The sequence below is a fragment of the Mustela erminea genome, chromosome 1 (genome assembly GCF_009829155.1).
Source record: "Mustela erminea isolate mMusErm1 chromosome 1, mMusErm1.Pri, whole genome shotgun sequence".
In the NCBI taxonomy this organism is placed as follows: Eukaryota; Metazoa; Chordata; class Mammalia; order Carnivora; family Mustelidae; genus Mustela; species Mustela erminea.
This window is the reverse complement of record NC_045614.1, coordinates 150,164,053-151,305,175: the sequence shown is the minus strand read 5'-3', so window position 1 is coordinate 151,305,175 and position 1,141,123 is coordinate 150,164,053. Positions and strand designations below refer to the sequence as shown.

At 39.1% G+C, this 1,141,123-nt stretch overlaps 5 protein-coding genes and 1 pseudogene across 13 annotated transcripts; 4 read left to right on the top strand and 2 right to left on the bottom strand.

Moving 5' to 3' along the window:
* Positions 1-57,714: 57,714 nt before the first annotated feature.
* PAQR9 (progestin and adipoQ receptor family member 9) lies at positions 57,715-67,492 on the bottom strand. Of its 4 annotated transcripts, none has more exons than XM_032346767.1 (2): positions 67,365-67,492; positions 57,715-66,519 (listed from the first exon to the last, which is right to left on the bottom strand). In XM_032346767.1, the coding sequence occupies exon 2, from the start codon at positions 66,363-66,365 to the stop codon at positions 65,232-65,234; it is 1,134 nt and encodes a 377-aa protein (XP_032202658.1). In that variant the 5' UTR covers positions 66,366-66,519; positions 67,365-67,492; the 3' UTR covers positions 57,715-65,231. The 4 variants fall into 4 exon arrangements, with proteins under 4 accessions (XP_032202658.1, XP_032202649.1, XP_032202641.1 ...); XM_032346758.1 differs by lacking the exon at positions 67,365-67,492 and adding an exon at positions 67,235-67,314; XM_032346750.1 differs by lacking the exon at positions 67,365-67,492 and adding an exon at positions 66,883-66,982.
* A 41,120-nt stretch (positions 67,493-108,612) lies between these two features.
* U2SURP (U2 snRNP associated SURP domain containing) lies at positions 108,613-160,615 on the top strand. Of its 3 annotated transcripts, none has more exons than XM_032346727.1 (28): positions 108,613-108,737; positions 115,929-115,973; positions 117,377-117,508; positions 120,132-120,230; positions 122,691-122,805; positions 123,250-123,383; positions 125,939-126,006; positions 126,587-126,681; positions 126,765-126,797; positions 126,891-126,973; positions 128,191-128,356; positions 128,542-128,753; positions 129,684-129,727; positions 132,821-132,925; positions 134,011-134,077; positions 134,153-134,316; positions 135,525-135,687; positions 136,064-136,143; positions 137,018-137,105; positions 138,088-138,210; positions 143,579-143,735; positions 144,364-144,459; positions 145,220-145,286; positions 149,360-149,519; positions 153,992-154,102; positions 156,403-156,521; positions 157,902-158,078; positions 159,242-160,615. In XM_032346727.1, the coding sequence occupies exons 1-28, from the start codon at positions 108,693-108,695 to the stop codon at positions 159,378-159,380; spliced, it is 3,087 nt and encodes a 1,028-aa protein (XP_032202618.1). In that variant the 5' UTR covers positions 108,613-108,692; the 3' UTR covers positions 159,381-160,615. The 3 variants fall into 3 exon arrangements, with proteins under 3 accessions (XP_032202618.1, XP_032202607.1, XP_032202628.1); XM_032346716.1 differs by having other exon boundaries at positions 126,765-126,800; XM_032346737.1 differs by lacking the exons at positions 108,613-108,737; positions 115,929-115,973; positions 117,377-117,508; ... (7 more) ...; positions 128,191-128,356; positions 129,684-129,727 and having other exon boundaries at positions 128,586-128,753.
* Positions 160,616-208,746: 48,131 nt separating this feature from the next.
* CHST2 (carbohydrate sulfotransferase 2) lies at positions 208,747-213,105 on the top strand. Its single transcript, XM_032346704.1, has 2 exons — positions 208,747-208,859; positions 208,968-213,105. Exon 2 carries the CDS (start codon positions 209,150-209,152, stop codon positions 210,752-210,754), a length of 1,605 nt encoding a protein of 534 aa, XP_032202595.1. The 5' UTR covers positions 208,747-208,859; positions 208,968-209,149; the 3' UTR covers positions 210,755-213,105.
* Positions 213,106-325,076: 111,971 nt separating this feature from the next.
* Positions 325,077-1,000,284, bottom strand: SLC9A9 (solute carrier family 9 member A9). Of its 4 annotated transcripts, none has more exons than XM_032346649.1 (16): positions 1,000,134-1,000,284; positions 860,482-860,684; positions 832,021-832,098; positions 830,395-830,471; positions 726,776-726,891; positions 691,992-692,097; positions 625,206-625,344; positions 620,734-620,839; positions 601,800-601,888; positions 553,509-553,622; positions 551,772-551,883; positions 528,081-528,234; positions 438,526-438,577; positions 425,390-425,469; positions 328,053-328,158; positions 325,077-326,732 (listed from the first exon to the last, which is right to left on the bottom strand). In XM_032346649.1, the coding sequence occupies exons 2-16, from the start codon at positions 860,674-860,676 to the stop codon at positions 326,505-326,507; spliced, it is 1,752 nt and encodes a 583-aa protein (XP_032202540.1). In that variant the 5' UTR covers positions 860,677-860,684; positions 1,000,134-1,000,284; the 3' UTR covers positions 325,077-326,504. The 4 variants fall into 4 exon arrangements, with proteins under 4 accessions (XP_032202540.1, XP_032202530.1, XP_032202550.1 ...); XM_032346639.1 differs by lacking the exon at positions 1,000,134-1,000,284 and adding an exon at positions 875,333-875,686; XM_032346659.1 differs by lacking the exons at positions 328,053-328,158; positions 1,000,134-1,000,284 and adding an exon at positions 875,333-875,686 and having other exon boundaries at positions 326,656-326,732; positions 425,282-425,469.
* LOC116592975 lies at positions 426,101-427,204 on the top strand (annotated as a pseudogene).
* A 19,980-nt stretch (positions 1,000,285-1,020,264) lies between the features above and the next one.
* Positions 1,020,265-1,043,149, top strand: DIPK2A (divergent protein kinase domain 2A). The gene is made up of 3 exons (XM_032346681.1): positions 1,020,265-1,020,952; positions 1,035,525-1,035,828; positions 1,040,318-1,043,149. The coding sequence occupies exons 1-3, from the start codon at positions 1,020,296-1,020,298 to the stop codon at positions 1,040,647-1,040,649; spliced, it is 1,293 nt and encodes a 430-aa protein (XP_032202572.1). The 5' UTR covers positions 1,020,265-1,020,295; the 3' UTR covers positions 1,040,650-1,043,149.
* The last annotated feature ends 97,974 nt before the right edge of the window (positions 1,043,150-1,141,123 follow it).

Here is a 1,141,123-nt window from a genome sequence, read left to right as displayed (position 1 = left end):
TGAAACTCTCCCTCAATAGAGTCTTCTCTGTTTTTCCTGATGTGTGAGAATAGGGAAACCGTTTTCTGTGCAGGGATTTAAAACTGTATTTTCAGCCAAGTGATTTGTGAGTGAATTGCCATTAACTATGTCAACTATGTCAGATAATGAAGATGGAACCGAGATCAGGACATCTCACCATGTTCTGTTCTGAAAATGGTGTTTAGTTGCCGGCATCTCTCTGTTCTTAAAGAATCTTTTCCAACAATTTCTTTCTGTAACATTAATGAGTTAAGAGTCACAGAGAATTTGTTTTTCTAAGAACAACAATTCCAACCTTGTGGAATCAATACTTTATTTAATTAAAGAAAAAGAATTTTAAACACCTTATTTTGTTAAGTGCTCTCCAATAGCTAGGAATTAAAAAAAGAAAAACAAGAACAGAATGGATTCATTGAGATATTCAACAACCACATCAGCACAAGAGGGATATAGCTGAATCTAGATGCCCCATATATGCTGTTTCCTCTAAATTATTTTCACCTTTCTAACCAAACAACAACAAAAACCAAAAAACCACCACTGAAATAGTTCTTGCCAAGATTTCATTTCTAATAATGAACTTACAATGTTAAGAATGTAAACACTCCTAGCAAGAAAATAAGTAAAAACTAGCAACAGGGAATAATCTGTTTTTTAATAGTGGGGAAACCCAGGAAACAATAGTAGAAACCAGAATTTCCCTATGGGGTTTAGATTATCTTACTATTTTTGAAAAAATGAAGGAAAAAAAAAAAAGACCAAGAACTACAACTTTTAAAAAGTTCTCTAAAGGCTACCACACCCTGTTTATGACATTAAAAAAGAAAGAAAGAAAAAAAGGATTACAGAATTTGGCAAACTACATTATATCCTAAAACCTACACCCTCAACCCAATAAAAATTGCTTTAAAACACCAAAAAGGAAAATAAATGATTGTTTATTTTGCACACATTTCAAGAATATGCTATCCAACAGCATTAAGTGTTTTAGATGATATTTTGTGAAAAAGTCAAAGTTTTAAATTATAAAGTGAAAATATTGCTCAATTCACTTTCTGGTAATGATCTGAAATCATCATAGCCAGAAAATACTTCATTCCTAGGACTAAGCTAAGTTTTTAAACTTTAAAATTCAAAAATAAAGTATTAAACCTGTCCCAGTACATAGAAAACTATTTGAACATAAGTATGCAACAATATTTTCTTTTCTTAATTTATGGAATGATAACTGTGTTCCTATCCTCACTAAAGAGTCAGACTTGCAACACTGATGGTTCTGTTGTTGTTGAGACCCACAGGAAGACATTGATGTTACCATATGATTTTAAGAGTATTTGCTCTTAGAAAAACGTATTTGTCTTGGAACTACAGCTCCAAGATGAAAATTATAACCCTTAAATGTCCTGAGAAACTTAACGTGTTAAAATTGAGACAGACCCAAGTGGACTTTGAACGTGTGTGTAGGGTCCATTTCTGTGAGACTGATTTCTGGACTTCAGTGATGCGGAACTGGCATAATGGGCAGGGAGCCAAAGAACTCCAGGCCTAGTCAGGGACAGGGGTAGAGAGGATGAAAGCCTAGTGGTAGATTCTAGAAAGAAAAGCAGAGTGTTAAGTGAAGTGATCCTTATTTTCCAAGGTATATAATACCCAATCTCTGCAGTTAAGTAGGTTGCACAGAGAATCGAAGTCATGGAAATATGGAAATATTCGCCAATGAACCGACCACTTATAAAATTAGTCCCCAAACATTTCTTGCTGCCCAACATTAGCATCTAGCTAGGCCCAATATGTCAACATCTTTGTTGGTTAGTCTCTGGTCAATTCATCAGCTTTGTAAGCATCTGAAAATGCAATGTAAATAACAGTGCACTTTCAATCCATAGTGCTGTATTGTAAAAGATCCAGAATTTGTAAAAATTTATAGTGCTGTATTGTAAAAGATCCAGATCTTGTAAAAGATCCAGAATTTATAAAATGGTTGCAAGTGAGGTTGAAAGAAGTGGGAGGATGATGGGCTTTTTTTAATGAATGAAGACTTGGATGAGTTACTCCAATGAACTGACGGAAAAAGCTAAAGAAGGTTGCTGACCAAAGTCCCTTAAAAAAAAAAAGATTTTTAATGTCAAAATATTAAAAAGGAGTCCATGAGGGGCGCCTGGGTGGCTCAGTGCGTTAAGCCTCTGCCTTTGGCTCGGGTTATGATCTCAGAGTCCTGGGATTGAGCCCCCACATCGGGCTCTCTGCTCAGCCGGGAGCCTGCTTCCTCCTCTCTCTCTCTCTGCCTACTTGTGATCTCCCTTTGTCAAATAAGTAAGTAAAATCTTAAAAAAAAAAAAAAAAAAGGTGTCCATGAAAAAAATGAAGAAACTCTATAATGATTTTTTTTTAATATTTATTTATTTGACAGAGATCACAGGTAGGTAGAGAGGCTGGCAGAGAGAGAGAGAGAGAGAGAAGCAGGCTCCCTGCCGAGCAGAGAGCCCGATGTGGGACTCGATCCCAGGACCCTGAGATCATGACCTGAGCTGAAGGCAGCGGCTTAACCCACTGAGCCACCCAGGCACCCCAACTATAATGATTTTTCAAAATTAGTTTTCTACAATATAGTGCTGTGAAAGTCAAGAGTAAATGAAAGGATGTTTATATTTTCTTAGAATGCATTTTTGCAGGGAAAATTATGGTAAAAAACTCCACATTTGACTCATTGTTCATTATGAAAATTGGCACATAGTTGCAAATATAAATGAAATTTTATTAAATACAAAATAAATTTTTGAATTTCCATTTCCATTTTTGAAGATAAAATCCTGAACGCTTTTTCAGTATCTTTGAAAATTTGGAGCCTGTGTTAAGTATGTTTTAAGTGCCCTTTTCCAGTACAGTTAATCTCAGATATAGACGACCTCCAATTAACTTGAAAGGTGCTTGAGCAACAATCCAGGGAAGTGCATCAGATTGAGGGGGAGAAGGTAGGACAGGAGATAATGAGGGGCTGGACTCTATCCTTGGGTCACTCCCATGGTTCTTTGAGGCAGGACCTTCATCTGAAACTTGGGTGTGGTCTGTGCTTCCTTGAAAATGACACTACTCCAACTGTACCACATGGGGCTCTAGATTTATAAATGCTACAAATGTATAAAAGGAATGAAAAATATCTGGAAAACAATTAGTGTGGAAATTCTTTGATGTCGCCTATGTGACAAGATGGTGTTTGTGATATTTCCCTACATCTGTAGTTCTATAAAACCATCAAACTGGAATTTCTATTCCTTTTTAAAAAAATTTTTTAAGATAGTATTTATTAATTTATTTATAAATAAAGAGACAGAGAGTGTGTGAGGGAGTACGAGCAGGGGGAGAAGCATAGGAAGAGGGAAAAGCAGGCTCCCTGCTGAGCAAGGAGTTTGATGCGGGGCTTGATGACCTGAGCCAAACAGACAATGGACTGGACCACCCAGGTGCCCCCTCCCTGCTTTCTTTAACTAGGAAAATACAGTAGTGTAGCGTTATGATATTAATACTTTAGTGATAGAAGTGCCTCTTCTGAATTCAGCTTTTGGACGCTGTCAACATTTAAGAACTCCCCAGAATCTTTTAATTCTTTTTTTAAAATTTTTTTTAAACATTTTATTTATTTATTTGACAGACAGAGATCACAAGTAGGCAGAGAGGCAGGCAGAGAGAGAGAGGAGGAAGCACGCGCCCCACTGAGCAGAGAGCCCGATGTGGGGCTCAATCCCAGGACGCTGGGATCATGACCTGAGCTGAAGGCAGAGGCTTTAACCCACTGAGCCACCCAGGTACCCTGAATCTTTGAATTCTTGTGCACAGACTCATTACTAAATATTCTCATGAACAAGGCTTTTTAGAATTAAATGTTATTTCAATTTTTTTTGATGTTTGTAAACATGCATTAGGAAGTACACCTCCCCCACTTTCAAGAATGAAATATTGGAAGGGAATTGTTTTGGTTAGTCTTTTTAGCCACAGACAACTGAGTCTGTTCTGGCTAGTACAGGCCATAAAAGGGATCCATTTTAAAATGGAAGGTAGTTCATAGAAGCAATAAGAGCACTGAAGAAACTATGTCAAGGCTAATGGCCAACGCCTGGCTTCTGAAATGGCCCAGTGAGAAATCAGTTGCCATTGCTGCCACCAAGACTAAACAATAATGGAAGTATTCCAGCTCACTGCAATTGTGACGGCTATGAGCACATCAGATGCATTTCTGCCCTGGGAAACTAAACCTTGTAATACCTCTACCCCAAAGGCCAGATAGCTCTGCTGCCACCTACGGAAGGAAAGCTTAATACAGACCCTCTTTCCTCATGTTAATCTCTTAAATCCAAAATCACATGGAATCCTATATGATAGGTAATGTCTACATCACACGAGTATATTTCAGCTGCAAGAGAGGCTAAGAATTCAACTGTTTGTGGGAGAAAGGGCCATATACTGTAGAGATTTCCCCCAATATTCAAAGACTACTCAAAACATAATGGGCAGGCACAAATATGATTAATGCCCATGACAGGGTCCATAAAATTCAATTAGTCTCTCCTTGTATGCCCTTGCTGAAGGAAACAGCCCCAAGGGAGTCTTTATCTGTAAGAGTGCTAAGACAATGTAATGGATGTTGAATGAAATCAGCTCCACTCACCTGCCCGTGTTGGACAAAGGAATCAGCTGCTCTTTGTTGGTTTGGAATGAAACTTTATCCAATGGAACCATTTCATAATGAATCATCATCACCATCATCCCTAACTTTTACTGAGTACTTATTATATACCAGAAACAGTGATAAGTACTTTCTAATAAGGTTTCGCTTAATTTACTCAATAGCCCTATGAAGTGAGAATAATTATCACCATTTCACAGGTGAGGATTCTGAGGTATATAGAGGTTAACCACTAATCCAAAACCTGCGTTCTGTAAATGAAATACCAGGATTTGAACCTAGTCTGCCTAGAAAGCTCATGCTTTTAAAAATACTGCAGCATGCCAGTCCATCATCAGAGCCTCTCTCGGGACCCATGAATACTCCATGCACATGGAAACATTGGGTGTGGTGGACAGACTTATGCTGTTTATCCCCCAGGATCACTAATTTCATTCACTGCTCCTCCAGACCCTGGAAAGAACATATGACCAAGGACTGTTCAATTAGAGGGCTCTCCCAGGACTTTCCTACTGGACATATTGGGGAAAAGTTTCTTCTGTTACTCCTTTTGTTTTCCCACTGGAAGCAGTATGTAAGCTAGTCATTTCCTAGGGAAAGAGGAGAAAGCCTGAGGTGAATGGTCAGAGTAACAAGTCACCCCCCTTCCACAAAGAGATGGACCTATAAGAATTTGAAAAAGAGTCTTTTGAGCACCTGGATTCTAACATATAATACAGAGACTTGGGCATGAGAAAAGACATAAAGAAAAGTTTTAATTAAAAAAAATTTTTGATCATAAAAAATCTTCAAAGTATGACCCATTGATAGTATTAAGGACCATAAAGTAAGGAGTACTTATTATGTAATAATTAACAACACCAAACCAAACCAAAACCAAACCAAACCGAAACACCTCGGAATCATTTTATTATGTTGACCTTTGGGGGTGAACTTTGCCTTTATGAATGATTAGTGTTAAATGTAGATAAGAAATACCTTTTTATGGGTGCCTGGGTGGCTCAGTGGGTTAAGCCACTGCCTTCGGCTCAGGTCATGATCTCAGGGTCCTGGAATCGAGTCCTGCATTAGGCTCTCTGCTCAGCAGGGAGCCTGCTTCCTCCTCTCTCTCTCTGCCTGCCTCTCTGCCTACTTGTGATCTCTCTCTGTCAAATAAATAAATAAAATCTTAAAAAAAAAAAGAAATACCTTTTTATTTGTTAGATAAACTTCCTGTATTTAAGTAACCTTATCCAATATATTAACCCAGATAGTCATTTGGGTTCTTCCATAGCTAGCTCATCTGGCTATCTCACCAGGACTGAATACTACTATAATTATTAGTCATACCAAGCTGGTAATTGTTGCAAGAAGACAATGCAATAGGGCCACCGGGGGAAGTTCTGGGATGCCAAAGATGAGAGGAATACCACCAAAACTGCCTGTTAACAAAGAGCCAGAAGTCTGGAACAAAAAATGCCCAAGTGCCTGGGGTTCCCTGTGCCCTCCTCACAGATTCTCAAAACTTGAAGCAAGAGTTTGGCATCAGCACTTGGACCCTAACCACACCAAGGAATGAAAATGGAAGCTCTCTCAAGCTGTGTGTGTTTCCATTTTTGATCACCATCTCTTTCCTTTTTTTTTTTTTTAAAGAAGGATTTCTCTTAGTATAAAGGAAATACATGCTCATTAAATAAAATCTAGAAAAAGTAAAAAAGGAAAAAGAAAAGAAAAACCATTGACTTTGCCACCCAAAGACAATACTAGTGCCATTTTAGTTCCCCTTCCTTTCTAATGTGTCTCTTCTATGATAAAATTATATCTAGGGATTTGAAGAGTATGCTTTATTTCCATGTCCTTCTTTGCTTTTGGACAAATCATCAATAAAGAAGATCAATGATAATGATTTTATAATGTCAACATTGCTGCAATTACAGCTCACTGAAGAATGACTTCCTGAGAAGAGTGAGAGTGGATCTTTTCCTTTTAAAGACCATTCACGAGTAACTTCCTGTTTATGCACTGCTACTCTAAATGTTCTTTGGAGAAACCAATTCTAATTGCAGACAGAGCTGATAAGTCTACCTCAAGGAATAGATGCACATTCGTTTACATTCCATTCACATTGCTCATTAAACATCTTGAAATAAAAGAGTTTGCATTTCCAGTTTGAGCCTGGTTATGAGTTGCAAGATTGCTAAAGGGTTATTGCTTTTGAAAAATAAGACAGCTACCTAAAAGGTATTATCCAAATAAATATTATATGCAAACAAAAGCACTAGAGCCATTAAGAGATTCTTCAGAGTTCTGAGGTTAAAAGAAAAAACCAACTGCAAAATTCACAAAGGCATACCTTTGCAGTTGGATTTCTTTTAAGAATTCTGTAAAGAGGGGCACCTGGGTGGCTCAGTGGGTTAAAGCCTCTGCTTTCCGCTCAGGTCATGATCCTGGGGTCCTGGGATTGAGCCCCGCCTCGGGCTCTCTGCTCCGCAGGGAGCCTGCTTCCTCCCCTCTCTCTCTGCCTGCCTCTCTGCCTACTTGTGATCTCTCTCTCTCAAATAAATAAAATCTTTAAAAAAAAAAAAAAAGAATCTGTAAAGAATTTAAGGATTAAAGAACTAAAATTAAATTAAATTAAAATATGAGAATTTCTGTAAAAGATTATATAATTTTAAATACATAGATTAAATTATATATAAACAATAATATATAAAGCATTTATGTATGTAATTTATACATTGTTTACATATATACTTTATTTATGTTAAAATGTATATTAACTTTATTTGTATTAAATTTATATTAAAATTATTTATATTAAATATAAAAAAATTAAAATTTATATTAGAATTACTTTATTTATATTAAAATTTACAGATATACTTTATTTATATTAAAATTATATTAATTTTATATAAAATTAAATTTATATAAAATATACATAATTAAAATTATGTATATTATTCATATATGTAAAACAATGGCTATCTACATTATAAATTGTGTATATAATTTACATATATACAAAATGATGGCTATGAACAGAGTCCTAAATCCATGGTATTCATAAAACTAGTCTCAAATATAAGCTCTCAGTCCTTTCCCCTTAGGATTCTAAAAACATTTTATAGTCCTGTAAGTGCTTTTGAAATAACCCCAACAAAAACATGCTTCTAAGAAACAAATAGAAATCCAAATACACATTTTTCCATTAAGATAATTGCAAAAGAAAACATATGTGGAGAAACATCACTTTCAGTAAATTCTCAATAAAGCCAAAATGCCCCAACATCAACATATATTTATTGTGGGTATTAAGTGGTTATTAATTTTAAAAATTAACATGAGACGACTTTGGTGGCATTTAATAGGATTACATCTCTTGCTGGAGTCCAGAGTCTTTTCTGAGGGACACAGCAATTGCTCCTTCTTAACGGAAGGATATTTGCCAGACGCTAATGACAGGAGTGTCTTGGCCCACTGGGTAGGACTAATTGCACAAATGGGAAGTTGTAGCAGGAGAAGCACAGCCTGGAGCTGGCAGTTGTGTCTGTTTTCTCAATTGGTAACGTTTCCACTGGCAGCATCTAGAGACTTTTGTATTTGTTTCATTTTCCTTTTATTTGTGGCATATTTCGGTATTACTTGGATATATTGAGTTCTGAGGAAAATAAGAGGTAAACACATATGTGTCATATACATATTATTTCCTGCATGTTATTATTTATTATATGTAGATGTGGATGCCAGTGTGAGATGTATATGTATATGCATGTGCGCGTGTGTGTACATGCGTCTTGCACGGTCAGTGCGGGAGGCATGCGAACATACTTTCACCCTGTGAAGTTCCGTTTTCTAAATTCTAAACTGACCATCCTCTTCTGTCTTATCTACTAGTTCACTACTTTTTCTTTCTAATGCTACAGCTTTTGTTTTGTTTTTCTATGCGTTACTAAAGCTTCATTAGGTTTTAATGACAGCTAATCCAAAATTTTTCTCCTCTCCCTCCCCTCTGCCTTCCCTCTCCAGCCTCCTTCCATTCTCAAGTTACAGAGAGCTTGCTTTATTCCCCAGGGCTGCCCTAGGTAGGCCCTGGAGTACAGCAGACCTGGTTCAGTTGACATCTTCACAGCCTGGAATGCTCTTTAAGGTTATGTCTTCAAATAACTTACTCCACTCATTTCATATTGTGTTGGTCCTCTGAGATGAAGACATCAACACAGACTTAGATGTACAAGGGATATATTGGGGGAAATGCCTGTGGAGGACAAAGGGAAAAGGAAGAGGGAGTAGGCAGCGACAGGAGCTCCAGCAAGGAGCCTGTTACAGGAGACTTGCTTTGGGTAGGAATGGCATGGCTCTAGTCCACCTGCCTTGCTCAGCCATTGGCCAGGAGCAGCCTGGGTGGAGGGGGTCTTGACACACATCCTGCAGCAGATCCTGAAACTATGGTCCCTGGAAGCTGCCAACTAATGCTAGTCCTTACAGCAACTTCTCTCCTGAAGGGAGATCTATATGGTACGCTCCTGTGGCTGCCCTGTGAGTAGATTTTAGGGTTTTATCCTCAGAGGAAACTTCATTTTCAAGTCCTTGGTATTGATTTGGGAAACAGAGGCAGAAGAAAAGTTATTAAATTTCCTTACCCACTGACAAGCCCTTGAAACAGGCAGAGTGACATTCCTCTAGCAACTCAACTACCTCCACCTTAAAGCTTTGCTAAGGGCAAAGGGCAACCTTAGTCTGACCTACCCCTACCCCCAACCAGGATCCTGTAAGTATACTTTAACAATTCTTTTGGAAACTACTTTTATCTCTAAACCCTCCAAGATAGTGTTGACAATCATTCCCAGGCATATGGCCCACTGATGTACATCTAAAGGGTCTCACGAGCCTTTTTCCCAATAATAGCTAGCCCCTCAAGGTCCTGTAAACCTGTTTCCAAAATTCCTTAAAGACTTATGCCATCCCTGACCCCCTCCCCACTTACAAGTATATAATGGACCGCTCCACACAACCCTGGGGCAGCAGCTCTTTCTTCCCACGGGTCCTGTCCCTGTGCTTTAATAAACCACAATTTTGCACCAAAGATGTCTCAACAATTTTTTCTTGGTCATCAGCTCTGGACCTCACCCAACCAAACCTCACTTATATTCTAAGACTACATCAATATAGGTGGGAGTAGAGTGGGAGTGGGAGAAACATTTTGCTGCTGTACCCCAGCTGAAGGCTGCAGATATCAAGAATTCAACTTTATGATGCTCACTTCAGGGCAGACCTGTGTACTTCCCAGGTTTATCAGAGTTCTTAGGTTGGGTGGGAAAAAGCCCTCAAATTGCTACTCCATTGGAAGTGCTACTCCATGGGAAGTGTATGTAGGGCTGTTTGTAAGGATGCATTTCTTAGGAAGCCCAAGGCTCTGAATCCTTTTTTGCACTCTTGTCCCACAGTAGACACCTACAAGCGGTCGTGCACAGAATTGGATTCACAGCAGGCATCTCGCATCACCTTCGTCTTCTAGATTGCTCGTGTCATGGTCCTTCTTGGGTCACAAATCTAGAGACATCTTTGGATTGCGTTTCCCCTTCTCTTAAAATAAAACCCAAAACACACCATCTTACGTCACCACCAACAAAAAAAGACTTGTAGCAGAGGAAAAGAACAACCAAGCAAGAAAAATGAATTTAAAAAGAAAAGCTAGAAAACCAAGTGATTATCTCAAGAATAATTATGACTCCAGCACACTGTAATTCACTCCTTCTCCAGGTTGCCCTGTCATCAGATAGCTCTAGAAGGTCTGAGAACTTGGGCAGCCCAAAGTATTTTAACCAATGACATCCCAAGTAAATAACTCCCTGCCTTCAAAATCATTACCACCATGAAAATGTTTAAATACCAAACTCTTCAGAGCAAAAACAAACAAATAACCAAATCATTAAGTGTCTATGTGGGTAGTGTAAGGGCCTATTCAGCCAGAGTGGCCCCACCCTGGTTCAACAGCCATTTTGTTGTTTATGCAGTAAAACTTAAATTGACCCTGCCCACCCCCTCAGGGGAACTTACTTAAAAGCAAGTCCAGGAAACCAGTTCCAGATAACAAAGCCCAAATACAAGGGTGAGCCAGGTCAGGTGGAGACATCCAATCAGTAAAGCATGCATACTGTCTCCCTAGGTACCAAGGAGTGAGGGCCCCGCCTTTTGGGTGCCAATTCTGACCAAGGTGATAGGCTAGTTCAAATAGCTACTATGGGGTGACTTGTAATTCAATTGGCCACTTGCGTGGGGCCTAGCATGACTGTGCAGCCTAGCATGACTGTGCAGCTTCCTCTGTGTGTTACAATCTCATTGGTCACCTGTGTGTGGCCAGGCCCAACCACATGGCCTTTGCTCTATAAGTTAGTCTGTAAGGCAGGGAGGGGTCGCCCTCTCTGTAAGAAGTGCAGCCCTGAATGGTTGGTTTCATTCTCGATGCTTGGCTCGAAATAAAGCTTTGCTTGGCCTTCTCTTTGTATCAGTCTCGCTCCTTTAATCATGGATCCATTATTGGGGGACCCAACATTGGGGGACCCAACAGGTAGTATTTCAGATAAAGATCTGGTAATTGGACTTTTTTTTTTTTTAACATTTTATTTATTTATTTGACAGAGAGAGATCACAAGTAGTAGGCAGAGAGGCAGGCAGAGAGAGAGAGAGGAGGAAGCAGGCTCCCTGCTGAACAGAGAGCCCGATGAGGGACTCGATCCCAGGACCCCGAGATCATGACCTGAGCCGAAGGCAGCGGCTTAACCCACTGAGCCACCCAGGCACCCCCCCCCTTTTTTTTTTAATCTGCAAAAACCACTAGAGAAACAGGAGAAACTTGCTCATTGGCTGCCAAAAAGCCAAGGAAATAGGAGAACATCAGACACAATGAAAAACCAAGAAGACAATGAGGAGCACGTCCTCTCTAATTGTTGCCTCTTTTCTACTTCTTTTGAGGTTGGATCTTTACATATCCAAAATACTCCTTCCATCACCAGGCTGGCTCAGATGGAAGGACATGTGATCCTTGATCTCGGGGTCATGATTTCGAGCCCCACATTGGGTGTTGAGATTACTTAATAGATAAATTTCAAAATACTCACTCCATAACATTAATTAATTTTGAAGTATTTGATTAGTATAATGTACCTAGTTATCTAGATCCATGCTGTTCAATGTGGAGCAACTAGTCATAGGTGACTATTTGAATTTAAATGTAGATTAATTAAAATGGAACAAAGTTCAAATACTCAGTTCCTCAGCTGACTAGTCACATTTGGAGTGTTAGCAACGGCTAATGGACAGTGCTGATGGCAATGATTGATTACATTTTAAAATAAATTGGCCTGGAATACAGGATAGTCAAATAGCTTCTCACTTGCAAATGATTAAATAAGAAGTTAGAATTTCAAAACAGCAAACAACTAGAGTTTGTACCCTTCCCCCTGGAAATGAACTTTCTGGTTGGGTTAAATTCAAGTTTGTTTGTTTGTTTGTTTAATTAAACAGAATTATATTATATTAGTCCTTTATTTTATTCATCCAAGTAAAGACAAAAGAGCTCAGAGTTCTTAAAAAAATGAAAAATATGGGGTCCCCGAGTGGCTCAGTCGGTTAAGTGGGTGCCTTTGGCTCAGGTCATGATCCCACAGTCCTGGGATCAGCCCTGCCTTTTGGACTCCTTGCTCAGGAGGGAGCCTGCTTCTCTCTCTGCTACTCCCCCCATTTGTGCTTGCTCTCCTCCCCCTCTCTGTGTCCAATAAATAAACTCTTAAAAAAAAAAAAGAAAAATACATTTGGAAATCAAGAAAAACCCCTTGATTATATTTTCAGAGGACACTTAAAAAATCAGTGGCTTATTTCTACAGACATATTTTTAGAAATTTTTACAATATGTTTTAAAGAAATAAAAAGTATTTTTATGGTTAAATTGGTCAAATGTCATATATACAATTAGGGACACAAGACCTATTGGTTAACTCATTAAATCATAAAATCTTGTTCATCAAACCAGGTACTAATTTTGAAGTCAGTAGTCTTCATATGAGTAATAACATTCATTCATTTCATCAGTTATGTAGCACATATGAATCTCACAGTGATAGATCTAGGTGTCACAAAAATGGAACTTTCTCTATTATTTTATACAAATGAAACCATCTCTCAAGCCTTATCTGGCTGAAAGCCTTGTTTTACCTATTGACTCTAAACTCAGTCACTTCCTGATTCTTCTGTTTATTTTGGGTAATTCCTCCAGCAATTCAAAGATCATCACTTTCTTTCTCTTCCCCTTCTCCAAGCCGTGAGCTCATTCATTCATTCATCAAATATTTGTTGAGCTCCTACTATGTACCAGGAGCTAGGAACTGAGCACATGACAAATACGACAAAAAGTCCTTGCTTTTGTGGACCACATGTTTCAGTGAGGCAAACGAACAGTAAGGAAGCAAACAAATAAATATAGGAAAAATACCAGGAGATAAAAGCTCTATAGAGAGTTAAAACATTGTGCTATGATAGGGGCCTGGGTGAGCAGGGAATCTTCAATGTTTGTAGTAGCTGAGCTGAGACCTGAATAACAAGAAAGAACAAGGCTTGAGAAAGGGAAAAGAGCACTTCAGGTGAAGGGAACAGCAAGCAAAAAGACTCTAAGTTGAGGAAGCTTGACTTCTAGTTTGCAAAGTCTCCACTGTCTCCAACATCAGCAGAGGGGATTCTTGTACCTCCTCCCTCGCCCAGAACAATGCATGAGGCTGCCTCAGAAAGGGAGGAGCTTGGGCAGCCGGAAACTATTAGGAAAGAGAAACTTTCATGTCATCTTAGACCTTTATCACACAAGAGTAAACATTCTTTCATAGACTTGTGCATTTCTTTCTTTTATATTTCTTGCATTGCCTATTTTTTGCTTTTAGTAGAAAGTAGAGACACTACTAGGAAAGTCCACAGCTGGATATAGCATAGTTTGAAGCAAGAGCCAAGATGACTCTTTTTCTTTAGCAAAACTGTCATCTTTCTTGGAGGATCATGCTGGCCACTTTTCACTCTTGCTTCTATTGAGCACCTAAACAAGACAATACATGTGATAAAGTTGTTAGGGGCCTTCTTGACAGCAATGTGGTTTTAAAATTTTTTTTTAAAGATTTTGTTTATATATTTGACAGACAGAGATCACAAGTAGGCAGAGAGGCAGGCACAGAGAGGGGGAGGGGAAGGAGGCTCCCTGCCGAGCAGAGAGCCCAGCACAGGGCTCTCTCCCAGAATCCTGAGATCATGACCTGAGCTGAAGGCAGAGGCTTAACCCACTGAGCCACCCAGGCGCCCCAAACATATCACAAACTTAAAAAATATCATATTCTTCCTATATTCTTTAAGTTATTATTTATTCCTTGAAGCTATAACATCTAACTCTCTGTATCTGCCCATCCGTCCATCCAACCACCCACCTGTTAGGTAGATTTAATTGAGCATCCAAGATGAGTTCCTTCTCCATTTAGTCTCCCTGGAGGGAGGCAAGTGGAAAGGGAGTGTTGTCTCCCTTCCCTCGGGATCCCTATCGCCCTTTCTCCATACTGCACAGTTTAGTACTTCATGGTGAATACCTGCATTATCCATTCTGATCATTCCAATGGTGGCAAGAATTAGGGCAGATACTCCCATTTTGCTAATGAGGAAACCAAAGCCTGGAGTATTAAATATTTAGTGAGTGTTCTATTCTTCTATTAAATATCAATCTGCCTAGTTTCCATAAAGTTAAACATACACTTTTGACCCAGGAATCCTCCTAGGACATATAAAAATATATGTCTACACAAAGACATACATGACTGTTTATTGTAGCTTTATTCATAATAGCTCCAAGTGAAGATAGCCCAGGTGTTCATCAACAGGAGATCAGATAAACAAACCGTGGTTTGCCTACAATGGAAAATGCCTCAGCCACAGAAAGGAATAAACTTCTGAAATATGCCAAAACATGGACAGACCTCAAAAACATTAGGCTGAGCAAAGGAAACTAGATCTACAAGAGCAAACATTTATTTATTTCACTTATTTGGAATTTTACAGTAAGCAAAGCTAATCTAGGGTGACAGAAAGCCTATCACAGCTATCTGGGGCCAGAAATAGAGGTGGGTGGTGGGCAAGTATAGATTGCAAAGGAGCAGGGAATTTGGGGGCTGATGGAAATGTTCTTTTTTTTTTTAAAGATTTTGTTTATTTATTTGACAGACAGAGATCACAAGTAGGCAGAGAGGCAGGCAGAGAGAGAGGGGAGGAAGCAGGCTCCCTGCTGAGCAGAGAGCCTGATGATGCTTGATCCAGGACCCTGGGATCATGACCTGAGCTGAAGGCAGAGGCTCTAACCCACTGAGCCACCCAGGTGCCAGATGGAAATGTTCTATAGCTTAATTGTGGTGGTGATTACATGGGTGTATGCTTTTGTCAAAAACCACTGAACTATACACTTAAAATGGATGCCCTTTATTGTACATAATTTATATCTCAATATAAATAATTTTAAAAATACATATCTGCCAGGGTGCCTGGGTGGCTCTGTTGGGAAAGTGTCTGCTTTCAGCTCAAGTTGTGATCCCAGGGTCCTGGGCTCAAGTCCAGTGTCGGGCTCCCTGCTCAGCTGGGAGACTGCTTCTCCCTCTGCCTCGATTGTGGTTTCTCTTTCTGTCAAATAAATAAATAAAATCTTAAAAAAAAAAAAACCCAATAAAATACATAGCTGCCTAAAAATTATATTTATATACTTTATATATATGTGCGTGTGTGTGTGTGTGTGTGTGTGTGTGTGTGTGTGTGTGTGTATTTTTCCCCCCCTTATTTGTATAAGAAGGACGATGGGGATATAGGAACCTGTACATAAGTCAGAAAGTTCCAGAAATGGAAGAAACAGTACCAAGAGTGAGAATATCTCTAGCTTTGAGCATAGCATGCAAAAAGCAAGTAGCAATAGATTCCAAAATACAAGAGCGAGGTCACTGCTCAAACTTGAAGTCCAACTCCAGGGAAGTGAAGCCTCTAGCTTTTCCTGCTATGAGATTCCAATAAGGTATAATAAAAAATAGAAACCTGAGGTTCACTACCTGTGACCTGACCTTGGTAGACACAGGAATAGAGAGGGAGGAATTGGTAGTGGAGCAGAAGAGAGATGGAAAAGATGATGTCCTGTCTGGCAGCTCAGCCAGGCCTCTCCCAAGGTTCCAGAAGTCTCTCCAGACTGAGGCTGCTCACTGGCTCCCCCCAGAGGCCCGGGCTCTCCAGTGGGAATGAAGACAAAAAAAAAAAAAAAAAAAACCAAAAACGTTTCCCCCAAGTGTAGACTCCGTTAGGAAGATGACTGCTCCAGCTGAGAGGAACAAAAATGGGTCCTTCCGGAAAATCTGACTTCGTGTTAGTCGCCAGGGGTTCTGTGGTGTTGACCTTCTCAGCTCTAGACTCCTAGTCACAGTGATCTGGAATAACAGGGGTCAACAGGACTTGCCCTGAAATGGAGTTTGTCGCTAACTCCCCTTTCTTTGATAATAGTGCTGGATTGTCCTCCTCTCAGTCCAAGTTGTCCTGGTGAAGACGGATCCGCCCTGGCTCTCTGGGGAGAGCAATGACTCAGGCCAGTGAACCGGAGCCTCACACTCCCTTGGCCACTGTGATCTCTTCAGGGGTGGACATAGGACTGCCTCCTCCACAGAGCCAAGGGGATAACATGAGACACTTTTGGAGAATGAGACATTTCTAAGAGTAGCATGCCAGTAGTACTTTTTGCTCTGAAGCTGAAACCTGAGAGAATGTAGGGTTGGATCTGCTCTCACCATCTTGATGCTAGTGAAGTCATCTCAGAGGAAAGCAGATGAAAGACAGAGAGAAATCAAGTCCTGGAGACAGCATTTGGGCCCTGAATCCAGCCATGCCTGACAACTCTATCCCTGGACTTTTTGTTTCCTCGCTCAGTTCCCCCAATAAGTTCCCATCTTGCTTAAACCAGTTGGAGTCAAGTTTTCTGTCATATACAACTCAAGTGGCAAGCTCTTCTTACCCACTCTTCTGGCAAACACCTTCTTCTCATTCAAGACGGTGGCTCAGTCCTTAAGCGGCTGCCTTCTGCTCAGGTCAGGATCCCAGTGTCCTGGGTTCAAGCCCCAAATCAGGCTCCCTGCTCCGCAGGAAGCCTGCTTCTCCCTCTCCCACTCCCCCTACTTGTGTTCCCTCTCTCGCTGTGTCTCTCAAATAAATCAATAAAATCTTAAAAAAAAAAAAAAAGACTCACTTTAAACACCAATGAGCTGTGAATTTTTCCTGCTCCCCAACCTCAGGTGGAACTAGTCCCACAGTGATTTTCCTCCACTGTATTCTGTATACACTATCATAACACTTAAATTGCTTTAGAATCCTTGTTTGTTTGTTTGTTTGTTTGTTTGTTTAAGATTTTATTTATTTATTTGACAGAGATCACAAGTAGGCAGAGAGGCGGGGGGCGGGGGAAGCAGGCTCCCTGCTGAGCAGAGTCCGATGTGGTGCTTGATCCCAGGACCCTGGGATCATGAGCTGATCTGAGGGCAAAGGCTTTAACCCACTGAGCCACCCAGGCGCCCCTAGAATCCTTGTTCTTAATGGGTATGTCTCTCTTTCCATAAAGCCACAGAGCTGTTGAGGGTAGGGGCTGTTTGTGGGCTTTGTATCATCAGAGTCTGGCCCAGCCTCTGGCACACAGTAGGTCCGTGACTAGTATTGGTGACAAACTCATGAACGAACGGAGTAAGATTCTGCCTTCCAGTTTTCCAGTAAGAGACATTCACATCTTAGCTGGTAGACAGGGTGAGGCTATGGAGAATTGGGGATGGACAATGGAAGGAATCAGTTTGTCTGTTTGCCGGTCATTCAGGTTATCTGTCTATCTGAATGTCCATGGGCATCATTCAAAACCAGGACTCCTATGCTAGGGGGGTGACTCATGCTTGGGAATAGGCAGTTCAGGGCTGTTTAAGTGCTGTCTAGACCGAGCTCTGATTTTCCCGACATCTGTGTTTGTCCCATAGATCTGCTCTCAGGTGGGGAGCTCCGTGGGCAGCTCTGGAGAACCAGGGACACAAAGGTTAAGGAAATGGAGTTGAAAAGGTAGTGGAAGTCTGTCTAAGGATTTAATAAATTCTTATTGACCAATTGAATTTGTTTCTTACAGCCACTTTTTTCTCTTCATGAATATGAAAAGCTGTATGGAGTTGAAAATATGACCAGTAGCAGAATAAAGTGACATTGACAGATGTAAAGAGAAAATGTTTGCATGATCAAGTAATTATCTAAGAGTATCCTTGACATGGGGCACCTGGGGTGCTCCATCAGTTAAACATCTGCTTTCGGCTCAGGTCAGAATCTCAGGGTCCTGGAATAAGCCCTGTGTTGGGCTCCGTGCTCAGTAAGGAGCCTGCTTCTCCCTCTCTCTCTGTTGTTCCTCCCTGACCCATCATGCTCTCTCCCTCAAGTAAATAAATCAAATCTTTAAAATAAACTTAAAAATCCTCGAGACAGTATCAGTAAATAGATCTGATTAATTATTATGGTTGGTGTACTGATCTTGTTGAGTTTTCCTATTTCCCAAATCTAAAGGTTACCAACCTGAGCTCAATCATCTATTAGCCAAAAGACCTTGAGCAACTCATTCAACATATCGAGTGTGTAATTTTATCACTGTTTTAATAGGACAATAAAACCATCATTCCTACTTACATATAATCGTTGTAATGAGGATTAAGTGAAAGGAAAGAAGAGGAACTAAATTTAACTTGCATGTCTTTTATGTTCCAGTCCTGTGCTGCTTGCTTGATCTATATATTCTGACTGTCTTGATTTTCTTGGCTGCAAGTGACAGAGGAAAAAAAAACCCAAATGGCTTTAAGCAAAAACACAACACATTGGCTCTAATAACTGAAAAATCTGAAGATAGATCTAGGCTCCAATGGTCTCACTGAAGAACCAGTCACTTTCTCACCTCTGCTCTTCTCAATGCTGGCTCAACTTTCAAACATTACTGTCCCTGGAGGTCAGAAAATGCTTCCAGCAGCAGCAGACCTCATTCAAGTCGATTTGAAAGGAGTAATTACCCTTTCCCCAGGATTCCCAACAAAATCTCCCCAAGTTTTATTGACTCTGTTTGGATCATGTGCCCATCCCCAAACCACCTGTTGCCACCAAAAAAAAGTCACATTCTTTCTGATTGACTAGGCTGAGTTGAGTCATATGTCCATACCTCAAATCAATGGTACAATCAACCCCCCATCATTTTATGAACTGGAAGAGCTGGTAATCTCCCTGAAGGGAACTGGGTTATGGTTTCCAGTAGCAGAACTGGAGAATGGGTGACGAAACAGTATCAATTACCTGAATGTAACTCTTTTTTTTTTTTTTTAAAGATTTTATTTATTTATTTGACAGACAGAGATCACAAGTAGGCAGAGAGGCAGGCAGAGAGAGAGGAGGAAGCAGGCTTCCCGCTGAGCCGAGACCCCGATGCGAGGCTCGATCCCAGGACCCTGGGATCATGACCCGAGCCGAAGGCAGAGGCTTTAACCCACCGAGCCACCCAGGTGCCCCTGAATATAACTCTTAATGCCTTAAGCCACACAAGATGGTGGTAGTGCTGGGGGGCAGATGGGACGGACAGAGTCACAAGACCATACAAACTAGAATTTGTGTGGTTTTACCTTCACCTGCTATGTCAGAACACCAGCCCCTCCCAAATTACAGGAGGAAAGGTCAGCTTCTGTTCCTGGAGACTTTAGCGAGGAGTCTCATGTGTACTTGTGAAACATTTCTTTTGGGTAACACTTGGGACCTGTAGCCACTTTGTGTTTTGCTGTGGCCTCCTGGGATGTTTACATGGCTGCCAAGGCCCAGGGGTTCAAAGCATGATGCTGTTGCTGCTGCCCTCAGTGCCTTCCAGAGATAGCAGACACTGCTTGCGCTGCTGAAAAAACCCAAACCCTTTCAAAAATAGTGTCTCTTCCCATGTCTGTAGCAGGGATTCCACGTGAGGACCGTGAAATCCCTCCACTGCCATTTCTGTCATCCAGTCCCTCTGACAAAGGGGGGTCAGGTGGTATGTGTCCAGCCAATGGGTAAGCCAGGGGCTGGCACTGGAGTACAGCTATTTGTGATTATAAAGTCCAGGATTTGAAGCCATGGAGCCAGGGAAAGTCCTAGGTGCAGTGCCCTTTTCAAGTCCCAGTTCAGAGCCCAGGAGCAACAAGATGGAGAGGTGGACTTGAGCTTGAGACGATTGCTTGATGATTTTCCCAGAGCTGCTCTCCCAGAGCTGCTGGCCTGGGCTGGCATGGTATTCAGAGAGGGGATATGGTTATGTGGCCACAGACATTTTAGTCACAGAACCCAGGGTGTTAGCACTTTGTCTTAAAGTCCTTTCACACTCTGAGCTCCTGGGGACTTCTCGGAACCATGCCTTTCCTTCAGGGGTAACTTAATACTGCTCGCGGGGCTGGCTCAGTGTTCCAACTTTTTCTCCCTTAGGAGCTCCTCCTTCACGCAGATCCATGCTTGTGGCAGGGGTCACAGCAGAGTTAACTGCCCTGCTGGTCCTCCAGGCAGTCCTCAAACACCATAGGGTAGACATTACAGATAGTAATAACAACATATGGTACTAGCTGAAAGCTTACTGTGTGCCAGGCAGAATTATCTTACTCACTCTTATAGCAATCCTATGACTTAGGATCTTATTATCCATAGTTTACAGTGAGGTCCTTGAGGCAAACAAGGATTTAGGAAATATAACTCTACCAAGAAGCCAGCTATTTGTCTGTCTCCATCCCTGATGTGTTTCCAGCACAGTGCCTAAGAGTAGTTATCCAGTAGATTTTTTTTTTTTCATGGATGGATGCGTAGCAGGTGCAGTAGTGGGCCTCCTTGATCTGTCATTTAGGTCCAAGGCATTCATTCCCCCAGCTGCTGGGATGCCAACTGCTAAGGGCTTCCAGTTGGCATCTGTCTAGGAATTTCCCCAGGACAAGATTTACACCCCAGCTCCAAGGATTGCCCCCCAGTGGCTGGTCTGTGAGGCAGTCGAAAGATCGGTCCAACTCTGAAGGACCATCGCAGTTCCCACTGAAGGTGAAATCAACCAGGCCTCTGTCACACCTGCATTGCAGTTCAATCTCTCCCCCTGACAAGCCTTGCTTTCCTTACTTCTTTATAGGGGTTGTCACTGGCTAGAGCCCTCAGTGAACCACCTGCAAGCAAGTCTCGTCTGAGTTTGTTTCCAGGGAACTTAGCCCAAGGCAAATGGAGTATGTCATTCATTTGGCCTTGTGGCTCTGACATCAACAATCCTCTCTATAGATTTATTCTTTTTCTAGTGCTGTTCGAGGTGACACGGCAGCTGGTTGCTTCACAATATGCTATTGCTGTTGTGAAAGTCTTTGCTATCCTCACTGAAACCTTGAAAATTCAGGAAGAATGCCACTTCTTCTTCTTCTTCTTTTTTTTTTTTTTTAAGATTTTATTTATTTATTTGACAGACAGAGATCACAAGTAGGCAGAGAGGCAGGCTGAAAGAGAGAGAGGAAGAAGCAGGCTCCCTGCCCAGCAGAGGGCCCGATGTGGGACTCGATCCCAGGACCCTGGGATCATGACCTGAGCCAAAGGTAGCGGCTTAACCCACTGAGCCACCCAGGCGCCCCAGAATGCCACTTCTTATCTCATCTGCTCTCACTAACCCCGGAATTCTTTGTTCAGTCCTGGAGACCAGAGATGGCTCTTTTGCCTCACTGCCCCAGAGCATATCCCTTCGAGGCTGCCATGGCAGCTCAAGACACAAAGAAGAATGCTTCTGCCCTTCGTGATTCTCTCAGAAGCTCCACCCCAGCTTTCATATGTGTCCTTCACCCTGGCAACCCTCTTGGGTCATGCCAGGTAGCAGGGCTTCATTGACCAGTACTGATGCTCCCCAGTGAACTAATAGTACCTCAGCCATTGGCTTGGTCTTCTCCTTCCTGCAAGGTGAATTCCTTTGAAACTCTCATGTTTGATTTTTTTTTTTTTTCCATCTGACTGTTGTCAGGGCCACATTACGGGCTATTACGGACCACATTCTGAACCACAAAATGGGTCCACTTCCTTCCCTCAGCTCCTATGTAAATTTGCCTGACTCTCCACTTCCCTCACCTCTCCTCAGGAACCATCAAGCTCTGAGAATATTGAACGTAGAGAAAGGGTGAAGGTGGAAAGGACAACATCTGCTTACGGAAACAGGATTCAGGCAACACCTTGTTATATACAGCAGAGGACTGAAGAAGTCAGATAAACCTGGCTTCCTTTCTTACCCATCTGTCAACATTAAGTTGTGAAGATAAATAAGAATGCATGGTAAGCCCTCGACGTGGCATGGAGTGAGTGCTTACTACCTGATATTTGGGCTCCTTATAGGTTTTTGTCTCTCAATTGCAAATCCACTGTTCTGTTCTCTGCTTTGTGGTGCTGGCTCTATCTGGGGCTCTACAGACCACATTTCTGCTTTACCAACTACTCCTTATTGGGCTCTGCCAGTGGAGAAACCAGAGAGAAACTAGAAGGCTGGAGGGGGGAGAAGGAACTTGTTCCTTCCCTGGGGGCTTATAGCTACTTCCTGTTCTGTGAGCAGCAGGTCAGCCATGTCTGTTCATCTTGGCTGAGGGCCGTCTGAACACAGTTCCCGTGCAGGAGCAGCCTCATTGCACCTTCTCAGAGACACCAACGCCAGCCCACTGGTACTCCAGCTGCAGGGCTCTTGGTCCCTCCTCCAACTTATTCCTCTCTTCTGCACCTCTAGGGGAGGAAGCTACTTCCCAGAGTGGCTACTGCTATGATTTCTTAGTGCCTCCATTTCACCTTTCAGTCACCAAGTTAACAACTTTATTATATCTGCTTAACAGTTTCTTTTATATTACATTCTCACTTCTCAGTCACTGGCATGGTTTCTGTCTGCTGACAAGACTCTGAGGGATACAAAAGTTTTTCCATGTTGTGAATAAGAAAACAGGGATTCGTGTTGGTTAAGGAAATTCCCAAGGTCACGGTGAGGTTTTCTGGGATTTGAATCAGGTCTACCTGAGACCAGAACTCCACTAGCACGTGACATGCAATGTAACACAGCTGCCATAAACCATGTTGCTTCCTACCAGGCCACTCTCACATTTGCATTCCTGCCTTGGCCTTACCCCATTGGATGCGGCAATGCACTCCACCTACTATCCTGGGGCCTGAAGCTAAGGGCAAAGCACAGCTGTTGCATGGCTGAAAATGTGATAGAGAGCGTCTCCAAAAGCTAGGCTCCTCTCTGAAATCCTCTACTTAAGTAAGTTATTTTAACCAAATTCTAAAATTTTCATTAAATAAAAAGGAAGAAATAATAAATCCATCATAAAACTTTCAGATGTTAACGAATCTGGAAGGATTTCTTAAGGGTTATAAAATTGTCTTTGTTGAAACTGATTCACTAGGCTTGATCCAGAATTCTGTGGGGAAAAAGAAAATCTCAAAACACAGTAATTTTAATTTTACTTTTTTTTTTTTTTTTTAAGTAATCTCAATGCCCAACATGGGGCTTGAACTCATGATCCCAAGATCAAGAGTCACATGCTCTACTGATTGGGCCAGCCAGGCACCTCTCACTTTTATTTTAAAAAGTGTTTCATGGAGCATTTTTTGATGGAAGACAGGTGGTCAGAGAGAAGAAAGGGAGCCAGGCCAAAAGAGACATCTTTCACATCAAACAAGGATGGACTGCTCATCTTTAAAAGAAACCAGCATTCTAATAGGCCTTTTGGGGAAAAGGCACAATGACATTACTGGGAATCTGGCCAAAGTAAGGACTATTACTGGATGTTTCTTACTTTGTTCAGAATATTCCTGGAACTCGATGTCTTTATAACGCCATACAGATAGAAGTTTTTTCTAATATGAAGAATGCCACAGTCTATTAGCTGAAATTGAGCTATATTTTAATTTTATTATAAGGACTATGTAATTAGAAATAGAATCCCAAAGAAAAACAAATGAATTGTTAAATGATCATTGTCAAGAAATAATGAGTAATGTTATTAGATGAATGGAAAAAGCCATAATGCAACGGGTTTGTGAAAACAAGAAAATACCATCCAACTCCTGGATCATTACCTAGGAATGAGGGCAGGGTTCTCCTTCCAGGCAGTGATAACTTGTTATGCTTGATGTTTCTGTGCTAGAAAAACAAAATCATTTAAGCAAAGAGTCATTTTTACAAGTTTGAAGAACTAAGGCCACCTAATTTTGTGTCACCATGAGAGAATGTTCTTAGGAAACTCACTGACATATGTATTTTTTGTGAGAAATTGGTTCTTAGAATCATGCCAGGGAGTTGAACACTCAGAATTTATTAAATATTAAGTGCCACCAAATGAAAGCCAAGCGAAGTGACTATTTCTCCTATCTAGCTTTCTCATATTCCAATACCTTCATTTTTCACTGACTGAATTCTACCTGGCTATTTCTTGGAGGTTGCTATTGTTTATGGTATATACTCATTACTGAATTTTAAAGGAAAAATGACAGAATCTACAGCCTTTTCTACTGCTCTGAAAGGGCTTCCTAAAACTGCATGTTTTATTACCTTCTGTATGACAGTTACTGAGAACAATGCTAGAACATTTCCTAAAATGATTTTTCTCCATTCTTCAAGTTAGCAACAAAAGCAGAGAGAAGTCAGCAATGTCGGCGTGGTGTCCTGGAAAGAATCATAAGCTCCAAGGGCCAAGAGATCTTAATATGCAGTCTTGGTTCAATCCTTCAATGGCTGTGTGACCTTGGGCGGGTTACTTAACCTCTCTGAGCCTGAATTTCCTCATTTATAAAATTAGGGTGATGATAGTGGCCTCCAGTTTCTCTTCCACGTCTATCCCTGAGGGATCTCATTGCCCTCTTCGGTTCCACATCACTTACCACGTCGGTCCTGAGGATACCCACATCCCCACCTGCAGCCCAGCCCTTTCTCCTGTGCTTCTGAACTACATTTCTGCTCATTTTGCAGACAACTTCACTGAGATGTCCCCCAGGCACCTTAAATACACTATATACCTGGCCCGTTGTAGGTGCCCAGGGAGTTACTGTTTAATGAAAAGCCAAGAGTCTTTCCACCGGCTACTTCCTCTGTATGGAGCACTTATCTTCCCTCCTGCACTGGCATGTCCTGTTTATTTTTTATGATTTTCTTTGGTGTCTTCCTCCAAGGAGATTTCCTGGACTTTCCAGACTAAGCTAGAGGCCTCTACTAGGTGCCCAAATAGTTCTTTTTGTTCCTCGTAGCTCTGATGCTTCTGCATTGCGACTGACAACTTACTTGTCAGATTCCCCCTTTCGACCCCATGGAAAGGACTCTGTCTGTTCGTTGCTGTATTCCCAGCCCCACCTACCAGTATGTGGCCCATAGCAGGTATTCAACAATATGTGTTGGGTGAATGAATGCATGAACTCAACAGAAGTTATTACTATAATATCAAAAATATTCAGAAACAGCAGCTATTAAGTATTACAATTGATCCACTCATTCAATCACTATTTACCAAGGACCCTCTATGTACAAGGCCCTGGGTTAAGAAACCAATTATGAAAAAGCAACAGAAATAGAGAAACAGGTTTATACGGCAATCTGATGGAAAATAAATAAACACATAAGCAAACAAAACCAGATGACCAAACCATACGGACACTGTGATTACGACTCTATAAAATAGGTAGGCAGCAGCCTGGTGTCGTGTGGTGGTTTCTAAGGTTTTCTATTTTTAGTTAAAGGCTTTTTGTTCATGTAAAATCTTAGAAGCTCAAAATATAAAACAGAAAAAGGCAGAGGTTTGTAGGGGTGCTTGATAGAGGGGTGAGAGCCAGAGCCTGCCTGCGCTTCTCTTACTGTTCTCGCCCCGCTGCCCCTGTGCCAACACCTCTCCTCCCAGACATGAGGGCAGCTGCCATGGCGTGTTCAGAGAGCAGGAGGATTTGAAAAGCCCCAGGATGGACTTCTGGTTAAACACTGCAGTTTAAAAACATGCACTTTGCTTTGATCCTTTCTAAAATGCCACTAAATAGACAGCAAAAGGGCCAAAATGGGTGAAGAGTCAGTGTCAACCTTTTTGGGAACATGGACAGCAGCTAGATGAGAGGATTCCAAGCCCCTGTAGCTGAGGAAACAGAAACCTGAGCGTCTGCAGATGAGGAACTGTGAAGAAGGAAGCCTGTCTGGAGTATAGCACCCTGGAAAGGCCCTGAAATTGGAGGCGCAGATCCTCCCGATAGAGAGGGTAAGAGGCAGGGCTGCGGTTTGTGGAAAGTCTTCTGGAGGAGCAGTCAGATCCCCAACTCCTTTCCTCTTCTCTCAGCAGCCTAAGAATGACCTCTCTCCCACCTCAGCAGAAGCCAGGGTTATGCTGGAGATAGTGAAGAGGCTCCAGACTCAGGGACAGAAGCCAGGCCAGGGTGGTGGAGACATCATATGGCAAGAGAATGAACTGACTGGTTCTGGATTAGACATGTGACCCAAACAGGGCCAGCCGAATCCATTCTTGGCATTTCTGTATTCTGAGACCAGGAGAGAAAAGCGGGGTTGGAAGCCACGTCTCCCCTTCACATGAAAAAAGCCTATTGAAATAGAAAAGAAGGAAGTAAAATGCAGATGAGAGGGAAAGAGAGAAAGACAGAGAGAGAGAGAGACAGAGAAAGAGGGACAGAGAGAGTGGGAAGGGGTGGGGGAGGGACAGAAGTTGATTGTGTGTGTGTGTCTGTCTGTCTGTCCATCCAGGTGAGTGTCCTGGATGTGTTGAGGCCCTGTTCAAATCTTTGAGATTACTTCTTTGACTTGTTCTTGTAATTCTTCCTTCAATTCTATAAACCACTCAGTATCCTTCTATATCCGTTTGCTAGGACTGCCATCACAAAGTACCACAGATTGGGTGGCTTACACACCAGAAATTTATTTCCTCATAGTTCTGGAGGCGGGAAGTCCAGAATGAAAGTGTTGGCAGGGTTAGCGTCTTCTGAGGCATCTCTCCTTGGCTTGTAGATGGCCATCTTCTCCCTTGTGCCTTCCCAGGGTCTTCCCTCTGTGCTCTCTGTATCCTACCCTCCCCTTTTAAGAACGCTAGATTGGATTGGGCTTACTTATACGAGTTCATTTTTGCTTATTTCTTTAAAGACCCGATCTCCAGATAGAGTCACGTTCTTTTTGTTTGTTTTAAAAGATTTTATTTATTTATTAGAGAGAGAGAGAGACCCCAAGAATTGGAGTGGGTGGGGCACAGGGGGAGAGGTAGTCTCCCTGCTGAGTGTGGGGCCTGGAGACATGAGGCTCCTTGTGGGGCTCAATCCCAGGACCCTGAGATCACGACCTGGGCCAAAGTCAGACGCCTAACTCACTGAGCCACCCAGGCATCCCTGGAGTCACATTCTGAAGTATTTGTTGTTAGGACTTCAGTATATGAATTTTGAGACGAGGGGCACAATTTAACCTGTTAAAATTAATACGGACAGCAAACAAATAGATTTTGAAATAACTTAAGCTATTTCTAACTTAGTTTCTGCCACTTGCACCTAAACAGCCTTGACTTAACATTCACTCAGCTCTTGTGTACCACCTTGTGGGCCTTATAGTTTTCCTTAGCTGTTTTTCTTTAACCTGTACTTCCATTAACCTTTTCCTATGTTTATGTTCCTTAAAATGAGAAGTAGATCATAGTTTGTACAATCTTTGGAGCTAGATGATCTGATTCAGAGAGCTCTACTTATTAGCTGTTTGGTCTTGGTGAAGTTCTCAATGCCTCAATGTCCTCATCTGTTAAATGGGAATGATGATGATAGTGGGTTGTTGTGAAGATTCAGTAAGTTGATGAATGTAAAGCATTTAGAATAGAGAGTAACATATGGTGAGTTTTATGTAAGTGTGTGCTATTATTTATTCATTCAGAAGTCTCTATAAAAAATGACTATGTTATGTGCATATAGATGCTTAATAAGTATTTATTACCAGTTTTTAAAAGGAATCTTTATGTCCAACATGGGGCTCGAACTCATGACACCAGGGTCTTCTACTCCATGTATATATGTACTATAAAAGGGATTCGTAAAAATAACTTCAAATCATTATTTAATATATTGATATCTGCCAATGTCAAGTTTCTTTATAATTTTTTTCCTTGTTTAGTCAATGGTCACTATAAACAGCTATAACTCTGGACACTATCTTAAATACTTTAAGCGAGTTGATATAATAAACAAGTATAGAGCCATTTTCTTGGACTTTGGAATCTCTGTCATTTCGGAGGAGAGGCTGTGGTAAAAGTTAGGGTTGGCTCTGGTCTTGGCTCTACCTGTACACTGTGAGTCTGGACAAAATCTTGCATTCTTGCAGGTTTTATTTACAGACTGAGGCTGGACTATGTAAGCTTTAGGGTCTCTAATGCCAACATTCTATATTACTTACCTTTGAAAGAACATCTTATCTGATCTGTTCAGAGCTTTTAAAAAATTACATTATCCCTCATTTCCTGCTTTAAATATAACTTTAGTAATTCTGACACATAGTTAGATGTATGTCTGGGCATCCATTGGATGAATGAGAAATAAATTATTAAAATTTGGGAGAGATCAATAGCAATTATAGTGTCTTTTGATAATTTGAGCATTTTATTTCTAATGAGTAACCCTGCCCTCCAAAGAAACCAGTAAGATGATAAGAAAATAATATAAAATGTTACTTTATTTTATTTAATTTTAATTCTTTGATCATTCTTAGTTTTTTCAGAGCAGTCTTTTGAGTCCTAGTCCTATACAGTTAATAGATTAGTCATTCTGTAATTATAGAGTCTCTGGCCCTGCTGGGAGGCAGGGATGGGGGTGGAGGAAGACAAGAAATACATGATGTTTGCTTTTGTGCTCCTATCTTGTGCTGGAAACATCCCAACAAATCGCTCAGAAATACAAAGTTGTGCACAGGCCAGCGTGTGCCAAGTTAATACCACACTACTTTCATTTAACAAAAGTGTATTCATTGCTTGCTCTGTTCCTGGGGATCGGGGCTGAACCAGACAAAGTTCTAGACCTCTTGGAGTTGACATTTTAGTTATATATACAACTTTGAATCAAAGAAAAAAGTGAAGGTAAAGTGAGGGTTAATCTCCCTCCATTAGCCTCATAGGCAGGTTCATACTCTGGCAGCAGGGGGCGGTCTCCTCAGGGTGGGCAGCTCTGTGGGTCTACAAGGCGGTCTCACCCCTCCAGGGAAACAGCCATGTACCTGGTATATCTAACAGGGCAGGACATTGCTTAACCTTCTGCATACAATGTTATTTTCAGTAATAACACTGAAACTAAATGAATAATCATAATAATGGACAGAAAAGAAACAGTGAGATTTTTCTTTTATTGAACTCTGTATATGTAATCACGTCAATAAAAATAATTATTAAATCATAAAATAAATTAGCACAGAATCAAGGAAGAGGGAAAAACAATGGACTAATATTTTTAAATTACATTAGTTTTTTTCCAAATGAAAGGGAAAAAGCATATACCTACATACTAGCCTGCCACAGACATGAGTAATCTAACAACTAATAATCATTAGTTCACAATTAAGCAAGAAAAATAACAAGAAAAGATCCATTTCAAATTTTAAAGATACTATTCCAATAGAGTAAAATATTTCATGTATGAAAACTTGCACTTACCAAACAAGAATATTATAGCTTGCAGTTTGCACTGTTTTAAATTATAATCACAGATAAAAGCTCTAAGTGGCCACATAGAATGAGGGGATTAAATCGAATGAGAGAGAATGGAAGTAGCACAAGTTCTGTTACAATCACTTCTTTCAAATCTATGTTTAAGTGCCTGGTGCTCTTGGTTGATGCCTGTGCTCTTCTGACTTAACTTCTAGGTAGAGATCAAGGCCTCTGGAAGGATGAAAAAGTATTAATTTTATTTATTATAATATTGAATAGTAACTGCAGAAATTGTTGAGAACTTAGACTGCGAAAAGATCTGGGGGGAGGAAGAGTATTTTACATGAGATCGGACATTGTGTAGAATTGCTGATGTATGACTATTGTTCTTAAAAGCAGACCAACTTTTAGCCTGTTTTTATTATTGTTTCAAAATTCTCTATAGACCATGCACACCCTTATTGTTTGAGATCCCTCCTATTACCACTCATGGACTCCCCCATGCCATAGGAAACGAGGAAAAATAGTATAGGAACTTAGAGCCACATGTGTTGAATTTGTATGATTCTTCCTCCTTCCGCATTCCAGGCCCAGGGGACACAGCCCCACACAGGGACCTCACGAAGCCCCAGCAGACGTCTGGATCTTGCAGCAGAGTAAGGAGCCTGGGAGCCCTAAGTTGCCTTTGGTAGGTTTTGAAATGATAGTATAAAGTTGTTTATCTATTGGATGAGTGCAAAATTGGAATTAGGGTGTGTATTTGTGTGTGTGTGTGTGTGTGTGTGTGTGAGGGGTGAGGTTCAGGAGGCTGGTGAAGAGCCTTAGGATACACATAAGATGAATTTGTGCCCCCTACTGGAAATAATGGGAAATTTTGGTTTTAAAATTAATGTGGATTTATTTTTTATTTTTTATTTTTTATTTTTTAAAGATTTTATTTATTTGTCAGAGAGAGGGAAAGAGAGCGAGCACAGGCAGACAGAATGGCAGGCAGAGGCAGAGGGAGAAGAATGCTCCCTGCCAAGCAAGGAGCCCGATGCGGGACTCGATCCCAGGACGCTGGGATCATGACCTGAGCCAAAGGCAGCTGCTTAACCAACTGAGCCACCCAGGCGTCCCGAAAATTAATGTGGATTTAAATAGCCTCTCTCTTCAAGAAGTTTGAAATACTTCACAGATGCCCTTTAATTCCTATTTTCAGTCTCCTCGTGAGTTTGGCAAGAGATGCCTATTATAGTTTACTAAGGAGGACATCGTGATAGGGATATGCAGTGATTCGCCCCGTCCCAGGGCGAATGTATGAAACAACAGATGAATTTTAGATGTATGTACAGAAAAGGGAAAAAAATCAGACCAAATCAATAACAAGCAATTATTGAAAGCTATTGTTTAGGAGTGTAACACGACACTGTCTGGTTCTGTTGAAGCTTCCCAGTGACCCAGCCAGTCCACTTGCAGAGGCACACACAGCGGACATCTCCTGTATGTGCACAAGGAGACATGTGTGAGAACGTTCTGACAGACTGACTCTGTTGGGCTACTCGATGCCACCGATGACACTCGAGGAAGATGGCCTTCTGGGCCATTGCTGTGGAAGCCATGTTGTACCTCTGCTCAGCCAGCTGGGCTCCAGGTCCCCCAGCTCACCCAGGGCACAGCCCAATCCTCACCTACCTTATGCCTCACACTACAGGCCTCTCCCCTCCTACCCAGGGCCTCCCTGTCACCACTGAGGTACAAGATACAACAAGACTGCCGGGGCACACTGACGTGATAGGGCCCAGGAGACTGCAGGCAGAAAAGGAATGTCCCTGGCTTGTGTCCACTCATAGGCTGGTGGCTCTCACTGCCATTTCTTTATGGCTGCAAGCGGAGCCAGGAAACAATTCCAGAAGTGCGAGGCGTTCAGACCCAATGAAGCAAATTTCAACCCCAGAGAGGTAAAAGATGAGAGATAGAACCATAGATAAATTTTTCTCTTTCCTCTCCTTTAAAGAACTCTTCCGAGAACTGTTTCCATGAGGCTTTTCTAGAAACTTCTTACCTGACCAAGCAACCAGTTGTGCTTTTTAGTGACGTGGAGGGCCATTTAAGAACTTTCCTTCCCCCTCCTCTCTGCCTCAGTGCCCTGTCCTCCTTCACTCTTGCTGCTTTGGGCTTGGCATTCTTCCAGTAAAGATTCAGAATGTCAATTTTGCCTCAGACTATCGTTTCTAGGGAACTCAGACTCAGACAAAGAATGTTTGCTGCAGCAAAATTGTCACAATGCTCAGACATTGTTTTATGATCTCAAAAATTAGTTAAACCATTAGAACAAAGAAAAAGAAGGAAAAATAGAGGGGGGGAAAAAGGGACTTTCAAGCTGAAAACTAAAATTAAAGCAAACTCCACACTAAGAACAGTCTATGGCTTAGAAGACTTCACTTCTGTTCTGTCTCTGCTGCTCTTTTGCAAGCTGTCCTATAACCTTATATTTTAAATCATTGCAAGATTGTGAAAAGCTTTCAGCTTTCAGCTCCGAAAAATATGCTTAAATATATGGATGCCAATGATTAGTCTAGAAAAGAAAAACAATATTCAGAAGAGTAGTTGCTGTTTCAGGTACAAATTTAATACCTTTAATTTTTGTAAAATTGACCCAAATATCAGAAGTTCATCCAAGAATTCTGGGGTCAGATGACCTGGGATTAAAAACACATACGTAGCCATCACTTAAAAGTTCTTTTATTTCTTTAAGCTTCAACTTTCTCTGTTTTTAGGTAAGGATAAGATAGGCCTCAATTCATAGGGTTGTCTTGGGTTTTAAATGAGATTCAGTGTCTGGCGCATAGTATTCAATAAACATTATCATTATCCATTATAGCCCCAAGGAGGAAAATCAAGTGAGCAAAAATTGGTGCTGAACGAAGCTACATTTATGCTTGTTATCTTGAGAAAGATGAATTCCAGTTGGAGCAAAAGCTCCAACTGGAATTGGAGAACGATATAGTATTTTTTTTCATCATTGTGTGTGTGTGAGTATGTGTGTGTATGAACTCATTCAACCCATTTTCTTGATCACCTATTGTAGACCTGGCATTTTTCAAGGCATGAAAATAGATGGAAATCAAGATAGACTAGGTCTCTGTTCTAAAGGATTTCTTGTTCAGAAAAAAAATCTTGCTATTGGTGCTTTTTGTTTTGTTTTGTTTTGTTTTTGCTTATTTGTTAGCTATTCAGGAGATATTCAGCATTTGGTAAGGTGATGAGAGATCAGTACCCCAGGACAGATGAGAAAACCCGAGGTTTGTAGTTTTGATACACTTAGATGTTATTTTGAAAGAAACCAAGAAATGTATGTTCTCTGGAAAGGTGTGGAAGGGGGGCAAAAAAGAGACCATGGTTCAAATCCCAGAGGTGACAGTTGTCGACAGTGGCCCCAGGGAGTGCTGTTGCCAGGGAAATGTTGAGGGCATGGGTGGAAAGAGGACCACATCTGGGACACTGTTACCTCAGAAGTCCCAACCAGGTACTTTGCTGACTGCCCAGCGACTTGTGGGGAGAACTGAGGTCGGAAGTTCCACTAAAATTTCTGTCTTCCCTGGGGTGGGATTTGGCTCCTCTGCACCCGAGGGAGCAAAGTTTTGTCCTCCCCTCTCCCATTGCCTGATGCTCACTTCTTATCTCTCTGTCACAAGCCGGGTCACCATAAGCAAGCACACAGAGGACTTCCCTTCTCTTGGGGAATTGCCAATTCTGTGAAACCAACTGTCCGAAATCATCTAGACATACAGACCAGTATATGAGGGAAAGCCTGGTAACAGACCATATTTTAAAATGAAAACTCACCTTTATGCTCACCATGGTCCAAAAACACTTGTCTTTTTTCCCCCTATTCTTTGAATATGTCATGTTTCTGTTTCAGGGTCTTAGCACATGCTGTTCCCTCTGCCTGGAATTCATACTCCCAAATCATCATACAACAGGCTTCACTGTCACCTCTTTGGAGAAGCCTTCCCTGACCACCCTACTCAGTGTTAATCATCCCACTTGCAGCCCAGACACTAATTATCTTATTCTTTCTCTTCCTTCTTTCTCCCTCCGTCCCTCCCTCCTGTTCTTTCATTTTTTTTTTTTTTTTAATGCTTCAGGTAAAAAACAGTGAGTCAATCATATACCTCAATTCATGATACACTATTATTCCCTTTCTTTCATGGATATTTCTTTCACTCAGCCCTGATCTCCATTTTCATTCTCTTTCCTTTCACATAGGCATCCGCTGCAGGATAGTAGATATATACTCTTTGATATAAGTGCAATACTGTAAAATGTCAGGTGTTGTTTGATACATGTTTTCTTTTTTTAAAGACTTTATTTATTTATTTATTTGACAGAGATCAGAAGTAAGCAGAGAGGCAGGCAGAGAGGTGGGGTGGGGGAAGCAGGCTCCCCGCTGAGCAGAGAGCCTGATGCGGGACTCGATCCTAGGACTCTGAGATCATGGGAATCTTGCATGATACCACTACACCAGCAGCGCTGGACTCTGAGATCATGACCTGAGCCGATGGCAGAGGCTTTAACCCACTGAGCCACCCAGGCGCCCCTGTTTGGTATATGTTTTAAATTTTTATTAAAGCATTGTTCCATAGACCTTGTTCTATTTATGTTTTACAATCAGCAGTGGGATTTAAAGATCCATATGTGTTTGTGTTCATTTCTTCCAAGCGATCCCTGGCATTCTGTAGAATGCATTTATCCCCCCTTAGGATGAGCTCCCCAAAAGAGCTTTACATTGACTATCCCCATCTTTGCCCCTTTATAGATCTGGGAGAGAATTGGTCTCCCCATCTAACTGGGGACGGATTGCTGGCCATATGTAAGTACATACTTACATACATATAAGGTATAAATACTTTATATATATTAAATCAGTCAATCCTCACAAGAACCCTCTGAAGTAGGTGTTATTATCATCCCCATTTTACCAGTAAAGAAACCGAGTGGTTCATGACCTGTTCAAGTTTGTTAGTGACAGAGCTGGGCTTTAAACTTGGAGGTGACTCCCTCCAGGTGAGTATAAGAAGAACCCCCAGTGCCCTAGCCGGTGCTGTCCTACTCCTCACCCCATCCCCTTATGCTCTACACAAACGCCCCTCAGAGAACAAGCACCCTGTCCTGCACTTTACAGAGACTGTTTTCCCCTCATTGGTAGTCCCCTAGCCCTCGGGCTGTGGAAGGGATGGATGGCCCATTGTTATCTTCCTTACCCTGGCCAGCCTCTGACACCCCTGGCCAGCTGCTATTGGCCTCACGGTGGCACCAGGCTGGGCAGTGATTTGCCAAGAAAACAGCCGCAACTCTGCCTCCACCATGCTCCAGAGATGACCTCCTCTGTTTCCCCTGTTGTTTGCCCCCAGCAGGTCACAGCCACCCCTCCTCTCCACCCAGGGCTCCTTTTGCCTCTTTCCTACACTTACCCAAATTTGAAAAGTCATGCTTCCCTCTGGCGTCGCGAGGCAACATCAGGTTTGGATTTTGTGAGGAGCCTCATAGTCTTCAGAACTCTAACCAAGACCTGAAATTGTCATCTTTGTTTATTTGTTTACCTGTTTATTATCTGTTACCTCCCTGTAAGACTATAAATGCATAGTGAGCAAGGACTTTGCCTTTCTCGTCTCTATACCTTCAGCTTAAGTTCAATACCCAGCATATACAGACTAAGGACGATGTGAGAAACAGCCTTGTGTTCCTTGGTTCCCTTTATGTAAATTCAAGGATCAGAAAAATATAAGTACAGATTTTATTAATGTAGGAAATGAGATCGTGGATAATGTTCTTTATTTGTGACTCATGGGAAGAGGCAAGTTTGGAGTAGAATGTAGACCAAGCTTATTGGATATTTTGTATCAGTCGTTCTCAAAGTGTGGTCTGAGGACTCCTTGGGAGGTCTCAAGACCTTTTCAGGGGGACCATGGGGTCAAAACCATGCATGCACAAAAGATCTGTTCAAAATTTGGGAGAGACCGAGGGATTTTAAGATAACAGAGTGCAGAATAATCATCAATACGCTTTCAGTTTCCACACTGGAGCCAAGTTTTAAGAAACTATTGCTTGTTAAGTTTTGGTATAGTAGCACAAAAGAATATCTTCCAATAATCTGAAAAGACTATTAAAATACCTTTCCAGGGGCTTGGGTGGCTCAGTCAGTTAAGCATCTGCCCTCGGCTGAGGTTATGATCCCAGGGTCCTGGGATCAAGCCACATGTGGGACTCTCTGCTCAGCATGGAGTCTTCTTCTCCCTCTATGCTCTCTCTCACTCTCTCTCTCTCAAATAAATAAATAATAATCTTTTAAAAAATACTCTTCCAGCCCCCCAAAATAATTCTCTTTCATTTTCCAACATCATATCTGCATGAGGCCAAATCTTCTTCATGTACTTTAATCAAAATAATATATTGCAATAAATTAAAGTGAAATTAAAGAAACTATGTGAATCTATAGTTGTCTTCTGCTGAGCCAGACATTAAAGAGATCTGTGAAAAGGCAAAACAGTGCTACTCTCTCACTGTATCTTTTTTTCATTCTGGAAAATATAGTTATTTTTCTTTTTTTTTTTTAATATTTTATTTATTCATTTGTCAGAGACAGAGAGACAGAGAGTGAGTACAAGCAGGGGAGGGCCGGAGGGAGAAACAGACTCACCGCTGAGCAGGGAGCCTGACCTGGGACTCTATCCTGGGACCTGAGGATCCTGATCTGAGCCAAAGGCAGACGCTTAACCAACTGAGCCACCCAGGTGTCCCTGGAAGACATAGTTATTTTTCATAAAAGGATGTCATTTATGCTACTATATAATAGGTTTATTATAGGTACTTTATAATTACTTAATATTTTAAAATCTCTCAGTTTTAATTTCCAAACTGTAAATATCAATAGATGTAACCACCAGATATAGCTTTTTGGGTCCCCAATAATTTTTAAGAGCATACGGGACAAAAGTTTTAAGAACTTCTACTTTATTCCATTGCAAGGAGATGAACCCCAAGTCTATGAACTAGCTATAGACTCTTGATTTTCAGAACCTGGAGTCTTGATTTAAAAAAAAAAAAAAAGATTTTATTTGTTTATTTGGCAGAGAGAGAGACACAGAAAGAGAGGGAACACAAGCAGGGGGATTGGGAGAAGGAGAAGCAGGTTCCCCCCTGAGCAGGGACCCTGATGTGGCGTTCGATCCTAGGACCCTGAGATCATGACCTGAGCTGAAGGGAACCACTTAACCAACTGCACCACCCAGGCACCCCTGGAGTCTTGATTTTTAAGAGCAATTTTTTATATCTTAAGTCAAATTCATTCCCAGAAAAAAGTGATACGAATTCTTTACAAATAAACTAGTTTTATCGATTAGATATTATTGTGAACAAACATCCACAAAATCTCAGAGGTATATGAAAATAAAGTATTTATATAGCTCCAAGATCGAGGGGTTGAGCATGAAGTTTTCCGAGGCCCGGGGCTGGAACCAGCACAGGTTCACTCTCTCTTAGTCTGTTGGCCAAACCCAGAGTTGAAGGACTCATCCTAGGGGGAGTAGATGCAAAGTCACATTGCAAAGAGAGTGGGCAAGGAGGAGTGAAGGAAGGGGCATCAAGGTGCTCTACACCAACTGTGTAAAATTAAGATGGCAAGTCCAACTTTCTAGTTACTGTTGCTTAACACCGGAGGCATGGAACTGCCTTCTTTACTCCAATCCTTGGAAACTTAGAAGTCTCTGAAACACTGTTTTTAAAATTCACTATAAACTGCTTATATAAAGAGACACTCAATCCATAAAACTTTGGTTTTTGCCAAATTTGTATATTAATTACGTAAGTCAGTTACTTATTTAACTCCCAAGGGATGTTCAAAAAACTCCAAAAACCATTTCTTTATAGTGCTCATCTGCAACTGTTGAGGGAGTTAGAGAAGCTTGGTCTCTAAAGCACTTTCTTGCACTATTTACTGAAGAGTTAATAGAGTAAGGATAGTAATTATAAAGTATATTACTGTATCAGTTCACCCAAAGGGGAATTCGTTTTCGCACTAAACAGGGCAAGGCACACTTTTGAGGAAATATGTTTCTTCTAATAACCAACTGTATTAATTGTCCCACAGATTGGGGTAGGGTAGAAGAAAGGGATAAATAAGTTAATCAAAAACATAAACTGAGAGGCAACACAATAAATACATATCTCATAAAGAAGACCCTTTACAACAATTTTAGGGGTCTAAGAGAAATAAGAACAAAACTTAGATTTAGAAGATGCTATTATCCCAAATAGTACAAAACTCTTTAAAAGGAATCCCTATAGACCCTGTTATGTGAAAGATAAATATTTTACTCTCATTTTGTGTAAAAACTTAATGAGTATCTGTGAAAAACTAAAACAATTGGTGAAAAGTCTAGTTATTTAATTATTTGACTCAATTCAACTTCACTCTCATCCTCTTGAGTAATTGATATTCTTCATATACTTTGAATTGATATTCTTCATATACTTCAGAGCAATGCAATGGAGAACCAATCTTTAATTTATTATCATTTACTGAAAGCTTATCACATTTTCGGCACTGAAGGGATCCTGACATTATAAAACTCATCCTTGTTCACAGGATCCTATTGTCTATTTGGGGAGGTAATCTGTACATTTTTTAAAAATAAGTAACAGGGGCACCTGGGTGGCTCAGTTGGTTAAGCATCTGCCTTTGGCTCAGGTCATGATGGTCCCAGGATCCTGGGATCGAGCCCCACATCAGGTTCCCTGCTCAATGGGGAGCCTGCTTCTCTCTCTTCCACTCCCCCTGCTTGTGCACCCTCTCTCTATCAAATAAATCTTTTTAAAAAATTAATAACAGAGGTATAAAATATTCTGAAAAGAATATTTTATTCTGAAGAAAAAATTCTGAAAGACCAGTGAGACTAGCTGGAGAAGAGACAGTGTTTTCTCTCCAACATCCATTAAGCCTCAACCTCAACTCATTTTGGGGGAAAAAAAAAATCGTTTTATATAGGTGGGATTATCCTCACCCTCAGATCCAGGGCTGATCCCTAACTGGCCTAAATCAATCAAAGTAATCCCAGGCTCTGGAGCCAAGTGATTCATGAAATTCCTACAGCCATAGGGACTGGGCATGGGAACTCAGGCAGTTGGAAGCTCAGGATTTCTGTGGAATTTTTGGAGTGCAGATACTCTCTCTCCTTCTGAGTGAATATGGTTGTGAGGCCTGGGCCTGCAGCTCAACACATTGCCGTATTGGGGGATATCCCACCACATGCATATCCCTGGGGGACAGGGATGCCTCTCAGTGTAGAACACACTGAGGGCCAGATAGTCATTGTCCCAGGCAGCTTCACAGCTTCTGCTCAGCCATCTGAATGACCTGTGTGGTTCTGTGAATCCCGAGCTAGCAATGTGAAGGAATTGAAGAATTCATTTTGTTAGAGGCAGGTGTGGTGCATGGGAGTATGCCCTAGAGCAAGTGTCAGAAGTAGTGCTTAGCATCCTGAATCCCAGGGTCGGAATGGAGTGCACCATCTTGACCAAACTGTTTCTGTGGCCCAATTTCCACTGCAGGTCTACCTAGCCTTTGACTTACCCAACATCCTTTCAGCAAATGTGATCAGTTAGAATCCATTTATAGTGCTCAGACTGAGAATCCTTTCTAGAACGTTTAGCCAAACATCCCCTTTCATTGTGTCTAAGCCCTCCTGAACTGGACTTTCTGCTACGTGAAGCTAGAAGCATCCTAACTGAGTCTGGAGTACTGGCAGGACGTGTTCTCAGATCCCTGAGCAATAACAGAGTGTCAGAATGGGTTGGGTATGTGACTGAACTTAGCCTAATGCATCAACCCAGTGCAGGCAAGGAGGTTGCAGCAGGGAATAGTCACGTGGTGACTGCAGGGGAGGGAGGACGGCAGCTCTGAACTCAGTTCAGCAGCCTCGTTACCCCGGAACTAAGGGTGAGCCTCATGCCCTCTCCCCAACCCTCTTTGTTGTGAGTAAGGCAGGTAGGAAGAATGACAGCCTAGATCATCCTTCCCATCCTCACCCCAACCCAATCCTACTTGGATGTTATGAGCTAAGGGTTTGCAAACCCATCGTTGGGCTGGTCCTGCAGAGTTGGCTGTCTGTGGTCTAGACTTTCGAGGGACAGGTCTCATTCTGGGATGTGCAGGCAAGTGCCTCCCAGTTGGCCCTTGTCCAGACAAGCCCACTTGTTGAGTATCCCTGCAGCCTAGGCAACAGCTGTTCAGTGTTGAGGCCTTGTTCACAGGGTCATCAAGACATGAGGTTACGAAGGATGCCCCCACACAAATTAAAGAACATTTAGAAATTAGTTTGAATAAATACATACTGGCTTCATCATTATGCTTATTTTTCTGCATCTCCATTTCGGCTTGGCTATTTCTTACTATTCTGTTAGCTCTTTGATGCCTCTAAGATATTTTTTCTAATCTAGCCAGCATTTTTAGTTCTTTTCAGTGGGAGAGTGATCCAAAACATCTTGGTAACCAATACAGTCAGAAATAGAAATCTTCCACCGAGTTTTTTAAAAATTTCATCATTATAGTTTTCATTCTTATAAGTTTCAGGTGGGCCTTAAGTCTCTGATAATTTAAAATGATTTCTTATTGCCTGTCCATATTTCAAGCCTGTCTTGTACTTCTTTAAAATTGTCAGACATAGTTATTTTGTATTTGCTGTCTGATATGTTCAGTATCTGAGGTCTTTGGAGTCCTTTGCTGATATCTACCTGTTACGCTGAATCTTGTTTATGGTGCCTTATGTCCTAGTATGCTTAAGGTGTTTGCTAACAGACTGTTTTTTCTTAGAAATTGTGTGTGTGTGTGTGTGTGTGTGTGTGTGTATGCGTGTGTGTGTGAATTTCCAGAACTGATGGAAAAACCCCCATAGATTCAAAAAGAATTCTATCCTTACTCCCACTCCCCACCCAAAAAGAAAAATCTCTAGGACAAACTAAAAACATTCAGATACACACATCTATATTTATAATGTTATATCAGCTTGAAGAAGAAACATGGGAAGATGCACAATCTATTTTTAACACAGTCATGTGAGCATGGGAGTGAAGGGAAGGGAGGGGAAAGAATGGTGTGGGTGATGAGGACAAAGAAGGTGGGGGAAATAACAAAACAAAAAGGGAAACAAAAGATGCAAACGTGTATGATTATATCTAGGGATTTTAATAAATGTCTATCTATGTAAAGATATATATGTAGAAAGAAAGCTTAAAAATAAAAGGAAAACAAGATCTCTTTCACTGTAGAGAAAGATAAAATAGTTAGAAACTGGGACGCCTGGGTGGCTCAGTTGGTTGGACGACTGCCTTTGGCTCAGGTCATGATCCCGGAGTTCCAGGATCGAGTCTCGCATCGGGCTCCCAGCTCCATGGGGTGTCTGCTTCTCCTCTGGCCTTCTCCTTGCTCATGCTCTCTCTCACTGTCTCTCTCTCAAATAAGTTTAAAAATAATAATAATAATAATAATAATAATAATAATAATAATTAGAAACTGACTTTAAAAGTGGATTCAGAGACTAATGCCCTGTGACCACATGCAAAGGTGGTTCAACCTTAAGAAATATATCAATGTAATTCAATATACTATAGTTAACTAATTAAAAGTCAACAATCCTATGTGAGAATAAATACACGCTTCTATTACCAATGACTAGGAAGACCCTTGGTAGTTAAGCACTTTTTTGGAGAAGATCACCTGGAATTCAGTGTATTGCCGTTCATCTCTCGCGGGGCTCCTTTCAACCTCTTTGAGAACAAGAAGAAAATGAACAACATTAAACTCTATGCCCGCCATGTGTTCATTGAGGACAGCTGTGATGACAGAGCATCTCAGTTTCATTCGGGGTGTGGTCGACTCCAAGGACCTGCCCTAGAAATCTCCCTAGAAATGCTCCAGCAGAGCAAACTCTGGAAGGTCATTCGCAAAACCATTGTAAAGTAATGACGCCTTGAGCTCTCCTCTGAGCTGGCAGAGGACAAGAAGAACTATAGGAAATTCTACGAGGCCTTCTCTAAAAACCTAAAGCCTGGAATCCATGAGAGCTCGACTCCTCGTCACAGCCTTGCTGAGCTGCTGTGTTATCACGCTTCTCAGTCTGGAGATGAGATGACTTCCTTCAGAGTGTATCTCCCACATGAAGGAGACCCAGAAGTCCATCTATTACAACGTTGGGGAGAGAAAAGAGCAGGTTGCCATCTCTGCTTTTGTGATGTGAGTATGGAAGCAGGGGTTCGAGGTAGTCACCTAACTGACCGAGCCACTCAGGCGTTCCTAATTATTCTTTTTATGAGGGTGATACTGTTTTATTCCCTTGAGATTTGAAAAAACTGAAGAGATTATACTATCCTATGGGTTATATAATATTCTATATAATAACATTAACATATATAATAACATCATAAAAGATGGGAGGAACCAACGTTCTCGTCCCATGTTGTTGATGGGAGTGCAAACAACAGATTTTGAAATGTAATCAGACAGCAAATATTGAAATATTAAACATGCTCATCTTTTGAACTTGCAATCCCACTTTGAGGAATCTATATTTCAGAAACAAAATGAATCAGAAAATACAAGGATGGTTCTTGCAGCACTGTTTATAAAACTCTGGGAAGTTGGGGGAAGTGGAGGGAGCAGGGACAGTTGAATATCCATCAGGAATAGAATGGTAAATTCTTTTTTTTTTTTTAAAGATTTTATTTATTTATCTGACAGAGAGATCACAAGTAGGCAGAGAGGCAGGCTGGGATGGGGGGGGGTAGGGAAGCAGGCTCTCTGCTGATCAGAGATCTCCCCCACCCCCCATGCTGGGCTCGATCCCAGGACTCTGGGATCATGACCTGAGCTGAAGGCAGAGGCTTAACCCACTAAGTCACCCAGGCACCCCTAGAATGGTAAATTCTATGGGGATTCACAGAATGAGGTGGGGTTTTCCCCCCCATTTTGGCATTACTATATTTACACTGATTATACAGAGAGTTCTTCATAATAACCTACTAAGTGAAGAAAGGAGGATACAGGATGTAATAGATCATGCGTTGATTTTGCCGACCCAGGATTCGTTAAACTTTTTCATAAAATAGAACCTGGGTTTTCCTTTTGGGAGAGTTTGTGTCACACGCACCCCCTCACCAAGTTCAAATGTTGAAATCCTAACTGCCAGAGTGATGGCATTAGGAAGTGGAGCTGTTGGGAGGGGACAGCCCATGAGGGTGGAGGCTTCAGGAATGGGATTTGTGCCCTTGTAAGAAGAGACATGAGCGCTTTCTCTCGGTCCTTTTCCATCTCCCTCCACACCCCCTGCACCTTACTCCTTTTCCTTCATCTCTTTCTCTGTCTCTCTCTGCCTCTGACTTCTCTCAGCCTCTTTGTCTTTGTCTTTCCAAAACAGCGGTCTGCAAACCAGTAAGAATGTCCTTACCGGGTACCAGATCTTTAAAGCACCTTGAGACTGGACTTCCCAGCCTTTAAAATTGTGAAAAATAAATGCTGGTTGTTTAAGCTACTTGGCGTAGGATATTTTTATATGGCAGCCCAAACTAAGATAGACCCTTGTTCTCAGCCCAAGTGTGCCCATGACACATGCCTGGAGAATCAGAGCATTGCTCTAGCCAGGCATTGATTCAGGGATGAATGTTTAATCTGATCAGAAACAGTAAGTTACGGGGGCCTGGGTGGCTCAGTCGTTTAAGCTGCTGTCTTCAGTTCAGGTCATGATCCCAGGGTACTGGGATCTAGCCCTATACCAGGCTCCCTGCTTGGCGGAGAGCCTGCTTCTCCCTCTGCCTGCTGCTCTGCCTACTTGTACTCTCTATCAAACAAATAAAAACCTTTAAAAAAAGGAACGAAAGAAATAGTAAGTGCAAAGTTTCAGAACTATCACTGATTCTGTTGAAAAAGAAACATACTCAGGAATGCCTGGGTGGCTCAGTTGTTAAGCAACGGCCTTCGGCTCAGGTCATGATCCCAAGGTTCTGGAATCCCAGGGTTCTGGGATGGAGCTCTGCATCGGGCTCTTGGCTCAGCAGAAAGCCTGCTTCTACCTCTCCCACTCTCCCTGCTTGTGTTCCTTTTCTCACTGTTTCTCTCTGTCAGATAAATAAATAAGTAAATAAATAAATAGAAACATACTCTCTTTTCTCCTGGGTTTGGAACTATAAGTATGTACTCCCCGAGCTGTGGCATCCATCTTTGCCCCCACAGGGGGAGACTTTCCCAAAAATGTCCCAATATGGAGAAAAACTGAATCAAGACAAAGCTAAACCAGGGGTTGATTGTGTTGGGTCGGCGGTTCCTGGAATGCAGGAGGAACAATGGAAATGACCGCCAGGGCCGCCATCTTCCAGTCCCCTCCCCTCCTTCCTTAACCCTAGACTCTCCCGCCAAAAGGGCCTATGCCCAGATCACGTCTCCATAGGTAACCCCACACCTATGCAGGAAACAGGAGTATCAGGAGCCCTCACCCCATACCGTCCCATCACCATATATGGATGTGAGCCCATGCCCTGCTTTGGCCCAATAAAAGACCCCTGTCAACTCCCTCCTAGTGCCACTTCCCCCACTCCCCTTTCCGGAGTTGAGGAACCTCACCTGAGGGTGCCCACCTCCTCCTGGTGGGACCTTCCGGCTCCCCTTCTCCTGAGCCCTGAAACTTCGCGGGAGAGTGCCTTTAATAAATCTTGCCTTGTGCCCACCTTGCCTGGTGTTATGTTTACCTTGCCTATGAAACTTTACAGATTTAAGTCCCTAGATCCAGCTATGCCTGAAGCCTACCAGGTTTGTGAACCAATAAATCCTCCCTCTTACTTAAATTCCTTTCTTTTTCTGTTACGTGTAATCAAGAGTCCTGATTAATATAGAGAACAATGTGGATGATTTGATTCTGACTTTTATAATTATGCATTTGTGCTTGGATAGATGCATTTATATGTATTTGTTTGGTGTGGAGGATATACATTAAAATGTTAACATTGGGTGCCTCAGGGGGATGGGATTGGAGAAGGAAGGGGTGTTATACACCTCTGGAATGTTTGACTTGTGTGTTTGTATCTTTTGTAATTTTTAAAAATCTTATAAATTAAAAAAATGGATGTCTTATATCTTGTGTTTTTCCAAATGTGGGATTTAATAGAGGTGATAATAGTGCAAGTGACCTGGGAAAAGAAAAACAGCTTAAATTTGATACAAGGAACATCTTTATAGAATAATCATATTAGCTGATGAAAACCCAGAAAATCTTTTCTGAGTAAATTCTTGATTTCAGAACTTAAATATAATTGATTAGTGCTCTTTATATCTTTATCTTGAGTTAAAATTATTAATGTTCTTTAAAATGGCCTTCTTCCTAGTTAGCATGATGCACCTATGGTATTAATCCAATATATTTAGGAATAAGAAACAGGATTTCTCCCTAATGATCAAAATATATCTCCCCGCCCCCGTTAAGAAAACAAAATAATAAATTATTTCATTATTGAGCTGGAAATTTGTCTTTCTCACATTCTAATTCTGAGTTAATAGACTGGAAGTTCTTATCACAGTTTATTCTGAAATATGTTTTAAACGGTTACTTAGGATAGCATTTGTGACGTTTTTCCATGCTGTCATCTTTGATTTCTTGATGATAAACATCACCAACTATCTGATCGGCCCAAATGACCAAAATCTTGATGTTACGGTTTTACAAAAACACATTTTGGAGACATATGTTGTTACAGTACTTATATGTGCATTATTTAGTAAGATGGCCTTTTCCCTCCGGAGGTTGGGGAAGGGAGATGGGGGAACACTAATGACATCGTACAGAGGAGAAGAACATGGCTACTCTAGCCTTTGAGCGGCATTTCACAGGTCCTCATCTTACAGCCCATTTTAAACCCAGGGAAAGGTCACTTACCTTCTCTCACAAGACTTGAACTCACTTGAGAGATGGGTTTAGCCAAAGATAAAGCTCCTGTGAATTGGTAACCTGGTTTTGGGAAAAGACTTGCATAGTAACTAAGGTGTTGAGTAAACAGACACTTATATTTATTTACAAAGCAGCCTCATAGCTATGATGATTGTATTGATTATTTCTTTGCAGCACAATGTAGCTGTCTTGAAGTTCCTTTTTCCAGGAAGAGGATCAGCTAAATTTAAAGTTGGGAATTGCTTTCTTGAATATAGGTATATCACGTTACTAGATTGTATCTGCAAATCCATATACCATATTTGTAGATAGAAATGATCATGTCTGTCAGTAATTTCTAGGGAAAACAGGGCATTTTTAGAAGAGTGGGATTTCTAATGAAGCATGTAAAAATATTACTCATTAAATGTATCAAGATGAAAATTTTGACAAGTGACAGTGCGTAAAATAAGTAAACAATGCCTTCTTTAAAAGTACAATATGTAAATAATTTTCCTGTTATAAAATCCATCCCCTAAGAGGGCACAATTGATTTTATTGATTTATAGTACCATCACCATTCTTGTAATGTAAAATTAAGTAGCTAGACTCGGCATTAAATTTTAAACTCAGAATCACCATCAATCTTTTATTTAGACCTGAGAAGCTCCGGGGGTTGCTTCAACAGTGGAATCTTAGTATGGTTCTCCCACATGGAATCATTCAGCTTCAGGATATTATGTCTTCTTTTACAATTCTGTATGCAGAACTATTACCTCTTACAATGGAAACCATGTACAATGAATTTTTTTTCCCACTTTGCACTGAAGTGAGGATTATTTCACTTTGACTAACAACTTATATATTTTTTTCCCTCAGCTTTATTAACTCTAGCCAAGTCCTTCCTTTTCATGAATAGAATTGAGAATGCTGTTCTTTTAATCTTCTGGGTTGAATTCTGGGTCATGCAAAGATTAAGTGAAGTGACTCCAAACCTAAAATCCTATAATTACAGACCCTTTGTTTAAGTTGGTGTTTGGTCTTCCTTTTCCCTCTGCTTCTAAGTTGGGAAGAGAGCTCTCAACTACAAATTACGAAAGACTTGGCCTATTCATCTGTGGTAAAGCAAACAGATTTGAAGAGGCAGTCTATTTAGCTACCATTTGTTCTGTTTAATCTGAGATTAGACCTAGGTTTACAAAAGAAATCTACGAAATTCAGAGTGGCTGGGATTCTTTAAGACAGTGTTACTGGATAGTAGTGTCTTCCTATAGCTTCCTTTGAATGGCTTGTAATTTGCCGGGTGAAATGTAAATACTTCAAGCTCCGACAAACTTGAAGATGCACTTTAGGAAAGAACAGAATTATCTACAAATTGATCACGTATCTTGTTGAAGGACTTCTCAATGGTAGCATATGTTCCTTAACCGATTCTTTATTTATTAAAGATTGTATTTATTTATTTGACAGAGGGAGAGAGATCACAAGTAGGCAGAGAGGCAGGCAGAGGGGGCGGAGGAAGCAGGCTCCCTGGGGAGCAGAGAGCCCCATGTGGGGCTCGATCCCAGGACCCTGAGATCATGGCCTGAGCCAAATACAGAGGCTCAACTGACTGAGCCACTCAGGCGCCACCCCTTAACCAATTTTTTAAAGAAGCTTGTAATAATTGCTCTAGTAATCTACTGAATGTGTTTTTTACCAGTGACCATCACCTGAGGGAAGACTATGGAACTCATTACTGTAATGGCCTGTGTAAAGAAACCCTCGTAAAGAAACCCCCATGGGGAGGGAAGACTTAAAATTACAACCTCATTTCTAATTGGAATCTGGTGACAGAGAAACTAGTCACAGATGGAGCAAAGAGCCAAAAGAGCTGCTTGCCCATCGGGGGCAATCGAGTCAGCAAGACTTTGCATTTGCTTATGAGGCAATTTTTACAGCCAGTTTGCAGGTTTAAATTCTGTACAGTCTCAAAGGGACCCAATAGAGGACATTTCATAGTGGCAATTTGTTTTAAGAAAGACTATAATGGGTAATGTGACCTTCCAACTTGGAGACATATTATTAATTAATGAAGGATATTAGTTTAGTTCTGTTTTTATAACTCCAGTAAACTTAAAGAAGTATCTTGGTGGTCACTGAAAGTGGAAAACCATATTTATGAGGCTGTGCTTTTCTGCCTGTTGCTTTCTCTGCTTGGAGAGCCTGCTGGGGGCCGGGTCGTAAGTAAAGACTCAGGACCAGGCAAACAGTCAGACCTGAGTTCCTACTTCAACTCTGCCATTACTGGCTGGATGGTCGTAAGCATGAAACTGTAACTGAGTCCAAGCTTGTTCTGTTTGCCCTACGACAGGCCAACAAGTTGAGAGGCAAGATGTTGGGGTAAAGAATGCAACTTTATTTGGAAAACCAGCAGACCAAGGGGATGGCGTACTATTATCCTAAAGAATATCTCTCCTTGGCAAGAAATTCAGGCTTCTGCTACATTAGCAAAAGGGAGAAGCAGAATGGGGTTGGAGTCAAAAAGTGACTGATTATCTGTAGACATCCCAGGAAAGTCATGTAACTTCTCTGACCATGTCAGTTGATCTTTGTGTATGGGAGTCTGGTCCTGTCAATCCTATATATCTTGAACAGAGTATAGTCATTTCTGTACCTATTTCCTTATCTCCTCGAGTGAGGTACATTTTGGGTAAAAAGCAGTTTATGTACATCTTAGCTGTAAGCAGAAGATTTAAGCTATAGGTCATAGCAGCAAGGGAAATAGAAACAATATGTAGTTAGATATGCTAAGGTTTTCCCTGTTACAAAACTTACTGTTTCTGTTTCTTCAGATGTTTACTGGAATCATTATACTGAGGGGATGTGGAGATAATGAAGTTAGCTCATAGCAGATGCTCCAAAATGTTCCTTTACTTCTTTTTTCCCTATGTCTGCCTGCCTGTAAATCACTCAGCCTTCAGATAGACTCACTAATCCTCTTACCTTCCAGCTCTCCAGAGTCCTCTCTTATCACGAAAATGGAAATGTTAGGCTACCCTTGGGCTATTATTCCCAGGTGGTCTTTGGAACAGAAGACTGTGATCTCTTCAAAAGACACAGAACCAATGGTCTTCAAACAGCTAAGATTCCTTCAGAACCTAGAATAGCAGACCACTTGGATCTTCAAAGTCTTGGGCTCCTGAGTCCATTAAGGAAGATCTCTTGTCCTTTTTTTTTTTTTTTTTTGTATAATCCAATCACGAGATCTTTGAAGTCAACCACTGATAAAAGAGCTGTGCCTTCACCATTGTCCTACTAACCTAATAACATTTTACCTGACTAATCTCCCCAACTGATCTGCCCTTTGGTCTACTTTTCTATCTGCTGTTTGCCTAACTGAGAAATCTGCAACATTTATGGCCTCTGGCCAGCCAGCATTCACAACAATTCAGGTGGTACACTAGCTGTCCTTTGATAGGCTTCCCTCTTCTACCTCAGATCTTCAGAGTGACCCTCACACAGCTCTCTGTAAACTTATTGTCCTACTTCATGAAGCGGGACAGTCAAATCAGTAGTTTGGATCTGCTTTGATGATCTGTCACAGTTCTTGCCCAATTCACCTAATCATTATTGTTCAAACATTTCTGGCTTCATTTCAAGTATTGGGTTAACTTGTTTTAGAATCCCACCTCAGAGCTAAATTTTGAAGTACAACTTCAGCAACATTTTACTATACTTTTCCACAACTCAGAACATATGCCTAGTTTATGCTTAATGGTTAATCTAACTGCATACATCTTTTGCCAGATTCTTCCTGTATGTACTACCTGGGAAGGTTTTTTTTTTTTTTTTTTTTTTTTTTTACCGCTAATCATTCTATTCTTAATCATCTCATAAAGCCTTTAGTCTCCCCAGTCATTGCTCCTAACCTATAGACCAAACATAGCTTACTCTGAGTGATATTGAACAAAATGCTATGGTTTTTTGCTATTCACACGTGAGTTTAGTCACTTCTAGATTTTCATAAAACAAACCTCTCACTTCTACAGTTGGGAGTGTTTGTAAGTTGTTTATGTTACACCATTCCCCCATCATGCATGCTTTTCACTTTAAATAATGTAACCCATTTAAATCACTGTTCTGTTGTGTCTATGATGTTATCAGCTGACGGTGTAAGTCAAGGTTGGCAAACTTTTTCTGTAAAAGGCCAGATAATAAATACTTTGAGCTTTGCAGGCCATGCAATCTCTGTGGCAGCTGTTCAACTCTGCCATGGCAGCAGTCACAGGCAATTTGTAAATGAATGAGCCTGCATGGCTGGGAGCCAACTTAACCTATAGAAGGCGAAATCTGAATTTCATGTAACTTTCACGTGTCACCAAGTGTTACTCTTTTCATTCTTTCCAACCAGTAAGAAATGGAGCAACTGTTCCTAGCTATGAGCTGTGCAAAAATAGGCAGAGGGCTGGATTTGCTCTGTGGCTGTAGTTTTCTGACTATAGTATAGTTTATGGTCGGGAGCAGATCCAGGTTTTGTGGGGAGTGAACCCTTTATAATTTGGGGGGTCTTGTTTAAGAAAAAGAATGCAAAATTACAAACACAAAATTAGATACAGGGCTTTGGGAGGGACTCATGCACATGATATGTCCTTGAAAACTGAGTCTCTTTGGTGTCCTGGTTAATGTGTGTCTGGTGGTAATTGGACAATTCTGCTGCAGAATGTCCCAGACCCCGCTTGTTACTGGAGACACTGAGAGAGCTTTTCTAACAATAGTTTCCAAAGCCCTGACAGATTGTCTGAATTAGAATCTATGAGGATAGACCCTAGGAATCAGCTCTCTTGCCAAGCTCTCTAGGTAATTCTTTTTTTTAAATTTTTATTTTTATTAATATATAATGTATTATTTGCCCCAGAGGTACAGGTCTGTGAATCATCAGGCTTACCCACTTCACAGCACCCACCATAGCACATACCCTCCCCAATGTCCATAACCCAGCCACCCTCTCCCCAGCACCCCCAGCCCTCAGCAACCCTGTTTGTTTCGTGAGATAAGGAGTCTTATGGTTTGTCTCCCTCCCAATCCTCTCTAGGTAATTCTTCTACGCAGCCAGGTTTGGAAACCACTATTTCACTAGCTATTTTATAATAACAAATGAATCCATTAGAACCAGTACCACAAACTCATTATTGCCATAACCGAGTGGCCCAACCAGATATAGGTTTTAGCTATTGTTATTGACCCATTGCCCAAATATAGTTTTACAAGAAAGCTCTGTTGTTGAAGTGTCTCAACAGAGATATATACATACTCTTAAGCTAGGCCAGTTAATCTCTTTTTACTGAAGGTTAACCTAGTCATGGTTAACTGACTCCTCACCATTTGGGCACAATTTAATATTTTTATGTATTAATCTTTATTTTAAAACTGTTTTTAAAAATCTTAAATCTTTGAATTGGTATACATTTCAGATAATGCATGAAGCAAATAAATGGCTATTGAAGAACATCTGATACTTGTGCCATCATAGCTGGGAGAGGTAGTTTATAAACCTAGGCATAAAAGTAGTAACTAAGTTACTTGCCTTTGCCACCATAATCGTCAAAATGGTAGAATTCTGTTTTTATATCCTTGTGAGTATTGTGCATCCTTTGAATTCTTCACATATAGTATAATTTCCGCATTGCAGAGAGATCTTCTTAGTCAACATTGGACAGTTCTGTCTGTAGAGTGGGTGGATAATACCACATCCACTCATTTATGAATTTGTTCGTTCATTTATTTATACATTCGACAAGTGTTCAGGGGGGTCTGCAGCAGGCAAGGAAGGCACCATGCCGGCTGCTAACAAATCTTGTTATTTCTGCAGTCCTATAGTCTAGATTCTCATGGAGAAAAAAAAACAATAAACAAGGTAGTTTCACATGCTCGTGATGTGTAGGAAATAAAACAGGGTGAAGCCATGGTGAATGTGGGGTGGGGGAGGAGACCAAGGTGGTTCCTTATATGCTCAAAGGTGTTGGTGACACTTGAGCTGAGACCCATATGGTGACAAGGAGTCTGAGCCATATTGTCCAGCACATAAGAAATTGAAGGTTTTGAAACGTGGCTGGTGAAATGATAATATTTAGGATCTACTGGGCTAAATCAAAAGTATTACTAAAATTAATTTCACTTGATTTTTTTTACCCTTTTAATGTGGATACTAGAAAATTACATATGCAGTTTGCATTATATTTCTATTAGATAGCACTGATGTAGAAAGAAAGTTAAATCAATTCCACTTTTTTCCCCAGAATGCACGCATTCCCCCAGGAACCTCATGGATTGGGTGTGCTACGGATTCTTAAGTGTTTTAGCTATTGCAACACTAGCTAAAATGTACTGAACAATTACCATGTGCCAGGCACTGAGCTGAAAAGCTTTACATTCATTCACTGGATTGTTGCGGTACTCTCAGAGAGAGAGATTTACAACCCCATTTTACAGATGAGAAAATGGAGGTCCAGAGGGACCAAGTAATTTGCCGACAAGACTAGGGAATAATGGCTCCAGAAGTCCAACCCAACCGAGGTCTGATGATGCAAGAGGCAAATAGCTGCAATGGAGGAAAGAGGCCAGAATTAGAGCATCTACAGGCTCAGGATCACGTGGAGGTGTCTCGGGTCGCCCTGGGACCTCGAGTTCCCTGGTCCCACCGCCCAGCCCCTGGACCTTCCCACAGGCACCTGCGCGCTGACGGCGTCACCCCCCCACCCACTCGCCACCTTGCCCCGCAGACCTCCCAGCACCTGCCCCTTGAGAGCTCGCCCATCCCCGCGGTGGGGAAAACGCACTCCTCCCTCTGGCTGCTCAGTGTATTCCAGAGCCCATGCCCGGCCTGCCAGGATTCCTGCAGGGATCTCCTCCGCTCTGTCTTCCGTGGTTCTGGAAGAGCCCTTTCTAGGGACCTTTACGGCTGGAGATTGTCCCACCATCTCGCAGTGACCAGGAAGTTTGAGTTTGGGGGTGTGCGCATGAGAGAGAGAGGGAAAGAGCTTGTGTGTTGTGTGTCCATCGCTCTTTAGACACCACTCTCTGGAGGAGGAGGGCAGGATCCCCACTGCTCCCACACCCAACTTGGGGGTGGGGGGTGTCCAGCATTTTCTTCCCAGTTGTAAAGACCTACGGGCAGCATCTACGGGAGGTTGCCTGACTGCGGTCACCCAGCTCCACGGCCGCAGCATGGACAGTGGGGACAGAGCGCCACACGGAACCAGGCTGGACGCTAAGATGTCCCAACACTTAAGCAGCTATTCCTGATGCGGCCCCCCATTTTTCAGATTGGCACCTGTTTTTTCTTTGGGATTTCTTAGGGCCGGTTGTGAAGAGTTACCAGCCCTTGTGGAGGGAGCTGAGCGACACTGTGGCCTGACATAGGCCTTGTTAGAAGTATTTATGGGACTGGACAGCAAGGACAGGGAGTGAAAGGTTTATTTTTTAAGGTGTCCTGCTTTTCACATAATGAGCGCTGCTTTGTTATGCTCTGGAACACTGGAATCTGGCTTACAGGATAGCTGTGACTCACCGGTGCACCATCCTCCATCCGGACAGCTCCCTTTGCTACAAGCAAGCAAATGATAGCCCCAGGACTCAAATGATTCCATGAAGCAGTAGGACGGGGAGGCAATGTAGAATTCCATCTACTGGTAAGAAAACCCCCCTTTTCTTCTAACTCTTATTTTTAAATTTATTTTAGCCAGGTCCACCTGGTAATAAAACTGAAGGGAGGAATCCTGATTTACGCCACCTGTTGCGGATCCCTTTATGTGTTTCTGTGATAAATTTGCACCTATAAATGAACAAACTTTACATTTGGCAAGAAAGAGGTTAACACCGGAGATCAAAATGAGGGACTTCTGGCAGGATTTCACATCTGCCATCTTAAATATCTGACCCTTTCTCTAGGTGCTGAAGGGGGTGAAAAAGGAGACACCAAAATCAAAACCAAAAAATCAAACCAAGACAATGGAAGATAGGAGCATCATCTACCTACAGTTGGTGTATTATATGTGTAGCTTTAGAAGAAGTTTTCCTTAAACTCATGTCTTTTTGTGCTTTATGACCTCTCTGTGTAACTAAAATTAGAATAGGAAAGAACTCTAAATTGCTATTTACAGATCACCATCAATATAGATTGATAGTGAGTGAGGATGAGCTAACACAGGGAACCATTAAATTAAGAGCCAGAGGAAAAACCCACTCAAGTCATCTTGAATTAATAAGCTAGCTCTTAGGAAATTACATTTCGTACTGATAGATGGTCTCATGCCTTGTCCCTACCTCTCAGCTTTTCACATATATTTTCACAGTCACATAGTTTCAAGCAAGGTGGGAAGAATGGAAATTATTTAGGAAGGCAGGTATGGGATCTTTTTTGTTCATCCTATGGTTTTAGCAAGTACTTATAAACTACAAAGATAATGAGATTTCTTAAATTCTCACCACTCTTTTTTTTTTTTTTTTTTAAGATTTATATATCTCTGTTAGAGAGAGTGGGTGAGCTGGAGGGAGGGACAGAGGAGAGGGAGAAAATCTCCAGCAGACTCCCTGCCGAGCACGGAGCCTAACACAGACTCGCTCTCAAGACTGAGATTATGGCCTGAGCCAAAATCAAGAGTCAGGTGGCCCAAATTCTCACCTTTCTTAAAGAATTCCTTCTGTACTTGAGAAAAAAAAAATGTTGGCAGTCAGAACCAGGGGTCTTCTAAGACAGAGAGGAGGAAGGAAATTATTTACAAATGATTCAAAAGTCATGTCCTTCCCTTTCAGTTTACAAATGTTGAGTGATGTTGTGTCAGTCAATATGCTCTGTTCCTTTCTCTCACTTTTCCTTGTTATTCCCATTATGTATGTTTTATACTGTTGGTGGTTGTAGTTGTCCTACAGTTCTTGGATATTCTGCTCTCCCCCCGCGCAGTCTTTTTTTCCTCTTTGTCTTTCAGTTTTAGAAGCATCTACTGAAATACCTTTAAGCTTATTGATTTTTTCCTTGACTGTGTCTGGTCTACTAATGAGTCTGTCATGGGCATTCTTCATTTCTGTCACAATGGTTTTGATTTCTAGCATTTTATCTTTTATTCTTTCTTAGAATTTCCATCTCTTTGCCTACAATTACCTACCTGTTCCTGCACGTTGCCTACTTTTTCCATTAGAGCTGTTTGCATCATTGTTTAAAATTTCCAATTTGGTATTTCCAACATCCTGCCTTATCAGAGATGAGTTTTGATGCTTGCTGTGTCTCTTTAAACTATGTTTTTTGCCTTTTAGTAGCCTTCTGATTTTTTATTGAAAGACAGTTCTCGCTCCTGCAGAGGTTTCTGCTTGTAGGTTCCTATGTGGTAAGTTGTAATTCTCTGTATCCACCTGTGTGTCTCTCTATTTTGAGGACAGCATTTTGCCCTCTGACCCACAATTCTCTGACAGATCAAAGAAGTGTGGTTGATTTCATGGCGTATTCAGCTTTTTAATTGTTGTTAGGATAGAGTGATAGCTTCTAAGCTCCTTGTATGCTGGACCAGAAACTGGAAGTTCTTAGTTAATTCTCTTTAGTTGCAAGAAATGGGAACCTTCTGGTTAACTTACAGGGAGAAAATAGTAAGATAAAAGCTATTGAAGTCCAGGGGGTAGCTCTCAGAATTGCATGAAGACATCTGCAGGCAAGTCACAGAAAGTTCAGAATCTAGAGAAGCTCTGTGGTTGCAAACCTACCTTGGGTCACATGCCCATGGCTGCCAGGGAGAGCAGTCCTACCAAGGTTGAGTGGAAGGGGTCCTTCTTAAAAGGAAATTTAGGGTACTGCTGGAAGAAACGGGTATGCATTAATGCACCTTTGTCCAGGGAAAGAGGAAGCCAAGCAGCTGCTGAAGTTTTGGTTTAGGCTTCTAGAATTCCTATCCAGGGTTATAATTCTGTATGGTCTTAGTGGATTTTTAGTTACCAGTGGCTTAATCTCTATATGAAAATTATACGAACTTCAGTGATATGGGAATGCCCCTTATTGTTGGTGAGCCTTGTTATTTTAAGATTTCTTTCTTTCACCTGACATAAATTCTAAGTATTCATGCTGTGTTTCTGTGCATCTATATTAAGTCAAAAATAAGGGGAAACAAATTGATAGGCAATTCTCTTCCTAATGTTTCGTTTTTGCTTTGAAATAGATCCAAACTCTCTGAAGAAGCCGCCTGATCCAGAACCGCTTTGTCTTCCAAGGAAAATTAAAGGTAAAAAAAAAAAAATCAGAAGCCCAACAGACTGTCTACCAGTGATTGGTTTGGGGAATAAAGAGTTATGGCTTTCCATTGCCAGAAATTTTGATCACCCTCTTTTTCTGTGTACCTGCTGTATCAGTTAAGGTTCAGTTGCAGAAAACAGAATCCACTCAACCTAGTTGGGGCTGAAGGGGATTATTAACAGGTCTTGGTTGGCTTACAAATTCACTGGAAGTAATTGGAGTAGGCTCGAGGTTGAGATTCCTAGAATAAGAATTATAATACCTCTGCTCTGAGGGCTGAAAGGAAGTGGTAGGATCAAGATGCTGACAAGTCCTTTAAGTATACTAATGTAGATAGTCCAGATCACACTTTTTTTTTTTTTTAAGTAATCTCTACACCCAATGTAGGGCTTGAATTCACGACCCCGAGTTCGAGTCTCTTGTTCTTCTGACTGTGCCAGCCAGGTGCCCCTGCTCTGGCTCACGCTTTGAGAAAATTGACTTCAGGCATGAACAGGTGAAGAGAGGTCAGAAAGGCAATTGTGAAACAGTGTAGCCCAAGAGGTAGGAGGGAATCCAGAGGTATGGGGTCACAGAGGCCAAGGGAAGAGTTTCAGGGGAGGGGAATGAGGAAGGATCTAAAAAATGCTCATCAGCCAAGAAAGGTTGTCAGAAATCATGTAAGAGCCATTCTAGTGAGATTTATGAAGCCGGAATGCAGTGGGTGAAGGAGTGAGTAGGAGGTATGGAAACAAAGCCGGTGTACACCACTCTTGCAAAAAGCCTGGCTGTGAAGAAGAGAGGGTGGTGGTGGTTAGAGTGCGACATAGTAGGGAGAGGGTGACTTTCTTTATTTAGAAGATGGGAGATACTAGTGGTACATTTTTAAGTGTTCGTAGGAAGAACCCTAGTAAGTAGAATTGGTTGAACATACAGGAGAACAATGCGTATTAATAGCGTGGTTGTTGAAGAGATGGGGAGTGGTGGGATGGGACATTTGAGGAGTGGGAGGAAGTGGGAAGGTCAGAGATACGAAGTATCTGCAGTGGAGAACAGGAGAGAATGTGGTTTAGGCAATACAGGAGGGTCACTGGCAGCGCTGGGTCCTAACAGAAATCAATACTTTAAAAATGAGGTATTTCAGGGGCTCTTGGGTGGCTCAGTGGGTTAAAGCCTCTGCCTTCGGCTCGGGTCATGATCTCAGGGTCCTGGGATCGAGCCCCACGTCGGGTTCTCTGCTCCGCGGGGAGCCTGCTTCCTCCTCTCTGCCTGCCTCTCTGCCTCCTTCTAATCTCTCTTTCCATCAGATAAACAAAATCTTTAAAAAAATAAAAATGAGGTATTTCAAATACCTAACATGCAGATCCTAAAATGTGGGACTGACTGAGTGAGGGTGGGATGGGAGCTGTGCCAATCCTGTCGTAGACGGCTGGGAGGTTACCAAACCTTGTAGATGAGTTAAGATACTTCTGATTACAAGCAATGAACACTCAAACTAGATTGTAAAATGAAGACAACTTCTTGGCTCGCATAAGGACAAGCCCCAAAGTGAAGGCTTCAGGCACAGATTGATCAAGCCTCCCTTTGTGATTTACTCTGTTCAGCCCCATTCCATGTGTTGGCTCTATTCTCATCCTGGCTTCCCTCCAGTTTACACTTAGGCTCCCCTGAGGTTAACTCACAGACCTTAATAACTGAAGCCAGATCTCCTTTGCTAGGGTTATTTGGGACAGAGAGACCACAAATTCACACACATTACCAGGGTTCTGGGACAGGCTGCACTGCACAAAAGTCCATGGACCACAAGTGCCTTGAAATATAGGGAAGAATAAGGAAAAGCTTCATTATCTGGGCTTAAGTATTTTCTTAGAAGACATGGTTTCAAAGTAATTCATGAGCTTTCTTTTTCATTTAAATAAAATTGTAAAAATATATTAAGGGTGCTTCTTCAGGACTTCTATTAGAAACTTAACATTCTTCTGTTCTGCTAGCAGATTTTCATAAAAAGGATGCATCTTCCTATCATGTATATTAGTGTTATACATACTATTAACTTAGGAATTGTTTGCTGAAGGCATACAAATACAGACCTAAACACTCTGCTTACAAATAATTTATTCTTACTTCATACATTTGTTTTTCAGCAAAAAATACATATATTATTAATATAGAATTCCATGTTCAAGACCATAAGGAACAAATACCTCAGAAAACCAAAATCATAGCAAACTATACAAGAGAAATTAGTCACAATTTTGTTAGTTACATGCACAGAACTGACCAAAGTGATACCTATTTCTATAGATTTATAAGGTAACGTGGAATTATGATTAAATAATGCTTCTCTGGCAGAGAACACTATTGATTTGAAATCACATCGTACATAGTCCCTGTATGGAAGTTCACACATCCTGAGAAGCCTCTCTAGCCAGCTAAATACAGCTGTTTAGGATGTAGGTGATGGCTGGAGTCAGGCAGCCTAAGAAGAAATAATTTCGCAAGCAGTGGGATCTTCCCCTCGGTTTCTTTCTTCAGGCCTGCATTATCCTTTACTCCTTTCTCCCTCCATTATCACCATTAAATGAACTTAGAAAAAAGAAAATACTGGTACAAGGAGGTGTCTACTTGGTCACTGTGAAATCCTCCCTCTGCCTCTGACCTGAGGGAAAAAATGAGTATGGCCTTCAATTAAATGCCCTTTACTGCGAAAGGGGACCTGCTGATTGTACATTCTTGTAAATCTGAGCGCAGTAATCGTATTTAAATCCTTGGTTTAGAAATGGATGAACCTCATAAGGCAGATGGTTGGACAAGGCCTAGATACACATGAAATCCTTTTAGAAACCTTTCGTCTTAGAGGAGGAGGCTGTGAAAACCGAAGGCTTCCAGGGTGGTGGGAATGGCCTGGGGGAAGGCTGGAATGAGGAGTTCAGAGCCACCACAGGCTTTATGCAGATAAAAGAACAGCCAAGGGTTCATCCCCAGCCCTGCAACCAGATAGCCTTCGCCTTGTCTGTGTAGCGATGGTGTGGGGCTCTCGGCTCCTTCCCACTCCACAGAAACGAGGGGCACGTGTGTGCCCGGTTTCCTGGCTGTGTCATTTGCTGTGGTTATACCCTCATCCAAGTGAACTGTGCCTCATCCCCTTTGCCTTGGTACTCAGTTGCTTTGTTAGAACAATTTTGCTCATAGCCTCCATAAGAGAAAATTGACCCGGTCGAAAATAGACCTTCCATGCTAAGCCTTGCTGGGAGAGTGGATTTAATGAAGTTTCTAACTAGAATTTTTAAAAGATGTTGAATTTAGCCTTGTTACACACCTAGAACATATCTGACCTGTTTTCTTCATTAAAAAAAAAAAAAGGTTTTTTACCCTTCTGTAAACTATACATTATTTACATTTTTAAAGACCTACTAGGTCTTCGTCATTTGGGTAAGAGCTCAAGGTGATTAAACTCCCAGGACAAAGATGAGGCTTTCCAAAAAGCGCTGGTTCTCATCTATGTGCTAAGGCCTGTTTTTTACAAACAAATTGCTATTATAAACTTGTAAGATAGAAAATTAGAATACCTCTTTAAAATGTTTTCCTATTATTATTTTTTTTTTTTGCTTCCAGCATATTAAAAAGATTACACTTTCTAACTACAGATGGAACTGAAAGAAGAAACGAGATTCATGTGTATCCCCGTACGCCCCTCAACTAGAAACAAAGGTTTATTTACATGATGTCCTTTCTCAATGTGGTGGGTGAGCCGTGAGGAGCAGGGCCATTTCCACAGCGCGGTTAAATAACCATCTGAAGACCCTTTCACTCCTACGGGGATGCTTATTGCATATTTTAGGTGGAGCTGTAAGGCATGAGAAAGGTGGCCTGCCACATTGACACATTCGAGAATACTTTTGCACATTCACAAAATATTCCTTGAGGAATGCCATGTTTGGAACAGCTTTCAGAGATTGATCGAGAACAAAAAAGATGGAGGATCCTGCATCACATTTAGAAGCACAATACATTGGGGAACATTTTCCAAAACTCAAACAAAAGGCTCTTTTCCACCGAGTTAGATAGTAAATAAGTGATCATTTTGTTGCATGGATGGATGTGTTCCGAGCTTTCCAAAGTCACATCCTGCCACAGTTAGCAGCCACCGGAGTGTTCTTGGCCTCTGACCTATATATAAACACTCTAATTCTGCAACTTGTTCACAGACTCTTAAGAAGCTATTCTAAAACAAAAATGTCTACAAGCTGGTTAGAAATCTGCAAACCAGAAATGCAATACATCTGTTCTTTTGAAACAACTGCAAAAATTTGTATTAGATTTTTGGAAGAGTAATTAAGAATCTATACCTATTTTCACAATTAAAAGATCATTATTCATAGTAGTGAAGAGGAAGAAAACCTTCAACAGGAGAATGTGCAGCCTATCCCATTGGAATACAATGGTGCTCACTCAGCTTAACCAATGAATGCTTTCTTTTTTCGGTTTGTCTGGGCTTGTTTGCTTTTTGTCAGGCAATTTGTGTTAGAGGATATTGGCAGTCCTTCAAAGAAATGATTCAAAAGGTGATTTACAATTGGCTGGGCTATCCCCTAATGCCTTTTTGCCTTAGATCCTAATTTTATGGAAACAAATTAAGGACATTAAGCCAGCAGTAAGAGTACTACTCAAAATATACCTTGGCAGTAGTGCTCAGGTCAAAAACTACAGGACGTGGTTAGCCTGCCAAAGAGAATTCCTTGCCTGTCCATTTGAGAGCTAACACCATGCAAGTTCACATGCTTTTCTAGGGACAGAACGTAAAACTCAGGAGCAACTGTCCACAGTTGAACTTGCGGTCCCATTCTAACTGTCTGAGTCAAATCCTCCTTGTTCTCCCCTGCTCATGCCTTCTTCCTGTCTTTTTCAGATCTGATACTTTTTAAAAAAACTAATTTCTTCCAGAATAATTTTTTCTAAGACATGTTTTATAGATGACAACACAAGGACCTTAAAAGAGGAAAAGGGCTAAAGAACATGAGTTCGTCTTTGCGGACTGAAGCTCCTATTTTTTAAAGCATAAGTATGCTCTCTATGAAATTCAGACACTTAATGATATCACAGTCTAGGCACTTTGGATGAATCTTGCTTCATAATGACATAAATACTATTAACCTCCCCAAAAGTGGTTGTTAGTAGCGTTTCTATTGATTAGTAGTAATAAAATTTTCAACTGTCTCCATGTACATATGCCTGCTATCGCTTCACCTGCATCCTATATTAAGATTTCTACAGCCATCAGAGTCACATAGGTCTAGGAGCAGACAGAAAAAGGAACGAAGGAAAGGGAAGGAAGGGACGAAGGGAGGGAAGGAGAGAGGAAAAAAAGAATGAAGGAAAGAAAGAAATTGCTTTGGGCTAAGTTAGCACGTTAACTGAAATAAGATTCTATGCATTGCCTCTCTTCAACAGAAAGGAGAAAAGAACCAAACTCAGTGGCTTAGGACATTCTGCTGTGGCCAAGGTCAGCGTTTGGGTCCTGGCCAGATGGCTCTCTAGTGTTCCCATCTCTGTTCCCCCACAGACAAAGGGGTAATAGCTGTAATAATGTGGATGGATCTTTGCCTGATGGCTTACATGCAGTAGGAGCTCAGTGATCACTAAAAGGATGACATGGACAAATGTGGAAACCAACTCAAAGGATACTGATGGAGTGAAGTCAGCAGCGTCAGACTTCAACAGATGAAAAACAATCCAAGATGATAAAAACTACATAAGTACATTTTGTTTAAGATTTTATAATCTAAATTCAAGGATAACCACATCTTACTTCACTCTGTTTTACAATGATAAATGACCTATCTCTGTATATAAAATAAATACTAGACATTATTAATCGTAGATATATAATTACGGAGACACACATCTTCAATTAGTGTCTGTGTGCTTGACCAGGCATCACAGCCATGCAAACTAGCACATACTCCCAAGTGAGCACACAAACATCCCCACATTCTAAGGCCAGTTTGCAAACTTGATTCTGTCGCCTTGGTATAACCTATAGATGGAGATAATTCCTATTGTACCTTTTACTCTAGCTTTGTGCAAATTAAGTAGAGTTGTAAAGAGATTTGAAGATAACAATCCCTGTTTATTATTGCTGTGAGCTCTCAGATTCAGCACCAAATCAGAAAAAATAAAAATAAAAATAATAACCTCCATCTCCCAATTTTGCGTTCCTAGACAAGATTACCCTAGAGTGGCACAATGAATTAGGCTAAATGGTTTTTAACTGCAAGCACTTATGGGCAGGATTTATGAATGGAAACATGTGAAGGCCACTCTGGCCAGCTCTGAAGCCCCATACTTTCTTCCTGGGCTATTTATAGAAAGTGTATGGCCAGTGGAAAAGATCACGCTTATTTTTATAAGCAGTCATGACATGACCAAAAGACTCACTTCGGTCTGGGAAGGTCATCCCTTTCATCTGAGGGTGCAGCTGCACAGACAGGAAAGACACGAACCCTCTTTAACCAACTAACTTAGCTGCATCAACCCCAGAGACCAGCCCACAGAATGACAGGCTCCAAAAAGTCAAACACCTTCACTTTCCAGGCATGACTCTACGACGCTGCTCCTTGAGATGTCATCTAGATCATGACTAACAAGTAAAAATAAAATGCATTACATAATATGCTTCAAAATTCCACTGCCAAAATAGGTTTTAGAGAGATAATGGAGTACATTCTTATTTATCATTTGTCCTACATTTCAAGCAGCTGAACACAATAAAGTAAAACTGAATCCTAATGGATGTGGCAAAGTGGAGAACATGAAAAATGTTTTTCAAAGATATTTTATTCTGATGGCCATTTTACCCCTGAAATATGTAATAACATACCTGGCTATTTCCATACAAATGGAGATTCAGTAAATATATGCTGAATCTAAAATATCACCATTTATCTGGGCAGAAATCTGATATAATTCAGCAAATAACACACATAGTTTCTCAAATCATCCCTGGTCCTATATAGCATATAGGGTATCTTTTTGCAAATAAGAAGCGAAGCCAAACCACTGTTTTCAACTAGAATGTCCTTTTGTCAATGTTATATGTGGTATATAAATACTAAGATGGAATGGGACAAAGGAAGGAAACAGCAAAGGGAAAGAAAGTGAGTCCTCATTCTCCCTGGGGCACACTGGGTCTGAAAACATTGAGGGGGAAAGTGTGTCACCTTACTGGGCTCACGTATCATAATCACTTGAAAATGATATGGGTATAATTTTATCCTTAAGTGGCCTCTACTTAAGGACAAAGACACAGGGTGAGAAGGGAATTCTGTTGGCCAGAATTCTGGAGACCCAGATCTCCAACACAAATTTAAAATGACAAATACAGGGTTTATTTCTTGTTCTCAAGCTCATGGACCGTTTTTAGAATTCTGCCCCTTGAAAGTTCCTTCTGAAAGGGGAGGTCCCATTTTACAAGGAAGCTACCAAACACTCCTCAACCTGTTTCTCTAGCTTCCAAACCAACATTCTTTGGGGCTCTAGAAGGGACAACAATGACATGCAAATAAGTTTGCATGTGGAAATATCATGATTTCCACAACTGTCCTTGAATACATGCACTGAGTTAAGTTACAGCTGAGGAATAACATCCATGCTGGGCACAAATTTTCAGCCTCTATCACCTAATGGGAATCTCCCTGCACTTTGCAAAAGGTTAGATACTGACATCCATCAACAAATGTGCAAAGTGTATTTACGATCCCATTAAGAGGTTCCAAATTAAATACAGACCTAGAGAAAGTTAACTTCTGTGTGCAAATTAATGCACAAGGATACTGGCTCCTCCAGGGAATTGTGCCAAGCCTCTCTGTTTACAAATAAAGTAGAGATTAAAAGCATAAACAAAAACAGCGATCTTTTTAGGAGTTCAAGCCGGCCAGTGCTGAGGTAAGTGTTCATCTACCTTATGTGCTTGATCTAAATTATCCTATGAAGTCAAGACTTCCCATTCAATGACTTATTTGGCTCTTAACCAAAAGGACTTGTCAGGAAGTGTGGTAAGTTAAATAAGCCACCTCGGTGGTTTGTGTTAATCTAGAGTTGTTATCTCAAGTACAGGTTATCACTTATGAGAAATGTCTTAAATAACACTGGCCAGTGTGGTTGTCAGAAAGGATCTCAGGAACACGTTCACTAATTTTTCAGTGATTTAAGGTGACTGCTATTCATTTCCATAGCGTAGCTCCAAATGAGACCAGTGTTTAACCACGCAAAGGTAATGTTATTTGAGTCAATGTCTTCAGTTACAACTCAAGTAATATGCTCTTGACTTTCATAATATAACTGCCTCAGTTATTCCTGAATATTATATTTTTAATTATAAGCAAGGATAAATGGCATTGGTCTAGAACTGTGTCTTCTCACCTTCCCCGATGGCTGCTTTAGGAACCACAGCCACATTAGTGGGTTAGCTCCCTTTCTCCTGGTAAGCTCCTTTCAGTCCTACCAAAATTTTAAAACCAACACCATCTTCCTTCCCTCTTGGATGGAATGTTAGACCCTGATTTACAGTAAAGTAAGAAAAGCTTATTCTTACTGCTCTCTCCATGCCTGAAACTATGTCTGAGGACCAGTCATTTGGGCATTGCTTCAAAAGGCACATTTATTCCAGTGGCAATTTAAATAAGTAGAGAAGGAAAGAATAAAATTAAAAACAAAACGAACAAAAAATTGGATGGGTTGTGTGGAATACATTGAAGTAAATCGAAACCTGGGATGTATACAAACCACTGAGCTCCTCAACAATAGTTTAACCAGAGTCCCTAAGGTAGAATAATTCACAGTTGTATCATAACACACATAAGCCTTCGGAAAACACTGTTTAAAAAAGTAGTTGAGAATTCTCAAGCAGCTTGCCCTGATGTCCAGTTCAAGTGTATGCAATGCAGAAGGGCTGCAAAATTCAAAACTATGTAACAAAGATAATTCAGTGCATATCACAGGCTTTGATAAATTATGAAAAATCATTGTATATATTACTATTTAAATAACATCTGAGAAACATTTTGAAATAATTAATTTGTGTTCACATTCCATGCATTTTCTAGCAGGTTAAGCTCTGGGTTTGTGTCTTTGTGCCCATTCCCTACAAAGCTCCATTCTTTTTACAAATCCAAGCATTCCTCAGACTGAAATGGAAGTATCCGGGGATTTTGTCTACTTACCCTCTTTACTGCATACCTGACCTCACCAGGACTACTCGTCATTACCACTGGTGCAGACGACGACTGGAAAACCAAACTGTTCGGGGTTTTACTGGGGATTTTACTCGCTCCCTTTGAAAAACCCTGGATGTCAGAAACACTACCGGAATTTTTTTTCCAGGAGCAAGAACCAGTGGCCCTCTCCCTCTTGCTTGAACCTTATCTCCCCTCTTCCAAAGGCCCCAAGTGCACTGAGACCACCTTGTTGTATTCGACTTTTTCCCTGTGGTTTTGCAGCACCTTCCTTGAGCAAAGAAGTAAACACAACAAAACTTGAAAACAAACCAACAATAGCAACAACAGAAACTCCAAACAAATAGGTGGGCGAACCAGCAGCCTCCTCCAAGGCAAGGCGGAGGTTCACTTTTTACAGCAGAATTCGGTTTTGTTTAGGAACTTCTTGATGACCAGTCCCAGGCAGACCACCAGCAGCAGCATGTAGCCCACTGTGCCAGAAAAGGTGGGCGCCGCAGGTGGCGCCTTGAGGAATTGGCGCAGGCCTTCCTCCACGTAGTACACCTGGTCATAGATGCTAAGAAAAGTGAATATGTGGAAGAGCTGGTGACTGTGGCCAATAATGTCGAAGAGGCCCGGATGGATGCGCTCAGGGATCTTGCTCACATTGAAGAAGGCGGCCACCACCAGCCAGAAGTAGCGACGATAGAAGTGCACGAAGAGCGTGGGGTTCTCGCCGCGCAGGTCAAAGAGCCAGCTCTCGAGCATGATGGGGCAGGCCATGCTGAGGGGCATGACGAACACAAAAGTGCGAAGCGCGAAGGGGTAGGAGCACCAGTCCGTGCGGCTCTTGCAGCAGGCCACCGTGCAGGCCACGGCCAGCACGAAGGCCACCGGCAGCACGAGCGCCCGGTAGGCGGCGATGAGGCGCGTGCAGTCCACGTGCCAGCCCAGGCGCTGCTGCACATACGGCGTCATCACTCTGGCGTCCAGCAAGCTCAGGCCCGGCAACAGGTAGTAGTAGTAGGCCACTGTGCTGCCGAAGCCGTAGTAGCTGATGGACGCGTAGTCCAGGTAGAAGAAGGCAGCGCGCAGGCGCAGCGACAGGCAGCTGAACACGTGCGCTGTGCAGCTCATGGCGAAGGTCAGCAGCACGCCCGACGCGTAGCACCACAGCGGCAACAGCCACGGGTGATGAAAGGGCACGTCCTGGCCGCTCAGGAAAAACAGGCGGCAGAACTTGCTCAGGAACAGCAGCAGCGGGATGAAGTGCGTCCAGAAGTTGAGCGTCTCGTTGGTGGGCTTCAGCACCGAGGCCAGGCACTCCTGCGCCGTACAGGGCAGCCGCCGGTAGCCCGACAGGATGAAGCACTCCACGAAGTCGTCGGGCACCTCGTCCCAGCGCAGCAGCGGCTTGGCCGATGCCGGAGGGTCCCCGGAGGCGGAGGGGTGGGAACGCGAGGCCGCTTCCGAAGCCGCCGCGGTCGCGGCCGGCGGGCCCTTTGTGCCCGCGCCCCGGGGCTGCAGGCGCCGCGGCATGGTGCCTGGGGTTTGGCTAGGGCGCGCACAGGCGACCTCTGGCGCCGGCTCCCGCGCGCTCGGCAGTCCCCGCCGGCCGCCGTCGGAGCCTTTGTGCACGCGCCGGGGGCGTCGCTGCAGATTCAAGAAAAGACCTGATTCGGAGCCGCCGGTCCTGAAAAAAAATAAATAAAAATAGCAATCAGGTTATGAGTCGCGCAGCGACTGGTAGGAGCGCGCGGGCTCGGCGGCCCCTGCGCCAGGCTCCCTGCCACGGGCTCGCGGCCGCCCGCGCTGCGGCAGCGACAGCGGCGGCGGTGGACTGCGGCGGCAGCGGCGGCGCTGCTGCGGTGACTGGGCATCGCGCGGTGCGGGCGCAGCCGCCGCCGCCGCCCCCGGAGCGGGAGGCGGGGATGTGGGAGCCTAGGCGCTGGAAGGAGGGAGGGACGGGCGCACCGAGGGAGGGCGGGGGCCTCCCCGGCTAGTGTTTCGCGGCTGCCTTGGGGGATAGAGTTGTCCCCGGGCTCGGGTTCCGTACCATCCCCCCTCCTCGGGCCGCAGGAGCCCTAGTCGGCGCGTAAATGATTGATGTGCGGGCCAAAGGCTGCGCCGGCGACTCCGCTGCGCGCGCCGAGGGCCAGGGTCGACGCCCGGGTTCGAAACCCGACAGTCACTCAGGCGTTCCAGAGGACACTGGGCAGCCGCGTTCGCGGGGGGCGGGGAGCTGTGGCCGCGGGGCTTGCGGGGAGGGTGCCCGGCGCGCCCGAGCCTGGGCTTTGGCGGACAGATGCGCTAACGGTAATCTTCGGAGGAGGCGGGGGCAGGGGTTCTCCGGAAGTCGGGGGCCTTTAAGACCCGGTCCTGCTCAGAGTCGTGTCCTTGCCAGATACCTGGGAAGGCGCTTCTCTTTCCGTGTCTGTGGTGTGTGTGCGCGCCTGCGCGCGCGGCTCTCCGCCTGCACGATTAAAGCCTGAGTTTATCTCCTTTGGTCTAGCGGACTTATTCAGGTGCGTCACTAACCTCCGCTCTCCTTCGTCCTGGTCTCGTCCAAACGAACCGTTCCTAAACGGGGCTCCGGTCGCGCTCACCGGCCCTCGGGGCCCGCAGCTCAGCCATCGTTGTGTTCTTGTGTCTTTAACTAGGAGTCTGGTTTGGAGCCAAAGTCCAACAACTCAGGGCGGACTGTTCAAACTCCACGTTTTAATGAAAAATTTCAGATGAAGACCGGGCGATTCAAATAGCCTCTAACCATCTGAAGGATCTATCGAGAAGGGGGTTCCCGAGCAGAGCTGTGCCCGAGTCATGGGCTGGTCCGAGTGGAGCGCGTTGATGAGGGAGGACTTCAGGGAGGAGGTGCGGTCTAGCACGAAATGATGAGAGCACGAAGACGAATTCGTAGAGACTCGGAGGGGGTGGTTTGGAGAAGGCTTTTGCATAATTAACCAGGCGTACCTGGCAGGCTAGGTTGGGTGGATGGAGGCCAGAAGAAAGGAAGGCTGAGGAATCGAAAACGGGTGTGATGCACTGCGGTGTGAAAGAAAATCTGCCCTTGAGCTTTGTGAAAGGAGGGGCTTAAAAACCCGTCTGCTCTAAAATGTACCATTTCACAGAAGTTTCTCTTAGCGACGCCCTGGGGGTGTGACCGAGTCTAACTTGCCTCACTGACCCGCTGTTCAGTGTTATGGCAACAAGAGCTGATTTTAAAGGGACCAGGCACTGTTCTAAGTGCTTTGCAGTTTTAACATCTTTTAGGTATTATTATTTTTTCCATTTTACAGACTGGGAAAATGGAGGTACCACGACCGTAGATAATATGCCAATTGGTAGAAGGGAGATTTGAACCCAGGCAAGCTGCTTCTAGATCTCACGCACTTAAGAACATCTGACCTGCTCTGCGAAAAGGAAACTAGTAGGAAAGGGCATCAGATTTAGGAAAAGGCTTTCATGTTCATTTTATAAATGAAAGGCTACCTTCATCGCTACAGCAAATCCTACAAGTAGATCAAGAAAGATTTACTTAGTAGTGGCTCAAGAAAGACTTAAATTATTGATAAGGATTATTTATAACTGAGAAATAATTCAATGTCTTAAATGTCTAAAATTACTTACGGGTATTAGAAACATTCTCTATAGAGGCTTCAGCCTTCTCTCTAAAAAATGTTTTCCACTAGTAACTGATTTAGCAACTCTTGCACAATTAGGCCAACGGTACACCTTGGTCTTGTGCCTTTCTTAACTATCACCAATTCCTGATGAATGAATTTCATATAAATGACATTTTGCTGTAATTACTCAACAAGTGCTTTGTTTTAGTATTTTCTGTTTCTCCACTGTCATCATACTGTTTTAAAGCAATTTAAAGCAAAATTCCTTTAACATCTGGGCTAAAGTCCCATGCTAATTTGTAAAAGGGATTAAGATTTAGACATTTATAAATCAATCCTGGGAATGAATAACTTGAATCTAGAGCAGGGTAGGAAAGACATTTTCATGTTCTCTTTGTGCTTCACAAACAATCTAAGCTGTGCCTGAAGAAAATGTTGATCCAATAATAACCTCCATATTTACCAATCTTTCAGTTTCATAATCACCTCACTTAATTGGAGAAAATATAATAGTTCATGGAGTGAAATAATAGAATTGATTGTAAATGAATGTGTAAAAACTTAGTTAGATAAAATAATATTTATCTTTCTGAGAGTGGTGAGACTGTCTATAATAAAATATAATGTTCCTTGAGACAGTGTTTTACAAAGTCAAACAATCTGAAAACTAACTCTCAGAAAGTCTTTGTGATTTCCGCTTTTCTGTTTTCTCCTCCATCTCCCACTGCACATGAGAGCTTAAGATCAACTGATGCCATGGACTGGTGTCATGAAAGCTCTTTGGTGCCAGGGCACCTGGGCTCTTTTGGTGGCTCAGATGGTTAAGTGTCTGCCTTCAGCTCAGGTCATGATCCCAGGGTCCTGGGGTCGAGCCCCGCATCAGGCTCCCTGCTCAGTGCAGGGTCTATTTCTCCCTCTCCTTCTGCCATTCCCTCCACTTGTGCTCTCTGGCTCTATCTCTCTGGCAAGTAAATAAGTAAAATCTTTAAAAAAGAAAGAAAGCTCTTTGATGCCAACCCACCAGCTATCTTTGCTATACCTTGACAAAGCCAAGTAAATAGAACATAAGGAAACAGCAAAACTGATCTTATTAAAAAACAAAAACCAAACCCAGCATTGTGACTTTTCCATAATTACTACTGATCTATAGAATTAATTTTTCTTGGTTTTTTTTTTTGAACTATAAAAATGTGTTCCCCAAACCCTACACAGACTAGGTTTTGTGGCTGAACTCTATCTAGTAAGCGAACTGCCTCTTGTCAGTGAGAACCATGCTCGCACCCATGGGCTTGGCTAAACCGATAGAAGCAGCAGGCTAGGCTGGCTGCCATTCCCTGAAGGTTCACTGGGAGATAAGGCTTCTCGAAGGTAACCAGGACTGACTACCAAACTCTTGACGAGAAGAATCACAAGGTATTACATTGGAATGCCAGTGCCAGTGTTTAGAGGCAGAAACCAGCTAGTTCTTTTAATTGAAATCTTGTCAAAGCAAGACCACAAATGTTTTGGGGGTTCTGTGGAGTTGTGTAGTTTTGGACTTCTGTACACTTGGGGGCTTGAGGGGTCCCCACTGCAGAATGAAATCTATAGTTTCATATATAGGGGACCTGTTGCAAACTGGACAAATGTTTTTTCTCCATATGGTTTGCTTTGGTGATGTCTTCACAGACTGACTTAGGTCTATTTGTATTTCTCTCTATAGTCCTAAGATGAAGCATATATGAAAATTCTGCACCAAATTTGATGTTCTCTAGTAGCTATTTATAAATTCCATGGGGAAAAAGCCTATGATATTTGCTAATAATACACCTGTTTTTGCAGGAAATAATTTTTTCTCAGTCTAATGTTTAGCCCAAATCAATCAACCAAACAAAAAAAACCTACCATGGACCCAGTGTTTAATTGCACCCAGGACTCTGTACAAGGAGGATTCTAAGATTCATTCCCTCTACTTGTAATATATGGTCTAAAAAAGTGCTTCCCTTCCCCCAAATTGAAAACGGTCCTAGGCTTATCATCCGACCTCTTCTAGGTCAGATATGGTCACGACCAGACTGTAGAGTCTGAGCTTCCTAACGTGGCAAACCTTCTGGCAGTGGCATCAGATGTCACTATGGCAACCTTGGAAGACAAGTGTGATCTGAAGGCCAGGCAGAAGGCTGGAAGCTAGAGAGAGAGTGGTGGGGACACGGAGTTCTTATCTGGTGCTGTTCCTGCCTATTCACTGACATGGTGACAGGGTTCTCTTCTGCAGAAAAGCAGAGGGAGACTTGTAGACAGTGTTTTTCCCATTGAGGTTCTATGCAGGGATTGACAGCTCCATGCTCCCCTCTCTCCCACACGTTCACCTGTTCTGTACTACTGGTCTCAGTGGGGTGGGGTGCACAAGGAGACTGATTAGGGTGAAAAATCAAATATTACACTTTCTGTTTCAAAACCCTTTTCAATGTCTATACTCTATGAAGGTTTTTATGATACACTTGATAGGTAGTACATGGAAGTAATTTATAAATAACATGTTGGGACAGTGCCACCCATGCTATTGACTTGCATGTTTGTCCAACTTGCTTTCACCCTCTTTCCCAGGTCTAAGATGGACTCCCATTTCCTGCCTCTGAGGTCACTGGAAAGAGTGTTTGGAGGTCCCCATCTATCACCCAGCAGTCCTTAAGCTATGACCAGACCTGCCCAAGCCTTCAGCTGCCCTGAACTAGGATGGCAGTCTCCATTCTGGGGCTATTTCTCCAAATTCTGTCTTTTCTGTTTCCTAGCTAGATCCTATATTGTCTTTCCATAAAAGCATTAATTATATTTACATGTTTTATTCATCCCAATTTAGAGTTACCCTTTGGGTAAGAGATTGTCGTAGGTTGTTGGCTTGCTTTTGATAGGGCCTTTTAAGTAGCATTCATTAACTTGGGAAAGAGTTATGTAAGTGTGTAAGATTATTGAGTTCCTGCTCCTCACTATTTACGAACAGTTTTCTTTGAAACATAGTGCTTTGCACATGCTAAGCACTCACTATATTTTTGTGGTGGGAGAAATTCTTTCTAATACAGTAAGGCTTTAAAACATTAGTACTAGGGCACCTGGGTGGCTCAGTCAGTTAAGTATCTGCCTTCGCTTCAGGTCATGATCCCAGGTTCCTGGGATGGAGCCTTGCACCAGGCTCCCTGCTCAGTGGGGAATCTCCCTCTCCCCCCAACTCGTGCTCTTTCGTGTGCTCTCTCTCTCTCTCAAATAAATAAGTAAAATCTTTAAAAAACTAAAAAAACCCCAAAAGGTTAGAACATAAAATCTTAGAATTTTAGAATCTGGATGTCACATAATCTTGTGAGTCATCTAGTTCAATGTCTTCCCCTTTATGATAGTCAATACATATACTGTGTTCTGGTAGTGGGATAGGCCCTAATTCTCAGAATATTCTGTGTAAGGTAAACCCATACTATCCCCATTTCGGACAAGAACACAGAAGCTCAGAGATGTTAAGCTGTTGCGTGGCAAAGTCAGAGTTCTAACTTGATTAATTCCAACCCTCCCCCTCCCAACTGTTTCCTTTATAGGGTACCTTGTCCTGAGAAACTATTGTATGGCCAGCTTTGAACATTTCCAGTAAAGAGACTTTCTACCTCACAGAGCCTTCCCTTCCATTTTCAGTTTTTTAAATTGTTGTTGAAAAACTTTGTAAATAATTAAATGAACACAACCGATGAGACTAAACCACGGTTGCATCTTGGCCCAAAGCTCAACTGTAAGTATTATTGGACGTGGTCACCAACTGGATCTGGTTAGCAAGTCCCTGAAAAGAACGATGCCAAATGAGGCACGTGTGCATGCAGTATGTGACAGCTGCATATTGATTAGGCATGTCTACGAGGTATATTTCATATAAAGAGCATTTCTCTGCAAACAAATGTTGCTGGTAACAACAGGGGGCTTGCCATACCCTAGATCTCTGCAAAGGAGGCAAATACCAATTCCATGATTTCATAGCTGATCCTTGCCTTTAGCACATTATTGATTATGGCAACTGATTCATATGGAAAGGAAAATACTCTATATCATTTAAGGGAAGGCATCTCAATTATGGGACTCTGTTTGGGCCTCAAGCTCACTCGCCGTAATTCCATTTCGGGTTTTTTTTTTTTTCCTTTTCCTTTTAAAGAAATTAAAATAAATTTTATTGAGGTATAATTGACATATAGCATTATATTAGTTTCAGGTGTACAGTATAATGATTTGATATTGGCAAACATTGGGAATTAAGTCTACTCAACATTCATCACTGTGCATAGTTATAAAAAATTGGTTTTTTCTTGTGTTGAGGACTTTTAAGTTTGACTCTCTTAGAAACTTCCAAATAGGGGTGCCTGGGAGGCTCAGTGGGTTAAAGCCTCTGCTTTCAGCTCAGGTCATGATCCCAGGGTCCTAGGATGGAGCCCCACATCACACCACATAGCATCACATCCCATCGGGCTCTGTGCTCAGCAGGGAGCCTGCTTCTCCTTCTCTCTCTGCCTGCCTCGCTGCCTACTTGTGATCTCTGTCTGTCAAATAAATAAAATATAAAAAAAAAAGAAACTTCCAAATACACAATACAGTATTATTGGCTATAGTTACCACACTATATACTACATCCCCATGATTTCTTTCTTTTTTTATAACTGGAAGTTTGTACCTTTGACCCTTTTCGCCCATTTTGTCCATTCCTCCACCTTCTGCCTCTCTCAGCCACCAGTTTGTTCTCTGTCTCTGTGAGCTTGGTGTTTGTTTTGTTTTGTTTTGTTTTAAATTCCACATACAAGTGAGGTCATAACAGTATTTGCCTTTCTCTGACTTATTTCACTCAGCGTAGTGTCCTCCAGTGCCATCCATCTTGTTGTAAATGGCAAGATTTCATTCTTTACTATGGCTGAGTAGTATTCCCTTGCCTATGTCTACCACATTTTATTTATCCATTCATCTGTCAGTAGACACTTAGGTTGTTTCTTTTTTTTCACTTAGGTTGTTTCTATGTCTTGGCTATTATACATAATGCTGTGAACATGGGACTGCAGATATCTTTTCAAGTTAGTGTTTTCATTTTCTTCAGATAAATATGTAGAAGTGGAATTGCTGAAACATATGGCATTTCTATTTTTTATTTTTTGAGGAACCCCTATCCTGGTTTCCCTGGTGGTTGCACCAGTTTACATTTCCATCAGCAGTGTCGAAGGGTTCTTTTTGTCCACATCTTCACCAACATCTGTTATTTCTTGTCTTTTTGATAACAAGCATGAGGTGATATCTCATAGGGGGTTTGATTTGCATTTCCCTGAGGATGAGTGATGTTGAGCACCTTCTCATGTGCCTGTACATTTAGTTTTTAATGCAACAATTTTTCTTTGAGGTACAATATGTTTATTGAAAATATTTAGCACCATAATTTTCCAAGTAACAATCACTAAACTGAAGAATATCGTGTGTATGTGTGTGTGTGTGTGAGAGAGAGAGAGAGAGAGAGAGAAAATTTCAGTTCATTCTTGTATCCCATTCATGTGAAAACCATAAGAATTTGAACAATACATGTTTAAACTGTGTGGGTCATTTTATCTGTGGGCTTTTTTTTTTTTTTTTTGATAAATACAGTTTGGAACTGTAAGTGCATTTTCCTCTTGTGATTTTCTTTAGCTTACTTTACTTTAAGAATACAATATATAATATGGAGTTATCAATAGAATCTTCTCAGAACACTTAATTCATTTCTACAAAGTGAACAAGGAACATTTATTTCTAGGAGCATACTTATTCACATGGTCACCCATTGACATGTTTCCTTTGAGCCTTGTGTTCTGAGCATTCCATGGTCAAAATGGGTTAGTTTTGTTTCATTCTTGATCCCCGCCCTACTTCTCCAACCCTCCTCCCCCCTCCCAAGAGTCTTAATTCTGTATACCTAATTTTCATAAGCACTTAACTCACTGTCTAGAGAGACTTCTCAGTACTGGTAGGGATTATTGAATAAATCTACAGTGAGCATCCTGGAGACACCTTTGAATATATAATTAACCCACAGAAACAAACATCACCTACTTGCAAAGCTGGTACTAGATGCACAGGGCACGGAAGAGCAGAGGAGCAAGTCGGAACACAACAAAGGAAAGTCAGAATCATCCTTGCTTTCCGTTGTATGGGAAATGTGCCCACCATGTTTTAATGCAACCATTTTGTGATTGCTTATTTAATGTGGCTATTTGGAAAAAAGGAATATTTCGAAGCTGTTTCAAAGACCATTAAGCCTTCAGTGTTTTTACTTCTGAGTAATGTGTTAGACAGACACCTGCCCCCAGCCTTGATTCCTGCCCCCTCCCCCCACGGAGGTCAGGGCTGGAGGGAGGGTTAAGGACCATCTGGCAAGCAAGCCACATACAACCAAAAGTCATGAGTCAACCACACTTGTTCATTCAAAAGAACTGTCAATCCTGCCTTACTTGTTGCCTGTCCCTTGGCTTGCATCTCACTTTCCTTTATCATAACAATGTCCATGCTCTTTACTTTTAATTAACAAATAGATTTGAATGCTGGAGAAAGGATCCATTTTAAATCGCATGAATGGCCACTCCTATATTTTGGAGGCTTCCTGCTTCTACGGACCTTGTTTAATTGGGTCTATGTTGGGAGGGAAGTGGAGTGGGAGTAGAAGGGCTCTGCAGACTACAATTCTATCTCATATTCCCAGCTCCAGACTGCATTGGAAATTCTCAAATTAACATTTCTAACAGGTCCTTCAGCAATGCACATACATTTTATCTACTGTTCTCAAAATTCTTTGCAATACCACTTAGGGGAGACAGGCTAATCTGAGTCTAGCAGATGTTCACACAACACTTTTTGATTTTCTTAAATGGTTAAGAAAAATTAAAATAACATCGAGTAATTGGTTATGGGCTTATCAAAGCAGTAGGTTTGTAAAATGCTTTATAAACAATTTAGAAATAAGGTAGAAAATGAAGGTTTCCCACAAGAGAGTTAGAGATGGAAGAAGGGGTGAAGAAAGTCTATTTCATTTGTTCATTTTTTAGTAATTTAAAGAATATTAGTGATTTTACACTTATGGCAAAGCTCTTTTGACTTTGTTGTGCAAAATATTTTGCCTCAAGGAAGCCAAGTATGATACAAATGCTATAAAGGAAAGAATAAAAAGAGGGGAGGGAGGAGAGACTTTCTCTCTGTGAGATAGACACATAAATAACCAGCCTTAAATCTCCAAATTGGAATAGTATTTTCTTTAAGTCTGATGTGGTTCTTAAATTCTTTATCAGCCTCAGGGTTGATGGCAGAAAATCATGGCCACAATGGAGGATAAAGAAGAGACCAGTGGAGGGGTTGCTCTTAAATCCTGCCCCATGTAGTTGGTGGTTAATCCACATAACAAAGGGATTTTTATTCTAAATCACTAATCTTTTAAGATTGAGGTTGCTACTTACCATTCTTTCTGTTCTAGCCTCTCTCCTGTCCAACTGCACCAGCCTTCCTGCCGTTCCTCTAAGTCCCGAGCACCTAACCCTAGAAGAAGCTTTGTATGGCTGGACATCTGTCTCCACACAAGGGCCTGGCTGAGGGGGCTGGGGGATCTGATAGGCAGCCCATAATCTGCAGGCCATATTCTGGGCCCAGGCAGGGGCTGTTTGCCCAGAAGAAGGGGTTTCTTTTCTTGATTCACTGGTGGGCTGCCAGTTGCCCGTGGGCCCTTACACTTGGTTCTTTCTGCCTCCCTCTGCCTCAGATGCTTCCCACCCTGACATTCTCCCTTCTTTTGGTTCTTTGCTTGACATCACCACTTCTCAGAAAACTCTGCCACCCATCCTATCTAAAATGACAGTCCCCATCACTCTTTAACTCCTCACTCTGCTTTAGCTTCTTCATCATTTATTATTGGACATTACATAACATATGGCATAATACATACTTCATTCATTTTTTTCTTCCCTACTGAAATAGAAGCTCTGTGAGAGCAGGGACTTTGCTTGCTGCTCTATCCCCAGCACCTCTCAGAGAATGCTGGCACATAGTAGGCACCAAATAAACATTTGTGGAATGTTTAAAAAAGATCGTACCCCCAAGGCTTTCTAAAACTGGAGTAGGCGCAACCCAGAATATTTGCATTGACCCTGCTCAGGCAGAATCTTCTCTTATTAGCTGACCTCCCCAATGTGGAAAAGCTAAACCAAAAATAGAAAACACAAAAGCTGTTGACTGTGAACTTCAGTGACCAGGACAGTGGTTTCTGCACCTCAGAATCACCCCCTCCACCGGGAGATTTTAACCACCAAAACACCACCAAAAAATGACTCAGAGCTCCCACCCTCCACCCGCACTCAGCTGAGCTTCTAGGAGGTCACCTTGGCGGACTAGTGATTGATTGGGAAAGAAACAACATATAATGCGCTATTATGATAGGAAAAGATAGGAAAGATTTACAATGCTTTGGATATTAAAGGTCAATTCTAACAAAGTAGTCTGTATCAAAGAGAATTCCTCCAATCTCTTCTATTAATAGCACCATTTAGCACCCCTGCTGCTCAGCAGACTGTTTAGGACTCTGTCTCACCATGGTTTCACCTTAACCGAGTTAGAGAGAAGCAAATGTCAGTGTGGATACAGTGCCATAGAGGTATAAAAATTTACACCCTCTTTGGCTACGGCCTGAGCTTTTAGAACCTAACAGATCCTCCTCCTGAAAGTCTGGTTTAAAAATACTTAGAGTTTTGCAAATGTCATAAGAGCTTCTGACACTGCCACGTACGAATTTTTGACCCGGGGCTGAGAGCACAGCCAAGTGCAGAGAGAAACTGGTATACACAGAGCGGCGCTGTCCCCCCTCGTCCCCTCCCCCTCCCCCAGCTCGCACTAACACTTGTCTCACTTGCACACACGTGGTCCCAAAGCCAGTTCCCTTTGGGAAGAACAGGGACTGCAGTCAGGCTTGGCTGCGGGCCGGCAGGCTTGCCGAGCACCTTCTCCGTGCGCCCTCTTCTGGACGTGGCAGCCCCTGTAGGTGCCAGGTGTCCTGTCAGCCTCCCGCAGACAGTGAGGCTAAAAGCCCAGCGTGGGCTGCCGAGACTCAGAAGGGAAAACAGCTCTGGGACGTGGGTGTGTGAGAGGTGGAGGAAGATTTTGCAGCATTAATCCCTGATGGGTTACTTTAAATGCCTTCCAGCTTGATTGAGTTTCGCTTTCATTTCAGCTAATGTGCTTAATGTATCTACTTAGGAAAGTATAGCTTTGCATTTTCAAAAGGGGTGATTATATTATATACGGGTGCACGGTGGCCCACGTAGGTTGCACCAGGCGGTAGCTCCTGGGAAAAGAATAGTCTCCGCTTTATTGCCTGACGTTTGCAAGGGGTGGGAAGGGGGAAGTGCGGGAGGGGGAATTCCAGTTGTAAAGCTGCTTTCTCCTTCGCGTTCTGTTTTCTTTGATGGCAGAGCCTGTGATGAGCTGTTACTCAGCCCCGAGAGCGGAAACTACATTCGCACCTACTTTCTCCTTCCAAATCCTTTCTGCAAATGCAGAGTCTGTCCCCAAGAGGACCTCCTCACTTCAAATCCTGCACCCAGGCTGGTGCCAGTAACATTTCCACCAAGAACTACCCCACATCCTATGGGAAAGTATTTATATTACAGGGCTTCAAATTGCCAGCTGAGAGCTTCCTGTCAGAAAGGATTCTTTTTCCAAATGTGTGAGGAGTCCCGTGCTTGTTTCTTCATGGACAACAGGGGAAATTTCAACTGTGGTGACCACTCTTGACCCTTTCTCCTCTTCTCTTCAGGGTTTGGATAGCTGCTCGGAATCATGCATCTAACCACAGCCTATCTGCGGTCTCAGCGGTGAAATGGGAAAGAAGGGCCTCTGGAGAACCTTTTGGCCATTTTCCTAGCCCCTCCTAGTCCTTCCTAATGGGCAGCTTTTAAAGTCCAGCTCCCTCATTTTACAGACGAAGAAACCAGAGTCCAGAAAAGTGAAGTGTCCTGTGCAAGGCCACGCAGCTGGGTTTCTGACTCTGAGCTCTGCGCTTCCTTTGACACCACATTGAGTACACGGTGGGAGGTGGTTGACAGACCCTTGGTTTTTGAGTCAGATGGGCCAGAGCTTGAAGTTCCACTTTACAGTGGCTCAGCAGTGTGAGTGTAGCCTTTCGGATTTGCAAAGGGAAACCACAATGCTTTGCTGCAAGGTTGTTGTGAAGACTGATGTTTCAAAGGTGCCAGATACAAACGAGGTGCCAATAAAAGGTAGTTACTGTTATTCCTATGCACCCCCCAACCAATCCCTGCGTTAGTTACTCAAAGAACAACCACCCCAGCTGCCAATATTACAAAACACTGGCTTTAGACAGAACAACCTTCAAGGATATTTATCTTTTAGTAGAGATCCTTGGAAATGAAAAGCCACTGAGACACATAGTGATGAATGTTAGTAATGGAGAGGACATCCGGGCACAAGCCAGCTACACGCCGTGTTGGATAAGTGTTAGGGGAACAGCTCAGCTGAAGGCGCTAGGAGGAAGCTCATGTGAGAAGCACATAAAAGGCGTGGAGACAGACGTGGTGGTGTTCCAAGCAGGCAGGCAGGCAAGCTGGCAGCCTCAAGGGAGATGGCCGTATGCAGGGAATACACCTAATTAGACTGCTGAGGGACCGAGCACAGCAACCAGAAACCCAGGAGAGATGAGATGCATGCTGGAGGCCTGAGTAGCTGGCATCAGGGTGATCTGTCAGGAGGTGGTGGGGCCTTGGAACCTGGGCTTCTGTTCAGGACATGGAGAGGTTAGAGGTGGGACAGACGGACAAACCCTAGCATGCAGATGACTGCTTCTGCTCTTCCCTTTTAAGCCTGCTCTGAAGAGCTTGTATATGTTGATAATGTCAGTTGCCATTTATTCTTATTTGCATAAAAAATGGTAGTTTTTATTTTTAAGTAGAGAATTTGAGGGGAAAAACTAATTCAATTCTAAGCCATTAACAATGTTCAAAATTCTCTTCTGCTCTTCTTTGATATATCTACAGATGTTTCATATAATTATAATCCATGTGTGAATCCCATCTTATGTTCTGTTCTAAATGTAGATATTTCCATGAATTAACATAATATGCGTCCTTTCCATTTTTAATACCTCTGTAACATTTCATCCAGATTATATTATAGTTTCTCTATTGGCAGTATTTGGGATGCTACGAATTTATCATGATTACCAGTTGCAATCATGAGGGTATCTTTGGGCTTTTTTTTTTTTTTCTTTGAGATAGTTTCTTTGCCCTAAGTTCTTCAAAAATGGAATCATGAGCTCAAAATATATGGACAGCTTGGTGGCTCCTGTTGTGACTAGCAGATTTCTTTAGGAAAAAAAAAAAAAGAAAGAAAGAAAAGTTTCCCCTCACTACCCTGTCAACCCAAATCTCACATGGCTCTCACATCCCATATTCCATGGGGACGTGCCCGTGCCTCAAATTTGCCCTGGATCTTGGATACATACACTGCATGTGTGCATCAGAGTTTTAGCAAGGCCATCCTCAAGGCAGAGGCAAGAGTCCATGCTGGGCAAGCTGACTCATGCTGGCCTCAGCCCAAAGCTGACCTCAGTCCCAGGGAGAAGGCAGAGAGGAAATGCTGCTGCTCCTTCTGCTTGGAGAGCACATGCCTGGGGCAGTAGAGGGGAGCAGGATAGAGGACTGGCAGAAGACTTTCCTGCTAGAGTAGGGTTTTTTGTGGCATACTGCCATCAGGCCTTTTTGTGATGAAAGACACTGTTCAGTTAGAAGGGGAGATTACCCATTCTTTTTTTTTTTTTTTTTAAAGATTTTATTTATTTATTTGACAGAGATCACAAGTAGGCAGAGAGGCAGAGAGAGAGAGAGGAGGAAGCAGGCTCCCCGCTGAGCAGAGAGCCCAATGCTGGGCTCTATCCCAGGACCCTGAGATCACGACCTGAGCCGAAGGCAGCGGCTTAACCCACTGAGCCACCCAGGCGCCCCTACCCATTCTTTATTCCCCCATTGCTCTCCAGGTTCCTGTTCTAGACAAAAGTGAAGGGTCAGTCACAATTTTGGCAGAGCACCGTCTTCAGCTCACGAGTCTGTCAGGTCCTTGAAGGAGGGGGCCTGTCCCATAGTGCTGCCGACTACTCTGCCCCCGTCACAATGTCCCATGCCTGATATGTAGTAAATATGGGTTACATTCATAAATGAATGAATGTATTCTTAGAAACAGGAAACTTCCAGTAAAGGAGACAACCCAGTGCTTTTTCTCCGGGGGACATTCAATCCAAGCTACATGTGATGGTTTGTGTTTTATTAATAGGAAACATGGACAACACAATGCTTAGCTGACTGAAAGTGAGTATCAGCTAAGCCCTTGATGTGAAGAGCAGCCCAAACAAAAGGAAATTAATTCCAGAAATTCTCCTGTGAAACACAATTTAAGCCGTAGTTTTCAGGGAAACTATAGGATTATTTTGAATTCAGCCGGTGCACTTGTTCTCCTTGAGGGAAGGAAGATCTGATGAATCAGCCACGCATTTGGTGCTTTATCTCCAAATGGCCTTGCATGAATTAATCATTAGAAAGCATGCAGGGCTCCACCCATGTTTACTTTACATTTTCAAAATTATGTTTCACAAATCTCCAAAGAACACTGAAAATAATTTTTTCCAAAAGTTCTGTTAAAAAAATAAAACTATGGTATGAGTAAGATATTTTTCTTTCATTTCCAATTCTAACTGGTTGTTTTAGGTGTATAGAAAAGCTATTGTCAATTTTTTATATTAGTGGTTTTTGATGTATAGCTATTTTTTCAAATTCCTTTAATATTATTGTTGTGGTTGAATTTCTTAAGACTTCTAATTATACTCCCATATTACTTGCTATCATACTTTTAACATGCTGCTCGATTAAATTTGCTAATGTTTTATTGAGAATTGTTTATCTCTATCTTTCAAGGAAAAGTGTTTTGAAACTTTTGTATTATATATTTTGTAGTGGGTTTCGTTAAGTTCCAGGATCAAAATCAATGTACAGAAATCTGTTGCATTTCTCTATACCAATAATGAAGCAGCAGAAAGAGAAATTAAGAAAACAACCCCCTTTATAATTGCACCCAAAATAATGAGATACCAGGAATAAACCCAGCCAAAGAGGTGAAAGACCTGTATGCTAAAAACTATAAAACACTGATGAAAGAAACTAAAGATGACACAAAGAAATGAAAAGACATCCAATGCTCTGGTTGCCTGGGTGGCTCAGTGGGTTAACCTCTGCTTTCAGCTCAGGTCATGATCTCAGGGTCCTGGGATCGAGCCCCACACTGGGCTCTCTGCTCAGCAGGGAGTCTGCTTCTCCCTCTTTCTCTGCCTGCCTCTCTGCCTACTGGTGATCTCTCTCTTTCTCTGTCAAAAAAAATAAATAAAATCTTAAAAAAAAAAAAAAGAAATCCCATGCTCATGGATTGGAAAAATAAATATTGTTCAGATGTCTATACTACCCAAAACAATATACATATTTATTGCAATCTCTACAAAATGCCAATAGCATTTTTTGCAGAACTAGAACAAAGAATCCTAAAGTATGTATGGAACCACCAAAGACCCCAAAGAGCCAAAGCAATCTTGAAGAAGAAAAGCAAAGCTGGAGGCATCACAATTCCGGACTTCAAGTTATATTACAGATCTGTAGTAATGAAAACAGTATGGTAATGGCACAGATATAGACACAAAAATTGATGGAACAGGATAGAAAACCCAGAAATAAACCCACAAGTATATGGTGAGTTAATCTTTGACAAAGCAGAAAAGAATATCAGATGGGAGAAGGACAGTCTTTTCAACAAATGGTGTTGGGAAAACTGGGCAGCAACATGTGGAAGAATGGAACTGGACCGCTTTCTTACACTGTACACAAAAATAAATTCAAAATTGATTAACGACCTAAATATGAGACAAGAAACACTAAAATTCTAGAAGAGAACATAGGCAGTAACTTCTTTGACATCAGCTGTAGCAACATTTTTCTAAATATGTCTCCTCAGGCAAGAGAAACAAAAGCAAAATAAACTGTTGGGACCACGTCAAAATAAAAAGCTTCTGCACAGTGAAGAAAACAATAAACAAAACTGAAAGCAGCCTATGGAATGGGAGAAGATATTGGCGAAGATGTCCCCAAAAGGGTTAATATCCAAAATATATAAAGAACTTAGACAAATCAACAACCTCAAAAAAAAAAAAAAACCCAGTTAAAAAATGGGCAGAAGACATGAACAGACATTTCTCTAAGGTAGATACACAGATGGCCAACAGAACATGAAAAGATGCTCAACATCACTGATCAAATCAGGGAAATGCAAATCAAAACTACAATGAGATACCACCTCACACCTGTCAGAGTGGCTAAACACACACACAAAAAACAGATGTCAGTGAAGATGTCAGTGATGTTCTGTTGGTGGGAATGCAAACTGTTGCAGCCACCATGGAAAACAATGTGGAGGTTCCTCAAAAAGTTAAAAATAGAGAGCTACCTTATGAACCAGGAATTGGACTACTGGGTATTTATCAAAAGAACACAAGAACACTAGTCCAAAGGAACACATGCACCATTATTTACAATAGCCAAATATGGCAGCAGCCCTAGTGCCCATTGATAGATAAACAGATAAAGAAGAAGAGGTGGCATGTGTGTGTGTGTGTGTGATTCAGCCATAAAAAAGAATGAAATCTTGCCATTTGCAACAACATGGATGGAACTAGAGAGTATAAATGCTGAGTGAAGTAAGTCAGAGAAAAATAATGATCATATGATTTCACTCATATGTGGAATTTAAGAAACAAAACAAGCAAAAGGGGGAGATGAGAGAGAGACAAATCAAGGAACAAACTCTTCACTCTAGAGAACAAACAGATGGTTACCAGAGGGGAGGGGGTGGGACATGGGTAAAATAGGTGATGGGGATTAAGGAGTGCACTTGTGATCAGCACAGGGCAGCATATGGAAGTGTTGAATCACTATATTGTATACCTCAAATTAATGTTACACTGTATGTTAACTAATTAGAATTATAATAAAAACTTTAAGAAAGTTTTTTAATTTAAAAAATGAGACTGGCATAAAAATATATAAAAATAAATCCCAGATGGATTAAAGAGTTAAATTTAAAACATAGAACAGTAAAAATAGCAAGGAACTATAGGAGAGTATTTGCATAATCTCAATATGGGGGAGACCTAACCTATAGCAACGCTGCAAACCCAGAAGCCATAAAAGAAAAATCTGGTGAGTTCAACAACGTAAAAATTAGAAATGCCTAGCAAAAAATGGTAATCAAAATCAGTGCTGGATACACAAGTAATTAATATCTTTAAAGTACAAAGAACTCTGATAACAAACAGCAAAAGAAAAATGGGCAAAGCATATGAATAATTAGTTCACAAATAAAGAACTTCATAGAACTGATCAGTGTATAAAGAAATGTTCGACTATACTAGGCCAGAAAAATCCAAATTACAATAGTAGTTACATCTCTTTTTCTTAATTCATCAAATTGACAACAATTTATAAATTTATTGGTTTACAAGATTGATAACATCGAACTCAGGCTGGAGGATAGAGTCCTGTTTGGCAGTCCTCAGCATTGCTGGCCAAAGTTCGTCTACTGTAATTCTTTCTTTCTTTTCTTTTTTTTTTTTTTTTAAAGATTTTATTTAGGGGTGCCTTGGTGGCTCAGTCAGTTAAGCGTCTGCCTTTGGCTTGGGTCATGATCCCAGGGTCCTGGGATGAAGCCCCATGTCAAGATCCCTGCTCAGTGGGGAGCCTTCTTCTACCTCTCCCTCTTCCCCTCTTCCCCGCCCTCTGCTCTCTCTCTCTCTCTCTCAAATAAATAAATGAAAAGATTTTATTTATTTATTTATTTATTTATTCTCCCTCTGTGTTCTCTCTCTCAAATAAATAAATGTAAAGATTTTATTTATTTATTTGAGAGAGAGAACACAGAGGGAGAATGAGAGGGAGAAGCCAACTCCCGCTGAGCAGAGAGCCCCAGAGAGCCTGATTCATGGTGCCCACGTCTGCTATAATTCCTAAAAAAAAAACTTCATTCAGTTGGTGAATCAATTCAAATTAAACTTGCACATTCCTTTTGATCCAGCAAAGTCACTTTTGAAAATCTAGCACATAGAAATAAAAGCTCCAATAATTAAAGGACAGGTGTATATGGAAATTTGTAGCACCATATTTTGGCAGAGCACTCTATCAAAAAGCAAAACAAAACAAAACCCCAAAACAAATAAACCTAAAAATAATCTGAAGGCTTCTTAAATAAGAAAATAGATGAATAAGTTAAGGAATATTCTGTACTTCTACAAAAGAATAACTTACTTGTAGATATATTGTCCCAGACTAACAAAAGGAAGTTCTGGAATAATAACATAATAGTTAACATTTAACTGAGCGCTTAGGATGTGCTAAGCCATTGACATACGATCTCTTCATTACACAGCATTGCTAGGGGACTCTCTCAGAATGTTTCTGCATCCTCCTTCCTGGTATATCCTGGGTTTTGTCTTTCACTGCTCTGTGTCACCTGACCTGTGTTCCAGAAATTATTGTCCACTGGTAACTTGCTCACTTGTTCTCTTTGCTGTTTTAATTTTACACCCTTCCCTGCCTCATCAATGCATGCATATGCAGAACGTTCCGCCCCACCCCGATTTCTTGTGTAACAACATGAAATTAAAGCATGCTCATGCATTGACTGAGAGAGACTGTTGTGAGGGTAGTGGAAGGCATGAAAGGGCACACATAAGAGTTAACGTTTGACGTGGCACCTCAGCAATCTATTTCCCTTGAATGGAAAGCTCCGGCGATTTTGTAAATAACATTATTTTTATTTCCCTTTGCAATTGTGGGTATGACGTGGATTAACAAGGTGCTATATATAAAATATCAGCATATTACTTTGTTGGTTTAGAATTATTTACTCACAAAGAAGGCAAAACCCAGTAACTGCCAAAACAAATCATCTTAATTAAGGCCTCCAAGCCAAAGAAAGTCTTTTAAACTCCAACAGCCAGGAATAACTCACATTATTTCAGAATTTAAGAGCAACATACCTCAGATTTCTAAATTTAAAATTTTAAACATATCTGTAGATTTTAAATTTTAAAAATATCTATAGAGAAAACCTTATAGGAAAAAGAAATTATGTTTAAGAACAATTCTGTGACATGTTCTGAGAGCATAAGGAGATTTAAAAATTTTCTTAGTCTTTTTTAACATGTACACATTTATAAATTTATTTTCTTTGCTTTCCTGCTAAATAGGGGCGCACGCTCATTAAAAGTCCCTGGAACAGCATGTTCCATTATCAGTGCACTAAACCAGAGGATTAACGAAAATTCTAGCAAAAGCAATCCCATTTATTAAAGTCCCCATGGAGCTGTGGTCCAAAACAATAAACTTAACTACAATAATTTGGTATCCATTAATCAAATAAATTAATTTCTCCATCTATTGTTTCTAGTATATTTTAAACTTCCTGATAGTAAAAGGGGGGAGGGGAAATATTTTATTTATTTTTAAACAGGATAATCTTGGGGAAAGAAAGGAGGGCAAACAATTAATTTGCATTACTTGGCAACTCATGATGGTGACAAAACTACATGCAAAGGGTTAATGAGCTGGGTGGACTCCACTGGTAATCACATTCTGTAGTTGGAGGGGATGGCAGGAATTCAGAACCTGGAGAGGTGGGCAGGGGCATAGGAAGACAGATGGCAGAAAAAGGAGAATGCTTTTTCTCACTCGTTCACCAAGTATACTTAAGTGCCCCCTTTTTACCAGTGTTAGGTGCTTTTCAAAAATGATCTCATTTAATCCACTCACTAAGCCTTAGAGATGAAGAAATCAGATGCAAGAGACTGATAGAGAGAGGGAAAGAGAAACTTGGACAAAGTAACAACTAATAAGTGGGAGAGCAGAATTCCCAGTGAGTGCACAGCCAGCCATGTGACTTTCAAAGCCAGTCACACTGTGTGTAGACTATTGTCTACACTTTAAAGTATTTCCTTCATCTGCCCTTGAGGGCAGAGGCTGAGGCTGTGTCTTGCCTTGTGGACCCATGTGTCCCTCATCACACTTAGAGAGTCCACTCTTGGGAGCAGGGCACTTCCTGTTCCTTTTATTTCCCATTCATTGCTCCTTGCTAAGGACTGTTTCTTTCACGGCAGCCATAGCTCTGGTGCTCCTTCTTATGTTCATTGTTGCTGGTCTCTTGCTTTTACTCTTTCCTTCAAAATCATTTTCTGTGCAGCAGCCAGAGTGATCTCTTAAAATGTTCATCATATTATCTTGACCTCAGAATAAAATCCAAAAGCCTTACCAATGGGCTTCCATGGCCCTATTATGGCCACTGCTCCCATCTGCCCTGAGATCTACCCCCTGGCCCTTTTGCTCCAGCCACACAGACTTTCTCTCTGTTTCTCATCACTCTGAGCTCTGTTTCATCTTGGAGCCTTAGAGCAACTGCTTCTTTTGGTCTCTGTTTTCTTTATCCTAGAGATAAACATGCACAAAGAAGCACACACAAGGATGTTTATTGCAGGAATTTTTGTAAGACAACCTCTGAAAACAACCTAATGTTCTGCATCAGTAGGCAGGACCTATATACACTATGACGTATAACCTCTGTGCTTTGAAATATTATGCAACAGTTAAGAAATACTGAGATGTGCCCTGAGTTGGTATAGCTTCTGTGGAAGGCAGTTTGGCAATATTTATCAAAATTTGCATTTCAAATACATTTGCACAATTTCCCTTTGGAAATTCAATTCATCCTACAGAAATATTTCCACACATGGAAAGTGACATAAATACAAAGTTCTTTCTTGCAGCACTGGTTGGAATAGTAAGCTTTGAAAACAATCCAAGACCCCCCTCAACTGGGACCTGATTAAATTATGTTATAGCCATACAATGGAATAATACTACAGCATGGAAAAAAGAATGAAGATACTCCCTATGTATTGGTATGGAAAGGCACTTCAGTGGGGCGTCTGGGTGTCTCGGTCAGTTAAGCATCAGACTCCTGGTTTCAGCTCAGGGCATGATCTCAGGGTTGCGAAATCAAGCCCTGGGTCCAACTCTGTGCTGGGCGTGGAGCCTACTTAAGATTCTCTCTTTTCCCTCTCCCTCTGCCTCTCCCCTGCATACATGTGTGCATTCTCTCTCTCTCTCTCAAAAAAAAATGTACTTCAAGGTAGAAGAGTGTATAAAATATGTATGAAATGGGAGTATCATGGAAGGAAAATAAGAATCTATCTTCATATTTGCTTGAAATGAAGAATAACTAGTTATAATAAGAAACTAATAAAAGTGGCTATCTATGAAACTTGTATGGGAATGGCATCGATGAAGAATAGGAATGAGGAGGAAAACTTCATTATACATCTTTTTTTTTTTTAAGATTTTATTTATTTATTTGACAGACAGAGATCACAAGTAGGCAGAGAGGCAGGCAGAGGGGGAGGAGGAAGCAGGCTCCCCACCAAGCAGAGAGCCTAATGCGGGGCTCAATCCTAGGACCCGGGGATCATGACCCGAGCTGAAGGCAGAGGCTTAACCCACTGAGCCACCCAGGTGCCCCCATTATACATCTTTTTTGTACTTTTTGGGCCTTAACTGTATGAATATACCACCTCTCCCCTGCCCTCATAGGCACATAACAAGGTGTGGATCTCCATGTTCTGATGTGAAAAGGCCCACAAGACATACTATTAAGAAAAACAAGCAAGTAGCAGAACAGTACGCACACACTTATCAAGATTTAGAAATACAAGGGAGAGGAGGTTGGGAGAAGGGCTCAAGAAGAAGTCTGGGAGGCGCCTAGGTGGTGGGCACCTATTAAGTGACAGACTCGGTTTTGGCTCAGGTCGTGATTTCAGGGTCGAGAGATCAAGCCTCGGATTGAGCTTCACGCTCAGCTTGGAGTTTGCTTCAGACTCTCTGCCTCTTCTCCTTCTCTCTCTTTCTCTCTCAAATAAATAAATAAATAAATCTGAAGAAGAAGAAGAGGGAGAGGGAGAAGAAGGAGAAGAAGAGAAAGCTTGAAAATAGGAGTGGGCTGACCAAGGGGGATTCCCTTTAGCTGTATGGTTTGTTGTTTTCTGGGAAAAGCATAGTATGCATTACTTGTTCATTAGTTACAAATAAAAGAATAAAAAAGATTTCTGGGATGGAGTTGGCCTAGGTGAGGACCAGATCAGTGCAGGTTCTGGGAGTAGGGGACTGCGGTGGAGTGAAGGTGAGGTTGGAATCAATGAGGTACAAGAAATGTTCATCCAAGCTGTTATCTAGAAGCACGCAGATGCTAAAAACCCATAGAATGCTGGGATCTGCGGTAGAGCACCATGGGGCCTTCTGAAGGCTATGAAGAATGAAGAGAACCCTCCAAATGTCTTAATCAAGAGAGGCATTTCCATGACTTCCCCATGGGCATGGCTGGAGGTTCTAGGGAGCCCCAGGACAGAAGTCTCCAAAGACAGGAGGTTTTATCCGATGCTGGAAGAGAAACTGTTTGAACCTCTGCTGTCCAGTACAATGGCCAATGGCCATTGGCCACATGTGGCTACTGTGCACTTGATATGAGGTTAGTGCAACTGAGAAAATGAAATTATTTTAATTAATTTAAATTTAAGTAGCCACATGTTTATCTATGTTTGTCACCATGGACAGCACAGATCTGGACTGAAGCTTGTAGGAGGCACTTGTTCTGGTGGTTTGGGAGATAAAGGAGTAAGTGGCCTCCGTGAGAAATGTCCACGGTGGTGCAGTGACCTTGGAGAGCCTGGATCTCACTGATGCAGGAAGAGGAGAAAAGTGCTCTGGGAAAAGACCGACTGTATAGGAGAGCAAAGGGTATTTGTGGGAGCAAGGATCTAGCATTTCTCTCATTGCATTTCTCTCACTGGACAATGATGGTCAAGCCATATGTTGCTATTGAGCCCTTGCAATATAGCTAGTCTAAAATGAGATGTGGTGTGAGTGTAAACACACACTGGATTACAAAGAGTCCAAAAAGAAGAATGTAAAACTTTAATAATTTTTCATTTTCATAGGGGAGACAAACCATAAGAGACTCTCAATCATAGGAAACGAACTGAGGGTTGTTGGAGAGGATGGTGGGGGTGGGGGGATGGGGTTACAGGGTGATGGACGTTAAGGAGGGCACGTGATATAATGAGCACTGAGTAGTACACGCCGCTAATGAATCACTGAACTCTGAGTCAGAAACCAATAATACATTATATGTTAATTAATTGAATTTAAATTAAAAATTAAAAATGTAATTTTTAATATTGATTAAATGATGAAATGACAATGCCTTGGATATATCATGTTTTTAAAGATTTTCTTTATTTGGGGTGCCTGGGTGGCTCAGTGGGTTAAAGCCTCTGCCTTCAGCTCAGGTCATGATCCCAGGGTTCTGGGATGGAGCCCCAAATTGGGCTCTCTGCTCAGCAGGGAGCCTGCTTCCCTTCCTCTCTCTCTCTGCCTGCCTCTCTGCCTACTTCTGATCTCTGTCTGTCAAATAAATAAATAATATCTTCAAAAAAAAAAGATTTTCTTAATATATTAGAGAGAAAGAAGTGTGTGCACGGGTCAGGGGGTAGGGTGGGCAGGGGGAGAGAGAGAACTAGACTCTTCTCTAGACTCTGTCTAGACTCTGTCTGGCAGGGAGCCCAGTAGGGGGTTCCATCTCAGGGCTCTGGGATCATAACCTAAGCCAAAGGCAGATGCTTCACAACTGAACCACCCAGGTGCCCCGGGATATATTATGTTAAATAAAAATACTATTTCAAGCAATTACAACTGTTTCCATATTTTTTTAATGTAGCTTCTAGAAAATTTTAAGTTCCATATGTAGCGTGAATTACATTTCTATGAGACAGAGCTGATCTAGAAAGTGCAGGGGAAAAGGCTGAGCAGTGGATCAGGGCAGAGCAGACTGAGGACTATGCAGACAGGAGGCTCTGGGTACATTTTGGTCCTCAGGGGCATCTGATTTGATCTTGGATTGATGGGGAGGGCTCCTATGAGATCTGTGGAGGGGATGAGGTCTCTGCATAGCACAGACCTGTGTAGAGGGCTTGAGGGGTGAGGTCGAGATCCTTCTTTCCCAGATTCTCTTTTCCCCATTAAAATGTACACTGCTTTGGTCTTTAATTGGCTAATAATATCTCAACGTTCTACTCTTTATATACACAGTCCGAAGTGGTATATGAAAAAGGGGATTCATTGCAATAGTGTTAATTTTTAAAAAAGACTGGAAATTAAAAAAAAAAAGGCTGAGTAGGTCAGTCAGTTAAGTTTCCAACTTTTGATCTCAGCTCCGGTCTTGATCTTAGGTCTTGATCTCATCGTGAGTTTAAGCCCTGTGTTGGGCTCCACATTGGGCATGGAGCCAACTTAAAACAAAAACAAAAACAAACAAAAAAAACCCAAAACCAGATAGGAAAGAACGTAAATGTCCATTAATACAGTGATTAAATAAATGAAGGGTATATTTTAAACAGACTTATAAAATAATTTTATTATTATAAAATAATATTGATGTAATTTCAATTGCAGATAGCCATTAAGACAGTAAGACAGAAATAAGGCAGATCTACATGTACAGAGAAGGATCTCCAAGATATATTGTGAAGTTGAAATAAAGGAGGTGAAGTCATGATGTAATGAACTGCATGGTGACTATAGTCAATGATACTGTCTAGTCTATTTGAAGGTAGGTAGGAGAGTGGATCTTGACAATTCTTACCACAGGAAAAAAAACTCTGTAGCTATGTATTGTGGTGGATATTAACTGGACTTATTTTGGTGATCACCTGCAATATATACAAAATCAAATCCCTATGTCGTACACCTGAAACTAATATGTCAATTATGCTTCAAAAATTTAAAATTAAAAAAAAAAAGAAGCAAAGTGAGAACAGTGTATAGACCACACTATGTTTCTGTGGGGGAAAACTCAATATACTTGCTCAGTTATACGTTTGCAAATGTGTGAATTTGTTTTCTGGAGGATGTATAAGAAATCAGTAGTAATGGTAGCCGCCACAGAGGGGAATTGTATTGTGGGGAGAAGGGAGACTTTTCTTTTCACTATACATATTTTGTACTTTTAATTTTTAATGACATACATATATGGCCAATTCAATAAAACTAAATGAAAAAAAACCAATGACTTCTGTTGAAGTACGGAATTTCCTCTCATCACAAACCTGTGAGCTTCTTTTGTGTACCCTCCTACTATGGCTCTTTTCTGGGGCTGCAGCGCTCCCCTAGAAAGTCTGAGTTATCCTCTTTCCACTTAATAACTGAACAGAAAAACTTGTGTATTTTTTATTTGATTGTTAAGTACACTTTCTGGGTTTATTCATTTCTAGGTTTTAAGGATTTTGATCCCCCCTCATTTTGTCTCTTTCTTCGTACTGAATCATTTCTTATTTAGTTAATGAAAGTTCTTTTAAAAATCATGTACATTGAAAACCAACCTTCTCTTATTCTTTGACTTTCTTTTGAAGTACACATTTAAATTATATAGGAATGTGAAAAAAAAAATCCAAAACATCTGATGCAACGCGCCCTCTAGTGGTTAAATAAACAAACTATTCTTTCACCAATTCCCACCCCCCACCCGCACCCCCGTTTTCTCAAAAATCAACGACTTCTGTGGTTTAAAAATCTGCGTGGAAACTCTAGGCATTAATGTAAAAAATAAGAAGTCATGAGCAGCATAAACATAGTAGATGTCTTAGGGCCTTCAGGCTGCCATAACAAAGACACCAGAGACTGAACGGCTTAAACAAAAATTATTTATTTCTCACAGTTCTGGAGGCTGGGAAGTGAGATCTGGGTGCTGGCAGATTTGGGTCTGGTGAAACGTGTTTCCTGGTTCATAAATAGCTATTTTCTCACTGGGTCCTCACATGGCAGAAGGGGCGAAAGAGATCCTTGGGGCATCTTTTATGAGGGCACTAATCCCACAACTGAGGGCTTCACCCTCTTGACCCAATCACCTCCCAAAGGCCCAACTTCTTGATACCGTGGTATTGAAAGATAGGATTTCAACACATGAATCTGGTGTGGGTTGGGGGAGGGACACAAACATTCATACCATTACAACAGATACATTTCTTAAGCCAGAAACAAATAGTAACTAACAAAGAGAATGATTGAAAATATATTTAATTTGCCTTAATATCCAATTTTCAGAAGCCAAATACACAGATTAAACGGGATTTTTCCAAGTGTAGGTTTAGTTATATGGATAACTGAATTGGAAGTAAAAAAACTAAACTAACCAAAGCTTTAATTTGCCCATGAAAGAAACAAAGGATGCATCGTAAAGTAAATAGTCATTGGAATTGGTAAATGAAAGAATGCTTGGTTTTAGTAAATGATCTAAGGACAAAATTCATAGAAATTTTTAAGAGTATGGCTGTCACATGTGTGTCCTTTGTTTGCAAAGTGTCCTTGGGCCTGATCATGGTAAACCAGCACTTCTCTGAGGAGGTCCGATAGCCTATGGAGAGTTAGGATATGGTCTTCTGAAAGCACTTTTTTCCAACAGGGAATTCAACTCATAGTGGGATAGTGGCCATCTTCATGGAAATGACCAACCATTCCACCCAGGTCAGCGGTAGGAAAATAGAATAGGTGTTGAGTGGTTTTCAAGGAAGCACATCCAGTTCCCATACCTGTTGCCCTTGGACTCTAGCAAAAATCTCAGGATATTAACATATCAAATTTTCTTGAATTGGCCACCTGTGAAAGTGGTCCTCACATAGAGATGTGACCCTTAAATATGATTTTGTCCCTGGGCTAGCCCTTTCCCTCCTTGGCTCTCTTCTTTAATGTTTCATGTTGAAAAGGAACTCTTGTGCAGGAAGGGATGGAAGAGACAAAGCAGCTATCATGTCTCTTTTTCTTCCTGGACCTCAGATACAGAAGTTTCAAATTTCAGGGTAGTTGTCATTGTTAGTCTGGGCAGGGCTCCTCATATCGTTGATTTATTCATTAAATAATTTATTACCTTCTCTTCCCTTATCTGCTTCCATTTAAGACTTCCCTCAAAGACAGCCATTACAATGCATTTAATGTGTTTCTGCGTGTTTCTTGTAAAATATATATTGTTTTGTGTACTTGTATTTTTAATTGAATGGTACGCTACTATATATCTTATTCTGTTTATTTTCTTTCAGCATATGTCTTTGAGATCTCTTTATATTGCTATGTGTACTTTTAATCCATTGTTTTGAGTTGTTACATAATACTCCTGGTGAGTATCCACCACTTTGCTATAATCTAGTCACCAAATAATGTATATCTGTTGTCCCAAATTCCCTGCTACCACAAATAATCCTATCATCTAATGAACCTGAGTGAGAATATTTTTGGACTATATACTCAGGGAGGAAATTGCTGAGCTATAGGATATAAATGTATTTAATTTGACTCTAACACCAGATTGTTCTCCAGAATGGATGAACCAATGCACACATCCTATACCAGAAGTGGGGGGGAATACACATACACACACACACACACACACACACACACACACACAGATTCTTAGTAGCAACTCCCATCAAGAGGTAGTACCTATTTCCCTTCCCCTTGAATCTGACTTGACCTTGTGATTTGCTTTCATGGAAGGTGACGGAAAATGGTTGCGTTCTGAGCCTAGACCTCAAGAGATCCTACAACTACTGTTATTTAGCTGGGAGCCCTTCTACCATCATGTCATCAAGCCCAGGCTAGCCTGCTAGAGGATGAGACCATGTGGAGGGAGGAGCCAGTGCTTCAGCTTCCTTAAGTGAAGCCCCATACATCTAAGTGAATTGAGAACAGAGAACATCTAAATGAATTGGACCAGACTTGGTTACTAAGCAGAGCCCAGTGCCAACTGAGAACCCACAGAATTATTAGCTAAATAAAGTGGTTGTTGTTTTAAGCCACCAAGTTTGGGATATTTTGCTATGTACTTAATAGATAAATGGAAAAAAAATAGACAAGTTGATAACTCCTCATCACAGGGTATGATATATCTCACATCATACCAACACTTGGCATCATCCAGCTTTCTAATTTTTGCTTATCTTATAGATATAAAATGATATCTTGTTTCATTTGGATTCTTTTGGGATTACTAATAAAATTGAATATTTCTCTATATGTTTGGTGGACTTTGGGCTTCCTTTTCTTAAATTGTCTGTTATTGTCCTTTGCTCATTTTTCTTGTAAAGTTACTGTTTCTTCTTTTTTTAAATTTTTAAAATTTTTTTTAAAAGATTTTATTTATTTATTTGACAGACAGAGATCACATGTAGGCAGAGAGGCAGGCAGAGAGAAAGGAGGAAGCAGGCTCCCCAATGAGCAGAGAGCCCGATGCGGGGCTCAATCCCAGGACCCTGAGATCATGACCTGAGCCGAAGGCAGAGGCTTTAACCCACTGAGCCACCCAGGCGCCCCAGTTACTGTTTCTTCTTAATGGTTTGTAGCTCTTGCTTATTCTAGATATTAATACCTTTTCATTTTTATATACTACAAATATCTTCTATCATGTAATCTATTATTTTTATCCATAATGGCCTTCACTGAATCAAATTCTTTAATTTTTTGTGTAATCAAACGCATCAACTTTTTTTTTTTTTTTTTTTTTAAAGTAAGCTCCATGTCCGACATGGGGCTTGAACTCACTACTCTGTGATTGGGAGTTGCATAATCTACCAAGTAAGCCAGTCAGGCACCTCTTTTAAAGATTTTATTTATTTATTTATTTATTTATTTATTTAGAGTAATATCTACACCCAACACAGGGCTCAAACTTACAACCCGGAGATCAAGAGCCACAAGCCCTACCTACTGAGCTAGGCAGATGTCCCTTAAATGCATCAACTTTTTGTTTTATGGTCTGTGCTTGTGAAATTTTGTTTAGGAAATGCTTCCCAACTCCTAGGGTCACAAAGATACCCTACAACAATTTCTGCCATCAGCTTTACAGAGTTCTTCCTTAGATAATTAGATCCTTCATTGGTCTTGAAACCATACTGCTAGCTTGGAAAGTGAAAAGGGATTTCTGCAACAGTCTCAGGAGCCTGCTTTGGGACATGGTGTTAGATAGGGACCAGGTTTTCTTTTTCTTCATAGTGAGTCACTTTCCCCACCACCATCTGCCGGACAATTCATCCTTTCCCACATTGATTTGTGGTGACACCTCTGTTACATTTGTCACTTTGTCATTTGTCATTTGTTGTACATTAATTTCCCTGTGCAAATGGGTTTATGTTTGCATTGGCCAATTTGTCAGTTCTTGTGCTATTATAACCCTGTTTTTTGTTTGTTTAGTTTTTACTATGATAGGTTTGATAGTTTATTCTTATGTTATAGGCCTTCTGCCATATGTTTTTCATTTCAGATATTCACTTAATCTCATAAAGTTGCAAGGTTTATATTATTATCTTTGTTTTACTCATAAGGAAACAGATGCCCAGAAAATCTACTGTCATTGCCCAAATTTCATGAGATATTAATGGTGGAGTTAGGACTTAAAGTAGTCAGCCTGACTAGAGAAGCTGTGTGCCCTATTCTACACTATGCCCAGCTTGTCAGCTGCTAGTCTGTTGTTCTTTAAGCTCCCTGAAGAGTCCTGGCCGATTGGGAGAGGGAAGAAAGTCATCACCTCAGTCCCTCGGCAAACACCAGCACCGTCCCAGTTTTAACTGCCCCACTCTTCTTGCTCAGACCCTGTTGTATCTTTCCCAAACAACAAGACGAGTAGTGCTAATGCTCAAAGTTTTAAAAATACATATTCTGAGCTGGATTTGGGTTGCATGTGTGGTACTTTTAAAAATAGATCTCCAGGTGCTGGGAGTGATGTGGTGTTTTCTAATTATAATATATGCAATTTAGCATAATAGTGAGAAAAAAAAAAGTAAGAGAGCCCAGATCCTCACAATATAGAAGGCAGCATTGTTGTTACCCACGCCCTTCCTTATTTTTAGCAGAAGACAGATTTTCAGATAATGCATGTCCTAGCCAGCCAGGTGCTCCATATAAGCTGATCACAATCATCTATCATCTATCTCACTCCCCTTGCCCCCTTGATAGATATGGCAAGGGTGACAACAATGGCCAACGAAACATGAAGGGAAAGTCTGCTGGAGTGGTTTCTAGGTTTCTTTCCCTTCAGTCCTAAAAAAAAGAGATAGACAAGCTTTCAGGAAGAAAGGAACGCTTCTTCTGGTGTGGTGTTGGGAGCTGTGGTAGCCATTCATGACTACTGGGGGGCGGGGGGGATTAGCTTGAGGGGTAGGCTGACCCACTGAAGATAGTAGAGCAGAGAGATGGAAACTTGGAACTGGGTCCTTGATGAGACTGAGCTGCTAAATTAACAAATCCTGCCCCAGTCTTACTTCTGAGCATCTTGATGGGTGAAATAAAATTTCCTTACAGTTTAAGCTACACAAGTGAGGAAGCTTCTGTCAATCATAACTAAAGGTATTTTATACATGCACCCTAAAGTGACACATGTATAAATCTTCAAATATCTCTTGTGAATTTGTGTCAAGAATGTAAGTGACCTATATGCGAGCTAAACATATCTACTCCCACAGTTCTGGTTAGGATTATGCACTGGGAAGGGGGAAGTGAAAAGGGTATGTTGTATCACAGTTCCTATGTCCCTGCCTTCTATCCTTTTCATTCTCATCTCCATGGAGCTTACTGACTAGTAGACAAGACAGAAAAATGGCAGTACAGTGGGTGATGACCTATCCTGAACTATGTGAAATAAGGGGCAGTCCAAAGAAGTAAGGGACCAAGCTGTCTGGGAGGCATAGCCAGAAAAAGAATTGCAGGATGTGGGGGAAGGGGAGAGGCAAGAAGCAGGTTTGGGAAAGAATGGGCTGAGGGTGTGGGAGGAGGAGGAGAAGTTGGAGTTGGAGTTGGAGTTGGGTCTTGTATTATGCATAGGAATTAGTCAGGGGAGGGGCCTGGGAAGAAAAGTATTCCAGACTTGAGAAAAGGTGTGAGTTAAGGGACAGAGACTGGAAACAACAGAGCCTAATGGGGGACTTGGAAACTTGGTGTGGCTGGAGCACAGGGGAGTCAGACCAGGAGGGGCAGAAAAAGAGATTCCCCATTCCCCCAGAAAGTATGAAAGAGTTTCTTTCTTTTTTTACTGTGAAATGATGTGATATGTGCTCAAGTTAGAGAAATATGAAAAAACTTCTTTGTGAGTGAGTAGCTAATGTATGCAGATATAGACAAAAAATTCGTATGAGAATTTTAGAAATGGGTCTTTGAAATTATTGTTTATTGGCAGGTATTAAAAATGTTATTATCTGTCTCTGTTCATTTCTTGAATAAACAATATATTCAAGTAGACCAAAGGCTATAACAGTAAAAAGCAAGTTTACTCCCTTTCCTCATTCCCAGAATCTTCAGTTTCCTTCCACAGGGGCAAGCACAGTGGCCAATTTTTAAAGAAATATATTGTCTATATGCATAAACACACATTACAGCTTATATTAGTTGTCTATTGCTGTATAACAAATTATCCCAGAACTTAGTGGCTTTAACAATGATCATTATCTCACATGTTCTTTGGGCGGGAATGTAGTGTTTAGCTGGGCCTCTAACTTGGTCTCTTGCAAGGTTGTGGTTGAGCTGTCACCTGGGGCTGTAGTCATCTCATAGCTCTACCAGGGAGGACCTGCTTTCAAGCTCACTCAAGGGTTTGTGGGCAGGATTTAGTTTCTCACAGGCTGTTGGACAGATGGCCTCATTTCTTCACTAACTTTTGGGCTGAGTCTTCCTTCAGTTTCTTGCTACATGGGCTTCTGCATAAAGCACCTCACAGCATGGTACCTGGCTTCATCAGAGCAAATAGCCAAGAAGAGCCAGAAAAGTCAAGGAAGACTAGAAGCCAAAAAATTTTTTTTAAGATTTATTTACTTATTTGAGAGAGAGTGAGGGAGCACCTGTGTGGGGAAAGGGCAGAGGGAGAGGGAGAGGAAGAAAATCTCAAGCAGACTCCCTACTTAGCATGGTGTCTCACACAGGGCTCCATCTCCTGACCTGAGCTGAAACCATGAGTCAAACGCTTAACCAACTGAGCCATCCAGACGCCTCCAAAGTTTTTTTAATAACCAAATCTCAGAAGTGACATCCTTTCACTTTTGCTGTTCGTTAGAAACACATCTCTAGGTTGAATCCAATCTCAAGGGAAGGGAATTACACAGAGCATAGTAACCAGAGGTTGGAGATCATTGGGGTAAACTTAGAAGATGCCTGGTGCACATGTGTAAACTATATTTCTATCTATAGATACCTTTCTTTTTAAGCACAAAAATGTTTCCTGCCTTGCTTTTGTCATACAACAGTGTATCTTGAAGCAATTTCGAAGTCAGTCCATGAAGACCTCCCTCATTCTTCTAGCAATGGCGTAGGATTTCAGGCCTGACTCCACACTGTTTTTATTTTTTATTTTTTTGGCTGTGCCATACCTTTATTAAACAGTCCTTTATTGATGGGCAGTTAGTTAGGGTGTCTTTGATCTTTTGCTGCACACATTGTTTACTGGTGTGAGACTACATCTGGAAGGTAAATTCCTATAAGTCGAATTGTGGGGTCAAAAGGTATATACGCTTCACATTTTGGTAACTATGACCAAATTGCCATTCAAGCAAGGTTGTACCAATTTACTTTCCCACTCCAAGTATAAGAATTGTCTACTTTTCCACAGCTCCTTGAGGAAGCTTTTCCCCACAAGCTTTAATAAAAAACAAAAGAGAAATCATGAAAGAAAAGCCGAAAATCAAAGTCTACTAAATAGGACAAATTGGGGTCACTGATTTTTATTAAATGAAACTGGAACAAGGCTCTGCTATTTGTTGAATTTGATTTTGGATTTACCAGGGTATTTTCCTAGTACATTATACAAAAATGGCATGGACTCCTGGTTTAGGTCTCAGCGTCCCTGATAATCCCTGCTGGCTCCTGTCATTAGAATCTTAGGTAATGTCCTCCTCTAAGGTTGTATGGATTTCTAAAAGCACTCAACAGTTAGCTTCTCAGATTCAAACTTCATCTGGGGGAACTGACACTAATGACTATCAAACCAAGTATACACTGAATAATTATTTATTTTGGAAACTTTACAGCTTTGGTCATTATCATCTTTTCTACTGATGTTTCAAACATTAAAAAGACAGAGAATGTTCTGTCTAAGAAGTCTTAGAGCCCAGATATAATTCTCCTCCAACCTCCTCCTCCCTTCTACAATCAGTTTCTGTCTTTGTATTTTCACAGAGTAATGCTTTTTTCATTAAGGTAGACTGTTCCATCGTTAAACAGTTCTAGAAGTTAAAAATCATTTTGTACATTGAGTTGAGGTCCGAAATGTGTTGCTGTGGGCCTCACACATCCTCCTCCCCCAAATCTTCATTCATCCTATGGTAAGCCTCTGGGAGCCATTTGTGCTATGTGGCACTATTTTCCTCGGCACAGTTGATTAGACCACAACTGAGCAGCTAACTTGAGCTGAACTTTTCAGAAACTTATTGCTGCATATTTGGAATTTGGTTTCAGGAACTTTTTGTTGGTCTCTATGTTTCTGGTAAAACTGAGAGGATAGATATGTGGTTGGGGCTATCAGGTGGCTTATGGGTAATCTTCCACGTTTATTTATTATTTATTCAACAAATATATATTGGCTGCCTCCTGTGTGCCTGGCACGGAAATAGGCATGGGATTTAGCCCTGTCCCTGCCTTCCTAGAGAAACAGAGCAAGCCTGACTATAAAGCTATTATCTCTAATGTTGTCTCTAATATTTTTATTATCTTTCATATTTAGTGGACCGTTCTCTCCTAAATAAGAACACAGTATTCCATGATTTCATCACATTTAACTTCCCCTTCTAAATTGTTTTTTAGCACATTTTTTTTTTTTAGCAACAGCACTAGCCCAATTGCCCAATGAAAGCTTAGGGGACAACAACCAGGAATTAGAAAGATTTTTCATTATAGCAACAAATGTGACAAGTGCACCAACCTCATCACGGAGGTACTGTGTGTGTCCACGGGATCCCCAGGAAGGATGGTGGGTGTTTCTGTTAATCAAGCACAGCAGCGCCCCCAAGTGGCAAACAGTAAACGACCTTTGCTGTGCGTTGAGCCTGCCTGTGTAGAAATGACGCAATTCTTGAAAATGGTTTTTTCACTGGGGATGAGAGGGAAGTTGCATTATTTCAAAATCTTTACATGAAGGGAGACGTGTAAGCCTATCCAAATAGAAAAATTTGCATTTTCTTAACATGAGACATTTTGAAAGGGTCTCATTCTGCTCTCTGAGCAGCTTCTAGTTAACTCCAGGGAGTTTGCCCCAGAGGTGAAGTCTTGAGATTGAGACAGACATGCCCAAAAGTTCCATAGCATCCTTCATGAGGTCTTCCCTTTCCTCTTCTGCAGGTCCAATATTCTGAGTGCCCCTAAACTGCCCCAATATAGATTTCATTTATTAACAAATACTAACTGAGTGCCTGCTTGGTGCTTTCTCTAGTTCTAGACTCTGTAGATACAGCAGGAAATAAATCTGACTACAGTTTCAGTCTTCACTAATGACACTCTTATTGAGACACACTTGTCTTCTTTATATGTGGTAAGTCTTTGACAACAGGGACCTGTCTTATCCCTTCTTCACTGAAACCACACCCAGTGATTTCTCCAGTAACAATTTCAGAACTGAATTGATTTGACATGACCATATTTATCAGGACCATTCCCATGTCAGTTTTCTGATGGAATCAAAGCTGTGCTTGCCAACCAGTGACAAAATACAGAAGCAGAAAGTTTATCTTAGATCCTGTGGTGGCCTGAACAGCAACCTTCCGAAGATGTCCACATCCTAATTCTCCAAGCCTGCAAATGCATTCACTTACATGGCAAATGGACTTGGGGTGTGAGTCAGTTAAGGCTCTTGAGATGGGGAGATTATCCAGGATTGTCATGGTGGGCCAAAGGGAATCACCAGGGGCCTTGTAAGAGGGAGGTAGTAGAGTTAGGGTCAGAAAGCAGATAGAAGGATGGAAACAGAGGTCAGAGAGGAGAGAAGATGCTATGCTGCTAACTCTGAAGATAGGCAAGGGGGCCATGAATCAGGAGGGAACATAGGTAAACTCTAGAAGATAGAAAAAGCAAGGAAAAGGATTCTTCTTTGGAGCCTCCAAATGAACACAGAACTGCTGGCACCTTTAAGATTCCTATCTCTAGGGGCGCCTGGGTTAAATCCTCTGCCTTTGGCTCAGGTCCTGATCCCAGGGTACTGCTCAGCAGGGAGCCTGCTTCCTCCTCTCTCTCTCTCTCTGCCTACTTGTGATCTCTGTCTGTCAAATAAATAAATAAAATCTTTAAAAATAAAAAAGATTCCGACCTCTAGAAATATAAGATAACACATCTGTGTTGCTAGAAGCCACTAACTTTGTGGTAATTTGTTATGTCAGCGACAGGAAGCTAACACTGATTTCTACATGTCTTCCCCGCTTCCCATTCTCCCTGGTGCAGAGAGCAGGACGTTTCTCCTGTTTCTTTGTTTTTCCCAAAGTCATTGAGATGTCCTGGTTTTTCTTAACATGTAAGTGTTTCTCTAACTATCTTATCTGACCATCGGCATTCTTTGGCATATCCTCAGAGTCTCCAACTTTTCTACGAGAATTTAAAATTATGTATTTTCAGTTCCATGGCTAGCTAAAAAGTAAATATATAATTCAACTCACAACCCAAAAGTCAGCCTTATCCTGATGAGAATACTAAAAGCATTCTCATTAAAGTAGGGAACAAGACAAGGATATCCATTAGTACCATTCTTACTTAATGTTATTCTGGAAGTCTGGCTGTTATTACACAAGAGAAAAACAAAAGATGGTGGGGGAGGGACAGAAGGGGGTAATTTTGCAATTATTTGCAAATGATATGACTGTTTACCTGAAAGGCTAGGAGGAAAAAATGGAAAAACTATACAAATAATAAAGGAATTCAGCAAAGTGGCTGGACAGAACATTAATGTATAACTAATCAATATATAAACAACAATTATGACATATAAATAGTGGAAAAACAACTTACAGTAACAATAGAAAAGATAAAATAAACAGAAAAGATAAAAATAATAAAATAAATTTGTCTTTAATAAGGTAAAATAATAAACAGAAAAGACAAAATAAAAAAGATAAAAGAATAAAATAAGACATAGGCAAAGTCAATGAGAAGGAAACAGAACAAAACATGCAAAAGAAAGGTATGTTATATTTTCTGATAGACTTACCATGATAACAAGATCAAAATAAAGCTTTATGTGTTTAATTCTTTTTTTTAAGAGTTTATTTACTTATTTGAGAGAGAGAGAAGGAGAATGAGAGAATGAGTTAGGGGAGGGGCAGAGAGAGAACCAGACTCCCCATAGAGTGGGGAGCCTGATGTGGACTCAATCCCAGGGACCTGGGATTACAGCTTGAACCAAAGGTGGATGCTCAGTCCACTGAGCCACCAAACACCCGCCTTATGTGTTTAGGACCAGTACACTTGGACTTCTGTTATTGGCAACCTAATGAAATTGATAAGGGAAATAATAATTTCATTTTCACTTCATAAATTCATTCTTCACCTAGCCTTTATATTACTTGGTCTTGTCTTAAGAATTTCAGTCTTCATGGGGTATGCAGCCTCTCCACTGGCAGAAAGCAGGTCAAAAGTTGAGGCCTGATCTCTTGGTGATCTAAGCCCAGCCCACCTTTGGATCACCAGGTCATGGCCAGTGAGAACTCGCTATGGGATGTTGCCTTTTGCTAGTTATTTTGACTTGCCACAGATCCTTCGGTATGTATACCTTTGCCACAAACACGCACGTACGCACCTACACACCCATTCACTCGCTCAGGAACACCAGAATACACAGAATACACATTTCTGGAATACCCCATCTAGACCATCTTAGGTTTTATCTCATTGATAAAATAATTGCTTCATGGTAGCATGCTCATGGTAATGTTCTCTCCACAATCATAGCTAAAATAGCAATTTTTATTATCTTCAACATATCACAAGCCCATTCTTGGGCTATATACTTGTTGACACCATTTTTAGGTATCTTTTATTTCCTAGACATTTTTGGTTAAAAAAAAAAAAAGCCTCTGCTAATTACTGTTATCAAAGGAATTCTAGATATCATCAATAAGTAAGTTGGGTAGTATTTTTTTTTGTGGGGGGGGTAGGAGAAGCCACTATTGCCTCTGAAATCCTGTCAGGCTAGCATTGTGGGGTGGACAGGCAGTCAAGTTTATCAGAAAGAATCTTTAATTTCACACAGGATACATCCTCCTTGAAGGCTGTTCCCTGACTATTCTAGAAGCAGCTGAAATTTCTCTTAAAGGAAGAACTAAGTCTGATTTTTAGCTGTTTCTCTCTCCCTCTTTATCTTTTTTCAGAGCCTGGTGTTACAGGATTTTTTTCTCCATCGGTGGCCTGGTTCTCGGTCACGTTGCTTTGAAGAATGAAGAGGTAGACCAGACAGAGTGGTGGGCAGCAAAACAAGGTTTATTGAGTGATAGTACAAAGCTCCCTAGAAGGGAGGGGACCTGAGAGGGTTGACACTGGAGTTTCTAAGTCTAGGGGTTTTTATGGCCTTGCTGGCCACGCTGTTTTAATCTGATTAACCCTGTGCCTGTCATCCAACCAGGTTTTTGTTATCTATCACGTGGGAAAAGGTGGAGGGCTTCTTCCAAGGTGGTGTAAATCCTTTTAAGGGTAGTTTCCTGTTAGAGTGGACGCCCCTTCTCCATGCCTGCCTGCCTTCTAACTATCCTTCATCACTAGTACATGCTAGAAATTCATTAACTGCCAAATAAACAAATGGATGGGATTGTGCTTTCACAAGCCTCTATCTTTAAGTCTAGAGAGCAGGAAAAAACCGCATAAAAAATCCTGTAGAATGAGGGGAGCCTGGATGCCTCAGTTGTTAAGTATCTGCCTTCAGCTGAGGTCATGATCCCAGGCTCCTGGGATCGACGTTGGACTCCTTGCTTATTGGGGAGCCTGCTTCTGCCTCTCCCTCTGTCTGCTGCTCCCCTTGTGTTCTCTTTATCAAATAAATAAATAAATAAAATCTTAAAAGAAAAATTCTGCAGAATGAAAGTGCCACCAAGTAGGAACAGTTCACTGGCACACTACAGGAGATTTTCGTTTGTAAGCCCTCTCTCTTTCCTTGTGTGTATTGTTAAATGCTGTCCCTTTTTCTCAGTCTCTCTAATCCAACCCCCCCCCCATTTTAAAAGAAATTTAACATTTGGAAGGTCCCTGAAAGTATTGTGGGTCCTAGGCACTGAGTCTTTTGTGCCTCATTTTGTTCATCACCACTAATAAGACTTAAACTGTACCTGAGAGGTAGTAAACTCAAATGCCTACAAGCAGGCCAGGGTGCGGCATTTGTCCACCACACGTGTGGTGAAGGTCTAGTGAACTGGAGTGCTCAGTTCCCTTTAAGGTCACTGTGGCTCATCTCTACTGAGTTGTTGCCAGACTTTCCCATTTTTCTTTTCTTTTTCTCTCTCTTCCTTTTTTAAAAGATTTTATTTATTTGAGAGAGAGAGAGAGAGAAAGAGAGAGAGCAAAAGCAGGTGGAGCAGCAGAGGGAGAGAGAGAAGCAGGCTCCTTGGAGCCTGATTCAGGAATCAGGATCAGGATCCTGGGATCATGACCTGAGCTGAAGGCAGACACTTAACTGACAGAGCCACACGGGCATCCCATAGACTTTCCCATTTTTCAAGAAACACTGGAAACCCTGAGCATAAAAACATAAAAATCTCCGAATTTTAAAATGCTAGCTCAAATTTCAAAAATCAAAAACCTTTCCGGTTGAACCAAACAAACACCTTTGTGGATCGCACCTGGCACTACTTTGCAATCCTCGTTGAACACAGCTACAGGGAGAGCCCTTTAAAGCAGATGACAGGGACTAGAGAACCAATAGCACAGTGGGAGGAGAAAAAGCATGGTTTTAGTGTGATTGTAAAAAGTAATTCTAATTGTAGTAAATTGTATGATTTCCTTACTACTTATGTGTAGTCCCTTGGCCATAGTAATCGTGAATCTAATTAAAATTTTGGATTCTGTCATATTCCATTTGGATGATTCATGCTATGCCATCCTCCTTAATTTGTGGTTTGAGTAATAGGGGAAAGATTTCATGACATACATGTGTTAAGGAGAGCTTTGCTTATATTCATGATTGTGTTTTTAAAGGTATATTTAATCAGGCCTTAATAAAAGCCTATGTATTACTTTTTGTCAGGTCACATTTGTCCGGCTTTCTTTGGTACTTTACTGTATGAAAAAGAGAAAGAAGTGTGTGTTCCTTTATTCTAACTCTTTAGGGGTAAACATTTGGAGAAAATTATTTTTGTGAGCAGTTGAACTTTGGGGATTTGAATGAAAAGCATGCTTTTATGCACTTTGTAGACAAAATCAGCTTGCAGCATTGCAGGAACATGAGTAGGCACAGCCAGTCCCACTCCTTCTTCCTTTATCTCAGATGATGATTTCACTTTCTTTCTTTCTTTCCTTTTTAAAGATTTTATTTATTTAATTGACAGAGAGACAATGAGAGAGGGAACACAGTCAGAGGGAGTGGGACAGGGAGCCCAATACAGGGCTCCATCCCAGGACCCTGGGATCTCGACCTGAACCAAAGGCAGACACTTAACATCTGAGCCACTCAGGCACCCCAGTGATTTCACTTTCTCACCCTAGATTGTAAACAATTAAGGTCCAGTCTGATGAGCATTTTGAGTGGGAAAGTGTTGGGTTCCTATGGAAACAGAAGCAGAGTCTCTATCTTAGCCTTGTTGGGGGATCTCCCTCCTGTAAGCTTTAAAGCTTCCTGGAGAAAGTGAGATCTTCGGTAAGAGTGTAAAATCGATTTACTTTTTTTTTTTTTTTAAAGATTATTTATTTATTTATTTGACAGAGAGAGATCACAAGTAGGCAGAAAGGCAGGCAGAGAGAGAGAGAGAGAGAGAGAGAGAGGAGGAAGCAGGCTCCCTGCTGAGCAGAGAGCCTGATGCGGGACTCGATCCCAGGACCCTGAGATCATGACCTGAGCCGAAGGCAGAGGCTTTAACCCACTGAGCCACCCAGGCGCCCCTCGATTTACTTTTCAATTAAAGACCAGAATGAGGGTGGGAGAAAAAGCCTGGAAGTGAAAAAGTGTGATAAAACCCAAGACTGGAAATAAATTCAATTGGACTAGAGAATGCAAAGCATCATTCCAATTTAATTTTAATGCATAGTACTTGTCACTTTCTGATCATTTCTCATTTGCTTATTTGTCTGTTCTTCCATCCCCATTTGCTCACACAGAAACCCAAAATTGCTGATTCCTCATTGCCAGGTACATATGAGTGTTCACCTTTACTGAGGACCTGCCATGGGTCAGATCCTGTAATAAGTGCTTTGCTCGTGGCCACCCAAACTCCCTTCCTTCCCCAACCCCCGCACCCTCCCCCAGCAGACAAAGTTTACTTCTTCAGAGTTGGCTCAAATTCTCCCCTCTCTGTGAAACCTCCCTATCTCTTTACCCAACGCTTACTCTCAGAATTACTTCTTTCAGGGTCCTCCCCCCTCTTTGGTCTCTCTTTGCAGCATCAATTTAATTCTGGTTTTCTTTCCCCCATTCTTAAATTCTAAATCACAAGAAGGCAGTGATTTTTTATTTGTCTCTGTAAGGCTCTCAACACTTTGGACAGGATTTTATACACAAAACAGGGCTTAAAAATATTTTGAATAAATGAATTCTTCTTCCCTTCCTACAGTAATGAGAGCAATCTTTTAAAACTTCAAGCCTGACATCACAGACCCTGTTGAAGGCCACTATTCATCTCAGACTAGGATTCTAATTCTTAAGCACCTGCTCACTTCAGGGCCCTATGTTAACTTGCTCCCACCCATCTCTCCAGCCACAAATCTCTCTGTATCTCTTCTAATAAAACTTGTCTGTGTATGGTGACTGCACAAGGAGCTGTACTGATTCATGTTACTAGGCTTCCGCGCCCCTCATCCTCCTGAGGCTTTTATTTCAACTACTCCCTCTACCTGGTTTGCCATTTTCCATTTTCCTTGCCTGGCTCAGTTCAGGCACAATCTTCTCAAGCAAATTTTCCTTTTTTTTTTTTTCTTTGAAGTAGGCTTCATGCCCAGTGTGAAGCCCAGTGCCAGGCTTGAACTCACAACCATGGGATCAAGACCTATGGTGAGATGGAGTTAGATGTGCTTCACCCATTGGGTCATCCAGGCACCCCAAGTTTTCCTCCTTTGAATACAGATCCCATTAAGAACTTTAAAAAGGTGGTTGGTAAGTCAAGTTTATGGTGCACCTCTCCATTTATGTGATTAAAAATGAAACCACTAAAGCAGGAAATTTAATTTTAAATGATACACACCTTACATATATGCTAGACTTAGAATACGGTCTATGATTTTCTCTCCATCTCCCTCTCTCTGCATGTACCCACTTTGTAGATACCCTAACAGTGTATCGGATAACTCCATGGCCGGATTCTCAGGTTGGGTCAATGCTCATTTTCTCCACTCTCCAGGCACTGGCTTGTCTAAAACTAACTTGAGAAAATTCCAGGTTTGCTTTTCACACTACGGCGTAAGCCCCCGCGCTGGCGCGAACGCCGTCTTTGGCCATGGAGTGCGGGCCCCCAATCAGCTCCCTAGCCGACCAGTCTGTATTTCTTTAAGGAGTCGTTCTCTTCTCACCCAGGTAATTCAACTGGCTCGCACCTATGAACGGCGGGAACTGGGGAAAAAAGTGAAATATCAGCCCGCCCTGAAAGTCAGCACAAGGAGATTCTCCAACTCCTAGGAGCCTACAGAGAAGACAAGCAGGTGAAACACCCGCGAAACCCAGCGGACTGGTCTTAGTCCGGGAAAACGACTGCCACCGGAAGTCACGTGGCACAGCTCCGCCCGAATTCCCTATCTCGGCAGTCGACTACTCAGTCTTGCAGGCGCCTCTGGCGGGCTCCACTGAGATCCACTCTTTCGGTGCTCGACTCGCCCGTGCTGCTGCGGCCGCCGAAGGAGGGGCAAAGCTCAAGATGGCGGACAAAACGCCAGGCGGATCTCAGAAGGCCAGTTCGAAGGTAATTTCTTAGAGGACTTTGTAAGTCAGTGAGTTTATCACTGTCATCTGGGGCCTACAGACGCTTCTGGCCAGCGGGAGGAGGTTGGGGTGGGATTCCCTGTTCTGGTCACGACTGTAGGCCTGGGGCCCGACGCACTATGGTGCGCAGGTTGAGAGGCCTGGTGTCTCCCTTTAGTCCCAGGCTGGATTCGGCTCGAGACTGGCGGGCCCGGGGTGGGTGGCCTGATTAATTCGGCCTGCGTTTGGCATTGGAGTGAAGTCAGGGATTTAGATTGGGGTTTGAAGCCGTGAAAACGCGCCCCTCTATTTGTTTGTTGATCTCTGAGGCCGCCGGACAGCGCTTGGGAGAGGCGGGAATCGCTTCCCGTGTTTAAGTGTTTGCCTCACTTTCCTCGGTTCTTTGGTTTTAGATCTCACACACTTCCGGTGTCCCTCAGTTTCCCTCTTGCCCTCCGGGGAGTAAATAACATCTAGGCCTGCAAGTTGTGAGGGAGGACCAATGCTGGAGGGACGCGGGGTGGGAAGTGCAGAGGCGGGAGCAGCTCTCCTTTGCAGAGCTGCATCACCAAGGTTATTGCTATGCTCTACACGTGGTCTTACCTCACTTAAGAGGAAGTATAAAATGAGCACTTTTTTTTTTTTTTTGAGTGTTCGTTTTCAAGGACTCGGGGTCTCCTGCATCTCCATGTTGTGTGTTCCACTCAAAAGAGAACTTCCAAAGACTTGGAAGCCACTTAAGATTGTTAAATTAATTTTGAGTTAACAGGGAACCGTGTGCACGTCTTGTGAAACCACTGAGCTGTAGAAGTAGTTTAACAGTAGTTAGGTGGTGATTAGCATCAGGTCTTAGTTGCCATCTTGGGCCGGTTATTTAATCTTTTTTTTTTTTTTTTTACTTCTAGTTTCTCATCTTGAACACGATATTAAAAGTAATAGGTACTGCCTGAAGTAGTTATTAAGCTTTTTATGCTAATAAAAGAAGTTGTGTAACACTTAAAGATTCTAGGGACTGTTAACATTTTGCGGAGTGTATGATTATAAATCGGTTATTAGGACGTTTAGGGTGGACAGGGCGAGTCCTGAGATTAGTTTGTTCTGAGAAATAACCCATTTTATATTTGGTTTATGTCTAATAAATCATAATCTTTATGATATTTTGTGAATGATATCCATAATTAGTTTGTAATTAGTACTGTCTTTACCTTTCATCCTTTAATTTTGTAGAAACTGTGGTAGAGGGCCAGTTTTGGCTGTTTTTACATCCTACTTTTACTCCTTGTCAGTTTCTTCCCTCTCCAGTACCTTTCCCTTAGCGTTGAGCGGAATGGTTGGGTACATCGCTCAGGTCACTACCTCACAGAGCCACAAAAACAGCCCTGCTTGCTGCTGTTAGAGAACTGTTGATAATGCTACTACAGATTTAAATATGGTAAAATACTCTATTTTTAAATTTTATTTTTATTTTATTTTATTTTGGTGGGGGGCAATAAAGCAAGGTTTATTGAGCGACAGCACAGTGATAGTACAAAGCTCCCAAGGAAGGAGGGGACTTGAGATGGTTGCCCTAAATATAATACTCTAATACAAAATAAAATACTCTAAATGAAACAAATCTTGAAAATTAGGTTCTTCATGGGTTGCTAGTTTTAGTTTAGATTAAAAGTTTGTTATGATTGTAATTTTATCTTAAAATATAAGGTAGATAGTTTTGTGGGTGGAAGGTTTTTTTTTTGGGTGGAGAGTTGAATTATGAACTTTTGTTTTCTTGATTGGTACTCTTTTAGAGTATTTACAGCACTGGTGCTTGAATGTAACTTTTTTTTTAAAGATTTTATTTATTTGACAGAGACACAGCGAGAGAGGGAACACAGCAGAGGTGGTGGGAGAGGGAGTAGCAGGCTTCCTGCTGAGCAGGGAGCCCAGTGGAGGGCACCATCCCAGGACCTTCGGGTCGTGACCTGAGCCTAAGGCAAACACTTAAGGACTGAGCCACCCAGGCACCTCGGGAATGTGACTCTTGATATGGTTTTTTAAAAATCTCATCTTACTAGATTAATTGTTTTCTGAAAGTCCAGTTTTTATTTTCTTTTTTTATTCCTGAAGATTTTTTTCTTCCTGGAAACTAAATCCATGGAACATTCTCCTTTGCCTTAGTGGCATATGAAAGAGGGGTTCATTTGGTGTGCAAGTTGAAGACTGCTGCCTCTCTACCACTTTTTCACAAAGAGCATTGTTTTTAAAAAATAAAGTAAAAACTTGACTACAGGATATTAAACTCGAAAACATTAATATTACAAATAACTTGCTTCATACTATTTTTAAGAAGTTTTAATATTGCAGATCAGACATGTGTTAGATATTGTGCTGAAATAATTTTTCAAAAAGCAAGATGTGTTTGCCAGTAGCACTCAAGGCTGTTTGGTACTGTTAGCTGTCTCTTCCTTCAGGAGTTAAATTTTTTCGCTAGACTTTCCTCAGTTTAGATTAACTATGGGATGTTCAAATGTACTTAACAACTTTTCATGTATTGGTCGTGTTTTAAATATAACTTTAAAAGTCATTTTGGGTTTTTATTTAATTTTATGTTATATAGTACATGTCTTAGTGATCTATAAAGTTTTTTTTGAGAGGTGACCCTTGGTTTGCCTTGGAGAGTGATATTAAAATAGGTGGCTGCCACTTGTTAGTGAGTGGGCAGCAAAGTATGTTGATAGTGGAGTGTAACAATTTTGTTGGGTAGGTACTTGTTCTAGTAGGTAAAGTCAACCAATATATAGAGGCTCCATCACTTGGCAGATCTTGTGCTTGACTTTGAGAAGAAAATATGAAATGAGACTATACAAATTGAGGAGTGTGCTGTCTAGTGGAAGAAAAGTCAACAGATAATAGCACAAAGTAGAGGTATCTAGAAGTCTAGAGAGAAGTGACAGCTGGTTAAATGGAAGGTGGGAAGGAGAAGGCTTCAAGAATAGAGGAATTTGGGTGCCTGGGTAACTCAGTTGGTTAAATGGCATCCTTTGGCTCATGATCCCAGGGTCCTGGGATCCAGCCTCTCGCATCAGGGTCTCTGCTTAGCGGAGAGCCTGCTTCTCCCTCTCCCTCTGCCTGCCTCTCTGCCTACTTGTTCTCTCTTTCTATCTCTCTGTCCAAAAAAAAAAAAAAAGGAATTTGAGCAATGCTCAACAATGAGCTGAGGTTTGAAGGATAGAGATAGGGATATAAAAAGAGATGGACGAGGTAAAGAAAAATAAATCTGGGAAATGGATTAGTAAGTGATCTCATTTAGTCAGTGCATAGAGCACTTGCATAGGGAATACGAGTTGCTGAGATGGAAAGATAAGTTTGAGATAAATTGTGGAGATTTTGAATGCTGTGGAGTAAAATTAGAGAGCCATGGAAAATTTGAGGCAGGAAAGTCCTTTAGGAAAGAATTCTTAGGGGTATACTTCAGGAAGAATTTGGGAGTGAGGAGGACCACTTGGAAGATTATTGCAGTGCTCCAGATAAATATTGAGGATTGTTGCAGAAATCTCACCTCAGATCTTCTCTGGGAAGCTTCTTTCCCACTCCCATTAAGATTTGCTTTTCCCCTCTTCTCTAGTGACCATTGTTTTACTTTACTTTTTTATTAGCTCTTAAAGGCAGGAGGTATGTCTTATTTTACTTTATATCTCTAATGTAAGTCATAGTACCAGTAAATGGTTGAATTAAGGGAAGAGCTGGACCACAGTTGTGTCTTTAGAAAGGAAGAGAGGAGTCCCCAGAGAAGAGCTGTATTAGAGTCGGGATGAACAGAATTTGACTTTTGTCATTATGAGGGGATACAGGGGTCCAGGATGATCCTGTTATAAGGCTGTTGCTGGCTAACACTTATTGAGTAGTTATTATGTGCTAGACACTTTTCTAAGTGCTTTACCTGTTTCTGTCCTTCACAATAATCCTATAGGCAGGGTGCTATTCAGCTTTACAGATGAAGGAAATAGGGCCAAGTTTACAAAACTGGTAAGTGCTAAAACCAGGAAGTCTGATTCCAGAGTCTGTGCTCTTAAAAACGTTTTACTGCTTCCATATTATGAATGAGTGAGATACAATCCACTGTCAGAAATAAAGTCAATAGGAGAAGCTTTTGGAAGGAGTTTTAAATATGTTGTTTGAGGAGCTTGCAGGTATTCGGGTGAAGATGTTCAGTAGGTAGTTTGAAAGCAGATTAGAACCTAGGAGAGGGACTAAGGTTGAAAATAAAGAATTAGAAGTCATCTCAGTAAAATAAAGGTGTTGATGTGCTTCCTGTGGGAGAGATTGTTAAACTTGTGGACATGTAAGTTGATGCTTTAGAGGACACTACATCTCTACTCTCTGCTTTTTCTATCCTGAGATAAATTTGTCTTGTGTCTACTTCTTCGTCTTCCCTTTATTTATTTATTTATTTATGAAAAGATTTTTATTTATTTGAGAGAAAGACAGAGAGAGCATGAGAGGGGAGAAGGTCAGAGGGAGAAGCAGACTCCTCGCAGAGCTGGGAGCCAGATGCAGGACTTGATCCCAGGACTCTGGGATCATGACCTGAGCTGAAGGCAGTAGCTTAACTAATTGAGCCATCCAGATGCCCCTTGTGTCTGCTTCTTATTGTCCTAAGCTTCCCCTAATTCTGCGGATTCATTTCTTTTGGATTCTTATGGATGAAGAACTGTGCTCTAGACTTCAAAAGATCTGAAAGCATCATTAATTTGTTGTTCTTCAGTTAAAAAAATGGAAAAACCAAACCCAAGACAAGTAATATAGTCAGTTCTAAGTTACGAAGAGGGAGAGGTTCAGCTTCTGAAGTAGCATTACATTTACTGTTTACTTGGACCACTGGTTTTAGAAGTTGGTTATTTTAAAAATCTTAGTACTATTTTCATCTCTCTAACTCTTAAGCTTAAAGAGTTCCGTTTTAAACGCTGTGTAATTATAGCTGCTAATCAGTGGAAAACGTCTGGTTTGTAGTAAATATGACCAGTGCCATCTTAGGTTAATTGAAATCAGCTGTGTATCTTCATAAGCTATCCTGTTTTTATTTTTATTTTTTTTTAAAAGATTTTATTTATTTATTTGACAGACAGAGATCATAAGTAGGCAGAGAGGCAGGCAGAGAGAGAGGGGGAAGCAGGCTCCCCGCCAAGCAGAGAGACTGATGGGCTCGATCCCAGCACCCTGAAATCATGACCTGAGCTGAAGACAGGGCTTTAACCTACTGAGCCACCCAGGTGCCCCCTGTTATTTTTAAATCCTAGAAATGATGATTTGGATATGGTGACCTAGAAGATAAAAGAAAGACCAGCACTGTTTTAGCTGCTCTTGCAGGCTTATTCATCTGGGTGAACTTTAGAATTATTTTTGGCAACCCCTGCGCCCCCTTAGAAAGATTTTCCTTTGTGGTATTGAGCTGTTGAATGAAATTGCATTAAATGTATAAATAAATTTGGGTATAATTGACATTGTCTTAATAATGGGTTTTCCCATCCAGTAGTAGTATGATGGGTCTTTTCAAAAGGTGACTTGAATAACCGAATCCTTCTGTAAAGTTTGTGTTTTCTTCACCGGGGTTGTATATGTTTTTTTTTTTTTGTTGGTTTCTAGATGTTTTATACTTATTGGGACTATTGCAGTTAGGGTATCATTTTTGTTACTTAGCAGGTTTATACTAGTATATTGGCAAGCAGTTGATTTTTTTTTTTTCTTTCTCAATCTGTTCAGCGCCTTGACTGAATTTTTTTTCTTTTTAAGAGTAGTTATTCTCTTGGATTTTCTAATTTCTAAGTGTGTGCAAATAGGCACATTTCAGACTGTTTTAGAGTGTGTTTCAGAGAATTAAATTTAAATATTAAACAATTTCTTCTTGGGTTAGATGTGAGGAGAAAGTAAAGGAGGAAGCATACAATAAAGCTGGATATAGAAAAAGATAGATAGAAAGAATAGTGATGGAAGGTATGTCATTGCTTGGTTGTCTTGAGTTTATTTTGCTTAGGGCCCAGCACAGTGGAGTTCAGAGGAACAAATTGATTCAGAGTGAAAATCTGACCAGCTTTTCTTAGCCTTAAGTTTAGAGAAGGTAAGTAAAGCAATAATGTGTAGACTTACATGAGTTTTGCTGTATTTGGTCTTTTATATATCTACAAATCTTCAATTTTCTTTTAAAATTAATACAATGTTTTGTGCATTTTATTTGAAATCTAGAACTTGGAGCGAGGGTCAGGTATTTGTGGTGTTAAGATTCTTGGTTTCACTTTTAATATTTGACTATACATAAAAATAAGTAAAATCTCACTACCCAATACTTTGCAAAATAAAAAGAACTCAATGACAGTTAAATTCTGGGACTCCCAAGTAAAAATTTGAGACAGATGCCACATGTTATTTAGCTAATAGTCTTGCAGCTTGGCTTCTTCATCTGCATAGTGAAAAAACAAAATATTGCGTGCCATATGTAATTTAATCTGTACATCAATTAAGAAAAATAAGATGAGATTTTAACAGTAGACATTGTTGGAAAGTACCGTTACTTGAAGACTGAACTTTTTCTGTGCAGCAGTCAGCAGTAATGGCATGCTGAATTAGAAGCAGTCTCCTTAAAACAACTTGTAAATGGTAACCAGCAGTGGATTTGATAAAAGCCTTTTCTTTCTCTTGAACTATTTCTGCAGTAGCAGAAATAGTTTGTACCTTTTACATTAAGGGTTTATGTGTGGATTTTCTTATTACTAGAATCTGTTTCTTATATGACTGAGTAGTTGGAGGAAGGAGGGGAAGTTTCTTTGCTGTATAACAAGAAGTTGCTGCTCTGTCAGTGTTGTGGCAGTAAACAGTGTATCTTAGGACTTGGAAAGAGCTTTTGCACAAAAATCTGTCATAAAAATAGTGGTTAAGTTTCCAGATTACAGTTTATAAAGTTGATTCCTCAAATACCTCCCACTCTCATTTGTATCATATTTTGGCACATAGGCATTCTGAATTTTAAAGAATTGACTTGCACATTTATTTTAGATCACAATCTTTTTCTGAGTTCTAGATTTCCTTTGTCTGGTTTTATTAGCTGAGGCAAAATTGCTTCGAGTTTGGGAAGATTAAGTTGTATAACATGAGACATACTTGTTTTGTTAGCACAATATATTTTCAGATCATTTAAATATTGACTTTTTAATAATTGCAGACCAGATCATCAGATGTTCATTCATCTGGATCTTCAGATGCACATGTGAGTATAAAAGGCAATCTGTGTCTTTCTTCCTTTTTTTAAAGCATTAATTTAAGTAATCTGTACAACCATTGTGGGGCTCCAACTCATGTCTCCTAGATCAAGAGGTGTATGCTACATGGACTGAGCCAGCCAAATACCTTTCCTTTTTTCTCTAACATTTAATTTCTCTCTGTATCTCTACATTTATGATTTTACTTGCTAAATAAATACTAATACATTGTGTCTGTTTTCTATCATGTTTTTAGCTAGGTGCCCTCTTTTTTTGTGTGTTCTGTTTGTATAAGTTTGCCCCCTCAGACCATATTAGTAACCAAGTATGTGTGTATCTTTGTTTTTTTATTGTGCTTGTAAAGTTCTCTACATATACAAGTGTGTATACTTGTACATTGGTTATGGTTTGTGTTATATGCAGTCATTCTTTTTTCACTAATTGATATACCTGTTGGAAATTCCTCAACAGTTAAGGCTCTAATATAGTCTTTCTGCTGGCGTTGTAATATTCCATAGGGAGAAGTACACATGATTTTTTAAGTTGTATTTCTTTTGATGGGCATATACTTGCTTAAAGCTTTTTGACATTTGAACAGTTCTTTAATAAACATTCCTTTGCATGTTATTAAAGCAGTGCTCAAAGTATGGCTTTCAGACTCTTGGGGGTTACTGAGAATTTTTCCTGGGTTTTGTGAGTTCAGCTATTTTATAATAATAAAAACACATTTGCCTGTTTCATCAGGTTGACATTTGCATTCGTGGTGAAAAGGCAATGTATGGGTAAACTGTTGGCATCTAACATGAATCAAGCCAGTGTTGCCAAAATGTATTAGTTGTCATTGTGTTCTTCCCCACCTGGCACAGTAAAAGTAAAAATAAGTTAGTTTCACTTAAAAATGTTCTTGATGAAGCAGTAACAGGTATTAATGCTTAATTTTATCCTTGTATGTGGGTCTTTTTTATGTTTTGTGTGATGAAATGGGAAGTACGTATAAGGTACTACTTCTCAAAGTATATTTGTCTTGAGGAAAGGTGCTTGGTGGATTATTTAAGTTGAGAAATGAAAACTGGCCCTTTTTTTTCGCTGGCATACCATTTTTACTTGAAGAAACAACTGACAGACTGGTAAATCAGACTTGGGTATTTGGCAGATGTTCTTTTAAAAGTGAAGGAAACAGATCTGTTACTTCAAAGAAAACAATTATTTGTTACTGATATAAAATTCGAGCTTTCAGGTACAAGTTAGAATTATTAAAAACTTTACCTGTACTGAATAACTTTTCTGATGAAATCATTGGTGATATCAAGGGATGAGAGTTTTGATAGTGTATAGTGAAATTTGGACATTTGGGTTGTGATTTTAGTACTACATAAGTGATTTTTAAAAACTTGTTTCACTTTTCCTGAAGATGGATGCATCTGGACCCTCAGATAGTGACATGCCAAGTCGGACGCGACCTAAGAGCCCAAGAAAACATAATTATAGAAATGAGAGTACCCGTGAAAGCCTTTGTGATTCTCCTCATCAAAATCTCTCAAGAGTGAGTGTTGATAAAGATAAGAAAGGATAAATGATTTTAATCTGTCCTTGATAGAACTTGGTGATTGGTATTTTGGCTTTGTACTGTTTGTTTCATCATGTACTATTTGAAAATAGCATTCTTTTTTGTATTTGGGTTAATGATAAACTCAAGTTCATGTAAGGAATTTTTTTTTTTTTTTAAGATTTTATCTATTTATTTGACAGAGAGAGAGAGATCACAAGCAGTCAGAGAGGCAGGCAGAAAGAGAGGGAAACAGGCTTCCTGCTGAGCAGAGAGCCCGATATGGGGCTTGATCCCCAAACCCTGAGATTATGACCTGAGCCAAAGGCAGAGGCTTAACCCACTGAGCCACCCAGGTGCACCCCCCGCCTTTTTTTGTTTATATATGAGATAGGACTCTTGCAAAATTTAAAATTGTATTTAAAAACCAAGGAGTGGGACGTCTGGGTGGCTCAGTTGGTTAGGCCGCTGCCTTTGGCTCAGGCCATGATCCCAGGGTCCTGGGATCGAGTCCCGCATCGGTCTCCTTGCTCCTTGGGGAGCCTGCTTCTTCTCTTGGCCTCTGCCTGCCACTGTGCCTGCTTGTGTTTATGCGCGCATGCGCGCGCTCTCTCTCTCTCTCTCTCTCTCTCTGACAAATAAATAAATAAAATCTTAAAAAAAAAAAAACCAAAGTAAGAAGTAAAAAAAAAAGTAAAATATTAAAAAGAAAAAAAACCAAGGAGTGTTTTGGATATGAAATGGTTAATGGTCAGATTTATTGTTCCTCCCTTATACCAAACACTTACTGAACCAAGTACCACATGCCAGTCACTAGAAATAAATAGATGGGTAAAACGCAGTTCTTGCTCTTAGAGAGCTTATAGTCTCACTGTGGGATTTAAAGAGGGATAGGTACTATTCAGTATGGTTAGTATGGTGCCCAGGGCAGTATGAGAACCCAGAGAAGGAGCTTCTTTACTACGTGTATCTGCAAAGGGTTCTCATGCTCTTTTAGTCTTTTTTCTTTTTCATATACTTTTTCTTGTTGTGATTAAATTTGGGGAATTAATAAATTAATAAAAATTAAATTTGGAAATACAAAGAAGGTAGTCATCACCAGCCAATATTAACATTGATAGCACTTTATTTTTATGGTATAATATTCTAAGCATAAATATATTTTTACTTTGCTAAGATCCATTTTACAAGAATACATTTTATTTATTTATTTATTTTTAAAAGATTTTATTTATTTATTTGGCAGACAGAGATCACAAGTAGGCAGAGGGAGAATCAGGTTCCCTGCTGAGCAGAGAGGTTGATGTGGGGCTCGATCCCAGGATCCTGAGACCATGACCCGAGCTGGAGGCAGAGGCCCAAACCCCTGAGCCACATAAGCACCCCAGGAATACATTTTAAAATACTCTTTTCAAAACAAAACAAACTCTTTTCAATATTGTTTTTTAATTTTAGCAAAAATTCTTTGAAACTTTTTAATGGATGGTTGTATTTCTTTATGTAAACATTCCATAATTTCCTTAACCATTTTTCTCTTTGGTGTGTAAGGTTACTTTCTTAGAATATAGATAAATAAAATTTGAGCCCTTCTGATTTTGTTTTGTATATGTTTTTCATTGAATTTATATGTAATATTACCATTTGCTTAAAGATGGTGAATGATGACCAAACATTTTTCTTTCTACTTAGGGGAAAAAATTTACTTTGAATCTGTTCGTGAAATCTCATTTTGGGTTATAAACTTTTATTTTTTCAAAGTAATTTTCTTTAAAATAATTTGTAGCAGTGTTAGTCTTCTGTTCAGCTTCTCTCAGGGGCAAGCCTATTTAAAAACCAGGAGATTGATAAAGTCTGATTTTTAATTGGTTAACTTCTTTTTTTGGTAGGCAAAACCTTCAGATTTCAACTACAGATTAATATTTTAGGGTATATTTAATAGACATTACTCTCTTTTAAGTTTATGAATCAAAATCTAACATTTAAATGAATAACTGAGCAACTAAAGATCTATGGATGATTTTACTTCTGCTGAAATGTGAAATATTACTATTATGTTCATAAACGTCAGTATTGATGAAGAATGAGTGAATTTATTGAGTTATAGAAGGAAGTGATGTGATTTGTGGTACCTGTAATGGAGGTTATAGATGGCATTTAGATACTGAACTTGGAAATAAATAGTGCCTTCTCCCTCTTTGAATGTCTGTTTTCCATCACTGCTTCTTTTGCCCAGAACCATCTGTACTTTTTCTCAAGTGATTTTATTCTTGCTGCCGGCAAGTTGGTTGAATGAGTTCTAAACCTTGGCATCTCTCTCTCTGCTTTTTAACCTTTTTTATAAAGATAATGGTTTTTGTATGTTATCGGCCTTGAGCTAGCAAATGAAGACATTCTTTAAGGAATATTTAGAATCAAGCCCAAGGTAGGCACTTGATGCTTAAGAGTAGCCTCAGTTTTTCTGCTTTACAGTGAAATTTCTTTTGTAAAGTCATCTAATCTGAAGACTTGGTTATCATATGAGCTGTACCAGTTAATAGTATTAAATATTATAGATATTAAGTATTAATAGATAGTATTAAGAATGTCTTTGTAAAGGTATGCTTTTTATTTCTTTTCATAGCCTCTTCTAGAAAACAAACTTAAAGCCTTCAGTATTGGAAAAATGAGTACGGCTAAGCGAACTTTAAGTAAGAAAGAGCAAGAAGAATTAAAGAAAAAGGTAATGTTAAAATTGTATTTTCAGTTATCCTTGGAAATGTGTTCTCTGCTGCACAGACAGTAGAGAAATGGTGTTTTGTTCTTTTTTTTTTTTTTTTTAAGATTTTATTTATTTATTTGAAAGAGAGAGAGATCACAAGTAGGCAGAGAGGCAGGCAGAGAGAGGGGGTAAGCAGGCTCCCCGCTGAGCAGAGATCCCAATGTGGGGCTCGATCCCAGGACCCTGAGGTAACGACCTGAGCTGAAGGCAGAGGCTTAACCCACTGAGCCACCCAGGTGCCCATTTTCAAAGGTTCTTGACCAGGGTATTCTCAGCTCTCAACACTAAGTCAAATCTGTAACACAAGGTACATTTGGAGGAGTCTAGTTTGTATCCCTATCTCCTCCACTGTCTCTTCTGTGTAAGATTTGGCTCTTTTCTGGTCTGTTCTTTTTGTATAAGCAAATGTGTATAAACAGGTATTGTACTCCTCTTACTTAGGTGATCAGTGATATGCTATATCCACTATACTTTTCTCCATCTTGCTTCTTACACTTAACATTGTATCTCAGAGATTACTGCAGGTATAATGAAATATTCCTTGTGTTTTTAAATAGCTGTGTAGACATAGTAATTTTTCACTAAAATTCTATAAAGGGCATTTTTGTTTTGGTCTTTTGCCATTACAGATAGTGTTGTTAATGGATAGTGTTATGCACATGGTTTTTGTTTTGTTTTTTGTTTTTTGCTAATTTTGTCTTTGGGATATATTCCTGTAAGTGAGATTATGGGGTTGAATGGTAAATGTATAAATGTAGCTCTGTTAGGTATTGTCAGATTGCTCTCTATAAGGTCAGGGACATTTTGCATCTCTCAGTAATTATGAGAGGTTGTTTCCCTATAGCCTTGCCACAGAGGATGTTTTTGAAGTTTTGGCAGTCTGCTCAGTGAAAAATGGTATCTCAGTGCAGTTTTAAATTTGCATTTCTTTTGTAAGTAATGTTGAACAGCTTTTGTGTTTGTTTCTGTGAGCTGTCTGCTTTTATGTAAACCATTCTTTCTAGAATTTAGTAGTACTCTGTTTTTTAAAGAAACTTTGTATATTAAGTATATTAACACTTTGTCTACGTATGACACAAGGTGCAGTGTTTTTTCCCAGTCTGTCAGTTGTCTTTTTATTTGCTTATGGTGTTTTTTCCATGCAGAAACTTGTTTATTGTAATGTAATCATATTTATCAGTCTTCCCTTATGATTTCTAGTTTTCAGTGTTTTTCTTACTCCTAGCTTATAAAGGAATTTCCTCATGTTTTTTCTAATACTTCAGTAGTTTCTTTCTTTCTTTTTTTTTTTTTTAAAGATTTTATTTATTTATTTGACAGGCAGAGGCCACAAGCAGGCAGAGAAGCAGGCAGAGAGAGGAGGGAAGCAGGCTCCCTGTGGAGCAGAGAGCCCGATGTGGGGCTCGATCCCAGGACCCTGGGATCATGACCCGAGCCGAAGGCAGAGGCTTTAACGCACTGAGCCACCCAGGTGCCCCAGTAGTTTCTTTTTTTTAAGATTTTTATTTATTTATTCATCAGAGAGAGAGAGAGCGCACGAGAAAGAGAGAGAGCACAGGCAGGGAGAATGGCAGGCAGAGGGAGAAGCAGGCTCCTAGCTGAGCAAGAAGCCTGATATGGGACTCAATCCCAGGACTCTGGTCATGACCCCAGCCAAAGGCAGATAGATGCTTAACCGATTGAGCCACCCAGGCGTCCCTTAAAGAGTTTCAGGTTAAAAAAATTAAATTTGATTCATTTGCAGTTTCTCTTGGTATGTGATATGAAGAATTGGTTCATTTTTATCTTTTTTTCAAATAGCCCACCATCATTCATTGAAAAGTCATTCTATTCTCCATTGATTTGAGATGCTTCTTTTATTGAGTACTGAATTTCCAAGTGTTATTGGATTTACGTCTCTATTTTTTGTCTGTTCCATTGGCCTTTTATGCATACATGTTTTGGGGACATTGTGAAGAGTTACTATTGAAATTGTTAAGGTTCTTTTGAGCTTTTTTCCTAATGCCAACTGTGGAGTTAATTGCTGCTTCAGCTTCTGATATTCATGTCTTTGGTTTGTGAAGGAAATCTTTATTACCACTGAATTAAATCATCATGCTTTGGAAACGTCAAAAACCTTAAAAAAGTAATATATTTTACATAGTTGTCCTGTAGTTTGACTCTTGATGTCTCTAAACAAATTTACTTAGTGGGTCCTTTTCTAGTTCCACAAATTGCCAATGAAGGATCAAAGTCTCTCTTAGTTTCAAGGTTAATTAGTATCTACATCTGCTAAAGATTAGATGTTACCTATTAGGACTGCATAACCAGCTTTTCCCAGTGAAGGGAAAGATTTTGTTTACTTATTCCTTAATGAGTTTTGCCCTGTTTACAATAATATTTTTCAGACGAAGTGGTATTAATATTTTCATGTGTTTTTAGGAAGATGAAAAGGCAGCTGCCGAGATATATGAGGAATTTCTTGCCGCTTTTGAGGGGAGTGATGGTAATAAAGTGAAGACATTTGTGCGTGGAGGTGTTGTTAATGCAGCTAAAGGTTAGTGTGACTATCATAGTCCTTGAGCAAACCCAAAATGTCTTAGTAGAATGACTGTAGGTAATTATGAAATATGTTTGTTGTCTTTTGAATTTCACATTTCCTTTCTATCAGCACCCTCTAGTGTTGATACTAATTATTAATTAGTAGGATAAGTGGCCAGATGTATATTAATGAGAAATTTGAGCCAGATAAGTTAGATAATATCTTTCATTGTTGAATACAGTGAAACACTTTGCAAAAATTTTAGTTTATTTCATAGTTTTATTAGTATTTTTGAGAGTTAAGGTGGTAATACGAATTTAACTTCATATTTTGTCAGTAGTGATATATCTTAGTGCTTAAAGCATTTTACTAATTTCTGTTTATTTTTAAATAAAAATGATAAATAATATGAAATAATTTCAAAAATTAGTCTTGAAACTTAACTGTTTTAAATTTCAGAAGAACATGAAACAGATGAAAAAAGAGGTAAAATTTATAAGCCCTCTTCAAGATTTGCAGATCAAAAAAATCCTCCAAATCAGTCATCCAATGAAAGACCACCATCTCTTCTTGTGATAGAAACCAAAAAACCTGTAAGTCATACCCAGATAAGTGACTTTTTATGTTCAGAGATGATACTGCTAATGATTTTTTAGTTACTTCCACTGTAAGCAGGACTTTGGTTTCTTGTTTTTAATTATTTTGGGAGTAGATGTTGAGTTTTGGTGTTTAATCTTCCTAGAGAATTGATAATAAGTTAGAGTACAGCATGTAGATAGTATTCTTTTCATGTTCTTTTTTTTTTTTTAAGGATTTTATTTATTTATTTGACAGACGGAGATCACAAGTAGGCAGAGAAGCAGGCAGAGAGAGAGGAGGAAGCAGGTTCCCTGCTGAGCAGAGAGCCCGATGCGGGGCTCGATCCCAGGACTCTGGGATCATGACCTGAGCCAAAGGCAGAGGCTTTAACCCACTGAGCCACCCAGGCGCCCCTCTTTTCATGTTCTTTGAGCAGTGAACCTCTGGTGTTTTAGTCATAATAAGTAAAAGGTTGATTATATTTTAGGTATAAATATAATGGGATTGTCTTTTTAAGCAATTCTGAACTGAGGTATTTAAATAATATCAGCATGTGTAGTGGCAGTTATCTTGGAAGACTATATGTATTCTGATAATGTATTTTTTGCCTAGAACATTTTTGGAATTAGTGTCAACTAGTGGTACTTTCTTTTAAATATTCTCAATGTTAGAAAATGGTGGGGACTTTTCATGGGGGTTAGAAGGTAGATGTGAGTCATGTCATTTGGAGCCACACTCGGTGAAGAAATACGATTACACTGAATGGTGAGACTGACTTTTCTTTTGTGACTTTTAAAATAGCTCTGAAGGCAGTGGAAAAAAGCAGTTTTATTGGGATGTAATTCACATACCATAAAATTTACTCTTTTAAAGTACAGTTATTTTTTTAAGGTGTATTCACATTTGTGCAACAATCACTAATCTCTAATTTCAGAATGTTTTTATTACCCCAGAAAGAAACGTTAACTATTTTTAGTCATCCCCTACCTCTGACAACCACTAATCTACTTTTTGCCTGTTTGGATTAGTGTATTTGGGACATTTCATGCAGATGGAATCATATAACATATGGCCTTCTGTTTCTGACTTCTTAGCATAATATTTCAAGGTTCATCTGTATTCTAGCATATAGTAGTACTTCATTCTCTTTTATAGACAAATAATACTCTGTTTTATGGGTATAGCACATACTGTTTATCCATTTATTACTTGACATTTGGGTTGTCTCCACTTTTTAGCCATTATGAGTAATGTTGCTATAAACATTTGTGTGTAGGCCTTTTTTGTGGACGTATGTATTCGGTTCTCTTACATATACCTAGAAGTGGAATTGCTGGGTCAAATGGTCGACTGTTTGTTGAACCTTTTGAGAAACTGCCAAAACTCATTTCTAAATTAGCTGTACCATTTTACAGTCCCATCAGCATCATTACCAGGGTTCTAATTTTTACATGTCTTCACCAACACTTGTTAAAATTGTCTGTTTTTAAAATTTTAGTCATCTTAGTGGGTATGAATTTGTACCTAATCGTGGGCATGATTTGCAGTTCCCTAATGACGTCAGACATCTTTTTATGTGTTTATCATCCATTTGTAGTCTTTCTGTGGAGAAATGTCTTTCAGATCCTTGGCCCATTTTTTAGTTGGGCTATTTGTTGTCTTTTCTGTTGCATTTTCCACTTCCTAGAGTCAAGTCTCTTATCAGCTATACGATTTGCACATGTTTTCTCCCATTTTGTGAGTTGTCTTTGTCCTTTATTGATAGTATCCTTTGAAACACAAAAGTTTTTAATTGTGATGAAGTTGAGTTTATCAGATTTTTTAACCAGATTTTTTCTTATGTCAGGTGTGCTTTTTGATGTCATATCTAAGAAACCATTGCCTCTTTCAAAGTGATGAAGAGTTATTCCTATGTTTTTGTCTTAAGAGTTTTATAGTTTTTGTGCTTAAATTTAGGTGTGTGAATCATTTGAGTTAATTTTTGTGTGTGGTGTGGAGAAGAGTACCAACTTCAGTTTTTCTTGCATGTGGATATTCGATTGTTCTCACACTGTTTCTGGGGGAAAAAAAAGGCTGTTTTTCCCCATTGAATTATTTTGGCACTTCTAAGAAAGGGATCTCAAAAGCAGTTTTAAAAGAGGCGTTCCAAATTGTTACTGATTATTTTAATAATTCATAGTCCTCCTAAGGTGATTGTTTTGAAGAAGTGCATATTTTCAATGGTTGCTCATGGCAGTCACTTGGCAGTTCAGTTACTTTATGTTCTTTAGTTTTGCTCCCTCTAACAATATTGAGGCCTAAGTATCACAGGCATTTGGGAGATAAAGTTTGTGGTTCCTTTACTTTAAGACTACTTGTTGTCATTTTCTTTAATTGCCTTAATAATTGAATTGTTAAATTCTTAATTGACGAGAAAAGGAAATACAGTGAGAACAGAGACATTCTTTTTAATTTAAATAATTAGAACATAATTGGTACTCAAAAATTATTTAAAATGATCTGATTATTGAACCATTAATTTTGTTTGACCATGTTTTGTTTGAAGTATAACTTGTCATATCCTTCATAGCCACTGAAGAAAGGGGAGAAGGAAAAGAAAAAAAGCAATTTGGAACTCTTCAAAGAAGAATTGAAACAGTAAGTTTTATAGTGCGGAGAATGGCTGTCATAGGTATATTGAGCTGATACTTAGAGATGCAGGTATGAAGAATGTAGAGTACCAGTTAGTTATCACTAAAGGCCTTAACCTATGATGAGGTTGTTTTAGAAATTATAGTGATTTCTTTTTTTTTAGGGTATGTTTGAAAATGAATTAGCATTTCATCCAGCATCGAGGTTGGTAGCATAATATGGATGCAATTCAATTGATTTATTTCATGTCTGGAGTCCTGTTTGCAGTGGAAAAAATGCGGTTACTGAGGAGTGAGCAGACTTAACCAAGAAAGAACAAATTCAGTTTGTTTTAATGTTTTATTGTTGAATTTTCTTCTCACCTTAGAAGTGAGCTTTGTATTCTAATGCTTGCATGACATACCAGAAATTTGCTTATGATTGTTATAGCTGAGGAATTCTTTCATCTTGGTTATTGGTACTGGCATTTAATTACTCAAAAGTATTTCAAGTTATATGAACATAGTACCTGGATAAGTTGTATTCCTAATAAATGTGAATAAATAACTTTTGCCTCATTATTAGTGATTATAAATGTTTTCAACAGAATTCAGGAAGAGCGTGATGAGAGACATAAAACAAAAGGCAGGTTAAGCCGATTTGAGCCACCTCAGTCAGATTCTGATGGCCAGCGTCGTTCTAGTAAGTGGCATTTATTTTAATGTTTATATTTGTGATTAACTATTCTAAAAACTAAGACTTGTTTGCTTTTCCCTCTTTTAAAGTGGATGCGCCTTCAAGAAGAAATAGATCATCTGGTGGTAATACAGTTTTTTGCTTTTTTAATTAATAGAAATTGTCCAAACCTTGTATTTTGCAGGTTATAATTTTTTTATCCCTCTTTGTCCTAGTTCTTGATGATTATGCACCTGGCTCACATGATGTAGGAGATCCAAGCACTACTAATTTATATCTTGGAAACATTAATCCACAGGTAATCTTAGAAAAGTTAGATGAATGTTGGCTCATATTCTTTGTAATTATGGAAGAAAACTACTTTGCCAGTAAAAAATAAAGTCAAGAATCTGAAGTAAGCAAGTTCGGTGAAACCTAAAGGCTACTGAAGTCTTAAAAATTATCTTAGAAAATTGAGCCTTAGTGGTGTGGACTGGTATTGTCTTGCTACAGTTCTTAAGGACTTATCTCCACTTTCTGTAACTAGACTATCTGAATTTGAAATGTCTTACTGTATACTGATTTTATTTATCAAATCAGGATGTGTCCAGTGGTTGACAGTGTTCTTTTGAGACTACCCTCTTATGCCTAGCATGCTTCCTTAATGGACGTCCTTTTTCTATTTTCTCTTCATCGTAGCAGACTAGTAATTTGTACTTCTGTCTTTTATATTTGAATTCTTTTCCTTACTTCAGTGTTACTTGTGTTATGGGGAAAATGGTGGTGGTTATACATAGTATGCTCTTTTTAAAAAATTACAGGTTTTTTCCCCCTCCCAAAGATTTGAGAGAGAGTATGTGTGTGTGCACATGTGCACACATGCAATGGGAAGGGTCAGAGGCAGAGGGAGAAGCAGGCTCCCTGGTGAGCAAGAAGTCCGACATCCCAGGACCCTGGGATCGTGACCTGAGTCTGAAGGCAGATGCCCAACCACTGAGATACCCAGGCACCCATAATTGTATATATTTTGGACCTCATTGGGTATTTACTGTTTTCTTTTTTCTCTCTTCTTAATTACGTTGGGTGCTGGGGGGGAAAAGTGATTAGGTGCTTTTTTTTTTTTTTAACTTTCATCAGCAACATATACTTTCTCTTTGCCTTAATTGGGATAATCAGAGCTGACTGAAACAAACCACCGGTGAAGAACAGCTTATTTTAGATGCAGGATCTCAGAAGGAGCAGGAGGGGATGTAGAGGTGTGCTTTTTCTTTTGCCACCCAGCCTCTTCACCTTGAACACTGATTTGTGTTTCTAGTATGAAAATATTTGTGAATGTCCCTTGAGGGCAAGGTTTTTACCTTTATAGGGTCCTAGTACTTGAATGGAAAATTGTAGCATTAATATATCTCACTCTTCATTTTGTAAAAATTTGCTTTCTGTTGCATAGATTTTCCCCTTTTTTTCTATGTATCAAAAAAACTCTTATGTCTTTTATTTTTATTTATGTATTCATTTTTTTTTTATGCCTTTAAATAGATGAATGAAGAAATGCTTTGTCAAGAATTTGGAAGATTCGGACCATTAGCCAGTGTGAAAATTATGTGGCCTAGAACTGATGAAGAAAGAGCAAGAGAGAGAAATTGTGGCTTTGTGGCTTTTATGAATAGAAGAGATGCTGAAAGAGCTTTAAAAAATTTAAATGGTAAGAAAGTTTCTATTGTATACTATAGAATTCAGGTTTTTTTTCTGGTTCTGAAAAGTATAAAATCTCTAGGGAAAAAATGGACCAAAAATGGAAAGGTTAAACATGGGAATTAATTCAAATTAACAGAAGTCTTTTATTTTGTTTTGAGAATTACCAGGGTGACCTTTCTTTTCTTTTTGCAGGAAAGATGATTATGTCATTTGAAATGAAGTTAGGTTGGGGTAAAGCTGTGCCTATTCCTCCACATCCAATATACATTCCGCCTTCTATGATGGAACATACGCTTCCCCCACCTCCATCAGGACTGCCTTTTAATGCGCAGCCTAGAGAGAGGTTAAAAAACCCCAATGCTCCAATGTTACCGCCACCTAAAAACAAGGAGGATTTTGAGAAGGTAATTTAAAAAATGTACATAGGGCCGCATCTAATTTGTAAATACTAAATCTGTGGTAGTATTTCTTTTCAATAATTTTATAGAAAATGTGTGTGTAATTCTGTTTGACAACTCTTAAGAAATAAGTAGATGTGTTCCCTGCCTTAGCCCATGGAAACCGTGTATTGAAATACTAGGTCATATTTTTATTTGTGGCTACCATTCCTTTTTTGACCACATAAGTTTTTTTTCTTTGTCCACTATTGTATCCAGGTTTGCTTAAGTGCAGTATCTAAATTTACTTTGTTCTGAGAAAGTGTTACTCTGTATTTGGTTAAGTGACTTTTCATTTAGAAAGACCTAAATAGTTAAACTGTTTGGATGGCTGTTAGCTAACTTAGTTCTCAAGATCTGAGGTATTAAAGTATTTGAGAGCATATGTGGTTTTTTTAAAAAAAGCAGTTAACTACTCTAGTAAAAGCAAAGGGTGAGTATTTTCTTTTTATTAAACACAAAACCAACTTAATTTCAAGTTTATAAGAATTTGTTGGTTCTGTTATGAAATAATTACACTTAAAATGACAGGGCTGGTTTTAAAGGCTTGGGAACAAAGTAGCAAACTGTATGGTCAGAGGCAAACAGTTAATTATTTCACAAATTAAAATCTTTATCTGATAATTCTCAGTGTAGTACCTATTTCAGTGCATTGATGTGCATTCTGGCAGGAATGTTCTGATTCTTTGCATTTGGTGAACATTTATTGTTCACTGAACACATCCATTTGCATTTATGTAATTGCTTAGTGTATAATTACTTCAAATGCAGTGATTGCCTGCAAAACTTGTGATTAGATGTGTAGTGTTTTCAATGCATTATGTATATTTTTGCTTGTTACTTGTTAACAATACTCACATATTCTATGTTTATTATCTGATGTGACTTCATATACAGACTCTGTCGCAAGCCATAGTCAAAGTGGTTATCCCAACAGAAAGGTACATGTTTTTCTTTATTATTACTGATCTAAATATAGACAATATCCCCTTCTGAATTAAAAAAAAATGGTGTTCAGGAAAAGGTAATATCTTGACTGAGCAATGGTTCCTTCCCAGTACTTTTTGGGGGGGATATTTGACTAACTCTAGTATATTGCAATTTTATGTCATTATCTTTTTGTTTTTATTGTTACCAAAGTAGGGAATTTTATAGCATTAGTAGTTAGAATGTGTTTGATAGATTAAATCTGGAGTTGTTAGTCTAATAATATTAGACTATTGTGCTGGGAAAGTAGGTGTTTTAAATGTATCTTAAATTGTATGTAATGTTGCAATTTGACCCAACCTTTTTTTTTTTTTTTTTTGTATGGGGGTGTGTGTGTCTTGGTTCCTGAATGATCTGTGTTTAATATGTAACCTTAGTTTGAGTTCTCCTTACTGAAGAGCATAGCTTTGTTTTTTTTCTAATTGATTAGGAATTCCTATTATCCTTATGAACATTGAACATGGCTAGAAAATTTTTTTCATGGTAACAAAAGGTATTTGGAATTCTTTTATTTTCCTTTTTTTTTCTTTTTAAACATAATGATAAAGCAGAAGAATTCATGCTCTAGGTATGCTCTTGCTCAGTCAAGCTAAGCCTTTTCCCAAACACAGGAACACAACACTGGTTGAATAATAAATGAACACAAAAGAATACCAAATTCTCTTTGACATTGGCCTTGGTGAGCAACACCAGCTGAACTGTCTGCGGCAGCGGGGGACCAGGAAAACATCATGGGATGGATTGGGAAAGTATACAGTTTTTGACCAGACATTGGTACGATCGACTCCAATAAATGTGGTTTTATTATAACTGAGAGACAATTTTTTGGTTTTTTTTTTTTTTTTTTGGTTATTGTTGCCCAGAGTAAGATAATTGCCATTTTAAAATAAAATAATGCACTTTAAAATATATCATCTTTTTGTACTACACTGTTTCATTCTAGTAGAAAAGTCACCCTTTTAAGAATGATGTTAAATACACAATCTTTAGGAAAAAATTGTGATTACAATTCTTTTAATAATCTTGAATTCAGGTTAGCAACAACTAATTGTCAGATTTTGATTTTAAATAATCACATGAAAAACTTTAAATTTTCTAAAAATACATTTTATCAGTTTACAAGCCTGTTTAAAACTATAGTGGGTTATTTTTCCACTGATAAAGCATTCACAGGAAAGTATTTTTGTAGTATTCAAAAAGCATATTCCATAGTAGCTTTACATGTGGCTCAGCTTATTTCTAAACTAAATTTTGAGTATACATTTTGTTGAAAAGTCTTAACTCACCATTACAGTGAATCCTTTGTTTTAAACTTGCTAAATCATTTTTAATTTATAATATTCAAGTCAAGTTGCATTTGACTTAATTCATACAAGTTTCTGGATGATAGTATTTGTTCTCCAGTAATTCATTTTATATATTACGATATTTATATAAAATTTCCCTTCACTTTAATTTGACACATACCAGTGGGAATTTTGGAACTGAATCATAGCTTACCTTTATCTCCCTTCCCTCAAAATAGTATCATTAACTATATGGATGCTCAGAATACATTGTCATTTGGTAACAAGAACTGCATATTTGCAGAATAATTAGTACTTCTGTGAAAGAAAAGTAATTTTTAGGTATAAAATTAAGTGTTGCTTTTGGTTTTTTGTTTTAACAATTTGAGGTTGAATTAATAGTTTTAAATATATAGTTTCCCCTATATTAAAGATTTAAACTTTCATATAATTTTTTTGACCTAGAGAAGGTCAAAAAAATTAATTTTTTTCACTATATAGAGATTTTAGTGTCCATTTAAGTAGGTTTGTTTGAAATGGGAGAAAATAACTACAATGACCATGAAATAAATTACTTTATTGTTTATGTACTCTGAAGCAGGGCATTATAGAGCCAAAACAATGTCTTATTCTATAACTATATATTTATTTATATTCTAGCAATTACATGAACTTAATTTGAGTTGGGAATGCTAAAGGTGTAATTTGGTGTGTGCCTTGTACCAAGAGCCAATATCCTTTTGCTTTTCCCAATTGCTATTTGCCTAGTCTATATGCTGGGGGACTGGTGAAGTGAGAAATCAAAAGCAGCTTATAATAAGCTGAGTCATTTTTGCTTGATGTTGTAATCAGTATCTAAAATAGTGTTTAAATCACGTGATTTTAGGACCTAGATTTTAAAAATAAAGATTTTCTATGAGCCCAACCAATAAAATGACTGTACTAAAAAGTTACAGGTTTCTTCTTGGCTTAAATATTGGAAAGTAATTGTTATGAAAAATGGGAGAGGCATCTCACCATGTCCCTTATTTTGGAATATTTTGGAAAGAGGACTCCATTTAAGGCTTTGGCAATATAATTGCTTCATTGAGTTATAGTACGCAGGCAGAATTATACATGTGATGAGTTGTGTGAACTAGTTTGAAGTGTGATCCAAAGGGATGTTGCCTCATTAAAGGTCAGATTCAATAAAAACTCCATCTGCTGTATGTGTACCCGAAAAGCACAAGAGTTGGATGGATTTTTTATTAAATCAGGCCTTAAACTTGTTAAATAGTTTTGCATTTTTTCTAAATTATAGCAATGTATATACCATTTCAATACCACCACAAAAGTGCTTGGTTTAGGAATATTTTTCTTTTAAAACTGAGATAGTGTGTATGTTTTTAGATGGCTTTGATAACATGTAAGCTCTAAGTTTACTCATTTTATATATTTGCAGCTTTCCAGTTAGTTGTGATTCATAATTTAATGTTTTGCATTTGGAAAATAAAATTAAGTGGCATTTAGAAAAAAATCTTTATTGCTATGAAGCTGTGTTGTGGTTTCCCTCCCTCCATCTTCCCTTCCCCTCCCACTACCTTATCCCCATTGACCCACTCCCTCTTAATGCACAAGGCATTAACATATGCTCCAGGTATAAAATTTTGTATTAGTCAGCAGAATAATCTTTTTCTGCACAATTATAGTAACTTAGGTCAAGTATAGTTTTATATAGTGGTAGGTCTGAATCCATTTTCTTTAACTGTGTTGTTGTTGTAGGAATTTGCTCGCCCTGATACACCGAATGATAGAGTTTGTTGTACGTGAAGGGCCAATGTTTGAAGCTATGATTATGAACAGAGAAATCAACAATCCTATGTTCAGGTGTGCATTTTTTTATTGTGGTATAATATACATATAATAGAAAATGTACTGTTTTTGCCATTTTAACAGATATAGTTGAGTGGCATCATGTGCATTCACATTTTTGTGAAAATCACCACCATTGTCTATCTCTAGAAATTTTCTCATCTCCCTTAACTGAAATTGTACCTCTCTTGAACAATAACTCCCCATTCCCTGGGTCCTTCCGCCTCTGGTAGCTCCCATTCTACTTTCTGTCTCTTGTAATATGTTTACTCTAGTTACCTCATATAAGTGAAATCATTTAGTACTTTGAGACTTGCTTATTTCAATTAACATAATATCTTCAAGGTTCATCCATGTTGAAGAGTGTGTCAGAATTTCCTTACCTTTTAAAACTGTATAATAGTCCATTACATGTATTTACCACAATTTTTTTATCCTTAGGTTTGCATTTAAGAAATACTTTTTACTTATTTTTTGGAGCTGAAAATATTTCGGAGAATAAAGTTCTAAAAGTATGGAGTTGTTTTTGCAATGGAATGAGAAGGAAGTTTTAGTAATTAGACTAGGATGTACTTGGGTCAGTTTTATGTCTGATTTTGATTTAGGCTACTTAAATAGCATTTAAGTTATTCCTCTTCCTCTAGGAGGAAGACACTACTCTTCATGTTTTTCACTGACTCATTCATAGTAGAACAATAGAGCTTCGTAGAAAATTGGTTATCTTCTTAACAGATACGGTGTCTAAGACATTCATTTAGCACTACTAAGTCATTTAAAAACCACTGCTTTTGAAATTTCTATCTTGGGAAAATCTATCGCCAGGTATAATATCTGACTTCTAAGTATTCAATAAAATTGTAAGACTCAATAAGATGCATACATACCTCCTGAGTGTTAATGTCAGTCACACAGGCAGTGTAGGGGCTAGGGTGAGGAAGAGGATTGATGGCAGAAGGCAGTGGACGAGGATTTTTCTTCAGTGATCTTTGCTTTTGGTTTTACTTCAAATGAGGTAGGCAGATAGTATTTCGCATTTGTTTATGTTTACTTGAAGACGCTTCTTTGTTAAAGAATGTATTTTTTTGTTTGTTTTGTTTTAGGTTCTTATTTGAAAACCAGACACCAGCCCATGTTTACTATAGGTGGAAGCTTTATTCTATTCTGCAGGCAAGTGGAATCAATTACTTTGTTAATTTTGACTCTGAGGTATTTTGCCTAGTAACATTCTGGACATTTTATTAGGGAGATTCTCCGACTAAGTGGCGGACAGAGGATTTTCGTATGTTCAAAAATGGATCTTTTTGGAGGCCACCACCATTAAATCCATACCTGCATGGGATGTCAGAAGAGCAAGAAACAGAAGCTTTTGTAGAGGAGCCAAGTAAAAAGGGAGCACTTAAGGAAGAGTAAGAATTTTTTTCTTTTCCTGTTACATTTTAAGAAAAGTTGCTTTAATAATTGTGTTAATTAGTGATCTTATTATTAAGATGTTAGCCCTAAAATAAAATGTTTTTTCTTGTGACTGTTTTTAAAATACATGTGTTTAGTTATTTTAAAAATCTTGGCAAGTGTAAGTATGTGGCCTATTGACCTCTGTCTCTTCCTGCAGATAAAAGACAGTGATAATCTCTTAAGTAATGATTCTCTAGCAGTGGAATACTTGTGACTCTTACAGAAATTATCTTGGGATCTTTAGAATTCTAGCCTCCCTGAATGCAACATTAAAGAGGAAAAAATTACTGTGGAGCTTTGTGAAGTCAGATGGTTGATTATGTAGAGTCTTTCCCCAAGAGTTGTACACCATGCGAACATACTTATTAGTGTTCAGTCATTATGGGTACAGTGAGGTTAGTCTGGTTTAAGAATCAGAAACAGATATAACTATTAAATATTAAAAGGAAGTTCTGTATACCTCATGGGGAGAAATTGACTAAAAGATCATGGCATGTGGGTTTATGTACTCCACTTCATAGTCTAAATTTTAGTATTAGTTGCACTGGTGCATTGTTTGTGAGAGCCTTTGCTAATGGAGAGCTGTATATATTTGAAGCATATTTGCTTCTGAAGATGTATTTTCCTCATTACTTTTGCCCAGGTCTTCAAGCTCAGTCTGTAGACTAAATCTGGCTATCTCCTGTTTTTGTAGTTTTATTGGATCACAGTCATGCTCTACACTTCTTGCGCCCCCTGCCAGCACCTCCCCCCCCAAACTGCCTTTTATATGTGGTTTATGGCTGCTTTAGTGTTAATAGCAGTGGAGTCAAGTAACTATGAGTCAGTAGGACCTGCAAAGCCTAAAATATTTACTGTCTGATTTTTTGTGAAGTTTGCCACCACCGGCTTTAACCTGTTTCTGATCTGATGCAGAAGTGCTAAAGTAACTGACTTCCTTCAAAAGAGAGTAAAAAACATGAAGGCTTCCCTTCCTCCCCCACTGTAATGGGATAATAGGACTAGGAAACTCAAATACTCTTGAAAATCAGACTTCATACAATTTAGTCTTCAGAATTTTATCCAAGTAGGTTTTAAAGAAATTAGTTTGTGAGCAGAAACTATAATGACATTTGAAGTTTCTATCTGTAAATATTTGTAAGTTAAAAACATTTGTATTCAGACAGAGGGACAAATTAGAAGAAATCCTGCGGGGGTTAACTCCAAGGAAAAATGATATTGGAGATGCAATGGTTTTCTGTCTTAATAATGCTGAAGCTGCCGAAGAAATAGTGGATTGCATTACTGAGTCATTGTCCATCTTAAAGACACCCCTCCCCAAAAAGGTATGGGAATGATTTCTCTTTCTGGAACATTTATTTAAGTAAAAGAGAGATGACTTCTTTTTTATTAAAATTGGTTTTGCATGAAGAACTTGACCGAAGAGATCTTTCCCATGCGGTCTAATTTTCCTCCTGTCTGGGGAAACTTGTTAATGTTAATCAGTACACAGGTTATCAACAGGTTGAAACGTATTTTATCCTTGTCAAAGTAGTGGCTCTGGTAATGTTGAATTTCTTAACTCCTATAATTAGCTGTTAGTATTATAGCTAAACATTAGCTGTATGCCACTGATGGCAAAAAATATGGAATTTTTTCTAGATACATTATTTGCTATGGGTTTTTGTTTTTAATCTCTTGTGTTATCTTTTGGTATTCTAGATTGCCAGATTATATTTGGTTTCTGATGTTTTGTATAATTCTTCAGCCAAAGTTGCCAATGCTTCATATTATAGAAAATTGTAAGTATAATGGTGTAAGATGATATTCCTGAAATAAAACATTAAGGGTAAGGAATTCAGAGAAGAGGATTTTTTTTGGTTAATTGATAGTTTCAGTGATAAGAAATAATTTGTATTTCTTCTTAGTTTAATAGAGTTTTCTAAAAAATTGGGTTGCATTCATTAAACCACTTTAAGCTAAATGTTTGGAAAGTTTTCATACCAGTTTCTTGATAAATTACAACAAATAAGGGTTAAAAAACTTTATTGCATATTTAGCCACTTGTGTAGTAAATAAACTGAAACAATAGAAATAATGGCAAACATAAGGGAAGAGACCAAAGATAGAATATAAACTGTTTATAGAATCTATGTTCTCTTTTGATCATTTTGTAGTTCACAGTGATTGTTTTCCTAGTCATTAGGAAATTATGTTGCTCTATTGTAATTAATATATAATTCTTCTTTAGAATTTGTGTTTGGTGTTTATTTTATGAATCAGGGAAACTTTCCTCTAAGAGCTGATTCTGAAATGAAATTTGGAGATGTGGATCCTAACCTTAGTTGTTATTAGGTTTTTTTTTTTCTTTTTCTTTTGCCTTGGACAAGTCACTTTTCCTAGCATGAAGAGATCAGTTTAGGTAGCATAAAGTATCCAAAATGTAGTTTCTTGTTAATCGAAGAAACTAATTCTTTGCAGGAGAATAACTCAGAATAAAGAGTTCAGTTACAGTTTTAAGAGTTTAGGTACCTAGTTCTTTATTTTTAAAGAATTACTTGATTAATTTATTTATACTTTTTTTTAAGTTCAGGAGAGGTTTTCATTGGATAGCATGCTGAAGTAGATAGAGGTTTTTAAATAAACTCTGTTAAATATGTATTATTTGAATTTCAGTTTTGAAACAAAGTTATGTCAGATATTTTCAGACCTCAATGCTACCTATCGTACAATTCAAGGCCATTTACAGTCTGAAAACTTTAAGGTATGTTTATTGTTTTTTTTCCCTAGTGTGAAATGTGGTAGGGGCTGGCAAGCACATTGGAGGGCTAGAAAAGTACATAGGACAAGTATAAGACATAACATGAATCTTTCAGAAATTATTGCTTTAAAATTTACTGCCATTTCATCTTCAGTACCAAAAAGCCTGAAAGTTTGAAATATGTAGTGTTATTTTGTTGGGTGTTTTAGTTTGAAGTCTTACATTTAAATGTTTTACATACTAGTTTTTGCACAAAAAACCGTTCAGAACATCACTTGTTTTGTAATGGTATGTATAATTAGGCTGGAGTAGAAACACAATTTTAGTTATTCATGTTTAGAAGATACATTTAGTTACTTTTTATTATCTCTTAGCTGTAGACCAATGTTAAGAAAAGCTAAACAAAGTACCTTGCATATAATGGAATAAATAGATACTGCTTTCATGAGAGGAAGAATTCTATTAATGATATTTTTAGACTGGGAGGATGCCTAATGACCCTACCATTTAGAGAATTTAAACAACTCCTTTTAAAAATTTTTTGACCTTAAATTTTGACCATAAATCAGAGCTTATAGAAAAGTTCAGGGATGGGACAGAGAAAAAGTCTTAGCCAGAATCAGGAAAGTACATCATTGGACCATAAAAGAATTTGGGTCAGAACTACCTTAGTACCAATTTTAATAAATTTCTAAGTTATTATTCCCAGATGGGTCCTCTTGTACCACTAGTGGTAGGGGACATTGATCTTAGGTGGTCAGGAACAAAAGAGTTATTGTTGCTTTCTCGTTATATTTATTTCTGATTTTATTCCCATTTAGTTAGAAGGTGACTTTGTGATTTTTTAAAAATATGATAGTTATTTTCTATCCAGGATGTTGGTTTAAAGGAAAATTCAGCAAATTGTCATGGCTCTTCTCATGAGATGAAGTTTGAGACGTGTTTTCCTAATTAATAATTTGTTGTCTCTTTCCTACTTATTTAGCAACGGGTAATGACCTGCTTCAGAGCATGGGAGGATTGGGCAATTTATCCAGAACCATTTTTGATCAAACTACAAAATATTTTCTTAGGACTTGTAAATATTATTGAAGAAAAGGAAACAGAGGTATGTACTCAGTGTCTTTGTTTGATTATTTTAGAATTTATTTCTGGAGATGCTATGGGGGTGTGGTATGTTATGGATGTAACATTTCTTTATGAAAAATAACTACTGTTTATCACTAACTTGTGGATTTTTGTTTCTGGAATTGCTAGAGCCTGAAAGATGGAATGATGTATATAGGAATTCTGTTTTGTGACCTTATGTGAAAACTGGGTGACTGGGTTTCTTTCCCCTAATACCTGCATTTTTTTTTTTTTAAATTGAAGTATAGTTGACATTCAGTGTTCTATTAGCTTCAAATGTATAGCATAGTGATTCAGCAGTTCTGTACATCATTTGATGCTCATCATGATAAGTATAGTTACCATACAGTGTTATTATAGTATTGTTGACTGTTCCGCATGCTGTTTTTTTAAATCTCTGTGATTTATTTGCTTTGTTACAGGAGTTTGTATATCTTAATCCTCTTCACCTATTTTGCTCCCTTCTGACAACTACCAGTTCTCTGTGTTTAAGAGTCGGGTTTTTTTTTGTTTTTTGTTTTTTGTTTTGGTCTGCTTGTTTTGGTTTTTAGATTCCATGTATAAGTGAAATCATACTGTCTTTCTCTGATATATTTCATTTAGCATGATACCTTCTGGGTCCATCTCTGTTGTCACAAATGGCAAGAATCCATTCTTTTTGATGACATTCTTTTTGATGACAACGATTTGTGTGTGTACATCACATCTGATCCATTCATCTATCAGTAGACACTCGGGTTATCTTTTTATCTTGGCTATTATTATAAATAATGCTGAAATAAAAATCAGGGTGCATGTATTTTTTTGAATTAGTGTTTTTGTTTTATTTGGGTAGATACCCACCAGTGGAATTATTGGGCCATATAGTATTTCTGTTTTTAGTTTTTTGAGGACTCTGCCTACTGTCTTCCATAGTGGTTGCATCAGTTTACATTCTCACCAACAAACAGTACATGATGGTTCCCTTTTCTCCACATCCTTGCCAACACTGTTATTTCTTTTCTTTCTGATACTAGCCATTCTGGTTTGAGGTGATAACATCTTTTTGTGGTTTTGATATGCATTTCCCTGATAATTAGGGATTTTGAGTCTCCTTTCATGTGTCTGTTGACAATCTCTGTTGTCTTTTGAAAAAATGTGTGCTCAGCTTCTTCACCCATTTGTTTATCAGATTATTTGTTTTATTTTGGTGTTGAGTTGTATAAGTTCTTTATGTATTTTGGATATTAACCCCTTATTGGGTATATCATTCGCAAGCATCATCTCCCTTTGGTAGCTTGCTTCTTTGTTTTGTTGATAGCTTCCTTTTCTGTGCAAAAGCTTTGTTTTGGTATAGTCCCAGTAGTTGACAAATTAATATGAGAAGAGAGAAGAACCACATGGTCCTCTTACTTGATGCAGAAAAAGCATTTGACAAAATCCAGCATCCGTTCCTGATTAAAACGCTTCAAAGTATAGGGATAGAGGGAACATTCCTGAACTTCGTCAAATCTATCTATGAAAGACCCACAGCAAATATCATCCTCAATGGGAAAAAGCTTGCAGCCTTCCCGTTGAGATCAGGAACAAGACAAGGATGCCCACTCTCACCACTCTTGTTCAACAGTATTAGAAGTCCTAGCAACAGCAATCAGACAACAAAGAGAAGTAAAAGGTATCCAAATTGGCAATGAAGAAGTCAAACTCTCTCTCTTCGCAGATGACATGATTCTTTATATGGAAAACCCAAAAGACTCCACCCCCAAACTTCTAGAACTCATACAGCAATTCAGCAACGTGGCAGGATACAAAGTCAATGTACAGAAATCAGAGGCTTTCTTATACACTAACAATGAAAATACAGAAAGGGAAATTAGAGAATCGATTCCATTTATTAGAGCACCAAGAACCTGGGAATAAACCTAACCAAAGAGGTAAAGGATCTGTACTCGAGGAACTACAGAACACTCATGAAAGAAATTGAAGAAGACGCAAAAAGATGGAAGACCATTCCATGCTCTTGGATTGGAAGAATAAACATTGTTAAAATGTCTATACTGCCTAGAGCAATCTATACTTTTAATGCCATTCCGATCAAAATTCCACCGGTATTCTTCAAAGAGCTGGAGCAAATAATCCAAGAATTTGTATGGAATCAGAAGAGACCCTGAATTGCTAAGGAAATGTTGAAAAACAAAAATAAAACTGGGGGCATCACGTGACCTGATTTCAAGCTTTATTATAAAACTGTGATCACCAAGACAGCATGGTACTGGCATAAAAACAGACACATAGACCAGTGGAACCAAGTAGAGAGCCCAGATATGGACCCTCAACTCTATGGTCAATTAATCTTCGACAAAACAGGAAAAAATATACAGTGGGAAAAAAGACAGTCTCTTCAATAAATGGTGCTGGGAAAACTGGACAGCTATATGTAGAAGAATGAAACTCAACCATTCTCTTACACCGTACACAAAGATAAACTCAAAATGGATAAAAGACCTCAACGTGAGACAGGAATCCATCAGAATCCTAGTGGAGAACATAGGCAATAATCTCTTTGATATCAGCCACAGTAACTTCTTTCAAGATATGTCTCCAAAGGCAAAGGAAACAAATGCGAAAATAAACTTTTGGGACTTCATCAGAATCAAAAACCAGTAGTTGATTTTCACTTTTGTTTCCCTTGCCTGGGAAGACATATCCATAAATACATTGCTAAGGCCGGTGCCCCAGAGATTATTGCCTGTGTTCCATGGTTTCAGGTCTTAAATTTAGGTATTTAATCCATTTTGAGTTGACTTTTGTGTATGGTGTATGAAAGTGGTTTGGTTTTGTTTTGTTGTGTTTTTGCATTGTATCTATTCAGTATTCTCAGGTTCATTTGTTGAAGAGACTGTCTTTTCCTCATTGTATGTTCTTGCCTCCTTTGTGGTTGACTAATTGACCATCTAGGTGTGGGTTTACTTCTGGGTATTTATCCTGTTCTATTGATCTGTGCATCTGTTTTTGTGCCAGTACCATCTTCCCTTTTTTTTTTTTTTTTTTTAAAGATTTTATTTTAGAGAGCAAAGAGCATGAGCAGGGGGAGGAGCAAAGGGAGAGAGACAAACAAACTCCCTGCTGAGCATGGAGCCTGATGCCAGGCTTAGTCCCATAATCACAACCTGAACTAAAACCTAGAGTCAGACGCTTAACTGCCTGAGCAACCCAGGCACCCCAATACCATCTTGATTTGTTTACTATAGCTTTGTATATCTTGAAATCTGGGATTGTGATACCTCCACCTTGTTCTTATATTGCTGCGGCTATTTGAGGTCTTTTGTGGTTCCATACGAATTTTAGGATTATTCTAGTTCTGTGAAAAATGCTATTGGGTTTTTTTTTTTTTTTAAGATTTTATTTATTTATTTGACACAGAGAGAGAGCACAAGCAGGGGGAGCAGCAGGCAGAGGGAGAAGAGGGAGAAGCAGGCTCCCAGCTGAGCAAGGAGCTGGATGTGGGACTCAGTCCCAGGACTCCGGGATCATGACCCAAGATGAAGGCAGCAGCCCAACCAATTGAGCCACCCAGGCCTCCCGATGCTCTTGGTTTTTTGATAGAGATTACATTGCATCTGTAGATTGAAATCACCTGGAAAGCCACCTGGCCCTAGACTTTTGTTTGTTTGGAGGCTTTTGATTGCTGATTCCAGTTTTGGAAGATTGTATGTTTTAGGAAGTTATCCATTTCTTCTCTGTTGTCCAGTTTGTTGGCAGATGATTTTTCGTTCTATAATGCTTTAGTTATAATGCTTTGATTTCTTTGGTGTTGGTTGTTACTTCTGCTTCATTTCTGATTTTATTTATTTGAGTCCTTTCTTTTTTCTAGATGAATAGCTAAAGGTTTATCAGTTTTATCTTTTCTAAGAACTGGCACTTGGGTTAATTGATTTTTTAAATTTTTCTTTTTGTTTCTGTTTTATTTCTACTCATCTTTATTATTCCTCCTACTAGCTTTGGGCTTTGTTTTTCTTTTTCCAATTCTTTCACTTGTAAGGTTAGATAGTATATTTGAGACTTTTCTTTGTTTATTTGAGGTAGGCCTGTATTGATACAAACTTCCCTCTTAAAACTGCCTTTGCTATGTCCTAAAGATTTTGAACTTTTTTTTTTTTTAATTTTCATTTGGTCTCCATGTATTGATTTCTATCGACTGGTGTTTTATTTAATGACATGAAAAGATAATGTATTAGTAGAAAAAAGAAGTGGTGTAGAGCATTGTATACAGCACTATTTAATTTTATTAAAGTAGCTATATAAATAAATATGTACATGAAGAGATGTACCACAATGATAGCAGATTCTGTTCATCGTGATTCTGTTGGCTTTTCACGTCCTCAGTATTTCGTGAATCCTTTATATTCATTTCTACCATCCTAATCCAATTGTATTTTCACTTTCACTCCTACAAGATCCTCCTAATTGGCCCCCGTATTCCAAGCACATGGGCCTCATTTCAGTTTCTTATATACGTTTCCTTCTACCATAGACCTTTGTAAATTTTCCTCCCTTTCTCTTAAACATTTCCTGTTTATCTGAGATCCTTCAGATGTCAGTTAAGCATAACCGCATTGAGCCTTCTCAGACCTCTTTGGTGAAACATACTTATCGCACACTTGAATAGTATGATATACTTCTTTGTTGTAGTGGTCACCGTAATGGTTCTTTGCATATTGTGATAATATATATGCCTGCCTCTCCCCGCCCGCCCCCGCAAAAAATATTCTAGTAAGCCCTGTTATAGGAATGACCAAGGGAACAAACTCATTTTTGCTCATCATTGTATCTCAGTCCCTTACATGGTGTACCTGGTTTCAGTAAACACTTGATAGATATTTCATAAATAATGAAAGAATGACTGCTTCTTTGTCAGATAGGAGGATAAATCATATCCTAGATATGTCCTCACTTTGTACCTGGGAATGTTGGTATCCAGCTGGTTGGTTTGTATTGGATTGCAAATTAATCTTTTTTTAAAAAAATTTTTATTAACATATAATGTATTATTAGTCCCAGGGGTACAGGTCTATGAATCGCCAGGTTTACACATTTCACAGCACTCACCATAGCACATACCTTCCCCAGTGTCCATAACCCAACCACCCTCTCCCTACCCTCCCACCACAGCCCTCAGTTTGTTTTGTGAGATTAAGAGTCTGTTACGGTTTGTCTCCCTCCCGATCCCATCTTGTTTCATTTATTCTTTCCCTACCCCACAACCCCCCCATGTTGCCTCTCAGCTTCCTCATATTGTAAATTAATCTTATAGCAATATGACTAGTAAGCAAAGGAAAATGTTAACAATGGTGTGTATGTTTCTGTAGGATGTACCAGATGACCTTGATGGTGCCCCCATTGAGGAAGAGCTTGATGGTGCACCTCTAGAAGATGTGGATGGAATTCCTATTGATGCTACTCCCATTGATGATCTTGATGGGGTCCCTATAAAGAGCCTTGATGATGATCTTGATGGAGTGCCTTGTAAGTTCAGATTTCAAACTGATGATCTAATAAGTTGGATTCCAAAACTCTTTAATTTCCACACATGTCGATGAAGTTTAAGTTGTCATTATTTTTTTCTGTCTCTTATTTCTGACTTTTCAAAATTCAAATACCCAATAATACATTTGACCAGGAAGACTGTAGGCAAAATCTTGTGCTCAGTTTTATTTATCATCCCAGATTCCTTGTTTCGTCAGTTCTCTTTTTGTTCATAGTTTATGGGTTCAGTTTTCCTAGTTTCCCAAAATCATTTTTGGAAATAGGAAGTGTACACAGTCTTTAGTACATTTGAATGACATGAAAAGATTGAACAATGTGGGAATTGTATAGTTTAAACAGTAATTAGGTAGAGATAATAAAGATTTTTTTTTAATGCCACAACTTCCCCATTTGCTTGAAATCATAATAACTTGTATATTCTGAATTGACACATAACATGTTCAAAATTTGGACCTCAGGTAACAGAGGTCATTAGTCATAATTCTTGACACTAGCATTATTAGTCCATGTGTGGCCTTATTTTACTTTTCAGTAATATAGTGAATGCTCATGAACTATTTAGTCATCCCCTAGTTGTCAGGGTTAATGTCTTATCTTTCCTCAATAGTGGATGCAACTGAGGACTCAAAGAAGAATGAGCCCATATTTAAAGTTGCCCCATCAAAATGGGAAGCTGTAGATGAATCTGAATTGGAAGCACAGGGTGAGTAAAAAGTACAATAAATACTAGGTTTAAAAAATTGAGTACTTAAAATTATTAGAGTGTGGGTTTTTGGTTTTGTTTTGTTTTTGTTTTTTTTGGTATTTTATAATGTTTCAACCTTAAGACCCACAGTTATTTATTTTATGTCTAGTGGCTTAGTTTTCATTATGGTTGCTGTTACAATTTTCTTAGATCTTTTAGTTTGTATGTTTTGGGAGTAATCAGAGAAATCACTAAAACCTTTCAGTTAAGGCATTTCAATAGAAAATGTAGATGGGAGGTAATACCTACTTAGAAATTTATTTAGAGGTCACTTGAGAGAAACCAGGCTTTGATCTTCCTATAATGCTTGACTTACTAGTTGCAGTTTAGACCTGCTTTTCATACTTACTTTGGACATGTGTCCTTAGTATTTATATCTGTAATTATTAATATTTGTAGGTTCTAATGAAATAAATGTTACCACCTAGCACAAAAATAAGAATGATAACTTTGTCACTTCATGAATTTGAATAAAATTATAGCCTAGGTGTGAGGAAAGAAAGAAATTTAGCACATAGAAAAGGCTATTCAAAGAATAGATAATTGTAGATAACTTTTTACAAACTTATATAAACTTCCAATTCTAATGCTTCTGTAATATAAACTTTCAATTCTAAAGTTTCAATTCTAAAACTTTTTCAATTTTGCCCTTCTGTGCTACTGCAAAAATGCTAAATTTACCTTTTGGAATTACACCCTTTTTTTTCCTTCCACTCAGCTGTAACAACTTCTAAATGGGAGTTATTTGACCAGCATGAAGAATCAGAAGAAGAAGAAAATCAAAAGTAAGAAACATACTTAGTTTCTTATTGCATATATGCTCCCTTTTTAATTAAGAGATATGCTTGAAATAACAGTGAAGAGGACAACTTCACTTTTAAACTTGTTGAGAGGATCATTTTTAGTTGTCATTGTTTTTTTAGAAGAGCTTTTGGCTTCTGGTCTTGATGGATCTGGTTTCACTTTGTTTCTGAGTTGATTTTTCTATTGTAGGTATATATATTCTCAGTTGGTAGTTACTAAATGGTCAACTGCATTTATTTCAAATCTTTGTCATCAGCTATTGTTTTGACTCCACAAAAAGTGATTTTTAAAATGTGAATGGGAAAGTTATTATTTGAATTGTACATTGCTAAGCATTGCATTATGGCCATTCTGTTATTTATATGTAAACATGTTAAAAGAACTAAGAATAACTAACAGAAAAAAAGCTTTCCTTTAACATGTAGAAAAATTTTGCTCTTGGGTAATCACCCCAGGATTGTTTTTGTATTAACATTGAATGTGACTCTAGGAATACTGCTCCCAGTTTCTCCTGGCATGTTTGTCTTGGTAGTTTTTATGTAGAACTTGACACATTTTAAATCATTGCAAGGAAGTTGATTTTATTTTTTATTTTATTTTATTTTTAAGATTTTATTTATTTATTTGACAGAGAGAGATCACAAGTAGATGGAGAGGCAGGCAGAGAGAGAGAGGGAAGCAGGCTCCCTGCTGAGCAGAGCGCCTGATGTGGGACTCGATCCCAGGACCCTGAGATAATGACCTGAGCCAAAGGCAGCGGCTTAACCCACTGAGCCACCCAGGCGCCCCAGAAGTTGATTTTATTAAATAGAACAGATAACCTCAAGAACACAAAGCAGAAGTTTCAATTAAAAAAAAAAAATTTTTTTTTTAAAAAATGATTCTCAAATTGAAGAGTGAACAAAGGAGAAAGTCTGTTTTGTGTCCCAGCACAGTTTAGGTATTTGTATGGATTCAGAAAGTGGGTATTAGTAGCATTTAGATTGTTAAGGAAATATGATTGATCAGCATATGTGGGAGCACAGTTGATATGCTGAGGAAAACTTCGCAACAGTGATGTCTTTCCAGAAATATTGGGATTATCAGAACTAGTCAGCAGTGATGGTGACAAAATATTTACAAAATGTAGATGTGGTTTCTTGGTGGAAGTACCTTTCTAGGTCTGTTTAGTAGGAGTACAGGAATTGAGACAGGCCAGTTTGCTTTAAAATAATGCTTTAACCTTTTTTTTAATGTCTGTAATACATTATTATTAACATCTCACCATTGTAGCATCACTGGTGTAAAATAATTATGTGTATTTATGAGATAATTATTTAATTTAGGGGGAAGGAAGGGTAGAAAAGGCCATTGGATATTTCTTCAGTTTATTTCTAAAAGTTTTAACTTTTTTTTTTTTTTTGCATAAATTTGATATTTAAAGTTTGGAATGTGACTGCATTTTAGTGTTGACAGAATAATCATGTTTATACAGCAAGGCCTGGATCACAGGAAATAAAATTTTAATTTTGATTTTTCTTAAGAGCTCCAAATCACAATAACATAAAAATAATTTTATGAAAGTACAAAGCAAGGAAAAGACTTTTTTTCCCATACAAGTTTTTGGTCCTTGAAATTTTCTTATGCATCACTACTGCTCTCTAGTGGCTGAATCCAAAATGCCATTTTGAAACTAGTAATTAATTGTTTATGACAGAAAAGTGATTAAAAGAAAACATAGCCCTACTGTTGTTTTGTAGAAAACTTCCAAGTAGTAACTTAATTTCATTTATAGTGAATTCTGTATGGTTTTATAGACTTGAATTTGCATTTCTTTAAAAGAGTAAGATGAAACTATGTTGAGATCTGAACCAAGCACTGGTAACTAAGAGCTGAAGTCAAAGCCAATGAGAACAGACTGCTTGGGCCCTGAAAAATTAAAATAGCAATTGTAAAACAAATACGTATTTCAGGTTGTGAAGTGTAGCTTACTTTGAAAGTAAATAATGTGGTTAATGTGTGGTGTCTTGCCATCTAGATCCTTTCTCTGTATACATAAAACATGCATAACTATTTTATTTATTTATTTATTTATATTTTTAAGGATTTTATTTATTTTTTTGACAGAGATACAGGGAGAGAGAGGGAACACAAGCAGGGGGCATGGGAGAGGGACAAGTAGGCTCCTCGCTGAGCAGGGAGCCTAATATGGGGCTCGATCCCAGGACTCTGGGATCATCATGACCTTAGCCAAAGGCATATGCTTAATGACAGAGCCACCCAGGCGCCCCCATGTATATCTATTTTAAGCATGAATGATATAATGTATACTGCACATACTATTCTCTGACCCCATTTTTTACTTAAGTGTCATGGGCATTTTTCTTTGTCAATCCATATAGTTATCTGCTCTGTATTTGTCTGTAATTGAAAGCATTCAGGTAAACGTTGAAGGATGTTTAAGGAATATTTGAATTTGCAAAAAAATTGCTGAAAATTTGTAAATAACAGGCTGGAATTGGTTAAGTAATTTCCATTGCTTAGATACCACAATTTAATTGTGTCTCGTCCTTTTTGAGTGACCCTTTCTGGAATAATCACAGCAAACCTCTGTATTTACACATACACAGGCCTATAGTTTAGCCATTTAAAAGCATCTGAAACACTTATAAAGCATTTATGCACCATAAAACAAGAAATTCTTATGTTTAAAAAAATTAACTAAAAACTGCATTTAGGAAGTTTCTGACAAATTAATGAGAAGTGTTAAGTTAAAGATTTATTTCCAAAAAGAATATTGGTTTTTTAGAAATAGTTTCCTTTTACTGTTTTCTTTAAGTATTATAGTGAGTTGTATCTTTATGTGGTACTAATGATTTGTGGGGCTCTTAGAGTAAAAAGTTTGTAAAACATTTTAGTTATGTTCAGGAAAGGACATTTGGGTAAGGTATTACAAAGCTAGTAGCATAGTCTTAATACCAAATTTCTGATTCTGAATTGCGAGCACTTTCTTTTTATCTGCCTTCCTTACATTTTCCTTGTCATTCTGTGAGTTCTGTTATCAGTCTTTCAAATTATTTTTATCTAGAACAAATTGGTTGTAACTACTTTCATATTATTATGAATAGCTTTAAATATATACTGAAAGGACTCCTGCTTATATGTCATAATCAATATTGTTTATAAAAGGAATTTTGTTTGTATATACATAAACATTCTGAGTTTGTATGTGGATGACATGTTTTGCCCAGATTTGACATATATGTACACAACAAAGCCCTGTCCCAGAGCATACAGCTTTTTTGGGCCCCTTCAATTGTGTTTCAAGAACATTTTTACCAGTCTCTGTTCAGCAGTGAGGACCAACTTTGCACATAGTTGCTTGCCTATCTGTTTCCACTATATTGTTTGTGAAGGGTAGATTATTTTCTTCTTTGTATCTTTACCCTTGGCAATCACTTAGTTTTTCATTTTCTTCTTGGCTGATGTAGAACCAGTACAGTTTTCAAAATCAACTCTGACATGAGTACTAATGTGTGATAATATTTAAAATTTATACTTTGCTTTATTTCTAGGGTTATGTGCTAATCAGATAAGGTCTTTACATGGTACATTATTTCATAGTTAACTGTGTGACACAAACTCATGTATTTTCCATTGTATAGCCTCTGCTGAAGAAAAGGTAAATCCATTTGGCTTTTTTAGCGTTAGGCTTCCCAAACTCATGCTTAACTGGAAAATTTGGGGAATCATTGCCTGATGATTCATTTCACTTAACACTGCAAGAAAAGTTTGTTGCAGAATGAAAGGCACACAGATAACATTTAACACACACAGAATTTTTTAAAATGATTATGCTGAAGCTAAAAATTTTTATGTGAAAGAAACGTAAGAGTTTTATAAAATTCTAGTATTTGGTAAAATATTTTCTAGAAATGTTTTAGTGATGAATTGGCCTCTTAACGTTTTGTTAACATTATTTACAGGTTGAGACAGTGAAAAATAAAAAAGCCAGACTGTAAAATGTAACATTTTTTTCCTGCCTTAACATATGATATATTCTGTTTATTTCCAGTCAAGAAGAAGAAAGTGAAGATGAAGAAGATACTCAAAGTTCCAAATCAGAAGAACATCATTTGTACTCTAATCCAATCAAAGAAGAAATGACTGAGTCCAAGTTCTCTAAGTACTCTGAAATGAGTGAGGAAAAACGAGCTAAACTTCGTGAAATTGAAGTTAGTATGGCAATGAGGTTGAAACTGTGCTTCACTGGCCTTCTTTCTCTATTCCACCAACCTAGGTTCCCTCTAGGCATCATTCGTTTGTATACTATGTTCTCTGTGCCTGGAAACCTTCATACCACCTGACTTACTGTAGGCCTCTTGGTTCAAGCATCCCTTCTCTCCTGCTATCCTTTTTTTTACACTTCAGCATTTGCTTACTTCTCCCTATTTATTTCTCTTGTGATTTTACGTGTATTGTGGTGTGTGTTTATTTAATTTTGTATTCTTAGCTTGCTTGTTTAATGTATTTATTCCTGACAAGGCTGTGATTTACGTGAGGGGAAAGGGCTGTGGCGCTTGTCTGTTCATCATCATAAATCTAGTGCCTGGCACAGAGGAGATCCTTTTAAGATACTGATTCTTCCAATGAGTACATTACATTTGGCATTATGAAGTCCATAACGTTTGAGTGCACATAGTATGTAACAAGGAAAAGAGAGGTTTTCTGGCACATTCAAATTATGTAATCATTTTAAGTATCTGCATCCTTTTGGGGTGGGGAGAGTAGACATTAAGTGGGACTTAACAGTAAGACAGGGGAAAACTTACAACATTGAGTCTGAACAATCTCAAGCAGATTTTTCCCTCCCTCAATACCCTCTCCTTTTTTAATGCCTTTTTTATTACCAAAACTAGTCAGACATCTCAGAGAAGGAAGGGTGTTGTAATGGGAACCTTTCCTCATTCCTTGCCCCAAGGAGATGAAACATTCCCAGTAAACGCTGGTGTAGCACTCAACCCAGAGTCTCAGAAGTGTATATGAGAGTGTATTTTTAATTCTTTATCCGTTAATTTAACTAACAGTATCTCTTGCATGCCTACTGTGTATCAGCACTATTCCTCTTAATACTTTATAATATCTGCCATAGTGGTTTCCTTGTTTCCAGTTCTCTAATACTGTTGCACTGGTACAAGTTTTTGCCAAACTCTTTCTTGGATATCACCAAGCCAGAATGTTAACAGGGAAAGTATTTTGTTTTAACCTACACGGAATGAGTATACTGTGTATTATAAGTGAAGAGGAGAGATTTTCAGAGTTAACATGTTGATTTCATTTTTCCTGGGATGTAATTATATACATTCCTTATAAATTTTTTAGTATCAGTGAAAGTATTCTACCTGTGGGTTTTTTCCAAGCTGCACATGCCCCTTCTTAACTTTCAGAACGCTTCCCAACCTTACTGAACTCTGCTTTGCTGAAGTTGAATAAAAATATATTTTCTTGATAGTGAAGTTACCCCTTTTAAATGCCAAAACTGTTGGATAGTTTTTAAACACTCCTATTTCCTTATTGGCTTAAATTGGAGAAGAAAGCCACATAATTTACTTTTTGGTAACCTGAATGGTTTTTATGAACATTATTATTTCCACACTGTATCTGTCTCTCTATGTGTGTGTGTGTGTGTGTGTGTGTGGTTACATGCATCCATTTCCATACTTCCTGTGCTCTTTGATTGTCTGGCCTTTCCGTTGTTACATACTCTGATTGTTTCTCCTGTTCATGTAGTGCCTACTTCTCACAACTTACTGCCCTTTTTTGAGATTTAAGTTGTGAACCACATCCCTAATTTTAAAATCTAGGTCTTGGCTTCATTTTAGAGTTACCTAATTTTTCTCCATTGTTTAAGATTTAGTTGTATGGAATAAAGATTCACAACTGGTGGCAAATTTGAACTAGAACTCAGGGTTCATGAGATTTATTCCTGTCCTCTTTCTGCCCCTAAATTTGATCCAGGATCTGTGTGCTTTCTACCTCTACCTCCAGCATCCTCTAAGTTCTTATGCTTTTCAACTTACATGACCTTCCTTAGTTCAATAAGGATATATATATATATAAGGTCATTATTATAGTGTTATATGTTGTTATATTACTATAAATTACTGTAACAAAATTATATATTGTAGTTTTTCTTTTTGAAAACTCTTTTCAAATATATTGTAATAAAGTTGTCTATAGCTGAGCATTTTTTAAGTTTTTATTTAAATTCCAGTTAGATAACACACAGTGTAGTATTCGTTTCAGGCACACAGTGCAGTAATTCAGCTGTGCCATACCAGCTGGTGCTCATCACAGGTGTACTCCTTAATCCCCATCACCTATTTCACCCATCCCTGCCTCCCTCCTCCCCTCTGATAACTGTCGGTTTGTCAATTTGTTCTCTGTGGTTAAGAGTCTGTTTCTTAGTTGGCGTCTCTCTCCCTTCCCCCTGGCTTTGTTCATTTGTTTTGTTTCTTAGATTCCATATATGAATGAAAACATATGGTATTCGTCTTTGACTGGTTTCAGTTATATAGCTGAACATTTTTTAGCATGGGATTAATAAAACCAAAGAATTTGTGTTATAAAATACTGACATTCTTCACAAAGCACTTAGAAAACATGCAGGCATAGAGTATTACTGGTGTTGGCTAGAAGGAAGTACTTAATCTTTCAGATAACTGCTTAGAGCCTGACCTATGTTGGAGTTGTCTTTTCTTATTCTATTTGCATCCCCACTTCTAACAACAAGGTTGGAGGTGTGGAACGCTTGGGTTGGTTGGTAGTGTGGGGGGCTATCTTCTTTGTTGTTGGAGCAGAAAGACCTTTTTTTTTTGCCTTGGTCCCAGAGGAAAAAGTGGGTAGTTGAGTTGGAAGGTGAACCTTGTTGCTGTCCCAGGGCAACAGGGAGATAGCTAGCTGGCAATCAAGCCATTACCTGTGCTGTTCTTGTTTGAGTTGGGATGTTTTGTCACCTTTTTTCTGGGTGCCCCGGACTTGTGTTTGTTCCTGAGTTAGGCCACATGAGCAGATACTATAAGGATTTTATAATGATTTTTAAAAAGATTTTTAAGGAATGCCTTTCATTCTCCAAAGTAGCACTCGGGTCTGTTTGACCTTTGGGTGCTTAACTCTTAAACTGATTTGCCGCAAATGCATTCTGCCGAACGGAGTCACTTTAGTCATAGGAGGCTACACACAGTGGTGAGGTGAGACATTTACATTTCTTCCCCCTTTCCCCTCTCTCTTACCCTTATGTCTTCCGTGTTTTAAAATGTAGTCCTCATTAAAACAACAAAATGCAAAGATTTTTTTAAGCATTTTGAAAATGGCAGGAACTTGAAATCTCTGATTATAAACGACCCTTAATTATAGAAGTGGAAGGAGAAAAAGGGCAAAAATTGGGAAATGTATGAGAAATGTTCATGAAGTCAAAAATAGTGAAAGTAACACTTTGAATGGAAGAAAGTTTTTGTAACTTGTTGCCATTCTGTTGGAAAACCTCATATGTAGTGGGGGGGGAACCTAAAACAAATGAGGTCTTGTTTCCAAATAAAAATGAAACATTTATAATAACATTTAGTCCATTTAAAGGACCTATCAGTGCTTAATAAAATAGGTCAAGATGTTTGCATATACAGTAATTCTGTTAGACAAGAATGTTTCCTTCCCCTCTTTGAGTGAAACAAGGTGGACAGGTTTGGTACTATAACTCAGTGGATCTGTATGTGCTTTCTGTGTCCACCTCCAACATCCTCTGAGTTCTCATGCATTTCATCTTACTTGTTCTCCCTTAGTTCAGTAAAGATGTATATATATCTTTAGATTATAATTTAAATATATATTTTTATAATACATATTAATATAATTATGTTTATATTAATATAACAGATAATAAAGTATATATATATGTAACATAAGTGAACCTATAGAGAATGTGTATTAACATACAATATGTATTAAAATACATAATACATGTGCAAACAGTGGTGAATAGTTTTGTACGAATAGTTCTGAGCTCATATGGATAAATGATAAACAGAATTGGAAGATTTTCTAATCCTTTTTTATTAGTATGTGCTCTATATTTCTACTGTGGTTTAACCTTTTCTTAATGTCTTGATGTTCAGTGATTGCACTATACTGTAAATAGAGTGAAACTTTCAAACTCTACAGCTCTGTGTTTGGTCCTACGTGAACTATAAAGAATGCTGCTTAAAAAAAAAAAAATTGTTATGTATCTTGTGTTGTGCCTGCTGTCCTATCTTGTTGAAAGTAGGTTGTGCTTAGCAGCCTTGCCTTTCACATTTGGGGATCCAGATAGCAAATTCATTATCATTGTGCTGAGGTAATAAGTAGATTCTTAATAGTAGTTCATGGGTTTTTGAGTCATCTCATGTGGCTGTATAGAGAGCATGTGGGCCCACATGTGATCACTTGATTTCTGCATGGCTGAGCTCTCTAACAAGTGGCTTTCAGATAAGGGAGCTTTATGTTGGTGTTACATTTTTGACTGAGTTCTAATCAGTTACTACTTTGTGCTTTGTTTCTGTTTTATTCTTTTTACACACATATTTCAAAGGAAAAACATTTTTTTGAGAACTAAAGCACTACTTAAAAAACTATAGTGATGAAAAGATTTATTTTAAAATATCTTCTTTCACAGCTCAAAGTTATGAAGTTTCAGGATGAATTGGAATCTGGAAAAAGACCTAAAAAACCAGGCCAAAGCTTTCAGGAGCAAGTAGAACATTACAGAGATAAACTTCTTCAACGAGTAAGGAATAAGTATATTCAATAATATGCATTTTCCAAAGTTAACTTGTTTGACTACTAGGATATTGGTATATTGGTATAGTTAAGGAAATGTATATCTTAGATTACATCCTTTCATGTGTAAATGCTGAATACTGGTAGACAGGAACATTTGAAATTTGATGTTTTGCAATTATTTCAACTTGGGAAAGAGTCTCAGAGCAACAGCACTCTACTTTGTTCTGGATATGCTACCTGTGAACTAGAAAATCTGCTAAGAGCATGCTTTTAAAACTGGAAGACTGTATATTATGAAACTTCAACGTTTGTGACAGTGAAATGCCAGCAACCCTCAGCAGTGGCACAAAGACAAAGATGGAATTAGTTTGGGAAGTTGATTTAGGACTCCTTTTCTATTGTTTCCAAAGAGGGACACCAAGTAGTAGAATACCTCATCAGTGAATTCTAAGCCTTGAATTCTTTATGCGTAAAAAATATGTGGCTATATACAGAGAATTTTAGAACGCATGTTAATTGTTGAAAGAACCCTGGAATTTTATTGGGACTGCTATTAATTTTTACCTGTATCTTGACTATCATTACAAAAAGACTAGAGAGAGAGAGAGATAAGAACAAGCTAGAACAGAATTAGACTCACTAAAGCTATTGATGGCAGAGGACTGGTGATGGGAGCAGCAGTGTATCAGATGGCTTTGGTGCTGCACACACCTGTGTGGTCTTGGTGCCCCGCTTCCCTGTGTGCCTTCACTATGTGCTCCTAGGCAAGTCGCTGAGGCCTGCTTTTCTCTGTGAAACTAGATCAATAGCCCCAGTTTTGTAGGATTGTGAAATAATAGCTAATGTTACTCTTTTATAGGATTAAATTGTTTAAAATATTTTAAGTATTTTACCTAGTTTGATTCCTATAAAATTATCAATTAGGAAAATAGTTCCTACAGATCACCAGAGGAAGATGGCATCCCCTGCATTACTTTTAAATCTGTACTCTAAATCTTAAATTTCAAAAAAAGAAAAATGACATTTTTCAAAGGTGTATCTGTACTCCCTGAGTCTTTTTGGAGTTGGTGGCAGGTATTTGATCTGCATGGAAGACTAAACCTTGAGATACTCACTGGTCCTGATGATTGTAATGCATGTAATAATATTTTAATCTCTTTGCATTCCATGGTTGTAACTGGAGAGGAGGATGTGTTTCTTGAAGGTATATACCAAGGGTCAGGAGACTCATCACCTCACAGGCCATCACCTCATTTTAAATAAGCTTATTAGAACATAACCGTGTGCCTTCACTAATGTATTATCGGTAGTGGATTTTGGACTGTTATGAGAGAGTTGAATCCAGGGACAGAAAATGTATGTGACCCACAGAGCAGAAAGTATTTACTATCTGGTTGTTGTTAAGATTATTTCTGTTTGCAGCGTCTGCTATAGGCTGTTTATCAGCAACCAGGTAGCTTTCTTGATGCATATAAATCATAGAGAAATTAAATTCCTATTAATGAAGAGCTAAGTTGGCTTTATGGGTTTATTTTCTGTAGCCACTCCCTTAATTATCAACAGAAATAATTTCAGCTGAGAAGTGGCGATTGTAGCAGTGGAAAAAGCAGATAGGTCATCTTTCTGGTTTATATAATTGTATAGTCATGTAGTCAGTTTGCACTTTTATAAATTAGGTTGTAAAATTTCCATTAAAAGTGATACCTGTTATTAATAAGATTTTCTTAAGGACGATTATTGGGAATAACTATTTTTCTTTTCAGCCTATTGCTTTGGAGAGAGCTCTCAGATTAAATCAACTTGTTACAGAATTACAACTATTTTATTGTAGTTTAAGATAGAAGGGGCAGTGTATTGTTGGCATTTTCCTTTTTTTTTTTTTTTTTTTAAGTGGAGGGACAAAGAAAGTAGTTAAGAATCCTTCTCTAGAGCTTAGACTCAAATCCTGACTTCACCATCCAGTGTGACTATGAAATGGTACTTAACCTTTCTGAGTCTCATTTTTCATCTCTTGAATGAGGATATTGGTAATATGCCTAAGGATGTTTTGAAGTATTACATGCAATGGTATATGGAAAGTTGTTTATTAATTATTTGGTCTATGGTAGGGACTCAGTAACTGGTCAGTATAAGTAGAAGAAATAACTAGTTTTCCTGGAAGAGTAGGTATTTTTTTTTTTTTTTTAAATGGCATTATACCTTCAGTAGTGATTTAAAAAGTGAAACATTATTGCATAAATGAGATTAACCCAGATTGGTATTTTTTAATGACTAAATATTCTTTCTTTAAAAAAAATAAAACAGGAGAAAGAGAAAGAATTAGAAAGAGAACGAGAAAGAGATAAAAAGGATAAAGAAAAATTGGAATCTCGATCCAAAGACAAGAAGGAAAAAGATGAATGTACTCCAACAAGGAAAGAAAGGTATATATTTCTCATTTAATGCCTGTATTGCTTTTTGAACACTACATCAAAAACTAATGATATATACTGTATGTTGGCTAATTGAACATAAGAAAAAAAATAAATGACATTACTATGTGCCTTCTCTCCCCCCCCCGTCCCCCCCAAATAAATTAAGTTCTGGGATGATATTTCATTTTGTAATGTTTTCATCACTGATGCCAACAAACTTGAAAAGTATTTTTTTCATGATAAACATGTTTGGCTCCTGCCTGTAGGAGGCAGAATTAACTGAGAAATGGGGCAGTTAGTTGGCACTTGGCTTGGTTAATTAGGACATAATCCCATTGCATGGTTCAAATGGTACCTTAGCCTTAGTTAAGTGCAAGAATTCAGTTACCATATTAGGTATCAACCCTAAGGTTTAAATAACTAAACAGGCTTGCTACATCTTCCTTGTTGCCTCTAGTATAAGCTTTTCTTCTGTGCTGTGCTGAGGCTGCTACCTTTGTAAACTTGAGTCTCCCAGTCCTGTCTAAATGGAGTTTGTGTGCATAGGCCATAAGTACTCACTCCTCACTTTGTCTTCGTTCTAATCAAAATCATTTTCTCTTTTAGTTTTTATTTTACTTTCACAGTTCCCAAATCTCTTGTTTAATAGAGAAAATTGCTTTAGTTAACTGAGATTTTCCTAATATCCAAGTGAATGCAAATAAATTTATTCTGGCTTAGTTACTCTACAGATAATTACAAATAACATAGTATTTATAAAATACTATAATACTATTATACTATAATATTGTTGTAAAATAAAGTACAAATAAAATAGTATACTGATTGGCTAAATGCTAAATTTACCACTTGTTTGTCTGGTTTTTATTATTTTGATATACTTTCAGATTTATAGAAAAGTTACAAAGATAATGTAAAGAATTCCCAGATATCCTTCACCCACATTCTCCAACAAATGTTGAAATAGTTCTACTTTTGTTTAAAATTTTCTCCCTTCCTTTCCCTCCTCCTAGTCATTTAAGAGCAACTTGCCAACATGATGCCCCATTTTCTTACATAACCACAATAAAAGTTTCAAGTTTGGAGGATTAACATTAAAACAAATACTATTATCTAACCAGAGACTTTAATGAAATTTTATCCATTGTCCCAGTCTCGTATAGCAAAAGAAACTCCAATTTAGTTGAAATCAGTTTTTGTTTTGATTAAACTGTCTTTGAGACTTTCTTGTTCTTTATAAAGGGCTTTGAATGTTGTTGGAAAATAACATTAACAAGGTTAGTGAAAATAGTGTAAACTGATAGGAATTAATAGCTAATTCAGTAGAAGGAAAATGAATACCTGATCCTTTACTCACTTATGGAATATTTTGGGGGCTTTGTTCCTTAGGAAGAGGCGACACAGCACATCCCCTAGCCCATCTCGCAGTAGCAGTGGTAGACGAGTGAAATCCCCTTCACCCAAATCGGAGCGATCAGAGCGTTCAGAAAGATCTCATAAAGAGAGCTCACGATCCAGGTCATCTCACAAAGATTCTCCTAGAGATGTTAGCAAAAAGGCCAAAAGGTAAATGCAAGTTATTTTTTTGTAATATTTCAAATGCCAGTTTCCTTGTCATTTTTACCAGCTTTTGAAAATAATTTGGCTGGCAGCCATTTTTTAAAAGGGCTTTAGAAAACCAGAGAAGTACACTTCCATTTTAGATTATTCCTTCCCACCTCCCCACCCCAGTCTCCTCATGACTAAAGCACAAGAAGGCTTCCAACAAGTAAAGACCAGCCAAGAATTTTAAACATTATATCCAGTGTTTTCTGTGGACTAGGGGGAGCTGCTTTACTTCTCATTCTGTTCTTCAGTTTCTATAGAATATTCTTTGGTTTTGTCAAGGTTGAAAGCAAAATACATTACCCCCTCCCTCCTGCCCCTGCATCTTATTAGCAAGTTCTTGGGTAGATGTTTGTGGAAATAAATACCCTTCTTCAGTGGGTAATTTAAATTTGTGTTATATACTTTTTTTTTTCCTTGTAGTTCCAGAAAAGTGGTTAAGAAATGTTTTATTCATTTGGTGCTATATATTGGAATTTTCCTGAGAGCTAAAACTGCTTTATAGCCTAAAAATTTATTTTTGTGACCATTTTTAGTAAAATTTTTGTAAAAGATAAGTTTTTCCTTTTCTAAATGGCACTTGCACATATATAAAAAGCATATTTATTTGTTTTGGTAATCTTCATGAACTGCACTTACAGAATTATGGTATCTTAAAAGATTCACTTGAAAGATACGTAGTAGTTGGTGCTTTTTCCTTCAGGAAGATAGGCTGCTACACTGTTGTGTTGAAAAAAATTTTGTGAATGATCTTAGATGCCGTTTTGAACTTTACCTTGTAGAAGAGGTTTGGACTTAGGGGTATATCAGTAACCTGTGGAGCTTGTTAAAAATGCAAATTCCCAGTCCTTACTTCTTGGGATTTTGATTAAATAGAGTAGTGGTAGGGCTCAGGAATGAGTCTTTTTTAAGTAAGCACACCACTGATTGATGCAGTGCACAGAAGGTATAAAATTGTGTGTGTGTGTATATAAAGTAGGCAAAGTATAAATTTGGGAAATTTTACAGCCTTTTTTATTTCTGACTTTCATTGTGCTCTGTTTAGGATCATTTTAGATAATTAAAGGATGGTCCATTTTGATCATATAAGTATTTTGATAAATTGTTTCTGTTTGTTTCCTCAGATCACCATCTGGTTCGAGGACACCTAAAAGGTCTAGGCGATCACGGTCTAGATCCCCTAAAAAGTCAGGGAAGAAATCCAGATCCCAGTCCCGATCTCCACACAGGTCTCATAAAAAGTCAAAGAAAAACAAACACTGACATAAATTTTTAAGATGCTGTCACTTATTGGAAATGCAATTTTGTTTTGTGCCTGAATGGTCTGTTTTTTTTAAAAAAAAAAAATAACAAAAAATCAAATGAAAGAGCATTCCTGGATTTTTTGTTTATTTGTTTGTGAATGCATGTGTAAACTCATGAGTAACTGCATCTGTAGACCTGTCCTTGTTTTATATTGTATAAATTACTTTCGTTGTGGCTGTTTCTGAAGATGAAATTTTTATTGTGCTAATGAATTTCATCAGAAATGTGTATAATGGATCTGCTGGCAGTAGTAGTATTTTGTTTTAGGATGTTGTGACTTAGCAAAAATAATACAGATGTCTTCCCCCCTTTTGTAGCTTTGACAATTTGAATTAGATTTCAAATAAAATCTGAACAGAAAACTATAATGTTGTTTTTTTGCCCTATTGGTGACATCAAGTCCCTTAAAGTCCTACTAAGTGAGTTTAGCACTTCTGTTGTGTTTCTTATACTTAAAGCACTTTATAAGCTCCATTGTTCAAGTAGCTAAAGTTTTATATTTACTAAGATGACTATCAAAATTAAGGGACCTGAGATTCCTATTTGGTAGGTTTGCCAACCAACTTCTTCGGTAAGGCTATCTTGGGTAATACTAGTACCCAGAGATCAAAAAACTAAGGAAAGGTGGCATGGTCTTTTTGTTAATGGAATGCCTGGCTGGAATATATTTTCTTTTATCAAAGAAGCAATATGATTTCAGTGTACTCAGTCTATGTCCTGAGCAACTATTTATTTTAGGAAAAATTAACTCTCCATCTTTTGGTTTCATCTTCTATCATGAAAGAAGTTTATTTATAAAATAAATTTTCTAACAAGAGTTGGCCATAGAAGTTTTTTGTATGATAATTGCCCTTTTATAGCCCTGTGTAGGTTATCTTTCAAACACTGGTATCAGTATATTTCTACAAAGTTCTATTTAAAGCACCTTAGTTGTTTTTTTTGTTTGTTTTTTAAGAATTGAGTTTTAGCTTTACCTTTAAGTAAAGCTTAAAAGTAAAATAGTTTTCAGGAAACTTAACATCCAGTGGTTTGTAAATTCAAGGTGCAAAAAGTTGATTTAAACAATTTGCAGAGTTAAATCTGTTACACAATGGGAATAAAATTGCTGCAGTATGAGAAAGAAAGAAGACTTGTATAATGTTGATCATAATATTGCTACAATATAATGTAATAAAGGGTTATATAGTCTTGAACTGACACTACTACTATTTGTGAATCTTTCAGTTTTTCTGGACACGTTATGCAGTGGTTTTGATGTTTTGGTTTTTCCCCCTTAATAGCATAGAAAACCATTCTAATAATGGATTGTTTTGAGTTACCTTTTTAAAACTATATTTTCAAGTTGCTTTATTTAATGTTGGCTAGTTATAAAATAAAATAAGCTGCACTGATGATGTGGGAAGTAGGTATATTAGCTGGTGGTGAGGTGTGCTGTTTCCGAACTGGGCAAACCTACAGCAGCTTTATAAATGAGCCAATCCTGTTATTGGTCTGAATGGTTCTTACCAACATGCAATATTGCTTCAAGGTTATTCCCTTATTGTTCACTCTTTTGTTTGTTCATGATGTTAGGGAATGTTAATTCCTAAATGTTGCTTAGAATAATTAAATGTGAACATTTGGTGCTGGTTTTTAAAAACCTACAGATACAGCCATTTTTAAAGGTTTTTAAAAACCTACAGATATAGCCATTTTTCAAGTGTTTTTTTCCTCCCCTGTTGCTAGCCTGGGGGGAGGAAATTTTATATATACCTTTCTTTGCAAAATAAATAAATAAATAAATAAATAACAATAATGTTGAGTTCCTGGTGATTTGGGCATTCCATAATTAGTTGGTATCTAGTATAGGCTTAGACATAATATGGCAGGTAATGATTTTTGCGGTCAAATTACAAGGAATGCTTATTTCTCTCTCAAAAAAATATCCTGAAGAAGGAGGAGTGATTAGAAATTGTTAGGTCAGTTTTGGGTGCTTATTTGTAGTATTTTTCCTACTGCAGTGGAATTAGCAGTTCTTTTAATGTGGATCCAGGTACAAGGAATATCTTAAGGAGGATTAGATTGGCTTCCTTTGGGGTGGGTGGGTGGGGATTGCTTAGGCTTGATAGAGTATGTGTTCTGTAAAGTTTACTAATGTGTGTATTAGATTGTATTGGATTTTTTTTCTGGAATTGCAAATGGTTATTTCCGATTTTACTTAGAAAATATCTAGAATAAGCCTGTTTAATTCTTCATGGATTCTATGAAAGTTTAACAAGATCAGAAATTGGTTAATTCTAAGGACGGAGATACTTTACCATTTTTTAAAAAAATAGTGTATTCATGTTTCACATCTAAAGAGCGCTCTTCATTAGATAGCAGAATTTTTTCAGGTTGACTAAAATGTTCATAGGATAACTTTCTAGTTATAGGAAATAACCTGGTCCAGCTCTGTAGTAGACAGTTTTGCTCTATCATAGCTACGAGTAAGAGGAAATCCTCGGTTACCTACTCTTTTCACAAAGAGTGTGGCTTAAACTCTTTCCCCTCTGTCCTAACATTTAAACACAGGGATTTCTTACTAGGTTAATACTATTTAATCTCCTCCTACACTGAGAGAAAGTAAATAAATGGTGGTCTATTTCTTACCAAAGAGAGACCTATGATTGAAAAGGATCATGTTTGTGTATCTTTTCTGTGACATTGTATTTCCTTATTCCCATTAGTTAAGCATATGGGCATTTCTAAACTGTAATATGTTGAGAAGGTAAAAAATTAAAGAACTAAAACAACAAAAAGCCCTGACCCAAAAGAATGCTTTTATGATGCTCAGAATGTTCTTGGCTTTTCTGCTAAAGTTTGCAGAAATTACTAGACACTGACCTAATTTTTCTTTATTGCAGACCATTCCTGTGAGCTAACCCTGAGACTTTTATCCCAATTAAAGAATCTTAGAAGAAATACTTGCTTATGACTTCTGTATTTTTCCCCCAGATTTTAATAGTCTTGAAAATATTTTTAAGAGGTTCCAACCATGATTTAATTTATTAGCTGTGTTCTACACATTTGCCTTTGCGATCACATAAATTCTGACTTTATGTGGCCGTGATAATAGCCTATCATTATGATTATTAAAAAATAAGAGCAAATAAATCCCTGTATTGCCAAAGTGGCTTAAGCTGTTCTGATGACCACAACAGTGTGATCTCTTCAACAGCGAAGGTTCTTTTTTTTTAAATAAATAGTACCACTTTTCTAAGACAGTACATTTACAAAATTTGAGTTTTCTTCTTTGTCGTTTTCCTTTTATACTTTCATGGAAAAGCAAATTACAGAAAATTCAGTCCAGATAGTAACGAAGACACTAGTTAGTCTAAGTTGAAAAGAACACATGACTGTAAAAGCTCACATAGTGCTTGGTTTCTTCCTATTTCACATGCAGGTTTTAGACAGATTATAGGGGGTATTTAATTTGTTGCCTTTTGGCTTTTTTTCTTCATTTTTGTTATCAACTTCCCAGGATTTAGATAATCCCCAAATGCAGATCCCAGGGGAAGTGTTGTGACGGTAGACTAAAAGGTGGGAATGTGCTGCTGTTCAGAGTGAGCCATGTTCCGTTGTTGAAAATTCAATGCCTCAGTGTTTACTCAGTACCACCTCATGGAGCTTTGGTGTAAATGGATTATGTGTATAATTGGTTATTTATATAGTTTTGTAGCTCTATAGATAAAATGCCCTCATTCATTTTCACATGTAATTGTGCTTGGAGTATTTGTTTTCTCCTTTTACTTCAACAGGCTCTTGTACGTTACATCTCTGGTGATTCGAAATATCAGGAAAGACAATTTTTTAGGAATGAGAATAATATAGTTGAAATCAGCTCAGCTGAAATATTTTACAGCAAGACAATTTCTTTTGGGTAAACGGATTCCATAATTTAGTTACTCTTGATGTAAGGATTAAGTTTATTGTGGAGCTGCTTTCCAGACTGTCACTTTATAGTTTTTCTACATAAAGATTATATAGTTGCAAAGGTTGTGGAATTTCCCTTTTGTTGTTGTTTTTTGACTTTTAATTACTTTAATAAAAATACATTGTTTTCATAGCAAACTAGCCTGTTCATGTAATTTTCTCCATGTAGTTTTTCTAATGGGAGCCCAGTAAACCATGTCTGGTTTTCAGCAGCTTTCTATCAAGTGAAATAAGTTATGTGTCACATTTATCAGTTCTAGCTACAATGTTACATTTTATATGTTTAAACTCTAATAAAATATTTTCATGATAGATGATTCTCTTGATCAGGAAATTTTATTATTGGTTCCCCCTTCTATGAAGGGTCATTTTGTTCCTTTTTATTTCACTGGGCAAGATTTCAAACATACAAAAAAAGGACAAACATCCCAAATACCAATCAACTTGCATATATGTATCTCTAAATGTTTTCTTTTTAAAACCTGCCATAACCACAATATCATTATTACATTAAAAATAATCCATTGGTTTCTTTTAAAATTAAATTTTTAATTATGGTAAAATAGTCATAACAAAATACACCATCATAGCCATTTTTAGGTGAATAATCCAGGAAGATTAAGTGTGTGTACATTGTGCAGTCTCTGGACCTTTTCATTTACAAAATTGAAACTATAACAATTAAGCAACTCCTCATCCCCACCCCATAACTATTTTACTTTTTATTTCTGGGAGTTTGACTACTCCAGATAAACAAGTGGACTCGGGCAGTATTCATCTTTTTGTGACTGTCATAATTCACTTAGCATAATGTCCTCAAGGTTCATCCATGTGGTAGCATGTGCCTTGGTACTTTTTAAAAACTTTTTCTTTAAAGTTTCTCTATCTCCTTAGAGAATTTGAAAAGGATTCTCCCTAAATGGCACATTAGCATTTTCTATTTTGAGCAAAAACTTGAAAAGAAAACAAAGTAATACCAAGTATATGGGCCAGCTACTCCACACCACTTTCTTTACCATTTTTACCACTTTTTATGCTGTGTCCTCTTTTTTAATGGTTATGGATAATTTCACATCAGCACTTCATAGCATGGGGTACAAAGTATACTTTCAAAGCAAGCTATGTAATTTTGGAATTGTATTAATATTAATGACTATATTCAAGCCTTTTTTTTTTTTTTAAGTTATCGCCTGATGAAAAGGAAACTAAAACTTTGGCACTTAGTAAATGTAATATTTGGATTAGGTATTCATTTGCCACGAAGAAAAGAAAAAAAGCCCCATTCTCTCTTATTTTACCCTAAGAAAGCATAGAATTTCAGTTTAGCGTAAGAAACTTGCTTTTTGATTTTTTAAATTTATTTTTAGATTTTTTAATTTTTAAAAAATTTTTTATTTATTTGAGACAGGGATCACGAGTAGGCAGAGAGGCAGACAGAGAGAAAGGGGGAAGCAAGCTCCCTGCTGAGCAGAGAGCCTAATGTGGGGCTTGATCCTAAGACCCTGAGATCATGACCTGAGCCAAAGGCAGAGGCCTTAACCCACTGAGCCACCCAGGCGCTCTGATTTTTTTTTAATGTTTAGCGATTCGATTCGTTAGTTGCATATATGCTTTTTGATTTTGATTTTTTTATTTTAAAGATTTTATTGATTTACCAATGAGAGAGCCAGCACATTTAAGCCAAGGCTCTTCGTGTAGCAGGGAACCCAACGTGGGACTTGATCCCAGGACTCTGGAATCATGACCTGAACCAAAGGGAGATGTTTAACCAACTGAGTCACTCAGACATCCCTGCATTTTGATTTTGAAATGAGACTGAGCCACGTGGGCATCCCTGCATTTTGAGTTTTAAATGAGATGTGGTATAGCCTAGTGTGGAGGGAGAGGAAGAGCTTGGGCTCTGGAGTCCTACTTGGACTCGAATACCAGCGCTTCTCTCCTACTAGCTGTGTCATGTTTCAGAATCTAATTTTCTGAAAATTACATGTGAGTATATAAAATGAGTAATAACCCTGGGTGTTTATCATAAGGGTGAGATCACATGTAAATCATGGGCACATAGTTGTCAGCAGTATTTAAAATTAATGACAGTATCCCTGAAAGCTAACTAACTAAAATAAAACAGTAACACAACAATTACATAGCACTGTAATAGAATTTATAAACTCACATTGGGATTATGTTGGTTTATTGCACACTGAATATCAGTACATATTCTGCTGTCTCAGTCGTATATACGACTTCCAATTGTTAATCTCCTTTAAGAAAAATTTTTTTTATTAACTAGATTTTTAAGAATTCTTATTAGTTGTCATTTATTATTATAGAACCCCATGATCAGATTTTCTGAAAGGAAGCCCATAAAGGAAAATCTAAGCGAACAACTTGAATAGAGTATATGGGGAAGGAGCCTGGAGAACAGTATGGAATATGATGAGCACTGGATTTTTTGCTGAAGTTCAAAGTAAAAACATAGAAATAACAAATCACAAATTACCAGAACTGAGCAGCCAGCTGTGAAAATTGGGAATTTTCACAAAATGATTAGGCGGAGGACGGTATCCTGAGGGGAGATGAAGAAGAGGGCTAGTGATGTGAGTGGACTTGGACTCTTGTATTTGGTGTGTATTTGTGTGTTACAGTTGGTGTTTTCAGATTATGCAGAAATACATAATACACCCTAAACAAGACTGGAGAGCTGAGACTATAGAATTTGAAAAGGAAATTACACTTTAAATTCTGCTCAAAAGTAATGGCTTTGTAGTAATGTCCTCAGGACATTTGCAAAACTCTTTGAAGTTCTTGCAGCTGCACAAACACGAATCTGGAAAAGCAAAACTGATTCCAAAGCAAAACTGATTTCCTCCAAAAAGATGAAACATTGAAATTGAAAAGGATAAGCGCCTCACTATACATTGGTTACCTTAGCAGCTGAAGAGTCCTATCACAAGAAGTGCTGTTAGGTGATTTTTCTTGTGTCAGCATATTTTGATTTATTGCATTGCAATAGCTGTTAGGTGTGAGCAGTTTGCTAACATTTTATTAAAGGATCTGTCAAACTGTTCACTTACTTCTGGAAAAGCAAACTATTTGAGTCTAATATAGGCCTCCCTCACAGGGTGTAGTGAGGTATCAAAACTCAAGAGGTGTTTCAAGTGAATTTTTTATCTTTATGTTCTCCAATCATAACATTCGGCTAATGTGAATTTCAGTTCTCAAGATCACATATTATGTGTGCCCTTGGGTGCTATTTCATAGGGTGCTTCTTCACAACTTCTGATATATCCCGTCTTATTTTAAGAATCTGTCCTCCCCAGAAAAATCTGCAGCGTGTCCAACTCTGTGCCAAATACTATATATGTGGAAGTGCCACCAACCAGAAATACCACTCATCAAGTACTTAAAAGGCATCAACCTCTAAAAATACTGGTTTAATTCTGAATTGATTGCCTTAAAAGCATGATTTATTTTACTTAAATAGCAGGTGTATGTTAAGTCTTCAAGCAGGGAATGATCTGTTTATCTGTTTGTTCTCCTGACTCACATGGAAATTGTCAAAACCTCTTGGAGTATTCCTTATTTGCATGTATTTTGTAATGAAACCTAATGTATTCTTCACTTTGCCTATTATATAATAAAACCATGGGTAACAGTGTTTGAAGAATGAGAGAAAGGTTTGGTGCTGAGAAAGAATCTCTCCCTGCTGTGTATTTCAGAGCTTATAATACTATCGGTGATAAGGTGCGGAATTCCACTATCTAGTCTGTGTAGTATTTCTGGAACAGCTTATCTTACAATATTCTTCATGATTAATCATGGTACATGCACTGATAGTTGTCCTACCCAGTGAGGAGTTTGGCAGTCTTCGAGTGCCATAGCCTATCACAGTGGAATTCATAGCTACACAGATCACCACCTCCTCATAGCTTTCTTTGTACTTCATCTGTCCTTATATAACTGGGGTTATACGAAAAAAATCCTTCCATTTATTTTTAGTACCTGAGTATGCTAATGCCTACATGGCTTTATCCTTGACTTTGACCTTTCATCAGTTTATCTTGATGTGTCCTTTCATGCACCTACTGGGGGTCCAAAGGCCCTTGAGGACCTTGCAAAGCTTCCTGTGTCTGTGCGGAAGATGGTTTACCTCTGTTGAAACAGACCCTTTTGATGAAAATGAAGGAGGCTCTAATGTGCTTTTGGCAGAAGTAGAGGACTTGTCTTGCCCTCCTTACCTGCTCTGGTTGACTTGTGCTTTTTGTTTCTTCCCCATTCTCTCAAGCTTTTAGTTATTTCCTTGCAGGTTGTGTTGCTGACAACAAAGTATGGTAAAATACCTGATTTTGGCAAAAGTGATACTTCCTGCTGATTAATTTGTGCAGATCCTTATCTTTGACCAAAACACAGTCCAATGCCAAAAGAAAGATCGAGGCAAAGGCATGAAATATTAATGAGTCCAGCTGTCAAACCCTAAGACCAGAGAGATCTTTGGATATTTTGGGTGGAACATGATTTCTAAAGATGAATTTCTGACCTTGATCATCTTTAACAAATCTAGATTAGTTCCTACAGGGCTTGACAGGCAGAAAGTTTACAGAAGTGGAGGGCTTCCTGGAAAATCTAGCTCTTGGTATTCTGTGACTCAGCAGGACTTGGCCAACCATACACCATAATAAGCGGACTCTAAAGATCCAAAGACTCCCTTTAGCCTTCCACCATCACAAAGCATGGGTTCTGATCATTTTCCAGCTGTGTGGCCTTGGTCAAGATGTGTACCCACGGCATTTCAGGCCCATTTCCTCATCTGCAGCATGAGTGTGCTGGTCACTTGTTACAGAGATCAACGAGCTGAGCATTTACTATGCACCAGGCACTGTTCTAGGCACCAGTGATAAATGGTGAGGAATAGGACAGACAAGGTCTTTTGGAATTTACATACTAGTAGGAGGCATTAAAAAAAATCAAGATCATTTCAGATAGTAAAATGTCCTGAAAAACAACATTGCGGTGAGATAGAAAGTGGGTGAGAGGTACTCTTACAGATAGGGTGGTCAGAGGGCCTCCCAGTGGTGCTGACATCTGAGCTGAGGCCTGAATGATAAGGTGGAGCCAGCTACAGGAAGACGGCACTGAGTGCTCCGTGCCCAGGGAGCTGCAAGTATGGAACTTTTGAGGGGGCCGGGGCGGGGGAGCAGGGGCTGGGGTTGGGGTGGGGACACAACAGTGAGTGAATAGCAGTTGAGGAAAGCAGTCAGTGTGGCTTGGGGGCAGTGGGGAAAGGTAGGTGTGGCTTGAAAGGAGGTTCTGTAGAACTTAATGGTTTATGCAAGGAGTGCCCCGATGTAGTTTCTGAAGATCACTCTGGTCACTACACAAAAAGAATGGAAGAGGAGCAAGAGGAAAAGCGGGGAAGCCAGTAGGAGATTCTTGGCTGTGAAGATTAAAGGTTCTCATCAGTAATAAGTGTTCAGCATTGCCCCCCAGCAAACAGCAGCTTCCTGATAAATAATTCAGCTGCTCTTCTCATCATTTTCTTGGATCTTGCGATTTCTTTTCCCCCAGCAGAGGCTAAGTATTCACCCTGAGATTAACACCGCTTGGCCTCCCTTAAACCAACCCAGCTAGATCAGGAAGCTGGATCAGGATGTAGCACCCCTGTCACTCTGGAGCTAGTAGACCAGGAAATTTTAAGTCGTGAGGACTGCATAAGCATTCTTTCATACATTCTGTGCACTTGCCACCCCTACCCCCAACCCCTGCTGCTGCTGGTCCTGGGCTTGCTGCAGGGTGTTACTAGGTGTTACCTAGGAAAAAGAGTTGCATGGTCAAGTCCATTGGGAAGCCCTGGGCTAATAGGCTTTTCAGCAGTACTTCTCAGAAAGTACGGGGACTCTGCACTCTGGACCCCCAGGCAGGAGACATTATGTCATGTTGCCTCAACTGTTCTGATCTCAGAAGGCTAAAAACTCCACTGAACAGACTCGAAAACTTCCAAGCTGTGATTGGGCAACATTTTTCAGAGTCTGATGATCTGATTAATGGGTTAGTTAGATGTGTCAGTGTCCTTTGGCACAAACAACAGAGAACATCTCTAGCTAAGTTAAGCCAAAAGGAATTCAGTGGAAGCCTATGGAATCTCAGAGAATTGACAGAGTAGCTGGCAAGCCAGATGTGGGAATCAGCAGGATAGGAGAAGGCAGCGGGCTGAGGAAGCCAAAATCCAGTGGGGAGCTATCTGGCCAGGCTCCCCACCTCGAAGACCACAGCTCCAACCTTCTGCAGCCCCTTGGTCCTTCTGTCGGAGCTTCCAATTCCCGGAAGGCAGCACCAGATGGACCTAGCTTCCCAAGTTATCATTTTGTAGAAAATAAAACTCTAATGGAGACAAACAATCATTTACTGTAGCTTGCCAAGACCCTATTGTTAGAAACATGGGTTGGTTTCTACCTTTTTCTAGTCTCAATTATGCCGTGACGAATATCACAAAATGCATGATATTTTTGTTTTCATTCTTTTAAACCAGTTTTAGATTATTCTCAGATATGGAATTATTGGGTCAAAGAACATAAACATTTTGAAGCTCATGTGTCTCATGTTGCCAACTTTCTTTCCCAAAGTGTACCATTTTAGCCCTTCTGTGATGTTGGGGGGTGGGTATTTCACGCACCTTTGCCAAGACTGGGAGTTGGTGACATACTACTTTAAAAGAAGTTCAAAATTGGATGAAATTACTTGCTCCCAGCTGGGGAGATTTCTGGAATCTATAAAACAGAGGGTGATTTTGGCAGGCTGTATGGATGAGTGAGGTAACTAATCTAGTCATCTATAGGAATGTGTGGGTCTAAAGCAATCCCACTTGCATCAACCACACCGAGTGACAGCACGTCCTCAGATCCACACTAATGTCCTCTGTCAGCTGAGGCAAAGGGCCAAAGACTCCCAATATGAATCTATTATAACTTAGTTTTTTTAAAAATCACATTTTATACTAGTTTTGGATGAGAGATCATATAATAAATGCAAGTTTGGGGGTGACCTTAGCTGTTTTTGAAATTTTTTTTTTTTAGATTTTAAAAAAAGTTTATTTATTTGAGAGAGAGACAGAGAGTGAGATAGAGTGAGAGCATGAGAAGGGGGAGGGTCAGAGGGATAAGCAGACTCCCTGCTGAGCAGGGAGCCTGATGTGGGACTGATCCCAGGATTCCAGGATCATGACCTGAGCCAAAGGCAGTCACTTAACCAACTGAGCCACCCAGGTGCCTTGCTGTTTTTTGAATTTTTATGTGTGATTTTTTTTTTTTCCGAGTTAGTTTTTCATGTGTGTAAGTGTAGGCCTGTGGTTGTGGTGTTGCAGGGTGAGGATTAGGGGTGATAGAGAGGAATATATTTCTGGTGCATTAAAAAATCAAAAATCAGGGGCACCTGGGTGGCTCAGTGGGTTAAAGCCTCTGCCTTCAGCTCAGGTCGTGATCTCAGGGTCCTGGGATCGAGCCCCGCATCGGGCTTTCTGCTCAGTGGGGAGCCTGCTTCCTCCTCTCTCTCTGCCTACTTCTCTGCCTACTTGTGATCTCTGTCTGTCAAATAAATAAATAAATAAAATCTTAAAAAAAAAATCAAGCAATACTGTGTTCCCTCCCCCTGTTTTATTGAGAGAGGAGAGAGAGAGAGCACAAGTGGGTGGGGAGGGGCAGAAGGAGAGAGAATCTTAAGCAGGCTCCACGCCCAGCATGGAGCCTGATATGGGGCTCCATCTCATCACCCTGAGATCACGACCTGAGCTGAAATCAAGAGCTGGATGTTAACAGACTGAGCCACCTTGGCGCCCCTGCATCCTTATTTTCTAGACCAGGGACCACCTAGACAGGTATCTGTTTTTCTACTATATCCTGGTATGGGGCCATCTTCTGCTCCCAAATGACTCGAGATGGAATGCTGTCAAGTCTTCCTGCACTAAGAATTTAAAAATTGGACCTGAAGGTTCTTATCCTCCAGATCTTATCTTGTGTTTGATCAAAACAGTATCAATATTGAACATGAGATGTGGTAGCAAGGTAGGTGAGTGGGACATATCTCTCCTAAACTTCCTACCCCCCATCATCATGGATGATGAGATACCCCCAGCTTCTGGGCCAGGAATGACCCAGCACTTTCAGCATGGGTTTGCCCCTTTAACAACAGAGGTCAGATTAGGAGTGAACCTCCCTTAAGCATCCATCCCCATGCTCAAAGGTCAAGAAGTCCTCATATTAAACAGTGATCAGCAGAAAATCACAGACACCTCTCCTTTCTCTTCCCTGAAGCTTCTCATAATCACTGCTACCATTGTTTTTCTTTAATACACCAAGACTGAATTTATCCAATTCTTTATCCCAGGTGCTGTCAGCTCTCACAAGAAGCCCCAGACTCCCACACCACCTCTAACACTGAATACATGTCAGGCTGAATGCCCCCACTTTCTGTCCGGGATTCCCAGTCCAACAGAAGCAAAATTCCTTATGTCCACAACCTCCTTTCTGAATGTTCCTTTTGCCTTCAGGTTTCCATTTAGAAAAGAAGTTGAAGCTCCAGGGGACTATGCCACTATTGGATTGTGAATCCTGGAGGAGAGCTGGGGAAGGTTTGTGAGCTCTGTGTGTGATCTCATTTGGAAATAACATTGGAGATCTTTGTGTTCCTCTGTGCAGGTGCAGCTCAAAAGTCTCCCTTCTTTTTTGTAATAGACTGTGAGATCTCCTGGGTAGCTCCATGAGACTATGACGTTGAAGAGATAAAATATCCTAGACAGCTCCCAGGGTGCCTTCTGTACACATGCCTTCAAACTGGGCCAGAGTATCATGTCACTTAAAAGGGGAGCACGTTCTGGACCCAGGGTGTTTGTATTCAAGAGGATGTCTTATATCTTGAAAAGGACTGTGGGCTAGGGTTCTTCCATGAGCTGGCTCTGTGAGCTTGGGCAAGAAATGCACTGTCTTTGGGCTTTGGTTTCCCTGTGGCTTCAATCATTGTTTCCTGGACACTAGTCCACAGACCAGCCACATCAGAATCGCATGGGGCCTCTCAGAACTCAGATTCCTGGTTCCTGTATCTGAGATCCTGGTCCAGCAGGTGGGGGTAGGGCCTTGCCCCTAAAATAGATGTCTTTACTTTTAATTATGGAAAATTCAAACGTACGCAAAAATAGAGAAAGTAGCATAATGAACCTTCTTGCATCTATCACCCAGCTTCAACCTTTAATTACTTGTATGTATTTTAGTATGTTTCTCTCCAAGATATTCTTTCCAGACATTAACATACTCACAATACCATTATGTACCAGAAAATGGGCCAGAAAAATGAACAGTAACCCCTTAATGTCAGTGTTCACAAATCCACAATTGTTTGACAGAAAGTGGTTTTTTTTTTTTCAGTTTGTTTGAATTGAGATTCCAATAAGGATCATGCATTATGATTGGTTAATATAGCTCTTAAGTAATTTTTAATCCATTGGTGTTCCCTGATTTAATTTTTTTCCCCTTTAAATCTTTTGTTCAAGAAACTGCTTTGTTTGTCCTGAGGACTTGCCCATAGTCTGGATTTTGCTGATCGCATCCCCCGTCTCCTATGTTTATTTTCTATTAAGCAGTAATTTGACCTACAGATTCGATCTGACTTAGGTTCAAAAATTATGGCAAGAGTACTTCATAAGAGGTGCTGTGCATTTTCACTACATCACATGATGTCTGGTAGTGTCTCTTTTTTTAACATCAGCAGCCATTGGTGGTCATCGTCTTTGTCCATTAATTCATTATGGTTGCAAATGATGATCTCCTGAATTTATCATTCCTTTTTTACTTTTTACCTGGAATAATACAGAGGAACTTCCCTTTATCTATTACTTACTTATTTCTCTGTTCAATGAGAAATACAGCCTAAATTTTTTCCCTTTACTTTTAATTTTCAAAGTCATTCTGATGCTGAGATATCACTACTATCCTCCAAAAACAGCATTGAAATTTTATTATTTTTTGCATCACTCTAACCTCATGGATTTTAACGTATTTGATGGGCTTTGGTCCATTGCAATTCTTATTCCTGGAATTCCTGTCTTTGGCCAGTGGGAGCTTTTTCAAGTTGTCTCGAGTTCTTTTTTTTTTTTAAAGATTTTTATTTTATTTTTTTTTATTTGACAGACAGAGATCACAAGTAGGCAGAGAGGCAGGCAGAGAGAGAGAGAAGAGGAAGCAGGCTGTCCGCAGAGCAGACAGCCCAAAGCAGGGCTCGATTCCAGGACCCTGGGATTGTGACCTGAGCTGAAGGCAGAGGCTTTAACCACTGAGCCACCCAGGCGCCCCATGTCTCTTGAGTTCTTTTGACACATGACAAAGGTCTTTAGAGCTTCCTTGTTTTCAGAAATGACAAGTTCTTCAGGCTCATCTAGTCCATGATTTACTCCAGACTTAAAATAGTTCTCAAGCTTTAGCGGAAGATGTATTGTTAAAAGAATCCTCACTTAATTCTGATGTGCAGCCGAGTTTGGGAGCCACTGGGTTAAATCTGAGGTTCCTCCAGTAGCAAAATTACGTTTTATTGTCCTTTTGCCAATTATAGCAGAAATATATCTGAAGTGACTTTGAAATGTTTACATGAAATAAAAATACACCTCAGTAACTGATACTGTTTTCCTTTGCTCTCTGCACTTTAAGTTGGTACAACTTTAAAAAATGCAGTTGGTCAAATCTATCACTCCCTAAATATTTTCATACACTTTGACCTAGAAATTCTACTTTTAGAAATCTGGTCTAAGGAAATAATTAAAAAATGGAAAAATGCATGCATTAAAGCTTTATTTGCAAACTGTATAAAGTTAGACATGGCTCAAGCATCCAAAAATAGGACAGTAGTTAGGTAGATTGTGGAGAATTTATTGGAAAGGATGTCATGAGGCCGTTAAATGATGCCTGAGAGGACCATGCAGCCAGATGCAAAATTGTATTTATGACAGTATGTTAAAATACGCACATGAAAACGTTTAAATTGGAATATACCAAAATGATAGCAGTTGGTTAGTAGCCTAACGGGTGATTTCTCTCTTCCTGCCTCTTCTTCCAATTTTTTGTCTCCAAATGAGTTAAACATGTATTTGGAAATGCGATGTTACCTGATTAACTGACTTGCAGTCCCTTGTCATTTAGAAACAATAGGGCTTAGGGAGGAGGGACAACATAGCATAAGGGAGAGCCCAGAGTTTGGGGCATGATCCAGGGAGTCATGGAGGTGGTACGAGCAGCAGGCTGAGAAGGACCAGGGTGGAGGGGGTGGTGACAGTGGATGTGACCCTGCCTCCCCTTCAGTCTTACCTGAGCTTTGTCTTCCTGAGGCTCACAAAGAGTCCACCTATAAGCACGAGGGGTCTTTAAAAGCTCTTTAGTCTCCTTGTTGGATGTCTCTGGCATTTGCTCAATGGGAGTATGTGGATGGTTTCCACACCAAGGAGTTCAAAGAATGTGGCTCGATGGCAAGGGCAATTGTCCAGCCTGGCATGCTGAGGAATTTGGTTTCAATGTATTCAAGTAACCAAGGGCATGTCAATGAGAATTTGTTTGGAGCTTGCCCTTTTTGTGATATGACCTCAGAACAAGCTCCTTTGGGCTGTATTTATTGGTATGTGAGGCACATTTTCTCAGCCGCCATTGCCCCCAATGCCTGGAAGACCTTGCCCTGGCTCTCTCTCTCTTGACAGGAGGTTGAACCTGAGGGGAAGCTGATGCTGAGGAAGGGGATAAGCCCCACCCAGGCCTCTTTCACCCACATCTCTTGAAAGCTACAGGCATTTGTCAGTGTTTCCCCCTGATGGGAGAGAGGACCTTGTGAACGGTAAAATGAAAAGGCAGGTAGGAGCCACGTTACAGAGGATGTGGAATGCTGGGCTGAGACATTTGGATTTTCTCCTGTAGGAACTACCAGGGTTTTGAGCAAGAAAATGATAGAATCTGACCTGAAATTTAGGAGAACCACTCTGGCAGCTGTGTAGGAAAGAGGTTGGCAGGAGGTGAAGTCAGTGGGAGGGCAGCCAAAACCACAGGTCAGGTGAAGAAAGGCCACAGGAGCTTGAAGAGAGGTGGCGGCAGCAGGAAGGGCAGGGTGGACTTACCCACTGATGAAAAGGCCACTATTATTCACCAGAGCCTGTCTTTTCCTCCTTAGCACCCAGCCTGACCACTCGTATTGGTCCCACTGTTGGGACCAATTTCCACAAACTTAGCATCTTAGAACAATACAAACTTGTTCTCTTATAATTCAGGGAGGTCAGAAGTCTAAAATCAAGGTGTTGGCTGGGCTTAGTTCCATCCGGGGCTTCTGAGAGAATGCATTTCCTTGCCTTTTCTGGTGTTTAGAGGCCAGCTGTGTTCCTTAGCTTGGGCTCCTCCTGCCATTTTCGAGGACATCATCCCAAGTGTTGCTCGAATCCTCACATTTCCTTTTTCAGACTTTGACCCTCTGCCTCTCTCTTATTAGAGCACGGTGATTACATTGGTCCCACCCAAATAAACCAAGACAATCTTCTCATCTCAAGATTCTTAGTCACATCTGCTAAGTCCTCTTTGGCAGGGAGCATGTAACACAGGCTCTCTGGGCATCTTTGGGAACCATTCTTCCGGCCGTGGCACCACTCACGCTCATCTCATATAGAGTCCCGGCTTATGAAGTCAAATCCTGGCCTGTAGAATGTAACCAGAGGAATATGAGTTTTTACTCTTCCCTTCTAGGCCTGGCCCAATGGATCTTCCTTGTGGTCCTCATGCTCTCCCCGTTCCCTGCACCGATGATACAAAGAAGGGCAGAGTCAGAAGGTGGAGGTGCCTGGGAGTGTGGATGACCAAGCAGAACACTTGGCCACTGGAACATTCCTCAATGGACCCAAGTGAGTGAAAAATAAACCTCTGTGTTCAGTCCCCAAACCTGGGATTTTGTTTTTAGCTACCGTGACTCCCCCTGGTATCTCAACTGACTGATTATAGTTCAGGACAGAGAATGAGGAAGAGGATGCTTTGGAGCTTCAGGAGGTGGAGAGGCTGGAGGCTGTTAGTCAAGATACAAATTCAACCTGGGGTATACCTTGAGACCAGTTTGACGGCGGTTTTGGGTGGGTGACATCCTGTTCTGTATCCAAACACAAAAATAAGAGAAATAAAAACCCATTACCTCAGAGTGAAAACTAAGTCAGAAAATAGTCTAAAAGATGTTTCATAAATGCTTCTCCTTTCCACAGTTTTATTAGGTTTTCACAGGAGCCTATTTCCGGGGAGAACTGGATATATTTAGATGAGCAGGTCCAGCCGTGGTCTCACTTTGATCAGGTAACTGAGAGGCTTCCTGGCAACAGGTGTGGAGAGTTACAGGGATGGGGCATGTCACGGTGCTGGAGGGGCAGGGCTGGGAGGACACAGGGCCGGGGCCGAGGGAGCAGCCCTGGCTGCTGGTCAAAGTTTCTGGCTGAGAACAGTTTTGGTGGAACTCTTACGTACGTTTTAGTTCCTCATATACTTAGAAATAAGAAAAGAAATAATAAAACAGTTTAAAATTTAAAGTGTATGTGTTATAAAGTGAAAATTCCTGATAGTAATGGCTAACAATTTGTTTAGATCACCTGAATGTTTTCCTGTTCATGCACTAGCACACACACACACACATACACACATTTTCAACTTGCTTTTTGTACTTGCTCTATCTTGAATATACTTCCTTGTCATTACCTGTAAATATTCTTTATTCATTAACTATTATTGGTAGACATTTAAGTTGCTTCCATTTTTTTCTTGTTACAAACTCTGTACCAGTGAACATTCTTTGAGCACTATAAGAGCCCTTCAATGAATCTATCCACTAAAGGACAAATAAATCCCTTGGGGTGGGCTTCCTGTATCATAGAGTAGGAATATTTTATAATTTTGATAGTGTTTAAATTTCCCTCCAGGGGTGCCTGGGTGACTCAGTCATTAAGCATCTGCCTTCCGCTCAGGTCATGATCCTGGAGTCCTGGGATCGAATCCCGTGCTGGGCTCCCAGCTTAGCGGGGAGCCTGTTTCTCCCTCTCTCACTGCCCCTGCTTGTGTTTCCTCTCTGGCTCAAATAAATAAAATCTTTTAAAAAAGTTTCCCTCCAAATATATACCAATATCCTCTTTTTGAGGGACAGAAGGTGGGAAGTCAAGGAGGTGAGGCGTGGTGCAGAGGGAGGACAGATTCTTTGAGGATGGATTGAGAAAGAGTCTAATTCTCTGCTCCGAATTGTGGGGGCCCAGAGATCAAGCCCTGGGGAAAAAGGCACACGTTGAATTTAATGCTGTCAGTGTATTTGAAATTCTTAAAAAAAAAAAAATCTGTTTATTTATTTATAGAGCATGTGAATGTGGGGCAGGGGCAGAGGGAGAGAGAGAGAGCATCCCAAGGAGCCTCCACGCTCAGTGCAGAGCCTCATGTGGGGCTTGATCTCGCAACCCTGAGATCATGAGCTGAGCCGAAATCAAGAGTTGGACGCTTAACTGACTGAGGCACCCAGGTGCCCCAGTGTATTAAAATTCTTAATAATTTTCAACAAGGGGCCCCAAATTTTCATTTTCCATTTGGCCACGCAAATTATGCAGCAGGTTCCAGCTGGGAGCATGTTGGGGCGAAAGGGGCAGAACCAGCAGCCTTGTGGTGAGGGAGTTGCTGTGTGGTGAGCCCTTGGCCCTGAGATCAAAGGGAGCGGCCCTGGGGCCAATCCAGGGAGTCTGGACTTCTGAGGAGAGCTGTCACAATGAAAACCAGGTGGCCTGTAGAGCAGCTGGATTGGGACATCCATGAGAGCCCATGTTCCTTGGCTCCCTTAACATGTCCTAAAGCAGGACCAATCTTGGAACCCCAGTGATCCTAGAATGTGGTTTCCAGGCCAGCAGCAGCAGCAGAGACTCTGGGAACTGGTTAGAAATGCAGATTCTTGGGACGCCTGGGTGGCTCAGTTGGTTAAGCAGCTGCCTTCGGCTCAGGTCATGATCCCAGTGTCCTGGGATCCAGTCCCACATCGGGCTCCTTGCTTGGCAGGGAGCCTGTTTCTCCCTCTGCCTCTGTCTCTGCCTGCCTCTCTGTCTGCCTATGCTCGTTCGCTCTCTCTCCCTCTATCCCTGACAAATAAATAAATAAAATCTTAAAAAAATTAAAAAAAAAAAAGAAATGCAGATTCTTGGGCCCTATCGCACATGAGCAGTGCCCAAAATTCTGGTAGGGCCCAGCCATCTGGGTTTGAACCAGCCCTCCAGGGGATTTTGATACATGCTCAAGTCTGAGAACCACTGTCTAAACCAACTCTGAACCCACAGGGGACTTCTCAGAGTGGTTTCCAGAAAAGTGTACACCTTCTGGCCTCTTGAGGGCTGAGGGGAGCCCTAGTGAGGAGATCCAGGAGGCTGACATTTTTCTTGCCCAGACTGGGGCTTCTCCCTGGTGTTACAGCCTGAAGGAAAAGCTTGGGACCTTTACAGGTCCCTTCGGAGTATTAACTTGCGATTTCTCCCTCTCCATCATGAACATAACCTACTGGGCTAATAAAATGCAATGCAGTCCTCATGTCTGTGGTCCCCTGGTGGGGACAACCTATATTCTATAATAAGTCCTCCCCATGCCGAGGAAAGCTCGGCAAAGATAAATATCCTGAAAGACTTATTAATGATGTGAGTTCTGCCTTAAAGAAGCTAAAAGCCACCGTGTTAGCACATGCTTTATGATCATATTTCAGGCTCCTGGAAGTTACACATATCTAAGGTAAATATCTTTGTCAGGAAAGGGGCCTCTTGGGATGCACAGAATATGAGACTATTAGAATTGGAAAGGGCAGCTAGAGATGGTAATAAACCTGGTCTCATCTAGGAATAATATTGAAAAATGCTAACACAAATTGTTTAAACACCCCAAAGTGGGGGTTCTCTGTGCTGGAAGACCGGCCGGCGGGTCCGCTGTGTGGGGTGGAGATTCCAAGGGCAAGTTGGGCACTGTGGGTGAGCCCAGGTCCACAACCACCATCCTCCACTTCCCCGAGGGCTAGGGCTATGAAGGCCGAAGCCACTTGAACTTGCAGGGTGTTGCACACACTTTGGAACCATGTGAGGGAAATGCCCGTCTCTGACTGAGTGGAGGCCTTTCATGGGGTGCTGAGCCAGGGGCGTGGCAGGCTGAGGGCGAACCTGGGGTGCCCCACATCCCCTCCGCAGGGAGCTGCACAGGCCTGAACAGAACCTTCGAGAACCCCATCTAACTGGTCCCTTCCATGCTGCAGGGAGGGCTCAGAGCTGGTGTTTTGTGAGCTGCTCTGTATGTTGGGCACATCCTTCAGGAGCAAAGGATGAACCACTCAGCCCCCATAGCGGGACAACAGTCATCCTCTCCCTGCCCTCTGGGCCCCGTAAGAGGCATCTGATTCCACGAAGACAGCAGAAGGCCTGCAGGTGTCCCTTCTGTGCGCCAGACGTTGACATTCTCACGGTAGCACCTTCCTCCCGAAAGGAACCGCCACGTTTGCCTTGGGCCAGCTGGCTGCAGCGGCATCCGTGCCTGCTGGAGACATGCCGAGGGCGGGCTGGTGACAGACTGATTCGCAGAATTTTCTCTAAGCTGCAGGTGTGAAAAGAAGATGGGTTCAGGGTATCATAGCTGATGAAAAGGCTCAGCGGAATAGAATTGACTTTCCAAGTCATTGACACCGGCAGGAAAATGTTAACTTGTCCCAGGCGCTTGTTCTGGTCTGATGGCCCTGAGTCCCCTGGGGGCTCCACTCTTTTTCTGTGGTGACAGCCCAGGGCCTGACTCTTGCTTGTCTTCTCCAGCATGTTCCTGTCGAGATATGCCGTAATACTGTTGGGGGGATTGGGGAACAGCAGGGCGTGATACTCTCCAAAGGTTGTTTGCACGCCGAACTTGCAGGATTAAAAAGAAAGTCTTAATGACGGAATGTTCTCCAGACACTTTGCGTTCAATATTCTTTTTTCTTTGCCCCTGGAAATGATTTTTTTCTTCCAGGAATGGGCCCTGGGTCGTGCAGGGTTTCCTTGTGTTTGCTGCTTTTTTGTCCTTCTGGCCTCATTCTTCGTGATGTGATGACCATGTCCCTAGCCTCTACCTTGAACGTCTATGATGGGAGTGTACAGCTGTTGAGAAGATAAAGGCTCAAATAGATGAATTCTTAGGAGACCAAGATCCTGTATTTATCTCTGTTGCTTGAAAAGAAGAACAGGCGAGAAAGCATACAGAAGCTGGGACACACAGGTGGAATTATGGCTACGTGGGCTGCTTTGCAAAGCATTTGATAGCATTGTTGGGTCTGTGAAGAAACTCTTCTCCGCGGTGACTACACACATTCTGAAATCCAGTCTGGCTGCCCTGCCGGTTGGATTTCCACTCCCTGCTTGAAGGAGCTGGAATTCGGATATGGAATGACATTTCTGCATGAAGTCTTTTTTTTCCTCTTCTGGGTTTGAAATTTGCATTCCTTTTAGTAAAACATGCTCGTTCAAAAACACATACCCACACTTGTTTTGTCCATCTCACTTAAGAATCCCTAAGAAAATTCTGCATTCTTGCAAACTTTTCTTTTCAAGAATTTGGTAAAATATAGAAGCTGGTGTTAGCAGGTCCATATTTTCGGCGGGAAATTGGGGCATATTTGAGGTCTGGCACCTTGTCCGAGTGAGCACCATGTCCCCACATTCCTGATTTGATACTGAAAGAGTAACACGGTTCTCTTGATGATCTGCAAGAGGTCTCAGGACTGGGTACTCCATGTGGAGTCTGAGAATGCGTGTGTCGTCCCTTTTGGCTTTTCTACAGGGATGGACTCACGCTGGGGAAGTTTCCAAAGAGGGGAAAGGGATTTGATTGCTGGCGAAGTGTCTGTTCGTATCTCTTGCTCATTTCTTTATTGAGTTGGTATCTCATTAAAAAATTCTTCTTGAAAAGAACTCCTATATTTTAAAAGGTTTCAAAGTAAAGACAAGTACACTATTAAAAAAAGAAAATCTTCCTGAAGAGCCCTTCTTTAACATCTGTATTTGGGAGATTTCTGGGAAACAATAAAAAGCTTAAGAAGCTGAGAGCCAGCTTATCCCCAAACTATAAATTTAAAACTAAACAGATTTATTTCTCAGACTAACGTATTTATTGTCAGCAGTGTATTACATAGGGTTATTGGGGAATGTTTGGTGTGCAGAATTAATAAGGAGCCCTGGGATGTTTTGATCTCTCATTTTTTTCTAGCTATCAGGCATAATCCCAGAGGTGAATGGAAAATAATTAAACAATTGAAGAAAACGAATTTGATTTGTCGTACTTCTGATTATCAGAAAAGGTAATGTTCCAAAGCTATAATTCAGAGAACCTAGGAACAGTTTGTTTTGAGCCCATTATTTGAATATCTTAGTTTTTCTCTAATTGTAATAAAACATTTAAGCCAGAGTGCATTGATCTGCTAGAATTTCATACTTCTTGCTTTAAACTGCACAATCCATTCTTCCTACAACATCTATTAACATGTATTGAACATTCAGTACAACCTATCATTAAGGAGATATAGAAAGACCTAATCTTGAAGCGTTTACCAATTAGGTGAAGTGGTTCGGTTCCCTGTGAGAGCACTACATTTAGTTACTGCATTTCATGAAGGAGCAGAGCTGTTTAACTTCCCGGCCTTTGGAGAAATCAGGCCAGTGTGCCTCACTACCTGATTTCTGGCTTGATGATCTGGTCAAGATATTTCAGAGGCTTTGCTGAGATTTACGTCTTGGGATCTCTCTATTGCCTCAGCCCATACCTTTCTAGGGCTCCATTTTCTCCTTCACCCACTCCCTCTCCAGAGGGACATGTACTTGACACATAACTATGACTCATGCCGGCCAGCCACAGGGCAGTGACCTCTGTCAGTAGATTTTAGGAGAAAGGGGAAGGAGCTCTCCAGACCTTACCTCCAAAGACCAAAAGCAAAACAAGGGGAATCTTGGAAAGCTCCCAGATTAAGAAAAAAAAATGCAAAGGCCCCCAGGGAGAGTCTAGACATCTGGGTAGAGCGGCATTCTGCCAGATTTAGAACAATTCTATGGTCCTATAACAAGAAAGAGCTTTCACTGACTTCTGGCGATAGGGCTTCTCATGGAAATCATGCGGACTAGCACACAGCGATCCTGGGACCAACACTGTGTGAAGAATTGATCTCTATGATCTCAACTCTGAGTGTGAAGACTGAGTTTGTGGAACTGATGTGTTGGAAGACCAGGAGTCTTGAGGACTCACAAGAAACACTATGTTCCTCTCCTGCCTTTGGTTCCCAACAAACTCTCTCTCCCTTCACTTCTCCCCACAGAAGGTGGGAGAGGAAAATGTTCTCTTTCTGCTAATGGCTTTCCCCATAACCTCTTCATCTCAGTCCTTTCATACCCTCAAAATGGTATTGAGCCAAGGACTGCAATTTTGGAGCCCCTCTTTTGCAGGTCTTATAGGCCTGGTCTAGTACTAATGTGTGAAATGAGGGAATACTTGACACCTATTGATTTGTTCTTGGCCATATGGAGCTTTGACCAAAACAAAGACTGAAAGAGGCCCATCTTAATGTCCTGTTGGGTGCGGGTGTGCATGTGAGTCTCCATCATCATCGTCTACATCTCCCAACATGTTAAGTATCAAATTTAAAGTGCCTTCCAAGGATACAAAAAACAAACAATACCTATAAAAGAAAGGACGTGGAGCTGAGAAGGAGTGATGGAAAAGAGAAAAATAAGTATGGCTCTATAAACATGGAGTGTGCCTAAAACCCACACAGTTACTATCAGTGGGTCAGCGTTTGGCTTGGAGCTTTCTAGTGAACCCAGGAGGAACCCAGCTGGCCTTTGGTCATGAGCCAAAAAGAATTTCTTTTGGGCCAAGGTTATCAGTAGATTACAATGATAAAAGTACTTTTAATCTGTTTAAATCAGATTTAATTAAAAAAAAGATTTTATTTATTTATTGGAGAATGAGAGAGAGAGAGAAGGAGAGAGAGAGAGAGCACAAGTAGCGGGGAGGGTCAGCAGCAGACTCCCCCCAGAGGAGGGATCCCAACACGGGACCCTGGGGTCATGACCTGAGTGGAAGGCAGACACTTAACTGACTGAGCCACCCAGGTACCCCAAATCAGATTTACTTTTAAAAACTAGACAATTTTAGTGCTATTAATATTCTCTGTTGTCCTTCTTCCTAAAAATCTCCAACATCGAACAAGTTAACAAGATGAAAATCCCCAGAAGAAACCAAATCTGCTCGAAAGACACAGCATTACTCCCACCTTCCGTGAGAAGTTGGTGGAATACTGTCCCGTGAGTATTGTTGCAGGGTCAGTTCTCAGCTGAGAAGGAAACAAAGCAGACAGGGGTTTGGGGATGGTGCAGCAGCCACTGCATAGCTGCTCCTGGGCCAATAGCTACCAGGTGAGCAAGGGCCCCAAGCGGGCCCATGGAAATTCCCTTCCTGGTATTTGATTCACAGTGTGACTTAGAGACCAAAAATGCTTGACTGTCCTTCACTCCAGTGTCACTGCGTGGATGGGCCTTGAGCCCAGTTTCCTGGGCTCACGGTCCCCTGACCAGACTGCTCACCTCCCTAGTCCTTGATGCCCGCATAGCTTTCCCATAAAATCTTTTCTATTTATGGGTCAGGTTCAGTTCCTATTTCTTGCAACTCAAGTATTCTGACATACTTTCAGTATGGCTCCAGATGGAAATACGGTCAGTGGGATCATACACAAGGAAGGTTGTGAGGTTGTACACAAGGAACGCTGACATTTCTTAGTTATGGAATTACTTTAATGCATATTGGGGAAAATAGTAAACAGCACGTCAACCCCACAATGGTATGGGTATTATTGCCTAGAATGAGGACACAATGATTTAAGTCAGAAAGTGAGCCATTTTAAAGAAAAGCACTAAGTGAGGGGACGGGTGTCAGTGGCTGTGGGGAACACGATTCTCGAAGGTGGTGTGTGGATAGCTGGTGGAGGCCATGGTGGCCTGCCACATTTTTGCTGGAAAGAGGATACCAGATCTGAGTTTGGGAAAGTTCCATCTGTGCCACTACGGGGGCAGGTTGGAGAGTAGAGAAGCCAGAGCCCAGGATGAAGCCTCCGGCCAGGGAGAGGGCTCGAGGGGCAGCAGCTCCGGAGGCCAAGTCGGGCTGGAGAGGAGGGACTGAACTGCTTCTGAGACCACCAGGTGATCCTTCATCTTCTCCCTTCCCCCCAGGTGTAGAGAGGTCAGTCGAGATGGGGTGGGAGAAAGGGCAGTTCCGGGAGCCTCTCCCTGGGCTTCTTTCATTTCTCTCATGTCCCCCCTCATTTTCTCCTCTTTTCCTCCTCTTATCACTTCAGGGTGCCCTGACTCCTCCCCCCATCCCTGTCTGGCTTCCAAGGCCCCTCCCCTCCAACAACAGGATGCATTCTGCACCTCTCAGCTGAGCCTCAGGTCATCAGGAGACCCCTAGATGCTTTCTGCTGCTTCTCCTATTTGCCAACCTCTAAGCTCAGGCTCCACGATTAAGGCAGGGGACCCGCCAGCAGCCAGAGGCAGGACCCTTTCCCTGCCACCCCTCACCCCCACCCCGGACTAGAATCCTGAAGTTTCCTGGTACTTTGCAGAAGGAGAGGGTCTGACTGCTTCAGGCTGAGGCTGGAACTTTCCTTCACCTGTGGCTCTCTGCTCCCCCAGCTGGTTGTTCATCCTTCCAGAGCACAGTGGATGCAAACCCCACAATACCTAGTGGCTTCATCAACCCAGGCATTAGTCTGTCTATAGCGAGACACTGTGTCTGCTGGAAAGTCATGGGGCTCTAGCTAATTCCACCATTAAGGACCTGGTAAATTGCTTTACCTCTAGTTCCTTAGCTGTGAAATTGGTCGGCTGTGCTATCTGATCTCTATATCAGTTATTTATGACTGCTAACAAACCACCTCACACCTTAGTGGCCTACAACAGCAGTTTCGCAAAATTTGTTAATTGGGTTTTGGTTTGCTGGTCTCCCTATGTGCACTTGGGATCCGCCTCAGCAGGTGCATGGCTGGGGATTGGAATCAGCTGGGACATCTGGGACACCCTTTCCATGTGAGATCTTTCATGGCTGCTTCTTGCCATGTTGGTCACAGGGTCTCTGGTGAGGAAGAGGCTGGGAGCTGCAAGACCCCTTAAGGCTTAGCTCTGAAGTCACACAGCTTCACTTCCACTACTTGGTCAAAGCAACAGAGAAGGGGTGCTCAGATACAAAGTGTTGGGAGGTGGACTCCTTCTCTAGAAGGGAGCATCCAACAGACATTGCAAAGGGGTGCAGACCCAGGGGGTGTGAATCATGGAGAGAGAGGGCAGGGCATCACTGTAACAACCTGCCTAATCTCTAAAATCCCTTCTGGCACAAAGTATGATTCTTAAAAAATCAATTGAACTTAAAAATGTAGATAGGACAGCATTGCTTTTGGAGGAAGCATAGCTTTTTTTTTTTTTTTTTGAAGATTTTATTTATTCATTTGACACAGAGAGATCACAAGTAGGCAGAGAGGCAGGCAGAGAGAGAGAGAGGAGGAAGCAGGCTCCCCGCGGAGCAGAGAACCCGACGCGGGACTCGATCCCAGGACCCTGAGATCATGACCCGAGCCGAAGGCAGCAGCTTAACCCACTGAGCCACCCAGGCGCCGAGGAAGCATAGCTTAAGGGAGAAGGCAATTGCCTGGCCCAGATCTCAACTCCATTTCTTTCTAGCTGTGTAACCTCAAGGAAGCTACATTACCTCTCTACTTCTCAGTTATCTCTTCTAAAAGATGGGCACACAAATAATAGCAACACCTACTTCACAGGGTCATGTGGCTAACATATTAATTGTGTGACTAACTATTAATAATGTGACTAACATATTAATTGAGAACATTTAGAACGGTTGCAAAGTTAGTGTGCTATAAATGTTAGGTATGTCCATGAAGATTTCTAGGGTCCATTTAGACAGTGGTACATGGAACGCAGACCTCCACTGGAAACACATTTTGTCTTGCAAAAACTATAGAGGACAGTTGTTTTCCCTTACTCACAACTAAAGCACAAAACCATATTTTTCTAATGGCAATTCCAACATTGAATTCGTTCTCTTGCCACATGTATACACAACCATCAAGGTAGTGACTGAGATTTAAAAAACACTCTCCAGTGGATGATCTGAGCCACGTGACTCTCTCCCCATCCCCGACTCACAGCTGCCTTCTGATGCCACACGGCTGGGATGGGGAGCAATGGGTATGCCTTCTGCTTCGGGGCCAGGACTTACATTCCAGAGCTGAGATTTTAAGGCCTTGAAATTGTCTTGACACCGGAGAGAAAAGAGCCTTGCTTACAATACGTTTTTTTTTTTTTTTTTTTTTTTTTTAAAGATTTTATTTATTTATTTATTTGACAGAGAGAAATCACAAGTAGATGGAGAGGCAGGCAGAGAGAGAGAGAGAGAGGGAAGCAGGCTCCCTGCCGAGCAGAGAGCCCGATGTGGGACTCGATCCCAGGACCCTGAGATCATGACCTGAGCCGAAGGCAGCGGCTTAACCCACTGAGCCACCCAGGCGCCCCAAGACAATACGTTTTTATTGTCGCTCTACAGCGATGCCAGGGTTTTGATGGAGATACGAAGAAAGGAACAGTTTGCAACGATTTCATCAGAGGACTTGGGGAAAGGGGACCTCTGATACTGTTTGCAAAGATCCTAGAAGTCACAGGGGTTTGGAATCTCCTTAGGGCTTCTCCTTAGTCTCCAACTGTCTCATCCAACCCCATTTAGGAGATACACACGAGTCATCCCATCAGCCTCCCCACCATCAAGCTTCCCGAGGGCTTACTGTTCAGAATGAAAGAAAGAGAATAAAACATTGCACAGGCTTTTCCTTAATATTGGCACGAAATATTGGGGGCAACAGTAATAGTTTTGGAGCCTTAGGCTTATAATTGAGCCTAAAAGCGTGTATTTGTGTGCGTGCATGCGTGTGTGTGTTTGGAGTTCTCATATAGACAGCTACCCTTTGTTTTTCTTTTAAGAGAAAAAAAGAAAAATTTGTGAGTTCATTTTGATCTTTAACATCCTGCTAAATAAAATTCTTTAAAGATAAGTGGATTTTGAAGTCTGGTGAAAGCCATGAAACTATTCAGTTCAGTATGCTCCTTTTAACCTCATGAAGAGGGAAAGAAAAATTAACAATCTCTGTCAACTACCAGAGCCCATCCCCAGAGGTAACCACTGTCAATGACAGAAACTGTCAATAGTTTCTATCATAAATTCTTTTGGCACTTACCAATCTCACTTTATGTACTATGTTTGTACCTCTATTTCTTGAGTTACCACCTTTAAATGGAATTGTTTAACCTCCTGCCATCTGGAGAGAAGACTAGCTCACTCATGCTTCTGTCTACTTGCCACTCTCTGCACTGGCTACCTGTCCTTTTACCTAATTCTTCTAGTGACTGCCTACCTCAGCCGAGAGAATCCCTACGGATGACCCACTTGCTCTTCCTTCCATCTTTTCTTCTATCTCTTTGACCTCTTTCTCTACTACTCGCTATATGCCTGTTTTCGTTACAGTGTGACTGCCTGACACACTGCGTTCTGTTCACGTCAGTCCAGTTCTTCCTCCACTTAAGATGGGGGTTATGTCCTGATAAACCTATGGCAAATTGAAAATATCATTAAGTAGAACATGTATTTAACACTTCTGATCTACCAAACATCATAGCTTAGCCTCACTGACCTTAAAACGTGCTTAGAACATTTGTATTCACCCACAGTTGATCAAAATCATCCAACACAGAGCTGATTTTAGAGCAAAGTTTTGAACGTCTCCTTGATTTATTAAACGCTGTAGTGAAAGTGAGAAACGGAATGGTTGTAAGGGAACGCAATGGTCCTTAGCTAGCGGTTGGCCATCCTTGTGATGGTGTGGCTGTTGCTAAGCAACACGAGGGAGGACCGCCCTGCATATCACTAGCACCGGAGAAGATCCAGATTCAAAACCGGAAGTATGGTTTCCACTGAAAAGTGTACCATTTCCACAACATCATACAGTCAAGACACACTGAGTCGTGCCATTGGGAGTTGGGAACCACCTGTGTAACTAAGGCTCTCATCCTGGTTTTGGTTAATTCTAAAAACTGAGAACCTATTAACGGCATTTACAATAATGTTATAGGTAGGTGTTAGTCGTAGAGCCAGTTATGACTGGAGCCCTATAGTTGAATGCATAATCCTTTTTTTTTAAAATTTTATTTATTTATTTGACAGACAGATCACAAGTAGGCAGGGAGGCAGGCAGAGAGAGAGGGGGAAGCAGGCTCCCTGCTGAGCAGAGAGCCTGATGCGGGGCTCGATCCCAGGACCCTGAGATCATGACCTGAGCCGAATGCAGCGGCTCAACCCACTGAGCCACCCAGGCGCCCCGAAGGATTAAAAAACTTTGCTCATTGGAGAATTTCCCAAGCATCTCATCCCAGTGGATTTTCCCTTAAATTTTCCTAGTTCCCTTCACTTCTTTGAGATCACATTCGGTCCACTCTTCTATTGCCTTATATAGATTTATTTTGTTCCGTCTAATCTTGCTTGTTTGGTTCTTTCATATAGAGTATGCGTGTGACAAATCTTTTGGTATTTGGTACTTATTTGACTGGAAATATTTTTATTTTACTCTAGTATTTGACTCAATTTGCCAGGGCATAAAATTCTTGGTAGAAAATAATTTTTCATTAGACAATTAAATACACTGTTCGATTGCCTTCCAGAATCCAGTGTTAAGAAGAGCCCAATTTTTGTTCTTTTTTGGTAATCTCGTTTTTTTTTTTCCTGGAAGCTTTTTGAATTTTTCCCTTTATTCTTGGAGTCAGGAAATGTTAGCAGAATATGTCTTGATGAGGATCTTTTTCTTTAACCTTGTTTGGAACTTGGTGAGCTCTTTTATTCTGAAAAGTCACATCTTTTTCAGTTCAGGGGCATCTTCTTTTATTATAATTTTGATTATTTCTTCTCTTCAGGTGTGACCGTACACTCCTCCTGGAATGACTGTTAGTTCTGAGTCAAACTGCCTGAATAAATTCTCCTTCTCTAGTTTCTTTTTACTCTATATATTCTGAGGGATTTTGACTCTGCCTTTAAAATCAGTAACTCATTCTTCAATTTTTTCCACTATCCCTTCTATTTTTTATATCGATGATTCTATTTTTTTTTTTTTTAACCATTTTCCATAGCACCCAGTCGCTGATGTGAATTTCCTTTGGAGATGGGTGGGTATGACTGTTTCTGAGGCAGGGGCCTGGTGCTTTCATATATGTGGGTGGGGTGTGTTGAAAGGCCAACCCTATAGGTATGCTGATGGGTCAGGTTGGCAGGCAGCCCTGGGACACCCACACTTGCCCACATGAGGAGCTTTCATTCTTGCGGGGGGGGGGCGGGGGTGCTTTGGCGGCATAGCCAGCTCACCGCCGCTCCGTGTGAGCAGGCACAGCCCAGAACCCTCCTGTCCTCTGTGCCGTCCTTCTCTGCAATTCCATGATTTGCTCCAGGATAGCCTTCTGGGTCTGGCACAACTTGTTCCTTCCCCAGAGCTCCTTTAGGCAGACCTGCACCCTCTGCTCACAGGGTTACCTGTCCCGGTCTCCCTCATTCCAGCCATTGTTTAGGGACCCATCAAGATTTCTGTCTGCTCCTGCCGCCTTTCCTGGTGGCTGAAGAAGGACATGAGTTAGCTCTGGGTCCTCAGCCCAACGTCAGGAGCCAGAAACTGGAGAGTTTTTTAAAAAACTTTTTTTTTTTATCTTGAGTTGTTCAAAATTCTGCTCTGAAATCCTCCCACAGGAAGTGCTTCCCCACAAAGAATCTATCAGGTTTATCTGTATGCTAAATTTCTGAGGTAGCTAATATGCCTTGCGTCTATATGCCCAATTAACAGGAAGAAGATGCAGCCCCTTTGGTTAATTAGATCTGCTATGAAATCATTCATTTGATGACCACCCTAATGAAGCTAATAAAGCCTCTTCTGAAGCAGTCTATTGTTCCTACCTTAAGTACTGTACCTCGCTCAGCAACGCCGGCAGCAGAGCTAACAGACTCATTATCTTCCAAATTCTGATGTCTATTTTCACGCTCCGTTGATTTCATTAGATACAAAATAAAATCACTACCTATTAAAATTGCATTAAAATCCTAACTTAAACTGACAAAGGCTCAGAAACTTAGAGCCTGAGCTGTTGTTCAGCCTCTGTCTCTGGGAAATTCCTACGTGGATTGGACCTGGCCCTGCGCTTGAGAGCCCAAACATTTTCCATTTCCCCGGAATGGGTGGGGAGCCAGCAGTGCAAAGCTGTCAGTGAAATTACTTGGTTTCTCATCATTCAGTGATTTAACAGTGTTTTAATGGTTCCACCATTATTTTCTGATTTCCAGATTCAAATGAGGCAAATGTGAGGATGAGAAGGGAGATACTCTTTACATGGTCACCGCAGTGTCTGCAGAAAGGGCCACCCGTGGAGACATTTTCATTGTTGATGGTTCGAGGCTGCTAAGGCAGAGGCCAAGGCCAGGAGATTGGTTACACACTTCCAGCATCACATGTAATCAGTGTTACTTTCCTCAGAGATTAAAAAAAAAGAAAAAAAGAAAAAGAAAAAAACCAACCTTGGTTCTTATAAAAATGGGAACAGAAGGTTAAGTGGCCATGGCTTTCCAAAACCAATATGTAACCTGGCTAGATCCTGGATCCAGGGAAGAGAGGCAGAGTGGGCGTCTGGGAGCTGGGTTTGGAAGAATGAAGCTGGCAGATGCGCTGAGAGAAGGGCATTGGCTGAGAAAGGAACTCTGGTCCTGGCGCAGGTCCAGGTGAATTGTGACCTTCAGCCAGCCACTCCCCGTCCTTCTCCATGAAATGAAGCCGTCATGCCACATTATACTACTGCTCTCACCAGCCAACTCCGCATGTGCGTGTGTGTGCATGTGTGAGTCTGTGCGAGCCTGTGTGCTGTCATTTTTAAAAGCCGTGCTCCAAAAACTTGCCCGTCCCCAAATTGAGTACCACTGTTCTAATCCCAGCTTCCTGCGGCTGCCAGGTAATGTCCCCTTGGGACCCCATAGTAAGAACTGTGTTCTGATCATCTTGAAGCATCTTTGTAGTTCAGATCACCTCTGAATCTGTGCCCAGGAGGAGGGACTGGTCAGTGGTCACAAGCTTCAGAGGATGGAAAACTCTGCCTTTTCTTTCCTTCCTTCTTCCCATGCTTCATATCCCTGGCTCTCATTTGGGCTCTATCTGTTGACCCCTGGGGTTGGGTCCTCAAGGCAGGAATCCAGAGGTGACAGGACACTGTCCCAGATGCACATACTAAGATCATAACAGGTGCACAGCGGTGTTCTGGGTGCGGTGGGCATTCTAAAGAAAGTGCCATGCAGTTGAAGAACATGACACTGAGATGCCAAGAAAAACTGACAACAAAATCACTGTTGATTGACTGCTCATCATATACAAGGTGTTGTGTGCTAAATCCCTCTATGAGGGTTTTGAATCCTTACAGCACTCTAGTAGAGTAAACATGATCATCCCATGTTACAGATGAGAACACTGAGACCCAAAGTGATTAAGTGATTTGCCCAAGGTCTCAGAGCTCCTTCAAGGGCTGATCCAGGATTGGAGGGAAGCAGAGCTCCTTGTCACCCAGCCAGACAAGGTGAAATCAAGGAGCAGATGGCTTCTCAAACCGGATTGTAAACCATTAATGGGTTAGGAATGTCACTGTGAAACCAGGATTTAAGAGCAACATCAAGAAAATAGAATAAACTAGGGAAGATCAGACTACATTTCATGTTTTGTGAATTGTGTATGTGTCTGTATATCATTATAATGTAAAATTGGTTTCCTACTGGGTGTTGTGATAAAAAACAGTTATAAAACTCTGGCTTGGAATAGTTAGCGATGGCTAGGTGTTGGGGAGGTTTTTCCCCTCTAGGAATCGACCATTACCTTGTTTTGTCATTTCAAACACTCTCTTTACAGCCCTATCTTCTTCTTCTTGGTTCTTTCCAGCCCTTCCAGTTCTTTCCATGGTTCTTTCCACAATTTGTGTCCTAGCAATTGAGAGAAAGACAAGGCTGTTGGGTACCCAGGAGCTTTACAAGGGTGAGAGGAGGAGGGGCTTTCTGGGCAGGGGACCCAGCATGAGCAAAGGCATGGAAGTGGATTCCAGGGTACTGGAGCGGAGAGCGGACACACAGGTGGCCCAGGAATGCAGCGCTCCCCACCCTGGACCTGGGAGGCTGGGCAAGATCTTGTTGGCAGTGGGAAATGAATAGAAATATTTGGATCAGGAGAATGGACTGATAAAAGTTCTTTTAATTCTGGACTTGCAAACTCCTCAGAAGCCAGTGAGGTACCAGGAGAGAACGAGGTGGACCAAGTGGGGACTGTGGATGAGCCATCCATCACGTGGCCCCTTGGAGGGGCCCGCTACCTCTGAGCTCTGGAAGATCATCTCACAAGAATCCAGGTCTGGTGTTGTTAAAATTCACATTTCCAACAGAAATCTGCATTTTTCATGTGAAATCTCCTGAATTACAATGTTGACAAGTCCAAGGGAAGACTGCTGTAACAAGCATGCTTCAAAACAGAGAGCCTCAAAGAAGATGGAGGGCGGGGGACGGTGAGGGGCCGGATGTGTTGCATCTGGTCGTTCAGGGACCAGCATTCCCTCCATCCTGCTCTGCCACCCTTTAGGGTACTGTCCTCAGCTGTGTGACCAATGGTGCATCATGGCCTGTCTCTGTTCCAGCAGCTGCCAACAGCTGAGGACAACCGTGAAGTACCTGGCAGTTGGGGGAAGTCTGCGAACCACACACCCTGTGGCCTGGTGGCAGTTGTTCCCAAAGGGGGATCTGGCCAGTGCAGCTCTGTGTTTACCACGTGATATGATTCCCCAATACACTTGTCAGCAAGTGTATTTCTGTAACACCGTTTGTTAATAGTTACCTAGGCTTTGACAGCACAAATAGATCGTATCATATGAACGTACACATCTGCTTCCTTATTTTTGGGCTTTTAGATTGTTTCCCATATTTGCTGTTTGAAACAGTGTCATAATGAACATTCTTTTTTTTTTTTTTTTTAAGATTTTATTTGTTTAGTTGACAGACAGAGATCACAAGTAGGCAGAGAGGCAGGCAGAGATAAAGGGGGGAAGCAGGCTCCCTGTTAAGCAGAGAGTCCAGTGCGGGGCTGGATCCCAGGACCCTGAGATCATGACCCGAGCTGAAGGCAGAGGCTTAACCCACTGAGCCACCTAGTCGCTCCCATAATGAACATTCTTAATGAAAACTTTAGACACATCTTTATTATCTTTGTTGCATGCATTTCTGAGAAAAGATGTTAGTCAGAGATGGTCTTTCTGCATCTGATCTCTCTCATTTTCTTTCTCCCTCGCTGCTTCTTTCCTTTCTTTTTTCCTTTGTTCTTTCCTGGCTTTGTCTTCCTTCATTCTCCTTTTATTTACTTTTATTTATTCCTTTTATTTATTTCCTTTTATCTTATAAAATACACACACGTAAGATAAGTACCTAAAATGTACATTATAATTAATATTAATAAAGTGAACGCCGTACCATCATTTAAGTCAAGAAATGTAATGTCGTGAGTCTCCCTGGAGCACTTCCAAATGCCTTCTCCTCCACAGAGGTGACCCCATCTGACTTTTGTGGAATGCAGTTCCTTGATTTTTAAAAAATATAATTTTGTCACCTATGTCTATATCCCAAAAGAATATTGTGTCATTTTACCTGTTTTATGAATTCATATACATAATACTCTAGGTCTCACTCCTTTTACTCAGCAGTGCATGTAAAATTCATCATGTTTTGTTTGTAATCTAGTTCACCTTTTTTCATTTCATATTCCATTGTTTGACTATACCATTTATTTATCTCTTTTGATGTTTTCGATTTTATGTCCAGTGTCGTTTTGAAGTTTCTGGTCTGTTTTCTGGTGCACATGTCCACAGATTCCTCAGCAAATATGTTCTATAAATAGAATTGCTGGGTCATAGGGTATGAGCATTTTCAAGTTTATTAGTTAATACCAAAACCTTTTCCCCATAATATCTATATTATCCATACTGATGATTTTCACCAGCAGTGAATGAGAGTTCCCATCTCAGTTGACATTGCCAGGTTTTTTTTTTTTACTTCTTTGGCAAGTTGGTGGTGTGTAGTAATATTTCATTGCGGTTTTCAATTGTATCTCCCTGATTGCTAATGAGATTGAGCACCTTTTCATGTAATTGGCAATTTCAATTTATTCCTTTGTGAAGAGGCTGTTTAAATCTGCAGTTTTTTCTATTAGGCTACCTACTTTTTTTTCAACTGATCTGTGGGAAGTTTTGGTCATGTACATGTGTGCGATATCTTCTCCCATTCCTTTTGTTTTCTACTTTCTTTATGTTCTTTTTTGATTACAGAAACCCTTGTTTATTTATTTGAGAGAGAGGGGGAGAGAGAGCATTCGCGTGCGAGTGGGTGAGGGGCAGAGGGAGAGGGATGGAGAGAATCCCAAGAAGGTTCCATGCTCGGCGAGGAGCCCCATAGGAGGCTCAATCCCATGACTCTGAGATCAGTCATGACCTGAACCGAAATCAAGAGTCGGATGCTTAACCGACTGAGCCACCCAGGCGCCCCAGCCCTTATTTCCAATGTAGTTAAATGCATATATTTTTTTCTTTCATGGTTAGGGCTTTTGTGTTACATTTTTTCTCCCCTGACAAGATCAATCAACTCTGCTACGTTATCTTCTAAAAGCATTATTGTGTTTCCCATTAGCATTCAGATTTGTAATCAAGCTGGAACTGAGTTTTGTATAGAACATGAGGTAGGCATCCATTGTCATTTTGGCGTATAAACACCCAGTAGTCCAAGCATCATCTGTTGAAAACTATGTCTGTCCTCTCCTTTTGCAGTGGCAACTGTCACAACTCAGGGTCCATATATGCACGAGTCTGTGATGGAGTCCGTGATGGTCTAGTCTGGTCCATGGTCTATTTTTCTGTTCCTGTAACAATATCATACTGTCTTAATAACGAGAGCTTTCTATCAAGCTCTTATATCTGCAAAAGCAAATCTTCCTACTTGTTCTCCTTTGAGCTTCTGTTGGCTTTTTTTTTTTTTTTTTTTTTTGGCCCCGTACGTTGTATATCCACCAGCTTTTGTAGTTTGTGGGGGTGCTGATCTGAATAACCACAACTGTTACTAGCGGAAGCCGTACTTTCTGGGTAGAACATTTTAAATTTGGATTTAGATATATCATAGCAAATGGCACTCTGCAAAATGTGAGCTACAAAGATACACTCCCACAAGTGGGTCATCACAAGATTTGGAATGGAAAAATGCTCTCTATGTGTTTTGTGAATTAATTTGGGTAGGAATATAATGTTCACCTCATGCCTCTTGTAGCTGCTCATAAAGTACGTGCTGAATATGTGAATCTTTTGGATGATAAAAATGCCAAGTGTAGTGACAAGCGGAATGTATTTTCCCTTATTATTGTAGCTGCATGTGTGGTACCCATGCGGATCTGATATTTGAAAATAATCTATTATATACTATTCTGAAAAGAAGGCCTGGACACACTTAAAGGCAAAGTGAGTGTTTTAAAGAACACCTTATTAACTAAACCTCAAAAGCAAGAGCAAACTGTACCTGTGTGTGTACATAGTTTACAAAAGCATTCAAAGGATTTATCGGATTTTGGGTGCATGGAGTTTGCAAGCACCTTTGCGGTGCTCATGAGCCAGAAATGAAAATATTTACAGTTAAGTTAATAAGAAAATAGCATGAAGAAGTTATTCAGTGAGCTGGAGCCAGAGCTGAAACCACTTTAGGTGCACAGGCATAAACATAAACTCTTAGCAACAGGGAAGCTGGCGACTAAAGGATTAATATCAGACACACAATCCTGAACCAAAATCCAAACATAAAAACCAACCAGTGGCTCCAATAAACTGTTTGGTTCATGACCTACCATAAATGAAAGGGGTGATTTGGCACGCAAGATGGAAAGTATAATAAACAAACAAACACACAACAAAAAAGCCTCCATTAATGAGCGTTTTGACCGCAATCAAATCATATGCAAATCAGGTGCTGTCTACTTGAATTGTGTAATTGGACCTCATCACATGGTGTGGCGGGCAGAGCAGGGGGAGGAAATTCATAGGGTAGAATTTGGAGTGTACTAGGGAGACAGTGAACTGAACCACTAAAGGTTAATGGAGCAGCTCAGCTTAGGAAAGTTGCAAAATTAATCTTACAGTCAGGATGTTTGTACATTCCTTCATTCATTCACTCAACAAATATTTGCTCAGTGTACTCCATATACAAAGCACTCATGCTAAGTCCTAAAGCAGTTTTAAAGACGAGCACGGATAGTACTATAAATATTCATGTGGATTCTTTAAGTGGCAACATGTCTACCTTTGAATCATTTCATTTCCCACGAAATGTGGTCTTTGTCTTAAGAAACTTCATTTTTGGGACAGTGTTTCTGAATGACTAGAACCCTACTACTCATAGAATGTCAGGGAGTTTTTTGAAGAATGAGGGATGATTTTTAATTTTAGTCTGGAGTTTGTGTGTCTTTAACATTTTTTAATATTTGTTAATCTTCCCCTCCTTAAAAAAAAAAAATCCCAGAGATCATGTCTAAACATTTCATAGGCAGTAACCTAACCAGGATTTAATAACTCTCTTTTGTTTTTTGTTACTTTTCATTTCTGGAACATAATGGTTTTCCATGTGATATACAGTTTTTATTTGAACACAGGTCAGGTCTTGAACAAGGAGTCAGATGAAAGAAAATATTAAATTCATAGTAAAATAAGTAGTCTGTGCACTTGGCAAGAAAGAGGGGGTGTGACAGCGCAATGAATGAGGTTTGAGAAACCCTGAAGAAGGCATGCCCACACTCTTTGCTCAGCTAACTCATTGGTTCAAGCATGAACCACAGAAACCATTGGGCATCGGCTGCCTCCCTTTCCCGTGGTAATTGTGGAAGCTCCTTGGCAGAGACTTTTCAGCCTGTCTTTCTGTGGACAAAGACTGGCATTAGAGCCAGAGGCCTTTCACATGGTGGAAATGATGGGGGAAGCCTGAGGGTCAAGGTGTGGACTGCAGGTGCCGGTGGTGCCCCGTGATAAGTGTGCATCAGAATCAACAGGAGGACTTTTCCAGGACTCACCCTTGGGGGTAATGTTCAGTGAGTGGGAGGAAGGGAGTGCTTAAACCTCATTCTGAGAATGTCAAAGGACGGCAATTTGAGAAGGCCTGTGAATCTAGAGAACAAATACAGGGCTGGAGGTCAGAACCCCTGAGCTTGGAGTGTGTGTCCTCTTGGGGTCATGGACTTGCAGTTCAACTAAGTGCTTCCACTTCCTCAGCTCTTCACTGCCATCAACGAGGAAGCTCGGTTCCTGCGTATTTGTGTATCTTTCCCATTGCCCATGAGGCTTCCGTGTGAATTAGGGACCAGTTGGGTGCCATTTTTGTGGGAGATATTGGGCGAAGAATGCTTGGTTGCAGGAGGATGGGGAAAGATCTTATCTGAATTCTCTGTGCTTTCTATCTAAGCCGAGTACAGGGTTCAGTTCTCAGGGGTCCTTGGGGAACACCATGAAGTCAGGTTGCTCTAATTCTACTGGACGCAGTTATTCATGGACAAAATTAGTGCCTCATTTCCAGTCTTCTTGAAATATCTGTCCTTCTCTGGTGAGCGATTATAAGGATGAGCATCTGTAAATTGCTTTGAAAGTGAACCATGATTGTGCAGATGATATTATCTACCTTTCCCTGACAGCAAGAATCAGCAATGTGGGGTGTCTTGTAGGTAAATAAAGACTTTGCAGATCAGGAGGAATCATGGGATTAAGCTAAATGTGAGCCCCGAATGCACACAGTGCCTATTCAGCACTTTGCCTCAAACTACCAGATGGATAATAATCTGTCAGGGGATATTCTGTGTCGGTTATTTAAAAGGATAGAAAAGATTGCTGACCCAGGCCGGGACTGGATGTAAGCTGTGGGCACATCTGCAGCTACGGAGGACATATTTCTAAAGGTTTCCAGCAAAACATGAGTAAACAATGGCCTGCCTGAATGATATGGGAATTTCCTAAGGGCCATAAACACCCAAGCTGATGGCCAACATGGTTGGACAAATCCAGCTGTTTACAGAAACGAAGCCATTCAGCCAACACATACCAAATGGCACCATCTTTCTTGGGTTCCTTTTCAACATGGCACGTCAAGCAGAAGGGTAATATTTGAGAGAGGGACACCCTGGGGTCCCAACCTGGAGACACAGCCAAAACGTTGTAAATACGTGAAGGTGTTGTGGCCTCCTCATCATTATGGACAGAATGAAACAAGCCAGGGATCCAAAAGCTTCCAGAGCAGGCCATGCATATTAATTTAGAACAATTAATTTTCACCAGAGGGAGAGGGCTTCCTTCTGTCATCACTGACTGTTATTCCCACTTTGTCGGCACTGCTATTGTGTCAAGCAGAACACAATTTGTTATGATGCTGCACATCAAATCTTCTCTCTCTGGGCTCAGAGTCCAGGCCATGGCATGTGCAGAACATCGGGTTTCCAGAAAACTGAACCAGTAGGTCTAAACCCCCCCTGTCTCTTATGTTCTGTGTCGAGGAGGTTTGGGAGAGAAAGGAGACAACATATCCATCATTAAAAGAATAGTGGAAAAATAAGTCTGAATGAACCCAGGTGTTTGCTATAAATATCAAAACAGATATCTGGGGACGCCTGGGTGGCTCAGTTGGTTAAGCGGCTGCCTTCGGCTCAGGTCATGATCCCAGCGTCCTGGGATCGAGTCCCACATCGGGCTCCTTGCTCGGCAGGGAGCCTGCTTCTCCCTCTGCCTCTGCCTGCCTCTCTGTCTGCCTGTGCTTGCTCGCTTTCTCTCCCTCTATCACTGGCAAATAAATAAATAAAAAATCTTAAATTAAAAAAAAAAAAAACAGATATCTGAGTGCAATAAATCCCGAAATTTTTACGTTGTACCAAAATTTCATTAAGCCAATTAGATATAGAAACAAATGACAAACGGGGCATTGGCCGGAGATGAAGAAAGCAACATATTTTCATAGGAAGCCTGGGAGTTTAGATATTTATTGGATTGGAATTTGACCTGTGGCATTAAAATGCAGATTGTCTCCCAAAAACTGTAAGTGGGACATAGACCTGCAGAAGAGACTTTTCTGCATAATAAGTTTTGCCCTAACAATGAAATTGTGCATAAAAATAGACAGCTAACAAGGCAAAGGAAAAGAAACAGTTCAACAAATCAACAAAACATTTTGTGCTCTTGAAACGAATGTGACAGAAACCGCGCTTGAGCAGAAAGGTTGCTCCTTTGAAGTGAGTAAAAGCACATGTCGTGTCGTGTTGTGATTGAGAAGAGAAGAATCCATAGAAGGACAGGGATCTATCGTCTGAAAACTATGAGACGTTACACTTCGAGCCAAAGTTGCATCCAACTTTTTAGTATGTAACTAGGCAAGAGCAGAGCCAGAGGATAAGAGTTGACATAAAACTTCGGGAATTTGGTAGTCGGACAGAAAATGAAAGGGGGGTAAAAGATGAACTATAGAGCCGGGAAAATGCGCAATGAAATTATCCAAGGTGAAGATTACTTTTTCTCTCTTCCTTCCTTCCTTTCTTCCTTCCCACCATCCTACCTACCTTCCTTCCTTCCTTCCTTCCAAATTTTATTTACTTATCTGACAGAAAGAGAGAGAGAGAGAGATAGAGTGAGCAAGGGTAAGAGGAGAGGCAGGCCGGGGGAGAAGGAGAAGCAGGCTCCTCCCTGAACAGGAAGCCCCTAAGACACAGGGCTCGATCCCACACTGGGGTCATGACCTGAGCCAAAGACAGAGGCTTAACTGACTGAGCCACCCAGGCACGGCCGAGGGCTACTTTCTATCTCCAATTTCTTCCCTTGTTGGTTTTGCTGTCTCGTGACTGTCAAAACAATGCATGTATGAAATCGTACATTCCACTTTGTTCACCAGCACATCTTAGAAATTACATGCATGAGCACCGAGGTCACCTAAAGAAAATTGCAATGTTTCTGCATCCTGGTTTGTCTGTAAGTTACAGGAACAGAGCTAACATTGCCTAAGATGGAATTTGCTTTTGCGTGTGGCAATGTGTACCGTGAGACTCATGACATGCCCCGAACACTCATTTTTCTGCAGGAAGAATCGATGTCACAATATGTTGTTCTTGTAATTAAGTGCTGCCGTAATTTCTTTTTCTTTCTGTTGAATGCAAGCAAAGCAGCAAATTCTATTGCTTTTGGTAAATACAGAAGTTGAGAGTGACAGACTAGTTCTGGGAATTTGGGCATTGTATTACTTATTCTGGGGCTAGGCACAGGCTCTCATATGATTGTGTAGACTCACATGTGATTGAAGACTGCACAAAGTCTCCAGCATCTGCTCATTTGCTGTGTACCCTGACACGGGGCTGTACCTGGGGCAGGGGAAAGAGGGTTAGGGAGGGAACCCTTTTCAATTTGCATTGCTCCGGAAGAATCCTCTGCTAGCCATCCGATACTCTTATGTAGCCCTAGAGGTGGGGGCGGGGAGGAAAGAGTCCACCCACCTGCCTGACCCAGAGTAATTTATTGTAGGTGTCTACCCACCATTAAACATCAAAGTGGCTGACACTTTGTTTCCTAAACTCCAACGTGCTGATCAGTCACTCAGGAATCTTGCTAAAATGCATACACTGGTGTACGTCTGGGGCCCGAGAGTTTGCATTCTAACTCGCTCTCAGGTGACCTTGGTTCAGCTGGTCCACTGACCACACTTTGGGTAGTGAGGCTCAGTGGACATCAAGGCCATCGAAACACAGGTCAACTCCAGCTGTGATGGCCTCCATTTTCTCCGCCGACCGCTTGAACACTTCTCCCCATCTTTCTGCCTCTACAAACCTCAACTGGAACTCTCCCCATCCTGAAAAAAAAGCCCTCACCAAACCAAATCCCAAGTATCCCTAACAGAAGAAGGGGAAAGTGGTAGGACATCCTTCTTTTCGGTAGATCCCAAGTTCTTCCCACTTGCTTCGTTTCTCTCCCAAGGGAAAAGGCCCTTCACCTAGGGTGAGGGCAGGAATTATTATCTACTCACCACTCCAAGCCATGCTGTGGGCTTGACTCTGCACCCTCCCTCACTTCTTCTGTCTGTTCCATGAGTCAGATATTACTATCCATATGTTGTTTTCCTATATTGCCGATGGGAAACTGAGGCTCAAAAGAGAATACATCAGACTTGTAAGTGAACTTGTGGGAATTAAATCCAGGGCTGTTTCCAAATTCTGTACACGGGCCACTATCTGTTTAAATCTCAAAGAACTTAATTCTTTCTGTTAAATAAAGAGAGGGGTTTCCAGTTGACAGCCTTTTATCAGATACCATGACACCTGAGGTGGAAGTCACATTGAAGTCACGAGGGTGTTACAGTCGACATCCCTTTATTTGTTTTAAACAGAAATCTATTAGCGCAGAGCCATATGGATGTCTCACAGAGTTTCTGCTAATCCGATGTTATCTCTGCGCCCTCATGACCGTTGGGTTCGGTGACTGGTTGATGATTTTTAAAGCATTTCTGATCATGGGCTGAAACTTCAGTGTCAAAGCTTCTCTTTTTCTCAAATGTTGGATTTCAAAATACTCCGTGAGTCACCGGTGCTGACTGGTAAGGATGGGCGGCAGGCTGGAGATGGGTTCGGTCGGTCCCCAGCGCGGGGAGGGCTAGCTTTCAGCAGATACCAGGGGCCCTGGCCTCTGAGCATTGGCTGTCAGCGGACAGACCCTCTGCGGAGAGAACAGGCTTACTCCAAGGAGGAATTCCTGTGGACTGGAGCTCCACCCTGGGGGTGGGGGCCGGAGTGAGACCAAAGCACTCTGCCCACTCCTAGCTTCAACGCTATTTAGTGTGTTCATAACTCATGAGTCCTGACACACTGAGGGGGAAAGCTGGGGAAACGAAATGATTTTCAAATGCTTCAAGCCCATTTTCTAGCCGAGGATGGTACAAGACACAGGTTTAACGACTACTGGGTGAAGTCTGGCATGGAGATGTGGAAAGAGATGACAGAAGCTGGGTCTCTTGCTTCCAGGTAATAGTTTCTCCAAGAAGCCTTGTCCTAGAAGTTATTCATCCTTGTACACTTCAGCATGACAAACAGCTGAGCGTGCTGAGATGAGCCAGCAGGCAAGCCCAGCAGAGGGGTGAATATAGCCTCACTGAAATGCCTTTAGTGAACTGAGCATTGACATTATGCCATCGGATTGCATTGATTGGTCTTATAAGAAAGAATACTTTCAGGGGCGCCTGGGTGGCTCAGTGGGTTACGCCTCTGCCTTCAGCTCAGGTCATGATCTCAGGGGCCCAGGATGGCTCAGGTCATGATCTCAGGGTCCTAGGATCGAGCCCCGCATCCAGCTCTCAGCTTAGCAGGGAGCCTGCTTCCCCCCCACCCATGCCTACTCATGATCTCTCTCTCCCTCTGTCAAATAAATAAATAAAATCTTAAAAAAAAAAAGAAAAAAAGAACACTTTCTGTCCCAACTCTATAGTTGTTGTTTTTTTAATTGTAGATTACAGAGACACATTAAAGGACTTAATCTGCATTCTATATGGCATAATTCTTTTATAAGGACACCCAGGAAGTCAGCCAATAAATATTTATTGAGCATTTACATGCCAGATACTATGCTAGTATTGGGAAAAGAGTAATGAACAAAGGAATCACATGAATAAAGCTTACAAGAGAAGACAGATAAAATTTTTTCTTAGTTTTCTGTGTCACGTAAAGCTGTCGATCTCCTGAGTAATCTTCCTTCTTTACTCTGGCTGCTAGGAAGGAGAAAGCCTTTTTTTTTTTTTTTTTGGGCTCATCTCTAGCAATTCAATAGGACCTCATGAAATGAGTTGCTAAATAGAACCACATCCTCGGCTTCATGTTATGTTCCCTTTGATCAGTTTTCTTGTATTTATCCTTATGGGCCATCTCACATCCCTACTATCTTTTTCCTCCTTCCTTTCTTTTCTTTCTTTCTTTTTTTTTTTTTAAAGAGGGGGCTATAATTAAATAGTAATAGAAGAGCCCAGTAGATCCTTGGGATCAGAGTTCAGGAGATTCTGATGATTAGATGTGGTTTCTGGGAGTAAATCTGATGGAAAATGTATACTAATTAGAGTGAAAGCAGTCCTGGCTGGGTGGCTGAAGGGGCCAGAGGTTACGAGAGAGCAGCCCAGCCAGTGTGTTAATAAACAAGGTCAGGGGAAGGTCTGGGTGGTGAGATCCCGGACACCAATGTAGGGGGCTGCCCCGGAGCTCCTTTTGATCACTGCCTGGCTAGATCCTAGAATTTAAAGGTGGAAACTCAAAAGCAAAAGCATTGCTTTAAGGGCAGGTGGAGAATAAGGCACAAAGACAAAGCATGAATGAAACCAAATCTATAATTAGGCAGTAAGCCACTGTGTCAATTTGGAATTTTTGGTTGTAAGTAACACAAATGAACTCTGACAAACTTAATGGGAAGGAGGGGGCATTGGTGGATGCATTTGGAGTAGCTCACAGGATCTTTAAAAACAAACAAACAAAAACCCTCCAAGTTCAAAGGCTTAAAGACAGGGCCCCCCTGAAAGGGTAATGGAGCATCTCCCTAGGGCTTCACTGTTGGGATGAGGGCGCTGCAACTGTTTTCTATTTTTCAGTCTCTCTGATGAAGATTCAGATTGCCTGCCACATAAAACCAGCTCAATACATAAAGAATGAATGAATCGGGATGTCTGGGTGGCTCAGTCGGTTAAGTGCCTGCTTTGGGCTCAGGTCATGGTCCTTGGGTCCTGGGATGGAGCCCCTCTTTGGGCTCCCTGCTCAGCAGGAAGCCTGCTTCTCCCTTCCCCCTCTCCCTGCTCTTGCGTATTTTCCTTCATTCTCTCACACTTTTTCTCTAAAAATAAACAAAATATTAAAAAAATGAATGAACTAATTAATGAATGACCGGAGCTTTCATGGACAGAACCTTCAACTTGCTGAGTTTGGGTCTCATACATGCCCCTTGGGAAGAGAAGAGGAATACTTTGGTCGAAGTTCCCATGAAAGCCACATTCGATGGGGTGGGGTTGTTCAGACGCTGTTCCCAAAGGAAGGGAGAAGGGATGGGGTCAAGCAGAACCCAGAAGGATGCCCTATACAGGTAGCAGGGAAATGGCTGGTGGACTCGAGGAGGTAGTGTCACTAGCTGTGGCAGGGGACATCTCTTTGTCCAGTTAGCTTGTCCCTGATGTCTGGAAGGAAACACTGCTGGAAGAAACTCCAAGGCTTTGTTCGCCAATCTTGTCTTTATTCCCACACTCACTTAGATTTGCTCTGCTAGTATTCTATTTAGGAGTTTGATGTGTATATCAAGCGATGAAAAGGACCCATTTCCTCCTCTGAAATTCCCTTCTAGTTATTTTCTCCTTAGAATGAATTGGAGGGAAGTCTTCACTCTTTTTCTGTTCTTTGGAAGAGTTTGTGTAGGATAGAAATTATTTAGCTCTTGAAAATCTGTTAGAAAATCTGATAAAGCCCTCTGGGCCTGTTGGTTTTCTTATGGAAAGAGTTTAAATGACTGCTTCATTTCCTTAATAATCATAAGAATATTCAGGCTATTTCTTTTTTTGACAATTAAGGCAAGTGTGGTTTTTTTTTTTGAACTTAACCATTTCATTAAAATTTTTAAACTAAATTAAGTAGAATGGTTATCTCTGGAGATTTGGAGCTCTGTAAAGGGCTCATGAGTATTCATTATGTTATTTAAAGTCGTATAAAATAGAAAAGGGCTACCCTTGGACTAATGACGGTATGTTTTCAATCAAGGGTATGATTAATCCAATTCTGTGTGCTTAAGCTCCATTGAAAATGCATATTTGTTGAAGACCTGAGTGAGTCACTCTTTCTTCTTGCCAGGGGCAGATATATTTCCTAAAGGTGAATCTTGCAGGGTCCCCCATGACACTGACGGGCTGGGCTGGAAACTATCCAGGTAACCCAGCCTTATATTTTTTCCCAATCTTGATCATGGAGGAAGGTCTTAGAAGATTTCTCTGCCCTATTACACAGGTGGGGTACTGGGCCCACAGCACCCCTGGTTGTTAGGCCCCTATTTGTCTAGGATTAGGCAAAGGTCACAGCAAGTTTCTATTAATGGTTCCTTTCCACATCACAGGCACCAAAGAAAAGACTAAAGGAGCATTCTGGCACAGACTGCATTGCAGCGAACTAAGCAACAAACTGAATGAAGGACAACCCTGTGGCATGACCGGCTCCCCTGCCAATGAAATTATTATGTGACTTATTGTATGTCTGGGACGTTCCTATGCAAAAAAGGATAAATGGGTTAAAGTGAAAAGAATTTCTGAACAAATGTGGGCAGGAAGACATTATCAAGTCCTAGGATGTCATTAGTTGTAACAAAGTTTGGAATTAATCATGACACCATGCCAATTGGTAAAATTTGCAAGCCAGGAGAGGGGGAGATGCCGGAAGCTGGTAATTTATGCCAGCTGAGCGCTCACTGTGGGGGTGTATGGCAAATGGATTTACTAGTTTGCCAACTCTAGTAAAGTGTTAGGAAATTGCAATAAAATTGTTTCTATGCAAACAATTGTTTAAGAAAGGGTCTTACATCAAATAATTGCAATTCATGGTGCTTTCTGAGTAACCACAAAGCCAGAGACTAAATTAAAAATACTAGAAATTATTTTCCTTGGAATCATGCTGAATATTAAGATTGAGATTTTTCTTGCTTCCACAGCTCCCTTTCTTCCATCAGTCTTTTAACAAACCAGTATCACTTATTTTGTGTGTGTGTGTTGGGGGGAAAGATAGGGGGAAGAAGGGAGAGGGACTTTTGAGACATCAGGGGGAGGGAGGTAGGTGGATCCAGAAATGGAAAGGTGGGAAGTCACTCAATTCTACCACCTTCCTCTGTAAACCGGGTCTGAAGACGGATGCTCGGACCTGCTCTGAGGGGTGATGCGCTTGCGACTTGAGAAAGCGCCACCTAAACTCCACTCTGCCTCCTCCTATTTGCATAAAACGGGTCCTAGAAACACCCCAGCCTTATGCTTTATCAGAACCACAGAGGGAGTAATTATCTGAATTTACTCCCGGCGTGGTGGATTTTTTTCTGGAAAACGGGGTGAAGTCAAGTTCTTTGAACATTTTTCTCTCCTGAAAACCCGCGGGAGTTAAGTCACTTCCCAGAAGTCCTCGCACTCTTAAGATTCTTTAAAACTCAGTGAGGAATAAGAGCGCAAACGGCAACATTTTAAATTTAGGATCCTCTGGCTGAGAGAAGGTACCCAAAATAGTACAAATAGAATTTTGTAGTAACTTCGTCAAACTTCCAAAAACTTCATGAGTAGGAGGCAACAGAACGCCTCCAGGAGATCAGCGCTCTGTTTCCCTGCAGCCCGTGAACTTCAGGACCCCTACGGATTCGCCGCAACTTAGGCACAGCCTCCAATGGGGTTAAATCATCTGAACATATGCCACCCAATCACCGCCGAATTACCGGATGCTATTATAAGTGTCCCCATTTTACGGATGCAGTTGAGGGTATGGCTTAGTTGCCTTTGATTCTCTTGATAGCTAGAGAGAAAGCGCGAGCGAGCGAGCGATTTTTCATCTTTTTAAAAAGAACTTCAACTTAAACCAACTCAAAATGAGTTTTTACTTCCAACGACCGTGTTTCCTTTGGTCAAATCATGTGAACTCATCTGTAAAAGCAAGAAGCAAGACAAGTATTTTACTGTAAACTGGAACAACAGAGTCACTCCCCGACCCCCATCAGCCCAGTTCCCAAGCACTGGGTCACAGCGGACGCATCACTACGAGCGGAGGCCAGGAGAGCATCTGCGGGGGGCGTAGTGAACCCCAAGCTGTCCTATCCGTCGGTGGAGTAAAGCGGGGGAAGGCGCCCCGCCTGCACACTCCTCCTTAAAACTGATGCGTCTTCTTTGACCCGGGGTCAGAAAGATTTATTACTTCCTCGCTGAGGGAGAAGCCCCAGAGCAGCTGGAACGCGTGAGCCGGGAGTAGAAAGCCTGCAAGCGGCGCTCGGCATCCTCGGAGCCGGGTGAGTCCTCGGTTCCCGGAGGGGCGGGCGGTGCCGACGCCCAGGGCGAAGAGCGGAGTGGGCGGTCGCTTGGGGATTTCTGCCCTAACTTTATCACCAACTCCTTCTGAAAGCAAAAACGGGCGCCTAAGCCCCGCAGCCGCAAGGAGATTCCAAGTTTCTCAGAGCCCCGGGCTCCCCATCTCTCCGCACCCCGCTTCCGCGCCCAGGCGCTTTGGGACGGACTGCTACGGCCTCGGTCGTGGAGTTGGCTGCCCGAGCGTCGTCGCGGTGAATCGAGCCCCGCATCTCCTGTCCCCGAGGCGGCGGCGGCGGCGGCGGCGGCGGCTGGAGCCCGGCTCTGCGAGGGGGGCGGGCACGGGACGGGCGGAGGAGGAGGGCAGCGCGGCGAAGGGGAGGAGCCGCAGGGACGGACGGCCGCGCGCACCAACCCGGAGCAGGCTGGCAGCAGCCGCGCAGAGGCTGGCCCGAGCGCGTTGCAGCCGCTCCGCGTAGGGGGAGTCGGGTAGCAGCATCCTCCCCGGCGCTGCTTTCGCACGGCAGCGGCGGGGGCTCCCTCTGCCCCGATACCTCGTTGGCCAGAAGCGGCTGGTGCCGCGGGGGAGGGGGGGGGCGGGCCGGCTAGGGAGCGCTGCAGACTCCGTCTCCTTGGCCGATTGTTGTGTGTGTAGGGTCCTCCCGGGCCAGTAGAAGGCTGCGGAGCGGCGGGCGCTGCCGGCTATGCCGGCCCGGGCATCCTCCGAGTGATGGAAGAAGCAGCGGCTGCCGCTGCAGGGTCGCGCTGCACCCCATCCACCGCAGCCAGAGAGATGGGAAGATTCCCGGCGCGGAGGCCGAGAGCGAGAAAGGCGGAGCCGCTTTGCCGGGAGCTGGGTCCTGTGTAAGCCCCCTCCCCCAGCCGGCTTCGCCCCCCGGAGCGAGGAAGGAAGCTGTGGTCTCGAGAGGGCGGCGGAGGCACCGCTGGAGCTGGGCATGCTGGGCTTAGCAGAGCGCGGAGCAGGGTTCCAGGCCCGGTGAAAGTTTCCCTTCCCGAGCCGCAGGGCGCCCGCTGCCCGGAAACTGTCCAGGGCTTGGGCTGCCGGGTCCTGCGGCCCCCTCTAAGGCGCGGGGACTCCCGGACAAGACGGTGCGCGAGAAATCGAGGAACGAGTGACAGCGGGACAGACCAGCCGGCCGTGATCCCGGGCGGCTCCGGGGCGCGCCCGCGGCACCAGGTGAGCAGGGGGAGCCCGGCAGACCCGCGGGTGGGCGTTACTTCGGTGGAGGAGGCGGATGGGGAGGAGGATTGGGGCGCATCGGCTTACTCCGCTTCTCCCTCGCAGGTCTTTCTCGGAGCCGCTGCCATGGGAGAGCCAGCCTTGGGCGTCGGGGACCAGCCGCCGCTGCTGCCGCGTCCGCCTCGGAGCCGCGGCCCCAGTCTCCGCGCCCGAAGTCGGCCCGCTGAGTCCCCCTCTTGGGCTGCAGGGCCGCCTCCGCCGCGCCGCCGGCCCCGGCTGTGCCTGTGATGAGCCGCAGCCCGCCGCGAGCCCTGCCCCCGGGCGCGCCCCCCCGGTTGCTCCCGGCTGCTTCTGCGGCCGCGCCGCGCGCCCTGCTCCCGCCGTGGCCCAGGCGCCCGGGCCGTCGCTGGCCCGCGTCCCCGCTCGGAATGAAGGTGTTCCGCAGGAAGGCGCTGGTGCTGTGCGCGGGCTATGCGCTGCTGCTGGTGCTCACCATGCTCAACCTCCTGGACTACAAGTGGCACAAGGAGCCGCTGCAGCAATGCAGCCCCGACGGGCCGCTCGGTGCCGCGGCGGGGGCGGCTGGGGGCGGCTGGGCGCGCCCGGGGCCGCCTCCGGCTGTGCAGCCCCACGCACACACCCGCTTGGACCTTCGTACTCCGTACCGCCCTCCTGCCGCCGCCGCAGCCGTCGGGGTGGCCCCAGCCGCCGCCGCAGCAGCAGGAGGAGCGGGGGCCGTGGCACCTCCTCGCAATAGCACTCGGGGCACCGGGGGTGGCGGAGAAAAGAGGCAGTTGGTGTATGTGTTCACCACGTGGCGCTCGGGCTCGTCTTTCTTCGGTGAGCTCTTCAACCAGAACCCCGAGGTGTTCTTTCTCTACGAGCCAGTGTGGCATGTGTGGCAAAAACTGTACCCAGGGGACGCTGTTTCTCTGCAAGGGGCTGCGCGGGACATGCTGAGCGCTCTCTATCGCTGCGACCTCTCGGTCTTCCAGCTGTACAGCCCCGCGGGCAGCGGGGGGCGCAACCTCACCACGCTGGGCATTTTTGGGGCAGCCACCAACAAGGTGGTGTGCTCCTCGCCGCTGTGCCCCGCCTACCGCAAGGAGATCGTCGGGCTGGTGGATGACCGCGTGTGCAAGAAGTGCCCGCCGCAGCGCCTGGCACGCTTTGAGGAGGAGTGCCGCAAGTACCGCACGCTGGTCATCAAGGGCGTGCGTGTCTTCGACGTGGCCGTGTTGGCGCCCCTCCTGCGCGACCCGGCCCTGGACCTCAAGGTCATCCACCTAGTGCGCGATCCGCGTGCTGTGGCCAGCTCACGCATCCGCTCGCGCCACGGGCTCATCCGCGAGAGCCTTCAGGTGGTGCGCAGCCGGGACCCGCGAGCCCATCGCATGCCCTTCCTGGAGGCGGCTGGCCACAAGCTGGGCGTCAAGAAGGAGGGCGTGGGCGGCCCGGCGGACTACCACGCGCTTGGCGCTATGGAGGTCATCTGCAACAGCATGGCCAAGACACTCCAGACGGCCCTGCAGCCCCCTGACTGGCTGCAAGGCCACTATCTGGTCGTGCGGTACGAGGACCTGGTGGGAGACCCCGTCAAGACCCTACGGAGAGTGTACGACTTTGTGGGACTGCTGGTGAGCCCCGAAATGGAACAGTTTGCCCTCAACATGACCAGCGGCTCAGGCTCCTCCTCTAAGCCTTTCGTGGTGTCCGCGCGGAACGCCACGCAGGCCGCCAACGCCTGGCGGACGGCCCTCACCTTCCAGCAGATCAAACAGGTGGAGGAGTTTTGCTACCAGCCCATGGCCGTGCTGGGCTATGAGCGGGTCAATAGCCCCGAGGAGGTCAAAGACCTCAGTAAGACCCTGCTCCGGAAGCCCCGGCTCTGAGAGGGTTTCCTGGGAGAGCCGACTCCCGGTGGAGACGCCCACAGGAGGACTGTGGTGTATTTAAACAAAAACAGCCCAGACCCAAACTGAGGAAGCCCACATATTCTATTATAGATATATAATATAAATAACCACACAGGCACTTGCTGTCAATGTTTTGAGTCATTGAATTTCAAGGAACAGCCACAATATACACACATCTCAGCAAAGGCAAGACTTGAAAGTTCTGACCAGCTCCCCCACCCCCTCTCCCCTGCCTCTTCTCCCTTCCTTTTTGCCCCCTTTCCTACCCTCTCTCATACCTGCCTTCCCTTTTGAAGTGGGATGTTGATTAAATCAAGATCCAGTAACTTAAATCTTGTTTACAAAATTTTCGTGGTATCTGTGAACATGTAAAAGAGTAATTTGGTTGTGAGGGGTGGGGGTGGAGAAAGGGGAAGTTGTCCAGGAGCGCAGAGCTCCTTTGGGCACGATAAACCGAGGAGGCATTCTTCTAAAAGTAGACTTGTGTAAAAAGCAAAGGTTCTACGTGAGTATTAATAAAAAAGATAATAAATAATATTCTTTTTAATATTTGCCTCCATTACTTTGGATTGACCTGTGCTACTTCTCTTGTGTAGCTTCAGACTTTGCTTCCCCTCCCCCCACCTCCTCTCCCCATTCTGTTTCCTAGAAAACTGCTAGGATGGGTGGGAACAGCTTCTGACTCCTTGATAAGAACCTTTGAGTAGTTTTCTCACATGTAAATCACAGCCTGTCAGGTGAGCAGGAGTGGGGACCAAGCAGGGCGGTGGAGGGAAAACTCACACTACTTTCCTGTTTCACTTTGAGCACAGAAAGGAAGAAGCAGCCCTTGGGGCTTTGAAGGCATTCGGTTTTGATTACTGTTCAGTTAAGACTGGCAACCTTGAAGCAAAGACATGTTTTGGTTCTGAGGTTAGTTCAGAAAAAGGACTTTTTTTTTTTTTTTTAAGAATATAAGTAAGATATCTGAGGATTAAAACACAGACCTCAGAAATCAGCATGAATGTATTGTTGATGATAGCAGCAAATTCTTTGGTTAGAAAAATAATAAGTATATGTGTCTGGAGTGTTCTTCTGCCTGTGACCCAGTAAATGGAGGCATTTGAAAAGGGAAGTTTCACCTGAGAGCTAGAAGGGCACTCACAGGCTTTTCCTTTTCTTTCTTGGTTCCCATTCAAATCAGTGCAAAACAGAATGTGAATTGGTTGTGGCTTACGTGGGATGCCCACGAGGGTGCATTACTTTTCCTGACTGTGTTTCCTAAAAGTAAAATTGCAAAGAAGCTGTAACATGTTGCAGACAGCATAAGGCTTCAGTCAAGAGCTCCTTTTAGATACGAAAATGAATTCTGGGAAAGAGGAAATGAAAATGAATTATGAGTAAGTGTGTTGGATTTTGAGATTTGGTATTTTCCAGGGAGAAAACCATGCCAGTTTTCCTGCAACAGTGATGGTGTGCTGCTGTCCTGAGATTTTGACTGAAGCATTCTGTATTACAGTACGAAGTTTTAAACCCTAAGTAAGGAATGAGAGACAGTGTAGTTATATATTTCATTAGAGATGGTACGAGTTTGAGATCATCATGACTTTATTTTGCTATAATTTATTGTGAAATCTCTGCAGGCCAAGCTGTGTTGGCTAAACGCGAGGGATCTGAAGGAAAATATGATGAAAAATAATATGTACATGGGAAAGATTTTAACACAGTTGATTCTTAAGTAATTTTCATTACAATGTGAAATCTAACTACACTGTTGAGAGTTCAAGATAAAGAAGCACAGAAGTTAGAAAAACAGAGTTGTGTTTAGCAATGGATTTTATAACGTACTCTAGAATGACTAGTTCTTAATTTCCTAAAATAGTTTGTAGTATTGTGTTGTTTAAATCAGACGACAGCTATGACACATGGATCATGTTTTCTATGCTATTTTCACGGTAGCGCCTCTGCCCAAATCATTGGCAGCAACAGAATATTTGCAATAGCTTTCATTGAAGAATACTAAAATTAAGTGAACAAAATAAATATTAATGTCAGACAACTATAGGTGAAACAGGTTTAACAGGGAATCAAGACTGCATCATTAAAAGGCAACCATTCTGAATAAAAAACCACGGGAAAACAGACTTCATGTGGCATTAGAATCAGCTCTTATCACTTGATCACAGTAAAATTCATGCTTCGTTTTTGAGTGAAGGATTTTTTAAACAGTGGAATTCATTCTTCTCTCAGTATATCTAAGGACTTGGTGTTAAAGTTGAATTTCGATGTGTTTGGATCTTGTATCTAAAAAAAAAAAAAAACCAAAAAACAAACAAACAAACAAAAAACCCTGGATGCCACGTGGGGCCCTGGCAGCCGGCAGAGCACTCGCGGCCTCCGCTCAGATGACATTCTAAGCATCAACACCATTTGTCCCCTGGTGGTGTTTGAACGGGGTTTCTGCCCAATACCCTTGTTTGTAGCAGATGCTTGCTCTGCACTCTGCCGCTCTGTAATTGGAAAAGGTGAATTGTGGCTCCTGGAGATTTGTACCTAGCTGCATTCTAGGAAAGCAAGACAGGTGTAGTTCCCACCAACGGCCGAGACAGTCCTATCAGTGACATTCAGCTTCCACGGATTGGATAGCTTTTTTGGCATTCATAAGCTCCTGTCAGCCCCCAGTGCAAGCAGACCTGGGCCCCGGCAAACTGCACCCGAGACTGTGACCGTTTCTGAGGCAGCGGCTGTAAAGGCGATGCTTTCCCATGTCCCAGCTTGGCAGAATGTCCATCAGCAGGAGGAAATATTCTTCAGAGCAGGTTATCTGAGTGATTTTTATTTTCAAATTCAGCTCAGCTGATAGCACGCCTGACTGCCCCCTTTGACTTTGGAATGCCTTTGTTAATTAGAAAGCTCTATTTATAAAACGTAGTCTACCTGTGCATCTAGTCAACAAACTAAGAGTTTGGAACAAGGCAGTGGCACTGGCTGGGTGCTTGAATTTCAGGGAGCTCAGAGGCACTCAAAGGCCTCATTCAGACTGACCTGTGGGCACCTTTGCAAGCAGGGTCTGGGGCAAATCCTGTACCCTTCAGTGTCCACAGCGTAGTGAGTCCTTGATAAACGCTTGGTAAGTAAGTGAATGAAGTAGTGAACTGTCAAAATTTTAAAGCTCTCAGAAGGGAAAGAGTGAAAGAATGTGTTCCCTGTTTGGAGAAATTGCTAGGCTGTTTACCGAAGTTTGCTGGAGGAAGGGGGCCTTAGACTCTGTTTCGATGTGGGGAGTGGGCAACAGGAACGTCTTCAAGGTTTCCTGAGTGCCCGGGTATAGGCTAATATTTCCCACAGAGGAATTAGAAACAAAAATTCAGAGTTTCTGAATGTGGAGAAGTAAAAATTTCTAGATGAGGGATTTGACATTCATTACTTGTTTTCCCAATTGTAGGAACAAGAGAATGGAGGGTCAAAGCTACCTGTGGAACAAATGCTGCCTTGGTACCTAAGGGAGGGCTGTACCGTTGTCATATTTATTATTTTGAGTGCTTTGAATGAGCAGTTTAATGGACCACGAGGTGGATTTCACCCAGGCAGAGGAATAGTTATTTTTCAGGAAGTTCGGCCTCTTGTGGATGCTGAATGAGACAATGGTGGCCTGTCCCCAAGCATCCCTGCCTGGCTCTGGCCAGTCCTGTCCAGGATTTCTGTTGTGTACGGTGTAGTTGCGGCTGGATTATGCTGTCGGTTTGAAATTAATGTGAATCTGAGAGAGGCTGTTAATGAATATTCCCCGGGTCTCAGCAATGAAATAAAGATCATGTTTGAAACCTTGTCTCTAGAGATGACTTCAGAAAGACCAAGAGGGAAATAAAAAGGCACGTCTTATCTGTAGCTGTGAAGAAGGCTGAGTTGTCACTACCACCCTCCCCCACCTGTCTTCCCTCCCTCCACACAACACCCCCCCCCCCCCCCCCGCACCCCTGCCGCACGCATCCACCCAGATCGTGGGCTGTCTTCAAGTCTGGAAAACAATGTTTTAATGCCCGCTGAAAGGTATGTGGGGAGGGATACTTTTGATTTCAGACCTCGGGAGAGTAAGTGCCGATGAGTCTATCACAGCCTATGACAGTTCTGTGTCAGGATCCAGTGTGGACAGGCAGTAAATGACAATCGCGATGTGAGGAATGGCCTGAGCTGTGTGAGGGGATGGCTTGAGGTAAACGTGCCATTTACAGACCCCTTTGTCACTCACCTTGAGGCTGTTCAAAACTGTCACAGGAAGAACATAATGTGCTCATATCCTTTCCCTCCTTTCTGGACATCCCAGGTGCTACTTCTGCAGTTCAAGTTCACAGCCAATGGGCTGCTTGGGTACAGGATCTCGTACAAGTGTTTAATAATTGAAATTACAGGGCTTGACTTTTATTACGGCTGATGCAATTCTGCACACCCTTAATCAAATTATGCTAAGGAAACTGTTAAATCCTGAATAACATGTTAATTTTATAGAATGGGAAACTTTATAAACCAGGGTTTGGAGGAGGTATTGTTTGTAAACTTGAAGGAGCCTTGAAGGAGTAGGAGCCTATCTGCAGACTTGGCAGGATGATAAAGAATGATTGAGTATGGCCAAGGCCAAGCTTAACTTTTGGTCGAACCGGTTATCTGTAATCAGATGTCAAAATTGTCCTGGGGGCTGCTCGAGCTTTGCAGGTTTGTGATAGTCACCCTGCCACGTGAATGACGATTGAAAGTGATCAGAGTGACTCCCATCTTGGGTGTCTAGGCAGGGCTTGACAGAAACGCACCTCTTAGACAGGACCAGCTATGTAATTTGTGGAGCTCAGTGCAAAATGAAAGGGTGGAGCTCCTTGTTAAAAAACCTTTTAACCTTTCAATTCTGCAATAGCAAAGAGTTAAGCCAAGCACATCGTCCTTCTGTGCGTGGGGCCAGCCCGCTGTACAGGTTGTATGCCGTGGAGGTGCTCCCGGATCCGTGTGTGGGGACTGAAATGCCAAACCAGGGGAGAGAGCAGATAATGGTGACCCGCAAGTTCCTGAGAAGTGGATGCAAAGGTAGGGGTTATTGTGTGAACCGTAATTAACGCGGAGACATCCTAGCCAGACAAATGCGCTTCGAGCGATGGAATTCTAAGGAGGTGCACAGACACAGGACACGTGATCCTTAGGAACTGCAGCAAGTGATGAACAAGCCCCTCTGAGTCATCAGTTGGGCTTGAGAATACTTGAGACGGAGTGTTCTCAGGAGTGATCAGGCGCAAGACAGCTTGTGTTGTTGTGGGAATCCTTAGAAGAACAGGTTACTCGTCTTCCATGAGGATGGCGGGCATGCCCTCCTTGTCCTTGGCAGGTGGATACTGGTGAGTCCTGCTAATGACCATGTTCCCTTCCTTCTGGAACTATCGTGGGACTCTGTATTTGCTTTGAGTATAGTAGAGAGGGAAAGTTTACGTATGGAAGAGCAGAAGGTCAAGTCACAATAAACTCAAGGAGTAAAAGTGCAAGATGTCACTAAGCCAACTGGTATACCTCCTCATTGTGCTAAGTATAGTTGGCTACGTTTATTTTTATAATAGTTGTGATACATCCCATTTTCCTCCGGGTAGCAGTTCTCCACTCTCTTCACCTCCTGCCTCCCATTTCTTCTCTGCTTTGTGAATTCCTACTCATTATTGAAGATCCTGGATCTTTCTGAAGGTTTTATTTATTGGCCCCGCTCTAAGATGCAGAAGTGTCTTTCTGTCCCCTCCTTCCCCTATCGGAGGGAAGCATGGATCTATCGGAGGGAGCCAGGGCAGACCGAGACTTGTTGTTCATAGCCTACTTCCTCTCCTAGTCTAGGTTCTTCAGGATCTCTTGTGTGTGTGTGTGTGTATCTCCCCAGCACTGAAGCTGTGTCTTGCTCACAGGTCTGTAGTAAGTGAGTGTGAAATAGAAGACGTGGCCCAAGAAGACAGAGCAGAAGGGATTGAGGGGCAGAACTTTGTCCAAGAGACTTTAGAATAGTATGCGACATTCCACAATGGCTTGAACTCTTCATATGTGTGGCATCCAGAAGCTGAAAAAGAAGGCAAATTAATACCGACAAAAGGAACATACCAAATCATGCAGATGGAAGGCCTCCAATGTGATCCTTCCTTGTTAGTGTTTGAAACAGAGAAACAATAATGGAGCCCTGCCCCACCAAAGAAAAGTAACAACTGAACTGCAGTCCAACAGAAATGAGACAATGTTTAAAGAGCCCACTAGGAAAATGTGTTATTGTAAAGGAGGCTGAGGCTGTGTATTTGTGTGTGTGTGTGTGTGTGTGTGTGTGTATTAAAGATTTTTAAAAAATTTATTTATTTGGCAGAGATCACAAGTAGGCAGAGAGGCAGGCAGTGGGGCGGGGAAATAGGCTCCCCGCTGAGCAGAGAGCCTGATGCAGGGCTCAATCCCAGGACACTGAGACCATGACCTGAGCCGAAGGCAGAGGCTTAACCCACTGAGCCACGCAGGTGCCCCATGTATATTTGTTTTTGACGTATGGAGCTTACCTCCGCTGTGATTCTCTTTTAACCTTTCCAGGGACTGGAAGTTTTCAAGAAACAACATGGAGGTCTAAATATTCCATTTCCATTTTCAGATGTCCCAGTTACTCTGGCAAACTCTTATTCTCTCTAGGGCCAAATGAGCTCCTGGGAGGAATTAAGACATTTGATGTTCTCATATTGGTGTTCAGTATCTTTAGAGGAAGGAGGGTATTATGTTATTCCTTTTTCAAAGAAAAATAGAAATGAAACACATTTTCTTTCTGAAACAACACCATTCACATTTATAGCTTTTAGCCCTGTTATTTAACCAGCCCTACTTGCTAGTGAGACCAGTATCCTTCCCAGGACGTGAGTTCCAAGTACACTTTATTTAGGTTAAGTCTTTGTTGCACATGGTTTTTCATTTATATTTGCACACTCCCCAAGTGCCTTCTTGATGTGCTGTGCTCTTTATAACTTGCTCTCACCATTTTAATTTCACTTTCAAGTGCTGTAAGTAGCAGTAACGATGGTAATAATCACAATACCATCATTTACCCTTTGTAGATCATTTGTTATTTGCCAGTCACTGTGCACAGCACTGTTTATGTATGTTTCTATTTTATTCTCACCACAATCCTATGGAATAAGTATTACTATTGTCCCTATTTTATAGAAGAACAATATAGGTTTAGATGGGTCCTTTTCCTTAGGTCACACAGCTAGTAAGTGAAAAGGCCCCTTTCTTTTTGCTTGGTAGATCAGAGATCCGCTCTGTTTCCATGAAGGGATACCAACAAAATAGCAAGTCTTTTTGTCCCAACCAAATGCTTTTGGAGAAATACCTCCTGAATGCTTGAGGCATTGTGCCTTCAGCCAAAGAACAGGTGTTATCCCTATCTTTAGAGATGCATTTTTATGCAGCAGAAAGAGAAAGGTTAACTTCCGTTTAAGTGCTGTTGGACAAAATTCCTCTTAGAATGGCCTTTGTTGGCCAAACAAGAAACAGGCCCTTTAGAGGGTGGGAAGGAGACACCTGGAAGGAACATTTGGAGGTTGAGGGAGAAAGAGTAAATGGAGAAGGGAGAGGTAAAGGGTGGGATGTCTAGGGATAAGCAACCTGAGAGGCCGCTCAGGAGGCTGGAGCCCAAGGAAGGGATGCGGCCTTGACACTCCCAAGAAGAGAATGGCTAGGGGGCAGGAAGATTGATGTTCAGCATGGCATTGTTTGGCCCACTGAGCTGTGCTGAAGCTGCCTCTGTTGCCCAGACCTCCAAGTAAAGGCTGCTTCCTGCCTCACCCTGGGCAGCTGGGGCCTGCAGGCCGAAGGGATCAGAGTAGTGCGAGCTAGCATGGCATGGGGCAAGAAGCCACAGCAGGTGAAATGCAGAGAAGCAATCGAAAATTCTGTAGTCCACCCTAGAAGTGTTGACTTACTCAGGGAGCCCCTGGGGGAGTTTAGAAGGGAGGGGGATTTCTTTCCAAGGGTGAGATGGGGCTTCTAGGCAATCTAATGTAAATTATAAAAGGTAGGTAAACAATCTGAGGGGTTTGAAGTGGGGGGGGTGTGGAGGGGGGGTTGGGGTACCAGGTGGTGGGTATTATAGACGGCACAGATTGCATGGAGCACTGGGTGTGGTGAAAAAATATTGAATACCGGTTTTCTGAAAATAAATAAATTAAAAAAAAAAAGGTAGGTAGAGCAGGACTCAAGGAGGGAGAATGTCGGGAGGCTGATCCATAGGGCTTGTTAACTGTTCAAGAGTAAGAACTCAGTGGGTATGTGGAGACGTAGCAAAGTGAGGAAGTGCTGGTGTCTTAAAAAACTAATGTGAGGTCAGCTCAGTCATTTCCAAGTGTGGAAACGGAGGTGCAGAGAGACCGTGAGATGTGCTCTGTGTCCCCAGTTGGGGGAAGAGCACAAACTAGAAATCACAGCTCCTGATTCCCAATCGGGGGCTCCCTGACATATTCGCACCCTAGGACTTTTTATTTTCTTGGGTCCTACCAGTCTTTTGACCACGCCAGTAGTTCTCAATGTCTCTGTAGAATGTCTGGGGATCAGAGAGGAAGTGTCCTTTGGGGTTCTGGTCAAGTTTTAGTAGGAGATGCGGTTGAAACCAAAGCAGATGACTGAGTTTCTGGGTGGTCTGAAAAAGTCATTCTGTTGGGCATCGGTCAAAGTTCTTTGGTTGCAAAACGGACTCATCTACTGGAAAAGGTGTGCGGAGCCCACAGAATTGAAGAACAGCGAAGGAGCAAGGCTGGACCCTTTGGTGTCCTCTCCCCTCCTCTCCCCTCCCCTTCCCGCCTCTCTCCTCTCTCACCCTTTCTTTCTTCTTTCCTTTTTCCCTCCCTCCCTCCCTCCCTCCCTCCCTTCTTTGCCTTGCTTCACACATTCAATATTCAAAACGCTGGACGAGAGTTGCATCGGCTGAGGTTCAGTCAAGTGTCTGTTCCTTGGCACCTGAGCAGGGCGCCTTGACGGACAGTCCCGCCAACCAGCACACAATGTGCGGAAGTCGGTTCCCACAAGAAAATCAGAATGCAATGATCAAAAGTAGGGGGATGGAGGCCAGGTGGCCTTAAACTCATAAATGTCCTTTTCAATTCATTTACACCCTTATTATTCTCCTGTTATCTTGAATAATTGGGGGCTATTTTCTTTAGGGTCCCCTACATACAAGGTGGTTCACTCTGCATTGTTATGTTAAAACAAGGCAGAGATGTGCCTCATCAGCGAATTGGGCCACCATGCCTGTTGGACATAAATAAGAACATTCACTTGTTTAGTCTTCAGTAATGTGGATAAATGAGACTCCAGATGGAATTTATGTAGTGAAATTCATGTAGATACTGTATTTTGTTATGTGCTTTCCCTCAGGTTTTAATCATAATGCCACCCTATACTCCAGAATGCTTTGTAACTTGCCCAAGATGGCACATATTGCTGGCTTCCCACCCACTATCCTTTCTCCCCTTCTTCCCCACTCACAGAACCTTAATTTTGTTCAAGAAGGCAGTATATTCAGCTGAAAATATTTCCCAGTCTCCTTTGTGGGTGGGAAGGATCACGTGACAGCCAGTGAGGTGTAAATGGAAGTTGGCTAGGGAGTTTTGGGCAAGCGTTATGTTTCTGATATAGACAGAGCTTTTCCTTGTCTGTTTTGTCTTCTTCCTTCCTCCCTCCCTCCCTTTCTGTCTACCTTTCCTGCAGATTGAGTCTGGAAGTAGGGCCCCTATTTCATGACTGAGAGGCAGCCACGAAGGTAAAGGTAGCTTGCAGAAAGAGAGAAGCTGGGGACATTGGTGACACCGGGGAGCTACCACACCAGCCTTGGACCACCAGCCATCAGGATGGCTGTGATGTGGGAAAAATCCACATCTAATTGTTTATGCTGTTGCTGCCAACTTTTTGTCATAGCCAAACTTAATCTTAATGAATACACTAAATTTTCTCACTAGTATTTCATCAGATCACTTGAAACTTGCCCCCTCTAGGCAGAAGTAAGGTAATGATCCACCTTTTATAGGAGAAGAACCTGGTAGTCACAGAGGCTAAGCTGTTTGCTCAAAGTCTCAAAGTATAGTCAGTGTCGGTCTTGATGCTCAAGTTAGTGCTCTTTTCACTCAGCCAGTGGTTCTCAGCTGGGTGTTGGACTGTTCCTACAACCCAGTTGGGAGGGTGGACTGGGGGCCGCGCGCGCGGGTGTGTTTTGCCATGACTGGGGAGTAATGCTGAATGGTCTGTCATGCACAGGACAGTCCCATGTATGAAGAATTGCCCCTCTAGAAATACTAATAGTGGTTCCATTGAGAAACACTGTGCTAAATTAAGCCAAAAAGAATTATGTACTTACTGACTCAAAATTGAGAATCCGGCTGGCTCATAATGGTACTTAATGCATGTGAAGTGGTGATGATATCACCATCGTCATCAGCATCATTATCACTGCTATTTTGGACATTTGTGGTGATAATGAATTTGCAACTTGCATGTTTCTCTGGCGACATTCTGCTCTTTTATGTTAGGTGGATGATGGGGAATGGATCGGGAGAAAATAGGAGGGATACTGGATTGAGACCATCAGTGAGATCAAAGATTTGAGCTTTTATATAAATAAAGATAAAATTAAAAATACAAGTAATTCAGGCAGGAGAAAATGTAGAATGTTGGTCAGGAATCCTTGAAACCTACATTTCTGTAGCTGTTACTTATCAAGGGCTAAGGTAGTTGGTAGTTGTGTTGGATTGAAGGTGGAGATGTTAAGGAGCTGAAGGGCTAAGATGTCAGGTGGGCTTCCAACATGAATACTGAAGTCACAGATGATGGTGGCAGAGGCCATGGTGTAGAGGAGGTGATGGGCCTGGATGCTCAAATCTTGCAGGTGTCCCTGGTTTCTGAAGATGACACTATCCTCGCCCACTACTTGTTTGGTCTCATCACTCCCAATGCATCTGTGTGTTCACGCCTTGTGGAAGCTTCTATTACAGTTCACACCAATGCCTTTTTCCTTTGAGCACCAACTAGCCCCCAGCTGCATAGTATCTATACTGGCTTTTAAATCTTTGATGTATGTCAGTTTAGTCTACATTCCAGTTTATCTCTAATCTCGGGAGCAATTTAACCACAGTTTTCATTTCTCATCTTCTGCACAGAAAGTAGTGTAATGAAATATTTCTGGAGAGACTGAATTACACCATGGTTAAGAGGGAGGTGGGGGAGTATTGAGTTGAATGCCCCCAACAAAACGATAAGTGCCTGTCCTTTCCAGACTTTGCATGCTTTGCCCTGCGGCTGGTCCATCCCCCTCCCACCACATTGTTGCTGAGAGCATTTATCAAGTATCAGTGCTTGTCTCCATGCTCTCATTGCTCCCCTGCACAGGCTTCTGTCATGCATTTGCAGTGGTGACTGTGGGTTTTTGCTGCTCACCATCCGACCTTGATTTTCTTTTGGGAATCCATGCCTCCTGCTTTCTTGGTACATGTAGTTCTGCAGGATCTAACTCAACCCCAAACTCCAGGGTTGGCCGGCCAGGCTGAACGTCCGACTTCTCAGGACACAGTGCTTGGTTAAGGGCTGACCATGTGACCCATTAGAGCCAATGAGACAGATACCTTGAGTTTTTTCTGAGACATCTGGAATTGACAGGCACTCTTACTAAGAGAGGGTGGATGGACTGCCATCCGTGTTGCCTCAAGAAGAAAAGAATCAAACCACAGGAAGAAGAGCAAAATGCTGGAGAGAGAAACTAGGTTTTGGTGGAGAAATGCAAACTAGGCATTGGTGACATCATTTTAGCCCTGCTTTCAAGCCGGACTTGAAGTTGGCCTTACTTGGCCTTTGCAAATACAGGAGCCAGTGACATTCCCTTTTTCACTTGAGCCATTTTGGATGAGCTTTTTCTTCCTTGTAATGCAAAGAATCTCAATGAATACTGTTTTAGAATCTGCCTCTCCTATTACATGGCAGGTTCCTCTAAGCAGGGCCCTAGTCTTACCATCTTTGTGTTTTCAGTAGAAGGCAACACTGCCTGGCACCCAGGATATCTCCCAACCATGTTTATTTCATAGTGAAACAAATGGTCTTGAGCTCACTTTACAACACTGCAACTCAAAGTATGGGGCCCTCAGACCAGCAGGTCAGTGCACCATTATCCTGCCAGATGGAATGTGCATTTTAATAGGATCCCAGAGTGGTGTAGATGCACACTGAAGTTTGGGAAGGAAGGGTTTGCAGACCTATAGACACCTTCTTTTTGTCAATGCTCAGCCTAGCAGTCTCCTGCACTTGAAGCAGCACCTAATTTAGTGATTCTGGATGGATGTCCAACCCCTTTTGTGGACATCTTGCCTGCAAAGTTCCATAAATGTGTAGATAAAGATGCTCAGAAAGCCAGGAGGGGCACCTGCAGCTGGTCCAGTCCCAGGGAGGGAGGGGCGTGAAGGAACCCTATGGCTTCACCATCGACGCCCAGATCCCTCCCTGGTACCACGTCCTGGCAGCCTGCCAAGACACCGAGCATTTGTTTATTTATGAATATGGTAACAACCCACTAGATTCGTTTTGGTTTTGGGAGCCTGGAGAAGGCTAATTGAAACCTGAATTCTGTCACAGTCTAGGGAATACTACACATTAAAATGAATTCTGGGCTTCCATCCGGCAGTGTTTTAGCCCTGTGGCTGACTCAAGAATTTGGTTTTTAGGTGTCTTTTTGAGGATGCATTATTAGGAGAGGCAAAGGCAAACAAGCAGTGTGTAAATAGGAAAGACGAGGAATGCTCTCATTTCTTAGCTTATTTTCAGGTGATGAGAAAGTCTGGCTTGCCAGATGCCCGAAGCATTGCATGTTAACTATTAAAGGATAATGCAGATCCCCCCAACCCCCAATTTCTGCTCACTCCATTTAGTGCAAATATATTTTACCATTAGTTTTACACCCAACCATGACACACAAAGTCTGAATGAGTTTAGAAAAACAGAGTCTCATATAAGGATCATATTTATATGTTTTTATACATGTGTACATGTGACATAAAGATCTTCACAACGTTTGAATAACACAAGCAGAAGGAATGAGTCATTTCTCTTCTGCAACCTAAGAATTTGTTTAAAACTGGCTGTTCGGAGACTTCCAGCCAGGGGAAGAAGAACACACTCATTTCCCTCTACCTGCGGTTTGCCGTCCTGGAAGTGGGAGCAGTGACTGACTCAGCATCCTCGTACGGGGATGTGGTTCTGGCATTGCAGTGAGCAGTTGCCCTTCTAGGCTTTTTTTTTTTTTTTTTTTTTAAGATTTTATTTATTTATTTGAGAGAGAGACAGTGAGAGAGAGCATGAGAGAGGAGAAGGTCAGAGGGAGAAGCAGACTCCCCAAGGAGCTGGGAGCCCGATGCAGGACTCGATCTTGGAAGTCCGGGATCATGACCTGAGCCGAAGGCAGTCGCTCAACCAACTGAGCCACCCAGGTGCCCACCCTTCTAGGCTTTTTGAAACACCTGAAATAATTCAGAACTTTAGCCACCATTTCTTCCAGCCTCCAGTCCACAATTGTGGGTGGGTTGTGCATCAGTTCTCCAGATTGCTGTAATTTTCTGATGATACGGAGGACTTCCAAGAGCTCTTAATTGTTTATAGATTGTGACCTTCCCACTCCGATAAAATATCACAGTGTGATCACTTACATGTTGATATCTAGCACGTGATGCATCCTTTGTTTCTTTGTGGCATCCTTTGCTTCCGAGTGCCTTCATTTACACAATTTTTGACAACCAACGTTGTTTACAACTCAATATATTGAAGAGGGAAAAGCCACCTCTGACTAAGCAAGATCCACAGTGGGACACACTCAACCGGGGAAGCCCGGAGAACACTCCTTGGGCAAGAGCTCAGTACAGTTGGCTCCGTGGGCTCCCACCAGTGAAGGCTGAGGATAGCCCCGAGTGTGGGGAAAAATCAAGAGCATGGCACTAGATAGGTTATTCACACATTATATATGTCTGTCTGTATAGATATATATATATGGATCTTCAAGGAAACTATCTCATGGACAAATAGTATTTTAACATATCAGAGCTGAACAAGGTGGGACTAAACACCCACCTTTGGGCTTAAGCGCACCTAACAGGTACCTAACCAACAGCCAGCTGGGGCAGATAAGGCCTTCTTCCTCCAGAGGAGATACCAGGTCTTGGAGATTTGCCAGCCTGGTGGTCGGTTCACTATGGGGTGCCTGGGTGGCTCAGTCCTTAAGCGTCTCCCTTCAGCTCCAGTTGCGATCTAGGATCTGAACCCCGGCATCCGGCGCCCTGCTCTGCGGGAGGCCTGCTTCTTCTCCCTCTCTCACTCCCCTGCTCCTGCTCTTTAAAACAAACAAAAGCAACTTTATATTTGCAAAGAATGGGTACAAAAGGTTCTTCCTTTGACTTCCAGAGGATGGTAATAGTTTGCCGATCTTGACTGAACGTCCTGTTGCAGCCCCTGGGTTGTGCACGGTTTAATCCTCACGGGTAGCTCCCACCCAGCCACTCCTCATACCCATTTGCAGATGTGCCTCAAGGAGGTGGAGTAACCCGCCTGGCCTTGCACACTAGCGATGGTAGGGCCAGCCATCTCAGCCCAGAGCCCGAGCTCTTACCATACAACTTTGTTTTTTTTTTTTTAAAGAAAAGTTCAAGGGGCACCTAGGTGGTGCAGTTGGTTTTGGCTCACGTCCTGATCTCAGGGCCGTGGGATTGAGCCCTGCATCGGGCTCCATGCTTAGCAGGGAGTCTGCTTAAGTCTCTCTCTCCCATGGACCTTCCCACTTGTGCTCTTTTTCTCTATGTAAAATAAATAAATAAATCTTTAAAAGAAGACTTCAAGTTATCTAATCCAGAGTCTCCATTAGGTTCTAATTTCTGATTTTTTTTCTTAGATTTTTTTTCACTTTTGAGAGACAGCAAGCACATCAGTGGTTGGGGGAGAAGGGGTAGAGGCACAGGGAGAGGGAGCGATCTCTCGCAGACCTGGTGCAGAGTGAGGAGCCCAACGCGGGGCTTGATTTCATGATCCCATCAGGACCTGAGCTGAAATCAAGACTTAGACCCTCAATTGACCGAGCCACTCAGGCACCCGCCTAATTTCTGATTTGAACCATCATCATGTATCATCCGTATTTTGAAACAAATGAATGGTTTGGTTTTAATGCGAATGTTCATCTGGGTGCATGAGGAAAGCAATTATTTCTTTTTTAGTGCTATATAGAATCAGCTGACATGGAATGATTTAGGGGGACTTATTTAAGTGTTTTCTTAATCCGAAGTATAAGCAGGGACCTCAGTGACCTCACTTAATAAAGACCCACATTTAAAACATAGTCACACATGGATATTGGTTTCTTAGAGATTGGGTCCTCAAGGCATTGTGAAGATATTATATGATATTTAGAGTAGGCTGAAAAAAAATCCACAGTGTTATGTATTTAAATATAAATACATAACACTACTTGTGATTTCTCTCTGTCAAATAAATAAATAAAATCTTAAAAAAAAAAGATACAGACTTTGTGTGTATGTGACAACTACTACTATTTCATGTCATAGCTCTGTGTTCATGGACATAGGAGGTAGCCACAGAGAACAGATTTAGTTTTCCAGAAAATACACTCAAATCACTCTGGCCCATTGAGCAGCCGGTAAGAGGCAAGAAGTCAGGGAGCTGTTGACATCACAGACTAGTTTGGGCAAAGGACCCAGAATGATCTATGGCTTATTTACTTCCTCAAGAAAGAATTCTTGGATTCCCCTTAATGTCCCCTGAATATCCAGAGAAAATATTGTGTCTTTGGTTTCTTTTTCCAGGCAGTAGCCTTTGATGAGAAGCCACTGTCTTTTAATTATCTGAGGACCATTCTGAACCCTGGTTTGTTTTTGACTTTGTAGAGTTGACAAGAAAATTAGATGAGACAAAACTCCCAGTAGAGCCAACACTTAGAGGGCTTGATGGTCTAATATTGATAGAAGTCTTCTTTATAAAAATAAAAACACAGCCTCAATCCCAGAACTTATATTTAAATATAAGTCTGATCTGGAAGTGAGGGAAATAGCGTTAAATGAGGAAAGAAAGGTGAGGCAGGAATTCTTTTTTTTTTTTTTTTAAAGATTTTATTTATTTATTTGACAGACAGAGATCACAAGTAGGCAGAGAGGCAGAGAGAGAGAGAGAGGAGGAAGCAGGCACCCTGCTGAGCAGAGAGCCCGATGCGGGGCTGGATCCCAGGACCCCGGGATCATGACCTGATCCGAAGGCAGAGGCTTTAACCCACTGAGCCACCCAGGTGCCCCGAGGCAGGAATTCTAAGCTCAGTAATAACGAGTTAGGATTGGTTTTAAAATTAGGTTTTGTTGCTAGAACATCTTTAGCAAATGGTTACTTCTCTTTTTTCTTCCATCGAAGCTCGGTATTTCCCCCTCTTCCTCTTTGTTGAAAACTTGGGCAACAAAACAGCCTAAAACCATTCCTTTGCTCCCCTTCCTCAAACAAACAAAACTAACCCTGAATCCACAAACATGTATTTGAGACTCCGACTTGGAACTCACGGAAATGGTATTAAGCAAGGGAATTTAGTGTTTGGGTTGAAATGCCCTTTCTCCTTGGCTCATAGAATTTTGCCTACAGCTTGCAGGGCGCTGAAGGAATTCATCTGGAAAAAAAAAATCAAAGGCTTTTAACATTAAACAGCCTTTTCATGTTCATAAGCCATCTGTGCTATGACTTCTACCAGCAGAGTATGTTGCTACACTAGGTCTCCTTGCCCAGGAAGTAAACATGGGATGTCTTGAGTCCAAAGACAACCCCCAGCCCTACTGATTTAACGTAGGGAGGTGTTGGCAATGGGTCTCTGTTGTCCTCCAGCTCAGTTGGACATAAACGTAAGTGAGGAGTAGGACAAGCCTTCTCAGGGTCCCGTGGAGCCCACAGCATCTGGGTTCCTTTCTTTCTTAAGCAGTGGGTCTCATTTTATTGGCACCTTCCCTACAACTTGCTTGGGTCTGGGGTGCGGTGGTCATATTTATGCCAAGAGTAGTTTTCCATTGGGGAAAGTAACAGTAGCTTGGAAATTGAAATACAGATTCTCAAAAGTATATACTTAATAATTCAGAGGCAGGCAGTCATATTCTCTGTCCTCTTGGAGAGTGCAGTTCAGATACAGTGTGACAAGTGCCACCTGTGGGGCAAGTTCAGGGAAGAAGGAAACTTACATGGAAGGAGGAGGAGCTGATTCCTACGGGGTAGGGGTGGTGGTGGTTGGTGCGGGAATTGTTCAAAAAGACTTCAAAGAGGAAGTGATGCCTCTCCGGGTCTGCAAGGTGAAATAGGAGTTCTGGAGAGGGGTGGAGCTGGGGCCAGGTTAGCGTGTCTGGCAAAGGGAGCAGGGTGTACAAGCACCTGGAGACCGGTAGGGTTGGTCTCCAACCCTAGACCAGTAGGCGTTGTGGAGGGTGCATAAGGAAGCTGGAGCGACTGGCGGGCTGCCGGGGGCTTCCTTCCCAGCAGCATTATCTTCACTGACAGTCACAGAGCCACCACATTTTCTCGAGGCTTGTGGCTACCCAGTAGAAAGACTACATGTCCCTGCCTCCCCAGCATCAGGGTGTGGTCTCCATCTATATCCCGGCCTTAAGAAGGAAATAGAGTGATGCGTATATCCTCTCAGCTGTGCCTTACCGTTCCTGCTTCCTGCCGGCTGGAATGCGGATGAGGTCATAAGCGTTCTTGGGATGGCCCCGCCCGAAGAAAGGTTCGGGGAAACTGGAGAAACCTTTCCCGTCACCGACTGCTCATGCTCGGATGGTTATGCGAAAGAAAAACAAACTCTCTCTTATTTAGGTTACTGGTCATTGGGGTTTCTGGTACTGCAGCTCTATTTATGTTCACAGTCATTCAAGAGCTAAGCTGGGGCCAGATGTTTCTTTCCTCCATCTGAATAGCACGCTTCCCCAGTGCCTGCTCGGTGGAGGTGCTGTGTGACGTGCGGGGTTGTGGTGGTGACCAGGCTGGGCAGAGAGGCCACTCTTGTGGGGCAAGGTGTAGGGAGCTTGGTAAGCCAAAGCCCAATAATGATGATGATGACGATGATGATGATAAAGAAGATGATTGGAACAGCCAACATTGAGCACGAGCTTTCAGTCTGCCGGCCCTCGTGCTGAGTACCATAGCCTGACGGCTTAACTGCATTTGTTTCCCCATTTTACAGATGAGGAATGAAGACATTAACTTGTCTCAAGTCCCATTAAGAAGTTTGTTCTCTGTTTTGAGAGCTGCTGGGAGCGGAATGGGGTCTGAAACACCTGTGGGTGTGAATAGGTAAGTATGGCCAAAGTAACAGGATGAGGTTAGCGCTGGGTTTTTTTTTGTTTGTTTGTTTGTTTGTTTAAATTCTTGCACTTTCAGGTCACTGCTGCCTCCTGTTGTTGGCTGACTCTTAGCTCTCTGACAGACCCATCCGTCTGGTCTCTACCAAGCTAGTTCTATTCTTTCTTTCTTTCTTTCTTTCTTTCTTTCTTTCTTTCTTTCTTTCTTTCTTTTTAAGATTTTATTTATTTGTCAGAGATACAGAAAGAAAGCACAAGCGGGGGAAGCAACAGGCAGAGAGAGAAGCAGGCTGATGTGGGACTCGATCCCAGGACCCAGGATCATGACCTGAGCCAAAGGCAGATGCTTACTGAGCCACCTGGGTATCCCTACAAAGCTGGTTCTAATAATATTTGCCCCTTGCTTGCCACTTCCAGCCAAACCCTAACCAGACTTATTATAGACATTTTACTTTTTTAATACCTGACTTTGAAACTTTGAGACTTACAAAATGTCGCAGGAATGATACAAAAATGTTTGGAGCCCCTTCACCTAGATCCCCCAAATGTTAACCCATCTCACATAACTGCAGTAAAAGCATAAAAATTAGAAATGTAACATTGCTGCAATATTGTTGTATAACCTAGAGACATTATTCCCATTTCTCCAGTTGTCCATCTAACGTTCCTTTGCTGGTCCAGGATCCAATCAAGGTTAATACATTACATTTAGTTGTTATGTCTCCTTAGTTTCCTTTAATTTGTGACAGCTTGCTCCTGTCTTTGTCATTCATGACCTTGACATTTTGAAGAGTACTGGCCAGTTACTTTGTGGAATGTCCCCTAATTAGCATTTGTCCAGTTTTCATGAGGATTAAATTCACATTATGCTTTTTTGACAAGGACACCACAGAGACAATATCATGTCCTTCTTGTGCAACATATTAGAAGGCATGAGATTGACCTGTTCCGTAACTGGTGATATTAACTTTGATAACTTGGTTAAGGTGATGCCTGACAGATTTTTTTCCAGTGCAGTTTCCCCTTTGCAGTTAGTAAGTACTTTATGGAGAGATACTCTGAGACCTATGTAAATATATTGTTTCTTACAGTATTTGTCAAGTGGTAATTCTCTATTTCCATCACTTGTTCTACGTTAATTTTTGCAATAACAAAAAAGAGCTTTCCTTTCTTTCTCATCTATTCGTTTATTCAACTTGGTATGTTGGTACAAATTAGCAAATTTTATTTTATTCTGTGGGCAATTATCTATTAGTATTACTATTAACCTTGTTGCTATAATTGCCCCACCTTGGTTAGTTGGTTTCCGTGTCATTTTGACATATCCATCATTTTTGGAGCATGTATTGCTTTATTTTCCAGTTCTAAGTAATCTCTATGTCCAGTGTGGGACTTGAACTCACAACCCCAAGGTCAAGAATCATCTGTTCTGATGACTGAGTCAACCAGGCCCTCCTGAGCATGTCTTACTTTTTGGCATAAGATACTCTAGGCCCATCTTTTACTTTCCCTTCCCTGTCCTGGAATCAGCCATTTCTCCAAGATTCTTTTTACTGAGGAATGGTATTTAGAAATTAAGATCTGGGTGCTAGATCTGGTCATAAACCAGAATAAGTGAAACATCAATACACGGGGGTTTGGTTGTACGTTGCTATTTTTCATTCTTTCCCGCTCAGTCACTTCTTTATCATCCACTTATTTTTTCCTGTGTGGTGTCAGAACATAAGCTAGTGTTATAGCAGTTACAGAAATACCAATGTATATATTTATTTTTATTTACTATGTTCCAACAAGTATTTATGGGACTCCCTATTCTAACAATTCATCTTTTTACCTGTGAGCACCAAAATTTATTGCTTCTATAGCCAAAAAGAGATGAGATTATAGGTGATCAAAGTCTGATTATATAGTTATGCTTTGGTGTGAATAGACGCCCTCTCTTTGCTTCCTTATCAACTGGTTAACTCAAACCATTTGCTCAAGCTCCTGTTTGATTGAGTGGAGCAAAAATCAGCGCGTGGCTAGCTGCTTGGCATAGTTAGATCCCAATTAACTAACCGCAGTTTTCATTTTTTAAACAGTTGTGCTGTTGTGTAGATCCGACTTCAGTTAGAAATTCAATTTCCCAGTTTGTAATGCATTTGTCAAGATGGTTGAATCCTATCGAATCTCAGTACAGCTGATACACTGCAGCACCTACTCCCGCGAAGGATATCACAGAATTACATGCATAGTCAACAGGTAATTTATGAACTCCGAGGCCAAATGTCCCCGTGCAAAAGCTCATCCATTCTATTTTGGTGAGGGCTGTCTCTATTTCATTTGCTGGGGCTTCCTCATCGAATTCGCTCTATAGCTCAAACAAGAGTGCAGTAAGGAAACCCTTGGAACACGATTTAATCATGTTGATTTAGCCAACAGTTTCCCACATGGGTAATGCAGTTAGAGCAATCATATAAATCAAAACACTTAATTTTTCTCCAGAAAGTCAAAGGCTTCTCTACATTGTATTTGATGTATCTGGTGCCAAGCGAGAGATTAAGAAAGAAAATGCGAGATTTCAAGAGAGGAGGTAGGAGGAATTCTATGTATTCTTTTTAAAAAAAATTTTTTTTGTTGCTACTGTTGTCTCAGCCAGTTCCCCCGAAGATGAGCAGTTCCTGATATGATCAAACCTGGGTTGTCGTTATAAAAGTAGTCGCTGTTCAAGAGATACAGCCGAATACCGTGTTCACCAGACTTGACAATGGCCTTGCCGTTCCATAGAGATGACACTCCCAACAGCCTTGGAAAGGCCATCCAGATATCTCTACTACTTCCTGTGCCTCAAGGGACTCTTTCAACAGAAGGGTGCTTCATGTGAGTAGTTCTTCCTCTGAAACTGTATTCTGAAAAATGAGCGTCCATTCAGCTTCCCTCCTAGCCTCTCAGGACACAATATAATATCATTTTGAAGCCACTCGGGAGCATCATTTCTTCATCCAGGGCTCCTGAGGTAGAGACAGTCAACTTCTCTTTCTTCAGTGCAGAGACTCCTCTTCCTGGTGGTCCTTGCTGCTCCAGCGGAGAATCCTCATTCTAACCCCTTCACGGATGACCCCCAACAGCAGGTATCGTTGCCATCATGAGACCTGTGAGACAGAGGAAAACGTGTGACTGACCCAGATTAGCCACCTTGGCAACAGAGTATGTTACCCCCCAGTATTTATTAAAAACCTAACAAACAGCCTGGTGTTTGTCAAATGTGTTTTTAAGATCTCCCTCCTTCCTCCCTCCCCCAGACCTTTTGATTCCATGTGTTGCTGCTGTTGGTAATTGCCTAGAGGTCTCAGAGGAAGTTCTATAGACTAGTTCTTGTACCCAGACAACAGCAATTATATTTTCCTACTCTCTTGGGATTCTGTGCCCTTATGATCCCCATCACTTCATGCACTTCTTCAATAAGGTGGTCGTTTCCATGTTCTACCCTGGAGAGATAGGTCGTCTGTTCAAGAAATGTTGCAGTGAGAAGATCTGACCTAACATGATCTGCTTGAATGGTAAAAAGCAGAGAACATAGCACAGACTCACCCCAGGGCCTTTGCACTTGCAGTGCCTTCTGCGTAGAACCTTTATTTCCTGAGATCTTTTCATAGCTGTTCCTCTTTCGTTGTTCAGGTCTCAGCTTAAATAGACTTTTCTCAGAGAGGCCTCCCTCATGGCACAGATACTCGCTTTCCTGTCTTCCAGTTTTTTTTTTTCTTTCTTCCTAGCACTTATTATCTGATATTATTTTGTTGGTTGAGTTGTTTATTGGACACCTGGGGTCTAGCATGGGAACCCCTTGAAAGCAATGACCTTGTCTGTTTTGGTCATGAGCGTATACCCAAGGTTTAGAACAGGAATGGCAAAATCTGTCTCAGAAGAGGTCTGTGATGCCTGCTGTCAGCTTCAGCCAGAAGAACCCAGGCCACGATCCTTCTTCATTGCTGTGCTGTGGTCTTAGGTACCTCACCAAATTATAAACCCACATGCTCCCATGGCTGTCTGTCTCTTGGAATTTCATTATTATGATCGCCCTCTTTGTAGCGATTAGAAAAGATGAATTTCGGTAGCAAGTGAAGAGTCATTTGCCTCTTACTTACTTTCAAGCCTTCTTCCCTAGCTGAACATTACATAAATTGAGCGGTTGCAGTGTCCAAGCCAGCAAGCTGTCAGCTGTGTGTGGAGGGCACTTCACACTGTAAGTCATTTCATAAGGAGGGGTGCAGATAGGATTTTCTCTGCACTGACATTCCAGGTCTGGCTGCTGCTGCTGAGGGGCCGAGGGGAGCCTGGGCCGCCCAGCCACCTGACCGTGAGGGGACCCAGGCCTGCCGCCTGCCGCCTCTCCGCTAGCTCGTCTGTCCCCATCCCAATTAATATCACTAAAGGGCAATGTTTATGCAAAACCGAATGCCGAGAGGCCTTTTGCTCCTAATTTAAACTATTAAAATGCCATTAAGAATCGCACAGCACATTTCAGCACTGTTTTTCCTTCATTATTTCTTGTTGAAGAACAGCCATGTGGAAAGGAATGCATTTGGTTTCTGTGCAAAGTGGAGCTCATTTTTTCAGGATGGGTTACGGGGTCCATTGCTGGAATTTAGATCCCCAGGTCCAAACCCTCCGCCCAGACATGGCATTGGCAGATATGATTTCGGTCAGCGAAAATAAGTACAATCAATACAAACATACCACAGCGTGTATTTTAAACATTTGGCCGAATGAATCATGGTGGCCGCCTGCGCTGGAGTCACCCTTCATTTCAGCCATGGAATGCGTTGGAGGCCGTGGTATTTCTATTCTGATTGCTTGTTCCTCTTCGATAAAGCATCAGCGTTTCCCGTACCGTGGCTGATAACCCCATCAGAGGTTACATCTGCTGCTCAGACGCAAAGCTGGTATCCAAGGACCGGTTCCTATGTCATGGGAACCTTTCTGTGAATATATAGCCTACCCGCGGGGCTTGTTATTTTTGAAATTTTTGCCCAATTTACATTTTTTTGGAGATTAAAACACACGCAGTTTGATCCCAGCTTTGACCTTTTAAATTGCTACAAGTTAATCTTTGGCTAAAAGCATGGAGAGCAGGAATAATTATATTTTGTGAAAGAAGCAGGTTATGTGCACAGAGGGTGACCGCAGTTATGGTAATGTGTCTCTTAGACAACTTTTCGTCGCTAGAAATGGTATCAACAAAGAAAAACAGTATTTTCAGGCATTTTTATTGAAAAAGTGTACTGAGATTCTGGATGGTTGCTTTGCAAACAAGCTGCTCCTGGGTATTTTCCTTCGCCTCATTTTTCTCTGTGAGTGATGGCGTTCTCGGCAAACATTGCCCACAGGCTGCAGCGGCAGGAGGCCAGGAGGCTTCCCGGCTCACCCCCACCCCCATGTTATTCATTTGGGGAGCCCGTGTGTTGCGGGCTGAAGTGAGAGGGCCCCCAGGCAATGTCCTGCTGACCTTCGAAAGAGGAGCGGTTTCTGCCTCCTCTGCCCTGTTAACTTCCCACAGCTGGGCTGAAGTGGCTTCTCTGGGACCCTCTACATCCAGCTGGATGGGGCAGAAATAAATAATAGTGGAGCTCGTCCAGTGCCAGCATTGTGCTCAGGGCTTGGTGTCCATGAACTTGTCCAGCCGTCGTGCCCACCCCTGAAGAATGGGCCAGCTAACTCCATCTAATTGGCAGGAGAAACTGAAGTTATTCCCCTGGTAGGTGACAGAGACAGGAGCTGGATGCAGAAGTCAGACTCCAGAGCCCATGGGAGGCTCCCAGCCATCATGACATGTGGCCTGTCAGCTAAACGCCTTAGAGGTCCACCAATCATTCCATTTGCTTGACTGAGGAAATGAATAGGAGCCCTAGAACTCTCTAAACCCCCAAATCTAGGGGGATACAGTTTACAGAGGGAGCCTGATGACATTTTCTCTGTGGGGACAAGAACCACCAATGCTTCATATAATGAAACCTCATGAGTTGCGACTATGAGGTAAATCAATGGCTTTTTAATCCGCATCAACATGGCATCCTCCAAAGTCAAACTGAGCCAGATCGGCTTCTTCCAATGCTGCTGCCAACACCCACAAAATGTTCTCTCTTCCTACTTCTCCGTGGCCTCCACCTCTTAGGCTGCACAATGAAGCTTCTCTTAGAAATGGAAGAAAAGCACAGGATTCTGTGTCAGCCAGTGGAGGTTGGATGCTGGGCTGCTGTGACTGCAAGGAATTGGCCTCAGACGGTTTACTCAAACTCTTGAGTCTTCCTCCTCTGTGAAATGTAGAATTACAACCTCATTATCATCTCCAGCGATGCGCCAGACTTTATCTTTTGAGGGTGGGTTTGGTCTCTGGAATAAAGTTAAACAACCTGGGCAGAAAGGAGCTGTGATTAAGGTGGCCTGTCCCTTTGGGAGAAGCTGGGCAGAGATGTGATGGCTCAGTCTTATTGCTCCTTTCCCTGTGTGATTTGGCAACTGGCTCTGTGATCATTTCAGAAATGACAAAATTGTTGGAAGAAATGTAGGACCTTCTCTCACTGGTTGGGTTGTTAGACTCTCTCTTACGGATTGGATGATGCCTTACAGCTCTTCATTTCGTTTGAGACCATCGTTGAATGTTTACTGCTTCATAAATTTTCTTTGTGAAGACCTCAGGCCTGGGTAGGTGCCTACTTCTTTCACAAAATGGTGAAACCTGGTGAGTGGGAATACTGGTCCTCCACTTATTCCTTATGACACAAACTGAGACCATTAATTGAAACCCATGAAGCTGCTTTTTCCCAACTCCAAAACGGGATGACGTTGCCTTCATTACAGGATTGTTGAAAGGATTCGAAAATCATTTGCATTTCTCCTGCTGGCATGCAGTAGGTACTCAATAAATTCTATGTGCCATCACTGGAATTCCTTGAGCAGAAAACGAAAACCATTTTCACAGCTGGCTTTAAAGTATATATTATTTCCAACAAACCTAGGACTCTCCCAAGCAGTTAAGGACCTTAAGACTGTTTTAAATACATTTACCAGTGTCTATTTTTGTGGCCAATTAGTGAAGTATTAATGGAGATCTGGGGTCACTTCAAGCTGTGGGTAAACGGCGTCTGAGAAGAGAGAAAAAGATAACTGCAGAGCTGAGTGAGATCCCAGGACTAATGTGCTGGCAATGGTGGACAGGGCCTGCCACAGCCCACTGTGTTCTGGAAGCTTCTATGATGTGGGGGCAGAACATGGTGGTGGCCAGCATCATGGCTCTGCAGCCGCTGTCAGACTTTGAATCTCAGCTCCGCTATTTACTGGGCAACGTTAACCTCTCGGAGCTTTACTTTCCTCATCTGAATGAGGGGATGACAGCATTTACCACATAGGGTTGCTACAAAGTATAAATGAATTAATATATGTAAAGCATTTAAAATCATGACTAGGCAGACTCAATGCATGCTTACTTCCACATGATTGGGCTGACATTTACTGAGTGTGTCCTCTATGCCGGGCAATGCTCTAGGCGCAGGGGAGGGAACTGGCAGAGGGCTTGCCCGCACAAGCTCTCAGACATGTGAGCCATTTGCTCTCAGACATGTGAGCCATTTAGGTACACTGTGAGGGAAAATAAAGGAGAGCCAGGAAACACCTGAGGTGTTAGAGAGGGTGGCCAGGGACCATGACATTTGATACGACGGATGATGGATGCCTGGTGAGTTTAGAGCCGATCGCAAGAGTTGGAGGTAGAGAAAGACTAGCTTTTAGGAGGGTTTCAGACCTGTGCCATGGTCCTGTGGTCAGGACCTTCCTGAGATATTGTGTTGTTCCACATGTCGGCAAGGGCATCTACACAGAGTGGAGCACCTTCAGAAAGGAATTCCCTGGAAGACATGACAGTGCAACGTGGCAGCCCATGCCCTCCCTGTCAGATGGCTCCTTGTTTTCTGAAGGTGTGGACCAAGGAGGTGATGCCCAGGGAGGGACCACGGCTGAGAGACTTTGATTCAGTTCCAGCGAGAGCAGCCATCGACCCCAAAGTCACCCCTGAGGAACTGAGGGCCTTTCTGTGGAGAGCCCCGGCCATGGGAGCTGGGTCTAGGAGCTATTAGGCACTCGGACTGGGTGCTACAGCAGCTTCTGTCTCAGCTCCCACCACTCACAGTCCTCACTCTCTTCCTCTCTTCCCTTCACCTCAGCCTGGAAATGCCCAGGGGCCGGCAGCGGGAGCAGGTGGGGAGGCAGGAAATCTGACAGCATGACTCTGAGTTCCGTGTGATCCGTGCCCCCTCACTTAACAGTGGCAGTTGCAAAGGGAGACATTCATGAAGCGGCTTCGGTGCTTTTCATGGAATTGGAAACTGGGTAATCATGAACACATAATCACAAATGGAAGATTCTGTTTGACTGGGGAGAAAGCAAAATGAAACGCATGCGTCACACCAGGTAATTCCAGCTCTGCTTAGACCCACTTTAGAGGTGTCAAAAACTGAGCTATTAAGGTGAGTCCATATGCAAACTTATCAGCATTATACATTTTTACATTACCATAAAATGCCAGTGTTCTTTTTTTTTTTTTTTTTTAAGATTTTATTTATGACAGAGAGAGAGAGCGAATCAGGGAGCACAAGCAGGGGGAGCTGGAGAGGGAGAAGCAGGTCCCCCAGTGTGGGGCTCGGTTCCAGGACACCGGGATCATGACTTCACACAACCATTGGAAATCAGTGGATTACAGCACTTGCACTAAATGACAGAAACAGAGCCCAGTTGTTCTGGTGGCCTTGCTGGTGGTCTGTCCAACGTGTATTTGCCCTTTTAGTAGGATGGTAAGTGTGTTAGGGGTGGGCAATATGTCTGGCAAAAAATTCACACTTCTCTGACTCCCTTGCAGCTAAAAGTGGCTATGTGACACACTCTGGTCACTAAGCTGTAAGCAAATGCTGCTAAGCAATTTTGGGGAAAGCATTTGCTTTCTCAATACAAACTCTTCCCCTTTTTTTCTTTCTCTTCTTCCTGCCTGGAAGTAGATGGGATGACCGAGGTGCTGTGGCTATTTTGGAACCATGAGGCAACAAACATGAGAATGGAAGCCTAAAATAGAAGGCTTGTGGGTCACAAAGTAGAGCGGAGCCTGGGATCCCGGTGCCAATGTTGAGCTTCTAAGCTCTTGCCCAACTGTTGACCCCTGGACTCCTTTTCACAGAAGACCAATAGATCCTTATCTATTTAAGTCTTCAGTACTCAGGTTTTCTGTTATTTGAAGCTGCTCACATTTCTAACTGATACAAGTAACTTCCATAACAAGGGCTAGCTAACATAAATACATTTCCTCTTTTCGAAATAGGCACTCAGGTTTATGTGAAAACAGAGGTCAATTTGAGTGGATCATGTAAACAAGAGATAGTCTAGTTCTCTGTAGGAGAATTGGCCTTTCTAGCCCTTGCTTTGTCTTAAATTATGCCCCCTGGCCTCCTATGTCTTTTGTTCCTCAAAAATAATTTAAATGGAAGCAAGCCCTTGTGAGGACACTGACTGACTTGCCACCAGGTTTCCAGATCTGGCTAAGCTTCATTCTGCTCCTGTTTAGTCCGATTTCTTGTCCCGTCTCTTCTTGGTCACATGCCCCAACTTCTTGGCTGTGTTTACTACATAAATACTACTCTCCCCGAGTTAGGGTTTCAGAGGCAGTTCTTGCCCCTTCATTTTGACCAGGAGTGACTTGACCAAAAGCCAAGAGAATGTCCAGAGAGAGACAGAGACCGGCCATAGTCCTATTCGCTTTTCTTGGCTTGTTAGAAAAATACTCAATGAGATTCCTAGTTAATGGCATCTTCTTGCCCCTTTATTTTGGTTGAGAAAGAAGAATGTGGTTTTAGGCAAAGGGCTGCTGGGGTGCGGTTACAGTTTGGAGGCTGGTATTCCCCTGCTCACTCCTCTGTGTGGCCTGGTAAAAGCAAGAGAGTGCTGGAAACAGCCTGTGTGTGCTCCTTCAGCCATCAGCACACGGGCACTTGGGTGTGTGCTGAGGGGCGGTCAAACCTCCTGACCCCTCTTCGCTTGGGGCTGCTTCTGCCCAGGGACTTCCCTGAGAGAAAGTTCCCTTTGTCAACGTGTCTTGTGGAGAGCCTGCGGTGAAAAGTAGAGGCCAAGATGGCATTTATGAACTGTTCTTACGTGTGGGAAGTAATCACCCTCTGAGTCCTTCCTTCTCCAATAAACACGTAATTGCGTCCTAAATCAAGAAGTGTGGCTACCACACACCTGCAAATGCCAAAAGTGGTAAAAAAAAGATTAAAATGAAATGGGCCTCTCCAAAGACGCTCTCGGTCCTGTGTGCTCTGGGAGCTCCTGCCTGCCGCGGGCACGCTCCTCATCTAAACTCCTTGTTGAGCAAAGGAGAGTTCTCTCCCCGTCTCCAGTTCCATTTCCCTCACCCCTTCGTCCTTGTGTTATTTATGGGACAAGGCTGAGGAGTGAGTTGCTGAGGCACTTTTCAGCATATGCTTCATAAGTTTTATGAACCTCAATTGAATTTGCTTTTTTGTCTCCCTGTCTTGGCTGAATGACTTCTGTCTGGAATATAACCTGGCAGCCTGCTGAAGGCAATGAAGACAGCCCTCCCAGCTCTCCCAGCCGGCCAGCCTAGACCCTTTCCAATCATTTGCTTCATTTCCCGATATGATGGGGCACTTGAAACGGGGCACATAGCTTCAGCTGAGACCCATGGGACAGGACATCAGTCACATCCTCTGCTCTGTAGCTCAAAAAAATCCGTGTCTCGTGGATGCCACTACCGATGCCCTCTTCAGAAGTGAGGCTCCCTTTTCTCCATGGAGCCTTCTTCCTTCATGTGGTCGGTGAAGTGCTACGCTAACTTGAAGCACTCAGAAATCTGAAGCCAAAGAATTGGCTAGACTGAGGCGAATGAACGGGCAGGTGGGGCTTCGGATGCGTAATGAGACAAAATTTTCAGTCAACCCAAGAGTGGCTGACATTTGCCACTGTTGACCTTCTCGGTATGAGACCATTCTTGTTGGAGACACACCTCTCCTTTGTGGGTTCTTGGAGAGAGGCAGGACCCAGATGCCCACCACAAAACCAAGGATGGCAACAAATACTTTTCATTCTTTACTCCTTGTTTGCTTGGCAAATAAGACGCTTGCATCCAGTCTTGGAATTTTCAGGGAGAGATTCCGGCTGCACAGTTCGTTGGAGACGTGCTGTGACAGGATGAGCTGGGAGGGAGTGGATGGCCTGATGACACTCTGCCTGGATCGGGGCTTGTCTGTGTTCATGGGATGCCCAGCTTCCCCTTTTCTATTTTCTAAGCCTAGACCCTCAGTCTTCTCCTATCTTTGCAATATGTCCCTTTGGTACAAGCCAACCAGCACACAAAGAAAACATGAGACCCTCTATCCACCGCACAAACCACTAGAGAAAAATCAGGAGACCCTGGCTTGGCACTGCATTCCGGTTCATCACTTTTACCTGAGATGGACAAGAGTTCGTTTTTTATCCAAGGGGAATGTCACTGCTCTGCCCCTATCGTGATCTGAATCAAGACCGAACTTGTTTACTTTATCTCATCTTAGGGAGAAGTTTGGAGGAAGTGACTGGTGACTGATATTTTTAGCACACGGGTCACACATGGCTGCTGCTTCGCATAGAAGGTTTAAACAATGCAGGAACGCTCAGAGGAAAACACCGCAGCCTTCTGGGCCGGTGGCCCCATCCCTCTTGCCTCCTGTCCCACGTGAAAGGCACGAGGAATGCTGCTTTGCATTTGTTCAGTTCATATACTTTAAAACACATAATTGGGACATACTATGACTTTTGCTTGGTGACTTGTTTTTTCAAGTAACAATCTGTCCGGGATATCTTTCCATAAAGTCTCCATATATTCTCTTAACGAGCATGCAGTATTCTGTATCATACTTTAACCTTTCCCAGTTAGGAGTTTCTAATTTTTCACTAGCAGAAAAAAAAAAAAAGTTCTCCCATGAATAGCCTTGTGTATTTATCTTTGTGTTCCTAGGTAAATATCTTTTTGAGAATAGATGTTTCTGGAATCGAGTTTGTTCTCATATGGAATTTCTGGGTCAAACATTATATATATATATATATACATATATATGTATATATATATATATATATATATATATAGTTATTGTTAGGTGCCATCCAGCAGCTTTCCAAAAAGGCTTCACCAGTTGGCAGTGCCTCTAATAGGACAGCCCAGAGCTCAATCCTCGAGGCCTGTCGGTGGTTTTCTAGGTGCTGAATTCTCTTTTCATTTAACATTGTCACAGTGGTTTTGATTTCCCACAACAGATCCCTGCCTGAGACACCATGCTAAGATCACATGTCTCCTCTGCGTAAAACACTTCTGTGGCCACCAAATCCAGTTTAAACTATGGCACTATATGCTTCTCTTGAGCCCCTTTTACTCGCCGACCAGTCACAGCCTCTCTTGTCTCTGGCATCAAGAATGACTCAGCCTGCCTTTCAGCTTCCCCAGAATCTGGCTCCATTCACTCGTTCGTCAGTCTGGTTTTGGTGTTTTCCTACATTCATCCTGGGCTCTGAATGGGTGGATCTCCCCGTGGGCTGCTCTAATCTGTGTGTGTGTGGGGGGCATACCTGGTGCCCCCGCCCCCCAGAAGTACTCCGATCTTCAAGCTTTTGTTTTTTTCCCCTCTGGGCTCCATTGTCCCTTCCAGTCCCATCTTTCTTTTATCTGCGCCCACCACTCAGGACGGTCCTCTTGGAGACCAGGGGGACGCTAGCTCCCGTGGCTCCCATCTTTGCTTTTGCGTGGATTGTGTTCTGGAATGTATTCCCTTCCACCTCCCCACCTTTGAACTCAGCATTAGATTTTATCAGAATGGAAAGCTCTTCTTCGGTCATTGTTTCATACATGCGTATCTTTTGCTCAATCTAGATGATAAGGGTTTCATGTAAAAGCTACCCCATGTTGCTTTCCTTTTATATTCCAAAGAGTTTAAAGCAAGAGAGAAGAAAAGGAAGGATTTTTATTGAATGCCAATCATGGATAAAATGCTTTCTTAGCATGGCCTCATTGAATTTCCACAATAACCCTGGAAAGATATTTTTACCTTTTCGAGAGAAGAAACAACTTTCCCCCCGGCAAATTTCCCCAACTCAAATTTAGTTCTGCCTCACCACATGCCACAGTGATTCCTAAAGATGTTGCCTGACCAATTGCCCTTTAGACTTTAATACTCCTGGGCAGGAACAGTGGTGAACTCCTACCATGAATAACTAACTCATGAAAAATGAAGACGTGCCTTCTTTGTCTGGAAGGATGGTGTTTTCAGGACTCTCAAGATATTTGGTCTGTGTGCTTTGATTTTCTTAAAGATTATTTAAAAAAAACTTTTTTAAAAATAAAACTTCTTATTTTGAGATAATTTTAGGCTTATAGGGGAGTTGCCAGAACACTACAGGGAGTTCCCTAGCATACCCTTTACCAAGCTCTCCCTAATGTTTAAAATCTTATATAAATATAGTATAATTATGAAAACTAACACATTAACCCTGGCACAATGCTAGTAACTAAACTAAGGATGGCGGTAGCATTTTCCCGGTCTCCCCATTGATGTCTTTTGTTCCAGAATCCAACTGGGGAAATCACATTGCCCTGAAGGATCGGGTGTGTCTCTTTGGCCTCCCCTCCTCCCCATCTAGGACAGCTCCTCAGTCTTTTCTTGTTTTTCATGACTTTGATAGTTTTGAAGAATACTGATCAGGCATTTTGTAGAAAGCCCTACCATTTGGGTTTGTCTGACATTTTCTCAGGATCATATGAATTATGGATCTGGGGGAAGAGTACCACAGAGGAGATGTGCCTGCCCTTCTCAGTGGGTCACATCAGGGGATATAGGCCATCATAATAACATCACCAGCAATGTTAGCCCTGACCAATTGGCTGAGGTGTTTTCTCTGCTGTAAAACAATCGTGTTTTACCTTTGAAGTTAATAAATATTTATTTCAGGGGGAAATGGTTTGAGATTATGGAGATATCTTGTTTCTTCTTAAATTTTCACTCACTAATTTCAGTGTCTCTCAGTGGATTATGCCTTCAGTAGGTACTACCGTGGTGTTCTAATAGTGATTTTCTATTTTTCTCATTCTATTTACATTTATTAATTGGAATTCTTCTGTAAGGAAGTGTTGTACTTTCTCTCCCATGTAGGTATGTATGTGTGTATGTATGTATGTATGTATGTATTCACTCAATCATTTACTTACCCACTATGGACTTGGGGATATTTATTTTATTTTTTGGGTTATAACCCAACAGTACTATTATTTATTTTATTGCCCAGATTGCCCCAGCTTCAGTCATTGGAAGCTCTTTGAGGTTGAATCCTGTGTCTTTTAACATGCCTTCCTGTCGTCTTTTTTGTAATCACCTGGTTGTGTTTTACCGCCATGAGACGGTCCCAGTTCATCTTGGATTTTTCCTGCTCCAGTCCTGGTTTCTTTCACTGGAGCGTGGTTTTAGAAACCAACATCAGGGCGCTAGGTGTACTCATTGCTACTGGGCTCTTACTACTTCTGGGCTCTCTCAGGAGACAGACTGAGTTAGAACACACATGTGTGTATCCTAACCTATGCAAACATGGATTCTAACTACCTCTCTACCTATCTACCTATGTATCGATCTATCATCTATTTACCTATCATTTATCATCAGTCGTCATCTTCCTATCACCTAAAGTAACTACGAGACTTGATACCAAAGCCAAAGACACGACAAGACCCGAGCGGTGGGACAGTGAGGAGTTATTGTTTAACAGGTACAGAGTGTCCCATTGGGACCATGACAAAGTTGTGAAGGTGGATAGAGGTGATGGTTACCCCACAATGTGAGTGTACTTAATGGCACTGACTTATACGTCTAAAAAGCATTAAAATAGTAAAATTTTCCATTATGCATATTTGACCATAACAAAAAACATAGCCATAAGTTCACACTGCTCCGTCCCACTCCCATCAAGCACTACAGTGTTTATTCCAGCTTCCTCTTGCCTTGTCACTTCTTTCTCTAGAAGAAGGAAACTTGGTTCCCGTTATCGGCAATGCGTTTTCTTATACGTTCCACACTGGCATACGTAGAAAGTAAGTTCAGAATTATTAACCCAATAGCCCTGTGAGAAACAAGTGTACCAACCAGAGTACGGTGTTTATGTACTTTCTTTTTGTCTTTAGCCTCAGAGTACTGAGTCAGGATACTGTTTTCCAATTTTACTTAGCTCAGTTCCTTCCCTCCTCACCGTCTTCAGTGTGGTCATGTCATTCATTTGTAATAGGCTTGGATTCATTTGTCACAAGTGTCTGCTTGACGGCCAATGAGATAATGCGTGTGGAGGCCTAATGCACTTCCTGGCATGAAACAGGGTCTTAAGAAATATGAGCTGAACCCGAATTTGTGGCAGTGATTAGTGTTGTCCATCAGCTTCATTACTCCAGTTCTATAGAATGTCAAAAGAGCTTTGATCAGGTTTCGAGGACCATTCTTGTCTGTGACTCAGAACTAGGGTAACCAGCCCACAGAAATCAAGTCAGAAGAGCCGCCCTCATTAACATTGCACTATTGACAGCTGAGATACTTCTCCCAGGACAATAAATCTGTAGGTTTAAATGATGAGTAACAGTCAAAGGTGTGAATCATGCAAGGGACAGAGAAGATTTCGGGAGCGTAAACCTCTACAGAAACCCAGCAAAATGTCTCCTTCACCTCTCCATCACTTTTCCACAGCAGTCCCTCACCTCTTGATCTCAGCAGTGGATTCTGATGCTGAAAGTCCCATGTTGAGATGCCTCACCTTGGTCAAATTCAGGTAGGATTTTACAGGGGTAGCAAGACACCAGCCCTACCTAACTTGGGCAGAATAGGAATGTGTGGGAGGATTTGTGGTGGATAACAGAATTGAAGAGAAAGCTGCCGGACCCTGTTTCTGAACCACAGGGACTTAGAAGCTCCAGGAAGCTTGGTGGCAGGAACCAATTGCCACAGTGTCCAGGCCATGCCTGAATGAGTCAACTGCAGAAAACTCTCTGCATCTTTCCACTCAAGACTCCATTTCTGGGAGGGTTCCATTGGTCTAGTCTGGGTCACATGCCCACTCCTGGGTTGAGGGAAGGCAGAGAACCTTGAATAGAGAGCCAGCAATGGGGAGAGGGGGGTAGATGGCAAGCAGCAGATGTCTACTATTTTCTGTGATGTACGCATCTTCCATCCATCTGTTGTGAGCTCTGAGTTAATTGATATGTTAAAAAAACCCCAAAGCAATAGACAACCTTTCCCCACATTCCCTACGTGTATTCACTTTATATCCTAGATAGTTGTATCTTCATTGCCAGGACAGGCGTGAATGGACTGTGGTATGTGGTTGGCTCTGCTGTTGTCCGAGAGGTGCTGTAGGCCATCCTTCAGGGCATCGTGAAGTTCATGGTCAGGGAGGGTCCCTGGGACATCTATCCAGTTTTTCTTGAGACAGCCCTTTATTGTGGAGGTTAACGACACCTCAGGTCAGCCTGTTTTCACCCTCAAGAACTGGCTAAAAAGTCAAAGAATTGACTAATCTCCAATGAAAAGGGGGGAATGTTAGGTCCTATTTAATGTTAAAACCTGTTTAACTATTAGGGCCTGCTTAGCCAGAGCAACTCCATATTGCCTAGGTAGCCATATTGTTATTTACATCCACGGACTTCATTCCGGGAATAAACGCCCCAGTAGTTCCTGGTATGGTTCGGGTATCGATTCTGGGAGTGAACAGCTTAACAATAGAAGCCACGTACCTTGCATCTGCGGTTATGCCCTATAAAACCAGCCTGTGAGATCAGGAGGGGGTCGCTCTCTTTGGAGGTGGCCCTGGCTAGTCAGTCTGACTTCTAATGCTTGGCATAGAATAAAGCTCTACATAGCTTTCACTTTGTCTCAGTCTCGTTCCTTTGATACGGACCCCAACAGGTTGAAGCCCTTGGGGTTTCCCTGATTTCACATTTTATGCAACCTTCAAATAATATCTATGTAGAAGTTAGGGTTGGGTATGGAAGTCAATTTACTATAACTCCAAGTTTACAGGCATAGAAGTTTGGAATTTGAAAGAATAGAATTCAAATTCTGATGTGGCCACTTACCATCTGTATATTCTTTGGTGTTATTTTGCTTCCTTAGGGCTCAGTTTCCATATCTGTAAAACAGAGGAAGGGTCTAGTTGGTAAAGGCACAAGCCATGGGATGAGACACTTAGATTGATTCCCCAACCCACACTCAATAGCCATATGACCACGGGAACATTCTTTAGTGTCTTTCAATCTTTCCTTATCTGTTAAATGGAATAATGGTAGTGCTTCCCTCCAAGGCTTGATCTGAGAACTAAATAAGGTAATTTATATAGGTCACCAATGTTATTATTAGCCCCGAATTTTCTTTGAGGATAAAAATCCTGTGTGTGAGGTGTGTGGCATAGGGTCTTTCCTCTTATAGCCAACCTTTCATAAGGGTGACCGTTGATACCATGTGGCTTAATGGCTGTTTGTGAATTATGTGCGCTTCCTTTTATTTGTGCAGGTAATTGAGTTTCTGTGTCTGTCCATATATTTTCAGCAAATTGCCTTATAACTGGTGAGAGACTTGCTGCTGTTTTTTTTTTTTTTTTTTTTATCTTCAGAGAATTCTCAAAGATTGCAAAGACCCAAGGAGGCTTTTGGAAAACTGTTTAATAAACGGATTGGACTCAACAGTCTAACTTCCTCTTGAGTTACTGAAGTGATGAGACTCCCCCTTAACTGCGAGTTTCTATTTGGAGAGCTCTAAAGGTAGAGCTGAAAATATATTCTAAATGTAGTCTCATTTAGATGAAGAAAACAACAGGCAGTCTTTTTTTTTTTAATTTTTTATATTTTTTTAAAGCTGACTTCTTTGTCCCCCGTTTCCCAGAGAGTTGCTGAATTCTCCATTTAACTTTGTGGAGACCAGAATGTTCGGCTGTGTCCCCAGATTACAGATCCCATGAAAGTCACTTCAGAGCCGGATTCCTTCCTGGCTTCGGCATCAGGAGCGTTTTCCTTTCTATGACCTAGATTTCCTACCTTCATCACGAGTACTAACATCCTGCTTTCTCATTCCTTTTGGATTCCTGGACACTGCCATTCTGATCTCCTGACTTATCACCTCCTGCTTCTGTCGAGGCTGCCTGATCTCTTCCCTGGTGACCTCAGTGTTTGTCCCTGCCAGCCTGTGATTTCATGCTCACAATGTTCTTGAGAGAATAGAAACCTCTCCATCTGCTCCTCTAAGGGACAGGCTGTTTTGAAAAATTAATTTAACTTCTCACTGACCATATCGCCCCTCGGCGGGCCCTGGGCACGTGGCTTCTCTGACCCCCCAGGCACCCCTGCCCTGGGAAGATGCCGATTCTTAGTTGCGTTTCTTGGTGCCCTTTGAGTTTCCAGCATGGAGCTCTGGGGCCTGCAGCTCAGCTTAAGAACCTGGCATTTTCTGGTGAGGTGGGCCTTTTTAGTCCTTCAGGACGACTGACTCCCTGTCTGACAGTGCCTGTGATTCAGTCTTCAATCCCTTTTGAGGTTCTTGTGTGTCTGGTAGAGTATACATGCTTCAAACTGATGACAAAGTTATGTTTTTTCTGGGTGTTTCACTATTTTTTTTTAAGAAAAGATTTTATTTATTTATTTGACAGACAGAGATCACAAGTAGGCAGAGAGGCAGGCGGAGGGAGAGAGGGAAGCAGGCTCCCCGCTGAGCAGAGAGCCCAATTCAGGGCTTCATCCCAGGACCCCAGGATCATGACCTGAGCCTGGGCAGAGGTTTAACCCACTGAGCCACCCCAGTGCCCCTGGGTGTTTCACTATTTTTGAAGGGGGGGGGCATCACACTATTACTTTCAAACTCTCCTTTTATTTAATTGCCAATTGCCCATTTCCTTAACTTCCAAGTTTTATATAGGTGGACTCTCCTACCAAAAGAGCCAATTTTGCAAAAAAACAAAACAAAGCAAAACAAAGCTCAACATGAGTCTTCTATTCTGAATCTCTCCAAATTGTAAGCAGTGGATGGGCTTTAGGAAGGAAAAGTGTTGTGGGGAAAAGTCCTTGTATTCATCAAAATGTTCATAACTTTAGTTTTGCTTATGAATTGTTTGAGGCATTTAGAAGACTTCTTGAAATTAATTCCTTTTAGTTCCAAAGCCCACCCACTATTTTTAAAAAAGATTTATTCATTTATTTGAGAGAGAACGAGAGAGAGAGAGAGCATGAGAGGAGAGAGGTCAGTGGGAGAAGCAGACTCCTTGCAGAGCAGGAAGCCTGATGCGGGACTTGATCCCAGGACTCTAGGATCGTGACCTGAGCCGGAGGCAGTCGCTTAACCAACTGAGCCACCCAGGTGCCCATTCTTTTACTAATCTGTAGCATCATCAGCTGCTTAACCAAACAACCAGAGGCATCCATCAATGGGACAATCTGGGAGCAGGCCAATGAGTAGTCTGACCTGCTCCCTCTTCTGGACCTCTGCATGTGAGGGGAATGACGTTGTTTGTGTCTGGGTGACCTGAGGTGGGACCTGGTGACATCATACGGAAGTCGACATGCCTTGAACAAGGTAGGAGGGGCACAGGGCTCCACTGTTCAAATGAAGGCATTTTTCCACCCTGAGAAGGTATTTGTTGAGCACTTACTGTGTACTCAGCATCATGGTTGGTGTTACAGAAGGCATAATCAAATTTAAGACTTGGCTTCTGCTCACTTCAAAACAACCTTGTTGGAAAGAGAGGAAGGGGTTTTGGAAATTGATGTAGGTACCAGGTAGAAAATGGTGCACATCAGCATAACAGCCATATGACTAGAACTAAGTCCATGTGTTAATTACAATTGGAGGATAGAAAAGTGAGAGAGAAGATCGACATTGTTGGGAGGTCTTCCTGGGGAAGTGGCTTTGAGGGGGTCTTTGAAGGAAGGAGGCTGCATTGTTGGTATCTAAATGTGTTGCCTTTACAGAGACCTGGGCGTGAATCACATGCTTCATTTCAGAGCTTGTGTGACCTTGGGGAAGTTCGCTCATGTTTCTGAGCTTCAGTTTCTTCATCTGAAAAACATAGAAAACACATCACAGGGTTATGAAGATTATATATGATGACACGGTAAAGGCCCGAGGTGCCACGTTGCTTCAATGGGAGATAAGGAAGACTTTTCCACAGATGCTGCTGAGACAACTGGATATCCATATGGGGAGAAGAGGAGCTTCTGCCCCTACATCACTCCACACACAGAAGTTCATCTGAGATGGTTTATAAATGCAACATATAAAACCAGAGCCATCAATCTAGAAGAATGTATAGGAGAATGTCTTAGTCAACCTGAGCCAGGCAAAGACTTCTATGTCAGGATGTGGAGAGCACTAACCATAAAAGATAAAATTGATGAGTTAGACTATATCAAAATAAATAATGTCCACTCATTGAAAAATGCTGTTAAGAAAGTAAAAAGGTGGGACGTCTGGGTGGCTCGGTTGGTTAAGCGTCTCCTTTGGCTTGGGTCGTGGTCCCGGCGTCCTGGAGTGGAGTCCCGCATCGGGCTCCTTGCTCAGTGGGGGGCCTGCTCCTCCCTTTGTCTCTGCCTGCCACTCTGTCTGCCTGTGCTCACTCTCTCTCTCTCTGACAAATAAATAAATAAAATCTTAAAAAAAAAAAAAGAAAAGAAAAAGGCAAAACACAGACTGGGAGAAAATATTCATAATACATATACTCTAACAAAAGACTTATATCTGGAAAATACCAAAAACTGTTACAACTGAACAATAAGAAGACAACCTAATAATAACATACTCAAAAGATTTGAACAGAAAGCTCAAAAAAAAAGAAGATATATAGATGGACGATAAATACATGGAAAGATAATTCATACATTTATTCATTTGGAAAAAGCAATTTAAAATCAGAATAAGATGCCGCTAGATGTCCATTAAAACCACTAGAATTAAAACCACTGATAATACCAAGTTGTAGAAGAACCGGAACATTCCCACTCTGCTGGGAGGAGTTTAAGTAACACACCACCGTGGAGAACTGTTTGCCAGTTTCTTACAAAGTTACGCATACATCTATGCTATGACTCAGCACTTAAATTTATAGATATTTATCCCAGAGATGTGGAAACTTATGTCCACAAAAAGACTTATGGAAGAATGTTCAGAGCAGTCTCATTCATAATAGCCACAAACAAGAAAACTCTATGTTCATCAACATGAAAAGAGAAGCAAATTATGGGGTATCCATTGTAATTGAATACTGCTTAGCACTAAGAAGGACAAATGACTGACACATAACAACATGGGTGAACCTCATTATGCCGAGTGAAAGAAATCAGACACAAAAGAGAATTTACAGCATGATTCCTTTTATACTAAATTCTAGGACAGATAAGAGGATTCCAGAGTGATAGAAATCAAACAGTTGTCTTTGTGGGAGGGAACTGAGTGGAAAGTGGGACAAAGGAACTCTGTAGAATGATGGACCTGATCTCTGTCTCCACTGGAGTGACAGTTGTGTGAGTGTGTATAATTGTCTAAGTTCCAATGTATAGCATTGTTGAATCACTATACTGTACACCTGAAACTAATATCTCATTGCATGTTAATTATACTTCAATAAGAAAATAAACATGAAACATCCTCATTGAACTATTTAAGATCTGTGCATTTTACTGTTTGTAAATTATTTTTAAATACAAAAGGATGTCATGGTAAAGTACGCAGTGTGTGTTGACTTCTCAGCAATGGTGGCCATGGGTATTATAGGCATGGACAATGGTATCAGGAGTTTTAGTTTTGATCTCCTGCCCAATAAGCCGGTGGCTTGGTCAGTCATTGCCTTTGTCAGTAGGGTCCTGTGGGACTCACATAAGACTCTTGGCAGGTGCTGGGATGTTCTTATTGTTACCCACAGAGATGCACCTGAATTCTGCAGGCACACGTACACTGTTGCTCTCTCCTCACGGCTCGTTCTAGCTCTCTCTCTTACACACAATCATGAGCTGGCTTCCTTCCTTCCTTCCTTTCTACCTTCCTTTCTTCCTTCCTTCCTATCATTTATCATCTTTATTCCACCTCATTCCAAAGACGATTGAATGTCGGCCAGTGGATAAAATGGCGTAGGAAGTACACATAAAAACAAAGCCACAAAGAAATAGACACCATTTGGTCCTGAACCCTCCCTAGGGGCAGGCTACACATTTGGCTCAGAGCTTTTGGTCATAGCAACAAAAAGAGAAAGGTGATTAGTTACTGAACAGCCCGCAGAACAGATTAACTTTATCGCAAAGCAGTGTCTTGGGCTGGGACCTGTTATTCAGAGCCCCAGGTTCCCAGTGTATTTGCCTGAGTGGCGGATCAGTGGTGAGGAGAGAAGGGACCAGAGATTTTTTTCACTCTTGGCTGGTTTTCCTGGCAGGGGGACGCTGAGAGTTTCCTTTTGGAAGTGAGAGGCGCTGGGCTACTCCCTGCCGTGGAAACGGCATTATTTGTATTCCGAGTCTCTGTGGTCATCCTCTGTGTGCTCAGCCTGTCCCCACCACATGGTTTATCTTCATACTGCTTTCCTGTGATTTCAGTTTTGAGGCTGACACTGTTTCTTGAGTTAAATTCTGGCCAGACAAGCTTGTTGCTGAATGGCCCATCCCTGTGGAGGTCTCTTTCATTCATCTTGGCTGTTTCTCTTTGATTGTGGTAGACTTACGTTTTTCCTTCCCCTTCTCAGAGTCCTTTTAGACTTTAAAGCCTCTTAGCATTTCAGGGGGAGTTATAAAGTGCTTTTTTTTTTTTTTTCTTTTTCTTTTTGATGGAGAATACTCTGCCATTGACCCTTTTAAGAACGAGCTCCCCAAGTGCAAGCAGTCATTGGTCTTGTAACGTATTACAGATCAGTCTTCCTCTTGTCTTAAAGAGTTACTTCCACTCTGAATCTGCCATTTGGTAGCGGGAAATGAGATTTTCAGACTGGTTCCTGGAACGAAATCTTGACTTCCAAGAGTGGGGAACTTGTAGCTGTCAAGCCCACCAGACTGGGTGTGGGGATCTAGATTCCAGGTTAACTTCTGGGGCTGATATTGGGCAAGTGACACAAGCTTCCTGGACTTGCTTTCCTCATGGTGCAGCGGAGGAAATAGTCTTAGAACATTGTTGTAAAGGTCAAATAAGATAGAACACTTGAAAGTGCTTTGAGAATCTGAGTGCTTTAAATTCTTAGTCTGTAAGGGAGAGGAAAAGAAGGACACATGTTTTCACCAGGCTTGAATTTGCAGGTTGTATTCACTGTCTTGGCAGGGGGACAAAAGAATAGGAAACATATTTCCTGTCCTGAAGAGTTTTGGATGAGTTCGAAGGATGTATGTAAAATGCAAAACATTTTTTTTTTCTCTCTCTTTTTAAAATTTCTTATTTATTTATTTGTCAGAGAGAGTGCACACAAGCAGGGGTTGGGGTGGGGGAAAGGGCAGAGGAAGGCAGGCTCCGGGCTGAGCAAGGATTCTGATGGGATGCGGGACTTCATCCTCCTGGGATCATGAGCTGAGTCGAAGGCAGACACTTAAGGGACTGAGCCATCCAGGCATTCTGCAAAACAATTAACCTTGAAACCCCATCTGAAGTCTTTTGTTTTGGCTCAAGATTTGGGGCCAGACTTGTTTCTTTAATCTTTTTTTTTTTTTTTTAAAGATTTTATTTATTTATTTGACTGACAGAGATCACAGGTAGGCAGAGAGAAGGGAGGAAGCAGGCTCCCTGCTGAGCAGAGAGCCCGATGTGGGGCTTGATCCCAGGACCCTGAGATCATGACCTGAGCCGAAGGCAGAGGATTTAACCCATTGAGCCACCCAGGTGCCCCTGTTTCTTTAATCTTTCTTTCACTAAATAAATTCAATAAATAAATAAATTCCTCTTGACATTGATATTTAGGTATCTCTTAACCTCCCTCAAGCAATATGTTTTCAATAATGATAATTTTGTAACTCATCATGTTTCTTTTATTGCTTTGGCTACCAGGAACCTCAAAGCTACAACTATTGCTTAGTCTAAATAACTGTGATATCCAACGTGCTTTCCTTTTGCTGCTGCTTTGCCTTAGCTGATGTCTGATTTTTCTTTTGCATTTGAATAGTCTTATTGAATGTATCTCTGTTGATTCACATTGTTGTATAATGTTTTTGGAATTACAAATAACTTGTACAAATTAGTTTGGAAGTATAAATAATGCCAACACATAACAACACACAATGAACACTGCTCTATGAGAAAAATGCACTGAGTTCTAATTCTGCAACTTTCCTCCTGTCTTAGTGGTTGAAAAGCAGGCTGTCTTGAATTCTAAAGCAGCTGTGGCAGCCAGTGGCCACCATTGAGGCAAATAGGTGCCCAGTGGGAGGCACTGGCCACTTGAGAATTTGCTAGATTGGGAGAGGAGCAGAATGAGCTTCAGGCCCGATCTTTCTCAGCAGCTCAGAAGGGTCTGCTCAAGCAGATCTCCTGGTTTCCGTTCGTATGTGTGCCTCCAGTCAGGGCTTGGCTCTCACACCAGTATTTCTCATACTTGAACAGTCTTGTGAATCCCCTGGGGATCTTGTTAAAATGCAGATTCTGAGTCACTATTTGTTGGACTGGGCAGGAGAGTCTGCATTTTTAACGAGTTCTGGTGGTACTGATGCTGTTAGTCTCTGGAATGTGCTTTGAGTGGCGAGGACTTAGAAGTCATTTAAACCTGAGCTGTGAAATCGACAAATCTGACTTGTTTATGAATCATACTTCTTAATGTCAGAATTATTTATTATATTTATAAATATATACATTATTACTATTATTTAGAAATTTTATTGTTTATCAATATATTATATATACCATATATTCATTTATATATATTATATATATTTATAATATTGCTAGACCTGTCTTCTTCTAAGAATCTTCAGTCTTGGAGCCTCTGGGTGGCTCAGATGGTTAGGCATCAGCCTTCAGTTCAAGTCATGATCCCGGGGCCCTGGGATTGAGTCCCATATTGGGCTTCCTGCTCAGTGGGGAGTCTGTTTTCCCTCTTCCTCTGCCTCTCCCCCTGCTTGAATGTGCTCTCCCTCTCTCTCAAATGACTAAATAAAATCTAAAAAAAAAAAAAAAACCCTCAATCTTCATAGTTCATAGTTTCTAGTTATTAGTTGGAAATTTATTATTTCTTCCACCTCTTGCTGAGTTTCTCCTTTCTTCCCTCACCTCTTGACCCACATCACACTCTGAAGTCCATATCTAAAGAAAATACATTGTGAGCTGCAGTGTCCTTGGATAAGGGTCTGATCTCTCTGGTCTTAGGGGTAGAATGGCTTGTACCTTTCTACAGAGCTGGGGGGTCCCACGGGACCCTGTGCCTAGTGGGTCCCTTTTAGACATTTGTAGATTGACTGATTGGCCTGTGAGTCTAAATCTTTATGATAGCTGATTAGAAATGAAAAAATTGACAAAAACTGGCTAACCTTTATCAGCTTCTCCCTGCTCAACAGAAGTAGGGGCTAAGGCCCATTGCAGTGGTTTCGGGACTTACTGTGAAGAGAAGGGCCCTAATCTGCACGAGGCCAAGGGGTGAGGATGGGTATTAGGGTTGAAGCGCTGGTGCATTTGATCAGGTTTTCAGGCAGCTCTTATAATGCCGGTACGCTTCATGTTAGGCCACAGAGATCAAAGGTATTCACAACCCTGTGGTTAGAAAACACGACAAAGTGTGCCCTGGGGGTTGTGCGTGTGAGCCATTGACTGCCTCCCTGCCACATGCTCTCTGATTCCCCGGCACTTTCCAGTCTTGATTCCCCATCACTCTTCTCTTCACCCCCGTCAGAGAGCTGAATCAGGGCTGCAAAGTGACAGGTCGGGACTTACGTATCTGCAGAAATGGACCTCTCTCTGCTGAGTTCTTCACCCTGGAGTAAGGTGATAGTTGCCCCAGTAAAGGAAGGGTTCCGCTTCTGCTACAGAACGTCAGTGGTGAGGTGTGTCAAAACAAGTGGCTTATCTGTCATGTTTAAACCACCCAAGTTTGCTCATAAAATATACAAAAAAATAAACTAAAGTACATTCAGGAGTTACTGTTTAATACTTTTATTCTCACTGGTTTCCATTTGATATGATTTCATGAGTAAGGGGAGAGGAAGGTTTGGCTACAATTAGTCGGTGGTAAATTGCAGATGCATCTGATGTTGAACCATACCTTCTTCCACTGTCTTGAAAAATTTAGCTAAAGCCCCAAAGTCAATAGCTGGATATAAAGTTTCTAGGGAGTTGCTGCTAAAGAGGTCCCTGTGGCACTGTTAATGATGTGCCCAAACCAGCCCAGGGATCTTCAGCCCAGCAATGACCTCTGGGCTGTGTGAGGAGGACTTGAAATTCAAGGGGGATCATCAAGGAAATGAATCACTTGCCCTGGGCTTTCCTTCCAAGTCTGGGTGGGGGTTCCTCCAGGAAACCAGCACTGTATCACAGAAGCACCAATGAGGCAGAATGTAAGTCCACTTTGCTCCATGCCTCTTTAGCCTGCTCTTACACGGGAAGAGAGATGGGTGGAGATGGAGAAGGTGTGGAAGGGCAGGGGATGTACAGATCCCTGCCCACCCCCAAGCAGGTCAGGGCTAAGGTTGGAAGAGAGGGTGATCAGGTTGTTTAGGGAGAGGTGACTGAGCACTGAATTGAGTGAGATTGATTTTTAAAAAAATATTTTATTTATTTGAGAGCAAGAGAGAGAGAGCACACAAGTGGGGAGAGAATCCTCAAGCAGGCTCTGAGCTGAGCACGGAGCCAGATGCAGGGCTTGATCCTAGGACCATGAGACCGTGACCTGAGTTGAAGGCAGATGCTTAACGACTGAGCCCCCCAGGTGCCCCATGGGGTTGGTACTATGACTGAGACTAAACCAGGCCAGAGAGGGCCTTGATTATCAGAATGAGGCTTGTTCTTAGAACTGGCAGTGACTGGAAAGTTATGAGATCTGTTAAGTGTGGTCAAGGGGTAGACAAGGGAGATCTGATAGGACAAGGTGAAAGCAGAGGCTGAGGAAAACAGAGCTGTTTTCCATTTGAATCCCGCTTGATTCAGGCTATTTGGAGCTGGTTTCCCACGTCAGCCTGGGTAGTACACCCATGGGAGTATATCCCGTCAGTGCTCATCGTCTGTCCTGAGTGTTTCAGGAAAGAGAGGGTAAGGAACTTTTGGGCTAGACCTTTTTTATATCTCGCCTCAAGAAATGCATAGCGGTGCTCAAGGAGTGGTCTGGGCAGTAGAAGGGGCTTCCTGCCCCAAGCTATCTCCCCTGTAGCACTATCTCATTTGGTTTCCATTTCTTTGGATTAGCAGACACTTTTTTTTGCCTTTAAAAAGGTTTTAATGGAAATAGAAATATTTGTAGGAAGACAGTCCCTGAATTAGTATCGATCAGTGACTTCGGTAGACGGTCTGGGGGGATCCAGTCCCCATGTCTGCTCAGAAAGCTTCCATGGCTCCCCAGGGTCTTTGTAATTAAGACTGAACAATGTAGCTTGGCACACAGGCTCTCCAGGAACCTGTCTCAGGCTTCACTTCTGGATGGGACCCCTGACTCATCCCATCTTATCCCATAGGTCATAATCTCTCCTGGTGTCCATGCCTCTTCTTGGACACGTTACTCACTTTCCTCCCTTTTTCCCATCACACTCTTCTTCCCATTGCTGTCTAAACAGTCTACCCAATGGGCTGGGTTAAGATGCCACTTTCTACCTAAAGGCCTCCTCTTATCTCCCAACTGATTTCTCTCTCCCTTAGTGATTCTTTTTTTTTCCTTTTTTAATTTATTTTCAGCATAACAGTATTCATTATTTTTGCACCACACCCAGTGCTCCATGCAATCTGTGCCCTCTATAATACCCACCACCTGGTTCCCCCAACCTCCCACCCCCTGCCCCTTCAAAACCCTCAGATTGTTTTTCAGAGTCCATAGTCTCTCATGGTTCACCTCCCCTTCCAATTTCCCCCAACTCCCTTCTGTAATTCTTAATGCAGAAACCATCCCTGCTTTGATAAGAGGACATTACATGTCAGGAGTTAGAGAAAGAGAGGTACAGTTTCAGCAAAATGACAATGCGTGGTAGTTTTGTTGGGCAAACACTGGGAATTCCTTCAAGCATATATCATCAGTACCCTTCTTCCCTTTTAGATTTATTTTTAATTTTTTACAGCTCTAAGGTTTACCCTTCCCTTTCATATTGAATCTCAAGAATGCAGGTTTCCTTCCTCTGCTGACCCAAAGTAATTCTTGGAGGGATTCTCTTGTAAATTTTATATGTTAAGAAAATGGCTGATGAATGCTCCCTCTACCTACCTCACAGCTCTTAGTGGAGGACCAGTCTCCTAAAAAATTTCTGTGTCTGTGGAGTGCCTGGGTGGCTCAGTGGGTTAAAGCCCCTGCCTTTGGCTCAGGTCATGATCTCAGGGTCCTGGGATTGAGCCCCGCATCGGGCTCTCTGCTCTGCGGGGAGCCTGCTTCCTCCTCTCTCTCTCTGCCTGCCTCTCTGCCTACTTGTGATCTCTGTCTGTCAAATAAATAAATAAAATCTTTAAAAAAAGATTTGTGTCTGTAGATTTAATGTTTACTTCATCTTATGGCATTGTCTGTACACAACTCTAGCACACTCTACTGCCCACAAGACTTAGAATTTTCTGTCTGCTTCCCTGACCGATTGTAGACTTCTAGACAGTCTCTTCATTCTACCTACTCTATGTGGTGTACTTTGTACTTTGTAGGTGCTTAATAAAGGTTTGGTGAGTGATAACCTATGAGATCTAAATCTACAGGGAAAAAACTCTGGAGAGAAGCTAAATGAAAGAAAAGGCGAGCTGTTGGAAAGGGTGAGGAACTAAGGGCTCTTGGGACCAACTTCCATCATGCTGCCATTTAGCCCGAGGTTGGCATGTAATCAGGCCGCAGCCTCCCTCTTCACATCAGGCTGTAGACGTGCGGCCTCAAGGGAACTTCACCCCCATCTCCTTGCTTTGCTTCACGCACGCTCCAGCACATTTGAGACCGGGGCAGGCGGCTCAAATGTGGGCTCAGGAGTGAGGGACGTTGTGGCTTTGACTACTTCCTCCAGGATGGGTAGAAGAGTGTTTGACTTTTCAACAGATTCCAGCAATATCTAAATACCAGGTCCATGACAACTACAACCTTCCTTGGCTGGTTGGCAAGTTAAAAACAGATGAGGGGCGCCTGGGTGGCTCAGTTGGTCAAGCATCTAACTCTTGATTTTGGCTCAGGTTATGATCTCAGGGTCGTGAGATGGAGCCCTGTGTCGGGCTCTGGGCTGAGCGCAGAGTCAGCTGGTTCCCCTCCCTTTCCCCGCTTGCTCGCTCTCTCTCTCTCTTTCAAATAAACAAATAAAATCTTAAAAAGAAATAAACACAGATGGTACACCCAGACCAAAGAGAGTGCAGGAGACGTACTAATGTTTCCAGGGTTAGTCTCCTTCCTCCATGGGATCTTCCAGATGGTATAGTCCACACACATGCCTCCTTTACAAAATATCCTACGGCATTTATTACTTGGTGCTGTTAAAGTCCTTGACTAGAGTGTCTTGCTATTTTTAGTTAGTGTCTTTAATAACTTCTGTCTTTGTTTGCTTCAGAGCTCATCTCTACCGCTGCTTCTTTGCTCCTTGTCATATGAAGCAGCTGATCACGGAGGAGGAAGTCAGTGATTATTCGTTGCTTTGCCCTCTAATTAGACCCACTATGGACTAGCTACTAAGGGGCACTAGCTTTCAGGGGTGTAGGAAAGTAGTTTGGGGGCAGTCATCTCCAAAGACCCACTGTGTAAATATTAACCGAGGTTGCCTCTCTCTAGACCTCAGGGGATTTGAAGCAGATCAAGACTTTTCAAGAAATAAACCACAAGTAGCTGAAAAACACCAAAGTTCAAACTACATCCGGTGTCAGCCTGTGAGAGAATTTCTGCAGCAGAAGGAAGTTTGCTATTCTTGACCTGAACTTTAGTATTCTGTGACAATATGGGGGTTGCCAAAATGCTTCTAATCTCACTGACAATGTTACATTATTTTCCATAAATCATATCTGGAATTAGAGAAACTGATTGATAGCAGAGAGAAATTTCCCCAGTGACAGTAGACTATGTGTGTGTGTGTGTATGTAAATCCAAGTAGTTGGTTAATATTATGGAAACGTTACTTCAGTTTTAAGTGGTGTTTTTCTCAATGTGATGTGTAGTACTTAAAAAATATGACACAGACATAGTCTTAGACTGCCCCCCCGCCCCATGCCTCTGACATTATTCACACTGAAGCTCTCAAACAGCCAACTTGGAAAGCACTTTTAACTACAGCTCACATCATTAGTGTTTCTGCTGTCTAAGCAGAAAAAATTGGGATGCAACTTAGCAAAGGCTGAGGAAAATATAAAATATGAAGGATAATAGGTCTGTTTCTCAAATGGTTTCCCTGTGTAATGAGCATCCTAATGATTTTCTTCAATTAATATATTTTCATTTATCTCAGGATGAGAAAGCCAAGAATATTCTGTTAGAATCATCTGTGTTTACCAAGATGTGTACACTTTGGGGTCACTGGCCTCTTCTCAGCTCTTGCTTGGCCAGGCTTTCCCTTCTGGGTCCACACAGCTTGGTGTCAGCTCCTAGTATCTTGCTTCTGGCCTCCAGACTGGACTTTCTAGCTCCTTGATAAATATTTCAGAAAAGTCTGATTGATATTTCTAACTCAACAAGCTCAAGTGACCTTAGGATAGATCCCCTAGCAATATTTGTGTGACAATATTTGTGTACCATTGACTTCTCTCTGAACACCTGAATCAACTTTGACTTATTTTTTTATTTGCTACAGTCAACGGTGGCCCAGTCCTGTTGATTCAGACTTTGAAATGTTTAGACAATATTCTCTCAGGTTCGCATTTCTATTTCTGATATCCTAGTTCAGGTCACATGTTCTTGTGCCTGTCTGGGTCATGGCAACTAATGACCTGCCTAATTGGTCTCATGAGTTACCATGATTCTTTCTCAAAAATCTCCTTCATGTTACCCACCATGGTGCTCTTCCTAAAGAATGACTTAGATGATGCCTTTCTCCTGCTGAAAGAATCCTGGTAGGTCCCCACTGCCTACTGAATTTGCTTCTAATCTAACTTTCCAGCCACATTTTATGTAACTCCTTCCTATCTCCTCCCACTGAACCCCAAGAGAACAGCTCACTACTGTTCAATGAGATACTCACTTTGACCCCCTGTCCTTTGCTTGGGATGTTTTCACCCCTAGAGCCTCTACCAAGACAACATACACTGTCCTGCAACTTCCCCTAATCCCTCAGCGCCCTCCCAACTGGAACAATTTTTAATTTACGGTTTAAAAAAAAAAATCCCCAGGTTTTATGGAGACCTTGTTTACATTTCTGTCTCTCTTGCACAGCAACTTGAGCTCCGAGAAAGCAGGGAGTATGTCATTTTTATTTTTATTTTTATTTTTTAAGATTCAACTTAGTGATAGATATTTATTAATTCTTCTAGTTGAGTGAATGAATAAAGGAATGGTTACTTTTTTTCTTTTATTTTCTTTTTTATTTTTATTTTTAAAGATTTTATTTATTTATTTGACAGAGAGAGATCGCAAGTAGGCAGAGAGGCAGGTAGAGAGAGGTGGGGGAAGTAGGCTCCCCGCAGAGCAGAGAGCCCAATGCGGGGCTCGATCCCAGAACCCTGAGATCATGACCTGAGCCGAAGGCAGCAGCTTTAACCCACTGAGCCACCCAGGTGCCCCTTCTTTTTTTTTTTTTTTTTTTAAGATTTTGTTTACTTATTTCTTTGTCAGAGAGAGAGAGAGCGAGCAAATGCAGGCAGAGGGAGAGGGAGAAGCAGGCTTCCCGCTGAGCAAGGAGCCTGATTCGGGACTCAATCCAAATCCCAGGACCCTGGGATCATGACCTGAGAGGAAGGCAGTGGCTTACCTGACTGAACAACCCAGGCGCCCCATTTCTTTTTCTTTTCTTTTCTCTTCTTTTCTTTCTTTCTTTCTCTCTTTCTCTCTTTCTTTCTTTCTTTCTTCCTTTCTTCCTTCCTTTCTTTCTTTCTTTTCATTCTTTCTTTCCTTTTAAAGATTTTATTTATTTATTTAACTGAGAGATCACAAGTAGGCAGATAGGCAGAGAGAGAGGTGGAAGCAGGCTCCCTGCTGAGCAGAGAGCCTGTTGCTTATTTTTTCTTAATGATCTTATTTTTAAGTAAACTCTACACCGAATGTATGGTATAGATTCACAAGCCTGAGATCAAGAGTCACAGGCTCCACCAACTGAGCCAGCCAGGTGCCCCTTGAATTGTTGCCTTCCTTGTGAATCTTTATCTGATCCCTGGAGGCAAAATTATTCTTTCCTTTGTGTAACTATACCAATTTGTATTTATCGCTAAGGTTTTTCTCTTTGCATTTGGTTTTCAATGATGTGGGTTGGTATGTTTTTCTTTGTATTTATCCTGCTTGGGGCTGGAGGGACTTCTTGCATCTGTGGCTTGCTGTATTCTGCTTTGGGTAATGGTTGGTTGTTATTTCTTAAACTATTGTTCTGTCTTCCTTTTCTCTCCTGATCTTCCTTGGGATTCTAATTCCATATAATTCTACCAGGATCCTACATCTCTCTCTATATGTTATATCCTCCTTCTCTGTGCTTCATCTGGATAATTTCCACTAGTCTATCTTCCAGATTACTAGTCCCTTTTCCAGCTGTGTCTAATCTTCTATCATATCTATTTACTGAGTTCTCAATTTTGGGTGTGAGTTTTAGAATTTAGATTTGATTCTTTTTTTTTTTTTATATAAATTACCATTATCCTACCATTTATCTTCATTAATCTATAAATCACTGGTGTTTTAAATTATTTCAGTAACTCCTTGACTCTCTTGAGAGTCTGTTTCTATTGTCTTTTTCCCCCCTCTTGGTCATCTCTTTTGGATATCTGGTAACATTTTATTAAATCCCAGCCATGTATATAAAACCTTCAGAGGTTGTGTATGGAACTTTCTTCCTCCAGAGAGAATATAAAACATCCTCCAGCACTGGGACACTGCTGGTAGTTCCGCTCAGTTTCTTACAGACTTAGAGGCCACTGGCTCTTCACAGCTTCTTCTGAAGTTGCCACAGAGCAGAAATGCTGCCCTAACTGTTGTGCTCCACCTCACAGCTCTCCTTTCCTGGATCTTGGCCCTTTATGTCCTGGCTGTCTTGCTGGCCTTGAACTCCAAGTTTCGTCTCCATATATCTGTGAGATGATGAAAGCTCTGCTTAGCTTTTTTGCCTCTTAGTAGTTGCTTTCTGCTTGGCTTCTCAGCCTTTCCAGGCATGCCATGTATGCGACAGGAAATGCCCTGAGGAGATATGAAGTACAGAATTCTTGTCTCACCTCTGTGACTTTCTCCTTCCTCTGGGCTCCTGGTCTTGTAAATCCTGAGTTCCCAATATCTTTGAATGGAGATGTTTTTGTTTTATCACACTTTTGCAATTTGTTCCGTGGGATGATTGCTCTATTACAGGATGGTCTGCTGTAGCTATAAGCAGGGCTCTGTTCTATACAGAACTTTCTTCCACTATAAATTTTTAAGTGTGTTTCTTTCTCTGATTTATAAGTTACTTGAGAGCAGGAACAGCATTTTATCCCATTTATCTCCTGTAAAATGCCAATTCATTCATTAATTTGTAGTATTTTTTGAGCACCCACTATGGGCTAAGTGCTGTTAGATATATCAGTGAATAAGTTAGATGAGGTCTTAGCCTTCATGGAGCTTATGTTCTAACAGGGGAGAAGGTGCACAGGGAAATAGCAAAAACACCAAATAGTACAAGTTGTTATGAATAGTATTTAAATTAGGAGACTGGGATGGAGGGCAGGTGGCTACTTAAGCCCTCTCTAAGTGGGTCTTCATTAAGTTGAGGTCTAAATGACCAAAAAAAAAAAAAAAAAAAAAAAAAGGAGTCAGGCATAAAGAGATCTAGGGAGAGGGAGGACTGGGGCCAGGGACCCAAGGTGTTTGCTGAAGTGGATTAACTTTGTGAGATTCTAAATTTAAAATGTCAACATAAACTTTTTTTTTTTTTTAAAGAGAACATTATATGTTTTGAAATGGCTTCTAATTGTAAGCGGTAAGTGCGTGCCATGTTTGAAGTACTTAAGTCACTTAGGAATCATGAGTATTACTATGTAGGGCTCTCAGAAGAACTAAGACATCTGCATGCCATAGGCTTAACTTGCTGCTGGAGCGTCCCTCACCCAGAGGATGGCAGAGGTGAATGGAAGCAATAGCGGATTTTTCCTTGCCTCTGAGGTTATCTGAATTTGCAAGGATGCTACTTTTTTGCTTAACAATCACATTCATCATTATTTGTGTAAAATTATCATATTTTTAATAGGGTTCTGTGTCGTCAGGAGCTTAGCAAAAAACAAATTCCAATTCACAGGGTTCAAGAGACGGCAAATAAGAGGCTGCTTACAGGGTTGTGGACGGGGCTATGGGAACAATGAGGGGTGGTGAGGTACCCAGGGATTAATAGTGGAGCCATTCCTGTCCCCGGCCTAAAGGGACAGGGAGTGTTACAAAGTCCATTCCCTTAGTCCGTTGCAAGCTGAAGTCAGGGAGGGCTGCAGCTGTCCTCAGATAATACAGCCCGGAGCAGGCAGGGAGCAGGAAAGAAATGCCCTGTCTTCTCTTTCCTCTTGCCTCATCTTTAGGTGCCTCCCTTGGCCAAACCTAGCCAAAAGCCAGCTGGCAGGTGCACAGAGTTGGTCCGCAGGGCTCAGAGCCGCATGGACAAAGGCCAAGGATAGACACAGGAGGAGGAAACCAACGAGCCACAAGGCACATATGCTGCCTTCTGAAATAACAAGGATCACAGGTCTGAAGTGAATGTATAAACTTCTTTTTGGAGAGCTCCAGCCTCGCTAGGACCTGTGTGATATAGAAAGGGCCTTCCCTCAACCCAGAATAGAGAACCTGAAGGATTTTCAGTCATGTTTTTAAGCATAGAAAATTATTTTAAGGAAAGTTGAAATTAGCTTGGGAGACTCTGAAAGGGGAGCTCTCAGTGGAGTTTGGAAGGCTTGTTTTCAGGTAGAGTCTAGTGTTTGTGCTGGTGAGAGGATGGGAGAGTCCAGGAGACAGTGGGGACAAAGGTACAGGTCAGGGTGGGGGGCTGCGAGGAAGCGCCCTGAGGTGGGACACAGATGGCTCAGTGTATGACCAATGACACCCACAAAACTTCTTTAAATCTAGTCACATGCTGAAAATGTGTTTCTAGTGAAAGGTTCATGGCAGTGACATGAGTGTGGTTTTATGACACTCAAAGAGTTATATTTTCAATTCAGCAATTAAAAATAGCAAAATCTTCAAATGTTCTTGCTCAGCATATACCAAAACATCCAGACATATGTGTCTGCATACCCTCTTAGGTAGAAGGTCAATGTTTCCAGGCCTGGAGAGTCAGCTGGTGGATTTGGACTGTATTGTGTTTAGTCCATGTCTGATTATTTTGTCTAAATTTCCCAAACTGAATAACCTCTCATTCGACACCTGAATATTGTATAATTTTTCAGTCAATACATTTTTGTTAAGGTTGAACTTATGTTTCCATTATTTCTCTCTCACACTGAAAACAAGAAAGTTCTCAGATGGGGAAGGGCACGGGCTGCCTCTTATTGGCTCAAAGTGTGTGGGTGCCATTTTGTTCTGGAGAGCTTGAACTGATTTATATCACACATTCCTTTTCAAAAGCTCAGTATTCTACTCTACTCTATTCTATTCTATTCTATTCCATTCTATTCTATTCATCAATAAATTTCAAGGAACTCTGTGACGCAGGTACGATTGTCATTATTGTCCTCATTATACACATGGGGAAGCATAACTGTGACACAGACAGGTTGAGTATTTATCACAAGGCCGCACAGTTAACAAATGGGATTAAAACTAAGATTCAAACTCGGGAAATCTGGCTCCAGAGTCCGTGAACTGCGCCACTATGCCAGGCGGTCTGCATTCTATGTTCAGCAAAGGCTTGAGTTCATGATAATTCCACTAGTGTGGGGTTGAGATTTCCATATTATGAATCAAAGTGTGTACCAAACATTTAAACCAACATTTTCAAAAGTGCCCATAAGTACATAAGTCCTGACCTTAAAAATGCTGCTGATTAGAATATTACCTTTGCAGAATCCATTACTGTTTCTTTGGGTCAATAAAAAAGAAGATTTAATTAATCATCATTTCTTAAAAAGTGCTCTCTGCTGGTAATGACCCTCTAGGACACTCCCTGTAAAAAGTTTCTATTAACAAATAAGTTTGGAGAACTTCCCATGCTATATCTATCCATATATTTGAAATCCACAGCTCACATAGTAAAGGTACCAAAAAGTCTTCAGAGAAGACACCTGGTTAACTTTTTTTAACCTAGAATTTACCATGTTAAATTGACCAAAAAATTATTTTTTCACAAAACACTTATTAACAGCCCAGAGAGCCAGTGTCGTACAATTTTGAGCTGGTTCCTTAAAATGAAAGCATTGGCTCTGAGATTTCTAGGAGGCAATCGAAAAGTGGAGAGGGGCTGAAAAACATGACCACCAAGTAAAATGAGGATACAGGTAGTCGTCTTTTTGCTTATATTATCCAGATTCATTTTTAAGGTCTATAATAATCTGCTAAAAGGGCATTTCCCATCACTGAGCACCGTCATCTGCCTGATTTCTTCCTGATCTGAGGCAGCTCTCGATGCGAATCTGAGAAAAGAAGTGGTGAGTCTCACTTGCCTTCCCTGTGTGTGCTGTAGAGCTCTCCTCAAATAGCCTTGCTTTGTTTGACATTTTAGAGTGATTTCTGAATGTTCAAAAAGGGCAGATTCTAAATCCAGATCTGGTGAGAAACGCTGTTACTTATCTGAGAAGAACAGCCATGGAGTGCGCACACAGATGTGAAAAGATCTTTTTAAAACAGAAATGGGGGAGGGGGTATGGCTGGGTGGGGGCGGGGGGACTCGATGTGAGAATTTGTTATTGTTGATGGCTCTGCAGTCCTGGTAATCACTCCAGGCTATAATTTTCTATATCTGGGCTGGGATTCCCCACCGCATTCTAGGAATGTGGTGAAGAATGTTGTGTTCTCTCTACCATAACTCTTTCTCTCTCAACACCCTTCAGGTTTGGGTGTATTGTGTGTTTGGACAGCTGGTTCTGACTGTGTTGTCTGACTCTGGCTCCGTCCTCTCCTCCCCCGCTTTCCCCATGGTGGCAAACCCTCCCCCCATCTTTGGCTCCCTCTAGACCACAATTTAACAGTCCCAAGATTAAGACAGAGAACAACTTCGCTTTCTCACAGGCATCACTGCTTCCCCTGTTTCTCTTCCTCGACTGGCTCCCGAGCCACTGTTGCGTGGACCCTTCATGCTGTGTTTCAATTTTCCATTAGACTTGGGCCTCTCCGGTGGGGAGGAAACTGCTCTCTGGAAGTAAACTTGTGACCTGTGCAGAATGAATTCACTTTTCGATGGCACCAGAGGACCATTTAGTAAATTACTTTCATTGCGCAGAATACCACCCTGGTGTCCTGGAAGATGGAATTGGTGTCACATGGGTGAGCTATTTTCTCCCTGAGAAAGACTGGTACTTCCATAAGGGGGCTTTGGCAGGTGCGTGAGGCTGAGTCTGGATGGGGGGATGTCGGGGGTGGGGGTGGCCTGCCAGGACAGGGCAAGCAAGGGGATCGTGTTTCGTCCCTAAAACTTCTAGAAGTGGGTCAGGAGGGTGTTCTGGGGACACGGAAACTAAATTATTAGCCACATTTGCTGCAGTAACATTAACTAATGATATAACCACAACAATAGCAACAAGTGTTTATTTAGCTCCTATAGAATTCTGACACGGTGGTAGAGACGTCACACCTCTCTACTAAGACGTCACTTAATTTAGCAAAAACCGTACAAGATAGATGTTTTGATATCAGCGTTTTATAGAAATGAGACTTTGGAGAATTTAAGCCTCATACTTAAGGTGAGGTGCAGAGAATGTGTTGTCATGAAAGTACGAATTCATTCAGTTATTCATCGAATATTTTTGTTACAGAAGCAGTTATAGGTGCCAGCAATATAACAGGGAACAAAACCCTAAAAAATGAATATAGTATATTAGATGATGAAGAGTGTAATGCAGAAAAATAAAGCAGGACAAGGAGATGGAAGGCCTTTGTGTGGATAGCAGTTCTATTTTATGTGGGAAGGAGTCAGAGAAGTCTCCAACAAGGGGGTATTTAAGTAGAGTTGAAGGGAATGCAGAAACGAACCATGTACATACTACAGAGGCAAGGAAACAGAAAGGTGGGAGTGTCCTTCGAGCAGGCAAGGACAGAAGGAGACCAGTGTGACTGGAGCAGGAAGGGTCAGGGCAAGGGTAAGAAATAAGGATAAATGTCCTTATCAATGAGACCTTCGAGAGCTTCCTTGCATCTTTTGCCACATGAGGATGGAGTGAGAACGGCGGCTATCTACAAACCGGGAATGATCTTTCGGTAGACATTGAATCTGTTGGTGCTCACATCTGAGATTCCTGGAACCATGAGAGACAAATGTTTGTAAGCCCTCAGTCTACAGTATTTTTGTTAGAGAAGCGCAAATGGGCTAAGGCACACTATAAAGGCTAGTAATGGTCTTTCCTTTCGCCATGTGTGATGTCAAGGCCCTGGTACCCTACAATTGCCAAGTCAGGTGGCCCAGCCTCTATGCCCTGGAAAGAGAAATAATCGCGCCTTATGTTTCTGTGAATGGACCACAGATGGAGGCTCTAATTCTTCACTTTTCCAGCTAGGATTCGAAGGGAACAATACCTCTTTCACCTTCACCATCCCTTGTATTTTGAAAAAACTTGCATAAGGAAGTGAGCTGTCCAGCAGAACAACCATGAGGAGACCCCTGTCAACCTCCGGACCAGTATACACCTTGAGCCAAAGAACAGTTAGCTGGCTTTGGGTCTTCCCACATTCCTTCCTAAGAGAATTCCTGGACCAGACTCATGTGGTTCATGAATATTTTTTGCCTTAATCCTTAATCCCCATCAGATAAGCCCTCCTGGCATGTTCCCTTACCCCTGCACTAGTCTGTACATCCTGAAACCGGACCCTTCTTTCCTTTCTCTTCATCTGTGCTAACCCTCCCCCTGGGCTGTCATTCTGTCATCGGCACACACATGTTCTCATCCCCTGCCCTGGATGCTCCCTTTACCTTCTCACTCTGGATGGAACCTGGATCTCCCTGAGGACACTGCTTCCTCTGCAGGGAGAGACTTTTGATTTCATCCCCCGTGGACCTTAAAGCCTGGAAAAATGGCCAATCTCTTCCTTCTTTGCCTTTGCTACTTCTAATTAATCATTGCTCTTGCTTCCAACTTCAAAGTCCTCAGCCCCTTTGAAGCATACCATCAGATGTTACCACCTGCTACCCCACCTCGTTGTCATTCACTGACCCCAGTCCTTGGTACCTCCAGCACCTGCTTTGCTGTCTTCGTCTCTACTGCCAATGAGAATGACAATGACAGTGCTCTGAGTTTTCTCTCTTCTCCTGGAACTCTTCTACATCCTCCAAAAGCTTTATTTTATTTAATTTCTATAATGCTGTGAGAAAGGTACAATTCCCACCCTCATTTTATAGGTGAGCAAACAGAGGTGCACAGAGTAATATACTTTGCCTAGCATCATGCACAATTAGTGATGGGGTTGGGGCTGGAAATGCATGCGCTTAAACACTATATGAAGCTCTATCCTCATTGATATTCTTGTTAACCTTTCCATCTATGCAGATGGCCATTTGACACCTTGACTGCTCTGTTCCTTGATCACCCCAGCTTCTTGGCTCGACCACAACTACCTGCTCCTGTGGTCACACCCATGACCTTGTCATAAGTTATAACAGCAGTACCTGACTGATTCTGAGTTTTCCACTCATTGGCATCACCTCCTGTCTTTCTAACTAACTCTCCACAGTAGTACCTCCTCTTCAGAAATTCCTCCTCCTCAGGAAAGCCTCACCTCAACAAATGCTGTTGGCCCTGTGTTATTTCACTAGTATTAACACCCACCCCTCAAATTCATTTCCTTTCAGTGGATGATGGCAACAAGTTGAGGGAGCACTCCTGATTTATTCAGTGCTGTGTAACAAATCACCACAGAGCTCAGTGGTTCAAAACAGCCAAAATTTTATTTGCTCACAATTCTGTGGGCCAGAAGTTCGAGCAAGGCTTGGCTGGATGAGTCTTCTGTCCCATGTCGCATCAGCCGGCATCCCTCTTGAGGTTGTAGTCAGATGGTGGCTGGGATTGGAGTGTCCAAGACGGCTTCATTACAGATCTGGAACCTTGGTGGTGATGACTGGGATTTCTCTCTTCCTCTCTCTCCCTTGCTCTCAGTTCATGCAGGGTTGCCTCCAGGATCTATCTTCAGCTTCTTTACATGGCAGCTGGGTGTTACTAGTGAATATTGTACGTGGCAAAGCTAGAAGCTGCATAAAGTACATGGCACCACTTCTGGGACATTCTATTAGTCCAAGCAAAATATATGGTGATCCCAGATCCACAGGGAGCGTAAATAGACTCCACACCCTGGCAGGGGAGTGGCACCACAAAAAAGCATGGGCATGGCGGGTATTGTTGCTGCCATCTTTGGAAACACAATTTAATCATGACGTGACACAACAATTTCTCCTTTACAGGTCCTTGTACCTCCTTATACGTCCCCTTCTTCCTTGCCTGACAGTATTCCTGACCTGGTCAAACCCAACTATCAATCCACTCAATGCCGGCATTTGAATAGCTGAATGTTTCTGGAGAAAAATCATGCAACTTTCTAATAGAAACTTTCCAACTTTCCTTCCAACCAGCTGGCCTTCCTTCCAGTCCACATGCCACGCTCCTTCCAGTCTCAAGCCTTTGAGTGTGACAGTCCCACAAACATTCGCATGGCTGCTCTCATCATACACATCTCAGTTCAAATCATTCCTCCCAGAGGCCTTCTCGGAATACCCTAGTTAAGGAGATTTCACCTGCCTCTTTGTAGGCACCCTGGATCACATTACTCCATTTTCTTCATGGCAATCACCCTCTAAAATTTGCTTATTCATCAAATTGCTTCTGTGTTTACTGTTAATTTCCTCACCAGAATGTTAGCTTGTTGAGGGCAAGACTTCTACCTTGTGATTCCCAGAGTCTAGACAAGGCCTTGCACAGAGTTTGTACTTGGTAACTATTTATGGACTCGCTGAATCAGTGCCTTTTAATTTACTGAATAATATAAGTAATTCACAAACACACAAGAAAATTTTCAAATAACATCAAGGCATAAAATAAACAGTAAAGTTATCTTCCTGCCTTCCCAAGGCTCAACTCCCAAGAAGTAAGTTTGTTTGGGAATTTGTAGAATTTAGCACATGAACATCATTCCTCTCCTCTTCTATTGTTAAAAATTATATTTTTGTCGAGAATGTCTTCTTTTGGTTACCTTTATAACTATTTCTTGAGTCTCCTTTACCTAAGAAGAGAAAAGGCACCACAAACACTTACTTCTCCTATTCTCTGGCCCCCCCCCTCAATTTGGTTCATTACTTTTCCATGATCAAGGTTTATTACATTTATATTCTGATCTGTAACTATAATTAAGTTTTCTGTGCTTTGACGATAGGTTAGTTTCTTAAAATCGAGAACCATTAAATGGCAATTGGAAATTATAATTATGTAAATATTATTCAGTGGAGAACCAAGTAGTTTGATTAGACTTGTAGAGAATGAAAAATAATTCTAAATTACCAAACTCATGGCACTCACAGGAGAAAAGATCCAATCTTCAAGGTCAAATGAGTTCTCTGTTTGCCACTTCATAGTACTTCGCTTGCTAAAATCATGCTGCAGTTTAATTTGCTTTGATTTGACATTTGACATTTCTTGACAGCTTTCTTTATCTTTTCCAAAATCTTAATGGCCTCTCTTTTTTCTTGTTGATATGAATATTATAATACTCAAATACATCTTTTTGTAGAAGTTACCGAAGGCCAGGCACTAAATATTTTGTATGCATTGTTTCATTCAACACCCATAATAACCCTATGAAGTAGAAATTATGTTTATACCCATTTTTAAGCAAGAAAATTGAGCCTAAAAGCAGGTAAATAACTGCTCAAGGTCATGTGCTTAGTTTGTAATTTTTGTAATTTGAACCAAACAGTCTGATTTGGGAGATGGAGATTTTACTCATGTGATGTATTTATCCAATTAGTAAGTATATCAAGCCACTTCATTACACGGCTATTGAAATAAATCTATTTCTTAAACTGATGGTCTTAAAGGCAGGGCGGTGGGGTAGGGTTGCTGGAGGGGGATTACCGACTTCCTGTTTCAATGCGAATTTCAGGTTTAGTGCTGCTAGTTAGCTGTCATCTTGACATTTTATTTTATTGGACTTTTGGTTTGGTCCACATGTCTTCTGTTTTCTTTGTTTCATTTAGGTTTTTGCTGGGATACAATGAAAGGAAGTTTTTCAGAACGGTAACTAGGAAAGTAAAATTTCTGAATCCTGGCATGCTTACAAAGTTCTTGCATTATATTGCCCTCACACTTGGTTAATGGTTTGCTTAGCTATAGAATTTAGGTTGAAAATAATCTATCAGAACTTTGCTGGAATTACTCCACTGTCTTCCAGTATCCAGAAGAGCTGATGAGAGGTCTGATGTCAGTTCCTCCGCAGATACTTTGAACTGCCCCCCCACCCGAAGTTTTATGCTCTTCTCCTTATCATTGATGTTTCAAAATTTCATAAGATTATGTTTAGGTGTGGGCCTTTTTGTTCAGTAATGGGTGAATCCAAGATTTGTGTTTGCTGCTGCTCTAGGAAATTTTCTACGATTTATTTGTCTTCCTTCCAGTTCTTATTTTTTACTCTCCTTCTGGAACTCCTGTGGGGTTGGTGTTAGAATTCCTGGATGGAAGTTAGACCTATCATCCTGCTTTTCTCCTTTCCTTTAAAAAGACATTCTCTTTTCCTTTCCTTTTTATTCCTTCTTCTAAATTGCAGCCTTTCTGTAACGTTGTCTTTTGGCCCTCCTCCTGATATTTCTTTTGACAATTACGTATTTATTCTGAAACTACCGCCGGGGCTCTCTGCCCCAGGTTCAAGGGCCCTGTTTGGTTTTGATGGACATCGTCTCTTTTCAAACCTGTTCGTGTATTTTAGCGATCAGTTGCTCTGTTTACCTTGGAGAGTCTCTCATGCCGTTGGTTTCCTTAAATGTTTGCTGAGACTTAGTGGTTTCTTTTATTTGTAATAAAAAGATTATACTTTTTTTCATATGGGTCCCTAAGGTAAATTTCCTTTGCAGCTGAGTAGATCCATTTCCACAGCAGATCTCACCATCTTTCTCTTCCAAAAAGATGTCTCTGAGCTATTCCTACTCTGGGGGCAGTTCACACTGCTTGTTCCCCATATGTAACCTTGAGCATTTTTAATCCAGCTGAAACCAGAATAAAGTGAATGTCATGGGAAGGCTTCAGGGACAAAGGCATTATAAAAAGTCCAAGTGTGGCTTGAGGGATAGCTGTAAAGAAGGAGAGTCTGTCTTACAGGTGGTGGTTCTGTCATGGGTAGTTCTGTCATGGGTTCATATATGAAGTGGCTGATTGTGTACCCTGTTTTTGTTTTTAGTGAAGACTATTATTTTCTTTAGAGAAGTTTAGGGTTCCCAGTGAAATTGAGGGGAAGGTTCAGAGATTCCCCATATAACCCCTTCTTCCACACATGCGTAGCATCCTTCACGATCAATATTCCCCACCAGCTGGTACAAATTGTTGCATTTCCAAAGCAGGGGTGAGATGTGAGCCCCTCAATGCGAAGAGGTGGGCCACCTGTTGGAGGCATGGAGCCTTGAACACTGTTAACCATTTTGCAAAGCTCTAGGGAAGGGAAACAAAGGAAACGGAGCAACTTTGAAGGTCCCTGCCAAACTTTGAAGAGCAAAAAGATTAGGAAGAAAATGAGGCTTCTAAGAGCATGACCAAACATTCAATACCCCATCGGAATCCAGAAAACAAAAACACAATCATCTTCATCTTACGATTAAAAAGAAAACAGGACAGTGGTGTTGCTGGCCTCCTTAATTAGCTGATAAACCTCAGATGGAAATTTTTTGAGACCAAGTGGCCAAAGCTTTATGGTCAGGACAGAATAACTCAGAGCAGACCTTCAGATACTTCAGACCTTTCCTCCATGGACAAATGGGGTTTAATTTCTACACCGTTTAAGTGGCTTTAGCCAGCACAACTTTCCTACTGTTTTTGAAACAATTCAATTTCAAGAACAATGGAAGCTAGAACCCACTTTGGGGCGTGGCCATTAATAGCTCTCATTTGAACAGATAGTTCTGAAAGTTCTTTTCTTTTTTCATTGTCACAAAAAATGAACTGGTGATGCATAAACAAACACTAAAAAAGAGCTTATATATTGGCAGATAAAAATGCAGCACACACTGAAGGGATGTATTATGGACATAAGCCATAAAAATGTTTTCAATTTCTTTTGGTGTTAAGATACAGCATAAGAAACTAGTCAATTTCTGGAGAGTCACTTGAGGCAATTTGCATATAGAATGTTTATTGCAGGATGGCAGATGTGACTCGGAACACACGGAGCCAGTTCCCGCGGATGTTGCCTCCCATCTCTGTCTGGGCTACCGGCATTTGGAAACTGTGACCATGATGCACTGAGAAAAATGATTCCAGAGACTGAGAGACAACATTAGGTCTTCCCCACAAAGTTTCTATGATTTTAGCTTAATGTGCTAATTGATGGAGTCCGAGTAGAGGTTTCTGTGAGGTGAGCAACTTAAGTCACTCTTTCAACATCAAGAGAAGTCAGTGGTTCCCCGCCCCCCCCCCCCAGTCCCTGTCTCCGAAACCGTTCTTTTCTTTTTTTAAGGATGGCATGACATGAATTCGCCTTGTTTGTATGCACTGACACCCTTTTGCATTTCATTGTGGAAGAAAGCTAGTCTACTTCAGCGCTTCTTGTACAGCCAGATTCTGGGAAGCATTTAATTACACACCAAGGGAGGGGCACTTTGTGTGGATACAAAAATGATGGAAATGCTATGAAAAGTGACACCGTTGAAAGGGAGGATCATCCACCAAATTATAAAACCCAACAGACAATTTTCTTTGACTTCATTCCAGATGTAAAAAGGAGGTCTTGTAAACCAATCATCCTGTCAGCAGAACCACTGTTCCCTCGGGGGCCCTGGCGAAGGGAAGGAGGGGCCGACCCAGTGCCACAGGATACAGCTCATCGTGGATTTCCCAGTCCAGAGGCAGTGGCAAAAGTGGATAGGCTCCACTTTCTTTTCTGGTTACCATCAGGGGTCACGTCCCAGTGCACGCCATGTGAGCTCTGCTGGCCTGCCTCTCTCTCAGCCACCCACCACTGTCTCTCAGGTTTCCTTAAGAGCAAATGTCGTCAACTCAAGTTGGCTTCCAAGACCTGCCCAGCTAAGTTACATATCACAGTTCCATACGCTCATGGCGTTCTGTGGGTTTCCTTCACAGCTCCCACCACCATCTCTAAATTTACATTTACTCGTGGGCTTCCTGGTTTCCCCCACCAGGCTGTGGTCAGGGCTCCCTGCTGCTCCCTAGCATCTATAACAGGGAGGACATAGACGAGGAACCCAGTATGCCTTGGTGACCATCGAGGGAGCTTTGTGGTTTTCTCAGGGTGACTGGTGTCCTTTCTCCTGCTTTGTCCAGACAGAATTCTCCCACAGCTTGGTTTCCATCTGTCTTCTTTTTACTTTCTCTTTCCTTTTCTCTGTCCTTCCTTCCTTCCCCCTGTTCATTTGTAACAACTTTATTGGTATCCTTGTTTTTTTTTTTTTTTTTTTTTTTTTGCCCATGTTTCTCTAGAAGGAAACAGATGGGTAGAGGACTTCACTTGAATACTGAATATCACATTCCCATTGATGAGATCATTTCAGAATTTTCTAAAATTATTCTTCACGGTTACATGGCCAGGGAGAAAATATCCCTGGGTTTTTGAGAGTCGGGACGCTTCTGCTGCTGGGTTTAAATCATTATTAAAGAGACAAAGGCTCACCAGGATAAAGCTGCTAGGAAGTTTTCTTTAGCAGTAAAGTATATTCAATAAATAGTACTTACCTGGAGGAATGTTGGGCGAGAGCTCCTTCTTGAGTGTGTGTGTGTGTGTGTGTGTGTGTGTGTGTAATTACTTGTCACTGTATCTAAATGTCATATCTGGGGAAGCTTATCTTCCTTTAGACATTTACAACAGCATCCACCTTGGGACTGCCAACAGGAGATTACTCAGCCCTGGAAAGAGTATTTTTAATGGTACGATATTAATCATATGAAATTTCCCATCCCCCCACTTTAAGAAATTGTGGGCAAATGTGTCAGAAGGGCAATATCATGCCTTGAGAATATGACAGGTGTTCCAGATACTATTGCCTCCTTGCCACATGTGATTATCTCACCTCTCACTCTCTGGAAGATAAAGTAGGTCCGGACTTGGCTCCTTCAGAGACGCAATCTGAACTTGGTAAGGATTAAGCCCATCAGTTGGGTGTTGAGCCATTTCTGGCTCTGATACTATACGCTGAGTTGCTGGATTCAAAGAACAAGGAAATCCAGCCATGCTCCCTGAAAGCTAAGGCCCTTCCCTTCTCAGTGGTGTCCACAGCAACTTGACTCCAGGTCAGCCACCTCTCTCTCCCGCCTTCCTCACAGCCCCGGGAAAGGCTGCCCTGGTGCAAAGCTGCAGCAAGGCTCAACATCTCACACAGGCAGGGAGGTCTGTCCGTAACCTAGCAACGTGGCAACACAAGCATCCTCATGCTGCTTAGCTTTTCCGATAATGAAACGATAGTCACAACATTTTGCATTTAAACAGCACAGTCTCTGAGGCCCTTCAGGTCTGTTGTGAAGAGAGAAAAGGAGTCACTAGAACTTGCTCCTCCTGGGATGGCTAGCTCCATTTTACAGATGGCTAAGCCAGAGCAAACAGGGCAAGGGGGTCCATTTCACACGAGTGGCTGAACTAGCTGGGCGTCATACAGGAAGAAGGACCTACCCATAGCAAAAACTAAAGAAAAGTCACCATAAACCAGCCCATTTTTTCTCATTACACTTTGTAACTCCTAGGTTGCAGACAATGTGTTGACCATGTACTTGGAAAAGTATCAGCTTTACCGATGGCTAAATTATAGATGAAATCAATGGGTCGGTGGTCTATCGCACAGACATGCTGCTGAATAGAGAACAGCTGTAGGAAAAATTGGCAAGACATGGATTGTTTTCTAAAAGGGTGATTCTCCTGTGATTGTTTTCTGAGCGTGTAGTTCATTTCTGATCTGAAGGCAGATCCTGTTGTTTGTGTCTGCCTTTCCTTGTGAACAGAAGGGGTTTGAAAAAATTGTTACAAATTTTTTGACATTCCTTCCATTGAAAGATAGAGTCCTTTTAATCTCCCTTGAGTCTGGGGGGTGTATGCCTGATTCAATCAACACAGTAGCGTTGAAGTTATGTTATATGACTTTCTAGGCTGAGTCATGTAAGGTAATGCAGTTTCTTCCTTGTTTGCTGATGCTGGGAGCCCAGGGAGGCTGTGTAAGGAGTCTAACTACTCTGAGGCTGCCATGCTGTATGGGAACCCAAGTCACACTGTGAGGCTGTTCGGAGGAGCTCTGGTTAACCAACCCAGCTGAGCTCAGCCTTTGAGTCATTCCCCTCCAGGTACCAAACTTGCGAGTGAAGAAGCCTCTGGACAATTATTCTGGCCCCTCAGCTATTCTAATTATCCCATGTGAAGCCTCTGACATCCTAAAACAGATACAAACTCTCCGTACTGGACCTTTCCCAGTTATCTGTAAGAATAATTAAATCATTGTTGCTTTAGGCCTCTAAATTTTAGAGCCAAACCCAAGTTTGTATGCCCAACATGCAGCAAAGCCAGTCACCGAGGCACTGAGAATGCACCATGGAAAGAGTTTATTCGAGAGACAGCCAAAAGAGGAGAGGGGAAGGCAGGCTTCAAATCCACCTCCATGAGCGTTGCACAAGTGGGGGTTGTGTCTTTTTAAGGGGAACACGTCAGGATGTCATGGGGGGGCGGATGTAGGTAGAATGCAACATGCTGATTGGATATAGGAATAAGTAAGGTGTGTGTGTGTTGGGGGGCTGTCCTCCTTTCTGAGCATGCACAGTCCGGAGTCTTATCTCCTCATGGAACACCTGCTCACTAAATGGCTGCATAAGCATGATGGGGGCGGTGGGGGTGGGGGGGGAATCCCAGGGTGTGTGTTCACAGAGGTTGCTTTCATTCATTCTTCGTCCCTTCTGTGCAATGGCAAGAATTCTTCCCCGTTTGATCCAGTCTTAACTAGTCCTATTGGTGATCAGTCAACTTCTACACAACAAGCTCATAAATCAGGTTAGCCAGAGTTTCCTCAGGGTGGAATGGTAAAGCATTTGTTAACATGTTGGTTTCAGTTTAAGGACATTTCTTAATTAGCAATAATAACTAGAACGCTAAGGAAACCTCAATTGTTCATCCTTCTCTGCATATTTATGTCCTGGAGGAGAGGCTGTGGCCCTTCTTTAACCCCTGAGGATGAATATTGACTTGCTTAAGACAGTTATGGTCATCTCATCTCTCTTCCTCCATGTTTAGATTAGGTATGGCCCAGAGATTCAATCCTGGCCGATGAGAGGCGTGGAGAAGTTTGCTGGGGCTGCTTTTGGGACATTTCCTTTTATCCTCAGTAAGTTTCACAGCACGGGATGGTTCTCTGCTCTACGTTTGGATGCTCTTGTCTATGCGTGATGCCGACACCAGTGATAGCCATCCTAGCACCGTCAGGAGAGCCAACAGACCAAATGAGAAGCCACGCACTGAAGGTGCCAGGTCAGAGAGATAAGGCGGGAGAAACCGTGTCCTCGGTGATGTACCACGCGGGAGCTTCCCCCACCTTTACGCTTCCGGTCACGTCATCGGATTTCCTCACCATCTAAGCCTGTTTGTGCTGGGCCTTCTGAGATCTTCAGTCAAAGCTTCCTGACTGTTCTTTGATAGTTCAGAGCACAGGTTTTGGTCCTCAAGATCTAGGTTCCAGTCTTGGCTCTGTCACTAATGCCCCGTGCAGCTTTCAGTTGTTCTGACTCTGTTTTTTCATCTGGAAAAGGAGGATAGAAAGGTTTTCATCACTGAATTTTTGTGAAGATACAGTGGTTCACTCAATAAGTACTTACTGAGTGCCTGACTCCCAGCTCAAAGTGGCGGAGAAATGTTTTCAGCAGATGGCCTGTGTCTCACCCCCGTCTTGGATAGAGCCCCGTCTACTTTTTTTTACACTGTCTTATTTCTCCATGAACATGGCTGACTGCTCTTTTGTTTGCTTCCTCCCCAAGAATCACAGCTTGTCAATGAGGCTAGCGCTCAAGAGCAGTCTTGATTCCCAGCCACACCTCTAGCCGAGAGACTCAGCTGAGGTCGTCGTTCCTGTGTGCTTGGAAGCGTCACTTCTGCCATGTGGTGCCTTGATGCTGGTTATCCCGGAGAACCCCCCTTCCTACAGTCCAGCTCTCTGAGCCTGGTTGGGATTCTGGCTGGCTGGCTTGCTGGGCAGCTCTGCGACCTGAACGAGTTCTTCCGGCTGCCTCTCTCAAGCCCATGGAAAAGAAAAACAAGTCGTGTCTGCCCAGCCTGGCTCTGGGCTGCTGGGCTCCTGGGAAAGGCGGCTGTGTCGCCATCATGTCATGAGTGATGGGCCATGACCACTCAGCTGTGCAGAGCCTCACCTCCAAAAATGCACATGCGGCCCTTTCTTTTTCTGTGCACTTGTATCTGCTCACTGAGGCATTTCCCTGGAGCTCAGGTTGCTGCCTGTTTTCAGGGGTTTGTCGGTTCCAATGCTTCTTGTGGTCTTGCAAAGAAAACCCACTGAATCACCACGGGTGGCCAAAAACAGTGGCCAGAGCTGGCATTTGGTAGTGTTTCTGAGGAGGCGGCCACTGGCAGTTCAATCCTTAAGGATCTGTGAAGGGGGGAGGTGGCCTCATTAGGAACAGGGTAGGTAAGTATTTGCCTTCTGGGTCTCTACCAGTCATCCTGCTTTTTCCACCTCCTTTTGGTTGTAGAGAAAACTCCTGGCCTCTTAAGTCAGGCAGATGTAGATTTGAAAACTGAACTTGCTGTTCAGACCCTGTTTGACCTTGGGTAACTTACTTAACCTCTCTGAGTCTACTTTTCTCTTCTTGTTCTTGTTCTTGTTCTTATTTTTTTTTTTTTTTTTTGAAATGAAGAGAATGCTTAACTCATAGGGTTGTTGGAAGGATCAGATGAGCTCACTGCCTAGCGTTGTGCTCAATAAATGTCTCGTTTTAGATGCCTTCTTTGGAAACACAAGTGCATTTCAAGGATTCCTATAATACAATAAGTACTTATCAATATTATTCCTGTATTATCAGTATTATTCCTATAATACAGTAAGTGCTTCATCACTTAATGATATCACTTAATGATAAAGCAAAGATTATGATAAATATGATATTGGGGATTATGGTAATGATATGAAAGGATTATTATAATGATAAAGCAAGGATTGACAGGAAAATTAAGTAGAGAGGGTCAAAAGAAAGCGGCAGAATCTTGTAGAAAATGGGTGATAGCACCAAAGACATTGGTTTTCTCACCTGCTGCTTTCCCTGGAATTGGGGCTTTTAGGGGAAGTGATTCACATGTGTATATAGATTTTTTTAAAGCTTATCTCTAAGGTATACACTTCTTTCACAGTTGGACATCTCTGAATTTTGAATTCATCTGACAATTTATGGCATTTATAATGACAACTGTTTAAAATGATGTATGAAATAATGTACCTCATAATTGATGGCATCTGAGTTTTGATGACTTTGGTAATACTTTTTATAAACAACAATACTGTCAGGAATCTAGGGTCTTCATTGGGATCTCTTAGGACCACACTTTCCAGCATGGCATCTACTAGCTCCATGTGGATTTTGAGAACCTGAAACATCACGAGTCTCCATTGTAACGTGTTGTGGTGCAAACTACTCACCAGATTCTGAAGATTTCACATGGGAAAGAGTAATGCTAAAAGATCTCCTTAGCATTTTTTTTTCAAAAATTTTATTTCTTTAGTTATTTGAGCTAGAGAGTAGAGAATGAGAGAGCATGAGTGAGGGAGAGGGGCAGAGGAAGAGGGAGAAGCAGACTCCCCACTGAGTAGGGAGCCTGATGCGGGCCTTGATCCGGGGACCCTGGGATCATGACCTGAGCCAAACGCAGATGCTTAACAGACTGAACCAGCCAGGCATCCCTACTTAACACCATTTTTTATTGATTACATGTTGAAATGATCATATTTTAGATCTATTGGGTTAAATAAACTGCATTATTAAAATTGTTTTCATCTTTTTACTCTTTTATAAAAGTGGCTACTAGAAACTCTATATTCCCATGTGCAGCTCCCATGGCATCTCTCCCGGACAGTGATGCTTTGGAAGAAGCTCTCAGAGATTGTCTGCTGTAACTGCCCTATAGAAACTGGGTGGCCTTCAGCCCCAAATTTGGTTCAGACGTCATGACTGACTATGTGGCACATGTTCAGAGGCTAAAGAAATGTTCATTATCATGTAATTATCATGCTTTCTGGGGAGGGTGGAGTCGATCCTGGGCAGGTCCCAAAATGGCTTGAGAGAGGAGGGAAGGGAAAATACCTTGAGGTTTTTCAGGCGATTAGGAGATGGGACTGTGGGGAGGGGTCCTGCTGGCTGAGGCTTGTGGGACCTAAAACTGCCTGAGGGAACATTTGGGATTTTTTTTCAGCTTTCCCAGGTGTGGGACAAAAGGGGAAGGTAGAGGACGAGGTGAAAGGTGTCAATTCCGAAAGCTGATAATAAACTTCAGACTTCTTATTACACTACCCAGTTCTGCGCCCTCATTGTTTTTTTTTTTAATTTTTTATTTTTTATAAACATATATTTTTATCCCCAGGGGTACAGGTCTGTGAATCACCAGGTTTACACACTTCACAGCACTCACCAAAGCACATACCCTCCCCAATGTCCATAATCCCACCCCCTTCTCCCAAACCCCCTCCCGCCAGCAACCCTCAGTTTGTTTTGTGATATTAAGAGTCACTTATGGTTTGTCTCCCTCCCAATCCCATCTTGTTTCATTTATTCTTCTCCTACCCACTTAAGCCCCCATGTTGCATCACCACTTCCTCATATCAGGGAGATCATATGATAGTTGTCTTTCTCTGCTTGACTTATTTCACTAAGCATGATACGCTCTAGTTCCATCCATGTTGTCGCAAATGGCAAGATTTCATTTCTTTTGATGGCTGCATAATATTCCATTGTGTATATATACCACATTTTCTTGATCCATTCATCTGTTGATGGACATCTAGGTTCTTTCCATAGTTTGGCGATTGTGGACATTGCTGCTATAAACATTCGGGTGCACGTGCCCCTTTGGATCACTACGTTTGTATCTTTAGGGTAAATATCCAATAGTGCAATTGCTGGGTCATAGGGCAGTTCTATTTTCAACATTTTGAGGAACCTCCATGCTGTTTTCCAGAGTGGCTGCACCAGCTTGCATTCCCACCAACAGTGTAGGAGGGTTCCCCTTTCTCTCTGCACCCTCATTTTTGCAAAGAGAACTGAGACTCAGAAAGGGGAGGTGACTTGCCTAAGGTCACACGACCAGCTAGTGGCAATGTGGGCCCTGGAGAAACCAGAGATGTTTTTCCTTCTCTTTCACAGCAGCTCATGGAACGTGACCCTGGAGGACAAGAATATCCTTTGCTCAGGGGTTGGTCTCCATGTTTCACGACTCTGTAGGAAAGGGGGACATGCTGAGGGATGGTGGTCAGGTGTGGCAATGGCAACCGGGCACTGGTGACTCTCTCTTCAGGGCGGCCCTAGGCCAATTTGGCTGATGTCTGCTGACAAGCTGGCTCAGGAAAGTGATTTGAAAAGTAAATACTAACCCAGCATAAAATGAAAAGGAAATCAAGATTCTGAAAAAACAAACAAAAAACCCCAAACACAAATAAATCCATGAGAACAGAGTGGACATTGTGCTTGCATTTGTTTTCAACATTAAAGTGGCTTTGAATCAGACCAGGAAGCCCTCACATCTAGATTTTACTTGAGGCTTAAAAACTTCCAAGAGAGGTTAGTGGTCCAGGGACAGAGGTCTCTCACCGCAGGTGCAGAGCCTAAACACTACAAAGAAAAGGAAATAAACTCATTGGGGTTTGTTTTAGTACTTCCAGGAGAGTTGTTTTGAATGTCCAGCATGAATTTTGGAAGCCAGGGTACTTAAAAACACACTTGGGAAGGGGTGGATTTTAAAAATCTGAATCTTGGCCTCGTCCTTGCCTTCTCTGAAGGGTCGGTCTTGTAGTGTTTTCTGTTTCTTGCATCGCACACATGTAAATCTGAATTTGTTTGGGTTTTTCTGATCTCCCTCCACCCTGGAAGCTGAGCAGTGTTTTCAACACAAAGGACTTTGGGTAAACTCTCAAATAATTACCAAGTCTAGCTGACACTTGCTGGGACCCAGGAACAAGCTCCATCTGCTGCCTTCCCGGAAGAATGTAGGATGGAAGAAGTTGATTGAGAACCAGATCAAGAGAGCCTCGTAGATCGTGGCCAATCAAGAGCATTTCATAAATGTTTGGATGTAGAGTCAGCCCACAATTGCCTGGTGAATGGGACATGATGGATCTAAACAGATGTGGTCAATACCCAAGTACTGGTATTTTGAAATGTGTCTTGTTTGGTACTGTCTTTTGAATAGGGGAGATTTTATGGTTAAAACAATACCCACCTATACCAAGTATGTATTCTGTGCCAAGCCTGGGGTAAAGCAATTTCATACCAGGAGAGCCTCTGTATGCATTCTAGGATTTCCTGTCTGGAGGCCTTTTTTCTTGGAGAGGAAACTTCTCGACTACCTATCTTTTTACTGATCTTCAATTTCTTAACTTTCTGGACTTTCTGAAACAACAGACATTTCTTTAATCATTCAATAACTAACACCCCTCAAAATATTTTCATGCTACTTAACATGACTAAGCAGTCAAAATTAGGAATTTGACACCATATTTTCCCCTTCCAAACTTGGACAGTTGATGAGCCTGTTTTAAGCAGTTGATTTTCATGAGTCTAATGTATCAGATTCTCTTTAATGTTCTAAAGACCATAAGAGGGAGATAAAACATGTGGAATATTGCAAAGAGTGCAGACCTTATCCTTGCAATTACACTACTGATATCATTATTTTATTGTTTCTATCATATCCTCATTCTCACTCTTGTTCCTTATACCTTCCCAGGGTAACAGTCATTTACCATGGCAACTTAAATGGCAGGATAAACCAGCGGAGTCTGGGTCTGGGCATGGAACCCGTTTTTCAAGTTCAAGATGATTTAAACCAGAGCCTGGTCAGTGGCTCTGGGCTGGATCCACTTTTTAATTTGTTTCTCTCACTAATCATCATCTGTAGGATTTAGAAGCTTTCAGGCTCTTGATGCCTGCTCTTTTTCACTGTTCTGCCATTATTGTATACTGGCCAGATCTTAAGTCATGTTGGAAACATAGTTATAATTTCCTAATATCTCATTATGATTAATAAGTGCATGGAGAGGAGGGGGTTTATGTTGTACATCTTCTTCTCTGGGCTGTAGGGTGGATGCAGAGATGTGCCTTCTCGCTCCCACCCAGAGGACTTACGCATCCATTTCCCCAGAGGGCAGGCAGGTTGCCTGCTGGGTGGCTCATAGCAAGGTCCTCCCTCAGAAACTGTCCTTGCTCCAAGAACAGTTAATGTGGTTCCTGATCTCCTTGCTTCAATCTGGGATATCTCTGAAGAGTCATTCCAGCTTTAGAGCTCCTCATGGCTTAGACTTTAGCTGTCACTGCATTGTAGTTCAACACTCCCCTCTGCCCCATCCTGCTTCCCTCATTTGCTTTCAGCAGTTGTGCGCAACAGAGCACCCTGATAAACTTCCATCTTGGAGTCTGTTTCCACAGAGCCCACCTATGAACTTGGTGCCAGGTGTAGAGCTAGGAAATTGGATCTGGGGGCTGATGCCTCCAGCCAAGTGGCAATGAGAACCCCATCACTGGCCGTGGCCCCCTGCTATGTAGTATGGTGCCATTGCTAAAATGTGGTGAACTGAGATGGATATTGGCAGAAGGAAATTCATCAGTGGATGCAGTATTTCAGTATTTGAGAAGTCAGGGAGAGTAAACATTTTTAGGATGATGAAATTAGATGGATGTTGGTTGGGGACATCAAGGTATTGAGAAAATGAAAGGCTGAGGGTGATTAATCACCAGTTTAAGGTGAAGTGTAAAAAGCAGAGGGCTTCCTTGGCAGCATGTAAAGAGATTCTCATTCCCTGCAGCCAAACGGCAGAAAATGCTCAACATCAGGTCTCGGACTTAATTACAGGGGTGATGGAGCTCCAGAAGAGGTTGAATTCTCAAACCTGGCAAGTCTTCTCACCCAAAGTGAGGGCCCCAATGAGAAAGGTGTGGGACTCTGAGACTTGTCATCTGGGTGAATGTAAATGGAAATTTTATTTCCTGGAGTCCCCTGAATTCTCTAGACCTGTAAAAATGGTCACTGTCCTCACCATTAAATGATAGTTCACTCATTTTTTGGCACAAGGCAGAGATGCTCATCCTGAATACCTCCAGGACCTGTTTCTGTCTCCTCTCTAGACCAACAGCCAGAGCTGAGTCACAATATAGGATGGCCAGGGAAGCACCAGTCCTGTTCCAGGAGGGAAGGGAGCCACCAAACCTCACCGATCTGTGATTTGCCAAACCTCACCGATCTGTGATTTCCCAAGCTGGAAGAGCAGAGTGGTATGCTGGATCAAGAGACGGTGAAAGGGAAGGGCAAATACAAAGCGGGCTAAAGGAGAGTTTATTGATTTGGAAACACTCTCACAGGACCCTTGAGACATCCTGGAAAGACCCTTGGGGAATGATGCTAATATGCTGCTAGCACATTGTTCTTAGAAGCTTGAAGAAAGTGATGATCTAGGCAAAGTGAAGGAGACAAGCCCCAAGTGTGTAGCAGACAGTAGAAGGGATCAAAGGGTCAGAGAAGTGAGTGTGCTAGAGAGAATATACTAAGTATAAGTAAGTAAGAAGGGCATCAGCATCATTGACAAGGTTGGTGGTGGAGGTGTTCTGAAGGCCACGGCTGGCGGCAGGTGCTGTTCTAGCACTGAGTTTGGTAATAACAATGGTGAGGGTCAGAAGCAAAGGGGACACGACACAGTCATCATAACTAATGGCAAGGTCAATGTGGCAGCCAGAAGCCTCAACCCACGGAGAGCTAGGAAGATAGTTAATAAGATGTGGTGTTCCTACAGGTGTGATAACAGGGGCAGTCAAAAAGGATTGCTCCGGCCATACAATCAAAACATATTGAAGAGTTTGAGGGAACTACTCCTGTAAAAATTCATCATGTCTCCTGTCCAGTTTCCAGACCAGAGCCAGTTTTGGACTTGAAACCTGTTTACTGAAGGGGAGACAGAGTCATCAGGAGGAAGAACTCTGCAACACCATGGCAAGTGAATACAGTGATCATTCCTCTGGGTAATAATCCCCCAAAGGACCTCCAGTGGCTTACTCAGCCAGCTGTCCCCTGGATAAGGGAGAATACACAAACATTCCAAAGACTGTTGGCAGCAGAATCTGAATTGACATTAGTGCCTGGGGCCTCTCCCTCTGAGACAGTCTAGGTCCAGCTTATAGTGTACACTGAGTTCTTGGGATCAAGGGATCATTTTCCTGGAACAAATGTACTTGGTAGTTTGCAGAAATGCCATATTTGTTCTTTGGCCTGTAAGCTGAGGGATATTGCAATGGAAAAAGCCAAGTGGGAGTCTTTGGAGCTGCTCTCCTCCTAATGACCAAATAGGCAGTTACTTTGGTGACCCTCAATCAACAATACCTTCCAATATTTACACCTTTGTGTGGTCCCCTCCAATATTGACTCCTAACTTGGGAAAATAGATATGAGTTGGCATGGTACAAACAGAGGCTTGATAATAGTTTGCACAAGTGGATGATGGGCGTTGGGAAAATAGGTCAGCCCTGCAGCTTTACTTTGCTTGTCTTGCCTATAAAAAGTGGTTCTCTTCAGGGTACATTAGGAGACTCTGTTTCTCCATTTCTTGGTGCTTTGTCCCTCACTGGTTCCTTGCAGGATCTACTCCTTTTTATTTTTTAAAAAACATTTTACTTATTTACTTATTTATTTAGAGTGTGAGCTGGAAGAGGGACAGAGGCAGAGGGAGACAGAATCTCAAGCAGAGTCCGTGCTGGACATGGAGCCTGACTTAGGGCTCGATCTCATGACCTTCAGGTTATGACCTGAGCTGAAATCAAGAGTTGGACACGTAACACCCAGGTGCCCCAGGATCTACTCCTTTTAAATAACCTTGATTCTAGCTTTGCCTTGGAAACCAAAAAAAAAAATTTTGCACAGAGGGGCTTGTCTTGCAAAGCTTGTCCTTGGGATCCAGCTGCCATATGGAGAAGCCATAGGTCACTACAGGATGGGACTAGGTGGAAAGAGAGGCCTCAGCCTGCCTGTCATCTCTGCCAAGGTGCCAGCCATGTGAGTGTAGTTATCTTGGACATTCTAGTCCCAGCTGCCACTGGACTGCATCTGCATGAGAAACTCCAAGCAAGAACAACAGAATCATGCTAAATAATTAAAATAGTTGCTGTATTAAGCCACCACATTTTTGTGGTAATTTGTTATTCAGCAACAAATAAACAATGGTGAATAAGGAAACAATATGGCATCCTGGACAGGGATAGTACAACATAAAGACCCAAGCACTCTCAAAGGACAGAATTTTGAGTGGTGTATACTTTCATGGGAGGAGAAAAGTGGTTCGAGGTAAGGATATGAATGGACTCCAGACAGTGGTGACTGGCTTGACGGGTTGGTCAGAGACTTGGTAGGGAGAAAAATCAGAATGCTGGGGATGGGAAGGGCTGGGAAAGAGGCATTGGGATGGATCTATGGGAGTGGCCACGAAGGGTATCCTGTGAATACTGGAGAACATTCTACTTCTCTGTTCCAACCAGTTCACCTTAATGCTGTACTTGGGGAGAACGTACTTTTTTTTTTTTTTTTAAGTTTTTATTTATTTATTTATTTGTCAGAAAGAGAGAGAACACAAGCCAGGGAAGTGGCAGGCAGAGGGAAAAGCGGGCTCCTCCATGAGCAGGATGCCGATGTGGGACTCAATCACAGGACCCTGTGATCATGGCCTGAGCCAAAAGCAGACACTTAACCTACTGACCCGCCTAGGGGCCCCAGGAGTACCGTTCTTAAATTTAACTTCTCTCTCATTTCTGGAGCTTGTTTTTGTCCTGTCTAATACCTTTTTAGTAGCAGGTAGGCCATTTATGTCTAAGATTCAAATGACTTTCCTGATAGTGGGTCTGAGTGTGGTGTGAAAACCCCAGACCTTCCTCCTGTGGGCTGGGGTCGTGTTTAGGTGATTGCACAGTAACTAATGATCCCTTTCTGATTTACTTGCTTGAAAGCAAAGATTTGCACATATTGTCGATGAGAACTGCTGCACCCATTATAATTAAGCCTTAACTGTGTAATCCGAACTTTTAATCCAGGAAACATTTATCCAGTGATGGCCATCACAGTTTATTTTATTCGAGGTAGAATATCTTATCCTTCCTTTATTAAGAGACTCGAGTAGGTACTTGGTTTTGTCTTTAACTTGATTAGGTACTTGGCCGTCTTCCCAGTTCACAATCACAAGCTTTTTTGGAGAACTACACCTTCACTCCCAGGAACCGGTTCAGACAGCCAGGTTTGTGCTACGTGACTCCGCCTCTCTGGACACAGTCAACTGGACCAGGGGCGGGCACCTGACTCAAGTTGAACCAATTAGATTTTTTCTCCAGGAGACTTGGAATTGAACTATGGTCTGGCTGGTTTGGGCTGGTCTTCTGCTGGGAGAGGACCGACTCTAGGGCGCCGGGACAAGCGCACCTGTTCACGCGTGCGCGGAAAAGCGTCAAAGGCAGGCGTTCAGATGGAAAAGAGGCACAGATTCTTCCTTTGGGCTTTCATCCTTTCCTGATGCCATCCCTCTTTTTTGCCTTCTGAGATTCTCCTTTATTTTTGTAAAGCCTTGCTCCTCCCTTTAGGCTGACTTGAGGTATTTTCTGTCCCTTACGACTGAAGAGACTTAACGGACAGAGGCCCTTGGGCCTGAAGACCCTCCTGGCGCCTGCACTTTGCGGCACAGCTCTTGTCATTCGCTTCCTCCCCCCTCTCTCTCCATCCCTCCTTCCCTCTCCTTTTCTTTTCCTTTTTAATTTTCCCTCCCAAGGCTGCATTATGTTTGTGAATTCAGGCTATAGAGAATCCCTCTTCTAACCCAAAGTCATTTTCTTGCCAAGAATCCCATAGCGACAAACCCTCAGCTCTGAAGGGTAAATTAAGCTGAGGGGTAACCTCTCAGACTAGAGCTCACCATCTTTTCTTATCTGAAGAAAATAAGCAAGGTCATTGTCTTCCCTAAAGGCAGCCTCCTCCTAGTTAAGTACATATGTCTGGTTCTGTTTGCATGATCGCCAACAGCTCCTTTCAGTGAGAAGGAATAATGAGTACCCAGCAGACAAGGGAAGACAGGAGGGTGTTGTGGCCTTTTTTGTGATTTTTTTTCGTCTTTCTTCACGGTTATTTAATGTAAAAGAAGAGAGACGTGACAGTCCCTCCACCTGTCAGTCAAGGAGAATCAAAATATGACTCATTTCTTTAAATAAATTTGGTAAATCTCCTCTCAAAATCCAGTACTCTTGCTTGTGTGGCAAAGGGAAAACAAGAAAAACCTAGAAATAACACAAATTTTCAGAAATATGTGAGTGGTTGGATTAAACTATGACACACCCACACTTTAGAAAATTCAGTAGTTATTTTAAAAAATTATTCAGAGCAGCATGTGTTATAGTAAGAGCTCTATCTGGGGCAAAGGCTGCTAGCTATATTACCTCCATCCTCCAAATAAGTCTACCCCTTTCTGTGATTTTTAGCCAGGCACCTAGTTGCCAGGGGGAAAGACTACATTTCCCAGCTTCCCTTGTGGCAAGGTATAGCCATGAGACCAGGTCCTGGTTAAGGAGAAGTCAGGGGATGAGGTGGCCAACTTCTGAGCTGTGTTCTGTAAAGGAGGAAGTGGGGCGGGACATCCTTTCTTCCTCTCTTTCCTCCACCCTAGTTCCTGGAATGGGGCTGTTTCCTGGAATGTGGCAAACTTCCAGGCCCTGTGGATGAAGGGTACTACTTGGGGAGGATGGGCAACAAGATAGAAAAGGCTTGAATTTCTGGCTCACGGTGTGCAGCAGATTTCCATAAGGCCCCTGGACTGTCTACTGAGGGACTCTGAAATCAGAAAGAAACTTTTGGTCTTCTTAATTTGGGTCTCTGTTATCTTGCAGCCAGACTTATTGCACAGTTAATACCTTATCTAAGGTGGAAAAGAAATTCAGTTGTAATGTGCACAGCATGATATCATTGAAAAATATCTGTGAAGGAAAGAAGCCACCTTGTACAGATGCATAGATGCTTGTAAATGTTTAAATGATAATGAAAAAGGTGGGAAAGTAAATGGCCAAGCATTGGACTCTGATTTCCTGAGAGAAGGGGTAGGGAGAAAGTGTTCACACTTTTCCTTAATTAATTAAGTAAGGACTTACTATAACAAAGGAAATACTTTTTTTCTTCTACAGAAAAAAACTTCTAAAGTCTTCCTGAAATTAATGTAGCTAATGTGAAAGTGCTCATTTAAACCACACAGTTGATCCCCACAAAGGGTCAACGTTCAGGGTCAAAATCCATGTTGTTCTGCCAGAGGGTACTATACCTGCTTGAGAGGTTTATATTCATGGGTCGTTCTTACAGAGTTTTTTCTTGGTAGAGGTGCTGCTCTCTCTTTCTATGTAGTTGGATAAGTGCAGTTAGGGAAGACTGATTATTTTGTATTTAAAAAAGGGAAACTGTTGTGTTTTGTACAAAATTATCTCTTGATTTGCTTCCACTGTGGAGCAGTTATGGGAAGAGATGGACAGAATGAGTGAGGGAAATAATTAAGCTGTGGGAAGACAGGTCCCTAGTGACTTCTAACGAGCTGACCACATGGCCAAAGCTCAGGGCGAGAAGGGGAGTCAGGAAGCCCTGAGTTTACTGCCCACAATGCAGCACAGCATGCAGAGAAATTTGCACATTTGTTGATATGAGCTCAGTTGGAAATGAAAACTTGGAAATCACAGGGTTCAGGGTCAGTAACCTGCTGCAAAGGCTTTCAAACACTTTTTTCAAGCATTTGTTCAGGAAAAAAAAATATCTATCTATAGATAGATAGATAGATAGATATAGGTATAGATATTTTGTACTCCACCAAACCTCTCCATTTCTCTAAAAATGAATGCCATAAGACTACAGTTTGGCAAGGTTAAAGATGTTCTATTTACTGAGCATAGGAGCTAATTGATCTTTTCCACTTGACCAAGAAAAGGAAAACCAAGAACTTCCTTTGGTTTTTCATCCTTTGGTAAAGTAAAAGAAAAAAAATCAACAAGAACAGAAGGGCATGTGCACACACACATTTGGAAAGGCATCTTTTTCTAGGACCAAAACAAAGACTTTGAAAAAAGTACTAAATAAATTCTAAATTTCACAAACTTATATGGCATTAAATCCTTAATTTGACATAGGTAAAGGTTACCGACATAGTAGAAAAAACATAGATTTTGGAATCAGGTAGGCATGCGTTCAAGTCTTTGATTTTTCCACTTCTATCACTGTAATAGAATGTAAGATAATATGTTCATGGTATCACTTTTGGTGAGGGTTTCAAGACCATGATATTAACTTATATTACAAAGTGAGGCATGAGATCATCATGAGGACTTTGAAGAAAGTGTTCAAAACCAGTTTTGGGTCTCTTATCACCTCAGTTATCAAGGATTTAAAAGGGTTGAATAGAGTCTTCAAGAAGATTTTTGCTTGGAAAGGTGGAGCTTTTTTTCTTTTACCTCAGGCCTAAGGAGAAGGTCTTCAACGAGTCTGACCAGTGAGTCTGATGTGTGTCCCAATGGACAGAAGTCTGAGTCGTGCCCGAAAAAGCAGAAAGGCGGACTGCTGTTGCTTTGTTTTCCTGAGATTGGAGTATAAAGATAAGTATAAAGAAGGGGACTTTCGCTCCCAAGCTGGCTGGGGTAAAGAATATATGTTTACTTTTTACCAGATGTTGGTCAGGGGCATTAGAAGACTGGGGAGGGTTGTCTTAGATACCAATCAAGAATGCCTAGAGGGCAAGGTGAACTCAGCAGAAGGCTGTTGGGAAATGTTGGACCCAGTTTGATGGGAGAAACCAGGGTTAGGGGCTGGTTTCTGAAGAACCCACAAAAGTGCTCTTCAAAACAAAGAGTTGGTTGTTTTCAGCTGCCAGTTCTAGTGCACACTGGTGTCAACCATTCTGATGGTGGCAGGTGGGGTACAATTGCTAAAGAAGACCCCAGGTCACCAAATGTCAGTGCTGACAAATCTATAGTTTTGTTACAGGAAAAGGATAAAATATGGCACCAGCATTAAAGCTAAGACATACATCTCAGCCATAGGCTGTGTCACAGCAAGGGGCCAGGAGAGACCCGGAGCTAAATCTCTAATTGTCTTCCTTCTGTAAGGGCCATGGCAAGATGCACGAGCTCTCTCAGAGCAGGAACCACTGCTGTGCGCACAGAATTCTAGGAACAGGGAGACCAAAGTAGTCTTGACCAGGGCTTCTTATATTCCGCTGGTCATGGAGGTATATTTTTGCTATGAAACCCACTCCAATGGCTGAGACCTTTGGGATTCTCCCTAAGGCCACACACAAATCATCAACTTCCCTTTTACCATGAAACAATGCTGACAAGCTAGTACAAGCCAGCCCCAAACTTAGACAAATGGCTACAAAGTGACTATTAACCCTGCCTTGGCCTTGACCAGGATTCAGTGCCATGCTGGTATATATTTCTTTTCTGAGCAAAACAGCTCAGGTGTACTCCAGGCTTGTTGAAATTAACCTTCATAGTGTAAGAATGTTTCCACCCCTCACCTCTCCCTGTGCTCTAAGCCTAGAAGAGGTGGAAGCAGCCTAGAATGGAGGAGGAGAATCGAAGCCCAGGATGAAGAAATAGCGAGTTCACCACACCTATTTCCTTCTCAAAGTGTGTCTGTCTGGGTGGACATGTACAAGACTTAATTTGGAAGGGAGTGGAATCTTGTGACTGTTACATAGGACTAGATACTTTAATTATTGAACTAAGGCCATTTTCATGACTACAAATAGCTAACAGACTTTTTTTTAATTGGTGATGATTGACTGTAAATCCATGAGGCTTGCCTTAAATTTCCTCTAGTGGGCAGAGGAAAATTAGCCCCACAGAATAGGTTTGAATAGGTAGAAGGAGAAAATGATCAAGGCTTTTGTTATTATATCACATGAGTCTGATTCTTTTAACATATGGGTCATATGGGAATATCAAAGGTAAAATTGGACAAGTGCCAACAATGTCCAAGAAAAATTAGAGAGGTTAAATAAATAATCAGATAGATAAGTAAAACTCTCCCTTTCCCAACCCAAACCCAACTAGATATAAACACTGGAAACTTTTTGCTTTCCTGATGATTCAAAATGCTTACATACATCATTTGGTTTTATGATGAAGACAAAGAGATTAAGACACCAGTTTTGAATGTAAGAGCTTGTTTGCAGGATTAAGAGATATCTGGAACAGCTGGAAAATTGTGAGGTTGATGTGTGAAACTTCTCTTCTAGGCCATTAAGGCATGTGACTGGGAGCAAAATGACAGCTCCTTTCCCCTGGGCCCCCACTGTGGTGGTTTGACTGGGTTCTATGACTGGGTTATTGCCATCTGATGAGGATAGAAATGGTGTAAAGCGCTTGCAGACCTGGCTCTTAAAAGCCAGCTGGACGCTCCAGATGTCTCTTTTTCTGCTACGGTGATGTTTAAGGGTTGTGCTTTCTAGATGGAGACAAGATGGAGGAAGTTCTCCCAACCTGCACAAGGCTTTGCGGGAGTAAGTTCAGCCATGGAAATGTTGGGTTAAACCATAGGTTAAATTATCCTGACTACTATAAAAGGGCTATGAAGAAAGGAAGGAGCTGGCACATGCAGCAGTTTTCCACAGGCAAAGGTCTAAAGGTGGAATCAATAGTTCTTTTAGATCAATATTTGTTGAAGAGAATGGGGACTAGGGAAAGAAGAAATGACATGAAATAACTCTATCTTGTGGTTGCATTAAAAAAAAAAAAACTTGAAAAAAATACAGACAGAAGTGCACAAAACCCATAAAGTTTTCACAAATGGAACATGCCTGGCATGTGAATACAACCCCTCCCAACACCTAGAGCTTTACCAGGATCCCAGAAGCTCTCCTCCACCTTGTGGCTCCACGTTGACCTCAACTTGACCATGTCCTTCAGAAAGAATCTCCCTCCCCTGGTCCATTTAAGTTTCCATATTACCCAGAAATTCTAGGCTTCTTGAAATTTCTTAATTTTCTAGTTTTGACAAGTAGTAGGGAAAAAAAATAAGACAATAAGGAATTGAATGAAAAATCAAACTAATTTTAATTCTTAGTGGATTTTATTTTAATTAATTTAATTTAATTTTCTTTAAAAATATTATGCATTCTTGTATGTTCATAAAAACTTGAAAAATTAGTTATGTATGTTAAAAAGGACATCTTATTCCATTTTAAAATAGATTTTACAAGGCAAGTTGCATGGTCATGATCCAGTGCAAGTAAAAACAAATACTGGAGAAAACAAAACAAAAGAAAAAAAAAATATTGGAGAGTAACCAAAATATGGTTACATGGATAATAAGAATAAAAAGAAAATACTTAGTGCAATCAATCAAAAGTAAAAACACTATGAATTACATAGTAAAAGCAATAAAAATAAAGCTTTATACTTAAACCTTATCTCAAAAGCTGTTCTCACAGAAAGATTCACAGCCTCAAATATATTCCTTAATACAGAAAAGGACTAAAAATAAATGTTACCTATCTTAAAAAGAAGAGAAAAAACCAATAAACCAAAATAAACCAGGAAGTGAGGCTAACCAGATTTCACTGATTCTCAGACCCATTTTATTTTTTATTTTGACAGCTCTGAAATCAGAGCGTGTCCTCAATTTGTGTTGACCATGGGGCAGTGTGGTCCTGTTGTTATTTCCTGTGCACGTGAGAATTTGGCTATTCTTCCTGGTAGCACTACTGAAATCCCTTGGCATGTCAGCCACAAACCCACTGAAGTACTATTTGAGGAAGAGAGGTGGATACTGTTTGACATCTGAAATATTATGAATGACACTTCCAATAAGGCATGTGAGAGAACTAGCAACAAAACTTGCGAAATGAGGATTAGCCGTTTGGAGATCACCCTTTTAAAAAATGCTGAGTCATAGGCACGGAGGACAGTGTTATATGGAAAAATGGTAACACTGATGAGTGATTTAAAAGTGATTTAAAAGAACTGGGTTCTCAGAAGACAACTTCAAAATCTCTTAAGCAATTTTGTATTTCCCTTTTAGGGATACACAAAAGAAATATGATTAAAATTTATGCCTCGTGAATTAAAAAAAAACTCTTCCAATAAGTACAAAATAACATTCTAAGGGATAAGAAGACTTTATGTACCAAATTATGTGAAAGTGTTTTATTTTTCTCAGTGGTATCCCGAAATAATGATGAAAACAGGGTAGCACAGCCAAAAGTTAAATGTTAATGAAATAGAAAACCGAAAAAGTAGAATGTATAAATACAAAAACTAGATTTTTCAAAAAGATTAATAATGTTTACATAAACTCTTCATGAACCTGATTAAGAAAAAAAGTGTGAGAGCAAAAAGATGTAAGATTAGGAATAAGAAAAGGACAGAGCAACAGAGAAGGCCGATTAAAACAATAAGAGAATGTTACAAACAACTCATCAGCAAACTACTTGAAAATGGAGAACGGGCGTTGTCGAACTTTGCCTGGAGAAGGCCAGGTAGTAAGTATTTTAGGATTTTCAATTCTAGAGATAAATCGAGAATATTATGTAGGTATTTAAATAACTGTTTAAAAATGTATACCGCATTCTCAGCTCAATGGCAGTAGAAAGATAGAGAGTGGACCAGACTTGGGCCTGGAACATTGTTTCCTGACCTGAAGTAGAAGCAAATGATGATTTCCCACAAATCCAATATGACCCAAGAAGAGGTGGGTAATTTGAAGAGAATAATTACGGTGGAAGGAATTAGAACAACACTTAAAGAAGTACTAATATATAAGACACCAAGGTCAGATGATTTCAACAGTTAAATAATATCTGACCTTTAAGGAACAAACAATGCCAGGGTTATTTCTGACCATTGAAAACTCTTACAGAGGGACGCCTGGGTGGCTCAGTTGGTTAAGCAGCTGCCTTCGGCTCAGGTCATGATCCCAGCGTCCTGGGATCGAGTCCCACATCGGGCTCCTTGCTCGGCGGGGAGCCTGCTTCTCCCTCTGCCTCTGCCTGCCATTCTGTCTGCCTGTGCTCGCTCTCTCCCCCTCTCTCCCTTTGATAAATAAATAAAATCTTTAAAAAAAAAAAAAAAAGTTAAAAAAAAAAAAAAAAGAAAACTCTTACAGAGAAAAGAGATGGAGATCTCCCAGATTCAATTCTCCCAGCCTAATGCTAATATCAAACTCAGTTGTTACATGATTAGTATTCAAAACATATAGACCGTCAGTATTTATGGATGTAGCTGTAAAAACAAAATATGAAATATTAGTAAAAGAATACAGCAAATTATCAACTGAATGGTATGTTTTAACCAAGTAGGAAAGGCAAGGGTATTTGGATATCAGGATATCTGTCAATATAATTTACCAAATCAACAAATTAAGAGAAAAACCATATGATCAGAGCAATAAATGCTAAAAGGGCATTGGGCAAAACAACAACAATGAAACCAAACAGCCCAGAAGTTCTTCCTACCAAAAACCCCTCTAAATAAATGGCAATAAAAGGGGGGGCTATTTAGATATGATTAAGACTATTTTTATTTTTTTTTTAAAGATTTTATTTATTTATTTGACAGAGATCACAAGTAGGCAAAAGGCAGGCAGAGAGAGAGGAGGAAGCAGGCTCTCTGCTGAGCAGAGAGCTCAATGTGGGGCTTGATCCCAGGACTCCGGGATCATGATCTGAGCCGAAGGCAGAGGCTTTGACCCACTGAGCCACCCAGGCGCTCCATGATTAAGACTTTTCTAAAAACAAAACAGGAAACATCACTCTAAGTCTTGAAATGATAAAGGCAAGGCAATGAAATTCAGAAACAAGATGCCAACTATTACTTTTATTATTCAATAGTACTTTGTAAGTTCTATTGAATCTACTAAGACAAAATAATAATAAAATAACATGTATAAGTATTGGAGAAAACAGAGCTAAATTGATCAAATGATTCTAAACCTGGAAAAACCCAAGAAATTCTAGTTTAAAAAATTTCTGAACAAATAAGAGCATTTGGTAATGCTGGACACAAGCTTTTTATATCCCAGGAATAAGAATCTAGAAATGGAAAGGGGAAAACATTCCATTTATAACCCTAACAAAAAATCTGAAATATGAATAAGAAGAGTACAGGATGTACATACACAGAATAACTGATAATGTGAGGCGGAAGGATATAAATTAACTGAATCAATGGAAAAATGTATCATGTTCTTGGATGGGAGAGTTAGTATCATAAAAAATCAATTATGTCACTATTAATATATCAAGGCAACTCCAATTAGAATTCCAATGAAGGCTTTTGGGGGCATAATTGATTATGACGATCTTAAATCTCAGATGGAGGGGAAAAATGCCCACGAGTAGCCAGCCAGTAAGTGTAAAAAGAAGCATAGCAAGGAGGTGTCTATTTTACTAGGCATTAAAACACTAAAAAGCCACCATAATATATCAATATGATACAGGCATAGGGACAGCTATATAGATCAGAGCACAAATGGACAATTCAGAAATAGATCCCAATAGAATTTTGTATATGAAAATGTGGTATTTCGACCCAGTGGAAGAAGAGTGATTTATTTAATAAATAACGTGAGCACAACAGGCTCTCTATTTGGGAGAAAATTAAAAAGGACTTTCATCTAGTATCATTTATAAGAGTAATTTCCAAATGCATTAAAAGAAAGAGGCTTGCAGGGTCTCTTTAAACTGATGGATCTTGTCGTTTGAAATTGTGCTTTGGCCACCACATCGCTGTCACCAGGTCCAAAGCCCTCGCAGGCTGGGGGGAAGCTGGCAGGACAGAGACTGAGGCCTGTTGATTTCCCCCCCTGCAGGGGAGCTTGGAAGTGAGGCTTTAAGCACAATGTGGAAAGACGAGGAAAAGGAACATTGAACCTGTGATAGTGCCTCTGCTTGAAAAAGCCAGCTTGGGTAGGGGATGGGTGGGGAGAATGAGAGAAGAGGGAATGAGAGAGAGAGGGAGAGGGGGGAGTGAGAGAGAGAGAGGGAGTGAGAGAGAGAGAGGGAGAGGAAATGAGAGGGAGGAGGAGACAGAGAATGAGAGAAACAGAATTAGTTTATGTTGGTGTGTGTAACCCCCTCAACTTTCTAGAATAGCTCTTTCACAGGAAAGAAAAGAGATGTACTTACTGCCCCCTCTTTCCTCATACTTAAGTACTTTGGGAAAAATAGGGACAGAAGCCAGAAAATGAAGCAGAAGGCTTAGGGCTTTTTTGCACTCACAGCCGGGCACAGGAGTCCTGATAGAGAAGTCCAGTGATGGGTATTAAGGAGGGCACGTGCTGTGACGGGCACTGGGTGTTACACGCAGACGATGCCTCATGGAACACTACATCAAAAACTAATGAGGTACTGTATGGTGACTAACATAACATAATAAAATTTAAAAAAAAGAAAAGAAAAGAAAAGAAAAGAAAAATCAGTGGGCTTGGGGAGGAGAGAGGATGAGAGGGTAGCTGAGCAGCACCTCCAAGGAGGGGCTGGTCTTGGTGCCGAGGACCCAGAAGGAGGAAAGGAGTTCTGGCCCAGCTCAGGGATGCAAAGGACAGTTGAGTGGGGAACCCAAGACCAAGCGTTGTTGCAACCACAGAGGACCAGCAGCAGGACTTGGAGGGGTTAGGGAGGGCGGGGCAGGAGGGCTCCCCAGATGCCATACAACACTGTCCTAGGCCAGAGAGGAGTTCATTTAGGGGCTGGTAAGTGACCAGAGACAAAGCACCTGTAGCAGGGTGGGGGCTCTCTGACATAGCCAGCACTCAGGGAGAGAGGGGCATCCCCAGCTCGTGACAGAGGCCCCATGTCTCTGGCTCTCACCCACCATGCCACCTTGGAGAACTTCCTGAAGCTGAAGTGGCCAGGGCTAGCCGCCCCTCAGGAATGGTGTCACAGGGCAGGAATATGGTTTTGGGGTCAGACATGCCTGGGCTTGAATCCCGAGTGACCTGATCACCAGCTAGCTCTCTGGTCACGCACAGACAGTTGGTTGGGCCCTCCGAGCCTCTGTTTCCTTGCTGGTGACATGAGAACTAAGAGAACCCAGGGAGCTGTCAGGGGGTTCAATGGAAAGGAATTAGACAGCACTTTGCATAGTCCAGCACAAAGTCACCACTTAATACACATTTTCTTCCTTCTTCCTGGGGAAAGAGGGGTGGTTTCCCCTTGTATCCTGGAGGCCTCTCTTCCATGAGTCAGGTCACCCAGACCTGCCTCAGCGGGGTGGGCTGGAGTGTGTCTTAGCAAGTACAGTCTCAAGGCCCATTGTCATCTGCTGCTTTACTGACCGTCTTTGCTATTGTATCCCTTTGTCGAGAATAGTGCCTGGGACATAGTAGATGTTCAATGAAGGTGTTCAGGGAGTGAATTAACTTGTCTTTTTTTATCGTGAGTCTACTTCTCATGAAACCCTAGAAATTCCTTAGTTTTCACCTGGACGATTATTGTCCCCTGGAGATCTGACTTCCTTTTTCAGTTTATGGTTTTTCACAGACAGCTGAGACTTCCTTCGGTCAGTACCAGGTCTCAGACCTCATATTACACTTACATGTATTCATATACACCTGGACCAAAGCCTGCATGAAAAAATACATATTTTGCTATAAGCGGATAAAAAGATTTCTGCATGATGCTTTGGAGATTACTGGCTACTGGAAACTTAGTTAATTGACAGTTTACCAGGCTTTCTTGGCAATCATTATGCCTACTCAGGAGTTTTTGAAAGGTGAGCAAAGCTAACATACACGTGGTTTTTATATGTAATGAAATTTTTATGAATTCTAAATCCAACAATTAATGAGGTTAAAATAATATTATATTTTGGCAATAAACATTTATTAATTTATATTTTGCTGGTTTCTTTTCACTTTTCGGAGCCAACGATTTTATATTCTGGCCTCCAACATTTTTGTAGGTCTCTGAGGAACTTATATGACATGGGCACTGGGCCTAGAGTGCCTGATGGAGAAAAAATTCTCATAGGATTGTGGATGCAGCACTTTGTAACTTAGCAGGAATGGGTCTAGGTGCTGTCTGGAAAAGGGAAAGGCCATCTTAGGAGACTGTCTTCTAGCTCTGGTCTCCTCTCCACTCAGCCCTGATTCTCTTTTTAGTGTCCTGACCCATCCCCACCCCTGCCACCCCATCTTCTTTTGGTTTCCACCCTCCACATTGAAACTTATTACATCACCTGCCCTCAAGGCCACAATTCCTGGCTAATCAGGCACACTGAGCTGCATTATTTTTTAAAAGATTTATTTATTATGAGAAAGAGAAAAAAAGAGAGAGAAAGAGGGTCCGAGGGAGAGGGTTAGAGGGAGAGAGAGAGACTTTCAAGCAGGCTCCACACCTAGCATGGAGCCTGATGTGGGGCTCAGTCTCATGACTCTGAGATCATGACCTGAGCCAAAACCAAGAGTCAGGTGCTTAACTGACTGAGCCCTCAATCTGCTTATTAAATACTAGCAGTTCTAGGCTGAGTCATTTGTTTTTGTCTCAGAAAGGAGGGTTGGCAAATGTGAGTTGAAGGTAAGAAATGGTGGATGAATTCTTTGCACTAACTAAAAGGCACCTTCCCTTCCTGGGAGATGTGGCTAGCAATAGTGGCCTTCCGGTGAAGGTGGTCTTATCCGGAGATCTCCTCGGTGTCTCTCCACCAGTCTTGTCCCTATTCAGAGAGTGGACAATGGAATGAAGGGGAAGGGGATGAAGATCCCATATCTGAGACCTAATTATGCAGCTGACTTCATAGATGTCTACTGAGACAATGGTCTGGGGGTAAGTAGCATCCTCATCTCCTGGAGACGGGTTTGAAATGCAGAGCCCCAGGCTCCACCACAGACCTGCCAAATCAGAAGCTGCAGTTTAATGCAAACTGTAGGTCCTTTTGTGTGAACACTGAGGTTTGAGAAGCCCCGTACCAGCCCTCATCTCCTGGATGTCCCCGGAACACTTGGCGTCCGCCAGTCTCCATCTAATCTGTTCATCTGCCCTCACGACTCATCCTCCCGACTTTCAGAAGATGTGCAATAGTAAACGTGTGTTGCTTTAAGCCACTATTTGTGTTTCAAGAAGTATAGATGGGAAGGTGGTATCATGGCAGTAGTGGGGGTGGGGGTGGGGTGGATCAGTTATGTGACTTTGAATGCAAGTCATAGAAAATCCAATCACTGACAGTGATTGAATGATGAAGATGTGCAATATCCCACACAACCAGTATAGCTAGAGAGAAACCAGTTTTTTTTTTAAGATTTTATTTATTTATTTGACACAAAGAGAGAGATCAGAAGTAGACAGAGAGGCAGGCAGAGAGAGAGGGAGAAGCAAGCTCCCCGCCAAGCAGAGAGCCCAAAGTGGGGCTTGATCCCAGGACGCTGAGATCATGACCTCAGCCAAAGGCAGAGGCTTAACCCACTGAGCCACCCAGGCGCCCCCAGAAACCAGTTTTTAGGCTTGCTTAAGAAACTGGGTCACTGATATCATCAAGGATTTAGGTCCTCTCGATCTTCTGTCTCTGCTGTCTCCAGTTGTGTCTTAGTCTTTCATTTCCCTCCTCCGTGGTTGCAAGACGGCTGCAGTAGCTCCAGGCATCACCAAGCCCAGAGGTGGAAAAAGACACCTTTCCCCCACCCCCTTCTCATGCAAATTTGTTTATAATTTCCCATCTCCCTCTTCCTTCCTTCATATCTCACTGGTCAAAACTGGGTTACCCCTAAAATAACCAATGGGAAAGAGATCATCATGTTGGGATTGATTAATGAAGGTTCTCTGGGGTGGAGAAGAACCAAGGCTCCTCTGAAGTATAGGGCCCTGTAAGGCTGGAATCAACTCAGAGTTCTGTCAGCTGGGAAAAGAGGGGGCGAGATGTCAAACAACGACATCTGCTACAGGGTAGGTGATGCCTTAGGGGATTCGGACTCAGCTCTATTTCAAGTTGAAGTCTACAAGTGGCTACTGTCTCATGAAATGTGGACTTGCTCTTGGCAAATTCTCAACCACTTTAAAGGGTAGCTGTGGGTTTTCTTGGGTGAAAGCTATTCTGGACATACTGGATTTCATCAAACCCAAGAAACCATAGAGTCTAAGATTCACCATTATTTTATGAACCTTTAAGTTAAAAAAGGTACTTTAAACTCTGTCATAATGTACTAACAGTGGTTTTATGTGGCTCTTGAGTCTGCAATACCAGCCCCTTTCTGCTTTGAAATTTCCTTCACCTCTCCTGAGGAATTCTGCAATTACTCCTGCTTCCAGTCGCCTTGCATCATGTGGGGCAAAGAGAACTGCTTCATTTCTTGTGGATTTCTTCTTTTTTTAGGTCTTGAAAGCAGTTGCTTTTTGCTTTGTGAGAAAGTATGGAATTGCATTTGTTCCTATAACAACAAATATTTGCTTCACAAATGTCAATTTACACCCCACTCCTCTGCTTCTTTATGCATACACAATAGCTCATTATTTGGACGCCAAAATGCAGGCTAATCTTTCAAGAGCCTTTTAAATGGCATTGAACCTCAACACCCATCCTTGCAACCACGTATTGAACTCCTCTGAAATTCAGATGACAATATCAACAGCTGTGACCAAGTTTGCCAAGCAGCGGCAGTGAAAACTAACTATTCCATGATTGCCTTGATTCTAAGGCACATTTTGATTTTAAAGATGGTAAAATGTAGGAGGGAAAGGGCAGGTCTTAGAATGGATGAATTTGGGTACATCTAAATACCGGAATAGTCTTTGGCTTAATCAGAACTATTGATGGCTTCGTGTTTCTCATTAACGCCCAGGAGAGCCTGGGCTCGGCAGTGCACTAAAAATGCAGGGAAAAGCTGGTCAGTGGTGGCTTGAATGGTCCTAATTAGATCAGAGAGACGCCCGAGCCAGGCTCTTTGCTGAGCTGGTTGTTCCACATGAGTGGTCACCCCCAATACTTGTGATTTTCTTATTGCTAATTGGACAAACGCTGGTGTCGTCGGTCACTTCCTGAATTTGTTTTCTGCTTCGCTGCACTCTTCACCGAGGCAGTAAGATACTGCTGGAGAGGAAGAGGGGTGTGTGTGTGTGTGTGTGTGTGTGTGTGTGTGTGTACATGTGGGTGTACACACACACACACACACACACACACACATGCACACACACAGGAGAGACGCGGGGGAGAAGAGAGAGAGTTAGAGACAGAGAGAGAGAGAGAGAGAGGGAGAGAGGCTTGGCAGTCTTGAGTTTAGTGAGGAAAATCACTCGCCTTAAAAAAGTTGGTTTCTAAAATGCTGTGATCTAGTAATCTGTGTGAAATCAGAAAGGCAGCACAGCCCTTATTGGGATTCTGCAGGAGGGGCTCACGGACACAGTCTCCTTTGAGGACCCCGTCTCTGAGATGCGCCTGGGATCCTGGGGAGCCCATGTCTGAACACAGCAAATCCTGGAAAACGAAACCAGGCCTCGAGTTCTGTGTACTCACTGCGGGTGTGATCTCTCTTCCTAGCCCTGGATTTACACAGTCACCTGCTGACGGGACCCAGCTTGCAAGTAATATTGAAACTGATCTCACTGTCCTCTCCCCACACCCGCTTTACCTCCGTGGTTTCTCTCTCACCCGGGGCCTCAGTCGCCCCACACAGAACTGGGGCGCGTCTCAGCTCGGCTTGCTCTTCGACCCTTTACCCCCAGGGAGTCACTGAGGCTCCTGCTTTTCTGTCCCCTCGGCCCGTCCCCTCACTCTTGTCCGGGTGCCCCGGGATTTCTGTAGTTTTACTGTAACCAGCATTTCTAACAGGCTTCATTTCCCTTCTTTCCATCTACCAACCCATCCTTCCCTCTGTTGTTCTCATCTATTGACAACATTCTTTAAAAACCTTCTGTGGCTCCACATTATCCTCAGTGTAAAATCCAAACTCCTTACCAGGGCGTGCAAAACCTGTCCTGATCCAGTCTGCCCCTCTTGCTTTCTTACAGAGGGACTTTTCCCTTTGTCTTCAAATTCCTCTCTCTCCAGCCATATGGGAATGCTTGGAATACTTCCGGATCAATGGGAAGCTCCTGAACTTTGCATAAAATTCTTCCCTCTGTGTGGAAGGCAATCTCTCTCATTTTTTCCCCTTGGCTTATTAATTTCATTGGGTAACTCATTTCAGCTTAGTCGACTCTCCCATAAAGTCCTTCCTGACTGTACACTCAAATCTGGGTTAGGTTCCCTCCATTGCACATTGTTCCTTATGCATTCCTTCATCATAACTCTCACACATTCCTTCAGTGAAGGGAATTTATTTTTAAGCTCTGCATCCACCACACCTAGCATTAAGTAGGGCACACAATGAAATACAGTGTGTTTTCTGGAAGAGTGAACAGAAGAAAGAAGGAAGGAATGGATCATTTGGATGGAACTAAATCTAGAAGGTAGATAGTCTTCTAACATTTGATGTCAGCATCTCAGTACTTGCCCCAGAGGCCTTTACATCGGGAGATAAATCACCTGTGTTTCCTCTCGGTTGTCTGCCCATGGACAAAACCTCCTGTGCCCTCCAGAAGCAAACACCATGGTCCTCTAGAGCCAGGTATTGGGCATGGGAGGAGTGAATCACTCTGCTTCCCAGGTTCTGTCCTTCTGACAATGGAGGTCATATACAGAGTAAGTCCACCTTCTCAGCCACTTGACCTTGAAGTACTGAAGATGTTGAAGTACTGAAGAATGAATGCCCAGATGTGTCGGTCAATCAGTCCCGGTTCCAGCCTTTCTTACTTGATGTTCAGGTTTTATGCATCAGTTTTTATTTTCAAGTGGCCTTATAATGGTTAATAACATCTCTTCCACCTTCCTTTTTAGCATTATTTCCTGTTTCTCTGTAACAAAAGAGACATTTTGACAACACATGAATATATCTGTAGATCTGGGGTGCTCTTTTAAAGCTTGTGGGTTTTTAGGCTTTTCATCAGATGGTTGAGACTTCTGTATCTCTAATTTGCCCTGAAGATGTTTCAGTTCTGAGTAGCTCTGATCAACTCAGTTTTCAAAGCATTGATCTTCAGCGCACTGAGGGAGTTTGAACAGATCCTTTGCCCAGTCTGGTGCATTTTTAGTACTTTTGTCCCTTATTTCTATGAATAGTGAATTAAAGCAACGGGGAGAGGGTAAAGTTAGTATTAGGAGGACTTGCTCCTCTCTTGACCATTAATAGCTTCTATGAAAAAGAAGTCATTAAATGAAAAACTTCCTGTTTTTTTTTTTCCTGCAGCTATTATAGGTTCAAAGCTGCTTTTAGACAAGGGCTGATGCTTTTTATTTCTATAGAGAGGATTTTTTAGGTGCCAAGAAGGCCATGTCCATTCCTCCAGTGGGTAAACCTGACAAGGGAGGTTAACATATTGATCCAAGGTCACATAGTAAGTTAAGTGTCAGACTCTGAGAAGAACAAACACCCAGGCTTGGCATGCTGTCACTGCAAAATTTTGCCAGCTGTACCCTAATGGTCTGATATTTTATACTGTAGGTGACACACTTCCTTTATCAGTCACTGTCTTCCGTTGTGTCTAGATGGAGCTTTTTTTTTTTTTTTTTTTCCCAATAAGCATGGGAGATTTGACCTCTTTTAAAGTTGGCCTTAGGGTCCTTTAATTCATAAGCTTGTCATCCTCAGGTACTCAAGACACAATGAATGGGACACACAGTTCCTAGGATGCCTGCAGGTGTGCTTTCTTAGGGGACAAACCAGAAATGATGTCCTAGACTGATGTCCTGAGAATCCTGGCATCTTCCACGCTGGAGTTCTTGGCTGCACATTTCAAAGAAAATTCCAGAACATAGGCCCCGACCTCAGAGATTTGTATTCAGTTGGTTTGAGGTGAGGCTCAGGCATGGTTATTTTTAAAAACCTCTTTGAATGATTTCAATGTATGACCAGGGTTAAGGACCAGTATTCTTGGCTCTCCCGCCGATTCGGTGCCGAACCACTTGATCCTTAAAAGCAGGCTTTGTAGAGCTGTGGCCAAACAGGTCAGAACTTTGCTTTATTTTTAATGTAAGCCACATTTATTGTACTCTGCAGATGCTGAAGAATGCTGGCTTATCCTCAGGAGTCACAGACTAATGATCTAACTTCTCTGTAAGGAGGCCCAGACGAATGAAGCAAACTGAATCTCTCATCTTCTGAAGCGGCTGGAGAGGTAGAGCTTGAATGGAACAGGCCGGCATGGCCTTTGGAGTGAGTAAAATAGTGTCTCTTGAACCTGTCAGAAGTTCTTGAAATAAAGCAGTGGATAAAAGGAACCAGTGGCTATCATTTAGGTTTTTTTCCAGAAGGCTTTGAGATGTTCTTCATCAGAAGGGAATTTGTAACTGGGGAGGGAACTAAAAAACCTGCCAGGAATTGAGGACTGGTTGGCAGATGAGACGGTCCGGGCTGGGAACAGATGGCTATTTTTCTGGGTAGCCAGCTTTGGTGGAGACCCGCACAGAGATCTGATCAACAAAAACTTGTGCACGCTCAGATTCTTTTTTGTTTTAATTACCCAACCTTGTAGTACCATTTGAGACACAAGGCTCCTTAAGCACATGGGGTTCATAAACCAGCTCTCTGCCCTCCTCCTTGTCCAGGACGGCTTGTCCAGAACAGAGCAGCAGTGAGGCTGGGCAGCTATTTGTCTGGCTTTAACCTCAGTTCTTGGTTCATATTCTGAAAATGTAAAATCTTCAAAACTGTTATAAAGAAAATGAATCGAAGCCATTCTTGAGACTGTTTTGAAAGGCTGGGATGTGATGATCACCTGATGAGAAGCCCACAGAGCTGGAACTCTAAGAGGATGAATTGCTTAGACATTATACACCTTTCTCCCATTTTTAGGGCGTGCTCCATTGCCCTGGAGACCTCCTTGTTGTCCACGTAACCCAGAACCCCCTCTCTTGGATCCCCTGGAAGATTTTGCTTCTCTACCATCTGCTCCTGCTTCTTTTAATCTTAACACTGGTTTTTGTTGTTGTTGTTGTTGTTTTGTTTGTGTTTTTTCTTTGACAAACTATTCATCACCCACTCAGTCCATGGAATTCAGGTGGGAGCTGTAACTGACCCTCTCCCCCAACATCTATACATCTTAGCCCAAGGTGGACATATCCCCTAGGCCTGGCTAATTTGCATATTATGGGGTTGGTCACCTTGCTCAAATTGATTTTATGAATTCTGGCCCAGGGATTTTGTGGGAACTATTGATAAAGAAGTTCTTTCTGTCTGTTGCTGTGCCAAGCTGGTGACCAGGGGTCACCATGAGGAGGGTAGCTTCTTGAGAAATGGAAACAAAACAGAAGGAAGTAATGTCAAGAGATGAAGCATGACATACTTCCTGACAACGTCTTTTGAATATCTGGATCCAATCATAGTTACCAGATATGCCCACTGGACTTTTCTGTTATTTTTGTCATCAGATACTCCCTCCCACATGGCTTTCCTCTAGCTGGTTAAAGTTGTGTCTCTGTCACTCATGGGATCCTTTCATAAGAGGCTCCTAATGAATGCTTTCCTAGTGTACAATCCAATAAATCCAATGTACACTAGTGTACAATCCAATTAAAACTAGTCTGTCCTGTCTCCCTGGGGACAGGCTCTTGGGGCAGTGGTGCATGTTGAGCTCACCCAAGAAATGGGTCTGTGCTCATGAGCCATTGGGAGAGGGGTCTTGGCTGGGGGTGGGGGTTGTCTCAGGCAAAGGGTTTATATTCTGATAACAGTTTCCTGGAGCCAACCCTTCTTCTTCCTCCTACTCTTCTTCTCCTTGTTTTTAAAGATTTTATTTATTTATTTGGCAGAGAGAGCAAGAGTGAGAGAGAGCCAGCATGCATAAGCAGGTGGAGGGACAGAGGGAGAGGGAGAAGTAGACTCTCTGCTGAGGGGGGAGCCGGATGTGGGGCTTGATCCCAGGACCCTGGGGTCATGGCCTGAGTCGAAGGCAGATGCTTAAGGGGCTGAGCCACCCAGGCATCCCCAACACTTCTTCTTTTTTGATTAACCCAACATGGTGATTGTGAGGAGTACAGAGAAGGAGGGATTAGGAATGAATCATTATGTAACTTCTTTGTGCTGGGCACTGTGTCAGAGGCTTCACAGGTCACCTCAATCCTTACATAGATCTTAGGTATATTAATATTGCTGGTTTACAGATCAGAAAATACTAACAACAGTAATAACAGCTACTGTTTATTGAATGGTATGTTCTAATGTGGACTCTAATTCTACTTTATCCATTATAATCATAATAACCTGCAAGGTAGAGATTACAATCTGTATTTTATGGACGATGAAACAAATTTCAGAATGGTTAAGTTCGCCAGCACACAGCTAAAATAGAGGATAGCTCTGTATTTAGACAGACTCAATTTGAAAGCAGCTTGAGGGGTGCCCGGGGGGTTAGTGGGTTAAGTGTCTGCCTGTAGCTCAGGTCATGATCCCAGTGTTGGGGGTCTCTGCTCAGCAGGGAACCTGCTTCTCCCTCTCTGCCTGCTGCTCCCCCTGCTTGTGCCTGCTTGTGCTCTCTCTCTGTGTGTCAAATAAATAAATAAAATCTTTAAAAAAAGTGAAAGTAGCTTGATATGAAACAGATCTACATTAATAGGCTGGCGATGGGTCTGGTCAGGTAGATACATTGGGCTAAGGAGGGCCTTTCAGTATGCCTGATATTGAAAGGGGATGGACAGTTCAGTGGGAATAAATCATGTAATGTGTGGCTCGCCTCAGGCCCTGGGCTAGGGACCATCAGCTTTAGTAGGGATGTCAGGTCAGATTACTTGTTTAACAAGATCTAAAGGAGTTCTCTACCCAGAACTTTAGAAAGACAAGAAGGAATGACTAAGGACACTTTGTAAAGCACAGCTCTCATCCAGCCTATATATTATAAAATAAACCCACACATATCATAAACATACTGGATGCTCCTTATATTTGAGCATCTGGTGTTAATGACTAGTTGGTAAAGCATAGAGCTGGCTGGGATTATGGGGTGCTTGCCAGGGCCTATTAGTATTCTGTCCTTATGGTGTGTGAGTCCTGGGAGTTCTGTTGATCTGTGCTAATGTCCTGTGGTGATTTGTGTCCCACATCGATCCATGCCAGCCCGCTTGAGCCGAGGACTCTTCTTTCTGAATCAGAGTCGATATCTAAGTTACAAAGTGTTCTCTTAGAATGCAACCACTTGGAGTTCAGTCTTAAAGGTTTATCAATTGCATTTCAGTCATGCCATGTAGCCCTGTTCCAATTGTCAAATTAATTAAACAAAGAGGCCATTAGACTGAGGTGGCTCTAATGTCACCTCTGCTTATGTAGCAAATCAAAATCTAAGCCTGTGAAGGCCTCAAGGTTGTAAAATGGAAAAACTAAACACAACCAATCACAAAGAGCCAGGTGACTTTCCGCTGCAACCAATCAAACACCTTCTTGCTTCCGTACCTTCTCCTGACAAGCCCTTCCCTTAGCACCTGTCAGCAGAACTCTCTTAAGCACTTCTGGGTTTGTGGGGCCCCATTAGGATCTGTCTTTGCTCAAATAATATTAAAGTTTTTAGTATGCCTCCGTTTATCCGTTAGCAGCACCCATGGCTGTGGGCTTGTGGTAGGCTGGAAACGACTCCCACAGATGTCCGTGTCCTCGTCCCTGAAGCCTGGGAATCTGTCGCCCCACATGGTGAAAGGTGCTTTGCAGATGTGATTAAGCTCAGGATTTTCAAATCGGGAGATTATCCGGATTATCCAGGCGGACCCCATGTAATTACAAGTTCCTCATAAGAAGGAGGCGCAGGGTCAGGGGAAGGAAATGCGGCCGCGGGAGCGAGAGGTTGGAGCAAGACAAGGAAGCGGTGTGAGCCCCGCGCACGGCCTCACCTCCAGAGGCGGAAGAAGGCAAACAGCCTCTCTCCCCCAGCCTCCAGCAGGAACCTGTTCTACGGACCCCCTGACCGCAGGCCGGTGGGCCTGATTTGAATTTCTGACCTCTAGCCCTGTAAGATAATAAGTTTGTGGTAATTTGTTACAGCAGCATCTGCTCCAGACCAAAGCTTAGACATTGGAGGGATGTTTTCCTGCAGCAAATGCTTTCTGCAAACACCCGCCAAACAGCATTACAGCATTTTAGAGTCGTGCTTGCGACGGTGTACCCGTGACTTCCCCTGCTCCGTCTAGATGGGGTTTCACGGCTCCCTCTGGCTTCAGGAGGGAAGAGGATAACTTCCGATTTGTGTGCATCTTCAAAAACGTCCCCCCTCCCTGGCAAGGCCTTTCCGCTCCACCCGCTTCCTGTGTCACACTAGCAGTTGGTCCCCCCGCCACAGCAGCGGCCAGTGAAGCTGGGCTTTACTTTATAGTAGAGCTCTGGTTAGTTGACAAAAACAAAGTTTACCATTTAACTCACGCTTAAAAGTTGCAATTTGGAGGTTGCCGCAGAAGGCCTGCTTGTGCTCCGTTAGTGAGGGCCTTGAGGACCGTGACTTCATCACAGAACTTGGCCTCAGCGGGACGGGAGAATGACTCGACTAGGGAGGGATAGGACTTGGGTTTTATTGGCACCAATTAAACTCAGGAAAAACTGGTGATTAAGCTTGCTTTTGTCCATCCATACCGGGCATAATTAATGCCGGTGACTGGTATTTATACTTGCCAGCTTGGGAGCCATTTAGTAGGGAACAATTGTGATCAGGAGTTTGCTTAGCGACTATTAGGTCAGCACAAAGGGAAGTGTTAATATATAAAAATTTAGAGATATTTAATTCAGGACAGCTGTTTTCAAAAGAAGGCATTAAAAAAATGTTTGGTGAAGGCTAATGAGGGAGAGTATCAAGGGAGAACTGGGTACCTCGGGGTAGGGTTCCTCCTCTTTGCCTCTGGTGGCCCCTGAAGGTCCTGGGAGAGCCGCTGTGGCTCCCGGGGGCAGGCTGGGTGGGCAGCCCGGTGCCGTGGCAGAATTCACCTTGTAGACGTCAGCCTTGGCGTCTCTCCCATCCAGACTGATGGGGCCGGATACACCCTCCATGATAGGGTCTCTGAGCTTCCCCTCTGGGTGCTCCAGGCCAGCCAGACCCCTTTGCGTTCCAGAGTCTGTCCTTCGACTGGGGACAATACAATTGATTCGGATTTATTTTTCTAAATTACAATTATAGTTCAGTTTTGTTTCTTTGAAATAACACCCTGGTTCTCTTGATTGGAGTTTTGAATGTTCCCAATCTCTTCAGTCACACATTTACAATCTTTTGGCTTATTTCTACAGATGGCTAAATTCATGCATTATGTATGGTTTTACGGGTGGTGCCTCAGAGGGCAAATTTATTCTTGAATATTTGCTGAGTACTATGGCCACTCCCGTGACTTATCCACGTGTGTGATGATGATCCCACTATGAGTGGAGCTGCCTCCTCTTCCTATTGGAAGCCCACCCAGTAGCTTGGCAAGGGTGCCTGTGAGGGGGACAGAGAGCTTCTTTCCCCAAAAATTTCTGAATGGGGAGGGGATCATAAATCTTGCCATTGGATTAGAATGGTCAAAAGTGTATAAACTCAGCTTCAAAACTTGAGAACCTCAAGTCATGGTTCTCTTTGTTCTAATGCAAAACCCCCATGTTTTTCACCATCTAGAACAGAAAAACCACTTGAACACTCAGGTACGACTTTCCTGATAATGACTTGTCAGTCGCGAATCTCTGTCTTCAGTGAGGCTGTGCTCACTCAGCTGTGCTTGGTTCAGGACCCGCATTTTTTACTCTCTTCCAATCAGTTGCTATTTCGGTTGTGGTTGGTTATGACTTCTTTGTTGTAATTGTGCTTAAGTAACATCGATGTGAAAACAATGGCTGTGCGGATATTATAGTTTCTGGTCTCCCTCTCTGCTCCTGCTTCTCTCTCATCACCACCTGGTCTGCCCCCAGCTGGCTCAGAATTCTGTGTAAATTTGAAGAGGAGGAACGACCACCCAGCACATCCCAATCACATGCTCCCTGCCCCCAGCACGCCAACACTTCCATCACGTGCCAGTCATAAGTTTCAAACGGTTGTCTTGTCTCCCCGGAGCATCAATATTTGTTCAGAGACCCTCAGGCTCCACTGTTTCCACAGCGGGCTTTCTCATGTTACGGCAGCTGTGTCTTCATCACTTGAACTTGACCCACGAATGCTGCTCTCCAGGGGATCCCACACAGTGTGGGAGACACATCACTGGGCTAATTACACACAATGGAGAAAAGTTCACTTCTCAGAGCAGGAACCCTGTTGAGGTTAAAGCCACAGTAAGTGCTTATGAGATGCTGATGCCTGGAGAGAAAAAGCATATAATTCCCCGGATGGTTCCAGGCCACCCAAGAAAGACAAGTCTAATGGGTGTTGGAGGGAGGAGCTGTCCCTGGAACAAGGGTGATGCCTGGAGGTCATCTTAATTGAACTGCTAAATGGAGTTGTGGGTATTTTCTTCCTTTCCAGTGTGGATGGAACACCGTTTTTATGGCTGTACTTGTTTCGTCTTTCTTATAACTGGCTTGCTCATCGGCACCGCTGGGTGTTGTGGACCGAAAATTATTAGGAGCAATATTTTTCCCTTCAAATGGCAAGCCTCCTCTATGTCTTCCTAGGTTACCTGTCAAAAGTACTTAGTAAAACGTGACTTGCGGTAGGTGGATACCTGACTCAGATTTGCTTGCAGCTTCTTGGCATGTGCTTCTCAAAACATTAGCATATGAGGACACTGGCAGCCATCTGATATATCCATGGACCACTATTTCCATAGAAAAAAAGATGCAAGATAAATTATTAAAAAGTCAAATGAAAACTGTGTTCGGAATGAAAAACAACCATTTTTCTCCCAGTGAGAGACCTGATAGAGTTTACTATCCTTCACTAATGAATCCGTGTTTGTAAACAGACCGTATACTTTATCTGTCCAGCAGTGGAGGGTCTGAGCCACGGATGGATTTCCCTATCTAGTCTATTGCTTTTTAGAGTGTATTTCTCCTAAATTTGGAAATCTGAATTCGAAATATGTCTTCAGTAATGGAGGGACGTGAGGGGTGGGTCTATCAAATAGTTCTGGGTAAACCCAAAATCATGGAGTGTTTTCTTTTTTTTGTCTTGATGCCCATCAGCCCCTCTTTATTTCTTTTTTTTTTAATTTTTTTTTTTTAAGATTTCGTGTATTTATTTGAGAGAGTGAGAGAGAGATGAGAGGGGGGAAGGTCAGAGGGAGAAGCTTACTCCCCGCAGAGCTGGGAGCCTGATGCAGGACTCGATCCCAGGACTCCGGGATCACCACCTGGGCCGAAGGCAGTGGTGCAACCAACTGAGCCACTGAGGTGTCCCATCAGTCCCTCTTTTTTTTTTTTTTCTTAAGATTTTATTTATTTATTTGACAGACAGAGATCACAAGTAGGCAGAGAGGCAGGCAGAGAGAGAGAGAGAGAGAGAGAGAGGAGAAAGCAGGCTCCCTACTGAGCAGAGAGCCCGATGCGGGACTTGATCCCAGGACCCTGAGATCATGACCTGAGCCGAAGGCAGAGGCTTAACCCACTGAGCCACCCAGGTGCCCCATGGTATGCAATTTTTAATGTTAAATCAAGGTCATGGCTTAAAATGCCATCTATATGCCGATGGTTCTTACAAAAAGAAAATTGCAGGTTTAACCTGTTGGTCTCCGAGAAGAATGGGAGGTGCAAAAGGCTAGCCCCTCAGTGGGACTGATACTGCCCCCGTGGTACCCCGCCTGGATTCGTAGACCCCAAGCACCTTACAGACGCACAAGTGGAATAAATGCTTACCCCCTGTGGTGCTGAAATTTTTGTAGTTGTTCGTTATGCAGCAATAGCTGCCAAAAATACCTTCTTTCTAGCATCACCTCCCTAGAATCTATTTTCGACACAGAAGGTGGAACAATCCTTTTAGAAGCTAGATTTTGTCAGTTCTTTTCTGGATAAGACTAGAACTTTCTTCCCACAGATATCTCCATGGTTTGCTCCCTCACCTTTTTCAAGTCTTTGCTCAAATGCCACCTTCTCACAGAGGCCTACTCTGATCATCCTATTTGAAGTTCCAACCTCCACACTACTCCTCACCGTATATTCCCACCCCCCCTTACCCGGCTCTCTTTTCCTCTCCCGTAGTGTATCACTTTGTAATATATATATACATTCATTGTTAAAATCTGCTTTCTTCTGCTAGAATGTGAGCTTTATGAGGGTAGAAAATATTTGTTATTTTTCATTCATGTATCCTAAGTACCAGGAATGGTGCTTGATATATTGTAGGTACTCATTAAATATTTGTTGAATAAAGGTCAAGAGTACATTCATGACCACTGAGGTTCTCTCCAAATAAAGCAATGTGTGGATGGACATTTTTTTTTCTTTCTTTCTTTCTTTTTTTTTTTTTGCCCAGCAAAGCCTTGACTACCTAACAGTATTTTATCAGTATGATCCTAACACACCCTCCTTTCTTGTCTACCTGATGGGACATAAAACAATCATTGTCAAAATGGAAAGTCTTTTCTGTAGCAAGTTGTTTCAGGAACAAAGAACATGAAAAGTTATAGGACATTTTTAATTTCACTTATTTATCTAACATAAGCCAAGAACTGATTTATACTCTGTTCATTGGTGGTATTGTCCAACTGAAAGGGGAAAATACCAACTAGCAAGCATACTTAGTCACAGAGACTTTTCACCTCGAAAATTTTGTGCCAAAGTTTACTCTTGTTTTTCCTGTAAGCATATTTAATGAAACTGGTTTAACAAACCTTTTGACAAAAGTATGACCTGACCCATTTGGCTGTTAGGCACACAACTTTGAATGATGTGTCTGTGGCTTATGACTCTTCTTCAGCTTTGGGCCAGATCGGTCCATTTTGTACCGGAATATATTATTTTGTACTTGTTCTAGACAAATTCAAGGGTTTCACTAGAGAAAAGAAGACCTCTTTGAGCTCTGAAGATGAAGGTAAGGCTTTATACCCACCTCTGACAAGTTTTTACCAGACAATGTCCTGTGGCTTGGGGGTGGGGGTTGGGGGGTGAGGTGATCGTTGCTGAGTTTCAGATCCTCTTGCTTTTGTCATCCTCGTGGACTTATGTGCCTGACCAGCCGCGGGAGCCACAGTCCAAGTTTTCACTTGTGTCTTGTTTGTTACCTACATGTACATATGCCATTTTGAATCATAGTATTTCCATTACTATGTCTGTCTCTACTTTAACATGCCAGTGAACTACTTTTGAATCGCTGATCCATTTTTATGAATTGTGATGACATGATACTAACAACCAAAAATGCGTATTTCACTAATGTAAAGATTGATGCCCAAAGAAGGAGAAAATACGTTAAGCAAAATGAGCTGTGTTCTGTTAACTGCAAGGATTGCTGGATCATAGTGACCAATGCTATCCTTGTAAGTCATGGACAGACTTTAAAAGTAGAGGTATTTTTGTGAAAATCACAGTTCATATCACATTTAAAATGAGTGGCCTGGCTGAGAACCAAATGATTCTGTCACTTTATTTCGAAAATCACCAACCTGCCTGCAAGACCCCTTGACAGATAGTTAAAGACACCTGTTAACCAGATGCCAAGCCTGAGAAACACCGCTCTGACCTCAGCTGCTCAAAGGGCAGCAGGTCAGCGTCACCTGACAGCTGTCTGGAAACACAGAACTCTGGGTCCTGCCCCTGACCTTCGGAATCAGAATCTGTGTTTTAATAAGGCCCTCACGGCATTCCTATGCACATTAAAGTCCGAGAAGCTATTCTAGACCTCTTTTTCTAAGATGGGTACCAGGAGGGGGTACTTACTCTCTTAATAAAGCATGAATTGCTGGCTTTCAAGATGTCAATCCACACCAACTCAATTAGCAACTGTAGGGGAGTAGAAAAGTCCTCTCCCCAATGTGCCCTTTGGCCATGGGGATCAGTTGAGCTGAAGGCACTGGGCTCAATAGACTCAGAAGAGCTTTTTACCTCTTCCTTAACTGCCTGGAAGAATTTACACAGCCTCCTCCCCCAGAGCTATCTCCAGAGATCACTTTTTACATCACAATGACTTACCTGCATAACAAAGAAAAGTTTACCAACATTTGCTCTTCCCATCTTCCTGTGAATCATCTTCCTCCCCTTTGAAGCCCCAGATCGTTACCCTTTTCTCAGGAGCTTCGAATGACCTGTCAGCCTCAATTACCTGACTGCTGGGGAGTCTCATATTTTAATGGGGCTCCTGTATGTACAGAATTTGTTTTTCTCGTTAATCTGTCTCATGTCAATTTAATTATTAGATCAACCCTAAGAACCTAGAAGGGAAAAATGGGAACGTTTTCCTCCTCTAGGCAATCCCTGACTGAGCCCCCAAATCCTCTCTTCATTTCTGGTGGGCACAGCCTGCGGGGGGAGGGGGAAGGTGGTCGGCAGGGCTAGCTCTTGGTCAGGGTTTCACCAGGAAAAGGATGCACTTGGACACCCATAGCCAAGGTTGACATAGCCAAGGTTGGGCCAGATTCTGATGCAGTCCTCATCTTTGGATCCAGTGTGATGAAAAGGAGCAATTTAAAGTGATTTGGCAGATGATGGTTCATGGTCACGGGGGCTTGAAGGGAGCAGTTATTTTTTCCTCTTTTGTTCGGGCAGCAGCTGTGGCTCCCTAGAAATGATATCCCAAATGTGTTGTATGCCAGGGATTTAGAACTTGATGATTCGCAGGTTTTGTGAGTCGGACAGTGGTCTCAGCGAGGCCCGTAGTTATGGCTGGAGGGTTGAGAATTTGCTTCCTCAGCACCGCCCGGCTGGTTTTGGCCAACGGGCTCCTCACTGCTCCAGCAAATGTGATACCACCAGACAGGCGTCAGCCCCCCGCGTCACAGCTTGCTCCTGTTCATTCTTCTTCTTCCTTAGATGGTCCTCCCCACATTTCCAGCTTTTGCAGCCCATCCCAACCACCACTTCCTCTAGGAAGACTTCTATGACTTTCTGCACCCAGATCATGTCTCTCCTTCCTAGAAAGTCCTTATAATCTAGTGGTTCCTAACCTTGGCTGCATCTGAGAATCATCTGGGAAGTTCTAAGAGATCTCTTTGTTCAAGCCAGAGCCCAGACCAATGAAGTCAGAATCACGGGGGCTGAGACCCAGGCTTCAGTAGACCGTGAGCTCTCCAGGTGAGTCCAGGGCTAAGACAGGTGGAGAAGCGGTACCATAATCCTTTTCCTTTCCAGATTTCTCTTCAGCCTAAGTCTGTTATGGGTGGCATGAGAGACCACTGATATCCCTTTATCCCTGTGCCCAGATTGTAAGCTCCTGGAAATCAGGGGCAGAGTTTGCTTACCTCTCTATCCCTCGATAGCATCTAGCATGTAGCTCAGGGGACTTGCACAGGGGTTCCCCTACCAGTCACTCACCCCACTGTATGGCCGCCTTGGGTGACCGCTGACCCTACTCAGAGGGGGTGTGATGACTGTGGCTTTTGTTGTTACCATCCCTTCTGGTTCTGGATTCAGGGATTAGAGGTAGGGGAAGTCCGATATGTATGAGCTGACATATACCAAAAGCTCTGGTATTCCAGGACTGTTATCCATTAAGCAAAGATTTGCGTTCTGCTAGAAAAAAGTGTGCTTAAATGTGTAAAGACTATAGACTTCTTTTTGTCTGTTTAGGAACTGTTTGTTTGAATTATCTTTGCTGCACAACAAATTACTGCACAATCTAGTGGCTTTAAACCACAGCAAACATTAACTCACATAGTTCCTGTGGATCAGGAATCTGCGAGGGGCTTCATTGGGGGGTTCCGGCTTAGACTTTCTCATGAAGTTGCTGTCAAATTGTCAAACGGAATGGTGGTCATAGCAAGGTTGGAAGGAGGTGAGGGATTCACCTCCAAGGTCGCTCATTCACGTGAATGACGAACTGGTGCAGATTGTTGGCAAGAGGCCTCAGTTCTTTGCCATGGGACTGCTTGAGTGTCTCCACAACATGGCGACTCATTTCCCCTCAGACTGTTCCAAGACCGGAAGTCACAAGGGAAGCATCTTTTATAATTATGTACTATTATTTCCACAATATCATATTGGCTACACAGGTCAACATGGGAGGGGGCAACAAAAAGGACTTGGCTTTTCTTTATGGAAGGAACTGTCATTGAAATGATTATTATTGATCCTCTACACTCTGGGTACATGATGTAGGCTGGCCAACCCGATAACTTTGTCCTTGGGTGAATACTATCCATGTAAATGTGGACACATGATGGACACAAAGTAGGCCAACCATTGTCATTCCTAAGATTTTGCTAGAGCAATCAAGAGAAAAATGTCTTCATGGTTTGGGGTTTATTGGCTGTAGGAATCATGGGAGTCCAGAGCTGCTGGTAGATATCTTTGCAACTGTTGGATGGGTCTTGAGATAACAAGGCAAAAACAGAGAAGAGCAGTGTGTGTTGGGGGAGAGTCATTGAGGGAGGGAGAGAGAGAAAGAGAGGAAGAAAGAGAGAGAGGAAGTATTGATGTGGGAGAGTGAGGCTCTTGTCTCACAGAGTCAAAGAATGAATCTTTCAGATGAAGGAGAGTGAGTAAAGCCATAGAAGTTTATTAAGCAAGGATACAGAAAAAGCTCTTAGGAGAGGGGACCCAACAGGGTTGCCACTGAGGGCTTTTAGGCATGGTCTTTTATAGAAAGCTAACCAGGAAACTCAAAACTTTTTAACATCTCTATAGATAGTGCCACAGAATAAGAACTAGTGATAATTACACCTCCAATGGCTTACTTCCTTTTTAGGGTCTGGTAATTCTTGGTTGGTCACAAGTAGCTGTTGTAACGAGACCCCACCTCTGACACCTAGGACAGGATGGTCTGGTTTGTTCCCTTATCTCTAGTTTCCTTTCATCTCCCATGTTTTGGATTTTGTGAGCCGGATCCCATGGCCTCCTACTTACCTCCCTACCTAGTCCCGCCTGTCCCTTACTCGGTATCTTCATGGCCTGGTTTGTGCCCTTATAATCAGCTGTATCAAAGCTAACTTTGACTCCCGGAATTCTAAGTCATACAAGTGAAGACTTCTTTCTTCAGCTGTGTTGACCTAGATTTTTACCCCTCGGTACCAAATCAGTCCTGATGATCCAGGGCCTGGAAGCCTGGGGCCTCCCAGCTCCCTCTGGCTCACATTGCTCTGTGTGTGGTCATTCTCTGGTCTCTGGTCTCTTCCTTGTAAACCCCTAGGAAGCTGAGTGTATCTGTGAAGTTTCCTGCCCCAGCACTGGGGCATCAAGTGTTCCTGGTGCATATTGACAGACTTGTGCTATTCTGCCTGCTGTCTGTGATAGGGGAAATAATCCTGATCTTTGCAGCTATGCAGCTCTGGGTTCAAACCTCTTCTCTGCCATTAATCAACTGTGTGATCTTAGGCTAAGGACTCAACATCTCTGTCTCCCAGCTCCATGCACAGAAAGCAGGACTTGAAATTTGAAGTTCCTGGGGCTGCCGTGAGGCTGAAATGCGACACCACAGCTGGAAAAGTGAGGTGCCTATCAAGGGGTCATTTATTCCTTTTTCTTTCTAGACATAGTGCTGGGTACATTAGAACTCTACCTAGCCAGGATTTAATTTAGGTCACTTCTGTGAAATTAGCATATCCTGAATGCTTCCATCTGCAAGATGCTGAGTGGACAATGGAGTTTCAGGGAGGTAACTTTGCTCAACTGAGGGCTGGCGAGTTTCACCGTAGGACTGCGTTGCCTTAGGCCATGTTATGAAGTAGAGGATATTTGAAGCTGATCTCTCCTACTGTGACCAGTTGTAGGAGTGGGGAGCCTTGGGGAGGATGCTGTCTTGCACAGAAGCTGATCCCTGTAGTGCAGTTCAGATGGTCCCCTCCTTTACCTACAGGCTGGCTTACTGGAGCTCCCCACCTCTCCACTCCTGGCTAAAACGAATTAGTCTATGTGACAAGGTAAGCCAAGATGTCTCTGAATTGGTGTGCTTCCTGGACTCTGGACTCTATCATTGCTCATCTGATCCATCTTTATTTATCCCAATAATGATGCTGACATTGGCAATTCCTAACCTCGATTATCAGCATTATTATTATATTATTATCAGCAGTTTGTCCAACTGAATGAATGACAGGCTGATGGACAATATCTGGGAGATGTATGGAACCTTCCATAGGTAAGCTTCTCACTCCTTGCAACCTTGGCTACGCTAGCCAAACAGCTGCCTGACTAGGAATAACAAACACCTGAGAAGATTTTTGCTAATCTCACAAGTACTTCAAGATTTTACTTCAGGCCATCCTGTGAACGGCAGTTATCCTTGAACTGTGCCACAGCGGAAGCAGGGTAGGAGTAAATCAGAATATAGTATGCCGTGTGTGTTTTAGAAACAAATCCCCAAAGTGCTCCTTTCCAAAACTTCGAATTCAGCAAATAATCTACCTGTTTCCTTAATTTTGGGTGAGCATCCTCTTACAACCTTTGTCCTTCTGTTCCAGTATAGAGAGAGATGGAGAGGAGGAAGAGGTGAAAGAGCAGATGAGGGAAGAAAAACCTCAGCCCAGGGCAGGCTTTCAGAATGGGCAGACTGGAACTTTCTGGTAGGAGCTGAAACTATAATTCCATGGTGGAATTTCTGCTTCTTCCCAGAAGCCTCAGTTCTGCTCTTATGGCCTTTCAACTGATCCAATCAGGCGTGCCCAGATGATGGAGCTTAATCTCCTTTACTTAAAGTCAACCAATTACGATATTAATTACACCTTCAAAATATGCATTCGTAGCAGCACCCAGATTAGTGCTTGGCAGAATCATTGGGGGTTCTATCCTAGCCTAGCTGACAAGTGAACTTGGCCATCACAGCGGAGGAAAGGTAGGGCAGTTGTATAAGGTCACATGCACAGTAACAGCAGAAATCAATATTTTTCTGTATCTAACCCTTGTCGCAAGGGAATGCCAGATCTCCAAGTAGGGGATTCTCCAAGGGTTGTTTCCCAGGTGCATGCTCTGTCCAACTGCTGGATTTCGCACTCCCCAGTTCTCTGTCCTGGTCCCGCTTTCTTTTTCTTGTCAGTGGTTCTCCCCAGGGTTTGAATGAAAATCGTCTATGGTGCCTCTGAAGATAAATATGTGTATGCTTGCAAAGATTCTGGCATGGTCCTTTTGTGAGGAGGGCATACTGGAATTTCTCTGCAGGAGTTAGAGAAAGGTGAGGAAGTTCATGTAGTATTTGAAAAACTCTTGGTGAAGATGCGATGCATATCTTATCCCTTCAAATAGACATTTCTAGGCTAGACCTTACCCTTAAACTTCAGATCCATGTAAATAACATCTGGGTATATCCATGCAGCTCTCCATAAGAACCCCAGGCTCAGCATGTCCAGAGCTGAATTTGTTGGCCTTTCCCCAGATCTGTTCCTCTTCCGAATACCCTCAATGAACTGGAAACATCAGTCTGCTATCATTTAAGCCTTAAGCTTGGAGTCATCCTGGGCTCCTCTACCTTCCTCACTTTCCATAGCCCAGCAGTTGTTAACTTTGTAGATTCTAGCTCTGAAGTTTATCCCACCCCCCCTGGTTCTGTCTTATTTAAGTTTCTCATCAACTCTCTCCTGGGCTATTGAAATAGCATCCCAGCTGGGCTATTATATACCTCCTCCAGGCTTACTTGTACTCCATCTCCCCACAATCCATGTAATTATCTTTCCTGTTTAAAATATTTCAGTAGCTCCCCATTGTCACGAGATCATGGCTCAGAGTCCTTAGTTTGACCCACACCTCCAGAAATATCTTATTCTTCCATTTTCCTGCACTCAAACACAAACAACCTGTATGGGAGCCATGTGGGATAGCTTATATTTCTTCTAATGTGCCCGGTTGCTTCACACCTCTTTGTCTCTGCTCATTCTGTTCCCTCCAACTGGAATGCTCTTCCCGCATTCTAGTGATCAGTCTCACCTCCTGCCCCACAGACCAGCACCAATCGTATATGCTTGGTCACGCTCTCTCATCTTTCAAGATCTCATGTGTTAACTCTTTCTTTAGAGCCTTTCTTGACCATGCCTACCCTCTCCTCCCCCATCTTGATGCCAGGACCACTCTCAGAACTGACCATACATGAATGTGGCATCATTATAAAAATTAAAGATAATGTGGATAAACCAAAGGCTCTCTTGATTCAGCCCTAGTAATTTCATTCCCCTCTTGGTTATCAGCCTGTTGTAGATCATTCCAGACTGTTTTTTCACTAGCGATTTATCTTGGAAATATTTCCATGTGAGTGCGTGCATATGGACCCATTCCACACAGAGTGTAGTTGTTGCATAGAATTCCCTAGTGTGAGAATATTGTGGTTAACTCTTCTGCTATTTATAGTAACAGTGCCACAATGAATATCACTTTGTATGCTTCCTTATGCATAGATACCAAGTACTTCTTTTTATAGACTAGAATGTCTGGATAGAAGATATCTATGTTAGAGTCTACATATTCTTTTCATATTTTTATATTTGAAAGAATATTTTTTCTCATACATTGATAAAAATTCTTTGTATATTTTGAAGAATAATCCTTAATCTGATACACATAGGCATACACACAAATTATGTACATATGTGTGTGCCTGTATTTCTCCAAGTTTGTCTTAAAATTTTGTTTATTGTCTTTGTCATGAGAAGTTTCCATTGGTCCTCACTACTTGGTGAATGACAGCCCATTTATTCTCAGCCCATATTACAACGCCATTTTTTAATAAATGAAATTTCTAACTATATTCATGGGTCTGTCTCTGTAGTTTATAATAGATTTTTGTGATTTCTTTTCTTTCTTTCTTTCTTTCTTTCTTTCTTTTTTTTTAAATTTTATTTATTTATTTGTCAGAAAGAGAGAACATAGGCAGTCAGAGTGGCAGGCAGAGGCAAAGGGAGAAGTAGGCTCCCGTTGAGCAAGGAGTGCAATGCAGGACTAGATCCCAGGACCCAAGGATCATGGCCTGAGCTAAAGGCAGCTGCTTAATTGACTGAGCCAGCCAGGAGCCCCATGATTTCTTTTCTTATTTCTGGGTGAATACCATACAATTTTGGCCACTATAGCTTTCCTGTATGTTTTGGTATCTTATAAGGAATCTACTGTTTTTTAAAAGTTCTGTCTTCTTCTACTAGTTATTTGACGGATGGGACAGAGTTGTATTTGTCTTTGAATTTTAAAGACCTTTTACATGGTTTGCGTCCATGTGTGTTGGGTGATGCAGAGGAGTAAACCCAGAAGGTACGGACACTATTGGTGCTACACTTTATATTCTCAAGGTCTCAGAGATCATGGTGAAAATAACACATTTTCTGTTTTTTATTCCACTTCTTATCATAGTTCAGTACTTCAGTGAGTTATTTCATAGGATTCTTATTATTATTTAATTTGTTTTTGAATAAATAATTCATCTATAGCGTACAAAACCCCAAAGGTACAGAAGTGATAAATTAAGTCTCCCCTCAGTTCTTAAGAGGCAATTATATTACCAATTTCTTCTTTAATCTTCCAGAATGGCAGCATACCATGCACTCTGTTCTGCACCTTGCTATTTTTATTTAGCAATATATCCTGGAGATCATTCTCCATCAGAACATGTGATGCTGTGTCCTGAAAAGGCTGTGCTGTGTTTTATTTAAACAGGAAGGCAATTAAAGGTGTTTTAGTAAATACTCTTTATATGTATAATAGTCTCAAATATCTAGAATAAAAGTTCTGCACATGAAATTAGTGGGTCAGAGGGCATTTGAATTTTTAGCTTTGATTTATATTATCAAATTGCTCTCCAAGAACGTTTTAGAAACTTCATGAATGAAGACCTTAATGGCACTTGGCCACTGAGGCTTCTGACTTGCTCAGACGTGTACTGACTACCAGGGGGACACTACAGAGGGGCTAGCTGGGTATCTGACAGTGAGTGGAATGTGTGTGTGTGTGTGTGTGTGTGTGTGTGTGTGTGTATGTGATGTACACACGGTAAGAAGCTCAAAGAAAAACCATCAGCCAATAAATTAATTAGGCTCCTCTTTAAAGCTCTAATAATGAGGGCAAGCATTAGTGACTTGAATAAAGCTTTGCCTTTATTATTCATTAGAAACTGGCAGTAAATAATAGGTTTGAATTTCACAGTCCTCATGCTGCTAATCAAAGCACAAAATCTTAAGATAATAAATTATTACCCCTCACAACAGGAGCATAAAGGGAATTTGGTTTTATGAATTGCTAACTGGGACACTAGCTAGCCTCTCTCTGGGTCTTGGGCTGATTCAGAGGGAAGGAGGCTGGTGATTGCTTCTTGAAACTAGAGCACGCAGATTGAAGAGGGCACAATTTCCTCAGACTCACAATGTTTTACCTACCTGGAGTCAGGGGGTAAGTGGCCTGACCCAGATTAAACAGCCCCTCAGTACTCTTCTTGGTAATGGTTCATGATGTTCAGCTGGAAAGTTTTTTCTAGGGGGCTTTCCAGTGGGCAGAAGTTGTGTCCTGTCCTCTTAGTGAGTTGCTGCTGGCTTCAGATTGGGTACCTTCCGCTCCCCACACTTCTCATTTCCATCTCATAGGTCGTATTTCTCTCCCTTCTCTCCACTCCTGCCCTCACTAATGTTTGTCTGTTCTGAGAGGATCTTCTCTTTCCCTGGTGTGCCTTTCTACACAACACAACACACACACACACACACACACAGCCCTCAAGTTCTCATCTCTTCCTTTAACATGATAAGGGCAGAAACAAGATGAATCCCTATCCTTTGACTTTCCTTTTTCTTCTCGTCCAGAACTCCCTCCCTCTGTTTTTGAAGGTCTTCATGATTTCTGGTCACCTGCAAGTGTGAAAGGAGGAGGCTGTCCCACTAGGCTTGACTTAGCTCTCCCATTTCTGGCTGCCATGTTCCCCAGGTCCAGTGGTACTCTCTTTCGTTCATTCAGTGGCTTGGTGTGCCAGCGCCCCCGGCTCTTCCCGGGCCACAGGACACTTGCAGCTCCCTTATCTTATCTCTCAGTGCCCACTTTATCTGGCATTTCAAGTATAAAGGCTTCGAACTGCCAATTGGCGTGGGCAGAGAAAATGTCTTTAAATAAAGCATTGGCCAACACAATCATACTTTATAACAAAAGTTTATTAGGATTAAGTCATGTTAGAAAACTTCATGCTTTGCCATTTGCCATATTCACCTGGAATGACCATATTATACTTAACAGTATAAAACAAGTTGTGCCCTGTACTATTTGGAAAGTAAGAAAATCGATGTACATAGCAGTGTGCCTGACACCACCATGGTTAATAGCCCAACAACAGGTTAGCAAAGCGTATGTTACCTCTGAGGTCTGGGCCTGAGGAAGACATCATTTCCTACCTCCTTCAGAAGTAGACCCATCATAGCCTAGGCACCGAACACTGGAGCCTGCTCTTTTGGTCCCTAATATTAACATCTGTATTTCAAGAGAAGCTAGGCTTGAGGTATCTTTATGGCTTACAAGGCACAGGTCATGCAGCTGAATTAAAAGCTATTGTGTTGGTCTGTCTGTCATGGGTCATGAGCCACCTTTGGGAAGAGGAGTCCTGATGCTGCGTCCTTGACTCCTCAGTGGTCTACACGTCACGAACTCTGCTCGTCTAGCTTCTGCTTCTGCTCATCAGCTGTGAGAGCTGGAATTGGAGGACAGGGCGGGACTCCTGCACGGGCTCCTGTCATGTGGTGACCAACCTCTACTGCAGAATCTCATTACTCAGCATGCACACGGGAGCTGCCACAGGGCCAAGAAATGATTCAGATGCAAGCAGGGACAGGAAGACTCATTCTTCAGACAAATTATAATATGGGAAAAGGAAACAGCTTTCTCTGGAAGGGGTCCTATCAAGGTGGAGAGCAGTTGTAACCAACCCCTTTCCTCAGTAGGAGAAGCGGCTTGAAAAGAACGTCAAGGAGACCAGTGGGTCACCACCCAGCATGGGTTCTGCGAGGCCAACAACAGTGGTATCGATCCCTTGCGTGGGCTTTGCAAATAGCCTTGAAGTCATTAAGAGCAAGTGGGAGTCTAGGTCTTTGTAGTACAAAAATTTCATTTACTAAACAGCTGGGCATTTCCTTCAGCTTAGGAGCCCACATGTTTATGCTCAGAAACTTTTTCCTGATTTCTAAACTCTCCCTAATGAAGGGAATAAAGTCTGAATTCAGAGTGAAGGGCCTGGAGAGCTACAGACAGAAAAGAAACACCTGCGGCCCCAGCACCTCTGTTCCATCCTTGCAGCAGCTAGACTCCCGACTTCCTCCCTTCCCACCCTTCCCACCCCAGCCCCCACCCAGTTCACTAACAAAAATGGCTGCTGTCAAAAACTTAAATTCAGTTGCATAATATAGACAGATAATAATAAATTCTGACTTCTTCAGGCACCGGAGGATATTTGTGACAAAGTTTGGATTCTCTTACTGCATGGCCCAACCTCTTGGCCACGTGGTCTCCCCAGCTTGGCCCACAGTCCTCTGTGAGCCCCGCATGACTTGGGATCACATCTGCACCAGCCACCGTTAGTTCAGCTGGGACTGACCCAGGGTCTGCTCAAGCTTGAGTTCATAGCCTCCTAGGCCAAGGTCCCCCTCATAAATGTTGTCCTTGCTCGGAGTCTGCGGGGAAGCTTTCTGGTCTACCCCCAGGCCCACAGGAGGGCTGCAGGGCGAGGTGGCTTGCTCCTGGTAACTCATGGCCAGTTCGTCCTGATTCACAATGCATTCCACATCTTCCTCTTTGAGCTGTTCCTGGAATTTGGGAAGAGAGAGAAGTCACTTCATGATGAGGAAAACAAGAACTGTCCTCTAAGGTAAGAATGGAGGGTGTTTGTTTTCCCTTCTTAATGGCCCTGTCTTGCCATGGCTGAGGTTCTGCGGCAGCAGGCATAGCCTTTCTGTGGCTGGGGGTGTGGGGGAGCATTTCCCATGGAAGACCTGGCCCAGGGACATAGCCACGTGAGGCCTCCAGGCCTGATGTGAAAGCTGGTAGAGGGCACGTGCTCACTGAGTGCCTCCTTGGGTTAAGGGAGATAAAATAAAATTTGGTGGATTTCTTGAACTGTTACCTAGCCAGGTTGAGAGGAGGTAGGATTTAGAGGAGGCACCTTAGTGCACGGAATGATTCTCAGCATTGGTTTTGTAACACTCGTGCCCATCACTAAATTCTCAAAACAGTTCCTGTTGTATTTTATTTGGAAGTGTGTCCTCACGGCATGTTCCTGGGATGAGTGTCACAAAGCTGAACATGGTTGGAAGTCATGATAGCAGATAATGGCAGAAACGAACTAGATCTGACCAACATACCTCTCCTCAGACAGAGCTTTCCTTGAAGGAAAGAATTAAGATCTCCAATCTTCTTTCACTGGCTTTGGGAAGACCATAAAAAATTACTCACAGAGGGAACCCTGGGTAGGTGACCGAGGTCAGTTGTTTCCACCATTAGGCTGTACCAGAATCACTTGGAAGGTTCACTGAAACACAGATGCTGGGCCCCAAGTTCAGAGTTCTGAGGTGAGCGTGGGGGATGGGGAGCTGATACTTCGTATTTCTAGCAAGTTCCCAAGTGATGCCGAGGCTGCTGGTCCAGAAACACACTTTGGAGAACCACCGCCTTAGGCTATTATGTCCAGAGCACATCTGAGATGCATTTTTCTCTGTTTATGCAAGGGACTGGGCAGCTGGACAACCTCCAAGGGTGCCCCAAACTCCAAGACTTTGCTCCTCTCCAATTCCTGACCCTGGTTTGTTGCTAATGATTCTAATCCACTCCCTTGAGCTATAAAGCACAGGCCCAATACTTAAAACCTCAAACCACAGCAGTTTGTGGGGACATATTACTTCTTCTACATTTTCTCAATTGATTTTATGGTTAAAAATATTGGTAACAATAAAAAACTGCATTTTTAAAAGAATGAGCCCACCTCAGCAGCATCTGAAAAGAAAAGAAAAATACCTTTTGGTGCCGGTGAATTTTTAAATGCTTCCTCCTCAGGCTGGGGACTAATAGCCCTGAGGTTCTTGGGCTCATCAGTAGGTACCAAGCCTGTCCCGCTCAGCAGAGATACTCACCCCGTAGGCCTGAGGGCTGGTGAGCAACCTGGAAATCGGACCACACCATTCAGGTAACGTTGTGGTCAGCGGAGGACCCGCGTGGGTTAAAATTGGTTTCAGATATCTGCAAGGCCTGTTAAGGAATACTTGCCAAAAGGAAGTTAGAATTTCGCTTCCCACACAGCACAAAGCTTCGCATGCAGCGAAAGAGACAGTTCTGTTCACCTTTAAATCCCCTACTCCCTCATTCAGGAGGCAATTTGGCCTGCCAAAATTGCTGTTTGTAATCTTTGCTCCACACACTTTTCCAGCCCTCCCGGTAGCCTTTAATCAAAAAGAAATGGGGACCGGGCGCGCCGACATCAGAGAGAGGGGTAAAGGTTCCTCTTCTCTTCCCCTCCCTCCCTGAATGTCTCATCTGTTTGAGAATGCATTTCTTAAGAATTATCTTAAACAATAGCAGAAAGGATTGTGTTTTCTTAAAACTGCACACATAGCTTAAACCACCAGTAATTTTCACAAAGAAGCCAGTGGTATTTCATAAAATGTTCAGTCATTTTAGAACTGGGTAGTGAACATAGATTGTTTTCCAAAATGGTTTATTTTCACTATTCAACGCGGTCGCTTTATACTTCATACATCAACGTGTCTGTATACAAAGTACGTAAATCAGCCGGTGCCAGGTTCATTCTATTGTCTAGCACCTTTCTTATCTCTCCATCCCCAAGTGCTCTAACAACTTAAGAGAAAACCCTGTTAATCTAAAGCTGTTATGCTTCCCTCCCATCTACCAATAGTGAAACCCCTAGAGGTTGCCTTGGGTTGTCTTGTTATTTCTTTCTTTCTTTCTTTCTTTTTCCTCAAAAGAAAGTAGTGGAATTATTTCACCATTCCATCAGACACAACTTTTAAGCCTTATATTATTTCCTGGGCTGGAGACTATTTCACCTCATCAACTTTCTGAAAAGCTATAATAAATAGGGAAAGGGAAAAAATGGAAAGCAGTTAACGTTGGTGGGCCTGTGAAGATCCGAGGTCACCCCCGGGTGCTGAGGATGTGAGGAGATCTTGGAGATGGCTCTACTGGAGCACATGGAGAGCTGGACACGGCTCCGTCGTTCCTGGGATGCTCCGAGCATGGGAGGGCAGAGGGAAGGTGCAGGCCCCGAGAGCCAGGCATCTCGTCGCCTCTGGCCTCAAATCCTTCACCACTGAAGTGGTAATAAAGCAGGGAATGCTCCTGAACATAGCCCAGTTATGATGCAATTGAAAGACTGAAAAGATGCCCAAGACAGTCTATAACTCCAGCCGCAAATGGAAAACTTGACAATTCCTTTAGATGGGCGGCTGTCGTGCCCAGCAAAGGACCAGGGAAGATACTAAAGTTGAGAGCCTGGCCTTCCCTGTAATATCTTTGGAGCATATATATCTATGACTCGGAAGCCCTGTGATGGTCTTCCATTAATTTTCATTACAAACTGTTATTTCCTTCATTTTACGAATGGAGGAACAGAGGCCTAGAGATAGAATGATTTTAAATAATCCAAAGGCTCCTGTTGCTATTTGAACCCACCACCAACATCGCTAGCAAAAGATAAATTATCAGGGCAGAATCATGCATGCAACCAGCTGGTTCTCTGGAGAGAAAAGCTTGCAGACCTCGTCCATTCCGGTGAGAAGCAGACCCTCTCATGCAGGGGCTCATGAGGACATGTGGTCTAATTAGGGTTTATGGTGTGTGTGGGTCAGTGGGAAAAAAACTTTTCCTGGGAGGTGAGGTTGGTGACATACATGTACAACTGTAGTATAAACCAAGGAGAATCAGCCAATTTTGTTTCAAGATGGAGACGTGACAGTAGGTAAGCTACATTTCTAGAGACATCATATTAAAAAAAAAAATGAAGAAGTTCTTCAAGGCTCTAATTGTTTCAGAGAGAGACCTGGGCAACTTCCAGTGTTTGAGGTTCTCAGAATATCACCAAATTAAAATGCCAAAATGCCACAGTAATATTACAAAGGTAAAGCGCAAATTTAGAATTGTGTAAGGAACATATTTTTCTTTTAATCCTGATGAGGTATCTCTTTGACTCTGTGTGTAATATTATTAGAGCTAACACTTAACAATGAAATGTGTAGCTTTTTATGAATGTGGGGCCTGGACCAAATGGGGTACTGTGGGCCTCTTCTGGACAGGTTTTTGGCTTGGAACGCTTCAGTCTAACTGGCAACTCTGCCCCTTTACTGACAGCATGACCTGTGGCCTTGCCCCTCTGAGCTTCAAATATTGCCGTGAATGTTGATGGGAAATCACATTATTTAAAAATGGTTTTAAACTCTGTGTGTTATTCAAATGCTTTTTATTTATTTTAAAGATTTATTCTCTAGGAAATACTTCTGAGAAATTGGTGTCTCAATTGTTGTTTGGATAATAACAGGGAAATGAGACCGAGGGTAGGGATGAGGAAATGGCACACTGGGCATTTGGTGTGGCCTTGGGACTCATGGGCTAGGTCGCAGGTGGGAAATTGAAGGCGCCTACACCAAAAGTAGTATTTGGGTTAAAACTTGTTGTATGGGCAGCTAGCATGAGGTAGTAAGTGAGAGGTGGGCAGACTTTGTTGATGTAGGACTCTTCTAGGAAACTCACGGTGCCATTTTGGCCGCACTGCTGTCTCAGTAGCTGTGAGGCAAAGGCCTGAAGCATACTCCGTGTGGCATAAGTGGGATTTGCCAAGTGCCACGAAGAGCCATGGTAGATGTGGCACAGAATCTATGCCGAATTTCTTGGTTTGCCCAGTGCTTGCCATATATTATGTACTCAGTGGATGTTTTTGAATTTCTGATACAGAAAATATGAATGAGGGAAGTAGATTCTGAGTAACTTGACAAGAAAAGACAAAGGGGACAGATTATAGCCAACTAATAAGATTTTTCTGAGGATAAATGGCTAAGAAAGGTTGAGTTGAATATTGATCTCTTGGGCCTAAGTTATTAGACTGAGGGGACCATGAAAAGAGTGGGAATGGCATGAAATAAAGTGGTTAAAAAATAATCTTGTGTTTAACTCATTCATTTTTTCCTCCATATGTTCCTTCAAAATCATGTTTTGTTTTTTGTTTTATATTCCAAACTAATGAGGCATCTGCATGAGGAAATGGACAATTACATTTAGAATGGAAAGCTCTCTTGTCTCCAGACTGTGGTCTCCTTGAGAAGATCCATTCACCTGGGTATAATGTTTGGCACATTTTAGATGTTCAAGAAATAGTTGCTGAATTAGTGAAGACAATAGACTCAGAGAGAGGAAAAGAATTGCTCACTGGAATCCAGCCAGATCGTTAATGGCAGAGCTGGGCCTGGGATCAAGGACGTTTCCATCACATGGGGCATCTTTCTTCTGCTACGGGGATACTGAGTAACAAACAGGTCTTGTCTGATTGGACATCTGATTTGGAATTGAGGAATCAGTTATTTTCAGAGTCTTTTATTGCTGAGCAATGTCTGGAAAGTGGCCAGATCTCCAGGGTTACCTAAATTATTAAAGAGTAAGAAAACTCTTTTGATGTACAAAAAAACAAAAAACAAAAAAAACCCCAAAACCAAAACCAAAACAAAACCAACAAAAACCCCAACTGCTGATTTTGCAAAATGTGTTATTTTTTCATCAGGTTCTAGTATATGTTTGGGGAGAGATAGTTCCCATTGGGTATTTTTGGTGCAGCTAGTTTTGCTTCTCTAATAAGCTAGAAATGTATCGAGATGAAATGTGAAGCTCTGGGGGGAAAAAAAACAATGACTTTTTCTCATCCAAAGGGCATAGATTTGGGAATAGCAGTTTGGTTCAGGAGATGTAAGTAAAAGCTAGATCTCTACCCAGAGTTTAACATGCATGCAATAAGGAAGACAATTAACAGATGCCATTTTCTCCTTTGGCCTGAGTTATCAGAAGGTCCAGAGTTAAATTTAGTGCTTAACTGAACTAACGTCCAAAACTCCTGGTTATGTTTGATTTCTTCCTCTCTTTTGTTGGTTAGTTTTTGTTTTAATTGTTTTTTCATGTTTTACCCATTGTAAGTTGCCAAAACTGATGAGTACACAGCTTGCTCACATCTATGCTTCCTACGACATAGACTGGAGAGATGCAAAAACCCCAAGCAAATATTTAGCTCGACAAATGAATGTCTGCCCCTTCAAGGGGACTAAGCCCCATTGCCCCTACGATGGGCTGAACTGTTTGGATTCTTTCCCAATTCATATGTTGAAGCTCTAACCTCCAGTGTGATTGTATTTTGGTGGGGGGGAGACTTGGGAGGTAATTAGGGTTAGAAGAGATCATGGAGGGGGTCCCATGATGGGATTATTGCTCTTATAGGAAGAGATACCAGAGTTTGTTTGCTCTCTCTCCACATGTCTACAAAGAAGTCAAGTGAGCATACAGGGAGATGAACCCTCTTCAAGCCCAGAGGAGAGTTCTCACCAGAACCCAGTCATATCAGCACCCTGATCTCAGACTTCCAGCCTCTGGAATGGGGAGGAAATCAACATCTGTTGTGTAAACCACCTGGTCTATGCTATGTTGTTATGGCAGCTTGGGCAGATGAACACACGCCCTCACTCTGACCCTCTTTAAAAATCTCTGTGAGCCCTAAAGAGCTATGTTCTTTTTTTTTCTTCCTCTTTTTTCTTTCTTTCTTTCCTTTTTTTTTTTTTTTTTAAAGATTTTATTTACTTATTTGACAGAGAGAGAGAGAGAGCGCAATTAGGCAAAGTGGCAGGGAGAGGGAGAAACAGGCTCTCCACTGAGCAGGGATTCTGATGAGAGACTCGATCCTGGGACCCTGGGATCATGACCTCAGCTGAAGGCAGCTGCTTAACGCACTGAGCCACCCAGGTGCCCCTGAAGAGCTATGTTCTATTTTGGCATTTCTAAACTTGCTTTGTCATGAAGATCATCTTGGACATTTATTAAAAATTCAGATTTCCAAGTCCTCCGCTGGAGATTCTGATTTGGCAGGTCTAGGAAGTAGCCTGTGACTCTGTCTTTTACAGAGAGTCTGTATTTTCAGCCCGCCAGGTGACTAGTGATTAGGCAAGGATGGAACACGATGCTCTCTCTATGGAGTGGTGCCCAACACAGGAGATTCAAAAATTTTAAATAGGAAGAAAAAGAACATGGTCTCTTATGTTCACAAAGCCATCATGTTTAGGGTGAGGGGAGGTATAAGGTAAGCCCATTTGGCCCTGAACCCACGTCTGTCTAATGTAATGGATGCTGCCAAATGTTCCATCTTGTCTGGGGGATGGGCCAGAGAGTTGGCTCAAAATGATGAAGCCTTGATGATGTTACACCTGAGTGAATTAATGAAGCATCGTGTCTGGGCTTGTGTAGGAAGACCGTGCCTACTGGAAGCGTTTGCATGTGTTTGTATGTATAAGCTTGATACACGGTCTTGTTATTTGGATAATGTACTCATCACTGCATGGCTGTGCAAAGAACAAAAGTGTATTTATCTCTGTATAGGCTTTTCAAGAATATACCCCAGACTCTTCCATTTATAAAGCATTTCTATATGTCTTGTTTTCTCCTCACAACTGTAGGTGAGAATTATAGTCCCATTTTGCAGATCAAGGAATGTGTGAACAGATGGCTTTTCAACTCTCTTCTTTTTTTTCTTTTAAAGATTTATTTATTTATTTGAGAGAGAAAGCGTGTGGGAGGGGCAAAGAGGGAGAATGAGAATCTTAAGTAGACTCCCAGCTGAGCACGGAGCCTGATATAGGGCTTGATTTTAGGAGCCTGAGATCCTGACCTGAGCTGAAACTAGGAGCTGGGATGCTTAACTGACTGAAACACATAGGTGCCCCTCTTCTAATCTCCTCTTACCTGCTTTTCCAGGGTGCATTTAGTTTTCAGTGCTGGCTTGGCACCAGATGGTCAGGGATCAATGGCAGGTGGGTGGAGAAGAATAAGTACATCCTGTAGTGGAAGCCAGCCTTGCCCTCCAAGCCCATACGTTCCTGCAGAAAACCAGGGGTCCCACTTGCTGTTGACTTGCTGAGTCCCCACACTGTTGTTTACACAGCATCCTTGGACAAAACTAGCAGAGGACACACCACATTTCACGCACCTCTCACTCTTCAATTCCAATACACAAATCACACTCCTTCTGCTTTGTTTCTCAGGAAATGTGGCCAAGTAAATTGAGTATGTTTTCTCTCATCCCTGTGCATAGATCAGATTTCATAATTGAACACTCACTCTCTTGCCATTTTGGGTATCTCTGTGCAGAGCCATGCTGTGGAGCTGGGGCTTAGGGTTCAGGTTGGAGGAAGGCTTTAAGAGTCCAAACAAGAAGGCTTCTTCTTTGAGCTGTTTTATCCCTCTGTTCCCTCTGCTTCGAGGGTGGACTTCCAAATTTGCGCCAGGCACTTGCAGAGAACGTAGGAATAAGATCCTGCCTTTGCAGCAGCCACTCTATTTCAAGAACGAGCCTATCAAGATGGCACCTCCTCCTAGGCGATCCATGAAGTTATGGTTTAAAAATAAGGAGAAGGCAGAAACCCTCTGTTCACATACGCAGATGGACATACGCTTCTTCATTTGACAATCCTAACCTTCACCATCTTAAAGGAAACTACTCTCGACAACTGCTGGGGCAGAAAGGGAGCCGCAAATGCCAGAATTAACACCTGATGGGTAAGCGGAACTGCCTGGAGGAAGCCAGCACCGAGCGACAGCTATCCCTTTAGCCGGGGCTCTGAGCTCTGCTACTCTTATGCTGATTTGGTGAAGGGCCCTCCTTTCAAGGCCAAGCTAGTGTGTGTCCCCCCCACCCCCACCCCACCGCCCCAGGCTTCTCAGACCCGCCAGGCTGAGCTGCTTCAGCTCCCTGGCTGTTCTGTAGTGAAGTGTATGTATATATCTGGTAGCATTTGTCACCTGTCTAGAAGCTACTTGTTTACATCCCCACCTTCCTCTAAGCTCCTTGAGGGCAAGAACTCTATTATTATTTAACAAAATATTCATACTGTAGAATGAAAAAGGCATACATCAAACCTCACCAGTCCAATGTACAGACTAGTGGATCATTACAAAGCAAGAAAATCACCCAGACCAGGAAACAGAACTTTGTTTCCCAGCTCCAAAGCCCCTTCTAAGTGTCTTGTCCTAATGCAGGCTCCACCCTCTCCACAAGGAGCTACTATCCTGATTTGTATACTAATCACTTCCTTGAGTTTCTATTATAGTTTTACTGCTCAAGACCGAACCATAGTTCAGTCTTGCCTGCTTTTTAAAAATGTGTTATGCCTTTTAATCTGTAGATTCCTCCTCCACCCTTTTAATTTCTTTACAATTTACCTGTTGTAGAATGTGGGCCATTTGACTGTGGAGTTTCCTATCGTCTGAACCTTGCTGATCCCAAGCTCTCCTGTGCAGCCCAGCATGGTCCCCTGCCCTTGGTATTTCCTGTAAACTGCCAGTTGCCTCCAGAGATTAGATCCGATTCACCTTCTCTTCAAGACTCTGGCAAGACTAAGGAAGGTACGTCATCTCTCATTGTGCCTCTTTGTGTGATCTGAGCAGCCACGAGCGTGTAATACCTATAACTTTTTGCTCACTGGAGACTGCAAATAGTGAAGCTCTAATTATTTATATAATATACGAATCATATTATTATGTATTATATTATTATAGTATTACTATGTTATTTGTACATATGAATTTATTAGGTAGAATACTTTTATAAAGAGACATTTTCATTTATTCTATTGGGATATTTAGTGGCATAGTCAATACAGGAAAGACAAGATAAATACTTGATTTATTCCATCCATTTACCAGTTTTCCAGCTGATTCGTTATCATCCTCTGAAAATGATTGATTCTTTGTTTAAATATCATTAAAGGGCAACAAATTTAAATGAATTTGATTGTAATTATTATCATTGTTGAAGCTCAAACTGACCCATCTGTGGTCAGTGGGAGTCTTTCAAGTTTGGCTCCTGAGTGTTATTGACATGATGTCAGTATCTTTGATAGCTTCTCTGTCATCTGTATGACAACTTGTTCTAGGCTCATCTTGAACATTGCCTGTTTCAGACTTCAAACCGGCCATTTCTCCAAAATTCTCTGATTTCTTTTAGTGAGAAGTGGTGTTTTAACAGTGAACTCTGGATGCCAAGAGTGGCGATACCCACTGGTAAATGTTCAACAACTGAGTCTTTTTTTTAAAGCTGAATTTGTAGCACTTCCCAGTTTCCATGGTATAAACACTCTCATTATGGTTGATTTTGATAGATCAACATGAAGTCACTGAACATGGAGTTGGGACGAGATGTGTACAATCTGTTCTCACCAGCTAGTGCAGACCAGCTTCATCATGCCACTAGTTACGTATCTCCTGAGTTACTATGGATACTTCCAATTCAAGTTCAAGAATTTTGGATTCTCAAGGACATAAGGAATGATAGAATTGGAATAGTCTATAAGTACTCATTTGTTTTATCCTTTATTAAATATATAGTAGTCTCAGAATAATAATAATAGTAATAATAATACTTATAGTACCACCATAAAAAGTTACATAATACATTAAAAAACTTTTACATATCCTCCTTATATTCTAACTTCCATTAAAAAAAAAACCCATTGCACAACTATATGTAGTTATACTGTATTTACATTGTCAGATGATATAGACATTACGTTCTGCACCCTCTCTCTTAGCTCTTGTTTAGTCCAGGCTCCCTGGGTAACTGTGTACTTAATACTAACCCTCCAGCCTTATGTCAATGCTTTTTCAGTCATTTTGATTGTCTGAAGCTTGTTCTTTAGTAGACTGCTCAGGAAGGATTCATGGAAAAATTCTTGAATCCTTGCAGATTGATAACAATTTGTGCCCTTTATACTTTGAAAGTCTATTTTTCTGGAAATAAAATTATTGGATTATACCTTTCTTTATTTGATTATTTTACATCCATTTCTAGTTTATTTTGACATAATTAGTTGCTCTTGAAAAGTATAACGAAAATGTAACTTTCTTTCCTTTCTAAATCACATGGGCTTTTTCCCTTAGATGCCAAAAGGACTTTTCTTTAAAGTTCATTAATTTCACTAAAGTTTTTCTGATGTTGGTTGTTCTAGGTTGATAGTCTCAGGTACATGGTGTGCTATTCCAGTGTATAGTTGCAAAGGTCCTAAATGTGTCCATTTCCTTGCTTTGCTTTTTTTCTTCAGGGACTCCTATTTTCTGGATGTCTGATTTTAGCCTGTTTTCAATATTTGTCACTTTCCCTCGATCCTTTTTATCTTTTTATTCATTTCTTTCTGATTTAAAACTTTTTTCTTTCTTTTTATCTGCTGCTTCTTTTAAGGTATTATTCACTGTGTTTATTTGCTTTTTTATTTCTTCTAATTTACTATTTATTTCTGGTATGAGTCTTTTTCTTCATTTCAAATTATTTTCAGAGTTTTTTCTACTTCTGATTTATGCCATCATTTTTGTAATGTTTTAACTTGTTTTATTGTAATATATTATACTTTTGACCTACTTCTGGCATACGTTCACTGTAGTGATGTTATTTTGCTTTTTATCCTCTTTTTTTCTTTCAATAACTCTCTATGAGATTTGACTTTTGTCTTTTTCTGGTTTTGTTTTGTTTTCAGTGTAAAATTAGTTTTCTTATACTGATTGAAGGAGGCAGTGTTCAGGAAAGCTTTTTTTATTTTTATTTTTCAATCTCATACGATTCCCTCTTCCCTTGTTTTTGTACAGTGATAAGCATGGTGACTTGCATACTGGGCTTTCCTGATCTGTTCTCCTCCTCAGCAGATCTGGACCTTGTCTTTCCTATATTACTATCTTTGTCCAGCTCAATTTGGATTCCATTCCAGGTAACTACTCCTGGGTGCAGGACCTTGACCTGATAGGGAGCCCTGGTGGATCCATTCTAAAAGGTCTCAACAGCTCCAGCCCTTCAGTCTTTCTTACTTGGACCTTTCATTGACTCTTAGTAGAGAGGGCAATACTCCTCATTCCCTGCTCCAACTCGAGTTTCAGAGATGTTTATCAGATTAGCCCACCTACCCTTTTCAGGAAATACTACTGACTAACTTAGGAATACTTCTGTTTTCAGGTCCATCAGATACTGCCCTATTGCTTCCTTTTTCTCCCTTCATGGCCACTTATGTTGATGGTAGTTTGTCTCTACTAACTTATAATTTGGAGTTTGTGAGAAAACTAGCCCCTAGTTTTTTTTAAACGTGTCCATGGATTTTGGTTTTATTATTATCTATTATTATTTTATTATTATCTATTATTATTTTATTATTGTCTATTATTATTTGCCTTTTTTAAATGTAGGGATTTGGAGAGACTGAAAGATTGCTGTTGATGTCACTGTCATCTTCCCAGAATGGAGAAGTGCTTCTTCACCTTCCCTGGCCTTGGAATGGGTGCTCTGAAAAATTGCCCATATACTCATCATTTGCATGCAATTTCACATGACCTTTCAGAGACTTCTTAGATGCCTTCAAGTACATCCATGCTCCCCTAAAGGTCCCAAGCTAGGAAACTCTGGTCAGGAGCGATTAAGTATTAAGGATGAGGGCAGACTAAAGGCTGATAAAAAGTGGTGTTCTTGCTACCCTATTTGTACTGGGAGTTGGTTTTGTCAATGATATCTCTGAGACCTACCTATCAAATGTTAAGATAATTCTATTGGGCTCCTTGTTTCCAGACAGACAAGCCAGAGACAGAGAAAGGGCATGGAATTTGTGGAAAGGTTAAAGGAAAGATGACAGTGGCAGGATACCAAAGCAACCAACGTAAGTAGGACAAGTGGGCATCAGATAAACAAGGAGGGAATGTTGGAATCATGAGGCTGGAGGAAACCTGAGAGTTCATCTGATCCACAGCCTCAGATCTTAACAGAGTAGATAGTCTAAACCTAGGGTTTCTCCAAGCATGGTCACCTGAGCATCTGCACCAGAATTTCCAGGTTTGCTTGTTAAAATGCAGATTCCCAGGCTCCAAAACCTGACCCTCTTGGATGGGAGTTCTAGTAATCTGCATTTTACCAGTTGCCTGAAAAACCACTGGTCTAAATAATGCAGAGAAGTATGGCATCTGGTTTCTTGAAGGATTCTGGGTGTGGAGGTGCCCCATCTTTGAGCTGCACAGTACAACAATAATAACAATGAAAATGATAATATCACCTTTGCTATTACTACTACAGCTTCTCCTCCTACTATTGTGTCCTCAAGACTTGTCCCTTTGAACACAGGCGATCAACAGATTTCCAGGAATTTTTGCTGCCTATCACATGCAGTTGAGATCCACTTGTGCCATATGGAATGCTACATTTGGCTCATGTTGTTTTGAGAGAAAACAGTTCTGGAGAAAATTGCTGCTGCTACTCACATGGAGTGCGTCTTGGCTTTTGGTGGCCTCTGATTATAGGAACTGCCAGACACACTCTGAGAGCTCACAGTGATTTGACAACAGACCATTATAAGTTACCTCCCTGGAGTGTGTTGGAGAACTGGGCTTTGAGAAGTAACTCTGCTCCAACATTCCAAGTCTCCGCTCTGGTTTGGAGGGAAATTTCTATTTGATTTCTTCCTCCAACACTGATTGGATGTAGTCTTATGAATGCTGAAGTCTCAGCTGGCTACCCCAGAATTCACATTTAACACACAGGTGGTCAGCCCTGCCCAAGCCCTCTCTGGCTCACTCAGTATGCCAGGGGACCAGACCCTTCCCCTCCACTCCCAGAAGAGTGCGTGCCTGGGGGGGACTGAGCTCCATGTGCACAGGGGCAGGGATTCCATGAGGGATGCACATCTTCTACCTCTGGGGGAAGACGAAACAGTCCTTTCTGTATCGGTAACTGCAATGTGGAGCCTGGGGGTCAGGACCCCCAGAGCATGAATTTAAAGTGGAAACTACCTTCGGTACTTTCGTGGGGTGGGATATAGCAGACAACAAACACAGATGGCTGAGGTTCTGGCTGCTGTGACTGCTACAGAGTTTGAGCAGAAATCTCCAACTCTATGTTCTTGACTTTCTCGTTCCTAAGGAGGCACATGGCATTATGTTAGCTCTGGTTAGGTAACTACTTAGATATTGCAATTACCTAGTGTATTTGTGTCCCAGGACTGCCATAACAAAGTACCACGAACTGGGTGGCTTCAAACAACAGGAAATTTTTGTTTCACAGTCCTGGAGGCTAGAAGTCTGAGATCAAGTTGTTGGCAGGGTTGCTTCTTCTGAGGGCTCGGCCCATGCATCTCTCCTAGCTTCTGGTGAGAGTCAGCAATTCCGGGTTTTCCTTGGCTCGTAGTGCATTACTCCAACCTCTACTTCCACCATCCCATACTGTTTTCCCTGTGTCTTCGCAGGATCAAAGTCTTCTCATAAGCAAACCAGTGATACTGGATCAGGGAGCCACCCATTCCAGTATGACTTCACCTTAATTAATTGCATCTACAGTGAACTTATTTCCAAATTAGGTTACATTTTGAGGTACTGGGGGTTGAAATTTCAATAATTTTAAAAATTGAATTATTTTTTAAATAATTCAGCCTATAGTTTCTTTCTTCTTCTGAAAAATCCCAAGTCTTCTATTTATTAAAAAATTTTTTTTGGTAGTAGTTAAAAAGACAGGCTAGGTGTGAATCATAGCTTTGCTACTTATTATCTATGAGTGGGCAAACTTCCTAAGCTCTTCGAGCCTCATTTTTGTCATCCCTAAAATGGAAATAGCTTATAATAGTGACCTCATAGGGAAGAGGATTGAGTGCAATGAAAATAGATACAATTTTTAGCACAGTTTCAGGCACATAATAAGCACTCAGTAAATATTAGTTTACATTATTTTTTTTTCTTCACTGCGTCCCTTAAGGAGATTTATAAGTATCAGAAATATATTTCAAACATCCCCAAGTCAATTTACTCACGGAACACCCACCACATACCCTGCAGAATTCATAATATTTCTTCTGCTGGCCGTTGGAGCCCTGAGACAGAAATTGCGAAGTTTCTCTCAGAAGATTTCCTTCCCTTCTTGGAGCAGCGCCCAAGGCACGGTGTCCAGGGGGCAGTGCTCATTGTCTCCAGACAGCATGACTGCAATAGAACATTTACATTGCGAGGGTCCTAACACAGGAATGACCAATCTCTGTAGGAATGGGACGCTTGCTCAGAAAGTGGGTGTTTTCATAGTGGGCATCGGGTTTCTAAGATCACCCGAGAGCAGACCTTCCTCATCATCACATTTGTTTCTCTGGACCTTCGTTGTCCTTGAGGCCACTCTAACTTTCCTGTATTCTCAGTGTACCTTCTCTGGCCACTCAGCAAATTCAGGAGCATGTGTGCCCTGTGGCTCTTTAGGAAGACAAAACTTTCTTGCAACCTTCCTCTGCCCCCCCACCCCGCCCCAGAAATGCTGACTGCTGTAACCCACTGCGTTTGTTATGGCTATGGGAATCAGGGTATGCGACATTAGGTTATTTTTGAGCTATGAAATGAAGCCCATTCAGGAGACATCAGAAGCTCTATTTCCTTTGACTGACAAGACACAAGAGGAGAGTTCTTTGTTGTTACAGGGTCACATGTCATAAATAATCTCATTCTCCTCTCCAGGCACATTTTTCTCTCAGACACAGTCACTTTCAATTTTTTTTTTCTTTTTTTTACTTCCAACCCCTGCCTGGAAATACATTTTACAATTGCTACTCAGTACATGCCCTAGCATCTGCTCCGTCATACATATATAACACTAAGAATACTTTGGCGATGCGCTTGGATCTGTTCCTGTTCCTGTGGCCTATCCTCTGGTATTCCCCTGTCCTATCCTGTCTTACCCCATTCTATTCTGTCTGTCTTCATTAAGCTTATACAAGATATCACTAGTGTGCACTAATAACCAAGCCTCCTCCTTTCTCAGGTAACTGAAGTAGGTGCATCAGCTTTTTTGAAGGAGGGGGTAGTTAGAGGACTTATTTTGGCCAATGTGTATGGTTATAAGTCACTCATGTCATTTCTACACTGAAACATAAACTGGAAACCTCTATTTTGATTAAGCTGCCATGATTATTTAGGGCTGGCATGCAACCTTGCAGCTGACTTCTTCTCTGCTACAGTGACCCAAGGAGGCCTTGGGTTGACATAGCAGAGCCACAGGCCGAGAGTGCTGGATCACTGAACTGCCACATCCTCTGCATCCTTTAAGTGCGAGAGAAGTAAACTGCGTGATGGGCCACTGAGAGTTGGGAAATGTTTGTTACTGCGGCAGAGTCTATCCTCTTCTGACTAATACAGTATTGTCTTCCGTTTCATTTGTTGTTTAGAAATGCTGGTCATGATCCATATGGATAGTCTCCTCTAGTTTGCAAATCATTTTCCCAAAGCATCTGCCACATCAATAGCCCTGAAGTATAAAAGAGAGAGGACTCTCCATAGTGGAGGGGAGACAGAGCACTGTCTCACCTCAGGGTCCTAACTTCCTGGAGTTGGTTGATGTCAGGAATAAGGACTAAGTCATTGTGTGACTAGGATCCTAGAGAGTAGGTTGTGATGGTGGGGTAGGTACCAGGGACTAGTTCCAAAGATGACTGAGTAGTCAACTTGGGCTTTCTGTGGGATATTTACCTTTTGGATATATGTGGCTCCAGATTCAGGCCTCATGTATTCTTGACCCTTGAACTTCATTGCCCTCTGTTGATCCCAACCCACTTACCTTTCTAAGCTTATACCCCACACTCTTTCACAAATCTTAGTTCCTGATAAATAAAATTAAGCGCTGATTCCCATTTATGTATCACTGTGTTTCTGGGCCTTTGCATATGCGGTTCCCTCCATTTGAACAACTTTTCTTTTCAGCTGGCACTTGGAAATCTTCAATTCATTCAGACATAGCTCCACTGTCATTGCCTCTGAAATCTCACTGAACTTTTATTTACTGCTCTCTTAGGATTTATCAGTCTCCACTAACATAGTTATTAAAGTATATTTCTCTTTCTCCAATCTCATCTTGGGCCAGATCTGCTTCTCTTTTAATTTTTTTCATAAAATTCTATCCAAATAAAAGTGTTCCTTTGAACAATAACCAAAACACATACCCCAAAGTTAGAAAACCCACGGACTTAAAAAAATAAGGTTGATTTAACTAAAGTTGACATGGAAAACCTTTCTTGACAACTCACAGTTCCCATATCCACCAAATTCTTTATGGACTTTTATCTTTGTATGCTCTGTTTCCATTACCATGTCTTTCCTTACTTTGTCTTTCAGGGAGACCTGTTCATTCTTTAAAGCCTATGGACTTGGGGTGCCTGGTTAGTTCAGTGGATTAAGCCTCTGCCTTCAGCTTGGATCATGATCTCAGGGTCTTGGGATCGAGCCCCGCATTGGGCTCTCTGCTCAGCGGGGAGCCTGCTTCCCTCTCTCTCTGCCTGCCTCTCTGCCTACTTGTGATCTCTCTCTCTCTGTCAAGTAAATAAATAAAATCTTTTAAAAATATAATAAAGCCTATGGACTCAATCTGCTAGTATTTGCCTACCCAATCTCCAGTCTCTTACAACAGAAGGAGATTCTATTTCCTCAGCAGATTGAATGGCAATGAAATGGAAGAAGTTTGTTGAGTAGAATTTCTAGAGAAGTTCCTTAAAGATAGTGTTAGTTTTACTCTTTCTCCCTTCTTGCCTGGAACTTAAATGAGCTGTCTGAAGCTCCAGCAGCCATATTAGGGCCATAAGTTATACTTCAGGATAGAAGCTGTATACTAAAGACTATAAAGGACAAAGATAGAGGGATCAGAGAAATATTGATGACATCATGGAAGTCTATAACCAGCTGTTGATTGTCTAATGCTGGAATTCTTTTACATGAGATGAAAATATCTATATAATTAAGCCATAGTTATTTAGATTTTTCCATTAAATATGGCCAAACATGGTCCTAATGGACGCATAGCTCAGTGCAAATAGTACCTCTTTGTGTCTATCCCTGTATTCTAACTAGAGAATTTTTTCACTGGGGCTCCCACAGGCCTTCATTCAGACCTCTCTGATTACATTAATCACAGTATATCAGAATTATTTGCCTATATATCTCCTCTTCTGTTAGACTGTGAGTTCCTTGAAGGAGAAACCTTTTCTCATTCCTTCTTGTGTCTGCAGTGATTAATGTCCAGTAACCGGAAATGAGTATTCTCGACTAATGTTTGTTGAATTTAATTGAGACTTGAAAAGCATTGAGGGTTTTCTGTGAACATGCAAATTATTTTGGGGGAAGGTATTATCTGAAACCTGAACCCTATTTGGGATTTCGTTGGTGAGAAATAAAGTCATGGGAAATGGCACTGGGTGGGAGTCTTAGGGACCAGGTGCGAGAGATGAGTAAGGCCGGACTGGCCCCTGGAAGGAAAGGTGGGAAAAACTGCAGCCGAGGATTTGGGTTTGTCTGGATCTCCCAAGGGTGGCTCTCCTTTGCTGTTACGTTTTCCTGGATACAAAACCTCACTCCCCTGGAAAGCCCTGAGAGGAGACTGCCAGCATAAGGAATGCTTTACATGGCCCCTCCTGCCTCTCTGAAAGGCAAAGCTTCTCTCCCGAGACTGGGTATCACAGATAACTGACTCCTTGGGCATAGCTGCAAGTCCCTCCTGTGTGCCCCAGCCCTGTCCCTTTGGTCCTCCTGTACCACTTTGGAAGGGTCCGTCACTCTTGAGTTGCAAGATTAAATGAATGCATGTTTGGATAAGATGCTTTTGGGCCCTAGATCAAAGTCTTCACTGCTCAGGGTCTGGACCCCTTTCAGAGCAGGTATAAAACCTGCCTTCCCCTTCTAGTGAGTTATGGGTGCAAAAAGAGAGAAGTGCTGCCCCTCTCCACTATATCAATACATCTTCTCCGGAGGAGAGCTAAGATGGTGTACTCAGAAACCAATGTACTGAGAAAATGGAGAGACGTACTTTCTATTAAAACCACTCAAAAATTTTATTGGCATGGACATGATCTTTTGGCCAAAAAAAAACCTCCGCTGGAGAGCAAATGAAACCATGCCTGATAATATGCTTATTCTCTCCTTGTAAAAATAATAAGAAGTGTTTTGGTAGATTTGTACTGTGTGTTTGTGTGCCTGCTTTAAACAACTGTTCCAGGGCCTTTTTCTGGAAGTCACTGATCTGGATCTTTGCCAAACCAGTGGCAGGAGCTGTCCCACTTGCCACTGGAAAGGAGGAGAAAGCACTGAGTCGTTATACAACTTCACTCTCCTAAATCAAACCTTCCATTTGCCATGATTATTTACCATTGCTTTGTAATTGTGAGCAGACAGCTGAGCGGAGCTGGAAGTCTATTCATTCTTTAAAGTGACATAAAGTGGCACTTGGAGTCCCAAATGATAATTGTTCTTTTCTCCTTGTTAATATCTAACCACTGCTAGGAGTTCTGTGAAAGATTAATTTAATGCCAGCTCCAGAAATTCTGTGGGATTTGGCTCTTGGCCTCTTTTTTGAAACCCAATTTGAAATCACCCTGAGGAACTGGGAAGGCTGAATTGATTGTGACCTTCAATTCAGAATTCCTCTTAACTATTTTAGCAGTATGGAGAACTTTCCCTCATTTACATCCCTCTACTACTCAGTAGTGGTCATGGCTGAGAAGTATCGGCAGTTTCTCAGAAATATGATTACTCTGAGGATATTTCCAGCTCAGTCGGAATGTTAGGAATTCGGATCTGTCCAGGAAACTAGGTCTTAGCAGATTTCCACTGTGGTGTCTAGACAAAAACCTGAAGCCCATGGGAACCACTCTGCAGTGGTGGAAAGGTCCTTGTTTTTTGGCCATGCTCTCCGAGGTCTCCCCCACTCCACACTCAAGTCATCATTTAGGGATAAGCTGTCAAACCTAGTAAAAGTTTTTGCTGACACCATGAGTGATACAGACAGCAGCATCCCTTTGGCTGTACATGAGGTTTCAAATAACCTTGCGATCCCTGCTGATCAACTTCCAGGAGCATAGGAAAGGTAAATATATGCTGATATCAATAGGCCATTCTATAGTATGGATGGGTTTCTGCTATTCTTGCCTCTCCAATTTCAAATTCTATGCAAAACTTTTGAGTTTCTGACCTGGGCTGGAATAAAAAGCAGTAAGTTCATGCCTCTCTGATCCTCTGGTTCAGGATTGCCATGTTAATGGTGTCCAGCATTTACTAAAGGGTAAGAATGTTGGAATTTCTAAGTTATGCACTTTTATGAATAATCTCTTTTAATCCTGGGAGGTAGTTTTATCATTGCCCCCATTTTATGGGTGAGGAAACTCAGGCACAGGGAGGCAAAGGAGCCAGCCCATGCCATACAGCTAGGAAGTGGTGAAGCCAGGATAAGAACTCAGGCTGCAGTAATGTCAGCCCGACTCCTCCATCTCTTTGACTCTGGAACTCAGTGCAGCATGATCACATCAGTGGCCTGGAAAAGAGTCATCAGTGGTGACTCTTAGGAGGTCTTAGAAAAGATTTTCACTTTTCTAAACTCTCTGAGGCTGCTTCAGCACCATTCATCCCTGAGGCCTTCAACCCAACAGGTGACTGCAGCTCAGGAACTTTGTGGCATGATTCATGGACTTGGGTTGGGAGAACTACCCACAATTTGGTATTTGCCAATGGGAGAGTTTCCTGGAGACTTCCACTGGCAACGGTTGGAGTTTTAACATTTTTTGTCCCATGTATCAATGGTTGTTTGAGGAAAAAGAAGAGAGGGATAGAAAAAAAAGGACAGAACAGAAGAAGAACAGAAGAGAAGAACAGAAGAAGAATATCCCTACTTTCTATGATAGTTTAGAGGTTCTATTCATGAGCAGTAGTGTTTCAAGCATTTTAGGAATTGGATACACAGTTGAGACAGTATTAAATGTGGCTTATAACCCAGAACCCTGGAGAGGTTGGAATATAGAGGTGAGCGATGCACGTAGAACTGAAAGATTCTGTTCTCTTTCATCCAACAAGACAGGGGTCAAGGGCTTTCAGAAATTGGTGGCTTCGGAAGTGGGAGAATTTTCATATCACACAGTCATCTGCTGACCGAATGATAGGTGTAATTTTTTAGTTTCTGTTTTTAAGAGTGTTTGCAAAGAAAGGTGTGTGTTTTCTGCAGTTGGTAGTTGTAGAGAAGGAGTGAGGGTCTCACTAAACCTTCCAAGGACCTGCCTGAGCGCTCAGACAAGGCCCTGGACCAGTGTGCACAGTGCCACTAGATGCAGAGGCTCTGTGACCTTCTTGAGGACTTGGGGGTGGCCAAGACAAACAAACATCCCAGGGCCCTTTCTATTGGCCTCTGTGGGGCCACAGGGCTCCTGACACCATTCAGAGCCCATGGAGTAAGTCTGAAATTTCGAAAGGAGACTAAAGCATTCTCAGTACAGGCAGTGCTTAGGGTCCCCACTGTCAGCCACTCCTTGGTGACATCCCCTCCGGCTCCCTAACTTCCTTTCTGATGGAGACTCAGAGTGTTCTTGCTAAGCTAAGCCTGAATTGTTGTGCACTGTTGACTGATACTGTTTTTCTCCTTTTGATGCTTCCCAGTTTAGGGATACAGTTCTAGATCTGAGTGGAGCTGGAGAACCACCACACCAGATTTCAATGACAGCAGATAACCATGGGGATGGTATCTTCTGGTGTTCCCCCAGGAAACAAATAACTCAGATGAACTCCAAGCTCGAGAAAACTGGTGCCAATGCAGGCAACCTTTGGGTTATTAGAGCCTGTGTCATTGGAAGTCTTAAAGCAGGATGTGGTTCCCCTATTTCAGGACCTCACGAGATATGTGTCAACATCTCCATCTCTCGGATCCTTCTCTGTCCTGGTAACTGGGTTGGTGTGATATGGGGAATGATTGCTGGTTATCAGGGAAGGCCCCAGAATGCCCACCAAGGTAGCTCTAGATGGAGAGTTGGTATTGACCTGGAAAAGGTGGCAAAGCTGACATTTCTTATTCTGTACTCCTTTCGGTTGGCCAGCTCACACTTTGGGCAAAAGACTTTCCTTTGTCAATTTAGAAGACTACTAATAAAGTAAACCAATTTATTTGATGACTCAAAAAAAAAAAAAAAAAAAAAGCCCCTTAAGGGCAGAGATCAAGGGTGCTATAGATTAAGAGCAAAACTTCTTTTACTCCTTCTTTACAGTCTGGGAGTTTCTTTTCCTGTGCTTGCCATTGCCAGCTTCTCTTGTGATCTGGGGTTTCATTTCTATGATTCACAGGTTCCTGAAGTTGAAAGAAGAACCTGGAGCAGACTGCCCATTGTTTTGAGTTATCCTTGCAAATTCTCTCTCTCTTTGCCTTCACAACGAAGGAGCTGACTCTATAGCTAGTCCCTCAGGGTTTGGAATAATTCACGTTGCTGCTATTCAGGCAGGCCAATACAATCATTTCCTCATTTTCTGCTCAGCACCTTGTCCTTCAGAGGTAATGGAATAAGAGTGAGTTAGTTTATAGAACTGTTGCATCTGTGGACCTTTGCACTTTCTAATTTTTTAAAATTTTTATTTTTTATTATTATGTTCAGTTAGCCACTGCAAGCTCTTTTGCACTTTAATTAGAAATGGCCTAGGTTAAAGGAATTGCATAATGTGGACCTCAAAGGGGGATTTTAGACATTAACTGTTTCCCAGAGACAACTATTTGGGTTTCCTAAGGGGACTCAAAATTAGACCAAGTGCTTACTTTTAAGTAAAACTAGGGTGGTGTTCTCCAGTGGATTTTTGGCTTGTACCAAAAAAAAGTCTTCCTGGAAGAAAAACAAATTTGGGCTTTTGACCAATTTGTTTATATTCAGAAAAGCTGAAACGGAATTAATTTTGTATGTGCAGAACTGGTCATTGCTTCTCCTGTGGACAGTAAGACAATAGGGGAAAAAGGAACATTTCCTTCTGAACAGAATTGTAGTGAATCGAGAACGAAAGAGCTTATGGAAAATAGCTTTCAAATGATTATTTTTGTTTGCTTAAATGCTTGATTATGATGATTGTAATTCCGACTATACACAGAGAGAGCATGGAATAAAATGCTAAGCCTAGACTCCTTTATAACAAAACCCAAAGAACACATCACACTTTATAAAATCCAAATGCCCATAGGTTTCCTGGGACTGCCAGATAAAATATAAACACACAGTTCCGGTTCTCCTTATTTGCATTTTCAGGGCCAAGAATTCCATCTAGGCTTCCTTTAAAAGATGTACCTTGGCCCTGGGTCACTGTAACAGCTAATGAAATGAAACTTGAATTTGGAATTTTTTTGCTTTGCATGCAAAGGTTGGCCCTCTGGATTACAACAGGAAGCCTTTTGGGGGTGAATAATACACCCGCAGATGGCCCAGGTTCCAGACAATGGGCTCATTCCAGTCCTTGCGCCAGCCAAGCAGTTTTAAGTGAGATGATTTCATCCCTGCTATGCAGGGGATGCCTCCTGTTACTGCGTCGCCCCTGAGCAGAGCCCCGGTGACACCGGGGTTCCATGAAGTTATCTTTCTTGTTCTTTGTGTGGAAAGAGTAGAATCATTAAACATATGTGGTCACTTTAGCTTCTCAGACCCTAACCCATACGAATAATATTATAAACTGTGAACCAAGAGCCTGAAGCCAAAGTGGTCAGACAGTCAAGCAGAGAACTTCAAATGACCTTGGCAGATCCAAGGGCTGCCATAGCAATAGAGAGCTTCCATCCTTCCTAGACAAGAGCAAACCAAATACCCTGCTTCTGCACTCATCCAGCTTGCATGACGGCTACAGGGATGAGGGACTAGTCACAAGAGATGTGACACTGCTGGTGGATGGCTTGTGGTGTTGCATGGTCAGCATATGCATGGTCAGAACCTGCCTCAGCCTGAGCGGAGACTGGGGCCCTTGATAGCTGCTGGTCTGCTCAGCTGGGCTGTCAGGGCAGCAAGGCTGGAGGCAGAGGCTTCTGTGTTCGGGGGTGTCAGGGTGGGGAGAGAGGCTAGCTTATAGGGCCCTTGTCTACACCTGCTCTGTTGAAGGGCCCAACAGAGGAGCTTGGTGTTGGAGGCTCGATTTACTGCCTCTCAAACAACAGTAGCAGTGACATGTCGTGCCAGTAACAAGGCTGCTCTGGTACACTTTGACTTGGCTTTTGTTTTATTCAGCTTCAAGAATGTTTCTGAATAGTTTTAAAAAACATTCCTTTGTCTTTACCCTACCAGCCCCAAAGCTCTGGAAAAGGCCAAGACATAGCAAGGACACATCATGTTTGCCCTGACCAAAACTGCCTTCCTTGTCTCCCTCTTCCCAGGAAACTGTTCCTCCCCTCTCACTCCCCCAACCCGCCCTGCCATTTCAGTAAATGCACCATCAGGCACTGTATGCTCAAGCATGCGTCTGACCCTTAACTTTCTTTCCTCATCTCCCCATCACAACCAATCAGTCAATTACCAAGTTCTGTTGATTCCACTTGCTAAAGACTTCCTTATCCATCCATCCATCCTTCCATCCATCCATCCACCCACTTCTCTCTAGCCCACAGGCACTGCTGTCGCTCAGACTGCCATCACTCTCCTCTGGGTGGCCGCAACAGTGTCCTCACTGGTCTAGGGGTTGTGCTGAGCAGCCCCAGCTCACTCCCCCCCCCTCCATTCCCCTACACACGAGAGTGGTTCTTCTGCAGTGTTGACTGGATTATGGTTCTTCCCTGCCTACAACCCTGTCAAACGCTTCCCATGGTCCTGAGGAGTGTGAACTGGATTCTGTGAGACCTGTCTCTTTCAGTGTAGTTTTCAGCGTCTCCTTCAGTGGTACTCCTTCGTGTAACTGCATGCACTAAGTCCAGTCTTCTCTCATCTTTTGCACCTGCAGTTTCCTTCACCTGAGCACTGACTCCTCCCCCGGCCCTGGCTACGTCTTCTTCCTCCGCTAGGCAGGACTCAGCTCAGGGGTCATGTCCTTGGAGAAGCTCTCCATGACTTTCCCTCCTCTGGACTTCCACAGCCTGAACCCCTTACAATTGGGGGGACCATGTCATGTATTGTCAAAATGAGGACCCCCATGGGAGCAACAGGGGGCATCTGTACATATTATGCAAGTACAACAGGTGTAAATTGGGACTGACCCAGGCAAACCAGGATGCATGGTCACCTTAATCATGGCATTTATCACACCTTCAAATGCTTGTGAGCAGGTCATTCCTCCCTGCACCCTACCAGGCAGTCTGCGAGTTCTCGGATGACAGAGTTTCAATGTAGTTGCTTCCGTATTAGGTGCTCAATATATATTATTTTGTTAAATAGATGAGTGAAGGCATGAATGTGGCTGAAACAAATAGGAGTCTGGTCACGGGGTTGAAGACTCCAGAGTGTGATGGGAAGCCATCTGTCCCCAAACCCTCTGGCAGGCTTGGATGTCTAATGGAGCTAGATCTTCTCTGTTTCCTCTCTGAAGACGCCCTCAGCTATCCCAAATAGCACAGAGAACAGGTGTACTGGATTACCTTGCTAACACACCTCCCCAAATTCTGAATGCCAAGGCACATCTGGCTGAAAGGAAGCAGATGGGTTGGGTCCCAAAGTGTGTTTCATGGCAGATTAAGCACCTTATGATGTTAAGACACATCACATGATAAATGGGTTCTGGGCCCAAATAAGTCATGAAATTAAGCGAATCTCTTCATTGCTAAGAGCCTTCTGTGCACTCTAAAATAAGCAGTATTTCTCAGATTTAGGTAGGGCCTATTCCCCTTACCTCTCCTGTCTCCCGGACCTCATGTTCTATGGAACTCACCTTGAGAGTTAGTAAAATAACATAGGGCAGACATCTCCAGGTAGGTAAAATCTTTGAGTCCCTCAAGGGCAGGGCTGTACTTTACTTTTGTCTCCCATTGCCAACACTGGTCCCTGCCTGGCACATTGTCAATGCTCACAAAATGTTTGTTGCCTGTGGACTGGGAAGTCATGCGTTCAACTGAGGACAAAAGAGCCTGGGGCTGTGGAAGCCGGGTAACCCCACCCTGCCCACAAGGCAGGTGTCTTAGCAATAGGGAGGGGACTGACTCTCCTGAGGATGACTCGGCAAACAGTGAGGCTGGTGAAGATTCTCTTTTACGGCCCGTTGCCCTCCCTGCGAGCCAAGCCACCTTGGCCTCACACCCTGTTTCCACGCCACCTTCCCTGCGTGCATGCCTGTGGGTTTGACTGTCAGCGTCTGTTCACCAAAATGCTAAGCTGATGAGGCTTAGTCTTACTCTCCGAGGCTTGCTATGATGGCTCCCGCCGACTAAGACTCTCCTGGCCTCAAAGGAATGCAGCTTGAGTGGCAGAAGGCCAGGTGGCCGGGCTTACGTCGAGCAGGACCTTGCCCCCTCTGCTATACATTTTACTTCTCGCCCGACTCACTTTGAGGCTGGCCCTGATGGAGTACCAAAGCCAAATGTTCTCTCCAGCACTTAAAGGAAGCCTTATGGGTCAGCATTCAGAGAGGAAAAGGATGAGGATCTTGGCTTTGAGACATCAGGAAAGAAAAGCACAAACTCAACTTAAAACTACCCAGTAATGGAGGGAAAAAAGATAGCAATCACAAGTTCAATCCAGCTCCCATGGAGAAGGTTTAAAAAGTCTCTCTTCAAGAGGTTTTTTTGCAGTGTAACTTTGATTTTTTTTTTCTTCTGAGATACCGTTCCTTCTTTCAAATTTATTATTTATTATAAAATGAAAAAAATTCCATGAAGCCACATGCTTCTTTTTCCACTGTCCCTTTTCCCTCCTAAAAGGGGGAGGGGGAGTCAAGAAATGCCACAGTGAGATTTTTGCAGTTGAGTTCATCCGAGCTGTAAGTGAGTGTGGCCGAAGAGATGGTCACCTGGGGCACTGCTCTAAGCCAGAGATGGTGAGGCTGGAGGGGACTCTCACATGCGTTCCTTTGCTCCTACAAAGAAGAGCCATCCTCTTGGCTCCTTGCTGGCCTAACCCGTTCCTGCAACTGGAACAGCAGGCATGGGCTGGGGGGTTAGAAGCAGCAGAGGCCTCTCCATTGAGCGCATGGGAGGAGGACACAGAGCCAGAGGCTTAAACTCCCCTACACTGGACCCTGGCCTGGTGCTTGGCTGCCATGGGATAAATAGTGATTATATGAGGTCAGATTTTACCTCTAGGTAAGTTTGCTCTGGGCTGACTTTGCTACCAAATGAGTTAAGAAACACTTGGGGTTTCAGCACAGTTGGTTCTCTGAACTACTGATGACAACTTGTAGACTTATACTATTATTTCCACATATAGGCGAGTAAACCAGATCAGAAAGGTTAGAGAACTTGGCTCAATTCATGCATCTGTGACTGGAACCCAACCTGGCCTAGTTCCAGAGCCCACGTGCTTTCGGCTATATCCTGCCTCCTCCTGGCCACATGGGAATCCTCTGTTTGTGCTTTCCTGTGCTTGGGAAGCAGCCCTTGTGGCTGGAGGACATACTAGAGCTGTCAAATGAGGGGTGTGGATTAGATGGTGTTGAAGGTTCTTCCCTGACCTTGCATTCCATGATTGAGCAAGCTTATGATCTACAGTCTGAAATGGGGTTCACACCTAAGTGGACACCTAGGAAGAGAAAGCTGTCCCCTATAGGATCTCTTCTCCAAAATGCAAGCCCCTGGCAACTTTTGAATCAAGTGGCATCTGTGAGTCCCCGATCCCTCTGTGCTTAATGGAGGGGACTGGGGCTGGTTAACACCGCACCTGCTGGAGGGATGAAATAGAAGGTACTAACTACACTAAGTCACCAGAGCTGTAATTTGGAGCTTGGATTTCTTTCTTCCTTTTCTGTTTTTTTTTTTTTTTTTTTTGAGGGGTTAGGAGTGGGGAAAAAAACCCATTAAATTGGAGGATGTGTGGGTGTAAATTTCTCTTCCCAACTATCTTTATTTTGGAGTGTGTTTAAGGATACGTGTTATATGCATTCCTCTCCCCATATATCTCTATGCTTACATCAATTCATAAATAAAATATATAGCCGCTTGGCTAAAATGTATCACTTGTCTGCAAGATTCCTCCTGCAGGTTAATGTCTCCTGCCAGGGGAGCTGCCCCGGTTTGCATTGACTTTCAATGACCTACTTGTACGCACTGGTTCAGGCTGGGTTTAACAAGTGGCTGGGCAGATATATGCATCTGCACGTAGTCCTCATTTTTAGATTTTTTAAGCATTATTTGACTTCATTCTGCCAAAAATCAATAGCATGTGCATAAAGTTAGCTTTGGCATCACACCTTTAGATAGGGAAACTGTCATGAACAGAGACTTTCAGAAATTCCTGGGAAGGAGAGACTGATTCATGCTGTTTATCATTCTATGGCTCTCCTGTTATGGGCATAATTGACATATTCCCAATAATTGCCTTCGGTATCCTCAGTGCTTATGGGAGAGATGAACTTCAGGATGGAATCCACCTGAGGACTGGGCCTTGTGTAAGCTCAGTTTCTGTTGTTGAACATGATCTGAGACTAGGTTGGTGGTTGTGAATTTTAGTAGGTTAGTGTCAATCACGGGAGATTATTTGAGTCTTACTTGGCCTGGAATTGGAAATTCCTAAATAATGTGACAATTGAGCATTGGGTAGTCTCAGAATTGGAAGTTGGCTTAATCTCCATGATCAGATTTTAAAATATTATTTCTACAGTATTTACTGATACTGAAGAATTGCATCTTTTAGCAAAAGTCGATGTTTTGAATTCTGTAACCTTTGCAGGAGGTATTCATTGTTAAAATCAAATATTCAGTTGGGACCAGAGAGTTAAAAAAATGAAAAATGTTATAAACTTCCTTTCTTTTACACATTTGTGGAAACGAATAGAACAAATAAGATGGGATAATGAAACATACATTTGTATAAAATGTTGTAGAATACACTCAGCCAAGTCAAACACCTGGTGCATTGAGAATAATTCTGTTTCTTGTAAGCTAAATTACAAAGTTGGATAAAAAAAATCAATGAACTATTATTTATATTTCATTTAATCTAGGTGCTTTAATACTGTCTATTTGGCCAAATACAGTATTGATTTTTCGTTGCTGTGGGATTCACTTAACCTCAAGTAAAAATAAAGAAAACTAAAACCAAATCGCCCACCCTCTCTTGTAATTGTTGGTGTTTATAGCGGGAAAGAACACACTGGATTTAGGCAACTGAGGGAGGAAGGGGAAGAGAGTTAGGCTTTGGTTTTCTGCCTGCTTTCACCTGACAAACACTTAGAGTATGTGTGACGTAATAGAAAAAAAAAATATATATATATATAGGTCTCTGTCTCCTCCCCATCCCCCCAGGCTCCTGACACAGGGCTCCTGAAACTCTCGGAACCTCCTAAGTGATAAGAGCACTAGGAACACTACTTGTTCTAATGAGGCAACTCTGGGTGGGCTCCTGTGTGGGGGTGGTCACCAGGAAGACCAAGGCATGATTAGAAGCTTGAAATTTTCAGTTCCACCACGTCCTCTGGAGAGAGGTGATGGGCTCAAAATGGAGTTAATAATTGGTAATGCCTGTGTGAGGAAGCCTCCATTAAATCCCAATAGCAGGGGTTTGGAGAGCTTCCAGGTTGGTGAACACAATCGTATCAAGAGGATGATGCACCCTACCTCCATGGGAACTGAAGACTCTGTGCTTGGGAACCTCTCAGAACTCCTCCTTTGTACCTTTCATCTGGCTGTTTGTCTGTATCCTTTATCACATCCTTTACCAAACTGGTCAACATAATGTGTTTTCCTGAGCTCCGTTAGCCATTCTAGCAAATAAACTGAACCTGAGGACAGGGCATTGGAACCTCCTATCTGTAGCTGGTTGCTCAGAAGCACAGGTTGGTGACAGCCTGGACTTGTGAACGGCATAGAAGGTGAGGGAGGGGCACTCTTGTGGGACTGAGCCCTTCCCGGTGAGCTCTGACGCTAGGTCCTGGTACACAGTGTCAGAACTGAGTTTAATTGTCAGATACCCAGCTGTGTCTGAGACTTGCTTGCAGTAGTGGGGAAAGCGCCCACATTTTGTGACCAGAAGTTTCACAAGTGAGGTATGCTGTGTAAGTAGCACTGGGGGCTCACAAGAGTGAAACACGGTAGGGAAGAACTGGGTTTTCCCACTCAGGAAAGAAAAAAAAAATCTGGGTTTTTCCTTTATAGTAGGTTAGGACTCAAATCCTTACTGTGCATTTTTTTTTTTTTTTTCCTAGGCAAAGAACTTTATTAATCTTGTTTCAAACTTTATTCCCAGGCTTCTTCAGCTTAATAAGCTGCAAAGAATGAATTGTGTATAAGCAAAAACTGAAAAGAGCTGCAGTGTCCAAGGGGCTTGGGCTTAAAAATATTGGAGATCTAGATTTTATCAGATCCATGAACAAAATTTTAAAAAGCAGTCATAATATAAAATAGCAGCTCCCAGTAACTTCTTTAAGTTTTATCTTCTTCAGAAGTTGACTCAATTCAGTTTGTGCATTTTTAAATCTTGACAAGGCGAGACGATGTCAAACAAGGTACTCAGACAAAATTAGAAATTTCAGTATCTACCATACATTAACTTTTTAAGGAAATTGCCTGGATCCTAAATGGGCTGTCCAAATCCTAATAGAAAAGAAATTCTCAGACAAGGCTGGATGGAGGGGAGGAAGGTAGGCAGTAGCAACCTGTAAGCGTCTTCCCCAAGCTTCTCTGACAGGACTTGTATACATAACTTCTAATAGTTTCCTTATTGAATTCTTATCTTGGCTTTGTAATTTATATGTCAGTGTTTCCATTTTGCACATGAAGAAGCTGAGCGCTCAGAGAAGTTAAGGTACTTGCTTAAGGTTACACTGCTCCTACTTCGCAGGACTGGGATTCCAGCCTTCGTGGGACAACATGTTTTTTCTACACATGGCCTATGTAGGAAACAGAATGATGTCTAAAATAACATTATGATGAGGAATAATATTTACAACTTCAATTTCTGCTTATGACTTTAAAAGTTTTCATTTTCAAGATAAAGATGCTGATCAGAAGATCATTGAGGTCCTATGTGATGATAAAATTTAACTATTTGAGTTTATTGGCTTAGAAAAAGCTGAGGTTCCTCTGGCAGTCCGTGAACTGAATTTGGTTTGTAGATAGGTTTTATTTTGCCTATTGATAGAACATGCAAACATCTGCTGTTTAAGATTTTTTGAGCTAACATTAAAACAAACAGAAAAGCTCATGTGAAAATCTGACTTCTGATTTTTCTTGAACAACCATCAGATCTGGCAATTGAGTCTGCACTTCTGAAAGGTAACAATCAGTTGCTTCTGAGTACCAGCTGTTTGCTTTAGGTGTTGTCCATAATTCTCCACTTTGCCATAGTCCCCATCAATCCCTAACGTTCCCTGACTGAAGCTGTATGTCGATTGCTTTTACTTCTCCCGCCAAATCTGGTAGCTCCTCTTATTTGCACTGCCTGTAGGCACCCCTAGGTGGGTTTCATGATACAGAGAAAAGTAGTAGCTAAAAGAAGAGAAACTTGTATTCAAGAAACTACCATGTCACTAATAAGTTCTGTGATCTCAGGCTAGCCCATTAACCATTCTAAATCTCCCATTCCTCTTCTGTTACATGGGCATGAATGGTTTCAGAAAGATTAAATAAAATAGTCCATAGTGTTACATTCAGTTATGTTACCTGACCTGACCCTAAGGCATTCTTGCAAACGTTCTTTAAAGAAATTTTGCCCCACCACCAATCCATAGAGGATACTATAACTGACAGTGTACCTACAACCTCTGTCTACCTATCAACCTAATTGTCTTGGCAGCTAACCTTCCTAACCACTAATACCCTTTTCTAGACCACTCTCCCTTCCCTTTCATACCTTTAGAGCCACGTAATTTGTGACTGTGCTTCAGACCATTTTGAACTCTATCATAATTACACAGCAGAATCTTCTCCTAATATGAAGTGGAACAATTGAGCAAAATGGGCAGAGGGTCCTGTCCTCCACCCCAACACCCCTTCACACAATGGCTCTTGGCTCCTTTCTTTGCCTACTAAGAAGTGAGGCCCCTGCACTTTGTGGCTACTATTGCAGATCTTTCGATGGTCACTCCTGTTTCAAGGGCCTGCGATCATTAATAAAGATGAAACACCACCTTGAAACAGAAGCCACCAGTTAGGGCTATGTGTCTAAGGGTTTTGAGGGTTCAAGCACAGCTGAAATGTTTCTTGGCTGGGTTCTTCTTATGTTTTGGGAGCAGCTTCCACAGGGCAGTGAAAACACAGGATATAGGAAAGGGTTGTTGAAGTAGGCATCCTGGGGGCTTCGAAGGGTTGGATCTGTTTTGGCAGGCTGCTCTGAGAAATGTGGAAACCAGACCCTGCACAGACTGAGTGTCTGAAGCTCTGCAGCTTTTCCCCTGGAGAGCAAGGAACACAGGAACATGGGCTGTGGGAAAAATCTTGGGGCTGCCATTGCCACCGGATGACCTTTATGGTCTCTCTGAGCCTCAGTTTCCCTCTCTTTCTCAGCCAGGGGTCACTGTATTTGATGAGAGGATGGGTCAGCAAAGCACAAGTGCTTGTGTCTCCGTACGCCTGAGGCCTACCTAGCATGCAACCCGTGTTCTGATGCCCACATATTTGCTGTCCTAGCAGAAAGTGGGTTGAAGGCGTGGAAAGTGTTTTAATATTTTATCTGTTATCCATCATTTACTTTCTCTTTTCTAAAGCATTACAGCTCTGTTCTGAGAGCTAAAGAAGGCCCTAAGAAGATTAAATCAGCATGTAAATTTCAGCTTAGTTCAAAGCTAAGCCCCTTAAGAAATCTTTATTTGGCGGAGAAGCTGCCGCCCATGGCAGGGGCTCAAGTGCGTGAGCAAGTGCACCCGCAAGGCCGGCCAGGCTGGCTGTCTGAGCGCACTGGTTCTTGCACAAGCCAAGGGCAGAATTGCTTGGAGGGCCTGTGAAGACAGCTGGTTAGGTGGGACCTGACTGTTTGCATTTCTTACAATTCGCAGCTGATGGTGATGCTCCTGGTCCGGGGACCACGCTTGAAGAAACACTACTTCGTGGGAGGAGGCGTGCAGGCTGTTGAGACTCCTGGGCTCTGGGCCCATTTGTGTCTTTAGCTGCCTGACTTTAGGCAAGTTACTTCAGTCCTAGGAACACAGCTTCTTTGTCCAATGACAGGCGGGAAGTATAATTGGGAAAAAGTGTAAGTTAGAGCAGTTTCCTAATCCTTTTTCCTGTGGTGGGGGGCCACCCCAGGCCCTGCCAGATTGATTTGGGGGCTGAGCAGATCAAGATCTTGGCACATCTGTAACCCATCCCAAGTGTTTAGTGTGCAGGCTGGGAAAGTTTGACCAAGGGGTTAAGAGCATGTGCTTTTATGTCCTGAAAATCATAGGGTAGGCCCTCCTTCTGCGGAGCATGGCCTTGCAGCGGTTCACGTAGGAGTCTGCCTCAGTTTGGTCGGCTGTGAAATGGGCACAGTGCTTGTACCTATATCATGGGTTTTGGTGGATATCAAATGATGTAATGCATGTAGAATGCTTGGCCTGCAAAGTACCTTGCACTAAGTTAATGATAATATGGACTAGATATTATTGTTAGCAGTTATTATGTCCATTTCTACAGTTCCATGGTTCACTCCTTGAGTCTATCCTGTGCCTTATTGGAGGAAGGGGATAAGCCTTCACTGTTTAGGAATGTAAAAAGCTAAAAATAATTTCTTTGAAAGGGGGAGTGCTCTCTAAGAGTACTTCTAGACCTTTAATGTGCATGCAAATCATCTGAGGAACTTGTTAAAATGCAGCTTGTATTTTTCTTTGGTTTGGGGTGGGGCCTGAGAGTCTGCATTTCTTTCTTTCTTTCTTTCTTTCTTTCTTTTTTTTTTTTTTTTAAGAGTCTGCATTTCTGAATGGCTCCCAGGTAATGATGCCGGGTCCTCAGAGAGGCACTTTGAGTGGCAAGACTCTTCAGCATCCCCTCATGAACCCGTCCAGTAGGCAGTTGTAGAGCTGCCTACTGGAATCATTTGGGGACCTTTCTACAACCCCAGCTATACTCCAAACCAATTAAATCACAATGTCTGGGGGGTAGGAGACCATTTGAAGGTTCCCAGGTGATTGCAATGTGCACAGTTCGGACAGTGCTGGTTCTCAATGTTGGCTGCATACTGGAGAATTAAAAAAATAATAATGCCGTTTGGTCCCACCTCCAGAGATTCTGACTTGGTCTGGCCGAGGTTTGAGCATTAGGGTTTTTTAAAAATTCTCAGAAGATTCTGTAAGCAGCAAAATTTGAGAACCTTTTTCTGAAGTCCAAAGCACTCTTTAGTAGGGCACAGGAAGAAATTGGGTTGGTTCATTTTCCAGAAGCTTAAAATAATTAATTTCCCTTCAGATGGGCCCCCTTTTCCCTAAGAGATTTGCATTGAAATATGGCCAAAATAAGAATGTTTCTTACCCTTATTTTAAAGGCAAAAACCTGTTTAACATCTGCATTCAGGAAGCTGTGTTGTCTAATAGCTTAGAAATAGGCCCGAGAGCATTGAGCTCCTAATCCCCTTCACCACTGTCTTCAGTGTGACCTTGGGAAATCTTTTCATGTTCATTTTTCCATATTTCCTCATTTGCAAAACCTAGTTAATCCCACAAAATGACCACAGGACTGGTGTATGGTCAGGTGTGACTTCAGAAACAGTCCTGCTGCGCATCTCCTAAATTGTTCGGATCTGCTGACTAACTTTGGACGCTTATGCAAATGTATACTTTGTGAGTCCTGGGAAAATCTGGCACATTTAAACTATAGTCTTCTATCTCTTTCCCTCTTTTCGTGGTACCAATCACCTCCTGTTCTATTCACACAAGATTTAGGCTTAGTGCACCCTAGAAATTCATGGAAATCAGCATAAAAGCAGAAATGGGGTTTTAAAAGCTGTGAGGAGAAGACTGGCTGTGCAGGGTTAGTCTTCTTCTCAATCCCCCCAGTGGAAATGGCCCCCCACTTGCCCACTTGGTCCCCGTGGTGCCCCAGCCCACACTTCTTCTGGATTATTGCCAAGACTTTCTGACATAAGCTCATACAGCTTTGTATCCCTAGTACTTAGCACACTGCCCAGGAGGGGCTGAAGAGATGCCTGGTAGACAGTGAATGAAGTGGAAGAAAGAAGTAAAATAAGACAGCACAGAGGAGCCAAAGGCTTCCAGAAAACAGAAAGGAAACACTATTCAAGCCCAAAAGGAGAAAATAAGGTATTGATACTCAAAGCAGTAAAGGGAATGAATGGCCAAAAAAGCCCAAAGAAGGAGATGCAGGAAAGGCCAGGAGGTCTGAGTGAGGTTTGTGTAGAGCGAGGAGAATGAGAAGGCCCCTGGGACAGCCCGAGAGACCGTGAAAATGGTCAGGGAGGAAGCAGCGAGGGTAGTGAGTGAGGGAATGGAAAGGAGAGGGAAAGCGGGAGAAGCTGGGGAGCAGCAGGGGTAGGGCGGGAGAGCTGCCCCAGGGACAGAACCTCTGGGGGCCAGGAGAATTGGTCTTTCTCCCTAGGAGGACAGCCCACTGTGGCTCTGGCTCAAGATAGACAGAGCTAGAGAGGAAAACCAAACTGGCACAAGTGAAGTGGGTCACTGTCAGGGATTATCACGTCTTTTGGAATTGGATGTTTTCAGATTCCATCATCCTCCTTGTTCTCAATTATCCTCCACAAGAGTGCAGAGTCCTTCCCATGGTACAAATCCACCTCCGCTGGGACCCAGACATTCACAACTCACACCACAGACAACTCCTTGGCAGCCTTTTCCCCGCCCTCTTTTCCACCACATCCTGCCCTTCCCCCACAGGCCACAACTGCATCTCCAGACATTTCCCTTCCTGACTTCCATGCACTACAATCTAGGCTACCTTCCTGTTCTTCCAGGGCTGCTGGCCCATCCAGAGGCTTTGAGCAGATTAGAAAAAAGGGGCCCTGAGGGTCTTGGCCAGATGAATGAGACAAAGGTACAGGCAAGATAGAATAAGATGAGTATCACGGAGTCAGAGATTCTGAGAAGGACCTCTCTGTATGTGATGGGGATAGGGGCATGGGTAGAGTGTGTTTGGGGAAAGTTTCTCATAGAAGGAAGGTGATATTCGAACTGACTTTTCAAAGATGAGCAAATATTCTCCCTGTGCCCGGGGGTTTTCTTTTTTTGAGGGGGGAGTGGAATGGAGGTGGAGGTTTTCTGCAGGGTAGGGAGAGCAGGTGCAAAGGAGCAGGGGTGGGAAGAGTTAAGATACTAAACATTGCTGGAGGTTTCATGCAGAAGGTAGTTAAGAGGGGACTGAGTGATGGTATAAAGTTAAAACAGGTAGGTAGGGCCACATCATGAAGGAACTTGAATGCCAGGCTCAGAGCCAGATGTCACCTCATAGGAAATAGGGAGTGTCTGGTTTTAAGTAGGGATAAGACACGAGCTTTGCATTTGAGAATGATTGTTTCAGAAAGGTATTATTCATTGCAAACTCATCCCCAAAGTGGTATTTATAAATGACCTGTTCTTTGTCCCTCAGTTAATGGCAGAAGCAGAACTTGACTCCATTTTGTTGGGCTAAACCTGAATCTCTTCACCCACGCCTCAGGTTTGAGTCACCTCTGTGAGATTTTCCCTGAAGAACTTGCTAGGCCCATCTGACCTCACTCGAGGGCCCCAAAGGACTAGATTCAGGCCAGCACAGATATTGTTCCTTGGGCCTCCAGAAAGGAGTTAAAAAAAAAAAAAAAACCCACTAGTTCCTTCATTTCTTAACAGAGGACTTTATTCATAGCAGGTTCATCTGTACAAAGCTAAACCAAAAGATCCACTGGGCATTTATTGACATTGAGTTCCAGAAAACATGGCTCTTGTCAGCTGAGAGAGGGAAAGCAGGAAGGAAGGAGGAAGAGGGCTCAGCCATCTCTAAGATCCCCGTGGGAAGACTTAACCACAGTCCATTCTTAGTGACCCATGGCAATGGTGGATTTGGAAGCCAAGTTACATGCTCTTGTTTCGGTTTGTTCCTTCAACATCACCTCATACCATGTCTGTTTTTGATAACAAAATGGAATTTCTTCTCTGTTTTTCTCTGTTTCCTGTCCCCTATACACAAGTGAGATTTCTACGAAACAGAAAGATGGCCTCAGGGAGAAAGAGGGATGAGAAAGAGTCTTGAATACCCAACTGATGGGGCTGAGCTTGTGAATCTTTGGTTGTTCGAGCCATTCAAGGCCCCCATCCACCCACCTTAATGGTCACACCTGAGAAGTGCCTTTGTTTTCACTCCAGCAGGGAGAAACACTCGAGTCAAGAGGGGATGCACCACATGTCTAAACCACGAAACAGAAGAACCCAAAGTCTCTTAATTACCTGGAGTTTCATAGGAGAGCCACTTTTGGATAAGGGTTGTTTATGCCTTATTTGCACTTGGCTTCAACTTGGTGACATTCAGGACCATTAAAGAACTTGGTTTCAAGTTGACAGACTTGATACAAGTCCAGCCAAGTCTGTCTCGTAAATGAGACACCCAAGGTCTATCAGAGAAGCCAATGAATTACTATTATCACTGCTGATAAGGCTGAAACTCTGTGGTTTCTCTCAATGAAGAAAATGTGAATCATGACCCTTCCCAAAATGTCCTCTCAGACATTCAAAATCAATTGGCTATTAGTAATTTTTTTTTAAAGGATGGTTTAATATCCTCCCCTTCTTTCTAGAGTATTCCTATTAAAAATTAAAAATGTCTGATGGCATTAAACATCTTTGTTTTAACACACAGATCTTTTCCAAAGATTGAGCGTCTGCAAGCCTAGGTGAAAAGCATCTTACCCTTAGGCCACAATTCCACAACAAACTCCTCCTTAAACATGGTGGCATTAAACATCTTACTTTTAACACACAGATCTTTCCAAAGATTGAGCATCTGCAAGCCTAGGTGAAAAGCATCTTACCCTTAGGCCACAATTCCACAACAAACTCCCCCTTACACGTGCATGTGCGCTTGCGCTCGCGCACACAAACACACACACACACACACACACACACACACTCACTTTGGCCTTCTAGCTCCTCCTGCTGGAGGATAAAACTTGGGGATTAGAAAAGAGATTCCCCTTTCTTTTGCTCAGGCAGTGACTAGGTAAAGTCACAGCTTTTATATCAATATCTGTGTATTCACGATTCCTAAAGGCCAACTGATGTGTTCCCCCTGGGTAGACTGGAAAAGGGAGACCTGAGGGAAGTTGTTTGAGCAGCTCCATGAGGCATTTCTCCTGTTGCTTCTTACCATGTTCTAGCGGGTGACCCTTGTTCCCTCTTCTAAGCCACTTACTGAATCACAATTACTTTGTTGAGCTGTAGCAGCAACTGGCAGGGATGAAGATAGCAGTTGGCGTACTGAGCGCTAAGCACTTTCTTTATATTCTTTATCTCATTTCTTCCTGACAACCACATAAGGTAGGCAATGCCGCTTTACAGCTGAGAAACTGAGGTTCAGAGAATTTAAGCCTATTTCCCAGAGTCACACATCTCTTAAGTGGTGGAAACCATGACTTGAACTGGGTCTGTCTGATCTTAAAGATTTTGTTGCTTTGTTACAAGTTCACAACCACTTGGGTTTCACTTTCTTTATGACAGCGATGTTGGGGGAGAGCAAATTGATGGGAAGAGAAAGGTGAGGGAAGAGGCTGCCAATGAAAATAGAAATACTATAGTGTGGAATGCTCTCAAGGAACTGTTTCGGCAAATTTGACACAACCGGTTAATGAAGGTCAATTCTATTTAAAAGCCCCTGATCAAAACTAACTGTCCATCACCTCATAAAAAAAATAAATAACTGAAGATAAAATGTATGTCTTTACGCAGAAGTAGGCTGGCAGGAAACAGTTCAAGCCTCACGACCATCTACTTGGCCTCTTTCCTGGCCTGTCTCGACTTCTCAGCTGTCAAGTGGTAGAGAAGAATGTGCATTATTTTTCAAGTTCATATTTATCTGAGAAGGGACCAAAAAGTCTCAGAAAACCTCCTTTTGTGGATATTCTGATCAGCAATTTAGTTAGATTATGAACATTTTTTTTCTCTTTGTATGATCTAAAAAATCGTAAAAATGGAATTCCTTAAAATAACATTCTAAAATGTGACAGTGACAAATATGGACATTGTTTTCTTACTGTCTCACTCTAGCCTTACTTTCTTCCTGAAGGATTCAGATGCGCCTCAGAAGCACCATCAGGGGTGCTGTGAGGCGGACTAGCAGGAGCACTGAACAGGAAGGCAGAAGGCCAGGGGCTCCCCAGGTGACCTGGCCACCTTTTGCCATTACTTCAGCATCCACATGCTTCCAGATAAGACCCCAAGACACCAGTATCTTCTGTCTGGGGTACTGTCATGGCCTGACTCCCCCTGCTTGCCCTCTATCCCCACACACATTCCCTACACTTCAGCCTGAGAGATGATTCCAAAAGATACGTGTTATGCCTGAGGCTTCCTTAGTGTAAGACTCAGCTCTGGAACCTGGTGAACCTGGTTCCCGCACTGTCTGGTCTCTGCTTCTCCCCACCTTGTCTTTCCTTGGCCCAGGCCCTTCTCAAATATGCTTTCTCTTTCTTTCCTTTCTTCTTCTCTTTTCTCCTAACCTGAGAGCATGCTGATTCCTTCTCCTGGTTATCTCTCTGCTTCCTTCAGATCTCAGAGCAATCTTACTTCCTCAAGGGGGTCTTCCCTGCTCTCTATCCAAAGTCACGTTGACTTGTTTTCCCCTTTCCTCTTCTAGAACACTTACAGGTATTTAGTTTTTCCTTTCTAATAGCAGGGAACTCAGGGTCTAGGCTGAGAATGGCTGGTGTAGGTTCCAGAGAGCAGATTAAGCACAACTTTTCCCAACTCTGTATTCAGTGACCTCACATTAGTAGACTGTCATCAACCCATGGTGGGAGGACTTATACCACAGAAATTAGCATATGCTACAAAGCAGTTTTTAACTTTTCCCCCAGATAGCTGGTTGTTAAACATTTATGAGCACACCACTGGTTATTCCCACAAGAACTGAAGGTATCCCAGTTCCTCCCACAGAGCCTGGCTCATAACAGAATTCTATAAATATTTATGGAATTAAATAAACATAAATTGAGACTTTCAGTGTGGCCATACTGTACTGTGCACTATATATATAATCTCTCATCTCGACAGTGATCTCATGAAGCTAGTATTGCATCCCTTATTTTTTGAATGGGGACATTTAGACTGAGCAAAGTAAATGATTTGCCCAGTGTCATGGACTCCGCTGAAGATCCCTCGAGCCTGTGCCCTGGTGCACTGCTCCAGCTTGTTGCCTCCTGCACTCGGCTCTCAGCACCCACGCTGTGTTTAGCCTGGCTTGGGTCTCTAAATATGGACCGCAGCCCGTCTTTTCCCAAGATTTGTCTTTTCTGTATTCATTTGCCTGGTCCCTTGTTTCACAATCTAGTCAGTTAGCTGCCCACTCTCTGCCTGGATCAAGTGTCCAGCCTGTCCTCTGGAGGGGCCCTGCCTTTGGGGACTGGTGTGTGACTCAGCAGGTAGAGGACATGGCACAAAAGATGAGGGCTGGGAAGCTTCTGGAGCCCCATGCCTAGGACTCAGCAGTAGGGCAACCAACTCATTCTGGTTTAGCTGAAGCCAGGTAAACCAGGCACAAATGATAAATTATTAAGAATTTCAAGATGGTGTCCACAGAACATGGGACCCTTCTGAATGGGGATCTCCCCGTGACTCCAATGTTCTCAAGCCCATGAAGCTGGACCTGGAGATAAATGATAACACTGATCATTCAAAGTTGTAAGGATTCAATGGTCCAAAGCATCAACAGCATTGAGCATGACGCCTGCTCCAGAGATGATATTTAGAAGATGGTGATGATTGTTTCCCTGGTCTGATCTTGCTTCCTCCTGACTTGCTCAGCCTCTCCCAGAACAGACACCTGAATTCTTACCTTGTCAGTAATGTGAATTCAGTAATCTTTTGTAAGTCACTTCAGCTTCTCTAGGCTCAGATTTTTCCCTCTATAAAACATGGGGATTGCAGGAAATCTCTAAAGAGCTTACCAGCTCTAAATCTGTTTCGGCCAACTCCGTGACATTTATACATATGAGCAAGGTCTTAATGTTCTTTTGAAAGCAGTTTCTCCCTCCCTGGGTTCACTGAGATTCTATTTGGCCTTCAAGTTCCATTCATATCAAAGAATCTCTCCCTCCAAATCTGAATAAATCAAGTGTTCTTAAATTATTTCTCAAGTTCTTCTAATTTAAAAGTCAACCCATTTTACACCTGAGCAGTCTAAGGCTTCGGGCAGCTAAACACCTTGCCTGGAGCCATATAACTAGTCGGAGAAGTGTAAGCATCAAACCCAAGTCCTCTACAGTATTAAGTTTCCTTCCTGCCTTAGGAAACACCAGAGGGTACCTTTATAATTGTACTTTACAATTATTCTTTTGTAAAAAATTTCTTATAAAAATAAAGAGGTGGTAGAAAAAAAGTAACTTTCCATTTGGGCTCACTAGATTTTTTTTTTTTTTTCAGGTATGTCCCCATTTTTCTCAAACCCTGGACATCTAACTTAGGCTCAGGTTCATGATATTGCCAGTGGTTTCCATTTAGTAAGGACAAGTGTTTCCTCCCTTCCCATTTGAGTGTAAGATCTCACACCCTTGCACCATGTTTCTGTGTTCTAGAAAGAATAAGCAGATGTTCCTTTAAAGGCGCATCTTCTTAACATTTTGTTACCTCCTATCACAACTGGTCTTTAGGGAATATGTAATCATTCCCTTAAAAGAAAAGGTTGGAAGGAGGGAAGGAATGTACTCAGCCATTTCTTGGGTCTGGTCCATGTGAACTCTCAGTAGACCTCTCCATGGGCATCTGATCATGTGCCAGGTGGCTGGAAATTTTTGAGATTTTCTCAAGGATGAGAGCTAAAGAAAAAAAAAATTCTCTGTCTCTGGAAATCCTGTTGGTTCCTAAAATTATGCCCACTCTCGTCTGTGCTGGTCCTTTCACCAAGGGATCACTGGCTGGACAATGGATTCGGCTGAATTTTTGAGTGATTTATTTTTTAATCTGAGGTTGTACTTTTCATATGACTTGGCTCGAGGCCAGACAAAACATGTATTGTTTTAGTGGGAGTGAAGACTGTAATTTTATGCTCTTCCCTTAGTTTAATCCAACCTTTTTCTGCTGCAACGTTACTGAACTGACAGATGCTTCAGAGTCAGCTGGAAAGAGTTTTGGTGTCACCCTCAGCCTTCAGTGAGATTTAGGGCAACAGGCCATTTTCTCCATTTCAAAGAGCTTAAAAAGCAGTCCAAAGCCTCAAATTCTAAGGAACTACGATTTGCCAGCCAGTTTGAGTCAGCCTGCGAATGAGGTTTGTAAACTAAGGACACTTTCCAGTGGGCACTTTCTTCATTTTCTATAGGGGTGTATAATAATCTCTTTTCTAGAAAAAAATTCACATAAATCTGGGGCTGCTATGAATTTTCAACTGGCATCAGGTCACTTTAGAGCTTGGAGAAGCTCGGAGTGAAACGTGGGGTGGAGAGGCCTTTTCAGACCTAAACCGGAAAGCCTTACGCTTTCATAAAAACCTCAATTTAGAATCTAGGTTTGCACCTACTTCAGAATTGGACACTTTCTGCTTCCTGCCCACTGTTTGGACATGGGGATGCTTCCTAGAGATTGCAGAGGTTGGAGAGTTGCAGAGATCTAGCCATAGTTGTGTAGGTGGATGGAGCATTCCCTAAAGGGACAAAAAACTAGTGGGCAAAATCCGGTGTGTACAGAGAGGACAGTGATGAGAACTGGTGTGTCCAGAAGAGTTTGGGCTGTGGGCCCCCTCGCATGACCATGAGATTGTATAAACACCAATAACATGGGCAGACATAATTTTCAGGAACAGAAATTCAGAACAAACTTTTAAGTTCTAGAACATTATTCTGGGCCTAACCTCCTTCAGGGCTAAGAACATCCTTAAATCAAACTGGATTGTTTATTTGGGAGGATGTCGGATGTCCTTAGGCCTCTTATTTTAGAGATCAGGAAATGGGTGCCCAGAAAGGTTAAGTGAGTTACTGAGGTTGTAAAAGGGAAGACTCTCTGTATAAACAACTTGATTTCCAGAGAACCTTTCCCATCCAGTTCAGTCAAGATGAAAAGGGGCCTCTTGCCTGCCCCACGCAGTCAGTGGGAGACGGCCATCTTTTCTTTAAAAGCAAGTCCATTGTGTGCTAATCAGCCTTGTCCATTGTGGTCAGGCCTCGTCTTAGCTGCCCAGGATCTTTCTCTTGTGCAGGAGGGTTTACACTTTAGAGAAAGGGACAAATGTCTCAGTGAGCAGAAAAGGACAGTGAAATACCCCTGAGAGCCAGAAACCAAGATGCATATGCATTGATGGTCCAGATTTTGATAACTTGAGCTTACCTAGGGAAGACGTTACATGACTGGTGAAGTGACTTGGCATATGATCCTGGTATGGGAGCATAAATTTTCTGCATTAATAAACGGATGTGCCTGCTTTCCCTAGCGGTTATGACCCTCTCTTTCAGTTCGTTGGGAAATTTGATGGAATAAAACCATGTAATGAGGCACCTGGGTGGCTCAGTGGGTTAAGCCCCTGCCTTCAGCTCAGGTCATGATCTCAGGGTCCTGGGATCAAGCCCCACATCAGGCACCCTGCTCAGCAGGGAGCCTGCTTCCCCCTCTTCTCTGCCTGCCTCTCTGCCTACTTGTGATCGCTCTCTTTCTGTCAAATAAATAAATAAAATCTTTTTAAAAAACCATGTATATATCATGCTTTATCAGACATTTGTCTAGCACTTAGTTAATGAGGACACAACATCTCATGTCTTTCAAATGTCTGCTGTGTGAGGCATGTGTTCCCATTTTGACAGATAAAGAAATTAAAAGCACAGACAAGAATGACTTGCTCAAGGGCCAGTCATGAAATAGCAGATGAGAGGCTTGACCCTGGGACTTCTCATTCCAATTCAAAATTCTTTTGCCACCATATCATAATTCGATTTTTTCAGGTTGTGAGCAATTCTCTAGGAACCAGGTGAGAGCTGACTTTACTCTTAGGCAGGTTAGAGCTTCTACTATCAATAACAACACAGTTTGCCTCACAGAACGAAACAACAGTAACGAGGAGAATTAGGCCTAAATCAAGTTGTATTAGAAGCAGGTGATATGTCAGATCTTATTACATAAAATAAATGTATTGGGAAAAATATCTTTTCTGATCATGTCCACACTGAGGGAGGAGGATCCATGTTCTAAATGTTCTTCTGTCTCTACCTATTGCTCTGGCTGACTTCACTCACCTGTGTTCTGAATACCAACCTTAAACATTGTGAGATCAAAGTGGAAGGATTGCCATTCCATATTTTAGTTTCTTTGAGATCCTGCTAAGTCCAGCTTTTGAAAATAATTTGAAAATGCATCACATTTCCCTACTCAATGGGAAAACATGAAATGAGCTAGTCCTTTTGAGGGATGAGACATATTATTCTATTTGTCTATCAGAAGGTAAAACAAAGCAGTAAGCCCCAGTCTTCAGGGAGGAACAGAATCTGAATGCTGACAGTTTGGTCTGTTTAATCTTTGTGAGTTACAGAGAATCAAAACACCCCAGGAAAATACTCAGTTGCCCTCTCACAATGTCAGAGGATATGGTGTAACCTACTTCTGTCATTTGCTGAGCAAGGACTGATGTGTGGTTGTGTGGGTAGGGGATGGTGGATGATTGAAAACGCACTGCGGCAAGGTTCCTTCCGGTAGCAAGTCAAAGGAGCAGGAATAAACTTTGGAGGAAAAACAGAAATGGCTGCCAAAAAGTTGACCCTCGATGGTAATGTCACAAAAGCGCTTCTACGAAAGGTCTGGCCTTGCTGTTTTCAGAAGCATGAGCATTTGTCTGGAAAGAGGCTGTTCTTCAACCTTCACTCCAGCCTCCATCTGACCATCTCTGAATCTGTCCCGAAGGCAAGAATTAGGTAAGCTGCTTGATGCCACACCACGGCAGTGAGGGTGGTCTTTCCAAATGGGACAGCAGGCCAGAGGGTGAGATAAGACCCAGGGAAGACATCTGTTCCCTCAACCTGTTTTTCTGTCTGGTAGATGAAAACCTATCCTGCCTTACACAGCTGACAGAGAAGTAACATTCTACACCTTCCTTCAGGCTACTCATTCCTTGGAGTAGCAACTCCAGGTTTCTGGCAAGTCTTCTCACTCTTGAAACGGAGTCCCTCATGGTACATCTTCCTTCAGTGTAGCTGCTTGCTATTTACTAATAATCTGAGGCATTTGGACACTGACATCATCCCTCTCAAAACTCTGATCACTGCTCAGACCAAGATGGCAGCGTGTGCTCTCTGACAAACCCTGCTTTATTTTGCTGACTCAGATTTCTCCGATCTTCCACCCTAGAGAACATGTTCCTTTCAAATACCCTCTTTTAGTTCATTCTGGGCCAGGAGCTAACAAATTCATCTTATTCTTTGATGATGATGTCAGTAATATTACACAAGAAACAGAACAAAGGTTGAGGAGGTTACAAAAAAAAAAAAAGGAGAACTAAAAAGCTAGAATTGATCTTCTACTGTGGACCGGACTCCATACCAAGGTCTTCCACAAGGACCCTCACAGTTAAGCCTCAGGATGGCCCTTCAAGGTAGGTTTGGCTGTTGTGTTTTTGCAGGTGGGTAAATGGAGCCTCGGGTCCACTGTGAATGGAGGACCTGCAGTTTGGTGTCTTGCTGATTCTAAGGCCACATGACTACTCATGGAGGGCAGGGGGTGCCCAGTGATGGGGAAGCGTTCCATCCCAAAGGTAAATCCTACTCCTGCCTCTTTTTTTGGTGGTTGCTGCTCCCCTTGCAGCCATAGGTATGTAGCTCCGCATGTAATTCCCAGAACACACCCAGGGAGAAGCTGGTTTGAGATAGAAAGAGTAATCTGAGCTATAGCCCTGCTCAATCCTGGCAGTCATGGTGACCAGAAACACTGTTACTTGTCGTAAGATTTCATCAGGCTCTCTCACTAGAATATCAACAGTTCTATTTTCTCCCTGGATTCTCCCCAAATGTTCCAAGTATTATTCCCATTCTAGATAGAGAAACCCATGTCCTGAGAACAATGAAGCAATGAAAGTTCACCATTTTTTTAGCTTTTAGGAAACACATGGGTCTCCCTTCCTGTCACTTTCTGGCATATCTCTCTTCTTCTAGACTGTCTTCCAGACAGGCCCTGGCTAGGATGCCGGCCTTCAAAATGGAAAGCCCTACAGCGGAGAACAGGGAGGCTGGGAAGGGCATATTCTCCCTTGATTCCAGTGGGTGGAACCCATCCCCAGGGAGTGACCATGCCAGGCCCAGGTGTGCAGCTGACCAGGCTGCCAAGACCTGCCTCTCTGCAGGACGGAGAATGTGGGTATGCATGGGTGGGGTGCAAAGAGAATTCAGTGACCCTGTCCTTGTGGCCACCTCCATCATAGAACTGAACTCCCTCAATTACTACTTTTAAAGCCTCTGTTTCCCCACTAGACTGTGAGTTTCTTGAGAATAGGGTCTGCTTCTCCTAATGTCCATGCTTAGCGGGCAGCAGAGTTTGTTAGCATGTAGTAATTTTTCAGTAACTATATCTTGGATAAACAGAGGCAGAAACATGGCTACCTCCTATTGCTCACGCTTCTTGCTCTTACTGCTGAGATCATGAACTGCCCTATTCCGTTAAGATGTCAGGATCCCACGCTCCCGCTGCTCACCAGCCTCTCCTCACATTGTGCTGGACGTCCCCCTCTGACCTGTCCCCACATCAGGGCTGACCCCAGGGAATAGAAATAAGGAACCTGGCAGACAGAACCATATGAATGAGCATTATGAGTAGGGTTGGGGGTGGGGAGAGACTGGTTTGAATTAGAGTTTTCCGGGGTTTGAAGGGGGGACTGTGTGAGTGACACACAGCAGCTGTTTCCACTTAAAATTGATTAGCAAGTATCACTACAAATGAACTCAGAATTTAAAACAAAACTCCATGGAAACGAATCGTTCTAAATCATTCTAAACTGGTCGAAGGAAAGAATTTCTCCAGCTGAAGACCAAAAAACTCTCCTTTAGTCCTGCTTTTCCCCACTGGCCAGCCCGCCTGGAACCTCACATCACAGAGATGAAATGCATCCCAGTTCTGTCCTGCTGGCTGCTGGTCACTAATTTTAACTGGCCCCAAGCAAATGCCCCAGCACTGTCTGCAAGGCTGGAAGTAGAATGTCGCCTGAGACAGAGACAGCCAGGATAGCTTTCTTCTGCTTTGGGGCAAGAGCCGCATTCTTGGGGATTAACCTCCACACAACCCTTGGGACTCTCCGAATTGGTCTACCATGGCATTCAAAAGTGAGTAGCTGATAGGCTGGTGGGCAGTACTATTCCCATTAGCTTTTTAGCACCAGAAAAGTTAAATATAAAATACTGTTGGTTTTCCAAAATGTTCTCATTAGAGAATTAAGAGTTTAATTCACAGAAACAAATAACCCCAAGGTATGACACTCAAGGAAATTTCAGAGAATCCTGTGGTTATTAATGACCATACAATGAGCAGTCTTAGTAGAAAGCCTGATAGAGGAGGCAAATCAAATAAAGAAAATCAATTTTTGAGAATAAATTAAATTTAAAATGCGTCAGCTATAGGCCTCAGCAAAGAAAAGTTATAGTACATCTTCTGGTCATGTAACTAATGGAGTCACATTTTCTTCTCATTATACTGGGCACATATTACCAAGCTCTGATCTCTCTAAAATTAGATCTTTGCAAAGATATAGTTGGCTCATCCTGACAGGGGCTGATGGGTGGTGAGAGCCTCCAGCAGCAACACACTCCCATCTGGGAAGATTCTGTTCTGTTCAGTTCTATAAAGCCTCTTTGTGTTTCAAGAGTTGATGGATTGCTACATGGCATACAACAAAACTCAGCGGTCCATTCTCTTTCCAGTGCTGCTTAGCACACAGAGTAAGTACATGGTTGGCCCTAGCCAAACATCCATGTCATCTCTGGCAAGAATTGAAAGATGCCACTTAGTCACTTTCCTACCTAGTTTTGTTTAAAACCATGTGTAAGCATCACGGTGCAAGAACCACAAGAGAAAAAAGACCTAGGGTGTTGTTTGTCCTTTAATTAAGGAGACTTGATGACACCTACTTATTTTCTATACCAATTTTAGTCTTTTGCATTATCTTCTTTAACTGGAAGAAGACCCCCTTGGGCAGAGTTAAAATAAACTGAGTGTTTCATGCTTCTCTGGGGGAATGCGAAAATGTGCATTCATTGTGTCCTGGTAGAACAAACATGATCCCTTGGCCCTGTGCTGTGGAAGGTACAGGAGAAGACAGAGTCTTGGATCTAGATAGAGAGAAAAGACATCATGGCAGCCAGGAAGGGTCTTTGGCTGGTGAAAAGAAATCACGAGGCAGAGAGGGAGGATGACACCGAAATGTTCCCTTGCCCAAAGCTATATCTAGAGGGTTCTGGGATATGTCTCTGAGTTTCTGAGTAGGCGAGGTTGGATTACTTTTGGCTGAGGATCAAGTCAAAATTGAGAGATGTTGGGTTTGGGGGAGTTGGAGGGTTTGAAGTTAAGCTATGAGGAGGAAATGATGCATCGCTGAAATTACACAAGTGAAAACACGCCCCCCATCTTTAGACATCGAAAACCACTTGCCACTCACAAGACCACAAGGACCTGTGGGCAAGGGGGTGGCCAGCCTTACTTTATTGATTATTCCACTCAACTTTCATGATATGCAATTACTACATGTCAAGGGATAGAAACTTAATTATGACATAGTCTCTGCCCTCAAAGTTGCTCCTATTCTAGTGTGGGGGATAGAAAGTAAACAGGCAACTTTTGTTCCCTGTGTTCAGTGAGAGGAGCTAGATAGGAATCCCTGGGAGAAAATTCATGTTGAATACTGAAAGCTTATTGCCAAATAGGAGAGGCAAAAGGACCTCTCCTGTGTTGCACAGCTTCTCCTAAGGGCTGGTCTATAGCAAAGTGCCAAGCAGACAGTGTTCCACACAGTGACTGCCTTGGAGATGTGCCTTTAAGACGGCATGGACATTGGTGCCACATGCTATTAGGAAAATACTTGGTGTCAGCCCTCTGCCTTGGGTCTGCACTCCCTGCTGGATAACCCTGTCTTCACTCTGCCTCTGCCTTACAACCAGGCAGAAGGTCTGGGTTCTTTCCCTCCCTACATCGCTGACAGAGGTGCCTTGCTTCAGAAAACCTGTGGGATTTGGATTTCCCCGGGAAGACAGGGGAATGAATACCCACTCTTGGGTCTAATCTTTCCCCTTGACCCAAAACTTCCCCCAAACATGTCTCAAAAAAACCTTCCTGAGACTTAAGCCTTCTGCCCCACCCACTAACTTCCAGTTCTCAAAGACTGAAATAGGGTGAACAACCTGGTGTATTTGAGGGGGCGTTTCTGTGTCAGAGGTATATGGGATCAGGAGATAACCACCTTCGTAGACTGCTCTGGGTGAAGAGGAGTGAAACAGAGTTCTTCTTAAAAAAAAAAAAATAAAATTAAAAATTTAAAAAAGAGAAGGAAAGAAAGAGGGAAGGAAAAGAAGAGAGAAAATACCTGCTAGACCCTATCTCAGGCTTATAAATAGGAAGTAATGCATTCTGGACATTCGATAAAACCCTGACTATCTGACAAGGATCAAACACGGAATGGTGGGGAAAGTCAGCTCTGCCAGAATCAGCAGGATAAAATGGACACACCAGGGAAGGAGTAGAGAAGGAAGATACGGACAATATTAAGAGAAAATTCATGTTGAATACTGAAAGCTTTTTACAAGTGTTACACCACGTAATTCTCCCAACAACTCTCCCAGGAGGAGTTATCTTTATTTCCATTTCAAAGATGAGCAAACTGAGGCTCAGAGAGTTCAAGTGACTTGCACGGGCCCAGTATCACACAAATACCAAGTGGTGAGTGCAGGATTCAATCTTAGTCTGACCCTAGGGTCGTCGTGAGGATGAAATACATTAATACTCGCAAAGTGCTCGGAACAAGGGCCCGAGACAGAGCCAACACTCAGTTAAGTGTTGGCCATCATTACTAACGCAGATAAATCTCGCCTTCAGATCCCTTCTAAGAGAAAAACAAATGATCTCCCCTCAAATAACCAACCTAATGCAGATCCCTCGGTGATTAAAGCCACTAATTATCTGCTTCTAAAGGAGAAAAGAAATGAGGCAGGAACTTGCGGGCTGCCTCTGTCCAGCCAGGCATCAGACTCCCAGGGAAATGAGAACATGGTGTGCCTTGCTAGGCGGCCCTTCTTAGAGGCAGGCTCCTGCCTCAGGAGCTTGCTACTCATGGAGAACTCAGCGAGCCTCTTCCTGAGCCCGTGGCTGGGAGACCTCCTACTCCGTTTGCCTTTTGCTTTTCTCTAGGTTTGGATATCTCAGTGTTACCAGATTAAAAGACTTTCCTTAGTCAGAATCCTCCTGATTCCCACACCAGCAGGAGGGTGTGAGGTCTTTGGTGGGGGTTGATAGATGAGATTCAGTGAACCACACTTCCCACCAGTTTCTTCCAAGATATAACACCCTGGGCACCAGAGAAAATAGACATCTATTTTCTTTCTCTTAAAGAAAGCTGTATGTATAAAATTTATTATTTATTTCTAGAGATTTAAAATGTCCTGTGTTCCATTTTCTTCTTTCTCTCTCCATCCCAATCTCTTTGTAGACCTTTGCCACCCAAAAGGATTTGTAGCAATGGGGCTGGAGGTTGATATATAGTCGCCTATGTTTTTGGTGTTGCTTGTTTTGTTTTCTTTTTCACTTTTTCTCAATCTACTTTGAAAAACTACCCCTAAGATTGTTGCACCATTGACTAATAAATGCTCCTAAATGCATTTCACCCTTCTTTCAACAAATCAAGACTGGATTTTTCCAAAGGGAAGATGAGAAATAAATTAAAACCATATTAAGAAGAAGCTGTCATTACTGCAATTTTTAGAATAAGATAAGCAAGCAATTTTGTGTTATTTCTTTGAGGAACTCAAAGTAACATTCAATTAACCCTGTGAAGTAAATATGAGAGAAATGTTATTAGGAGCATTTTTCTCGTGAGAAAACAACATGGAGAGGAAAAGTGGTTTGCTTCTTCAGAATACACAATGCAGTCAAGCAGGACTGGTAACTACACACAGACCTTGCAATTAGCCAGTAAATGTAATAGCCAGCTGTCTAGAAGCATGCATTGGATCAACTCAAACAAAATGACCATTAGTCACAAGTGGCTGCCCTTTATGGGGTAGGAACTCTGGACTTGCCAGAGTCCCCAGCAGTTATCGCTGACATGGGGTGGTGTCTCAGTTGTCACTCCTGTCTTTACTCAGCCTGCAATACCCAGTTACATTGCCTGCTTGAGGGTAAGATATCAGACATGCCATCTACCCAAGCGTAGTTGTTGCCGGGGTTCTTGGGACTAGTAGCATGGGACAGAGGCAGGATAAAGGGAACAAGAGACGATGGGAGATGCTAGGATGAATCGAAGCCTTCCTGGGAGAGAGACACTTGAGCTTGGCCTTGCTACACAGAGACCGACGAGGTGGAGAGGGAAGCGGGAAGTTGACAGAGAAGGCACAGATGGTGACGCCACTAAATTAAGGAGTTTGCAGAGGAAGGCTGGTTTTCCATTACCTTCTGGTTTCTTATGTCACTTGCTCTGGGCTCTGGCAAGGCCTCTTATCTTGACCTCAATTTCTCACAATAAATAACTTTGATTTCTTATAATAACTGTCAAACGAAAATAAAATATCCACTATGTAAAGGTAATGGAAATGGACATAAATTGGAGCTCTTGAAATGGCATCTAATAAAACAGGAGCTCGCTCATTGCAGACCTGATCAGTGGCTAGGCATCCTGGAGCCCACGTCCGTGCTATGTGAATTGCTGGAGAAGATGAGATGCAGTCTTAAAAGCAGTTGAGAATAAATGCAAAAGAGTGACTGCAGTCCCCGAGGCGGGCCCTGGGCAGCGGAGGGCAGAGGCCTCCTTGGCTCTCTCTTTGGGTGTCCTGCGAGTTCCCTTTTTGACCTTGTCAAAACCACTTTGGCCGTTGCCTCATGTTTCCCATCTGCAAACAGTAGCTAATGAATGCTATCTACCCACAGGTTGTGGGTAGATTAATTAGTTCATGTTTGCCAAGTACTTTGAAGATCAGAGCTCTACCTACTGCAAAAGCTTTGTATTGCTGTTCCTGAGGAGTCATTCCCTTAGAAAGAGAGGCCATCTCACAGTGCAGGGGCTGCTCTCCATCTAATGGGATAAAATCTTCCCCCGTGTTTTTATCTGTCAGAAGAAAGTGGTTTGTTTAATTAGCAGGCAGTGTTTTTTTTTTTTTTTTTTTTTTGGAAACAGCTTCTGTGAATTAGCAAAGAGGCTACAACTCCCAGCGTATTATTATCATTTGTCTTTCCCCCCCCAGCTGACATTTGCAGTCTGTTGCAAGTCACAGATTCCTAAAGGATAGATGTACTGGGGAGAAATCTAAGTGGCAACAGTGACAAGCCACTACGGATTTCGGATGAAATTGAAATTTAAACCTTGCAAGAAACATCTGCAAGATTTTCAGGGCAAAACGGTAGCAGGCAGGGCGCAGGCCTAGAGGGACAATGGGTAAATGCCTTTCCCTTTTGTGTTTCTAGTTTTCTGACTCTGAAGTGGGTTGGTAGTCCTTGGCTATCCCCTTGCTTTCCTGGCATACTGTATGGGCTGGTGCTGTCACCTGCCCATGTCCACCACTTCAAGATCTCTACTGTAGCGTACCCTATACACATGAGCTGTTTGCTCATTGGAGGTCCACCTAGTTCGCTGCCACCTGGATGGCCACATTGGAGCTGCTGGGGGGATGGTTTTTACCACTCTCCAAAGTTATTTTCCTTTTTACTTGTTCATACGTTGTTTCTCTTCACTCCACTGGAATCTCCACAAGGCCAGGCATCTTGTCCACCTTATTCACCATGGTATCTTTCGTATCCTCAGTATGGTATCCTGAGGCTGGCCTGGTGCATAGTAGTTGCTCAATTAATACTGCTTGAATGAATTACTGCCCATCTTCTCTACACTATAACTGCAATGACAACAAACATCAGTTTAGAAGAGGAAGTTTCTGTTCCTGAATAGTTGAATCGTGTTCCGCAAAAAGATACACTCAAGTTCTAATCCCTGGTACTTGTGAATGTGACCTTATCTGGAAATAGGTTTCTTGCGGATATAATCAAGTTAAGACGAGGTCATACCAAATTAGGGTGGGCTGTAATTCCAATGACTGATGTGTATATAAGAGGGAAATCTCTACATAGAGACAGAGCAAATGGGAGAAAGATGATGTGAAGGCAAAGTCAGAGATTGAAGCGTCATTCAATGAAGATTGATGCTTCATTCGAATGAAGCATCTCCAAGCCAAGGAATGCCAAAGATGAACTGAGAGCAACCACCAGAAGCTAGAAGAGGTAGGGAAGGATTCTTCCTTAGAGGAAGCATGACCCTGCTGATGCTTTGATTCCAAACATCTGGCCTTCAGAACTGTGGAAGAATAAAGTTCTGTTGTTTTAAGCCACCCAATTTGGGGTACTTTGTTACATCAACCCTGGGAAACTAGTATGTAAATGTTATTAGAGATCAACCAGAGACCCTTTGGGAAATGAGACGGGAATCCTCCTTACCTTCACTTCAAAGTTTAGTGTACTTATTGCTTCCACTGAAGAGCAAAGCAGTATGTTTTTAATCAGATCAGATTTGTCAGAGGTGTAGCAGATAAGGATAGGAAGCGAGGGGAGTGTGTGCCCTTCCGTTGTGCCAAGGAGCCCTCTGATATTTGCTAGCCTGTCTGGTCCTTGAATATGGCCGCCTTCAGTCCTTCACATTCCAGAAGGTGTTTCTCCCACAGTTGGCTTCACTTGGCATGTCCAGCTATTTATTCTTTGGCTGCCCTCATTCTGGAACTTCTGGTTCTTACTTTATGTGCTCTGTGTTTCCTGTTAGAGAGACCAAGGGGTCTGCCATTGGCACTGGGGTCTGTACCTCAGGTGTGTTTCAGGACATTTCCTTAATTTTAATCGGTAAGGCCCAAGGAGTCAGCTGAAATAGTACATACATTGCTCTGATGTATGTTCTTTCTTGTAGCTAAGGAATATTTACAAATTCAATTCAAATATTTTTGGAATGTCGATGGTTCTTGATTCTAAATTTCAGCTCCTTTATTCTGAATTTTAGCTCCTTAGGAAGACTCAGCTCACCCTGGAGCAGTGATTTGTTTAGGTGACAGATCCTCTGAGAGTCTGATGATGTTATGGAGTCTCTCCCCATACAGGTGAACATCCATGCAACACCTTGATGATGCCTTTCAGCTCTGAAGTCCACATCAGGAACCTGAGCTCTGCCTTAGGTGAATCACCTTCTCCCTCATCTCATCAACAGGAGAAGCCACTTGACCCTTCCAATGACTTCTCAGAAGAGTAAAGGGGGTTCAAGGAGTCCTGGCCTCCAGGTTTTGGGAAGACAGTAGACCTGACCTTTTGGTTGATCTCATCTGTCTTTTTCCTTAATTTACAAAGTTTGCCAGTGTGATGGTTAATTTTATGTGTCAACTTGACTGGGCTATACGGTGCTCAGATATCTGGTCAAACATTATTTTGGGTATGTCTGTGAGAGTATTTCTGGATGACATTAACATTTGAATATAGAAAAATGAGTAAAGCAGAATGCCCTGCCCAGTGTGGACAGGCTCCAACCAATCAGTTTGAAAGCCCGAATAGGACAAAAATGCTGAACCTCCCAGAAATAGGAGGAAATTCCTCCTGCCTGACTCGCCTTTGAGTTGATCTTTCTGCAGCTTTGGACTTGAACTGAAACACTTCATGGGTCTTGATCCTACTGGCCTTCAGACTAGAATTTATACCATCGGGTCTCTTGGGCCTCCAGGTCGCTGACTACAGATTTTGAGACTTCTCAACCTCCATAACCATGTGAGCCAATTACTTAAAATAAATCTTTTTATATATAGGTCCTATTTATTCTGTTTCTCTGAAGATCCCTGACTAATAAAACCAGTTAAAGAGGAGGCAGGACCTGTACCTCTTTTTGCCTGTGAACTCATTCTTCCTCGGTGGTTCTGGGCCTTTCTTTTTTAGTGTCTTTAAGCCAGACATTCCAAGAGTTACTTTTAAGCCATTTATTAGGACAAAATAGGATACCTACAGATTAAAAGGAAAAAAAGAAGTCCACCAGACCAGAGTGTCTGGCATGCTGTTCACTTAATAGTTATCATAAAAGATGGTCCTATTTGCTTTGTTTCCAGCATATGGCTCCATTTGTAATACACATGCACCTTGAGGATACTGACATTTTAAAAATGGATTCTTGAAGTTGGCTTATGTCAGTCTTCAGTTGGTCAGTCTAAGAAAATGGTTACCTAATTTTCTAATTTTTTAATTGGTCCTATATACATGGTCCCAATGGATCCATTCCATTTTTCTTTGCATTATATTTATCAGTTTGCTCTTGCTGGAGGAGGTGACACCCAGGTGGCAGTTACTTCCCTTTGCTGCTCTTTGCTGTTATCCCCACCTCTCTCCTCGGCTCAACTTAAAACTCCTGTTCTCCTGGGAGATGGCAGAACAGCATCAGCCTTCCTTGAACAAGACCTAGTAAACAAGTATGGGAGCACTGTAGGGTCACTTCAGGGCTCCCTAGGCAACCTGTGAGCCTGGTCTAATTCTTCGTCTCCATCCTCACAGCCTCCTTGCACTTGAAACTCCAACAAAGGAAAGCACTGTGCAGGCATATCAACCTGGGCTTTAATTGGGTTCAGGGACCTTCCTCTTCTAGTGTGTGACCCTCATTGGGTAGGTTCCTCCACCTCTGGAAGCAATATCTGCCTGCTAGGGTTGAGTGAGGACAGCATCGATGTAAAGGACAGGGCTGTGTTGATACAGTACGGGGGCTTAGTAAATGGAGCTGTATCCCCATTAGTCCACACAAAGACTCTCACGGCAGTCTCTGAAAGGCTGCTTTTCTCACCTCGTACACGACTGTCAACTTCATCTTAAAATAATGTCACTTCCTTCATCAGAAACCTTTTTTGGAAAATAAGCAAAAATTCTCCAGATCTTTCACTTGGGTGAGCCAGATTATAGGCAACTTGTTATTTTCATTTTTTGTGTATCTCCATTTCTTCTCACTGACCAGTAAAAAAATAAAAGAAAAAGCAAGCCTCCAATACTCCTTTTTCCACAATGGTGAGAACAGTTCTGAGCCCATTCTCCATTGACCCTGGTTGAATTTGTCTTCATTGGCCATATCACCATGTCAATTAAAATACCTCAACCCCAGATTCTCCTCACCTATAAGATACAGTTTGTGCAAGGATTAAATGGGAAAATACATGTAAGATACGATGCACAGTGCTTAAGTAATGAGAGCTTTGAGCCCCAAGAAGTACCGGAAATCCTAGCCTTGGTAGGTATTTGTTAATAGATCTGTGGAACACAGTCTGCCATGTCTCTCGTTTCCTCATCCTCCTTAACCCAAAACCTTGTCTTTGGCTTCAGTCCAGGCAGAGCTTATTGTCAGGTTGGATTTTCCTCTGGCAGAGTCTGCCCGCCTGTGCTTTGGTCTTCTGTCTGGGACTGTAGGCTCCCAAGGCTGGAACCTGCCTTACATGTCACACATTCAAATCAGCATAAAAGTCTTCCTTACCTTTGTTAAGGGGGATGAAGCTATGGGCAGGAGCAACTGAGCAGCACAGACACTTCTGGAAGCTCTTGGCCAGCTTGTCCTTGGCCCAAGGACATGCATGCCCTTGGGCTCTGTGGGATTTTCAAATCTTTGGAAGCCCATGGCTGAACACCAAGTTAGTACTCTCAGCACCAAAAGGGGCAGTTATGGAAGATCTATTGGTACCTTGTCAGTAACTGTTTAAAGTGGAATCCTGCAGACCTGGTCACTGCCTATAGGATAATCTCATGGTAAACAAACATGGAAAGACATATCAGCCATCACGTACAGCCGTCATGTACAGACATGCCCTCAATCAGTCCTTAGGCATCATAATGCATTCTGGGTTAATGCATTGCTTTAAGAAGGATGAATCTGTTTTCTTCCCACTGAAGCCCTGATACCACTTGGTATTGGTTTTTCTATTCATCCATGTAACTGCTCTGTGAGCTCTTTATATATGTGGTTTTCTGAATATTCACACAAAACTCAATAAAAAGTCGTTAGCAATAATGGAAAGAAAAAATATATAGTTCTTGGATGTGCAGTGAAAGGAGATTTTGACTATCTTTGGACCCAATTATTGGAGAAATGAATACTTTGAAGGCGAGGGAGGGTGGAGAAGAAATTCTTCTCTACATCCATTTAATCTGTTAGCCCTTGCTGGCTCTCCCTGATTCCCAGGTACCTGTGTAGTGTTTGGGCTTCATTTCATGGAGAGCCATCTAGCTCTGGTAGGCATTTCTGAAGTGACCTAATGTTAGTACCTGAATGGGGACAAGTTTTCCGGCAAGTAAAAGGATGTTTTTCTGGAAGAAGCAAGAATGATCTCCCTTCTGGACACCATTAGAGAAAGCTGTTCAACTGAATCATGGTAACAAACCTCAGCTGGGTGTTCAACCCTGTCAGATACCCTATTGTGGTTTTTTTTAGAAGGTTTGTTATCCCCCTGAGGTGACTTGCTTTTCTCTCCTCTAGTCCTGCTCTACCCTTTAGTCAGCTGATGACCTCGTCACATACTCTGTTGCAAATAAAGAGGAGCCTTCAGATACAATGGATGGAAACCACGTCATCTTCCCACCGTCAAGCTCTTACCTGCTTGGGCTGTAGGCTCCACTCCTCTCTCATGGGTTTGAAATGCCTCCATCACCCCCCAAGCCAGCATCTACTCATGGGATCTGGATTCTATCCTCGGACACATTTTCAGGGGATTCCTTTTTTTTTTCCCCCACTCTTTGTCACTGCTGTCTTCCTTCCTACCGAATCATTTCCATCAGCTACATACAAACATGATCTAGTGTCTCCCATATTTAACTTCCCTCCACATTTTGTCCCATCTCTGCTCCCTTTGAGACCTCATTGAAAAGTTAATTTATGTTTATTGTCTCTACTTCTTTGTTTTTATTCACTCCTTAATCTACCCTCACTAGTTTTTCTCCTCTCACTCCACTGATTTTGTCAAGCTTAACCAATGATTTCAGTACTTCCAACCCCAAAGGACTCCTCTCTGTGTCCCTCAGTCCCACTGGCACCCTGGCCACTCTTCTCCACACACTCTCCTATCTGATTTCTCAAGACCAAGCTTCCCTCATTCTGCTCATGGGCCTCTCCTTTGCAGTTTTCTTTGCAGAGTCCCATCTGTCTCTCTAGGTTTAAGTCATATTGTTCCTGGAGGGTCTGTCCTCCAGGACACACACACACACACACACACACACACACACACACACACATCCGTATATCTTCATGTATATTCTGAGCTCTAGACTTATATATCTAACTGGCTAACCTGCTGTCTCCATTGGCTAATCTAAAACATGCCAAAAACTGAATTCTTGAGTCCTCCCTGCCCCCACCCAGTCCTTTCTAACTCTCTAATTGGGACCACCATCCATATGGTTGTTCATGTCAGAAACCTTGGAGTCAGTCTTGATTTTTCCTTTCCGCTGGCCCTACTTCCCACACCAAATGCGTGAAAGACCTGTGATGCTACTTCCAGACCACATCTCAAAGCACCGTGATTCCTTGCATCCAGGCCACCCTTGCCTCTTGCCTGCACTAATGTAACAGCCTTTTAATAGACCTTCTGGAGATGCCATGCTCACTTTCCTATAATTCTCCACAGCACAACAGGAATGATCTGTACAAAAGTAAATTAGATCACATTACTCCCCTGCTTAAAACCCTTTGGTGGATGCCAACTTCACTTAGAATAAAATATACACTCCTTAGCCTGGCCTACAGGCCCTGCATGATCTGTCCTTCTCACTGGCTGTCCCTTGGACCTTCCTTCTCAGTCATTCTCTTCTTCACCACGCTTTGGATACATGGGCTGCCTTTCTGTTTCATAAACACACTAAACACTTCTCCTGCATTCATACATGCTGTTCCTTCTGCCTAGGACCCTCTTCTCTCTGTTCTTCAAGAGGCTGGCTCCTTCTCATTTTCAGTTTTGGAACGTCCTTTCCTGACTACCTTCTCTAATGTAGCATCTTTCCTCTGTGGTTACTTTCCAACATGGCAAACAATGGTTAATTGTATAATTATTCCACTTGCTTAATTTTATTTTTGTTTTTTACCCCACTGGATTGTAGGCTATAAGCTGTATAATAACAGCAGCCCTGCCTTCTATCCTCAGCACCTAGTACAGTGCCTGGCACTTAGTAGGTACTAAATAAATATTGTAAAGTCAACGCGGTGTTATATCTTTGTACACTTAAAATCAACGGTCACATGTCTCTCCTTCAGGGCCTCATTTTCTCTTGCTTTGTGTTCATCGTTCTTACAAATGGTGATAGAGGCACTCATCTATCCTGTGGTAAAATATATTTTTTTTCCTCAGCAGTAATGATCTTCTTGAATTGGTCAAATTCCAAAATAAGTCTTAGGATAATTCCAGTTGAAAAACCTCAGAAACAGTCCTTGCAAGTATTTTGAGAGTACAGTGGGGAACTGGAAACAGATTCCTCCAGAATTTCAACTCAAACTCACTTTTAGAGTCTGTCAGACAGAACAGAAAAAAAGAAGGAAGTTTAAATTCTCCAAAAATGGCAGACGATAAATCCAAATGAGTGCTAAACTTCTTCTCTTAAAAAATTACTACCTCCCACAATTAAAGAAAAAAAAATCCATAAAAGTAGACTTGGGGGATGGTAGTAAAATGGAGCAAACAAATGGTAAAAAAACTTGTCTCTTAAAATGTGGGGGGAAAGAGCCAACATAGACATTAGATCAGACAGCACAAAAAGGAGTCCCTTAGTATGGTGCCATGTGGAACAAATATGAATTTTAATTCAAGAGGAAACAAAGGCATAGTTTTTGTCTGCTTTATTTTTTCCAATCTCTTCTTACTGCTAGTTGATTGATTCTTTTTTTTTTTTTTTTTTGGTGCTGTGAGGCTTTTCTTGTTTCCTATCATTTGAACTTTAAAATATTTTCCTCTGGGCCCCTCCTTTGTCCCCCTCCCTTTCACTAATCTTCGTTCTTCCACAAACAGCTTCCATCTATGGCCAGCTACTTGAGATATAGAAATATCATCTAACATCTTTCCTGTTCTGCATTCTTGGAGATAATACTCTGGTTGTAACGTAGAATGAACAGAACATTCTAATCCCAAAACTTTGGTGTTCCCACACTGTTCTGCAATGTGGTAGTAACCAGAGTTTCTAGGTTACTGAGGGAGAATTAGGTACACGAAGTAACTTTTGTGGGGAGCAGTGCTAATTTTTCCAAATTTGTTCTAAACGCTTTGAGCACTAACTAGTCCAATCTCCAACTTGCACGTTCCACTAAAAGTTGCAAACCTGGATAAGCTAATCTTACTGAGAAAGTTTCTCAAAGGCTCCTCTCTTTCTGCTGGAATGTGTGTCAATGGGGTGAGTTTTTCTGTTTGAATATTTCTGCTGCAGGTACAAGTACGATTTTCCCTGCCTACCTGGGTTTTAATCAAGAATAAATATTAAGAAATCAGAATCTGAGCATTAGCTCAAAGCAAAACAAAGCAAAACAAAACTACTATATGTGGTATTGTCATGGTGGATACTAGTCATTACATATTTTTCTAACCCTGTAGGATGTACAACATGTACTTGATGTTGACTATAGACTTCAGTGAACCTTATGTAAACTATGGACTTTAGTTAATAATCATGTGCCAATATTGGCTCATCAATTGTAGTAAATGTACTACATTAATGCAAAATGTTAGTAAGGGGAAACTTTGTGCAGAGAGAGATGGAGTAGATGGGAACTCTGTACTCTGTGCTCAAAATTCTTAGTCTTAGCATCTGGAGGATATTTGGGTTATTCTCCCTGATTAGCTTGATCCATTTTCCCAACACCTTTTTTGTTATGGATCCCAAGGATTGCTACAACAGTACATGAGGTTTTCCCTCTCTGGTAAGGCTGCTCTTGTCTGTCTGCAAGTAAGCACGTAACATGCTGTTTCATATTCTGCATCAACTTTGACCCTTAAAGAAGCACACTTGATCCTTTAAGGATCTTGTCAAAGAACCTTGAAAATATAACCTTACAGCCTGATGTAGGCTCTGAACTTTCCATTGAAGTTGACCTTTGCATGTGGCATTTGTTCTTAAAGGGTCAGGAAGACAAACAGCTGCCTTTCGAGGATCCAGCCACATAAGAACAGGGAGCTGTTTCTGAGGCCTCAGTGTAGCCATAACCTAAAGACCACATTGCTCCATAATACAGTAAATTCTGTGGTATAATGAATGTTTCTATTTAGAGCAACCTTAGAGATCTGGTAATTTATTGTCCCTTGAAGGTGTGAGGAGCTTGTGTGTGTGTGTGTATGTGTGTGTGTGTATGTGTGTGTGTTTGGGGTGGGAAGTGGTAGCAGGGGAGTTGATAAGTGAGTATAAAAAAGGTGAGAACCTGATTTCAGGGGCAGAACAGGGGACTCAGTAGAGCCATGAAGAAGAAAATAGCCAAAAGGAAAAATAAAAACCTCATAGAACCTGTGAAGGAAACTCCTCTCTGTGTTAATGGCAGCCAATCTCTATTGATAGGGAATTTGGAATCATTAACAAAAACAATTGTGACTTCCCATCAAGTTCTCTGGGGTGCATGTGCAGCAGATACAGGCAAAGCGGGACCCCCCCGACCTACCAGGCTCACACGGCAGGGATGCCTGACACCTGAACTCCAGCTCACTCTCTCAGTGGCCTCTCTGACCCAGTGGGCAGATCCTCCGGCCTCCAGGTTCTTGGGGCTGACCAGTATGTTCTCCCCTTGCCCCTCTGGAGGAGCTCCATTCCCCTTGCATTCATCTTCCTGGGGGCCCAGCCTCTTCCCCTCTCTGAAGTGCGCTTCCCTCCTCTGCAGAGACAACAGGGTCCTCCTAGGCAGTGAGTCCGAGTCCATGTGCCTGGGCTTGGCACCTGCCCAGTCTCAGGCACTCACTTTTCCTCCAGCTTTTCTTCTGAATCTGCACTCCCCGCAGGCCCAGCTCTGTGTTTTTTTTTTCTCTCCAGGATACAGGAGGGAGAATAATTAAGAGGAAATCCCGACAAAGAGCCTTCGAGATACTTGTAAAACGCTGTAGGCGCAATTCATGGGAAGCAGAATGTGGCCCGGCTTTGACTCCAGGGTGGAGGAGATAGATGGTAAAGTGAGAAAGGGTGTGTGCCATCCGTTGGACAGACCAGAATCAGCAAGAGCGCTGATGAGTTGAGGACCACCCAGCTGCATTTTAAAGCAACATGAACTTCAGGGCAGGAGAATAAGAAGATAAAGCTTTATAAATGGGAAGTCAACCCCTATGTAAATGGAATAAACTCAGTCGTTTTAAGTTCAGTGTCAAGTGGTGGGGGGAGTTCAACATGGGGACAGTTAGCTCATTAGAAGCTGAAAGGGACAGTCTTCAGCAGCCTTTGGCCATTTCTGAGGAATATGCCCAGCAGTCAACTAATCAGACCCAACATGTGGAATAAACGGCACCTGGAAATCTCTCTTTCTCATTAATCTTCATTTTAGAGTAGACAGCTAAGTGGTTTGGATATTATTTTGGGAATGTCTCTTTAAGCAAAAATTTATTATTAATGGCAAATATTTTAGGGCATGGTTAGCTGCATTTTCATGGCTGTCAAGCACGCGCTGTTTCCTGAAAATCACAAAATATCGTCCTTCTGTTCCTAGCAGGAGTGACATGTCCCATTGTCTTCTTTCCATAATACTTAACCCTGTTATAGAAAATGTCAATAGTGAATTAACTATCCCTTTGAATGTTTCAAATGTGACTTTTAATTAAGCATATTAACCTGATGTATCATCATTTGAACTGCAAGTAAAATAAGATTATAGGCATTTTCGACTTTTGGATGCCTGCAGAACATGAAAAGCATTTTATGAGGCTTGAATTAATGCATATTTCATTATAATGTAATTCTATATTAGATATTCCACTTATGCATAGAGCTAAAATAGTTTCTGCTCTGTAGCGATGCCGATTTAAATGAGTAAACCACATGGAATCGAGAGAGCTTAACTCTTTGTGTGTCTCAGCATTATTTTGCTTAGAGAAGAAATCTTTGAGGGCAGAATTTCACCTTTAGTAGAGACAGTACAGCAAGTACATTTCAGGTGGGAGAGGGTGAGAAAGAAAGGACGTTACATTTCTTTTGCACAACATTACCTGATCGGGGATAATTCTGCGCATACCCTGAGCATTTTCCCTTTGTTCTGCATAGAGCCAGCTGATTAGTTTTGCTGGACTGGGCAGTCAGCAAGACTGAGCTGTGAGGGGCTGGTGGGCTGCTTGACCACCTGAATAAGAAGAACACGGGCGACATAAACACATAAAGAAACCCCGGGGAACTGGCTGCCTGGAGCTCTGCAGGCCTGCCACGAAGTATCCTGCACAATATTACTAATAGACCTTTTACAATTTTTATAGCTTCCCGAGTTATTTTTGAGTCCGTGCTAGCATTCAATTATTTCCTGTTGAATAAGGAACAAAACAGGCCTAAAGACTGAAAGGAAAAGCTGCTGTGGGGAGCGATCTCTCCAGATGGAAGTTTTCTGGCAGATTGTGATTTGTGACTCAGAATGAGCCCAGATCACTGTGCCATATGGGTGGCAGCAGCGCCTTTAGACACGGACCCAGTCACTGAGCTAACTCCTGAATTCCTACTATGTGTTTGCTACTAGCTGGGCGTTGGGAAACAAAGATGAGTAAGCGATAGTATCTGCATCAAAAGCAGTTCATTCATTCATTCATTCACATTTACTGAGCATTAATGATGTGCATCATATATTCAGGGACTTGAATATGTAAATATAGAGTAAATTACCATATGGTATTATGACAGTGTCAGTTATAAAGATGGGGGGAAACTGCTTCATAAGCATTGAGATGGAGAGAGAGACTAATTATATCTGGCATATTCATAGGAATTCTCCCAGAAAAGGTGACATTCAGCATGAATCTTGAAGAAGAATTAGAGGATTCAGTGAAGAGGGGAGAAGGACAAGGCCATTCCTTAGCAAAGGAATAGTGAGAGCAATAGTGTGAGCAAAGTCGTGGAGGTGAGGATTCATGCTTGGGAGGAAAAATAAGAAATCGATTGTGAATATAGCCTGTGGCTTCACAGGCAGGAAATGCAGCTAGAGGAACAACTGTGCCAGATCCTCTATGCCATGTTAGGGTTTGAGCCGTATTTCTATATTGGGAATGGCAAATCCCAGAGTTCTGCACCTTCTGTAGTCATGACATATGTCCTCAGTCTGCCACGAATGGCATTCATTCCTTCTGAGACCAGGCCAACTCATGGAATCCTTCTCTACGCAAGGCTTTAGGAAACTACCACCAACCTACCAGTAGGTTGTGTGTCAATGGGGTGAGTTTTTCTGTTTGAATATTTCTGTTTAGCAGAAATTCTGCTAATTATTTAGGTACCAATACTTCTTTTGGTACCTAAAAGAAGTATTTCCATCATCTTTGCTACAGCCAAAAGAAGCTAACAGTTTTTTTTAAAAAAAAATATAGGAATGACAAAGTCAGATTTGATTGTTGGGGTGACTATTTGAGTACACTAGAGAATGGATTAGAGTGGAGGGAATCTTGAATCAGAAAAACGAAGAGTAAGCCGTTTAATAGCTTAAGACATTGGTTCTCAACCCAGGTGCATATTGAAATACTCACATACTTGTTAAAAATTTCTTATACTTAGGTCCCATTCCAAACCAATGAACTCAAGTGATTCACATGTGCCCAAGGGTTGAGATGCCTTGTCTGTGTGTTAGTTAGTGAGAACACTGATTCACAAAAGAGGTTTTATTCTCTTTCAGTATGAGCTTGGGCAGGAGAGAAGATAATTTGGGGAAGAGGGGAAAGGATTTACCATTGTTTGGTCTTTACTCAAATAATATTACTAATGATGACTGTGGTTTTTGTGTCTTCTGTCAGCTGACTCCTATATGGATGTACTATTTCATTTAATCCCCACATTAATCCTCTTAGTAGGTGTTCTTCAATTTACAACTGAGGTAACCAAGTCTCAGAGATCTTAAGTAGTTGCTTAAGATCGTAAGGCCATCTGATGCAAAAGTTATGTTATTTTCACGCCTCCACGTTACTTTGGGGACTTTTGTTTAAATCACATATAAAACACAGGAAGTATGTTAGAAGAAGTTGACAGCAGTTGGAGAGCGTGTTGTTACTTTTGGGTATGATCAAATTCACTTTCAGAAAAGTGCTGTGAAGTAGGCAGTGAAGTAGGCAGGGCTGGCCCTTGGGCCCAGGAAATGGGTGATTTTATACCTATTGTCATCTTATTGGGGAAATCTGATGGGAACATGAGCATTTCTCTGTGGGTCAGGATATGGCTGTTCCCGCCCATCAGGAACTGTGCTTTCACTTTGTGTTCTGTTTGGTTCAGACTCTCCTTGTATCCACATGGTCATTGCCCTCATTAGGTACATTTTGTTTGGTTGTGATTCCTGTGAACAAACGGTACAAAGAAACCTCTAAAATGAAGTGACATGTTCACTCATTCACACATTCACGTGTCGTTTTGCAAATACCTATAAAACTTGGATTTGTTTCACCAAGTGTTATTTGGCAACTAAATAATGCTCTATGGCTGGCTCATTATGTGGATCATTCCAGAATTAGTAAGCAGGGGACTAGTGATAGCAGCAGTATTCATGATGAACCCTAAGTTCTTACTTGGTCTGAATCTTCAATTCTAGAATCTCTACTAAATCAAGTCAACACCCATGATGAGTGTTTAATGAAACAACCTGTATCTCCTCTACAAGCCAGCAGGTTGCTCCTGGTTTAGGGGATAAGCCATGAAAGTTGGGCTTAAAGAGGGGCATGTTTCTGCAGCCAGGCGAGCCCTGAGGCTTGTCCTGATAATAAAGATGCCCACAGTGGAATGTAGAGTGCAGAATTCCTAACTCCAAGTCCCAATGCTTTCAAATTATCTGATCATATTAATTCCTAGCCATGGAGCCAAGTAAGGGGTGTTTTATTTATTTGTTTTAAGTTACTCTGTTGACAAAATCTTATACATTTCATTAGTATTTGCTTTTTTTATTACTGGAAGGAGACTCTAGGGCTTAGACTTCTCAGCTGTGTTTGTAGGTCACCAAGATTCCTTGGTGGGTGAGAGAGACCTCAGTGGATGTCATGGGAAGGCGAAGATGGAAGAGAAAGTTGGCTTTTAGGCTTTAGAATATTCATCCCATCTTCAACCAGAGAAGTTTTGCTTTTATTAATTTTATCTGAATAATAAAAGCTATAATTGGTGTGAAGAGCAGTAGACATAAGGAATCTCTGGGTAAAACATTTGCATATGTCTGTCAGTTGGACTCCTTTCAGTTTTAATCATTTGGAAATCCAATTTTGATCCTGTACATGTCTGGAAAAAGGGGCCTAAACATAGCAGAAAAGAATTGTCACAAAGCCCGTGAACTTGTCTCTCGGGAGAGGTCTGGCTCTTCCTGCGGGTCCTTACGCTATGGCCAATGGACTTCAAATGGGTTTAAAGAGAAAGTTTGTGATTTCACAATCCTGGTTACTAGATTTCAACAGCATATATCAGCAGAGAGCTGTTGGACATTGACATGCTGAAAAGTAATAAATGCCAAAGCTGAGGGACTGTGTTAAGACTTAGTCATCTGCTGCACTGGAGAGACTGTCGCATAGTGGGGTGAAATATGGACTCTGAACTCTAACAGATTTGGGTTCATGACCCATTTGGCCCATTATATGTTTTGTGACTTTGAGCCTCAGTGTTATCTTCTGTAAAATGGGCATAGTAGTCATGTTGTGCTTGAAGCTGACAAGGCAGCTTTTTCACAGAGCTTCTGGACTTTCCCAAAGCTTTCCTGTCAACCCACTATAACAGAATCCCTGGGGATACTCATTAAACATAAAGATCTCCTACCTCCAACCCGTCTGAATCAGAATCTTCAGGAGAAAGGCCAGTGATCTGAACATAGAATCAAAATGCCCCAGTGGCTTCTGAGCTGCCTCCACTTCAGAGGGAGCTTGACAAACTCCAATGAAGGTCTTTGGGAACTAAAGAATGGAAAGGAGAATCCCAAGCCTGTGGTGACCCTTGCCCCATGTCCCTTTCTTCCTAAGACTATGTCCTCTCTCTTGGGACAGGAGGATCTTCCTTGGTTCTTTGAAAGTCAAAACTCATTACTGCTTCTTGTCAAGGCTACAGGAGAACTGGTCAAGTCCCCATGGAGGTGAGTCACCTGCTTTTTGCTTTTCTGTCCTTAAGGAAATGGGTAAAAGAAGCGAGGAAGGATTCTTGAATGCCAAGTAAGTGACTTTGACTTATATATATAAAAGAATGATATGGATGTCCCTTTAAATAAATAGTCCTATTAAAATGTAGACTCATGTATATTTTGTTTGGTTGTAAAGAGGTGTGCATGTGTACTTCTTGTACCAGGCTGAAAACTGGCTCTGTTATCTTTGTGGTCTTGGAGAGCTTCAAGAAAGACAAGAGCTCTCATTTTGATTGCAATGTCAAAGTGTTAGGGTTGTCAATGCAGCCCTGCCTAAATACATTTTAAGAGGTTTTATTGTAAATAAAACTGAATCCTGTTTTCTGTAGTATTTCAGTTTGTACAAGGAGTGTGGCAAAGAGAAGGCCATTGTAAACATTTTTGGCCCCATTTGGTCTTTGTGTTTTTCTGTGTCAGACTGAAAATCCTGACAGGCAGACAGGGCCGTGTTATATTTAACAAATACTTTTGTGAAATCCATAGAGAGAGGGAGAAAGGAAGCAAGCAAGCAGGAGCCGGTCGACTCTGTTTAATCATTTCTTTTTGGTTTAACTCATTCCCTGCCCTAGTTACATGTATAAACCTTGGGACATGCATATGTATATTTTTAAGTAGGACTTTAAAAATAATGACACACCGGATTCTACCCCAAACCAGAGGATGGTCTTCCAGGGACTTGCTTCCTCTCACAGCAACCACTGGGTAGAAGACAAGAATTAGAATGGCCCAGGGCACAGCAATCACCTTTATGTAAAAAAATACCAAACCAAACCAAACCAAACCAAACCAAACCAAAAAACCCCCACACAAAAACCAAACCAAAACAAAACTTAAAACAGTCTGAGGATTATATGTATAGGCTTCCAACTTATTAAAGTTATCATGAATGTGGGTATGGTGCTTGACATTATACCGTAATAACAACTGCTTCTTCCAGTTTTGAAGATTAAGAAACAGAGATTGGAAAAAGTTAAGCAACTCACCCAATCACTCAGTTATTAAGTGAAAGAGACAGGGCTCTGAGCCCATTGTTCTGACTCCAAAGACCTTATAAGTTCCACAGTGTTACACCACTTTTAACTTACAACAAAACAGAATTCTATGGGATTGGAAAATTTTCTCACTTCTCTTCTCAATTCTTGGCTGGAATTATAGCCAGGGAGTGAATGAGAAGGCTAGAAACCTTCAGAAGCCATAATTTAAATCTTCCTGATTCCTCCTACACAAGCCTCTGTGTTATCTGATAGCCCGAGGGACAGAATTTTGGTTTCCTCATGCCACTCTCTGCCACCAGTGGTTTCACTCTTAATCATCATCAATAATTATTTGCCAGTCGCTTGGAAGTCCATCTTGCTCCATCTCTCCATCTTCTCATCAGTGCCCCCTCCTGGTGTGGAGGTTCGTCACACATCTCCTTGGACAGGTGCCCTCAGCCTCTTTTACTGTTAGTCTGTCTCAGCTGCCACCTCTTTCTTCTGTAATAATTAATTACAATCCGCACAGCTGCACATGAGCAGAGTGGCTGGAGGGAAGAAATGCCATTTCCTGCTCTCTTGCTCACTTACTTGGCTCGAGCCCTGGGTAAGGATCTTCTGTTTGAGTCCCAGGTGGCAGTTCTTGCTCAATGCCCAGCATTCTTTTTCCCTCCTACCTCTCTCTTCATGTCCACTCCCTCCTACACTGGCACACTACTCTGTTCCTAACATGAATAGATTACTCTTCAGATCCTTTTTACTGGTGCTCTTAAGGCTTTTCCATCACGTGATATTGCCCCATTGTTGCAAACCACTGTGGTGCCTCGTGAACAACAGTTTATTCGAAGTGCTGACTGTTAAGGCCTACTCTGGAGTTCTCAACAACCACATCTACTCTGATGATTTTCTTTCCCATTCTAAAGCTGATCTTGGTTGTATTCAGTTCTGATCGTTAGGTTCATGTTAACAACTGTTGCTCAATTCACTGTTTTCTTACAATTATTAACATGACTCTGGGAGTGACAATGGCTTCTAGAAAAGGATGGTGCCACCTGGATTAGAGGCTGTGCTACCTACAATTATAGTTCCTAAAAAGGTGTTAACTGACATGGAAAAGAAAGCAACTGTGTCAAAGACTAGTGCACAAGAGAAATCTCAAAAGCATTAAGGACACAACATGAAAATTTTGCATCATGATTTTGTAAACAAAATAATAAGTCACCTGGAATCATGGTTGATTAAATTCATGTCCAAAGCCCTTGGTCCTATTATATCGTGCTTAGTCTCCTGGGCACTCCTGCACATTGTCAGCCAACAAACTATAATTTCATGCTTGACTGGCTTAATACAGTCTTAGGTTCCAGATTCTGTGCACAACCACGCCAAGCCACAAAAATTAAGTGAAAAGCAAATAGGTAAGAGTGGGCAGAGGTCATAAGACAATGCCCAGCCCCAGCCTGAAATAGAGCAAGCCTCTGAATGGAATGCATCAGTGTTTTTACTATCCTTTAACTGAAGGACCTTTCTGATTACCTGATGAGTCAACATTTATTAGGCATATATGAGAACACCTGCTTTGTGCCAGGCACAGTGGTAAGACTTGAGGCCATCACGGTCAGGAAACAGGTACAGAGGAGTAGCAGGAATTTTTCAATGGGAAACCAGATTAGTCCACATCTCACTCTATAGCTGGTAGAGTCTTTATGGAGACTCAAAAGGGTTTTGGTTCCTGACTTTGGCAGCTTTCCCAGTGCTCTTTGTTTGCACCTTCTTTAAGATTTCTGCTGGAAAGGAGGCATCAGTCCTCTCTCAGATGCAATTTTTAATAATTATTTACCTTTACTCTATTCATCTGTCTGTATTTAAAAATATATTCAGAAAAGGTCTTCTGCTCAGGCCTTTACTCAGTAAAGATTCTTATTTAAAATTTTTTTATTTTTTATTTTTTTAACTTTTTAAAAAGATTTTATTCATTTATTTGACAGACAGAGAGCACAAGTAGGCAGAGAGGCAGACAGAGAGAGAGAGGAGGAAGGAAGCCTGCTTCCTCCTCTGTCTCTCTCTAAGCTCCTCTATCTCATCTCTAAGCAGATAGCTCGATGCGGGGCTTGATCCCAGGACCCTGGGATCACGACCTGAGTGGACGGCAGAGGCTTTAACCCACTGAGTCATCCAGGCACCCCACCAGTAAAGATTCTTATAATGTCCAAAAACATGTTAGCAGGCACCCTCTCTTTTGTTCTTTCTAAGATGACAGTATGAATGGTCAGTAAGAGGAATGTAAAAAAGAGATGGGAAATGTATTGTAATTTGTCAGTCATCAGCACAAAAGTTTTTATTAATTTCTATGTGTTTTGTGCAGTTAAGTTCATCTGAACGTTATCATTCTTGCTGGTAGCAGAATCATAATTAAAGCTGAAAAGGTACTTAATTCTGGAAAATTCTTTAAGAATCTTTAACAAAAATTCTTAAGACTAACCCTCCCATCTTCCTCCTTTAGGTTGAAAAGTTTGTCCAAATGGCTTTTGGTATTTAACACTGAATATAATCTGTTCTTTTCTCTGAGTTTCTCTCAGGGCAACATTAATTTGGTATGATTGGGAGATGATTTTCTTTAATTGGGATTTTTTCCCCACTGATCTTTTGTGCTTCTGTTGTGCAGGCCTTTTGGAGCAGAGGGCTCACAGGTGCCTAGTTCCCATGAACTTCTGGTTACGAGAATGCACGCCTGAGATGGAACCAGTTTGGGAGCCATCCATGCTTAATGTTAAAGACTTTAAAGGGTGGACTAGTGGATCCAGAGTAGGATTTAAAAACAGTCATCAATTCATAGCTGGGTTGAGTTGCAAAGGAGGACAAGAGAGTCATTTGAGGTTGGTCAATAGCTAAACTCTACAAAGTCAAAGTTAGAATGTGATATTATGTGATTCTGTAATAACCATTACTGGGTATCTGTGAATTAAACACACTTTCCAGGAGGTGACAAGTTGCTTGCCATGGTACGATGAGCAGGAGAAATGGTGCAAAATGATTGGGAAGAGATGTGGAGAGGAATAACAGCTTCAGACACCAAATTGAAAATTACACTTCCTAAGGAATTTTGGAACCCTGGTCAAGTAAATTGAAAATATTTTCTTTTACTAAAACTACTCCAATAAGCAAATGCAGGAAATGGGGCTATATGAATGCTAGAGACTGAAATCTTTCATAATGATAAAATAGATCATAATAGTAAGAGCATTCATTCAAATTATAGTAAGAGCATACATTCATCATGTTTTCTTTATCGTGCTTACTCCCATAGACAGGAATGGATCCAGATTTCACAGAGCCTGAAGGATACCTAATTTAGGGAACCCATCTTCACATAAAGAATATAAACTTCAGGAATATAAAATAAGGACAGGTCCTTTTTACAAAGGGGTTCCTTCAACCAAAGAGCCCTGAGAGTTGAGTGATACTGATTCTTAGTGAATCTGCCTCTGGATGTTTAGAGCTGTGTTATGGGAACCTGTGTCATGGGCAGGGCCCAGCTCTCCTGTCATCTCAAAGGGGGAAGGCAAAGGTACATGTGAAAACTGTATTTCTAAGGTTCATACTTAGCACATTTGAGTGCTCTGCTGACCATCTTAAAAGCTGGGACCTTAAAAGGAAGGGGCCTCTCAATGAAACAAACACCAGGATTTCTGCCTCATTCTGACCAGCACATCCTGATCCAGTACTTACTGGATTTTTTCTCATGAGGACATTTACAAAGCTTATTGCTGATGTATTCCTGTTTATCCGTTGAACTATCTTCGGTTTAAAATACTGCCACCCGATACCACTATCTAGGTAGCAACCAGAGCAGTATCTACAAATAAAATAACTTTCAAGGCCAAAACAGTGCTAGGACCAAGATTTGTCAAAATTTACTTGAACAAGTTGTTAAAATCTGGCAATGCTTGTAGACACCATAACATACGATCATACTGAAGATTAGCTTCATTTTCTATATACCAGGTGATGTAATGAATCACTCAGGTTGAGTATGGTGCATCTACTGCATGTTCAAGTACATATGCACGCACACACACACGCTTGCATGCACACCCAACCACCTACATGTTTCTTCTTGAAAAGATTATTCCTTCTTTCTATTTTATCTCTCTTTGGACAAATTGTCAAAACAATGCTCAGATGCTAGACAATATAATCCTCAAATGCTAGTGATATAAAAATGACTGTAATAATACAAGTGGTACAATTACTATCCATGGCACTGGCCCTTCTACTGTTTCTCTAATGTGCAACTATCCTTTTTTCTAGTCTTTATTCCTTTATTCACTGAAATGACCGATATGGGCAGTTTAGATACCCGGAAGAGGAGATTATGGCTTTGACCTTAATAGATGATTTGACTGTGCAGAGTATCCCATAGACTGAATACCAAACGAGGTTACGGATTTTCTCTCCCTTTGGTTCTTTTCCTCTTTATTATGAGGGCGACTAATCGTGTGATCCTGTGCACATGAGCACATGTGTGACAGGAAATATCAAATTCCTTTTGCTTTTTCCTTTTGTGGTGATAAGAACAGAAGGGTATTCTTTTAAAATTCTTTTTTTTTTTTCTAGGCAAAGTGTGGGAATAGAGGGCAAGAGTAAGTCAATTCTCAGAATGAGATGTTCTACCAAGATGTAAAGAGGAAAAAGTATTTTCAAAAGCTAGGAGAGAACTGCCACAAGCGGTAGTTGATCAAATCAACGACATGCCTTCACTATGTGGTCTCAGATTCAATAAGAAAATGCAGGAGACCCTATTGTGTCCCCTCCCTGCCACCCCCAGAATGAATTTAAAGGATCTGCTGGAATTTGGAGGGCTGTGAAGGTGGTTATGTCTACCACTGATTCCTCAAGTGGTGTCAAAGATGGTTCATGGTTATGTATAAAAGGAAGCACTTTTGTCTGTATCACCTAGGCTATTTGCCCAAAACTGCTGCCTTGGAAGCATGGTTCTGTGTCCCATGAGTTCCCATTTAAGGAGTTTATCTGTGATGCGAACTCTGAACAGTATCCTGAGCCAAACACCTGAGCAATATTATAGTTAAACCTTCAGCCAGGTGTAGTGATCAATGATCAGAACAGTTTGCAAGTTAGGACTGAAAAATGGCTTACCCATCAAACCCATATAACTCCCAGAATAATTATGATTCTAGCTTTTGGGCTGAAAATTATTTAAATGAAAGACTATTTACAAAGGGAACAGCAGGGAGAAGAATCATGTAAATTAGATTCATTAAATGGACAGATCCACTCACAGTTCATTTTGGGATAATTTATGCCAGTTTTCTCTGATGTCATCTGTTGTTCAGGTTAATAATTAGTCATACTCATCATTAACTGATGGAGGTTGCTTTGTATTTTGGCAGAAGGAGGCATATTATCTGGGAAAGCTCCTGTGAATACTGAGCTTTCAATATAGATACAGGGTTTATTTGCAAAAATGTAACTCTTATTTTCCCTAATGATTCAATATCCTGAACTATTCTGTATCCTTAGGAGGCTTTGCAGAAGAATCTCTCTCTTTACTAGTATATAACCTAGGATGAAATGTTCATCCTAACTCTGTAGTGCTTTCTGTTAGAATAATTTTAAAATATATTAAGAGACATCTCTTTTATAGGCCAAGTTACAGATCTCTTGAGAAATCCAATATGATGATGATGCCCATTTATAAGACTTTATGATAGAAAATTAACTTTAAAACTGTTTTATAGCTCTACCAAATGTAAGAAATGTATGTGTCTAAGAAGGTAAGTTACTAATCCATTTAGACCTTTTGAAGCTCTCTGTGAGGCTTGCAGTCCTTTATGTGCCTCAATTCTTTGAATTTAGTGACTCTGACCTTGAGAAAGTAACAAGAATGATGCCCACTATTAATGTTCCTCTTTTAAAAAACAAAAATATTTCCTGGCATGTAATTGTTTTTTTTCCAAAAAAAATACTTGGCTCTGTGCAGTATTTTACACTTAGATCATTTCCCATTTATAATTCTTTCTGGTTTCAGTGTGTTGGAGGAAAAATAGGTGTTATGTAGTTGTTAAAAAAAAATTCAACCAAACAATAACAATCAGAACATTCTAAAGGATTTATCTTGAATGTAAATTCTGAAGGTAGTAAAACCAGTGAAGGACAATTTACATTACAACAGGATGAAAGAGAGTATTCAGTAAAACACTTGAGTTTTTGTTTGCATAACAAAGTAGAGGGGACACTTGGACAGAGATTCGGTTTGGAGGGGGATTCTGGAGTTCGGTTTTGGATATATTGACAGTGATGAGTCTTCAAGGCATACAAACAGATAGCACATAAGTTGCATCTTTGCTTCTGGGGTTTGGCGGTTATAAATCTGTGACTCGTCTCTGTTTCCATGTTATTTTAATTTAAGAGTATAGATGGGATCACTTAGGGATAGAGAAGAGAAGAGGGCCCTGGATAGAATCTTGATTGACTCGAATGTTTAAGTTTTTTTTTTTTTTTTTTTGTATTTTATTTATTTGACAGAGAGAGATATAGCAAGAGAGGGAACACAAGCAGCAGGAGAGGGAGAGGGAGACAGGCCTCCCTCCACTGAGCAGGAAGCCCCATGCAGGGCTGGATCACATGACCTTGAGATCATGACCTGAGCTGAAGGCAGGCACTTAACAAGTGAGCCACCCAGGCGCCCAGGCTCCAGTGTTTAATGGATAAAGCAAGATGAGTCTAAAAATGACTGGCCAGAGAAGTAGAAAAAACTCAGTAAGAGTGTTGAGTCAGGGAAGATGAGGCAAAGACTATTAAAACAAGAAGGGAAAAATCAACAGTATCACATGCTGCTAAGAAGTCATGTAAAAAACAAAAAAAAACAAAAACAAAAAAACAACACAAACCCAAACAAACCTAAAAAAGATCCATTTAATTTAGGGATATGATGGTCGTGGTTGATCTAACAAGCAGCTTTAGTAAAGTGGTTGAGGTGGAAGCCAGATCCAAGCGGTCTGAGGCATGAGCAGAAGGAAAGTAAATGTAGACAGTGAGTATAGTCAACTTTGCTGAGAAGTTTGACTGTGAAATGGAAGGTGATAGAAGATGATTGACGTAGGGGTTTGAGGTTACTAGAAGCTTTCATTTATGTTGTTGTTAAATGGTTAAGACTTAAGCATGCTTCAAAGTCATTTCAAAGGATTTAGCTAAGAAGGAATTGGTTGATGTTATAAGAAAAAAGAAAGTAGAGAAGTAGGTTAGTTTTAATGTTTGATAGATTGATGGGAGGAGTTCCTCCTGGATGACTTCTACATTCTTTGTAGATGAGCTCATCTACTGAGTGAGTTGGGCAGTTGGAGAGCTGAAGTTTGAGGAGAGCAGATTAGTTCCGAAGAGTAATTAAAGATACAAACTATGATGGATGTGAGGTAAGATAGTTGGGCAGTACAGGTCCATCTGAGGTGGGTGATCAAATATATAAGGGAAAAAGTCCTTGCAGTTATGTATCTGTAACAGGGCTCAGATACTCAGATGTGGTCCCCCCAGAAGCAGAGAGTTGTGTTTATCACTGCTTGGGGTTTTGCCAGATGGGTATACCAAAACGAACGGGCAAAGAAATCTAGATTGTTTGCAAGGGTGTTATTGGAGTGATGGAGCATGGATCTCAATGTAGCGAATATGGAAAAGAGATAGACCTTAGTGAACTGGAGTTCCTATCATGTCTAAGGAGATCATCTATTCATATGCCTGCCCCCTTAATACAACTTGTCTATAGAAGAAGAAAAAGTAATGTCTTATTTAAAGTTATACATTGGGGTACCTGGGTGGCTCAGTAGATTAAGCGTCTACCTTCGGCTCAGGTCATGATCCCAGTGTCCTGGGATCGAGTTCTACATCGGGCTCCTTGCTCAGCAGGGAGTCTTCTTCTCCCTCCCTCTCTCCCCCTCCTCCCTGCTCATGCATACACTCTTTCTCTCTCAAATAAATAAATAAAATCTATAAAAAAATGAAGTTATAAATCTTTAAAGTCACTGATTTTAAAGAATTCCTTTTTGATTATCCTAAAGGGCAAAAGAGAACTAGGTCTAATTTTAACTATTCCCTCTCCCCTCAAATTTGTAGCAAGGCCCAAGCACAGACAAAACAAATTTCAAAGACAAGCTCAGGCTTGTATATCCTCTTATCTGAATATAGATCTCTCCCTATATTCCAGTTAAAACTCTCACAGCATAATAAATTTGTGGGCAAAATATTCTATTTTTTTCATTTGCTAAGGGTAAAGGAACATCATTGTACACAAAAAACTGCAGTCCAGATCAGGAAAAAAAAATGGAGAGAGAAGATAAAAAAAACATAACTTGACTCAAAGGAGAACCTGACTTAATTTTCTCATTGTTTTCAGTAAATGAGTGCTGAGCTAATTGCTGGAGAAAAACTGGTACTTGCTGCTGAAAAAATATACTTAAAAAAATAATCATCCAACATCTTCATTTCTTTTTCTGCACTAAGTGAATTTTTAAACTATAGTGTTTTTATTAAAACCTAAACTATAAACTAAACTATAAACAACTTTTTATTAAAACCTAAACCTAAACTATAGTGTTTTTATAAAATGAAAGGGAAAGAAAGAAAACACTCACTATTAGAACACAAGAGAAAAACAGTGAGAAAGAATTTTACTTTCGAACTCCACGAAAGTGTTCAGATGACTGTTGTCAATATCCTTCACTGCATAATAGGTGATATCACAGCCAAGGACAAGTCTAAATTTTCTTTTTTTCCAAAAAGGAAAATGACTAGTTACTCCGGAAAAGCAAATGAAAGGAAATGGAATTTTTTCCTCACCAACTAAACCTCAAATAAACAAAAAGCATCTAACAATTCAAGGACCTGAACTTGGATCTGGTAGAAGATGTATGCTAACGCAATTGCTAGAACTCCAAAATGTGATAATTTGTGAGCCTATGAGATGAGGGATAAGATTCTTGTCATCAAGGATCGTCCAAAGTATGTTCTGTCATTGACTTTTGTCATGTCCTAGCTTAGGAAATTCCACAAGCATGGCAACCAAGGATGTAGGGTTTTAATGGAAGAGGGACTTTTAGTATGTTTTAATCAGATGGTAGTGTGTGAAAGGAACGGGAATCATTTTATTTGTCCGTGTTAACAAATGGATTGCTGCGAAATAGAAAAGGGGAAATCAAGAAGATGGCTCAGATAAGTAAAGGACTAAAAATGAAATTCCTCTAAAGAGAATTTGTTAAAAGAAATTGTAGGCTTTTTTAGCTAAATCAAAATCAAACGGAAACTACACCCAGTTGTGGTCCAGAGCTATAAAGCACAAGATAGGGAAAGGGCCCCTGGATGGGGATGTCCCATGCCTTAGCTTTGCTGAACCTCAGTTCCCCTATCTGAAAATAGAGAAAAATTTCTCCTGGTCTGTGCTAAAGCAAAAAGGCCACCAAAGTTGTCAACTGTCCACCCTTATCCACAGCCAACCTATTTAACTTAGGAGAGCTAAGTTAAACACTTCCTGCAAACACTCGAGATGTATTTTATAGATAACCTGTGAGAGAGCAGATATTTCTACTCTGTCATGAAAGAAATAATCTAAAACCAAGATGAAGAAGAAGATCCAGTTAGAAAAAATATTCATAAGGGGACAATTTAGGGAGCCTCCTAAAAAAAGATACGTGTATGGCTTGTCAGGAACAATGCAAGATGGCTTTCTTTGGGTCTATCAGAAATGAGGTAAAATCAGGCTATTCTGGAAGCTGGAGGAGAAGGTAAGCAGCTATTGGTGGTGGCATATTGGATTTTATTCCATTTATTTCTTTCATTTTCATGTATGCTTCCTGTGATAGAATCATAGGAAGTTAAAAGGTCAGTTATTTACTTCCTGGGAGTCTAGGAAAGTACCTTTATTAACTATATGCCATCAGAGTGGGCTATTACATTCTTTCAAGTTTGTAAGAATAAAAACATGACAAGTGTGCCCTATTCCTGGAAAATAGATCCCAAGTGTGCAACAGCCAGCTAGCACCTCTTTCCTTTCTTCACACAAAACTGTGAAAGAGTATATACTCCTTTTCATAAAAGTGGCTTTTGTTTGGTCAAATTCTCAATGAAGTATTTTTTTTAAGCATTTCCATTGTGCAATATGGCTTTGGTTGGATACATAAATAGACAGAAAATACTGAAATGTGAGCTCTAGCTTCCAAAATACATGGAGGATACTGTGTGGGAGTCACGAGTTGTCAAGGCCTCAGGGGTTCCTGAACTCGTGTGCAGACTGCTGTGTGTTAGGGGACTTTCTCTCATCCTTAAAGCATAGGAAGTATATTCCATGTACTGTACAGATGGGGTAGCTGAGTTTAGAGTGGTTCACTCAAAAATGCCAGCAAAGCTGGGGTCCAAAACCACAACTTCGGTTCGTAATCTAGCTGTTCTGTGACCCCTGGGCCAGTCTATATGCTCACTGAATATGATTTCTGGTTTTTCTGGAGAATACCTGACTTTTCTCACAAGGAACCCTCTATTCACTGAAAGTAATGCTTGAGTATGATGCTTGCACTCATATTTTATTATCGAAAATAGGGAGTTTCATGGCCAGATAGGATCTCCAGCAATTCTCTTGATCACGGGGCAGGAGGAAGCCAGATGCCCCAGGTCTCCGCTGACTGCAGCTGTGGGGACTCCGTATTCCCCCACTCCAGATACTTGCTCCTGGCTACTGGGAGGCCAGAGTGATACACTTGGTACACATGGAGTACACCTACCTCTGTGTGTTTACTCCCAGTGAGGGACACATGGCATTTTCAGACCACTGTTGGCCTAGAACAAAGTTATTTTGCCTGAAAAGACTACAGGTGAGCTGAAAGGTGTTATACTGGAGAGAGGCGAGGCAGTAACAGCCTTTTTGCTCTTGCAGAGCAGGTGATTCAAGGTCAGTCCTGGAAGCTCCTCTCCTTGGGTAGAACCTGGGTAAGCGTCAACCCATGGAATGAGGGAAAAGCCATAGTGTGTACTAGCAAGGAGGGTGGAGCACAGCAATTCAACCCCTTATATAATAATAACAGTAGCAGCCCTTTATTGAGGGCCTATTTTTTTCCTAAGTTCTATGTTAGGTATAATTACTAAGGTTTTTTTTTTTTTTAAATTAAATATTATTTATTTATTTCAGAGAGAAAGAATAAGAGAGAGAGCATGAGGTGCAGGAGGATTAGAGGGAGAAGCAGACTCTGCAGAGCAGGGAGCTCCACGCAGGACTCCAGGATCATGACCTGAGCTGAAGGCAGTCGTTGAACCAACAGAGCCACCCAGGTGCCCCTACTAAGTTTAATATAATAACTCATACAACAATCCTGAAAGATGGGTATTATCATGATTATCATCCCCATTTTAAAGATTAGGAAATCAAGGTTCACAGAGTTCAAGCAACTTCCTCAGCATCACACAGCTAGTAACTGGCAAAGATTTAAATCTGGTTATTTGACTCCATGCTGCTCCAGACCAATGAGTTTGAACTTGACTTGGTTGGATATAGTATCAGTGATGTATTCAGAAAATAAGTTTACCAGAGGGTCATTTAAGTGAAGTCTATAAACAAAACAGGTTGATGTGACTGAATTTTTATAAAATACTATGTAAGTGTTCTGTCTCTTTTTCAGTAGGATATTAATTGCACAGCATATCTCTATGAGAGAGCAGCTCAGAAGAAAAAAGAAGTTCACTCAGAGGTCTAGACAACTCCATTTATGAGGAGAATGAGTGAGTGGCTTGTTTATTCCAAAGAATGGGCTCAGCAAGAAGACAGAGCAGGCTCATACAAATAAGTTTCCACCTGGGGCAAACCAACAACTTGTCTTCTCCCCCAAAGCAGTCTTCCTGCCTCCATTGTTTCTGTGACTGACAGAAATAGAGTCACAGTCAGGAGGGCTGGAACCACCCAGCCACTCAGGACCCCACACTTCCCTGTAACTGCACCTTCCTGGCCTTTCCTCTCAGCAGCCCTGATACCCCTAGTACCACAGATTGGAATCTGTGAATTTGAGGCCAGAGTTTTCTAGCATCAACCCCTTTCCTTCCTATTCCTATTTCAAGAACCGTCATTTAGGCCCTTGTCTAATCAATGCTGTTAGATCAATCTTTCTTAAACAAGACTGTGTGTCACTCCCATGTCTACAAATCATCAGACTCCTCATTATCTACAGAATCAAATCCAGACACCTTCACCTGATACCAAAATCTTTACAGAGTTCCATAAACACAGCTTTTTAAGTCCTTCTTCTCTAATACCCAAACTTAAAAGTGCCAAGTTGCCATCCTCATTTTATCCCAAGCATACATAATACTTTCCCCCATTCTTACCTTTGCTTTGCCTATAAAACTTAAGAAGCATTACCCAAATAAGCATTATTCAGTACTTCATAATTTTCAAAGTGGGTTCATTTAACCTTTTCCATTTAAAAATTATGGTTATAGAGTGGGGAAGATAGAATTATACTCATCTCACAGATTAGAAACTATTGGCTCTGAGCAGGTCTCGAACCTGAGGTTCCATGGATGAGGGGCTGAGGCAGGTCTAGAAGCCAGATCTTCAAATTCGTTCTGTGCTATAGCTCTTGAGTTGCATTTCTGTCTCCTACATCTGGCCTTTCCTCTGCCTCCCTCTAACTGCTACTTGTCAAATTCTATGTTTTCCTCAAAGTCCAGCTCAGATCTGCTAACTCCAAGAACTCTTCGGAAATAACACAGGAGAGTTGATGGCTCTCTCTCCTCTGAGCTCTTCACAGCTCCTTCAATCTGGCCTGGCACTTAAAGCAATTAGGTGAAAAGGCCTGGGAGTTCCTGGATAAGGGTTCCAGGACAGCACAGGTCAAGTATCCCATCTTTTTCATCAGGACTCCAGTTAAGAAACACGTTATAGAGCATAAATTAGTGCCCATGCGCACGCCCACACGCCACCCACTCTGTGCCCCCCCAAAAAGTTTAATGAAATACTATTTTTTCTAATTTTGCAATGCAAGCTCATATTTTCTCTATTCTACTTTTATCTGTTAAAAAGTGCTGGCTAGGACCCACTAAATTGATTTTGAGAACAATTAGTGAGTTCTAATCAGCAGTTTGGAAAACTCAGTTTTAAATCTAATCTGTCTCTTCTAAATGGCCTAGACAACATTTTCAAAGATTTGCAGAAGATTGAGAGAGCTATGTTCATCAGGGATTCAATCTATAATTCCTAACAGGAACAAAAACAGCTCTCACAATGACTACGGCAGGAAGGAAGGGCCTCCGCTGAAGAGCACCAGCTTCTACTTGCTGGAAGGTCAACGATAGGGATTATTATTTTTTTTCCCCAGCTTTACTGAGGAATAATTGACAAATAAGAATTGTATAAATTTAAGGTGTACAATGTGATGTTATGATATACAAATACACTGTGAAATGATTACCACAATTAAGCTAATTAAAAATTCATCACCTCACAGTTACCATTTGTGTGTGTGTGTGTGTGTGTGTGTGTGTGTGTGTGTGTGGTGAGAATACATAAGGTCTACTATCTTTGCACATTTTAAGTATATAATGCAGTATTCTTTTTTTTTTTTTAAGATTTTATTTATTTATTTGACAGAATGACACACAGTGAGAGAGGGAACACAAGCAGGGGGAATGGGAGAGGGAGAACCAGGCTTCCCGCCAACAGGGAGCCCAATGCAGGGCTTGATCCCAGGACTCCTGAATCATGACCTGAGCTGAAGGCAGATGTTTAATGACTGAGCCACCCAGGCGCCCCTATAATGCAGTATTCTTAACTACAGTCTCCATGCTGTAGATCTCTAGAATTTACTCATCCTGCATAACTGAAACCTTATACCCTTTGACCAACATCTTCCCATTTTCCCCAAACCCCAGCCCTGGTAACCCCCCATACTTCCTACCTTTATGAGCTTGAATTGTTTAGATTCCACATATAAGGGGGGTTATGCAAGATTAGAGATTTTTTTTTTAATTGAAGTATAGTTGACATACAATTTTGTATAAATTTCAGGTATATGGCATAGTGATTCAACAATTCTATTTAATACTCACTGCTCATCACAATAAATGTAGTCATCATACAATATTATTACCAATTACTGACTATATTCCTTGTGTGGTACTTTTCATCTCTGTGGTTTATTTCTTTTATAACCGGAAGTTTGTACTTTTTAATACTTTTTACCTATTTTATTTATCTCATCATCCACTTCCCCTCTGACAACCACCAGTTTGTTCTCTGTATTTAAAAGTTTGGGTTTTTTTTGTTTTTTAGATATCACATGTAAGTGAAATCATGCAGTATTTGTCTTTCTCTGTCTGACTTTTCTTACTTAGCATAATACCCTCTATGTCCACCTGTGTTGTCACAAATGGCAAAAAACCCCCCAAACAAACCAAAAAAACCTCATCTTTTTTTATGCTTGAGTAATATTCTATTATGTACATATACCACACCTTCTTTATCTATTCATTTATGGATGGACACTTGGGTTGCTTCCATACCTTGGCTGCTGTAAATTATGCTGCAATAAACATTGGGGTGCCTGTATCCTTTTGAATTAGTGTTTTTATTCTCTTTGGATAAATAGCCAGTAGTGAAATTACTGGGTCATATGGTATTTCTATTTTTAAATTTTTTGAGGAGCCTCTGTATTGTTTTCCACTGTGGTTGTTCTAACATATATTCCTACCAACATTGCCCGAGGACCCCTCTCCTTCATATCTTGGCCAATACTTATAATTTATCATCTTTTTGATTCTAGACATTCTGACAGGTATGAGGTGGTATCTCATTGTGGTTTTGATTTGCATTTCCCTGATGATTAGCAATGGTGCACATTTTTTCATGCGTCTGTCGGCCATCTGTGTATCTTCTTTAGAAAAAATGTCTATTCACATCTTCTGCTTATTTTTTAATTAGATTTTTTTGGTGTTGAGTTCTGTAAGTTCTTTGTATATTTTGAATATTAACCCCTTATTGGATATGTCATTTGCAAATATTTTCTTCCATTCAGTAGGCTGTCTTTTAGTTTTGCTGATAATTTTCTTTACTGTGCAAAAACTTTTCATTTTGAGGTAGTCCCAATAGTTTATTTTACTGTTATGCCTTTGCCCGAGGTGACATACCCATAAATATGTTGCTAAGGCACATATCCAAGAGATTACTGCCTATGTTTTCTTTTAGGAGTTTTATGGTTTCAGGTTTCACATTTAGGGCTTTAACTCATTTTAAGTTTATTTTTGTGTCTGCTGTAAACAAGTGGTTTAGTTTTATTCTTTTACATGTAGCTGTCCTGTTTTCCCAACATCAGTTACTGAAGAATTGGAATTTCCCCCACCGCATATTCTTACCTCCTTTGTTATAGATTCATTGACCATATAGGCATGGGTTTATTTCTGGGACCTGTGTGTCTATTTTTATGCCAGTACCATGCATTTTGATTACTATAGCTTTGTAGAGTATCTTGAAATCTTGGATTATGATACCTCTGGCTTTGTTCATTTTTTTCAAAATTGTTTTGGCTATTTAAGGTCTTTTGTGGTTCCATACACATTTTAGGATTATTTGTTCTAGTTCTATGAAAAGTGCTACTGGCATTTTGATATGGATTGCATTGAATCTGTAGATTGTTTTGGGTAATATGGACATTTTAACAATATTAATTCTTCTGATCCATGAGCATGGTGTATCTTTCCATTTGTTTGTGTCTTCTTCAATTTCTATCATCATTGTCTTAAAGTTTTCAGAGTATAGGTATTTCACCTCCTTGATTAAATTTATTTCTAAATATTTTATTCTTTTCGGTGCAATTTTAAATAGAACTGTTTTCTTAATTTCTCTGTTACTTCATTATTAGTGTGTACAAACACAACAGATTTCTGTACTTTAATTTTGTAACCTACAACTTGACTGAATTCTTCATTAGTTCTAATAATTTTTCAGAAGAGTCTTTAGAATTTTCTCTATATAGTATCATGTCATCTGCAAATAGTGACAGTTTTTCTTCTGACCAATTTGGATGCCTTTTATTTCTGTTCTTGTCTGGTTGCTACAGCTAGGACTTCTAGTTCTATGTTGAACAAAGGTAGTAAGAGTGGCCATCCTTGCTTCGTTCCTGATGTTTGAGGAAATGCCTTCAGTTTTTCACCGTTGAGTATGATGTTAGCTGTGGGGTTCATACGTAGAGTTTATTGAGGCATATTTCTCATGGAGAAACTCATGGAGTTTTATGAGGCATGTTTCTTCTAAACCCACTCTGTTGAGAGTTTTTACTTTGAATAGATAGATGTTGCATTCAAATTCTTTTTCTGCATCTATTGAGAAGGTCATATGGTTTTTATCCTTCCTCTTGTTAATGTGATGTATCACATTGGTTGATTTGCAAATACTGAACCACCCTTACATCCCTAGAATAAATCCCACTTAATCGTGGCAAATACTTCTTTTAATGTATTGTGGGGTTTGATTTGCTACTATTTGGTGAGGATTTTTGCACCTATGCTTATCAGGGATATTGGCCTATAGCTCTTTTTTTTTATGGTGATTTTATCTGGTTTTGATATCAGAGTAATGCTGATCTCATAGAATGGACTTGGAAACTTTCCTTCCTCTCCTATTTCTTGAAGTGGTTTGAGAAGAATGGATATTGATTCTTCTTTAAATGTTTGGCAGAATTCACCTATGAAGCTATTGGTCTTAGACTTTTGTTTGTTGGGAGTTTTTCGATTACTGATTCACTTTTGTTACTAGTAATCATTCTGTTCAAATTTTTCTATTTCTTCCTGTTTGATTTTGAAGATTTTAAGTTTCTAGGAATTTAAGGGATATGGATTCTTCATGGCCTAATTGATGGAGACATGAGGTATATCCATTTCACAGTGGGTCTTCTTCAAAGGAATGGGATTTGTAGGTGCCAGATATCTAGGGAGAAAGATTTCTCAATAAGGTATATCTGTAGACTGAGAGGCGACTTACATGCTCATCATAATCTTAAATGTCACATAAAATCAGCTAGAATTTAAAAATAATAAAAATGTAATAAAATTCTTTGTTTATATCTGCATAGTGAGTCTGAGGGCCTTCAGGCTTATAAACCTGTCACTGAATTTGGTATCATTTCAACTTTATGAAGCACTTGATGTTTGCAAAGTGCTTGTACAATTACCAATTATCATAATGTTCATTTTCTGAACATTTTAGTTCAGAGAAGGCCTGAGGACTTCAAACTAAGAATAAAACAAAAGAAAGCAAAATCAAAAAAAAAGGAAAAAATCGGTCAAGCTAAAGTCCAGAATTCTGAGCTTGTGCTGCTGGAGCTCTTCAGATGTGGGGTACCTGCCTCTGAGTGTGGTCCTCTTTCAGTGCCACGAGCCTTCAGTGCATGTAGCCAGCCTGGGGCAGTCACTTCTGACTGACACTGGCACACTGCTTTTGGCAGCTCCAAGCACAATCTGTGTCTACATGAAGCAGGGGACAGAAAGGCAAAGGTTTTGGCACTTGCAATCCAAGCACTAGGCACTAGTGCGGGATGTGGGAAGAGGTGTTTTAGGTTGCTGGGAAGGAGTAGCGAGGAAAGGGAGAAGCAGTGATGGTCTTTCCTGTTACAGCTATTCACCACATAATAAAAGATTAGAGTTAGAGTTGTTTAGGAGCCTGTATATACAAGCTGGAAATCAGCTCTGGCCATGTTTATAGGGATTAGGTCAGTGAAATCTAACACACTGGTGGATTTCAAGAAATTTCAAGGAAATGGTTTCAAGGCATGTGAAAAGCAGTAGTTTGAGGATGTATCTGTTTCCTTTAGAACAAGGTTAGCTCTCCTGTGCTGCTTCCCCTACATTTAAAAGCCGATAGCATCAGCTACCGCTGGCAAGTGGCTATCCCAAAAAGCTGAGTGTGGCCTGAGGGCTAGTGGCATTCTAGGGCAACAGTTTAGGAATTAAAAGCAGCCTTTTCTTCGAAGGTGAATTTGAATTCAGCATTTCTGTCAGATTAGTTAAAACCTCTGTCAGAAATTCTTCCATTTCTGACCATGGATTGGTAACTGAAATATAAGAAGCTGAGCAGAAAGACTGAGTGGGCTGTTTAAATTAGGAAACATTTGGGGATGCCTGGGTGGCTTAGTAGATTTAGCGTCTGCCTTCGGTTCAGGTCATGATGATCCCAGGGTCCTGGGATCCAGTCCTGTATTATGCTCCTTGCCCAGCCGGGAGCCTACTTCTCCCTCTGCCTGCTGCTTTCCCTGCTTGTGCTCTCTCTCTCTCTAACAAATAAATAAAATCTTAAAAAAAAGAAAGTAGGAAACATTTAGAGACAAGCAAAAAAACAGACTCTTACATAGAGAGAACAAACTGGTGGTTGCGAGAGGTGAGGTGGGTAGGGGGATGGGTGACATAGATAAAGGGGATCAAGCACTGAGTAGTGTACAGAACTATTGCTTCATTATATTATACATCTGAAACTAATTTAACATAGCATGTTAATTATACTTCAATAAAAAATTAAAAGTAATAAATAATAAAAAATCAAAAATATTTATTTACTTATAAGTAAATGAAAAATGGTGAATGGTACATTTTACGTATTGTATATTTTACCACAGCCAAAAGAAATTGCCGAGGGGCCCTGGTGGCTCAGTGAGTTAAGCGTCTACCTTCGGCTCAGGTCATGATCTCAAGGTCCTGAGACTGAGCCTCGGGGGCTCCCTGCTCCGTGGGAAGTCTGCTTCTCCCTCTGCCTCTCCCACCCTGCTGGTGCTCTTTCTCTCATTCACTCTCTCTCTCGCTCAGTCTCTCTCTCAAAAAAATAAATACAACCTTTTTTGAAAAATGACTGCAAGAATTTGATAGGAAATGCAAAATACTTCCTGCAACCTCTTCAAGGTGCAGTGTTCCTGGGTCTTATTACCCCTGCAGTGTGGAGTTAATTCTTATAATCCAGGGGCAAAGTACTGGGGTGACCAACTGTCCCACTATGCCTGGGACTGAGGAGTTTCTCAGGGGATTCACAGGAGGTGGGATTTCGGTACCAAAACAGGAAAAAGCCGGTCACCATAACAGTACCCGGCACAGGCACATCTTGAAGAAAGACAAGGTGGCCTGATTGCTGACCACGGAGAGAAGGTGAGATAGTGAGGGGAGAGGCAGCCTTCATGTGGGAGAGCACGCTCGGGCATAAATTCCTATGCCTATTGCAGGGGAAGTGTATTTTATTTTTTTTTCTTGCAGTTTCATTTAAAATCCGGATTGCCTTGGCTTCTTTAATTTACCTTTTTGATGACCAGTGAACAATTTGAATAAGGAAATTGTGCAGACCTGGCCTAAAATGGGCTGGAGGTGCTGACAAAGGATACACTGAGGGACATAATGCAGAAAGCAGAGACTGCCTGTTTCCTGAGTGTCCAAGTTAACCCCCTTGGGTCTTCTGGAGCATAAACAAACAACTGAAATGGTGCTTTTGATGAGCCACTTGGCTGCTCAAGGGCAGAATCCCCTGACCAGCTTTTTTGCCGGCTGCCAGCTACTCAGCATTGTACTCCAAGTATGAAAATCAAAGTTCGTGTTCCAAAATGACTTTTTTTTGGGGGGCCTATCCTGCTTTTTTCTCATATTTAAGTCCTGTTTGATTGTTTGTTTTTTGCCTTTGTTAGAGGAAATCAGTCTATTATTTTCCCCTAAGTACAACTAAGTAACCTGTTAATAATTTAAAAAAATAAACTAGAACACATTTTGGTAGGCCCTAACGATTACACCTCTGGATCACTTTCGTTAGTGAGATTTAAGAACCAGTCTCATACTGAAATGATATATTCGCATTTTACTGCATTTATATTTTAAAACACATAGTGAGTGTTCCAAAGTAACTTTCAAAGAAGAATGTAAACATTGCTGTCCTCATTTTTATCTACATGGGAAACTGGTGGGTGTCTTCGGAAGCAACTAACCAGAAATCATTTTAAGGTTTTCGCTCTCCCCATCACGCCACTTTCCACAGGGCCAGGAGTCCTCTTCCTTGTAACAGATTGGACTGTGGGACTCCATGCTGAAGGCGCTGCATTGGTTTCCTGCGGTCGGTAAGATGCTATCCATTTTCTTGGCCGTGACACATGTGGTTCTGCCCAATCTGTCCACACGATGATGCTTCCGTTTCATGTCCCGCTGACAACCCTCCCCATTTTCCAAAGGCCTCACGCCCTGTTTGTGTCTTTGCCTGAGCTGTTTCCATTGCCAGGAAGTCCCTCGCGTCTTCAGGCCCACTCCTTACAGAATCTTACTTCTTTCCCCACCCAGTTCCAGAGTTACTTCTGTGGGGTTTCCCTGATTCTCCACAGCTGGCTAGCGGGCTACACCAGCCTCTGGCTTCTAGAACACTTCGCTCATGACGTGCCCGTAGTTCTTAGTGCCTTTCAGTCTGCCGTCTCCACCTTGCTGGCATCTTGAGGGCAACCAGCATTTCTTACTTATCTTACCGTTTCTTATTTTGGGATTTCAAAAGAAGCTTGAAGTCATAGTTACATTTTTTTCTTAGGGAAGAAGGATTAAAACTAAATTCGGTTAAAACAAGTGAGAATATTTACACAAATTACTTATTTTTTTTTTTTCCCCGAGGGGAATAAGTATTAAAACTAAATCCAATTCTGGAAGCATTAAATGTGCAGGGACCAGATAAATGACGGTCACACAGATGAACCAGATTTGTGACAGAAAGGAATCTTTAAAAGCCCTTCAACCTATGATACATTGCTCTACCTTTCACTACCTGAGTTACCGAACAAAAATATGACACTCATACCAATGAGAGAGAATTCTGATAATACTAGAGGTGGGAAATAAGAATGTCATCCTTGGCTTCAAAGGCTGACGGCACTGTTCTCTGGAGACTGCCTCCTCTCTCGTCTTTCTTCCAGTTCTGTGTCTTGCAGGCAGGCTCACTCAGGCTTCTTTCAGCTATTCGTGCCACACTTGTCATGGGATCTCCATGGGATTCCCTCTGCTCAGAATGCTTTTCCTCCCATCCCATTGTTTACTTTCATGTTAGGAACTCCCAGTCCCTCCATGGACTCTTTGCCACATGACTAGAAGAACAGTACTTACGTCACCAACAATCTCTTCCTCGATGAGCCACTAGCATACTTTTATTTATTAGTCGGTTTGACACACTTTGAGGATCTGTCATCACCGTCTACCTGGGGATGTGAATTTTTAATTAGGCAGGAGCGTGTCTGCCCACAGGCTTTGTGTCTGCCACAGCTTCTCATGCAGACAAGGGCCGAACGGCGTGGTCCCAGGATAGACTGGTCTCTGTCTCCCTGTCAGGTGATAACATGTGGGGCTGTGGCAATGGCTCATGCTAATAATATGTCTCTGGTAGCTCATGAATTTGTTGGCAGCCTGTAAACGCCTTGGCTCCTACATTGGAGAAGGAGTGACCAAGTAACCGTGTAAGAAAATTTAAGCAAAATACTCTTTCTCATAGGAAGAAATATTAAAACTAAATTCAAAAGTAGCAATGTTAAGGTAATACATATATTTTTGTCAGTCTTCACATTTTTTCCTTCTTCTTCTTTTTTTTTTTCAAATAAAATGATTCAATGCTGACCTAGAAATCTTCGAATATAACATCTTACTGCTAATGACAAAACACCACAGCTTCACCTGAAAGGTGCAATTGAAAGATTTCCTTTATCACGAGAAGGTACAAGAGGAATAATTATCATCAAAGGCTTGTATTGCTTTCATTGTGGAGCAGAAAAATTGCCTGCACTTCTCTATCAAGTCAAAATTGCTATCTGTGGTGTAATTTCCAGAAAAATAACTATGGGATGATGGACTATAACTTAGAAAAATCATAAATGAAACAATCACATGTGCAGAACAGAGGACACAAAGGAACTGCCTAGCATCTAGCTATATCCATTGACTCAAGATCAAATAAGAAGAATTATGTATGATTTATAGCCTACGTGGAAATTTTCGTTTATGTGGAGACTGAAGATGTTCTTATCATATTAAAATATGGATGTTGCAACTGAAAATTATTACAAGCATACAAAGTAATAGACATTTTGGTCACTTAGAGATAATAAATGACAATGAATACTAAACAGATTACATGATGTTGCCATTTAACAGATGTAGACATCAATGGGCAATAATGATAATATAACGAAGCTAATAACATTTTTGAGCTCTTTTCTAAGTACTTTGTGTTAATTCATTTAATTCCCAAAACAGAGCCATGAGGTGGGGACTTCTGTTATTTCCATTTTGCAGTTTAGAGACTGAGGCACAGAGACGGTGAATAACTTTCCCCATTTATACAACTAGGAAGTGGATAGGCTACAATAGCAAATCAGTACATCCTGACATATGAGACAGACTTTCCTCAATTTTCTAAAAACCAATAGTGGAATGTCTAAGTGTATTTTTCTTTATACCGTACTCATGTTCCTGAAAAGACATCTGTAAGTGGGAAATTTAAAAACAGACCCAGGGTAGAATGTAAGTTTTGTGAGAACTTGTCAGTGGCTATATCCTTCATGCCAGAACACTACCTGGCTCATGGTATGCCCTTGATAAACATACATGTAATGACTAAGTGAGGAGAATCTAACATAGTACTTTGCAATGAGAAAGTGCTCAACAGATTTTTTTTTTTAATTGGATTTAAAGGAATGTATTTTATGAATCCATTCTGGAAGAGGAGTCACCTTCTGATTTCTTGTTTGAATAAATCCAGATTTTCATATTATTTGCTTAAAATAAAGATGAAATGAAAAAACATTCTCACTAATAGGAATATTACTAAAACTCTTAAAGAAGAAAAGGCAAAACAAATTAAGGATGTCACTACTCTTGCAGAATCCTAAGATTATTGCAGAAAACTCAGTTATCATCTCCGGACTCACAACTTATTCTCCGTGGGGGTCCAATATTTTTGGGCAACAATTCACCAAGTCATACTTGTTGTCAATTCTCAGGCATCCAGAAGAGTTTTAGTCCAGTTATGGAACACTGCAGTGTATTTAGTTTATACAATCTTGAGAAAACTGTACTATTTAACTGTCTTAATCGTGTTTTGGCTCTGAGAGGTAAATGGAAAAGTTACCATTGGTAAAAAACTGTTTACTAACTCATCAACTTTTCTCATAGATTTAGCCAAAAGAGAAGATAGGTCGTGAAAACACAAGGATCCAGCAAGCTAGTGTTTTAGTGAATTTTAATTTCTTTCTAATTAGGTGCTATGTCAAGGGCTATCTATAGGGTCTTTCTATACCAACACATACAAGAATAAGGATGACCAAAAGCCAAGCTGAACAGCCAATGGATGGGAATGGTAACTGCACTGCTGCGTCCCCACAGTCAGCTTCTCAGGGGGAAGCAGTGACCATGCAGAGTCTTTAGAAAGCTGATTAGTTACATTTCCAATATTTTGAAATCTGCTTTCTGAAACCTCTAGGGGAGTTATCTGGCTACATTTTGCAAAGTGAGGGTTATAAATGATTTTAATTTACAGCTTCCCTACGGAGTGTCTTCCTCCCAACCCCCCAGCTTCTCCCTTCCATTCCACCAGTTAAGCTCTGGTGATGCCAGGGTCTCTTCTTCCTACACTAAGGTCCACATGCCATTTGAAGGGGGTTTAGGGGTCATGACTCATTTTAATGAGGCAAATTAGCAAGACTTCATGAGGGTCAACGATATCAACCGTGTTTGCTGCTGGGCCCTCAGAACCTAGTATATTGTCTGGAACTGGCACATAGTAGGCACGAAATAAAACTGACTAAAGGATATCTTACTTGCACCCTCTGCTAGCCCTCCTTCTTGCTGCTGGACATGAAACACGCCCTGCCTCCAAACTAGTGAGGCTTTTGATGAACCACCAAAGAAGCTGTCATATAAAACTATCAACCATATGCCGGGTGCACACTTAAAACAGTAACATCGCACATATACTGATGTCTACCAAAACTCAGAGGATGGACCACCAGGACTGGGACCCCTGGATTCTTTAGCTGGACACAGACTGCTCTTTGTTGATTAGGAATGCTAGCTCCAAGTCCATCAGTAACCCTGGATGTGCCTTTTCCCTCCTTTGGGCTCTGTTGTCTCATTTATAAAACAGGGATCATAGAGCTAACGGTCCTTTTTCCTCTGAGAGTTTTTTGCGAAGTAAACTCAAGTCATTCACAAGGCCACAGTCCTACCCCAATAAATAATTCATGGATGCGTCTGCTAGTCAGAATAAGTAAAACTGCAATGCAGTGATTATCATTTAAAATGGAAATTGCTGTTCACAATATTCATACCTACGATTTAAAATAAGTTTGACTGTGTGGGATATAATGAATTCTGTCAAGTTTTAGGAGGGGAAGGGTTTTTTTCCCCCCCTACTATCCCCCCCACCACAACGATAATGCCATTCCATTTAAATCCATTAAATACTTGGTTCCAAGTGTCATTTTGAATGATTCCCATGTTCGTGTTTACTTTCCTGGAATGCAGCCCCAGCCTTCACACTTGAGTAGAGGAGGGGGTCTGGTATCTGCCATTTTCCCTGCCAGACTCTTTAATGGAAAACTCCAGAGCTGCAGCATCCGCACTTCTGCCATGGGCCTTTCATTTTGCTGGTAATACCTCAGTGCACTCTTCATTCTAAACCAGTGATGGGAAGGAAATCTCCATCCACGTGGCTTTATGTAATTCCGTGACTGTGTCAACTCGCCAATCCATTGTTATTCTTATGCTTTCTTACACTTATGTAAAATGTTGGCAGCCACATAATAACTTCTTATTTTCAGTTGATGTTGGTATACAGGAAGTGCTAAAAATGATTTTGGCTGCCCTTTTTATTTTGGAAAAGGTCATTCTTATCCCGCGTCATTCACATTTGTAAGACTAATATCTACACATGCTTAAGGACTAATACATACACATCTCTTAAGGAGAGAGATGATAAATGAGAGAATGGAAAGAGACTGTAGGAGGCAGACAGCTGAGCAGGATCATTCGTCACGTAGGAATCAGGCCACCTAAGCTGCCATGCCAGCTGTATCACTGTGGATCTGAGCAAGTCATTTTATCTGACGTCTTAGAAATATGAATAAGGGGGTGTCATTTCTGCTTCTCACCTCCTCATTAGAAGAGATCATCAGTGAGGATGATAGAGGGCTCTAAAATTTTGAGCTCTGTATACTAATAAAATCAACACACAATTGATGAGATAAGTTATATTCAAAGTCACCCAGACAGAGAATGGTTTCTAAGCCTCATTCAGGCTTGCCCAGAACAGATCAGGTTAATTAAATCAGGAAGGATGACTCAACCATAGGAAGGTGGTCAGTGAAGAAAGAAAGATGCAAGTCTGCTGGGGTGGCTGTCCCTGCCTAGGGAGAGGGAAGCTGAGCCTTGGGGGTGGATGTTCTTTTGGTGCCAAATGGTAGTCTGGGTGAAAACACTAAAACTATACATTCTGTCTTGCTCTGCTTTCAAATTCACTTCAAATAATTATTTGGATTTTCCTGCTACATCATTGTCTAGTATGAAAGTGCCCTGAATAGAAAATATTGCTTATTGGCTTGCTTCATTCATTCATTCATTCATTCATCCATTCATCCATCTGTCTACCCATTCATTTGTTCAATAAATATTTACTGAATATTCACTATGTGCCAGGCACACCAGTGAATGAGAGCAGACTCATATCCTTGTTCTAAGAAAGCACATATCCGGGTTGGAGGAGACCATTTAAACAAATAAATAAACTGTATATTGTGTCAGATGGTGGTAAGTGTTATGGGGAAAAATGAAGCAAATGAGGGCTGAGGGAGCGTTCTTGCGGGGACTGCTAATTTAAAGACCGAGCCAAGACGATCTCACCGGTCAACTGAAGGAAAGAGGTGAAGGAAGGAGGCAAGTGAATGTCTGAGGGGACATCATCCCAAGCGGTGGGAAGAGTCAGTGCAAAGGCCTGGAAGTGGGGATAAGCTTGTTGTATTTCAGGAAGGCCAGCATGGCTGGGGCAGATCAGCCAGGGGGTGAGAGTAGAAGATGGATACAGAGTGCCATGAGAGGCCAGACTGTGACTCGAACCTTCTCATGAAGAAAGGATATTCCATGATTTAGGAATTTTGTGTCTGGTTGATACTTGTACCTCCTTTGAGCTTGGCTGAGGCATACTCATCCCTCTGAACCTATACCATTCTTGGAGTCTTTGGCATGTTTAAAAATGTGAGGACCTGACTCAGAAACCTGGGGACTCATTTATGGTGGTGTTCTTAGTGTGACCAACCAGGACTCCTAACTTTATCATTCCATGTATCTTCAACAGGTGTTTGAGATGTGAGCTCTGTACTATATAATGTAAGCGGTCATAATCGTCATTGCTTTAACAGTGACTTTATGAACATATCAAGACGGGGTTTTATGTGTAAAGTGAGGGATATACTCAATACAGAGTTATCAGTGATATGGTTCATTTGAGTTTATTTATGGACTTTACATTGAGAGATCTGGGCTTGAATCAGGGAACTGACACTACCTATAGAACCTTAACAAAGTTCTTCAGGTTCTCTGAGACTTTGTTTCTTCCATCTCAAAGTGGGTGGTTGTAAAATGAAATAAAACAAAAAGGGTGGTGAGGAGGATTGAGTGAAACGATGTCCCCGAAGGCAAAGCATCAGTGGTCAGTAACATAGTTTCCCTTCTCTCCCCTTCTCAATTGCTTCTTTGCACTGCATGACTCAGAACTGCTGCCCACATGGAATCACAATGACATCTTAATGAACCCTCAATTTTGGCACCATAGGCTTCCAACAAGGCTCTTGAACAATAGAGCCCAGGTTGTTTCAGAAAAGGCCCACACAATCAGCAATGCATCTGGGTTGCATCATACATAGTTTCTAGCCCCTCCCAACCTCCCACAGAGCTGTGGAGGTAAAATGAAATTATAAATGTAAAGCATTCAACACAGTATTTGGGCCATTATTCATTGAATGTTGATTTTTATTATTTTTATTTCCCCGTAGTTTTGGGGAAAATGTTATGGAAATGTATATGTGTCTTAATTATGTTATGGAAAAATAAAAAAGAAAACAAAACTGTCCAAGCAACAGTGGCTTGTTTTATTGATACCAACGGTGAACTAAGAGGGTCTTTCTAGGGTCTCAATTTGGGGCCTAAATTGAATGCAAATTGAGTACTGTGATGCTTGGTTTTATGTGTCTACCCAGTAGTTGGCTGGTCTACCTAATTATTCAGTAGGTGTGACACCATCTTGTCACCAATCAGTTGACTTTAAGGAGATAATCCCAGTAATGTAGGTGGGCCTCATCCAGTCAGTTGGGTGACCTTAAGAGCAAAACTGAGGTTTCCTTAAGGGAGAAAGAATTCTGCCTCAAGACTGCAGCATCAACCCCTGCTTGTGAGTTTCCAGACTGAGAGCCTGTCCTACAGATGCTGCACTTGCATAAAGCCAATTCCTTGGAATAAATCTATATAAGCTTATGTGTATGGGTATGCCTAGCTATGCATGTGTGTGTGTGTGTGCGCATGTGTGTGTACTCCTCCTGGTTCTGTTTCCGTTGCCCTGGAGAATCCTGACTGACATAGGTGCACACGGAGGCTTATTTATTCTTCTTTTCCTTCTGTCAGTAATGCTTTATGATGCCTCATTTGCATGATGCAATTTTACGGAAATGAAACTCAAACAGCCCCGAACTGCATAGTCAGTTTTTTCAGCTTTGTAACAACTTCTTTTGGGCCCAGGCCAGGAAACCTGACCCTGAGGTGGGAATCATCCCTACACTGCTGGTGACTGGAGCAGCCTACCTAGGCAGTTCGAGGGGCACATAGGTGGGCTCTAGGCCAACAGCAGAAAGAACACAAAAGCCAAGTGGATAATTTGTCTCTGGAAATACAGGTATATCAAGACATCACAAAGTAGAAATGGGTTGGTTTGCTACTCTCTGGGTATGAATTCAGAGCATAACTGGGATATAAAAACTTTGTGGTCTAAGTGAAAATATATTTGTGCAGTGATGGTAGCACACAATTTCTAGAATGAATGCACAGGAGGACAGATTACCATGAGAAGAGATATTACTGACAGGGTAAATCTGCTTTCATTTTTTTGCAAGTCTGTCCATAATCATATGGAAAGAAAGCCCTGGTGAAAAGTGAGACAAAAACTATGATATCATCTGAATTTAGTGTCACTGCTCTAAGCTAAAAATTTGAGTGACTTTCCACTTTCCTTTTTGGTTTCCAAGTTATTTTTTCACTTTTACTCCCTTTCCTCCTTATAAAGCATTCCTCACAGCATTGTCAGAGTTTGAGCAAAAACATTTTTCATCTCATTTCTGATTTGCCATTTTGTGTTATTATGATTTATAATAAGACATACAGATTTGGTCTTTCACAGAGCTCCTAAAACCTCAGAATTTCCCAAGTAATGAGAGCAACAAAAGTATCATTTGTTATGTTAATGAGTGGCCTTCGGAACCTACCTAAGATGGGAGCTGCTTGCCAGGAGCACCAACCTGTGACTTGAGGGCTGGAAATTTCTTCCCCCCACCCTCATCCTCCTCTGGGAAAGGAGAGGGGCTAGAGATGGAGTTCAATCACCAATAGCCAATGACTTAATCAATCATGCCCATATAATGAAGCCTCCATAAAACCCCTAAAGGACTGGGTTCAGAGAGCTTTCTGGTTTGTGAACATGTGGAGATTTGGGCAGAGTGGTGCACTTTGAGAGGACATGAAAGCTAGATGACCTTTCCCACATACCTTGCCCTGTGCATCTCTTATTCTTCTATAATAAACCATTGATCTAGTAATAAAACATTTCCCTGAGTTCTGTGAGCCACTCCTCCAGAGAGGAGGTCATGAGAACCTCCAGTCTATAGCCAGTGGGTCAGACACATGAGTAACAACTTTGGGAGCTTGCAAATTAGATCCAGGAACCCAAAAAAGACATTTTCTTACTGTATATCTTTCATAATAAAGCAGCCTTTTGTGTACTCTCCAGTCAAATTTTTGTAACTTACCAAAATTTGGTTAGCAGATACTTAAAGCAATGGCAGGAGAAAATTGTGTTTCTAGATGAGAAATCAACCTGGAACGTAAAGCAGCATGACCTGCGAAGAACCAGTTTCCCTTAGAGAGACCAGGAAGGTTATGCGCAGTTAATGAGATACCAGAACCTCCAAGAGGTAGTTAATGACCAAGAGGCAGGGCTTTAAAGGCAGTGGAAACCTACGTGTCCATAAAGGCTCAAGACTGAACAAGGCGAGATATCTGTCCATAGATAGCAGGGCTGTGGGAAAACAAAACCGTAGGCTCCAAGACCCTCTACCTTCCACAGGTCCATTTTGTAATTCTTGGAATGCTCTACCTCTGCAGAATTTCTCTTTAAAGGCTCACCTGTTTTCCTTTGGCTTATCTCAGCAATCTTCAACTGGCTTCTCTTCAGTCTCATTTAATTTTTTTTCTTACATAGCCATTCCTCCAATTTGCCTTCCTTTCCTTCCTACTGTGAATTTCCTGTATTTCTCTTGCCTCCTCTCCCCTTCCCATTTTACCTCTTCTTCACCTTATTCATTGAATTTCTTTTCACTGTTCTTAATTCTTCCTCTCCCACTGATCTGTTTTGGTTTTAATCATTGCTTTGGTGCTTTAAAATCACCCAGTGACTGACATTTTCTCCCCGAAAGGAGGAAGATTTGTGAGTGTGGAAAACTAATTACAAAGACCCAACACATTCAATTTTCAGCATGGTTCTTTCCTTTCTTCCGTGGTGCTTTTGCTTGGGATTAGAGATGGACCACTTACTGCCCCTCACAATTACAAAGCCTTTCAGGCCTGATTTCTCAGCCATGTCATTCACATGGCAAGGTGTATCTGAGCCATTATGTTTACCCTGATTGGTAGAATTTTAAAACTGGCCTTCACTAGGAAGAGCTTACACTAATCTGCCTAGAAAATAAAGTAATGTTATTTTATAATGAGGTGATCAGAATCATTCTTCTTGAATAAATGAAACAAGATGGGATTGGGAGGGAGACAAACCGTAAGTGACTCTTAATCTCACAAAACAAACTGAGGGTTGCTGGGGGGAGGGGGTTTGGGAGAAGGGGGTGAGATTATGGACATTGGGGAGGGTATGTGCTTTGGTGAGTGCTGTGAAGTGTGTAAACCTGGTGATTCACAGACCTGTACCCCTGGGGATAAAAATATATGTTTATAAAAAATAAAAAATTTAAAAAAAAAAAAAGAATCATTCTTCTTCTCAGACCATTCACTCCCTTTGTCCTCAGCCTCACTTCATTTTTTTTTACAGCATGAAACAAGAGCACACACATGGGTTTCTTGGAGAAAGGTGAAGGATTTTTATCCAGTTACCTTGGCCAACTCTACCAGAAGTAAGATCTTTGCAAAGGGAAGAATAGTAAAATTAGAAAAATAGACCAGTCCTTAAGACTGTAAGATTTTTATCATCTGGCATTTAAGAAATGTTAGACTGCCATGAATACACCAAATTCACTGGACCTTGAGAGATTTCGTGTTAGCTCTTCGTAACACTTAAGTATGGACTATGCAGCTTTTTTTTTTTTTAATAAATTTGGTCATGAATTCACTTTACCTTTCTGTGTTGCTTGACGAGCAGGAGCATACAGCTCAGTGACTAAGTGCCTGAAGTTCATCTCTGCTGGGCAGCAGGATCTGGGAGATCAACATTATCAAAGGATACTTGTGATCAAAGCTGTACCACATTCTGAAGAGCCAAGCACTCTCTGTTTTGGTTGTGTTTTTATCCAAGTTATTTGCTTCCTGGAGAAAGACAATAGAAAAAGGTATCAGATCCATAATCAATATAAAATATTGATTTATGTAGTCAGCATTAGTATAGAATATATTTATATATTTTCACTATAAAATACATGTCAAATCAAATTAAATTTAACCACATTTAAAAAAACCAACTTTCTAGGTAATAGGCATTTTTATCTAAATGGCAAAGCAGCTGCCAAGCAAATTAGCTCATAGATGTTGCCAAGTAGATGAGACTCATGTGGCATAATTCAACATTTACTTTTCTTCATAATCCCTATTTTATTAAACAGCTAAGAAATGCCACTTTTTTGACATCAATAAAAGTGATATTTCTGTCAGATTGCTGTTGCATGATTTTTGCTGTTTACTTCTGTCAAATTTGGATGGTATTTATTTATGACTTACCAAAAGGTCAAGTCTAAAGGGATAATAATAGTCCAATAATTGTTAAGCTAGTTTTCATTCATTTTATTTTTGCTCCCTGCCACAGGCTATGCTTAATTTTTTATGTCTTTTGATATCTTTCTCTTTTTAAGAGTCTTGAAATAAATATTATTTATAGAAAGCCTGTAATAATTAAACACGTTTTCTATATATATTTTTTTTTCCTGAAAGAGCTAAAGTGGAAGGGAGGAAGATAAGGAATTAAAAGAGAAAGCATTCAGCCTTGCTGACATCACTGCCCCAGAGCCGCCTGAGTCATCAACCATGGTCAAGCTGACTGTGTTCTTTGACACCATCATGGATGGCAAGACTTTGAGCCCTGTCTCTTCCAAGCTGTTTGCAGACAAAGTGTCAAGACAGTGGAGAACTTTCATGCTCTGAGCACTGGAGAGAAGGATGTGATTATAAAGATTCCTGCTTTGACAGGATTATTCCAGGATTTCTGTGTTAGTGTGGTGACCTCACACACCATCATGGAACTTGGGGCAGGTCTATCTCTAGGGACAAAGTTTATGATGAGGATTTCATCCTGAAGCACATGGGTCTGGGCATCCTGTCCGTGGCAAATGCTGGATGCAACCCAAACAGTTCCCAGTTTCTCATCTGCACGGCCAGGACAGAGTAGTTGGCTGGTTGGCATGTGGTCTTTGGCAAAGTGAAAGAGGACATGAATATTGTGGAAGCATGGATGGGTTTGGGTTTAGGAATGGAAAGACCAGCAAGAAGATCACCATTGCTGACTGTGGACAAATCTAATACATTTGACTTGTGTGTTATCTTAACTACCAGACCATTCTTTCTGTAGCCCAAGAAAGCACCACTTCACCCCGATCTGCTCAAAATAGCCTTTGTGATCTCAGTGTAGGTCTATGGTTCCATATTTTCCTTATTCCCCTCCAAGAGCTAGATTGCAGAGTTAAGTTCATGATTATGAAATAAAAACTAAACAACAACAACAAAAAAGAAGAAGAGAAAGCATTTGATGTGTATTTATCTGAGAGTAGAGGATGAACTGTGAGAAAAAAGGAAAGAAGGTGAAAAATTTGTGACTCTTACAGACAGATGATAATGAGCATTGCAGTGTGGTCAGGAGGAGATCCAGTGGCATTTTTACTTCTTTTGTGTGCCCCATTTTGCGAATCAAGAAAGGAGAATTCTAGGCTTCATTCGGTAGTAACTTTCCTCATCATTAAAAGCATTTATATATCTGTACACAGACTTCATTGCTTTGTTTGGGCTCACAGTCTCCATTCCCAAATTGAAACATTTGTCCACAGCCCAGTAACAATGTGAACGCTCTCAGAAATTACCATGTGGAAGACAAGGCAATCCTCTGGCTGCTCTGGAGATAGCCCTTACATGAACTCAGGTGGATTTGCTTTCATTTTATTTTATTTACTTTTTCCCCCATTCCCAGACAATTGCATTGATGGCTAATGATCAAGAGCTCTGTTCTGCTCTCTGAAACACATGTTATCAGCAGATACTATAGTTCCAGCCCCCACAAACACAATGGAAATACAAGAAAGCAAAATGTAAGAAAGCAAAAGTCTGTATCCTTTGTCTAAAATGGCTGAAGTAGAGAGACTCACAATAAAATTAAAACCTATTCTGGAAGCTCTTCTCATTGGTTGTTTTAAGATCCCTGACTTTAAACCTTGTATAGTTTCCTGAATGGTGTTCCTAGAATGCCACTGTCCTACTTGGTGTTGATGGAAATTTTGTACTCATCATTCAGGAAACAATGGTTTGGATAGTGTTGGAAATGTTTCTTAAAAACAGGACTTCTAAAAAAAAAAAAAAAAACAGGACTTCTCAGAGCCTTTCATTTATAAATGAGCATTGTAAAATCTTTAAGAGGGACCACTGTGGGACATATGTGATCTTTTCATGGATGTTAAGTTTTAAAAATTTGTTTTCTGATAGGCCTGAGTACCATGCCTTGTTATCTAGAGCTAGAATTTATTCATCGCATTTGCCCAAAAAGGAAACCAGAGTGTCAGTTCAATTTCTGTCCTTCCCTGAACCTTTCTCTAGCCATTTCTATTCCAACAAAGGTGTCAGGTTTGTAAGATCACTGCCACACATAGTGTTCTCTTTATTATTTTTTAACATCTGCAAGTTGTTTCTGCAGGCACAGATTGTTGGGGCTCAAGCTGGCAGAATAAAACCGCTCACCCCAAACCAAACAACTTGGAAAAACTTTGGACCAGCAGTGGGAGTTGCGCTCCCCCCCCTTTTCTTTTTTGAAGAATGAAAAGCTTACAAAATCTTATCCATCAGCAGGCACAGGGAGTTTTTGATAGCTGATAACATCCACCGATGACAAGATAGTCATTGAAGAAAATGGAGAGAAAGTACTGTAAGCAAATTCATGTTTTGGTTTTGTTGTTTGTTTTTAAATAAAGGTGTGTGGTGGTGAGCTTGGCTGGCAGTCAGGGGTCTGGGGGTCCAGGTCCAGCATGCTCTCTGTCCTGCTGAATGACTGAGAACAGCAGTCCCTAGCTACGGAACGCTCATGAATTCCTAGGCAGCACGGTAGTCACAGTCGTTAACTTTTTCAGTCATTGCTTTTCAGTTTTCAAAATATTCTAGCAAGGTGGTCATGTTATATCTAGTTTACAGATGAGGACCTAGAGAGGCTCAGAGAAGGGATGAGGGGAGCCCAAAGTCTCGGGCTAGCAAGCGACAGAGTGGGAACTTGAATGTAAGACTACGGGACTCCAAAGATGAGGGTTTTTTTCTGTGAGTTATCTCACTTAGTCTTTAAACTCTGGAGAACACAGGCATTGTATAAGTTACTGGGATGAAGTTTCTTTGTCTGCAAAATGAATTGAGGAAATTGGAACTAGTTGGACTCTAAGGTCTTAATTTTATGGAAAATATTGTATTTTTTTATTAATGAAACAACAACAAAAACAGCTGACACTTCTTGAATACTCACCATGTGCCAGACACTATTTCAAGTGCTTTTCATGTATTAATTCTTCTAATAACTATAAAAGTTTGATGAAGTGTGTTCTATTATTATTCCTATGTGACAGATGAGGAAACTGAGGCACAGGGAGGCTTCCAAGCATGTTTGTGACCCCTCAGCAGCCAAGATTCCGCTAATCTGGATGGGGTCCCAGCATATAAATGGGGAGCCATCTAAGGCAAAGAAACCTCTGAACAGGGAGATGAGGTCAGGATTTTGGGGTGATCTTATAGGTTGAGACAGAGCAGCTACCTGCACCCCAAAACATAATGAAAATGCATGACTGCCACCATCTGGGTAAAGTGTGATGGCTGTAAAAAGTGTCCCTACAGAAACTTAATGTCTGTGTAAGGAATTTCTCTAGACTCCTGGATCTGGGTTTCAAGGGTTTTCCAAGGTCTTAGAAGCCTTCTCTGCCCTTCTTTCCCCTTTCCAGATCATTTGTATTTTATTTCCTGAGGGGAATATACCAGAACCCACAAGCACTCATGAAAGATCTTATACTCTATTTGTGGCAAAACTTTCAGAAATATTTTTTTGACAGCTGATAAGAGCAACACATATTAGGTAGTACTTCGGAAAAATTTTAACAAAGGTAATATTTTTTCAAACTTTATTTTATTTGGGACATTGGAGATGTTATTCATTTTACTAGTTTGTAAAGAAACAGACCGGGTTTTAATTAGAATAAAACACAGACCATGTTTTCCCAGGTGAGGGAAATGCCGCTGATGACCCAGCATTGACTTTTCTGCTGATCCTAGATAAAATTTTCAGTGGGTATCTTAAATATCTGTTGGCCCCATTCTGGATCTGTTCATTTATTTCTCTGAAGTTATTGATGACTTAATAACTCGGTTATGAAAGGCCATCAATAAATGAGTAGAAATAAATGAGTTAGTCTACTGTGTGCTCTGCTTGTTCACTGGGGGTTGAAGATAAATGTGCCAAGGGAAGGCCAGCCTTTGCATTCACCCTGGAACAGGGAAGGTATCTGATGAGGCAGCACAGAGGGCAAGGCTCTGGGAGGGTCCAGATGGGCAGAGGGCAGCAGGTAGCTTTAATTTACCTAGATTATTCTGAAACAGAGATCAACTCACACCCAAGGACAATGGATGGGAGTGATTGTTAGAAGCAGAATATGGAACTTGATGGTATTTTCTTTGTTACTAGCAGTATTTCTTTTCTTTTGAGTTCCTTCATCCTAGAGGGGAAGTGGTGTGCATGTTGGAACACACAGATGATTCAGAAACTGAAAACCAAGATTTGAGTTCTGACTCTCCCGTTTACCATTTAATAACAATACACTTATCAACTCTGAGCCTCATGTTTCACACTGTAAATGGGAACTGGAGATTCAAGAACATTGAATCTTAACTTTTATTTGCCCTTGATACTCCTAAGAAGCAGAGCGTTTGATATATGTGCAATTTCTGGTTCCTTTATTAGCTTCTATTTCTGGGAAAAGGTAAAAGTGACTGGGACATTTGATATCTTTCTTTTTCCTCCCTAAACAAAGGAATAGACCAGAGGTTGGGAAGTGACTGAGCACAGTAAGGAGTGAGTCCTTATCTTTTAAGTGACCCCCTGGCCCTTAGCACAACCCCAGAGAGGGAGCAATAGGAAAATTAGGAAGGGACTCTTTGTTTTATGCTTATTTGGACCCCTGGGAGAAAACAAAAGGCTCAGGCCAGAAATCTGTGCAAACCAGACACTGAAGCAAGAAGGGACTGTTTGTTGTATTAACCTTAATGAAAAAGAACTAAGCAAATGCAAATATACTCCTCTATCAATATTCAAATGTGGGTCCTCTGGTAAGTGAACTGGATGAACTCTGCTCTAGGATAATCATATGGGATTGCTCCTCATTTCAGGGGATTCAATGGATTAAAAGAGAGAGATTTTCCTTTCTATTTCTTGAGATTTCATATTCAATATTAATGTCAGTGGAAGTTGCACAGAATGATAATAAAGACAAATAATTATCATAACAAACCTGTAGAGCTCCTTATGTGTTCCAGAGCCTTTTTTCAAGTGGTGTGTGTGAATAGAATTTGATAGCCATATTTTTGCCCAACCAGTTCCCCACAGTTTGAAATTTATTTGTGTAATAATTTCAAGTTTATTGCTTTGATTTTTCTCATTTCCAAGGAAAGGACCAGATTCTGTGTCCCTAAAGAGAAAAATTTCTGGATTTTGAAGAAGGAACATAGTGAAATTGAAGGTCAATAGGAAATTTTTTCAAATTTACATTTTAAAAGGTAAATCATTAATTCTTAGCTTCCACATAGAAACTTTACACAAATATTCTCACCTTCCCTGGGCTATGATAAATTCATAAATGTTCTCAAGAAGATACAGTCAGAAAATACATGCTTAAGGAGGAAAAAATGAAGGAGAGAACTAGTCAAGGATGGATAAAACTGTTAAAATGACATGTAGACACAGACAAACTACCAGATGGGCTAAACTCATGGTCTAGCTACAAAGAAAAGGCCTGCTCAGTTAACTTTTCTATATAGGAGATTCAAGTTAGTCCAGGTGAAAATAAATTATTTAGTTCACATAAATATAATATAATATTGCAGTGGTTTAAAAATGTGTATCCATAAATTCTTTGGCACTTTTTGTTTTATAAATGGAGCCTGATTTTCCTTCCTATTCAGTGTGGACTGTACTTAGTGACTCATTTTTAATCAATAGAATGGGGCAGAAGAGACCTTGTGCTATATCCAAGACAAGGTCATAAAAAGGCATGTGGCTTCCTTCTTGCTGTCTGTCTTGGACCAAATGAGAACAGTCAGTGGCCTATTGTGAGGACAAAGTGTCTGTATGGAGAGATACATGTGTTGAGGAGCTGAGTCTTTCTGCCAGTCAGAAGTGCACTGGTGGCCTTTTGCTGACATGGAAGTGAATCCCTCAGCCCCAGTCGAGCCTTCAAATGACTGTGGTTCTAGCTGACATTCTGATTGCAATTCCATAAGAGACCTTGAGTCAGAAACAGCTCAGTTGCTTTCAGATTCCCTACCTACAGGAACTGTGAGATAATAAATGTTTGTTGTTTTAAGACACTAATTTTTGGGATAATTTGTTATGAATAGAAAGCTAATATGACTATATACTGGAATCCTAAGTTGCAGATGTAAAAGGCATGGGAGTGGGAGTTGGGAAGAGATAATAAAATGATAAGGCACAACTCTTTACAGTTCACAAAATGTATCCACAAAGGTGGCATATTTGGAATGTAGAAGGTATATTCCCCCTTTAAAAGTATATCAAAACTTATCCTAGACCCAGTATACCATGTTATGGATTTCAGATTGATTGCAAGACATAAGACAATGGACCAGCTTACAGGCAGAATAAAGTTTACATCATCTCACTATACTTAATTCACAGTATTCTTAATTAATACCTTATTTATACCATAATTTAGTTAGTGTGCTAACTCCTTTATATCCATGTACACACACACAGCACACACTCAAAATCACACATCCCAGTGGAAAATTCACCTTGGAATAAGAAGATCCTAACTCATGACGCCCCTAATGACAGTGCCCAAACCATAAATAGCATAATAAAAATAATAGTCTCACTTTGAGGCTTGTGATTCGAATATATAGTATTATGCATTTGTCCAAAAACAAAACAAAACAAAACAATGTTTCCCCTATAAAACTACTTCCAAAATATGTAATGGTTGACTATCATAGAATAATTGGTTTCATAAATATAGAATTCAGGTATTAGATAACTGGCGGTGAAGGACTATGATTCTCCAGAGAAGGAAAGCAGGTGACATGAGCTTCTATTTCCTTTGACTTTCTGCTCAGAGGCCCTATTCCACTTGCAGAGCCAGGAGATAGGGTCCAAGCAGAGAGCAGCTGCCTCGCTGAGTTGAGGAACTAGAGACTGGAGTTTGGGGACTGCTTAAGTGTCTGGAATTTGTTGTTGTTGTTGTTGTCTTTGGAAAGTTCCTTTAATTCTTTGAATTTCAGTTTCATAGTTTTTTTTTTTTAAGATTTTATTTACTTATTTGACAGACAGAGATCACAAGTAGGCAGAGAGGCAGGCAGAGAGAGAGAGGAGGAAGCAGGCTCCCCTATGAGCAGGGAGCCCGATGCGGGGCTCAATCCCAGGACCCCGGGATCATGACCTGAGCCAAAGACAGAGAGGCTTTAACCCACTGAGCCACCCCGGCGCCCCCAGTTTCACAGTTAAAATGGGGTTATAAGAGGCATCTTGATCAGTCAAGGTAAAGAAACATGGTTATGCACATGGCACCTGATATATAAAAACTGCTCATGAAATTGTGGCCGCCATCTTCCGCTTCCTCTTTCTCATGACCATTTCTGCTTTCTAGAACAATGGTAGAATATATAGGTAAGATAAATATATGGAGTTTTGTTCTAAGCAGTAAAGAATTAGTGGGAGGAAATATACTTTTGAATGTATAAAACATAAGCAATGATAATCAAAATAAAGTTGATATTACAAAGATATTTGCTCTGAAAAAATGCCTTTTACTTTTCTCAAAACACTACTAGTTACAATGTAACATAAAAACTCCTCATCTGGGTCAGGTCAATTTTATAGAGCTTAGTATTCTATTTCTGATATATCTGTGGAGATAATATGGAACTTATATTCTATGAGATCAATTCCAACAGCATAGGGGCCAGTTTGAGAAAATGTTGATAGTTGTTAAAACAGGAATATATACATATATACATATACATATATATATTCATTCAAACATATATGAGTATTTATTCTGTTTCTATAGGTTTTTATCAGGATACTTGAAAATATTCACAGGGAAACATTAATTTTTATTTAATGATGAGAGGACCCCACCATCTGTGAATTAGTCTCTTTTCCTCCTGAATCTCCTTATATTGCCAGCCCTTGCAACTCTAGATGACCATGAGTAATAAGTATCAGTTGTGCAGAAGAACAAATCCCTTTATTCTTTCCCAAACAAGCTCTTTCGGGCTTCAAGGGTATTCCAGGTTATGGTTTCCTGGGAATTGGCCAATAAGTCTTTGTTCACCTGACTCACACTCTTCATATTTTTATAGACACTTCATTGTATTCCTTCTTAGTGCTAATCTTTCTGCAGGAGAAATAGTAATCCTTTTAATCTCCCCCTGCTAAGTTATTGAAGCTGCCCTTCTCTGTACCTTTCTCAGCTCTGCTCTGACTTTCTTGGGCTGCAGTGACCAGAACTGATCCACAGAGGTTACATGCAAGCATAAGTGACAACCAAAAACAGAATTTCAATGAAGAAACTATGGGAAATGCAAAAAAAAAAAAAAAAAAAAAGGAAGTTAGCATTCAGAGAGCACATAGGGAAGCATGCATAGTGTTAACAAATAAAAATCATGTTAGAAAAGATGAAAGTTAACCTCATTGTAACAGTGGGCAGAGTAGAGATGAGAGAAAAATGAGTTCTTAAAAAGGGTTAATTCCATTTCTTCCAAGCTCCAAACCTCGAGGAGCTTTTACCTCCACTGCATGCAGAATCAAATCAAATTCATCGCCATGGTCAACAATCTGGCCCCTTTCTGTCTCTCCCAGTTCATGTCCTTCTGCTCCCACCTTGTTCACCAACCCACAGCCACTCTGGCCTTCCTGCGACTCACGTAATCCCACTGGGACTCCATGGCCTTCATACCTTGCAGTAGCCTCTTTCCGGACTACTTCTTTCCTCCAGATCTCACAGGGCTCACTTCTGCCCATCAATCAGACCTCTAATCTCAAACACCATTTCCTCAGAGAGACAGGCCCTGATGAGGCAATAGCTTCTCTGTCTCTTATCAGCGTCCCCACTAGAGTAAAAGCTCTGTGAGGGTGGGAACTTGGAAATGCTAACCGCTGTGTCCTCTTCACACCTAGACTAGTGCCTGGCATGGTGGGTTGTACGGATGAATGAATGCATGCATGAATCATACCACTTAAGAGGGAAAGTTCTGGGGGTGCCTGGGTGGCTCAGTGGGTTAAGCCTCTGCCTTTGGCTCAGGTCCTGATCCCAGGGTTCTGGGATAGAGACCCGCATCGGGTTCTCTACTCAGCAGGGAGCCTGCTCCTCCCCACCCCCACCTACCTCTCTGCCTATTGTGACCTCTCTCTGTGTTAAATAAATAAATAAAATAAAATCTTAAAAAAAAAAAAAGAGTGGAATTTCTGGAACCAGATTGTCTGGGTTAACATTCCACCTCTTCCCACTATGTATCCTTGGACAAGCTATTTAACTCATTTGTATACAGATTTCTTATATGTAATATGGGGATAATATTAGAACCCACTCACAAGGTTATCTCGGAAATTGAGTTAATATAGATAAGGTGCTTAGATGTGTTAACAATAGTCTGTACTCAGCAAATATTAGGATGATCCTGAGAAAAATGGTGAAAAGGGAAAAAGAGAAGCAATAGTGGCAGGTTTTCCCGGGCAGAAGAAATTTCTATTAAAAGATTAAGGTGAGTGTGGGGCTCCAGTGATTCTTAGCTTCTCTGCATTGCTGTGTTCTCAAGGACACAGAATCAATTACAAGGAAAACATCTATGGTTGGTGGTGGTGGTGGAGAGTCTCAGAGGTTTTCTGCTTTGTTTGTTTGTTTTTTGTTTTAAATTTAAGAGACATAAAATCCACAACTGTACTATCTCCCATTTCTTGAAGAAGCACGTTTGCACAGAGTATATATTTAAACTCTAATCACTGTATGTGCACTCTGCTTTCTGAATCTTCAGGGTCTGGTACAGCAAGAGTGTAATACCACTCACACTCCAAAGTTGTTACATGATGAAGAGGAAAGTTGTAACTTTGCTAGTTAGTTGTGGCTAGATGTTTGTATTTCCCAAAGGATTGTTTTACTCTCCACAAAGAGGAGGCTCCTTAAAAAGTATAATAACATGTTTATTATTGATTTTGAGAGTATATGATCAGTAACTGACATAACTGTAAAATTTTTAGCTTTTTGTAAAAATAGTCTTCTTCTTTTTTTAGAAGTTGACCAGTGTGAAAATCATCTTGTTAACGCAAGCCCGATTTAATAAATACAAACTGAGTGGAAACATGCAATCCTCCTAAGAATTAGAGTTATGCTCTTCAGCCCAACAGAGCAACAGACGCTGATAATAAGTGAAGAGTTGTCAGGCAAAATGAGGGCAAAGAGGTTCTTGACACATAGTTCGGAAAGTACCAAAACCAAACCAAACCAAAGCAAAACAAAAAAACTCCCCAGGTCAGGTGGCAGCTGCACAGACACTGTGGTGTCTTTTATTTCTAGCTCCATCCCCCTGTTTCCTATACTTGACACTAAAGATAAGAATTATTCCAAGGTTTGGAGAAAATTGCTTTCTGAAATGTTAGCTACCTTGGTAGTCAAACATTATTGTGAATAAGAACCCTGCCAGGGCACCTCTTAAAGACAAAATTATTTTTAAGCAGCAATAGTCCAGTAGGAATGGTGTAATTTATAAGGTTAGTTAGCTAACATTTGTATAAGCTTTTTATGTGTCCTGTACAAGAAGCCCCAAGTGAGAAATTTCTTTTAAAACAGAAGGCTGTGAAGTTTTGTACCACTTGAGGACAGAGTATGATTTTTCCCTCTAATGATAATAAGTTAGCATATGGTTGATTATTTTTTCTTCCTTTCCCCCTTGGCTACCAAAGCTTACTTGTGGTTTGACTAAGCAAGTATATAGTACCTTATGATCTGCTCATTCATGATTCTTTTTACTCCTCTAGTTTTGACTTTTTGCTCTGAGTAATATCATTTATTGAGTTTTAAAATCTCTTAAAATATTTACTATTATTTTATTATATGTGTGAGCTGCCACAAGTCCTTCTTAAGGTGAGACGGGTTTAACTAAATTAATTAAGTCACACAGTTTTCATAAATATATTTTCACTTGATTGTCAAGCAACCAGGAGAAGTAGACATTATTATCATTCACATTTTACAGACAGGGAAACTGAGCCTCGAAGGCATAAAATATCTGCCCAAGATACAAATACAATATAGTTTTCTCTGCACCTCGTGGCACTATCTCATTTCTCTAACAGAAAGAAACTTTCTACGGGTTTAAGTATCTTTAGGTAGGAGTTATTACTGAATTAACAATGATGTGAAGGAGCTGAAATGAAATGTTTAAATTGGAAAAGGAAGGAGTTAGTCCAGTAGGCCATCTTCCTAATAATTATATGTGATTTCAAAATATTAGGCAGCTAGAGAAAGATGAAGAATTTTCTTTGATGATTTTTCTTATTCTATCTCTTTTCTTTTAAAGAAAAAGAGAGAACAGAAAGATAGAATTTAGATAAAAGTTTTGCTTGAAGGTAGGAGAATGGATTAGTTGACCTATATGAGATGAAAATGCTTTTCAAAAATCTGCCACCACCAGACCTTGCTAACTACTCATTACAGCCCACTAGGATAAGGAGATGGGCTTTGATCTCCTTTCTGAGGTCACCAAGCTGGCCCCAATCCCAGTGTGCTGGCACCCCTGCTGAGCACACTCCTGCAGGTAGGTGTGTTTCCTGGGCTAGAAGTCTGTGAATACAGTACCAGCCTGGCCTTGCAACACAAACACGTTACCAAAAAAAAAAAAAAAAAAAAAAAAAAAAAAAATTCAAAGTACAATAAGCCAGGATCATCACCAACTTAATTTTTCAGTCCTTTTTATAGCACACAGGATCCTTCCTTCTTTATGTCTATGTAAACTGGGAAAGTATTTGCATTTTGCCCAGCAGAACTCACCAGCTGTGCCTCACTGATGGCATTTACAGAAAAAAAAAATCACAGAAGAAAAGAGACATCCATCTTCTTCCAATCCAGGTATGATCATAACACGAGTCATTAAGCAGCATGACTTATTTATGATATTTTTCTATCGTGTCCATCCACTTACAGTTTCAACAAAAGGTGCAACATTCCCACACAGTTATTTGTTTTAAGTTCTGAGTTAAAAACGGCCGATGCAAAATTGTCAATGGCAGATTCTACTGGGATGTCAGCTTCAGAGTTTGGAGAATACACTTGCCGTACTCGAGGGAACAGCACATCTTTCTGAACAAATTTCCCCAAGGATTTTCAGATCTCTGCAGATAACGGTTGCTCAGCTCAGTTAGGAATGGATCACCTAGACAGTTTCGCTGTGCTTTTGCAAATTTTCAATGTTTCAATATTTCTATACACCTAGACCTGATTAATGAGAAGCCATGTGGGAGAAACAGGTCCATTTGTTGTGTGCCCAACATGCACTGGGTATCACTGAATACATTTTACTGAGATTGTCTAGCTAACAAGTCCCTGGGCAGGGATTTGAACTCCAGGCTACCTCGTTCCTGACCCACGCTCTTGCTTCTACACTGAAGGGTTTCCAGCTTCCTGTTGCCACAGAGAAGGTGCAGGGGCATGCTGATTTTAAGCATTCTAAAGGTGATGCAAAGGTTATTGATACCCTAAATTCCCAGGTATTTTATAGTCATCGGATGTGTTTTCTCAGTGCAGACAGCCCCCTTCAGGTTGAGCCCCTTGGCCACGTGCTGGACAAGCATGAAACATTCCATGGAACAGAACATCTCCTATCTCTATACTCTATGAATTGGCCTCTTTGACTTGCCTGGGGTGAGGTGGGCTCCTCCTTCAGATCTTCATCCAGGTCCACACCAACTCTGTTAAGGAAATCAGAAAACTGGTTAAGGGCCTTGCTGCAGAGGAGGCAAGTTAGTTTTGCGTGACTGAATGCTTGAGCCAAATATGATACAAATCAGAGGAAAGATTTGGCAGAAAAACATCTTACCTCTCCCTGAATCAAAAGAACCTCAAATGGATTTATGTCTGAATAAGAGCTTGTGCAGCTGGGCCGCAGCACAGCTCATGACACTGCGCACCAACAGCTGTTCCTCACTGCTGTCTCCCGACAAGAGCAGGAGCCTGAGAACTTGGGGTAGGAGCCCTCAAAAAAAAAAAAAAAAGACCTCCATTGTCCCAAAAATAGAGATCCTGGAGGAAAGGTCCCAGAGCAGGACTCACTGACCAAACTGCTCTGGGAATGTGGGGGATGGAGCAGGCTCCTGGAGACAGAAAAAGCAGTCCTTGGTCCAGATGCTCACCAAGGCTGCCAGTAAAGACCATCCAGGTTTGTGAGGCCTGAGACTTAAACAACGCGGGGGGACTCTCTTCAAGAAAATTATTACAAAAATACAATTACAAAATTAGGTTTGGAAGAGACTCTTAAGAAAGAAAAAATAAATCGCACAACATTTCGTAATTTAAAAATCTGGCAAATGCACCAGACATCACAAAAACCATAAAATAAATAATATTCAAATTAATTAACTGCTGGCCACACTTCTAAAGTAACTTCCTCCTCTTTAAGTTTTGCCTGCCTACTTTGATACTTGCTTTATATGGCCATGATTTTGTACAAGAGAGAATAGGAAGATGAGGTAATCTTTTCTCCAGCAAGACTGATTAAAGTTATGGATAATTGGGAGACACTAAAGTGTGCCTCCTTCCTAGACCTGCTGGCTGGGTGCAGCGCTCCTACAGGTTAACGCCCCACAGACACAAGGATCCTGATAAACTTCATGTCACTCAGTTCCCATAAACAAAGCACAGTGTGTTTATCTGCATGTAGAGGGCATCATTGAATGCATTCCTGATTTCTGCTCTGATGGGGTACCAGCAAGAATGGAATCCTGTACTTGGAATTTTACACCTCTCGTGACTGGAAGAATTTTCCACAGACTAGCTTCAGGCTCAGGACATTTCAAGCCTACCACTACCCACAGACTTCTGAAGCCTGGTGCCCTAGGTCATATTCATCTTTGATTCAGCCTTGTGGCACTATTCTTGTAAGACATTCCTGCCCTGGGATGGCCAGCTGGGACCTGCCCATGCCCAGAAGTGACTGGGGACCACACACATATATCCTACTAAATATAAACTGAATGCATTCCCAATTCAGCTTCCCCTTAGTCGGATCTCCCAAATGCCCACTCCAGGGCCAACTGACCAGAGGCAAGGTACGACTGAGGGCAAATGGTAGTGGAAAGAAAGAGTCATCAAACCCAACTGTGGTTAAAATCTATTCCTCTTGCAAGTCTTGCAAAAACACAGGACCATGGGATCACAATGCTGGGTCTCTTCCCACGGACTCAAAAGGGCCAGAGCAACTGAGGGGCTTGGAGCTTGACTTTCTTCTGCTCCAGAGAGTGGGCCTCTGCCTGTTGTGGGGACAGGACGGGAGGACTGTGGGAGCAGCTCAGGGCCGCAGACACCTGGCTTAAGTTCACCCAGAGCCTTTCCGCAAAGGCCACAATTCCTAGAGTTGCCTTCAACTCCCTCCTGTAAACATGCCTTTAGTCCCCCTGCTTGCAGTTCTGTTCTGCAGGTGGAGGAGGGGAAGGCAGGGTAGGAAGCCACCAGTCCGGAGATGGGTTAGCATGTGAAAGGAAAGCAGTGCCTGGACAGTTTGTTTAAAATACCCCGGATACTTCGGGACGCCTGGGTGGCTCAGTTGGTTGGACGACTGCCTTCGGCTCAGGTCATGATCCTGGAGTCCCGGGATCGAGTCCCGCATCGGGCTCCCAGCTCCATGGGGAGTCTGCTTCTCCCTCTGACCTTCTCCTCACTCATGCTCTCTCTCACTGTCTCTCTCTCTCAAATAAATAAATAAAAAATCTTTAAAAAAAAAAAAAAAAGAAAATGTCTTAAAAAAAAAAAAATACCCCGGATACTTCAAAAATCAGTGTCTTCTGGGTACGAATAGCCTCTTCTTTCTAACCCAGGGGGTGAAATGGGTAGATATTTATTGTGTGTGGAACTGAGAAGAACCTCGGGTGGGGACCAACCTTTGGTGTTCTTAGAGTAGAAAGAGCTATTTGAAGTCAGAGGGAGAGAACGAAGGGGAAAGGATGGAGGGAGGGAGGGGGTCAGGGAGGAGGGCGAAGGAGGGGTGAGGAAAGACAAAGAGAGAGCAGAGTCCCCCTGTGGCCTAATGGGTCAGGCACTGGCCTCCCAAAGCCAGAAGGGAGGAAGGAGGCAGTGCCGGGAGAAGGGAGGGGAGAGGAGAGAGAGAAGTCGGGGAAGAGAGGAGCAGGTGAGGGGGGGCTGGGTCCAGGCAGTGGCCCTGCGGTGCAGAGGGCCCGGAGCCCAGCCTCCAGCAGTGTGGAGCCACCCCAGCACCCTCTCTCCTGATGCTGGGCCATGTTCAAGGCTCTGCTGTGGCTGATGTGGCTGACGCTGGGAGCCTAGGAGCCCTTATTTCTGGGGAAGCCCAGATCCCCCTTCTTCCTGCCCCCCTCCCCGGAGGGCTTCTCGGCACCTGTGTAGGCTGTTGAGTGGAACTAAGGGTCCTGAAGTTCCCACTGCCACTTCTGTTTAGGGCTTTTTTTCAGGGTCCCTGTCTAGAATACTGGGGAGAACAGAAATTGAATTTTCCAAGCAACCCAGCATTTAAGGGTTGAGGCAGGACTGAGGTTTTCCAAGAAAATTTGAGCTTTCCTTTGCAGCAGCAATCAAAGCAGACCTTTCTAGTTTCAATTATTCCAGCAGCCAGATGGAGCTGAGGAATTACGGCAGCGGATTAAGTTCTTCAGTTTTATGTGGGACTCAGCAAAGGGTACCTCAGAGGCCTAAAAAATGAAGCTCTACCGGGAGCAAGAATACCTCCTCCCTCCTCCCACTTCATGGAAGCTTAGGGTCTGCTCCTGGGACCAGGCCTGTAGCCTTTCTTGGCCTCGAGCAGACAAAGCATCTCAAGTGGCTTGAGGAAAGAGAAACTCCATATAAGTCATTTCCATCCAGGGGCAGCTGCGTGAGCAAAACAGACATGGTTCCCGCCCTCCCAGAGCACGCGGTCTGGCAAGTCGAATTAGAAAAACCTAAAAAATTTATGGTCATTTCCATGCTACAAAGGAAAAGCACATAAGAACAATGCTTTCTTTCTCTTGTGATTTTAGCTACTTTGGATGAAATCTTGCTGAATTATATTCCCTGGCTCCCTGCTTCCTTAAACAGAGAGTGGTGGGGATACTCGGATCTTAACTGGAGGTCTTGGCGTTGCCACTGACCAGATTAATCCAACACTCGCAGTGTTACAACGATGTCTAAGCTCTATATGAGCCTCTTTATGCGCACATTAAATGGTCCCTGGCTACTCTTCTTTCTCTTTTTAAAGTTCTTATATCTGCCAGTTGGCTTGCCCGGATTTCCTGCCTACAACAATATGTTGGCAGACTGTCTCTGTGCTCTCTCCTACTTTTTTATTTAGTACAGGACTGATTACCTGACAGTCAAATTTAATGTTTTTCAAGTTTATAATACACACATATGCACATACACAACAAAATAATAAAATTGAAATGTTATAGAAGGGCTCACAAGTAAAACACTGGTATTCTCGGCCCCACTCTCTGCCCTACTTCCCCACGTCAGCTCTGCGTGGGCTCTGGGGGAGTCTACCTTATCTCTACTGTGATACACAAACTGATAAAAGCATGCACGGCACATTTACATGGCATCCCCAGGGTTAAGCAGGTCAGTCACAGTGTGAAAGTGACATTCTGTGAGGGTTGACCTTGAATCCACTCACCTTTAGGTAGAAGAGATCATTTACACACTATGGGTTTTGAGAGATTATTGGAAAGAAGACACGACATCCCCCAGCTTGTGGTGCCTCGCGTGTTTACAGCAGCGCCCCAGTGAGAGGTCACCGGTGTCTATGGGACAGAGTCCAGCCTCCTTAAGGTGACATCCAACGCTCCTTAGCACCCTTCCCATGGCTTTAAGCCACCCTTTCTGCTCATCTGATCTGGACAAAATGCCCCAGGGTTGCTAACTGGACCTGTCCTTATTTCTGAGACCTACTGCCTAATACAATCCTGGAGCTGTGGCCTTACCCAGATCTGCCAATGTGTCTCTCTTTGACTGAATCCCCTCCCTCCAGACTCTAGCATGGTCACCACTGAGCATGTCTGAGGAACCACCTCCTTTCCTGAACTTTCTGCTACTGTCCCTCCCCTTCTGATCACCACCATGGGCCGTCCATCTTATTGCCCTACTTTGGTTCAGATCCCCCAACACGTAATGTTTTCACTGACTTGGACTGGGCATAGCTGTGTACCACCAACTCTGTTCTCTGTTCCCAGACCCAACTCCATGGCACCTGTGATCCCCGGGCTCTGGCTATGGCAACTCTGGCCCAGACTATGTTTGCCCATCTGATTATATGCAGCCGTGCAGGCCAAGCCCGTGCTCTTCATGATTTACCAGCCCTAGCTGGAATCCCAGCACTCACAACTGCCCTGTGGTTGTTGAAGCTTCGGGGAAGCCCAGCTCTTAAGAGCCTCTCGCTGCTGTGTGAGCTGCATCACTTGCTATGCTCCGTTCTCATTAGGACAATGACGATAATAACAGAACATGCTCTCCAGGGTGGTGGTGAGTTTTACATGAGAAAATACTCATAAAAGTAATAGCTTAGGACCTGGTACCTAGTAAGCTCTCAGAAAATGTTAGCAGCTATTGCCCATGCTATGGTTTTTATTATTATCAAGACTTAAAAAAAAAAAAAAATCACTGGGGGCAGTGCTCACTGCCATGCTCACTGCTCACTCAGTTCAAGATCAGCCCTCCTAGTCCCCAGTTCTGCAACGGAGGACCCTTGACTGTATTGGATTACCTACGGCTAAGCCTTGTCAGTGGCAGGGGCACGTCAGGAATTTCAGAGTGAAACATCATTTCTATCTAAAGAGGGCCAAACTTCCCCGATTGGAGTTTATTTCAAATTTCCTGGTAGACTGGTGGAGGAAGAGGGCAATGGAGAAGGAAAAGAGGGTGTCTGAAGAGCGAGGGGAAGAGAGGGTAGGGGTAGAGCAGAGCAGGAGGAGAGCAGGGAGAAGCAGGCGGAAAGGAAACACTGCGTGATTATAAAGAAGGTGCTGGCGGCGGTTAAATGATGGGAAAGGCGTGAGCGACTTCAGGAAAGGGAGGCTGGGGGTGGATGGATGAACGCCGGCACAGCCCCCAAAACACTGATAAAGATATAGAGAAATAAAGAGCCAGTACGAGATTAAAAAGCAACTAAAAAGACTAGTTAAACTTTTATACCATGTTTTGCATTCCTGATGTACCTTTTAATTTTAAGCAAGTCGAGTGCTGCCTCTACGGTATTCAAATGAAAATGAAAGTGAGCTTCTCACATATTCCCAGCTGTGCTCTCAAACATCTCACTCCGGGTTCCTCATTTACAATGAACATCCAGCTCCATTTGCAGAGCAAAACTCATCTCCGTGCTACCATAATGCATCTCCCCTCCTATCGCGCCTCCATTCTTTCATGAGTTTTATTAGACATATTGGAATCTCAGGATGCTTCCATATCCAATCATGGCCGTAAAGAAGGCTCCAAAGGTGGGTTTTTCTTCCAGGGGAAGCAAGGTGAGTAACTAACAAAAGGCTCACTTTTCCCATTAGAGTCAACAAAATCCATTCTGATCCTTATCACTCAGCACCTCAAGAAAGGCAGTGAAATATTACTAGGGCTCAGTCTTATTGTGTGAATCCCAATAGTCCTAGGTGCAATTTTGCTTCTTTTGAGCCCCTTGCTGACAAGGGCTGGGTGGTGGGGGAAGAGAAACCATTTTCTCTAACACTTGTGTTAAGTGTGAAAAATGACACTTTCAGTAAGGGAAAAGTGACTGGATATCGAGCATATACATACAGCAGGAAAATGGGGGAGTGTGCAAAACACCCTCAGAGGTTTGGGGGCTATCGTGTCGCTATGAGAACAGCACCCGGGAGCCCAAACCTGTTACCTCACTACCCCCATCCCGTATCACTCGAGAAATATTCGTGGAGCTTGTGCATGACCGAAGTTAATCTAATTAATCATTCAAACACTTTAAATCTTTTTTGGAGGAAATAAGAAAATGAACTAAAGTAAATGAAAAAATTCTCCTCAGTTCATTTCGCTATTTCAACGTAGCAGAATAGTTAAGAGCTGGGACCATGGGCCAGGCTGTGTGAGTTCAAATCTCATTTCTATCATTTACTGGATTTCTAACTTTGGGACAAATTACTGAACCTTTCTAAACCTCTGTTTTCTCAGTAATGAGTGGGGATAAGTATATATCTACATTATGGGCTAATATAAGAATAAAATAAGTTTATACATATGAAGTGTGTAAAATATTGGCTGCCACCTACAAAACTCTGACGAAGTTTTTGCTGATGCTCTTATTGTTCTTGTTGCTGTTATTATTATTAGGAAAAATTGGGTGTGCCTGGGTGGTTCAGTTGGTTAAGCATCTGCCTTTGGCTCAAATCATGATCCCAGGTTCCTGGGACCAAATCCCACCTAACCACTACCAGCCCACCTTTGGGCTCCCTGCATAGCAGGGAGTCTGCTTCTCCCTCTCCCTCTCCCCCTTCCCCTGGCTTGTGCTGTCTCTCTCAAATAAATAAATAAATAAGATCTTTAAAAAGAGGGGAAAAGGGAAAAAAATGGTGTATCCTCCATTGAATGGTGAATATAATATAGGTTAAAGCCAAGAGTAGATTCTTTCATAAATTACATAGGCTAGATGTAAAGGTCAATGACAGAATTCCTGTCCTCAATGGCCCAAGACCTAATAGGGAGACAAACACTGGAAACAAAGAGCTAGGGTATGGCGAGATAAATATTGCACATAGTTATTTGAACACATCAACAGATAGGCCAACCAAGGTGGGCTGTAGAGAGGTTGGGTACATTTCACAGAGGAGTAGTGTATTGTAAAGTGACTATTGTGTGATGCCCGACATTAAGCTTTAGTTTGCTGAAGGATCCATTTCAAAAATACGGTCATCTTGTATAAATATAATACCAGTTGTATGATACAGTTACCAGTTAAACAACCAGACAAGGAATTAATCTGTCCCATTCATAGTTTCCTCTTTCAAAAAGCCCTCAGTAACCTAGATAAATGACCATTTTGGTGATCCCACTTCTGATTTCCCATGCCCTAACTCCTGCTCCTATGCTTTACATTAGTCACTCAACAGTGAACAAGTGAAAGCCTATATACTCCACCTTGGACACTAATAAAGGCAGAACCCTAGGTCCATGCTCTTTCTCTTTTTCTACGCACAACCTTGCTATGTTGCCTGAAGCATGCCAGGACGTGTGAGTAATAAATCTTATTCCTTCGAAGTTCCCTGATGGTTTTTGCTGAAGTGTGGGCATCTTGTAATCATGATGAAAACCACAAAGGCTGGTCCAGCCACAACACTGGCCCTGATGGGGAAAATATCTGTGGATTCTCTCTATGGGTAATACAATCAGATGTGTGTCTCAGGCGTTCCTAGCCCACAGCATCACTATTGACAGGCTTGGACCAATGCAACAGCGAGGTTAAGTTTAATGGAAGTGAAAAGGAATTTGAGAGAGGGCACTCCAGGCTGAAGGAACAGCATGGGCAAAGGCATAGAAGCTGAAAAGTACCAAGGGGTTTAAGACATGGTAAATAATGTTCTGTGGCTGGACTGGGAAAGTTATGCATGATGAGGTGGGCAGACTTATTTTGGGTGAGGTCAGAAAGTAATTTGAGGATAAATTACAAAGGCTTTTAAATGCTATGCTTAGGAGAAGTGTTTTGTTTTCTGTTTTGTTTTGCTTTTTTCTGTTTGTTTGTTTCTTACAGGCAATAGGGGTTGAAATAATAAGATTCATGTTCTAGAAAAATATCTGGTGGCAAAATAGTGAAATTAAGAAATTGGAAGCATTTAGTAGACTACTATGATAGTCTACCCAAGGGCCCATTGGAGTCTAAAGGAAGACAGAGGTGGTAGAGAAGAAATGGATCTGACAGACGTATACTTGGAAGGGTGGTGGTGATGCACGACAGACTGTGAAGTGAAGGAGAGGAAAGTTCTGAAATGTTTCTGAATTTCCTCTCAGGACCAGAACCATTCACCCCTGCCATTAAGCATATTATAGGAGAAGTATGTGTGGGAATTTTCCCTGAGGTATGCATTCTGTTAGAAAGATGAAACTAGCTCAGGGTTAGTAGGTCTGAGCATATTTATTTTGAGTGAAACAGGGTTAGCTCTATACATTCTTCTTTTAACCATTTTATTTTATTTTACTTCTTTTCAGTGTTCCAGCATTCATTGTTTATACATTCTTATCAGCTCAAGAAAAATAGCCTCTTCTCCTCTGGAGCTTTGGCTATTTGCTCTTTGAAGTGGAGCTTGAGACCAAATGGTGAAGTCCAAGGAATAAGGGAGGTATAATGGATGTTTCAATGTCAAGGTCAGTAGACTGGGAATGTTAATGGAAGCTAGAGAAGGGTGTGTCATGTTTGGCTTTAGAAGACAGTTTGGGACTCTTATTTACAGAAAGGTTGGTAGGAAAGAGGTTCAGGAGAGTTATTTATTATAACCTTGGAAAGAGATGAACATTTTCTGAAAGAAGGTTGTGGCAATAGATGTAGAAGGTTTTCGTTTGAATTAATATGCACTATGCGGGACAGAACCACATGGAAGATAGTCAGCTGTCATCAATGTGGGCTCAGTATCGGGAAAAATAACAGTTTTCCCCCCATTTCTTGCTTGCTTTCAGGCAAAGGATGAGGGATTGTATCAGACGTGTGACAGTGAGTCTCTTGGTCAGCAACTGGATAGATGATTTTACACTTCTGCTGGAAGACTGGCTTTAGAGCATAAAGGTTAATGGGTATTGAGAGGCAACTCTGATTTTAAATTTGGGAAGTGAGATGACATATGTGCTGTGAAGTGAAGAAAGAACAGGAAGTTCCACAGTTGGGGGGCAGGAAGCATGTGATATGACTGCGAACCCCTCAGAAGGGTAAGATATACATCTGGGGATACTGCTGATAGCAGGGCTGCCACTCTGGGTCTCCACAAGTGCATGGACACACTGTCATCTGCTGGTTTCCTGAACGCTCTCCTGGACACGTCGGATGACCAGACTGAAATTGGCTGGATCACGGGTCCATGTGGCATTCCTGTCCTTGTGTCCAGAGGCTGCCCACATGACTTTTTTTTTTTTTTCTCTCCCAGAGATTATGGGTGGGACACTATCAGGCTGACTAGAGTAAAGAAGCGTCTCGTATCTAAATTTTCACTGACACAGTTTACTGAAAATATCAGCTAACAGCTCATAAGAGGCTTATAGCATAATCATCAGGGGTTAGACACCCTAAACAGCTAGTCCCATCATGTACTTGTGTGACCGCAGACAAGAAGCTGTGCCTCAGTTTCCTTTTCTATAAAATGGAATATGAATAGTAACTATTCCAGGGGTGACTGTGGGATAACGCCCTCAAAGGGCTCAGCACAGGACTTAACCTCGAAAGTGCTTAGAGGTGGTAGCTGCTCTTCTTGCTCAGGCGGTTGTTGATGTTGCTGTCTTTGCTCTGTAGGCCTCCTGAACGAAGACTTAGCTGTGACTATCTCCAGCATATGAGTTCTGTTTTAGGGGCGCCTGGGTGGCTTCGTCAGTTAAGCGTCTGACCCTTGGTTTCAGCACAGGTCATGATCTCAGGGTTGTGGGATCGAGCCCTCCATCAGGCTCCACACTCAGTGTGGAGTCCGCTTGAGATTCTTTTCCTCCCCTCTTTTGCCTCTGCCCTGGCTTGCACACATGCTCGCGTTCTCTCTCTCTCTCTCTCCCGTAAATAAATAAATAAATAAACAAATAAATGGAGTCAATAAATGAATAAAATCTTGAAAAGAAAAAGAGTTATGTTTTATCCTTCCACACCTGATCTTAAAGGAGGCGTTCCTTGTGATCCTGGCTGCACTGAGGGCTTATTCACAGTGCAAAGACTGATTCGAGTAGGTGTGCTCTGGATGTGTGGATGAGCTGTGGGGCCAGTGTTTGTAACGTCTGACAATTTAGAAATACATTTGGGAACATATAAGTAGGCTGAAAACATTATGTTCTTTGAAAAATAAACACCAATAAACAAGTACATGTCACAGACACAGATACAGACCTACATCCTGTTTTTTAAGTTTGGCAAGACTTCCTCTGAATTTGGAGTACTTAATTCTGCCAAGATGTAAGCTAATTTCAGGCTGAAGATAACAGTCGATCAGAAACTGGATTGAGACTGAATACTCAGACTAATTTGTTTTGACCTAAGCCACAGGCACACAAACATCCTTTAGTGGGAAGATGGATGCAATAGCTTATCAAGTTATGTGGGCTTTCTTCCCTGAGGCTGCACTCAGGGTGCCCTCCCTGGGCAGTTAGGGATTTATCAGAGCCAAGTGCACATTCCCCAGAAAAGCTGTCCTTTCAAGTGGATGAGCTTGTTTAAATTCTAGTGTGTTTCCATGTGGGGCATCTTCTCCATGTCAAAGTGAAGATGTTCTATGAGAGAGTAACGAGACATTTTATGACTGAATATAAGGTTGTTGTAGGAGTCTGCTTTTCTATGCTGATGTGAAACTAAAAGTGGTTGAAAATAAATCCCAGACTGTCAGAGGTCTGAATGAGAAGTGGAAAACTTAAAACCTGGAAACTATTGTGGTTACTTCACAGTCAAACAGGCTCAAATGACACCACCAGAAGTGCATCTCCTTCTCTCACTCCAAACCATCCCAAGCTATTTAAGAGCTCCAGGTGTAACTGTGGCCTATTCCCAGCTCTCCATGAAAGACCATGCTTGGTGTACAATGCCGATCTGAAGTGCCATTTCAGGGCAAGTCTTTACATTGCTATTCTTTGATGTGCTCGGGCTTCAGTGGGAAGGAGCTTGGATGGGAATGTGTTCTTTGGATATGAGGAACATATTCTGTCCATGAGAAATCATCTACAGAAATCAAGAATGAACTCTGACAATGAAGGGATATGTACTTCTGACAATAGAACACACATTTAGGGAAGTGTGAAATTCTCTATGCAACCATGCAGGAGAAAAGGTGACTCAGCAAAAGTAAATGATGACCAGCAGACATTTATGTGGGTGATGTTCTGGAAGTAATCCTAAGAGAAGAGCAACAAAACTTTGCAAAACGGATGGGTGTTTACCTACAGCACAAGTGATGGGAAAGGTGCAGTTTCAATGGTTGGTTCTGAACTCTTCATCCCAAAGCAACTTGACTTGTTAGGAGGGCAGGTGATTTACAAGATGTTTTAAGAAGGCTACCTCCCCAAATCATGACCTTCTATAATATCTAGTGCCTAGATTTCCTTAGCATGAGCTAAAGCTCTTTATTCCTCATTGAAGACTAGACCTAAAGGCAAAAACTTGGGAGAGGTAATATTCAATCTTATATACACACAAGGTAGAAGTGGATCAAATTTATTCCTGAGAATGGAAAGAGGTGAGAACAAAATCCCAAGGGCAGAAGGACACCAAGCTTTTAAAGAGAGGGCACTGAAGTAGGGCAGGGAGAGGGTAAGAAGCCAGTGGAGATGTAAAATTATAACAGTAGCAGCTAACATATACTGAGGGCTTATAGAGTGTTAGAGCATGCACTAGGTAATATTCATGTATTACCTAAAGCATATGGAGTTTGGGAAGAAGATCTGAAGTTAACCCTTGTAAAACTATATATTTTAGTAATAAAAAATAAAAAAAGAGAGATTTAGAATCCATTTCTGTAAATCAGCCATTAAAAAGCACTTGCAACAAGGTTATGCAATAATTTCTCACCTGTAAATCTTTTGCTTCTGGCTCTCTATAACCCAAATCCTATAGCTGGCAGATAATTATTGGCACTGTATACTTAAAACATGAAAAAGAAGATTGTTTCATCAACACTAATAAATCACCAAAATACAAATTAAAACAGCTTTAGGATAAATAACGATTGCCCAAACCATTATTTCAGCCCACATTTGCAAGTAGACTGTTCTCTATTAACCTTCATAAACAACTGCAACCTTATTCTCCTTTGGGGTGCTTACAACTTTAGAAGGCCATGTGATGGGGCGCCTGGGTTGCTCAGTGGGTTAAGCCTCTGCCTTCGGCTCAGGTCATGGTCTCAGGGTCCTGGGATTGAGCCCTGCATCGGGCTCTCTGCTCGGCAGGGAGGCTGCTTCTCCCTCTCTCTTTCTGCCTGCCTCTCTGCCTACTTGTGATCTCTCTCCGTCAAATAAATAAATAAAATCTTAAAAAAAAAAAAAAAGAAGTAGAAGGCCATGTGATGCTATTAATAGTTAGTATCCAACTTTGTGATATACACCTGTTAACTTTTTCAATAAAAACACTCTTTGCTTATTCCCAGAGAAGTTAAATCGGAAATATTGGTCTTAATATGACATTATGTTAGTTTTTGCTAAAAATGAATAAATATCTTAATTTTAAAAGGGAAATTGACAAGTAGAGATAATGGGTAAGCTAGGAAGCTGCTATTGCATGACTCATCAAAAGGAAGAAAATAAATTTAGTTTCTTGCTGAGAGAGATTAAAGTAAGTCACTGGAAAAATAATGTTTTTCTCTGACCAAACCAGCTATTATTATGACGAGGTTGAGGCACAGGCTTGCATTTAGGACTGTATTAAAATGAAATTAAATGTTTAAGCTTCAAAAAGTAAAAGAGCTCATGGTTACTGCTAGAATTACATTGAAAAACTGCACTTTGATTTCACAATTAAAGGGTTAAAATCAGAGATGTGAGGCAAGAATTAATGAAAATGCCATGGGGAAGAAATTGTCTTAGAGCGGATGAAAAAGAGGAAGACGAAAGTCCTGGGTAAAAATCTGCCATAAAACAGGTTTTCAAATTACCACGAAGATTGCAGAAAGTGCACAGCATGGGAACAGAATTAGCATCAATTTGGCAGAAAATGAAATAATGAGAGTTAAGTGAATGCTCATGGCCAATGCAACATTCAGGCTTTTTAGTCTATCATTCCAGAATATCATGACAGCTTAAACAACTGATATGAACTGATGTTTTTCCTGACACCACACTATCTAAGCCCTAAAAGGATATATCAGCCGGGACAGGTGGACTGTTTCATTGATTCTCTGCTTGATTGATTTCTTTCATTCATTCATAAAATCCAAGATATGCCATGACCATTATTACATGCTAGATATTTTGATAGTTATAAAAATGTGTTAAATCAGATACATCCTCCAAGTACTTACACTGAATTCCATCAAATCAAAGGTGCCATCAATTATAAAGCACACTATTACTTGATATATTTCTAAGAAGAAGCATGTGCTAATTGTATTTCTGACACCATTCAGTATAAGACACATCCTCACTTTAGAAATGTTAAGATGTGAAAAAACGTGCAGGTGGAATCACTGACACATCCACACAAAGTAATCAAAATCCAGTGCTCAGTCACAGTGCCAGACCATTAAGCACACCAGTGTCTGGACATAGGAGTAGTGTATTATCTGCCTCTTCCTTGGGGGATAAGCCCAAAGAGATATTTTCAAATCTTTTACCAAAATGTTCTTCTACTGCTTATACAGATTAAGAGATAATACATTCTGGCTCTTAATTCTATGGCCAACAACCCCAAATCTCTAGGTGAGACCTGAGCCGGGAGTCGGGAGGTAAGCGAGGCACCCTGTCCCCATGGGCTATGCAAGTGCTAAACATTTGCCTGATCCTGAGACTGTCGATTTTGCATCTAAGGTGCAATGTTTCCCTCACCTTCACCCTGACCTTGGGTGAGAGAACCTCACAATTGTTTTTGTTGCCTCACCCTGGGATCTTTGGGAATTGCGTGACTTTTTCCATTCGCAACTCTAGATCCGCTCTCCCTCCTTCCCCAGGTTGTTCTGGGCTCCAGGATGCTCACCAGTGGGATAGCACTGACCGCATTCTCCTGCCCTCTAACTTTGGATCGGTTTTGGCTGAAGGGAAGTGATGGCAGGATATTAGAAGGAGGCAAGAGAGCAAAGACAGGATATTTATTCCTCAGTCTCCCTCCCTGACAGGTCACCATGGTTGTCTGTGTCCCTCTCCCAAAGCCTCAGCCTGGAATTGGCAGCGTTATCTCTACAGCTTCTCTCTCTGGGCTCTGGTTAATACTTCTCCCTGCTCTTTTGAGTACAGAGGGGTAACTACTCTGGCCCTGGTGTACGACACTATTCCTCACTGGTTTTCTTTTCTTTTCTTTTCTTTTTTTAAAAAATATTTTATTTATTTATTTGACAGACAAGATCACAAGTAGGCAGAGATGCGGGGGGGGGGGGACGTGTAGGAAGCAGGTTCCCCGCTGAGCCGAGAACCTGATGTGGGGCTCGATCCCAGGACCCTGAGATCATGACCTAAGCCGAAGGCAGAGGCTTAACCCACTGAGCCACCCAGGCAACCCCCTCACTGGTTTTCTAAAACCAGTCTGTATCTTTGTAAATTTTCCTTTTATTAATTTCCTTTAAATAACTCAGTTTGGATGTGCTACTTGTTTCCCCCCTGGATACAGAGAGTTTCACATCCGTAAGCATGCAGCTATAGAAAGGGCTCACTTGAACTGGGAACTTCAGGTTCATAGGCATTTGAAATTTCTTATGGAACTCCTGGATATAATAAATCTTAAGCAGAGCTTTGTTTCCAGACTTAAAGTTACAGTGGTGTTTTGTTTTGTTTTCCTTACTGTTTCTCTCAGGTGCCTGAATATTCATGCTCATTTGATACACATTGCTTCAAGCCCAAGGCAGGATCACGTTCTCACAGGGAATTTATATATAAGTTGTGGCATCTGCCAGTTGCAGATGTGAGGAGTGTAAATCATACCATAAGACACTGTAGGACCTAAACAGGAGGAATGAAAGTGTCTAGAACAGAATCCACTTAACTATACCCAACAGCAACTGTGCTTTATTAAAGTACTCCAAACTACACTACTGAATTCTGTAGAAATCTTAAGCATTCTCAGAAGTCTTTCTAGAAACTGAAACTGTATCCTAGTGAAGTGGTAATTTGGAGCTCACTAGCTCAGACGGAGCAATCTGGACCTGCTGACCTTCCTAATAGCGAGGGTGGTGAAAACAGTTCACACCAAGCTCAGAACTACAAGTGTAAGGGACCTCAGACCATGCCATCCTACCACATCAGTTTAAAAATGAAAATGCTAAAATTCATAAATATTACTTGGTAGGGATTACTTGGCAGAAGTTATTAGGTAGTAAGTAATAGAAGCCAGACTTTAACCAGTTTTTAAATTTGTTTCCTTTCAACTTTGTATGCTGCTCACCTGCAATAAACAAGGGAGTAAGCATGAGGGACACTATGAAACCTTTTTTAATCACTTCAGTGAGAATGAACTTTTAGAAGGAAAGATTAAAATATGGAAAGTAGTAAAAGATACTTATTCCCCAAATGCTGGCACATAACAATACAGAGTGAATTTGAAATTTGAAAGCAATATGGCTATAGTGTGGTGTGATACGGTATTTCTCAAATTCTGATAATTCACGTAATACCATTGTGATTTTTTACATAACTGAAAGCCATTTTTATCATATTTCTTCAATAGTTCCCTTAAACTTTTCTTTCTTCCATTTTGTCAGTTTTGCTTCATATATTTGGGGGTTTCTTATTATGAACATATGCCTATAACCGTTAATATATTTCTGATGCACTGGCCCTATTTATCATTATAAAAGGGTCTTTAGTAATGTGTGTGTGTCACAGTTCATTTTGTCTGCTATTAGTATGCTATTCCTATTCTCTTACAGTTACTGTTTTCATGGTGCATTTTTTTCTATCTTTCACCTTTTAGCCTGTTTGTATCTCTGTACCTAGTTGGATCTTATTTTTGTTTTTTAAATCCAGTCTGATAATCTCTGTCTTTTGATTACATGGTTTAGTTCATTCACATGTAATGTTGTTATTAATATAGTCAGATTTACTTCTTTTTTTGTTTGTTTTTTAAAGATTTTATTTATTTATTTGACAGACAGAGACCACAAGTAGGCAGAGAGGCAGGCACAGAGAGAGGAGGAAGCAGGCTCCCCACTGAGCAGAGAGCCTGATGCGGGGCTTGATCCCAGGACCCTGGGATCATGACCTGAGCCAAAGGCAGAGGCTTTAACCCACTAAGCCACCCAGGTGCCCCAGTCATATTTACTTCTACCATTTTACTATTTGTTTTCTATACATCTCGTGTGTTTTTTATTCCTCTGTTCTTCCCTTACTGCTTTCTTTTGTGTGAAATGGATAATTCCAATGTTCTTTTTTAATTCCTCTAATGGCTTTTAAAATACATTTTTTAGTTACTTTCATAGTGGCTGCTCTAGGGATTATAGCATACATCTTAATTTATTAGACTTTATTTCAGAACTATACTACATTAATTCCAGTGAGATGTAGAAAATTTGCACCATTCTATTCTCTTCCCCTTCCTATTAATGTAATACATATCACATCTAAATATGTTACAAACACAATGATACAGTGTTATAATTGTTGGTTTACATAATCATATTTTTAAGAAACTAAGATGAAACCAGAAAAAGATATTTATAAAATTTTAATATTAATCTTCTTTTAAAAAAAAATATTTCATTTATTTACTAAGGAGAAAAGGAGAGAGAGCAGGGGGGCAGGGTCACAGGGCGGACACAGATTCCCCACTGAGCAGGGACCTGATTTGGGACTTGATTCCAGGACCCTGGGATCATGGTCTGAGCCAGAGGCAAATGCTTAACCAACTGAGCCCCAGGTGCCCCATATTAATCTTCTTATTTACCATTTTTGGTACTTTTTGTTTCTTCCTGTGGACTCAAGTTACCATCTCATGTCACTCCCTTGCTTGCTATATGTAGCTTCCTCCTTTCCTCTTTGTATTGTTATTGTCAAATATTTATCTCTATATGCTAGGCCTCACAATTGAATTTTATAAATATTGCTTTATCTCGTTTTTAAATTAATTACAAAAAGAAGAGAAAGGAAGTATGTGATTATGCTGTTTTTTATAGTTAATGCATATTTTTCTTTACTAGCATTTATTGTTTTTCATATGTATTAAATTATAGTCTAATGTCATTTCCTTTCAACAAAGAATTCCTTTAGAATTTTTCTAGGCAGGTCTGCTAGCTACACATTCTGTCTTTGTTTATTTTAGAGTACCTTTATGTGTTCTTCAGTTTTAAGAGATTCTTTTGCTGGGGGCACCTGGGTAGCTGAGTGGATTGAGCCTCTGCCTTTGGCTCGGGTCATGATCTCAGGGTCCTGGGATCGAGTCCGCATTGGCTCTCTGCTCGGCAGGGAGCGTGTCCCCCCCGCCCCCCTGCTTGCCTCTCTGCCTACTTGTGATCTCTCTCTGTCAAATAAATAAATAAAATCTTAAAAAAAAAAAAAGATTCTTTTGCTGGTTGTAGTATTCCTGGCTAACAGTTTTTGGCTTTTTTTTTTAAGCACTTCAAGTATGTTATCTACTATCATTTTGACTCCGTTGTTTCTGATAAGAAGTTGGCTGTTACTGATGTTATTAGAATTCTCTTCTATATGATCAATCATTTTTCTTTATTACTTTCAAGACTTTCTCTTTGACTTTCAACATTTTTACTGTGATATGTTTAGATATGACTACATTTTGGAGCTCATTGAACTTGCATGTTCATTGAACTTGGTTTTCATTGAACTTGGATGTAAAGATTAATGTTTTTCATCATATTTGGGAAAATTTCAGTCCTATGTCTTGAATTTTTTCCCTCCTTTCTTTCCTCTCCTTCTGGTGTTCTCATTACATACATGCATGTTACATGTTACATACATGTGCTTAGCAGTGTCTCAGAAGATCTGTTCATTTTGTTTTCTGTTAGTTTGTCAGATTGAATAATTTCTAATGACCTATCATCAAGTTCACTAATTCCATCTTCTTCTAGCTCAAATCTATAATTGAGCCAGATTTGAATTTTCCATTTCAGCTATTGTAGTTTTCAACTTCAGAATTTCTGTTTTTTTAATCTAATTTTTATCTCCTTATTGACATTCCCTATTTGATGTCATTGTCATCATACTTTACTTTAATTATTAAATGTGGTTGCAGTTAGTTGTTTGAAAATATTTATAATAGCTCCTTTGAAGTCTTTGTTGTCTTTATCTAGGCTACCAAATGCAGTTTTATTCCTTGGTTGTGTTTGCTGTTTTTCTGTAAAAGAGTCACACTATCCTGTTTCTTTCCATGTTTCATAATATTTTGTCAAAACTGGACATTATAGATATATATATTGTATCTATTGTAACAATTCTGGATTATAATTAGCCCCCTCTTCCACTCCCAGGGCAAGCTGATGTTACCATTTTCTGGTTAGTTTATTTGTTTAGTGGCTTGTCTGGACAAATTATGTGAAGCCTATTTCCATTTTGGAAGTTCTGGCCAACTGATATTTTATAAGTTTAGTTTATCTTAAATAATATTTATGAAACCATGGTTTGCTAAGTAGCTATATTTTAATATCCCTTAACCCTCAGTGTACCATCAGGACTCACTGGACCTACTTTTAGTTTTCAAATTTATTTTTTGAGTAGTTCTATTTATAAGTATTGATATTTCATGTCTTTTAAAAATTATTTCTTATAAGCCTTCCAAAATACAAAGAGAGGTCTTACTAAGTTAAGTAAATATATGAAATACTATTTTTTTCTTATAATTACTACATAGGTTTACTGAATCTTTTAAAAAATCTAAGATACATTACAAACTGATAATGATATTTTTCCATCTCTTGAAATTTTGCTAGGTTATCATCTAAAAATTATGTCATCACTACTAATTACTCTCAGTGATGTTAAAAAGTACTAAATTAATAAAAAGATAGAACACTGATGGGATACATAGATATCACAGTGAAAGGAGACATCATTATTTTATTATCCTTCAGTTATCTTATCTTAGAACTGTCAAAAAGGAGTAAACAGGAGACAACAGGAGACAACTGCTGGGGAAGATGGTGGAGTAGGTAGATTCTAAACTCACCTCATCCCATAGATACAACTAGATAATGCTCACATTAGTGTGAATAACCCAGAAAATGACCAGAAGACCAGCAGAACAATCTCCACAGCTATATGTAGAGAAAAGGCTACAGGTAAGAAGATAGGAAATGTGGAGATGTCAGTAGAAGCTAAACAGACATGCCAGGCACAGGAAACTGATATGAGAAAGAAGAATCCTCATAACATTTGGCTTTGAAAACCAGAGAGGCCAAATATCACAAGTTCTTACAATCAATGGGACTTAACACCTGGAATTTAAAAAATCAATCAGCAGGTTCAGCTTTGGGAGAGCTGGAGAGGAAGAAGAAACTGAGTCTCCACCTTAATTGGACAACACAACATATAGCCCTGCAGAGATGAAGCACAGAAGCAGCAGTTTGATAAATGCTTGAGGTATATGGAAGGAGATTTGTTTACTAATCTTGGAACCTTTGCTGGAGGAGCAGTGATCATAGGGAGACCTCTCCAGGAAGCCAAGGAGTTAGTAGGAAACATTTCCTTCTCCCAGCCCCCAACCTAGAACACACTTATACCTGTGGGAACCAGCAAAATGTTGACACTTGCTACCCAACTTGTTAACAGTGTACCCAGCCCCACATTCTCTGTTAATGTGCCCCTTCCAGCCTGGTCTCTGCTCCAGTTCCCACCCACAGAAGACTGGTGCAAACCTTGCTAATACCACTTGCCCTGCCCCATGTTCTCCTGCTGACTTGCCCCCTGAAAAATGCTCTTGGTTAGAGCCCATGCAATGCAGTGCCACAAGCCTAGCAGTGTGTATGCAGCCCTGAGAGGGTCAGCATCAGTCCAAACTGACCCCTGCTCTGGAAAGAGGAGAAGATAAGCACATACACAGTCTGACTGCAGCCCCAGCAGTGGGTAGGGTGCAGACATCTGACTATAGGACACACCGACCAATGAAAGCTTCCTAGGGGACAAAACAGAAAAAGTACCCTGAAGTTCATAACTACTGCATCTCCAGCAAATGTCTGCTCTGATTCAACTCAAGCTCAAGGTGACCCCAAACTGGCCCATTAACAACACGGGGATAAACCTCACCTGCAAGAGATGAAGCACCATTAAAGATGCCTGGACTGACAGCAAAAGTGGTTCAGCCACAACAGTAGGGCACATCCAACACATACAGGAGACACCCCTGAAGCACCAGGTTCTGGTGAACAGGAGACATTGCACTACAGGGCACTATGGGAACTCTTCTTCATAAGGCCACTACTTTCAAGAGCAGGAGATATACGTGAATTTTCTAACACATAGAAATAGACAGAGAGTTAGATAAAATGATATAGAGAAATATGTCCCAAATGAAATGACAGGACAAAATCACAGCAAGAGACCTAAACAAAATGGAGATATGCTTGAGAGAATTTAAAGTGATGGCCATAAAGATACTCACTGGACTTAAGAAAAGAGTGGAGGATCTCAGTATGATGTTTAACAAAGAGATAGAAAACAATAAGAACCAATCAGAGAGGAACTCAATAATTGAGATTAAAAATATACTACAGGGAATAAATAGACAAGATGAAGCAGAAGAAGGAATTAGTGACCTGGATGACAGAGTAATGGAAAGCAATCTAGCTGTACAGGAGAGAGAAAAGAATACTAAAAAATGAAAATAGACTTTGAGAACTCAGCAACACCATCCATCATAATAACATTCACATTATAGGGATCTAAGAAGAAGAGAGAAGAAAGGGGGCAGAATATTTATTCTAAGAAATGATAGCTTAAAACTTCCTGAATCTAGGGAAGGAAACAGAAATCCAGATCTAGGAGGCATAGAGTCCCCAACAAAATCAATCAAAGAGAGTTCACACAGAGACACATAGTAATTAAAATGATAAAAGTAGAGAGATTAAAAAAAAAGTAGAGAGATAAAATTCATTAAGAGAGAATTTTAAAAGCAGCAAGAGAAAAGGAAACAGTTACATACAAGGGAAACCTCATAAAGGTAGCAGCTGATTTTTCAGGAGAAAGTTTGCAGGCCAGAAGGGAGTGACATGATATATTCAAAGCACTGAAAGAAAAAACAAAACCAAAAAACCAAAAAACCAAAAAACCTGCAACAAAAAATACTCTCTCCAGCAAGGTTATATTTAGAAAAGGAGGAGAGATAAACTTTTCCAAGATGAACAAAAGGTAAAGGAATTCATTATCACTAAATCAGCCTTACAAGAAATGTTAAAGAGGACTCTGTGAGTAGAAAGGAAAGAACATAGGCAGGATTAAGAAAACTAGGCAGAACAAAAGCAGAAAAATGAAGTATATCTGCAAATATCTGCAAATATCTGCAAATGGAAGTGAAAAGAAACCCAGGGTAGCAATACTTGTATCAGAGAAAAATAAACCTTAAAACAGGTTTTAAAACAATTTAAAACCGAAAGTTTAAACCTAAGTTTAACAGTAACAAAAGACAAAGAAGGACACTACATAATTATAAAGGAAACAACCCAACAAGAAGATATAACAATTGTAAATATTTATGCATCCAATATGGAAGAACCCAGATATATAAAGCAACTAAAAAAAACATAAAGGCAGTAAATGGTAGCAATACAATAATAGTAGGGGGTACCTACTTTGATACCACAATTACATCAGGGATCATCTAAACAGAAAATCAATAAAGAAAAAGTCAACAAGGAAACAGTGGTTTTGAATGGCACACTGGACCAGATGAATCTAACAGATATATTCAAAACATTGCATCTCAAAACAGCAGAATACACATTCTTTTCAAGTGCACATGGGACATTCTTTAGAATAGATCATATTAGGCCACAACACAGGTTTCAACAAATTCAAAAAGACTGAACTCACACCATGTATCTTTTCCAACCACAACACTATGAGAGTAGAAATCAACCACAATAAAAAATCTGGAAAGAACACAAATACATGATACTAAACAGTAAATTGGTCAACCAAGAAATCAAAGAGGAAATTAAAAAATTACATGGAAACAAATGAAAATGAAAATGCAATGGTCCAAATCTTTAAGATGTGGCAAAAGCTCTTCTAAGAGGGAATTTTATAGCAATACAGGCCTACCTTAAGAAGCAAGAAAAACCAAAATAAATAACCTAATCTTTCATCTAAAGGACCTAGAAAAAGAGGAACATGCAAAACCCAAAACCACTAGAAGGAAGGGGATAATAAAGATTGGAGTAGAAATAAACAAAATAGAAACTAAAAAATAGAATAGATCAATGAAACCAGGTGCTAGTTCTTTGAAAAAATCAACAACAAAATTGATAAACTTTTAGTCAGATTCATCAAAATAAAAAAAAAAAAAAGAGAGGAGAGAAAGAGCGGACTTAAATAAACAAAATCAGAAATGAAAGAGGAGAAATCAACCAATACCACAGAAATATAAAGGATTATAGAGAATATTATGAAAAATTATATGCCAACAAATAGGATAACCTAGAAAAAATGGATAAAATCCTAGAAATATATAACCTCCTGAAATTGAGTGAGAAAGAAACAGGAAATTTGAACAGATTGATGGTCAGCAATGAAATTGAACTAGTAATTAAAGAATTCCCAACAAACAAAAGTCAAGAACCAAATGATTTCACTGGTGAATTCACCAAATATTTAATTAATTATACCTATTCTTCTCAAAATATTCCAAAAAAAGAATAGGAAGGAAAGGGAAAGCTTCCAGATTCATTCTATGAGGACAGCATTACCCTGATACCAAAACCTGAAAAGGCACTACAAAAATAGGAAGCCAGAGGTCAACATCTCTTATGAAGACAGATGTGAAAATCTTCACCAAGTATTAGCAAATCAAATCCAATAATACATTAAAAAAGTCCTTCACTATGGTCAAGTAGGATTGACTCCTGGGATGCAAACATGGTTCAGTATTTGCAAATCAATCAACGTGATACATCACATCAACAAGAGGAAAGATAAAAAATTATATGATCCTCTTGATAGATGCAGAAAAAGTATTTGACAAAGTACAACATCCATTCATGATAAAAACTGTCAACAAAGTAGGTTTAGAGGGAACATAGCTCATCATAATAAAGCCTTATACAAAAAATCCACAGCTAACATCATACTCAATGGTGAAAAATATAGCTTTTCCTTTAGATCAGGAACAAGATAAGGATGCTTACTCCACTTTTATTCAACATAGTACTGGAAGTCCTAGCCATAGAAGTCAGACAAGAAAAAGAAATAAAAGACATCCAAACTGGTAAGGAAGAAGAAGAACTGTCACTATTTGCAGATGATATGATATGGTATATAGAAAGCCCTAGGGCTCCACCAAAAACTACTAAAACTGATAAGTGAGTTCAGTAAAGTCACAGGATCAAAATCCATTGTATTTTGTACACTAATAATGAGGGAGCAGAAAGAGAAATTAATAAAACATTCCCAATCCCACTTAAAATTGCACCAAAAATAATAATATACCTAGGAATAAATTTAACCAAGGAGGTGAAAGACTTGCAATCTAAAAACTGTAAAGCATTGTTGAAAGAAATTTAAAATGACCCAAAACAGTGGGACGATTCTGTGCTCATGGATTAGAAGAACAAATATTGTTGAAATATCCATACTACAAAAATAATCTACAGATTGCAATCCTTATCTAAATAATGACAGCATTTTTCATAGAACTAGAGAAAAATGGCACTAAAATCTGTATGGAATCACAAAAGACCTTGAATGGTCAAAGCAATCTTGAAAAAGTAGAACAATACTGGAGGAGGTGTCACAATCCCAGATTTCAAGGTATACTGCAAATAGTATGGTACTAGCGCAAAAATAGACACATAGATCAGTGGACTAGAATAGAAATCCCAGAAATAAATGCATGCCTATTTGGCCAATTAATCTTTAACAAAGCAGGAAAATATGCAATGCGGAAAAGACAGTCCTTCAAAAAATGTCAGGAAAACTGGACAGCTACATGTAAAAGAATGAAACTTGACCACTTTCTTACACAAATAAAATGGATTAAGGACCTAAATATGAGACTGGAAACCATAAAAATCCTACAAGAGAGCACAGGGCAGTAATTTCTCTGACATTGTATGTAACAAAATTTTTTTAGATATATCCCCCAGGGCAAGGGAAATGAAAATAAAAATAAACTAGTAGGACCATAGCAGAATAAAAATCTTCTGTACAGTAAAGGAAATGATCAATAAAACTAAAGTACAACCTATTGAACAGGAGAAGATATTTGCAAATGATACATCTGATGAAAGGTTAGTACCCAAAATATATAAAGAACATATACAACACAATACCAAATAAACAAATAATCCTATTAAAAATGAGCAGAAAACATGAACAGACATTTCTCCAAAAGAGACATACAGATGATCCACAGACATATGAAAAGATGCTCAACATCACTAATCATCAAGGAAATGCATATTAAAACCACATTAAGTTATCACCTCATGCCTGTCAGAATGGCTAAGATCAAAAACACATGAAAAAACAAGTATTGGTGAGGATGTGAAGAAAAAGGAACCCCAGTGTCCTGCTGGTGGGAATGCAAACTGGGTGGGCCACTGTGGAAAACAGTATGGAGATTCCTCAAAAAATTAAAAATAGAATTATCATATGATCCAGTAATTCCATTACTGGGTATTTACCCAAAGAATACAAAAATGCTAATTCAAAGATATATACACTGCTATATTTATTGCAATATTACTTATAATAGCCAAATTATGGAAGCAGCCCAAGTATATATTGATAGATGAATGGATGAAGAAGTGGTATATAGAAAAGAATGAAATGAAATCTTGCCATTTCCAACAACATGGATGGATCTAGAGAGTATAATGCTAAGTGAAATCAGTCAGAGAAAGACATATGCCAGATGATTTCACTCATATGTGGAACTGAAGAAACAAAACAAATGAACAAAGGAAAAAAAAAAGAAATAAACCAAGAAACAGACTCAATATAGAGAACAAACTGATGTTTATCAGAGGGAAGGTAGGTGAAGAGATCAGTGAAATAGGTGAAGGAGATTAAGAGTACACCTGTTGAAGAGCCCTGAGTAATGTCTAGAATTGTTGAATCACGATATTGTACACCTGAAAATAATATAACATTTTATATTAACTATACTGGAATTAAATTTAAACATTAAAAACACTTTAAAAATAGATAAAAATTAAAAAAAAAAAAGACCAGAGACATTTTCTTTGTTGTCTTCTTTTAGCTTTCCTTGGATGCAATTGAGAATTCAGAATTTTTTCATTTTTTTACCCATAATAAAAAAAAAAGAACAAAAATTACAATGAAAGGTATTTCAGTTATTAGACAAATGAGAAGCCAATTGTAAAGAGACACCAAAACTCTATACTCTAAGGATGGTGGTCAAATTAACTGTACTAGCAAAATCTTATATCATAACTCTTCAGATAATAGTATCATAGATGAATTGCTTAAACTCAAGAATACATAAGTGCTGAATATAATTCTAAGAGCACAAAGGAAATATGCATTCCCATTTATTTAGTCATTGAACAGAAAGAACTTTATCATGTAATATTTTTTAACAAGAACTTAGACTATTCCCTGTTTCAGAAAGAGTATCCATTATTCTTTCATCTTTTATGATGTTTTTGTGCCACAATTACTTGATAGGATTTGTAAGTGAACAAATGCTGAATCAGGCACGTATACAAAGATGAATGGAAGGAAATTAAAATAATTCAATAGGCTCATTATTCTAATTGCTGTTTGTAAATCTAAAATGGAAATGTTTTTTAGTTTGGAATTAAAAATATGGCCTTCTCTCCAACAGAATTATGATTAATCAGAAGTTCCCCCCCAAATCTTTAAGTTTTTCATTTTGACAATGCAAATACAAGAAAGAAATCCATAAGTAATGATAAGCTAGACTCTCTTGTTATGTATTTGAAATCTGGAATTAGTATTTACAAATTAAATGTTTTCCAGGTGTATGTATGACAATTGATGAGCAATTAACTGAACTCAGATGATATTGTTCATTTCAGATTTTTCACTTTCTTTCAGAAAATACTGTTTGATGTTTATATTCTTTATCAAAATTTTGAATAAAGTTGCTTTTCATTATCTTTTTATTCTTCTGAAAATTATTTGTAGAGTGTCTTGAAATATAAAAAATAAAGGTATATTAACTCTAGAAGGTAAATAATGATGAATATTTCTCCTATGATACTAATGGTTAAACATAAATGTATGCTTTGGGGCACCTGGGTGACTCAGTGGGTTAAAGCCTCTGCCTTCGGCTCAGGCCATGATCTCAGGGTTCTGGGATCGAGCCCCGCATAGGGCTCTCTGCTTGGCAGGGAGACTGCTTCTTCCCTTCTCTCTCTGCCTGCCTCTCTGCCTACTTGTGATCTCTGTCTGTCAAGTAAATAAATAAAAAAAAATCTTAAAAAGAAAAAACATAAATGTATGCTTTAAAAAAAAATTAAGTTCCTCACTGTACCACCTAAAATACTCCTGCGTTCATGTAAATGATACTGTAGGCACATGTGCTAGAATGCCTGATGGTTTTGGAACCAAAATGACTCAATTTAATTTGGGCCCCACTCCTTTTAGATGTGTGATCATGGACAAGAATCCTTCCCTGTATGAATCCTCATTTATTCATTTATAAAAAGAGGGGAATAGAGCCTGCTCTGCAGAGTTAGCATCATATTCAGTGATGAAGACAAAGCATCAGCATATTTACTAGGAAACAGCAGGTGCTCAATAAATGCTTCCTTCCTCCTCTTTTTTCCTCTTTGATATTGATAATCATTGTTGAGGACGATGCATGACTAGATTACGACTAATAGAAAAATGGGTCTGGCTCAAAAGAAACATTACAAATAGAGGAATACCACACTCTGTGTGTGTGTGTGTGTGTGTGTGTGTGTGTGTGTGTGTGTGTGTGTGTCTGCATGTGCACAAAAGTTGTTAAAGGCATACAATTAAGTGAAAATAAACAAATCCTAGTGGAAAAGTGAGATGAATGTTTATGCATGAATGAAAGAGAAGTGAAAGGATCATATTATGGGAGTATTACACAAATTTCTAGGCCTGATAGAGACCTTGATGTTTTGCTCTCTTAATGTTGTGTACAGACCAATAGAGAGAAAACAATAGCTCCTATTCTTGGGTCTTCAGTGTTCCAGATATCTGTTGAAATCTGTCTCTCTGTTTCTCTTTTTTAACAGAGGGCATCTGATGACTTCTTGTTTTTTCCTATTGACAATTTCATTACTTTTACTCAGAAGAAAATGGAGGTAACAAAAGGAATTGCTATTTTCCTTTCACTACGGACCAAGAAAGCAGAACAGTGATGACATAGAAGGAATGGGGAAGTTGCCATGTCATCTTGGGATTTATGAATGTGAGAAACAGAAATGGTAGACTCAATCAGGTACATTCTCTGGCTTTAGGAAGGCATACTTCATAATATTTAAGAAAAATATGGTAAAACTGTCAGTGGTATTAGGAATCACTATAACTCTTCTGGAGAACAATTAGCAGTATGTAAATGTCACATGCTATTAGGCACCAGAAGTCTTTCTGGGAATTGATTCTGAAATTAAACCATCCAACTGGTGTTTAAAGTAAAATCCAAACTAAAAGCATCTTCATTTTCACCAGGAGTCCAAAAACCCTTCTAGAAACAATATAGGATTTTTTTGTCTCCTCCCCTCTATTCCAATTACCTTAGAACAGCAGTCAGCAAATTTTGTATGTAAATGGCCAGTAGTAACTATTTTGAGCCATACTCTGTTGTAACTACTCAGCTTTGTGGTTGTAGCATGAAACCATTCATAGACAATATGTAAACAAATAAGCATGGTTCCAATAATATTTTATTGTGAACCTTGAAATTTTAATTTCTTATAATTTTCACACTTCAAGAAATATTATTCTCTAAAACAATCCTCTGAAAATATTGCTTCAACCATTAAAAATGTAAAAATCACTATTAGCTCATGTACCATACAAAAACAGGTGGCAAGCTTCACCTAGGACATTTCTACTGAATGTGGTAGAGACTTGGAGAGGGCAAAGACTTTCTTCCCCACTCCACAAGTGGGTCTGGATTTTTCTGGTATCAGCCCATAGCAAACATATATTTCTTGTCTATTTTTTACCTTAGATGCCAATTCCTATTTGTAATGTTCTTTTTGAGAAAGACACACTTGTTCATTAATTGTGTTCTAGTTATGCATCCTATCTCACCAAATATTATTGATAGCAATGGGAAAGGAAGGAAGAAGTAAGTATTTATTGATCATCTTCTACAGCAAAAAAATATACAGGTATTCTGAAAGTGACTATGGTGGTTCCAAACAACAGAATCTTATAAACTTGAGGGATAATCACCCACCCCCCAGGATAGATTAAAGAGCAGTCCAATGGCACAGATAAAAATAAATGTGTTTATAGGGTAGGAAGCCTCTGGTATAATTCAAAGAATTGTGCAGTTTGCTCAGTTTTGAACCATACAACCCCTACGAATCCTCTCATAGACTTCTCTGCAAAAGGAGTATAAATTTCCAGGATTACAGATTCAAAGGGCTTTTCAAGGAACACTTCTTCCCTCTTAACCACAACCAATAGGTTCTCTCCTTCTCAAAGATTGGTTGGTAAATTGAAGGTGACCAGGATCTTTAATATCAAAGTCAGGGCCTAACTAAGCCTAAGGCTCATTTAAAAGTTCATCTAAATCCATGGTTCAAGTTCTTTCCATAGAAAAATGACAACAGGGAAGGACTAAATAATGTCATGATCAAGGTTAACTAAAGCAGTGTGCTTTTCATTATATGCATATTTAACACCCAAGGATCTTGTTAGAATGAAGAATCTGATTCAGCAGATGTCTTAGCTTGGTTTGCCATGACAAAATACCATAGCTTGGGTGGCTCAAACAACATTTATTGCTTCCAGTGTTAGAGGGTGGGAAGTCCAAGATCAAAGTGTTGGCTAATTTGGATACTAGAAAGAACTCTCTTCCTAGCTTGCAGATGGCTCCCTGCATGCTCGCATAATCTCTTCTTTGTGTGTGTTTGTTGAAAGAAAGATCATTAACTCTCTGGTGCACTTTTTTTTTTTTTTTTTTTTTGAAGTTGGTTCTATGTTGGGTGTGGAGCCCAACATGAGTCTTACACTCATAACCCTGAGATCAAGACCTTAGCCTAGACCAAGAGTTGGACAATTAATCAACCAAGCCACCCAGGCGTCCCTTTGGTGCATCTTCTTAGAAGGACACTGATCCTATTGGATCCCACCCTTGTGACCTCATTTAACCTTAATTACCTCCTAAGAGGCCCTATCTCCAAATACAGTTACATTGGGGAGTGAGAACCTCAACATATGAATTTGAGGGAGAGGATAACAATGCAGTCCTTAGCAGTAGGTATCTGTGGGGCCCGAGAGCCTGCATTCGTAAAAAGGTTTCAGGTGATATGGATGCTGTTGGCCTTTGGACCAGATTGTGGGTATTAGGGAGCTAAAGTGTAAGGTCCCAGGTCCTGCTTTAGGAAAGAGGGATGGTGATCAGCGAGGAATGGGATGACATACAGCTAATCCCGTCAATAAGGCTTGTTCAGGAATGATGCTGACAATAACAACAGTGCAGCATCCTGTTTATATGTAAGATGTTACCAAAGAAAGCATAAAGACATGAAAATATTCCCCCAATGGCAGCCAATTCTTCAACAAATGACTCCCAGTGAAACTGCCTTGAACAGTATCTTTCAGATTTCTGGACCTCTTCTCAGACATGTGAAATTCTCCAGATCAAATGCTTCATGCTTCCAAATCTGAAAGTCTGTTACCCCAGACTGCTTCTCTGAAACATTATTAAAATTCATTCTCAGCTAATGGAAAGGGATAAGAACATCAGGATCATATGAGAAAAATAATCTTAGCATATAGGGAGGAAAGAAAATCCCATCTGAGTCTTCAAACTCATAGTTCTATTCACTCTATAGAGATAGGACCAGCTTAAAAAAGGATGAAAAATGAGGACATTTTGTCATCTTTTATTTGGAGTGCTAATTTGTACATCACTAGCCAGGAGAAATGAGGACTAATTTTACAAAAAATCTGCATAAAAAGAAAAGAAAAAGACAAAGGAAGGCATTCCCAGATGTATGTTGACAATTTCCTGCAGAAGAGGCTACTTAATTCTGGACTCAGGAATACCAGTTTTCTCTAGTGATATGTCAGTGGTTCTCAGAACTATTTTGGATATTCAGTCTTTATTTTCCTTGATCATGATTTGGGCTCATTTGGATGTGAGGTCAGGCTACATTATCCATATTGAATTATTGGTATGAACTCAAAGTAAAATTTGGAAGCTTCATTTGTAAATAATCTGATGACTTTCTATTTCTTTCCACTGAAAAGTGGCAGGCATAAAAATAATTAACTGACATTCCAAGGCTTGAATTTGGGAGAACACTTTTTGGGATACTGCACAGACATTTTCAGACACTGGTTCATGGTAGGAGGACCAGCTGAATGTCTCCTCATTGCGAACATCCCTGGAAGCCTAGAATAGTGACTTAACCTCTCAGTCATTTTTTTGCACAGCCTTGAACAGAACAACAGGAAGATTTGATTAAATCCACTTCCAGTATTCAAAGTTTCCATTTCATTCACAGTTTAAACCTTCTCACCAAGGACTAAGTTAACATGGCACAAATCAGTTGCAAAGGATTAAGCAAATATACTTTGCCTGAAGCTATCCTTCTGCATCAAAGAAAAAAAATCAAGCTGGCCAAAGTAGAGGAGCAGGGTAGAAAATTAGATTTTATTTTTTAGGATGATCTCTCCTTGCTTTTTCTTCTTCTTTTTCTTTTCCAAGTGAATATCATCATTGACCTGCTGCTTTTTCTAGAATCTATGCAGGAAGACTGATTTATGGAATGCAGAGTACTAACAGATTTGTTTGAAAGAGTTATTTGAATATTAAGGGATCTTTACTAGCAATTCTTTTATTTGATTCCCAAGATCTAAAATTCTCAGTGATGTGTTGCTGGGGTCCTGAGCTTCAAGGGGTGGGGAGAAGAAGGACAAAAAGACATACATTGGACTAAAGTGCTAAAATGATATTTAATAGTCATTGAATTGTAAGTGTGAAGCTGTGCTTAATTACTTTAGGGACAAGTCTTTTGAGAAGATTACTTGTTTCCTTACTAGGGTGTTTAAGCTGAATAAGGGAGTCCAACTGAGGAAGTGCTGACCTTGCTTGTTTCTCTCTGCCCCCGAGCCTCCATTTCTAATCTCCAAGGCAGTCCCTCTGAACTGCAGCAGAAGAGAGTGTTGGATAGGGTGAAGCTTTCTTTTTCTTCACTCTACTTGGTGAACATTTCTGAGATCAGCCTTTCTTAAACATATGCTTTTTGGCTTATTTGTCACCTTGCATATGTCAACTGCCGCCCTGGATGGGTGACAAAGGAATGTGGGGTGAGCAGGAGATATATTCAGCTTTATAATGAGTATGATGCCTCATACAGTGCCTTGTCCATTTCAGATACCTCAAACGCCACATATTTGAAATAGAAGTTTGCCTTTCCTTTCAAATGTATTCTTCCTTTTCCATTTTCTGGATTAGAGTAGTGGTGCCTTTACCTAGTTACCCAATCTCAAACTCCTACTCATCTTTAACTCTCTTCACTTTCTATTCTCCACTTCCAGATGCCAGGATCCTTCCACTTCCAGAACAGCTTCTCAATCTAGCTCTTCTTTTTGATCCTACTCTTTCTGTATTTTAGGCTCTCATCATTTTGCTGTGGAATTATTTTCACCCTTCATCCAAGGGCATTGCTGCCAGAAATGTCTTCTTTTGCATTTTGCTATTGCTTTTCTAATTTTTTAAAGTTGAGTAGGCACATTTAATTTGTTCTCACTGTTTTTGTTTTAATTTTTCTAATATACTAAAAGCATTTAAAGCTATACATTTTCCTTTTTTTTTTAAAAAAAAAAAGATTTTATTTATTTTTTTAAAGAGAGAGCTCACAAGTAGGCAGAGAGGCAGGCAGAGAGACAGAGGGGGAAGCAGGCTCCTTGCTGAGCCGAGAGCCCAATGTGGGGCTTGATCCCAGGACCCTGAGATCATGACCTGAGCCAAAGGCAGAGGCTTAACCCACTGAGCCAGGTGCCCCACTATATATTTTCCTTTGCACACAGCTTTAGCTGTGTCCTATCCTCTTTGGTATGAAATATTTTCTTTTTTATTAGTTCCTAGACAATGATAAATTTTAGCTAGAACTTACCTATTATACAAAAGATAATTTAAAAGAATACCTCTTAATTTGCAACTAATTAAAATGTTTGGTAATCATTTATTATTGATTTATAATACCAAAGGATTATACTTAGAGATTATTACTCATTCTTTTCTCTTTTTGGATAAGTGATACTTTGACTGGATAGGATTTTAAGATGATAATGTTTCTTTTAGTAATCTTTCTTTCTTTCTATAGGGTTATGTTGGTATTCTTTAGACACTAGTACTCCAGAGGACATAAAACCAGTTCTTTCTGTCAGAGTCTGTAAGATTTGCTCCCTGTCTTTGAAATACAAGAATTTTACTAGAGTCTGTCTCAGGTTTTTGTTGCTGCTTTCCCCTCTCAATTCATCCTCTATAGGACTCAGCAGGGCTTGTAATCTGAAGCACTAGTATTTCTTCAGTTTAGGGAACATTTTCTTCTATTATTTGCTTAGGACTTTCCATGCACCTGTTACTTCATATCCTCTGGCATTTCCATTGTTAATGTGGTAAATCCTTTGGATTTGACTTCTGAGTCCCTTTTCTTATTCCACATGATTTCTACTTTCTTATTCCACATGATTTCTACTGGTTCTCTGTGCCTTGAGATTTTTTTTAACTTGATCTTCTAGATCAAGTTATTTTTCAATTCTCTTCTCAGCAGTGAGAATTCATTTTTTCAATTTGTCTACTGAACTTTTAAAATTCAGAAACATCATTCTCAGTTCCAAAAAGGCTTTTCTGTGCTCTAATTTTACCTTTGTCCTAATTACTTTTATTAATGTCCTCTCTCTCTTCTATTAGTTCTACTACAAATGAAGCTGCTAGCTCTACCTGCTCAGCCTAGTCTTTTTCCTTCTGGTTACAGAGTCTCCTTAAGTGGGTTGTAATTTTTCATTACCTACTTATTTTGTGTGTTCTCTCAATATCTGTACGGGTCAGGCTGTTGGGGCGTTCTATCCATGATGACAGAAGAGGGGACAGGAGGCATGCCACTGTCCATTCTTGTGAGCTGCTGGCCAGCAAGTAGGCAAACTAACTTTGGGTGATGGGCTGATTGAATCCTTTCTCAATGTAATAGACTGAGATCAGTTTGGCTCAATGTAATAGACTGAGATAAATTTGGACTTACCCCATTTAGGTCCTAGAATATGAATTCCACATCTGTAGTCAGGAGAGATATAGTCCCATTCTAAGAGAAAGACAGTTATCTGCCAGATGGGCTTATTCTGGGAGCCACAAAATCCAAGGCCTTCATTTCAGGATCCTTCTGTGCTGTTTGGTCATTAGGTGTTGCTGGAAGCTATGGAAACAGACCTTCCCCAATATGCTCTCCCCTTGATGTGTCCCCTGGGGTCTGCCTCTAATCTCACTTTTAACTCCAGAGAAGGGAGTGAAAAGGTCAGGGAACAATGACTATGCTTTTTCTCTGGCAGCCACCTTCTCAGATTCCAAGTTATCTTCCTAAAGTGCAGGCATGATCATCCTAATACATTGGTTAATGTATCCTAATACAGTGGCTCCCCATTGCCTATAGCCCAGTGTCCAGACCCTAAGTCCTTCGAGCTGAGCCCTCCTCAAGCTGGATGCATTGAATCAGGCCATATATCCTATGCCCTATGCTTTCTGTCATGTTAGACTCTTCACTTTCCCTAATCCCATACCATGCATTCCCTTTCCGTGTTGGTGTACACATTCCCTTCATCTGGTAGTGCCATGACTTTCTCTGTCTTTGACTTTTGGCTTTCTTCTCCTTTTCTAATTCAGATACCACCTTTTACAGGAAGCCTCAGTTGGAATTTATTTTCCCTCCTCAGTGCCCCTCTTGCTCCTATTTGTTCCTCAAGGCAGCACTTAACACAATCTGCCTTTTCATAGTTTATCTGTGTACTTTTCCCCTCTCCCACCCCAAACCTTAAATAACGTGAAGGCAGGTTCCAGATCTGTTCCATTTTATCTTTCCCCGCAGTGTCTTGCATGATTTGTTCTTTGTAGTGTTGAACTGACAATGGAAAACAATTAAACTGGAAATTGATGGACCATTCCTGAGCTTTTCTTACTATAGGAAGGAGATCAAGCCATGAAGATCTGCTGAAGTTTAACAGAGGAACTGGTGCCTAAGCGTCAGTTTACAGAATTCCAACTTCAGAAAAGTCCTCTGAGTCCCACAGAAAGGACTTCCAATTATTTTCTTCTACCCCACAGAGGTATTATTGTACAAAGAGCGATGAGATGTGGAGCAACAGGGACCATGGTCAGTCATAGTCACTGAATTTCACGCAGAGCCTTTTCCTCCGTTGCCTGGGAGCATGAAGGTTAGTAAAGTAAAAAGATGGCTGGCTGACACAACACATCCCAAGAGTTTGTGCTTTTCAGAAGACCTGTTGTACCTGAACCATTAAAAAGAGGAACTTCGGAGAGGAAATGCCTCTGGTATTTCAGGAAGTTTGAAATCATGCCTTGTGTTAGAAAGTAGAAAGATTAGACAAAAAAGTAAGGGGTAGTCCTATGAAGTGCACAAGAAAAGACGCTTCTTTTCAAAGGTATTTGCAAAGGTGACTATAATGAAGCAAGATGCACCTTACTCATCCCTGATTACAAACTCCCACCTCATAGACAGAAGCTGGACACAGGGCAGGGGAGTGAGAGTTACTATGTAGAGTCATTGGGTGGGAGAAGGGTATGCTGTGGAGGAGGGAAAGAGGAATAGGAACTTACTAAAGAACCCATCACCCATCACCAGACCTCTGTGTAACTTGATAGTAAGCAAAGAAAGGGCTCTTGAGTGGACAACAATTTAATCTTGACGTAGTCTAACCATTTGTCGGCTTGGGAGCCCCTTGGAAGAGCTGGTCTCTGGTGCCATTTTCTTAATGTTGCTCTGGAAGTCATGTTGAAGGCATTAAAACACAGAGACCAGTATTATTAACTCTGTGTGTGTGTGCGTGTGTGTGGTGTATTTATTGTAAAGATGTGTTAGCATATGCTCCAAGTACTTTCTGTGGGTGAGAATACACTGTAGCTCTTCCTGGAGAGGAGCCTATTGCCTCCTTTAAGAATCCCATTAAAGCATGCTGTTGCTTTAAATGGACCATTTAAAGGCAAGAGCCAGTGCCTCACCCAGGGCCAGACACATAGCAGGCTTTTGAAAAATGTGCTGAAATGGAATAGTCAGTATTCAGTGAAAAGGTAGAGATTCAGTCTGATCTTTTCTTCATTTTCTGCCTTCACACAATTTGTTTTTACAATTGCATTCCAGCTCCTTTTCTCCTCTTCACAACCCTCTCAAAACTATATGTGTATTTTTGGATATGTTCTTATGTGTATGTGTGTTTGTGTATGTATACATGTGCTTTGGTGTAAAGGTGTATATATCTTTATATTTGTGTGTGTGTGTTGTGTGTTTATTTGTATACATGTCTGTATTTGTGAGTATATTTGTGTGTATATCTGTCAGTCTGTGTTTGTATCCCTTAACGGTGTGTGCATATGTGTGGCTAGGTCTGTGTGTGTGTATACATCTATATGCATATATATGTGTATATATTTGTATATATGTGTATGAAGCCATATATATGAATTATATATGTGGGTATGTGTGTATATGTGATTAGATACCCAATACAGTCCAGTGATCAAGGCATTTCTTCACAGAAACTAGTTGAAGAGAGTATAAATGCCATCTTGCTTGGGTTCATTCCCTGAGTCTTGTGGCATTACTGGATGAGGACGGAGGAAGGTAAAGAAAACAATAGTTACTTTAGTGGACTTTGGGAAGCTGACATTAGCCATCCAGTCTAAAGAGAGACATATTGGTGGTGTAGGAGAGGAGGAGGGGAGAGCTTAAGGAAGGAAGATATGAGAAATGACAGAGGATAGAATCTAGGGCTTGGGGGAGGGTTGCCGTAGAAAGAAGGGGCATGCTTTTCACTGGGTTAAGAGGGGCTTTCCAAGTAGGGTGACATTGTTTCTCTGCTCTCAGGGCAGAAGCAATGGTGACAGCAGACTTGAAATACTCCTTGCCGTGGACTGGATTGTGGCCCCCTTAAAACTCATATGTTGAAGCCCTAACTACCAATATGACTGTGTTTGGAGCTAAGGCTTTTAGGAGGTAATTAAGACTAAATAGGACAAAACAGTGAGATCTTAATCCCATAGCACTGGTGGTCTTATAAGAAGAAGAAGAGTGAACTTCCTCCACCGGCATAATACCTAATACACCCCTGAACATAAGTTAATAAGTTAAACATTTGTATCTCTCTAAAATATTGCCTTTCTGAGAAAATTTGTGGTAGATATATCTACCTCTAACTGTGCCATTTCTTTACCTTCATATCATGTTGCATTTATCTCCCCACTCCCCACATCATTAAGGATAAAGTTTATCATAGATGGAGTATCATCTATCCAGCTGGCCAATATATATTTATGAAAGACCTGCCCCATTTTATCACTAAAACACTCTCCTTGCATTTCCAGAGCACTTGGGGATAGGAACCGAAGCATAGAAGTACAGAGCATGGGTTCTAGAGCAAGGCTGCCTGGATTGAATCCTCACTCTGATACTGGCTCTGCAACTTCAGGCAGTTTATTTAAGCTCCCTCTGCCCGATCTGTAAAATGGGGCTGTTGTGAGAAATGGATGAGTTCATGCATGTGAGTGCGTATGAGTGCTTAGAACAGTGTCTGGTGCATAATAAGTGCTTTAGAATATAAGCCTCTGTTATCGTCCTGTGCCCTTCTTGTTCTGGCAGAGATTAAGACACCGAAAGGGTAACACAAAGAAAATATAGTACCCAAAGCCACATAAATTAAGAAAATGGGTTCATTGTCCAAAGCATTCCACAAATTAAATTACCATAAACTGGTAATTTACACATGGAGTCTCTGGGGGAAGGGACAAGGAAATAAAAACAAAGTTGCAACGAGGTGAGGAGACTCTAATACATTGCCCCTTATCATTAGCATAATGTCTTATGAAAAAAACTGGCACAATCATTGTCTATAAAAGCAGACTCTAGTGCACAGTGGACACTCCCCACCACAAATGAGGACAATCGATCGGAAAGCAACTCCATGCTTTCTCCCTGCCAACACCGGGGCTGCTGGATGTTGGAAGAAATTCACACAATCAAGCCTCTGTTTTCACTTTAAATTCATGATCTCAAGACTCAAATTGGCACTCGGTATTGCTTAGCAAGCTTTCCTGGGTTTCTCTAGAAGGTTTGTCTTTCCCCTCTCTTGGACATTTAATTCATTCCCTCTCCATCCCTCACAAACCCAGCCGGCCCCTCCTCCCTACTCTCATCAACTAAGGACCTTGTTTCCAACTTCACTGAGAAAACAGAAGTCAACAGGTATGAACCCCTTCACCTTCAACCACCAATGTGCTATCCCATCTTCTTCTGATACAATCAACAGCACTTTCCTCTAGAGGCATGTGCCTAGGCCCGAGCGGCCCATGCGTTTGTCCAGGAACTGCCACAGTCGCCTGCTGATAAACTTGAGGAAGGGGGTCAGCAAAAGGTAACAACAGCCAAGACTGAGTATTTACCACATGCTAAGATTTTTTTTTTAATGTACATATTAACTTTCTTGATTCTTTCTAGTAAGCCTACAAAGTAGATGGATAAGAAAACAAAGAGAGGTTAGGCAAGCTGACCTAGGTCTCGACACCAGTAAGTGATGAACTGAGGCATCTGACTCCAGAGACGGAATTCTCAACCAAGTACATGCTCGCCACAAAGACTGTGCGGCAGATGTAGGAAGAAGAGATAATAAATCATGAATTTTATGACAACCTTTTCGTGCTCAGAACAGAACCCCCTGCTGCTTTCTTCTTGGGGGATTGAGTAAGAATTAGCCGAATAGAATGCCATGGTAGAGGAGCACAAGAAATGCATGTAATAAAGCTTCTTGGACTGAGAGCAAGACTGCAGAATCCCAGCACGCCTTCTTCTGAAGGTCCCCCACTGTCCCAGTCTCTGTGACTGTCACATAAAGTGAGGATGTCCTTGTCCCAAAGTCAGGGTCTCCCTGGGCCTCCGAGGCTACTTTTCCACAGGTTAGCGGCTGCGCTGGCAGAGTTCTTGAGGGGTGTCTTAGTCTGCCTGGGTTTCTATAACAAAACACTATAGACTGGGTGGCTTAAACAGTAGAAATGAGGGATAAGATAAGTGAAGAGGGCAAGTACAACAAAGGATACATGTAAACCCTCATATCCTCAAGATCCTAGGAAAAACAGGCTATGTAAAGAAAAAGAACAGGTCAATGATGAATTTATTTCAACCTCAGTGGGAAACTTTTAAGCTTCTGAACAGATGCCAACTGGTCCAGTTGTGTTGGAGAATTACTGACAACAAGATGCCAAGGACTCCAGTCACTGAGCTCTTGAATTTCCTGAACATGGGGAGTATGGAATGCTCAGAACTGGAGGTGAAGTTCTGAGCTCAGTTTTAGCAACTGTAATTTGTCTCTTTGACCAAATGGCACATGGCTGGAGTTCTACACATCGACTAGACAAGGTCATGTCCCAGGAGTGTTTCTCGTGATGGGTAATGTGACAGTGGGCTGAACAGAGAGAAGACAAGCCAGGAGCCTCTCACCGAAAGGATCCAGTCTGGACTCAGTTGTTTACTGGCTGTGTGGCCTTGGGGAAGACATTTAAGCTTTCCAAACTGCAGTTTCTAATTCATAAAAGGAAAAACTAATACCTTCCTTGCAGGGATGTTGTAGGGATTAGCAATGAGTTTATAAAGTTCCTAGTATATTAGACATTCAATTAACTAAAGCTATCATTATTTATTATCACAGAATTAAATATGACAGCTAAAACTCTGTGGCGATTTTTAAAAAAAAATTTTATTTATTTATTGGACAGAGAGAGAGGTCACAAGTAGGCAGGGAGGCAGCAGAGAGAGAGGGGGAAGCAAGCTCCCTACTGAGCAGAAAACCTGATGGGGGCTCAATCCCAGGACCTGAGATCATGACCTGAGCCAAAGGCAGAGGCTTAACCCACTGAGCCATCCAGGCACCCCTGTGGCAAAATTTTCTAAAATATGTCCTTTATCGCTGGAGCAATCACCCATTCCTCTTAGTTCTATCTCACCTTGGGGATATTCAGAGAGGGTGAAAAGGCCATAATGCAACTTACTATACTCAGTTGTTATTTTAGAAGGCTGTCACAAGACAGCACTCCAGAAATTACACAATCATTTTAATTTATGTTGGACTTTCTATTACTATATGCATATATATGTAATTATGCTTTTATTATTATTATTATTATCACTTAACACTGTGGTGAGGAGAAAGGTGAAGGGAAGAATTCTTTATTGATTGTTTCTATCCACTAGGCACTGTGCCAAGTGGTTTTGCATACATTTAAATATCACAACTTGGGAGCTTGGTGATAGCATTATTCACATTTTAAAGATAAAAAAACAAAGCTCAGAGAAGTTGAGTCACTGTTTTCAAGGTGACACAGCCACTGAGTATCAGAGCCCGTCTGGCCCCAGAGCTCTTGCTCTGACCTCTATCCTGTGACACAGATGCTGATGGTCAGAGCTGTTTTACAGATGAAGGACGGTAAACCAGGGCAGTTAAGTGACTTGTTCAAGGTCATGTATCTATTGAAGAGGAGACCCAAGACTAAGTCACAGCTTTTCTGATGTTTAGTCCAGTTTTTCTTTTTTCTTGAACCCCTGGAGGCAGACAATATAGTAGAATGGTTGAGAACACAAGCTGTTAGGTTTCTTACTGTCAGAAATATGGAAAGAGAAAAACTAGAATGGTGTTGGACTAGAACTGAAGGTATTGGTTTGAACTCTGTATATGGAAAAGAACATACATAGAAATGAACACATATGTAAATCTTTTTTCACACACACGCAAGTTCCTAATTCTGTCTATTTATAGGGCTAGTCTTGAAGCAGCAACGAGCATACCTACTGTAAGATTTTTGTTTCTAAATACCGTTCTTTCCTAAAAGGACCCAAGGATGCTTGCAGAAATGGAGATTGGAGCAGGAAGGGTACAAGATAAGACTTACATATCTTATTGTGCCAATTAGCAAGGAAGTATTCTAAAAATGATGGGAAAACATCAAAAAGACAGAGCAGACAGGTTGAAGGCGCTTCCAATAGGTAAATTGAAGACAATCTGAACACAAAAATAAATAATAGTAGAGACACATTATAATCCATTGAATAAAATAGAAAAGCATGAGTCTGTACCGATATAAATAATGACTTCAAAGTCGATAAGGACTAGAATATTCACATAGCTTCAAAGAAACTCCCCATGAAATACTTATTAATTATGGAAGGTAAAAAGAGTAACTTCACGGTGGAGAAACCTGGTTGACAACATCCTAATTAAGTGATCAAAGCGAAGATCACCAACAATGTGACAAATCTAAATCAGGGGCCTCGCGATAGCAGCAATGAGAACTCAGCATCGTTTCCGTGACATTCATGCTAAACACGCAAATCTTGACTCTAACAAAGAGGGAATATCGCATACCCCCCAAATGAAAGATCTCTAAAAAATATTTGGTGTGTAATCTTCAAAGGGATCAAGGTCATTAAAGTTAAAAGAATGAGGAACCATTCCCAATTAAAAGGGACCAGTGGGATGTGGCAAGTGAACACACACGTGATTCGGAACTGCAGCCATTTGCTCTAAAGAACATTACTGGGAGAGTTGGTAAAACTTGAAGGGAGTGTGAGAATTAGATGGAAGAAATGCTTTGAATGTTAAATTCCTGATCTTGGTGTTTGTATGGTGGTTACGTAGATTTGCTTTGTTGGGATTCTACGTTAATGTATTTCAAGGTGATGATGTATCAGGTGAACAATGTACTCTCAAACGGTTCAGAAAAAAGGACATTTGTACTGTTCTTGCAACTATTTTTTAAAAAAGAGGTATTTATTTATTTGAGAGAGAGTGAGAGCCTGAGAGCGGGGGGGTGAGGTGTGGTGGGGGAGGTGAGGGGGTTGGAGCAGAGGGAGAGGGAGAGAGAGTCTTAAGCTGACTGAACTGAGTGTAGGCCTAATGTGAGGCTTGATCCCACGACCCTGAGATCAGGACCTGAGCTGAAACCAAGCGTCGGAGGCTTACTAACCAACTGGCTACCCAGGAGCCCCTGTACCTGTAACTATTTTTAAGTTTGATATTTTTCAAAGTAAAAAGTTACCTCTTCCAACACTAAAAACCTCAAAACAAAAGCAACAATAAAAAGGAACACAGTTGCTGCACACATGCATGGGTAATAGTAAAGTGGTTAAAAATATACACTCCAGGGGTACCTGGGTGGCTCAGTGGGTTAAAGCTTCTGTCTTCAGCTCAGGTCATGATCTCGGGGTCCTGGGATCAAGCCCTACATCAGGCTCTCTGCTCGGTGGGGAGCCTGCTTCCCCTCTCTGTCCCAGCCTGCCTCTCTGCCTACTTGTGATCTCTGTCTGTCAAAAAAAAAACAAACAAAAAAAACCCCCAAAAAACCTAAAAAAAACCCCATACGCTCCAGGTTTGAATTCCAGCTTTGCCTCTTACTAGTTATGTGAATTTAGGACTAATTTATTTGTGACTTACTTTCTTGATCTGTAAAACAGGGATAATAAAAGCACCAACATTGGATCCTTGTGGATTTAAATGCATTAGGAACCGTAAAGTAGTTCATATCAGTGCTTGATACTATTTGTTGTTTTTATTACATGCTGGCAACATCATTCTCTGTGATCCATCTTTCCCTCAGAACACATGCCAGAGAGAAAGATCTGGTGTATCCCTCCTGACCTGTGCAACTACAAATATACTTCAGCTAGAAAACATTTGCTATACAGTCAATTGTATTATTCAGGCAGATGGCTAGAGATTTTATAGACTGAAAAAGTCTAAAATAACTTTATATGTTATATGCAAAAGAAACAAACCAATATATTTATAAACTTTGGATATACACTTGGTTTTGATGTGGAGCCCAATGGGGATTAGATTTTTTTTTTTTTTTTTTTTGACGATACATAATCATTGTATCAGGCCAAAATATTGTGTTAGGAATAATCTAGGCATTAGTAAGAAGAAAAGTGATTATCACATTGACAAGCTGTTTCTTAAGCAATTTAAACATATACATGCATGACTATTACAAAGGATTAAAGCATATTCACTACTAAAAATGGCTAATTCAATTAAAAATGTAAATTACAAAATTGAAATAAAAACAATGTTCTGGTTGGAAAGGAAATATAGATAGCACTTTGATGTTATTTCTTTGAATTTATCTCTTTTCTAACTTAGGATATCTAATATCAAATGCAGTATTACTAGGTGATTTTGGGAATGGGGAATAAGGCTGGTATTTTGCAAGTTTTCTTTCAAGGTGTATTTTTGGTTCCTCTCTACTAATGAAATTCAGTTTTAAGAACCCTGAGTTCTTCTTCAGTTAGCTTTGGTTGACATGAGAGCAGATGGCCTCTGACAAAGCCTCTTTACTCTCTCATTTAGCAGTCTTTCAAAATGTTATTTTAAAATACTTTAGAGGTTCACAATGACCATTGCTAATCTGACAAAATCGGCTCTACCCCACCCCACAGAAAAGAGTGAAAAACTCTAGTGGGGCTGAACTTTAACCTAGACCCTGGGATGCCCACTTGAATATGCTCCTGTTCCTAACTAAAGAGCCACAGTGACTATTTTTTTTCTTTTTCTCAAAAGACAGAGAATTTTTGATGCACCTTCAAGATTCCATTTATATCAGTGACATAATGGTGTCAGCTCTTTGAAGGAAGAAAGAAGAACAGGCAGCAACTGGTATTATATCGTTAAGTGCCCAAGAATCAATTACATCCTTGCTGAGACAAGAGGCAATTTTCCCATTTAAACTTCACAGATGTACGGACTGGCAAATTATTGTTGGGTTGTTGCTTCTTTTATTATAATTAACAATTAAAAACACACGTTATAATGTAATTAGCTGTTTACTGACTATTAGTGGCTCAGGTCGTAGCAGAGACTTTATTTCCAAGGATGTGAACTACTAAAAAAGTATTTTAATCAACCCTTTTATATTCAGTCACTAGTGTGGAACCATTTTGGCCCCTCACAATTAAGCCATTGGGTTTATAAGAAGCATCGTGGAGAAACCTATCAATTTCCTTTCTCAAAATACCCCCCTCAGAGTTCATTGATTCTCCATTTCTGGGAAATGTGGTAACACTTTTCTTGCATAACCCCCAGCCCAACCATCTTTTTTGCTCTTGTTCATCCCTAAATAAATGATTTTATCTCAATGTAGGTTCATATTATTTTTTTAAAAGATTTACTTAGAGAGAGAGAGAGAGAAAGCAGTGGAGAGGGGCAGAGGGAGAGAATCCCAAGCCAGCTTGCTACTGAATGCAGAGTCCAATGCAGGGCTTGATCTCATGACCCTGAGATAACGACCTGAGCCAAAACCAAGAGTCGGACACTCAACTGACGGAGCCACCCAGCCACCCCAATGTAGGCTCATATTCTTAATATTTTTTAAACACAGACATGTAATATGCATGACAAACTACTTTTACTCAAGGTCAGCTAGACTTTCTTTGATCACCCTTATGTGTACAACCTATTTGAAGGAAGCTAATAATGAGCAATGCCATGTTGGAAAAAGGCATGAGAAATTATTAAGTGTAATAGTAGATGACTATTCGTGATTATTAAGAGCTAACACTTATAAGGTGAGCTTCTTATGTGCTAGGTACTATTTTAAGTACTGTGTATGCTGTCCACATATTAACTCCTTTAACTCAGCCAAGAGACTGAGTAATTCAACCACAACTACAGAACTTGCAAGTAGTGGTGCTGGAATTCAAATCCAGGCAGCTGGCCCCAGAGCCCATGCTTTCAGTCACTCTAGTCTATTAACATCTGTAAACCATGCCTATTAAAGCAAGGTCAACCAATTTTTGTTTGTTTGTTTGTTTTTTAAATCTATAAAAATGAAATAAAAGAGGTTTGAAAAGCAATTTCTTCATGTTCTGATTGACAATCCATGCTGATGAGATTTCCAGGGAATGTGCCATTTGCTTACTCTGTGCCGCACAAAAGTGTGAAGAGGGTTAAATGTTCAGAAAATATCCATGGAAAATAATGGCAAAGCTTATGCTTGCATAAGAAACACCTTCATGAACATGAGAGATTACTGAAGTTGCCTCTAAGAAGAGGGACTGCCATATTTTGCCACATAATTAAAACTATTGTTATTATTCAGCTATTTAGGCTACTTTTAAGGTATTCAAGCCTACTCTTGGGTCTTCCTCCTCTTGCATCAGGGCATCTTGTGTGGAGGACGAAATGGTGGTTAATAATTATGAAGTAGGGTACTTCTTACCTGTACCCTATCCTTTTACAAGATAGGGGAAAAGGCAATGTACAATAGGTCAAGTAGTTGAATAAGGACAAGCGTTATGGGATGAAAAGGGAATGGGGTGGGGTGGGGGTGGGTAGAAAATTCTGGTTTCAGAAAACTCAGGGCTAGACACAGTTACTACAACTGAGCCCAGCACAAGGCAACAGTGCTACAGTGAAATGTGTCTTGGCTTCTGAGATTTCATCTTTTATCCTTGTTCCCCACCCAGCTGCTGGCACTTAATGCTGATATTTCTCTCAGGCATGTCTCCTGCGGCTCCTTCCCCCCAGGGTCTCTTAGCCGGCTGTCAGCTCATCTCTTAGAAGCCACAGCTTGATATCAGCTTGAGAAACCACCTTTCCCAGGAGAGCTGGGGTAGAATAAATGAGAGCGCTTGGAAAACTTGAAAAGGTGTTACAAGTGTTTATTGTTATTATTAATGGGACATTTAAAGCAGTAATACCTTTAAACGAGGAAATTGAAGCAAATGGTAACTCAGGCAGTTATGTAGGCTGTGATGATGTGTGGATGACGTTCGGGGTGAGGGCCCAACTTGGGACTCGTATGACTGTGTGTAAAGCAGGCTTTGCCTTATTTTAGGGAGAGAGGAGGGAAGAAAGCAGATGAAGGTAGAAGGCAAAGCCCCACTGAGTCTACTAGCAAGGAAAGGAGTAGAGGGAGAAGTCTATCTCTGCTACGTTCTAACCACAGTTATATCACCTCAACTTCACAAGCACTGATTGAGTGCCTGCTGTGTGCCAGCACTGATGCAGGAAGTTCCATGGTGATCCAGACATATCCTTGCCCTCAGTGAGCTCATGGCCTAGTGAATGTCACCAGTGAGCTTTTCCATGGCTGTCCAAACCGAGATACCTAGTTTTCGAGAGAGTCAGGCAGAGGTTTGGAAGGAAGGCTGTGACCCCTGGATGGATATCGTCTCTGTAGAGAGGCAGAGTGTGCAGGGTCCCGGTCGTCAGAGAGTATGTAAGCCAAAGCCACTGTATCAACTGCACCTGTGATGCTAGACAAACCCCAGCCACGGCCAGGGTCACGGACTATCCTGTGTTCACACTGGGCTATGTAGACTGTAGAGGTCATCTCTTCAAAATCTGTTATTTTACAGATGAGGAAATTAAAGTCCAAAGATTCTGATTCATGAGGTAGTGAGCAGCGGGACAAGACATAGAAACCAGATGCTCTGATGCCCTATCCATGCCATGCTTAGGCCTGAGCCACAGGGGCTTGGCAGCAATTAAAATGAGGATACAACTAGGGGACAGGGTATTTTCAGCCCAAGAGTAATTTACACTTTATGGTTAATGACTTCATCGAAGCCTTTTAGAGAACGGATCTAGAAAGAGAGTAAAGAGAAATGGGAGCAGGCACCTAGGGTGAGGGAGAGCAGCTGGAGGCCACCAGAATCAAGCTTTGCTAACTCACAATGGGGCTCAGTTACACACAGTCATGGGTCTCCCCACACCAGTGCCTTCAGGTCTTATCATTTAGGCTGACAGGGTAGAAACTTCTGACAAAACGGAAGTGAGCCCTGCAGTTTTAGGGCAATTCTGAGTGTTATGTCCACTCATACATCCCTCTTTTCCACAGAGGCAGGTTCCCACGGCGGCACAGGGACCCATCTCACTACCAAGTCAGTGATGCTCATTCAAAAACGTAGGACATGGCAGCCCCAGGTGTCCATCTGGGGCCCCCGTGGAGGGAGCAGGGCAACCACGGTCAAGGTGGAACCTGGGGAAGCACCCTCTTCACTTGCAGCAGCTGCATTAAGAACTTGGGGCAGTGCTGTTAGTCACTAACACACCCGGTCCCCCAGCCCTTCTGTCCAGTCACCCTTCAGGTAGGGGTGATCACATGACCTTGTGGGGGCCAAAGGTACATAAGTAAAAGTCTTTTTGTGGGGCTTTTAGGAGATTTGCTCTCCTGATTAAGGGGGTGAGGGGAAAGGTGACAGATTCCTGCGTTATGCATGCTCTCTTCTTTCTTCTTCCTGGAACTCAGGTCTGGGGTGCTCTTATGACCATGACAAACTAACACAGCAAGGATTGTAGGAAGAACCTATTGGCACTGCCATCATTGATTTTCTGTACTCATTCCGGACAACTTCCTCCATATGTCTTAATATGTGAGACAAAAAAAGCCCTGGTTGTTGAAGCTGTAGGGTTGGGTCCTTTCCTGGTTCCATGACAAGCAACAGTCCCAAGGTTCAAGGCCTTTCCCAACCTGAGGCCACAAAACCTCTCCTGTCTCACCTCCTGCCACTTTCCTCCCTTCTCCAAACTACTTTTCTCCAATTGGAAAGGCACAGCTCTGAGAAGTCTCCCCTGCGAGAACTGCTTGCACACTCTGTCCTATGCTCTCACCTTGTTTGTACCACTGATGACAGCACGTGAAACCGTGTATTATTTGTTGATTTGCTCAGATTCTTTTAACTGTCTCCTAACTTGATTCCCGGCTTCCGCCTTTGTCTCCTACACTGGATTCTCAAATGGTAGATGGAGCATCTCCTTTGAAACAACTGCCAGGGGTGCCTGGGTGGCTCAGTGGGTTAAGCCGCTGCCTTCGGCTCAGGTCATGATCTCAGGGTCTTGGGATCGAGTCCCACATCGGGCTCTCTGCTCAGCGGGGAGCCTGCTTCCTCCTCTCTCTCTCTCTGCCTGCCTCTCTGCGTACTTGTGATCTCTCTCTCTGTCAAATAAATAAATAAAAATCTTTAAAAAAAATAAAAATAAAACAACTGTCAGGCCACATCCCTCCTCTTTGCAAAACCCCTATTGCCTCCTCATTTTTTTTCAAAGTAAAAGGCAAAATCCTTACAATAGCCTCTAAGTCTCTGTATGATCCTCTGCCCCCATTACTTCTCCAACCTCTGCTCCTGCTAGTCTCCTTTCTATTCTAGCTCTTCAGCCACACTGGCCCACTTATGTGCCTTCAATATGCTAGGCACACTCACCTTCTGGTTTTGTATAAGCTGTTCCTTGTGATAAGATGCTTTTCCTCCTTTCCCTCCTTCAAGTCTTTGCTTAAAAGACCCCTTCTTATTAGGCCTATCTGGACAATCCCAATTCAAGCTGCAACCCAACCCCATTTTCTATACCCAGCCCTCTATTCCCTCCTTATTCTGCTCTACTGTTTTCTATAGGACCCATCACCTTCTCATACACTATGTGAGTTACATATTTATTTTGTGAATTGCTTATAATTTGTTTCCTCTTGCCAGAACACAAGCTCCTTGAGGGCAAGAATTTCTGTCCTTTTCTGGTTAGCTAATTTATTTTAAGTGCCCAGAACAGTGCTTGGCAGATAAACATTTATTGAGTACATGAAAAAAACTGATTCATATAAGATTACCATAGCACTGAGGATGTACTATGCACCAAACCCTCTCAGCTCCTGGGGCTGTGATGGGAGTGAGAGGCTATCCTGGTCCCTGAGAATCTGCAGTTACCCCACTAGACTAATCCTAGTAATAGGCAGAGGGTGTTTATCATATAAAGGGAAAGTAAGAATTTATGCATTGATTTCCAGAGGGCTACTTGGTTACAACCACATCTAAAATTCATACAGAAAAGGAAAACAGATGGTTCCAGGTCTGGGAGAACTTTGCAGAGAAAGATGTTGTTATAATGAGCTGGCAGCCCAGGAGTCTGTATTTACAGGGTTCTCTTCCCTGAGAATGGAGGCCAGCAGGCTGATCTTGCCAACATTTGATCCCAACTGAAGTCACTTCTCCCTTTTTTTACTACAGCTGAGGAATCAGAATCCAAGACATGACTTGACTGGACCAAAAACATCAACCAGCTCCATTGGCTATGAAGTTACAGCTCTAGGAATTTTCTTTGAAATTAACAATGAAAGGATGAATTTAAACACAGCCCCTGGGCCAGCATTCCTTTTCATGCAAGTCTCACTAGATTTGATCATAGGAGTTAAACTTGATAAGTTTGCTCTTGATGTAAAAAATGGACAGTTCAGGTGATGGCTGCAAAGATTTCTTCCCTTTACTCAAATGTGTCAGGACAATAAGAACTCTTCTAGATTTTAACTTTTTGGCTCTTTGTTTAATGAGAGGATCACTTGGTCCTTTTGAGAAGTCCTCCACAAGCAGCATGGAGATTTATTTACTTTCATTAAAAAATATTGTGGTGAATAATTTTTATCGTGTGTTTTGATTCTGCTTATCCCTTTGATGGAAAAGTACAGTACTTTATAACCGATGGGCATTTTAGAAGATCAAGGAGATTCATTACCCCGGCGGTTTTTCATTTTCAGATAGAAATGAGTAGAAATTATCCAATTTCTCTCTTTATAATCATGTCCAATGCATTTAGTGTCTAATTTCACACTGTCCCTTGATTTATGGCATTTGCCAGATTAATCGAGATCTGCTGATATTACAATAGGTTGGATGTGTCTTAACCCTATAAACCTCAGGAGGCAGGCCTAAAGAACAACACAAGGATAAACCTGTTTGATTCTCAAACACACTATAGAAAGCAAAATAATTTATATTCTACTTAACCATGTGTTTCTATCTTGTCCAATTCCACCCCAAATCTTGAGGAAATGTGCAGATTCTTGGCGGCAGAAAGAATCTCTTAGAAACCTTTGTTAAAATCAACTGGAAAGTAAAGTAAGAGGGAGGTACATATCAAACCTTTAGAATTTTGACAGTCTACATCTTCCATATCTTTGCATATTAAGTTTTCATCTACGATCCCTTTCTACCTGCTCTCTATCTCATTAGAGAGTGACGCGTGGCAGACCACCTTTGGATCAGGCTCTCCTGGTTCTACCACTAACTGACTGTGTGACTTTGAACAAATCAACCTCTCTTCATTTTCTTATCATTAAAGTGGGCACAAAAACAAGACAAGAAGTCAAGTACATGACACATAGTAGGATGATACTATGATGCCCACCTTCTTCCCCCTCCCACCACCCCCCCACATCATTTCACCTACTTTAAGCAATGTTTCAAGCTCCCTTCAAGTCCCAACATGTTTTTCAAGGTAGTCTTCATCATGAACTATGGCATAGGATACTCTATTGACATGTGGATGCACTTCTATCTCTGCAAATACATTGAGAGTCATTGGAGGACTAGGTGTTCAACTGTGTTTCTTTGGTTTCCTACACAGGGTCCTCATGGGTTATCTTTTCTGCTTATTTGGAAATCTCATGCTTAGTTGTCCTTATGATGACATCTCCTGTAGCTCCTCTGAGCTGAAGAAGTCTTCTTGAAAGAAAATCCTGTAATTTTCCTTTCCAGCCTCTGTATTGTGCTGCAGTTTTCCTTTCCAGGGTTCTATGTAACCACTAACCACCTCCACCTCTTCTTGCCAGCCCCACCCAGTTTGAGGGCACAGGTCAAAAGAAAAATCCTCTGTAGTCCTCATTTCTCCAGAATCTGTTGATTCTCCCTCTGAAATGTTTTCCGTGCCTGCCCTGTCTCCCCTTGCCCAGGACTCTTCCCCTAGGACAGGTGCTCCTCTTATCTCTCCTGGATTCAGTCACATCAATTTCCATCTCCCCCCATCTGGATTCATAATCTCTTCTGTGGGGCTGATTTGACTTGGGTAGAGCTCCTGTATCACCTCAGTGGCCTGCCTATAGAATCAAATCCCTCAGCCCTGTCCCAGCACACTCTGTGACCTCTCCACATTCAGCTCTCCCATTTCTTCATGCCCCCTGGGCTTCATCCTAACCCAGCTCATGTGGTCCCTCCCATGAGCCCCTTCTGGCCTCTCTTCTACCACTTGTTAGTTCTTCCCTGACCGATTTGACCAATGCTCAAATTGTCTGTAGCTCTAGACCTTGTTTTCTTTTAGAAGTTTTCTGTGCCTCTCTGTCGTCAAGTTTTCCCATCCATCAGCTGGAGTAAACTTCTACTGGCATCCTTAGGCCTTAGGAAGACACCTTTAAGACATTTATGCCTCTCAATCTTGTCTTATATTTATTAAATATTTTGTATTATAAAAAAATTCTATTTCTGGATGCTTTTATTCTCCTATTTGATTTTCTTATAAACATTTTGAGGAGAGAATGCATGACTGATATGTCTTTGCTTTTTAAAGGAGTTTTTTTGTTTTCCCATTACAAATACAAAGTACTTTATTTCTCTGAGTTGGAAGAAAGGCAATTGTAAACAGACAGTGAGGGAGCCTAAGTCCAATAGTCCTGTGTTTTCATGGTGAAGAAGATGTCAAAATCAAAGTTTTAAAGTAAGTTTCAAGTAACCTTTTTCAAAAAGTCATAATAATTTGTTTCTCTAATACTATTAAGGTGCTGAGCTTATATATTTCTACTTCCCAATATAATTTTATAGAAAACTCTATTGACCAAAAGCATTTGTAGGCTCATTGCAGAATGCTTGTGAAATTCAGAAGTTGGAACAAGAGAGGATGTCTTCATCTTCAGTCTAACACTTTGCTGGTACATTAGACTTTCACTATATTATCCTGAAGGAATGAATTAATGAAAGCAAGCTTTTCAGAAGATATGGGGCTTTGGAATAAGAAGACCAGGGGCATATAGGTCTGGGACAGATATCCAGTGCAGCTGTGGAATGGCAGGATTTGAGGGGTGAAAAGAAACCCCATTTAGATCTTTCCTGAAGGTTCCCTGCTTGAATGCCACTCAGTTCAAAATGGCACATGAGAATGGTTCTCTTAGTCTTCTCAGACCCCTAATATACCCAGAGGGCAAACACAATTATACACAAAATAGGACTCCTTGGCACTTTTCACAGCCTTGCCTCTATGCCTAGGAACATACTAGGGCTGGAGGTAGGGCCAGGAGAAATTGTATAGAGAGGGAAGTCACAGACATTGACAACAATCCTTTAAGATGATGGCACCAGTGTGTATCTCTCTAACTAACCAGCCCAGAAGGTGCAATCCAAGTGTCACTTAACCTTCTCTTGTCCTCAGGACACAACTTTCCTGTTTATCTCCAGTCTCTCTCTTGCCCTTCTCTTATTCTAAATTCCTGTCAATCAGCCCTCACAATACCTCTCCAAATACCAAGGCTGTGGGGGTTCCCACTGACATGGGGAGACGTGGGTTCCAGCCTGCCTGAGACTTGTACTTGATATCTGGGGTGAGAGCAATGGGTGGCAGGTAAAGGGTCTTGTCCTATTGCTGGCGAGCTCAGTGTCTGGCTGCCTTCCCGGACATGCCCCTCCCTCACTCCTTGCTGGCTAATGAGCCAGATCCTGGCCTGTGAAAATTTATTATGAGAGCACTTAGTATTAGCATGAGGCCCTGTTGCCTGCCACTGCTCACAAAACATTTCAAGGCCTTCAGGTGGAAAGTGCTATAAATGCAAAACAGCCTCGCTAGGTCTTGTTCAGTCCATCAGCAAATGATAGGTGAGTTACTGTCCTCTTCCAAGGAGTCCCTTCCATTTTGGTCAGATGATCTGTGAAAAATCACGGCAGAAGCAAGGTCCTCTCCCTTGCTTTTTGCATGGTGCCAATGGAGGAGGAAACAGTAGAAGTACAGCTGCCCTGGTTCTTGGGCAAAATAAAATGTTTCCTCTTCATGGACTGTAATTTGTGGCTAATTAGGTATAAATGCATTCCGGCTGATCAACTCTAAACCAGAGGTCAGCTGGTGTGTTTCCTAATGGACCAATAAGAGAGAAGGCAAATGCTCATCACGGGGGAATGAGCATCCTCAGCTGAGATGTGCTAACCGTATCCATGTGAGCACCGCTCCTCTGTCTGGAGGGGCTCTGCCTGGGGTCATCTTCCTCCTAGTTAGCTCATCTTTAATGAGAACACTCAAAAATCACTTCCTTCTAAAGGCTTTGCCCCACTCCCAGGATTATACATGGCCAGGCCAGAGCTAGATCTTCCTGTTACTTTTCATGGTAGTATGTGCTATTCATGTATACCTCTTAACAGAATATCATCGTCTCACTGTCCCACCCATTAGACTCTGAACTCCATGAGGGCAGGACTGGGTCTGCCTTGGTTCCCTACTTTTGCTCCAGCTGCAGTGGCTGCTGCTTAGCAGCTGCTCAATACATTTTGAATAAAAGAATCGTAGACCATTAGCACCAGAAGGGACACTGAGGCCCTGAGACAGGACATAATTTGCCAAAAGACTCACTGCTCCTTGCGACAAATCGTATTTTCCTGAACTTAGTCCCACATTCTTTTCTATAGTCACTTGTGAACCCCCACCCCTCAGAATGAAACAGCTGCTCCCAGAACCATCCTGGTCTATGACCTCAGCTCAAATTCCAGAATGGTACTTGGTGGACACAGCGTGGCTAGAGGAAAGGAACACCCAGCGAGAGCTGTATCATATCCAGCTCCCTCAGACCTTTAATGCATCCTGCTTCCTTTGAGGCACTGGGACATTGTATTGAGTTCAAGATCTAAGACTTTTACCCAGAAAACAGCTGATCTCTACTAGAAGAAAATTTGAAGCCTGAGGCAGTCAACAGGCAGAAAGTAGGTCAAATTAAATTCTATAAGCAGGAGAAATCCCTGGTTAAATGATGGGAGACATGTTATGATCCTACTGACAGGGGTCTTGGGGAAAGAAAGATTCCCCACCCCCACTCTCCCAACTAGAGGGGGAAACAATGAAAAGACTTTACTTACCAGAAACATCTATTCTGCTCAGGGAAGAAAAATAGCTCTTAAGAGTATTCATGAAATAATTGTAACCAGAGCAAGGCTATAAACATAACAGCATGAAAGGTACAGAAAAATATAGAGAGCTAGGTGCACCAGAAAACACACTGTCTTTAAGTTAAATGGCTAGGTTCTCTCTTATGGTCACTAGAAAATTATAGAGGGGAGTTGTTAGCTTGGCATTTCCTTTTTTAATAGTAAATCAATGAATCTTTCATTTTCACTAAATTGTTTTCCTGCCCTCCAGGGAAAATATGACACAAGCATAATGCAGATGCGGAAAGCAAAGGCCAGGCTGGGACAAAACATTTAATTAAATCCCCTTTTGTAAAATAACCTTCCTTCAGCTTGACAAATGGATGAAGCAAAATGTGCTTATACAGGCAAAACAATTAACCAGGTCCATAACAGTTTATAACTAGCATGGATCAATCGCAGGTGGTAATTCATTCTATTGCTTGTCACGTGTGCTGGGGAAGGCGGAGGGGTGGAGATGCGGGGTCTCCTCAGAGTGGTGGCTTCGGAACAACAATTCTTTGCTCCCTCATGGAGCAGAGGTTTGTGCTGGCCTCGGCAGTGCCCAGGGTTCTGTGCTGAAGGATCAGGGTAGAAACGGGTTCTGCCGAGGAACTACCTGGTGCGCGTGCATGCACGTGCGTGCTAAGGGCTGGGAGACGAGTGCAGGGAGTTCTCAAAGGAAGTACAGTCCAGCAGCCCAAGCTGCGGAACTCAGGCCTCTTGGTCTGCCCAGGGCTATTGCTGCAAAAAGATGCTGCTTCCTGTGTCTTTACTAAAGTGCATTCATTTGTTGATTAAGTCATTTATGAAACTGCTTAAACTTGTGTTTAGCTTTAATGAAACAGCATTAAACTTGTGTGATTGCCCACTCTGCGCTACCCACAGCTGCAAGTGATGGGGATATAAAGATCAATGAGCAGGGTCTGTAGCTGGAACAATCACACAGCCCAACAGCAGTAACAACACACAATCATCATAGGAACTGATCACAGGCACCATTCTGAGCCTTTTCTCTTCGTTCATCTCTCATGCTAACCCCATGTGGTAGGTGTTATTGTCCCCATTTTGCAGGTGATGAAACCGAGGTACAGGAAGGTGAAACAACTTGCCTCAAGTCACCCAGCTAAGGATACGCAGATTAGTACCCCAGTAGGTGGCCCTCTGAACCCTGTTCCTAGACACAACCTCCCACTGCTTCTTGCTAAGCTCACTATACCTTCAGAGTCCAGGGAGGGGGGCACAGGGAACGAGGAGTCAGTTGTCTGTGGGATCAGGAAAGGGTCATAGAGGAGAAGAAGCCACAACTCAGCACCAGGTAGAAAATGGAGTAGGAAGGAGAATTGGGCAAAAAGGCAGCCTGAGCCATGGGGGTTTCAGAGGCAAAGGCTAGAGAGCCTGGTAGTGGGCTATCTGTCACACCCTGGCTTGGTGGAGTCATGTAGCTTTCACACACGTGTAATCTGTCCCCCAGTCAAGGGCCAAATTTTGGGATCATGTCATCCATTTCTGTGTGCCCCATGCCCTCATTCCCCAGAGCAGCCAATAAATGCAAGGTGAAAGAAAAGAAAGGATAAGGCAGAGAACACGGAGATGTGGTCTCTGGGAGGAGGCTGAGCAGTCTGCTCTGGTCCTGGCAAAGGGAGTGGAAGCAGTTCAGGGGGGTGAGTGGCAATGAGCACATCACAAAGTAGAAGCCGGTCAGGCTAGGGGCAGAGGTGACTTTTCTAAAGCTCTGGCACCTAACTCTGGGCTTTTAAAGTGAAGCCCATAGTAGCTCTCTGGGTTCAGGAGTTCAGACGCTACCTGGGTGCCAAACCCCGTCTGCGCCTGACATTGTGGGCTTTCCAGAATAGTGGATTTAGTCAACGTAAGTTGCATTGTCTTCATGCTCACTTAAGCCACATTCAAACTGTGTTTATAGCAGGAAAGGGACAGTTAAGATGGAGTGAATGGCGCAGTAAACAAGGGGAACACATGCTGATGCTAGCTGAGAATGCTATTTGACTTTTGTTTGCTACTTTCCTCTGCAGGGGAGACCGACCTCAGGATTTTACAAGTTCTGAAAACACAGAATTTCATAATGTTTCCTGCAGGAAATCAGAAGGTCTTTAAGGCATTCTAATGATTTCTTTAATTGCTGCTATGCTAATGCTGTTTGAATTCTGGGAGATTTCCCCATTGTTTATTGTTGGCAGAGTGGGAACACACCCCATTGGGTACATGAAGATATTAATGAAATGAGCCATAGGAACCTGGAGGAGTTCTCCAAGACTTTGCTTCCCAAGGCAGGATCTTTACTGAACATCGTGATTCTGTCTCTTTGATGTGAAATTCTAGAATGATCACAGAGGGTTTTATGGTAGAAAACCATTTCAACAGTGCATCCCCCAAAGGACTTTTGCTGGCAAAATTGAAGCTGTTTAAATATGTTCATATAGAAGAGGCTTTAAAACAAGCCTGGCATAATTTTATGAGTTGCTATAGTTTTAAGGGTGTTGTTCTTGGGAATTCTATTTACTGAATTGCGGTCACCTCCATTCTGTGCTGTCAGAAGTCTGTCCGTTCTTGGGCTGTACCCTTTCATACATGCTCACCCTTCTCCATGATCTTATTTTGCTGATATAGATATTCTTGTTTACAGTTTTTTTTTCTTTTTATCTTATCTTTCTATTCCTTCCCTTCCATTAAAACTCACATATGCAAAGTCTCATTTTCTCAGGGCTCTACTTTCTGTTTGCCCAGGTAGTAAACAGTAACTGACAATCTTATCTGTATTCATGAGTAAATGTGATGAACTAGAATCCCTCTCAATACTTCTCCCAACCCCTCTCTCCAGTTTGTGGTAGAATATCTGTTTTATAGGTGCTCTTTGGAGCTTTAAATGGTATTTCAGTCCACATGAAGAGTATGGAGCTCTGCTAGGGGAACTGAAAGTTGTATTTGTAAATAAGGTGGGACCCTTATGGAAAATCTTGGATGAAAAGTTTAAGCATCAAACTATGTGTCATTCCTACTGTGTCAGATATCTTACCAGGTACTCTCAGCCACTTTCTTGTAGCCATCACTGTCTCCAACTTTTCTAAAGACTCTACAGGCTAGCCAGATGCATCCTGGCAGGTAAGCGGGTATATCTCTCAAGCATTTAGACCATCCAAGATTGTAATTGCTAATTTCATGTGAACTAATACATTCACTTTTTTATTTTTAGAAGAAAATTTTATCATCTTTCGATGCACAGAGTTATATTGAGGTGGGTTTTGTGTGTTCAAGATGGCCTGTGAAGAAAGAAAGTCTTTTCTATGCCAGCATCTTGTGGGTCCTTTTCCCAGAATTCCTCACATTGGCCCTGTACACTAAGTTTAGCTATATGTAAAGTGTTTTTAAAAATATCCTCTGGACAGCAGGTCATATACTTATCCATCCTTCTATCCTTCCTTCCATCCATCCATCCATCCATCCATCCATCCATCCATCCTTTTATTGAATCAAGTCACTTGTCAATCCCTTTTCCCAAATTTTCTAATAGTTTGCCATCACCATTATGATAAATCTGACTCCTTCTCATGATTAACAAGCTCCTACATACCCCAAATCCTGCCTATCCATCCTATAACTGCACATTTCTCTCTCCACAAGAAGCATAGGCTTTCTCATGTTCCTTGAAGGCCTTTTTGCTCACTATTCCTTCTGTTCAGAACCTCCTCCACTGAGACACTTAACAGCATTCAGGTCTCTGATCCAAGGTTACCTTCCCATAAGGTTTTCTTTTCTAAAGTAGAGCCCCCTGTCCCCTGACTCCATAGTATCCCAACACTTTCTTAAGATCATCACCATATAAGATCACAGATACTTATTTGGTTTCTACTGGTCACTCTTCCTACAATATAAGCCCCAAGAAGGCAGGGTCTTCCTCTTTTCTCCTCTTTGCTCTAGCAAAGACTAGCAGACACTAGAGAAACACCTAACAACAGTAGGCAGTCAATGCATATTCCCTGAATATATGTATGATTGTCTGAGGTAAGTAATGAACAACAAATCTTTGACAATTTCCTGGGCTCTGGAGCATGAAGTACTGGGAACAAACCCATGCTGTCCTCCTCCTTGAATGTGCAGTCCTGGCTGAGTCCTTGTTTTTTGTGTACCTCAGTTTCTCTCCTACAAAATGGGAACTGTGTTATTCCCCTTCTACAGATGAAGGTAATTGAAACTTACCTTTTACAGATGAAGGTAGCTGAGACACAGGAAGTGGTGGATCTAGGATCCAAATCTAGTTTTAAGTCCAGGTCCGGTTCTCTTTTGCCTCTAAACTCAATTGTATTTTACTGCTACGCTATTTGTCGGGTCCATAGAGACAAATGGGACACAATTAATTAGTGCCCCTGCAAGTTCACAGAGTGATAGAGGGGGGCCAGACAGAAACAGACTGCACCGAGGAAAAGTGAGTACCTGGACAAGGCAAGAGAAGGAAATGTTTAACTCCCTAGGAATATAGTTGGGATGGAAAATATTTGCTAGTCAAAAGGGAGCGGTGTTCCTCTCCCTCTGCAGCTCCCCCTGCTCCTTCTCCCTCTCTCTTGCTCACTCTGTCTCTCTCTCTCTCATGTAAATAAATAAAATACTAAAAGAAAAGGGGGGTGGTCATTTTAGGTAGGAAAAAACAACATGTTGCCCAAGCACTGGGATGTGAAGTGTTTGGGGGTTGAGCACCGTGGTCTGGTTGGGCGTGGTCTGGCCATGCTGGAATGGGAGAGGGTGGGCAGGCGAGAGGGGATGAGGGCTGCAGATGCAGACACCGGCTCGATAGAATTCTACCCCGTAACTCTAATGGTGACACATACATGTAGATACACGTATTGACTAAAATGAACATACAGTGACAACTTAATACAAACAATAAGGTGGGCTTCTCACACTTTCTGGAAGCACTCAATGTATGGCTACAAGGCAGTTTCTCAGTAAAGATATGCCCTCTATTTTAATAAAACAGAGAATACATTTTCAGCTCCCCAGTTCAGAAGCCTCAGCCAGCTCCCTAGGCTTAAAAACCAGATGCAGAGCTATCAGCTTTTGCAAATTGCTTGCTACCCATATAAATCCTAACTTTTAAAACCCATATGTTTCAAGTAATTTTTATTAGTATGGTGAAATGAGATAGGACTGGTGAGACCAGCTAGTAGGGACTAACAGAAGCTTGTTTAGGCGTGCTACAGGATGGGAGAGGACACAGTGCAGTGTAAGGAAACTGTGTGGGTCTGTGGGATCTGATCTGCTAGGAGCTGGGGATGAAGGGAGAAGGATTTTCCCACTTCAGTTGGAAGAATGTTCTTCGGGGTTATGGTCTTTTTACTGTTTCCCGTACTTGAGCATGAGCGACTGCCATTTAAGCCATGTAAAGGATGACTAAGGACTCTAGTTACAGCCTCTGGGAAAGAAAGAAGTTTTTGAATCCCTTGGAACCCCTTCTAGCTGAACAGACACAGGAAAGCACGGTATACAAGCCATCCCTAGAGGTGAACAGAGCAGGGCAGAAGTGGGGGAAGGTCAGGAGATTATATTTTGAGGCAAGGTTTAGAATAACTTGTGTCACATCATGCTTTGCGTTTAGGATTTCTCAAAGCTACCACAGCCTCCTGTACTCTTCACACAGGCGCCTGCTATACTGATGAGGCAAGCATCGTTTTAAGGTTTTAAGCATAATAGTATTTTAAGATGTAACCTCATTTGCTACTCTTTTAATTGCTGCTTTGTAATGTTTTATCTATTTTAATTACTGTTTTAATGTACTGCTTGTACCCTGAGGTGCTTCGGTGAATGGTACCATTTTAAGAAATGAAGAATTAAATAAATAACTTAACAGATGAGGAATCACATTAGTCAAACCTATGTCTAAATGAGCATTTGTTATTTGCCTGGTGTTGAGTGTTAACAAGCAGTCGTCTCTCTTTCAAGCATAAGGACTGAGCTGTGACATCCAAGGTCAGACACGGGGCATGGGTAAAACTGGGAATGGAAGGAAATATTCCCAAGGGTTCTCTTAGTTTCCAATAACTAGAATTCATGCTCTTATGTTTAAGTTTGATCTTATGTTCTTAACAAGTCTTTAAAAGTAACAATAGCTCTAATGAAGGCAAAAGTATATATTTTCCACTTAACTCTAGTAGCAATTGAATTGTAGTTCTCTTGGCCAGGGAACAAATTCCATAGACCCAGTTCTTAACCTGAGTCATGTTACCCTTAGTCACACACTTGATAGCATTCCTTGGCCTAATAAAGTAGGAAATGGACTGTTGGCTTGGAGTTTCCTGACTTGAGTAGGTGCTGTAATGACATAACTCCCCTCCAAACCCCCACAGCTACACTGAGCTTTTTATTTCCATATTTAATCACAGGCCAGGTCAAAACAATAGATGAAATTTCATAAAACAGTAGTAGTTACGCCTAGATGTTTTTACTGACTTCCTAAAAACACTTTGGAATCGGCTCCAACTGCGTTTATAAATGAAAAAGGAAATGAAGCTCAACACCCCAGCCACAAAATTCTTTGGTCCTGAATTGGCTAGATGCCCAGATTTCCTTTACGTAAACAGGATCAAATGTGAGGCCAACCAGCTGTAAACTAAAGATTCTGGCCTCCCAGACCCTCATGGTTAATTATGCCAAAGAAGTTGTCCAGTTTCTCCAAACCTGTGATGCAACTTTTTAGTATAGAGAAACTAGGCAGATGGATGCAATCAGCCCAGGGACTGGCACAGAGGCCTAGAGCCCTTGGAGCAAAAGTGGATCATGGAATACAAAAGAAAACAACTTAATCACACCTCCCCTTCACCCCAGCATGCACACATATGCTCACATGCATGCGTGCACACACACACACACACGCACACACGCACACACACACGCTTCTACAGTTTCCCGTGATTTTTTATTAATCTCAGATAGTTTGAAAAAAAAGTCATCTGGTCACTTGTAATCACAGAAATAATCTCAGTTTAGTAATAACTATGTTCAATTACATGTAATAATACCAGAAGGTGAATTTCGTTCAAAGTGAGTCCCCAGTTTAGGCCTGCTGCAAGGGTCAGGTCCCTCTTTCTATCCTACTATCCAACCTCTATCCTCCTACTCCTTCTATCCTCCTACTTGCAAGCTGGGCCTCTCCAAGGTCAGGGAACACGAGGAGGAGGAGTGATCAATGTGGAAGAAAGATGACATCTGCCTGGTATGACTATGGCCTTGTTTCCCTTTGACTAGAGCAGATATTGGAAGCTGACTGGTGCAAGCATTTTCAGGGCTCTTTAGAGGCCCGTCCACTGCTGAGCTTTTTAATCTGTGGATTTCTGACATGGATCATGTGTTCCATCCACCGCTCTCTTGGCCTTGAACATATGACTATATACACATCCAGCTTTTTCCCACTGTGATCTCCTCACCTCTCCAGGTGAGATTCTAGGGCAGGGTCTAAGACAACTCCTTACAGGCTTTTGCTATTGCATCACACAATTAGTCAACAAGAAACATACAACATATAAGAACATAGAAACGTACTTGATGGGAATGTATCAACTTCCCAAACTATGGATCTCCCTCTGTTCCAGGCTGCCTCAGTCAGCTTCGGGCCCTTTAGATTTCTCAGATGAATTAAGCAGCAGGTCTGCCACTGGGTTTCTCAATCTTCTGGAGACATGTATCAGGCTCGCCAATGGTCTCACTGAATCTCATTTCGTGGTGTTAAGACGAGGGGCAAACCTTCTCTGTGTTGTTCTTTCTTATGGGAGATGGGACTCATAGATCTACCTTGGCCAATGGCATGTGAGTAGATGTGACACACATCATGAGCAGGTAGAAACTTTTAGAAACTTTAGGAGTTTCAGTCCCTTGTTATTTTCTTTTCCATGAAAGAATAGCATGTTTCAAGTGGGGCTGCTTCCTTAGTCTGTGTGTTAGAATGATACAACAGACAGCAGAGCTCCCACCAACCTGCAGCCACATGGAGTCAAGCCAAGACGAGTGGCAAAAGGGAGGCCAGTGGAGTCAGGCAATCCTGGAGCTGACCCCTAGCCTTTATATAATTTGAAGAAGAAATATATCTTTGTGAATGCAAATCATCTAGATATTTGGGCTTGTATTTCTGCAGCAAGAACTGACTTGTACACTAGCCAAGTAATGCTCAGAAAGGTGTTAGGAAAATTAGCATGAGCACGTCCTAGAGTTTAAGGGAAGACCAAGGTTTCAAGTAAGGAGGAGGATCACTTGAATTACATGTTGTTGAAAGTCCAATAAAAATGAAAAGTGGGGCTTCACAATTGGATTTGGCAACATGGAGGGGGACATCAAGACTAATAAGAACAGTTTTGCTGTTTAATGGGGCCATTGTGTGTTCAGAGTAGGTCCAAGAGAGATTGAGAGGACAGGATTGTAGGCACTGTGAGTTGAAACTCTTGAGAGATAAAGGACAGCAAAGAATGAAGCTGTGGCTGGAGGGGGATGGGTGAGCAAGAAAAGTTTTTAATTTTTACTTAATAAAGACGAAAGTAATTAAACTAAGTTTTTAAATTATTCAGTGAATAGGACCAAATGACGATATGAGTGAGAAGAGAGACAGTATTCGAGGGATGTCTTCCAATAAATGAGGGAGGATGTGACTAACACACAAATAGAAGGATGGCCTTTTTTTTTTTGGTACTTTTTTTTTTTTTTTTTTTTGAAGGATGGCCTTTAATTGGAGCAAGGTCAGTGTGTTCCTGATGAAATAATGGAGGTGGAACTTAAGGGCACTGATAGAGAGAGGTAGGTAGATACAGAGAGAACTCGTGGAAGTTCTCTTTTGCTTGTATTCTCTTAGCGAATGGAGGAGATCATCATCTGAAAGAGAGAGCTTGGGAAGAGATAACGGGGACCTGAGGGGCAGCGTGGAGAGGAGACAAGGTGTGAATGATGACGTCTGGCAGAGTTGGAAGGTTGATGGGCTAGGGAACTTTAGGATAATTGCTGGGCAGCCCCCAGAGTCCCTGAAAGCCTTCTGCATGCCAAGCATTGAGCATGCTAAGCATGTCAAGCTGAGAGACAAAGGGAAGAGATCCAGGCCTTGCCCTCAGAAGTCTCACAGTCTGAGGTAGAGAGCTATCATTTAGTTTTATCAGTGAGCCATGAATTACTTCTGTGAGATATGGTCTATCAATCAGGAAAGGAAGCATGGGGACTGTGGTGGGAGCCCAAAGCAGGGAATAACCAATTTTAGCTGGGGAATAGCATGTTGCTAAAGAGACAAAAGTTCTCAGAGGAGAAGACTGGTTCCTAGTCTAAGGCATGAAGGACAAATAGGAGTCATCTAGGTAATGAGAGGGACAGGCTGTTCTGGTAGAGAGAAGCCCTTTATAGAGAAGGTAGTGTGGTCTGGGTGGGGGAAACAGAGTATTTCAATATAGCTGAGTTATGTGTGTGTGCATGTGTGTGTGTGTGTATACATGTGCACATGCATGCTTATATATGGACTCCCATGCATGCATTTTAGGAGGAGGAGTGTATGTAGGACCAAGTGACTCCTAGAGATACATGTGTTGAATGCCATGATCAGCAACACTCTGCCTTAATATTTCCACATGATGTGTGTCACATACTTGAAACTATCTCTGTATCTCTGCCCAAACCCCATATATTATTGCAAATACACTTGGAAGAAGCCAAAATTTTAATGTTGTTATCTATTTTTGTAGCTTTATTATAGGACACATTGAACAACCCAGTGAGAAATTCGATGTAAGATATAAATACAGGCCAAATTTCCGTATTACCTTGGTGTCCTATTGAATTACACAGATTAGGGATTTGGCTCAGTGATTGAAAAAAAAGTCCTAGATGAATGTTTACACTGAGGACTGAAGACAGAAACATTAAGTAGAACAAAAAAATCAAAACTAAATAGGCCCACACCCCGTCACCTAATAGTAAAATTTACAAGTCTCAGTGACAAAGAGAAAATCCTGAAAGCAGCCCGGGAAAAGAAGTCTGTAACATACAATGGTAAAAATATTAGATTGGCAGCTGACTTATCCACAGAGACCTGGCAGGCCAGAAGGAGCTGGCATGATATTTTCAGAGCACTAAACGAGAAAAACATGCAGCCAAGAATACTATATCCAGCTAGGCTATCATTGAAAATAGAAGGAGAGATTAAAAGCTTCCAGGACAAACAAAAACTGAAAGAATTTGCAAATACCAAACCAGCTCTACAGGAAATATTGAAAGGGGTCCTCTAAGCAAAGAGAGAGCCTACAAGTGGTAGATCAGAAAGGAACAGAGACCATATACAGTAACATTCACCTTACAGGCAATACAATGGCACTAAATTCATATCTCTCAATAGTTACCCTGAATGTTAATGGGCTAAATGCCCCTGTCAAAAGACACAGGGTATCAGAATGGATAAAAAAACAAAACCCATCTATATGTTGCCTCCAAGAAACTCATTTTAAGCCCGAAGACACCTCCAGATTTAAAGTGAGGGGGTGGAAAAGAATTTACCATGCTAATGGACATCAGAAGAAAGCAGGAGTGGCAATCCTTATATCAGATCAATTAGATTTTAAGCCAAAGACTATAATAAGAGATGAGGAAGGACACTATATCATACTCAAAGGGTCTGTCCAACAAGAAGATTTAACAATTTTAAATGTCTATGCCCCCAACGTGGGAGCAGCCAACTATATAAACCAACTAATAACAAAATCAAAGAAACACATCAACAATAATACAATAATAGTAGGGGACTTTAACACTCCCCTCACTGAAATGGACAGATCATCCAAGCAAAAGATCAGCAAGGAAATAAAGGCCTTAAACGACACACTGGACCAGATGGACATCACAGATATATTCAGAATATTTCATCCCAAAGCAACAGAATACACATTCTTCTCTAGTGCACATGGAACATTCTCCAGAATAGATCACATCCTCGGTCCTAAATCAGGACTCAACCGGTATCAAAAGATTGGGATCATTCCCTGCATATTTTCAGACCACAATGCTCTAAAGCTAGAACTCAACCACAAAAGGAAGTTTGGAAAGAACCCAAATACATGGAGACTAAACAGCATCCTTCTAAAGAATGAATGGGTCAACCGGGAAATTAAAGAAGAATTGAAAAAAATCATGGAAACAAATGATAATGAAAATACAACGGTTCAAAATCTGTGGGACACAACAAAGGCAGTCCTGAGAGGAAAATATATAGCGGTACAAGCCTTTCTCAAGAAACAAGAAAGGTCTCAGGTACACAACCTAACCCTACACCTAAAGGAGCTGGAGAAAGAACAAGAAAGAAACCCTAAGCCCAGCAGGAGAAGAGAAATCATAAAGATCAGAGCAGAAATCAATGAAATAGAAACCAAAAAAACAATAGAACAAATCAACGAAACTAGGAGCTGGTTCTTTGAAAGAATTAATAAAATTGATAAACCCCTGGCCCGACTTATCAAAAAGAAAAGAGAAAGGACCCAAATAAATAAAATCATGAATGAAAGAGGAGAGATCACAACTAACACCAAAGAAATACAAACTATTATAAGAACATACTATGAGCAACTCTACGCCAATAAATTTGACAATCTGGAAGAAATGGATGCATTCCTAGAAACATATAAACTACCACAACTGAACCAGGAAGAAATAGAAAGCCTGAACAGACCCATAACCAGTAAGGAGATTGAAACAGTCATTAAAAATCTCCAAACAAACAAAAGCCCAGGGCCAGACGGCTTCCCGGGGGAATTCTACCAAACATTTAAAGAAGAACTAATTCCTATTTTCCTGAAACTGTTCCAAAAAATAGAAATGGAAGGAAAACTTCCAAACTCATTTTATGAGGCCAGCATCACCTTGATCCTAAAACCAGACAAGGATCCCACCAAAAAAGAGAGCTATAGACCGATATCCTTGATGAACACAGATGCGAAAATACTCAACAAAATACTAGCCAATAGGATTCAACAGTACATTAAAAAGATTATTCACCACGACCAAGTGGGATTTATTCCAGGGCTGCAAGGTTGGTTCAACATCCGCAAATCAGTCAATGTGATACAACACATCAATAAAAGAAAGAACAAGAACCATATGATACTCTCAATAGATGCTGAAAAAGCATTTGACAAAGTACAGCATCCCTTCCTGATCAAAACTCTTCAAAGTGTAGGGATAGAGGGCACATACCTCAATATCATCAAAGCCATCTATGAAAAACCCACCGCAAATATCATTCTCAATGGAGAAAAACTGAAAGCTTTTCCGCTAAGGTCAGGAACACGGCAGGGGTGTCCATTATCACCACTGCTATTCAACATAGTACTAGAGGTCCTAGCCTCAGCAATCAGACAACAAAAGGAAATTAAAGGCATCCAAATCGGCAAAGAAGAAGTCAAATTATCACTCTTCGCAGATGATATGATACTATATGTGGAAAACCCAAAAGACTCCACTCCAAAACTGCTAGAACTTATACAGGAATTCAGTAAAGTGTCAGGATATAAAATCAATGCACAGAAATCAGTTGCATTTCTCTACACCAACAGCAAGACAGAAGAAAGAGAAATTAAGGAGTCAATCCCATTTACAATTGCACCCAAAACCATAAGATACCTAGGAATAAACCTAACCAAAGAGACACAGAATCTATACTCAGAAAACTATAAAGTACTCATGAAAGAAACTGAGGAAGACACAAAGAAATGGAAAAATGTTCCATGCTCCTGGATTGGAAGAATAAATATTGTGAAAATGTCTATGCTACCTAAAGCAATCTACACATTTAATGCAATTCCTATCAAAGTACCATCCATCTTTTTCAAAGAAATGGAACAAATAATGCTAAAATTTATATGGAACCAGAAAAGACCTCGAATAGCCAAAGGGATATTGAAAAAGAAAGCCAACGTTGGTGGCATCACAATTCCGGACTTCAAGCTCTATTACAAAGCTGTCGTCATCAAGACAGCATGGTACTGGCACAAAAACAGACACATAGATCAATGGAACAGAATAGAGAGCCCAGAAATAGACCCTCAACTCTATGGTCAACTAATCTTCGACAAAGCAGGAAAGAATGTCCAATGGCAAAAAGACAGCCTCTTCAATAAATGTTGCTGGGAAAATTGGACAGCCACATGCAGAAAAATGAAATTGGACCATTTCCTTACACCACACACAAAAATAGACTCAAAATGGATGAAGGACCTCAATGTGCGAAAGGAATCCATCAAAATCCTTGAGGAGAACACAGGCAGTAACCTCTTTGACCTCAACCGCAGCAACATCTTCCTAGGAACAACGCAAAAGGCAAGGGAAGCAAGGGCAAAAATGAACTATTGGGATTTCATCAAGATCAAAAGCTTTTGCACAGCAATGGAAACAGTTAACAAAATCGAAAGACAACTGACAGAATGGGAGAAGATATTTGCAAATGACATATCAGATAAAGGACTAGTGTCCAGAATCTATAAAGAACTTAGCAAACTCAACACCCAAAGAACAAATAATACAATCAAGAAATGGGCAGAGGACATGAACAGACATTTCTGCAAAGAAGACATCCAGATGGCCAACAGACACATGAAAAAGTGCTCCATATCACTCGGCATCAGGGAAATACAAATCAAAACCACAATGAGATATCACCTCACACCGGTCAGAATGGCTAAAATAAACAAGTCAGGAAATGACAGATGCTGGCGAGGATGCGGAGAAAGGGGAACCCTCCTACACTGTTGGTGGGAATGCAAGCTGGTGCAGCCACTCTGGAAAACAGCATGGAGGTTCCTCAAAATGTTGAAAATAGAACTGCCCTATGACCCAGCAATTGCACTATTGGGTATTTACCCTAAGGATACAAACGTAGTGATCCAAAGGGGCACATGCACCCGAATGTTTATAGCAGCAATGTCCACAATAGCCAAACTATGGAAAGAACCTAGATGTCCATCAACAGATGAATGGATCAAGAAGATGTGGTATATATACACAATGGAATACTATGCAGCCATCAAAAGAAATCTTGCCATTTGCGACAACATGGATGGAACTAGAGCGTATCATGCTTAGCGAAATAAGTCAAGCAGAGAAAGACAACTATCATATGATCTCCCTGATATGAGGAAGTGGTGATGCAACATGGGGGCTTAAGTGGGTAGGAGAAGAATAAATGAAACAAGATGGGATTGGGAGGGAGACAAACCATAAGTGACTCTTAATCTCACAAAACAAACTGAGGGTTGCTGGGGGGAGGGGGTTTGGGAGAAGGGGGTGGGATTATGGACATTGGGGAGGGTATGTGCTTTGGTGAGTGCTGTGAAGTGTGTAAACCTAGTGATTCACAGACCTGTACCCCTGGGGATAGAGTATTATGCCTCCATCAGAAAGGATGAATACCCAACTTTTGTAGCAACATGGACGGGACTGGAAGAGATTATGCTGAGTGAAATAAGTCAAGCAGAGAGAGTCAATTATCATATGGTTTCACTTATTTGTGGAGCATAACAAATAGCATGGAGGACATGGGGACTTAGAGTGGAGAAGGGAGTTGGGGGAAATTGGAAGGGGAGGTGAACCATGAGAGACTATGGACTCTGAAAAACAATCTGAGGGTTTTGAAGGGACGGGGGGTGGGAGGTTGGGGTACCAGGTGGTGGGTATTATAGAGGGCACGGATTGCATGGAGCACGGGGTGTGGTGCAAAAATAATAAATACTGTTATGCTGGAAATAAAAAATAAAATAAAATAAAATATATATAAAAAAAAAATCAAAACTATACTATCAATATACGTCAATAGATTTACAAAATACATTTACTCCTATAGCTTTGTGTTTCTTTTGTTGCCAACAAAAAAAATTCTCCAAAAACTGTCACTCAAAGTTTACCTTGAAAAAGGAAAGAGTGAAAGTCATAGTTTACAAATACTCTGCATGACTTCTATTTAAAATGGTTTTCAGTTAGTAGTCTGTAATGGTGCCCTTGCTAAATTCCTACTCTAACATTTTTGAACACCCAGAAAAGGCAAACAATTCCAGTACCATTGAAAACCCAAAATAATGGCAAGTGAGTGTTAGAATCTCCTAAGAATTTTCAATAATCATAATGTTTATAGAGCTATTTTGAGAAAAGCAACGAGGGGCCTATCCCTACCTCATGGAATATCACCTCTTTGCCTATCTGCAAGACAGCAGAAACACGTTGGTTAGGGAATCTGTACCAACCAAAAAAACCCATGGCAAAGATTCATTGGGCAGTGGTGGAAGGTGGGATTTGGGGTTGCTGTGTCAGCTACACAAAGGCAGGGACTTTTGCCTCTTCAATGCTTTACTGGTTGCTGGCACAGAGTAGAAGCACAAGAAATATTTGTTGAATGAATGTGAATGAATGAAGGAAAAGATGGGGGACACAAGTTGGCATTTGCATTCTGTGGAGTATATGTCCTTTATGTAGAATTGTAGCCAAGGATGAAGGTGAGGAGATGCCAGGAGTGTAGTAGGCTACATTGGCTCAAAGGGCCTGAAAACTAACAGTGAGGACAAAGAAAAATCTAGACACATGTGGCATAGCTTCAAAGATGAATATTTGCTTGATCCTAGGGCCTGGGTTATAAATGCTGCAAATTGACTTGCTAGCTATGGCTCCAAGAAAAGAATGTGATGAACGGCCAGATGGTCATTGAAGAGCACCAAGGGCAATCCACACACCTGTCTACTGGCAAATATCAAGTCTGGGGAAATTTCTTCATGTTAAGATACTAGCAAAGACCAGAAAAGTAGCATAGAACTTAACAAGATACTCTATAGAATAGAGAAAAAGAAACATCTTCCTGAAGACCTAGAAGAAATGAGCTTCTGGAATTATGGTAAAGTTTTAGAAAACTGTTCTGGATCCTCAAAAACAATAATTCTAGACTATAAGAAGCAGGCTGGAGTCACCAAGAAAAGAATAAATTACATTGCTAGTATTTAATTCAACCTTACTAGAAAGTAATATGGCAAAACGCATTTTGAACTTTAAAAAATATTCTACCCCTTGACTCTTTAATCCCATGTTTAAAGATCTACTCTAAGAAAATAATCAGAAATATAAAAATTTTTATACAGCTATGTATGCAAGTAATAATCATAGTATCATTGATGATAGTTTGAGATAATTCTAGTTTAATGTATTCTAATATCAATTTAAACAAATAATCTTGGTACATTCGTATAATTTTGTTATTCAGTCCTTATAAAATTAGAAAGTTTATCATGCTGTATTTTTTAAAGATTTATTTATTTATTTTTAGAGAGAGAACGTGAGTCAGGGGAAGGGTAGAGGGAGAGGGAGAATCTCAAGTCGGCTTCCCAGGGCAAGGCTCTATCCCATGAACTTGAAATCATGACCTGAACTGAAATCAAGAGATGGATGCTTAATTTACTGGGCCACACAGGCACCCTTATCATGCTGTATTTTTAAGTAAAAAAAATAACAGATTTGAATATTTTTAAAAAAAGATTATTTGCCAAAAAATGTCTATAGAAAAATGTACTAAAATGTTAACTGTGATTATCTCTGTGTAAAAGGACCTCAGGTGAATATTATCTTTTAAAGTAATTTTTTTAGTTTTCTAATTTTATGTAATAAGCACATATTAAGTTTATACCCATAAAAATTAAGCACTTGCTTAAATGCCTGGTACCGGCTAATGAAACAGTGACAGATTACTGTTAGAAACACACCTATTTTCTCCCCTTTCTTTGAGAATTCCACCAAAATGACAAGAGTGCTATACAAACATGAATAGATCCATGATGACAGTATACTGCAGAAAGAAAAGGGGGGGATTGTTTTGATGACTAGATCAGAATAAACTACCTGGACAAAGGCTATAGGCAGCACTACTCTGTGAAGAACTTGGGGAGGGCCACACCAGAGGGGTAGGGAAGAAAGCCAGGTGGTGGTTGCCCCAGACTGGGCTGAACAAATCCATTTGGCATCTCTGCTTGAGTTTTCCAAACAAAGGCAGTAGTTTGCTTGGGAGGTGGTGGGGCGGACTCATACGTGGGTGCTGTGCCTGAGGAGAGAGTCAAAAATGTCTCAAGGGGACATCAGGTGACCCTTAATGTCCAAACTGAAGCTTGCAAAAAGTAAGAAAACTTTTTTGCAGCAGTGCCACTGAGAAGCCAACTGTTGAGATGCTTTTGTACCATCATCTCTAAATATGGTGCCGCCTCAATATAGGCCAATTACATTCTACTTTATGAATCTAACACTGAAATGGGTGGAACACTCTTCCCATTAAAAAAAAAAAAAAAAAAAAAAAGCAAATGCTCTTCCAAACATTCCTTGTACTGAGTACAATGAAACCTGCATTCAAGCATATTTTGCCTCTCCTGGGCAATTCCCTGTCTTAAGCAATTTCTTCAAAGTGACTCTGTATGATAGAATCCAGCACTTATTTTTTAAAAACTCCACTTAAAATCTCATATTTTGGCTATGCAATTGATCTTTAGGGTGGTAACTAAATGGGAGTTTTATTGCAACTCTTTGGATTTTACACAGTAATTTTTCTTAAACCATTTCATTAAGGTTTAAAATGCATACTAGCAGGTAAAAGATTATAATAGATTAAAAAATAAGACTTTATTTTCTGGAGAAGTTAAGGACCCTGGGGAATTAAATGATGTTGATCAAAACACTGAAATCTATTTCAAGCAACACTAGCTCACTGCTCACTTATAACCAAAAGAAGACGGGGGAAGGAGAGGAGTCCCACTGTTTAGTGCTTATAAAAATGACTTCTCTAGATTGCTTTTACTCTTTATTTTAGTATTTCACGTCACCAGGACTAGAGGATAGAAAAAGGAGCATGAACATGTAAGAAGGATATGAGCACTTTAAGTTTTATTTCTGGGGTGAGAAAGATATAGCTGACAATTTGAAGATTGTTTAACTATCATAAAATGAGATATCACACATGACACACTGGATATATATAAAAGACTGCATAAAATCAGAATGCAAGGCCTTGATTACAAAAAAAATTTTAGTGGGAAATTTAATGAACCTTATTTGGAATCTGACATCTAGTAAAAATATAGACAAGGATATAGAAAATTTGAGTAACATAATCAAGAAACTTAATTTAATATATCTGTATAGAACTTTTTTCCTCAAAAGGAGCAAAAACAGGGGTGCCTGAGTGGCTCAGTTCTTTAAGCAACTGCCTTTGGCTCAGGTCATAATCCTGGAGTCCTGGAATCAAGTCCCACATCAGGCTTCCTGCTCAGCGGGGAGTCTGTTTCTCCCACTGACCTGTCCCTTCTCATGTTCTCTCTCCCTCTTGTTCTCTCTCTCTCAACTAAATAAATAAACTTTAGAAAAGAAAGGGCAAATATACTTTTTTTGTTGTTGTCCATGGAACATGCACCCAAATCAGTCATGCTCTTGATCACAAAGAAAATCTTGTATTTTAAAAGTAGAATCATTATAAGTTACATCCTCATAATTTGATAAATTAAAAACAAATTATAAAAAGGTTTTCAGAAATTGTAATCATTTAGTAAACTAAGAAACTCTCAAAAAATTATCTTTCAAAGAGAAACAAAAAGTGAATAATCTCAAATGTACTCATGGAATCAGGCAAAGATCATCAATGGATGCTAAAAACAGGAGGTAAAAGATTGTTGGAAACAGGATATTCAAATGGCACTAAGTATTGCCCCATAGGTTAAAAATTAATTACGAAGGCAAAACTGTACCTTCACAGAGGAGTTCACCATTATAACCATATGAACAAATTCAGCACCAACAGACCGTAAATGCCCGCTGACATGAAATGTGCACTATTGAGCATGTAACACCATCCACGAATATCCACGAATATTCTTGCCAAAAACGTTCAACTCGAATTTCAAGCCTGGATCTAATTTCCAGTTTATAGGAAATGTAGCAGAGAGAGAAAAATATATTAATTGATGTTATGAGGAAACAAACAAGTCCCAAATGTGGAATAGTGTGCAAAACACTATTTCTCTAAAAATCAGCATCATTTAAAAAAAAAAAAAAAGAAGGGGCGCCTGGGTGGTTCAGTAGGTTAAGCCTCTGCCTTTGGCTCAGGTCATGATCCCAGGGTTCTGGGATCAAGTCTCACATGGGGCTCAGCGGGGAGTCTCCTTCCCCTCTCTCTCTGCCTGACTTTCTGCCTACTTGTGATCTCTCTCTCTCTGTCAAATAAATAAATAAAATCTTAAAAAAAAATAAAATAAGAAACAACTGATTTAAAGAGCTTAAAAAAAAATTACCAAATGCAGTATATAACCTTGACTGGATTCTGAATTTTAAAAAACATCTATATGGGGCTTCTGGGTAGCTCAGTGGGTTGTGTCCGACTCTTGATTTAAGCTCAGGGCATGATCTCAGGGTCCTGAGACTCCAAATGCATCAGGTTCTGGGCTCAGCAGGGAGTCTACTTCTCTTTCCTCTCCTTTCCCTCCACCCCTCCCCCTACCCATGCACACACCCTCTCTAAAATAAATAAATAAATCTTTAAAAAAACCTATACAATATATATTTTCTTGCAATAACTGGGGAAATCTAAATATGTACTGTTATGATAAAAACTATTCCGGTTTTTTAAAACATATTTTTAAGCATACTAATGGTTATCTAAGAGAATGTCCTTATTTTTCAGGGATGTGCACCTTCAACATTGAGATACGATATGATAAGTATATGATATCTGTCCGTACATTCAAATGATTCAGTGAAAAATAAAAGAATAAATAAAAAGCACTTATATATTTAATATTGGTGATATATATGTATATGCAGAGAAGGATAAAAAAGCAAAATGGAAAAATTCTTAATGATGGATAAAATGAGGTGAAGGGTATATGGATATTTTACTAATTGGTTGAACCATATGAAACTACCAATACTTGACCATTTTTGAGGTACAAAATGACAATTTTATAGTTAAATACACCAGTTACCATAGGAGATCCTGGAAAGGTGATTTAAGACCTACCATTAAAAAATGACTTCAGGTAACCAGATGGTTTTACAGACTTCTAACTAGCCTTTAAAGACTTGACCATTTCTATGCTATTTCAGACCATAAAAAATAGAAAGGTCTTTAGTTCATGTTATGAATATAGCACAACCTTAATAATTATCTAAACCCAATAAATACAGCTTCTGCTCCCCAAAAGAGAAAAAGAAAACTATAGATTAATTTCAGTAATTATTATAGATATGAAACTGTAGGAAAAATTGTTATTCTGAGAATATTAGGATAATTCATTATCAGAACAACCACCAACATGTTTCATCACATCAATAAAGTAGAAGAAAAAAGTACGTGATTATCTCAACACTTGCTAAAAATGCTATTGAAATTCATTTGATGTGTTCAATAAGAGCTGTGAGTAAAGCACGGTTACTTAATGAGTGCTAGGTACTGCTCAAAGGACTTTAACATATATCTTGTCATTTAAACTTCCCATATTTAATCTTCAAAGATATATGCTGTTATGCCCAATTTATTCTCTAGGTCAAATGTCTAGGAGAGGGATCCTGAGTCACATAGTAATTATATATTTAACTTCATAAGAATCTTTTAAAATGATTTACAGATTGGCCATCCCCTTTTGCATTTCCGACAGCAATGTTCAGAATGTTCCAGCAATGTCTCACTAGCAACTCTTTTCAAGTCTGTAACTTATGTTTTCATTCTCTTAACAGCAAATTATATTTCATTTCAATGAAGTCTAATTAATCTTTTTTTCTTTTAGGGATGGTGTTAGTATTATGAAGATTTTCTATTACACTTTCTTCTAGACATTTTACATTTTGATCTATGGTTCATTTTGAGTTAATTTTTGTAGAAAGTCTGAGGTTTAAGTCAAGATTCTTTTTTTTTTTTTAATCTTTGGATATTGTATTAAGTTTCTATTGTTGTATAACAAATTACCACAATGTTAGGGGCTTAAAATAACACCTATGTACTAATTCACAGTTTTGTAGATCAGATGTCTGGCATAGTGTTGACTAGATCTTTTGCTTACGGTATCATAACGCTAAAATCAAGGTGTGAGCTGGTCTGAATTCTTGTATGGAGGCCGTAGGGGAAAGTCTGCTTCCAAGTTCATTCTCACTGTTGGTGGAATTCAGTTTTTTATAGTTGTATGCCTATGACTCCCTTTTTTTATACCAGGAATGCTCTCAGGAACTAGAACTTGCCCACATTCCTTGAATTCCTTACTTCCATCTTCAAGCAGCAACAGGGCATCAAATCCTTCTTGTGTTCTTGTGAATCTCTGAATTCCTCTTCTATAACCAGGCAGAGAAAACTCTCTATTTGTAGAAAGGCTAATGTAAACACACCTCAGATAATATCCCTATTTTAAAGTCAGCTGTTCCATGCAATGTAACCTAAGCCTGGGAGTCATATTTGCAGTTCCCAGGATTATGCAAGGCATGAACATCAGACTGAGAAGGGACAGGAAATGTTGGGAGGCATTTTCGAATTCTCCCTACCGCAAATACCCAATTATTCCAATACCATGTGTGGAAAATACTATCCCTATTTCTTTGAATTGCCTTTGTACCTTTGTTAAATCAATGAGGCTTGTCATTGGGTCTACTTTTGGACTCTTTTCTGTTCAGTTCACTTGCTTGTCCCTTTCATCGATATCACATTTCCTGGTAACAGCAGTTTTATGGTAAGTCTTAAAATCAAGTAATGGGAGTTTACATCTTAATTTTTCTTTTTCAAATATGGTTTAGTTAATTCTAGTCTCTTTGCTTTTCTTTCTAAACTCAAAAATTACTTTATCTGTATCTACGAAATATTCAGCTGGAATTTTGATTAGATTTATTAAATTTATGGACCAATTTATGGGGAATTGATAACTAAGTTGGGTCTTTAATCCATAAACACATTATGATTCTCCATTTATTTAGGTCTTTCTTGATTTCTTTCATTGGCATTTTGTAGTTTTCAGTATACAGATCTTGCATGTGGGTTTTTAGATTATTTTCCTAAATATTGGAACTTTTTGGAGCTATTGTTAGTATTTTTAAAAATTAATTATTTTACAATTGCTCATTTTAAAGATATATATGTACATACATACATATATAGATAAAGGACTTTTGAGTATTGACCTTGTATCCTAGAACTTAGTTACACTCATTTATTATTTCATGAGGTTTTTTGTTTTTTCCAAATTCTTTGTATCTATATAGATAATTATATTGTCTGCAAAGTAGGTGGTTATAGTTCTTCCTTTCCAATCTTCATGAATCTTACAGATTTTTCTTGCCTTATGGCACTGACTAGGATTACCAGTACAACGTTGAATAGAAGTGATGAGTGGATATTCTTGAGTCATTCCTCATATTACGAAGAAAGTCTTCAGTCTTTCGCTATTAAATATAATGTTAGCTATGGGTTTTTGTAGATGTCTTTTATCAGTTTAAGGATGTTTCCTTCTAATCCTAGTTTGCTAAGAGGTTTTTTGTTTTTTTTTTAACATGAATGAAAATTGTTTTTTACTAAATGCTTTGTCTGCATCAATTGATATGATCTTTTAACCATTAATATGACAAGTTTTATTGATTGATATTTGAATATTGGACCAGTCTTGCATTCCTAGGACCAATCTCATATAGTTGTGTTTAGTCTTTTTATACATTGCTGGATTTATTTGCTAATATTTTATTTTGCATCTATGGTCATGTAAGATTTTGCCTATAATTTTACTTTCTTGTGATGTTATTGTTTGGCTTTGATATTTGAGTAATCCTGGCCTCTTAAAATTAATTGGAAAAAATTTCTTCCTCATCTATCTTGGAAAAGATTATTTAGATTTAGTGTTATATCCTCTTCCAAAGAAGATTTTTCCAGTAAAACCATCTGGGCCTGGAGTTTTCTTTTTTGGAAGGTTTCAAACTATGAATTCTATTTCTTTAATAGATACAAGATAGTTCAGTTTATTTCTTCCTAAATCATTTTAGGTAGGTTATCAAGGATTGTTACATTTCATCCATTTTGTTGAATTTATGTCCATAGAGTTACTTGTAGTATTCTCTAATTATCATTTTCATGTCTTTAAGGTCTGTCATGATATTCCACTTTCATTTTCTATATTCATAATTTACATCTTTTATTTTTCTTTTTGTTAGTCTTACTAGAATTTATAATTATTATTTCTCCTTTCAAAGAAATAGATTTTGGTAACTGATTTCTCTCTATTCTGTGATCGATTTTATTGGTTTCTGCACAAATCTTTTATGATCCTTCTTTTTGGTTGCTTTGGGTTTAGTTCGTACTCTTCACCTTCCAATTCTGAATGATTAGATTGCTGATTTGAAAATTTCCTTATGTTCTAAGATAAGCATTTAGAGTACAAATTTATTTTTGAACAAGTGCTTTAACTGCATCCCATAAATTTTGATATACTAAATTTCCATTTTCCTTTACGTCAAGATATTTTCTAATTTCTAATAGATATTGTTTATTTTGCTGTGTCTGCCTGTGCTTGAAAAGAATATGTATTGTAACAAGAACCATATGATACTCTCAATAGATGCTGAAAAAGCATTTGACAAAGTACAGCATCCCTTCCTGATCAAAACTCTTCAAAGTGTAGGGATAGAGGGCACATACCTCAATATCATCAAAGCCATTTATGAAAAACCCACCACAAATATCATTCTCAATGAAGAAAAACTGAAAGCTTTTCCTCTAAGGTCAGGAACATGGCAGGTATGTCCATTATCACGACTGCTATTTAACATAGTACTAGAAGTCCTAGCCTCAGCAATCAGACAACAAAAGGAAATTAAAGGCATCCAAATCGGCAAAGAAGAAGTCAAACTATCACTCTTCACAGATGATATGATACTATATGTGGAAAACCCAAAGGACTCCACTCCAAAACTGCTAGAACTTGTACAGGAATTCAGTAAAGTGTCAGGATATAAAATCAATGCACAGAAATCAGTTGCATTTCTCTACACCAACAACAAGACAGAAGAAAGAGAAATTAAGGAGTCAATCCCATTTACAATCTCACAAAACAAACTGAGGGTTGCTGGGGGGAGGGGGGTTGAAAGAAGCGGGGTGGGGTTTTGGGCTTTGGGGAGGGTGTGTGCTATGGTGAGTGCTGTGAAGTGTGTAAACCCGGTGATTCACAGACCTGTACCCCTGGGGATAAAAATATATGTTTATTAAAAAAAAAGAATATGTATTGTGCTGCTGTTGGGTGGAGTGTTCTATAATGTCAATTAAATCTAGTGGTTAATGGTATTACTCAATTCTTCTATTCTCTTGCTGATATTCTAATACCAATTACTTAGGGAGGAGTATTGCAGTTTCCAACAAAGTGTGAATTTGTCTATTTTTCCTTTTGGATGTACCTGTGTTACATATTTACATGTATGCTTCATGTATTTTACGGTTATGTTATTAGGTACATAAACATTTTTATACTCAAATCTTTCCTGGTAAGTTGACCCTTTAACATCATTATGTAATGGCCTCTTTGTCCTTGAGAAATTTTCTTGTCCTAAAGACAATTTTGTCTGATATTAATATGACCATTCCAGCTTTTGGTGTTTGGTGTCTGCATGGTACATATATTTTACATCTTTTTTATTTTTTAATACTTAACCTACTTATATTTTTATGCTCAAAGTGGATTTGTTATAGACAGCATGTTAGCATATAGTTGACTCTTATTTTTGTCACTTTGATATCTCTTTTTAAAAAATTTATATTTTTGGGGGCGCCTGGGTGGCTCAGTGGGTTAAAGCCTCTGCCGTCGGCTCAGGTCATGATCCCAGGGTCCTGGGATAGAGCCCTGCATCGGGCTGTCCGCTCCGCGGAGAGCCTGCTTCCTCCTCTCTTTCTACCTGCCTCTCTGCCTACTTGTGATCTCTGTCTGTCAAATAAATAAAATCTTTAAAAAAATAAAAATAAAAAAAAATAAAAAATTTATATTTTTATACCACTTAAATTGAATGTAGTTATTGATGCCTTAAGGTTTAGAATTGCCATCTCATTATTTGTTTTCTGTTTGTTGCTTTGTTTTTTCTTCTTTTTCTCCTACCTTCTTCGGCATTATCTGAATGTGTTGTGTACTCCATATCAGTTATTGGATTTTTTACTATAGCTCTTTGTTTAGACATTTTTAGTGGTTGATCTAGAAATTACAATAAAAATACTTAATTTTCATAGTCTACTTTGAACTAATATTTAATTATTGGAGGTGGAATGCAGAAAACTTACCACCTTACAGTTTCCTTTAATGACTCCTTTTTTTGAAAACTCCATAAGAGAATGTTAAAATTTTTCTTACAACAATCATATGTATTTGAAAGATATTAAGAGGAAAATATAGTCTGTTATATTAAATAGATATTTACTGTTTTTTTTGCTCTTCCTTCATTTCTATTGTTCAAAGTTTCCCTCTAATATTTCCCTTCTATCTGAAAAAACTTCTTGGCTTTTTTAAATAGTAAGTCTGCTGGTGAAAAACTGTATTCTTACTTTTGTACAAATTGGATAATTTCTGATAATCCGTCTTTAAGTTCACTTACTAATCTGTCATCCTTTATTTTGTTGTTAATCCAATCCAGTGAATGTTTCATTTTGTTATTGCATTTTCAGTTTTAAAATTTCCATTTTGTTCTTTCTGGTAACTTCTATTTCTCTGCTGGCTTTTCCCCATTTTTCTATTTGTTCCCATTGTTCTTGCTCTTCCTGGAGCATGGTTATAATAGCTGCTTTAAAGTCTTGATCTGCTCATTCCAAAATCTGTGTCATCTTGGGTTTCGTATCTGTTGATTGTTTTTTCCCTTTGTGAGATAGTAAGATTTTTCTGTTTTTTTAAATGCTAACTAATTTTGCATTTATCCTGGAAATTTTAAATATTTTTTTAAGTGACTCTAGATCTAGATATGTTAAAAGACATAGGATTCTCCTATCATGAATGTTGATATTGTTTTTTTACCAGGCAATCAACCACATTAGGTCCAAGACACAGTCTTTCTGGTCTTGTGGTAGTCTTCTTGCCTGTGGTTTTAATGTCAGTTGTTTCAAAGTCTTTGGAGTGTATTCATATCCATCCTGAATGTGTGCCATCCAGTGTCCTGTCTGGAATTTGAGTATTCTCTACCTTGTTGCTCATTTCTCAAAGCCTTTGGTGTGCTGTTTAGGGTCAGATACATGTATACACAACTTGGAGGTGAGCTCCAAAATTTATACACAACTTTATTAGATCACTTTTTTGTTCTCTCTCCACCCTATGCTCTCCTCCACAGGGCTTTTATTTCCCTACACTGTTACATGTTTCCCATAATTTTTCCATAATATTATTCCTGCATCAGAGCTTAAGCAGTGAGAGGATTAAGAGAGAAAAAAGATTCAATGGGAATTCTTCCCAAGGTCTTAGAACCTGAGTCCCCCTGGTTGGATTTTAAGTGTCTGCCCTACTACTGCTGCCATCACCAAGTGCTGCTGCCTCTGGATTGCCTGGCATTGGGATGAGGGAATGAAATAAATAACAAAAATGTACCCAAGTGATTTCCCCCATTCTTCTGACCCACGGGAGCTCCTTTCCTGTTCCTTGTGCCTCAAACAGAAAATTTCTCTTAAAGTTCTGTCTTCCTTGTTACATATTTCTGGTCTTTGAATTCCTTTTGGGTCCAGGTCAAGAGATTCCAGAGAGGGAAAAAAATAAATAGGAAATTTACTGCTGGTTTGATAGTAGCTACTCTGAATTCTGGTTTCCTTCCCCAATCTGTCTGCTACTATATATTTACCTTTAAGAGCCCTTAGATAACTGCTACATGCATTCTGTTCAGGGGTTCTAGTTACATTTAGTGTAAGAGACCTGGGAGAGTAGCTATAATTACTTAGTGTTGACCAGAACTGGAACCCCCTCAGTGGATTTTTGAATAATAAGTTTTATCTATTGAATTTAAAACCACTTTTTTTTTCAGTCTTCATCTATTACCTAAAGTAAAGATACATCTATTCCTTAAAGTAAAGCACCTATATTGGATCATACTTTATGATAACAGGCTAATAAATTCCCTTCAATAGAGCAGAATGTTCATTGTTTGGTAAACTTAATAGATGACTGAAGCTTATTATATCGATGTCCTCAAGAACATGTTGGAGAAGATAAATAAGAATGTGCTTAGTAGAGGGTAGCTGGCAGTGTGCAGATAAAGGCTGTTATCTCTGGAACTAGGAAGATTCTGTACACAGAAAGAAAGCATATTAAAGAACCCAGATGGCATCCGAAGCAAATTTAGGAGCTTTTAGTTCATATACTTGATATAAATTAAGGATATTTTTAGATCAACAATAAGTTATGACTGTTTTCCAATATCTTTAATAGAATATGTCAAACTAGATTGATATAAGCAATAAATATCTGGAGTTGTGAAACATTTTTTAGGTGAACCTACAGAAAACAGAATATAATTTCACACATGGGTTAAGGATAAGGAATATAAAGGAATATAAAATCTATGTTCAAATGAGTAAATTGGTTTTCCATGTTTCGTGACAGGAGGTATTTCTGAGGTCTGTGTATTGATAGAAAGGAGGTATTTCTGAGGTCTGTGTATTGATAGAAATTAATACAAAATATTCAAATTGGTAGAAAAATCAATGTAAAATAATAAAATTAATACAAATTGATGAAACAGTATAAATTAAGTACCAGATAAGATTCTAAGCAAAGCTTATGTTAAGAAGAAAACAAAAGCATGCTCTAGAATCTTCTGAGCTGTTAGATAATGGTAATGCTTTTTGTGAGTATTTTTAACAGATTTATCATTTTGAATGCAGAAATAGGAGCCGCCTATAAAATTGATGAATCTAATTACTAGTTAACATGAACTAAGGTCTCCATGGACTATTTTTTTTCTGCTTCCCATGTAAACCATGCTTTCACAAATATAATTAATAATATTTGCATATATGTATGTATGTGTGTGTATACATATGCCACAATCAGTAAGAGTGTTTGGATAAGGAAAAACTCATAGTTGTTCATTTATGTATTGTTATAGAAACATTTGTTGAGCACTAACTATGTGCCCTAAATTCTTTTTTTTTTTTTAAGATTTTATTTATTTATTTGAAAGACAGAGATCATAAGTAGGCAGAAAGGCAGGCAGAGAGAGAGAGGAAGGGAAGCAGGTTCCCTGCTGAGCAGAGAGCCCGATGCGGGGCTTGATCTCCGGACCCTGGGATCATGACCTGAACTGAAGGCAGAGGCTTTAACCCACTGAGCCACCCAGGCGCCCCTGCCCTAAATTCTTCATACATGCAACATTCAATTCTTATAACAATCCAAAGAGGTAGGTATTATTATTCTACTTTAACAGATAAGAAAATTGAGGGATAGAGAGTTTGAATTTATTGCTCAAGTTTCCACAACTAGTAAAGGAAGGAGGCAAGGTTTGTACCCACACCATTCAGCCCCAGATTATGAGTGCTGATTTACTATATAAATATACCAGTGAAGCAAATTGTGAAACATGCATGAGACTTTGGATACTAAAAAGGAAACTCAACAGAACACAACTAGATATTGAGGGAACTTAATTATCTGAATTCTTCCACTATATTAAATTGACATTTTTTCACCTCAGTTATAAAGTCTGTAAGCAGGTGTATTTAACTCTGTTATTGTTTAAAATTAAAAAATACTACAAAGGACAGTTCTCCCAATCCATCTGTGTTTATTCCTATGATGGCTGTTATTAAAAACTTTGTAGTCAGTGGGTATAAACAATAAAGAAATCATTCTTGCATGGCATAAAATTTTTAACTAAAATAATGATGGTGGTGGAGACTTTGTGCTTTCTAAGTCATTCTCTCTTGCAAAGGACACAGGTCAGTGTATTAATTTTTTGTGTGATATGTGAAAGAAGCCAACAAAAGGCTGACTTGGGATACTGAATGGGGTTGGGAGATAGGTGTGCAGGTGACAAATTCCTACAACTCCAAATTCCTACAACTGAGGAAGACAAGCTTCCCCACTTGGCTACTTTGGACCACGGTTATCCTTATTTACTTTAACTTCCAGGTCAAAGAGAAAATGTGCACCAAAACATTTCTCTGCCCTATAAACAAGTCAACGCAATCACCCATGATGGATGAAGATTTCCTGTGTTTGTTTTTAACAGGCCTATCTTGGTTATAAAAGCACATTTCTTTTTCCCAGAGGATTTGTTAATCAAGGTAGATTGAAGGGATCAGGAATAAACTCATTTATTTAGGGCCATGGAAGAATACCCTAGTGAGGCATGCAGGCCATGGGCTCAAGCTACGTGGGCTGGGGTCTGGCTCTATAGCCCAACCACTCAATCCTGGGTCAGTTTGCCAGGTCTTACACACCCTAGAAGGTAGCTATCATTATCCTATTTTATATTAGAGGCTGAGTAACAGGGACGTTTTGTGTCTTGTACTCTGTTATTTAGTATCTGGCACAGATTAAGTACTTCATAATGACCATTACTGTTTGAAAGGTTAGAAGCCAAAGTCTGGAAGCTACAGAAATCATCTTGCTGAGGGCACTTTCCAATGTCGTCTGGAACGTAAGTTCTGTATTGCTCTGGTGTGTAAAGTTTTCTGTACTGTGACTGAGGTATTTTGAAGAGATGGGTACAGCATTCCTGTGTGGGGGAGCCCAGGAAAGTTTTGCACTATGGTAAAAGCCCCATTCTCACATGCTTGGTTAGCTCTATGTGGTGCCCTTTCCTAAACCAAGGATGGAGCTACCAACCCAAATCAGTTACCACTGCCAGAGAGTTCTGCCCTGTTGGTCTTTGGATAACAGGATAAGCCTGTTTATTTGTTTCTGTAGGGAAAAAGACTGACACCCTTGAACTTTTGTTTCCTGCCTAACAACAAAGCTAATCCTTGAAGACTGGAGGTTGGGTTTTCCTCACCACCAGTATTAATGTAATCCACAGAAGGGAGGAGGTCCAGATTCTAATCAAGAAACCATTCTTCTTTCTTTTACATGAAAACCTCCCAAATAATACTGCAGGAATCTTTTTTTTTTTCTTTAGAATTTTGAGAAACAAAGTTGAAATGCTGCGTTAAGAATTATTATTTTTTAAAACAAAGTAGCTTTAGGACAAGAAATCTGAATGTGTTGAAGACAAGACTTAATGGAGAATTTGTTTTATGTATGTATGTATCTATGTATGTATGTATAGCAGGAGCAGGGGGAGGGGCAGAAAGAGAGGGAGAGAAAGAATCCTAAACAGGCTCCATACCTAGCATGGAGTCAGATGCAGGGCTCAATCTCCTGACCCTGAGATCATGGGCTAAGCCCAAATCAAGGGTCAGATGGTTAACTGACTGAGCCACTGAGGTGCCCTCAAGTTTTTATTTAAATTCTAATTAGTTAACATATAGTGTAATATTGGTTTCAGGAGTAGAATTTAGTGTTTCACCACTTATATACAACATTCAGTGCTCATCATGTATCCTCCCTAATACCCATCACCCATTTAGCCCATTCCTTCCCTACCTTCCCTCCATCAACCCTCAGTTTGTCCTCTACTGTTAAGAGTCTTTTATGGTTTGTATCCCTCTTTTTTTCCCCTTCCCCTATGTTCATCTGTTGTGTTTCTTAAATTTCACATCTGAGTGAAGTCATATGGTATTTGTCTTTCTCTGACTCACTTGTTTTGCTTAGCATAATATACTCAAGCTCATCCATGTCATGGTAAATGGTAAAATTTCATTTTACTTGATGGCTGAGTAATATTCCATTACATATGTATGATATATATATATGTCAGATGGGCATTGGGCTCTTTCCATAATTTGGCTATTGTGGACATTGCTGCTATAAACATTGAGGTGCATGTGTCCCTTTGAATCAATATATTTGTATCCTTTGGGTAAATACTTAGTAATGCATTTCTATTGTATTTCTAATATATTTCTATTTTTAACTTTTTGGGGAACATCCTTACTGTTTTCCACAGTGGCTTCACCAGTTTGAATTCCCACCAAGAGTGTAAGAGGGTTCCCTTTTCTCTGCATCCTTGGCAACATCTGTTGTTCCCTGTTTTATTAATTTTAGCCATTCTGACTGGTGTGAGGTGATATCTTATCATAGTTTTGGTTTATATTTCCCTGACAATGAGTGATGTTGAGCATATTTTCATTTATCTGTTAGCCATCTGGATGTCTTTGGAAAAATGTCTATTTGTGTCTTCTGCTCATTTCTTGACTGGATTATTTGTTTTTTGGGTGCTGAGTTTGGAAAGTTTTTAATAGATTTTGAATACTAGCCTTTTATCTGATATATCATTTGTGAATATCTTCTCCCACTCCGTAGATTCCCTTTTACCTTTGCTGACTGTTTCCTTTGCTGTGCAGAAGCTTTTCCTCTTGATAAAGTTCCAATAGTTAATTTTTGCTTTTGTTTCCCGTGCCTTTGGAGACACGTACAGTAAGATATTGTTACAGCTGATGTCAAGGAGGTTGTTGCCTGTGTTCTCCTCTAGGATTTTGATGGTGTCCTCTCTTACATTCAGGTCTTTCATCAATTTTGAGTTTATTTTGGGGAATGTTGTATTAAAGTGGTCCAGTTTCATTCCTTTGCATGTTGCTGTCCAGTTTTCCCCAAACCATTTATTGAACAGACTGTCTTTTTTGCATTGGATATTCTTTCCCACATTGTTGAAATTAGTTGACCATATAGTTGTGGGTCCATTCCTGGGTTTTCTATTCTGTTCCATTGATTTGTGTGTCTGTTTTTGTGCCGGTATCATACTATCTTTATGACTACAGCTTTGTAATATAGCTTGTAGTGCAGAATTGTGATACCTACACTTTGCTTCTTCTTTTTCATGATAACTTTGGCTATTTGGGGTCTTTTGTGGTTCCATACAAATTTTAGAATTATTTGTTTTAGTTCTGTGAAAAATGCTAGTAGATTTTGATAGGGACTGCATGAAATGAGTAGCTTGTTTTGGATTACATAAAAATCATTCAGAATTTCTCTAAGCACAGGATCATTGCTGGTTTAAAGTCATTTCTATTAAAGTGTAATTCATATTAATACTATCAATTTTTACCTTATCTAAAACATTTTACCTGCATCCTATTGTGATAGTTTGAGGCTAAATGGCAAATTTTATTAGGTAAAAACTAACTCAACTACATACTAATAATTTAAAACAGAAGATGCAGAATTAAAAGAAATCAAGAATGGAAGGCAATATAGAGTGTATAAATAAATTATATACCAAGTGAGGAAGTTTGTGTTTATTGACTATCACATTTTCATTCCTACTTCTAGGGCTTCTCCATTCAGATAATTTTATTAAAGCTCCAATTTACTTATATTCTGGTATTTTATAGAAAGAGTCTGACATGAAACTTGGTTAATGAGGCATTGCTCTATAAACAAGCAAAGCCTTGATAAATACAGTCTAAAATAATGGACAACTATCATTTAAAAGCTATGATGGAACTGAAAGTTTCTTTGACAACACTATAAACCATGACAGTGAAGTAGAGCATATGATGATGGTATCACTAATACATGGGTAAACCAAATTTACATCATGTTTGTGTGTGCTTGTACACACATTAACTTATGTTCTTATTCTTTTTTTTCTTTTTAAATTTCTTTTTCTTTTTCCTTTTTTTTTTTTTAGTGGTGGGAGAGGCAGAGGGAGGGGGAGAGAGAGAATCCCTAACAGGCTCTGCACCCAAAGTGGAGCCTGATGGGGGTTCGATCTCACAACCCTGAGATAATGACCTGAGCCAAAATCAAGAGTTGGACGCCGAACCAACTGAGCTACCCAGGAGCCCCTGTTCCTATTCTTTTATGTTTATTCTGTTATGTTCTATTTCCCTCCCATTAATCAATGCATTGTGACTCTTCCTTCTCATGTTATCCTTTGCCTCCCTCCAGTAGAAGTGTAAAGAGTTTAAACTGGCGGCATAGATGCACCTGGCCCTGGGCAACTCGAGTCAAATCTGACAGTATTTATTATTAGCCCCATCTTCACCTGGGATTAGGAAGTCTCAACCAGTGGTTACCAAGATATGGCCCTAGAACTAGAAGCATGAGCATTGCCTAAAAATGCAAATTCTTAGGCTCTGAGCCAGATCTATTAGATCAGAAACCTGCGGGCAGGGGCCCAGCCCTCTGGGTATTAATGGTCTCACCTTGGTCTTGCTGCCCTGTATCCTCTATGCCTGAGTGGATTTCCTAGGTACTTACATATCTGTGAATTTCAATTTTCCTTCTCTGATTGTCTCATGACTGGGTCTCTGATCTCTCTGACTGGATTTCCACTGATTCCAGATTTAACACTTCAGTTTCCCACTGAGATTTCCACCCTGCCTATTATGCTGGAGCCCTCTCAGCCCCTTTCCCTAAATACATCACAGCTCTGCCTTTAATGCCCCCCACTCCGGGCTGGTCACCAAGTCTGGCCTTGAATCAGTTGGTCCATTTGGAGCTAATTCCCACTGCGGCATCTCCATCACCTGACAATCCCCAGAAGGCCATTATAATGCTGGTATAAGCTGACCTACAGACCCTTCACTTGTGGATACTGTGGTTGACACCAATATCCTTCCTTTTTAGGCCCTGCTGTATAGACAATCATTCTAACCTGCCTAAAGTCCCACTGTTATACTCCCCTCTCTCTGCTGTTCTGGGTATCAAGAGACTGCATAGGCTATGCCATCTATTTGAAATCAATGGATACCTTTGGAAAATACTATAAGAGAGTTAGGTAAATACTTCAGGGTAAAACACATTTTTGATTTGGAGATGACCTCTTCAAGGTAAAGAAAGACAACAGTGGAAAATAAGTTATATTTGAATTACTTCAGGAAAATGTTGATATCACTACTTCATGTTCTGAATATTCTAATTTACCTGATGGGGTAGTTAATACTTTTATGTCTCAGGGATTAGTATCCTCTAATTTTTGTTTTCTAAGCCCTAATATTTCCATGCATGGATCCACCTACTGAAATTTATTTTCCAGAAACCTGAACATATCACTATTTTGCTAACACTTCACAGGGGACCCAGTACTGTAGAGTTTAATGCAATATGTGTGCTCACCCACAGGAACCTACAGGTAGCTACTACTGTGAAGGAAATTGTGGGTCACATTTATATGTCTAGAAAATAATTCAACAAACATTTCAAAACACTCTCTATTCAACTTTGGTCAAAGCCCTTCAATGTGTTTAGCAATCATCACAGTACTTCAAGAAGTTCTTTATTTCCTTGATTTTGGTTTAATGCCTGGCCACTTGGCCCAGTTTAAGCATAAGCTTTCTTGTACTAAAGCTTTGAGTCCTGTTTCTATTTCCTCTTTGCCAAATGGATAGAAAATTATCAGTAAGTGCTTAATAAAAAGCAATTTACATTGTGGTTATATTCACTTAATGTTTCATGTAGCAATTATTTATTTAATCTTACTGTATCTTAGGCACTGTGTTGGTATTGGAATAAGAATCCCTGTCTGAATCCTTTTGGAAGTCATTTTCCAGTCAAACAGATCTTTTCCTATTAGATGTGATGGGTATGGAATTGCTTTACAGAGACTGGGTGAAGATTAGGGAGGGATTGCAAGATCATCAAGATATACGGCATTGAAAAATAAAATGTGACTTACCCAAAGCACTGTTATATTAGGGGATATGAAAATGAGAACCCAGGTCAAAAATATACTTAAATAAAGACAACAACATTTTAAAATAGATTTACCCATTTTTACAGTTGGCACAAGCTCTCCATTTTTGTCAGCTTTCCACCTTGACTATTATACTGGAGCCCTATCAGCTCCTTTCCCTAAATACATCACAGCCCTGCCTTTAATGCTCTCTCTTCCTGGCTGGTCACCAAGTCTGGCCTTGAATCAGTTGGTTCATTTGGAGCTAATTCTCACTGGGGCATTTGCATGACTTGACAAGCTCATATATAACCCCCAGCAGGCCATAATAATTCTGGCCTAAGCTGACATCCAGACCCTTCATTTGTGGATACTGTGGTTGACATCACTATCCGTCCTTATTAGGCCCTGTTGTATGACCTAGATAATCATTCTTACCTGCCTAAAGCCCCATTATTATAATCCCCTCTCTCTGCTGTTCTGGACATTAAGAGACTGTATAGGCTATAATATCTATTTAAAATTAGTGGATGCCATTATCCATTATCTATATAATATAGGTTTATAGTGATCATCTTCCAGGAAATTCTTGGGGGGCCCCTGACTGACACTTCATTGCTTTTCCTTTGAGAAATTGTCTAACTTGTGTCTATAGGAGCCCTCTGGCTAAACATATGGTTCACTAATCAAATATATTTAAGTATATCCTGTGTCTCTAATTCTATCCTAAGTGCTGTAAGGAATTAAAAACAAAACAAATTTACTTTCTCTTTGGTATTACACCTTTTTTTTTTGTTGTTGTTGAATTGTGAGTATCTTGAGGATAAGACCTGTGTGTTTCTCATTTTTGTATATTCCAGAACATATTACATTGTATTCAATAAATATTATTGAATGGAAGAATTCATAGATAAATAAATAAATTCATTTCTAGATATAGAGTATAAACAGACAACACCCTGAGATTTCTTATACTCTTAGGAAAGTCAATTGAGCTGGTGATAGGCCTAGGAGAGGCCAGACTGTTTCACTTTGTGAATGAAGGTCAACTTCACCCCAGGGAAATTTAATGTTATAGACCTGCCATTGTACTCTTGACCAAATCAGCAACACCAGAAATGAAATAGTGCAGTCATGCCTTGTAATGCTATCCTTTGTTAAACATGCCACTCACCTGATCTGAAGCCAAGTCAGCATGGGGGTGGTTCCTCCTCCAAACACCCAGACTGTGAAGAACACGAGCAGCAGTGTGGTGGTAAACATCATTTGTTTGGGCTGAGATTCTGTGTCCCGAATAGCTAGGGCAAATGCTATTGCTCCTCGCAAACCTTACAGGGAAAACCAACAGAGAATAAGAGAAAATGAACATCTGCATGAGTCTCGTTCTCATTTTCCTGTATTCATCTTTATAATTTTCTAACAAACACAATGACTTTTTTAAATTAAACTTTTTATACAGTAATTGTAGATTCACTTGCTATTGTGAGAAATAACATACTCCTTGTCTGCTCTTCCCCACTTTCCCCCCAGTGGTAATATCTTGCAAAACTAGTACAATAGCACAGCCAGGATTTTGATGTTGATGCAGTCAAGATACAGTACATTCCCATCACCACCAATATCCGTCATGTTGCCCTTTAATGACCATATCTACTTCCTTCCCACACGCTCCCTCCTTAATTTCTGGCAACCAGTAATCAATTCACCATTTCTATAACTTTGCCAGTTTGAGAATCAAATGGAATCATGTAGTATATACTTTTTTGGAATTGGCCTTTTTCACTCAGAATAATTCCCTGAATATTCATCCAGGTTGCTGAATGTATCAATAGTTTATTCCTTTTTATTGCTGAGTAGTATTCCACTATCTGTTCCACAGATTGTTTAGCCATCTATCTGTTGAAGGGACATCTGGGCTTCTAGTTTTATGGCTATTACAAAAAAGGCTGCTGTGTATAAAGACAACAACATGTATGTATGTAACTTATGTATGTATGTAACTTATATATGTAAACATAAGTTTTCATTTCTCTGTGGTAATTTCACAGGACTGTAATTTCTCCACAGGACTGTAATCACTGTAATCACTGATCTGATTGCATATTTAAAAAAAAATTACCAAATTGTTGCCAGAATGGCTAGACACCACTTATATTCCCACTGGAAATAGAGAAGTCATTTAGTTGCTTTGCATCCTCACCGGCATTTAATGTCACTACTTTTATTTTCACCATTCTGATAGATATGTGGTAATAGCTTATTGTGGTTTTACTTTGCATGTTTCTGTCTTTTATTTACTTAAGTTGGCTCCACACCCAGTGTGGAGCACTTAATTTGCATTTCTCTAATAACTAGTGGTGTTGAATGTTTTTTAATGGGCTTGTTATCTTTATACTTGTTGGGGGAAATGCCTCTTCACATCTTTTTCTCATTTTATTTTTCTTCTTTATCCTTTTTTAAATCTCATTTTCTGAGTTATTGGATTTTTGGTTGTTGAGTTTTGAGAATTCTTTATATATTCTAGATAGTATCCTTTTTGGGATATATAGTTTGCAAATATATCCTCCCATTTTGTAGCTTTTTATTGATGAAGTCTAATTTGTTGATTTTTCCTTTTATGAATCATGTTTGGAGTCAAATCTAAGAATTCTTCACTTAGATCTAGGTCCCAAAGATCCCCTGTGTTTTTAAACTTTGTTTCTAAATGTTGTATAGCTTTACATTTTACATTTAAGTGTCTGATTATATGAATTAATTTTTGTATAATGTATGAAGTTTAGGTTGAGATTTCCTCCCCCCCTTTTTTTGGCCTATGTATACTTAATGTTTTTATTGAATTACTTTTTGCAACTTTGTCAAAAATCAGTTGGGTATATTTGTATGGGTCTATTTGTGGGTTCTCTGTTCTACTCCATTTATGTGTGTGTCTGTCCCTTATCTAATAGCACTCTGTCTTGATTACTGTAGATTTATATTAGGCCTTAATATTGGATAGAATGATTCTTATATTTTGTTTTCAGAATTATTTTAACTATTCTAGGTCTTTTGTCTCTCCATAATATTTTAGAATAATATTGTGTATACCTACAAAAATTTTTCTGGGCACAATTACTTGTAAAAAATGAAATGTGTCAGACAATAAGGAAAACCAAGCTTATGGACTACTGAAATTTATAAATAATTAAATAACATTTAAGAATTACTCTAGCCTGAGTACATACTACAATAAAGTCTATAATCTGAACTACCTGTTAAACCTGATTTTTTCTTCTTTAATAACAATATGCTAAGTGAATTTTTATGAATCCACATTAAATGTATTTGCAAGAAGAGGTTTGTTAAAATTTCAAATCAGAGTGTGCCTACACAAATAGAAACAGAGATGAAGACTTCAAAGAAGAATAAATAAAAGCCCAAATAGTAAAAAGTTAAAATGGAAGATCTCTGTTGGGTAGCAAGACTTACAAGACATTTATGGGTCCTATTATATCAGATAACTGCAAATAAACATTTTTAATTACAGCAGAATAAGTCAAAGAGGTAGGGATTTGGTGTTTTTTTTTTAATAAGATAGTTTGAATCACATACATAAGATTTCAATGAACCACTTTTGTAATATTTACTGTATCTAACTTTCCAAATTTTATTCAAATATTAGAAGAATTTTAGAAATTGGACACAGTTTAGGATGAAGAAAACTATAGCGTGGCTTTTATCTGTGGGCTCCCAACTAAGATATAATATCCTTTCTTATCTCCATACCACCAATATATAAGAGACAAGTGGCGTAACACAAGATCCAGAGAATTAGGTGAGAGAGACTTAATATATTTTGCCCGAAACAAGGAAGCCTCAGAAAGAGAGAAGAACATGTACTCGATTATAAAATACCTTGAAGGAACAAAATGTAATGGAGGAAGGAAATTATTCTAAATTTCCATGTAGACAAGGAAATGGCCTGAAGATAAGGAAGATAACATTTGAAGTAGATATTAATATAAAAAATTCTTATACATCAGAAATTCTGAACACTTGAGATGACTGTACTCAAGAAGAAAAGTTCTCCATCAGAGATGTTCATGCATTCAGACCCAGTTGGGAAAAAAGAGTGGGGTTATTAATAACCCTTAATACTGGGGAATATTTTAATAATGTTCTCTCCTGGAAATACAAATGGTGTCATTAGGGAACAGAAACTAAAAGAAACAGTCTTGCAACAGACTTCTGTATCAGAGGAGAGAATTTATAGGTCAAGGTAAAGCTCCTAGCAGTGTTTAATCACAGTACAAGATTGGAGATAGAAGGCGATCTTTTCATTTTCTCTTTTCCTCAAGCACGCATTGTTAGAAATGTTCATAAAGCAGCATTACTCCAAATTAGGTGTATTAGACGTATTAAGTGATGAGACTTTAAGTAGTTCTCATTTTATTGAATGTGTGTGTGTGTGTGTTTACTTTGAGTTTTTGTGAGAAAGAAGAGAATAGAGATTGGAATAAAAGAAAAAGTTGTTACATCATGCTTATTGTAAATTCTTTCATGTTAGATATCAAGGACAAGAAAGCGTACAATCATTTATTTTCCTAAATACGTTTAATAATGCATTGTTACTCTATTAAACTAGCAGAACTATGCTTTTAAATCAATTATCCACACATGAGCGGTTTTTGGTTTAAAACTGTACTCAAAAGATTACTATTAGTCTGACTTTCATGAAATATATATCCCATATATAAAATTTTATATTTACAGGTGAGTCAACGTAAAGATCTTTGAAGAAAAAAAAGGAAAAGTTCAGCCACTGCCTTTTACTTGTGGCAGGTTGAGAAATATGCTAAAAGGGCCAACTCCAAAATGCTGGTAAGAGGATGCCTTCGTACGGTAGACATGGGAAGCGTGCACTGAGACAGCTGAGGTGGTTAAGTGGACAAAGTGAAGCTATTTTGGAGCTCCAGATAAGAAGTAATGCCTATATTCCATCCTTTATGATATCAAAGTTATTTATCCCACATTTGGAGCCTAGATAATCGTCAATCAATGGTCTCTCACTGCTTCATTCAATATCTATATATGTGTCTTAGTCAACCATAACAAAATACCATACGGGCTGCCATAGTGGAATACCATAGACTGGGTAGCTGCAACAACAGAAGTTTATTTCTCACAGTTCTGGAGGCAGGCATGCCCAAGATTAGAGGGCTAGCTAGCATGGTTGGGTTCTGATGAGAGCTTTTTTCCTGGCTTTTGGAAGGTTACTTTCCTGTGCAAAAGCAAGCTCCATGTGGTGTCTCTTCTTATAAAGACAGCAATGCCATCGTAGGGGCCCCAACCTCATAATGATATGGGAAACAAAGGCAAAAGAAAAATTAAATTTCTTTACTACTTATAGCCCACAGATAAGTCCTTGAAACGGGCAGAGTATCATTCCTCTAGATACTCAGCTGCCTCGATGTTAACACTTTGTTGAGGGCATAAGGCAGTCTGAGCCTGACCCCCAGGATTCTATAAATCTACTTTAACATATAAAAATTCCTGTGGAAACCTCCTTTATTTCCCCCTGTCAATACATATGTTGGCAATCATCCCCGAAGCATATGACCCACCGGTATATATCTGAAGGGTCTCATGACTCAGGTTTTATTACACAGTAATAAATGACCTTTTCCTAACAATAACTAGTCCCCTAAGGGACCTGGAAACCTTGCTTCCAAAATTCCTTAGAGACTTAACCCTATCCCTAATACCCTCCCAATTTGAAAGTATATGATGGGTCACTCCTCATGCCCCCAGTCCAGCTTTATCTGCCCATGCATCCTGTCCCTGTGCTTTAATTAAATAATCTTTTTGCACAAAAGATGGCTCAAGAATTCTTTCTTGGCCATCGGCCCTGAACTCCAACATCTTTCCTACATTAATAACATCATCAAAACCTAACTACATCCCTCCAAACCCCATCTCTAAATACCATCATTTTGGGGTTAGGACTTCAACAAATGAATTTGAAGGGACACAATTCAATCCATCTGCTTTGTGGAGATTCTATGCTCACCTCTCCTATCTATTTAACATGGATTTGGGAAACAGAAGGCTTTAGGATTGAAATAAATTACTTTAACTACCAGCAAAATACTAGAAATGAAAAATTAATATGGACTTAGGAGTTTCTTTTAGCAAAACACTATTTTCAAGGAACATCCACTTTGCTTGGAAACTCAGGAAATCCAGAACTCATTGTCAAAGCTTGTGTTTTGTTTTGTCTTATGGGTATGTTGACCCTTTGGATTTACCTTTCTTTTTTTCTTTGTTTTAACCAACTGAATGGAAATGATCTTATGCTTTCGGGGGTTGCTAGACTATACCATTTCATTTTAGATGGGTTTACTTTGCAGAGATATGACATATTTCACATACTCAGTTGGAAAGTTAGCATCATCTTGGGGAACAAGAATTACCTGCAATTAAATGTGGTTTTGTTTAAAATTGGCCTCTAAGGGATTCTTATTTTAATTATGTTGATGTTCTATTCATAACAATAGAAGACTGTCAAACCAAGGAAAACTTTCTAGCAAGGACCCCTGCTGCAGAAACCATGCAGTTTCCTGTTTATCTTTAAAGAGCAAAAGTGAAACTTAATCTGTTATAAATTGGCAAATGTGTTCTGAATGGCTGAAGGTCAGATACTGCTATGTTTAAATCACAGGAATATAACTACTCCCTAGGGCATTTTTACTGAAGGTGCAAAGCAACAGTCAAAAACTAAACATTTATTGAACACTCACTATATGCTATACTTTATCCAAGACACAGTGGATAAATGCAAGAATGAGGAAGTTTGGGTTTCTCCATTCCAGGGCTCACGATCCTGCAAAAGTGACTCTCTTAACAGGTAGATGGGGATAAGGTGTATTAGAGGTGTAAAGTGTATACTGTGCATGTACAGTCTGATGAAAAAGATTTGATTGCTAAATTTAATGAGGGTCCAAATCATGACTATTGTCAACAGATAAACAGTGTTTAAAGGAGCTGAAATCAATGGTGGGGCAAAAGAAGTCTGCATACATGGTTTTCTACACCTGAGTCATTTTCTCCCACCCTAACTCTCTGCAGTTCTTTTTATAACTCTCACCCAAACTTCACCTAATTCCAACTGATCTTCAGAGTTCAACTGAGCCACTGATTTCTCTACAAAGGCTCTTCTGAGGTCTGGGCCTGGGTTGGCCTAATTTATATGACTAGTACAACCTGTACTTGCCTCATCAGGGGACTTAGAACATTACATTCATTACATTGCAATTGGCTAGTTGCTGCTTATCCACAACACTATAGCAATGCCAACCACATAATAGGTGCTCAATAAATATTTGTTGATCAATGAATGCATGAATGTTCCGATATTCTTCCATTCCTGATTACATATAGGGAAACAATTGATACCTTCTAGTTCAATGAAATGGTTGAGTAATTGTTTCTGTAATTTCAGCTTCTGCCCTTTTATCATTTATTGAGACTCTTAAAGCCTTATATTGAGAATCAAGGGCCTAGAGATCTGTTCTCAGGCCTGCTCCTATTAGGTTGCGTGATCATAAGCAGGATGCCCCATCTGGATCTGTGTTGTCTTCTATCTAGAAGGAGGTTTTAAGATTAGATTATGGTCTTTAACTAGAACTACATATCAGAGTCAGTTTAGAACTTAAAAATATTTGCAATTATAGATGCTAGTGTCCTGACTCCAGAGATTTGGATTCAGCAGAGATTGAGTTACGTGATGGCTCAGGCTTTTCTCCCTTCCCACTGTACCACCTCGGTTCAAGGCCCATTTCCTTACAGTTTGAATATGCTGCTGACCAACCCTCTGGTACTTTGGCCTGACAGCCTTCAACCTCTCCTCTTTCCAGGCTATCCATATTCCTTTGAACAGTTTCCTCAAAACCTAGCTTTTTATCTGACCCAGAAGCTGTAAATGGCTTCCTGCACCCCAAAGAAACGTTTCAATCAGAACCTTACCCACTTTTCCTATTGCCCCCTCTTTTCCATTGAGAACTTTTCATACCAATAAGATGGTCTTCTCTCTTCCGTAAACAGTTGTCCTTACCTTTGTGCTATGGACCCTAATGTTAACTGCTTTCACTTCTTTCTACCTACGTTCTACCCCAATGAAGTTTTCCCAGAATACTACAGTCCACACTGTTTTCTCTTTCTTAGAAATCCCATGGAACATATTGTCATGCCACTTGCATCTGTACGTGATATTCTGAAATGAACCAGTAGTTTAACTTAATCTGTTATTTACCCTCAATTCTTAATCTTTCAAAGGTTGAAATTACATCTTCCTTACACTTGTAGTACCTGAAACATGAAACTCAGTGTTTTTAAATTGAACAACTGCAGAGGTTTCTGACCCTCTAGATATGAGGTGGTATTACTCATGAATTCATTCATTCATCCTTTCATTCATTTAGGCTCCAGGGAATAGTAGTAAATAAGTGATAGTCTCTGCCTTAAAGGAGCTTCTAGATTAGTTGGAAATATATATATGTAGCGGGAGTATTTAGGGTAGTTAGGAAAGCCACTATGGCTAGGTGGCATTTGAACAGAGACTCTAATAGAATGAAGAAAGACTATGTGGGTTTCTGGAAGAAAAGCATTCCAGGCTTCTGGAACAGTAGCTGCAAAGTTCCTGAGGTGAGCATATGTCTGATATGTTCAAGTATCAGCAAAGAGCTGACATGGCTAGAATGGAATTAATGTGGCAGGGGGCAGGGAGTGGAAAGAGATAATGCCAACAGAGCCAGATCATGTTGGGCTCTTGAACAGCAAGGATTTTAAATTTTATTTTGAGATGGAAAACTTTAGAGAGGTTTTTGGCAGGGTAAGGATATGATCTAGTCTATGCTTAAAAGCATCACTCTAGCTCTGTAATAAAAAACTGATTTCCAGGCGGGGGTAGGAGGTCAGTGAAGGAGGTTGCTGCATTAGTCTGGGTAAGAAGTAAAAGAGAATCAGACTAGATTGGTAGCATTGTAGGTGCTGGAATAATATTAAAAGTTGACAGTATTTGCTGATGAACTGGATGAATGGTATGAGAAGAGAGAACTCCAAGAGCTTAAGGCCTAAGCCACTGGAAGAATTGGGAAAAACTGTGGGAAGAGCATGTTTGGTATATGGGGAGGGGATCAAGGATTGTGATCTGGCCATGGGAAATCCAAGATGCCTATAGGTCATCCAAATGAAGAGACTGAGTGGGTAGTTAGATCCAAGAGTCTGGAGTTCAGTGGCGAGGTTAGAGTCTTTTTACTGGAGAGAGTGGGAAGATGGGAGGGAAGTCTGGAGCTTGAGAATGTAGGAAGATAAAGTTTATTATTCTTTTTTAATTTGAAGTTCAAATATATTTTTTATTCTTTTTTTAATTAACATATAATGTGTTATTTGCTTTAGGGGTACAGGTCTGTGAATCATCAGTCTTACACAAGTCACAGCATTCACCATAGCATATACCCTCTCCAATGTCCATAACCCAGCCACCCTATCTCTCCCCATCCTCCATCCCCCAGCAACCCTCAGTTTGTTTCTTGAGATTAAGAGTCTCTTACGGTTTGTCTTTTAAACCAAGTCTGTTCTTGCCTCAAGGTCTTTGTATTGGCTGCTTCTCCCCACTCTACTCTCTTCTTAGACTGTCCCTTGGATGCCTCGCCTCAGTCCTCAGAAAGACTGCTTTGTCCATGCTGTCTAAGTGCCCTCCACTTTCAGCCATCTCTTCTTTGTATGTCTCTTACTGCACTTATCAACATCTGGAATTATCACGTTTATTTTTTCATCTTTAAGATCTGTGTCCCTTCATAGGAAAGCAAGGTCAGTGAGAGCACATCCAATGCTACTCCTGGAAAATAAGCATTACAGTATTGAATGAATACATGAATGAATGGATGAGGGAAAGATCATATTTTGCATTTGAAACACAACTGGAACCCAAAAGAAAATGAGCAGTAGATGAACAGGGATGCAGAAATGTCCCTGAGAAACTGACCCATCCCTTAAAAGACATGTCTCTGTAGTGAGTTATTTTGCTGACTTTCTTTCCATTTGGGATATAATCAATTGCAGTTCTTTTTTCCTTTCATTTCAAGTACTGTGAAGGAGTTGATTTCAAAGATTTAACACATTCTCATCATCAATCTGATAAATCAAACCCTAGTTTGGATCTACAATTGAATCATGTATTGTCTTACCCTTGCTGAAGTCCCATGACCTTGCAAAGGGTCGCTACTTTCAGCAAAAATGTCAGTCTGGTTTCAAAATACATTTTCCAGGATAGTACAACCTTGCTACACGGTTCCATTTTCAGTTCAATATCATTTTATCACATGGAAGCGATGCCAACAGATTGTTTTAGTGGAAAAGTCTTCTGCATTCAAAAATAAATTGAGTTTTTTTTTTGGAAACCAAGTCTGTATTAGAGAAGCAGGACATTCTTTCCTTCATCTCATTCCTGAACTTGAGTCAGTTAAACTTAAGGCCACTGAGAAGTAATGCAACATAACTTTAGTATATTTTTGCAGGAAAAGACGTTTGTTTTTGGATGCCTTGGGCATCCAAAAATGAGTCCCTGTAGCAGTGTTTCCCACACTTGGGCTACATCAGGAAGGGTAATGTAAATAGTATTAGCTCTGTCACAACTCTGAGTCAACATGCATAGATGCCTCTGGCTTTGGAAGTTTATTTTTGTGTAGGTAAGGTTCATGTGGTAGTAAATTGTGGAATAATCCTTCCCACTAGCTAAAATCTTCAATAGAGAGTTTCAAAAGTCAACTTATGAGTTTTCTGTGTAAACCAGTGGTTTTCAAGTTTGGTGATTTTGTCCCCCCAGGGAATATTTGGCAATGTCTGAAGACATTTGTGTTTGTCTACAGCTAGGGGGCAGGGAACACTGTTCTTAATCTCATGAGTACAGACTGGGGTGCTGCTAAACATTCTACAATGTACAAGACAATCCTCCCAAAAAAGAATTATTTGGCCCCAAATGTCAATAGTTGCTGGGGTTGAGAAACCCTAGTGTGACACTGGATTGCTTTTTCCCTTAAGAGAAATGTTATAAATGGTGATAATGTTTCTATCGTAGAGGGCTATTTTGACAAAGATGGCTAACTGCCGTCCATGGTATGCTGCTGTAACTGCATAAACTACATTTCTTAGCATCTCTTGTACCTAGGTATAGCCAAATGGCCACTTCTTACTAAGGAAATGAAAGCAGAAGTGCTAAATGTCATTCCTGGGCCAAAGCTTTCAAGAAACAGCTGTTCCTACCACAGTCTCTCTTTCCCCTTCTGCTGGCTGGTTATAAATATCAATGAGTCCCTGTAGCAGTGTTTCCCACACTTGGGCTACATCAGAATCATTTGGAAGACTTGTTCAACCTCAGATTGTTGAGCTTCACCTCCAGAGTGTCTCATTGAGTGGGTCTGCGGTGGGGCCCAAAAATTTGCTTTTTAAATAAGTTCCCAGGTGGAGCTGATACTGCTGGTCCAGGTACCACACTTTTAGAACCCTTGTCTTAGGGACATGATGTCACTATATGGAAAGATCCTGGTGACATCTGAATTATCCATTTAGAAGAGAAGCATCTTTCCCCCTGTTTCCATGTTAATATGAGTCAAGAGAGGATTTTACCATTGTGGTTCACCCACTAAATTTTGTGTTTCTGTGCTTATCCTAGAGCTCTCTATGTCCTAAGGCTCTCAACATCTACCTATCCCACCTCTCTCTCCCCTATGTGTCCCTGTAAATCACATAACACTCTTCTTTCAACAGGTGAGGAAATAGGGGCTGGGAGGGATGGAGTGGCCTGGGTTACACAGTAAATGCTGTGGCTGGTTACTCAATCTGTTTCATTCCTCCTACTGAATATTTAAGTCGTAACAAAGATTAAAAAAAAAAAAATCGTGGTTATCTTGAGTTTGAGTTTTAAGGAAAAATGCAAAGAAGAAAATTTTCTTCCCCTCTCCTAGGCAGAAGATGGATCAAAGGCAATATTTTGAAATAGATATTTTGCCTTTTACTCCTCCTCCCCTACTTTTTCTGCATCACCTCTAGCTCTCTCTCCTTCCTTCTTTTGCTCTTTCTCCCTTTCTCAGCATCAGTCTATTCTAATATAAAATGACCTGTTTTAGATTCTCTACTCGAAACTCCCATTTCCTCACGCAGCCAAAATTAGCTTCCTGCCAGGAAAAAAACAATTGAAAACAATCAGAAGGAAGAAATCTGTTGAGAAAGGATAGCACACAATCCTCCTAAAGGGCATGCATTTAAAAATACTTGTTAACATGCATGCTCTCATGTTTTTCTAATTTAAAAAAAACAACTCCAGGAAAGTCCAGTGACTCTCCAGGCACTAAGGGAAGTGGGTGCTGAGTGGGATGGAGGAAACTGTAAACGGAGGGGAAGGCTGTCATTCATCGGCAGGGAACCTGTCCAGGTGTCTTCTTCTTCTTCTTTTTTTTTTTTTAAAGATTTTATTTATTTATTAGAGAGAGAGAGAGCACAGGCAGACAGAATGGCAGGCAGAGGCAGAGGGAGAAGCAGGCTCCCTGTCGAGCAAGGAGCCCGATGTGGGACTCGATCCCAGGATGCTGGGATCATGACCTGAGCCGAAGGCAGCTGCCTAACCAACTGAGCCACCCAGGCAACCCCCTGGTGTCTACTTCTTTCCTCATGTAGAACCATAGGTCTCTAAAATAGTTCCTGGTATTTTTGGAAGAAAGAGCCCTCCAGGCAAAATCAGGGGGAGGCTGGCAGTGGGGCTGAGACCCAGCCCTATTCATAGAGTCTTGGTCTGTCTGTGAAAAGACCTGGTAGCCTGAACAGCATTTGCACCTCCCTAGTACATCAGAACTAATGCTGAAAATTCCTAAATTATCTAATGGCTATATGGAAATTTAGCACAGGCATTTTTAGAAGTAACTGCTTCTTGCTCATTTGCACATATAACTTACTTGAGTCAATCTTATTGATTTCTTTTGAACTCTATCCATAGAACCTGAGGGCAGAATTAGAGGGATTTGTGCCTGACATAGACAGACTTATTTTTTTGAACCCTGCTCATGTGTGCTGATAGTTTTCTAAGGTTATGTCTACATAATGCCAAAACAAGCAAGCAGTTAGTAAGCAAATTCAGGCAGAAAATGAGGAAAAATAATGTAGTCCATTTGTTTGTCTCAATGGACAGTTTAATTTGGTTAAAATTATCAATCAGGTATTTGTGATAGCTCTGACATTCTGAACATCCTGAAAAACTGAAATGTACACAGAATGTTCCTGAATTAAGTGATAAAATTACTTCTGTTTTTGTATTCTAGGAACTTATCCTTGAAACAGGGGGAGGTGGGGCATCTGAGTGGCTTAGTCAGTGAAGTGTCTGCCTTTGGCTCAGGTCATGTTCTCAGGGTCCTGGGATCAAGTCCCACATGGGACTCCCTGCTCAGTGATTAGCATGCTCACTCTCTCCCTCTGCCTGCTGCTTCCTCTGCTTGCTCTATCCTTCTCTTTCCCTGTTAAATAAATAAATAAAATCTTAGGGGGGAAAAAAAAAGTAAGAAACAGGGAGACGGTGACAAGCATTCTGGATCGTCTCCTTTCATTACTCAGCGTCTTTCAGAAGCTGGCATGCTCTTGTTGGCTTCACTGTCTCACTAGATAGGATGGTTGGGTTATCTACAAAATTTCGCCACCTTCTCTCACTCAATAAATATTTGTCTAAGTTGATTTTTTAAATACTTTATTTATCTATTTGACAAAGAGGGAGAGATCACAAGTAGGCAGAGAGAGGGGGAAACAGGTTCCCTGCTGAGCAGAGACCTTGATGCTGGGCGCAATCCCAGGACCCTGGGATCATGACCAGAGCTGAAGGCAGAGGCTTAACCCACTGAGCCACCCAGGCACTCCTAAATTGATTTTTGACATTTTGCATGGGTCAGTTTGTCCCAGAGGGGGCGCCAATATATTTTCCTCACAAAAACTAGTACTTTGAGTTATAACATTTTGATTCATGTATTTAGTGCCAGGAGTTAGTCACTGCTAGAATGAAGAGTAGAATCTCAACATTTGTCCTTAAATGAAGGAAAAGAGGGGCCTTAGGTCTTGTTTTCCATGGGCACGTTACTAACACTTCCACACTGGACTCAGAGTGTCCTTGGCAGTAATTTGATAGTCAAACCTTTTTCGGAATAAAAACCTCAGTCTCTGATAGGAGGTTCTTCAAACGGTAGTTCTAGGTTGATATGAATCATGTCTCTGTGAAGTCCTAATGGCTGTCTCATCTGCGGTGGTTAAAGAAAGTGATAGAAACTCCCATCTGTTGAGCGTTTCCTAGGTGGCAGTCTGGTGCCAGGCATTTTGTATATATTTTATAGTGGTTTTCAACACTGACCATCTTAGGTAAATATGATTATTCCCATTTTACAGTCAAGGGAGTTGACATTCGAGGAGGGTTAATCATATAGCTCCATGTGGCTGAGCCAGCATAAAAGCCTGAGCTCACTGCATTTTACCAAACAGTAGTTTATATTTAGAAAATATTGTGGCATGCCAAATAGCAGAATCTAATTTGTTGCTTAAGAATGCAAGAGCTAATAATTTTTATTGTAAATTTATTTTGGAACAAAATAAAGGATGATAATGTTTGGACCTAATAATAGGAGAAAACAACTCTACAGGACTGACTGCAGGTCTAAGCTAGTTCTCAAATGTTCTGAATTTATCATAACCACATACACTTTTCTCAGTATTTGACACTATGAGGACTTAATGGGATCTGCAGTTCATATGGACCTACTATGCCTGTCTACTTTGTCACAACAATGGTGCTCATGGTTATTCATTATTTAAGGTGACTTTTTCTATGACTGCTTGATACATTTCCTCATAAGCTGTTTAACACTGTCCCACTTGAAAACCTCAGAATATCTACTCTAGTTGTCCACTTTGTTCATTAATGCCTACCCCAGGCCATAGTGAGAGATGAGGGCTCAGTGGAAATTCATCTCCTCTGATGAAGAAAACGTTCTGAGCTTGTGCTGCATTAGCTAGTTAGTGGCCTTGTAGTGGTAAGGAAGATATAGTGGCCTAATTAATTGCACAAGATGTGCCCAGGGCAGGAAAGATATATAGTATGGGAAGGTGAGGGAACACTGGAGTCTGGGTAAGGTGGTTGCAAAGGGGAAGGCCTGACAAGGAATGCTTGATGATATGATGGCATCATCCAGGCTGTCTGTCTCTGGAATTATGAACAAGGGAAGAGGAAAGGTAAGAAAGAGCCTATTGCCTAGAGGGCTCAGATTCTCAAATAACCCTTGTATACACATTTAAAGAAATCTTTTCCAAAGCTGAAGTTGGAGGTAGCCTGATCTTGATTCAAATCACCTGACTGATGTAAAAGTCCCAGGGTTTTTAATGAGATCTTAGGTTTTTAACTGAAAAACAAACACATCCCTCCAACACAAAGCAAGCAGAGATTTGAAAAATATTCTCGGATCCAAATGGTATTTTCATGAAGTATTAACAATGTTTACTGTTATCAACACCCAGAGAAGGGTTCTTTTTTTAGCCAGAAGTGAGTAGGTGAAATATATTTTCTTTCATTTAAAACATGAAAGATTTTATTTGTTGATATCTTAAGGTTATTTTTGCTTAGCTCCCATCTGTGGAGCCAGGGAAGCTTGGTCTGAGAGGTGCCCCTCGGACCAGTTCTGGGGTTAGAAGTTCCCAGGCCTCATAGAACAGGAATAGGTAGTCCTTAAGTGGTCATTTTAGTGAAATGTACAATTTTAATTGGGTAGAAAATGTTGTAGGTTATTCATTCATTTGCTTGTTCATCCACTAGTTATTTGTGGAAAGATACTCAGTTTCACCTAATGTGCTGAGTGCTGATGCACGGAGTGAACCAAAAAATTCATCATTTGGGCTTACAAAGCTCCTAGTTTAGAAGGGAATGCAGGCAGGCAAGCCAAAATTCATAGTCGAATGTGATGGCTACTGGGAGAGGAGAAGTACTGTGTGCTATGAAGACAGTTGAGAGGGATCAACACAGACTTGTGTTACCAAGGCTTCCTATAGGAAGTGATATCTAAGCTGAGATATAGAGAGAAAAAGGAATTCTTTGAATAAAAGAGCTGAAGGTGGGTGGGTGTGGCCAGGGTTTTGAGGAGAGGGAGAGCTTGTGTGAATAGGAGGAAGGACTTCAGCAAGCTTACGGAACTGGAAGAAATTCAGTAACTGGGTAAACATTGTTATGCTCATCAGACGGCAAATAGAAGAGCAAGAAGCAAGACTGGCATCTGGGAGGGCCTCAGGCAAAAGAGAAGAGGTAGGAGGAATAGATTGAAGAAAGAGGTTCAGAAGAGAAAACCGTGAATTGTGATGATGTTCTGGGAGATGCTTCTCGAACTTTCACGTGCACATGAATTACCCGGAGGTCTTGTTAAAAGGCAGGTTTCGATTCAGTATTTCTAAGAAGCTGTCATGTGATGCTAAAGCTGCTGGTTCGAGAAGCACACTTTTGGTTATCAAAGATCAAGAAAACTTGGAAGTGTCCCTTTACATGATGACTGGTTATTGTGGGGCAGTCCTGGTAGCTTACTGGAGTTCCATTAGCTTGGGCAGTAACAGACACAGATTCCTAAGCATTGGTGACACAGTGACTTCCGCTCTTCACTTTCATGAATTCCTCTCACTTTCTTCCTGGCTGTAATTGTTAAGTCAGTTGTAATTGTTGAGTCAGTCTCAAATTGGCTCTGACCACGGCATGACTGGTGGCTCACCAAAAAGACACAGAGAAAGGTGGTCTCGTACACCTCAACTGTGGTTCTTAAGTTGTCCTTCCGCAGAACACCGCTGTTCTGTGAGCTGCATAGTGTTCCCCAACACTTGAATAAGAGTGGCAGTGTTTTCACCACTGAGGGGGAAAAAATAAATGCTAACAGAAAATTTTTCTTAATTGAAGTTTTTCTTCCATGACTTACTTTCTCTTAATCCTTCGATGCTGGCCTTTATTTGAAGGCTAAGAATGAGCACTGGTGGACAATCGAATGAGCAACAACATTAACAGCAAAGCCCGGAGACACCAGTGCTGTTGTCTTCATGGTGACATGAGCTCGTGGGTGAAGTTTTATATTATATCTGCACACTGTGGCCACATTTGCCTGGTTCAGACTCTTCCAAGTTCATGCAATAGTACACATCAGGGTTGCGATGTCTCTTCCAAACACAGCAGAAATGGACAAATTGGAGAAGCCCGTTCTCTGACATACTGGCAGCCTCCTTCAAGCTGCCCAAGCACTTCCAGGCTCTGCTCCTATTCAGATTATCCCAGCAACGCTGCACAGAGGTTGTGTAGCCCAGTGAGACGCAGTCTCCGAGTCACAGCAGTTTCAGGAAGGCTGCCACAGCTCAACAGGGTTTGGCATTTCCCCTCCTTCCAGCAACTCCCTGCTCTTATTTAGTTTTAAATTAAATAAAAATTGCAGCACATGCATTTGAATTAAAACAAGAGGCCTGATCATTGTAATATGCACCACATCAATAGGAAAGCTAATTTGTGCGAAGCACATCTCCTCCTTTAATTTAAACCACAGAGCTCTGCCTCTTTGGTTTCAAGGGAACTGAGAGCTGGGGTGGGGCAGCTCAAGCCAGGCATTAACTAGGGCTGTGCTTGAGGGCAGCAGGAACAGTTTCAGGGGAGTTTGGCGTTCCTTTTAAGCCCTTTGTGCAGGGTGTCACACAATACACCATGGCAGTTCGGAACTCCTGGCCTTGAATTTAAAGAAGGCCTTAGAAATGTCTCCAGTTAAACTTCCTCCAATCGACTCTAAAAAGCAACCTAGCTACCCAAAAGAGTATTTGCATTATTGAAGGCTTTGCAAGGCAGAGAGACCATTACTGACCTTGAGACCTTTCCTTCTTTTAAGGTTCCAAGGCTTTTGTGTGTGTAGATTACTAGTCTATACAAAACAAATCGGGTAAGGTCTATGCTAGGTGAGAAACTCAATCTGGCTTCTGACGGTTGCTTCACTCAGTTTAATTGCCTCTGGTGGCAAAAGGTGGAGGCCGGGGAAGCGGGTGGCAGCAGTGGTAGTGGGGTCATCCATGAACAATGTGGGTTTCACTCAGAAACATCATCTACTCAGCGCCAAGCCCTTATTCCAAGGCTCGCTGCAGGCCCTACTCACTGCCAGGAGATGAGGGATAAACAGCTGGATCATGTCGCAAACTTTCACCTCAAGGTAGAATTTACATATCTTGGGCACCCTCTTTAGGAAAAATAATAAAAAGAATATCTTTTACCAGCTTTATACACCATCAGAGCACACCTGTAGGACCCATCAGGGGGGCCTGGAAGGGGCCCATGTGATTGAGGAACACTGATGCTCAAGCTTCGTTAGCTTTGTAAGTGAATCCACTTCTGTTTGGCAGGCATTGCTAACTGTTCTGCCCAGTGCCAAAGGCTGTGCATAAGGTGAGGGTAAAGATGATGGGAAAGGATTTACTAAATGGTAGGTGTAATTGACTAAGACAGAAAGTTCTAGTTCTTACTTGTCCGGGCTTTGAACCACCTGAGGTGCCCGTCTTAGTGAACCAAATTTAGGCCACACAAAGCCAAGCTCTCTCTAGGCAGTAAGGCTCTTAAGGTCAAGGCCAGTATCTTTGTCTTTGTTCATCTAAATACCTATCCAAGGAGTGTGTCAATGAATGACCACTGAAAGAATAGCTGGAGGACTGTGAGTGAGTAAATGTGTAAGTAAGTTCATATTCCCATTTTATTTTTAAATTTTTAATTCAAATTCGATTTAGTTAACATATAACATATTAATATATTAATAGTCTTAAAGGTAGAATTTAGCGATTTGTCAGTTGCACATAACACCCAGTGCTCATTGCATCAAATGCTCTCCTTAATGCCTATCATCCAGTTACTGCATTCCTCCCACCGCCTCTCCAGCAACCCTCAGTTTATTATAGTTAAGAGTTTCTTATGGTTTGCAGCCCTCTTTCTATTTTAGTTTTCCTTCCTTTCCCCTATGTTCATCCATTTGCTTTCTTAAATTCCACATATGAATGAAATCATATGCATATGCCTTTCTCTGACTTATTTCACTTAGCATAATACCATTTAGTTGCATGCACACCATTGCAAATGACAAGATTTCATTCTTTTTGGTGGCTGAGTAACATTCCATTGTGCATATATGCCATATCTTCTTTATCCGTTCCTCTATTGATGGACATCAACAGAGTTTGGCTATTGTGGACATTGCTGCTATAAACATTGGGGTTGAATCACTATTTTTATAACCTTTGGATAAATACCTAGTAGTGTAATTACTAGGTCATAGGGTAGTTCTATTTTTAACTTTTTGAGGAACTTCCATACTCTTTTCCAGAGTAACTGCACCAGCTTGCATTCCCACCAACAGTGTTGGAGTGTTTCCCTTTCTCCACACCCTCACCAATATCTGTTTTTTTTCTGACTTGTTAGTTTTAGCTATCCTAACAGATGTGAGGGGTATCTTATTGCGGTTTTTATTTGTATTTCCCTGATGCTGAGTGATGTTGAGCATTTTTTTCATGTGTCTGTTAGCCATTTGCATGTCTTCTTTGGAGAAATGTCTGTTTATTGTCTTCTGCCCACTTCTTAAATGGATTATTTGGTTTTGGGGTATGGAGTTAGATAAAATCTTTATAGGTCTTAAATGCTGGCTCTTTATCTGATATGTCATTTGTGAATATCTTCTCCCATTCAGTAGGTTGCCTCTTAGTTTGTTGACTGTTTCCTTGCTGTGCATAAGCTTATTATCTTGATAAAGTCCCAATAGTTCATTTTTGCTTTTGTTTCCCTTGCCTCTAAAAGTTGCCATGGCCAAAATCAAAGAGGTTCTTTTGTTCTGTATTCTCCTCTAGGATTTTGATGCTGTCCTGTCTCACATTCAGGTCTTTCATCCATTTTGAGTTTATTTTTTGGGACTGGTGTAAGAAAGTGGTCCAGTTTCATTCTTGCATGAGATATCCAATTTTCCCGACACCATTTGTTGAGGTGATTTTTCCCCCCCCATTGGATATTCTTTCCTCCTTTGTCAAAGATTAGTTGACCATATAGTCGTGCATCCATTTCTGGGGCTTTTATTCTGTTCCACTGATCTATGTGTCTGTTTTGGGGCCAGTACCATACTATTTTGATGATTACAGCCTTGTAATTCACCTTGAAGACCAGAAATGTAATGCCTCCAGCTTTGGTATTCTTTTCAACATTGCTTTGGCTATTTGGGGGTCTTTTGTGGTTCCATACACAGTTTGGAATTGTTTGTTCCAGCTCTGTGAAAAATGTTGGATCCTATTAGCTCCATTTGATAGGGATTGCATTGAGCGTGTAGATTGATTTGAGTAGCATAGACATTTTAACAGTATTTGTTCTTCTAATCTATGAGCATGCAATATTTTTTTATTCCTTTGTGTCTTCCTCAATTTATTTTGTAAATGTTCTATAGTTTTTAGAGTACAGATCTTTTACTGCTTTGGTTAGGTTTATTCCTAGGTATCTTAATGGTTTTGGGTAAAACTGAAAATAGGACTGATTCCTTGATTTCTCTATCTGCTGCTTCTTTATTAGTTTATAGAAATTCAACAGACTTCTGTGCATTGGTTTTATATCTTGTGACTTTGCTGGGTTAGTGATCAGTTCTAGCAATTGTTTTGTGGAGTCTTTTGGGTTTTCTACATACAGCATCAAGTCATCTGTGAAGAGTAAAATTTTGACTTGTTCTTTTCTGATTTGGATGCCTTCAAATTCTTTTTATTGTCTGATTACCAAGGCTAGGACTTACTATGCTGAACAACAGTGGCGAGAGTGGACATTCCTGCTGTGTTCCTGACCATAGGGGAAAAGCTTAGTTTTTCTCCATGGAGGATGATATTCCCTGTGGGTCTTTTCATATATGGCTTTTATGATGTTGAGGTATGTTCCATTTATCCCTACATTGTGGAGAGGTTTTTTTTTTTCAAGAAAAGATGCTGTATTTTGTCAAATGTCTTTTCTGCATCTATTGAGAGGATCATATAGTTGTTATCCTTTCTTTTATTAATGTGGTATATCATGTTGATTGATTTGTGGATGTTGAACCACTCCTGCAGCCCAGGAATAAATCCTACTTGGTTGTAGTGAATAATCCCTTTAATGTACCGTTGGATCCTATTAGCTACATGCTCCCATTCATTGTTCACAATCTCCAAAGGACTCTGAAAAATGTTTTCAGCTATGTAAAGACAGGCTCCATATAAATGTATTGTTGAAGCATGGACAACTAGATTCTTCCAGATGGCTACTAAAAGTCGTACTTCTTATTGGATAACCAAAAGTACTCTAGCCATAGTTAAGAACACTAGGCTGTATTCTAAAACAAACATTAAAAAAGAAAAAATTAAATGGGCTCCACGCCCAGCTTGAACTGTGGAGCTTGAACTCACAACCCTGAGATCAAGACATGAGCTAAGATCGAGAGTCAGATGCTTAACTGAAGGAGCCACCTAGGCTCCCCAAAGGGAAATATTCTTTAAAGGGACTGTCCTTCTCTTTTGGTTTTCACAAGTGTTGTTGTCATACACTCAGAAAACGCTGGACAGTATGTAATGTGATCTGCTTCTTTACCTTCTTTCTGGCTTATGTTGTCTTAGTTGACCTTTTAAATTCTTTATTTCTTGACAAATAGATTTAAAACTTTAGATCCTGAGTAAAGTAGAACATGGCAGAATTCATGCAGAATATCAAAGCTGAGTCTAGAACTTCTTTTTTGAAGAAAAATACTGCACTGCACATGAACTCACCTGATGCTTCCTATACTCTGATGGGGGTCAGTAGGTGCAGTGTAGAACTTGAACTGATGTGGGAGGGGTGTTACCTGTTTGATTTGCTGTGAAATTGACAAGGATCAGGTTTGTGTGAGAGACCTATTATATATGTTGGGGTTGGCCTATGTTAGGAATGGCATAGTTTTAACTTTTATTCTTATGACCTTGACAGTAAATCTGAAGTAATGTAGGTGAGAAGGCTCTAATTCAAAATCAAGTGGTTAGGGTTCAAGTCTCATTTTCATCTTTAATTGGTCATAAGATTGTGAGCAAGATACCCAATCTCTCCATGTCTCCCTTATTCTGACTCTCTCTCTTTTCAACTTGCAGAAAGAGACTAATAATACCTATTCTACCTTGTCTTGGATCTGAGTTTCAAAACATTGCTCATAAAAGGTCTTAGAAAGGTTAGGATGACTTTTGAGTTGAGCGATCTAAGATTCCATTATATAACCACGTAACATTGCAATTTCCTCATTTTCAAGCTAAGAAGATAGCTTCTTAGTGGAAAATCCAATGTTCTATCCACCATGCCAGGGAATATCACCAATATTATTAATTTGTAATTCAGATGGCATTAAAAATAGAAGTAAACCAATCTCTTTTTTGTACACATTCACTTCAATGTAAAAAACATACAAAACAAAACTCTAGGAAAATCTATAGAAGGAAGTCTACTTTGGCCCAGATGAATGCAACCCTTGAGGTCAAGCTGCCAAACTGTTAATAGTGAGTGACTGATGTCTGGCAGATGACATGGACACTCAGTGTGGAATATAATGGGTGTCATTCTCTGGATTAGAATCATACATAGTAGTAGATGTCCTGAAAATTTGGCATTATGGTCTTTTTGATGATGGGAACTAACTCATTGGCATTCTCCTGAATTAAATTAATGATATCAACTCCCTTAATGTGATGAGGTTATTGTTTTCCCTCTAGAGGTTTTAGAACAAGGCCAGATAGCAAATATTTTAGGTTTTGTGGGCCATGTGATTTCTGCAGAAAAAACTTAACTTTGCCTTTGCAATGCAAAAACAGACAAGACAATATGAAACAAAACGGTACAGTTGTGTTTCAACTTTATTTACAAGTTGGTGTGGGCTAGATTTCGTTCAAAGGCCATAGTTTTCTGACTCCCTGCTTTAGAACATCATGAAGATATTATCAAATTCTAGGCCTACATACTGTATTGTTGGTCTCAGTTTTTAGCACAGTTCTAATCCTACAGTTAAGCAAACATAGAAGGTGCCAGACCCTGGAGAAACCATCAAGTCAGGTGGCTATTTGGGCAGACACTTCATATCCCAACATGGCTATTCAAAACTTCACTCCTTTCTCAAAGGTGATCTTTGTAAAATAAAATAGAGCATTGTTTAAAATATAATTCTTAAGTTTTAAAAAATAAACCAGAGTATTTATTCTCCAGAGTAAAACTGATGTTTTGAAGGGAAGGAAGGAAAAGAGCTTCCCAGCTCCTAAAATGAGTTGCTGAAGTGCAACCCAGTGCTGACATCCTATTTATAAGTGATCAAACTTGCTTTATGTTTTCCCTTAATAGAAGTCAACTCATTCCCTAAGTTCTTTGCTGTTCTAAGTCAAAGATCACCTACCAGTTCAATTTATCCTCCTTAGGACTCTTTCTGTCATTCTAGCATTTCTGGAAATGGAGGGAAGCACTGTCAGAAGCCTACAGAAGGGCGATTTTAAACTCTGGATTTCCATTTTTTTCATACTTGATTAAATAGCTCATTCTCAACCTCAGAACTACCAACGCTTTACTGTGTAGAACAGGCTAGAATGCAATGGAAGGTGAAACAAGCTGTTAACTCCTAGTACTACTTCTGAAAATATGGATTTTGAGACACTTGGGTGGATTCGAAGTGGAGTCTTCTCTTGCCTTCAGGAAATCCTGAACCACTTCAGGGTTTAGAAACGCTTTTGTCCTTGGCCAAGTTATATAAATCTTTGAGGGCCTCAAAAGTTGCCTTTTTGAGGGCAGCTCAAAGCCTCAGTTTCTCCATCTAAAAATGTTTTAATATCTGCTTCATAGAATTGATCTATAGTGAGTGGCAAATAGTAGATATTTAATAAGTGATAGTTTCCTCAGTTTTTCCATATCCCCCCATATGCTCCAAATTACATTTACTTTCTCTATTCTGAGAGTTTTTCTTTGTTTATTGTACTCTCTCGTATATTCCCATGAACTGCCCCTGAGTGTAATGTAAGTGTATTCATACACAGAAGGCATGTAAGGAATAAATTCCATGAGTAAGGCAAGACCGATGGTAGGAAAATTGGACAGAAAGAAATCACAATTCCCAGAGTAGTTCAAGGTCAGAAAATTCATTTGGTTTATTTTCTTTTGAAAAAGGAGCCTTCAGGTGTGGTTTAAACAAGTAGAACATAAGCTTCTTGAGAGCAAAGAACGTGTCAGTTACATGTATTTAGAACTGCTCTTGGCATGAGGTGAATATGCAATTAATACCAGTTTTCTCAACTAGTAACTGAGCATACTTAGGTATGATTCACTTTTGTATTAACTATGGGAAGTTTCTAGAGTTCTGCATAGGAAAAATAAGTGATTCTAAGGAGAAGTCTTACAATTGGACAAAGATGGCCCCATTTATACACTATTTATCTTAAAGTGCATAATTTGTGAAATGACTGTGCAAATTGCTTGATATGGAAATTCATCTGGAATAGGTTGGGGGAAAGTTGAATACCTATTCTAGGCCAGTTTCGGGCAGATACTGTATTTTCCAAAAAAAATTCCCTTTAGTTTCATTTTCCTTTTCGAAAGAAATCCCACTATTGCTCAGAACTTAGAATATCCGCATGGTACTAGGCACCATGGGGTAAAGAGTAGTAGATGCAATGCGGTAAGAAGACCAGGAGATCCCTCTGTTTGCTGAGGCAGCTTTCCGTGTGCTGTAAAAGTGTGAGACAACAGGAGTACTAGTACATAACATAGTTCACATACCTGAAAACATCATCATGTGCTGAAAATTCCAGGGGATCTTCTGTTTCCGGCCCAGATTCAGGAGGAAGGAGAGGGGATATATGTTGCAGGCTCTGGCAACAAAAATTGCGAGCTATAGATAAGCACAGGGAAACATTGAGGAAAATCTCGTTGCAATGAGGCTGTGAGTCCTCGAGCTTTATTATGTTCTTAAGCTTCTCTGTTTTATGGCCCAGAAAACAGGGATAAATACCTGTCAATACCTATATGTCCAACTTGCTTCCAAAATTCATCTTTAAATGTCAATTCTTTTCCAGAAATAGCAGAGAACTCTGCTTTCCTTTGAATATCTACTTGGTTTAGAATTGTTAATCCTGTACCATTTCAATCACTGTAAATCTTCTCATCACATTTATGTTGCTGATGCCTGACTCTTCACTCTACTCTGCTGCAAAATGTGAGGCAGAGACCGTTCAGACGCTGGGGCATTATTTTCTCAAGCAGCACTTTAGAAAGGGTAAATGTATTTCTGCTCATAATAGCCATCTTACTTTCTATCAGGTTGTACTCTCTGTATCTGGGAAACTTCACTTACTTTTTTTCTCTTAGTGGATTTAATTTGACAGGAACTACCTGTCTAAATGCATAATATAACTCCTCTAGGAAACATTTTGCTAACATCCAGTATTTACAGGTTAAATTCTACGAAAATACTGGTAGTAGTCATCTTTTCCCTTTCATCACCCAGGACTCCTTCCCTGAGAGTCTGTAGATTCTAGTTTGTCCTCAAAGGGGATGGAATTATGTGGGGAAAGGGAGCTTCCATTTAAGATGTAAGTTTTAGATGAGATTGGAGTGTTAAGTTGAACGTTCAGTGAAAAGAGGACAGAAGGCAAAGTAGGTGCTTACTAGAACAGGGCTTACAGAAGAGGGGTCAGCTCTCCTGGCTGTCAGGATCACATGCCTGTGATCTGATGGGGCATCTGCCCATTTTCCAAAGGACAACAGTTGCCGACTGTCCTTGGGGACATCCCTGCAGCTCAGTATCCCGTCAAGTAGACATCTGTTCTTATTGGAGAATGCTTACACACCAGGCCTTGAGCTACAAAAGTCCTCTGCATTAAAAAGGAGGTCTGGGGGGGGAAAAAAAAGGAGGTCTAGAGTTTATCTTATTTTACTTATAGGAAAGGGGGATCTTATTAAAATAAACTCACATGTACACTAACGTAAGACATTGAATCACATCTATAATGTTAATTTCATCTAATCTTTACTCGGTGTCCTATTTTCAAAGTCCTCGCTGGAAAAGAGATTTTACCAACTTGTGATGAAAATATTTCTAAAGCTTAATAATCCTGGCTATATTCAGATATACTCTAATGCAGATTAAGTATATTTCTCTGAAATTAATGGATGGATATATTTTTATCTAAATGATTCATAATTTAAAAACATACTTTGAATATTCAAGAAATAAATATATTTTGAAAATTTATTTTTTGAGTATTCTGTTCTTCAGTTTTCTCTCTTTCTTTCTCTCAGTATTTCCCAAATTTCTTATCTTGAAATGGAAGCATTTAATAAAGGTCCCAATTCTTAGGATCTTTTCCCTACTACTAGGAATTACATATCTGCCATGAATTTGAGTCTTGCAATAAACTTGAAGAAATTACTTAAACATTTTAACAGAGTAATCACTAAACATAAGTAGCTTGCTCTTTTCCCTTATCACTCCATGTTCTGTATTTCAAAGGATACAAAGGCTCCAAGTATAAAAAGAGCATTAAAGATATGATTCTGGAACGTGAACAGCGCCAGGCCCATGTAACAGAAGATGACATTCTCCCCCAAGAAGTTCATAAATTCAAACAACTGAAAACAAAACAGAAACCAAAACCATTACTTATGACTCAGGTGTGAATTCACTTAATATCTTGTAACTGTTTTGGTAAGTGGATGTTTCTCTTGTGCCTGGGAAGCCTTGTGCTCCACTTCTGGAGGGGTATAGGACCTCTGACTACCCTGGCAGGCCCTCTGGCTCTACCCTGGCTCTCTACCCAGTGACAGATGTGGCAGTCGTGTTAACATCTCATCTTCCTTTCCAAATGCAAGGCTGCTAGAAATACACCTGGGTGTATTAGTCAGCATGATCCTCCATGGAACAATTCCTACTAGGATGATAGAATATCCTTGTTATAGAAATCTACATGATTGCTTAAGGTGTACCATAGGAAAGGATGCAAAGATTGTTTAGTTTCTTCTGATATCACTCAGTAGATGTCCTTGAGTTCCTAGGCCCTGAAAACTTCAAAAAAAGTTTTAGCTAAATTACCTTCCTCAGGCAGGCAGGAGAGATAAACTTGGAAAACTTGGAAACTTGGAATAAGAATGAATGTCAATTATATTTCAACATTAGAATGATCAGTATATTTCAACCCCCAGACAATGAGACTCATTAAATTGACTGATGTAGGTATATCCATTAAATGTCTACAATTTCTAGCTGGTAAAAAGAAAATGATTAATCCCAGGGATCAGTTTATGCAATGAGAACACAATAGATACATCAAATTCAGTCAGAGGAATAGAGTAATAACACGCTATGCAGAGGGAAGCTCCCAAGAGTTATTCTTAGATCATTAACTAAACAATTTAAGTTGAGCATGAAAAATGTTCTCTAACTTCTAGATTAGAAGTAAAAGAGAAATGTGTCCAGGGGCTACAACAAACACACATTTGGAAGAGACTTTAGTTTATGTTCCAGAATTTTCACTTGGAAGCTTCTAAAACTTCTGAAACTTCATTCTCAGCCTTACATAAATCACCATGTTAGGTAAACGTCTCTGGAAGCATTTCTCTTGACTCATTATTTTTTTGTCTAATGTATTTACAGCCTCACAAATAATGCCCAATACCCGCTTACCGATAGTTGACAGAAAGAAAAGCAGAATCTCATCAGAAACATTATTTAAAGCCAGTAATAGAAATAAAGGATTAAAAAAGACACACTCCTGTGGTACAAGATGGTTTTTCTGCAGTGGCAGTAATCATTAATTATCCTGAGGACTTGTTTCGCATTCTAGACCAGCTCAACTTAACAAACACTGTCACCCAAATAACCACAAAAACTTGAAAACGTGGGAGAAAATACAGGGAATGGGGAACACTTTGCTGCCTCCTCATATCTGTACTTTTTCAGAAAGTGAGATTTGGCTACTGTCTTAATCTGCTCTGCCTGCCATAGCAAAATACTATAGACTGGCTGGTTATAACAACAGAGATTTATTTCTTATACTTTTGGAAGCTGAGAAATCCAAGATCTAAAGGTCAAGTCAGCCAATTAGGTTTTGATGAGAATCCTCTTCCTGGTTTGCAAATAGCAGCCTGCTTGCTGAATATCTCTCTCATATCTCTTCTTATAAGGGCACTAATCCCATTCATGAAGGCTCCACCCTCATTACCTAATCAGCTCCCCGAAGCCCCACCTTTAACATATCACCACATTGGAGAGTAGGACTTCAACATATGAATTTGGTTGGGGGAGGGGCACAAACATTAAGCTATGGTGCAGCTATCCAGTTTTAAACATTAACGAACAAATGCAAGCTTAAATTCATAGAGCTTCTTCTCCGGTCCTCTCCCAAGTACTGGAGAGGGGACATCTTGCCATCTAGGATCTATTTAGCTCCTTCTTGGTGGTTACAATCCAATTTCCCTCTGGGGTCCACCTTCTTCCCTACTCTCAGCTCACATGTTTAAACCTCCATAGTTCAGATATGGGGTGTATGATTTAGGACTAAACCACCCAAATCAATGTATTTCTCTAGCTAGCATCTTTGGTTCAGAAGTGGGTTTGGTGCATTCAGAGCCAAAGAAATACAATGAGACCTGGCAGGAAATGCCAGGACAAAACCCCCCAGCTTTTCATGGTGTGAGAAAGTGGGATGCAGGCTAGGGAGCTGTGGCTAGCCATCTCATGCTCCCAGGGGAAACAGCTGTCTGAAAGAGAAGCCATGTCCTGACCACACCACTTAAATCTGTATTCAGCCTCTCCCGAAGCAAAATCTACCCTTGGAAAAAACAACAAAAAACCCCCACTTTTTTTGTTCTAAGTGAGGTTTCTATTACTTAAAATGATACATATTCCTTCACAGTCCTGTAACAGTTTAACAACAAAAACACCCAAACCACCTCTCTGACCTAATATGGGTTATCAATAAGGGTAGGTGATCAACTTTTGGACTTTTTTCAAATAGCAGCAAAGTCAGTTACCCCTGCCCACCACCACCTCTACTGCCACCCCACCCCATCAATTTCAATCTATTCCTCACGTTAAGGGGAAAATTTATCTTTTCCTTTTCTGTTGGTTGTTGAGATGTGAAGGAATTTGTTCTATATATTTTACATGGAGACCCATGGTATGAAATATTTGTTTAGAGATTTGCTTCCTTTGGAAAACCCAGGATTTTAACTTGTAGTCACTTGGTTTATTGAAATCTAGCACTGGCTAGAATTATATACACTGGCTAGAATTATATATGTTTATATACACATTGCACAGAAGTTCCATTTTCCAGTAGGTCCATTTCTAGACCTGTTCTTTGTTTCTATTGTTACTTGCTCCTCTAGCAATATCATGTCTTTGTAAATAACGTAGATCCATAATACATTATAATAATCCATGGCTTTAGTTTGTTCACATACTCTACCTTCTGAGTCTTCCTGGTTATGTTTGCATGTTAAAAAAATGGTCTTTATGCTTTGTCACTTAGAAAAATGTTTAAATCATATGTTTACAATTTCAGATTAGACAAGAGAATATTACCAGGTCCCAGAATTACTCTCGTTCCCCTTCCCACTTATACTTCCACACCCCAATACACTGCTATTAGCACTTCAAATGCTTTTTCTTTACTATTAAGATGAACATATGGTAGTTTGTTCTTTCATTGTTTTAAGGTAGTTAATTATATTAACTGATTTCCAAATGCTGAAACTATTTTGCATTTCTGCAAATGGTCATTATGCATTATCCTTTTTTTACACATCACTAGAATTAATTTGCTAATATTAAAATTTTTTGTGTATATGTTACAAAAGACTATCTTATAATGCTCCTTTCTTGCATAGCCTTACCAGATTGTATTATCAAAGTTGCTGATATTTGATAAAACAGGTTCCTATTGTCTTCCTTTAAACACTTAGAAGAATTCTGGGCTTGGAGTTTTCTTTGTTGGAAGACATTTAACTACAGATACAAGTATTCTAATAGATATAGGATTATGTAGGTTTTCTATTTATTTTTGTATTAGTTATAGTAAGTTGTGTTTGCTGTTATATCTAAATTTTCACATTTACTGGCATAGAATTGTTTGTAATATCTTCAATATCTTAGTCTGTAGTTATGTCTTTCCCCCAATGATGATAATTTGTGTCTTTTCTTCCTTAGAAATCTTGTTAGAGAGTTATCAGTTTTATGAGTGCTTTCAAGAAGCAAATTCAGTTTTGTTGATTTTTCTGTATTCTGCTTTCTCCTTACCATTTCATTAATTTCTCTATTATTTTTATTATTTCTCATATTCAATATACTTTAGTTTAATTTGTTTTTATTTGATATCTTGGCCCTTCAAGTCCTAGATGATGTGGTTACTTGCCAATTCTTTTGAACATCTGCTTTTCTGCTTTCTTTATCCAACTTTTCTGGTTGCTTTCTAAAGCAAAGCTGTTCTTTTTTTTTTTTTTTAAGATTTTATTTATTTATTTGGCAGAGAAAGATCACAAGTAGGCAGAGAGGCAGGCAGAGAGAGAGAGAGAGAGAGGAGGAAGCAGGCTCCCTGCTGAGCAGAGAGCCTGATGCGGGACTCGATCCCAGGACCCTGAGATCATGACCTGAGCCTAAGGCAGAAGCTTAACCCACTGAGTCACCCAGGTGCCCAGCAAAGCTGTTCTTGCATGTTAATTTTTTTTTTAGGTGAATAGTATCATTTTTGTCAATTTCCTGCCCAGAGTCTTATGATACTTTATTTTGTAACACACAGAATATATGAATATCAATTTAGAGAGAATGACAATTTTATAATATCATTGGGAGAAAATATAGAGTGTTAAGAAAGATTGCAGAAAAATTTGACTGATTTGGAAAAAAGAATCAAAACTAAAGAGAGATTCCTAACTCTCTTCTTACAGCCAAATAAATTCCAGAAGAATTGACAATTTAATTAAAAAACAAAACCTACTTATGAATGTATTCAAGAAACTACCAGTAATTTTGTATGATTTTTTTAATCAAGAAATTTTGTGATGTATTTATATGAGCAAAAGCTTGGAAATAATATCCATAATATAAGAAACAATTGAATTAATTATATGTACATTCATATAATAGAATAAATTTATGATGTTCTATATATGCTGATGTAGAAAGATAGCCAAGATCCATTGTTAAATCATATAAAGCGAGTTAAAGAAATAAAGGATATGTTGTATATGAATAAATCCATATACACCTAACTTCTACTTCACATTATAGATACTGACATTGTGTTATTTACTGTGAACTTATATTATTTTCGTAGTTTATAAAACTAGATTAAGTTAGAATAAGAATTTTAAAGTAGAATAAAAATTTTCCAAATCTTTTCTTCTTTAAGCCTTTCTCAAACTTTCATCTTTTTATTTTTATTTTTATATCTCAAACTTTCACCTTTTTATTTCATCTATTTATTTTATTTTGGGGAGGTTATTGAGCATTCTTACCCATTTCTAGTATTTTTCTTATTTTTGTTTAAATTATTTTTGAGTGAAGAAAAATATAAACAACAATGACAAAAACACTTATCTTTTTGGGGAACATCTTTTAGTAATCTCTTTTCCATAGATCTGTAGATGTATAGACAGCATGCATAATGTTATATAAATCTGACCATATTTTTTATGTAGCTTCATCAACTAAATAATGTTTCATAAGTCTCCTTTCCATGGCAATAAACTTGGATCCACTAAACAACTTTTAATGGCAGCAAAATATCCCTTTGAATTTTCCTACTAAATTTTATTTCATGTACCCATAATTGGATATTTGATTGTTTCTAGATTTGTTCCCATTTAAACAATGCTGCATTAAGTACTTTTTTAAAAAAAAAGATTTTATTTATTTATTTGAGAGAGAGCATGAGAAGGGGGAGGGTCAGAGGGAGAAGCAGACTCCCTGGCGAGCAGGGAGGCCTGATGGGACTCTATCCTGGGACTCCAGGTGAGCCGAAAGCAGTCATTTAACCAACTAAGCCACCCAGGCGACCCTTAAGCACCTTTATACAAACATCTCTCTCCAATTGAGTGACTACTCCTTAGGTAATTCCTAGACATGAGCTGCTTCTGTCAAAGGGTATACATTAATTTTTCTTTTTCAACATACTACCAGTCTGCCCTTCAGAAAAATATGCCAATTTGCATCTCTAATAATGGTGCAGAGGGTGCCCTTTCCCCACATGCTTGCCAAAAGTAGTTTTTATCAATTTTTAAAAACCTTTGACAATCTGATAGACTCACTTATTCTAAATTGTAGATGGTTATTAGCATTTTTAAAAAGGTTCTCTTCATGGCAAGGCAGCAGCACTGATTAGCACTCCTTTGTCTATTTATATCATGTGACAACATTCCTCTGAATGAACAGGCTTCATAATAATTTCCTTCTTGGGGCACTTAATGAAAGTGTGTGGGTGAATTCAATTTTGTTTCATGTGCAAAAATTTCCTGAAGGTATGTTTCGAAAGGGGAATCTACATTAAGGCCATACTGACAGAAGCAACCAATTTGACCACCAGGAGGGCATTCATTGCCTGAGTCTGGCCTGGAGTAGTTAATTACTGAGGGAATAGATTTATTAGTCAAATTTAGAAGGAAAAAAAAAGCTCTCAAAACTCCACTTCCAAATCAAAGTTGTAATAATGATGATAATAATAATAATGACAACAACAAATGTCAAACTAGCAGATTCAGGATCAGTATTCACAATAAATAACCTCACATCTACTTCAACCTCACTCAGGATCAATGAAAAAAAAAAAACTTGACTCAATATTTTATTTATCCAGTACAGTAATCAACATTTGTTTTATTTCCATTAATTCTCAGTTTGAGCCTTTGGAGAGAACCCAACTTAAGTAATCTTTGCTTAGCAAAGCTTTTCTTTGGGAAAATAAAAAAACAAGTTAATAGTGCAAAGAAGAGGACAGTCAGTGTTTAAAAACTCTGAAAGTTCATGGTAACCAGTCAAATGTTAATTAAACAACTTAAATAAAGCTTAAACAACTTAACCATGTTCTCTGAAGACTTACCAGATGTTATATTTTTTTAGTCTGTTATTTACTGTACTTACTAGAAATTTTTATAAAAAGGTCATACCTATTTTATAAAATCATATCAGTAATGCTGATTTGGTTCTTTCCCCTATTCGTAAAAGAATGAAACTTTACCATGTTACTATGTTTCGTTTAGAGAAATATTATAGTAGTTCATTATACCGTACCCTGCTTAACTAATACCAATTAAATTCACATGGATTCCTCAACAACAGCTTTATTTGGCATAGTACAGTTTGACACAACCTGCTGGCTTTCATCTACTTGTCCAAGTAATACACTGAAATCCATTTTAATTGGGAGGTGAAAGAATCTACAAAAGTAATAAAATGAAAAGAAAGGAAGAAATAAAATGCCCAGGATTAATTTTTTTGTCTGTTTTAAAAATTTGTCTTCTTCCTAACTGGACACTTTTTTCCTAACTGGACACTTTCTTTAAAGAATATCTCAGGTTTCATTTTTTATATACTATTGAGCATATCTATAATTTTGAACAAGCTGGGTATAAATGTATTGGGGAATCTGCGAACCAACAGGAGAATATATTTTACTGGAATTATAACTTCTGCTTCTGTAATTCTAATATTGGCTTAGTCCCAGTCCTGAGGAAATTTGTTTCATAGGCAAATCCAGTAATTCCTATGGGCTTCAGAGGTAGCATAAGAAATGAATTGTACTGAAGCTCTGTGAACTTTCTAGTAAGGATGTAAATGATCTAAAGGCTTTATTGCCAGTCATGGTCCTGGTTCCTAGAGAGCAACTTCTCTTATGAAGCTGAAGATTTATAATTACATATAGGTACAATTGCAATCTTGTGAGATTCTTCTATATGTAGGACATTATAATAAAAATAGCAGTATCGGGGCACCTGGGTGGCTCAGTGGGTTAAGGCCTCTGCCTTCAGCTCGGGTCATGATCCCAGGGTTCTGGGATCTAGCCCCACATCAGGCTCTCTGCTCAGCGGGGAGCCTGCTTCCTCCTCTCTCTCTGCCTGCCTCTCTGCCTACCTGTGATCTCTGTCTGTCAAATAAATAAATAAAATCTTAAAAAAAAATAGCAGTATCACTACTTCTAAAATAGTAATAATACTAATGGAATTAATTTTTTTTAGGATTTAAATTATGCTAAGGAATATGTTAAAGGCTTTTACTTTAAAATTTTTTAACATTTATATCATAATGACAACAAAACTCATAAATTCGATAATTTTTTTTTAAAGATTTTATTTATTTGACAAAAAGAGATCACAAGTAGGCAGAAAGGCAAGCAGAGAGAGGGGCCGGGGAGGGGGGGAGGAGGAAGCAGTCTCCCTGCCTAGCAGAGAGCCCGATGCGGGACTCTATCCCAGGACCCTGAGATCATGACCTGAGCTGAAGGCAGAGGCTTAACCCACTGAGCCAACCAGGCAGCCCATAAATGATAATTTTATTTCCATTTTACTGTTGGGAAGCTTGCACTCAATGATATTAATACACTTGCCTACATAAACACAAAAAGGAAAGACACTGAGCTGTCTTGAGTTTTGTTAAGGCCCAAATCATTTTTTGCCAGACTAGGCTGGTCTCTCCAGTATATGAAATTCAGGTTTTGGGGCAGCAAGATGTTGGTTAACAATAGAATTGGTGAATATTTATAAGGCTTTTAGAGGTTTACAAAGGTTATTTCTTAATACATTTTCTTTGATCATCAGAACAGCTCCGGGGTTGGCAGTATTCATGGACCCTGACCACATTTTATTTCAAGTAAAGAAACCTGAAAGGTAAATATCTTGGCATCCAACTAGTGGAAGCAACAGCTGGTTCTTTAAGGTGGTGGATACTTGAGGCAATGGATACTATCTTCTCCCAAAGGTCTACTACCATCAGTCATCCAGAACAATCCCCGCCCCCCCCCCAAAAAGCAAAACAGGAAAATAAAACTTTTTACCTTGCATTGTAATGATAAGACAAAACTTGCCAATCCTAGAGAAATGCTGTTGCTCTATAGAACCATCATAATGGGGGCACCTGGGTGGCTCAGTCGTTAAGCATCTGCCTTCAGCTCAGGTCGTGATCCAGGGTCCTGGAATCGAGCCTTGCATCGGGATCCCCAGGTCTGCAGGAAGCCTGCTTCTCCCTTTCCACTCCCCCTGCTGTGTTCCCTCTCTCACTGTGTCTCTCTCTGTCAAATAAATAAATAAAATCTCAAAAAAAAGAACTCCTCATAATGATTATATATAGTTTTATATATATCTACTATGCATATAGATTATAAATATAATATATATGCCTAGATAAAAGAAACTTCAAATCAAAGAAACAAGAGGGGATTGGGAGGGAGTACAAACCTATAAGTGACTCTTAATCTCACAAAACAAAATGAGGGTTGCTGGGGGGGGGAGGGGGGTTGGGAGAAGGGGGTGGGATTATGGCATTGGGGAGGGTATGTGCTTTGATGAGTGCTGTGAAGGTGTGTAAACCTGGTGATTCCAGACCTGTACCCCTGGGGATAAAAATATATGTTTTATGAAAATAAAAAATTTAAAAAAAAAAAGAAAAGAAAACACCACAGAAGTTCAAATAAAAAAAAAAGAAACTTCACACAGTGTGGGTATTCTTCCTCTGCCTCACCTGCAGGAGTTAGGCTCTACGTCCAAGTTTAGGACTTTACCGTTTAGGGACTATACAGTGTCTGAAGTAGAGGAGGTATACCACTTAAGTGACCAAGAGCTTCTATTTTGTCCTATATTTCTTTGAGAATTCTTGGGCTCCCTATGCACTCCTGGCTGCTATCCAACCCTCTCCCATCCCCTGCATTTCATTGTCTTTTAAACTTAATTTGACTTTTTAAAAACATGAGAATTTCAGATGTACAGACTATAAAAACACAACAAAACACATTTTGGGAAGATGAATAGGCATCATTAAGCAAGCAAAGTTAATATAGGAAATAAATGTAGTTACAGCTACAAGGAATTCAGCTTCATTAAACTGAATAAATACTGTAGCCAGATATTCTTAAAATCTTGCGAGCTAATAAGTTAAGGGGAGAGTTATTTTTCTATGAATTTGCCTAAATTACTTATCCAGTAAATACTGATAACAGTGTTCTTATTTGTGGAGGTTTTCTAGTTTTGATTTCTTTTTCTTTCTTTTTTTTTTGTAGGGGGGCATATTAAGTAAAAGTACAGAATTTGTAAGGTTTCATTTAAGTTAATATATCATTGAGTTAAGAATAAACTTTCTCGGGGGCACCTGGGTGGCTCAGTGGGTTAAGCCTCTGCCTTCGGCTCAGGTCATGATCCCAGGGTCCTGGGATCAAGCCCCACATCGGGCTCTCTGCGCTGCAGGGAGCCTGCTTCCTCCTCTCTCTCTGCCTGCCTCTCTGCCTACTTGTGATCTCTGTCAGATAAATAAAGAAAAAAATCTTTAAAAAAAAAAAAAAGAATAAACTTCTCAAGTCTGCAACTTCACAAAGTGATTAACATGACATTGATCAGAAATATTGGCCCCCAACTAAAATTAGACTTAGATCTATTTTGATGAAATACACACACACACACACACACACACACACACACACACACACACACACACCCTGAGATCAAGATTTCAAGGATAGAGTAACCTTGTAATGTAGTCCAGACATCTGACCAATGCTTGATTGCTTCAACACTCTTTTCAAGAGGCTGCTCAGCCTGGAACTGGACACTGCCAAAGCAGAAACCCCAGTACTTTCCAAGGAAGCAAATGGCATTTTTAGACATTTGTAACTATTAAGAAGTCCTCCCTTATGTTGAGCTGAAATGTAGTTCTCTATCACTTTCAACTACTTCTTCGGCTCATAGAAAAAAGTCAAACACAGTCATCATTTATTGCATACTGCTTTGTTCTAACTGTGGAAAAGGATTTCCATCAGAATCCTTGCAGTAGTAGGCAATTGTATAGTGTAGGCAGCAACTGTCAGTTTTCGTTCCACAGTCTTGAAACGTTAAACATGTTAGTATTTTTTTTTTTTTATTTCACAGACACAGATCACAAGTAGGCAGAGAGGCAGGCAGAGAGAGAGGAGGAAGCAGGCTCCCTGCTGAGCAGAGAGCTCAATGCGGGGCTCTATCCCAGGACCCTGAGATCATGACCTGAGCTGAAGGCAGAGGCTTAACCCACTGAGCCAACCAGGTGCCCCTAAACATTGTTAGTCTTGAAAGTAAACGTGTCTCTGGGAGTTTGTGGTTGGTATATAGGACCTTAAGTGTAGAATAGCTTCAAAGGCTGGGGGGCTCTAGATCGAGAATTATGTTCAAAGATGTGTTCTCTAGAAGGATTGTCTCAGGAAATCTAATAGTACTGGCCCTTAGGGGGAAAAAATAAGAGTCATGGCATAATATAATTAGTTTCTCTGTGGTTTTGCCAATAAATACTAGCTAAAGAAAACTAGCTGAAACAACATATTTTCTGTGCAGACATGAAAACCATGCTGAAAAGATTTTTTCTTAATGAACAAACGAAGAGAAACATTGCTATTAATATTAGGCACTGGTATGAAAAATTCACATGTTATCAAAAAATTTTAAAGGTTAATATTCCATTTCTTTAACTTTTTTTCATTTTAGCTATGATGAGTTTCCTTTCTTACTCACCATGTGTGTCTTTTATCATTTTAATTAGCCAATGCTAAATTCTTTCTTGAGTGAATGTATGAAGAATATACAGAAAAAAGGGAAGATTTCTAATGATGTCTTTTTTTTTTTTTAGGTCTCTGAGTTGCATACCAATATCCCAACTCTTGCTAGTTATCTGAGTTACAATCATCCATGACATGGCTATGGATCTACCTCTCCATTCATTGTGAGAACAATGTGCTCTACTACAGGAAGATTTACCACTGGCAAGAGACAGAAAGGATATTGAGCCCCGAACACCATGAGCTGTGTCTGACCTCTCCATGGCATCCCATTTTCTTGATCAAAGTGTTAACAAACTAAAATACTTAGGATTGAAGACATTATTCAATGCTGTTTTATATCAGCTATTTCAGAGTGAAATGCATTAGAACATCAGGACAAATGTAAAATGCTAGAATCAAACAAGTATTTATTGAAAAAGGCTTTCCCTTCACTATTTTAGAGGCAGGGGTTGAAGCATTTTTTTGGAATAACATTTAGTTGTATCACTAGCTCGAAAATTTAAGAACTACTTTTGCTTCATGTTATGTTATTCCTAATAAACACTGTCATTTGTGCTAGTGCATTTACCACATTCAAATTCCCTTGACAGACTTTCTAATTAGCTGATTTTGAATATGCTACCATATGTAATGGTACAACGGTAATCAGAAGTTTTCAGAAAAATTTCTTTTACCATCCTCCCCAATTTCATATTTTTGAGGGAAAATAATTTGAAGACTAGTTAAACTGATTTGCTATTTAAGTTGACCAAAGTCTCTCCTCAACTTTTTCTTTTGCTTTGGGTCATTATTTTTGTACAATGCACAGGGGTAGATACTTTACAATTTAGAAGGTAAAGAGGTATGGATTTTTTTTTCTTGTGCATTTCAGTATGACTTTAAGTCTACTGCATGTATATAGCACTGAGCTTTATACTATATGAAAACAGTAACATTCAAACTCTGAATTTTTTGTTCTCCATATGGCTTTAGGTTTAATTGATTTGACTGGTAAAGGAAAGAAAAAACCACACCTAAGGGTTAAAAATAATTTTCATTTTGCAGAAGATTTTTGAATTCAACTTTTGAACTATGGCGGTGTGGAATATGGAAAGGCTTTCAATACAAGGCTTTCACTGAATGAAAGGCATTCAATGAAGTTTAGAGTAGCACATTGATTCTGCTGAACATGATGAGAAATTGGAGAGTTAGAGAGTGTGAAAGGGTCTTTATAAATCAGAGAAATCAATGAAAGTGAAAGAAAAAGTATATGACATTTGAATAATGCCATTCAATTGGAGAACAGCTATCAAATGATTTTTATGAAGGCGTGAATATCAATAAATCAATAGTTGATGAAATTAAGTTTGCTTGACTTGTTTCTTTGTAATAGACAGTTAAAATGTAGTGTATCTAGATTGTCAGTACTTGCATCGAACTCTAGAAAACTCTATTGTACACTGATTAACTTTGTTGAGGCTTCTTTTTCAGTAAGATTTATAAAGACCCCTCCTTAAAGCTTCTTTGTATTGAAGCTATGGCACATCTTTGACAATATAGGTAACATGTCAAAAATTATAAATTATTACAGAAAAAGAATGTATTTTTGTTTCAGGGAAAGCAGTTATATTTTCACATAAAAACCATGCATGCATAAATCAATCTGGATGAGAGCTTTAGCTTTGACTTATTCTGGTGGTTTGGAGCTAAGTTTATTCTTGTTCTAAATTGTTTGGTTACTTCAAAATAATCCACAAAGATCCCTCAGAAAGTTCTCTTGGATTATATGTATTTTTACATAATATATAAAACACCTGGTAATATGCAAAACATAATATGCATATATAGAGGATAGACTCTACTATAGATGTGCACTAAAACTCTTCATCAGTTGCCACTCTCTAGCCCTCCATTCCTTCTGTACATCACAATGACCTTGGCCTTTTGCACACTGAATGCTGATGGCTACTGAGTTACTTACTCTCCTGGGTGCGCAGGTCCCTTCTGCTCCTACCATATGAATTTTAGGCTTAACAAGGATCAGTCCCACTTGTTCCAAGTTCAGTTTATCTCTGCTTTAACTTGGTATTAGTAGTTGCATAATTTAATTATATAGATTAATGAAGTATGAATATGAAAAACCACAATTGATGTTTTTCAAAAAAACTAAGTTAAATTTGTAGAAAAGACTTGGTAAAATTAAGTTCCTTAGAAAATGCTACTAAATTAGTAGTGAGCAGGACAACCGTAAAATGTTGCAAATATATATATCTAAATATAGAAGGGTTCTTAGCTTATATTGCTTTGCCTGTGTTTTTAAACTCCTGTTCTGAACTGAAGACATAAAGACTCTGAACATAAATAGAAAGTAGAAGTTCTGGTAGATATATTTTGGGTGTGCTTTGTGCAAAAAAGACAACCTAGAACTCTAAGAGTCAAAGAAAAAGCATTGACTCTTTATAAAAAGATTGGCAAATATGCATTTATGTAAGTGATAATTAAATGTTGGAGCTATTTTGTGTATTTTTTTTAATGATTCCCTGCTTTAACTGATTTTCCATTTATTGACCTATTCTGATTTTGTGCGGGATAAAAGTAGTGTTTGTTCTTTCTCTAATTCGACATTTTTTTTTTTTTTTTGGAATTGATGTTTCCATTTGGTTCTTCCTACAACTTCCTGTTCTTCTTCATGCTACTAATATTCTCCTTTATTTCTTTGAAGATTCTAATTACGACTATTTAAAATTCTTGGTCTGTCTCAATAATTTTGCTTAATGTGGACTATGTTCAGATTTTGGTCTCTGTTTTATAGTAGTTGTACTCATGGGGCATCTTCTTATTTTAACCCATGAGCTCATATTTTCCCGGGGTCAATACTGTTTGCCAATGCTATAAGGAAATGCCTATGCACACACCGGAGTGTCCCTTTAGTGACTTTTAGGAGATGGGAGGGGATAAACTCCAGGGTCGTGAAATCTTTCAGCATCATCCAATTTTTGATCACCCCCTCCCCCAAACTGATTTGGGTTCACTCCTCTGGCAATTTCTTTGTTAGGGAATTACCCTTAAATATTTAGACCAAATCAACACTGGGAAGAGGTAATCTCTCATGTAGTCATCCATCAGCCTGGACGTGGAAGCATGGAAGATGGAGAAGAGGATGCCCAAGGGCAGGGCAACTGGTCATCCTGCAGCTTCATCAACTTTTTTACTGCCCAGATGCTAACCCTGACACCACTGTGGATGACCTAGACCGTTGAAATGAGGAGGGGGGTGAAGACCACCCCAAAAAATCAAGAAAAGAGGTGAATTTAGAAGTTAAAATCTCTAACTGAATCTTTCTTCCCACTCCTGATTTTGGCTGCTGTTCAAGTGTGACCATTCTCCATACCACTTTAAGATGATTTCTTGTCTCTCCAGGTGTTCTTACAGCTTTTACAACTTGCTCAGGTCTATGTTTCCTCTCAATTATGTGGTTTCTTTAGGTTTGCTTTAGGATGGAGTCAGTAGCTGAAGCTAGTTTGCCATCTTATTAGCACTGATTTTTGTATTACTACTATTATTATTTTAAGATTGTATTTACTTTTTTATTTTAGAGAGAAAGAGAGAGAGAGAGCTCACATGCGTGGGGTTGGAGCAGAGCGGGAGGGGGTAGGAGGGAGAAAGAATCTCAAGCAGACTCTGCACTGAGCAGGGAGCCTGACATGGGGCTCAATCTCACCACCCTGAGGTCAGGACCTGAGCTGAAACCAAGAGTCAGGCACTTAACTGACTGAACCACACAGATGCCCCTGATTTTTACATTATTTTTTAAAGTTAAAGTTAAAAGTTGCTGATTGAGAATGATAGATGGTATCGAGAGTTCTTCTCTATAGGGGTTTTGGAATTTAATTTGAGTTCAGTTACAGCCCAGATCAGGAGTACTGTAGGGCCTGTTCAAGACAAAACTAGGGAAATGACATAGTCTGTGGCCTATGCCCTCAGCTTCTTTGTATATGGCACTCCCTCCCCTTTCCATGGTCATATATTTCAGAGTATGGGGGACTAACCTATTTTCAGATACTTTGTTCTTTTTTCCCATCTAAGTACCATTGTGCTTTTCCACCATTCGTTCTATTTCTGATTTGGAAAACAAAGTTATTCTATGAAAAAGATTTTATTCCTTGAACCCCTTATCTTTCAGATTTTGAATATTCTGGAATCTTGTTTTCTGGTGAATCAAACTGATTACTCAGAAAAGTGAGTAAAGTCATGAACAGACAATTTCTTTTCTTCTTCTTCTTTTTTAAGATTTTATTTATTTATCTGATAGAGAGCGAGACAGCAAGAGAGGGAACACAAGCAGGGGGGAGTGGGCGAGGGAGAAGCAGGTTTCCTGCCGAGCAGGGAGCCTGAAGCAGGGCTCCAATCTAGGACTCTGGAATCATAACCTGAGTTGAAGGCAGACGCCTAATGACTGAGCCACCCAGGTGCCCAAACAGGCAATTTCTTAAAAAAAGATTTACAGATGACTCCAAAACTAATCTGTATGCTCAAGAAGAGTGCTGACCACATTTGTGGTATTTGTCATTGAACACCAACTCCCAGCGGAGACTTTAGCATATCATAATGTTCAGTAAGTATCTGTTGAATGAGTAAAATGGATAAAAGGAGAATTCCCAGTGCTTTGTGTCACAGTAAGTTTGTACAATTTTTCTACATGGAAATTTAGGAAATATAATAAAATTCATAGTACATAAAACCTTTATCTGAGCAGTTCTACCTCTTGGAATTTATCCTAAAGGAATAACATGACAAGTATACATAGATTTATATAGGGAAATTCACTGTTCAAAAAAAATATGGAAAACAATCAAGACATATCAAAAGGAGAATCTTGAATGATTTAAAAGGAATTATACTTCTAAAGTATATACCACCATATACGATGCTGTCTATGGCTTTTTAACAGATATTTTCTATCAGATAAAGGAAGTCCTTCCCTTCTATACTTTGCCAAGAATTTTTACAACCTATGTGTTGACTCTTTCATATTCAGTGCTATTTCTGTATCTACTGAGATACATTTTCATTTGTTAATGTGGTAAATTATACTTACACTATACTTACACTATTCAACTGTATACCACAAATTTTTATAAAGTTAATTATGATTAAACAAGCAACACAGGTGCTGGGTGGCTTGAGTGTCTGCCTTCTGCTCAGGTCATGATCCCAGGGTCCTGGGTTCAAGCCCGTATTTGTGCTCCCTGCTCAGCAGGAAGTCTGCTTATCCCTCTGCCCCTCTCCCCCACTCCTGTGCACACACACTCTCTCTCAAAATAAATAAATAAAATCTTTTTTAAAAAAGCAATACTTAAATATACTTAAAAAATAATTAAAACATTGTAGATGGCAAAGACCACTCCTCCTGGTCACACTCTCTCCCATCCCATGTAGTATATTTTTATCTATAAAGATACACTCACAAATAATTATTTTCATATATGTTTTTAAAAAATGGTATTATTTTAAAAATATACTGAAGAAGAAAAAGGCACTGTTTTGAAAATTTATTGGTGGTAGGTTTAAACATCATCAATTTAACAGATATTATAAGATTGCCCTCCAAATGAGCATATCATTTTACCTTTTCATGAAAAATTTATTGGAATATCTCTATCTATACCTCCTGAACACATAATCTGATAAACTTTTAAAATTTTTGTCAGGGACACCTAGGTGGCTCAGTTGGTTGGACAACTGCCTTTGGCTCAGGTCACGATCCCGGAGTCCCGGGATCAAGTCCCGCATCGGGCTCCCAGCTCCACGGGGAGTCTGCTTCTCTCTCTGCCCTTCTCCTCACTCATGCTCTCTCTCACTGTCTCTCTCTCAAATAAATAAATAAAATCTTTAAAAAAATAAAATAAAACAAAATTTGTCAATGTCATGAATATTATTTTATTATTATTTTAATTTGTAACCCTTGGTTAATAATCAGTTTGAACAATTTCTCATGTTTATTGACCACTGAAATTGCTGTTCAATGAATAGTCTATCCATTTCTTTAAATATTTTCTTCTACGTTCCTTGGATTTTTGTCTAACATTATTTTTGTTATATATTAAGACATTATGGAATACTTATAACTATGAAGTTATAAGTATAAACATTTATTCATTTATTTACTCATTCAAAAAAAAAAGAAAGCTATTGAGGACCTGTTATGTGCCAGCCACTGCTCTATGTACTAGGTATTAGAGATGCAATAATGAACAAAGCTGACAAAAATCCTTACCTTTTGGAACATAAATTCTGTAGAGGAGACACTAAACACTGAACAAGATAAATAATTAAAATGTATAGTATATTGGTGATAAGAGCAAAGGTGAAAAAATAGCAGGAAGGGAGGTATAAAATATCAAGGGGGGGTGTTGAAATTTTGGGTAGTGTTCAATGAAGCTATCACTGAGAAAAGGCTTTTAAGTAAAAATATTAGCAAAAAGTGAAGAAGCAAGACAGGTAGACATCTGGAAGAAGAGCATTCCAATTATAGCAAGCAACAACACAAAGGCTCTGAAGAAGAGCAAGGAAACCAGTGTGGTTGGAGCAGAAAAGCAGAGAGGAAGAAGAAATCAGAGTGAAAACCAGGAGCTAGGCAATCTAGGAACTTGCAGGACTCAGAGAGGATTCTGGCTTTTACTGGGGAAGATTGGGAGACACTGGAGGGTTTAAGGAATAGAGTGACATGGTCTGATTATGTTTTAACATAATGATGATAGCTTCTGTGTTGTAAATAGCCTACAGAGGCCAGTGCTGAAGTAGAAAGGCTAATTAGAAGGCTAATTAGATGTCAATTGTGTAACACTGATGATTCACAGATCTTACCCCTGAAGCAAATAATACATTATATGTTAATAAAAAAAAGAAGGTTGTTGTAATAGTCCAGGTGGGAGATGATGGTGAACCTAGACTAAAGTGGTGGCAATGGGGCTAGTGAGAAGAAATGCAATTCTGTATATATTTTGAAAGTAGAAGTCAGAGGATTTGCTGAAGGATTAAAAATAGAGTCAAAAGTGACACAAGATTTTGGCCAGAACAAATGGAAGAATTAGATGGCTCCTAATAAGGTTAATGTCTCCATGAGGTAGAAAGTGTTGTTAGCCTCATCTTATGAACGAGGAAACCAAAGCTCAAAGAAATGCCATAATTTGCCCAAGAACTTATAACCGGGATGTAGGTCTGGGATTTGAGCCCAGCTAGTATGACTCCAGAGTCTGTGCTTTGAACTACTATACCACATATTTCATTTTTTTCCCCCAATCTGGTAATTGTGGCTTTAATTTGAATTCTCTATGTGAATATAGGGAATGTTGAACATTTTGTGATACATTGATGGCTATTAAGATTTCCTCTTACATTGAATATCTGGTAGTATCTTTGTTTTTTCAATTAATGAGTAGCTTATCTTTTTCTTATTGGTTTGTAGAAATTCTTTATATATTCTGGATTCCAATCCTTTGGCAGTTATATGACAAATTGCAAATACTTTTTCTTGTTTGTGACTAGACTTTTTCTTGTTTTTGTGATGTCTTTTGATGAACGAAATTCTTTAGTGTAGTCAAATTGATTAATCTTTTCCTTTATATATTTTTTGTGATTTATAAGTCTTTTCAAACTCTGAGATCATAAAGATTGGCTTCTGAAAACTTAATAGTTTTGACTTTCATATTTATATCTTTAATCTAATCTGGGCTTAAAAAAATAGTCTATGCCAGTTACAGTCGAAATGGCGGTTATTCTGCTGGGGGAGAGTAGGGAGGTAGCTAAAAGGGGCATGAAAGAGGCTTCTAAGGCGCTGGTAATGTTTCTGACCTAGGTACTGTTTACACAGTTTTCAGTTCATGAAAATTCAGCAAGCTGTCCACTTATATGCATTTTCCTTTGTGTATACTATACTTCAATAAATTAAAAAAGTTAAACCTGACAGTCTGTTCTTTTTAATTCATAAGTTTAGCCCATTTACAGTTTTGTTTACTACTAATGTAATTGAATTAATTTTTCTATCTACTTTCAAATTACCCTGCTTTTTCTATGATTTGGGTTTTGTTGTTGTTATTGTTTCTCTCATTTCCTGTTTTCTTTATTATTTTTCTTTATTTTCATCTTTATTTTTATTTTATATTTTCTTCATTTTTCTTTATTTTCTTTATTATTTTTCTTTATTTCTCCTCTCGGTTGGAAGTTATGCATTCTATTACAACACACATGTTTTGTATTAAGTGAATTACTGTTAATACTTCCTTATGAGAATTTAAAATCCTTTGATCTGTTTGCCTCTTCCTTATTTTAATAATTTATATTTCTTTCTTATATTTTTACTTGTATTTTTCTTGTCTTTAATTATTTTAAATATATATTTTTATAATCTTTAATTAGTCATTATATGAAAATCTTGGTTCTAACTCTGTTGTTTGCTATCTCTCCTCTTTTATGGTGGTTTGTTTCCTTGTGTACTTTTAATTTTGAACTGTGAACTAATGTTGGTGGAGCTTTAGCAAAGATGGTACTTTTGTGGCCTTGTCTTGGAGGGTAGCCTCCCAAAGATGCTTTATTTTTGTTTTTGCCAGTTGTTCCAAAGATATTTCCAACTTAAGACTGGGTTTTAAGTTTATTTTTAAGTCTGGGTCTTTCGGATATCACAGGCAATATAAATATAAAGCACAAACTCTAATGAGGTTAAGCTGGATTGTTAAATTTCTCTAGGGATATGTCTTTCCCCACCTAAAGCATATCAGTGTTTTCTGAGGTACTGTAGATATAGTGACTCATTTAGGAGCTACTTACTCGCCAATTCTAGTCCATAAATCAGCTTAAAATCATTATTTGTATCCCATTCATTTCCCATTTATTTCCAAATGTTGGCTGACTTTACCTTGTGTTAAGACTATCCTATCTACTTGGGGATACAAAAAGAGTAAAACACAATTCTTATTGTCAGAGAATTCATAGTCAGAGGAATTCATAGTCTTATTATACAGAAATGGCCAAAACCTAATGTGGGCACCACAACTTCTTCCCTCTATAGCCATGGCAGGCATTTAATTGACCCTGGCTTTCTTTTCCATTGATTTTGGAAACAGCCACAAACTTTACTTCCATATGGTGTTGTCAATTCATTTGAGTCATCACATATCATCCCTTCTTATTTTCTCTGACCAGAAGAAAGAAAGAACTGAAACTTCTAGTATTCCTACCAAATATGACCAGCTTCTAAGATCAAGAGAGACTGGGAAAATCTGGGGTGGCACAGAAAAAAACAGATCTACCAAGAATTTCCTCATGCTAATTTAACACTGCCCCATGTATCTACCTACACTATGATACAAATTTGCTACTTCATGCCATTATATTCACTGTATTAGAAGTCTATAAAGATATAAGAAAGTGTAAGTGGAAATATGCTTAAAATTTTTGTAAAACACCCTAAAACATTGCCCTGAAAAATACAGAAAGGGTAATAGAAAGCAGAGACAGAGTCTGTCTAGTTTCTCATTAGGGCTACTGCCTGACCCTCATTAACACACACATCTTCTGATTCTGATTAAGCCTATTCAGATTTCTTTCTTTCTTCCTACTTTTCTTTCTTTCTTTCTTTCTTTCTTTCTTTCTTTCTTTCTTTCTTTCTTTCTTTCTTTCTTTCTTTCTTTCTTTCTTCCTTTCTTTCTTCTAACATCTTCCTTTATGAAGATAGAAGCATTTTTTTAATTTAAATTCAATTAGTCAACATATAGGACACCATTAGTGTCAGATGTATTGTTCAATAATTGATCAGTCACATATAACATTTAGTGTTCATTCATCACATTACGTGCCCTCCCTCTTAATGCTCATCACCCAGTTATCCAAACCTCCCACTCCCATCCCCTCCAGCAAACCTCAGTTTGTTTCCTATAGTTAAGAGTCTCTCGTGGTTTATTTCCCTCTGTGATTTCTTTCCATTCAGTTTTCTCTCCCTTCCCCTATGATCCTCTGCGCTCTTTCTTATATTCCACATATGAATGAGATCATATGATATTTGTCTTTCCCTGATTGACTTATTTCACTCAGCCTAATACCCTCCAGTTCCATCCACTTCGATATGAATTTTAAGTATTCGTCCTTTCTGATGGCTGAGTAATATTCCATTGTATATATATACCACATCTTCTTTATTCATTCATCTGTTGATGGACATCTTGGCTCTTTCCATAGTTTGGCTATTATGGACATCACTGCTATAAACATTGGGGTGCATGTGCTTCTTTGTATCATTACGTTAGTATCTTTGTAGTAGATACCTGGTAGTGCTATTGCTGGGTTGTAGGGTAGCTCTATATTGAACTTTCTGAGGAACCTCTATACGTTTTCCAGAGTGTCTGTACCAGTTTGCATTCCTACCAACAGTGTAAGAGGTTTCTCCTTTCTCTTTATCCTCACCAATATTTGTTGTTTCCTAACTTGTTAATTTTAGCCATTCTGACTGGTGTGAGGTTGTATCTCATTGTAGTTTTGATTCGTTTTTTGCTGATGCTGTATGATGCTGAGTACTTTTTCATGTGTCCATTAGGCATGCCAGATTTCATTTGTTTTTAGATCATTGTTTATTTTTATATGGGAGCTTCTTCCAGTCCCAGAATTCCATGGAGAATAAAAGAGAAAATGGCAATAACCAACAAGCTCTCAGGGAGACAACTTAGCACCTCCTGAACTATGTAGAAATCCCTATTCCCAGGACTTAGGAATGACTAGCAAAGGGCCAATATTCTACTTTTATGAATATGTTTTCATATTTTTCACAAAACAGTGCTTATCTTTGCTTTCAAGTTACATGATTTTGTAAGGTAGGAAAAATGATTTGTAAATTGAAGTGAAAAATATAGATAAGAGTGTCTTGCTTTCACCTTTTACAAAACTCTAAAGCTTTGCAGAACTTCATATTTTTCTTAGTTTTTGGAATAACAAATGAACAAATTTAAAGAACCATATAATTCATTTTATCAAAACTCAAAGCTAACCCCGGTAATTATCACTCATAATTTGTCCTTTTTAGGCTATTACATATACTTAGTGCTGAGTCATGAAAAGCAAGTGTTGAGTCAGAAAGACACTGCTTAAATCCCAGCTCTCTGGTTGCAAGATGTGTGAACTTGAGGGCTAGAAGCCTCAATATGATGCCATGTAAAATAGCGGAATTTAAAATCTATAGTGCAAGGTTGTAGTTATGCAAACCTTTTGGCAAACATGAGGGGCTCAGTGAGGGTTACTATTATCATTTTATTTTTCTGTAATCCCGTCGATGTCTAGCATATTTGTATCTAGTATGCTATATGACAACATTGTGTATACTTAAGGTAAGAAGGCAATGAGATAGGAACGAAATATTCATGGCACATATATTTATTTTCAGTTCTGTCACATACGCTATATAAAAAGAAGAAAGAGTTGAATATAGATGTCTCTTTTACCCAAGTCAAGCAACGAATTCTAATGGTAATGTATTTCTTTGGTGTGCTGAAAAGACATGATTTTGGTGTCCTTTCTGAATGTAGATTTTGATGCTGTAGCAGAGCAGATGGAGGACTGAGAAGGAAGACCAGACAGTAGGAGAAGGATCAGGAAAGGACTGACCATCTCAGAGAAACCAAGTGAAGAGGAGGTTTGAAGAATGCATCCATTACTTACAGTGAACAACTGTGCTGAGGAAAAACAGAAGGGATTGAGAGGTTGAGGATCAAAAAGGTAAGGATGAGCCAAGTCTCTGCTGACAGGGAGAGGAAAGGATAGAGGCTAAAATGAGATGAGGGATCAAAGTTAACAGAGTTCCCATCCCACTGCTGGCCTCACTTGTCTCGATCAAGGGAGGGTAAGTTTGCAGAACGTAGAGGGAGAGGAGAAGCTAGATCAGCTTTAATAAATTGGGAAGAATGTGTGGTGACCATGTTGTTTTACATGTAAATAGTTGTTCTGAAAAGCTTGACAGAACTAAATTCAGTTTATGCACGTATATTTTGAAATAAGCCCCCAGAAGCGTATCTATACTAAATGTATGTTTTTTCCAGAGTGCTCATCATTATGGACAATTCATGGAATTAGATCTCTTGAGAATCTACCTCCATATTGATGAAGATGAACAAGTCCCCTGAATGCCATACAGATGTCAAAAGCTGAGGCAAAATATGGGCTATCTGCCTTTAAAAAAAAACACTGGCCAAAAGAGGATGCAGTTAATTTAGGAACTCACTCTCACATTTTTAAGGCTTTTGGAAATGTCATTTTTTAAAATTTTTATAACCTATCACTTAAATTAACACAGATTCACTATGAAAAGACCTCTTCTTGAATCCTAAGGACAGAGCTCCAGCAAGATCAATTATATGCTCAACAGTATCCCTGTGTGAGGTAAGGATTATTTCTCCCATTTTGCAGATGAGGACTCTGACTCAGAAGGTTAATGTATTCAAGATCTCACAGAATGTAAGTGACAAGCAAGGACTATGGCGTTAGCAACTTACTGATAGACGCTTTCTGTGGAATGCTGAAGTAGTATATAGATTTTACCTTCTAAATCTTCCCACAATCTTCTCTTTGCTCGGCAAGTCTCCTGGTGAATCATTTCTTCATTTACACCAGGAATTAGCATTCAAATATCAACACAACCTTAGAGCATCTTTCTATGCCTGTGAGTACCGAGGAATAGTTTGCTCCTTTAAAACATACCCTCTCATTCAGGATAGTACAGATGAGTTGTTGTGGAATCTGAGTTAAATTGGTACATAAATAAGAAAGAATGAAATGATAAAAATCCACAGGTTGTAAGAGAAGAAAAGCTGATGGTTTCTAGATACATCTGTTTGGCCAGTCATGACAAAAAAACAGAAGAATTAGAAATGGGAAACACTGGAGTTATAACTGTGAAGTTGGCAGTGCAGGATACAAAATCATACACATACGGTTTTCTTCTTGACTAAATTAAAATAACCAAGAAAGATGGAAGGAAAAAAATGCAAAAATATAAGTGATTTTCTATGAGTGATGAAAATATAAAATATAAGTGATGAAAATAAAAGTGATTACAGTGGTTGCTTTTAGACAGCAGCATTTTCTCTTAGTCTCATTATTCTGTTTTATATTTACTAATTCATTTATTTATTTATTTATTTATTTTAAGATTTTATTTATTTATTTGACAGAGAGAGATATCACAAGTAGGAGGAGAGGCAGGCAGAGAGAGAGAGGAGGAAGCAGGCTTTCCACGAAGCAGAGAGCCCGATGCGGGGCTCGATCCCAGGACCCTGGGATCATGACCTGAGCTGAAGGCAGAGGCTTTAACCCACTGAGCCACCCAGGTGCCCCTATATTTACTAATTTAGTACGAGAATGATGTTGTTTTTATAAATAGAAATAAATAATGAAGTCATAGCCATCAGCAAAACATTTTGGAAGGTAACTTTGATAGGTGTTTTAAATCCAGGGTGGGGGAGGGGGAGGAGATACTAAACCCTCAAATCCCAAATCCCTGCTTGTTTGGGCAGGGGGTGGGCAAAGCAGATGCCAGAAGCACCACAAGGCCAAGTGTCTTGCGTTTGTTCTCTTGTTTCAAGGGAAAAAGCCAAATGCAGCTCTGCCCAGGACTGTTTCAATTCACTTGTGTTAAAGCAAGGAGGACGAGTGGCTGCCCAGGAAGTCTTAGGAGCAGGCTGTTCTGTGGGGATGCAATAATAAAAGAAAAGAGGCAGTAATTGCCCAGCTATTCCAGTTGTCTTTAATGTAACTCCAAGCTAATATACTTAGTTCCTGTATTTTAGCATCCACACCAGGTTTAAAGAAACAGACCTGCCAATAATTTCAAGAGAACAAAGGCCCCTCTCAGCCCCATGTCCCCCTCCCTAGCGTTGCGCCCTGCCTTCTCACAGCAGCACTCACCTCCAGCAATCAATTCAATTTCTAAGGAGACAGAGAACAATTTATTCAGCTTCAATTTGCTGAGAGGAAAACCTCCTATTCTCTAATATTAATTCTTGAAGCAGATTCAAAAACAATTTTTCTTCCTTGCCAGGGTTTGGGGCTTTGAAAGATATTAATGTAGACAGTCTTTGAAATATTAGGAGTTGGCAGCCATTGTAAGGATCTTGAACTTAGCAAGGCATAAAAGGAAGTCTCAGGGCAAAGTATATGTTATTTTATGTGTTGAAATATGTATCAAGCCTCTGGTTGGGGCGGAGCTCGGGCACCCCTGGGGAACTATGGACATGTGCATAGATAACTGTTGTATTCATTTAAAAGCAGATCCTTCTAGTAATAAGGATCAGGATTATTTGAGGAGATATTTTCTTATTTTAAAGTTGTTTTTTGTATCTCTAGTTCTGAAACTACCTCCATGTGATTTTATACAATAGTTTGACAAAGAATTTCAGCACCGGGACGCCTGGGTGGCTCAGTTGGTTGAGCCGCTGCCTTCGGCTCAGGTCATGATCCCAGAGTCCTGGGATCGAGTCCCGCATCGGGCTCCTTGCTCAGTGGGGAGCCTGCTTCTCTCTCTGCCTCTGCCTGCCTCTGCCTGCTTGTGTTCTCCCACTCTCTCTCTCTCTAACAAATAAATAAATAAAATCTTAAAAAAAAGAAAGAATTTCAGCACCTATAATTCTCTTTCATAGATTTAATATTGCCTTTTTAAAAAACTGTTTTTCACAGATAGTGTGAAATATGTTCCAGCTGCTTTTTTCTAGGCTTTACCATGAGATTAATAAACTATCATTTTATCTAAATGCATTAGCTGAGTTGGTGTATAGTAGGTTCTAACACATGGCTCACATGTTTAATTGACAGGTGATAAACCCTGATAATGTGGGTCTTTTTATGGTTAGAACTTTCTATTGGTTCAGGAAAGCAGAAAATGTTATCACAGAGCTGAAGTAACTAAATTAGTAGATTTTTTTTTTTTCATTTATTTGAGTACTTGTCTTGGTGCCACACAGTATGTGTTTAGCAGTACTGCCTCAGAATTATGTCAGCTCTCATATAATGAAGACAATCTTAGAGACTCCTTGCTTTAGTCCACCTTCCATCTTATCTTTCTAAAACACAGATATAGTTATGTCACTGCTTACGAACCTTAGCTGGCTCCTTACTGCTTATCAAATAAAAGTCAAACTGCTTTGGATGACATTCAAGACTCAAGACTCTTCAAGATCTAACAACAGGTCAACCTCCTAATGGTTAGCTGCTTCCCCTTTGGGACCTCAGCAGTAGGGGCAGGGTGGTAGGGGCCATAGATGAAACACTTCTGTAGGGAGGGGTGGTCTAGGCAGAGGTTAGGGACATGCATAGTGGGAAAGAGAATGCCACCTCCTGTCAAGAGCTGGGCAGTGTGTACCTGGGACAAGGTGAGAGGAATGTCACCAGACTGGGGCTGGGCTGTGGATGGCTAAGGCTAACCGACTATAACAAACGTAGACACTCAGGACATGGAAATAGGGGGAAGAGGAAGAAGACTAAAGCCAGAGAGAAACAGAGAAAACCACTTGTATTTCTATTCCTCCAGGAACCACTTTCATGGGGAGGCAGTGCAGAAACCCATGGGCATTGCCCATGGCGAGCCTTCTATAAATCTAATTATTATATTATCATGTTTTAGATACTTTTTTCTTTATACATTTGAGAAATAATAAAGCATAGATAGCAGGGTTTTATTACAATGTAATGAGTAGGGTGACCCAACTATTATCACTTTTGTAGGCTCTTCTTCTCTTTTGGCATTGAAGTCCCATATCACAGGACCCCCTCATTGCTAGGTAGACTGCTGGCTGGGCACACTACAAATGAGAGTGAATATTCTTTATAAACAGCACATCCAGCCGCTCAGCAGCATGATATTGATTGAATTACATAAAATTGCCATTTTTGTAAGCTCAAACCATCCAATGCTAACAACTTCATATGATCCAACTTTGTAGAAAGTCCTATCCTGGTGAGGAGAGGCTAAGGAAAAGAAGGGGGTTTCTATACTTTAACTCCCTCTAGATTTTTTTGTCCCTCTACATGAAAAGAAAGAAAAGGCGAACAAATACTTCTTAAGCACAGACTGTGTACTTGGCACTGGACTATTTCGTAAATAAGGAGTTTATTAACTTAACTTTGGCTGATCTTTATGACTCAAGTCAGGAGAATCAACAACACAAAAAGATAGAAATATGAAGCCAGCAAGAGAAGTAACTCTAAAGAAAGAAAGAAAAAAGCCTGAAGGAGAACATATGCATCTTAAAGATGAAGAAGAGAGAGCCAAGGTCATGAAGGGAAGAGACAGAGCTTGCAAATGAGGTGCACTGACTCCCGCATAATCTTAACTTATGGAGGTTCAGAGACCCAGCCAAGCCTCTTGAACAGGAATCGCAGCATCTTATTTCAGGGTGGTAAATGCCTTCCTGGAAGGAAGTCAGCATCACAACACTGAGATAGTTAACACACACACACACACACACACACACACACACACACACACACATGCACACATAATACTTTTTTATTGTATAAAAATACAAGATGGAGAAACAGTACAAATTCATCGTGGCTTAAGGAAAACACAGAGAGAATTTCTTAATTCATCTGAAGCATTTTGGCCCTACTTCTACTAAAGAAATTTTAATTGTTTTTGATATATATTCCTCTTTAGGGGTTTAGATAATACAAGGGCATTATGACATTTTGTTTAGGAAGTGTCATTCTATGACAGGCTCTGTGAATGAATTTTAGAAGGATCCAATACTGTTTTGTTGGATAGTTTTATATTTGGGTGAGCTGAGCACATTAGAGAAAGGATTTTTAATTCTTAAGAAAAAATTAAAGTAAACTTTAACAAAGGGAAGAAGAAAATAGAACTCATGGTTTTTAATTCAAAGGACTCAGACCTATGAATGGTTACAGGTCTCTAGGGAGAGATTGAAAAGCCAAATTATTTTATAAAGGATTTTATATTTGTATAATTTAGTATAGTATTTATAAAGAATTATAGAAAGTTGCTGATATGTACATTAAAAAGTGAAGAATTCAGAGAAGACCAGAAAGATTGTAAACTATAACTGATGCTATGTTTCTAGTAAATTTGGCAAAAGAAAATTCTGTCAAAGGTCTGTCAAAGACTTTGTTTTGAATTGACAGTAAGAAGATAGGAAGACACGCCCCCTACCCCCCACCAGCTCCAGGGTGGAGGAGCAAAAATGGGGAACCTGGAGTTGGGATTGCCTGGAGTCTCACTGGAGCACTAGCTGGGCTTAGGGCTCAGCAGGCAGGCGTACTGAGAGTTGGGGTTTATTGAAGCCTGTATGTATTGAGTTGGTAACACGCCTTGCATGAGGGGAAGGGGATGAACACCTGCCTTCGAGGAAGTGAGAAACTTGAGGCTAATAAGCAAGAAGTGGTAAATAAGCTAGTGCATGATCCTAAGTAGTTAAATATTTAAGTTTTATTGTCTAGTCAAGGTGTCTCCTTATTGACCAGATAACAGAGTGCTCATGTATGTTCTCAAGTCCATCAGAAATCTCAAAAACACTACCTAAATAGTTGTTGCAACACATAAAAAGGGGAGACAAGAATCAGATCAGACAGTGTCTGAAGGGCAGCTCTGGCCTCTCATTGCTCTGTTAAGAGAAGCGATAACTCGCTGCATGTTTTCCAATCTAAGTACCTTCAGATTAGTAACTTCTCTTGAAATTCATTAAACACTTGCCATAAAATGATTCAGGTGTTGCCTATGCCAACCTGTCTTCTTTTAGCATTTTAAGTTTGATTTTATAGAATAAGAGAATCCCATCATATAGATCAGAAGTTTGAATTGCCAGGTATACTTATGAGTTCTAATTCTAGCACTCAAAGCCAAAATAAAGCAACAAGATAACCCAGACAAAACCTAACATGCATATAGTACCACAAGTTGTCTGAAAAACGAATGGGTCCAAACTCATTGGATCCTCACAACAGTCCTATTCACTCAACAACAGCTCTTTGGTGAGTACTGTTATGGGATGAGTACTATCCTTTCTTGGCTGTGAAGTGGAAGCTGTGAAGATCTCTGTTCATTAATGAACTTGATTCACCCTCTCATGCCTCTCTCTTGGGGATCCTGGTCTCACTCAGCCCTTGAGATTCTGAATGCTCTCTTGACAAGAAAACAAATCGCAACCCCAAAACTTCCTCTTTCCCGGTCTCTGCTCCAAACTTTCTAGAGCCTACAGTGAGTTCAGCTGAGTTTCACTTATTTGAGTTCTCCTCAAAAGAGTACTGAGGGTACCTTTTCATGTCTTTGGGGACAGGGATTCTGATGAGTAAATGAAGGAGCTGAAACCACGGGCAGTCCACAGTCCATCCCTCCTGCTAGAAGCAGGAATAAACCGGGGAAGACATAATATGTGGGAGGCTTGTCTTAAAAATCTTTAGAAAGAAGCAGTCTACACAAACCTTTCTTTACTGAATTCCTTCTCATCTCCTCTTTATAGCCTAACTCTATAAAATACAGTATGTGGGTGTAAATGATGAGAAACGGCAGGAAAAACAAGACCAAATGATGTAGGTAGTTGTTAGCTTACAACCAAGAGTTTCATTTTAATGAAGTATATCTATATCATGGCCTGGAAAATCACCTACAATGTAGTAAGTTTTTAAAAAAAAAAAATCTTAAAAAATAGTAAAAAGTAAAAGAGAAGAATCTTTGTGTGCTGGGAGATACCACAAGGGCACGAGTAGACCCAGGCTGAGAGCCTATGTTCACTTCTCATCGCCCTCCCTGCCTCACTTCCCAGATGCCAAGGTTGTGTATAAACTGACCTCAAGACACACAGGATAATTCAGTACTTTTATTCTCTCACTTCTGGGAGGCATTGTGCCAGGTGTTAATAATTCAAAAAGCAGGGATCCAGCAGAAGATGCTTTGAAAAGGACAAACACACTGAAATCTGGAAAAAGGCCATGAGTGAGGTTAATCAGAAGGAAGTAGTCAGATATATGAACATACCGTATGCAAAACATAGCAAAGCTGACCTTTGTTGTGTTACTGATGCATAACGAAGAAGAAAAAACCTCACATCTTTAAATATCATATATCTTTGAATCAATTTGAGGTAGAGGTATTTTAAAAATCTAAGAGGGCAAAAAAAAAGAATTCAAACAGACCATTTGTAGTGAATAAGCCTCTGTCAGGGAAAGGTCTAAAGTGAAATGGCATTTCTTTGGTAATGAGGTGAACATTTATGAAGGACTATTATGCATATTTTTCAAAAAATAATAATGTAGATCTCTCCTGTAATGCAATAAATGACTGGGTTTGGCCCACCTAACCTATTGTCTAAAATATAATGCAATTTCTATCATAGGCATCTGTGAATAAAGTGAGTCATATATTGCAAGTTGTAACAATTCACAAGGCTATAGCAAAGGCTTTCCTTATTAAAGATTTTGTATGGTAAAAGGTGAGCGTAATAATTACCTTGCCCAGATTTCACCTAAAAATTCAGTTCTGTTTATGGGAAGAAAGCCCATATTTTACACATTGAAATTAATTCAGTTATCAGATAATACTTTAAAGTTCAATGGCTCATAGCAATTAAAAGACGGTAATGTTTCCAGAATCAGGTAAATCTGGAAGTCAAAGGAACAGAAAATTCCTTATCTGTGCTTTTCAAAATTTGAAAATTCAAAAATGATTTTTAAATTGTGTGTAACTTGAATCCAGCAAAGCCACAAATCAAGTCATCTCTATGTTCATCAAGGTCAAAATTTGAAAGGTAGTGTGTGATTTTATGAACTCTGACTGACTAAAATGTGAGTTTTTTTAAATTGTTTTTCTCAGCATGACCACCATGAAGGGTAATACTCCTCTGGCAACGGCTCTCTCACAGAGCCCACTGCACTAGGCACCTCTTACAGAACCCTGGAGCTGTTCCTCCCCAGGATCAGGTAATTACGCTTTTTGGATGCAAGTGATGGGCGAGTTGTAGGCCGACCATTGGCTCCTGTTACATTTCAGACCGTTCAGAGGCCCCAGACTCTTTTGATCCACAGGGCTTGGGTTTATTCACACAAAGTGTTCACAGTGCAGAGGGTTGCGGGGGCTGGCATCCTCCTAAGTCCTATGTGCTGACCAACTGAGTACCTAGAAGTGTTTCTTTATGGACCCTAGCAGCTGCATGGCTTGACATATGGAAATTAGGGGAAGAGCTGGAACGCTGGACAGGGCATCAGAAAAACATATTTGGGATAAATATGTTCAGTTTGGCTTATGGTTCTCTTTGAACTGCAACCCGTAAGTCATTGAGAAACTAATAGTAATTAGTATCTAACCTAACTACTAAACCTAACACCTTACCTTAAAAAAAAAAAAAGAAACTTAAAAATCAGTCAATCTTTGTATTCTGCAGCATAAGCCGAAGCTTCTGATATAATTGAAAATCAAGCATTTTCTTTTGAAATAGAATTCCTAGGTTGAGGCCTTCTCCTTCTCCTTCTGAAAGAGCATGCATGCTAGCTCAGGGTGAGGAGGGGCACAGGAAGAGGGAGAAAGTCAATCTTGAGCGTGCTCCATGCCCAGTAAAGCCTTATCTGGGGCTCAATCTCATGGCCCTGAGATCAAGACCTGAGCCAAAATCAGGAATTGGTTGCTTAACCGACTGGGCCACCCAGGAGTCCCTGGTTGAGGTCTTTTGAAAAAGTTCTAAAAAAAAAATAATAATAATAATAATTTAACTTCGCATAAGTCATTAGAATATTTGGGTGAACAACAGACTTGAAGCCATCTCTCTTATAAAAGCAGATCTGAATCCCAGCTCCTATAGATCACCATTTATATTGTAATGATAAATCATACCAATGGAAAACATGTCGAAAAGAATCACTTAAAAGCAGTTGCAGTGCTGAGAAGGCACATATATATTTTTTCATATAGAAGGCATGTGTGTGTGTGTGTGTATTTGCAAAATTAATCTATTGATGATGAACACACAGACTGGAGCAATTTTTTTTTTTTTAAATTTTTAAGGGTTAGAAAAAAAATTTTTTTTAAAGATTTTATTTATTTGACAGACAGAGATCACAAGTAGGTAGAGAGGCAGGCAGAGAGACAGAAGGGGAAGCAGACTCCCTGTCAAGCAGAGCGCCTGATGTGGGGGCTCAATCCCAGGACTCTGGGATGATGACCTGAGCCGAAGGCAAAGGCTTTAACCCACTGAGCCACCCAGGCGCCCCAACTGGAGCAGTTCTTAAAGACAGTTTAAAACACTTGAGTGTTTTCTACATCACAAAATCCATGAGTACATATTGTTTCTGCACAAAAAGATTCATGTTAAAAGCAGAAACCTGGAGTCAGCTTCAGTTCTATCACTTTCTGCCAATGATATTTCGATGGTATATCTGCATGTTCAGTTGAACACTGTTAATGAGTTTACATACTTTTTTTGTTTCACTCTGAAAAACATTGAATTTCTTGCTTAAAATTAAATATTAATGTATGCTTTTTGATACAGGGTTTTCTGTATTTCTAAGCATTTGAATAGTTCCTTGTGGTGATACGAGTTTTTGAAGTACTTATGATTTTTGAAACAAATGTGTGCCTTGGGAAGTGACTCAGTGAGTAGAATAAGGTATTCTAAGTTGAAAGCTCTAAAGAATCTAAAACTTCTAATACAAACATGTAATATTTGCAAATAGATTATACCTTTAAACACACATTTGATTCTTCTTTACACATTTATTATATAGAAAATATTTCACTTTTCTTTTGTACAGGTTTGACAAATTATCAAACTGTACCTTAGCCATAGCTTCTGAGAAACAGACATGGCAAGTTTTCTCCCAATTCATACTCAATAAGAGTATACTAATTAGAATCACTGACATTTAAGAAACACCACCTCCTCAGCTGATGAAGTTGGAGATTTGATTGTAGTCTCCTAAACCTCAAGAGTATTGACTCTAAGAAGATATGATTTATTGGGGGCTCCAAATAGTTTTAGGTGGAGAAGTGGGGAAAATTTCTCTTTCCTAGAATCTATAATAGAGGATAGGGTATGCAAGTCTAGATTCATAGAGTACACACTTAGCAACTTTCCAAAAGTATTTCAGGAAATTCATCATATAAAAATTGCCACATGAAACTAACACTGCAAATGATAAGTAAATTGTGGGATACTTTTAAGTCACTAACTAGAGATAGAAGAAATGCCTTTGGAGAGGTGGGAAGAGAACTGGTTTTGAAATTTGTTCCAATCCCATTTTCCCCATCTATACCTATTTGCTGTGTGATCTCAGGTAAATTACTTACCCCCTCTGTGTCCTAGTTTCCCCTTCGATAAAATAGCTTCTAATGAGACCTAACTCACCTGTTATTGTCATGAAGATTAAATATACTAATTTTCACCAAACTGCTTTAGACTAGCAGCTATTTGATATTCAATAAATATTAATCAAATCTGCTTTCTACTACATTAAAGATTAAAGAAGTGAAAGTAGATACCCCTAACTCATCCCAGCTGAAGTCCCATTTTTTATGTAGTGTAACAGTTTTACATGCTGTGATTACTGTAATGAATCTGAATTTTAAAATGAAACCTCCATTTGTTTGCTTCAGATAGGTGAGCAAGTCACCCTATAAGAGAGGGTCTGTCAATTGGTTTTCAGTTTGGGCAGTGTGACTGCTTACCCAGATCTATGAACTGTGAAAATACTTATTTGGGTAATGTCTCCAAAACATCCTGCCTGCAAATACAAAGTTATTTATACAAACATCCAAATTTTAATGTCTCTAAGCCTCCACCTACTCACACAGAATATAAAATCCCTTCCAGAGTTTCCTTTTCTCTTAAATATTTATGAGAATTCCAAAGGGGAGCCGTATGAGTGACTTTAATGTCCCCTAGGTCACTGGTTCTCAAGTGTGGCTGCACATTAGAAACAGCTAAGGAACTCTAACATTTTTGCTGCCAAGGCTGTACCCCATGCAGGTTAAATCATAATCCCTGGGGGAGGCACCAGGCATCATGATTTTGACAATTTCCTGGGTGCTTCTAATGAGCAGTGCAGTTAGAGAATCAGTGCCAGAAGCCCACCAGTGTGTGGTTCCCACATGAAGTCACTTAGTGTGTCTCCAGTCTGCTGGATCAAAACCCCCAGCTGTCAAATGACAGGTCTTCAGTCCTATTGTGTCTAGTGTCTTTCCAAGCTCTCAACTTTGACCGTTCATTAGACCATTTAGGTAAAATTTTAAAAATACTGTGGGCCAGACCCCAATACAGAATCAATAAGTCAGAAGTCCTGGGTATGGAGCCCACGCATCTGGGATTTTTGAAACCTCAGTTGTTCTGACAGGCACCCAGAGTTGAGAACGACTGCTCTGGGAGTTTCCAGCGGGAGGGAGCAGGAGTGATACACATGATTCAGAGTTGAGAGCTCCCTGCCCCAGTTCTGGCTGCCCATATGGTTGCTCTGCTAAGGCATGGCAACCCTGTCTTCCACCAGCCTATTCTTAATTTATTTCAAGCTGCTGACCATGCTCTCCAGTGCTGCCCGCGCTGCAGCCACCCGCCATCTGCAATTCACTGGAGCACCTGCCCCTGACACCTGAAGCTCTATTCCTGCCTGACTCCTGGTCTCTGCCACTTATCTCTCTCTCCAGTCGGGAGGGGAGGATATTTTTTTGTGCCTATTTCTTTCAGAGATGATCTAGTAGAGTTCCTTGGATACCAGCTTAAATCATTTCAAGTTGAAATCATTTCAATGTTGAGTGCAACATTCCAGACAAAGAGGAGGGTCCTGTGAGTGAACAATGTTGTTACCCCCATTTTACAATTAGTGCTCTTCCCCCTCAGAGTGCAGGCTTGCCAGCAGGTGAGTGCGTTGGGAAGGGCAATGTTTATTCTCCCAGGGTTCCACGGGAGGATGCTGATCCTCAGGATGTATGAGATGCCTTCCCATTTACAGGAATTTCTCTCTTAATTGTTTACTTATTTCTCTCTATGTCTAACTTCTTTCATTTTCTTCTTTTCTCACATCGCCACGTACCTAAATGACAATCACAAATAAAATTCAGATTCCTTCTCTTGAGTTTCCTGGACCTTGCAAAAATCAGAAACTAGGGCTATACACCTGTGTTAGTGTCTAAACCATCCTGGAGCCTTTAGTAAAGTGTTGTTGCCTTATTCCAAAGGCCCATATATCTGACTCCTGGCAATAGTCCAACCGTTACATGAAACATTCAGTAGGACCAAATGAGGAAGAAATGTTCCCTTAAAAATCAGACTACTTTTCTCTGGAAGGTTAGATGGTCTCACACCCTTTTAGTTTCTAACACACTTGGATGAAGCAAAAGACCCCTGTAGACCACCTGCCTCAACTTGGTATATAAAAGCAAACCCCAAACCAAACAATAAACCAGCACAAAGGGAAGAATGGTGGTGTTTTCCCTAAGAGGGCAGTGTAAATTATTACTTTATGCCAGAAAGGAGTATAGGCAGTGTCATTAAACTGAATCATTACAACACCAGCCTTCAGATCACCATGTGAGAACACCTGCATAAGGATATAAAAAGTTAAGCTGTAAGTTTGCTTTGTGGCCCTAGGGAGAGACCTCGGGGGCTGCTCATAGAACTTTACATTTACTGTCCAGAAACCTGCTATGTCAGAACTCAGAATTCTGAAACTCGTTGGTTCTCATCCCATGTGCTAACTGCATGCAGTACCTTTGCTGTCTCTGTTTCTAGTTGGCCAAAAGATCTTCTGCTTTAGCCCTATTTTGTGGACCCTTATGCTACCATAAGAATAGCATGCTTAGAAAGGAAAAGCAAGATGGAGGATGACAAGTCCTCGGGTATGAAGTCATAGTCCTAGAAACAAATAATCCTTTCTCCAGACCTGTGTTCCAATGACCACATTTTCACAGATATCTGGGGAAGAGAAGAGTTGTGCAAATCCAGTTACCTAGAGTGACTGAGAAGAGATTAGACATTCTTTCCCAATAGAATAATTCCTTTATTTTTGATCAGATATTTTGTCCCTCTAATTTGTCCTTGAAACTTTAATTTGAATAGAGTAAGGCACAGAAAAAAGGGGGGAAAGAAGTAAGTCTTCAGGCATAATTTTTTTAACAGCTTGGAACCAATGGAAAAATATGTCAGAAATAGCTTGTTACCTAGATGTTCACTGTTAAAGCAGTTCCATTATAAAGGACATTCTCTTCTCCCTTAAGAACAGATCAGCCACTCCTGATTCCAGTCAAGTTCTTTCTCAATGTAACCCAGAACAATTGTGTTAAGTGACTTTCCTAAAATCAAATTTTTATTCTTATTTATTAGATTTCCCTTTCAGGTACTTTAATCAGGGTTCTCTATCATATCTCCACTGGTGGGATTCTTTGGATTTTTGAGTTGTTGTCTCCACAAGCAATTCAATTTCTCTTCTGAAGGAATTACACAAAGACTTAACATTTTATTAAATCCATTTGCTGCAACTTTCAAGACCATCAAGGAAATGGCATCCTTAAATTTGGCAACATTCTTTAACAAACACACACTATAGCACATGTATTCAGCCTTGATGTTTTCTGTGCTGCATCAATAAAATTTAATTAAAATGAGTAGAAAAATTACAGTAATTTCCATTTATCATCCCAAAATGCCATTATGAGACTGAAGCCCTTCATACCTGCACCTATCAAACAGGGTAATAAAACTATAATGGGCTATTCAAGGGAGTTATACCATTGCCATCCTTAGAAATTTTAAGGTAATGAGCAACCATCTGTCTTGAATGTCATTAAAGCAAGGACCAAGCCAGTCAATCTTTTAAACCCTATTCAGATAAGTTTTTCCATTACACATTGAATCAGACCCATACATAGAAGGACATGGATAATATATATTTATATGTTGATATTCAAGTGTTTATGGCAGTATTTTGTTTAGTTTTATTTTCTAAAGGCAAAAGAATGAGAGAAAGAGTGAGACAAAGAGCAAGAATGAAAGTAAGAGAGAGACAGAGGATCATCTCTTTGAGGGGCTGAGGCCCTATATAGTGAGAAAGAATACAAAGCCATTATTTTGGGGAAAATGTATTAAGAAAATTAAATTTTAGGGCGCCTGGGTGGCTCAGTTGGTTGAGCAGCTGCCGTCAGCTCAGGTCATGATCCCGGACTTCCAGGATCAAGTCCGCATCTGGCTCCCAGCTCCTTGGGAAATCTGCTTCTCCCTCTGACCTTCTCCTCTCTCATGCTCTCTCTCATTCATTCTCCCTCAAATAAATAAATAAAATCTTAAAAAAAAAGGAAAATTAAATTTTAGAAAAAGCTAAATGAAATAAGTATACATTCTTGGAGTTCTGGAAGATAAGAAAGACAAAAAGTAAGAGAAGACTTTGAAATCTTGTTGGCAAGAAATTTAAAGGTGAATTAATACGAGCCATAAAGATATTGCTTATTGTGTAGAGATAAAGACAGTCCCATTAGGTGACTCTAATATGGCTTTTTATGATGGTGATGATGAAGAAGAAGAAAACAACTAATACTCAGTGTGTGGAATACTGATGAATTAAAAAAAAAAAGAAAACCAACTAGCAAAATGGAATAAAATATCTATCACAAGATAAAGAGGTGAACAGAACAGAAGTGATAGCACCAATACTTCGGTGGAAAATGAAAAGACTTTTTTTGTTCTACCTTATTAAGGTCCTTTGAAGCCAGTGTTAAAGCTAAGGAAGAAGAAGAGCAAAGGGAGGAGTGGTGGTCAATAGGGAAAAAGTTACTTGGGCTCATTACCCTCTATTAAAGGAAAGAGGGAAGAAGAAGAGAAGCCCAAGGAGAAGAGGGACAATAATAGTGATAAAGTGGAGAAGAATGAATTAGAGGAAATAGTAGTGGAATGGATAAGAAAATCCAAGAGCTGTTTCTTAAACTGATTGGTAGAATATGCAGTTTTGTAAGTTAAAAAAGGGAGGAAATACATACACATCATTCTCTATAGGAAAGGTATATGGTCAAATGTATTAAAACAATATTGAAAAATAATAATGGGTTATGATGCACAACTCTATCCTATGCAAAATGTGATTCATAGTGGTATTTGCCTCATGGATCTTTCAGTGTCTATTAATTGGGATAATCTAAGAGACACATATTTATCGTGCCATGCACAATATAGAGTTCAACAATTGTTATTAACATAGAAAGAAGTAGTAAACCTGAACATTCAACCATATAAAAAATTGAAACCATTATCAAAAAATCATTTCCAAAAATATCATCAGGTATGGTACATATGGTAGTTTTAAAATACGTCCACAATTCTTTGATACACCTCCCTTCAAGAGATGGAGCTTAATTCCCCTCCCAATGAGTGTGGACTGGTCTTAGCGACTTGTTTCTATCAAACAGATTATGGTAGAAGTGACAGTGTGTGATTTCAGAGGACAGTTAAGAAAACTCATTTCTACTCTCTCCATTTTCTCTCTCTCCCTCTCCTCTTCCTGGTTTCAGTTGCTCTGAGGGAAAGTAAGCTTTCATATCATGGAGGACACTCAAGCAGCTAGCTCTAGAGATGATAAATGGTGAAGAATGGAAAGCTTCTACCAACAGCTGTGTGAGTAAGCCATCTTGTAGTGTGTCATCCGGACCCATCCAAATCTTCAGATTCTTCAGCCGTGGACAACAGCATTTTTAGTCATATCATGAGAGACTACGAGCTAGAACTATCCAGCCAAACTGATGTTCATGGACTCAGAGCCCTCAAAAACTGTATGAAATAATGAAAACTTATTGTTTTAAGCTTCTAAGTTATGGGGTAATTTGTTACACTGCAACAGATAATTAATACACCAAAGGCCGCTATCCCTTCAGCACTGATTTAGGTCTAGTTTGGTCCCTGGGTGGGAGAACTGACTCTACCCCTCCAAGTCATTGAACTTCCTTGGGATTCAGTTTCCTTCAACACAATTCTGGGTTTAAAAGTTTATCTTTATAGTCCCACCTTACTCTAAACTTCTTCAATTTTTTTTTATTAGAATGTGCATAAGTGGGGGTGGGAGTTGGAGGGGGCAAAGAGAGAACCTTATGTAGGCTCCACACCCAGCCTGAAGCCCAACTCGGGGCTTGATCTCACCACCCTGAGATCATGACTCGAGTTGAACTCAAGAGCTGAATGTTTAACCACCTGAGTCACCCGTGTGCTCCTGAACTTGCTGGATTTTATGACTTAAAAAATTCAACTGCTATTATATACTATGATAAACAAACACAGATGTGTGGTTAAAAGAGTAGCTAAGATTTAATTGAGAAGTTACAGTACAATTATATCTTTACCAAAGAAAAAAATTTACATGAAAGATTTTTAAGGGAAAGCATAGTTCATATCTTACTTAGCTTTATTTCTCCCTGGGCCTCAGTATCTGGCCTATAGGAAGTATCCACAACTGAGGGTGCAAATGGTCATTTGTGACCCCTACTATAATGCACACTGGTTGTGGAGTAAGGGTTCGCAGACAAGAATTCTTTCTGGGCACTGAAAGTACAGTGTGCTCTTGCCATGATGTGTGAGCTCCATTCTCATTAGCATTTTAAAAAGAACACTTATTAGCTGAACTACTAAATGTCCTTTATACAATATAATGAATTTCATTGAAAAGAATCACCAGCTTAGCTAAGGAGAAATTTAAACACTTTGCCATCATTTATAAATTCAACTCTTCTAGGATGGCATTTTTAAAGGTACTTTGAATGAAAGGAAGAAGAAAAGTGGTAGAAATCTTGACAAAAGAAATGTAATTAGAGTAAAAAAATAAAAAAGGCAATTCTATGCTTTATGAAGATATCTTTGATCTTACTTCTCAGAAGCCAGGGAAGCAGGGGCATTGTTGCCCATGACATTCTCTCTCTCTTTCTCTCCACTGTGCCTTGGAACAGGTAACTGGGATGGAACGTGCCTGCTTTTGTTAAAACTGACGGAGAAAAATTGCACAAAACCATAATCAAAAACCACTGTAATGCAAATCAATAAGGTGGAGGTACACTGCAGGAAACTCACACAAGTGATGGAATTGTGCTTGATCTTTCTTTCAGTATCTCAGGATTACCCTAGACATTTGCTTTATGCATCCAACTCATTACATTTAAATTAATGCATCATATCAGAATTAAATAAAACCATTAATTAGCATATATTGTTTCCCCTCTATTTTTTGTCTTGGAATGTTAATGGTCATAATTCATTCATTCATTCATTTATTTATTAATTCAGCAAGTATTTAATGAACTCCTAAGTTTAAGGCAAAAATCAAATGGCAAATTTCCATAACTTTTCACATAGAACACAACATCCAAAGAAGTTAGAAAGGACAAAAATAGGTCTAGATGTACAGAAGGTTAAGATAAATTTAGATGTTAAATACATAAGTAGTTTATCAAAAGGAAGTGTGGTGAGCAGTGAGATGGATGTCGTAGATTGCTGTCATTTCCTTCATGATAATATCTTCATTATCTTTGTAAGGCACAAATCTGATTATCATCATCATTTCTATGCCTAAAAGCCTTAGGCAGTTATTAGCCTTATAGGATACAGTTCTCCTAAATGTAGCACAGTGAGACACTAAAAGTTCTGTCTGAAATCACCTCTTCATTTTAATTCTCAGCTCTCTCCCACGTCCTTCCCTTTCTGCTCCCCAACCTATATCAGCGGCTTCAACACACTCCTACCTACCTCCCCAAGGGTATCCCAGTCAGAGTTCACTACTTTGCTTTCATCCCCCAGGAAGTCTCCTTATAATCTTCTAATTATCCAAACTTCCAATCCACAAGCAGCTTCCCAGGAACACCTTGCCTCCAGGAAGCAATTCAATCATCTGGCCCCCATGACCTGCTGCACATTCCTCTGTGTTAACATTTGTCTTGTGGGGCTGTTGTCTGTGCATGTGTGTGCTAGCATGTGCATATACATGTGTGTCTATGCAAACGTGTGTCCCCTGCAGTATCAGGAACTCCTAAGGATTAGAATTGGGTCTTATTTGTCTTTGTCTCACTGGCTTCTAGCATGGTATCTTCAGTGGTGCTTAGTCCATGCTTGAATTGAAAAGCTGGAAAGGTCTTTGGTCAGATTTTGAGACTCAGTGGGAACAATTATCTCTGTACTCTCCACCTCAAGAATATAGACAGTCTTTAGGAAAAGCCATTACAACCACTCAGGAATAGGAGATTTCCATAGGAAATACCCAGCCCTCAGTGAAACTTTTTATTCCAGGATGAACCAGGGACTTTGGTTTTTGATTGCTTCATCCTTGGATTTGATTGGACAATTCATTAAACATGGTCTACCCAACAATTTGTCCTCAAGATCAATGGCAAACTTGGATCTCCCTCCGCCCCCATCCTTATGCATTGCAGTCCGTAAGCAAGTGATCTCTGCCCAGTCCTAGTCTGCGAGAAGGAACCAGATACATATCTTATGCTCTATATCAAGTCACAGGATGTTAGGTTTAAAGCATGATCCCTAAAACTCAGTCATACAGGTTATTCATTCATTTTACAAATGAGAAAACAGAAGCTCACAGGTATTAAATTAATTATCCAAGGCCTCCACCATTACTTGTAGAGATGAGGGACAAATTCCAGCATTCTGGACTCTCAGTCTTCTTTCTACCATATCATCTGACCTCTCTCACGTTCCAGATCTTTTGCTTCAGTTTTCTTATAAAGTCATGCACAGCACATCCAACTTGGCACCATTTTCTTATTGGAAATATAAATTTGGATCTGCATTGCTGCCTTTCCATTCAATAATGATAAACACTCAAAATATCATCTGGGTGGAATAGAAATAAAATAAGCATCTGGAAAGAATGTGCTATAATGAAGATGCCATTGTTTGCTCATAAATGCTAGACAAAGAATCTGGCTTTTTAAAAACAACTGAATGAAAATATCCATGTCAACCCCAATTTATACTTTAGTAAAAAAATTAAAATGCACTAAGATTGCCAGGTTTTCAAAGATTATAGAATTAAATACAAGATAAATGACTCATTATCTTAATTAACTGAAAGTATAATAAAGATCACCATTCATTTATTCTTTAATTCATCTATCCATCCATTCAAGGTTTATTGAATAAATGATTCTATGCTCCACAATTCCTGCTATTGCATCTATTAATCAAAGAATATTTACTGGGGTGCCAGGAACAGTCAGTTAAGCATCTGCCTTTGGTTCAGGCCATGAACCTCAAGGTCCTGGAGTCATGAACCCCCAGGTCCTAGGCTCAAACCCCGCATCAGGCTGCCTGTTCAGTGGAAAGCCTGCTTCTCTCTCTCCCTCTGCCCCTCCCCGTGCTCATGTACTCTGTCTCTCTCTCTCTTTCAAATAAATAAAATCTTGAAAATAAATAAATAAATAAAATCTTTGAAGAAGAAAAACATATTTATTAACAGGCAAAATAGTTTGAACTATAAAGTCAAAAGATCGAAATTTAAAATATGCCTCTGCCACTTACAAGTTTTGGCAAACCTGCTACCACACAGTCTTCTCTTTTCTGATTATTCCTATCATCACACAAAAGTACTGCTATTTTTCTACCTTAAAAATAAAAAGATTTTTCTTTTAGCCTCATTTCTCCCTCTAGCTAGCATCTCATTTCCCTGCTCCCAACAAAACTCCTTTGGAAGACATGTCCATAAATGCAGTTTCCAATTTCTTTCCTTCCACCCTCTCCTGAACCTATTATAATCAGGTGTTTACCCTAACACTCCACCAATATGGCTCTTATTAATGTCATCAATGATGTTCATGTTCTTCATCTTACTCGACCATTCGGCAGAATTTGTCATAACTCATCATGCTCCTTTTTTAAGAGACTCTCTTCATTTGAGTTCCAAGACACCATATTTTCTTTATTTTCCTTCTCCCTACTGGCTACTATCTCTTAAGCTCCTTTACTTGTTCCTGGTGTCTTACCATTGCAGTGCCTCAAGGCTTGATTTCTAGATCTCTCCCCATTAATCTCTTAGACATCTCATCTAGTTTCTTGTTTTCAATATCATCTCTATGTTGATGACTTCCAAAATTATACTTCTCACCTCAACCACTTTCCCGAACTCCAGAATTCTATGGAGCTACTCAGCAAGCTACTTAGTGGCTCCATTTATTGACCAATACACATCTCAAACGTAACAAGTCAATGCTCTACTTGAATTGTCCCTCAAACCTGTTGTCTTGCAGTGCTCTTTGACTAATAAATGATGCCTCCAGTCTTTAAAATTTAAATCATATTATGCAGTGCCTTTACTTAAAATCCTCCAGTGTTTCTTCACTTTGTTTAGGTTCTCCATGCCCTGTCCATGTCACTGCCTTGATACCGTCTGTCATATTCCCTCCCGGTCCACATTGGTCATTTTGCCTCAGGTGGCCTATATACCTGTTGTTCTCAATTTCTGGGCAGCTCTGATCCAAATGTCCACATAACTCTCCCTTTTACTTCTTTCAAGTGTCACTTTCTTATTGAGAACTTCCCTGACCACCCCATCTAAAATTGCAAACTGCCTCCCATACCTACACTCCTAACTCCCTTGTCTACTTTATTATTGGCCTTATGACTTGCCTTAAACACACTACATATCTAGCATATTTATTCTGATTACAAAAAAATATATCCTCTACTAGAAGAAATTCTTTTTTCTTCCCTCTTCTACTCCAGCACCTTGAACAGTGACCGGCACAAAATAAGCTCTCAAAAAATGTTAGTTAAATGAATGAAGGAAAAAAAAATGAATGAAGGTAAGCAGTGAAAATAAGAAGAGCTACTTCTCAGGTAAAAAAAAAAAAGTAGTAAGTAAATGAAATAATTACTTCATACATGTTAATGTATAATACATGTTCATTATTTAAAAAAAAAATATAGGCTCATGTGTATCTGTTGAAAATAATTTTTAGGTGGGAACTGCAGGAAGGGAAGGAGAAATTCTAGTTAAAAGGGTTGGTAGGGAAGTGCATGGTTTTGCAAATCAGCCTCAGGCAAGGTAAAGATAGCTCTGGAAATACCCTGGAGTTTGGCCCAGATTATCAGCGTCTAGGCCAGTTTAGCAAGTGAGGGCATGAAGGAGGAAAGGGTTGGAAGGCAGGTTCGGATCTGTATGAATAGTATCATGGAGTCTGTATGGAGTCTTCTATATGGTTCAAGGTGAGACCTCTAGGCTCACATACTGCTATGTGCTGATGTCCATCTTGGGTACCTCTAGCAGTATTCAGTTTCTGGGGCAAGAGTCAGGGCTTACAGTATTTGTCATTTCTAGGGCTAGGTGTACATACCCTAAAGAAAGCAAAACGCTGCAAGTCTAAGGAAAGGGATTGCTGCACATGTTCATATAGTCTTTAATAGAATGATTTGCTATCAAAATATTATGCTGCTTTGTGCCTAACACATAGTGATGTTACATGTTTTTTCATAGGTTGGAGTGAAAATCAATTCACAAAACATATTTTAAAGTGAAAATGCAATTTTAAAAAAGTCACTCTAATTCTTGAAGTTATAAAGGATATATAATTCTCAAAAGTCTTTGTATCCAGATGTAGCTATTGGATTAGCTGATACAGGCCCAGTCCATGAATAAAATTTCTTTAGAAACCATATCACCTTTGAATTTTATAATACAAAGTAGATTTTCATAGATTGTCCCTAGACTTCACTAACTGACTTCCTTTGTTCCCATTAAACAGTTCTGGGGACAGAGGTATAGAGCCTGTGTTACTTTTACTAACACAGGCTCTATACCTCTGTCCCCAGAACTGTTTAATGGGAACAAAGGAAGTCAGTTAGTAAAGTCTCACCGACAGTGAACACAGTGTGGGGAGGTACAGAGGAAGATACTGCTCTCTATAACCATGTATTATCAAATAATATCTTGCAAATCTTCCCCAGTTTCAGAGAGGACATAGTGGTAACCTCTATAATACTGCCTCAACTTCTCTTTACAACTTGTAATTGGATTCCCACATGGAGTTTGAGCTTTGTTTGCTACACTGGTACAGATGTGGCCATGAGCTGCTTTTCTGTGATGATAATTAAAGGTCTGGGATCTCATTTCTTTCAAAGGATGACCTCAGATTCTGTACACAAGTGTGGAAAATATGAACATGGAGGTATGCATGTGTGTATAAATGTGTATACATTTTATATATATATATATATATATATATATATATATATGAAAAAGAAATAGAAAATGACAAATGACAAATCCCGAGAGAAAAGAAATGAAGAAGGGAAGGCATTCATTAAGCTTCTACTATGAATTAGACACCCAAGAAGGGAGGTAAAGGGGGACACAAAGATGGGGGGATGAAAGTATCAGATGTTAAAGAATGAACTTGTAAAAATTTCCTTCCTTAAAGGAGAGCATTATAAAACCCGATGCTGGAAGTCCATTAGGGAATGCTTGTCAAATCATTGAGAGAACAGAAGGCTGTGGTGCACTGATTTTGGCTTTGTCTCCCCTAGGTGCTAGGTTGCTGTCTTGCCATGAGATGAGTTATCTTTGAAGTTCTGCTGAGCAGTCTAGATAGCGTGACTTAAAAGTGCAAGTCCCTAACCAGAGTTCAGTTCCCCAGAATACAAATGCTCAGAGAACCAGTCAAAGTCAGAAAAAACCAGCCCAAGATGTTTCCCTTTAAGCCCTAGAGAATGCTGTAGTCTCTATAATTAAAAGGATATTATATTGGAGGTTGCTAGGTATTGGTATCATTTTTTTTTTAACTGTGTGTCCTTAAAAAATCTGTAATTGTGTCTTTATGATTCCCCTGATGGTCAGAGAGGGAAGGCTGTCCTGGGAGAGGCCTAGGTAGGTAGGAGGTAGGGTCACAGCCTGCTAAGCTTGGGACATGACAAAGACAGAGGAAACTAATTACCATTTTAGAGCTTTAAGGTAGGTCTTCAAAAACTGTTTAGGAACTCCTGGCCAATTACATTTTGCTCAGATGTCACTTTGGCTTCTTCCACCCCCATTGTTCCAACATCATATTAAATATCCTCAGCATTTTGGGGCTTATAATAGAAGATTCTCTGCCTCCATTTGTATTTTGGGGTAGATTGCAAACATTTGGTCCAATTCTTCATTATTCTCTTTATCCACACTCCTTAACCATATAACCTTGCAGCGCTCTCCCACTGTGGGCTGGTGACTGGGTCAGTCTCTTGACCTTAGGCTTAGGCATGTGATTTTCTTTGGTCAATAGGATGTGAAAATGTGATGCAAGCAGAGGCTTGAAATGGACTTGCACCTTAGGGCTTGCTTGTGTGCTAGGCAAAGAGTGACAGTCAGATGGTACTGCTACATGCCCCAGCCAAGCCCACTCTAGACTTAAATCTTGCAGATGTGTAAGAAATAAACATTATTTTTGGATGCCACCGAGGTTAGGTTGTATGGTTGATTCTTTCACAGCAAATGACAAATGTAATTTGATCCATGCTCCGCTTGTCTATCAGAGTCATATTTCTAAAATGGAACTCCAATTATCCTAAAATCCTAAAATCACTTTTCTTCAGATACTTCAGTGATTTCCTGTTATGGGCTGAATGCAGGCTCCCCCAAAATTCATATGTTGAAGTCCTAACCCCTAATACCTCAGAAAGTGACCTTGTTGGTAAATAGGGTCAAGTAAAATATAATTAGTTGAGTTAAAATGAGGTTATACTAGAGAAGAGTGGGCCTATAATCTGGCTGATTTCCTTATAAAAAAAGGACATTTGGAGACAGAGACACTCATAAGGAGAATGCCATGTGAATATGAAGGGTAGAGAGTAGATGACATGTTTCCAAGTTTAAGAATACCAAAGATTGTTGGAAAACTGCCAGAAGCTAAGAGAAAGGAATAGAACAGACTCTCCCTCACAGTCCTTCAGAAGGAAGTAATTCTGCTGACACCTTGAACTTACACTTCTACATTTCTCATACAATACATTTCTGTTGGTTAAGACACTCCCCATTACCTTTAGGACAAAGTTTAAACACTCCTTCACAAGCTACGGACGTCCTTACGTAAACTGGTCTCTCGCTCTATGGATTCATCCTTCACTGTAGCCTTACCCCATTCCCTAGCCACACAGAACTAGTTATAGTGCTTCAATCAATTGCTTCAGAGATTTTTGTCCATCCTCAACTTTGGTTTCAAATGCTCTTCATGCTACCTTCCCACCCTTCATTAGACCCCACATGATTACCTAATTAACTTCTATTGTATTTCAAGCTTCAGATTGGACATCATCTCTGGAAACTTTCTCTTCATCTTCCCAATCCTAACTAAAGAGGATGCCCTAATTAGTGCTCCCCAAACATCGTATACAGATATTTCTATCACAATATGTATTATACTGTGGATAATTAATTGTTCCTTTCACATCCTTATCCTCATGAACAGACTTGGTAATGAACCCTAAAAGCAAGGTCATATCCCATGTCCTTTTATCCTTAGTACCTAGTATAGTTCTTGCTGCAGAGGGGCTGTGCAGCATGTTTTTGTAAGGAATCTATGAAGGTTCATGTACAAATATCCAAACACATGTGTTTTTGGCATATGGGAGATATATTCTGCTAGTGTGACAACTAGCAGCTGAGTTTACTTAGAAGCGAAAGCACCCAATTAAAGACCAAACATCACTTCCTTATTCTTCTTCATTTCCTTCTCTCTATATAACTACCCTATTTCACATGCTTTATAATGCTTTTAGATGTAAGTGACTGTGAATTATTACTGACTGTGGGCCTTTCATCTTCAAGACTGACAGTCTATGTTCCACATTTCTCAGGAGGGAGAGACTATTATAACTATATTTTTGCTTACCAAGAGAATTGTTAATGGTTATCCTGGAGGAAAAAAAATCTATAAATATCCAACCTATAATGAAGCCTTAAGCTTACTTTCTTCCTTCACTAATGAAATTCTTTCCGAGTACATTGGCAGAATTGCAACATAACCATTACACTGTGAAAAGAGACAAAGCCTGCAGTGAATTTTTTCTTTTACCTGTTTAGTCCTCATTTTGGAATCGGACGACAGATTGTTGTAGGTATAATGTGCTTGTGTGACTCCACAGAAGAGAACAGCAACTATTCCTGAAATTCAAAAACATACCAGTCAAAACCAATTTTCTTTCCCATCTAATACAATGGGTAGGGCCACATCAGCTAGAAGAAGAGGAGGACTTGATGTCAGTAGAGTTAAAACTGCTAATAATTACCATAATTGTCAGTTCTTCATAATTAAAAGGATCTTGTATTGGCGTACACCTTTCTACTTGTTTTAAACATGGGTCCTACAGGATTAACCTAAGGAAAAGTATTAAGAAGTACATTCTTCTTGAGGATAAATGATTCTCTGATCATGAGTTAAGAAAGTTATACTTGGGGAAACATGAACAAAAGACTATGTGGGCAACTCTGGTCTTCTCATAGCTAGTGCCAACTGCTTTTTTGCATTTTCTCCTAGATGCTGGCACACTCACTCAAACATTTGCTTTTCACTGGGTATCCTGAGGAACCTGAAGAGGTTCCCGTCATACATAATTTAGTATTGAAAACCATGAGTCACAAACTTAAGAAATCTATAAGGGTTTTGTTGCCCCTGCCAATGCCTCTACTTGCCAAGCATGAGAGAAAGGTCCTTTTTGGCCATGTGCCTCCCTGACAAAGCTGGGTGTTCTATTTTCTGCTGCTGAAGAACTTAGTGAGTACATCCAAGGCACACACTCCTTGAAGGTAAGCTGGTCTGTTCTTGTGTGCTTCCTTCCTACAGTGAGTCTTCAGCTGCTTCTAGGCTGACTGCAGGATTGATTTCTTAAGCTATCAGTATACCCAGCTTTATGTGACATGAAGCCATACATACACTAGATGTTCCCTGGGGATAGAGGACTAGCAACCATAAGACAAACGTTGTTATTTGTCTCTGGGCTGCTATTCTCTTATCAGCTCTGAGTTGGGGTAGGCAATTGGTGGGGATGGCATTATATTTTGAATTAAAGATTCTATTAATTATGGGAAATTGAGCAGAGAGGAGGGCTTTGGGAAAAACACAGGATGTAAGTATTCCTCAAGTCAGACCAAGGGGATTGAATTGAATTTTAAGCAGCAGAGTCTTTCCAACTAAAAACACTCATAAATTAAATGCTGATGATTCTTAAGAGTATAGAGATATGTGAACTGAATACTGACATTGCAAATGAATCCACAATAAAGAATTTTAAAGAACCAAGCTTTTATTTATTTATTTATTTTGATACGTAGACTGTATGTTTCTATTTATATGGTGGTTATTACTTGGATTCGCTTTGGATAAAGTATTGTTAAGTTATATTTACTTATACAAGTGCATAGCCATTTACATGTCTTATATCCTTTTAATTTGCTTCAAAATTTTAGGCAACAGAATGACTAGGAAATTTTGCCAAGAAATATATATGCAGTAAGCATTCTATAGATTTTTGGGTAACTTTTTGGTTTTTTTAGTCTTTCTTCAAAAATTCTAAGAAAGGGATGCTTATAAACAATGTGTATTACTCTTCACAAAAATTCTATTAAAAAACAACCAATACCTGGGAAACTTTTAGGGTACTGAAGCACTTTAAGTACTTTGAGGCACTAGGAAGATTGCCATACATGTTGTTTTGTTATCAAATATTTTTCTTTCCTTATTTAAAAATGTAATTTACCTATCTCTGCCGATTCTGTAGTCTGTTGGAGATTTTTCTGGGTGAGGTTTAGCTGACCCTCCCACTGATGTGGAAATGTTTGATTGTATATTGATTTGCAGAGTGGTGGTGAATAAAAAGGGTGGGAGTATATGTGGGTAGTGCATAAATGTATTCTGAGAACAAGAAGTGGTAACAAAGAAGTGTTATAAAGGAGAGGGAGAGGATTTAAGTCTGGCTGAATGCCTATGGTGGGCCAAGAATACACCATTGTTGCTGTTGTTGTTTTACATCATCTTATTTATTGCATTGATTTATTATTTCACAATAGGCTTAGTACTATTAAACAGCTCTTCCTACTGTCTTCCCCTTCTCAGTGATAGCATCTTCATTCTTCTTGCTGCTCAGGCCAAAATTCAGGATCACCCTTTACTTTTCTTCTCTCTGTGCTTCAGTGATTTTGTTGTCTTGTCCTTTGAAACTTACCTGAACACAGCCACTTCTCAACACTGCCTCCCCTAACATCCTTTGCCAAGCCCCCGTTTGTTGTTTTTCTGCCTAGATTACAGATTCCTGATTGGTCCCCTTGTCTCCCCTGTTAGGCGCCTGCAATCTAGCTTCCATCCAGCCACAGTGGTTCTTTTAAGACCATTGAGATCACGTGAGATCATGTCAGTTCTCTTCCCTAAACTTTGTAATAGATCCCCATGACAAAAAGACCCTGTTAGGATCTAGTTTGGCCCCCTTCTTTCCTACCCACAGGTCTCTAAGCTCATCTCCTGCTATACTCATCCCTTGCAGTATACTAGATCCTTGCTAAGCACACACCACTGCAGGGCCCTTCAGTTTCTGATTCCTACTATTTGGAAAGCTCTTCAGATAGCCACATGGCTCTCTCCTTCCCTTAAGACGTTACACTCTCAGACACATCTTCTGCATGCATTCTATAAAAATGATCCCTTCCATCATTCTCTAATTGCCTATATTTCTTTGTTCTTTTTGATATTATTTACTGTCACCTAACATTTTGGAAATTCCTGTGTTTGTTTTCTGCCTTCCAGAATGGCAAAGGAAAGCTCATTGAGTGCACGGGGATTCACTGGTCCCTAACCCTCTGAGCAAAGCCAGGCACATGGTAGGCATTCAGTGAATACTTGCTGAATAAATTAATGCATATTCCTATTCCCATGTAACAAGTAAGAAACAAAAGTAATTTACTTAAGGTCACCTTGAAAGTGGCAGAACTGAGATTTCAAAATTTAACAAACTCCCTGTGCTTTACTGCCTGTACCAGTCCATCTGTGAATGTTTTAAGGTAATCTTAAGCCATCTAAAAAATATCATTTCTGATGTCCCAGAGAAATTGAGATATGATGATGAAGATTATATATCCAAAGAGGCTGGTATTTTGTTTGAAGATACATTCTCTAGTAGCTCCACTAGTTTCGTTTCCTTGCTTCCATTAGAACACTAGCAGGCAATGCCTCTGCTAATACTTTTTTTTTTTTGAGTTGTGTATACAGATGCGTCACACAAACAAACAAATGAAAAGTGTGCCTATATGACCAGAGGCTTGGTGTAATTAAAGTATAACAACTGAGTTGATCTAATCTTCAGTATTAGCCTACATAATCATAATTCTATACCTTAGTATTAATTAACCCACACAAATTACTGTAATTAGTATGACTTTTACAAGCCAAAACATATTTTGAAAATGTCTCATCTAAATACACCTCTAAATTCTCTGCCATTTAAGTGGATTCAGAGTTGAGGGTTTTCTCTCTTTTAAAAGTGCATGTTAGGGTGCCTGGGTGGCCCAGTTGGTTGAGCAACTGCCTTCAGCTTGGCTCATGGTCCTGGAGTCCCAGGATTGAGTCCCATACCAGGCTCCCTGCTTGGCAGGGAGTCTGCTTCTCCCTCTGACCCTCTCCCTTCTCATGCTCTCTCTCTCTCTCTCTCAAATGAATAAACACAATCTTTTTTGGAAAGTGCATTTTAGCTGTCATTGTATTTTTGCATCCCTATGCCTGCCAGCACTAGTGGTCCGACTGGTAGATGGGGCCCTAGGCAACTCTCTTACATGCCTGGATCTCAGATTCTCGGGTCTACAGGGGGATGGAGGGCACCAAGTGCTCTCTGTGTGAGTCAGCAAACCAGGATCTCGGCTCCAAACACACCTGCCTGTGCTCTCCCTGTGATCCTGGGGCTGGGGATCTGCAGACCCCATCTTCCTTCTCCAGAGCTTGCTAAGCTCTGCTGAGATGAGCCCCAGAGGGAGGCTGGGATGTAAGAGGAAGAGAAAAGGCCTCGCTGCATTCTTGCTTGCCTATTGCTCCCGTCAGCGGCATCTCAGCAGTGGTTCTTCACCACAGCTTCCAGTTGGTTCCAGCCTCACGGGCCTTCCTCAGAAAAAGCAATAGCCAGCCAGTGACCTCAGAGGTCTGGGTCAAAGCTCCCGCAGTTCCCTCTTAGGAACTTACAGATTCTCTTCCATTTGGCCCTCCTGACCCAGGGTTCACACTTGCTGCCGGCACTTACTACCTGTATGGCCTCAGTGCTCCCTTTGTATTTTTTCAACTCTCTACCATCTGTACACCTAATCTCCTGCATTAAACTCTGGGCATAGCCAACTGGTTTCTCTTTTCCAGACAGAATCCCGACCAGTACTCACTTGTGTGTCCCTTCTGATTCTAAGCATTGATGGTTCCCGGAAACCACTGAAGTTTTGTCACCTGGAAGTAAGATTTTCCCCATATCGTCCTGTCATAACTGGACAATGGAGGATGCCAGTGGCAGCGGAGATGCTGTGCCAAGTCCCAGAGGACTGGCCTCAGTTTCCTTTCAATTCTACTTATGGTTAAAATTGTCATTTTAAAAAAGTATGAGTTTGAGCCACTAGATTAGAACAAGAGACTTGGGGGAAGGAAATAAGTTAGGCCTAGAACTATTAAAGAGGCTTGGGTTATACTTGGACACGTGTCTTCTGACTCCGAATCATATGATCTTTCCAAAATATGAGCACTATCCTATAGTGTGACTGCCTTGAAGTGTGAGAAGTTCCCTATCATTTGAAATTTTGGGGCCAAACCAAAGGTTTGAATGATTATCTGCCAGAGCTGCTGTGGGAAAAAAAAAACTCTTTTCATAAAGGGTCTGGATATCCTCCAGTTCCCTGGGTCTATCATTTTCCTATATACTATTTTATTAATTCACTAGGATTAACATCTCAATTTAACCTTTATTTATTTATTTATTATTTTAGGATGAGGAACTAATGCTGGTTCCAAATGAAACCTTTAGACATTTGAGTAGAGGCCCAGCTTAACTTTCTCAAAAGGTAAAGACAAAATAAACTCCTGGACCATCAAATATCCTTTTAAGGAGACAACTCTTCTAAAATAAAATTTTAAAACACATCATTACCATACCTTCTAATCATAAAAACTTAATTTTTTTCAAGTGAGCTATGAGATTTAAAGATAAACTCAGGAAGTCCCCTTTGTGTAGAAAAAAGATGTTTCTGAGTCTTTAGACCACAGACTTTCAGGTCAAAGGACATTGAATACGGTGAATTCTGATGTTGGTGTCCAAGTGACAGATGCAGCTTACCTCAGAGAAACCCACTTCCTTTATTTTCTCGCTTGCTGTTTCTTCCCCCTCTGTTTTGCTTGTCCTTGTCATTTCCTGGTTATGCTAAATTTACAGCCTATCCTACTGTCCTCCCCCTACAGCAGAATCTTCTTGACCCCACCTGAAAGCTCAGCTATGACCCAAGCATCTGGATTAGGCAAGAGAGATTTCAAAACTCCACCTAGGGGCGCCTTGGTGGCTTAGTGGGTTAAAGCCTCTGCCTTTGGCTCAGGTCATGATCCCAGACGTGGATCCAGCTCCACGTCCAGCTGTCTGCTCAGCGGGGAGCCTGCTTCCTCCTCTCTCTCTGCCTGCTTCTCTGCCTACTTGTGATCTCTGTCTGTCAAATAAATAAATAAAATCTTTCAAAAAAAAAAAAAAAAAAACTCCACCTAATGCCTCTGAATGTTAATGTACATTGGAATCACCTGGGAATCTTGTAAAATGCAGATTCTTCTTCAGTAGGTTTGGAGTGGAGCCCATGATTCTGCATTTTATACTACCAGGGATGTCTATGCCACTGATCCTAGCATCTCACTTTGAGAAGCAAATCTCTGACCAATGTTTTGGTACTAAGTCTCAATTCACCACCTCTTGTATGGCTTGCTTTGACCTTGTGTGGTCCAAAATGTTTTTTACTAACTATACAAAAAGTTTTAAAATTATATTCCTGTGATTTTAGTTTTTATTTTTCTTTTCATAACTTCGCAGAATTGACAGGATTCCATAAAATAATTTCAGTTTCATGGAACAATTATTTATCAAGGACATTTGAGGAGTTTAACTTTTTTTCTTTATATTAGTATTATTTATGAAAAATTTGGAAAAAAATTGATAATATATTTTTCTTTCTATCAAACTGTTGAATAATTTTCCCCTTCAGAAAAAAGCAAATAAATCACATTCTTCAATCACAATATTATAAAATTGGAAATTAACAAAAAAAGCATATCTACAAAAATGTATCCATTAGGGATTTTTAACTGTATTCTTCTAGATGAAATTGGAGTTGAAGATGAAATCAAATTTGCAATTTGAGCTTATGTAGAAATAAATAACAGTGAGTGTAGAATACATTTCTTATCAAAACCAATGAGATGAGACCAGATTATTCAGAAGGAAGTTTACAGACTTGTATGCATTCCATTAGGGAAAAAAAAAAAAAAAAGAATTGGACGATTTACCTCAAGAAGCTAGACAACAGACATAATAATGGACTCAAAGAAAGTGGAATTAAAAACCCAATAAAAGAAAAATAAAAACAAAATGGTCAAAGAGAACATATAACACCTAGATTTGGTCAGTAAAATTAAGAGTTGTAAAGTAATTGTGTGGTTTGGGTGCCTGGGTGGCTCAGTAGGTTAAGCCTCTGCCTTTGGCTCAGGTCATGATCTCAGCGTCCTGGGATTGAGTCCTGCATCGGGCTCTCTGCTCAGCAGGGAGCCTGCTTCCCTCTCTCTCTCTTCGTCTGCCTCTGCCTACTTGTGATCTATCTCTGTCAAATAAATAAATAAAATCTTAAAAAAAAAAGTAATTGTGTGGTTTGTGTCTTTCAGGGCCTGGGGTCATTAAGATCTCCACCCTTCTCAGGCTGCCATTCTCTGGTTATGGTTATAGGTAGAAAATGGGTGACATTGGCCAATGGCTTCACCAACTAAGAGTCAGTTTTCTCATTTGGGTAGTATCGAATCCGTCTTAGAAGTCTGTTCTCAATATAAAGCTATATCATGGATATTAACATGCTTCATAAAATAAACATTAATAAGTACATCCCAGATTTTACTATAATTACTAGAAGTAGATGAAAGAAAGAAGACATGAAAAGAAGGAATAGCTTAGCTGATTCCACAGATAGACACAATACTTCCTGTTTCATACACTGCTGGGGGAAGAAGTACAAAGGATCTAGTACATGTCTTGTATATTCTATATCCTTAATCATTATTTTTTGCCATTTCTTCCACAGTAATTCCTGTGCCAAGAAAAACCAAATGAAAATGAGCTCCTTATTCCTAATAATCCAAATTTAGACAATTTTCAGTAATACTCTAGTTAAGTACTAGATTTTTGCAAGTTATCTTGGGTATCTGCTATCATCTACTCAAATCCTATTTATCTATGGAGGTCATTCAGTGAGTAAACACAGGTTATGGCTATGGGGGACAGAAGGATGGATAAAGCTGGTCTTAGACTTCAAGCAGCTTTATGTCTTCTCACAGAGACAACATGTACACAAAGACATCTAATAGAAAGTATAATGTAGTTGGTGACAAGAAAACAGAAATCCTGAGAGATTATGATTTCTTTTGGGCTGGGGAAGGTGCAAGAGAAATGGGAAAAATTTTCCTAAAAGATGCAGAGGTATTTGGGTGTTGAAAGATGACAAGAGTTTGAGGATGACGAATCAGGAATAGGGAATTCAATGTGAATGAAGGGAGAGAGGCAGGAGACTGTGGAGCATGTGTGAGAAATGTGCAGTTTACCTGCACGCTTTGGGTTTTAATCAATTACAGGTTAGGACATAAATACAAATAGAATTAATTAATTAATTAATTAATTACATTTTCTAGAAAAACTTATTAAAAGAAACAATTATTAAACTGTATTAATTGTCAAACTAACTGCTATAAGTACAAAAGCATTTGTCTTACATGTTTTATTTGTTCTTTTCTAAAAATCAGAAATATGAAACATCCAGTATGTCTGTCCTATGCAGGCAAACATTATTACATTTTTCTTCCCAACAAAAATAAAAACTGATCATTCTTTTTCCATCTCTGCTGCAAAAACAAGCAATCACTAAGTGCAATAGCTACATTGCATGTCTAAGATTTTGGATTCAAGTTCTATTTATGGGGTCCTGTGGCAATGACGGACGGAATCAAGTCCATACATCTGAGTCCACAGAGAGAGGAACGTGTTCACAAATATCCGAGCTCTGAAAGAAATCAAGAAAATATATTTTCTTGATTGAATAAAATATATTCTAGGCCAAGAAAATATATTTCTTGGCCTAGAAAATATAATAATATTTTCTGACTCATGTGTATGCTCAAGATTGCCTTTCACTGTTTGCACAGTGAGACTTCAGTAGTGTACAAGATCCTGAAAGGGCTGGTTGTAGGGACTCATTTGTGCAATTTTAAACAAAAACTAGAACCAATATTTTATCACACTAGCTAAAAGAGCTGTTTGAGAAACCACAAAGTACACAGTTAAATTCAAATTAATTGGCAAGTAAGGAAATTTAGGAATCAGCATGAGGAGGTCCATAATTCTTTGGGAAAAATAATGATTCTGCTGGCAAGGACATTCTTTCCACAGAGATCAATTTTCATAGGACAATTAACATATGGTTAATAGAGCGCCATGTACACTGTTGTCCTTGATTCCCATTTCTGGACCCTTTCAGAGAGCATTTGTACTACTAAATATTGTCTATGTCTATGTCTGTGCATATATATAAACATAAGGTTACATGATCAAGGTTCAGTGTGTGATTGTAAATTATATAAGGAAAAATGTACTACAGTAGACATCAAGAGGCCTGGGAACTATCTGGTTGCAGTTCATCCACTTGGATGCCTTGTGCAATTTAAATTCATTGCTTGGTCCATTGTCTTCTTCTCAATGAATTAAAGAAGATGATCTGCATTAGTATTCATTAAGTTGGAATGTTCAAGAAAACCCATTGAAAGATGAAAGAAAATATAAAAACAGTTTTTAATTAAACTTTTTGTGTATTTTCAAGTATGTATGTACTTTTGTGGGCAAAAATTATACTTGTCTGCAAATAAGGGAATGATAAAGCTATTTTATTTTATTTTTGGCCAATAAGGGTCAAGAGACTCTGGCAAACACTGCTCTAGAAGATCTCTAAGTACTTTTCAATCTTAAATGTCTGTGATCTGAGTGGATCAGTGTTTACATTTGCTACAAGGTCTGCATATATGGAATTGAAGAATTACATGGGGCCCTCAGCGTCACGTTGCCCTCCTGTCAGTTAGATTACCAGGAGTCTCCCTCTTGACCTAGATCTCCTTAAGCACTGGGTCTACGCCCTCCCTCTTTGTATTGCCCCCAACTCCTATAACAGTGCCCACAGGCATCAGGCGAGGAAATGCAGATTGGTCAAAAGAATGAATCTCTATTTCAAAAAATACTCCCCTGCTTTGAAAAGAGAATGCAAGAGAAATTAGTTTTTGATCCTCACATACAAATAGATGTTTATCTGGATTTATTAGTGGCAGGGTCCATTTTCTCCTAATATTTAAATTTTCTTATTCAAGAGTATTGATTGTCACCTACACTCTTTGTTACTGATAACATTATTCAGTAGTTCTTTTTTCATTAAAAGTTGATGAAGCCTTCAGATACAGAAGCTGAAAAATAAACGTCTGTCACAAGGAGCATGATTTTCTTTGACATTAAATGCAGACTTGAGGGGTTTCTAAGACTAAAGAATATTGCATTTTTGGACAGGATATATTGATTATATTATGAGAACACAGAGAACAAGAGAGAAAGAAAAAATGTGTCTTGCTTTCAGATGGTACTCTGTGGGGTTTTAAAGTTGATGGGTTATTTTTATATGCCACGCTTTTACTTATTTTTGATCTAGTAAAAAGAGACATTTCTGACAGGTTTCCTACTACCACCGCTGAACGTGAACCTGGAACTGAGAAGTCAAAGATTTAAAGAAATGGAAAACTCCTTCAGGGAATATGAAAGATTCCAAGTTTCCAAAGAGCACAATTACTGTCTAGCTCACCATATTTGGCAACACCACAGTTGGCAGATTAATCATGAGTCTGTGGAATATAAGAAAATCAATATAGAAAATAGCACGAATCTATGTTCTTATTCCTGGTTTCTCCAATGCAGTGTAGGCATGCATTTAAGAGTTACTTCCCCTCTATGTTGCAAGGTTTATAAATTTCCATTTAAAACAAAAATCTCATTCAAAATATAGCAGTGGGTATTTGTGCAAATTAAATTTGGGTCTAGAAAAGAAGAAAAAAACACCTTTTCCTTTATATCCCTGCTATTCTGTCTCAGGACTTGGTGTTCATCAAGCTTCCCCGTCTATTCAGTTTTCATTTCCATCAGAGTCATTTGCATCAGAGTCACCTAAATGGCTAATGAAAAACCTCACCCCAGATGTCCATGTCCAATTGCCCATCATACCCTTCCATGTAGTTTTCACATTTGCATAGAATCCAGAAGACTTTCTAATGAAATAATTTTTGTGTCTCCCTTTCTATTGCATGTATTCACTCACTTATATTCCCATTTTGGAGGAATGAACCATTGATCAAGCTGATATAGGGACCTGGGAATTATCTTTGACTATACTTTCTCTTTCATCTATGTGTTATATATTTGTGCCATCTATCTTCCGACAATTTTATACATGCCTATGAAGAAAATGGGTTTTTGAGAAAGAAAGACTTTTTTTTCCCCTCCTATGCCTCTTGGCCCCATAAGGAGACATTAAATAATGACTAAAAACATTTACAGTGAAAAAGGCGGGGCTAAATTTGTCCACTACTCAAGTTGCTTGTGCAAGGTTGTTTGAACACTGAAATGATGAGCTATTCAGTTCAAGAAAATGCAGGTGTGATTTAATGAGTTATTATGCAAGGAGATGTACTTTACACCTGTGTTTATTGAGGTGGCAACGTTGTATGTTTGCCCTTGGTTCACTGTGTTGGTTAACTAATCCCCTTGAGAATTTTGGATGCCTATTACAGTTTGAATGCCTAATATTCTGAGACTCCAGGTTTTATTTTTGGCTTGGAAAACACTCAATGCACCTCATTTGTTGGTGAATTGTTGGCTAATTAAGTTGGATTCACATGGTTCTGACAATATGAAGTATGAGCAGTTTTAAGCAAAGAGATGTCACCTAATGACATGTTCTTAGAAGCTGAAAATGACCAAATTTCTTTTAAGAAGCAATTCAAACCAAGTACCCTCCCAGTGTTTTGTTTTATTTACTGAGATCTAGAAATATATTTTCCATCGAGTCATGCAGTGCATTGCTGGCAAGCCAAATAGAACACATTCACCTCTAAGCTAAATCCTTCTTAAGAGTTTCAGTCAACTTTTTTTCCCAAGTCGAGAGATGATGGAGATAAGATGTAATAAGCCAACTTACTCAGATCCAGCAAAGTCTAAACATGTCCAGTAATAGTCATTTCATTTGGAGGTCTTTCATTTTTGTCTATTGTAAATAAGAAAGACTTTCCCAAGTTCTCCTTTTCCTGACTACTTAAGCTAGAAGAACCTTTCAAGAATTGACCTGACAGAGAAGCAGAACCTGAGCTTCCAAGTGTCAACTTTTGCTTATCATGACAATGTAATTAGGCCCTTGTCACTTGAGAGCAACAGGAGAACATTCCTCAATTCCTGGGATTGAGACCAATTAACTGTTAATATTGTGTCTGCTGTTTGTGTGTGCTGAGTGCCTCTTTCAGACATCTTGGTCAATTCCCTAGGAAATGGGCCAGAACATCATATAATTTCATCCTACTATATTTGATAAATTTCTCAGAGTCTTTTACTGTCTGGAATCACACCAGAAAGCCCAATAGCATTACTTAGTAATAAGGACTTTTTTCTTCTTTCAGGTTTTTATATGTTTATTTTCTTAGGTAGAGCTCATTCTAAGGTGAATAAATAGCAAGCTATACTATTTAACTTCTTGTATGAGAAAACGAGGTATGCCAGTGGCCTCTCTCTTCCTCCTTTGCCTTCAGTGGATGTAAAATATGCCCCAGGAATCTAAAAATGGAAGCTGTCTTTATTACAGCCATGCCTGGAAGCAGAGAAATCATTAGACATGGTGTCAATGTTGCCATTAGAAATCTTACTCTTCTGGTGTTTAATGACAGTCCCTGAAAGTTTGCTTCTGGCAAAAACCTGACCCCCAAAGTCTCAGCTGGGAAACAGATTATAAAAATGAATTTTCAAACAACCTGTCCAGCTGTGCTTTTTGGTTATCTTTATAAACTGAAAAGCAGCTTCTATGACAGGATTCAATTCCATTAGAGATTATGCTATAAATAATACTGCTGAATTATTTTCAATATTCAATTTAAAGTAACGGCTCAGTAACCCAGTGACTTTTAGAAAATAGAACTCTTCACAAGAAAAATTCTACCTGGTCAGAAATTAGGTATGCATGTGTACCAGGTACCTCATAGAGAGAATACCTTGGGATCATGTATTTACTCAAAAGCCAAAATTTTGTACATGTATAATGTCCCTCCATTACAAAATAATAAAATCCTTTTACCATAGCAGTAAAGAAAATTGAGATCCCAATTGCTAGATGACTTAACCCAATCCCTCAGCCAGTGAGCCAAAAGATCCAGAAACCAGAGACATATCCCTAAAGTGGCTGATTTTGTAAGTAGGGCAGACACATCCATATACATTCCCTTTCTATGCTCTCCTGGCTTGTAAGAACTCCCTGAAGTCCATTTCTATCTATACACTCTCGTCCTCTAGAAAGACTTCTCACTTGCATTTGACATTCTGTCCAGTCTTCCCAAATAAAAGTTTTCTCAAACTGTACTTGTATATTTCCAAGAGCAGGGAATCAAATTTCTGGGTAATAGAAATGCCAACCTTCATTTGCATGTCTAAAAGCCACTCGTTCCCATAAAACTAAGTTCTTCTATGTGACTATTGAACATTTGCAGGTGCAATTTTCAAGTGACTGAGACGAGGCGGCTGCAAATGTGGCCCTTGAAGTAAAAGATAATCAAAATAAATCAAATGATCATCATCAAATTAGTAAAACTGAAAGTGAAAGCAGAAGATGCGGTAATGAGCGAGCCCCTCTCACATGAAGTGTTCATCATGAATCTTATAAGAAGCTGAATCGAAAATGATAATGAACATTGTGCAAACTGTCTTTAAAAGCTTGATCTTCTTGTTTGGCTATCACTGTGCATCTGGCATAAGAGGGTCCCAGGTGTCCGAGCCTAGAGGCTGCATTGTCTTTGAGCCTCTTTTCCTTCTGATCTGTCACCAAATTATGCAGTTTCTTTTGTGGAAATCTATCATGGATTATTCCTTCCCTTGTACCATTCAGGATTCTTTGTTTGCAAGCAATAAACACCGATTCTGGCTACTGTAATCAGAAAAGAATCTACTGCAGGGAAGAGTAATAGCTCTCAGAAAAGAAGCAAAAAGGCAGCCCCAGGAATCTGTGTTAGGAATAAACAGGGGATTTCAACAGGGCTTTGCTGTTGGAAAGAACAGGTGCCAATAGACATACACCCTTCTGTCTCCCTCCTAAAGGATCATATCCTAGGGAAAGAGTGTCTGGCTGACCTCGCTTCCCATGTCCCCATTCTGTTTGGCAGAGGAGGATGAGACATCTTGATTAACAAGATGGTATCTGATGGAGGAGTGGTAGCTCCTTAAGCAACATCAGGATACTATTACCAGTGAAAATGAGAATGGGTGCTGGGCAACCCAAATCAGCATATGTCTACTATATTCCTCTCAGATAGGTTCTTGTTTCCTCAGGTCTGTATGTCTCTATTTTAACTTAATCATTAGGGAAATGAAATTGCAGATTAATGTAATTTATGGTATAGTCTTTCACTGATGTATGAATCTGCCTTGGAAAATCCTGACCAACGGACATATGCAGTCTTTCAGTATATTCTCAGGCACAGGGCACTTATTACCTGATAAAGCAGTCTGTTATTCAGATTTTGGAAAATTTTCCTCTTCTAGAGCTAAAATCATTCATTCCATTGCTCAAAAGACAGTGAGGGCCCAGAAGACTTCAGCCATACTTCTGGTGCTGACACAGCACTGGCAGATCTGATAGTCTGATGCAACTTTGGCCTGTCAATCCTAATTCTACACATCACTTCTAGCTCTAGATTTCACAACCACAGAGAGTGAATCCAATAGCCCAGTGAAGTCTAGGTGCACGTAAACAAATAGCAGCCAGCTGGAAACTATAATGGAAGAAGTTCTGATTCATCATAATTCCCTCAAATATAAAATAGTTTAAAAAGTACTTAACATAAAATTTGTAGGTTGAACGTGAAGACAACTATAAAAATTTACTAAGGGCCATAAAAGATGACTGGAATAAATGGAGAGACATAACATATTTCTGGGTGGGAAGACTCAACATTGTAAAAATAACGCTTCTCAAATTAATCTAAAAATTTAATGCAACCACAATTATAATCTCAGTTATTTTCTGCTTGAAACCTAACAAAGTTATTTTCAAGTCCATCTGGAATAATAAATATGTGAGTACAGCAAAGAAGCTCTTGAAAGTGGGGAAGGAAGGGTGAGGGATTGATCTAGACATTAAAATGAACAATGAAGCTGAAATGATTAAAACAGTGCAGACCAAAATTTCACTGGTACAATAGAAAACCCAGAACATACGTATGCATATATTACCTACAGACGTGGACATTAAGCTATAAATACATCGGTTATGGTTGAAAGGTATTAGGACAAATGGAAGGTGTCTTCTAGGAAGATAATCAAGTTCCTGCTATATCCTGTATTACATATTAAAACAAATTCCAGCTGGATTCCAGTGCAAAAACAAAACTATTAAAAGTATGCATTATCATTGATAAACACTTAGGCTTTTTATGCAAAAATCAATAAAATCTTGGGTTTTCTAAAGAGGAGATAAAATTAACTGCATAAAGCTGAAAGTGTCCATACTATCCTTTTCCCTTACTAAGCCAATAAAATAAAACATATTTAAGAGATAAAACCACAAATTGGAGAATATTTATAGCTTACATGACAGTCAAGAGATTAAATTTTTTTAATAAATAAAAAGCTTTTAAAATTCAATGTGACAAACATAAGCATCTCAGTAGAAAAAGGACTAAGGACAGAAACAGGTAATTTACCAAAGGATAAATATAAATAACAAATGACATGTGACTAAAATGCTTTCATCAGTACAAATATAATAAATGTAAATCACAATGAAATGGAAATTGATTATCATATTAACAGGGGTGAGTAAGATTTAGGGTGGCAAAGATGTGAGCAAATGAGCTCTCTTTCATTGTTTGTGGAAGTATAAAGGGTCACAAATTTTCTGGAGGATAATTCGGGCAAATTTTTCCAAGACGTTAAAATGTTAGCTTTCTTATTAACCCAGCAATAGAGATGCATACATCAATCTATAAGGATTACCATTGTAATCATATTAATAACTGAAAACTATAAATAATCAGAGGGAGGGTAGAATAAATTATGGCAAGTTGATATGATATTATACTAGGCAGCCATTAAATAATACACTAGAATAATGTCACAAAAAACAGTCACCATAAATTCTTGAGTGAAAAAAGCAAGTTACTTAAAATTTAAGAAGTATAATTATATTCATGTATGCATGTATATATTTAATTAAGTGTACATATATGCATATAATCAGATGTACTCAGACAAATATTAATAGGTAGTTATTAATAGGTAGTGAGAAGGTATTTCCTTCTGTGAATTTACACTTCCTAAATTTTCTATAATGTTTATACATTACTTTGGTAGTAAGAAAAAATAAAAAGGATATATCTAAAAATAGATGTATTTTTTTTTTTAAAGCAACAGAAATCTCTTTTTCAAATGAAATCTTACCTGAAAACCCAATTCATGGAACCAATAAAAAGGGACAGTGTAGGAGTGGCAAGATTTGCTCACTTGGTGGGCATCCTTGAGCACCATTTTGAAATGTCAGGGCTGGGGGAATTCTGCTGAGGAGCAATGCAGGTACACACCATCCCTAGGGCCTACATGATGTGTTGTTCATGAACACAGACAGGCCCCATGATTGCTGGTCACCTCCATAGTTACTCATAAATTGTTTAATAGCTTAGTCCACTTAGTTCCTTATATTCATTGTCATATGTCCATTTGTTAAGCACTTTTTGAAAAGTTTTCTAGATTTTAGCTTTGCAATATCTAGGTTAGTTATGGATTCGAACTAAAAGGATTTCATCATTACCAGAAATACCTGTAGATAATTATGATTTGGTGCTACTTCCTCAGATTTCATCGAAGGTTGATATGAGAGATGATTTCATGAAGATTATATCTCCATCTTCCCTGAAACTGTTATTAAATATGTTGCCCACTACAGTGCTCAAAGTTCCCTTATACAAGGATACATATGGTAAATTTCCCTAAAATTTTTATATCAGAAAAGAAATTTGCCCATTTTTATAAATAAGTATGATTTCCTTTTACAATGCCGTATTATTCCCATATAACTAATCATGTTTCCCTTTTGGCTTTGGCTGCCAGAAAGCTCAGAGCTATATTTATTGCCAAACCACAGCAATGAACAGCTGTCTAATTTTACAGAAAAGCTCTATCCCAAAGCACTTGAGTATTTACTCGCAACTAAACGGTCCCATGGTATGCATGGCTCATGTTATGAGTTGTCTCAAATCCAATTTGGAGATAGGCGAGGATTAATAATAAACATACAAATAAACGCATAAGTAATTTAGACCAAGCAGCCTTGGTATTTGGCAGTAGAAAATGCTTACACCTAGAGTTTGGTTTGTATCAAATGCCTACCGGGCACATTGCTTTATCTGAAGTACCGTTCTCAAATGAGCGTGGCCCTTGGTACAGCCGTGGACTTTTTGGTCTTTCTGCCACTGAGGTCCACTCCTACATTCACCCATCCCATGATGCTGGCTCCCTAGAGGGCGTCTGCGTGGCATCCAATAAGGACGTCAGGTTGAAAAGTTTGGCAAGAGAGCAAGGTACAGATAAACTAGCAATTTATACATGGACTGTAACCTTTACCTAGTTAATAAAACAGGATCTTGCTGAAATGGACAATTTTCACACATAAAAATAAATAATTTTTAGGTATTGGGGTGTGTGTGTGTGTGTGTGTGTGTGTGTGTGTGTGTTTAAGTGTGTTTATTATAATGTTCAATGGTAGAGTTAAAAATACCAGGTGAGTTAAGATACTTCTTTACCTTTCTAGAAGGTCAAATATTATTCTTACTGTGAACATTACTTCCATTATTTTATAAATGTTGAGTGCTGAAAAGGGAGTTTGGAGGAAAGGGAACCAAAATTATTTTGAATGGCTGATACAATCTTTTTACTTTCATTATTTCATTTAAGGGACACTATTGTTCTCTTTTTCTGAAATGATGAAGCTCTTCAGCAGGCTTCCTAATAACAAGGGAAGGCACTAACATAACAGACATTGTGTTGCAATGATTTGGATACAAGCACCCCTTAGGGTGCACTCTGGTATAGTAGCCTTGATATAGCAACCTAAGAACTGGCAAGAGCTTTCTGCGTCAGCAACAGATAGCTTCGAAGCCTGTGGGAATTGCTTGACCCCTGTGACTCTGCAGTAGGACAGGTTATCATTACGAGAAAGACTTGCCATGCTTTTCACAGGAGAACCCAAACCAGCTATGAGCAAGTGGACCAGGCAGGCTCCTGAGACCTCGAATATCTTTCTCCTCATGAGGGCTTGCCTGATAGTCCACAGATGTAGTTTCATTCAAGGCAGCAGTGCTTTGTCCTCAAGAGCCCAGCTCTGGAATCAGGTCTAGTTTTCAATCCCAGCTCCACCTCTTACTGTGGGCTGAATAACCTGGGTGTAGGCCCTAACTTTGAGTCTTTCTGTGAATTAATAAGAAAGGCGGTCAGCCAGCACTTGGCTCATGGTACACCGTCAATATATGTCAGCTTCTATTATTATTATTTAGACTTAAAGTACCATCTAACAAAATGCAAATACCCAGAGAGGCATACCTTGTTATCAGTTAAAACCTGGAGGGCGGGGGAGCAGAGTCTCACCACTCGAATGTCAATTAGGATGGCAGTAGGACTGAAACCTGGGAGAAGCAGGGAACTAGGCCAAAGGAGAGAAACAGCTTTGACATTTTGCTCAGAACCTCAGTGATTCTTCTACACGGAGAAGCACCCAGTCGTTGCAGCTATCCAAGCGCAAATCCTCGCTGTTGCAGAAAGGCAATCTAAGTGCTGAAGCCAGATCACAGGACTCGTGGCCCTCAGGCCGTTAAGGGCTGCTTCTTTCTCTGTGGACAGCCAACCTCAGAGATTCTAGATATAGACTTTCTATGGGAAGATAGGAAACTGTGGCGCCGCCGCATTAGCTCTTGTTTCTTGTATGCAAGGGTTCTCAACACTGATGTGTGTGGAAATGTGCACACCCCAGGGGGGCTGCTGCCCTGGGTACTTGCCCTTAGCAGCCAATGGAAAACTACCACCCTTTTCTGCAAAGCAGCTGTGCGCCTCTTCGCACTCGGAGTAGACTTCCATTTGTGGAGTCATCTCTCCCCCCTATAAATCAGCTATTTGTTGATTTTAACGTTCCCCTTCTGACCAGCAAGGAGAGAAGAGGAAATGTCATTTTGGTGACTTTCCATTAAGCTGTTGCATACAAAATGGATGAGTGATCTTTTTTGTTTGTTTGTTTCTCTGATTCAGACACAGACTGCCATCTAAAAGAGAGTCCATTTCATCTCCTGCTGCGTCGGGGGTGTGTGTGTGTGGGGGGGGTCCTCCTGGGAGCACACATGCATCTCACACACCCACATGCGCTGGGCCCAATGAAGCACTGACCTGTCAGGCCGGCGGCCTCCGCAGACAGGAAGGCGCTCCAAGACAGGAGGAAAAACAGGCCGGTTTCCAGCAGCGGGAACTCACAGAGTTTGGTAAATTTGGTCAAGTGACAAAGACATGTTAAGGGAAACAACAAATGCTGTTACAGCTAAATCTCCTCCTTGGCTGAGGAAAACGAATCTGGTTGAGATAGTTCGGAGTAAGAGAACTGATTTTCAGCGCGGACTGGGAGGCCGTCCCTCTCACTGGGACTGCTGAGAAGGAAGGCCAGCATGCCTTCCATGCTTCCTGGGGAGCTGAACCCTCCAGTTAAATGCAAACTTGTGTTCAGATTTAGAAAAGGCGTCCTACTAAGTAAGAAGCTAAAATCAGCTAACTGTGGGCACAATACCTCTTGCATTTGACCTTGGCCCTTGGGCTGTGGCCCTCAGGGTACAGCAGCAGATCAGGGAAAACAAAGCCCCAGACAGCAAGGCTTGGAGATGTGCTGTAAGTGTGTCAGCACCAAAGGAGGCCGCTGCTCCCTGGGGAGTGATAGTCTGTGGACAGATCACCTTAAAGACTCCTCTCTTGGGGATGGAAACAGAACCAGGAGGAACATTTGTGTTCACTGACAGGGAAGCTACCTGTGCCATCTTAGGATAAGTAGGATAGAGGAAAAGGTATATTATTTCTGGGTCCGGCAGCCCTTTGGCAGGCAACAGTTTATTTTGGCTGGGATGACACTTGGTCAATGCCTATAAATTGCCATAGAGCAAAAGCAGACTGATCCAAATCATGCAGAGAATGGGTTATGAGAAGATGATTAGGAATATGTGATTGATGGAAAAGGGTTACACTGCAACTGTACCCACAGTTATGGAAAAAAAAAAAAAACAGTCCTGACAAATAGGGAGATGTTATGTTGCTTTTTCATGCTTCAGGACAAAAATATAAAGAGATTCTACATTAAGAGATGCTTAGCAGTAGGACAGGGAAGCAAAAAGCATGATCCCTGAGGTGTAAGATCAAGGTCTGAGTCTTGGCTCTACTAGTCACTGGCTGTGTGATTTCTGAGCAATATGTTAACCTCTCTGAGCCTCATTTCTATCCTATGTGAACTGTCAATGAGAATAATACCTACTCACACAAGTGTGGAGAATAAAATGAGATGAAGAATATTTAAAATGTTTTGCAAAATTTTAGAAAGCACAAAATGCCAAGAGGCAGAATGACAACAAGGTCAGGAATGTAGTCTCTGGAAACCAACTCTATTTCACTGTATCAGCTTCAGCGTGTCCCTTGACCAATTTGTGCCTTGGTTTCCCTATCCACAAATGGAGATTATCATGCAACCTACCACCTAGGTATATAAACCAGTTATTACGTGTTAAGCACTCAAAAGAGTGCAGATATGCAATGAGGAATATGTAGGTTTTTCTATTAGTGTGATTTAAATTTGTTTTGTGAAATGTTTTTCCAGGCTATAGATTCAGGAAGCATCTGGAAGCAATTCTTTATCTGGGAGAAAACAAAGGTTACCCTTTGACCCTTTCAGCATTCCCCCTTATTAATTGAAGGGCAGCCTTTGTCTTTAGAGGGGTTTGTTCTCTGAATTCCGTCTTCTACTTTGCTGTGGAGGAGGCTTAGGCCACTTCCAGTACCAGAATATCAAGTGGACATAGGACATTTATCTCTTTCAAACTTCTCCAGAAAGTAGTTTAGTTCTGGGTCAAGATCCAAGCTTGCATAAAGCCCAGGGGTTTTATGAGAAACATCGCCTCATTATGGACAAGGTATCAAGGCTCATTGTGGAAGAGGGAATGACTGTGCACCTGTCTCCTTTGCAGCCTGAGCTTGTGCAGGCAAGGCCCTCAGGGGCTGCATGACAGATCCTCCTGCTGAGACTGAGCCCCTGTCTTCTATCTCTCCACCACTTTTTCAGATCTGATCCAGTCTCAGGGCAGACTTCTAATCTCGAGGAATTTCTCCCTTTTCCTTACCAACTCCTTTACTTATGTATCCATACACTCCCTTCACATAAAGCAGAGAAGTGTTCCAATTTCTGTTTTTCCATATAGTGCAGGCTCTGGAGCCAAAAAGTGTGGGTTTAAATCCCAGCCCTGAAATGTCTCAGCTGTATGGCTTTAGACAAGTTGTTTAACCTTTATGTGTCAGTTTCTTTAGCTGTAAAATTGAGATAATAACAGTATCTTCTTCCCAGTGTTTTTATAAAGCTATATGAGAAAATACATCAGCAAAATGCTAATGACAAAGCCTGGCAAATGTTATAGTAATAGTAATTGTGTTGGCTATTACTGATACGTGATCCAGAGTATCTACTTAACCTCCTCGAGCCTCAGTTTCCTCATGTGTAGAGTGAGGATAATAATAGCCTATCTTACAGGGTTGATTCAAATGAGGAGATACATATAAAGGTTTGGCACATTTTAGACATTCACAAAATGTTGCTATTATCATCACCATTACTTATGCAAAACAACATGTGGTCTCCATCATAATTCCACTTAATAATCAAGAGGCAATAGAGATCAGTGATCAAAAGTATGGTCTGTCTCTTGGTTTCAATCTCCGGGTTTGAATTTTGGCTTTAATAAATATAAGCTGTATGATTCTGGCTAATACCTTACTGTTTCTAAGTTTCAGTATCCAACAAAAATAATATTTGCGCGATATGGTCATTGTGAGGGTCAATGAAGTATAACATGTAAAACAAATAGAGGCCTTGCATATGATAAGTACTGATATTAGTCATTAGATTATTAATCATTATTTTTATTAGAGATCAGCCCTGCCTTTTCTGAGTTACTTTATTTCTTTATCAAAGGAGTTGATACTCTCTACGGTTTCTAGGACCTTTGAGTCTTCTCCTTCAGTCATTAAGTCCTAGAGACGCTTCTAAACATTAGTCTTCTTGATGTTTCTTCCATGGTTCATCACAGTTTCTCTTGATTCTATACTGTTTTGACTCATCCTATGAACCAGTTCCTCATTTATTGTTTAAAAATAGGACCTTCAGTATGTCACTCTCCTGAGCAGAAACCTTTAGTAGCTAATTGCAGACTACAGACAGAAGCTCAGATTCCTTTGAGTAACACTCCAAGTGACTCCACAGTGTGAGTCCAACCCCCCTGTGTCTCCTCATCTTCCACTGCTTACTAGCCTGAGGCCTCTGGTCCTCTCAGTCCCATCCCCACATTTCAATGGATGCTGGTTTTCCCCTGAATCACTTATCACATAGCCTTTATCTATATCTTACCTATATTTCAGGCCAAGCCTACATCCTTCTCTGCATGTAAATATTGCTTTTCAAATTATTTTTCAGAATCATAAGGCTGGTCAAGAGTCTACTGAACTATTTCAGAAACAATGGACTCATCCACATTTGAATTTTTAGAGTCCTAGTAAGTTGGCTGTGGCTTTGGCATACAGCTTCTATGCAACTCTTCTTGTAGAGCTTGTCTTTCCAAGTTTGTTACTAATTGAAGGCAGAGTCCATGTTTTATTCGTCTTTTGACTCATGTTAGAAACCCTTAGTAGAACCTAGCATTTCAGTAACTGCTCAGTGAATAGAGATTCACTGAGTCAGTCCCCAAGAAAAAGTACCCAACATTTTACTTTCTTTGCTAGATTCCTGATGCATCTTGCACCCTTCTTCTTTCTTTTTTTCCCCAAGGTCTTTTGTCCTTGATTCTTTGTTCTGCCTCTTTTTATGGCCTCTGTTAAGCCCTCACACTTGACATTGGCTTTCTGGCTTTTTTCTTCAACTCTTACTTCTGCCCCACCCAACTGCTCTAACTGAACACATCACTAGACCAGCTTCATTCCCTGGCTCAAATTCTCTAGGAACTCTGTCCATTCCTCCATGACACTACTGCAAAAGAGGGAATGAGATGACACAACTGCCCAGATATGGCAAATATATCATTTCTGCTCTGCTTGCACATCCCCTTCTGTAAAATCACTAAGGACGTTTGTTTAAACCCACAGTGAACTTAAGCTCGACCAGTCCTGTGAGATAGTGACTGAAAGAAGTTTGAAAAGGAAGAAAAGACTACCCAGTTAATCACTCCCAGTCCAGCCTGTCTTGTTTTTGACCTTGGATCTTCTGTTCTTCCTCTTGGCTCTGATATAGCCAATCCTGATGTCGCATGCCCACCTATTTTCCTACACGGCAGTTTTTTAAGTCTGTTGCTATATTGAGGTCAGAAAGTATCAGTAATGCTAGAATAGGACTTGGATAAGAAAAGATTATGGTCCCCTCTGCCGCTGGTCCTAATCTATGCCTCACAGATTGAGAACAAAGATGGCCTCAGTGGCTTGAAAACTCAGATGACTCCAGTGGCATGTATCACGCTTGAACTAGACCATCTAGCCATTTGGCCTAGAGGTTGACCATCCTCAGAACATTCAAGGCACACTGACAGCTCATAACAGTTGCCCATCTTTCCACACACACATTCAAAGGATATCAGTGCAGTGACAACAGCATACGCAGATCCCATTGCAAACGAGCCGGCGAAGATCCCCAGGAAGTTCCCCACGGACTGGAAAAATGCTGCAGCATCAAATGCATTTGGATTTTCCTTGGGGCTGTAAATGGATATAGAACTGGAAAGAAAAGAGGGTGAAGGTTAGTCAGTGACTTCTCCCTTATGGTCCAAATACAGAAGTAAGAAGTTAGCACCCACATTTGAGGAGGGTACCTTCTCCCATGAGGTTAGGTGCTGGTTGGAAGAGTTCAGGAGACACGGATGAGGACAGGGAGAAATAGAGAAAGCAGAGAGCTTTCCCTTTCCTTAAAGACCAATCCCATGGTATCCATGTATTGCTGCCAGTCAGTAAACATTTTTATATTGGAAGGGTCATAAAGAATATTGTTTCTGAGCAAACTAGGCATTAAAACATGGTAGGTGTACAAGGAATCTGCTGAGGAGATAGATAACTGTGAATTATTTAGTGGCCATATGTCTTCAGTGCTGTTATATATTCACAAATGCTCCTGATAAAAAGTGCACTTTTATGGCCTGTGCACAAATGGGCAATACAAATCACAGCATGCACAAAATATTCTGCTGTGATCTTGTCATAAAGCACAAAGCATTTCTCCTCTCCAGTGTAACCCTTCAGAAACAGAACCCAGACGATGCTTAGAGCATCACAGTATTAACCCCTGGGGAGAGACAAAACCCTCATTTTCCCACCGAAACAAATGGCAGCAGCTGCCTGAGGTCATGTTTTATACCCCAATTCTGGTGGCTGCCAACAGATTTATTTCCATAGAGAAAAATCAATCCACCAATAGGCAGTCTGTTCACTTAAGTATTTTTGAGGATGCCACATTTGCTATTTTTTTTTTTTTTTTTTTTAACCAGGACCTCAGATCCTAGAGTGTTATTATGAAGGACAAGGTGCGTCCTATTTTAGGAAATATGAACTCTATATTGTAACATTAAAATGAACAGATGTGCTAAAACCAGTAGCTTTGGGGAGACAAATGAAGTAATATTTCATTTTTTTAATAGTTTTTATTTTAATTATGAGGTCTTTAAAACTAATCAGGAAAATCAAGAGTTTTGTAATAGGCTCTGGAAGGGTCTTTGTAGCAGTACAGAGAGCAAAATGTACACTAGGCACACTGACTTGGGATTAGATTGGATTTGATAGAGAGGTAACCGAATCTTATATGGTTTCGATGATTAGACCATGTTAACTCTCTGATTTGACTTTCCATATCTAGAGACGAGTTATGGGGGTAGGGGAGATTCCAGTTCCTCTACAGGAAGATGTGTGGCTTTAAAAAGGTAGTTTTGAATGTTCTTAGTTTTTCCCCTGGATGTCTATAAACCTTTAAAGTAGGCCAAACCCTTCCTTCTACTTTGATCATGTAATTGGATAAGGAAGATGAATGTGGATCTCAAATGGAGCCCTTGAAATGTATGTAAGGAAAGGATTGCCTTTGAAGTGTTTTCTTTTTTGTAAAGTGTAGTATTTTGCAGAAAAAAAATGGAAAAGCAAACTCATTTAGCTCTTTTGTATCTGACAGTCCTGAGTTTGGGTATGTAACCCCAAGGCCATTACGAAACTTGGTGTCCAATGCTGCAAAGCTGGATGTGTGAGTTGATATTCACCAGCAGATTTCTTCAATCCAGTGAAGGAACATAGTGATGAGAAAACATTCTATTCGCATTCTGCTTTTCAAACAAAGAGTTTTGCATAGTCACACAGCTCTGAGAATAATTCTGTTAATTCCTGCAGGCTACCAATAGATCTGATCCATAGGACAGCTACCTCTTCATCCCCATGTCTACCTCTGCACTCCAGAAAGTATTTTCTCTGTCCTTACACTTCTTGACCTTGGAGTATCATCATCACATCATTTAGCCATATCACTATGTAATGTTACTTCCATTATTAATGTAATGTTTTTCTTTAAATCAACTCATTTTTATTCAAATGCAAGAGATTTTATTAAAGAATATTTATGAAGTCATAGGTTTGATGTGCTAATTTTCTTTCTTCTTAATACCTATGAGATTATGTAACTATTACATTTGATGAAAAGTTCACCTGTGTGTCACCTACAATCATCTGAGTAACTGCACTAATTCTCAGTCTGCCTTCTGGGAGACATTCTCTTCCTGGGCTCTGATCCCCACCCAGCAGGGTACACACAAACTTCATATACTTCTTCCCTGTGGTGCTTGATTTAATTTAAGGGAAAAGCTTAACTTCCCTTGACTTATGAAGACTTGTATGTTGAATTTGCTGCCCCTAAAGCTCTCCAGGATGTATGCACTGGGTACACACTAAGGGCCTGGTTGTACATTAGGAGTAGGGTGTTGGGGGTCAGGCAGGAAAGGCATAGAGAAGTGAAGCAGAATTTGAGTCAAGAAACATTTTGTTGTAGGCACAGGGGCCTAAGATGTAGATGACAACTAGCTCTAGTCATGGTGCTAAGTGTGATTTTTTTTGAGAGATAGATACACTTCATGGTGCAAATGAGGCAAGAGTCATTATTTTAGATGAGAGGAGATGGCATTTGAGCAGGGAAGCAAGTCAACAGACAGTGATGGGAAGAGGGTATTTCAGGCAGCAGAAAGAGTGCAAGCAAAGGCAAGAAGGCAGATGAGTTGAGGGCCCTTTAAAGCAGAACTATATCGTTATGGCTGGAACACAGGGGCCACGTATATGGGCATCGATGGAGTCTGACATAGGTAGGTGGCATCACTCAGCTTTAAATTTCATGTTAAACACATACAAAAGTCCAAAAGTCCTCACATTTACACAACATTTTGTCCCCTTTAGGCCTGCATTATAACTTCATTTGATCCTATAACATTTCTGCCAATTGAACTGGGCACGTATTTTTATCCCTACTTTTCTTTCTTTACTCTCTCTCTCTCTCTCTCTCTTTTTTTTTTTTTTTTAAATAAAACAAAGAAACTAAGGGTTAGAGAACACAGAGCTATGGAGTTCAAAATGCAGATTTTTGGTCTCTTCCTTCAGAAAGTGATCTTGTTGGGAGAAAAACAGGAAAAACAGGAACCCAAATCAGGTTAGCTGATTGAGTGCTATGCTGATTGTAAATGCAGAAGCTCAGGTACCAGAACATTTAATTTCACCCCTGGATGGACTTGGACAGCACCTTCCTGTGTCCCACTGTATGGGACGACAGCACCCTTTCCCCCACCTCACTATATGGTGAGACTCTGGGCTTCTCATGGGAATCTGCTTTCAGAACTGGCTCCTGGACCTGAGCTTTGCTGGGCCTGGCTAGGGTCTTGTTCTTCTTCATATGCCTGGACACAGACTGGTGCCTGACATGTGGCAGTCCAAATAAAGGCTAATGGAAATAAATGCAGGATGACTGGAAAGTAGAAAAGAAAGAAAGAAGAAATACAGGAAGGAAGGATGTCTACAAAAGCTAGTCTTGGAATGAATCATCATCTACAAGATTTCCTTTATTAAGCAATGACTTTATATATTTACACTGTGGGTGCTTTTAAGTTCATCAATCCAAACTGAAGATGACACTTGAGACTCTTAACTGGAGCTTCAGAGATCTAACCCTTATTGGCTCTATGGCCTTGGGCAAGTTATTTCATCATGCTCAGACTCAGTTTCAAAGTCTGTAAAATGGAAACGTTAATAGTACTTACCTCCCAGAAATGCACGGGAATGTGAGGTACATTTAAAACCTGTATATTTATCTTGTGGACTGTAGGGCCATTTACTGAGTGCTAATTATGTGCATGAAAAATATACACTCACTGAATGCTGATGATCATCACCACCACCACCGCCATTCTGCTGAGAACTTCCATAAGCCCCACATGACAGAGAACAGAGTGCTGTGGCTGAGCCAGGCCCCAGCTCCAACTACACAGAGATGGGGTGTGGCTTCCCTTCTGGTACATCAGGCTTCTGGGTTGCTGCAAGGAACTAGTCACTTTTGCATAGGAATAGAAGGGTCTCTGGGGAGGACACCGCCATTGAAGTGAGGCTAAACAACTGTTGTGTTTATCGCAGAGCTCTTCACTCCACAGATCCACAAAGAAAGGAGTGTCCTCTGCAGTCTGGCTAGGGATCTGTCTCAGGACAGGAATAGGCGAGGAGACTGAGCTTGAGTTGCATCATCCTAGTTAAGTGGCACCCATACTGGATGTTCTGTAGACAAAGCCCTCTGGCTTCTGGTGAGGAGTGAGGTAAAGAAAGCAGGTTAAGAAAAGTCAGGCAGATTGTATCTCTCCCGACCTGCCATGATTTTAAGAAGGTGTTCCTCTGGGCTCTAAATCCTGGTGAAGGAGGCATCTCTTTGGGCTCTGGTTTTCAGTTGCAACACTAAGCCTCTGGACTATGGGGCAGCAGCTGCAGAGGGTGCTTTCTAGAAACAAACAAGGGTTTGGGTATATAGATTTTTCCAACTTCAACCCAAGAGAGGAAGAAATAGCATGTCCCAGCAGTTGCAGCCCTTTGGACTTAAAAAGAAAACATTTCCTCCTCTGCACGCCCTGCACTGAGGGACATGATTGGACCTATTCGTGGATGCAAACATTGGAAGGGAGAGAAGAGAAGAAGAATTAGACTTTCTGCTAATCTGTGTGGTGCTTGTTCTCTGGGGTACTACTCTGAAAAGGCATTGTTTATAACACAAGCTGGTAAAGATGGATCTACAGTCCCCATATTTCTGGAAAGAATATTTGAGATAGATGAAACCAATATCCTTGAAAATGATATGAGCAGAAATACATAGTGGTGTTTAAATATTCATCTCATAAATTGGAAATAAGTCCAGGTTATTGATTCATTCTATTCAGGAATAGATTATTCAGCAAAAACGAGTTTGATGATAGTATATTGTATCCGTTCTCAGAAATAAATGTGTGCAGCATCTTTTATTCAAAAATTTTGAAATGGATGAAATATCCTAAATTCCTTTGATGAAAGCAACATGAATAAGGATCATGTTGCTCGCTGTACCATTTAAGATTCACAGACAGGATCACAACTCTGGTGTTTCTCAACAACCCATTATTTAATCTTTATGATGTTCCTTCAGGGAACTTACCTGGCAGCTTAGGTAGTATTAAGAGCATAGAATCTGAATCTGGGTTCAAATCTCAGTTCTGCCACTTACTGCCTGTGTGGCCTTGAACCAGTTACTTAATTTATATGTACTTCAGTTTCCTATAAATTGAGGATGATAACACTAGTAACTATCACATAAGTTGCTACAAGGATTCAATGGATTAATGTTTATAAAGCACTTGAAATGGCACCTGTAACAGGTGCATTTCTTAAGTAAATCATCCTTTTCCAAAGAACCTGTTCTTCCTCCTCCTCCTTCTCCTTCTTTTCTCTCTCTCTTTCTCTCTTTTGAACTGAGAGTTTGGTTTAAGTATCTCAAACTAGATGTCCAGTCAGCACCTCAACTGAAAGAGAACTGAGATGTCATCACCTGTCTCCCTTATACCCTGACTGGACTGGCCCCTGGTCTAGGATCATGGAGTGTCTGGGACCATTTGATCTCACTTATTGTTTTTTGTGGAATGGTGTATGATACCGATGCTCAATAGATGTTGGCGGTGAAGAAGAAGAAGGAGAGGGCAAGAAGAAGTACCGGACGAAAAAGAGAAGAAGGTATTGCAATTATGCTGAAAGTAAAAATGATACGATGCAGGGAAAGTGTTTTATAAACAGTACCACCATTACTTCCACCAATGTCATCCCCTCCATGACTCATGACTCTGGCCTTTTCTCACTTTGGATCCTACCCAGTCTTTTCTCTCCTGGTTCTTAAAATCTTTCTCAAGATCACCTGGATTTTAACACCTTCCACTTTGTTATTTTTCACTGCTATGGCTAAAATATTTTGCCTCACACTTATTCACTTAAACTACCCAACAACGTCCAGCTCCTGGGCCGCTATTCTCTCCCTGGCCCTCCCAGCGCCCATGGTCCAGTCTCCATCCTGGGTGCCCGACTGGGACACCCTGCTTCTCCTAGCCCCCAGTATACTTTCAGTTATTTTGTCAACAAAAAATCAGTGTCACTCGAAAACTTTCAAAAGGAAAATATTAAGCAACACATCGTATCCCTTTCAGAATATTTATTAATATAATCATTAAGGAAAAAAACGAGAAAATGACTACTATATCCAAAGAGTACAAAAGAACCTATCACTTTCTCTGCCAAAACTTTAATCCCTAACAAAAAATTTCTAGCTGCTGACACCAGTTTATTATAGAATTCCTGATTAGTTGGGATATATATATTAAGTAGTTTATTTTTTTTCCAATTACTGCTTCTAGCTGTACTATATCAAATCCTTCTTTGTGTGGGTATGTAGTTCCATTAATGATGCCTTAGCAAAATTCCATTATTCAAGTCCTTTCAGTTATTAAGACTTGGTATAGTCTAGCTTAAAACCTAAATCTTCAAAGCAGAATTCTTCTTCCCCCTGCAGGTTCTAGAGCAGCAGGCAGGATGACTTGGGAAGAGTGGCAGAAGAGGTGTTCCTCCAACCCTCTTCTGGGCACCAGTGTCTTCTGGTATTGGAGGCACAGTGGAGGGATGGAGGAACACGCTTGTTCCTGCTCAGTCTCTGTGTCAGAGACCTCTGCTGACAGGAAGCACCTCTATTTTGCTGAGAATCCTCTCACAGGGACTGATCTTCCATCTGCCCTGCCAGGTATGTACATACCCAGCCCTTTTCTGTGCCTTGGATCTGGGGTCATTCGGGCAGCGTCATGACTCTCACCCTTCTTTTGACCTTCAGTCCCCTTGATTGGGCCGTGGGCCACTGTGCCAGGTGGATTCACCTTGGCTACCTCCTAAACACACCAAATCAGGGAGCATCAGTCCTGCTGACACAGACCATTCCAGCTGATTTCGTTCAGAGAACTCTCGGCCAGTCCCCACATTCTTGTGTACTCCCACTCCAAGAAACTACATCCAAGAACTTCCTTCCTTTACTGTTTTCAGAGGGCCTTAGCCCATCTAAAGTTTTCTCCACTTGGGAATAAGCTGGCAAGGCCTCTTCTTGCAGGTAGCCTCAGCCTATTGGGTGATTTCTTCCAGTGCAGTCTCTTCCACTTGACTTAGGATAGAGGAAGCACCCTGATAAACAGAAGGCACAACAACTTCACACCTCAAACACTATATAGTCTCTCCAAGGGAGACCCCACCCTTCCTCACTCCTTTTATATACCAATTTGAGGCAAAAAAGATGGTGGGGAGGTTGAAGGAAATTAGGCTAGTTCTGCTGCCAATTAAGCTAGTTGGAGGTAGGGCCTTAACTGCTGGGGAAAGCTGCTGCTTTTTAAATTTTTATTTATTTATTTATTTATCTTTTTAAAAGATTTTATTTATTTGACACAGAGGGTGATCACAAGTAGGTAGAGAGGCAGAAAGAGAGGGAGAAGCAGGCTCCTCGCTGAGCAGAGAGCCCAATGTAGGCCTTGATCCCAGGACCGGAAGACAGAGGCTTAACCCCCTGAGCCACCCAGGTACCCAAGCTGCTGCTCCTTTTAGTGTGAAGCCATTTATCAGCTTTTGTTTCCTGCTTTGCTCCCCAAACCCAGCTTGGCAAATAGGAAAAGGCCCACAGGACAACACAGCTTGTGAAGTTTATGTCAGGGTGCTTCTAGTTTTTTTTTTTTTTTTCTCCCTATCTAGAGCTGCTTTGTCATTCTGCTCTTAAAGATATATTTTTTTTAAAAGATACATTTTTAAGGAGATACTCAATATAGAAGGGCAATGAAAATTTGTAAAATCTCTGGCCCTGAGTGTCACAGGTAAGAAACAAAGTAGAAGAAAACTAATTACAGTACTATTTTGTGTTTAAAAGTTTTTGGTCCAAAAAAAACAAAACAAAACAAAAAAAACACAAAAAAAAATGAGTGGATCCTTATCTATTATTTATCTTTTAATAACTGTACCAACCTGCCCTTTCTCAAGAAGTTGCTTAATTATGAATAAGGAATTGATTTTTATGGGGCCAAGAATTGTGTGTACACACTGGAATTCATTCTGGCATCTGCATGCTCATTATTCTGGTTTATGTCCTGCCAAAGGCCAATGAAGCTCTGTCAAGAGGACCCGCTGTAAAACATAATGACTTCAGGAATTGGGGGCATTCCAGGCACCCTGGGAGGTTAGAAGAGCTGCCTCTTAATAATAAAAGGTTCTGGCCAGAGGTTTGCTGAGCTTGAGTTAGAACCATCAGGTTTCACCTTCCCAAGGGCCAAAAACCCTGCAGGGTGGAAAGCCGTGTTTGCAGAGGGCACATTAATAACTCTTTCAGCTTCTGGAGGACCATTTAGTTAATGACTTTGCTCCCTGAGAATCCAAATTCATACCAAGGTGTGATTTTCCAAATCCTTGACAAATATCATTTTGCCATTTTGACATCAGGCACAAAAGAAAAAGACAAGGGGAATTCTGTGGGAAGTATGGGTGGGTCTGTCATAGCTGCCCCAAGAACTATACAGTCTCATGCTAAATTTACTGTTTCACTCCATCAACAAAGACATATTAATCACCTACTATGTGGACGTAGGTGCCTAGAACTAGAACTAGAATTAGAACTAGAACTAGAACTAGTGCCTAGAACTAGGAACTAAAGATCTAGCAGGGAAAACAACAAAGCTTCTTGCCTCATGTTTCTTATATTCCAGTGGAGAAACAAAAAAACAAAAACAAAACATGAAAAACAGCTAAGCAGATAAGTATATGATTTAATGACAGAAGTTGAAAAGAAACATTAAAGCATCATGAAGGGTTGGGATAGACAGTTAGAGGGAAACTGCTATAATTAGGGTGGTCAGAAAAGGCTTTTCTGAGAAAGAATTTTGATTCAGTCCTGAATCAAAAGAACTGCAGAGAGCTTTCGATCCTGAAGCGGAGCTTGCTCAGTGGGTCTGAGTTGCTGCAAGGAGGCAATGTGACTGGAGGGAAATGAGCAAGGGGAGAACAGTGGGAGACAGGGTTGGAGGTGGGGCTGGGGCCAGGTCTAATGGAAGCTCTTAGGCCATTTTTAGGTCTTAGGATAGTCCAGGGATGAAAGGGCAGACATTGGAGGGCTTGTGGTTGGGGAAAGCTGTAGTATGGAATATTTCCTATGAAGTCTATGTCAATAACAGTAGAAGATGTTGGATAGGAGATAGCATGGTCCCACTGTATGTATTTCTCAATGGCTGGGGCAGACCAGGCCTCTCTCCACCCGTCTAGATGCCATTATCGGAACGAGAACTGACAAGCCACAGGAGACCACAGGAGAAGGAGTACGGTGTTGAAAAGGAAGATAGAAGGAAGGGGAAGAGTTTAAAGGATAGATGAATTTAGTAGAAACAGTTTCAGTGAGCATTTGCAATGTAGTTATGCAGAGGAAGGACTGGCCTCATTTGGGGGGTTTCCAGAGGCAAGATAAAATCCAAAAGTAAAAACATCATAGGAAGAAAGATTTCAGCTTTATCTTTGATTTCAAAATTTCTTAATTTTTAGATCTAACACAAAAGGAAATGGACTCTAAGAAAGGGAAGTGAGTTCTCTGTCATTGGAGATACTTAAGCATAGAATGAAAAAGTTACTTTCCAGAGTGCTATGGAGAAGATCCAAGCACTGCATGGAGGATAATGTGGTCACTAGGGACCTCTCATTCCAAGAGTTATTGATTCACTACCTGTTTTCCAACTTCCCCTAGGAGTACCAGGAGAGGGATATAGGGTGCTAGGCTTTCTGTGCTAACCCAAATCCGACCATTGGAAATGGCTGAGCACTTAGTAAGAAGCAGTACTGTCCTGCAACGGGGACACAATGAAGGCACTGATGATTTAGGCTGGAGCTGGGCTGATAATGACATCAAGAACAGTTACAAATTTCAGCACGGAATAAAGCCTTTGACAGATTCCTAAGTGGCTCTGCTCCATTAAGTTCCAACTTTAAGGTGACAAAGAGAGCCCTAAGTTTAAAATTGGTTAAAAGGGAAGAAGAGTTAAAGGAAGTTTGTTATGAATTATGTGTGCATTTCCTTTGAAAGGAGATTTTAAATTACTTCGCAATTTAGTCTGAAAAGTCTTGTCAGAATTGAATTAGTCTGTGGCTTTGAGAAATTTTCTCTTGTACCTAATATTGAGAGGAAAGTGAATTTGAGATAGTCTTAAAGATAAAAGTAACTTGCAAATACCCTTCTTTTATTTTGTTTTTGTTCTTTCTTTTCTGAGGCAGAAACAAGAGTTTGAATCTCACTACTGTGAGCCTATTTAAAAGAGAGAGAGAGAGACTGATTCTTAAGATCTAATGGGAATTTCAACCCTTTCTCCTACTTTTCAGTTCCTTTAATCCTCACTAATGAAATCTTATTTCCAAAGAGTACTGTGATATGTGAAACTTTTAGTCATAATAGATATAAAGAGATATAGAAAAGTAGGTTAATAGTCACTAAAGATGGAAATCTAGTTAAAATTAAAGTATAATCATTAACAGGTGCAATCAGGACCAAATATTAATCTCCAAGGTTGAAATGCAGAAGGGGGCCAGGGTGCTCCAACACTTACTCAGCGCTCCAAATACTTACTATTTCCTGTATTCTTCCTATGGAACCTTCACCATGTGTCAGCTCTATGGTAAGCACTTTTATAAACATTATCTCATTCAGCCATCACAGGACCCCCATAAGTAAGTGCTATTGGGATTTCCATTTTACAGATGAGGGTACTATGACTTAGATTGAGTAACTGTATATGTTTCACTTTATTCAATCCTTCCACCAATCTAATGAAGAAAGTATTTGCATTTTGGAGATACACAGACTCAGGGAGAGTAAATCATTTGCCCAAGGTAACTCACTAATAACTGGAGCAGCAGGCATTCAATTCAAATCGCATCGGTTGCAAGTCGGTATACAAGGCAGGCAGGAAAGTGGGAACACCAGGATCTCTATCACCTGAGTGCTCCCACAGATAAGTAACTCAGTAAATATTTCACCTTCAGAGGAACGAAGAAAATACCATTCTTAAGAGTTTACGATTTCAGGACTTCTCCTTGTAATTTGTAAGAAAAAAAAAAGCATCAGTTAGTATATCCATGTCAATATGAGGAGTTCTGCTGACAACCTGGTGCTGCTTCCAGGCCAGGGTTTTTCATGGCGACCCTTCCTCCATATTAAAAGGCTTCAACCTCTTGGCATCATGCCAACACCTCAGGTCCACCGTCTTATGCAGTTGTTTGCCCTGCGCTCCCACATGGTGACTTCTGTTTCTTTCTAGTAATTACTTATCCATGTCTCAGGGTCTTCCCTTAAAAAGGGTGATGATAACAATTATACCTCCTCCACAGAGTGGGATTAACTGGGTCGATATGTGCTTAGTGCTTCTACCTGAAACACAGAGAGCACTCCATAAATGCTAGCTGCTGTTATTGTTGTTATTGTTATTTGTATTAGTATTGTTTTTTGGAGTGTTTCCTTCCAAAGGAATCAAGAAAAAATAAACTATTTCTAGAAAGATGGAGGCATTTAGGAATTCCAATTAGTATGTCAGAAAAGTGTAAGAATCTTCTGAGGGTGAAATGAGCAATATGTTTAGAGTTAGATCAAATATTGAATTCATTTTTTTCCTAATGAGGCCTGTAGAGCAGAAGGCTACTGGGATAGTATCAAATAAGGAGATGCATGTAAATTGTTAACAAAAGCTAAGCACAAAAGAGCCATGGTTGTCTTACAAGTCCAATGGAGCTGAACTTCTAGCAGCCTTGCCAGAGAAGGGGACACAAAGGTAGACATACCACAGAAATCCTGTTGCTATACCTAAGGCAAAAAAAGTTCGGGAACAGAGGGTGTCTAATGAAGTTGTGTGGGACGGCTGATTAGCAACAATCAAGGAAAAATCATGAAACCAGTGGAGTTTGCTTTTATGGCCATCACCAATTCACAGCTCACTGCATGCTACATAGAGATAAAGAAGAATCTGAAAACAGGCACTTGCTTGCCTTGGGGCCTGCAGTGTTTCAGACATGTTGTGTACTGTGGACAGAGAGGAGCCACTGAATGAAATGCTAGCTTCCTCTGGCTGGGTCAAAGGACTTTTCATAGACAATGGGCTGCTTTCTTAATCTGAATGCCTTTCATTCCCACATTAGATAAATCCCACTCCCATTATAAACGGTTTCCTGAGACAGCCTGACAGAGATTTACCTGATGACAAGGCAACTCCTGGAAAATATTTGCATAGATCTGCTCATTCCCCCAGACCCTTTCCCTGCTCTACCATCTATTAACAATTAAGTGAGTTTCTGGGTTCCAAATCACAAATTAATTTAAGAATATGTACCCATCGGGGCACCTGGGTGGCTCAGTGGGTTAAGCCTCTGCCTTCAGCTCAGGTCATGATCTCAGGGTCCTGGGATCGAGCCCCATGTTGGGTTCTCTGCTCAGCGGGGAGCCTGCTTCCTCCTCTCTCCCTGCCAGCCTGCCTCTCTGCCTACTTGTGATCTCTTTCTCCTCTGTCAAATAAATAAATAAAATCTTAAAAAAAAAAAAAAAAGAATATGTACCCATCTTTTTGGAGTTAAAGATAATTTTGTGCGAGTTCAAAGGTATCTTTGGGGGCGAAAGACAGTTTCTTCTTAAACTAATATATTTTACCATGATAGTTGCCTTACTCCCACAGATTTCAACTTTGTGTTTGAAGCATGGGACTTACAGACCAACACATTGTACCAAACAGAGTTTTGCTTCTACATAAATTTTTTAATATTACATTTTATATGTCTAGCAGTTGTTATCAAGTAGATATTGCAGAAAGCTTAAGTTTCACAGAAGAGTCATTTTTGATAGTAGGTCTTTAGGTCACAACTTTATCTGTGATAAGAATATGGACTCTGAGGTATATTTGAATCTCAAACCAATATAGCCTGTAAGAATTAAGAGATTCCTAACTTAAGCAATTAATAGGCCTTTCCTATTCCTATGCAGTAAGGATGGTTACTAAGATGTGGAGTCAGAAGCCAAGCACAGGATGAACATTTCATTTACCAAGGCCATCGCTGAACTGTGAAGGAATACAAGCTATTGCTCTGTATCAGGAGCTAGCACCCTGGGCCCTGAAGTAGTCTTGAAAGGTTAGAAGAATGGTTTTTTGCACATCTAGGCAGACAACAGCTCAGAGGCTTGGGGAACTCTCATGCTGGATGATTTGGTTAGGGACTGTGGTGAAGGGAGGTCAGGGGAAGGCTTCACACTAGAACCAGGTAAGCAAGCCACAGTGAGTATGAAAACAACCAGCAAGGGGGCTGGGAAATCAATGATTCAAAGGGTCCAGGGATAGATGTGAACCCAACGTAAATCCACACATGCACGCTTCTGGAAAGGGATTCCTTAACTTTCATCACCCTCTCCATTTAGTTCATGACCTCAAAGAAGGTTAAAGACCACAAAAGCATGGGTACACTTATACTGTTGGAAGCACAAGAAGCAGGTAGTTAAAAGCTGAGTCAAACAGTGATCTGCAGAAGGTAAGATGAGAGGGATAATCAGATAACCACTGCAAGGCATAGGAAATAGGAGCACCTTGGTAATGGAGGAAAACTTGTACTAAGTCACGACCTTTTTGTACACATATCCTGCTGGGGCAGGGACTGTATATGGCTGTTCTGTGCTAGCAGACAATGTACAGAAGAAGATAAGGGGATAATGACAGGTCAGAAAGAGTGACAATTCTTGACATCTAAGTATATCTGGAGAGAAAGTTGAGGTTTTGAGAGTTATATTTGCACAGCAGTAAGTGACAGAGTTAAGAACTATAGCAGGTAACACCATGAAACATAAGGCAACACGTGGCCTGGATCAATCCTACAATCTTACAATCATGGTTTAGCTTATGTCAACTTTATTGATTCAACACAGCCAAAGTCACGTGCTAGGACTCACTCTCACTACTACTCCCAGAGCTTGGCTTTCTGTAGGTCAACCAGAACAAGTGAGACACAGCGGGCTTGGTTCAGTGTGCCCATGGCAATTCTTCCAGAAGATCTTGTTTTGTTTCTATGTTACGAGAACAAATGGGAGAAATGGGCTGATGCTCCCCCAGAAATTTGGGGGAGAAATGTCCCTTGGGGGCTAAATTCTGAAATAAGGAAGCACAATGGTAATGAAAAGCATGAGGGATGCAGATGTCTGTTTCCAAATTGGGTTAAAACAAGTGAATTCTTCCTATAGTTTGTAAGGGAAGAAGCATGTAGCCAGGGTGGGTCAGAAGGAGAAGAATAGAATTACTCTTCTACCCATTTAATGGGTGTGCTACCAGCTAGTATTGAATTATACTTCTTGGGACTAAGGTTACATCGAAACTGCAAAGCCTTTAAGAAAAGGGGCAGAATTCAATAATTATACTTCACTGTGTCCTCTAGATTAAGTATATTCATTAGATTTTTATTCAAATGTATTACCACCTTCTTGGTAAATTTCAGTTTTTAAAAAGTGCCTCAGGACCATTGCTAGAAAGTATCTAATGGAAACAGAGGTGAGCCAGTGATAGGAGAGGAGAATGCCATTTAGATGAAAATAATGAAGGACGTGGCTGCATTCATATCCATTAACAACGAGTGTGTGTGTGTGTGTGTGTGTGTATGTGTGAAAGAGAGAGAGAAGCTCCAAAAAAATCTTATGCTGAGAAATAGCCCAATTCCTGTTTGTGTGTGAAAAGCCTGCTTTAGCACTTAATGCTAATCAGACTTCATCAGGAGGAGGTCAGTGCATAATTAGAGATTACAGAACCATAAATGCTTATGAAATGTGATGGTAAAGGCCTAGGTAACGTCATCACAGGGAAAGTATGATAATCCCTGCAGACCCGATGCCAGAACTCAGAGACTATAACGAAATGGAAGGTCTAGGATGACTGGACAAGTGCCTCTGGTGTCTATTGCCTTGGAATTTCCTAACAAACCTTGGCTCCGAGACCAAGCAGTCTGTGTAGGTGGCAGTGAGGGAAGAAGTGTATTGGTTCTGTTACATTATTTACATTGAAAATGTTTAGCCTTTAAATTCTGGATTTTAAAAAAAGGACTTAAGCAGTGAATTTCCAAAATAATGAGAAAGAGAAAGAATAATTTCTGGCTTTTAGAATAATAGAATAAACTAGTAAGATATAAAAAGACAGTTTGTTGGTAAATTGAGTGATCAGTCTGTGCAATGCCTGCTTAATTTTAGAGTCTTAAATACTGAATTTGGAAAGCCTGTATGGTTTCTTTCTGCAATATGTTCAGTGTTAAAATTCTCTTGGACTTTGTGTTTTCTACATTGCGATGTTAATAGCTGCTGTTTATTGAGGGTCTCTTGTAAGCCAGAACTGTGATATGCATTTTGTATACATTACTTTTAATCTTTACAATAATCCCAAAGGGAAGATAATATTATCTATGTATTTCAAGGAGAAATTGCTGAAATTAAGGAAGGTTAAACTACATGGCCAAGGTCATGTGGTGAGTAAGTGGTTGGACTGGCATTACAATCTGGTTCCAAGCCTCCTATGTTGCCCTCTCCCTTGTTGCTACCTAGTAAACTACATATAGGCATGTTCGTACATCAACAACAGGTTAGTTATATGTGGTGGTCCCGATGGTTAAGTGCTTTCCTTAGGTAGTCTCTACTGGTGAGGTCTTTAAACTGACTAGTTTAACTTGTATCTACATATTTCTTTAGTTCTTTCTTTGTGTATTTTTTTAGTAGTAAACCAGCAAAAATAAACAAATAAACAAACAAACAGTGACCCCAAGAACTAATGAAACTAAAGTGGAATAGGGTTGCATTCCTCTAGACTTTCCCCTAGGCTTAACAAAAATGTTTATATTTGAAAGGTAGAATGTTTTGCTTGTTATCTGGAAGGAAGTTGAATATCTGTTTTCGGCTGTTACTAAATTCTACAAATAATTAAAACATCATTCTTCTATCAAAATGGAATGTATTACCAAAAGGAGACTCCTCTGGGGGCAAAATGATGGAAACCTACACCACCAAAGTGAAATTGGAGACATCTAAACTTGACTCACCAAGAAATGGGAGCCTTGATAAGTTTTCTTTGAGCTGACTTGTGCTTCAAAATACACCAAGTTTTGGGGCACTGGTTCCTTGTGACCTAAGTACACCAACAAAGGCTTTAGGTAGAGTTGATAGACCTGATGCTTCTTACAAATCCAAGATTCCCCCAACAGAACCATATTCCCGCGGCTTCAGAGGTGGTTCAGCAAAATTGGATACATTTATTAAATGAGAAATTAATTATACTAAGATGCATCTTATGCCAGATGGTGATCTCTTCTCTAACCAACAACTCTTATCAAACATCTGCCTAAGGCCACCATATCCAGGCCGATGTACTGACTTCTTTATGAAGAGACTGATTATCTCCCTTCTTCATTGCTGCATTCCTTTCAACATTTCCCTTTCTGCATCAGAATTTAAATCAGCACATCCTTCAATCTTGCCTAGTTTAGGGAAAATAAAATTGTTAGAATTACATTCCTCTTGAGTCTCTCAACTAAGAACTAAGATGTGATGCGATACCAGGAATAAATCGATTAGGGCAATGTGGGTAAAGTGTAGAAATGAGAAAGAGAAAGAAAGAGAGAATGAGAGAGAGAAAGAAAAGAGGTCTTACAAGCATTAAACTGAAATTCACATTGACTGAAAAACTAACCCTGATTGCCAGGGCAAGTGATAATGTGGGATAAATGTAGGTAATCAAAGAGCAATGAAGACTTTAAGCTTCCATCATAGGGTATCCTAATCTCAAATTTTGGCTTATTTGTGTGAACAGTTTCTTGGTTGGCTTAAATGGGAAACAAACTTAGCAGCAGAAAGGAGAGAGATGGGATACACCGTTTACTGCACAATAGATTCTAATATGCTACCCTGTCCTTTAGTAAAAATAAAACAATCTCTTGTGGCTGTACTTAAAGGGGAAAGGTTTTTTGCTTCTCAATCATTTTCCAGAAAAGGATGAAATGGAGCCTTTTGCAATATGTTTACTATAGCCGAGGGCAAACACTTTCTCCATGGGCTTCTCTGCTTCTTCTGAGTGATGGGAGGAAAACAATGCAGGGCACGACACAGTTCAGTGAAATTTGGATGAAATATCATTTTGGTGGTAAAATGTGCACCCTAAACTTTTAGGGCCCACAACCAAAAACATATGGCATCACTTTTATTTAAGGGGTTTGAAACTTGTGAGGGAGATTTACCCACTATTGACATCACTTTTTTGTTTCCTCATAGTTAGACACTTCCCGTTGAATTATCTGGCTGTATGAAAAACTTATTCAACACCCAATGTACAGACATTCCCCCAACAATGCGTAAAGTCTTGAACACATGTCATGGCAAAAATCTTTCTTTGCTAGCCTTCCTCTTATTCTATTTCTTAAAGCTCCAGGAAAAAGAAAGTGCCAGAGCCTTTATTTATTTATTTAGCATGAGCCTGTGAAAGACATTACTTATCTCAGAACTGAGTTAAAAGTGAACTGAAGTAACTCTTAAACTATTACATACTTACTAAGATGGAACCAAATGGGTTTCTATAATCTCACATTTAGAGGTTCCTCAAAGCTCAAAGCAAGGTGTGATGCTGAAAGCAGCAGAAAAACTGGCTTTGATTAATTCTAATCACAACTCTTGCTGCTATGAAGCAATTCTTTTTGGAGTGGCATACTAGGGGGCTTGAAAACAATGAGCACTGCCCTCCTAGAAAACCCAGTATTGAGAGATAGTAACAAACAGTTGGATTTTAACTCAGGGGCCACAGATCAAAGGCTCCACTTCTGCCTACCAATTCTCTGAGCTCTCCAGCTCCCTAGTAAATTTCTTTTGAACACATTCTCATACCTTTTTATTTTTCAAAAATGGAAATGTTAGTGGGAAAAATCCACTTCATTGTAAGGGACGAATTATTCTGAGAGCAGAGCTTTCCTCACAAATATCAGCATCACTTCCACTGCTCTGTAATAAGTGGCTGCAGCTGTTGCCATGGCGATTTTCATTTTTTAAAAAACTGTATCCACACAAAGACAGGCAACGCAGCTGTTTCCATGAGGCATCATAAAACAAGCCCAGATGTAATGATGCTCCTGCCTTTTGCCAGAATGAAGGGGACATGTCTGTAAATCCAAGCAGAACCAAAGATGGGGCTGTGGCTATGCTCTGATAGGGTCTTCTCGGAGGGTCACTTAGAGCTGAGGAGAGTTCAACTTCTATCCATTTTTCTAAGGCAGATCCTCAGCACCAGGTCACCACTGGTTAGGCTGTTCATGTAACTTACTCCAATAGCTGCCTTTGAAAAAGACACTCTTATCCCCTAAATCTCCACCGGCTACCCCCAGGACATTCCAGAAGCGAGCTCTGCCGACCGCACTAGCCCAGTACTTGTTTATCTGAAGATCCGCGCCCTCCTACTTACACGTTATTAAAATGCTGTCAGAAAGTCAACATGGCATTTGAAAAATGATTCTCCACTTTCCAGTTAGGAAGAGTGTGCTGCCTGCTGTTGTTCTTGTCTTTCGAAAGGGGAGGAGTTTGGTTTTCTAGGTGTGGGGTCTGGTAGGCACCAACAACACAAAGCCAGAAAGATACCTGTGGAGTTGCCACTTCTTGAACAATAGCATTCACTTAGGGAGCAGGAGTCCTTTGTTGGTCGTTTTGTTTTGTTGTTTTCAGGCTCTTGATTTGCTTGGCAAACCTGAGGCTGAAAATTATGTGAGGAGAACTCACAGCTTCGAAATGGTGATGGCCTCAATCCCTCATTCTGAACAAGATTCAAACCAGCTGCCCCCTCATTGACCTGGAGCGATAGTTCTTGCTGTCACACAGGTGCAGTGGGATGGTGGCAGCAGATTAAGGAGGAAAAGAAAGCCTAGCATGTGCCTCATGGGAAAAGGGTTTGAAAAGAAATTATATTCCCTGTCGTTCCTCCTCCCCCAGCTCATATTACTATGTAATTCTTAAAAAACACAATTATGTTTCTGGATTTCTCTGTAGTTTATCAAACAGTCAGTTACAGCTATTTTGTTGTTATTAAAAGCACTGAAATATGAACAGTATAAATCGCCAAGTGCCCAAGAATCTAATAATAAAAGGCCTTTACTTGGAAGGCATAAGTGGCTCTTTTATTCTGGGAGGAGGGCCTTTGTTTGCAAAGAAATACGGCTGTTCTTAACATCTGAGTAATCAGCAATCTTTGTGGCAGTTGTTGTTATTAAACGTAAGGTTGAGATGCGACCTACAAATACTCTTCAGGAAGCTGTGGGGCTTTATGAGCTAAACAATTGCCTGTGTTTGATCCTAACTTGCCACTGACACTCTCTGTGACCCAGCAAAATATCACTTCTTCCCTTTGTGGTATTGCAAAGCAAATGGCACTCTGGAAGAAACAAAGAATCTAAATTCCTTCACAATGCCTTCAGTGTTAAACGGTCATACAGAATAAAATATATAATGAAATGGAAATAAGTAAAAGAAATACCTTATGGATCCCTCAAGACCCATAAGAAATCAAAGATCACGAAAATATTTCATCTGTCTTCTCATCAACTCTCAAAGTAAGAAATCAATCAACGGCTCTCCAATTTTTTTTTTTTTTTTTTTTTTAACTCAGAAACCAAAGGAAATAAGGAGAATGAAGTCACTTGTCTGAGGTCACACAGTTAATCAATAACTGTCCCAACTATTATTTTCTGTTTCGTACCTACCAGCTCAATGCTGCTTCTAGATATTCCATTGCCCCGAAAGGCAGCAAAAACTGAAAGAAGTTCCCTATAAACTATAAACGTGTGAAAAATAAAGAATAGAACTCATTAATTAATCGAATTTAAATATTAACATTGCTAGACCAATCCTTAAAGCTAATAACTCTATTTTTTAAAAAGATTTTACTTATTTATTTGACAGAGATCACAAGTAGGTAGGCAGAGAGAGAGGGGGAAGCAGGCTCCCTGCTGAGCAGGGAGCCTGATGCCTGGCTCAATCCCAGGACCCTGAGATCATGACCTGAGCCGAAGGCAGAGGCTTAACCCACTGAGCCACCCAGGTGCCCCTATAATTCAATAACTCTACTGTTTTAAAATATTAATGATGTACAGAGACTGGTGACACTCTTGTTCCTCCAATGGATTTGCAATCACTCTCTTAAAACTCAATGCACAGTAAATCAGAAGAACTGATCAGTATGAAAACACCCATGTTGGTCAGCAACCACAGCTAAAGCACGAATTGGGAAATTGCTTCACAGTCACAGAGAGAAACTAAGATAATGAAATATAGGAGATACAGTCTGTTAAATAGACCATAAGGCTGAAATATTTTCTCCACGAATGCTTTCTACTATTTCAAATCCTCTTTTTCACTGCGCCCGAGGCTGAGAAAAGAGACCCACTGGGCTGCCTGCCTCCTTCTTGGCAGGGCTTGCTAAAGATCAGAAAACAATGTGGGGAGGAAGCTCTGCGTGATTTATGTTAACTGATCATAAGAAAGTGGTGAATGGGAATGTAAGCGGAAATGCTGCAAGTGTGCTTAAGCACACATTTCATTTCCCTGAGATGCAGGAAGCTGAGGGGGAAACAGGCTCAATAATGACAGGAGGGGAGCTATTTTTCAAAAATATCTTCTCTTTGATGAAGTTACAATATGATTATTTTTGTTGGGATTCACGTTTGTTCATTCAATGAATATTTACGGGTACCTACTAAGTACCTGGCACCGCTGTGGTGCTGTGGACGCCGGGGATATGGGGGCGGGGGTGGATGGTGGGGAGGCAAAGAGACGGACAACAAATAGGTAAACCAAGGATCCAATCAGTCCTTTGAGATGGGGAATGAACTGCGATCTTCCCCACACAAAGACTCAAAATAATTTAGATTTAAAAATTATAAGGTGACCTCATAGACCATACCTGAATTTTATCACGCTCCAATGAAATAAATTTTGTGGTGAGCTCTATTTTGTAGATTTGGGGATTGAAATGCAGCTAAGTGAAGTGCTTGGCCAAATCCATTTCAACAGTAAATGGGGGAGCCAGGATTTAAATTCAGGACAACTTTCTTCAAAATCCCTGCTCTTCAATGTATCAGACCACCTTCACAGATTGTTTTGAAAATGGGTGTACCTATGTAGAGTTTCCAAATCCCAGGATCGAACAGTTCTCCAAATTCGTGTATTTAACCCTCCCACCCCCACTGCTAATTTACCTACAGCAGCGTTCAGATTTAACCACGACCTTTGAATTTCACTGTGGGGAGAGAGGAGGGTTGGTGTTAGAGGCTCTGGCTTTGAGAGGGGGTTCTGCCACCCTTGGAGGCAGCAGGTCCCTCTACCTCTCTGAGTGTGGTAACTGCCAAGGCTGCTTGCTATAAGGATTCACCGAGACAAGTGGCAACGCACAGCATGCATAGCAGGACAGCTGTGTATGCGACCCCGAGGAGTTACTACCCTGCCTCTGTTGCCTCATCTGTAAAGAAGGAACAAAAATAATGTTAGCTTACTCTTTTTTATCTCCTACAGTTGTCATAAGAACAGATGTGGGAAGACATTGTGAATGATGAAGTAAAATTATTACTAAAGGAATCCTCTACAACAGATGCTTGATGGAAGACACGTAACTAGACTAGGCTTCTCATTATTTCATTCATGAAGAGAACCCAAGGGTTCTGCTGAAATTTTGGATCAATGCCATGGTGTCAGCAGACTTCTAGCTAACAGATCAGGTGGTCTAATTCCTAGGTTCTCATGACCAGAGGCCTAGGAACCACTCCGCTAGGGTATTATTTATGGAGCCCATAATCTAGCTATTACATAGAATCACCCACAAGGAAGGCCCAGTTCAACATATTTTGATAAATGCCTGTATCAGATGAAACGTGTCCATGTGTTTGCCCAAGAATACTGTTCCATTTTAGATTCTTCTGGAAGAAACGCCTTTGCTGGGTCCAAGACCCTCTCACTCTTCTCTTCCCTGTTTCCATGTCTCCCCCTCCCCGTGTCAGCTACCCCTCACAATTTCAAGTTCCATCTCTCCTCCAGTACCCTGTGCCTATGGAAGCCCCCCACCCCGACTAAGACTGGAGTCCCCTACTGTTTTGTATTTTTAGTCTGTGTGCCACAGTCTTCCCTTGTCCTCTTCCCTACTTGTTTTAAATTCTTAGGCAATGCCTTTCTTCTTTAAAACCTTACTGCTCTTACAGGCTTTATTTGTCATTAACACTATCGTATAAAAATTTAACTTTGCTGTTGTATTACTTAATGTTTCGAAACAGCCAGGAGTCAGGAGAGAACGGAGGTCTGCGGGACCATTTTGCTTTGACAAATCTCTGGCTTGCTCACTACGGGACCAGCAGCACGTAGCCAGCCCCACAGCCACTGGCCTCCTTCCTGTACATGCTCCTGACCCATGCTGGAGGTGCTGGCTTAGATCCAAGGACTCTAGGTCAACACCACTCATGATCTCAATGGTGAGATCTTAGCTAAAGTCTGCTCTCTCAGACATTCTGCCCAAGTGAGGAAAATCAGCTGCATTGGGTTAGTTGCTCCAAACACTGGAACTGTCTTAAAGGGCTTACTTAATTTTAGCCACTATTTTACACTCTAGAAATTCTTATAGTTAAATACATTAACTTAATAGTAGGGGTTTTTTTTTGTTCTTTTTAATTAATATTTCATTCATTTTTAATGTTTTAATATTTCCTTTTAAAAAGCTACAGGAAATAGAGGCACAGGTGGGGTAATTCTACACGTAGTCTAAAATGAGAGAGGCAGGTTAAATATGATATCTGATGCTTAGCTCTGTAATACTGGGTAAATTACATAATCCAACTGTATAATACAAATGATAATAGTACCTGACTTTCTCCAAAGGAGTCCCTCTAACATTATAAGGCTATTTCTTTCTTCCAGTTTCAGCTCCATCCCTGAGGACCATTTAAGATGCAGTCCTACCAAAAGCCAGGCATCTGAAATGGCATTTCCCAGACTTATGACTTAGAATGCCCGTGAGCACCCATGAGCTTAAAGGATTTAAAGACAGGAGTTTCTCTTCCATATTCTATGTGCAGAAATCTGTGTGGAGCTCTTTTAAGCCCCTGAGCATATTCATATTTCTTTTGAGGGAACTGTTGACTTCATCACTGCAGAGATGGGAAAAAGCACCCACTTAGGCCTGCACATTTTCACACTGTATAAGGTACATTTGTCTTCTGGGACTGAAGTATATACACATCTCTCATTAATCAACAACATACAGTTGACTTCCAGGCATAGACATCAACTTGGAATGGTCTTCATGCAATATTTAAAAGTGCTCATGTCCAAGATTTAAGAAAGACCATCTAAAGTATATGAGTACCAAAAATTTACTGTGGTAACCATCCTTTAAGATGGCCTCCAGTGATCCCTGACACTTGGCATCTGTACCCATATGTAGTCCCTCTCACACTGCAACAGGGTTGGTCTATGTGACCAAAAGAATATAGCTGAAGTGATGGTACGTCACTTCCAGGAGTAGATTTAAAAAGTCACCATGGCTTCCATTTTGGTTGCTCTCTCACTCTCTCAGATGTGCTATATAATGATTTTTCTCTTGGCTTGCTCTCCCTGGGCTATTCCAAGTTAGCCCAACCCTACAGAGCAGTCTGTGTGGCTGGGAATTAAAGCATTCTACCAACAGCCATGTGAATAGGCTTGGAAGTGTTTCCTTCATTCCCAGTTGAGTCTTCAGAGACTGCAGGGATGGCCAATAGATTGACTACACCTCATGAGAAACCCTTTGAGACAACCCAGCCTAAACAGTCCCTCAGAAACTGTGAGATAAATGTTTGTCATATTAAGCAGCAAAGTTTTGAAGTAATTTGTTACACAGCAATATATAACTAAGAGTTACTTAGGCTTCAATTTTGTTTTGCAGCATATCATCAGGAAACAACTTTAAAAACTATTATAGAGGTGGTTTTATTCTATCAGGGATTGCTGCTTTAGTTTAAGCTTTTATTGAGGGTGGATTTTAGAAGGTCAATTTGAAAAATACTTCTGTGTAGAATGACTTGTCAAGGCCATTGCCTACTCTGCCACCCTATCTCCCATTTTTCATAGAGTTTAATAACAAAACACTAGTAAATGATCTGTGTGCTTTATTTAACTGACTTAGAGAACTATATAAAACTTATGTTTTATATACTCCCCTTTTCACTTTTTTGCCAGGAGGCTCTGAACAAAATTTGGTGCTAATTAAGAACCTAATTTGTGCCAGATACCTATGTTCTTGTTTCTTTTAAGAGATGTCTTATCATCTTCTACATTTACTTATCCTTTTTGAAAATAAATATTCCTTAGCATTATAAACCAACTTAAGTCCTTTGTTGAAGTAATTACGCTGAATTTCAAAATATTATGAGTTTGTTGAGTGTATGTTAGATGCTGAGCAGAATGCTAGGCTCTAGAAATGTAAAGATGAGTAAGACAAGAAGTGGGGTTTCCTCTTAAGAAGGTCAAAACCAAAAAAAAAAAAAAAAAAAAAAAAGTCCAAACCTAGTGATGAACAGTTATGTGGAAAACCAGTGATAAAACTTGAGAGAAAATGACTTCTGACTTGAGACAGCAACCAGAACTGGTCTTGATGAAGAAAAGGTTGGCATTATGTCTCAGGGACAATAAGAGTCGTCTAGAACATGGTGAGAAGTTTTGTGTGGCCAAGGCAAAGGGTGGAATGGAAGTAGAAGTGCATGGGGTACAGATCAAAAACAATTAAGATGCTTCTGAGTATCTGGGAACATAATTTATATGGGAGAGACTGCGAGACATTAAGGGCTATTTTTTCTTCATTAGTACTGACCAAATTAATAAATAGCTAACCTACCAAGGAATAATAAAACTATTTAATAAGTTTACAGCACTCCCACTTAGCTGTGATACTGCTGAAATCTTGCAAACTAGAAAGAAGAAATCATTTAGAATTGGAAGCATATCCAATTCTTATTAATTACACTCAGAGTCTGTCAAATTTCCGACAAGGGTCCCAGCAGTTGAAATAAGAATTAGAGGGCATTCTGGAGCCTCAGATTCCAAAGGAGCCACCAAACCTCACAAAGATACAAATGCACCAATACAAAGCACAAATGAAAGCCTCTTTTCAGCCTGTCTAAAGCACAACAGAACCCATCATGTTCATATTACTACAATTAATGTATATAGTTTCTTTACAGGACCTTGGCTTACTCCCCAAAATAAACGCTTCCATTGGAGCATATCAAAAGAGCAGGATCAGTGTTCCAACCTTAAATGAGTTAAAGAAGTATCTAAATGCTAAAACATTCAACAGCTAAACAGATTAATGAGCCCTTACACATTATTAGGATCTGAATGGTGGTTTATTTGGTAGCAATTCGCAAACTTTTTTTACCTCTGACTAGAAATTTCAAGCTCAGGTGCTTACCAGGCTGCCTACAATGTAAAGGAACAGCTGTCTAGAACATGGGAAAGTAGTGAGAACTCTAACAATGGAGCCAGCGGCTTTTAGCACAGGAATGCAAGAGAAACTGTGTTTTTCTGGTTATTTCTGTTTGTTTGTGTGTTTTTTAAAAATACTAAACATCTTAATCATTATGTGAAATTAGCCAATTTTTAAATATTGGAAACTAACAAAATATTTAAACAATGTGTGGACAAAACAAAATATGTCTACAGATGGAATCTGGCTTATGGACTACATGTTTGTAACTTCAGCTTTTGACAATCATATTAGCAGATATTATCTTTGGCACATATTAAAGGAATGTTACAGAAACCACTTTTAAGACCTCTGTTTTTTTTCAATGACCTCATGACATCATTAACTGCTGACAGGGGTACAGAGCAGTGTTAAGGAAGTTAAGTGTCTTCAGAAAGTCATTAATAGGTTGTTCGAGCAATGAGTAGAACTAAACTGATGCAGAATTCCCTCCTGTATTAGTGTATATAAATTTATATATAAATTATAACAACTTTTAAACATATAGCTGAACTCAAAATAAAAGAATGGGAATACCCAGGAGAAGAAAAAAGAGAAAACTCAAAGCAAAAAGGACAAGCTCCATTTGATGTTATGAAAAAATAAAAAGCCTCACAAAAGATGAATTTGTATGCTTTCTTTAACTGAACTGAAGAACAATATAAACCAACATTCCTCTCTTTTCATTATAACCTTGTTTCACAAAAATAAATAAATAAGTAAATATGTATATATACACACATACACATAATATAAAATAGTAAACACAATGAAGAGAAGGCAGAAAATGTAAAAAAAAATTAAAAGGAAGAACTAGTACCATAAGAAATAAAAAAAACTGCACAATCTAAAAGACACCAAAAAACAGCTACATTTACAATGATTAATAATACCTTAAAAATAAATGCAAAACATAATGAAAGAAGATAGCTAACTTGAAAATGAAACAGACCAAAATTTAGAAAGTAAACCAGAGGTAATAAAATTAAAAGTTCAATTGCCATAGGCCAAAAGAGATTCAGAGAATAAGATCTGAGGAAATCATCCAGGACACAGGCAAATAAAGAGGAAAAAGTATAAAAGTATGCTAAGAATCATGCATAATAAATTGAAAAGATGCAACATTGTAATTTATTACTAAATTACTACTACTGAGATAATTTATTGATCTTTAGTAAATTTACTATCTTTAGTAAAAGAATCACTAAAGGAAAAGCTTCAGAAAGAAGAAAACTGGACACAGAGGAAAAAATAGGTACATATAATGTTAAACAAAGAAAGTATTAAACATGTAAACCAAAGTAGGCACTGATTGTAAAAATAATCAGATTATTGAATGGTTAAAAGTGAGGTGGAACTAAAATACTAGATGATTAATGACATGAATGATGGAAGGAGTGAAAAGAGTTAAATCACTTTAATTTCTCAGAATTAGGCCAGTATGATGCCAGAGACATTTTAGATTTTGTTGATTCTGTATGTTATGTGAATTATGCATTTAAATTTAAAGGTATTGACTAAAATAATGAAAGGAACTAAAGTGAATCACTTAATAGTGGTAGAATAACAACATCAACAAAAGGGTATCAAGAATTCAATAGGCTAAATAAAAGCAAAGGTGAAAACAGAAAGCAGTGAAAAACCATTTGCACTGAAAACACAAAATAATGTATATCTTGTGTGATCAGAGATGAAAATGATGTTACCTATCATCCTATTCTACTGTGTATACATACATAAATATATTTTTAAAGATTTATTTACTTTTTTGAGACAGAGAGAGAGAAAGAGAACAAGTAGGGGAAAGGGCAGAGGGAGAGGGAGAATCTCAAGCAGATTCACTACAGAGCGAGAAGCCAGATGCAGGGCTTCATCTCACAATCCTGAGATCCTGACCCGAGCTGAAACCAATAGTCAGAAGCTCAACCAGTTGAGCCACCCAGGCACCCCTTTATATATATATATATATACACACACACACACACACACACACACACACACACATACATATATAAATATATATTTCTATATAATGTACAATACACTATATATAATATAGTGTATAATACATGTATTATGTATTATACTATTTTTAAAAATATTTTATTTATTTATTTATTTATTTATTTGACACAGGGAGAGGGGAACACAAGCAGGGGGAGTGGGAGAGGGTGAAACAGGCTTCCCACCAAGCAGGGAGCCTGGTGTGGGGCTCGAACCCAGGACCCTGGGATCATGACCTGAACTGAAGGCAGATGCTTAATGACTGAGCCACCCAGGCACCTCTGTATTATACTATTATGTAGTATGTATTATACATATAAAATTCTCACATAAGCACAGAAAAGATATATGCAAAGATACTCACATGGCATTTTTATAACAGTGAAAATATGGTAACAACTTAAAGGTTCATCAACAGGAAAGTGCATAAATAAATGGATATATTTATATAATAGACTATTACACAGCAATTAACATGAATGGATTATATCTAGAGTTACCTATATGACTAAGTTGCAAAAAATATAATGGCAAATGAAAAAGGAAGGTGTAAAAGAATAAGATAGAAGACATCATTATTTATGATAACTTAAAAGTTATTGATAGTCCCCCCTTTCACAGTGCTTTTCTATTCTAAGGAAGCAGAAAAGCTAAAATATTGAATATCTTGTCCTCTCTTGCAGCAAATGGTACATCAGTTCTAGCAAATGAGACGTACTAAAATCTATGGGTATCTTTCCCTTCCCAAATAAAAAGGCAAAACAAGGAAAAGGCTTTTGGCCATTGACCTCCCTCTTTTTCCTTCCTGGAATATAAACTTCTGAGGTTTGGTAGCCAACTTGTAGCCAGTAGGTAGAAAGTCACACACTAGGATAATGCAACAAGATGATAGATAATGTCTCTATCAGCTCTGATAACATGACTAAGCCATTCGATCACCACTGAACCACCTATCCTTAGATTTCTTGTTATGTGATATGAATAACACTCAATTATTTAATGCTTGGTAGAAGATTTTTTGGTTACTTGTAGCTGAAAGCACTCTAATTAAAAGAAGCAGCTACAACATAATACCATTTATGTAAATCATTTAAAACACAGATGTGTTATACATTGTTTATAGGTACATACAGACATAGAGCTCATAAAAAATCATCAGGAAGAACACACACTGACTTAAGGGTAGTGGTTGACCTCAGGGAGAAAGGAGTTGGGGAAGGGAAGTTGAGTAGGAAGAGGACTACTATATTTTTATTCCTGTAAAAAGAGTACTGAAATAATACCAATCTTTTAAAAATATTTGGGTAATGAGTATATTTTATTTGCCATCTACTTATATATAGTTGAATCATTTAAAAAGTTTAGAAGAAAAGGAATGTGAAATTATGTAAATTCTCTAGTTATCTAGCTGGATCATGGTTTGTTGTGTCCTTTGTGGATAGTTTGATCTATTTCCCCACTCCAGTGAGTTGAAGCAGGGGTGAAGATCAGTCCATTCTTGGTCAGACTGTTCCATATACAGATCTGTTGCAACTGTAGCAAATGATCTAGGAGAACAGATATCTGGGAAACTCTTATGTTACAACAAAGTAAGTAAATAAAAAATTCTAGAAAGAGTGATCTAAGAACTTTAGACATCTGGTTCTAAAGAAAGCAAGCAAGAAAACATGATTGGCAGTTGGAGTTGTCGAGGACAAAGTTATGGTGTGATGACAAGCCTGAAGAAATAAATCCCAGCTCATGGGCCAATTTGCTATAGGGTAGGCCAGCCTAGGATCAATATTTTTTCAATTACATTTAAAAACTATTCCACGATCTAGTATTTGGATGGCAAGTTAGCAATGTTATAGCTATTAATTTTTAACAAAAGTTTAGCTGTACAAGATATGTATTCTCATGAGGGAAAAATGAAAGAAAAATTAAAGAGCACAGAGGTTATAAAGTGAAAAGTGAAAGACTCTTTCCCTCTGTTCCCAGTCCCCAATCCCCAGTCCCCAGGGCACTATTAATATTTCTTACGCTTTCAGACCTTTCATGAATAGATTAGCAAATAGATATGCTCTCTTTTTCAGAACAAATATGAGATAATACCATACATATTATTCAGCAAATTGCTTCTTAAGTCATGCATTGGATGTCTTCCAAATCAGCTCATACAGAATTATATCGTTCTTTTGAACGGTTGCAAATGTTGTATGAAGTTATTATGCGTATTAAACATGTTTCATATTGGTGAACATTTAGGTTGTTTTTAATTTTTTGCTTTTATAAAAAACTATGCAATGAATATCTTGTTATAATTCATCTTTTCCCTACAAGATATAAAAATCCACTTCTATCATATTCAGAATATGCACGTGTTTGTTTGGGTTTTTTTTCTGACTCAATTTCCTATGAAGCTGCCAGCCTTTTCCTTCACAAGCACTAAACTTTGATAGTTAGAGCTTCAAAATACAGTTTAATATCTGGTAGAGCTCGTTCCTCAGCATTAATCAGGACTTCCACAATTTTACCTGTTACTTTTGAATGTTTATGTCTCTAGGTAAACTTTAACAATATTTTGTTAAGTTTAGAATAGCCAATCTTTGAGCAGCCTGCCATTATCACATACCCCACCTCATAAGGATTTTCTTTCTTCAGAGACTGAACCAGGAATGTTCTGGACTGGGAACAACAGGCACAGGGGGAATGAGTGACAGAGGTGGGTTAGGCAAAAGTCTATGTAATGAACTGTGAGAACCCCCAGACCCTTTTCTATATAGGTCTCTCAGAATGTTGGTAATTGGCTTATACTTCCTTTACAGGAATTATTTGGAAAAACTGGTTCACAGATACTTAAACTTGGAGGTGCCACCAAAAAACAGCAGTTTCCCCAATTACCCTTCAATGAGGCTCACAGGTTGACAAGCTCAGAACTTGTCCCTAATCCATTTCCAGTTGCCTTCTTATATTTTATTTGCCATTTGCCTGCTTCCCTTTCTCTTAAATATGTGTATTCAGGCAAAGGCCTTTCTAAAGTGGTGAGGAAAAACAGAGAACAGAACAAAAGGACAGGAAAAAAAAAAGAATTTGCAGAAAACAGACACAATTTAAGGCACACACAAAAGAATCCTGAGATCTATTATCAATATTCAGAGGCAAGAGAAGATATTATAGTCATGAAAAAGAATCAACATAAAAACAAGCACTTTTAGAAATAAAAATTAACAAGAGTTGAAATGAAAATTTCAAAATTGGAACATAAAATTAAGTAAATTCCCCATAAAATGTTTATATTAAAAATAAATAAAATTATATTAATAGTAGATGCATAGATATTTAGACCGAAATAGGTGAAGTACTGAAAAGTAGAAAAGATGAGAAAATGAGATAATCAAACAAATTATCAGAAAAACGGCATGAGAAAATTTTCCAGACTGCAGGATATAAATTTCTCAGTTGTGGGGCTCACCAAATATGAAGCACAGTGGACAAAAAAGAACATTATACCAGGCACATTATTGTGGCATTTTGAAACAAAAGGAATAAAGAGGAAAATTTAAATAATTCCTTGAGATACAAAAAATAAATCACACACAAAGGTATGAAAATCATACAACACTGGCTTTTTGAAAGCAGCATTGAAAGCTGGAAGACAAGGAAACATGTCTTAAAATCTTTGAAGTAACTCAATTTCTAACCTAAAATTCTATAGCCAGCCAAAGTATCATTCCAAGCACGAGAGGAGAATAAAGCTGTGTTCACCATGCAGAAACTCAAAATAATTGATCTTTATTTTCCCTTTGTAGAAACCTATATTCATGAAAAAATATTCATGAAACATATTCAGGCAAAAACATATATCCATGAAATAAGGAGTAGATGTGAAACTATGAGAACAAAGATGCTGAAGGACATAAGAGCCAAGAGAGAAACAGAGGTGAGGCTAGATTCTTAAGGCTCACTAACTATTGTGATCAGGAGTTAAGAGAAGTAGTAGGACAAAATAGCAGGGAGTCTAGGGAAAGACAGAAAGCTAGGTCGTGCAGGGTAGGGAATGAATGAAGTGAGAAGAATCCTCAAAGGTAGGTTGTTGAAGAGTTTTCGTTGTTTCAGGGAAGAAGAAAGGCTGAGTTCTCGGAAAGGGCAGTTTGAATAGAATAAAAGAAACGGCGAAAAAAGAAATGGAGAAGCTGGTTTGGTTGAGTCCATGGGAGGGAAGCCAGTTTACAGGGGTTAAGGAGGGGTATAAGAAAGCAGAGTAATACAACTCATTTGCTAGTTTTGTTGATGGGAGAAAAATTCATTAATAGTGGAATAGATAGTAGAGGCAAGCTGAAGTCCTGCTTAAGAAGGGGGAAAGAGGAGAACATCTGAAAAGAAATAAAGGAGATGATACAGAAGAAAAGATAGAACATAATAGAGGAAGAGATGAATTAGAAATAAAATCTTAAAATGGGCACAAAAGGATGAGACTCTAATTCACTTAGAGTAGGACTCTCTCGGACAAGAAAGAAGGATAATTTATCTGAAATTAGTGAAAATACTAAGAAGATAAACGTAGGGAAAATTATATGTTATGTTAAGTTCTGTTTGATTATGCAAAAGTTAATTTATAAGCAATGATTTGGGTATTCCTATAAATTGATGTCTGTGGGACAGACTTAGAAGGTTGGTAGAAGAACAGCAGGTTGAAGGAGCAAGAAATAGTTCTGAAATATGGTAAGTGGGTAGAACACCCAGGGCTCAGAAAGAGGTTCTTTCTCGCAAGAGCCACACGCTTGCAGGAAAATCTTTATTGGGACCCAGTAAAGGGACTTGGTGGTAGAAAACAATTAATTTACAAGAAATTTGGTTAATAGGACTGTTTAGTCAGAAGAATAAATTGCTGAAAATAATGATCAACAACACATTTTTTTTTCATGAGTAGGTAACTTGGGTGTTCATTGAGTCTGATTTATAATATTTAGATTTTAGATATTTATGTCAATTTCCAGAATAATTTTCTGTCCTTTCCTTTCTCTTAAGTTTTTGATTTCTATTTTTACTATTATTGTAAAATAATATAATATATAATATATAATGTTTAAATATAAAATATATATTATATATTATAATTTAATATGATATTATTTACTATATAAAATAATAATTTTTACAATTATTATTATACCTTTATGCAATAGCAAAATTTTGCCAACACACAGTAAAATAAAGCTAATATCCAACAATAGATGATTGACTAAGTATTCTCAAACACTTCATATGGTATGATATAATTTCTAAATAAGGTATAGGTGTGCTTGTTTTATTGTGTTTCACTTTATTATACTTTGTAGATATTGTATTTTTTTACAATAAAGTGAAGGTTTGTGGCAACCCTATGTCCAACGAGTCTATTGGCACCATTTTTCCAACAGCATTTGTTTACTCTGTGTCTCCATGTCACATTTTGGTAATTCTTCCAATAATTCAAACTTTTTCATTAATATTATATTTGTTATAGTGATCTGTGATCAGTGGTCTTTGATGTTACTATTGTAATTGTTTTGGGGTCCTGTGAACCATACCCATATAAGATAGAGAAATTAATCCATAAATGTTGTGTGCATTCTAACTGCTCCACCAACTGGCCTTCCCCCTGCCTCTCATCTCCTCCTTGGGCCTCCCTATTCCCTGAGACACAACAATATCAGAATTAGGGCAATTAATAATTCTACAATGGCCTCTAAGTGTTCACGTGAAGGGAAGAGTTGCATGTCTCTCACTTTAAGTCAAAAGCTAGAAATTGCTACTCCAGTGAACACCTGAAGGATAAGAAAACAAAACAGCCTTATTGCTGAAATGGAGAAAGTTTCAGTGGTCTGGATAGAAGACCAAACCAGTCACAACATTCTCCAAAGTCTCCTCCAGAGCAAGGCCCTAACTCTCTTCAATTCTATGATGGCTGAATGAGGTGAGGAAACTATTTTCAAAAGAAAAGTTTGGTTCTCGCTTCAGCAGCACATATACAAAAGAAAAGTTGGAAGCCAGCAGAGGCTCATTCATGAGGTTTGAGGAAAGAAGCTGTCCCCCTCACATGAAAGTAAAAGGCAAAACGAGCTAATGTAGAAGCTTCAGCAAACTACGCATAGGATCTAACTAAGATCATTAATGAAGGTGGTTCTGCCAAACAGTGGGTTTGCAACCTAGACAAAACAGCCTTAAAGATGCCATCTAGATTCATAGCTAGAGAGGCAAAATCAGCCTGGTCTCAAAGCTTCAAAAGAGAAGCTGACGTTCTTGTCAGGGGGTAATGCAGCTGGTGCCTCTAAGTTGAGCTTTAATGCTCACTTACCATTCAAAAAGTTCTAGGGCTCTTGAGAATTATGTCAAATCTTCTCTGCCTGTGCACTATAGATAGAACAACAAAGCCTAGATGATAGCACATCTGTTTACAACATGGTTTACTGAATATTTTAAGCCCACTTTTGAGACCTATTGCTCAGAAAGATCTCTTTCCAAATATTAACTGCTCATTGACAATGTACCTTATTCACCCAAAATCTCAAATGGAGAAATAAAACAAGATTAGTATTGTTTTCATGCTTGCCAACATAACATCTATTTTGCAGTACATGGATCAAGGAGTAATTTCAACTTTCAAGTGTATTTAAGAAATACATCTCATAAGGTTATAGCTGTCGCAGATAGTGTGATTTCTCTGATGGATCTGGGGAAAGGAGGTTGAACAATTTCTGGAAAGGATTCATCATCCTAGATGCCATTAAGAATATTCATGATTCATGAGAAGAGGTCAAAATAGAACATTGAAGAAGTTTGCAAGAAGTTGATTATAATCCCAACTGATAACTTTGAGGGATTCAAGACTTCTTCAGTGGAGGAGATAAACACAGATGTGGTAGAAATAGCAAAAGAACTAGAATTAGAAGTGGAGCCTGAAGATGGGACCGAATTGTTGCAATGTCATGATAAAACTAACAGATGAGGAGTTGCTTCTTATGGATGAGCAAAGAAAGCAGCTTCTGGAGATGGAATCTACTCCTGGGGAAGATGCTGTGAAGACTGTTGAAATGATAACAAAGGATGTAAAATATCACGCAAACTTGCTTGGTAAAGTAGCAGCAGAGTTTGAGAGGACTGACTCCAATTTTGAAAGAAGTTCTACAGTGGGTAAAATGCTACCAAGCAGCATCACATGCTATAGAGAAATCATTCGTGAAAAGAATGGTCTAACGATGCAGCAAATTTCATTGTCATCTTAAGAAATTGCCACAGCTACCCAGCCATCAAATAACCTGATCAGTCAGCAGCCATCAACATTAAGACATGACCCCCCTCCATTATGACTTGTTGAAAACTCAGATGATGGTTAGAATTTTTTAACAATAAAGTATTTTTTAAATTAAGGTATGTACATTCTTTAGACATAATGCTATTGTACACTTACTAGGCTACCATATAGTATAAACATAACTCTTACATGCACTGGGAAAACAAAAAATTCATTTTACTTACTTTATTGTAATATACTCTCTATTGCAATATTTGCTTTATTGCAGCAGTCTGGAACCAAACGCACAATATCTCTGGGGGCATGCCTATTTATATGTTTATATTATGTATATGTATGAGAAAAGAAATGGTGTGTATACAACAGTGGCTGGCTTTAAGTAGGTTGGATCATGGTCAGGGGTTCTAATGTATTTATTTTTGCTTGTCTACAATTTGTTATTTTTTTTTCTAAAGTGCATAATTACTTTCATTTAAAGGTGGGACGCAATAAGAACACAAAAAAGGACAGATACTAAAATTTTTCAGATTCGGGTGTGTAGATATTTTTTCTTTACTTTGTAAAATATAAGTTAATCCTTAGTTTAACTTCAGCTAACTAGTCTCTTGGGCTATTAGGTTTGTTCTGCTTTGTCCTCTTATACTCCCTCATATCCTTTATATAAAAAGTTATTATATCATGACACAGTGAAGAGAAACATCCATTTTTAACCAATTTTTACCCTCAGTACATTAAAAACCTTTCCAAACAATTATATCAGATACAACCCTAAAAGTTGATTATTTAGATTTTTTTCAAATGAATACACTTTTTGAACATTTCGTTTCCTTTGTGTTCTGAGAATGGAGATGTTAGTAGGTGGAGGAAACAGCAAAAAGCCAAAAAGCTACTCAAAGAAGAAAACAAAGCAGTATAAACCTGATCTGTGGCCCATCAAAAATCAAACTGATTCATGAAAGAAAACCCAGAATGGATTTATCATTTATGGAAAAAACTTCTGATGGATCACTTTGCTGGCAATAGTCTCCAAAGTTGCTTTAAATTAGATCATTTTCTACAAGGTGACTAAGAAGTGTTCTAGAGACTGGGAGCATGAGTGAAAAAATATATAGCAGGTTAACTTAGAGTGGATCTTAGATGGCAAATCAAGAGGTCAAGGACAATGATATAGAGGTCAATGTGAAGCAATTAGAGATTAAAGATTGAGGTACTTTTAAGCCAAAGTTCTATCTACGTTAGAAGTATCTAAAAGACAGTGAGTGCTGGCCTTTATCCAAGACAGCATCCCAGCCTGTGCCACATGGGGGTGCGTCACTTCAGAGTTGTACTGGCCTAGTTCCCAAGTAGACAGTGATTGCCACAGGCAATATCAAGCTTGCAGAGCACTAGATATCACTACATATGACAGAACAACAGTTAAACTTTGCATTTATCCTATTTCAGAGTCTCAAATTCTAAACCCATGTGAATTTGTATGAATGTAGCCCATTTAAATGGAATATTGCTTCCAAAGTAGAACCAAACCGTTTTTGCCTTGATCCTGTTGTCTTTGGACAATCTCTCCTACTAATGGGATAATCTTTTAAGACTAAACAAGGAGCTAACTTGGCTTTCAGTCACACTGACCTTCAGGGCGGTATGCTGGTGCTCTGACAGGTTTAAAAGAGGAATCTGGCAGTTAGGACGCCAGACCACCAATATGGATGCCCAACTGAAAACAGAGGTAGGGGTGTCTGGGTGGCTCAGTCGGTTACACATCTGACTCAGTTCAGCTCAGATCATGATCTCAGGGTCCTGGGATGTGGCGCTCAAGGAGTCTGGTTGGGATTCTCTCTCACCTTTTTTCTCTGTCCCTCCCCTCGCTCATGTTATCCCCTCTCCCTCTCAAAATAAGTAAATAAAATATTAAAAGAAAGAAGAAGAAGAAAACAGAAGTAAATAATTGCTTCTTTGAGGAGATTTCAAGGTTCCCCAACAGAATTGTGTGTTTATCAAAACTCCATCTCATAGTATCTTTTGTTTATAGCAAAACAGACCAAAATACCTGCAACAAGTCTGAGCTGATTTCAAATGACATGCACGGGAATTCCCAGCTGATTTGCACCAAGTTACATTTTCATACTTCCCTGAGGGCAAACTCTATGACACCTCTCTCTGAAATGTTCTAGCCTGCCACATAGAGGAGAGTACTGTTATTTCAATTTGCATATTACACATAAACAAAAGGAATTACCTCAATAGCAACTTACTTAAAGAACTGCCTTAGAAACCCGAAGCACTTTAAAAAAGCTAAATCAGAGCAATATGGATTTTTCCCCCTAATGTAGAAAAAAAAAAGAAAAAAAAAAAAAAGAAAACAGCGGGGGTTGAAATATGTGACAAACAATTTGGAAACAGCTGTGCTGATTGCAATAGTCTCCCTGTAATATACAGCCTGTATTCTCTTCTCAGTTTGAGTCCTTGACTCCAGGAACTACTGAAAAGATACAAAACATTTTCTTATGGCAAGCTGCTTTTACTGTGATCAATTACTTTCCTCCTGTATGCTGTGCTGTGGTTGGAGTCACGTGATTAATGTCTAACTTAGGGGGCTCTGAGGTATGTTTTTCTTTTTTTCTTCCTGTCTTTTCAAAAGCCATCTTAGAATTGAAAGGTGTAGAGAAGGAATTCCGAATATCAATAGCAAGTGATTAATTTTCTGGCAGCTAGAGACAAACACTGCAAAAGAAAATTAACTATAGAATCCTGTAGAATTTGTGAAATATTCTGTAATTTCAATATGTTTGAAGCCCTGACAACCAGAGTCCTCAGAATATAAATCAAAACTTCTCAACTTTTGCAATCAAATCTTTTTTGTTTTTTTTTGCAATCACATTTTATGACCACTAAATCTTTCACAAATATTTATTAAGTGCTACTAAGTAGTATTAAGTAGTAATCCTGGTATTTTTGGTGATTTTATGTATTTTTCACATTTAAAAATATGTGGAATTTGTTTTCACATAAGTCGTGATGGTAGAGTTATACTTTCTCTTTTGTCTTTTAATAATTAGCCTGTTACATGGCCCAACTTCATCTCCTTTCCCATTTTTCACTGAATTGTAATGATGCTTTAAGCATAATAATACATGTGCATGCATGTCCACAGATATGCATCTGTTTATTTCTGGGTGTTCTATTTTGTTCATTTGACCTGTCTATTCCTGTACTGCTACCACATTGCAATAATTATGGTCCCTGTATCATTCCCTTAATCTTTTTTTTTTCAGGACTGCTTTAGACATTATTGTAACTCATTTATTCTCCCATTTGAAATGTTAATAATTTTATCCAATTTCAGAAAAGTGTGGTCATATTGTTTGGGCGAATTGCACTACATTTTAAAATTAATTTGTAGAGAAGTAGCATTTTTAATATTGAGCTTTCCTAAGCAAGAATATAGTATATCTCTCCTCTATTAAAATTTTATAATTCCTTTCCTATAGGTTCTGAGCATTACCTGCGTGTGTTTTTTCAATTGCACACCTGCTCCAGAGCAGCAATCAGCTGCTTGACTGAGTCTGGGTTCTTCTTTTGTTTTCTATGGGAGTCATCAACAAGCCATGTGATGAGTACACCATCTCTGAGGGTTAAGATTAGTATTGCCTGGGCTCAATTTCATGGTCCTGCTTCTGGTTAGCTCTCTAAACAAGTTCCTTTACTCATTTGTGGTATGCCTATATTAAATTCTGATCCCATTTTCCCTCTCACCCTTGCTACACATCATTTGGTAAGCTGTATATTTAATTCTTTGATCAGTCTTTCTGGCTCTCAATCGTTGCTGCCTCTCTTTTCTAATGAGCCACAAAGTGTATTCAGAGATACTTCCAGCTTGGGAGAAAATAGACTGTGCAGAGCTCTCTTCCGATTTCAGGCACTTTAATTCATAGTCCTTCAACAGACAATAGAGTACATCTTACTGATTGCCTAATAAAATGAGGAGAAATTGCTCTCTGAATGTGCTATAATTGGATCATGTCTTTGCTCACATGGCATTCAATAGGGATCCAGGGCGATTTAAGGGTTTTGTGGGTTGTTTTTTTTTTTTTTTTTTGTCTCTTTATTAGAATGAAAAAGATATAAACTATAGTTAGGACATTGGAAACTTTCCACTCCTGTGATGAGTGGTAGAACTATCAATTCACATTCCACATTTATGGGATCCTTTTATGTGTCAGTTGGGGTACTTGGTGTAGTTACAGATACTATCTGGCTATATATCAATCTGAGTTTTTCAAAGAACAGCTATGAGCCCCCACATTTGAAATATTTTGAAAGGCTATGAAAGCTTAAGTCCATGTATTAAAATGACCACAGGAAATAACTCAGAACCAATAAAAATAAGTAAAATAAATGTAGCAGATATCATCTGCTGACTTTTTACTAAGAGTTAGGTACTGTAAATAATTTTTGATTGTTGAACTTTACAACAACTGTGTGAAGTATGTCTAATTATCCCCATTTTATAGATGAGGAAAATCTGTTTGGGAAGGTACCTTCCCCAAGGCTGCACATTGTGAATGGCAGAAGGAGAAATCAAATCTTTATTGATCAAAGTTTGTTTTTTTTTCAGTACAGTATTCTGCTTCCATTTACCCTCACCCTTTACAGAACTCTAAGACATTTAGAGAAATTGGTTACCTGGTTTTATAATGTAAAACATATTAGAAATGGCAAAATTGAAAGAGCTGAGAGACTTCTAGAAGTGCAAAAACTTAGAATTGAAAATTAAGAATAGAAAACTATTTAAAAAAAAACCACCAACGCCTCTCCCCAATCAAAACGAATAATCTAAAAATACTGAATGAAGAGAAAAATAATTCTATATGTCCCCCAATAATTTCTGAAGTTATTACTGGATTGTGGCATTAAATAAAATTAAATTATATTCATTCTATTCTTCTCTAAAATGTTAAGAAAGTTTCCCAGAGAATTGTAGAGATAGAAAGAATACTTATGGATCAGCATGTCGAGCTGACTTTACAGACATAAATAATTGAGGTCGAGAGGGTTTCAGAATTGATCCAGACAAGTGCTGGTCACTGGCAGAGCTAAGCACAGACCTTTGTTTTCCCACTCTTGGCCCAGGAGGCTGACAGTTCCGCCTGGCTTCTGCTCCTAACAACCTTTAGTAACACCTTCCATGAAGCCTCCCCTAAATATGGATAAAGAAAAGAAATCTCATTGTTTGTTATTGTTGAATTAGATATCTAAGATTTACTTATCTACTATATTAATTACTTCTTTTTGTTCAATAAATTAGATATTAGATAAAGCTTGCCTGATCAGGGTCTAGTTAGAGAGACAGAGAAATAACACAGAAAGTTCAGTGAGGTAGAAAGAGTGTTCAAGGAAAAATGGGAGCCCAGAGGACCTCTAATGCAGCTGGGATTTAGAAGGCATCCAGCATAGTTTCCAGCCAGTTGCTCTTGAGTCAGTCTTAATGGATGCCAGGCCGATGAAGGAAGAAATGGCATTTCAGACAAAGAAACAGAATTTATCATCACATGGAGTCTATAGAGAAATAACAGATACCTTAGTTTAATTAGGTAGTAGTCACCAAACTAGAGCCAGTCCATGGACCTAATCCCGTCTAATACCTATTTTTATAAATAAAGTTTTATCAGAACACAGCATGTCCATTTGTTTACCTTGAATGTTTGGCTGCTTTAATACTATAAGGACAGATTTAAATAGTTGCCACAGAGACCATATGAGCTTGTAAAACCTAAAATATTTATCATCTGATGATTTATAGGGAAAAAACTTCAGAACTTTGGATTAGAGTAGATAGAGGCAGAGAGGCAGATTATCTACGGATGATCCATGGACTTCATCTAAATGGCATGTTTTATTTGGTCTGTACATTGCCCTTTTGTTTATTTAAAAGAAATATGAAATACTGTCAATATTTTAAAAATGAAGAGATTTCACAAAAAGATCCAGATTCCTAGCTTCCCTTGAAAAATCAGATATTTTATTAATTCTGGATCTTGTTTTCTACATGGCAAGAATTAGAATAAAGTAGGAGTCCCCTCTTTCAGATGACATGGGCTCTCCATTTTCCCATTGTCCTTCCACTCCCAGAATATCCCACTCATCTGTCTACTTCAGCCCTTTGGAATCTAAGTTAACAAATTCCAGAAGAAGCTGGGAGATAAAGGTAAGGGTGATTTAATGAATATATAGGAATGCCTTGTTGTGGAGTTTGGACTTGATCCTGAGGTGCCAGGAACCACCGAAGGGTTTGAAACAGCCCAGTGATCTCTCAAGATTGGCCTTTTAAAGGACAAGAGTCTGGTAGAAGCAAGAAAAATGGACTAACGGACAGAGAGATCTGAAGCAGTGAGGCCAGTTTAGAGGTTGCTGAAAGCCAGGAAAAGACTAAGGAAGGACTTAACTTTGTGTCAGAAGGAAGGTAAAGAAAAAATGAATATTAGGAATATTTGCATGGCAGCCAAGAGCACAGCTAGGACGAGACACAAGTAGAATATATGAGATTGAAAAAAGCTAGCTACTACTGTTGTTGCTGGAAGGTGTGGGAAGAACATCAACACCTATCATTTCCTGAACTCACTTGGATATTTTCAACAGAGTCCTAAAGTCAAGAAAGTGTAGGCCCTACTTTGTGTGGCCTATTCATCAACCTGTAACAAGACAGCTTATGCATCAGGAACTTTAGGAATGACAAATATTGAAGTGGGGCAGAGAAGCTCTGGAAGACACTATAAAAAGCATGGGGTCAGTGGTCATGGCTTTGCATAATAGAGGCAGAACACCAGGATATTTGAAGGGAGAAATAGCTTTGTCAAGAGCCTTGGAGTCTAATGGGCATACCAGATTTGGAAAGTTAGTAGGTAAGTATAGAGAGCTCACAGAGGCTCAAAGACAGTATCAAATTGACGTGCTTCCCCCTCTTTTGTAATTCTGACTCCAAAACCAATAATGTTTTTGATGGTGGGAGAGAGGCTGCCTCAGGACCAACCTGGCACGGTGAGAGGAGGAAAAAACCAATCTTCTCAGCCTCCCTGATTCACTTCTTGCCTGCTGGAAAGCCTCTTAGGAGCCTTGCAATAAGGATCTATTCCCATCTAATAGTAAGGAGTATATCACTATAAAGAATTAAAATGCTATTTTCACTTATAAATGGAGATGTTCTCTCAAAACAATTACGTGACATGAAAAAAAAACACCCCAGGTAAACAGAATTTCCCATAGATTTTGCCCTGGTGTTCTCTGAATGGAGAACGAAAGACATTGAAGTTTTAGGCCATTTCTCTGAGGAAAAGAGAAATGGCAGTTTCCATGGAGCAACACATCAAAGGGACTCATACCATGCCACCCTGCATTTTGAAAATTGTGGTATCTTCCCCAGTCCTGTCCATAATAACAGTGAAAAGAATCTCTACAGGAGAGAAAGGATTTTTTTCTTAACAACCCACAAGCCTCTATCTAATTCATTCATCAGAGTTGCTGAGGTAATTTTCTAAGCCCTATAATTTATTTATGTTACAGAGAGATGTTGAAGAATGTCCACAAGGAGTAACTGGAAGACAAGAGGAAAAGGAAGGAGGTTAAAAAGGAAATCTAGAAAATGTTGTCACTCCACAAAGATTACAGTTTCTGAAGCAAAGTCCCAGACAATACTCAGTATTTGAGAGAGCTTGTGATAAATGCTCTAAGTAATTTTGTTTGTCTATGAAGAAAAAAATAAAGAAAACACATTTCCAAACAGGAGCTAATATTTAGAAAGGAAGCTTACTCGAAGCAAACCAGAACCATTATGCTTATCTGATGAAAACAGGATTTTCAAATTAGCAAAAATTTGCATTTTATACATAATACACACACATTTTCCACACACGGTATTCAAATATTAAAATCTTTTTTTTTTTTTTTTTTTCAAATATTAAAATCTTTACAGAACCTTTTATTTAGTATATAATATTTTGCATTGTCCCCAATAAAAATTCATCTTGTGGTGTCATGCTGTGTCAATCCTGAGGAAAGGCATACAAATCCTTATTTTAGCAGGACAATAGCTTTGGTAAGAGGTTAAACTAGTCCTCTCTAATCTCTACTAACTTCCAGCTGACTTCAGAGGGCTACTCACATAGCCAGAGGTTTAGGGAAGAACCGAGGTGAAACACTTCTAAGAATGACCTTTTCTCTCCCAGTATCTCAGTAGCCTCTGGTTCCGTTAACAGAAGAAGCCAAATAATAGCATTTTCATGGTGTTTTTCTGTTAACAAGAAGCCCATCTCATTAAGTTTTCACAAAAGTTGCACCTATATTTTGTTGATGACCGCAACGCAGGCCAAATAAGTCAAGTAACTGTCCAGGATCATTAGGTAGTGGCAGTGGTGGGGCTTCAAACTAAGCAGTCTTTGGGTCACCTCATGCCCTTCCCCTGAACCCCTTGTCACAGCTGTGCTTTGGCCATGGAACAACAATGAGGCTGAGGAAACCCTTCTTTTCAGTGGCTCCTATGTCTGGAAGTCATGACATGACCCCTTGGTTCATTTGCATGAAGATCCTTCTCTTGTAGGACCTCTTTCTTTTGACATATATTCTAATTATATTACTTCAAATTTACCAAATACTTGAGCAGTGGCTCTTTTACTGAGTTCTGCCATTTTCTCGCTGAGGAGCCTTGGGCAAAAGTCTGAACCTTTGTTTTTTCATCTTAAATGAAATGGGGATTAGAAGTGTCCATTACATAGTGTTGTTGGGAGGACTGAATGTGATGATGTATGTAAATCACTTAGTATATAACATAGTGAGCACTCAATAGATATTCAAATTTAAAAAGAAATTAGTAGAAAGTGTTAATGCACAAGCTCAGGTGAAGAATATTTACTTCTCCAACTAAACTGAACTGCCAGGAGAACTGACCGTTATTTATTTACTATATCTGTATTTAATATATTTTATCTATTTAATTCAATGTAGTCTATATTCTATCTGATGGCTACCCCTTAATATGTTAATCACTTCTACAGACTACTTTCTTAGGAAAACACTATTCTCTGTTTGTGTTCTCTTAGAAGTGGCATGCTCTTGAGAATCCAGGAAGCAGAAGATATTTCCCTAAACAGATGGATAAGGGTGGAAGGTTGGAAGGATCAAAGGATAGGGGGAATACCATGATAGTTCGCTCTTTAATACTCATTGTTAGTGAGATGGAAAATAGTGGAATACAGAGAGCTTTTTGAGTCACTTAAATTGATTATTTCTGTTAGGCCAATTATTTTCTGAACTGTGAAATTATTTTCTGAACCATACCTTGGTGATATCAGTTACATCATACAAAATAGGAGGCATTTAGTCAACCCTCATTTTACAGATCACATTAAGCAGGCCCAAAGAGTACGTTCAAATATGTCTTTGCAATGTCATAGTCAAACTATTTTATTTTTCTTCAAGATTATTATATTCAAAATTTCTTCTTGCACAATCAATCAATAAATCAAGTTCAGCTAAGTATTTTTCTTTTGCTAAAAAGGTTTAAACAGACAAAATACCAGCAGCAGAGGAGATTCACTATACATGTTTTACTAACTAAATGTCTTTTGAGTAAATTCACAATGATTTTTGTTTTCCTCTGTGTCATCTGCATGTAAAGAGGTCACCTTTTTGGTGATATCATCAAAGGAAAAAGGTAGTATTCTTCACATGTAACTGACTGCAATCAGTTACTACATTGGGGAAAACACTGAGAAATAAATGGTCTGTCCACTCAACTCATCAGTTAATGGACAATCATTAATCAAGTTTGGTAGCTCATTTGATCTATAAACTATTCACTCAATAAATACATATTGAGCATCTACTAGTGCAAAGAACTGTTCTGAGTGATGACAAAATGTTGAAAAAGACATGGTCACTGTCCCTGTGAAGTTTACAAAATAATGGAAGAGGATAAACAATGAATGAGTCAACAAGTGAATATATAATTGCAAATCATGTAAGTGCTAATGATCAGGGTACAGTATTTAGAATTCCCAGGATTAAACATGAATATTCTTTTAAAAAGTGTTCAGTGTTGATCTAAAGCTCATACTCTAGTGAATGCTCTTTTTGCTTTGAACATCCATTTATTTGGGGGAAAAGTAGGGATTCTTATGGAGCACAGAGCTATTCTTCTAATCACGGAAGTTAAGAAAAGTTCTTTCTATCTTGACAATTACCATGAAATTTATCAGATAATATCTATTGTGTTAATTATAATGCAGCTCATGGGGGAAAATGACCTGAGATTGGCTTTCAGGTCATGAGTTGAGTTCATTATATGAAACTCTCAGAGGAAACAATGAAATTCTTATTTACAGCTCAATTTTTAATTTGCTCATTTGAAAATATTTTAAAAATAAATTCATATTCCATGTCTTTTTTGAATACAGACTTTGCTTTAAGTATATTTCTTTGGAAATGCTCTTTCCTAGGATTATTTATCAGTTAATAGCCTAAAACAAAAACTTATAGGATGATTATGATATGGTAATTAATAATTCAGAGACTAGTGATGTCAAATTAACCTTAGCTACATATAATAGTTTATTTCTCCAGCTGTTGCTGTCTCTTGGAATCTGAGTATGTTGTTATCCAATGCATTTGCTGTCCTCTGATTCATATCAATTGTAAATTTGACAAACCTGTGATCTGTCCCTAGATCTCAGTCACTGATAAAAATATTAAATAGAATAAGCCTGTAAATAGGCCTCTCTGCCAAGCTACTAGAAATATTAACTTTTATTGCTACTTAAATCAATACCCAATTATTTAATTTTGCTTACATCTAAGTTCTCCATATTAATCCCAAGTTTCTGATGAGAGGCCAAGTGCCTTGCATAAATCCAAAGAAAATTTAGTAGAGATTAAAAATAATCCCTGCATTTGAGCCAAAATTCTAATTCACTTATGAAAACATAGAAGCAAACTCATTCACAGGAGAGAAACTAGGATGACGAATGGAATTAGAACTATGTCTTATATTGAACAGAAGTAGGGATTTGCAGAGGAGAAAACTAATTCCTTCTGATAGTTTTATTTTTCTAATATATAGATGTCTTTATTTTTTCTATCATATAAATGAAGGGTGCTCTTCAACACAATATTAGTACATCTTACAGTTTTTTCAAAAGGAAGAGTCCTGGGTTTTTATGTTAATTCTCTTAATTTTTAAATCTAGGGAATAAATTCAGATGTTTCTTAAAATAAAAAACAAAACAAAAGACTTTGCCATTCAGCATTGGGGAGGCCCAACAAAACAAGGCTGCTAGTAACTATCTGATTCCCAAAGCTTAGACCAAGACCATTCGCTTGAAGATATAGGGAATCAGTTAAGAGATGATTAGAAGGAAGAGCTCACTGTTCCTCATTGTTCTGCCTTCCCAAAAGATCACTAGATCTGGGTGGACCGACCTCCTGCTGGTCATATTGGAAGACAGTTCTATCTGCAACTGAACTGATTTATCTTTTAAAGATTTATTTATTTATTTGTTTATTTATTTATTTATTTATTTGACAGACAGAGATCACGTAGGCAGAGAGGCAGGCAGAGAGAAAGAGGGGGAAGCAGGCTCCCTGCTGAGCAGAGAGCTCAATGTGGGGCTTGATCCAGGACCCTGGGATCATGACCTGAGTCAAAAGCAGAGGCTTTAACCCACTGAGCCACCCAGGTGCTCCCAAACTGATTTATCTTTATGCTTTGACTCACTCTGGGAGTCCATGGTTCCAAATAAAGCTTTCCCTGGGATTCAGAGAAGGGGATCGGTGGTTAGAAGGTTCTTGAGGCTGTTTATTGGAGAGGTAAGATGTGGTCTCCATTTTGCAAAATAATTACCTTTTGAAGATAGAAGGCTTGGGAAAGAATTCCTGACTGATGAAACAATAAGCACAAAAGAGTAAAGGTAAAAATGAGGGTAGCCTCAGATGAGAATGACAATAAGATTCTAATGGAATAGTTGGTTTATGGTAATTAAACCTGGAGTCTCAAACCAGCTGCCTTCAGTTATATTTGGCCATCACACTGTTTAAAATTAAATCTGAAACTGAGGTACTTTAGGCATGTACCCTCCACTTAGCCCCTGGTCCCACCATTTCTTCCTGTGTTGCATACTGGTCTATCACAAATTTACAGTACCTGCCTGCCACCGAAATAGTTAGAACTCTCCTGCTCCCACCCCACCAATAGTAATAACTTGTAACTCTTGTAAATGTATTTTCCTAAGTCAAGTATATGGTACTGAAATTTAATACCTCTTGAAAATTATTACATGATTAGGAATTTGGAACTTCCAGTAAAAAATAATCAAAATGGCAAATTGGGAATTTTAGTTTGAAGGTAGAGGAAAATTTCATTTGTATTTCGGAAATCTACATATTGGGTAATATATATATCTTGTATTTAGCTGGTCTGATAACTTGTCCCCATGGTTTGGGAACCTGGTACAAGTTTTCCACAAACCTGGACACAACTCTGACCAGGGGTATTAGGGCTTTATCAGGTCTATTATTCTGTTCTGAAATAGCCAACCAAGTCTCTAGATGATCAGTGAAGCAGCTGGTTGGTTGGACAAAGATTTCAATTTTCAATCAATTACTCTGGCATCAGAGACACACACATTCCTAAAGCCCACTCTCATAATTTAAAATCAGGTTTTCCTGTGACACAGATACCTGTGCTTATATGTGCCTTTTACAAGCATCTTCCCATTATCCATTCATTCATTAAGTGGAGACCTACCAACAATAGAAGGCCAGAATATAACAGCAGACACAACTTAAAACCTCTATAGGTAAGCAAAAGAGATACTTGTATTTCCATTAAGAAGGAATTTATTACTTAAATCATTTTTAATACAGAAATAAAACAAAAATACACTAACTGCATTACAGATTAAGGCAATGCAAAAGTGTATAGAATAAAAGATAAAGGACATTCCCTCATTTTTATATGCATTTATATCCAAATGTTACTTTTTACATAAATGCCAGTTTACAATATCTATTTTTCAGAAACATTATTTTGTAACTTAAAATGTCTTAGAGATTTTTCTGTGTCATCAACTTTTTAAAGGCTCCAAAGTTTCCCCTAGTTTATATCTAGTACAATGCATTTAATCTATTCCCTATCAGTAGACATTTTGGCTGTTAACATTTTTGTTGCCATTCCACTGATATTCTGTGTATCTGTATAGGTATCTTTATCTGCATAAGCAAATATTTACTGAGGTATATCACTAGAAGTAGTTTTATTGGGGGCATTTAAAATTTTGGGTGATAGGGACAAAAAGTGTGTGAGAATGCTCGATTTTCTTCATTCTTGCCAGCACTGATCTAAACATGACTAAACTTTAAATCTTGCTAATTGGATGGAAGAAAAATGTCTCATTTTAATTTGCATTTTCTTGTTTATAAATAAACATAATTTTACTTGAGTATAAATATTCTCTATATGTACACATACAGAGAGATCTACAAATTATTTATTCATACTTTCATCCAATTTTCTATTGTATTTTTTTACATTGACTTGTAGTTCTTTATGTATTTGAAATGCTAATTGTAAAAAATGTTGTAATTTTTTTCTTCTAGTCTGTCATTTGTATTCTATTTCTGGCATTAGTTACCTTTTAAAATTCTGTGTATATTGGTTAATTTTTTACTTTATTATTTTTAAATTTTGAATTTTATTTAGGAAGACCATTAACATTCCAAAATTATAGAAATAACTCCTAATATAATTTTTTCTCAACATTTAGCTCTGAAACCCATGTAGAGTTTCTTTTGAGGAATGATGTGAATTAGGCATTTAACTTTTTCTCCCATTGCCCCACACTATTTATTAAAACATCCAGTCTGTTGCCTTTATATTGGAAGGACAATTTGGCTTGGCTTCACATTATTTCCCTCATAAATGAAAATGCGCTGCTTTTCCATCTTCTGAAATTGAATGTCACCATGGTCAAGTCCAAGGCCAACCTGATTATTTCTACTCTTGTAAGTGACTTGGATTTTCTGCCTAGATGCCCCCATAATTCTTTCTTTAAACTTGAAATTCATTAAGTCTGCCAGATTATCTCTTGGTGTTGATGATTCCAAATGAATTTTTTAGACATCCAGTGACTTCTTTAAGTCTTTCAATCCACACATTAGATCATTTCAGGGAACTATTGTTTTAGGTTTTAAAGTATTTTCCATATTTTCTTCAAAAACACCCAAATGTCTGCTATCCATTTCTATCATATCTTTATAATCACTAGTACATTTTTGTTCTTTTCTACTTTGTTTTGTGTTATTTAAAGTCTGTTTTTCATGTCTGACAGTGTTTTCAGAGTTCATTCTATTTTTGTTGCTTGTAAAGTGTCTTATATCTTTAGTGATTTTAATCTCTTCAGTTTTTCTCCTGAGTTCTGCCAGCAGACTTTTAATCTCTCTTGATTATTTTATCTCTACTTTGATATCCCGAATTATAGATAGATTTAGATAGATAGAATCTATATTGGCCTTCATGATAATGGAGAATTCCTTTGTCCAAACTTTTCTGTAGTTCTTTGGTAAATTTGTTTCAGAGTTATGGGCTCTTCTTTGACTTAAATTAAAAAATATATATATTTTGCAGTTCTGATGAACATATTCCCTTCCCTCCTTTTTGATGATTACCCATCTTTAAAAAAGACTGATTATTTATCAAAGAATAGTACAGAGATGCAAGTTAAGGGATGAAATAAAGTTGAATAAGCTGAGGCTGACTGAAGTAATCTGTTCTGATTATCTATTGTTGTACATCACCCCAAAACTTAGTGGTTTAAATGAATAATCAGTTATTTTGCTCAAATTTTGCTCAAATATCTGAAAATTGGGCAGAGCTCTGTAGGTTCAGCTCGTTTCTGTGGCACCTCGTATCAGCTGGGCCAGCTGGGATGGATTGAGGGTCAGCTTCAAGGATGGATCGATCACCCACCTGTCTGGGGAGCCTTGCTGGCTATCATTCCCTCCCCAGTTAGTAGTCTCCACAGACCAGCTTAACCATCCCACAGCAAGGTGGCTGGGTTCCAAGAGGGAGTGTCCCAAGGGACAGGAAGAGGAAGTTGCTGATTTCTTAAGGCCTAGGCTTGGAAACTGGCACAGCATGGCTTCCTCTGCGTCCTGTAGAGACTTCGTCTCTCTATGAGAGGAATGTCAAAGAATTTGGAGGCCATGTTTTAAAACTGCCACAAGTTATTTGTCTTAAGCGTCTGTCACCAAATGTGTTTCCTTTCTGCTGGGAATGCATCTTTTTTGCAGTCCATGGCATTCGAATTGAGGCGGCATAGAGAAAAGAACCATAAATTGCAGATGAATTACGTTTTGATTTGGAAATTGCTGTCCCCACCCTCACCGCCAGCACAGATCAGCTCTGCAGTGTCCTAGCTAGAAAACTAGAATGTGGGTCAGCATGATTTCTACTCATCTTTCATTTTGAAAGGTCAGACTATTTCCCCCATTTCTCCCTTGGCCCGCTTACCTGATTTTATCTGTTCTCTAAACAACGGAATATTGGTTGGTCCTTTCAGTAAGTGATCTGCTGTCTGGTCTGAGAGAAACCAAGTTGGCTTGGCATATTTCCATTTCTTGTTCAAGATTTCACATTATTGACAGCAATACTTCATGCTTAAATCCTTCATAGTTTATGGTTTGGAACTGTGGCTATTTCCATTTCATGGGCTATAAAAAGTTTCTATTTTTCTATGTTTTTCATAATTTTAACTCATTTTGAGGGAGGCTAGTAAAATAATTTATCCTGCTGTCTTAAGCAGAAGCTCCATGTGAACTTTAGAAACATCCTAAAAATATCTGTTGGGATTTTAGGAGGGAGATTATACTGAAGGTATAGATTACTTGGGGGGAAAGCTGACCACTTAACAATATTGAATCTTCCCATCCTATTTCATAGCAGGTTCCCTCATTTATTGAGGTGGTCTTTTTTGTTCTTCACTAAAGTTATGATTAGTCCTCTCAGATATCTCACAAGTCTGTTATTTAGGGCTATTCTAATGCTTTTAGATTTTAAAATGCTAAAGTGAACAAAATAATTTTCCCATTACATTTTATCATCACTTGTTGCTGAAGTTCAGGAAATTTCTCGATTTTTGTGTGTTGATTTTCTGTCCAGCCAAATTTCTGAGCTCTCTAGTATTTTTCCATTTGTGTCTCTTTAATTTTTCTTAAAGATATATTTGTTCATTTGAAAGAGAGAGAGAGAGAAAGAGAAAAGGGAGGGGAGGGGGCAGAGGGAGAGAATATTCAAGCAGACTCCTACTGAGCACGGAGTCTGTAGCGTGGGGCTCGATCCTGTGAGTCATGAGATCAGGACCTCAGTCGAAACCAAAAGTCAGATGCTAAATGCATCGAGCAGCCCAGGTGCCCCAAGTCTCTTATATTTTTAAGTAAACAATCACATCATCTCATCATACCCTATCATTTTTCCTATTGAAAATTTTGTTTTGATTTTCATATTTTCAATTTCTATGGTTTTACTTTTTAAGTTTCGACTCATCCATGTTTTATGGATATAAATAGTCTTTTGTATCCATCTTAGTAAATAACATGTTTTAGGTTTTGGTTTTCTATAGTTTTGTTCCTCACAACATTGGTCTTTTTTCTTTTTTTAAGATTTTATTTATTTATTTATTTATTTATTTGAGATAGAGAGCGTGGGCGAAAGCATGAGCTGGGGGAGAGGCAGAAGCAGGCTCCCTGCTGAGCAGAGTGCCTGGTGAGAGACTTGATCTCAGGAATCTGGGATCATAACCTGCGCCCAAGGTAGATGCTTAAGGACTGAGCCACCCAGGTGCCCCACAACATTGGTCTTACTTGCTTTCATTATTTCTGTTTTTAGTACAATCTCACTTCTAAAATCCCAACAGATTTATTTTTTTTTCACTTTTAAATTTTTTAAAAGGTTTTATTTAAGAGAGAGAAAGGGAGTGCACACGCAAGAGAGAGCACAAGTGGTGGAGAGGGAGAAGCAGGCTTCCACTGACCAGGGAGCCTGATGCGGGGCTTGATCCCAGAAGCCTGGGATCATGACCTAAGTCAAAGAGCCAGCCAGGCACCCCATCAGATTTATATTTTTTAAAATTAGACAGATACGTACACTAAAGCTACTTTCTTCTTGAAATCAGAAAGCAGACTTGAAGAGGGTGACTGACTTGTTCAATGGTATAAAGTTAGTAAATGACAGAGTCATCATCTAGCCTTCCAGACCAGTCTTCACTTCTTCATGGAAAAGTAACACTATTCACACATGAGGTATGTTCTAGATTAAAAATTTTTCCACCAAAACACTTACCAGAGTTACTAATAAAAACAAAATTGAATGCATACATGTATATATTTTTCTACTCTTCATAAATTTTTCTTATAAACATGCTAATGAAAAGGTAGAAGTAGACTGCTATAAGAACAATAGATAATGCCTAAAAATCTCAATGGTCAACAGTCACATAACTAAGAAGTCATTCACTTAAAAGATATTCTGATGTCCATAAAGACAAAGTAGGCAGCTGAAGATGGGCAGAAGAAGTTGGGGTTAAAAATAAAAAAAGATAAATTTCTGAACATATTAGGGTTAAACTTTAAATCATATTTGACCATTTAATTGCCATTCTGGTAGTAAGCCATTTGGCACAAGGCTTCAGCATTTGACTTCCATATGTCCAATTTGAAATAATAAGCATCTTTAGAAAAATCAGATTTAACTCCCTTATGATTCTGACACTACAGAATGATGCCAGAAAGTATGTAGTCTGGCTTTTATGTGTTTAATTTCACTGGCACGCATTCCACTATCTTTTGAAATGAGAAACTCTTAGTGTTAACCAATGAAGAATAAACTAAATGGTGAATTTTTTTTTTTTCCTTTTCCCTTCAGCACTGCCTGTCATTCTGGCAATGAAAAAAAAAAAGATGTATTTGAGGACCTCTGGGTCAGGAAAATTGATAAGAGCTCCCAACTTCTTTCTCATAAACAACCGATATTTTAAAGCTATTAACACAGGAGCTGGGCATTCAAAGACAGTTCATATATCATCCAATAGCTGGTGAGGGTGTCAGACCTTGCAGTCAGGCTCTGAAAAATGGGCCCCGAGTTCACCGTCTATAGTTGAACAGCTGCTCCTTCCCAAAGTTTTAATCAGATTCCCTAAGCATTACATGCCCCAGTAAGGCAGAGCCCACATAAAACTTGCAATAAGCCTGCCATGTAAATTCATTATGGAGCCCGAGTAATATAAACAGATTATATTGTTTAGGCCAAGAGAGTACTTTTAATTTACACCAAAATTATGTTTGCATATTGATTTGGCCCCTTGTTCCCTGGAAAAAAATTCAGAGTTGGTCACCTGAAATAAAAGACATTATCTCAATTGTTCAGAATAAAGTGAGGCTTAAACACGTTGGAGAGGAAATAATGCTTTAGGACAAAAAAAAATCTTAACTCAGAGCTCCTGAAACTATAAAGTTTCATCTTTGTGTTTCGATGCACTTCGCTCTAGCCCCTTAGGTGGGAGCCATAGGTTTCTTCAGACACTAAAGGACGTTTATAACTCCCTCCCCAGAAGTTTAATGTGTAGTATTTTAGATCATGTTATTAATAGGAGCCAGTTTAACAACCTTGAAATCTACCCTCCCAGGAGGCTAAAGTCATTATTGGTTCTTCTTATAGATGGCTTCTTACAGATGAGCCTGATATCTAGTTATGATCTGTTCCTTGTCACTAGGCCACTGTCCTGGAAATGTATGCCACTGGTCACAACATAGAGAAGAAGAGGAAATCACTACCAATCCCCCCACCATATATTAAAGAGCATTAGGATAGAGACGAATGGTATTCAAGTATGGTGACAAAAGTACAATGTATCAGTCAGAAGAAGGATTGATTAGTCATGGGAGAATCTAGAAGAATCACAGAATCAAACACTGCAAGTGACCATTCCAGCTTTATGTAAAGGGGAGAGAGCAAATTTTAGTTATCCTAACAAACTATGAGTAGTTTTAAGTTATCCTAAACGTTGGTATGGATTTGGGGGTAGTTGCCATGCATTTCAAAATTTAAAGGTCCATCAGAAAAAAAGATACCGTTTATGTAAAGGATGCAGATAAACATCTGAGTCATCAATCTATTAGTCACCTGTCCCCATGCTCCCCATACAACCCTCTAAATAGTCTTTGCCTTTATATGCAGGTTTGCCTATAGGAAGGACCGCTTTTATCATATCATATTTGGGGTACTTGAGATTCTAGTGAGAGTATTTCTCCATGGTGAATTAATAAAGTAGAAGTCAATCATGATTCTGTTTCCTAAGTAGCTTGACCATGGAAAGAAAATGAGCTGGTCCAGCGTCTATATTCTGGTCCTTGGGTCAGTCATTTCTTGGTGTTTATTATGTCAGCAATCTGGTGTCCACTTCTGCCTCAGATGTGCTTTGCTTAGTACAAGTCATTTTCTTACTACATGGCTGGTCATCCTGGGCTCAGGCTAGAGAACATCACCAAACCTTTCAATGTAGAAAGTTAAATTTCAAGCAGAGGCTAAAATGATTAAAGAGCTACTTATGACTTAATGACAGTACATAGCAGAAGACAGAAAAACATTTTTCAACATTCTCTCAAAACTAGTTTGTTGCCTTGAATATCAGTTCAGACTTACTTGTATACATAAAGGAAAATTTTTAAGACATCTACATCTTACAGCATATCAACAACTTGTATGGTAGAAAATGTCCCCTGTTGTTCACCTGTGGAGGTAACTGCTTTCAAGGAACTGGAGAGAACTGAACAGATGGCACCCTAGTGTAGACCATAAATCTGACAATAAGAGAACATGAGGTAAGCAGAATAGAGAGTAAGAGAAACTGGGAAGACAATGGGAAAGATGAAAGACAGTCTCAAGAGAGAATATGATGAGTTCCATAACTGGAAACACTACTCTACTAAGGTGAGAGCTTAAAATCTTAAAGAAAAATGGAAGAACTCCAAGGCAGATAATTTACCAGCTTCCTAAAATATAGGAATCCTTTGCACAGTTTGAAATTATTGAAGATTATCTAGAATTTCATACTACCTATGAATTGATTTTAACATTTCTAATCCAAATTAAAATCTATTGCCAGACTCTTTTGTACCATTTTGAGAAACATTCTGAAGAACATGGGTACTTGAGTGAAAATTGGATTACATTAATAAACAGGTGTTGTCATCTCCATTTTCTCTACATAACATCATCTTTCCCTCCCCCATCATTTAGTGTCCACTGTTTTTGAATATTGTAGAGGATAATAAGAGTGCTTGGTTCACCTTATTTTACCCCTCTCTGTTAATAATCATGATAGTTATCATCACAGTCATTCCTTATTAAATTTGATTGTTTCATTTTTTTAGATTACTCCTTTTAGATTACTCCTTGTCTCCTACTTCTTTCTGAGTTCAGTTTCCTATTTCTATCACTGATTATCCTTGAGTGGTATATTCTGTCTACCTGAACATATCTTTCTTTCTTTCTTTCCCTTGAATGATATTTCAGTTGAATTTTGAATTTAGGTTTTTGTTTATTTTCCCTTTATAATTTGTACTTAACTATTCCACTGTCCTCTGGTTACTGTTACCACTAGTGAGAAAACTGACGCCATCTAAATGGTTTTCTACTGTAAGTAATCCATCTTTCCTCTCTGTTTGCTTTTAAAATTTCCATTTTGTCTTTGATAATCTCATGTTTCACTGCAACATATCTGCGTGTGAATTAGGTTTAATTTATCCAACTCTGGATATAATGTGATGTTTTCCTTTCTTCAATTCTGAAAAATTATAATCTATTATCTCATTAAATATTGTCAAAAATTAATTCTCTCTAGTGTCTCCTTTTCAAATTCTTATTGTGGTATTCTGAAAAGTTCCATGCTACCCTCCGTGTCTCTTAGCCAACTTTTTTTTTTTTATTTTTTATTTTATTTTATTTTTTTTTCTTAGCCAACTTTTTATATTTTTAAATCTGTACTGCCTTCTGGATCATTGACCAACTTTATCTTCTGGGTCACCAGCTGGATTTATTTATTTATTTTTATTTTTTTATTTTTTTTTAAAGATTTTATTTATTTATTTGACAGGCAGAGATCACTAGTAGGCAGAGAGGCAGGCAGAGAGTGAGGGGAGGAAAGAGGCTCCCTGCTGAGCAGAGAGCCCAATGTGGGGCTCGATCCCAGGATCCCGGGATCATGACCTGAGCCGAAGGCAGAGGCTTAACCCACTGAGCCACCCTGGTGACCCACTAGTGGGATTTAATAGGACATTTTGTCATTCAGTCTTTAAAGCCAATATCCACATTTTTCTTTCTGAAAAGTTTTTGTTTCTTATTGTTATTCTTTCATATTTTCCCTGCTTCTCCATTTATCTCTTCGGTCATTTTTTTATTTTTAAAGTTATTTCTATTAACATATAGTGTGTTACTAGCCCCAGGGTCACAGGTCTGTGAATCCTAAGGCTTATACATTTCACAGCACTCACCATAGCACATACCCTCGAGGCCCAACGTCCATAACCCACCCACGCTATCCCTACCCACCTACTCCCCAGCAACTCTCAGTTTGTTTTGTGAGATTAAGAGTCTCTTATGGTTTGTCTCCCTCCTGATCCCATCTTGTTTCATTTTTTCCTTCCCTACCCTCCAAACCCCTGACCCTGCCTCTCAAATTTCTTATATCAGAGAGATCATATGATAATTGTCTTTCTCTGATTTCTTCCATCATTTTTAATATGCTAATTTTAAAATAAATTAATTTATTTATTTTCAGAAAAACAGTATCCATTATTTTTCCACCACACCGAGTGCTCCATGCAATCCGTGCCCTCCATAATACCCACCACCCGGTACCCCAACCTCCCACGCCCCCCGCCACTTCAAACCCCTCAGATTGTTTTTCAGAGTCCATAGTCTCTCATGGTTCACCTCCCCTTCCAATTTCTCCCAACTCCATTCTCCTCTCTAACACCCCTTGTTCTCCATGCTATTTGTTATGCTCCACAAATAAGTGAAACCATATGATAATTGACTCTCTCTGCTTGACTTATTTCATTCAGCATAATCTCTTCCAGTCCAGTCCATGTTGCTACAAAAGTTGGGTATTCGTCCTTTCTGATGGAAGCATAATACTCCATAGTGTATATGGACCACATCTTCCTTATCCATTCGTCCGTTGAAGGGCATCTTGGTTCTTTCCATAGTTTGGTGACCGTGGCCGTTGCTGCTATAAACATTGGGGTACAGATGGCCCTTCTTTTCACAACATTTGTATCTTTGGGGTAAATACCCAGGAGTGCAATGGCAGGGTCATAGTTAATTGTTCTCAGATTTTTGAAACTTTTGTTTAGTCCTGTAAGGTTCTTGTTCTTCTGATTTACTTTTTTGTTTATTTCCTGGCCTTTCTTTATGGTGGATTTTTTTCCCCTTTGTGGCCTGCAAACTCTTACCATGAGCTTATTTTCAGGAAAAATTGTGGTTTTGTTTTTTTTTTCCCCCCTGTGGGACTTCATGTGCCTGGGTTAAGAAAGTCTCAGCTCAAAGCAGTTTAGCATATTTGGAAGTAAGAAAAGAGAAATGAGACTGGGGCAGTCATTTCAATAGTACTGAAAACTTTTGTATTAATTTATTGGCTTCTATTTCCTCTGTCACAACTGCAAGATAAGGGATTGTGATTCAAATTTCACTTAGATGGCAAGTTTCCTCATGATTCCTTAAGGCTGGTGAACAGAGTCCATGTGACTGAGGGGGCACTTTGGACTCCAGGCTTTATTCAAAAAGATTTGACTTCCATCACTTCCACATGGAATTAAGACTCCAACTCCAAAACCTCTGGGTCTATATCCTACACAAAATCCTATGGCCACTGACAGTGGTAGCTTCCCACAGGAGGTGATTTCTCTCTTGTTTCCCACACTTGGGAATTTCCTTTTCTTTTCTTAAAAATCAACTCTACATTTAGAAAAGAATTTTTTGCCTTTTCAAACAAAGCATTTCTTTCAGTTTATAAGGCATATGGCCTATCTTCTTTATTCTAATCCACCATGTTCTGAATATTTTATTATCATGAAATACCATAGTTACTATTCTGGGATGCCCATTATACCTGCCCTCCAGTCACTTTCTTCTAATTATAGATTCCATGCCACTGGCCACAAGGATGGAGAAATGATTCATATCTGGCCAATCATCATTAATTCCCTTGAAATACAATGTGATTGGCCTTGGGGTGATCTTCTGATAAAAGCAGAGCCAATCCGAATCCTTCTCTGTGTTTGACATGCAAATATTGAGAGTATGAAATGTTACTTTGAAATAGAACAATATGTGTCTGGAGATGCCATTAGCCACCCTCTTCTGTTTGTTAGAATAAGTCATGTATTTATACCAGGAAAGAGTGAGGCTAGCACTAAGAGGAATTCAGAACCAAGAAAGGAAAAGGAAAGAATAGAAAATAGAAAAGAAAAAATAAACATCTTTGAATCCCTGAAACCTGGCTTGCCCAGACTTAACCCAGCCCCTGCTGAAGAGGCCAATGAATTCTTTTTGCCTAAGCTAATTTGAATTGGATTTCTGTCACTTACATCTGACTAATACACCAATGAATTAAAGTACAATGGAATTAAGATAAGAAAGCAGCAATATGGATTTCTTCTATTTCTTTATTTTTGGTAGATCAATTTGTCATGCATGGCTTGACACTAAGTGAAGGAAGTTCTAAGTCATGAGGCTGATTTCTGGAGAAGCAGTGAGTGAACATTGTATCTAATCCGAGAGACAAGGAAGAGAGAGTCACAGGATAAACCAAGGTCACTTCCCAGTAATCTGAACAGGAGCTAGTGTAGAAAGATGCCCGTGTCATAGCCAGGAAACAGGAACCAGGGATCAGGAATAAGAAAAAAAGAAACAGCCACAGGAGCAAGCAGGTGTGTGGGTAGCAAGCACTGGCTTTCAGACTTAAAGCTGGAGGTCAGCTGAGCTCTGCCTCCTAGCCACTTCTTCAGGATGCCAGGAGCCCGCCCATTCCTGCTAGGTGACGCCACCTGGTGTCCAAAAAATGAAGTCAGCATGGAATTGACTGCCAGAACAAGGAGTTCTTGGCAAAAAAGGCCTTAACTTTTTTTTTTTAATTATATATCACAGCAGTATCTAGACAGGCATCAAAATAAATGTGTTTCATGCTGATGATCAGTTTCCAAGGCAAATATCAAAGTGAATTACCTTCAGAAAGATGTGTCAAGATAGAAGAAACTTGTTTTTAAGTTAAGCAGATTCGTGAGAAATATACTTTCTGGTTGTGATAACAGTTTTGGTTTATTCTCATCAAAAGGAGACACCTTTTTATCACCTCTGTGTATACAACTACGGGTCAAATGGGAGAGGAAGTTGAGTTAATGAAGGTAGCTAACAAGCTTTTCAAATATTCAGAAGAAGCAGTATAAAGAATGTTAAACATCCATCCTCTGGAGTAGATTTTAATGAGAGGATTAGTAAAATGGCTCTACCTTCATCTGAAAAGGTATACTTACTTGCTCCTTCAGTAATTATTTAAGAACCTTCCAAATAATTAACTGTGTGTTGTAGGGGATGGAGAAAGATAGAACTTGCCTTCAAGGAGCCTGCAATCTAGAGAAGATGGTACCAAGAGAAATAATGAATTTCTTTAGTGATATATGTTTATATACCAACCCTACATAACTACTTTCTGGGGTGATTTTTAGAGCAAGGTTTGTGCACATATTAAATTAAATAGTTACAAGCTACTGTTTGCCTATTTTAGTGAGGGGCTGTTGAAGGCAAGGACGAGTGACTATACCTATCCATCTATATCATCAACGCTCAGCATAATATCTGGTACATACAGATGCTCAGAACATTTTTATTGAATGGGTGCATGATAGATGTCTCGATTCTCCTTAGTCACATGGTTCTTTGAGTTTCACAGCCATCCCATTAACTTCCATGTTAAATTTTGCCTAAGATGCATGGGATATAAAAAGTGTGGTCTTTAAAAATGTCAGTCACTCTAAGTGCCAAGCATTCACCAGTATCACACTTTAAATGACATTTTCCAGTAAGAACCTCTAAGCAGCATAACACTCTTATTTAAAAAAAGAAAATTAGTGCTCTATTTCTCCCTACTTTTTGATGATCTACATTGAATTTCCTTAGAAGCATTTGCTTATAAGGGAACAAAGGCACCTAGTGTGTATTTATTGTCATCCAAGGGCCAGCTGTTTAATGGGGTTTTTCTTTTAGCTCTAAGAAAATCTGGAGGCATCTGTACATTGTGGAATTATTTCACAAGTAGATCATTCAATACAATATTGGCAATATTTCTGTTTTGCAGATAAATGGCTGAGAACACTCAACAACCTCTTTCTGCTCGTTCATGGGTAGAAAAAATTTTAGACTTAAACCTTTATAGAATCTGTATTTATTTTATTTCTTTTAAAGGTTTACTTATTTATTTTAGGTGAGGGGAGACAGGGGTACAGAGAAAGAATCTTGAAGCAGACTCCCCACTGAGTGCGTGAGATCATGACCTGAGCTGAAATCAAGAGTTGGATGCTTAACTGACTGAGTGACCCAGGTGCCCTAGAATCTGTATTTAAGTGAAGATTGCCTATTTTTAAGTATGTTCATGGGGGATTCTTTGGACCAGAGTGGATCATAAGTAGCTTAATTATTTCAAATAAATAAATAAATAAATATATATATATATGCCAAAAGAAGAAAATGAAAATCACCTATGATCCTACCTCTTTGAATTTGTATACAAATTTTATTTATAATACGTTATAATTATATATATGCTCACAGATTGACACAAATCTGGCTGTGTTTTTTTTTTTTTTTTAAGATTTTATTTATTTATTTGACAGACAGAGATCACAAGTAGGCAGAGAGGCAGGGCAGAGAGAGAGGAGGAAGCAGGCCACCTGCCGAGCAGAGAGCCCGATGCGGGGCTCTATCCCAAGACACTGGGATCATGACCTGAGCCGAAGGCAGAGGCTTTAACCCACTGAGCCATCCAGGCGCCCCTTGGCTGTGATTTTTTAACCAAAATAGGTCTTACTGTATATAACATTTTAAAATTTCTTACTTTCCTTAAAAATGTGAATATCTTTTCACATGAATGCATTTTTGTATATCATTTTTCAAATGACTGCATAAGGTTTACATGATATTAATGTGTTATAATTTATTCAACCAACTAGTAACTTATGTACAATTTCTTGTGCAAATCAATGCATTCATCTCCATGGAGAAAGTTACATAAGCCCTTAGTTACTTCTTAGGATAAATTTCTAAAAATGCAATAGGTGGATCAGAGGATTAACATACTCTCATAATTCTTAACAAGTAATGCCAATTGCCTTTGTAAAAGTTCCCTTGGTTTTCTCTTTCACCAGTATGTAGAAGGGTTCCCACTTCCTCAAATTCCAATTTACCTGAAGTATGCCTGTTCTTTCATGACTTCTGGACATTTGAAGATTTGCTTATCAAAAAATAATTTGTTTTATTTCGTCAATAGTGAAGCTGATCTTATCTAGCAGTATTACTGGTCATTTGTATTTCCTCTGTTCATTACCTGCTTATTTCCTTTGCCCATTTTTCTGCCATGTTTACTTTTTTCCTTATTGGTCTCTGATAATGGCAGTAATATCAGCAGCTAATATCTAATTCTTATTGAGTATTATGTGTCAGGCCCTATCTTAGGTGTTTTATGTTCAATCTCGCCTAATGAGGTGAGTGCTTTTACCAGCCCTCTTTTATAAACAAGACGTCTAGACACAGGGACGTTAAGTAATTTACATAAAGTAACATAACTAGTTCTTTTGGTGTATTAAGGTGATTAACAATTCATCATGTGCATTATAAAGACCATCAACTTATCAACATGTGTGTTGAAACTGCTTTCATTGGTTTATTCTTCATCATTTGTTTGTAGTGACTCTGGCTTGGTAGGGTTGCGGGACTCTGCTGCCATTAAAAAAATTGTCTTTTCTTTTCTAGTTTCTGCTTATGATATCTTAATCACCTAAAGAACACTTTAAATAGATACAAATAGATACTACAAATGCAAACATTCAAACAGTATAAGAAGACACAAAATAAAGAGTATATTACATTTCCCCCCTTTGTATAAATCAGAGTTCTACAAAGCAAAAGAATCTCCTTTAACTATTTAGGTTTTTTGTTCTTCTGATGACTGTCGTATGACCAAATAATATGGATATACCTCCCTTTCTTAATTTTTCAAATCGACATAGTATATATTGGTTTATTATTATGAGCAATGTGACATTTGAGTTAACTTATCCCTTCCTTTCTCTCTCCCCTCTTCTAACTCACTCCCAGGAGTATTATCAATTTTGGTTGTGAGTGACTTTATAACTTTAAGTAATATATTTCAACCTCCATTTCTTGATTTATCAACTTTAGACAGTATGCCTTAACTAAGTGCTTCATTCTTAATGGGGGAAATCACATGTGAAAATGGTTATTCTCTATTATTCCTTGGATCATAAAATGCCATATTTATAAAAGAATGCTTCACTAGAAGCAGGTCTATCCTTAGTCATTTTAATGAAGGCAAAGAGATCTTTGTAAGTAGAATGAAAGATATTGATATAAATGGTTATATAAATTATATGCATCCTTATATAGCATAGATCACATTGATTTTAAAGATTATAGAGTCCAACTATATTGCTTTATTTATTGCTCAGAATAATTTTGTAATGTATATAGAACAACTGTTCTTATATTTCACAGGTAAAGAAATAAGTACAGAGAGTTTATAACCATGTACAGTCACTGTTGTGGTGTTCTAGGTTTGGTTGTGTTTTGTTTCTGTCCCACATCCACTTCTTTTTTGTGGCAATATCACTCTGCGCAATATCCCACCTCTCCCCAGGATTAGTATATATGCTTCAAGTGAAAATGAGTACATTATTATTATTATTATTATTATTTGAAAATAAGTACATTCTTAAAACCGTGAAGCATGTGACTTAGACCTGAGCTAATGAATGCAGATCATTCCCCTGGCCACAGTGGGTGTGAAATGGCATTATAATCTGTAAAGTGGACTAAGATTTGGACTGGGAATAATGGAACAAAGATGCTTTCTTCATTCTCCTGAAGGAAGGTACAGCCCTCAGAGATGTTGGCAGCCAGCTTGGGACCAGGGAGGGAAGCTAACCTTGAAGAAGCTGAGGAAAAAAAGAGTTCCTCCTCATTTCAGTGAGTCCTTTGCTGCCATTTCTACTCCTGTTATTCAGTCACATCAGCCAACACAAATTCCCTTTTTGCTTACAACAGTTTGTGTTGGTTTTCTGTCAACTGTAATAACTGCACAGTTAATCCACAGCAATCCTGACACCAGCTCTTTTGACTTAAATCTAGGACTCTTCGTACTCCACCATATTGCCTCTGAAAGTAATATCTTTGTTCAGGATTCAAAAACACACGTCCTTCAAGACCTCTTCAATGTCTTTTTCCTTCCTTCATAGCCTATTAAACAGTCTTTAGAAATGCAAAGCCATCATGTGGAATTCATTCGTTTATGAACCAATATACATTCTACATGTTTGGGCATGGCATTCCCTACATACTTAAAATGACACAGTATGGGTCAGAGAAAGACAAGCTAATTTCAATTTTTTTGTTAAATAAAGTTACTTTCATTTTAAAGTGAAAAATTCTGGATCATTTTAGGCCATAGGGATACCATCTACCACCTGCTGTCATATATAAGAATTGTGGTCATCAAATTCGATTATATGTTAGTTGTCTGAAACTCAGAGCACATTTAACCTAAAAAAAGTATCATAGTTTCCCATTGGCTTCTTAGACTAGCACAGAAAAGTTGATTTAATCTAAAATGTGGCTAAATTACTATGTATTTGAATGAAATGCTGGAACACAGTATTGTCACAATACTAACAATTAAAATTTAAAAAATACTAAAACTGAAATATTAAACAGGAATATCTAATGATGAAGATGGGAATGTAAATGACATTGTGTGGCCATCCCAAAGGAGCTCTGGAGGTAGTACGAAGGGCCATAGCAGTTGATGATCTGAGTTCTTCATTAAACTTGATCTCATATCAAAGAGCATAACTTTTCTTTTCCATGATACAAGAAGAGCTTTATCACTATGCTTAAACTTCAAAACTATACAAAGATAGAACTAAGAAGAGGAGAACACAAAAGGGATTTCATTTGTTCTTTTTTCTAGAAGATGTATTTATTTATTTTAGGGAGAGGGAAGGAGAGCATGCATGTGCCTGCATGAGCATGTGCATGAGTAGGGGGAGGGGCAGAGGGAGACAATCCACAGGCAGACTCCCCACTGGGAACACAGTCTAATGTAAGGCTCCATCCCTTGAACCATGACATCACATGACCTGAGCCAAAACCAAGAGTCAGATGTTTAACCAACTGAGCGCCCCAGGCACCCCTCATTTTTTCTTTTAATATGCATTGCAATCATATAGACTCTGTGTTCAAAAAGTTACTATCTTAAAAAAAAGAAAAGGCAAATACAAGTGTAATCCCAAGATTGCCCTGCTATGCTGGAAGGGAATTGATAAAGGTTCATGCAGGGCTAGATTAGGGACTTAACATGTGGGCTAATGGTTCCAGACGGAGACTGAGGTGGTGAAAGACCTGATTAGGCAGAAACAAGCTGAGGAGGAGTGAACTCTGTGCAGGTAAAGCACGAGTTACCAGGCAGAGAGTTGTGTCTGGGTGCTATGTACAGTTTCACATGAAGGAAGAGGAAAGTGAAGAGACAAACGTTTGAACTTCTGGTCTGAAAGTCATGCGAAACTTTAAATAGGGCTTTTCTAAGGAAGCAAGAAGGTAGTTGGATTAAAGAATCTGGTGACGGTGCATAAAAAGGAGGGAATATGTGTGTATGTAAATAGGTATATAAAAAGATTGGCACGTGTGCTGGAAACTAAGTTTAAAAAGAACATAAGCAAGTGAGCAAAGTGAAGGGTACAACATCGTGGAAAACTGCACAGGGTGGAGGATGTGGCCAGCCACAGATGGCGCTGGAGAACAGATAGTGCAGATCCAGGATGGTGCAGGTACACACCTTCAGTAGAGCTCAGGAAGAGGCCAGTGGGGTCCAGATGCACCAGGTAGAAGAAAGAGCCTAGAGTTTGAATGTGTGGAAGTTTCCACGCCAACTATTTCTAATTTAGTTTTCCTTTTACTTTAAAGGTGGAACTCTTTGGGGTCACTCTATGACACCTCAATTGCCAAATTTAGAAAACATAGGATTTTGGCTAGAATGACAAGTGTCTTGTCCCTAGTAAGGAAGAAATCCTGCCACGGTGGGAAACACTTCTTAAGTCATGCAATATATGAGTAGGTGAGAGAAAAGGCACTGCCATAATAATCATGTATTGACCTGAATAGATAATAAATAGACTGTTTCAAATGCCCCTGAGGTCTATACACAACAGCATCAACCTTCATCATTGGAGTCTATTTTTAGTGGGAAACTACTATGAATGATGGTGCTGAAAGTGGAAAGGCCAAACTCTCCCCTGGTTGTAGCTCTGTGACTCTTTCCCAAGCTCACTTGTGCTTTAGTGGTTTCATTTTGCTTGGCCTTTTACAACTTGGCAGCCCAGGAGGCAAAAATGAGGGACTCAGCAGATTTAAACAACTTTTACTTCAAATGTTCCTTTAATACTCCTATTTCTTGGACAGAGATTCCTGATGTCCTAATTAATCGTTCTTGGTGTTTTCTTTAAAAGCCTCCGTTAGCATTTATGAACCTGCAATGGCTTTTGCTCTCAGTTTCCACTCACCAATATTTTCCTTTAATACAGGAAAGCCTCCTCTCAGGGCCAGGTGAAATACAAGTTTATTTGAAGACCTTGCTTAAAAGTTGCTGAATTTACTGGCAACTTTGGTTGGAAGCCTTAAGAAATGTGAGTTGGTAGAAGAAGAGTAGTGCTGTTCTGTTGTTTCCTACTCTGAGATTAGGCTTTTAAACATCTTTTGTTACTTCATAATACATTTTCAAATGCATTTGAAGTGATTAACACCCTGAATTGAGTCCTATAGTCACATTTAATTGTCAGATAGCTATTTTCCTTTGGGGTATTTGACAGTTGCCCAAAATGTTGGTCTTAATCTAAAACCAAGAAGAGACCTCTGACATACTGAAAGCCACCAAAGTGGCATTTATTAAATATAAATGGCAAGTGTCTAAAGGGGAGGTGAGGAAAGAGCACTACTTCCCATCTCAAAAAGAAAATTCTTCCAGGATCAAGGGAAAATTACATTAGCATTTAGTTGAAGTTCCATTAGTTTCACATATCACATGAGGTTTTAAAGATGTGTGTGTTCTGATAACACATTACATCTGCTCTGAGAAATAAAGAGTAGTCTGATTCTCAGTTTCTGTCTCCAATTTGTCAAACTTACTATAAATACAATGGTTAGCAGTAGTCCATTATTGGAAAATGGTTTGTATAAAGGAAAAAATTAAATGATAATGATTTGAAATGAGGGAAGCTCATATGTTCGTTTTAGGAACTCTAATTGAATTAGCTAAATATATGCACCTGAGGAAAAGAAGTTACCCCCTGAGTAGTATCTTGTAATAGGTTGGAAACATGAAACTCATTAAAATGTTAAAAATTAGGTACCTAATGAATTATACCCATTATTAGAGATTTTCTGTGGTAGCAATTGCTTAAAAATGAGAAATTGCCACATCTCTGTGACATAAGAGAAAAGATACTTTAAAGCCACCAGGAATTATCACCAACTGGAAGCATATTTCACATGGTCAAAAAAACAGAGGCCAAGTTCTGATACTTACTATGTGAGGACAATGGCCACTGCATCATTCAATACGCTCTCCCCGAACAGGAGTGTGTACAGGTCAGGGTCGACGTGCAGTTCATGGAAAATGGCCAGCACTGTCACTAGGAGGAAACACACCCAAACATGCAAAGTTAGCTAAAACACAGCCATGGATTTGTCTGTGGTTATGGTCACCTCTAGAAAGGATTCATTAAATGCTCATGTTCTCAAATCCATCCTTGGTATCCACATTGGACCTTCATAAAAAAAGAAAGAAAGAAAGAAAGGGAGAGAGAGAGAGAAAGAAAGAAAGGAAGGAAGGAAGGAAGGAAGGAAGGAAGGAAGGAAGGAAGGAAGGAAGAAAGGAAGAAAGGAAGAAAGGAAGAAAGAAAGAAAGAAAGAAAGAAAGAAAGAAAGAAGAAAGAAAGAAATAAATCTGATGAGCCACTCCATTGCTTAGAGACTTCTCTGGGCTTCCCACTGCTTACAGAGAAAGTTTGCGCTCCACACTCCAAGTATTCTATAATCTGCACCCTGCTTATCTTCCAGCATCTGCCCCTGTATCCCCTGCTCACCCACTGCTGCCTGCCTCAAGTCACACTGAACTTGCCATAATTTCCCCCAAATCACTGAAATCATGTAGTTTTAAAATTAACTTTGCATTTTGATCCACTTTCTCAGAGCAGCAATTTCTTTCCCATCCATGAACTACCATGCTCCCCATTCCCTAAATGCGCACACACAGACTCACACATACGACTTCTTGTTCTCCCGAAACCCCATTCTTCAATTTTTAAAAACCTCCCTAAGTGTCTCCCAGGACCCCAATTCCTCAGCAGAAATCTGGCTCACGCCTTTTTAGTCCCCATATTTGAATCAAATCACAAAACTTATCACAGAAGACACTGAGCTCCCTGGGGACAGGGCACATCTTTGCAACACAGGGTACTTGGCAAATGCTCAGTGTTTGATGCACGGATGACTGAGTGAATAAATGCATTAATGAATGAATGTTGTTACATGGCCTACTCCTGTGAAGGGAGAGGTGGCCAGTATCTGGCTCTCCTTCCCTCTTAAAGATTATACTCATCTATAAAGATGAGCCCTGTGTTTTTAAGAGCAGGACCAGAGAACTTGTTTCTTGCAGCCTGCTGCATGGCTACTCTATGCACACATATTCTGTGGTGCCTTGGAGCATACATTAGGACAGTAAATAATCACACACTGATTATCTATGTTCATCAAAACCATTCAGTGTCTTGATACTTGAAACAGTTATGCAAAGTGTGAAAAGCAATCATTAGGAAAATGATCCATTGAGTTGATTGCCAAAGGGGTAAAGAGGATGATTGGGAATGATACTGATGGTAAATTTTTAAGGCAGAGTGGGCATTTTCATTTCTGTTCTTTCCTTTTTCATGGACTGTGAGGTTAGTAACTATGTTGTATAAAAGAATAGTGCTATGGGGAGCAAAAGCTGAGTTGGAAGGTTTTGTAAGTAGAATCAAGAAGTTTGGTACTTGTTCTGCTGCAGTGGGGAGCCAGGAAAGGATTTTAATCAGAAGAGAGACAATCTGATTTTAGTTTTGGAAATAAAGCCCAGGCAGCAGGGCAGAGGGCAGAATGGACATGTGGCTAGAGGCTTTCCCAAATGTTCTCCCAATAAATGAGCTGTACTGAGATAGAAAGAATCCTAGAGTCAGACTCACAAACTCCTGTACATCCTGCTTCACCCAGCACATCCACCATCCTGGGTTCTGATAGGTCATTGGCCACGGTGGTTTGTACTTCACTTATTCATTGATTTTTATCTCCCTTGTGTGTCACTAGCCCTTAGGACAGTGCTACAATATAGCAAGCCTTTAATGAGTGAATATAAAAGGTAATGTCAAGAGAGGACATAGCAAGAGAGACTGTATGTCTAAGATACTTGGGACGGAGAATTGATGAGTCTTGGTGTTTGAAAGGTAGCAAGGAGTGACTCCGGGTTTCAATGCTAGACAATTAGTGGATGGGGCTGCATAAGAGAAATTAGTTTGTGGACAGGGGAATCCAGTAACTTTGGTTTGAGACATGTTGACTTAAAAAGGTTGAATTTCAAATGGAAATTTCAATAAGAAAACTGGAAACAAAAGGCTGAAACTATACAGAGTTAAGGCAGAAGACAGAATTTGGGGGTTATAAACATATAGATGAAACATAAAGCTAAAAGAATAGCTAAGCACCTGGGCAAAGTATATAGACAAAGAAGAGGGTTCATAAAAAATTCTTAGGGACATTTATAGTTAAGGGGTGAATGGAGAAAAAGAAGCAAGAAAAACACATGTGGTATATTTGCCAAACCTGACCCTAAGCAAGAACAAGTCAGCTGGAAACCACATTCATCATGAATTTCTGTAGATAGATTTTTACTTACTGAAAATTATCCTGGAGGAAGGAATATTGAACTCAAAAACCAGCTTTGGGATAGAAGAGACCCCAGAAATAAAATGTTATGAATTGGCATAACAATTAGATCCCCTTTTGCCAGAGATAGAATAAATTTTATTATTCTAGCTGAATAAGTCCTTAATTATGATAGGCAAAATGGCAGAGATGTACTCTCTAGTAGTGGGTAGGTGTTCACATTTGCTCCAACCCTTAGTCTTTGCAGGTAGTGGTAGGGGGGAAGGTAGCAATTATCTCTGCTAAGTAATCTCTCTCCTTCTTGGATAGAGTCAGGACCTTGTATCTCATCAAAACAAAGAGGCTTCATCTTGAGGGGGTACTTTTTTTTTTTTTTAAGATTTTATTTATTTATTTGTCAGAGAGAGAGAGAGAGAGAGCGCGCACAGGCAGACAGAGTGGCAGGCAGAGTCAGAGGGAGAAGCAGGCTCCCCACTGAGCAAGGAGGCTGATGCGGGACTCGATCCCAGGACGCTGGGACCATGACCTGAGCCGAAGGCAGCTGCTTAACCAACTGAGCCACCCAGGCGTCCTTGGGGGTGCTGTTAATTAACAACATTTTCCTTTCCCCAGGATCCTGTGGAATAAAAGTAAAGTTATTCATAAAGTACAAAATTCTATCATGGCAGCTTTATTGTTGACTTTTGTCTTTGTAGTTACTTCTATTTCTAAGCTCTGAAGTTGACTTGCAGTTCATCTGCACTCCCAGAGAGACGTTCTAGGCCCACAAATTGGGAAGAAAAACCTGTGTTCCTCCCCCCACCTCCTCAGTTATGGGGTCCCCTCTGTGCTGAGAGGAACTCATCTTTCCAGTAAGAACTTCAGGCTTTTGGAGAGAAAGACTTTTAATTGAATATCTAGTTTTGTTCAAAACTGTTTTGGCATTCCCACAATTCCTTTTGCACAAAGAACTGAACTCTACTTCATAAGTGATATCCCACACAAAAGAGAAAAGCTATTATTTTGCACATTCCTATCTACCCTGTAAAGAAAAGGAACAGCTTCGAAATAAAGCCAGGCAGTGTATCCTACAAGATGGAATATTTGCTGGGACCACAAATGAATTGAATAGGTGAGTCAGGAAATTAGCAACCCACTCTTGCTGCTAAGCTTGGAGCTCTTAAAGAAATTCATTTAATTAGCTCACTGGCAGGACTTGTTCTTACACAGAATGTCCAAGACTCTGTGGCACCTTCCCAGGAGACAATCTCTTGGAACAGTGGTGGACAAGTTCATACCAGCTCTGCCCATACCTGGTTGGGTTTGTAAGGACAACCTGGTTGTCCAAGACTGGCCAAAAAGCAATGAGACTTCTGAGAGTATGAGGAGAACACCCTGGACATCATGTAGATAGGAAGGGGTGGAGATAAAATCCAATTTCTAAACTTCTTGATTTTAGCAGGGATTTGGTCTTATTTGCTTTTGTCACATTTTATTTCCACTTATCTCTTTGTGGCAAGTTCCAACACTTCATCTGGGGCTCCTGTTCCTCCATACACCCTCTCTCTCCCTGACTTTTTAGCTAGAGAGAAACCCACTTTGTCTCTCAAATTGGTAGTAAGGGATACAAGCACATAGAAGCTTATGCTTAAATAGACAAGTACACACAGACATACACACAAACATACACACAAACATGCACTCCAGTTGAGAGTAGTGGATGCCTGAGAAATGCCGTTGAATCATTGGAGATTTCTGAGAAAATAAATAACTGCATCAAGCAAACAGCAAGGAGTAGTTGGGAGGGCATGAATGATGAGGCAGTGGTGTGGACTGCACTTCTAAGAAGCTGGTGACGAGGGATGGAGAGAGAAAAAATAGTAGCCTATGGGGTAAAAAGCCAAGTGAGACTTCCTCTTAGATTTCTAATTTATAGGTTGAACAGAATAAGCCAGAAGAAAGAGAGGTTGAAGACAAGAAAAAGAAGGGGAACTGCTGGGTCAAGGTCAAGAGAAGGCAGAGAACAACTGCAGGGTTGAAAAAAGTTGTTTTCTTGTGAAGCGAGATCATTTGCCGAGAGCAAGAAGACCAACGCATGAATTAGAGCCTAAAGGAGGGTTGAAAATATCCAGAATGATTCAAGTTTTATGAAAAAATTTATGAAAAATTTCCAAGGTCATATATAGGATAACTCTCATTCTTCAAGAGAAAAGCCCCAACAATGAATTAATATATTTTGATTAATTTCTTCATCATACCAAGAGTCTTATCTCCCACTACAACCTTATTATAGCACAAAACTAACATTTTCTTATCTCAAATATAATAAGCATAACTGGACCTGTAATACAGATAATGACTACTGGATCCCATCAATACATCCATATGCTGATTCTTAAAAGTTGTTTTCCTTTTCTTTCTTTCTTTTTTTTTTTTAACTGCTAGTGTTTTAACTGACCACTTTCCCAATGCTCTTTATCTTTCAGTCACTTCTAAGTCTTTGGGGTGATTTAATAACAGTCCCTTCCCTGGGATCTCGATTAGCAGTTTTCTGATCCATATTTTTTTGGTGTTTTACAAGAAATTTAAATTTCAAAAGATATTTTAATGCAGCAGCTCTCAGCAAACTGGCACAAGATCTGCCTGGGTCCATGAACAACTTCACACAATAGTTCTTATCCCTGTTGTTCTAAGCTATCACTCAGTCTTGTCAAACTGCTGACTGACTTTCCCTGGAGAGTGCTCTCTGTGGTTTTCTGTGCAAATCAGTATGTATGACACTTGTCCCCAACACATAGAGAATCAAATATCTCAGGCTTGCACAGCAGAATTGTGTCAGACCTGGCAGGTGGAGAACCCTGGAATTCTCATAAACAAGGTAGCATTTTTCCAATTCCAAAGTGAGTATTGTGAAAATGTATTTTCTTTTTTCCCCTCAGAGGGTTGATGGAGGAGGAAATTCTCCCACAAAGTTTGCCCACTTTTCTGAAATATTGCACATAGTGAGATTTCAAGAAGAGACTTCCAAAAAATTGAGGTATCCTGAATACAGTCTGAAATACTGGACTTTTTTTTTTTTTTTTTTTTAAGATTAAACCTTCTCAGTGGAGACTTGGCAGCAGAATCAGTACATAAATTGGTTTTGCCAGTCAAGCTCTGCTAATCATATTCCAGAAATACAACTAGAAAACTCAGCCTTCTAAAATAGATCAGAGAAACAATACTAGATCTAGAAACTAATCACTAGAAGTTACTTCATTGAGGTAATTCCAAATGAGAAGTTACATAAAACATCATGAATGATTTAGCCTTTAAAACACTTAATTTTATTTTGGCCATCAATATGATATATCATTTTGGTACGGAGTTAGTAGTGGAGAAAATACTATTTGCAATCACACTAATATAGTCTTCTTCACCAACGATCCTTGGGAGAAATAAGCCCTCATGCCCCAAGGCAATGTTTTCAAAGTATCATCTAGGGATCCCAGGGGGTTTCTGAGACCTATTCAGGAAGATCCCCAAGGTCAAATCCATTTTCAGAGTAATGTGAAAATGTTACTTGCATTTTCCATTCTTAATCTTTCATCTGTGTACAGTGGAATTTTCCAGGGGCTATTTGAGGAGGGATAGTGCAATTGAATGCAGAAGCAGATGTGAGAATCCAACTATCTTCTATTATAATGCATTAAAAAAGTGTAAAACAATGTAACTTTTCTTAGTACATTTTTTTTTTGCTTTGGAAATTAATTTATTTTTCATAAAATATGTTATTTAGGATATAAATGGTTTATGATTATTACTTTCTTTTTAAAATTATTTTTAGAGAGGGGGCAGGAGGAGGGTCAGAGGGAAAGAATGAATCCTAAGCAGGCCCCGTGCCCAGCATGGAGCCCAAAGCAGAGCTCAGTCTCATGACCCTGAGATTATGACCTGAGCCAAGATCAAGAGTTGGATGCTTAACCGACTGAGCCACCCAGGCACCCCTATGATTGTTATTTTTTTTTTATTTGTTTATTTGACAGACAGAAATCTTAAGTAGGCAGAGAGGCAGGCAGAGAGAGAGAGGGAGAAGCAGGCTTCCCGCCGAGCAGAGAACCCTATGTGGGGCTCAATCCCAGGACCCTGAGATCATGACCTGAGCCAAAGGCAGAGGCTTTAACCCACTGAGCCACCCAGGTGCCCCTGATTGTTATTTTCAATTAACAAAATATGTTTTTAAATTTTTTAAGTTTTAATATGGTAAATATTGATAGATATAACACACATAAACAAAAACTCCTCAGGGTCTTTCCCTAATTTTGAAGAGTTATAAAGGGCTTGCAACAACAAAAGTTTGAGAAGCACTGTTCTAAGTCATTTGTTGTATGTATTGAATTAACTTATATTCTATGCATTAAGCTAAGTAAGCAACATCTTGTAAAGAAATAAAAAAATAGTCCCTCAAATAATTTTCTGCAGAACTTAATTCTCATGTTGGATTCCTGTTGAGTAAGCCTCCCTGGATCTTATTATCTCTTGTCACAGTAACAAGCTGACTCTTTTGGCATACACGTAGAGGATTTCCATGAACTCTTAAATGAGAAAAATTATTCTTTTCACATTAGCTCCACTAGTACACATCTGGAATCACATTTCTGTCATTAGTACTTGTACTTATTTAAGTCCCTTTTTTTTTAATGTAAGTGTTTTGTGGACAGAGATTGTTTCTTCAGTGTGTAGGTGCATAATATAAAAACATTGACAATCACACATCTCTTCCTTGACTTTAAATAGGCTGAATGGTGTTCCAGAATAATTTACTTTCTCTTGTGCCTCAAAACCAAAAGTAAGGTCCTTAGAAGTCACTGAAAGTATATAAATACCATCTGAAGATCATGACATTTGGCATTGAGAAGAGAAAAATAAATAAAATACATAAAGATTGAAAAGAGAGAAACCTGGGAATAAACCTGGGGTTGAGGGACGTTTTCCAGATCTTGTATTTGGGAATTTATGGGCTGAAATCTGCTGACACTTTAGCTAGTACTTTAAAATTTTTCCCAAAGGTACCTACAACAGGAATGTTCTAAATTTAACATTAGCACAGAACATAAACATTTAACGAAGACCCAATTTTCTCACCAATGGTGTTTAATGAGCCATGGTGCAGTTTAATGGGGAATCTGCAGTGTGCCCAATATCTGAGAAAGGATGCCTCACCCCATCATACAAGGATTCTCTAATCAGGATTATTACTTACGCGTTTTGCCATTTAAAACATGAACATGGTAGACAGGGTTTGCCTACAAATCACTAAATGAATTCAGAGAAAACCTCAGTGGAGTCATAAAGCCGCTAAAATTTGGACGAGTCCCAGGAAATCAACACTTTGAGGTAAAGATATCACTGTGACCCATTAAATCTAACAATTGTAAGGAAAGAGATACTTGTATTAGTCATGATCACAGTCACATCAAATAAGTGGGCCTCCCAAACAAATTTTTTGCTTGCTACAAAAAAAAAATGAAACAAATAGTGTCATATACTATCATTTCTCAACTTGTGGATCAGAACCCTGAAAGAAAATATGGGAAGGTTTCAAAGTGAAGGGTGAATAGTCTTGTTTTCTAAGGAAATTAGCAAAACTGCTAAGAGTGAACAAAAGTAATATTGAAAAGAGTCAGCACTGAGCATGTGACAGAGAAAGGGGAAAAGAGACATGGGGAGAGATATCATAACATTAATCCACTCATTCCTGTCATCACTCTGTGTGGTAGGCTGAATAATGTCCCCCAAAGGAGTCTATACATTAATGTCTGGAAGCTGTGCATGTATTACCTTATATGGCAAAAGAGACTATGCAGACGTAATTAAGTTTACCTTAAAACAAGTACATTATCTTGGATTATATGGGTGGATCCGAGTCACATGAGACCTTAAATGCATAGAAACTTCTTTACCTGGAGTTAGAGAGATACAGCTGAAGAGAAGGCAGAAAAGAGACTTAAAAAAAGGAAGATTTTATGTGTGAGAAAGACCATGCACTGTTGCTGACTCTGAGATGCAGGAGATGACCTACCAGGGCTAAAGAGAGACTTCTAAGAGGCAAGAGTGTCCCTAGCTTTCTGTCAGCAAGGAAACGGGACCTTGGTCCCACAACTGCAAGGAACAGATGCTTCTGGTCACCTGAATGAGCCTGGAAGTGGATTCTTCCTACAGCTTTCTCTTAAGAGCTAGCCAATTAACACTTTCATTTTGGCCTTGTAAGATCCAGAGTAGAGAACCTAGTTGAATCAACCTGGACTACTGATCTATAGAAGTATAAGATAATAAATTTGTATTGTCTTAAGCTGTTTGTGGTCCTTTGTTATGGCATCCCTAGCAAACCAATTCACTGCCCAGGAATACCTCCTCAATTCCCTTCTCACTTTACCGACTTGTCCTGGGCAATCTCATCCAAACCCAGTCATCTTAATTTCTAGCCCATTCCCTTCTCTCTGTCAGCTACAGACTCTCATATCCAGCCATTGCCAAGACAACTCCATCTGGAGTTCTTCTGCTGGGACAAACACTTATTAAGCACCAACTGTGTGTCCGATGCTGACTGTGGGTATTCCCCAACCCCCAGCCAGCTCCAGTCAATCTGCTGCTCTTACTCTTGAATTACTCAGAAATGGCATTTTTACCAACCAAGAAACTCTTCGTTTGTGTTAAAAAATGTTGTGATTTATCTTATTTGCAGTGGGAAGATCTCTGAACTTTAGAGGATATGATATCAAGAGGCAAGCCACACTTTGCAGTTCAGTAGTTTACAAGGTCAGTCAAGGAAAGAAAAAGAAAACAATTCTAGAGGTGCTATATTATATCAGATATTGCAGCATGAACTAGCTTTGTCATATCTGAAATTTTAGCCCTCTATGGTAATCCTTTCTGGACTGGAAAATAATATAAGAATGCAGAAGTTTTACTGTAGATAAATGCGTTTTCTTTTATGAAAGCAGCTTTAAAAAAAAACAGAGAAATAGCTTGCAAACATTTTAATTTTTCTCTGAATTTTTTCTCTTGGGAAAAAGTTGATCATCACTGGTTATCAGTTGTTCATCTACATATTCACTGATGCCTTTTATAGTTTCTGGCGAACAGTAGATAAGTAATTTTGTTGACTAAATGAGTGAATGAATGAATGGCTCCTGAAGGTCATGCACCATGTAGCTAACTCCTTGAGGAATAGACAAGCTCCTGCCTCTCTTGTATTCTGCCACTGTTGCCAGTCACTTCTTTGCCCACTCACTGACCTGGCAGCACTTGTTATAAAAAGCTGTCTCCATTTCAGTTCAAAATAATATATTGAACAACACAATGTTTTTATCCATAGTACCCAGATAAAAGGTCAGTCTCTGTCCTTTCTTGGACATGTTCTAGGAGGGAAGCCACTTTGCAAGGAATTCTATAGCAAGGGGCCACTGAGAGGCTGTGTAGGGCAAGAACACCCAATCCCAATTGACTACTAGTGGGTGCTCTCCTGGCTCCTCTGGGCATCTCATTCTTAAGGAGGCACTCACTTTCAGGGCACTACAGGTGCTAACTCTGCACTTAACACAACCCTAAGAGTAAGTGCCATCTTCAAACTGACTCTAGTTGCCTTACTCTTCCGTGGTTTTGACCTCAGTCAGCCAAGCTGAGCCCTAGAGGGAGCCAGACAGCTTCTTGTCTAAGGAAATACTCACCAAGAAATTTCCAAATCCAATTTGCCACAATGTGCAACATCTTTGTTAGCACATAAATGGAACGTGTGGCCTGGACGCTAACTTTCAAAACTTCTGCCCTGCAGGTCTGTCTTTGAGTATTGCCGGGAATGAACTGCTTTCATTTAAACAGCCATTCTGTTCCCCAAAGCAGCGAGCCAGAGAGGTCTGTTAGCCACAGCTGTTCCCCAGCTGTCCATGGAGCTGTTGAATTGCTTCAAATGTTTTTTCAGTGTGTTCTTGAAATCCCATTCTCAGAACACCTGGAGTCTTGCTTTATCCACTTTCAATATCCTGAAAGCATTTATATAGTAGGTTGCCATCTATTACCTTCTCCAGTTATGTTCTGTGGAGCTGATTTTCTATACCTGGGCTTCCAACATCTGAAGAGATACCTTTGAACTAAGACCTTGCTATTTATAACTTTGTCCCAATAGAGATGAGGGTTGGAACTTGACTCTGATGTAAAACCAACCCGTGTTCAGATCCTAGCTATGATGCAAATAAACTTGGTGATCTTGAGCTAGTTAACCTCACTAAGCTTTCAGTAACCTTTGCCAGTACAGTGGAGATAAAAATATTCCCTCCTTCATATGCTTTTGGATAACAGTGAAATGGGATAATTTATGTAATGAGTCTGGTAAATTGTAACTCGATTAATGGTGGTATGATGGCTGTTCATGTCATCAAAAACCATCAGAGGGTTTGTCCACTGTAAGATGGAATGATACCTTCTACCTGTGGGTTTCTTTTATCCTCAAAAATTACTTCAAGAGAGACAAATGGATATTATTAAGCATAGAAGTAATGGAAACTTTTCTCTACCTCTCTCTCACACAATTTGCCCCTTGAATTTCAGCTCTTGGAAAGAATACCTAATTCTTGTTCACTAGGCATTTATTTTCTCTTTTGGAGGCTCAGGGTCCCCATTTAAAAATGAGTTTGAATGAGTTTGTTCTTAAGGTCCTTCCAAAACTAAAATTCTATGGCTCTTAGACTCAAACTCCAAACTAAAGACTCCAGATGTAGAGTGTACATGTTTTTCTAATTATGCTGATGTAAGCTAGGTGCGGGACTGAAATCAACAGTTGCACAACAGCAAGTATAGAATAGTATCATGGATAAATGATTGTAGTTTGATTGTTGTCTGCATGAGTGAGGAGAGAGTTGTTATAATAGCAAGTGCATGCTCCCTCCTTGCCTTGGCACTGACCTCTAGGATAATCAAGTCGGGACACCCCCTGTGGTATCTGATCCCAGGGAGATCTTGCTAAGTTTGAGCAGGTCATATTGTCTGTGGTTTTATTTGAGAATAAAAAACCATTACTTACATAGCCATCTCTAGCAGGAGAGAAACAGGGTTCCTGGTTTCTCCAAATGACATGTTTTCTCCTTCAGGCAAAATATCGGCTTAAGGTGAGGGAGGCTCTAAGCCTTCTCAGTCCCCTCCCATAAGAGTGGTACAGGGCTCCATAGGGCCCTTTCTCTGTGCTGCTTGAACTACCACTGCCTTATCTTTTAACTTGTATCTACAGCCCCCATTAAAGATTAAAAAAAAATTTATTGATTTATTTGGGGGGGTGCAAAGGGCAAAGGGAGAAAGAGAGAGAATTTCAAGTAGACTCACACGGAGCATGGAGTCTAAAGCTGGGGTCAATCTCACAGACCCTGAGATCATGACCTGAGCCAAAACAAAGAGTCAGATGATTAACTAACAGTGCCACCCACGTGCCCTAAGGTCCCCTTTAGACTGGAGCTTCTTGAGGGCAGGACCTGTGTCTGGTTTATTGCCACTTCCTCAACTAATCCCACAAGGCTTACTACATAGCAGGTAATGAATAAATGTTCGCTAAGTGAAATTAATCATAAAAAGAACTTGACTATAGAATTTCATTTTGTGTTGAGCCTAACTGGCTCATCACTGTTCTATTTTGAGAAGTAGCAGTGGTCTAGAAAAAAAGAATATTGGACATGCTTTGTCTCCCATCTCTGGCACATACGAGCCTTGTACATTTAAATAAACCACTTACGTATTTAGAACCTCAGTTTATTAGAATAGAGATAATTGACTGTGGTGGTGATCAAATTAGATGATATATGTGTACACACTTAGTTAATGGTTGTTATCACTAGATGACATACTCCCAAGCAGGAAAATTCAAATGGAGCTTTTCATTTGCTGCCAATTGGTGGCTTTGGGTTGCTTCTAAATATTGACTCAAGTGCACCATTGCTTTGATGGGTAGAATAAAGATGTTACTGATTTTAGAACTAGCTGCAAATTAGCTGAATCCAATAACATAGTTTGATCACATGGCTGTTGGTATCTTGCAAAAACATAGTCTAGTTATCTAAGGAAATAGAAGCTTTTATTTTTTATCAATCTTTCTTGAACTTACTAGGAAATCTTAACAAAATTCAAAAAATTCTCTGCACCCAATTATTTCACTTAAGAAAGCTACATGAAAAACTGAAGTGCTGTGTGTGGAAGCTGTCTGAGTTCTCTGAAAGTGATACACAATATAAATCTAAGCTGTTATTTTTATTTCTGAGTAAATTTGTTCAAGAATAGAATCTGGGTTTATATGATGGTGCTTTATAGACCTAGGTTTATGTAGAGGCTTTTAAACTGATACTATCCCAGTGCACTTAATATGGAATTGGATAGACAGAGAAAATGAAGTTGAGTTCTGTTAAATAACACTGTATGCAGGCTTGAAACATATTGCAGAGTGAAAATGGCTGGTCACCCTGCAGTCTCCAGAAGCCTGTTGCCTTCGAGGGGAAGTACTCTGTCTAATATCCTTGGACTTCCCAGAGGTGTAATTTTTTCTTCCTGAAATTCAATGAAAGCATTAAAAAAAAAAAAAAGTCCCTGAATATTCCCTCACTGTTGCCCTTTTTCTACAGCAACACTAATACAATACTTCTCTACCAAATATGATACGAAATGTAGAATCACCCAAATTTGTCCACAAATAACTGCACAAATGGTTCAAGGACATGAACCTTTAACTATGTGTGAGCATTTTTTTCCCTTCAGAATGTGGGCATAAAACCATCTCAGTTTCCTCCTATGCTGCTTAGCAGATATTACATGAATGTTCTCTTTGTTCTCTAAGCCAGCCTGGTACTGAAGGAACTACTTTGTACATTACATCGTATTTTTGATTGCAAATAGAAAGTTATTCAGTTTTCTCTTGAATTCCTGTGTAGAATGTTGATAACACCAGTGATGAGAAACCACAAACTTACTGTAATCTAAAACTCTGAAGTGCATAGGCAGAGAGGGCCAGGGTGAAAAAAAAATACAGTATATATGACTTTAAAAAGAAGACATGACCCAAACAAAAGAAAGAGATGAAGACCACAATTAAATATTGAAAAATGGGCGCCTGGGTGGCTCAGTGGGTTAAGCCACTGCCTTCGGCTCAGGTCATGATCTCAGGGTCCTGGGATCGAGTCCTACATCGGGCTCTCTGTTCGGCAGGGAGCCTGCTTCCCTCTCTCTCTCTCTCTGCCTGCCTCTCCGTCTACTTGTGATCTCTCTCTATCAAATAAATAAATAAAATCTTTTAAAAAAATAAATAAATAAATAAATAAATAAATATTGAAAAATGACAGTGAAAGGAGAGTGTGCTCAAAAAGACCGAAGGAAAACTAAGCTAAAAAATAAAAATTCTTCTGATTATGACAATGTTGGCAATCATTTCTCCTACATTAAAAAAAAAAACAAAGTTCTAAACAGAGAATTCAATGACAAATGAAAAAATATGAGACAGCCCTATTAAGTCACCCTTACGAGAGAGGCATTCCTCCAAAAATAACAGTTCTTCTTTTAATTATAGGTTCTTGGGTCTGTTAATCAGCCATCTTCCTCAAGGCTAAGCTTGGTGCAAATAACAGACAAGGATTCAGCAAAATGCCCTGTTTAATTAAAAAGAATTTAATTAAAAATATTTTTATACACATGACCAATCACCATTATTTATGCAGATGTTCCTTCATGGTTCTTTGGAAAGGCTTTTTTTCTCTTTTCTTTCTTTCTTTCTTTCTTTCTTTCTTTCTTTCTTTTTTTTTTTTTTAATATGCTGTTCTTCTGCAAGAACTGCTGTGAAATGAGAAGCACTATGACTGGTAGTTAATACCTATTTTTATCAAAACAGCAGTGCAGCTCACACATCACCCGTGCAGCCGTAACCATAGTAACCCCAAATAGAAAGGGTCTTCAGATTATCAACACGATCAAAGGTAAGATAGTTCATGTGCCTCTGGAATAGTTACACTGCGGCAAACTTTAAAGGATAAAGGTGGCTTTTTTCTCCCTACAACTTAAATGTTGAATGAAAATAGTGACTTGCAAGTACAGTGTATAAAAACGTCTCTCATTTTGGAAGACTCTTATTTCCTCAAAGTGTTAATAGAAAAGATGAAAACTCAATTCTACACATATGTCCAGTGCTTCTAACTGATTATGCCAAGGAGACAATAATAATCATTTTGCCAAGTTGGAGAATCTGTTACAGGGAAAACCCCACCCTTGGGTGCCCTATAAGATGAGAAGCCATATTTTGTCTCCATGTGTTTGGAGGAAGGATATAGTCAGTAGTGACTGTAGACAAACATTATATGGGATTAGCTATATAGGGTGATTCAGGGTCTGAACTGGCAGTCCAATTATGAATAAAAGGAGCTTTTCATTAGAGAAACAGTGGAACTGGTTTTAAAAAGTGGTAAAATACCAACTCAAACACAGACGTGAATTTGGCTTTATAATTTGTGGTTGGGGTAGGGTGTAGTGGGGAGGGATGGGGAGCAGGGAATAAAAGCCAGAATATCCAGACTCAATTATTCTATCAGAAGAAGTGTGATTTCTATAATTCAAATGGATTATACAAGACTTTATACAACATTTTGTAATGCCTCATGTGACTACAAGAGCAGCATCTGGAAGCATAAGGAAACTACTTGGAATTTTAAATATCTAAATGTATAGCAGACATTACAAAATTAGAGAATCCACATGAAGATGAATATAATTCAGTTACTTTTTCTTTTAAATCTCTTCATATTGGAACTTGACTATTAAAATGGGTGAACAAGTAATGAAATATGAGAAAACAGTTATTTCATCATGGCTACTTAAGAAATGAATGGATAGCTGACAATTTTACTTTCAATTGTAAACAAATAAGAATGCTATGATCAATGAAACAAGATGGGATTGGGAGGGAGACAAACCATAAGTGACTCTTAATCTCACAAAACAAACTGAGGGTTGCTGGGGGGAGGGGGTTTGGGAGAAGGGTGTGGGATTATGGACATTGGGGAGGGTATGTGCTTTGGTGAGTGCTGTGAAGTGTGTAAACCTGGTGATTCACAGACCTGTACCCCTGGGGATAAAAATATATGTTTATAAAAAATAAAAAATTATTAAAAAAAAAGAATGCTATGATAGTGTTATCTAAAAAGCCAATAAAGTGCCTTAGAAGAATCATTGTTAGTAAAAATTTATCTAATAAGTTAGCAATTTACAAATAATTTTTATACAGCATTTCATTTTATCTTACAGCAATTCTGTGAAGAAACTGGAGGTACTTTCTGTTTTGCTTTGTTTTTATGGTATCTATTTTAAGGACATGTTAAGTGAGGTTCAGAGAAGTTAAAGCACTTAAAACATAGTGTTCCAATCACCCATGACACTAATCTTGCCTTAATGACCAGATACTTTCCATATCCAGGATAATTCAGCCACTAGAAGACCCTATCTTGACTTCATTTTTAGGTAACTCTCCTACTTTATCACATGCCTATTTTAAGGGGCAGTTCCTCTTGGGATTGAAAGTTTATTATCCATCCCTGACTGTGATCATTTACGCAAATAACTTCCTAGGAGCTCTCTTAGATCTTTAACCCACAAACACAGGAGCTGGTGACGTATTCCCCCATGTCCCAGCTATTTGTGATTTTAGGTAGCACATACCGGGAATGCTGGGTAATGGAGACTGCCAGGAGACAACTGAGCTGGTGGCATCTCAGAAGGGAGGTCTCTACCCCAAGAGGTAGAAGGCTCAGCGACCAGTACTGAGCCTGCTTCACTCTATAATTTACCACTTTACTCAGAAATACAGATCTTTTACTCATCAATTCTTATATCCATCGGGTCTCTGGACTAGCATCAACTGGACACTTAGAACTGCAGTTCTGGACCCCATCCCAGACCTACTGAATCAGAATATCTGGAGATGGAGCCCAGGAATCTGCACATTAACAAACTCTCCAAGTGAGTTTTAAGTATACTGAATTTGGAGAACCACTGAATAGAGCAGGAATTACTTCAGCAATTATCTAATTCCTCCAGAATATATGAGGAAACTAAACCTAGAAAGGTAATGTAGCCACCTGATTTGCCCTGTGAGTTAGTAGCAAGAACTGAAGTAGACCTCAGATTTTCCAACTCGCAGTAATAAAAACAGCATGGTGCCATGACTCTTGTCAAGTAGAGGCTGGTTGGCCTCAACATTAACAAAGCAGAGACTTTGACTTGTATTTATATTCCTCTTGGCTTCTAATTTCAATAAATGAATTATCATCCATGCATTTAATTTAGGCTCCAGACAGGATAATGCCAGAGTGAATTTTCTAAATTCAATTAACAAGAGCCAGTAGTCTCTCCTTATGAAAGCCAACATCCAGTGCCCAGGGCTTCATCAAGCACTTGGGATTCTTAGCACACTTTAGCTGCCAGAGCAAGTCAAGATGTGTGACTTACATGTAATACACAAAGCCATAGAATTTTTTTTTTTTTTTTTTTACTTCATGGCATGTGCAATAGTATATCAAGTTGGAAGATTTTCCTTTAAGATCTTCTTATCACATTTCAGTGATTTACTAACATGATATAAAAATGATTGGTTAATTTTCTCACTTCTATGAAATTTTGAAGAGTTCATTTTTACATACATAGATATGCTTCCATATAAATGTGGATCACATTGTACATACTCTGTTTATTAGCATGCTTTGTTTTAATTATCTTTTTTCTTTTTCTCTTTAATATGACTCCCTTTTCCACATCTCTTCCTTTCCTAAACTCATACCTTCTTTCCTCCTAAGTAACTCAATTTATAATCTAGTATATGTCCCACCAGAATCTCTTTATATTTAAATTTTCTTTGTAATAAGCATACACACACAGTTGTAACAGATGTTAAATCAGAAGTTTAAGGAACAAAGAAAGAAGTACATATCCAACAGTGAGATGCACAATTTAAAAATATTTGTCCAAGAACCATTACAGACTTCCTTAAACCTCTCGCCTACACTGAGAATGAGAAAGGGTTTTTCTCTAGACTAGCCTAATGGTTAAGGTTAAGATTTGTTAAGGGAGTTCTTTTGCTATTTGTGAACTGTGAATCTCACACAGGGATGTTTGACCCTCATCTCAAGCTTATGGGAAGAGACTTTGGCTAGGCCATCAGACAGCTTATGATGTTACTAGAGTTTGGGGATACGTGAAATACTTTTGACTCTCACCTAAGACATCTAATAGACTGTGGCTGTCCAGTTGCTCTGATAGTAGCTAAGTATCAATCAAATAAAAACATTCCTTTACCCTATCTCTGCATCTACAGTTAGGTGTTGAAAACTGTATCCAGAAAGGGTAGATAAGAAGCATGAGAATGAATGAAAAGCTCTAACATACCTCTTCTCCCAGAGGTTAGGCAGCCTGTCTTCAACAGGCCAGGGGAGATAGGACAGTCTTAAATCAAAAACTTCCCATATTACATGGGATTAGGAATGTTCACTGCTGAATTGAAACTTCAATTGCAACTTAAAGACCAAAGGTTTTTATCCAGCAGATGGAAAAGAACATAACCTCACTGAATACATTTAAAGGATCATGGGAGAGACAGGAACAGAAAAGCCCAGAAATAAACCCACAATTATATGATCAACTCATCTATGACAAAGAAGGCAAGAATATGAAATAGGAAAATTCTCTTCAACACATGGTGCTTGGAAAACTGGACAGCTATACACAAAAGAAGGAAATGGGACAACCTTCCTATAAAATACACAAAAATAAACTCTAAATGGATTAAGGACCTAAATGCGAGACCCGAAACCATAAAACTCCTAGGGGAAAACAGAGAAAGTAATTTCTCTGACATCATCTATAGAAACATTTTTCTAGATATGTCTCTTCTGGCAAAGGAAACAAAAGCAAAATTAAACTATTGGGACTACATCAAAAGAAAAAGCTTCTGCACAGCAAGGGAAATAATCAATAAAACAAAAAGACAATCTACTAAATGAGAGAAGATATTGCAAATGACATATCTAATAAGGGGTTGGCATCCCAAATATATAAAGAACTTATACAACTCAACACCAAAAAATCTACAAATAATCCAATTAAAAATGGGCAGAAGAAATGAACAAACATTTCAAAGGAGATAAACAGGTGACCAATAAACACATGAAAACTGTTCAACATCACTCATCATCAGGGAAATGTGAATCAAAACCACAATGCGGTATCACCTTTTACCTGCCTGAATGGCTAGAATCAAAACACGAGAAACAATAAGTTTTGGCAAGGATGTGGAGGAAAAAGAACCCTTGTGCATTATTGGTGGGAAGGCAAATTGGTGCAGTCACTGTGTAAAATGATATGGAAGGTCCTCGAAAAGTTAAAAATAGAATTGTCACATGATCTAGTAATTTCACTACTGGCTATTTACCCAAAGAAGACAAAAACACCAGTTCAAAGGTATATACACCCCATGTTTGTTGCAGCATCATTTACAGTAGCCGAATTATGGAAACAACACAAACATCGCTCGATAGATGAATGGATGAAGAACCCAAGTGTCCGTCAATAGATGATTGGGTAAATATACAGTGGAATATTACTCAGCCATAAAAAAGAATGAGATCTTGCCATCTGCAACAACATGGATGAATCTAGAGGTTATAATGTTAAGTGAAATAAACCAAAGACAAATACCATATGATTTCACTCATATGTGGAATTTAAGAAACCAAAGAAACAAAGAAAAAAGAGACAAACCAAAAAATCAGACTCTTAACTATAGAGAATAAACTGATAGTTACCAGAGGGGAGGTATGTACGGAGATAGGTGAAATAGGTGAAGGGAATTAAGCATATACTTACTGTGATGAGCACTGAGTAATGTACAGAATTGTTGAATCACGATATTGTACATCTGACACTAATACAACACTGTATGTTAATTATACTGGAATTAAAATTTCAAAGTTTTCTAAAAAAGTTAAAAATAAAGAAGTGGGAGGAAGAAAAGCAATTTCTATAGCTACGCCTAATGAGTCCTGTTTTTTATATACATATACATATTTATATATTAAAAATTGGAATCATATTTTATATAAATTTTTCTACATTTTGCTTTATAAAGTCAACAATGCTTCCTGGAAAACTCTCAAGTCAGCAGGAAGAGCACTAATTTATCCTCTTTAATGGCTATATGATATTGTGTAGATGTCCTACAACCTTTTCAACAATTCCCTTATTGCTAGGATTCCCTTTGCTACTTCTTATTCTTTCTTCTCCATTTAGAAAAAAATGTTGCACTAGGCAGCCTTGTCCATATATCACTAAGAATCCAATATTTTTAATTCTGTCGAACAGAATCCAGGAGTCAGAACACTAGGTCAGAAGTAACTATGTATTTTAAATTCTAATAGATGTTGCCACACTGATTTCGAAAGTATGTTAATGATTAAATTTTCACCAGAAATTTGTAACAGTCATTTTTCCCTGCCTCCCTGCCAGCAGTGACTATTATTTGGCATTACAACTGTTGCCAAACTGCTAGGTAGAAAATGATATGCTGTTACTTTATTTTAGATTTCTATGACTTCTGGTGAGTTTGAACTTTTGCACATTTATACCCCAAGTGGATTTGCTCTTCTATGACTTGCCTCTTCATAATCTTTGTCCATTTTTTTGTTATTTATTGCCAGATTGACATCCTAAGGTATTCTTTCTATATTGGAAATAGTAATACTTGGAGGCCCCCGGGTTGTTCAGTTGGTTAAGTGGCACATACTTAATTTTGGCTCAGGTCATGATCTCATGGTCCTGGGATCAAGCCCTGCATAAGGTTCTGTCCACAGTGGGGAGCTGGCTTGAGGATTCTCTCTTTCCCTCTCCCTCTGCATCCCCCTGCTTGTGCTCTCTCTCATTCTCTCTAACATAAAAAAATAAATTAAAAAAAAAAAGAAGTAGTAATACTTGGTCCTCTATATTTAAAGTCCTTTACCCCAATGTGTTGCCTGTTTATTGATTTTCTTTATGGTATCTTATTATTTAAATATATTTTTAAATAGTCAAATATGTCTATTCTTTATCAATTCTGAGTTTCTATTTTTCATTAAGAAGACTTTTCCTATCTATAATTGGTAAATAAAGATTTACAGATTTTCCTTGCAGGTGTTCTTTTCCTTCATTTCCCCCATTTTTTATTTGTATTTTAATTCTTCTAAATATATTTTGTTTAGATTTTGTTTAGATTAGTTCAATTTTATCATCCTGTAAATGGATAGCCAGTCAGTTGTGCAAGTACCATTTATTAAATAAATCATTTTTTCCCACTGGATTAAAATACTATTCGTTGTTTCTATCTATCTATGTGTCTATCCATCTATCACTTTTGTCAAATTCTCATTTATACTTGCATCTTTTCTGGATATTCTGTTCTATTCCACTGATCTGTTTAAACCTAGGCCAAAATCATATTATAAAATCTTATATAATATATATAATATATTATATAAGATATAATATATTATAATATAACATAATGTGATTATATACATAATCATAGTATTTGATTATAATTATAATTTGATTATAATAGTTTTGTAGTATATTCATATATCTGGTTAGCCAGTTCCTCTATTGCTTTTTATCCTACTTCATAAACATTAAGATAATTTTGTCCAGATCCAATTTTTAAAGCGTTAGATTTTCATGGGAATTGTATTAAAATTTTATGTTAATTTAGGGAAAAGTAGCATTTTAATTACAGCAGTCTTCTCATTACCAATTACACCATTCTTCTTATTACCATCATACCTCTCAAGACAGTGAGCTAGCATAGGTTATTGGCTTCCTCCCCAAAATCAATGATAGAGAAAGTATACAGAGAAAAATGGAATTGACACTAATAAAAATAATACCAAAAAAAGTCAAGAAATCCCTAGGAAGGAGGAAGTCTATTTTGGATTGCTGCTTGTGGAAGGAAGGTGAAGGAGATTGAATGGGGCAAACTTCAAAGGCAGCTACACAGCAGTGTAAAGACAAATTAAAAAAAAAAAAACGTTGAAGCCCCTCTCTTTTGACTCACTCACATTTCCATGAAGTAATTATTGCCTAGCTCCTTGCCACACAAAGCACACACAATTGGCTGGACTCTAAGACTGGTGTTCATGGGGGTAATATCAGGGCAGTACAAAAGTTCTCCTGGGATGAGAAGTTGATGAAACTCTTTAGCATTTTTTTCTCTGCAAATCCTGGGGTTAGTGGATTACCATTATAATTTCTCCTTAAGGGTCTTAATTATCCCAGCTTGAACAATTGGCTAATGCAGGTTTCTTAATCTTGGCACTACTGACATTTTGGGCTAGATGATTATCTGCTGTTGAGGGCATGTCTGTGGAGGGCATGTCTTGACTGGTCCATTCTCTTTATCTATTCAGTTGTTTATTGGGAAAATCATGATTTTTAAAAATTATTTATTTATTTTTTTATCTATCATTAATTTTTTTTTTTAACCCTGGACCCTCTTAAGATTTATTATAAGGTTTCTGTTCAAATTGTCTTCTGACAACTTCAGGAACTTATTTCATGTGTATATGTTCTGTTTGTTCTGACTGATCTTCTCTCAAGCCGCTGAAAAGTCATGCTGTGTTTTTATTTTTCTTAATTGGCTTATTGAGGTTTTTTTGTTTGCTTTGTTTTGTTTTGGCTTATTGAATCTTTAGAATTTGTTGGACTACCATTCAGGATAGCAGACCTGTAAGTACCATAAGTTAGACCAGTGGTGTAGAAACCCCTCATGCACCTTGTGGAGGCCATACCCTCACCCAGTAATCAAAGACACCAAGTTCACTCATGTAGGTTCAAGTGGGTCACCATACTTCTCATTTACCCACCACCAAAATCCACGTATTCTTATGACTCAACCTTTGTTGAGGACTCATATCTTTCTAGTCCCCATGAAAAAGCATTTCTGAAGCTGGTATGTAGGTGCTCATCCTATTCATGGTAGAGAAAATTCGGTACCTGCTATTTCTATGGGGGCTGCACAGAGCTCAAGGTTTCAGCAGCATTCAGCTGCAATACAGGTACCTCTCTTGGATTCTGTATGATTTTAGCAAAATCATGTAGGTTGGAGAGGTTAATAAAGGGCAAAGAGGCCAAGTTAAGGTCACGTCTTTCCTGAAATCTACTGTTAAATTTCATGAATTTTTTGGAGTGATTATAATACTGTTTTGACAGGGCTGTATTAGGGCCAGGTCATTCATCTCTAAACCTTAGTTTACTCTTTTGTAAAATAAAGGTGTTATATTGGTTCCTAAAGTCTCTTTTTATAAAATTATCCTATAATTTTATTATTTTAAATCTCTCCTTATATTATCTAAAAGCAATGTGTAGAAAATTGTCTGGATCTTTGGTTGGATAGGATGGCTATAAAAATTTTTATGAGACAATTTGGGAAATTTAAATCTAACTATATATTTGATAACATTTAAAAATTGTCATAGGTCTCTATTATTACCATAACAAATTATCACAAACTTACAACTTAAAACAACATAAACATATTATCTTTCAGTTCTGTAGGTCAGAAGTCTGACATGAGTCTCACTGGGATAAAACATGGTTTCACAATGCTACATTCCTTTCTGGGGGCTCTAGAAGGGAATTTGTTTTCCTGTTTTTTCCAACTTCTAGGAACCACCTACATTCCTTGGTTCATAGCCCCTGTACTCCAACTTTAAAATCAGAAAAATTCTCCCTGTGCCTTTCTTCCATCATCACATCTTCCTCTGATCACAGCATGAAAGGTTTTCAAGCTTTTAGGGACCTATGTGACAAGATTGGGTCCACTCAGATAATTTAGATAATATCCACACTGCAAGTTCTTAATTTAATCACATCCGCAAAGGCCTTTTTTGCATCAAAATAATGTATTCACAGGTTCCGGAGATTAGTACATGGAAATCTTTGGAAGACCATTATTTTGCCTACTACAAAAATTATTGTTAATATTTAAGGTGTGAGGATGACATTGGGGTTATGTTTAAACTACATGTTTAAAATGGAATTTATTATTATAGCTGCTTTATTTGACTGAAGATCCAGATAAGATCAGCATATTCTTTTTAGATTATATAAGGAGTGGATTAAAAACCACTATAGATTGGAAGAACCAATACTGTTAAAATGTCCATACTATCCAAAGCAACCTATAGATTTAATGTAATCTCTTTCAAAATACCAACATTTTTCACAGAACTAAAACAAATACTCATACAATTTGTATGGAACCGCAAAAAACTCGGAATAGTCAAAGCCATCCTGAGAAAGAACTTAGATGGAGGTATCACAACCCCAGGTTTCAAGGTATACTACAAAGCTATAGATATCACAACAGTAGGGTACTGGTGCAAAAATAAACACTAGATCAATGGAACGGGATAGAGTCCGAAAATAAACCCATACTTTTATGATCAATTAATCTATGATAAAAGAGGCAAGAATATACAATGGGAAAAAGATGGTCTTTTCAGCAAACGGTGTTGGGAAACCTGGACAACTACAGGCAAAAGAATGAAACTGATCACTTTCTTACAACATACACAAAAATAAACTCAAAATGGATTAAGGACCTAAATGTGAGACCTGAAACCATTAAGCTCTCAAAAGAAAACACAGGGAGTAATTTCTTTGACATCATCCATAAAAACATTTTTCTAAATATATTTCTTCTGGCAAAGGAAACACAAGCAAAATTAAACTATTGGGACTACATCAAAACAAAAATCTTTTGAACAGTGAGAAAACCATCAACAAAACAAAGAGGCAAACTGCTGAAGGTATTTGCAAATGATATATATCCAAATATATATCCCAAATATATAAAGAACTTCTACAACTCAACACCAAAAAACCTACAAATAATCCTATTAACAGATGGGCAGAGGACCTGAATAAACTTTTTTCCAAAGAAGACATCCAGATGACCAACAGACACACGAAAAGATGTTCAACATCACTCATCATTGGGGAAATGCAAATCAAACCCACCTTATACCTGCCAGACTGGCTAGAATCCAAAGCACAAGAAATAACAAGTGTTGAAGAGGATATGAGGAAAAAGGAAGCCTTGAGCACTGTTGGCAGGAAGGCAAATTGGTACAGTCATTGAGGAAAATGGTATGGCTCTAAAAACATTAAAAATGAAAATACCATATGACTCAGTAATCCACTACTGGCTATTTACCTAAAGAGAATGAAAACACTAATTCAAAAGGATACATGCACCCCTATGTTTATTGTAGGATAATTTACAATAGCTGAGATGGGGAAGCAACCCAAGTACCCACTGATAATGAATGGATAAAAAAGATATCACACACACACACACACACCCCAAATGGGATATTACTCAGCCATAAGAAAGAATGAGGTTTTGCCATTTGCAATAGCATGGATGGACCTAGAAGTATTACAATAAATGAATTAAGTCAGCAGAGAAACACAACTAGCATATGATTTCACTTATATGTGGAATTTGGAAAACAAGACAAATAAAAAAGAATAAGAAAAGGCAGAAACAGACGCACAAGTGCAGAGAAAAAACTGGTGGTTGCCCAAGGGAAGACAGTGAAGGGATAGGCAAAATGGGAGAAGAAAAGAAGGAGGTACAGCCTTCCATGTGGAATCAAAGTCACAGGGATGAAAGGTACACCATAGGGAATATAGTCAATGGCATTGTAATAGTGTTGAACGGTGACAGATGGTATCTACACTCACGGTGAGCAGAGCATAACATATAGAATTGTTGAATCACTATGTTGTACAACTGAAACTAATGTAACATTGTATGTCAACTATAATTTAATAAAAAGAAAATCATAAATTTGAATGTGGATAGGAAGTAGATGATACCAGTTGATTATGGAAAACTTACAGGTTTGATAATGACTTCATGATTACGTAAGAACAATGCCCATAATTATAGAGATGTATACCAAAATACACGTGGATAAAATGACAATGTCTGAGATTTGCTTTCACATATTACTTACTACCTACCACCTCTGAAAATAAATGTGAAGTTTATTTGTGTTTTATATAAGCAAAATTACCACATTACATATATTATGCTCCCAACTCTAACCAAGCAATCACAAATGAATTTAGCTTTCCAAGGGAATATTTTACTCACCGAGTATACAGATTCATGGAAATCCACTATTGCTACCAGGAAAACAGACAAAAATGTCCATGTCTCACTTGTTGAGTATAAAATAGCAGCCTCATCTTAGTATAGGATAAAAATAACAATGTATTAATAATAATAATAAAAATAAAATTATCTCATTTAATACTTAAAAAGAACCTTTAAAATAAGTTCTTACTTTATATCCTTATTTTATAGGATTCTTATTTATTCTTATTTTATAGATGGAGGAACTGAGGTTCCAACAGGTCAGACAGAATATAGATTTAAACACAGGCCTATCCCCCTCCATGGTCAGTGTTGTTGATCAATACTCAATGACTATTTTATTTACTTAGTAAATATATATTATGCTCCATGTAAAACTAGACAGGATTTTTGTATTTTGAGATCTGTAGATGCTTTCTTAGATCTTTCTTAGATCTAGTCATTAAATATCGTTTAATGTTAGTGATGATAAAGATAAAGAAATGTGGATTGCCTGCCTGGCTTGGTTGGTTGAGTGTGCAACTCTTGATCTCGGGGTTGTAAGTTGAGCCCAATGTTGGGTATAGACATTACTTAAAAACAAACTCTAGAAAAAAAAAAGAAATGGATCCTATTAAGTACTATATATATTTTGACTTGTTTAACTGGAGAGTTGAATAATAATTTACATTAACTGGATTTTTAAATTCTAAACTTAATGAGAAAAATTATAAACTGTACTTTCCCAATGGGCTACACAAGTAGTCACTATTTACTTCTTTAAGGTAAATATTTATTTCTGATATTAAGTCTATCCAATTTAGGACCATTAAATGTGTCAACATGCCTTGAAACAGGGGTAACATAATATAAATGTCAAGTTTCTTGGATTTCTGACAAGCTCTATAAAACAGAACAGTAATGGGCATTAAAAAAACAACTCAGACTGTCAGACTTTAAGAACTAGTGATTTATGTTTCTACTAACGAAAAAAACACAGTTGAGACATTTGGACAGGAACTTATTTAATCTGTTTCTCTCAAGTCAGAGGTTGCAGTATTTATAGTTTTGAATGGCACATACATGATATTTAATTCATACAGAGTGTTAATCTTCTTACTCCTTGCCTTGTTTCTAAAGCATGGGTGAGGCTAGATTATAGGTTATTATGTGTTGGAGCAGAAAAACAAGACTAGAAAAAGAGACATTAGAAATAAAACTTCAGACATATTAGTTCAAAATCCTAGAAATAAAGTGCCTCTTTTCACCAAAATGCCATAATCTGTGCAATGCATTGTATTTGTGCTTAATTTTTCTACTCGATTTAAAGTTATTGTATTTTTATTAAGAATCATATTTTTATGTGTAATCTTAAAAAGCTGAGTTCATTGAAATAGTGTTGAGAATGTTGGTGGCCAGGGGCTGGAAGTGGGGAGAATTGGTAGATTTTGGTCAAAGAATAACCATTTCCAACTATAAGATTAGGAAGTTTCAGATCTAAGATACAGCATGTTAATAGAATTAACAAAACTGTAATATATACTTGAAAGTTGTTAAAAGAGTAGATCATGAATGTTGCTACCACCACCACCAAACATATACATGCACACACAAACATACACCCATGGGTAATTACGTGAGGGGATAGAGAGGCTAACTATATTGCGGTATTCATTTTACAATATATATGGGTATCAAACCATCACACTGTATACCTTAAGTGTATATATGTTATATGTCAATAATAATAAAAGTGGAAAAATAGGATATTTTTTGACTTACAACCATTCCATATCTATATTGCTCTATAGTAATTCTGTCTGACAAAAATATAATGTAAACCACATAGGTAACTTAAAATTTTCTAGGAACCACATTATAAAGGTAAAAAGAAATGGGTAAAATTAATTTTAATAGTATATTTTCTTTAACTCAATGTTAAATGAATCTCATAATTTCAAAATGTAATCAATATAAAAATTATCAATGAGATACTATACTTTTATTCATAATAAGTCTTTGAATCTAGGGTGTATTTTGTACTTATAGCCCTTGAATTTGGACTAGCCACGTTTCAAGTGGCCATATGTGGCTTGTAGCCATCATATTGGACACAACAATTTTTAAGTAAGCCTTATCTGAAGTTACCTAAAACAGGACAACCTGAAATTAATTTTGTTGGAAAAAAATAGGACAGGTCTACTAAGTAAGAATTATTTTCTAGTTTAAAATACTGGACTAATACTTCTGGAGTTCAAAATAGCACAGCTGTATTTCAGTCTCAAATGCAGCTGCATCATATAAAATGAAGACATTTTAATCCAAATAAGAAACAGAGAAATTGATGAAGTGAGAAAATGCACAGCCCAAATGTGCTTGAATGAGTAGCTTCTTGCAGACCTTGAAAGAAGTCTCAGCCCTGTAAATACCAGGATGAGTTCCTGGCATCTTCTGAGTGATTAATACTTAATGTAATGTGCTGAGTTTTTCCTTTTCCTAAGGAAAGATCCTATTTTGAACATCTTCCAACCTAAACAACAACAACAAAACCCCAAAAAACAACAACAAAAAATTTCACACTATTATAACTGCTTCTGCAAGTCTACAATCTATGGCTTGGGAGTCTGGAAAATTTTAAGCCACTGTCCAACTTGTAAACCATAAGAAAGAAACATGGCTGCAGAGCCAGGCAAGAAGAAAGACACATATTTTTGTTTTAGTTGACTATACTCTTTTTAGAGGATAGAAACCAGTATTGCCACTCACTTGGAAGTTCAGCCATGTGCTGAGAGTTCCACCCTCATTTTGAGTCATTGTCCCCCCTGGGATCATGAGACTCCTCATCTCTGAGCATGATCTGGAATACTCAAATCCTTCACATTCTATTTGAGAAGAGACCGCTTTTCAAGCTTTATACATTACTCTAGCAGTTTCTCCTACAAATATATTAATTCATTAATTTAGTAAGTACTTATTAAAAACCTATTGTTCTAGGTACTAAAAATAGAAGAGTGGAAAATGGGGTGAAAACAGAAGAAAAAGCTACTTCTTCACAAGGGACAAAAAAATAAGGAAATAAATAGTAGATCAATAGTGATTAATGCTGCGCAAGAATGTAAGGCAAAGAAGCGGGATGGGAAGCATCATGATTTGTGGGTGACTGTGCTGAAAAAGAGATGGAATACAATTTTTGATAGGATGGTTAGGGAAGGTCTCATCGAGGCAACATTTGGGCAAAGACCTGAAGAAAGCAAGGAGGGAGAGACAACAAATGTAAATGTGCTGAGACAGCAACAATACTGATATGTTGAGGAACAGCACATGGGTACATGGGACTCCAGAGTGTCCTTATACACCTTAACAACCTCTCTCTCTATCTTACCCACCCTATATATAAAGGGACATTTCAGACTTAGTAATAAAAATCACTATCTTGAATGGTCAAATTTACCAAACTAAGACCCAAGTCAATAATGAAAGAGACAAGAAGATAGTAAGAAGTTAGAGGGTTCCCTTATGGGCTTTGGTCATTTGTAAATTGAGAGGTAGTAATTAAAGCATCACTTCCAGTTGTTGCCATATTATCTTTTCTCTCCCCACCCCATCCTCCTACTTTCCCTTATCTAAACACACCTAAAGAGATGAGCTCCCGCATTGATCAAGCCCTCTAAGTACTTCTCCCCCAACCCTGCCGTTTACTCTACACGATCTCTTTGGGGGCTAGGCCTTTACATCCACTTTCTGTTAAGTACTGCTGATTCCCTTTACATCATCAGCAGGATTTTTATCATTGAGGAAAAGAGGAATTAAATCAATCAAATAATAGTCAAATCATCCTACCTGGAGAAAAACTGAAAATTGGCCATGGAGAGTCAGAAACATGCAGGAAGAATTAGATTTAATTTTAAATATGTGTCTATGAAAGAAAAATATAAATAGTTAAAAACACCTGGCTAAGATTTAGCTACGGCTAAATGGGAAATAATTAATTTAAAGAAGGCCAAGAAAAGTCAGACCTGGAGAGCATAGGCTCTCTTTCATAAATTAGTGAGTCACAATAATTTAGGCAATAAATGAATAATTGTAGGGTAAGATTAACTAGGTGTTTTAAGGTTGTTGAAGATCTTAAATTGCACCAATTTAGCAGAGTAGGTTCAGCGTGTTTTAATATAACAATTAGCTCACAGTAAAAGAAGAAAGCTTAAGTATTCCTGTTCATGTGTGGGTCTCTGCTATGTAAGATCCTCTCTAACATTTGCTGAATCAGGGTTAGAACCCAAGAATGCTTGGGACTGGGCTGGGCTGGGGATGGGGTGGGCTTTGGGTTGATTTTTAACTTTCTTTAATACAAAAGCTTATTTTAAAATGAAAACCAATCTTACAGAAATAAAATACAGGGAATGTTAAAACTGGAAAGGGCTCTAGTTGAAACTTTTCATTTTACAGATGAAAAGTCAGTTTCTTCATCTGTAAAATGAAGGGGTTGGGAGAAATGAAATCAAATATCTTCCACTTCCAAGAACACATAAAATCTAGAAAGGCTAAATGGTATCCAAAGTTGCACAGCTGGTGCCAGACTTGGAAAATAGGTTTGGTTCCCAGAATTCTCTTTATGGCTGTGAGTCAATTCTGTGTTTTGAAAAGTTTAGTCAACTCAATTGTTTGACACAATGCAGATAAATATCCATCTTACCAAGTTGGATTTATTTTTCTATTTCAATCAGTTTTCCTGTGTCATATAGACATAACCTCAGGGATATCACCAGCCACAGAAGGAGAAAAGCTTTAACATGATACAATTGTGCTTGGAGCTGGCTGAATCACTCAATAGAATGCAAAAAACTTGGCCTTTGGCATTGGGACCAGGAACAATAGATGCAATGCTTTTTGACATGCTGATTGTGCAAAGGTAACACAAAATGGGACTTGACCATTAAAGGCAAAATGTCCATATATGGGCAGAAAAGAACAACCTCAAGTAGAAATCACTGATGGGTTGAAAATATATCATCTTGAGTTCATGCTTCCCGATGCTACCAAGGAACTTCTACATTTCCCTTGGGCTGTGAGAGTGAAGCATGAGCTCTTTCAGCAATGATCTGGTGGCTGAGCTGTCTCTAACCCTGAAGATGGAGCAGTCTGTCCCTCTACACTAGGACTCTGCTCCTCTAATTTAGACCACAAATTCCTAATCTGACACTACTTTTATTCCATCTTCTTCTAGGAAACAAGTCAACATCATGCATTTAAAAAATGTTTTCCTCCCTCATACCATAAACAAAATAAAACGGACATTTGGAAAAATATTTGTAACTTATATTGCAGACAAAAGGTTAATATCGCTAATATGTTAAAGGCTTCTAAAACTTGAAAAATAAAAATTAACAATCCTATTCAAGCAAAGCCATCTTATAAATGGTTCATTTTCAGGGAAAAAATGCGTATGTCCCTTAAACATATGAAAAAATATTTAGCCTTATTCATAATAAGAGAAAGACTAAGTCAAACCAGAGCGAGACACAAATCCTCACCTACTGTAGAAATAAAAATCCAAAACTGTGACAGAATTCTGCATTGAAAAATTTGTGAAGAATAGGTACTGTCATATGTTGCTAGTGTGAATGCAAAATGGTGCAAACTTTATGGAGAGATATTTGGCATCTAGGAAAAATATATTTACCTTTTAACTTGTTTCTATAAATCTATTCCAAAGAAGCATTGGAAAAATGTGGAAAGGTGTTTATTTTAGTATTATTAGTTGCAACACCAGTCATAATTGCAAAGGAAAAAAATAAGAGAGATCTTTGCATATTGCTATTGAGTACTCTCTAAAATACTGTTAAAGAAGAGTAAGTTGAAGAACCATTTGTATAGTAGCATATAGTAGGGTATGTGTGTTTGTGTATTAGATTAAAAATAGAAGGGTAAATGAAAGACCAATCAAAATGGCTGGAATGTTAGGGTAGAGGGGATAGGAATAGAAGTTAGATGTCGCTTGTTCTGGTTCTATGGTTTTCATTTTGGAATTCTGTAGCTCTTTACTTTTAAAACAAAAGTTAAAAACAAAATGATATAAATGAACATTATCGTATATTCACAAGATAGAACCCACAGAGGAATGATTTCAAGAGCTCTTCAAACAGTAATTTTTAACTGTTTATCCCTAGTCGGATATAACCAAAGGTTAAAAAGAACCACAAGGAAACCTTAAGAAATTTTCAATAATCATAATTTTAAATAATATGCATAGCATAATTTTGAAAATATTTATTTTAAGGAAGTAAGAAATTATTTATGTAATAATAAGAAGAAAATTAAGCATAAGAAAAAATAAAATAAAAACTTTAGGCAGTTAACTAAAGTTTCTGTAATCCTAAATTTGAACTGAAAATATTAACATAAATTTGTGATATTATTTCTCCTTCAAAACAAATAAAAACATCTAGAAACAATGACCAATCCAATAACAATGAAAACCCCTAGTGCCCAAATTTTGGTCTCTAATTAATTTTCCCTTTTAGAAGTGGCTGGTTCCAAGTCAGGGTATGGGAAACACACAAAATAAGGTTGGAACATATAGTCCTACCCAAAGAAAAGAATCTATGAAAGACCATTGGGGTCATGACAAAAGAATATAAGAGAAACTTGAAGAAGCTCTCAGTTGTCAAGTTGGAGTATTTTGAACATCAAAAAGGATAATGATAGCAGTAGCTCCAAACATATCAACCATGTTAAAATCCATGTGTTGAAATAATACTTTAAAAAAGAAATCTCTTTGATCATATGTAGAGAATGCTAAGGAAACAATTCATTATTTTGAAAATTAGTAAATAAAGGGAAAGAATCATTCATTTATCCTGCCTTTTTGTTCAGATGATATCATGGGGTACTTAAAAGTTCATCTGGAGGGACGCCTGGGTGGCTCAGTGGGTTGGGCCTCTGCCTTTGGCTCAGGTCATGATCTCAGAGTCCTGGGATCAAGCCCCGCATCGGGTTCCCTGCTCCGTGGGGAGCCTGCTTCCCCCGTCTCTCTGCCTGCCTCTCTGTCTACTTGTGATCTCCCTCTCTGTCAAAAAAATAAATAAATAATCTTTAAAAGTTCATCTGGAAAGCTGCTTATTTATAGGAGAAAACCAGCTAATAAATACAAAAATTAGGATAGGATTAGCATATCACTAACTTGTAACCCCTAATTAATACTGGACTAACTAAGCAGTAACCATCAATACATACTAAAATCATTAGCTAAAATGGGGAATTCTAAAAGGTAATGCTTCCCAAACTTTGATGTGCATATGAATGACTTTAGAATATTGTTAAATTCTAGAATCCAATTTGGTAGCTCTGGGATTGAGCCTGAGAGTCTACATTTACAACAAGCGAACACATGGTGCTAATACCACTGGTCAGAGGGTTATTCTAAGAGAGACAAAACAGCTCTTAAAAATTCTTAGAATGACCCAGTATTATCCTCCTACCCTTGGTGTTCTCCTGTTGCACACGGACAATTTCATAGAACAACATCAGACAAGGTCACTCTATGACCATGAGGGATCAAAACAAAAACCGGGGTGTCTGGGCGGCTCAGTCAGTTAACCATCTAGCTCTTGATTTTGGCTCAGGTCATGATCTCAGGGTCAGGAGATTGAGCCCAGAGTTGGGCTCACACGCTAGGTGTGGAAACTGCTTAAGATTCTTTCTCTCCCTCTGCCTTTGCTCTTCCCCCCCAAGCACTTCTGTTTCCTGACAGCATCTTATCCAGAGCAAAGCTCCAATTCCTTAAACCCTCTCTAAAATCACCAAATGTAAGTCCAAGCCTATAATGAATCCTTTCTAACACTCTCTGAAAGGTTCTTTCCTTTGGTGTGCATTTTCTCTCATTATAATATGTAATAAACACAACTTGTTTAGTTTAGTATTCTGGTGGTTTTTGTTGGAGAAACTGCAATAGTGTGGTGAGTAAGGTTGACAGCTGAGTCACTAATCACTATGTGGTGTTTTGCTTTAGAAACTCGCAGCACCACCTATAAAGTAATCTTGCCCAAAAAGATGAACATGAATCTCATTAAGCCTCTAGATTTAACCATCAGTCTTACAAGAAATAATGCGGTATAGGAGAATATTTTAAGGAGCCATATTCATTTCAGTTAGGAGACAAATTGCTTATTTTTTCTCTAAACAAATAACTGACAAAAATAGAAGATGGAGGAGGAACATATAAATTAAAAGAGACTCAATAGTCATATTAATCAATTGTAACATGCAGCCCTTATTTGGTCCTAATTCAAACTATTACACAAACTAACAATGATAATGATAAAATAACATTTGAGGATATTTGAACAGAGATTACCTCTTTGATAATATTAAAGAACAATTATAAATATTTTTAGGTTTCATAATGGCAATGTTCATTTTCCAAAATATTTACAAATAAAATGATACAATGTCTGAGATTTACTCTAACATAATCCAGTTATGATAAAAGGAAGTGTAGAGGGGGTATAGACAAAAATACTGGCCATATTGGTAATTGCTAAAGGGTATACGAAAATTCTTTTTATTATTCTCCCTACTCTTAATGTGTTTGAAAAGCTCCATAGTAAACAATATTTTTTAAGATTTAATTAATTTATTTGAGAGAGAGAAAGCAAGAGAGAAAGAACACAAGCAGGGATAAGGGGTAGTGGGAGTGAGAGAAGCAGAATCCCCTCTGAGCAGGGACCGCAGCGCAGGACTCAAACACAGAACCCTTGGATCATGACCTGAACCAAAGGCAGATGCTTAACTGACTGAACCACCCAGGCACCCATAAACAATCTTTTTGGAAATATTTTTTACCATTTAATTCAACAGATCACTTTTGAAAGAAGACAAGTTGGAGAAAAAAATAAGGCCTATAGCTCAAAATGATTATACATTCTAAAGAAATAAGCTATAATGAATTTTAAAGTCTGAACTTCCCACCACTGAAATTGTTTTCAGATCCATTTTTTGAAAGCTACTAAGATATTCACCTATTTCTTTCCTTTCTTTTTTAAATCTCTAACACATGTGTCAACTGCAAGTGAAGAGGAATATGGAATTATTATGATATAGACTCAGGTGATGGTCTTTAGAGAAACATTTAATTTAAATGTTTGATTCTTAAAAAGAAAAAAACAAAAACAAAAAAAACACCATACTATTTGAACAATTACCTGGATCTGTAGCAGACATCAGTGAACCAAAAAACAAACAGTCAGTGAAATGGAAGTCTCCATTTTTCAACTGGCCAGCATATACCATAGCTTTCACAAAGCCATACATAATTAACCTGTTAAGAGAAAAATAAGATCTTCAAACATTATGCTGAATCCTGTGCAAATCCATGCTATCATAGCTAACATTCTAATGTGTTTCCTGAATAAGCATCATGCACAAATTACTGCCACTCTGCCAATTCATGGTCATGCTAGCTCTCAGTACACTGTATAAATCTCTTGACTATGAAATACATTTTAACCAAATATCCCAATTCATTCGCCTGGTAAAAGGTAAAAGAATATTTTATAGCATATTTCAGTGAAAATAAATACATCTCAAGGATATAAAAAATAATCTGTCAAATATGGTATAGCAAATTATGGCCACAAATATAGCATCTGGGTTAACATCTGTAAATGGATTGTTTTTCGGTTTTCATTGTTTTGTGTGGTAGGGATGTCTGAAATGTGTTCAAATTTCAAGTCTGTCACTGCAATGAAGAGGATATTTGTCACACATAGCACACCCAGTCAACAAGTTGCTTTACAATAGATGGGTCTCTACCACTGCTAATGTCAAGATACTTTCATACTGGGTACAGAATCACTGTTAGTAAAGAACTCCTATAACTTCAATATGTTGTTGAAAATGAATCCTGAAAGGTTTATGTTTTGATCTTGCAAGGATAGCTATTCTTTTCATGAGAGTATAAAAGGTTTTTAAGCTTACCAAACACACCATGGAACATAGCTTATCTATCTTGGTCATCATTTGCCACCCTATAGCTTTTAAATTGTATTTATTTATTTAACTGACTGATTGTTGCCAAAATCCTAGTAGAGGAAATACAGAGATTGGTGAACTGGACCATAGTAAAATCACTATAAGTGACTCTGAGAGTCTTTAGAAATTGTAGATTCTCAGACCAATAGATGTATGTTTAAATATTCACATGCTTGGAAAATAAATTTCTTTAAAAATGTTCTAAGTTGTGAGCATGGATAAAAAGGCTAGAAAACAGATTAGAAATTATAATGTCAATGAAAATGCAGATATTTCAGATTCTGTTAAAAAAAACTTCTCCATGAGAAAATATTTTGGACACTGTGTTTAAATCTAGATTCTACCACTCACCAGCTATGTGGATTTAGAACATTACTAAAACTTTCTGAACTTCAATATCCTTATTAATGGAATAGTGATAACAATAATAGCTAGCCCATAGAATTGTTTTAAGGATTATCAGAGATAATGTACATTTGGTTTCTGGCACGTAGTACATTCTCAATGGGGTTATTATTACTGCTAATAATATTTATCAAAATAGGTAATATGTACTTACTATTTATATTTCTTTACATGCTTTAGCTAATTTAATTCACACATTAATCCTATAAGGAAGGCAGTATTTGCATTTTATAGATGAGAAAACTGAACACAGTGTCTTCACATAACCGGCACAAGATGATACAGCTATTAAGTTGCAAAACCAGATCTGAACTGTGGGGAACTGACTCCTTAGCCCAGGCTTTTAACCACCACATAATATTGCCTAGATGAATAGTTCTCTATTTTATATTATATATTGTCCCATATAATATACTCACAGCTATCCTATTAGGTGGTGGTTCTAGGTTGTACAAAGGCACAACAATGGAGTATTGCTAAGAACTTGGAAATAATACTACCCTCTGAGTTGTAATTATTAAGCCATAATGGGTTTGAGCAGAGAGGGCCAACATTACTATGAAGAATGCGGACTATAGTGAGAAGGCTGAATCTTAACTAGGCTGAAGGTATTAACATTTCTGAGAAAGGCTTTGTCATGGGACACAACAATGGTTGCTGGAAGAGGCAAGTCCAAGAGGTCTCAATCATGGCAGTTTACTCACACTCATGCTGGGAAGGGTATTCTGCCAGTTACTAGGTCATGCAGCCTGTTGACAGGAGCAGGGTAGCTTCATTCAGTATATTTGTTCATTCAATAGACATTTATTATTTAATCCCTACTCTGTTTCAAGCTCTGTGCTAATTTCTTAAAATACATCAGTGAAGAAAACAAAGATTCCTGCCCTTATGAACCATACATTTTACCAGATAGATAACAATAAAAATTACCATAAATTTGATTTATATCTGTTAATTGTATCATGCTCTGAACTGGAATCTGCAAATGGGATCAACACTGGGACAATCGGGGCAGTTAAAACATTGACGGGAATGCTCTCCGATAGTCATACCTTCAGCCTCTTTGGGTACTACCCAACTTCGCCACAGCCCTTTCTCATTTGAATTAGCCTTCAAATATTGAGCATCAACAGGCTCCGGAACCAATATAAACTTTATGACCTGTGATTTTATTTCTGAATTTTACACTTATTAATTAATTTTATAGGCTGGGAATCTAGGCTTAGAATTAAAATGACTTTTCCCATATTGCACAGAAGCCATTAGATTAGGTGAAAAAAAATATGCATATATACTATCTAGACTTGGGAAGATTATATAGAAACTAGAAGTCTCATATACTATTGATAGAAATCAAATTAAAGCCTTAATTAAAGTATCAATTTTCAAATATTCTATGGCTTATTAAATGGTTGCCTACAAACTTATGCCAAAAATTAATTCAATATGTACCAAAGGGTGTGTATTCAAATTATATTAGATTTCTCTTGTTTATAAGAGTGAAAAATTCAAAGAAATCTAAATATCCAGTGAATAAATTATAAAACATACATATGCAGACTCATATGCAATTAATACTACTATATATAAGATTTTATATTAGACACAGAAAAGTAAACTGATGAAGCAAATTATAAAGTGGTAACAAATAATAATTTCTAATTTTATAAAAATTGAACAGACTTAGGCATGCATACAAACAGGAAGAGACCAGAGATATATAAGCTAAAATGTTAATAGTGGTTAAATAATGAAATTAAATGTGACTACTTTTCTTTTTGGTTTTCTACATTTTTCCAGTTCTTTTAAAAAATAGTAATAACAAAAAATAAGTAACAACATACATTACCAAATGCTATTATGTAACACAATAGATATTTATTGTGTCACTTAATCTTTAAAATTGTATAAATTAGGTTCTATAATTATTCCTTTTTACATATGAGAAAATTAGGACTCAGAGACATTTGATAACTTGACTAAGGTAAAATAAATTAGCTTATGAGAGAGGTGGATTTCAACCTAGCGAGCTGGATGCTAAAGCCTGCAGCCTTAACCACCAACTCTATAAAGCTTTTGAGTTGCTTTGAAATCGGGAGAAACACACACGAATGTAAACACACACACACACACACACACACACACACACACACACGCCTAACCACAATTAGTTTATTTACTTCAAATCAACTCCTGGACATAAAATAACTATAATTCCAGAGGCTTATGTGAGATATTACCAAAAAAGCAGAAAAAAATGTCCAGTTCTTTGCAAGCTCAATACCAATAACAATGGTCATCATCATTGGTAATTATAATAATCCAATAATTAGTGTGTCTATACCATATGCCACACCCTTCTTTATAAATGGTAGCTCTTGTCATTGTTGCTACGTTATTATTAATGAAAACTAGTTATAACTATGTTAATTGGGAAGCTAAAAAAAGTAAAACCATTAACAATTACCATATTCTCAGAGTGGTACAGTCTATCAGCACTTCACAGAAAGTATTTCAGATGCTCAGGATACAGGGGAGATGTGGTTTGATGGGGATAGGGAATCTGGTGAAGTCCGATGCATGCAATGCTGTGAATATGATGAACCTGAATAAGATGTCCTCCAGGGGTTAGTGACAGCCTGGGTCACAGGGATGGGTAGAAGCAGAACTGCTTCATAAAAGGCAGAACTGTTGATAGCATTGATTTTGACAAATATCCACTTGGTCCTATTCTTTGAAAAGCAAAGTCCTTGTGCTATGGAGGATACAAAAGTAGAAATCCACAACCTACTCTCAAAGAGTAGAGTATACATGATGGCAGTCATGTCACTGATGCTAAAAGAAAGCACTGGGTAAAGCAGAATTTGGGGAAATGCCCAACACAATACTCTACACACTCACTTCATTAAGTGTCTAGATATGTGAACTTATTTTAAATTTCATGAGCTTATTTTACACCATTAAATCTCCAAACCTAAAGACTTGTGAAAAAAGTTCCATGTGCCTCCCTCTCTCTTTTTCTTCCTTTCCTTATTCTTCTTCCCTTCTTCTTAATTTCCACATGTGAGTGAAATCATATAGTATTTGTTTTTCTCTAACTTATTTTACTTAGCATAATAATATATTTTAGCTCCATTCACATCATTGCAAATGGCAAGATATCATTCTTTTTAATAGCTGAATAATATTCCATTGTGTATACACACATGTACACACACCACCTCTTCTATATTCATTCATTAGTCAATAGACATTTGGGCTCTTTCATAATTTGGCTATTGTTGAAAATGTTGCTATAAACATTGGGGTGCATGTGTCCCTTTGAATCAATATATTTTTTTTAAAAGATTTTATTTATTTATTCGACAGAGAGAGAGATCACAAGTAGGCAGAGAGAGAGAGGAGGAAGCAGGCTCCCTGCCGAGCAGAGAGCCTGATGTGGGACTCGATCCCAGGACCCTGAGATCATGACCTGAGCCGAAGGCTGCGGCTTAACCCACTGAGCCACCCAGGCGCCCTGAATCAATATTTTTTAAAAAGATTTTATTTAGGGGCACCTGGGTGGCTCAGTGGGTTAAAGCCTCTGCCTTCGGCTCAGGTCATGATCCCAGGGTCCTGGGATCGAGCCCCACATTGGGCTCTCTGCTAGGCAGGGAGCCTGCTTCCCTTCCTCTCTCTCTGCCTCTCTCTCTGCCTACTTGTGATCTCTCTCTCTCTCTCTCTGTCAAATAAATAAATAAATAAATTTTTAAAAAAATAAAAAATAAAAAAAAATAATTAAAAAAATATTTTATTTATTTATTTGACAGAGAGAGAGAGAGAGAGATCACAAGTAGACAGAGAGGCAGGCAGAGAGAAAGGGGGAAGCAGACTCCCTGCTGTGCAGAGAGCCCAATGCGGGGCTCCATCTCAGGACCCTGAGATCACGACCTGAGCCAAAGGCAGAGGCTTAACCCACTGAGCCACCCAGGTGCCCTTGAATCAGTATTTTTCTAAACTTTGGGTAAATACCAAGTAGTGTAACTGCTAGGTCATAGTAGTTTTATTTTTAATTTTTTGAGGAACCTCCATACTGTTTTCCAGAGTGGCTTCACCAGTTTGCATGTCCACCAAGAGTATAAGAGTGTTCCCCATTCTCTGCATCCTCGCCAACATCTGTTGTTTCCTGTGTTGTTAATTTTAGCTACTCGGACTTGTATGAGGGGATATCTCATCATAGTTTTTACTTGTATTTCCCTGATGATGAGTGACGTTGAAGATCTTTTCATGTGTCTGTTAGCTATCTGGATGTCTTCTTTGGAAAAATGTCTACTCATGTCATCTGTCCATTTCTTAACTGGATTATTTGTTTTTGGGGTGTTGACTTTGGTAAGTTCTTTATAGATTTTGGATACTAATCCTATATCAGATATGTCATTTGTAAATATGTTCTTCCCATTCCATGGGTTGCATTTTAGTATTGTTAATTATTTCCTTCATAGAAAGCAGAGGCTTTTCATCTTGATGAAGCCCCAATAGTTCATTTTTGCTTTTTGTTTCCCTTGCTTCCAGAGACATGTCTAGTAAGGTGTTACTATAGCTGATGTGTAAGATGTTACTGCCAGTGTTATCCTCAAGGATTCTGATGATTTCCAATCTCACATTTAGGTCTTTCATCCATTTTAAATTTATTTTCTGTATGGTATAAGAAAGTGGTTCAGTTTCATTTTTTTGCATGTTGCTGTCCAGTTTTCCCAACACCATTTGTTGAAGAGACTATCTTTTTTTCCTTTGGGTATTACTTCTTGCTTTGTGAAAGATTAGTTGACCATGTCATTGAAGGTTGCTGGAGAGGAGGTGGGCAACTGATGGGCTAAATGGGTGTTGGGTATTAAGGAAGGCACTTGTTGTGATGAGAACTGGGTGTTCCATGTAAATGACGAATCACTAAATTCTACTCCCCAAACCTACATTACACCATATGTTAACTAACTAGAATTTAAATAAAAACTTGAAACAAAGAAAAAAGAAGATAAAGACAAACCTAGAAGCCAACTCTCAACTATAGAGAACAAGCTTATGGTTAGCAGAGGAGAGGTGGGTGGGGTCATGGGTATGAAAGAGGACACATGGGATAAGCGCAGGATGTTGTATTGGAGTGCTGAATCACCATATTTACACCTGAAACTAATATTAAATTGCATGTTAACTAACTAGAATTAAAAAAAAAAGGGAAAAAAGGGTTCCAAAATGTTCAATTGCTTGGATGATTTCTAAATATGCCATCTTGATCTCTATCAGTATTTTTAAGAAAGAATATACTTACTTCTTTTTTAAAAAAGTAGTCTTGATCAAGCAATGAATAGACCTACTAGAAAGGTAGTTTTTTCGAATTGCTAGGGATAAGTTAGGGGAGTTGTCAGTTTGGAGATACAGATGTGTGGGCCAGTCTCTTTAACTGTTGCAAGAGCCACATCCCTGCCTGCGAAATCATGTGAAACAGGCCACTATATGAAGCTCATTCTGCAGTGGGAAAATCGAGAACCAACAGGCTCTGGAAGCAATATGACAGTTATAATGTACATCTAGATTTCCGATTTCTGTACCTAAACATTTTCCTTTAGATAAATATCTTTCCCTATGTATTTGTTCATATTTTGTGGATAGTTTATATCTCACATTTTCTTTCTTTCTTTCTCTTTTTTTCTGGAGCATGCATTCAAGAGTAATACCCCACTGGAGAATTCATAAATTCTTTTTTAAAATTTTGAGCTTTATTGACATATAGTTGACATATAACAGTGTATAAGTTCAAGGTATATAATGCCATGATTTAATACATGTATATATTGCAAAATGATTACCAAAAAAAGTTCAATAACATATGTGTCACCTCACAGTTACATTTTTGTGTATGGTGAGCAATTTTAAGATCTACTTTCTCAGCAAGCAACTTTCAAATATTCAAGACAGTATTATCAACTATAGTCATCATGTTGTGCATTACATCCCTAGAACTTATGCATCTTATAACTGGAAGTTTGTACCTTTTCATCATCTTCATTCTCATCTCCTGTCCCACTCCCTACCCCTAACAACCACCAGTCTCTTCTCTGTTTCCATGAGAGAATTAATAATTTCTTAATCCTGGGCTAGATGGGGTTGGGAAGTTCTTCTAGCCGAATTCTTTATTCATTCACTCAAGCGTTCATTAATTTGCTCATTGACTCATTTATGAAACCAAAGATTACCCAAAGATATAATTCCTCCTCTGAGGGAGCTTACATTTTGTTGGGGGGAACCAGACATTTAATAGCTAATTTATAATTAATTATTAGTATTGTGACTAATCCTATGGAGACAAATATAGACTGCACATGTGCCCACTTCTCCAGTTGGGGAATATTAAAGGGGAACTTTATTTTATGGAAGAGATCACAAGTTCGAAATGTTGGCATGCTTCTCCCTCCCCTCCCCGCTTGTGCTCTCTCTCACTATCTCTGTCAGTAACTGTCTCTCTCTAATAAATAAATAAAATCTTTTTTAAAGGAAGAAAGAAAGAGAGAAAGGGAGGGAGGGAGGGAAAGCAAGCACTAAGTGTCCTGGAGGAGTCCTGGAAGAAGTGAAGATCAAGTGCACGGGGTTCACAAAGAAGAAACTCTCTTTACCTGGGGTCTCAGGACAGGGTTTGAGAGGAAGGTGGCTTATCTGCTAAACCTGAAATATACATTCAAGTAAGGAAACTGCCAGCAGTGTTTCATCAATACGTGGGATGTCCCAACTAGTGATTTTTTTTTTTTCTAGAATGCAAAACCTTTCCCACTGAAAAGGTTTGTTCTTCAGTCAGTACAAAATTCAATGGACAAAACGAAACCCTTCCTTTGGCAATCCAGGGAATCATCTGCCATCTGCCACTCACTGTAGAGATGAGGGGAAAAGGCCTTCCTGACTAAGCTGTGACTCCACCCCTGGTTTTCACTTCAGCGCTCAGTACAGGCTGCTCTGCCTCAAGGAGTCTGAAACCTGAGGCTGTTTTAACTGAAGCAGGTCCTCAGATCTCACAATGGTATATGGCCTCCTTGGCCCATTCTACTTTTCCCACCAATTTTAAGACTTTGTCCCTTCTGTTTCATTGAAGGTTGGGGGAAAGAAGAGGATGTAGGAGTCACTTCGGTGACTTGCGTGCATGTTAAAAGAACCTGCCCCAACCCTCTCTTCTTTGAAAGGGTTGGAGGGAGACAGGCTTTAGAGAAAGGGGAAGGTTGCATTCAGTTTTTCTGTCCCTAAGTGGAAAGCATAGGCTGATTAGGTAATGGGATGGGGTAGGAGGAAGGAGAAAAATGGGGGGAAGGTTCATTGACAGGGGCATAAATGCAAGTGTGTTGGGGTTGGGAAATTCTATATTAGGACATTTGGCAACTCAAAAACTTTGTTTGCAACAGTCATCACCAGAACAACGAAATTCCCACAGTTGCCACCCCATGGAAACTTGATTTTTCACAAGTCACCTATCTGGCATTAAGTAGTAGGCTCTCTGGCCCTAAGGCTCTAAGAAGACTGTGATAGGAATAAAAGTAAGAGAAAGACAGAGGGAAAAAAAACCTGAACATTTGTACCTGCCTTGTGCCTGGCCCCATATTACTACATTTTATATATTTTTAAATCTACACACACACACACACACACACACACACACACACACACACATACCAGTTGGGTAGCCATGAGGATTCTTATTTTATAAACAAAGAAACCCAACAAATCATAGAAATTAAATTTTTTTTTAAAGATTTTATTTATTTTTTGACAGACAGAGATCACAAGTAGGCAGAGAGGCAGGCAGAGAGAGAGGAGGAAGCAGGCTCCCTGCTGAACAGAGAGCCTGATGCGGGGCTCGATCCCAGGACCCTGAGATCATGAACTGAGCTGAAGGCAGAGGCTTTAACCCACTGAGCCACCCAGGTGCCCAGAAATGAAATTTAAATACATGTTCCTTTCTACTTTTTACTATTGGACACTAAGTAGAAAATTTAAGATGTCTTTGCCTTGGCTTCACAAATTTAAGAAGCAAATTACTATATTCTTTGTTCCTGGTAGAATGCCTTTGACATATTATGTTGGGACTAGCTCTTTAAGGGTTATGAGTGGCCCAGGAGACCTTCCTTTCAGGCATTTAATTAGGCTGTAAAAGGGTATGGAAAGCACCATGCCTTCCACGATTTCTCCTTTAAGTCAGTTCTATATCTGGTTCCTGCGAGCCTGAACTGGCTACCACATTTTTTCAATAATGGAAAGGCAGCAGAGAGGAGGCTGTGATTCAGTACACTGTTCTTTACCCATTACTGGGGTCTAAGACTCTAAGACTGTGCGTCCCTTGGAAGAAAATTAAGTGAGGACATTTCTTAAATACTCCAGTGCCCATCTGTGTGTTAACTTGCCACCGTACTGGACCTTCCCTGGAGCCCTCACACACCTGCGCACTTTTGTGACAATTCCTGCTTCTGTAGCAACTTATGCAACTGCCTGCAGAGATATAATCTCCTCTCCTGTAAAGTACTTCAAGGTTCTTGGAGAAAATATGATATAAATCCCAAGCATGAATATGGAACGGGCATAAATTGAAATGTTGATATGCACTAAGAGGTAGAGATCTACTAAAAGATTAACTAAACACAGGCAAGAACTTAACCGGGCATTCTTGGTGTGTGTCTACTCATATCCACTATCTGGGAGTATGCTGGCTCATTCAGGCATGAAAGGGGATCACTTCTGAGAAGACCGAAAGGAACAATGAAGGAAGTACAACTTAGCCACACCCACTCAATGATAGCCTGCCCCAGCATCCTGGGATGTGTGGCCCCTAAAATTCTCTGAGTAACTTGAGTTCCTCACGTCTCTCCTGCTCCCTCAATTTTACCCTATTCTCTACTTCTCTGTCTTCTTCTTTCAAAAAACCATGCGTAGTGGTCACTAGTTGTAATCACTGCTCTTTCGCCTCCAACCCGCTATCGGTTTGTATCCTCATCGTTCATCCCTTGATACGGTGTATAAAGCTCTCTCCTTTATTTCCTCAAGGTCTTAAATTCCAGCCATATATTCTTTGTTTCCCCATCTTACCCAACTAATTTGAAGATAGCATATCTGGGCTGTTCTCTCTTTTGTCCTCTCGGTTCGCACCTCAATTCCTATGCACACTTCAGCCAGCCTTGCTAGGTCCTAAGAGTTACAAAGATGAATCAGAAGTGGCTTCTTTCCTCTAGGAGCTCACAGCTCAGGAGAAAGGATAAATCATGTGTATAAATGACTGAACTACTATGTGAAAAGCTGTAGTTTCGGTAAAAAAGCTAAAGGCAAAATGATATGGGGTTTCAAAGGAGGGAAGGTAGAATATGGTCTGGGGGAAGGAGGTATTGGAGATGAATCTTCCTTGAAAGGCAGATGGGGTCAGATCTGAGTTGTGGCAGTAGGAAGAGGAACAGGGATAGTCGCCATAGGCCAGCAAAACAAGTGGGTGGTAACACGTCAGGTATGGACAGTGAAAGCTGGGTAACTCAATGTGATGAATTCTTCCACTATGTATCGTTAGAAAGTCTAATTCAATGGTCCTCAAATTTTGCTGCATATTAGAATCACACAGAGAGTTTTGAAAATGAGCATGCCCAGGCTACATCCCAGACCAAATATATCAGAATCTCTGCAGATGGAACCCATGCACCAGAATTTTTTGAAAGTTCTTCCACTGATCCTGTAGCCAGGATCTAGAACAAGTGTTCTCCATCACATCTTGTCCCTAATGTCAAGACCTGGGGAATCAGCAGATCTGGAATAAGCCCTGAGATTCTACATTTTTAATGAGCTCCCAGGTGGTGCCATTGTTGCTGGTCCCAGGCCATACTTTTGAGTAGGAGACTCTAAATGAGAACCATCGGGCCTCAGCCATTGGTGTGTGTTCTGGTTTGGATGGTACACTCCTTAATATGGCAACACTTTAAATTCATCAGTGAGCTTGCCTGAGATGCAGTTAGGTTACGGGTCCACATATAGAAAGCACCTAACACCTTTTGCTTAGTGACTTGGTTTCCCTGCTATTCATTGATTAGAGATGAAGACTAATGGACAGCATGTGAGGATTCAAGGTGTTATTACTTCTCAGCTGCAATTTGGAACTCCTTGTAGAAGAAAATGAAAATAGGGTGGGGGCTAGGGAGTGTCTTAACCCACTGCAATATAAAATTTAACAAATCTTTGTTATGCCTGTGATCTGCAGTTCTGCAGAGACTTTTTTCCTAGGTACAGAGACCCCCCCCCCCCTTTTCCCTATCAGAGGGAGAGAGCTGGATGATTGTTTGGGCCTTATCTGAGGCTGGTAACTGCGAAGTCCTTACTACCAAGTTTTCAAAAATGGTGAGAGAATCCTCAAGCTTTTATTTTTAAATATTTTAAAAAATCCTAGCAGAAACTGCATGTTTATTAAAAGCAGTTTTTTGCTGTTTAAACCAAATAATAGGTTTCTTTGCTTTGGAATGAAGTATAACAACTAAGAGGCTTTGATGGCAGTAAAAATTGTATATGTTTGTGTGTGTGTGTTTGTGTGTGTGTATGTGTATACATATATACATTTAATGCTTTTATTAATAAAAAGAAGCTTGAACAAAATATCTCAGAGTATGAAATTCATCTGTGCTAAAGCAGCAAGAATGGTGGTTGCTTCCCTATACATGTGGCCCCTTGATTACTACTTTTCTTTTCTTTTTCTTTTTTTTTTCCTTTAAATGTCACTTATTTCTGCACAGTGTTTCTATTAAATTTGGATACATACATACAGATATAATTTAAATAAGTAGAAAATTAATGAAATAATTTGGCTAGTGAGCTCTTCTACAACTTGCAAGTCTGTATTTCCTCATTATTAGTAAACAATTTTTTCTTCAGTCTTCTATACTTCTCAGCTTGAGTTCCAAGTTTGCTTAGCCCCAGGGACTCCTGAGCAGCTACTACTTTTCACTTTAAAGACATATGTATGATTGTTACCTCATTTGCTCTTACTCTTCCCAGAAGGTGGATAAAATCAAGGTCCATTATTCTTTCACACATTAAGAACTACCACAAAAATGCTTAGAGCCTATCTACCACCTTAAAGCCTTTCTTCTTCCATTTTTCCTCAAGTGTAAAACTGAAACACAGGTTGGAATAAGTTGTTTAGGTCAGGAGGAAAAAAAACTTAATCCAGAATACCTATCCTACAATATAGAAACCATGACACATCTAGGTTAATGACTTGGTCAAAATTATACTGAACCTGACTTGTAGCAAGCCATGACAGGAATGTCCGTTTTCTCCTAAAGAGATCTCGCATCACTGGGAGTTTTCACAGATTCTTTGCTGCCTAGAATTTTAGCAAAGTGAATAAAACCAGCGATTTGAATATAACTTGATAATTTAGTCCCAGAAAATTTCCCATCCCTTTTCATATTCCCTAAAGCATGTTTATATTCTTCAGTTCTACAATTTGAAATCCTAAAGCCAACTGCTGGTTGCAATAAAATGTAAATAACAAGAAAATGCAACTCTTTGGGTTTTCCCTAATCAGATCAACTTTTCAGCAAGTAGGAAGCTCATAAATAATGTAAATGCTTAAAACATATTTAGCTCAAATTAAGACGTTATACTATTTACTGTTTGATGGTCTTAAGATATCATTACGGATGACAAGATAGAATGAACGACTTATCTTAAGAGTGATGAAAATCAAATACAAATTCATTGGCCCAATTCTTTTTCAACCACGTCAATATATTTTCAAAAAATTTCTGATCTATAGTGGAGAGTTTCAAATGCACTGTTTTGCTTAGGATGCATGTAATACAACTTATTACTTGAAATACCCTTGTAGTTGTAAAGTGAACTTCTTTTATAACATTTCAAATCACTTTTCAGAGCAAATAGACTGTTCTTATGGGCTTTTCTTCTAATAACAGAATTTACCCACTACTCAAATATAGAAGAAATCAACAAAATGCTTTAGAGAACTACAATAACATAATAAAATATTTAGTACCATAAATAGTTGTTCTTTTATAGATCCTGAGCTTTGAGATCACTACTCCTACAAGACTACCCCTGCAACACAAGTATCTGCTAAAGAAGGGTATTTGGTTTGTTAAATCTTAGTAATCCCAAGTATCCTTGCCATGAACTGACCAGGTTCTAGGACTAGATGTACATGGGGCCTGGCTTACTACTCTATGGTTCTGACAATCACCCATTCATCTGGCCTACCTAACATCAGACAATTAATATAACTTACTCTTTATCCATGTCCTTACTTCTTATTTACTAACCCCATTCTCTTGACATAGGTTTTACACTACAGAGCATTGAACTGAAATGTAGACAGTTCTTCATGTCCCCATGTGATTTGAGTTGAACAGACATTGAATTTAGCTGTAAGACAGAAGCCGGTGGAGTAAACCATCAATAGATGAAAGCCAGGTGAATTGGCCAATAGTTAATGATTTCATTTCTTAACAATTCTATTCCTCTGGAGAATGTAGCACATGCTATTATCAAGTGTGGTTTTATCTTTAAGGATACAACACAGAAGGAATAAGTGCCTTCTTCTTTATAAAAAGGAGTTTCAGAGGCAGAAGAAGGAATCAAAGTTAGTCAGCCACACAATATATTTTTAATTGAGTGCCTATTAGGGTTCTGGGCATAAAATGGGGCGGGGGGAGGTAATGAGAAGTCTGCTTAGGTATGTAGAGAAAAAACAGACTGTTAAAATCTAGCATGGCAAGTGCCTCTGCCAATTTCTAGCTCTTTGACCATAGCAAGTTACTACCTCATCATTTCCTCAGTTTTCTTATCCATAAAGTGAGCATAATAATAGTTATCTTTTTATGCTATTACCAGAGGATCACTGTTGAATGATCCAAGGGGTTTCTTAGTTCTTCCAGCTATCACTTCTGTTGGGAAACACAAAAGGCCATTTAGCATTAACATTTCTCCTAGAGAACCAGTGAATTGAGAAAGGCTTAGATTCAGAGCTTTCAAAAGAAGACTTTAGTAAATTGTTTTCAACATAGTAACATATGTTTTCATCTAATCTCATTACAGAAAGTTGATGTGACCTGACTGGAAAGAGATTACCTTTTAAATGATTCTTCATACTTGATCTAGTATGGTTGGCATGGCACACATCAAAGAGATCACCTTCATGGTAAATATAGTTAACAATACTCTATTGCATATTTGAAAGTTGCTGAGAAAATTTTAAAAGTTTCGTCACAAGAAAAAGTTGGTAGCCATGTATGGCAATGAGTGTTAAGTGGATTTCTTGTAATAATTTTATAATATATGCAAATATTGAATCATTATGTTGTAATGAAGCTAATATGATATTGTATGTTAATATACCTCAATAAAAAAAGATAGAAGGTGGCATCAAAAACAAGAAACCCAAACAAACCAAAGATATTACTTTTTCTGATACTACCACATCCCAATCTCAGGTCTCCCTGAAGAAAGTAGTCAAGGAACGAAGATAGTGAAGACAAGTTTGCCCGCAAGTCACAAATAGCTTAATTGGTTTAGTCACCCATAAACAAAAATATTCAAACAGATATTACAAAATTCCCAAGACCCAATGAAATGACAAGAGAACACAATAGCAGACAGATCTATGGAAAAATAAGTAATGGAGGTAAAAGAGACCTAGATCAGTGGAAGTATCTATTTTTTAAAATATTTATTTATTTATTTATTTGAGAGAGAGTCAGAGAGAGTAGGTATGTACACAAGCAGGAGGAGGGACAGAGGAAAGGCAGAGAGAGAGAATCCTCGAGAATACTCCCTGTTGAGTTTGGGGCCCATAGATACCATGACCCTGAGATCATGACCTGAGCTGAAATCAACAGTCTAAGAGTCACACACCTCAAAACATACTAATTCCACTATATTCAACATCAGACAGATCTCAGCAAAAAGTTTCTTATTCGAAACAACTCTCTGTAAAATGCCTCCTAAGAAACTAAGGGATTAGAAACATGTTAAATGGGCAAGAGATACTGAGCTGGGTTTGTTATCTGACAGAAAACCAACACGCAACATGACACCCAGAGTATAAAACTGGAAAGGGCTCATAAGGAAGAGAGAAAGAGGTTTTAATCTGTGTTCCTCCAGAAAGCCAGGGGGGAAAAAAGGAAGTAGTGAACTTTATAGAGTCAGATTAGCCTATTGAAAAATGTCCAAAGAATGAGTTGGAAATGCACTATAGGAGGCTGCTAGTTTCCTTCCCTGGAGGAATTTAAGCAACGCTAAAGTGTTCTATAAAAAGGATGCTGGTTTATTCTATTAAAAAGATACAGGTATACTGAGGGAGTGAATTGGGGAGAATGAAGCTAAATGATTTTAAGGTTATTTCAAACTCTAAAATTTTATGATTTTATAAAAAGCCAAGAAAAAAAAAAATAAAAGCAAAGATCAACAGAGAAGATGAGAAACTCTGTAATTGACAACATTTTCTAGAATTTAGTCAGTTATCAAAGTCAAAGTAAAGACAAGTTTGACAGGGTCTAAAATATGATGCCAGTAACTGATTTTATTAACCAGGACTCCTTTCCTAACTTGACAGTAGTTTCTTCACAAATCCTTGGTTTGGGGTTAGAGTGAGATGAAGTTATCCCTGTCTGTGTCAAACACCTCAACCTGCTCAGAAGATAGGAGGAGGTATTCACAAAACTTATTTAACTCCTCAAGACTAGAGAACAGTTCATTTTGCTTTCTCAGATAACACTAAACATGATGTCTAGCAGCTTCTCTACCATATCCAATACTAAGGTTCCTATTCTCACTTCTAGGAGACCCATAGGTACCTCAGACTCCCTAGCTCTGAGCCTAAACATAGGATCTAATCCAGAACCCAGATGTTACTCTAGTGTATCTTTTCTTAGCTAAGGCACCAACTCCCACCCAGAAAACTCAAGGTCATTCTGGACCCATCTCTAACCGAATGTGCTCTTCTCCCTATGCAATCTATCACTAAACTGCCATTTTACCTCTTGAATTGGTTTCAAATACAATCACTACCGAGTCCAGGCTAACACTACATTTCCTCTGAATATGCCTATGTCTGCTGCAGTGGTATCCCTATATCCCCTCCCTTCCTGCCAATGTATAGCCAGAATCATTTAAAAACACAAATCTGATCATTTATCTCCATGCTCAAAATCTTATCATGACTTCTCAAATGCTCTTAGATTGAAAACCAAAATATTTGTGGGTGATTATTCTTTTTCAGATCCATTCTGCATCCTTTTCATCCTGCTCTGTGTCCCATGAGGCTGACTTGAATGGGCTCCTTCACTGGGCTTAGTCTCTGGCTTTTGGCTAGATTTAACCAATGCCGCTGAAAGAACACTGCCAGGAGAACAGAGTGGGTGATAAGGCTGGTGTATTTATTTTTTATTATGTCAGTTCCCTCTCTTCAGGACCTATATGGGCTCCTATTGTCTTTCAGTCAAAGGTCACAGCTCCATTCATTTGGTCCTATCCACACAGATCTCTTTTTAGGTTCTACTACCACTTCATCCCTTTCCCCTTCAGATAATGGTGTCCCACTGTTACTAACCTTAGAAAAATGGAGTACCCCCTTATGGTTTTTCTTTTCCCTGACAACAACTTTTAAATAGTCCTCAAACATAACTCATTCAAGGAAACTATTCTGGACCCTCCTGCAAAAGTCAGATCTGCTGAATAGAAGTTTTTATAATGGCTATATTTCCTTATCACCATAGAATTAATTAATTAACTGTGTAATTGTCTGTTTAATGTTTATCTTTCCTGCTTGGATGACAGCAGGGTACATTTTGGTTTTAGCAATCCTAAAAATCTCTGGAGCATTTACATATACGTCTGAGTAGTTATTTATCAAATAAAAGGGATGGTGAGAGTGGAGATGAGTAGAGTTAAGAAGACCAGGCAGGAATGAGAAAGCCCTGGTCAGAGTGACCAGAATCATCACAAATCAAGGACACTTACACTGCAACTTGGTCTTGTTACTGTCATAGAAAAACTGGGGAAAGCATGACATCAAAAAGTTGTTTGGCAGGATACACCTTATAAGGATATTATTTGTCAAAGAGTGTATCTTAAATGCACTTTCAAAATGTGATAGGTTTATGCTCAAAAGAGTAAGTTATTTTCTTTCTTCCTATATATCAGGTCACCACAGTCCATAGTAACTTGGCTGGATTTCACATTCGTGCTTACTTGAGCTATTTTCAAAGAGGAATGGTATTTTTTCTTCAATATGCAATTGTCAATATTTTTATTTTTTTAGAAAAGACACATACTTGGGGTGCCTGAGTGGCTTAGTTAGTTAAGCATCCAACTCTTGATTTTGGCTCAGGTCATGATCTCAGGGTTTTGAGATCAAGCTCCATATTAGGCTCCACATTGGGCATGAAGCCTACTTAAGATTCTCTCTCTCTCTCCCCCTCTGCTTCTCTCCCCACCTAAGAAAAAGATACATACTTAATTTCTCAGTAAGAATTATCTGTTAATCATCTGTTCACATCAAAGAGGAGATTTAAGTATCATTCCAGACTCCTGACAATTAGAAAAGTGTGACCACCATTGGCTTGGGAGCCTGTGCAGAACTCAGGCAAGTCTCTCCTATTATGGTTGTAAGAATCAAGAGGAGGAAGAACACTCCGAGAAAAAGCATCCTAAGGGAGTACAAGATCAAAGTTAGGAAATCAGTTCATAATGGGGTTGCCAGTTCAAATGGTAATGAAGGCTAAGGCAAAACAAAACAAAAAGATCAAACAAACAAAGAAGTAAGCAAAATGATGAACAAGGGAGAGATGGTGAGGAGGGGAGTATGTAGTAGGCAGAAGAAAGGAAGGAGAGATAATTCTAGAGTGAACATTTAGGAATTTCCTAAAGCCCTTCATGTGGTTCTTTTGCTGATGGCTTGGATATCTGAGAGGTCTATGTTGGGCAACAGAAATGTGTTCATTGACCACACCTGGTAAGACCAAGAATGTGCAAAGAAGAACAAGAAAGAGTGGAGAGAGAGAAGGCTGTAAATGAATCATAGCCTTCAGCTGCTTTATAACCTGCAGCTCCTACAGATAAAGCTTCCTTTGGAGCCTCCCAGGGTAGGCATACCACGATGAAGCTCCCCTCCAGAGTATCAGGGATGTCCTTACACTAAGCATGACCTTATACAGATACCAGAGCTTCTCTGATTGTGATGTACAGACCAATCACTGAAGGATCTTGTTAAAATGGAGAATCAGTAGGACTGGGGTAGGGTGTATATTCTGAATTCTAATACATCCCCATGTGATATGGATATTGCTGGTCAATGGACCACACTTTAAGTAACAAGGCCCTAAACTACATACATACATGGTAGTCATTTTTCAATGAATGGCACTATCTGAGCATGGCTTCTCTCTTTTATTCTACATCTACCACAGAGGTTGTAATCTTGCTGCTGAGCAGCAATTGAGTGCTTTTAAAATTGTTAGGATAGCTGGCCAACAGTAAAGATTACACATAAAAATTCAAACTGTGAGCTTCTCTTGTAAAATAAGATCTAACAATGTAAGACCATTGTTTCCTCATAGAAATGATCCATTGGAGCTGAGTGGTGGCTGCCTGTTTCAGATGAGGTGAGCTCTCTTTATCTTGCCACAATCTCAACTACTCTTACATCTAGGTGGCTTCAATCTTTAACATCCCCTGCATTATCTATCACTCTTTGCAATTGTGTTTGTGCATTCTGATATACTAGTTTGAACCAAGAGGCACTGCATTTATTAGAAGAGCATTTTGCTTCCTGTAAAGTCTTTTCAGTTATCAACACAACTTTTGAAGAGCCATGACACTGGCACTGTGGATGGAAACAGTCCACAAAGAACACATATTCTATGCAAGTTGGCCCTACATATTTGCAGATAATGAAAGAAAAAATGAATAGTTAAATATACAATGGCAAGGTTAGTAGGTCTGTACTTCACAATGTGAATGCAACATTGTTAAGTCATAAGAAACAAGCAGCTAATCATGTTCAATGATGACTAAAGGATCCAGGATAGTGATGGAAATTTTAAACCACAGAAATTGAAGATCAAATAGGTTATGCTATATTAAACAGAGAGAAACAAATGACTGAAGCTAAGGGAAAAAAATAAAAGATAGTGCAACCCACCTAAGCCATTTCTTAGGAATTGGCAAGTTTACAAGCCTCTGACTTGAAAACATTAAGAACAAAAACAGACATTCAGAAAAAAATAACATAAAGCTGAAGTAACTCCTTTCTCTTCATGCAATCTTTGGATATGCAAGGCTCACCTACTGGTTTGATTTGCACTGTTTACTTACATTTTTCTACTCTTACATATTTCTCTCCCCCACTCATAAAATTTTGAGAAGAAACTCAGGGGAAAATGTTTCCCTTGCATATTGTTTTTTTCGTATTTTTGTTGAAAGAGTATCCAGAACACCAACAAAGTCCTTGCAGAGTGAACATTCTTGCCTTTGCTATGGAACCAAGGTTTGAATAAAAAGTGCAGGCAGCAGTGTACCAGCACAACTGGTACATCTCAGTCAAGACCCTGTTCTACCAGCACCTCTTACCTGGAGCTGAATCCCTTATGGAGTGAAATGCCCCAATCCTAACACCTTCCCTACGCATTTCCACAAACCACCTGGACAGCATGTTCTGCTGTTGCCCTTGATTCCTTCATAGCACCCCGGCAGGTACAGGCCCAGGTCTGCAGCCTCTTACCTGGATCAGCCTACCCAGATGGTATCTCATGGATTGAAAATTCCCTTTCCCTCAATCCTTTTATCAAAAATTATGAATTATGAACTCCATTCCTTTAGGACTCTGCTTTCTGAGTTTCAAAGTGACAGCTGAATATAGAGCAAAGAGCATTTACAGCCAGAAATTCTGGGTTCATCTGCAAGCACTGCTATTTAGTAGCTATTCAATAGGACAACTTAGTGTCTCGGAATGTCAGTCTCTTCCTCTGTGCAAAGAAGATAGCAATACTGACCTGGAAGTCTGTTAGGCTAACACATAGTAGATAGCTCAAAAAGTGGCTGTTGAATCTTAACCAGATTTTTAAAATTCGTACTAGAGTTCATGGACATTAACTTCTTCTTCTTTTTTTTTTTTTAGATTTTTTTCTTTATTTATCTGACAGAGATCACAAGTAGGCAGAGAGGCAGGCAGAGAGAGAGGAGGAAGCAGGCTCCCTGCAGAGCAGAAAGCCCCATGTGGGGCTCGATCCCAGGACCCTGGGATCATGACCTGAGCCGAAGGCAGAGGCCTAACCCACTGAGCCACGCAGGTGCCCCGGACATTAACTTCTTAATGTGTTCTTTCAGTTCACATTTGCTTCCTTATAGAACACAACTCACAATTACTGAGAGGTTCTAACTGTGGGAATTTATATTCCATGGCAGATGAAGAGCTTACTTCCCTCACACAGGCAGGTGTCTTACCATTTTCCCATTTTCTATTCTACAGGATCTTTGGGGCAAGACTTGTAGCTCCCTCAAGGACCCTTCATTCCTATGGGGAGACATCTGGGCTGCAGCAGCCCATGGGTGCCAAATGCACAGGCATGATGCTTAATAACAAAGTGAATTGTAAATTTAAACCATTTTCACTTGGGAAAATTGTCTCCTTTTCTTGTGTCTTTAATAAAAATACAGATGAAGACATGCAATCACAACATATTCTTTAGCTTTCAACTAAGCCCTTTCAGGAATAGGAATTAGTTTTTTTAAAAAAATAGAGCTTTGGATCTTCAGCTTTTAATTACCATGGCTTCAATTAATCTAGTCGCTTTTTTATTTTAGTATTTCTTTGTTTTTTCAGACAGGGAGATGATAAGAGTCTTAACAGTGTGGAAAATGGTGGTCTGGAAAAATACCAGAATCCATATATTTTTTTAAGATTTTATTTATTTGTCAGAGAGAGACACAGTAAGAGAGGGAACACAAGCAGGGGGAGTGGGAGAGGGAGAAGCAGGCTTCCTGCTGAGCAGAGAGCCTGATGCAGGGTTCGATCCCAGGACCCCGGGATCATGACCTGAGCCGAGGGCAGACGCTTAACGACTGAGCCACCCAGGTGCCCCCAGAATCCATATTTTTATCTGAAAATAAAATACATGCAAACATGTGTGTGATGTTCCTTGTTCAAAAACATTAGGGCTAATAAAATCACACTCTGTTACCTGCTGTTGTCTTCAAGTGGAATACTTTTTGCCTCTACCACTCTCACCTTTTGATATCCATCTGAAGTGGTCCTACTCAACCTTCAAGTCTCAATTCAGGTCTGCTGTCTTTGGGAAGCCATCTCAACCTCCTCATTGTTTATCCTGGATCTTCTAAGATAGTAATAGGTATTCGCTCCTTCCTTCTTCTGTCCATGATTCCATGGTAGATATAGCATGTTGTCTTGTAACACTTGTTTACTTGCTATAACTAAGTTGTGGGTGCCCTAGGGCAGGTACCGTATGCTATTCTTCATATCTTTAATACCTAGTTTAGTGCCTGGAATTTAAGAAGTGCTGAAAAATTACTTGTTGAAAACATTTAGGATAAATGGGGGGAAAAAAACCCCACACACCAATACTAGGTAGTAGTGTTGAATTATCCTCAATCCCATTCCTCTGTAGGCCCTCTTCTCATTCTGGACTATCACCCTCTGTTTTCCACTAATTAACACATATGTTTGTAGGTTCAACATGGTTATATTTTTGAAGGCTAACTTCTCAGTCAGAGAATCAGAGGCGCTCCCACATTAACACTCCTTGAAGATCCCTCTTGAAAAACTGCTTCTACTATTGATCCTACTATTGAGTGCATGCCCAATAATTATTCAATTAAATAAATAATCTACTTTTTCTCTCATACTTGGCTGTAATTCCTAACCCTAATAGCTGGCAGCATTTTTCAAAACGCTTCCAAATGAATGTTCTAAATTAAGCCCAAGTGATACTTATAAAGATTTTGATACACACACATACAAATATGCCACACTTGGGTTTTTTTTTTTTAAGATTTATTTATTTATTTGACAGAGATTCACAAGTAGGCAGAGAGGCAGGCAGAGAGAGAGGGTGGGGGAAGCAGGATCCCCACCAAGCAGAGAGCCCGATGCGGGGCTTGATCCCAGGACCCTGAGATCATGACCTGAGCCGAATAATTTGGGGGGGGGAAAAAAAAGACAGATTTCTACCTAGGCCCAGAATTTTTCTTTACTGCTCTTTTCTTAGCAATCGAAGTCAGGACTCACTGTGAGGCTGGAGGTTACCTGAGGAGGGCACATTGGACCTCAGTTGCTGAGGAAAGAACAAGTGAGCAGGTACAGAGTTCTATTTTTTTAATTCAACCCAGATGTAAAGAGATGTCAGGAAAGCAGGCTCTCCTGCAGGTGGAAGCATCATCAAAATGCCTCCTAGGCCTACAGGTGTCCTGACATACCCTTTAAAACTACAAAGAGCCAGCATTTCTTTCCACTCCCACCTTCCATGGCTTCCAACAGTCACTCAACTTCCCACTACTTTCTACTCTCCATCCACGTATTCAGGGATGTATGTAGCTTTGAACAGAAAAATAGGCAAAGTGCTGAAAATACCTTCTTAGATTCTTAGGTTGAAATCTCTTTTCTAGGTTCAGTTCAGGAAGGCAAAAGAATAAATGGGTTAATGAAAATGTAGGCTGTCTAGGTACAGGAAAGACCAATTTAATATTTTGAAGCTATAACCCATGTATAGCTCGGTCCTTCAGTATTTTCCTTAAGCCCTACCTTAGTTAAAAGAACAAAGTCCAGGTTATCAGATACAATTTTTGTACCCTAAATTCCCAACAATACCTTGTAAAATGACCCCTTAAGCACCTTTTGTTGGTTGAGCATCTGCCTTCCACTCAGGTCATGATCCCAGGGTCCAGGGAGGGATCAAGTGGCACCTCAGGCTCCCTGCTCTGCAGGGAGTCTGCTTCTCCCTCTGCCTCTCACCCCTACCCTAATTGTCCTCTTTCTCTCTCTCTCCCTCTCTCTATCACTCTCCCTCTCAAATAAGTAAAATCTTAAAATAAAAATAAAAAAAAATGCCCCCTTATATGTCCTACCTACTGGAATCACATGTGACACCCTCAGAGCATGTGGGAGAGAAGAAAGGCTGGAGACTTCCATTTCTTAGTTCTTTTTGTGGCATGGTATAAAGAAACACTTAGATGTGATGAGTTTCCACTCTCTAAACCTGGAGATGCCTTGAAGATTCAGGGAGGGAACCTCTGGAAAAGAGGTAATTGATAAAAGGAGAGTGGAGGGGAAGAGCTAAAGGTATGCCACAACAATCCATCCTGGCCACCAGTGAGGAAAACTATTACATGGACTGGGGTGGTGGGTAACTTCTCCATAAGAATAATCTCCTAAGTATCTTCCAGAATTTAAATAAAAAGTTGAGCGTTGCCTGAGTGGCTCAGTTGGTTAAACATCCAATTCTTGATTTTGGCTCAGGTCATTATCTCAGGGTCCTGAGATCAAGCCAGAGTTTGGCTCCATGCTGAGTGGAGCCCTCCCTCTGCCCCTCCCTCTGCCAAAATAAAAATAAAATTAAGAATAAAATAAAAATGAGTTCCTATATAACACTTATATTATCAGTTCTAGCTAGTGCTAATGCTGCCTATTCTTTCTGCATAACTTTTAAACTATAATCTTCTGACAATAGTTTGATTATTATTCTCCACTCAGTCCTCTCTAAGTCACCCCAACAGGTTGATTGAGCTCTGGTATCCCTAAACAAACCCAACAACATAAAAATCTGCTCTGAGTTTCAGCATCTGCCGTCTTTAGGTGATAAAAATAGTATGTCTTTCTGGGTATATGATTAATGGAACAAAGTGTTTTTAGAAATCAACAGACCAATAAGCAGGAAACAAAACAAAACAAAACAAAATTGCATTCCTGAAAAGCAAGGTCAGGACAAACATCTGATCAACTTCTACACACATAGAGTTAGATACTAAAACTCCCAAACTGGGTATTCTGTGTAGAGGTTACCCAAATCAGCCATTGCCTCAGGTTTAAATCCATCAGGGGTCCAAGATGATGAGGGAAGGGACCTCTACATCTGGTATACAGGTGTCTGGGCATTTGAAATGATTTTCATATCTTTCATGTTAATCCAAAGGATGAGACAGTCTCTAGTGAGGAGGCTTGGCTAACGGGTTGGTTGCATTATGGAAATGTATATTTCAATGACATTTTCAGCACTGTCAGAGTGTTGACTCTACTGAATTCAACACACAGGAAATGTATTTCCTGACAAGTTGACATTTCTTAACTATGCACCTTTTATAACATAAAGAATTTGAAGAAGAATGGTCAGTAGGTTAGTTACCCAGAGAAGGCAAGCCGTCAAACACTTCACCACTCCAATCACCAGTCCAAGTGTGTACCTGTTCTAAGGTTGTCTGTATTGCCAGGAGTGTGTTAGAAATGGAGAATCTCGGGCTCCACCTCAGACTTAATGATTCAGAATCTGAATTTTAACAAGATTTCCAGGTGAATAGAGTTTCAGAATCTAACTTTAAGAAGCCTACTGAATAAAAATAAAGGAACACAATGATCAGAGATGCCAGAACAATGTTTAGATAATTGCCCAATTATTCATTTGACTTCTAGAGATGGAATTTTTGCCATTACTGGAATTGAAGCCCATTGTGGAGATCTCTTTTTCCATGTCTTCACTCCCTATTTCACTCCTTGCCAGATGACTTTCTGAAAATTTAACTTTGAGAAAACCACCTCTGGGTGAAGGGTACTGGCCAACAGGGGAGATGATGGACAGTTGAGGATAGTCCCTTGTGGCTAATCCCTGGCTAGAAAACAGCAATTAACATATTTTTCAAAACCAAACCAAAAAAAAAAAAAGCTCCTTCAAATTATTTCAAATTATGTAAAGAGGCTAAAATAAAACTGCATTGATTGCTTTTGATGAGAAGTTAAAAAATTAACTTTTACAAAAATGTATTTGGTGACTGAAGTCAGACATTTTACTTACTAGGATAATTAAAGATTACCACAACAATGGCATTCCTAAGGATTAGAGCATTCACTGCTCACAAGTAAAATATAGAGGTACAATGAAAAAAGGGCCTTTTGAGGTCAGATGTTTCAAGCTCCTTGCGTTAGAGGTGAGAAAACCAAGATGGTTAGAAATTGATTATACAAAAGAGAGCCCAGGCCTTGTATTGCTGAAGCCAGGTTTCCCCCCACCCCAGGGAAATAGTGCCTAGACTCCCACTTGAGCATATCATTGTTTTGTTATTAAATCTCTTTGGTGTTCATTTTTTCCCTCTACTATTGTATTAAGGCTTTGAAGGCAGGAGATGTGCTCTGTCCTTTATTCTGCCTCAAGTTAGGTTGCTTGTGGTGAGGATGAGGGCGACTGACTACATAGGGGCACCAAGGAAACTTTGGAAATGATGGAAATGCTCTCTCCATCAATTGGGATGGTGTTCAAATGGTGCATGTATCTGTTAAAACTCACCTAACTGCACACTGAAGATGGGTGCCTTTTATTCTATAAGAATTATACCTTGATATAATCCATTTTAACAGATAAATAAAATAATTATCATACATATTGTTAATTTTTTGTCTTCTAACACATCATTAGATTTATGCTTGCCCCTGAACATTCTGCATATTGTCTATGACACATCTCTTCAGTGGATAAAATCTGCCTATGAATAAGCTATAATAAAAATATGTCCAGATAAGAGGCGTGGAGAGGTGCATGTACTTTTGCGGGCAGAGTTTTAAAAAGTATTGACCCAGTTAATTAAATAATGTCTTCATAGACTGGAAAAAAATCCATCTCCTTTCTAAAATGCCTAAGGGAAATACTCTGGGAGGATATGGTTGATTGGAAATATAGTAACGAGGATCGTAGTTATCTTTCTTTAATTCTCAAGGAATCCATCATTGCAAAAGCACACAGCATAAAGTTTAAAGGACTCATCCCAGTGCCTCTAAGATTGGATTTAGTGCTTCAGTGGGATTTCTTAATAATCACTGGAGGGTTGAGATGAATCATAAAAGATTCTGAACATAAGAGATCTCCACCCCCACAAAAAATCACGAGTAATTGGAAAAAAACAAAATGAATAGTTAGAAAAGAAGCTGCCTTCCTAACTATAGTGTAAACAAATGATACAGGTCTAGAGTTTTAACATAACAAAGGAGAAACAAATTTTAATTAACAGTGTCTGGCACATAGCAGATATTCAATAAATATTTGTTGACTGATTAGTAGAAGTAAAAAGAAGTTTCTGAGTACTTTGAGAAAAGGATACAACTGTCTAAAATCTTATCATTATTTCTAACCAAGGTAGCTCAAGTATAAGATTACATTTCCAAATATAAACAGTGAACAATAAAGAAAACTTGCATTCTTAAATACTTTCTATAAAAACACTTTACTTGGGTCATTAGTGAAACCATTGTTATCTTTTAAAAAACAACTCAAATGACCTGATGTGTTATGCTGTTTAAGTGAAAAACATTTGAATTATAAACATTTATAATTAAGATGTATTCCTAACTACATGTCATTAGTCTATGAGGATGAAAAATTCCTAGGAACTCTTTAGACTTGACACTTAATAGTATCTCACAGGATGTTGCAAGGAATACATGATATAATCCAGATACAGTACTGACAAAAGGTCAGGGCTCTATAAATATTAGCTCTCCTTACTCTTATTCCTGTGCCTATCTCCTCCACTGGTCTAGGCCTCCTTGAGGACAGGGACAGAGTCTTGTGTTTTATCTGTGAATCCAAACAGTTCTGGGCACATGGGAGATATTCAACACATACATAATAAGTGAAATCCAGATTCCTCATGATGGCATATAATATTTATATTGACCTGTAAACCCTCTCCCATCCTGTCACATCAGACTCCACTCTAATCACTCCTCTGTGCCAAACCCCTCAACTCACCTCCTTGTGACTTCTTGTTCCCTAGAAGATTTTCACTTTGGTTGCCCTCTTGTTGTAGGGTTCCAGTTTATGTTGGTCCTTCTATCTGGAAGGTCTTCTCCAGCCTGAAACTTCCTACCATTACTTATCATTCAGAATCAATAGAAATATAATCTATTCTCTGTACCTTGACAAACTCCCCTTACTGTATCCACCAAAGATTTTACCTGCATACTTACTTTTATTATAATGTTTCCTATTGTATGATAGGTAATTATTATGCGTGTATTTTCTCTTTTATCCTGTTGGCTCCTCAGATGGAGGAGGTATATCTGGTATTTATCTCTGTATCGCATACAGTAGGTAGTTTGTCATATAAATGTATGTGGAACTGAAGTACACATGTCAAGGCCAAGTGGGGTGGAAAGAAGTACTTACATGAATCTGGCAATCAGAACCAGAAAAGGGGTCAAGAAGACTTTGGGGAGCATGCTCACTTCTTGGAACCCCTTTGAAAGGGAAGTATTTTGGAGACCTTGACATGACTGTATAACTTAAGGGCAAGGATTCATCTTCTAACCCATCTCCCCTCCTTCCTCAAACCTCCCTTCTCTTCTTGCAGTATCTAAATAAACTGACCTCTTTTCTGTTATTGTTTACCATTCTTTGGGCTTCCCTTGTGATGCAGATATTTCCATACAGCCTGTCTTTCTCTAAAGGATTTACCTTTAGAGATGAACATTCGGGATTTACTGCTTTGCTTTGCTTCTACAGTTCCTACTCCCCAAAACATCCTTTCTGCTGAGGAAGTTCTCTTTATGTCCTTCTCTTCGTCTGACCCGGAAATAAGAACCTATCACTCCCTACTCTTGACTATGAAGACGTTTTGTTCATTCTTATGTTTCTATTATATCATATTATCATCTGTTAACAGGGTTGGGAGCACTGCAAGAGCAGGGGCTGTTTCCAATTCATCTTAGTATTTTTAATGTTCATTTAAATGCCTTGAATATTGTAAGCACATAATAAATGATAGATGGATAGATGAATGGATAGAGCAGAAGATAAGGCCTGATAGACTAAGCCACCTCCCTTCCCCATGTCAATAAGACTTTCTGAAGTCAGCATGACTTCCAAAAAAAAAAAAAAAAAAAAAATCTAACCAGTTAAGATACTATAGGCTACAAGTGACAAAACATCCTTGACTCCTATGGTAATTTTCAATTCTGCCATTTTCACCTGATTAACATAGACTGGCTCCTTTGTGGCTGTAAAATGGCTAGAGCTCTCACCAGAAATGCACCTGTCCTCTCTAATATCAAGTATTCTTACTGTTAAGATGATGTGGGGTACAATGCTCCACAATAAACATGAGACTCTTAAGATGTAACAAAGTCACCCCTGCTATATTTCTGACCCAGGTTATGTCTTTGATGCCCAAGTTATAGTCCCCTTTCCATATTTGCTACCATTTTCTGAGAAGATCCCACTATGTCTTTTGCCCAGATCATCTTTGAACCAAATCATTCCTTTCTAAGTGGTAATATATCCCCATGATCTGTTTGTTTCTATCACTCTCCAACTGTCAAAGGATGTGAGACATCACTTGAAATTGTGCTCCAGTGGCTCCTTTAAGCACTTCTCTTGCCTACCATCTGTTCAGCTACAGCAATATGTCCAAGAATTGCTTTGATGTCTTTGTCTGGTTTGCTCTCAGTGCATGACCTGCCCAACAGTGTTTATTTACATGGCTTCTGTTCCTGAGGATTGGATCTGCTCCAAGAACTCCGTGTTGGTTAGTGACTAGGAGCTGTCACTTGATGTTTATTGGAGCATGTGTCATTGATTCAGAAGATGAACTTGATGACAACAGAAGGCCCAGATCTCACACCTCGAAAGATAAACACATTGTGTCATCTATTTAAAATATTGCACTTTGTCTAAAACTTGGTAGCAGTTTATGCCTCTGTTAAATATCTATAGTCCCTTAATTTAGCCTGCTAAGTCCTATTTTATAATTCCATCTGTAAACATCTTAGTTTGTGTTTAATCTGCGATCTGGTCATGGACAAAGTAGGGAGTCTATGATGCAAACTGGGGCAACTCTTTATTGCTCTCTCCCCATGTGGCAGAGATACCTCAAGCAAGATTAATAACCCTTTTCTCATAAATGAAAGTGTGTGGTTATGGTGTTAACCTCAAAGAAAGAGCTTTATACAACATTGCCTTTTGCTGCATGTATGAATGTCTCAGACAGACCTATGGGAATTGTGAATGAGGATTTGAGGACAGCCTCTGACCACTTTGACTTTAACTTCTCATTAACAAAGCCAATGCTTAAATGTTTAATGTCCAATTGTACAATAGACAAATCCACACTTCAATAGAGTCCATCTAAATACTTATTAACCTCTTCCCCAGTGATACCTCCTGGGAATCCAAGGCACCACTGAGCTATCTTCTCTAAAGGAGTTTTTCTTATTTAACAGAAAATAACAGTGACCAATTTATGAACTCCAGAGAAAGGAAATTTGGATCAGAGAAACAAAAAGTGGTAAAATATAACATGATTATCACCATAACACGTTTAGCCAGAATACATAGCTGTCTCAGACTGAATATGGTGAGCAAAAACTAACTTGGAATTGTGAAACTATTTATGGAAAAAGGAAATAAATACATAAAAATTATGTCTTGTTTTTATTTCTTCTTCACATACTTTTAAAATTTTAAACATTTTCCAAGAAGGATGTGGATTTTAATATTAGAAATAAAACTATCAGTTACAAAAGGAAGTTAAACACAACTAGGAGGTAGAGGTGAGTTTAAGGCATTGAATACATGATGAACTGAAAAATCTAAAGATTACAATTAAAGATGAATGAGAAAGTTAGTGGATTTTACATAAGTACATCACTACTTGATAATATAACTGATTTTCTAATTATCATTGGCATATAAGTTATTTTAACGGAAATGTTTTTCTCATGGAAAACTATTTTTCAATAATTTCACTGGTAATTTTGAGTGTAACTTAGAGGAATATTTTCTCAGGTTGTCATACATGATATGACAGCTTTAAAAATCTAAGGAATAATGTGGAGGACATTGGGAGAAGGAGAGAAGTAAGTTGGAGAAAATCAGAGAGGGAGATGAACCATGAGAGTCTGTGGACTCTGAGAAACAAACTGAGGGTTTTGGAGGGGATGGGGGCGGAGGGTCAGGTGAGCTTGGCGGTGGGTATTAAAGCGGGAATGTATTGCATGGAGCACTTGGTGTGGTGCATAAACAATGGATTTTGGAACACCGAAAAAAAATTAAATCAAATTAAAAAGAAGAAGAAGAATTCAGTGTAAGTAACCAATTCATGAGCATCAGAGAAATGAAACATCAATAAGAGAAAATTATATCCAAGCCCTTCCTACTCTGCACACTGATGTGAGCACTTTTGTGGCAGAGTATAGCAAGAATTTTTGGCCACTTACCCTGGGCCCTTTCCTTCCCTTTTTCCCCAGGAGAACCCTAAGTTTAATCAGGTAGACTCCCTCAGTGCGTTCTGGGTGAGGGAGGTTTCGTGCCTAGCTCCAGGAGTGAAGCATGACAATTTAAGCCAATGAAACTTCAGAAGAAATATGCTAGGGGATGGGTAGGTATAGTGTAAAATGTTTCTTAGCTCTTAAAAGGAGACTCGAGATAATCTCCTTTCAGCTTATGGATGTCTCTGTGTGTGAAAAAGCTGCCTGGAAATGCGTCCATTATTGTCCAACCATGAGGAGGGGAGTTAACTTGATGGGAAGAGACTGGAGATGGCAAAGCAAAAAGTTGAGAGGAAACTGGCCTGGATTTAAGTTGCTCAGTTAACCAACTGTGAGACCTCCAGATGTCTGGTTATCTGAGGTAATAAATTCATTTATTGTTCAGGCATTTTGAATTGTTTTTGTTCTTTTGTTTTTTGCAGCCTTGTTACATGATGTACATACTTAGCTTCTACTTGTTTCCCACCTTCTATGAGTATTTCCCTCATCCTGCTCTGCATCATGAACTTCTTAAGAGCACAGAATATTTATTACTTATTTATGTTTGTATAGCTAATCCAGAGGTGTGAAAATGTAGATACTCAATGGACTTATACTGAACAAAATTTGTCAGCCATAAAAAGGAGTGAAATTCTGACACATGCTACATACAATAAAGATGGAACTTGAAAACACTATGTTAAGCAAAATAAGACAGATACCAAAGAGACAAAAAGAATAAATCAACACAGAATTATGACACTTACCTATCCCTACCCAACTCAGAAATAAAATGTTATCAACACCGTTGAAGACGTCTCTTCAATCACACCTCTAATCTCTTTATTTCACCAGATAGAAGAGTTCTTCAACTCCTTTTTGTAATGATGTTTTGAAACATAAATACTAGGAAATTATTCTACATTTGCTCATTAATTCGCACTTGCTTTCATTCAACTACTGTATCAAGAGTTTGTTGTAAGAGCACGTTACCTAACCTCTACTAATTCTATACTGTAGGCTCCAACTTTCCTAGTCAAATAGCAAATAGCAAACAGTTGATAGCCATCTTTATGGTAATAACCCTTCATATTATTCAACACCACTAATAAATAATTCTTCTTCTCATCTCTAATATCATGTACTTCAATCTCTATAATCTTTCATCCAAACCTCATTCTTCAACCTTCTAAATAATCTTGTGTTTCTTCTTTCTTTTCTAATGTTCTCATGTCTTCCTATGCATATTTGCTACTACATTAATGAATAAAGTACCTATGGTTCCTAGATAATAATATCAGTACTTAGCATTTATTGAGGATTTATGATGTCTGGTTACTTTACATGTAGGTACTATCTCTAATCCCCATAAACACCCTTTTGCTGTAGATAAGTAAACTTTGTTATGGAGAGATCAGTAATGTGTTCAAGGTCACAGAGCTGAAAGAGCTGGGAGATGAGCTCGGGTTAAATAACATGGCCATGCCCTTTCCTGTACTCTCGTTCTTTAGATTACTAAAGAAAGTTCCAGATGATGTACATTACAGTTAGCTAAATTATCATAAAGATGATCAGATTGTGAATTGTATTGTTACCTGGACTTTGGTCAATGTGCACCATTTAATCTTGTTATAGCCCAATCAGATCCATTTAATAAATGACAATAATTAGCATATTCAGATATTCAGAATCAAATATTTGCTTTGGGTAGAAGGAAGAGTCTATTCACTAAGATACAGAATGCAATCCCTGACAAAATCTATGTTCATACATGTGAGAGCCACACTTCTTGTTCTGCTGGTAAAATAAAAATGAAATTAAATTCTTGTATTTCTTCACATTCCCTAAATAGAAAGCAATCAGTGGAATGGCTTTTGAAAACCAACTACCTAAATGAAAATTTTAATGATGATTAAAGCTTCTTCAATAATGTAAAGCAGAAAAATAGACAATAGACCCCTAAAGTTCTCAAATAAAAGGACTGCTGCCTTTTGGGAAACTCTAGGAATTACTCAAGTAATATTTTGTTCGATCCTGGAATCCTAGATTTAAAAAGATATGCTATTTGTAAAATTAGATTTGCATTAACGGTCCAGTGAGTCTAGGAAAGGAAAGTTGGAGATTAAGACTTTTCTTATTGTCTGTCCGACAAAGCTCAGGGCAAGGAGTTTTATGAATCAATGCTCAGCAAAGTGCCTGGCTACATGAGTTAGGAACAGCTGATTGAAAGAAAGAAGCAATGAATCTAAGGAAAGCGAAAGGGAAAGAAGGATTCTGTAAAAACATTCAAACTATAAACCTCCTTTTGGTCAGATTTCATGGTCACCACATAAGTTTTTTTTTTTTTATTCCAAATTTACTTTTTTAAAAATTGAATTTTACTTAAATTCAGTTAATTAATATAGAGTGTGTCTTTTCGTTTCAGAGGTAAAGTTCAGTGATTCATCAGTTCATATAATACCCAGTGCTCATTCATCCCGTGCCCTCCTTAACGCCCATCACCCTGTTACCATCCCCTCCGCCTTCCCTCCAGCAACCCTCAGTTTGCTTCCTATAGTTAAGAGTCTTTGGTGGTTTGTCTCCCTCTCTGCTTTTGTCTCACTTTGTTTTTCCCTCCCCTCCCCTATGATACTCTGTTACCACATAAGTTTTTGAATAACTTATTTGTTTTCTCAGGTATATGATTCAAGGAAAGAATAAACTGAATGGATGCCTCACAGGTACTGACAACAATATAGTATTGGTGTATAAGATTATGGGATGTAGAGTAAGAGAGACATGAGTTCAAATCTCTACTTTCCCCTTTGCTACTTGTGTGACATTGAGCAAGTTACTCAGCGCCCCCCATCAGCTTTAGTTTCTTCAATAAAGATTTTAATGTGCCACTTTCAGATTCTTTCAACTTACCTGTTTTATCCCATGTGTTGTGTGTCATTCATTTTTGAAAATTTAACCATAAAACCTCAAACATTTGTGCAAACAACTTCTCTTCTTATATTTTTAATAGGCAAAGAACTTCCAAGAATCCATACCTTTATATATGTTGCATTCTTTTTCTGGAAACTTCTCTTTGACTCGCTGAGTTCCTAACATTCTTTATTCATCCCTGATAATTTTACCCCTACCCTCCACCTTGTCTTGACATCAAATTATTTTCTTCCTGTCTCACATTCTTCCTTGTTTTTTTAAGTTTTAATTTAATTTAATTTAATTTATTTATTTGACAGACAGAGATCACAGGTAGGCAGAGAAGCAGGTAGAGAGAGAGGAAGGGAGGCAGGCTCCCTGCTGAGCAGAGAACCTGATGTGGGGCTCAATCCCAGGACCCTGGGATCACGACCTGAGCCAAAGGCAGAGGCTTTAACTCAATGAGCCACCCAGGCACCCCTCACATTCTTCCTTGTATCTGTATTATAAAGTTCATTATTATCATATATGTATTATAACAATTAACCTATCTTATATATCTGTTTGTTTGTGTGTCTGTTTCTCTTCTAGCCTGAGAGTTCTCTGTAGGAACTAGCATCCTGTCAAGTGTTCATTTGTTCATTAAATAGATACGTTTATTTAGCATGTACTACATGCCAGGCAGAATTCTCAGCATTTGGATTCCAAAGTAAACAAAACAAAATCCTGCCCTATTAGAACTTATGTTCTGGTGAAAGCATATGCTCAATAAATGTTGAACAGAAACAAAGCTCCCCCTAAACAGGGGAATCTGTAAAAGTAACTACTTACTACCTCTTCCAATTTTTACCTAAATTTCTGGGGTATTTTTAAGGCCAATAGTGAGAAGCTTAAAGACTGTGACATATTTTTTCCTATTTGTTCTTGTTAGCATAATATTCAAAATAAAAATAACTATAGTAGGCGACATCTGTAAAAGATAAACACAAAATTCTGTGCTCCTTAACACTAAGGAGAGGGTAGTTAATTGGCTCACTAATCAGTTCTTGAGCAAAGGGCTAACACAATAATGGGCCAGTAATGAGATAACTCTTCTGAGCTAGGCTGCTGGCTAATCACATCTGGTTTGTAAAGTATTAATCAGCTCTGAGTCAGTGGGTAGGGAACATTAAGAATGCGGTTACTTCCTAAATAAATTATTTTCCACTTACTCTGACAATCATAATTGGTGCATTTGAAAGAATTATTTTAATACACTAAGTAGAGCAAAGCTCAGATATTGAGTCATTCCACTAACATTCTTTGATTAAAATAGTTATGATATTTTATATTATTAAAGACTTATAAAAATAACTCAGTGGATTTCATGCCACGTTAAAAATGTCAAGGCAGTATGTTGCATTTTAACATTTGTTCTGGAAGGATCATGACTTCTAAGTCTTTTACATCACTTCATCATGAAAACAACACTATATGCCCCAGTATTTTAATTAGTCCTTTAACTGGAATTATCTCCCTGTGTTCACTGAAAAATTAGTTCTTTTCGTTTTCTTATTACTCTTTATGTTCTAGGTACATATAATGTTCTTCCTGTTAGTCATTTGCCTCTTCCAATTTTTACCAAAATGTTCTCATAAAATTGGAAGCATTTTTATTTTTGGAAGACAGCAGGTAGAATAATTAAGTCTGAATCACAGAAGTAAAGCTTGAATCAGAATTCACTCAATATCTAAAATAAGAACCATACTAAAAAAAAAATTTTTTTTTAATGCCCATGGAATAGAATAGCTAGCAAGGACTGTGCTGGTGACACATATCAACTCAAGTTTCAAACATGTGCAGAATGAATGTCTACATGCTTGGCTTGTGTAGAAAACATTTTCCTGTAAGTTAATACTATAATTTCTTCTAATATGTTGTTTCATGCTAATGTTTTATATGCACTTATAGGAAACATGATTTCCTAGCATTTATGTTGGTATTTACTCAGTTTTCTTCTAAGTGCCTAATAAAAATTTTACTATAGAATATTTGAAAATGTGGGGAAAATGTACAGCAAGACAGACAACCTATGGCCTCTTTCATCTGCAAAGACCTTATCATCATCAGCAGCAGCAGCATCATAAAAAATTCTTACAGTAACTAAATAAAATGTGGCCTCATGATCTGTTAATACTTTACATGTATTTCTTATTTAATCCTCACAAAAACCCTATGAAATAGTATGCTGGATTTTTAAAACCATTTTTAAAGGATTAGCTTTTATTTCCATTCTTTTTTGTGCTTTTCCCTTTATCACAGTGGTTAAAAGACCAAGAACTACATGCCCTAGACTTCGTTAGGTTCTGCAGGCAATTTATATTTTGCCAGTTAGAAAAATGCTCTAGCACTATATCTGGGATACAAGAAGAAACCAGAATCCATTTTTCTTCCCCCTACGGTAGCAGATATGTAGACTTTAGCAGAAATTAGTCTTTCAGTGATCTCTGAATCCTCTTCCAGCCACATGCCATTGGGCTTAGACATAACTGGGGAAATAGCAAGGTTTTTTTTTTTTTTTTTTTTTTTACAGTCCCTCACTATTGGATGGGCTCTGTAATTCCCCCACTCTCTGGAACATAGCTGTAAAATCTAATGACCACCTTCTTGACTTTCCACTCCCGTCCTTCCAGGAGTTTTGTAAGCTCCCAAGTATTATTATATCCTTTCTTTGAAATACTTAGAGTGGATCTGTTTTCCCAACTGAACCATTAGTGTAAAGTTAAATAATACAACTTCTAGGATATTTTATAGCACCAACAACTAATTCTCTGATTCTCCAGACACCAACTAGATGTCCAATTTAATTCAGTTCTGATATTATGCACCTGAAGTTAACATCAGATCTCCTAAGGTAAAGGGTTCAGTGCCACAAGACTGCCCCAGTTTGGATGGCAATTGCAAGTTCTGGGGCCCCTGTAGTTCTGACCAACCAGCTATAAATTGGGAGTTCCCCAAACCCACTCTTAGTTCAATAATTTGCTAGAATGGCACACAGAACACAGGAAAACTCTTTACTTACTACTACCAATTTATTACAAAATATACAATTTGAGAACGGTTAAATGAAAGAGATGTATACAACAAAGCATGGGATGAAGAGGGAGGCACAGTTTCCAAGTCCTCTCCAGGCACATTATCCTTTCAGTACCTTTATGTGTTCACCAACTTGGAAGCCCTTTAAAACCCCTCATTTAAGGTTTTTTATGGAAGTTCTATTACATAGGTATGAATGATTAAATCATTGACCATTGGTGACCAAACTTAATCTCTAACTCCTCTCTCCTCCCTGGAAGTTGGGGAGTAGGGCTGAAGGTTCCAAACCTCCAATCATGTCTTGGGCTTTCTGGTAACCAGACCCCATCCTGAAGCTGTCTAGAGGCCCAAAAGAGTCTCATAAGAATAAACTCAGGTATATAATTAAAGGGGCTTGTTATGAATAATGAAAGATGTTCCTATAACTCCAAAATTTCCAATAGTTTTGGGAGCTCTGTGTCAGGAACACTGGACAAAGGCCAAATATATATTTCCCATTGTACCACAACTGACATTTCACAGTGGAGAATAAAAATAAATTAATAAGTTCATCTAAGATGAAATGGTAGAAAGTATTAGGGTTTAGGTGTATGCCCATTGGGTCTATATTCAGGGACAGTACTTTTAACCCTTATAATAAACTGTATATCACTTTGGCATGTTTTACGCCAGTGTAATTTTTATGTATTTAACCCATTTGTGACCCATGCCATTTATAAAATGTTTCAATTTGCAGTTTTGTACATGATGTTCAGATTTTGTGATTTACACATTTGACTTGTAAGAACTACAGAACATTCCATTTTACTTAACATAATGTATTCAAGTAGTCCCTTAATATTGGACCTTGGGGAATATTCCAGTTTTTACTCTTAAATAATGCCAAAATAATTATCTCTATTCCCAAACTTTGTCTACATTTCATATTGTACCACAAAGAGAGATTTTTAAAACTTGGAGTCTTGGATCTCAGGCTATGAATTTCTTTAATATTTTATACTTATATTTTAAGATATCCTTAAATGAGCAAATGAAAAATGAAACAATTTTGAGGTATGTTTTCAAATGAAACAAAGTAAAAAATAATTTTAAAAAATTTCTTCTTGCCCCAACTACTATTACTTCTATCAATAACCATCCCCAAAAGTAACAAAAAGTCCCTGATTTTAAATACCAAATTTGGTCAAAACCAAATAGTTCTTATTTAATATTTACTAAAAACCTGAGGCTTTTTGCCATGAAAGAGAAAGAATTACAATAAAGATAATGATGTTGATAATTGTCACTTCTTTAAAATTAACCGGTTGATATTTCCTTACTAATCTTATTTGGTCTTATGATCAATAACCACAATAAAATTAAGGAAACTCCAAAGTTTGATTTTGCTTTCACTTAGATAACTAAAATTTCATTTGAGGATTTTACCTTCAAGCAATGATATTTTCTATGATAACATATCCAGTGTTAATCTGCCTTTTTGCTTTCCTTAAGCCATTGCCTGAACAACTAGACCAATGGTTTTCACAGTATGGTTCCTCCTTATTCCCAAAACTTCAGTATCTCTTAGAAATTTCTTAGAAGTACAAATTCTTGAATGCCACCTAGACCTACTGAATTAGAAATTCTGGAGATGGGGCCTAGCAATCACTGTTTTAATATATATATATATATATATTTTATAAATAATATATATATATATTTAATATATATATAATATATATATATATATATATTTTTTTAAGTAATCTTTATCCTCATCCATGTCAAGGTATCTTGGTCCTATCATACGTCATCTGAGATGTCATTTCTCTCAGCTGGGTTTCTATTTGGTGAGTTAGAGTATTAGTGCTGGCAATAGGACTGTCTTATTTAGAATTCTGACAAGGTCCATCTTCTTCCACTTAGATATCCTGGAGTTCCCTAGATTATGCCATTTAAAGGAGCTGCCAACTTAGTGAGTAGCTGGCAAAATTTGCAGGATGACTGCTACCTCAGGTAATATAAAATTGTATGAGACTAGATCAGAAAGAATGGCATTGCTACTTTAGACAAAAATTTAGAGATAATATATATCAGATTATTATCTGCTTACAAGATTACTGTCTTTAACTATCAAGAATGTCATAGGTTTGGGATCTGATGCTGAAATAGGATTCTCCACTGACTATGCATTAAAAGTATATATGGGTATGATGTACCATGATGGGTCTTGTGCATAGATTAATTTAGTTTTTCCCAAACGTTAGCCATTTCCCTGTCATTATCAATTTTTATTACTATGACACAGCTTTAAAGTTAAATATATTTACTTCCATCCTAATCAATAATAGTTATAAAATTATAGTTTTTTATAATCTAGTTATATATTTTTTCTAGTACAAATTAAAATAAATGCATATCCATTAAAGTAATCTATTTAAAAACCATCTTGCTTACCATTAGTGATATGTTTGGTAAATACTAAATTAATTTATTTATTAAAATATCATATCTCCTCATTAAGGAATCCCAGGAATGAATGAAGACTGTGATAAGAGAATCTAGCTCTCATACAAATGTATAAAACAACCTCACTAAAGGAAGTATGAGAAAGGGCTGAAATAAGACCAAAGGCAAAAGGACTGCACATAAATACTGTACTCTAGTTGACAAAATTGTTTTCCGCGGGGATATGGTTTAAAAATTCTGATACTGCTATTCATGTATACTACAATTAAATAATTAAATAAATGATTTCTTCTTATTGGAGACAAAATTTATAGATCAGAAGGGGAGGAAGCTAGCATGCTTCACATCAGTGTGGTAATGGATCAGAGTTGGATCCATTATTGTTAAGAACTCATGTCTAAGTTAATATAGTTACAGAGGGTTACACAGAGAGATACTTATAAATATAAATATTTACACAGCAAATATGCATATATTTCTTGTTTCATCAGCTGAGAGTGTCTAAAAGGAGTGATACCAGTATCAGTGAATACACCTAGGATTCAGATCTTGGTTTCTAATCTAATCATTCTCCAATAAAAGGAACCAGCACACCTTGGAGAAATGGCTAATTCTCCAAGACTCATGTTGTTTAAAACATGAGCATCTTACAGTAGCAGAAAATAAGGAAGTGACCCACATCCCTAAAAATCCTCAATTGATCGGAATATGTAGTAAGGCACAGGAGCCAATCAAAAGTGCTCTCAATGGCCAAAGCCAATGGTCAAATTATTTCATAATTTGAGCAACAAAATATAGTAGTATTAGATTATACACTGAAGTATAAAATAAATATCTATGAGTAGATACTAAAGTAAATAAATAATTAAATAAATTAATAAATGGGGAGAAAAGACAAATCTCTCCATGTAGATAAATTTCAAAAAATATATAGATACACTCTACTGAATGGAACATAACTCTGTGTCCCTTAAGTGTGGGCTGCATATAGTGACTTCCTTCCAAAGAGCACAGTATGGAAGGGAGATGGGGACTTAATAGTGTAGAAACCTGAAAAATAAACACTAACTCAGCCAGGTGATCAAAGTCTAGCTCAGTAGTGATAAGTCATGTTGATAGTTTGTATCCTTGGTATGATGTGATGAAAATGGCACTTTACCTCTGTGATTTTCTTTCCTCAAACCCATAATTTCATTTTTTTTAAAAGATTTTATTTATTTATTTGACGGAGAGAGAGAGATCACAGGTAGGCAGAGAGAGAAGGGGAAGCAGGCTCCCCGCTGAGCAGAGAGTCCCATGCGGGTCTGGATCAGAGGACCCTGAGACCACGACGTGAGCCGAAGGCAGAGGCTTAACCCACTGAGCCACCCAGGCGCCCCCATAATTTCATTCTTAATCATGAGAAAAAAATCAAACAAATTCCAGTAGAGGGATATTCTGTAATATATCTGAAAATTGTAAAACTGTAATATATCTTAAAATTGTCAGTCATCAAAAACAAGGAAATTCTGAGAAACTCTGACAATCTCGAGTTGCCTAATGAGACATGGTAACTAAATGTAATGTGATAGTCTGGATGGGATCCTGAAACAGAAAAAGGACACTAAGTAAAAACTAAGGGAGTCTAAAAAAAGTATGCACTTCAGTTAATAATAATATATCAGTATTGGTTTATTAGTTGTAACAAATGTACCAAACTAACAGAAGGTGTTAATTATAAGAGTAATTGCATATATGGGGGTGGGAAGTGATGAAATAGGAACTCTGTACTATTTGCTCAATTTTTCTGTAAATCTATAGCTACTCTAAAATATAGCTTATTATTTTTAAAAAATTAAAATAAATATATCACGCCTCTCCAAGAGAACCTGCTGCTTGTTTCCAGGTGGTTCTCTTTGGCTTATTCTAATACACTGCTGTATAAGGTTGTGCCAATTTATGCCAGTTTAGTAGGAGCTAAAACACAATGCTACTCTGCTACAGCCTGTTGTTCAGGTAATAGGGCTGCACCACTGCAAAAGGGGGGCATCTTTGCAAAATTTGCATAAAGGTATTGGTAGGCACTTGTTGGTGTGTGTTAATTTCTCATGGCATTCCTAATTATTTCAACAATGACATTATGAGTGTGAGAAGATTATTTTTTTTCTGCTGCACAGTTCTTTAGGTATAAATGCAGGTGAGAAATTCAGCTCAAATATCTTCTGACGCTTTGAAGGTCCTAAGATATTTGAGCTGAATAAAACCATCCAGGGTTTTATTATTCTGTGGATGTAGGTGGTGAGTAGCTAATATGATTAATAGTAATAATAGTAGCTAACATCAATTAAGTACTTAATCATGTTCCAGGCACCAGCAACATAGAATTCAAAGTAATTTCTGGAAAGTCCAGAATCTTTAATACCCCCATGTTAATGCCAATTCTTGACAGCGTAACAATGTCCCAGTTATGCCCTTCATTTCAGTATCCTCAGACATCTACTGATGCCCTTGTTCTCTTTCAGAATTTTGGCAAAGGCTGCTTCACACCCATCAAAGACATCCCTTATGGCACCTCTTGATTGGAAAGACCAAGTCTCTACCAGGTCCACAATGTGGCTCCCTCATCACAGTACTCTAGGTTGTGTTAATTGGACATGACAGTTACCTGCATAATCTTTTCCTTTACAGGTATCCCTAACTCAAGACCCCTTCAGAGTTGAGCCACAGTAATAGATAACCTGGCCCCTTCTCCCCAGGGCCCCATCTCCGCTCACTCATCCGTCTGCCCAGGGCCTGCATGCATTCCTCTCACCATTAAAAGAACTACCTATTCTTTTGTCCCCCCTGTCTTATTTAGATAATAATTAGAATTCACCATTTTATTATGCTCTAATGGTTTTAACAGGCTTCAAAAATCTCCTGGTCTAGTTGCTTTTTTAGTCAAAATGATTAAGTGAAAAACAGCTTTAAATGTTTCCTGAATTAGACAAATGAATAATGATTAAGCATGATTAACTGGAGAATCAGAGGAAAGGGGTATGAGCCAGGAGTAGCTTTTTTATACAAGGTATTTACCATGCCAACGTCCAGAGGAAGTTTTTAATGAGTAAGGAATTAGGTGATACTTATCTAAAGTGAGCCCACTAAAGGGGAACTACCGTACATATGGTGGATACCCAGAACACAAATTAAACATTCATTTTTAAATCAGTCCAAGTCTGATGGCCAATTAAGGCCCATTTGTTCAACTTCACCATCCTCTTTTGCTGTTTACTGCTTCGATTTTGAATGCCAGAAGCTTTTTAAAGTGAGCTTGACCTTTACACAAAGGAGCTTTTTCAGTTTAACCTCTAAGGTAATAGGACTGGCAAGCAAAATATACTAGTTAGATGTTCAGGCAATAACTCAAAGGAAAAAGACATGAAGCTTCCAGACAAAACACTGCACAGAGACTGATAAATGAAAATACTGAGCAGTGAGCATTTTTAAGCAACCAAGATATGTTTTTATAATGAGCTTCTCTGGTTGCAAACCACTTACAAATATTTTTATTGTTGAGGTACAGGAGAAAGTCTCCAGAGAAAGAAAGAAGAAAGATTTTCAAATAACTAATTCAAATTATCACAAATTTATCTTTTGAATTGTTCTCATTTTAAAGTGATACTGTATTTTTTAAAGTTCATTTTTACTGCTGTATCATAATTCTAGCTCAATGAATAGCCTAGGAGTCTGGAAAGAACACTAAAATCATCCTTCATGAAAATTTTATAGCTGTCCACTGAGGCCTTTATGGGATTGCCTATTTAAAGGTTTGGGGTAATAACATCACCAATGCCTAAAACAGTAGGGCTACTGTATATATTTCTGGAAATTCTTTTCATTAGGTCCCTGATTTGGAGCAGTATAGATTTTGAACTTTCATATCAATGCCAGGTGCCAAAATGCATATCTACTGTGTGACACGCAATGGAGATAAAATGTTGTAGATTAACAAGGTTCCTGCCTCAAGGAAGTTGTATTTCAATTGAAAAGGAAGAAGATAAATAACACAGGGATCACCTTGGAAATTGATAGTTGCTGTGAAAAAAAAAAAAAATTAGATCAGTAGACGGAAGAATTCCTCAACAAGGGGGAGACCTGAGCAGAGACTGAATAAAAAGAAGGAGCTGAAGTAGAACAAGGGAAAAGGCAAGAGAAAAGGCCCTAGGCAGGAATGAGCTCAGAGATTCCAGGAAGAGAAAGAAGGCCAGTGTGGGTGGGTAAAAGTGAACATAAGCAATAATCAAAAGGTGAGCAGGGATAAATCGTGTCACCTAGTAGGCCATGGCAAGTAGAAGGAATCTTATACTCAATATGGTAGGAAACAATTAAAGGATTTTAGGCAGAGATGACGTGGATTTCCTACATAGAGAATGGATTTAGAGGAATTAGAGTGGTAACTAGGGAGAAATTTGGAAGCTTGTAATAGTTCAGACAAGAGAAGATGGTGGCTCAGACTCAGAGAGGGGGTGGGGAAGTCTTGGGGTGGAGAGGAATGTGGTCCATTCCTTCAAATATTTACTGAGTGCCCTTGAGTGTCAGATACTTTCCTAGGCTCTCTTTTTTCTCCTTTTAAACCTTTATCCCTAGCACTTCAATCATACCCCTCTCACAAAACTAACACATTGTATTTTTATTTTCTAAATTGTTTGTTTTTGTGACTCTCTCACATAATAAATTGTGAGCTCTTGGAGGCTATGTATGGGATATAATTTATCTTTCTATTTCCAATGCCTGGTGCCTGGCATCTAGCGGGCTCTCAATAAATGTTTTTGAGTTTAATTGAAATGTTGAATTGAATTCAAAACTCCTATCTCAGATTCTCAGGAAAAAAGCTTGTCATCAGGCCCTGCCTATTTGTGTACATTCACCTTTTTTAAAGTGCTCAAATAATTCCTTTCCAACATGGTGCAGTTTGCCACCTGCCCATCCCCAAAATAGCACCAATTATATAAACAAAATTAGAAAACAGTTGGCTAGAAATCCTTGCTTTCTCAGTCAACTGCTCTCAGTTTTCCTCCCTCACCATAGAAAAAGATGACCAAATAAAAAATTTTTGTCCTCACTTGATGTCTTTACAACATCCAAGATGAAAATATCTCTCTCCATAGTAAACCATGTGACAAAACCAATATTTTTAAAAACACTTTTGGGCTAAGTATTATAACTTGAATCATCAGATAATGACAATACTATAGTAGACTGAACAATGGGCGTGTGAAATATTAAGTCATAATCCCTAGAACCTGTAAATGTTGCCTTATATGAAAACTGGGACTGTGCAGGTGTGATTAAATTAAAAATCTTGAGGTGAAAAATTTATCCTAGCTTATTCAAATGGAACATAAATGCAATTACATATAACCTTATAACACAGAGGAAGAGAGATCTGAACACACAGAAAAAAAGAGTTATGAAGGTAGAGCACAGAGAAATCTGAAGATGCTGGCCTTGCTGGCGGAAGCAAAGAACCAATTCCCTCTAAAACCTGTAGAGGAAAAGTAGCCCTGTTGAACTTTGACTTCTGATTTCATATCCCTCTGAAATCTGATTTCAGATTTTGGTCTTGAGAACTGTAAGACAATATATTTCTAAAGTTTTATACTTCTAGTTTTGTGATAATTTTTACAGCAACCATAGGAAACTAATACAGCCATGTTATGCTTTGATTTATTTTTTAAAAGAATTCTCCTTAGGTACTTGATCTGCTTTCTGTCTTCTGTAGCTTCCCATTTCACATCTCAGCTTATGGGACAGGCAGTGTTGCTCTAAGACTTAGTGAAATGACCACCTGTCTAAAGGCCTGTACTTTAGAGACCCAACTATTGACCTTGTCCAGAGGTGCCCTCCCCACAGGGCAGACAGTATGTGGAGTCAAGGAGATGTGGCTACCTATAAACGTACAACCCTCCTATCCAGGTCTGGCATTAAATCTGCCACTACTGGTGGCCCATTCCTTAAGTTCATGAAAACTTAGCTGCCTATTACCTGCTCCAAGTGGTAACTTCAGAGTCTTGCCTACCTCCACACCCAGTACATTTCCCACCCAGCAGCTAAAGTCATCTTTTTAACAAGACAATCAGATCTATCACTGGCAAAGACTCTCTCCTTGATCAAGCTTGAGTCAGACTTCTGTGCTTTGTCGAATAGCACTGTCCTTAGGTATTGTCCTCAAGAGCAGGAATCCTCCTAAGTCCGTTTATTAAGAATCTCCACCCTCAATATTTAATCTCCTTGACCTGCCTTCAGCAAGAAATCTGTTGAGTTAATTCAGCCAGAATTCCCCCTCATTCCTGCATCCCTGATGTCTCCTCTAGTAATTTTTCATCCACTGACCTCACCCTGTTTCTTGGCTATAAATCACCTCTTGTCTTAGTATTTGGAATTGAGTACAGTTCTCTATTGAGGTCTCTTTACACCTACTGTGGTAGTTTCTGATTCAAATTGGTTTTAACCACTTTAACTACTGTGCAGCTCTGGTTTTTCTTTGACATCATATCTCTGCAGAAAACTATCCAAGTACTTCCCATCACACTTGGAAGAAAAGCCAAACTCTCCACTATAGCCCACAGTCTAAGTCTGGCTCCTTGCTGACTTCCTCTCCTCTCTTCTTCTTCCCTGCTTACCTTGATCTAGACCTACCTCCTTTCCTTTCTTGAAGACACAATGCTCATTTCCACTGTGGGGGGGGGGTCCTTTTTATCTAACTAGAATATTCAACTCTTACATCTTCTCAGGACTAGATACCTTTTTCCAAATGTCCCAGCTCAACTATCACTTCCTGATGTCCCACTCCCTGGCCCACTCCATCACATCACTTTTACTAGAATCTCTGTGGTTAACTGTTTGCTTACTTACTGACTACCTCATTCTCCTAGTAGAGTGGAAGCCCCTATGGATGGGGATTTGCTGTCTGGTTCCCTGCTATATTCTCAGTGCCTAGCATAATGCTTGCTCTGTAACTATGTCCTGAATAAATACCTGTCATAGGGCTGCTCTGAAAGTTAAACAAGTTGGTCACCCATCTCACATAAGGCCCTTAGTAAATGCTGGTCCTCCTTATCCCCACCCTCTGAAAGGATGTGTGAGCCATGACCTTCTGGCCTCACTACCTCTTGCTTTAGAAATGTTCACACTTTATCTGGTACAGCAGCACTTCCCCACCCCCATAAAAAGCAGGGGTCACATCTTATCAATCATTTCTTTCCTGCAAGTGAGAAGTACATCCAATAAGTCCAACAAATACTTATGTTCAATACATATGTTTAATGCATATAAAATCTAACAAGAGCTTTCTTCCTGATTGTATTTATTTATTCATTCATTCAAGTATAACCACGTAAGAGGTACAAGGCCACGTGTATCTATATGGTTTTAAAATGTCTTTATTTACTTGCTTGTTTGCTAGCATTATCCTCTTTCCCAAACACACATACATGCACACATATATACATACACGTTCTTCACAAAAAAAGATTTCAGAAGACTTACAGGGGAAATGTAAACCATGAAAGACTTCTTTAAACTATATAAAATAGTTGAAATGTAAGAAGATATAAAAATAAGGATGCTATGGGAACCTGGGTGGCTCAGTTTGTAAGCATCTGCCTCCAGCTCAGGTCACGATCCCAGGGTCCTGGCATTGAGCCCTGTATCAGGTTCCTTGCTCAGTGGGGAGTCTGCTTCTCCCTCTCCCTCTGCCTGCTGCTCCTCCTCCTTGTACTCTCTCTCTTTCAAATAAAGAAATAAAATCTCTAAAAGAACAAGGATGGCTGGGGCACCTGGGTGGCTCAGTGGGTTAAGTGTCTGCCTTCAGCTCAGGATATGATCCCAGGGTCCTGGGATCAAGCGTCACTTTGGGCTCCTTGCTCAGATGGAAACCTGTTTCTTCCTCTCCCTCTAACAGCTGCTCCCACTGGTTGTGCTCTCCCTCTGTCAAATAAATAAATAAAAATCTTAAAAAAATAAGGATGGTACTAAGCGAAGACAGGAACAAAGCTAAAACTGCAAACCAAGAAAACTCAAACATACTGAAGGTGAGCATAAAAACTTTATATTTGAGAAATAAAAGTGGTTTGTTTTTAAGATTTTATTTATTTATTTGACAGAGATCACAAGTAGGCAGAAAAGCAGGCAGAGAGAGAGGAGGAAGCAGGCTCCCCGCTGAGCAGAGAGCCCGATGTGGGGCTCGATCCCAGGACCCTGAGATCATGACCCGAGCCGAAGACAGAGGCTTAACCCACTGAGCCACCCAGGTGCCCCTAAAAGTGTTATTTTTTAACAGAAAATAGCTAAATATGGCATTTCTGTTTTCTAATTGAACTTAATTTTCTAAGTTTTGATTTTGTAAGCCTATATTCACTTCATAAATACAAATATAGACTACTAAATAAATTTTAAAGCACTCTGTTTTTCTAAATATTGTAAAGACATAGTTTTATTTATTTGCCTATTATTTTAAATTGATATTCATAAATGCTGTACATATCTGTCTGTCTTATTTGGTGGTGATGCAGTTCAGCGTAGGCTGCCCCAGATTAAGGATTTGACATGTGGATTAGTTTAAGCTGAAGACAAACAAGGTCCAGGAGACTTGAGAATTGCTTTTTACCTCTTCCTTAATCACCTAAAAGAATTTAGATTGGGGAGGGGGCAGGGAGGGTGCAGGAATGCAGCTATCACCAGAAATAACTTTTTACATCAGAAAGACATCTGCATGGCATAGAAAAAATTTTACCAAACACTTGATCTTTCCATCTTCCTGTGAATTGTCTTCTTCCCCTTTGAAGCCCCAGACCGCTATTCCCTTCTTAGCTCAGAGGGCATAGAGACCTCAATTGCCTGCTGTCAGAGAGCCACATGTCTTTGAGGTTTCTGTATGTATGAAATTAAATTTGTTTTTTATCATTCTGTTAATCTGTCTTATGTTAATATAATAATCAAAATAGCCAAATAACCTAGAGGGAAGAAGGGAGAAGTTTGTCCCCTATAGGGAAATTGCCACTCCAGTGACGTTAAAAACAGATAGCTATGATGTCATTTTTTAAGAGACACAATCATGATATTTTCTTCCTTTGTTCTTTGTGTCCTTCCTTTTTGCAAAATGTATCTATGCCTAAAGTTAAGAAGAAAGTTAGCTGTAAAAATCATATTTCAGAAACACTACAGTAATTTGAAAGAGTCACAACCCACAGCAAAATGCTATAGCATAAAAGAGTTGGGCTAAGAATTCCATGTCTGGAGACTTAGCTGGAATGCCTTCTCTCCCACTCAGGAAAACATCCCCAAATGCCAAAGATAAAGCATGCTACTTTATGAAACCAATGTTAAATGCTCTTTATTTCATTCAAAAGTAAAAAGCAAATCACTCATAAAGTTTAACACTTTATCGATAGCCTGATATATGTGTCACGTCTTAAAAGCAGAGTTGAAGGAAATGACTAGCTGGGTAACACTTTTGATCTTTAGTTAATTTCTAGGCCTAAGTGGCTCAACAGTTAATTTGCTTCTTACCATTCTCAGACAGCCCAAATTGCCCTTGAATGTTCCTTACTTGGTCTGTAAGGTACAACTATATCGGCTTCAAGAGCATACTCCTGTACAATAATTTTGGAGCGTACCATTAAAGTTTAAGAGCCATTGGATAGACTAAAATAAGGAACATCTATATGCAGATGCTTAGGCATCTAAATTACTCTGCCTTTCAGATGTGATTAAACCCTAGCAGTGAGTAGGGGGAGAGATCTAAATTATGCAGGCTCCCCTACAGGTGCTACTCTATTTTGTTGTAATAGTAAGCCTCCATGATCTTAATATTTGTTAGTAGATTTATCATGGTAAGGATCAAAGTTCCTTGCAGAGAGAGAGGAAGAGAGACTCGGTTAAATGCGTCATACTGTATCGTCTTATTACTGCAGGTAAAAGTGACCCTAAATTCAAAGACAACTAATGCATCAAAGAGGTGTTACTTACAATCCTATCTTTAGTTACAATAATTTATCTTGAAATTTGTTTTAACTTTCTAAAAAAGATTTTATTTACTCATTTGTTTGTTTATTTGAGAGAGAGAAAGAGAGAGAGTGCTTGTGCATGAACTCCTGTGCACAAGCTGGGGGGCGGGGGTAGAGGGAAAGCGAAAGGGAGAAGCAGACTCCCTGCTGAGCAGAGAGCCCAACATGGGACTCTATCCCAGGACCCTGGGATCATAACCCAAGCTGAAGGCAGACACTTAACCGACTGAGCCACCCAGGTGCCCTTATTCTAACTTTCAGTGGAGACTTTATAAGCTTTAATAAATTACAATGTGTTTGAATTATTACTGACATTTTCTATTCTCACAAACTTCACATTTCTTCAAAGAATTTCAACCTTCATGTCATTGTATTTTTTGTAATACCTGTAATCAAGGCCTTCACCCAGGTCCTAAGCAAAGCTAACAAACAATTATCGTTCACAATAGAGCTAAAAACAGAAGTCTAATTAATTAAAGCACTAATTGAACTTCCCTATTACTGATACATTAGTTCCTGCTCTGACATAAACATTAATCAAAGTCATTGAATAATTCAGCTTTTCATTTCCCTCACCTGTGTAGACAAATCTACCCACTGTCTTGTGAGAGTAATGTAGAAGAAATGTTTAATGTTGCTATTTGATAATATCTTTGTTAAATACGAGTAACTGATAAACATTCTATGGTAAAATGAGAAGAAGGAAGGTACAGGAGAAAAATGAAATGTAATTAAATATGTATATTACATATATAGTTCCTATATATATAAAGAATATATAAATATTAAATATGTAAATATATATTATTCATAAATCTAAATATTTGTTTCTTCTTTGAAAAAATAGTCCATGGAGAAAAGAACCTTTTGAGGGAACAGTTTAAAGTATTTCACAAAACCTTTTGCATTTTAATGAAGTGGGCCATTTAGGTTGCAACTGTACAGGGACAGTGGATTTCCTTTAATTATGTGATTAGATAAATATTTATATATTTTTTTTCTCTGTTGAAATCCAGGCTTCCTGTTGAGTCTAAATGCTGGCTCTCTTCTCTCCAGCTGGCAGAACCAGTTTGCAGGCCTGCTGGAGAGGATTCACATCAGATGTTGCCTCAATGAGACATGAAGTTATCATTAATGGGCAGTTCTGTTTTTGAAGCCAGGCTAACTGGGACTCCAGTGTGGCATTGCAGGGTGAGGCAAGGTTGTTGTTCTTACCACTGTTCTATCAGGTTCCTGTTGTGTGGAAAAGAGAATGCACACTCTTGGAGCACTCTTCCATTCTAAGCATCTATCACCTTAAATTCATAGTGGGATGTTCCCAGGAGGCCCCCATAACGGTCTAACATGGAGACCATAGTAGATGATATAATGCATGGCCTTAGTTTCCCTTCAGGAGTGCAAAACTTATTCCTCTGATACTGCAAAGACAACTCTCAGCTATCAGCCCCCTATAGGGATTGCCTCCCTTGAAGAGACTCACCTTGTCCAAGGGCATACTTCCTTTCAGGGGAAGCCTGCATCCAATGATATAAGAAGTATAAAGGCCTGGCCTCCTTGAGTCAATTTAGGATAATTCCAAAGAGCCATTCCAGCTCCAGGGTCTACCATTGTCCTGGAGCCAGCTGGGCCTTTGCTGGGACTGCACTGTAGCTCTCCTTCCTCCTTTGACCCATCCTACCTCCTTCCACCAGGCCTGCATCACAACAGCACTTCTTGATCTCTGTACACTAATCTCTTCTTCAGAACTGGCTTCCTAGGGAACTGACCCATGAGAGAGGTGGCAGGAAGTCTCTTTCCAGAAGTAAGTAGTATAACATTGATCATGGTCAGAGAACAAGGTGGGCATGGCATCAATAGGCACACGCTTGAAAGAAGTGAAGAAAATACTTGGAGATACAGAGGGAGAATAGGCCCCACTGAAAACCAAATGAAATAGGCAATGTCTCCCTTCTCCTCAGACCATGTTGAGTCAAACAGTTTCTGGACCAGAGCCTGGGGCATCCTCAATGAGTCTGACTGTTGTAAAATCCATTCTCTCCAACATGGCTTGCTATTGGGAGGAAAGGCCAACTGGGGTTCGGAGGGGACTATTCCTCCATCCAGTCTTTTTGATCGCCTCCCAATACTCATCGAACTCTTCAGTAACGGCTTCAGAGTTACTTCAAAGAAGCCTTACTTCAAAGTCATGTTCAGGGATTTTAAAATAAACTCCAGAGTTGTCAGAAATCCCCTCGGCAGCAGGGCAGTGGGTACCAGCCCTACCCTCATTGTGGAAGGGAAATGGCATTCCAGGGATCTAGTTCATGAGCAAAGAGAAGAGCAGCCCATCTTTGGCACTACTCATATGGAAACAAACTCTTCACAGAGTTCCAGTAGAATCTGGCCACCATCCTGTCCATTTTGAATTCTTTTTATCACATTCACCACAGGCGGCCCAGTGAGTCTCCAGATGAGAACATGAATTTTAGAAATCAGTGCTTGATGAAGGCGACACATGATTTAATACAAGAGATCCTCACGGGGCTTTATGGACCAATATGCAAGGAAAAACTCATCATAACAATTGATCATAAGTCATCAATGAAAATGTAGACTTGCCCATTGGGGGAGCGGTGGGTAGGTGTTATAGGAAAGGTACAAGGTAGAGGCAAAAGTGTAGCGGCAACTTTAAAGAATAAGTCTAGACCTAATACTTGGTGATGTCTTTGTCCCCAAAAGCCATTTCAGGCCTGGCTGTCTGCACACAGCCTCAGCTCATAAAAAGGCACCAGGAGAGCTGTGTGAAAAGGTTCCTTTTCTTTTTTTAAAAGTTATCTGCTAGATGCTCTGAAAAGGGCTTTTTGTATTGAGCTTAAGGCAGCTCAGTTTAACTAGCAGTAGGCAGAGCATTGTTAAAACGGATAAAAATGGGAGATAAGCTTTGCTCCCACAATCTGCTTCCAAAGGATACAGAAAAAAAAAAAAAAAAAAAAAAAGAAGTGGCTCCTTGGAGGCACATTGTTGCTGCACTTCTTGGGCTCAGAGGCCTTCCTCTGGAATTAATATTTACCTCCAATTACGGTTTCCTGGGGTAAAGAGTCCCCACTGATGATTCTGTTCTAAAAAGCCTTGATTTATTGAAGGGGTAGGCAAATCCACTCACTTAGGCACCCTCTCACAGAAAGCATCCAATGAAAAGATTAAAATCAGAGCAGGAGGAATGTTTTAGTTACATTTCTTTGAAGTTCAGACCTTTGTTCCTTTTCTTACGCCACTCCCCTTAACAGAGTGTCTCTTAAGAAGTCCTCTTTGCTTTTAGAAAGCTCACATCTTCCCCTAGGCTGTAGCTTTGCCTAGTGTTTTGCCACATTTGGACAGTTTTCCTGCTGCCTTATAATTAGGACTTGGCCTATGTGAAAAAAAGGTATAGATGTATCACTTTGCTCTCGCCAAATGCCTGCAAGTTGGGGAGCAGTAGACTAGCTGGATATTGCAGAGACACCAAACTTTGATTGAAAGCTCTACTTCGTTTTCCCTGTCTGCGGTTGATCGCAGCCCCTTCCTAAGACGGGCAAGAGAACAAGGTGGCGTTTTTTCCTTCAAGAGAAAAGAAAGGAGGCCAACAAAGTCTGTCTCCCTGGGCCTGTTGCAGCACCAGCCTTTTGTTCTTTCCTAGTACCCTGCAGGACCCTTACTGGTTATCACAAATTGAGTTTCAGAATGGGGACCATCCATGGCAACCTCAGAGATTTTCAAGGGGATAGATGCTGTCCTCTGCCACAGCAATTCCTGGAGATTTTTGAGGCCCTGATGAACCCTCACTGGATACAGATGTGGCTGGATGCGGAGGGGACTTAGTCCTCTTAGGCCTTCTGCTCAGTCACTCTCAGCATTGCTGGGGTCATTTGCATGCCAACAGTGCCCAGAGGGTATGTAATAATAACAGATACAAGAAAAGGTCTTGAAACTAATTTCCTAATGCCTTATGTGAAAGAGGAAGGAAAGGGGGATATAGAAGAATAAAACTTTTTAATAAAGAGAAAAAAGTTAAGTTAATAAACTAAACAAACAACTTTCCAGAGATTGACTTCTGATAGGAGATGGAGTTACACATGTGCTGAATCTTCCCCTATAACTGGGCATATCTAAATGTCTCTGGCTTTCTCTTCCTCCTAGAAGTCAAGACGGGCTTGAAGTCCAATCATCCGCCACAGTTTGGGAAAGACCTTTCTGAGATTATGTTGGGAGAGTCTCTAAACAAAAATATGGAGAAAGGACAAGCAGCTGGCAGAATTAATCACCTGAATTCACAACAGTGGAACAGTGAGACAGAAGAATAGAAAAAAACAAAACAAAACACATAACCACTGAGATGACAAAATAAGGTAAAATGTTCTTGTAGCCTCTCTCTCTGTAAGAATTAGTTCCAAAATGGTAACCCTAGGGTCAGGTTATAATGCTCTAGGACTTTTTCCTGTTCTTATCCCTCTGAACAGGAGTGAGCAGCCCCTGGCCAAGAAGCTCCTGCCAGTGAATATTTTCTATTCTTCTTTTGTTAGGGTTTTCTTTTTCAAGCTCCCAACAAGATCATTTTGCCAAGGGAGTGTTTTCTTGTGTTAAGGGTTTCAGGGATTGTTTGTTCTGAAAAGCATCTGCAGACAATAATTGGGAAATGTGTTAAACCTGCCATCAATTTGCTTTATTGACATGGAAGCCTCAGTGGGTCCCTGAGCAGAATAGACTTTTCCCCATGTGAGCTAGTGACTGAAAAGGCTGAGCCGCTGAAAAGGCTAAGTCAGAAAGAGGCAGACACCAGGAGAGGAAAGTGACAGGGGAAAAACAGAGGGGTAGAAGCTGAGCCAGACAAAGCCTGTGATGAAAAACATCTCTTTTTGAGATGTTCAAAAAGAAAGCTGGTTATCACAGAAGTTCCTCCAAAAAAGGAATTTTCGGGTTTAAGACAAGGGTAGGTGTTGAGGAGAGGTGAGGGAGTATGTGTCTTAAAAGTACCCCATCTGGGTGGAATAGTTTCTGTCTGCCAAGTTGTTTAGTTTTAATAAACACTCTCTCCCATCCAGTTACAATATCACATTTCCTTCTGCCATGGAGAAACCCAAAGTTGCTCAATTTGGTTCACGGTATTCGGACAAAGGATAATTATTGGCCTTTAATTCCCTTGAGGGGAGCTGATGTTTCAATAAATTAGAAGACCTGGGCTTAAGTGGTTTACAGCACCATCAAACCTTGGTATGGGCATATAATCTCATAACCATAACTTGCCAGCGAATAGGTGCATTTGCACAATGGGTGATATTAGGAGCCTTCAGACCTTGTGAGAGAGCACATGGGGCTGATACGCTCTCCCCAGCTCCCTCCCAGCCACCTCAGAATGGAACTGAAGACACTTTCCCTCTCAGTAAGTTGCCAAGAATCACTGCCTTAGTTTCTCCAAGGTGAACACATTTGAATCTACACTGGTATACACATCCTTAAGTCTTAGTGATCTTCCAAAATAGTGACCTCCAAAATCACAACACATGTGTGTTCAAGTATTCGTCATATTCACAGGTTATCTCAGAACAAGGAAGAGTTTTCCACATTACATCCAAGGGCACAAAGAAAGAGGGAGTGCCTGAATCAATATGCAACCTGGGTCACAGTAATGTAATATTAAAATATACAAATTCTCTTTTGAAAATGTGTTAGAGCAATGAGGCTCAGACAGTAAAAAAACTATTTTTTGTGAGGCTCCTATGTGACCACATAGAAATGTCCTGTTAAATAGTCAGGTGGAAGATAAAGAGAAAAATGGCAGGATTGCTTAAAAAAAAAAAAAACACTAAAACAAAATCACGATTCTTTGTCTAATTTATGTGTAATATATACCCCATCTGACTTTTTTTTTTTAATTTTTTATTTTTTATAAACATATATTTTTATCCCCAGGGGTACAGATCTGTGAATCACCAGGTTTACACACTTCACAGCACTCACCAAAGCACATACCCTCCCCAATGTCCATAATCCCACCCCCTTCTCCCAAACCCCCTCCCCCCAGCAACCCTGTTTGTTTTGTGAGATCAAGAGTCACTTATGGTTTGTCTCCCTCCCAATCCCATCTTGTTTCATTTATTCTTCTCCTACCCACTTAAGCCCCCATGTTGCATCACCACTTCCTCATATCAGGGAGATCATATGATAGTTGTCTTTCTCTGCTTGACTTATTTCGCTAAGCATGATACGCTCTAGTTCCATCCATGTTGTCCCAAATGGCAAGATTTCATTTCTTTTGATGGCTGCATAGTATTCCATTGTGTATATATACCACCTCTTCTTTATCCATTCATCTGTTGATGGACATCTAGATTCTTTCCGCAGTTTGGCTATTGTGGACATTGCTGCTATAAACATTCGGGTGCACGTGCCCCTTTGGATCACTACGTTTGTATCTTTAGGGTAAATACCCAATAGTGCAATTGCTGGGTCATAGGGAAGTTCTATTTTCAACATTTTGAGGAACCACCATGCTGTTTTCCAGAGTGGCTGCACCAGCTTGCATTCCCACCAACAGTGTAGGAGGGTTCCCCTTTCTCCGCATCCTCGCCAGCATCTGTCATTTCCTGACTTGTTGATTTTAGCCATTCTGACTGGTGTGAGGTGATATCTCATTGTGGTTTTGATTTGTAGTTCCCTGATGCCGAGTGATATGGAGCACTTTTTCATGTGTCTGTTGGCCATCTGGATGTCTTCTTTGCAGAAATGTCTGTTCATGTGTCTGCCCATTTCTTGATTGGATTATTTGTTCTTTGGGTGTTGAGTTTGCTAAGTTCTTTATAGATTCTGGACACTAGTCCTTTATCTGATATGTCATTTGCAAATATCTTCTCCCATTCTGTCAGTTGTCTTTTGATTTTGTTAAATGTTTCCTTTGCTGTGCAAAAGCTTTTGATCTTGATGAAATCCCAATAGTTCATTTTTGCCCTTGCTTCCCTTGCCTTTGGCGTTGTTCCTAGGAAGATGTTGCTGCGGCTGAGGTCGAAGAGGTTGCTGCCTGTGTTCTCCTCAAGGATTTTGATGGATTCCTTTCGCACATTGAGGTCCTTCACCCATTTTGAGTCTATTTTTGTGTGTGGTGTAAGGAAATGGTCCAATTTCATTTTTCTGCATGTGGCTGTCCAATTTTCCCAGCACCATTTATTGAAGAGGCTGTCTTTTTTCCACTGGACATTCTTTCCTGCTTTGTCGAAGATTAGTTGACTGTAGAGTTGAGGGTCTATTTCTGGGCTCTCTATTCTGTTCCATTGATCTATGTGTCTGTTTTTGTGCCAGTACTATGCTGTCTTGATGACGACAGCTTTGTAATAGAGCTTGAAGTCCGGAATTGTGATGCCACCAACGTTGGCTTTCTTTTTCAATATCCCTTTGGCTATTCGAGGTCTTTTCTGGTTCCATATAAATTTTAGAATTATTTGTTCCATTTCTTTGAAAAAGATGGATAGTACTTTGATAGGAATTGCATTAAATGTGTAGATTGCTTTAGGTAGCATAGACATTTTCACAATATTTATTCTTCCAATCCAGGAGCATGGAACATTTTTCCATTTCTTTGTGTCTTCCTCAATTTCTTTCATGAGTACTTTATAGTTTTCTGAGTATAGATTCTGTGCCTCTTTGGTTAGGTTTATTCCTAGGTATCTTATGGTTTTGGGTGCAATTGTAAATGGGATTGACTCCTTAATTTCTCTTTCTTCTGTCTTGCTGTTGGTGTAGAGAAATGCAACTGATTTCTGTGCATTGATTTCATATCCTGACACTTTACTGAATTCCTGTACAAGTTCTAGCAGTTTTGGAGTGGAGTCTTTTGGATTTTCCACATATAGTATCATATCATCTGCAAAGAGTGATAATTTGACTTCTTCTTTGCCGATTTGGATGCCTTTAATTTCCTTTTATTGTCTGATTGCTGAGGCTAGGACCTCTAGTACTATGTTGAATAGCAGTGGTGATAATGGACATCCCTGCCGTGTTCCTGACGTTAGCAGAAAAGCTTTCAGTTTTTCTCCATTGAGAATGATATTTGCGGTGGGTTTTTCATAGATGGCTTTGATGATATTGAGGTATGTGCCCTCTATCCCTACACTTTGAAGAGTTTTGATCAGGAAGGGATGCTGTACTTTGTCAAATGCTTTTTCAGCATCTATTGGGAGTATCATATGGTTCTTGTTCTTTCTTTTATTGATGTGTTGTATCACATTGACTGATTTGCGGATGTTGAACCAACCTTGCAGCCCTGGAATAAATCCCACTTGGTCGTGGTGAATAATCCTTTTAATGTACTGTTGAATCCTATTGGCTAGTATTTTGTTGAGTATTTTCGCATCTGTGTTCATCAAGGATATTGGTCTATAGCTCTCTTTTTTGATGGGATCCTCGTCTGGTTTTGGGATCAAGGTGATGCTGGCCTCATAAAATGAGTTTGGAAGTTTTCCTTCCATTTCTATTTTTTGGAACAGTTTCAGGAGAATAGGAATTAGTTCTTCTTTAAATGTTTGGTAGAATTCCCCCGGGAAGCCGTCTGGCCCTGGGCTTTTGTTTGTTTGGAGATTTTTAATGACTGTTTTCATCTCCTTACTGGTTATTGATCTGTTCAGGCTTTCTACTTCTTTCTGGTTCAGTTGTGGTAGTTCATTATGTTTCTAGGAATGCATCCATTTCTTCCAGATTGTCAAATTTATTGGCGTAGAGTTGCTCATAGTATGTTCTTATAATAGTTTGTATTTCTTTGGTGTTAGTTGTGATCTCTCCTCTTTCGTTCATGATTTTATTTATTTGGGTCCTTTCTCTTTTCTTTTTGATAAGTCGGGCCAGGGGTTTATCAATTTTATTAATTCTTTCAAAGAACCAGCTCCTAGTTTCGTTGATTTGTTCTATTGTTTTTTTGGTTTCTATTTCATTGATTTCTGCTCTGATCTTTATGATTTCTCTTCTCCTGCTGGGCTTAGGGATTCTTTCTTGTTCTTTCTCCAGCTCCTTTAGGTGTAGGGTTAGGTTGTGTACCTGAGACCTTTCTTGTTTCTTGAGAAAGGCTTGAACCGCTATATATTTTCCTCTCAGGACTGCCTTTGTTGTGTCCCACAGATTTTGAACCGTTGTATTTTCATTATCATTTGTTTCCATGATTTTTTTCAATTCTTCTTTAATTTCCCGGTTGACCCATTCATTCTTTAGAAGGATGCTGTTTAGTCTCCATGTATTTGTGTTCTTTTCAAACTTCCTTTTGTGGTTGAGTTCTAGCTTTAGAGCATTGTGGTCTGAAAATATGCAGGGAATGATCCCAATCTTTTGATACCGGTTGAGTCCTGATTTAGGACCGAGGATGTGATCTATTCTGGAGAATGTTCCATGTGCACTAGAGAAGAATGTGTATTCTGTTGCTTTGGGATGAAATGTTCTGAATATATCTGTGATGTCCATCTGGTCCAGTGTGTCGTTGAAGGCCTTTATTTCCTTGCTGATCTTTTGCTTGGATGATCTGTCCATTTCAGTGAGGGGAGTGTTAAAGTCCCCTACTATTATTGTATTATTGTTGATGTGTTTCTTTGATTTTGTTATTAATTGGTTTATATAGTTGGCTGCTCCCATGTTGGGGGCATAGATATTTAAAATTGTTAGATCTTCTTGTTGGATAGACTCTTTGAGTATGATATAGTGTCCTTCCTCATCTCTTATTATAGTCTTTGGCTTAAAATCTAATTGATCTGATATAAGGATTGCCACTCCTGCTTTCTTCTGATGTCCATTAGCATGGTAAATTCTTTTCCACCCCCTCACTTTAAATCTGGAGGTGTCTTCGGGCTTAAAATGAGTTTCTTGGAGGCACCATATAGATGGGTTTTGTTTTTTTATCCATTCTGATACCCTGTGTCTTTTGACAGGGGCATTTAGCCCATTAACATTCAGGGTAACTATTGAGAGATATGAATTTAGTGCCATTGTATTGCCTGTAAGGTGACTGTTACTGTATATGGTCTCTGTTCCTTTGTGATCTACCACTTGTAGGCTCTCTCTTTGCTTAGAGGACCCCTTTCAATATTTCCTGTAGAGCTGGTTTGGTGTTTGCAAATTCTTTCAGTTTTTGTTTGTCCTGGAAGCTTTTAATCTCTCCTTCTATTTTCAATGATAGCCTAGCTGGATATAGTATTCTTGGCTGCATGTTTTTCTCGTTTAGTGCTCTGAAAATATCATGCCAGCTCTTTCTGGCCTGCCAGGTCTCTGTGGATAAGTCAGCTGCCAATCTAATATTTTTATCATTGTATGCTACAGACTTCTTTTCCCGGGCTGCTTTCAGGATTTTCTCTTTGTCACTGAGACTTGTAAATTTTACTATTAGGTGACGGGGTGTGGGCCTATTCTTATTGATTTTGAGGGGCGTTCTCTGAACCTCCTGAATTTTGATGCTCATTCCCTTTGCCAAATTGGGGAAATTCTCCCCAATAATTCTCTCCAGTATACCTTCTGCTCCCCTCTCTCTTTCTTCTTCTTCTGGAATCCCAATTATTCTAATGTTGTTTCGTCTTATGGTGTCACTTATCTCTCGAATTCTCCCCTCGTGGTCCAGTAGCTGTTTGTCCCTCTTTTGCTCAGCTTCTTTATTCTCTGTCATTTGGTCTTCTATATCACTAATTCTTTCTTCTGCCTCATTTATCCTAGCAGTGAGAGCCTCCATTTTTGATTGCACTTCATTAATAGCTTTTTTGATTTCAACTTGGTTAGATTTTAGTTCTTTTATTTCTCCAGAAAGGGCTTTTATATCTCTCGAGAGGGTTTCTCTAATATCTTCCATGCCTTTTTTGAGCCCAGCTAGAACCTTGAAAATTGTCATTCTGAACTCTAGATCTGACATATTACCAATGTCTGTATTGATTAGGTCCCCAGCCTTCGGTACTGCCTCTTGTTCTTTTTTTTGTGGTGAATTTTTCCTTCTTGTCATTTTGTCCAGATAAGAGTATATGAAGGAGCAAGTAAAATACTAAAAGGGTGGCAACAACCCCAGGAAAATATGCTTTAACCAAATTAGAAGAGATCCCAAATCGTGAGGGGGGAGAAAGGGGATAAAAAGAGGTTCAAAAAGGAAGAAAGAAAAAAAAAGAAAAGAATTAAAAAAAAAAAAGAAAACAAATAAGAAAAATATAAAAAAGAAAAAATATATATATTAGATAAACTGGTTAAAAAACGTTAAAAAAGAAAAAGGTAAAAGTTAAAAAAAAATTTTACCAGAAGGCGAGAAAAAAAAAACAAAAAATGAAGAAGAAAAAAATTAAATTAACTGCAAGACTAAAAAAAATCACTGGGAAAAAGCCATGAGTTCCGTGCTTTGCTTTCTCCTCCTCTGGAATTCTGCTGCTCTCCTTGGTATTGAAACCGCACTTCTTGGTAAGTGAACTTGGTATCGGCTGGATTTCTTGTTGATCTTCTGGGGGAGGGGCCTGTTGTAGTGATTCTCAAGTGTCTTTGCCCCAGGCGGAATTGCACCGCCCTTATCAGGGGCCGGAGTGAGTAATCCGCATGGGTTTGCTTTCAGGAGCTTTTGTTCCCTGAGCGCTTTCCGTAGAGTTCCGGAGGACAGGAATACAAATGGCGGCCTCCTGGTCTCCAGCCCGGAGGAGCTGAGAGCCCAGGGCCCCACTCCTCAGTGCGCCCTCAGAGAACAGCGCCAGTTACTCCCGTCTGCCTGACCTGCGGCCGCGTTCCGAGCTCACCGAGCCTGCGACCGGGTCAAGGTTACACCGAGCTGTGAGCTTACTTTCGGCTCTGTCTCTGTAGCCGGCTTTCCCGTTCCAATACCCGCAAGCTCTGCGACACTCAGACACCCCCGATCCTTCTGTGACCCTGCAGGACCTGAGGCCACGCTGACCCCGCGTGGGCTTCGCCCCGGTTTAGCCTCTGGAGTGATGTCCCTCAGCGGAACAGACTTTTAAAAGTCCTGATTTTGTGCGCCGTTGCTCCGCCGCTTGCAGGGAGCCAGCCCCTCCCCCCGGGGTCTATCTTCCCATCGCTTTGGATTCACTTCTCCGCCGGTCCTACCTTTCAGAAAGTGGTTGTTTTTCTGTTTCCAGAATTGCTGTTCTTCTTCTCTTCGATCTACGGATGGATTTTCAGGTGTTTGCAATCTTTAGATAAGCTATCTAGCTGATCTCTGGCTAGCTGAAGTAGTCTCAGCCTGCTACTTCTCCGCCATCTTGACTCCTCTCTCCCCCATCTGACTTTCAAAGAGAGTTTGAAGTCACTTAGAATAAACTTTCATAATATACATCATGCCAAATACGTCATATCATATATCATATATATATCATATCATTTATATATCATATATATGTATCTTCATCTTTGTGTGTATGTAATTTTTAAAATATATCAGGGGAAGAGTGTAAGAGAATTGTGTTGGATATCAAGGATTAAGCACAAGTTTCTTGGTTCTAAATTTCTTTCTGCGGTTCCTAGAAGAAGAAAGGGAATGAAAAGAGAAGGAAAGAAAAAAGAAAAGAAAAGATGATGGACACTACATAATTGTTGGGGAAATTGAGGTTCTGGTAAGAAACTTGCTCAGTGACATGTCTTAGGTAATGCAGAAAAGGCTCCAGGGACCAAGTCTCTGTGAATACCATGGCAGATAAGTCACCATTTCTTAACAATCAGGTCTTCTTCCTCCTCTCTGCACCCACACAAAGTTAAATCACTTTTCATCCATCGCACTATATCATAAGGAAAAAATATCTAGAGCCCTTTCTGTGTCTATGGCCACAAAGCAAGTAGACCACAATCCCACAATTAGACCTTGGGATTCAGGAAAGAAAAGCTCTGTTCCAAGAACATTGGCAGTACCCAGGCCTTATAAAGTCCTGGAATAAACCACTTAAAGCCATTGACTCACCAGGCAAGGGCCATACCATGAAAAGGGAGTTACCTATTACTATCTCCACACACTATCAAATTCTAGTAACATATTTTAGTGTGCTTTCTTAAAAATATCTGTGCCCCAAACTGCCTGACAAACTCTAACACAAACATCCATTTGCCTTACAATCTTTGCCCTATGAATACTAAACACCTGAAGATTTTTAAAGGAATTATTTTCAAAAGTATTTATTGGACTTCCACACCTTTGCGTATCAGAAACCAAGGCACTTGAGAAAGTATTGGTTTGTTGGATGGATAACCCATTTTTGTAACAACAAATACAGATAGGCTGAAAATACTAGTAAGAATAGTCACATTATGCTCTCAGAGGCTTGGGGTGACTTCTGAAAATGGTTTGCTCTTCGTTTGACCCAGAAAACCCCATGAAATCATGCAAATCAAGAGGCTCAAATCTCCATGTTCACTTTAGAACACACGTGAAACTGCCCAGGCCATCAAGGGTATGCACATTTGAAAAGCCACCATGTATCTGAAAGACGTCACTTTGCAGAAGCAGTGTGTGCCATTCCGTCGCTACAATGGTGGAGTTGGTAGGTGTGCCCAGGCCAAACAGTGGGGCTGGACAGAAGGTCGGTGGCCCAAGAAGAGTGATAAATTTTTACTGTACATGCTTAACAATGCAGAGTAATGCTGTTAAGGGTTTAGATGTCGATTCTCCAGTCATTGAGCACATTCAGGTGAACAAAGACCCAGGATACGGTATTGAACTTACAGGGCTCATGGTCCGATTAACACATACATGAACTTTCCCTGCCACATTGAGATGATCCTTACTGAAACAGAGCAAACTGAAGAAACAAAAATTTATGGCCGGGAGTAAATTTGCACAGAATGTATGCAAGTAAAAATAAAAGAGAGAAAAAAAAAAAGAATAGTCACATTATAAGAATTTATGCATTAAAATTTTCAGACTTCAGTATCAGCTCAAAAAATTTGTATCTCTGTATGCTTCCCTTAATTGGGCAATAAGTATTATATAATCTATTTTTTGGTTTATCTAAGGGAGGACAGAGTTAAATGAAACGTTAGTACTATTCACTACTTACTCAGTAACTAATACTAGTAGTTCTACTCCTTTTAATTGATATCTTAAATGGTTCTGTTTGTATTTTTATTTGCCCTGTTACTATAAGCTGCCTCAAAGCTTTTTGCAAAAGCTGTAAATCATGTATAAACAAATATAAGAAAATAAAAATGCTTTCCACAGGGGCTGAGGTAAATTGTAAGGTGAACCATTAGATCCATATCAGGGTGGAAAAGAAGTAAGAGAGTAAATGCTCTTACTTGTAATATCCCAGGAACATTCCCTTTGAAACAATGTCAGACATGGTCTACAGGGCCAAGCAGTTTCAAGACGCCAGAGGAAGAAAAACCAAGTCAATAACAAGGAGAATTCAATATTTGCTCTTCTTTTCAATAATATAGATTTGTGGCACCTAAATAAAAATCAATGGACAGATTCAAATGCTTTCAAGTTCCAAGTAGGTAGTATAAATGAACAAAGTGGTGAAAAATCACAGGGGGTAGGCCTAATGGGTAAATGGAGAGTATACCTACCTCCCCATCATTCAAGTTTAAACTTTTATAAAACCTGTTTCAAGGAAAACAAAACACCTTTGTTGACCATAGTTGTTGGTTCAATGGCCATTTTGTGACCCCTCCCCCAATCTAAATAATCAATATATTTCACTCCAGTAACGTATCTCAACAACAGAATCACCAGCACTTGGAATGGAACAATTTTTCACCGAGCAGATCTTTGCTGCACATTGCAAGTCAATGAACTTGTATTTTTTCTTCTTCACGATAAAGATATAACATGATTTTCAGGATTGAAGATGGACAGTATAATAGCAAACCCTTTCCTTTGTCTTACATTGAATTAGAAAGGGTACGATGAAGGGGTTGGCAGGAAATATGAAGATAATGAGATGAGGAGGAGGAAATGATCAAAGGACAAGTCAATGCAGTCACTAGGCAAAGGAAACAGCAGGGAAAGTATGTGGGAGTAGAGGCTGGACTAGTGATTTTATTATTGCTACCACTACACAGTTTTTCAAAGCTGCTCTCTTTCATCCTCTTCCATCATCTTGGAACTTTCCCAGAATGTCCAATTTGAGAAACTTTGCATTTGTATCTTTGGCCCCTAAATAAAAGTAGAATCCTGTCTAACGACTACCATTTATAACATCCAGTTCTACATAATGAGGCTATTGCCAACTCATGGTCAACAGCCACACTAACCGAAGACTGCTGTTATGGATATAATTAGCTTCCTTAAGTGGAAAACTCATGTAGGACAGATGTATTTTCAAGTCATTGTTCAGTCAACCTAGTTAATATAACTATTGAGATATAATGTTGCATTCAAAAGTAGAAATTACTTTTGGATGATTGCATGTTATAATATCCTTTGTAAATCTGGCATCATTTCTCAAAGTAGGGCTCTTTTGTTTCCTCTGAGGGCAGAATGTTATAACCTAGGGGACTTAAGGGCTTTATGGATTCCCCCTGATAGACTAATGATCCTCACTTTAACAAAAGTAAGAAGGTCTCAGGGATATGCAAACTTGAATATGTTTGGAATAAAGTTGTTAATAGAAAAAAGAAAATGAACCAAGGGTAGAAGTAGGTGTCAGACAATTTCAGAAGTTCAAAACAGAGGCGAGTCAGAGAAGAGTAAAGCAGAGTATAATGCCCAGGGCAAGGAAAGTTCAGGAGGTATAAATAGCTCTAAGATAGCTGGTTCTAGCAGAACCAACAGACCCAGGCAGAGGAGGGGATAGATAGAGGGACCAGGAGATAGAGGGGCCAGGAGTGGCCATCTATCAGGCCCCTAAGATGGGTCCCTCTATCTCCATCTAAGAGGCCATCGAAGACAGCATAAAACTGAGCTCTTAAATGTAGTATCTGTTGATGACAAGGAAAGGAAAGTTATAAAACAAGAGGTTATAAACAAGTTTCTACAGCCTCAGAAACTGATTCAAAATAATCTTGAATATTATTTTAGGCATCTGCACATTTTAATAATTACAAGAATACCAGCAACTAATATTCATTAGTTTTGTTGTAGGCAGTGTGCTACCAACTTTACATGGATTGGCTCTTTTCATCTCAACACTATGCGTAGTCTCAATCTAAAGCTGAAGAAACTAATGTGGAGAGGGTTAAACAACTTGCCCAACTTGGTCACACTGTTACAAAGGTTTCAAATCCCTGCTTTTAACCATTAGGTGACTCTGCCTCCTTTTATGCCTTACTCTGTTATTTCCTGGATGATGGACCCCTTTATAGTTATTGTAACATCCTACAGTGGGCCCCAGAAGCCCTGTAAACACTATCCCCTCTCCAGGGCAGAATTGTTTGAATTGAGGTAGGCAGGTGGACTCAAGTTAGTCTATTCAGATTCTACCCACCCCTCTTAAATAATTTGAATTTGGAAAAGGAATAGCCAGTCAGTTTAGATTGGTCTTATTTGCTGAGGAACTATCAATGTAGCAACTATGGCATGTCTACCTTTTCCCCTTCAGCTCTACTGAAAGGCAAAAGGCAAAAGGAGAGGAAAGTGGAAGAACATGGAAAAGAGGTAGAAAATGAGCACTTCCTTATTTCTTTTTTCCTTAGTCCTTAGTGGTTGTCCAACTCCTTTCTGGGGCCAACTCCTTTCCTGACATGAGATTCAACAAGATGCCCTCTGTTCTCATAATAAATACCCTTTTTTTGCTTAAGTTGTCTGAGTTGATTTCTGTCACTTAAACCAAAGAGTTAGAACCAAAGCAACACAGATCTGTAGTTTCTATTTCCTCTTATGTATTTTACTGTCTAGCATTTCTCCCTTTTATCAATAGTGTATTCTTTCAGAAAAGTGTCCCTTCCTAAATCCCACTGAGATTTAGTCTTAGAACCATAATAATATTATAGCAATCAGCAGACCTCCATCTCCTACTGAAAAGACTGGGAACAAAATAACCCGATCAAAACCCAGTGCAGTTTGGATCTCCATACCCAAATGTCCCTCATTTTATGGTGAACACTCAAATATGCCTATACAGCAACAAAGAGATGACAGTATACATTTACTTTATGGAAATGGTTTAAAAATAATAAATATAATAATAATAATACCATCACCATCATAATTATTGTCATCAACACTCTTTTTATTTGTAAAGTGGACTTTAATGTTATTTTGATATTTTGGTATTTTAATTTTAATGAGCTATTTTGATGGTCTACCAATTTCATTAAAATGGAATTCTATTGCAATCCTTAATAAATAATTAAAATAGTCCCTAATGAAAGCTCAACTGCCATATTCCCCAGTAAAAATTAGCAGTGGGTTATTTTATTAGTGTGATGATCTTCAAAGCAACTATCCCACACGAACTATGTTTTTATGAGGGAAATGGAGACAAGAATAATACCTGTGATTATTTTCTCATGTTGACCTGAGCCTGCCTGAGCCACGAATAGGTCTGTGGATGAACACAGAATCAGAAGATTGTCTTCACCATCTTCCTCATTTTACAGATAAGGATGCTAAAGTGTAAAGACCAAGGTCATACAATTTAGTAGCCAGGTTTATGGATGACTTTTACAAGTTTCATAACCTTCAGAATTGAGGAACTCAGATCGATTCAGGTGAGAAACAGCCAGCAGAATAGCTGGGCACCGGAAGGGGAGTTCTGGTCCAGGCTCAGCCATTTATAGAGTTGTATTTCGAGGTTCTATTCATAAAAAAGAAGAACTATTATTTCCAAGGACTTCTTGACATCCTGGAGAGTCCTTAAAAGCCTCTAGAAGCCTGGTTAACCTCCACTGGGACTCTTGATAACAGCTTCTACTGGCTTTCCTAAAGAATGTGCAGAACTAGAAATTCATATGCTCTTCTTGTGAGCCCAGGAAGTCCCCCCACCACTTCTCCTTCAGAACCCAGAAAAGGTACACAGGATACAACCAACTCACAGTGATATTCAGTTATCTGTGTTAGTCACTAAAGTAAGAGCCAGGTAGACCACAAGCCTTGGAAATGTATACCTTCTACTTTTTTTTTTCCTTTTTGACTTTATCTTACTAAACTCTGCACAACACATTTTTGAGTTCAAAGAATCTAGTCGTATGATTTAAGGTAAATGTCTTTATAAACATCAGTTCAAATAATTGATATATGATTTGGTCACTTTAGTTCTAAAGAAATGTAGAAGCCCCTGTATGTCTCTTTTATAATAAAATATCATCATAGATTTTACATTCCTGGTTTCTAGTATCAATTCAGCCTTCTATGATAGGTGTTACTAAAAACCTTTGAAGTGCTTGTTTGTACATGCCAGATTTTCTTTAATATGCCAACTGATAAATAATTCCACTCTGCAATATTTCAAAGAAAAAATGCCAAAAAAATGCCTTGAAAAATGAAATAAAAAGCAAAATAAAACGTTTTTCACATTTCTTCTTCTTCTTCTTCTTTTTTTTTTTTTTAAATAAAGCATATGGAATATGGCTCAGGATCTCCACCTAGTGGAATTTTACAGATGGTAACTTGTAAAACCTCTAAAACACAAGAAACTTGGGAATGGAACCATTAATTCAGATGAGCGATTTCCTCTCTCTCTCTCTCTCTCTCTCTCTCTCTTTTTCCTACACAAAATATATTTCCTGAGAGTCTGATATAATAAGTCAATGTTGCTTCTTTTTAAGTGAGAGGATTCACAGTTCTTAGGCTATTATTATGAGAACTTTCTCCATTAACATCTCTGACTCTTGAAAGCTATTTTTTGTCATATTGTATATATGATACCTGGGTTCTTCCTCCTTTCCTTTGCCAATTCCATCTTAAAGGATTTCACTGCTTTTTAAAAAATTCCACTCTGACTGGGTAGAGAAAGTAACTGTTGCTCAGGAAAGGCCATTTTTTTCCTCCTAGTTATTGTCATCAAATTTTAATGGAAAAAGTTGCTGATAGTATCTAACAAGTGATGTAAGTGCTCTCAGGTAGGTTAAAAAGACATAATAAATCATGGGGCTTCCATCTACTTCTAGGGCAAATACAGACTGTTTCTGTGCAGCCAACTGGAGAAATTTCAATGACAGCATGTCATTTTCCAGAGAGACCACTTCTAGTTCTTTTTTCCCCTTGAAAGATAAAACATATGCAATGCAAGTCACACTTCTACAAGTAGTTCTAACTGTTGCCCTCAGAGCAATTTCTGGAAAACCTTTAGGTATATAGCTACTACCTCATATTACCAGCCCAGAGATCTAGAAAAGCTAAGAATTTCCTTGCTGATTCTTCCATCTTCTTTTCATTATGTTGGTATTTTGTTTCAGGCAAGTGAGTTTATCACCAATGATCCCTGAGAGATCACTGAACCAAGAGAAATCCCTATTTTCTAATTCCTCAGGTTTCAGACTCTACGAGTTTGTCATCACACTATCCATGTGCTGTCTAGAAAGTTGAGGAACATTTGGGGTTCAATAAACATCTAGTTATAGTTATACTGCTCAACAGACTAGCTGTTTATTAATGACTAGCACATCATATTTGGTAAATAAATGCTTATTAAATTGAATTAAATAACATTTAGTTTACGTGATAATTGTTCTTTACTACAAAAATAAAGGTACCAATTGTCAGTTGGTACTAAAGACTGCTATCTATAAAGGTATAAATCCGTGAATGCTTCATAGCATGCTTCATAGTCACCCTGGGCTTTAGCCATATTCAGTATTACTTTCATGTTAGATTTGAGTTTTTATTTTGGATTGGTGGTGGGATAATTGCGCTAATGGCTACACTTCTTCACCTTTCCAACCCTTAGCTATCCTTTTGTAGCACTTCTCACTCTGCCTGTGCCTCAGCCATGTGGCTTGTTGGCCAATAGAATATTCACAGACTTGGGTCAAACAGAGGCCTGACAAGGCACTTGAACATTTCTGCTTCCTCTCACATGCTTCTGCCATCACCATGAAAACACATGCAGGTAGGCCTGCTAGAAGATGAAAGGCAGGTGGCCCAATTACCTTTTTCACCTCAGCCAAGTATCAGACATGTGAGTAAGACCAGCTGGCACAAGAAGAATCAGCCAGCAGAGCAAAGCCTAAATTGCGGACCTACAGACTCTTGAGCTATTAATGCCTTTTTTAAAAAAGATTTTGCTTATTCATTTGAGAGACAGAGGGAGTAAGAGAGAGATCACGAATAGGGGGAGGGGTAGAGGGAAAAGCAGACTCCCTGCTGAGCAGGAAGCCCAATGCGGAACTCGATCCCAGGACCCTGGGCTCATGACTGGACCCAAAGATGCACTGAGCCACCCAGGCACCCTTAAGCTATTAATACCTTAATCCAGTGAGCTTTGTGATGGTTTTGTCATATTGTAGGCATGATACATGGTTTGTTACGCATGCAGCATTATTGAGAAAATAGATAAATGATAGAAGATGCACATTCAGTTTTGGAATAGCTTAGGGGTTATTCCGAAGGAAATTCTTATTGGAAAATAATAATCTGTAAACAAAAAAGAGCTGCAGTTTGGGATATTGAAAGATAAGAGCCAGAGGCGGAAAAAGGTATGAAAGTTCTTCATCTGGAGGATAATTTGACATTTTAAGACATCTTAAGAAAGTTGAAAAGGATATATCAGAGAACCAGGCCAGAATCAATATAACCCTATTTACCTAAAATATATGGAAGAAAGGGATTCTGAAGGAGGAAGGTAGCTACCACCCAAGATTTTTCCCCATCACAGATTTTAAAATAATAAGTTTAAAACTTGAAAATGGATCATTTCTACAACTAGGTTTTGTTCTTGTTTTTGTTTTTTTGTTTTTAAGCTGTAAATGAAGGATTATACTAGAAGAGTTCCAAAACTCCTTCCAAATGTCCCATAATCCTATTATTTTAGTATACCAATTTATTGTTTTCTGAAACAATCCTTTAAAGGCACTGGAGTCATCCCACAATTGCTGCATGCAATCAGAAAGCAGTATTGATAGCATGAAGACCTCTATGATATGGGTGTACTAAGCTGAAGAATACCTCATGATAATTATGCTAATAGCATGTTTAGGGAGTTTAAGACACATGTCTTATTTAGAAGGCATGTCCCTTGAATGGATCTCAAGGGCGCCTGGGCGGCTCAGTTGGTTGAGCAACTGCCTTCAGCTCAGGTCATGATCCTGGACTTCCAGGATCGAGTCCCGCATCGGGCTCCCAGCTCCTTGGGGACTCTGCTTCTCCCTCTGACCTTCTCCTCTCTCATGCTCTCTCTCACTCATTCTCCCTCAAATAAATAAATAAATAAATAAATAATCTTTAAAAAAAAAAAAAGATATTTCTGCAGAATCAAAGAACTGAGGGTTTGACTAGAATAACAGGGGCAAGATTTACTCCCATGTATCTTCAGACAGGACTGGAACTTTAAAAATGCAGATACAGGGGCTCCTGGGTGGCTCAGTTGGTTAAGCAACTGCTTTCTGCTCAGGTCATGATCCTGGAGTCTGGGATCGAGTCCCACATTAGGCTCTCTGATTGCCAGAGAGTCTGTTTCTCCCACTGTCCTCTCTTCTCTCATGCTCTCTCTCTCTCATTCTCTCTCTCTCTCTCAAATAAATAAATAAAGTCTTAAAAAAATGCAGATAGATCTCTCACCTACATGCAATTTTCCATACTGAATAAATTTATTTACTCCTTTCCTATCATATACACATATGAAATGGTGCTGCCCTTAAGGTGATTTTGTTACTGAAATAAAAATGTGTGTGTACATTTGTAGGTATGTGTAAAGTGGAAAAACAAACTAATTTTGAGGTCTGCACTTATTATGCACAAACACTATTGAGTTTTGGGAGAAGAAGGATAGTTTCACAGGCAAATGACTCATTAATCTCAACTAGAAAGCTCTCTGTGGCCAGGGACCCATCTCATTTTTATATACCTGTCTCATCAAAGCCCATTGGAATGAACACATAGACCTTCAACAAATATGTTCTATTCTTCTCTTCTTTCATGATAAAGAGCCTTTAGTGAAGCCTTGCTTTCATAGGGGTGAAAAGGTTTAGAATTTCTTCAAGAGTAAGTATGAATAGTCTTCCACCCTTTACAGTATGATGTTTAAAAAATTCATTGAAGGTTTAGAAATAACAACCTATTTCCTTAATGAGATGGCCATTTAGATAGATATACAGTTTCCCAATTATCTTTATTATTTCATGTGTTTCTATGACACCTCTTCATCTTATAACCTAAATATGATAAGGTATTAAAGGGGAAACCTAATGATTTAGAATTAACTATAGAGACCAACAGTAAGTATATATTTCCAGTCTTTCATTTCCTCAGAAATTTTTTTTTCTTTTTTAAAAAGATTTTATTATTTATTTGACACAGAGAAAGAGAGCACAAGCAGGGGGAGTGGCAGGCAGAGGGAGAGGGTGAAGCAGGCTCCCCACAGAGCAGGGGGAGTCGGATGTAGGACTCGATCCCAGGACCCCGGGATCATGACCTGAGCCCAAGGCAGTCTCGTAACAAACTGAACCACCCAGGTGCCCCAACTAGTTCTCAATTTCTTAAAAATTCCATTAATGCCCCTTTAAGGAACAATCTAGTGGTTCCCCTACCCCCTTGAAATTTTAATGCTACAGATATACTATATATCTGTGCTTTATACATATGAAAGGGCAACAATATATGTCACCAGAGAATAGCAATTTAAAACAAGATACCACTACACATCTATTAAAATGGCCAAAATCCAGAACACTGAAAACACCAAATGATGACAAGTATGTGTGGCAACAGGAAATCTCATTCATTGCTGGTGGGAAAGCAAACTGATACAGACACTTGGGAAGGCAGTTTCGTGTTTTCTTTCAAAACTATATGTACTCTTACCCATACAACCCAGTAATTGTACTTCTCAGTATTTAGCCAGAAAAGTTGAAAACTTATGTCCACACAAAACCTGCACACTGATGTGTATAGCAGCTTTATTTATAAGGGCCCAAACCTGGGAGCAACCAAGATGTCCTTCAGTAGGTGAATGAAGTAATAAATAAAATGTGATGCATCCGGACCATGAGACATTGTTCGGTACTGAAAAGAATTGATCTGTCAAGCCATGAAAAGACATGGAAGGATACGAAGTGCATATTATTAAGTGGAAGAAGCCAATCTGAAAAGGTTGCTTACTATATGATTCCAATTATATGGTATTCTGGAAAAGACGGGACTATGTACAGCAAAAAGCTCAGTGGTTCCCAGGAGTTAGGGGGGAAGGGAAGGATGAATTGATGGAACACAGAGGATTTTTAAGATAATGAAATTATCCTGTGTGATACTATTATGGTGGATACCTGTCTGTACATCCACACACATACATATCTATGTATATGGATGTTATATTTGCCAAAACCCATAGAATATACAACACTGACAGTGAACCCTAATGTAAAATATGGATGTTGGGTGTTGATAATGTGCCGTGTATGTTCATCAGCTGTAACAAGCATGCTGCTCTCCTCAGAAAATTTGAATGATCAAAATACATTCTCTTGAAAAGAGCTGGTATGGATTCTAATGTTTGCTCTATTTGTTGCAAAGTTTATGCCAGGCAATTAAAGATAAATAGATAATAGCTACAGAGATACGCTCCATAACCATCCCACTTATCCCTCCCACTGGACGTTTCCGTCTTCATTTCCATTCCCCTCCTATTCTGTACACCAAATCCTCTTCATACAACTTTTATGCGTTACTTTCATACAACAACACAGAGTGATCAGATTAAAGGAGAAAATATATGTAAAATTCTCAGCAACTCACACATAGTGGATATTAAATATTGTTATTACTGGCAATTAAGATGAAACAAGGAGTTGGCAAAGTAAATGAAAGCAAAATTGTGTTTTATAATCTTCCAAACACAGGAGCGGTATCTTCAACTCTTATAGCCTGAACTTACTTTGGACTCTGTACATCATCATGCTTTTTCTATACTGAGAGACCCAAACATCTCTTTATTACCTTCCATGGATTTATACAATCCTTATCCATGTTAACATTATTGAAAACAAGCCTGTGTTGAATTCAGTTGCCAATACCAGCCCAATCTATTTAATGTTTTATTCTTCAGTCCCTAAGGGATTCTTCTGAAACAAAGGAAAAACCAGGAGAAAACATCAGAAAATCAGGTAACTGTTTCTTTTCTACACTATACAACAAATGATCTCTCTTTTGTTATTTTCCAAGAGTAGCCCTGTGGCCCCCAAATCTCCAGGAAGCTAAGCTAACTTGTAAATCTATGTTAGCTAATGAATAAAAAGTATATACAAGCATGTAAAAATATAAAAAAATATAGTAGCAATTTAGGCCAATAGTGATATGAGGTGTTAGTACTCCAGGAAAAGGTCAATAAAGCACAGCAATCTGTGTTAGATAAATAAGAGCATATGCTCTGGCTGCAATTCAAAACCTCCCCGCCCCCAAATATGACACAGAAATGGATGGTGTTTACATGCAGAATATATTCATTTGAGTGCAGAGATAAGATATGCCAAGAGGCACGTGGAATTCCTAGAGAGCTAACTGAAGTTGTGGTCCCTTTTTCTCTGATTCAAGGAAAGGTATATGTGAATGCAAGTAAGTATGAATGCTTGTGGTACTGTGGAATTCATTTTAACTAGATAAAGAATATAAATTTTTATCTTTCATTGATACTTTATCATCCATAATACACAACTAGCAACATGTCATATGTCTTAAAGAGGATTCGATCTCATAGGCACATGAATTCTTCACGTTATTCTACAAATTTAATGTTATCCCAGTAACTGCATCTAGATCTAGATGACTTTGATATGAGATTACACAAGTGATTCATAAGTTAATATTGAAAATAAACAAGAAAGAATAGTCAGAAAAATTCTGGGAAAAAAGGGAAGAGACACTAGGCTTATCATATATTAAAACATATTCTATAGCCATAAAAATTAAGATAGTGAGGTACTGGGGCTTAAAAAGGAAAGACAATCAATAAATATATGTTTAGGAATAGACCCAATACATATCTGAGCATGGTATATGACAAAAATCATATCTCAAATAGATGGGGAATAGCTGCATTGTTCAACAAATGTTATAGGGATAAATAGATAGCTATCGGTGTGTGAGGTTGGAAGGGAGGTGGATAAAATTAGGAGACTTATATCATAACTTTTTGTACCAGAAATTGGAGTTAGATGAAATAATTAATCCAAACACAAACAGACATGAAAACACTTAAACAAAACAAGGAAAAAAGTTCTAATAAAATTTAGACTGGAAAATACCTTTGTAACAATGACCTAAACCCTACAAAGTGTGGTATTGGCACCTAACATCAGTTTTATAAAATAAAGATTTTCCTGGGGGCAAAAAAAGCCTTTATCATAAACAAATGACAAACTGGGAAAAAATATTTGCAACTCACATCACAATGAACTAATCTCATTGAAGTGTAAAGAATTCTACAACTCAATAAGAAAAAGACAAAATAAAATACACAAAGGATACGGAGGTCATTCACCCAAAGAAAATATAAATGGCTCTTATACAAATTTAAAGATGCTCAGCCTTACAATAAGAGAAATGAAAATGAAAATGACAAGCTATTATTCTGCACCTATCAAAATGACAAAGATCAGATCAAAGGATTTGTAGAAGGAAAAATGCCTCCCCTGTAATGTTCTACTTGGATCCTTGATTGCAAGTACACATTGTATTATATTCCAGGCTGCTATGACAAAATAGCACAGCCTGGGGACTTCAACAACAGATATTTGTTTCTCAGAGTTCTAGAGGCTAGAAAGTCTAAGATCAAGGTGCCAGCAGATTCGGTTCCTGGTTGAGAGCCTGCTTCCTGACTTGCGGATAGCTGTTTTCTCACTGTGTCCTCACAAAGTAGAGGGAGAGCTCTGATCTCTCTTCTTCTAAGAAGAAGACACTAATCATATCATAGGGACCTCACCTTCATGACCTCATCTAAATTTAATTATTTCCCAAAGGTCCCATCTCTAAATGCCATCATATCAGGGGTTAGGCTTCAAAGTAATGAACAGGGGGTGGGGGGTGGGGGTGGGGTATACAAATATTCAGTCCATAACAACACAGCAATGTGAAGAAACAAGGGAATCTCATAACAGGTCTGAATTGTGGCTGGTAAGAGCAACTATAGGGAATAGGGAAAGAGGTGTTCTCTAAATAGAACCAATATTTGCTGAATGCCAACCATGTGAAGATAGTGTTCTTTGTGATATTTTGGTTTTGTGACATTTTGAGTAGGATTCTGATTCAATTGCATGTAATGCATGGTGTATACAAAAGAAGGGCTGTGATGGAGAGACCAGATTGAGTGAAGTTTGCCCTTCCAGATTAGTAATATCCTTATTAGTCAAACACACATACACAGAGACACCCTGAACTTGCAGAATAGATGCTGTGGGGGGAAGGCTGAGATCTCAAGTTCAAGGATAGCTAAAGATACTGAATCAGAAGTTATTGTTTACATTGAACTGTCCCATTTAAGCCTAACTTGTAATTGAAACTCCAGGAAACTCCTTAATTATAGCCAGCAATTTTATTGACATTGGGGTGGATGCAGTTAAAACATTATGATTTCCTTTCTACTACTGTTGCCATTCCTTGTCATATTTTTTGCTATGAAAGAAATGACTCAGACTTTTTTCTCCTCTTGCATCACTTGAAAGCCAGCAGTAAAGGACTTCACTTCCTCTTTCCATTTACCAGGAACAGAGAAGTGACTACATCCCATTCCTGAATTGATAGAGAGCTTTCTTTCCAGACTACCCTCCAGGCTGGGCAGCAGAAATGGAAGAAGAAATGCTCAAGGATGGCCAGATGGTCTGCTGAGCCACAGCTGGGCCTCAGGCCTAGGCAGATGGGTCCAAGGCAGCCTCAAAGGACCCTGGGAATGAGAGAGTGTGTGTGTGTGTGTGTGTGTGTGTGTGTGTGTGTGTGTGTGTGTACACTCATGAGGGCGGTGGGGAACCTCATAATGTTTCCCATAGGCCCAGAATGGCACACACATGACTTAAACTGCCGGCAGCCCTGGTGTGATTTTGCTGCCAGGATAAGGAAGGATATAAGAAGTGAAGCATGTGGACCAATGCCTGAAGTCCAGACTACAGTTTCTCTGTGAATGTCAGTATACTCAGATAAAATTTAGGAGGGTCCTGCCCCTGAATACCCAAGTCTTCTAGCACTGGACACAATCCCGGGGAGACAAATTTAGTTTCAGCCACCCAGAATACTAGAGCCTCAAAATAGAAAATAATTTTAGTTATAGAAAAAAAAGTAAAGAACATTTTATTTCTGGCACATTAAAGCTTGTAGATTAAAAAATAGTTAGTACAATTCAGTACAGATATTTGAGAAGAAAGGTCCTAGGGCCTCAAATCCCAGGTTAAGTCGTATGTGGTATATTCTATAAGCCCAGAGGCTCTTTCATTGCTTCTGAGCATTTTCTCTGCCTAGTTGATATAAGAAGTGAAAAGCAGGTCCTGCAAGGAACTGCAGCACTTTAAACCCTAGTCGCTAAATACTTCAAAATGCCTTTTCATAACAAAATAAGAGTAGTGACCCTTATTGTGAAGTGCTAATCAGCATGCTGATTGGTTTCTTCAGAGGCTGGTTTGTGAAAAACTGCCAGATGACCAAGTTGTGACTGGAACCATTAGTGGCATCACGGTGGTCTCCAAGTGGTCTTTACCAACTTTGTTTTAATTAAAATTTATATATTTCTAAAATTTAATTTTTAATAATGTATTTGACAACTGACACAAAAATCCTAAAACATTAACTGTCGGTTCTGGTGAGGCAGTGTAAGCTGCACCAATTTGTCACTAGTTCTCACCCTGTCCCTAGCATGGTGATTGCCACTCAGTCGGTATTTTACACTTGGTGAGTGAATTGGTTCGTTAGTTAATGAGCAACTATCAGAGCCCAGAAGTTTTCCAAATGCAAATGCAGAAAAGACTCAGGTTTGTTTAAAATCACATAAAGGATATATAAGGGGTAATCCTTCCAAGTAAGGCAAAAAGTCATATAAGGCAAAAATTGTGTCTTGTTGGTCTCAATAAATAACAAATCAACTTGGAAACTTTTACCTTTGCTACTACGTAACATCCGTATAACTTAACAGTTGGATTTTTTAAAAGATTTTATTTATTTATCTGAGAGAGTGTGCATGTACCCAGGCAAGTGGTGGGAGGGTCAGAGGGAGAGAATCTCAAGCAGACTCCATGCTGAGTGTGGAGTCTGACATGGGGCTCAATCTCACCACCCTGAGGAGCTGAAACCAGGTGTTAGATGCTCAACCAACTAAGTCACCCAGGCACCCCTAAGAATGGGATTTTAAACTCAATGAGATATACTAACCAACTGTGGCCTAGTTATTTGGCTTTTGTGGGAAAAGCGTGTTGCTTGGGGGCCTTCACTGGTACCAGGGATGTCTTTTATTTCTTCAGTTGAACTAAGGGTTATAGGTGTTTGGTTGGTTAGGAGCACAGACTGAAGCCAGATGGCTTGGGTTCGAATCTCAGTTCTTTATACTTACTGTCCATGTGACATCTGCCATGGTACTGGTCTGTGGTCTCCTTATCAGCAGGTTGAAGACAACAAAACACCTTCTTCATGGGATATGTGTGAGGACTGAGTATGTTAAGATACATGACGTGCTTGGAACAAAGTACATAAAAGATAGCCTACAAGCGTTAGCTATTATGTTGTTATGTGAATCATGTATCATATTATAAGAAGAAAAAAATAATTTTTAAAAAACCAAAAGTTGAACTACATATTGTTGCAACATTTTCTAATTCAAAAAAATTCTACCCACATTTGCCCATTCTGAGCCTTTCAAATTGATCTAGTACATGTGGATAAGCTCACCCCAAGGCTGAAGGAAAATGCTCCAGTGTGTTCCCATTCCCTTCTCAGACCCACTCAGTCACTTTCTTGATCCATTTTCTCCTGAGCTCTCCTGGCTTCACAAACCCCATGACAGCTCTTCACCATGGACCTTTATCCCCAGCAGGCCTAGAATAGGTGACCTGGAGTTAAATTTCTCAGTCCCACCGCTAACTTATGAGAAGGACCCCAGGTCTCAGGCCTCTGGTCTCATTAGCCTGAAAGATAGCAGCACCTCCTGGGACCCACCCCTACCAGTCTTGATCCTCACAGGCTCCTGCCTGGAGGGCGTAGGAATCAAATAACATTTAAAGCCGTATATGCAAGTATAAATAGACAGGAGTTGTAATTTTAGCTCTGGGAAGACCTGAAGGTAACAGGGAAATGAAGAGGAAAAGCATTGGACTAAATTCAGAGTTAATGAGGTCAAGTGAAATGATGCTTATACAGTGTCTGGCACTTAAGTGGTATTCAATAATTAATACTTCTCTGGGACACAGGAGAACTGAATAATAAATAGTTCACTGCGTTCAAACCTGACTAAATCATTTATCACCTCCAGATAAAATTGGGAGGTTAGATTAGTTGATACCTAAAGCAACTCTGCATCAAAAAGTCATCATGTATTTTCCGTCAGGCTAAAGTTAGATTATACACAAAGCCCAGGAATAAGAAACAACAAGCCTTGTTGAGTCAGTTCAAAACTGGTAGAATTGTGATTTATAAATTTTCCCACCAGAGGGCACAATATAAAAGCCAATGGCTGCTGAGTTACAGCTGGTGCAGCATTTTACTGTGTATAATTATTTCATTCTGTTGATTTTGGAATAGAGTTTCAGCTTCCTAGGTGGTGAGAGTTGCCCCCTCCTGTTTAACATCCATTTTAATATAATCCACAAACCATTCTTCACATGTTTAGGATTTGCATGAGTCTGAAATCTGCAAGTAATTTTACCAAAATTGCTATTCACATTTGCTTATTGAAACAGATCTTTTAAAACTTCCAACTTTTCTTTCCAATAGGCAAGAGATTGTAACTTTGAAATGATCTTGAAATGTAAACTTAACAATAACACATGATGGTGCTTTTAAATACCACTAAAATCTGACTTCAACTTTGCATGGGTGTTAGTGTTTTGTTTTGTGTTCTAAATCTCGTTTATATGCAAATCCTTGGAACATTGAAGAAATGTGCATATCCTTACATGCTCTAAAGAAAATCTATCACCTTCAAAAATTTTAATGTATGTTCTTTAAATCTTAAAGACCACATTTTAAAACTAATTTACTATTCTTTTCTGCTTTCTCAAAATGTGTTTACTGAAAATACTGACAGTTTGAAATGATTTTAATATATATAATAGCAAACTATATATTATCCCTATCCTTTGAAGGAAATAGGTATAACAATCATTATTAAAAGTCCTTTCAATCTTTATGCCAGGAATTTTCCTTGTCTCTATTTGTACCAAATTTTGTTAGGGGCATTTCCCCCTAGTATGAGATGCTTTTCATTGTGATTTAATGGATTTAGTGAAGTTTTAGACTAGTGAGATATCATGAAATCTGAACAGCAAGGCAGGTAATGAAAAAAAAACTCCAAAGCATTATAAAGTGAACCCTTGTATTCTCAGGAATATAATTTGTTGTGTTTTCTCCACTCTCCCTTTTTAAAAGGAGAGAACAGTTAAGATGTCATTTAAAATATATATAATATTTCCATGTTATTTATTTATAGTATAAAAGCTATTTCTCATAGCTATAACTTCTATAGTCTCATAGATTTTTATAAACCATGTAAACAGAGCAAAAAAGACTAAAATTAAAATTAATAACACAAAAAATCTCAAATATTTTAGATGTTAAAATAAAAAAGTCTGAGAGAATCTACAAAGTGGAAGGTATTTTTCTAGATTAGAATTCTTCACAATCATAAGTAATCATCAAAAGCAATATTTTATTTCCCTTTCAACATGAATGAATTTCACACCATGGTAGGAATTCTTCAGCTGAGGAATATCTATCCCTACATATGTTTGTTATTTTAGAAAGACTGCAAACTTCAAACTCCTCCCATCATAAGATTTTTGCAAATTCAGTTAAGGAGCATTAAAATCTGTCCTTGATATAAAAATTATCTTTTGGGGAAGCAACTTACAACATTACAACTAAATATCTACCTGATGAAAGATAAATTAATTTAGTTCTTTGGTTGGCTTCATTCTTTTCCTCTCTCTCTCTCTCTCAGACCTACCAAGCTGGTGATGGTGTACCCATCACGGAGATCATGCCTAAAGCTCAGTTCTACTGGGCCCTTCCTGGAAAACAGTTATTTTCATTGAAAACTAGACAAGCAGGGTTATTTGAAGCTCATTTGCCTCTAACAAATTTAGTCAATATGGAAAACTTAAGGCAAGGAAGGAATGCAGTTAACTCAGGCTGCAAATATTCAACTGAATGAACAGCTTCCCTCTTCTCCCTGACTCTAATAAAAGAAAATCTGAAGCAAAGTCAATTGAGTGAGAATCATTTTTTTATCAATATTCTTCTGGAAAAGAAATGCCATCCCTTAAAAATGATTGAGTAATTTTCTGATGAACTTTAATAAAACTAAGATTTGTTCCGAGAAATTAGTTATCTACCTGGTGAACTTTAACCAAATTATTTTTTAAACCATAACCTAAAAATGGTTTTCTAACTATTTTCTTTTTCTGTCTGAAATGCCCCTACCATGAAAAAGGTTTCAAATTGACTTCTTTGAGTACTGCTTGTCAAACTCTCTGTGGAGAAGGAGCAATAATTAACTAGTTAATTAGTATTACTATTATTCAAAACTATTGCCACTGATACTTTTGTAAAATGCAATAAAAATGAAATGCTGGTATTTTCAAATTATACAAAATATAAGCCCAGATACTTCATTAAAATTAAGCAGATATAAAATGATTATTTAAAATCACCAAGAACATTCCTAAATGCGTATTCTCAGTGTTTATACTTATTCCTCTCACTCTAGTAGCACCTAGTTTATAGACCAGCTCAGATCTGCAGACAGCACTTCCAACAGCATATGTAATGGTCTTTCCTCTTATAGCCAAGTTGTAAAAAACTTGATGTGTTCTGCTAACTACATTGTCCAAAGAGTACTAACACTATTCAAAATATATTTCAAAGTATCCAAATAGCTATGAAGAACTCAAGGTTTAAGTGAAGTCCCTTTCACTTTGTGAAACTTTAAAACAAAAATCTTATAACAATTATTACATGCTGAAATTCTCCAACATGGGAGAAATGGAGCAAGAGAAGGCTTTTAGAACTATATATCAATGCCTAAGTATGTCCCTTGTAACCTTATCCATCTGGGAGGCAGGGAGGAAGAGAAAAAGGAAGGTTGGAAATCTATGTCAGAACATACCTTTAAAAATAGCTGTATTTTGTTAATCGGATATATGGAAAATTATTTAAATTTAGAAGGAAAAAGAGAAAAATTGTTGGGAAGACTTTTTTTTCCAACAGGAAAACCAATTTCCTTAGAAAAAATTATTCATTAGAAGTAGCTAAAAAAAAAAAAAAGCATTTTGAAGAGGGAGGAGTCAAGATGGCAGAGAAGTAGCAGGCTGAGACTACATCAGCTAGCAGGAGATCAGCTAGATAGCTTATCTAAAGATTGCAAACACCTGCAAATCCATCGGCAGATCAAAGAGAAGAAGAACAGCAATTATGGAAACAGAAAAACAACCACTTTCTGAAAGGTAGGACCTGCGGAGAAGAGAATACAAAGCGACGGGAAGATAGACCCCGGAGGGAGGGGCCGGCTCCCGGCAAGCGGCGGAGCAACGGAGCACAAAATCAGGACTTTTAAAAGTCTGTTCTGCTGAGGGACATCGCTCCAGAGGCTAAACCGGGGTGAAGCCCACGTGGGGTCAGCGTGGCCTCAGGTCCCACAGGATCACAGAAGGATTGGGGGTGTCTGAGTGTTGCAGAGCTTGCAGGTATTGGAACAGGAAAACCGGCTACAGAGACAGAGCCTACAGTAAGATCACAGCTCCGGGTTACCTTGAACCTGTCGCAGGCTCGGTGAGCTCGGAACGTGGCCAGAGGTCAGGCAGATGGGAGTAACTGGGCGCTGTTTTCTGAGGGTGCACTGAGTAATGGGGCCCCCGGCTCTCGGCTCCTCTGGGCAGGAGACCAGGAGGCCGCCATTTGTATTCCCGTCCTCCAGAACTCTACAGAAAGTGCTCAGGGAACAAAAGCTTCTGAAAGCAAACCTGAGCGGATTACTCAGCCCGGCCCCTGGTAAGGGCGGTGCAATTCCACCTGGGGCAAAACACTTGAGAATCACTAAACCAGGCCCCTCCCCAAGAAGATCAACAAGAAATCCAGCCAAGACCAAGTTCACCTACCAAGGAGTGTGGTTTCAATACCAAGGAGAGCAGCAGAATTCCAGAGGAGGAGAAAGCAAAGCACGGAACTCATAGCTTTCTCCGTGTGATTTTTTTAGTCTTGCAGTTATTTAATTTTTTTCTTTTTCATTTTTTTTTCTCTTCTTCTGCTAAAATTTTTTTTAACTTTTACCCTTTTCTTTTTTAACTTTTTTTAACTAGTTTATCTAATATATATATTTTTTCTTCTTTATATTTTTCATTTGTTTCCTTTTTTTAAATTCTTTTCTTTTATTATATTTTCTTTTTTTCTTTCTTTCTTTTTGAACCTCTTTTTATCCCCTTTCTCCCCCCTCACGATTTGGGATCTCTTCTGATTTGGTTAAAGCATATTTTCCTAGGGTTGTTGCCACCCTTTTAGTATTTTACTTGCTCCTTCTTATACTCTTATCTGGACAAAATGACAAGGCGGAAAAATTCACCACAAAAAAAAGAACAAGAGGCAGTACGAAAGGCTAGGGACCTAATCAATACAGACATTGGTAATATGTCAGATCTAGAGTTCAGAATGACAATTCTCAAGGTTCTAGCCGGGCTCGAAAAAGGCATGGAAGATATTAGAGAAACCCTCTCGAGAGATATAAAAGCCCTTTCTGGAGAAATAAAAGAACTAAAATCTAACTAAGTTGAAATCAAATAAGCTATTAATGAGGTGCAATCAAAAATGGAGGCTCTCACTGCTAGGATAAATGAGGCAGAAGAAAGAATTAGTGATATAGAAGACCAAATGACAGAGAATAAAGAAGCTGAGCAAAAGAGGGACAAACAGCTACTGGACCATGAGGGGAGAATTCGAGAGATAAGTGACACCATAAGACGAAACAACATTAGAATAATTGGGATTCCAGAAGAAGAAGAAAGAGAGAGGGGAGCAGAAGGTATACTGGAGAGAATTATTGGGGAGAATTTCCCCAATATGGCAAAGGGAACGAGCATCAAAATTCAGGAGGTTCAGAGAACGCCCCTCAAAATCAATAAGAATAGGCCCACACCCCGTCACCTAATAGTAAAATTTACAAGTCTCAGTGACAAAGAGAAAATCCTGAAAGCAGCCAGGGAAAAGAAGTCTGTAACATACAATGGTAAAAATATTAGACTGGCAGCTGACTTATCCACAGAGACCTGGCAGGCCAGAAAGAGCTGGCATGATATTTTCAGAGCACTAAACGAGAAAAACATGCAGCCAAGAATACTATATCCAGCTAGGCTATCATTGAAAATAGAAGGAGAGATTAAAAGCTTCCAGGACAAACAAAAACTGAAAGAATATGCAAACATCAAACCAGCTCTACAGGAAATATTGAAAGGGGTCCTCTAAGCAAAGAGAGAGCCTACAAGTGGTACATCAGTAAGGAACAGAGACAATATACAGTAACAGTCACCTTACAGGCAATACAATGGCACTAAGTTCATATCTCTCAATAGTTACCCTGAATGTTAATGGGCTAAATGCCCCTGTCAAAAGACACAGGGTATCAGAATGGATAAAAAAACAAAACCCATCTATATGTTGCCTCCAAGAAACTCATTTTAAGCCTGAAGATACCTCCAGATTTAAAGTGAGGGGGTGGAAAAGAATTTACCATGCTAATAGACATCAGAAGAAAGCAGGAGTGGCAATCCTTATATCAGATCAATTAGATTTTAAGCCAAAGATTATAATAAGAGATGAGGAAGGACACTATATCATACTCAAAGGGTCTGGTCTGTCCAACAAGAAGATCTAACAATTTTAAATATCTATGCCCCCAACGTGGGAGCAGCCAACTATATAAACCAATTAATAACAAAATCAAAGAAACACATCAACAATAATACAATAATAGTAGGGGACTTTAACACTCTCCTCACTGAAATGGATAGATCATCCAAGCAAAAGATCAGCAAGGAAATAAAGGCCTTCAACGACACACTGGACCAGATGGACATCACAGATATATTCAGAACATTTCATCCCAAAGCAACAGAATACACATTCTTCTCTAGTGCACATGGAACATTCTCCAGAATAGATCACATCCTTGGTCCTAAATTAGGACTCAACCAGTATCAAAAGATTGGGATCATTCCCTGCATATTTTCAGACCACAATGCTCTGAAGCTAGAACTCAACCACAAAAGGAAGTTTGGAAAGAACCCAAATACATGGAGACTAAACAGCATCCTTCTAAAGAATGAATGGGTCAACCGGGAAATTAAAGAAGAATTGAAAAAAATCATGGAAACAAATGATAATGAAAATACAACGGTTCAAAATCTGTGGGACACAACAAAGGCAGTCCTGAGAGGAAAATATATAGCGGTTCAAGCCTTTCTCAAGAAACAAGAAAGGTCTCAGGTACACAACCTAACCCTACACCTAAAGGAGCTGGAGAAAGAACAAGAAAGAAACCCTAAGCCCAGCAGGAGAAGAGAAATCATGAAGATCAGAGAAGAAATCAATGAAATAGAAACCAAAAAAACAATAGAACAAATCAACGAAACTAGGAGCTGGTTCTTTGAAAGAATTAATAAAATTGATAACCCCCTGGCCAGACTTATCAAAAAGAAATGAGAAAGAACCCAAATAAATAAAATCATAAATGAAAGAGGAGAGATCACAACTAACACCAAAGAAATACAAACTATTATAAGAACATACTATGAGCAACTCTACGCCAACAAATTTGACAATCTGGAAGAAATGGATGCATTCCTCGAAACATATAAACTACTACAACTGAACCAGGAAGAAATACAAAGCCTGAACAGACCCATAACCAGTAAAAAGATTGAAACATTCATTAAAAATCTCCAAACAAACTAAAGCCCAGGGCCAGACAGCTTCCCGGGGAAATTCTACCAAACATTTAAAGAAGAACTAATTCCTATTCTCCTGAAACTGTTCCAAAAAATAGAAATGGAAGGAAAACTTCCAAACTCATTTTATGAGGCCAGCATCACCTTGATCCCAAAACCAGACAAGGATCCCATCAAAAAAGAGAGCTATAGGCCAATATCCTTGATGGACACAGATGCGAAAATACTCAACAAAATACTAGCCAATAGGATTCAACAGTACATTAAAAGGATTATTCACCACGACCAAGTGGGATTTATTCCAGAGCTGCAAGGTTGGTTCAACATCTGCAAATCAGTCAATGTGATACAACACATCAATAAAGAAAGAACAAGAACCATATGATACTCTCAATAGATGCTGAAAAAGCATTTGACAAAGTACAGCATCCCTTCCTGATCAAAACTCTTCAAAGTGTAGGGATAGAGGACACATACCTCAATATCATCAAAGCCATCTATGAAAAACCCACCGCAAATATCATTCTCAATGGAGAAAAACTGAAAGCTTTTCTGCTAAGGTCAGGAACACGGCAGGGATGTCCATTATCACCACTGCTATTCAACATAGTACTAGAAATCCTAGCCTCAGCAATCAGACAACAAAAGGAAATTAAAGGCACCCAAATCGGCAAAGAAGAAGTCAAATTATCACTCTTTGCAGATGATATGATACTATATGTGGAAAACCCAAAAGACTCTACTCCAAAACTGCTTGAACTTGTACAGGATTTCAGTAAAGTGTCAGGATATGAAATCAATGCACAGAAATCATTTGCATTTCTCTACACCAACAACAAGACAGAAGAAAGAGAAATTAAGGAGTCAATCCCATTTACAATTGCACCTCAAACCATAAGATACCTAGGAATAAACCTAACCAAAGAGGCACAGAATCTATACTCAGAAAACTATAAAGTGCTCATGAAAGAAATCGAGGAAGACACAAAGAAATGGAAAAATGTTCCATGCTCCTGGATTGGAAGAATAAATATTGTGAAAATGTCCATGCCTACCTAAAGCAATCTACACATTTAATGCAATTCCTATCAAAGTACCATCCATCTTTTTCAAAGAAATGGAACAAATAATTCTAAAATTTATATGGAACCAGAAAAGACCTCGGATAGCCAAAGGGATATTGAAAAAGAAAGCCAAAGTTGGTGGCATCACAATTCTGGACTTCAAGCTTTATTACAAAGCTGTCATCATCAAGACAGCGTGGTACTGGCACAAAAACAGATACATAGATCAATGGAACAGAATAGAGAGCCCAGAAATAGACCCTCAACTCTATGGTCAACTAATCTTCGACAAAGCAGGAAAGAATGTCCAGTGGAAAAAAGACAGCCTCTTCAATAAATGGTGTTGGGAAAATTGGACAGCCACATGCAGAAAAGTGAAATTGGACCATTTCCTTACACCACACACAAAAATAGACTCAAAATGGATGAAGGACCTCAATGTGAGAAAGGAATCCATCAAAATCCTTGAGGAGAACACAGGCAGCAACCTCTTCCACCTCAGCTGCAGCAACATCTTCCTAGGAACATCGCCAAAGGCAAGGGAAACAAGGGCAAAAATGAACTATTGGGATTTTATCAAGATCAAAAGCTTTTGCACAGCAAAGGAAACAGTTAACAAAATCAAAAGACAACTGACAGAATGGGAGAAGATATTTGCAAACGACATATCAGATAAAGGACTAGTGTCCAAAATCTATAAAGAACTTAGCAAACTCAACACCCAAAGAACAAATAATCCAATCAAGAAATGGGCAGAGAACATGAACAGACATTTCTGCAAAGAAGACATCCAGATGGCCAACAGACACATGAAAAAGTGCTCCATATCACTCGGCATCAGGGAACTACAAATCAAAACCACAATGAGATATCACCTCACACAAGTCAGAATGGCTAAAATCAACAAGTCAGGAAATGACAGATGCTGGTGAGGATGAGGAGAAAGGGGAACCCTCCTACACTGTTGGTGGGAATGCAAGCTGGTGCAACCACTCTGGGAAACAGCATGGAGGTTCCTCAAAATGTTGAAAATAGAACTTCCCTATGACACAGCAATTGCACTACTGGGTATTTACCCTAAAGATACAAACATAGTGATCCAAAGGGGCACGTGCACCCAAATGTTTATAGCAGCAATGTCCACAATAGCCAAACTATGGAAAGAACCTAGATTTCCATCAACAGATGAATGGATAAAGAAGAGGTGGTATATATACACAATGGAATACTATGCAGCCATCAAAAGAAATGAAATCTTGCCATTTGCGACAACATGGATGGAACTAGAGCGTATCATGCTTAGCGAAATAAGTCAGTTGGAGAAAGACAACTATCATATGATCTCCCTGATATGAGGAAGTGGTGATGCAACATGGGGGCTTAAGTGGGTAGGAGGAGGGAGACAAACCATAAGTGACTCTTAATCTCACAAAACAAACTGAGGGTTGCTGGGGGGAGGGGGTTTGGGAGAAGGGGGGGTGGGGTTATGGACATTGGGGAGGGTATGTGCTTTGTTGAGTGCTGTGAAGTGTGTAAACCTGGCGATTCACAGACCTATACCCCTGGGGATAAAAATATATGTTTATAAAAAATTAAAAATTAAAAAAAAAACACCATCTTGCACCAAAAAAAAAAAAAAAAATAGCCAAGCTAAACTGCACATCAGTTGAAGTAATAGATCAGCTGAGTCTAAGAAAAGATTAGAGAACTCCCAAAAGTATTATTTTGGGCTGCAAGTGAATGAGTTAATGCTGGTTGACTTGCAAGTTCTATGTATGTAATTTCCTCTAGAGATTACCTAAATACAGTTTTCTGAACTTCTGTGAATATAGCACTATTACCAGGGTGGGACTCTTACAGTGACATGAAGTTATATTTCCACTGTTCTAAACAATTTCACTGGATTTATATTCCTTTCTAGATCTGACTCGGGGAGGTTTCTGGGGAAATCTCATATCTCAGCTGACTCAATGTGCAATTGAAATAATAGATATAAAAAACACTTCATTAAAAATGGAAAGTGGTGTATACATGTGTGTGTATAGGTATGTTTATATATATAGATACAGTATATGTAATGTACTGTAATTATTTATCTCACCTATCATAAGTCTCAAACTTTAACTTGTTGTATTGAGTGATTAACTGGAGAGTGGTTTCAAGGATGAAGTAGGTCATTATTAACACATTATGAAAAGCATTTGCAGAGAACTAAGAATTTGAAAAAAAATAGATACCATGTCCAGTTTTGACAAATAAAAATGAACAGTATTGGAGAAAGTAATTTAACTTCTCTAACACTCAGTTTTCTCATCCATAAAGTAGGTTAATTTCTGTCCTTAACTACGTTGTATGGTGTGAAATGCAAATGAAAACACTATGTGAAAAGGAGAAAAACTATTTGACAATGGTATATTTTGCCTATATTTTTAACAGAGTATACTTCCTTTACAAACAGGCCACTTTTAAATTATTTCCTAAAGCTTATGACAGCCACAATAACCACTTTCCAAATGAGTCTCCACTTTCTTTCCACTCTTAGAGGATAATGTTTAATTTTTCCTACATTCCTTATTTCTCTATGCGGGGATAAAGTTGTAAATGCATTTAGCCCTATGAAGCACAGTGGGTAACTTATCAAATAATCAGGTTATTGATATCTGTAGAGGCCTTAAATTTGTAACCTAGGATACCTTTTTTTGCTGCAAATTAAAAGCAACACCCTGACAATCATGTCAGCAACTTATCTACGTATGTTAGAAGCCATTAGTACCATAGCAGTGGAGAAAATAATCTTCAGAAATGTGATTATTGAATCACAGTCGATTAACTTGACAAAACACTAACAATATATTATGATCAGTTCATGAAATCTTTTATCCAATCATGAATTATCAATAGGGTAGTTTGGACATTTGAAGAGAAGAGGTAGGACCTTTAAGAGGGCTAATATCCATTCTATGAATAGAAGAATTAAAGTTTAACTTGGGCAATTAAGACCTTTGGTCTCACAATACCTATTCTAAGGGATTGGGAAGGAGCCCACTGGATAGGTAAGGCTAATCAGAGGAAAAGTTTCCCACTAGCCATGAGAGTCCATCTTCAGTGCTATTCCTCAGACCCCTGATACAACAATAGAGATGAAGTGTAGTAAGGGCACTGCAAAACTGGTCAACCGAGGTACTACCACTAAAACAGGCCAGGTGCACTTTGGGCATTCTGGAGCCTATAAGAGTTAGGCTCCAGACTAACTAGTTAAATCTAGTTAGTCCTAGATTTAAAAAACTAAAAATCTCCAGTTTATACAGTTTTGGACTACTGGGGACATAGAAAATATCTAACATGTTCCATTTGCTATCAAGGAAAGAGGTTGTATTAAAGATTTATAATGTGAACATTCATTTTTAATTAACAGACTTTATTTATTTATTTATTTATTTTTGAATAGGTTCAGATTCACATAAAGATTGTGTAGCAAGTACTCAAATTCTCAAAATATGTACCCATATAATCTCTTAATCCTACCCTCAGTATCCGTTAATATAAACTCATATTGACACATCATTTTTAATTTAAGTCCGTAGTTTACATTAGGATTCATTCTTTGCCTTTGTGGATATTCTTTCTTAAGAATGCTAAGCTTCTGGGTGCCTGGGTGGCTCAGTGGGTTAAGCCACTGCCTTCGGCTCAGGTTATGATCTCAGGGTCCTGGGATCGAGCCCCGCATCGGGCTCTCTGATCGGCAGAGAGCCTGCTTCCTCCTCTCTCTCTCTGCCTACTTGTGATCTTTCTCTGTCAAATAAATAAATTCTTTAAAAAATAAAAAAAGAATGCTAAGCTTCTACTATATGTTAACAAAATATCAATAGGAATCTATGCTATAAATAAGAATATTTACAAAAATATTTTGCTAAATTCTTCAGCATTCTAAAGAAAAATTAAAAATTGTTTTAATAAAGGAAGTGGGGAAATTTTTATTATAGTTATAAACATATATTCTTATGAAGAGAAAAAACTTTAATGGGAACTTGGACTAATGAATAAACTTAATGCAATATAAAGCACAGAGCAGTGCTTGGCACAAAGTAAAATCTCAATATATGTAAGCAATTGTCATCATTATAGTATACTTCTCATAGCTATAGAACTTATTTAAAGAGGGGGACCAAGTGATATATGGTACCTTTGAGAAGCTGAGGAAAAGTACTTTACAAAGTACTGAACAGGCATTCCAAAAAAAAAAAAAGAAAAGAAAAGAAAAATCCAGTCAAAATTAGGTCAAATTCATACACATGTTAAAATTACTTTCACATACTGGTGGAAGAAAATGCAATGAGAGGAAAAAGAGTCAAGAATCACATGAAAATAAAGATTTTAGGTACCTGTAATCTAGTAGCAATGACCTTCAAGATTATATTTGCTCGTTGAAGCTAAAACAATGATGTCATCATTCATATTCATGATCCTGTTGATAATGTAGCTTGCCAATTGGAAACCTTTATAGCTACCTAACATGCAGTGGGATTTAGTAAGTAAGGGTGAAATAGAGCAATAAAGTATCTCAGAACTGTAGTTAAGATTGACTTCTAGTCCTTTTATTGGGGACATTTCATTTTAATGACATCACAATGTAATTGCTAAATCAGGTTGAGCACCTCCCACACTGGTAGTGCTAAAACCCTTAGACCAGAACATTGGGCATTTCTCACTGTGATGGTTCTGTGTTCCTAACAGTATTGAACTAATTATCTTCTACATAATACACATACAATATTTGACCCAGACATGTGCACAGACACAGATTGTCATATAAACCTTGTAGATATAAATTATAAAATTGATTAATTTGGTTTAGTTTCAAAGATGCCTGAACAATATGGATGAAATGTAAGTTAAAATTATCTTGATTTTTATAAGTCTGTCCTTACTAAATCCCAAGTAAGGTATTAAATCTCCCTACCAGTTTGGAAGTACAACATAGCAAATTCACCTGGGCTTTGGTAATATACAGATTAGGATTCAGGAAGTCTGGGTTGAGACCTAAGACTACATTAATAAGCTCCAGGTATTCCTGATGCTCCTGCGGGTTGAAGGATGTGTTTTTTAAAGAAGATTTTATTTATTGATTTGACAGACAGAAATCACAAGTAGGCAGAGAGGCAGGCAGAGAGAGAGAGAGAGGAGGAAGCAGGCTCCCTGCAGAGCAGAGAGCCTGATGCAGGGCTCAATTCCAAGACCCTGAGATCATGACCTGAGCTGAAGGCAGAGGCCTAACCCACTGAGCCACCCAGGTGCCCAGAATGCATTTTAAGTTGCAATGGTGAGTGTAGCACACAAGCTCTGGAGTCAGTCACAACTTGGACGTTACTTAGGCAATCTGAGTTTCAGACTTCTTACTTAAAAAAATTGAATAATAGATGTATCTATTTCTTTGTTGTGAAGACTAAATGAGATGATAAATGCAGAATGGTAAGTTCAAAGCCAGGAACATAGAAAATGGACCAAAAAAGCTACCTCCTGTAACTTTTATTATTTCTACTACCTCTGTCAGTGAAAGGATATGCATTTCTCAAAACTTTTTGTTAACTCATTGATTCACTTGGCAATACCTTAACTCTCATTGACTCTTACTAAAAATGAGGGCGTAACTAAGAAGTTAAGCCTACTAGGGAATATAAAACAAGGATGGAAGGGAACAGCATATGAGGTCCAAATGGTACTAGATTTAAAAGTCAAATTCAGAATAAGCCAAAAAATTGATAGGTATTCATAATAGCCTTTATTTCTATAAATCTGTTCTATAACCATGCCCTGTCAGTTCCATCTCCCAATCTGCTCTCAGATCCAACCAAGTAGTCTCTGGGTTTAAACTAACAACACCTCCCAACTGGTTTCTTGCATACTACCTCAACCTCTTCTCATCCATTTTTATATTCTAGTCAGAGCGAACTTTAAAAAAAAAAAAAAAAAAAAACTCCCCCATTTAACACCCTACAGCCTACAGAATCATGCCCAAACTTTCAACTAACGTTTCAGGTTCATGGGCTAACTTCTCCCTCCCATACCTTTATCTCCTTCTGTTTCCTGTCTATGGTCTGGCCTCCCAGGACAAAATGCAGGACCGAAGTTCCATTTTGCTACTAGCCTTCCTCATGGTACCCTCTCTGCTTGTAATGGCTTATCCCAGATTTTTGCTTGTCTTCCTCCTTGGAAATAAATGTTTAAGATCTCAGGTTAGTGCCATTTCCCCAGAAGCCTCTCCAGGCCCCCCGAGTGTGCTCCCATGACCCCTTCCACCTCCCTTGTCATAGCTCTTACCACAACAGACCCTTTCCTCAAGCAGATCCTCCAAGTCTGTGATTTGCACCATTTGCTTCTTGCTCACACTCACTGCAGTTGTGCTTTTGCCCCACTCGTAGACTGTAAGATCTAGGCTACTTGGAACTGGGCCATTTTCTTACTCATCAAGACTGCTCAACTGCAACACTAAGAAAATAAAATGTTGAAAATGAAGCTCTTTATAATATAATACAATACTCTTAGGACTAAATGAATAAAAGTTGTGCAAGACTCTCAGAGTGAAAACTTTCAGTCTTTATTGAATGACATTAAGAAAACATAAAATGGAGATATCAAATTTTAAGAAGAAAAAGACAATATTATATATATGGCAGATCTCTCTAAACTCATCTATGGATTTGATGTAATTCTAATCAAAATACCAACACAGTGAATCAAAAAATTAGATAAGATTTTATAATAAGAGAAAAAGATCCAAATAGTTATGATAGATATGAAGAATAATGTAGGGGAGGAGGTAAGATTTATCCTATTAGATGTCAAGAGTTAATTTCTCATAGGCAATAATAATTAAAATAGTATGGTATTGTCCTAAGGCTAGAGAAATTGGTAATGAAAAAGTCTGACAAGAGTAAGCATTAATAAGGGTGTGGTGCAATGGAAATTCTTACACCTCTTAGTGGGGACATCACTTTGGAAAACAATTTGGTATTGCAAATTCCACTCCAAGTTCATTACTTAAAGGATCTTTTACTTGGGCCCCAGGGGTCTTGTAAAAGAATATTCATAGACAGAAGCAACTCTGTCCATAGAATAATAGGTACAGTGTAGAATATTCATGTATTTGTATATTATCAATAAGAGTGAAAAACTATAGCTGAAAACCATAACATGGATGAGTTTTAGAATAATTGTGAGTGGGAAAAAAAAGCAAATGGCTTGACAACAAAGAGTGTGAAAATATTTTTATAAAGCTCAAAAAGAACATGAGAAAACTATAAAAAAAAATTCAGGGTAAGATTTTCCCCTGGGAATGGGAGGGAATGAAGAATAGGGAAGAACATACAGGTAAGTTTGAGAGTTTGGATAACATAGTTTATATTTTGGTGAAGGTTCATGGGCTTCCATTTTTAAGAAACTTCAAGACTCTGGAACTGTGTAATTAAATCCATGTGTCATTGTTCCTTAACCTTATTTAGAAAACCATTCAAGCAAAGTAAATAAGTTGCCAAGATAAAGCTTTTGCCATCTCCAAAGCTACCCCTTTTCCAAAGCACCAACAGCCAAATGATTGTTCATGCAAACCAGGCTTGACATGACAGACCCAGACAAATGAAGTATAACTATGAAAGAAACCCCCTCAGTAGAGACGCTGTTGCGTTTATAGCTAATCTGGCCATACTTCCACCTCTACATTCTCTGCATCACTGGTAGTAAAAAGAGCAACTGATATTCTCAGATTAAATAAAACTTCTCCATAATTATCTGCTGTGGCTGGGCAAGGGCCAATTTTCCATGAATGTCCTTCAGCAACATAAAATATTAGTGAGCCAAGCTCTCTATCTTCTTTGAGCTTTACATATATTTTTCCATAAAAATTTTATATCCAAACACAGAGCATTATAACATACTTCTTAGTAAGTCACTTAAATCATCAGGCTAGGAATCCATTGTTACTGCTTCCAGAATATCAGGAAGACTCACAGAGGAGGACAAAGAGTTAGGTGCTCTATGGTTGACTTGATTTTTCCGTCCTGTTTTCCTTTTGTAGCCATAGGTTTTATTCCAGGTTCTGAATCCCATTTGCTACGCAAGCTCTTAACTTGAAATCTCTGAAGATATTTATAAGTCTTTCCTGTGGTAGATTATTTACAAATATGACTACAATAATTTTTCCCATCCCTGTATGCATACACCTTTGTAATGTGACTTCACCATACCTCCCCATCAAGAGCTGAAGCCTATTTCCCCATGCTTTGAATCTTGGCTGCTCTTGTGATAATCTGACCAATACAACATGTTAAAAGTGATATTGTGTGACTTCTGGACCTGGGCCTTCAGAAGTCTTTCATTTTTGTTCCTGTCATCTTGGATTGCTGTCCTGAAACCACCAGGGTAAAAAGACAAGGCTAGCCGACTAGGAGATGAGAGGCTCCATGGAATAGAGCCGAGTCTCCAGATCAGCTAGCCAGGAGTCAGAAACAGCCACCGGACATTTGAGTGAGCCCATTTTAGACCACCTGATCCCAGATGACTGTGCTCACATAAGCGAGCCCAGACAAGAACCACAGAACTGCCCAGCTGAGTCCAACCCAAACTATTGAGCCACAAAATTATGAATAAAGTGGTGGTTGTCTTTAGCCACTAACTTTTGGGAGTGGTTTGTTACAAAACAATAGATAACTGGTATACTTCCCTTATTTTTTTTTTTAATCTTTTATCCAAATGGGGTGTGGTGATGGTGGGGAGAGAGAGAGAGAGAGAGAGAGAGTGTGTGTAAAAGCTTAGCCATGTTTACTATATAGCTCTTTCATCAGATTTTGAACACACAGAAAAATGTTTGATTCTGTGCTTGAGGGAACTGAAGAATAAAGGTAAACTGGATAATTCCAAGACCTGAATATTTCATTTAAAAAGAATCCCATAGCTAGAATCTTTTAGTATAGATTCTTTAATAATGAGACTTCTCAGGTAAATTCTTTTTTCAGAAAGAATATGTTTCATTATTTTTATACATTTCTTTCTTTCATTAGTAGGCATTTCTTTTCTCACCTTAACAGTCTAACGCATTTTTTTCCTTCTATATGGCATTCAACATTACTTAATTTGGAGTTAGGTTTTATATGCTTTCCTTTCTGATTCTTTCAGAATTTATTTTTCTTTGTCCTGTTCTGTCATTCTCATCCCTGACATCTGCTGAGGATATGATCGTAGAACTAGATTGGTGACTAATGCAAATATCCATATGGCTCTGACAACTCCTTTACCTCCAAGCTACCTTGCTGATGTTCTCCACAGTCCCCTCCGTTCTACCTTTTGTTTCTTTTTATCAAAAACTTCACTCTCCTCTCTGTTGCCATAAATACAGTCCATGCATGCTATGAGATGGATATGAGAAACAACACCGCTAAGCAGCTTGGGCTATATTTGACAGATTAGAGATTGTTTTTTCTTATTTGGCTGTGTCAGGGCAGTGGTATATTTTTCTCTTTGACACGAGTGACAGCTATTACTGTGCCAGCTGCGAATCCAGAGAATAAATGAATGCACAGAGGAGGCGTGGGGCCTTCCAGTCTGACTCAACACAGCCTCCCTGAGCTCTGCTGTTTTGTAGCCTACTGAAAATGGAGTCTCAGAGAGCAGCAGCCTAGTCGGTGTCTCATGGGATGGGAAGAAAAACATGGTTGGGACGGAGAGGAGAGGGGAGAGGAAAAGGAAGAGAGAAGGTGGAGATAAATAAGAGAAGAGAAGAAAAATATAGGGCTTTGTGGCTGATAAGAATTAACCAGGGGAATACTGGCAAGTACACTCTTGGCGCCTTTGCCTCCCTGCTACTGCCTGCCAAACTGAGTTGTTACTAAAACACACAAAGAGAAACAATAAAAGAATCAGTATTTCCCAGAAATGGAAGTAAGCAACATAATCAAGCAGAGTTTTGTAAATCTACTAAGTAGCTCCTTTTATTTGTTTTTTTCTTGTATTTTCTTTTTAACATAATTGATATATACAAGAGAATATATAGAAAATATATGCAAGTTATATAAAACACCTGAAAATATGCTCCAATTCATGAGCTAGAATATTGCCAATAACTTTTCCTTCTATGTTTTTTTCCATCCCATTCTTTTCCCTCTTTCCAAGTAATTGCCACTTCCCTGAATTTTTGTTTTTAATTCCCCTCCTTACTACACAGACACATATATGCCTTCTCACCCACATGCATGCATGCTTAATACTTTTTAATCTTCATCACTTATGGGCATTATAAAAATGTTGTCATATTACATGCAGTCCTATGGGACATGATTTAATGATCTCACATTAAGTTTCTGAAATTCATCCACACTATCATAAGCAACTTGATTTCATCTTTTTTTTTTTTAATTGCTGGGTAATATCATGCTATGCAGGTTTATTTGCCCATTCTCTTTTTAGTGAAATACAGTTATTTCCAATTTTTTGCTATTGTGAACAATGCTGCTACAAATACTTTTATACATGTCTCCTAGTGCACATGTGCAAGTGGGTCCCTAAGGAAAATACTAAGAAACAGAGTTATAGACATACCAACATGAACAAAGTATAAAGAATATATTTATAAATTTATATACTCCTAGATATATATACTAGAATAAATTTATTAAAGTTAAAAAGTAATAATAGGTAATCCTGAAGAAGAGTGTCCTTTTTGCCTTATCCTGTAAGATACAAAGACTTACAATGTAACTATAGCAATTAAGACAGTGAGATATTAGTGCTGAGATGGATTATACACCAAACAAATAGAATTAAGGTCTAGAAACAGAAACCACGATACATAGTAAAAGAGGCATAGTAGATCCTGGGGAATGGCAGGACTAGACGATAAATGATGTTATCTATCTGAAGAAGAAAAATTGGTTGTCTATTTTGTATCGTATACAAAAAATCAGCTCCAGAAAATGAACCTACTGTAAAAGGCAAAACTCCGAAACACTTTAGAAGAAAACGTACTTCTGCCTCTGGGGTAAGAAAGATTTATTAAGCAAAACACAAAAATGCTAACCTTTATAAAAGAAAAAAATTATAAATTTGACTACATTAAATTTCGGAAATTCTGTTCAATAAAAGATATCAAGAACAAACTCAATGCAAAAGACACAAAGTGGGATAAAATATTTGCAATGTACTTGGAATATGGATTAACATATAAAGAAATATGCAAATAAATGAAATGTGAAACAGGTAAAGAAAAGTGGCAAATTAATGAAAATGTGACAAAACAATTTGCAGGAAAATGGAGAAAAATTTTGAGCAGGTTTCATATGAAAATAAAAACAACTTCTTTAAGAATCAGGGAAATACAAATGAAGACCACAATATAATTCCATTTCACACCTACTACATTGCCAGAAATTAAGAGGAAACTGGTACAATTGCTTTGGAAAATGATGTGGCCTTATTCTATAAAAATGAATGTTCATTTGTAGACCCTACCAGCTGGCATTTCCACTCTTCGGTATGTATATGGGATGGCTACCAAGTCCAGGAACACAGACAAAACATAATAACTAGTTTATTGTTATTATATATTATAATACATGATAAAATAATAGCATGCATATTTCCAGCCTTTATGACCACCCTGAATGCAGCCTAGAGACTTCTTCAGTTCTAATTAGATACGGCAATATGTAAAATCCTTCCTGTCCCAACTATCTCTGCTCAGGCTCTTGAAAACACATACTAGTTCTTTGTATCTGGAAACCGAAATTCCCTAGAAAATCTGACTACTTGTTGAAATCTATGCAGACCATCTCCCATGAAAAACTCCATGGAGAATCTAAGGAGGTTCACATCCTTATGCCTCCCCAATCTCTTTGTGTACCAACTCAGGGTTTATGTTTTCTGGGTTAAGAATTCTCTTCTGAGTCATTCTCTTCCTAGGGCTAGAATTTAAGGAACTGAGGTGTGGCTTGGCCTCCATCTAGGAACTATACCTGTTCAGGTTTTGATTTTAGATGAACAAATGTGTTCCTTTTTCCAGGTATAGGAATCAGCATTTTGAGAATACTGACACTCACCATACTTTGTCCTACTTAGGAACAGAGCAGTAGCAATTCCAGAACCAGTGCCAAGGGTACTTAAGCACAAAGGTATCCAGATCAGGAGGCATGATGATACGAGAAGGCAGGGCAAGAGCTTCCATGAGGCACCTTCACTCATATGTCTGATGGAAAGATAGGCCGAGTGTCAGGCTCAGTTTCCACCATGTCCATATAAGAAGGCTAATGGGAAAATCAATACTCCTGAGGAATGTTGAATAATATAAACAACCTCACATTTAAGAATCCTGGTTATCCAGAGCAGGCTACCCAAAGTGCAGCAATTCTAATCAAGTAAAATGAATTCATATCATCACTCCAACTACCTCCATTAGGAAAAGACAGGTACCATTTCTACTTTGCAATTATATTTATAGCTCATTCTTAAACCTTCAGATTTTTAATAATTGTCAGCCATCATGATAAAATAAGAATGTGAAATAATTGAGGACATGGTTTGTCTGACATATATAGTTAATAATTGCAAAGCACTATTAAAACGTAGTGTCATATTAGGAAAAGGAGCAGGATAGGGAGAGTCTAAGATTGTGCGTTTTGAAGTGAGACTGGGTGTGCCATTGACTACCACTCACTTATTGTGCCATCTTCGGCAAATCTCAACCTCAGCATCCTTCCACGTAAAGTAAGGATAATAGTACCTACCTTACAGGGGTACTATGAGAATAAAATGAGACAGTGTCTTTTAAAAGCATAGGCCAATATAAAAAGCAGGCTATTCTTAAAATTAGCACCCCATTCTTCATTATTTAGATCCATGTATCCTTTTCCAAGTATTTTTGAAATTATGGTATTTGTTTTAATCCCTCACTAACAGAAAAACTAAAAGAATATAATCCTCATTACTCTTAGAGAAGCATTTCTTGGAAGCTAATGAGTTCTAAGGACAAAATGTATGTGCTAACAGTAAGCATTAGGTAAGTTGCCCTTGTGATGATACATCGGTATAACATACAAGGGTAGAGACATACAGCCAAAGATAAAGGAATATCTTCCAGAGATGGAGAAGATGAATAAAGAAATATTTTAAATATATGGGTTTTATTTCAAAAGAGATGTAGCTAAGATTTTTCTTAAGTGGTAAGTTGGGGAGGGGACTATAAAAGATGGATAAATTCTTTAAGAACATTAAAAAAATTAAAATTAAAATTTTTCTAAAACTTCTCTGATTTTATTGCCAGAAATGATATTGCTAAACTTTGTCGTGAAATATAAAAGATGGTTTGCATCTGATTTCTGAAATGACATGAAGTTAATAAAACTTAATGCAGAATTCTTTTCATTCAAATAGACCCAGTGATCTCAATTCCTATAAAGCAACTGAGTCCAAATCTAAAGCCAACCTGTAGCTTGATTCAATCCAGTCCTTACCTAGAAAAGACCACAGCCCACTAGCTGTTTCCATTCATGCCCCGTTATTACTCTTCATAGCCTTTACTTCTCATAAATTCCTGTTGCCAGGCTTCATTGCTGTTCATCAAGCTGATTCTCCATCATTTCAGTTTCCACACTCTCTAACACTGCTCTACAAAACCTGCTCTCCAGCTTTGAATCTGACGCAATATTGCCCATACCCACTATGACTAATGCACCTGATGGCTTGGAAAATCCAACTATATATCCCTCTCCACTAAATGACTACTCAGAATCTACCTCCTCTATGAAATTATTCTCAGTACAATCTAGGACTGTCCTGAACCTCTTCTTCTGCCCATTTCATGCAAGTATATCTTCATAAACCCAGACATTCCTTTTTCCTCTTAAAAATGTGAATTCATTTTGAATGGGATTCCCAAATAAAAATCTTTCATATCTGTGAGAAACCCTATGAGGCTAATGAAGAAATATGTGGTAAGCAGTGAATATTTAACTGATTTATTCAATTTTATCTTTTTGTTTAATGTCTTACATTTTATTTTTTAGTAAGGATAAAAAATAGAAGTAAAGCACATTTTTGGCATCGAGAATTTGACTCTGGAGCCAAACTATTTATTTACTAATGCCAGCTCTATTACTTACGCTGTGTTCTCTCTAAATTTCAGCTGTCTCAACTGTTAAATGAAGGTAATGATAGTATCTACTTAATAGGATTTCTTGAGGATTAAATTAAATAATCCAAGTACTTTTAAAAAGGGCATATTACATATCAAGCACTCAATGAATGTTTGTTGTGTTGTTCTTATTACTATTAATTTATCAGAAAAGCATAACCAGTCATTTCTTAAGGTTTGAGTGTGTGTTTGAATGACTTGTACAATGAGGGTCACTAACTTGCGTAAATGTCAGCTTGGCTTGAATTCAAGTTTGTGCCTTTCCTTCCAAGGTTCTGAAATTATATCCAGAGATCAAAATAAAATAAATAAAAATAAAATATAATAAATATATAATAAAACAAAATAAAAATAAATTCTTATTTCCCATCACACAGCACCTGAAACTATTAGACTTGCCAATACTCTCTTTATTTTTGCCCGTAGGCCGAGTGTGAAGTCATCCATAACCTCCGAGGGATTGAATACAATGGATACTCCAATTCCTGTCCCATTTGACTTCCTTGTGTTAGACACCATTTACCCTCCCTTTCCCTCTTCCTTGACTTCCAGGCACATGTCCTGTTTATTTTCTTCCTGTATCTTGGGCCCAATACTTCTTAGTCCCTTGTGGTTATCTCTTCCCTTTCTTCAGGATTGTGCTGAGGCCCATGTAACTTCCTTCTCACTCCATACACTTGCCTTCAATTACCGCATTATCTCTCAGGATTTCAACATGTGGATGACTCCACCTCCGTCTTTACTGCCACTGTCTCAGGTCAGGCCCCTACTGTTTCCAACCTAACTTATGGAAATTGCCTCTTAAATTGTCCCCTGGCTGCCATCTTTTCCCCACTTTAAAATTTCTCCTTTACACAACAACCAGAATGACCTTCCTGAAATATAAATCTGACCTTGTCACCACCAATCTAAAGCTCTTTAATGGTTTCCTTTACTTTGCTGGATAAGACCTTTAAATCTTAAAACTACCTATCCCTTCTGTACTTTAATGACCACATTAAGAAGTCACCCTAGAGGTTTTCGTTGTTGAGATTATGCCAGTTCAAACAAAGCACATCATTCTAAAAGTTTTTCCAGGGCTATACATTTTATTCAAATCACTTTCCATCAAACACTATTGACTGCAGCCTTAAAATCAGAAGAGGCCATCAACTCCAGTAAATGAATTTTACCAAATCTCCTGAATTGAATTTTTTTTTTGAAAGTCAATTATACACAATTACACACACACACACACACACACACACACACACACACACTACATTGTCGCTCTTTTTCAAAAATAGGTTATAGAATTCTCATGATGGTGAAAGCGTATTGTATAAATACATATACTTAAGTATACTTAAAATCAGTTAGACAAAAGAAACAGGGTAATAATGAAAACTGACTATCCCAAAATTTAACAGCATTGTCCACAAGTTTAGAATTTAGATCCATAATACATTTCAGATCCTATTATAGAACTGCTAACCAGCAATATTTGCTAGAAACTGATGAACACTGTTCACACATCTCAGAGACTTCTGTCAATGTGTATGAACGAACAGTGGAGAGGAATGTATAGCAAATCCAAGAGAAATGGCTAAAGAAAGAGGGGATGATGGTGAGACCTGCTGAGTCAGGAGTCAAAGTCTGAATTACGTCCTGACCATGGCCCTACTTCATACACACAGACACACACACATACACACGTGTACACACATGTACACACACACTTCTTAAGGCAGATAATTAGACTTTCAAAATGTTACTTTCTTCATCTTTAGAATAAGGTGCTTTAATCACACAAATCTCGAAGGCCCTTGCCAGCTTTGAAATCTGAATATTTAGTTACAGTATACCCACAGAATAGAACAGCTCTCCTCTAAACTATGCTTTGAGAAGGATAAAATCCATGCTTGCCTTTTAGTCACAGTTTAAAGACCTCTTAGGTGTCCAGACTTAATGAGGCTCCTTAATCTATATCCCTGCAAGTCTCCACCTTCAAGTGTTAAAATCGTTAGCTTCCTCACTGCCCTAACTATGCTGGACGTTTTCATATAATGTAGCCTAAGTAATTCTAGGCTTAAAGCAATAAAAATTTAACAGAGAATTCAACATAACTCAACACCCTGCTTTCAGGTCCAAGTAATGATACTTTCTTAGTCTTCCAGTGACTAAATACTGTATAAGGAAAGAGCTGGATAAGTGGCTAGCATGTGTTTTTAGCTTCAGTTTCTTGCATTAGGGTTATAACAGCTGTATGCAGTAAAATTCAAGAGTAGAGTTAGCTGTATCAGACAATTTAAGACATCTACACCATCATAGTCATAGCAGTTGTACATATTTTCTTCAGTGGAGATTTAATGTACTAGATGGGATTATAAGTGAATTGGATTGGCTTCACCATTTTGTATCATATTTTGCTTTGTGAAGAGCCGTAGGCTTGAGTCTATATAGTTAGACTTGGGGGCTTAAACATAACCAACAAAATATAATGAGAATAAAATAAGGCTTCATTCTATAGTGTATCAACTGAAAAGCTATCCCAGCATTAAATAGCTCTGCTAATATGTGGAAATGTCTGTCTTAGACCGTCCTCTTGTAAACTTTCCCTTAGAGAGCAAACCCTTGACGTATAGCTACAATTGTACTCCTGTCAAATACAGGTAAGGTCCTGCAAAGTATATGAAAACAAGAATCCAGTTGCTTACCTGCATTATTAAGCAAAAAAAAAAAAAAAAAAAGCGGGGGGGGGGGTGCAATGTGCTTCACATAACTCAAGCCAAATTATCCACATCCCCTAAATCAGAAGTCCAAACCTCACAGAGAAAATCTAGCAACCTAATTTCAGTTTGCTTTGATTTGAAGACATGTAAGCCTTGGAATTGAGTCAGAGAAATGTGTGAAGATGTGATATTCAGAAAAAGATAGACAATTCACCCAGTCAATGTAAGTCCAGGAAGAGTGAGATTCCTCCCACATATCACTGGCCTCACAGCCACCTGGAACTTGAACTCTGAGCATCACTTACCCTATGACGATACAGGAGATGGCAGTTCCCAAGAAGGCATATGTTAAAATAGATCCTAAGTTCTGAAAAAAGTGTCTCTGAGGAGAAAAGAATATTTCATATAATACATCCATGTATTTTCTTAGTGTAACAGAAAATAAAAATAAAGGTATGCACTTTCACAGCCCCTCCCTCCCTTCACTGTTTAGGCAGATTTTGGTTTTGAGCCTAAGTTCCTGGCTTTATCGTACAAATAAGGTTGAACCAATTTATACTGCAAAAGACAGAGTTTTCTCAAAGAAATGGGGGAACAAATATATCCAGAAAAATGACAGGATAGAGATGAGAGCATGACTGCCAGAACTGGCTGGACCTGAGAGAGTGAGCAAAGAATTGGGGTAATGTCCATGGAGGACTCTGGAATGATTAGCAGAAGACAAAGATTTTAAGAAATTTTATTGTCAGTGGAACCCCTTCAGTATTTTAAAAAGAGTACTCTAAAATATTTCAGCTGCCCTTTGACTTATTGAATCTCTGACTTATATTTCTTCTGAATGTAATGAAACAAAACTTGACCACCTACAACAATTTATTTTAACAAATCTCACAAAATAATGGCTAGTATCAGGGCTAGAGATAAGGAAGGATGACCTGAATTAATCCAGCCTTCTAAGTCTTTTCAAATGCTGGCTTGGGAAAACTCCCTTCCAGTTCTGTAAGTGGGAGCTGAGTAGTTAGAACTGACAGCAAGAGGGAGCCTGGAGTACACAAGAAAATCAGGTCTGTACTGAACAAGCCACCTGGCTGCTGGAGCTGACGGGCTAAAGGGGTGAGAGCCCCACGAGTCCATAGGGTGGGGTGTGGTCAGCAGAAATGCAACTCTACTCCCTCTGCATCTCAAAATTCAGACACACCAGAGCCTCAATCTGTAGTACAGGAGATGCTAGCACTTAAACTATTAAGGGAATGACTAATCTATGAAAAGTGCACATTCAGGCAGTACCTAAATAATGTCAGGCAAGAGCACAGAAGCTACAAAAGTGGACTTCCTTTCTGTGAATATCAACAGCTGAATATTAGCAAGACATGTTGTGTTTTCACCCTGATTGATAAACCCCACGTCTCTCCAATTAACAGCTAATTCTTTGGTTACAATCATCTAGAATAATATTGTCCAATGGAAATATAACGCTAGCCACATATGTCATTTAAGATTTTTTTAGTAACCATATTAAAAGTAAAGTTTTTTAAAAAGCAAAATGATTTTTGATAATGCATGTCTTATTTAACCCAATATATACAAAACATTATCATTTCTACATGAACTCAATATCAAACATAATGGAGATATTTTACATTCTTTTTAAATACTAAGTCTACTACATCCAATGCATATTTTACACTTAATGCACATCTTCATTCAAACTAGCCACATTTCAAGGGCTTAACAGCTGCATGTGGCTAATAATCAGTGTACTAGGTAGAGCAGATTCAGAAGAATTCTAAGTGTGTCAGATAGAAATCTATCACTTAATCTATGATAATAATAACCTTTTGAATTAAATAAACCCATAAATAATTGTTTTTTCATTTGTGCTGGTACAATTCTCTACTGATAAAAGAAGAAAATAATCACTATATATTTACCTTCTTCAGGCTGTATCCTGCATGAAATATAATTGGTGGCAGTAAAACATTGAAGAAGATTTCTGGATCAAATGTCATCTGCCAGAAAAGATAAGAATGCAGTTAGGAAGATGCTCCTTTTGGTCACTAAAAAAAATTTGCTTTAAAAGTACAGCTACAGTCACTTCTGCTAAGTTTGTAGGAAGTATATTAACATGCTATTAAATTAGCACAGATGAAAATAAGAAAAGTGCAAACTTAGAAATTAACAAATGCAATAAAACTGTGGGGCAATATTTTAAATGTGAAGCGTATTCATTCTATAGCTAATAACAATTCAATAAAACCCCTCTGGGCAAAGAGAACTCTTCACATTTATTTTGGTTAGTTGTCTATTTATCACATTTCAGATGTTTTCATTCTATTTTTTTCTGGTCCAAGAAATTTTCTGGCAGTGCCCAGACATTTTAGCTTCTGACAAGAATATACTTAAACTTTGCCCATATAAAATATTTTTTAAAATTTGGTTTTAGTTTTCCCTACTTTATCCCATTCAGGAGTTTGAAATCTTTTCCAGACTTCGTGAAAAATTTATTTGAAAGTGCAAATGGATTTTTCTAATATTTGTTTATTGGCTTTTACTTAGATGTTAAAGTTGGTCCAAAAAAGTTACTTGGTATGAAATATGGAGAGTCTTCTTTTTTAAAGATTTTATTTATTTACTGGACAGACAGAGATCACAAGTAGGCAGAGAGGCAGGCAGAGAGAGAGAGAGGAGGAAGCAGGCTCTCTGCAGAGCACAGAGCCCAATATGGGGCTTGATCCCAGGTCCCTGGGATCATGACCTGAGCCAAAGGCAGAGGCTTTGATACCACCCAGGCACCCAGCAATATGGAGATTCTCGAATCAAATATCCACTATTTACTGGGAAGTCTAGACTCATCCTCTTCCTTCTTTACCCGACTCCCCAAACACATACACAATGTCATTTATTATTCACCACTAGGGCCTTTTTACCATTATAGTATTCGACAAAATGTTTCAGATACATGGTTTCACAACTTTAGTATTTAATTTTCCCTCCCTTCTTTGCCTAATTCTAACTCATCTCAGAAGCTACACTTCTCTGAAAACCACTTCAATTTCCCCAGTTTCTTCTATGCTTTTTTAGCACTTTGGACTCTCCTTCTCCCTTTCTATAACAGCCCCATTACAATACTCATGAAATACCTGGAAAGGGGTGGGTGCAGGTAAGAGTTACCTAATTCAGCCAGGTCTCTTCTCATAAACTCATCCATTGATGCTACAACTGCTTGTATCAATGAGTATTCAGATCGATCAACTAGAGCTCATCCATAGCTCTCTGTCCCTGAGTTTCTTCATCTTTAGAACGAAGATACTTATGTGATACTTAATTCTAAGGTGGTTATAAAAATTAAATCAATTAATATTTGTAAAGCCCTTGTAGCACTGCCTAACATCTAATACGCACTTTTAAGTATTTATTAGTAAGGAAAATAAAATATTTTTCAAGTTATTCTATTTGAAGAAACTGCCCTAATGTTAGGAACCCTTGAAGGTTATGGCTATGTAAAATTTGGGCAAAGATACTACATTTCCTTCTAAGTTTGTTCTTTTTTCTAGGTTTATCTGATATACCATTATTGACCTATTTTTATGAGGTCTCTTTGAAAGTATATCAATTACATATTTGAAAGTTTTTAGCAAAGAGATATATTTCTGAGTGTTGCAGGAATGAAACAAGGCAACTGTGATCATCTGGAAGAAAAAAGTACAGTGGCACAAACATTTTGGACAGAAAATCCCTTGCCTCAGCAGTTTTTCTGCAAAAATCAGGTTAATCACTCAACCAGAACATTTCAATAATCAGAATGCCCCATTCCCTGCCTGCGGGTTAACTAATGTGCTATTGAATTATATTTTCTGGAGCAGCCAGATGAAACTGGCAGGCTGAGAATGGCATGCAGCATACGAGGATTTATTTGTATATACAAAACAGATTTGTGTTCCTTTCAGACTTGCTATAAGCTTAGGAACTGCTAAATCAGAGTTCTGGGAGTAACTCCAAACCCAGACAATTTCTCAGAAATGGTTGGATCTGCTGCTGTACCAATCTCCAGATGGCGATTCCACATGTCATTTTCCTCAGATTTTGTGTTCAAATCATGGTCTTGGAGGTGGGACTATTTTTAAAGTCCAAACAATTAAAATTTTTCAATATAGTTTGAGGGGGAAAAATCTAAGATAAGAGAAAACAGAAAGCTAAAAATATTTCAGCTAAAAATGTTAATCCTTTAAGATACAGAATTTAGTGATGCCTGAGTGGCTCAGTTGGTTAGGCAACTGCCTTTGGCTGAGGTCATGATCCTGGAGTCCTAGGATCCAATCCTGCATCCGGCTCCCTGCTCAGCAGGGAATCTGCTTCTTCCTCTGATCCTCCCCTATCTCGTGCGCTCTCTCTCTCTCATTCTTTCTCTCTCTCAAATGAATAATAATAATTTTTAAAAAAGGTACAGAACTTAGAGACTAGCCTTGTCCAATAGACGGCCTGTGATGATAGAAATATACTATAATTGTACTATCCAGTATGGTAGCCACTAGGCACATGAGCTAGTAAGCAACTGCATTGCAGGCTAGTACAACTGAGGGTCTGGGTTTTTTATTTTCACATCTCCTGTGTGGTAGCTGGCAAGTGCAATTATCCCTATTTTCAAGAGACAGAGGAAAAATGAGTGGCATGCTCAGTGTTAATCAATGTGACAGATATTTCACTGAAAATTGAGTCTATATTCATAGGTAAACTAAATGTGTAGTTTCTGAGGAAACATCAGGCTAACATAACTACTTAGAACACGATGTAGGAATGTTTAAGAGGAGTTGGGACTCTGAAGTATATTTTGTTATTTTGGTAATTCCTGATTCCTTTGGAAAAGTAGAAGTGGTTAACACAATAATGTATTCAATAATTTTCAATGTTTTTTTCATTAAAAATTTAGTAAGTCTCTTCTTTGCTACAAAGTACTTAAAGACATGTGATAGATACATTGAATTCATGAAGGCTATAACTAAAGAAAGGAAAGATAATGTGCAAGCACAGGCACTGGGCTAGGCTATAATTCAAAATTCTTTAGGACAGAGACACCATTCTGGGCTTGCTAACCTTGCAAGGAGGCTTGATGTTCAGGCAGCATATGAACTGGGTTTTGAAGGATGGATAGGAGCCTATCCATGGACCACCATAAAGAACATGATCCTTTGTCTGCCCTGGGGGCAGTGGGCCAATTCACCGAGCCACAGAGGATACTGGTAGCTTCTTGGAGTTTCAGCTATACTCAATAGCAAGTGATTTGAAACATTTTAAATATTCAAATAAATGCAGACAAAGTAAAAAATCTCAAAAACCCTATAGGTTTTGTTAACTGTTTCCTTTGCTGTGCAAAAGCTTTTGATCTTGGTGAGTGCTGTGAAGTGTGTAAACCTGGTGATTCACAGACCTGTACTCCTGGGGATAAAAATATATGTTTATAAAAAATAAAAAATTAATTAAAAAAAAAACCCTATAGGTGCTTTTACTATAAATAGACTTCAAAGAAAACTTGGCTGGCTCAGGGTCGACAGAGTTGGAACATACCTAGAAACAGTTCAAGAGTGTGTGTTTCCTTTCCTCTGCCCTAAGTTATGCTTTTGATAGGAGGTCACACACTTGGGAAACAGAAATAGACAATGTAGAGCTCCTAAGGGATAGGGGAGGAATTTAATGCAGATGATATTACCTAGACTATGAGCTCTCTCTGACCCCGTGGAGATGGATTTAAACTACACTCATTCAAACATGGAGTAAAGTAGAAGTATTTTATACAAGTAGGATTAAACAATAAAGTGGCCAGTGGGAATATAAATTTGTAGACCCTCTTAATAGGGTAATTTGGCAATAGGTATCCAAATGTCAAACGTCCATACCATTTGATTCAGCAATATCTCATCTGAGAATTTATCCTACAGATATGCTTGTATATGTATGGAATTACATAAGGACAAGAGATTCACTGCAGATGAAAGAATAAAAAAAGTTGGAGATGATTAAACCATGAATTGATTAAATAAATTACGTGTGATTCATACAGCTGAATACTATATAACTTTTAAAAAGTCCAGGGGAGGGGCACCTGGGTGGCTCAGGGGGTTAAGCCTCTGCCTTTGACTCAGGTCATGATCTCAGGGTCCTGGGATCGAGCCCCACATCGGGCTCTCTCCTCAGCAGGAAGCCTGCTTCCCCTACTCTCTCTGCCTGCCTCTCTGCCTACTTGTGATTTCTCTGTCAAATAAATAAATAAAATCTTAAAAAAAAGAAAAGAAAAGAAAAGAAAGTCCAGGGAAACTGTCGATGCATTGAAATGGCTGCTCTCAGGAGCCTGCTTCTCCCTCTCCCTCTGCCTGCTGCTCCCCCTACTTGTGCTCTCTCTCTGTCAAATAAATAAAATCTTTTAAAAAAATGAAATAGTTGCTCTCTATAATTTGTTGTCAAGTTAAAAGAGCAAGAATAGCATGTCTAGTGCATATAACAAAGATTGCTATGGACTCACCATACCACATTTCATTTTGTCCTTGTCAGACACCTAGACTTCATTTCCTTGTAGTCATATGGAGTCATATGACAGAGATCTAGCCAATTAAATATGGGCAAAAGGAATATAAATTATTTCCAAGCCTGGTCCCTAAAAACCTCTAAATCTTTCATGCTCTATTCCTTTCTTTATTAGCTCATATAGAGCATCTGGCAGAGGTCTCAGATCTCTAGGGACTGCCAGAGCCAGTAGGTTAAAGGAAGTTGGGATGATTAATGGCAACTGGAGAAGACTGTAGTTCTCCCCTCACTGGCCCAAAGGCCATACTGCACTAGGACATGAGCAAGAACTAAGCCATTATCATGTTAATCATTGAGATTTGGGGGTAGTTTGTTAAGGCATTTTGCCTATTCCAAGATTTGTGCAAAAAAAAAAAGGGATGCAGAATATTTACATATATATGTAAATATGTATATATTTACACACACACACACACACATACATACATACACACACATAAACTACTGGTTGCCTCTAGTGAGGCTAGGAAAGGAAAGTTGGTAGTAGAAAATAAAGGTAGAAGTTGGAAGAAGAATTTTCTGTATATTTAGTGAGCAGGTGATTATCTTTGTCTGGCTTCATATCTATAAATACAGAGATGACCACAGCTTAGAGCAGTATATCCCAGCATTTTCCCCATCATGATACAGAACATGATTATATTGGGTCAATGGGGGCAAGCTGCAGGAAAATTAGGGTCCTGGTGAGACTACACAGGGCTGAAAGTATTAAGCTTGGGCCTCTGACCACTCTTAGCCCAAGGATGAGGGAATGGATATGTTGTGGCACACCTCTAACCCATCAGTACACCAGCTGAAGCATGCTGTGCAGGATTTAACACTCCTGGCCCTGGTCCCACCTTTCACTAATCCCCAGGAAACAGTGACTACTCTGATTATTGAGTTGGAAAAAAAAAAATTGAGTGTATGCAGCTTAGTGCTGTCCTCTCTCCACGTTGGAATCAGCCTGCTTGCTGAGAGTAGATGTCCCTGGCTCCACCAAGACCTAAATTTAACAAGAGCAAAGACCAGCAGGAAGGCCCTGACACTCCAGCTGAGTCTGCAGCTAGGTGTGTAAGTCTTTCTAGTTCTAGTGGAAGATGAGCAAGCCAATTCGCAAACCAATCCTCACTATTTCAACTAGTTTTTGATCTCCATCTTTATCACTTTTGTACCTATTCTCAATTAGTTACAAAACAGATGTAATTAACAGGGAAATGACCTATTCAAGATTCTAACTTACTATTTTGTATCTTTTGAACACTGAGCTATGTGAATGTATTATCTACTCAAAAAATAAAGTCATTTATTTATTTATTTATTTATTTATTTATTTATTTATTTAGGAAGATGTCTTGAGTAGATTAATTTGGAGGGGCCTCAAGATTGTCCTGAATGAAGTGAAACTATTGTCAAGTTGCAGTTACCAAAATAAGTCAAAGTAATGACCATGTGAATTCAGGTGGCCATGACAGAATGGAAAGAAACAAACCAAAGAGATATTAATCTATTCAACAAGTATTTACTTAGAATAAATTAGGCATGTGGCAAAGAGGATTAGCAGGACTTGCAGGTAAAATAGAGCACAAAAAAACGGAAAACTCCAAAAGGATCAATGTTTTTGCCACCTGGATGAATTACTGTGAGAATGTGGTTGGGGAAAAGCTGATGGTGGCAGAGATTAAGAGATGTCAGAAAAGCTGAATGCTAATTGACACTTTTGCTCATTGAGTCCAAGATGTCTGTGAGACACTCAAAAATCCATGCTTGGAGGAAAGGGCAAGGCCAAGGAGAAATGATTAAGAATCATCAGCATAGAGGAAATGATTTGACAAGTTTAGTTGAGATCTCTGAAAGAGTGAGCACCTTAGAGAAGACAAGAGGACCAAGGACAGAATCCTGGAATTGGGAAGAAGGATACTACCAGGGAGAAGACAAGGAAGAAATAGAGAATGGGAAAGAATGATGCTCAGGGCTATAGAGAGGCAGGAAGAAGTGTGGTATAAGGAGGTGCTACTCCCTAACGCAGGGCTGCCAGATTTAGCCAATAAAAATACAAGATGCCCAGTTAAATTGGAACTTCAGATAAATAATTCTTTTTCAGAATAATTCTTTAGTACTACATCTGGGACACTTCTCAATTATTAATTATTTAACTGAAACTCACAAAGTAGAGTTAGAGACAAGAATGAAAAAGCCCAAAAGGAACCTAGGTGTGTTTAGCCCCTGGCTGACTGAGGGAACAGCAAAGGAGCAGCTGACTCTCCCTATCCAACTCTGATGTCCATGGCTACAAAAAGGGGTTTGAGAGCTGGAAGAAACACTTTGGGTTTCTTAATTAGGAAGTGGTTGCTGATCCTTTTCAACTGATTTTCAACCAGAAGTGGGTACAGAGAGTTGAGGAAAAAGTGAGTGATGAGAAAGTGAAAGCAGTGGGTTCTTGACCCCTCGTTTGGGAGGTTTGGTGGCAGGGTCCTTTGAGAACCTGATAAACGTCTGTAGCTGAGATAGAGAAATAGGAAACAAAGAGACAAAGGCCACAAGAAAAGGAGGCAGGAGAGGAGATCAAAACACGGAATGATAAAGGCATAAGTTTAGGGAGGTAAGGAAGTGACATGAGGAGCAAAAAGATAATTCATGTTTTCTTAAAAATAAGGAGAAATCCTACTTTTTTTTAAAGATTTTATTTATTTATTTGACAGACAGAGATCATAAGTAGGCAGGGAGGCAGGCAGAGAGAAAGGAGGAAGCAGGCTCCCTGCTGAGCAGAGCTCCATCCCAGGACTCTGGTTTCATGACCTGAGCGGAGGGCAGAGGCTTTAACCCACTGAGCCACCCAGGTGTCCCCAAATCCTACTCTTAACATTCAAATCTGTGGAACAGACACATTAGGAAATAATTATTCACAATAAAAAGCATTCTTCCATTCCTCCAGATGTTTCCTACAGAGCCCTTGTCTGTGGCAAGCACTCATCAGAGAAACACGCTTTACCTCATGCAGGCTGATGTTTAACATGATCCCAGGATCCTGGGATCAAGCCCCGCATCGGGCTCTCTGCTCAGTGGAGAGCCTGCTTCCCCCTCTCTCTCTGCCTGCCTCTCTGCCTACTTGTGATCTCTGTCTGTCAAATAAATAAATAATATTAAAAAAAAAAAAAGAAGTAATACCACAGACACTACAGGCTGTCAGAGGGAGAAGCTGCCTTAGAGGTCACCTGACCTTGGGATCTGAAATCTCTGCCAATGTCTGGGAAGAGGGGGAGTGATGGGAAGTGAGAGCAGCTGCTCTGTGCCTGCCCTGGATCTGTCCTCCCATTTCTGCCTGAACAGTTTTGATTTTACATATTATGAAGAAGTGTCAGATTTCCTTTGAATGAAGGGTTCCTCTACTAAAAAATGTTGAAGCCCTGACCTAATATTATCCCCCAGAAAGTTCAAGGAACATGTAGAAGGTCAATGAGCCTCTCAGAGGCAGCACTGAGCTTAAAAATCCTAAAGCACAGTTATTTCTCTTTTATGACATTTATGTTCTTAATTTTGTTCAAATATCTTAAATGATATCTCAGAGTTCAAGTCCTTCCCTCCACTCCTCCCTCAAAGCCAGCAATACCCTTAAGTTAGAAAGGGTTTTTTTCTTTCCATGACTATGTTCTTGTACTTCACATATATGCACCTATAAGAAATAACTGATATTATTTTTAGTATACAATATTATATATAATCAGTATTTTAAAAAATTCTACAGAAGCTGAAAAAACATATAAATACCGTATTCATTTGGTATATTTTAAAGGTTTACATAAATTTAACCATAAATATATTTTTGCATTCTGTTTCTTACATTCAACATTATTTTTAAAGATTTATCTATATTAATACATGTGGATTTTGTACATTCATTTAGACTGCTATATAGTGTTCTAGTGTATAAATATACCACCATTGTTTTTTCCCTTCTCTACCAAGGGAATTAGGATAATCAGTTTATTTCTTATTTTTTGCTATTATTAAAAATAATGCAATAGATATTTTTTGTACTTAAGTGTATACATGTGAAAGATTCTTTACAAGAGGAAAATACCTAGAAGTGGGCTGGATGATAAGGTGTATGACTATTCAACTTTAATACGTATTAGCAAATACTTTAAAGTGGTTACACAAATTTAAATTCCTACATGAGAGTATAAAAGTATTTCCCCATGTTCCAGCAAATGCTTAGTATTGACAAATTCCTAATTTTTGCTAGTTGGATAAGTACGAGTTGTTATCACATTATTGTTTACTTTGTATTTCCCTTTATGAAATGAGCATATCCCTAATGAAATGAACATATTTTCCTTGCTAATTGATCTTCTGTGGTATCTCTTTAGTGAATTTTTTGGGGTCATATCTTTTATACAGTATGACTTTTTCATACTAATTAGGTCATCATAAAATCTTGTTACTATCATGGTTTGGTTATCTATATTTCGAATATATTCTATTCTGTCATCCCTTAAACTTTTCACTTGTGTTTTAATACTGTTTTCAGTCTTTTTCATGTAGAAATTTTTTTAATTTTAATGTAGTGAAATTTATTCCTTTTTTACCTGTGATTTTCACTTTCAGTAACTTCTTTAAAAAAAAAAAACATTTCCTGTCTTAATGTTATAAATATATTTTCTCCTCTTAAAGTTTCATAATTGGCTGTTTGCAATTGAATCTTTAATCCAATCTCAAGTTTACTCATTATATGACGTGAAATAGTAATCAAATTTTTTTTCTTCCTAATGGATAGCCAATTTACCCAAAAATATGCATAGGTATTTGGTAGTTCATCCTTTTCACACTGATTTCAGTTGGCTCTCCTCTCCAGTACTTTTTCAAAGATCCATAAGACATTCATTCTAATAAATATTTGATAACTATTACCCAATAGTCTATTTAATAATTCAACTATAAGAAAGCTTTATACACATAGGTATTCACTGAAGTGTTATTTACAATAGTGAAAATTTAGAAAAAACTCAAGCACATTTACATCCATTACCTGAATTTTTAAAACCCTGAGGAAAGGGTTAGTTTACAATTATAAGTAAAGTTACAAAGTTTTAGAGAGCATCTGATAAAAGCCACATAGAAAAAAATATATGTAAAAAGACTAAATAGAAGTTTATTTAATTTATAGTGGTTGCATAAAGTTACAAGATTATTGGAATTCTTCCTTAAAGGAAAAAAAAAAAACAAAAAAAAACACCTTTCCAGACCCTCCCAAATGAACATCTTGTAAAGTTATTGTTTAGAATCATGAACATTTGAAGTAGAATAGAACCTTTATAAAGATTAAGGGTTAATAAAAGGGATAATATGTGAGGGAAAGTTAAGAATTGAGGACCCAGATTTTTATGGTTTTTTTTTAGTGGGATAAAATACCTAAAAGTCCTATTACAGAATCAGGGAAGTAAACAGTAAGCGTTACTTAAATAGTTAACTCATGTCTTGTCCAATCTATTGAGTTGTTCTCATTCTTTTCCAATATTACTGAAAAGCTGAGAATACTCCCCCCATTAGAATACCTCGTATTATGAATGCTAATATTAAAAATTATGGACCACTGAAATATAAGCATTTTTGCACTGCAGTTCGTAGAAGCAGAACTGAATTACAGAGAAATCGCAAAAGGAGAACTTTTAATAGAAGAAAAAATTTTAATAATCATAAGTTACCATTGAGAAATTATGAGACTATTATACCATAAAACTTCTGTTCATTTTTGAAGTAAGAAAAATTCGAGAAGTTAGAAATACACTATGAACATCATACATGCAAAAATGACAGATAAAAACACTGGCATTTATTGGAGGTAGGTAGTGTTTAGAACTCCAGGCAAAATTAGGTAAGAGAATTGAGAACAAAACATTTTTATAATTAAATATTTAACTTGGCAGTAGGGAGTTTTTAAAAGAACATTGAACTATGAGTCAGGAGACCTGGTCCCAAAACCAGTTCTGTTATAGATCAATCTTGATCAAGTCACATAAGCTTTCAGAACCTCAGTTTCCTACTCTGAAGCATGGGGGATAATACCTGTTCACCTCATGAAATAACAGAGAGGTTGAAATGAACAATGCAGGGGCACTCGGTGGCTCATTTTGTTAAGTCACCGACTCTTGGTTTCAGCTCAGGTCATGATCTTGGGTCATGGGATTATGCCTTGTGTACGGCTCTACCCTTAGCAGGGAGTCTGCTTAAGACTTCTGTTTCTCCCTCTCCTTTTGTCCCCTTTTTGTGCACATAATAGGTATCATAATAGGTAATAATAAAAATAACAACTGACATTTCCATAAAGCTGTTACAGTTTGAAAAGGTGCCTTCATATGTAGGTTCTCATTTTTGTTCTTCACAACAACCCTCTGAAGTAAGTATTCTGAACACCCATTTTTAAGAAGTAAAACCAAGGTTCACCCAGATAAGTGACTTACCCAAAATCACATACCTTGTAAGTAGCAAGATTTAGACTTAAACCTTACTTTCTACTTATGAGTCCATTGCTTTATTGATAACAATGCTAACAAAATTAATAGGTAATATAATTTGAACACTTACTATGAGTCAGGCACTATTCCTTTTTTTTAATTGGAGTATAGTTGATAAACAATGTGACATTAGTTTCAGGTATACAACCAAGTGATTGGACAACTCTATATAATATGTTATGCTCACAAGTGTAGCTACCTTCTGTCACCATACACCACTACTATAATTTCATTGACTATATTCCTTATGTTGTAGCTTTCATCCCCATGACTTATTCATTCTATAACTGAAAACCTGTACTTTCCACTCCCTTTCACCATTTTGTCCATCCTCCTACCCACCTTCCCTCTGGCAACCATCACTTTGTTCACTGTATTTATGGATCTGTTTCTATTTGTTTGTTCATTTGCTTTGTTTTTTAGATTCTGCATAAAAGTGGAATGGGATATTTGTTTCTTTCTGACTTATTTCACTTAGCATAACACCCTCTAGGTACATTCATGTTCTCATGAATGGCAAGATCTCACTCTTTTTCATGGCTGAGTAACACTCCATTCTCTCTCACTAGATATCACATCTTTTTCAATCCTTCTTCTATCAGTGAACACTTAGGTTGCCTCAATATCTTGGGTCTTGTAAATAATGCAGTAGTGAATACAGGGATGCACATATCTTTTTGAGTTAGTGTTTTTGTTTTCTTTGGGTAAATGCCCAATAGTGGAATTACTGGATTATATGGTATCTCTGTTTTCAATTTTTTGAGGAAACTTCAAACCATTTTCCACAGTGGTTGCACCAATTTACATTCTCACCAACAGTGCATGAGGGTTCCTTTTTCTCCATATCCTTGCCAATACTTGCTATTTCTTGTCTTTTTGATTCTAGCCATTCTGGCAAGTATAAGGTGATATCTCCTGGTGGTTTTGATTTGCATTGCCCTGATAATTAATGATGTTGAGCATCTTTTCATGTGTTTGTTGGACATTTGTATGTTTTCTTTGGAAAAATATCTATTAGGTCCACTGCCCAATTGTTAATGGGATTATTTGAGATGGGTTTTTGGGTTTTTTTGTTTTGTTTTGGTTTGGTTTCTTTGGTTTGGGTTTTGGTTTAGGTGTTGAGCTCTGTAAATTCTTTATATATTTTGGATATGAACCACTTATCAGATATCATTTGCAAATATCTTCTTCAGTTCAGTAGGTTGCTTTTTCATTTTGTAGATGTACAAAGATGTGCAAAAGCTTCTTATTTTGGTGTAAGTCCCTAAAGAGACATATCTAGAAAAATACTGCTAAGGCCAATATCAAAGAGATTACTGCCTACATTTTCTTCTGGTTTTATGGTTTCAGGTCTCACACTTAGGTCTTTAATCCATTTTGAGTTTATTTTGTATATAGTGTAAGAAAGTGGTCTAATTTTGTTCTTTTGCAGGTATCTGGCGAATTTTCCCAGCACAATTTACTAAAGAGACTGTCTTCCTCATTGCATATTCTTGCATACTTTGTCATAGATTAATTGACCATGTAAATGCAGATTTATTTATGAACTTTCTATTCTGTTCTATTGATCTATGTGTCTATTTTTGTACCAGTACCACATTATTTCAATTGTTATAACCTGGTAGTATACCTTGAAATCTGGAATTGTAATACCTCCAGCTTAATTCTTCCTTCTCAAGACTGCTTTGACTATTCAGGATCTTTAGTGGTTCTATCCAGATTTTAGAATTAGTTGTTCTAGTTCTGTGAAAATGCTATTGGCATTTTGATAGGAATTTCACTGAATCTGTACATTGCTTTGGGTACTATGGTCATTGTAACAGTATTAATTCAGCCAATCCATGAGCATAGTATGTCTTTCCATTTGTTTGCATCATCTTCAATTTCTTTCATCAATGTTCTATAGTTTTCAGAGTATAGGTCTTTTACCTACTTGGTTAAGTTTATTCCTAGGTAATGTATTCTTTTTGGTGCAGTTATAAATGGGATTTTTCTTCATTTCTCTTTCTGCTACTTCATTATTAGTGTATAGAAATGTAACAGATTTCTGCATATTAATTTTGTAACTTGTAAATTTACTGAATTCATTTATTATTTCTTTTTTTTTAATCAACTGAATAGGATTTATTCTAAGATTTAAAATGGAAGAAAACAGCATTTAAACATGTGAAAGAACATCATCTTTATCCCAACTCTATTCACCCAAAAGCATTTATGGAAAATATAAAAGTATCACATTATTATTATTATTTGCCTTTGTATTCAATGCGAAATTTAATCAATCTATACACCACAAGGTCTTGATATCAAGCCCAATGTCAGAGCTCAGTGGGGAGTCTGCTGGAGATTTTCTCTCTCTCTCTCTCCCTCTCCTTCAGCTCCTCCCCCCCTGCTTGTGCATGGATGTGTGTGTACACGCATTTTCCCCTCTTGCTCAAGTAAATAAATAAATGTTTTTAAAAATACAAAAAATAAAGATCGACTTAATATTAAGTGACATGGATTCCTCTAAATAGAAATATTGATGTCTCATCCGGATTATTGATAGCATACATAAAGTTTATAGTAGAACATAAGAGGTTCATAGGTAGGTGAAATGTTAGAAATGATGTTTTCCTTCTGCCAGAGATAGAGAAAGCAGTCTTCTCTCAAATACACCAAACTGTCAGTGACATTGCAGTGAAAGCAATGATATTTCTAATAGTTTTCTGGTAGAGTCTTTAGAGCTTTCTATGTATAGTATCATGTCATCTGCACATAGTGACGATTTTACTTCTTTATCTATTTGGATGCTTTTTATTATTTTTTTTTTTCTTGTCTGACTGTTGGGGCTAAGACTTCCAGTACTATATTGAGTATAAGTAACAGGAGTAGATATCCATGTCTTTTTCCTGATCTTAGAGGAAAAGTTCCCTATTTTCCATCATTAAGTATGATGTTAGTTGTGGGTCTGTCATATATGGCCTGTATTATGTTGAAGTATGTTCCCTCTAATCTCATTTTGTTGAAAGTTTTTATCATAAATCAATGCTGTACTTTGTCAAATACTTTTTCTGCATCTATTGAAATGATCACATGATTTTTATTCTTCATCTTTTTAATGTGGTGTATCACATTGATTGATTTGTAAATATTAAACCATCTGTGCATCCCCCAAATAACTCCCCCTTGTTGAATGCAGTTTGCTAATATTTTGTTGAGGATTTTTCATCTCTGTTCATTAGGGATATTGGCCTATAGTTTTCTTTTCTTTTCTTTCATTTTATTTATTATTATTATTATTATTATTTTCATTTTATTTATTATTTTTATTTATTTATTTATTATTATTATTATTTTTAGTATCTTTAGCCATGTAAGTGCTTTACATGTACTTTCTAATTTGAAACTCACAATGACCCTACAGAGTAGTTAGGGTTATCCCATTTTATAAAGAGGTAAATTGAAGCATAGCGACATTAATTATTTCACCCAAAATTGCACACTGCTAAGTGGCATCTGAACCAAGTAATATGGCTCCAGGAACTACCCTGTTATCCACTCCACTGCTGGATATGTCCTTATTAGCTGCAAATACATAAAGCCTACCTAGGTTTTCCAGATTGTTGCCATGGCACGTAGTCATCAATGGTTAGAGTATCTTATGTTCTTAACACATAAACTTAACCCTATTACCTTTGTGACTCTTTACTAAGATAGCCATTCATCCTGGTTTCATCAGAACAGTTCCAGGTAATGTCTGTTGTCCTGGCTTAATTATTCATCATCTCCTGCTCACCTTCATAGTTAAAGGTTCAGTTTGGAAGACAAATAATGTAGTTTCCTATTCCTGATGTCCAGATTATTGACCTTTTAAAAAACTACAAATAACTTGGGTTGGCTGCTTGTGGTACGGCTCTTCATTGTGTTGGTTGTCTATTTCCCTCACTATGTGTGGCACTGACGTGACACTGAAACTCCATTCTAAGGCTGACTTGATATCAGCAGGAAAAGGAAAAATAACAAGTGGGTGTGAGAAGGGCCTGGTATCCCATCTCAAGTACTCATTCCTAAATACCCAGGTAAGAATTGCAAAAGGAAAACATCCAACATATGATAATTGACTCTCTCTGCTTGACTTATTTCACTCAGCATACTCATATGGTTTCACTTATTTGTGAAGCATAACAAATAGCATGGAGGACATGGGGACTTAGAGTGGAGAAGGGAGTTGGGGGAAATTGGAAGGGGAGGTGAACCATGAGAGACTATGGACTCTGAAAAACAATCTGAGGGTTTTGAAGGGACGGGGGGTGGGAGGTTGGGGTACCAGGTGGTGGGTATTATAGAGGGCACGGATTGCATGGAGCACGGGGTGTGGTGCAAAAATAATGAATACTGTTATGCTGGAAAAAAAAATATATTTAAAAAAAAAAAAAAAAAAAAGGAAAACATCCAACAGAGTTGAAAATTAATGTGATTTCCCCCCCACTCTGGAATTGATCCTAATCTTGGCCAATCTTTATTTATAGGCAGAAGAAACTATGCCTTTTAATCCTCAAAATATACAGGAGCATTGGTCTCACAGAGTTTTCCTTTTTGCATTACAATTTTTCTCAGTTTGCATAATCTTTACAGGCCTTAGCTCTGAAATGTATGTGCAGCTTCCCCATCACAAGACTTCACCAGGGAGCAACTGGCCTAGGGAAGGAGGACAGGGAAGGGTTGAATCAGCAAGGACCATAGTCATAATAGACATGCTTGAGAAGGTATTGTGGTGGGGGGGCAGTGGGGAGGTGCTGAAATCAGCAAAAAGTAGATGCCAAACAGCTTGATTTAAAATTAAAATTATGTGTTTTCAAATGGCGTGTTCACCTTAAAAATGGGCATTAAAAAACAGCACTAAACTTCCTCTGTCATTGCCTACCTCACACTTCACCCCAAAGAGAAAATCCATGCCCATCAAGGGCAGATTTTCAGGAAGCACAGTAATATTTACAGCATGCCTAACACTAAACATAACATTTTCTAGTTTATTTTGAAAAGAAACCCTCTAAAGTGGGTATCACTAATCCCTGTTTTACAGATTTTATAGATAAAAAAAATAAAATAAAATAAAAGAAGTTGACTTGTCCAAGGTCTCAATACTGGAAGTGGCAGAGCTAGGATTCAGCCTGTTTAGCTGCAAAACCACAATGGACTAGATATTTGTGTCTCCTCAAAATTTTTATGTTGAAATTCAACCCCCAAGGTGTTAGTGTGAGGAGGTGGAACCTTTAGGAGGTGATTAGATCATGAGGGTAGAACCCTTGTGAATGGAAATAATGTCATTACAAAAGAAATGCAAGAGAATTCTCTGTTTCCACCATGTAAGAACACAGTGAGAAGACAGTCATCTATAAGCCAAGAAGCTTGCCCTCACCAGACATACAATCTGCTGGTGCCTTAATCTTAGACTTTCCAGCCTTTGGAACTGTGAGAAGACATGTTTGTTGTTTAAATCACCCAGGCTACGCATTTTTGACCAAACAGAATAAGACAAAAATCTTATGAACTTCCTTATATCACATTGAAGGCAATTAGAGGATAAGCTGACAATATAAAGCCCAAATAGTAGAATTTTAAGACAACCATCTTATGGGAAAGGACTTTTTGGTGAAGTAAAAAATGAGGTGTTTGGATATTTCCAATTCTCCTAAAAATGGGGTTATATAAGAATATATTCAGTGGTGTGCTGATAAACCATCTCTGTGGAGGGGGAAAAAAGCTCATAAGCCCTGATTTGACAATTTCTGGGGTGTAAATAAATATTCCTACCATGGTCTACTTTAATCTACTAATGTTTTAACAACTGGCTTATAAATTATATGAATATTTAATAAATATAAGCTGTCTAAGTCTAGGCAATTCTACTCTAGTACTCCACTATCTCGTTTTATTGAGATATGTTGACTATATGTTAACTCATTCTTTGGGTACTGCACAAAATCTACATAAGGTTCCCAGTCTAGGGGAAGTATAGAAGACTAGAATATGCACCCCTTACCTACAATTAAAAAAAAAAATTAAAAAAAATTTTTGGCTTAAGGGTCATTTTGAGAAACAGGAGAAACTCTGAAGACAGACTAGAAGATACCATTTTGTAAGGAAAATCTGCATTAAGGAAAACTCCATTTGTAAGTCTATCTCTGTCTTAGTCCCAAGAATAAAATTATGACCCTAATTCATAAGAAACTTATCAATGGGGAAGGTATAGACTTAAATCTGCATAACAACCTTATTCTTGTTTATAGTAGTTTTCCTGGTCACCTTCCTAAAACGGGCTTTTCCCACACCCTTCTTTCTTTGTTTTAGCTGAAAATGGTATATAAGCCTGAATTCTAAGCCATCTTTTGACTAGGGTCCCTAGTCAAGAATACAGACAGGTAGAAAAAAAGATTTTTTTTCCTCTCCTACAGGTGTCAGCGTTGTTGCTCCTGCTGCTAAGAGTGCTAACAACCCCTTCAGGGATTGTCAGCACTGCAAAAAGCCACCACAATCAAGATCAGCCCTTTTTCAGAGTGGCCCACATCCAAAGTCAGAATGATTTAGTACTTTAGAGGCCAGGCCATCTCAGACCAACTGGGCATAAGGCTGAAGAGCCGTTATAACTCCAGAGCTTCCCAACGGGTTAGCCAAAATTGTTGGGCTTGCATCATGGCTTAACTTCTCCCTTGGCCCACTCAGCCTTCTTTCCTCTTCCATTCATAAGGTGTTGATCTCAAGTACACTTAACCGTTCCATTCACTGAACTCCACCTAAGAGTCTACTTCTTTGGGCACCCAGTATACAACAGTCAGAAATAAAAGTGAAAAGCACCTAAACTTGCAGGACATTTTTGCTCCACACACCCAAACCTGAGGCAGAACTCTGTAAATCATACAGTGTTCAGCTAGTCTGACAATCAGAAATGGCTGAAAGGAGCATCTGAGAGACCCCTCACTCATCAAATAGCAACAGGAGAGAATCCATTTAAATGCACAGCTTCCTTAGGGTTCACACCCTTCTTGATGGTTTGCACCCCTCCTGTGTTGATGGATGTGGATCATGGCTTCAGACTGTATAAGTTACTAATGAGCAGCTTCTTACTGACCTTAGGGAAAAGGCAGGAAATACAGTGGGAGGGAACCTTATATAACTACTCAGTGGAAGCCAGCAATGATAAGTATGCAACCTTGCCACAGTTTAATGTTTTAAAAAGAACAAAGCAAAGGGACAAAGAATTGAAAGATCCATTTTATCTACTCAGACTAAAAAACTGATGGGAAATCTCTCTTTCTCCCTCCCTCCTATTTGTTTTTCCTGAATCCAGCCTCCTTTTCTCTCTCTCCCTCCATCCCAGGTGGATTATTTGGTGGTGAGACATAGAGCAATTTAACCTTCTGAGTAGCAAACAACCAATCACAGAGCCCTGGTTCTTCACTCTGAGAGGAAATCTGTGACAGATATCTGGGTGTAAGATGGCCAGCCAGTAAGACAGTTCAGAGTAGCAGTAAGAAGTAGCAACTGACAAGAGAGGAATGACACTTCATTATACTATCCATTTACTTACCAAGATCCACAAAGGATTTACCATGTGCCAGGCATCCTGAGTTGAGCTGGAGATAAAATATAACCATAGAAGACCTTGTCCCTGCCCTCCTGGAGTTTATAGTCTAGTGAGGAGATAGATATCAATGCAAACATTACAGATATTAATGAGAGAACAATAGGTGGAACTATGAAACAAAAGAACTGGATACTGGTGTATAATCACTTGGGGTTAGGACTAGTATTTCCACAAAGCTAATCAATCCTTAAGAACACCCTCATCCCAGGCCAAGAGTCCATGTATATACTGGCACTGCTGAGATCAGAATACGGTATTTAAGATTACAGAAAACAGCAGAATTTTTAAAGTAAGTTGTCTAATCTAAAACAGTTAAAATAAAAATAAGATTTTAACAAAATATGACCTGCTCTATTGGTCTCTAAGTTGAGGTGTGCAGATGCTAGGGAGTGAACAAGATGATCCACTTGGATGTGCAAAAAATTTTTCCTATTTCATTTTTATCTCACCCTTATTAAAATTCTCATTTGATATTGCTTTATAATGTATATAACATATTGGTATAATAGTAATGTTCATAATATAATTGTACTTGCATTTCATTTGTAAGTATGTAGGCGTATATTAGATACAGACACTCAAGAGTGTTTCATTGATGGGGTACATAATCAAAAGTTTGGAAATCAATGTTTTAAAGTGCTTAGCAGTTTGCTGGTACATAATAATAATAACTATTTACCAAGAAGTTACTGCATGCTTGACATATTAGCCCTTTATATGAATAATTTCATTTAGCCCTATAATAGTCTTTTTATTTATGTTTATTTTACTTTTATTTATTTGAGAGAGAGAGAGAGGAAGAAAGAGGAAGAGCATGAGTTGGGGGAGGGGCAGAGGAGAAGGAGAAGTAGGCTGCCTGCTAAGCAGGGAGTCCCACTCAGGACTTGATCCCAGGACTTGAGTTCATGACCTGAGCCAAAGGCAGTTGCTTAACCAACAGACCCACCTAGGTACTCCCATAATAATCTTTGATGTTACGAGTATTGTCTCACTTGACAAACTAAGGCATGGAGGGTTAGTTCACATGTTGAAGATCACCCAGCAGATTAAAGGTACACATGGGGTTTGAACCTAAATATTCCAACTGTGGAGTGGTGCTCTAAGCATGATTTCATGCTGCCTATATACACCAGATTGCTACCACATATATGTTCAAAAGAATAATATTTTGGGATTTTGGGGGGAAGGTTACTTAGGAGGAATATTTTGGGGATAACACATAATAAATACATGGCTTATGAATAAGTACAAAAAACAGTATCAAATAACAAGGTATGAGTCATACTTATTAAAGATCAGCCTCTTGTGGAACATACTTCATCATGATCTTGAACTGAGTAGGATAGGGAAGTAGACAGAACAACTTCAAAGCCCCCAGATACCCACTACCCCCAAGAACAGCTGTGCAAACCTGTCCTTTGATGCCTAAGTGGGTGGCAGCTACCCTGTATCACAAAGCACTGGTCTATTGTGTGTTCTGCAATGCTGGCTTGCATAGTTCCTAAGCAATGTGTCTGTACTACCACTGTCAGTCATTTCTGGGACTAGGCAAGTGGATGATCAGATGGATGAAACCCCAGGTTTCTATTCATGACTAAGACTGCAAAGGCCCAACAACTACCATCATGTTCTTGGTGACCTAGTATGGTCTAAGGCCAGGCAATAGTCAGAAGGCAGGGATGACTGGGAGATAAGTGGGAATCCCAACTGTTTCTTCCCACTATGGTCTGGGATATTTTCTAGACCTTGAAGCCAGAAATTTGACAGCTATTTCCTTCCAGCCAGTTTCCTCTTACCAAATTTTGTCATGTTGGAAAGAGCACTAACCCCAGTATTAAACATATGCAGACACTTCCACATGACTCCTTTCTTTTCCCAACCAAGAGTGAGTGTGAGATTTTGTGCTCGAATCATATGGCATTCCAAGAGTTCTTTGTCACCAAGAGCCTTTACATTATTTTGAGTAGCTAGGGTTTTTGTTAAGAGGTAAAATTGGACAGCTAGTTGGAACACAATCCCTGCCCTCAAATAAATGTTCCATGGTTAGTTTCTTTAGATCTTAAGTCCTGAGTGATGATTTGCAAAGAAGAAAAAAGTCCTCTAATTTAGAGATCAGAAGAGTTTCCTATTGGCATGCCCATAGCCCTATATCCTATGTTCAGCTACATTCTAGGTGACGAGAGCTTAACCCAAACTCTCCCAAACATAGCTGGAAAGGGAATGCTATCTACTGTAATTCTTAATTCTGTAGTTTGGGGTGCTCGCAGTTACAAAGTATAGTAGAACAACTCCTTAGTGCTGGGCTGTGCATTCGGAAGGCAAACCTACAAAATAGGCTAATGTCATGTAAAGCCTACCAGGCTTCCTGTTAATTCTGCATTTTGTGTATTTTCACTCCCCATTCCAAGTCAATGTCTCTTCATCTCCTCCACCCTTATGTACTACAACAAATAGAATTTTCCAGGATTTTTGGTATAGACAAAATGAGCTTAAATATAAATGAAAAATATAGCAAAGATCTGGCAAGGGGGAAAAAATGACTTAGAGTAAGCAATGACATTTAGTGTTATTTTATTTTGCTCCTTGCTTTGAAATTCCTTTCCACATTTGCATGGCTTACTTCCAGCATCATTCAGTTCTCAACTCCAACTTCACTTTCTCAGTGAGGCCTTTCCTGTAGAACATACCCAAATATACTTTGCTCCTCATCCTCTCATTTTGCTAACTTTTCTTCACAGCACATGTCTCTACCTGACATTATAAATGATTGTGCTAAACTGTCCCTTGTCTATCTCTACCCTAGAATCCAAGCTGCATGAGAATAAGGACTTTGTTTTGTTCACTACTGTCCTTGCAGCACCTAAAACAAGAGCCTGGCATATAATGAATGTCCAATAAATAAATATTTGTTGAATGACTAAATTAATGAAGAAAATAAATTCGATGACTAAATTACAACCATATGAAACTAAGCAGGGATATGTAAATCAAACCTACAATGAGGTATCACTTCCCACCTGTTAGAATGACTATTCTCAAAAAAACCCAAGATAGTAAGTGTTGACAAGGATGTGAAGAAAAAGGAATCCTCGTGCACTGTTGGTAGGAATGTAAACTTGTGCAGCCACTGTGAACAATAGTGTAGGGATTCCTCAAAAAATTAAAATTAGAATTACCATATGATCCAATATTCCTACTTCTGGGTATATAGCCAAAGGAACCGAAATTAACATCTCCACAAGATATCTGCCCTTTCACATTCATTGCAGTATTATTTACAATATTAATATTTATAATTATTTATGTTACTTACCAAAGCCAAGATATGAAAACAAACTAAGTGTCCATCAATGAATGCATGGGTAAAGAAATGTGGTGTGTATACACACACACACACACACACACACACACACACACACACTTAATATTCAGCCATAAAAAGAGAAGGAAATCCTGCCATTTGTGACAACATGGATTGACTTTGAGGACCCTATGCTAAGTGAAAAAGGTAAAAAAAGACAAATACTATAAGATATCACTTATGCCAAATCTAAAAAAGTGAACTCAGAAACAGAGAACAGATTGGTGGTTGCCAGAGGTGAGAGGTGCAGGTTGGGGGAAATGGATGAAGGTGGTCACAAGGCACAAACTGGCGGCTGTAAGATAAGTAAGTCCTGGGGATGTAACGTACAGCATGGTGACTATAATTAATAATATCGTATTATATACGTGAAAGTTGCTAAAAGTAGATCTTAAAAGTTTTTATCACAAGAAAAAAATATAAGTATGTAAGATAATGGATGGTAACTAAATTTATTGTGGTAATCATTTCATAATACCTACATATATCAAATCACTATGTTGTATACCTTAAACTTATACAATCTCATATGTTGATTATATCTCAATAAAATGAGAAAAAATGAAATTTAAATAAATAAGAATACTTTCACGGGGGGGGGAAGGCAAAAACAGCCCAAATGAAATACTTAGAGTCTTGAGACATTTTTGAAATCATTTTTCAGGCCAACTTTTTGAAAAAAAAATTGGATAAATATGGAAATAAAACACCTGAGATGGAAAAAAATTGACGTTTCTTTAGTAACAATAGTAAGGTTTAGGATGAAGGTAGCTAAGTCTATTCAAAGAGCCTATCCCATTCACTGCCAAGTTTTAGATCCCCCAGGTTCATGTTGTATGATCGAAGACTTGTCACAAAAGAGAAACATAGGTCATGAATCTCTTTTCTCTATAGAATGGAAGAATAATTGGTAATATTCTGCAAATGTTTCTCTAAACCCCAAGGGCTGATCTTGTGATGCTTGCTTCTCTGAGTGTGCTCAGAACAATTTTAGAGGAGGTTTCTTTCCTGTCTTTTCTTATTCTTCCTAAAAGTGTCCTACCATTAACTGGACATATTTATCTCATGGTCCAGTGACTTTGGTCAAGCTGTTCCTGTTACCAGAAGAGCTTTGTCCTCTAGCCTCTGAAACCAAAATAATGAAGCAAAGGGAAAGACTGGAAAAAACAAATATAGTTCACAAAAAATATATGAGAATTAAGACTCTAAATCACAAAAGTCTAAATACATTAGAAAAAGTTGGACAGTGAGAATAAATTAAGATGCCGAGGTTTTAGGCCTGCAAATACAAAATTATTTATTAAAGCCACATGATTAGCTGTTGCTTTCAAGGTGTCCTTAAAATATCTCTAAAATATAAAGTATTACCAACGCAATTGATAGTAGCCTCAATGTGACCTATTTGCAGCCTAGCAATTCTCTTTATTTTAACAACAAACAAGACTGATTATTCAGCAGAGTAACTTAGGCCAAAATAACTTCCCTGACCAAATGATAGCGTCACTTCTCATGCAGGAAGTGAAGACTTGGCAAAATTTTCACTGGGCAGTTTCCTTTGACTTTTCACATTACAGTCAACTGATTTATGAATCATAGGAAGTATAAATTTAACTGTGCTGACAACTCTTTGGAAGTAGACTAGATCTGCAAGACCTTTCCAGCCAAATGGCCTACTGAATCCTCCAACTGAATATTGTAAAAACATAATGTGTTAAATCATTAATAGATAAATTAGTAATGAGACTAGATTGATTTATTAATTCATCAATTTTAAACTAATTATGATTTTCCCTTAACCAGCTCCTTCCCCTAACTTCTAACTTCTCCATTTTTGTCCTACCACCTCTATGAACCAACAAGACCTGGTAGCAGAGTAAGCCATTCTCCCTTCTCAAGCTCACTAGATGCAAATTGTACAACATCTTCCTTCCTTGTTTCTCTTCCATGTGCCCCTTGGTTACCATCCAAGCTTAGGCCTCAATTGTCTGCTTGCTTTCACTCCCTACCCTCTACACAGCAGGCTGTGTAGCAACTATCCCTTTGTTTTGGTCAACACTGTCAAATAGAGAGTGCATTATTCAAACTGGCATTTAATCGTTTCTGTAATCAAGCTCTCCCCTTATTTCTAGCCCTCTGTTTCACTGGTCTTCCATACTTCAACTAACTGGAATTGTTTTTCTTTCTTGGAATAATCTCTACGCCTTTTTTCCACTTCCATATCATGTTTTTGCCTTTGTTTGTAATGACTCTCCCACCTCCACACATTATATGCACTATCACCACTGCCGGAGTCAACCAACTCTCTTTCTTTGAAATCTTTCCTATCACCCTAATAATAAATAATATTGTCCTTCCTGAGTGCCCGAGGACTTGGCCCCCTCCCTTAATAACAGCTTTGTGGTATATTTACTCTTTTATTTATTTGTTGTATTTTCCCCTGATTCATTATTAAAATCCTTGAAACAATTACTTCAGAAATGAAGCTGATAGAACTCACTCAATTCATTTGTGTTGAAAGAATGAATGAATGAGTGATGGAGAAAGTTCTTATATCACCTGCTTTTCAAAAGCAAGTTTTAAACTTCCTATTAATATAAAATTCAGAAATACTTAGCAGATATTTTGGTGTTCCTAGATATTACATAACAAATTAATGTAAAGCCATCATGAAACAGAATATAGGCCCCATTCAGCTAAAACTAGTTACACATGTCTTGGGTACACAGAACAACTGATGATATTGGAAGCATTAACTAGATAAATACAAAGCAATATAATCTAGTTTTATTTTCCCAGAAGGTTGTTTTGAGACCATCAGTTGTTCATAATGTATAGGAAAATATTGTTTTCATAAATTTTTAAGTGAAAATACTTTATTCTTTTCTATACTTCCCTATGTATTGAGCATGACTGAAACAAGCTTGGCATATGGTATTTTATAGTCCTCACAATCTATGTGACATAATTTAGAACTTAATTATATATAGGTATAAATTATATATTGATTTTTTTCTCCCAAACAAATATTAAATGAATGGGGAAAAACCTCCACACATTTCCTTAATTCCTGGCAGTTATTAAGCACTTAAACATTATCTTGTAGCAGCAATGATACCATTAGTGTTAAGAGGTAGTGCAGTGGTGATGGCACCAGTGGTGGTGGTAGTGGCAGTAGTAGTAATAGAAGAAACAGTAATAGCAGCGCAATGTAAAGGGTTTTGTGGGAGATTCATTAGATACATCACCTCATTTAAATATTAAAACAACTCCACAAAATAGTTCTAATCCCTCCACTTTATAAATAAGAAAGCTGGAGTTCAAGGAACTTACTAAGGATATAAAAAAGATCTAACTGGTCCTGAGTTTTTTTTTCCTATTTCACAGTATTACCTCCTTATAAGCCATCCAATGAACAAATGCTTTTTTGGAATCCTTTTGCATCTGACATAGATTGGTTGAATAATTGATTGATATGAACAGCTGAGTGCAGTGTAGAATTCCCAGTAAGAAAGCAAATCATGGTTGTTTTTTTTTTAATTTTCGCAGACTAACTAGGCACCCCCCTACCAACATCAACATATAAGAAACAAATTGTGAATTAAAATATACTCTAGCCCCTTATAACAAGATCCTTTCCACTTAAACTCATCTAATATGGTTAAGTATACCAGTGGATGCCTCTTTCTCCACCAGCAATGAGGGAAGGATTTACCCTGGGTACTGAGTCGCCTATTGCCAACCGTGGATGCCTGGGGGGACAAGCGTTAATTATGACAAATGAGTCACATGATTTAGACATTAATCTAGAAAATACTTTAGCCAGTCAACGTCAATTAAACTTTTTATGTATTTAACTAATAATCTACTGAATGAAAAAACCAAGAAGACCCTAGCAACTTGGACATTTTCTCTTAACTCTTACCTTAGTTTTTCAAAAGCAAACCCTGGAGTTTGGCTACTGGTAAAGGAATCCATATGTTAATAACACAGTATTAAAATTTCTGATCAGTTACCAGCAATCCCGCTGAAAAAAATTGCTATAGTAACAAGGATAATTATCAGCATCTTAGGGGGTCAACTGTTTTGTTTTGTTTTTCCAGAGATTTTATTTATTTGACAGAAAGAGACACAGCAAGAGAGGGAACACAACAGGAGGAGTAGGAGAGGGAGAAGCAGGCTTCCCATCGAGCAGAGAGCCAGATGATGGGCTCGATCCCAGGACCCTGGGATCATGACCTGAGCCAAAGGCAGCGACTTAACAACTGAGCCACCCAGGTGCCCCTGAAAAGTATGTTTTAATTAAAATCCTATGCTGCCAACAAAGTCATTTAAAAATTATTTATTTTAAGATAGATAATTTTCCATTATCCATATGAACAGAAAGAATCATGTGGAAGAAATCATCCAAAACAGCAGAAGATCTAGAAGTTGCTATTTATTTCAGAAATACATTATTTAATTTGTTTTTTGCATGTTTCAATTCACTTTTCTAAGTCTTATTTAGGCTAATATTATAGTTTGACTTTCCTGAGTCCTCATCAAGTGCTAGAAGGAAGTTAATCTAGAAATGTGCTAGTGGATGATAATGTGAAAAAAAAACATTAAAAATTATCTACTTTGAATGAGGAAAAATGACAGACCAAGTATCTCCTCTTTTACCCCAAAACTCTCAAAATGGAAACAAATAACTATATATTAAAAGAAAACTAAATCTGTATGAGTGAAAGTGCTAAAACAAACTTCCCTATTATCAAGGAAACTCTCAGGTCTGACTCAAAATATTCCAGAATGAGTCACATAAGATCCTGGTTCTTAGCATGTACTTGCATTGTTAAACACAAATTCACTTATTCCTTGTTCCAAGGACTGATCCAGAACGCATAACATAATATAAGAGGTAATCTTAGGGCACCAGGGTGGCCCAGTCAGTTAAGCAATAGACTCGTGGTTTTGGCTCAAGTCCAGATCTGAGATCCAGCTCTTGCTTACCCCTAACAGCAGGCTTGTGCTCAGCATGGAGTCAGCTTAAGACTTTCTCCCTCAGGATGCCTGGGTGGCTCAATCAGTTAAGCATCTGCTTTGGGTTTAGGTCATGATCCCAGAGACCTGGGATTGACTCTTGCTCAGCAGGGAGCCTGCTTCTCCCTCTGCCTCCTGCTCCAGTTTGGGCTTCTCTCTCTCTCTTTCTCTCTGATAAATAAATAAAAATCTTAAAAAATAAAAAAATAAAAAAGATTCTCTCTCCCTCTCCCTTTGCTCTGCTCCCTTCTCTCTCCCTAAAATCAATAAATAAATCTTAAAAAAACCAAAAAGGTAATCTTGTCTGTTTTCTGACCCAGAGTCCTGAGAGCAGAAGGAAACCTTCAAATAACTGAAACAGCTCACAAATTTACAAAAGCAAAACCATTTTTAAAAGAGGGGTCATGGGGGCACCTGGGTGCCTCAGATGGCTAATAGTCTGCCTTTGGGTCAGATCATGATCTCTAGGTCCCAGGATTGAGCCCCTAGTCAGGCTCCCAACTCAGCAGGGGGTCTGCTTCTCCCTCTCCCTCTGCTTCTCCCCCTGTTTGTGCTCTCTTTCTCTGTTTCAAATGAATAAACAAAATCTTTAAAAAAATAAAATAACAGATGGGTCACTTCACAATTTTTCTTTTTCCTACCTAAGATTTCCTAACTAAACTGGTGGGGTGACGATCTCTTGAAATTGACTGTGTGTCGTGTATTTATAAACAGCCAAGTGGCCAGTGTTTTGTGTTGGCAGCCAAAAGCCAGTCATCCTAAATCAAGGTTTATAGGTGCAGATTTTTTCACTCCCCTCTATATTCCTTTTGATTTAAAGGAGATTTGATCTGAGTAGCCAGCTGGCAATATATACAATGACTTTTAGAACACATGTGTACGAACTTGAAACAAGTAGGGGCACTTGGGTGGCTCAGTTGGTTTAAGCGACCGACTCTTGATTTTGGCTCAGGTCATGATCTCAGGATCTGAGATTGAGCCCTAAGTCTGTCCTGGGTGTGGAGTCTACTTAAGATTCTCTCTCTCCCTTCCTTTGCCTCCCCACCCTTTCTCTCTCTCTTTAAAAAAACAAAACAAAACAACAACAACAACAACAAAACACAAAACAAACTTGAAACAAGTATCATGAAAGAGAAGAATTATTATCTTGAATGTACTGTGATTTGCAAAACAATTATATTAAGTATACCCCCTTAGTCAACTAAATTGGCCCAATAGTGTGGTGTTTAAAAAGGACACATACATGCGTGTTAATATGTTGCATATGATGGCTCAATTATTTAAATAAAAATATATGACCAGATGGAATCCTTACCTTTTCAAGTATAGCATTGCCTTGGTGAGGATTGATGTTATGCTGGCTTATTTCTCTCTTGTATTTGTATTCATAAACTTGGTCAGTGATATTAATCAGCAGAGTTGATGGACTGAAGGCCAGTTTTCCACAGTCATACACAGTTCCACTTTCAATATCTGTTGGTGCTGTAGCATATCGTAAGATTAATCCCATTATGAGGCCTAGAATAAAGAATAAACAATTACAATGGAGGAGCTGAATCTAAAATGTTCTATCAGATGCTTTTAAGTATATGATTTTGAACTTGTAGAAGTAGTAGGAGATAAGTTTTTGTCCTTACCTGCCTTAGAAAATTGTTCACTCTTCTAAAGATACCAGTTCAATAGATTACATTAAGATATTTGTGGTGTGGACACTATTGCTTAAATATCCAACACACACTCCCCTATTTTTCCTTTCCAATGGAGCCACAAATTTTGGAAAGAAAAACTACCCACTTCTATCCAACCAAATGCTTCAAGAAAACCTTTGCTTTTTAACAGATACTGAGTAATCTGATCAGCCATAAGATCAAATTTCTCAGAGAGTTTTTGCTCCACAAATCAGCACATATTTAAAACAGTGCCATCAAACTTAAATGAGGCACTTATATACCACGGTTGGGAAAGAAGTGTTATTCATTTTCTCCTTTGGGACATGACAGAGGTGATTTGTTCCCTACCCCCCACCACACACACCTTTTTTTTTTTTTTTTTTGTCGCTGGCAGATATCCTATGACCTTGAGGGGACCTATCCCAGGGTATGGTCAACATATTGAGAATCTTAGGACCAAGATACAGACAGAACATAAGTCCTGATGACTTCACTGAACCACTGGAGCAACATATTCTGGAGGTACCCTACTTCCAGGCTTCTTGTTATGTGATACAATACATTCTTTAATTTTTTAAACAGCTTAAAAAAAAAAAAAGACTTTATTTATTTGACAGAGAAAGAGAGACAGCGAGAGAGGGAACACAAGCAGGGGGAGTGGGATAGGGAGAAACAGGCTTCCCAATGAGCAGGGAGCCCAGTGTGGGGGACCCTGAGATCATGACCTGACCCAAAGGCAGATGCTTAGCAACTGAGTCTCCCAGGCACCTCTTTTTCAAACAACTTTGAATCAAGCTTCTGTCTACCTGTAGCAAATGCACTCTAATGAGACAACATTCCTTTCAGTGAAGAGTTGAACCCAAGTAACAGTTCTTGACTTTTAAGTGTACATATGTACATGTTAGGATGCTCATGGTAATCTGGTGACTGTAAACTCCCCTAATACTTTGGATTTGTTACTAAATAGCAAAGAAACTTCAGAAGCCTATCCATTGCTCAATTTAAAATTTGGACTGATGTATGTGTTTTAGGATAAATCCACAATCTCCTCTTTAAACACCAAATGTTTAAGGTTTTACCACTCTTGTGAATCCAGTCACCTAGCAGCCTTTCTTTATTTCATTAGTAATTATTTTTATTACTTTATTATTAGTATTTTCTAACAAATAAATTAATAAAATAATAGAGTAATAAAATTATGAATTTTCATTAATTACTTAATAATTTGAGGATGCATATTTCGCACATGACATTTCTAGACATAAAAATGCAGCACCAGTTCTATAGGAGGTCAAGTTTGTAAAATGCAAACCCTTAAGCAAACAATTATAATACAATGTGACATGTGCTATGACAGCTGGTAAGCCCTCTGTGTTATATGAGTATAAAGACAAAACACTCCAAAACCCTTTGAATGATGCAAAGCTTTAGATGAATCTTAAAAGGTCATATAAGATTTGTCGAAATAAGCTGAATCAGGGAATAAGTTGGGGTCCAGGCTGCACATGTGGATGGCAGTACACAACAGCAGAGACAGCTAAAAGATCCCATTGAGTTCTGTTCACCAATGTGTAGCAGAGTCGTCAGGAAAGTGGACACTCAGGCAGAGATTGTGTTTTCTGACTGTTTGGGGTCTGGCTGGGTTCTCATCAATGGAATATAAGCAAATGTGATATGTGTCACTTCTGGAAAATAGCTTTGAATAAGTAGGTGAGTTTTCCTCTTCTCCTGCCCGATCAGATAGATGGGAAGGAAACAAAGACCCTATAAGTAGACAGAGTCACCAGACTGAAGGAGCCTTGGTCCCTGAGATACCAGGTGGCGGAAAGCCATCTGCCAACCAGGAATACCTCATTGGACTATTATGTGAGTGAAAAGTTAACTTCTGTTGTGCTGTCACTGAAATTGTAGTGTTAATGTGTTAAACACACCAGGATAATAACCTACTGGAGATTATGTATAAATACAAAAGGACTGAAGAAACATGGTAGATTTATAGAGTCTATAGTGGTGTGAGGAGAGAATAAATGGAGGAAGAGAAAGATGAGAGAGAGAGAGAGACCACAGACCAGAGGCAGAGGCCCAGTCATAAAGAAGATCCTTGGTCATGCTAAAAAGTTTTTATTTTTAACTCAGTGGTAATGTATAACTACTGAAATATTTTAGGTAGGAGAATAAAACAATAAAATTTTTATGTAAGTGCTGTCACTTTGGCAATAATGTGGAGAACTAAAGAGAATGATGAGTGAGAATAAAAACGTATTTTATTTCAAGAATATTTTTACCTCCTTCTAGCTTCAGTATTTGGCCTAGTCCTCCATCATAGTGCGAAATACTGTGTCCTAACCTTTGTTGGCAAGAGAAAAGAAGTGACGGACACATAACCCCCATGAGCGTCTGATCCACCATAGAACAGTGGGCAGACTTTCATGTGCCGTATCAAACGATTACAATAAAACCAGACAGGAAAGAGAGGGTGAAACACGTGTTCTACACTGCAAGTGGTTTAGGGTGCCTGTGAAGAACATCACTTTGCCAACACCCTTTGTCTAGGAAAGATTCATTTTCTAAGCTATTGGGCAGGTACCATGAGTGATTCTGTGACCTGTGCTTCCTGTTCAAGTGGGATATAAATAAGGGAAGCACAAGGCACTACCTGCAGGGGGCCTGAATGCAGAGAACCTATATTAATACTGCGCAAAATTCCCAGAAGGTGAGCCACTTATTTTTGCAATGTGCTTTCAGTACAATAACAAGTAAATATGAAATGCCCGCTGTGTTTTTCGAACTCAATCATTTGTCATAATGAGTGCCTCGCCCCTGGGCCGCTGTGGTTAAAAATTCATATAAGGCTTCAAAACCTAAATGGGCCTGCCTGCTCCTTAGTACCAGCTCTGGTCCCAGCTTTCAACAAGACACATGCTGGAGTAAATGGAGAAAGCTGCTTCTCACCAGAGGTGACCAGATGGAAGAGCCATAATGATGAATCTCTCAGACACATCTCCCACTCTGAAGGACTGCAGCTCATCGATGGTCTCAGCTACTGTGTTCAGGAGTCCATGACCAAATTCACTGAGGCCAGGCAATGACTGACTTCAGTAGGGGTACCACGGCAGGGAGGTGGGGCTGTTCTGAAGGGTCACCATGACTTAAGGATCCCCATCAGCCTTGCTAAACCTTTCTTAGAATTGTGCCATCACCTAAACATTTTCTTACCTAGCCTTTCTGCACCTTCTTCCTCCCTCCGTAGGCACTGCAGCTGCACCAAGGTGTAACTGTCCCAGCATCCAAAAGCTCTCTCCCCATTTTCCCTCAAAAAAGTCCCCGCAAGAAATCTTTCACACAACTAATCTCTTCCCTGTGTTTGTTTCTCAGAGGACCCAAATTAACACACGTGACAAAAGGCTCTAGTCAGATTTCTCCTCACCCCAAGTCTCAAGAGGAAGCAACATCTTGATATAAGGTGAAGGCCCTTCGGGAAACTGCAGCTGTGCAGTGCACACAGTTAACAGACACATTTGCCCATCTGCACACTCCCACTGCAGTAGCTGCGGCTGAAAGATCCTTAATGTCTGAGGCCAGACACCCATCCATAGAGTCTATCAATGCTTCTGACAACCAAACGTCCACTCAGTGCTTTAGCCATATGTTGAAGTGAATATGGAGTGTCAAATTAATGCACTCCAGCACAATATGCTTGAAAACAGGTGACAGATAAAGTAGGACTGCTAGTAGGAAAAAAAAAATTCTATCAAAGAGGGTTGTTTGTATATCCCCACAAAGGTATAGGATAAAGAAAGCACCAAGCACCTCTGTGCACAGAAGGAAAGAAGAGACTGGCTGCCACAGCTTATGGATACAAACCACTGCTCTCATCGGTACGCCATGAGCCCAGGCCTTATCGTCCCAGGAGAAAAAGAGGCAGCTTCTCCCAGCAAAGCAATACCATGCAGAGGCCTGGTTCTAGTTTATATTCTCACAAGCATGACACTTCCCTGGGCTCTGACCCCTAGCCAGCTGGTGGCATCACCTTCTCCAAGCACAAATTCTAGTCCAGATGTATGCCCTGCTCCTGCCTACATGTTTGGGCATTTGGGCAACGAGGAGGGCAGTAGCATAGATGTGCTCTCGAGTGAACCCTGACCTCTTCCTAACAGCCCACAAGCCCCAGGATGGAGCCTGGACAATATACCTCATTCCTAAACGACTCATAGTCCTACAAATTCCATCTCATGTTCTACCTATGGAGGCCCATGATCTGATGCAGCCTGTGCTCAATGAATTCCCTCATCGTTGAGTTTTTATAGCACTCACAGTTTAAACCACACCCTTTCTGGCCCAATTTTATAAAGCCTTACATTGTTCAACACTGCTTTGTGGACGTTGGCTTTGTCTCACCCACTAGACAATGAAACTGTTTAGGGCAGAGACTCCGTGTTATTCTTCAACTCTGTTTCCTTCCAAAAAGCTACACTTTAGGCAGAATTGTAACCCAACTTTCTCTAAGTCCACAAACTCTCTTGGAGTCAAGAAGAAAAAGGTCTTCCAAGCTCATGTAGTTGGTCAGTGAACAACATTTTAAAATGTCACATGTAAGAAATATCACACCGAGTGCTGTGATGCTCCTGTCCTTGCGTAGCTTGCAGTGTAACCGCCCATAGCAGATGCCCGGCAGGCAACTGGCATGATGATGTTTGTAGGAACAGAAAGGAGGGAAGAAGGAAGAAGGAGCCTCATGGGCACTCAGAATGAGAAACATTTAGGAATATGACCCTTGTCTTTCTGAACTGGCTTTCACTTCATGCTCCACGTTGAAAATATAAGAAAACTCCCCTCCCTCCTTCCCTCATTTGGCTTTCATGCCACAGACACACGAGGCATTGTTCTAAGACATGGGAGAATTATAAAAATGAATAAAATATGGCCCTAACCCTAAAAGATTAAAATATTTTAAACTACCAGGCCTTTTCCTCTTCCCAATCTGTGATCCTGATTTCCAATAAGTATAAGGTATGAGTATTTCCTAAGTCTCTTCTATTAATCCTGTGTTTCACAACCAATCCGCCTGCATCTTACTGACAGTCATTCTACATGATGCTGAAGCATCTCCCTAAAGTGGCTTTTCTTAGAGAAATATGGATGGGCATTTACTTTTATATATAATGACTATATTTATATATAATGTAACAGATCACAGAATGGTTTTGAAAAAACAGTGTTAAAATCTCTGGCTATTTTCAGACCTATGACTGGGTTCATACACTATCACACGCACTGCCACATTGCATGTGGCTCCCTTTAGATTATTTTTCTGTAGGAGTGGTACTCCCCTTGAATCATATGATGCAATAAGACCATCCCTACACATGTATCTAATCTGACTAGCCCATGGTTATATATTTCAATGCTACATGATATTAAAGAGAGTTTAGAAGCCTAAAAGAAACATATGTATTTAATATGTAAAGACTGAAGAAGAAATGAGTTTTGTCTTTCTTTCATTCTGTATGCATGGAGTGACCTCCAAGAATAATCTAGATAAATGAAGCATTGCCCCTTACTAAAACAAGAAGATAAATCCTTAAACTATATATTATATATCAACTTGATTAGTGTATCAGACACAGTTGATTGCCAATCCAGCATTCATCCCCCTGCTTTTCCCAACAAAGCCCTGATTTGTTCAGCTATCACCCCTCCTCACACAGCAGTGTACTGAGGGTAAGTTGACTTCTTCAGCTCTAACAGTGTTCCCATTCCCCTTGCTGGTCATTGGACTAGAACGGCATGTGACTCTATTCCAGTTGATAAAAAGGGAAGGGAAGTTCACTTTTTAAAAGTGAAGGGAAGTGTAGGGAGCTTCTTAGAAAAGCTTTGATATCCTAAGGGAGAGAGAGAGTAGTGATGAGTTCCTTCCTTCCTTCGGATATTATTGGGCCTGGTTATTATTAGGATACCAGGAACTTCTGTACTCACCTTAGCTCTCACCTGATGTTAATCAGCATTTGGAATAGCAAAGAGAAGAAAAGGAAAGAAGCTGAGTCCTTGATGACAATAATGGGCTCCTAAATCAACAGCCCTGAAGACTATTCTCTCTGGAGTTCTATTTGTGGAAGATAATAAATGTCTTTATCGCTTAAGTCTGTTTCCGTCAAGCGTTCTGTTATTAGCAACTGAATGCAAACTATTTTTTTAAACGAGTAAATGTATAAAGTCCTAAGGAACCCTAAAGGAAAGACCAACTAAAACTCCACCCCCCAATGTTAGGGAAGGTCTCACACAGGAGGTTCTTAAGGATGTGTAGGAATTCTCCAGGTAGAATAGAGGGCAAGAACTTTCTAGGAAAAGTATTCAGAAATCAGTGAGCATGTTGCTAATCAGGCACACGAAGGAGTTTGGGAGGGTTAACTAGGGCAGCTGAGATCAAGGGCCCCGGCACAGCTGAAGAACAGAAAGGGAGTTCAAGAGGGAGAGACAGTTGGCAAAAAGGTCTCGAGAAAGAATGGTGGGAGGTTTCTTGTTAGGAAAAAGACTTGCTGTGTTTTTCAGCTAAGGAAACAGCATTAGGAGACAGTTATCTGAAGGGAGAAATGAGAATTAAGATATGGTGAGGACATGGAGAGGAAGTTAACATCAGAATTTGTCTATATTTACATGAGGAAGAATTTAGCAAAGGAATTTGAGTACAGGAGTTTTAAGATGACAGTTATAAAATTAAGCCAAGGAAGACCATTGTTTACCATTACCAGGACTTGTTACAGTGGGGGACTCTTCAAAGTAAGGAATCTAATATAATATTTCAGTCATCCAGGTTCAAAAAATATGTACTGAGGATTCAAAAATGTGGAAATAAAGAAGGAAAGGGTGTGACAAATATTGTAAGGAAGCCAAATCAGTGGACACCAATTAACTGTCTGCAAGTTAGTATTCACAAATATTAGACTTTGTGTCATCTTCACAATTTTTCCCTTTCACTTGATAGTTATCTACCTCCTCCATCATATCAAAGTCTTCATCAGAATAGTGATTTAGAAAGATGATATGGGCTTGAATTTCAAACGCTAAATGCATTTCCTAACGTTTTTCTGTTGGCACTTTAGTCTTACCCTGAGATTAATCACAGACAGAACCGAAAGTAAAAATATACAATGCTCTCTGATTATTTAGGGATTTCATTCCTTCTCTGCCCTCCCACCAATCTTCTAAATTCAAAGGACTAAAGGAAAGTGTGGGTGTTGCTAAAAGGGACACAATTTATTGCTTTATGCTGGCTCATTAACAACTTGCTTTGGTGAAGAAAAAAATTCTCTAAGGGTTTCAGAATAGGTCTGGGCACCTTCCAGTAAAAGTATCCATGATGTTCCAAGGTGGAAAGGGGTTCATGAACCTATTCCACCCTTGGATGCCTCCCTTCAAGTTCTTTCTTCTCACAGGTTAGAGTCACATGGGAAATAATAGAAAGACCTGACGATCAGATCTTCTACCATGGTAGGGTGTCCACTGTTTATCTCCATCTTTGGTGGATACTAAACAACACACAGAGGCACTCACACATATACACAGCACACATTTCATACCACTCTGGGGTTCCTAACATGGGATTATAAATAACTTTCTAGAAACTATCTCGTTTACCAGCTTGTACATAGCTAACAACCTTCTTTACAATTGTTTTAGGAAGTTTACAGAAGAAATGTAGAGATGGAGATATCTAATTAGCCACATACTGACTAAAACAAAATGATTTCTTATCTTATAATGTTCATACAAAACAATCTATTTTTTCCTCAAGCCGGAGGGAGAAATATTATAAAAACAATAAATAGTAAAAGAGCAGGAGGGGTAGGGAACTCTAATAAGTGAAGATTTTCTCCCAACCCCCCATTCAGCTTAGGAGGACAACGGAGAAAGAGGAAAGACAGAAGGAATAAAGGAGACAAAACTAGGAACCACTATATTCAGCTTTATTTTCCTAGTGAAGTAGTTATTAAACTCTAATGCATTAGGAATCTCTGGAAGATTTGTTAAACACAGATTGCTGCATTCTGCCCCAAGTTTCCTACTCAGTAAGCCTGGGTTGCAGCCCACATATTTCCATTTCTAAAAAGTTCTCAGGTGATGCTGACACTGTGAGAAGCACCTTCGTATGAGACAACAAATAGTTCCTACCATTAGGACTGCCATTGCAGTCACAGAACCCTGTCAAAGTCCATGCCACCAGATTCATTCATACAGGTTTCAAACAGCATGGAGAGTCCAGAAGCATGATTAAAGATTCTACCTTCAGTCCCTTCCAAAAATTCAATTCAATTAAACTAACATCTGATGAAAGCCTATTTTGCATGATTCATGAGAACAAGGCATTTACAGTAACTTCTCCACCCATTCTGACAGCCACAGACATTTAAAACCAGAGAGACTGTAGACTTGCAATACCGCTTTTCCTGATGCTGCGGCAGGTGTTTCCAGGGCAGCCTCATCCCTCTCCCTGGGACATTTTAACCTAGCTTCTTGGCATGGCTTCACATTCACAATACTGCTCCCACTCTATTTCCCACACTGGGCTTTTTGTTATGATAGAATAATACTTCCGAGGCCTTAAGGTAAAAACAACAACAAAAAAAACAAAAACAAAACTTTACTACTTGCCTCCTTTCCCCAATCTTTCCCCACCCCTGACTACACATTAGCATCAGACTTTGGTGAGAGGACAAACTTTGAGAGCCCTAGCTTTCAAAATGGTCTTGTCAATTATTCTGTGAACCCTTGGCTAAAGTTGTAAATTGTCCGAGCTTCTTTGTCCTTACATGCAAACTGAAGATCATGGTATTTTGCATGGATGTGGTAAGGATTAGAAATAATATTTATAATTAGATATCTCAGTCTCTATCTTTCTTCTGTAAACTTCCTAAGATACTATCACCTGGCACAGAGTAGACATTTATTAAATAATAACAACTCTCCCAGGGCTAGGTGTGTGAAAGGACATGGGTTTTATGGTCCTGGGCTTAAATCTTGGCCCCATTACCAGCAAGTCATTTCATGTCTCTGAGGGTTAGTTTCCTCTTTTGTCATGTGAAAATGATAATATCTCCTCCACAACACACACATGCACACACAAACACCCAGGTTTGTGATACCCTGTAGTCACATGGAGCCAAACTACCAAGGTTTGAGTCCCAGTTGTGGCATTTTGTAGATCTGTGAACATAGGGAGTTATACTTGATTTTTGGTGCCTCAGTTTCCCCATCTAAAGAAAGGTGGTTGTGAGGACTAAACGACTGAATATAAGTAAAGCTGTATGACAAAACAGTTCACATTGTAAACACTAATTGTGGTAACTATTTTTACTATTATATTTTGATATAAGTTTCACAAATGTTAGTTCTTTATATCTCTACTTCCCTAGCCATATAATTTTAATCCAACTTAGACTAAATATAATGTCTCCATAAACAGTTTGAATCATAGATTCATTTTCTTGATATGTTTACTTCTTACTTAGCCTTTAATATCCTAAGGGAGGATGTTCTGAGGTACCACAAGAGTTTGCACTCAAGGGCTTCCTCTGTAGCTCCTTAGAGATTCAGAAGCACAACAGAATGTATAGGAGGTCATTTTCTTAAAATCAACTTTTGAAAACCTACAGAGAGGAATGCGCCTTGAACTTTTGTACTTTTTCAACATTTATTTGGCTAACACTTTATAGCATGGAAAACCTTGTCTTCTGAAGCTCCTTAAAATCAACGTTTTACATTAAAGGGAGAGTCAAGTTCAGTTCACTGGGCTCTTAATCCTAATTACCTGTCCTACAGATTTCTTCAAATTAAACCAGAAGCATTCTGATTTTCACATGACATGCATCCATGAACCCCTGAGTTTTCAACCTGTTCTCTCTGTTCTGATGATACAACTTGCTCTCCTTACTTTTCTGACAGGAATTCAATAAGATTTACTGAGCACTCATTACAAAATCAGAGCAGAACTGAAAGCAGTAAGAATGGTGAAAAAACACTAACTAAATTCCTGTCTGGGAGGGTTCTGGGAAGAACGTTACTGATTTGGGTTGGAATGGCTTTATGGCTGAAGTTAGTCTTGGCCTAAATTTTGAAGGACCTTGAAGTTGGAAGGGTGTTTTCATTTCTTTCCTCATTTGACAGATGAGACAAGTAAGGTCAGAGGTTAAGTCACTTGCCCAAAGTAATGCATCTAGCTACTGGAAGGAAAAAAAAAAAAAAGAAAGAAAGAAAGAAAGAAGGTAAATTCTTGGGATTAAAAGTCCAAATTCCCCAAAAGAGCATCCAATGCTTTCTCTGTAAAGCAAACCACGTCTGAGTGAGTACAAAGCCTCAGAAGGGCCTTCCAGACAGGGGGAGGAGTGCAAAGTGGTAATAATCATCTTTTACAGGCCTGGCAGCTAAGAAGGCTGTGCTGGACCGGAGAGGAGCAACATGGATCAGGAGGGTGGAGACACATCATGTTGAGCAGCACAATTTCACCCTGAGGAACCTCTTAGCAGTGATATGATGAATTTAATGCCCTCTGATTTTTCAAGAAACATTGCTTTTAAAATCTTAGTGATTCATCATGTAACTATATTATCTATAAATTTTTTAAAAAACATGCTATCGAGTAAATTATTTAACCCTATTATATTGTTAAGTGTAATGTTAGACCTAGTTTACCTAGTTCAATGTGACATAGTTTAAAGAATTCAAAACCTAAATTTTATGGCTTGGAATTTTCCTTCTGTCTACTAAACAGGGAGCAAATTTTCACATAAGTTCAGAGAGTGTCCCTTAGAGTGTAAGGCCATAGAATCAAAGATAGAATTCTAAGAGGTTTAAATTGTTCTGTCCCTAAGCTTAGATTCCAAACCTCAAATATATAGCATTATGAATGACCTCTAAAGTATGAGAGCCCCCAGTGAAGTGTAACGAAATTCTTAATGTCATCGGGGAACAAGGAGCAAGTTTCCTTTTATGAACAATGAACATGGGATACAAGGCCCTAAGTGAGTGGCACTAAGTGAGTGCACCAGCTGCTGTCAATCAATATTTTGACCATTAATAGTCATGTAAGCTATTAGTCCCATTTAAATGAATATCATCATTGCTTAGCTATTAAGCCAGTTATAGATTTCGATCCTGAATTTTGAAATAATGAGAGCCATAGAATGTCATAAGACAAAATTACCCATTACTGTTCCTCATGAAGTAAAGATACGGTTATCAGGCTGCCACTGATTTTCAAAAGCATCTTAGGACCCTTCATATAAAAAAAAAAGATATTTTTCAGTAATAGATTATTTGTAGTTGGAGTACCAGATTTATCTCTAATGAACACAGAATCAGACCAAACACTACACATGATTTTTCTTGGCTTTATACAACCTTTCATATGACATCTTCAGGTTAACAACTTTGAAATTGTTTCTAACAAAAACTGTGAGAGCAGTTAAATGTTCTGTTTGATAACTTTTCCTCCTACTTTTCTTTAACTTCTCATTTCCTAAGCCCCTGCTCCTTAGAATTTTTAAGTTGGATTCCTGATATACTAATAAATGTATTAACATCTATTGTGTCTTCTAAAGGATAGTAGACATTTCAGCAGAATACCAGCAGAAAGGCAGGATGACTTTAGTAGAGATGGAGGTTGAATTTCAATTTAGCAGCTAATTACATGACCTTCACCTCAATAAGTTTTCCTTTCCTTGTCTGAAATTAAGATGTGGAATTATCATCTCAAGACTTCCTCCCAATTCATGAATTTCAAATTCATTTTAGGTGCTGGGCACTGTATTCACTTGGCATTTCCTTTCCCCTTCTCATTTAAACGTGTTTATTAGAATGTCCAATCTTGTTACCTGTTGTAGTCTCAGACTATATTATCACTGACAGAAAGTCAGTGATAACATTTCAGGTATAACATTTAGATCATGCCTGAAGAAGAAATATTATATGTCATTAATGCCATCCATATGGACTATTTTCAGAGACTTTTGGTAAAAGATCTTTTATGATAAATAGGAACAAACTTTATTAGACATATGTATAGATGTATAAGAGCACATGGACCTTGCTATGTGTGGCTGTTCAGTTTGGGTGAAGTTACTTCACTGTTCTGAAATTTAGTTTCTTCCTCTGTAAAATGAGGAACTGGAGAAGATAACCTCTCAGAGTCCCTTAAATTTCAACAATTAAAATTCTATACCAACAAAAAATTAAACAATTCTAAAATAAAAATATTTTCAGTTATTTATATAGTTTAAGATAACTCAAGGATACTCAGAATTCTCATAAAGGAATACTTATGCATATACATGCACATTTTCCTAATTTTTTAAAGTTTTACTTATTTATTTTAGATAGCTAGAGAGACAGCATGAGTTGGGGGAGAGGCAAAGGGAGAATGATGGAGAGAGAAGCAGACTCTGGGCTCAATGTGGAGCCCAACATACGGCGATCTCAGGACCCTGGGATCATGACCTGAACCGAAATGAAGTGTCAGCCACTTAACCAACTCAACAACCCAAGCGTTCCTGTTTTCATAATCTTTATAATCATTTTACTTTGCATTGTGTCAGAATTTGCTTTTAATAACTTACAAATAAAAAGTTTATGAAGGAACAAAAATCAGACAACTTAATCCCACTCTTATTAACCATAAGCCTTAAGAATAGCAATTTAAAGAAATGTTATCTGAACTATTGTGCAATGTGCTAATATTTCATGACTTCAACCGCAACTTCAAAGCATTTCATGAAGTTTTGAGAATTAAAGATAATCTGAGATTTTTTTCAGGCTCAAAAGTAAAAGTTGCATTTATGTATTGTGAGTAAAAAGTATGGTTCAATTTTAGTAAGTCATCAAAATTTAATCAAAAGTTTTACAAAACAGTACCTCCATGAGAGATAAGCTGATATTGGCAAAATGAGCCATAGTTTAATTAAATTCAGTGCTATGAAGAAATCTTTTCTTATTAGAAGGTTTATAATTTTAAAATCTGTGTTGTTTTGAAAAACCATATGCAGCCCTTTAATATAATGCCAAGAATTACATTGTTTCTGGCTTCTCAGATTACATCCCATATCCTCATTGATTATTTATTAGCCAAGTCCAGAGAAAGATCGTGGTTCACTGTTGATGGAGAAGGGCAAATGACTGCTGCCTAGGGCTTTACATCTGACAGAATCTCTTCCTTTCTCTTTGACTTTCTCTTCAACCTGATTGTGTTTTCCCCTCAGAAGAGAGTTCTGTTTTGTGCTTTAAAACCCTCAACACAAAGGAATTTAACTTTGTGCTCTGAAGGGATCAGTATATCAGTCTCCTGAAAGAAATTATACTTCTTAGCCTAAAACTTTTAGTTCCTAGCTTAAGTATCTCACAGTGGAATTCAGTTAAAGCATAGAATTTCTCATGGTCTCAAATCATGATGGTACATTTTCATCATCAGGATATCACATAGCTAGCATATAAAATGTTCATTGATCCTGTTCTCCAAACCTCAGAGATATAAATGGCTTCAAGACTTCCAAAATGAGGGAAACAAAATATAAAAGTACATTTTTTGCAATGTATTATCCCAATGCCCCACCTGTTTTCATTGCATTCAAAATTTCTATCCATTACCAGGTTGAGATCAGAAAGGTAATGTGAAAGTGAGTAAGTTTTAAAGCTACCAGTGTCTTGCTTTACTTTCAAAGATGAGAGTACAGTGTGAATAATCTTTGTCACATTTTATTCAACTTTCTGAAAGGCATGACATAGCAAATTACGTAGAAAGAGTAATATTTTGGAAGTTTAAAATGTTAAATGCTTTTCCACATCTTGCCCTCTCTCCCCCCAAAAATGGTACATAACAAATAACATTAAAATGACAATTATAAATTAGAAAGTCTGAAATCAGCCTAAGAAATGAAAACTATTGCATAAAGAAACTCTCTTATAAGAAAATAAAACATTGCCCATATAAATAAAATGGATTTGGATAAAATTATTCCAATAGGAGGACTGGAGTATGTTTCTGAACATTTCCTTCTTGAAACTAGTTGAGAAAAGAGAATTTACTCCATACATTTTAAATGATGTTATTTCTAGAACTTTATAATGCTTCTCAGTTCCTCCTGTGAAAGATGGGCTGCTCTTTGTGACTGTGGAGCCATGACTTCCCAACATCTATCATTACAAAAACAAACAATTTGCTCTGTTTGACTCGGTTTGACTCCCCACATGACAACGGACCCGCATCTGTCAATAGACATGATGTGTGCCGTGTGAGAACATGACTGTGACATTTACTCTTGTGACAGGGCAAATTTCAGCAGCTCATCTGGAAAGAGATGAGCATTCATTATGCTGCGGCACCTTTCATCAAGCTAATGACATTTCAATCAGCACATTTTCTCCAGTTTCAATACTTCGCCATCTGAGCACAAGACTCTAATTACACCCAAGCAACAAGTTTCACATCAATCCTACAATTTCTGCACTCACCATATACCATAGCTCCTCCGGTTTCATGCAAGAAGCGAAATCGATGATTTTTAAATAACCAGATTGTCAAAATGGTAAGGATGAGCAAAAAATTAAAGACAAGCAGCTCCACTGCTCCCTGATGTTGAAACTGATACTCATCCTTCTCTGACATAAACCTTTGCTGTCTCTCCATTCTCCGGTCTTCTTGGGATTCCTTAGATTAAAAACCTGGATAATAAGGGCTATCAAGATTTGCCTAAGACAGTCGGCTGCCTGAAGATCTCAGAATAAACACTGCCACTTAAGTTGCTACTTCATGAGCGTTCTGCCTTGGCTTAGTATTCAGATGGCTTCTAGTTACAACTTCCTGTTTCTCTCTTAAAGCAGCCCTGTCTCTTTTCAAACTCCAGACTGTAGTTTCATCATGGACTCTCACTGTCTTTAAATGATTCATTCCACGAAATTATCTTTCATGCTGGATAGACCTGCAAGCAATCATTCTGAGATCTTGAATCATGATTCTTATTGTCTCAAACAAACTCCTGAAGCTGCATAACTAGTGAATCGTAGATTAAGAATAAAACAGATCACCTTTCATCAGTAACATTTTCTAAGTTCGAAAAGCTAACTCCTGAATCATAACCTCACTCACATGCCAGATTTCTCCTTTTCAACCAAAGTCTACCAGTGTGAAAGGGATTGATTAATAGCTCTTATTTGACCTAAAATGATTTCACAAGAATTTTCTTTTAAGTTGAGAAGCAAGAAAGAATTTAGTATATGATTCTCTCTCTCTCTGGCTTTATATAACTGGCAGTCACAAACGCAGTGTTTAAACTTTGAACCAATTGTTTCCCTTTCAACAAGAATAAATGAAAGCAAAAGACAAAAAGAAAATCCTGTACTGTCTCTACAGCTGTGCTGTTTGGATATGCTGAGTCAAAAAAGAAAAAGACACTAAACACATATTTCTGAAGAAAAAAAATATATGGCCATCCTCAGTAATACCACATACACAGATTTCTCTTTATAGGGTTTCTGGTCCAGGCATTCGGGACCCACAGAAATCTGCCACAGATCCCAAACCTCTTCTGTCCTGTGGCAAAACAATGTGATTAGGTCACTGAGGAATAGTCTGCCATCAGCTATAAAGGCTCCCGAAATCTCAAGGCTCAGACTATAACAGATTTCTTCAGATCATCTTCCATTTGGCAGGCTGGTTCTGTCTGAATTTATATTTTTATGCTGTTTAAAAACATTCAAGACAACACTACTACCATGGGTTCTGCTGCTTTGCTATGATTTGCTTGCCTTATTGGTTCTACTGTGTGATTAGAGACAGTCAAGGGTTAAGTGAGTATTTTCTTCATTTCATGGCATTATTGTAACTCAGAGGAGTATAAATCATTTAGTATCCCCATACTTGACAGAATTGGTATTCAACTTATACAATGTAAATAATTCCTTGAGTAGGAAGAGTCCAAATATATCCTTAAAGGTTCTTGTCACCAAAAGCTAAAGGTCAAACATGTAATATATTGTGAACTAACTAGCTCCTCAATAACAGTTTCACCCGCAGGAAAGCCTATCAACCACTTACTGTAAAACTGCTGCTTCAGCTTCTTTGCCTTCTGCAACTTTTGAAGCTGATTTCCTCTCTGCGTTTAACTCAGCAGGGGGTATTTATGTGGGCTGCAGATGTTCTTTTAACACACTACCCTTTTTGGCAGGCGTATCTGGGATGACTAATATTCAAACTGTTTTGAAATCTGTCAGGTAATGCTTGCAAGAATTTCATGAAGCTTTGTTAGCAGGTTCTACCTTTGTAATTTTGCAACCCCACAGGTTTAGTCTTGAGTTGCTAGATTTACAAGATAAGCCAAATTCAAAGCCCAACAATTCCATGTCTTATTTTTTTTGTTTCAAAAATCATTTAATTAGTTTGGTTTTCTTTTAATAATGGTGATTATTCCATCCGGGTAAAATAAACTTTCTTTGGTTGTCTTATTATGACATCCAATTGCATTATCTTCCCCAGTAAAACAATTCAATGAGAGGATTAAAAATCCTTGGAATATTTTGATTGACTAAAACACTATTTGTAGAAGGCCTAAATTTGATGTCAACATATTCAAATAAATATATTTCACATTAAAAATTATAGACATGGCTCTTCTAGGAAAAATCTGGTAAGGTCTGGCACACTTAGGGCTTTCCTTCGCATGTGGTCAAAATCTGTTAGTGCCTATTTGCCACAAGTCCCACTCAACCCATTTCAGTCATTCATGTTTCCTGGATAGCCCCTGAAGTCATTTGATATGTGGCCCCTGGTTTATTCTAGGATTGGAATACATTCACTGTTGCATTGTCTAATTCTGATGCTGCTTACCATTATGATGGAAAGCTGAGAAGAAAAGGGGATTCAGAAAACTTCTCCAATTCTTTTTTTTTTTTTTAAGATTTTTATTTATTTATTTGACAAACAGAGATCACAAGTGGGCAAAGAGTCAGGCAGAGAGAGAGGAGGAAGCAGGCTCCCTGCTGAGCAGAGACCCCCCCCTCCAATGCGGGGCTCAATCCCAGTGCCCTGGGATCATGACCTGAGCTAAAGGCAGAGGCTTAACCCACTGAGCCACCCAGGGTCCCCTCCAATTCTTTAAATCAGAAAAGTACTTCAGTTTTTCCTATTTTGTGTTTTTTCCCTCAGAATATCATTTTATTTTCTGCTGCACCAATAAAAGTAAAAAAGAAAGAAAGAAAGAAAGATAGAAAAGAAAGAAAGAAATAGAAACACATATTAATGTAGCATCTGCTATAGACCAGGAAATATTTTAGGACATTTAATGTAGTATGATTTAATATTCATAAAAACCTTTCTACAACCAAGAAATTTAAGGTTCAGACAGAATTGGTAACACTGCCAAGGTTGTACAACTAGTAGAAGAAGTTAAATTTATATCTGGGGTTTAATCGCCTTGATTAACTCATGTTGGCTTGTCAGTGACGTTCCTGGTTTTAGCAGTCAAAATCCTGTATCCCAAGAGACTCTTTACTCACAGGCAAACCAGTCATCCTGTTAGACAGGGTTTCCCAAAAGTGAAAATCCTATACTGTCAATAATAGCTGTTCCTTTTGACATTCTGGAGGGAGAATTCACACAAAACAGGAATATCAATTTAAAAGTGGAGATGCAACATGGGGGCTTAAGTGGGTAGGAGAAAAATAAATGAAACAAGATGGGATTGGGAGGGAGACAAACCATAAGTGACTCTTAATCTCACAAAACAAACTGAGGGTTGCTGGGGGGAGGGGGTTTGGGAGAAGGGGGTGGGATTATGGACATTGGGGAGGGTATGTGCTTTGGTGAGTGCTGTGAAGTGTGTAAACCTGGTGATTCACAGACCTGTACCCCTGGGGATAAAAACATATGTTTATAAAAAATAAAAAATAAAAAATAAAAAATAAATAAAAATAAAAAAAGAAGCTGTTTTGTTAGCTGGTGGCAATAACCCTTAGTGCCATGTTTTCTGATGAAGTTGGAATGGAACCCAAAACTTAAGCATAAGCCCAAAGAAACATTCTTGATTGTTCCTTAATCCCAGTCTTAACACCTGCTGACCAGTGAGTCAAAAATTCTTGCTGCAAGATGCAACATGCAGGTAAGAGGAAGTAAAGAGAAAAACAAGAGGCTCAGCCCATTGCTGTTGAGTACGCCCTGCCTTAGCTTGCCCATCTGGCACCATGGAAGGAAGGACTTGAAGAGAAGAGCCTCCCAGTCCAAGTAACCTTGTATAGCGTAGTTATCCCACTCACTAGTGAAAGTGACCAGTTAGAACCCACAGACTGTGTTTCAGAATCTAAGCAATCATTTGAGAGTTCCTTATTGTTAGAAAGGATGGTGGAGACTGTGGGCTCAGAGGATCAAGAAAGGAGATTTTTCCTAGGTTCAGGAGAGATGCTGAGAGTTCCTCTTCCTCACTTGCTTGAGTCTCACCCTGCCAAGTTCTCTCTCAACCACTGGGCTTCACAGGAAATACTTAAGGCAACCCATTGCCTCATTCCTTTGGCCTCTCCCCCAGTATTCATCCCTATCTGAGACCAGTGAGATGGAGTTGTGTATTTTGCCCCCAAAACTTCTGAAGTGGTCCAGGGCAGGACAGCAATTAAGTTTACTTAAAGACATACAATGTCATGAACCAAAAATTCATCCCCTATTCTATTGTCAAACTCATCATAAATCCATCTGTTAAAATAATTAATAAGGAGACAACTAGGCCAGGGTGGCACTAATGCATTGGTAGCCTATGTAAGCCAACCAAATCTAAGCCAGAATCAATGCACTAAATCCAAGAAAGTGATGCATAAGAACAATCAATTATAAATAGTCACCAAGACTTTCCCAAATAAGGCAATCACTTAAGTTATTGTCAATCAAACAATTTCCTGGGTTCAATTCCACATCTTCTCTATAAAAACATCTCTCTTACTTCCTATTGAAGGAGTACTCCTACTAAGCACTTTCAGTTTAGTGTTGTCCCAGTTTGAATGGATGTACACCCAAAGAAACTCTTGAAAATTTTCATGTGCCTCATCTTTTAACACATTTAATTTAACACATTTAATGTGCCTAATCTTTTAACATATTTAAGCTTCTCCTACTCTCCCCAAAAGTCACATTAGCACACACACACAAAAATGCTCCTAATTTGAACAATATTTACCTTTCCCATCACCAGAGTCCACAGAGAAATGAGAGTTCAAAAATTTCACAGGTAAGTTAAATTCCATAAAAAACACTTAGACAATACTAACTCCTCCAGAAATGCACTACCCACACCTGCTTTTTCCTTTTCCACCTCTGCAGAGTCCTGGGTCTCTGGAATGCAGGGCCATAAACCAAGGAAATAACCCTTAAGTCCATGTTCTTTCCACTACTCTTCATTATGGTGGCAAAGTAAAAGAAAAGTCATTGCAAACTACTGAAGTGAGAGAATTTGTATAGTTTTATTTAAACAACTCAGGTACAGAAACATATGTGGCATGAATGAGGATCTCTTCCTTCTAATATCCTATAGGGTGTATTCCTTCAGCGCTCTGAAGTGGGAAAACTGGGACACTGTTTTCCCAGGTGAGCAGTTATTTCTGGATTGTTGATCCTTGATGCCCAGTAGTACATACAAAGGTCCCCCATCCAGGCATAAGCAGAGAGAAGGAGAATCCACTTGCACTGCTTGCCATTTGCTGGTCTTGCCACCACAAATACATACCAGATTTCACTTTTTATTTAGGCATTTATTCACTGAATATTCCCAAAGCTGTACAGAGTGGGAGGAAAGCAAATCTGTCATTGTGCCTGTTATCTAGATGTGTCAGCTCTATGCCATCAAAATGCAATGGCTTCACAGCTAAAGCCTCAGGAGTAAGGAGGTTCCCAGATGGATAGTCTTCAATTCCTAATGCAGTCTCTTCTTTCCCTTTTGTCTCTAGCTTTCTCTTGGCAGCACATCATCCCTTTTTGTTTACAGAGAACACCTCTTCAAGAAGTAATAATGTTACACATCAATTATATATTAGTTTTAAAAGGTTAAAAAAAAAGAATAATAAGCTTCAGTCCATTGGTCCCCTGTTCTGTCTTGTACATATATTGGAAGAGTCAGGCATGAGAAACTCATTGCCTTTTTCACTCATTGACTTTTGATTCTATTCAATTTCTGTCAGCTTTTCACAAGGTAAGGTAAGTGCAAGCTTGTCACAGTGACTTCCCCCAACCTAGGAATAAGGCTTCAGAGGTAAAGGGAAGTACAAACTCTGAGCCAAGGACAGGGAACACAAAATGGAGAACTGCCCCTCTAAACTGCAGCTTATTTTAATAAAAATCTCCTGCAATCAAAGACCTGAGGAAATGTATTTCCTTGGTTTCTTATTAAGTGTCCACATGACAAATTAACATATATAATTTCTATCATGTCTTAAAAACAAATAACTCTGACCTCATTAACTAAAGTACACTTTACCCTCTCACTTCCTATCAAGTTATAAAATTTTTATATGAACTAGCAAAGAAAGGCACCAGGACCTTCACCTGCCCCTAATTTCTACACTATTTTTTTCTAGAGAGAGAAAGGGGAAAAGAAGGAAAGCAGAGTTTTCAACAAGGTGAAGTTGAATATTCTTTTTTTTTTTAAAGGTTTTATTTATTTATTTGACAGAGAGAGATCACAAGCAGGCAGAGAAGCAGGCAGAGAGAGAAAGAGGAAGGGAAGCAGACTCCCCGCTGAGAAGAGAGCCCTATGTAGGGCTCGATCCCAGGACCCTGGGATCATGACCTGAGCCGAAGGCAGAGGCTTTAACCCACCGAGCCACCCAGGTGCCCCGAAGTTGAATATTCTTGAAAATATTTTTCTGAAATGAAATATGTAAATGGCAAGCAGATTTTGACAGAAATGCCTCTACTATCTCTTAAATCTATTCAAAATACAGCATTTGAGGCAAGCTTTGTTGGATAATATCTCAATGTGGGTTTCCTCAAGAGCAGAGTCTGAGAAAAAAACTCAGGTGAATATGGTTTATTTAGATGATCCCAGGAATCACAAGTGAGAAAGTCTGCATAAAGGCTAGGAAAAACCATTATTCAAAAATAAAAATTTAAGCTTCATTGTAGCCTAATCCATTCCCCACTTCATCCATACCTTTATAGGGTCTATGTACTTTGAAAATCTAATAAATTAATTTATAGGTATGCTGAGAATATCCCTTAAGCAACAACTAAAATTAATTTTATTATGCTTAAGGCAACTAAATTACATAATAAATTTCATAACAAACAATATGAGTTTCTTAGATAAGAAAGGAATCATGCCCTATGATCAGTTGAGTTAAAGTCCCATATTGCAGGTGGAGAGGAAATTCAATTTGCTTTGAAATGTTATTTTTTTTTTAATGGTTATGTAATATCTAAAGTTTAAGTTTTAAATTTAAACTTTAGAAAACTACTCTGGGACTCTTTGAAGACTATGTAACTTGGTGTATGCACATACAAACATACATTACACACAACCCTAAGATCTCACTCCAAACAAAGTTTAAACAACAATAGGTTACATATTCATTTTAATCGAGCCTCACTAGTATTAAGGTATGTCATAGAACAATGTGATTTTAGCTCTGAAAAACTGTCCTGCATCACTGTGTGGAAAAAAAACCCAACAAATTCACAAAACAAGAGAGAGTTTTTCAATGGCATTTTGTTGTTGTTGTTGTTGTTTGTTGTTATTACATTAGCTACTAGATCCAAGAATGTTTCTTGCCGCTTCTACCACGTGAGGACACAGCTAGAATATAACTGTCTATGACCCAAGAAGTAGATTCCCACAAGACATCAAATCTTCTAGCACCTTGATTTTGGGCTCCCCAGCCTCCAGAACCTATAAATCTCAATTAAAGCCATAACAGAGAATATCGTATTATAGCGGCTATCAGAAAAGTTCTTCAAGGTTCTCAGACTGCTTAACAAAATTCCTGAAAAGAGAGACACTTATAAATATTTTTTTAATCTTAGTATTCTCTCTATAGAAACAGTTTTCTCCAGCACATTTGGACTCCACAATTGAGGAAATATAAATAATATGCAGCCTATAAATGTTAAATGAAGAATCCTTTTTTTTTTTTTTTAACAAAAATGTCTTGGAGAGGAAGGAAGATGGCAGAGGAATAGGAGACTGAAATATCATTGGGTCCCAGGAGTTCAGCTAGATAGTTTATCAAATAATTCTGAACATCTAAAAACTCAACAGGAGTTAGAAGAGAAGAAGAGCAGCAATTCTAGGAATAGAAAATTGAACAGAAATTCTAGGAAGGTAGGATGTGTGGAGAAGTGAATCTGAAGCAATGGTAAGATAGACCATGGGGAGTGGGGTTGGTTCCCAGTGAGCAGTGAAGCAGTTGAGCACAAAATCAGAACTTTTAGAAGTCTGCTCCTCTGAGTAATGTTGGCCCAGAGGCTTGGCGGGGCTGGAGCCTTCACAGGGACAGTGTGGTCTCAGGACCCATGGGATCACAGAATGACTGGGGGTGTCTGAGTGCAGCAGAGCTGCCAGGTGGCAGAGTGGGGAAGCCGGCTATAGAGACAGAGCTGAGCAGTGTGCTCTCAGCTCAGGATTACCTTAAACCATGATCCAAGGCACAGTCAGACCACTGTTCTTCGAGCAGGGACACTACAAGTGACAGATCCGAAGAGACCCCCTCCTTCCTCCTCTGGGAGGAGTAGCCAGGAGCACACGACAGGAATCTACTGGGTTTGGATATTCCAAATGGGACTGGCACCAGAGGTAAAATTTTGGGTCACAGGCCAGATGAGGACAGAGTGTGGCTAGAGACCAGGGAGAGGGGTGGGATTGACTGCTTTTCACTGAGGGCACACTGAGGAGTGGTGCCCTGAGCTCTTGGGTCCTACAGGGCTGGAGACTGGGAGGCTGCCATCCTCATTCCCATTCTCCAAAGCTCTATGGAAAGTGTTCATGGAAGAAAAGCTACTGAGAACGAACCTAAACAGATTACTTTGCCTGGCCCCTGGCAAGGACAGTGCAATTCTGACTCCAGCAAAGACATTTGAGAAGCATGGCAACAACACCTCCCCCAGAAGATCAGCAAGAACATCCAGCTAAGACCAAGATCACCGATCAGTGAGAACTGTGGAACTCCAGAGCTAGGCAAAAGCAACACATGGATTTCATGGCATTTTCCCCATGATCCTTTAGTCTTTTGAAGTTAAATCTTTTTAATTTTTTTCTTATTCTATTTTTTAAATTTTTCCTCTTTTTCTCTTTAATGTTTTTTAACTATTTTATCTTATCAATAACTTTTTTAAAAATGTTTTTAAATTTTCATTGTTATGGTCCTATTTTATCACTTCATTGTATTTAACCTTATTTTTTGTATACATATAGGGTTTTTTTTTTTCTTTAAAATTTTGGGATACAAATTCATCTAATAGATCAAATATACCTTAAATCTTTGTTCAAGGCTCCAGCCTGATCATATTTTCTCCTCTTTTTCTTTCTTTGCCAACCAATTATCTTATCAATTCTTTTTTTAGAATTTTTTTAAATTTTCATCTTTACAATCATATTCTATCCCTTCATTGTGTTTACACAAATATGTGTATATATATATATATATTTTTTTTTCTTTCTTTCTTTCTTTAAAATTTTGGGAGGTAGTTTCTTCTAAGAGACCAAAACACACCCAAAATCAAGTGGGTCACTCTGTTCTATTCACCAGTCTAACATATATATTTTTTATTTTTTAAATCCCCCCCCCTTTCTTCTCCCCCTGGTTTCAGGTCTCTTCTGATTTGGTTGGCATATATTTTATATTTTTCTGGGGTCTTTACCACTCTTTTAGTATTTTTTTCTCTCATTCATCTATTCTTATATGGATAAAATGACAAGATGGAAAAACTCAATGCACACACAAAAAAGAACAAGAGGCAGTAGCAATGGCTAGAGACCTAATCAATACAAACATTAGTAATATATCAGAACTAGAGTTCAGAATGAAGATTATCAAGGTGCTAGCTGGGCTAGAAAAAAGCATGAAAGATGTTAGAGAATCCCTTTCTGGAGAAACAAAATTCCTTTCTGGAGAAATAAAAGAACTAAAATCTAACCAAGTTGAAATCAAAAAAGCTATTAATGAGGTGCAGTCAAAAATGGAGGCTCTTACTGCTAGCATAAGTGAAGAAGAAGAGAGAATTAGTGATATAGAAGACCAAATGACAGAGAATAAGGAAGCTGAGCAAAAGAGAGACAAACAACTATGGGACCAGAAGGAGAGAATTCGAGAGATAAGTGGTACCATAAGATTAAACAATATTAGAATAATTGGGATCTGTGAAAAAGAAAGAGAGAGGGGGGCAGAAGTTGCATTGGAGCAAATTATAGTAGAGAATTTCCTTAATGTGGCAAAGGGAACAAGCATCAAAATCCAGAAGGCACAGAGAATCCCCCTCAAATTCAATAAAAATAGGTCCATACCCTATCATCTAATAGTAAAAGTTACAAGTCTTACTAACAAGAGAAAATCCTGAAAGCAGCTCAGGACAAGAGGTCTGTAACATACAATAGTAGAAATATTAGATTGGGAAAAGACTTATCCACAGAGACCTGGCAGGCCAGAAAGGACTGGCATGATATATTCAGAGCACTAAATGAGAAAAATATGCAGGCAAGAATACTATATCCAGCTAGGCAGTCACTGAAAATAGAAGGAGAGATAAAAAGTTTCCAGGATGAACAAAAATTAAAAGAATTTGCAAACACCAAACCAGCCCTATAAGAAATATTGAAAGGGGTCATCCAAGCAAAGAGAGAGCCTACAAGTAATAGAACAGAAAAGAACAGAGACAATATACAGTAACAGTCACCTTACAGGCAATATAATGGCACTAAATTCATATCTTTCAATAGTTACCCTGAATGTAAATGGGCTAAATGTCCCAGTCAAAAGACATAGGGTAGCAGAATGGATAAAAAAACAGAACCCATCAATATGCTATCTGCCAGAAACTCATTTTAGACCCAAAGACACCTCGAGATTGAATGTGGGGGGTGAAACACAATTTACGATGCTAATGGACATCAAGAGAAAGCTGAGGTGGCAATCCTTAGGTCCGAAAAATTAGATTTTAAGCCAAAGACTATAGTAAGAGATGAGGAAGGATACTATATCATACTTAAAGGGTCTGTCCAACAAGAAGATCTAACAATTTTAAATATCTATGCCCCTAACATCAGATCAGCCATTTATATGAACCAATTAATAACAAAATCAAAGAAACACATCAACAATAATATATAATAGTAGGAGACTTTAACACTCCCCTCACTGAAATGGACAGATCATCCAAGCAAAAGATCAGCAAGGAAAAAATGACATACTGGATCAGATGGACTTCACAGATATATTCAGAACATTCTATCCCAATGCAACAGAATACACAATCTTCTCTAGTGCACATGAAACATTCTCCAGAATAGATCATTCCCTGGGTCACAAATCAGGTCTCAACTGATACCAAAAGATTGGGATCATTTCCTGAATATTTTCAGACCACAATGCCCTGAAACTAGAACTCAGTCCCAAGAGGAAAGTTGGAAAGAACTCAAATACATGGAGGCTAAAGAGCATCCTACTAAAGAATGAGTGGGTCAACCAGAAAATTACAGAAGAATTGAAAAAAATTCATGGAAACAATGAAAATGAAAGCACAACTATTCAAAAATCTTTGGGACACAACAAAGGCAGTCCTGAGAGGAAAGCATATAGCGATACAAGCCTTTCTCAAGAAACAAGAAAGGTCTCAAATACACAACCTAACCTACACCTAAAGCAGCTGGAGAAAGAACAGCAAAGAAAGCCTGAAGCCAGCAGGAGAATAGAAATAATAAAGATCAGAGCAGAAATCAATGAAATAGAAATCAAAAGAACAGTAGAACACATCACAGAAACTAGAAGCTAGTTCTTTGAAAGAATTAATAAGATTGATAAACCACTAGCCAGACCTATTACAAAGAAAAGAGAAAGGACCTAAATTAATAAAATCATGAATGAAAAGGAGAGATCACAACTGATACCAGATATACAAACAATTATAAGAACGTATTAGGACCAGGGCGCCTGGGTGGCTCAGTGGGTTAAAGCCTCTGCCTTCAGCTCAGGTCATGATCCCAGGGTTCTGGGACTGAGCCCTGCATTGGGCTCTCTGCTCAGCAGGGAGCCTGCTTCCTCCTCCCTCTCTCTCTGCCTGCCTCTGCCTATTCGTGATCTCCGTCTGTCAAATAAATAAATAAAATCTTAAAAAAAAAAGAACATATTAGGACCAAATATCTGCCAGCAAATTGATAATCTAGAAGAAATGGATGCATTCCTAGAGACATATAAACTACCAAAATGGAACCAGGAAGAAATAGAAAACATGAACAGACCCATAACCAGTAAGGAGATTGAAGCAGTCATCAAAAATTTCCAAACAAACAAGAGCCCAGGGCCAGATGGTTTCCCAGGGGAATTCTACCAAACATTTAAAGAAGAATTAATACTTATTCTCCTGAAACCGTTCCAAAAAATAGAAATGGGAGGAAAACTTCCAAACTAATTTTATGAGGCCAGCATTACCTTGATCCCCAAACCAGCAAAAACTCTATCAAAAAGGAGAATTACAGACCAATATCCTTGCAAAAATTCTCACCAAAATAATAGCCAGTAGGATCCAACAGTATATTAAAGGGATTATTCAACACAACCAAGTAGGATTTATTCCTGGGCTGCAAGGTTGGTTCAACATCTGCAAATCAATCAGTGTGATACAATACATTAAGAACAAGAACCATATGATACCCTCAATAGATGCTGAAAAGGCATTTGACTTTTTTAATGTACTTTTTTAAAGTACAGCATCCTTTCCTGATCAAAACTCTTCAAAGTATAGGCATAAAGGGTACATACCTCAATATCACCAAAGCCATGTACGAAACACCCACAGATAATATCATTCTCAATGGGGAAATACTGAGATCTTTCCCCCAAAGGTCTGGAACATGGCAGGGATGTCCAACATCACCACGCTATTCAACATAGTACTAGTACATAGCCCTAGCCTCAGCAATCAGACAACAAAAAGAAATTAAAAGCCTTCGAATCAGCAAAGAAGTTAAACTCTCACTCTTTGCAGATGATATGATACTTTATGTGGAAAACCCAAAAGACTCCACTCCAAATCTGCTAGAACTCATACAGGAATTCAGCAAAGTGTCAGGATATAAAATCAATGCACAGAAATCAGTTGCATTTTTATACACCAACAGCAAGACAGAAGAAAGAGAAATTAAGGAGACAATTCAATTTAGAATTGCACCCCAAACCATAAGATACCTAGGAATACACCTAACCAAAGAGGCAAAGAATTGTACTCAGAAAATATAAAATACTCATGAAAGAAATTGAGGAAGACACAAAGAAATGGAAAAACATTCCATGCTCATGGACTGGAAGAACAAATATCGTGAAAATGTCTATGCTACCTAAAACAATTTACACATTTAATGCAATCCCTACCAAAATACCAACCCGTTTTTTTCCAAAAAATGGAACAGATTATCCTGAAATTTATATGAAACGAGAAAAGACCTCGAATAGCCAGAGGAATGTTGAAAAAGAAAGCCAAAGTTGGTGGCATCACAATTCCAGACTTCAAGCTCTATTACAAAGCTGTCATCATCAAGACAGTATGGTACTGGCACAAAAACAGACACATAGATCAATGGAACAGAATAGAGAGCCCAGAAATAGACCCTCAACTCTATGGTCAACTAATCTTCGACAAAGCAGGAAGGAATGTCCAGTGGAAAAAAAAACAGCCTCTTCAACAAATGGTGCTGGGAAAATTGGACAGCCACATGCAGAAAACTGAAACTGGACCATTTCCTTACACCACACACAAAAATAGACTTCAAATGGATGAAAGACCTCAATGTGAGAAAGGAATCTATCAAAATCCTTGAGGAGAACACAGGCAACAACCTCTTCAACCTCAGCCACTGCAATTTCTTCCTAGAAACATTGCTAAAGGCAAGGGAAGCAAGGGCAAAAAGGAACTATTGGGACTTAACCCAGATCAAAAACTTTTGCACAGCAAAGCAAACAGTCAACAAAACCAAAAGACAACTGACAGAATGGGAGAAGATATTTGCAAATGACTAATCAGATAAAGGGCTAGTATCCAAAATCCATAAAGAACTTATCAAACTCAACACCCAAAGAACAAATAATTCAATCAAGAAATGGGCAGAACACATGAACAGACATTTCTGCAAAAAAGACATCCAGATGGCCAACAGACACATGAAAAGGTGTTCCACATCACTCAGCATCGGGGAAATACAAATCAAAACCACCATGAGATACCACCTCACACCAGTCAGAATGGTTAAAATTAACAAGTCAGATGTTGGTGAGGATGCAGAGAAAGGGGAACTCTCCTACACTCTCAATAGGAATGCAAGCTGGTGCAGCTACTCTGGAAAACAGCATGGAGCTTCCTCAAAAAGTTGAAAATGGAGCTACCCTATGATCCAGCAATTGCACTACTAAGTATTTACCCTAAGGATACAAATGTAGTGATCCAAAAGGGCACATGAACCCAAATGTTTATAGCAGTAATGTCCACAACAGCCAAACTATGGAAAGAACCTAGATGTCCATCAACAGATAAATGGATAAAGAAGAGGTGGTATATATAGACAACGGAATATTATGCAGGCATCAAAAGAAATGAAATCTTTCCATTTGCAATGATATGGATGGAACTAGAGGGTATTATGCTGAGTGAAACAAGTCATTCAGAGAAAGACAATTATCATATGATCTCTCTGATATGAGGAATTTGAGAGGCAGGGCGGAGGCTTTTGGGGGGTAGGAAAGAGAAAAATGAAACAAGATGGGATTGGGAGGGTGACAAACCATAAGAGACTCTTAATCTAACAATACAGACTGAGGATTGCTGGTAAGTGGTGGGGTAGGGATAGGGTGGCTGAATTATGGACATTGGGGAGGGTATGTGCTATGGTGAGTGCTGTGAAATGTTTAAGCCTGATGATTCATAGACCTGTACCCCTGGGGCAAATAATACATTATATGTTAATTTTTTTTTAAAGATTTTATTTATTTATTTGACAGAGAGAGATCACAAGTAGACGGAGAGGCAGGCAGATAGAGAGAGAGAGGGAAGCAGGCTCCCTGCCGAGCACAGAGCCCGATGCGGGACTCGATCCCAGGACCCTGAGATCATGACCTGAGCCGAAGGCAGCAGCTTAACCCACTGAGCCACTCAGGAGCCCTATATGTTAATTTTTTAAAAATGTTTTTGTATCTGTACTTGGAACTTTGTTAATGTACTATAATCTTGAGAAATGTCGAATTTAGAAAAAGCAGAATCAATTGGTTGTCAGCAATTTAAGATTGAAACAGTGTTGAATTCCACCAAAACTTACCTATAACTAGATTTATATCCATGTGGAAAATGGAATTGTTACATTAGGATTTAGCTGCTTAATCTCATTTCTCATTTCCTCCCTTCCATCATCTTAACAAAAGGAGAATACACAAAAAACAAATAGCTGAGCAAAAATATAGTCACACCCAATGCATAAGTCTTTTGGTGAACTATGTTTGAGAATCTGGTTTAGACCAGAGACCTCCCATCTTGCCCAAAACCTACAACAAAAGTGAAGAGAGCACATTCAGAGACACAGATCCTAAGGTAAGACCTGCTCTGCAGGGAAGACTCCACACCCATGCACTTAGCTGTTTTAAGAAGGGAGGTCTCCTAAAAAGACACAGCAGGAAAAAGAATAACAGAATGTTCTCTACCTACCCCTCAACTTTCAGGTCTCATTTGGACTGCAGTGATCAAAGAAAAAAAGAAAAAAGTTCAACTTTCTCTGCTCCTGAGCCAGGGAAACTCACTCCAGTGAAGTATGACCTAAACTGATAAAGATAGCAGGATCAACCACTGAACATTTCTGTTCCAAGGGATCAAGAGACAGAAGCTCTCTCATGGCACTTCCAAAAGGTCAGATGTATAGGTATAAATTTCCTCCTGCAGAAACCACTGTGAAAATGTAGGGGACAGTAGCAAGAGGATTCCCTATTAACTCTCCTGAGATATTTGTTCTTTAAACCTGTTGGACTTAATTGCCAAGTCTATATGGCTGTCTCCAGAAAAGAAACCAGCTATGTGTCTAAGCAGTCCTCCTGTGTTTGAGGATGCTTCTTTTAAATATTCCTGGGACCAGTGTATTGAGTGCTCTAACTGTTGCCCCCAAAATCTGTGAGAAGGGATGAGAACTTATAAATTTGCCTTCACTCCACTTTACACCAAAGGATAAAAAGTCATTTATGAAAAGCCATAAAACCACAAACATCCCAAATCTGAACATTAATTATTAAGTTGTAATAGAAAGCATTATAAGTTCTAAATCATATTCTCCTTCCCCTTGTAAGCTAAATTCACTTTTTACTACTTTCTGATTTTATTGGATTGTTCTCATTCTGACAAGGCCAGATTTCCTTAAGCAGCTGTGGTACTTGAGTCCATCTTTGAAGCACTGAGATGACTATAGCTTCTTCAGCAACTACAAAGTTGAATTAATCCAACCACAAATTCATTCTGGTGTGCCAAAGAACAGGACATCTGAGAATCACAGCACCAGATTTACTCTAATAAGTTAAGAAAATACAAGTGAACAATTCCTGTGCCACTAGAGGATCATTCCAATCAAAATTATCTGTCCCCATTTTTGTAAATAGTAAAACCCAAGTCTGTATTTTTGTTATCATCCACAGAACATTGCTGAGAGTTTAACTATTGGGAAAGGTAAGCATGTGAAGTTACAGGTTAAATATTTTGATATCAGGCTGACCAACACAGACCTCAATCTGGGCATGTGGTCCAAAGGCCAGTGCCAGTGAATTTAAACCCACAAGACAGAAATTGCCCATCATTGTCACATTGTGTTTCCTAAACCAATGGGGAAATTCACTTGGATATATTGTCTCACCATAAGAGAGAAACATTTAAAATACTATCTTCTTTTAAAACTATGAAATATGTAGTTGGGGACACCTCTAGCTCAGTCTTCCAGTTTTACCCAAGGCTTTATTGGTCCTCTCTGTATGTCGAAAAGCTCTTAGTTATTTATTAATGAAATGATAAGCATCTTTAACATACTCCATCAAAAAATCATGTGAGGGGATAGTTAAAGCCAGAATGACAACAATGTTATGGTTTTTCAGGGCTGCATGTTGGAAATATTGTATCATTCTCTCCACTTTTGTGAGAGCTGATCTCCATTTTTGGGTGAGCTGAAAATTTTCACAATAAAATTTTTTCAAATGGATTTTTTATTTCTGATTGCTGCTTTATGCTTTTTCTTTTCTTTTCTTTTTTAATGTTCTTTTCTCTGAAATCTTGCCTTTCCTTGGCTTTTGGACTCTCCAAAATTGTTGCATACATTTTCCCCACATAATCAGTGGTAGAACTTTTCCTTCAGATACATCTTTTCTTACAGCGGTTCGATAATCCCTTAATCTTATATTCCTTTCTGTTCTTCCATGAATCCTACAAGATCAGCAGAACTTTGCATTTTTTTCCTCCTGGGTAGCACTGATAGTTGGATTAGAGTTCCTGACCTCTTCTTCCTCTAAGGCAATTGTTCTAAGGTCCTCCATATGACATGGATGAGATCCAAATCAATGAAATGTGTTCACTATTCAAACATATACAGTCACCTTCTACATTCATATTGGAAAATTCTACCCATAAGTTACCTTCCATCAGCCTAGCAGCTAACCCTGGCCTGAGAATTATCTCTTTTAAACTACTAGGCTCCTTGTTCAGAGTCCTGATGCCATGAATTTCCTGGACATTTCCCCCAACCCATAGCCATAGGAGATTTGCCAACTAAAATAATTGTGTCACCTTCAAACTTACCAAATAAGGTTTAATGCATTCTCTGCTAATCTTCCAGTCCTTTTATCATATGTTGTCCAATCTTTTCTGAAAGCACCAGTGCATTTCCAATATACATGTGTATATATAATCTCCTGCATATATATTAATATATATGCACATATATAATATGGAGTTATTATTAATTTTTTGAAGATAATTTGGGGAGTAGTTTAAGGTTTACAAGAAAATTAAGAGTAAGATACAGAGATTTCCCTCATACCTCTTGCCCACACATATGCATAATCTCCTCATTACCAGCATCACTCATGAGAATGGTACATTTTTTACCAAGAATGAATCTACATTGACACATCATAAAAGCCCAAAGTTCATAAGGTTCACTTGTGGTATTGTAGACTCTGTGGGTTTGGAAAAATGTATGACACGTGCCCATCATTATAATATCACATAGAATATTTTCATTGCCCTAAAAACACTCTGTGCTCTGCAAATTCAACTTCCCACTCCCTTCACTCAACCCTGGCAACAAGTGATCTTTTTATCTTCATAGTTTTTCTTTTTCCAGAATGTCATATAGTTGGAATCATATAGTATATAGCCTTTTCATATTATTTTCTTTCACTTAGTAACATGTATTTAATGTTTCCCATGTTTTTTCATGTTTGATAGCTCATTTATTTTTAACACTGAATAATATTCCATGGTCTGGATGTACCATAGTTTATTTGTTCATTCACTTACTGAAGAACATTTTAGTTTCTGCCCCTCCCCCCACTCATGTCTGCTTGCTCACACCCTCTCTCTCTCAAATAAATGGATACAAAGACCTCAAATAGTGCATACCACCTGTTGTGAGATGGAATTCTCTAACTGGAACTCTGTTTCTGAGCATCCTTGTGTCTGATGTACCTGCTATGGATATGTTATAAGCCATTATGAGCTGCCCCAGCCCAAGCCAGCCACCAAGTCCTACACTAAGATCTTCAGTCTCCCTAGGTTTCCTTATACTGCTCAAGTGCCCATCTTGTGTATATACTTGTTTCCCAGCCCATATTTTAGAGGTATTTGGGGCCTAAAATCTTCTCTTGCTCTCCACCAGGGTGCTGACTAAGTAAATACTTAAAAAAAAAACACATAACCAGCTATAATAATGGCTTAGCAGTGCTTTTGATAAAGTATATTGAAGAATGCAGCTTAGATTGGGAATCTTCTTAGATCTAGAATCTGCACATTCACAGCAGGGCTGTGTCCAGGCTGCAGATAAGACTAGGTGACCCCTGGCCCAGCCAGCTGTAAGGACAAGCCTACACTGGGCACTTTCTCCAGTACGGAGTGCCGTCAGTAGAAGGATGCTACCCAGGAGGGCTTACTGCATTGTCACAGAAGTGAATGTGGGCTCGTTTGGACCTGAGAGCTCAGGTGAACAGAGAAAGAAAGAAGGGTCTCCTCCTTTGTGATGAGTATAGGCTTCTAGCATCCAATAGCTTAACAGGTATCATGCTCTGTCCAAAGAGGGTGGAAGGAGGGGCACAAGCTTCCTGGCCAGGACTATTCCAAAAGGACAGAAGTGTTGGTGAATGTGTCTTTCCCTCCAGGCCAAGATAGAAATTTTCCTCCACAAATCTTAAGTTGGAGGTTTTGAAAATTGAAGAGACTGCACTGGGAAGGCCAGACCTTCAAATAAGTCATCTAACCTGAGAAAGTCACAAATTCAGAAGCTATCCCAACAAAACATCACAAAACTCTTTCACTTTATTATTCATATGATAATTTTGTATAGTAGTGCTTCTGACAAAGTTTCTAAACTTTCTAAAACCTCCAACCTTGAAATACAATCTTGCATTTTAATATCTCTGCAGTAATAGTAATTTCACATAGTAATAACACTACTATTTGTCAAATATTATAGTTCCCAAAGCAAGGTCTAGACCAGGAGCATTAGCATCAGCTAGAAACTTGTTAGAAATACAGATTCTTCTATCCCAGACCACTGCATATGAAACTCAGTGGGGTGAAACCCAGAGATCTGTGTTTGACAAGCCCTCCAGATAATTCTGATGCTCACTAAAATTTGAGGACTACTGGTCCAAGAGATGCCTTGGATAGATGAATGTATTGATAGAACAATAAAGGACTCAGGTCAAAAAGTAAAAGGATCTAATACGCAAATAAAAAAGTGCTAAAGTGTGGTTTAAAAATACATAGTAAAGGGTCACATGCAGCCGAATGTTTATAGCAGCAATATCCACAATAGCCAAACTATGCGAAGAACCTAGATGTCCATCAACAGATGAATGGATAAAGAAGGTGTGGGGTATATATATATATACACACACACACACACATACAATGGAATACTATGCAGCCATCAAAAGAAATGAAATCTTGCCATTTGCAATGATGTAGATGGAACTAGAAGGTATTATGCTAAGCGAAAGAAGTCTATGAGAAAGACAATTATCATATGATCTCTCTGATATGAGGAATTTGAGAGGCAGAGTGGGGGCTTGTGGGGGGGTGGGGAAAGTGAGAAAAATGAAACAAAATGGGATTGGGAGGGTGACAAACCATAAGAGACTCCTAATCTCACAATACGGACTGAGGGTTGCTGGTAGATTGGGGGGGGGGGGGAGGGATAGGGTGGCTGAGTTATGGACATTGGGGAAGGTATGTGCTGTGAAATGTGTAAGCCTGATGATTCACAGACATGTACCCCTGGGTCAAATAATACATCATATGTTAATAAAAATAATTAATAAAAAAGGTCTAAAAATACATAGTGAAATAACTACTGCATAACATCACAGGTAAATAATACCACACATGCAAAACCTTGGGATGATACTAATCAACCCACTCATGCTTAAAGTGGATGCCAATGTGTTGTTCTTTAAGAAAGAGTTATATGTAGCCAGTGTCATAATTTTTTTTTCTTTTTTTAAACATGCAAAAAGACAGTAAACATCCTCCTCATTCTCCTAGGCATTGCATCATGATCTTCCATACCCAAGGGTTCAGCATCAGCTTCTGTCTGCAGCGTCTCATAGGACTGGCCTCCTTCTTCCACCTCCATCACTTACCTGATTCCCCCACACATTCTGCCTCATGAAAAGGTATATTGCTGTCTTGAAATAGTATTCTATGTGGTTCTGTCCACATTGCCACTAAGAGCATTGACACAATAAACACAGATGGTTATTACCTAGATATCTGAGATAACAAATAGTGTTTACTTAACCTCTATCCTCTCTTTTCTCCTATCTCCCTAACTCCTTTACTCTGGGGAAGCTCCTCCAGATACAACATCCCCTTCCTCCTTTTACGCATTTGGTACTAGCTCAACCCTCTAGTCCCAGCTGTCTAGGAACAGCTTGGTGATTCCAAGCTTGTCCCATCCTCTGATTTGCTTGCTTTCTTCCTCATATGTTATCTGATTTTCTACCTTCATTTCTTTTCTCTTTCTGTTCTCTTTAATTCTCCTTCACTCTTTCTGTATTCTTCACTAGATCCTGTAGTCGCCCTTTTGTCTCTCCCTCACCCTTCTTTCATCTTATTTCTTCTTTCAGTCCAACTTAGTCAGTAGAGGCTGAGCCAGTTGGGAGGCAGATAGGAAACATGCAAAGTACTTTTGGGACACTGAGAACACTCGGTGCCCTGAGGGTAAAGGGTCAAGTCCTCTGCTGGGTGCTCCTGGCCATAACAATATCTTAAGCCAGAATTGGCCTGATGTTTATATTTATGCACATTTTTTTCTCAGAAGGTCACCCCATTTAATTATTCTAATTTCAAGCACTTGCTTTCTCTGGCTTCAGTTTCCTCTCTCTCCTGCAATTCCAACTTCACTACACCTTGGGAATTTCTGTTATATAAAATAGGCAAGATTGTAACATTGCAGCCCTATTCTTTTATTATTATTATTATTATTATTTGAAAGAGAGAGAGTGTGCACACAAGCAGGAGGAGTGGCAGAGCAAGAGGGAGAAGCAGGCACCACCCCCCCAACAGACCTTGAGCAGGGACCCTGATGTAGGGCTCAATCCCAGGACCTGCGATTACGACCTGAGCTGAAAGCAGATGCTTAACCCACTGAGCCACCCAGACACCCCTGACCTCTATTCTTATTAGTATAAAACTACTAGAGAAGGGGTGGTTAACAAACAAAATGTACATATGCAACAGCCTTAAATCACCAAGTAACAAAGATTTAAACATCTCACAGAATTCTCGTTCTCCCAAGACATGTACTATTCCTATAAATTCCTAAGTATCAGTAAGAAATCCAGAGGGCATGTTATAATTCTACTATTCTGGCTTTCTGGAAAGCCCATTTCTGGGCATCCATTTGTTTCTTACTGTGACAAGTAATGATTCCTCAATAATTTTTTATCATTTTCTTCCACTAACAGTAGATTTCTATTTAGGAACACCTCTGTTTCTTGCTGAACACCACCTCTTTATTCCTCAGATTTAACCATGGCCCCCTGCTTCAATGTCCAATAGCTTTAATACCCTTCAACAAGTGAGAACTGGACCAATGTGTGTTCTTTGTCACTTCTCAACAATCTGCACCTTAGTATTTTACAAAATGTATTTGACATAGATCCTGAAAGACACTTGTTAACAAGTCAAGAGAACAGATCTAAATAATAATAATTTCAACTCCCAAAATTAGGAGATGCAGCAGTGTGGTCCTGGAAATCAATTCCACCTTCACTACCTCTCTTCCTGGGCTAGAAATTCAGACAACTTTTACAGTATTTGTCTTATGAGCCCATTTCATGGTTTTGCCCATTGCTTTATGGTTTTTACAGATAGTAATAATAGCTAACATTACTGTTACCATACCAGTTCATAAAATCAGCTCATTCTCCCATTGAAGTAGGTACTGTGATTATCCTCATTTACAATAAGAGGAAATTAAGTGCAGAGGAAGGACAGTTGTCCAAAGTCCTACAGCTAGAAAGTGGTAGAACAGGGACAGGAAATCCCTCTATTAGCCATCTCTGGATTTGAAAATAATGATAGTAAAAATATAGACTTAATTTAAAACCTTTTTGTATTTCTGTTTGAGTTCTTTCTTCTTTTTCCCTTCTCTAATCTCTTCTCACACAAATCTTACTAAGTCAGAATTTGGATAAAAGGCCATGAAGCACATAAACTTAATCTAAAAAATAACACCATTAATCAAAAGTAAAATTTCTGTTTCATCAGAAGAAAATATGATTAAAGTTGCCAGAATACTTTCTTGGGTTGAAAGTGGAAGAAGATTCTGACCACCACACTTTTGAAGGAAATTCTGATAACTATTCTTTGTTTCCATTTTTAAGGGGGAGCGTGAACCCACTTCCTGCTTTGATATCTGACTTTATTTTCCCCATGTTTTTTTCAACATGTAGTAATCAAAAGAACCATTTTACTGCTTTTAACAATGCACATCAAGAAAATAAGAAAGTAATCTGACCTCATTTATTCTATGTCAGGATTGGATAAGGCTCTTGGTGTATGTCTTAGTCAATTTGGGCAGCTATAACAAATTACCACAGATCAGGTGGCGTATAAACAACAGAAATTTATTTCTCATAGTTTGAGGCTAGGAAACTGAAAGTCAAGGTGCCAGCATATTTGGTGTCCCATGAAAATCTACTTCCTGTTTTACAGTTTCTAGCTGTGTTCTCACGTGGTAAAAGAGGTAAGGAAGCTCTCTGAGATCTCTTTTGTTTTTTTTTGTTTGTTTGTTTGTTTTGCTGGTTTTTTTTTTAAGATTTTATTTATTTATTTGACAGAGATCACAAGTAGGCAGAGAGGAAGGCAGAGATAGAAAGGAGGAAGCAGACTCTCTGCCGGGCAGAGAGCCCGATATGGGGCTCGATCCCAGGACACCGGGATCATGACCCCAGCTGAAGGCAGAGGCCTTAACCCACTGAGCCACCCATGCTCCCCTCTGAGATCTCTTTTGTAAGAACACTTGTCCTGTTAGGTTGAGTACTGATGAATTAATCACTCCCCCAAAGTCTCTACCTTCTAATACCATCCCATTGGGGATTAGGTTTCAACATATGACTTTTCAGAGGCAGGCAGGGGGAGGGTTGTGGCATGGAAGAACTATTATGCAGTTTATGATAGTATACAAGTAGACTTAAGATCATTACTGGTAAAAGATATTCTTTCCTTGCCCTCTTCTAATGTTGTATATAAAGGCATTTTATTCTGAAGTATAAGAAGTCTCATAGGTTAGCTGGACTTTATTTTGAACATATATATATATATAAGATGTAACTTTAAATGCTTAGGGCTTCCATGGGCTGTGTCACACCCTGCATATCAATCTTACATGAGAAAGCCAATTACACACTGGACTATTAGATTCTTTGATTTTTAATTCTGAGTCTGCCATAGGCATATGTCTCTGAGAAAGTCTTTGAAAAACCTTGTTTTCACTTCTTTCCTTGTAAAATGAGATTTTACAATCTTCTAGGGAAATTCTGAGGCTTAAATATCAAATGATGCCAAAGCACTTTGAAAGCACTAAATGGGGTTATTAATAATTTAAGAGAGAAGCAAGCCTTCATCTCAGTTGTTGAAAGGAATATGTGGCGTATTTATTTCAATCATTTATCATTTCACTGAAACTTCCTCTACCTTGAGCTACTCAGAAAACATCTGATTCTTTTTAAAGTAAGACTTTAAAACTGGTTTTCTTTTTATAGTTTTTCAAAGTACTTTCACACCAGTTATCCTATTGGATCCTCAAAACAAACAAACAAACAAACAAACAACAACAAAAAAAACCCCAGGAGGTATAAATAACATATTATGTAGGAATGAGACTGGAAGAAATAGAATAACCTAAAAACACTCATTTAAACAAATAGGGGTTTATTATCCTCACTTAAGGAAAAGCCCAGGATTAAAAAATTTAGGGCAGATAAATAGGCTGTCGTCAAAGATTTAGACTTTTGTCTTTTCCCTCTGCTATCTTTGGTGAATTGGCCTGTCACTCCTGTTCACAAAATGGCTGCTATGGCACCAGATAACGTATTTATTTTCAAGGTAGAAGGAAACGACACTAATCTTTGTTAGTATTCCTTTATAAGGAAAACAAAAGTTTTTCCAGAAGGTACTCCAGGCCGAGTTACTCTAAAACTAGATCATATGACTCTTCCTAGGGCAAGAAAAGGGAAGGCAGAGAGTATATGGTTTTTAAAGGCTCTGTAGAAAAAAGCAGAAAGAAGAGGGGGACTGAGAACAACTTTGAGAACCAATGCTAGTGTTGATGAAGAATGAGAATCATTAAAAAGTCGCTTTTTTCAAGATGGTACAGCAAAGAAGATTAAAACAGATCTGAATCTTTTTGCTTAAGTGGAAGCATCTAATAATAACTTGCAAAGTCAACTGAAAATTTTTAAGGGTGACCAGGCTAAGGCCTATTCCAGATACTCTTACTGTATGACTCCATGAACCTCCACAATGGTACTACAGCAGAAGAATGACTTTCTCCCATGCATATGATGAACTTTTTAGTTTTTGAGGAATCATTTTTTATCAGCAGTCCAACACTCAGTCTGCCCTCCTTTTCTTGTTCTCCATTATAAACGGAAGCTCAGCAAGGCCATACTGAATAAGTTGAAAACAAAAAAAAAAATAAGAGGACAGCAACAGGGAAGACAACTTCTGTGGCTTCCTGTCTGAATCAGTCATACTCTGACTGCAAGAAAAGGAGCTTAAAAATATATATATATATGTATATATATATATATATTTTTTTTGCAGGAAACTTGGTGCTTATGTAAGTGTTGGAAAGACTAGAGGAGTAGGATAGAGAAAGGACTCCCAGCCAACATCATACAACACATTTGCCCAGAGAACTGCTACCTCTGACATATTCAGAGACATGGGACTTCAGAGATGACTTCTGTGTTGGGTCACCTCAAAACTCACTGCCAGTTATGTGATCCAGGTACCAGGAAGCAGCAGCCGCTTCCTTCCCATCACAGTTGCCTTTCAATGCACACTGACCTACTGATCAGACACTGGACTTTTGCTCCAGAAAAACCCAAAGTCATCACAACAATATTTGCCAGTAGACAGAGCCAAAGCAACTGAAGACAGCACTCCTCTCACATTCACCTTAAGGACTCTGTGTAAGTGCATTCGATTGAAGAGTCTAATTTGCATCCAGAGCACCAGCTGTGTGGGAGTTTAGGAAAAGTAGGATTTAGTATGCCAGTCTCTGCAATGACTTTAGGCACATATGGAGGAAGTTGGAACTGACGCTTTGTTACCATATCCATAACATTGCTGCCCCTTTCAAATACAGATGGAAGACAGGGACCAAAAGGTTAGCAATAGGAAGGATTTCCCATTAGTGTTAACTTTTGACTAGGACTTGCTCATGCTGTATGAATTTAACTTGACCATAAGTTCCAGTGGCAAAGGTTTATTTTAGCATAAATTCCACAGGATATCAGATCTGCTATCTGATATAGAAGAGCAACAGTCATTATTTACTGAGGACTTCTTTTGTGCCAGATACTACATATTATTTATTAATAAATTCAAAATAACTTTGTATGGCAGGAAATGTTATTAGAGCCAATGTTCAGATGATGAAGTTGAGGCACAGAGAGATAACTTCCTGGATGTTGCAGGGATACCAGTGGTAGAGCCACATTTAGCAGAGCAGTCTGACTCCAGAGTCCAGGTTCCTAGCAACTATAATGTATTGTTGCTCCATAAAATTAGTTTAAGTGTAAAACCACAGTGGAGGAATTTGCCCTGCACAATCTCTCTTCTGATTTACCATTAGGACCCTGCTAGCTCCCTAATAAATCAATCTTGAAGACTTTTACAGAAATAATCCAAGATGGTATAGTTATAAGAATTCCTGTTCAGCTAATCCTATTTGCTACTGATATCTATCATAAAATTAAATCTGTATTTTTCTTGCTATTCTTTCTGAGATATAAACTCACACTGAAAGAAATTTATTTTCCTGAGTTTTCCCAAAGTCAAAAGTGAGGACTACGTATTTTACAATTTTCTCAGAAAAAAAGTCGTAATTCTCCAGAGGAGCCCTAAGGGACCAAATGTTATAGGACACGCCCCACCCCAGGCACATTTGATTAATCCAAGGTTTTTCACAGGATATGAAAACCGTAACTAAGAAAAGAGCCTGAGTTCTTCTCAGGGCGCCAAGCTATGAACTGGGAATTGGGAAAGCGTGCCATGCAAATGAAGCCACATGAACTGCAAAAATGATACCCAGGAAAAGAGAAGCAGCAAAGACCAGTGGATAGGGAGAAAATTAATACAGAGAGGAAGAACTGTGGAAGTAATCAATCTGATGCTAGCTGTGCTTGACATCAAGCGATAGCCCTGTTTTTATTTCATGCAAGTACCTCAGAGGTCTTTTCAAAAACTTTCAACAATTTCCGGTTTTATTCATTCATTGCTGTGTAACAACAAACCATCTCAAAACTTAGTGGCCTGCAACAATGTATCACTTATTCTGCTTATAAATCTGCACTTTGGACAGAGCTGGGAGGGAGCAGTTTGCCTCTGCTCCAGTCAGCACCATCTAAGCATAAAGGCTGAGGACTTCAGGAGTCTGGAGGCTGGCTCACTCACTCCCAAGCCTGGAGGTTGATGCTGGCTGTCAGCAGGGACCTCAGTTGGAGCTGGGGTGGGAACACCTTCAGAAAACCCTTCAGTGGGGCTACTTGATTTCCTTACAACCAGGTAGCTGGACTGCAAGGGCAAGCCTCCCTGGGGAGGAAGAGAGTTGGGGCAGCTGTATCAGTTCTTTTTAAAAATATTTTATTTATTATTTGACAGAGAGAGACACAGCGAGAGAGGGAACACAATCAGGGGGAGTGGGAGAGGGAGAAGCATGCTTCCTGCTCGCAGGGAGCCTGATGCAGGGTTCGATCCTGGGATCCTGGGATGATGAACTGAGCTGAAGGCAGGCATTTAATGACTGAGCCACCCAGGCGCCCCTATCAGTTCTTATGACTTAACCATGAAATTCACATATTCAACTCCACGTGGTCACAGGCCCAGCCAGATTTAGGTGGAGTGTCAGCATTATATTGTAAGAAGAGCTTGTGCCTGTAATGTATTGATGTAGGTATCTTTGGAAAATATGATCTGCCACATCCTCTGTAAGGTGATACAGTGTCATTGTGATGCAATAGACAAAGATACATTTATATATTTATAATATAACACAGACATAAGTGTTTGATCCTTGTCTCTGGTTCCTGGCACACAGCTCCTAAAATCCTTGGAATCTCTAGAGTAACAATGTCTTACATTCTAATGAGACACCTAGCTGGCTGGGGAATCCCTAGATAGTTTCAGGATGGGGGCTGGTTGGCAGAAAAACCATGGCATGATTAGAGGGTTGGAACTTTCGTCCCCACCCCCTGACCTACAGGAAAGAAGAGCCAGTGATTAAGTTAACCACCAACGCCAATGATTTAATCAATAGTGCTTACACAGCGCAACTCCCATTCTAACCTTTAAACAATGGATTTCAACAGCCTCCAGGTTGAGGAACACTTCCCGGTGCAGAGAGGGTGGCACACTGAGAGAAGACACGAAAACTCGACACACCCTCCCTGCCCATACCTTGACCTATGCATCCTCTCCTTTTGGTTGTTCCTGAGTTGCAACCTTTATAATAAACCAGTAATTATAAATAAAGTGGTTTCCTGAGTTTTGTGAGATGTTCTAGTAAATTAGCAAACCTGAGGAGAGAGTCATGGAAACCCTCAATTTTTTTTTTCTAAGATTTTATTTATTTTTTTGACAGACAGGGATCACAAGTAGGCAGAGAAGCAGGCAGAGAGAGCAGGAGGAAGCAGGCTTCCTGCTGAGCAGAGCGCCCAATGTGGGGCTCGATCCCAGGACCCTGGGATCATGACCTGAGCCAAAGGCAGAGGCTTAACCCACTGAGCCACACAGGTGCCCTTGGAAACCTCAATTTTTAGCCAATTGGTCAGAAGTAGCCTGGTGTAGCCTGGGAGTTGCAAATGGTATCTGAAATGGGGGTAGTCTTGTGGGAATAAGACCTTAGTCTGTGCAGTCTAGGTAGTTAGTAACAGAATTAAATAGAGCTGCAGAATACCCAGTTGATGGCTGGAGAGTTGGAGAATGTGTTGGTACTGGGAAAATACCACAAGTTAGGTATCAAAAGTGTTGTGAGTAAAAACAGTTCATGGTTACTTAAAAATAAAAGTATTTCTACTTACAAACAAAGGTGTGTTTAAATTTTAAATAGATTATTTATTTGCAGGGCACACAAAAAACAACTTGAGCATGTATGCATATAGATAGAAATCCAGTAGAAAGTGTCACTCCCTTCCTACCCCCTCAGCCCTCCGGTTCCCCTCTGTAGAGGCAAAACATATTATCAGTTTCCTGTAAGTCTTTCAAGAGTTATTTTTTGCTGCTTTAAAAAAATGTGATGCACACACATAGACCGCTCCAACTATTCTATGCAAATGGTAGCCCTTTTTCAGTACTTTATCCTTTTCACTTACATTTAGAGATGGTTATGTATCTGTATATATTTTCTCAGTGTTCTTAAGAGTACTTAGTATCCTAATATAAGGATGTACTATAATTTATGTAACCAGTAACCTATTAATAAACATTTAATATTGTTTCCAATAAAGCTATTACAAACAACTCTGCAATAAACAATCTTCTGTATCTCTCACTTTGCATGTATATGAGTATATTTATAGGATAAGTTTACTGAAAGTGGAACAGACAGGTTAACACTTATAAGCAATGACAATTTTGTTAGTTTTTGCCAAATCCCAGCACCAACTCTGAGTACCTGTTTCCAAAATGTTCCCTAATAGGATACTATCAGAATAGCTGATTTTTGTTAATCTACTAGGTGAAAAATAGCAAACCTGAATAATATGTGTTTCTTTCATTATGAATAGTGCTAAGAATCTGTGTATGTGTGACCTAAGAGATGTTTATATTTGCTTTTATTTGAACGTCTACCCATATCCTTTGTCCTCAAGGACCATTTTAAGAAGCACAAATTTAATCATCATCATGACCACCACCACTACCAACACTACTGGTAGTGTGCTTCTTTGCAATGAACCAGCTCTGATCCACTGGCAGATATCTGCAACCTGCCCTAAATGCCTTTGCCAATGCAGAAGTCTAAAGCAGGGTCAGAGATAGGACCTAAGATGGGCAGGATCTTAAAATGATGTACATCAGAGAAGGCATATCTTTTAAAGAGGGGTTTTCTTTTCTTAATTTCATGATTCACATATTAAAAGATCTCTTAGCAAACCAGTGATAAGAGGGGAATTTTCTTTAACTTAAGGAATCAAGTACATGACAATATTCAAAAGGGGAAGATGGGATAAGACCATTAAAGGCTAACTTAGTTCACCTTAGTTCCAACTTCCAAAACTTTGTGTCTAGAGCAGGACAAGATTTCTTGAAGGATTTTTCCTCCCCTTAGTTGAGCCTTTTATTTTTCTCTTTTTTAAAGATTATTTATTCATTCAGGAGAGAGGGAATGGGGGAGAGATAGAGAGTTGGGGTAGGAGCAAAGGGAGAGGGACAAGGAGACCCCATGCTGAGCGCAGAGTCTAATGAAGGGCTCAATCTCAGGACCCTGAGATCATAACCTGAGAGGAAACTAAGAGTTGGATGTTTAACCAACTGGGCCATCCACGTGCCCCTAATCTTTTAAAACAAGAAAGAAATGAATTTCACAGGGGTATGGACTGTCTTTTGACACAATTTTTAGGCAAGATTGCTTTGATTAAAATTATTATGGTAGGGGGACCTGGGTGGCTCAGTTGGTTAAGGAACTGATTTTTGGTTTTGTCTCAGGCCACAACCTCAAGGGTGTGGGATAGAGCCCTTCATGGGGCTTAGAGTCTGTTTGAGATTCTCTTTCACCTCCTCCTCTGTCCCTCCTGCTGCTTGTGCTCTTTCTGAAATTAATTAATCAATTAAATCTTAAAAAAATTATTATGGTAACAAAACCTGAGTGAAAAGTGATCCTTCTATTTATTTTTCTTTTGTTATAAGCACAGTCTGTGGGTTTGTTTGTAGGTTTTTGGGGGGGGGAGGTTGGTTTTTTTGTTGTTGTTGTTTTGTTTTGTTTTTTGCTTCTTTCCCTTTTATTCACCTTATTACATTCCCAAAATGGAAAATATATATTTAATTATAGAATAGGACTATCTGGGCTACTTATCATCAGCTATAAGCCTAACTGAGGATGAAGATCCTGTTCAGCTGCAGTTTGGGGGTGCATTATGGCAGTGAACATGGGAGGAGAGGGGAAAGGTGACAGTCTACCAAAACTAAAGGGTTAATAAGTAGTCTCTTTACTAGTCTATGATGCAACTGCTCTGGACATGACCAACTTGGGATTTTTCACGATACTGAGATTAGTAGGATAGAATAGGAAGTAGACACCATGGCAAATACAAAACAGATGAAAGAGTGTGTTGCCATTACGTCAAGCCTTTCCAAGAGACATTAAAAGTAACTCAGGTGACAAACTGGACTTCCTCCATCCTTGCTCTGCCATACTCTGGGGAATCTTACAAGGCAATAGAGGGACCAGATAAACCCTAAACCAGTAGTCCACATTCAGTGTGTCTTATAATCTTGCCACTCCACTTGCCCTAGGTGTTAGGAAGTGTGAACCAAACATACTGTATGTATCTTAATCTTGAGGTAGAAACAGCAGCCTTGAGTTTTAGAAGTAAAATAGAATTATAATGTGATATAAATGTGATATAGAAAGGGAATGTTGATTATTTCCCCTGCATGAGGAAAACATAACCTAGAATCAAGATGTGTGGACAAAATGAAAGATATCAACTAAGACTTGTTATCATCAGCCTTGTGATTCCTATAGATAAATTAAACTGCAAGTAATTTTCTGAACAGATAACACAACTTTTTTCAATGAGAACATTCATAATAGAAAGAAAAGGGTATTTTAGGGCAAAATGATGTTGCTCTCACGGGCCGTCTATGGGCTTCCTCTCTGAGTGCTTTCTCCCACTCCTACTTGTCACACACATCTTAATTATAGCTAAGATGTCAGTTTTGATGTTTAAGATTTTCCTTTTACCACTGCGAAGTTTAAGTAAGGGTCCTTTGAAATCCAAGGGCTTTCCAAATATGGATGTGACTGGCTGAACTTAGATACTAATAGCTCTTGAGTGTGTTGGCAGGAGGGAAGCAGAACAACTGACTAAGACAGGAAGGTGGAAATGGCCAAACTAGCACGGATCTGTTAGGGTTAATGAGATTAAGGATAAGGGTAATGTTGTCAAATACCACCCAGTGTCTTTTCAGTACAATGCAGGTTCCCCGCACACCTCTTTAGCAATTCACTGTAAAGACCAATGGAGGAAAGCAACAAAATGAAATAATATCTGAAGTTAAGAAAACTTGTTTGAATTTTTTTTCTAGTGCATCTTTTATCTCCTAAAAACCAACTTTTCAATTTTTTTTTTTTCAAATATCCCATAGCTGAGTTTTCACACATCAAGATCTAAAGTTTGAAGATCAGACAAGGAGGAGAAAGGGCAAAGCTCAGAAGGAAAAGGTTCATACGAGGCTAGAGGAACAGAACTGATGAGAAAGCAAGTCTCATGGAAGTCTGCAGAAGATGAGGCTCTGGAAAACTGAAATCAAGGGGACAAATTATCTTCTTTCTCTGTGAGGACTCTGGGAAAACTATCAGCCTGTCATTCTTGCCTCCAATCCAGCCTGGACAAGGTAAGGCAGCAATGTTTGGAGAATTAACATACAGACATCTCAGAATAGCTTCAGAGAGCCTGACCACTCCACTAGTCTGTGGAAATGCAGCAAAGTGTTTTGGAACCCTGGGGTCCCAAGGAGATTTGGGGTCAACTGAATGAGGAGAACAGCAATGTGAGGAGAACGGACAATGTGACAGTGGCGCATGGTTCATGAACATTCTAACTTTGACTTTACAATCTCTGGGCAAGGCATTTGGTCTCTATGAGCCTCAGTTCCCTTATTTGTATCTATGTCACAGAGCTAGTATGAGAATTACACAAGCTAGTACACTCAAGCTCTTAGGACAATGCCCTTTCACATGGTATGTGTTCAATAAAAACGAGTTATGAAAAACATCAGCTGCAAACACTAGCCCTAACTCCAGGTGAGACCAGCTTCACTCCCTTCACAGAACAGGACCCCAGTCACTAAAAGGCAAAAGACATTGCAGGAGATATGGCAAATGGCCAAATAAGGTGAGATCCTGTAACCAGGGCCAACAAGGATGAAATGAAATTTCTAGAGATAACTCATGAAACATGTCCCCAGATTTACAATAACCAGATAAGGAAAAGATGGAATAGCAAAGAATAATTACCTGAAATATATTATTTTCAATTGAGTGAGATGGAGAAAATTAACCTAACAAATGAAATATTTTCTACCATCAAGACACTTACAAAAAGGTAGAGTAATATGGGACCAGATATAAAAATTAAAGGAAGTTCCTTTTTATATACAGTTGACCATAGGAGTACATTAAATCCTGTCATATCATTCTCTGGCCTTATTTTTTAAGGAAATGAATTTAATTTTATGCACATTTGATGTATGTTCATCAATCTACTGCCCTATACCTGTCTATGGAAGTGTTAAGGACCACAAGCATTCACTGATCAGTAATTTCTCTGGAAATGCCAGTAATTTTTAAAATTAATTTTATATACTTTCCTGATTCTACACAGAACAAAATTTAAAATTTAAACAAGGTATAAAGAAGAAAACTTATCCCACCAACCAAAATTAACTGTAGTTAACATTGTAAGCATTTCCTTCACTCTTTCATTTATGGATAAATTTTTAAAATTAGTCATACAATATCTAAAATTTTACATTTTATAAATGAGCATTATAGCATGTAAACTTTCTTAAGAATTACCTAGAAGTAAAATTTATTAGGAATTCATTTTAATATCTATATAATATTCCATCATGTGAGTAAAATATGTGTTAAACTTTCTCCTTATTGTTGGACATTTAAACTTTTCCAGTTTTTCATTATGATTAATAATGCTATAATGAACTCCTTTTACCTAAATCAATTAACAGGTCATATTCTGAATTTCTAGAATTGAAACTACTACATCTTAAAATGATATAAACTTCATATAGTTGACATTCTTATTTCCAAATTATTTCCCAAAATTGTTTCTAAATTTGTTTCTTCAAGCAATATATGAGAGTGCTCTTATCAACTAGTCAGTGATGAATCCTTCCTTTAAATAAGCTCCTTGTTTCATTGGTGTTTTCTTTCAGTCATCCATCCATTAATTCATTCATTCAACAAAAACTCAGTGAATGCCTGCCTGTGCTAAGCACAGTTTTAAGTGCTGAGTGATAGTCGTAAACAAAGTCCCTGCTCTCACAGAGGAGTAGGTTGTAAATTATGTCAGAAATGCAGCCAGCACCAGATGGCCTGGGGCCCTCTGTGCCATACTATGTAAGGACTTTGAATTTCATTTCATATGTAATGGAAAGCCATAAAGAAAGTTCAGACAGAGCAATGACATGATCATGTTAACGTGTTTGTTTGTTTGTTTTTTAAGATTTCATTTATTTATTTGACAAAGATCACAAATAGGCAGAGAGGCAGGCAGAGAGAGAGAGAGAGAGAGAGAGGGAAGCAGGCTTCCTGCTGAGCAGAAATCCCAATGTGGGCCTGGATCCCAGGACCCTGAGATCATGACCTGAGCCAAAGGCAGAGGCTTAACCCACTGAGCCACCCAGGTGCCCCTTGTGTTTACAAGTTTAAAGGAGCATTCTGACTTTTGGTGATGGAAAGAAATAAGGAGGTAAGGGAGACATCCATTATACTAAATTCCTATGCTTCTAGGCCAGGAAATTGGTCAAGAGTGGCTAGGACAGGGGAGGGAGGGTGCAAGTGGTGAGATGTGGACTCTAGATTATTATTTGTAAACTTTTTAAAAATATAATTGTGTTTATCAGTCTCTTATTATTTTGTTTGAAATATATTGCTAGTTGTCATTTAACTTTCAAATTTGTATATCATTTTTAACATGTAATTTTTAACATTTCTATATATCAAATCAGTTATTTTCATCCTCTCTTGCCCTGATATTTTCTTTTTTTATGGTTAATGGGTTTATGAAACATGATATTAAAACTCTAATTTTTTCTGTCACATTTTTGTCTAAGGTCTAAAGAGGTTGTGACAAAAACAAATATGTGGCAAGTGCTCCCACATTCCCAAGAACCTCAGCAGCACTAGCAAAAGTATGACAAACACCAAAACATGGCCCTTAGCCAACACATAGAAAGAGGCCTAAAAGAACTGACAATGAAAAAGACAAGGAAGTGTGGTTTTTTAGAGAGAGTAGTTGGTGCAGGTCCCACACCTACCCAGAGGAGAAAAGTTGGGAACTCTTCCTCTTTATCTGAAGCCCAATTGGGGGTTTCTAGGGAGCCATCCTGGGAGCATGGTATGTGGCTCCTTGGCATTTGGGGACTCAGAGGACTAGGATGACTCAAGCCACTTGTCAGTAGTCTCTGGAAACAGATTAGCCAAAGTGACCCATGGAAGCAAAGGCTGCATTTGAAAAGCAGTAGTAGGTCAAAATTGCTTATTTCTCAGGGCGCAGAATTGGACAGGCATGGTGGTACAGAGGTGTTATTTAATAGGGACCTTCTACAGTGACCAACTCTCTTGATTTGTCCAGGACTATCCCAACTTTAGTGTTGAAAGCCTTACTTCCTGGGAAACCCCTCAGTCCCAAGTAAACCAGGATGGTTGGTCACCTTGCATCGTAACAAAGAAGTCATGAGAAAAGAGGGGAAAAGGCTAAGGTAGGAGGTAAAAATTAGCCCATGAGACACTCTGCAGTGGGAGGGGCCCAGCAGGGGACTCTTAAAAGTAGCATCCAGAAAACCCTTATATGACAAAGAGTCAGTTTTAAACATCTGTGACAGCAAGGGGGAGCAGGGTCAGAATACCTCAATGCCTGTCAGAATTTTCTGCTCCTCACCACTCTTACTTTTACAAATGATTGTGACCTGAGAAACTTATTATCTAAAAATGGTTGGATAAATGATGGGACTTACATGCCCAGGACAGTACCCAGGTACATGGGGGGAAAAGTGCTGATGTGGAAGGTTCACAAGAATGGCAGTGAAAAAGCATGAAACTGACTGATGTTGCCTCCCCTCTTTCAACGTTAGTCACAGTGAAATTCGGAGAGATGAGGTCTCACTGGTTTTTTACCCAGAAGCCAGTTATCCTAGAGTGTATTTGTCAAGGTCTATCTTTTTCTCTAGGTATATATGTTAAACTCAGTTCAGGGCTATCTTTGATTCTTTGTTGATTCTTTAAAAATATGGTATTTCTATAATTTTGTATTGTGAAATATAATTACTGTATTTCAGTTACTGAAGTTTTATAATTGTAGTCACATGTTTACTCTTCAAGTTACCCTTCAGAAAAACTCAAAAATTCTCAATACTTAGCACATTAGGATTTTAATTGAGATTATATTAAAATACATTAACCTGGGAAGCCCTGACATTTTAAAAAGTGCAATCTTTCTAGATCATTTGGGTTTGAATGATGGCTTTGCCACTTGTAAGCTCTGTGGCCATGGACAAGCTAAGAACCTCCTAAAACTCAGTTTCTTCATTTATAAAATGAGACTAAAAATCATACTTACTTCAGATAGTTGTAGTGTGGTTTTAAAATGAGTTAATAAATGAAAAACACTTAGAAAAGTGTCTAACATGGAGCACATGCTGTGTGTTGACTATTACATTATTATTATCATCCAGAGACATGGTATGTATGGTTGCTTTATACAGGGTCAACTTAACTAAGCTGGACCTATGCTTCTTACACTTTCCTCCCCTATATGGTTCTGGTTAGTGTTGGCCATGGAAGAAATACAGACAAGATTTGAAGGGAAGAAATGAAACACCAGCTGGGCCTATAGTTCTTCCAGTTAATGCTACACTTCCTTCTTCAGCTCTCTGAATCTGGGTCAAGTTCATGCATCAGGCTCACCCTGGGGAAGGGTGCCAGCTTGTCCTGCAGGTCACCCCCACCACTGAGGCTGGAGGTGATGAGAGAAAAACACAACTCCCAATCTTTTCCTGTTCTTCCTCCCTTTTAAGACCATCTTTCCTTATCATTTGCCAACTCTGCAAGCACAAGGCCAGTGCCAGATGCAAAAATAACTGCCTTACATTGATTTCTCAACTGGTTCCCATCGTTGGATGGTCTAACTCTTTAATGAACACTTTACTCTCCGTCACTAATGGATTTGCTTCACTGATAGAACCCTGACTAAAACAATTCCTCTCCATTTGTTCAATTTGTTTTTGGTACCTGACAGTAAAACATTGTAGTTTTCATTATGTATGTTTTGTACATTTCTTTCTTTCTTTCTTTTAAGATATTATTTATTTATTTGAGAGAAAGAGAGAGAAGGCATGAGAGGGAAGGAGTCCCAGGGAGAAGCAGACTCCCTGGTGAGCAGGGAGCCTGACGGGGGACTGGATCCGGGACTCCAGGATCATGACCTGAGCTGAAGGCAGTTGCTTAACCAACTGAGCCACCCAGGCACCCCTGTTTTGTACATTTCTTAATATGCTCAATTCTTAGTTATTTTTCTTAGCTATTTTATGTCTTTTGTTGATATGGAGAATGGGATACTGTATTTTATTTACCATGTCTTCTAATAGGTAAACTTAGAGAAATTATTGATTTTTTATATTTTATACTGTATCTGGACACTGTAGCAAACTCCCTTATCAGTTCTATAAGTTTTTTCAGGTACTCTGTACACCATTTAGGAAAGGAGAAATTACTGGAAACACAATATTGTACCTCTTTCCTCTTCTTAGGCATGTCTCAGCACTTCCTTTTTTGTTCTCCTCCCATTCTTTCTTTCTTTCACCCTGGCAAGAGGCAGTTTTCCCTCCTTGGATCTTTAGCAAATATTTCAAGCTTTTTTTCAGTTGTTCTTTGGAAATTAATGTTTGTGAAACTCTTCCATGATATGTCACTGCTAAGAAATAAAAAGAAAGCAACTACCCTCCAGATTCCCAATTTCTCCCAATTTTACCCCAGCCTTTGGGATGGGTTATCCAGTTCACTCCACATAATAAAGCTCTTAATGTTTCTTTTCAGCCAGTGATAATCAGATCAAATTGCAGGCTTGAAATGTAAATGACCCAGAATCTGAATGAACTCACCACTGCTGAAATATCAGCCCCATAGAAAACTGGGTCTGCTTCACTGTGAAAATCCAGAACTGAGCTAAAAAAAGCCAAGAAGGCTGAAAAGGGGACAAAGATTAAATAAGCAAATCATAAACACTTAAGAAAAAGAATAATTTTCCTCAGTCTATGAGCCTATTAAATATTCAGTTCTTAAGGACCAAAACATAACATGATTGCTTACATAAAAAGGACTATTCTTCATCCACAGCTCTTCTTAGCTGAATCACTGGTATTTAATACCCAACACAAATCATACTATAAAATGTTGTTAAGTTTTTTTTTTTTTTAAAGAATAAATGCTTTTGCTGAATGAAAATACTGTTCTTCCTCTAAAATAGATGGAAGCAAAAAGCTTTCTGTTCACTGGGACCATGAGTCAATTCGTGCCAACCACTTCTTATTTTATGGGCTGCAGGCTAAGTGATCATTTTTCTTTTATATTTTTAAATTTTTGAAAGAACATCAAATGAATATATTTTGTGATATATGAAAAATGAAGTTCAAATTTCAATGTTGAAAACGGGCATATTAATTTTTTTTTAATTTATTTGAACAAAAAGAATCTGTTGTAATCAGTTATTGGCGAATCAGAAGTTATTATCAGAGCTCCACTGACAAGGAGCTCAGGGAGAGAAAAAGAGGGGAATAAAAGGGGGGCAGTGGAGTGCTTGGGTGGCTCAGTGGGTTAAGCATCTGCCTTTGGCTCAGGTCATTATCTCAGTGACATGGGATTGAGCCCTCCGTCAGGCTCTCTGCCCAGAGGGGAGTCTGCCTCTGCTCCTGCCCCTTCCCCCTCTCTTGCTCTCTCTCAAATAAATAAATAAAATCTTTTTTTAAAGGGAGAGAGAAAAGGGGGAAGCAAAGTAAGGAAATTACTGATTGTTTATAACTTAAACCCTAGTTGGCTATTTGTGATTGATTATCTTGAAGTGTCAGTTTCATAAATCTGAATCATTTGTAGGATTAAGTTTTAGTTTACTTATGTAGGCCACCATGGCAATAGAGCTAACTCAACCTAACGGTCTCTTTCTTTATTTATAAATAAATAAATTTTATTGAAAAACAGACTTGATTACACATTGTCTAGAGCTAGTTTCATATTACAACCTGAATAGAGTTGTTCACAGAAACAGTCTGCTGACCCCGAGGTAGGCAGTTTCAACAACTTGGCACTATTAATATTTTAGACTACTCCCTATCCACCCTTAACAAAAATATCTCCAGATTAAGAACCACTGCTGCAGATGATGAAAACAGAACTTTGTAATCTTCACAAGGCTTTAAGGGCAATCCAGGTTGTTTAAAGCTAAGAAAGGGTAAGGGAAGGGAAAGAAAAAGGAAAATATTGCAAATACCATTTGTAATGTAAAGACTACCATGCAAAAAGTATATGATAGTATCAAAAAGTACAACTCAGGGGGAGGAGTCAAGATGGCGGAGAAGTAGGAGGCTGAGACGACATCAGGTAGCAGGAGATCAGCTAGATAGCTTATCAAACCATTGTGAACACCTACAAATCCAACAGGAAATCAAAGAGAAGAAGAGCAACAATTCTAGAAACAGAAAATTGATCACTTTCTGAAAGGTAGGGCCAGCAGAAAAGTGAATCCAAAGCAACAGGAAGATAGACCACGGGGGGAGGGGCCGGCTCCCAGTGAGCGGCAGAGCAACGGAGCACAAAATCAGGACTTTTTAAAAGTCTGCTCCATGGAGGGACATCGCGCCAGAGGCTAAACTGAGGTGAAGCTCATCTGGGGTCAGTGTAGCTACATGTCCCGCGGGGTCACAGAAGGACCGGTGATGTCACAGAGCTTGCAGGTATTAGAGCGGGGAAGCCGGCTACAGCGACAAAGCCAAGGAGTGAGCTCTCAGCTCAGAGTTACCTTGAATCGGGTACAGTCTGGGTGAGCTCGGAGCGTGGCCAGAGACCAAGGAGCCAGTGATTGGGGGCTTTTCCCCAAGCGTGAGGCTGGAGGCCAGGGAGACGGGAACAACCGAGTGCTTTTCTCCAAGCACCAGTGATTGAGCACTTTTCTCCAAGCCAGCCAGAGGCCAGGGAGACGGGAGTGATTGAGCGCTTTTCTCTGAGGGCGCACTGAGGAGTGGAGCCCCTGGGCTCTCGGTTCCTCTGGCCCGGAGACTGGGAGGCTGCCATTTTCATTCCCGTGCTCTGGAACTCTACGGAAAGCATTCAGGGAACAAAAGGTCCTGAAAGCAAACCCAAGCGGATTACTTAGCCTGGCCCCTGAGAAGGGCGGGGCAATTCTGCTTCCAGCAAAGACAATTGAGAATCACTACAACAGGCCCCTCCTCCAGAAGATCAACAAGAAATCCAGCCAAGACCAACTTCACTTACCAAGGAGAACAGCGGAATTCCAGAGGAGGAGAAAGTAAAGCAAGGCATTCATGGCTTTCTGTCCATGATTCTTTAGTCTTGCAGTTAATTTTTTTTTTTCTTCAGCTAATTTTTTTTAACTTTTACCCTTTCCTCTTTTAACTTTTTTTTTTTTAAACTGGTTTATCTTAACAATACTTTACAAAAATAATAATCTTTTTTTACCTTCATTACTATAGTCAAATTTTATCTTCTATTGTATCTAACTATATTTTTTGTATACATAGAGGGTTTTTTCTTCTAAAAAAATTTGGGGTACAACTACTCCTAATAGATCAAAATATACCCTAAATCTATCTCCAGGTTTGTTCTAGTCTCCACCCCGAGCAAATTCTCTCCACTTTCTTTTTCTTTATTCTCCCAACCAACCTGCTTTATCAACTAATTTTTTAGAAATTAAAAAAAAAATTCTCATCTTTATAGGCTTAATCCATCTCTTCACTGTGCCTACCCTTATATATGTTTTTCATCCTCTAAAATTTTGGGAGGTAGTTCCTACTAAGAGACCAAAATACTCCCAAAATTAAGTGAGTGACCTTGTTCTAGTCGCCAGTCTAATATATATATATATATATTTCTTTTTAAATATTTATTCTTAATTTGTTTTCTTTTCTTTTCTTTTTTTTTTCCTTTTCTTTTTTAACTTCTTTTTTATCCCCTTTCTCCCGCCCACGATTTGGGGTCTCTTCTGATTTGGTTAAAGCACATTTTCCAGGGGTCTTTGCCACCCTTTTAACATTTTATTTGTTCCTTTATACATTCCTATCTGGGCAAAATGACAAGGCGGAAAAACTCATCACAAAAAAAAGAACAAGAGGCAATACTGAAGGCTAGGGACCTAATCGATACGGCATTGGTAATATAACAGATCTAGAGTTCAGAATGACGATTCTCAAGGTTCTAGCTGGGCTCGAAAAAGGCATGGAAGATATTAGAGAAACCCTCTCCGGAGAGATAAAAGCCCTTTCTGGAGAAATAAAAGAACTAAAATCTAACCAAGTTGAAATAGAAAAAGCTATTAATGAGGTGTAATAAAAAATGGAAGCTCTTACTGCTACGATAAATGAGGCAGAAGAAAGAATTAGTGACATAGAAGACCAAATGACAGAGAATAAAGAAGCTGAAAAAAAGACAAACAAATACTGGACCACGAGGAGAGAATCTGAGGGATAAGTGACACCATAAGAAGACACAACATTAGAATAACGGGAATTCCAGAAGAAGAAGAAAGAGAAAGGGGAGCGGAAAGTATATTAGAGAGAATTATTGTAGAGAATTTCCCTAATATGTCAAAGGGAACAAACATCAAAATCCAGGAGATGCAAAGAACACCCCTCAAAATCAGTAAAAATATGTCCACACCCTGTCACCTGATAGTAAAATTTACAGGTCTTAGCGACAAAGAGAAAATCCTGAAAGCAGCCTGGGTAAAGAAGTCTGTAACATACAAGGGTAAAAACATGAGATTGGCAGGGGACTTATCTACAGAGTCCTGGCAGGCCAGAAAGAACTGGCATGATATATTCAGAGCACTAAATGAGAAAAACATGCAGCCACAAATACTCTATCCAGCTAGGCTATCATTGAAAATAGAAGGAGGGATAAAAAGCTTCCAGGACAAACAAAAACTGAAAGAATTTGCAAACACCAAACCAGCTCTACAGGAAATATTGAAAGGGTCCTCTAAGCAAAGAGAGAGCCTAAAAGTAGTAGATCAGAAAGGAACAGAGACAATATACAGTAAGAGTCACCTTATAGGCAATACAATGGCACTAAATTCATATCTCTCAATAATTACCCATAATGTAAATGGGCTAAATGCCCCAATCAAAAGACATAGTGTATCAGAATGGATAAGAAAACAAAACCCATCAATATGCTGCCTACAAGAAACTCATCTTAGACCTGAAGACACCTCCAGATTTAAAGTGAGGGGGTGGAAAACAATTTACCATGCTAATGGACATCAGAAGGAAGCAGGGGTGGCAATCCTTATATCAGATCAATTAGATTTTAAGCCAAAGACTATAATAAGAGGTGAAGAAGGACACTATATCATACTCAAAGGGTCTGTCCAACAAGAAGACCTAATAATTTAAAATAACTATGCCCTTAACATGGGAGCAGCCAATTATATAAACCAATTAATAAAATCAAAGAAACACATCAACAATAATACAATAAGAGTAGGGGACTTTAACACTCCCCTCACTGAAATGGATCATTCAAGCAAAAGATCAACAAGAAAATAAAGGCCTTAAATGACACACTGGACCAGATGGACATCACAGATATATTCAGAACATTTCATCCCAAAATAACAGAAGACACATTCTTCTCTAGTGCACATGGAACATTCTCCAGAATAGACCACATCATCGGTCCTAAATCAGGTCTTAACTGGTATCAAAAGATTGGGATCATTCCCTGCATATTTTCAGACCACAATACTCTGAAGCTAGAACTCAATCACAAGAGGAAATTTGGAAAGAACCCAAATACATGGAGACTAAACAACATCCTTCTAAAAAATTAATGGGTCAACCATGAAATTAAAGAATTGAAAAAATTCATGGAAACAAACGGTAATGAAAACACGATGGTTCAAAATCTGTGGGACACAGCAAAGGCAGTCCTGAGAGGAAAATATATAGCGGTACAAGCCTTTCTCAAGAAACAAGAAAGGTCTAGGGCGCCTCGGTGGCTCAGTAGGTTAAACCGCTGCCTTTGGCTCGGGTCATGATCCCTGGGTCCTAGGATTGAGTCCCACATGGGGCTCTCTGCTCAGTGGGGGCCCTGCTTCCCTCTCTCTCTCTGCCTGTCTCTCTGTCTATTTGTGATCTCTGTCTGTCAAATAAAGAAATAAAATCTAAAAAAAAAAAAAAAGAAACAAGAAAGGTCTCAAGTACACAAACTAACCCTACACCTAACGGAGCTGGAGAGAGAACAAGAAAGAAACCCTAGGGACGCCTGGGTGGCTCAGTTGGTTAAGCAGCTGCCTTCGGCTCAGGTCATGATCCCAGCGTCCTGGGATCGAGTCCCGCATCGGGCTCCTTGCTCGGCAGGGAGCCTGCTTCTCCCTCTGCCTCTGCCTGCCATTCTGTCTGCCTGTGCTTGCTCTCGCCCTCTCTCTCTCTGATAAATAAATAAAATCTTAAAAAAAAAAAAAAAAGAAACCCTAAACCCAGCAGGAGAAGAGAAATCATAAAGATCAGAGCAGAAATCAATGAAATAGAAACCAAAAAAAACAATAGAACAAATCAATGAAACTAGGAGCTGGTTCCCTGGCCAGACTTATCAAAAAGAAAAGAGAAAAGACCCAAATAAATGAAATCATGAATGAAAGAGGAGAGATCACAACCAACACCAAAGATATACAATTATAAGAACATACTATGAGCAACTCTACGCCAACAAATTCGACAATCTGGAAGAAATGGATACATTTCTAGAGACATATAAACTACCACAACTGAACCAGGAAGAAATAGAAAACCTGAACAGACCCATAACCAATAAAGCAATTGAAGCAGTCATCAAAAATCTCCAAACAAACAAAAGCCCAGGGCCAGACAGCTTCCCAGGGGAATTCTACCAAACATTTAAAGAAGAATTAATTCCTATTCTCCTGAAATTGTCCCAAAAAATAGAAATGGAAGGAAAACTCCCGAGGCCAGCATCACCTTGATCCCAAAACCAGACAAGGATCCCATCAAAAAAGAGAATTACAGACCAATATCCTTGATGAACGCAGATGTGAAAATTCTCACCAAAATCCTAGCCAATAGGATCCAACAGTACGTTAAAAGGATTATTCACCACGACCAAGTGAGATTTATTCCAGGGCTGTAAGTTTGGTTCAACATCCACAAATCAATCAATGTGATACAATACATTAATAAAAGAAAGAACAAGAACCATATGATACTCTCAATAGATGCTGAAAAAGCATTTGACAAAGTGCAGCATCCCTTCCTGATTAAAACTCTTCAAAGGTAGGGATAGAGGGCACATATCTCAATATCATCAAAGCCATCTATGAAAAACCCACTGCAAATATCATTCTCAATGGAGAAAAACTGAAAGCTTTTCCGCTAAGTTCAGGAACACAGCAGGGATGTCCATTATCACCACTGCTATTCAACATAGTACTAGAAGTCCTAGCCTCAGCAATCAGACAACAAAAAGAAATTAAAGGCATGCAAATCAGCAAAAAAGAAGTCAAACTATCACTCTTCGCAAATGATATGATACTATGTGTGGAAAACCCGAAAGACTCCACTGCAAATCTGTTAGAACTTGTACAGGAATTCAGTAAAGTGTCAGGATATAAAACCAATGCACAGAAATCAGTTGCATTTCTTTATACCAACAACAAGACAGAAGAAAGAGAAATTAAGGAGTCAATCCCATTTACAATTGCACCCAAAATCATAAGATACCTAGGAATAAACCTAAACATAGAGGCAAAGAGTCTGTACTCAGAAAATATAAAATACTCATGAAAGAAATTGAGGAAGACACAAAGAAATGGAAAAATGTTCCATGCTCCTGGATTGGAAGAATAAATATTGTGAAAATGTCTATGATACCTAAAGCAATCTACACATTTAATGCAATCTCTATCAAAATACCATCCAGTTTTTTAAAAGAAATAGAACAAATAATTCTAAAATTTATATGGAATCAGAAAAGACTTCGAATAGCCAGAGGAATATTGAAAAAGAAAGCCAAAGTTGGTGGCATCACAATTCCAGACTTCAAGCTCTATTACAAAGGTGTCATCATCAAGACAGTATGGTACTGGCACAAAAACAGACACATAGATCAATGGAACAGAATAGAGAGCCCAGAAATAGACCCTCAACTCTATGGTCAACTAATCTTCAACAAAGCAGGAAGGAATGTCCAGTGGAAAAAAGACAGCCTCTTTAACAAATGGTGCTGGGAAAATTGGACAGCCACATGCATAAAAATGAAACTGGACCACTTTCTTACACCACACATGAAAATAGACTCACAATGGATGAAAGACCTCAATGTGAGAAAGGAATCCTTCAAAATCCTTGAGGAGAACACAGGCAGCAACCTTTTTGATCTCAGCCACAGCAACTTCTTCCTAGGAACATTGCCAAAGGCAAGGGAAGTAAGGGCAAAAATGAACTATTGGGATTTCATCAAGATCAAAAGCTTTTGCACAGCAAAGGAAACAGTTAACAAAACCAAAAGACAACTGACAGAATGGGAGAAGATATTTGCAAAGGACATATTAGATAAAGGGCTAGTATCCAAAATCTATAAAGAGCTTAACAAGCTCAACACCCAAAGCACATATAATCCAATCAAGAAATGGGCAGAGGATATGAACAGACATTTCTGAAAAGAAGACATCCAGATCGCCAACAGACACATGAAAAAGTGCTCCACATCACTCGGCATCAGGGAAAAACAAATCAAAACCACAATGAGATACCACCTCACACCAGTCAGAAAAGCTAAAATTAACAAGTCAGGAAATGACAGATGCTGGCGAGGATGCAGAGAAAGGGTAACCCTCCTACACTGTTGGTGGGAATGCAAGCTGGTGCAACCACTCTGGAAAACAGTGTGGAGGTTCCTCAAAAAATTGAAAATAGAGCTACCCTATAACCCAGTGATTGCATTACTGGGTATATACCCTAAAGATGCAAACGTGGTGCTCCGAAGGGGCATGTGCACCTGAATGTTTATAGCAGCAATGTCCACAATAGCCAGACTATGGAAAGAACCTAGATATCCATCAACAGATGAATGGAGAAAGAGAGGTGGTATGTATATACAATGCAGTATGTATATACATATATGTATGTATATACAATACTATGCAGTCATCAAAAGAAATGAAATCTTGCCATTTGCGACAACATGGATGGAACTAGAAGGTATTATGCTTAGCGAAATAAGTCCCTCGGAGAAAGACAAGTATCATATGATCTCCCTGATATGAGGAAGTGGAGATGCAACATGGGAGGCTTAGGGGATAGGAAAAGAAAAAATGAAAGAAGATGGGATTAGGAGGGAGATAAACCATAAAAGACCCAATCTCAAAAAACAGACTGAGGGTTACTGCAGGGAGGGGGGTCGTGAGAGGGTGATGGGGACATGGACATTGGGGAGTGTATGTGCTATGGTGAGTGCTGTGAAATGTGTAAACCTGGCAATTCACAGACCTTGTACCCTTGGGGATAAAAATACATTATACGTTTATAAAAAAATTTTAAAATAAAAAAATAAAAGTAAAAGTAAAATAAAATAAAAATAAGTACAACTCACATGGATCCTAAGTATGTAGGGACCATAAAGTTACTCTTGGTTCTCAAGACAGCAGCCTTCCTCTTAGCAGCATAATATAATGTAGAACCTCCTACTTGCAAAGACTTCTTACATGTTAATTTTCTGATACAGTCTCAATTATATGCTGAGGATGTTATACATTTACTTTGCTACAGGCCATGGGTCTTATTTCTTTAGTTTTCAGAAAGATCTATGATGAAAGAGAATTTCCTCAGTTCCCAGAAAATTCACCTCTGGGAAGGGTCTTTCCCCTCACAACTCTTTTTGGCTTAATCTTTTTAAACCTTTATGACCTCAGCCTCCTTGATTTTACTCTTGTTGGGACCCCAAAGAGCAGCTTCCCACCTGTCTCTGGAAGTCCCAGCTTGAGATTAACCTGGGATTCAGACATGTGTGACATTTCTAGAAATTGTGCAGTGGGTTCAGTAGAAGCTTGTTTTCCCAAGGACTAGGAACCTCCTAAGGGAAAATTCATCCTGAGGGAAATAGGTACCAGCCACAGGGGACTCAACTCAGAAACATGTGAAGGGAGAGAAGGCTGTGAACATAGTGAATTGTGTGCCATGTCTCTGTCTCAGGGTCTAATCCCCACTATGCTGGGATTCATACCCCTATGATAAGTCTGGGAGAACTATTGCACTAAAACACTATAAAACATCAAGCATTTGTCTACCTACATAATAAATTTTGAAACCCAAAAGTGTTAAATTTTCCATTTTAATATTCAAAAAGTTAAAAACATAACTCTCTATAAATGTAGTGAACTTCATCAAATATTTAATTCAGTAGTGAAGGAACTAACAGGATAAAAGTCTGGTTCAAAAAAGAATATAAGAAACTAATAAAGTAGATCTACATTATTCACAGATTTCATATTTGTAAACTGGTCTACTCACTAAAATTTAACTATAACCCCAAAATCAATACTTGAGGCACTTTTGTGGTTACTTATGTAGCTTTCACGGACATGCAAAAGTGTGGTGCAAAGAAGCAAAAAATTTAAGTTTCCCCAAACCTAAGTTCCCAGCTGCCATCAAAGAGGAAGACACTGTGCTTTCTTACTTCCACTCTCATACTATAAATGAGTGTCCTTTTTGAGGTCTACTTACTGCCACATTTTTAAAATTTTTATTTTTTCTTGGTGATTTTACTGTTCAAAATGACCCCCACACATAGTGTTGGGATGCCATCTATTGTTTTTAAGCTCAAGAAAGCTGTGCTATGTCTTACAGAAAAAATATGTGTATTAGATAAGCTTCCTTCAAATATGAGTTAAAGTGCTGTTGGCTGTGAGTTCAATGTTAATGATCAGCAATATACATTAAATAAGATGTTTTTAAAGAGAAATACATAAATCAAGGTTATGTGTTGACTAATCAATGAAAATGTAATGAAAAGCTTGAAAGAATCTCACCATGTATTTCCTTGATAAAAGTTTTTTGTACTAAACAGAAATTTTTGGCAGCTTATCAATCTAGATGTTAACATCCAACTTTACAGAGTAGAAACCTAATGGTTCATTATTCACTAGTTCGGGGTTTACAGTGACTTTACAGAATGTAACTGCCACAAATACTAAGCATCAACTATATATAAATTAAGAGAAAAAAAAGAATGCTGGAATGAAATTGCAAAGTTATATTTTTAAAAACTGGCTAATGCCTACAATTAGTAGTACAATAAAACTTCTGTACTAGACAGAAATCATTCGCAGCTTATTAATCTTCTAGAAGTTAGCATCCAACTTCACACAGTGGAGACATAATCAATAGTAAATATAAGGTCAAACTTGCAGTTCCCTAGAACATCAGATGACCCTTAATCAAGTTTGGTATACAATGATCTAGGATGGGTTTCTTGACTTAAGTACTACTGACACTTTGGGTTTGATAACTTAGATAACCACTGTGGGAGGTTGTTCTGTGGGTTGTATGATGTTCTGCAGCACCTCTGCCTCGACCTACTGAATATCAGCACCAATTCACCTCCCAATCATAACAATTAAAACCGTTTCCAGATATTAGCAAATGACCTCTGGGGGACAAAATTACCCCTGGTTAAGAACCACTAGTGAGTATGATTTTAAAAGAACACACAATCAATCCTCTTTTTCCTTTTTTTCCAAATTTTGGGTTCTTCCTTCCTTTCTTCCTTCCTTCCTTTTTAAGTTTTTATTTAAAGTCTAGTTAGTTAAAATATAGTGTTATGTTGGTTTGGGGAGTAGAATTTAGTGATTCATCACTTACATACAACAACCAGTGCTCATCACAAGTGCCCTCCTTAATACCTATCCAACATATAGCCCACCCTCCAGCAAACCTCTTAACACTAGTTAAGAGCCTCTTGTGGTTTGCCTCCCTCTTTTTTTTCTTGCCTCCCTCTCTTTTTTTCCCTTTCCCTTATGTTCATCTAATTTGTTTCTTAAATTTTACATATGAGTAAAATCATATAGTACTTTTTCTCTGACTGACTTACTTCACTCAGCATAATACTCTCTAGCTCTACATGTCATTGCAAATGGCAATATTTCATTCTTTTTTATGGCTGAGTATGGGTGTTTTTTCTTAATACACTCATAAAAAGGGGAAGAAAGATGTCTTTTGCCCTCTGCAACACACATGCAAACATGTATCATAATGTGGAGTCATTCATATATATATATATATATATATGAATATATATATATATGATTTTTCACTTGTTTATATTCTATTTTGGACACAGAAAATATTCAATAAACATTTATAGTAGGAAGTCATAAAGATTGAGGGCTCTGGGATATCATCCCAGGGTGAGGTATTGGGACTGGGAATGGAGAAAACAGATGACTGGGGAGAGAGAGTCCTAAGTCCTACTGAAGCTGAATTATTGCTGCCCATAGGAATTACCTGCCTGCCATCTCCCAGAAGAACCAGAGGGCTATACTTTATAAGGGATGAGGCCCTGAATGATCAGGAAAAGAGATGTTGAGCTGGAACTGTGAATCATTTGTAGACAAAAGCTGCTAAGGTCTGGGGAATTAAATGATACTGGCACCAGCTAGTTAAATTGTCCGAATGATGGCCCCACAATGGCAGTATGACCCCCAAGGGCTCAGAAAGGGTATAATTCCTGGTTCCCTCACTGATTGGCTAAACTTTTCAGAGCTTCAATTTCTCCATTCATGAAATGGATATAATAGTAGTACTGCTACAAACTGAATTGTATCCTCCAAAATTCGTATGTTGATGTCTTAATGCCCCATGTGATGTTATTTGGAGGTAAGGCCTTTGGAAGATAAGTTTAGATGAGGTCATAAGGGTGTTGGGATTATTGCCCTTATAAATAGAGACACCAGAAAACTTTCTCCTTTCCCATCCAAAAGAACTCACACACTCTCTCTCCATCCAGACACACCAAGGAAATGTCATGTGAGGACATAGTGAGTAAGCAGTAATATAGTATCCAAGGAGAGAACTCTCGTCAGATACCAACCTTTATGACACACTGACCTTGCCCTTTCAGCCTCCAGAACTATGAGAAATAAGTTTTTTTTATTTAAGTCACCTAATCTATGGTATTTTCTTATGGCAGCTTAAACTAAAACAAATACTAACCTTATGGCATTATTGGAGGGATTAAATGAGAAATATATGTGCATTTCCTAACACAATGTCTAAGAATTTCTTATATCTTAACCAAATGACACATGTAAGAACTCCCTACATTTTAACCTAAAAAGAACACAAAAGCACAGTGGACACAGGCTGACTGTTCAGTTGATTTATGAGTGCCCTCTACACACTATATTTCTTTCTTTTTGCTAAAACTTTTGGATCTTGTGATATTTTTATCACAGAAGACGCTACTTTTACTAACGTATTTTGAATTTAGAACTGTGAAGTAGTACCAATCTCCAGTGTGCAATTTGATTTTTTTTATAGTTACCAAAAAATGTACTGGGCCTAATATATGAGTAGATAAATAATAATTTATTTATATTTAATTATATTTAATTATTATTAAATAATAATTTATTCAGTGTTGTCTTTTTGAAGGGGTACTGCATGTATATTCCATTTATGTCACATCCAATAGAACCATATGGTATATGACCTGAGAGTTCATGTAGGTACAGAAAATGAGGAATTGTGGACTCTATACGAATCATGTAAAGTTTAGCCTCAGACTAAACTTGGCAAGTTCTATGTCAAATAGTTGTGTGGTCTGTACCCAAGAAAATATGCATTAATGAATGATTCATTATGAATACAATGTTTTTATAATAGGGACATTTCTATTTTCTTTCACAGTGGTTTGTCTCACTGTCAGTACCTGTTGAGTATCTAAACCTTATTTACATCACTCTCTCTTTCCATTGTAAGCTCCTTTAAATATAGTGACCCCCTCCTTCTACACTTCTGTGAAACGGTCAGAAAATAATACAGAAACCCGGCATTATTTTTGGCTATGCTTAGAACTTCAGTCAATAAAGAACAGGCCAAAGCCAAAATGAGGGGTAATTTTGAAAGGACAGAAGAAAGCATTATATGACATACTCCAGATATTTTGGAGATTTCCTTGACACGTTTCCCAGAAGAAATTTTGTTCCAGAAAACACTTTATTTGGTTAAGTAACTGGCAAATGGAGAAGTGTCTTTGTTTACAGATTTCTGATGGTAAACATTTCTGATTTAGAACACTTGTTTTAAACATCTTTGTGTATACAAAATGGCTTTTTGTTTGGGAGAATCGGGGAACAATAATTTTTGCAAAAGATTTCTCCTGTTGCTTAAATGTAAAACTGTTTATAGATGTATGGCAGCAGAGTGTTGCCCTGAGGTTTAAAGGAAATGAAGGGCTACTGAACTACCGTACCAGGTTACCTCCCTCATAATGTCAGAACACCTATGCTGGCTGGATAGGCAGAGGACAAGAGTCATGGGGACAGCCTTGAGAAGCATTCCTCTTGCCCCAATCCTCTTTCAGATCTAAATCACAGGGCTTGTAGGTAATCCTTTGAGGTACTGTTCCTGTGGCCTTAAAAGATTTATAAGGATAAAGAGATGGGTTAGTGCCTTAAGGCAATTCTTGGTTAGTAACCTAGTCAATGAAACGTGAAAATTTTAACCCACAGATCCAGATGCGCAAGAATGTCATGTTTCTATATTTAAGTCAAATTCAATTTCCGTCTATGTCTCCATCAGCCAGACCTTTTGGGAATTGAACTTTGGGATTATTAGGCCTCCTCATGAGAGTTACGGGAATGTCTGGGGGACCTTACCCAGAAGAAAACATTTGGAAGGGTGGGAAGCAGCCAGGAGTTCAGTCCTTCTTTGTTTTGTGAGTTAGCAAAACACATATGTTCCCTTGAGGCCAGGGGCACTCCTCCTCTTTGGGCTAAGATGATAGACTCTGATGGCAGCTGTTTTCTGGTATCTCACATCTCCCCAGGACATCTAGAACCGCTCACATCCCTGGGACCTTTGACCCCTTCTCAGCCTAAGGAAATTATTTTCCCTTCTTATGCTGCTTCTGAAGTACTTTTGGGAGACTCTTCTCTCTATCCTGAGAGCAACAGCATCAGCAGCCCCAAGGGAGCTTGCTAGGAATGCAGACTATCAGGCCTTCCCCAGACCTACTGAACTGGAATCTCTGAGGTAGGGATCCAGCAGGAAGTATTTTAACAAACCCTTCATGTGACTCTGATGCAAGGCTAGTTTTGAGAAAGACTGACCTAATACAATCCATTCAATTAACTCATATTTTTGAAAGCAAGACATCAGATAACTTCTGTTTCCAGGTTTCAGTATAGCTCACCTATCATAACTCAATGCAGAGAAAGGAAAAAACCTACCTATATAATCAGAAAATAAACATTAAATATAAAACATAAGCATCTCACAGAGCAAACGATCTAAACAGACATTTCTCCAAAAAAGAAACACATATAGCCGAAAAGTACAAGAAAAGATGTTCAACACCACTTATCATCAGGAAATGCAAATCAAAACCACAATGAGATATCACCTCCCATCTGTTAGGCTGGTTATAATAAAAAAGACAATAAATAACAAATGTTGTAAGGATGTAGAGAAAGGGAACTCTTCTGCACTGTTGGTGGGAATATAAATTGATAGAGGCAATATGAAAATTAGTCTGAAGTTCCTCAAAACATTGAAAGTAGAACTACCAGGAATTCTGCTTCTGAGTATTTATCAAAAAAAATCCCACAAAAAACAAAAAACAAAAAATATACCAATTCAATTCAAGAGATATATGTACCTCTGTGTTCATTTCCAACATTATTTACAACAGCCACGACGTGGAAATGACCTATGGATGAATAGATAAAGAAAATGTTACACACACACACACACACACACACACACACACACACATAATTCTGCCATAAAAAGGAAATAAATCTTGACATTTTGGGCAAGATGGGTAAACCTAGAGGGCATTATGCAAAGTGAAATAAGTCAGAAAGAAAAAAGACAAATACTGTATGATTTCATTTGTATGTGAAATCTAAAACAACAACAACAACAACAACAACAACAACAAAAAAGAACAAACAAAAAAACAGAAACATACTCATAGGTATGGAAAACTATTGGTTACCGAGTGGGAAGGAGTTGGGGGACAGGCAAAATATGTAAAAGAGGATTAAGAGATACAAATTTCCAGTTATAAAATAAATAAATCATGAGAATGTAATGTACAGCATAGGGAATATAGACAATAATACTGTAGTAACTTTGTGACAGGTGATAAACTGGACTTATTGCAGGGGTCATTTCATATTATACAAAATATTTACCTGAAACCAACAGGATATTGTATGTCAATTATACTTCAATAAAAAAATAGGAAAAAAAAAGTGAGGCTTCAGAATGGCTTTAAGATGGTAATTTTAAAAGGCAGTAAGTTACACTGCTCAAAATACTAAGTACAAAGCATAAGGATTCGTAAGTGTCCTGAAGCTGTGACCGAACAATTTCCATCTTTTCTTCCTACATGCAAGTGTAGCTGGACCTGTGCATATGGACACTTCGCTAGGGATTACCATGTTCTAGACCCCTTTGTAGGTGTGGCCAATGGAATATGACCAGAGTGTGTGTGTCACTCCAGACCTGGGCTTTAAAAAAATGAACATGCAGCTTCCCTCCTACTTTTCCTTTCTGTGAACTGGAACAGCGAAGTGTTTGTGACCCACCTTTGGCCTTTCAAATAACGGTGCTGATCCTACACCAGAAGCAAGAAGACAGCTGGATCCTTGAATGGTCAGGTGGTCCAGAAAGTCCAGCCACTTATCCTGGACCATGAGAGGAATTATATTCCTTAGTCTGCTGGTTTATTGGTTTTTTGTTACAACAACTTAGCTTTCCACGTTACTAATATAAAAACTAAGGGCCCATGTGGAAGATTAAGGCAGCACTTACAACTCATTTAAGTTCAAATAGCGCCAAAGTCCCTACAGAGCCTGGCACACAGCAGATGCTTCATAAATAGTTATTAAATGAATGAATGCGGCACCATTAGGAGCAATTGGGACAAGAGATTCCCCATTGTTTCATAAAATAATCTGTCTGAAACTAAATCTAAGTGGTGTGTTGCAATCTACAATGAGAGAAGTTAAAAGCACACGAATAGCAGCAATGGGTTAAAATCAAATGGAACTTTTGTGTGTACAATGTAGAAATGATGGCTAATTATATAGCAGTCATTTAAATGATCTGCAGATAGTAATTGCAGTCACCGTCATTTTCCAAAACAAAAGACCTATACATGCACAGACATATACAGACAGGTAAATTCTTCTTTTAACAAGTTTGATGAGACATCAAGATTGCTATGCTGTACATGATCCACAAGAAAATGAAAATCCATTGCTACAATAGTTCAAGTGAACACAAAGTAGCTTTTTACTTACTCTAAAAAGGGCGATTTGGGGTAGCATATGGCCTATGACTCCAGTGCCATTTGTTAAGCATTTTTGAGGATCTACTATGTAAGAAGTATTGTATCAGACACAGTGAAGAATTCAAAGATAACAACAAAAACAGTAATAAAGATTTCAAAGGAAGAAAGTATGACCTAAAGAAGAGGTTTAAATTTCTAAGAAATGGCAATTAAAGTATGCCTAAGCAGCTCTGGCTATCTTGAAACTTTTTGTAGTCTCTGGTGCCTATGACAAAAGTTGCTCTGGAGTTGAAATAAAATAACATATATCACGCACATGGTATATTCAATGATGGTCAGCAAATGCTAGTTCTTTTCTTCAGACCTTGTATTACGGATTCTTAAATATATGAAAAATTTTCAAAGTGTTTCACTGGTAGTTTATTCTAAAGCCATAAAAATTGTATTTACCTATTCCATACCCCCACATGTATGCATATGCCCATACACACACTTCATCCAGAGCAAGTAAAGAGTATTGCATTTTATAAACCAAAGGATAATGGGCTATGATGGAAATCAGGGGTTTCAGATGCAAGCAAGAAAATTCCACTCTATTTATGCTGAAAGCTGGTGTCTTAGAAAGAAATCCAGTAGCTTACAGAATCCACAGAAAGCTCAAAAATGACTTTCCATTTCCATTCTTCGCTAGCCAAGGGGACAGTTGTAACGTCGCTGTTGGAAGTACCAGATACCTCCTCCAGGGTTGGGAATAATAAACTTCTCTATTTGAATTTCTCTTGTGGTCTGTTGTTAACCTGCAGATCACCATCTGGCACCCTATGCTCCACTTAACAAATGATAATTTAACAAAATCATAACACAAGTATATTAGAACAATTTCCCGGCAGAGGTAAGTAAGGGGTACTGAAGAATGAGCACCCTCTACTAATTTTTATAAGGGTGCCATAAGAGCTTGTAGCAGCTCTATCCAGGTTATTTTGTTCTGAATTCAGAGCTTTCTGTGCACATTGCAAGGTACCTTCACTGCTCTAATTAAGCTGCTTTGTCCTGAGTGGACCCCACCATTCGCTACAACTCAATCACCATAGCTCAACTGAATCCAGGCTAGAGTATTTAATACAACTGGAAGCTGGGAGCTTAGAGAGGAAATTAAAACAGAAACAAGGAAAAGTAAGACTCTCTCAATGTTCTTAGCTTGGGCCTTTCTGCTACCCAACTATCTCTATAGCCCTCAGATAGATTCCATGTTTTAGGGCCAGCTTACTGCCCAGACCTATAAATGTCTTTGACCATGTCACAAAGGTAGAGACCTATTATTTCCTTACTCCAACCTATTTCCAGCCTGTTGTCCATTGAATGCCATGATAATCTCTGTTAAAAAACCAAAACCAAAAAACAGAAAACAGAAAACAAAACACCACTCTGATAAAAATGAAGACAGTCCACTACATATAATAATGTGGCTCAGTTCAGCTTCTCTGTGTCCTGACCTGGACATACGGAATTGAATTTGTCTTTATCTTTGAGTAACAAAAGGCCTATTAATAGATTTTCTTAAAATAAATTTCATCTGTCCCTTAGCTAAAATAACAAGTCATCTAACATTTCCTGCAATCACTCCTTCAGAATCACTAAGGTTCAGCCTTGAAGCATCTTACTACACATTTAACAAATATTTAAGGAGCTCTTTTTAGGAGCCAGACCCTGGCCTAAGCACTAAGAATATTAATTAAGTGTGACTCACTCTTATATGTCAGCTTAGAGAAAGACAGGTAAATAAATACGCTTGATAAATAGGCAAAATAGTGTCCATAAAAGAAAACAGATTCAAATAGTAGCATGAAAGGGGAAATGGCTCTTTCTAATTGAAATGGGAGGGGAAGAATTAACGCAAGCTTCAAAAAGGAGATCCTCACAAGTGTTGGCATGGTAAATAAGAGAGGAAAGGATGTTCCTAATGGAATAGCTTATGCAAACATGTTTTCAGAAAACCCCAAGCAGCTGAGAATGTCAGAGTTTAGGGATGTGAGGAAATGTCTACCAAGAGATGGAACTAAAAATCCAAAATCATCTAGATAATGGAGGGCCCTTTATACTGTACCAAGAAATTCTGACCACAAAAACACTTAAGACTGAGATAGAATGGGTTTTCTCTCTGTTTTTTCTTTTTTAGAATGAAGTATAATTGACATATAATATCCTATTAGTTTCAGGTGTACATTATTGTAATTTAGTATTTTTATACATTATGAATGTTTTAATTATAAGAGAGCTATTATTTTAGTCCTGCCATGTGGAGATTGATTAGCTGGTGACACTAATTCTTAGACTGTCATGGTAGTCCAGGTGAAAGATCATGATGACCTTCACTGGGAACCCCAGTGCATTCCAGAAGCTGAAATGAATGGATACAGAACCTGTTAGGAACAGGAGATCAGTAGAACGTGGTAACTTTTTGAGAGTGGTCCAAATAAAGGAGAGAGATGAGTGTGCTGGTATCCTGCATTTTGGGGTGAGGAAAGAGCTATTTTATAGTGTTTTTTTGAGGCAGAAGATACAGAAAGAGTATAAGTATGGAGTTCAAGGAGAAGGAGAAGTAAAATTAAAGCAATTCTAAAATTATCTAAAATTCTAAAATTTCTTAATTTTCTAAATTTAGAATTTAGTTCTAAAATTACCATCATTCCCACATGTTGTGCACCTGAATCCCTCTGGGTATGCCCCATTCTTTGCCCAAGGAACTCTTGATAAACCTTCCCAGCTGTATGGGAGTTGGGGCAGGGAATTTCTCCAGCCTTCACCTCCTACTTCAAGCTGAGGAACATCCTCATGCATTTATCATGTCAAGTCTGGATTCTCTTGATTTCCCTTCTCAGCTGGTACTCCTCATCTTCAGTCTTCATGATTTGCAATCAGACTCCAGATATAACACCAGCAGAACCCCATTAAAGAGAAAGTACATAACACCTAACTTGGAATAAATTAAATTAGTGGTAAAGTACAAGTTATATGCATCCACCCAGCTATAAAACTATGGATTATGCCCTAGGATCAACTGCCACCTCCAGAGATAGTACATCTTAAAACTAGGTAATAGACCAAAGAGAACCTGAGGGTTGGCCATGTACCCTACAGAGTATAGGACTCCAGAAGTGCCCTTGGTATATGGGGGATCAGCTCGGTAGGAAGCAAAGAAATAGGGATCTCAAGACATGCAGAGAAAGTTTTACCCAAGCTTTTTTTTTTTTTTTTGAAAGATCAAAAGAAAATCAAAGAGGTAAATATCAAGGAAAACCCCAGTGTCCCTTATCATAGAAATTTTTCTGTGGTAGAGGTTAAATATTTTCTATTTCTTGGAATAAAATGCATTCAGAAGTATTATCTTAAAGCCAGTTAAGTCATAACTATTTGTTTTTTTCTATAGTTTCTGTGAGTTGGTTTAGGCATTCTCTTAAAATAAAAAGAAATTTTTCCAGCAGGGGTCTCTCTTTGCACATGGCACAAAAATTCTTAGCCGTTGCATTGGAATATTTTTGTTTTGCTTATCCATCTTACAATGTAAATGGATATGGTTGCAAAATATGTCAAACCTCTTTTCTTACACTATTAGAAAACCATGGAAAAGGTATAATGCTTCATGTCATGATTTTGATGATGATTAAAGTAGTGTGTTCACTACAAGATAATGCAGCAAGCAACACATTTATAATTTTTAGGCACTTTTTATTTATATATTATACTTCCAAAAAGTTTACTTTTTAAAAGGTATAGTCACTAAATTGACTTCTGTTTGCATGTTTCCTCTTTTTTGTTTCATGTTTCAAGTAACTAGAACATACAGAATTGACTATTTTATTTACATGTTTTATTGAATTTTATACATATTTTATAAATAAAGACACTTTTTGTGTGTTTTGGCAGAAACGTAGGGAAAAATTCAAACATAGCTGTAATATTGAAAAGAAAAATGAAACTTGTTTGAGAGTGAGGATTATGCAGTACAAAGCTTTGCATGGCTTGAAAACCATGAATTTAGAGAAAGAGGCATCATTGTTGTTGGTATCCAAGTTTTTGGGATGGATCCAAAGACCAGATGGATATTTGTTCTGTGATGTATGCTGGTGCTTGGTCTGTACTTCTGGTGGCAGCAGGTCAGCAGGGGACTCTGGCCACTGAAAATGTGGGCCATCTTAAAGAGATTTGTTCATCCCTACTGTCAAAGAGTTGACTTATCCTGAGCAGAGGAGAAATGGCCACAAACAAGCCCTTGCCAAGTTAGCAAATGATACCTAAAATATAATGCTTGAGAGAAATGCTTGCCATTAAAATAAAAAAAAAAATAGGGAAAAAATCAAATCCTATTAAAATCCTTGGGACCAAATTTCTGAAAAGCAGACAGATTGCTGGTTTTATTTCTGTGGTTTTATCTCAATTTTTGTTAATTTTTTAAAATTTCTTTTGTTTTATTTCTTTAGGACTGCCACTATCACTTCTTTCTCGGCCTCTGTTTCCATTCCCTTGTCAATCTCAAATTCTCAAAATCTAAAAAAAAAAGTATCAACATTTTAGTGCCACCTTTTAATAAAGTATATATTTCCCTTCATAAAAATTAATACTGGGCCATAAAAACTTTGATCTGTCTGACCACTAATAAAACAGAAAATATTAAGTGAAAATGTTTTATTCTAAATGGCACTGCCACTTACTTTTCAATAGTATTACAGTAATTATCTTAATACTCTCTTGGAAAAAAATCCATTAAGAACCTTTAATGAAGGAAATATATATTTGTAATGGACCAAATGGCATCATGCCCTTGTCTAAAGCAATCATACTGCCCAATAAAAGATCCATGTTTAAATGTGGTATCTCTGAACACCAAATATTATAAGAATTCCTAGTCAGCAGTATGCTATGCCAAGAGTACTCCACCAATTGGTTTACCCATTCCTACCATCTTGTAGCCTCATTCTAAATTTTCTTTAATATTAACAGTATCATACTGGATTATTCCAACAACACAGAATTTAACATCCTATGTTTATTTATCTCTGGATCTCTGAGCTATTCAAATCAATAAATATTACAAATCCTTCTCACTAGAAATGCTTTGTCACTATTTTATGTTTATGTGTTTCTCCCTGCCCTCCTCATTCCTATGCAAGCCATGTCTCTGCCCTCTGTTTTGCTTACTGTTTCCTTTCTCTCTTGTTTGTTCAGCTTCTGTACAATCATTTCTCTTTGCTCTGGCCTTTGCTCCAGTTTCATGTTCATTTCAGCCTCCACCTTTTTTTCTTCACAAACCTCTTTGATTCCAGTTGACAGTTTAAGATTTTTTCTTTTACTTTCCAGAGGCTCCCGTTGCCATAGTGACACATGAGGATGATAAAGACCATGACTGCTTCCACTGGCACTCCAGTTGCTATAACAATGCCAGTTAGCTGAGAATTCTGTGGAAACTTGTGAGAAGGATGCTAGTTCACACCTTTCTATGGGACAGCCTGCCAGAAAATGTTTCTTAGTAGTAGTTTGTATCAGTAAATCTTGAGTCCATAAATGTAAGGGCAGCCCATATTTTGGTAACTAAAAAACTGGAACAATATTTACCTCTTTGTACCCTGAAAAATTCTCCCTTCCCTGCTGTTTGCCCTTCTTTCCAACTCTATTTTTTATATAAAAAACATGCCTGATGTCGACTGAATTGTGTCCCTCCAAAATTCTTATATTGAATTCTAACCCTCAGTGTGACTGTATTTGAAGATAGGGCCTTTGAGAGATAACTATGTTTAAATGAGGTTATAAGGGTGGGGCCCAAATCTGATAGGATTGGTAGGTGGGGGGGCGGGGACAGAGAGCCTTCTCTCTTTCAACCCTATGAGAATACAGCAATCAGACAGCCATCTACAATCCAGGAAGAGAGCCCTCACCAGGAACTGAATCTGTCTGCACCTTGCCAGCCTCCAGAACTGTGGGAAAATAGGCTTAAGTCACCCAGTCTATGGTAATTGTTATGGAAGTTTGAGCTAATGCAATACCTTAATACTAACATTTCTAGATCTTGTTAAGTGCTTTTCATTTTCAAAATTCAATTTCTGGAAATGTATCCAAATAAGGGAATTATAGAAGGCAGTGGCTTAACCCACTTGCCACTCAGATGCCCCTAGGCAAAACTTTTTGTTGCAATTGTGTCATCTCCCTAGGATGTGAATCTTGACAATTTGCAACCATTTATACTGGTCTTTTTTGTGCTAATCTAATGGAGGAAGGGAGCAGCTATAGCATCAAATCTCGCTCAGGACTGATGTCTGAAGACCTAAAACTACTTTTAAAAAATAAAGTCTATTAAAACAAACAAAACAGGGGTGCCTGGGTGGCTCAGTGGGTTAAAGCCTCTGCCTTCGGCTCAGGTCATGATCCCAGGGTCCTGGGATCAGGCCCCGCATCAGGCTCTTTGCTCCGCAGGAAGCCTGCTTCCTCCCCTCTCTCTCTGCCTGCCTCTCTGCCTACTTGTGATCTCTGTCTGTCAAATAAATAAATAAAATCTTAAAAAAAAAATAAAAAACAAAACAAAACAAAACAAACCCATTTAGTGACACAGTTCTAGTATAGAAAAATGCCAGAATAAGACCAATACTGACCATGCACAACCAGAAAGGAAGAATACCTTGGCACATTTATCTCAAAGTTAAAGTAAGGGACACCAAAACACAGAATTTTGCTAATGAAGACACAGATAGGCTTGTTCTTTGGCTCCTAAATTTACTTCTACCAAAGGTGTTAATCAAGATAACATTAATTTGGTGTACCTGGGTCGCTCAGTCGGTTAAGTGTCTGCCTTGGGCTCCAGTCATGATCCCAAGGTCCTAGAATGGAGCCCTACGAATGGCTCTTTGTTCAGCGGGGAGTCTACTTCTTCTACCTGCTTCTCCCTCTAATTGCCGCTCCCCCCGCTTGTGCACACGTGTGCTCTGTGTCAAATAATAAAATCTTTAAAAAACAACAACAACAAAAAACATTAATTTGGGGTGCCTAGGTGGCTTAGTGGGTTAAAACCTCTGCCTTTGGCTCAGATCATGATCCCAGAGTCCTGGGATCGACACCCATATCAGGCTCTCTGCTCAGTGGGGACTCTGCTTCCCCCCTTCTCTCTCTGCCTGCCTCTCTGCCTACTTGTGATCTCTGTCAAATAAATAAATAAAATCTTTAAAAAAAAACCATTAATTTACTTCAGTAGATGTAAGACACATCAGATTGAAAAAAAAATGTCAATATGCTATATTATCAGCGTAATTTTTTCAGAAAATTTTGAAGTATAAGTACTCTGAAGTTAATTAAGAATTCCTAGGAAATCTGAAGGAAAATGAAAGTGATGCTTGTGGAATAATTATGGAAAGTAGTTTCTAGCCAAACAGTCCCCGGTTTATGATGGATCAACTTAGGATTTTTCAACTTTACAGTGGTGTAAAAGTGGTAGGTATTCAGTAGAAACTGTACTTCAAATTTTGAGTTTTGAACTTTTTCAGGGCTAGTGATATGCAGGACCATAATGTCAGTGATGCTGGGAAGCAGCAGCAAGCCACAGCTCCTGTTGGTCACATAAACACAAAGGTAAATAAGTGATACACTTACAACCATTCTCTACCTACACAACCATTCTGTTTTCACTTTCAGTACAATATTCAACAACTTAATTAGAAAGTCGATACTTTATTATAAAATTGGCTTTGTGATGATTTTGCCCAACCATAGATTAATGTAAGTGTTCTAAACATGTTTAAGGTAGTTCACACTAAACTATAGTGTCTGGTAGATGAGGTGTACTAAATGCATTTTTTTTTACTTAATATATTTTCTTTTACTTACTCATTTATTTATTTATTTATTTACTTATTTATTATTAACATACAATGTATTGTTGGCCCCAGGGGTACAGGTCTATGAATCACTAGGTTTACACACTTCATACCACATACCTTCCCCAATGTCCACAACTCCACCACCCTCTCTCTACCCCTCTCCCCGCTGGAAACCCTCAGTTTGTTTTGTGACATTAAGAGTCTCTTATGGTTTATCTCCCTCCCAATCCCATCTGGTTTCATTTATTCTTTTCCCAAAGCCCCCACACTGCATCTCCACTTCCTCATAACAGGGAGATCATATGATAGTTGTCTTTCTCCGAGTGACTTATTTCACTAAGCATAATACCCTCTAGTTCCACCCACATCATTGCAAATGGCAAGATTTCATTTCTTTTGATGGCTGCATAGTATTCCATTGTATATATATTCCACCTCTCTTTCTCCATTCATCTGTTGATGGACATCTAGGGTCTTTCTGTAGTTTGGCTATTGTGGACACTGCTGCTATAAACATTCAGGTGCACGTGCCCCTTCAGATCACTACATTTCTATCCTTAGGGTAAATACCCAGTAGTACAATTGCTGTGTCATAGGGCAGCTCTATTTTCAACTTTTTGAGGAACCTCCATGCTATTTTCCAGAGTGGTTGCACCAGCTTGCATTCCCACCAACAGTGTAGGAGGGTTCCCCTTTCTTTGCATCTTTGCCAGCATCTGTCATTTCCTGACTTGTTAATTTTACCCATTCTGACCGCTGTGGGATGGTACCTCACTGTGCTTTTGATTTGTATTACCCTGCGGCCAAGTGATGTGGAGCACTTTTTCATGTGTCTGTTGGCCATCTGGATGTCTTCTTTGCAGAAATGTCTGTTCATGTCCTCTGCCCATTTCTTGATTGGATTATTTGTTCTTTGGGTGTTGAGTTTGTTAAGCTTTTTATAGATTTTGGATACTAGCCCTTTATCTGATTAGTCGTCTGCAAATATCTTCTCCCATTCTCTCAGTTGTCTTTTGGTTTTGCTGACTGTTTGCTTTGCCGTACAAAAGTTTTTGATCTGGATTACATCCCAATAGTTCATTTATGTCCTTGCTTCCATTGTCTTTGGCAGTGTTCCTAGGAAGAAGTTGCTGTGGCCGAGGTCAAAGAGGTTGCTGCCTGTGTTCTCCTCAAGGATTTTGATGGATTCCTTTCTCACATTGAGGTCCTTCATCCATTGTGAGTCTATTTTCCTGTGTGGTGTAAGGAAATGGTCCAGTTTCAGTTTTCTGCATGTGGCTGTCCAATTTTTCCAGCACCATTTGTTGAAGAGGCTGTCTTTTTTCCACTGGACATTCCTTCCTGCTTTGTCAAAGATTAGTTGACCATAGAGTTGAGGGTCTATTTCTGGGCTCTCTATTCTGTTCCATTGATCGATGTGTCTGTTTTTGTGCCAGTACCATACTGTCTTGATGATGACAGCTTTGTAATAGAGCTCGAAGTCTGGAATTGTGATGCCACCAACTTTGGCTTTCTTTTTCAATATTCCTCTGGCTATTTGAGGTCTTTTCTGGTTCCATATAATCTTTAGGGTTATTTGTTTCATTTCTTTGAAAAAACTGGATGGTATTTTGATAGGGATTGCATTAAACGTGTAGATTGCTTTAGGTAGCATAGACATTTTCACAATATTTGTTCTTCCAATCCATGAGCATGGAACATTTTTCCATTTCTTTGTGTCTTCCTCAATTTCTTTCATGAGTACTTTATAGTTTTCTGAGTATAGATTCTTTGCCTCTTTGGTTAGGTTTATTCCTAGGTATCTTGTGGTTTTGGGTGCAATTGTAAGTGGGATAGACTTTTTAATTTCTCTTTCTTCTGTCTCGTTGTTGGTATAAAGAAATGCAACTGATTTCTGGGCATTGATTTTATATCCTGACACTTTACTGAATTCTTGTACAAGTTCTAGAAGATTTGGAGTGGAGCCTTTTGGGTTTTCCACATAAAGTATCGTATCATCTGCAAAGAGTGATAGTTTGACTTCTTCTCTGCCAGTTTGGATGCCTTTAATTTCTTTTTGTTGTCTGATTGCTGAGGCTAGGACTTCTAGTACTATGTTGAATAGCAGTGGTGATAATGGACATTCCTGCCATGTTCCTGACCTTAGCAGAAAAGTTCTCAGTTTTTCTCCATTGAGAATGATATTCACAGTGGGTTTTTCATAGATCGTTTTGATGATATTGAGGTATAAAATCTCTGTGCCTATACTTTGAAGAGTTTTGATCAGGAAAGGATGCTGTACTTTAAAAAAGTACATTAAAAAAGCCAAATGCTTTTTGAGCATCTATTGAGAGTATATACTTTGAAGAGTTTTGATCAGGAAAGGATGCTGTACTTTAAAAAAGTACATTAAAAAAGTCAAATGCTTTTCAGCATCTATTGAGAGTATCATATGGTTCTTGTTCTTTCTTTTTTTTTTTTTAAGATTTTATTTATTTATTTGACAGAGAGAAATCACAAGTAGATGGAGAGGCAGGCAGAGAGAGAGAGAGGGAAGCAGGTTCCCTGCTGAGCAGAAAGCCCGATGCGGGACTCGATCCCAGGACCCTGAGATCATGACCCGAGCCGAAGGCAGCGGCTTAACCCACTGAGCCACCCAGGCGCCCTTGTTCTTTCATTAATGTATTGTATCACATTGATTGCTTTGCGGATGTTGAACCAACCTTGCAGCCCAGGAATAAATCCCACTTGGTCATGTTAAATAATCCTTTTAATCTACTGTTAGATCCTACTGGCTAGGATTTTGGTGAGAATTTTCGCATCTGTGTTCATCAAGGATATTGGTCTGTAATTCTCCTTTTTGATAGGATTTTTGCTGGTTTGGGGATCAAGGTAATGCTGGCCTCATAAAATGAGTTTGGAAGTTTTCCTTCCATTTCTATTTTTTGGAACAGTTTCAGGAGAATAGGAATTAATTCTTCTTTAAATGTTTGGTAGAATTCCCCTGGGAAGCTGTCTGGCCCTGGGATTTTGTTTGTTTGGAGATTTTTGATGACTGCTTCAATCTCCTTACTGGTTATGGGTCTTTTCAGGTTTTCTATTTCTTCCTGGTTCAGTTGTGGTAGTTTATATGTCTCTAGGAATGCATGCATTTCTTCCAGATTGTCAAATTTGCTGGCGTATAATATGTTCTTATAATTGTTTGAATTTCTTTGGTGTTGGTTGTGATCGCTCCTCTTTCATTCATGATTTCATGTATTTGGGTCTTTTCTCTTTTCTTTTTGATAAGTCTGGCCAGGGGTTTATCAATCTTATTAATTCTTCCAAAGAACCAGCTCCTAGTTTCATTGATTTGTCCTATTGTTTTTTGGTTTCTATTTCATTGATTTCTGCTCTGATCTTTATGATTTCTCTTCTCCTGCTGGCTTTAGGCTTTCTTTGTTGTTCTTTCTCTAGCTCCTTTAGGTGTAGGGTTAGGTGTAGTTGTGTATTTTAGACCTTTCTTGTTGTTTCTTGAGAAAGGCTTGTATTGCTATATATTTTCCTCTCAGGACTGCCTTTGCTGTGTCCCACGGATTTTGAACCATTGTGTTTACATTATCATTTGTTTCCATGATTTTTTTCAATTCTTCTTTATTTTCCTGGTTGACCCATTCATTCTTTAGATGGATGCTCTTTAGATTAACTCCATGTATTGGGGTTCTTTCCAAATTTCCTCTTGTGATTGAGTTCTAGCTTTGTGAGCATTGTGGTCTGAAAATATGCAGGTAATGATCCCAATCTTTTGATACCAGTTGAGATCTGATTTGTGACCCAGGATGTGATCTATTCTGGAAAATGTTCCATGTGCACTAGAGAAGAATGTGTATTCTGTTATTGTGGGATGGAGTGTTCTGAATATATTGGTGATGTCTACCTGGTTCAGTGTGTCATTTAAGGCCTTTATTTCTTTGTTGATCTTTTGCTTGGATGATCTGTCCATTTCAGTGAGGGGAGTGTTAAAGTCCTCTATTATTATTGTGTTATTGTTGATGTGTTTCTTTGATTTTGTTATTTAATTGGTTTATATAGTTGGCTGCTCCCATGTTAGGGGCATAGATATTTAACATTGTTAGATCTTTTTGTTGTACAGACCCTTTGAGTATGATATAGTGTCCTTCTTCACCTATTATAGTCTTTGGCTTAAAATCTAATTGATCTAAGGATTGCCATCCCAGCTTTCTTTTGATGTCCGTTAGCATAGTAAATTGTATTCCACCCCCTCACTTTAAATCTGGAGATGTCTTTGGGTCTAAAATGAGTTTCTTGTAGATAGCATATTGATGGATTTTGTTTTCTTATCCATTCTGATACACTGTGTCTTTTGATTGGGCATTTAGCCCATTTACATTCAGGGTAAATATTGAGAGATATGAATTTTGTGCCATTGTATTGCCTGTAAGGTGACTCTTACTGTATATTGCCTCTGTTCCTTTCTGATCTTTTACTTTTAGGCTCTCTCTTTGCTTAGAGGACCCCTTTCAATATTTCCCATAGAGCTGGTTTGGTGTTTGCAAATTCTTTTAGTTTTTGTTTGTCCTGGAGGCTTTTTATCCCTCCTTCTATTTTCAATGATAGCCTAGCTGGATAGAGTAATTCTTGGCTGCATGTTTTTCTCGTTTAATGCTCTGAATATATCATGCCAGTTCTTTCTGGCCTGCCCAGTCTCTTTGGATAAGTCTGTTGCCAATCTAATATTTTTACCACTGTATTTTACAGATTTCTTGTCCCAGGCTGCTTTCAGGATTTTCTCTTTGTCGCTAAGACTTGTAAATTTTACTATTAGATGACAGGGTGTGGACCTATTCTTCTTGATTTTGAGGGGGCCTCCTCAAAATCTCCTCTCTGTGCCTCCTGGATTTTGATGCTTGTTCCCTTTGCCATATTAGGGAAATTCTCTACAATAATTCTCTCTAATATACCCTCTGCTCCCCTCTCTCTTCCTTCTTTTTCTGGAATCCCAATTATTCTAATGTTGTTTCATCTTATGATATCGCTTATCTCTCAAATTCTCCCCTTGTGGTCCAGTAGTTGTTTGTCTCTCTTTTGCTCAACTTCTTTATTCTCTGTCATTTGGTCTTCTATAGCACTAATTCTCTCTTATGCCTCATTTATCCTAGCAGTAAGATCCTCCACTTTTGATTGCACCTCGTTAATAGCTTTTTTATTTCAACTTGGTTAAATTTTAGTTCTTTTATTTCTCCAGAAAGGGCTTTTATTTCTCCGGACAGCATTTCTCTAATATCTTCCATGCCTTTTACGAGCCCGGCTAGCACCTTGAGAATGATCATTCTGAACTCTAGATCTGACATATTATCAATGTCTCTATGGATTAGGTCCCTAGTCTTTGGGACTGCCTCTTGTTCTTTTCTTTGTGGTGAGTTTCTCTGCCTTGTCATTTTATACAGATAAGAATATATGAAGGAGCCAATTAAATACTAAAAATGTTGGCAAATACCCTAGGAAAATGTGTTTTCACCAAATCAGAGGAGACCCCAAATCTTAGGGGGAAGATAGGGGGAAAAAAAGAAGTTCAAAATAAGTTTTATTTTTTTAAAGAAAGAAAATAAATATCTATCTATCTATCTATCTATCTATCTATAGATAGATAGATATATTAGACTGGTGAATAGAACAGGGTCACCCACTTAATTTGGGGAGTATTTTGGTCTTTTAGAAGAAACTACCTCCCAAAATTTTTAAAAATGAAAAACATATAAAAGGATAAACACAATGAAGGGATGGAATGTGACTATAAAGATGAAAAAAAAATTTTTTTTTTAAATTTCTAAAAAAGGAGTTCATAAAATAAGTTGGTTGGGAGATTAACAAAAAAGAAAGTGAAAAGTATTTGCTCAGTCTGGAGACTAGAACAAAATTCTGTGCTAGATTTAGGGTATATTTTGATCTATTAGAAGAAGTTTTATCCCAAAATTTTTTTTAGAAGAAAAAACCCTTTCAGAAAGTGTTCAATTTTCTGTTTATAGAATTGCTTCTCTTCTTCTCTTTAATCTTCTTTTGGATTTGTAGGTGTTCGGAATGGTTTGATAAGCTAACTAGCTGATCTCCTGCTACCTGATGTCATCTCAGCCTGCTACTTCTCCGCTATCTTGACTCCCCACCCTTAATATATTTTCAACTTATGATGGTTTTATTGGGACACAACTCTATAATCCCATAAGTTGAAGAAGAGCTTTATAATTGTTTTAATTGTGCTATAAAACTGGCTGCTTTTTCTTATTATAGTAGAACAGGATCCTTGGTGCTATTATCAGTAATAATAATAACAATAACTTCCTATTATGTGTCAGGCACTATTCTAAGTGATTGATATCTATTATCTCTACTACTACGAACTTGAAAGAGAAACTAATACATGGGGGAAAAGGTTCTTGGAAGTAAAGTGACATTTCCAATATCTCCATTAAGGCTCAAGAATTTGAACTAACACCACAGTCCAAAATATAATCAGTCCAAGAAACATACCAGGAACCCCAAGTTTGGCTGTAATATTCAGTTGCAAAATTTTGGAATCACAACGACTGTATCAAATTTGTTGGATAATTGCTACAAATGTATATTACCTTTAATGTGGCTTGGTTTCTTTCTTTCTTTTTTTTTTAATGTTCAGTTAGTCAACATATTGTACATCATTAGTTTTTGATGTAGTGTTCAATGATTCATTTGTTGCTTATAATACCCAGTGCTCATCACAACACGTGGCCTCCTTAATGCCCATCACCTGGTTATCTCACACCCCTCCCTTCTGTAACCGTCAGTGTGTTTCCCAGAGTCCAGAGTCTCTAGTGGTTTGTTTCCCTCTCTGATTTCTTCCCCTTCAGTTTTCCCTCCCTTCCTCTGTGGTCCTCCATGCTATTGCTTATGTTTACAAATGAGTGAAACCATATGATAATTGTCTTTCTCTGCTTGACTTATTTCACTTAGCATAATCCCCTCCAGTTCCATCATGTCAATACATATGGTAGGTATTCATCCTTTCTGATGGCTGAGTAATATTTCATTGTATATATGAACCACATCTTCTTTATCCATTCATCTGCTGATGAACATCACAGCTCCTTCCATAGTTTGGCCATTGTGGACATTGCTGCTATGAACACTGGGGAGCAGGTGTCCCTTCTTTTCACTACATCTATATCTTTGGGATAAATACCTAGTAGAGCAATTGCTGGGTTATGGGGTAGCTTTATTTTTAACGTTTTGAGGAACCTCTGTGCTGTTTTCCAGAGTGACTATACCAGCTCACATTCCCACCAACAGTGGTTTCCCTTTCTCCACATCTTCACCAACACTTGTTTCCTGTCTTGTTGATTTTTGTCATTCTAACTGGTGTAAGGTGGTATCTCGTTGTGGTTTTGGTTTGTATTTCCCTGATGGCAAGTGATATGGAGCATTTTTTCATGTGCTGTTGGCTATATGTATGTCTTTAGAGAAGTGTCTGTTCATGTCTTCAGCCCATATATTGACTGGATTATTTGTTTTCTGGGGGCTGAGTTTGTAAGTTCTTGATTGATCTTGGATACAACCCTTTATCTGAAATGTCATTTGCAAATATCTTCTCCCATTCTATGTCTGGGACTTCATCAAGATACAAAGCTTCTGCACAACAAAGGAAATGGTCAACAAAACTAAGGGTTGCCTCTTAGTTTTGTTGACCATTTCCTTTGTTGTGCAGAAGCTTTCGTATCTTGATGAAGTCCCAAACTTCATTTTTTCTTTTGTTTCCCTTGCCTTTAGAGACATGTCTTGAAAGAAGTTGCTGTGGCTGATTGTCAATGTAGTTACAGTCAATGTTCTCCTGTAGGATTTGGATAGATTCCTGTCTCAAATTGAGGTCTTTCAACCATTTTAAGCTTATCTTTGTGTATGGTCTTTGTGTAAGAGAATGGTCTAATTTCATTCTTCTGCATGTAACTGGCCACTTTTCAGCACTATTTATTAAACAGACTGTCCTTTCCATTTGTTGTTCTTTTCCTGCTTTGTCAAAGATTAGTTGACCATAGAGTTGAGGGTCCATTTCTGGGCTCTCTATTCTGTTCCATTGATCTATATGTCTATTTTTGTCTTGGTGATCACAGCTTTGTAATAGAGCTTGAAGTCAGGCATTGTGAGACCCCCAGATTTGGTTTTGTTCTTCAACATTTCCTTGGCAATTCAGGGCTTATTCTGGTTCCATACAAATTTTAGGATTGTTTGTTCCAGTTCTGTGAAAAATGTCAATGGTGTTTTGATAGGGATTGCATTGAAAGTATAGATTGCTCTGGGCAGCATACACATTTTAACAATGTTTATTCTTCTAATCCATGAGAATGGAATGTTTTTCCATGTCTTTTTGTCTTCTCCATTTCTTTCATAAGTGTTCTGTAGTTCCTAGAGTACAGATCCTTTACCTCTTTGGTTAGGTTTATTCTTAGATACCTTATGGGTTTTGGTGCTACTGTAAATGGAACAAATTCCTTAATTTCTCCTTCTTCAGTTACATTGTTATTGTATAGAAGTGGAACTAATACCTATGCATTGATTTTGTATCCTGCCATGTTCCTGCCATGTTGCTGATTGCTGTAAGAGGTCTACTAACTTTGGGGTGAAGTCTTTTGGGTTTTCCACATAAACTGTCATGCCATCTGTGAAGAGTGAGAGTTTGACCTCTACAAGACTGAAACAGGAAGAAATAGACAATGTGAACAGACCAGTAACCAGCAAGGAAATTGAAACAGTAATCAAAAATGTCCCCCAAAACAAGAAGCCAGGGCCAGATGGCTTCCCAGGGGAATTCTACCATTTTAAAAAGAAATAATACCTATTCTGCTGAAGCTGTTTCAAAAAATAGAAATGGAAAGAAAACTTCCAAACTCATTCTATGAGGACAGCATTACCCTGATCCCATAATTAGACAAGGACCCCATCAACATGGAGAATTACAAGCCAAAATCCCTGATGAAGATGGATGCCAAAATACACAAGATCCTAGCCAATAGGATACAATGGTACATTAAAAGAATTACTCACCATGACCAGGTGGGATTTATTCCTGGGATACAAGTGTGGTTCAACAGTCAGAAATCAATCAATGCCATAGAGCACATTAATAAAAGAAAAGAAAAGAACCATATGATCCTCTCAATTGATGCAGAAAAACTATTTGACCAAATACAGCATTCTTTCCTAATTAAAACTCTTCAGTATAGGGATAGAGGGAACATATTTCTAAAAAACTGAGAGATTTTCCCTTAAGGTTAGGAACATGATGGAGTTGCCCACCCTCACCATTATCATTCAACATAGCACTAGAAGTCCTAGCCTCAGCAAGGATTCAAATTGGCAAAGAAGAACTTGGTTTATGTCTTAAACCATCTGGACATTAACAATGAACCAGGTAGAATGGAGTTTGAAAAAATCAAATGAGATTTATGAAAACTGAAGTTGTTGCAGAATGTGTTTAATTATTTAAGAGAACTTCCAACCTGAAAATGAGAAACTGTGATCTCCAAATTGCTCCATCTTTGAGTGACTGGATTGAGCTCTGTGTGTGTTTATGTGTGTGCATGTGTGTGTGAATGTGTGTGTAGAGAAAAAGTGAACATGTGAGCCAGAATGGGAGTGGACTGACTCAAAAGGAATCAAATCTGTTGCTGTATTTTGTAATTTCACTGGTCGCCTTAAAAGTAATAGATTAGAAATTACTGTAACATAGAATCATAACAAACTTTAAGAAATCCACATATTACTAATTGTCATACAATATAAATAAATTGCCCTTCTGAGTGTTATAATTTTGCACATACTTTGGTCCCTGAAACCCCAAAGTATGAATTATTCCATCTAATATCCAGACTTCCCAGACCAAACCTTTCTTATTTCTTAAGGGGAAAAAAACCATAAATACCATGTTCTTTAAAGAAATGTCTTCTCTTTGAAAATGTTCATATTATACTGAGCTGCTCAACAGAAATATGAGGATTTTCTTATTTCTAAGAGACATTCCCACTAAAAGAAGATGAGACACTGGAATTATAAGGATAGCATAGAGGAGGACTAGACAAACCTTGTGGGGAATGAGGCAAAAGCCTGTGGACTTCTGGATTGTTTAATACCTGATCCTTCTAGAGTCCCTTGGTTATCAACTCTTTTCATGTGCTAACCCCAAAGAATGAGGTATTAATCAGTTTTTAAGTCTTGGGTCATCCAGAGCACCTCTCTCAGGTTTACAGGTGTTTAGAATATGTCTACTTGTAATGAGAAGTAAGAGTCCTCCTTGATTGATCCTTAGAAATTAGCAAATTGGCAAGTGATGTGGATATAAGCACAGTAAGAAAAGAATTAAGAGTTTTGTCTTTATTCTAGCCTTCTCACTCCCTGAGTAACTTTTGATCAATCAGTCATTATTTCTGGGCCTCAGTTTCTTCTACAAATTTAGGGGTGTTATGATATCTTCATAATTAATATTGTGGCTAATAAACTGAGGAATAACCTATATGCATTTCAGCTACTCAGGCAGGAATGATGTATAGTTGTTCCCTGGGGACAATGATGCCATAACACATTCAAGGGAGGAAAGACACAGGACTAAATGAAATAGGCCTCTGGTGCTTTAGGCTAAGATCTTGCATATTTACAAATTTATACCCCCTGTTACCAAAAGTATTTGAGGTGACATACAAAGATGTATAAAGCAGAATAAAATAAGCTGATGAGGTAATTGGAGTAAAAGGAAAACAAGTTTAGTCTAACACAAGTACATCAAATATTAGGTGGAAAATTTAGTTTTGACTATCCTGATATTTGAATTAAAAAGAAAAATATGACCAATTACAAAATTGGCTGTTTCTTAAGTCCTATGTTGGTGGTGGTTGGAATGTAGGTAAGAATGGGGTGATCTGCTCAGAATAGTTGTTCCTAGAACTGAAGTAAGAGATGTTTTTCATGATTTCCTATAAAGGAATAATATGTGATGTACTATAGTGGTTTTCAGCTGGATATGCAACAAAAGGGGACCTTTCTTAATATATATGATTATATGTTAACATACAGAATTATAACCCCAGGCTCCAGCCTCAGGTTTATGGTTGAGTAGTTTTGTATCTGTGCATTTGACAAGAGCTTCAGGTGCTTTTGAGGTAGACAGGTCTATACACAGACTTTAAAGATCCATCCCTGCAATAAGGATAATGTTGAGTCTCAAGGGCTGTTCTTCTCAACTCACTCTTCGAGAGAGGCAGTGGCAAAATGACAAAGCACAATTAAATAAAAGCAATTTTAGGAGGACCAAAGAATATAGTCGGGGCACATGGCTCTCCAAGGTTCGTGTTTGATCCAATGTTAACTTTAAAACAAAAGAGGAATTCAAAAATAGGTAACTCCTTATTGTGAATTTCCCTTTACAGTGAATGGAACTGGTCCCAAACAGCACCACTGTTTGTTAGATAGAAAGGCATGCAGAGGGAGTCCAGAAGCATGTGCAAAATTGTCTCTTCCTTTGATTCAAGTTGATTATCCCAATCACTACATAGTACATGGAGAGACTGAGATTTAGGATTGGCTTCTTGTCTTTTACTTGTCTATAGTTCCTTAGAAACTTGAAGCTTAATTTTTAAACTATAAAGTTATCCCCAAGAGGAGATTCTTCTGAGGTTGGAATCTGGAGGATGGCCAAGAAACTCCTTCCCCTTCAAGCTTCTCATTCCATCTCCATCTCCTCCCCTCCCCTGCATTTCCCACCTTGGTAATTTTAGCTCTTGGGTTGCCTCACTCTCTCTCTCTTTTTTTTTTTTAAATGACTTTATTGAGATATATTTGCAAATCAGAAAGTTCAAAGAACATACTTCTATTGTTGCTAGTATATTCACAGACTAGTACAATCATCACCACAATCAGCTTTAAGACACTCCAAAGAAAAACACTTACTCCTCAGCAGTCACTATCTGTGGCCCTTCTTTCCAGTTCCTGGGTACCATTAATTTATTTTCTGGTCTCTAGAGATTTGCCTATTTTTGACACCGTACTTAGATGGACTCATAATTTGATCCATTGGTTGTTAAGAATGTTTAATTCCCATGTTTTTATTAATTGTCCAGTTTTCCTCTTGTTCTAGTTTTATGTTACTGTGCTCAGAGGAGATACTTGGTATAATTTCAATCTTCTTGAATTTTCTAAGACTCGCAGTCTAATATATGGCTATTCTAGAAAATTGCCAACATACATTGGGAAGAATTTATATTCTGCTGTTTTTAGATAGGAAGTTCTGTGTCTGTTAGGTCCATTTGGTCCATAATTTGTTCAAATCTGCTGTTTCTTCATTGATTCTCTGTCTCAATGGTCTATCTATTGTTGAGAGTGGGGTATTAAAGTCCTCAACTACTATTGTATTATTTTTGTTTCTCCTTTCTGATAGTTTTTGCTTCATATATTTAGGTGCTCAAATGTTCAGCACATATTTACAATTGTTATATCCTCTTGATGGATTGACCACTTAATTATCATGTAATGACCCTGTCTCTACCATTTTTAATTTAAAATCTATTTTATCTGACATAAGTGTAACTTCCCCTGTCTCTCTCTCTCTCTCTCTCTGGCTATACTTGCTTGAAACAACTTTTTCCATTCTTTCACTCTGAGTTTACGTCTGTCTTTTTTTTTCTTAAGATTTTATTTATTTACTTGAGAGAGAGTGAGAGAGAGAGCATGAGAGGAGAGAGGGTCAGAGGGAGAAGCAGACTCCCTGCTGAGCAGGTAGCCACATGCAGGACTCAATCCCAGGACTCTAGGATCATGACCTGAGCCGAAGGCAGTCGCTTAACCAATTGAGCCACCCAGGAGCCCCAATGTCTGTTTTTAAGGCTGAAGTGAAGCCACACCCAGGGTCCTGAGGGAAAGAAGAAGGTGCAGTGACAGCTGGCACCACTGAGGAGTCTGCATCATGGAGCTCAACTCAGGGCTTACACTCACAACCCCAAGGTCAAGACCTGAACTGAGATCAAAAGTCAGACACTAAACTGACTGAGCCAACCCCTATAGTAATTATTGATAGGTAAAGACTTACTATTGCCATTTTGTTTGTTTGTTTTTATTTTTTCAGTGTTCCAAGATTCATTGTTTACATACCACAACCAGTATTGCAATATCGTTAATTGTTTTCTGGTTGTTTTGTATATCTATTGTTCCATGTTTCTTATCCTGCTGTCTTTATTATGTTTTGATGTCTTTTGGTATCAGAATGCTTTTATTTCTTTATCCTTTTTTTATAATTGATACAGATTATTCCTTTGTGTTGACCATGAGGCTTACATAAATATCTTGAAATTATAATTCCCTAGTTTATTCTGACAACTTAACTTCAGAATTCCTAACTTTTACACTTTTACTTCTCCATCACCCTCATAATTTAGGCTATTGCTGTTGCAGTTTACATATTTTATAATGTATAACTAATAACAGGTTATTGCAGTTATGGTCATTCTTAACTTTAAACCATAGTGGTAAGTAAATTATACACCACAATTACAAATTACAGAATCTAATTTTGATTATATATACTGTAACCAGTGAGTTTTACACTAACTTTTTATGTTTTTATGATGTTAGCAACCTTTTATTTCCATTCAAAGAATTCTCTTTAGCATTTCTTGTATGGCAGGTCTAGTGGTAATAAACTCCCTCAGTTTTGGGGAAAGTCTTTATCCCTCCTTCATTTCCACAGAATAGCTTCACTGGGTAGAGTATTCTTGTTGATGGGTTTTTTCTTTTAATATTTTGAATATATCAACCTATTCTCTCCTGACCTGAAATATTTCAGTTGAGAAATCTACCAATAGTTTTATGAGAATTCCCTTGTATGTACTTCTCTTTTCTCTTGCTACTTTCAAAATGCCTTTTTTTTTTTGTCTTTGACTTTTGACAACTTAGTTATAATTTGTCTTAGTGTAGACTTATTTGGGTTCAATCTATTTGGGATACATTGGACCTCATGGATTTGCATGTTCATTTCTCCCCCAGCTTTGAAATTTTCAGCCATTAATATTTTAAGTATATTTTGTCTCTCTTCTCCTTCTGGAATTCCTATTATGCAAATATTCTTTCTCTTCATTCTGTCCGAGAAGTCTTACAGACTCTTCATTCTTTTACATTCTCTTTTTTTCTTTTTGCATCTCTGAGTTCATAATTTCTAATGTCAAATCCTCCAGGTTGTTAATTCTTTTGCATGGTTAAGTCTGCTTTTGAAACTTTCTATTGAATTCTTCAGTTTAGGTATTACTTTTTCTATTTGGTCTCTCATAGTGCTTTCATCCATACTTAGTATATAATCAAATGTGACAAAAATCTGCTTTGATAATCTGCCAGCCAACGTGATTCATGGAACTATCATGCGTCTTTATGTCATTCTCTCCTCAATGACCAGGAGAGTTTCCAATTTCATATGGATGTTGTTGCATTGTCTATCCTCTAATTATCTTCTATCTATCCTCTAATTATTTTGATCAATTACAAGTTTTCTGAAAACTGCTTCTGCAATGGGTGACTGACATATGTTACCCAGACACACAAACACCACAGACATGGGTACCTTCTCAGCCATCTTCCTGTGCATGAGTATTACATTTTTCAACTTTAGATTTTTTTCTTTTCCTTTCCTTTTTCTTTTTTCTTTCTTCTTCTTTCCCCAATCCTTCCCCCTTCTTCCTCTTTCTTTTTTCCTCTTTCTTTTCTTTCTCCTTCCTTCCTTCCTTTCTTGTTTCTTTCTTTCCCTTCTTTTTCTTCCCTTCCTCCCTCCCTTCTTCCCTTCCTTCCTTCTTTCAATGATTACTATTGCCTAGTCAAATTTCTCTTTTTTTTAATGCATTGATTTCCTGATTTTATTTCATTTTCTGTGTGTTTTTATAGTTCACTAAACTTCTTTAAGAGGATAATTCCAAATTCTTTGTCTGACAGTCTGTAGATCATCAGTTCTTTAAGACCATCTAGTAGAGCTTTATTAGTTTCCTTCAGTGGTGTCATATTTACCTGCTTTTTGTGATCCTTGATTCTTTATGTTGTTGTCTGTGGATTTGAGTAATCAGGTTCCTCTTCCAGACTCTACAGGTTTGCTTTGGCAGAGATAGATAGTCAATAGTCAGATTCAAATAGTTAACAGTTTGACTATTATGAGCATGTGTGCTCGGGCAGGTGGGAACTTTTATTATGATTTGTTTTGAGGTGAGACAACTTCCAAATTCTGAGGCCAGGGATGGAGTGAGGAGGCATCACTAGCTAAGAAAAGTTGGATAGGACTGCTGGTTTGTTTCACTACCCAAGTGAGGCTGTAGGATGGGCTCCCTGGTTGCCTGGATTTTCTGGTCAGGCTTACTAGGTACTATATTCATGAATAGATAGGGCTATGATCTATCTTTCCTGCCCCGACAGGAAAGAAAATTCAGCAGGATGGGACCTAGGACCTGTCCAGCTCATTGTTTGGGGACCTGAATCAGGTAAAAGTGTGCACTAAATTCACTTGTTACGTGAGGTCGCAAGTTCTTCTCTGCAGAGAGGGAAAGCCACAGATGGTGGCTTTCTTTTAGTCACTGTAAGCAGGGATGCTGGATGGACTATGCAGCTTCCCAGGTGCTCTTCTTAGGTACCCTGGTTAGGTAGGCTGCAGGCTATATTCAGTGATAAGTGGGACTACAATTTAGTTTCCCTATCTAGGCATAGTGGGAGAAGCAGCTGTAAAACTGATAAAGTTATTTGTTGTCTGAACTCAAGCCAAGCTGTGCCCCAAATTCCCTGGCTGAAAAGAGCCACTGGTTTTGCTCTGCAAACTATTATGTGTGTCAGCTTAAGCACTACTGGGCCACACAGCTTCCAAGCATTCTTGCCTGCCCTTCTGGTCAGATGGGACAGGGAGCCACAGCAGGTGGGCTATGTCCCTGCTCCCTTGTCTGGCCAGGAAGGCGAGGGGTCACTCCAGGCAACTCTCAATGTCCCAAACAGACTGTCCAGTTGAGAGGGACTGGGATTGCTCTCTGCTTTGGCTATGGATTATGCCTCCTGCCTATGTATAGCACAGAAACCCTCCATACCTGGACTGATTTTTCTCTGGAGGTGATCAGCTCTACCTACCCACCTCTCTGCTTGAGTATCACTGTGCTACACAGCTTTAAGGTGTTCCTCTGATTAGATGTAGCCAGGAGACACTCTGCATAGTCAGCAGGGCCGTGATTCAGCTCCTTGCCTGGGCATAGGCAAACCAGGCTCTTTGCTTAGCAAAACTCCTCATTTGAAAATCCAAATCAGGGAGATCTGCACCCAGGTGAGTTCCCTAGTCAAAGTGCACCACAAATGTGATTCTTCAGATGAGCAAAACCACTGGGTGGGATTACTACTCGAACACTGTGGGTATAAACTCAGTCTACCAAGATCCATATCCTGGTGGTTATAAGATCCTCCCTGCTTCTCCATCACAGTCACATTCCCAGTGGTTGAGCCCCCAGGTTCCCCTGCAATCTCTATGGAGTGGGATTAGAGTACAGGCTCTCACTAAGCGAGCCCAGTGGTTGGGGGTTGGACTGGTTGTCTCCCTTGGGTTCTCTTTTCTTACTAGAGGACCACACTTTCCATGTGGTGCTGCACTGGCTTGGGGGAGGTGCAATGAAATCAATACGTAATGACTTGTCTTGTCTCTGTGGTGCAGGGGATTGCTTCAGAATTCTCTCAGTGCACCAGAATGCCCCAGAATTCTCTCAATGATGTCCTTGTCTGAATGATTGCTAGTTGTCCTTTTTGTGATGGTGAGCAAAAGTCAGAAAATGATCTATGTCACCATCTTGTCACATCACTCCCCTAACAGAAGTCTAAATTTAATGAGGTCCAACTTACTGGCTGCCTCTTTTATGAATAGTACTTTTGGTGTTATATCTAAAAGTGGTCACCATAACCAAGGTACCTAGATTTTTCTCCTGTTATTTCCTATGAGTTTATAGTCTTTTGTTTTATATATGAATCTCTGATCCATTTTGAATTAACTTCTGTGAGGAATGGTCTTTCCAGATTTACATTTTTGCAGGTGGTGTCCATTTTTTCCAGCAGCATTTGTTCAAGAGACTATCTTTGCTCATTTGATTTTTTTCTCCTTTGTTAAAGGTAAGTTGACTGTATTTAAGGGGGTCTATTTCTGGACTCTCTGTTCTTTTCCATTAATCTATTTTTCTATACTTTCACTGATAACCACATTTTCTTGAATATTATAGCTTTCTAATAAGTTTTAAAGTTTGGTAGTTAGTTCTCTGAATTTGTTCTGTCCTTCAATATTCTGTTGACTATTCTGCATCTTTTGCCTCTCCGTGTAAACTTTAGAATCAATTTGTTGATATCCACAAAATAAGTTGCTGAGATTTTTATTGGGATTGCAATGATTTTCTATAGGTCAATTGAGAAGAACTAATATCTTGACAATATTGAGCCTTCCTACCCATAAACGTGGAATGTGTTTCCATTTATTTATTTACTTACTTAATATCTTTCATTAGAGTAGTTTTCTTCATGTAGGTCTTGTCCATGTTTTGTTAGGTTTATGCCTATGTATTTAAATTTGGGGGTGTGTGTTAATGTAAATGGTAATGTGTTTTGAATTTCAAAGTCACTTATTCAGTGCTTGTGTATAAGACACTAATTGATTATTATATATTAACTTTGTATTCTATGATCTTGCCTTATCGCTTACTAGTTTCAAGAGATTTTTTTTGCTCTTTTGAGTTTTCTATATGGATGATCATATCTTCTACAACGAAAAACTTTTATTTTTTCCTTCCCAGTCTATATGTTTTTTATTTTCTTTTCTTGTATTGTTGCGTTAGCTAATACTTCCAGTATGATGTAAAAAAGGAGTGGTGAGAAGGGATATCCTTTCCTTGCTAATGATTTTACAAAGGGAGCTTTGAGCTTTTAACCATTAAGTATGATGTTAGCTGCAGGCAGATAGTAGATATTCTTGATTAAGCTGAGGAATTTCCCTTTTATTCCTCATATGCTGGGTTTTTAACATAAATGGGGATCACATTTTGTCAAATGCTTTTTCTGCATTTATTAATATGACTATGTGATTATTTTCTATTTTAGCTTGCTGACATGATAGATTACATTATTTTATTTTCAAATGTTGAAACAGCTTTGCATACCTGAAATAAATACTACTTGGTCATGATATATAACCCTTTTTATACATTGTTGGATTTCATTTATTCATATTTTGTTAAGGATTTTTTTCATATATTTTCATAGGACATATTGGTCTGTAGTTTTGTTTTCTTGTAATATCTTTGTCTGGTTTTGGAAATAGGATAATGGTAGCCTCACAGATTAAGGTAAAAAATACTCCCTCTGCTTCTGAAAGACACTGTTGAGAATTGGTATAATTTTTTGTTTAATTTTTGGTAGAATTCACCAGTAAACCCACCTGGGCCTGATATTTTTGTTTTCTGAAGGTTATTAATTATTGGTTTAAATTATTTAAAAGATATAGGACTATTCAGATTCTCAGTTTACTCTTATGGGCATTTTGGCAGATTGTGTTGTTCAAAGAATTGGTCCACTTCACCTAGATAATCAAATTTGTGGGTCTAGAGATTTTCATAATATTAATTTATTATCCTTTTAATATCCTTGGGATCTGAAGTCATGTCCCCTACTTAATTTTCAATATTGGTAATTTGTGTCCTCTCTCTTTTCTTAGTGTGGCTAAAGGTTTATCAATCTTCCTGATTTTTTCAAAGAACAAACTTTCGGTTTTTGTTGGTTTTCTTTCTTTTTCAATTTCATTGATCTCTGCTCTAATTTTTGTTTCTTCTCTTCTGCTTACTTTGGCTATAATTTAATCCTCTTTTTCTACTTTCCCAAACTGGAAGCTTAGAGGATTTGTTTTATATTTTTCTCCTTTGCTAACATAAAAGTCAACGCTATACATTTCCCTCTAAGCACTGCTTTTACTGTGTCACAAATTTTTTTAAGTTGTGTTTTCATTTTCATTTAGTTCAAAATATTTCTTAATTTCTCTTGAGATTTCTTCTTTGACCTGTGTTATTTAAAAGTGATTGTTTTAATCTCTGGGGAATTTTGTGATTATCTTTCTGTTATTGATTCTTATTCTATTTAGCTTGATTGTGGTTGTAAGAGTAGCACTGTATAATTTCCATTCTTTTTAATTTGTTAAGTGTGTTTTAAGGCCCAGAATGCAGTTTATCTTAGTGAATGTTCTAAGTAAGCTTGAGAATAATGTGTAATCTGCTGTTGTTGGGTGGAGTAGACTATTGATGTCAACCATATTATGTGCTACTGAGTTCAACGGTGTTCTTGCTGATTTTCTACCACTTGGACCTGTGCATTTCTGATCGAGAAGTGTTAAAGTATTTGGATTCTTTTACTTCTCCTTGCAGTTCTATTAGTTTTTAACACATGTATTTTGATATGCTGTCATTAGGTGCATAAACAAAATGATTATTATTTCTTCTTGGAGTATTAACCCTTTATCTTTATGTCATGTCCCTCTTTATCCCTGATAATAGTCCTTACTCTTTAATCTGCTAAGTCTGAAATTACTATAGCAACTCTCACTTTTTTATTAGTATTGTATATCTTATACAATATATCAATGTATATTGATTAGTATGATATCTTTTTCACCCTTTTACTTTTGGTCTTATGTATCTTTATATTTAAAGTGGGTTTCTTGTAGAAAACATATAGTTTGGTCTTTTTTTATCTCCTCTGGCAATCTTTTATTTGTATATAGAGACTATAAATTATTAAAATGATTCTTGATAATAATATTACATGGTGTTTTTGACTCACTGCTCTTGTTCTTCTTCCTGTTTTTGTTTTTTTTTTTAAATTTTTATTACTTATTTATTTAAATTCAGTAAGCACATCATTAGTTTCAGATATAGGGTTCAGTAATTCATCAGTTGCATGTAACACACATCATGTAATTTGCTCATCACATCATGTAATTTCCTTAATGTCCATCACCCAGTATCCTATCCCCCCACCCACCTCTCCTCCAGCAACCCTCAGTTTCTTTCCTATAGTTAAGAGTCTCTCACAGCTTGACTTGCTCTCTGATTTCCTCCCATTCAGTTTTCTTTCCCTTCCCCTATGTTCCTCTACACTAATTTTTATATTGCACATATGAGTGAAACCATATAATTGTCTTTCTCTGATTGACTTATTTCACTCAGCATAATACCCTCCAGTTCCATCCATGTCAATGTAAATGGTAAGATTTCTTTTTTTTTTTTTTTGATGGCTGAGTAATATTCATGTGTGTGTGCGTGTGTGTGTGTGTGTGTGTGTGTGTGTGTGTGTATCACATCTTCTTTATCCATTCTTCTGTTGATGGACATCTGAATTCTTTCCATAATTTGGCTATTGTGGATATTGCTGGTATAAACATTGGGGTATTGGTATCCCTTTGGATCACTAGATTTGTATATTTGGGGTAAATATCTAGGAGTCCAATTGCTGGGTCATAGGGTGGCTCTATTTTTACCCATTTTTGTTTCTCATTATTTTTCTTCCTTTTGTGGTTTTAATTAAGGATTTTTTAAAATATTTTATTTATTTGAGAAAGAGAGAGAACAAGTGGTGGGATGGGGCATAGGGAGAGGGAGAGAGAGAACTAGACTCCCTGCTGAGTAGGAAGCTTGATGCAGGTCTCAATTCCAGGACCCAGAGATCAAGACCTGAGCCAAAGGCAGACACTTAACCTACTGAGCCATCCAGGTGCCCTTTAATTAAGGATTTTATATGATTCCTTTCTCAGCATATTAGTTGTAATTTTTATTTTTTAATTTTTTAATGGTTACCCTACAATGTATATTTGTAACTAATTCAATCCACTTTCAAATAAAACTATAGTACTTCATAAGTAGCACAAGCTCTTATAATAAAATATATCTAATTCCCCCTTTTAATCCATTGTACCATTGCTGTAATCAATTTCATTTATACATAAGCATTCATGATTGAATATACTATTGATATTATTACTTTGAACAAAATGTTAGATGGATTTATAATAAGAAAAACAATTTTATTTTAACTTCACCAATTTATTCTCCAATGTTCTTCCTTTCTTTATGTAGTTCCAATTTTCTGTCTTATATCATTTTCCTTCTCTCTATAGAGCTCCTTTTAATATTTCATGCAAGGCTGGTCTACTGACAACAAATTCCCTCAACATTTGTTTGTCTGAGAAAGTATTTATTCTCTTTCATTTTTGAAAGATAATTTTGCAAGGTACAGAGTCTAGATTGGTGGAGGGTTTTGTTTCTTTTTTTTGTTGCCTCAAGATTTAAAATATTCCACTTCATTCTCTTCTTGTTTGCATGTTTTCTGAGGATAAGTTGGATGTAATTTTTTTTTTAATTTTATTTATGTATTTTACAGAGAGAGCACAAACAGGAGGAAAGGCAAAGGGAAAGAGAGAGGCAAGCTCCTGGCTAAGCAGCGAGCTTGACCTGGGACTCAATCCCAGGACCTCAGGATCATGACCTGAGCCAAAGGCAGACCCTTAACTGAGCCATCCATGTGCCCAAGTTGGATGTAATTCTTATTTTTGCTTTTATACTAGGTAAGGTATGGCTTCTTTCAAGGATTTTTTCTTGTTCTTTAATTTTTGGAAGTTTGAATATAATATGTACAAGTGTATGGTTTTTTGGGACATCTATCCTGCTTAGTGTTCTCTGAGCTTCATGAATCTGTGGTTTGATGTTGACATAATTTGGGGGGAAATTCTCAGTCATTATTGCTTTAGTATTTCTTCTGTTCCTATATTTCTTTTCTTTCTGGTATTATCATTATGCATATATTACACTTTTTGTAGTTGTCCCATAGTTCTTGAACACTCTGTTCTGGCATTTCTTTCCAGTCCTCTTTTCTCTTTGTTTTGGAAACTTCTATTGGCATATCCTCAAACTCAGATTATTCCTCAGCCATGTCAAGTCTGCTGATAAGACCATCAAAGGCAGTCTTCATTTTTGTTACATTGTTTCTTAGCTCTATCATTTTTTTTATTCTTTCTGAGAATTTTCTTCTGTCTGTTTACATTATCAATCTGTTCTTACATGCTATCTACTTTTCCATAATAACCCTTAGCATATTAATCATAGCTTTAAAAAAATTTCCTGATCTGACAATTCTAACACTTCTGCCATAACTGGCACTGGTTCTGATACTTACTTAGTCTCTTCAATTTTACTTATTTATTTATTTATTTTGCCTTTCAGCATGCCTTATAATTTTGAAAGGCTGATATAGTGCACTGGGTAAAAGAAACTCTGGTAAATAGGCCTTTAGCAATGTCGTGGTAAGGTGAGTGAGGGTGTGAAAAATTCTACAGTGTAAAGATTAGGTTTCAGTCTCTTGATGAGCCTGTGACTCTGGGCTCTGAACTTCCTCAGTGCTTCTCGGTTAGTACCCCCAAACATAGGTGGGATAGGATAGCAGAAAGGGCAAGAATTGGGCATTTTCCTTCTGTGACATGAAGGGCTAAAACATCCCTCACATGGAAGGTTAGAGTCAGCTAAATTTGGTTATTTCCCTTTCTCCAAGTAGATTAGGCTCTGAAAAATCCCAGCAGGTTAGGCTCTTGTAAAATACTTTCTCTTGAGGGCAGATTTTGCTAATAAGAACAGAATGCCCCGGTGTATTTGAAAATGTTCCTTTTCATCTACTTCTACTGGGAGCATGAAGGGATTTGCCTCTGATATTCACTATGAGGATCTGGTACAGCTCCTGGAGGTAAATTTTACAATACTGTGGGGGCTTCCCTATTACTGGGTCTTCTTGGAATTTTAATTCTCAAACTTGTCCACACTGAGCCTCTAGCAATTCATCATTACAGTTTAAATTTTCCTACTCTGGCACTAGTGCTCATAGTTTTCTAAGCCAATAAATTATGATTTTTGTGTATCCATCTGATTGTCTCTGATTGTGATGCTTAATTTTATGTCAACTTGTCTGGCCATGGGGTGCCTGGATTAAACATCATTTCCATGAGTGTTTCTGAAAATGCTTCTGGAAGAGATTAGCATTTGAGTCAGTGGTATCTTTAAAAATGACTGACCTAGTGTGGGTGGGTGGGCATCAGCCAATCAAGGCCTTGAATAAAAGACACAGGAAGGAGCAATTTGCTCCTTTTTTTTTTTTTTTTTTTCCTCAACATTTCAGCTGGGACATCTCATCTATCTTCTCCTGCCCTCACATTAAGATTTGCACCATTAGGTCCCTTGCTTCTTAGGCCTTCATATTCAGACTGAATTATATTGCCAGCTTTCCTAGGTCTCCAGTTTGCAGACAGCAGATTATGGGATTTTCCAACCTCCATAATCCTGTTAGTCAAATCCTCATTTTATATGTATATATGTTTTATATTTACACAGTCTCCTATTGATTTTGTTTCTCTGGAGAACCCTAATACAGGAATTGGTACCAAGAAACGGGAATGCAGCTGTTGCAAATGCCCAAGGATGTGGAAGCACCTTGGAACTAAGTAATAGGTAGAAGATGAAAGAGTTTTGAGGTACATGCTAGTTAAAGGCTACATTGCATTGAATGGAGTATTGAAGATGATCTGGTGAGAGCTCAGAAAGAAAAAAATAGAGCTGTAAAGAAAGCTTTAATCTTCTTAGAAAATACTAAAGTAATCCTGAACAAAATGTTGGTAGAAACATGAACAGTATAGGCTATTTTGATATAATCTCAGGTGGAAATGAGAAACATGGTATTGGAAACTGGAGAGAAGGTAGTCCTTGTTATAACATGTCAAAAAAAAGTGGGCTGCTTTGTATTTGTGTTCTCATGTTTTAGAGAAAGTAGAACTTATAAGCAATGAAATTGGATATTTGGCTGAGGAGACTTCTAAGCAAAATTTTGAAGGAGTGGCCTGGTTCCTCCTGACTTTTTATAGTAAAATGTGACAAGAGAGAAGTCTTTTGGAAATGGAATTTTTAAGCAAGAAGGAGCCAAAACTTAAAGATTTGGAAAATTCTCACCCTATCTTTATTGCAAAAAAATGAGAAAGCATGTTCAGAAGAAAACACAAGGATATAGCCAAGAGATAATTTGATGAAGAGATTAATGTAGATATAAACCATGGACATAAATAGCCATCTCAACAAAAGCCAGGTGCTATTCTTCAAGACAAAGGAAGAATGACATCCTCTTCCCGAAAGTGATTCAAAGATCACTGGAGCTGCCATTTCCACCATGTCCCAGATGGAAAGGGTTCAAGGAACTGAATAGTTTCAAAGAGTGAAGCTGCAGGGCACCTGGGTGGCTCAGTGGATTAAAGCCTCGGCCTTCGGCTCAGGTCATGATCCCAGGGTCCTGGGATCGAGCCCCACATCAGGATCTCTGCTCTGCAGGGAGCCTGCTTCCTCCTCTCTCTCTCTCTCTCTCTCTCTGCCTGCCTCTCTGCCTACTTGTGAACTCTGTCTGTCAAATAAATAAATAAAATCTTAAAAAAAAAAAAAAAGAGTGAAGCTGCCTCTCCAGTTCAGGTGCACTAGAATCCCATGACCAGTGTCTCAGTGGTGGGGCCCCAGCAAAAAGCTACATCAAGGGCAGTGTCACCACAGAGAGCAAGATATGGATAGTACCCTCACTGAGTCTTGAGGGTGATATTGTTACCCTAGTGAGTCCAGAGGGCAGAAATTTGAGCCAAATAGGATTATTCTTAGACCTCAAAGCTTAATATTATTTGCCCTGTTAAGTTTTGGACTTACTTGAAACCCATAAGCCCCTTCTTTCCTAGTTTTCCCTTTGGAATGGAAATGTCTATTCTATGCCTGTCCCACATTGTATCTTGGAAGCACATAACCTTCATAGCTAGAGAGGAATTTGCCTCTGGATATATCTTATCTTGAGTCTCACCCAAATCTAATTTAGATGATATATAGATGAGACTTCAGATTTGGATATTAGAGTTGATGCTGGACTTCAGATTTGGATATTAGAGTTGATGCTGGACTCTGGGGGTTGTTGAGATGGAATGAATGTATTTTATATGCAAGAAGGACATGAATATTGGAAGGCCAGGGTTGGAAAGTTTATAGGCCTAATATTTGTGTCCCTTCAAAATTCGTATGTTGAAATCCTAACCTCCAATGTGATGGTATTTTGATATGGAGATTTGAGGATGTGATTAGGTCATAATGATAAAGCCCTCATGAATGGGACTGTTGTCTTTAGAAAAGCTCTCTTGCCCTTCCTCACTATATATGGACACAACAAGAAGACAGTTGTCTACAAATCAGATAATGGGCTCTCACCAGACACCAAATTTGCTGCTGCATGATCTTGGTCTTTCCATCTTCCAGAATTGTGAGAAATATATGCTTATTGTTTAAGCTACCCAGTTTATGGTATTTTCATTAGAATAGTCCAAAATGACTATGATTGATTTTTAGGACACTGAATTACCCTGTAACCTCACTACTCTGATGGATCTAAGAAGAAATGTGGATTTTCCTGTTTGTTCAGCTTTTGTTATTAGAACAGATTAGCGACTTCTAGGCTCCTTACATGCTGGTCTGGATACCAGCAGTCCCTGCTGAAATTATTTCTCAGAAACATATTTTTGATAAGAGCTGAGAAGCAAGATTCATGTTATATTACCAGGTTAGTAACAGACTACTAGAATACTAAATATTTATTCAACATGCATTTATTTAGTCCCCACTAAGTTGTGTAATGAGGACTCTGCAACTGTACTAGTTACCGGGCATATATAAGAGAAGCCAGTTATAATTACCAACCTCAAGAAGCTGGAGGAAAGAAAGATACAAGGAAATATATAATCACATTTTTTAAAAAAGAAAAAGTTATCCTAATCCTGATCTGAGAAAGAATATGTTTTGAGTATGTAATTCATGATGTCATTTTGGGATAAAGTATTAACTTCTGATTAATTTTTAAACAATTTCCCTACAAATTTTAATAGATAAAAATTTGCCCAAGTAATCAAGTGACCAGTTACTCTGATGACTGTCAATCAAGAATCTAGTGATTTTTGACCATCTAATCATTCTTAGACTCTAAAATTTCTAAAATTTCTAAAAAAAATCTTTAAATAGGCCAATATACCCTCTTACAGGTCTTTTCCTTGCAACAACGTTCTAATAAACCTTTGATATATGCTCATAAGTTAATTTCCTGAAAAACCTTATTTAACATTGCAATAAAAATTACTCAGAGTTATAATAAAAGTTATAACAAGGATGTGGGGAACACTTGAATCTTGGGTGTATAAATTGCGTGGGGGTGGAGGAGGAAGGCATTCATTCAGAAGGGACATCTAAATCGAGTACCATGAATTAGTAGAACAAAGGGCAGTGGAGAGATGGGAGCAGTCTGAGAAAGTAGCAAAGAAAAGGACCTAGAAGAGGAAAAGTATTACCTGTGTACAGGTGGTTACCCTGCCCATGTCCACTGGGCCTAACAATATCCTTACTCTACAGTGCACTTTCACCTGCCTATATCTGCATCTCCATCTGAGAGTTTTCCCCCAGGAGGCAGAAGGGCATTCATCCTTCTTCTAGGAAATGCTAGTAAAAAACCTGGGAGAATGACATACCTAAGAATTGTCCTCAACCAAAGACAGAGTGGTGTAATTGATATGTAAATTCTCTTAGTCATTCTCCACTCACATGGAATAATTCTAATTCTGTTTCACAATGTTTCCCAGAATTTCCCCAGGGATTTGGCTCTAATCCCCACTGTGGGCATTCACTTCCTCTTCCTGTGTCACTGCTCTGCTCTCTCCACCACTATTTTCTATGCTTCCCAGACAAACAGCTTTGCACACCAGTCCTTGTCATAGGGTCTGCTCTGGGGAATTCAGATTGAGCAGCCTTTTGTGGTAACTGCAAGCAGCTAAGCAACAGAGAGTTAACTTGTGGTAGGCAAAAAGGTAAAAGCAAGGTTCGGCCAGAGTATATAAGGCCTTGATTTGCCATATTTAGCACACAGAAATACAGGATGCTCAGTTAAACTTTAATATAAGTATCAATGGCACATGAGTATAATAAAAAAAATTATTGTTTATCTAAATTACACTCACTGGGTATCCTGTATTTTATCTAACATTTCTATGAGATCTAAAAAGGATTTGAAGATTTATCAGTAGGACACTTTGGTTCCAATGTAGAGCATGGATTTGAGAAAGACTGGGGAAACCAGTGAGAAGATATAGCCATTGCCCAGAGACAGGATAGTCAGGGAGCTGGGAGAAGTAGATGGAAGGCATAAGAGAAAGCTGTCTGTACTTAGACTAGCTGCCAGGGCAAAAGAATATCTTATTAGATAGAATGGGAAAAACCTACCAAAAATGAGTACAAGCTATCCTGAAAATGCCCCCCCCCCCCCGAATCTTTAGAAAATGACAGACTAGCAATGCAGGGCTTCCCTTCCTTACCTCCCTGATGTGCTCATGCCCATGGAGTAGAACAATCTTCCTTAGGTACAAACACCTTGCCCCTGAATCAGGCTGCAGGAATAGATTTGGGCCTGAGCACTCCTCTGGAATTGCTCTGCTGACCTGAACTAGAGTGGGCTGAGCTCAGCCCTGTCCCCAGAGGAGCCCTTGACCATAGCCTCTGGAAATTACCAGCTGTGCATGGCAAGGGGAACTAATGAAAAACAAATTCTCTTTAGCTCATTTTCTCTTTGTTGTTGTTGTTGTTGTTCTCTGAAATGGACCTTCCCCTATTCGATAACCCCAGCCATGATGCACACATGCCAAAGATTATTACAGAACATAATATGAATTGTTTCACTCCAAAGTTAAAGAGTTAAAAGATTAAAATAAAAAAAAGTAAAACTATACTAAAATGAAAACAGGCTTTCCTTCATTTCTAACACATGAATTTGATTGCAATTTCCATTTCCAAAATTGTACATGGATATTTCCTCACACTAAATTATAAATGCACATATCAGACACTGAAAAGATATATGCATGAGTAGTTACACAGAAGTCATATGGTTTTTACTACATTCACATATACACACAGACACTGAAGCCAAGCTACTGATTATATATTCATCCAACTTTCAGTGGTCAAGTTACTATCCCAGGGTCTCTGATACTATTCTATGCCAAGGATCATTTTGATTATTTACATGTAGTATATATTTAATTATCACAATAATCTTACAGGGTGGATATTCCTCTCTCTAATCTACAATTATAAAAACTGAGGCTCAGAAATGTTATATAAAACTTTCCCAAGATCACCAGTCTAAGTGACAATTATGGGCTGAATTATGTCCCTTCCAAAATTCATAAATTGAAGATCTAAACTTTAGTACCTCAGAATGTAACTATATTTGGAGATAAGACCTTTAAAGAAGTAATTAAGTTTAAAAAAAGTTATTAGGATGGACCTTAATTCAATATGATTGGCATTCTTATAAGAAGAGAGAGACATTAGGGATGTGCATTCACAGTAGAAAGACCGTGTGAGGACACTGAAAAAGCAATCATCTACAAGCCAAGGAGAGAGGCCTCAGGAGAAACTATCTCTGCTAACTCTTCAATCTTGGCCTCCAGAATTGCAAGAAAATTAATTTCTGTTGTTTAAGCCACCCAATTTGTGTTACCTTATTATTACAGTCCTGGTAAACTAATTATAGTAACCAACCCAGAATTTACATCTGATCTGCAACTATCATGAAATCATCATTTTTCACCAGAAAATCAAGTCTGGAAGGAAACAGGGTTAAGCAAGAATTAATTTTACTTAATATTCAATATGCTAAGGCAAACTGGAATTTAGCTCAGGATGACCCAGTTATCCAAGATGGCCCAATGTGGGCATTATGGTGGTGATGTGGTAATGTTGGGAGTTCTAGGGAGAAAAGATATAGCAGCAGAAGGTTCTTGGCAGTAACAACTCAAACCCAGCAGAGCTGGCAATAGCATGGTTCTTTTAAGTATTCAGTTTCTTGAATCAGACCCCAGGCCATGACCAAAGTCTCATGCAGGATCCAGTTCCCCTTATGTAACTGAGCACAGGGAATTAGAAAAAGTGCAGTGAGGGGCCCCAAAGCACCCACTCTCTCACCAGTTTCCTGTATATTGTTCTGGAGCCTTGATGACTAAGGGATTAGTCACCTCTTCTGGTATAGCACAGATCTGCTGGAGTAGGGCAGGGCAGAGCAGAAATTGGGCCCATGCCTGGTGACCCATATAAGCTCTCCAGAATGCTGAAGGGGATCTGTTCTCCTCCCCATGATAAATTCTTCATCTCAGAATTTGTAGGGTCTCCCAGAGGGAAAAAAAAAAGGGGGGGGACATAATTATTTATGGAATCCAGTTTGTTAGATGCCACTTTAAATGAATAGGGGCCAGCTTCAAATAAAATTAACTACTCTCTCTTTCTCTTTGGTTTCCCAGGGCAAAGTCTGTGATTTTCTCTACTCATTCTTCCTCACCCTTCCACCACTATCACAAGTAAGGGGTTTTAGCCCTGCATCCTCTGGCCTTGATGGGTACCCAGTTCAACTCAAAAATCCCTCTCTTATAATCCCCATTTTTTTCTATTAGTTACCAAACGTTCAAAAAAAAATTCTCATAGTTTTCACAGTTTGATATTTGTGATATGCAAGCTGCCCAAAACCCAGGGCTTGGGCCTAGAGTCCTTTCTACCCAGGCTTAAGGGCTATACAAGGCTATATAGTTCCCTAGAGAACTAGAGTGCTGAACAGAAAATTGAGGTAGAAACAGTACTGACTTTCACTAGTCCCCTAATGCAGGGACTTAACAGCATGGAAGACCTTAGGTTTAATACCCCAAGGCTTGCTAAATATTGAACCTAAAACTATATCCCACTCCACTTCCCACTTTCCCCCCACTGGCAAGATGAAAGCTCCTAAGGAACCTCTTTGGTCCTGCCAGAGTCAAACAGAATAGAACTCGGCAGATCTATCAGTATCTCAGTATCTCAGTAGAGTGGTTGAGTAAGACTTGCCTTGGTTAATAAAATCACTGGGAATCCTCTTATTGCCAGAAGAGTCCATCCCTGGAGTTGGGGACTCTCAGAGAATGACTCCAAAGTACTGAGATATTGAAACTAATTTCTCCAATATTCTGGTGGGTCTGAGATGGACAATGAATAGTGTAATATACATGGCCTTGCTGTAATAAGTGGAAATTGGCCAGAGTAGCCTTCTCTTATAGTTATTACAGAATTATATTACAAATGTAGAACTATTTTTATTAATACATGTACTACCCTCCCCCCATAATACATTTCTTAGGGGTAGGGTCTCCAGGTGGGTAGCTGCATTGGTCAATTGGTCATCTTCTAGGTACGGTGTTTTCTCTTTCCCGGGAAACTGCTTGGATTGTCTTCACAGATCAAACAGTATTTTTGGAATCAAGTAGGATTCAGTGTCTCTGGCCAGAGTCTCAACTTTCAAGTATGGGGAGAACAGAGAAATGCCATCCAGCCATGGATGACTGCATTCTGCTGTAGAGAAGTGCTCCTTTCTATGGTTATTTCATCTAGGACTACTGCTCTTTATACTCTTGCTATTATTAGACATATGCAAATTAAGATTGCCTAAGATGTAAATACTGGAAAGCTTAGGTGGCCCTTAGCAACAGCAGACAGACTTTGTAGGTTGGTATTGATAAATTTCTGTGGATAGACCTGGCACCCACAGTTATAATTCATAGAATCATATATTGTATATATTCAATATTATTTTACTAAACTAGTTCTCTATATTTCAGTTGCCTGTGGTCTCTGTCCCCTGCTAAGATGTCCTACAGAATGAGGAAATCCATGGACACTGGAGTTATAATAAACAGTCAGATGTCATCTGAGCCAAAGTCCCACCTGATGAGGAGAACTCTACTGCCATGTGGCAACCATCCCTTCAATACTTACAGTGTTGGGAAGTTCACTGCTTTGTGGAAGAGCCTATTCCATTCTTACATAGGCTTTAAACAAAGATGTTTCTGGTTCTTTATCTTCTTTCTTTCTTTCCTTTTTTCTTTCAAACTAACCTAAATTCTGTCTTATAATATCCAGGCTCTTCTCTTAACTCCATCATCCTACATAGAATCCATTAAGCGAGTCTGCTGGTGAGCCCATGCCCAAAGCCAGTATTCTCAAAGTGGGCCTCTTACTGAACTCACCACATTCCTGCTCCTTCAGCAAAGCCATCCCACTTTAACCTGCTCTTCACATTGGGATACTAAGTGAGATTTCATTTTCAGAATGGGCTGTTGTGTTCCCCTCAAACAGTCCTCTGCCTGCCTAATCCTATAAAGCACACAGGGAGAGCATCCAGCCTCATGCAGTCTGTGAACACACACAATGGGTACCCACTCTCCAGGAAAGCCTCACATAGCAAACTTAACCTGGTCCATTCCCATAAAGTAATTTACATAAGTAAAAGCAAGGGGAAAAGAACAAAAGCATGTAACAAAAATATTCTTTATCGCTTGCTCTTTGTCCTATAATTTTACATGCTAGTGAACTTATAAATCTGTCAGAGTAAAGGGAATGAAGGAAGCTGACCTCTTGTCACCCCAAACAAGAACAGGAAGTACGTTGTAGATGATGTCTTCACTGTTAATTATCCATCTGAGGTATAAATATGAGAGATACTTCATTCCAAGGAGGAGGAAGAATAACCAGTTTGTGTCCCTAATCTTGGGCGTAAGTCTATCCTTCTTAAGATGCATTGTTGTTCAGATCTTTGAAATAATTGAAGAAGCAAAGACTCATCTATCAAAGATGAAAAAATAGTATGGGTAACATCTGACAATTATTACTTCCCTTTTTCTTGAATAGACAATGAAGCAGCTTTATGCAAAAACTTGACTAATGTCTATTTCTTGGCATTTTGAAACTTTTATTCACTGGTGTACAAAAGAGTTTATTAATTTATTTGAGGCCTGGCAGAAAGAAGGGAGTCCTCCTTCCCTTGAGCCAAATGCTCCTAATATTCTGGAAGAAAGATGTGAAGGAGCTGAGATGAGGAAGAAGGAGACAACACAAGGAAGAGAATGGATGAGCAAAGAGAAAGAAGGGAAAATTTCTTGGCTTTAATGGATTAAGCTGCTTCTGTGGCCTATTGGGATGAACGCTCTGTTTGACTTCAGTTCCATCTAGATAATAAGCAGATAACGGCATATCTACCCCCTGTATAGGATCTCATGATGACTGCTATATCCTGGGGCTTCATTATCCTTGGCATGGGTCTCTGTAGGTCTGTAGCATTCCACTATATGATTACAGAAAATGACTTTGTGAAAAGGTAAACTAGGATCTGATCCTCAGGGAGCCTCAGCCAGCCTCCAAGGTAGATCCCATTTCTTTCTTTTGAACCCTTAACCGAGCTCCAATTTCTCTGGCTCCTCCTAGTATTATAAGAACTACACTTATCAGGCTGACCCTCCTGGTTCCTCTGGCATAGTAAAAATAGATATGGCTTCCCTGTGCCAGGTTCAGCCTTTCCTGGGTCAAAGGTTCAAGATATACAGATGTTATCAATTAAATGTTCGTGTCCCCACAAAATTCAAATGTTGAAGCTCTATCCCTCTAATGTGACTATATTTGGGGATAGGGACTTAATAGAAATAATTAAGGTTAAATGAGGTCATTAGGTAGGGCCCTTATCCAATAGGATTAGTGTCCTTGTAAGAAAGACTTCGGAGCTTTCACTCTCTCCCCTATAAAGGCACAGGGAAAAAATGGCTATCTCTACATCAGGAAGAAAGCCATTACTAAAAACCAAACCTTATCAGACACTAATGTTGGGCTTTTCAGTTTCCAGAAATGTGAGAAAATAATTTTCTGTCACTTAAGCCAAGTAGTTCGTTGTATTTTGTTACAGCAGCCTGATCACACTAAGACAAAAGAATAAAACACTTGCCTGCCTCCGTTTTCCAAGGCAAACATAAAAATAATACGGTTTCCAAGTGTATATCATTAGACAATCTACAAAGGTTGTCACATCGATTATTTAAAAAGTTTCTAACTGCAGACCTAAATGGTACATCAGAACACTCATTTTACAAAAGGGGAAATGGGAGAGAAGAAGGAAGGCGATTTGTGCAGTGTCACCTCGGGGGAAGGGGGTCAAAATCAAAACTTGCACCCAGGCCACTGTTCTCTGTACAACGCTCTCATAATAATCAATCTTCTCTGTTCTCTAACGTGCTCTCACAACAATCAATCTTCACGGCACGATATCATATGCAAAATTGTTAAGAAGGTTACAGTGTCTTCACACAAATATCAATAAAAGTGTTTAAGGGGAGATGTTACTCATACTTTCTAAACTGAAGATGACAGGTGGGTTTCATCTTGTAAGCCAGCTGATTTCTTGGCAGTGGCTGCCAATCCTGTGTATTGACAAGGATTGCAAGGTCCTTGATAGGACCTTGTTAGGAAAGAAAACTTAGATTAACTAGCAATGTTGGTTACAAGCATAGGAAGTGGAGTAAGTAGCATGTGAATCTGGGATTACAAATGCTACTCCAGCCCTCAGGACAAAATGGAGTCCTCACGGATGAATAAACTAGTTTTCCAGTGTAAAGAACAAACACATTAAAAACAAGGTTGGCCAAGGAAAATTTTTTAAATTATTTAATTTATTTAATTAAATATTAAATTAAATTAAATTAAATATTTAATTAAATTATTTAAAATATCTTAAATTATTTTTTGAGTTGCTTCTCTCTGGTTGCTTCTCTCATTCTTCTCTGTCAGTATAGAAAGTTAGAGCCCTCAAAACTAAATTCTAAAAGAAATTCCTCACATGAAACTTTATACAGAAGATAATGAGTGTCTAAGAGACAAGTTCTGCCAGATTTTACAGTAAATGCAGAAGCAGATTTCATGAAGGACGGAGACAGAGGAAAAAAATGGTTCTCAAGAACATTCCTAGCCTGTTTCATGGTTGGTAGAACAATTGGATATATAATCAAAGAGTAAACAACTTTGATTATACTGGATTACACCAAGAGACATAATAATACGGCTGTAATTATATATCAGCAGTTGTGCCTCAAATTCCTCTTTTAGAAAATAGCTACTACAAGCTTTACAGAAATAGATTCAAGATAACAAGAAACATAAGGATCACAATAAAAGCCCTTTGAGACTAAAAAAGTGGCATCTTGTCCCTCCCCATTCCTCCAATCTTAAACATGCTCAAAAATAAATCCTTACTGTACAGGACAGTAAACTGCAAAGCATTTCCAGCTTTTAACTGGATTTTTCTCCCTTAATTATTCAGTCCTGCATAAGCTAGATGCACGTTTTCAAAAGAGATACATGCTTAAAATTATTTAAAAGGAAAATGGCTTGGGGGCACCTGGATGTCTCAGTAGGTTAAGCATCTGCCTTTGGCTCAGTTCATGATCTCCAGGTCCTAGGATCGAGCCCTACATCATTCTCCCTGCTCAACGAGGAGTCTGCTTCTCTCTCTGCCTCTTCCCCTGCTTGTACTCTCTCTGTCTCTCTCTCTGTCTCTCTTTCTCAAATAAATGAATAAAATATTTAAAAAGAAAAGTAAAATGGCTCAAACAAGGCTAAATTAGTAATGCTTAATAAAAGAAGCAACTTCATCTAACTGCTTTTTTTACCAAAACGTATAAAATGTTACTTTTGTTTACCAAAACTGATAAAAGCTCTTTTCATTGTTATAGAAACTAGAGATAGATAAAGATGATTTTAGAAAAAAATTAGAACATGTTTTCATTCCATCTTGTTGATTTTTACGAGTAAGTTATGATTCTGGAAGCTAATGCTTCTACCATTAATTTTGAAAAGTAATGTTCCTAAATGTTTTATCTGAGATTTCTTTCATTTGGGTTCTATGAGCTAGACATTCTCTAATCCTAATATTTATGTTCCTGAGAAAAACTCTCTGATAACATAGATAACAAAGTTGAACTTTGGATATAACTCTTTGTAAAATAAAAGTAAATTATAAAATTGGTACACAGAAAAATTGAGAAAGTATACAGCACTAGCAAAAGCACTAGCAAAAGCACTTTCGTAAAAAACTAAGGATGATCTAAACCCACTTAGTGACAGGTCTGATTTCAAAAAAAAATGATGTTTCTATTCCTGTTTCATAAAGTATTTATTTTCAAATTAATAACCAATTACTCAAATATTCTTTCTTTGAAAATAGGTCTCAAATGAGAAGAGAAAATTAACTTGAGTTCTAAAATTACACAAAGGCCTCAAACATAATACATTTTCTTAAAGTCAGAATTGGACACTTAAAATACTCCACTGTATTTGTATCAGAAGTAGTTGACTTTTTGATATTAGATAGAAAGTAGTTATTAGGGGTGCCTGGGTGGCTCAGTGGGTTAAGCCTCTGCCTTCAGCTCAGGTCATGATCTCATGGTCCTGGGATCGAGCCCCGCATTGGGCTCTCTGCTCAGCAGGGAGCCTGCTTCCCTCTCTCTCTCTCTCTGCCTGCCTCTCTGCCTATTGTGATCTCTGTCTGTCAAATAAATGAATAAAATCTTTAAAAAAAAAGTAGTTATTTGATAGAAAGTAGTTATTAGATAGAAAGTGGTTATTAGATAGAAAATTAGTTATTAGATAGAAAGTAATAATAATAACTAACTTTTATTAAATGGTTTAGTGCTCCTAACACACACGTGCTTCTGTCCCACTTGTCATTGGTGTCCCCTTCTTGTGGGGTCTGGGAGAGACTGATCTGACTTCTACTTGGTGAAATCTCTGAGCTTTCCTCAAATTTTTCACAAGTACAAGGTGAGAAACAAGGAATATTCTATATCTTAAGGTCATTTGGCCTCCAGGCTTCTTGTGCCCCAGTTCCAGTATTACTCAAGATGCAAGACATCCCCTTCTTCTGTTCCACAAAAAAACTCTATTCTCACAAAGCATATGAAAGTGTATAGATTTCTAAAGATTTGGGGGGTGACGGGAGACTTAGAAGGAGTTTACATTTCAGTACACAGGTAATCTTAGATGAAAATATTAATCTCTATCCTTTTCCTGTAGTTCAGTCTCTCCATCACTGGAAATGTGCACTAGCCCATCTTCCCATACTTTCGGGTGATTATAGCCTTCTTGCTCCCTACTCTCAGGGGCAAACAAACTCCTCTATTCATCTAGTCACAAATTCTCCAACAAGATGGTCATCAAGATACCATCTGTGCCTGAATGTAAGAGATCCAAGAAAATGCATTTGCCAAAAGAGAAGATGCCCTTTAAAAAGTTTCTGACCAACTTAAATATGTATGTAAATGATTGATATAGGAGAAATAGTCAAACATCTTTCTACAATATTGAGTTCATCAACTGAATCACACAATCATACTTAAAAACACACATGATACCAGACCTATACTGCCTTTTATAATACAGGGTTTTTATCCTCAATCTCACAGTTCATGAAAATTCTTCACACTTGACATAGATGTCTTTGCCTTCAATAGAGCCATTGTTAAGTCATTTAACACAGTTCTCCAAAACACATCAAGTTCATTTCTTTCTAACTAGTTGTTAGTACAGCATGTTTAATCCTGCCAGACTGCTTACACTCAAATTTTATCCCAAGTCATAAGAATGAACTTGTTATTTATATTCTCCATAATGTAACCATTTAATTTATTGCTTTTAAAGTGAACTTTAAGACTTATTTACAATGACATTCAACACTTACAATTCAGAGTTCCCCCTGGGGAATAATGACTATAGCTGGGTTAAATTTCCTTGCCTCCTTTTTTTTCTTCTTTTTTTTTTTTTAATTAAACAACCAAGTCTCTCAGGTGACCTTTATCAACAACTGAAATTAACATTGATTGAAGCTGTTTCAGTTAGATCTTCCCCAAATAGTACTTTGCTGTCCAACATGAAACTAATGAAAGAATGATGTATAATATGAGACTTGAATTTAAAGTTGCTATGTTTTTTGAAGGGATAAATGATTTTGGGGGTACCCAAACTCTCACTTTATAACCTAACATATAGGCAACTGTCCCTTAAGTTCTTCCTTGGAAAGATTGTGGAGCCAATTGTTAAAATTTTTCATGCTATACATATGTTAATAAAATCATTTAATCTTTATAACAGTATAAATATTAGTCCTAAGTTACAGATGAAGAAACTGAAGTTCAAAGAAATGTAATGATTCACCTAGTATAAGATTGCTTGACATTGGGTGAAGATTAGCCAAGTGGTTTTCCTTAGAATAACATAAAAACAAAATATAGCAACCTTTCAAAGTTGCTAAGAGAGTAAATCTTAAATGTTATCACCACAAAAAAGGAACTAATAATGTGATGGGAGGGCGGTGTTAGCTAATGCTCTGGAGCGATCATTTTGTACTGTATAAGTATGTAAAATCAAAACATGTTGTACACCTTAATTTACAAATGTTATATGTCAATTACATCTCAGTAAAGCTGGGGGAGAAAATATGTATAATAACCTCACAGTACTTTGTAATAATAGAAAAACAAAAGACCACCAACATAATTATTTTAAAAAAATAATAATGCAATAACCTGGATAATGGTCTGAGATTAAGAGGAATGTCTTTCTAGCAGTTGGCTCTGTAATATAAAAAATAAATATAATTCTTTGTGTATTCTTTCATTACCTAACATTTTCAAACTTTCCTTGGAATTCTTTTCAAAGCTACTTATCACCAAATTCAAAGGTTTAAATAATTATTTTTTCTTGCTTTAAATTTTTACATTTTAAAAAATTTGTGAATATGCTAAGGTAAGAAATCATCCATTTGATACTAGCTTATTTTTAAAATAAAAATGTTACATCCTTTCAAACTGTCTTTCCAAGGAAGTTTTTGTTCTCACTGCTGTACTTAGGTAATGGTTTTTTTCCTCTGGAATCTTAAAGGGGCTATTCAGCAGAAGGAGAGTACTCTCAGACAAGACTGCTCTTCTTGGGGAGAAGAGGCCTGATATTAGGTAGAAATTTGAAAGGGGTAGAGTCCAGGCTGAGGACTGTGAAGTATATGGTGTGTATGTGCAAGAAAGAAGAGCTCCTGCAAAGAAAAGGCGGTAGGGAGAGAAACTGATTTTTAAAGAGTTGTTCCAAGGGTGAAAACATTGAGAAGGAGAGCTAATAGATTTGAGGGGAGCTTTGCTAAAAAATCCACAATGTGAAATTACTGTGTCACCGCTTTAAAAAACATAACAAAGTCCAAGTTTCTTTGTTCTTTCAGGTAGACATGAAAGTATTGTGTGCATTGTATACAACCCCTTTTGGGGTTTGGGTCACTCAAGAAAGTGCAAGAAGAGATAGCCAAACTAAGTTCTTAAAGCAGAAGCTGGGTGGAGCTCAGTGATCAGCCAAATCCAGGATTCTGGTCAACCTTTTAACATTTCAAAATGCCAAATACTTTGCTTTTGTCCTCATTCAAGAATGGTAAGACCTGAGTAGTTTTCATGATTCCTAAAATGATTCCAAACTGAATAAAGACCCCAGATCATGCATAACAAAAACTCTGTCTCATAGATGGCAGTGCCTGCATCTTTGGCAAGGTCACCTTATCAGCTTGAGCCCCAACATCATCAGAAACCACTTAATTAGTTCACTTTAATAAAACACTATCACAGGAAACAAAAGGGACCCAAATTCATATAATCAGTATATTTTTCTTCCTGTGAGAGCAGCTGAGCAAGCAAATCAGGAAAAGGCCCCTTGTTCAGAAGGCTCCTTAGTGCTATAAAACCAGATCAAGCGGACAATATTTTGAACCTCAGATTGGGGAAGGTTTTATTTAAAAAAAAAAAAAAAAAAAAAAAAAGCAAAAAACCCCAAACACCTTTGAAAGTCCATTGGCAACACCCCTGCATCTATAAATACACTTTGGAACTCACCTAGGGACAAATACTCTGAAGTCGAGCATCTAGGTAGGCTGTGCTCCTTGACTGAGTAGGCCCCACCTTATTAGGAACAATCTTTCTTTGGATATAATGATTCATTCAGTCTGGGGACAGCTAAGACTGTCTTTCCAGTGACATTGCATACCTACGCAATTATCCTCTCTGCTTTGTCCTTCAAATTTAACTGTCAATAAGCAATTTTATTTCATTTCTAATACCTTGCTGGGGCCCACACTACAGGTTCCTGGGAAAATACTACCATTTTCTCCAAAATAACAGTGCTATAATTTCTGTATAAGAACCCATGCTGTCACTCTTTCCTTTTTAAAAAGAATTATTTTCTAAATTTCTATTTAGTCCTTTTCACTTAATTTTTGTAGAAACTTAAAGATATAAAGTCCGTAAAAAATTTTAATGACATTAAAATTAATAAATTAACTTAATGACATTGGCTTTGTTCTTAAAAGTTTATGCTTTGAACATTAGTAGGAGACATGTCTCTGTAAGTATCCTTGTCAACACCTCACTTTGCTCCTTTTCATCATCTTTAGATTCAATAATAAGTTCTTTTTTTTTTAAGATTTTATTTATTTATTTGACAGACAGAGATCACAAGTAAGCAGAGAGGCAGGCGGGGGGGTGGGGGGGGAAGTAGGCTCTCTGCTGAGCAGAAAGCCTGATGTGGGGCTTGATCCCAGGACCCTGAGATCATGACCTGAGCCGAAGGCAGAGGCTTTAACCCACTGAGCCACCCAGGCACCCCTCAATAGTAAGTTCTTACATAATTTAGCCTCTTCACTGTTAAGTCCAAATGCAATTCTAATATATTAACTACTTATGTGGTTTAATTATTTGTTTTTATTTTTTTGTTCTGCAGTAAAGCTAAAACAATAACAAAAACGATGGTGGAATGCATTTCAAGAGTTTTGTGCTTCCTGGGATAACTGAGTATCAAAACAATCACTAAAAGTCTAAGTGTCCTGAAGAAAACAGGTCTAGAAAATGTTTATTTGACCTGCTTATATACTGGGCCTATTTCCATGGCATTCCAAGATTTAAATAATGCATGGAGCCCTTCCCTACCCATTCTGATTAATTATTCATTCAAAAATATTTACTGAACATTTCTATTTTGTATCAAGAACTGTATTAGGTACGAGCCATTCAACAAACAACCATGAGGTTTATATCTAGAGTCAGTGCCTATAAACTCTTTAAATTAAGCAATTCTATTAGAAAAAAAGGTACTATACCCATTAAATATATTTATTTATAAATTATATACATATGTTCCAGTACTAATACCTTATATATTATGGAAATTCATAAAAATAGCCATTTTAAATAAATAAGATTCTAAAAGTTAACAAGAAACATGTGTTTTAATATTTCCTTCCTATATCCTCCTGGATTAATCTGGAACTAAGGTGTGTGCATGCGTCACTTTGAAGAGCACTGAACCTGTTGTCCAATGTTTAATGCATTTGTCTTTGATATTTAAATAGTGAATTTATAAAGTGCAAGTGTATTCATTGAACTATTTTACAGATGAATATACTTCTTTCAAAATGTAATGTAAACTTAAGAATTACATGTCATTGCAGGAAAACAACTTAAGAAGATACATATTTTTCTTCAAACTTAGGCAATTGCCCGGACACCAAATTATGTTATGATTTTAGATTGGTAACTAAGTAATACATAGCATGAACTAAATATCCCAGTTTGGAATTCTGACAGAGAATATAAATATTTTATTTTATAGTACTATCTATTTTTAAAAAAAAAATATTTTATGTATTTATTTGTCAGAGAGAGAGAAAGCGTGCACAAGTGGGCAGAGTGGCAGGCAGAGGCAAGAGAGAAGCAGGTTCCCTGCTGAGAAAGGAGCCTGATGCTGTACTCCATCCCAAGACCCCAGGATCACGACCTGAGCCGAAGGCAGTGGCTTAACCGACTGAGCCACCTAGGCATCCCTATAGTACTATTTCTTTACCTTTGTACCAATCAATATGAATTAAATTTAATGGCATACCCATACAATATACAGGATAAACATTATATAGTCTCTATTATGTAGTTGATAAAATATTGACTGATTAATAGCTATGATTCTTTATTGAATTTTTCTTCAACAAACAATGGAGGTGCTATTGTTATAATTCATCTTATTGCTATACTAATAATTCTTTAAATAATTTTTTTGGAAGATGAATGAAAAAGGCAGCAGCTATAGATAGACCTAACTGCTAAGGATGTGTTGGGTAAAGTGAAATATCTTGTCATTTTTAAGATACTAAAATCTTAAAATTTATATACATATTGATAAATAAATGAATTTGTGTGTGTGTTTGTATCTACAAACCATAAGGTTTGAAAAAGAAAGAAGTAATGCTACAGTGAAAATTCCCTTCATAGGAGAGGAAGAAAACAAAATATTGGTGGCAAAAAGAGAGAAAACATCTTCTTGGGAAACCTCAGTAATGATTCCCAAGGCTTTTAAAAGACTCATTTTAGATCCAATGTGAAATGGAATATTTTAAATGAAAAAAAATTACTTCAAGTGAAAATTATCAGCTGGACTATTATAAAAAGATTATGGTTATATTTGAGCTCTCTTGATCTCAAGGAAACTTAAATACAAGTAATTAAGAGAAAAAAACTTACCTAAAAGATTATATACTATATGATCCCAACCATACATTCTGGAAAAGGCAAGGCCATGCAGATAGTAAAAAAATCAGTGGTTGCCAAGGGTAGGATGATTTTTAGGGCAGTGAAACTATTCTGTCTGATAGTGTAATGGTGGATATATGTCATTATACATTTGTCAAAACCCACAGAATGTACAACACCAAGAATGAACCGTAACATAAACTATGGATTTGAGGTAATTATGATGTGTCAATGCAGGTTCATCATTTATAATACATGTACCACTCTGATGGAAGATGTTATAATCAAAGAGGCTATGCATGCGTGGGAACAATGAAGTAAATGAGAACTCTCTATACTTTCCTCTCAATTTTGCTATGAATCTAGTACTACCTAAAAAAATAAAATCTATTAAAAAAAAAATCTATAGGGGCACCGGGGTGGCTCAGTGGGTTAAAGCTTCTGCCTTCGGCTCAGGTCATGATCCCAGGGTCCTGGTATCAAGCCCCACATCAGGCTCTCTGCTCAGCAGGGAGCCTGCTTCCTCCTCTCTCTCTCTGCCTGCCTCTCAGCCTACTTGTGATCTCTTTCAAATAAATAAATAAAATCTTTAAAAAAAAAAATCTATAAACTTGGGGCCCCTGGGTAGCTCAATGGGCTAAGCCTCTGCCTTTGGCTCAGGTCATGATCTCAAGGTCCTGTGATTGAGTCCCGCATCAGATGCTCTTCTTGGCAGGGAGCCTGCTTCCCCCTTTCTCTCTGCCTGCCTCTCTGCCTACTTGTGATCCCTCTCTCTGTCAAATAAATAAATAAATAAATAAATGAAATATTTTAAAAAATCTATAAGCTCTAGTGTGCCAATTTTTAATAGGAAGCAATTTTTTTCTCAAATAAAATTGTAATATCATTTTCTTAGGCTTTAATTAAAACGTTTCATTATTATAATTTTACAGTGAAATTATATGACTAAAATGAACCATTTACACATAGATGGCCTGATAAGTATATTAAATATTGACTAGGTTTTGATTGGTGAACTACTTTTCTATAAATGCCATTGACTATTTCCGTACTCTCATTTAAACAAGTAAAAATAATGATTAATTGGAAAACATTTTTTGTTTTGCATGTGCTCAGAAAGATAATGACTCAACATATTCAATAAAAGGCTATTCTAGAGACTATACTTTGAAGGAAAGTGGGAGACTGAATGAAAAACAAATAATAGATAGGTTAGAGAGAATTGTGAGACAATGGATCAAAGAAAAATTATTGAACATCCCCAAAAACATTCTAGTGGCTTAAATATGCCCTACTAATAATGTTAGAAGAAACAGTTCCTTAGAATTGCAATTTTTATCCTTAAGGCAAGACCTAGGAAGAAAAAATGTTTCTTTTTTTGTGTGCCTCTATAGTACCTATACCTCATTAAACACAAATGTTAACATGAATATCTCCTCTTATGTCTCAGAACTTCTGATATTATAAGAATCAGAAAAAAACTAAAACTTGTGTGACAGATTGTTAGCTGTTTCCTAAATCTATTTTCTCCTTCTTACTCATAAATTTTAGATAGGCATGCAGCTAGAGACTACATTTCCCAGTCTGCTTTGTAGTTTGATATGGCCAGGTAATGAAACAGACCAATGGTAATGTGGGTAGAAGTAATCTTTGCCATTTCTAGCCTTTGGCCTTAAAACAGAGGGATATATTCCCCAATCTCTCTTTCTCTTTTTCCTATACGCTAGGCTATAGACATGGCACGTGACCCAGCTTCAACCATCCCTAAAAGGAGGTCATCCTGGTGAAATCAGGACTTGCAGTCTCTGGATGACCTCATTTAACAGCACCTCTTCACCCTTAGATAGTGAAGTCAAACTATCATGCAAGAAATAAACTAACATCTTATTTTAACAACTAATTTTTGGTTTTGTTTCTTTGTTACAGCAACTTAATATTTACTGAAAAACAAAACAAATTTAAAAACAAAAGACATTTATTGACGAATACAACTGGAAAGTCGAGGGCTTCAGTGGGCTTCAGGATTGGCTTGATCATAGACTCATTCCTTTCCAGGTCTCTGTCTTCTATGGATTAGCCTCATGCTGAGCCTGGCTATCTTAGGGCGGTGCAAACATTAACCAATCACTGTGATCAGCACATGAAAGTAAGTTATCTACCTGAAACCTGATCATCCTGCCTAGAGCCAGAGGTGTATGAAGTAGTTGTGGCTACCAAAATGAAAGTTCAGGAAAGTTTCTATGAAGAGACAAATTGATGCTGGAGAGATAGCCACACCACAATATTCACTCCATTTTTTTTGTAGTGGAAATTTTTTTTTTCTTTTTGAAGAAAAAACATTCCCAGATCTACCCTTTCTCTATAACCTCTACCTTATAGACTATGATCTTTTTATTTGTTGTTGTCTCCCCAGGACTTTGAATATATGTCAGGCACATAACAGAAGCCAAAAAAGATTTGTTTAATTGATTTCATTTAAATTAAGTTTAAAAAGAATAATGAAAAGGGAAAAAAATAATTATCTAGGCAAAATTCCAGGGGGACATTTTTTAACTTGAATTTCAAGTTTGGGATATTGAAGGAACTAGACTGAATCAAATATCTTTGAAAAAAAAGCACAGGAATTTTTAGAGGGAATAATAATTAAAATTAAATTAAAGGGAAGATACAGAAATCATTATCTTTTCTTTCATAACGCTTTTGTTACACTCCACCAGGGGAATCAACGGGTAAGGTGGGGATGGGTTGTTGATCACCAACAGCAATAGTCATTATATAATATTGGATGAAGACATTAAAATTACAGGGGGTCTAGTCAACCTCTAGCCTGAACCCCATTAACAATTATAGACAGAATTGTGGTGTTCAGAGTTGGGCAGCAAGCCAGAAAGCAACACCCAAAGAAGGCTATCTTGAGGAGCTTTTTTCATTCACATTCTGCCCCTTCTCAAAAACAACCTGGGAAGCAGGAAAATTCTAGACCATACAAAATATAATTATTATCATTCCAGACTCTGAAGTCCATCTTGCCTGTGCAGACACATTGTGGATAATCATGCCCTTTAGGTTTTTCCCAGAAACCATCTGTTCAGGGCCTACAAAGTTCCACTTGAGCAAGAGTATTCGGCTTTGTGGCTACGTCTCTGTGGCCCATGTGAAAGGAAAGATCTTTTATTTTTCTTTTTACAAGGTTGATTTAACCATAGGGTAAAAGTTGTGGAGAACCAGATTCCAATCCTAGACTGACTTTAAACATACGTTAGGAGAGAAAGTCTAATGAAGTAAACAGTTGGTGAATGGTGAAAGGCATGTAAGATCTACAGATATTAGATCATAAAACTCTTGACAAAAGTATATATGTCTAATCTGTACTCCTGGTCCTCTAACAATGGACTTAAAGAATATAAAAACTTTCTTCATACGGAAACAGTCATGAGTTTAACTGAACTGTAGGCAGAGTAAATACAATCAGTAATAAATGACAACTCCAAAAGTCTTGGCAGATATTTTTGTTTGTTTGTTTGTTTGTTTTGTCATTGTTGTTGTTTTTAAGTTTTTTCTTTTTCGTTTTTTTAGTTTTTTAATAAACATATAATGTGTTTTTATCCTCAGGGGTACAGGTCTGTGACTCGCCAGTTTTACACATTTTACAGCACTCATCATAGCACATACCCTCCCCAATGTCCATATCTCCACCACCCTCTCCCGTCCCCACTCCCCCCAGCAACCCTCAGTCTGTTTTTTGAGATTGAGTCTTATGGTTTGTCTCCCTCCCAATCCCATCTTGGCGGATTTTTTTTTTTTTAAAGATTTTATTTATTTATTTGACAGGCAGAGATTATAAGTAGGCAGAGAGGAAGGCAGAGAGAGGAGGAAGCAGGCTTCCCGCTGAGCAGAGAGCCCGATGCGGGGCCTGATCCCAGGACTCTGGGATCATGATCTGAGCCGAAGGCAGAGGCTTTAACCCACTGAGCCACCCAGGCGCCCCTTGGCAGATATTTTTAAAAAATCACTTTGATAAAGTATTTCTAGGTGCCTGAGAGTACAACCTAATCTGTTTCATATTCATTTGCCCACCTAGTACCAAACAGTAATTTTTCCTTTTAATTTATTTTTTAACAACAACAAAAAATACATTGTTAAAAATATGTATTTTAGAGGCAAAATTAATCTATGATGGTAGAAGTCAAAATAATGCCATGGGAAGGTTGGGAATTAACAAGGAAGGAGGAGAAGAGAACTTTCTGGCAAGGTGGAAATGTCTACGTCTTGATCTGGTGATGGTTATAGAGGTTTTATATGTATATAAAAATTTATCAAGCTTCACTTTTTTTTTAAAGATTTTATTTGTTTATTTGACAGACAGAGATCACAAGTAAGCAGAGAGGCAGGCAGAGAGAGAGGAGGAAGCAGGCTCCCCACAGAGCAGAAAGCACGATGTGGGGCTCAATCCCAGGACACTGGGATCGTGACTTGAGCTGAAGGCAGAGGCTTTAACCCACTGAGCCACCCAGGCGCCCCTCAAGCTTCATTTTTAACATTTGTATATTTTACGATATACAGAACACATCTTAATTTAAAATATTTTTTAAATATGCATTTTGCTTAGGTGAAATTCCAGATTTAGATGCCTTTGGCTTCAAGGGATTATTTCATTTACAACAACATGAGCATAAATACTACATGTGCAGGCAGTATTTTCTTCATATGTGGTCATAAACTTGTATTGAAATTCTGATCACATTCCATACAATAAATTAGCTCATGAGGTTGGATAATATCCCTGGAAATTAATGGTCTTTTAAGATCATTTTTTTTTCTTTAATAGAGAACTTGGGGCACCTGGGTGGCTCAGTTAGTTATGCATCTGCCTTCGGCTTAGGTCATGATCTCAGGGTCCTAGGATTGAGACCCTCGTTGGGCTCTCTGCTCAACAAGGAGCCTGCTTCTCCTTTTCCCTCTGCCTGCCATTCCGCCTGCTTGTGCTCACTCTGTCTTTCTGTCAAATAAATAAATAAAATCTCCCAAAAAAAATAAAATGGGGGACTAATGAAATACTGCAACTTCAGCTAATTTTTATTGCAGTTCTGTGGCAGTTCTAAGTATGTCTTTGTCTGTAGGCCAACCACTGCAAAATCCTATATCCCTGAGATTATCATTTGTGGCTATGATTATGTCACTGGTTTTAATACAAATCCTTCAACATATTTAAAATTTGAGAATAAACATAAAATTAGAAGGAAAAAATAATATATGGTATAATATATGGAGATATATATATGTATGTATATATATGTATATAAATAAAATTCAGTGTTCGAATCAACTCAAAATATTTTCTTGAATTTTTCATTCCTTTCAGACACTCCCACGCCCACCCTACCTTTGCCCACTGCTCAAAACACAAAGTCTATTTTGGACATTAATGCCTCCACATGCATTTATTGAGGGCTTATAAGTTATTGTTATTACTATTTATTGAGGGCTTGTAAATTCCTAGGCCTTGGGGCATTAAAGGAAAAGAAAGCAGTAGCCTTTTCCCCAGAGAATTTGCAATCCAAAAGAGGAGACAGAACAACTCATTTAAAAATTATTATTTTTAAAATGTTAAAATTATTTTATTATTGTTTATTAAATACCAATTTGATAAAGAATAATAAAATACATATAGGCTATGCTGGAAAATATTTAACAACTGGCTCCCGGGGGGGGGGGGGGGCTTTGGTTTATAGTTTCTGCCAGTTTCTGTGGTATAAATACTCTCACCATTAGCTGATATCAAGGTACCAATGTGAACTTAATCATCTTGCAAAATTCCTCAAATTTTGACAATCTGCTCTGATAGAGTTAGTACATGCCAGTTCCAGCATACCACTGCCAAAATATCTAGTGAGAGTGCAAACTATTTCTATAGGAGCCTCAAACTATTTCACATTGTCATAAGAATACACTTTGTTAAGCATCTACTTTAAAATCAAATACTGTGTTATATATTAGGAACAAAGATGGTTTTTTAAAAGATTTTATTTATTTGACAGAGAGAAATAACACAAGCAGGGGAGGAGTCGACAGAGGGAGAGGGAGTAACAGGCTCCCCACAAAGCAGAGGAAGCCTGATGTGGGACTCGATCCCAGGGCCCCAGAATCATGACCTGACCCAGGGCCCCAGGATCAGGACCTGAGCTGAAGGCAGTTGCTTAACCAAATGAGCCACCGAGGCACCCCAATGATTAATTATAGTTTCCACCTTTAAGGAATTTCTGATCCAGTGGGTATGGGCTTAGGTAAGTAAATCAGGGATTATAAACACAATCATTAAATGCTGTTAACAAGGGAAGTGTAAAGGAGGAGGCAAATAGCTGGATCATGCTTCCAAGAAAAGGTGATGCTGAATGTTGAAGATGGATAGGAAGTCCTTATTCTCAAGGACTATAGAGGACCTGACTTTAGCAGTCATAGTACCTGGAGGCAGGCAAAAGCTATGTGTACCAGGCATTTGGGGAAGTGTCTTATTTAATTTTTTCTTTCTAAATCTTTTCAAAGATAAGAATTTTAAGTAACAAATACTCAACTGATAGATGCCAAAAATAATTGAATGGAATAGTGGCGATTTTCCTAGTGATTAAAACCAGATTTTTTTTTATTAAGATTTATTTACTGAGAGAGAGAGAGTGTGTGTGTGCACATGTGCACCACATGTGGGTAAATGGGTAGAGGAAGAGAATCCTCAGGCTGAATCCCCATTGAGTGTGGAGCTGAGCCAAAACCAAGAGTCAGACGCTTAACCAACTGAGCCATCCAGGTGTCCCCAAACCAGATATTTTGATACCATTTACCAGCATTTCCCAAAGTAAATTCTATGAAGTGTTATAAAATCACATTTAAAATAAGATTTCATGGTTAAGTAGGTTTGGGAAACATTTTTTGAAGAAACTTAAACAGGTTAGTTACTACAATACTTCCCAGAGTCTTCAATCTGTTCCTGCACATTGCCTTCCTTTAAGAGCAGGCTATAGATAATATGTCCACACTCCTTTACAGAGACTCATAAGATTAGTATTCCGGGAAGTGCACTTTAGGAAATACAAAAGTACAAATGGTTCATTAACAGAATTGTAAAGTGATTTTTTTTTTTTTTTTTTAAACAACAGATTGGTGGTTGGGTGGTTAGCTCAGTTGGTTAGAGCGTGGTGCTAATAAACAGCAGATTGTTTGTAGACACATACTTGGTCAAACCAGCAACATCTCTAATTTTCATCAAGATTACATGAAAAAAAAATATCACTTTAGTTCTATTTCACCGTCTCTCAATTACATCATGGGTACCATAGCACCTGACAATTTAGACGAATTTAAAAATAAATATAGACTATTGGTATCACAGATGAATAAACATTCACCACTTGTTTTAAAAGGCCTAACTTGCATTTGGTGAGGTGATACAAAAACATCTGTGTCCCCAAATCTTGATTTGTAACTAGTATCACATTTGACTTTATGGATAATTAATTTTCTCTAAGGTAGGAGTTGCCAGAATGGCTCTTTGGCCCCCATGTTCCACAGGGTAGCCTTCAGTACCCTCTTTATAAATTCCTTATTTACTTTTTAATACATTTCTTGAAATCCTCTAATAAAGAGAAGTCCCTCCTGAGGTTTAGTTAATACTCAGCAGATTTATCAGGTATTTTCTAAGTAAAAATCAGCAGGAAGCTTACCCTGGGAGAATATAGAAGCAATACACTTTAGTTTGGAGGAGAGGGAAAAGATTGGTGCACAGTGTGGATTTCCCTTAGGACACAGCAGTCTAGGTTTGGAAGGCAGTTAAGTAACTATGCCTGGGTGAATCATTCCAAAGTTGTAAGAATTTCTCTCTTTTAGCTTCTCATGTCTGGCTAGTGTAACCCCAAAGTTGGAGGGTGATGCAGTCTGTTAAAGTTAGCTTCCTGGGGGACAAAGGAGGTCAGATAAGGAGAGTAAGGAGATGGGGATAAATGAGGTATAATCATTATATCTTCAAGGCCAATTGGATAGAGATAGGTCCCACTATTTTGAAATTTTCTCCTCCCTAACTTATATATTTACTTATTATCCAAAATAGAATATATCTGGTATATTTAGTATGGTTAGAACCAGGCCAACCAAATATGGCCTACTGCTGCTTACTTTTGTGAGTAAAACTTTATTGAAATTCAAACATGCCTATCAATTCTACAAAGGCAGTAGTTTCAAGTGATCATGTGACTTACAAAGCCTAAAATATTTACTATCTAGTTTTTGACAGAAAATTTTATCAATCCCTGGCTTGAATAGTCCTTCTTTTTCTTTCCATTCTAACTTTCTAAAATATTTTCGAAGTTACTTAAAGTTTATACTTTTGGAATTGGATTTTCCCTACGAAAAGATTCAGGTTATTTTATACTAAAAAGGAAATTATAGTTAAATCAGTGTAATAGCTCAGCTAGTATACACAGATGAAAAGCGGGAAAATAAAATGGTTGTTTTGAAAATATCCTTTTTTAAGATCACAAACATCTGGATATTTACCAAGACATCTGGAACACTAACTGATTGACTTATTTATATTTAGCCAGGTGCATTTTGTAAACACCTGAGGTAAAAACTAAATATTAAAAGCAAAAATAAAAATTTCACTTAACATCTTTGTTCAAAATACTTCTAATTTGAAATATCAGCTTCCTTACTCATTTAAAATGCACCAAAAATTATAACTAAGTCTATAATTTTAGCAGATATTTTGGAGGGTTTAAAGAATATCATATTAGTTTGTTTTTTTATTTGATTGTGCAATCTCTATTCTCATTGTATGAATGAAAAAAGATCATTATGGTGTTTTTTAAAAGGCCTCAAAATTTAGAGTAAACAATGTATTTTTCAGTTATTATATAGTAATAAGCAAAGTGGTAGGAAGAATGTCCTGTCTTTGAGCAACTGAACTGAAATAAAACACGTTTCTTGGTCTCTCGCTCTTAGTTTTTTAATGACAGAATTACCCTCGGTTAGAGCCAAATAGATTGTCATGAAAGGAGGTCGGTCTTTGGAGCCAGACCAGGGTATGACTGCTGGCCCAATTACCTTCTAGCCTATTTTGGCCCAAGTTTCTACTCAATAAAATGAGGGTGATATTTTTATTGGTGAATAATAACAACAAAACAATGGCTCCCATTTATTGACTTGCTTACTATATACCAGCCACTAAGCTTAGTGTAGTAGACACACCTTACTTCATTTAATCCTCACAAAAATCCTAAAGGTAGTTACTGTTATTATCTCTAGTTCAGAAATGAGTTCATTAAAGTGTTAATTTCCAGTTTACAGATTCCACCCTTAGAAGAGCAGCTACCAATCACCTACTGCCTTTTGTGTGCTAGGGAATTCGCATATATTTTCTCAGTTAGCCAACAGTGCCAACAGGTAGCTATTATTATTATCTCAAGTTTTCAAATGAGGAGATTAAGGTTTGGAGAGGTTAGTTTTGCCAAAGTTACACAGCTAGTAAGAGTTAGAGGTAGGGTCAGAACACAAGAAGAAAAAACCCAGGGCCCATTCCTTTAACCTTAACTATAATGCCTCAGCAAGGAATAGTTCTTCTTCTTCTTATTCTTATTATTATTATTAACATAGATATCCTATTTAAAAAAAAAACATAAAATCAATACACTAAGAAAATACATATACACATATGTTTGAAATGTGACAAACATTGTTAGGGAATCAAATAGTTCCATGTATAATATCTTGAATTGAGAGCATTCCCTTTTATACTGAATTGCAAGGTAAATATGAGGACTACTAAAAGTCAAAACAGAGCTAAACACTTCCACCTGGATCCACTTCCCCCGGACAGTCTTTCTGAAAATATAATTTGAAATTCTGTACTTCAAAGTTATGTAATACCTACATCAGATATCTTAAATAGTGTGTGTTGCTGAAAATGTACAAATCCTGCAATTATGTAATCTTAAACTCAGAGAAAAGTGCAATAATGTTTATGAAAGAACATGGTGCCAGATACACTCCATGTCAGAAAACTCAATTTGAGTTCTAATGTTCTTGTATCCTCACTGCAGATTGTCAGCTAGAGCGATATGCAGAAAATACATAGCTTACTTGACTTTACCTTTGTTGAAGTAGTCTCAGAATTATGGGATGGATGAATTAAAATTTGTATCTGAATAGACTTTCTCCTTTTCTGATTTTTTTTTTTAATCCATTATTAGATTTAGGGATGGTTACTAAAATGCCCACAAAAAAATGGCACAGAACCTGGAAAATTGCTATAAAAGTTTGGTTTTCATTACAACATTTGGGCAAATTTTGAAGAGGAGGTACTCAAACAATCAAAAACATTGTGCAAATAAAATCAAATATTTTTCGACCATCTAACTCTTAGCAAGCCACTTCTTGCAAATTCTTCAGGAAGCATAGAATCTAGCCCATACTGTGCTTTCTCTAAATGGAGAAAGAAAATGTTAGAAATGTGAATAGCTTTTCCTGTTTTATCTTTTCAACATTTCATTCTTTCCACATTCAAAATGAAACATAATTGATACTTTTGGGGGGTCACCCACCCATTGGAGAGTTTCTGAACACATGAGTAATGCTACCTATTGGTGGAAAGGCATTTATCTGCTATTTGCAAAAGATGGGGACTTTTACGGATCTTTTAGGAAAAAGGCAGTGTCTTTGAGACTTCTGCTTGTATGACCAATTATTCAATTGATTTGTTTCAATTATTTTATTTTTCCAGGATTAAAGTTAAGTTTTATTCAAGATCACCATTTAATCTTCACTTTAACTAGTCAGTATAGTGAGCAGAAAATAGCTGGGGAAAAATACAGGTCTAGAGCCTGAGGGACTGTCTTTCTCACACTTCAGATGGGTATGAAGAGAATTAAAAATATAGCACCTGATAAAGTCTCTGATTCAGAGGTTATGCTGAGAGTATACTTCACAGATCTTAAAAACACTCTGAATTTTCTTTTTTTACTCTAGTGTATAAGATTTGATAGTTCAAAAACAGATACTGAAGAATTTAAATTCTAAGTTCATTTGAAAAATCTATAATGTGGAAGAATTCACTTCTTTTTTATGATTACTCTATTAATAGCTTAAAAAGGCAAAGTTAATTCCTAAGAATAATAGACTGTTTTTATGGTAGCTTTGTACAGCTGAAGATAGAAGATTAAATTCCCTTCAACAGTGAATTATTTTAAATATTTTAATAATATGCTGAATTTTACAAGAAAACCTTAACTGTTCCTTCATTAGTAGGTAGGGTTGCCACATAAAATACAGAATGCCCACTTAAACTTCAATTTCAGGCAAATAATGAATATATTTTTAGTATCTGTATGCTCCCTGAAATATTTGGGACCCACATTACTTAAAAAACAAACAAAAAAACCTTTCTTTATCTAAATTTCAAGTGTAACTAGGGATCCTAAATCTACCAAACCTACCAGCCAAGCCCTCTGAATGGTTTTCAAGTGATGCTCAGTTCAACTGGCTATCAACACACTTTACACTTACCCATTCATTAACCCACCCATTAATTAATTCAACAGGTACTGGAATACCTCATACACTATTGTAGGCATCAGGAATAGTTTTGCAAAACCCTTTGCCTCATGGATCAGTGAGTGGTTCTCAATCTTGGATATCCATTATAATCAGAAGGGGAGATTTTCTTACATGTTAATGGAGTCCTAAATGCAACCCTCCAAGATTCTGAATTATTTGTTCTGGAATCTGGCCTGCTTATCAGACTCTTACTACTTCCCCAGGTGATTCTAGTGTATGACCAATGTTGAGAACCACTGCTGTAGATGAAGACAGACTATATATTTTTAGTCCTTATTTTTGCACTGCCTGCATCTGCCATCAGGTGTGCCTATTAAGGGTTGAGTCACTCAGCAGATCAACTCTACAGGGAAGCAAATTGCAGACAATTTTAACTAAGATTTTTCCAAAGCAATGTAACTATTAAGCTAGCATTATATATTTTTAAATTAAACTATTTTCCCTCAATTTTAGAGCTATGAATATTTAAATAAATGCATTCATCCATTCATTCAAAAATACTTAGTTCTCTCTAAGCACTGGGCACTACACCAGGCACTGGGGATGGAGCCATGAAAAACACAAACCTCCTATTCATGCAGGAGGGACAATTAGTGTAAAAACAGAAAATAAACACTTCCTAAGAAGAAAATGAATCAAGGATTCAAAAGCAATTAAGTAGCAGGGAGGGTACATTTTAGATAGAGCAAGCAAGAAAAGTTTCTCGGGGAACCTGAATGATGTGAATCATGCAAATATCTCCAGTGAAAGGTAAAGGAAATACCAGGTGGGAAGGCCTTGAGATCTAAACAAGCTTGGTGTGTTTATAGGAAGAGCTGGAAAGATAGTGTGGCTAGAGCAGTGGTAAGGGGAAAGTGGTACAAGATGGGGCCAGACAGAAGGCTATGTAGGCCCTTAAACCAAGATAAGGACATTGGGCCATGTTGTGGGCTGTGGAGTAACAGACATGGTTTAATTTACATTGTAAAAATATCGGTCTGGCTGGGGCGCCTGGGTGGCTCAGTGGGTTAAAGCCTCTGCCTTCAGCTCAGGTCATGATCTCAGAGTCCTACATCGGGCTCTCTGCTCAGTGGGGAGCCTGCTTCCTCCTCTCTCTCTGCCTGCCTCTCTGCCTACTTGTGATCTCTGTCTGTCAAATAAATAAATAAAATCTTTAAAAAAAAAAATCAGTCTGGCTTCCATGTAAAGACTGGATGGTAGGATAATGGTCTCATAAAAGCAGGCAGACTACTGCAGTAGTTAGGATGAGAGATGATGGCAACTTGGACTAGGGCAGTGGCAGTAGAGTTTTCAAGAAGTGGTTGGGTTATAATTTGAAAGTAAATCCAACAGTTGCTGCAGAAAGGATAGATATAGGGTGTAAAGGAAAGAGGAAATAAGAATGTATTGGATTTTAGCTTCTACGAAGACAGGGATAAAGGGCTAACACAAGAGTTCTGGCAAGACCAGGTTATGTTTGAAGTGTCTAGTGGTCATCCCAGTGGATAGGGTCATTATGACAGGTAAGCATATCTGGAGCTCAGAAAAGCAATCAGGGGTGCAGAGAGATATTTAGATCATCATCTTTACTTAAAAGTATACTTTTTCCTCTCTTAAATTAACACACAGGACTGATTTTAAACAAAGTGGGCAGTCATTTCCTTTCTAAGTAGATTACTTCTTTTAGGAGTTATACCTGTGACCTAAACACTGGCACCTGATGACTTGCAATACTTTACTACAGAAAACATAAATAAAAGGAAATATTGCCCCTACAACTTGTTAAATGTCCTTGGGATAAATACATGAAGTAATTTTGAAAATTATTTTGAATGATGCATGAGGTCTTCTTAAACTATAACTAAAAAAATTTTCGTTATTAAGAAATGATAATTTTCAGCTATAACTGTTTTTTGTTAAAATTGTTTTATTATATACTTTAATATTCAAATAATGCAGAAGTAGTTTTTAGAAGTATATTATGAAAAGGGGCACTTGGGTAGTTCAGTCAGGTAAGCCTCCAACTCTTGGTTTTGGATCAAGTCATTATGTCAGGGTTGTGAGATCAAGTCCCACCTTGGGCTCTGCGCTCAGTGTGAGTCTGCTTGAAATTCTTCCCCTCTCCTTCCCCCTCTGTTCCTTCCCCCTGCTCACACACACACACACACACACACACACACTCTCTCTCTCTCTCTCTCTCTCCCTCTCTCTCAATAAATAAATAATAAATAAATAAACTTTTTTTAAAAAAAAGAAGTAAATGATGAATGGAAATTAGATTTTAAGCTATTATATTTTTTAGAACAAGATTCATACAAGCAGCATTAGTTTTAAAAGTTTAAAAGGAGAATTTTAATACACTAGTCTTTATTACAATATTTGTTAGAGGATTTCATTTGTAAAGTTGTTCTAAAGCTGAGCAGTAGCGGGAAAAAAGAGTAGAATTTGAGCTTCATATTTGCCACTAAACTAGTTACATGTCTGAACACAAATTGTTTAACTGCCTTAAACCTTAGTGTTCTTATTTAAAAACACAATAAATCTACTTCAAAGATCTTTTGTTTAAACAACACAATAAACGTAAAAGTATTTCAAAAATAATAAAGTTACACACAAAAGAGAGGTGAATAAACCATGGCATAGTGTCCACATACTTTTCTATTGGTAAATATATATCTTATACTCAAAAACTCAAAGTGAATGACAATGAAACTAACCTCACTATGGTAAGCTAGTACAGCAAACTCAAGAATATAAAGTCAAAAATCTGCCTCTTTTTTTTTTTTTAACTTGCTTCACAGGAGGTATTATTTTTTCTTGAGCTGTTCTGGTAATTGGGTTTATCTTTTTCCCTCTCCGATAGGGATAAATGAGGTATTTGAGATGGTAAGATTGAGGAGTAACAACTCACAAATGGAAGGGAAAAAACTATAAAGAATTCAGAGAAGACACAAATAAGCAGCTACTTAATTCTTCTAAAAATTTACAGTATAAGCGATATATAATTATCTATTTATTTTACTAATTATTTTCTACTGAGAGGTTTTGTTGTTGTTGTTGTTAAGAGAATTCATTTCAACTAATCAGTAAAACACTATTACTGGTCAGCCTTTGGGGTATGGAAAACAGTTGCATCAATCAGTAACAGGATTCATTCCCAGTTCTATCCTTTGATTCCTGGACCTGTGAATCCTGGCTAAGGGAAAAACAACATTGTATACAGGCTACTAACTTAGACAGAAATATGCTCCTAGAGGATATGGGAGTGGCATCACTCACCATCATTCCTAGTATCCACTATCAAGTTTTTTGCTTCCTGTACCCACAAACTTAAAACTACTGTTCCAGAAGTCTGAGCTTCAAAAGGAGGAAAGCTTCCAGCAGGAGATGTAGGGAGAATACCACATGAAGATAGAGGACTGGAGTAATGCTTCTACAAGCCAAAGAATGCCAAAAATTGTTGACAAACTACCAAAAGCTAGAATGATATGATGGAGAGGATTCCCTTACAGGCTTCAGTGGGAGCATAACCCTGTAGACACCTAATTTTAGAATTCTAGCCTCCAAAACTATGAGACAATAGATTTTGTTGTTCTTTTTATAAACCACCTAGTTTGTGATACTTTTTATGGCAGCTTTAAAAAAGTAACACAACCACTATTTTAATAAATTCTCATCATTAAACAAGGCCCAAAGATTGTTTAGGAATTTACTATTTTTTAGGAACTATTAGCTAACAGGCTGTGTCTCCTATTTTTCAGAAACAGTTAAGGAGGAACAAGAAGGAAAATTAAATCAAGGACTATAATCTTTAAGTGAAAAAAATGTTTATGTTCTTTATAATAAAGTACCTTTTATTTTCTCATTTTAAGAGAACAATAGGGTGATTTAGATATGGAATAACATTGACAAATAGACTTGGAGAATATGAGCCAGTTTTATAAGTGTAACAGAGGATGATTTAACATTCAATGATGTACTTTTAAACTTTACCTTAGCCAGGGGCCTAAGAGACAAAGGAGGCCATTATATTGCCCAAACTCCAAAAGCAATGTTTGATTTGGGCCAATGAAGCATAGACAATCCAGACATATGGGATAGGGAAAGCAGGGGGAATTTTAAATAATCTCATAAGGAAACTTTTAAAAGAGTATAACATCCATCATTTTGTCAACAGTGATGTGTTAAGGCTGAGATTTTAGAGCAGTTCAATAGGACTTTGAAATCTAAAATGTGGTGCTATTTTACTGCTCAAACACATTTTAATACATTGATATAATTTGACTCTTTATCACTAGTTACAATCACCAGATCATCTGCAAAAAATTCTATAAATATCATAGTGAGAAATTCTTTACATCTTAAAGAGAAAAAAAAAAAAAAAACCAAAACGGAAAATTCCACTTTGTATGAAAGAAAATCATAGGATTGCATATGGGTTAAATGAAAGATTTGAAAAGTGGTTCCAGGAGATAGTAACAGGATATATTTAGCAATAAAAGTGGTAACTAGGAGTTGGCAACTAGTTTATACTTAAAAGATCAGCTACCAGAAGAACCCCAAATCATAACCCTATGCCAAGAGTTAGTACACAATATAGTAATAGAAATTATATGGACAAAGGGATATGACAGGAATGAGATCATTCTCATCAAATGGTTGGACTGACCTGAAATTATTAATAGTTGTATAAGACTTTGATGATTCATAGACTCTATATGGTGGAAAGTAGCTGAATGAAAATGGTTTTTATATTGCACTACTCTCAGCAAAATTTAACATTACCTTTCCCCTGAAGTTTAAGGATATCTGATAGTTGGGATTTAAGTAGAGCCCCCAGAAGGAGGAAATCACCCCTGAAGATGTCACCTGCTTATGTGGAGGGCCATACTCTCTAGAGGAATAAGCATACTCTATCAACTACGTACTGATATTTAGAAAAGAGCAAATTAGTTCAATTCATGTTCTTTGGCCCCCTCAGAATTTTATTTTGAGTCTTTTGCTTATTGTTAATCAAGAGAAAAAGTGAGAAGACTGCATGAAACATTTTATTGTCAGACATGCAAGTGGGTGTATCCTGTCCACCACATTACTTTAGCCAGAATCCAGTCACCAGGCTATACCCATATTGAAGTTTGGGCTGGGAAATGTAGTTTCCCCATGTGGAAGAGGAAATGGGATTGATAAGCATCCAACAATTAGTGCGAAAAAAATTGACATATATAAACATGCACACTAAATTGAAAAGATATCTATAGCCCCATATTCATAGCAGCACTATTGACAATCACCAAGAATAAAAACAAACCTAAGTGTCCACTGATGGATGAATGGATAAAGATGAGGGATATATATATACACACACACACATATATATATACATATACACACACATATATATACACATATACATATATCACACATACATATATTTAGTTGTACTTAGTTATAATTACATCAATATAATGGAATATGTATGTATGTGTGTGTGTAACAGAATATCACTTAGCCATAAATATGAGGAAATCCTGCTATTTCCAACAACATGAATGGGACTTAGAGGCATTATGCTAAGGGAAATAAGCCAGACAGAAAAAAAACAAATTCAGTATTATCTCACTTATATACAGAATCCAGAAAAACAAACAAACAAACATTAAACTCATAGAAAGAGATCATAATTGATTACCAGAGGCAGGGATGATAGGAGGGGGAATTGGAAGAAAGTGGTGAAAAAGTATAAACTTCTGGTTATCTTATGTTTATCTTATATCTTATATTTATCTTTATCACATAAAGTAATAATACAAATATAATATACAGCATAATGACTATAGTTAACATTGCCGTATGGTATGTAGGAAAGTTGTTAAGAGTAGAACCTAAGAGTTTTCATCACAAGGAGACATTGTTTTTTCCTTTTCCTTTTTATTTTATCTACATGAGATGGTGGATATTAACTAAACCTATTGTGGAATCGTTTTACAATACATGGAAATCAAGCCATCATGCTGTACACCGTAAGCTTACACAGTGATGTATGCCAATTCTTTCTCAGTAAAACTGGGGAAAAACATGCACAAATATCCCCTATTTTTATTTTGTGGGTACTTGTAGTTATGTCTATACCAACTATTAATTTTCAACTTTTCTGGATTAGATCTCTTTAATCTATAGTTTATACTTGGGTTTGCTTTGTGATTCAATCTAAGAGTTTTTCTCTTTTACTAGGTAAGTTTATTCCATGTAAATTTATTCATCTGAGAGATATGTTTGGACTTAGTTCTGTCAAATTATTTTATGGGTTTGGTTTTTGTTGTTGTTTTTTGTTCTTTTTTAAGTAGGTTCCATGCTCAGTGTGGAGCCCAACACAAAGCTTTAACTCACAACTCTGAGATCAAGACCTGAGCTAAGATCAAGAGCCAGACACCTAACTGACTGAGCCACCAGGCACCCCTTCTTCTTTTACTTTTTATTTTTTTTTTACTTTTTAAATGTTTGCTACAAGTTTTTGTTTTTTCTTTGGTTTAGCTTTAGGCTCATTTTCTTTTTAATAATTTCAGTGTTTTCCTTTTTAAAAGTGATATAATTTATCCTATGATTTTTATAGGTTTATAACATCTGTTAGCCTAAACCTGTGCAATAATTTGGTTTCATATCAAATTCTTTGGATGTTCTTTCTTTTTCTGGGGAAATGTAAATGATGTTTCATAGCCTTCCAGCACTGATTATTACTGGGATGAAATTCTATATAATTTTCTCCTCATTTTTGGAATAAGGTAAATTATTAGGCTATTTCTTGACATCGACTTGTTTGTATAAATGTTTTCTAAGATGTTGTAAAACTGTTAAACAGTGTTCTAAAGTGTGCAGTTTTTCAATACCACCAGCAATGTTTGAGTTTCTGTTGTTTCACATTCTTGCCAATAGTTGGTATTCCTAGTTCTTTTCATCTTGATCGAATTAAAAGGTTTATAGTCATTTGGTCATCTGGGTTTCAGTTTGCATTTTTCTGACTATTGATAATAAATACCTTTTCAGCATTTATTTACTAGTAATATATTATTGAAAAACAAATAATTTTATATAAAATATAATTATAAATATATAATGTTATATATATATATATATATATATATGACTTTTTCTCCCAATCTATGGCTTGCCTTCTCATTTTCTTAATGGGGTGTTTTAAAAAGCAGAAGTTATCCTGAGAAAAGAAAAAAATAGGAGGCATCATACTTCCTGATTTCAAGCTATATTATAAAGCTATAGTAATCAAATCATATCATACTGGCATTAAAACAGACATATGGACCAATGGAACAGAATCAAAAACACAGAAATAAACCCACGTGTATACAGTCAACAAATATTTGACCAGAGAGCCAGGAATACGCAATGGAGGAAAGACAGTCTATTCAATAAATGGTGCTGGAAAAATTGGGTATTCCCATGTAAAGAAATTAAACTAAACCCTTATCTTATACAACACAAAATGAATTAAAATAGTTTAAAGACTTAAAGATAAAATTAGAAACCTTATACTCCTAGAAGAAAACACAAGGAAAAAAACCTTGAAATGGTCTTGGCAATGATCTTTTTGAGTATGACATCTTAAGTACAAGCAACAAAGTAAAAAATAAGTGGGTCGCCTAACACTAAAAAGTTCTGCACAGAAAACAAAAACAAAGAAACAAAAAAAATTTGATCAAAGTAAAAAGACAGCCTACAAAATGGGAAAAATATTTGCAAACTATATATCTGATAAATAAAATACCCAAAACATATAAAAAATTCATACAACTCAATAGCAACCCCCCAAAATACAATTAAAAAATGTGACCAAAGAAAATATACAAATGGCCAACAGATACATGAAAATGTGCTCAATATCCCAAAGGGAAATCCAAATCAAAACCACAGTATCACCTCACAGCATAATCAAAAAGATAGAGATAACAAATGCTCATATGGATGTGGAAAAAAGGGAACACGCACACCATTGGTAGAAATGTAAATTGGTATAGCCACTATGGAAAATAGTAAGGAGGTTCCTCCAAAACTTAAAATTAGAACTAACATATGCTCCAGCAATTTCACATCTGGGAATATATTGGAAGGAAATGAAAACATTGTCAAAAATATCTGGACTCCTCTGTTCATGGTAGCATTATTTATAATAGTTAAGACACAGAAACAACCCAAGTGTCCATTCATAGATAAATGGATAAAGATGTTGTGGTAATACATACATAATACATAAATAATACACATTCAGTGGAATATTCAGCCATTTAAAAAAAGAACAAAGTCCTGCCATTTGGGAAAACAGTGATGGACCGTCAGGATATTATACTAAGTGAAATAAGTTAAAAAAGGACAAATATCACATGATCTCACTTATATGTGGAATCTGAAGAAACAAACAAACAAACAAAAAAACCCCTCCAAACTCATGAAAAAAGAGATCAGATTTGTGGTTACCAGAAACAGTGGGTTGTGGAGGGTGGAATTGGATGAAGGTGGTGAAAAGGAGCAAACTTTCAGTTCTAAGATAAATAGTACTACAGATGTAATATGCATAATAATGACTCATAATGTTAACTCATTATGTTAACACTGCTCTATGGTATGTTTGAAAGCTGTTAAAAGAGTAAAGAGTTGTCATCACAGGTAAAAAACACTCAACATCACAAGGAAAAAAACATTTTCTTTTTCCTTTTTTTTTTTAATCTATATGAGATGATGGAAATTACCTAAATTTACTGTGGTAATCTATTCACAAATATGTAAGTTGAATCATGCTATACATCTTAAATTTGTACAGTGCTATGTATCAATTATATCTCAATAAAACTGGCAAAAAAATAAAATAAAAACACCGTTGCAAAACCTAAAATAATAACATTTCTTAAGACCACTCTGAAAGGAATGGAGACTGCAACTGTGTCATAACAAAACACATTATAATACAGGTTTACACCTAGGAAATGGATAATAAAACAATCCTGAGTGGGAAGCACAGAAGAAAAGAAAAGCAGTTATCACTATGGGCTCTTTCAGCACTTCTACAGCATCAAGCAAAGAAAGACAATTCAGTAAGGATGAGTTGGATGAGCACTGTTAATCAATAGCTGATGATTGAGAAGAAACTGGAAAGAAGAAAAGGAGTAGGAAGGTCAGAATCAAACAATAAGTGATGTTTGCAAAAGAATAATAGATTGTAAGTTAGTCCTAAGGTATATAGCTGCTTTCACATTCTACCTTGGGATGAAGTATGGCCTTACCTTGCCAAATAGGTTTTTAAGGTCAAGGAGATTTCTTGGCATTGAGCATTACTTCAGGATGTCAACAGAGTCAGGATGATCTCCTCATGGATGCCTGAAATTTACATATTCAACCAATTACATCTCAGATCCAACATGCCCACTCTCTCAATAACTTTTGTAACCAGTTCCCCAGTCACTTTAATTCCTTATTTTATTAAAGAATATATTAAAATTTATAAAAGACATTTAAAAAAATTAAAGAGTTTTTAATTGTGATAAGCTTATTATTTTTTGCTTTTATGATGGGACTTTTTGGTGTTTTATTTCAAAAATTTTTGTCTACCTCAGTTTTGTAATGATTTTCTACTTGGCTTTCTTCTAGAAGTTTCATAATGTTTTAGCTTTTATTTTCAGATCTCTGATCCATTTCAAGTTAAATATCTGTATTTTTTAAAAGTTGAATCAATTTTACTTATCTGGGATAAATACTACTTGGTAAGGATACATTATTTTTATGTATTACTAGATTAGATTTATAGTATTTTGATAAGAATTTTTGCACCTACCTTCATAAGGGATATTAGTCTGTAATTTTATTTCCTTGTAACCTCTCTCTCCAGTTTTAAGTATTAGGACAATGTTGGTCTCCTAAAATGAAGTATTGGAAGTATTTCATTCCCACTGTTTTCTCAAATCTATATAAGATTAGTGTTACTTTTCTTTCAATCTTTTCTTAAATTTACCAGTCCTATCATGTAGGACTGATGACTTTGTTTTTGTTTTAAAGGTGGGGAGTTTTTAAAAATAAATTTCATGTTTAATGGGAGAGTTTTTCACATGTATCTTTTTTCTGTGCCAATTTTGTTAATTTGATCTTTCAGATTATTTTCAATTTTATCAGTTTTAAGTAGTCAGGTTTTTTTTTTTTTTTTTTTTCACAAAATAGGTAGTTATTATTCTTTTAATGTATATAAGCTCCATAGAGATTTATCCTTTTTCATTCCCTTATATTTGACATTTTTATCTTCCTTTATTTTTTTGATCATTCTAGAAAGAGGTTTATCAATTTTATTGATCTTTTCAAAGACCTAGCTCTTTGTTCACTGGACTTTTTTCTACTTATTGTTTAATTCAAATTCTATTCTTTATTTCATTCATTCTACTTATACTGGCCTTAATTTTCAGCTCTTTAAAATAGATCATTGATTTTTAAAAGTTTTCTCTTACTATTATTATTTTTTTAAACATTAGCACTTAAAGCTATAAATTCCCTTCTAGGAATCACTTTATTTGCACTCTACAAGTTTTGATGTGTATTCTCATTATAATTAAAAAATAATTTCATATCATTTCGGTTTAGTTCAACATATTTTCTAAATTACCATGTTATTTATTCATTGAATCATAGGTCATTTAAACCTGTGTAATTAATTCTCAAATATTTAGGTATTTATTTACAGATAATTTTTTAATTATTTTTATATTTCATTTAATTATAGTCAGAGAATAATGCTGTATGATATTGACTACATTCCACTTATTGGAATGTTTTTGTGGTTCAATATATAATCTATCTTGATGAGTATTTTCTGTGCACTCAAAAGGAACATGTATTTTTTGCTGGATGTAGTTTCTATATTTCGATTAGGTTAAGCAGAATGATATTGTTGTTCATATCTTCTATAAACTTAGTGATTTGCTGTCAACTTCTTTCATCAGTTATAAACAGTGTTGAAATATTCAACCATAATTATAGATTAATGTAATCTTCCTTTCAGTTCTCATAGTTTTGGTTTCATGCATTTTGAAACTCAGTTTGTTAGGTGAATATACATTCAAGACTTGTATCCCTTTTGATGAACTGATCCATTAATTTGATGCCATTCTTTACTTTGGTAATACCATTTCACCTGAAGTTTATTTTTCTGATATCAGTATAGCCATGTTAGCTTTCTTTTATGACTACAGACCTACCACTGTCTTCATATTCAAAGTGATTACTGTGCACACCATATAGTTTGCCTTGCTTTTTTACCTAACCAGGTAAAATGCTTTTAATTAGGTTGTTAGAACATCTGTGTAGGTCCACATTTCCATCTGGCATTATTTTTATTAAGTCTAAAATAACTTCATCATTTCTTATAATGTTGGTTTGTGATACATTTTCTTAGCTTTGTCTAAAAATGTCTTTACTTTGCCTTCATTTTTGAAGGATATTTTAACTAGATATAGAATCTGGTTATAGGTCTTTCTTTCTTTCAATACTTTGAAGATGTTTTTCCATTGCTCTCCAGCTTATATTGTTTCTAATGAAAAGTCAATGTCAACTCTTATTTTATTAACTGCACTATATGTAAAATGTCTTTTTTGTCTTTGGCTCATTATTTATTTATTTATTTATTGTCATTAACTTTCAATAATTTCCATGTGTTGGTATGATTTTCTTGGCGTTCACTCTGCTAGGGACTCACTAGACTTTGGGCTGTTGTGCATAGACAATTTTCTTCAAATCTGAAAAATATTTGACCGTTATTTCATTAAAAATTTTTCTGCCCCCCTCTTCTAGGACACCATCTATACTTATTTTAGATTACTTGATACTTGATATTGCCGTACAGTCACAAGAATCAATGTATTCATTTACTGTCAGCCCTTTTGATCTTTGTCCTTTAGCTTCAAAGTTTGTTGTTGTTTGCTATATCTTCAGTTCATTTATCTTTTATTTTAGGGTACAGTCAGCTCATTTATTGCTTTTGTTTTTCATTTTTCTTCATTTGGATATTTTTTTAGATATAAATATTTCATTTTAAGGTTTTTTCATATCTTCCATTCCTCTCATTTTCATGTTTTCCTATAAATCTTTCAAAATATTTATATTTTAAAGAATGTGTCTGCTAATTTCATCATAAGTAATTTCTTGAAGCAGCCATGGTTTCCTTTAAACAAACAAACAAACAAAAAAAGGTATGTCCAAACAATAGTCTGGAAACTAGGGTCACTATTTGCTATTGGTTGGTAATTTTTTTTTCTAGGATTTTACAAATTCAAAACTACCTGGTTTTTATATAACCTTTTTAATTTTACATCTGTACTTTGTTTCTTCTGCACTGAGAATCCTGGTTCTCAAGGCCACACAAAATAATAGATATAGAATATATCATTATTACTCATTTGCTTTATCCTATTTATGCCTTGTTACATTTAAGTATTTTAAATGTGTTACTCTATTTTTTTGGCTTAAAGTATTGATGCTAAAAAATAATCTCATGGTAATATCATTTTGATGCCCTTACTAAATATATGCTCTTTTCCCTAGATTCCCAAAGGATTTTTTTCTGTTTCTTTTAAGTCCATTTTATTAGAATATGTCTTGGTCTTGGTTGTTCTGGGTTGATATTTTCAGCTAACAGTATGCTCTTTTAACACCTATTTTATAATAATACTTCCAGCAAGTTTTTCTTTTTTTTTTTTTTTCCAAGATTTTATTTATTTATTTGACAGAGAGAGCGAGAGCGAGAGAGGGAACACAAGCAGAGGGAGTGGGAGAGGGAGAAGCATGTCTCCTGCTGAGCAGGGAGCCTGATGTGGGGCTTGATCCCAGGACCCCAGGATCACGACCTGAGCCAAAGGTAGATGCTCAACAACTGAGCTACCCAGGCACCCCTCAGCAAGTTTTTTATATTTGTTCTATTACCTAAATTTCTATTCTATTCTATTACCATTTCCATATGTCAAATCTTTTTATCTCTCCAATATTTGTCATTTTCTCTCAAATCCTTTTTATCTCATTTTTTGTTATTTTAAGTCTTTTAATCTACTCTTTCTAATAAGATATTATTTGTTATATTTGAGTATATGATTTCTCTAGTTTATTCATCAATTCTCAAATAGATTTTTATTTTTGAGTTATATCAGCTAATTTGAGTTTTTCTAGTTCTGATTCTTGTTGTTTTTACATACCTTCTAACTTTTTCTAATATTTTTAACTCATTTTAAAATAGTATGTTTCAATTTGCATGTATGTTTAGTATGTCTTTCTAGTGTGTTTTCTTTGCCTGCAGGGCTATTCTATTATTGTGTTTTCTTATAGATACTTGCCTAGTATTTGACTTCAACAGTTTTCTATATCATGGGGCACCTGGGTGGTTCAGCGGGTTAAGCCTCGGCCTTAGGCTCAGGTCATGATCTCAGGGTCCTGGGATCCAGCCCTGCATCACATCAGGCTCTCTGCTCAGCAGGGAGCCTGCTTCCCTCTCTCTCTGCCTGTGTCTCTGCCTACTTGTGCTCTCTCTTTCTGTCAAATAAATAAATAAAATCTTAAAAAAAGTTTTCTATTTTTATTTTCTATTCTTACTTTTATATAAATTTAATTTTCATGATTTCTTAGATTTAGTTCAGATAGCTTTTCTAACTAGTTATGAGATCCTTTTTTGTGTTGTTTTCATGTATTAGTAATGGCTTGGTTGGGGCAGTTTCTAGCTGCTTCCTTTTCTCTTTTATCTAGACCTTCTTTTTCCTTTATTTCAGTTGTTTCTAATCTGAAAAATTTTGTTTTATCACAGCAATTTCTCTTCAGTATGAAGCCTTGTACTTGGAGGAAACCCTATGAGAAGTTAAGGGAATTAGCAAGTTCTTAAGACTTACTGGTTATTGAAATATGCTAAATCTCTTCCAGTTTTAGTTACTGTTTCCAAATTGAATAGCCATGATTTCCAGTGAATACTTTTTAGTTTACGTGGGGCTCTTCTCTCCTCAGGTCCATCAAATACCCTATTACTTCTCTCTGCTTTTCCCTGCATAGACACCCAGAAGATATAGGTCTCATGTCTACTGATGGCTTTTCTCCACCTGCTTCTATTTTGAAGCTTGTAAGGATATACTACTGTTGTCTTGTTTGTAAATATTATCGTTGCTGACTTTATAATATGACATTATAATTGTAACATCTGTTTTTATGTACAAATTTTAAAAATCTCACATCTATGGTACCAACTCTCTGACCATCTTCTCAAAACCATAATTTCTTATTTTTTTTTAATTTTTAAAAAAGATTTTATTTATTTATTTATTTATTTGACACACACACACACACACACACACAGAGAGAGAGAGAGAGAGAGAACACAAGCAGGGGAAGTGGGAGAGGGAGATGCAGACTTTCCACCTGGCAGGGAGCCCTCACCAGCAGGGAGGGCTCAATCCCAGGACTCTGTGATCTTGACCTGAACCAAAGGCAGATGCTTAACGACTGAGCTACCCATGTGCCCTCTTATAGTTATTTAAATGAGATAATTCAATATAAAAAATCTAAAAGTTAATTAGGTATTAAAGAACCAAAAGGAAAGGCATAACAAGAACCCTTGAATAACACAGAGCTAGAAACTGCAGAAGCAATGACAATATCCAGAGCGGAGATGCCAAAGAAGGATGTATTGTTGGTTGATACTGGCATTTCTGAGCTAAGATGAGTGGACTCCTGGGATTGGGGTTTAACCCTAAAAAAAGCTGGAAGACCATTAATGTTGGTTTACCTGAAGTGGCACAATAAACATGGTGTTCAGAAAACTGCAGAGTCAGCTGCTGCTACCGTAAGGAAATGTTACTGCAGAGTAAAGATGTATTAGGGTGATGCTAATAGGAACAAGATACAAATGGTAAGAAAAAGAACAGTTTCTTTCATCTTCTATCTTTTGATAACCCTTTATTGCCCCTTATTGCCAGAGCTCAACAGGGAGCAAACTGATATATCAGAAATGCTTTTCAGAATTCTAATTCCAGAATTACAAAGCAAAATATGGAACAGTAAATTTGAAGCTGGTAACATCTTAAAAACTGGCTTATAAGTGTTATATGCTCTTTGTAAACTGTGCCTTTGTCATTGCATAGTCTTTATCTTATTTAGAACTTTTAACCTTAATTCACTTTATCTGCTATTAATGCTGTCTTTCCTCAATTTTTCTGTATGCAATCGCTTATCTGTTATGCCATTTTTAATTTTCAACATTTCTTCACTACTTTGTTTAAACACTTTTTTTAAGGGGTATATTGATAGGTTTTTTTTCAAGCCAATATGAGAAGCTGTTTTATACATTGGGAAAATTAAACATTCATGTTTTATTCTTTTCATCCTATTTGTTTGCATTTTTTAAAATGTGTCCTTATTTTAATTATTTCCCTTACATAGTTTTCCTGTTTGATCATTACTCTTATCTTTTCCTCTTTGTAATTATGAAATTCTATTTGCACTTTTTCATGCAACTGGTGATTATATTTTCATACATTCAAAGTGAAATCCATACAAAAATAAGGGTTATATGCAAATAAGATTTCACCTATTTCTGTTTGCTCAGTGCTCCGTTCCTTCTCTGGATGAGCCCTTTAGAACACTTTCACTTCTCCTCTCCCCACCCACAAGTTCCTAGAATTTGTTGATCTATTTTAATTGCCTTTAGAGTCTATTATCAAGATTCTTATTCAGTATGCCACTTATACTTCAAGTACCAGTTAGTATTTATATTACACATATTCAGTCACTCTACATCTGTTTACGTATCTTCTTAGATAACAGATGTGTCAGAGCTCATCATTCTTTCATTTACTCTATCTTCTCATGTATTGAGGTGGGTTTTTTTGGGGGGGGTTGGGTTTTTTTTTTGTTGTTGTTTGATTACAGTCTTTTCCTATACTATTTCCTCCGTTTTTATGCTGAGTGATATATTCTAGCACATATTTACAAACAACTTTCTTTGACACTGATAAATGTTATCTTGATTGCATTATAGTCGATGGATCATATCTCTATGATATAATATTTAGTCCTTTCTCTAAATATATATTTAGTCCTTTCTCTAAATATAAATTATATTAAACTTTCTAATACTTTAAGTAAAGAGTTGGCTCCTATCTGATTCTTTTTTCTTTCATAATTAGTCTTCCTCCATTAGCTAATTTTACTTTTCTTTATCCTCTGGATTCAGAAATTAAAACAGATTATTTCTAACAGGTCTATAACCAGGTAGCATTAAGTCAGTATGGGGAAGAAGTTGATATCTCAACAAAATGATGGGTCCTTCAGATATTAATAATAGTTTCCATGACACATTTTCATTGTATGATACTGGCACCTCTTTCAGGTAACTGTTTTGTTTGCTGATTTGTGACTGCCGATATTTCCTTTCTCATTAATGGTCACTTTGGTCTTGTCTTCCCTGTTGACTATAATGTAAATCTTGGAACTAGAATTTGATTGCACTATTGTGTAGAAGCAAACCATGATAATTTTAATGTATTAAGAAATCAGTTATGATTACTTTGCAATAGATGATGGGAACTCCCCTCCTTTTCTGCCTTATCATTCTTAGTAAATTACATTGTGAGCCTATGGTCTTATTTTCCACAACAGTGTTTTTCTTCATCAATCCTGCCTGAGCTCTTTTATTCTGTAAACAAATATCCTTCTCCAATTCAAGACAAGTTTTTTTCTATAAAATGTTTAATTATTGATATTATCCCATCTTTTATTCTTCCTTCTTTTGGAACTCCTGTGTTATTCAGTATTGAATCTTCTGTATGTGTCCTTCTGTTCTCTGATCTTTTATACTTTCCAACTGTTTATGTTTTTGTTCTGTGCTTTGAGATATTCCTCTACTTGATCTTGATACTGCTGAATGTATGATTCATGTATTGTTTTTAAGTATGAAAATTATGATTTAAATCCTTAGGTTGGGATAGTGTGAGCTAGGGATATTAGTTAATGCACTCCTAAATTTCCAGGCTAAAACCCCTGGTCTGAAATAAGCACATAAAATCAGAGGAAGTGAATCTGATCTAAAATAAGCATATAAAATCAGAGAAAAGTAAATTGTGTTAGTTTGCTAGAGCTGCCATAACAAAATACCACAGACTAAGTGGCTTAAATAGTAGAAATTTATTTTCTTAAAGTTCTGAAGGCTAAAAGTCTGATTAATGTGCCAGCAGTGTTGATTTCCTCTGAGGCCTTTTTCCTTGGCTTGGAGATGGCTGCACATTTGCTCCTTCTTCCTGTCTTTTCTCCATTTGTACACACCTCTAGTGTCTGCTTATACACCCAAATTTCCTCTTTTTATGAGGACACTAGTCAGATTGGATTAGGATCCAAGCTAAAGGTCTCATTTTAGCTTATTCATGCCTCTAAAGAATTCATCTCCAAATACGGTCATTTTGTAATGCTAGGGGTAAGGATTTCAACATAAGAATTGGGGAAACGGGGGAGGGGGTCACAATTCAGATGATAACAACTGTCATTGTGAAAAGAGATTTTTTTTAGAGTTTTTTATTTCACATCAATAAATTCTTATACCAACTAGGTGTCTAACAATTCAATTCAGTTCAATTCTGGCAGGAACTCTTAGGAGTTAGCATCAGGCTCCTCAAATGTCAGAGCTTAGTCCCTCAAGACCACTTGAGAAGCTAGGGACATAGAGTGCCAAGGGTACCTACATTTCTGCTCAGCACACCAAGTATTCATGAATTCCTCTGACTGCCTCTGTTGGTTTAATAGCTCACTAGAACAACTTGCAGAACTCTGGAAAGCATTTTACTTGTGATTACTGGTTTAATATAAGACACAACTCAGAAGAGTCAAATGGAAGAGATGCATAGGGCAAGGTAGAGGGGTGGCTTATGATGTGGAGCTTCCACCCCTCCCTGAGTGCACTACCCACTCAGCACCTTGATGAGTTCAATTGGGAAACTCCAAACCCCATCAATTAGGGGTTTTTGTGGAGATATTATTACATAGACATGGCTGATTAAATTATTCTTGGTGATTAATTCAATCCCCAGTCCCTGACCCCTTTCTGGGATTTAGAAGTCAGACTGAAAGTTCCCAGCTTTTAATCATGGTTTGGTCTTTCCGGTAACCATCGCCAATTTTGAAGCTACTGGAGTCCTGACTTATCTCTAAGGAAATTCCAAACACTTTAGGAGCTTTGTGTCAGGAACCAGGGGCAATAATAAAATATTTAATCGTACCCTATTTGTGCAAAACGGTGGCACATTGCTTTTGAAACCTTGATGAGTACAGACCATAAAAAAGATCTTTTTTTTTTTTTAAGATTTTATTTATTTATTTGATAGAGAGAGAGAGAGCACACACAAGGAGGCAGAGGCAGGCAGAGAGAGAGGGAGGCAGGCTCCCTGCTGAGCAGAGAGCCCAATGCGGGACTCCATCCCAGGATCCTGAGATCATGACCTGAGCTGAAGGCAGAGGCTTAACCCACTGAGCCACCCAGGCATCCCCACCATAAAAAATCTCTTAAAAGTTATGTCCGCCTCTTAAGAAGTTACTTACCTTTGTCTCCTTAAGAATCATCTATAAAGCAAATGCAAATCATTTTTTTTAAAGATTTTATTTATTTATTTGATAGAGAGAAATCACAAGTAGATGGAGAGGCAGGCAGAGAGAAAGAGAGGGAAGCAGGCTTCCTGCTGAGCAAAGAGCCCGATGCGGGACTCCATCCCAGGACCCTGAGATCATGACCGGAGCCGAAGGCAGGGGCTTAACCCACTGAGCCACCCAGGCGCCCCAAGCAAATGCAAATCAAATGCCTACTTATTACTGGGAAAACTTCAGGTATCTTGAATGTAAATACCTTAGAGAAGCTAAGCATTTTGTTTTGAAAATTGAAATGTATCTAGGTATCAGGTTTCTGCACAGTTTTTGGCTTCCTTGAAAAAGTGTCTTTCTCCTTGGATTTGCATTGCCATGTATATTACTGTTTTTTTCTTGGAACAGTTGTTGTTGGAACCTTTCTTGTGCACCTTCCAGTCACTATATGCCTTTTGTATTGCTTAAAAATAACTAATAAACTGATTCCTAATTTCTGATTTTCTATTTTATGTAAGTGCAATAATACAGAATGCACTGCCTTGTCTGGTTTTTCTTCAATATTTTGTGAAATTCATCCACATCATTTTGCATAGCTGTAGATCGTTAATTCTCAATGCTATATTATATTCTACCATGTGAATATACCACAACTTATCTATTCTTTGTTAATGGACATTTGAATATTCTTCATTTTTTTTCTGTTATAGTGTTGCAATGAATACTCTAGTGTATGTCTGTTGGTGAATGAATGTGTGAGTTTTCCCTTGCGTATACACTTAGAAATAAAAGTGTTAGGTCATAGGGTATGCATATGTTCACTCTTAGTAGATATGGCCAAACAGTTTTCCAAAGGACCAAGTGACCTCCCCACTAGCATTGTGTAAGAGGTATGACTGCTCCACATTTTTGTCAAGTCTGGTATTGTCTATCTTTTTCATTTTATTCATTTTTGTCTAGGTACATAGTGGTGTCATATTATGACTTTAATTTGTTAGCCTAGTAACTAATAAAGGTGAGGTTTATATTTTCAAAAGATCCCTCTTAATTCTTTCGCTTATTGTCCCCCAACCCCTACCGTCATTGGGGTGTTTCTTCTTACTGATTTCTAAAAGTTCTTTACACAAACTAGATGCATCTTTGTCAAATATATGTATTGGAGATACTTTCTCCTACTCTGAGTTCATCATTCTCTGAATGAATATAAGTTCTTAATATATAGACCAATTTATTATTTTATCTTTATGTCTAGAGTTTTTGATATTTCCTGTTTAAAAACTTTTACCCAAGTGTACCAAAGATTAATCTTGTCCAAAGACACATACAGCCCTTATCCCTGGCTCCTGGAAGTTAACTTGTAGGCTCCTGGAATGTCCTGCCTCAGAAGAGTGTCTTTGTTCACCTGGGGTGCCTCAAACCATACCAAATAGTCTATATTAACAGTATGATTTATGGTGGGGGTCTTGGCCCATATGATATCACACTGACTTTTGGAAGAGCAGAAGACTAAGATTAGCAATGTGGGAAGAGAACCATGACTATGTGACTGACCCCCAATAAAAACCCTGGACATCAAGATTTGGTTGAGCTTCCTTGGTTGACAGTACTCTGTGTGCATTGCCACACATCACTGTTGGGAGAAGCAAGCATTGTTCACACAATGCCACTGGGAGAGAACAACTGAAAGCTCTCTGTGCCTGGTCTATCCTGCACCCTGCCCTATGCACCTATTCCTGTGGCTGATTTTAATCTGTATTCTTTCACTACGGTAAATTGTAACCATGAGTCTATCAGCTTTGCTGAGTTCTGTTGTTCTAGTAAATTGTTGAACCTGGGGGCAGTCTCAGGGATTTCCTGAATGACAGCCTACCAAAGATTAAGCAGATGTTCTCCTGTTTCCTTTAAAAACTTTAGTATTTTATCATTCACATTCAATTTTTCCTTTAGAACTGATTTTGGTATTTGGCATGTGAAAACACAGGTCAAGATTGTCATAAATCAGCTGACCACCTGTGCATGTGTTTCTACTCTTTGTATTTACTCAGTCTTCCAGCCTTTTTTTTTTTTTTTAAGATTTTATTTTTATTTATTTATTTGACAGAGACTGTGAGAGCACAAGCAGGGGGAGCAAGGGGAGAGGGAGAAGTAGATTCCCTGCTGAGCAGGGAGAATGGATGTGGGATTTGGTCCCAGGACCCTGGGATCATGACCTGAGCTGAAGGCAGATGCTTAACCATCTGAGCCACGGAGGCACCCAGTACTCCAGCTTTTTGTTCACTAAGAATAACTTGGTTATTCCTGGTTCTTTGTATCTGTGTGAGTTTTCAGCTTGTCAATTTAATTTTAAAACCTGTTGGAATTTTGATGAGGGTTATGTTGAATTATAAATTAACATCTTTACATCTAACATCTTTATAATATTAAATCTACTAGTCCTTGAACATGGTATATCACCATCTCCTTTTATTTAGATTTTTTTGGTGTCTCAATAATGATTTGTAATTTTCAGTACAGAGTTATTGTCCATCTTATTTTCTTTAGATTTATTCCTAAAAATTGTTTTTTAAATGATGCTACTGTAATTCATATAATTGGTATGTGTAAAAATCCAAAGAATCTACAAACTATCAGAATTGTTGCCACTATAAAGACAATAAACAAAAATACTTTATTTCTATATACAAGCCACAGATATAAAATAGACTAATCTTTTATTAGAAAAATATTTCTCTTTAAATATGGCTTTTAAAAAGATCTATGGAATTGGAAAGTAATTTTTAAAATAAAATTCTTAAAATATTTTCCCTGAAATTTCCTTTGCAGTTATTTCCAGCTTCAACAGAAAAACAATGTATGAAATGTAATTCATTGGTAGTCATTTTGGTAGAAACATATATTCCAAAAAATGAATAAACAGACATGTTATAATTCAATGATTTTTATAGTAAAGTTTTAATTATTTACTATTTGAGATTTTAACAATTTGAGACTTTAACAAAACTTTCTTTTCTTTCTTTCCTGATATTGGAGATTACATAACTGTTTTTTTCTATTGTTTTTCATTACATACAGTTCAAAACTAAGTATTTGTGTCTTAAAGACTTCGGAATCAAAACCTAGTAACAAAATTAAAAACCTACCCTTATATAGTTTAAAGCTTGCTTTTATATAAGTTCTAGAACTCCAATTACTGTATTTATTCCTGAGTATGCAAACTCATAACTGCAATTAGATACTACTTTACCTTAAAATGAAATAACATCTATAAAAATACAAATTATCATGAAATTCCATTTTAATCTACTAAGTTGCCATTTTCAGTCTGCCAACAAGTTCTAATAATGGTCTTGTTACCTTCTGATTAGATTAGCACACAATATTTTTTACTTATCTATAAATATTCAAGTTCTACTTTCTAAGTATCTAGGAAATCTTTAAGGAAACTTACTTATAATAAAGACATGTATTAGTTCTGTGATTTCAATTCTTAATTCCTGGCTTCTTAAAAAAAATAACTAAAGCTTTACTATTTCCTCAGCGGGGAAAAAAAAGGAAAAAGCCCATATAGCAGTCTACTTTCTACAGTAAGTACATGGTAGCACAATGATAGAAAGTAGCAGATGAGGGCACTTAGGTGGCTCAGTCAGTCAGGTGTCTGCCTTTGACTCAGGCCATGATCCCAGACTGGGATCGGGCCCCACATAGGCTCTCTGCTCAGTGGGAGTCTGTTTCTCCCTCTGACCTTCCTCCCTCTCATGCTCTCTCTCAAAAATAAATAAATTTTTAAAAAATCTTAAAAAAAAAAAAAAGACTTTTAAAAAAAGAAAGTAGTAGGTGGTCCGTCTAAGCAACAGCTGAGTGAATCAGTAATATTTTGAAGATGGTAAATCTGTTGTGATCTCATACTTCAATGGACCACACTCTGTAATTAGTTTACACTGGATGACAGGACAACTCTACAATTAGTTCCTGTGATACCGTGATTTATAATACATGTATATTTGGTCTTCACCAGTGCTTACTGGTTCACAGATCCCCAAACCTTGGAATTTTTGAACACAAGAACAATGAAAGCATCTTTCGTTATAATATTTTGTCTTTTGTCCTCAGTTCCTGAAAGCACTTCAAAGACATAAAGATAAAAATGAATGTCTTGTTATTCATAACAAGCCTCTTTCCACCACAACTGGGTTTATGTTAATGGATGACTTTTGAAAAGCACAGAAGGATGGAGGTTGGTTGCCAAGGGAACCAACCAGGAATCCAGGAATAGAGGGTTGGAACTTTTAGTCCCATCCCTTGATCCCTTGAAGAAAGAGAGAAGATGGAAAGGATAGGGAATGGAGGCTGAATCAGTCACCAATGGCCAATGATTTAATCAATCATACCTATATAATGCAGTTTCTATAAAACCTGAAAAGATGTTCAGAGAATTTCCAGGTTAGTGAACACATGGTCAAGGGAGAGTGGCACATGTGGAGAGGGCATGAAAACTCTAGACCTTTCCCCATAACTTGCCCAATGCATCTCTTCGATCTGACTGTTCCTGAGTTATATATTTCTATTGTAAATCAGTAATCTAGTGAATAAAATGCTTCTCTGAGTTCTGTTGCCATTCTAACAAATTAATCAGACCTGAAGAGGGAGTATGTAAGAAAGCATAGATGATAACCTGGACTTGTTACTGGCATCTGAAGTGGGAACAGAGATAGTCTTGTAGGACTGAGTCCTTAACCTGTAACCTTAACTGTAACCCAAAGAACTTCTTTGTTCATGGGAACTTCTGATTTATAGCTGGTTATTTGAAGAACAAGTAACCACTGGGAATTGCAACTAGTGTCAAAAACAGACGGCAGTTTTAGGGGACTAAGCCTTTAACCTGTGGAATCTGATACTATCTTCAGGTAGATAATGTCAGAATTGAGTTAAATTGTTGAATACCCGGCCGGTGTTGAGAGAATCGCTTGTTGATGTGTGGTGGGGAACCACCCCTCCACCCACACATACACACATACATATCCTACATGTTAGAACTGGTGGCCAGAATCTTTAGTTCCCCAAATTGGGAATTCTTAATTATTTACCTACAGGGTTTATAAGCCTTTTGGTAAGGGAAAAAAACAAAAAACAAAAAACATCTAAACAATATAATTTTGAACACTAAATCACTAAATACATGTTATGTTTGCTACCCAGGAACAAACATAAATGGCTTTCTTCAGCTATGGCTCATCTTTACAAATGGCATAGCCATAAGGCTGAAGAATATGGCAGGTCTTTTACATGTGGTTTCCATAAAGGGATCTTGGTAAAGATACCTTACTTAAAAGTCCAAGCTTTAGCTACTCAAGAGGATGCTTTTGTTCTGTAAAGGGCAGCTGAGGTTCTCTAACCTTTCTGACATGCTTGCTTATACAGAGCAGTGGTCTGCAGCTGTCATCATCTGCCAGAGGTAACAGGAACATCATCTGCACAGGCCCGCAGTCTTGGGAGAGTCAAGAGACATAGGCTGTAAGACTTAAGAAGAAAACAGGCTGTCAAAGGAGAAAGAAGCAAAATTACTCTAGTGCATACAACTTCCTCTCTGGACAGCAATCAATGCAAATATAATGCTGGTAACTACAGGCATTTCTAACTTGTTTATGATCCTTCAGTATTTGCTTATACTTCAACATTTATCACAGACATGTAATAAAGGAGGCAAGTATGTATGTTTTATCTACTGGACTCTGAGAACCCTCAAACCTTGAACTTGGGTAAAACTGAGTAAGGGGCACTTTCAGTATGTATGCCAACCCATAAAATAGGTGATAATAATGTTAATTTACACAGGTCACACATTTTGGATTAACTTTTCAAAAGATCTTAACAACTGGGTACACAAGAAACCTGTCGTTGAAATGTTGCTAATTTTTCTGTTTTTGCATGAATTATTTTCTTTGCTGAAACAAACTGGGGAAAAAAAAAACTCTTAAGTATTAAAATTTACTAAGAGAAAAATGTGCCTCTGGGTTAGCCTAGCCAATAACACAGCATGTTAATTTGAATTAAATATAAATCATGAATTACAGGTTGCAGTTGCATTTGAGCTAAGTTGCACTGTTCTGCACAAGTCAGAAAACTATGTAACTCAATTATCAAACAAAATCATAATTTGGGTATTTATGAGTTTTATACACCCAACAAAGCCAACTGTTTGATACTGAACCAATCCTAAAAAAATACCTGTGTAGAGTTGTTAAAATAAAATAAAATGTGTTTAAAATAAATAAAAATAAAACACTGACCAGCTTTCAACTACAAAAGGTGTCCTCAAGGTAATCTAGTATACACAAATCAGATTATTAACATTACTTAGTGAAGAGTTAGAATTAACATTGTCAAGTGTTTGCCTAAAATTTAATGGAGTTAGAAACAAAGGAAAAGATTCCATCATTTTGTGGGATGTCTTAAAAGGACTGAGAGTAATATATATTATAATTTACATTTTGATGGATAGTTATTGGTTTCAAAACTACCTTAAGCTTAGAAACACAAAAGTGGCACTAAAGAAAATGGACAGGAGGAAGTCTATTTCTAGCTGCCTCATTATTTTTTTCTCAGTATCCCCTACCTCAGCAAAGAGTAAATCTTTGGGTAGTTTAGGATAAAACCACACAGTGATAGCTGATGCTTCTCCTTCCCTTACATCTCCTTTACTCATCTCCTTGATTAAATCATGTTAAGTCTGTCTTCAGAATATTCCCACCAACCTCCTCGCTATCAACCATTATTTCTGGCTTGGATTTTTACAATAATATTTAGTCCTAAAGTGTTCCTTCACTTGTTTATTCATCCACCCACCAAATAACTACAAATAAACAATCACTTCAGTACACAGAGAATTACCCTTTTGGCCTTTACAAAACAAACACCTCTTATCTAACCTGAATCTCACCACAGTGCATTGTTCCAGGACATAACTGCCCAGGGCACCTAAAAGTCAATACTGAGAAAATGAATGACTAGGTAAAGTATCATTTTCCAAGTTGGGATCCTAATGCTTTCATTCTAAATCAAACTAAACTAAAGAACCTAACTGATACGTCATTGAGAATATTCTGAGAGGCCACTGGAATCATGATATGCCATAATTTTTGGCATATAACTCAATAGGAATAAAAGGAATTGAACAATACTGCTATATTCTTTTTATTCCTCTCAACAAGATGTTTTGGCCTTTACATCTCTGAAAATGAAAAGAAAAACAACTGATGTTGAACTCTGTCAGATGCTAGCAATAAACAATATTTATCCGTGAAAACTTCAGCTAAATGATAAAAAGCCCAATGTCACCAAGAAATACATTTCAATAAAGCATTACCTTTTATAATTATTCAAAATTATGATATTTATATGTTTATTAGCTGTATATTAATAGTTATAATGATAAAAAAATTTCCCTGGACTGACTTAACATTTAGAACATTATGACAAGATACGCAGTAAATAATTAATACGCACTTTTTTTTTTTTTGCTGCAGTGAAAAATGATAACCAGCAAGACTTTTATGCTTAAAACCATACTACATAAGAGTAGAATTCTATAGGTCTGCATTTCTCAGAGGCATAGCACTATTTTGGGCTGATTAATTTTTGTTGTTGAGGATTCCTTTGTGCAATGCTGGATATTCTGCAGTATCCCTGGCCTCCTCCCACTAGATATCCGGTAGCCCCTATTCCTAGCTACGACACCAAAAATGTGTCCAGATGCAAATGTCCCGAGAGGGAGGCAATAGTCCCTGAAAACCACTACTGAAAGGGACAGAACAGCAATACAATATAATACTTAGACTATCAAAATGTTAGTTCACTTTTTAAAATTGGATGATGGGTATCTGTGGTACACATTTAAAAGAGTGTTATTGTAAAATAACATTTTATGATACACTGGAAATTACCTTATTTGCCATTATTTAAACTTATGGGTAAGAGCTCTGGATGTTAGTTTATAATCTATTAGCCCAAAGCATCCTTTAATTTATAGGACAGGTGGGTAATGTACTTTAACATTCAGTGTACTTTAACATTCACTTATTGATCTTTCTCCAAACCCTAATATAGTACTTAGCTTTAAGTCTTTTTAAAAATATACTTTAAAATTTATTAAATTTTTAAACACTTGATAAAAGTCTAGAAAACTGGAAGTATCAGGGCTTTTAAACAAATACAACATATGTAGGGACAAAGCAACTATTTTTCAAAATTCAACTTGTATAGACTAGTAACCCTTACTACATCCATTCTTCAGATGATGTCTTAGAACTCCAAGGATTTGGAGACTGATTAAAAACTCCAAAGATCTTTGTCATACACAGAAGCAGTACTTGTTAAATCCTGTTACTAGTCACCTAAATAGTCTCTAACTAAGCTCCTATTCTCTCTGCTTAATCAGTTTATCGTCAAGAATGCTTATGGAATCATTCACTTCAGCTATAAATATTAAAATGTATGTAGTGCTTTTATTGTTTTAAAGCATTTCCACATAAATTATCTGGTATTAATCAAATACACCTACAGGACAGGTAAGAAGGTATTAGGGAATTAGGAAATTTGTAGTTTAGTAATGACTTGCCTAGTTTACAATTCAGCAATAGTAGCAGCAGCAGCAGTGTTGACATTTCCAGAGTAATCACACCAAACGCTTTCTCAGGAAATCCTCATTTGATGTTGTGATCATAACTTCACATTGTATGGAGTTTTAGGATGCTTGAAGGCAAGTTAAATAAAATTACTGCAAAGGGGGCAGAAAGTCTTTAGCTGTAGCAGCCAAATTTCTTAATCACTTATATAAGACTCTGAAACCTAAATCTTCCAAATTGTCTGTAATATAGTATTATTTAAAATTCACTTCTATGTTGAATATACTTATTGTCAAGTTTTTTCTTTTTAAGTTTGAAGTCTTCTATCTGGAAGGACAAAATATTAACAGTACTTCTCGAGAGGATGGCTGCGCTTTTTACCGTCAAGTAACTTGAGAATACAGAGAAGCGAAGTCTGTCAATAATCCCCTGCAGAGGTGATCTATACATGCCAGTTACCAGTGTCTTCTAAAAATCACTGTCCAATCCTTAAAGTTAACTCAGTTAGGGCTCTGGTTTTTAAGACCATATCAGGAACCACCTTCTTCTCAGAACCACCAATACCCCTCATTTTAACTCAGCGCTCAGACTACAAAGGATTATATGTTCTCAGCTACTGCTAGAGTCCGGGTCCCCTAAAACTCAAACCAAAACAAGGCGCTATAGTTCAGCATTTCCGAGTTATTTTTGCAGTCGTGGCGTGAATCTGAGCCAACGTGCCTGTGTGGAGCGCCAGACAGCCCAGGGTCCCCATGGTTACCGCCACAGCAACGCGTCGAGGCCCGCGGGGCAGCAGGCTCCAGCCCCGGGACCGCCGCGGGGCGGAGTTGTGCGGGGGCGGGCTGGAAACACCAGCCCGCGCCTCACCGACCGCGCCGGAAAATTCACTTCTCCAAAGTGAAGCAAACGGCCTCAGGGCCGCGCCGTGAAAACAGCGGGAGCAGGGCAACCCCGCCAACTGCTCATCCCCGCTCGCCGCAGCTAGGACAGAACTCCCGGCTACGCCAGGCCGCGTCGGTTCTCTCTTCATGACACTTTTCTTTTAGCTTCGCTTTTTCGTACCCGCTCAGGAAATTTAAGATGCCTCCATAGATAATAACAGACGCCAAAGACGCGGCGCCCCACCCCGCCCGCCAACAACTCACGCCTTTCCCACGTTTTCACCGCAGACCCGCCCCTGGCCTAGAGGCGCGCGAGCCGAGGGAGACGCGAACTCCCGCCAGGCGTGCCCCGCCTCGCCCCGCCCCCAGGCGCGCGCCCCACCCGGGTGAGAGGCGTGGAGCACGTTGCCCCACCCCCTCTCCTTCCCAGGCGAGAGCAGTTGTGGGTGGAGGACTGGTAATTCCGCAGTTCATTTTTTACTCCCGCTTACAGGAGCGTTTCCATGATAGCAAAAGAGAGGCCCCAGTAAAACTCAACAATCATAAAAGATTAACTGTTAACTGAGAGTCGTTTCGCTACCACATCTCGCCAGCTTATCCCTCCCCGAAGAGCTCGAGCTCCGCCCCCGCCAAGCCGGCCCCGAAAGCCACCCCCGCGGGCTCGCGCTTACGCTTTCCGGGCGGCGCGCGACGCGCTCGCTCCGCCCCGCGAGCCCCGCCCCCTGGCCCCCGCTCCCTCTCTCTGGAGAGCCAACGCGTACGAATCGGGGCGTGAGGCGTCAGGGACGCGCGGGCACCTCATCCTTCCCACCTTCCTACACTGTTGCTACTTTTCGGTGTGAGCTATTCCAGCTTCTCTTCCCCTTCCGTGAGTCCCTTTTTCTCTCTCCTCAGAGACCCCGCTCGCCCCACAGGCGGTCGCCGCCGCAGCTCTCGCGCTCCCTGCGAGCAGTGCGCGTGCGCGGACGCGCGGCCGTCGGGTCCCCGCGCTTCCCCCCTCCCTCCCGCTCCTCTATAACTTGGTTGGCGTGCAGCAGGCGCCGCCGGAGTCGGAGGGCGGGGAGCTCGGAGGAGGGAGCTCGAGAGTTGTGGAGACTAGTGACTGGGAGAAGTCGCAGCCTGCTTTGGTCGGCTCCTTCCCGCTCCCCGTCTTTCTCTCTTACACACCTACTCCGCCTCCCGCCCCAGCCCACGACCTCGCTCCTTCTCTCGCCCGGGGACCCCTGCCGGTCGCTCTCCAGGTTTCGGCGCGGCGGGGGCGCCCACGGGTGCCCTCGCCCTCCGGGTGCGTGTGGACGGGCGGCGGGCGGGATGTGGCGCCTGGTGCCCCCGAAGCTGGGCCGCCTGTCCCGCTCGCTGAAGCTGGCGGCGCTGGGCAGCCTGTTGGTGCTGATGGTGCTGCACTCGCCGTCGCTGCTCGCCTCCTGGCAGCGCAACGAACTGGCCGACCGGCGCTTCCTGCAGCTCAATAAGTGCCCGGCGTGCTTCGGCACGAGCTGGTGCCGCCGCTTCCTCAACGGACAGGTGGTGTTCGAGGCGTGGGGCCGCTTGCGCCTGCTGGACTTCCTCAACGTGAAGAACGTCTACTTCGCGCAGTACGGCGAGCCCCGCGAGGGCGGCCGCCGCCGAGTGGTGCTCAAGCGCCTCGGCTCGCAGCGCGAGCTGGCGCAGCTCGACCAGAGCATCTGCAAACGGGCCACCGGCCGACCTCGCTGCGACCTGCTCCAGGCCATGCCCCGCACCGAGTTCGCGCGCCTCAACGGCGACGTGCGGCTGCTCACGCCCGAGGCGGTGGAGGGCTGGTCGGACCTGGTGCACTGCCCCTCGCAGCGCCTGCTCGATCGCCTGGTGCGCCGCTACGCCGAGACCAAGGACTCCGGCAGCTTCCTGCTGCGCAATCTCAAGGACTCGGAGCGCATGCAACTGCTGCTGACGCTGGCCTTCAACCCCGAGCCGCTGGTGCTACAGGTAGGCGCGGAGCCCAGGAAGGGGGTGGGCGGGGGGGTTCCTACCGGGAAGGGCCGCGTGGGGTAACCGCAGTCGGAGAAGTGGCTCAGCCGGCGCTCGTTGCCCGGTTTGGACCCGACCCGGCTGGGCCAGCCTGCGGGCGTAGGAAGGGGGCGGCACGGGGGGACCTTTGGGCGCTGTGTCGGATCGGGGAGGGCGACCCGGAGCAGGGAGAGTCCGTTCTTGGCAGCTAGACGCGGGTCCTTTAACAGCAGAGGGAGCGCGTCTTGTACGTTCCCAAAATGTCTCTCCAGTGAGTTTCCTTGGGCTCTTCTCCCTGCCTTTCTGCTTTTATCCACCGGGGTTTGCACTTCCACAGTGCGGTCTGTTCACGAGCCCTTGGATGTTTAATTCTTTTCAAGTGTTTCTATACTGCATTCGCTGTCCCCTTTGGTACTCTTCGTGCCCGGCCTAACTTCGGCCCCAAAGTCTTAGTTTATCCTTTAGCTAAGTTATCTGACGGGCCATTGGGACAGTTAATTTGGGGACGAGCTGGGGAATTGAGGCTGTGGTCAGCATAATCCATTGAGCCGCGCTTTGAGTGGGATTAGGAAGAGGAAAAAGTAAGGCACCGTTGGACTTGGGGCTGGAAGGATTTGAGGCCAATACGGACATTTTCATCCTGATTCTGTGACCTGCTGTATTCATCTAGTAATTTGGCTGCAGGAAGAAGATGAAATGTTCAGCCAGGGTGAGAAATAGGGGAAGGAGATTCTTCTCCTTATTGGCTCTCTCCTGGCTTTATTTTGAAAACAAACACACCTTTTCGGGGAGTAGGTTGGCGTCTTTTTAGTGATGACAGCAAAAAAAAGGAAAACCCAAAACACTGTTGACCTTTGGAGTAGTTACTGAGTTTCTGCACATTCCCACCCGGCTTTAGTGTGTTGTCCTTGGGTAGTGGTTATAGCTGTGGGGTGGTGACCCTTCCTGTAACTGCAGGAAAGTTACCTTGCTCCTCTCCCATACCAGTTTTGCTGTTTATCAAATACAAGGCGGGGGGAATCACTTAAAATTAATAATTAACTTTGGTATACTTCATGCTTTTTCTGTGCTCCTGAGATTGTTACTAGTGGGGGGTGTGGTTGTACAGAATTCTTGGTGGTTTTTTTTTTTTAATCTGAAGTGCGTGAATAGGAATGTACGGTATTCATTTATATTGCTTTCTTTTCTCAAGTTGTCCGCTGCCCAACTTAGCTAAGAGAAACCAGCTTTGTTTCATTAGTTCAGCCAGATAATTTTAACACAAAATAAATACTTTGCCTCAAAACTTTAGTGTAGGGTCTTAGTAAATCTTAAACTATTATTGGTTGTACCTAAGGGGTTACATTTAAAGTACAGATTGTATATTAAATACTGCTCTTTTTAACAATGAATGGTGTGTAAAACTGGTTAAACTTCCTTCTAAGAAATTATTTTATTAAGTGGTTTCAATAAAACTAGCCAGTCTATAAAGCTTAAGTCCATATTTGTGATATACATTTGACTTGAAACTTTTTTTTCCATTTAAACTGTCTTTTATCTTTGAGAAGTAGATGTTTATATTAGAAAGGTTGGTCCCTGTAGAAGGCTTTAGCAGTGTATTTGCAGATAACCTGTTAAATTCTCTGGGACCCAAAAATTTAGCAAGGAGCTATCTGAGTAGTAGTACACATTTTCTGCACTTGTAATAGTGGGTACCAATTGAAAGATTTTTATCAGGTGATTATGAGTATTGGTATATTAGAAACAATAACTAGGACTAATATTTTAAGAACATTAAAAATCCAGTCCTTTATAAAGCTGTCTTGGCATTTGATTTGCACTAAGGAAAATTTGCCTTATTTGGGAAGCTTTTATGTTAAATTTTTGAAGTTTGAAATTGTTTTCACATTTTCAATTTACTTTGTAGTCAAGATAGGCAAGTGTGCTCATATCTCCTTTTCTGATTAACTCTTCTCTCAAACTTCCTCTTTCTGTTTTCATCTTTAGTGATAAACAACTTAAAAAAATCAGTTATATCCTTGTAATTTAAACTTAGTGACACCATTACTCCGAGTGGGTGATAGATGGGTTATAGGATAAGAGTTTGTTTTTAATATGTGAGGAAATATATGTTAACCAGGTTAATTTTGGCGTTTGTATATTGCATTTGAAATTTAGGCAACCCCTTTCTACAACTAGTAAGTGCTGTGCTAAATATAAATTTGGGGTCTTTAATACCAGTCAGTCATATTGGTATGTTTAATTTTTTACATGATGAACAAGCAAGTTGAGTAAGACTTATTTTTAAATAAATTTTCACAGAGCTGGTACTTTGTTTATAGAACCACTTCATCTATGGGGAAATATTAGTGAGTTAAGTATGATCAATGCACTTGAGGTTTGATGGTGGCGTAAAACCACTAAAGTTAAAGGAATCTTGAAATTCTGTGATAAGGTGCAGATTGTTACAAAGTCAAATCACGACGTTTGTTATTTCTGCTAACTAGATAAATGAGTTCAAGTTTAATATTTATATGGGTTTCTATAAAACTAATAGCTATTTAAGGTACTATGCTGTATTAATAATGATAGAAAACCTCACTCATATTTGCCTGTTTGTGCATTTTTGTTCACGTACCTTAAAAAATACGCTTAAAGATCAAGCCTGTGTTTTACAGCTCAAAGAGGAACGCAGCATTTTTTTGTTTCCAGGAGAGGGAGCTACTTATTGAAATTTTGGACAGTTGGTGACAAATTGGATTTTTCTTATATTGATTGTCCAAAAATTAACTACTTTGGGCGGGGGGGGAAAGTCTTTTGTACTGACTTCATCAAAGTATTCTCAACAAAAGTTCCAGTGTGGTAAACATGCTTCCAAAATAAATACTTAAAAATCTCTTGATGGATACTAAAGAAAGAACTGAAAATGTATATAAATTTTGCCTGTTAAATTTGCCTCTTCTGATTTCAAGAAACAATAAGCAATTGAATTTTCTATTATGCCTTGAAAGAAGACATGGAAGATACTAAGTGTCTGTAAGATCTATTATACACATACCTTATCTATGTAAGGCTATGTAGATTTTAATATGGTCTTAGCCATTATGAAATGGTATGAAAGTACAACTCTTTTTTCCCATCGTTGATTAGTTTTACTAGCTTACAGCAGCTTATCTAGTTCAAAGAAAAGTTGTTTGGCCATAGAATTATCATCTTCTAAAAAAAATTTTATAAACATAAAGCAAGATAATGCTAGAACCTTTTTTTCTACACTGATACTTTTTTTCTTCACAGTTTTACTTCACCAAGAAGTTATGTTTTAATTATAAGTATACCAATAATCCTGTGAAGAAAATTGGAGAGAGGGACTTTGTTGATTTTTTATTGTGTATAGCATTCTTGGAATACTGGAAAATAAAGGAGTTGAAGTGTTTTGACAAGATGTCAAGGTTATTGGTAAATTTTCTACCAATATTGTAGTTACCTGTTCTCGAATTTATAAAAGTTGAGTGTGTGTTAGAGAAAAATACTGAGTTTGCTGAAGCCCAAACTATCTCTGACTTGATGACCTAGAGATAATGAAACAAAGCTCTTACTTGTTTAAGATGGAGGAATTGGGATTTGTTTTATTACATTTATAGAACTTTATCTTAAATTTTCTGAATCATGGTTTTAATAGGAATACCTTGATTTATCAGCATGTAACTGTCATTTATGCTGTAGATTTTAGCTTTTATTTCAATTTTTGTAAATGACATAGTACATGCAAACCACATTATATAGTGCCAAATCCCTGTTAAGGAAGCACTCAGTGTTAGACATTAAATAAGGTAAAAGTAACTTTAACCATCAGCTAGTTAATCAACTGTTCTGAAGCTTATATGGATCATCTTAAAAATAGTTATGATTCAGAATATGAGCCATACCTTTGGTTACATTGATTTAGTCCATCCCTATATCACATGATGAATTTTTACAGAAAATGTTGAGTGAATGTTGTTTTGTCCTTAAAAATACTTCCCAAAGGAGAAAATATTTTTAAGGTGCACTGCCCAAGATACGGTTTTTGACGTATACAAAAGATTATGGCCATTTAGCTGTCTTATTTTGGACAAGATGATGAACTCTTAATGGGACTTATTTATAAAATAAGACTGTTGTATTAGGTCCTTTCCTTTTTAGCCCCAAAATCCTTAGTCTCAAACCCTTGATTTGAGAAATTATTTTTTTCTACTTCTGAGTTTGAGTTTTAAGTGGTGGGTTTAAACTTCGAAAAGGGGATTGGGGGATTTGGTACTTGGTCCCTGCTAGAAGGTATGGGAAGGAGGCCAGGATAGATAACAGTGTTTTCAAGCTTCGCTTCCTCCCAGACTTTTACACACCGAATCAGATTAAAACAAAATGAAAAACCAGAGATTTCCTTTAAAGGAAAAAAACATGGAGCTCCATGTGGCCAAGTATCTTGTGGGGCAGTAGCATTTTGAAAGAATGTTCCAGACTTTATCTCAGGAGTGTCTTTGCAAACAACAGCTTAGGGAGCCACCTACTTCTCTCCCACTGGATGCTACTGTGGTAACTGCATTCCCAGATTTTCAAAGATGGTTCTGAGTAGGTAGTTCTAAGTAGAGCACCTTTTTTTTTTTAATCTAATTCATAGCCTTAAATCTAGAGGTTTTAGTGTTTTTCTTTAATCAGAGGTTTTATTGACACTTGAAAATGCTTCATGAAAAAAACAAAAATAATGCTATAATTCTGTGTACCTCACATCCAGAGACTCTTATTTTGGAAAGACTATAGAAACAGGCAATCACCCTTGGGATAGCACCACTTCCAGATCAGTGGAGCAAAATAATTTTGCCCCACTGGCCTATTTTCTGGATTTATTCATATCTTCTTACCATTATTAATTCTGAGGTCCCTTTTGTACTTTGTCTAATCTACAAACAATTTTCCTTCATATTTCCACCACGTAGATCAGCACATAACTCCTCACACATGTTGGTAGGGAATAGAAAGCTTACTTTTGGGGGATTTGCTTTCTAGACTTGGATAATCATTTTCTCAGGATCATCAACTGGTTTTTATTTTCTGTTTTTCTGGTTTATAGTTTCTGGCCTACTTCCTGTATTGCAGTAAACTTCACAGAATGGCTGACATTTTTTCCTGTCTTCACTTTTTATTCATTATGCATATATTGAACTAATATGACCTTAGAATATAGGCCCTGCATTTTCCCTACACATACAACTAACTTTAGTAAATAACTGTAAATTATTAGTAAGATGTGGATAGTTATTCATCCTGGTCATAGACCTTGAAAGGTTTTTAATTATGTATCAAACCTTTATCCAATTTGTATGTCTTTATTAAAATAGATTCTTGATAGAAAGTTATCTGAAATAACCTGGAAGCTCTTTGAGCCTATAGCTCTGGATTTAGAATCAGAAGAACTGGACTTTATTTGTTTATTTGGTAAATGGTCTGTTATAAGGCAATTGGAGTCAAAGGATCTGTCTAGGGAGATAGATAAATAGTGTACTGTATAAGAGGTGGGTATATAAATGAAGAGTTGCAACCAGTATAGTATAATAAGCCCTATTAAAAAATATATATACCTGCATTCTGTCAGATGACTCATTTAGGGAGAGACATGAGTGTATCTTTATAGGTGTGGATACCAAGGAAGATTTCATGCGAATTGAGTTCTAAAGGATAAATAGGATTTTGCCCATGGATGAGGCTGGGGGGGGTGGCAGGTAGAGTGGTGGGGCAGTATCGAGATAGTATTCTGTACTAACTCAAAAGTTGTTGAATGGCCACTTAATGTTTTAGAGCCTTAGTTTCTTAACAAAATAGGAATTATAATAGTTACCTATAACAAGATTGTTTTAAAGAGTAAAGGAGACAGTTATTCCAATAATATACACAAAATGTCTTTGTTTTTTTAACTTTGCAAATTAATTTATTTCATTTTTAGTTGTACTTGAAAAGTTCTTCAGTACATTAAGTTGACATCTATCTTAGAAATAAATACATTTTGGGGCACCCAGATGGCTCAGTCGTTAAGTGTCCACCTTTGGCTCGGGTCCTGATCCCAGGGTCCTGGGATTGAGCCCCTCATCAGGCTCACTGCTCAGCAGGAAGCCTGCTTCTCCATCTCCCACTGCCCCTGCTTATGTTCCCTTTCTCACTGTGTCTCTTTGTCAAATAAATAAATAAAACCTTAAATAAATAAATACACACACACACACATTTTATTCTTTCTATAACAAACCTTCAAATGTTACCTTATTTACATATATACACACCTTAAATACCTACCTAGTTGCTGTTTCAGGCTATAGATTTTTTTGAATGGTAATTAAAAGGGTTAAGGATTTGTCCCATATGAAGTACTTTGAATAGAAAGAATATTGTAGGCAATATTAATCAATATTTTAATTTTTTCTAAGTTATTATAGTTCAATAATTATAATTAGTACAGTAACAAGTGATAATTTTTTTTTAAAGGGTTAATTCTGGTCTAATTTCCTAGGCTGAGATACAGTCTTAAAAGCTAGATCATCTGAGGTAGGTGTGATGCTTCAGGATCTCCTTCATATTTTGACTTTCCAGTGCACATTTGGAGTTTTAACTGTGAAGTGAAAAGTTCTGGCAAGAATTGTGTGACATTGCTCAGTAGTTCCAGGAACTGATCTGTGTACCTGTAGGATACTGGGAAGATGGCAGGCCAGGACAGTTTGTGCAGACTTTGTGTTGTCAGACACTAGGTGAGGGCAGCAAACAAAAAAACAAGGTAATTTCAGATTTTACATACTATAAAAATAATACAGCAGACTCCTGTGATGGAGACTTGGTTTGGGGATAGAATACTCTAAATTCGGTGGTCAGGAAGAGTCCCATTTCAGGCGAAGTATAAATGATGGGAGATATAGCTAGTGGTGCAAGGATCAGAGGGCACAGTGTTTTTGGACAAGAGATAAGGCAAATCCAGAGGAGCAAGGGAGCATGGGAGTAGGGAAGCCTGGTAGAATATAAGATCATAGAGGTAGACAAGGGTCATATCCTGTACAGCTTTGTAACCATGCATAATGAGTTGTAGGATTTTTTTTTTTTTTTTTTTTTTTAATTTCAGGGCAGTTTGAAACAATGGAGGTGTTTTCAGTAGGGCTTGATTTGGGAGAAGCATTGTAAGGGGTAAGAGAGAAATCTGAAAAGCTTTTGCACAAGACTGTGGGAGAGAATGGTGGTTTGGATTAAGATGGTTGCGATGAACATTATAAAAAATGGACAGAACCAGTATATTTTGGAAAAATAGTTGACAAGACTTGCTGATGGGTAAAGGTATGATGGAAAGGGAAAAATAAAGGATATATCCTGGGGTTTTAGTCTGAGACACTACTAAATAATTCCTTATCATAATGTGCAAGCCCAGAGAAGGAATGGCTTTGGGGTAGGAGGACCAAAAGTTTTTGTTTGTCTGTAGTGAATTTAAGGCAATAACAGGAATACAAATTTAAAACTAGGCCTCGGGTTTAACACATACAGTGTGCTACTAGAGGATAGTTTGGTCTTTTTCAAAAGGGTGATGTTAATTCAGTTTATGTTTTAAAGGAACCAGGGGAGTAAGTTCATACTTACTATTCTACTTGTCAGACCTTAAAGAAATAAAGTCTTGACTGAAGAAAGCAAAGTAGTGTTTTTGGGTTATTGGGTCCTGAAGAAGCTTATTATATCCTTTTTCTTTATTTGAAATTTTATTTCAATTTTTCTTCCAACATTATTGGAAGAAAATAAGTATGAGTGTATGAGTATGGTGTTTTAGATTTGTATTTCAGCTTAGAAATATGGATCACACTTGCAGATGTAACTATAGGTAAGAAAGCATCATTTGAGACAGGTAAATTTATGCATATTTAAAACTTGTAGCCAAGTGATGGGGGAGGGGAGTGCATTGCTTAAACTATTTATTCTAAAAGATTATTATTTTCTATCAAACTTATGTAGATTTTTTGTTGTTGCATTTTGACATTAGTTTCCAATTTTAGAAACAGCTGTTGGACATATTCAGTGAAATAACATAACCTTGCTATTTCCAAGGAATTGCTTAACATATTTGGAATTCTAGGTGGGTGGAAAATGGCATTCAGGAAATTATTTAAAGAAATAAATGGAACATAACCTGCAACTTAGAAAGCTTGAGATTATTAAGATTCTACAGTATTTACAATGGATTTTGACCACTATTTAGCAGTATACATTAAGAAGCTAAAGTCTTAGAGAAATTTTAGCAAAAATTAGGTAACCGTTAAATCATCCCAGTAATTTTACTATATTCCCCCTCCAGACAGTTCACAAAACTGTGAACATATTAGTCTGTCACCAGTACAGTTGACTAATCTCTGTGAACAGCTGTTATAACATGCGTTACTATGATGGGATTTTGTTCACATTTGGGCTTTTAAAAATAATTTTAAAGTTAAAATGAACTTTTAAGCATTTTCTTGTCTTTTGATAACATTAACTTTTGATAAGTATTCTCAAGTTTAAATTCCTGTGTGTTCAGAAATGCCAGTTCTTTAGAAAACCTATAACCAGATTTTAAATTGTATGTTTTGATTATTAATAGATTAATGGAATATTGTTAGTAAATGACTGTAAAATATTTCTTGCATTAAAGGAAGTATATGATCTTTTTTTAAAAAAGATTTTATTTATTTATTTGAGAGAGCGAGCACGTGAGAGGGGAGAGGGTCAGAGGGAGAAGCTGACTCCCTGCTGAGCAAGGAGTCCAATGGGGGACTCTGTCCCAGGACTCTGGGATCGTGACCTAAGCTAAAAGCAGTCGCTTAACCAACTGAGCCACCCAGGCACCTGATCTTTTATTGTTTTTAAGATTTATTTATTTGAGAGAGAGAGAGAAGCACGCAAAAGGGCAGAAGTGAGCATGGAGTGGGGAAGCAGAGAGAGAGTCCTAAGCAGACTCTGTGCATGAAGCCCAACACAGGGCTCCATCTCACAACCTTGGGATCTCCACCTGAGCCAAAACCAAGAGTTGGGACACAACACTCTCTTGTGCCTATCAGGTGCCCCAGTCTTTTAAACGTAATATACAAACCCTACTATTGGTCATGTAAGGAGGAAAAACAAGAGTAAATCACAAGTTCTAGAGTTGACCTTACTTGAATCTGTCAGTTGTACTCATACATTGTATGTCTTTTTAAAATAACTGTGTTCTGACATAATATAATAAAATGACCTTATTAATCTGGTAAGACAGTGGTTAGTGATCAAAGGATATTGAGATATTATAAAAGCTTGTGGTTCTTTTTAAAGAATACATTATGTATTACAAGATATTTGTTAATTCCAGTATGTACAATGTTTCTGAATGTTAAGGCTTTGTTTTTTTTTAATTGTTTTGGGTTTTTTGTTTGTTTGTTTTGTTTGTTTTGTTTTGCTTTTCCAAAGCATTTAGGCCATGTTGAGGACTTTGTTTTTGTTTTATTCTGTAAGTCCCAGCATGATTTGGTCCCTGCTTCTCTTTACAGACTCTGTTACCTCAAGCCATTTCCTCCTCATTCATTTTTGTAAAGCTGCTTTTGGCCTTTTCTTCAGTACTGAGAAAACTTTCTGACTCTTCTGTGGCCTGGAACATTTTTACGCCCGCTCGCCAGTGTGTGTAATATTAGACCCATCTTTTTTATCTCAGCCTAAGTAGCACTTCCTTAGAGAGGCTGACCTTTACCACACAATCTGAAATATTTCCCTACTTCTCTTTCTCAGCATACTCTACTTCATAATTTGTAACAAATTATGTAATTTATGATTTTTGTATATTTAATAATCATTCTCCCAACTCAGGTTGAAAATCCTTCCTGAGAATAGGGACTGTTTTATTTACAGCTGTTTACTTAGTATTTCATGATGTTGTTACGCTAGATCTAGAACTTTTTAATATAAAATTCGTATTCTCTTCATTCCATAGTGACTCTCTCACTTTCTAACTAGTACTTTAGTAGTAGTCAGTGAAATGTGGGTTAACCTACAATCTCTTATCTGCAATTCCAAATTTAAAAACCTATAGTAAATAGGGTTTGTCAAATCAAAAAATATGTGAAAACATGAGAGTTATGTGCTTTATCCTATTTGGTACTTAATTAGCTTACATTATTTTCACAGCATAATATGTCCCAGATTCTCCATAATAGGAGAATGCAATATATGCACTGTTACCTTTCCAAAATTTAGAAACTTTTGAAACAGGAAGATATTGGATTGAGGGGTTGTACTAGCCTAACTTTACCTCTATCTGTGTGACTTTAGGCAGATCACTTAAACTGTGATAGTAAGATTGCGCTAGATTTATAACTCACGGACTTCCAACTCTAGAATTCTTAGATTTCACATCCCCGTTATAAATCACGTAAACTATTATGATGGTTGGTTTTGATCAATAAATAGATGATAGAATACTTCAGCTTTTAGAATTTATTTTGTGGTGCTAACTATTATAAATGAAAAGAAATTACAATGCTGAGTTTATGTATGTACAAGTTATCAAGTTTTAATTTCTTTTATTTTTAGTGCTTATGGATGCCCTATACATTTTTCATAGTATTAAGCCTTCTTAAACCTTGGTAGCTAATTTATATATTTCACTGTAAATTAGGAACTATTAGAGGATAGTGATGATGCTTTTCTAATTTGGTGGTTCTTGACTATTTTTGGAATATATTCATTATTTGTGGATGACTTTCAGTAAGTGATATGAAAATAAGCGTAACTCTTGAATATCTGGACTTCTTTTTTAATGGGTTTAAATAGGAAATATAAAATGTTTTGGTAAGCAGTTCTTTATAAAGTAGTATAAAAAATTCTTTTTAAAGTAGTATATCTGCAAAGTACATTTTATATTCTTTCCTTTGGTTCTTGGATTGTCTTAATGAATATATATGGTGGTACAAATACTCCAGTTTTACAGAGGAAAAGACTGAAAGCTCTAAGAGGTTTCAGTTTGGCACAGTCACAGTTCATGAGATACAGAGTGATTTCAAGTCCACTGTTTACTTGTGTATTTTATTGTCTTTTAAATATATGAATTTTATAAAATGTTACATTACCATAAAGAATATAAAATACCTAAATTTTCTGATCTTTAATATCGAGTGTGTACATTTTATGTCAACTTCGTTTTCTCTTAAAATGGAAGGTGACCTTGGTGATTTTGTTTACTTATTTCTGAAACTAACTTTAAGATACTGTGAATGCCTGTAATATTATTATTAGTATTATTGGAGTTTTATGGTATCCAAGAGGTAGCTTGCAGTTTTCTGTTACAAAAGGAAAGAGAGAAAGAGACATAGTGAATTATCTTGGGTTTCATATTCAAAATACTTTTATTTTGTAAATTAAATGAAGGCATATAATATATTTTTTAAATCTTATCAGTTATCCATGTTTATCTTGATACCTAAATTTCCATTTTTAATTTTTATATTGGTAGGATTAGTCAGAGAAGTTTTCTTTGGGTGCTCACCAATTTTTTTTTTTTTTTAAGTACAGTCTTGGAAAGGGAATACGTAATTTTATAAATGTTTTGTACCTTTTGTATAATTTTAAGCTAATAATTTAGTTTTAAAACTTTAGCTATTACACTTTGATGTACATTCAACCTGGTGTAAAGCTCTTAACAAATAATTGGACTATGAATCTCAGCAATAAACTTCTTATTCTAGCTGCCATGGGTTTTGTTTTTGTTTTTGTTTTTTGGGTTTTTTTTGCTCTGTTGAGTTTAATAATCAGAAAGTAAGAAATTGTGTTTCTCATTGTGTGATTACTTAACAAATCCAGGCTGTAACCTCTTAAAAGTTTTGTCTGTTACACTCTGCTTGACCATTGTAATTTGGTTCTAAGCCAGAATTGTTTTAAATAAAAATTATGTTTTGGCTTCCTTTGAGCATTTTCTTTGTCCTATAGTGTTTTCAATAGAATTCTTTTCTCATTAATAAAATCTGACTATTTTGATTATACCCTGAAAAATTCTTGTCATCTGAGTTAGTGGTGTGGATTCATTTGTTAAAGTTCTTCCAAAAGATTAGGTAGCAAGCTATATGAAAGAATTTTAGTGCTCTTCTTAAAATGAGGCATAACAATATTTCAGTTAACATTGTCAGAAACCACTGTATGAATGTAAAATTGTTCAGTCTGACATTTGTTCATATATTTTATCTTCTTCTATGAGGGACTTGGGTAATGAAGTGTATATTTGACTGTCATTTGCCAGTTGGAAAAGCTCCAAAAACAAGGAGGCATTTGTACATGTGCAGATATTGGCAAGGTTCCCTTTTCTCCTGTTGTCAAAGACCATTTTATTTTCACAAAGATATGTTTGTATCTGTTCTACGGTATGACATGTGAATAATATACCAATAATGTATGGAGGAATTTTTTGTTTTACTTTTTGTGGGACAAAACTATATAATCTCTTATATTACAATTTTTAGTTCTTTCCCCTTTTTTCTTTTAATGTCATGGACATTGTACATAAATACTTCTGGGAAACACTTAACTCTTTTGTAATTATTTGTGTAAATTTTCAAGGTTTGAGGTATTTTACACTTGAAAGAAAAAGTAGAAAACAAGATGGTTAGCAAACAGTTTTTTGCAGCTCACATTGGACATGAGCAGTCTCACTTTCCCAGTACCCAGTACTTTTTAAGGTACCTAGTACCTAAAAAATTCTTAGGTATAAGATGAAAAATGGGCTTCCCTCTTCCTTCTTGCTAAAGAATCAGATGTTGCCTTTGAATTAAAATTGAATCAATTCATTTACTAAAGATTCTTACTATCATATCTAAATTTTAATTTATTTAATTAGTGTTTTATCACAAAACTGCAGATATTAAAATTTAAAAGAAATTATATATACAAAGAAACAAATACAGTTACTGTGCTTTAATAGTTATAGTTGAAGCACAAATGAAAATAGATGATTATGGATCAAGTTTAGTTCTAAGAACATTTTGTTTTAAAGTTGATAAACATGTTAATATTAAGGATATTACTGAATTTTTCAATTTTATGAAAGTTCAGGGCAAACTTAATGTTACTTATTTTCATAAGTGGTCCAGGAAGAAGAGCCTTTAGCTCTTTAAATGTATGTAGATTGGGGCGCCTGGGTGGCACAGTCAGATTAGGCTTCTGCCTTTAGCTCAGGTCATGATCCCAGGGTTCTGGGATGGAGTCCTGCATTGGGCTCTCCACTCAATGGCAAGTCTGCTCTGCCTCTCCCTCTGTGACCTCTCTTGCTTTCGCTCTCTCTCTCAAATAAATAAAGTCTTCAAAAAAAAAAAAAAGTGTGTAGATTGTTCAATTTTTAACAATAGAAGTAATCTGTATTTATATTATGCACTGTTTTGTTCTGTTTCCCCTACAGTGTTTATATAAATATCATCTTGTGATTTTTTTCCCCCATTTTAAGGAAAGATGCCAGGCTTCCTCTGTACTTCCTCTAGTCATATTATCTTCCCAGAAGTTGTTTAAAACATTACTTCCCATCCTTTTGCACCACAATGCTCATTTTGCCAGGTGGGTGTTTTAGCACTGGAAAGTATCTTAGATAAAGCCTGATTAGGAGAATAAATAATTTTGAAGTTGAGCTAAAGGTGAACAGAAATACAGTGACAGTAGAAAGGGAAGCAAGACTGTCTTGGGACCAAAGGTACAACTTTCAGGTTGTATCAATAGGACATCAGATTGTGCTTTACTAACCTTTAGGTATAGGTTAAGAAACACTTCTGTAGGTGGCTCAGTCGTTGGGCATCTGCCTTCCACTCAGGTCATGATCCCAGTGTCCTGGGATGGAGTCCCCCCTGCTTGTGTTCCCTCTCTCGCTGTGTCTGTCAAACAAATAAATAAATCTTTAAAAAAAAAAAAAAAAAAAAAAAAAAAAAACACTTCTGTAAATTCCTCTCTAAATTGTACCCCCACCTGTTTGTGGACTAGGTAAGGTCTCTATTAAATGCTCTCAAGACTCATACCACTTCCTGGTAACTAACATTTAGATTCAAAGTTACTTGCTTTGTATCTGTCTTCTCTTCTAAAATTTTTATTTAGAGACTCTTCATTTAGTTCACTCCTAATTGCCAGCACAGCGCAGTGAGTGGTGCCTGGTAAATACTTGCTGGCTAATAGGCCTGCAGTGCTGTTCACTCAAAAGAAAGGATGGTTGACTGTACTTATACCAAGTCAAAAAGAAATTGTAAATACTTACAGGTTTGGTAATAAGGAAGTTGCCTTATGTTTTGTTGATCAGTTTGGTTCTGAAATTTAAGATAAACAGGACTTTCTATTTTAGCTTTATAGTGTAAAGTTATGTATTTAAATTTTTTTCAGGTCCATAGTAATGATATGAATTAGAAAAGAAATCAAATTATCTCTCTTCAGCTCCTGAATATAACAAGAAATCCAAGCGCATGCCTAGTAATAATCTCTGCTGAGAGGATCTGAGGGGTAGACTTAGGATATCTTCATCAGAATCTCTTGTAATATTAGGATAATTCTTTTGTAGAGTTTTCCATCTGATGAAGGTTGGCCATTTGCAAAATATCTTGGAGCTTGTGGAAGAATGGTGGCTGTAAATTATGTTGGAGAAGAACTGTGGAGTTACTTTAATGCACCATGGGAGAAACGAGTTGACCTTGCATGGCAATTAATGGAAATAGCAGAGCAGCTTACAAACAATGACTTTGAATTTGCACTCTACCTCCTGGACGTCAGCTTCGACAATTTTGCAGTTGGTCCTAGAGATGGGAAGGTAATCATTGTGGATGCTGAAAATGTTTTGGTTGCTGACAAAAGGTTAATTAGACAAAGTAAGTATATAACTTACATTTGCTTCTTATACACATTTTTTTATGTCAAAGTTTACATTTATATGACACAAACCTTTAATTTCTTTCTTAGATGAAAGCCTTGCCTCTTTTTTTTTTTTTAATTTGACCAGTATCAGTAAACAGAACCAGTTTATTATATTATTGTACTCTTAATCAGTTTCTCCTAGTAAAATATCCTTTGGATCAAATGGACACAGATATACTCTGTGTGTGTGTATGTGTGTATATGTATGCATGTCTTTTTCTTAACAGTCTGCTACATTCTGTGGTTTAGGAGTGTAATGCAGAATTAAGTTTTTATGTAGTTACAGACTATCAGAGAAACTGTTATGCTCTCAAGAGGTCTTATTTTTCTGTGGGATCACTTAACACAGTGATGTTCTGTGTTCCATTGTTCTGTGGGGTCCCCATGGTGATTTTCTTTTTCTTTTAACCATTTAGATGATTTCTAACACTGCAAATCCCTAATTTTGATTTGACATTATTACATCTTACCCAAAACTTTACTCTTTATGTATTTGTGAGCTTGTCATGGCCAAAGTGGATAGATTGTCTGAAGTATTCTGAAAATTAAATGCTACAGGAATTTTAAAGTGTCAGAGACAAAGTCTATAACTCTATAACTTAATAAAAGAAACTGAAAGGGGGTTATTCTATGATAAGGGTCTTATATTATTAATCCCCTTTGTTCTTGTCATAGGAGCATCTTTTTATGAGCCCAGACCAAAAATGTGTGGCACCTGGGGAATGCACTGAAAGTAACAGCAATTTATTAGGTTGACACTTAGGTTTTGCATGATCTTATATTGATCCGTGGTTTTTCCCAGTACCTTCTGATTCCATACTCACCCAAACTACCTTCTTAATTATTTCTCGACTCACCACGTAGCTCCTTCCAGAGAAGAGACCCTATCCTTAATGTGTAGATCAGTAGTTTTTAGTATACTCACAGAGTTATGCAATTTGCCTAAACTTTTAAAATTTTCATTTCAGTGTTTGTAAAAATAATTTCTGACAGTTTTTTATGTAGACATTCTTGGAATACATGTCACAGTTTTTTATACCAACTAATTCCTAATCTTGGATGACTACAACCACACAAGTATATTCATACAGTGAGCGTTGCCCCAGTAATACCTTAGCTGTGACCAGTTCTTTTCAAATGTCTCATTGTAGGGTTGTTTAAATATCTACTTTTCAAAATGCTGTATTTATTGACACTCTTTGCTGAACTCTTTATAGTAAATGATCTTTATTTTCTCCTTCACAGGGAAACTGAGGTTTTGCTGTGACGACTCCCTAAGTGTCCTTTTCTTTATTACCTAAACTAGTAAAAACAATACACATTTATTCCTCTATTTCAGACAGAGTAGATCCTTCTCTGAGAACTTGTTACATTTATCTTCAACTTCCCACTCCCTTCTTAAAATCCAGTTTAATCCAGTTTCACTTCCGTCCCCATAAACAAATATGTCTAAGACTTTTTCTTTTTTCCCATGCTTTTCAGTTGTTAAAAGTATTGCTTACTCCGCCTCTTTCTACTCCCTCAGCCTCCATTCATTCCTCCACCCATTAGAACCTGACAGATTTCTGCATTACCATTAGCAACCACCTAATTGCAAAACTTAAGAAGTGAGTGATTAGTAACAACTTCCTGAAATTCTTGAGTCCTTTGATTTCCTTCTATTCACATAGTTTCTTTCTTAAAACATAAATCTGATCTTACCACTTGCTTGCTTAAAGTTTTTGATGAATTCCCATTGTTCTTTAAGTAAAACTCAAATTCATGTTTACATACTATCAATACCACAAAAACAAGCAATCTTACTAAAGATGAGCAGAGAACTGAAGAAACATTTATCCAAAGAACACATACAGCTGGCCAACAGGCACATGAAAAGATGTTTAACATCACTAGTCATCAGGGAAATGCAGATCAAAACCAGAGTGAGAGAATACTTCACACTAGTCAGAATGGCTGGTATCAAAAAGCTAAGAAACAAACATTTCCAAAGATGTGGAGAAAAGGGAACCATCATGCACTATTGGTGGAAATGTAAATTGGTGCAGCCACTGTGGAAAATAGTGTGGAGGTTCCTCAAAAAATTAAAAATAGAAATACCACATGATCCAGTAATTCCACTATTGGGTATTTATTCAAAGAAAACAAAAACATTAATTTGAAAAGATATATGCACCCCTATGTTTGCTCTAGCATTATTTACAATAGCCAAGACATGGAAGCAACTCAAGGTGAAAGCACAAAAGAGGAAGTGATGTGTATATATTTATGTACATACACACAGTGGAAGTTTAGCCATAAAAAAGGATGAGATCTTGCCATTTGCAACAACATGGATGGACCTAGAAGGCATTATGCCAAATGAAGTAAGTCAGGAAGAGAAAGGTAAATACCATGATTTCACTTATTTGGAACATATTTAAAAAAAAAAAAAAAAAGAAAAGAAAATACAAAGTCTCTTAAATACAGAGAACAAATTGATGGTTGCCAGAGGGGAGATGGGCAAAATAGATAAAGATAGATGCAAGATAGATACAAGATTAAGAGATACAAACTTACAGTTATTAAATAAATCGGAAAGATGAAAAGTATAGCATGAGGAGTATAGTCAAGAATGTATGGTGACAGTTGGTGACCACATATCGTGGTGAGCATTGAATAATGTATAGAATTGTCAATCAATATGTTGTGTATATGAAACTAATATAATGTTGTATGTTAATTATACTTCAATTTAAAAGCAAGAGCTTAAGGTGAACCAATTTTTTAAAAATTTTATAACATTTGAATGTGGATTTCAAGCAGAAGTAGAGTAAGTTATGTTCTTTATGTACAAAATAAACATTAAAGAGAAAGAAAAGAAAAGAAGGGAGGAAAAAGAGGAGGAAGGAAGACCTTCTTAATCAGGGCCTAAGGAAAGGAGAGGAAAAAAGAAAGGAATAAAGGAAGAGAAAGGAATGAAGGAAGGAAAAGAAAGAAAGAAAAGAAAGAAAGCGTTCTTAATCAGGGCCTAAAATGCTTGAATTTTAATATCCCTCTGTCTACTTCCCTTGATACTTCAGCTACAATGGCCTTTTGGTTTTTTAAATGAACTTTTTTGCTTCTGGGCTTTTCCATATGCTCTACCTAAAATGCCTCATTTGTCTTCCATATTCATCTAGGTACCTGTCCTTTGAACCTTAGCTTAAAAGTTACACTTGACCACTGTAACTGATGGAAGGGAAAGCTGTTTATTTCAGAAACCTTTCTACTGTTAGAAATGTGTTTTCTTTGTAGCATTTTCCACTACTTATGATAATGTTTATTTATTTAATATCTATTTCATGTACTTGATAGTAAGCCAGTGAGGGCAGGAATCATCTTATTATTTTGTTTACCTAGTATATACCCTTTACTGTCATAGAGTAGGCATTCAAATTATTACTTGCTGAATGAATGAGCTTTTTTCACTAGCCTCTCCTCTGCCAACCCCTTAAGTTCCAAGGTTCCATCTTGTCTTCACATCTTTCCTTTGCTTTCAAAATGCTTTCCAATATAATTCAGCTCTTTTCTTGGCTCCATCAAGCACTTGTATATTGATGTGTTCTAAATATGTGTACTGTAGCTGTGACTTTAAAGCCCTAAGTTTCAAGTCTGTTTCTAGTTGCATGTGATATGCCCACCCGAATGCCTGGTAATTACTTTATATTTACTCTATATATAAAATGTTAATAATATTATGTAAATAATATCTACCTTGTCATCCAATTAGAACCTCAAACTTTCCTCAAAACTAAACTCCTGTGTTTCTGCAATTTGGCTTTTTTTTTTTTTTCTGGACCATTAGTTACTATCCTCATCTTAGTCACTCCAGTCTTCAGTGCCAGTTATCTTTCTATAAAAGAAATCGTGTTCATGAACACACAAGTTCAAGCTATTTCTCTAGCCTCATTTGTACCTTCTCCCCAGGTAGCTTTCTCACACTTCAGCCTCCGTGATCTTATTGTCCCCTGAATCAGCTGGAACAAGCCCGTAAATCCATGCCTTTGCACATATTTATACTGGGCCTAGCATACTGTTTTCCCACATTTCTTTTCACACTTGCTTATTATTTAAGACCTAAAACATATGTTTCTATGCAGCTTTCTACAGCCCCAGGCAAAAGTACTGCTTCCTCTGTACTCTTGTAGCATTGAGTCTTCTGTATGGCACTTTCTCTTTGTGATGGAAAGTTTCCATCCTCTAGGCGCAACCCTTGAGTAGTTAGAGACCTTGTCTGATCTTTAGGCCTGGCCTTGGTGAACTCCCACTGAATGTTTATATATAAATTAATAAATTTCAGTGTTTAAAATTATACAATTTTAGGAACAAATACTACTGTGTTGATTAGTAAATTTTATATTTTGGGAAGGAATGAGAGCTTTTTTAAAATGTATTTTTCTCTTTCTGCTTTTCCCCCTTTTACAGATAAACCTGAAAATTGGGATGTATGGTATGAAAGCAAATTTGATGACTGTGATAAGGAGGCTTGCTTATCATTTTCAAAAGAAATTCTTTGTGCTCGTGCAACTGTGGACCACAATTACTATGCTGTTTGTCAGAACCTCTTATCCAGACATGCCACCTGGCGTGGCACTTCTGGAGGACTTCTTCATGACCCACCAAGTGAAATTGCCAAAGACGGCCGACTAGAGGCCTTGCTGGACGAGTGTGCCAACCCAAAGAAGCGCTATGGAAGATTCCAGGCTGCAAAAGAACTGCGTGAATACCTAGCACAATTAAGTAACAATGTGAGGTAGTCTATGGCGAATTTTTTCTTTTCTCCGTTTAAATAGCACTGGCTAAAACTAAACCACCAAAAACTATCTGGAAAAATGAAATTTGGAAGTAATACTTTCAGAAGATGATAAACTTGCACTGATATATCTTATGTTAACATCAAAATAAGACATTACTTCAAAAATCTCGTGACGCTTCTGCAAATAAGTTTGTTCTTAGACTTTGGAGACTTGAGCTATCATCGACTGCTTCGCTCCCCTGAATGCCTGAGTGGGTTGATGAATATTGTGAAGCTATTGGAAATGAGTCTGATAGTTGCATTGGCTTGTGTATCAAAGGGTACTTGGTATTTGACTTAATTTGCATTACTATCATGATTTTGTGAATCTCTTGCATTTACTTTGAATGTTAAGTTAGATTGGCCTGTTTTATAGGCCACTTTTTCCTTCTGATATAGAGGTGTCTTTTTTTTCCCTCATTTTTATGTTTTTTTTTTATTAAACTTTACACATTCAGGTTATTCTATGTGTTTATTTAAAGTTCAACTAGTTTCTGTTCAGTGCTATGCGGTACACATTTACTATTAGGGCAAGATTCCCAGGTTTACTGTATTTTCAGAGAGCTGAATATTTTATTTTGTAAATACTTTTCTTCCCACTTTCTGTGGTTTCACCATTGCATGAAATCATTCAAGGTTATTTAACAGTTATGTCCCTCTATGCCTATAATTACAAGTGTACACTAAACACAAAGTTTGGCATATGTTACAAAATGTCATCTTGTCCTTTTAAAGGCTTTAAGAAGAGTATACAAGCAATCTACACCTTTTGTTAATGTTGATTGAAGAAAAAAGAAACAACAACACAGTATTTCTAAATGCTAACTAGTCCAAGATAGTAATGCATATGCCAAAGAAATGTTAGATCTGGTGTCATGGTTAGATTTTTAAAGTTCTTATTATCACACTTCCAGTACTAGAACTCTGTCATTATTAAATTCAGATCTAACTGGTTATTCTTTATGTTGCAAAGGTAAGCTGCTTCAGGCATATGTGACTTAAAGATATCTTACCTTATAGTCATTGGTAGTTTTGCAGAAATTAACGTGGTATAGGCATCATGAGTTTAATTGGGCATCATAACTTTTTATTCATCGATGGACTAGTTACTTTTATCGAAAAGCATAGTTTAGCCAGTCTGCCCAACTTGGTATTCATTACCCCAAATTCAAGTATGTGGATAAAAATTAACAAATATGTGAAATTTGTGGGCTATTTTTAAAAGTTAGAATATATAAATTAACTATCACTAACATAGGTGATACTTTTTTTTTTGTCGCTTTAGCTTACAGCAAAGTTTGGTGTAGTGCGCAATTATTTCTTTCTAGGTGGACCTTATTCTAAATCAGAAATTGATTAAAATATGCACACCAAAGCCAGGTTTTTCTTTTTCTTTTCATTCATTCAGCAACTATTTATTGAGCATCAGCTCTGTGCCAGGCACATTACTAGCTGCTACACACTGTCTAAAGGTGACATGGTTAAGTAACTTTACAATGATTATCAAATACTTTAATGTAGGTATTTCTTAAGTTGAGATAGCGTTGAGTTAGGATGGTGCATTCATGTTATTTTACTCTTGTGATAGAAATTCTACTTGTACCATCTATAACTGGGTTGCTACAAAAAAGCATGATGAAATCAATAATGTTAACCCCAGTATAAAAAACTGGGAGAAGGGTAAGTTCTCTCCATTATAAAATAGATTGCATTATGTTAATTTTTATACATCCGTACCTTACAGGTATCAACTAGCCCTCAAACATTTAAGTGCTAGAAGTTTCACAAAGCTGACTTTTTACAACTTCAGAAAACTTTTGAGGGGAGCAGGTAAAATTATTTGTCAAACATTCACTGCTTAGAACTTCAAATAAAATACACATTTTCAGAACAGAGCACCTTTTATATTTGATAAGTGTTCATTACAAACTTTAGAATGCCAGTCACAGAGGGTTGTCTTTATGTGGGTTAGCAAACATTTATCTTACTTTGGAAAAGCAATTGTGATTGTAGAACAGGAAGTGAGAAAACACTGCCAGCAGTGACTGCTACTGGAGGTAGTTGTTACAACTACCATTTCCCCCATGAGATTATGTGGAATTTCTTTTATCTTTGGAAAAAGTTGAGAAGATAGTAAAAGAATTAGGAATTTTAAATTACAGGGAAAAATATGTATGTGAAAAGCAATAAATATTTTGTTCACTTTGCTATCAAGATGTTCACTATCAGATATTTATTATACAGCAGCAATTTATATTTTTAATCATTGCCCATTAATAGACACAGTAAAATATTTTTGAATCAGACATTTGGGGTTTGTATGTGCATTAAAATTGTCTTTTGTACTGTAAGTTACTGTTTAATTTGAATATTTTATCAGAACTGTCTCCCTGTGCCTTTATAATATAAAGTTGTTTCTACAACTTTTAATGATCTTAATAAAGAATACTTTAAGAATCACACTTTTCAGACTCTCTTAACTTGAGATACCTAAAATTTTATTTAATGGAAAGTGAGGTTGTGTCAATAAGTTATTTTTTTTTTCCTCTTGCATGTATTTTGATACTGTTTTCAGAAACTATCTGGTGGGTTGTGTGCTGGACTTAAAGTTTGTGTGTTTTCTTTTGTTTTTCTGTAGTAAACTTTTTTCTATAGTAGATAACTTACTGCTGATATGGAAGTTTTAAAAAAATATGGAATTTTTCAAATGTTTACAAAAGAATAATATGGTAAATAATAGTTAACTATGATTTTACTAACTTCAAAAGTTAGCAACATGTGGCCAAACTTATTTCATCTATGTCCTAATCTGCTTGACCCCAGGTTATATTGAGCAAATTTGAGAGATGTTATTTGATTCAGAGATACATATTTCTCAGCAAAATCACAGTACCATATCAAGTCTAAAAATTAACAGTAGTACCTCAGTATCACCAAAGCAGAAAAGCTCTCAGATACCATTGTCTTTTCTTAAAAGTTCAATATCCAGCTGCAGGCGTTCTAAACTGCTAGCTATTATATACATGGAGTTAATTTGATGGTCAATAAGGATAACTAAAATGGACCAAAATATCGTAAAAATGTAAATTATGTGTTCAAAATGTTAATAGCACACAGACAAACCAATTTAATCAGTTTTGGAAAGATATGAGGGAATTATTCTGGAAACTGGTAACTTGGAGACAAAGAAGCATTCATCCTGCCTTATTACCCGAGGGCAATCAAATAATTGAGTGGAAGAATTTATAAAATATGTAGAATTATTCAGTTAGGAAATGCAGAAGGAGTGTTAAAATATCACCATTCCATAAATACTAATGAAATGAAAGCTAGGCAGTAGTCATCAATTGCTACTGAAACCAATAATTGAAAAGCTGATAAGGAACTTTGGATAGATCAAGGTGAGGAGACCTGAACTCCTTGGTTAATTGTAATGATAAGCCTTATACTATGACAGCACCACAAGAAAAGGAAAAAAAAAATCTGATCAAGCCCCTAAATCTGTTAATGGAAATACTTGACACAAGGAAATGTGTTAAAAGATACCATTGGTATGCAATCAACAAAATCTGGAACATGGGCAATTCTACAGGATAAATGACTTTTTTTTTCCCTAACAAAATACAAAGAAAAGGAGGGAGGCCTTTCACACTAAAAGAATCTTAAGTTTTAACACAGAGTTGTGTTAACACATGATTGACTTAAACATTCTTCCTACTATATCATATTGCAGCTCTTAAGAACCAGAAGCATACAGTTGGAGGAAAAAATACTTTCCTAAGAAAGTTGACCTTGTAAGGTGTCATTAAAAATTAAGCTCAACAGTTACTCAGGCATGGTGTTTTGTTAATTTTAGCTTTCCATTTCTATGTATATCACACGATTAGGTAATTAAATATTGTAAGAGGTCTCTTACAGGCTATTTAGCTGAAGACAGAACTAGCAAAAGCAACCATCTTTCAGTATTTCATTTTAATTCTGAAATAGTCAGTGGCCCTCCAGTGTCCTTAAGTGGTCTCCGTAATTTCTTTTTGTATTTAAAGACATTATTACTGATTTTAGTTTCAAGCAATATGTCTTCATCCATTTTTTTAGCTACCTAAATTACTTCATTATACTTGCATTATCCTTAGGGCTTATGGAGGTTATCTTTCCATTTTTTGAATAATCAGTAATACTTTGCTGGTGGGGAGGGAGTGGTGAGGAAAACACACCCAACCCAAATTATATATTTTCTGAAATGTGCCTTAAAGGGTATGTTTTTAGCTGCCATCAGCAACTCTAAAAATCAACCTTTTAGAGTTTATTTTAAATCAATGCCTGTATTTTTATAGTAATACCATGGGTTGGGTTTCTTGGTTTTCTCACATTTACTGGGACACTATGTAAAAGAAATTTTGTGGTCCTTTTATGTAATGATTTTCAGACAATTTATTTTCTGAAGGCTGGGTGATTCAGTCAGTTAAGAGTCTGCCTTCTGTTCAAGTCATGATCCCAGAGGCCTGGGGTTAAGCCCTGTATCAGGCTCCCTTCTCAGCTGGGATTCTGCTGCTCCCTTTGACCACACCCTCACCCTACCTCCTGCTCCTGCTCTCTCTTAAAAAAAAAAAAAGGACGCTTGAGTGGCTCAGTCGGTTGAGTGTCTGCCTGCCTTCGGCTCAGGTCATGATCCCAGCGTCCTAGGATAGAATCCCACGTCAGGCTCCCTACTCAGTGGGGAGCCTGCTACTCCCTCTGCTTGTGCTCTCTGACAAATGAATAAGTAAAATCTTTAAAAATAAAAGTCACTTGCTGTTGTTAAAACCATAAATAAGAATCTCTAACACTCAATAACACTCATCTCTCATGGAGAAATAATGATTCTCTTAAGTCATTTGAGAAAAGGCAATTAAAAATTGAGGAAAGATAGACCTCTTTAAACCATTAAAAATGTACAGTTAGATGTGTCTGAGAGGGAGAGTATGAAACCCTCTTATCAGTTACCAGTTTTTACCCTAGACAAATTTTTTAACGTCTATGAGAGTGTTCACATTAAAGAAACTCAGAATTTCTTCTTTGACTCCATTACAAGTTTACTGGACAGATGGGGTTATGTACAGGAAAACACATTTATACCTGCAAAGTACTGTACAAGTATATTGTAATAAACATGTTTATCCCAGAGAAAGAAGGAACTTCATTCAAGAATTAAGTAATCGGCTTCTTGCTAGTTGTCAGTGCATGACCACCATGACTTTTACCTCTTTATAACTAAGATTAAATAGTTTTAACAGGAGGAGGAGCCGCAGATATTTTTGGAAAACACTTTGCATTTAGGTGAAATTGCCAAAGGTGTGATTCAGTATGATTACTGTAAGGGGTTCCAGTTTCTTCTGCTTCATAGGATAATAATTTATAATCAGCAGGCAAAAAAATTCTCAAACTTTTGGGGAAGGGGGACTGTTAGTTCTCATTTCTGAAGCTTAGTTTTGTCGTCATCTTTGAAATATCAAAAGTAAGGGGAAATGGCAGTTATCATGATACTTGACTACTTGTTTTCGGCTCATGGTTTCATTTAAAATTTTCTTTAGTTTATCTGATCAAAAGTAAATGGAGCCAGTTTCTATAACTTAAGTGTTACTGAGAATTCTCAAAAAAGGAAACACAGTGGGGAGAAACATGGCAAGATATGCAAGCTTATTAATAATAATAAACCACTTCATCTCAACCTTCCTCATTGGAAGGTGACAGTACCAGTAAAAATGATAGTGTTTTCCTTTTGGCTTGGCAGAATATGAGTCTTAGGCAAAGATTTAGTGGAGAGACAGAGAATGCCAGGAGCCAGAGAGAAATTCCTGGACAGATCCAAATATTTCTTTGCTCCTGCCTCCCCCCCCCCTTTTGCCCTTTTGTGATGTCTATAATTAATACTGTCCAAAAGGAGTACATGATTATATGCACATTAAAATCAGCCCCCTTTCCCTACTCCAAGCCCTTCTTTACCTCAAATAATGCTGTCTATGTTGGATTGCATTTAGGTAAGCACACACACATACAGATTATACGTATAGAGAGATTATGCTTGCTATAAAATAGGGATTATGTGAGTCTTCCCCTGTTGTTTCTTTTTGTTTTGTTTTTCATGATTGGCCTCACGGCCTATCAGTCTAAATGAATCTATTTTATTCTTCTAAACTGAGATGACCAATATTTTTTGTTAAAGATCAGATAATAAATATTTCAGATTTGACAGGCTATGTAGTCTTTGTTGCAATTACTAAATTCTGCCATTGTATAGCACAAAAACAGCCATAGACAACACATAAATTCCTAAGCATGGTTGTGTTTCAATAAAGCTTTATTTGCAAAAACAGGCCAAGTTTGGCCCATGGGTTGCAGTTGGCCAAACTGTTCTAAATTATTACATAATATTTCTGCATAAAAATCATCATACTTTGTTTTAATTATTTCTCTACTTAATTATGTCTAGTTTTTCACTATTAAACACTACTGTTACGAATATCCTTTCACAAATAATCCTGTATGTATGAGTACTTCTGTAGGAAGTAAAATTGACAGGTCAAAGATATGTATATTTAGGGGCGCCTGGGTGGCTCAGTGGGTTAAAGCCTCTGCCTTCAGCTCTGGTCATGATCCCAGGGTCCTGGGATCGAGCCCCACATCGGGCTCTCTGCTCCACGGGGAGCCGGCTTCCTCCTCTTTCTCTGACTGCCTCTCCGCCTACCTGTGATCTCACTCTGTCAAATAAATAAATAAAATCTTTAAAAAAAAAAAAGATATGTATATTTAAATGTAAAATATAGCTTCTAAATTCTCCAAAGTCCTTTACCAGCATGTACTCCGAAAACCATATGAAAATGGACATCTTAATACTTGCCAACACTATTATTTTTTTTAAAATGTTTACCAGTATGATGTGCAAAAATATTATTTCCTTGTTTTTATTTATAGCTGCTTAATAATTCACTGGTAAGGCTTGAGAGAGCTAATAACACCCTTTTACCTTCCTGCCTAATTTAGAATGAATTAAGAGTCAGATATAGGAATCAATATAGAGAATATCACCTATGCTATTGATGAAGCTGTTGGATAGCTTGGCCTATATTTGTGATAACAATAGTTTTTCAAATACTATATGTATCCTAGAGCTAATTTTCACCACTTTTATCACAGGCAGTGTTGGAAAAGTAACAGACCTGACATTAGCAGTCTCTCCTTGGAAAATGTACGTGAAGAAGCAAAATTTGTGATTCATAAGACAGTCATATCCCAAAAGGAAAGAGAGAGAGTGGCTGAACTACGCATGACCAGTTCCCTTCCCCAAACTTCCCAGTTAGGGGAAGGGAGGAAGACAGATCAGGAGCGCCACTCTTAGGCAGTCCTTCTACCATCAAACTTCAGTAGGAACTTAGTGTCTTCCCCAACACTCAAACTCCAGCCTCACTACGCAGTTTTTGTGAACTGCTTATTTTTATTCCTTGCCCATTTTTAAAAGCTGGTTTGTTCACATTCTTCTATAGCTTTGTAGGAGTGCTCCACTCTTATTAAAGTTATTAGTCTTTGGTTATTTGTTGAAATTACTGTATTTATTAAAATCTAAGATGCCATTACTTATAAGACACCATTATTTTATACACTCCTAAGAGGAGGGAGGTTAAAAAAACAATGTTAAGTAACTTAGAATTTATATTAATTAAAAGAGCTTGCTTAGACTTTTTTTGCCATGTATATTAAAAGGGAAAATAAAAGCAAAATAAATAGGTTGGCTAAGATACTCACAAAACACCTCATATTCAGAGCTTACCCACTCTCTTAAGTCAGTTTTTCTGTCCAGAGCCTTTGCTGTTCATGGTTTTTCACACTATATATCATCCTCTGTGTCATCAAATGCATTGGTGCAGCCATATTTCTTCATTACTGTCTTTAGAATTTTTTTTAAGCCATACCACAAATTCTATAAGTTTTGATGCTGCTTTCTTGAACTTATCAGACACAAAAAAACAGGACTCATATTTTCCTCCTGAAATGGTTCTTGAACAGTGTGTTGAATGAAGTGTTAAGGGGTTGTACCTTTCCAACAATAATGTGAAAAACAACCAATTTTGAACATGTCCAGACAATGGCTCTACTTCACAACTACTCCCTGACAAACAGCAAATGTAAGACACCACTGATTGTACAACAAATGTTGACTCAAGATATGTGAAAATTTGAAGAAATGTTTGTTATAATTGACGATTTAGAGCTCTTTTTTCCTGTGTGTCATGAGTCTTTGTTTTCCTTTTCAGGTTTTGTGGTAAAATATATACAACAAAATTTATCATTCCCCCTCCCTTTTTTTTTAAAGGATTGTATTTCTTTATTTGAGAGAGAGCAAGTGAGAGAGCACTGTAAGGGTTGGGGAGGGACAGAGGAAGGAAGAGTAGACTCCCACTGACCAGGGAGCCAGATGCTGGGCTGGATCCCAGGACCACCCCTGTCATGACCTGAGCTGATACTTCACTGACTGAGCCACCCTGGCACCCTCATTTCACTACTTTCAAGTGTACAATTCAGTGGTATTAATTACATTTACAGTGTTGTACAAATATCACCACCATTATTTCCAAAATATTTCATCACCCCTAGCAAAACTCTTAAGTATTAATAACTCTCCATTTCTTCTTTTCCCAGGCCCTAGTTATTTCTAATCTATAAGAAGCATCTTTGAATTTTTCATCTGATTCTAATTCTCTTCTTGTGATGCATACTTTTCTCAAGTACAAATTTTTCAGTTTTGATTTTGAGAAAATGGTTTGTTCACCCTTAACTGAATTCATAAAACTAAATTCTTAATTGCAAGTATGCTGTTACCATGTCTAACATCTAGAGGAAATCTTGGCAATCGTTGGAGGAAAATGTTAAGTTCTCTAGATCTCTAGCAGTGTTTTTGTCATTTTGATATGCTGTCCGGGCTGTCAAAAACATATCTATGTAATCTGGTCCTTGAAGAAACATTTACTTATGTCATACCTTTGCATGAAGAAACCTTAAAAAAACAAACAAAAAAAACCAGTTCAGTAGTTTGGATCCCACTTGAAATTCCCAGTAATTCTTTCTCCATACTTTTTATAGTTTTTATTAAACTAGCACTAAACTGTTTTAACTAGGAAACATTTACTCACTGCCTTTTTTGTACATTCTATAGGGATAAAAAGTGATTTTTTTTTCTTTTAGATTTTATTTATTCATTTGACGGAGAGAAACACAGGGAGAGAGGGAACACAAGCAGAGGGAGTGGGACAGGGAGAAGCAGGCTTCCCACTTAGCAGGGAACCCGATGCGACGCCCAATCCCAGGACCCTGGGTTCATGACCTGAGCTGAAGGCAGACAACGACTGAGCCATCCAGGCACCCCAAGAGTGATTTCTTTTAAACCAGGAATTCAAGACATGAGTTTTTTTTAATTTACCCTTCATGTATTGTTTTAATAAAAATTCTAAATCTGAATACTGACAACTGTTTAAAGCACTGCTCATATCTTAAGATAGTCTTAAGTCACATGTTAGGAAACAACCCATCAGATGAGATTAGCTTTTGAGTTTACATGCCACCTCAGGTTATATTTAGTGCTACTGGCCAAAAAAAAAAGTATGGGTCTACAGATCTTTCAACTTTGTTCAAGTTTTTGGCAAGATTTTTCAGTGTGTATGATAGCTGTTTCCTTTTGGCAAGTTTCTGACAACTTGATGCTTTAAAAAATATATGTCTGTGATGTGATCTTCAATACTTGCCTTGCACCATTTTATTTTTTGACACTAAAAAGTTAGTTCGTACCAGGCCTTGAGCTGAACAAAATATATGCTCATATGTGTTGCCACACTTTGAGAAGTTGTCCTTTCTTTGGAGGGCATTTCTATTTGTGGATGAATGTATCTGGAGTTACATAAACGAGATACTAGGTAAAGAAGAAGAGTTGTGGCCACAGGAACTTATCCTTCATCTATTTGCCTCCTGTATCTAATAGGACCAAAAAGAAATGCTCTGTTTTTAGACTGTTTCCAAATGAGAGACTATTTGAAAAATCATTCTTAAAGGGGGGAAAAGGCTAATCTGAAAAAGTGAGATATGTTCATTAATTTTTTTTCTATTTTCATCTGAAGCCTCTAGGAAAACAACTTCATTTTTACCACTTTAAAGAGAGTTATATCACTTTGGCCTGTCTTATCACAGTTAATCATTCATCCATTAGTTTACTGTAAGTTAAAAGTTTAGGGAAATTCCGGGTTTCCCCTTTATTCCTCTGAGCAGCTGCCTTGTAAATAAATGTGCATGCCTGGTCAGTAGAAGGGTTGGCTGAAGGAAAGGGAGAATGTAGGACATTTCTTTGATCTCTACTCAGAAACATAAAATTCCAGTTGTGTGCTTTACTCTGCAAGATGCAAGGAGGTGGTCCTTGACGAGTCTCCAATGTGAGTTCCACATGGACTCCAAGGTCTTAAAAGAATTCTCTCTAATCTTCTGTCTTATAATGTTTCAGATTTAAATTCCATCTGCACACACCTTTCTAGCTCCTTTGCTGCCACTCTAGAGCATAGTCACCATGAATAATCTCTTTTCATCTTTGAGGCTGGGTCAAGCCTAGATAATAATGTGGGAAAATGCCTCATCCTTAAGGTTGAATTTGCTCTATGGATTTCAGAATAGATGTTCTTTGCTGAGAGCTACTACAATGTCTGCCTAAATGTCTTCATCTTAGACAATGGCATGACAAGGTCAGGATGGCTACAACCTCAAGGCAAATGCTGTGTTTACTTGTGTTAAACTTGATTTGCCAGAGAAGATTTAAATGCTGCTATTTTGCTGTGATAAAACTAGTGGTTACCATGGATAGACTTAAAGATATTATTCTCAGAGTATATTTAAGCATTTTAAGGATATTTTATCCAATTCTTTTAAAAGATTCAGTTTGCTAAATAATTTAGAGTATTAAGTTTTAAGATTGAGGGAATTTACTAAGTTTTAGAGAAAGGAGATACGATTTAGATGCCAGGATACTCATGACTGAGTACTCTCTTTACCACTAGTGGGCTGAATAATCATGAGAAAATTGCTTTGTTTATTTGGTTTTCAACTTTTTCTTCTAAAGAGGAAGTAGGATGAAATTATTCCTAAGGACATTTTCAGCTGCAGCTTCCTATAGTTTTAAGTTGATATAAGTTTATTGTGGTCTTTAGAATACATGTAAACACCATATTTTAATAATCCTCAAAAATTGATGTTCTAAAACAATAACTATGTTCTAAAACAATAAATGCTATGCTATTGGATAAGTAATAATGAACAAGTTACTGAAGTACTGTTAAATAATTTTAAATATATTTTCAATAAATATGTAAGCCTTTAAGGAACTGGGAGTCTGCCAACAAGATGTGAGATAACCATTTATAACTATAGTGTGAAGCAAGATGACTTGTATTAAAAGCTTACTGGAGGATTAGATATGTTCTGTTAGCTGAGGTGGGTCACAGCACACTCTGCATGAGAAACATGTTGATGCACACACTAAGACCAAGGAATAAAGTTCTTCTTAGACTTATTTTTCCACACTTTCCTATGAGGGATCTTATTACCTAAATGAAATATATTTGCTTTCATACGCATTTGTGTATGTGTGTGATGTGCTCTTTGTTGAGGGGAATATGGTGTTGATGGAGATGATTGTGGAGGTTGACCGTGTTGCTAAGTAAGTGCTATTCTCTAGAATTTGGTAAGTCCTTTTTATTTTTTGGAACTACTTTTAAAGCATTATAAAATTGTGTTTCCTTTGCACATTATTTTTTTTTAACCTTCAAATGATTCGTTTGTTCTTTTCTTTTTATTAACACATTATGTTTTATTTGTTCCAGGGATACAAGTCTGTGAGTCATCAATCTTACACAACTCACAGCACTCACCACAGCACATAAGTCCCTAATGTCTATAACCCAGTTACACTATCCCTCCCCTCCCACCCTCCAACAACTCTCAGTTTGTTTCCTGAGATTAAGAGTACTTATGGTTTGTGTCCCTCCCCAGTCCCATCTTATTTCATTTTTCCCTTCCTTCCCCCACAACACCCCACCCTGCCTGCCTCTCAAATTCCTCATATCAGAGAGATCATATAATTATTGCCTGTCTCTGATTGACTTATTTCGCTCAACACAATAGCCTCTATTTCCATCCATCTCATGACAAATGGCAAGATTTGGGGGTTTTTGATGGAATACTATGCAGTCATCAAAACCCCACCAAATCTTACATATATACATATATATATATATATATAACATATATATATATACATATATATATATGTTATATATATATATATAACATATATATATATCTGTATGTATCTTCTTTATCAATTCATCTGTTGATGGACATCTAGGCTCTTTCCATAGTTTGGCTATTGTAGACATTGCTGCTATTTAGGTGCATGTGCCTCTTTGGATCACTACATTTGTATCTTTAGGGTAAATACCCAGTAGCGCAATTGCTGGGTCATAGAATAGCTCTACTCTCAACTTTTTGAGGAAGCTCCATACTGTTTTTCAGAGTGGCTGCACCAGCTTGTATTCCCACCAACAGTGTAGGAGGGTTCTCCTTTCTCCTTATCCTCGATAACACCTGTAGTTACCTGACTGGTTAATTTCAGCCATTCTGGCTGGTGCAAGATGGTACCTCACTGTGGTATTGATTTGTATTTCCCTGAAGCCGAGTGATGCTGAGCATTTTTTCATGTGTCTGTTGGCCATGTGGATGTCTTCTTTTCAGAAATGTCTGTTCAGGGTGCCTGGGTTTCATTATGTTTCTGCCTCTGGCTCAGGTCATGATCCCTACACCCTGGGATCAAGCCCTCCATTGGGCTCCCTGCTCAGTGGGAAATCTTCTTCTTCTCCCACTCCCCTTGCTTGTATTCCCTTTCTGTTTCAAATAAATAAATAAAATCTAAAAAAAAAAAAATGTCTGTTCATATCTTCTGCCCATTTCTTGATTGGATTATTTGTTCTTTGGGTGTTGAGTTTGATAAATTCTTTATAGATTTGGGTACTAGCCCTTTATCTGATGTCATTTGCAAATATCTTCTCCTATTCTGTCTGTTGTCTTTTCATTTTGTTAACTCTTTCTTTTGCTGTGCAAAAACTTCATGATGAAGTCTCATTTGTTCATTTTTGCCCTTGCCTTTGGCGATGTTTCTAGGAAAAAGTTGCTGTGGCTGAGGTCAAAGAGGTTGCTGCATGTGTTCTCTTTAAGGATTTTGATGGATTCCTGTCTCACAGTGAGGTTTTTCACCCATTGTGAGTCTATTTTTGTGTGTGGTGTAAGGAAATGGTCCAGTTTTATTCTTCTGCATGTGGCTGTCCAATTTTCCCAACACAATTTGTTGAAGAGACTGTCTTTTTTCCATTAGATGTTCTTTCCTGCTTTGTCAAAGATTTGTTGGCCATAGATTTGAGGGTCCATTTCTGGGCTCTCTATTCTGTTCCATTGATCTATGTGTCTGTTTTTGTGTCAGCACCATACTATCTTGATGATTAGAATAGAGTTTGTAATAGAGTTTGAAGTCTGGAATAGTGATGCCGCCAACTTTGGCTTCCTTTTTCAACATTCCTCTGGTATTCAGGATCTTTTCTGGTTTCATATAAATTTTAGGATTATTTGTTGCATTATCTTTAAAAAAAAGTTGATGGTATTTTGATAGAGATTGCATCAAAAGTGTAGATTTATTTAGGTAGCATAGACATTTTCACAATATTTGTTCTTCAAATCCATGAACATGGAACATTTTTCCATTTCTTTGTGTTGTCCTCAATTTCTTTTATGAGTGCTTTATAGTTTTCTGAGTACAGAACCACCTTTGCTGCATCCCAAAGATTTTGAACAGTATTTTTTTTTTGAACAGTATGTTTTCATTTTCATTTGTTTCTATGAATTTTTTAAAAAAATTCTTCTTTAATTTCCTGGTTGACCCTTTCATTCTTTAGTAGGATGCTCTTTAGTCTCCATGTATTTGAGTTCTTTCCAACTTTCCTCTTGTGGTTGAGTTCTAGTTTCAAAACATTTTAATCTGAAAATATGTAGGGAATGATACCAGTCTTTTGGTACCAGATGAGACCTGATTTGGTACCAGTTGAGACCCAGGATATGACCTATTCTGAAGAATGTTCCATGTGCAATGGAGAAGAATATGTATTCTGTAGCTCTGGGATAGAATGTTTTGAATATGTCTGTGATGTCCATCTGGTCCAGCATGTTGTTTAAAGCCTTCATTTCCTTGCTGATTTTTTGCTTAGATGATCTGTCCATTTCAGTGAGGGGGGTGTGTTAAAGTCCCCTACTATTATTGTATTATTGTCAATGTGTTTCTTTGATTTTATTATTAATTGGTTTATATAATTAGCTGATCCCATGTTAGGGGCATAGATATTTAAAATTGTTAGATCTTCTCTTTGGATCTACTTGTCTATATTGGTTAGGTCCCTAGCAGTTGGTACTGTCTCTTGTTCTTCTTTTGAGGTGAGTTTTTCTGCCTTGTCATTTTATCCAGACAAAAATTGATGAATGAGAGAACAAAATACTGAAAGAGTAATAATGACCCCAGAAAAATACACATCAACCAAATCAGAGAGACCTGAAATTAGAGGGAGAAGAAAGGAAAAAATAAAATTCTATATATAATTAGACTGGTGAATAGAACAGAGCCACACACTTGATTTGGGGTGTATTTTGGTCTGTTAGAAGAAACTGCCCCCAAATTTTAAAGAAACAAAAAATACACACACACACACACACACACAGACAAATAAGGGTAAACACAGTGAATGAATAGAATATGACTGTAAAGATGAAAATTAAAAAAGATTTTAAAAAAGGAATTGATAAGAGAAGTTGGTTGAAAAAAAGAAAAAAAAAGGAGAAAATGTGATCAGGTTGGAGACTAGAACAAAGCCATATGCTAGATTTAGTGTATATTTTGGTCTCTTAGAAGAAACTGTATCCCAAAATTTTAAAGAAAGAAAAATTTATATGTTTACAAAAAATAAGGTTAAATACAATGAAGAGATAGAATATGACTATAACAATGAAAATTTAAAAAGATTTTTAAAAAGGTATTGGTAAGATAAAATAGTTAAAATACGTTGGAACAGGAAAGAGGATACATTTTTAAAAAGTGAATAAGAAAAATTAAAATTAAAAAAAATTTTAACTTTGAAAGACTAAAGAATCATGGGGGGAAAGCCTTGAATTCTATTTGCTGCATTCTCCTATCTCTGGAGTTCCATGGTTCTCACTGATTTGTGAACTCAATGTTGACTGGATGTTCTTACTGATCTTCTGGGGGAGAAGCCTGTTGCCGTGATTCTCAAATATCTTTGCCTGAGGTGGAATTGCACTGTCCTTGCAAGGAGCCAGGCTAAGCAACCTGCTCAAGTTCACTTTCAAAAGCTTTTGTTCCCTGAAAGTTTTCCGTACAGATTTGGAGGATGGGAATGATAATGGCCGCCTCCCAATATCCTGCCCAGAGGAGCTGAGAGCTCAGGACCCCCGCTCTTCAGTGCACCTCAGAGAAAAGCAGTTCCTCCCGTCTCCCTGGTCTTCCGCCATGCTCTGTATTCACTCAGCCTGTGAGTGTTTCTATCTCTGGTGCACGGCCCCGTTTGGAGTCTCCAAACCCAGCAGATTCCTGCAGGGTGATCCAATGCCACTCCTCTGGAGAAGAAAGGTGAGTCTCCCCAGATTTGCCACTTTGGGATCCCTGTTTGAAAAGCAGTGGCCCCACTCTGCTTTGGATCATGGTTTAAGGTAACCCCAAGATGAGAGGCCCCTCCTCAGTTCTGTCTTTGCAGCTGGTCTCCCCACTCTGATACCTGGGAGCTCTGCTACACTCAGGCACCCCTGGTCTCATCCAATTTCTCTCAAATATTTGTAAAATAAAATTATTCTCACATTTGAAACAGAACATGAATGTTTTTCTATGGAAAAGATTCACTGAATATGACTATGCCCCTTCCTTGGTTTATTTTTCTCCATGGCACTTTTTATGCTCTATGTACTACATACTTCAACTGAAATATATTCATTTTTTTATTGCCACTTGCAAAAATGGCTGCCAGGATCTCACCTCAGTGTGTCAGTGGGGCATCTGAAAGAGAATAGGGTAAATGTTTAATGAGCTGGTCTAATATTTTGAAAATAGGCAATCCCACTTAGGGGTGTGTGTGTGTGTGTGTGTGTGTGTGTAGGATTACTAGATTATTCCTTTACATACCATTATGAACTTCAAACACCAAACATGAACATATCATATCTTCAGTGTCTTTATACACTTGAAATTGGAGCTTCCATTAGCTATCACTTGTTTAAATAAGATTTATTTTTTGAATTAAGAACATTTATTGGCATAACTAATTAAGTCAAATATAAATGGATTACTGAAACATCTTAGAAATGGTAACTGAATATCATTCATTCATACTAGGATGGAAAGTGATTTAAAAGTCTGAATCTTTGGGGCACCTGGGTGGCTCAGTGGGTTAAAGCCTCTGCCTTTGGCTCAGGTCGTGATCCCGGGGTCCTGGGATTGAGCCCCGAGTCGGGTTCTCTGCTCAGCAGGGAGCCTGCTTTCCTCTCTCTCTCTTTCTCTGCCTGCCTCTCTACCTACTTGTGATCTCTGTCTATCAAATAAATAAATAAAATCTTTTAAAAAAAAGTCTGAATCTTTCCAACAATTGTTTGTTTTCAACAAATTTTTCTTCTATTGAAATTGTTCCTTATAAATAGGAATGATAATGACTACCATAAAAAGAGAATTTGTTTCCTCAGGAAAACTTGGGCTTACCAGGAACAGATTCTAACCTATTTTTTTGTGAGATAGTTTCTAGTGCCTCTATTCCTGCAAAGTTTTCGCATCTACTCCTGATTTTGCTTTCAGTATATATCTGTACATGAGATTAAAATTGATACGGTCTATAATACTGACCAAATACACTCAACAAAATTAACAAGTGGGAAGAAAAATGTGACATTTCTTTTACACATTATTACTGATCAAAGAATAGAGTATGTGTATTTTGCTCCAATAAAACTCAGAAACTTTCAATGATATGAAGACATTATTATAAGAAGGCTTATTAAAATATTTATGGGCGGAAATAAGACTCTAATGTCAAAGTAAACATTAAGAAAAACATGCAAACATGACAAGACCAGGAAAATGAACACATTATATTATCAAAGGGCACAACTGTCAAATGAAAAATGTGATATTAATAGCAGCTGGGCAATCCAAAGTCTAAATACTTCCAGTATTATATTTGGAAAAGAGCACAAACCATTGGCATTTAAAAAACAGCAAACTGTCTACTGAAACTTCTCTATCAAAGTGCATGGGATAGCTGACCAGATGTGGTCACTCATCATTATATTAAATTGCTGGTACATAGCTCAGAACTGACATTAAAGAAAAATACTTACATGGTAGAGGAAGAAGTAGAGAGTGCTGTGGTTAATATTTTTTTTATTGTAAGTAACAGAGAGTAACTCAAACTAGTATATGTGAAATAAATATATTATGTCATATCATATCATATCATATCATATCATATTATATTGTAGTGTTATATATAAATGTCTTATACTCCAGCAACATGAATGTGGCCAGGCTTTAGGAAGGGAGTGAATCTAGGGACTGGAAAACATCAGTTTTTCCCCATGTCTTGTCTCTGCTTCTTTCTCTAAGTATGCTTTGAGAACAGGTCTAACACCTGCATTTCTACAGAGACTTGAGAGATAAAGTTAATGTGGTAGATGGACTGTTGGTCATTGGCAGAAGATTGGACCTGGGATGTGACTCTTCTGATAGAGATGGAAATCCTTAGGGCTTGTACTCAACATGGGAGGAGTTTGGGGGTAGAATAGGTGTGTCATAGTAGTGCAGACCAGAAAGTCTGTGTTCATGAGACCTGATGTCCAGGAGATAAAGGCTCCAGAAAAGGACTAGTGGCTTGGCTCAGGTCTTATAGGGCCTTACCTTGCCCTTCCTGCCATTTTAACTGAGAGAATGTTTTTTATCTAGGATCCTTGTGTGACTTGCATTCCAAATTAGCTCAAATGTCACCACCCTGAGAGGTCTACCCTGACCATTCTTTTAAAGAAACCCCCACACTACATTCAAAGTACTCTTAAAATTGTCTTGTTTTGTCTCCTTTTCTGAGATTATCCTCCTCCTATACTAAGATATTGTCTGTTCTCACCTGCTTTTTGTGACATCATAGGCCTTTTCTAACTTGTTCTCCTTTGTGTCTCTATCATCTAGCACAATGTCTAGCACATAACAGGTGCACAATAAACATCTGTTGGATAAATGACTAGAAGCATAGATTGCTACTATAGGATTAGAGCTAAGAGCAGTTTGTGGTACTAGGAGCCAGAAGGTTATATGGTACGTTGATGTTCTGGAGCAGAGGAAAGATCTTTCCAGTCCTATCAGAGGCAGGATCTACCTTCGCGTGCCATTAAAGTACTTATCATAGTACTTAATTAAGCCTTAAAGTACTTATTATACCTATGCTTCAGTAAGGTTGGAAAATCAAGATTTACCAACTGGTTTGAGGTCCAACCTTAGTACAGGACAGGGGATTATGTGCTCAAAGTATAAAGGGATCTGGGGCACATCAGACACCTCTATACTCTGTAAGGAAGTGTTCAGCCATCACTTACAAGTTATTGTTTCATGGCTATGGCCAATCTCCTAGATTCAACTGAAGACAAATAGAATTTTTGAAAAGAGAAGTGGTGACTATAGCTATTTACCAGACTGGTTTTCTAATAGAGTTGGGTTTTTGTTGTTGTTGCTGTTGTTGTTGTTTGGTTAATGAAGCAAGAATTTATTTTAAACCATCTCTATACATTTGAAAGACTTGAATTAGATTTTATGAAAAGGTAAGATATCTTCAGTTAAGTCTGAAGATCAGTGTTAGGACCTCATGGTTTTCTCATAAAGTTTATCAAAGTCCTTGGTTCTTTATAGGAATCAAACAAGATAATGTAAGTATACGGTTTTCTTTCTTTTCTCTTCCATTTTGGCTATCTTCCTGAGGAATGAATTTCATTAGGATATAAGATATATGTCCACTTAATTAGGATGAGTTTCTCTGAAAAAGAATTTGGTGTAATGTTTGGAAGAAAGCAGAGAAACTGGTAGTCATAAGCATTAACTTTTTCACTAGAACTTCAAGTCGGATGGCAGATTTTGGTACCACTGCATTAAACGTGTTGTGTGTTGGCCTTTATTTATACACTGAAAATTATTTTTTTCTGTAATGGTCATTTTTAAAAAAGATTTTATGTATGTATGTATGTATTTATTTATTTGTGAGAGAGAGCATGCATGCAACCAGAGAGGTAAAAGGAGAAGGGAGAGGGAAGGGGAAAAAGTCTCAAACAGACTCTGCACAGAGCATGGAGCCAGACAAGGGACTTGATCTCAGGATCCTCAGATTATGACCTGAGTGGAAACCAAGAGCTGGGCGGCTTAACTGACTGAGCCACCCAGAAGATGCAGGAATTGTCATATCCTTAATTGTTTTGCTCTAAGAACAAACTTGCTTTTGTACAGCCTGGAAACAATGTATTCTAAATGTCCAATTTCAACCATCTCAGACTAAACAAATGAGCCTAACTTTAGTAACTTGTGGTTTTCACTACAGTCTCTTCTCCCTGTATTATGAATCTACTATTTATACTCTATTCTGGGGGAAAGCAAAATAAAATAATGCAATTAAGTGTTGCTTCTTCTATTATCATAAAATCCAAGCCATAATGGGGATGGGTCTTGCTTTTCTCTGTGGTGTTTAGCCGGAGTATAGTGATATTGTCTAAGGGGTTCTGTTTTCTACCTTGTTCTTTTCCAGGTCCTTTGGCTAGAGGGAGCAGGCTTTTTGCTGGGCTTTTTATTGTCTGCCTTCATTGGCATTTCTGGATCACCGGCTTTTTCAGCTCCAAGGAGGCAGAAAGAAAACCCATAGAACTCACTACTTTATCATTCCTCAGGTCCCAAGTTCACAGGCCAGTCTGCCTTTTCCTCTCCATCCCTCAGAGTCTTCTGAAGCTTGTTTTATATACAGTTGTTCAGAGTCTTGGTTGTACTTCAAGGGAGAAATAGGGAAAAGTATATTAGGTCTATTTTCTCAGTAGCAAAAGTCTGGACAACTGATTGTTGACAAATTACAAAGGTAATTACAAAGGAGAAAGAAGAGTCTTTTCAACAAATGTTACTGGAACAGTTAGAAATCACATGCACAAAATGGACTTGATTCATAACCATGCAATATAATAAAATTAACTTGAAATTGAGTTTTAAGTGTAAACCTTATAAATATAAAACTTCTAGAAGGATGCATAGAAAAAAATCTTCATGGTCTTAAGTTAAGGAAAGAGCTCAAAGATACAATAGTCCCCTTCTACCTATGGTTTTGCTTTCTGAGGTTTTAGTTACTCACAGTCAGCTGTGGTCCAGAAGCAGATGTTCCTTCTTCTGATACATCATCAGAAGATTAAGAGTAACCTAACCCTAGGTCCCAAGACCTGTATCATTCACCTCACTTTATTTCTCCATTTGGGCATCTTATTATCTCATATCATGACAAGAAGGGTAAATACAGCACAATATGAGATTTTGAGAGAGAAACTGCATTCACATAACTTTTGTTACAGTATATTGTTATAATTGTTTATTATTATTATTGTTAATCTCTCACTGTGCCTAGTTTATATATTAAACTTAAGGTAGACACACATAGGAAAAAATATGGTATAAATAGGGTGCTATATTATCCTGGTTCCAAGCATCCACTGAGGGTCTTGGAACATATCTTCTACAGATAAGGGAGGACTGCTGTACATCCCCAAACGTGCAATCCATAAAAGAGCAGACTAATAAACTGCACTTCATCAAATGCAAACATTTTTACTCTTCAGAAGTCTGTTGGGGCTCCTGGGTGGCTCAGTGAGTTAAGCCTCTGCCTTTGGCTCAGGTCATGGTCTCAGGGTCCTGGGATCAAGTCCCGTATTGGGCTTTCTGCTCAGCAGGGAGCCTGCTTCCCCCTCTCTCTCTGCTTGCCTTTCTGTCTGCTTGTGATCTCTCTCTCTCTCTCTGTGTCAAATAATAAATAAAATCTTAAAAAAAAAAGTCATGTCAAGAAAGTAAGAAGACAAGCCACAGGCTTGGGGAAAACACCTGCACAGCACACATCTGATAAAGATTTACATCCAGAATACATAAAAGTCCTCAATACTTCCTAAGAAAACAATTCAAATTTAAAATGAGCAATTTAAAATTTAAAAATGAGGAAAGGAGTCAAAAAGACAATTCACCAGGTAATAAAATTGAACTACACTGGTTCCTCATTCCTACATGGCAATGATTATTTGGAGCTGAAGAACAGTTGCCCCTTAGATTAGGCATGAATTTTCCAGTTTTCTTCAGTTGGTCCCCTCTGGGTCGTTGCAGGAATGTGGGTTACCTGATCACTCTCTTTTCTAAGTCCAAAAGGGGAAATAAAGCTATTTCCATTTGCCAGGCTACTTCTGTCATTGTCAAGCTTGTGTTTCACATTATTTAGAGCAGAATCAATTCTCCTCCCACCCCCCCATCCCTCACCCCCACCCTGCCCCACCTCCACCAGTCTTGCCCTTCCCCCAGCTCGGCTTCCACACTGAATCCCTCTTGGTTGCCATGCATAGCTACACAGTCTCCATAGTGACTTTGAAATTATTGGTTGTGAGGGCTTGATTCAATACTTTTTTTTCCCCTATAAACCATTTTTATCTCTAAGTTATAATAAAAAGAATATCCTAAAATAACATGAAATCTACAAATAAAAATTTGTATTAAACACAATTCTTCAGATTCAAATGGATTTAAAATCCAAAAATGGAATTTATCCTATGTGTCCTTGTTTTAACATGATTGTCTAGGCCCATATTGGGCATCAAGCTCTCAGTGGGCTTTATGACATGGAATTAATTATTTTGCTCTCTGCAGACATCACACCCTTCACCAACCGCATGACAGCACAGGATCTAAGGCCTGTGAGGATAAGGTTCTTGTGTTTGTTTATATAAAGTTCTTCTCTTCCTTTGTACATTTACTCTAAAATATGCACCAAGAATGGATGGTATATGAATATATAATTCCTGGAAAATAATTCCTCTTTGTCATTTCCATTTGGCATTGAGGCTTTCATTTCTACCAACTGAAGAAAAGTGAAAATTAATTTAAAGTAATCTGATAGCCTTCAAATTGAATTTTTATAACACTAGGCTATATAAACTCTCTCTTAAAATATTAACTGCTAATCTATATTTCTAAAACATTCTCATGTTGTTTAGAAGATTCTTTACATCCCTGGGAAACTCCACTCAGAGGATAAGCCTGCAGTGTATCTTTTTGACAGTTGTACTTCTAAAGGATTTGTTGGGACTGGAAGTGACCAAAAATTGTTGGTCAGATTGAAAACTTGTCTACATAGAAGCCTGCACATGGATGTTTATAGCAACTTTATTTATATTTACCAAAACATGGAAGTGAGCAAGATATCTTTCAGTAGGTGAATGGATAAATACACTGATACATCCAAGCAACAGAATATTATTTAGTCCTAAAAAGAGATGAGCTATCAAGCAATGAAAAGACATTGAGGAACCTAAAAAGCATACTGCTACATGAGAGAATGCTGGAATCTGAATGATTCCAGCTATGTGACATTCTGGAGAAGGCCAAACTATGGAGACAATAAAACAATCAGTGGTTGCCAGCTGTAGGACAGCGGCAGGGGTGAATAGGCAAAGCACAGGGTATTTTTAGGGCAGCGAAGCTATTCTGTATGATACTACAACGGTGGGTACTTTTATTACCCATATGTCTAAACTCATAGAATATACAACACTAATAGTGAATCCATTGCAACAAATATACTGCTCTGGTTGGGGGTACTGATGGTGGAAGGGGCTATTCATGTCGGGTGCAGAGGCTATATGAGAGCTCTGTACTTTTTGTTCAGCTTCTGTTCAGTTTTGCTACAAATCTAAAATTGCTCTAAAAATAAAGCTTATTAATTTCAAAGGAATTTTGGAGGGCATTTGGAATTGAGAAGCCATTTGACACATTGGAAATAACATGGCCCTTGAATCAGAAAGCCAGTATTTGAAGCTTTACCCATCATTTTCCTGATAATTTTATGAGATTTAACTTCTCTGGGCCTTGGTTTTCTCAGGAATGAGTTAAGTGAATAATATTTATGTTGCTGGATTGATATGAGGAGTAGGTGAGGTACCTTCCTACTGGAGCCAAGGGACTTATCTTTCATCTCCATTGCAGAATGAGGCATGTGTGTTAGTGGCATGCTCCCAGAGCCTGGAGGCCCTTAGAAGGCAACAGATGGACCTATACCCTTTTCAGAGGCAATATATAGGAGACAAAGGAAAGAGTAAATCCAACCAGTCTCAAGTATATTGTGTCTTAAAGTTTTACCTTTTACTCTAGTAGTGATAAAGTGAGATCGCCTTAGATCAACTGATGCTATTTTTAAAATACCACACATACTGCCATCCCTGAAAAAAAATTTTTGAAATGATACTCAGAAAGTTTTTATTTCTTGATGAGTTTTCTCTCCAAATATTAGGAACTTGAGTAATATTTCCAAAAATGGAGGAAAGAAAAATACCTATGTGAAAGGATTACTTGGAAGAAGTGGTCTCAAGATAATGGATCCTAGTCACTCATCTTACCGAGAAATTAAACTTGCAGTTAGACATCTAAATGAAGAGCAGTGACAGACAAAGTATCTTGAGAAATATGAAAAGAGAAAAAGTAAGGTAAATGGAAGGAGTGGATAACCATAAAAACTATCAAGTGGCTTCTTTTCCACTTTCTCTTTTACCCCCCAAAAAACTCCCCACTTCAAAAACAAATGAATGGTCAGTGGCATACCAACAAGCTACGCCATAGCATCCGTTTCTTATTTTTTCTCTTCTAAAAGTTTGCCTCACTTTTTTGTGATTATATCCCTCTTGCCCCTCCAACCTGTGAGCATCAAGTAAAAAGACCTTTTCCCCAGTTTGAGAGATTAGTGTCATTGAGTAAGATACTCCCCCTCCTTTGCCAGTGATTGCTTCAGAAATGGTCATGTGAGGTGACAGCTTGTGCCAGCGAAATGTGAGGAAAGGTTTGATGAGGGTTTCCAGGAAAGAAATTTCCTTGCTGTTAAAAAGACCCAATCAAAAGGCATAGTCTCTCTTTCTCTGGTCGTATCATGGAGATGCAGATAAAACGCTCAGGACTGTCAGAGCTCTTTTTCTGTTATGCAGGATCTAATCTTAGGATGAAATTAATTCACAGTGGAAGACTCAGTGGAGGGAATTATGGGGAAGAAGGACTGGAGCTGCTAGCTTATTTCAAATAAACTACACCTTCTCTGGAATTCTAGATATAGGAGATAATACATACCTTTATCTGAACTAACTTAAATTAGATTTTTATTTGCAGCTGAAAGCATTCTAGCTAATATCAGCCAACTAATGTACTATTAAAAATGGTTATTTCTGAGAGTTGGCTTCTATGAACACATGCACAAAAAAGATAACAAATGTATGATAAGACCTTTAAATCATGGCACAGGATAAAGAAAATCAGCAATTTGATACCATGGGTAAGAATACTAAAAAGGCAGTTGACTTGCCTGTCTGAAGCTACCACTACTCATTCTTTGAATGACTAAGCTGTGACCTTAATGTCTTTTCAATTCACTTTTTTTTTTTTTTACAGTTTTGTGAATTGTAAAATTCAAAGTATGTGAGAGTCAATTCAGGATATCTAGGAATGTTGGAAATTACTTATATGTTGAAAATTGTTGAAAAATGATGAAATTACTTATATGTTGAAAAATCAAGGCAAACTTTTCATACATGGAAAATATCAGTGTGAATCTATCTCCACAGTTTGATAACACATTCTGACTTTATAAAAATTTACCTGTTATCAAACCTAGTCTTAAAAATGCTAGTGCATGTAGATTCAACGTTGCATTAAACTCACTTATGAAAAATTCCCTGCCATCATCTTTGTTGTAACTGTCAATATTACTCAGCTCCCATTATCCACAATATGATTAAGTCCCATTGAGTCTATTCCTACTCTCTTACACAGTTATTCATGGTGTTTCTGCTAAGTCTCTAACCCAGATAAGTATGAGATCACATTACTTGTCAGCTTTCTTAATGTGAATGGGATTAGAATGTCATTGATGTAGAATATACATTATAATTCATTCATAATGAAAGTAAATGTGTTTTTGTTGAATGAATGAATGAATGAATGAAAGTTATTTTCACTTTCATTTCAATGACCACTTAAGCTACTGACTTACATAAGGAGTTCTATACCGTTAAGATGCTGGATTCTATAAACTACTCATGAAACTCTTCACCTTCCTTTGTTGTCAGATTTCACTGTACACACTGGTTCCAGGATCATAGTTCCAGACATCTACAGAGCATTTCCCACTATCGGCTCAAACTCAGATACTCAAATTAAGGCTTCCTCTCATCTGGAACTTTTTCCCATCATCCACTCTGTTTTCATTTGGGGGCATACCTTTCTCCTGGTTGCTAAGGGATATCCATTATCTCTCTTGTTTAATCAGCCATGGAGTCCTGTTTACTCTTCTTTATAGTGTCTCTTGCTTCTTGGTTCCAAGGCTACAAACCTCAACTGATTCATTGTTTTTATAGACATGTCACTTCTTTCCCAGATTTTATTTACCCCCAGTTGAAATCACACCACACTACCCAGATTTATCTGTCTGGAACATTGCTTTCATTGTGTCTTTCTTTGGCTTGAGAACTCACAGGAACTGTATATTGCTAGATGTTTCAAATCCAATTGAACTTGACTGTCATTCCAGGTCTTTTGCCATTGGTCTAATATTGCTTATAAAAATTGTCTTTTAGATCTCCTGCTATAGATTGGTTTCTGGCTGTCCTAGGTGCATTTCCCAATGCCATACTTTTTCTTAGATTATCTCTGCCAGAGATACCCATTTTCAAATCCTTCTCCAACACAATTCCTTCCCTTGTTTTCTTAACTTCACCCTGACTCTCAAGCCAAGTATCCATGCCATGCTTTCTTCCAGGTTCAGCTAAGTCCTCTATCTGTACTTATTTTTCACTATCTTACTTCACAGTTACTCCTTTCTGAAGGAAAATTGCCTTCAGGGTAAATTGCTTTAAGTTGTGTAATGTTAAGCAACTGGATGTCAGTATTACGCAGCTTTAAAGGCAAGGAGCTTTTGGTCACATCTTGGACTGGACCCAAACAGTGAGGAGTCATAATGTAGCCTGGCGGTTATCTGCTAACTGTCATGTTATATTCCTTGTCATGTCATATTCCTTGTCATGGCTTCTGCAGTAGGAGTTTTGCTAATGGAAAATGATAATTAAATGTTGACTTAAAAAAAATATTTCATTTTTTTTTCTTTCTTTTTTTCCCCCTTTTAAAATTTTTTTCCTTTTTTTCTTTTTCTTTTTTCCTTTTTTAGTTTTTATTTTAATCACCCAGTGCTCATCCCTTAAGGAGTGCACTCCTTAATCCCTATTACCTATTTCACTAATCACTCTCTAGCTCCAACCATGTTGTTGCAAATGGTATGATTTCATTCTTCTTTATGGCTGAATAATATTCAGTATATATGTGTGTGTGTGTGTACACACACACACACACAGTGTAATACACACTGTATACACACACCACATCTTTATCCATTCATCTATCAATGGACACTTATGTTGCTTCTATAACTTAGCTATTGTAAATCAGGTTGCTATAAACACAGGGATGCATATATCCCTTTGAATTAGTGTTTTTGTAATCTTGAGTAAATACCCAGTAGGGTGATTACTAGATTGTAGGGTAGTTTTTTAACTTTTTGAGGAACCTGGATACTGTTTTCCATAGTGGCTGCATCAGTTTGTATTCCCACCAAGAGTGTAAGAGGGTTCCTTTTTCTCCACATCCTCGCCAACACCAGTTGGTTCTTGTGTTATTGATTTCAGCTATTCTGGCAGGTGTGAGATGACATCTCATTGTAGTTTTGATCTGTATTTCCCTCATAAATGATGTTGAGCATCTTTTCATGTGTCTGTTGGCCACCTATATGTTTCTTTGGCGAAATGTCTATTCATGGCTCCTGCCCAATTTTAATTGGATTGTTTGTTTTGCAGGTGTTGAGTTGTAGAACTTCTTTATATATTCTGGACACTAACCTTTTATTAGATATGTCATTTGCAATTTGCAGATTTTTTCCCCCATTCCATAAGTTGCCTTTTAGTTTTGTTGCTTGTTTCCTTCACTGTGCAGTGATTATTTTGATGTAGTCTCAATAGTTGAGTTTTGCTTTTGTTTCCCTTGCCTCAGGGGACCTATCTAGAAAAAAATTGCTACAGCCTATGTCAGAATTTACTGCCTGTGCTCTTTTCTAGGACTTTTTTTTGGTTTTACATCTCATATTTAGGTTTTTAATCCATTTTGAATTTATTTGTGTGTGTGTTGTAAGAAAGTGGTCCAGTTTCATCCTTCTGCATATTGCTGTCTAGTTCTCCCAACATCATTTGTTGAAGAGACTTTTTTCACTTTGGATATTCTTTCCTGCTTTGTCAAAGATTAATTCACCATAAAGTTGTGAGTTTGTTTCTGGGTTTTCTATTCTGTCCTATTGATCTATGTTGTCTTTTTGTGCCAATGCCGTACTGTTCTAGATGACTGTAGCTTTGTAATAGAACTCAAAGACCAGGACTGTGATGCCTCCAGTTTTGCTTTTCTTTCTCAAGATTGCTTGGGTTATTCAGGGTCTTTGTGGTTCCATACAAATTCTAGGATTCATTGTTCTAGTTCTGTGGAAACTGCTGTTGGTATTTTGATAAGGAGTGCATTAAATGTATAGATTGCTTTAGGTAGTATACATTTTAACAGTATTTGTCCTTCCAATCTATGAGCATGGAAAGTTTTTCCATTTCTTTTTCTCATCTTTAATTTCTTTCATCAATGTTTTATGGTTTTTAGAGTACAGGTATTCCACCTCTTTGGTTAGGTTTATTCCTAGGAATCTTATTATTTCTGGTGCAATTGTATATGGGGTTGTTTTCTTAATTTCTCTGTCTGCTACTTCATTATTGGTGTATAGAAATGCAAGTTTGTAACCTGAGACTTTACTGAATTTGTTTATTAGTTCTAGCAGGTTTTTTGGTGGAATTTTCTGGGCTTTCTTTATATAGTATCATGTCCTCTGCAAAAAATAAAAGTTTCACTTCTTCCTTACCAATCCAGATGTGTTTTCTTTTTGAGTCTGATTGCTGTGGCTGGGAAAAAAATTCTGTCTTAATCTTAAGTGCACTGTAGTTGTAAAATCTACCCCAGGGTTAGAGAATCTTTTAAAACCATTTAAAATATTTAGAAAAATACTGGAATACCTGGGTTCTATCATAACGCATGGAAAAGGCAGAATAAAAACTTGTAGATAATCATATCTTGAGTATATTGAGATATAGCTACTCTTCAAAAAGACTAAAATATTAAAATTAATAGTGGTCATTTTAGGATGATGATATTAAGTGGCTTTCTATCTTTTAAAATATATTTTTTAACATATATTTTAGAGGAGTGGAATAACATATACTCCTATGTGTTCTGTATAAGTTACTGAATTAAGGCCTAGAATGCTTCTGCTATTTTGAAAAGCATTAAAGAATATGAATAAATAGAAATCAAAAATTATTTACTAGAACTTATGAGATAGAAGATAGCTATATAAAATATAGAGACTATCTTGCTTTGAATATCTAAAGTCCAGAAAGGATGTAACAGAAGCAGAAGTTATTTATTAAAAAATAAATAACTTTGTTTTGTTTTATTTATAGTTGTTCTTACTATTTTAAAATGTACCCAAAAAGGGGCGCCTGGGTGGCTCGGTGGGTTAAAGTCTCTGCCTTTGGCTTTGGTCATGATCCCAGGGTCCTGGGATCGAGCCCCGCATCAGGCTCTCTGCTCAGCAGGGAGCTTGCTTCCTCCTCTCTCTCTGTCTGTGTCTCTGCCTACTTGTGATCTTTCTCTCTGTGTCAAATAAATAAATAAATAATCTTTTAAAATAAATAAATAAATAAATAAATAAATGAAATAAAATGTACCCAAAAGGACAAAGAATACTATATTTATTTTATATATACATATAACATATGTATATATACATACACATATAACATATGTATATATATATATACATATAACATATGTATATATAAAATAAATCCACATATACCTACTACTTGGATTTTTAAATTGATAAATCTTTTGCCATATTTGCTTCATCTATTTTTTCTAAAGTCTTTTAAAGTAAAATATAGAATACATCATGCCATTTTATTCCTAAGTACTTCAGGGTGGATTTTTTAGAAAATGAAGGAAGTTGCCCAAATACTTAACAATTCTATTGCAAATAGAAGTATAATAATAATTACCATACAATGTCTAGTACCGAGCCCATATTCAAATAACCAGTCCTGTTCCCACCATGTCTTTTAGAGCCAGTTGTTGAAAACAGGATCCTAATAGAGGGACATATAGTGCCGTCTTTTGTGATGTCTCTTGCCCGTTTTTATCTACAACACCCGCTTTTTCCTCACTCCATCCCTTACTTCCTTCCCTCTCCATGATATTAACTTGATGATGAGACTGGGCCACTTGTCTTGGAGAACAACATGTTTTTTAAATTTGTTTAATTGATTTTTCATGGTCCTGCTTTAGCTCCTTCTTCCAGTTCCTGTTTTTCTATAAACCAGAAGTTCGATCTTTAGAAGAGATTAGATTTAGGTTGAACATTTGGGGCACAGATATTTTTTAAAAGACTTTATTAATCTTTATTAAGATTTTATTAAGATTTTTTAGAAGATTTTATTTGAGACAGAGAGAGTGACACACACACACACACACAGAGGGAGAGAGCACAAGCAGGGGAAGAGGGTCAGAGGAGCAGGCTCCCCGCTGAGCAGAGAGCTCAATGCTGAACTCCATCCCAGGAGCCTGGGATCATGACCCAAGCTAAAGGCAGATGCTTGACCGACTGAGCCACCCAGTGGGGCAAAAATATTTTATGAACAAAGGCATCTAGCTCCTAACACATGCCATGAGGAAGTGCTCAGTGTCCACCTGCCCCTCCATCATCATGTCGAGACTGATCCTTGAGTCAGAGAGGCCCTGGCTCAGTTGGTTGAGCAACTGCCTTCAGCTCAGGTCATATCCTGGAGTCCCTGGATTGAGTCCCACATGGGGCTCCCTGCGTGGTGGGGAGTCTGCTTCTCCCTCTGACCCTCCATCTTCTCATGCTCACTAGCTCTCTACCTCTCTCAATCTCTCTCAAATAAATAAGTAAAACCTTTAAAAAAATTAATAAAAAAATAAAACTAATGATGTTCTTTGGAAAAAAATTTTAAAAAGAGGCCCCGGCCATATTCCTCCCCATAAAGCCACACTTCTCCCATCCAACCTGTAATCTCTGTAGTGATGTTTTAGCACTAGCACATAGCTGAATTTTTAGACAGATCACTGTTTTGAAAATAGAGTCCTCTATATAATTTCATATTAAACACACTTAATTTTAGAAATCTCTTGGAGTATGTGAAAAATGTCTTTGCCTTTGAAATATGCCCCCCTCCAAATCAATGTCCTAGAATGAGCAATAGAAACACATGGTATTAGACCAAACAATTTAACAGATTAATTTTTCTTTTCTTTTTTTTTTTTTTTTTAAAGATTTTTTATTTATTCATTTGACACAGAGAGATCACAAGTAGGCAGAGAGGCAGGCAGAGAGAGAGAGAGGAGGAAACAGGCTCTCCGCGGAGCAGAGAACCCGATGCGGGACTCGATCCCAGGACCCTGAGATCATGACCTGAGCCGAAGGCAGCGGCTTAACCCACTGAGCCACCCAGGCGCCCCAGATTAATTTTTCTTCAAGTACAAGTTGAGTCCTTTAAAACTTTCCCGTGTGTTATGCTAAATAAAAATACCGATATGTTTTATTCATGTTGCAGAACTGCTTGTTTTTGCTGTCTAAATGTCCAGGGGTCTTCCCGCTGCCCTCTCTTCTGGGGCTCAGGACACAGAACACAAGTGTGCTTTTGTGTGCTTTCCTGTGCCTCGCAGAGCTCTCCTTCTGCCAATCAAAACTGACCGTCCGCTCTCTGCCAGCCTCTTTCATGGTTGCTGGGTTTTTGCCAGTTCCTAAACCTGGCAACAGAGCTTATGCTGCAACAATTTATGTTTCTACCTTTCCCACTCATTTTAACTTCTGGGCAAAAATATAGCTCTTTGTTTCTTTGGGAGAGTACTTAAAGATTCCTTTTGAACTTGAACTCGGCACATGTACTCATGAAAGGTGCTAACATTTATGCAATAAATAAAGACTGAAATGAATGCCTGTAACTATAACCAAGTGTGTGGATTTGTTATGGTTGCCCTGAGGCATCATTTTCTTAATTAGTGGAATATGGACTAGACTTGATATTTTAGCAGCATTTCAGAATGCCATTTAGAATGTGGCCACTGACTTGTTCTTGAATTTTGTACTATTTTTAGTGGCATTATCCTTGGAAGTTATGTGTTTAAAATGTGTGGAGGAGTGCATCAATCACTTAATGTTTAGCTTAGCAGACTTCAATTTCAGGATACTTTGTCGTTAAGTTATTTTTACATTTGCAAAAATATGTTCTTTTAAATATGGATCGTTGAAAACAATGTAGAAGTTAGAAATACTAGAAAGGTAGACAAAAAAGAAATAGGTAGAAATGAAAACATTTATTTTTCACAGTTATGAGTAATCTGCTTTCCTTTTTAGAAATGCCTTTGGCTAGGAAGGATTATACAGTGTATGTTCTCCAAACTGTTATGTAAAATTTTATTTCTCCATGAGTTCTTAAGCTAGAAGCCAAAACAATGTTTTTGGGGGCCTAAGTGCATTGCTTGATCTTGCAAAGCCTATTTCATGGTCTGCTAGATTCTAATGGAGATGGTTGGTAATGAGATAATATTTATTTATATAGAAACTAAATTTACAGCAGAGTGCAAAAAGCATGTAAGCAAGAAGGACCAGCTTTAAAAAATTAATAGTGAAGTCATATGAATGTTTCTGTTTTCTCCAGGAAAACACTTTACTCATACATATACTACAGATACCTCATGCATATATCCATAAACATATATACTTTCTTTTTACTCAAAGGCACATGTGTATCTTGAGGTATCCTTGTGTGGGACTCTTACTATTTAATCTAAGGTTTAGAATTCTTATTATCCTAAAAACAATCTGTCAGCTTGCTGCTTTCCTTGAAATCGATTGATAGTAAATGTTGAACTTATTTGCTTAAAGCAACTTCTGTGCACCAGTTAAGTGATTTATTTATTTCGCTATCTAAGAACAGTAAAAGAAACTTCTGTGGTGTCTTTTGCTGACCTTGATAGCTGATGTGTTAATAACATTTCAGACTGACGATTTGCAGCCGGCTTTTTGCCCAAAGCTCTGTAGTAAATTATTGCTGCACTGCAGATTACAATTTAATTCCTTAAAAAAAAAAAAAAATGCCAGTATCCTCAGATCCTTGTTGGGGCTACAGAATCTAAAACCACACTCAGCCTGTGGCATCTTGGAAAGATCATCCTTGTAGATGGAACTTAATGGCATCTTGGAAAGATCATCCTTGTAGATGGAACTTAATGTGATTCATAAGTACGCTTTGTGCCAGAAAACATACAGCATGATACCTTGATTAGTGAAAACTCTAGGAACTAATCTTCATAATGAAATTGGCAGTATTAAAACGGTGGGAAGTGAAGCTTTGCATGTGCTAAGGCTTGACAAATGGCATGGCTTCCCATTGTTCTGTCTAAACACAGGCTGACGGGTCTACGATGAGCAAAATCGTGAGGGTTTCAAAATTTGTTTCACTTCCTTCTTGCTTTACCCCCTTAAACCAGTGTCTTCTTGTTCTCTTCACTCTCAGCATTGTCCAAAGAGGAAGCTTTAGTGGACTCTCACTTCTCCCAGCTTGCCTAGATGACTAAATACTTTTTGATGAGCATGTTGCAAAATGTCCATCTATGTCCTGAGTTTGGTGGGAGAAACTGTTCTATTTGTCCTCGCAGTGTTTTATTTTGTTGGCCTTTATGAGTTTGTTACTGATGTTTGAAGATAACAAACATTTTACATAAAAATAGGGATCAGCGTCTCTCTTGAACCAGCTTGTAACTGTCCAGAATTTCCCTTGGCCACCCTCAGTTGAAACTGGGTGACATCTGTCCACTGTTGGCAGGGTGTGTCCTCTGTAGTCAGGTCTCCCCTCCCCACCTCCTCAACCACTTCATCTGCTGGCCTTTGTGGGCATTTGTTTTGACTCTTGTACTTAATGACAAGTAAGCACTTACGGTGTATGAACTTAAGGTTTTTACCTAGTCATTCAAATATGAAGGGAAGGATTTGGTTTCCTCTTAAAAGAATCAGACCTTGGGAAGCAGGTATGTAAGAGACTTGGGTCAGGAGGTCTGTAGGTTGTGAAAGTGAAGCTGAATTGCTCCTACTGGGAATTTTGGGTTTTCTCCTAGACTACCCATCCCAGTCTCTTCCCTTCCTTCCACTCCCCTGGGTCACCAGTGGCAGGTAGAGAGATGGCTGCCACTAAGTGGAATTATGCCCTTCATCACTGTGACCTGCCAAAACCTATGCCATAGCCTTGCCCTTCAGCTAGGTCACCTGGGGCACCTTTGCTCATTAACCTTTCCCCAAGCCTTCCACCTGTCTTGACAATGGGGCTGCTATGCGGTTCATTTCCTAAAACCTGTTAGCATAATTTCTCCTCATTTACTTCTATACTAAATCATAGGAGTCCCATTTCATGTTTTCCAGCAGGTTTGATGCTATTTTCTTTAATATTCTTTCATATTTTCATATTATATGTCGTATTTTTACCCTCCTACATGAAGTTCTGAAGCTAACATCTCGATCTTTTGTACTTTTTTCTGCCTTGCTTGTGAAATATCTGATGAATAAGTGTGTCATTGGAACACATTCTCTTCATTAATGGAGGTATTACTGCAAGCCTGTGTTAACGTCCCACTGGAAATAAGCGAGCAGGAATGCTCATATTTTCAACAGGTTTTATTTGCTAAATTTCTCCCTGGTGCATTCTTTCAGAATAAGGTAAGAAAATGCATTTTTTATGCCTGACATTTGGATTTTATTTTAATACTGTCCATTGTTTTTACACACAGTTGTATACACTGCCGCCTAAGGCTGCTTTGCAAAATTGCTGGTTTTAGGAACTTGTTGATCATAACATTCTCACTTGGGGCTTTTCTGTTCTGCCCCAAGTTGTGTCTACTCAATGAACATAGACCAGCCTGAGTTGTTCCTTCCTCAGCCCTATTCTAGAAGGGGTCATGTACAATGCTTTCTATTCTATCCACCTGGGATGTGTGGTGGTGGGATCTTACTAATTTTAATATTTGTCAGGGGCACTGGTAGTTTTAAAATTACATCCTTAGGAGGAGAGCATTTCTTTCACATATGAGCTTAGCTACAAAGGCTTAGTTACCGAAGCATGTCAGAATATAGCCTGTTCAGAGTCAAGCTAGGTCTTCTGTGCCCAGTGACTATAGAGACCCAGTGGTGAAGGAGTGTGAACTGGGAGGTCAGGGAAAAGCATGTGTAAGACACAAGGAGGAGGACATCTGATGGGGAGGAGAGGTATAGTGTGAGTTTTAACCAAAATCTCAAGAAGTTTGGGGGATATTCCTTTAATTAGCCCACATTTCCCTCCCATTTTACCTATTTCCTAACTATGTAGACATTCCCAAGAATGAGCCTGTCAGTGAAACACTAAGATGATCCAGCCACGGCATTGGGTCCAATTGTTTTGAGGGGTCCACTTGAGTAAAATTTTCAATTGATTATGATCATTAACTAGACAATTGCATTTAGAGACCATTATGACACCAATAAAACTGCATCTGAGTAAAATTTAATTTTTTAGTTGCATTTTTTAAAAACTGCATTGAGGTCTCAAAATGGCCTCCAAGGCTGCCTGTGATTGACTCTAATTCATCTCTCCAGGCTTATCTCTCATGATTCTCGAATGCTGTGTGCCACTGAACTGCTTCTTCTCATCCTTTCCCTTGATCAGAGAATACGAAATAACAGAAAATATATATTTGTCACTGCCACTGGTTCCTGGAACAGAGCTCCTAAAACCTTTGTAATTTCCTAAGTGATAAGAGCCTAGGAGCATCTTTTGTTCTTATATTTGATCTTTGACCCTCGTTCCTGACACAGGGCTCCTAAATCCCTTGGAATTTCCTGGGTGATAGGAGAGTCTTTTGTTCTAATGGGGTAACCTTTGGTGAGCTGAACAGGGCCTGGTCACCAGAAAGACCAAGATGTGATTAAGAAGTTTGGAACTTTCAGCACTGTGACCCCCTGACCCCCATTCTCTGGAAAGGGGAGAGGGGCTGGAGATTGAGTTAATGATTGATCATGTCTACATAAGGAAACCTCCATAAAAATCTCAATAATACTGGTTTGAAGAGCTTTTGGATCTACATGCTGGGACGGTGGCACATCCCACATCCACAGGGACAGAAACTCCTGTTCTTGGGACCCTTCCAGACCTCACTCTGTATGTCTTTTCATCTGACTGTTCATGCACACCCTTTATAGTATCCTTTATAATAAACCAGTAAATGTGTTTTCTTGAGTTCTGTGAGCCATTCTAATGAAGGGTTGAGCCCAAGGAGGGGGTTGTGAGAACCCCAATAATAGACAATGGGTCAGAAGTACAGGTGACAATCTGGGACTTGAGATTGGTGTCTGAAATGGAGGCAGTCTTGTGGGACTGAGTGTTTAACTTAGGGGATGTGATGCTAACTTCAAATAGATAGTGTCAGAATTGAATTAAATTATAGAGCATCCACTTTGTGTTGTAGACAATTGCTTGATGTGTGGAAACACACACATCTGGCATCAGAAAGAAAAACTAAGAAGTGTTTTTTCTAGATAATGGGAGATATATCCTTCTATGCATTTCTGCTTATTATATGCCACCCATATTTGAAGATCCAGCTCAAAGGTCACCAACACCATGAAGATTCCAAAAGCATCTCACCAGAAGTAATCTGTCTCTCCTTTATCTTCCCCATTATATTTGCCTTATATTTATAGTTGTTTGTGTTCTGTCTTAATTCTCACAAATTTATTTTTCCCCCCAGTGGGAGTCTCATTGTTGGGAATATCTACATATTTAGGAAGTAGGTAAAGTTTAAGGTCAAGTTGCCGGTAGATTCCATGTCTGGGGAGGACCTGCTTCCTCATCATAGACAGCCATCTTCTCACTGTGTCTTCACATGTCTGAAGAAGCAGGGGAGTTCTTTCAGGTCTCTTTTATAAGGACACTAATCCCATTCATGAGGGCTCCACCCTCATGACCTAGTCACCTTTGAAAGGCACTACCTCTAAACACCATCATGTTGGGGATTAGGTTTCAACACATGAATTTTAATGGGGGAAAGTATACAGTAAGTCTAAAGCATGTAACACTGACATATAGTCACTATTAACCTTTCAGTGTTTTATTTCTAATCATATTTTTACATACACACATAAACATACATTTGGAGGAAGACAAAATTCTCTCACTTATGTTATATAGTATCAAAATTTGGAAAGAGCAGTTGCTAAATGTTGTTATTGACTTTTTAAAAGTTTTTATGGTGAGAAATTTAAAAATATATACAAAAAGAGTTATGTGGTATAAATCTCTATCCCCAGCCTTAACAATTATCTCATGACCAATCTTGTTTCATGTATTTCCTCACCCGCTTCCTCCCTCCTGTATTATTTTGAAGCAAATCCCAGATACCATTATGTGTTTCTAAAAGATAATGATTCTTTTTTTTTTAAAGCATAACCACAAAGCATTATCACAAATACATATAACTAACAATATTCTTCCTCACCATCAAAATCCAGTTAGTGTTCAGATTTCCAAGTGTCTTATAAATGTCATAGTTTTTCTGTGTTTATTTGCATTTGTACTTGAATATATTTAAATAATTTAAATCAAGCCCACACATTATGATAAATATGATCTTAAGCCTCTCAATCTATGAGTTTCATACACTTTCTTTCTTTTTACCTTGTGATTTATTTGCTGAAGCAACCACATCATCTATCCTGTACTTTCCTACAGCAAATTCTTTGTTAATTTTATTCAAATAAAACCTCAGGGCTTACATCTAACCCTGATCTAACAAAAGAGTCAAAGGAATTAGAATTTATAGGCAGATACATTTAGCAAGCCATGTATAGTATCTGAAGGATGCCTTTTGTGTACTGAAGTTTCATTGGCATTAAAATCATATCCATATGATCATGAAATTTCAAACTCAAAAGCATGAGATTTTTCAAAAGATAATTTCTAGGAAGGGTCTATTCCTTGAATAGCGTTACATATACTGAAATATCAAGTCTCTAGAGGTGCTTGCTAAGAAAGTCCAATGCTATGGGTTTAAAACCAATAATAAGTGTAGTTTATTGTCTTTTTTTTGGTCTGGTAACATTGTGTTAAGACAAAACAAAGCAATATAAAAACAAAACAAAACAAAACCACCAAAAAGAAAATAAGTGAGTTACTATTTGAAAAGTATAATTGTTGGGGTGCCCGGGTGGCTCAGTTGGTTAAGCACCCGCCTCTTGGTTTCTCAGCTCCTGATCTCACAGTTGTGCTTCAGGCTGTGTGCTGAGGGGAGTGCGGAGCCTGCTTAGGCTCTCTCTCCCTCTGCCCCTCCTCCCCTGCTCACATGCACACACTCTCTCTTTCTCTCTCTCTCTCTCAAAAAAATCAATACAAGAACAAATTTCAAAAATAAATAAGAAAAATAAAAGGATAATTATCCTGAAACTCTCAAAGGTGCCTGCACCTGGTATTCTTGGTCTTTTGTTTGTTTGTTTGTTTTCAAGAAACAAGAGCGTGTTCATGCTGACTCAGGTGATGGGTGTTTGCTGTCAGGATGCATGGGAAGAGTGTAAGACTAGGAACAGCCAATATGGTCAGGAATGACTGGGCACCATGGTTGTTCTTCAGTTGACCTGCAGCACTCCTGAGGCCCAGTGGAAGCTGTAGAAGCTATTCTCCTCAAAGCCAGCAACCTTACTCTGAAAGGGCTGTGTGTGACCATCTCTGCTTCAATTGCCCTTGCCTCTGATAGTTGATTCTCTCCACTCTCCTCTCAGAGGCATGGTGTTTGATACCCTATGTCTTCTACCACCTCATAACTTCTGCAGATAGATATATGCCTTCTTCTTCTTGAGTTCATTCTGAATGTCTCAACCTCAAATTCTGCTAACCCCTCCTATTTCTTTGTGCTTGCACTCAAATATTCCTTCCAGAAACTGATTTGGTTATTCCTTGTCCTTTTCCTGCAGAACTGGAGCTCCAATTAGGTTTTTGATTTTTACTTTCTGGTTACATTTGTCTCTTTGTATACTCCCTAGCTTAGCTAGTGGTATCAATGATACAAACCATGAACCTGTGAGTCATCGTTTCTCTAATGTCAACTAACCAAATGGCCACCACCTACCACTGATTCTACAACATGAAATGCTCCCGGATCATCATCTTAACCTCCTTGTCTTCCTTATTGTCTTCCGTTAGGATTATTATAGCCGTTTGGTGGGTTTTTCCATCTCTAATTTCTTTCTTTACTCTAACCTCCACATTATCACCAGAGTGATCTTTGAAAACTGCAATTTTTTAAAAGTATGATTTCACTTGATTTTAAACTTAAAAAAAATCTCCGATTTGTCTATGGCATAAAGTATAAACTCCTTTAAATGCCCTACAAGCTTCTTCATGAATCATCCCTGTACCCACTTCCAGCTTCATTTCCCACCAGCCTCCTCCCAGGGGTGCTGTTCTCCAGCCACTTAAGAATTATCATCAGTCCCACAAACAAATTATTGCATATTATTCCTCTGTGCCCTTTCTCGTGCTGTTCCTCCTCCTTGAAATATTGACACCTTCTGCCTCCCTTCTGCATCTATTAAAAATCTTCTGCCCTTCAAGGCAAAACTAAAGGTCATTTCATCAGTGATTCCCCAGGATGATGGAGTTATTCACCTGCAGTGTTCCCACAATATTTTATATGCCTGTGTCAGAACACGAATCACATCACCCTATTGTTATATACTCCTACGACTGTTTCCACTACTGCCATGGGGCCTCTTTTAGGACATGTCCCATGATTTATCTCGCTGTCCCCTGAGGAGTGCAGGACTTGACACATAATGGGCATTGACTAGCATGAGTGGTTATTGTATAATAATAACTGTGAGTTATTCTTCTTGCTCTAGTGTTTATAGCTCTTTGTTTCTCTTAAGGATACAAGATTGTTAAGGCATCACTTCTGAAACATTAACTTTTCTGAAATATGCACAGAATAGAGTGACTGCTAGTGATAATTCTAGCTGAAGAGGAAATCCATTGTTCTTAAACTTCACTAAATACCTTAGCTGCAGCTATTACTAGAATCTCTGCTTGGGAAGAAAGATCTCTTTTTGTTTTTTTATGAGTAAAACATTATCTTTCTGATTAGAAAGAAAACAAAAAAGACCACAAGAATTTTTTGTTCTTGTCAGAAAAGCATTATTTTGCTTTCTGTCCACTTTTTCTCCTCTGGTGTAGAACAGATAAAGGAGAGGCCCTGGGGGGTCCTGACTCTGTGGGAAATGATTCAGCAGAAGGTCTCGAATGAGGAAAATCAAAAACTTACTCTTTGACCTGAAATCCTCATGTCTCTCAATTACAAGATCTTTCAAAGATTCCAGTGCTAAGTCATTCTGAATTCGAACTTCAGAAACTTCCCTCTCTATTCCTTTTGCCATGTGCCTCCCAGGTGATTGTCTTATTAGTATTATGCTAAAGTGGGGAAAGGGGAAGTTGATTTTAAAAACTGATGTTTTAAAGAAGGTTTAATTTTTTAGGGGCACCTGGATGGCTCAGTGGGTTAAAGCCTCTGCCTTCAGCTCAGGTCATGATCTCAGGGTCCTGGGATCGAGCCCTGCATCGGGATCTCTGCTTAGCGGGGAGCCTGCTTCCCCCTCTTTCTGCCTGCCTCACTGCCTGTGATCTGTCTCTCTCTCTCTCAAATAAATAAATAAAATCTTAAAAAAAATAAAAAATAAAAAAAACAAAGCTTAATTTTTTAAAAATAGGCTTTTTTTTTTTTTTTCATGAAAAATTACCATTTGGGGTCTGCAAATAGCTGACTTTATCTCTCCTGTGACTTTGTATAATTGCTGAAAACTCAAAAGCAAACAACAAACAAAACTACAGCATGATTAACTTTTTTTCATTAGAGACAACTTCCTGTAGTTAAGGAGTTCAGTGTTAGGTTTTTATTTTAATTCTATGACCCATTTGCCTGTATGACCTTGGGCAAGTTATATGACTTCCCTGTGCTTAAGTCTCTTCATTTGTAAAGTAGAACTTACAAGGCTATCTACTTTTGGGGGCTGTGGATTAAATGAGCTGTTATTTACAAATTTCTGAGAATGCTGTCTGGAATATAGCAAGGGCTGTGTGAGTGAGTGTTTGTAAAATATATAAATATTCCCATAAGAGTTAATAGTGTACGTTAATGTTACCTGCTGTATGCACTTTGGTAGGAAAAAAAGGTTGAGAGCTGTAGCCTTATTTATTTGTTTTTAACTTTTTGAAGGACTGTCCCCCCTAATGTCTTTTCTTGTTGGATCTTCACCACAATACTTTGTAAAACAGGAATGATAGATAAAAGTACTAGATATCTGAATGACTTGCCCAAGGTAGTATAGGAAGAGAGGTGGAACTGGGATCTCTTGGCTTTCCAAGTGCATATGCATTTTTAAAAAATTGGACTACATGATTAGAAAACAATATGTCAAGTTTAAAAATATTTTATTGATACAATGACAAACTTTAGCTTGTTTATTTTTTAAATGTTTATAAAAGTAGTTGAAAAATCACTTTGTCCAATATTATTGTACAAAATATGGTCTGAATTCTGATTATTGATTTACTTTGATCTAGTCAGTAAGAATATTAATATTTAATATAGTAAAATAGCATTGTGCTATGACGAAAGCTGTTCAACAATTGTTAGCCTTTTATAATAAATATTAGGAACTTCTGGTGATTCAAGATCTTATAGACCATGTCTGTCTCCCTTCACCATGTACCAGGATTATATTAGAATGAGGGCAAGTCTCAACAAAATTCTACCAAGCAAACCACTCCTTAGTAGCAAGGAGGTACCATACAATTTATTAAACACCCTATACCCTGTCATCAGACAATTGATAGATGAGATACTAGGTTTTACGCCCAGGCTCTGCCATTGGTATGGGAAACTATTATAGACTCAGGCTTTTGAAAATTAATCTTTTGTTATCTATATATGATTTGCATGCAGGAAGAAACAAGGGAGCATCTGGTCAGTCAGAAATCAGACACTTTAGTTCTTCCAACACTATAAGGGATTCTAGTATATATTTTGAAAATGGGACTATTAACAGTAAATTAGGTCAAATGTGAATTTAGAAAATTAAAATACATATTTAAAAATGGGAGACAGTAAATAAAGTAAATATAGATTTGAAAAAAATTCAGATAGACACTGTAAAAAAATAGGGAATCATGATATTATTTTGGAGGAACAAAAAACAGTATGACATGGAAGGGCCCATGAAAATATGTAAACATAAAGGATTTTTTAAAACAAATTGAGATTTTAAATTTTAGAACATTTAATAAACATTTCTGTTAATTATACAGAGACTGATTTTGTCATCATACTCTATCCTTTTTGGATATAAAAGTATGTATTTATTTATATATAAATATATATATATAAAATATATATATAAAAATATATATATGTACATATATATATATATATATATGTAGTCTTAATTCTGCCTTTCCAAGCACTATCACTGTTCACCGTAAGAAAATTCTGAGGAACGTGAGCATGGTAAGAAGTAGGTTAGAAGGAACCAATTGGTAGGCAGCAGCATACAACAACAAGAAAGGAGGTAAAGACAGAACAACTCCTATAGCCACTATTAGAGAATGGTTTTTCTTTTCTTTCTTTTTTTTTTTTTTTTTTAGGAGGAAGCAGGCTCCCCACTGAGCAGAGAGCCCCATGCAATAGGGGCTTGATCCCAGGAGCCTAAGATCATGACCTGAGCCAAAGGCAGAGGCTTAACCCACTGAGGGTTAAGTGGTGCCCCTAGAGAATGGTTTCTCAAACTCACAACACAGTCCTGAGGTTATTTGTCCTGTGTCACCATGCACTCATTCCAAACTGCCTTGTTGTAGAGTTGTATTAGTCTTATATTGGGCAATTATATGGAATTGGCTCACACAGTTATGGAAGCTGAAAAGTCCCACAGTCTGCCATCAGTAAGCTGGAGACCCAGGAAAGCCAGTGGTGTGGTCTGAGTCCAGAGGCCTAAAACCAGAAAGACCAATGGTGTAGGTTCTAGTCTCAAGGTGTGAGAACTGGAGTGCCGATAGCATTAAGTCTAAGTCTGAGGGCAGGCTAAGACTGGTTTCACCTCAAGCAGTCAGGCAAAGAGAGAGAATTCTCCCTTCCTCCACCTTTGGTCCACCAATTGGACCTCCAATTGGTCCTCAGCCAATTGGATGATGCCCACCCACATTGAAAAGGCCATCTGCTTTACTCTCTCTCACACACATCCAGAAATAATGTTTAACCAGATCTAGGTACTCTGTGGTTCAGTCAAGTTGACACATAAAACTAACTGTCACAGGTATATGTGTGGAACATCAAGCATTTGATCTTTTCAGGGATATACCAAGCCCCATTTATGATTATTATTTCAATTATTCTAATAACTTCAAAAGAGTGGTGATCTCATAGCCTACTCCCTTGGATTCTGGTTATTCTTATTGCCTAATTCTTCGGCTTAACCACAGAATTCTTAGGTTCCCTCCAAGTCATCTCCTTCTCTCTCTGGTGTCCTGGGAAATACAAAGCCTTGGGATCTGATGGAATCTTGCATTCCTTTATATTCTTCAAGTCATACAATTTTTTTGTTGTTTTTTAGATTTTATTTATTAATTTGTCAGAGAGAGAGAGAGAGAGAGAGAGACCACAAGCAGAGGGAGCACCAGGCAGAGGGAGAAGCAGACTGCCTACTGAACAGGGGGCCTGATGCGGTACCCAGGACGCTAGGATCATTATCTGACCCGAAGGCAGATGCTTAAACGACTGAGCTATGCACGCATCCCCAAATAATATAATTTCTTACAAATCCTTCATAGTCTTTCAGTTGAATGCATATATTTTACATGGCTTTGTCTGACTCCAGGTCATACCTTATGGAGTCTTTCTACTGATATTTTCCATGAATCAGAAAACTGATTTTCACTGATATATTTATATTTGTTTCTTATTCTTCATGGATATAATAAACGATTCAGTAAGATCTATTTGATAGAATATAAAACTGAATAGAAACAATTTTTTTTGTTATTGTTTTTCTCTCTCAAATTATTTTTTGTTAGCTTTTCCATGTATCCTTGTGGATTTATGGCTTTTCAGATTTAAAGTATGACAGTCAACTTGAGCCAGTTTTCTCCTTTTGAAGCCAGATTATCATAACATTGGTCAAAGGGACCCCCATTTTAATTGGCTCTGGTGTAATTTTGACATGACCCCATAAACTTTGAAAGTTGTCTTGCTCATTGGCAAGTAGAGGGATCATCATTTGCCTTGTACCTTCCTGCCCCAGACATGGCATCAGCCATTTTTCTAAGCAGCCTGGGGAAAACAGTATTGAAAACCGTAGAACCTCGTACTGAGTGTTAGAAGTGACATTTTTGAAGTGACGAAGTGGAGCTAGAAAATAAATTTTTTTGGGGGGGGTGTTCATTTTGTATTGTGTTTTAAATTTTTTAAAGACATGAGATAATTTTGCCTCATGGGCATATTTCCTACTGGCAATTTCCAGTCCCATTCTATCAATAGGCTGTTTAACTTAATTCTTTTTCTAAAAAAATATTTTATTGATTTATTTGACAGAGAGAGATCAAAAGTAGGCAGAGAGGCAGGCAGAGGGAGAGAAGGAAGCAGGATCCCCACTGAGCAGAGAGCCCGATATGGGGCTTCATCCCAGGACCGTGAAACCATGACCTAAGCCAAAACTGAGCCACCCAGGCACCCCCTTAACTTAATTCTTGATTTTAAAATATTACCCCCTTTCTTTTATACTATACAGTCTATAGTATACTTTTAAGTATATCTTATAAAATTCTAGATTCTTAACACAATCAACATAATTGGTTATTTACTAACAATGTCAGAGTTCCATAAAAATACAACATTAATACAAACAATAAAATGACTACAATGAAGTCTGAACATTTCTATGTATTTCCTTTTAATTTTAAAGTGCATTTACTCTAAGGATTTGCAGAAAATTGCTTTGTCCTAGAAATTATATAGTCTTTTTGCAGCTGTATAATTACTAAGTGATTGATAGTTTGGTTCAATTGTTCCCATTAGCTTTCATTTTGAGGGCTTTGGCATATTATCAGCTGATAATCCAACTCTTAAAAGAGTAGAAGCTTTTAGCTTCTAGTTTTTTCTTGGTGGCTATTGTCAACTTGGAGAGAGAAGAATCTAGTCTATTTGAGATAAAATAAAATGCAAATAGATCAATCTTTGAAATTCCTTACATCATCTATAACATCATCCCTAATAAAAACATATAATGAAACTATATATATAAATATTACTGAATTTCTAGAATATCAGAGTCTATATAGTTTATATATTTTGTTGTGTATATTTTAAACTCTGCCAAATCATCTCCTGATCTTTCAAGGTTTTAAATTTATTTTGCTGTTTTTGCTGAGTTACAATTTCTTTTTTATTTTACAATCTATAGCATCCCTTAATAACCCAGCATCTCATGACTTACATTGCTATACCAAGTTTAAAATATATGAATACAAAGCTCCCAGTTAGGGTCATATTAACCTAGTGTCATCAAAGCCTTTTTTTTTTTTAAGGTTTTATTTTTGTATTTGAGAGGGAGAGAGAAAGAGTGTGCATGCTCATGAGGGTGTGGATATCTCAGTCAGACTGCCTGTGGAACTTGGAGCCAGCCTGAGAGCTCTATCCCACCATCTGAGATCACTACGTGAGCCAAAACCAGGAGCTGGATGTTCAGCCCTCAACTGACTGAGCCACCCAGGAGCCCCAACCATCAAAGTCTTTAATTTTGTTTCAGGAATAGCAGTAACACCAGTAACAACTCTTGGTGATTATCAAAGACAAAACATGGGTATATAGGCTTCTATATATGGGTCATAGTCAGTCAAAATAATGGGTCAAAAATATTTCATATAGATTATTGGTGTCCTTAGTTTAATAACAGGTCGAATAAACACAGTTATTTTTCAGAAGACTTTAGATAAATACAAATCAGTATTCTTTAAGGACTTATGAATTCAAACTTCTAAAATCCAACTAACAATGTTAGAAAAAAATCAACAGATATTCAAATAAAATACAATCAATTTAAAAAATAACTGGAAAACGTGAAAGATTTCATGCTCAAATTCAAGTGGAAACTTTGCTGTGGATTCATATAATTTTCAGATCATCTAGGTTCCATTAGAATGGTATTCATAAAGAATATGTAGGTTTGCCACTACAACCCATTGAAGTTGCAATCCATCTCAAATGAAAGAAATACCATGTTTTACATAAAATGTTAACTCTTCAGTTATAGTGCAGAAATTCAAATTCTTAAATGGAAACAAATATGCCATACCTAGGATTTCCAATTTCATTTCTATAGTAATGGCACCTATAATTATAGAGTACAATATAAAATTGTATTTCTTAAAATTTATGTAAACCAATATAATTTCATTTTTATTATACAATGTTTTCTAAAATTAGAATTTTATATTTAAAATGTCAAAATATAATGCTTAAATAAATAAAAATGTAATACTCATGCAAATATAAAGTGAGTCAAAGATATGTTTAACTCATTTAATAGGCAACTAGTGGGATGGCAAAGTTGGATCAGAGGAGGTTTCAAAAAAGAATGCTGAAATAAGAATATTAAGTAGGTGCCAAACAGGTCAATAAATCTCTAATATTTGGGGGGTTGTATTTTCTACCGGGTAGAAATTATTTACATCTCTGTCAAATCAGAATCATTTGCAACTTATCAGTTGCTAACCAGTTAATAAGTAACTTCACAGAGTCTGAACTTTAATCAATGGTAAATAGTAAGTCAAACAAAAGTATAATCCCCTAAGCAGCTGACTTGTTAGCCAATGTACCTGTATGCCAGCGAAAGGACACAGCCATCCTTTTGCCTTTCTTCCATATAGTGGATGAGTTTTTCCTAACAGGGGTGTTAAAAGAGCAGCAGCATCGACAGCAACAAGAAACACCCTCAAATTTACAATCCATTTACAATGGATTTTAATGTTCCATTAAAAATCCATGTAATGTTTGAGAAATAAAAGTGAGATAAAATATGAATATTTTATTAAAGAAGAGGGAGGAAATAAGGCCATTCACTTCTTCAGTTTTCTAGAGCTGAAGTCCTTGCTATTTGCAGACTGTAAACTAACATCTTTCCTGCCTTCCTCCCTCTCTTTTTATTTACCTTCAGTGGCTAGCCTCAGGCACAAGCCTATTATCAATTACTGGCTTGTTGCTGGTCTTTATCAGACCAAAGATAACTTTTTTTTCTGAGCTTAAGATAATTTTTTAAAAAATTTTTCATGTACCCACTTTGTGTGGCATCCTGTCTTTCTGGTTAAAAAAAAAAATCAACTGTTATATTCAATCAAAATATTCTAATATAGATTCAACACATTTTATACTTCTTAACGATACATGTAAAAGTAAAATTTTGTATGGTAAACGTATTTCTCAGCACTCCTTTCCCAAAGACAGTTCTTAGGATTCTAAAAAAAAAAATTCTTTAACATCATTTGTAATTCAATAAGTTTATATTTGTAACTATCCAAGAAGGTATTATTTATTTATTTATTTGCTTGCTTACTTACTTACTTTTAGGGACAAGATATTCTTGTATCTATGAAAGAGCAATTACATTACAGCCTTCAGTGGAGTTGCTTACACTTAAATCAGTTTTGATCTCAACATCTACTCAGTGCTTCTTGCTGGACAAATAATTTTTCTATTTCACAGTCCTTTGTAATTCAGGCTTATTTGGGGAGAATGGTTATTTTGATCTACTTCCTATTATTTAAAAGTTAAGGAATGGACAGCAGAGGAATTAGTGTCTTAAAAATGGGCTTTGTGGCTCAGTGGGTTGAGCCACTGCCTTCGGCTCCGGTCATGATCTCAGGGCCTGGGAATCGGGTCCCGCGTCGGGCTCTCTGCTCGGCGGGGAGCCTGCTTCCTCCTCTCCTCTTTCTGCCTGCCTCTCTGCCTACTTGTGATCTCTTTCTGTCAAATAAATAAATAAATAAATCTTTTAAAAAAAAAAATGGGCTTTTCCTGGGGATCAGTCTCTGTTGCATTCACTGTGAAGCAGAGTGGTCACCACGGGCCATAATTTCTGAGGTGTGACCTCCTCGGACTTAGGGACCTCAATAATAATGTTTGGGGTAGTTAATATTATGTTGAAGTAAGTGTGTAGAAACTTTTCTGGCAAGTCTGAAGAAGGCAATCTGGAAGCTGGTAGGGGCTCACTGCATGGGTGGCTCATTAAATCTAGGAACAAGGTAGAAGGGTTATTGAGGTTATTGGATACTCTTTCCTTAATGCCAGGTGTTTCGCAGTTTGTTGCTCCCTAATATAGTCTGGTGGGGGCACCTGGGCCTGTACCCATTTAAGGAATGGAGACTGGAACTTTTGCTCCTAGGGCCTTTAAAAGATACTTCTACAAGGCTTGTCTCCAACTTCTGTCTCTGTCTCTCTGTGTCTCGTTCGGTTTATCTGTCTCTCTGCATTTTTCTCTCTGTACTCAGTAAGGTTTCCAGATTCTCCTGTACACCTGAGTAGTCAATTAAAATTTAGTTTTCTTTTGTATGCATCTTCTTCCCTTAGATACCAGACTTTATCTGGACACGATGAAATTTTTCTATTAGAGAAAAAATTTTATTTTCTCTTAGGTGATTCATGTCATGATGGTCTTAGAAGTCATCAGGTGGATACTCTGTGTTACTTTTGGTACACCAAATTATGCAGAATGGAATCCATTTGATCGAAAATAACTGAGCAAGGGTGGGGCTTCACTTTTCTGACTGTTGGATAGAGGATACCCCATACAAAGTGGGTCTTGTTGGGATTGCGTGGCTCAGTCCATTAAATGTCTGACTCTTGATTTTGGCTCAGGTGATGATCTCAGGGTCGTGAGATCAAGGTCCACATTGGGCAGAAGTCAGCTTGGGATTCTGTCTCCCTCTCCCTCGGCCCGTTACCCCTGCCTATCCCCCTGCTCGTTCTCTCTCTCTCTTTCAAATAAAAAAAAAGTAAGTAAATAACTAATATCTTTTTTAAAAAGTGGGTCTTGCCTACATATGAAAATAGGTACAGAAAAATTAATTTTTGAAATCTTTACAGAAAATATTTTAAGTGGCGGTAAGGGATAACAGGATAGACAGAACAGGCAAACACAGAAGACAGGCTCAGTATGATTCCTACTTGAAATGATGAAAGCCTTTTGAAGTGAAAACTGCTCAAGGAAGGGTTTTGGACTTGGTATTTTTTTCATGAGATTTTTCCTGTAGCCTATCTCTTCTTTGTCAAGATCTGTTCTGCCCGGTCAGCCTAAGACTACACCCAAGTGTGGTGTGGAAAGACCAAGAATGGTACTTGACACTTTAGAGGATAAAATGACAGGTCAATCATTTTGACCGGAGTCCATGGATTATCATGCAATTGCTTTTAACACAGTACTTTAAAAGCAATTAAAGTATTCCTTTTGCAAATTTAGGAAACCCAGTAAAAAAGGTCAAATACACATTCGAAAAAGAGATTTAGATAAACATTTTTTTTAAAAAGAAGGGGCATCACAGTAAACAAACATTTGAAAGAAAAAGAATTCAAGTGTTTCTTGGGAAGAACAGAGGAAAGTGTGACCTTGGAAGGATCATGTCACATAATATAATCAAGGCAATCAACATTTTAAGGATATTTTTATTTTTGGAGTTTTCTAACTTTTAGAATACAGGACATAGTAAAGTTCTGTGGGCTAGGAAAGCTTCTCTCCTTCACATCACTTACTGGCAGTGAGACCTTCAGCAAGTTATATAACCTCTCTGTGCCTCAGTTTCTTTTTTCGTGATATATAGCTTTGCATATCTTAGAGGGTTTAGAGAGGCTGAACGAGTTTCTAGATATATGAGCCTTAGAACAGTCAGTGCCAGATACACGGTAGGTGACTGACAAATATTAGCTTTTACTATTTTATAGGTTCACTCTGACATGGACAAAAACGATGATCCTCCAGTCTAGTGGACCAACCAGTGCTCTGTGTGGTCAAACCACAAGGTCATCTGGTAAGTGGGGAGGACCCAGAACCCAGTGGAACAAGTGGCTTAGAGTGTTGGGCTTCCCAGCTTTTTATAACTACTTCATTCAAAGGTGGTGTGATCTGTTGAATCAGGTAACATACCAGTGAACATCTTTTATGTCACCCATGAAAATTATTTTATATACATACTCAATCTTAATTAACAGATATTCTGATACAGATTTTGACAATGGCATTTGAAATGGACTCCTCTGTCATGTAGATTTCTGAATGGGGGTCTTCCAACCACTAATAAGCCACTGTGGGGATACAGATTAAAATTAAGCTACACATACATCATACTGCTTATGCTTAAAATAAATCAGCAAACAGATAATTTGACTTCTCAGTAAGTATGGAGTGAAGTTTAAGACAGAAATAAACTCTGGCCCCTTGCCTTTTTTTTTTTTTTTTTTAGGATTTTATTTATTTATTTGATAGAGACAAAGACCACAAACGGGGGAGAAGGAGAAGCAAGTTCCTACCGAACAGGGAGCCTGATGTGGGCCTCCATCCCAGACCCTGGGATCATGACTTGAGTCAAATGCAGACACTTAACCTACTGAACCACCCAGGCACCACTGACCTCTTACTTTCTGTTTCCTCTGTCACATTAGACTGTACTAGAATGTTTATAAAGCAAAACCTGCACTTAATATTTTCATCCCTTTTCACCTTATCAATAAAGCCACATTGATTTAACTTAGGTATCAGGATGATATTTAAAAAGTAAAATAATATTACTTATGATAGTTTATGTGACAGGAAATCAACCATGTGAGCCTTATGAAGAATCCTAAATCTCATTATGTCAAAGTAACAAATTTTTGTATTTGTGTGGAAAATTCTCTTAAACGGAATGATTAAGTTGAAGTTAAAAAAATTGTGGTATGATACATATAGAAGTATTCTTTTTCTGAGAAAAGAGACTTTGAGACTTGAGAAGGCACCTTTGAAAATACAGAAGCAGAAGTTCAGAGAATATCCCTCCCTTGCTTAAAATACCTTATGGAGATATAACATTAATGAAAAATTTTAAATAAATTTAAGTGAAAAAATGATGCAAAAAATGAAGATTCTTAAATCTAAAAAAATTAATAAACTTTTAAACTTTAAGATAGCTTTAAATTTTTAAAAAAACTTTTATTTATTTAAGTAATCTCTATACCCCACGTGGGACTTGAACTCACAATCCCGAGACCAATAGTTGCATGCCCCTTTGACTGAGCCAGCCAGGTACCCCAAGATAGTTTTAGGTTTATGGAAAAAAAAATGTGAAAATAGTACAGAGAGCTCAGATATACCCCCACCTAATTTCCCCTATTATTAACATCTTACTTAGTATGGTACATTTGTTATCATTAATGAGCCAATTTTGATACATTATTATTAATTAAAGCCCATACTTTATTCAGATTTCCTTAGCTTTTAACCTTTTGTCTGTTCCAAAAGACTACATTACATTCAGCCGTTGTGTCTCCTTTAGGCTCCTCTTGAATGTGATAACTTCTCACACTTCTTTGTTTTTGATACCATGACAGTTTTGAGTACTATAATTCAGGTATTTTGTAGAATGTCCCTCAATTTGAGTTATTCTGCAATTGCTTTCATGATTAGACTGGGGCTATGGTTTTTGGGGAGGAAGACCACAGAGATAAAGTGCCATTTCATCACATCATGACAAGGGTACTACCCCCAACATGGGATATCACTGTTGATCCTGACCTTGATCACCTGGCTCAGGTTGTGTTTGTCAAGTTTCTCCACTGCAAAGTTATCTTCCTCTCCCCTTTCCCATATTGGACTTTTTGCAAGGAAGTTATTAAGCACAACCTACATTTAAGGAATGGGGAGAGAACCTTAAACTTTTAAAACTATAAACTTCTAAGCTAAAAATAATGCAGAAAACCGAGAAAATGAACCCACAGAAAGAAATGCCTATATGCACTATTTAGTAGCTTACTTTTTTTTTTTTTTTAACCTGTGAATATATCATGAACATATTTTCGTGCCAATACATGTTTCTACAACATGATGGCAACAGCTGTGGTTCTTCCATGGTGCTAATATACCACCATCCATTCAGCTGTCCACTGTTGGCTGTGTAAATAGACCCTCAGAACAGTAAAGCCCAAGGACATGGTTGTGCAGAGCAACTTTGGAGAAGGCTGTTTGTTGTCATTAATTCTTTGAGTCTTCATAGTGCTCTGATGCACAGGTTACCTATTTCCTAACTCTATTCTCTTAATGGGGAAAAAATATAAGACCATAAGATAAAATTTAGAATATATTTAATATATTTCAAGATGTTTCGTAGATGTAGAGAAGATATAGGCTAATCCCCAATAATGTCAGGAAAATTATGTGAAACGTCAAAACAGGTATGCAGTGCTGGTCTTCTATTGACTGAGCCATTTACAACTCTGGAGGACAAAGTTTAACTTGTAGATTTTTGTCAGGCAGATATGCAAGTAATTTCTGTCTAGTGGAACAGAGAACCTCTGTTGTCGGTAATTAACCAGATTACTAACCCAGTAATCTTATGCTAACATTTTCTTGTCGAATAGCCTACATATACCTTTTCAAATTCTCTTTAGATGAGTTTTGGCATCTTACTGTTTTTCTCATTAAATAATGACTTAAATAAAATCTTTTAACATGTGTTCATTCTATATTTGCTTGGGAGCCATGATTTGCCTTTTTAAAGTTATATTTTTACAGTACTCTGTAATGAAAGTTGGTATGCTTACATTTCAGCACAACTTTAAGATCCCAAAATGTGTCATGATTATGATGTTTCAGCAGAAAATTTTTTGCTTTTTGTTCAATTGTCTATATAATCAAATAGGATAATATTATAGGATGTATGCTTGTTTAACGGATACTTAATTGAGAAAACTGTTAACCTGATTCTATGCTTAATCAGAATTTTTATTCCCTACTTATTGGTGAAAATATGAGTTTAGTATATATAGAAAATGCAGCCGGAATAAACTTCAAATGCTAAAATTATTAGGCAAATCTTGACAACATTTTTTTTAAGATTTTATTTATTTATTTGACAGCACAAGTAGGCAGAGTGGCAGGCAGAGGGAGAGGGAGAGGGAGAAGCAGGCTCTCCACTGAGTAGGGAGCCCAATGTGGGGTTCAATCCCAGGACCCTGGGATCAAGACCTGAGCTGAAGGCAGCCATTCAACTGACTGAGCCACCCAGGCACCCCCTGACAACAATTTTGGATCTGATTTTTATACTAGGTCTTGGCTTTACTCAGGAGTTAGCAAACTATGGTCTATAGTTCAAATCTGACCTGTTACTTATTTAGTTAATAAAGTTTTATTGGCTCACAGCCACATTCATTCTTCTATATATTGTGTGTGGCTGTTTTTGTGTTGCAACTGCAGAGGTGGGTAGTTTCAATAGAGACTATGTGGCCTGTGAAGCTTAAAATATTTACTATGTGGCTTCTAACAGAAAAAGTTTACTGATCCTTCGCTTTACCTATTCTAGGGTATGGCTCTCCGTATACTTGGGTGAATCTCTACTTTACTAACATAGAGAACACTGGACAGCAAAATACCCTATAATGACAATAGCTGTTTTTCCGTTTTGCAATGGATATGCTTTAAAAAACCTAATCCACCTCTAATATTTTATTGATCAACATACATATTTATTATATTTATTAAATAAATATACTTTGAACTTCTCATTCATGAGCTAGTCTTAGGTAATCAAGCTTTCTAAAATATTTGCATTATACTGTTGACAATTGGTTCTGAGTCATAAAATATTTTAATAGTTCAGTCTGACAAACAATTGCTTGCCTTAGGCATATAATGGTCTTTGCTGAGTGAGGAGTAAAGAATATTTCTGTCATTTTACCCTAGGCCTACTTTCTGATGAAGTGGTATAAAATAATAAAGTTTTAGTGATATTTGTAAAGCTACATTTTGGTAAGTGTATTTTCAAACAGAAAAGACCAAATTTCATGTTAGTTCAAGAATAGAGGAGAAATAAGTTTTTGTACATTGCCTGTAGAACATCTTTTATTCCCTGAATTGGTGATTTTCAGAAAGGAAAACTTCAGGCATTCTGTAATTAAGGGAAGGCAATTTCTGAAAATGCCATGTCTTTGAAATCCAGATAATACTGACGGTAACTTGATTAATTTCCATACTCAGTAAGCCAACTTCTGTCTACAATTCTTTCTTCCAATTTTTTTTTTTTTTAATTTATAAGTGGATCTGTTGGCTCTTGTCCTTTAATCTATTGAAATGTTCTCATTCTCAGTTCTGGGCTATGTGCCTTTTCAACAGATGCTCACTGAGGGTTTCCTGGGGGACCACGGGGTTGAGTGGTGTTTACAGATACACTAAACAAGAGGATAACAGGGAAAGGACGTTGCTATACTTATCTTTCTGTCTGACTGGAACCCTGAACATGATAGACACCTAACATGCATTTATTAAGGATGACATAGGGCACCTGCAAGGAGCTCACGCTTGTTAGAGCTACTCCTGACTCTGGGATTATGTTTCCCAGCTGTTAGGCAGTTTCCACAGCTGCGGATTTCCAGGGCTCTCCACCACTGAGCCCTCTCTCTATCCTCCAGGGTGACTGAGGAATCATCACAAAGGATTTCTAACTTGCGTTAGCTTCACTGTTTCTTTTTTTTATACCCACAGAGGCTGCTGGTGGGAAGCTAAGAGGTCATCCCAGGATACTAGCTCTAAATCCGTGATTTAGAGAGTTAGTTGAGTTTATATAACTTCCTAGCACATGCTTGCTGTGTGTGCTCCATAACTAATGATTTCTTGCTTATTCCTTCCAAGCCAGAGCCTTGAAGTTAGCTGGGAGTTTTCTTGATAATTCAGTCACACAGGTGACTGGGATTTTGTGAGATGGACCATGGCAGCTTTTAAGGCCAGTCAGCTTCAGACGAATTCAGGCTTACAGGGGGAACCTCCCATTGCTCTCTTTTGCCCACTGAATGCCATTTTAGACTGACATTTTTGGTCTTGACTTTTCTGTGCTCACGGAGAAGGAATTGGGGAGTTCCAAAATTGGAAATGCAGGAAGCACTTCATTGCCTTTAGAGGAGGCTCAGAGGCTCCTCCACAGAGGAGGCTCAGTCTGTGCCTGTCAGTGCTCTGCTGACCACGGGATGTGGCTAAGTTCATTCTGTCCATGTTGTAAAATCAGATTCTACATTTGTTTGCCTCATTGGGAAAGTGAGGCAGTGCTTTTCTAAGTAATTCTTGAAAAAAATCATTAGGATAATTAAGATAATCTTTGTTTAAGGAAGCAGATATGGGAGCTGTAATCAGAATCATGCTAACGGATTAAGGAAGAAACCTGAGACAAATATCCTACTTTCTCTGATTCCCATTCTGGTAATCCTCTTATTTTTCATTGCCTAGTGTTATGGTTCACTTACTGTTGACTTGATGTGTCCTTTGTTTCTACTGATGCTTAACCTACAAAATAGGACACTTTCATCCAGTTCAGGAAGGACCCAACCTTCAACTCTCCTTCAGAATATTTCTCAGGAAAAATATATCCAAAATTGGGGTTTCTTCTGCGTTGGTACAGGAATAGTTAACCATGCAGTCTTTAAATTTTTCAATTTTAAAATCTCTTCTCCTTCTCATTCATGGACATATATGTTTATGGGGGTTTAAAAAAATGACCATAAGGGAATTTTAATGTTATGCTGTAAATGATACTTAAATTTGACAATAACAAAACCTAAATTACACAAGAAGCAAAAATGGAATGACAGGTAATTTTCGAAAGTCAATGATATAGACCAGCCCTAAATCGAAGGTTATTCAGATAAGGGGAACTTGGCAGGCTTGCAGACACTGTGTTTGAGGTTTGTTCCTGTCGGAGAACTCCCTGAGAGGTGCCAGGTTTAATGGAATTTAGATAAAGACATTCTCATTTCAGCCAAAAGTTGAACATTCTTCTGTGTCTGATTTATCCCTGTAATATTGCCAAGTCTGATAGGATTGCAGACGCTCTTCAACCTTTCTAACAGTCTCAGTTCCTGAGTAAGCTGTCACAGCGTCTCAACCTGGGGGTTAGGAGAAAACAAGGAGAATCATAGTTGCTCCAGGCAGATGAACTTGAGAGGTGCCAAATAATGGAAATTTCCAGTGTAATGCAGTGTAATGCAAGAGCAAAAGTGAATCAGCTGACACAAGTGGATTTAGGTAGCTTCAATGGGTTGCTATTCAAGGAGCCCCGAAAAAGCCCCTATCCTAGCTCTAGACTCTTTCTCTCGCCACCCCAGACTAATTAGAGAATTATAAACAAAGCATGAGTCAAAAAACAGCTTTTAATATTTCTTGTGAGTCAGTTGACTAGCTTTCTCTTGCAATGTTGCAACCTACTAAGGATGGGCCCCTACAGGACCCATGCAGAGGATGATGAGGAGTGATAAGGGACTGAAGTGGGGCAGTTCATGGCAGGAGGCTTGAGTAGGTTATTGCATTGTGGGGTGGGTGCTTTAGAGAAAAGAAAAATGGAAAAGGTTTTAGGGGAAGAGTTCAAAGCACCCTGTATGGACTCTTGGTACTCAAAATGTGGTGTGTGTGGACCAAGAGTAACAGAAGCATCCAGGTGCATGGGAGAAATGCACGACCCAGATCTGCTGAGTCAGAATGGGCATTTACCCAGATTCCCAAGTAAGTGCATACTAAAATATGCACACTAAAATTTAAGAAGCACTGGTCTTGTGTGCTTCTTTTGTCAAGGGTCTCTTCAAGCAAAATGGGCTTCTGTGTTCTCCCAAGTTCTCTGATAGGCTTTCAGCGCACCCTCTCAAGCACACGGATTCATTGGCCAAATGAAGAATTGGATTCACTTTTCAGCAATGTCATTTCTCTTAGCAGCTGTTTTAGCAGAGAGAAAAGAAATTAAAACTTGTCGTTTGCTATGGATGAAGGTGTCTTTGAACTGCCAGAAAGAAGAGTCAATACCTGTTAGGGACCAAATCATGTCCTAAGAGAGAGTTAAATAATGGTTATGAAGAGGTAGGAATTTGCAAAGCTGGAAAATTTAGAGGTGAAATGTGACAGAGCTCAAGTCTTTATCATCATAAAACCTTAGGAAGATTATTGACTCTGTTGGACAGTTTTAATACTTTTTAGGTTTTATAGGAGATAGGATTTTGTGTCAGGAATAACTTCTAAAATGTGAAGGAAAGGCTAGTTTTCAAAAGACCATTTTCTTTTCTTTTCTTTTTTTTAAAAAATATTTTATTTATTTATTTTTTTACAGAGATCATAAATAGGCAGAGAGGTAGGCAGAGAGAGAGAGGGGGAAGCAGGATCCATGCTGAGCAGAGAGCCCGATGCAAGGCTTGATCCCAGGACTCTGGGATCATGAACTGAGCTGAAGGCAGAGGCTTTAACCCACTAAGCCACCCAGGCACCCCTAAAAGACCATTTTCAATACCAAGACACAACATGAGAACCAGCTGAGAGTATTATGAAAATCATACTTTGTAAACAGTTTCTTCATGGCAGATTCTGATGGGAAAAGTGAGGCCATTCTAGATAAGGCTGGCAGCAGAGCCAGATAAGAAGCTAGAGCAGATGTTTAGTGGGGAGTAGCTGGAGAAGAAGGACCTACCAGTAAGAATTAGGGAAATACCAACATCAATATGATTTACGTCACAGTTTATGGAGCCAGTGTTTTCTATGAGGGACCCTGCTAGGTGTGTTAGTGATAATTATGTAACCTTTTCCTGCTCTCCAGTTGTTCAAAAAGACAATTAACCATAGTACAGGCTAGCTTTTGGTAAGTACCATAATGAAGGCACATGAGAATTTTGTGCTTTATCAGAAGAAACAAAAGAGTGAAAGCAGAATAGAAATAATTGAAATGAGGGTTGGGGGAGTTGGCCTCATGGTACTTGGGATATGTAATTTAGACTTATGTCAGTATTTTGGCCCTTTTTTGAGCCCTACAAGAACTTTCTAGTTTGCTACTCAATACCTATAAACAAATTTGCTTCTTGCAAAAAACACCAGCTGCTGTCCTATTAAAATTCCTCTTCTGCTTTGATTCCTTATTGTGTCTTGGTTGCCAAGACTTGGTGGTGGTTTAATAAGATGATTCTTAAATGTTTGAATGCTTTGCATAATGTTTAACTTTAACATGATCTACGAAAATAAAAATCAGCAACTCTCCCCCTTTACTGTACTTAGTTAATTAATTGATTTGGGGCTTACTACTCTAAGTTGTCAATAGAAATAGTTGTTTGAGAGCAGAACTGGCCTTTGGAAATTTATAGAAATCAAGGAAGCCTTATTGCCTCATCCCTATTACTTGGGGCTTGTGCAGTGCCCCTATATCCACAAAGCCTCCTAAGTTCAGGTGCTCCATTTTCCTAAAAAAAAAAAAAAAAATCTCTTACCCTTGCTTCATGTACATCTTGATTTTCTAGTGCTACAATCCACTGCAGCTTTCTTAACCAGGCTCTTTTCCTCATTTCCATCATCAAAGCCTAGCTGTTCTGGGTTTCATTTCTGTTAGTTTCAGATTAATTTTTTTCTGGTTGTATAAGCTAAGATAGTATGATAACTGCTATTATTGATGTCTTCTTTTCAGATAGCATAATTATACTTAACTATCATTTATATATTTTTTTAAAAGATTTTATTTATTTATGTGAGAGAAAGGGAGAGAGAGAAAGAGAGCATGAGCAGAGGGGAGGGGAAGAGGGAGAGGGAGAAGCAGATGCCGTACTCAGCAGGAAGCCCATTGTGGGGCTTGATCCCAGGCCCTCCTGACACACACTTAACCAACTGAGCCACCTGTCACCACTCAGGCACCTGTCATTTATATCTTTTATATCATTTATAGCCCATTTATTTATTTATTTACTTATTTAAAAATTTTTATTTATATGACAGAGAGAGTGAGAGAGCAAAAGCAGGGGGAGGAGCAGAGGGATAGGAAGAAGTAGGCTCCCTGCTGAGCAGGAAGCCCAGTGCAGGGCTCTATGTGGGGCTTGATCTCAGGATGGTGATCATGACCTGAGCTGAGCTGAGCCAGAGGCAGACACTTAACTGACTGAGCCATCCAGGCGCCCCTATATCATTAATAGTCTAAGTGAGGAAGTACAGTGGGTATTTCAGGCATAGTTTGAGAAAAACTTTCAGCAAGTTACTTCTATATGGATTTCTATACCAGAAGAAGCAAAATGGTGGATGGACATGGGCCACAAACATTTTTTTGTTTGTTTAGTTTAACCTTCAGAGTTTTGGTGGTTTAAGTAATCATTGGTAGCGAATGTATATAAATTTAAATTCCTAGCTTTTCTTGGTAAATCCAAAGTTTGGTTTCACCTGGTCCATGTTCCCTCCTGGCAAAAGTTGGCTGATACTGAGAGGCAGCTGCCTCCTTTGTGTGGGTTCTGTGTTCTTACGAGATGGGCAGTTCTACTTTTCTCATATTCTTGACCTTTTTGACCCTGACTGGCATTTACATTTGGAAATCCTGGTCTAGTTAGTCTGTGTAGTCCTTAGATTTAGGGAGCACGTAAAAATAAATAATAAATTAAATACTCTGCTTTGATATCAAACTAAAGTTTTAGGTATCGATCAACACTTAAATAATCAAAAAAAAGTCTTTTAGGTTAATAAGTTAGCGAAATCTTTTAAAATCACAGCTAAGTTCTTATATTACTATGGTCAAAATTAACCATTACTTAGAAAATAAGCCATTCTTGGGCCCTTGGGTGGCTCAGTGGGTTAAGCCTCTGCCTTTGGCTCAGGTCATGATTTCAGAGTCTTGGGATCAAGTCCACATCAGGCTCTCTGCTCAGCAGGGAGCCTGCTTCCTCCCTCCCTTTGTCTGCCTCTCTGCCTATTTGTGATCTCTCTTTCTCTCTGTCAAATAAATAAATAAAATCTTTAAAAAAAATAAGCAATTCTATCAGTTGAGAGGATTATCATGCTTTGCAGATATATTTTAGAGACCTATTGAAAACTGAGTCCATAGTAATAAAAGCCAGAGGAGATGCTGAGTAAATTATCTTAACAAAGCTTCTACTGACAGGTCCACTTTGATGAAAACTTTGGAAAATCTAAAAGTTGGAATTCTATCAAAATGAAAGGTGGTTATTTTAGTTTCTCTTAAGAATTGAGGCAGAAAGTACAATTTAAAAATGATAGGTTTTTAATAAGAAAGGCGGTAATATTACCAAGCAGGATATTCTAACATATTACAAACTTAGTTGTGCTAAAATGCTTTCCATAAAAAAGTGATTGTCCTTATTAACCTTTATGATTGAAATTATTACAAAACAGATGAACTTATAACAAATTTTTTTTTAAGATCTTTGTTTCAATGCAGGATTTCTTTGGAAGCAAGTAAAGCAGATAATAAAGGATAACCTTAGTTTACGGTAGATTGAAGTAAAAAGGAAGGGATTTCTATCTTAGTATTAGCGTTAGAGAACTTTTGAGGGCGTATGGTTGGGTGGAAGAGAAAAGTACCTATGAAGGTGCTCCAATACAAAATATTGGATTTTCTTATCTCAAAATTTGTCTTTTATGCTGGCAGTAACTTTTGCCACCAGGTTTTCGATGTTTCTTCAACCCAGGAATGAAGAGACAGGCATCTATCTCTGACACATATGTGTGTGTGTGTATGTGTTATGGGGGTGGTGTAATGAAAATTTTTGTCTATTTTCTATAATTGTTTTACTATACAGGTTTTTTTTTTTTGCAAGTAGATATTCTTTTATTTATTTTACTTTTTTTGATATAATGTTCAATGATTCATTATTGCATATAATACCCAGTGCTCATCATATCTTGCGCCCTCTTTAATTCCCATCACCCTTTTGTCTCCTTTGCTTTTGGGGACATGTCTTGAAAGAAGTTGCTGTGGCCGATGTTGAAGAGGTTACTGCCTATGTTCTCCTCTATGATTTTGTAAAATTCCTACCTCACATTGATGTCTTTTATCCATTTCGAGTTTATCTTTGTGTATGCTGTAAGAGAATAGTCGATTTTCATTCTTCTATACATAGCTATCCAATTTTCCTAGCACCATTATTGAAGAAACTGTCTTTTTTCCACTGTATATTTTTTTCCTGTTTGTGGGAGAAGATATTCGCAAATGAGACTATAGACAAAGGGCTGATATCCAAGATCTATAAAGAACTCCTCAAACTCAACACACACAAAACAGATAATCAGGTCAAAAACTGGGCAGAAGACATGAACAGACACTTCTCCAATGAAGACATACAAATGGCTAACAAGACACATGAAAAAATGTTCATCATCATTAGCCATCAGGGTAATTTAAATCCAAACCACATTGAGATACCACCTTACACCAGTTAGAATGGCCAAAATCAACAAGACAGTAAACAACAAGTGTTGGAGAGGATGTGGAGAAAGGGGAACCCTCTTACACTGTTGGTGGGAATGCAAGTTGGTGCAGCCACTTTGGAAAACGGTATGGAGATTCCTTAAGAAATTAAAAATAGAGCTTCCCTATGATCCTGCAATTGCACTACTGGATATTTATCCCAAAGATACAGTTGTAGTGAAAAGAAGGGCTATCTGTACCCCAATGTTCATAGCAGCAATGGCCACAGTCACCAAACGGTGGAAAGAGCCATGATGCCCTTCAACAGACAAATGGATAGAGAAGATATGGCCCATATATACAATGGAGTTTTATGCCTCCATCAGAAAGGATGAATACCCAACTTTTGTATCAACATGGACAGGACTAGAAGAGATTATGCTGAGTGAAATAAGTCAAGCAGAGAGAGTCAGTTGTCATATGGTTTCACTTACTTGTGGAGCATAAGGAATAACACGGAGGACATTGGGAGATGGGGAAAAGTGAGGTGGGGCAAATTGGAGGGGGAGACAAACCATGAGAGACTGTGGACTCTGAGAAACAAACTAAGGGTTTTGGAGGGGTGGGGGTAGGAGGTTGGTGAGCCTGGTAGTGGGTATTAAGGAGGGCATGTATTGTATGGAGCACTGGTTGTGATGCATAAACAATGGATTTTGGAACACACACACACACACACAAATTAAATTTAATTAAAAAAAAATACCCATTACCATGATACCCTTTCCCCCACCCACCTCCCTTTCCGCAACCCTCAAAACCATTATGAGATTCTTGACTCCAAGTATTGTCTTTTATTACAAACTTCCAATTCTGATGTAGAAAGCATGTTAACATTGTTGAAAACGGACTTTTTTTTTTTTTTTTTTTTTAAACAGAGTGACTTGCTCCAGGCCTGAAACTCAATGACCCATTCAAAATGTACTCTATTGCTCTTTTGTTTTTTTTAGCTAGACGCTATTATCTAAATGTGTAAGCCTCCTCCCAAAGTGTCATTTTAATAGGCAATGGATTTGAACATTTAGTTTTGAAGCCAGGAGCCTAGATCAATTATTGTCCTTTTCTTTTTGCGATTGTTTACTAGTTTAATATATACCACATTAGAAAGAGAGAGACAGAAATTTAACTCTTGGTATGGAGTTTCTCATTTTTCAACCAGTTAACAGTTGCAGTAGCTGAATTGGCTAAAGAAATAGAAATGCAGGCGTCTTGACTTGAGATGTGAGGCTTGCTCATTCATTCCATATCTCTGCAACTCCTCCCAAGGCATTGATAGACGTGCAAGGGGCTGGCCCTCTGAGCTGAGGGGTTGGTATTTGTAAGAGACTTAAGAAATCATTTCTTTCCTAGTGTTAAAAGGAGAGACGGCAGGCCCAAAATAGAATCACTTTTGCTAAACCCCATGTCAATAAACTAAGACTTAATACCTAATCTAACTGCAGTTTCAAACCCCAAGGAATAGAACCTTAAATCAGTCAACATGGAATTACATGGTCAGTACCAGTGAGATAATCTATTCCACAGACCCTGTCCATTCCCCTTAGAAAGGGGACTTTGTCTGAAACAATCTGTTCTTTGCCAATAATTTCCTTTCTTCGCACCCTTTCCAACTTATAGAAAACTTTCCTTCTCCACAGCTTGGTATAGTTCCTTTATATGGCTAGGTAGGATGTTGCTTGATTCATGAATTATTGAATAAAGTCAATTTGATCTTTAAATTTACTGAATTACATTTTGATTATTAAACATTAGAATTTCTCCTTGACTCGGCCCCTGGCTCATTCATTCTCTCCCATCTCTTTCCTACAACATAGGTTTATTTTATGTGTTAAAATTAAATACAGAATGGAGACCAGATTTGAGAATTCCCTCATGCAAATGAGACCATTTGAGCCACATAAACAAAACTAACAAGCTTATTTCATGAACATAAGATAAACTTAACTTGTAAAGTCCTCTGACAATCATAAAAGGAACTTGAGTCATCTTTCTAAAAATAGTATGAGATGACAACCTTTAACCAGTCCCCTGCCTTCTAAAAACTCCAATTGTAATAATCAATCATTGTAAAGGGTTAATAGCCTCCTCATTTTCACTGTATAAGGCATCTTGTAACTTCATGTCTTTGAGTTTCATATCAGTCGTTGAGTTTGAAAACTTGCAGTTCAGGAAATATATGTGCAATAATCTCTTACTAAATAAATACTATTTATTGACTTGGTAGCTTTAATTTTGCTATTTCTGGACTTTTTACACATGTGAAAAAATTCTGGACCAATGTTTTCCACATTTGCTATAAAAATCCTGTTTGAATTGGTCAGACACATCATTTGAAACTTACGTTTGAGTTGTGAAAATTGGCTTTAATATCACTAAAAACTCTAGGGAGCTCAGAGGTATATGAACAGCATCTTATTAAAATATGTATATAACTTCTAGTTTCTTCTCTATTAAAGAAACACATAGTCACAGTAGAAATATTGAGAAAAAAATTAAAAACAAAAGAAATTAGAAATCATTTATAACTTTACACAGAGATGAATTTGATTTATTTCCTTCAAATATATACAGATATGTATTTGAAGGAAACCTCTATATATATTTATTTGTTGGGGAGCACAAGCAGGAGGAGCAGCAGGCAGAGAGAGAGGGGGAAACAGGCTCCCCGCTGCACAGGGTGTCCAATGTGGGCCTCAATCCCAGAACCCTGAGATCATGACCTGGGCTGAAGGCAGTTGTGTACTCACTGAACCACCCAGGTACCCCTCCTTCAAATATATGTTATGTAATTCTACTTTTGCGTTTTACAAAATTTGAAATCATGCTACATGTTTTTGTATTCTGATTTTTAAAAAATTAGCATTTTATCATGAAATTTTCCCTGTATATTTTCATATTCTCCAAAGCATTTTAAATAGCTAAATAGTATTCTATTTATAGAAGAAACATAATTTAATTACTTATTATAATTACTTATTTTCACTTATTTATATTGTTTATAATAATTTCCCATTACAAGTGATTCTGTGACAACTTTTTATTTAATGCCTTCTGTGTTCCTTTAATTATTTCCTTTGATAAATTCCTAGAAGTAGAGTGATTGAAAGTGTTTGACTGAAACACCAATGACCTCCAGGTTGCAAAATCCCAAGGACACTTTTTATTCTTGTATTTTTCTGACTTCTCAGAAAGGTTGCACCCACAGTACATTTTTTTTTTCTCCACAATTCAACAATTTCACCAGCAACATCTTTTTCTTCCTCTATTTTATTTTTATTTATTTATTTTTTTAGCCTATCTGATCTACTCCCTTGGCTTTAAATATAAACTGCTTGTTGACAATTCACTAATTTCTGTTTCCCGTACATACCTGTTTTTTTCACATCTTCACTTTCAGTGTCTCACAGGCATGGTGCACCTAACATCTTCAGACCCAATCTCTTCCTTCCCTTCCCAGCCTGTTTCATCTCTGAGGTTTGCCCCTGATTAATAGTAGGCACTGCCTACCCAGGTGCCCCGTTTGGTCCCTTGCTCATTTTAGAGACTTGTTCTTAACAACAAATATTTCACATCAAGGTCTACGAATTCTATAGCCACAATAGATCTCAAGCCCATTTCCTTCATTCAGTGGTCGCCCATTACCAGTGATTGTCACGGCTGGTGGGACAAATCGACCAGGAACGTGAGGGTAAGAGGATGAAGAAAAGAACTCAGGAAGCAAAGAGATGGGGGCAGGAGGAGCACTGAGGAGGATGTCCAACAGTGCTAAGTTTATTCAAAGCATATATATATATATATATAGTGATAGGAGAAGCAATACACCTGTGTCTAGTTAAACAACCACAAGTTCCCATAGTAAGTTTCACATTTAACTACAAGCAGACCTCGTGACACCAAACAGCTGATGCTAGTACGATTGATCTGTATTGATACAGCAAACCTGAAAGTAATTTTTGAGCAGTACTGGGGCAGCAAGGACCAGCCACGAATTTTTGACCCCAACCAAATTGTTCTCATTTGTTTAGCAAGCGTGTGGGGAGTCACGTAGGCAAGCGCACAACACATAGCACAAACCCTTTCTCAGTGCTGCTCAACTTTTCCCATCCTAAACCTTTTGTTAGGTTATTCGGACTTTAAAGGAGGCACAAGTGAAGGTCTGGTTTGGTCCTCGTCTCAAGCCTTATTGCAGCCTCCCACAAGTGATACATTACTACAGCTGTTCGTCAAACAATTTAATACTTATTTCCCCCACCAGATCGTGAACTTTTTGATGGGGTTTTGCATGACTTGTTGCCTCCCCAGTCTGTAGCAGAGTATCTGACTTGTTTTAGCACTCAGCAAATGTATCTTAAACAAGTGAGATAATATATGGCCAAATGACCTTTTGCAGATGCTCTAACAACTTAAGTCCCCATCAGCCACTTATGGTTGTGCTGGGCTTCCCTGAAACCTTTACCAAGTGGACAGGAGAAAAACGATTATGCTTTATTTTAATTTACCATTTTCATTATGATGAAAGTGGACATTTTAAAGATACATTTGACTATATTCTTTTGTGAACTATCATCAAATTTCTTATTGTAATGTTTACTTTATATTAATTGATTCTGAGTTATTTGTATGTTAAGAATACTAATCCTAAAAAAATAAAGAATACTAATCTTTTTTATTTTTTTAAATAAAGATTTTTATTTATTTATTTGACAGAGAAAAATCACAAGTAGGCAGAGAGACAGGCAGAGAGAGACAGAGAAGCAGGCTCCCTGCTGAGCAGAGAGCCAGATGCAGACCGATCCCAAGACTCTGGGATCATGACCTGAGCCGAAAGCAGAGGCTTTAACCCACTGAGCCACCCAGGCACCCAAGAATACTATTCTTAAAAAAAAAAAAAAAGAGAATACTAATCCTTTGTTAATATGTTACAGTATTTCCTCAGTTTGTCATCGGCCTTGTAATTGTTTATTTGATTTTGTTGTTTTGATATACATAAAGTTTTAAATTCATTGAATTCTATCAGTGACTTCTTTGATGATTTTTAACTTTGCTTTTGTGCTCAGAAAGTTTTCATTTTCATATAAGAGATTAGTCATCTATTTTTTTTTTCCTGATTGGTTTAAATAAAAGAAAAAACATTCTTTTTGTCATGTAGATTTTGTTTTGGTGAATGGTATGAAGTAGAGTTCTAATTTTATTATTTTTCTCATGTATGCCTATAAGAAGAAAGAAATATTTTATCTACTGAAATAGTAAATACTAAGAATTTTTTCTTTAATGAATTAAAGGTTATCTCTAATTTGTTCTGAAGTATTATTCTTTCTTTTATCACTCAATGTTCATAGCTGACTTTGATTGATTAGGGATGGTGTGTGTGTGAGAGAGAAAGTGTTCTAATTCTTTGTGTCCTGAGTCCTTTACCATCTATTTGACATTGCTAATGGAGTATGGATTCATATTGCTACCTTTCCCATTTGTTATATATTAATTATTTACTGTAGCTGGAAGTAATAATCATCTTTATTTTGAGTAATGTTTCATGACATTCAAAGCAACTTTATGCAATTTTCTTATAAAAATCTCAATTTCTTTAAGTTGATAGAGCAGGTATTATTAAACACGTTTTGTACATGAAGAGATAAGAAAGTTCAGTTTGTTTGCTTTAATTAGCACAACTAGTAGAGGATGTGTCTGACATTAGAATTTGGCTTTCTATAATTCTCAGTCTAGTATTATATTACTTGTGCGTGATTAAGGTAGAACCTTGTAATAATGACCTGCTTTATTTTTGCTGTTGTTGTAGCTATGTATTATGAAATGAGATTGTTTACATTTCAAGTCCCGTTGGTTTTGTGTAATTGAAACATTTACTTTTTTAAAATGATGCTAATTTGAGAGTGAGAACAATAGTTAAATTTGTAGCAATGTGAAAAAGATTACTCTGGTTCCTCCAGAGTAGACTCAGTGTTTTCCAAATGTATTTCCCTCCTTAGCACTATCACAAAATCAAATGACTCTCAAATTCACCAAGAGCTACCTGGAACCACTGATCTTGGCTCAAAGTGTAGCAAGAGGTTAAAGCTGGAGATTTTGGCCCAGAGATTTGTACTTCAAATAGAATATAGTCTTTAACACAATTAAATTAGTCTTTTCAAAGAGAGGGAAATGATTTCCTATTTCTAATAATGCTATTATTTCTCACACTTTAATAGCTCCTTTGTTCCTAAGTTCCTAAAAATGAATGGTAACCTTCATTTTTCTCTATCTAGTGGATCTTTTAAACTAGAGTTCTATTTGAATGGTTGTTCAGGGTGTTGGCAAGAGTTATAAAACATTTATATTTTATTCTTGACTGGATTCTGGTTGAGAAATCGAATGGCACAAATGTTGAAAGACTAGCTTGCTGGGGACATAATGAAGCAAGCAAAATGAAATCTCCCAAGGATAAAAGTGTAATGTCCTTTACTTTTTATCTTTTAGGTACAGGCTTGTGCCACATCTTACTTTCTTGCTGTGGGCAAAAAAGGAGCCAGGGTGAAGGGAAGAATTTTTATGAAAAAGATCAAAAAGAAAAAAAAAATAGGGGTGTGGCGGGAAGGAAATTGAACTACACCTGGGGTGCAGATACCACTGCCCCTAAACTTTCTCTTTTGGAAAGAGTTTAAGTATTCAGTTGAATTGAGTTTAATTTAAATATCACTTTAGCGTTAATGAACATTGGGAGTGTATTTATTCTTTTTTTTTCTTTTTTAAAAAGATTTTGTTTATTTGACAGAGAGAGAGAGAAAGATCACAAGTAGGCAGAGAGACAGGCAGAGAGAGAGAGGGGAGGAAGCAGGCTCCCTGCGGAGCAGAGATCCCGACGTGGGGCTTGATCCCAAGACTCTGGGATCATGACCTGAGCCGAAGGCAGAGGATTTAACCCACTGAGCACCCAGGTGCCCCAGGAGTGTATTTATTCTTGTGTTTAAAAGGGTGGTTTCTCATAGTTCATAGCACAATTTGTAGGGTTAAGTTCTCAAACCCAGTTTTAATAACAAGACTTATGAAGACATTCACATACAACCGCAGAGGGATGATTCAGATAATTGAGGAGATTCAACACTATATATGGATCTTTCTAGATTTTTAAAAAATTATAGCAATTCTTATTTTTATTTTCATTCCCATGGCAACGCACTAAAAGAGTCTAGCCAAGGTCTCTGAAACCAGAAATAATCTTTTCTTTTCTGCCTCCAAGAGTTTAGTTCTTTCTATAGGTAACTTCAAAAAACAGAAATCTTGCTCATTATCAAAATGTTTATTGCATAAATTTTGGATAATTTAGAAGAATATAATGGAGAGAGTAAACATAGAAAACAACTCAAAATTCTGCCACTTGGAAATCAACATTCTTCTTTGTTATTTTTATTTTCTTTTGGGCTTCCCTCCTTGCACAAAAATGCATTTAAAATATTTGGGGCAACCTTAAAGCTTTAACTTTGTTATCTTCCTCTTAGTATTGTGGAGTGTTTCTTGTTATATAATAACAAATATTCCTCTACAATATAAAAAGTGTACTGAATCAAGGTCAGGTCATTAATATATAATACAAAACCACAGAACCTTGGAAAACAACTATAACCAAGGAATTCTTTGTAATATTCTTTCAGTTATTCTATAGATCTTTGTACATATAGGTGCTCAAAACAAACATTGCTGAATGAATGTTGAATTTCAATGAAAATAAGCTAAAGGAATAAGGAGCATTATTTTCACCTCTTTCCCTCCCATTTATTATTTTGAGTTCTCAGAGAAGCAGATACCAGGATGAGAGCTTAGACTGCAAGAAATTAATTGGAGAAAACACCTGTGTTTTAGTCCATTTGGAGTGCTATGACAGAACAGTATAAACAAGGTGGCTTATAAACAACAGAAAGGTAATTCTCAAAGTTCTAGGGCTGGGAAGTCTTAGATCAAGGTATCACAGGTTCCACATCTGGAAATTTTTCGTTTGTAGATAACTATCTTCTTGCTCTGTCCTCACAGGGCTGAGAGGCAAGGGAGATCTCTGGGGCCTCCCTGGTAAGAGCGCTGATCCCATTTATGAAGCTTCTATCCTCATGACCCAATCATCTTCCAAAGAATCTACCTCCTAATACATCATATTGGAGAATAAGATTTCAACATATAAATGTTGGGGGGATACAAACAATTGATCGATAGCATTCCACCACTGCTCACCCTCCAGTTAATATCCATCTTGTATACAAAATACTTTCATTCCATCTCAGCAGCCCCAAAAGTCTTAACTCAGAGCAGCATCAACTCAAAAGTAGAAAGTACAAAGTCTCATCTAAATACCACCTAAATCAGATATGGGTGAGACTCAAAGTATGACTCATCCTGAGGCGAACTCTTCTCCAGCTGTGAACCTGTGAAACCAAACACCAAACAAATTATCTGCTTTAAAGATATAATGGTAGAAGAGGCACAGAATAGACATCTCCATTTCAAGAGGGAAAACTGGAAAGAAGAAAAGAATCAACATATCCCAATAAGTCCAAATTATATGCAAACTCTATGAAATCTGAAGGTTTGTAAATAATCCTCTTTGATTGAAAGATTGCTCTACCCTCAGGCCCATTGAGGAGGCAAGGTCATTCCCATGGCTCAGTGGGATGGCCCTGCATCAGCTCTCTTCCTGGGCCTCAGAGGTCTCCTGGGTTGGGGTCCTGAGCCAGAGGCTCTTCTGAAAAGCCTTGTCCCTTGAGTTCCAGGTGGAGTCAGCCATGCACCCCAAGCTCACATGGAGGCTTCCAAAGTGTGCTGCCTACACCCTCTTTAGGGGCAGCCAGTGTAGCCTGTGATGCACCAGCCCCTCCAGAGCTGTGCCTGGGGTGGCTAAGGAATGCCACTGAACTGCAGGGAATGGAAGCTGTGATGTGAGGCAACACTGGGCAGCCCATGTGCATCGAGGTCCCAAAGGCGCCAGTCTTTTAACTTTGAAATTACTTAGCCCCGCTTGTCCCCCCCCACCTCCCTACCCTACCTACCCCACCCTTGCCTCTGGGCCTGTGGTGGCTGTGGAAACTCTGATGCTCTCTGAATTGCCTTTGGGATCATTTTTTCATTTGGACACGGGCACTTGGCTTCTGTTGAAATAGCTGACTGGGTCTGTGGTTCACACTTAGACTAATCTCTTTATGAAGGGATCACTTGGCCATACCCTTAGCGTTCTTTTTCTTCATACTATCTCTCTCTCTCTCTCTCTTTTTTTTTTTTTTACAATACCATGGGCTCAGAATTTTCCAAATCTTTAGGTTATAGTTCCTTTTTGCTTATCAATTCCATTTTTAAGTCATTTCTCCTTTCTCACATTTTACTACAAGCAGTCAGGGGGAGCCAAGCTGCACCTTCAACACTTTGCTTAGAAATTGCTTCTGCTAAATATCCAATTTCATTGCTCACAAATTCTACCTTCCCAAAACACTAGAACATGAACACAATTCAGCCAAGGTCTTTACCACTTTATGACAAGGATTACCTTTTATCCCTTGTCCAATACATGTGCCTCATTTCTGTCTGAAACCTCATAGGACGGCCTTTACTGTCTGCATTTCTGCCAACCTTCTGCTCTTGATTAGCTAGCCACTGCCTAGGAAGATGGAGAGACTTTCTGTGCAGCTCTCCTCTTCTCTTTGGGAGCTGTCAGTACAGTCACCCTTAATAGGCTTTTCACGGCAACAAAGGCTTTTTCAGTTATGCACCTCAAAGCTCTTCCAGACCCTACTTGCTACCCCATTCCAAAGCCACTTCCACATTTTTGGGTATTTGTTACAGCAACATCCCCACTTCTCAGTACTGATTTCTTTCTTAGTGTGGGTTGCTGTAACAGAGTACCATAGGTGGGGTGGCTTATGAACAACAGAGATTTACTTCTGGGCTTCAGATGGCCATCTTTTCATTGTATTGTCACATAGAAGAAGGGGTGAGAGAGATCTCTGGGGGGTTTTCATACAAGAGGGCTCCATCTTCTGATCTAATGACTCTCGAAAGTCTCTACCTCCTAACACCATTATGTTGGAGGTTCAGATTTCAACATGTAAATTTGGTGGGGGGCACATGCAGCCATTAGCAACCTGTAAGAGCAAATGGGGAGGGAGCTAGAAGAGGCTGAAAGAGCTGTCAGGCCAGTGCGGTCTGATCTCTGTGAAGAAGAGATGGAAGGAAAAGGATCGGACTGACTGAACCTTGAATCCCTGCCTAATTCTAAGAAAGCTGCAGCAAGAAGTTCTTGAGTCAAATTTGCCTCTCAGAGGAGTCTCAGCTTTTGCAGGAAGGGATCTGCCTTAAGAGTCCTACCACATCAGTAACTGACTGAGCCTGGGGAAAGCACAGCTTTGGTGCTAACACAGTGGGGGGGATTCAGAGCCTCTGGAGTCATCAGTCACTGCTCTCCCTGCAGTGGGAGCTCTCACTGCTGCATTTTCATGGACACGACACCCCAAATTTGGTCTTCACTGGTTTTTACTGTAACAAAACAGATAATAGCATCCGTCTAATCTTTCAACCTAGAATCTTAGCATCATAAGTGACTTTTCAAGTCTATTTGACTTTGTCATAACTTTCACATACTTTTCTCCTCGTTCCTCTCAACTACTCTCACATGTCCATGAGTGTGTCAGCTCATGGACAGTTGCCAGGAAGGTTATAGCTCCCCTCCATTGGTCTCTCTGCCTCCAGTCACTGCCTCAACAGTTCACGTCATGTGCCACAAAAATTGTTCCTAAAACACGACTCACTCTCTTGCTGATAAACATTTCATCTCAGTTACCTTCAAGATAAATTTGGAATTCATTTATCAAATATACAAAGCCCTTCCCAGTCTCAACTCTTATGACTCCACACTTTGCATTCTCATCTAGAAAGATTCTGGATTTCTCAAGAATCCCTTAGTACAATATGCTCTTTAATGCTTCCATGCTTGGACAATGCTCTTTCCTATCCTGGATTCCCTTCCTAGGTTTTGCTCTGAAGAACTAAAACTAATACCCTGTTCTCCCCTCTATCCATCCCCCCATCCCAAGGATTAAGAAGCATTGACTGTGTCTTACTTTCTTCAGAAATTTTTATAGACTTATTGACTGATATATAATTCACAAAACACAAAATCCACCCATTATTCAATTTAATATTTTTTAAAAATTTATACTATTTTTTAAAAATTTAACTTAATTTCGTTTTTTTTCAGTGTTCCAAAATTCATTTTTTATGCACCACACCCAGTGATCCATGCAATCTGTGCCCTCGGTAATACCCACCACCAGGCTCACCTAACCCCCCACCCCCTTCCCCTCCAAAACCCTTAGTTTGTTTCTCAGAGTCCACAATCTCTCATGGTTTGTCTCCCCCTCCAATTTCCCCCAACTCACTTCTCCTCTCCATCTTTCAATGTCTTCTGTGTTATTCCTTATGCTCCACAAGTAAGTGAAACCATATGATAAGTTACACTCTTAATCAGTTTTAGAATATTTTTATCACTACAAAGAAATCCTATGTCCATTAGAAGTTCTCCATTCCTCCCTTCTTCCAGCTCCTGGCTTCTCTCACTTTGCATAATATTTTCAAGATTCATCTATATTCTATCAATACTTCATGTTAATGCCAAATAATATTACATTGTATGGATATATCCTATTTTATTTGTGCATTCATCAATTGATGGGCATTTGGGTGATTTTCAGTTTTTGGTTTTTATTAACATTTGTGTACAAGTTTTTGGGAGGGCATATATTTTCATTTCTCTTTGGTGTATACCTATAAGTGAAATTGCTGGGTCTTATGGTAACTCCATGTTTAATTTTTTGAAGAACTGCCAAATTGTTTCAAAAGCATTTACAATTTCATATTCCCACCAGCAATGTGTGAGGGTTTTAATTTCTCCACATCCTCATCAACACTTTTTATTATCTGTCTTTTTTTATTCTAGTCATCCTAGTGGGTGTGAAGTGGTATCTTGTGGCTCTCAGTTACATTTCTTTGATGGCTTAACATGATTGTTAAATATAAAATGCTTACTAATACTGTATTGCATATTTGAAAGTTGCTAAGAGAGTAAATTTTAGAGGGTATTATCACACACAAGATAAACAAAACAAGTAAACAAAAAAACCCAGATATCTTTTCTCTTAGGTCTTCTTTGATTGCCTGGATCATCCCCCTTTTTTGTATTCTCATGGTTCTCCATACCCATCACAATTATTACCCCAAGTGTTATATTGAACAGTCACCCTTTGTTGGTGTGCAATTCCTTTCTAAACTTTGAGCTACAAGGACAGAGATTGGTTGTTTATTCATTCTTCATTTCTACCTGTATCTCATTTCTCCGTCGTGATTACAAATAGACCCATATCAAGCCATTAGAATACATCCTTTATATTACCCATTATCCGTAAGGCATAGCCCTGCCCTTTTCAGTTCTGCCAGGAAGCTTCCTGGTCATGCTGTGTGATGGGATATGTTAGAAAACATTCTCACAAAATTGAGATTTTCTATGTGTTTTTGTCTGAGTTTTCTATGTGTTTTTGTCTGAGTTTTCGTCCCCTCCCACGACCCCATTTGCTTTGGGGATATTAGGCAGTTTACCAGAACTACTTCTTTATTCTTTTACCACATCATCTTATTGTACTATTCCTCTGACAAAATTAGCATCTTATTCTGTTTATGTTATTTAGTACTTCTAGGAAACAAAAGGGTCCCCTTAGATGTGCATATAGTGATGAGATGATTTGTTGGTCATTCTATTACTGCCTTTCAAAATCCTGTATCTTTTCTAACTTTTGAAAGTCAAAATTTATTACTTTTGGCCCCTGATATAGGCCCTTTAATGAGTATATAACAAAATTAAATGCACAAACATACATACGTGTGTATGCAAATATGTGTGTGTGTGTTCAAGTGTGGAAACATTATTTTAACAGTTGCATAAGTGTTCTTCTTTGGAAGGGAAATTTGTTTGGAAGGGGAAAAAATGCTCTATAAGCTTATTGGAGGTAGAAACTAAGGTCCTGAGGGCAAAATTTGGAAGACTTCCTTTCCTTCTGTTCCTTCCTTCCTCTCTTCCTTTTTATCTTTCTCACCCTTCCCTCCTTTCTTTCCTCCTTCCCTTTCTCAAAAATATTTCTTGACTTCTTGCTCTATGTTAGTTACCTTTCAAGGGAATGGGGCTAATAACTAAATCTTAAATAGATGAAGAGTTCAACATAAGAAACAAATAGAAACTAGAGGAAGTAGGGAGGAAGAAAATAATGCAAAGGAATAAAGTAGAGAGAAGAAGAGAGGGGACACGGTAAGCAGCTGGAACCGGCTGAGATGGGTGACCATTGAGAAATCCCAATGTACTGCCAGGAGGCTGTTTATATTATTTGAATACCAACTATATTTTCATTAAGGTGATAAGCATTGGGGATATAAATGCCTAAGTCCTGCCATGTTTGGAGAGGTTTTTGTTTGTTTGTTTGTTTTTAAGCCAAAGATTCAGGTATAATTTATATAAGATAAAATCACTCATTTTAGTGTACAGCTAGAAGAATTCTGTAAACGCAATAGTCATGTAATCAAGTCTATCACCCCACAGCAACATTTCCTAGTATCCCCCTGTAGTCTACTTCCCCTCCATCCCCAGTCCCTGAAAACCATTGATCTGTCACAAGTTTGCCTTCTTCAAAATAGCATGTAAATGGAATTAGAATATGTAGAGTTTTTAGCCTGGCTTCTCTTGCCTAGCACAACGTATTTGAGCTTTATCCATGTTATTGTATGTATCAATAGTTTGCTCCTTTTAATTGCTGAGGAGTGTTCCCTGCTAGGGATACTTTATCCATTTATTAGTGAAAGACACTTGAGGTTTAGGCAATTATAAATAATTGTGAATGTGTTTTTACCTGAAGATAAACCTTGATTTCTCTTGCATAAAGAGTGGGTTTTGGGATTTCATTGTAAACATTTGTTTAACTTTATAGGAGGCTACCAAATGGTTTTCTGAAATAGTTGTATCATTTTGCATTCCTACTAGAGTTCTAATTGCTCCATATCATTTGTCTCTACATCATTGTCTACCATCCTCTTTCTGGTTGTTTTCAGTACTGCAGTGTTACTTCATTTAGCTCCCCAAATTCTTAGTAATTTATGATATGCCTGTTCAATCCTACATAATGGGTGCGGGGGGAGAGGGAAGATGAGGGACATGAAAATATTGAGAAACATGGCTCGGGCCTGATTCAGCTCACCACAGATGCCCCCACAGAGATCATGCGTGCCTTTGAGGGGGACTGGTATGCAGGCATAGAGGTCACCAACACGGTCACTATGATCAGATTGGAGAGTGATAGGGGTAAGATCTTCATGAGGAATAACAAGGGCCAAATGAATGGCTCAGGAATAGAAATGATATCAACCTCTTTTTTCCCAGAGTCTAATATATTTAGGCAGTTCTGCTAGATCCAAGATGGCCTCACCCACACTGATATTCTGGAACCCTGAAGAGGATATCTAGAAGGCTGAGAAAATTCTTATGACCCTTCGTCAGTCAGTATCAAGCCCAGCTCCTTTACATGGTGCCCCACTTCCAAGAAGGTTAAAACAGAAGTTCTAAGTTCTCTGAAGACTTAGGTCCAAAACTCAAAAAGCACAGAAGTCAAAGTGAGTCACAGGCCAGCTCAAGAGGAGGGGAAAGAGACACCACCTTTCAATGATAGGAGGATATGGTCACATTTGTGAAAGGTCACAGGGGATGTGAGGGGATCACCGCCATCATTCTGGGGCATAATCTAGTATACCAGGTGATTCTGGGGCCTCCCTAGGAACATGACTCTTTTAGTTTGAGAATCACCAGGGTGTAAACCCAGCTATTCCTATGATTCTTCTCCTGTATTTCTCACTTTTGTCCCCTCTACAAATGCTCTGATTCTGCATTTATTCCTTACAGTCATGAGAACTAAGACTCAGAAAAGTAGTTATCTTTGGGGGGAATGTATGAAATTATAGCAATAGATCAGTAAACTCTGTATCAAGGCTGTGGGAGCAGAAGCTGTCCTAAAGTATCCCAGTTTGTGAATTGGCTATCTTTAATATAATTGTATTTTTCTGGTAAGAAATCAGGTAGGTAGCTTCTGACTCAAAATGGGAAGAGCATTAACTTTGACATAATTTTTGGACTCACCCATAACCTTTCACTAATAGACCTTGTGGCCCACAAAACACATTTGCGAGATGGCTGCCTGGATCAGGCATAGACAAGCTGAAAAACTGCACAAAACAAACTTTTCCACATAAAGTTTGCATCCTCTCCCTTCACTTAATGAGAAGCAGATCAGTGTGGAGAAGCAGAAGCACTCAAGATTTAGAATTGTCTTTACTGCCAAGTTTTGGTGTAACTTTGGCTCGATCAACCAAGGCATCCTGTATTTCAGTGTCCTCATTTGTAAATTTACAAAACATCTCTCAGTGCTGGGAAACCAACTAAAATGACCTGTGTAACAGGTAGCAGTTGCATTCTCTGCTAGCACAAGTAAAGCGGCTAGCATCCAGAGCGAGTCGACCAGATGTGAAGGTCCCGCTGCTGTATTATGGTACACTGAGCTCTGATACTGGCCTACTACAACTATAGGCAATTTCCAGGTGCTTTTTCTATTTGTATTTGGCTTCAACTCACTCTAATTAAGTCATGGCTGCAGATGCTGCTGTGGTTGCTCAAACAAGTCAGATTTGGTTGAGGGGGCAAATGCATAATTAAAATCAAAAGGAAATACAAGCCCTGAGGTGTCCCAGGTCCCTGCTCAGTGGGGAGTCTGCTTCTCCCTCTGCTGCCTCCCCCTAACCCCATTAAGTTCTCTCTCTCTCTCAAGTAAATAAATCTTTTTTAAAAATTGAAGGGAAATAGAAAAATGTCATTTGTTTATAAAATTTTATCTTATTATTCATCAAAAGCAATTGTATTTTTATCTTGTACATATGTCCAGTTTTTAAATTAGATTGGTTAGGTTTTGAGGGCAGACTTTGGGCACTTATGCTATTTGAATCTCCTGTATCCACACCAGCCTCTTCTTAAAATTTGGTGATAATCAAGATCAATAACTTACTGCATAAGTTACATATAGTTATATATAGTTCTCCTAAACTATACACAATATTTAAGTAGTAATGTCTTCTTTTTTTTTTTTTTAAGATTTTATTTAATTACTTGACAGACAGAGATCACAAGTAGGCAGAGAGGCAGGCAAAGAGAGAGGAGGAAACAGGTTCCCTGTCGAGCAGAGAGCCCGATGCGGGGCTTGATCCCAGGACCCTGGGATCATGACCTGAGCCGGTAGAGGTTTTAACCCACTGAGCCACCCAGGCACCCCAGTAGCAATGTCTTCTTATGGGTGGAATTGCATCTATTCCAAGTTCACATGTCCTAACTCTGGTATTTCAGAATGTGACCTTATTTGAAGATAGAATCTTGGGGCACCTGGGTGGCTCAGTAGGTTGAGTGTCTGCCTTTGGTTCAGGTCATGATCCCAGGGTCTGGGAATCAAACTCCACATCGGGCTCTCTGCTGGAGATGGTTCTCCCTCTCCCTCTTCCTCTGCCCCCCACCACTTGTACACATGCACGTGTTCTCTCTCTCTCTCTCACTCTCACTCTTTCTCAAAAACTTAAAAAAAAAAAAAAAGACACCATCTTTACAGAAGTAATCAAGTTAAAATGAGGTAATTAGGGTGGGCCGTAATCCAGTATGGCTGGTGTTCCAGTGAAAAGGGAAAATTTGGATACAGAGATGCATATAGAGGTAAGATGAACTGAAGAGACACAGGGAGAATACAGACACCTATAAGCCAAGGAGTGAGCTAGAACAAACCCTTCACTCACACAGCCCTCAGATGGAACCAAGCCTGTTGACATTGTGAGTTTTAGATTTCCAGCTTCCATAAGTGTGACACAATAAATTTTTGTTGTGTAAACTACCCAATTTGCAGTACTTTGTTATGAAGCCATAGCAAAGTAACACATGTCTTGGGAAAATGGACATAGCTCTGCCCCAGTGTCATTTGTACCATGTAGAAAGGAGTTGTGTATTGCCAAAGGACTCATTGGTAATAATCACAATAATAAATACAAATTAGGGAAGTTCTGTAGCGCTCTTATGAGGCCCATATGTCCCCTTCTTTGTAATATCCTATTTGATAGGTATCTGGAAGAGAAGTAATAAAGATACTTCTAAACTCATATCTTTCTCATCTAAAAGAAAAACTGGAGACCAAGCCAGATTCTTATTTCTAGTTTGGATTGCATTCCTTTCTGTAAGAATCTTTTTCAAGTACAGGGACAGCTTTTTAGCAAATGGATGAACTGTATGTGTCTCAGTAAGAGTAAAGATTACTTGGTGAGTTGGTCTCAGTATGGATAATCTGCATCAGTGTTACTCTGTATGATAATAAGATAATGAGTAATGAAAACCCATTACTCACTCATGTGGTAACCTGTTAACCAGCTTTGGGAGAGCAATGAGTCTTCTTACTCCAGGTAACTCTGAGCCATAACAGTGTGGCCACATGGTACATTTGGAGTAAAGCTCAGTGTTATTTTACTTATGTTCAGACTGAAAATATCTTGTTCTAACCCTTTTCCCTTTTTGCACTGAATATCTATTAAATGCCATGAAGATTTATGTTTGAGTTGGCTAAGGACATGTTGAATGAGATGAGTACATGTGAAACATCCTGGAGCTGATTTCATTATCAACCTCAGAGTCTAATTACTAGTCTAGTTTCATTTAAAGACATGGATCTCAGTACCCCTTCCCCCTTTTTCTGTATAATTGTGTTGCTTTACTCACTAGCTTTTAAGGAAAGAAAATTGTGAGAAATTCAAAGCTTATGGAATCCCAAAGAAAATGATAAATTCTGCTTGCCTGGGCTTGTGTAATCACCAAGCTTGAGTAAGGAAAGGTGTACTATCGTAGCTTTTCTAATACATAAATAAGTAAATAAAATATATGATCACTGTGTGTGTGTGTGTGTGTGTGTGCACACACAGGCACATATGTGTTGTGTGCTGTGAGAATGATGGAGAAATTCACTAGATCATGAATCTAGATTCTGTCCTAATTTTCTTTGAGGAAAGGGATGAGGAGGCAGCAGAATCTAAATGGAAAGAAGCACTAGGTTATGGATGTGGATTAAGATTACATTCAACTAGAACATACACTCTCCATCCTTCAGCTCTGTTTTTATTTAGGAAAAGCTTTTGCAAAGGCTAAGACAATAAATGAAATAGATCTTTCTATCCTCCCACATCTTTGAATGAGCTAGCTTAGATAAAGCAGTCTTCAGAAATCATGACTAATCATGAGATGTGGTAATTAGATTTTGTAGAGAGATATTGTAAGGAGTGGGATGATAGATATGGATACACTGCAAGTTCTTCAGGAGAAAATTATTACAATAGTAAGATATGTTACTATATTACCATAGTCTTCTTTATACATCTGGGTAACACACTTTTTCTGATTTTAAACTTTATGTATATACATGATTAACTAAGGAATTGTGGCTTTGTTAGATTTGGTTTTAGAAGAAAAAAGTTGTGTTCAATCTGAAATATTAAAAAAAAAAAAATACCCACAACATCAAGGCAAGATAGGGAGAATTAATCTTGTATGAGATGACAGGAATGCTTGGAAGAATTTATATTTTATTCCACCATTGTTGAGGTGAAAACAAAACTGGAACACCCAGAATGTCAGCAGGTTGTCCACATACTTGCATGAGATAGTGACCTTTGGGATAAGCAGACCTTGGCCATTTGCCAGCTGTTTGGATTTGGTCAAGTTATTGAACTTTTCTGAACCTTCACTTTCTCAGCAGTAAAAAGGGGGTAATACTGGCTTATCCATGCTTAAGTGACATACTGAAAGCTCTTGGCTGTTTGTAGGTACCCAAATGTTGGCTTTGGGCACTCCTTGGTCTGGGTCTCACATTCTTGGTAGTAGAATAGAAAAAATCAATAGAACCCTTTCTGCAAAGAATGCAACATTTAAACAAGGAAAAAATTTTCCCAATCTGCTTTATTTTCTAAGCGATTGTCCAGTGAGCAGCCTTTTTCACAAAGAATATTTGATTGTGGCGTTCCTTCAGTAAACCATTACATGGAGGAGAAGCACTGAAGGATTCTATTGTAGTCCTTCTGAATAGAGATTAACATCTACCCTCTTTGATTTTACCTCTGTTCTCTGTGCGACTTTACTTTCTGTCAAAGAAATAAATACTGGGAAGTCAGAGGCCTGCTTTGTGAAACTCTAGAGTATTTAAACTTTCTCTTTTGTGTGGTGATTGCTTCAGTTTCTGATAAGAATGCTTATTTCCAGAAAGGCAACTACATCTAATTCAAGAGATAAAGGGCAGATCTCTGACAGAAAATTGCCATTTAATGGCAGAATTTTCCATTTATACAGTATAATTTATTTCAATCTTTTGTATTAGTGCGGCTTTGAAACATCAAAGTCTGATAAAACTCCAAGAGGCAATTTTTATATACAATGTATATCTAGCAGAACAATTTATATATGATATATTTAATTATATCAATAAATGTTATTTCTTCTGAAATGGAAATTTTCAGCCATTCTAAGAAAGAGCTTCTCCTTCCCTGAACCCCCCACTCTCTTTTATCTTTTCCTATAATAGTATTTCTGTAATTTAATCAAGTTGTATTGTTCCTTGAGCAGAAAGAAATAGACCAGCACAAATAAGTTTATGACTTAGCTCTTATTGCATCACTCATTAATTTTAATTTGATTCTGTTTATATTGCCTTAGATTCCACCAAAAGGGCAGGCTTTATAGGGGAACAAAGTATGGAATTTATAGATATTGGCTTTATCTGGGAGTCTCAGAAGGATGATAATCTCTTACAATTCGTAGTATGTTTAGATCTAGCAGAACATCAAACCAAGTCACATTCTTACTCACCTCTAGGCATCATTTGCTTATTTTCTAAGGATTATGAAGAAGGAAGAACAACTTTTGGATTTGTCTTCTTCTATTAGACTGGTTCAAGTAACTATTTTTTTCAAGGTGTTTGTATAAATACTTAAGTATATACAATATAACTTTTCTTTTAGAGAAAAATCACAAGAATTCTCCTATTTAGATTGGTGCGGCTGCAGGGTTACTCATAATTATTTGTTTCAAGTTTCTCTAATACATGATAAGAAAGGGGCTCAGAAGGTTGGAGTGACCTGTACAAAGGTATGACGTTAGCCGGTGACAGACCTGAAACTCAAATCTGGAAGTTTCCATTCAGTGCTCTTTCCTATGAGCCATTCCATCTTAGAGTGGGGATTTGAGTGGTGTGGTGGCAAAGTGGATTCATTTCATGGGAAAAATTCATATTATTTGGGGAAAGAATGTAAGGTCGGATATGTCCTTGGCAAGAGATGCTGTTTTGGAGTTGGAGAAGTACAACAAAGGCTTGGCTCTGATCTTATCTTAAAAAGTCAGCTCTGTCATTCACACTTTATCTTAAAAGCCTCAATTCCATGCCTACCATGATCCTGGTCTTGAAGAGTCAAATAAAGACAAATAAAACATTGTTGAGGACCTTGAGGAACTTGTAATTCAGCACTGGTCTCTGGAAGGAACTATCCTTCCCCTGAAGAGGTGGAAGAAGAGATACTAAAAACTTTCTAAAAATTAGGAAAATATTAACCTTATGAAAAATTTAGCATACAGATCAAAGTGACCATACAAATAATTTATAAGTCAAATTGCTTACATTGGAGATGGATACGCAAAATATTTTACTAAGAGGGATGTGTGACCAAAAATGTTTGCAGACACTGTACAGTGACAGCAATAGGTAAGCCTGGTGAATTTGCCGATGGTGTGGGAGATATACATTTTATAACATTTTTTTAAGATTTTATTTTTTTATTTGAGAGAGAGAGAGAGAGAGAGCGGGTGGAGGGGCAGAGGAAGAGGGAAAAGCAGACTCCCTCACTGAGCCCAGAGTTTGGCTGGCACAAGGCTCCATTTCACAGCCCTTCAGAGAGCCTGAGATCTCTGAGGTGAGACCTGAGGTGGAACCAAGAGGCAGATGCCCACTGACTGTACCAATTAGGCATCCCTATAACTGGTTTTAATGTTATAAAGGATTGATCCTCAAATTAAAAGGGGGAAACTCCCATATTAATGCATATCATAATTTTTAAAGGGAAGATTATCATTTGAAGAAGGTGGTGTTTTTGTCCTATTGCTTCAATCTATTTTTTTTTTTTTTGAACAGCAAAGAAAAGTTTATTGAGAGATAGTACAAAGCTTCCAAAGAGAAAGGGGACCCTAGAGGGTTTCTGTTTTGGCGTTTGAATCTAGCGGTCTTTATGGATCTCTTGGCAGGCTAATTTAACCTGATTAACTATAAACCTGCTGTCCAATCAGGTTTTTGACAACATGTTCATCTACCTATTTTTGAAATGAAATAATTTTCAATATAGTTATGGGATGGTGAGAATTTGTGTTTATCCCTAAGAGTCATAGAACAAGAAAGAACTAGAAACCTATTACGTGAGGTTTAGAAGAGAAAAGATAGATTTGGGAATCAATCATTAAGACATTCACATCTTTGCTGGTAGTCCTGGTCAAATCCTTCAAACTGAGATTAACTCAGTTCTTCATCTGTAAAGCAGATACAAAAATAACAATTTGGAAGGTTGTGGTGAAAATTAAATTGAAATAAATTATCTGACCATGTCCATATAATACCTGATAGATGCTAGAAGAAATAATAAATATTAATGTTCTTCCTTTAAAATAAGAGATCTTAAGGGTTAAAAACACATTCATGTTAGACATTAGCTTCTAAAGATTAAAATTCCATATGAACCCTTCAGTTCTTTCTAAGTGATTTTCACATTGCCTCAAGTTATTAACTGTGACTGTTGACATCTTGATAAGATCTTCATATTTGTTCCATAAAGAAGTACACAAGGAAACTGGCAGCATTGTGGGGAGACTTAAAATTCTATTATGGATTTAAAAATGAGTTGAGAGATTAGTAAAACAAGGAAGAGAAAAAGGCAAGTCACAGCATGAAAAGAAATTAATTGTACAACATCTTTGCCTTCTACATTGGGATTTGAAATGTTCATATTTTCAAAGACCTCTTTGACAAGCAGGGCTGAATGGTGAAGACAGTTAACAGATGATAAATTATTTAGTCAGGGAAGAGATGAGAAAAGAGCTTTAAAGACTTCCAGAACATACTAAATAGATTAGATAATTGTGGAACAAACATAGTTAATTGAGCAAAATAAGAGCAGGTGAAATTCCACATAAGCCAATGTGAAGTAGGGCACACTGAAGAATAGGATGCAAATTACCTCCACACATTGTACATTCCTAATTGATTGTAAAACATCTCAGGGAAATGCACTAACAGGGATTGTGGGTTAAAGAAGCAACCTGCCTGGCACCTGAAGACTTCCATTGGGTGAAAGAGCATTTTCTTATTAAAATAGCTTTATCTTAATTCTTAAAGATATTATACAGTTGACCCTTGAACACTGTGAGTTTGAACTCTGGGTCCACTTACATGCAGATTTTTTTTTTGCAATAAATACAGTATAGTGCTATATTCTCTTCCTTTTGATTTTCTCAATAACATGGTCTTTTCTGTAGTTTACAATAAGAATACAGTATATAATATATACAACACACAAAATATGTTTCTTGTTATGATTTATTTATGTATTTGAGAGGGAGATTGCACACAAGTGGTGGGAGAGGCAGAGGGAGAGAATCTTTAAGTAGACTCCCTGCTGAGTGCAAGCCTGACCCAGGGCTGGATCTTACCATCCGTGAGATCATGACCTGAGCCGAAACCAAGAGTTGGATGCTTAACCCACCAGTACCGAGCCAGGTACCATTCACACAAAATATGTTAATCAACTGTTTATGTTAGGCTTCTAGTAACCAGTAGGCTATTATCAATAGTTAAGTTTTAGGGGAGTCAAAAGTTATATGTAGATCTTTGACTATTTGGAGGTGGGAGTAGTCAGCACCCCTAATCCGTGCTTTGTTCAAGGTCGACAGTATTTGCATTAAATGTAGAACACTGCAAAAAGGAATGGGAAAATTTTGGGAAAACAACAAGTAGAAATAGAGTGGAGGGATAGGAAAGGCACACGCATAAAATTTGTTGAATATCTAATAGGTGCCAGACACTGGGCTACCATAGTGAATTGCATTATTTTCCTCAGTTATTGCCTTTTGCTGTATCCAACCCCTTTGTACTATGGCTTTGCAGTTTTCCCCTACCACCGGTGTATATATATCCATGCTCCATTAATGTGGAACTTTCCATGAGGCTTGCTTTAGCTAATCAAGTGTTAGCAGACATGATGGGAACAGATGCTTACATGTGTTTGTGCATGCAGTGAATATTCTCCTGTGTTTCTGCCATTGCTCTGAGATGATGCCTGGGGTAGCCACTGGTCTAAGGAGATGAATGTTCCTTGTAAATCACTAAGATTTTGTAGTGATGGTTAACTTTATGTGTCAACCTACCAGGGCCACAAGGTGCCCATTACTCTGTGTGTCTGTGAGCCGTGTTTTAGGATGAGACAAACATTTGAATCTGAATGAAGGAGGTTGCCCTCCCTAAAGTGGGTGGGCTTTGTTTAATCAGTGGAAGGCCTGAATCAAACACAAAGGCTAACCCTCCTGTAAGAGAAATCTCTTCCTGCCTGACTACTTAAGCTGGAACATCGGTCTCTTCTTGCCTTTAACTCAATCCATCAACACTCTTCTAGGGGCCGGAGTCTGCCAGTTTTTGGACTGGGAACTTACACTATCGGCTTTCTTGGGTCTCCAGCTTATTCACTTCAGATCTCGGGCCTTCTCATCTTTCATTATCATGTAAGCCAATTCCTTATAATAAACCTCTCTCTCCAAGAGGAATCGGTGGTTTTGTTAGATTTGTATTTAAAAGAAAAAGTTGTGTTCAATTTAAAATATTAAAAAAAAATACCCACAACATATTGTGGGTGTGTATGTATGTATATATGGGTGTCTCTATATTCTGTCTTTCTGGAGAAGTGGACTGATACAGTAGTTCTTTGCTATGTGGCAGTTGGCTTCACTAGCATTAGGTTGCTACATTTACAACATTTGTATGTTGTTATCTCACTTAATTTTCATGATTATCCCCTGTGGTAGAATTCCCTCCTACCTCTTTTACAGATGCAAAAACTCAGGTTCCAACTGATTAAATGACTATTATAGGATCATATGGTAAGGGGATAACACATGGTGGCACTGGGATTTAAATCCATGTCTCCTTAGTCCAAAACTTGTGTTCTTTCTAATGCCAAACTCAACAAAGATCACACGTAGTGGATATTAGAAAGTCAATTATGGTGCAATGGTTGTTTTGAGGAATTATTCTAGGCTAAGTTCAGTATCAAGCTGGACATCATTCTGGTGCTTCTGATACAGGGTCAGCAGTCTAGGCTGACCCACTGGGCTGACCCATCTAGAAATTCTAGATGAACATCTAGCACCGAGCTACCTCCCACATAAATATTATACAAGGAATGTTTATTGGTTCTGTCACTTTTTTTTTTTTAAATTCATGATATCACATGGGCCACTTAAGTTTTTATCTATATCCAAGTGGCAATGGGAGAGTTCTCATTAGGAGAAATGAATGTCTCAGGCCACTTGGTGTAATGCAGATAGCTCCCTTTCAAATAGCTGGGAAGGGAAAATATGAACCACTTCCCGAGGAATCCTGGAAAATTCTATCTTGTTGACTACTGTATTCTACTCTAGCCTAATTATAGTTGGTGTTGCCATAAATGTGAGCCTGAGTAGACAAAACCAGCTTACTTGTTTTTATACTTTCGTTACATTTGACTTAACGAACTTAATTCTAGATTTAATAAAAGAGTCTCTTTGGGGCACCTGGGTGATTCAGTCAGTTAAGCCTCTACCTTCAGCTCAGGTCATGATCTCAGGGTCTTGGGATGGAGCCCCCAGTCCAGCTCCCTGGTCAGAGGGAAGTCTGCTTCTCCCTCTTTCTCTCCCCCTCTACCCTCCTTCACTTGTGCTCTCTTTCTCTCTCTCTCAAATGAATAAATAAATAAATAACATCTTTTAAAAACGAAAGTCTCAGGGAGCCTGTGTGGCTCAGTCATTGGGCATCTGCCTTCGGCTCGGGTCATGATCCCAGGGTCCTGGGATGGAGCCCTGTGTCGGGCTGTCTGCTCAGCTTGGAAGCCTGCTTCTCCCTCTCCCACTCCCCGACTTGTGTTCCTTCTCTAGCTGTGTCTCTCTGTCAAATAAATAAAATCTTTAAGTAAGATAATAAAAATGAAAATCTCTTTTATAGCTTAAGACTCTGCCTTATACTTGATATAGCTTTTTGTCAGGGGGTAAAGAACAGGATGCTTCCAACATGTATTAAGCCATAAAATGAAAACTGAAGTTTCATTTTTAGTGCTTGGTGATAGAGTTAATTTAATGGGACAGTATTGTTGAAACTCATGTTTTCTACCTTGACACTTAGTGTTATCTTTTCTCCCTCGGATGTCTTCTCTGTGTCCAGATATATTTCTGTTTCTCCTTTAAGTATACAGAAACCTGTTATGGTAGAAGACGGGTAGAATGTGCTTGATTCTACCAGGAATGTGAGAGTAAACAGCTCATTGTTTGTAACTGGAACTATATAGACTTGAGATAATTGATTCTTGCATTATGCCCCGTTGGACTTTAGTTAAGTGTGACTTTGGTCAGTATGAGCACTTATGAAACAGACCTGTTTTTCAGAAAAATTTACATTTAAAATGTCCTTTCAAGATTTAATAGCAACTTTTTGGTCATCATTTTGTTTTTTGCATTTTCTTTTTAATTGTTTCTCTTTTCTGTTTATAAGAGCAATATATGTTCATCATGGGAAAGTGGAAGAATACAAAAAAAGTACAAAGAATAAACATTGCTCATATATTCATAATATGGACTGAATAACTGATATTTCTACCTTTTTCTATGAACATATACTAGCATTCATTGTCACCAAAAATATATATAACTTGTTTTTTTTTAATTGAAAATATTTTCTGGGCATTTACCTATGTTTTTATAAAATAAACTCTTTGAAAACGTTTATTTATTATATTTTGATTTTCAATTTTTCCTTCTTAGGGGATGACTCTCACATCAATCATTTTAATTTCAAGTTGCCAACTCCTTGCTGGACATTTTGATCTCAACAATCTTCTGACCACTTAAACTCAATAAGCCCCAAACTCTTCTCACTTCCTCCTTCTAGAATACATATTATTTAATATCCCAATTTCTGTGAATGGTGCTAACATTCTGTAAGCTAACAATTTTTAATACTCTTGCATTTCCCCACACCCCCCCCCCAGTGTCCTGTTTTCAGTCGCTCAGTGTGACCCAGTGACTCAATCTTGGCAATGTCATTCACATTCTTTCTTCTTTCCCAATTCTATTTGAACAATTCTGTAAGTAAAGCCTATAGCATAGCAGTGTTCTCATACTAGAGACCCTACTGCCTTCTTCCATTGACACCTCCCTGGTGTAGGCCACCATGACCTTTCTTTGGCTATTATGATATACTTTTAACCAGAGTCCAGCTTAAGCCAAGGCAGGCTCAAAAGTCCTTGATGAATTACAACATATTAATAATGAAGGAAGCTTTTATCTAGGGAAGGAAATGAGATTTAGAGAAATTGAGAAATGTTCTTGATATCAAATGAATATAAGTGGCACTAGAACCAGGTGTCCTAACTCTTACCTTAGAATTCTTTCAATTCCTTCACATTTTCTCTAGGACTTTCTTAGTGTGTGTTACATAAATACCAAAAAGCCTTAGCTAATAATTTGAGGTCTTCTACAACCTGACTCTCAGTTCACACTTCTAGCTTACCTCTCCTTGTCCTTTGGGGACCTCTGGTCCTACTACCATATTGCTCCTGCCATTCTCCCCAAGGAGAATGACAGCTCTGCCTATATCCTTTTTTATCAGTTGAAAAGTTTCTTATGGTTCAAAGCCAAGATGTAACCTATCCTTTTTAGTCAAGTCTTTCTTGCAGATTCTTATTGGAGTGATCTTTTGTGTGCCTTCTAAACTTGAAGGCATTTAAGTATACTGTTGTTATCACTTCATAGTAATATGGATTCTACCTTAAAGTGTAGATTTCATCATCCCTACTAAATTTTATGCTTGTTAGGGGCAAGGAAAAGAAATTCTTAATCTTTATTTTACTCAAAGCATGTAGAATACAGCTTTCTGTGCAGTTTAAGATCATGAATTCTTTTGGATAAATAAGTCTCCAGATCTCTTTAGATACAGATATTAATTTTACTCACAATGAAGAATGTCTAATAGTATGACAATTTTGACAAAATAGCTAAATTACTTAATTTGGGGTATGTTAGAGTGTTCACACCAAAGGTAGTACATGATATTGGAGTATGGAAGAAAAGATTAGAACTTTTATATATGTTTCCCTCTTGAGCTTTTAAAAATTGCTATTTCTTGTGCAAGTTTCATAATGTGTATACTTTATCACTAAGGAAGTACATGTAGATAATATGCAAATGAGTTCATTTGTAAATAGGAGGCTATGAAAGATACAAAGTAAATTTTTACTGGCAGCATGCAACAGGAAAAATATGAATGGGAGTTCCATTTCTGGCAGAGGCTGACTAGATTGTTCTGGACAACACTCCCACTGTTTTAGAGTTTCCCTGAGGAGCTTGCTATACCTAAAATCAGGGGAGTTTCTTGTTGCCCAGTATTCGAAATAAATATTACGTGTACCTCCTAAATTGTGGTGTTGATTCCCATCTTTAAGAAAAGTCCAGTCTCCTTAATGATACAAGTGTAGCTCAGGGTTGATCTTTATCAAGGGTCAAGTCATGTTTTGCCGTCTTGTGGCAGATGAACCGAGAAACGGGGAAATAGACTGGTACATTTCCTGACCTGAAGGTTCTCCTGTGAGTGGACTACAGGTCTGCCATAGCAGCTGATGGCAGGATACTGAAGTTTGGATTTCTATACATAATCACTTTCGAGATGTAGTTTTATGAACCATCATCAGCTATCCCATATGTTCCCATATATGTTGTTCCTAGGAACAGTCAATAATCAGTAAGCAAAAGACTGTTTAAGTCAGAAGGGCTATTTATATATTCTTTTAAATTAAACAAATGTACCTTTTCTAAAAAAAAAAAAAATATATATATATATATATATATATATATATATATATATGGTTGGGGTTTTTTTCCACCTATGATGAATACTATGACATTTGGTGAGATAGGTATAAAACAACCTTTTATTTATTTATTTATTTATTTATTTTACTTTTTTAAAAATTTAAATATAATGTATTATTTGCCCTAGGAGTACCGGTCTGTGAATCATCAGGCTTACACAGTTCACAGCACCCATCATAGCACATCCCCTCCCCAGTGTCTTTAACTCAGCCTCCCTTTCCCTCCCACCCCACCCCTCACCAACCCTCAGTTTGTTTCCTGAGATTAAGAATCTCTTATGGTTTGTCTCCCTTTCTGGTCCCATCTTGTTTCATTTTTTCCCTCCCTACCCCCACGACCCCACACCCTACCCTGCCTCTCAAATTCTTCATATCAGGATGGAACTAGAGCATATTATGCTAAGTTAAATAAGTCAATCAGAGAAAGATAATTATCATATAAAACAACCTTTTAAATTTAGAAAGTACCTATCATAATAGTTTAAAAGTGCTTTTATTACCTTTGACTAGGCAGTACAACCATATAGTTAAAAACTCAAAAAACCAGAAAATAATTTGCAGTAAAAAAGATCTTTCTTTCAACTCTGTCGCCCAGTTGTCAAAATCCCTTTCATACACGTGATCAATGTACTTTGTTTCTAAGCTCTTTCTCCTTTTCTGGAGCTAATGGAATACTACATGCATTCTTTTACTGTGCCTCTTTGAGATATTTTCTCATTAGTATATATATTGTCATCTCAGTCTTTCTTCTTCTCAGGTTCATACCATTTCTCTGTATGTATATAGTATATTTTATTTTTGTTTTGACACTGTATAGTTTATTTTTTTAACTAATCCTCTATTGATGGACACTTAGAATTTTCAGTATCTTTTAAAAAATAAATTTGCAATGAATTACCTTGCTATCAAAGGTACAAAGGCAGGATAATTTCCTGAAATTGGCTTTTCTGGGACAGGGCATGTTCATTTGTGATTTGGAAAGGTATAGGCAATTTATCCCGCATAGGAATGTCCATGGTCTCCAGTTCTGCAAGCAACACATGTGATTCCTGCTGTTTTGAAGTTTTGCCCATAGAAGGAATTACCAAACTTTTGGACCATTGCCAATCCAACAGGTAGAAAAATGGCATGGCAGTATAGCTTTCACGATCAATGGTCTCATCACAACGGCACTTTTGTCATTTTCATGAGCTTAAAACTCAATTGTATTTCTTCTTTCAGGATCTGTCTTTTCATAAACTTTGCCCATTTTATAATCGGATTTTTTCCTTTCCAACTTGAGGGAGTTCTCTTTCTGTCTTTTTTACATATATGTGAAATCAGCCCCCTTCCTGTGTATGAATGGCAAATACTTTGTTTTATCACTTCGTTTTCTGCTCATCATAATTTTATCTGAAATCCTTTGCAACATTAACTCACTAATTTACTGGATTTCAGTCAAAACAAAAACAAGATATACAACTAAAAGAAGAGTTTTGAAGAGAAAGATAAATTTTCATGAGGGATAATTAACGGTAAAATTTAAAGTAACACATGGCTTATTTCACTTAGTGGAACAAACAAACAAAAAGCAGAAACAGACCCATAAAACGCAGAGAAGAAACTGGTGGTTGCCAGAGAGGAGATGGGTGATGGGAAAGGCAAAATGGGAGGTACAGCGTTCCAGTTGCAGAATGAATAAGTCACAGGGATGAAAGTTGCAGGACAGGGAATATAATAGCATTGTACAGTGAGAGATAGGAGTTACAGTTGTGAGCACAACAAATGTGTAGACTCAGCAAATCAGTGCACTAATGTAACATTGTTTCAACTGTACTTGAGTTTAAAAAAAAGGAAAAAAATAACATGTGTAGCTTATGTAAAATGAAGATATTATGGCTCGGAGATGTTAAATGTCATACACAGTTATATAGCAATATAGTGATACATGATTCTAGCAGGTGTTGGTTGTCAGCCTAAGGCTTTTCACTCTTGGTGGCTGACTTTGATTTTTTAGATGTCCACTACTGTATTACTGACCCACAGCTAATCCTCATGGGTCTCAGCCTTAAGAAGGGGCTTGTCAACTCAAACTAGCAATGGAACAATGAAATGGGAAGGAAAAGTCTATTGACGGGGAGCTTCTTGTATAGGTTCTCTGGCTCATGAAAGTAGACACATACCTCCTTTCTTCAGCTGCACATTGCTGAACGAGATTTAGTGCTTAGAACTGACTAGTGCCCAATCACTTTGTCACCGTGATGGGTGTTAGCCCAAAGGGAGCTGCATGCTGAGGGTGGCAAAGCAGAAGGATGGATATTGGGGGCTCTGGATGATGTTGTTGAGCTGTTGAATTAATGAGTTTCAGAAAATTTCTCCCTTGGATTCCTGGCTACATTAAGTGGTAATTCTTTATTGTTTAAGCTAATTGAGTTGGGCTTGCTCCCTCCCTCCCTTCTTTCCTTCCTTCCATTTTTTATCTATAAGGGCTTAAAACTTTCTGACATAATCCAGAACCTAAATCTGCTACTCAAAGCTAAGTGAAGTTTTGAGTATGTTGTGTCCTCTGCACATAAACATCAGATATGAAAATCTTATCATTTTTATGGAGAAAGATAATGGAAAAACTTTTTTCCAGGGCAAAAGCTGGTGTAGAAATACATATTGACAAAGTTAACTAAATGAAATGCATAGTTCTTTTACATTATTTCTCTGCAGGCAGGCTAAGTCACTTGTTCTTCATTGCAATTATTTTTTCAAGTGGATAAAAACGTGCCTCTTTATGACATTGAAGTCCAAGACAATTTTGATATTTTAATTTGGTGCTCATTTACTGTAAATGATCACACTTGAGGGGCATCTGCACAGCTCGGTTGGTTAAATAACTGACTCTTGATTTTGGCTCAGGTCATGATCTCAGGGTTGTGAAATTAAGCCTCACATCAGGCTCCATGCTCAGTGGGGAGTCTGCTTGAGATTCTCATTCTCTCTCCCTGCCCCACCCACCCCCCTCCTCTCTCTCTAAAATAAAATAAACAAATAAATAAATAATCTTTTAAAAAAGTCACACTTGTGCATTTGTTTCAGCATTCTCCTGTTCCCAATCCTGGGACATATGGTATAAAATAAGAGCCTTCCATGTACCCCTCAAGGCCCTCCAACTCCAGCCTCAATTTACCTCTCCTACCCAACTTCTCACTACATGTCTTGATTGATCTTTTGTGCCAGAAAACCTGAGTTAATGTCCTCCCCACCCCACCCTCTATAATCTCCTCATGTCCTTGCTGCTGCGTTTGCCTCACATTGTTACTTCCCTCTTTGCAGTCATAGCATTTTGTCTGTGCTTGATGCCCAAATCCTCTACCTCCCATCTTCAATTCCATCTTCCCTGTGAAATTTTCTATGATATTCCCTTTCTCTGCTCTCAACCCAGATGGAAGTATTTCCTCTTATTCTGAATTCCCATACCATTTTATCTTTGCCTTTTTAATGAATTAATGTTTTGTATTCAAGTTTATTTTTAATGTATTTTTCTTCTGGCTACTTTTCCTTGATTTTCAAATATTTCCAAATTTGTAAGTAGGACTTTAAAAAGGACCAAAGAAAAAGGAAATATCCAAATAATTTTGAATTCCCCAACTGGACTCTAAGCTCCTTGAGGAAGTGCATATTTGCTTCATTTTTATAACTCTCCAATAGCATAGCACTAACATTGAGCCTTGCCCATAAGCTGTAGCAAATGTTTGTAGAATAAATAAAGATGTTGGCTATCTTGCCATATTTTTCTCAAACACCACTTTTATATTTTGTTGTATATACTTGTATCAGTTCAACTCACCATCAATAAATCTCAAGAATGGTCTCTTGGCATTGAAAAGTAAGAGTCAATTACACCCTATAATTCTTCAAAAAGGAAAGGATTTCAATAGTGTCAGGTAATATTGGTCAGAGTAACTACAGCTGCTATTCTTGCTAGCAATAGTAGGATCCAATAATTAAAGGTTGGATTTTTTTTTTTCCTGAATTAATGTCCCACCTTGTCCCATTGCTCTCAGCATATCATAGAAAGACAGAAAGACTGAGAAATATATCCATTAAGTCGTTGAGTTTTATTAGCTTTTTTGGGGAGGAATAAATTATTATTGTTTTTCAGTAGACTGATAATAATGTGCTTTTAAATTTTACATGTTTCCATTGTTATATAATTTATACAGGTTACATATGTATATATATTACTAGATTTATATTCTATATTCCAAATCCTTTTGAGGCAACAATATTTATTTCTCTTAATGTCCGTTCAGGTCCTCCAGGAAGCAGAAGTTAAAACAGTAGGAAGTACAGGAGATTTCCTGGAGTGAAAGATGAAGGTGAGAAAGAGCAGAAGTAGGCAGGGAAGCCTTTGGATTGGGGTATACAGCAAATGTACTCTGACTGGAGATTAGGAAGGTGGGAGAACTGGGTAGAAAGAGACTTGCACTGTGGTGCAGCCCCGAGAAAATCTTGGCCAGACCAACAGAAAGCTCTGCTGTGATGATGGACCACAGAGAAGGCCCATGTTGGGTGGAAATAGTTGGGCTCTCACATCCCCCATGCTCAGAACTGAATGCTATGGTCAGTGAACAAGGTGGTACACTGGGTGCTATCAGCGACCTGCGATTTTTTGGAGCAAATTCTCTCTTGAAGGAAAAGCTCAGTGACTCCCTTCATGTTTAGTGCCACAATGAACATGATAGGACATAGAGACTTGTAGAGAGTAGAATTTTAGGAAAGTGAGTGCAGAAATGGAAATCATTTTGTTTTCTTCAGTGCTTCTAACAAAGTACCAACTATGGCTTATTTGTAGATGAGCAAGTCTTTCTGTGAAAGGTATTGCTTCAAATCAGAGAATTAGCATAGGCTAAGATTTTTCATTTTTCCCAATATTTCCAAGTGCCTTTAAGGATTACTTATAGGGGCGCCTGGATGGCTCAATGGGTTAAAGTCTCTGCCTTCAGCTCAGGTCATGATCCCAGGTCCTGGGATCAAGCCCTGCATTGGGCTCTCTGCTTAGCTGAAAGCCTGCTTCCTCCTCTCTCTCTCTGCATGCCTCTCTGCCTGCTTGTGATCTCTGTCTCTCAAATAAATAAATAAATCTTAAAAAAAAAAAAAAGGATTACTTCTAAATCATTGACTCTGAATGACTAAACAATGTTCTTCACTTGGACGGTGCTCACTTTGCTTGGATTAAAGCTATTGCCAAGTTTAAACATGGGTGGAAATACACACATCTGCATGTGAAAGCTGGTGATAGCCACTCCAACTTGCTGTCATATATGGTATGACTGCTGTTTACACTTTACAGATGAGCATACACATTGATCTTTCACCCTGTAAGGGAGGTTGTAAGTATTATTTAGATCTGATAGACAAGGAAGCTGAAGCTCAATATGGGGAAATCTCTCAAGTGAGGTCACACGTGTAGAAAGTGGTAGGGCTTGGAATGGATCCCAACTGTCTCTCACTTCTCAGTCTGTGGTTTTTCTACTGGTTGGGATGCCTCGCTTGATGGTTTTCACACAAACACCCACTCAGGTAAAATCTTAAGGTCCACACAAGAGATGAAGAGAGGAGGAAGCTAAGTTTTACAGAGTCTTCTTTGACTATTTCACTATATTAATTCAAGTATTTTAAAGTTGAAAGTGGCCATTCCTTTAATTGTTAGCACATAGAATTAAACTGGAGAATATTAGCAAGGTTTTGTTACATATCATGCCAGTTATAGTAGTTAATGTATATGCAAATAAAATGAATACATATCACAAATTTTTGTTAAAAGGACTAACTATATTTTTTCTTCCCGTTGGCCAAAAACTATGGGTATTTATCTCTTCCTTTAATAATTTACTCTATTTCTGTTTTTTGGCAGGTCTCTAAATTTCTATCAACCAAAGCATCTCTTAAGAATCTACAAGTTGTGTGATATTAAAGAGAATGTGTTCTTAGTGGAAATTAAGGATGTTCAGAGTGAGCTAAATGGAAGTCATTTCACCAACTCAGAAAACCGCTTTACATTTTTAATACTCTGTCCAAAATATTATGTTTTGGGAATAGATATTGGCCTTTTTGTGACAGAGGTGGTTTAAAAATTATAGGTTTCTAATAAATTCTTACTTTTATTTTGAAAATTTAAAATATAACAAACAACATGAAGAACACCTATGTCCCCATCACACTGCTTTATCAAATTACATTATGTTCTTGCTTCATATTGTTTCTTAAACAAAATATCACACAGGTGAAGCATTTCTCGTCACACTCCCAGATCTCATTCCTTTCCCTTATGTTTTAAGGGTGACCTCGGCCATGAAATGGATGCCTATCATTCTCATTCACATTTGATACGTGACTCCATTAATGTATATATGTACATCCACATAACTTATATGTAGTATGTAACACCATGTTGCATGTTTCCGAAATTTGTATAGTGTCAGACTATACATTGTGTTTCTGAGATTTATCTACTTGATACATGTTATGTATTCTACGATCTAGAGGTCATTCATTTTAGCTGTTGTGTAATATACTATTGAAAGAAGATTGAATATACTACATGTTAAGAATCCATTCCCCTTGATAGGTAGGAGATTGCTTCTGATTTTTCACAAATTAGTGCTTTTGTTGTGTTTAATAAACTCTTCTCTAGCCTCGGGCAGCAAAAATATTTTATATTTTTCTCAGTGTTTGAGAGTTCTACTGCTTTACATTTAAGTCTTCAATTCATCTAGAATTAATTTTTGGAGCGAAGGGAGTGGGGATCTAATTTTTTTTTTGCCCCATCTGGATAATTATTTATCCTAGCATCAAATTTGGAATAGGTCTCTCTTACCCCACTGTGATGGTTAATTTTATATGTCTACTTGGCTAGGCTGCAGGACCCAGGAATTTGGCTGAACAGTATTCTAGATGTTTCTGTGAAGGTACTTTTAAATCTGAGATTAGTATTTGAATCAGTAGAATTTGAGTAAAGCAAATTACCTTCTGTAATGTAGGTGGGTGGGCTTCATCCAATAACAGAGAAAGACTGACTTCCCCGGAAAAGGAGGGAATTCTGTCAGCAGACTGCCCTTCACACTCAAAGTGCAGCGTCCACTCTTCCATGGGCCTACCTACTTACTAAGATTGGGACCTGCCTGCCTCCACAACCATGTGACCTAATTCCTGAAAGTCAATCTATTTCAGTGGAACTATAGGTAGAGACATATAGATGTATGGATGTACACATGGATACTTCTGCTCCTGTTTCTCAGGAGAAACCTAACACACTCACTGATTTGTATGTTCTGTTATTCCCCCTCAGCCAGATATGAAGTTTCTCTGTATGCTCAGATCCTTTTCTGCTTCTGTATTCCATTTCATTTGTCTATGTTTCTACTCCTTTTCAACTTAATTATTATCTAATATCTGGTAGGATAATTCTTGCCATTTAATTCCTCTTTAAAATTGATTGTTGACCTCTTATTCTCCCACATGGATTTTATGACTCCACATGATAATTTCATTAAAAATCCAGCTCAAATTTCTTTGAAATTGCTTTGAATTTATTGATTACTATGGTGAGAATAAACTGTGCTGAGTCATTTTACCCATGGCTATCATATATATCCACTTACTCAAATTTTCTATTTCATTCTTTAGTAATCTTTAATAATTTTCTCCATCTTTGACCACGTATTTTTGTTGTTGATTTTTAGATTTATTCCTATGTGCCGTATCATTGTTATTATCAGTTGAAATATTTTTAATTACATTTTTTAAGATTTCACTTATTTATTTTAAAGAGCAGGCACATGTGAGTGTGGGGAGGTGTGGAGGGGGAAGAAGGAGAAGCAGACTCTGTGCTGAGCATGGAGCTTGATTGGAGGGGTGGAGCCCGATCTCTGGACCCTGAGATCACAACCTGAGCTGAAATCAAGAGTGTTGTTTAACTGATTGAGCCACCTCGGGGCCCCTTCTCACATTTTCACTATTGTGTTTCTACCCATTTTCTGCCTGCCTATTTGTACATCTCTCTCTATGTATCTATTTTAGTAGGGGATCTACTGACTTAACTGAGAATAGGGTTGACTGGAACAGAGACCACATTTCCCAGATATATTTCAGGTTGGGGGTGGACATTTCACTAAGTTCTAGTAAGTGGTGTATAAATGAGTATGTTCTATAAGGCTTGGAGGAAATGCACTTAAAGGAGGGGTGATGCCTTTCTTGCTGTTTCTATTGGCTGAGCATGGTGAAGGAAGCATCAGGCAAGTGGTTTTAAGGTCCTATTTAGGTGCACTTTATTTGTTCCCTTGATCTTTGTACTAAGGAATGAAGTATCTGGTCAGGCTGTCAAAAACTGGAAGTTTCTGACTTACAAAAATCTAGAGTTATTTCCTTTTGACAAAAACCTGAAACTTTAAGACTGAAGTAACCATTCTCATTATTTTTTTTAAACATGCTGGAAAAAAAAACCCATAAATTTAATGTGCGATTGTTTACTTAGTATTTTTGAATCTATGTTTATAAGTGAGACAGATAGAAATTTTCTTTTATTTTGCTGTCACTATCCAGTTGTTGTATTAAGGTTATACTGGCATTCAGAAATGAGTTAAGCACTATCTTACTTTTTCTGATCACTGAAACAATTTCTGTAAGTTTGCTATCACTTACTAGAAGTTTTGGTAAAACTACCTACATAATTTTCTTTGCCTGACTTCTTCTGGTCGAGCAAACTTTGGCTCACTATTATTTCTGTAATAGCTATTGTTTCATTTCAGTTTTCCTCACTATTTAATATCTTCCCCTACCCCTCACCACCAGTGTTTCTCTGACCCATCGAGTCTTCCTGCCTTTCCTGAGTTTATTGACTTCATTAACCTGTACCATTGATCACCTGGAATTTCAAGATGCATTTCTTTTTTTTTAATTTATTTTTTATTTTCAGCATAACAGTATTCATTATTTTTGCACGACACCCAGTGCTCCATGTAATTCGTGCCCTCTATAATACCCACCACCTGGTACCCCGACCTCCCCCCCCCCTTCAAAATCCTCAGATTGTTTTTCAGAGTCCATAGTCTCTCATGGTTCACCTCCCCTTCCAATTTCCCCCAGCTCCCTTCTCCTCTCTTTCTCCCCGAACCCTCTTACACTGTTGGTGGGAATGCAAGTTGGTACAGCCTCTTTGGAGAGCAGTGTGGAGATTCCTCAAGAAATTAAAAATAGAACTTCCCTATGACCCTGCCATTGCACTCCTAGGTATTTACCCCAAAGATACAGATGTAGTGAAAAGAAGGGCCATTTGTACCCCAATGTTTATAGCAGCAATGGCCACGGTCGTCAAACTGTGGAAAGAACCAAGATGCCCTTCAACGGATGAATGGATAAGGAAGATGTGGTCCATATACACGATGGAGTATTATGCCTCCATCAGAAAGGACGAATACCCAACTTTTGTAGCAACATGGACGGGACTGGAAGAGATTATGCTGAGTGAAATCAGTCAAGATGCATTTCACCTGATAGGTGGCCGCTGCCTCTCTGCTGTGCTTGGAGACGATAGGACCAAGCAGGCCCCCTTCCTTCGTCTTTCCACCCTATATCTTTAGTCTCACCGCAATTGACATTCCATAATCTGCAGATGTAAGTAGTTCTCCTTACTGGAAGCCTAGCGGAGTTATTTTGGATTTTCTACTGGTTCTCACATGGAAAGCCTGATGAAGTCTGAGGTACCATACAAAATATGTTGGGGGTTATCTCTGGTGACATTTCCTTTTTCTTCTGACCTGACTCCCCTGGGCTCAGATTCTCCACTCCCATGCCCCAGACACCCCTGTCTTTTCTCCTTATCTAAAAATACCCATCCTCAAAGTTAAACATCTGTCCCCTTAGATCATTTCTCACTTCTCTTATTTGTGAAACTTACTGTTTTGCATATGGGAAAAGAGGAGTTTCAGTTCCATGGGTGGGGGTTGTAACATCTCCAGTTTAAGTTTTCTTCTGGACAGCCCTTTGCTATGCACTGTGAATCATGGGCTTTTAAACTGTATGCTTAATAAAGAAAGCTTGTCCTCCACAAGTAAATATTAGTGCTGGTGAAAGGGTTATTTGTTTTTCATTTTGTTTTTCCCGAGAATTTAATCAATGGTAAGGCCCTAGCTCTGCACTTCGAGGCATAAGGAACACTTGATTTCTTTCTTGCTCATCTCAGGAGCGGACTGGTCTTACAACAGATCTTCACTAACGTTTAGTAGCTCTTCTCTCCCACCCTGGAAAGGGTGACCTTTATTAAATTATTTGGAATCAGCAGTTCACTTATGATTGGGGGAAAGAAGTAGGAGAAGGAGAAGGAAGAATTAGCAATTCCTTTCATCCCACATCTTTTTGAGTGAGAATATTGCTTCTGTTCTCCAAATTTCCAGAAAACATAAGGAGTAATGATAATGATAATAGTAATGATGATAAATATATATTCCATTCTTCTAGGCCTAGGGCCAAGAAATTTACATGCATTACTTTATTTAATTTTTACAACAACCTTGTAAGTTACAATAATTATCTCCATTTTATAGATGACAGAACTGGTTTAGATGATTAAGAAGCTCACCCAAGATCACAGAGCTGTAAGTGATGGGACCACACTGAGTAATAGGTCTTATTCCAGAGACCATATTCTTGGCTTCCAAAAGAGCTTCTTCCCTATACAACAAATAACATGTCATCCCTTGTGAGAGAGAACTCCTTCCCTTAAAATGAGAACATAGCCAGTTTTGCACTGGGGGAATGCACCTGAACAGAGCAGCTCCGACCCCACTGCCTCCCAGGCACTCTCATGCCATGACCACTGCCGCTACGTGCAGCTCCGGGTTGGGGCAAGTCCCGTTTTCTCTGGAAAGTTTCAACATTGAGATAAGCTGGCACGAAAAGACACAATTACTTTAGTCAGTCCTGAGGGAGAA

Bases quoted from the DNA above. Each gene is read 5' to 3' on its own strand.
- PAQR9 (XM_032346767.1), bottom strand. From the start codon at position 66,365: ATGCCGCGGCGCCTGCAGCCCCGGGGCGCGGGCACAAAGGGCCCGCCG.
- U2SURP (XM_032346716.1), top strand. From the start codon at position 108,693: ATGGCGGACAAAACGCCAGGCGGATCTCAGAAGGCCAGTTCGAAG. The intron at 120,231-122,690 runs GTAATGTTAAAA...ATGTGTTTTTAG, and splicing joins AAGAAGAATTAAAGAAAAAG to GAAGATGAAAAGGCAGCTGC. The intron at 158,079-159,241 runs GTAAATGCAAGT...TTGTTTCCTCAG, and splicing joins GTTAGCAAAAAGGCCAAAAG to ATCACCATCTGGTTCGAGGA.
- CHST2 (XM_032346704.1), top strand. From the start codon at position 209,150: ATGAGCCGCAGCCCGCCGCGAGCCCTGCCCCCGGGCGCGCCCCCCCGG.
- SLC9A9 (XM_032346639.1), bottom strand. From the start codon at position 875,507: ATGGAGAGACAGCAAAGGTTTATGTCAGAGAAGGATGAGTATCAGTTT. The intron at 528,235-551,771 runs GTATGTGAACTA...TTTCCCTGTAAG, and splicing joins GCACATGATGATGTTTTCAG to GTTTGCGAGGAGCAATAGCA. The intron at 328,159-425,389 runs GTATCCTTTGAT...CAGGCCTTGCAG, and splicing joins TGGTACAGCTTTGATCACAA to ATATCTGAAACCAATTTTAA.
- DIPK2A (XM_032346681.1), top strand. From the start codon at position 1,020,296: ATGTGGCGCCTGGTGCCCCCGAAGCTGGGCCGCCTGTCCCGCTCGCTG. The intron at 1,020,953-1,035,524 runs GTAGGCGCGGAG...ATTCTTTTGTAG, and splicing joins CCGAGCCGCTGGTGCTACAG to AGTTTTCCATCTGATGAAGG. The intron at 1,035,829-1,040,317 runs GTAAGTATATAA...CCCCTTTTACAG, and splicing joins CAAAAGGTTAATTAGACAAA to ATAAACCTGAAAATTGGGAT.